The sequence below is a fragment of the Eulemur rufifrons genome, chromosome 10, assembly GCF_041146395.1.
Source record: "Eulemur rufifrons isolate Redbay chromosome 10, OSU_ERuf_1, whole genome shotgun sequence".
Taxonomy (NCBI): domain Eukaryota; kingdom Metazoa; phylum Chordata; class Mammalia; order Primates; family Lemuridae; genus Eulemur; species Eulemur rufifrons.
The window spans coordinates 7,424,122-8,573,174 of record NC_090992.1 but is presented as its reverse complement, the minus strand read 5'-3'; the positions used below and the strand labels follow the sequence as shown (position 1 = coordinate 8,573,174).

At 46.4% G+C, this 1,149,053-nt stretch overlaps 36 protein-coding genes, 1 non-coding gene and 1 pseudogene across 66 annotated transcripts; 12 read left to right on the top strand and 26 right to left on the bottom strand.

The window, feature by feature from the left end:
• Window positions 1-55,658: 55,658 nt before the first annotated feature.
• FGF1 (fibroblast growth factor 1) lies at window positions 55,659-72,608 on the top strand. Its single transcript, XM_069484151.1, has 3 exons — window positions 55,659-55,842; window positions 67,561-67,664; window positions 72,414-72,608. The coding sequence occupies exons 1-3, from the start codon at window positions 55,674-55,676 to the stop codon at window positions 72,606-72,608; spliced, it is 468 nt and encodes a 155-aa protein (XP_069340252.1). The 5' UTR covers window positions 55,659-55,673.
• A 208,505-nt stretch (window positions 72,609-281,113) lies between these two features.
• SPRY4 (sprouty RTK signaling antagonist 4) lies at window positions 281,114-295,017 on the top strand. Its single transcript, XM_069484150.1, has 2 exons — window positions 281,114-281,247; window positions 290,520-295,017. The coding sequence occupies exon 2, from the start codon at window positions 290,567-290,569 to the stop codon at window positions 291,464-291,466; it is 900 nt and encodes a 299-aa protein (XP_069340251.1). The 5' UTR covers window positions 281,114-281,247; window positions 290,520-290,566; the 3' UTR covers window positions 291,467-295,017.
• Window positions 295,018-382,398: 87,381 nt separating this feature from the next.
• Window positions 382,399-416,804, bottom strand: NDFIP1 (Nedd4 family interacting protein 1). Of its 2 annotated transcripts, none has more exons than XM_069483814.1 (8): window positions 416,552-416,804; window positions 398,882-398,969; window positions 398,437-398,567; window positions 395,255-395,342; window positions 394,239-394,363; window positions 392,413-392,479; window positions 388,025-388,130; window positions 382,399-383,452 (listed from the first exon to the last, which is right to left on the bottom strand). In XM_069483814.1, exons 1-7 carry the CDS (start codon window positions 416,612-416,614, stop codon window positions 388,027-388,029), a joined length of 666 nt encoding a protein of 221 aa, XP_069339915.1. In that variant the 5' UTR covers window positions 416,615-416,804; the 3' UTR covers window positions 382,399-383,452; window positions 388,025-388,026. The 2 variants fall into 2 exon arrangements, with proteins under 2 accessions (XP_069339915.1, XP_069339914.1); XM_069483813.1 differs by lacking the exon at window positions 382,399-383,452 and adding an exon at window positions 385,714-385,732 and having other exon boundaries at window positions 416,552-416,672.
• A 41,513-nt stretch (window positions 416,805-458,317) lies between these two features.
• Window positions 458,318-469,803, top strand: GNPDA1 (glucosamine-6-phosphate deaminase 1). 3 transcript variants are annotated; one of them, XR_011235096.1, is made up of 8 exons: window positions 458,580-458,644; window positions 459,572-459,701; window positions 462,911-463,012; window positions 464,643-464,825; window positions 466,195-466,379; window positions 467,509-467,683; window positions 468,344-468,701; window positions 469,122-469,803. XR_011235096.1 is itself a non-coding variant. In XM_069483810.1 (7 exons), the coding sequence occupies exons 2-7, from the start codon at window positions 459,578-459,580 to the stop codon at window positions 468,442-468,444; spliced, it is 870 nt and encodes a 289-aa protein (XP_069339911.1). In that variant the 5' UTR covers window positions 458,318-458,438; window positions 459,572-459,577; the 3' UTR covers window positions 468,445-469,803. The 3 variants fall into 3 exon arrangements, 2 of the variants coding, with proteins under 2 accessions (XP_069339911.1, XP_069339910.1); XM_069483810.1 differs by lacking the exon at window positions 458,580-458,644 and adding an exon at window positions 458,318-458,438 and having other exon boundaries at window positions 468,344-469,803; XM_069483809.1 differs by having other exon boundaries at window positions 468,344-469,803.
• Window positions 469,804-476,041: 6,238 nt separating this feature from the next.
• RNF14 (ring finger protein 14) lies at window positions 476,042-838,724 on the bottom strand. Of its 4 annotated transcripts, none has more exons than XM_069483807.1 (9): window positions 838,710-838,724; window positions 490,217-490,332; window positions 488,836-489,005; window positions 487,283-487,434; window positions 484,003-484,530; window positions 482,845-483,073; window positions 480,153-480,325; window positions 478,683-478,813; window positions 476,042-476,903 (listed from the first exon to the last, which is right to left on the bottom strand). In XM_069483807.1, the coding sequence occupies exons 3-9, from the start codon at window positions 488,987-488,989 to the stop codon at window positions 476,846-476,848; spliced, it is 1,425 nt and encodes a 474-aa protein (XP_069339908.1). In that variant the 5' UTR covers window positions 488,990-489,005; window positions 490,217-490,332; window positions 838,710-838,724; the 3' UTR covers window positions 476,042-476,845. The 4 variants fall into 4 exon arrangements, with proteins under 4 accessions (XP_069339908.1, XP_069339906.1, XP_069339907.1 ...); XM_069483805.1 differs by lacking the exon at window positions 838,710-838,724 and adding an exon at window positions 492,936-493,035 and having other exon boundaries at window positions 490,217-490,378; XM_069483806.1 differs by lacking the exon at window positions 838,710-838,724 and adding an exon at window positions 490,649-490,686 and having other exon boundaries at window positions 490,217-490,378.
• Window positions 503,767-516,871, top strand: PCDH12 (protocadherin 12). The gene is made up of 4 exons (XM_069484149.1): window positions 503,767-506,727; window positions 510,354-510,451; window positions 512,728-512,879; window positions 516,048-516,871. The coding sequence occupies exons 1-4, from the start codon at window positions 503,848-503,850 to the stop codon at window positions 516,467-516,469; spliced, it is 3,552 nt and encodes a 1,183-aa protein (XP_069340250.1). The 5' UTR covers window positions 503,767-503,847; the 3' UTR covers window positions 516,470-516,871.
• Window positions 521,588-536,109, bottom strand: DELE1 (DAP3 binding cell death enhancer 1). The gene is made up of 13 exons (XM_069483801.1): window positions 535,979-536,109; window positions 535,297-535,411; window positions 535,084-535,201; window positions 532,931-533,078; window positions 531,807-531,968; window positions 531,460-531,548; window positions 531,261-531,357; window positions 528,070-528,212; window positions 526,768-526,926; window positions 526,581-526,673; window positions 523,976-524,135; window positions 523,228-523,467; window positions 521,588-522,148 (listed from the first exon to the last, which is right to left on the bottom strand). The coding sequence occupies exons 1-12, from the start codon at window positions 536,007-536,009 to the stop codon at window positions 523,229-523,231; spliced, it is 1,554 nt and encodes a 517-aa protein (XP_069339902.1). The 5' UTR covers window positions 536,010-536,109; the 3' UTR covers window positions 521,588-522,148; window position 523,228.
• On the top strand, window positions 557,051-557,147 carry LOC138393292 (U6 spliceosomal RNA; annotated as a pseudogene).
• PCDH1 (protocadherin 1) lies at window positions 563,841-586,722 on the top strand. 4 transcript variants are annotated; one of them, XM_069483797.1, is made up of 6 exons: window positions 563,841-564,023; window positions 571,572-571,610; window positions 572,137-572,999; window positions 576,082-578,277; window positions 583,465-583,684; window positions 585,856-586,722. In XM_069483797.1, exons 1-6 carry the CDS (start codon window positions 563,984-563,986, stop codon window positions 586,248-586,250), a joined length of 3,753 nt encoding a protein of 1,250 aa, XP_069339898.1. In that variant the 5' UTR covers window positions 563,841-563,983; the 3' UTR covers window positions 586,251-586,722. The 4 variants fall into 4 exon arrangements, with proteins under 4 accessions (XP_069339898.1, XP_069339899.1, XP_069339900.1 ...); XM_069483798.1 differs by lacking the exon at window positions 571,572-571,610; XM_069483799.1 differs by lacking the exons at window positions 583,465-583,684; window positions 585,856-586,722 and having other exon boundaries at window positions 563,843-564,023; window positions 576,082-578,926.
• Window positions 736,990-760,818, top strand: ARAP3 (ArfGAP with RhoGAP domain, ankyrin repeat and PH domain 3). The gene is made up of 33 exons (XM_069483796.1): window positions 736,990-737,014; window positions 738,666-739,173; window positions 739,293-739,354; window positions 739,456-739,567; window positions 743,092-743,295; window positions 743,431-743,500; window positions 743,746-743,866; window positions 743,956-744,140; window positions 744,214-744,320; window positions 744,570-744,769; window positions 744,850-744,935; window positions 745,063-745,245; window positions 745,401-745,536; window positions 746,153-746,269; window positions 746,713-746,860; window positions 746,965-747,067; window positions 748,926-749,145; window positions 749,872-749,935; window positions 750,162-750,325; window positions 752,499-752,711; window positions 752,956-753,061; window positions 754,370-754,517; window positions 754,819-754,887; window positions 755,727-755,801; window positions 755,899-756,013; window positions 757,492-757,620; window positions 757,705-757,838; window positions 758,068-758,150; window positions 758,249-758,284; window positions 758,411-758,474; window positions 758,585-758,722; window positions 758,949-758,987; window positions 759,804-760,818. The coding sequence occupies exons 2-33, from the start codon at window positions 738,683-738,685 to the stop codon at window positions 760,272-760,274; spliced, it is 4,593 nt and encodes a 1,530-aa protein (XP_069339897.1). The 5' UTR covers window positions 736,990-737,014; window positions 738,666-738,682; the 3' UTR covers window positions 760,275-760,818.
• FCHSD1 (FCH and double SH3 domains 1) lies at window positions 761,934-773,313 on the top strand. Of its 2 annotated transcripts, none has more exons than XM_069483792.1 (20): window positions 761,934-762,005; window positions 762,223-762,320; window positions 762,910-762,955; window positions 763,357-763,424; window positions 763,754-763,895; window positions 763,984-764,120; window positions 764,233-764,296; window positions 765,186-765,314; window positions 765,769-765,891; window positions 766,075-766,170; window positions 766,540-766,659; window positions 767,074-767,178; window positions 767,344-767,505; window positions 768,113-768,241; window positions 768,320-768,403; window positions 768,571-768,688; window positions 768,821-769,041; window positions 769,849-769,936; window positions 770,828-770,883; window positions 771,022-773,313. In XM_069483792.1, the coding sequence occupies exons 1-20, from the start codon at window positions 761,985-761,987 to the stop codon at window positions 771,085-771,087; spliced, it is 2,073 nt and encodes a 690-aa protein (XP_069339893.1). In that variant the 5' UTR covers window positions 761,934-761,984; the 3' UTR covers window positions 771,088-773,313. The 2 variants fall into 2 exon arrangements, with proteins under 2 accessions (XP_069339893.1, XP_069339895.1); XM_069483794.1 differs by having other exon boundaries at window positions 761,964-762,005; window positions 763,760-763,895; window positions 771,022-771,099.
• RELL2 (RELT like 2) lies at window positions 771,519-775,678 on the bottom strand. The gene is made up of 8 exons (XM_069483795.1): window positions 774,883-775,678; window positions 774,213-774,452; window positions 773,755-773,820; window positions 773,593-773,659; window positions 772,966-773,151; window positions 772,318-772,693; window positions 772,165-772,198; window positions 771,519-771,918 (listed from the first exon to the last, which is right to left on the bottom strand). Exons 2-7 carry the CDS (start codon window positions 774,394-774,396, stop codon window positions 772,166-772,168), a joined length of 912 nt encoding a protein of 303 aa, XP_069339896.1. The 5' UTR covers window positions 774,397-774,452; window positions 774,883-775,678; the 3' UTR covers window positions 771,519-771,918; window position 772,165.
• Window positions 775,819-789,100, top strand: HDAC3 (histone deacetylase 3). 3 transcript variants are annotated; one of them, XM_069484148.1, is made up of 15 exons: window positions 775,819-775,932; window positions 776,039-776,121; window positions 777,408-777,550; window positions 781,562-781,643; window positions 781,772-781,828; window positions 781,949-782,004; window positions 782,391-782,524; window positions 783,033-783,113; window positions 783,490-783,563; window positions 783,727-783,791; window positions 784,285-784,374; window positions 784,499-784,557; window positions 784,814-784,893; window positions 785,189-785,346; window positions 788,447-789,100. In XM_069484148.1, the coding sequence occupies exons 1-15, from the start codon at window positions 775,878-775,880 to the stop codon at window positions 788,514-788,516; spliced, it is 1,287 nt and encodes a 428-aa protein (XP_069340249.1). In that variant the 5' UTR covers window positions 775,819-775,877; the 3' UTR covers window positions 788,517-789,100. The 3 variants fall into 3 exon arrangements, with proteins under 3 accessions (XP_069340249.1, XP_069340248.1, XP_069340246.1); XM_069484147.1 differs by lacking the exon at window positions 777,408-777,550; XM_069484145.1 differs by lacking the exons at window positions 777,408-777,550; window positions 781,949-782,004.
• Window positions 791,012-871,429, top strand: DIAPH1 (diaphanous related formin 1). Of its 2 annotated transcripts, XM_069483804.1 has the most exons (29): window positions 791,012-791,189; window positions 817,269-817,295; window positions 818,304-818,459; window positions 819,705-819,806; window positions 820,151-820,281; window positions 820,479-820,565; window positions 821,428-821,491; window positions 822,600-822,739; window positions 824,137-824,245; window positions 824,714-824,824; window positions 824,979-825,097; window positions 825,729-825,845; window positions 826,446-826,561; window positions 827,060-827,124; window positions 827,924-828,103; window positions 828,864-829,565; window positions 830,529-830,643; window positions 831,120-831,128; window positions 852,610-852,708; window positions 857,083-857,177; window positions 857,501-857,602; window positions 857,832-858,071; window positions 858,190-858,319; window positions 859,051-859,175; window positions 859,799-859,963; window positions 860,086-860,221; window positions 862,063-862,149; window positions 867,387-867,445; window positions 869,626-869,726. In XM_069483804.1, the coding sequence occupies exons 1-29, from the start codon at window positions 791,073-791,075 to the stop codon at window positions 869,662-869,664; spliced, it is 3,744 nt and encodes a 1,247-aa protein (XP_069339905.1). In that variant the 5' UTR covers window positions 791,012-791,072; the 3' UTR covers window positions 869,665-869,726. The 2 variants fall into 2 exon arrangements, with proteins under 2 accessions (XP_069339905.1, XP_069339904.1); XM_069483803.1 differs by lacking the exons at window positions 817,269-817,295; window positions 867,387-867,445 and having other exon boundaries at window positions 869,626-871,429.
• On the bottom strand, window positions 854,585-854,688 carry LOC138393351 (U6 spliceosomal RNA). Its single transcript, XR_011235170.1, has one exon. It is a non-coding gene; the product is annotated as a U6 spliceosomal RNA (small nuclear RNA).
• A 2,172-nt stretch (window positions 871,430-873,601) lies between the features above and the next one.
• On the bottom strand, window positions 873,602-1,014,958 carry LOC138392916 (protocadherin gamma-C4). Of its 16 annotated transcripts, none has more exons than XM_069483783.1 (4): window positions 1,012,381-1,014,958; window positions 891,220-891,278; window positions 881,014-881,102; window positions 873,602-875,632 (listed from the first exon to the last, which is right to left on the bottom strand). In XM_069483783.1, the coding sequence occupies exons 1-4, from the start codon at window positions 1,014,799-1,014,801 to the stop codon at window positions 875,406-875,408; spliced, it is 2,796 nt and encodes a 931-aa protein (XP_069339884.1). In that variant the 5' UTR covers window positions 1,014,802-1,014,958; the 3' UTR covers window positions 873,602-875,405. The 16 variants fall into 16 exon arrangements, with proteins under 16 accessions (XP_069339884.1, XP_069339887.1, XP_069339885.1 ...); XM_069483786.1 differs by lacking the exon at window positions 1,012,381-1,014,958 and adding an exon at window positions 1,002,320-1,004,906; XM_069483784.1 differs by lacking the exon at window positions 1,012,381-1,014,958 and adding an exon at window positions 993,017-995,588.
• LOC138393263 (protocadherin gamma-B1-like) lies at window positions 926,971-931,148 on the bottom strand. Its single transcript, XM_069484450.1, has 2 exons — window positions 928,734-931,148; window positions 926,971-926,985 (listed from the first exon to the last, which is right to left on the bottom strand). The coding sequence occupies exons 1-2, from the start codon at window positions 931,146-931,148 to the stop codon at window positions 926,971-926,973; spliced, it is 2,430 nt and encodes an 809-aa protein (XP_069340551.1).
• On the bottom strand, window positions 939,613-944,299 carry LOC138393262 (protocadherin gamma-A10). Its single transcript, XM_069484449.1, has 2 exons — window positions 941,876-944,299; window positions 939,613-939,690 (listed from the first exon to the last, which is right to left on the bottom strand). The coding sequence occupies exons 1-2, from the start codon at window positions 944,297-944,299 to the stop codon at window positions 939,613-939,615; spliced, it is 2,502 nt and encodes an 833-aa protein (XP_069340550.1).
• Window positions 975,057-980,847, bottom strand: LOC138393261 (protocadherin gamma-A6-like). Its single transcript, XM_069484447.1, has 2 exons — window positions 978,424-980,847; window positions 975,057-975,128 (listed from the first exon to the last, which is right to left on the bottom strand). The coding sequence occupies exons 1-2, from the start codon at window positions 980,845-980,847 to the stop codon at window positions 975,057-975,059; spliced, it is 2,496 nt and encodes an 831-aa protein (XP_069340548.1).
• Window positions 984,477-990,902, bottom strand: LOC138393260 (protocadherin gamma-A5-like). Its single transcript, XM_069484446.1, has 2 exons — window positions 988,479-990,902; window positions 984,477-984,656 (listed from the first exon to the last, which is right to left on the bottom strand). Exons 1-2 carry the CDS (start codon window positions 990,900-990,902, stop codon window positions 984,477-984,479), a joined length of 2,604 nt encoding a protein of 867 aa, XP_069340547.1.
• LOC138393259 (protocadherin gamma-A4-like) lies at window positions 997,526-1,000,069 on the bottom strand. Its single transcript, XM_069484445.1, has one exon. The coding sequence runs from the start codon at window positions 999,986-999,988 to the stop codon at window positions 997,526-997,528; it is 2,463 nt and encodes an 820-aa protein (XP_069340546.1). The 5' UTR covers window positions 999,989-1,000,069.
• On the bottom strand, window positions 1,006,905-1,010,044 carry LOC138393098 (protocadherin gamma-A3). The gene has a single exon (XM_069484144.1). It carries the CDS (start codon window positions 1,009,845-1,009,847, stop codon window positions 1,007,355-1,007,357), a length of 2,493 nt encoding a protein of 830 aa, XP_069340245.1. The 5' UTR covers window positions 1,009,848-1,010,044; the 3' UTR covers window positions 1,006,905-1,007,354.
• An 8,468-nt stretch (window positions 1,014,959-1,023,426) lies between the features above and the next one.
• Window positions 1,023,427-1,025,759, top strand: LOC138393097 (transcription initiation factor TFIID subunit 7). Its single transcript, XM_069484143.1, has one exon. The coding sequence runs from the start codon at window positions 1,024,195-1,024,197 to the stop codon at window positions 1,025,242-1,025,244; it is 1,050 nt and encodes a 349-aa protein (XP_069340244.1). The 5' UTR covers window positions 1,023,427-1,024,194; the 3' UTR covers window positions 1,025,245-1,025,759.
• Window positions 1,025,760-1,034,619: 8,860 nt separating this feature from the next.
• On the top strand, window positions 1,034,620-1,036,112 carry LOC138393095 (mitochondrial ornithine transporter 2). The gene has a single exon (XM_069484142.1). The coding sequence runs from the start codon at window positions 1,034,862-1,034,864 to the stop codon at window positions 1,035,765-1,035,767; it is 906 nt and encodes a 301-aa protein (XP_069340243.1). The 5' UTR covers window positions 1,034,620-1,034,861; the 3' UTR covers window positions 1,035,768-1,036,112.
• A 26,703-nt stretch (window positions 1,036,113-1,062,815) lies between these two features.
• On the bottom strand, window positions 1,062,816-1,065,179 carry LOC138393094 (protocadherin beta-15). The gene has a single exon (XM_069484141.1). It carries the CDS (start codon window positions 1,065,177-1,065,179, stop codon window positions 1,062,816-1,062,818), a length of 2,364 nt encoding a protein of 787 aa, XP_069340242.1.
• A 2,618-nt stretch (window positions 1,065,180-1,067,797) lies between these two features.
• Window positions 1,067,798-1,070,209, bottom strand: LOC138393283 (protocadherin beta-15-like). Its single transcript, XM_069484466.1, has one exon. The coding sequence runs from the start codon at window positions 1,070,207-1,070,209 to the stop codon at window positions 1,067,798-1,067,800; it is 2,412 nt and encodes an 803-aa protein (XP_069340567.1).
• A 3,182-nt stretch (window positions 1,070,210-1,073,391) lies between these two features.
• LOC138393093 (protocadherin beta-18) lies at window positions 1,073,392-1,076,597 on the bottom strand. Its single transcript, XM_069484140.1, has one exon. It carries the CDS (start codon window positions 1,076,376-1,076,378, stop codon window positions 1,074,012-1,074,014), a length of 2,367 nt encoding a protein of 788 aa, XP_069340241.1. The 5' UTR covers window positions 1,076,379-1,076,597; the 3' UTR covers window positions 1,073,392-1,074,011.
• A 2,164-nt stretch (window positions 1,076,598-1,078,761) lies between these two features.
• LOC138393092 (protocadherin beta-14) lies at window positions 1,078,762-1,081,158 on the bottom strand. The gene has a single exon (XM_069484139.1). The coding sequence runs from the start codon at window positions 1,081,156-1,081,158 to the stop codon at window positions 1,078,762-1,078,764; it is 2,397 nt and encodes a 798-aa protein (XP_069340240.1).
• Window positions 1,081,159-1,086,025: 4,867 nt separating this feature from the next.
• On the bottom strand, window positions 1,086,026-1,088,422 carry LOC138393091 (protocadherin beta-12). The gene has a single exon (XM_069484138.1). It carries the CDS (start codon window positions 1,088,420-1,088,422, stop codon window positions 1,086,026-1,086,028), a length of 2,397 nt encoding a protein of 798 aa, XP_069340239.1.
• Window positions 1,088,423-1,093,464: 5,042 nt separating this feature from the next.
• LOC138393090 (protocadherin beta-10) lies at window positions 1,093,465-1,095,834 on the bottom strand. Its single transcript, XM_069484137.1, has one exon. The coding sequence runs from the start codon at window positions 1,095,832-1,095,834 to the stop codon at window positions 1,093,465-1,093,467; it is 2,370 nt and encodes a 789-aa protein (XP_069340238.1).
• A 2,128-nt stretch (window positions 1,095,835-1,097,962) lies between these two features.
• LOC138393089 (protocadherin beta-16) lies at window positions 1,097,963-1,100,359 on the bottom strand. The gene has a single exon (XM_069484136.1). It carries the CDS (start codon window positions 1,100,357-1,100,359, stop codon window positions 1,097,963-1,097,965), a length of 2,397 nt encoding a protein of 798 aa, XP_069340237.1.
• Window positions 1,100,360-1,105,475: 5,116 nt separating this feature from the next.
• Window positions 1,105,476-1,107,884, bottom strand: LOC138393088 (protocadherin beta-13). Its single transcript, XM_069484134.1, has one exon. The coding sequence runs from the start codon at window positions 1,107,882-1,107,884 to the stop codon at window positions 1,105,476-1,105,478; it is 2,409 nt and encodes an 802-aa protein (XP_069340235.1).
• A 2,857-nt stretch (window positions 1,107,885-1,110,741) lies between these two features.
• On the bottom strand, window positions 1,110,742-1,113,132 carry LOC138393087 (protocadherin beta-17). Its single transcript, XM_069484133.1, has one exon. The coding sequence runs from the start codon at window positions 1,113,130-1,113,132 to the stop codon at window positions 1,110,742-1,110,744; it is 2,391 nt and encodes a 796-aa protein (XP_069340234.1).
• Window positions 1,113,133-1,115,266: 2,134 nt separating this feature from the next.
• On the bottom strand, window positions 1,115,267-1,118,522 carry LOC138393086 (protocadherin beta-6). 2 transcript variants are annotated; one of them, XM_069484132.1, is made up of 2 exons: window positions 1,118,287-1,118,522; window positions 1,115,267-1,118,081 (listed from the first exon to the last, which is right to left on the bottom strand). In XM_069484132.1, exon 2 carries the CDS (start codon window positions 1,117,908-1,117,910, stop codon window positions 1,115,934-1,115,936), a length of 1,977 nt encoding a protein of 658 aa, XP_069340233.1. In that variant the 5' UTR covers window positions 1,117,911-1,118,081; window positions 1,118,287-1,118,522; the 3' UTR covers window positions 1,115,267-1,115,933. The 2 variants fall into 2 exon arrangements, with proteins under 2 accessions (XP_069340233.1, XP_069340232.1); XM_069484131.1 differs by having other exon boundaries at window positions 1,115,267-1,118,522.
• Window positions 1,118,523-1,123,568: 5,046 nt separating this feature from the next.
• Window positions 1,123,569-1,126,700, bottom strand: LOC138393085 (protocadherin beta-5). Its single transcript, XM_069484130.1, has one exon. It carries the CDS (start codon window positions 1,126,470-1,126,472, stop codon window positions 1,124,085-1,124,087), a length of 2,388 nt encoding a protein of 795 aa, XP_069340231.1. The 5' UTR covers window positions 1,126,473-1,126,700; the 3' UTR covers window positions 1,123,569-1,124,084.
• Window positions 1,126,701-1,130,506: 3,806 nt separating this feature from the next.
• LOC138393084 (protocadherin beta-4) lies at window positions 1,130,507-1,134,285 on the bottom strand. The gene has a single exon (XM_069484129.1). The coding sequence runs from the start codon at window positions 1,134,105-1,134,107 to the stop codon at window positions 1,131,720-1,131,722; it is 2,388 nt and encodes a 795-aa protein (XP_069340230.1). The 5' UTR covers window positions 1,134,108-1,134,285; the 3' UTR covers window positions 1,130,507-1,131,719.
• A 5,261-nt stretch (window positions 1,134,286-1,139,546) lies between these two features.
• On the bottom strand, window positions 1,139,547-1,142,892 carry LOC138393083 (protocadherin beta-3). The gene has a single exon (XM_069484128.1). The coding sequence runs from the start codon at window positions 1,142,732-1,142,734 to the stop codon at window positions 1,140,344-1,140,346; it is 2,391 nt and encodes a 796-aa protein (XP_069340229.1). The 5' UTR covers window positions 1,142,735-1,142,892; the 3' UTR covers window positions 1,139,547-1,140,343.
• Window positions 1,142,893-1,145,916: 3,024 nt separating this feature from the next.
• LOC138393082 (protocadherin beta-2) lies at window positions 1,145,917-1,148,313 on the bottom strand. The gene has a single exon (XM_069484126.1). It carries the CDS (start codon window positions 1,148,311-1,148,313, stop codon window positions 1,145,917-1,145,919), a length of 2,397 nt encoding a protein of 798 aa, XP_069340227.1.
• Window positions 1,148,314-1,149,053: the final 740 nt, after the last annotated feature.

Genomic DNA, 1,149,053 nt, shown 5'->3' with positions numbered 1-1,149,053 from the left:
CAATTCATATGTCAAAAAAAGGCCTGATAAAAAAAGGAACACCATGCCTTACCCCATGCCCTGCTTGCCACTAAAAGAATCCCCTTCCTTTCGATTTGAGCAGAGGGACTGGGTTTGGCTAAGCAAGGATGAGTTCTTGGAGCACACTTTGGAGGAGAGAGGTGATTTTCAGGAAGGTGAGAAAGCGGACAGGAGCCCTGTTGGAGGGTAAGATCATCTCTGCACAGAACTCACTTTGGAAGCCTGGAAAAATCCACCCTCGTGGTACTCTTCATGCTTAGAGATGCATAACAAGTGATGTCAGGCACCCAGAAGGGAGACATTGATCCAGCATGTTCCAGCCCGTGTACCCAGGGAGGCAGACGGAGAAGCTCGTCTCTGCCTTCCCTGTCCTTCCGATGGGGATAGTCGAAGCAGTTTGCATTGATTAATCAATGTGCGCAAAGTGCTGCACCAATACTTTCGAGGACATAAAGAGCTTGTAGAAAATGAGACTCCCCTCATCCGTCCTCAGAATATCTATCTATCAGAATTCAGAATAGCATCTGGAGGAGAGCTGAGAATGCACACGACAGCGGAGCTCCCTGGCGTCTGCACAGAGCAAGTTCCGCAGCCCTGAGAAGAGCAGAGGCCCAGGCTGGGTGGGCCCAGGCTCTCTGGAGTTGGCCGTATCACCTTTAATGACAGGTGGTGATTAAGTTACAGGAGCGAAACATTCCCCCTTAGCCTGGATTGGGTGTTCGTGTTTGAAGTGATAATGGGGGTGTTTCTAAAAGGCAGAGATGTAGGTCGGCTTCACCATGGTTTCTTTCAATGGAGGGTTTCTTCATTTAATTGGCCACATAAAACTCATGGCCGTTCTCCCAGGCTGGTCCTGGGATGTCTTTGCTGAGGGCCTGGGAAGCAGAGCCCAAAGATTCTTGGAGAGGGAGCTGATGAAGGAGACCGAGAATCCTTCCAACATCTTCACTTCGGACCCACTCTTTGATCGGCCTCTCCCCATTTCAGTTCCGCGCACGGGCAGGGGAGCACGGTGGCCAACAGCATGAATGCTGGGGTTGGACTGTCTGGGTTGGAACTCTGGATCTGACATTCAATAGCTGCGTGACCCTGGCCACGTTACATAACCTCTCAGATTCTGTGACATAGAGATAACATATCTTCTCCTGGGGCTGTTGACAGGAATACGTGCGTTCATAGAGGTAAGATCTACAGTACATGTCAGTGCTGTAGCAGTGTGAGTTGTTCCTGTCTCATAGGTGTAAGAATTTAGTGAGATAACACATGGAAAGTGCCCAAAATGTTTTCACGCACAATGCATAGCACATAGCACTTGCTCCCTAGAACATGAATTATCTTTGCCGCTGACAAATTTGCAATCTGGCTAAGATTTTTGGGAAGTCTCCATAAGAACGTACTTGAACTCAAAACATGGTCCTGGGATATGAAAGCCACCCGCTACCCTGCTGTTCCCTGTCAGTCTTTTCTGTTCCAGGGGAGGATGATTATCCCGTGCTTTTTTAGCACTTAAAAATCCTCACGTCAAGAACTCCCTTAAAGAGTTTAAGCCCGGAGCAGACACGGGCTACCTGTTCAGCAGCTGTAAGCTGTAGGTGTTCCCAACAAACGACTACAGAAGAGTCGACTTCAGCAGACTTCTTTTGCTCAATGCACAAAGAAAGCTTTAGATTCCCACCAGGCCGGGGGCGTGTGTTCCTCAGTACTTGCACTTTTGAAAATTCTGCTCAGTGTCCGCTGGTGCTGGGCTTTGAGTTCAGATCATTTGGATGTTGACTGCAAGGAGTCAAAGGGACGGCCTGTTGTAGGTAGCAGGTAGGACATCGCACCGCCATTTTGCATCATGCTCCGCCCTCCCTCTCTGAGTCACCTGGGGTAAGGAACAGGGTCCCCTTTACACTGTAGTTTCCTTCTCTGTGACAGCTCCTCTCTCAGAGGATGGTTGTGGAGGTTAGACCAGCGGTGGCACGTAAAGGTCACAGCATAGCTGTCTCTCTGGATACTTGCCGATTCCCTTCCCCTTCCTTTGTGGCCTTCCCGACAGTCTCATGGCTGTGGAGACGGAAAAACCCAGTGGAGATCAATTGTTTCAGAGGTTTGAGAACATCGCCTTGCACCAGGTGACCATGAGCACATCACTTGGCTTGGGAAGCAGCATGGAGAGAGGGATTCCGGGACGGGGTCCAGGGCACGGTGTGGAGGAGGGGATGCTGGCAGCCCCCACCCTTCCGCCATGGGGGCCAGGCCCAGAATAGGGATGTTTAGCCTGCCGCGCTCCTGGGTCATCAGACCTCTCACTGCGGCCTGAAGATGGATGTCCTCCCAAGGACAAAGAAGGTGGACCGCTTCCTGCCCCACTCTGACCCTCCCTAAGGCATCTCCACCTCCCACTGAGGCCGGAGGTTTCACACACAGCTGGTTCAGGGTGGATCCGATGCGCGCAGCGCAAGGAGGGGCGCGTTTCCAAGGCGATGTCCGGGTTGTTTCTGAGGGCCCCCGGCCCAGCCCTCCCCGCCTCGCGCCCTGGCCTTGTGCTGGCCCAGAACCCGGCCGAGCCTTCGGAGGGCGGCTTCACCTTGGGATGTCTGGCTGCAGCCCTACTGTGGTGGGAGGCTCGATCCCACGCAGGATGGGCCCTGGGGGAGGTCAGGCGGAGGGTGAGCCAAGGAAGGCCGCTGGCCTCCTGCTCCCCCCAGGCCTCTCCCTCTCCTTCTGACCGCATGGCAGGCAGATGAGGGGCGTGGAGGCCTCTGTTCTAGGAACCGTAAAGAATATCTCTTTAAAAACCTCTAACCATGTCTTCCTCTGGGATGGAGGCATATCCTGAATTGGCCACTTTGGAGGCCTTGCATACCCTGCAGATCAAGAGAGGGACTTCTGGTGACTAATGAGGAGTCGCATGTCGGTCAGACTACTGCAGCCCCAGCGTCAGTATTTCCCCCGAGTCAAGATCCCTCTTTCTTCCTGGCCGGGCCCACATCCTGCCGGACCTGCGCTGGCTGGCGCATGCTTCTCATTATCTCTCCCCCATCGTCTTTAAAGGCTTCTCACTCCACCCAGGGGTTTATTTTTAACTTGCACAGTAATGCTAGGGCTAAGCAGGGCATTCTGCCTACGTCACAGGAAACGAGGCTGCCTTGGAAAGGTGTCCCCTTTCCGGGGACTTTCTCCCTCTCTTCCTGCCTCCTGTCCTTTCTTTATTTATCGAGCACCTACTCCCCCAGGGGCCCTGCCCAGAGGACGCAGCAACACAAGGGCAGACATGTCCCTGCTCTGGAGGAGTTTGCATTCCGATGGGCCAGAGGAGTGGGTGGTAGGCACAGCATCACACACAAAAAGGGACGCCAGCAACGAAACAAATGGAATCAATGGAGATTGTGGTATGATCTCTTCTAGGAAGACAACAAGGAAGGTACCAGAACAGGGGAGGCTGTTAGACATGGGGTGGATAGGGGAAGCCTCTCTGAGGAGGTGACACAGCCGCAGACACCAGCGGAATGAGGGGCACCAGGCATGCAAGAAGCAGGGTAAGGACTATTGCTCAGGGAGGGAGGAACGTGCGGTAAGGCCCGAGGTGGGCAAGAGCTTAGTGTGTGCTAGAAGGCAACAGAGGGCCAGGACCCCGAAAGCCTGAAGGGCGAGGGACAGTGGTGAGGGTGACTTGGTGAGGCATGCTAAGCCCAGGTCGTGCAGGGGCCTGGAGTCATGAACACAGGCTGGGGCTCTGCATGACTCTGGGGATGGTGGAAAGCTACTGGGTGGGCTGGAAGTAGGAGGGGACAGGCTATGATTGACATCTGAAGGTGCTCACTTGGCTCCTGGGTGGAGAACTGACTCTGAGAGGGGCAGGAGGGAAGGCAGGGGTGGGAGTTAGGAGGCAACAGAGTCACGGTGACAGGGGGTGATGGTGGCTGAGGCTGGAGCGGGGCAGGACCACAGTATACACAGGCTAGCTCTTTTAGAATTAGCTTGCTACTGACCAGTTCCCTCCACAGAGCTCATAGACCCACATCCCATAATCATAAGGCAGAACATGACACCATGGCCCAAAGTCATAGAGTGGGTCTGTGTACGCGATCGAGTTTAGATATCCTACTGCCTATAACTGGCCATGTTTATTAGGCTTCCAAACACAATTAAGTAAGATCTTTGTCCAACATTTTCCCCTTTGATATCCTGAACAGTGTGCAAACACTCCTCTCCTTTTATACCGTGATGGCTCTCTCGGTTCTTTATAGCTTTGGCTGGGATATGAGGCCAAATGAGCCAAATGCACTATTCTTGAGAAATTTTTGGATCAACCGGGAACAAAAGATGAGAAAAGGCCAAAATTCTCCACTTTGATAGAACTTGCTTTGACTGAGTGATCCCACTCACCTGCAAAACCCGAAGGTGACGTTATATGCCTGACTAGCCTGGGCAGAGCTCCCTGCTTTCCAAGAGAAACACTATCATGTTGTTGCTCCTCAGAGGAAAAGGCAGAAAAACGAAACTGCAGTGTAGAGATTCTGCATAGAATAATAATAATAGTAGTAGCTATTATTGATTTTGTACTTCAAGGCACGTTACATGTATTCACTCATTTAATCCCCACTCTTAGTCCTCTTTACCGATGATGGAGCTGAGTCTCAGCAAGAAGTGACATGACGTCATGTGGTAGAAGTGGAGAGTTGGGGTCTGGGGGCGGGTCCTACTCCTAACTACATGACAGGGCTTGGCTGTTGTCAGGTTTGGTCACTAATACTTTAAAAATTGCATAGAAAAAGACCTGAAGGAGATCATCCTAAATGTTAGCAGAGTAGGCATATGAGTACATTTGTTGTCTTTTTCTTTTTTTTTTTTTTTTTTTGAGACAAGGTCTCACTCTGTTGCCTGGCCAGGGTGCAGTGGCGTCATCATAGCTCACAGCAACCTCCAACTCCTGGGCCCAAGTGATTCTCCTGCCTCAGCCTCCTGAGTGGCTGGGACTACAGGTGTATATCACCATGCCTGACTAATTTTTTAATTTTTTATAGAGACAGGGTCTTGCTATTGCCCAGGTTGGAATTTTTTGGTTTTGATTTTTTTTTTTTTTTTTTTTTCTTTTTGGAGACGGAGTCTCACTCTGTTGCCCCCACTAGATCGCAGTGGCGTCATCATAGCTCACTGCAACCTCAAACTCCTGGGCTCAAGCAATCCTCCTGCCTTAGCCCCCCGAGTAGCTGGGACTACAGGCATGCACCACCACAACCAGCTAATGTTTTCTATTTTTAGTAGAGATGGGGTCTCGCTCTTGCTCGGGCTGGTCTCGAACTCCTGAGCTCAAGTGATCCTTCTGCCTCAGCCTCCCAGAGTGCTAGGATTACAAGCGTGAGCCACTGCGCCTGGTCAGTTTTTGATTGTCTTGAATACACAGTGCCTGATACATGATGGATACTCAAAATCTATTTGTTTAATGGAAATTGTTGAGTTAATGCATATGTGTTACTTAAAAATTACTTTGCAGTAATCAAAGTAATAGATTTCATTGTGAAAAATGTAACATAAAATATAAGAAAATAAAAATTTACCCATTCTACAGAGGTAATCATAGTTAAAATATTGGTAATATTGATTTATATATTTCCAGGGTTTTTCCTGTTTATGTCTGTCTCTCTTTATCTACCTATCTATGCATACATATGTGTGCGTATAGCAAAAATGGTATCATGCTATATTTACAAACTTTTAACATTTTTTTCACTAAACAATATACCATGAGCATTCCCCATTCCATTTAAAAGCCTTCTAAAATACAGTTTCTAATGATGACATTACTCCCCTCTCACATGTATTTCTCCTGCAATTCTGCCACAGTGAGGTAGATTAGGAAAAACCCCAGTTGTAGCTAAAATGTGGGTCCTAAAGTTAAACAACCAGGTTTCAATTCCAACTCTACCCCTTACAAGCTGTGTGACCACAGGCAAAGTCGTTTTTCTGAGCCTCAGTTTCCCCAGGTATAAATGGCACGCACCTGAGAGGAAGTAATGAGGTAAAACAGGTAACCTCTCCTGAGCACTCTGTCTAGCGTGGAACAAGTGCTCAGAAAATGTTCACTGCTGTTATTATGAAGCTGGTGGAAGCATTTCCTCACAAGTTTGGTGCTTTGAGAAACTCCCTCCCATCCTACTATGTAGGATCCAAGGAAAATGAATTTAAAAGTCACCCAGAATACCCTCTGACTGCATTATCCTTTTCCCCAGTTTTGGGGGAGGGAGATGTCAAAGTCTAAAGTGTTGAAGACAATTAGCTCTTTTTTTCTTCCTTACCAAGAACCAGGATTATTGGATCAGAGATATATTTAAATAATTCTGTTGCTCACAGCTTCATGAGGAATGCAGCCTTCCTTTCCATTTAGTAGCTGTGTTTTACAACAGTCTATCCTAAAAACAAAGCAGGGGGAAAGCAGGACTGTCCAGTTGAATACTATATTGCTTTCTATATTGTCTTATATAACAATACAGAAAATGTCTAAGCCCTAAAACACAGGCCACATAAAGAACTAACCTGACTCATATACCGTATGATGTCTGTTAGCACAGACACGCTGACACATAGTAGGTACTCACTGAACAGCGCTGAATACGTTTCTTGACTCTATGTTTTCCATACAAGCAGCAAGCTGTTGAGGAATGAAACAGTATATTCATTTCATCTAAATACTGTCAGAGCCTGTTCAGAGAGTCAGAAGATGATAGATGATGAAATGAACAGATGCTTTTTGAGTTCAGAAGTTGAATGTTGAGAAACTTCTTCCTCTTAATTCATGGCTCCTTAGATATGTTTATGACCTGGTGGAATTCTGTAGAGATTTCTCTAAACCATCGTCATAGGCAGCACATGTGATAAAGCACTTCTGGCAGTTAGGCCAAGGTTTTCCATTTTTGTCTATAGGAAATGTTCGGAAAAGTCTTAGTGTATGTGCAAAGCATAGTGTGTTCTCAATATCAAAATGGCGCTAGAGATCACAGATAACACATTTGACTGTGAGCAACCCAACCCTGGGCCAACACATTAATTTCAGGGCAAACCCCTTAAGTCAAATAACTGTGAACTAAATGGTTGGAAGTGGTAGGGCTGTCAGCATCTACTGCTCTTAGGTATTTTTTCTTAAATTCTTCATATACTCTGCTGGTATTGGTTGAGTGCCTTCTGTATGCAGGAAGCATACCATGGGAGGTTCGAAGATAAAACGTGTTCTCTGCTCTCCTCCTGTCATAAGCTAGTGGAGGGGACAGACAGGCCAACAACACAATCGTCGAAGGAATGAAATAACTGCTAGACAAAGCACCACCCTGTGGGTCCCTGAAGGGAGGACCCTTCTTACTGGAGAGACCAGGGAAGGCTTTGCGGTGGGGGTAGCATTTGATGTAGACCTTGAAGGATGGGAAGAGTTTTCATGAGCAGAAAATGGAGAAAAAGGCCTTTCCAGGATAGGGGAACAGCATGAACCAACATGCGAAGGCATGGAGGTTCTTGGTATGCAACAGGAACGAGGAAGCGGCTCAGACTGCTGGGATGTGGAAGGGTATATGGGAGGTGAGGTTTTTCAGACCAGATTTGCAGTCATTTCAATGCCTGGCCAAGGACTTTGGGCCTTAATATCTAGGAAGTGAGAAACAAAGGAAGGTTTCTGAGCCAAGGGTTGGCACGGGCAGAGCCTGCTTTAGGAGAGCAACCTCAGAGGCAGTGTGCAACAGTCATCACAACAGCAAAGCTGAGGCAGGAGACCAATTCTGAGGCTCTGCATCCATTTCCTTTCCGATTAACCTCTTCGTAGCTTTGGGCAGAGTGGCCGGCCCCACTGTCCCCTTGAATGCTGTGATCCAGAAACTTTCGGCTCTTCCCCCAATCCTGCCTCTTCCCTTCTGAGATAACAGCTGCATTGGGATCTCTGGGATTGTGGAGCATCCTCCAGGGTGGCTGCCTGCGTCGGCCTCTCTTCTGGCTCCAAGTTGTTCTTCCTTGAAGATCTCATCTTTCCCCTCCGCTTTGACTCTCCGGCACCAGCCTCACGGTTCGGATTCTCTCCGACGCCCCATTTCCACGGCTGCCAGACAAGCAGCAGAGGGGTGGCTCCTGTTGGCCTCTGATGCAGCGCGCCCCACCTGAGCTCAGCACTTGCCCTGCTCCTGGTCACATCCCTGATTCTCTCCGTAAATAGCCTCTACCCCCTCCATCCCCCTCTGCACTCTGAGTTTCCTCTGATCATTCCTCTGCCAGATGCTCTTCATTCTCCTCCTCAAGTGACCGTAGAGCCATTCTCTCCCTTCTATTCTCCTTGCTCAAGTTTTGGATCTTTCATCTATTTCAAGTCAGCAGGTGATTACTGAGCCCCAGGGCCTGCCCTGTGGATCTGACGGTGAGAAGGAAGCAAGGCCCTGTCCCAGACTAGCCTGCAGTCTAGCAAAGACGAAGAACTTTAAGCAAGGACATGGGGACTGATGAGCTTTTCAGAGATGGAAATAAAGGCCACTGTGCCCCACGGCCTCTGCTCTGCCTCTGCCCAGCCCCCTAACTGTAACCAACATTTTCCTAAAAAATGTTTACAGAAGGATTTTCTAGATTCTCTTCCCAAAAATGTCCACTGGGTCGGCTTTTATTTGCTTGCAGATAAAAGTCTAACCTTTTTGGAATGGCATCCTCTGAGGTCCTCCACAATCTGCCTCCAAACTAGCTTCGCTAACCCTGCACACCCCTGCGACCCCTCTCAGCACCGTCAGCCTCCCACTCTGGGAGAAGATGTCCTCTCCGTGCCCACCCCCGGGCCTTTGCTCAAGCCGTCCCTTGGTTCTGTGCCCACACGTGCAAGCCCGTGTGCGCTCTGGCTGACACGCCACATCTTCCACGAGACGAAGTCCTCCTGCCCCTGCTTCCTCCCTCACCGCACTCCTCACAGCCTGCCGTGGCAGACACGTAGACACGGCTCAGCTTCCCACCCTCTGCCAACGGGCGGCTTATCTTAGTCATCCTGAATAAGCACAGCGAAAACAATAGCCAAACTTCTGAGATGCTCCGGTGCACGTTTTATTTCTATGCCAGTGCTGAGTGCTTCACCTGCATTATCTTGTTGCCTCCTTATAACAAACACGCGGGGCAGGTGCTCTCGCTGGCCTCGCTTTACAGATGAAGCAAATGGAGACCAGAGAGGTGAGTTCACTTTCTGGATTTAAATCTAGGAAGCTTCCCTTCAAAGCCCATGCCCTTAACCACGACCCACCTTTATTCCTTGTACGTAAGGAGTGCTTACTGGGGGCGGCTCAGTTAAGAGAATGGGGTCACTGAGGCCAAGAGCAGCCTCCCCAAGGTCACGCTACAAGCCGTGGTCACCGAGTCATGACAAATGCAAGAGCCTTAGTGGCTGTGTCTTCTCCTACACTTACCTACTGGGAAATGGAGCCTACGGCTTTCAAAGGTAAACTAACATTTTTGACTGATTGGGTGGCACGGGATCAGATGGCAGTTTGTGGAATCCAAAGTGACTGAATCTGGTCCGGCTTTGGTGGTGACATGTCCCATCACACAGCCCTGCTGGACCAGGCACCCGAGGCAAAGAGCTTTCCTTTCGCACAGCTTCCCCCGCCTCTGCCTGAACCCGAGGGGAGACATTTAACAAGGGGACACCCTCTCCCTCCGTCCCCGGACTGGACCTGTCCGTTTCCTGAAGGAAGGGGTGTGTGGAGCCCGGGCCCTCCCCCGTGGGCCTGCTCAGCGCCAGACAGACCTGCCTTTGTGAGCACAGGCAGGCAGTGGCCTCTCGGTCTGCACAGGACCTCTGTGGCTTCCCAAGTCAGTGGGAGCATGGCCAGAGGGGACAGTTGGGTTGGGAAGGCTGGGAAAGGGAAGAGCTGCACACAGACAGCCACCAACAGGCCAGCCAGGGCGCTGCCTCCTTTCCTTTCTGGGGCACAGGAGCCTGGAGGGATGGAGCCCAGATTTCAACCTCCCAGAGCCCCCCAAAGCACGCACCATCTGTGGTCTGGGGACAGCCCACTCCTATCTTCCCTTTTCCTCTCCCCGTAGGCCTGGGAGGGACTAAGAGGTTGGCGGCCTTTCCTTGCTTTGTTTCTTGACTTGGCTTGTCTTGCTATAGTTTAGAGTAACATCTTTATACGCCCCTTTGTCTGCCCTATCCTGGCTGAAATGCCACGTTTTTTTGGGGGGGAGGGGGGACATGTGCAGACAGACCAATGCACAAGTAAATGTTGAGAACTGAGAATTCTGTCTCACACATTGTGCCTTCTCCACTCTGGGATTCAATGACGCCACGCTGCTCCTCGATTTCATGAATCTTTTTTTTTTTTTTTTTGAGACAGAGTCTCACTCTGTTGCCCAGGCTAGAGTGAGTGCCGTGGTGTCAGCCTAGCTCACAGCAACCTCAAACTCCTGAGCTCAAGCGATCCTCCTGTCTCAGCGTCCCGAGTAGCTGGGACTACAGGCATGCACCACCATGCCCGGCTAATTTTTTCTATATATATTTTTAGCTGTCCATATATAATTTCTTTCTATTTTTAGTAGAGATGGGGTCTCGCTCTTGCTCAGGCTGGTCTCGAACTCCCGAGCTCAAACGATCCGCCCACCTCGGCCTCCCAGAGTGCTAGGATTACAGGCGTGAGCCACCGCGCCCGGCCGATTTCATAAATCTTGTCCAAACCAGGACGTTAAAGACTATGTCTTTAAGATCTTTAAAGGAGCAGAAATGAGTTTTGAGAAACGGGGATTTTTTTATATATGTTCCTTAAATCGCCAGAGTCATTCTGTTGTGTTGCAAAACCAGCGATAAGTCCTATTTCACAGCTTCCCCCAGGGACCTCTGCCCAAGATCCCGCTACAGACCCAGCCCCAGGATAACAAGATCTTAGAGTTGAGCCTGTGTCTAAGTTTCATTCAACAAACTCTGAGACATTTATCAAACGCCATACTAGAGTGGCTCGTGCTATAATGGACTTTCACCAGCAGTCATAGTTGCAGACACGTCTGGGCCTCCCTGACCCTGGGTTCGCCGTAGTGAGGCAGGACAGTTGTCAAGGGCAGGTTGCAGGAGGGGGTCTCACCTCAAAAGGGAAGGGATGCCACAGAGCCAGCCTGGGGGCATGTCATCAGCTTCACCTTCAGTGCTCACGACATGATGAGGAAGGTGAGGGATCGAGAAAAGAGCGGGCCGTGCTTGCCCACCTGAGAGCCCCCGCGGCTTCCCCAAGGACATGCTTATTTGCTGTGCTTGGAGATGAAGGCTGCACCGCACCCTGGGGCCGCTGGCTGGCTCTGGCTGGGAAAGGCCCACGGAGATCCGAAGATGTCGGGAGGCTCTGAGCGTGTGAGTTTGGAATGTTGCAAACGTAAAGCTTCACTGGTACCAGTAAAATAGACACACTAAGTAGAGGTGAGAGATTTTGAGGAGAACGCACCATCTCTATTTAGGTCACCGAGTGTTTACAGAACTCTGGCCGGGACAGAGGCAGCTGGCTGGATGGAGACAGCAAGGACACAAGGGGAGACAGGAAGATGGGGAGACAGATGACCCTTGTTGGGGGGAGGTCTTGGGTCATTAATTGCTTGAGAAAACCCCAGCCAGGATCTGTGGTGGCCTTTTCCAAGGAGGAGGGAGCCGGCCTTCTTTCCAAGGTAAACAGTTCCTGAAGTAAAGTGTCTAGAAGGGGCCAAAGTCCTGGGCAGGGGAGCGTGGGGCAGATGGAAAGCCTGGCCCCGAAGGGAGGATGGCAGGGCAGGAGGGGGGCAGCGGGGAGGGGTGCGAGGTGAGACAGGGGTGCCTGCATTTTGAGGTGGGGCTCCCAAGGTATCTCGGGAATAATAACACTTTTTATAAAAGGTAATATTATTATATAAGGTAATATTACTATTTAATAATTTGTATCATCATCATCATTAACATCTATACGATGCAGCACTGTGCTAAGCACTTTACATAACTTTATCTCATTTTATCCTCGAAATAAGCCTGTGAGTTTAGGTAATGTGGTTATACCCATTGTAGAGAAGAGGAAACTGAGGCTCAGAGAGGCGACATTACCTAGCTCAGGTGTCACGGTGAGCGGTAGTGGAGTCAGGACTTACCCTCAGCTGGGCTGACTCCAGAGCTGGGCTTCCACCCACCAGGGAAAAGACTCAACCAGCCTAGAGAGAAGAAGGAAACCGCTGAGTCAAACCCAGGTAGGACAACCACAAAACACCCCATCTGCCACCGCCTGGATGTCTACTTCCATACTTTATCAAACCTAAGATATCATAAGTTGGAAGACACACCAGCATTTTGTGTACCACTAAGAAAAAAAAACTGCTACAGATTTTAGAGATGTTAAAATATTAAAAATATAAGCATCTGAGCCTTGATGAGATATTTTAAGTGCCAAACTGTGCTAGGAGCTTTCCTCTACAATCTCATTGCATCCCAGCAACAGCCTCTTCTTATCAACCCTGTCTTTTCAGAGAAGGACACAGGGCTTAGCGCAGTGGAGTCTGTGCCCAAGGTTGGTGACCCAGTGTGAGGGAGCCGCAGAGGCTGGATCTGTCCTCGGCAACTTCCTGTGCCAAAGTCCCTGCCCTTAGCGACACTGCGCCAGTGCCACAGGCCACATTGCCTCTGAAGGACATGGGCCGTCTCTGTCATCATTTCTCCTGGTGGGCAGCTGGCCTGGCGAACAGAAAACACGGTGGAGGCCCCTAACTTCAGGAAAGAAAACCTTGCCTCATTCCTTTCCACGGGCTCATCTGTGCCTGCCCACTTGAAGTCTCAAGCTCCCCCGGACTCGGAGCCTGCGTCTGCTGCTGGTGAGGTCAGGAGACCCCTTCAGGAGGACCCTACCAGCTCCTAGTGCAAAAGCCTCCTTGGTCCAGGGTCCTTCTCTGACTTATCTCTCCCTTTTCCCAAGCCTCACTTGTGATTTGCGCCAGATTTTGTAGCATCATCCTTGACCTTGAACTTTATTCTTCCCACATCTTCCTTGCCTCCTCCCACCTCTGCAAGTGTCTTAACTCTTGGATCTCACCCTGCTTTGTTCACAAGCCTTATTCATGTCTTAATCACTTCCTAGCCCTGTTCACACTGCCTCATCGTGAACGGTTTTCTAGAATCCCGGCACGTTAAGATGAAAATATGGGGCAAGAGAGAGGTGGAACAAAGAGGTTGTATGCGTGGAAAAAACTCAACTGGCCAAGTTTCCTTGCTTTAATTTCTGACCCCGAGACCTTCATGGTCCGCTGTGGGCTGTGCATCCTCACACCAGCCTCTTGGCTTCCCGGCTCGTGTCATCATCCTGTATCTTCTCGCCCTCTGTCTTGACCTCTTGGCTGTCTTTCCCACAACTTTCCACAGTGAAGAAGGCAGTTGTGCTTTAATTAGATCTTCCCCATCTCTGTAAAACACCCTCGTTCTCTCCCCTCCCAGCCACTGAGTCACTCCTTCCCATCACAGCTCTTCTCAAACACGTCCCTGTCACTGGAGATGAAGGATGGGTCTTGGCACTTTCCCCTTTTCTGATTTTACTCCCACTTCAGCAAGAAATTAATATCACAACTTGGACGAAATGCTTCCCGGTGGGTAAAATAATTCTACTGGAAATGCCCGTTTTTGTTTTTGTTTTTTCCTGATTGACCTTCTTCTCATTCATCCTCTGTCCTTCACTTCTTTTCCTTCGTATGACCCTTGACTCAGCTTAACTTCCCACAAAGCTCTGCTAAGAACTCTAAAATATCTTGCAATGTCAATATCTGCAAACCTTTCCCGCCTTTTTTTATTTTAATAGATTTAGGGAGTACAAGTTGAATTCTGTTACACATGTATATTGTACAGTTGGTAAAGTCTGGGCTAAACCTTTATGGAATGTTAGATTTTATTTGTTTTCAGGGTTTGATCAAAGTGTGACACCTGCTTGGGTAAAGGTTTCCTTTGTTCTCACTGCTCCCAAGGCAAAGAAATGTCGGCTTCATGCACACTCCATGCCTGGAGGAGGCCACAGAAAGTATGTGCCCAATAAACGAAAGACTAGTGGACATTGCTGGGCTTTTGGTCCATTTACAAGTAAGCTCTGTCCATTCACTCCACGAATATTTACTGAGACATCACTATGTGCCAAGCCCTGCGTTAAGCATAGTGGATATAATAGTGAACGAAATAAACGCAATCCCTGCCCTCTTGGAGCTTGCCTTCTATTGGAACATGACCATTCAAAAATCATTCCATTGGTGTCCACCTAATACTGAACTCTGATAAAGTGTGTTGGAGGAAAGTCTTGAAATTATAGAAATTTGAATACACATGTGTTCTGGGAGAGCTAAGAAGTTGGGAGGGAGAGAGACAAATAGAGAATGAGATGAGAACATTTTTAACAGATTTATTGAGCTATAAGTCACAAGCCACACAACTTACGCATTTAATGTAAACAATTTGATAGCTTTTATTAATAGTACATTCACGGTTGTGCAGCCGTGCTGCTGTCTGATTTCAGAACACACACACATCAGCCGGTGCTCCCCATCCCTCCTCCCCGGCCCCTGACACCACTGATCTACTTTCTGGCTCTACAGATTTGCCTGTTACGGACATTTCATATATATAGAATCATGCAATATGTGGTCTTGTGTGTCAGGCCTCTTTCACTCAGCATAATATCGTCACGGTTTAGCCACGCTGTAGCACACATCACATTTCGTTCTCTTTTATGGCTGAATAATTTTCCATTGTATGGATAGACCACATTTTGTTTATCCATTCATCATGTATTGCTTCCGCTTTGCGGCTTTATGAGCAATTCTGCTATGAACATTAATGTATTCATTTGTGTATGAACATATGTTCTCCTTTCTCTTAGTGAAGCACATAGGTGTGGGATTGTTGGGTCACATGGTAACCCCATGCTTAAGCGCTTGAGGAACTGCCAAATTGGTTTCCAAAGTGGCTGCACCATTTTACATTCCCACCGGCAGTGGATGAAGGTTCCAATTTCTCTTCATCCTCGCCAACACTCGTTGTTGTGTTCGTTTTTGATTAAAGCCACCTTGTGGGTGTGAAGTGACATTGCGTTTTGATTTGCATTTCCCGGATGGCTAATGTCTCCATTGTGCTGTGAGGCAGCGGTTGACTTGGTCCCCAGCAGAGTGCCTGTGTGTCGTGGGTGCGCGATGCATTTGTCGAAGGAACACGACTAAGAGGAGAGCAAAGGTAAATGCCTTGAAGGATACCGGTTCTGTTAGCTATGGCAGATCCACAGGAGGAGTGGCGTACGAGAGATAATATTTTGCAAAAATGAAGCAATGTGTTTTCACCCCTCCTCCCCCACTCCGTTTAAACCACGTTCCATTTGGAGCCTGCCTTCTCAGAGGCTGGGCCGGGAGGCCTGCTGGCCGGAGCCGGAGAAGGACGGAGGAACACAGGGTAGAGACAGTCAGCTCGATGCCAAGGTCTGTGGAGAGGGGGTTTGCGAAATGGCTTTGCCTCCCAGTTAAGACAGCAGGAGCGAGGCCTGGCAGGCACCGTGGCACTTCTGCCACTGTGGAGGGGGAAGCCCGTCTGCCACTGGGGTTTATTCCCGAAGATGGGGCTGGAAAGGAAGATAGAATGTATGTGGGGGGGGCGGGGCGGCTCTGGCTTTAGAAACACCCCGATGAGCCGAGGGGGACGCTGAAGGTGGGCAGCACCGCGACGTGGGAGGCCCGGAGAGCGCAGAGGCTTGGACGGATGCAATGAGGTGGCGGGTGGGTGTGCTCTGACTCCGGTTTCTGCTGTTACGGCATGATGCACACGCTGAGATGAGAGCCAGAGGCCATCACAGGGTGACCCTGCAGCGGGGCTGGGGCAGACCTCCTGGGCAGGGAGGCGGAAACCCGTGGCCAGCAAGAGCTGGTCGGCCAAGGAGCCGCCCTGGGCCCTGACCCAGCCAAGAGAAGCCAGCGGCCCCTACTTGAGTCATGAAAACCAGGCAGAGGGCTCCACACTGGGGATCGCGGGCCCCGGAGGACCCTGTGCAGGGGGCCAGCTCTTCCCTTCCCGTGAGAGGATGCGTGGCCCCCACTCCTCCCACAGCCAGGGACGGTGGCCACAGACGGAGGAACTGAGGGCAGAACATTCCCCGGCGGGACTGTTCAACTTCTCCCACGGGGAGAGAATTAAGATGTTTTCAGCTACCTAACAGGTGAGGTCTTGGGAGGAAGCCCACATTACAGACCGAGAGAAACTCAGTCGTGCTGTATGAGAAAACATGTGACATGGGCCTGTTTATGACTGGTCAGCTCAGCAGGAAACCCCCCTACACAGGGCTAACGAGACCAGGGACACGGTCCCATTAGTGTCGCTGTGTTTGTGGTTGCTTTCCGGGCGCCTGCTCTGGAGGCAAAGAGCGTCTGGGCAAGAGAATCTCTCCCTTTTGACCAGAAAAACAGTCCAAAGGGCATGTCCTCTGTCATCTTTGGCTGTGATTCTTTCAGAAGCATTTGGAGGCATTTGGATGGACCAGGCTAGAGAAATGTCACTCCTCTAACAATGGCACCTCCTGGACTTTGAGCCTTTACGTTCCAGGCGCTGTGCTAACTCTTTGTGGTGTCACTGAATCTTCCCAGCCAGCAACCCTTTGAAGGTAGGTATTGTCACTCATATTTTATAGACAAAGAAAATACTGTTACTCATATTTTATAGACAAAGAAACCGAGGGCTTGGTGAGGTTTCCCCAGGTCTGCCGTGGGCAAGCGGCTGGGCAGGGACCTGAGCACAGTGGTCTGACTGCAGGGCCGGGCGCGAAGCACCGTGTACGCTGCCTCCCGTGTTGTGCTTAAAAGATGCCCCTCGAAGTGAGGGAAGACAGGGAAGAGCAGTTTATTGAAGATAAATACAAAAGTGTTACTGGTTTTTATTTGTAAAAGCTGCATGCCCATTTCATGAATAATAAGGATGGTTAAATAGAAAACCGACATGTCACTAGAACGGTGGAGAACCTGAGTGAGAACTTAGCTCAGCCCATTCTTGCCCCAACGCCAGGGACCCTGAGGCTTCAGCGATGTTGGTTATGTAACTGTCCCCAAAAGACACGCCACCCAGCTCAGCTCAGAGCGTGCGCTTCCATCATCCATCCCCCTGCTCACCCATCCAGTTGTTCATCTCACAGTTATTGAGCCCACTATGTGCCAGGCACTGGGGACCCAGATGACCTGGCAGTTCCTCCCTGTGAGGAGCTCACAGCTGGGGCAGAAGCACCCAGAGCACAGGGACACAGGCGTAGGAGGGTGGCTCTCTGCATCCGGCACCTTCTCTTCCTTCATTTCTCAGCTTCAATGTCACCTCCTCAAGGAGTCTCTCCTGTCGGTCTTATTCTTTATCCTCTGTCTTTGGGAATAGCCTCCAAAGAACAACTTGCAATTTTTCTTTCTTTGTCCTTTAATTCACGCACATGTGTGTGTGAAGTCCCACTACTATACAGTCCCATAAAGGCAGGAACCACAACTATCTTATTCACAGGAGTATTCCTAAGGCCTGACACATCCTTTAGTTTGTTGCCTGAATGAACAAAGGTTGCAAGCAGATCACAAAGAGCCTCGAATGCCGAGCTAAGAAGTTTGGACTTAGGCCTGTAGGCAGTGAGAAATAACCGAGGAAATTTGATCAAGGGCAGGGCGCGATCAGGTTTGTGGTTTAGGAGACAGGGCTGAAGAGGTTGTGGATGAGGTAAGTGCAACAAGCTACAGAGAGAAAAATTAGAAGCAACTGCTACAGAAAAGGGTTCAGAGTTTGCTGGCCTAACTTAAGGCATTAATGCAAAGGAAGGAAAGGAAAGAAAATTTAAGAAAGATTTAGGTAGAATCATCAGGAGATGCCTGTGGGTAGGGAGGGAAAGGGAATATGACTTAAGGTCTATTAAGTGGCTTGGGTTACTTTGTAACCACAGTACTGTCCCTAATAAAGCAGAGGGACACCTTGGGATGTGTCTGCAGAATGTCTAGGAAGGTTTCTCGGAACTTTGAACCTGAAGAGCAGGGTAGAGGTACAGGACAGGATTTGGGAGACATGGGTAGACTCTGAGACAGACAAGGACTCCTGGAGAGCACATTTTTTTTATTAAGAGAGACCGACCTAGGGCAGCCCCCTGGGGGACCACACTTCAAAGGGTGGCTAAAGGCAGAGACCTGGGGTTTGAAGCTGAGCAAGAGCAGTTAAAGAGAAAGAAGGCTGAAGCCAGTGCTGCTACTGAAACCAGAGAGGGAAGAGGGCCAGAGACAGTGGTGGAGACCCAGCCTCGCAGGGCTCTCAGCTCCAGCCCGCAGGACGGCAAGCGCAGCGGGCCAGGTCTTCTGGTGGTTAAAGGAAAGCCAGACAGTGGGATTTTGAGGTGAAATCTCTGAACTGGTAAAAGTCAAGTCGATTAAGAACATCCACAACTACCCGTACAGCCTCGGTCCGTTATAGCCCAGGTGTGGGGGGAGACATGGGTGGGCCTGGGAGACTCAGGGCCCTGGGGTGCCTGAGAGGTGCCGGGGTGCTGACTGCCTTCGGGAAGCTCAGCCGTGCAGAGAAGCTGAGAGCGGGGCGGGAGGAAGAGGCCCCCAGGACCGCGCAGGTGGAGGTGGATTTAGCAAGTCTGGGGGCTGAAGGAGGAGTTGGTGGACAACATTCTTGCCCTCTTTTTAAAGGGTTTTAAAGGTGTTATCATTTTTTTCCTTTAAATTAGAAAAATACCTGCAATAACAAAATATAGTGTGAGTTCCTCCTCACCCACGCCATGCCACTCCCCAAAGGGAATCATTTTTTCAGGTTTCCATGTATTTATACATACATATATGATTTTTAAAATAAGTTATGGGATAATTCCATATAAATTGTTCTAGGGCTTCCTTTTTTACTGACTCGTACATATATGTCTAGCTCTCTTCTTCATAACGTATTTTATTCATAACCTATTTCATTTGCTTATTCGTAACTTATTTTATTCGCTTGGCCATATAGTTTATCATTCCGTTTTTGATACCACAGTTTCCAAGTTTTTGCTATTGCAAACAGCACTTCCGTGAATCTCATATGGTGATCTTTGGTCACTTGTGTGAGTCCTTCTGTAGGACAAATGCTCAATACTGGGCTTACAGGTCATGGGGTCCGCCCGTAAGTGTACTGTTTCCTTGAAGATCTTCTAGAATCTGCTCTTCCCTCAGGGACTGGGAATGAAAAAAGCAGGGGTGAAGATGTATTTCCAAGGAAGCTTGTCAATCGGAAGTAAGGCTTTAAGGTATCCCAACTTGATGAATACAGCCTTCTTTTTAATCAAGATGTCGTGGGTGACTGTATTTATACAAAAGTGACTCTTATTAACCGGATAGATATGCTCCCGAGATAAAGAATTCTCGAAGAGATGAAATAACAGTCTACCCTTCTGGTTTGACCAGCCATCTTCTGAGTTTAGAGTCACTATTTGAAGAAGATACTGATGCCTGAGGGCGCATTTGGACGTGTTCAAAGAGTCGTGATGGGACCAATTAGTTCACATATTTCAGGGAGCCCAAAGACTGAAGTCCATGAAACATTTTTTTAAAAACATGGTTATATAGTCCCAGAACTTGGTATTTAACCTGTGAAATCATCAGTTGAATTATATTTTTTGCTCATTCTTTGGCACGTAGTGGGGAAAACCCACTCTCATTCCTGCAGAGAAACACAAAAACATGCCGGAAAAACAAAGACGCCTCGTAAACAGCCTCTTTGCAGGGGCCGCTGGTCGCCCCGCGGCGGCCGCACGCTTAGCTCAGAGCGCCCTCTCCTGGCCACAGGCTCCACTGCGCCGGCCTGCGTCCGCCCACCCAAGGGCGGTCCCAGTCTGACCGTTGCTGTTTGCAAAGCTGCTCCGGCTCTCTAATTCCAACGTCAACAAATCTCTGAGCTGCTTCTGCTGTAGCCACTGAAACCCCAAGATGTTCTTTTTCAATATTTGTGCAATATTTTCGAGTTACACAGGGCTCTTCCTCCTCTGTAAGAATGATTCCTTGGTGACTAGTTTTTTAAAAAAAATACCCTTCTTAGATCCGAGTTAAGACATTGGGATTCCACTTATGTTTATAAGCTGTCAGGGATAAAATTCATAATTTTGGATAAGTGGGAATTAGATCTAGATGCCAAGGGAAAACAGCAAACAATTCTATGTGTCATTACTCAACACATTTGAGCAAAGTTGGGCTGAGATTGGGTTTCCTGTCCACTGTGGAAAATTGTCAGAACCTTAAGTTAGCCTCATACATCCTGTACTCAATTGCTGAGGACCTACTGTGTGCCAGGGAGTGTGCTCGCAGGTCTGAATGGTGGACGATCTGAGAAGAGTGCCCCTTTAATCATCACTTGTGCTAACTAGGCAGTGTTTATATTGCAAAATGCTTGGGAATCTAAAAGCGTCATAATTGGTTCCTGGAGCCTCAATAATGTTACTTCAAATTACCTGTTAATCTATCCTGTTCTGCTACTGCTAAATTTAACTAGCTTAATCCTCTCAGCTCAGAAATGGCTTCTTTCTAACTTCTTAAAAGGGGCTATTCAATCCTCCAAGGAACACGCTCATAATCTGTTATGATAGGAAGGAGGAGGCAGATGAAAGAAAACAATTTTTCCAAATAACTGCCTGTTTTCTTTGGAGCCGGGGTGGGCAGCGCTGAGGCCGGGCCCTGTTTGGATGTGGGCAGTGCCTGCGGTTGCCTGGCGCTATCTTCACAAACCCTGCGGGGTGAGCCTGTAACCCTCTCCTCGCCCCTCGCCCTGCTCCTCCTCCAGGTAGAAGAGAAGCCCCCTTCCCCTCTCTCTGCGTCCCGCTCTCATTCTGGAGTGGAAGCCCTGGGACCCGCTTGCCAGACAGAGGGAGATCGGTCCCTGGAAAGGGCCAGCCCCAGAGTGTTTTCTCCCAGCCAGGCCACGACATTCACGGAGTCAAAGACAGCAGACGGCAGCACAGGTAGATGCGCCAGGCAAAGTCGTCCAAGACAGATCAAGACAGGATGCAAGGCCGAGGGCTGGGCAGCATCCTTGTGTAAACCCCAGCACATCGTCCAGCGAGATTCCACTGTTATTTACGCCTCGACTTTCATTAAACTCTACATGAACATTGGGGGGGGGGGGAGGGCAAACATCCTTCTTCCTCACTTCTCTTGAATTCATACCTGCAGCATGAGGCTTCTTTGGGAAAGTCATGGATCCTTCTACCCTACTATGCAAAGTTCAGTGAACTAACTTAGCTTAAAAAAAAAGAAAGAAAGAAAGAAAGAAAGCTAACATTCTCTCTAAAATCATTTCTCATTTCCAAGAAGACGGTACCAAAGGGCTGTATTTTGTGAGCCGGCTCCATCAAAAGTTCCAAAATTTCAGGTGCCCTTTTCCCAAATTACACTGTTCAATTAAATCCAGTTCATTCAATTCAACTCACCAAATATTTACTGAGCGGAGCATTATGTTAGAAAGAGACCTGGACGGTGCCCTCAGGAAATTCACAGACCAAAAGATGAGACAGATGAGTAGACAAATCGTTTCAGTCTAGCACAGTGAGCATAACGGTAGAGTGACATACAGGTGGCCCTCGTGGGGTTATGGTCTGTCTGGAGGGAGAAGCAGACTTAATGGAAAATGGCACAAATAAAAGTAGAGTTTAGACTCTGGCCAGTGCTGTGGAGCAGAGGCAGGCAGCACCGTGAGAGCGTTAATGGGGCGTCTGGTTGGGGGGCCAGGAAGGCACCTTGAAGAAGTAAAAGTTGGGATCTGAATGATGGGTCAGGGCGAGTCAGCTGTAGAGTGGTGGGAACAGGGGTCCAGGCAGGGGCAGGAGAGTGTGCAAGGGCACTGTGGCAGGAGGGCATGTGGTGTGCCCCAGGGGCCACGCCAGGGCTGGCTGGCTAGAGCACAGGGCTGCAAGGGCAGAGCAGGTGGCCGGGGGAGAGAGGTCAGCAGGCCTGGGCTGACCTGGTCTTCACTTCTTTGTGCCCATTTCCATCTGTACAAAGATCAGAACAGCACCTGCCTCGCGGGAGGAAGCGAGTCCTTTTTCCCAGCACGCTGGGCGGAGAGTGCCGTAGGTGTCGGCTGCTATGATTGCTGTAATTACCGTCCTCCTCGTTCTCACAGGCTGAGCTTGTGGATGAGGACTCTGCCGGCCCAGAACGGATGTTTCTTTTTAACGATTCACACTGAGTATGTGGGCACAATTCCACAGAGCTGTCAGAGGCCCCAGAAACTAGCATAAACGCCCATCAAGGTAACCTCTGGCTTTCTGGAGACATCCTGAATGAATGACAGGCTGGGCTGCTGACCACAGGGCTCAAAAACAACCACCAAGAGTTTATCCCCAAATACCCAGAAAAAAAACGAGACAGAGGAAGGAGGCCGGAGCCTCCAGAGAGCAGGCTGTCTATAAATGGAAAATGACACCAAAAGAAAACAAATCTTATTTGACATGAACCCATTTTTGACTCTGTCTGGAAATCCAGGGCAGAAGGAAGTGGAGGGGACAGGGAGTGAGTGAGCAGGTGTGCCCGGGCCGAGCCTGCCTGCCCGGGCTGGCGTGGACACGGTGTGCTCCGTGACGAGGCGACGAGGGAGGGCTGCGGTGGCCGCTGCGGCTCCCACACCTCGGCCAGACCCAGCCGGGCTGGGCCCGACCGGGGCACTCCCAGGGCCGCCCCGGCTGTGCTGCGTGCTGGGCTGCACGTGCTCCCCGGGCTGAGACGGGGCAGGGGGCAGGTCCAGCCAGGGCCGGGAGGAGCTGGGGGGCGAGGCAGAGTACGCCCCAGGGCACTTCTGTTTTCTAAAACAGGGGCCTTAAGGGTCACTACCTGGAAGGGTCATTGTCGCCTTCAATGGGATAACCCGCCCAGTAAGTGCCTGATACATGGCAACTCGGTACTCTCTTCAGGGCAGCCCGGAGCCTCTGCTACCCAAGACCTCTAGTTCCAGTTCTGCAGCCCCTGCAGTGTAGCTCTGGGCAGTTTCTGAATCTCTCAGTGCCTGTATTTCTCCTTAGAGAAGCATCACGACCTTATGATTTAAATGACTCTACCTCAAAAACATTAACCGTAGGAAGAAGCAACATTTGGTGACATGTTTTTACTATGTGCAAACACTTTTAAGAACCTTCCTGGGAGGTTATAGTCCAGATATTAAGACCTGGAGTCAGAATGTCTGGGTTCAAATCCCACACTCATCCCTTCCTGGATATGTGGCCTTGGGCAATCCTGTCCCCTCCCTGGGCTTGTACTCCTGCCTCTGTAGAACGGGGTGTTCATGACACCTGCACCACTGGGTTCAGGAAGGGCTGCGTGAGGAGGTGCAGGGAGCCCCTTGATAGGGGGCCTGGTCCTGAGCGCCTAATAAACATCGTGCTCATCACTCATTCTCTCAGCTTGTGTTACTCCGTACCCCCGCAGTATAGCCTGGAAATTGGAGGCTGAAAAGAGGGTAAGTGTCCACATGATGGAATATTATTTAGCACTTAAAAAAAACCCAAAAACCAAACAATCAAGCCATGAAAAGTGATGGAGGAATTTTAAAGGCATGTCACTAAATGACAGAAGCCAATCTGGAAAGACTGCATGCTGTGTAGGCTGTAGGATTCCAATGATACGACACTGTGGGAAAGCCACAACTGCGGAGGCAGGAGAAAGACCAGTGGTTGCCAGGGGTGAGGAGGGACGGAGGGCGGAATCAGAGGAGCACGGAGGGTTTTAGGGCAGTGAAACTACCCTGTGGTACTATAGGCATGGATATATGTCATGCGTTTGTCAAACCCCGCAGAATGTACAACACCAAGAGTGAACCCTAATGAAACTATGGACTCTCAGTGACGATAACGTGTCATTGTAGGTTCACTGGTTATAACAAACATAACTGGGGCTGGGATGTTGATGGTGGGGGACGCTGTTTGGGGTGGAGTGAGGACAGGGGAATTCTCTCTCCTTTCTGCTCAACATTGCTGTGAACCTAAAACTGCTCTGAAAAAAAAAAAAAAAAGACTATCAATTTTTTTTTTTTTTTAAAAGAAAGGTTAAGTGACCCAGCTCTCATAGCGGGTAGAGCTAAGACTCAAATCTGAACTCAGAGCTGGGGTCCTCCCCACCTCTCGGCTGCATGGTGGACTCAGGCTCCCAGCGGCTGCTGGTGAAGGCTACAACAGACAAGACGGGTGAGATCCAGGGAGGAAAGACCCAGGTACCCCTGGACTGTCACTGCATGTCCCTTGGTCCTCAGGAAGGACGCCCCAGGGCTCGCAGTGGCTTTCCTTCTACCTGCAGCCTCTCCCTGAGCCGAAGGCTTGGTCGGGAGGAGGTGTCTAAGCCACCACCCTCCCGGTCACACACTCGGCTCCTCAGCAGGGATAGTCCGGGCTGTGCGCATGCCAGGAATGAGTACGCGTGTGTTAAACTATACATTTTTACTTATAGTTTACGATGTTGACCCTTCTGACTCGGCTCCTCACCCCTAAGTTCCACAGTAGTACATTCTAGAACCTGCTGATTACAAGTGTTGATCATGAGAATAGCAGGGAAACTGAGGACTGCACATTGGAGATTTTTATCACTAAAGCAATACTAGAGTAAGGTCCAGTTGCTTTCAATACCGTTATAGTTTCAGATAATGGACTGTGAGTCAAACTCTACAAAGTGCATATGTGTTGATCACAAGGGGGTCACATGTAATAGCCCTGGGCATCACGCTCACCACTGTCACCATCGTTTATCAGCCACTTCAGCAGTTTTAGGTTTGGGGGTAACCAGGTTACTTAAGCCTTAAGTTATTTGATCTTTACAGAATTCCTATGAGGTATGTACTGTTACTATCATCGTTTTGCAGATGAGGAAACCGAAGCTCAGAGAGGTTATGTGACCTCTCAGAGGCACACAGCCACTGAGTGAGTGGTGAGCCTAGTGTTCGAGGCCAGGGCTGTCGCGATCCACAGACCATGTTTTTACGCTACCATGTTCACCTTGACTGTCTTTTTGAAACTTCTGCAATGTCATCTTGATAAATCTCACAGACTCCCTCTCTCTCCTCCGGTAAATGATATAACACAAATGTCACATCCTAGCACGGAAGAGCTGTCAATCAACACTGCTCCCCATCCCTCCCCTTCACTCCCCTAACTCCATCCTTGCCCTTCTCAGAGAAACCGTCTGTCCTTCCAGTGCCTTCCAAACTCGAGATGTCTAAGATTCACCTGAGAAAGTTTGTTAGAATGTGGATTCCCTAGGCTGATTCAGTAGATCTGAGGGAGGACCCAGGAATCTGCACTTTTAAAACAAATGTCCCATATAATTCTGATTTTGGTGTTCTTTGGACATCTCCCATGTATAAGAATGTTTTCATAGCAGCAATTTTGGTAAAAGTGAAAAATTCAAAGTAACATAAATGTCTATCCCCAGAGATTACAGATAAATGCAATTGAGGCTATTTGTAAGACTGGAATTTACTTGTAGAAGTTACAACAAATAGGCCGGGCGCAGTGGCTCACGCCTGTAATCCTAGCACTCTGGGAGGCCGAGGCGGGTGGATCGCTCAAGGTCAGGAGTTCTAGACCAGCCTGAGCAAGAGCGAGACCCCGTCTTTACTAAAAATAGAAAGACATTATCTGGCCAACTAAAATATATATAGAAAAAATTAGCTGGGCATGGTGGCACATGCCTGTAGTCCCAGCTACTCGGGAGGCTGAGGCGGTAGGATCGCTTAAGCCGAGGAGTTTGAGGTTGCTGTGAGCTAGGCTGACGCCACGGCACTCACTCTAGCCCGGGCAACAAAGCAAGACTCTGTCTCAAAAAAAAAATAAATAAATAAATAAAAGAAGTTACAACAAATATTACAGATAAGGTATGCAAATGGATAGAGCTCAGAAATAACACTGAATGAATGAAAGCAAACTGCAGAACCGGCCACGCAGAGCACGCTGTTTTGGTGCATTACACACGCAGGTACACACAGTTCATAACCGCGGTTGCCTTAGAGCAAGAAATGTTAGGAAAAGGGGAACTCGGTGAGATTTCAACTTTCTCTCTAATATTTTATTTCTTTTATATAAATAAAGATCTGAAGTAAATTTGAGAAAATGTTAACATTTGTTAAATTGGAGTAAAGTGCACACAAGTGTTTCTTACTTTCTTTTTTCTTTTTCTTAAATTGAAAAACAAGTTGTCCCCTCGTCCCTGGTGACCCTGTTTCCTCCCTGCAGGGAGCCTGCTCTTGTCTCCTTGCGCCCACCGGGGGCTGCCTGAGCGTTAACAAGCAGGTAAACCTCATCTAGTTTGTCACCTGACTCCCCCCCTTCTCCTCCACGACCTGGACAATTTCATCTTATCGATTAAATTCTCTTCCCATCTTCAGCCTCTTCAGTCCCTTTCCCTGCAGGTTTCTTCTCTAGTGACAGACATTGTCAGGTCTCTCATTTGAGAACAGTTTCTCTCCGTTTCTACTCTGTCATGACACTTTTTCCTTTGGTGTGACCACAATACAGGTTGAGCATCCCTAATCTGAAAATGAGAAATCCAAAATCCGACATATTTGAGCACCAACATGATGCCACAAGTGGGAAAGTTCACACCTGACCTCATGTGATGGGTCGCAGTCGAAACAGTCAAAACTTTGTTTCATGTACAAAATTATTAAAAATATGGTATATAATTACCTTCAGGCTATATGCATAAGGTGTATATGAAACATAAGTGAATTCCATGTGTACACTGGGGTCCCAACCCCGAGGTATCTCATTATGTATATGCATGTAAGTGTACAAGCCAAAATCCAAAAAAAAAAAAAAAAAATCGGAAATCCAAATCACTTCTTGTCCCAAACATTCTGGGTAAGAGACAATCAACCTGCACTTCCTGGAGGGTGTGCAGGTTCTCCCTCTGTAGCAGGGGACAATATTTTCTTTTCCTCTATCACCTTAGGTTCATTGGTGGGGCCCTGTAAATTAGACCCACAAAAGACAAATTAACAAGAGAAAACAGAAGTTTATTAACACGTGCATTGTGCATATACACAGGAGTACTCAATGCTTAGTACCCCAAAGGGGTGGTGGGAATGTGGGCTTAAGTATGGAATCTTAACAAAAGAACGATGCATTGGAACATGGCGCTGGTGACGGAGAAGGCAGAGGAAGGTCGCAATGACGACATATTTTGGAGATAGAGCTAGTGGAACTTGCTGATGAATTGCAGCAAGGTGAAGGAGAGAGAGGGAGAGAAACTGATTTCATTTCTGGGCTGAGGCGCTGAGGACATTTACTAAGATGGAATATTTGAAAAAGAGAAGCTGGGGAGTCGAGCAGGGCCATCAACAGTTCTGTCTGGACCATGTTAAGTTTAAGGTGATTACTGGCCATGCCAGGGAAGACATTGAGTGGGCAGCAGGATACAGGGCAAGATCTGGCCATGAACAATCTCTCCTTCCCCTCCTCCCCCATGAACTCATTATGCGTGACCATCCTTAGTTCAACGTGGACTCTCTCTTCCTCTCACCTTATCTTTTCCCAACTCTGTCCCTGACCCATGCTCTGCCCAGTGTGCCTGCCAATCCTGGCTTTTTGAGACTCTAATCGTGTACACAAACTATCCCAAGCAACCCCTCCTCCCAAATCTCTGTCGTAAGTGATCTGTGCCTTGTGGGAGCTCCCATCAAAACTAGATGTCTTATTTGTGACAACTGTCACTTTTTTTTAAACAATAGATATTTATGCATATTTACCTCCTATGCTGGGCTGTAAGTTCCTGGAGGGCAGGGCTTACATCCTTTTTTTTTTTTTTTTTTTTTCTATTCTTTTCTTTTACGATATCTTCCATCATATCCAGAAGTGAGCTCAGCACACAGAAGGCTACTCATTAAATGTGCGAAATAAATGAATGATTAGAATAGTCCTAAGATGATTGTCTGAGATTAATTTAGTCATCACTGGTCAAAGTGGGGTGACTTTCTTAGCCCTAAAGGAACTGATGATGGCTGTGTCTCTGGTCCATTGGCACAGAACTACCTCTGCAACGCAGAGTCTCAGAAAATGTCCGATGTTGATTATCTCTATGCATGTAACCTGCTTTGGGCAAAGGGTATGTTCCTTTAAAAAAATCTTAATCTAATTTATGAACTCACTAAAGAAGCTTATTAGAAAAGTGGTATGTTGTTTCCCAGGAAGAAAGTTACGTTTGTAATTGTTCCGTTTTCACCACTGCCACCCCATGTACAACTTCTATAAAACAGGACTTTGGTCCACTTTGCGTTCAGGGGCTGCATGTGCAGTATGCTGGGGTGCTGGAAACTGGGGCTGAGCCCTGCTTATTTTGTGACCTTATGCCCACTCTGTCCATGAGGCTTCATTAAAATCAGATTGATTTATCTGAACACATTCGGCTTCACAGTGTGCCGGGTTGTGGATTTTCAAGTGGGGAAGAATTGATGACAGGGTCAGATATCGGGTTGTGGGGTCCTGGTCCACGAGCTGACAGACACCTGGAAAGTGAGAGGAAGACAAGAGAGGAATGGAGAGCAGTGACCGCGAGGGGGGCTGGGGCGTGGCCCGAGCTCAGGAGGGTGTTAAAGGTGAAGGGTGACGCCCTGAGGAAGGCGGGGCAGGAAGGCTGAGCGAGAGTAACAAAGAAACATCAAGGAGGCTGCTGGAGGAAGATGGTGAAAGCACAACATTGTCAATGACAGCAGCTATCATCACCTAGTGAGTGTCGATGACATGCCAGGCACGGTGATGAGGATTTCCTACAGACTGTCTCATTCACTTATCCCAGTGACACTGTAGTAGGTACTATTATTTTACTCATGTTACAGATGAGGAACTTGAGGATCGGAGAGGTTAAATAACTTGCTTGGGGTCAAAGAACTGGTAACTAGAAGAGCTGGTATTCAAACCCAGGTCAGTTGGCTGCCAAAGCCCATGTGCTTAACCACTGCTTCTAGCACCTTCTGTCATTGATTCAGGGGCACTTCCTCCCACCATGTCTGCTGTAGGCTGCGGATTGCGATGTCTCCTGCACAAATAGCGAGGTGCTGGGTGGGGAGCCAGCTCAGGGGTGCAGCTCGCAGCCCTGCTGTGACTGAGCTGTCTGCCGGGGCCGCGAGCGCTCGGTGCGGAGATGCTCATCGGCCATCAGGGAATGCTCACTGCACGGTGCCGGGCCCCACCCAAATGTTTTTTTATTGTCTGCCCTTCACCATGAGTAACGCCACTTTCCATTTTAAGCTGGGAGCTTCAGGAGATGGCCGCGTTACAAGCCAGGGTTTAAAGCTAAGAGCTGCCTGGGGATTACTCACCCGCTTCAGGCCGTGGCCAGCAGCGCACCCTCCCACTCAGGATGCTGCTGAAAGATCTTCTTCCTTGCCAAAGCCTAAAGGAAATCTGGTTTCCCCTGGAATCAGACTAGGAGTGGTGCCAGGATCTCAGAAGGCTGGCGAGTTAACTGGTTCTCCAAGTGAAACAACTGTGTTTGTTTCTGGTCCCCTGGCTGAAGTTTTTTGCTCGTTCATTCGTCATTTGCTGGGGGCCTACTGTGTGCCAGGCACTCTGCTCTGTGATGGAGAGGCTGTCATGAGCTGAACAGCTTCAGTCCTTGTCCTAAGGGAGTTAATTAACCATCTGGGGCAGGGGGTGACGAGCAGACAACAAACAGAGTGTGATAAGTGACATGGCACGGATGCGCAGGGACTTTGCGGAACTGAGAGCCAGAGGGTTTATGCCAAGGCGGTTAGGAAGGACCAGGAGGAGTTGGCTAGCTTGCTTCATTGTAAGCGACCAAAAGTGAGTCCAGAAAGAGAATTTAGAGCACAGGGGGCTGCTTACAGAGTTACCGAGAAGGTGTGGTGGCCCCAAACCACACTGCAGAAATGGTCCAGCCAGATGAAGACATACACACGTGTGTGTGTGTGTGTGTGTGTGTGTGTGTGTGTGTCTGGTGGGGAGAGAGGGGTGGGTGGTAACTCTCAAATATATGGGCTGGGGAGTCAGACGCCGAGCAATCAAAAAGGATGACAAATTTCCAGGACAGCAGGTAGAACTATGAAAGGTGGGGAGGAGAAGGCTGTCTCAGAATGACCTAAGATATTCTGAGTCAGAGACACCAAAAGGAACAGCTTAAAGAGAGCACCGGCTTACTGAGGCAAGCAGGCCCCGGGGCCAGGCAGGAGGCTCTTGGGGGTTCCTTAGTGAGCCGTCCACCGCTGACGGAAAGCTCTGCCAGCTCGCAGGGGAGCCAGCATGCGCCAGCAGGTAAGCAGGAACTGTGTTTAAGTCTTTCTTTTATTTTTTTTTTTAGTGCTCCAGGGGACATTCTGGAAAGGGACAGTTTTCACTGTAAGTCTTGAGATTACAGAGCCCAACTAAATCAGAAAAATGTTCTCCACGTGATAATCAGAAAAGGTGTTTAGGGCAAGTCAATAGGTTGATGCTAACAGCCACCGTTACTGCCTGTGCTGACATGAGCTTAGGCGCATTCTCGCACTTTCTCATTTCATCCTCATAAGGAGCCTATTAGTCTATAGATGAGCAGACTGAGGCACCAAGATTGCAAATGACTTGGCTAAGATCCCATGGTCAGCAAACTGTGGAGCTGGAATGCAAATGTTTTACTATAACTAAGATTCTGTTGACGGAATGAAAAAATGAGATTCAGATGAAGAAAACTGGCCATCTTAGAAGGAGAAAACATTTTTTCCTATGCTAATTGCATAAGGGATTGGAAGCCTAATCCCTTAGCTGTCGCCTCTTCATGGGTTCCATTTTGAAGCTTACGGTCCGCTCTTGCTCTCTACTGAGAAATTTTCAAATTTTATCCGAGGGGGAAAAAGCCCTGTTTTCCTAGAGGGAGTCTTGAGTGAGGAACTTTTAGTAGCAGGTCATGGTATTGACCCCTAGATTGTAGCAAAAGGTATACAGATCATATTTTAAATTGATTTTTAAAATAAAAATTTCTTTTAACTATACAAATAAGACATGCTACTTATAAAAAATCAGGACATAAGGGAAAATAAAGAAGAAGACAGAAATCACCTCTAATCTTACCACCCAATGATGGCTGTTGTCATATTTTAGGGTGTATGAGTTTGTATTTTGGAGTGTGTGTGCATGTGTGTACAATTTGTAGTCTCTTTTTCCAATGCATATACATTGATACTGTCTTTTAAAATCACAGTTCTTAATATTGTAAATAACTGTTATTGCCACGATTTAGCCCTTTTATTCCAGGGAGAATTGTATCACAATGTTCAGTTTTGCAAATCTGTTGATATGGAATACAAGCTGGTGTGTTCAAAGGAGTGGCCGGAAGTCCCCCTTCCTGGGGGACAGGCTACAGTGTATGTGAAAGTGCCTGGTCCTTTGAGAAAAACTTGGCTTTTCATTGTTTTAATATTTCTAGCTGGTAAGCATGGCCTAAAGAATGTTTAGCATAGTGATCAACCTAATCGGGTGACCATTTGTTTGTTAGGAGAGATGCATTCCACAATCTACCACATGCATGACATTCAATAACGTGTAGACAAACAGCAGAAGAGCAGTTGCTAGGACTCAGCTGCATGTGGAATCTTTGTTCTGATCCCACTTCCCTTCACTGGCCGCAGGGACCTCACCTCTTCCCACACCCCAGCCACAGGCAGTTCCAAATGCCATAGTCCAACACACACCGCGCTCCAGCTCTCAGGCCGGGGTGCAGGCCTCCCAGCACCTCCTCTCAGAGCCCGTGTGGCTCTAGCCAGCACAAAGCCGGGTCTGTTTGGTGGCTGCTGTCGTCAACTCTGGGCATACCGTGTGCCACCCATCTCCTGTCCTTTTCCCAAATCATTGAGACAAAGTCCTACCAGTTCAGGAGCCCTGTGTGTTCCCTCTCTGTAGTCCAGACATCTGTTTTGTGTTGGGAGTCGGTGGCCGCCAAGGGCTTACATGATGCAGCTGGATTTGCTGATGCAAACGCAGTTGCCTGCATGTGAGTTTTCTGACCCTGAAAAGGCCTCCGGAACTATCCCCTCAGGCCTTGGTCAGGACTTTACCTCCAGCTCAAGGGGATGAGGAAAATGGACTTGAGTTTAGTGAATAAGTTACAGCCAAGAAAGAACCGAAGCACCTGGTTCTTCTCTTTCTTTCCTGTCTCCATGTAACCCTTTTCTTCCTGGGCCATTCCTTGTCCTGAAGGGAGGGGATGTCACAGTCAAGAGCATCCATTTGGTGACCTGGGAAGCCAAGGACCAGCTGGCTCCTCCCACAATGACAACGGTGGATGCCCTAACTTGCTCCTCCTAGAAAAGGACTCTTTAACTCTTGCTTTTTTACTTTGTTTTCTCATGCTTCATTAGATTTTCTTTTCACTTACAAAAGTAAACAGTTAAACAATACATGCATCTACTGGAAAGGTTGATAATCTCCAACGCCACCTTCGGTTCTACTTTTTAGCTCCATGAAATTCATGGAGATTCTCTCTACATATTCTGTTTGCAAACAAAATTGAGTAGTAGTACAGATGTTTAAAATACCTCCTAACCCTAGGAGTTACTTAATTTCTCAACGTCTCAGTTTTCTCAGCTGTAAAAATGGGAATAACACTATTTAGGCTGTGATGCTGTGATGATAAATCAGGAGATAACATATATAAAGTACTTAATAATATGCTATGAATAAATTAGATTCAATTAGTCAGAATGTTTTATTTTTCTATCATATTTACCTTTACAACCACCATCTGTGGCAAGTGGTACTGGTTTTACCTTTTTAGTAGTGATACCAAAATGAATTTCAATTTAAACCCTGATTGAACTTCAAAAATACTAATTAAATAATATAAATAATATTCTAGCTATATATATATATCTAGATTATGCAGGACAGAACATTCTGAATATATAGAAAATAAACCCCCTCAAAAAAAAAAAAAAAAAGAAATGACAAAGAAAACACAAGAAGATAAGAAACTCCAACCAAACCCCGAATCAACCATAACCAACCAGACAGCAGAAATCTCAGCGCAAACTCGAACGTGTGTGGCACAGGGTTGGAGGGAGGATGCAAGACAATTTGCAATGGCTTTTTACCACCACCGAGTCCAAAACAGCAAGACAGGAAGTTAGTTAGTCCTCACTGCCCCTTCCCTTTTCTGTGCCCACCACAACTTCTTTTCTTATCCTGGCCAACCCCCACTGGAAAACCTTGAAATATGCAACATTCTCCATTGGAAGGACCACCCAATTGTGGGGTCTCTATGCTCCAAAATTATCTTTCCCTTCCCTCTTCTCTTGTTGTAATGGGTATGACTCCGAAGTGTTGTCCAGAAATCCTAGTTATTCGATTTAATCAACATCAAGAAATCTTCACCGAGCATCTATTAAGTATATGGCAAGAGTGCATGTCTGTGGGAGAAGGGAGTGCACAAGACCCCAATCCCTGCCCTTGAGGAGGTGAAGATTCAGGAGGGAGGTCAGAGGATGCAAATAACTCTAATTGCAGGGTAGGATACAGTAACTGCCACAAACAGCTGCAGCCAACATGCACAGGATGCCACAGGAGGAAACGGTGACTTTTGGCTTGGGAGGGATCAGGACAGGTTCAGGACAGAGGCCGCACCGGTCTCCTGAGAAGCATCTGTCCTTTAAAAAGATTATAGGAACTCTTGTGCGCCTTCCCCAGCTGGTGGGGTATTTTGAGTCCCTCGCCCATTCTTGGCTAACAACTGGGAGGTTTGGCATCCTGTTGTTTCTTCTCTGAACATGCCAGCTCCTTGCTCGTAAGACTCATGAAGTCTCCTCTAGTTGGTGAGACGGACTTGGATGCATGTGGCTCTGTACACATCCCTGACCCCGCCTGGCAAAGGCCTCAGCTCAAATGTCACTTGCTCGGAGAGACCTGCTGACTGCTCTCCCCCTCCAGCCCCCACTGTCTCGTTTCAGCTGGGGGACATGGGGATTAGCACATTTTGGATTATCTTATTCAGCTGTTCACTTTTTAAAATTTAAATACCCCTCCCCCCGCCACAAGAATCAAAACAGACAATGACAGCAGGGATTTTGTTTTTCTTGCTTACCCCTGTGTTCCCAGAGCCCGATAAGTCATAGTGTTTAATAAATATTTGTTGATTCAATTAATGGATGATAATAGTCTAATTCAATCTCATCTCTTCCCCAGTCTCTGCATCTCTCTGGTTGGTTGGTGGGTCTTTGTGGGAAGGGGCCAATGGTTTTAGAAAATCTATAGCATTAATTTCAGATTGATTTAATTAATCAATCAGACTGATTTTAGGGTTCAGTGTGACAATTGGCAAATTAGCACAGTTTCTCAGGCTTTGGTTCAGGAAGAGAACTGAGACGGCCGGGTCTTTTTAGCAAAACTGATAAGCGACGCAAGATGGGGACAGGGCAACATTTCTCCCTCCCATCCTCCTCTCTTTCAACAAACATGTTTTTTCCCAGTTTTATCAAGGTATAATTGACAGATAGAAATTGTATATATTTATGGTGTACAATGTGATGTTTTGACATATGTGTAATTGTGAAATGATTACTGCGATCAAGCTAATTAACATATCCATCACCCGCCTCACATAATTATCATTTCACATGTGTTTGTGGTTAGAACATTTAAGAACATCTACTCTCTGGGCAATCTTCAAGTATACAAGATGCTATTATTAACTATAGTCACTTGCTGCACAATAGATCTAAGAACTTATTCATCTTGTCTAACCGAAATTTTGGCCCCCTTAACTAACATCCCCTCATTTCCACTCCCCTATCCCCAGCCCCTGGCAGTCACCATTCTACTCTCTGCTTCTATAAGCTCAACTTTTTTAGATTCCACGTGTAAGTGAGATCATGCATTACTTGTCTGTCTGTGCCTAGCTCATTTCACTTAGCATAATGTCCTTTAGGCTCATCCGTGTTGGTGCAAATGGCAGGATTTCCTTATTTTTATGGCTAAATAGTATTCCACTATGCATAAATATGTTTTCTTTATTCATTAATCCATCGGTGGACACTTAGGTTGATTCCTTATCTTGGCTGTTGTGAATAGTGCTGCAATGAACATGGGAATATGGATAGCTATTTCAGATACTGATTTTGACTCCTTTGGATATATACCCCATAGTGGGATTACTGGATCACGGTAGTTCTATGTTTAATTTTTTGAGGAATCTCCATAGTGTTTTCCATAATGGCTGTACCTCTTTATATTTCTACCAGTAGTGTGCAGTATTCCTTTTTCTCCATATCCTCACCAACACTTGCTTTTGTCTTTTTGATAATAGCTATGCTAACTGGTGTGAGGTGGCATCTCATTGTGGTTTTAATTTGCATTTCCCCAAATGGTTAGTGATGTTGAGCATTCTTTCGTGTACCTGTTGACCATGGTACGCCTCCTTTTGAGAATTGTCTGCTCAGATGTTTTGCCCATTTTTACTCAGGCTATTTGTTTTCTTACTATTGAGTTGAGTTCCTTATATATTTTGCATACTAACCCCTTATCAGATACACAGTTTGCAAATGTTTTCTCCCATTTCATAGGTTTTCTCTTCATTCTGTTGGTTGTGTCCTTTGCTGTGCAGAAGCTTTTTATCTTATTGTAATCCCATCTGAGTATTTTTGCTTTTGTTGCCTGTGCTTTTTGGGATCATATCCAAAAAAATCATTGCCCAGACTGAGGTCAAGAAGCTTTTCTCCTTTGTTTTCTTCTAGCAGTTTTACAGATTTGGGTCTTACGTGTAAGACTTTAATGCATTTTGAGTTGGTCTTTGTATTTTGTGTGACTCAACACATATTTATTAAGCACATATTATGTGCCAGGCCCGTGCTAGACACTGAGGATAAAAGCTGAGCAGGACAGACAGGGGCTGTGGTCTAACGGGGCAAAGTCAGTGGAGAAGACAAGACAGTCAAGTAACTAGCATGAGGCCTGCTCTGGGGTGAAGCCCGAGGGAGAATATCCCGGGGGCTGAGGTGGGAGGGGGTGGGCAGTGGCAATGTTGCAAAGAGAGGTCCTGGCCAAGGGAAAACCAAGTTCCAGAGCCTGGGGTGAGCGTGCACTTGGCACACCAGAGAACTGGAAGGCGTTCACTCTTGTTTGAGACCATTGATGGATTCGAAGCCAGGACTCTTGGGCCTCCTGTCTTACTCAACACAAAGACCAGGAAAACTTGGAGGCAGAGTGAGTCACCAGCTACGCTCAGGAAATGACTAGAATGTGAGCTCTGTGGGCTTTGCTTTGCTCACCATCTGAGAATGGGGTCAGAACAGAGTGGATTCCCAATGACCATTTGCTGAGTGACTGCATGCGGCCCCCGCAGAGGGTCGCAGCCTTCTCCTCCGGCATCGCCAAGCCCCACAGAGTCATAGCACTGGGAGGCGTCTTGGGAGCCGGCTGGTCCACCCTCTCCCCTCCAGGCTGTCTGTCCTGCCCTTAAACCTCCCAGAAAGGACACCGTTTTGCAGATTTTATAAGTTATAGTATGACTTGGCAGCTCAGTTCCTGAGGTCACGCTCGTGCTGCCCAGGGAGAGACAATGTGTGCTGTCATCCGGCGAGTCCAGGGCAGGATGCAGAGGAGCAGGGACGACAGTCCTGGATGCCCAGGAAGTGTCGAGGGCACTCTGGTCTCCAGTGCTCCTCTGCCATCTCTTAAGACACCACGGTGCTTCGCTTCCAAATCTGCTGCTAAAGACCAGTGAGCCACACATACCCAAAGCAGCACCACCTCCTCTGGAAGTTATATTTCCTGCTATCTTTGATGGTGAGATGTTTAAATTTAAGTTCAGCTCATCCCCAGTACCGTGCACTGGCTAAATGCCACTGTCTCTCTCAGGAAAGGCTGCTGGGCCAACATATCCAAATGCCCCGCTGGGCAGCGGTGAAGAGTGGACAGCACGTTTGGCCTACAGCCCCCACGGCACACCGTCTGAGGCCCCCCACCTCTTGCAAAGGCTGTTGCATCGAGCTTCCCTGCTCCCTCGTTTCTTCCATGCGTCGCTCAGCAGCCAGGGTGACATTTCTAAAACACACATGCGATGATGGCATTTCCCAGCCTGCATTGCTCAGTGGCTTTGCACACAGTCCTGCAGACCGATGCCTACGGGCTTCAGTGCGACCTGGCCCTGCCAGCTTCTCCAGCCACGGCCCCCTCTCCTCATCCAGATTCAACTGCTTTTAGTTCCCCAACTGAAACATGCTCTTTCTGGACTCAGGACCTCTGCACAGGCTTTTACCGGCTACCTTCCTCTCCCTACTCATCCAGGAAGTTTTCCTTCCCTCCCCCCGGCTCTGCAGGTTGCCTATTATCTGCCCTGATGCTGCCCTGAGCTTTGCTGTTGGAACACTTGTTCATTCAAAATCCCGTGTGTAGGGGCGTCTTCCCCACTAGAATTTGAACTTCAAGAGGGCCTCCTTGCATCTGCCCTGTCCACGACATCCATCATGTCAGGCACATGATGGGCACTCAGTCAAGTATGAATGAGTACTCAGATTGTTGACAGGTTGGGAACAACTTTACCAAATACACTAAGAGGCAGAGAGAAACCGAAACATAGCAGGAGCTCATTGTAATCCTGAGCCACCGGATCTTCCTCGCCCTGAAGGCCTGATTTCGTCTTATGATGGGCTTATGTGTTGAGATTAGGCCCCGGTTCATTCTTCAGAAACAGTTTCTGGCTCAGTTCGGAACAATCTGGGCCTTTCCACCAGGCAGCACCAGGATCAGCAAAGCAGAGCCCTGGGACAAGCCACATACAGTCCAGCTGCGTGGGCGTTCCTGCTGGTGGCCTGTGTGTCCCCGCAGGGGCAGGAAGTCTCCCTGCCTCGGGCTCGTACGGCAAACCAGGCCAGAAGGACGGGGAGTCTTCACTCTGTCGCCTCACCCTTGTTTTATTTTCTCCCCAGCCCCAGCAGCAACAAACAATGATTCTGTAAAGGAAATATGAGTAATGGAAAGAGAAGAAAATAAACATATCAAAATGGGCAGTGTCCCCAGGGCTGCTGCTTTTAAAGAAAACAAAAGAGTAGATTTGGAGATATTTCAGTGGCTTTGCTAAAAGGAGAAAAGCAATCAAGCTCACCCTCCCTTCTAGGCTGAATTGCTTTCCTCTGATCCTGATGTATTAACAGGAAAAAAGTTGCTCCAGACCAGGGGTTCTCACACTCTGGGTGTGTCGGAATGCCCTGGGGAGCCCTGCTGAGCATGCAGGTGCCGGCCCCAACTCCTGCAGCCAATCAGAACCCCTGGGGAGGGACCTTCACATGGTTCCTGTGCAGGTGGGCCCCACTTTGGTAGGAAGCTTTACCCAGCTCAGGTAAGAAGCTCAGGTCTGCTCCTGGGAGCTCCAAAGTCAGGTGCTGAAAACTTTGTTCAAACTAAAATACCACAAATAGACGTAGGATTTGCAGAAAAATGAAGACTGTTGATTTCACCTTCTGGTGAAAGTGGTGGGGGGCTGGGTGGCACGGTCTATTCATTTTATTCACTTATGTTGACAATGACTGAGCTTCCCCCATGGGCAAGGATCCATCTAAGGTACAAAAGGAAAGTGATGAAGTCAATGGATTTGAGCAAGACGATGATGACAGTGACTCACATTTACTGAGACCTTAGAATGTGCTAGGTGTTTTACATGTGTTGTCTCATTTAATCATCCCAAACACCTTACAGGGTACTATGATCATCCCTATTTTATAGATGATAAAACTGAGGCACCGGGAAGTGGAGTGACCTGCCCAGAGTCACCCAGCAAGCTAGTGCAGAGCCACGTTGGAACTGAGGTCTCCTTGACGCTGAAGTCTGGTCTAAACCATTATAGCATAAGCCTCCCTTAAAGATACTCAGCTCCTGCCTTTCTGATGCTTACAATTAAATGGAAAAGGCATAGGAAAATCAGAAGAATAAATGCAAATGATCCAGCATTATACAACAACGCCCCATCAACCTGGGGACGCGCTGAGTCTCCTCGTGTTCTGGTTCATCACCCAGCGTACTCTTTGTTATAAAGAGTTGTGAAAAAGTTGGCTGTAACCAAAACAACTGTTTTCCTCCCTTTTCCATGGAAGGGTGGAGTCAGCACATTTTTAGAGAAAGCCAGGCAGTCCCGTTTCCCAGTCCACATGGAGGAGTACAAGAGCTGGAGGCTCCGCAGTCCAAACCCAGGAGAGAGGCTTAACTATTTTGTGAATTCCCAAAGTGTGAAAGACATTAATAATAGTATTTGTGGTGAGCTTAGCACAAGCTGGGTACTGCACGATTCCCTTTCCACGTTATTATTGAAGTTGATCTGTGCAACTCTATGCATAAGGGCTATTCGGGTGAGGAAACAGAGAGGCTAAGCAACTGGCTTGTGGCCACAGATCTATTCAGTGGGGAGTAACCTGAATTCAGCCAGAGATCTTTCCCAGTACGTAGGCTGTCTCTTACTTGCAGTACAAGGACAGACACCATTTGGAATGCTAAGTGAGCAAGAATTCTCAACTGTCTGCCATTTTTTACTAGGCTGTGCCAAGCCTCACTTCACAATCTGGGAGACTAGCTGGATCTTATTTCAGCAAGTATGTACCGACTGCCCTCCATACATCATGCCCCATGCCGGGCACAAGAGCCCCACATGTAATGAGTGGGAGAAGTGAGACCTTTCTCAAGAAGTTTACACATTTACAGTGGGCAAAAGGGATACACATAAAACACTCACAGGTGATTGTACCAGGGGTCGGGATTAAATAGGGTCATCACTGCCTGCAGAGGCACGGAGGAGGTAAGGTTTGAACAGGGGTCAGGAGAGGAGGAGAGGTCAGGAGTCAGGGATGAGCTTTGGACAGAGGTCAGAGCTGAGAGACGAGGGTGGTGCAAAGGAGTGAAGTGGCCCCAGAAGAGTCAGAGGATCAAGCCGCCTCCAAGGCGGCTCTCAGCCAGCGCTGCGACAGGCAGTCTGCTTCCCTTGGCCAGGGGCACACTGGACTTGGGCAAGGGTCACAGGCCCGCGCTGCTGGAATAGCATCCCTCAGGCTGGGCCACAGGCACAGAGATGGGTGCAGTGCAATTCCAGGAATGGTGGGTGCCACACATCCTCGGAGCAAGTTTAGGCAAAGCGATCAAGGCTCCTATTTTATGAGGGAATTTGGAAACCAAACTCAGCAAATCTGACACTTTCAAATTAATTTCTCCCCCACCTTGAAGAGCGGACATATAAATCAGAAAGAAAGTACAGATAAGTCAAGGAGGAAAAATGGAACTTCTGCCCATAACAGGTACTAACTTTCTGAAATATTTGAGTAGCAACCTTAACAAAATGCATGTGCTTCGCCCCAGTAATTCCATTGCATAAATTCTCCCTCAGGAAGTAACGGGATGGTGTGCAAAGAGGACTACAGTGGTTTTGTTACAATAGTGACAAACAATAAACAACCTGTCTAACAACAAAGGTTTAGTTAACACAGTTTTGCATGTTTATGTAATGAAATCCTACTCAGCTATTCCAAATGGAGATGTAGATTTATGTTTACTAATAACGAAAAAATGCCTAATGTATTGAGTAAAGTCAGATCATAAAAGAGCAGATTATAAGACAACTATGAATCTATCTGTATATATATGATTCCACTTTGTAATATGATTTGATCTCTATGGATAGAAAAGTTAACAGAAGCTATCTCAGTGGATATGATCATAGACAATCTTTTTAAATTTTTATCTCTGTTTATCTGCATATTCTTTCTATCACTCCATTATATTTAAGGGTTTCTAAGTGGACTGGCATCCCCTGCTTTTTTGTTGAATTGACACAGCAGTAAAGCCACAGGCCCTAAATATTAACCCTTTGCTTCCAAAAGTATGAGGCTGGTGTCCCTTTTGATACAAGAGAAGTTCTGAGTGGCACTAAGACACATCTTTCAGTAACACTGCAGAGGAAAAGGGAGCCCCCTTTTAAATCTCCTTAAATCGTTTTGCTTATTCAAGGAGAAAACTTTGTTTTGGGCCAATTATGTTTTCAACTCTTCTAGAAGAATTGCTCTTCTCTCTTTATAACCAAAAGAGCTCCGCAGGCAGGAAGTGGCGTGGGAGCAGAAGTCGATGGCATTGTTGTCTTTTCCTTGCATTTAACTTCCTGAAAGCCTTCTACTTATAGGAAATGTTTGCAAAATACTAGAGAGAGAAAGCTTCCTTTAATTAAGAAAATTAGATAAAACTGCTTGTCAGTAACTTTTTAAAAATTTTACAGTAAGGAATTTGGTCAGAGGGCAATGATCAAAATGATAAAGGCAGAACACCTGTACTGAAGTCTGAGGAAAGTGGTGTGAACCTCTAGTGAGGATAAAACTGGAATATCAGTGTGCACTAGAACACCCAGTAGCTCCTCCAGGCCTCGATTTCTGTCTAGCTTATCATTTTAATATAAAAACAATAGCATGGAAATAATAAATGAGCAACTTGCTCAAGTGATGACGCAGCTGGTGGGGGGGATAATTTCAGAACAACAGTCTGTCCAGATAAATCCTGCCGGGAGAATGATTGAAGAGAGAAGCTCCTAAGAGCAGATAAAATTTCTTTGCAATGTTTGCCTTGAGGAAAGAGGCCCTTCCACAGGAAGAAGGTCAAGTCCAGTCTATTTTTATAAGAGTATTTCAAGTGGTTAGTGGACTTATTTCCTGTGGTTCCCAGGAATTCTGCAGCAGGCTCTCAGGAGGATGTTGGTGATAGGAACAGGGACCTGATGAGTGAGAATCAATAATTATCTCTATATTTGCTTTCCTTTTTTCTATAAAAATAATCTAAGGGAAAAACACTTGCTTTAGAAGAGCAAAGTTCATTACAACACAGAGCAGAATGCGACATGAAAGTCTCTTAGTGTGTGGCAGAGTCCTTAGGACAAGATTTTGCAAGCTGAAAATTTATCTATTCATTCATTCCCTCCCTCCCTCTGTCACTCAACAAATATTTGAGCAATTCCTCTGTGCTGGCCATAGGCTGGGGAGAGGATGGTGAATAAACGTGGCTTCTGTCCTCCGGGAGCTTACAGTCTATTGGGGGAGAAAGACATCAAACTAGGAAATGCAGGGATGGGTGGATAATTAATTAACATGACAGTAAGCGTCAGGCAGGAAAAGAACAGGAGGCTGCAAATGGCGATCGTGAGGGAACAGAGGGACTGAACTTAGATGGGGGGCCAGGGAAGAGCTCTGAGGAGGTGGCACTTCAGCTGCCACCTGCAAGGTGAGAAGGAGCCACCCAGTGAACACTGTTGAGGAAGGGCATTGCTGCAAAGGGAACAATTTGTAGGAAGGCTGTCCCGAGGAGAAGACCATAGTGAGCGCAAGGATCCAGGGTAGATGGGGAGGCCAGAATGTGGGGGTGAGGGGAGGGAACAGCAAGACGCACGGCCAGACCATGCAGGGTCTCGCAGGCCATGGTAAGGGTCTGGATTTTACTTTATGGGAATGGAAAGCCATGGAGGGATTTAAGCCAATAGTGGCCAATCTGATGCAGGGCCTCGAAAATCTCTCTGGCTCCAAAAATGACAGCAGGGGGCCAGGAACAAAAGAGGGGGCTATTGCAGAAGGTGAGACAAGAGGTGATGGGGTGGGGGGTTGACCAGATGTTGACAGTGGGTAATAAGCATGTGAATTTGATAACTGTTCACTAAAGTTAAAGGGCTTGACCCAGAGACCTCAGAGAAGTCAACCAGCTAACAGGCCTAGGATTGGGGTGAGACGAGGAAGGCATTTTTTTTCAGGCAAAAATTGTACTCGGCACTCAAGGTAAATAGTATTTTATGCAATATTTTTCAAAGATCCAATTTAATACAGAAATACCCATGATGAACAACAACAACAAAACCAGCAGGATAGATAACGGTGATGACAATGTAATGTGAGGAAAACAAACCTGAATAGGCCCTAACAAGGCCTACATTTGGGAGTGTGTGTAGTTACACGGAATGAGACAATCACAGGCAAACAAGTAAATAAAATCATAAATTATGATGAATGCCATGAAAGAAACACATTTAGGTCCGAGGCAGTGGACAGAGAAGTGAGGAGGGCTTCCTTAGACTGGGGGGCCCAACATAATTAGACGCAGGGAGGAAGACGCCCTGCCTGAAAATGCCACGTGTGAGTAAGAATTCTTGCAAATCAAATCCATCGAACTCCCTACACAGCGGGAAATTTCACGGCCTAATGACTTACTCCCATGAAGAACAGTTTTGAAAAGCGACACCCATTTATTCATTTGTTTATTTCCTATGAGAACAGAGCTACCGAAGAGTTATTCTCACCACTGAGGGGTGAGGAGGACACGACCGTGAAAACATTGGGAAATGTTCTGCCTTCTGCCCGCCCCGCCCCCGGGGGCCTATCTAAATGTCTGGATTTAGCGGATTCCAGAAGAGCCCCTTGAACCTGACGATGCCAAGGAGGCGCTGAGGAATGTAGACTTTGAATGTCAAGGGGAATTAAAGGTGACAGCCCAGAGAAGTAAGGAGAAGTCACTGACGTTTCTCCTTTCTTCTTGTTGCCTAATCTGCTTTCAAAGGCTGAAGAATTCTCCATTTTTCAAACAACCCCGCCCAACATAGTGGTTCTGTGATCTCTGAAACATGAGAGGGGAGAAGTGGACACTGAAGGATATAAATGGCTTTGAAAGGTCAGTTAGGAAAAAGAAAAAACCAAGGAGGGAGCCCACGAGAGGGGAAGGGATGAAAGCAAACCCTGCTTTGAGCGACCTGCCAAGATTAAAGAAAACTCCCGAGAGAGGCCCCGTGTGACTGACGAGCGCACTGTCACGGTTATCGGCACCTACCTGGCCTCGTGATTCTTCTGATAAACGGCATCTTGACTGCAATGTGCACCTTCCTGGAGATGCGAGATACCGGGGCAGATTTATCTCTTAGCTTAGCTTTTTGGATACAAGATTTCAACTCACTTCCAAGCCCTTTCATCCTTTATCAGACCCCAGTCATTTCCCACGGCCTTTGGTGATGTTCTCTTGCTCCATCTCCTTCCCATAAAACCCACCTGGTTCCTGCCAACAGGGGTGTGTGTGTGTGGACCTATGTGTGCAATACCAGTGACGTGGTCACAGGACTACGAGGGCCATCAGAGGTGCTGAAACAGGGCGCACGGTGCCAATGGGAGAATGGTCCCTTTAGGACTATCTGTGTGGGACCAAAGAGAGTTGGCAACTGCAAAGAACCTCTAAAAATAGCCCAAGTCCTTAAAAAGAAAAAATGCAAAAGGAAGCAAGTGCTATGTTGTCCTAATGTAGGCTCTACAAACACTGGGCCATGGAAGGCTGGCGCTGGGGCAAATGATTATTTTCTTCCTGCCCTTGGCTGTGACACCCACCGGGTCCCTTTGCAAATCGTAGGCCCTGCTCCCTGCCCGCTTCCTGCCTGGTGCTGGATGCCTCTGCAGGAACGTAGCTCTCGGGGCACCACTGGGGCCTCCATGGCCCCCTTTCAAGATCTAGAATAGACTCTGATATACGAAGCGAGCTCCATGGGGTTTACATTCCTCTTTCGTATCCAAGTACCTTAATACACAAAACCGCACGCTGGGACTGCTAACCGTTCCTCCAGAAACGCCTGGATATCATCTGTCTGGCAGAAATGTGAGTTTTGTCCTTTTTACTTTTTAATGTTTTGAGGGAGCCTGGGCCCCTTGGAAATGAGGCCGCCCAACAGAGGGGCACATCATAAACTGATGTTGTCGGGACCGAGGGTTTTATTCTTGGCTAAGCCGCAGTTCTGCTTTGGTAAGCTGTTCCTCCGCTCTGCGTCACACTGCTCTTGGCTGGAGAAGAAGGGGAGGTGTCCGTCTAGCCCATTTGACAGAGGAGCAGCAAATACAAAGTGATTATAAAGTGCCTGACGTGGTGTCTACACAACAGCCACCCAGAGAAGCTTGTTTACATAAAAAGCTCTGTGAAAACCCAAGTGCTATAAAAATTCAAATAATCAACCCACTAAACACAGGCTCTTATTAACAATGACAGTAACAGCTGGCGTTTCCCAGCACTCACTGTCTGCAAGGTCCCCTTCCTCCTTAACAGCTTCATTTGACAGATGAGCCACAAGGGCAGGAAGGGTTAAGTTACTTGCTCGGTTTTCAAGTAGTGAATAACACAGCAGAAACCAGAGTCCAGGTGTACGACTCTCAGGTTTTGAGAACTTCCCTTTTTCATGCATTTCCAACCCAGCCTGAAGAGGTCTCGGGCCTCGCCCCAGCCCATATCAGCAAAGACACATGACTGCCCCGACAAGGGCCAAGATGCTTTCACCTGCCGCTGGGACACCTTGCGGAGGCACAGGGGTGACAATCAGGAAAGCGTGGATGGCACGCCACCAAATCACTGTCAGAGGGGACAGACTGTCGGGGGAGGAACTTGCTAAGACGCCATTCACTGCAAACAAGTATTTCCTGTAGAACATGGGGGATGGCCTACGCGTGTCATAGAGCCTGGGGGGTACAAAGAATAGAGCAGCTCCAGCCACCCAGTGCAAGGGGCATCGTATTCCCTTATCCACATGTCTTCAGCGTTTAAAATCGAGGACTCTGGGCCGGGCGCGGTGGCTCAAGCCTGTAATCCTAGCACTCTGGGAGGCCGAGGTGGGCGGATTGTTTGAGCTCAGGAGTTCGAGACCAGCCTGAGCAAGAGCGAGACCCCATCTCTACTAAAAAAATAGAAAGAAATTATATGGACAGCTAAATATATATATAGAAAAAATTAGCCGGGCATGGTGGTGTATGCCTGTAGTCCCAGCTACTTGGGAGGCTGAGACAGGAGGATCGCTTGAGCTCAGGAGTTTGAGGTTGCTGTGAGCTAGGCTGTCGCCACGGCACTCACTCTAGCCTGGGCAACAGAGTGAGACTCTGTCTCAAAAAAAATAAATAAATAAATAAAAATAAAATCGAGGACTCTGGAGTCAGAAAACCCTACCTTTGGATCTCAGCTCTAATATGTATTTAGTTAGCTACCTGATCTTAAGACAAATTATTGAAACTCTCTGAGCCTCAGTGCCCTTAGCTCCACAATGGAGGATAAAAAAGCAATGCCTTGAGTTCAGTGCAGGGCAATGTCCCTTTTCTGTTAATTAAACTTGGGAACTTCGGGACATCAACACAGGCTAGGGTAGGTGATCGCACAGAAAATGTTACTCTATTCATTTACCTCCCCCCAAAATGCCTTCCTAACAGAATTTCTCTGATGATTAATTAAAATAACGTATGCAATGTGCTTAGGACTGTAAGTACGTATCATTATTTATGGATATGTTTTATTATTTATGGGCATGTCAAGAGCAGGCTATTGGGTAACATATGGCAGGGCGAGCCCTCAGCGACTCCAAACAGATAACAGGCACATACTTCAAAAGGCTGAGTTTGGAGAAGCTCAATTTTCTAGGTCAGGAAGGAAAAAAAAAAAAAAAAAGGCGCAGCAAACAGACCACCTTCCTGTGAGTTGGAAGGCTGGCTGACTTCGAGAAAGGAATGTCCTTGCCGGGTCGGTTCTGGAAATTGTAACTTGCACAAGAGATTCAGAAGATTTTTGGAGACACATCAGTAAGAGGAGGTTAAGGAAGGGGCGGAGGGCCGCCAGAGCCCCTGCGGAATCACTTTGTGTTTGGCTGGAAGCCCTGGGGCTTTAATGCGTCAGTCTGCAGGAAGGATATTTCCGTTTAAGACGTGTGCAGGTCATCAGCATGGCCCAGAGCCTGCAGGACGCTCGGGACCGGGATGTGCCGGTTCAGACCGAAGTGGGGCCAGCGAGCACACTGATGCACCAGGGAGCACTCTGTTTTTCCTCTTGGAGTGGACGCTGTTTTCTCTAAGCACTTAAAAAAATTCCTAACCTCCAAGTGAATGATGCCCTATGGCAGGGAAGTGTTCTTTGGGTGGAGAAACCAGACTGCAGAGGAAAAAATGATCCAGAATCAAGGGAAGACATAAAGAAGACTGGAGGGGATCCTTGGGGGTGCATGTGTGTGTCTCTTACAGTTCCCGAGGCTTCGCTAAGGAGCGTGTGAGCTGAGGCCGGGCCTGAGCTGGAGCAGATTAAGGGGGCCTGCTTCCTGCCAGGCCGGGTCCAAGCACCTGCGCCCCCTCATCTGAAGCCTGGCTCCACGGGTCTGGCTAGATCGTAAACTCCTTAAAGGCAAAAACTGATTTCTACTACCAGTCCTTAATCCCTTATTTGAAAAGCCTTGGTCTAGATGTGTTTCCGAATCCAGAATTTGGGGGATTTTAGAAAGACAGTATGGCACACGTATCATACACTATGGAACAATTCCAGTGGGGTCTGGGACAATCCCCTAGAACCAAACACGATAGTAATTCTGTACCAGATTATATAAACATTAACACAAGGTGCGATAAATAAAGACTTTAAGTTTTAGGATAGTTGGGGCCAGGTTTTGCCACAATCCAAGTTATGAAGAAACTTCTGGTTTTCAGAGCTTTGTAGATTTCAGAACTGTGAATTAGGGATTTCAGGTTTTGCTTCTTGTTTCCTTTCTTTTCTCTTTTAAATATCTCAGGACATCTGCAGCGTTCTACCTGAGTAGAAGTTGCTGACATCTAGAATGAGACATTCTGATTCCCCTCCAATAATATTTGATTCTGGAAGCCAGGGAACAGTTTATTCTTCGTGACTTGGGGATTCTGTAGGATTAGAAGGATCCTAAACTAAAGAACAAGAGAGAAAGACTGTTAAACCCATGGGTTCTCTGTCATCGTGGACGGTAAGACATGCAAACCCATGAAATACACTGAGGACTCGTCACTAGCATATCATGTTCAGCATCTAAACAGATGACAGAACAGTGTCATTGCCCATAAGTGACAATGAAAAATTCTAACCTATCACTTAGAAAATGGTATTTTTCAAATATTGCTAACATATTACTAAATGGGAAAAATCAAGTTTGTTCAGTCCTATCTCCACAGCACAGATGGTTGGCAAAACTAACAGCAGGGTAAACAGATGGTGGCAATCAAGCTAACATCTATTGAAGGCTGGGCTTGGTATTCTCTAGGCATTATCATTTGATACTAATGGTGACTGTGCAGTGGCCACTGTCATGGAGTCCCACTTGCAGAGGGGAAACCGAGGCTCTGTGAGAAGGAGTCATTTGCTAGTGAGTGTCCAACCGCGATTCAACCCAAGCTAGTCAGATGCTGGTAAACCAGCTATCAGAGGGAGGAAAAAAGAGAGAGAGAATTATAAAGCCTTAATTTATAGCATTTGCCCATTTCTGTGGTATAAACATTCTCACCAGGGCTGATTTCAAACTGCCCATGGTTTAACAATCGACTAGCAAAATTCCTATATATTTAATAATTGGCTTTCACCAACTTGCAGGAGCTGCCTCCTACACACCATTGTCAAGTCCATCCCCTAGTCAAGTCCACGTTCACTGTCAACTTTGGAAGAGGAGTTCTCAGCTCAGGGAGCAGAACTGGCTGGGGGGCAGCATGCCCTGGCTGGCCCAGGCCCGTCAGCCCTGGCCACACTGTTCCTCAGACCCCGTACAGATCCTCGAAGGTGGGCCAGGGGTACAGACAGAGGAAAGCGCACGTTGCCCTCCTTTCTTCAGGCAAACTTTCCTTCGCCAGGGTGCGTGATATGGGTCCCTGCTAGCCTGACGTGCCCTGGCAGAAATAACAAAACCTGCAATTTTTTTTTCCAGGCCTTACAAATCATTTTTTTTGTTGTTGTTGTTGTCAGATAAGGAAGTCAGACTTGAGACCAAAGTACCTGACCCCTTCCCTTCTGAGATCCTTAATTTCCATCATATTAATATTTCCCCAGAAGAAGTAAAAAAGTTTGCTACAAGATGGGTACAGGGTTTGGGCCTGCTTTTAACCAAGGGTAGGGTATTCCAGTTTAATTTGAATCCAATTAAAACACACATAGGCTCTTGGCTTAGGAGACCACTTGCTAGTTAGGTCTCCCGGTAAGATGTTTCCACTAGAGGCTCCTGAGAAGGGACTGGCCCTTTGATCAACAAGAATACACAGGACACCAATTACGTGTAGGTCTTTGCTAAGTGCTCGATATAGAAAGAAGTGGTGGAGTGTCTGTCTCAGGGCCTCAGAGACTAATAATGAAGGAGTCAGTACGGTAAACATAGTTAAATTACATTCATTCGCTCATTCAACAGACGTCTATCAAGTGCCCATTAGGTGCCAGGCATCTTACCAGGCCATGGGATACCCCGGTGAGCAAGAGAGAGTCGTGACAAGAGACATCAATGAATATGTAATTAAAAACTGAAGTGAGAACACTGGAGAAATGTTAAATGGTCCTGTGAGAACTGGAGGAACCTGGCCCAGTTAAGGGAAGCCGGGAAAGGCTTTCTTTGGGAATTGACAATAGAATTAAGATTTAAAGAAAAATTAGGAGTTCACCAGGTGAGTGGGGCAGAGGGAAGAAGGAGAGGACGGTGCTCCAGACAGAGCCCACCTCGGCATGAGCAAAGGTCCTAGGGTGGGCGGGAGCGCAGTAGTTTCAAGGAAACGGAGGCCAGTTTGGAGAGAGCACGGTGGGGGAGGCAGCAGAGGAGGAAGCACGGGCTGGACCCCCCAGAGTCCTGCAGGCCATGCCAAGGCTGGGGTCTCTGTCCCAGAGGGGAAACCATGCAAGGGTATAAGCGGGGAATATAGGCGACAATCACACCCCGTGCTGTGATGCAGTAAAGGAAGAGCTGCTCTGGGGGCACAGGGGAATCCACTAATCCAAACCCGTGTGTGTGTGTGTGTGTGTATGTGGTGTGGAGGAAGAGTAGGGAGGCTGGGGTTGGGGGATGTGTCTAAGTAAGGCTTTCTGGAGGAGGAGATAGTTGAGCTAAATTTTTGAAGGGTGAGTCTGACTTAGCCAGGCCACGGTGGAAGATGGGTGGAGGAAAGGAGGGAGAGAGAGCTCTGTTGGCAACGGGAGGGTGTTTGGGTTAAGGCCTGGGTGAGTGTGAGGGTGTGGGGGACTCCAAGAAGAGGCCAATAAGAGAAAAGGTAATGGGGTTAGGCAGGGACCAAATGATGAAAGCCTCACAGGTCACGGCAGCAGTCTGGGCTTATCCTGAAGGCAGCAGGGGAACAGTGGCCCAGTCAAAGATCTTCAGCAGGGGGTCAGATTCATGAGTTAGCAAGATTGAAAGTGGATTGGCAGTGCTGGAGGAGAGAGACCAGCATTGCCTGCTGCAGCAGCCCAGGTGAGAGAAGGTGTTGGGTCTACACTAAGGCAGCAACAGTGAGGATGGAGAAGAGAGGATGGTTTTAGGAGACAGTAAAAAGGTAAAATTGAAAGGCATTGTCACCAACTGAATGGGTGGGAGTGATTTCTATTCTACCCAAAGAATAGTGTGAATGAAACGAATTCTGCCATTTGGGTTGAGTCCTGTCTTGTGACCTGGTACATGGTCACTTTTTGTAAATGTTCCATGTATCCTTGATAAGAATCAAAAATGGTGTTCACTTCATTGTTGGGTGTAGGGTTCTCTTACACATTCATTCAATAAAGCTTGGTAATTATGTATTTTAATTTTCTACATTCTTAATATTTTGTGTTTGCTCTATTATATATGACAGAAATGTGCCAAAATCTCCCACCATCATTGGGTATTTGTCAATTTCTCTTTATATATTTGTCTCCTTTAGTTTGTTTTTTATATTCTGAGGCTGTTTGAAATTTTTATATCTTTCTGTTGAATTATTCCATTGATTGTTATGCAGTGATTCCTTTTATCCTTAATCATTCTTTTTGCCTTCAACCTATTTTATCTGGTATTAATATAGCCACAGCAACTTTTAGTTTTTGTTAACATTTGTCTGGTACCTATTTTTTATCCTTTTACTTTTAACCTTTCTGTGTCCTTATGCTTTAAATGTGTCTCTTCTAATGAGTGTAGATGGATTTTTAAAGAAATCCAACAGCTAGTAAATTTAGTCCATTTACATTTATTGTGATGATAAAATATATTTAGATATATTTCTGCCATCTAATTTTGGATAATTTTTTTAATTTTCTATTCTTTTTTCTAGATTCTTTTGGATAAGTACAGTTTTATTTATTCCACCTCATCCCTCTAACCCCTACCAGTTGCTGGTTGGAGTTAATACTTCTTTTTTTTTAGTAGTTACCCTTAATATTTAAAATGCATATATGACTTAACAAAATCTAAACTTAATATCTCTAAGGAAGAGTTAAGGCTTTTGGATGATGCCATTCATAGAGACAGGGAGCAAGTACTTAGAGCCTATTTGGAACCAAGGCCGAATTCTATTTTGGAGATGCTGGGTTTGAGGATGCACCTAGTTACCATCTCAGCAGATGCCTATACATCTACTTCCAGTGGCTTTATACACTTTGCAGAATGTCTTCCTTCATGGGTATTCTGCATTGCTTAAACAGTGATGGGGTTAAAAACAAAACCAGAAAATAAATGTCAGTGTTTACCTTCCCTTGATTCTTAGAACCATAAGTCTTTCCTTCCAGCTTAGTCACCAGGGCCAAGCTGAGCACAAATGTCTTCTAGCAATAACAGGCTTCACAAATGTCCCTATAATACCCATTGATAAACTGAGTCTGAAATGCTCCATAACCATGACTTGCCTTTGTCTCCTTCATCTTCCCTGCTACGCTTGTGACTTAAATAATGGTGCGGGGCCCGGGGGGAAGCTTAGCTCATTTCTGTCAAATATGGGAGGGAATGAAAAACTCTATTTTTCAAGTCAATGAAACAATTATTTTAAATTAAGCATTTAATCACAGCTGACGTGGACCACACCAGGCTTCAACTAGTTCAATATAACCAGTTACTCATTATCTCCTACAGGTCAGGTCACATTTTAATACTTTTCAAGTGCTACTGTGAATATTGTGCCCATTTAATCTTTCAGACAACTCTTTGTGATAGGCAGGGTGGAGATTATTAGAGGAAACATTTCGGAAGGAGCAGATGACTCTGGGCAGTGGTCTCTCACTACCCCACAGTGAAAATTGACGGTTGTATTCCTGGGTAAGAGCCTGTGCTTCACACCCTGCTTGTGTGTCAGAGTTCAGGTTCCCTTCTAGAGGCCACAGCTGACAGAGTATGTCAGCCTTTACACGGATGTTCCAATAGGCTTGGTGTTCCTCTCACTCTGGTGTCACTGATAAATCAAGAAAGTCATCTGGCTTTCCTAAAATCTCACCAGTGCCTGAAATCTCAAAGGGCTGGGCTTAGTGTGCGATGATGACATGGAGCTCATTGGACTCGATCTTCTCCGTTTCCTAGCACAACACAGATAATCTCCTCCCCTGACAGCCAATAAAAAGAAAATAGTAACGAGAAGCAGAGCTTATAAATTTCCATTACACTTAATGCCTGAGTTCACTTAGTTAATGGATTCATTTATTAGAGCAATTTGTGTAAATGCCCAAGGGCCTGCTAAGGTTGCTGCCGTATGGTTTTATCACTCCATATACTTCCTGTATTCCTATCCTTTAACAAATAGTGGATTGGCAAGGAACTTTGGACCAACCACTGATCAAAATATAGGCAAATTGTAAGTAAAGTTAAAAATAAGGGTTTTCATGCCCCTGGGGTTTCCTCCAGAAACAAAAAGGGATTTCATTTTTGGTATGTTCAAGCTGATTCATAAACCCCGCTGCCACGGTCTATCAGCTTCATGTTGACTCCAGGCCTATTTTCAGGAGTCAGCATGTCTCCCTGGTGTTTCCAGGTACAGATCTGAACTGAAGGGTCCTGGGAGCCATCTGGTGTCGGTGCAGCCATCCCCACGACTGTCCCTCTCACTGCAGGGAGCAGGTAGACAGCAGAGCTGTGGCCTTGTATAACTGCAGGTTGCACCGTGGTCACAGGGAGGCGACCCCTGAGGATCTGCTGGGCTCTGGCTGAGGTCACTTAGCCAGTGAGAGCTCCACGGTGATGAAGTCCAGGCTGCACGGCTTATGCACACATGTGAACGTGAGCATTAGTACAGTCCTCAGCCAGAACTGGTGCCTCCAACCTCAACCAGCCTTTTGGAGCATCTGTCCCCCCTCATCCCAATGGGATGGAAGCGAGGATGCCAAAAGACAGAGCCAAATCCATGGCCCACACTTAGAAAACGACGTAAGACGCCTTGCTGGGGCTGGATCTGGAAGGAAGGCCACCCTTAACATGGAACTGTCACATAATGGGGGCAAACGGGGACTGCCATTGAAGGAAACCCAGAGTCACCGAAAAACAAAATTCTGCCCACCTAAGATTGACCATACCAAACGACTATTTGTACAGTTAAGTGGCAACCACTAGCCTGTAATTATTATCTCCTGTACCGAATTAAGTGCATAACTTAGGAAGTGCTTGGGAAAAAAAATTAATGAAAAAATTTATTATCTCTTAGTTGTATTTTAGGGAAGGGGAATCTGGTGATGGTTGTGTGCTAAAGGAGAGGTGATACCCACGTGGGAGAGCTCGATTGCTTTATGTGAGAAGGGGCCCAGAAGGGAGTGGAGTGAGGAATGGGAGCGAGAGGCTGGGTGGAGAGAGCAGGAGTGGAGAGACAGTGAGAGACAGTGACAGAGACAGCGGTGGGCACAGACACTCAGTGGCTTGTGGATGAAAGAGAGGGGTTTGGGAGAGACACTGAGGATTCGGGAGGGACATGCAATGTGGGGTGCAAGGCAAACGCTGCAGTTCTCCCTGTGAAACTGACGTAAATGAAATTCACTTTCTGTCTGTTATGGTATTATGTGAAATACAACTGCTCAGAGTGTCTCCATATGTGGAGCGGATGTTTGGGATGGTCTGACTTTAAGTACAGTTTATATGGTACATGCAAAATTCTCTTTGAGGGTCCTAGGAGGCACCTCCAACAGTAGCTGGAACTGGGGACGATGCGTGTGGCTGCAGGTTGGGACAAATGCACCAGAAACATTGAAATGCCAGGAGCAGAGAAAACAAATGGAGGCTTCCAACATGAACCCTAATTCCAAAGTCATGAGAACAAATTATTATAACTGGTGCCTCGATTTACCACGGAGCTGCTTTCCACGGGAGCAGCTGCCCGAGGCTGCTGCGGGAATGGCCGGCTGTGCCGGACGCGGTCTCGGGGCTGCTGGGGCAGGTTTCTCCCGGGGGACGAGGGCACACGTGGGCGCCCGCTTCAGGGCTGGCACGGGGGCAAAAGTGGAAGTGACCGGTGGAGATGGCCAACGTTTGGGTCACAAATGAATAACTGAAAGAACGACAAGGTTACGGGGGCAGATGTACAAGCCAGGCAATGAGTAGAAAACCCCACTTCTGATAAAAACCGCTGCAGGATGAGTGAGGTCACTTAGCCTTTCCATGGTGATTAGGGGCAAACGGGGGCTTTGCATTCAGAGTCCTTGTGAGGTTCAGCTCCACCCCCTGCCGGCTGTTGCCCTGGGACAGCCCATTTAACAGCTCTAAGCTTTACTTTTATTTGATTAAAAATGGAGATAATATCTGTGTCCACTTCCAAGGGTTGTGGTGAGGTTAACACGAGTTAACTTGTAGCCCAGAATATGTTATGCTGCTGCTGCTGATGATTGCTATTATTTATGTAAGACCTCTTGCGAATCAATGAGCATTAGTGATCGCACTTACTACTCGGCCTTACTGGGCGCAGTTCCCACGATAGTTTCCTGGTCTCTTTTTGGCCTTTTCCTTTTTATAGTTTTTGTAGTCACCAGCGCTTCCGTCTCTTAAACGGTGAGGCAAGCATGGGCTTTAAAATCCTAATGCTCATTGGTTTGGTTTTTAATCCTTAGGTGTGATTAAGGCATTTTTTTCACTAATAATATAAAGTTGTACATTGTGGCTATCTACAATGTTGGAGGATTATAATATATAATATGGTGGTTTCTGTGTTATAATTATGTGTCACGTTAGAAAATAATCAGGATGAAGATGGCCTGTGTGCAGGGGCAGACCCACCTTGTGGGTGCGACACGTGAATGTATGAAATCTGTGGGATGAGCAGGAACCAGGCAGGGCCTGCATGATGGGGTCGGTCTCCTAAAATTTCCTTTGCTACAGTGTTTGTGCTTTTAAAACCTCACCTAATCCCACTCTGTGCCTTATCGCCTGGTTCTAGTTCTGTTCCCCGCAGCAAACCCAGGCTGTTTCCTTTACCCTGTACTGTCTCTATTGTGTCCCTGAAAGGCCTCCGACGCCTTTGCTCACAGGTGTCCGGGCCATCTGTGCCGTGTGCTGCACTCGGGCCTTGCAGCAGCGAGTCAGGACAGTGTGAGGGTGGAGGACAGAACCTCAGTCCCGGCCTTCTCGGCTTTTGTGGGTTTCAGCCAGACCCAGGGTGTTATTTTAGTGCAACTTCAGTGTTTAATTTGAGGCTGTGTGTGGACCAGAAGGAGGGACCAAAACATGATTTTTTCCCCCTGGTCAAATGATTAAATTTGAAGTTCTATAAAATGCACAGCTGGGTTCAAAGCTCCGTCCAATTGGGAAGAGAGAAATGCCCTGAAAATCCCTCCCTTGCCGGGGACCATCCTTCCCCATCTGCGGCGGGCATCACCTCGTTACTGACCCAGCAGGAGCCCCGAGCCCTGGAGCTGACTTTCCCTTCTTCAAAGCGTACATCGTGCCTTTGCTGGAAGAACATTCTACAGGTTTGTTTAATTTCTTACAGTCTTGAAAGCGCCACGAGCAGCAGCTGCTGAGCCATGGCCGAAGGGGAGATCACAACCTTCACGGCCCTGACGGAGAAGTTTAATCTGCCTCCAGGAAACTACAAGAAGCCCAAGCTGCTCTACTGTAGCAACGGGGGCCACTTCCTGAGGATCCTTCCAGACGGCACAGTGGATGGGACAAGAGACAGGAGCGACCAGCACAGTAAGCAGCCCTCCCTCGGGTCCCCCCTCGCCTCCCCGGTGTCTCCCTTGGTCTGGGATGAGAGGAAGGAGGACACCTAAGAACTGGAACCCACTTCTCCAAGGCCCTACTCAGGCATGACTCATTCAGAGGTGGGGGTGACACTCGTGTATGTGCCAAGGTCTGGGTGTGTGAACTAGGGAGTCGTGGGGGCCACCACTTCCCTAAGGTGCCCCGTTTCAAGTTTTTCAAAGGACTCTCTGCTGACCGGCTACAACTGGCTGCCAGGGTTCCATCGCTGCCTGTGTTCCCATGTTCCCGCAGCGGTGGAAGATCTGGCCCCCACGGCGGGCAGGCGCCTGCCTGCCCCACGTTGGGAAGAGGCGGGTGGGCGTGACGGCGAGCCCGCCCAGAGACGTGGGCTCGATTTCAGGTTAACTAACTCTCCAGGTGATGTGTCCCCTGGGCTTGATTTGTGCAATCCTAGTTCATAATCGTGGTCTTGCACATCGTAAATCACGCCGCTCTCCCCGTGCGTATCGTGCAGATGTGGTTGTGCTAACCGGGAGGGGTAAAGTCATTCTCCAGACCTCGTAGAAACCGGAGAGCAGGAGCGACTCGAGACAAATGCTCAATGTCTCTCCCAGGCCTCCCTGGCAGCCCGGCTCTCGGGTGTTGGTGATAAATGAAGGGATGGCTTTGGAGGAAAGAACCTTCTTGACTATCTAAGTATAAACATCTCTTCCTTCTGCTTCAGGACTTCAGGTGTTGGTGTGTATGTTTGATATCAGATGTCTGGGTCCTACGGTGATGTTACTGGAGATTCCCTGAGTCCCACTGAGGCGCTAGATGTTATAGAGAAGCCAAAAGGCAGATCCGGTCCCTGCTTAGAGGGTCAGCAATCTCGAGAGCCAACTGTGCCGCAAATCAAGGGAAGGAAAGTGTAGGTGAGATCGGGAGACAAGGATAGGACAGGCAGGAAGTAAGGTTCCGCAGGACTGGCTTTAAGATGGAATGCAAAACATTGGCTTTGACGTTGTGGTTTATATATCAGGTGGCCTCAATTATTCATGGAATACGCACCGGAGGCTGCAGGCTCTAAGGCACAAATGACCACTTCAGTGGTGCTCACTCTCTACCCTCGGGTGCAAGGTCATGGGGGTGGATGCTGGCATTTCCAGACCAGGTGACATTGTCCCTTCCTTCCTACTCACCACCCAGACCCTTGAGGTGACGAGCAGGAAGACTGAGGCTGGGGCTTGCGGCTGCAGGATTACGGTGTGAGGTTTGTTTTGATGGCTTGTCTGCAAATGAGCCTGCTGAATGCCTTACACTCAGTAAAACACGAGTACTAGAATAAGGCAAAAAAGACTCTATTTGTTAGAAAAACATACATGAGCAATGTTTACTGTAAATAAATAGACTTAGATTGTAGCGCATGGTGTCAGGCATGATATACAATTTGTGTGATCTGCCCTACACAACACAAGAGAACAAGCTTTAAGTTCTCTGGGTTTTAAATGTTTCTAATACGTCTTAACCAATTTTGTGAATCAATGGGGAATGCTCTCTGGTACTCAGAACCCCAGAGGAAAGACAACCTTGTGATGTGTTCCTTGGGGTGAAGCTGGCTCTTCCAGGAAATCTTGAATTCTAGAGTATCAAGAGGCTGCAATACTAGCATTTCTGCACCAATGGCATATGACTTCATTACTGTCATTCCATCATTAACAATGTAGACTTCGCTCTTGGTATGTAACACTGGGACTGCCCTAAGATGTCACGAAACCTTGGAATGCAGCACAATGTGGCTGTAGGAGTGTATGTGAGGATGTCTGCACCCAGGTAATGCCAGGTTACTTGCCAAGTGAACTTGGGCAAGTTACTTAACCTTCCCACCCTCAGTTTTCTCACTTATAAAATAAGAAACCTCACAGTTTTCTTGGGAGGATTAAATGAGATAATATAGTGAGGGTTCTTGGCACAGTGCCTGGCCCAGAGCAACAGCACAGCACATTCTGGTTAATACTGCTACTGTCGCCAAGCTGTCCACATATTCAACCCAGCATAAGGAAGCACCTTCTAGTCTCTGCTCTACAATGTCACCTCCCAGCAGGACCAAGTGTCTAGATTCAGGCTTGGATTCAGCCGTCCTTGCCAGCACTGAGTTGTTGCGTTGGCCTATTATTTGCCTATTCTGGAACTAAGAACAAGAACCAAGGACAGAAATCAGAGTAACTGAGGTGGGCGGGCAGAGGGCCATCCCTGTACCTGCCAATGCCAGGGCCCCCGGATAACCCTCAGACCCTCCGCAGAGGCAGGGGCCTAGATTTAGAGTCAGAGGGTTTGAGTCCCCATCCCTGCCCTGCCACTTTCTAACTAGAGTAGCACTGGGCAACTAACATTCTCTCCATTGTGCATAACACACTCTGCAAAAGAAGCTTCCGGCCCCCTGGCCCTGTGACTCTTCCAATCATCCTCTCTTGTCTAGAAATGTAAATGTCTCCAGTGTTCTCAGCTGTCCAGTTTTGGGTAAAATCTTCTAACGCCACTGAGACTCAGTTTCCTCACCTGTGGACTGGGACTAGTAACACTGCACTGTGTGCTGCACAAGGCTGAACACTATTTACTAAGATCCTACAGCCGAGTGAGTTCAGGCAGTGGCTGCCCTCTCTGAATGCGGTTCTGTCGCCCTCTTCTGCTCAGTGGTGGTACTACCAGGGCCCTTCTGAATTTCCAGGGTTCTTCAGAAACAAACTCAGACTTGGCCAAGCATGGAGGAGGCTCCCCGGATAATGTGCTCAGCACAGCTGGGCAAGGGGATGGTTTTATTTCTTGATCATTCCTTTGAGCATGACTAGAGACTGTGGATACAGGTAGAGTCACACTTTAAGACCTCCTTTAGGAAGAGCATTTCTAAAAGCCAAATATTTAAATAAATCACACAAGCTAGAACTGTGTGATTGCCTTTGAGCTCTACAAGGCCAAATTAACTCCTTTTCACAGCTTTTCTTTTTCCCCAAATTTGCTGTGGGCAAATTTTCAAAATTTGTCTTCTTCCTTCCTCTGGGAGAATAAGTTTCCAAGTACCTAACCTTTCTTATAGTGATATAAACCTGCAATGAGTGCTGGCCTGCAGGCCATTCTAATACAAACCTGAGTAAAATGTCACCACTGGTAGGGATTTCTGGGATCCAGAGAAGATGGTTTTGGTTTGTGCCCTTCCCATGCCTCACATCAGAGCTCTGGGCAACCATCAGCACAGGCTGGGAACATTTGGAACACTGCCACACAATGCCAGGCAGAATCAGCCTGGGAAGGCTGCAGATTCTGGGGACAATGGGCACAGTTTGTGAGAAGGCTCATGTTGATTCCCGGAACTTCAGCTCTGGGAGATGGGTCAATGCTGTCACCACAGAGGGAGGGTCCTGGAGGGTTTTGGACACAGAGCATTTGTCTCACACGTCATGCAGCTCTCTTTGGCGTTACAATTCAACATTCATGTGTGTGATTATTCAATGGTTTTCTCTCCCAGTGGACTCCCTGAGGACAAGGACTTTTCCGCTTATTGCTCAATACTGCAACTTTTGTGTCTAACACATTGCCTGCCCCTTGGTATCATACCCAGTAAACATTAATTTGGTGGGTGACTGAACTGTATTGGTGGCAGATAAATTCAAATTCAACAATACATTCAGTAAATATATATGGAGCCCTGATATGTGCCAGGCACTGTGCTAGACTCTTTCATTCCCACCTAACTATAAACCTGTCGTTTACTAATTGTCATCACTCTGGGAACACAGGCACGGCCAGCTCCTCCCTGGGAACGCCTGGCGCCAACCACATCTTCCGCTTCCCAGACTAAGGTTCTGTCCACATCTCACCACTGCCCCCGACACCACACCGTGGCAGTGGTTTTGCCACAAATGGATTAAAGAAACATGGTGGATTCATCCAGTCTGTTGTGTAGGTCAGGTGGGGGTGAGGCTCAGGTCCCAACACTGCCGTTTACTAGTTCTCGGTCACCGTGGGATAGTTACTTCTCCCCTGTGTGCCTCAGTTTCCTCATTTTAAAAATAAGAATGACAATAGTACCTACCTCATAAGAAAGTAGGAATTTTCAAGGTGATGTTTATAAAAGTGTTTAGCACAAACCAGGCATACAGTAAGTGCTCAAAAAATGGCATTTGTCATCATCATCGTCCCTAGGCTTACTTAGCCTTCCTCATCTAACCAGCCGATATTCCAAGCCTGTTAAATGTAATGAACACTACAGTGGCTCACAGAGCTCTTCATCTCAGCTTCTCTGGGACTATCAGGGTTGGAGCCCCCGAGACCTGGCAGGAAGGCACCATGTGCCCAGGCCCTGGCCCAGCAAGCGCTGCCCTCACTTCTCTGGCAGAGCGAGTTGGCTGGGGCAAAGGCAAGAAGGAGCTCCAGGTCTGATTCTGCTCTTTCCGGGAGGTTTCCTCTCTGGAGAAGGGGGGTCATGACGTATTCCTCCATGGAATTAAGAACTGGCACAGAACTGGGGAATAATAATACGCGCGTGAGTACCCCAAACCTGCAGCCTCCTCCTGCAGCCCGCAGCCGCTCCCCTACTCAAGCACGCAAGAGGCTATGTGGGAGCAGGATTCCCGGCGCCGCTCGCCACGCAAATGGAAATGTTCTTGAGCAAAGTGTGTGCCAATCAAATATTTATAAATCAAGCCACATCCTAAAGGCACTCGCAGAGCTCACTAGTCAAGAGAATCCTACTTTGCAGTCCTTTATAAAGGGCAGACTGCTCTTCAGTGACATCCCTCTGGCCCTGCTGTTTTGGGGGAGTCCAGATTTCTGTTCTCTGGTTGATATGATCTGCACCAGCAGCTCGGACCCAAAGTCAAAACAGCGTTCCAGTGGTCACGACAGGCAGAGCCGGGCTTTGCCGCCAGAAGTCAGGGAGAGGGGAAGGTCTCCAGGCTGGGATGTGCTCCTGACAGGTGCCCCCACCTAGGTCATATGTGACGGAAGGGACTCCCTGCCCCTCCTCCCCACCACCCCTTATCTGATTATACAGAGGAATTTTTCTAGATAAACTGAAAATATATATATATTTATATAAAATACATATATATACACATACATATGTATCACTAACATATATATATCATTCAGTCTCTGTACTATACCAAAATTTTCTAGGCACCCTTTTCAGATCCTAAAGGAGCAGACACCTTCACAAGTTTTAAGAAAGGTCTTTCTGTGTGTGTGTGTGTGTGTGTGTGTGTGTACATATATATATTCCAAACCACTGGCATTTTTTTCCCAAAATTGATTTTTCCCCCTTCTCTTTCTCTAGTGTTTTACAGAGGCCAGCTTGTGGCTACGTTTTAATTATAAACACCACTGACATAAAACAACCTCACCAAGTTCTGAATGAGGCTGACCTCACTTTGAGTAAACACAGCAAAGGACGGGAAGTCTCCAACCCAGAATATACCAGGCACGTAATCTCTCCTGGCCTCTCTTTGGAGAGCAGAGGTGGAAAGCAGGCTGAGAGACCGTGGACAGACATGCTGGAGAAGCAGAACTGCCTTTCCAGGCATTTTCCTGCTGAACGCACCAGCTGCAATCTTATCTTGAGAAATTCCACTGGCAGGGCGAGACGGCTTGGTGCTCCAAAACGGGGTGCAGCAGCCCAAAGCTCACTGCACTGGCACTGGCAGCCCCGAAACCCGTTTCCCTCTAACTATGGCTAAGACCTAATGGGAGGCTCTGGGAGCCGACAAGAAAGCCAGGAATGCAGATTTGCAATTCCTCAGAAGGTGTGGATACCTCCTCCGGGGCTGGTGTATCTGCTCAAAAGCCCTGGCTTCCCGTTAGGTTCCCGGTTCCCTAAGTATGCAGACAGCCATGACAGAGTTTAAATAATAAGCATGAGACTAGGTAGGAGCACGCTCCACAAACGTGGCTTTTTTATATTAATATTTCAGGTTGACATTTATTTTTGATAAACAAGCCATTCCCAAACCAACATTTCCTAACGTATTCCTAATAAAGGAGCAGGACTCTAGATTCTATCAGGGATATTTATGGTCACAAATCCTCCAAGCAAATACTTCCAACCCTTTTCCAGTACATTCTTACAGTGCTTCACCAGTTTGAATTTCTCCAAGAAATTTGCGTCTATCACTAGAGTACCTTTTACAAAGCTGCTTTCCATTTCGCCAGCTAAATGAATTCCTGCTGTCCCCACTGCATGACTGGAGGAAAAGAAGGACCCTACAGACTATGGACTTATCTCACTTTTTCAGAAACGTACTTGCCCCTTCAGCCTTGGGATGCTTTAGAGCCACTGACCTTCCTGTTCCTCGACAGCAAGTCCTGAAGTCCCTGTATGAGATAAAGAGGAGGTGACCCTCCTTTGCCTGGGTGCTAACCTGGGGAAAGTGTTCAAAGTGGAATGAAAGCGGAAGTTGCAGCTCTAGCGGCCCCTCCCCCGTCCTGTCTGTCCAGTTCTCCTGGGTCCTCGTCTGCCCCCACGAAGACCCACCTTTTGTGGGTACCCATGCTCAGGTCTAGATGCAACGTGGGGTGAAGCCACATCTCAGGGGTCACCAGGAAAAAAAAGCAAGTCCTGGCCAGTTCTGAATGTTTGCCCGTTGACTAAGAATGGAGTTTTAAAATACCCACTACCGCCCCTGAAAGGTAGGAAGGAGAATTGGGGGAGAACATAGTAAATCTTTGATAAAAGTTTTGTAAAAAGCACAATGTGCATAGCTCATGAACATATACGTAGTAGAATATAAAACTGTGCGCTAGATACAGATGAAACACCAGCGGACAGCAGCAACTCCATCGCGGGTCGGCCAGGATTGCCAGCCGGCTGTTCTTGCCCCAGAATTGTTTTTAAAGAAATAAAGTGTTAGGATAAAGGAAACGTTTGCTCCATCCCTCTCCCCAGAGCACCTACTTGTGTGAATTTGGTCTGTATTTAGTGCACAGTTTTATATTTTTATATTACATATATATTCATGAGCTATGCACATGGTTGTGTGTGTTTTTTTTCCCCTAAAACTTCCATCAAGAATTTACTATATTCTCCCACAATTTGTATTTTCACATTTATATGGGGGAGGGAGGGTTTTTGTTGTAGTTTTTGTATTTTTGTTTGCTTTTAGCTCAAAATCAAGTGGAGCTTTTGTTATCATGTTTTCTCGTTCATGGGTTCATTTGTCCGTATCCCTAATCACAGGGAAGCCCCGAACGCAGGGACCAGGTGTGTCACTGAGCACAGGTCCCAGACCTGGCAGATGAATGTATGTCCACTGACCAGCTCCCTCCCCCGACCCCTCCCCGCTGCCACAAGAGGAAGGCTCTGCTGCTGTGTGGCCAGCCCCCTCTCTCTGAGCCCCCCTTTCCCACGCTCCCTCCTTCCTTGCCCGTCCGCAGCAGCAGCAGCTGCGAGTGGATGTAGGTCTGGAACACGGGGATGAAGTCACACTGGGGAGTCGGACACCTAGTCAGCTACGCCGGCAGCCCGGGCTGGGTGTTGCTCCTTCCTGCCAGCCCTGCTCGCAGAGGATATATGTTTAGGAAACTTCGCCAGAAAGAAATCCAGTGAAAATGAGCTATGAAACTTGGACATCCTGGAGCAATAATATTTACAGAGGAAACTCTTGAGACGAACTCTCACCAGCGAGGCAGCCCTGGTGCTGGGGCTCGTGTTTGAGGGCTGAAGTCAGCGCTAGGCAGGCCTCCGGCTCTCAGCTCCCTCGGCGGGGCCCACGCGTGGCCCTGCTGGGACTCTGCAGATGGCAAAATCCACTCTACCGACCCCCATGGCAAGACGAATGAGCACTAGCTAAGGCAGCAGAACAGAAACAATCAGGAAATGAAAGGCTTTTTTTAAAAAAAAGCTTTTGATTACCTAAAAGACCTGCCCTTTGGGATTTCTGTAGCACCTATGATGTATTTGACTAAATGCCTATCTATACGGGTGGTCGGTGGAGAAAGTCCCAGGCAACGAACCTCACCCCATTCCATGGCTCCACATGGGATCCTGGACGACCCCTGCCATATTGTATGTGTCTGATCCGAACACAAGGGGGTCCCAGCAGGGGAGGATGGCTGGACGGGGACCAATCCATCTCATAATTGGAGCCCAGAGGTTATGTGGAAAAGAGGAAAAAGCAGGATACTTGGAATACTCAAGCCTGGGTTCTGGCCATGGTTTGCCCCGTCTTACAGGTACAACCTTGCGTGAAACACACTCTCACTGAGCTTCAGCGCCACACCTATAGGACGGAGCAGGTGCCACCTGCCTCCAAGGAGCAGATAAGGTCAGCAAAGCAGAGGAAATGATCATAAGAGCACTGGCCACCTCCCATGCCTTAGACCTTACAACCACTATCGCTATAGACAAGGAAACAAGTAAACAATTTTCCCAGTGATCACACAGCTAATACATAGCCCAGCGGAGTTTGAATTCATGCCGCCTTACTCCGGAGCCCACACTGTTTCATTTCACACGACTTACACCAACATGGAAACTAGCATGACACCTAGCACATGGTAGGTGATCAGTAAAAGTGTATCCCCTTCCTTTAGTCTCTCTTAAACATACACGATCATGCGGAGACATTGATAGAAAAATGTATGTGAAAGTTGTGTGAAAACCAGAAAGCCCAATGAAAATACAGCACATTTTTTAAAAACGTTATTGGGATATAAGTAACATACCATACAATGCACCCATTTAAAGTGCTCAATTCAGTGGGTTTTCTGACAACTTTTCTTAACAATTGTGCACCACCTCCGCAGTCAACGTTAGAACATTTTCAAACAGAAATCCTATGCCTTTCAGCCATAATTTCCGCATCTCCACCCTGCCCAGGCCCTGGTGACCACTAACCTACTTGCTGTCTTTATGGAGTTGCCTATTCTAGACATTTCATTCAAATGGAACCACAAAATCAGTGGTCCTTTGTGCTGCTTTCTTTCCACTTAGCGCTATGTTTTCAGGATGGATCCGTGCTGTGGCACACATCAGAACTTTGCTCCTTTTTATTGCCAAATAATACTCTATTGTCTGTAGCCTTGTTATTAAAGGTGTCTACATGCTTCATGGACTGGTAGACCTGGAAAGAGCTTTATAGAGACTGAACGCAAACATCCCCCGTTGTATTGATAAGGAGACTGTGGCCCAGAGAGGCTCAGCAGCCCGGCCAGGGTCAGCCAGCTGCTTGTGGCAGAGCCCAGCCTTGAGCCCTACACCTCTCCACGCGGCCCTGTCTGGCGGCACTCGCAGAGCGGTATTGGAAACGCAATTCCGAGCGTGCAGCTTATTGATTACGGGCCAGCAGAATCACCTCTGCCAACATCACTCTAATATCATTTGTTCAGCAAACACATATCGACTGTCCCCGGTGTACAGGGCACTGTGTGAGGTGCTGGGACCCAAGGGGCACAGACAAGATCCCTGCCTTTCCGCTCAGAGTGCACATTCTCTTTGGGAGGCAGGAATAAATGAGTAAACCCCTAAATAATAACATAATTGTATGTTGGGTTAAGTGCCACGAAAGAAACAAATAAGGGTCAGAGGAAGAGAATGATGTGGGGACTGGGTGGCACTGGCAGGGGTAGTGGGGTGAGGGTGAAAGGACCCATGACAGCATGTCTCAGGGCTTTGGGGGGCACCTCTCTGAGGGGGGTCTTGAGGCTGAGGCCGGGGGAGGAGGAGAACCAACCTTGCGAATACCTGGGGGAAGAAGGTGCCAGACCGAGGGCACAGCACGTGCAAGGATCCTGGGGTGGACAGCGCACGGCACGCTGAGGGAGTTTAACAGGGAACAGAGCCACGAAGTGAGCAAGCCGTGCGACTGAAGGCTAGAAAGGGCAGGGCCCAGATCACCACGGAGGCCCATTAGCCGGCTCGCTCAAGACCGCACTCTCGGAGCTAACCAGAAACAGCAGGCCCTGTGGGAAAGCGGATCAGTGGCTTCCGGTTTCCTTCCTGGGAATGAAACTCCATTCACCACAGGAAGCTAGAGAAGCCCTGAGTCTAGCAAACCCTTCTGGGGACAAGAGAACCGCATCTTCAGTAAGGGTGATGTAACGATGTATCACCCCCAGGATGAATCAGGAGAGAAGGAAGGCAAGGAGAGATTAAGCAAATACAGGCCTATTAATAGGGAAGGTTAAATGATTGTGGTATAGCCACACAATGGAACACAACTCAACTGGCTAAAAGAACGAGGTTAACTCTTTCAGTACTAATGTAGAAAGATCTCCAATTAGTTGTTAAGCAAAAAAAAGCAAGGTGTAGAGCTGTGTGTATACTATGTTACCATGTATGCAAAACGTAGGAGAGATAATATGTATTTGGCACTATATGCATACAGTCTCTCCAGAAGGATACACGCACAGTATCCAGGAGGCCTTTCCTTGTTTGTTTCTGTATCCCGCCCCCCAGCGCCAGCACGTGTAGGTACACTCTGGCGCAAGGGCAAGGATCTTACCTGGCCTCTTCATGGCGGGGGACAGGAAAGGTGGGAAGGGAAGACTTTTCACTGTCTTCTCTGATACTGTTTCCAAGTTTCAAGCATGTAAATATATTTCCGATCTGAAGAAATTAAATGAAAAATGAAAACAAAGAAAAGGCAATGAGGGCTTTAGATCTGCCAACCAAAGCCCAGCGTTCCGGCCTCTCCTGCCCCTTGGCCTCTGACAAGGTGACCCTTAGCGACGTCCCCTCATCCTCTTGGAGAGCTATTGGGTTCTAGATTTCATTCCTAATCATAATGATGGTTGTAACAGCCTGGTGATCAAAGGAATTGTCCAGAAGAGTCCAGAATTAATTCCAATTGCCAAATGTAAACCATCAAAGCACCTTCCTCCAGAGGCACCCTGGGGTGGATGAACAAATTAATAACTATCAAATAGATACTGGACTCCGGTTATGTACCCAGCACTGGGCAAAGCATCGTGGGGGTGTCGATGAGTGTAAACGGGGAGCTGGTGACTCAGGGTGACTCACAGTGCCTGCCCTCCATCTCCAGGTTTCTCAGCCTGGGCACTAGGGACTCTTTGGGCTGAATAGTTCTTTGCTGTGGGAGCTGTTCTGTGCACTGTGAGACCTTTTGCTGTGTCCCTGGCCTCTACCATCTAGATGCCAGTAGCACACCACCCCCAGTTATGACAACGAAAACTGTCTCCAGGCATTGTCAAATGTCCCCTTTGGAACCAAACCACCTCCAACTGAGAACCACTGTTCTCTTCACGGCATTTCCAGGTAACTGCTTCATCCTCCCAGGCAGAAGCTGGGGACGTCCCCCCTGCCTGCACCCCAGTTGGGTTGCCACTGAGGTTGGCGGGTTGACTGAACCTTCATTACATGTTTTCCTCCAGGTGGCAGAGAGAGAGAGAGAGAGGGAGAGAGAGAGAGGGAGGGAGGCAGGGAAAGGTACAAGGCATCGTGACGGTGCCCACCGAGGCGTCGTGTCCAACAGGGTGGACAGGTCGGCCATCGTCTCTCCTCCCTCTTGCAAGAACATAATTCCCAACGGACAGCTTTCTTTGGAGGGCAAAGAAAAAGGAACTGTATTTCTATGTTTTGATTAATTTGAGGCTCATCGTTGAGGGCTGTGTGAAATGAATGAACAGAATTTTCCATGGCCAACTGTCCTGGCTGCCGGGCCCTATCGGCAGAAGCGTAGTGTTTATTTACTTTTGCTCGTGTTATTTTTATTCCAGTTCAGCTGCAGCTCAGTGCGGAAAGCGTGGGGGAGGTGTATATAAAGAGTACCCAGACTGGCCAGTACTTGGCCATGGACACCGACGGGCTTTTATACGGCTCAGTAAGTATGAGGCTGACATGCTTCCAGACGCGGCCAAGGTTTGAGGCTTCCAGAAATCTTGTTACATGGAGTGATGCACACTATAAAGCAACAATTAGTCTCTGTTTGTTATTTTTTCCAGGAGGATTCCTACCCTCACCCTGCCTTATTTTCAGCACAAACATAAAAGAGTTTCTTGTGGTATTCTCTCAAAATACTCACATGTATTATCTTATAAACACACAGGAAACATTGATTGATGTTTTCGTGACTCCTCAGTCACTCGTTTTAGAAGACCTAATCCCACTGCATTCATTCATTCATTTATTCCAAAAGTGTTTCTTGAGCGCCTACTATGTGCTATAGGTGTGTCTCTTAAGGCTTTTTACAGAAATTGCAGAGCCTGGACTGTAATAGTTTATATGTCATGCATAAAACTTTGAAAATAGCCCCTTTTATGCTGGAAGGATCACCTAAAAGGATGAAAAGTTTAATAACTTAATTCAACATTTATCAAATGCTTCCTGTGTCTAATTACCACGTTAGGGACTGAAAGGGATGTGAGGCTGAATGAGCCACGTTGAGAGATATAGTCAAATTATTTATTCAGCAGCTAAAATCCTCCACATGGCCTGCTCATAGTTAATGCCTTCTACAGGTTTGACCCAGTATATGTTGGTCTTTGTGAGACAAGAATACAAATAGAGGTGATCTGCTTTTGCTCCTATTGTACCTCTGCTAAAAGTTTTAACTGGAGAATGAAGAATTTAACTGAAACTAATAACTTCAGGTTTTGAAATTATTTCTAGATCTCAACGATCCCTTTTCTGTATCCTAACATCTGACAATTAAGGCGTGGCTGTAATTCATACCCAACCCAGACCGCTTTCTTCCCTTTTATGAAGTCGTCTACAGAAAGGCAGCCGATAGGAGGATTTTAGTCCAGGGCTTCCTTTTACTTATATCAAATTGCTAAGTGACGGTGGGCACGGGAATTCCTCCCTGGAAGTTGCCATCTCAGCCACGTTTCCAGATGTGAACACAGTTTGTTTTTCTGCCCCCGCCCGCTAGGGGTCAGAAGATGAACTCTTCAGAGTGATAGGTATTAATAGCATCTAAAATACGGATCAGCTGGGACAGTGTTAAGGGCTTTGGAGCACAAGCAGTGACTACTACATAGGAAATAGATTTTTTTTTTAAGGTAGTTTTTCCAGTTGGTACTAAAATCAACCAACCAACCAATCACTCAATCTCAGACTCCTAGTGGACGCTCCTGCCTCTACCACTTTGGCAAGTTACTTCCCCACTCTGAGCCTCGTCTAAAGCGGGGCTAGTGACAGAGTAATGACATCACACAGGGCTTAGGAGGGCTCAGTGAGACAGCGCCCAGGACACACCCACAGGGTAGCAGGCGCGTCAGAGGTGGCTTAGAGCCATCAGTGGTGGCTCTAAGACAAATGATCTGCTTATGAGTCCCTTACCCTGAGCCATCAATGGTGGCTCTAAGACAAATGATCTGCTTATGAGCCTTACCCTGACTGTGCCTTATGTTATATGTTACAGTTTTATGGCTTTTCCCCCTTTAAATCAATTTTGATGTTTATTATAACCTGCTTTTACTTCTACAAAAATATTGAGAGGGAACTCCCTGAATCTAATTTCCTCCAGGCTCCAGGCACTCCCTTCTCCTACCATAGCCCTGGCTGTCACTGTAGTTCACCTGTAATATGACCATAGTACATGAGCCCTAAGATTTTTTAAAGTTTCCCCCTTGAATAAAGAGAAGTTCTAAAATATCTCAAAGTTCTACTTCATGCTCCTAATAAAATTTAGGTACTAATCCATCCTGATTCAGATTTGTGTATGTGGGGAAAGAATATGTTTGTTTTAAAAAAAATAAGTTTGAAAGGCTATATAGCAAAATGTTAATATATTTATCTCTGGGGATAGTAAATGGGTGATTTCATAACATGTGAATGCCTTCCTGCGTTTTCCAGATTTTTTACAGTGAGTATATGTCACCTATGTCATTGGAAAAACACCACGCTAAATATAAAAAACGAAACAATTAAAATACTAGGCATGAATCAATAGTTAATCCGTATGCCCTCAGCATTGTACCAAGTGCATAACAAGGGCTGACAAATCCTAGCAGAGACGGAGCACCTCTGACTTGGCCTGCTGACTCAGCCTGTGACTCAGCTATTTTGTGTGTCAACGGCTCCAGGCTCCAGCGTAATAGAGAGACATCAGGTGGGGGACGTGGCCATCCTCATCTCCGTCACAGAGCACTGGCCTGACGCCCACTGAGGGGCGTCACGGAGTGAGTCCTCTCTACAGGAGAGCGGGCAACCCACACACAGGTCCAAAGCCACCTACTTCCTCCCACCCCTGACGATGGGCATCAAACACTCGCGTCTGCACTCAGTTCCTCTGGAGGCAGCAGAGTCATCCAATTAAATATTATATTTATATCTCATCTTGTTCCAAAATGATCTACAGTGTCTCACCCCGTTGTCATTTCACTAGACTACACACGAATAAGAACCAGGATACTTCCTGTTACATCGGTTCTTACTAACAAAAGCTTAACTTTTCTGACTGCTTTATATTATCTCAAGAATCAAGTTAAATTCATTAGCTACCTGGTGAGCACCTACTATTGCAAGGCTCTGTGTCTGGAGGACGGACACAAGGCCGACAAGATTCCATCTCTTTCCTCAGTAGGGCTTATAATCAGATGAGACTAACAAGCCCACAGGTAGAGACCAATGAACAATATGATTGGAAACCACCAGAAAGGAGATCACCGACTACTGTGGGCGAAGGGAGAGTGCACAGATCACATGACTTGGGAAAGGAGAAAAGTCAGATGTGTCAGTTCCCTGAACGTACAGCCCGAGCGTTCTAATAGACCTGTTTTAAATCCAAATAAAATAAATGTGTTCAAACATCTTGACAAATAGAAAGTTCAAAACCTGACTTCCTCCCTCTAACAGATGAATTACAAGTAAACAGAATAATGGTTGGTAGATATTTTTCAAGGAATTTCACTGTTTAATATGTTGTGGTACCTTTCAGCCTAATAAACTTACAGCTGTCCTAGATTCCACTATATAGAGGTACCTTTATCTACTTAGCCAATCACCATTGCATGGACATATAGTTTGCTTCCAATTTGTCGCCCTTATATGCAATGCTTCAAAGACTACCTTCAAAAGTATGGTTTTACACTTGCTCAACTATCTCCTAAGGGTAAATTCCCAGAAGTGAAATTGCTGAGTCAAAGGTAATGCATATTTAAAATTTTGATACATATTGCCAAACTGCCCTCAGAAAGTTTCCACCAATTTATCTCACCAACAGTACATAAAAGTGGCTATTTCCCATATTTGACCATGACGAAGACTTGTATATGTTTTTGATCTTTGTACATAGTATAGCTAACATACGACAAATATTTTCTTAATTTGCATTTTGCTTGCTAGAGATATTTAATATGTTTTCATAGGTTTATTGCCCATTTTTTAAAACAGCAGATACAACATGCCATTTTGGTAATATCATAAATCTATATCCATAGAGCCTTATCTATTATGTATGTACATAAAGAGATGTAGGAAAGGATGTTCATCAACTGTTAACAGTTGCCTATATTTGAGTGGTGGGATTTGGGGTAGTTTAACTTTTTTAAAGTGGCGATTTTTTTAAAGCACATTTTTATAAGTAGCCAAAAATAAGTTATTTCCATTTTTTTTAAACTTATTTAAATTCCAGGATATGTTTTATGCTTAGGGCAAATTTTGCGCAGGCATTTTGTTCATAACAATAGTAAGGTAAAATATTTTTTTTTTTTTTTAAATTTTATTTTATTTTATTTTATTTTATTTTTTGGGACAGAGTCTCACTCTGTTGCCCGGGCTAGAGTGAGTGCCGTGGCGTCAGCCTAGCTCACAGCAACCTCAAACTCCTGGGCTTAAGCGATCCTACTGCCTCAGCCTCCCGAGTAGCTGGGACTACAGGCATGTGCCACCATGCCCGGCTAATTTTTTTTTTTTGTATATATATATATTTTAGTTGTCCATATAATTTCTTTCTATTTTTTTTAGTAGAGACGGGGTCTCACTCTTGCTCAGGCTGGTCTTGAACTCCTGACCTCGAGCGATCCACCCACCTCGGCCTCCCAGAGTGCTAGGATTACAGGCGTGAGCCACCGCGCCTGGCCAGAATATTGATATTGTTAGTGAAAAATCACTAGCATGAAAAGGAATTTTAGTTAAGTTTTCACTTACTCTTCAGTCCAAACTTTAAAAAAAAACCCACTACATCATAGTCTGGTTTTACCTATTTTGCATATATTTACATGGTCACGTGTATGTACCAGATCACTATAGAGACAAAAGATCCAGCCCTGCCCTCAAAGTGCTCATGGTCTAGCAGGATCTCCCCAGTGGGAGATTCTAGAGTCCTGCGGACTGCAAAAGGAGGGGAATTTACCATAACAGCAAATGCAGACTAAAGGGTGCAACAGAGTGAGACTCTGTCTCAAAAATAAAATAAAATAAAATAAAGGGTCATTATGTGCTGGACACCGTTCCAAGTCCTCATGACCACTGTCTGAGATAGGTTCCATCATTGACCCAATTTTCCTTAAGAAGAGACTGAGACACAGACAACTTTAGTAATTTGCTCAAGGTCACAGAGCTAGTAAATAGGGAAACCCCATTTAAACTCATTCACTAATAGTTCTACTCCCTTTTATCTTTTTAGCAAACACCAAATGAGGAATGTTTGTTCCTGGAGAGGCTGGAGGAAAACCATTACAACACCTACATATCCAAGAAGCATGCAGAGAAGAATTGGTTTGTTGGCCTCAAGAAGAATGGAAGTTGCAAACGCGGCCCCCGGACTCACTATGGCCAGAAAGCAATCTTGTTTCTCCCCCTGCCAGTCTCCTCTGATTAAAAAAATCCCTTCTGGGTGCTGATTCCTCCAGAGGAGCCTCAAGGGGTCCTCACCTGGTGGACCCAAAAATGTTCCCTTGACCATTGGCTGCGCTAACCCCCAGCCCACAGAGCCTGAACTTGTAAACAACGCGCTTCTAAATGCCCAGTCCTCTTTTTTGCACAGCCCTTTACCCCAGCACAGTTTGGAACAGAGGGACCAAATTGCTTCTAGGGGCCAATTGTCTGGGCAGTCTGGGTCTGGGTTTGGATGTCCAATTGCCTCTGGGCACCTGGTACAGGCTGAGCCCTCAGTGCAAAGGTGGGGCCAAAGGAAGTGTGTTAAGGGGACTGCCCAGTGGGTCATTAGTAACTGCACACCATTTCCTTCTACTGAGTAAACCCTGTCTGCAATTCCCCCAAACATCTGGCATGACTCCCTTTTGTCCTTTCCGTACCCAACAAATATTAACAAAGCAGACTACAGCTAGGTTAAAGGAAGGCAGCATCCCACTAGCAGAAACCGGGACAAAAAATTCCTTCCTCAAGAACAGAGGGGATTTAAAACAGAAAGGGGAGATTAAATTCTGGTGGACAACTAAGGAGGATGGGATCCCAATGCAGAATAAATGAAGGAGGAGAGGCTCAGCCACAGAAAAGCAGGATAAATCCGTAGCCTTGAGGGGAGTCATTACCATGCCTTGACCTTCCCAAGGTTAGTCAGCAGCAGGAAGCCCCTGGGTGACGTCAGGTGGAGAGCATGAGAAGAGGTTTCTTGATAAAGGCAAGGACATCGGATGTTGGGAAATTCGTCTGGGTCTGGGGACTGGGTATGGGAGTGATGAGGAGGAAAGGGAGGCACTGACTGAGGGGATGTTATCCTCTAAAGAGGATGCTTTTAGAAGCGAGATGGAAAGAGAAAGTGACGCCATGAGTTGAGCTTGGCCACCAGTAAGCAGAGGCTTTGGGTTCCTAGCATGGTGCTTCTGCAACTCTGATGTGCTCACCGATCGCCCAGGCATCGGGTTTGCATGCAGATTCTGAGTCAGTGGGTCTGGGGTGGACTTTCTACGTTTCCAACAGGCTGCCAGGTGCGGAAGATGCTGCTGCCTTTCCCAATCATACTTTAAGGAGCACAGTCCTGGTCCTAAAGCATGTGACTCAAGTGAAGGTGGCTCAAATCCCTGGCCCTCAGCTCACTCAGCCTCACCCTTACAAACGCACAGCCGGTGGGTCTGAGCCTTCCCGCGGCATTGATCACAGTCACACCTGTGTTAAGAAGCAGGGTTTGAAGGCGCTTTGGCCCAACGCCTATAAAATGCCCACTTAGAAGATACAGAAACGCATACTTCAAAAATGGTAAACCCTTACAAACAGCTTTTCCCAAGAGACCATTTGTGTTACCATTACTTGTATAAATGCGCTTCCTGCTTAAAGTAAACTTGACCCAAGTGGCTAGCAAATTAGAAACACCATTCATCTCTGTCATGTGATACTGATGCCATCCATGTAAAGGCCTTTAATAAGCCATTTACAGTTACTGTGAGACTGTGTGTTTTAATCACATTTTAAAATATATAGCTCAAAAGCAGTTAAACTGATTAGCATCAGCCACTGAGAATGATGATAGGATACGATGTACAAGCTACTCAGTTATCTAATACGTATACTACATTTGCCTATAAAGTGAGATTTTTCTTTGTTTTCCGTGTGCTATTACAAATCTTCTTTTGAAAATGGGGACTCTTCAGCAATGATAATTGTAGATAAAAACTAATAAGAGTGTTAGCTCAAGTTTTATGAGGAGTTGAAGTAATTATTAATTCCTTAGTAATTGAACTGTCATATTTAGGATGAAAGAAAAATGACAATTTGTGAAAGTTCAAAGCAATAGTACAATTGTAGAACTGAACTAAGTAAGCTGACATTATGGTCAATGATAGTATTCTACATTTGTACAGCAAAATAATTTCATAACTCTTTGTTTTTGTAACTTGGATAAGATGAATCTATTTTATTTTAGTGAATCTTTGCAGGCAAATGGGGGATAATGCAGTGTGGCTTAATGTCTCTTTAGTATGAAGATTTGGCCAGAAAAAGGTACGCAGAGAGGAAATCTAAGGTATTTATTTGTGATGGTCCATTTGTATGAATCAAATTCCAACATAACAGTGGACAAGGAAAATCAAATACCATTGCTAACACATGAGGTGGAAGTGTGTGATTTCAGAGACCCAAAGCATTGTAGTGGAAACACTATTGTGACATCAACACTCTCAGCCCAGTCTCATTCATGTGCTCCTTCAATGAAAATTAACTGCCTACTGCCTGCCAGGCACTGTACTGGGCACTGGGACCCCTGGGGACCTTGTCTGTCTGGTTTGCTGCTGTACCTCTCCCAGGGCATTATATTTCTGATGAAAGATGCTGTGGATTCATTTCTTTCAGTCAAGTATAAACATAGACTTTGGAGGTTCCTGCTGAAAAAACAGTACATCCCAGAAATCCAGGTTTTGGAAGAATTAGCAACCCCTAGCCTAAGATAAACCCCTATCAAAGTATCAGAGGACATGGCAAGGTAAACGTGACATTGTCCACTTTAGAACCTGGTCAGCGTTAGGGGCACTGGTTTCAAAGAGGAAAAGAACCTGCCAGATCTTCTAAGAAGAGGGCAGTTGGTAGTTCCCTGCTTGGTTTTGAACATGCTCTAGTTCTTTAAACATGGGAACATTCCCATTGCTCTCCTCCGCCTTAAGTAAGTCTTGTAGCCATCTGCCCGTCATGTGCCTGTCATGTGGATTCATTTTCAGGCCAGCTCTGCACAAAGCCTCAGCAGCACCTGTGCTTTTGATTGTTTGCAATCCCGTGGTGGAGGAGGTGGTTATCTGTTTCCTTAGAAGGCATGATCATGAAAGCTATATGGCCAACGGTGTGTACATACAGAAAACTGCTTGGAGCATCAGCTAGTACTGAAGAACAAGGGTCCTGCATTGTGTCAGAGGCAATGGAGCCCAAGTCCCCAAGTCCTCTGCCAAATAGAGCGTGCTGCCTACAACCAAGCTCACAGGTTGCAAGCAGACTTCCAGTGAAGACGCCTGTCATTTTACACCACTGTCTTTTTTGTGTGTGTGCGTGTGGTATCACAATCTGCGCCTTACAAGTATTAATAAATGTTCCATTAATCAGTGATGGCGTCTCTGCGTTTCTGAGCATCATGGCGCCTCGTCTTTCTACCGAAGGACTCGCTCGGGGATCCCTGGAGGGCTGTCTGCTTAGCTTTCTACACTTAATCTCCTTACCAGAGAGGAGACTTGAAAGGCTGACAGGAAACACTAAGGTAGACACATTTTTCAGTTTGTTTGGGAACATAAGGCGATATGGGTGATTTTCTAGATTTCTGTGAAGGAAATATGTGTATTCAGGAAATCTGCCCCCTGAGGAGCCAGGGGCCATAAATATGTCAGTTGAAACCTTTTCTTCATAACCTAAACCATGTGAAATTAAACCAAAGATACTGTGACCTGAAAAAAAAAAAAATATATATATATATATATATATTTAAGAACTTATTATAATTTTAAGCTAATAGCAAGAGGGACGTCTCTTCATCTCAAGAGCCCTGATGTGAAGCTGCAGATTTGTACAGCAGATTTTCTGAGTTATCATACTGAGCAACGTTTCCTTAAATAAACCTCTGCCTCTGATGACTTCTAACTCTTAGGAGGAAGTACGCCCTGCCCGGCCCTCCAGGGCACGCATGCATCGTTCATTCTCACACCCCCACGCACCGCCTATAAAAGAAGTTGGGCAGCGTGTGCTCACTTTGCTAATTACATACCACAATCAATTCCTTCTTTTCCTGCTAAAGTTGCCCAAGGTAGTATTATTCTACTTTTTGGATCTTAATCCACAGTAAGAACTACATTTTTCATGACAACCAGGCACAGACACACCCTTATACACACACATGACTGAACCAAAACATCTCACAAAACTCTATGAGATGCACTTTGATTTTTCTATTATTAATACAGTCCACTAAGACATATTGGTCAAACGTCAGTTAAATTAAGTCACGACACTCATGGGTCACAACCACGGTTTGAAAAACACTGACTTAAAAGCAACCATTCTTCCCAAAGATGGGTGAGACCCAATTAGGATACTGTGTTATGACTTTAGTGTTTTCAAAGACATGGTTTGTTCTTGAATAAACAAGACAAGGGGACATCCTGTTACCCAGGAACCATCTGTTCTGAAGGTTCAGTTAAGTCTTTTAGCCTGGTTTTCTGCTCATCATGCAAAATGAATGCAACGATGCAGATTCCGCAGGCAGCCACCAGTGCTGGTCTTAGCAGATCTCTGCTCTCGGAAACCCTGGAGACTTTCACGCCCACCCCCTCCTTTGGAATTCCCGTCACTTCGGGTCTTGAGGTCATTCCCTCCCTAACGCCCACAGTCCTCATTCCTCCCTCTTGCCCCCCAAATTCCTATTTCTTAACCACTTCTAAGAATGACATAAAACGTAGACTGAACCAGGAAACGGCTATAAACCTAGGGCCTCTGAGCATTCTTCCCAACTCCCATCACCTTCTGGAAATTATCCTCTTTCACCTCTTATCTACCTTAAAAAAAAAAAAGTTTACAATTCATGACTCAGTCATAAGATAAGCACCCTTGCTACTGGAATGCAGCTTATACAGAGATCTAAAAATTCTCATCTTTGCTGAGCCAACTAAAAAAAAATGTAATTCTATGCCCTGAATATTTGAGAGGGTTTGGGTGGCTGAGAATGGGCTTCTTGTGGGTGAACTTGACTGCAAAGGGAAAAACAGAAATAAAGTCATCACTTTTCATATTTATCTGAGTGACGTTCTGTTTGTCGTGGAGTGGGAATAGAAGAGGAATCTTAAATCCTAAGCACTTTTGGGTTGCTGTCACGCTGGCTGGTATGGTAATAGTGGCATAGCAAACAAAAATGTGCCTTCAACTGCACTTTCACAAATTAACAAAAATTATTTTCAGGAGCAGTAGTGACAATGTAGGAATATTTAAGCCCAACTGAGCAGTGGGGCCTGTAGGTTCTCCATTTGAAAATGACTAGAGATGATTTGTTTGACAACTGTTAAAATTGAGACCGTGGCTATTAAAAAGTGGCACCCCTCCCCTTCCTACTCTACTCCCTAAACCTGTCCTCCACCCCAGGAAGAAACCCCCTTTGCCATTGTGCATACAATTTACTCTCAAATCCACTCGGAGAATTCAGGGCTTTAGGCTTGGGGACCTGACACCAGGCTCTCCACATCCCACTGATGCCACTGACATTCTGTCAGGTTACAAGGAAACGCACTAAATGACTATTGGAATCTTTCTGCAACATTGAACCCACTTTGTGGTTGATATATTGACCATGACATACTACACTGTTAGCTTTCCAACCTAGTTATAAAATTAAAAAAAGAATACAGGTCATACACAGCCTGAAGCCAAAGGGTGGGTTTGCTTTATAAAATGCACACACTGTGGGACAGAGCTTTGGGGTCTTCTGTTGGGTCTCCAAATGTTTGTGATGTGGGCAGGAGGTATTTCCCAAATTGGTTCCTTCCCTCTTAGCTCCCCACTGTCACAAAGGCTAAATTTACACATTCAGCAGTTAAACATTGGTGTCTGTTTTATGACATAAACAAGAAAAACCTCACCATGTCCTTGATGTGCTTTCCTATCAGCCTTAATGAAGGGTTGGGACTCCCTGTTTGGAACTGTGTTCAATTTAAGGATGTGGTTTGCTCAGCCAGAGTGTTTGAGGTGGATGTAAATAGGCAATTTGTACAAATTGTCACAGAAACACACTTCACTGTGATCTTCACATTTCATGTTTTCCTGTCTTAGGAGAAAAATTCTCTTAGTCTGACCCCGAGATACATAGGAACAAGATGTTGGATTATTTTACTGACATGATTTATTATCCAAAATAAATTATAGGAATGTATTATACACTAACTTGCATTTTGTGGATTGAAAAAACAGGACTGTTCAGAGCCTGGGAATATCAACTGTGTTAAGAGTTTAGTAATTTCCTGTGGAAATGAATAGTAAAATCTACGGCATTCTCAAAATAGAACACCTGCATTAGGAACAGTGCTGGTGACCTGGGAAATGGTGCAGGTTTTAGAACTGGCCAGATTATTTCTGATAATACAGGACAAATTGCAAATCCAGAGGCTGGGTGAGGTGGCTCATGCCTGTAATCCTAGCACCCTGGGAGGCCAAGGTGGGAGGATGGCTTGAGCTCAGGAGTTCAAGACCAGCCTGAGCAAGAGCGAGACTCTGTCTCTACTAAAAATAGAAAAATTAGTTGGGCCTTGTGGCACACACCTGTAGTCTCAGCTACTCAGCAGGCTGAGGCCAGGGGATCCCTTGAGCCCAGGAGTTTGAGGTTGCAGTGAGCTACGATGACATCACTGCACTCTACCCAGGGCAACCGAGCAAGACTCTGTCTCAAAAATAAAAGAGACAGAGCAAAAGAGAAGGAAACTGGCTTCTATATCCTTGGGGCGACTAGAATCTGTCATACATTTAACTGATGTGAAGAATAGAGATGGGTTTGATAGGTCACTTGCAAATGTGTAACTCCCAAGGAACTTGAGGGCTACACAGTCCAGTCCAGTCTTCAAGAATAAATTAGCAGCAGTAAGTTGAAAACAAAGCATCTTTCCTCAACTCCCTAACTCATCCATTCATGAATCATTTATTGTCTACCATCATGTTAATCAGGGTCCAGCCAGGAGACAGAAACCAACAATAATTTGAACAGGAAAATTTTAATGGAAAGGAATGTCAGCTGGCAAAAGAGATCAACTGCTAAGAGAGGCAAAGAGAGCTCCAAAGAATATTGAAATAATAGATACAGGGAGCAGCCACCATCTTTAAGGCTGAGGAGAGTACTCAAGGAAGGACCAAATTTGAAAGAGGATATCTTCTCAAGGATGAGATTCAGACCGCACCGGAGCAGATGTGCAGTGGCCCACCGGCTGGGGAAGAATTTCACCGAGGTGTTTCACTCCCGCCAGATTGCTGAGTCTCTGGAAGCAACTTGCCGGGGTGCTAGCAAAACTCACTGTGCACCACTGGGTCTCCCACAGGAAGCTGCCCAGTGGCTGCTGTGCCATAGGAGCAAGAAGGAAAAGGCACAAGAACTCAAAAGAAAAGCCCCTTCCTCCAGCACCCTCTACTGACAAACCTGACTTTAGAGAGAAGACATATTTTCAGGGTCCAGCTCCAGTATCACAAAACAAAGGAAAGAGCGGATTTGGAGCAGAAAGACAATAAATTGATAACTAGCATAAGCCCGACATAGATACCTTTCTAGATACAGAGTATTCAAAGATGAGAACGTTTGTCATCCTTTCTCTTAAAAAGCTTATTATAGTAGTGGAGAAAGTTCCTAGATGAAAGTGTTATATTTTTTTGGCTTTATTCCCTTTAAAAAACATGATACTATCTTTCCAAGCCCTCTGTGCATCTCAGAAGAGCATGTATGTGCCAGGCACTGTCTTCAGATATTGTTAAGTCATTCCTCAATTTAAATCAACGCACATCAAGGTAATATATTAAAATATACACAGAAGAAGATCGCTTTGAGGCCGGGCTGTCAGAGTTGGAATCCTGGCTCCTCCATATACTGACTTTTAACCTTGGGCAAATTACTTCATCTCTCTGTACCTCTATTTCCTTCTCTGCAAAATAAGGACACAAACAGTATTGGCCCCATGGAGTAGTTGGGAAGATTAAATGAGAGGGAGGCATGTGTTTTAAACATAATGTCTTGCATAGGATTAAATAAACATTTGCTATTATTTTTATAATAAATGTAACTATACATATTATATAATAAGATAGCACTAAAAATGATCTTTTAGATTCTCCATTTAGGTTCCCAGGGACCAATTTCATGAATCCGTATTTGGAGAGCTCTTGCTGCACAGCCGTCCCTATGGAAAAGATGAGAATTTTAGTTGACTCCAGACTTAATAAGGCCCCGATTATGGTCGTTTCCCTATTGTAGTTGCAGCTGGCCAATTCACACCTGGGCTATGGTATCTCATTCTAGATGCTGCCTATTAAATAAAGTTTTATAAATTAAAAAAAAAAAGTTATGTGGAAGATAACAGATGAATAGTGAAAGGCCAGGAAAACATACAAAAAAACAGCTGGAGAAACTAGATGTGTTTAGTTGAGAGAAGATTTAAAAGGAGATACCACAAAGGCTTACACAGAGAAATGTTGCCTTGCAACTGTAACAGCTGCTTACAAAGAAGTATCCAGTGTCCTCAGACCACAGAAGAAGGGGATTTAACTGAACCAAGAGCTTCCCTGAAGAAGTGAGCTGATAGCTAAAGGAGCAGTAAGTGCTGACTAGGTGAAGGGATGTGGCAAGGTTTGTGAAGAACATTCCAGATGGAGGCAGCAGCATGTGCCAAGGCCCTGTGGGTAGGAGGGAGCACAATGCCAGGGAGGCTCAAGTGTGGAAAGCAAGGGGTAGCAGGGCATGGTACGAGGGGAGGCCAGCCAGGGAGGCAGAGGCCAGTGGTAGAAATGGGAAGGTGGGTGGACTCCATTCCCCAACATCTGCAGATACCCACGTGGAAGCTGTATATACACAATCATTCTCTCTTCCCACACAGCTGAATTGTAACACTCCTCTAGACCCTCTGCCAAAGGACACAAATAATCAGTATCAGCATGCATGTTTCTGGCCTGCGTTCCAATCTGAGGCTCTGTGAAATGTATTCCAGACTGGAAACTTTGGAAGCCGAAGTTATATTTGCTAAATATTTAGATCTTTCACTGATGCTTTTATTCATTCCATCCAGCAGGTGGAGTACAGGAAAATGCTTTTTGTTCCCAACAAATTCCCTTATACCCAAAAGGAAAAGCAAGGCTTGCCAGCACAGTCAAGGGTTAGAACAGGGAGAGTTAGAACAGGGAAGTGTGATTATGTCCTGTATTTGAGTCGCATTCCTACTGAAAACACAAAGTAATTAGCTTCGGATTGCTATGCTCCCAGAGAGTCTGAAGTCGATGTTTCCTTCCAAGTTTGGGTAGCTATGCTATGAAGCGATCCAAAAACAAATGAAACAACTTAAAAAGAATCATACAACCCAAAACTACATTCTTCACGAGATCAAAAAACAGAAGACAACTTGGAAGCTCTTCAGAGATGGTGCCAATTTCAGGGTTTGGGGAGGAATCTGCTAGCTGGAGCAGATGTCTTAATTTGGGTATGGAAATAGATAACATAAACATGTTTCTATAGCTCTAAAGAGGAAAACTCAACAGCCCACATTACCCTTCAGAAACTGGCTCCTTAATGTCCTGAAGTCAAATAGTGATCTCATGGAGAGAACAAAGAAACCAAAGAGACAGAAATGAATAGAGATGGAATATTTCGGGTATTCCAGATACTGTAAGAAACATGACTGAGTCTTTGTAATAACCACTCTGAATTGATCTCATTCCTTTTTTTTAAAAGACACGGAGAGCTGCCTTCCTGACAACCAAAGAAAACAGTTCCTGAATCTCTGCTATGGAGGACAGACTATAATAAACCCAGAGAATCAAGAGAAAAAACAAAATAAAACAACAGGATGCTCTTGAGGGGTCCACAGTTTAGCTGGAGAATGTGATATATAAACAGAACATTAGAAAGCAACATAAGAGAATGCCAAAGGTGGACAGGATGCTACAGGAACACAGGTGGGAGGAAGAATTCTTCCCAGGAGAGTTAAGGAACGCTTCCCAGAAGAGCAACTTCTGTGTCAGAAGAGGCGAGCAGGTGCTATGATTTGAATGTCTGTGTGCCCTCCAAATTCATGTGTTAAAACTGAGTCACTAAATGTTACGGTGTCGTGAGGTGGGGCCTTTGGGATGTGTTGGGTTAGTGGGATTAGTGGCCTTGTAACAGAGGCCCCAGAGAGCTACCTTGCCTATTCTACTAAGTGAGGACACAGCTGGAAGGTGCCATCTATGTGCCAGAAAGTGGGCCCTCACCAGATATTGAATCTGCTAGTGCCTTGATCTTGGACTTCCTGGCCTCCAGAACTGTGAGCAATAAATAAATTTCTTGTGTTTAGTGGAGGAGACACCTCAAAATTGCCCAACAAGGGAAGCTGGGGTCCTCATCAACCCCAGTACTTCCGGGCTGGGATTCTTCTGCCTCTGGAATGAGCAAGCTCCTGTAGCACCCGAGGGAACTGTCCATCAGGCCTGCACGGGAGCTCAGAAGTGGCTGAAGGTATAAGGGCAGAGGATGACGATGATGATGAAAATGAGGATGATGATGATGACATAATTGCAGCAGGCAACCTTTATTGAGTGCTTACCATGGGCCAGGCCTGGTGCTAGGCACTTGGAGTAAATGCATGATCACAGGCCACCCTTACAACCCCTGGAAGGTGATTTTATAAATGGGGAAATTGAAGCACCAAGAGTTTGTGTGATATGCCAAAACAGCTAGTAAGTGAAGAAGCCCATCCTTGGGCTCATGCATTCTGACTCCAAAGGCCAGACCTTGCATCACTACTCTGCACTGCCTCAGAGAGACTGGCAGCAACCTTGGAGGAAGGGATGAATTGCGAATGATTTAGGACAGTGCTGTCCAAAAGAATTTTCTGCAATGATAGATATATCTGTGTTGTCGAGCATGGTAGCCATTAGCCACATGTGGCTAGTGAGCACTTAGGGATGTGACTGCTGTGACTGAAGAATTGAAGGTTGAGTTTTATTTAATTTTAATTTGAAAAGCAATGCATGGCTGGCATCTTGGACGGTACAAATTTAGGAGGTGGGATATCCTCCCCTGAAGAAGGGAAAGATGACTTGGAACTTCACCAACATGATGATGTTATAACTCACTGTGACATGTGCCACAGTTAACTAGTTACCAAGAGTATTGAAAAATCTGAAATTAATGAATTTTAATTTTTATATTTAATTTTACAAATTTATCAAACTAATGCAGATATATAGTTTTAAAAGGTCATGTAGTACTGCAAGGTTTATAACAAAACCCAGCAGTCCTTCTACCCACTGCAGCCCTAATTCCTGCTCTGCAGAGGCAAGCAATTTCATTTCCTGCAGACACTTCTGATAACTTTGTATTTCTAAACATCATGTTGATATTGCATTTCTTAACTTTTCTTCACTATTGAAAAGTGTCTATGGGTTTAATTCTACGGAAGATAAGAATTTAGCTTTTTACCCTCTCTACCAGCCAGGTATATACATAGACTCCACCCCATTCCAGTGCCATTTGCATCCTCCCTACGCAGTGACGTCACATCATTGGTTAGATCAACATTTAACATTTGCTGTAACTAACAGGTACATAAAAGACATGTGGATGATTGCATCTTTTTTCTTATGTAAATGTCTGGTTTTTGTATCCTCCTTGTTCAACTTACCACTAATTCAGCCCCAAACTTTCTGAAAAAAAATTCTAAAAAGCCTCTCAGTACAGTCAAGCACGTTGTTTATCAGTTCAACTTTGCATGGCAATAACCCTCCTGGAGCCGCCCAGTCTCTCTCTCAGTTCATGGGGCTGCTCTCCAGGCCTCCCGTGGAGCAGTCGCCCTGTGGCTTCTCTCCTCCTCTCTCCTGTTTTAGACCTACTGTTCTAGGACCCCATGGAATCCTCTTTCTTGATTTAGTCCCCACCTACCCACCTACCTTTTAAAATATCCTTCATTAGCTTTTTAGTAAATGGTACACGGAAAGTCCCTTTTTGAAAGGCCTTCATGCTTGAAAATGTCTTCATGCTAACTAACCTCCTACTTGCATGACAGTCTGGCTGGGTATGGAAATTTCAGCCGGATATTATTCTCCCTCAAAAACATGGCGGCATTGCTCTTTTGTCCCTTAAGATTACAATAATTGATGTGAAGAAGTGTGATGTCATTCTGATTCCTAATCAATGGCATAGTACCTCTTCTTTTCCTCTCTGGAAGTTTTCAGTATCTTCTTTGCCTCCAGTGTTTGAAATGTTTTAATAATGTGCCACAGTGTAGATCTTTTTAGTCATTGGGTTGGGTTTGTGGTGGATCCTTTCAATCTAGAAATATATGTCTTTTGGTTCTAGAGAATTTTCTGGTAAAATTGTTTGGATGATGTTTTCATTTTTTTCTCTCCTATTTTCCATCTTTTGGTCTTTTTGTTCTATTGTCTAGAAGATTTACTTCAATTTGTTCAAGATTAAGGAAGAATTAAAAGACATAGTAATTAAATGAAATGTTTAGTCTTTGGAACCTGGCTTGAAAAAAACAACCATTAAATAGTTTTGAAAAAACTGGAGAAATCTAAATATAAACTGGATATTAGATGATATTTGGGAATTATTAGGGATTTGTTAGGGATGATATTAGGGAATTATTGTTAATTTGTGTAATGGTTAATTTTATGTGGCAACTTGGCTAGTCCCCAGATATTTAGTAAAACATTATTCTAGATGTTTCTGTGCAGTTATTTTCTAGAGGAAATTAATGCTTAAATCATCAGGTTTTGAGTAAAGCAGATTATCCTCTATACTATGGGTGGGCCTCATCCAGTCAGTTGAAAGCCTTGATAGAAAAAAGACTGATCTCTCCTGAGTGATAGGGAATTACATCAGCAGACAGCCTTCAGACTCAAACTACACTATTCGCTCTTCCTTGAGTTTTCCGAGCCTGCCATTGTACCCTACACGTTTTGGACTTGCCAGCCTCCAAAATCATGTGAGTCAATTTCTTAAAATAAATATCCCTCTCTCTTTCTCTCTATTTATCTCTCTCTCTCACACACACACACACATACACACACAGACACACATACACACACATATTTGTTCTGGTTCTCTGGAGTCACTAATGCAATTTTTTTAGGCAGTGGGTATATGGGTATTTATTATACTACTCTTTTGGCTTTTCTGTTTAAAAATTCCCAAAGTAGAAAGTCAAATAAGAAAATGAAAAATCTGAGCAATAAGTAGGAACCAGCAGTGTTAGAGTTTCATTAATCAAGTAGACGAGGCTTTTAAACCCCCTGGGAAGTAAGGGAGGGAGGCAGGGAGGAGACCAGGTGTGGAGCAGGAAGTAGGTGGAGCTGCAGGTGAGACATCTGCTAAGCAGGTGTGTCAGAGAGCTATGCTGTAGTCAGTGAAGGGATGGACAAGAAAAATAGTCTGCTCAGGGACTAGGGATGTGGCTGTCCTCAGCCCTTTATCATGAGGAAAAAAGGTCTCTGGGCTACAAATCTATACTACCGGCGTGGTCTAGAAACCCCTAGCCTTAGAAATTAATATAAGAAAATGGCCCATGATATTCCTGGGACACACGGTAGAAGCAAACAAAATCTCTCTGTAGATTCAAACCCCCTAATCAGATGCATGATTTTTCCCTATTTTTACTGCCCCCCCATCACTAGCTTATGCTCCAAAAATTCCATACAAAACATTGAATGAGAGTCAGCAGATACAAAAAGCAGTACTTCTGAACACCCGAGAACTTTCAGATACTTAAATTATTGAATATTGGCTAGATATACACCATAAAATAAGTATCTTTAAAATGATCAAATACGTTTTTCAAAATGGACCTAAAATGTGAGAAATAAAAAGGCTATCACAAACACTAGGCAGATTTCATTGAGAAAGGAACCAAATAAAACTTCAAATAAAAAATAGAGATGTTGAAATTTAAAACCGAATGGATGGACTACTTCCAGAAAAGGCAGAAGATTGAAGTGGTTTTGAAATATTCCCACAGATAACAATGAAAAAAACAGGATTAAAAAAAATTATTTTTAAGAACAGCTATTTAAAGACCCTGGAGATTATCCAAGAGCAGACAGTAGCGGGAGGAGTGTTTCATCTCAAAAACTGCCACAGGAAGGGGTAAGAATTTTGAGTTTATGTCTTCCTGGCCTGAGGGTGATGCCCAACCCTCACAGCTATAGCTGTGAAAAATAGCCATGGAAAACCACAGCCTTACCAGCTAAAGGTGCCAGAGATCAGAGTTCAAGGCTGAAAAAGTAGCTAGAAATCTACAGGAAAAGTACTGGCAGCAGAAAAACCACAGAATGAGTATAAAACCCTGAGTATACACTCAGCCCAAATCTCTGGCCAAAAGCTAAACTATACATGTGTGGTAAAAACAAAACAAAAAAACCCTAAGGGACCTGGTGAAGAAGTGGACAGAAACCAGGAAGAAATCTACTCTTGAATAACAGCTATATGAATTTGCTACCCTTGTTTGTTTGTTTAACTGAATGAATTTCCCAAGCATGCACAGGTCAGCTGGCAGAAAATTGAATCTTGCAGGCTTGAAATGTCAGAGGCAGAGCCCCTATCAGCCAAATAGATGGAAATTATGGAGAGGGAGCCCCCACAAGCACGAAAATCACAAAGAGAGTGACCTCGATCTCTGTTGAAATCCTTGGCTAACCACCAAATTACACAGAAACGGGAAACTCCCAAAGGTCCAGGTGGAAAGAGCAGCAGGGGGAGGCCATCAGAACAGAGATAATGGCTGCCGTGTATCACAGAGTGACAAAGTTTACAGTTGGAGACCAGACAAGTTAATTGCCTGCTAGAACAAAAGCCCAATAGTCCTCAGAAGAATACAACAGAACCTAGAGTTGCCATAATGTATTGTCTGTAACGCTCAATTCTCAACCAGAAATTATTAGGCATGCAAAAAAACATTAAAATGTGTTTGATACTCATGGAAAAAGGCAGCCAATAGAAACTGATTCTGAGTGGCTCCAGATGTTGGATTTAGCAGACGAAATCTTTGAAGCAGTTATTATAAATATGTTCAAAGAACTAAAGGAAAATACAGTATCATTTTGAATGAACATCTAGGAACTCTCAGTGGAGAAATGGAAACTAAAAAACATACAAAACCAAAAAAAAAAAAAAAGGAAATTCTAGAGCTGAAAACTATAAAAACTGAAATTTAAAAAGTTCACTAGATGGGCTTAAGTAAATGTTGGGGATGGCAGAAGAAAGAATCAGGACACATGAAAGTAAAGCAATAGAGATGCCAAATCCAAACAACAGAAAGAATAAATATTGAAGAAAAATAAAGAGAACTTCAGAGACCTGGGGGAACAATATCCAAATGTTCAATATACATATAATGGGAATTCCAGAGGAAGAGGAGAGAGAGAGAAGGAGGTAGAAAAAATATTTGATGAAATAATTGCTGAAAACTTCCGAAAGAGGCACAAGGAAACTCTTAGAGGTGATGAAAATGTTCTGCATTTTGAATGTGGTGGTGATTTCATGGGTGTACACATTCATCAAAACTCATCTAATTATACAAGGTAAATGGGTGTGCTTTACTGAACATAAATCATATCTACAGAAAGTTGTTTTAAAAAGTAAATCATGAAATATACTTGTTCCCTCCATTAAAAAAAAATCCCTAATATATGGGTTAAATATTATATAGAACATATCTGAAAAGAATATGGGTAAATAGAAAAACAGAGCTGTAGAAATTCACCAGAATGTTACCTGGTGAGGAAAATGAGAGGTGCAGAGGCACACAGAATAGAATGAGAGGCCAAATGACAGTAGGGAGAGGAGTGGAAATGTGGAGAGATGGTATATGAAGAGATTATTCCTGATCATTTCCCAGCTTTGATGAAAGATAAGAATTCTAAGGTTCAGGAAGCCCATGGAGTCCTCTGCAGTGTAAATAAAACCACGTCCACATCTAGACACACAGTTGCGAGGATGCCGAATGCCATAGACCAGTGGTCCCCAACCTTTTTGGCACCAGGGACCAGTTTCACGGAAGATGATCTTTCCATGGAAGGGGGTGGGGAGAGGCGCAGCTCAGGCAGTGACACGAGTGCTGGGGAGCAGCTGTAAATACAGATGAAGCTCCGCTCACCGCCCCCCTCCCCACCACTCACCTCCTGCTGTGTGGCCCAGTTCCTAACACCGTGGACCAGTACCGGAGAGAGAGTGCTTACCTATAAAGTGGCATTTGTAGTGGCAGCAGACTTTTCAACACAACAATAGTGAACAGGAGAGAGCAGAATCTGGTCTTCAAAGAGCTGACAGAAAATAACCATCCACCGTCCCTGCTGGACCAACCAACTACAGAGCCTTTTCTGAACTTCTGTTTTGGACCTTCCCGTTACCTCTTCACTCCCAGTCCATCAAAATATGTTCAGTCTCTCAGGCTATTAAGGGCTTTTATTTAAAGTAAACAGTGTTAATGTGTTCAGGGTGTTAATGACATAATACTGTGGACTGCCAGCGTTGATGTAAGTCATTTTTATTATAATATTACTAAAATATGCACAAATATATAAAACCAGGTATAAACCTCTTATGCTTATAGTTCTTACACAACTATTAAACCCAAACAAATGTATAAATATAGATATGATTTATTATATACATTAAAAACAAAATTGTAGTGCCGATAAAATCCAAAATATTGACATAAATGTGACAGAATGCGCTATCCACTTATCTGTTGATGGACACTTGTGTTGTTTCCACAGACAAAACACCAGATTCTTAGAAACTGGAATCATACCATGTAGTTGTATGTTTCCTGATTTACTGGGGAGACTAGCACAGTGGCTCAGGAAACTAGGTCTGGAGTCAGACTGCCTGGGTTGAAATCCCACTGTGTGATTTGGGCGAGTGACTTAACCTCCTTAGTTTCTACCTGCTGTTCTGCAAAAAGGAGGGCACGAGGATACCTACTCACGGGGCTGCTGTGAGGATTAAACGCAACAACACAAGGAAAGCACTTAGCCCCATGCCTAGCACATGCCAGCGACTTTGTAAGTTATTATTATCATTGTTGTGATTTGTCCTTCTTGATGATGAACCTATTTTAGCCCCTGTTACATTATTTTGCAAGGCTAATCAATGTAATGAGATACCCCAAAATATAATACCCCAAAATTTCCATTCAAGAAAAAATCCTGATGAACTTAGAACCCACAAAACTGGCTCTGCTTTGCACCTTCACCTGCAGTGAAAAAGCTACAGCCGCCAGGCTTTGGGTTTGGAATGCCTCTGTTAGAGTGAGTCGGTGATGACTTAGTTCTCACAACACGTCTTCTCTTCAGTCTACCCTACGATAGGACATCATTGGCCTTCCCTCGGTCCCCATGTGAGCATAAATTTCCATGCAAACCTGGGAACCAAAAGTGCGTGGTCAGACTGACTCATCAGGTAATCTCCCACGTGCTTCAGAATAGATTTACAGTCTCTTTGAAAGATCCTCCCTGAAACAGAAATACACACACACACACGCACACACACACACACATACTTATAGAACTCTGTGTGTCTGCGGACTCTAGTTTGAGAAGTCCTGGTATCACACACACAAACACACACACATACACACCCCACTCTTAGATTTAACAGCTTCCTAGAAATGAAGGTTTTTAAGCCAAAGGAACCACTCAGGGTGAGACTCTCGGGCTTGGTGGAAGGCTATGGCAGGAGGTGGGTAAAAGGGATGGTTTGTTACACTTTGGGGGCAAAAGAATACTTACAAACATTTTTTAAAAACCCACTATATGTTCAGTCTACAAAGGGGGCAAGCCTAGCTGTGCAGAATAATAACCTTATAATTTTAGTCTTTATGGGATAGAAATTTATGATAAGAAAGGCTGGGCTGAACTCCTATCTTTACAACGCATGTCAAGGGAAATTTAATAGGCCAACTAGCAACACTGGAGGAGAAACTTTGCACTACTTAAAAATACAACTACTTTTTAATGACTTTAGCCCCTACTGTAGACAAGTGCAGCTATTTAAGAATAAATTCTAGCTATCACTTAATTAAAGAAAAATCTATTAAGTTCTTGGTCACAAAGGTACATCCTGAAGGTAATCATAATCTATTCTCCAAATGTTTTATAGTCAAACTGACCCTACTGCCAATTATTCTAAGTGGGCGAGGAATCAGCTGAGCTATCTGCATCTGGGTGGGTTCAGACATAGCCTACAAATAAAAGAAGGTCCCACAGAGTGTGAAAGTTACTTCCCATTTGGGACTTTTGCCCCCATCCTCAAGCCCTCTCCTAAGGGCCTGGCAAACTCTGCAGTGAAATAAAGCAAAGGCCAGTCAAAGAAGATCACGTGAGACACCCATCAAAGACCACTTCCAGACCCAGGCAAACCTTCACGCCACGACCTGAGCAAGTGCACCTGCCCCCTAACCAAACTGTGACCACCTTTCTCCTCCTCTCAGGATACTGAGGACACTAATGAAGAAAAAATTGGTTAAATTCCTCAAATCCCTTAAGAATACTAAGTGCAAAGTACAATGACTAGATTCAGACAAAATACCAGATTCTTAGAACTGGGAATCTCCCCTCTCCCACCAGTTTAAATTTAAAAGTAGGGGTGGCAAAAGAATTGAAAGTAGGGACTCACACAAATACTTACATGCCAATGGGCGTAGCACCATTCACAATAGTCAAAAGGTGAAAACAATCCAAGTGTCCACCAATAGATGAGTGGATAAAGAAATGTGCTATAGGCACATAACGGAATATTATGTAGCCATAAAAAGGAATGAAGCACAGATACATGCTACAACATGGATGAACCTTGAAAACATTATACTAAGAGAAATAAGCCAGGCACAAAGGGACAAATATTGTAGGATTCCATTTATATGAGATAGCTAGAATAGGCAAATTCACAGGGACAGAAAGTAGAGCAGAGGTTGCCAGGGGCCAAAGGGAATGGAGAGTTGTTGCTTAATGGTTGCACAGCTGCCGACTGGGGTGATGAAAAAGGTTTGGAAACAGATGGTGACGGTTGCACAACAGTGTGAATGTAATTAATACCGCTGAATTGTACACTTAAAAATAAAGCGGCAAACTTTACGTTATATGGTTTTTTACCACAATTTTTTTTAAATGAGAGACTCGGCCGGGCGTGGTGGCTCACGCCTGTAATCCTAGCACTCTGGGAGGCCGAGGTGGGCGGATCGTTTGAGCTCAGGAGTTCGAGACCAGCCTGAGCAAGAGCGAGACCCCACCTCTACTAAAAATAGAAAGAAATTATATGGACAGCTAAAAAATATATATAGAAAAAATTAGCCGGCCATAGTGGCGCATGCCTGTAGTCCCAGCTACTCGGGAGGCTGAGACAGGAGGATCGCTTGAGCTCAGGAGTTTGAGGTTGCTGTGAGCTAGGCAGACGCCACAGCACTCACTCTAGCCTGGGCAACAGAGTGAGACTCTGTCTCAAAAAAAAAAAAATAAAATAAAATAAATGAGAGACTCAAATCAATGGAATCAACCCAAATGTCCTTCAGTGGATAAATGTATAAACAAGCTGTGGTATGTCTGTATGTTGGAACAAAATGGAAGCAACTATTGGTACACACAACTTGGATTAAGTGTAAAGACATTATGGTGAGTGAAAGAAGCCGGTCTCAAAAAGGTGACCTACTATATGATTTCATTTATATGACATTCTCAAAAAGACAAAACCATAAGGATAGAAACAGATCAGCGGTTTCCAGGGGTTGGGGGTAGAGGGAAAATGTGCTTATAATGAGACAGTACAAGGGAGGTTTTCAGGGTGGGTGATGGGACATTCTAAACCCTGATCATGCAGTGGTTACATGAATCTATGCAAATATTAAAATTCATACAAATATTCACCAAAATTTTTTAAAGTCAATTTTTTTTGAAAGTTGGATAGAAGGAGAAATAGAACTAATTGCTATCACTGTTCTTGTAACCTCTGATAACTGTTTCCTCTCTCAAGCCCCCTGAGGTCCCACGAGTTTCTCTCTTAAAATTGTCCAAAGATCAGTCTGAAAGAATCGTAGAATTCTTGTAGAATTATAGTGAAGGTTCATATTTCTATTCCTAGAAGGGATTCTTTTCCCTGCTCCTCATCCATCCACATAGAGTGACACTATTTGTCTTTCTAGCCTTGATGTCTTTCTTTCCTGGACAAAACGGTTTTCACTTGGGAAAGAGAAACGTGACTGTCCCAATGATAAGTTCCACGGATTCCTAGGAAATATTCGAGCACACATCTACCACGACACAACAAGGGAGCACCCAGAGCCCTTCTTCTGAGGCACAACCTTGGCAAAATGTGTATTCTTGAAGTACACATTTTGATAGTCCCTGAAAACCTTGTGTTTTCACAACTACGAGCACCTGGAAGTAGCCAGTCCCGTGAGAGCCCAAATAGGATCCCTCTCACTAACACACACACACACACACACACACACGCACAGTGGAAGACTCTGGATCCAACCCAATGGTCTGCAGGAGAAAAATGGTTAAGAGAAAGCTCCCAGCTATCTCATGTTTCCGTGGTAATTCATGCTGCACTGGCAGCTCTGGCCTTTGGAAGCCTCTGGAAGCCCCTGGGACATTATTTATGGCAGCTCCAGGCAGCTCCAGGCCCTGGATGTGAGCTGGACAAACTTGGGAGAAAGCAGAGATTGACTGCCCTGTTTTATCTCACCATGTGCTTCCTCACCTCTCCGTGCTGGGCGGGGGTGTCACCCAGCCAGAGCGTATTTTACAAGCAAGCCATTCATCAGGACTCCTAATTAAAAAGCTGGAAAGCGTAACACTGGAGCTGGGTTTGCCATCTTCCGACACCTCATTAACCTCGTCACTGGTCCTCTGTTGAGGGCAGAAGGCTCAGGAATTACTATGTAGGATCTACCCTTAATGCTCAAGCAGAAAAAGAAACAGCAATACTCTGCCTAAAAAATAACCCCCTATATGACCACAAGAGTTATGCTAGATCACGAACAAAACAGGAAGGACATGACAAGGAGAGGAAGATCTACTTAGACTTTACCAAATTTAGGAATATTCAAGCCTTTCCCCAGAGGAAAATAGAGGAGGAATATTAAGTAACCCATTTTTCATAGGCCTTTCTAGTAAAGGGGAAGATGTTTCCTCAACGTCTCTCTGAAGAAGACAGAGAAGAATAAATAGCTAGGGATTTGAACCATACTGCGAACCAAAAGCTGCACCTTTTGTGAATTTTGAACGCAACCCAAGTATTCCTTTTTTTACTCAACTACAAAACTAAACTGATGTTTTAAATACATAAACAAACATTAGGGATACAGTTCAAACTGAAACCATGTCCACTTATTTTCTATGACTGCTGAACTGAAACATAAAAATATTCACCCAACCAAAGCAATATTTCTATTTTTTGACTCTGTCTCTGCTACCAGGAAAATGAGAAGAAGAAACTGGGCTGTATTAGACAAGAAGGAATCTAACTCCATCTCACTCCTGGTGAAAATGACTTGCAGGAGATGGTCTCAAGTGGTTTCACAGGGCAGAATCCATAACTCTAGGTTTTACATGAGTCTGTGACATTCTCACTTCCCCATGGAACCAGCATCCCTTCTTTTCTTGGTCTCCTATGAGAAGAAAGTTACACAGCCCATTTTTTTAATCACAATAAGAAATCAAGAAGGCAAAAGATGGATTCTAACTCTTACTTATTTTCTTTGGCCTAGAACAAGTTACCAAGGCTATGACATTTCTACGCAGCCACTTGGATCCCTTCCAAAGGGTCCTCACAGGTATTTCTGGACCAGAATGGAAGAGACGCTCAACATGGCAGACACAGCAAGGCCAGATATTTTATCTCTCCCGGTTAGGAATTAATGGTGCCTCTGGACAAATCACCAGATAAGCAGGAACTCTAATGTGTCCTGGAAATATTGACATCCTAGACAAAAAATGCTGACAGCCAGTGATTTGTGAAACTGAGAGCACGTGTATAAAGCAGGGACTGTTTTCTCAGAGAGTGGAGCAGTAACACAGGCCTGATCTGCAGTCCCCACCATCTTTTGCCATAGCGTTTGGTTGGCTTTTCCTCCTCTTCTTTCATGTAAGGGTATGTTTTTGGCCTCTCTGCTCTCCTTGGGTAGTGACAGCTGTTCTCATTTCTTCAAGGGGAGTCTGTTCCCTAGTTCCTCCCAACCTGTGCCTGCAGCTTCCTTTGGGAGCTGTGGGTCAGTGTGGTCAATGCAGGCTGGACATGGACACGTGCGTAATCTGCAGAAGGTCATCTGCTTTCCCTTGCTCACCCCCGAATCTGATCCTCTTCCTGCATCTACTCATGAAAATCCTGAGCTTTGTAGCAAAAATTATTCCCAAATGGTTCCTTTGATCCTTTCTCAGCCTCAGGATGAAGAGATTTCCAGAAAGGAGGCCGGAGGGTGACAATGTGTATAAATGTGCCCGCTCACCCCTGAGGCTAGGTAGACAGGTGTGGGGAGGTGAGGCTGGGGGTGGCGGGGAGCTGCTTCCAGAAGACAGGAAGTGTTTCTTTGAAAGTTGGGGGGCTGGTCAAACAATTCATCATGGACTCCAAGAGCATTCAATATGTATGCTCACTATAATTGTTTATAAGACCTATCATTGTTTACAAGATAAAGAAAGTTAGAAAACATGTGCAGAGTTTGCTTATGTCTTCAGGATATCGGGCTTCTATAGCTTCCTTTTGCAAAGTCTCTACGTAGTTAAATACAACTCAAAATCTGCTAAAGAATGAGAGAACACTCTTCTAGAAGAAATGAACGTTCAGCAGTCTTGGATTCTTCCCCCCTGAATTTCTGCTCCTTTCTTTGAGGCTTTCAGCCGAGTCTGACCACTGCCTCTAATTGAAGCACAGACAAAATTCCCTTTCTCTGTTTCTACTTACAATGTCTCAGACCAGCTGGCAGTTTTATAGAGAACGTTATAAAACATACAAGCAAACAGAAATAAAGAACAACCATTTCCTCAAATACAGTTTTAGGACTTGAAACCTAGACATAACTTAATCAACTTTTTTTCTCCCCTGCAAGCCAAACTTTTTATTTGTTCATTTATCACAATTAAAATAGTCTTCGATGACGTCCTTAGCCTGAGATTCTTTGCCATAGCCCTTAACTAATACACAACAGCAACCAACGGCTTTACCGGGTCTTCCCTCTGTCAGTTTTACAGAGGCTGCCTGATCCCCTAGTTTCTTGTTGTCATTGACCTTAGTAGGCTGACTTGGTGTTCAGCACAAAGGGTCTCCATCAAATGACACACACAGGCTGGCCGCAGTTGGATGCAAGCACACAAAGACGAACTTGGTGCTGGTCTAGGGCTTTGCTAGGCTGTCGTGGAGGAGGGCAGCCTTCAGCGCCTCTTGTAAAGCAGCATTAATGTCCATTACGCTTCCAGCAACAATGCCTTCCTAGGCCACAGCAGTGGGTTACGGGTGAAGCCAAGACTTGAATGTACCTGCGCCTGCGTCTCCACGTGACTCGGAGGCGGCAGGTAAGGAGCAGTCACCAACCTCTCTAACTTGCCTCTTATAAATGAACACGCTAGGGTCCAGAGAAAGTAAATAAATGGCCCAAGGCCACAAAACTATTTTGTGGCAGAGGCTGAACCCAAACTTGGTGACTTGACAACGCCTCTTACAGCCTTTTCAGTCTCCCAATCTACCACCCTTGAAAACAAGGCCTTGAGAGTTTCCCTGCATGTCAGGTTTTACTCCTCGGTGGCCGTCAACCGCACGGCCTGCCAGCACCATCTCGGGTCCTTTCCTCCAAATACTTTGCTGTGTTCAAGGTCTACCCCAACTCCTCCAACAAACCAAACACTTTTTTCTCACCAATGTTCCGCTCAGTTCTGATTCCCTATCTAAGCCACACGCCTGGTTTACAATGAAGTTATCTGGTACTGGGGATTGACGTCCTTGAGTGTCTGTGAGTGGCCACGGCTCAAGTTCCTTGTTCCGGCCCCTTCAGAAGCCCGTGGCGAGTCTCCCAAACAACACAGGGAAGCGGGCTGGCAAAGTGTCATATATCACACCCCCCATACACTAATGCCTAAATCATATAACTATAACTGATATGTGTGTGTATACACACATTCACACGGTAAGAATCAGAGCAGGTGTATTGATGATGGTTATTCTTGCTGTAATATTGAGCCAAAAACACCAATTAAAAAAAGGCACTTGAACATCATGGCAATTCCAGAGCATGATGCGGCAGACTCAGTCCTGGGCTTGGAGTCATTACCACGTGTTTCTTTGTCCTGACTTTTCCAGCCAGAACTCCGAGAGCCTGATCCGCATGCGACTCAGGGTAGCTGGGGAATCAGCCTAGATCGGCAGGAATTTTATTTGTCTGAGGCCCCCAAACCTCATAAAATAGTGGTTTTCCGACATCTCTGGCTATCTCTGAGGGGTGGAGATAAGGGACAGTCTCCACGTTTGTAAGAGATAAATGGTTGAGGGAGACATTATATGATGTGTAAGATCCCTTTTCTAGAAGTTTATGCATGGATCTAAAATTTCCTTGGCTTGCCTTACAGAATGTGTTTAAGGTAAAAACTAAGTTTTTTCTTGAATTTTTGCTTCCAGGTACTTACCAGGGAACATTAAAGTGTCTTCTTTTCCCAGTCCACTCTCACACAAGGCCTGAATTTGTTTTTTAAAGGTCTGAGCACCCTACCCCTCTCACCACCCGTTCTTCTTCCCCTCCCTCTCTCTCACCCCTACTCTCAGAAGTAACTGTGTTTTTGGTTTAGGGGGGTTATATTGGATCATCCCAGAGGGAAGGATGGAGGCCGCTGCTTTGTGCCAAAGAAGCGGAAGCAGCCAGACTCAAGAGAGTGGCTGGAATTCTCTGGAAGGGTCAGGGTTTTGGAGTTTCTGTGTACAGTGTTTGAACATCTGTGCCCTATTGGCACGCCACACACAGAACAGAATGGAGAATAGCTGTTAAGCCACAAAACCTTGAGAACAGTGCCAGGGCCTTCTGCACCCTCCCTGGACCTGTAAAAAAGCTCTTTGAAGGACACCTCTGGGCCTCTTGGGGCAGTAGTGCCCAACAGATAGCCAAGAAAAACCACCTGGAAATAGCAATAAATACCCAAAATACTTCCCAACTCAATTTGTGTGGCTAGTAATGCTCTGATAGTAAAACCAGACAAAGACCTTAAAACAAAACTACAAACCAATACTGTTCATGAATATCAATGCAAAAATCCTTAACCAAATACTAGCAAATTTATGCTAGCAATACAGAAAAAAAAAAATAATTGTGGCATATTCACATAATAGAAAACTACTCAGCCATAAAGAGGAACACACTTCTGATCCCCATAGCAACATGGATGAAATTCAAAAACATTACACTGAGTAAAAGAAACCAGTCAAAAAGTATGTGTGCATAGGTAGATAGGACTCCATTTATGTGAAACTCTAGACAAAACAAAGCAAATGTATAGTGACAGAAAGCAGATTAGTGGTCGCGGGGGGAGGTATAAGGACTGACTGGGATGGGAAACTTTCTGGGCTGATGGAAATGTATATCTTGATTGTGATGGTGGTCACACGGATAAATAACTTTTTCAAAACGCATCAAAATGGAACTTTAAATGGGTACATTTTCTTGCATTTAAACTACAGCTCAATAAAATTGATTTTTTAAAAAATCTGAAACCAAGCGTGTCTAATGGGGGCCCTAATCTTTAAAAGGCCACAGTAGTCAGTGGAGTTGGCCCAAAGAATTCTAATCACCCAGAAGAAACTTTGCTTCCAACACCAAGGATTCTCTGGAAGTGGTCACAGAGGAATCCTGGGAGGAAGGTGGAAACAGTAAGAACAGCATAAAATAGTTTAACCCAGACCATGAGAACCCTGAATACCCATAACTAACCAGAGGACACTGTATCAGAAATCCATGAGCTTGATGTCCCTTGATGGTCCCTGAGAACTCAGGCTTCAAGGCTTACAAGGGTTAAGGTCCCTTCTTCAAGTTCTAATGGCCTTTTTTTTTCCTTGGCAAGGCTTTCTCACAAGAAGCCATTAAGAGCTAAGCACGGCTCCCTGGTGACAGCCAGCAAGGAAATGGAGACCTCAGTCCTGCAACCACAAGGACCTGAATTCTGCCAACAACCTGAATGAACTTGGAAGTGGATTCTTCCCCTGAGCCTGCAGAAAGGAACTCAGCCTTGATTTCAGTCTGCAAGACTCAGGACAAAGGGGCCAGCTGTAGGTCGGATTTCTGTCCCGCTGAGCCCTGTTTCTCCCAAGAGAATACGACATTTACCTAAGTGGAGAAAAAGATTGACCTTGGTCATTGAATGTTGTTGGAGTTTTCTTCACTTCTCAAACTCACTTGACACGGACGTGTCACTTAAAGTGATATAAGAGCATTTATATGAGGTCGGCTCAATGGATTACATTTTAAAACAATAATATTGCTTTGTTGTAATGACATTCAGTGTTTAGATTGGCGAGCCAATGGCCCCAAAGCGTTCATGAACCTCCTTAAATGTTTACCTTCTTCCCAAGGAGTGTCTCGGGCACTGAGGAGAGAGGAGTGTCAAGTACTGTAAAATCTGAGCTGTGAATTGTCACTGCAGGAAAACATTTCCAGGCCTCTCAGTATAAGTTCGTTCTCATAAACTACAACCTGAGAAGGGACAGATCAGGCGCCATTACTTTAAAAAGAGGCTGCCCACCAAAACAGTGCAAAGCAGACAAGTTTTCATTTATTTTCTTTGGAACACTCCTCCTGGCGGCTGCACCCATTCGGTGAATGGAATATTCTTGACTCATTAAACAGGCTTATTTAGGGAAAGGAGCCACCAGGAGTGGGGTGGGAGGTGGGGCCACCCTCGCCCTCCCTTGGCACATTATCCAAAGGTGCTGCCTTTTCAACGACTCTTGGAGATACTATGTTGCCAGGCGGGGTGTTAGAATCACGATGAAAGACATGAGGAAGCCACAGGAAAGCAAGACTGTGAGGCACAGAGGGAAGGAAGCTAAAGGTGGGGCCTCTTTGACATGCTCGCCTGGCACCTCCTGGGGGGATGTGGGCGGTGAGGGGTCACGGCAACGTCTGGCCGCGCCTCCAGCTGCCCACTTTTACACAGGCCCAGCGTTACCTATGCACACAGCTCCTGCCCCGAGACTGTGTATTCCGAGAGCAATCGTGGCTCAGCCTCCAGACCCCTTGGCTACATGCCTTCACGGCAAGACTCTCAATCTGTGTCCTTCACCTCTGAAAGGAGAGCTAGACAATGTTTCATGCTGTTCCCAAGAATAACTTTAAGCGGGAGTTAAAATCTTCAATAGATGAATTTTTAACAAAGCTGTTGGTAGGAACTTCTGGTTCCAGACAGATCAAATTCCAATGCAGGGAATATAATTGCAACTACAACAACAAAAAATCCCAAACTCCTACCAGGGCCCACTTATTTCTAGCAATATTTAATACCATGTAACTCTAGCACAGCCCAAGAGTGATAATTCCTTAGAATTTTTTCACATTGAAGTTGAATTATTAACACATTGAGAAAAAAAAATCTTTAATCAAGCGTTGACTTTTTCTACAAATTATTCACATCAATGACTGACAGTTGTGCAGCATTTTGAGTTTAATACCAAGACCTGCTTCTCTTTTAAATACTATGATCATGATTTGTTATTTACAAGTTATGTCCCCGCTCCTCTGACTAATCTTCCCACCCCTGCCTGGCCCATGCCTTCTATCTTGACACCTACTCCCTGGCCCAAAGTGGCAAAGTGGCCAAGAACTTAAAAGCTCTGCTGGGACCAGTCACCCCTGCAGGTTATGAAGAAGCCCTAAGGAGGACAGTACAAGAACACACACTTGCACGAGGAATAGTTTTAGATTCTTCACTTCCACCAAATTCAAGATTCTTCCCAAGACTTCACATATATGGGCAATAAAATTAATTTCTCAACTTTTAAGTATAAAGAATAAAGTTAACTGACCAAGTGATAAGGAGGGAGTTAGATTTTCCAACACTAATCAGCTTCCAGAAATACGAACACAAAAAAACTCTGTTCAAGAGAAAACTTCTTTCTTTTTTGTCTTCCTACATAGCAGTTTCACCCAACAATATTATAAACAAAAAAGACTAGGCATCCATGGGAAGGGAGAGAAAACCCTATAGTCTTTGCCATTTCCCTGTTTTGTTTATTCTACCCCAGAAAGAGGGGCATGAAGTCACATAAACTCCTGTACTCTAGGGGCCAAAACTTTTTTAAAATTGCACACTATGTTAAATAAACAACCTTTCTGAAGTACTGCCATTTGTTGGAGAAGAATGTAAATCTGGACTTAATGGGCCTCAGATGTCCTTCAGGCTGTTTGAACTTGACCATGAATGGAAAAGTCCTAAGCCCCATAAGGTATTAGTGTGCAAGACTGTGCCTGTGCTTGACTGAAGCCTTTCTCCTTCATTTAGAGATGAATTCTCCCCTCCCTCCACCTCACACACCTGGAACTTGGAGGGGTAACTGCAGGGCTGTCCCACAGGAGCCAAGGGGGACTGTTCAGGACGAAGCCTGATGGGAGAGCTTCGGAGGTTCTCCAGAAATGAGACGCAAGACTCACCAGCCCCCAGGCTTACCACGAATATATCAAAGTTTCCCCCAAGACACTCCACTCTTCCACGTACTCCCATTCTACCCTCCATTGACAAATTTGCAAATGGAGCCATCTACAAGGGTCTCCTGGAAGGCAGATGTACAACACCCTCAGAGGGGAAGTCACCTAACCTCTCTAAGCTTCAGTTCTCTCACCTAAGACATCGGATGGAATTAGTATCCATGCCACGTAGTTGTTGAGAGGGTTAAATGCTTAGAGATTGCAGTTCACGTCCTTGGATCAATGCTCTCCGCTCTTGTCTGTGGGCTCAGAAGTCTAGAACAGAAAAGGTATGGGCTGTGGGCAGTGGTATGGACTTTCTACTTCCACTCGCTCCTTACAACTATTAAGGTCATGAAAAACAAGGAAAGACTGAGCAACTCTTGGACCAGAGGAGCCCGGGGAGGCACGCCAACTAAATGCAGTGTGGTGCCCTGGATTGGATTCCAGAGTTTAGTTAATAGTAACACACCAATGTCTCTTAGTTTCTTGGTTTTGACAAATGTACCATGGCAATGTAAAACAATGGGGGAAACTGAGTGAGAGGTATGTGAAATCTCTGTATGATCTTTGCAACTTTTCTTTAAAATTGTGCTAAAATAAAAAGCTAAAAAGGAAAATATGAAAATAAAGTCCATGATGACGGCACAGCATAAAAGCCTAATAGCAAGAACAGCAATAGACACTTGGCAAGTGTTTATGATACACTAGGCTCTGAGCCAAGTGCTGGACCACCGTCAGATAGTAAGACCTCTCAACAGCTCTATGACACGTACCAATTTCATCCCCACGTCTTAGATGAGAGCAGTGACGCTTAGAGAGGTTAGGTAACTGGCCCAAAGTCACAGAGCTTGGGAGGGACAGAGGTAGAATTCAGACCTAGAGAACATAACTCCAGAGACTGTTTCCTACTTGCTGTGCCATAGCACCTATCATTCTGCCATTTCTTCCCTTCACAAGATGCGGGAAACATTTTCTTGAAAGGCAACTCAAAGATATAAAACAGCACCTAACGTAGGAGTCAACTGTCAGGGCTCTTATTTAGACAGAGGAAGACTGAGAGATGGGCTCTCTTTCCCCCTTCCCCCTCTTACGTTTTTACAATTTGTATTCATGTTTTAAATGATAAAAGTAATTATTAAACACAGTAAAACTATGGACAAGGCTCTAAAATGAAAATCAAATCCCTCCTCGGGACACCCAGCCTCTAGTTCTCATGTTCAGAGTAAGGAGGGGTATGTTTAAGGTCCATAAAAATCAGAGTTCATGCATAGAGAGAATATAGATTTGTTCATCAAATCCTTGAATATGAAAACCCCGATAGCTCTTAGAACTTTATAGCAGTAATTTTAGAAAGAAACAAAAGCCGCAGCTAGCAGGAAGTGAACTCCTGAAACTCTCTACCTGGGGAGTTGGCAGGAACAGAAAAGGTTCAGGATGAATTCTCAGCTGAAGGGGCCTGAGCAGGCGGTCGAGGGAAGCTGGGGAGGTCTAAGCAGCTTCCCAACGTTTTAAAATTAACACGAGACAGATGAGCCCAGCGCTCCCAGGTAGGCGGTCCAGTCCAGTGAAGAAGAAATGAACTTCCACATTAGTTAGAAGTGTCAGCGTCCCAAGCTGGGAAGGCAGGCAGGGAGGCAAAAGCTTTTTCTTCACAAGGACCTATTGATCTGAGGAAAAAGTCCAGTCCACTGGCACCTAGTTGCTTTCTCCTCGGGTCTCAATGGCCAGACCAGGTTTGGTTCCTGTTAAGGGCTGAATGGTGTCCCCTACAAATCCCTATGTTGAAGCCCTAACCTCCAGGACCTCAGAATGAGACTGCATTTGGAGATAGGGCCTCGAGAGAGGTTCAAATGAGGCCATTTGGGTAGATGCGAATCCAATCTGGCTGGTGTCCTTATAAGAAGGGAAATTTGGATACACAGACACCAGGGACATGCACGCACGGAGGAGAGATTGCATGAGGACACGGTGAGAAGACAGCCGTCTGGATGCCTAGCAGAGAGACCTCATGAGAAACCAATCCTGCCAACACCTTGATCTTGGACTTCTAACCTCCAGAACTATGAGAAAATAAATTTCTGTCATATAAGCCACCCAATCTGGTATTTTGTTACGGCGGCCCTAGCGAACTAATACAGCCTGCTAGCTGCAAAAGAGTCTGTAAAATGAAGACTTTGGACAGGAAGTGCGGGGGCATGATTGTCCGAGGCGGGGCATTCTCACCCCATACAAAATCAGTGTTCCCAGCACTACTAAAAATAGAAAAATTAGCTGGGTGTGGTGGTGAGCGCCTGTAGTCCCAGCTACTCAGGAGGCTGAGGAAGGAGGATCACTGGAGCCCAGGAGTTTGAGGTTGCTGTGAGATGGGCTGATGCCACGGCACTCTGGCCAGGGTGACAGGGGGAGACTCTGTCTCAAAAAAACAAAAAAAGAGCTTCATGTATTGGGAAAGCTATCCTTATGAAATAAGTGTTTTCCTTATATTAAGACATTTTATTTTTAAAAGTGCCAAGAAAAGATGCATTAGTTAATGAATAGTATGAAAACAACTGATTAGGCAGGTGAAAATAAAATAAAATTTGACCTCTATTGTATGATTTATTCTTCCCTCAAAATTTTATTTAAAGATTTAAATGTAAAAAATATTAAAGTAAATCATAGGTTATTTTTTTTAAACTTAGTTTATGGAAGGGTTTCTAATCATATCCAGAAGTAAAAAAAGGAAAAAATTGATAAATTTCCTATTAAAATAATTTTTCAAATATTATATGGGAGTCAGGGACAGTGGCACATGCTTGCAGTCCCAGCTACTCAGGAGGCTAAGGCAGGAGGAATGCAAGGGTCCAGGAGTTCAAGTCCAGCCTGGGCAACATAGTGAGATCCTGTCTCTCAAAATCAAAAAAAATTACATGGAAAAAAGATATCATAAACAAAACCAAATGACAAGTGATAAAGTTGGGAACTACTGATAATACCTATGACAGAAAACAGTTATTTTCTCAAATATATGAAGAGAACTTCAAATCAATAAGATGTAGATAAATAATAATATAATAGGCTGGGTGCAGTGGCTCATACCTATAATCTCAGCACTTTGGAAAGCTGAGGCAAGAGGATTGCTTGAGCCCAGGAGTTCAAGACCAGCCTAAGCAACATAGTGAGATCCTGTCTCTACAAAAAAACAGAAAAATTAGCCCGGGGTCATGGCGGTACCCATAGTCCCAGCTACTGGGGAGGCTGAGGCATGAGGATCGCTTCAGCCCAGGAGTTGCAGGTTGCAGTGAGCTATGATGAGCCACTGCACTTGAGCTCTAGGACAATAAAGCAAGACCCTGTCAAAAACAAACAAACAAAAATATACATATACGATAGATAAAAAAATACAAAAATGGTCAAATTTACATAAGCAGGAAATTCACAAAAAATACAGTCATTATTTGGGAATAAGTTTGGAAGCCCACTCTTAAGGAAATATAAATAATAAAATTTATTTTAGGATTAGCAAAAGTTTAAAAGTTTGATTGTACTTGTATTAGTGATGGTATTTGAGACCAAGTATTACTATCCTACACTTACTACTAGAGCTTAAAATGGCATAATTCTTTTTTTTTTTTAAAAGATGGGTTTTCGCCAAGTAGCCCAGGCTGGTCTTGAACCTCTGGACTCAAGTGATCCTTCTGCCTCAGCCTCCAGAATAGCTCAGATTACCTGGGCGTGCCACGGCATAACCTTTTTGAGGAATAATCTGAATGGCTTTCAAAATTTTTAACTTCCCAGACTCTTTAATCCGAAAAACAAAAAATAACCATGCCCACCCCCCCGCAAAAAAAAAAAAAAACCTCCAAGTGGAAGTTATTCCAAAAATACAGGATATAGGTAGAGATTTAGGATGCTTATTGTAGCATTGTTTGTCATAAATCAAAAATAACCTAAATATTCATTAATAGGAAGCCGGCTAAATACATTAGTATATTCACACAATAGAATACTATGTAGCAATTTTTTAAGCGAGTAAATCTAGATTTACTGAAATGGGAAACATCCAAAATGTGCTAAATAAAAAATAGCAAGTTGTAGAACAAGACGTCCAATATGCTCCCGTTTGTGTAAAAAAAAAAAAAAAGACACATTCGTATGCTTGCATGTGCAAGGAATATTTCTGGAAGGATACACACAAAACACTGCTAACTGTGGTTCTGTCTGGAAACGATTCTGCTTGAAATTTTTACCATGATTGTGTATTTCTTTAGTAATAAAAATATATATACAGTTAAGATATAAAAAGCCCCATGCTGCTTCCTCAGAAATTCCTCAGATGGGGAAAATTAAGCTAAACGTTAGGACTTATCACTTCCTCCTAAGAATCTGCTTTCGGAGAGAGAGGGAAATGCCCACACGGAAGGGAATATTCTGAAACTGGCCCCCGTCTGGGTGTGGAAGGGGATAAAGGGTGGGGAAACTGAGGCAGGACCCAGGCCTGCACAGTGAGGGCGGCAGGACTCCGGGCCCTAACCTCTTCCTGCCTTTAGGAGCAAAATCAGCTCCGGAGGGAAGGGGAAGGGGGTGGGCGAGGGAAGGCCCCCTGGGCGAGACATCAAACGGGACGGAGGCATCGCTGACCTCGGGGTCACAAGTCCCCCCCGGAGCCCACCCGGGGCGCCAGCGCTGGAAGCCAATTCCCAGTGATTTAGGAAATCGCCCAGGCCTCGGGCCGGGCGGGCAGGAAAGCAGCGATTAAGGGCGAGGAGGAGGAGAGAGGCTTCCTCGGGAATGAGCACATTTGGAAGCCAGGCCGGAAGGGGGCAGGAAGCTGCTCTCATAAAGCAATCTGACAATTACGTGTCAGGGTAGCAGAAGGCTCTGGAAATTACGGGGCTGCCGCGCCGCACTCCCTGGCCCTCCCCCGGCGATTTCCTCGGGGCCGCAATGAGCTGCGAGAGGAAATTATATTTGGGGCCAGGTGTTTGTTCCTCCACGTTTGAGTGCAGCTTGGGACCGGGAGTTTTACGCTCACACGCTGGGGGAAACGGCTCCCCGGAGCCCTTGTAAACCGCGGTGGCTGCGCCGCCTGCAGCTGGCGGGTCACCGGAGCCGGGATCTGCCGCGCTCTGCAGCCAGGGTGCCTCCCCTGCCTCCTCTCGCGACAACCCTGCCACGACAGGAGGCCTGGACGAGTTCACTGACCGGCCACAAATAGCCAGGGGTGGCAGAAGCCAGCGTTTCAACCCCGGCACGGCCTCCAGAGCCCCACACTCCAAATCCACTTGAAAACGTATTTTGTAGAGATTTTGCATAAGCGCAACCAGAACCTTTCCTTTATACACGTTATCTGGAGGAAAGGGTTGCTAAGTAGACTGCGACCCGGACACCGGCTGCCTTCTCCTTGTCCACCATTCATTCGTGTGTTCCTTCATATCTAGTAAGTGCCCATAGCGTGGCCAGCAGTTACGGACTATAAAATTATAAGATCTACTCCTGCTCCTGACGATAATAACAGGACACATTTTACAGGCTTCAGATTCCAAGCGTGTTTGCAGACTTTTCCCGGGCCTTGACAGGATTCTTTTAAGCCCATGTGGATTTGCCTGGAGCAGACACCCTTCCTCAAAGCCCCCAGACCAAGAGCATTCCCAGCACACACCTTTGATTGAGTCTTGGCGCACCCTGGCCCTCCCCTCTCCCCCTTCCCATTCAGAAGGTGTCCTTTAGGACTGGGGGCCTATAGGACAATCTGAAGCTCCCTGGGGACACCTGAGAGGAGTCCGGGAGAGCAGTCAAGTCTCCCGACTCCACCCATCACTGGCTGTGTGACGTTGGGCAAATTGCTTTACCTTTCTGAGTCTCCTCTGTGAGGTAAGGCTGTCGTGAGGATTCAATGGAACCACGTGCCAGGCTTTGAAATGTCCCAATGCCTGGAACATAGTGAGCATTCAGCAGGCCTTGGCTGTGACCCTGGAGGTGGGTGCTCTGTGCTTTGTTAGAGTAAGCCAAGCCTGCTCTCAGAGCCTCGTCTGTTAGCAAAGCACTCCCAGGACGCTGGAAATGCTATACTTCCCTCCTAGCTCAATTCTGTGAGGCCCCAAGTCACATTAATTTTTATGCAATGAACTATCCCTGGTAACGTGATTTCCTTAGTCACTGAATTATTGCACATTTATTAATTACTCATGAATCCTAAGAGGGACAACATACACAGTGGACAAGAACAAGGTCTCTAGAGCTAGACTTCCAGGTTTAGATCCCATCTCTGTAACTTGGGCAAGTTATTAATAGCTTTGCATCTTAATTTCCTCATCTGTAAAAATTGGGATAATAAAGATAGTTCTCATGCCCTCAGTTAATTGTGAGCAATAGATGAAAGAATGTGAAATTATCATGTGCCTGGCTTCAGGTAAGGACTCCCCAAGTGACGGCTATTATCATTATTTCTTATTATTGTTACACTGAAAATCAGACAACCAAAACAGACACAGTCCTTGACATAAGATTAAATGAACAACGCCTATGGTCATTATCACGTAGATGGAGTTAAATAACATTAGAGTAAATGTTCAGATGAAATAGAAACTGGAGTGTTGACTAGAATTGAGAAGGTACCATTAAAATGCCTTTGTTTTCTGAAAATGTCATTGATACAAACAAATGACTCCTGAAGGAGAGAGAAGAATGTAGAAGGTGGTATAAGGGGTAGGGCAGTCCTAAAGGTACTTGTTCAATCAAAGAACTTTCCAATACATCCCTTTCCAGAGGCTTCTTCTCACCCTCACCCTTTGGGCCCCTCCTTTCCCAGTGTCTGCCATTTCATAAAGAGCCTGCCAGGTGACTGTCACCTCACTGCTCTAGGAGTTCTGCCATATGCAGCGTCTCTACAGCAGCTGTGCTGCTTGGTAGTCGTTTAAAGCAGTATTTCACATGCCTTTAGTCATTCATTCTCCATCTTCCCTGTCTGTGTTGACTACGAGCTTTTCTTATTTTTTTATATTTACACCTCTGCACTGCACATAGGAAGAGCTCAAATAAGTTCTTGCTCCCTAACCAATCTTATTATACTTAGAATCTCCGATGTAACTTACTCCTTTGGATTTGCAAACAGGCCAGTTACAAAAAAAAAAAAATAGAAGGGGCCAGGAGAGGGCAGTGATGGGGCAGAGCTTGCCAGAGAATGGGAGATGCTGGTTATTATCCTAGATGACTTCAGGACAAATAGAGAACGTTTGGATTTAGCCCAGGAGAGGGTGCTACGTACTTCTAAGACAGCCTCTCCAAGCCTGCCACCTGAAATGAGGCTGGGACTGGGGCACCCGGGCAGCCCTGTGGCCAGTGCAGAGGAAACTCTCCAACTCTCCTAACTCTCCTTTGATACAAAGAACTCTTCTAAAATAGACAGCAGGCAGGATTTGAGGGAGAATGAAAATATCAGCAGAGCAGATGTAAAGAGGGCACAAAGATGTACACATTCAAGACAAAGATTCTCATCCTGTTCTACGCATTTACCAAAGCAGCTCTCTAGGTATTGGGGATAATGAAAAAAAAAAAATCCCTCTATCACCACCACTACTACTCAGGCATATGCTGAGATTGTTTTATTTATATATGTATTTATGCATGTATGTATGATTTTAGTGATCCTGAAATTTTAGAAGGGTAAGATTGTTTTTAAAAGATTCTGAGAAGAGAAGGGAAGTGTTAAGTATAGGGATGGGTTAGAGATCACAGGATATTGAATGAGCCCGAAATTTGGACCTTCTCCCAGCCCTTACATAAGGTATCTTTCTATTTCCAAGGATATTCAAGGTCCCTTTTGTCTTTGTGGTGAAATAACCTCTCTGGAGTCTGGGATCTAGAAGACCGAGTTTTATATTCCTAGTGGCACTCCTGATCCTTCCTCCCCAAAGATCTTCAGCTAATTCCCTCATTTCTTAAGAGATTAACATGCCCATACTTTAAATAGGAATGATCACTAGCATCTTTTTAACATTAAAATGAACTTTTGCCCATAATGCACTTTAAGCAAAATAAAGTATAATATTGAAGCAGATCACTCACCTGCTTCTCATTTGCCTTTTAAAAAGTCAGACGTCATTCTCTCCTTGAACAGAAACCCAGATAACAAAAGTAATAAGTAAATAATAAAGCTAATGTCCAATTGTGGTTCCCATCTGAGTTTAAAAAGCAGCTTTGACCCTGTTGCTGCGAGTGTAAGTGCCAGCAACAGTACTTACATACCTAACAGACCATTTCGCCCAGCAACTCCAGTTCTGTGAGTTACTCCTACTGGTGTACGGCACACAGATATATGTGCAAGGGAATCTGTTGTAGCAATGCTCATGATAGCAAAATTCTGGAAACAAATGTCTTTTAACAGGAAACTGATTAAGTAAATTATGGTATTATACATCTACTGCACACAAAAAATTTAAATTTTTAAATTTAAAAAGCAAAGAATATTACAGAATGTGTAGGATAATCCCATTTATGTTTCCATATATATGTTTTGTTTTGTTTTGTTTTTTTAAAAAAGAAGGGTTCTCTACACACACGGAAACTTTCTAGAAGGATAACCTGAAAGCTTTTGACATAGTGACTTTTAGGCAGGGAGCCTGGGGTATGGGGTACGTTTTACTGTGCATAGTTTTGTACTGTTTTGAATATTTTGCATGTGTTAGTTCTGTAATAAAAACCAGCTTCAAGAAGTGGTAAGCACTTCTCTCATCTGCCTTTAGAAACTTTGTTGGCTTTATTCATCTACATCTCAAGGCCAAGTGACAGAAACACAGAAGCGGAGGACAATGAGATATGAAGAAAAATGTGTGCTGGGACAAGTCCCTGTGGCTGAGGGGACGTGTGAACTCATGTCACATTAGACATGAAACCATCATTTTCACTTTTTGATATTCAGGTATTGAGTGATGCTCTGATCTTAACAATGTTTTGCGATATCTTGGGGGTAAAGATTCCAGGACTTGCGAGCAGGAAATAAGCATACTATTTGCCGCCACCGAGAATGACACTGTGGAGCATATCACTAAGCCCTCTAACTGGAGGAATACTTAGCTAGTTGAATTAGCCGGGATTAGGTTCAGCTTAAAAGTTTACTACTCTGTCACATAAAAGGCTTTGAAGACAGGGCATGATGCACTGTTCCTTCTCTCTTGTTCCATCACGCATGGCCTCAACCAAGCTGATACCTACATTTCAGACAGGGGGCTGGAGGAAAGCATGAAGAAGAGGCAAAGAGCATATACACAGTGCCCCTTCAGTGGGGCTTCTGGGAGCTGCCCCTAGACATTTCTACCTACTTGCATTGGCCAGAACTCAGTCGTATGGCTGACCTAGCTGCAAGGGAAGCTGGGAAATGTAATCTTAATGCAAAGTGGCTATATGCCCACCTTAAAATTGGGGGTGTTATGTTATTACCACAGAAGAAGGAAAGGGCTGATACTGGGAGATGACTAGTGGTTTTCTCCAACACTGATCTAACCTACTTCTCTCCACCTAACCTACTTTCCAAAGATACATTTATTTAGTGTCTCGTCATCTCAGCATATGGCGCAGTTAAGGAAAAGTATCATGCGTTGCTGTATACCCACGCCTATGAAGTTAGGGACATATTTAGAGAAAAGTTTTGCTATGACGTCAACAGTGAAAGGATGGTGAGACATCCTGGAATGCCACTCACCTGTGTTCCTCCTATCTCTGTCCCCAGCTATAGAATCCTGAACATAATGGATGAGCTAGACCAGCTATTGGAGACAGGAACCATGTCATTCCCACAATGGTCCCGTAATAAACGTCAACAGAATACAGTAGAACTGGTCTGTGATGTCATTCAGAGACTATTTCCTGTGAATGAAACAATACGCGCAGGAATAGAATGCTATTTATGCTATGGGAAAGGCCCGTGGGGCTTCAAATTTAGGTTCAAGGAAAAAGGAATTGACCAGCTGATTATACGGGATCCCTGGGGACTAAGGATAGTAGAGTGAACAGTCATAAAGGGGTTGGGGCTTCAGAGATTCCCAAGGTTAGGAAGGACGAAATCCTGTTTTAGAGCAGACAGTGGCAGCCTCTCTGGGCATGCTGGTCTGCCACCAATCCTCAGAGCCACCAGACTGGTGTTCATTAAGCCTCTGCAAAGAAGGGACCTGAAACCTCCCTGCCCCGCCTGTACCTATCATTTACTGCCAGGTCCTCCCAGACACAGGATGGTTCTTCACTGGGAATACAAATGAGGGTTCTTTTATGTTTGCAAGCCTGCAGGCTCATTAGTTAGCAGTAAAAAGCCAAATGGTTAAACCTCCATGTTGTGGTTTTCTCTCTTGTTAAAAACAAGTAACTTTACGGTTCTTTGATCAATAAAAAGCATGAAGGTATAGAGATAAAGGAAAAGAACATTAGCATGAAGGCAACAGACTTCTCCAGGGGTGGAATCTCAAAGGCTCCTTGGTAGATTTCCCTGGTACCTATGTAGAATTGGTCCAGTGTGAGGACTTGGACCCTGTAGGTTCCACATCTGTGTAGCTTGACACTGATGCCCACGTTTGGCCCCATCCCTTGGGTCATCAGGGATCAGGGGTCATCATGCCAGTGAAGGTCTCAGGCTGGGACTTCACCTTCCCATATGCAACTGCCTACTTGGCCTCTCCCTGCAGGTTCAGTAAAGCTTCTCAAACTTATACCACCACCCAAATCCACTGGAGTTCTCGCCATGCCTGCTTCTCCCACAGTCTTCTCCATCTCACTAAATGGCCGGGGTACGACTGCAAGGTGCTCAGTCTGAAAGCCTCAGAGCTGTCCCTGGCTCCCGCTTTCACATCCCACTTCCACATGGTCCTCAAATCCTATTGGCCCTGCCTTCCAAATGTATCCGGAATCTGACCATTTCTCGTCACTTCCGCTAGTCTGGGTACCATCCCTCTCACCTGGATTACTGCAAAGCCTCCTACCTGGTCTCGCTACTTCCCTCTTGCCAACCTACCTGCCCCATTCCTTTTGCCACATAGCAGCCTTTTAACACCTAAGCCAAGTCACCATACCCCTTGGTTCTGGACCCTCAAGGGGCCTCCCCATTTCACATGGAGTAAAAGCCACAGCCTGCCACAGCCTCCAAGCCTTCAGTGACCCACCCCGCCTCTCCCGCTGTCCTTCCTGCACCCTTCTGTGACTCACTCTGCGCCAGCCTCCCTGCCGCTCCACAAAGCAGGCTGTGCACTAGTGCCACCAGACTGTTCCCCCTCCAGCTGTCTGCAAGCTGAGCTCCTCACCCATGGCTCCTTCCCAGAAACCATCCCTCACCCCACCTTTACTTTTCTTCATAATACTTATCCCCACTTGCCAGAAAATATATATTTTTTCCTGCCCATCTCTTCCCACTGGAATGTCAGTTCCATGGACACAGGATTTTTCCTCCCGAGAACAGTGCCTGGTGCAGAGCAAATATTTTAAAAATGAATAATGTTGTACACTGCTCAATTAACGTGCAGCATAGGGCAAAGCAAACAGGAACAACTACAACAAAAAATCCACCCACTTGTATGATTATGTGTAATGTCTTCTTTCATAACTAACCTTTTGAAAAAGAGAAAGAGACAGAAATTTTTATTTGTTGGATGAATACAGGGAGAAAACCATTTACTGAGCACCTACTACATCTCAGGCATGATTCTAGTTCTGGCAGCGTAGAATCAAGATATCAAGATAGGTAAGCTCCCTGGTTTTGTGCAGCTTATGTTACAGAGGGAATATAGGGTTGGAGGTAAAAGGTGAAACACAAGAATCATACCGTAAATAAGCAAACAAATAATTTCTAACAATTATTAAAAATATATATTTTCAAGAAAGCTTAGTAAAAATTACCAGTAAAAATACAACTGTTTTGTACATAGGGACTTATGAATCTCTTCCTACCCCACTGCCCAAATCCTGCACTTTAAATATATATTTCATATTTATTAAATTAACACAAGCTGCTCATCTTAGAGCATTTACTTCATAACTTCTATTAAATGAAGAGCTATACCTTGTCAAAGACAATATCTCTTGTACACGGATTTAGCAACCGATATCACCCTTCGCCATGTGCCCAGAAGGTACCCTGTTAATTTCTCACAGGTCTTCAAAAGTGAATGTCTGAGATTCTTTCCCATGTGCCCTTGGATCTCTGTGGATATTTCCGGGCACTGCTGAGAAGTTGCATGCTCTTATTTTAGAAGAGTTGGTGAAAACTCCATATGGATTCCTCCATTCACAAAATTGAATGAAAACACAGAACCCTTTAAAATAAAAATAGACGCATTTGGGAATCACAGGGGAAATGTTACTTATTTTCTGAGCATTCCGCTTCTGCTATTCCTAGTGGTGGGAACCCACACTGTCATTCCAATTTCCTATAAACTTGGCAGGGCTCTGTGTCCATTTGGAATTGTAATAGCCCGGATTTCAGTTTGAGGAGGAAGGAAAGAGTCATTGCATTCCACCGAAGAGTCCTCCAGCGAAATCTCAAGAAGCCAAAGCTTAAATGTCAGTGTTCTCCCTAAGGAAGGAGATGGCTCCGTCTAATGAGTTTACCTGGTTAACGCGCCATAACCAGTTCAGGCAGGCTCTCTTGGCTGGTTTTTCTTTGGTAATGTTGCTTGTTGCAGAAAATTCTGGTTCCTGCATTATTTTTTTTTTTTTCAATTACACATAGATTTTTTTTTTTAAGTCTTTTTTTTTTTACACACAGATTTTTCATACTAAATAGCCTAGGCATTTCAGACCAAAAGTTCCAGGATGTGTGTATTCTTGCTGTTCACTCCCCACTCCTGCATGCTTCTTGATTTAGAATATAGAACTGCACGGAAGGCCTCCCAGCTCTAATCTTCAGGCCTCCCAGCTCTAATCTTCTGTCGTCAAAGTCAGACAAAGGAGCTGAATCCTATGGCGGTGGGGGCAACCCTCAGACAGGGTGGGAGGCCCGGATGCCTCTAAGGGCCCAGGTGAGGGCTGTGTTGTGGGGAGAGAAAACTCCAAGTCTTGCTGAAGGCGGCTCAAGCCCTGAGTCTATGGCTCCTACTTCCCTCTCCCCAATTTTTGGTTCCAAATAAATGATCTGCGTGCAAACAGTTACATTCCACGAGCAAGTCATTTCCTCTTCCTCGGGGGAAGGCAACTGGGAGGAGGGGGAGGAGGAAACACACACCTCTTCAGAACACCAGAAGGGTGGTAAGGGCTTCAGGATCCCTCAGCCTCTTCGTTCCCAGCCCCCAGCATAATTCAGGAAGGATTTTTAAACTTTGCTTTTAAAATTATCCAGTTCCAAGGAACTGATGTCAAAATAATTCCTCAGAAAGGAGAAAACCTAATGTGCAGATTATTTTCAAATAAAAGAAAGCTTTTGATAAATATTAAACCTAAGAGCTGATTGAGTTGACATGATGTTAGCTATTATGGACATTTAACTGGACATTTACTAATTTAAATTTTGTGGGTCTTTCATATGTTGGGAAATATAATATTTTGCTGTGTAGATAGATACATATCACAAATAGGATTATACATATAGGATATATGTCACTGTTTTCAGGGTTAAATATTGCCATAGGCCCTCAGAACCTGTTGGCCCCAAGCCCTATGCCTGCAGAGCCTAACAGACATAGCAGATTGGGAAGCAAATAGTCCTCTCTGAAACAAGAAAAAGTCATATTAATGTAAAAAGTTATTGCAAAACCAGGCTAGTGCGTGGATTAACTTGAGCAGAAGGCCCGTTCTGTGGAGGCTCCCTCACCAACCCCAGGGCTCCAAGAGAGGCAAGGCCTGGGCTGTTCCCCCCAGTCCCCTCCAGGCTGGCTGCAGGAAGCAGGAATCCCACCACAGAGGTTTGTATTTCAGACCCACTCTCAGTCCCTTGGGACTCGCCTCCAGGCTGTCCTTCCTAAACCACTTGAATCTCATTGCTCCTGCAGCTGATTTTTTTTTTTTTTCAAGATGTTAGCAATTTCTGTGGAACCATCTGGATGTTATTAAGAAAGTGTCCCGGGTCCTCTGAGGCAGCTGGCTGCAGCCTCTTGCCTTGTTTCCTGTGTCCTGGATGTCTAAGTTGACTTTCATAAGAAATTTGGAATATTAGCTTAAAAAAAGAAACAGTCAATATTTTTCAGGCGATGAGCTCTTGCAGCTTCATGTCCCCGGCTGGGACTTTGCGTTTCAAGTTCCTCTCTTTGGCCCCTGAACTGGGAAGGGTGAAGCATGTCTGTTTTAAAAACAGAAGGCACCAGTGGTCAGGGGTGAACCAGAAATCCAGTCTTCCGCACGCTCCCCAGCTGGCCTCACAAAACCTTCCCTGTGTCGTTGCTGCTGCTACTCAGCCATGTCCACACCCCCAACCCCTGCTCCAAACTGAGAGCCTGAATCTCTGTCCAAAAGTAAACACTAGTTAGTTCAGCTTTCTAAGGTGCTCTCTCTCCTAGCATCCTTGAGGAGAAAAACAATGGAACAAAGACAAAAAAGAGGCTGGGCATATGACAATGTTTCCTGGGTTAAGAGGGGCAATGTGAGGAGGGGGACAGCAAAGCCATCACTTCCCCCCTTTTCTAACCACTAGCCAGGCACAGCTGGGGGCTGAGCAAGGACGTGCCCGTTGGCCAACTGTCCTATTCAGAGCCTGAGAATGGAACTGGGGCATTGGTTCCTCCCTTTCCCGTTTATTGCCCGAACTCAACGGCCAAGCTTTGAGTTTCCAGCTTGACCATTTGCCTTCCCCACCAAAGGCCCCGTTGCCCACCCCTTCTTCCTTGCTGTCCTTAGGCCTCCAGCCCCAACCAACTTGCATTTCATCCCCCTTTCGATTTTACTAATAAAGTTAACACTAGCTCTCTGGGAGACTTTAAGACCCCCCGCCAATGCTATTAAATCAGACAACATGGTTCCGGGCACCCACTATACTTATGAAATGTGAGAACAACTGGCTTTTCCGGAAGACAAATAGCCTTTCGGTCTCTGATGCTCGTAGGAACAAGAGACATTCTGAAGGGAAGCATACAGCTCACTCTCCACGGGGGACTCAGTCAGCAAGGAGGTAGGGCTGGGCCTTGATGGTCCTAATTTCCTTGTAACAATCCACAGGACTCTATCTATCTCCTCCTATCTGGTGCATAGCAGACACTCACTAAGTGGCCCCCCAACCCCCGTCTTTTTTTTTTTTTTTTTTTTTTTTTTTGAGACAGAGTCTCACTCTGTTGCCCAGGCTAGAGTGAGTGCCGTGGCGTTAGCCTAGCTCACAGCAACCTCAAACTCCTGAGCTCAAGCGATCCTCCTGTCTCAGCCTCCCGAGTAGCTGGGACTACAGGCATGCACCACCATGCCCGGCTAATTTTTTCTATATATATATTTTTAGCTGTCCATATAATTTCTTTCTATTTTTAGTAGAGATGGGGTCTCGCTCTTGCTCAGGCTGGTCTCGAACTCCTGAGCTCAAACGATCCACCCACCTCGGCCTCCCAGAGTGCTAGGATTACAGGCGTGAGCCACTGCGCCCGGCCCCAACCCCCGTCTTAATTACAGTTGACCCCTGAACAACACAGGAGTTCGGGGTGCCCACTCCCACGCAGTTGAAAATCCCCGTATAACTTTTGAATCCCCAAAGACTTAGCTACCGATAGCTTACTGTTGACTGGAAGCAACAGCCTCGTGGATGAGAAGGGCACGAGCACTTGAGTGAGGGGGCAAATCCCTTCATGTTTCCAGGCCTCAGTTATACCATTTGTAAAAGTAGAATAATGCTCTATTCCATACCTGTAGGCCATATGAGGTTGCTGTGGGGATCAAATGGCATCATAACAGCAGAAGCCGCTGCTGGAATTACAAAGCTCTAATCCAAGGGAGAGGCTCTCAAGTCAGTGTAAGAATCACATGAGGGGAGGGGCGGGTGCTGAATTTAAAGTGCACATTACTGGGCCCTACTCTGAGAGGTCCTGATTCAGTGGCCTGGAATGGGCCCCAGGGACCTGATTTTTTAACATACAGTGGTCCCTTGGTATCTATGGGGGACTGGTTCCAGGACCCCCATGGTCACCCAAATCTGCAGGTGCTCAAGGGCCTTATGTCAAATGGCCACATCCTCTCAGATTCTTTACATCATCTCTAGATCACTTACAATATCTAACATGATGTAAGTGCTATGTAAATTGTTGGTACGCTATATTGCTTTTTATTTGTATTTTTATTATTGTATTTTTTTTACTGTTTAGTTTTAGGTTTTGTTTGCTTGTTTATATTTTTGATCCTCAGCTGCTTCAATCTGTGGATTTGGAACCGGTGGGGACCAAGGGCCAACTGCACTTCCAAGAGATTCTGACGCAAGCAGCACACAGATCAGTCTTGGGAAACCTCTCATATGGCTGACGTAAGAATGATGAGAAACGAGAGAGAAACGCATACTTAGAAACCACTTCTGCATCCTGGTGCCCCCATTCCTGGCATCTCTTGCCTGTTCTTCCCTCTGCCTCTCTCCCTCGTCCTCTTACCTACTTTTCTCCTACTCATCCTTAGTTTCAGCTCAACTGTCACTTCCCCCGGGCTCCTTCCCTGGCCCTCTGGTCGCAGTAGCTCCTCGTCTCACCTGCTCCCATCCCATCCTTTGGCTCTTCCCAGCACACATCAACCTGGCGAGTCTGCGACTTCATTTGTAATGAGGATGCCTCATGCCCGCCTCCCTGACGGTGCAGAAGCACCAGAGGGCCGTCCCCAGGACATCTGCACCATGCCTGGGGCCCAGCAGTGTCTGGCACAGAGTCGATAACCGTCTCGAGCAAACACGCAAATCAAGGAATAAAAAGTTCTACTAACTTTACTACTAAACAAAGATGGCACAGAATGCAGAAGGCATAAATAACGAATTCAGAATAAAGTTCACCATCAACACGAATAATTGGATACCCCACTTCCTGTTCTCATAATCTTTCCTGAGGTCCGTGGGAAGACAGTTTTCATAGAGGAATCTGCACGTTCAATGACAAATTTGGAGACAATCTGCTCAGAATAGGCAGGAATTCATAATGAAATTACGGCCCTCTGCTCTGGCCTCTCCTCCCACTTCCTTCCCACCTGGCTTCCGTTGTCATCACGCACTGAAACGACAGCATCCCCTCCTTCCTGCCTCGTCCCAGTTTTATCTACCCGGTAAGTGGCAGGCAGGGGAGCCGCTGGCTGGAGAGGGAGGGTGTGCCCCTTGGGCTGTCATTCACTGAGTGTGTTCCCCAAGTTACGTGCATTTTCATTTGTACATTTATTGCAGTCCTAAACGGGGCTCTTAAAGCCCCTTTATGACTTAACGTCGGGCCAAATAAGCATTGAATTTCACCACCAGAGCTTATGCTCATGTATTTACGGCAAGGTGGGAGGTGGGGTTATTTCGTTTTAAATATTTGTTTCTCCAAATTGGCCGCCGACTCTGTCTGGAAAAACTGAAAGAATACATGTGAAAGAGAACAGGAACCATTTCTACAAAGGTTTCCAGAACTCTATAGCGACCCTGAAGTTGAGGCAGCAACATAGCGCTCAGTGTAAGGGTGGGCCCCTGGGAACGGAGTTCACGGGATGTTTCTCCATCAGGATCAGCTCCCAGGGGGTTAAGGTTCTGAAGAAGGTTTAGTGCTTTAATTTTAACCAGAAAAAAAAGCATCTTCGTATCTGAAACCTGCTCGTCTCAGAAAACATTAAGAGGAGTTTGCATAATGATTCTCAAAATTTGGTCAACTTTATTTTCTTGTGAAATTCTCTTTGGTTTCAGCATCGTCCTAGGTTCAGAACTGAGGACGGGCAGTGCTAGCAATGACCCAACAGTGGGGTTTGGTCTTCAACCCAGCAAACCCCCTTGCCAGAGGGAGGACAGCGCGGTGGCCTCCTGGGCTCAAGGCCACGTTCCATCATGTGCTCGCTGAGCAAGGTCAGGCATGAGGTACCCTCTCTGTGCCTCGGTTTCCTCACTGTGAGAAGGGGATAATATTACGTACCGGGGGCAGCAGCAGACACTTTTGCAGCAGCAGAATTGTCGTGAGGCCTAAATGGAAAATGCACGTATTAATAAGTAGGTTAGCACGAGGCCTGGCCCGCAGTGAATGTTAGTGACTGTTGTTTCGATGTCTGGATTCAAAGGGGATTCTCAGCTTGAAGACACACACCTATATGGCAAGGCCCAGCTGACGTCCTAGAGCCATTGTAACAAATCTTGTCTGGCGGGCAGCTGTCCTTATGTGTGGTCACTCAGTACTTTCCGGGTTTCCGATTCTGGGGAGTTGCTCACAACGTTGGTTTTGGGATTGCCCTAAACTCCTATTTCTCAGAAGTTCCTGGCCTCCCTTGAAGATGGAGTGAAGGTAAATGACCAGTCTCCCCCAATCAGAGGGACATATATTAACAAGAGTAAAATGCAGAATACATTTTCTGGTGAGGGTGGTGGCCCAAGCATCTGGTGCTCGGGGACAGCCTTGGGGGAGGTTCAGAAGTCCAGAACCCAGAACATGGTGCAAACTGCAGTCCGAATCTGCCTGTGACAACCCTGGAGCCTTTCCAGGACAATTGGTCGTGTGGCTTGGGCCTTGTCCCTGGCTGTGTGGCCTCCCAGTCTGATACTCTTTTAGCCTTCTGGGGAGCCTGTGAGATGCCTAATATTTTTAAAATAAATTTCCACTCCTGCTTCAGCTAGAGTAGGTCCTGGGCCTGGTAACTAAGACCCCGACTGATGTGCTCACTGTGGTCTGGATGTTTGTGTCCCCTCAAACTTCGTATGTTGAAACCTAATGTCCAGTGTAATAGTATTGGGAGATGGGGCCTTTGGGAGGCGACTAGGTCATGAGGGCACCACCCTCATGAATGGGATTAGTGCCCTTATAAAAGGGGCCTGAGGGAGTTTGTTCACCCCCTGTGCCATGTGAGGACGCCGCAACAAGGTGCCATCTATGAAGCAGAGAGTGAGCTCTCACCAGACACCAGATCGGCGGGTGACATGATCTTGGCCTTCCCAGCTTCCAAAATTGTCAGCTGTGAGTTTCTAAATTACGCAGGCTAAGGTAATTTTTATAGCAGCTCAAACAGACTAATACAAAACTCAAGATCCCTATCTACTGGGTTGGCCAAATAACAAGGCCATGTACTCCAAGAAACCATCAAAACTCTTTGATTCAATGTAATCAATTACTTCAATGTAATGATTAGTTTTTGGAGAGAAATGGAGCTCTGGGACTTGGAACTCTTTTGCTTAAGGAGATTTTCATCTTCATGGCATGTGTTACAACTTTGTCTTCTATTTCCAATGGAATCACAGAGTAGCAGAGCTGGAAGCGGCTTTGGGGATAGTCCAGTTCACCCCAATCAGTTTCAAATGAGGAAGATGAGTACCAGAGAGAAAAAATGACTCCTTGAAGGTCACATGGCACCCGCAGTGCAGTGTAAAGACCGCCAGCTAAACAGATCCTGGCTCTGCTATTTACCGGCTGTGCAATCTCAATCCAGTGCCGTGGCCTCTGAGATAGTTTTCTTGGTCTTCTCGTTTGCTAAATGAAGAGAATAACAGTTCACAGCCTACAGGATTGCTGGGAAGAGTAAATGAGATGATACATCTAACGTGTTTAGCACGTGCTTGAAAAATAGCAAATAGTCAATAAACGTTAGCAGATATTAACTAATCCTCAAACAAATATTTACTATGATCTACTATGAGCCAGGCACTGTCCTAGAGGTGGGGAATGTAGAGATGAATGAGACATTCTTGCTTCCAATAATAACATTAGTCACAGAGAACGACGACAATGGCAGTAGCAACCACTAACATTTATTGAGCATTTAACATGTGCCAGGAACTAGGCTAAGCACTTTACGTAGATTATTTCATCTCTCAAAATAACCTTTTAAGGTAGGTACTATTAATACCTCCATTTTATAAATAAGGAAACAGAGGCTCAAATAAATTAAGTAACTTGCCCAGTGTCACCAAGTGAGTAAGCAGTGAGACCAGGATCTGAACCCAGCCAAACCCTTGCACTGTCGGACTCCACAGTCCAAGCTCTTAACCTCTACTGCTCTTTTAAGGAGCTTCCCAGTCATCTGAGGATGAGGGTAGGGAATGGGGAGAGGCACTGCATGAGAAATAAACAATTGGACACACGTGACTACAGAGTTCCCTACAAGATTATGATATGGAGTACACCATGAAAAGAGACTCAAGAGGGCCAACCATCACTCAAGGGGTTAGGGAAGTGACACTGAGCTAGGCTTTGAGTAATCAGCAGATACTCACCAGGCATTCAGGGATGGGGGAAGGAAGAAAAAGGAGAGTCCCGAGTAGGCAAAAAGTCCAGCATGCAAGAAGGCAAGGAAAAAGAAGCAACATCGTGTCACGTTAGAGGGACAGCAAGCTCCATGCGTGGAGCTGGAGCATGCAGCACACAGGATGGGGTGGAGAGGAAGGTGGGAAAGTCAGCCAGGGCTGGGTGTCCATGAGGCCTGGAAGCAATGCTAAGAAAGACGTCTTTTATCTAATGAGGGGTTAGAGCCTTCAGGGTCAGGAGTGAGCCTGGATCGGGGGAAGAGGTGGGAAAAAAGGAGAGAGAACCAACCCTGGTGAGGTATATAGACTGGAAGAGGATGAGACCTGAGCAAGGGGGACAATAGGGGGGCTGTTGGAATAATCCAGACTGCAGGTGAGGGGCTAGAATGGAAAGCTCATCAGAGAGAGTGGAGAGGAAGAGTCTGATATGGACAACACTTAAAACACACTGGTTAGGGATGAAACTAGTCTTTGAGGAGGCCCAGTGTGAGTCAGGGCTGGGTCAGGCACACTTTATCTCATTTACCCTCCCAACAGCCTTCTAAGACAGGACCACCAACATCCCAACTTCACAGAGAGCTTAAGGAGCTCGCTCAAGGCACACGAGTGGGAAGCAGCACCAGGACTGGAATCCAAGCTTGTCTCACTCCAAAGCATGTTTCCTTCTGCTGTAGATGCGGGAGGAACAGGAAGAGGAGGAAGGAGCTGAGCATGAGGCTCCGGTTTCTTGCTCAGGAGACCAGATGAATAATCAGGCCATTAACTGAGATATATGTGAGCAGGCGTGTAGGGAAAAGAGACACTCTGAACCGGATGAACTTGATGGGACATTCTGCTGGTGCCATCCAGAAGATAACTGGAGATATGGAAGGAACTTGGCTGGGAATATATAATACATCTGCCAGTTGAAGACATTGGGAGAGATGAAATCATAGAGAGTGAGTGTGAAGAGGGCTGGGCCTGGAATTGCAGGGAACACTGACTTCTAAGAGGCTAAGAAAGGCACAGAAGCCAGATGAGGCTTCTGGGAGACCACAGGTAAAGCTGGTGCAGGAGACCAGGAAGGAGGGGGTTTCCAGAAGGACAAAGTGCTCAACAGACTCAAATTCAGCAAAGAAGTCAAGTAAGAAAAGGAATGATGCAATTAGGATGCTACAAGTGACCATGGTGAGAACTCAGTGAGCACTTCTCTTCTGCAGAGCTCACTATGGGAAGGACAGAGGCAGCATGGTAGCAGGAGGAACAGAGGACTCAAGGGACTGTGGCTGGTTTGCTTCAACATGTTTACAGGTTGGAGGGTGGTACAAGAAGTCAACAGAGAGGGAGGGGCTAAATCAACAAGAGAGACCAGAAATTCCTGGGAGGGTGGGAGGAAAAGAAATTGAGAGCATTAGGATCAGATACCAAAATGTATTAAAAAGCTGTAATTAATGAATATATTATGATGTTTTAATTAGCTGCCATATAGGAACTGCCATGCAGATGAAGAGAACAGAGGTGGAAGCCCAGAGGCAGACCCAAGTGTGTGTGCATGTGTGTGCGTGTGTGTGTGTGCGCGCGTGTGTGTATCTAAAAATTTAGTAAATGAAATAGGAATGAGATTTCACATCAGTAGGGGAAGGGCAGCTTATTCAACAAATAGCCTAATTATATCTGCCAAATCATTTAGAGGAAAACTGAGAGTGTTACTTATACCAAACAAGTGCATTAGGGTTGAAATATATGACATGAAACCATAGGCAAAGATGTCAGAAAAATATATATAGAAATAGTAATATAATCCTGGATGGAGGTAGTTTTCCTAAATATATTAGTATGTCCCAGTTGTGCCTGAACTGGGATTCAGAGTGTCCTAGTCCGTTTGCATTGCTACAGAGGAATACCTGGGGCTTGGTGTTGATAAAGCAAAGAGGCTTATTTGGCTCACAGTTCTGCAGGCTTGTACAAGAAACCTGGCACCTGCCCTTGCTTCTGGTGAGGGCTTCAGGCTGCTGCCACTGACGGTAGAAGGTGGAGGGGAGCCGCTGTGTGCAGAGATCACATGGTGAGAGAGGACGCAAGAGAGAGAAGGGGGAGGTGCCAGGCTCTTTTTAACAATCAGCTCGTGTGGGAACTAATAGAGCAAGGACAGCACAAAGCCATTCATGAGGGATCCACCCCCATGACCAAAATACCCCCCATTAGGCCCCACCTCCAACATTAGGGACCAAATGTCAACATGAGGTTTGGAGGGGACAAAGATGCAAATCGCAGCACAGAGTCTGTTCTGTCTGGTGAACGGCGGCCAGCACAGCTGGTGTGAGCTGGGGTAAGAGCAAACGTACACCTTGGGATTGGATTTGCTTGGATGCAAAAGGGGCTTCAGGGAGAGCTGCATACACATCGCTTGGGGTGGGGTGAGGTGGCAGGAAGGTATTAATAGCTGGTATCACCTGAAACAGACAGGTTGGTATGGGAAGGGGCTCCTGGCCTGGCCTCATGGACCAGATCTGAGCCCCATGAAAAAGCAGGGACAGTTCCGTTAGGAACATAGTGTGGCCCTAGCACAATGAGCCCTGAAGGGACAAACTGGGCACCCAAAAGGCCTTCTGGGCCTGAGAGCACAAGGACTCAACGCTTTTGTGGAGGCCTCCAAGGTAAAGGCCATAGTAAGGTGTGAAAGCCTGCTCCCCTGCAGGGGCAAGAGCAGAACACGAAGCAGCAGAAGTCGAGGCCGCCACACCTGCTAGATGCCTCCTTGTTTCTAGACGGCTGGTTCCACAAATAATAAGTTGATTAAGAAAGGATTCAGAGGGTAGCCTCTGGCAAGACAGTGGTAGTGGCATAGTCTTTGAATCTCTCTGAACCCCCAAACAAATAACAAAACCAAAAAAAGCATAGAAGATATTTACAGCAAAACTAGGTATCATAGATGTTCTATAGTTCATAGATTATTTTTAAAAGTTACCTTTCAATGATGACAGGGAATCAATCCATTATCTTAAAAACTTGATAAATAAAGGGAAAGAATTTATCCTTCCTATATGAACTGTGCCACTATGTAAGTGAAGAGTTGATGAGGTATAGCACTTCTTTATAATAAAAGTGTTCCAGTGGATCAACGGGGGAAAAAAGAAATTAGAATATCACCAGCATATAACCCCAATGAATTAACATAGATGCAACGTACATCAACAGCTACTAACATTGCAAAAAAAAAAAAAAAAAAAGAGACAACCAGACATTCTGTGCCTCCTGATGAAGGAATGCGGTACCACTTGTGGTCTGGCCAAAGGGATCCGTGGTAAGTCTGAATCAGGTGCCAACTTGCAGGAAACACAGAGGACAGGCAGACACACTGAGGTGCACCATGGGATTGCAATCGACCAAACCTGGACTGTGGGAAACTCCACAGGTGGGGTACCTCGAGTTTTTCAACAGATAAATTCTAAAGAAAAGAAAAGAATGGCGGGAAATTTGTAGATTAAGAAGTCTTAGAAAGATTTTTTTTTTTAAGTGAGAAAGACTATGCTAGAGCACACGTGGGTGATGAAACAATTTAAAAAATATGAGGCCGTGATTAAAGGCAGGACAGCAGGAACTTCTGGCAGGGAGGAGGGAGGTGGAATTGGACAGAGCCGGGGTAGGGGCTTCGGGAGCAGCAGCTCAGTTATATTTGTTGACCTGCACAGTGTTTGCCTTAGAATAATTCATTAAACTATATATTTGTTTTGTGCGATTTTCTGTTCCTGGCTTTCTGTTTGTTTACAATAAGAAGGGTTTTAAAAAGAAATAATTCAGAAAAGCAGGAGGTGAGAAAGTGACACAGTTACAGCCAGAGAGGTCTTCTCTTTTCCCATCTTTTATCGTAGCTGAGGAGGAGGAAGTAGTAAGCTGGACTTTGCTAGAGAGACAAACAATATGGGCGGTTTACCCAGAATGATTTTTTTATAATGGTAATAGTCTTTTTGGGTGTTTAGAAAACCAATTAGAAAGGCATTAAGCAGGTGTACAGATCTGCAGAGAAAAGGGCTTAAAAAGACGTTTGCTACGGCAAATTCTAAAAGAATTATGGGTATTATTTTTATTAATTAATTTTCCTTATCTTCCTAATTGTTCAACAATGAACATATATTGATTTTGTTAAAACAAGCAAACCCATTATTTTTCATTTTTAACAGGTCAGTAGCGTGCTTCTCTAGGTCTAGAATCTTCCGGGAAAGGGGGACTGGTGGACATACCCCTGTAGCAGCCCTGGATCATTAACTTATCACATTCTATGCCCTGGGCATTAGGAGCATCTGATTCACACCCGTACCTGGGCAGGTCCTGGCCGACAAGGGAACCTTCAGATTATCATTTAGCTTCCCGTGTTTCTGCCTTCCAGGGAGAGAATGCAGTGAGGAGCTAACATGAGCATGCCTACATGTTTGATAGTAATATTTCTCACTGTAAATTAATAAATTTTAAAGTACTTGCACAGGGATTGGCTTCAGTCAAGAAGATAGATTAACCACATAGAAGGCAAGAAAAGAGGAACAAAAACAGGGAGGATAAGCAGAAAACAAAATACTAAAATGTTAGACATAAATCTAACCACATAATCATGTTGAATGTAAATAGAATAAGCACTCCAATTAAAAGCAGAGATTGACAAAATTGATAAAAATGCAAGATCCAACTATATGTGAAATATAAGTAACACGTTTACTTTTTAAAGAGATAATTTTGGCTGCTGTGTGGGAGAATGAATTTTAGCAGGATCAACGGTAGAAGCAAAGAACATAGTGATGAAGCAAAGAACACAGTGATGAAGCCCCTGCAATGGTCCAAGAGAGAATTGGTGGTTGCTCATAGCAGGGTAGGGACAGAAGAAATGATTCCAGTGGGAAGGTAAAGTCAACAGGATTTGCTAAAGGATTAGATGTGGTGAGTAAAAGAAAGAGAACACTCTAGGATGGTGTCTAGGTTTGTAGCCTGAGCACTTGGACGGATAATGGGGCCTTTTAATGAGTTGGAGAAGATTCAGGAGGAAGAAACTGGGGGGAGGTGGTATATGAAGACATTAAGTTTGAGGTGCCAATTGGATATTAAAGAAGAAATGCCAAGTACACGGCCAGATGTTTGACTCTTGATTTCAAAGCAGAGGTTGGAGCTCTTTAATTTATATATGGTACGTGACAAAATAGGATTAGATAAACTTGCTTGAGGAAAGTGAAGATAAAGAAAGATGGTCTCGGGAACAAGCTCCTGGACTTACCAAAATTTAGAGGTTGAACAGGAGAGAAGGGTCCAGCAAAAGAAAAGGCCAAGAGGTATCGAGGAAGCTAGAAGAAAAATTCTAGAGGAAAAAAGTAACAGTGCTTTAGGAAGAAAGGATGAGTTCAGTGCTGCTGTGAGTTTGAGAAGATGAAGACAGAGAACACCCTTAGAGTTAGCAGTGTAGGACAGTAGCAGTGAATGAGGACCGGAAGCCCACGTGCAGTGGATTGAGGAGGAAATGAAAGGCAGGGAGGAGTCAAGATGGTGAGGATGGAGAACGTGTGTAGATGGTACCCTGTGAGTGGGGAAGGAAATGGGGGAGTGGCTGAAGGGGGACGTGGGTCAAGGGAAGCTTTCTTTGTTCAATACTCGAGTTATAAGAATATATTTATCTACTATTATAATAGGGAAAATCCACTATGTGGATTTGTTACTGTCTGAACATAGTAGATCCGTATGTAGCCTGCATATTCTTGGCTTTCGTTGTCTTATTTCACATGTCCCCAAAGAGGGAGAAGAATATATTTTGCTATTTTTAATACAAATGAAAAAAAACTGGTTAACTACATAATTACCAATAGGAACAAAATCCCACTGTCATCTGATCACCAACAGGCACTCTGTGGTCACTGATTTCAATGAACCTACATTTAGCACCCTGTGTAAAATTTTAACCTTTTATATATGTAGCAAAAGCCCTGTAAAATAAGGGTGTTTTCTCTGTGCTATACGGTCAGTCAGTCCTTTCAATGATGAATTATATGGGACTTTTCTATAATCCCACGGGGAGCAATATAGTTGAATGATAAGAACACAGACTTGGTATCACTCATACCTAGATTCGAGTCTTGGCTCTACCTCTTCCTAATGCTGTATCTACTTTAAAGATACTACAGATCACAGCTAAATATTGGCGTGTCTTCTAGACTTCGTTAATACCACTAATAGATTTGACTTTCCATTTTTGTACTCAATGACTGCTCTGTACATATAACTGTAGGTAATATGTACTTTAACCACTTTAAAATCTACCTCAACATTGGAAAACTGTGAGTACAGGTGACCCTAACCAAGCACTTAGTTTGCGCTGCAGAGGTGAAGACAGTCCACACCTCCAAGGGGTTCCGGCCGCCGGGGATGGTAAATTGTATAAGCAGGTGTCCGTGCAAAGTCCAAGAGGTTAATAATGAACAACGCTATTTTTTTTATCTGTGGCTCAGAAGGTGGACTTGGTGTTGTCAACACCAGGCAAACACACAGCACAGCGTTTCCCAAGAGAGACCAGAGAGATAAGTCGGAGAGAAATGCACCTGTTAGAAAGATTACCCTTTTCCTGGGATTTCCTCCTGGTTTCCCAACAACTGCTCATATCTGTCACATGAGTCACTCTTTGCCCTTCTGCTTTACTTATCTAAGCTAATAATGCTCCAAACGAAGACAAAAATTAGAAATTTAATTTTCCCCTGAAACCCATTAAAAGACAAGGCAATCTTCCTCATCGATGGAAAGGACCAGCTTCCCTGTCTAAAGTCAAAGGAAAACCTCTGAGAGTAATAATATTTGGTTTCTAGAAATTATATTGAGGGGCATTATTCAAAGACTAGATTTTCCATTGTTCTCATTTCAGGGTCTGGAATTTGCCTGAAAATAAAGCAACAGGGAGAATGGATGTTTTCTAATCATTTGCATATATTTGGCATGCTATCCTGACAGTTGGAACCGTCATAGTATCAAACTAATAGTACACTTCAAAGTGAAAAAGAGAAAATGGGGGCTCTTTTAACAAGCAAAAAAATAAATATTCTAGGTAAGGCTTTTGAGTTTTGATCTAGTTTTATACCCTGTCCCAGGAAATGGAGCCCACATGCTCTTGCATTAAGAAACATTCCTTCTATAGCCTCTTTTAACATTCGAAATGAGCAGACAAACCTTTGTTATCCCTAACAATTCAGCCACATTACGCCCTCCCCACACATACATGCAAACAGGAGAAACTCAATCTTCCTGCTTCTAAAGCATGAAAGGCTGCCTCGGTTCTATGGTGCCAAGGAGTCTAGGTGTCCCAAGGAAGGGCTCTGATCCTCTGATCAAGGGCCACCCAACCCCTCCCCTGGGAAGTACCTACTGACAGCAGCAATGGAAAACACCACCGAGGATGGGTGCTTATGGATGAATTATTATTTAAATTGCCTTCCAAATTGTAAAACTCCTTCCAGGTCTCCAACCACAGCGAACAGCATAGATGCTGCATGACACAGCAGTATTGCAGAGAGGAGTTAATTGCATGAAATACGCATGATGGTCAAATTGAACAGAAAACCAGCATGCACTATGGATCTCCAGGCTGTCTAGATTTCCTGTAGTTCATTTTTACCAACCTAACAAATATTATCTGACTCCCTCAGAAGAATTAAAGTGTCCACTACAATCAGAAAATTAAGGATTGGGATTCTTCCTATTTTCATTAAAGGAGTGGGATGAGGTCCTTTAACATATGAGCATAAGAATTTGTGTATGTAAGAGAGAGAGAAAGCATAATATTTTAAGCTGTGTCTGCTGGAAGATGGAAAGAATGAAGAAGGGAAAACTATACTTTCTGCTTATTAAGGGCAGGGCGTCTCAGTGTGGTCTATAGGTCACTTGCACCAAACTCACCGGTGATGTTTGTCAAAAATGCAGATTCCTGGACTCCCCCCTCACCGTGGATTCTGATTCAGTGATCTGAGGTGGATCCTCGGAATCTGCATTTTCAACACATTCCTCTAGTGATGCCCAGCTACCCTGGAGTTGGAGAATCACCAGCACAGACTATGAGAAGTACCACTATATTGTTGAGCCTCTTGGAATGCAACAAACCCATTTCCTTCATCCTTATTTTCAGACAGATCAAGGTTAGTGCACAGCACCTATAAAGGACATATAATAGCTGGGTGTGGTAGAACATGCCTGTAATCTCAGCTACTAGGGAGGCAGGGAGGGAGGATCTCCTCAGGCCAAGAGTTCGAAGCAAGCCTGGGCAACATAGTGAGGCCCCCATCACTACAAAAAGTTTTTAAAAATTAGCCATGCGTGGTGGCAAGCACCTGTAGTCCCAGCTACTCAGGAGGCTGAGGTGGGAGGATCACTTGTGCCCAGGAGTTCAAGGCTGCAGTGAGCTATGATCCTGCCACCGTACTCCAGCCTGGGCAATAGAGTAAGGCTCTATCTCTTTAAAAAGAAAAAAAAAAAAAAAAGATAAATAAAGGTGAAATTGTTCAAAACATGGGACCAGGACAACTGGCCATCCACAAAGTTAATTCTACATGAGTAAAAAAATCAAAATGTGAAAAATCTGCAATCCTTTATCTTCAGGACAAAAAAGGAGAATTTTTTTTATATTGTGATAGGGAATTTATGAACAATCTATAAAAAGTACAAAGAAATGATTTATTAACTTGGTGACATGAAAAATTTTAAACTCTTCATGATGAAAGACTCAAAATATAAAAGACACACAACTAACTGGGAGAAGATATTTGGAACGCACAGATCTGAGATGATTACTATCCATATTTACTAAGGAATTCCCACAAATCAGTAGGAAACAGATAACCTAATACTATAGAAATGAACAAAGGATATCAACTGACAATTCACAGAAAAGAAAACCGAAATGTCCACTAAATAAACGAAAAGATGCTAATCTCACTAACAATCTGGCAGACGCAAATTTTAAAAATTAGAAATTATTTTCACACATATCAGATTGGAAAAAATATTTAAAATCTGATACTATTAACTATTTGCAAGAATGTTAAGAAATGACAGTTCTTCTACATCACTAACGGTACTGTTAATTCATTTAGTCAGTTTAGAGAGTCATTTTATCATATCTATTTAATTTTAAAATACACATCCTTTATGACCCATCAACTTCTAGATACATAATGAAGAAAATTTCATATATGTGCACAAGGAAATGTGCATAAGGATGTTCATTTTGGCATTGTTTATAACTGTAAAATATTGGAGAAGGCCAAAGGATCCATCAGTAGGGTAGTGACTAATCAAACCGTGCTATATTCATATAGGGGGCTACTTGCAGCAGTTAAAATGAAATAGATCTATTGAATCAGCAAGGATAAATCTGCAACATAGTGTCAAAATAAAAGCATGTTTCAAAAGCATATATGCAGAATAACACCATTTAAGTAAACTGTTGAAATACAAATAGTATTATATAGTGTTATATGAACAACCAGATATAATAAATCCTACAAAGCATATACACAAATGATGCACATCAACTTTCAGTTAACGTTTCCTCTGAAGAGGGAGGCGAAGGACTTGAGCTATGTTTCACATCTTTTTTTTTTTTTTTTTTTTTTTTTGTTGTTGTTGTTGAGACAGAGTCTCACTTTGTTGCCCAGGCTAGAGTGAGTGCCGTGACGTCAGCTTAGCTCACAGCAACCTCAGACTCCTCGGCTTAAGCGATCCTACTGCCTCAGCCTCCCGAGTAGCTGGGACTACAGGCATGCGCCACTATGCCCGGCTAATTTTTTCTATATAGATTTTTAGTTGTCCATATAATGTCGTTCTATTTTTAGTAGAGACGGGGTCTCGCTCAGGCTGGTCTCGAACTCCTGACCTTGAGCAATCCACCCGCCTCGGCCTCCCAGAGTGCTAGGATTACAGGCGTGAGCCACCGCGCCCGGCCAGTTTCACATCTTAAAAAAAGAAAAATCTGAAGTGAATATGACAAAATGTTAACATGTTTGTTCATCTGAGTGGTGAGTAAATAGACATATTATTGTATAGACTGAAATATTTCATAACTAGAAGAAAAAAAATTAAAAAAACCAAAATCAACCACGAAGATGTTATCAGGTTAGGTAAGACTGACATAGTCCATTGTAGCCCCGTGTGCTGGACAGTTCTCTGGGTGGCCTTGAACTGACCCAGTTCTCCCCTCCTTCTCACTTGTAGTTCTCATGAATAACTGTAGAATATACTGGAAATGCAACATCCTGAGATAAGAGGGAGCTGGCTAGAACAGCGTGGGCTCTGTTCCAGTCCCCCCTTAGAAACAGGATGTCCTTTAATGCTTTAACCTAGTGAGTCACGCGACCCTGGTGGACAAAACCAGGGCAGGCTGCTTTCTGGGGTCCCTTCACTGCGCTGCAAGTGGGGAACATGCAGTTGAGACGCCATCTGTCCTGGGCAGCTTCCCTGAGCCTTGGGGGACCAGCTCGCCCTGAGTCCCAGGCTTTTGCTGTCCCTTGCTGCCCATCTGTAAGTAATAAATCTGCTGCATGTAACTTGTTGCGTGGATGGGTGCTCTGCCTCACCAGACTCAGACAGGTTGAAACCAGTGCATGGTGAACCTGTTTCACACCATGATGCATGGAAGAGGGGAGGAAGTCTAGGTCACCAGTCTTTTCAAAGAAAGCTGGTGGGAGGTAAAAAGATATTTGTAAGGGCTAACTACAATAGGATTTGGTTGGAGCAAAATATGAGAAGTAGTATTATTTTTTACTCATGGACAGAAGACTAGAGACGCTGATAACCGCACTGGTGGAATGTTACCTTGATACCAAATGTTTTCAGCAGCTAGGAGACAATGCGGCTATACTTTTTCTTACCAAATAAATTTGTCATGAAAATAGCACCAAAGAAACCAAAGAGACGAGGCTACCTAATTAGTGTAAAATACAGAAAACTAAGATATCCTGTGTGATATCCTGAAAAAAAATGCTTTTGGTCAGGCCTTAGACTGGCAAAAGATTGGTCTCCAAATAAATCATTTTCTGAGACCCAGAGAGCTCACTCTCTTTCTGGGTGTATCTTCAGCAAAAAGTTTCCCTTGAAGTCACGGACTAAGGGCTATGAGGTTAATGAGAACATCTCCTGTTCTGGAAATCTCTGAGAATGAACAATGGTCAGGATCCAGTGAAATATTGCTTGGGAAAAAGAAATTCTGGACCAGAATCTAGTACATAATAAATGAGTGAGCATTTGTTAAACTTAACAAAATGGCCTTGGTAAACAGAAGACAACTGAGGCAACCGGGCAAAGAAGCATGTGACACTGAATTGCTTTAGGTACAATTCTATCACCATGGACCATGCATACTTCATACTTCCGCTTTTCCCTTTGACTTCTATTTTTATCCTCCTTTTCTCCACTTTCCGGTTATCCTCTACTTATGCTTTTGTTAACGTGGCCCCAAAGGTTACTTAATCAGGTGTCTAAGGATGCCTCTAAGTCTGTCACCTACTGCCTGAGTGATTTCTGCTTTGCAAAGCACTGTGCACAGAAAGGCCTTTCATTTTGTCGTAGAGCTTGTAGATGTCAACCCAAAAGTCCCTATTTGACACAAGTATCTGGAGGCCAGGTGCATTGCGGAAGCTAGACCCCTCTCTCTCATCCCAGGGGAAGAATTTTTATTAGTCAAAGCCAAATACAGTAGGATTCCTCTTGACAGTGACAGTTTTAGGAATAAGCATATGTTACAATTCTGGCCAAAGAGATAGGAGGGAAAGTGTGACGAGAAACTCATTTTGCCCCTAAAAAGGAAAAGAAGCTCATTCCCTTTTCCAGTCTTTTCAATTTGACTGTGGAGATCATACCCATTGGCCACTGTAGTCATCCTGTGACATGAGAGGACAAACCCAAGGGGAAAAGCCACAGACAGAGAATGGCAGAATGAAAAGATTAAAAGTACCTGAGAACTTTTATCATCATTGATACTATCATTGAACCACTGAATTAACTAACCCTGGAGCAGCCCTACTGTAGGATTTCCTGTTAAGTGATCTATTAAAAGTCCTAAATATTTAAGCTATTTTTAATTGTGTTTTCTGTTTCTTTCAGCAGAAACTGCCCTAGCAGATACACTCCAACCCAAAATGATGATTAGCAGATTCCATTAGGTGAGCCCGTGGCCAAAAGCATCTCTGTGGATACAGTCCGCACCTTTTAAAATCAGGTTTGTTGGGCCAAGAGAAACTCGTTTCTTGAGGGTTTTTCTATCTCTCGTCTCCTGGGCAACATTTTAGAAAAGCCACTCTGTTGGTAAGCAGTCATTCACTTAAATAGTTACTGAGTAGCCCCTGGAGCCAGGCACTATTTCAGAAGTTGGGAGAATAGTGGTGAACAGGAATGGCAGACTCACTGTTTCCGGGGAGCTTACACTCTGGGAGTTAGGGGTGAAAATGATATAGGAGTAGACAAATAAGTGTGCAAGATGAAATCAGACAGCAGCAGGTGCCCTATGGGACAGGAAGAAGAGGGCTGTGATCAATAGTGACCAGTGGGCAGCAGGACCATTTTGGACAAGGTGGCAGCACAGGTCTGTGTAAGAAGGTGACAGCTGAGTACAGATCAGAGGAGTCAGCACATGGAGACCTGAGGACAGAGCTTCCCAAGCAGAGGCAAGGGCCACATGCAAAGACCCTGGGGAGGAAATGAACTTGGGGACCTGGAGGAACAGAAAGAGCGTGCATGTGGCTGGAAAGGCACGAGGGAGGCAGAGCGCTAGCGGGCCAGGGCGGGACGTCAGTATGAAGCGGGTCAGGCGGGGCCTTGCAGACCGTGCCCAAGAGTCTGCATGTCGTTTTAAGCGCAAAGGAAAGCCAGGGGCACGTTTGCAGCGAGGGCCTGATGACCCATGATCCAACGACCAGGAGGTTGCACTGCAGTCTGCCCTGTGCTTCAACCCCTCAAAAGGCCATTTTATCTCTTTCTCAGCAGGGCACAGCCCTCAGCACAGACTCCCGGTGCCCGGGGATGCCGCCGGAGCCGGGGCCGAGGGAGCCAAAGGAAGGAAGCCGACTTCACGCCGAGGCTCTTGCTTTGGTCCTTTCCCCACGCGGCCCCTTTGGAGGCTGGCTCGTCTCTGCGAGGGAGATCCGAGATCTGACATGTTAACCAGTAAGAAAAAGAATCCACTTCTCCGAGTTCACTGCCCTGTCAGAGGCCTCACAACAAGCAGCAAAACTTTCTTTTAAAAAAAAAGAAGAAGAAAAGTAGGTCAGGGCTCTTCTGCCTGGTGGCGCGCGGAGGGCTGGGCGCGCTCCAAGAGCAACTGCTCCACTTGGAGGTCTCCGTTGAGCCACTGCAGTGATGTCAGCACGCAGGGCCTCCGAAAGCAACGCGATGTCTGAACCTGACCTCACCCGTGGTTTTCCTGGTAACTTTTTAAAACCATCACTTCCTGCCCTGTGCTTTATTTATCCCACATGTTTATTTTCTATGCAGTCCATCCCGAAACAGAGCTCTGTGTGAGTTTCCAGGTCACCGTGTCCCATCAGGGCAAACTCAACAGACGTGGGACGAGCTGGAAGATCAAACCGGCCACCTCGGCCGCTGCTGAGCACGGGCTACTACCCGCCGCAGAGCGGGGTGGCGCGTTCCGGGGCCAGCAGGGAAAGTTAGCGTCTGCGATTTGCGCAATCAAGCCTCCTCCTCTGAAGGACATCCTGTGGGCAGGGCAGGTCCTCCCGGCCCCCGCACCCAAGAGTGCTCCTTGCTGACATGTTCACCATGAGAGTGGAGGTCACAGAGATGTCCACGGATTCCCGAGAAGCTTGCTTTAATTTCTTCAGAGGGTACCGGCAATTTCCTTCCATTTAATACGTTCTCTGGGTCTCCTGGCACGGTCTGCTGTTGCTGTGGCAACAGGGACCGGCACTGCTGCTCTCCGAGGTTAATGCACCCGTGGCCCTCTGCCCACGGGCCTCTCCCCCGGCAGCCCTGGCTCTGCGGGCCGGACGCTGCGCGTGCCCTTCCCCCACCGGGAGCCAGCCGGGCACCAGCTCCAGACCACGAGCTGACACACGTTTCAGACAAGACTGTTGCCCCTTGCTTCTCTACCAGATCCCGACAAATTAAAAAAAAAAAAAGAAAAAAAGCTCCCTAGAAAACTAAACCCCAAACCTTTGAACTCAGTTTAGCTAAAACGAAAATTGATCTTTCATGCTTCTGAAACCACAAGCAGAAATTTGGTTTCAACTGTGGGCTGTTTTCTTTGACCTCCTCCGCATAGGAAAACTCATTCCTCAGCATCTTGTTAGGGTGTCTCAGGCTGGCATGTGTGGTGGTGGTGGTGGAAGTGACGAAGACAGTATTGATAAAAACACTGGAATGTAGCACAACCCGGGGGAAAGCCTTTGCCATGTTCTTTACCCTTTATTATTATTTATTACCTATTATTTCCCCTGCATTCCCAGCACCTAGAACAGTGCCCCTGGCACATAGTAGGCCTTCGATACAAATTTGCTAAATTAATAACTATCATTCCCTGAGCTCTTCCTGTGTGCCAGACACGGTTGTAATTCACAGCATCTGTCTCGGCTTTTATGATGGGATTACTGTACAGCCTAAAAAGCTCTTAGCCGGGCGAGGTGGTAGTGCCTGTAATCCCCAACTCAGGAGGCTGAGGCGGGAAGATCGCTTGAGCTCAGGAGTTCGAGTCCAGCCTGGGTACTATTGCAAGACCCTCATCTCTAAAAAAAAATGTTTTAAAATAAGTAAATAAATTTAAAAAGTACTTAATTTGCTCTCACTGCATGCAAGGCACTATCCTAAGCATTTTATATATATTAACTCAACTGATCCTCATGACAGCCTATAGCAGGATGAATGGTAGACCCTAAAAGGGTATGTCCATGTCCTCACCCCTGGAACCTATAAATGGGAACTTATTTGGAAAAAACATCTTTGCAGATATAATTGAGTTAGAGATCTTAAGATGACATCATCTTGGATTACTCAGGCAAGTTCTAAATCCAATGACAAGTGTCTTTCGAGGAGACAGGAGGGGAGAAGACATAGAGAAGAGGAGACGACCTCCTCCTGAAGCCCAGGCAGAGACTAGAGTTACACTGTGAGAGCCAATAACCCCCTGGAGCCACCAGAAGCGACGAGGCAAGGGAGGGTTCTCCCCGAGAGCCTTCAGAGGAGGCACCGCTCTCCAACGCCTTGATTTTGAACTTCTGCCTGCCACTGCTGTGAGAGAATAGGTTTATGTTGTTTCAAGGTAGTGAATTTGCAGCAATTTGTTATGGCAGCCCTAGGAAACTAATACCAATCCTATGTGTTTTCCCAGATAAAGAAATTGAGCACAGAGAGAAAGTGACTTGTCCAAGTTCACATAGTAAGTGGCAGACTGGCACGAAGTCCTTGCTCTTAACCACTACAGTCATCCCTGGAATATATATATTAAACACCTACTCTGTGTCATGTATTTTAGATGCTGGGGATATGGCTATAAACAAAAGAGACAGAGTTCCTCGTGGAGCTTATGTGGGAACTGAGGTTCCGAAAGGGGGAGCAATTTGCCTAAGGTCACCACACAATTGGTAGAGCTGGGATTTTAACTGGAGCATCCTGATTCCAAAGCCGGTCCTCTATTCTCCAAAACAAAACGGTAGCCCCTGGCTCGGGTGGCCTCTGTAAACTACAACTGAAACAAAAATACGGGGAAGTATGGTGGACTTCAGCAGCTGTCCCCGTCTACCTCTGAGCAAGGTCCCTTGCCGACGGGGTTCGCTCGGGCTGCCTGTGATGGCAGAGGGAACACTACACGACTGGGAACCAACGGGTCCATCGTGAGGCAGAGGCAGAGACCCTCTTCTACCTCTGCTGTCAGGATGGCCCCACATCTGGGGACAGCACTGAGGAACCGGCAAACTTCAACATCGCCCCTCCAGACTGCAGGCAGGCTAAGACATTTGACCTGACTCTTCCAGCACCAGGGGCGGGTCTGCTCCTAAATTTGCCACGGAATAATCTGAATTCCACCTGTAGAGCAAAATGACTTATTAAGTGAAACCAGACGTCATTCCCCAGATCTGAGGGTAAAAGCTGTGCGTGATGCATCTGCACTTTCAATGAAGCAGAAATGCGTCCTGAGACTTCCGACAGCTAAAGACAAACACATTGGAGAGGATGAAGGTGCCAGAATGAGCCGGAAATGTGTTCTTAAATTTTTTTTCTTCCTTAGAAACAAAAATGAAAAAAGAAAAAGGTGGTTGAACCTGAATAAATGTGATGCAATTTCCTTTTTTGAATTGAATTTTAACTAGAACGATTGCACAAGCAAAGAAGGCAAAGGGATCAGAACGAGGGGAATAAAAGAAAGAAAAAGGGGAGGGTGAAAAAAGCAGAGAGAGAGAGAGACGAAATGGGGAAATCCATCCCTAAAAAGATTAAGGAAAATAGGGATGATGGGGCAGGGGACGGTGATAGAAGATAAGGGGTAATGAAAGGGAGAGACTGAGATCAAGATAGCTAACCAGAGGAAAAGCAGGGAAGAAAGATGGTTATTTTCCGTGTCAGTTTTCCAAATGACCCTCCACCTGGGGCTCCGGCCACCCCCTCCCTGAGCCGCTGCTCGGGGACTCTGTATCAGTCTGTTGAAGAGGCAGGAGGCTATCAGCTTACAGGAGGAGAGGAAGCAGAGGAAGAGGAAAGAAAGCAGACAAATTACTAAATGAGGAAGCCAATTATCCGGCACACCATACTTCAAGCTGTCAGTAGGCTGCTATTCCTCAGGCACCTTTGAGCAAAGCGGGCCTTGGAACTCCAGAGTTTGCTGCCATCTGGCCTTTCCAGTAAGATCCTCTCTGCGGACTTCCCCTGGCACGTTCACATCCCGTTGCCAACATCCGGAACCAAATCTTCCCAAATCAGAGCCCATATTACAGCACCACCGGCGGACAGGATCACGAAAGCAGAAGAGGCCTCCAAATAAAACTGCCCAGGAACCACTTCGGTTTCCTATTTGGACAACCATAGGGTTGATTTGGAGCCTGCTGCTGACTTCTCTAATAGCAACCAACATAAAAAGCCAAAAGCAATAGACGTTTGCTTCAGTCAAGAAGCCGCGGAGTGTGCGGGGTACAAGATCTGTTGCGACTGCCAAAGGCTTGGACGTGGAAGGCAGCTCGGGACACGGTATCTTAATTGATGGGGAATTCTTTATTTTCACATACAGGCCTCACAAACGCCGACACAGAACAAAGTAAATACCACCTCCTCTAGCCACGCCGGCTGCCATGGGCACAGCTGTACAACAGCAGCCCCATGTCCCCGGTGTGGGGCATGGAGGGCAGGGGAAGGTCAGACGGGAAGGAAATCAAGATGTCTGGAAACGAATCCCATCAGTCCGCGGCAGATTCTACTTTGCAAGAAATGCGAATTGCAGAACAGAGCTGTCTCGCCGGGCAGCCAGCAGCAGCTGGGTTATGTAACATCTGCTCCTCCGGTGAGCCGCCCAACACGCTCTGGCGGTGGGGACTTCACGGAAGTTTCAGTGTTTGATACACCATGTTTTCCTGTCCCCTGAATAAAGTTATGTGATGTGGTTGGCTGGAATCCCATGGAAAGCGAAGAACCTCAGGAAGAGGAAAATGTCAGGCCGGGAGTGACAAGGTTACCAGTGGACGAAGATGCTGACATCTCAGTCATGGCTACAAACCCTCCGTCCCTCGCCGCAGAAACAGTAGATCGGCTGGTCCCCTCACCCACAGTGGCCACCACTCTGTAAGCGACTCCCTTCTCCATAGAGTGATGACTGTGACTCTGGAAGACATTTACAGCGACTGATACACCCACCTTTATGCTCTACAAGGTAAACCGATGAGTCACAGTCACGGTTTCCATAACAACGCTTCTTGGCGTGAGGCCTGTGGGCTCCCTGCCTCAGAAAAACCAGGGGGAACTCGTGAAGGATATAGATTGCTGAGCTGAAATTTCTTGCAAGCCGGGCTCAGGAATCTACATTTTTTAAGCAGCTTTGCTGGGGATCGTTAGGCATTCCGAAGTCTGAAAACCACTCCTCTATCCCGTGCTGTCTGTAGCATCTTCCCCTCCTCCGTCCATCTGCTAACGATGTTCACGTGAAGCACCGTGTTGCGCGTTAAAGATGCATGAGCTACAGAGCTCACGCTGGAAACGGCTGCAGCACGGAACAGTCCCGGATGTAAAGCTGTGCCTACGGCTCTCCTCTGAAAGCTCCCATCGGGCCGTGGAAAGATGTGTTTGGCTTCCTTTTAGGAAAAGTAGAATTTCTAAAATATAAATATATTTGTGGAAATTAAAATATGTACTATCGCAAGCAAGACCTAGGCACTCTTACATCAGTTTATTTTGGCAAAAAGTGTCTAAATATCAATACATTTATTAAGTGTGCTGCTAATTCTTTGCTGCATCCATTGTCCCAATGGAGTTACTTGGCCATGAGATGCAGAGCAAAGCCATCCTCCCTCAACGTGAACAGGAAGTAAATCTGCTTGAGTCTGTGGCAAGGGCGGAACCAGCTGAACGATGAGTTAACTACTGGCAAGAGAGACCTACTGTGCAGGCCAGGGACTTCTCACACAAGACCAGGGGCTTCTCCTAAGCCGGCCACGATTCACTCAAAGGGGTCAACAGCAAGAGACAGGCAGAAATAGCTGCAGGGAACTGATGTGGGGAATGCTCATGAGATGGTTGTGTTCATCCTTTCTTCACGTTATACTAACGTGTTCCACGCGACCGTAAACACAGTGGCTCTGAATTCTGTTCAGGTCGTGCAGACTACAAATTCAGCTGCATTGTGAACAGACACTGATATACTTTCTCAGTGCCCCAGTGTGCTGAGAAGCAAGTCTCTTCTCTGATGGGAATGCCTTGTTGAGGTATCCCTGTTGATTTCCATCTTTCTGTGACATCCCAAGAGATCTCCGGTGACCCTTGCTCGTGCTCTCCCTCAGCTTTGTACAAGTTCAAGGTCCCTTCACTGTCCTTTGCCAGAGTCACAGTCTCTGTTCCTTTTTTCACAACAGCATCCTCAACCCTTCACCACCCTCTCTGCCTGCATCTTTTCAAGCACCTTTCAAACGAGAATGAAACACATTCCTTGTCCAAGTTTTGCATGTATTCTAGCTCTACAAAGAAACAAGGGAAAAGATCTCCAAAGAAAAGAAGAGGCAAGCACACAGTGCACACCAGGAAGGTTCAGGAGATGCTAACAATGTGGGTTTCAGCTCTGTTGACCCGACTTAATAAATGAGAGGGGCATGGACCAGAAGGAAACCCTGTCTGATAACTATTAACAAACTCCACTGTTTGGTAAGAAACAGCTTACTTCCTGCGAGGTGGAAAGCTGTGCATGCCGTCGGTCAAGCTGTGCAGCAAGTTCACCTTGGGAAAGAACCCACTGGTCCTACGATCAAACGTCACCACATTTCTGACCACTCGGATCGGGGGAAGAGCCACTGCCACACTGGTCTCCAGACTATTCCACAGTCGTGTTCAGTGTGTGCCTGTGCCACCACCTCCAGACCCTGCCTATGGATTGTGATGTTGGATCAAGAAAAATAACAAGCAAAAAACTCAAAAATGTTGAAAACCACTAGCATAGCATAATAGTTTCCATGGGTTTTCAGGTGCTTGAGCCAAGGCAGAAGATGGAAACGGAAAAAGAGGAAATCACTCAACCTAAATACTGCTCACCGTGGACCCTATCAGGTTGGCTCGAAATCTACCAACAGGTTGCGTTGGCTCTGGGAATCATCACATATTTTGGGTAGAATGGGGTGGGCTGGAGAAAAGCCTTTTTCAGGGAGATGTTTTCACCCTCTTTCTATTCTCTTGATTTATGTAAAAGGATTTCTCAGAATATTCTTGGCAACTGATACAAATAATAAGGAAACCCTCCAAAGACTGAGACTGCATTTTTAGCAACTCAGGCTAAACCAGAGACTTACAGGTCTTGAGTCTTGTAATCATTTTGAACTGCCTTAGCCGGTCAGCTCTGTGACCCGTCCTCAACCTTTCTGACTTCAGTGAATGACCAATGACTGGACTCTTGAATTCGTTCTATGGAAACAGACCCAGGAAGCTCCCATAAAACAAGGACATGCAGTTTTTCAGCAGGAACAAGGGATGGGGCAGAGGTTCAGTATACATTCCCCCTAATTTATAAAGGGAATTCTGAGTTTTTAGAAAATCAGCTATTGTAGGTCTTAGCATTGAAGCTTTTTATGAAACAGTCTAAAGGCATTAGAAGATGGACAAGGTAGGGGCTCTCCTTACTTGGAGGCATGTGATAAGAACACAGCTATGCAAAACTGGGCAGGGGGAAAAGTAACAATTGTTTCCATCCATGCTACTCCCACTTCCCAGCCTCTAACCTCCTCTTATAGTTTTCTGTCTGGTGATTTCTCCAAAATATTTGATGATGGAGTCTTCATTATCTTCTTCCTCATATCTGAGCTCTCACTATGTGTCTGGCATCAATGTTTTATATATATTGCCTCATTAATCCTCACAATACATTTACCATACAGATACTATCATAATTAGCAATTTACAGATGATAAACCTGTTGCTCAAAATTTTTAAATGACAGTGCCAGCTCACAGCTGGTATGTGATGGAGCCAGGCCTCAAACTGATGACTTTAACTCCAGAGCCTGCGCACTTGACTGGCACAGAGAGAAAGGAGGCCTTACTCGATTTACCAAGGATGCTTTGAGGTTCAACAGAGGAAAATGTATAGAAAGGTTTGAAAACTTGACCTTCACATAAAGCTAAGCCAAGCCAGATTCAATGGTGTAGAATATTATTTTTTTATCATTTGAAGAAATTTTAGTATGCAAGGTGAGAAATTTATAAGTACATAGATTATTCATTGAATCCCAATGGAAAAAACATTGATTTCTTTAGTGAAAAGGCAGGGAAGGCCTCTCTCTGAAGGCTCCGGGGCCTGGACAGGAATATGAAAGACAAATAAAAACATGGGAGGGGTATTAAAATGTTCCCTTGGCACTCAGAGTATTTTTGCAGTAAACTGAGTTATGTAAGAGAAGTCTGTCAAAGACGACTTAAGATGGGAAAACTGATAATAACATGTCCTCTGGTGTCATCTTTGAGGATGTGCAAATCGTATGCTTAGGGTGATCATAGAACGTTTTTCATTAATAGTAAAATGATCAAATATGCTTTAACCTAATCTTTTGAAAGACCCAGTGGAAGGAAAATATTGCCATTGCCAATAACCTCCGTACCCTCAGCACCAAGCCCCCCAGGTCAGGGGTATGCAGTCTAACACACACAGAAAGGACAAGAAATGGCAGCACGCCCGTTTGTCATCTGCAAGGATAATACAAGTCACAGAATGCTTTGAAGACTATGGGATTATTCACTTGGTCCACAGATGATCTGCCGACCCGATGTGCAGCACAGGACACCAGAGGTTAAGACGATTTGAGGGACTACATGGGACATCAGAATGCCTTAGGTTGACAAGACATCACCAAAGAGACCTGACTCCCTCTATACCTAAAATAGAACCAGCCTTTCTCATTCAAGAGAGGGAGTGGGTTAGATCTAATGGATGGAGGCTCCAACCTCAGCCCAGATGAAATGGGAAACCAATCCCATATCACAGGAAAGGAGCTGACCGCCATCAGGAACCCCCCCTGCTTATAGCCAGAGCATCCCCCGCAACACTGTAGTGACTACAAACAAGTAGATTTGGGTTTGCAGGGTGACACATTGTCTTATTCTATTAGTGCTGCTATGACAAAATACTACAGACTGGATGACATATAAATAATAGAAATTTATTTTGCACAGTTCTGGATCAAGGCACCAGCAGGTTCAGTGTCCGAGAAGGTTTGTTCCCTGTTCCCAAGATGGCACCTAGCTGCTGTATCCTCCAGAGGGGACTCTGTGTCCTCACATGGTAGAAGGGTTAGAAGGGATGAACTCACCCCCTCCAGCCCTTTTGTAAGGCATTAATGCATTCATGAGGGCAGTGCCCTCACACCCAAATCACCTCCTAAAGCCTCATCTCTTAATACTGGTGCGTTGGGGATTAAGTTTCAACACCTGAACTTTGGGGGACACATTCAGACCATAGCACACACACATACTCGCCCCCCCCCAATACAAATACAGATATACATAAACATATGCAAGTTGGCTGGGCGCAGTGGCTCAAGCCCATAACCCTAGCACTCTGGGAGGCAGAGGCAGGAGGATCGCTTGAGGTCAGGAGTCTGAGACCAGCCTGAGCAAGAGCGAGACCCCCGTGTCTACTAAAAATAGAAAGAAATTAGCTGGACAACTAAAAAATAGTTCTTCCTTGACAAATATTAACATAACCATTAGCCTCCGTGCCACTTAACTCCAGGTCATTTACTCCACCCCTGGTCTGATGGGAGCATTGTCAAGTCCACACAGCCTAGGAATGGGGAGGGGTCTTACGCACCAACACCACTCCCAAGTCTCACGGTAAACAATTACACAGTGAAATGCAAATCCCCATCTCAAAAATGCTTCCCGGCCCTTGCTAGACACAGAAACAGGATTATTTTTCCGAGGCTTGGATCCGCTGCCTCCCAACCGCATGTCCGGAGGTTCTGCTCTGGCTGCAGCTAGAGATAAGAGAGACATTTAACACTAATAGGGTTTGGTTCTTGTCTCAGCTCTATATCATGTCTGCCAAGGAATAGTCTCCCGGCCGAAGCTCTGCTTCACTCTTCCTTGATTTTTTAAAAAGACCTACGGACCTTGCACTTGAAGCCTAGTTTCTACTAACTTTCCTTTCTCCAGTTTGCCTCCGAAACCAAAAAATGTTAAAAAGCAAAAGCAAAATTCCAAATGGCCTGGTGGTGATTTGGCAAGCGGTAGGTTTCTCTGGGAGAGAGAGAGAGAGGATTTGTGGGTAAAGGGTTAAACATTAACACGCTTCCCTGCAAGGTCTCTTCTACCCTGTTAATGGAACCCAAGTGCAGACCTTGGCAGGAATCAAACATTAGCTCATGACAGGTGTAGGCTTCATGCTGGCTGCTGCTGCATTTCCAGCAAAAAAATCGGGGACATGGGGACTACTCCATGACACAGTAGGCTGGAACAGATTGCTTTGCAGAGATATCTTCTGGCTGGAATAATTCCCTATAACAACTTCCTTGACACGCTGTCAGGATGGCCTGTTTCCAAGGTAATAGCTGGTGCACGGGGATATAATAGACATCATCTGTGATCTTCCAGCGATTAAAGTCACCAGAACAACCCTGCCACAGTCTTCTAATAGAGTCATTCAGCCATTCAGCAACCTTAACTAAATGGGGTCCCCTATAACACACTCCCCAGCAGCCTCCAGTTATTCCCACATCGTAATATTGTTTTTTTACTATAAATCTGGGGTTACAAACTCCAATGGCTATGGGAGCCAGCAGATAATATAAATGATCGTGGCAGGCTAGATGACAGCCAGCGAGTCTTTGCCTGTCTAGGGAGAGGCCACTCCCAGCTCCAGTGGATGGTTTTAACTTCAGGGCGCTCTTCTGGCACAGAGCTCTTGGCAGCTCTCTTCTGGTTGAAATAAGTCCATAAACAGTGTCCGGACACACTGTCAGGATGCTCTGTGCACTGGGCTGAATCCTGGTCTCCCAAAATTTATGTCTACCAGAAACCTCCGAATAGGACCTTATGTGGAAATAGGGTCTCTGCAGATGTAATTAGTTAAATTAAGGATGAAGTCATACTGGATTGGGGTGGGCCTTAAATTCAATGACAGGTGTCATTTAAAAAAAGAGACAGAGAGACACAAACATACACACAAACGAGAACGGGATGTGAAGACAGAGGCAGAGAATGGAGTGATATTATCTACAAACCAAGGAATTCCAAGAAATGCCAAGGATTGTCGGTGACCGCCAGAAGCTAGGACAGAGGCATGGAACCACCTGGCTAAAGACAAGACTCTGTTGGAGTTTTCTTTCTTTTTCTTTTTTTTTTTTTTTTTTTTTTTTTTTTGCTTACAAAAACGCAAAATCTTTCAATGAAAGAAAACAAAAGCAAACATGCTCATGGGTCTCTGTGCTACATGGTCTCTCATCTGAACCACCACAAAAGCCCCAATCTACTCTGGTCCCTTTCAATCTACTCTGTACACTATACCCAGAGGGATCTTTTTGAAAACTCAAATCAGATGATGTTATTCATCTCCCTGAAATCCCCTAATGATGTCCCCACTGCCTTTTCAATAAAGACTGGAAATCATTACTGTGGCTTAGAAGGTCCTACAGGCTCTAGTCCCTGTTCCCCTGCCCTCTCTGCCTTACTCTCACTGGATTCCTCTATTGCCTCTGCTCTGCATGTTCCCGCAACCTCAGGACCTTTGCACGTGCCAGTCTCTCTACTTCAAAAATCCTCATTCCACCCCCACTCCCACTCCCATGATTGACACATAGGCATACAGTGCACACACACCTCGCCTGGCGAACACCTAGTCATTCTCCAACTCTCAGGTCGTCACCATTTCCTCAGGAAACTTTCCCTGACCCCTCACCCAAAGTCCAATCCCTTTCAGACACTCTCATTTACCCTGCCCCTTTCAAATTGAGCACATCCCACGGAAATGTGTATGATACTCTGATTCCTGTCACCTCGTTAGACTGAGAGCCATCCCTCCTGCCCAGCCGGTGCCCGCCATACAGCGTGGTCTCATGGGAGGCAGGGTCCTTCCAGGGAGTGTGCACGCCCGATTGTCTCTCCCCATCCCAAAAGTCCTTGGTTTGTACTTTTATTATGGCTGTATTTCACTGGTTGTATTATGGCTGTATTTCACTGGTTGTATTATGGCTGTATTTTACTGGTTGTATTATATGTGGACTGTTCTCTGATGTTGGCGTCTGTTTAAGTCTTCCGACTGTTGGCCACACTGGGCAGGGATCACACTGTGATCATCATTGCCCTCCACAATGTGCAGTATGGGGCCTTGTCATACCTAATAAATATTTGTTGGGTTATTAAAGTCATACCTTAAAACTTTTCCTTTTAATAATGGTAAGGAGGCGTTTATACAGTTGTATAGGCAAAGAGTGTGCCACAGAGGTTAAGAGGCTGGCTCTGGAGTCTGAAACCTGGGTTTGAATCCACTTTGTGCCAGGCACAAATCGGGGGAGGATAGCTTTGGACAGGAGGGCCACTTCTTTGCAATGCTGACTCTACTTTTTAAGAAGCCTTCATTAAAAATGCCAGGTCTTCCACTGCATGGGTTCCTTTCTCTTATAAAGCCTTGCTTAGATGGGTCTAAACTCTTAAGTTTTACTAGTTTTTCTCAGCTGGGGGCTAGCCGCACTCCCCACCCCCACCCAAAGACATTTGGCAATGTCTGGAGACATTTTTGAGTGTTACGACTCGCTGCGGCTGGGGGAGGAGGATTGCTATTGGCATCCAGTGGGTAGAGACCAAGGATGCTGCTGAACATCCTACAATGCACAAGACAGCAGCACCACCATCCCTGCCCTGCACAGAGAATTATCTGGCCCCAAATGTCACTAGTGCTGAGGTTGAGAAACCTTGCTCTGGACCATTACATTTCAACATCCCAGGGATCTTGGACTTACATTCACAGACATTATGTTACAGGCTTGGGTAACTTAGTCTCTGTGGCATTTCAATTAGCCCCTCTTTCAAAAGAAGAGCCTTCAACAATAATCAATGTTTTTTAAAACTTTGTAGACCATAGCTTGCCCTGATCCAAACTAAATCTTTCATCTCTTCCATCCACACCCCCAAACTCCCCATTTTGGCCATTGCTCTTCAGAAGGGACCACAGAGCCCCAAGGAACTCCAAGCCATTCAGTGCACGCAGGAAATTTGTGGTTAATCACTTCAACCTGCTTAATTTTAACAGAGATTTTTCTGAGACCTGTTTATTGTTCCACTGCTTGGCTGCGCTGAAGTTATCTATGACCGAAGTCTTACATTTATTTGTAGAGCAGAAGAAGGTATATTTTTACTCTCACATCCCTTCCAAGTCCCTGAATTAAATTAGTGTGAACTTTCCAAAATAAATTCACCTTTGCGCTGAAATGAAGCATGGAAAGTTTCAGCCCTAATGGACACCTTATTGGAAAGTTAGAAGCAAACGAAAATGGGGATTATAATGGATATATTTTACTGTAACTTCAGCACTCGTAGTTACAGAGTATTTGTTAATATAAAAGATTCTCTAACAGGGTTGATGTATGTAATCCAGGACTGACTTTCTTCAGACTCTAAGAAAAAACAACTGGAAATAAATAGAATGGAAAAATCAGCACATGTGGATCTAATTCTGAACCATGTCACTGGTTAAAACCCAAGGAAAGAATGTTTTATCAGAATGAGAAAAGGAGAACAATCAATGATAGAAAGGAAGACCTCTGATTCTTTCACTCCACAATGTAATTTGGTGGACCACGATTGTGGTGTAATAGCATTCGCCAGCAACTCAAAGTTAACATTTTATGTGGATGGCCACCAGGATTTTTCCTACAGAAAACTATTCTCATAGTTCTGGGCACTTTGTAATATAGGTACCTGTGGCGGCATTTGGAGCTTGGGATTTTTCTGTTAATACTCAACATGAAAAAATGTTTTCCAATCACGTTCCAATCACCCTGAAAAATTTAACATCTGCATGAATATGAAACATGTACCTTTTCAAAAATCCATTCATAACTGACTTTATCTACATAAGGCCTGAGATTAGTCAATGCAGCATTAAAACTAGGGCAGCATTTTAAAAACCTACAGAGAGATGAGTTGTCATCTAGATAAAACTGTTATTTTCAAATAGTTTTTAGTAGCAACAGAATGCTCCCCTTTCACTTCTCTGCCCCACCCAAACACACACAAAGTCATGGGCAGAGTATGAATATATAAAGCAGATAAAAGAAACCCTTGCTCCGTAACGCAAGGGTCTGGCATGCTCAGCCCTATCTCCCCCCATCCTCCCACTCCCTCCCAATACTGTTCTTTGTTCCCTATTGTCTGCATAAACACATGGGGGAAAAAATAGTTTCAGAATGAATTTTTTCATTTTTCAATGGACTGAACTGGCATCATTTAGAGCTAGTCCTCATTTCAGCCATGAGAGTATGTGTGTCCTTCTCCTAAATTAATTTTAAGAGCTCACACAAATAGTAGTTTACTGGGGAGTGTAATTTGGGGGGTCTGACTGTTGTTGTTACTTTCCTTGATTCAGTATTATTTACATTTTTATTATTTGCCAGAAAAGGCGGTTTTTACTTTTAAAAATATTTTGAAAAAAATTAGTATTTTATCAAGTTTCTTTTTTGTCCTTTTGGTTAATTTTTCTGTTAGATTGTATACTGGCACACCAAAAAGGGTAAAAAAAAAGGGACAAATTCCAACTTCCTTTTTCTTCATCTATCGTTTGATCAAATAGTAACCTATGTCTATGGAGTCAGTCAAATTGATACACACTCTGAAGTTACAGAAAGGCCCTATGCATTATCCCACCTGCATGTCACCGATGTCGTGTTTACGAATATAAGATGCTGGCACTGTGACGCTTGCCACACGTCACACAGGTTGATCGTTAAGGTTGACTCTGCTGTCTTGGATGGCTAGATGGAGATTCTCAACCTCCATCATGGCCCTTCACATGCCTCCCACTACCCTGCATCAAAGAAACCCCATTTCCAGTTGAAGAAAGACAGTTCTTCCGTTGGGGGCATGTCCTTGGCAGGGGCTAAGAAAATTATAACATTCATAACCTAAAGGCTATGTGTATATTGGGTAATTTTAGGTTCTATAATAAAAGCATTTAGTAAAATTCACAGAGCCTTTAATTTCTACTTGGAATGGAAAGGCGCTTTAAAAAGTTTTTTTCATCAGAAAGTGGTTCCCCCCCTCCAAAAAAAAAAATGCATGTTATCACCAAAACAATAATCACCACCTCAAATCTGTAATCCTGCCAGAGAAGCCTGTTAGACAGGAGCAGTTAGATGACAGACAGGGGCTTGCGGAAGCTCACACACTCTACAACATCCTTAGCATTCCTTTTCAAAAAGCATGGGGAGAATCAAAGCAGCTGAAATTGTGGCTTTTTCCTGGCCAGCTTTGAAAAACAATATTCCAGAGGCTACACATCTTATCTTATGGTCCACATTTCCAGGGGGGCCGAACACAGAAAGTGCATTTGGATTGGCACATGGCTTGAACTATTTTCCTTTAGCGAAAGAAAAATTGAGCAATTTTGGAAGAACTCCATATTCTTCTTGAAAAAAAATTTTTTTTTTTTTCAGTTCCTCTTGAAAACTAGTTACTACTTTGAGCAGGAAGGAAGGGTTTGGAACAGCTGTCCCTGAGTGAGTTGGGAGAATGTTAATCACTGTCCCTTCTCTCTTTTACTTAAAGATTAGCTCACATCTCATGCCCCTGCAAAAGGAAACCGCATAGACTTAACTTTTGAGACTACCGTGAGGGACATTTCTGTAACAGTAGTAACATGTCAGCCGGATCTGAAGGATACTCAAGTCCGGAAACTTACCCCAAGGCAACAGGAGCCCCAAGGGGCAGCAATGGTCTAACTGGACATTCGAGAAAGTCGTTTATATCTTGACTAAAGCTCCCCAGGAAAAAGTAAAACTTAACAAAAACAGAGCAAAAATGAAATTGCCATATACGTGGGCATCTGCAACTTTAGCCAAAGAGTATTCTTAGGCAAAATGAGCCTACATAGAACAGGAGAGGTTGAAACTATCATATTAAATGCAATTTTCTCTGTATATTAAGTGAGGAAAGATATAGGGAGGTAGATAATATATAATCCTATTTTAATAAAATAATGATTACTGTAATCTAAGATAAACATTTTTAATATGATTATTTGAGTACAGAGCTAGATACGAAAGGCTATACAACTTGTTGCTAACATTTATAACAAGGAGGAGGGTAAGAAAAGGGTGAAGAAGGAGTTTTTTTTAAAAAAAGAGAAAAATTATTCTTGGATAGAAAAATATGTATGGCATAAGATGAAAAATTAAGACTAAAATTCTATCTGTGGCTTGATTCTAAATATGCAAAAATTAAATATGTACATAGACAAAAACAAGAAGGTGATATAAATGGAAGGAAACTTATTTACTTTCAGGATGAAACCACTGATAATTTTCTTAAAGCAATTGCCATAAGGCATTTTAGAAATACGGACTAGGGTAGATTCTTTACCTGCAGTCAGTCCCCTTTATAACACACTTGTTAGATATGTAACATTAAGAAAAAAATGAGATGTATCTTAAAAGCAGGTCTGAGATACTGTGGACACAGGCGGTGGTCTACGGGATCTAAACGAATCAGATTCAGCCTAGAGAATTCCAACCATGCACACAAACGGGACAAGAAGTGAAACTGTTCCCCTCAACAATTGATTTCCTCAGGCACCTGGTAGTCTGGAGGTCTGTGGTCTCACAAAAAGCTGGAGACCATCACCCCAGAGCCGCAGAACCCCTCAATCTGACCTAAATTTGCTTAACAGGTACCCTCAGTCGGTCAATGTGGCAACAACATGCTTGCTTTATATGGTGGATAGGAAACTGGTCAGAAAAAAAAAAGGAATAAGGAAATAAAATATTAAAAAATGTAAATGTGACGGAAATTATAAACAGCCTAAAGCTCCTCTCCCTTCGGGAACAGCTGTGTCTGCTAATCCCTCGAGGAGTCCTCCCTGCGATCTCCCTTCCTTCCTTCCTCCCTCTCTAATAGCTCCCTTGTTCCTGCTGGACAAAACTAGCCCTTTGTGGCTGCTCTCAGAACAACATTAAAAACAGGAATAGGGAAATTGTAAACAGGAGGCTTCTGGCCTACAGGCGAAGACACACACAGGCCTCTGAGGCCTACTTCATGCTAAGCAAAGAAACAGATCTTTGTTGCTAAAGGGATTAGGACTGCAGGATTTCGGAGGCACTGCTGAGGCATTCAGCTGGCCTGAAGCAGGGGCTTTGTAAAGAGATACCTCCATTAGAGGTCTGTGAGCGGAAATCATTCATACTCTTTATACAATCTGGGTAATGTGATAGTGTTGGACTGTTAAACGCCTCTGGTGAGGCAGGGTCCTATCTCCTTGAATGGTAAATTCTTTAGCAGCTAAATAGATGGTGGTATAATTACCTTCGCTGACTTTTTTTTGACGGGGGTGGGGAGGGATGTCTTCTACCTTTAACCCTTAGTGGGAGTAACGTTAAAGGATCATCCAAAGCCAGGGAAGCAGAATCTTTCCAAGTCGGCTCGGAGATAGTCTTTGGCCTTCCTGTACTGGCAGGGTGACATCAAAAAATACAGCTCTCTGTGCCACCGCTGAAAATACAGCCAGTGCCCACTTTGTCCCCACATTCGCCAGGCTAATGAAGGTTTCCATAATTGCCTGCTTCCATGCCCTTGGTCTAGAAGGTCCCCCAACCTGCCCACCTAATTCCCATCCATCCTATGCCCACTTTTGCCAACCAGCCCTTCCTCGACTTGCCTTCCCCAAATCAGATTGGTACCCTACCTTGGAGGTCTGTAGTGCCCTGCACATGCCTCTCCCATTGCATCCTCCATGAATTTGGAGACTCTGTACGTGTCTGCCTACCCCAGTGGGAGGTGAGCTCCTCCACGGCAGTGGCGTATTTACGGTTAGATCCACATGCCTGGCCCTTAACAGGTACCTGAGCTGTGCAAGCAGGAGAGTAAGATGGTGGGTTATTCTGCCTTTAGATCAGTCCCCTATGGTAGCTGGAAGGATCATATACACCTGTGTGTTTTAATGGCTTATGAGGATTAAAAAAAACCATCAGTGAACCCAGAGACCAAGCAAAATACACTGTGGTCAGTTAGGAAAGAAAAAAATGAGTCCTCCAAGGAAGGTAGCAAGTGGTCACTTCCCCACAAGTGGCCAGCAGCTTTCTGAGTGACCTGGCTGGTCCTGATCCTGCCTCTGCCCTCTTCTTTGTCAGGGAATGGTCACCAGTAGAATGGAAATGTTCTTTAGATTCACGTGTGGAGTCCCTGGATCCAAATATTAATCATGGTAAGTGCTGTTGTATACTTTAAAAAACTCACAGAGCTAGCTCCAAAAATGCAGTTAGAACTGTAGAAGAAGGAAATGCTGCATGAGGGATAAAAGACACGTTCACCTGGTGTGACCGGCCCATCCCGGATGGCTGACAAATTCAATCTGGGAGAAAGTGGGAGTCCAGGTAGAGTGAGGTTTTTCAGTAATTTCACTGGGAAAGGGTCCTGGTTTCTGCTCATAAGATAGGCCTGCGAATACGATGGAGACTACACAGCAACGGTTAGAAGGTGGGTGCTTTTCTCCACTGATGTTCTCAGATGTCTGGGTTACGCGTCCATATAAGCCTGACCTTGGACATCATTCATCGTTAGCTCTTTCCGCTGTTTACACTTTTCTATCTGGATTACCTCACTCTTCTCACCATTTGGCAGATGGAACTTTCTGCTCTTACATTATTAACATCACCGTCGGCAAAAAGCAGTTAAGTGTGAAAGCAAGAAACAGCAGGGAGGCCATGGGCTTTTTCTCCAATTCTACGTCTTAATCATCCACTCAACCACGAGGTGCTGAGCACCTACTACTACACTGCACTAGGCACTGCGAACAGGAAGAGGAGCGTGGCGTGAGACTCAGTCTAAAGAGGGGTGAGCACACCACCAGAGCTGCTAACACCACGGCAGCGATCTGCACACGGCATTCCGGAAGCACCAGGAGGCTGAGTGACAGAGGGAGTTCAAGGCAGGCTCCCAGAAGGAGACGGGAACTTGGCCTAGAAGATCCTAGATGGGGGAAAAAAAAAAATCCATAAACCTATTTGGAGCAATGGAGATTTGAATAGGGACTACATATTAGATAATATTATATTGATATTAAATTTCTTGGGTCTGATAATGACATTGTACATGTGGTCATGTAGGAGAGCATTCTTATTCGTTTTCTTTTAAGAGATGGGGTTTTGATATGCTGTCCAGGCTGCAGTGCAGTGGCTACTCACAGGTGCGATCACAGCACACTATAGCCTCAAACTCCTGGACACAAGTGACCATCGTGGCTCGGCCTCCTGAAGAATGTTCTTATTCTTAGGAGACACAAGCTGAACTACCTATGGGTGAGAGTCATGGTATCTATAAGTTACTTTCAAAGGGTTCATAAAAAGGTGTGCCTCTGTGCTTGTGTGTACGTGTATACATACGTATATACGGGGGGTGGGGAATAAATATGGCAAAATGTTAATTACTGAATCTAGGTGAAGGCACATGAACATTCATTCTTCATTCTATTCTTTCTGTTTGAAATTTTTCAAAAAAAAAAGTTTGATAAACAATTTCAGATACATATACATGTTGAGCATCCCAAATCTGAAATGCTCCAAAATCCAAAGCTTGTTGAGTACCAACACGATGCTCAAAGGAAATGCTCATCAGAGCATTTCAGATTTTGGATTTTCATATTCGGGATGCTCAAGAGGTATAAGGCAAATATTCTGAAATCTGAACCACTTCTGCTCCCAAGCATTTCAGACAGGGGATAATCAACCTGTGTGTGAGGATATTTCAAGAGCTAAACACTGGACTGGAAAAAGAAAAGTAGGTGTTTGTCGGATAAAGACAGATGACAGGCACTCCAGGGAGAGGATGAGGCGAGCGCAGAGGCCAGGAGCTGGTCCAGGCAGGGAAGGCAGGACCCCATCTGTCTTGTTCCCTTCCATATCCCCACACATCGAACTGCTCCTGATACAGAGTCCACACTCGTACGTGTTTGCCAGATGAATGAAAGAGTTAAACAGCATCACTTACGCAGAGGACTGCAAGCAGAACAGACCACAGTGAGCATAAGGTTTGCGTTAAGGAGTGAGAACTGATTTGGCCATGCAGGCAGGGGCCCAGTCATGGGGACCTTTGAGTATCCTGCCAAGGTCCTGGGACTTTATCCTGTGGGCCATAGGAACCACGAGCAGGAGGTGATGCCATCAGATGAGCATCCAGAGGGACCACCTTGGTGGTCAGGCACCACATGGAGTGACAGGGCACAGGCCTGGTGGCAGGAGACCAGGGTACCGGCCAGGACACCTCTGGCTTCCTTAAACACAAAGCCCTGGCTCCAACTGGCTGAATTTATTAAGAAACTTATTATCTGATATAGCCGTAAGCTCTGGGATGACAGGCAGCAGAGAAGCCTGGTTCAGTGGCTCAACGAACCACAGACCCAGGTTCTGTCTCTTCCTCTCTCCACTTTACCTCTGTGTGTTTGGCTCTGCCTGCAGGCTACCTTTCCTCATTTTCTGAAGGTCCCAGAAGGACCTTCTGAAGCTCTCATTTGCAGTAGGTCCCAGGGCGACATCCAGACACAGCGATGACCACAGACAGAAGGGAGCTGTCTCTTCTATGTGTCTCCTTCTTAGCAGGGAAAACTCTCCTAGAAGCTGCCCCGCAAACTTTCCCTCCCATCCCACTGGCCCTGATGGGTCACAAGCCCATTTCAAAACCAATCACTGTCAAGGGAATAAGATTTAAGTTTGGCTTAGAATAGTTTATACGTGGGGGGAGTCAATGACTATGAATCATCACTTGAAACCCTTGAGCACCTACTGGTCCAGGCAAGAGATGCTGGCAGCCTGAACTAAGATGATGGTGGCAAGGGATGGAGAGATGGGGGTAGATTCAAAATGTATTTCAGAAGTTATGTGGGTAGAATGTAGTGGTGAATGTGGAGGTGGAGGGAGAGGAAGGAAGAAAGGACATCCTCCTCCGTATTTCTAGCTTGGGTGAGCAGGCAGAAGGAAATGTCGCTGATTGAGATAAGATACGCAGGAAGAGGAGAGGTGGGTCGGGGAAAAGAGGATCTGGAGCAGATTCCGACGGGGGTGCCCACAGGCATCTGAATAAAGGTGCTAAGCAGTCAGAGGAGCACACAAATCAGACCAGTGTCCCAGGCTGGTCGTCCCCAGGCAGGCACGGTTCTCAGATGGGCTTTGGTTCAGACAAGACACTTTTAAAAATTTGAACCAACATTTAATCTTTGAGAAATTCCAAACAGGATTATGTATTTCTGCTGTAATCCTAGCACTCTGGGAGGCCGAGGCAGGTGGATCACTCGAGGTCAGGAGTTCGAGACCAGCCTGAGCAAGAGTGAGACCCCGTCTCTACTAAAAAATAGAAAGAAATTATATGGACAACTAAAATATATATATACAAAAAATTAGCCGGGCATGGTGGCGCATGCCTGTAGTCCCAGCTACTCGGGAGGCTGAGGCAGGAGGATCGCTTGAGCCCAGGAGTTTGAGGTTGCTGTGAGCTAGGCTGAAGCCACGGCACTCACTCTAGCCCGGGCAACAGAGTGAGACTCTGTCTCAAAAAAAAAAAAATAATAATAATAATAGGATTATGTATTTCTGGCTTCTCAGGGAAAATCGGAAAATCTGGCAAGACTGGTCCTAAATTCCTATGCATCAAAATTGGCTGGAGCTCAGCAGCAGCCACACCCGTTAGATAAAGCCAGAAGTTCTCTGGCTTTCGATCAGCTCCATTCACTGACTTTACCTGCCTGGCTCCTGAAGGCACTTCCATCTGACACCCCTTCTCAGAACCTTGGTGGGGAGAGGTCTGAGCTGCAGATATACATCTGGGAGTCACAGGCATGTCGGTGGCTGCCAGAGCCCTGACTGTGGATGCCATGACCCAAGGCCAGGGAGAAAGTGGAATGAGAAGGGGTCAGGGAGGTATCTCGGGAGCATTTTTTTTTTTTTTTTTTTTGAGAGAGAGGGACAGCTTCCAGCTGTCACCCAGGCTGGAGTGTAGTGGCCTGATCATAGCTCGCTGCAGCCTCAAACTCCTAGCCTCAAGCGATCCTCCCACCTCAGCCTCCTGAGTAGCTAGGACTATAGGTAAATGCCACCAAAGCCAGCTAATTGTTTTATGTTTTGTAGAGACAGGTCCCACTATGTTGCCCAGCGGGTCTTGAACTCCTGGCTTCAAGCAATCCTCCCGCATTGGCCTCCCGAAATGTTGGGATTACAGGTGTGTGCCACCACCTCTGGCCCTCAATTTTCAGAATTGGAGGAAGAGAAATACATGCAAAAGAGAGAAAAAACAGTCAAAGAAATTGGGGCAGAACCTAAGAAAGCTTGAAGCCTCAAAAACTAAGAGCGGAGATATTGAAGTTAGAGGCAGTGCCCACCTGGGCCAGGTGCAGTCAGGAGGGCCAGGGAGGGAAGGACCTGAAGGAGACACGGCGCTGGGGAGATGAGTCCTGGGTGCCTGAGGGAGGTGGAGGAAGAAGCAGGGGCATAGGCTGGACAGAGGATGAGAGTTAAGGACACGGTGTGCGTAGCCTACTTTGGTGAGTAAGGGAGAAGACAGATTGGATGCAAGCTTGAGAAGACATGGGACCATGGGATGGTCCCTTATTAGGATCAGAAAGACTTAGACATTTTAATGGAAAAAAGAAGCCAGTGGTGAGAGAGAGGCTGTAGAAATACAACATAGAGGGATGAACGACAGAACCAAGTCCAAGAGGAGGTGGTTGGGGGAGGGCAAAAGAGTCAGGCACAGCTTTCTAACCTGAGGAGTCAGGCGGACTCCAAGGCAGTGGAGCCCCCAGGCAGCCCATGGTGGCAGGCCAGAGTTTCGATTACAGAGAGCCCTTCATGGTTTGGGGGTGCAGCGTTCCAGGGCTGCCGGAGGCCCCAGAGCTTGGGTGGGCCTCAGTGGTGCACATTTGGTGACCCAGGGTGAGGTGCAGGGAACGGCCCGACGACACACTCAAACCCCTTGATGTCCAGTTCCCAATGTGTCTTCACATTCACAGTGACTTTTTCTCCTAAACTGTGTGTTAGCAGAGGGCAGAGGTGAGAGGTGACACAGGGTCACACCTCCACCTGCCTCCACCCTCTCCACCAGCAATTGTGGGTGCTCCAGTAGGCAGTGGCCTCCCTGCTCCCTATTCCCACTCGTATCTTTTTTTTTTTTTTTTGAGACAGAGTCTCACTCTGTTGCTCAGGCTAGAGTGAGTGCCGTGGCGTCAGCCTAGCTCACAGCAACCTCAAACTCCTGAGCTCAAGCGATCCTCCCGTCTCAGCCTCCCGAGTAGCTGGGACTACAGGCATGCGCCACCATGCCCAGCTCATTTTTTCTATATTTTTAGCTGTCCATATCATTTCTTTCTATTTTTAGTAGAGATGGGGTCTCGCTCTTGTTCAGGCTGGTCTCGAACTCCTGAGCTCAAACGATCCGCCCACCTCGGCCTCCCAGAGTGCTAGGATTACAGGCGTGAGCCACCGCACCCGGCCCCCACCCGTATCTTAATAAAATTCCCTTCGCATAACTATCTGGATTGTGTCCCTTCTATGTCTTATTTTATGGTGCAGTTGCTATGAGGCAAAAAGAAAGAAACAAACAAACAAACAGAAAACTCTTTTTTAAAAAAAAAAAAGGCAGGAGGCAAAATATGCCTGGAAAGGCCACTATCTTGACATTAGGTCCCTAGGATAACCAGAATTTAGCTAAAATACAAATTTCCAGGTCCTAAAAACTATCTCCGATTTTAAAAATAATAAAAATCTGGTTACAGCCCTTGCACTGGAAAAATCAATATTCTTTCATTCCTTCTAAAAACTGGGGCATTAAAATAGAATCCAGGCTAGAAGAGGTAGGCATGCTGGCATCGTGTCACCTGTTCTGAATTATGTGGTTAAACCCAGCACGCATTTCCCCAGAGGGGGGCATGGAATCTTCTTCCCTCAAGAACATGCTAAACACCCATCTGTCAGAGCAATTTTTGGGTACTGAGGTGTAGAGATGGAGAATAGAACAGACCATCCCTTGAGGTTCCTGCCTGTGCAGAACAGCTCTGTCCCTGCGAGATGCAGGTACTCATTATCCTCCATCAACTGTCCCCTGCATGACAGGCACGGCCACCCACGCTGGGGACACGGCAGTCCGTGTCCTCAAGAAACTTGTCATCTCCTGACAGAGCCAGATGCCCAGGCAGCCCATTCCAAGACAACGCCACATGGCGAGTGGAATGTTGATGGGAACCAAACCACGCGCTACTGTTAACAATATGCATTAACGGGAAAGGAAGGGGCGCCATTGAGAGCCGACCTCCTGTGCCGCCATGGGCACTGGGGGCTTAACGTGTTCCCACCCAATGCAGCAGCCCTCGGAGGTTCTTACCCTGGTGTTCCTGAGTGACGCCTAACGTCACCAAGGTAGTGAGGAGCAGAGCTGGGATTTGAACTTGGGACACTCTGATTCCAAAGTCCATGCTCCTTTTATACCAAGCAACAGCTCAAGTGCCATCTTTCAAATAATGCCTTTCCCGATTCCCTTCACTGCATGTTACTTATCTGTACTTCTCATGAGGCAATTACCTTAATCTGGACGTAGACTCATTTGTGTGCTTACCAATTTTACCGGACAATAAACTTCAAAAGCAGGAATGGCATCCCTTTCTGCATTTTGAGTGTGTGCGTATAATTTTTCAGATAAGGTGTGCCTCTCTGACGAGGTGATGTGTAAGCAGACATTGGAAAGAAACGAGGGCCATCCTCGCACACGGGGGCGTGGGGACGGGGACATTCCAGGCAGAGGGCACAGTAAACGCAAAGGCCCTCGGCCAGGGGGCCAGTCTGAGGAACGAGACCTCCAACTCCACCTCACCACCGTCATTCTGTCCTCTTACTCTGCTTGCATTTGCTCCAAAGCTCTTCTCACTATTTGACATGATATTTTTGAGTCTATTTGCTTATTGTTTACACCCCCAACTAGACTGATCTGCACCTTCTAGAACAGGTCTGGCCCACAGAAGGAACTCCATACATGTTTGTTTAGGAATGTATAGAGCATTATATATAATTTTAAGTTTGGTGTATTCCTTAAGTGCTTTTCATGTATCACCACTGAGCTCGGCACTTTATAAATATTACTTCATTTAATCCTCACAAAAACTCTATTGAGGTGGGTACTATGATTAGCCCCATTTCACAGAGGGTGACACTGAAGTTAATAACTTGCTTAAGGTGACACAGCCAGTAAGGGATGGAGCTGGGATGTGAACCCAGGTTCGATCCCAAAGCCTACGCTCTTTCACCAAAGCATCACTCTAATCTTGCTAAGCTCACAGTGGCCACCACAGCGTCATGCACACGGGAGGCCCTCAACAGATATTCACTGGATCGAAATAAATATTAATCTATTCAGTGCAGAGGAGGGGGCGTGCCCCAAAAGGGTGCAGAATTTGAAGACCGGGTTAGAAGATGCCTCATTTTGGCATGGACTCTAAAAGGACAGGCATAAAAGAAATGTGGTTACCTGAGTAGGAACATTTTCCTCCAGAAACTTAGCCACATAAGCAATGATGTCTAAGCGTGTCGCTCATGTGACAAGGACACTTCCTAAAGGCTCCTAGGCTCAAAAGGACTCACAAAGAAGACACTAATTTCAAATCAGCTGAGGGCAGAGACGGTCTGACCTCAGACATCTTCGTACCAGTGTGACGAGGAAGAGCTGAGATGGCAGAAGGTTTTGGTGGCTCAAAGGGGACTTTGAAAAGGGAGAACTGGATAAGAAGACCCTGTCAGAAGTTCCCCGGGAGGCCCTGTATCTCGTGGGCTGGAGTATGAGTCTGTAGAAAGGTAAATGAGGAAGAGGAAGCTCACGCCCTCTTCATCCAGACACGTTCCATAAAATACCCCACAAAGGCTCGCCAAGCCCCTGCTTTGATTTCACGCTTGCTAAGAGCGATTCGGTCCCTTGATACTGAAATCGAGATTCCCAGAATCATCATCGTGGGTTTTCTCAGCGGTTTCTCCATCCCCCAGGCGGCATCGCTAACTCAGTGCTCGGGCGATGGCTCAGGCTCCGGCTGCGGGGTCAGGGAGCCGCCAAGCCCGGCCCGTCCCGGGTGAGACGGTGACACTGAGATGCCGCCACAGCACGCGCAGAGCCAGCCCTGCCTTGCCCTCGTCTATAAAATGGGGTGATGATGATTCCTATGTGTCCCAGGTTACGATGACAATTGGGAGCGATCACAGCTACATAGACAAATTCACTGATCCAAGAGTTTCGGTCATCACTAAATAACACATCGGTCTTTGCGGGGAAGTGAAGGCTTTTGCGCACTTCTCATCTTTGCACCTGTCTAAAGTTATTTTTTTCTTTCCTTTTATAATAAACACAACTTGGGTTTTCCAACATCCAGCCACCTTTCCCTACTCACAAAGAGCATCTGGGGCTTAAACCAAACGCACTGGGGCCCCCACGTCCACATTCTGGTCACTTCTCCGAGATCACAGGGAGGCCCCGTGTCATGCTGTGGTTTGCGAACGTCCAGGTGCCTTCACAGGTACCATCGTGGAATTCTCCCAACAACGCCAACGAAGGCAGGCAGGAAAACGGTCTCTCGCCATTTTAAGGAAGATGAAACAGACTCCAGGAGGCGACACAGTGACCAGAGGCTCAGGGTCCAGAGCTACAGAAGGCGGAGCTGAACTCAAAGCCAGGCCGTGGACCTCAGGGCTGGGGCTCTGTCCCTGACTGCACCGTGAGCCCCTTGGGCGCTGACCCTTAACACCCTGGGCACCATGGGAGCCAGGATGTGTGCCGCACACACAGCTCTCATGAGCAAGGGTTCTAACCCCGGCTCTCCTCACGTACTGTGGCACTTTGTACTAGTTACCCAACCTTAACTTTGTCAGCTGTAAAATAGAAAGGTTTTTTTAAAAAAAAAAAAATTACATGGCACAGTACTGAGTGATTTGGAAACTACTAATAAGCAGTGTTTTTAAAATAGCTACGTTTATAGAAACTGACAATGCTCCAGGCATGTTCTTACAGGTGACAGCACCTGCTGGGCTCGTCTCAGGCTGAGCATCTTGTTCCCAGACTCAAAGTGAGGTGTCTCTAACCCCTGAGCCTCGCCACGCACCCGTTACCCTTGCTGCCTCTCAACATGGCCATAGCAGGCCTCATAGCTGCCCAGCTGTGTGAGTTACTCATCCTTCCAGGCCCTCCTGACTGCTCTAATTGCAAACACACTTCCCTACAGTATGCTCCAACCCAGGCAAACAGGAGACAGAATCACATTTGAGAGCCCTCAAAGTCAAGGGGCATCAAGGTGCTGGGAACATGACCCTTTTGGCCCAGGTGCCCACATGCAGGTGCCTCTACCTAGCCCCTCCTGTCCCCCAAACAGAAACCAGCTCTCCAGACGTAACAGGGGCTTCAACCACATGCAGTGTGAGCTCCAAGTCTCCTGGCTTCTTTTAATCAACCTCCACCTTGCCTAGCATCTTGGCCTATGAATACACTAAGAATAGGCCACCCACTCTCTTCCTTTGAAGCATTATGAATGCATTTGCTCAGTGTGGCAGTTGGCCCCTCAGCCTCTCCCTCTGGGCCATTCCAACCTGCCATGGCTGCTTCTGTGATGACAAAAGATGGGCCCCACAGGAGAGTCATATGCTGGTCCACAGGTGGCTGCTTCAGAGGCAGGTACCGCCGATGACTGCTGCTTCATCTCAGGAAATGATACCACCCTGTCTCTCGAGCCAGAAATATCTGCTTTTTCCTCAGCCCCTATACCCACCCTGTTTTATGTTGCATCAGTCACACCTGCAAAATACATCTCAAATCTGTCCACCTCTCTCCGTGTCCCCTGCCTCTTCTCTAGGCCCAGCTATCATCAAGTCACCAAGGTTGCCGAGCAGCCTCCTAACTGGTCTACCTATTTCCCCTCTTGGACTCCGTGGCACACTGCTAGCTTCCCTGAAATCCATTCTCTTCTTCTTGGGGAGCTGAGAATATGGAGACTCGTCCATAGACTACATTTCCCAGACTCCCCTGCAGCTAGGTTGGCCACGTGACCATGTACTTGCCCGTAAAATGTGAGTGGAAAAGATAGGTGCAAATTTTGTATCACCTGCTTAAAAGGAAATTGCTTCCCAGGATTGCCTCTCTTGCTTCCTTTTATGGGTTAGAACACAGACATGGAGCTGTGCCCGCTCCGACAATGTAGATGAGCACAGAAACCTAAAGGCAGGTGGACAACAACATGGAAGGAACTCCGATCCCAGAATGATCTTGCGGAGTAGAGCTGCCAGCCAGTCCTGGATCACTCTGGCTGGCGTGATGAGAAGAGACTGCAGGACAGCAAGGCCAGAAGCAGAGAGATCAGTGTCAAGACTCTTCTAAAAACCCACACAAGAGATAGCAGCTTTGGCCAAAGTGGTAGCATTGGAAATGGTGAGATGTGGTCAAATTCTGGGTATATTTTGAAAATACAGTTAGTTGGACTTCCTGATAAATTCTACTTGGGATATGTGAGAGAGAGAGAGAGAGAGAGACCTCAAGGATGACTCTAAGGTTTTTGGACCGAGCAATTGGAAGGACAGAATGGCCATGAATGAGATGGAGGAAAACTGAGAGTGGAGGCTATATCTGGAGAAAAAGCAGGAGTTACATTTTGAGGTTACCAGAGCCAGGACTTTGGGTCAAGAATGCCTGATTTTGAACCCTGACTCTGATACTTAGCCATGCAACCTTGATCTAGTTACTTAAATCCTCTGGGCCTCAATGGATCTATAAAATGCGGACTAATAAACAGCCCCTATCTCGCAGGGTTGGTTGTAAGGAGGAAATACATGCATTCCAGACTTTCTTTTGTGCTGTTTGATTCTTCAGAAAGGCTCAGAACATTTGAGATCAGGAAGAAATCTTCCCTCATCTCTGTGTCTGCTTATCCCATCTCAAATAACACTAAGCCCCCAAGATTTTGAAAGTAGAGATGTGGCTGTCTGCTGTGGTTTGAGGACAGCTGTGAGGAAGCTTTCAAAGCAGCTGGTATAGGCGTATAACCAGAACATTTTCTCCACCTCAGAGTCCTGGCAAAACAAGGCCTGCAGTTAGAAGGGAAAGGTTTTAATTACCAAGCCACCTGTCCAGCCATCTGAAGCCAACACCAGCCCTTTGGCTGGTTCCCTGCGGGCCACAGGGCATTTAGGGGATTCATACTCAGAGTCACTAATGTCTTTCATATTTCATGGCACTGTATAATCAAGGAGGAAATGATAATAATAGCTCTCAAAACAGGCCTCCGTTATCGCTCCCCTTCCCCATTTGTTATTAAGAATGGAGGCAGACATTGAGGGTTTGGGTCACAAAAAGCTTGAGTCGCATTTTTTCATTTCATGTGTTCTGGATAAGGTGGCCCCGAAAACCAAATAATTTCATGCTCTCCAAAGCTAACTACATTCCCCTAACTCCCCCTCCAAATGGAGATGAGTGGTTTCTAAGTTATAAATTGTCCATTGACTTTTTTAGACTGACACATACATATGAAAGACAAGTTGGCTATATTCACACCTGTAAAATAAGAATCAAAATTAATAGAAATTCCTGACTCTCAACATTAAAAAAACAGAAAAAGAAAAAAAAATGAATGAATGAATAAAATGAACAAAAGAAAAGAAAGTAAAACTAATGAGCAATTTTTAGGGGTGCCATTTATTTGCACGATATATAAACATACTTTTCAACTGCAGTTTTGTTTTGTTTTGTTTTTTTAAGCAACAGGCATAGGCCACAGAAGAGCATGAACCCTACTATAAAAGATGTCAGGAGCAATTAAATTGCAGAGGGTGATAGAGACTGGTTCATTACTCATTTTTAAAAGTCTTTGCTTCTTCCTGGGCTAGATTACATTTCCCAATCTTCCTTGCAGAAAGCTGTGGCAATGTGACTGAGCTCTGGCCAGAGATACACGAACAGAAGTGATGAGTGTCACTTTCAGGCCTGGCCCCACCAAAAGCTCTTGTGCGTAACTCGCCATCCCTTTACCCTTCTGCATGGCCTTGAAAGCTACATGTGGAGGATGGTGGAGCCACAGGATGGAAGGGGCCTGGGAGCCTGAATCACTACTCAGAGGAGAACCACCTGCTGACTAGGTACATCCAGTGAGAAACAGCCATGTATGTATTAGGGCATTGAAATGTTGATGTTTACCTGTTAACAGCAGCTCGTGTTGCATTAACTAATACACGGCTCAAATCCCATTCCCTCCGCACAGCCTCACTTTGGCATTTGCAAATACTGAGTTTTCACAAGACCACGTCAAAGGTTATAAATCAATCAACAAACTAATCACAATCAACATGTTACACCTGTGTCGGCCCTTCCCCGCTCACCCCTCATGACTTAACTGAAAAGTGGTATTCTCACCAGAAGTACATTATTCCATAAAACAGCATGCAACTGCTGGGTGCGGTGGCTCACACCTGTAATCCTTGCTCTCTGAGAGGCCGAGGTGGGGGAATCACTTGAGGTCAGGAGTTTGAGACCAACCTCAGCAAGAGCTAGACCCCATCTCTACTAAAAATAGAAAGAAATGAGCCGGGGAACTAAAAATAGAAAAAATTAGCCAGGCATGGTGGCACATGCCTGTAGTCCCAGCTACTTGGGAAGCTGAGGCACGAGGATCACTTGAGCCCAGGAGTTTGAGGTTGCTGTGAGCTAGGCTGATGCCACGGCACTGTAGCCCAGGCAACAGAGTGAGACTCTGTCTCAATAAAACCCAAACAAAACAAAACAGCATGCACCAAGAACATGCTGTCATTTTTTGAAAGGAATAAATTACATTTACTAAGATGAGAGCTCCTAAACAAATAACAGGCAGGAATTAAATAACGCATTAGCTTGCCAAAGTAGCTGAAAGAGCATTCCGTCTACTAATTAGCTGTGAGCTCCATGAGGGCAGGGACATACTTCTTCCTGCCACAGGGCCATTGCACATGCTGTTCCCTCTACCTGAAACGCTCTGCCCTCGCCTTTGCTGTGTCCTGTGCCTGGTTATTCCTACTCCTCTTCCAGATCTCAGCATAAGCCCCTCTCCCAGGTCTCTGTTCTACTCTGTCAGAGCACGGTGTACCTTTCCTGCTGTGTGATTTTCTTCACAGCCCTTGTCTATATCTGAAGGTATCCGTGTGATCATCCGTCTCCCCACAACCCATCAGGGGCCTTGAATGTCTCACCCACAGCTATCTCCCCACGCCCTACAGCAGCACACGACCTACAGGAAGTCCTCAACAGACACACTGAACGGACAAATGAGTGTGTCAGATATCACCATTCTCATTAATTTGGTTGATTGTATCCAGTCAGCCCAACCATTAGGGTGACTTTTTCTATTCCTATTTTAATGTTGCATATAGGAAGATGGATATCTATTAATGTCGGTGAGATAACAAAAACCATGAATAAGACTAATAATAGAGAATCAAAAAAGCAATCCATCGTTTATTCTTTTGCCTGACAAATGCGTACTTAGCGCCTTCACTGTGCAAGGCACCATTTCCGTCCCCCGAGGGAGACGTTAGGACGAATGGAATCGGGTTCCCTGTGCTCGGGCAGTTTACAAAGCATGTGGCAGGAGAACCTTTGACAACTCTAGCAGCGATTTTTCCTCCAGGTTTGCTCATGTCCCTGGCCCTTGCCCATTCAGTCAGCAGGGCTGGTCTGTGCTCCTCGCCTCAGGGAAGGAAGGGATGACAAAGTGACAAGAAAACTTACATTTGAGCTTCAAAGTCTACACCCTGTTGGGAATGGAATGGACTCTAGTAACTAACACCTTGGGGGAAAATGCTTGATGATATAGGAGCAAGGCTTCTGATCCCACAGGAGATACAAGTCTCCCACACAACCTTCCAAACAGGATGAGCTCCAAGGGAGGGGCAGACAACAAAATTCCAGGCAGGTCTGAGAGCCGTGAGAGCCAGGGTGGCCCAGGCCCCGGGAAGCGGCAAGTGCTCGGATGGGCAGGGCTGCACTGCGGGTACCAGGCGCCGTGCAGAGGTCCCCCAGCCCCGCGTGGGGTGGGGCAGAAGAAAGGTCCTATGCGTTTGTGGGGGACAATGATGCAGTGAGGAGGGGAGAGCTGGAGGACAGGGAAACAGGGGACAAGGTAGCAGCCGTGACATCTAAGGACTAGACATACCATCCTGCCTTGGCCCCAAACCCCTAGGATTTAGATGCTGCCTGGGGAAGGGGGTGTGGTGAGGAAGGGAGGGTATATTTGCAAGCAGACGCAGAGCTCAGAATAGAAACTGAGTTTAAAAGAACAGTAATAAATCGACTTTGTGGCACTGAAGGGGGACCGGCTACACAGGTTTGAAGAGCGAAGGCCAGTACTAACGTAACTGTGTCGATGGCAGAGGCTGTCACAGTGCTACGACAAGGAAGGAGGACAGCTCTGTAGCTGGGGAGCCACGCAGGGCTCCAGGAAGCGGGTGAGACAGGAGCAGGGCTGTCAGGCTGGGTCGAGCTGGAGAGGTGGGGAGAGGAAACCGGGTAGAGAAAGTGCGTTGCAGAAACGGGACAGCAGAGGCAACGACGCAGGGGCAGGGAAGCTCCGAGTGGAGCAACGGGTAGGTGAGAGCTCGGAATCAGCCACGTCGTGGAGAGCCTTAAATGACAGACCGAGGGGTCTGGCTACCGCGTGCTGGGTAACAGGGAATCACTAGAGGCAAGAGAGCAGTGGAATGAGATGATCAAAACTGCACCTTAAGGACGCTGAGCCAACAAGAATGAGTTGGAGGAAAGAGAACAGGGGAGAGGGTGACGGCCCAGGCGCTGGGAGAAGAGGGACCAGAAGTACAGCCGGAGCTGTGGGATGGAGAGAGAGGCAGCTGGAGACAGAGGTGGGCATGCTTGGCAAGAACCGATGCCAGGGAACGGGGAAGCAGGAGTTACAGATGCTCCGATGTTACAAGGCTGAGGAGGAGAGGGGAGGGGAAAGGCAGGGTTTAGGTTGGGAGCAGAATATTCATTAGAAAAATGGCCTTGCTTGGATCTCAGAAGAAGAGAGAAATATTAATATTGGGCATTTGTTGTCAGAGCTGGAAGGAAATTTTATTTTTGAGAAACAGGGTCTTGCTATGCTGTCCAGGCTGGCCTCAAACTCCTGAGGTTGGCCAGGCATGGTGGCTCACACCTGTAATCCTAGCACTCTGGGAGGCAGAGGCGAGAGGATTGCTTGAGGTTAGGAGTTCGAGACCAGCCTGAGCAAGAGTGAGACCCTGTCTGTACTAAAAATAGAAAAAATTAGCCAGTCATCATGGTACACACCTGTAGTCCCAGCTACTCAGGAGGCTGAGGCAGGAGGATCACTGGAGCCCAGGAGTTTGAGGTTGCTATATGCTAGGTTGATGCCATGGCACTCTAGCCTGGGTGACAGAGCAAGACTGTGTCTCAAAAAAAAAAAAAAAAAAAAAAAAAATCCTGAGCTCAAGTGATCCTCTTGCCTCAGTCTCTTGAGTCACGGGGCCCACAGGTGTGCGCCACCAACCCCTCCAAGCAGGAAGGAATTTTAAATCTCCCTTCAGCCACTGCTTCTCAAACCTTAAAAGCATACATGTGATCACCTCAATAAAGAAAAGTAATAAATTCCCTCCCAAAGAGTCTATCAATCACTGGGCATCTTCTAAAAAAAAGCAGATTCTGATTCAGGAGGTCTGGGGTGGGGCTCGAGATTCTGTCTTTTCAACAAACTCTCAGGAGAAGCTGAGCCACCCTTTGAGGAGTGAAGGACTAGATTAGCATGTTCCCGAGTGTGATGTGCCTGTGTCTATAGTCCACAGGAGCAATTTAGATGCTTCATAAACAGCTTAAGATCTGTAGAGGTTTTTACTTATAATAGTGCTTTGAAGTTTTCTTTAAATGCATTTAAGTATTAAAAAGTTTATTTTCAGAAATAGTAAATAAATAATAACGGAGGAGGCAGGTACCAGTAGCAGAAATGGGGCGGGCGGCCTGCAGTTGGTGAAGTCCGGGGCCTGCCTGTAGGAAGCATCTGAGGGTACTTGTCAGAAGAGAAGAAAATTCCAGTCTGGAGTAAGCAGTGCTGCTGCAAGAGGAAAACATGTGGCTTGATGGAGCGAGGTGGCTACAGAGACGGTGACTGACTTTCAGAGCATTGCCTGAGCCTGTGGGCCCAGGACTGTGCCGTGGTGTCATTCACTCCTCACGATGCTACAGGCAGGTGTGAGCATCGTCCCCATGGTCCCAGCGAGCACACTGCGGCTGCTCAGAGGGGCTGCCCAAGGTCACAGAGCGTGTGTAAGCACCAGAGCCAGGACCTGAATCCAGAGCTGCGTGCTTGACCTCTCTCTCAGTCACCCTGTCCGGCAGGCTGGGTGCTCCCACAAAATTCTCCTTCCAGTGCTGCTGCCAATGCAGCTCAGTGTAACGTTTTTGCATTTGTGTCAGCAAGAATCAATTGTACACATTCAAATTCGCCAAATTCTGTTTTGTAAGTCAGGTATCATTGTCATTCCCATTTTCAAGACAACAAACGGAGGCTTACCAGGGCTTCAGAGTCAGGATTCAAAACTCAGGTCTCTCTGAACTCCAAATTCAAGGCTTTTCCAACAAGCCCATCCAGACCCCTTCTTTGTGTGAAACCATTAATAAGCACACTTTCCTCCCCAGGCTGGAGTGACTTCCTACCATTTGCCAAACACACGCCTGCCACCTCGCTCTCTGCCCTGGTGGACATGTGACATCGTTTAAACCAATTCAGAGTTTAACCTATAATCGTGGTGTCAGTTGGTGGCTAATAGCTGCCTTGTCACTTTCATAGGTGCACCAGATCTGCGGCAGGTGCAGACAAGCCACAAAGAGACCCACTTTTAATCTTTGCACGCTGGGACTGTCCCTGGATTATAAACCAACTGCATGCAGTGACCCCAGCAGGCAAGGCCCTTGGTTTTATCAGGGATGCTGCAAAGATTTTTTTTCTTTTTAAAACCAACCTTTGTTTCAGATGTTACAAAAAAGAAAGGTATTATCAATAACTCGCATATAGGGCCAATTAATTATTCTTGTAAACCAAGATCTATTCTGTGGCATTACAACCAAAACCTAAAATACTGTTATTCTGAGAGGAGACAGCAAGCTAACAGCAAGGATGTTAAGTGTCAGACAAGTAACATTTACTCCAGATTCTAGCTTAGATCCCCTTTAATTTATGTTAAACATGGTATTTTAAACCATCACTAATTTTCTCTTCCAATAGCACTTGCATCTAGAAGCCAGACTTTCTGACTTCCCTTTCTCGTGGGCTCCCACAGCTCTCTCCCTCCCTGCCCTGGCTTCCGGCTGCTTTACGCAGACACGGTCCTCTGCAGCACCCTTCCCCGTCCAGCGCCTCCTGACACCGCACGACTTCTCCCTGCTTTTTCCATCCAGACTCCGCGCACCTGACAAAGTCTGCCCGTCACCCACAGGCACGTCCTGGGAGTGAACGCAGAGTCTGTAGGAGTGAGAGTGACAGCGCGTCACGAAGGGATCGGGGATTGGCAGGACACGGAAAGCCCCAGTCCTGCCACAAGTCAGCCACCCCTCCCACAAGGCCCACGGGAGAGGAGGGGACGGGCAGAAAGCAAGGCAAAGCACCCTGTTATTGGCCGGGGCTGGCCTCAGCCTCCAAGCGGGACTCAGCAACGCTAGCTGGGCTTCGTTGGACGTCCACTCCCAGGCCCAGATCTGAGCCGCCACCAAGAGCCAACCACCACCTTGACACACCGGCGAGAAGAACAAGAAAAACGGAATGACGGACCCAATGCCACGATGGAGTCAACCTAGGCCTTCTCCCCAGACCCTCGGCAGCCGAGGGAGAGAAGGGGGTGCACTCAGGGGAATGAATGGAACGAAGGGACAGACAGACTAAATAACCAGAAGAAGGTGGCGAGGAAGGGACAGCCAGTGAGGCCTTGTCTCACGTGGGCAGGCCTCCGTCCAAATCACTTCTCAGCCTCCTGGGAGGGAGGGCGGACAGAGCAAGACCAGGCGCCATCTCTCACCTCGGGAGCAGAGAGTGAGGGACAGCAGGAGAGAGGAGGTCCCCGGAGGGAACAGTGCTGGGACGCTGAGGGCTCTGGCACAGAAAGGGAGAATGAGGAAGGCCCATGCAAGGCTGTGGAACTTTCTAGTGGCCTGAACCATCCTCACAGGCACACAATCCCACCCCCTACCCCTCGCTGTGGCCCTGGGGGGTAGCAACAGCTCCTCACTCCCACGCCCAGGACAGCCGCCTGGAAGGCACCCAGACCTCAGACTCCTTCTCCGAGAGATGTTGCACAGCCACCTGTGTTCCTAACCCTTGTTTTATTGTTTTTGTTTATTTTTGTGCTTTATCTTTTTCAGATAAGAGGTAAAATTGACACATAAAGTTGTATATATTTAAAGAGTACAACATGATGATTTGATGTATGTACACATTGTAAAATGATTACCATAATCAGGTTAATTAACACATCTGCTGCCTCATGTAGTTACTTTTTTTCTTTTTTTGGTGAGAAGGCACAGATCTACTCTCTCAGCAAATTTCCAGTATACGGTATTATTAACTATAGTCACACCATGGTGATTAGATGCTCAGAATTTACTCACCTTATAACCACAAGTTTGTATCCTTTGACCAACATCTCCCCATTTCCCCTATCCCCCAGCTCAAACGCAATGAGTTTGAATTTTTTTGTTCTAAACCTTAAGTTGTCACTACAGGTTTTCCCTAAAGGGCTAAATGAACAAAAAGAACCGAAGGGGCTCCACCCTGTGCCTTGTGTACCTTCCTTCTTCCATGGCGTGTGCACCAAGCAAAACCGAGGCGCCCCACAGTGCTGGGCAGGAGGGAGCAAGCATGGCAGGTGAGAGCCCAGGCTGAGGTCCGGGGGTTCAAACCCCGGCTCTGCCACTTACGAGCTGGTCACCTTGAGCAAGTTAGAAAACCCATTGGAGTCTGAGTCCTCATCTGTAAAAGAGCAGGAGCATAGTAGCAACCGCATAGTTTAGTGTGAAGACCAGATGAAGCGATTCCTGTAAAATGCTGAGCACGGTGCTCCAGGCGCACGGGGAGCACGCCGTAAATGCTGGCTGCCACGGTGACAATGCCATCACTGTTATTCGTACTACTGGTACAGTAACAATAACATCATCACTATTGGTCTTCGCTGTCAGAGCTGGACACAATTTTAGAGATCCGTAGACCACTGTTTCTCAGCCCTTGCTCTGCCATGGCTTCCGGAGGGCACGCGGTTTCCCCTGCTCCTCGTTCCCTTTGCCTCCCCAGGGCTGCTGACCCCTGTCTACCGAGGTGAATCTGAAATATTTCCTCACATCAGGAAATATTTCGCACACAGTGCATTGGGGGCCAGGCTGAAGGACGACAGGGAAGACCACAGATTGCTAACGGGCCGATTTCCCCGATGGTTGTTCCCATGAGAGGACGTGTCCCCAGAGCTCCTGCCTGACACTCAAACCAGATGCCCAACTCACCTCTCTCTCTCTCCACCCCCACCGCATCATATGAGTCTCTTTGAAGGGAAAACGTGGATTTGCTAAGCCTCCTTCTAGTTCATTTACTCACACTCCTGCCTCCAAGGAAGACTCTGGTAGTTGTTGCACTGTTTGAAGAAATGCTATAAGCAGAAGTGTTAAAAATAGTAACAGAACAGAAATATACTTTTCAACAAATCATTCCAACAGATGGGACTTAAAACATTTATTATCCCCCTCTGGTCTGGGACTTTTCAAACACTGCATTTCCAGCCGGCCAGACTGGGAGCTATTTGATAGTGCCTCTCTGACCAATTACATACTAATTAAAAGACCTCGGTGTGGGCTGGAGGTAGCAGCTTTGCATATGGACTTTAATTACCGGGCCCTCGTTTTGCCAAGAAAACACAAAGGGCTTTTCTGGCTGGATGCTGAGGCTTAGAATGAACATATGGCTCGCGTGGGAGGGGAGGGTTAAGAGTGTAATCCTAAACAGGAAGTGGAGTTATTTCCCCCCCTGTAATCTCCTGGAAGTAACTATGTACCAGGGTTATCCAAAATCCCTGATTCAGTGCCCGGAACAAAGGACATCCTGAGTGGGCAGCCAGCTGCCACCCTGGACACATCATTCAATTCTGGGCCATCTCTGGATCGAAATTCTTTCTTGCCCTTCTGGCCATTTGTTGTTTTTTTGAATCAGAATCTCATGTCTCCTTCTAGGTCTCACAGAGCCTGGGGTTGCCTAGCACTAATTTCTGGCTACGCAGAATCCATTCTCCTGCCTCTTGGTGACACCATCCCAGACTCCCCAGTGCAGGAGGCTCAGGCAGGACTCCACCTCAGGTTCCAGATGGGAAGCAGGTGGCCCAGTCCTAACCAGTCGGCACAATTTAATCCCTCTGGCCACAGCGTTTGGTTCAGGGATGGGCATTTGACCTGAACCAGTATGATCAGCATGAGTCCTAGGATGTGTACGGGAGCTCACACTTGGGTAGACATGATTTTTACCCAAGCTGGGGTTGACAGGTGATGTCTGGGGCTGTGGCAGTCATCCTGCTGCCACTGGGAAGAACATATGTGAAAATGGAGACAAATCAGAGAAAGCAGAACCGAGAGAGGAAAAGAGGGAAACCAGAGCACCGAAGAGCATTTGAGGTCCTAGATCAAGCCGTTCCTGAATAAAACCATTCACACCTTTTCAGTATCATAAGCCAATAAATTCCTTTTATGCTTAAGCTGGCTTCACTCCGGCTTTCTGTCCATTTGCAACTAGAACCATCCTCTCTGGTAGAAATAAGACTGGGAGGCAGGAAGTTGAAACAACTGTTCAACCCTACAGGGAGCCAGTCTGCAAAGAATACACTTCGTACAGCCTCTGTGGACTCATCGAGATCTTGGCTCAGAATCAAAGAATTCTGGAGGTGGAAGACACCTTGGGGACAAAACATCCTGTTCAACCATCCTTGCAACTTTCTTTTTCCAAACAGGTATGTACATGAAGGCCCAGGGAGGAAAGATGTCATGCGGTAAGCATGAAACCAGCTCTTCTTCCCATTGCCACCTCAAGTATAATATGTGGTTGTTGCTCAATAAAACCTTTTTTTCAAAAAAAAAAAAAAAAAAGTTCATTTGTTTTTTTTTTTTAAATGTGACTATTGGAAAATATGAAATCATATATGTAGTTTGCATATTTCTACTTGTCATCACTGTTATAGATTTGTTATTTGAAATACTTCAGAATTAAAACATTTAAAAGTTTTAAATAAAACCTTTTTGACCAGACATTACAGATTCAGTCACCAATAATTAACCTCTCTCTCAAACACGCAGCTAATGTACTAGTCGCCTTCTCTTATCTCTGCATGGCAAACACCTCTCCGGGAAAAATGCTGAATGCATTACCTTCATCTCCTACAACAATCTCTCTCTCCGTCCTTCTCTCTCTGCTTGACGCTAGCCTCTCATTTCTTTCTATTCCCCATTTTGCCTTTCACTCACTCAAAAGCTTTTCTTTACTTCTTAGTTTGATTCCACATTGCCTACAGGCACTTAAGAATCCACACCTTGTTCCTTTCTCCATCCTTTAACTTCCACCTCCAGCCATGAGCTAGTTCACCCATCCTTTACCTGTCCTTCCAAGTAGTTCGATTGCATTCAAGACAGCTACAGTTTTTCACACCCTGCCCCGAGCAAACACATACACGCGCAACTAAAAGCAATTTCTCACAACTGGGTTATCAACATCTTCGGGACAGTCGAGGGATATTTCTTCCCAGGATCTGATCTCACAGCCACCTGCAATATTTTTACATGGTGCAGGATGGCAGTGGAAAAATCAGTCTAACGGTCTATTCCTTGCCAATTCCTTATATGACATGATCAGTTATTGAAACTTCCTGTGACTAAATTCCCCCTATTTCTAGGACAGATTGATGCCATTTGCCAGTGTACGATGTTAGCCAAGTTCTTGTAACACACAGATGGAAAGCTTCATGTAAACGTTAAGCGAGGTTATTACTCTCTGGAACCCAGTATGTAGTTGGCAGCCCTTAAGAACTACAATTATTATTTTTATATTCCTTTTAGAGTTGTCTTAGGAACTTACAGGTCTTCAGAGAAAAAGCTGTGGGATTTTGGATGAGATTCGCAAACTCATTTGCTCTCTAGTCCAAGTGAGCCCTTTTATTAGAACTTTGGCTTGGGAAGGTGGAAAGTTAATTCAGGATGTAAAATAAACAAGTGATACCTTGAATTTATGCAGCCTCCTTCTTATAAAAATCTGCAACTGCTCACACGTATCGTTTGGTCATCGGTGCCTTCTTTTACTGGAAGTTGTTCTGGGGAAAGAAATACAAATAAAGAAAAATTCAAAGACATTTACTATGGATACAAATTCTAGACCTCCTTTGTTATGACCGTGGTTAACATAACTCAATTTAGATAACTTCCCTAGGAACCTTTCTTCTTAATCTCCAGCTTCAAAACTGTAACGAATGATGGAACTGAACAATCTCTCCCTCCCAGTCTGACCTCTTTACTCTGCTGGGGAACAAACCCGTGCACCTGCTCACATCCCTTCGACTGCTTCCTTCTTCCTTTCTCTCTAGGCAGCATCCCCTCTGCCCTAACAGCCCCTTGGCTTCCACAGGCCTGAGGTGTGGCTTCCTGAGAGGCCACCCAAGCACAGGTGGGCTGACCCTGAAAGGCCGGGGAGTTAGCTCCCAGTGGGACGAATGTACCAATGGGAAACAGGAGTCAGGGCAAGATGGGGAGGGCGCCAGAGCCCCCTATTTTCTCCCCCCTCCAACCGTGCAGAGGGAGGATTCCTGCTGTCAACCGCCTGCACTGGCCCCACATGCCGAGGGACCTGCTTGATCCGTTGGGGCTTGTTTTGAAAGGGTGGCCAACAGCAAGACCACGGTATCCTGCTGCGTCTTCCGGTGCCTCCCTCACCCTCACCCTGGGATCTCACCTCCCTGGTAAAGTACGAGCTCCTTAGCCCTCGCTAACTGCTTTCTGGAGGACCAAAGCCAAGATGTTTATTTTCGCTAGGCCAGCATTTCTCAAGGTGTGATTTGCAGACCACCTGCATCAGAATCCTCTGAGGTACCTGCTAGAAAGGTATTCCCAAGCCCAGCCCAGAGATTCAGGTTCCGTAGGTTGTGGGAGCATCCTAGGAATCTGCAGTATTAACAATCTCTACACTTGACTCCTATACACTCAAAAATGTGAGGACCGTGGTCCAAGTTCCTTCCGCGTCCCCCAGCTCTGCTAATAGGATTTTCTGGTCACCCAGGCTAGAACCAGCAGTTCTTCCCTTTACGCCTCATTCTTGCTGGGTTCTACTGACATTCACCGATGTGACACCTCTGGCTTCTGCATCTGCCTCTTGTTCCGTCCCACTGCCCCCTCATCTCCTTGTACCTGGAATATCACCAAAGCTTCCTAAATGTCTCCCCATTTACCTTCTTCCAAAATGGGACTAAAATCAGGGATCAGGTTGTATATCTCATAGAGCACCTAGAACAAGGCAGTACAAGAAGCGGGCACTCAAGTTGTCACAGATATATGTGAAGTCCCTGAGGTTGTCCCTGATAGAATCAGACCTGTGCTGGAACTGCAGTCCTGCCCATTTACTGTATTTAATTCTTATGTCATTGCTACACTCACTTTGCTGATTGTGCCGACGTGTATGGTGAACTCTACGTGAGCAGGTGCCAGCCCATCTAGTTCCATGCAATCCCATATCTAATGGGGGACACTGTACACAGTGGGTGCTCTACACAGGCTGACGACAGTCAAGATAACAGGGATATAAAGTTCACTCCTTTTTTCCTTCTCCCTTTCAAACTTCCCATTCCCATGTTACTCCATTCCCCTCCCTAACTCCATAAACACTTCGAACATAGCTTGAGAATTCTCCCTGCTCCGTGACTTTGTCCGAAATCCATTTGATTGCACCTGTACCCTATGTATTTCCTTCTCCGCCTGTCTATTCTTTCTGACTTGAGAAACTCAAGTAAAAATGCCCTTCCTTATCATAAGGACACAAACTGTATTGTATAACTATGATAATTATAGATAACATTTATTAAGCTTTTGCCATGAACCAAACCCTTTCCAGGCATTTCTTCAATTTAGTCCTTTAGACAGCCTTAATAGATAGGAACTATTTTTATCCACCTTTACAGATGAGGAAACTGAGGCTTGGAGAAATTATAATTTGCCTACAGAAAGTGCTGGAGGACGTCTGATCTCAAGGTCTAGGATTGTGACCATTCTGGTACCTTTTTTCCCCAATGCCTGATGATGCACAGCGATTTTCCACACCGTAGCCACCCACCTGATGTGAATATTTCAGCCTGAGCAATTGTCCCTAATCTACATTCATAGCGCATGTAAGTCGACCCATGACGGGAGCAGGTCACCAGCCTCACAGTGGTGGTCTTTTGCTCACTTCTGGGTTTTGCAGATCTCACTCAGCGGTCCCATTTGCTACAGGGCTCTGTCATATCATTTCTGGGTAATACACATAGTCTCCATGTCTGGCTTGCCTTACGAGCATTCTTGCCATGTCAAGCCAGGAACTCACTTCCCCCTCAATATTTCTTCCACAATCATCCTCCACTCCATCTACACCAAAGCCCTGCTTCATACTCTTTCATGCTGGCCTCTGAACCACTGCAGAAACCTGTCTCGGAGCACCCCCAGGGACTGGAAGTCCCCACAGCAGAATCTCTGGGCACTTGATTGTTTCTCCTTTGAAGTCGCCTTCTTAATTAGCCCTCAAATCTCCCAGCGAACAGTTCTCTCTTCTCAGGAACTCAGTGTGGACTCCATTTCCTTCTCTGTTTGCTTCTGTCTTTGTCCTTCTGAGCTGAGGGGCAAGGTTATTTAATAGGTTCTTCTCGTGCCACTCGTTTCATCAAGGCATGGGTCTAGGCCCCCATTTTTAACTGGCCCGAGGCATCCCAGGACAGCACTTCTCCCCCTTCTTAAATCCTTAGGGGATGGTAGCTGTCCCCCACCCCAAGCTTAATTTAACTTTTAATTTTAAGCTCCGCTTTCCAGCTATCTTGCTCTCCCCAAGCCTGCACATCTGGAACCATTCACAAAGTGGTGGTTGAAATTTCCACTAATTCAAATGGAATGCTAGGGATGGAGGCCATGGGGAGGCCCTCAGCTTCCCTTAAGTCGCAGAGCAAGTAGTTCTACTCTAAAAAATGCATGTGTCAACAAACCTCCGGGAGAGCACCCACTGGGGGCAGAGCCCAGAACCAGGGACACAGGAGCAACCCAGCTCTGTATGTGGTGGCCCTGAGGCACGTATAGACATCACGGACAATGCTATGGACTGGAACTGTGTCTCCCTTGCCCCTAAATTCACACGTTGAAGTCCTAACCTCCAATAGGACTATATCCGGTGATAGGGCCTTTCCAGAGGTAATTGAGGTATGAGACCATAAGGGTGAGGCCCTAATTCAATAGGACTGGTGTATCCTTAGAGGAAGACGAAGAGAGAGAGATTGGTCTGTCTCTTTCTCCACCATGTGAGGACACAGTGAGAAGGTGGCTGTCTGCAAACCAGGAAGAGAGCCCTCACCAGAAACTGACCATGCTGGCACCTTGATCTTAGACTTTCCAGACTTCAGAACTGTGAGACATGAAGTTCCACTGTTTAAACCACCCAGCCTATGGGATTTTGTTATAGAGCCTGAGCTGCTTTAGAGACAGCAAGCTCTTATGTCTACATCCCTCAATGTGGTTCACGGGAAAAAACAGGAATCCAAAGACATTATTACTCTCCATATCTGCCTGGCCACTCTGCCTGGGAAGGGTACAGAAATCAGGGAGGGCAGCAAGGAAACTGGGGAGAAACACATGTGAAAGCTAATCCATCCGCCCATTAGCATTTATGGAATAACTGTTGTGTACAATTATAAATCCTTTCAAACACCATATATTTGTATTTGTTTATAAATGCATGGGAGAAAGATCTGGAAACGTGCACACTAAATGGATGAGGGTCACCTTTGGAGAGTGGTAGGGGGCAGGGAAGAAAAAGGGCAAGGAGGTTGGTGAAGAGGGACTTTCACCGATATAAAATTGAACATGTTCACCTACGAGAGAAAAAACACACTCTTGCAACACACTCATCTGCTGAATGAGGAAGAAAGGCAGTATGCAAGGCATCACGGCCCACTCTCCTATGGGACAGGCAGTTCTACTCTCCAGGCTTTTTCTCCTAGACATGGGAATGTAATCACTTTGGAGGTGCCGAGAGCTTGTCTGTCCTATTAATGCCTATATCCCCAGTACCTAGCATGGTACCTTGCACATAGAAAATGCTCAAACACGGGGTTGCTTGGCTGCATGAATCCATGAGTGAATGCATGGGGGGAGGGGACAGAGTCCAACAGGAAAGTTCTGTGGGAAGGTCTAACCTGACCAGGAGATTTATTTGAAGCCTTGGGGCACAAATCTGGGTGACTTTGTGGAAGAGGCATGAGTGTGGGGCAAGTGGGGAATCTGCATGACTCCAAAGTTGAGATAGTTCAAGGGACTCTGGGTGGCACATGGCCCAAGACAAGAGCCAAAGGGATTGGAGCTCTGGAAGTAGAGTGTAAAGTTCCAGCACTTAAAGGGACACTAATGTCTCCAACAAGAATGTATGCCCTCCTCTGCTACCAGACAACCAAGAACCACAAGTTCTTATGTGGTCCTTGTACAGCCCCTGACCTCCTAAAACATGCAGGAGTCTTGAGTAGAAATGACTTGTTTCAAGGCCACGCTGAGACTTGGAATAGCATGAATGTGAAGAACATAGGCTTTGGCTCTAAACTACGTGAGTTCAAATCCTGGCTCCAACACTTCATGGAGTTAGTTAACTTTTCTGTGTTCCAGCATTTCCTCCTGTAAAATGGGACGGTCAAAGTATCTGGTCTATGGAAGGCACTCAGAATGGTGCCTGGTCCTAGGAAAGAAGGGAGGGTTTCGTGAAACTTGGGTGGATATGATGATAGCCAAGTGAAATCATGTGACTTCACTCACACAGAACTCATCAGTCCAACTTACAGAAACAAAACGACTTACATCAAAACCAACATTTGGGTGGGTGTGGTGGCTCACACCTGTAATCCCAGCACTTTGGGAGGCCAAGGCAGGAGGACTGCTTGAGGCCAGGAGTTTGAGACCATCCTGAGCAAGAGTGAGACTCTGTTTCTATAAAAAATAGAAAAATTAGCCAGGCCTGGTGGCACACGCCTGTTGTCCTAGCTCCTCAATAGGCTGCACCAGGAGGATCACTTGAGCCCAGGAGTTTGAGGCTGCAGTGAGCTATGATGACACCACTGCACTCTAGCCTGGGTGACAAAGCGAAACCCTGTGTCAAAAACAAAAAATCTAAGGTTGCCTTGTGCCACCTCAGCTGGGACCATGTGCATCAGGAGACACAAATTTTTCACCATTCCCAGTATGTCCATGAATGCCCACAAAACCACTGCAATTGTTGATTCGGGGGCTACAAATACATTTTAGCGTGCAAGTGAACGTGCAAATATGAAATCCATCGATGATGGATCAACTGTATGTAATACTCTTTCTCCTTTCAAACCCTTGGGAAAAGGTTTCTCCTCTCACATCCCAGGCATTAATTTCCCCAGTTTGAATCCGCCCTCATCCACCTCCTTTTCTCTTCTGTTTTGTCCTCATCTCAGCCCTCGCCAGCCATGCCGGACCTTCTGTCCCCTGCTCTGCGTCTCTGCAGGGGAACGGCAGAAACACGACCAGATCCAAGCCTCTGAGTGATCGAGGCGAGAGGTCACGGGGCCTGGGTGAAGGCAGCGGCAGAGAAGGCAGAGGAAAAACCAGAAGAGGCAGAAACCCTTTCTCCGTAGATGCCAAGAGGGCTGGGGGTTTAGGAAGGAGCCTAAGGTGACTCCATGGTTTCTAATTTCATAAATCCAATAAATACTGAGGAACTAACCATGCTTGAGATGAAGAGTGTAAGAGATGTAGGTCTCCGAGGGAAGGCAGTGAGTTCTGTCTGGGACCCAATGAGTTTAAAGTGCCCACGACATCCAGATGGTACAGGTATCAGTGCTTTCAGTTGTAGTGAAAAGAAAGCAACTCTGGCTAATTCGAGCACAAAAGGAAATTACAAAAGGATATCTGGCAATTCATAAAATTTCCAGAACATCCAGAGAACCAAGATTGGCCCCTTACCAGCTAGGAGCAAGCATCAGATTCATTCTGGACCCAGTCCAGTGAGGAAGCCCTTGTGGATAGCACTGGAAACAGACTCTACCTCACAGCCCTGACTTGGGGCTCTGCTTCCAGAACACTTCTGCCACCCAAGAGCCTGGATGTGGCCGCCACTGCTATCCTCACCAGGATGAACTCCGAGAGGCCCTGCTTCTGAGCCGCATCAGGGCAGGGGCTTCTGACAGGTGGGGGCTGTGCTCTGGCTGCAGGGTTGGGGTGGGGTAGGGGAGGCTCTGGAGTGGGAAATGGGTCAGGCCTCACAAGCAGGGAGATTCCCCACACAGGGGAATGATGTTCAGATGTTGGGTGGCTACAAAGAATAACAAATGTCTGCTGCAATATATTCAGAAGGGCTAGAAACCAGACCAGCAATAACAGCTCTGACTTTTAAGCGCTTACTATGTGTCGGGCACCACACAAAATGCTTAACCGGCATTTGCAGAGTTTAAATTACACAGAAAGTATGAAATGGATATAGAGAAGACATCCAGGGAGAACAAAGCCATTCACTAAGGTTGCCGACTGCCCCAGTTTGTCCAGGACTGAGGGATTTCCCAGTAAGCAGCACTTTCAGTGCTAAGATGGGGAAGATCTCAGAGAAACCAAGACAGCTGGTCAGCCTACTCTGGTAGACAAACCTGGGTCCAAATTCTAGCTTGTCCACCTGAGAAGAATAACTTAACTTCTTTGAACCTCAGTATTCCTGTATATAAAATAGGTATAACAAAAGCACCTTCCTCATAGGATTGCTGTGGAGGATTAAAGATATGTATAAAGAACTTAGCACATCACCAGGTATATATTAAGAGCTCAAAAAGTGTCAGAAATTATTCTTATTAACTCCCACATCATAACAAACAGTTCAACTGAGATTTCAATCTAGGACTGAAAGACTTCAAGCTATCCTTTCAATCCCTAGGCATTTATTGAATCCCTCTCCACATGGTGATTAAAGCTGCAGGAGAATGGAGTAAAGGGACAACCCAGAATTATTGCTACCAGATATCCTAATACTTAAGGCAGGCAGAAAAGATAGAGCCATCAAAGAACAAAAGAAACAGAGATCACAGATAGGAGAGATACTATCTGTCATAAAAATGGACTAATTGCAAAAAGTCAGGGTGACCAATCAGACCCGATGTTGCAGAGAAGCCAGCAGGTTAGAAACATATACTACTTTTGTAATCAGAAGGGGGAAGAAAGTTTTTTTTTTTAAAGTTGAAGAATGTCAGCTTTCAGCCATAATGGGATAACAGAGGCTGATGTATCCTCCCACCTGAAATAACTAGAAAAATACACAAGATTTATGAAACAACAGTTTTAGACAAGTTTTTAGACAAAGCACAAAACAGTGATCCCCTGAGACAAGGAAACAAACAGGGATGAGCCCTAAGAGCACCCAGCTCACTGCCTGGAGAGAGTCTCTGGGCCACAGCATAGGGAGAGATGAAGTAGGTGGAACAATTCTCAGAGCTCATACAGGGCCAAGAGAAGTTCAAGTTCCAATCAGCCAGAATGGAAAGACCTCCTAACACATGCAGCACTGGGTAGAGTCCTCAGGAGAATACTGCTTCAATACTGAGCCCAAATTAGCTTAGACCAGATACTAGCAAACGTTTTCTTAAAGGACCAGATACTAAATATTTTAGGCTTTTTGGTCATACAGACACTGCTGCAACTACTCAGTCCTGCTGCTGGCAAATAAAAGCAGCTGTAGACAGGATGTAAACAAATGGGCATGGCTGTGTTCCAATAAAACTTTATTTATTTATTTTCAGAGACAAGGTCTTGCTCTGTCACCCAAGCTCAAGTGCAGTGGTACAACCATAGCTCACTGCAGCCTCAAACTCCTGGCTGGGTTCAAGTGAAGTGATCCTCCTGCATCAGCCTCCTGAGTAGCTACAACTATAGGGGCAAGCCACCACATCTAGGTTTTGTTTTGGTTTTGGTTTTTGTTTTTTAGAGCTAGGGTCTTGCTATGTTGCCCAAGCCAGTCTCAAACTCCTGGTCTCAAGCCATCTTCCTGCCTTGGCCTCCCAAAGTGCTGTAATTACAGGTGTGGATCATCCACCTAGCCAACAAAACTTTGCCTGTGGGACACAATTTGTCAATCCCAAGCTTAGACTAAATGCTGTTCTAGACTCACCATAACAAAGCTGAAAAGCAAGGCTCAAAAGGATCCACTGAATTCCATGGAACATAACTGCATCACAGAACAACAAAGTCAAACAACACATATAGGAATACAAAAAAACTCCAGCAGTTAACAACATAGAATTCACAGTATTTGGCATCCAATCAAAAGCTACCAGGCAAACAAAAATGTAGGAAAATACACCCCCTAATGAGGAGAAAAAAAATCAAAAGGAACAGATCCAGAAATGTCACAGATGACAGAATTAGTATATAAAAACATTAAAACAGAATTATAACTATGTGTGTTCAAGAAAGTTAAAGGAAAGCAAGGATAGGTTAAAGAGAGACAGATGACAGAAAAAAGTTATAAATCAAACTTCTAGAGATGAAAGATATAATGCCAGAGATGTAAAATAAACTGGATAGGATTAAGAGCAGACTAGATCAGATGTTGCAGAAAAAAGGAGTAATGAATTTAAAGACATGGAAATAGAAACCCTCTAAATTAAAATATTGACAGGAAAAAAACTGAAAAAAAAAAGGATAGAGCATCTGTGAGCTGTGGGACATTAGTGGGTTAATATACTTGTAATTGGAGTCTGAAAAACAAAGGACAGGAGTAGGGGACAGAAAATACATCTGAAGAAGTAACAGCCAAAAATTCTCCAAATTTAAGGAAATCTACAAACCCACAGATGCAATAAGCTTAACAAATCTCAAATAGAAAAAACATAAAAAAGACTACAGCAAGGCATATGATAATTACATTGCTTACAACTAGGGATAAAGAGAAAAAAATTTAAGTAGCCAGAGACAAAACACAAAGAGAAACAAAGGTTGACAGCAGACTTCTTGTCAGAACCAATGCGTCTCAGAAGGCGGTGATGTCTTTAAAGTACTGAAACTAAAAACTGTCAATCTAGAATTCTAGACCTAGCAAACATACTTTTCAAGAACAGAGGTGAAATAAAGGCATTTCAAGCATAGAAAGAAAGAATTCATCAAAACCAGACTGCCACTATTAGAAACGTTAAAGGAAGTTAAGCAGAAGGCTTATGACACCAAATGGAAATGTGGATCTACATAAAGGAATGAAGAGCAGCAGAAATGAAAATCTGTGGGTAAATGTAAAACACTTTTTTTCTTACTTTTAAAAATCTTAAAAGAGAAGTGACTGTTTAAAGGAAAAATAGCAACACTGTTTTGAGGGGCTTCTAGCACATGTAGAAATAAAATGAATGACAAAAATAGCACAAAGGTCAGAAAGGGTTAATGGATGAAAATATACTGTTGGAAGGTTCCTATACTAAATGTTAAAGGGTGTGACATTACTTGAAGAAAGACTGCGATAACTTCGAGATTTATACTGTAAGCCATAAAGGAACCTCAATAAATAAATAAATAAATAAAAATAAGAGAGGTATAGCTAATTAAACCAATAAAGCAGATAAAGTAGAATCATATTGACTACAAATGGGCACAAGCAATCTTTCTGGTATCATGTAAATATTCTAAAACTGGATTGTTGTGAGGGTTGCACAACTCTGTAAATTTGCTAAAAATCATTGACTTGCATACATAAAACGAAAGACTTTTATGGTACATAAATTATAACTCAATAAAGTTGCTGAAATGTGAAATAATAAAAAATGCACTTGATCCAAAAGCATGCAGGAAGAAGAAAAAAGGAAGAACAAAACACAGAGAGGCAAATAGCAAGATGGTAGATTTAAATACTTATATTAAAAAGTAAAGAGGCAGCCTGAGCAAGAGTGAGATCCCGTCTCTACTAAAAATAGAAAGAAATTAAGCTGGACAACTAAAAACATATAGAAAAAATTAGCTGGGCATGGCGGCGCATGCCTGTAGTCCCAGCTACTCGGGAGGCTGAGGCAGTAGGATTGCTTGAGCCCAGGAGTTTGAGGTTGCTGTGAGCTAGGCTGATGCCACCACACTCTAGCCCGGGCAACAGAGTGAAACTCTGTCTCCAAAAACAAATAAAAAAGATGGGTCATTTTAGTATAGGTTTAAAGGAAGGAATCGGAAAAGACAAATTAATAACGCAATAGAGAAGGCTGCAGGAGGAGATGGTTCTAGGGTCTCCGTGAAGAACTGAGAGAAAGCTGTCAAGTTGCTGGTCTCATTTTTTTTTACTGACTTATTATGCAAGGTCATCAGTGTGTGGAAGAGGGTAAGACAGGGGAGGGTGGAAGTCGTCGTCTTTAGAATAACAAGCCTGGGAATAATATCCGGAATGACTAGACCCCATCCCCCAACACATAAATCAGTAGTTATGAAGCAGCTACTTATCAGCAACACCACGAAGTTATTTCTACCGTGCTAGTACCCACCACACACTCCCATTTCCAAACTAACCCTTACATGGTTGACAGGAGTTAGCTGTTTAAACAATAGATGGCCCAGTAAGTGGAAGGTGGTCAGGACTTAAGTGGATGTTGGTGAACTGATATCTCCAGCTCTGGGCTCCTCTGTAATTTATCCACCACCCACAGGATCTCAGACCAAGATTCCCACTTTGCCTCAGAAGCTAATTTTGGTCCCACTGGTTAGCGCTAATCTGGGTGTGGTGGGTGTGTGGGTGGGGACCACCAGGAAGTAAAGGAAGTGGGACTGGTGAATCAGGTGGGGGCCTGACTCACCCAGGACCATGGGAACGTGGACTCCGGGGCTGGTAGCGCCATCTCCGAGCAGCACCAGGGCCTTGAGGGGCATCATTAGTGGTTGCGGATGCTTGCCCAGCGCTTTGCATAGGATGGCCCTGGGCCCTGCCCACATGCCATGGGGGTAATTATGTCCCATCTACCCTCCTGCACAAAGAACTAGCAAGGACTTCCCGCCCTGCCCTCTCCAACTGCTGCCCCGACTGATACAGAGAGTTGAGCCCTAAGACGGCCCCTCTTCCCTCACCACTCCAGGCTGCAGGACTCAGTAGGACCCAGACGGAGGGCCTCTGCCACCTTCTCATTTGGTTCACCAGCTGCAACGCCTCTTCTCCCTAAGAAACCCAGACAGCTTAGATTGCCAGTGTGGACACTCGATGTAGGGACTTCTCTCATTTCTCCATCTGTAGGAACTCCGCCTTTTTCGCTCCAAAGAAACAACCTTTTTTCACGTTTTAGTCGATGTGGTTCAGGCGGTACCAACTCTACCCCCAGGCCCAGGGTGGGCATGTGAACCAGCCTGGCTCATCAGAACATGCGATCTCTTAGCCAGAATGACTGGTTCAACATGGGATAAGCGACCCAAAAAGAGGCAACAAGACCCAGTTCTAAGAGTTTTGTGAAATTCTTAGGAAAAATTGCTCTTCTCTGCTCATGTTACTGAGGGCCTAGAATACAGGCCAAAAGTTACCAGCAGATTTTTTTCTTTTAGATAAAATTAAATCAACCTTCTTGCCAAGAATGCCTCAGGTGTTTTTTATATATTATCTCATTTAATTCCCACATCAACTCCATGAGTTGCAAGTTCTATCATATGAGGCAGTATAGTTTAGAGGTCAATAGTACTGACTCGGGAACCAGACTGTCTGGGTTTGAATTGTGGCTCCATGTGTACTAGCTGTGTATAGGCAATATTTAAACTTTCTATGCCTCAGTTTCCTCTTCTATAAAATGGGGCTAATCATAGTACCTACCTCGTAGGTGGTTGTGAAGACTAGTGAGTGTATATATGTGAAGCACTTAGAAGAACCAGGCACTCAGCTAGTGCTCAATAAATTTTAGCTATGGCTATCATCATCATCATCATTTCTAATTTAAAGACAAGGACACGGAGGCACAGAAACGTGGAGGGATTTGTGTAAGTTTGTACAACTAGTAAGTGATGGACTGAGAATGTGAACCAAGGCTGTTTCTGGCTCCAGAGACTGTGTTCCTAACCACTGAACAATACTTCCTTTGCCTGGGCACCCCAGGAGGGTCTCTCCGAACACAGAGCGCCAAAACACAGCAAAGAAGAGCTGTGCGACCGAGAGGGTGAGACGGAGCCCTGAGGACTTGCGGGAGCCCTTTGAACCAGTCGAGGCAGAAGTCAAATCTACCCCTGGAGTTTTCAGTAATATTAATCCAACAAAACTCCCCTCGCTTCAATCCAGTTTGAGCTGGGGCGTCTGTCCCTTGCAGTTGCAATCCCGTGCAGACTTGACTAATACAGCAATTCAAATATCATCTCATGTCCTTGTATTCTGGGCCTGACCGGCCCAAGGAGAATCCCCATGAAACAGTCTACTCCAGGAGGACAAAAACATCGCTGTGCATTTGCCTGGTCATTCATTCATTTCATTCAGTCCCCCTCACGTGCCAGGCACTGAGTCGTCAGCTGCCACAGCATTCTGGGTAGACTGGAAATATCAACAGTGTTCCCACCGGCACATCCATCAGAGACAACTCCAGCCGCAAGCGGAATCTTGGTTCTCCCACCTGTCAGGAGAGAAGTCTCCGGGATCTTATGATCTGTACCACGTCTTTCCTAAGCCCTGCATATATCCATTGCTACAGCTGGACTCCAGTTTGTCTTTAAATGGAAGAGGTAATGGGGAATTTCTGCACAGACTAAATTATTCATCTCCATCAAACCACATAAGCAGCATTCAGTCTCCACCTCTGGACCGTCTTCCCAGATCAAAATATTCGATCGAGGTCCAAACAGGAAACGCAGCTACAAAGTGGGCGACTTAGAACGCCGGGGAAAAGCCTTCCACCAGCAAGGAGTGTCCTTCCCTCCCTGCGTCGGATCTACTCACGGAGAACCCTCCAGGGCTGGGAATACTTTTGATTTTTACATCACAAGCGTCATAGAAAATATACAATGAAAAACCCAATGATTCCTTGGAGAGTTCGTTGCTCTCCCCATCTTCTTTGATTCCCCTGCCTCCTCTCCACATCCTTTGAACTTTTAAAAAGGCACTTTGAAGGCCCGTCATAAAGCGGCGTTTCATTCATGCTCCTCTCTTTGATGCTCTTGCTGTTTGTCGGAACTGCGGCATCCACAGGACGCCGGGCTGGGAGCGGAAAGCCAGCACTGCCGAGGAAGGGCCAAGGGAGGAAGGGCCCGGGCTGCACTTGTGAATAAGAAGAAAGGGGAAGAGTAATGGGCGAGACCAGAGGGAGCCAAGCAGGATTTCTGGCCTCTCTTGCAAGTCTCGTCCTCCAGAGTGGCGACTCGTGAGAGAGGCCACAGGGACCCGAGCCCAGCAACAGTTCACAGCCTGAAAAAGGTTTCCCTCATACTGCTCTGACCTCCAGAGCTAGTGCTCTCCGCTCACCCCCAGACCTCTGCAATAACCCGGCTCCTACCTGATGAAAAGTATTGTTGGTTTTGATGTTTCCGACCTCCCCCATTTTCCCTGGTGAAAGATTCATTCATTTCAGCGCTAACAAGACACCGTGAGCAGGGGACAAGAAACAAAAGCCGGAGAGCGTGTGCTAAGGAGGCAGGCAGATTTGCGGACACACACCTCTTTTCACCTTGTCCACTGAATAAAGGGTCGAAAACTAAGGCTGTTTGTAGATGACTCTCGAGAACTCAAGTTACTCAAGGCGGCCGCCCTCTCCCCTGGCCAAGGGCTAGGCAGCCACAGTGAGGGCAGGTCACGGCCTCCCCTGAACCTCAACTGTCACAGATCCAAAGGGAAAATAAATCACTCTGGTCTCTGATGCAGTGAGTCTGATTAGTGCCAAGGACGCGGCTGTGAGGGTCGGGGCTGGGGAGAACGGCCTCCAGACAATTATAAACACTAAATACCTTAGAATCCATCACCCGGAGGTGTTGGTGGGGAGGGTGAAGAACTCATTTGCTCACAGATGTTTAGTGAGAGCTTACTAAGCCCTAGGAGGACAAGAGGGTCTCTGCCCTTGTGGAACTGAAAGATTAGGGAGAGGTCAGAAGTGAAACAGTTCCACTCATGTATGTATAATTATAAATTGAGACACATGCCTTAAAGGAAAAGTAAAGTGTGTTATGAGACCATTTAACACAGACACCCATTTGGACACAGGGGACAGGCTCCACGGAGATCTGAGGTGGCCTATTGAAAGGGTGACACTGAGGCTGAGACCTGACGGGGAGAGGAGATGATGCAGGCAAAGAGTAGGGAACAGCATGTTACTCCAAGGGAACAGCACTTGAGACGGTCCAGCTCAGGGGAAGGCAGACTGGAGGGGCCTGTCGTGGAAGCAGCAGACCCGTCAGGAGCGGGGATTCCACAGATGTGCAGCGAGCCCAGGACACGCCAGGGGCTTTGCTGAGCACTGGGAACACAGCAGTGACACAATATGCCAGGTCCCTGTCCTCCTGGGGGTTACATCCCAGAGATTAACCTAGTTGGAAACCAGACGCTGCCAGACATGCTGTTAATTCAAACTACACGGCCGAGAGAGGAAAAGGACAGCACTACCACGTACACTCTAGAGCTTTCTCGTCTGAAAGGCTCACAGCATGGGCCTCCAAACCTAAAGTGAGGAAAGCCTCTCCTTCCTTATCTGTTGGGATACAGGCCAGACTGAGCTCATCCATGGGAATGCGGCAGCCGGTGACAAGGGCAATTGAGTCCAACAAGGAGAGCCACCCTCCATGCCAGGAATTCTAGCTCACCACGGCAACGGGTCTGGAAGCTGCTCCACCAGCTGCTCCATCAGCCCGCTGAAGTTCCCAGCGTGGCCCTGCCACACTGGTCCAGGGCATGGGATTTTTGAGTCAAACCATCCTAGCTTCTTGTCCCAGCTCTTAAGTTCCTGCCAACTGTGCCCGGAATTTAACCTCTCTGATCCCCAGTTTCTTAGTCCATAAAATAGGATTAATGGAACCTTCACTACAAGGTAGTGGTTAGGATTAAAGGAGTCAGGGCATGGACAGTGCTCGGCGTCCTGTACGGCACGCAAATGCTCGCTCAGCACCGGCTGCTGTGACTAGCACGATTGTGACAGAGCCCATCCCTGACTGAAGGCGCCCGGTTTAATGTAATTTTCACAGATCACAGAATTACAACTCAGGCAATTAAGTGCAACTCGCAACCCTGTCCCCTTTATTCATACATTGCCAGGGAAACCAAGGCACAGTTCAGCATCTAGCCCGGCGTAACCCCGGGACTTCAAAGTCAGGAATGTTCATTTCTGAGAACAGTGAAGCAACCACAGGAAGCATGCTGCAGAAGGGAACAACTGCTGAATGCGTCCCACGGGAGGTACTCAGAAATATCTTCCATGCAAAGACTTCTTGCGAATTTTCCATTGCAAATATTTAATATCAAATTGGGTTCTCTCTTCCGCCTCTGTCAGCGGAGTGCTCAAAATAATTTTAATATTAGCCTAAGCCAAGTAAAATTAGGAAAATAAATCTGCAACATGTTCTTCCCCTGCTCCTTCTCTTCCTCCCTGCCCGCAATACGTCCCGGAGCCAAAATTCAATGATGTGACGTCTTCAGCAGCTCAGCAGAGGAGCAGTCACTTTTAAAACAGATGACAGGGTTCCAACACTGGCTCTGCTCTTCGTAAATTGTATGATTAAAGGCTAACAACTTATGCTCATTAAGCCTCAGTTTCCTCTTCCATACGATGGGTATAATAAGAGGACTTACTTCACTGAGTCACTATGAGAATTTAATGAAATAACATATGTAAAGCACCAAGCACACAGGAAAGGGTCTACAGGTGAGCGTTAGCTGCTGTTATTTCTACTACCTGCTGTATTCCCACCCTGTGATCTAGGTCATCCAGAGAGGATTTGGGTACAGCTAGGCCACCAGTAACCCAGTCAAAAGTGTACTGATACCAATAGAGCTCTGTTTCTTTTTTCTTTTCTTTTTTTTTTTGAGAGAGTCTCACTTTTTCACCCAGCTGGAGTGCAGTGGCATCATCATAGCTCACTGCAACCTCAAACTCCTGGGCTCAAGTGATCCTTCTGCCCCAGCATCCCAAGCAGCTGGGACTACAGGTACGCTCCACCATGCCTGACTAATGTTTCTATTTCTTTGTAGAGACGGGTCTCACTCTTGCTCAGGCTGGTCTCAAACTTCTGGCCTCAAGCGATCCTCCCGCCTTGGCCTCCCAAAGTGCTGGGATTACAGGCGTGAGCCACTACACCTGACTGAGCTCTTTCTCTTAATAGTTTCCAATTACCAAATCAGAGACAGCAGATTAAAAAATCCTAGACTTTTAAAGTATATTCAAAGCATCTCTACAAATTTTTCTTTTCTTCCTTCCCTCTCTCTTCCCAACAGTGAACAATGCAAAGTGTCTGACCTTACGGACTTACATTCTAGGAGGGAGGACAGACCATGTTATAAATTGGGGAAAATTCCAGTAAGGAAGTAAACCAGGAGATAAGGTGAGGGTGGGGGGTTACCCTTGGATGGAGTGCTCAGAGACAGCTGCCCTGGGGAAGCCACATATGACCCGAGGCAGAACCAGTCACACAACACAGCTTATCTTGCTAATTCTTTATTTCCAAGGCACAAAACAGACCCAATGATGAAGTACTTGAGCCAGACTAAAGAAGGAGAATTAGACAGGGGGTGTCTATTGAATAAGTCCCTTCTCTTCCCGTACTCCTAAGCCACGTAAAGGTTAGCACAGGATGGACTCCAGGAGGGTCTAATGCACCTCCCCACAGACGACCCTAACGCACAGCAGAAACAGAGGTCTAAGTTGTGCCAGAACAACCACTAGACTAACAGCAGCCACAGCAGCAATAAGCACTTGATGCGCCCACGCTCTGCGCCAGGCATCGGGCCGTGCACTTCCTGCACGTGCTCTCATTTCATCCCAACAATGGGGATGATATTATTATTATTATTATTATTATATTATTATCACTGTCCACATTTTACTGACAGGGAAACCCAGGTGCAGGGAGGTTAGGTGGCCCAGCCGATACGAGGTAGGTACTACCATCAGCCCCATTTCACAGCTGAAGGAATTAAGACACAGACAGGTAAAGTGACCTGTCCAAGGCAATGCAGCCAGGAATGGGCAAATCCTGCCTCAGATTTAAACCTAGACAGACAATGCCAGAGTTCATGCATTTAAGGACTCCGAGGGGTACAGGGAACAGCAATCTCGTTTCTCCGCAGCAGTAGGTAGGTGAGGAGATGTGGAAGGAGAGACTACATTCATTCAATAATGAGATGCACAGAACAGCCAGACATGGCACCGCCTCCCAGAGCTCAGCCTAATAGCACAGAGTTTATACACAGGCCACTCATGACCACTAGGGCAGGACCGGAGGGGGCTTGAGGGGTGCAACGAGCAGATAAGAGGGAGGTCACAGAGGCTTATCTGCACAGACCCCACGGATGAGTGAGGGTTGGCTGGGTGGAGAGAAGACATCAACGTGCCAAGTATCAGGAGCAACAGTTGCAAAGACCCTGGCAAGAAGCAGCAAATCAGAGGAGGGGAAAGAAAGCCTAAAGGACCAGAGTGCACAGGTGAGGTGAGTGAGGCAGGAGTGGCAGGAGGTGAGTCAGGAGCAGCTGGCGGGGGGAAAAGGGACAGTGATAGAGGTCAGTTGTGGGGAGCTCAAGAAGGCCAGGCTAGGGAAGCTGGACCAGCAGGCTGGAGGGGTCCGAACGCTGCCAAAGCAGAGCTGCACCTTAGGAAGGTGGGTCTGCAGACCAGCAAGCAGGCGATTTGGGAGGAAGCAGGGCGGGGGGTATGGAACGATGAACACAGTCCAGCTGAAAGGTAACCAGTGTCTTTGAGGGGGGAGGAATTCAAGAGAGACAGCACAGGGAGGTGGGACAGGACTCCACCAATGCCTAGGGCTCAAGGCATCGAGCCACAGCTGGGGACTGGGAGCACAGGGCTACTTACCAACCAGCAGGAAGGCCCAGGGCCATGACAAGTTCAGTCCAAGCTTGTCAAGGAGAGGTCTGCTGAGTGACAGCTACTGAGCCCTGTGCAGGGCACCCTGATGTGCTCTGTGGAACCAGCGCCATTCTTCCCACTTCACAGATTGGAAAGGCGGGTCTCAGTGAGGTGCAGTGACCAGGCCATTCACACGCCCGTGCAGGGAAGAGCTGGGGTCCAAATCTGGGCTGAAGCCCACCGCCCCCCGCCAGCCCATGCAGCTTCCCTGCAGCTCCTCCTCGGGCTTAAATCCTCTCACAGACACCCACTTGCTCAGGTTCTACCATCTAAAGAAATGGAAGCTTCCAGATGTCCCACCCAGCACTGGCCCAGGAACTGCTAACTGACAACACTTGAGCAAAGCAAAACCAAAACCCTCTAACCAGTCTTGTTTGATACACACACATTTTTTTTTTCAGCATAGATTTGTTATTGACATTTAAAAATTAGAAGAGTTTACAAACAGATCCAGATATCTGGCTTCTCTTTAAGAAACAGATTATCTGGTGACATTGGGCCCATATTTTCATATGGCAACAATCATCTTGAATTGAGAAGCAGCTGCCACGCTAGGTGGGCACAGGCATTCGAGTTTCCCATAGTCCCAACCCGTAAACATCTAACAACCAAAACAGAAACTAAGACATGTGACCACCCAGGAAGTCTGTTCTTTAAAACTGGTAGTCGTGTTTACCTTGGGGCCAATAGGGAGTGGTGGGGACTGAAGTTAACTAGATGGAGAGCAGTTTTCAACTGACGGGGCACTCCATCTTCTTCACCTTTGTGGGCATTTGAGTTTCTGGCCTCTGACTACAGCTGCAGAGATCCTTATCAGAAGGGGAGGGAGAAGGGTTAGTTGGATGCTCAAGCTTGGATCCCAGTTTGGGACCACCCAAGAATAGTCTCTTCCTGCACCTTGCAGCCGCTACATCCCCACTCAGCTCCTGTGTCATTTAGCCCCTGCTGCACAGATTCTCAGTTTTGATTCAAAAGGTTGCTCAGCAGGACATCGCAGGGAAGTGGGGACACAGAAGTGTATTTGCGGAGCACCACTTGGAAAGAAATACGGTCCAAGTGGAAGAGCGCTCACGCTGGGGCTGGCGCAGGTCTTCAATGAAACGGGACATTCTTTCAGAGCAACATCCTAACAAAGGAGCTGAGAAGGGGAAAATCTGATTACGGAACTTCCTCTCCCTAGCTGAGGTTTGGCATAGAACAGAAAAATCAAACACACCCCTTGCTTCTCTCCAGAAAAATCTCAAGATGGGGAATGGAAGCCAAAATTTAGAAGGGGAGAAGGGGAGACAGTAAGACAAACAGGAAGGTTCCTTGTGGCCTGCTCTGAAGGCAAATAGGTGGCTATCGTTTCAGGCATGCTGGGTCCTTGCTGTTTAGGACCACAGAAAAGGCCCAAGTGTCTCCAAACACTCTCTAATGCTCCTCAGTCCAGAGCGCTCTCATTTCATCTTCCCGGATTCTCTGAAATCTGCCAAGGGTGGGTAACAGACCAGCTCGTGCCTGCTGGAGAGCAAGCCTCGCCCTCCAGACTTTACAGAAGCCGCCTGCCACAGACATGCTCCCTCAGCTTCAAGCCGTAACTAGCTGTCCTCCAGGGAACCCTACCGCTGAGGGTTAAGTACGAGTACGCTGAGGTTATGGTGTGAGCAACCGCAGAGGTGTTCACACCCATGGCAGAGCTGACAGCCAAGTAGGGGAGACGAACAGCAATCAGATAATCACACACATTCATACACACGTCATTCAAAATGGAACTGTGGACTCCGAAGGAAAGAGACAGTCCCACTGCAGGCACGTACAAGTTTATCAGGCATAGTCGCAGTGGGCAGGGAAGGCTTCCGAGGGCAGCAGGTGGCCAGCTGAAGGAGGCGGGCAGGAAAAGCATTCTCGCAGAGGAAATAGCAGATGCCAAAACCCTAAAGAGCAGGGAGCCTGGCATGTTCCAGAACCCAAGAGAGGGCTCCCGCAGCTGAGGGTGGACGGCAGGGGCCAGCCGCCTGGGGAGGAGGCATCGGCTAAGCACCTCGGGGCCTGCAGCCCTGCATCACGGCTGTCCCCACCTCCCCAGACTCTGGGTCAGGCACATTCTTCAGTGACCTCCCTCCAGCTCCCGATGCAGGAAGCACTAAGGACCCACTGAATGTGAGTATGAGAAGAGCGGTGATGAGGACACACCTCGTGGAGGATGCACAGCAGAGGAATTAGTGCAGGCCTGCAAATTCAATACACAACAACCAGCATAAAGCGGGAGCAGGCAGGTAAAGCTAACTTGAACTTCAGTGCAGCTAAACCCTGGAGACGGCCTTCTGCAAACCAGGATTCTTTCTTCTCCAACTCTGACTCTGAAGCTTACCGCTGGTTGCTAATATGCTTGTGGCCCTTGGGCACCTGGAGGACACCCCACCCTTCCCACCCACTGGCCGGCTAAGCCCAGGCAGGAGGCCAGAGAGGAGCACAGGCACCGCTGACAGGCGCCTCCAGCCACAGGGGGCCTGCCCAGGAATGGGCCGGTGCCTCACTGTGCCTGCTGATGTGTTTCCTCTTAAGCTTTGGTTTAGTTCCAGTGGGATCGGCCTGAAGCCAAGGTGATGGGCTCTGCAGAAGGGGTGTACTGGGAGAGCAAGTGGGGGGCAGAGACACCAGCTCAAGTCCAAATTAGAAACTGCCCAGGAGGCACTGGGACCACGGTGTGGTTTCCAGGGTGTGATGATGTCACAGACAAAGGGGACAAACCAAACACAACATGAGAGAACAAGACACATCCCCACCAACCTCCCTGGAAGGCCAAGTCCATGCCTCAGAAATTACCCAGGTATAACTTCAAATACAAACAGAAATCGGGATTTTTAAACCATCTTTTGCGATACCTCTAAATTCTTGCAAACAAAACTTTGGATTTATAAATTCTCTTTAATTTGTGGAAGAAATTTCATTCTAACCTGGCAACTACCCTCAGGGGTGATCTTCAAACAGCAGTTGGTGACCTTTTAAAATTATGCCTCAGTTCATGGGGCTCTACTTTATCAACTCTGCAGGGGCTTCCCATTGCAGCTAGAATTAGATGGAGAAGCCACACCATGATCTGAGCCCTGCCCACGGCCTCAACCTTATCTCCCGTCGCCCGCACCCCTCCTCACCACCTGCAGTCAAACCTGCCGGCTCAGTTCCTCAACCAGGCTGAACACTTCTAGCCCCCGGGCCTTTGCACACACAGTTTCCTCTGCCTGGAATGCCACTGCCACCAGCATCGCCCCTGCCTCCTCCTTGCTACTTTCCCATCCTTTGGGTCTCAAGGTAAACATCACCTCCGAGAGAGACCTTCCTTCAAAAGTACCCCATCAAAAGTAACACTTTTCTCCACTCTGTCTTATCTTGCCCACCTCCCCCCTTTTCTCTCTCTCATTTTTTTTTTTTTTACAGCAGATGCATGTAAGGGTCTTCAGTCCCTCACAGCAGTTTTCATTTTTCTGTACTTTACTTAGTTGCCCTCTGGCTCTCCCACTAGACTGTGAGCACCACAAGGAAAATGACCCCACCTGCCTGGAGCCTGATGTTTCCCTGTCACCAGCACCTGCGTGCGGGAGGCATTCAGTGACTACTAACTGCCAAACAAACAAGCTGGGTAACCTGCAAGTTGACTGCCTTGACTCCTCAAAAGTGTCAACTCATGAGAGAAAAAAAGAAAACATAAAAGGCTGGGGAATCATTCTTCATTAAAGGACACCAAAGAGACATGACAACTTAATGCAGGATGTATCCTTGATTGGCCTGATCAGAAATGAAAATAATAAAGGATTTGATGAACACAATGAGGGAAATTTTAATATGGACTGTACATTAGAGTATTATATCTATGTTAAATTTTCCGAATTTGATCATTCCACCCTTGTTAGATAGGAGACTGCAAAGATGCCTGCTGAAATACTTTAGCAAGGCAATGTCATGGTGCCTGCAACTCACTTTCAAATGGCTCAGCAAAAGTAAGTTGTATGTCTACACACACTACACATAACCTTCTTCAACAATTTTTCTGTAGGTTTTTAATTTTTCAAAGTAAAAAGTTAGGGGAAAATAAAAATAACAGATGGATAAATTAATGTCAGAGCTCTCTCATTTTTGGTTGAAGTGATGTTATTTATTCAAGATCATAACAATAGTTTCTGGCAGAGTCGAGATTATGACCAAAATATCCAAACTCACAGATCTTTTGAATGCCCACTGCATAAAACAACTCACTTGTGAAAGTCTCATACAGGTAACTTTCAGGGTCCTGCAGCGAATTATTGGTTACATATGCATCAGCTTAAAACAATTGAAACGTGTTGGGTGATTTTAATTTGGGACTCTTGCTTCCAAACATTTTGCCTTATAAGATAAAAGCCTTCTCATCTGCGTACATCTACCCCTGAGACAATCAGATATCAGCCCTTTCCACATGCCTCATCCAATGTGAATGATCTCTCTAACAAGAGTGTGGAGCTAATTGGCCAGGGATTTGCAGGTGGGGGAGAGGGAAACAGGCTTAGCACTAAAGTTTTAATTTTTTATCTTTGTTAAAATTCTTAAGGCTAAGCTTTCCTTTTTCTTTTCAACCTAGGGCCTTTGGAGCCTGTGCAGCTGTGCATGGTCAAACTCCTATTCATCCTTCAAGACCCAGCTTAGATTTCTCTTCCTCCAGGAAATCTTCCCCGACTTCTCCAGGATAGTTCAGGATCCCTTCATCTGGGCTCCCACAACCCTCTGTACCTTCTCTATTAAAAAATTAAGCCTCAGGCCAGGTGCAGTGGCCCACGCTGGTAATCCTAGCACTTTGGAAGGCCAAGGCTGGAGGATCGCTTGAGCCCAGGAGTTCGAGGCTGCAGTGAGCTATGATCACACCACTACAACTCGAGCCTTGGCAACGGAGTGAGACTCTGTCTCTGAAAATTAAAAAATTTTCTAAATGAAGCCTCATTACACTAATTGTTATCCCCTGCTTGCTAGTCCATCTCCATCACGGGGTCACTCGCTCTAAATGTGACAGGAGCTGTAATGTCAGTGCCGAGCCCACGCCTAACCCGTGGAGGCTGCGTGCTAACCCACTGAGCTGAACTTCATGGAAGCAGCTGTCCCCACCCCGCTCCTTACCCGTCTTAGACGACTCGTGGAGGACAGGCTGAGGCCAGATCTCCCGAAGCAGCTCTAGGGAAGCTTTTCTTCTGCCTGTTGTTTCAGGTGTCCTGTATCACATCCCCTTTGGGACAGGAAGTGTCCTGTGTCACTGTTTTCTCCTCTTGTTCTGATATCAAAGGCTTGACCAGGGAGTTCCCGAGCGAAGATCGGGGGCTTGGGTCCAGTCACCCCCACCACCTGCTAGAACAGCGACTTGGTCCCACTGCCAAGTGGGGAACAACACACCCTTTATTAAATAATAACAACATCACACATACTCTCACTCCGTCTGGTCATATCAGCTCGGCATCAGCTTTAAAGTCTCACCAGGGTGGGACAAGCAGAATGGGCTTCATGGGAGGCGAGAGGGACAGGAGGTTTGCGGATGCAGATTCTTTGGATTCCAGAGGTTTTCAATTGTTCTCTCCCTTCCCAAGAAGACTCCAAACAGAAACTGGACCCTACTGGTATCCATGACAGTAACTGCAACTCACCGTGGCGAGAAAGTCACGGACAGTCAGGAAGTGTAGATTGGGTTCCCAGCTCCTCCTCTCCGCCAGGCTGCAAACTCTGGGGGCCTATTTAACCTCTCGGAGCCACAGTTCCATTCTGTGGGAACAGTGGTTGGTACCTTTAAATCTAGATAAGCAAGCACGTTGTAAGCAACATATACACCACGCAAATGTTTGCTATTTTAACGTCAGGTGCAAAGTGCTCTAAAGGGTGGTAGGATTTGGGAAAACTGCTCCCTCGAATGGATCTTCCGCAGGAACTGGAAGAGTCTGACGAAACAGGCCTGCCAGGGGCTTGCAGACTTGCCTGAAGAGACAGCCACGGACAGCTGTGGGGAGTTCATAGTGGATTCGATCAAGGATGGAAAACTCGGTGGGAGCCAGGTGGGTACACAGAATAGGGGCGGATGCTGCGTGTATCTTTCTTGTGCACCCCTCCCACCCGGGCCCTACGCTTTCAAAAGCCGAATGGTTGATATGGTGACATATTTCCCCCAAGGATCCAGTTGAGAAGTCCAGTGAATTTTTGTACATCACAGTTTTTTTAAAAAATACATACGCAGGCATACATCAGCAACGCAGAACTTAGCCCAAAATTCCATGTGTTTCTGCTTAAGGAAATGTTTGCCAAGCTCATTTCTGCCAAGGAGTCTCCACACCTGCTGACCCTCTGCGGGGAAGCTCCGACCTGCCCGCACCCCACCTGCCAGCTGCTTCTCATCCCCTGCATCTGAGCTCAAATGTTCCCCGCTCAGGTGGGCCTCGCCTGACGACCCTCTCCAGGCCTCCTCTCTTGCTTCCCTCAGGAGCAGGGTCCCCACTGGGCTGCCACACAGTCCTGTTTTACATCCCATCGGTCACTCCCCGTAGACCACAGACACCAGAAGGGCAGGGGCCTCATTTGCTGTGTTCACCCGGTGCCTGGCAAGGCCGTGCTCAACCAATGCTTATCGATTGCAGATAGGGGAATGAATGAATGAACTAATCAATCAAAAGAAGGAAGGCCTGAAGAGAGGGAAGAACTGCTTCTCAACTCTGGGAGACATACATTCAGTAAGAGCAGCAGTATTCTGGCAAAAAAAAAAAAAAAATTGAGACTAAATGTTAGGGTTGTGAATCCATATTTTTACCTGTTCAGAGAAAGTGATGGAGAGAACTCTTAACCAATTCATCTGTTCTGGTGGTTTGTGCAAACTTGAACTTTTTGCCTTCTAAAGAAGCAGTCCTTGGGAGGGACCACGGAACCCACCAGGCCTCCGAGGATGCCTAGTGTGGCCTCAGGCAAGGTCCCCATAGCTGCTTGAAACCTTTAACCCAACTCCACCGGGGCTAGAAGGGCCTAGAATCCCGAGAGCAACTCTCACGGAGCGAGCGCACAGAATTACTACTCCCCTCAAACATAGCAGCCAAACCTCGCAGCAATGCACTATCCAAACTCAAGGCTGCGGTTCACTGGGCAAAAGGGAGGTGCAGGAAGCTGGATGCCGGACCCCCAGGGGAGGGAGAAAACCAAGCCCCAAACACAGCCAACCTTGGAGAGAGATAATGGGCGCACCTGCAGCTCTTCCACCCAGACTTAAGGAAATGTGTATGAAGAGAAACAGAGGGGAAAGAGAGAGGGGGAGATTATTAAAAATACAACTAGAACCACAGGAGAGGAAATGCCTCTGCTATTACTCCCAGCAGGTCCCTATTGTGGACGAGAAGTAATACCACTTTAAAAGCGCCAAACAGGAAGGAGGGGCAGGGGGGAAATCAGGGAGATCAGAGCGAGCTGAGTATGTATATGTGTATATATTAAAAAAGCAAACAGGCTTCGGAGCAAAACTGTTCGGTGGGGAGACACCTCACCGCAAGTGTCTCTCCTTGTGTTTTAGACAATTTTTTTTCCTCGTGTACATTCCCTTTCTTTCTGCAGGGGAGGGGCTGGCTTTCTCTGTTTCTCTCGCCCTTTCTTCTTCCTGTTTTCTTCTCGGCTCCCGCTCAGGCCTCCTGCACCTCTGGATTCCAAGAGCATCCTGAGGATATTTACTAACAGGAAGCCAGGCAGGGAGGGAACTGACAGTCATTAGGTGACATAAGCCTGCTGACACGCTGCCAACTCGGCCTGGTGCAGCTATAATTGAAAAGCCAGCATTTCACCCAAACTAGGTCACCTCCAAGTGCTGGGGATGGCAGCTGGGAGCTCACCACAGACCCAGCACGGGGCAGCCAGGAGGTTGGTGGTTTCCCCTGGGGACAAGTGGGGATCACGCAAGAGGAAGATGAACGCTAAGAGGGGCATTTGTGAGAACGGGTGAGGACGAAGAATGCGGGGAGGACATCGCGGGCAAGTGGGTTCCCAAAGCAAGCCATCGCTGTCGAGGTCTGCGCAGGCCACAGAAGCACATCCCGGGCCACTTACATGGCATGTGGCATTCTATGTTCAGGCGTTCGCTTCTGTTTGCTTGGTAAGTATTCTCTTCATTGAACTACAGAAGTTCCCCAAATAAAGTGTCAATTCCTTAAGGGCAAGGACTGCGTCTATTTTGTTGGTGTCTTCAATTTCAGTAAATACAGTGCCAGACCCGAAGCTGACATTTAGTAAATGCCTGATGACTGCGTGGTTGTGCGAAAAAAAAAAAAAAAAAAAAAAAAACCAAGAGTGAATTCGATGAGCACATGGACCCTGGGGTCAGTCAAAGTTGGGTTTGACACTTGGCTTCATTTCTTAGCTGTGTCCCTCTGAGTAACTTTTATAAGCTCTGCACGCTTCAGGTTCCGTGTCTGTGAGATAAAGATAGTAGCATTGCCCACGCCACATGGTCCTTGTGAGGACTTGGTGAGGTGTTACATATGATGGGCCTGACACAACGTAGAAGTTCAATAACCGTGGGCTACGATTATATTTCGATTCCTATTACTACTGTGATTGATGATAGGCTACTACCTGGCTTTGGGTTTTCCTGAGAGCCTCCAAGTATGTCTGGGTTTTGCTGGGTTTGTTTTTTTTTTTTTTTGAGACAGAGTCTCACTTGGTTACAGCTCATTCTCACTCATCTCACTCATCATAGCTCACTGCAACCTCAAACTCCAGAGCTCAAGCGATCCTCCTGCCTCAGCCTCCCAAAGTGTTAGGATTACAGGCGTGAGCCACCGCGCCCGGCCTGGGTCTCGCTCTTAAGAGAACATCTGAAAAGTACCCACCCAGGGTGCCTAGGCTTCACCTGGCAGATTTGAGATGACAGCAGCCACAGGCAAATAGTGCTCGACTGAAGACAGTCTCCCTTCTGAATGGGGGACGCACTGGCAAGATAAAGTGGTTTTCAGCAAGGCATTTTATGTCGTCTGTCATTTCACCCTTAGGGTCAGTGATAGAGGAATTTGGCCCAGATGATAACACAACTAAATGGACTGACAGCCAGTTGAACATGAATCTACATGAGCATTTGCCAGATGACGCTCTATAGGATGTTTATTTACAGGTTATTAAGTGGTACCTGGCAGGGAGGAGGAGGAGAGAACTTAGTGGCTATGTTTGAAAAATTATGTCTAACAATTTATTTTCTCAGATTTTGTAATATAAGCATCATGAGTCTTTCAGGAGGGGTTACAGTATGTAGCACTACCTAAACATATTTTATTACAGGGCCCCGTTTTGGAGGACCATCCAGCAGGCTAGCATCCTTCAGAATATGCTCTGAGCTGGGCGTGGTGGCTACACACAGCTACTCACAGCTACTCAGGAGACTGAGGCTGGAGGATTGCTGGAGCCCAGGAGTTTGAGGCCAGCCTGGGAAACATAGCAAGACCCCATCTCTAAAAATAAAAATAAATAGGCTGCTGGAAGTGAGCTCAAAAGAGGAAATTGAAAAAAAAAAAAAAAGAATATGCTTTGAGAAATGCTCATCCATAATCAAAGAATATGTGACATCAAGCCTGGCAGGAGCGTCTGGGGGCATTGTCGTTGGCCCCATTCTTGACCCTGTCTAGTTCAACATCATTAATTTGCTGGCATGCTGATCAGATTTCAAGATGATCCCATGCTGGACAGGGAGGCTGAGAGGGACTAACAAGATACTTCATAGGAATAAATATCAGGTCCTGCATACGTGGTCCAGAAACCAACACAAAGCATTCAGGATGGTGGGAGATGGGGCCCAATGTAGAACAAAAAGCCTGGTCCCTGGTAAAGGTGTCTGAGCCCTTGGATTAAGCCTCACTTGAAGGCACTGCTACCCCACTGCCCCCAGCTCTGTAAATATACCAACAATTTCTCTTTAAATGTTGTTTGTTTTTTAAATTTGCCACATAAGCATTCCAAACTGTTAGTGCTGTCAAGTATACAATGTTTCCAAAGAAGATACTACACTTTTAAGAAGAACTGAAAGAAGCCTCAGATAAATGAAGGAGAGACGTCTCACCCTTCCTGCTGGCCAGATGGCTCCTAGAGCTCAGCTTGTACATGGCTCTGGGTGCCAAGCTTGGAGGCAGACAGACATACTAGGGAAAACTGTTAGGATGTCAAGGATGTCTGAAACCGTGTTCCGTGGAGAATTATATAAAAGAAATAAAAGAGATAACAGAAACGTGAGAGGGGCCAGCCTTCCAAACAGAAGATCAATGAGGGACATGGTATTCCGTGAAGAATCCAATGCTTCTTAATCTTCTAGAGGGAACACACTCCTTTGAAACCTGTTGAAAGATCTTGGAGCTCTCCCCAGGAAACGGTACATGCAAACTAAATGCTGCAACCATTTTCCGGGGATTCCACCACCGCTGCCGAAGCCCACCCATCAACATCCCCCGTGGAAGACCAAATCCAAGGTTAGGAGCCTCCAGAGTAGGCTTTACCTGCGTAATGCCCATCCCCTGCCCAGGTAACAAACTAGAATCAGGGGATGGATGTTACAGTAACGAGGCAAGAAGACATTCCCCTCATCCAGCCATCCGGAAACGGAAAAGGCCCCTTGGCCGGGTGTGGGGGCTCACGCTTGTAATCCTAGCACTCTGGTAGGCCAAGGCAGGAGGATCACTTGAGGTCAGGAGTTTGAGACCAGCCTGAGCAAGAGCAAGACCGCATCTCTACTAAAAATGGAAAAATTAACCAGGCAAGGTGGCGTGAGCCTGTAATCCCAGCTACTTGGGAGGCTGAGGCCAGAGAATTGCTTGAGCCCAGCAGTTAGAGGTTGCTGTGAGCTAGGCTGATGCCCCGGTGCTCTAGCCCACGTGACAGAGTGAGACTCTGTCTCAAAAAAAAAAAAAAAAAGAAAAGAAAAGAAACAGAAAAGGCTACCTGGCAAGTAGGGAGCTTTTCAGCAGTGGAGGCTTTCAAGCAAAACTGGATGAGCATTTTCAAGGAGGTCATAGAGAGGGTTCTAAATGACTCAAGGTCTGAGGGCCAGTAGCTCTGGCATCACCGGGAGCTTGTTAGAAATGCAGACTCTCAGGTGACTCCCATGCATGTCAGACCTTAGGGGCTAATCTATAGAAGATTCCCCAAGGACAGAGAAATAAAAGTATTCTGGCCCATCAGCAGCAGTCTCCCACCTACGCCTTCAGAGAGCTGCCCTTTCAGCTTTAGGTAAGTTTGGATTTCGAGGCTAGAGAAGTGAGGGCCCTGTTCTAAAACCTCAGCCCACCCTCTCCCCATTGCATGGAGAAATACTTACATCTTCTCAGAGGTTGCAGATGGAGAACTAAGGGGAGAGTGGGATCATTCCCACTCTGCCTCTAAGCCAGGGCCAGAACTTACAGAAGGAAAAAGTAATTTAAAAATATTTATCTTCATGATCACTTTCTTTAATACATATGATTTCCCGTGCACCCACATGTACCTTCCTTTTGTTAATCATTACAATAACCCTAACGGGTAGGTACTATGATTTTTTTATCCGATTTTACAGATGATGAGACTCAGGGTCAGTGACATACTCAAGGCCACACAGCGGGTAAATGGAGGCGCTAGGTCTTGACACCAAAGTTCAAGTTCTTAACCACCAAGCCCCATGCCTGTCTCCTTTAGAGGAAATCTCTTGCCTTCTGCTCTTTTCAGTGAGCAGTAGAGGTAGGCCGAGGGCCGTCAAGTTCCCACAGAGCTCATCCAAGTTATCCAGAGATGAGCCGGGCAGAGACACAGGTGCGCTAGGGTCTCAGGTCTCAGCCCTCCATTATACTCTGTTCATTACACAGGAAGACTTAGAGGTCAGGCTTTCAAACCCTGGCCCCTTCCTCGTTATCTGCTGCAGCATCAGAGTCCGCCCGGTCCTGTATTGACTTGCTTGATCTCCTGGCTGCTGTCCCATCTCCATTAGATCCCAGGCATTTGAGCAAAGCACACAGCTATCCAGTTCTGACTGAGGGGAATCGGCTCGCCATTCCTTCTCTATAATTTTGGGCATAGTCTGAGAGGATTTAGAAGGTGTCATTGACTTGGAATTACAGTTCTTTGTTACGGAATGAATTTCCGGACTATGCCGAAGAGAGACCAGCATCCCCCCCACACACACACCCCCCTTCCCTCGCACTTACACAAGCAGCTTTGTTCCCATCAAAGTGTCCCTCTAATTGCACTGTGCGCATTCATTCTGGACTTTGCTGCATCTCAAGGAGGAACTTTATCAAAGAGAACTCAGACTTCCTATGGCACTTAACATCTGCAGCCTGCATTTGGAAATTAATCAGGAGCGGCATATTCTCTCTCCTACTTATTGTCATTAACTTTTTTATTTCCGATCGCTATTCAACTCTTTGTAGGCTTTTGTCTAATGTGCCCCAGCTAGGTCCCTTAAGGCAAAAACCACATTTTCGTTATCTTTATTTCGTTCACAGCAGTCTAGCACACTGCCTCGCCTGTATTAGACATTCGACGACCACACGATTGATTGATAACTAACCGATTGCATTTCACATACTACCACGCACATCTGTTGCTAGGCCCAAAGTGAATTCACTCTTCCAGATCCTGAACTTATTTGGAGGGAGGGACAAACTCTTAAGCACGTTGAAATCCTGAAGCAGATGGTGCTGTGTAAAAAAAACATAACATTATGGTTTCAGCCTTATAAGAGGTAACAATGCAATTTGCTCCCATGAGGTAGGACTAAGCCACTAATCCCCCTGGTACAGCTGGAAACACAAAAGCTTCCTGAAGTTCAAGACCCCAACCCACCTGGGCAGACAATAACCAGGCCGAAGCCTCATTTCTCAGCCGCTCTCGTTACCCCTTGCTCCAACTCCCAAACCACTTAAAGAGAGTCCTGGGAATTTTAAAATCAACTTGTTTGAGAAATAGGCCAGCATTGTATCATTTTCTTACAAAACCAAAAATCCGTAATGACACCGGCTAGAAAAAGCAGGGCATTTCCTCAATTTATAAAGAAAAAAAGTTCAGCAAATAAGATATTTTTTTGATTTCTACTAGGCGCTGATTCACCTTTTGAAATTTCGTCAGATTTCTCTTTCTGCAAGACTCCCGATAGATAACTCTTCCTGATCTATTTTCCATCCAGCAAACAGTTGTAGAGATGCGGCCACGCTCTGCACGGCTAGCATCTATGCAGTGCAGAGACAAGAACAGACACGGGCTGTTGGTTTGGCTTCCTCGCACTTGGTTCCTTCAGCACCAAAGTTCCATCTGCTTGAACGATCAACTTTACCACTAGAATCTCTAACGAGGTGTGGGAACCCCCAGACCGTACGGGGAGGGGAAATAACGAAGTCCGCAAAGCACACTCCAAACCCTGTCTCTGCTATTCCACGTGAGTTCTGGCCCTCGCCACGTCTCAGTGACCTCACGGGTAAAATGGGGGTGAAAATACTCCCTGTGTCGGAGGAAAAGTGCTTGGCACTTCTATCAATATGCATATCTATAAATATCCTCATGTACTTTAGCCCAGGGGTTCAAGACTGAAATGTCAGTAGATACAAATGTTTATGGGAACTGGGTCCAGTGGGCAGGGACTCAGAGTCAGGAGTGAGTGGGACTGGAGGGGTCTGGGGGTAATTGGAGACCACCACCCCAGGATGGGGCTGGCCTGATGTGGCACCAGCCAATTGTCACCACAGGGGATGTGACCCACCCAGTGTCCTCCCTTCTGATTTTTCAAGAGAAGCCAACTCTTTATATTTTTCTGTAAAATCTCCCAATTTTTAAATGTTGACTCAAAAAATTTGAGAGGGGCCTGGCATGGTGGCTCACACCTGTAATCCTAGCACCCTGGGAGGCCGAGGCGGGAGGATTGCTTGAGGTCAGGAGTTTGAGACCAGCCTGAGCAAGAGCGAGACCCCATCTCTACTAAAAATAGAAAAAATTAGCTGGGCATGGTGGTGCGTGCCTGTAATCCCAGGTACTTGGGAGACTGAGGCAGGAGAATTGCTTGAGCCCAGGAGTTTGAGGTTGCTGTGAGCTAGGCTGACGCCACGGCACTCTAGACTGGGCAGCAGAGCGAGACTCTGTCTTAAAAAAAAAAAAAAAAAAAAAATTGAGCGGCAATATAGTGCAACAGTTAGGATCATGGACTCCAAACCCAGACCAGCTGGGTTTTTGAATCCCGGTTCTGCCATTTATCTACATGTGACCTTGAACAACCTACTTAACCTCTTCATGTCTCATCCTCCTCATCTGAAAGATGGAGACAATATTAGTGTCTATTTCATAGGGTTACTATGAGGAGTAAGAGAGAAAAATAAATTTCTATATAATAACCGTATACGTAAAAGAGATTAGAACAGTGGCTGGCACATACTAAACACCATGAGTTTTAGCTGTTACCGTCATTACTTTTGCAAACACCGTGTAGAACAAACAAAATACTTCTCTTGAGAGAGTCCCATATAAACCAGCACTTTGAGACCTTAGCTCTGTCCTCACTGGCCCCCAGTGCACTCCCAGGGCCACACACCTCAGTCTCTGCAGTTATGACAGTCGGGTGAGAATCCCTCTCTGCTTCCACATGACACAGAGCCAGGGACACTCTGCAGCTAGACCCAAGGAAGATTCTGGGTGTTGCCACAGGAAATGGCGCATCAGTCGCCCCTGCGTACTTCCCATCCTCTCTCCCCAGGGGTGCGAGTGGGCTAAGGATCACTCTGCCAAGCAGACAGAGCATCTGAGGACACCTCCTGTCAGCACTTCCAGTCATAGAGAAGTTCTGGGCATAAGGAGCCCACTGAAAAGGTGGACACTGTTAGGAAATTCATGGAACTTTCAGCCCCAGGGCTAATGCAATAGCCCTACCCACCAGGCTTCCTGGTTTCTTTGGCTCAACTGATCTCCAAGTATTTTCATGACCAATTGTCGGACTCGGGGCTACCAGGCACGTCTGAGAGGCTCTGGCCTCCCGGATTGCCACAGTCTTGCAACGATGTTTTCTAAGCCCCTTGGCCTGTAAATATTTTTGGCCAGTGCTTGCAATTCCCCCATTCTTCCTCACTTTGCAAAATGATTTCTCCAGTCCTTCCGACAGTTCCTACAGAGCTAGCCATAATACATCTGTTAGCACTTAGCAACAGAAGGCTTCATTTTAAATAAATAAACAAATAAATATGGAGGAGACGAGAGGGAGACAGTAACTGGGAAATGGAGTTGTATCTTCAACCCATGTTAAAAATTGTCCTTAAGCCAGGCATGGTGGCATGCACCTATAATCTCAGCTACTCTGGAGGCTGAGGCAGGAGGATTGAGTAAGGCCAGGAGCTCAAAGACAGCCTGAACAACATAGCAAGGCCCTGTCTCTTAAAAAAAAAAAAAAAGAAAGAAAAAATTGTCCTTTTCCTCAATTTCCTTTAATCTGGCCTAATTTCTTTCAGGTACAGAACTGTCTGTCAAGATGGTAGCAATAACAGCAAGAAAAGCTAACAGTGATTACATTTCCAGCCCTTCACATCCAAGCTTCCCAATGACCTTATGACACAGATACTACTAAGATGATGTTACAGATGAGGAAACATACACTCAGAGAGGTTAAGAATCTTGCCCAAGGTCACACAGCTAGTAGGTGGTAAGGCCAGAGGTCAGAAACAGATCTATGATTCCAAAGCCCACGTTCTTACCGAACTAAAGGAATTAGATCCTCTGTTTTAGGTCAGGTTGCAGTGGAGCTTTCCTGATGAGTACACCGGGCTAGAAATCAAGAGAAGGAAACCCCAGTCTAAACTCTGACTTTGGATACATCATCTACCTTCCTAGACTCGGTTTTCTCCCCACTTCACCTCCCTCAAAAAGATATATGTGCCGGGCACGGTGGCTCACGCCTGTAATCCTAGCACTCTGGGAGGCCAAGGCAGGAGAATCGTTTGAGCTCAGGAGTTCGAGACCAGCCTGAGCAAGAGTGAGACCCCATCTCTATTAAAAATAGAAAAAATTAGAAAAAAATCAGCTGGGTATGGTGGTGTGCACCTGCAGTCCCAGCTACTCAGGAAGCTGAGGCAAGAGGATCACTTGAGCCCAGGAGCTTGAGGTTGCTGTGAGTGAGGCTGACACCATGGCATTCTAGCGCAGACAACAAAGCAAGACTCTGATTTAAAAAAAAAAAAAAAAAAAATTTAAAAAAAAGAAGAGAGAAGAAAATATCGAGCATCTTTTCGTGTGCTTATTTGCTACTCATATATCTTCTTTGAGGAAGTGTCTTTTCAAATCATTTTCCCATTTTAAAAACTGGGTTTTTTGTTTTCTTATATTCAGTTTTAAGAGTTCTTTATATATTCTAGATACAAGTCCTTTATCAGAAATATGCTTTGCAAATTTCTTCTCCTAGTCTGTGGCTTGTCTCTTCGTTCTCTCCCTTTTTTTTTTTTTTAAGAGACAGCGTCTCTGTCACCCAGGCGGGAGTGCAATAGTGTGATCATAGCTCACTGTAACCTCCAGCTCCTGGGCTCAAGAGACCCTCCCATCTCAGCCTCCTGAGTAGCTAGAACTACAGTTGTGCACCACCAGGCCTGGATAATTTTTTAATTTTTGTAGAGATGGGGTCTTGCTATATTGCCTAGGCTGATCTCAAACTCCTAGCCTCAAATGATCCTCCCACCTTGGCCTCCCAAAGTGCTGGGATTACAGGCGTCAGCTACCAGTCCTGGACTTTATTCTCTTAAAAGTGTCTTTTGAAGAGAAAAAGTTTTTAATTTTGATGAAGCCCAATTTATCTATTTTTTGTTTTATGGATCATGCTTTGGTGTCATATCTAAGAAACTATTGCCTCTGCCAAGGGCACAAGATTTTCCTATGTTATACTTTTAGGTTTTACATTTGGGTCTATGATTCATCTCCAGGAAGCATTTTGAACACTTGTGGGGACATTTTTGTTTGTCACAATGATGGGGGAGGGGATCAACCAGCAATGGGTGGGCAGGGATGCCAGAGGTCTTCAATGCACAGGAAACACACACACCATGACAAAAGCCTCATGACCCATATGGCCATCAAATATTCAGATAGGTGAGAAAAAAAAGATGTTTATAATCATATAGCTATCTATTTTGCTTTCATTTCAAAATATCAAAAACTTTAAGAAAGGTTTAAACAATATTAATTGAACCTTTCCTTACTTCTCTTAAATCTAAAATTTTCCCTTAAAAGCTCCTATTTCATGTCTTCTAGTATATTTGTGTCTGTGCATTTACATATTGAATTAGATATTATAAACTCATTTCCTTTCACTTCTCCTTTATAATTATAATGGCATTAAATTAATTTTTTATCCGGTGTGTGTAGCTGGTTATATTATAATACATTAGCAACATGATGAGATTTAAAACATTAAGCTGAGTGAAAAAAAGAAAGGAATGACATCTATAACAATACCACTTATATATTAAAATATTACCATTATATAATTAAAAGTTTTAGAAACCTACACACACATTAAGTATCCACATTTTACAAGAATACATAGGAAAATACACATTACACACGCTAGAATAGCTGCCGAAGGGAAGGAGGAAATGGGAGCAAGGAATGAGGAGGATGGGAAATAATCCCATCACAGAAGAGGAGCCTTGTTTAGGCCCACAAGGATGACATGCCACATGCCAGGAGGATGTTTAACTCAGTCCCCTGCCCCTGGGGCCCAGTTAAAATACATTTTAAAAATTAAATTTTTATTTGTTAATTTTACCTTAATAAAGCTGTTAAAAAATCAAAACTTGCCAGGGGCCCCTGCCTACACAATGGCTCACTGAAAGTTGCATACCTAGGAAGGTGAAAGAAACAGACAGCTTCATAGTCAGGGCAGAAGAAGAACTTGGGCATTGCTCTTGCAATGGTCCCAGTATCACCAAAGGGCCGGGGTCCCGAAACACTAAAGTGAGACCTGATTCTGGAGTGAGGGTCCTCAAAGGCAGTGTATAGGTGACTATAAAACTGCTAAAGAGAAATGGATCAGTAGAGAGAGAAAGAGAGAGAAAGGAAGAAAGAACACTTTCCTATGTACAGGAATAAGGCAAAAATGTCCACTCTCACCATTTCTATTCAACATTGTACTAGAGTCCTGGCCAGGGAACTAAAACCAGAAAAAGAAATAAAAAGCATAAAAACTAGAAAAGAAATAAAACTGTCTTCATTTGAGGACAAAATGATTGTCTGTGTAGAAAAACCTAAGGAATCTACAAAAAAAGTGCTAGTACTAATAAGTAAATAGAGCAAGGTTGCAGAATACACAGTCAAAATAGTTAATATACAGTATAATCAGTTGCTTTTCTATGTATCAGCAACAAGCAATTGGAATATGAAATTTAAAATAATACCATTTACAACAGCATTTTTAAAAACTTAAAATACACATAAATTTAACAGAAAACATGCCTGGCTTGTACATCACACACTACAAACTACTGCTGAGAGAAATGAATGAAGACCTAACCAAATGGAGAGGTGTACCATGTTCATAGATTTAAAGATTCATTACTTTTAAGTTGAATGTGTAAGTGATCGATATGATTTATTCATCTGAAAATATGTCTCAAAAAATGTAAAAAAAAAAAGGGGGGGGGGAATGAAAAAATATAAAAATAAGAAAACATGTCTCAGCACCCCCTTTGTACAGGGCATTGCTCTAAATGCCAGGGACACAGCAGCGAACAAGATAAACAAGTATCTCTGCCCCCAGGCTGCTCACATTCTAATCAGGAAAGGCAAAACAATCAAAATACTTATATGTCAGTAGGTGATAAATGCTCCAGGGGAGAACAACACAGGGCGGAAACACTGGAACAAAAGACCTGATAAAGATGTAAAGGTGGAGAGAAAGTATTCCAGGCAAAGGGAACAAGAAGTAAGTTCTTTGAGGTTAACAAGCCTAGAATGTTCTAGGAACTACCAGGAGGGCAGTACAGCCGGGGCAAAATGAGCAAGAGGCAAGTAACAGAGAGAAGGCCAGAGGGGCAGCACCAGGCCAGTTCCAGGGGGGCTTCCCAGGCCCGACGGTACTTCAGAAGGAGCATTCTGGCTGCTGTGTTGAGAACAGCGGGTCAGTAGAAGCAGTTAGGAGTTGACTGCGATAAAATCGAGGCAAGAGATCGTGGTGGCTTGGAGCAAGGTGGTAGCAACGGAAGTGGTGAGAAATGAAAGAATTTCAGATCCACTGTGAAGGCAGACAGGACTTGCGGATGCATTCAGTGTGAGTGGATTGAGGGAGAGGGGTCAAGGTTGACTCCAAGGTTAGAAGCTTGAGTACCCTGTAATTACTTCTTGAGGTAGCGGAAGAACAAATTTGTTGAGGAGAGAGAGACAAACTTTATTTGGACCTTATTAACTGTGAGATGCACATGGAGATTCGAGAGGGAATGCTGAGTAGGCAGCTGGGTCTATGAGCCTGGCATTTCGGAGAGAAGGTCCAAGCTGGAGACGTGAAACTGGGAGGTGGTACTTAGAGCCATAAGTTGGAGGAGATCAGCAAGGGAGTGACGGTAGAGAGAAGAAATCCAAGGACAAAACTCCAGGACACTTCAACATGTAAGGCCAAAGGGAGGGAGAGGAGAAAGGAGACTGAGAAGGGGTTGCCGGGCCCGTGGGGGAGGCAGATTATAGTGTCCTGGGAGCCCAGGGAAGAAACCATATCAAAGAGGAAGGAATCATTCATTTCGAGAAGTGCTGCCGACAGGTCAAATAAGATAAGGCTTGAGGAGTGATGCTTGCATTTGGCAATAAGAGTCTGGAAGGGTGGGCAACAGCGGGGCTATTTAGGGAGGTGCGAGGCGGAGAAGGCATGCAGGGACCTCTCGCTGCTCCCAGGGCCCGGCCCCTTCCCTCACAGGCTTCTCCCCGACCTTGCCTCTTCCCTGAGAACCCTTCCCGCCTCTCTTTGCTGAGTCAATGTCTGCTCAGCATCTTGACCTCAGCTCCTCAGGAAAGTCTCCCAATCAGGCCACACCTTTGCCACAGCCTCTCCTATTACCAGGTACCTGTCTCCTTCCCAGCCTGGGTCCCATGGCATTTTCCTTTGGTGTGTGCTGCTGTGAAGAGCATCTTAGTTGTGTGCCCACACTCTCCAGGGGGGGAACCATGTCCTTTCAGTCACGGACTTACCCCTGCACCTAGCGCAGGTTCTGGCACAGGGCAGACATGAGGTCGGGAAGGAGGGAGGGAGACAGGTAGGCAGTGGCGGGATCGGCATAACTGTGAAGATGAGGTGAGAAGCGTGTCCAACCAGGAAGGGAGGACGGAGTCCGGGTTCCAAGAGAAGACAGGAGAAGGCGCTGTAAGAAGGAAAGAAGTCCTTCCTCCCAGGCACACAGCTAGGACCAGTGAGGCAAAGGGGCTCACTCTGACTGACAGCAAATTCCAGGGGTCAGAGGAGGAGGAGAGAGTAGAGGGCTCTGAAATCCAGTGTGCCCTGTGTAGACTCTGGTTTTTGGAAGAGCATAGATGGTCTTTACGATCAGAGGTTGGGAACCCATCTGACCACTCTGCAGTGAGGCAAAAGTTGAGCTGCCCCAAACATGCCCAGGAAAAGGGCGCTTTGTTTGGGGGGAGGGGGGATGTCCATTATCTACTCCTCCAAATTAAAAAATGGAAGAAAGTAAGTAGATAAAATGTTCATCCCTTGAAGGAAGAATAATAACCTTATCAGTAATAACCTACCCTGTATGGTCCTGAGCTATCTAATTTAATCCCCAACTTCCTGACTGCCCTACCTAAAATCATTCTCTCCTATCACTCTGTTTATTCCTTTCAAAGCACTGATTGCCATCAGTAGATAGCTTGTTTGGTTGTTTGATTCTTTCCTGCTTATCATCTGCCTTCCCCAAGGTAATCTAAGCTCCCTGAGGGCAGGAATCTTATCTGTCCTTATGCCACACTCTCTGCCAGCACACCACCGGGCACATGGTATGCACCAACTGTTTACCCACCCAGAGGATGTCCTAATACCTATCTATATTACAGATGAGGATCCTTGCTCATCTTTAATTTTTTCTACCTTAGTGTTTAAAAGGTTTGCATGTTTGCACTGAGGTAGTTCCATATAGTCTCGTTGTTTTGCTGCTGCTGTTCGAGTAACAGGCTGGTCATGGCCCCAAATCTCTCTCCAAACAATAGCATCTGCCCCAAGAACCCTCCGCATGACCATTTGAAAAGCCCCCACTCTCTCCTGCTCTCTGCCTGTGCACCTGCTCGTTTCCGTGGCGATGCCCCTCCTCTGACGAGTGCCAGGAAACACTGGTGCCGCTCCTTGTGACATCTTCCATGACCCTCCTGCTACTTTCCTAGGGCTGCCATAACAAAGCATCACAAACTGGGTGGCTCAGAAAAACAGAAATCTATTCTCTCACAGCTCTGGAAGCTGGAAATCCAAGGTGTCAGCAGGGCCACGCTCTCCCTGAAGGATCAAGGGAAACATCTGCCTTTTTCTCAGCGTCTGGTATCTGTCGGCAACCCTTGGCACTCCTTGGCTTGTAGCTACGTAACTCCAACCTCTGCCTCCACCTTCCCGTGGCATTCTTCCTTCTCTCTCCATTTCCTCTTCTTGTAGGGACACCAGTGATGTGGCATTAGGGGCCCACCCTACTCCAGTAAGACCCCGTCTTAACTAATTACATCAGCAATGATCCTATTTCCAAATAAGGTCACATTCTGCAGCATGAGTGTTAACACTTCATACCTTTTCGGGGGGACACGATTCAACGCATAACAACTCGCAACCAAAAGAACTGGTCCCTCCTCTAGCTGCCCACAGCCTGTGCCTTATTTAGCTCACTTATCACACTGCACTGTAATTACTTTTTATTTAATTATTTCCTGCTCCAACAGGGATGACAAAGAGATTTCATTACATGTACCAACTCAATTATACAGTTACAGAAAAAAATTCTTTGATGACGTGAGTCATGAGTGGAGGGCCAAGGCGGGCAGGGCATGTGGACCAGACCAGTGCTTCTCAAACTCACATGTGCACGTGAAGCTCTGGGAACAGCACGACAGTGGGGACCTGGGATTCTGCATTTCTGACAAGCTCCCAGGGGCTGCTGGGCCACGGACCACCCCTGAGGGCAGAGACCGAGTCAGTAAGACCTTTGCACTGTACATTCAGTGGCACAAGGTGAAGCAATGAATGAATGTTAGAATGCGATGAATGAATGTTAGAATGCAATGAATGAATGTTAGAATGCTGGGATCACTTGAAACATTAGGGCAACTGAACTGCTGATGTTTCCCTTGCTGAGCTGCCCTTTGGCAAGACCCTTCCTGGTAGGCACCTGTTGGCCTGGAATGTTCTCTCTCTAGCCCACCCATATGTTCAGGGAGGGTAGCTGCTCACCTCTGCATACCAGCGATGGCAACTGCAGGCTGAGCTTTGAGGAGCTAAGGAAATATAAGTCCAAGGGGGAAGCAAGTTAATCCTCTCTCCTTTCCCTCCTCTCAGGCCTGAGGGGCTTCCTGTGAGGAAACTCAGCCTCTCTGCAGACGGCAGGGGACAGGAGCCAGCATGTCATCGGGTTAGGGGTGGCGATGCCATTTAGCAACCCCTGCTTAACTCACAGACCAGCGTTCGCAGCTGTTGCAGACAGCACTCCTGCGAATTAATCATCTCCGACCCTGGTCTGTACCAGGTGCAACCCCTGGCCCCGGGGTCGCTGCTCCACCAAAAGCAGCCACACAGTTCAGCGAGCCAGTGCCTGGTGCTGTGTTCAGGAGGCCCACGCAGGCCACCAGGTGCACACACGCACTCACACGTGCTCTCCCTCCCCCCCATGCATGCCTCCATGCACGCGCACAACTGTCAGGTCAGCCTAGAATGGCAGGCACGTCTGGGCTTTCTGCAGTGGGTGGCAGGTGTCTGGAACAACACTGCTCTGTACTCTCACAGCCCTGAATACAAAACGCTGTAAAAGCCTGAACAGAGATACTTAAATCCCACACACCAGCTCTGCTTGAGCTGACAGGCCATGCGGCCGGTTTGAGGGTTACAAAAGTGAACTGCGGTGGCAGCTACAGTTGGGAACACAAGTGGAGGAAAGGGCAGCAAAAGAGAGGGACAGACTGGGGTAGAGGTAAAAATATCTTTTCTTCTGGAGGGGACTGGAGAGCATTTTTTTCTCCTACACTCATGACTTTTTCTCCTTTTCTCTTCATTCTGGCCACTGGCCACAAGGTACAGGGGCTGGCAGATGAGAGAAGCAACGTAGGAGTGAAGTCCAAGAGGCTCGAGCTCCCCAGGAGGGAACGAGCGAATGGAGAGCCAGGTGGCTGGAAGGAGGCAAAGCGGGAACAAGCAACTGGAGGAGAGTAGGGAAAAGGTAGGCAAGAAAGTGAGGCAGAGGACTAATGGGAGAACATGGAGCCCTGGGGGCCAGGCCAACACAGGACACAGCAGTGGCCCCTGAGCTGGCCTGACTCCCCCCTGTTAAATGAGGAGTCGGGCTAACTGCCCAATGCCTGAGGTCCTCTCCAGCTCCACGTTCTCCAGTCTTGGAGAAGGGACTCCAGAAAGCGGGGGAAACGTGTGCATATGTGAACAGGCATGCACAGGCACATGGAAACACACACCTACTTACATCCGGGGCCTCGGCCTGAACAGCAAAAAACCAGAAGGGATGCTGAGGAGTGTGGAGGTTCAGAGAGGGGATTTTAGAATCAGAGGGGCTAAGTCCCAGCTTGGAAGCTTACTATAGCTGCGTGACCTTGTGCAAATGACTTAACCTCTCTAGACCTCCACTCTCTCACCTGTTGAAGGGAGCCAATACAGTGTTTTCCCTCTCAAAGGCCAGGAGAGAGGCCTGAACCACCCCTACTCAGAGGCTCTTAGATACTTAACAAGGAAGAACGAACAAAAACTAGATTATCACGATGTGACATATTTTAAGTGTTTACTTAGAGAAAAATTTTTAAAACATTAATCACAAACATATAACCTGAGCTAATAGGAAATACTAACATCAATTTCCTGGTTCTGACAGTGTACTGTGGTTAGTTAAGATATCACCGGGGGAAGCTGCTGAAGGAACACAGGAATTCTCTACTATTTTTGCAACTTCCTGTGAGTCAAGCGATTCCAAAATAACAAGTTGTTTAAAAAAATTAACAAACACACAAAATATACTGCATGTGTAATTTTATTTGAAGGTAAGGTCAAAAATCTAAATTTGAAGTTTTATGTCAATTCGATATCCTAGTAGATTCCCCTTGCTCCATCCCAGCTTGTTCCCCTGGAAGAAGCCAGAGTTATTCTGAGGCTGAAATTAGGTAGGACACACATGGCTCCTAGCTCAGCACCAGGCACAGAGCCTCGATATTTGCTATTTTTAGATTTAATAATAATTATGATTACCCAGAATGGCCACAGAAGGAAATAGCATTGTAGCATTCCATTTTGGGGTGTGTGTATCACAACAGAGTCATTTTAAATGATGCTCTAAATGTTAGGTTATTGAGATGGAAAGGGGCTCTGATATGTTAAGTGGGGCAAAAAAACAGGTTACGAGTTGGTATGGATAGTTTTATCCTAATTCTTTTGCAAGTCATTGTGTTGAGTGCCTAAGAGAATAAGGTCTGGACCCAGATCACCTGGGTTCAAATCCACACTCGGCCACTCACCTATGTGAGTAATCAAGATACCTAATCATTCTGGGCCTCGGCTTTCTCATCTGTACGATGGGTTTAATAATAAAACCAATCATTGGATTGTTGAGGATCAAATGAGTCCATACATGTAAAGCACTAGCAAATAGTAATGCTCAAATGTTAGCTATCAATTATTATATTTTATTTTACATTAATATTAATATATGCTCACTAGGAAAGAGTGTGGAAGAGCACAGAACCACCAGAACATCAGCAGCAATGATCCTGGATGACAGGATTGCAGAGGACTTTTATCTTCTTGTTTTTGTTGATATTTATTTCCTAATTTTTCCACACTACACGTGGGTAAAAAACAAATCTGAAACTCTTAGGACTGAAAATTTTTTTTTAATTTTAAAACACATATAGTTTCCATAGAATATCTAGGAGAAAACAGGTAGAAAGAGTCTATAACAAAAATAACAAATGGTAGATCATGCTCTCATCTGATGAAGTTTTCCGAGCTTTGCTAGTGTCTCAAAGTAGCTAGTTGTGTGTTTCCCTCCAGCTCATGGCTCTCAAAATACATCGCTTAACGTGCCCACGCAGGTCACTAACGTACTGGATGTGTATTTTTAACCACACACATAATCCCAGGCCCAAAGATACCTCACACGCATAGGTACCTATTACCAAAGAGAAGAGAATATAAACGCAGGTTGAATCTAGTCATGGAAAGTGCCTTGGCAAAGGCAGCCGAGGGCACAAAGACCCTTCTGTGGGTCCCCCACGCTAAGGTCCCGATGCAGTTCACAACCAGCGGCATTTAGACGGCGAGGACGGGTTCCCAGGGTGGCTGCCTTCCCACGGCCGCCTGCCACCTCTCTCTTTGGCGCTGGCCGTAAAGGGGCCTTACGTTTAAGGACTGCCAAACAAGCATGCAGAGGAAGTCGGGATCCTGCTGCCCGCCTTGCCCGTGGTTTGCCCAGCAGGCGGGAGGGCTGTCCCCCTGCCCGGGGACCCAGGCAGCCCTGCCTCGTTCCGCGGGCAGCGCCCCAGGCCGGCGTTGCTGGAGAGCTGCTGCCGGTCCACTCGGCTTCGGCTTCGTTACATGGAAATCCAACACCGGCCTGTTCAGAGTCTGCCCAGCACATTACTGGGAGGAAGCTATAAAAGCTGCCAACATGGGTTACCTCAAGCATTTTCCTTCTCCCGCCTTCCACCCATTTGGAAAAGGCTCTCTGTACCCTGACTGTGTGTGCTGCCATCCCGGCCTCTTGGCCGCTGCAGCCTCACCGGCGCGACTCTCCCTCCCGGCCGTTCAGGGCGGCCGCTGTTCCGACCCGCTGCCCGGAACGCGCTTCCAGAACACGCTCCAGACCGCACGGCCCACTGGCTGCTCAGAGTCTGGCTCGGAAACCAAATAAAAAGCTTTTCATTTGCACTCAAGTTTATGTGGAACAGCTCAAAAGCCTTATTTTCATGTCTTGCACAGCTCCCACCTGAATAAATTCATTTTAAGTGCCACTTTTCCATTTGTGGATTATGGAGCCGTGAGGAGGTCTGAGGGACAGCCCCTCAGGCTCCGTGGGATGCTACAGGGCAGGCCGGGCTGCAGGGTGGCCCCCGAGGGACCAGACCCTGGGCAGTAAACACCACAGCCCCCGGAAGGGCAGGCCCGGCCACGCACCTCCCCCGGACAGCGGGATGCAGCTGACCTGCCAGCTCTGTCAGAGTTCAAAGCACGGTCCTCAAAGTCCTGCTCTCAGATCCCAGCTCAGCAAGCTCCTAGCGTGTATGTCCGGGACACGGAACGGCCGCCAGAGCTTATTTCTTCTTCAGTACAATGGGGACAGCACCTTGGGGAGGGGGCTATGGTGTTGATTAAAAAGGGTGATGACCTGTGAGCAGAGGACCACCAGGCTGCCTAAGGAGGGGTGAATCGGCCCAGATCGGATACGGAGCAGGTCAAATCTCCCGTGCTGGTCAGCAGTGGGATTGCGCCTGTGAATAGCCACTGCACTCCAGCCTGGGCAACATAGCGAGACCCCATCTCTTAAAAATAAATAAATAAATACAAAAGAAAAAAAGGTGATGAAATATAAAATGGTTAGCACAGCGGCTGGCACATAGAAACCCCCAACAGACAGCATCCATTGTCACCAAGATTCAGTTTTAAACCTGTGAAACACATGTTCCATGCTAGGTGCTGGGTATAAGCAAGACAGACATGGTCCCCGGCCTCCAGAGCTCCCAGTGTGGCAATGAAATAGACAGTCCTAACCTGGTGTGACCATTGCCACGACGGCTCAGCGTGCTTGTGATACAGAACAGCACAAGGGGAGGCGCCGCTGACCCTGCCGGGGGAAACCTGCAAGTGACGGTTGTTTAAAATGATGAAGAGGCCCTGTGGGTCCCGGCAGCCTCCACCCCCGCCTCAGTTCCCACCCACTCCTCCACCTCACTCATGGGGTCGTCTCCCTGCACCAGACTCAGTCCGACCCATGACTGGCACCTTCACATCACCAGGGTCCCTGCTCACAGGCCACTTCCCGAGAAGAGCCTTCCCGGCCACCGCCCAGGCCTTCTCCATTCCCTTCCACTGCTTTATCGCTCTTCACTCCAATATTACAATCAAATCTATTTGCTTACATACAGCATGTGACCTCCATGAGGGTGGGGACTTGGTGTTGTTTACCTCTGTGACCTCTGAACCTCAAACAGTACCGGAATCAACAAATGACTGAGCCGGGTTAGAATCTGGGCGCTCAATCCCTGTGAAGTATCCGGCTAAGAGCTGTATGTGTGTCGCCTCACCACGTCCTCACCACCTGCTGAGGTCATGGCAGCTGATGGCTCCCAGGGTGGGACACGACATCTCTGAAGGGCAGGGTCTGAGAGATCAAGCCCTACTCTAGGGCACCTGATGTGAAAGGATCAAATGGAGATTGGGGGAGACACCGAAAGCCCCAGCCCAGCCCCAGGAACCCTGGTGGGTGGGCTCCTGCAGGAGGCCCTGCCAGGCCTGTCCTCTCCCTCTGGACCATCACTAGGAAGAGGGAAGCTGGACCTCTCTAAGGATGTCATGTCCAGGCCTGGTCCTCCTCTTGTCCTTCCCGACTTCAGATGCTACAATTTGATAACCAGCTCCTGCAGGCGCATCCCTGGCTGGGTGAATAAATACGGGTCCCTCCTGTGTCTGCCACACGTGCCCTCCAGAGCCTGCCATCCCCAAGGACCACAAAGGAGAGCAAGCGGACGAGAAGGGCGCCGCCCCCCCCCGCCCCGCCCTCAGGTCACGGCAGCAGCCGACATACACCGGATGCCCGTCACACCCCGGGGCCCGTGCCAAGGCTTCACCTGTGTTCTCACGTCATCCTCACACGCCCCCTCTGAGTATGACTCCCCCATTTTAAAGACGAGGAACCAAGGGTCAGGGAGGTTGAGTCACTTCCACACTCACACAGCTAAGAAGCGGCAGAGGCAGGATTCGAACCCCAGTCTGTCTAACTTCCGAGGCCATGTGTGACCCACTCTGTCTCTGTGCCTCAGCCCTGCCCGATGAGTTCTCCCCTAGCTTGCCTCTGCCTCCTGGTCACCAAGGGTGCACAGCAGGGCAGAGAGCACGGGCCCAAATCCCTGCCTCGCCACCTCCCATGTGCGTGGGCAGCTGGTTACCCTGTTGGAGCTTCAATTCCATCTGCACAGTAGGGTCGAGGCCGCCCACCTCGGAGATGTGAGAGCAACAGAGAGACACGCCCAGCAGGCACACGGTGCACTGCACAGCCAGTGAGAAGCATCTCCGGACCAGCCTCTGCTGGCCACAGCCGGCCTGGTGCCTCCCTACGCCGGGTCCTGCCCGGTGCCACCAAGGGCTAGATCAAAGCCTCCCCCTCTCCAACTTACGGGACAGCAGCCCCGAGGACAGAGTGCAGGGGCTCTGCCAGCTCCCTGACCACAGGCAACCTCCCAGAATTTGCCCTCTTGGGGCAGAGCCCCCCTACTGAGTCTGGCTGGGCTCAGATGCACTTTACAGCTCTAGTTCTCCCCCACACACTTTGGGAAGAAAAAAATGTTTAAGTACATTTATTAAACACCTAGTGTACGCCAAATTCATTTTAAGCTTCAAAGGTTACTTACATGTTAGCATCATTTATGGACAAATGACATGATTGATTAAAGCCTCCACCTATTCTTCCATCAAACAGAGATGATAGTTTACCTGTTTCACTAGGTTGTGAGGATCAAATGAGGCAAAGCAGGTCAAATGCTTACAGCAGTGCCTGGCACATAAGACGTACTGGATAAATGTTAGCTGAACGACTCCACCCTGTCTCATTGCCAAGGAAACAGACACCAGGAGACAACCAATCTGCTCGACAGGATTTGAACCCAGGCCTGCCTGCCACCAGGCCACCTTCCCTGCTGACATTTCGGCACATTTCACCCAGGGACCAGCGCTTTTCTTTGGGTTTCAATAGAAAACTATAGCATGCCCTCGTGGGTTACCAAATTCTGGTGCTGTTCATTGTCTTGAAGCTATTTTCACCTATTGGTAAATTACATTTTACTCTTTACTTTGTGACCTACCTGTAAATTGGACCGGATCCTGCCATCTTGCATATTTTGTCAGTTCTTACCAAATTCTCAATTCCAGTTTCTAATTTTTCCTCCACCCTCCCGACATCACGGAGAACTAAAGCCTGAGGGCCGGATCCTTACTGGAAGTGTAGGTTGTCTGGTAGCTTCTCATTCTCTGCAAAACCTAAAGAAGCCCTGCAAGCTGGGGAGGAAAGGCTCCACAACCTGCAAGGACTCATCGCCATAGCAGCTCCCGAATCCCCGTCACTTAAACGCCTGAAGGTTTGTGCCATCCAGCAAGTGGCCTCTACTGCTCAGTCCCAGCAGACGGGGAACTTGAACAAAAGGCCACTGAACAAGAAAGGAACTTATGCAGAGGAAAGAACTTGTCGTCTTTCCTTGAACAAGGGACACTGACAAAAACCCTCTCCTTGACCACACTTCAGCTGGGCTCTTCTGAGCCTTCTTCTCCACCTCGGCTGTCCTTGTCCCACCTGTCCTTGCCGGGCCTACATAGCCCAGTCTTGGCAAGAATCCTGCTAAGTCAGTCTGCAGAGTCCCCCACCCTTGATATCTGATCAAGTTCCTCATCCCCTACCTCGGATGTGTAAGCCCTTGGCCTGCCCCGCAGCAAGAATCCCGTTAGGGCAGTTTAGTGAGAATCCCCCCACCCTCATCTTAGTAACTTTCCCTCCACTGACTCCTCACTCTGCCCCTGGCCTATAAACCCCCAGCTGCCTTTGCTGTATTCAGAGTTGAGCCCAATCTCTCTCCCTGTGGCAATAACCCTGTTGCAAGAGTCTTGAATAGAGTCTTCCTGACCATTTTAACAAGTGTCAGAATAATTTGTTCTTTGACAACACCAAGGCTTGCTTCCAGTAGGAGGGCCGCCGCTGCCTGAAAATTCTCCATTCGTGTCCTGGTCAAACACCATCCCCAGATTTCCTCTAATAGCCGCCTCCCTCTCCCCCTCACCGCAAGCAAACTCCTACGACAAGGGCCGCGTTGGCGCCCCCGCCACCACCCTGTGGGTCTTCACCTCTCTCTGGCTGCTTCCAGCCCCCCTACCTGCCCTGCCAGCCGTCAGCCCCCAGCTTCACGACACTCCATTCACGTAGGGAACAGCGTGGCTATGAAAATACAGAAACGCATTTCCCATCTGGAAGCGCCTGAGAGCTAAATATTATGTAGGATGTGACGGTGTGAGCCTACCGGCGAAACAGCGAGGCTGAGAGAGACACCGCCACACGAGGAGACTGCTAGCGAGCGGCCAGTGCGTCAGCAAGAGCTAAATTTAGCAGCCTAATCCTCTAACTTCATTCTTTCAGGAAAGAGAGCGGTAGCAGAAAAATGTATGAACATATTTAAATGAAAGAACCTTTGAGAGAGGGAGAGAATCCACATCCTAACTGCCCTGTTGCTATTTTGCAGAATGTGGGGAAGGAGCCCTCTTGGGGAGCTGGCCCTGAGGCCCAAGGAACCGAATCCCCCTGGCAGAAGGTCCCTTTGGACCCAGAGCCTGCAAGGTACAAAGGAAGCTGCAGATTGGGAAATTCAAATTGTAATTGCTGGGGACAAGGGGAGCAGGTAGACTCCAAAAAACTGGAAGTTCTAGAAAAACCTGTAACACGGCTTTCAAACAGATTTTGCTTTCTAGTAGAGCGGCTGGTATAAAAACACACATCTGCACTAAATGCCCTTGGGGAGGGTTTCAAAGACTGGGAGAAGAAACAGAGAAGTCCCAGGCAGTGACAAGTGGTGGCCCGAGCACAGGTGGGGAGCCCAAGCTCAAGCCACAGCTCGGTGGTGCTGGGGCAGTTGCCCCACACCAGGCCACAGCTACCTCGTCGGTGAAACAAAGTCAGCGGCCCCGCTATGCTTTACAACATGTTTAAATACTAAGGCACTACATACTGCTGGATCTACGTGTAGGGAAGGAGGCGGCAGCTTAAACATTTTCCCCACTGGAATCAAGCCTTCTGCCTTGATCTCAATAAAACATCCATTTTTAAAATGTTTCATCACACTATTAAAAATGTATTGGTACCCACACAGGGCTAACATTTTTTACTATAAACAGAGTCTGCATAAATCCATAAGAAAAATAGAAGCAGCCTAACAGGAAAATGAATAAAAGATATGAAAAGCAATTCACAAACACACATGAGTAACTATTAATTATATGGAAAAAAAAAAAAAGTTCAACCTTACTGGTAACCAGAAAAAGGGCATATAAAAATAAAAGTGAGCTAGTTTTTTCCACATAGCAATTGGCAAGGTCCTAACAATCCAAAAACACCCCGTAAGAACCAGGATTCAGAGAATTGTGATGTGCCCTCACGCACCGCTAGTAGGAAGGCAAATTAGCATTATTTCTCTAGGGCCAATTTGGCCAGGTGAGTACAAAAATTCTTACATGGACATCCCACTTGACCCCGTAATTCTGCTTCTAAAGCTCTGTCCTACAAGATTATTCAAGAATGTGCACAAAGACTTATCTGTAAGGATTTAACCACAATATTATTTTATAATCCTAAAAAATTGGAAACAGTCTTCTATCCACTAAAAAGGGCAAATGATATATGGTGGAACAGCTAAAACTGTTAGTTAAAAATCAGGCTGCAAAAAAAAATGTAAAGATGCAGGAAATTATTATGTATTAGTGAAAAACACAGATTATGAAGCTATACATATGAATCAAATTCTATTCATAAGCCATCCAGGCACAATATATATATAAAATACACCAAGGCACAATGAAGGAAATATGGGAAGGAAATACACAAAAATATCACCAGTGTTGTCTCTGGAGGTTGGATGATCACGGGTGGTTTTTATTTCCTTATATGTAGTAACAGTTTTGTGTATTGCCAAAATCCTTAAACAGATATGTGACCCCCTTTACATTCAGATACATTCAGATACATTCTATACCACTTTTTAAAAGAAACAAAGACATCGAGTATCTTTCTGTCTTTCCAATAAGTAAAAGGCACTGAACTAACAACTCTAATCAGAAACATTCCCCGGGCCAGAGACTGCCCTGCCGGGCCGGCCCTTCAGAAAGCTCCTCCTCATATCCTCGTGCACGACCCCTGCAGAACTTCCAGTCCACGGCTCATACGTGTTAGGCTTCCTCTTGGCTGCTCTTCACCTAAGATCTGTAGTCTGCAATTCGTGAGAAGACAGTCAGCTCACAGCCTGCGTCCCACGAGACTCCCGCAGGTCTGGTCCAGCCTTCAAGCAAACCCCCTCATAGCTGCAGGGTGCTGATGGTTCTCACAGCGTTCAGAGAGTCTTGTGCGCTCTTGTGAACCTCTCTGGCAAACCTCAGTTTTATGAACGGGAAAGTGAGGTCCAGGAAGTTGAGGAGGGACTCAAGTCACACACAGAATAGGGGCAGGAGCCCAGAGCTGGCTTAGAGTCAGAGCTCTCTCCAGTGTGGCTGCCTGCTGCCTCCAGGCCCTCCTCAGCCACTGCCAGGGACCCACAGCTGGGAGGGGACTGGGGCCCCGGCACCCCCAGCCCCATTTGGCCAGGGCCAGGCCTGCCAGCTCACCCTTCAATCTCCCTCATTCATCCCATCTCAACCCTCTGCCTCCACTCCTGCTCCTGCTCCCATAATAAAAAGGTTCAGGGAAATCAGAAGCTCCTCTCACAACTCATTCATTCAGTTAACTGTCTAATCTACTCTTCTATTATCTTACAAGTCAAGAAGTTCTCATTTTTTGGCTGGGCGTGGTGGCTCAAGCCTGTAATCCTAGCACTCTGGAAGGTCGAGGTGGGAGAATTGCTTGAGCTCAGGAGTTTGAGGCCAGCTTGAGCAAGAGCAAGACCCCATCTCTACTACAAATAGAAAAAATTAGCCGGGTGTGGCGGTTGGTGCCTGCAGTCCCAGCTACTCGGGAGGCTGAGGCAGGAGGATTGCCTACACCCAGGAGTTTGAGGTTGCTGTGAGCTAAGGTGATGCCACAGCACTCTAGCCCGGGCAACAGAGCAAGACTCTGCCTAAAAAAAAAAAAAAAAAAAAAAAAACTGTTCTCATTTTTCAATCAACACTGTACAGGGCAGGTGCAGTGGCATATGCGTGTAGACCCAGCTTCTAGAGAGGCTGAGGTGATAGGATCACTTGAGGCCAGGAGTTTGCCGTTGTGCCTGCACTCCAGCCACTGCACTCCAACATAACAAGATCTCATCTCTGGGAGAAAAAAAAGATTATATGGGTCAGAACCTGCCCTGCTCAGTTGTGAGTGACAGAAGCCAAAGTCCAAAGTCAAGACCCTGTCTCCAAAAACAAAATGAAAACCCAAAAACCGAAAAAACATGCTCCAGACTTCCTGCATTTTATTTTTGAACTGTGCCTGGATGCTCACATACCCCTGTGGCTAGCATTACCCTTCCCTTCATATTCAAATACCTTGAATGACTCAGCCACGTTTCCTCCCTCCTCCAGTTAGCTGTGATCTGCCAATGAACTTCTTGGTACTCACTTCTCAGGCCTTAAAGTTCCCTCCTTAAAACTCTCCTTGGCTTTAGTGACACCGCATTCCCCTGGCTTCTTCTATTCGAAGCGAAGCACTCCTTCGCAGTTCCCGCCGTGGGCCTCTTTCCTTATATACTGAGGCTCTGTCCTTATATGCTGAGGCTCTGTCCTAGACGCTCTTTTCCCATGTGACCTGCTGTCCCCCACAGTGGAACCCAGAGGCTCTGCATGTAGAAGAAGCCCACAGCTCCCTCTGGGCCAGACCTCCCTCCTGCTCTACAGGACAGCTCCAATATATGTCCTTGAACTCAGCAAGTCCAAAATCACACGGACTGACTAAATAAATAGATAAGTAAATAAAGTGGCTCGTTCTCTCCCACCCCCTCAGCTGGTACTACCGCCTCTATTTTCTGAATGGCAACAGGTTCCAAGCCACAAACTCAGCTGTCATCTTGATTCTTCCTTCCCTTTCTGCTTCACATCACCAAATCCTAATTCTGCTCTCTGAATAGCTCATGACTGCATACATTCCCTCTGCCTCCCCTATTGCAGGTCTCCACCACCTCTTCCCTTGCAGATGCTCAACTACCTCTTTAGCCCATGGCCACCCTAGTCTTGCCCCTTCTCTGTCCACCCAGCAGCCCCAGCCACATGCCCTCTCCAGTCTCATCCTCCGGGGCGTCCCTTCCCACAACAGACTCAAGATTCACTCAGAATCTTCCAATCCGCTGCCAGACCATGCCACCTCTCGCCTTCCTCCAGGCTTCTCCTCATACTGTTGCCTGTTGCCTCTGCCTGGAATGTTCTTTTCTCCCCTCTTCACTTTCTAGCTCCCGGGAAGCAGTGAGTAGAGGGGCTAAGACACAGATTCCACAGTTGAGCTTCCTGGGTTCAAACCACAGTTCCGCCACTTCCTAGATGTATCTGTCAGAAAAATGGGAATGACACTTGTGGAGACATCCCTGGTTGACTGCCCAGCCAATTCCCCTTTTTCCTCATGAACAGAACCCCAATTTTGTTCATCTCAGGGAGAGAGGCCCCTGCCCTGGGCCCTGGGCTTTAGAGGGTGCCACTATCTCAAACACACATATAAAAGTTAAAGAACACATGGGCACCCCTGTCACCGAGGGTCACACAGCACGATCCATGACCCCCAACATCTGCTTGCACAACTAACACCCAACACCATTCAGGTCCCAGAGAAACATTTTGCACCTCTTGTCCTCCTGTCCTCTGTCCTCAAAACAAAAGGTAAATGAGCGTCCAAATGAGAAGGTTTGTGGATTACACCACTGCCAATACCAGAGACCAACACTGCAGGGGAATGTGGGAAGGATATGAGTGGAAGAAGCACTTGGGGAAGAGAGAAAACAAATGAGCCTGTCAAATCCTTCCTCTCACACAAATGCAACACATGCTTGCAAAATGAAGTACAGAAACCCAAAAGCACCAAGTATGCATTTTCTTGCCTCTGTTCCTACTCATGGTTCCAGAGTACTCACATACCAGTGCTACTAAATTAGCACCAGTTGCACATGGGGCTGAGGAATATTTTATAAAATTGTATCATATTGCATATATAGAATTTATGCAGATATACCTCTCACATATACATGGGAAATATACATATGAATTATAACTTGTACAATGCATAATACCAATTCTTTATTTTGGAAATTAAATGGACATTGAGTACTAGAATTTCAGATATTAAATATATCATTAAAATAAAACCAAGATTTAATTTTCTTTCTTTTTTGTTTTTTTGAGACAGAGTCGCTCTCTGTTGCCTGGGCTAGAGTGCCATGGCGTCAGCCTAGCTCACAGCAACCTCAAACTCCTGGGCTCAAACGATTCTCCTGCCTCAGCCTCCCAGGTAGCTGGGACTATAGGCATGCACCATGATGCCTGGTTAATTTTTTCTATTTTTAGTTGTCTGGTTAATTTCTTTCTATTTTTAGCAGAGACAGGGTTCTCACTCTTACTGAGGCTGGTCTTGAACTCCTGACCTCAAGCAATCCTCCTGCCTTGGCCTCCCAGAGTGCTAGGATTACAGGTGTGAGCTACCACGTCCAGCCTCAAGATTTACTTTTCAAAATATTAAATGATTTTTTTCAACTTTTAACTAATTTTGATTAAGCTGTTATTATATATTGTATCTTGCCTTTTACTTTTAATAGATACATTTGACCATTTTATAACAGAAGAAAAAACTTGTTTTAAAATATCATTTGAGGCTGGGCGTGGTGGCTCACACCTGTAATCCTAGCACTCTGGGAGGCTGAGGCAGGAGGATTGTTTGAGCTCAGGAGTTCGAAACCAGCCTGAGCAAGAGTGAGACACCATCTCTACTAAAAAATAGAAAGAAATTAGCTGGACAACTAAAAATATATAGAAAAAATTAGCCGGGCATGGTGGTGCATGCCTGTAGTCCCAGCTACTCGGGAGGCTGAGGCAGAAGGATTGCTTGAGCCCAGGAGTTTGAGGTTACTGTGAGCTAGGCTGACACCATGGCACTCTCGCCAGGGTGACAGAGCAGGACTCTGCCTCAAAAAAATAAAAAATAATTAAAAAAAAATCATTTGAATATTATCTAGTTTGAATATAATTGTGTAATTTTCATATAAGTTAAATGCTCTTATATTTGCATTTAAAACCAGCTCTGCACAATACAAAGATAAATAGTAAAATTCATGCTAATAATTTAACAGTTTAATTTTTCTTTACCTAGAATAATATTGAATACAACCATAAAGAAAGTAAAAATTTCATGTTTTAGTATCTTCAATGGTACTTTTTTCCTGCTTTTTGATCAAGTGGCCCCACAGATTATGTAGCTGGCCCTGATGATGGAGCAGAAAAAGAGAGAGCCTCAATCCTTAATGTCACTGGTGAGCCACTGCCAAGCTAAGGACCAAGTTTCCTGTTCAGTCAATAATAAATACCTTTCTGATTAAAGCCACTGTTAAGTTTCCCTTATTTGCAGCCCAAAGCATTCCTCACTAATAAAATACTACCCAGCTCAGAACCGTCACGAGCAGTAGATGAAACAAATCACGCGGCTGGCAAACAGCTCAGTTCTGAATACTCATTATGAGCCAGCTCTGTTCTAGTGATGGGCTCTTGGAGCAATGCCTAGTTAGGATGCCACAGAATTCACCATCCAAACCGAGCACTTTTCAGAATAAAAGATGATACAGATAAAAAGGATGCCAGGACCAAGGCCTGTAGAAGGCCAGCTAAGAGTAAACACTCAGAGTTAGTTCTTCATATTGGTGGATTGGCTTCAACACCACTTCCTCTGGAAAGGTCTTCCCAATCTCTCAAGTCTCCATAGGAGCCCACAGCACCTCTTATGTCCTGTGTCTCGGCACTTCTCACAGTGTGTACGTCAGGAGCCTGTCTACAAATCTGCCTACCCAGCCGACTGCAGGTCCAGGAAGCCGGGGACTGTGTCTGTCCATCCTCCACTGTATCCACGGGGAATAGCAAATAGCAGGTGTTCAATTAATATCTGCTGAATAACTAATTGTGTTTATTGCTTATATCTTTGCCTGATGCTGGTGATGCCACCACGAGTGAAATGCTCTTACATTTGCACCTGGGCTCTATGGGAGCAGGACCTGTATTTTATTCCCTGGTGTGTCCCCTGACCTCTCACTGCAGGGTGAAGCACGTAACGGTACTCAGGCAAGGCTTGCTGTTTTCCATCATCCTTCCAGTGGCCGGACAACGTGCCCATGGGGATTTTAACAACAGAGAGGCAGGGAGGACCTGGTGCTCTCACTGAACTGTACTGAGTTACAGCGTCTAGTTGTAGGAGTAAGGAGTCAAGATGGGAGATCCCATCCTCGCTAGGCACATAGACCATATTACTCTCTTGTCAAGTGATTTTTAGACTACGTCTCTTTGCAGAAGTGCACATCCATGCTACGGAGGAGGGTCTGTTAGGTTCTGCTCTCCAGGCATAGCTCTCCATATCTCAACTGGGGGGTCTTCAGCACGCAGCCACCTAGAACTTTCTCTTCTCTTCCCCTAGCTAGCTTGCTGCTCTTGCCTCAGTAGGCCAGCTCTCCAGGACGTCCCTCGGGAACAGTGTGCCAGAGCCAGCAGCACGAACCAAAAGGCCGGAGATTCTGGTACCCGTCTCCACAGCCAGGCCCCAGGACTCAAAATCCCCTCCTCTGAAGGAAGAGAAAAATACCCACTTGGCTGCCACAAGCCAAAAAGGAAAGCTAGAAGCAAAGCACAGGAACTGTTCTCTTTTCCTCCTGCCCTTTCCTTTTCATGTTGCGTCGAGGCAAGCTCACTTTGGGGAACAGATAAAACAACAGCGGGCAGTTAGACTGGCCCCCTGGCTGATGACAGCCAGCCCGCTCCACTGGCAGAGCCCCCCTCGGGTTCAGGGCAAGGAGACTTGTACTGTGCACATTTGTCACCAGAAAGAACCGGGTGTGACCTAGGGGCTAACATCATACCAGCCATCCGGCTGGGACACAGCTTGACCAGGGACCCTGCTGTAGCCAGTCAAGTACATCACGGCCCACTTCACATCACCATGGTTTTGGTCTTCACTAATGTAACCAACCCGCCAGACAAAATAGGCATAAAACTCATGCTGAAGCTTGAGCTGGTTCCCTGCGACATTACGAATGTCATTGACCCCACATTGTGCACACAGGATTTGAGAAACATCCCTCACCTCTCCCTACTCAGAGAGCCTCCTCCCCACCTGTTAGGAGACCCCTTCTCTTCCCCTCATCAGTGCAGATGTCACTGGAGCAGCGATGACACCTAAGATGAAATTTTGAGTTACTCTATCTTTGGACCTAGAAGAAGCCTTTGCAATGAAAAGTGGATTTTTTCCAGAAACCTTATGGATTTTTTTCCCCTGACCCCTGATACCTGACTTTCCTACTCTACAAAACTTTTTTTTTTTTCCTTTCTTTATGTTAACTTCACTAAGAAAAAAAAAAAAAGGCATTTTGGGCTGTGGGATGGAGGGGGTGGTGGCGAAACAAATACAGCGAGGCTCCCCTGGCCCCCATCTGCTCCAAATCTTCCCCTCACAGGATGTCATGTCTAAAAAGCAAGAAAAATATTCCTTTCTCTTCCAACATTCAGCAGGATCTTGCATGCAGAGAGAGAAGAATGTCTGGTTACTCCGTGGGTTTTCATCTGCTTTTTAACTCACATGTTGCCGAGTCACACTGCCCCCTCAACCCCATTTTCCCCTCTCCCAGTAAACCCGGGCGGCAGCGAGGCTCACCACCGGGGGGGACCATCCGGCAGGGCGCTCACCTCCCCTCCACACCACCCAGCCGTGTGGCACAAAGACTCAGTTCTCCTAAGCCTGGCCGATGACTTTTGCAGATTTCTTAGCTGAAGACACGCCAGAGAGCTGCCTGGTCCCCCAGAGGAAGTGACCCCCCCCCCAGGGTAAAAGGAGTGGGCTCAGAATTCCCCACCCTGGCTCTGCGCTCTCCCCCTGCTTCTAGGCGCTGTGCACGGGCTGTGCCTGGCGCCCGCGCCTGAACCTCTGAACAGGAAGGATGTTCCCCAGTAGCTGACCACGGCCTGCCTGCTGCAGTCCCGGGACTGGGAGGGCGGTATTATAGGAAGCGCAGCCAGCCAAAGGAGACCAGCTCCAACTTTACTTCAACCAACCCTTCTGTAGTTCTTCTACAAGTTAAACAGACCGGCATTCCTCCCTTTATTGCTTGATTTTTACGCAAGGACTGAGGCTCTCATTAAAATGATTGAGAAACCCTGACTGAAAAGATGGAAAAAGATCTGTATGCCCTACCCCTCCCCGATTGGCTCTAAATCTTCTTCTCCTCTGCCCCCAGCCACCCCTCCCCACCACCCCATGGCCACATGCCCCTGGGGCACAGAATCCCTTGCCCTTCCACTCCTTCCCCCTGCCCCCCCAGACAGTCTTGCTCTGTTGCTCAGGCTAGGGTGCAGTGGTGGCATTATCGTAGCTCACTGCAGCCTCAAACTCCTGTGCTCAAGCGATCCTCCTGCCTCAGCCTCTCCAAGTAGCTGGGACAACAGGTGCACGCCACCATATCCAGCTAATTTTTCTAATTTTGTGTAGAGATGAGATCTCCCTCTTGCTCAGGCTGTTCTCAAACTCCTGGCCTCAAGCGATCCTTCTGCCTAGACCTCCCAGAGTTCTAGGATTACAGGCCTGAGCCACGCTGCCCGGCCTCCATTCCCTCTTATCATATCCTACAAGGCCCTGCAAGGTCTACCCTCACCCCACCCTCCTTCAACCTTATTTCCTACCACTCTTCCCCTGCAAACTCCCTCCTCCTTGCTGTTCTCAGACACACAAAACACTTCCCCCAGGGCCTTTGCACAGGCTGTTTCATCAACCCAGGACAGCCCCTGGGGGGATATTTGAAAGTCTAGCACTCATATTATACGTGACCCAGATTTTGACCAAAAATACTTTGCTAATGATATTAAAAAGCACCCTGTCACTCTGTAGCCTCACTATTGCATGGATGCATGATTTGTCTTCACAGCACCAACAAAGACTCTCTCCTTGACCCACTTTAATCAGGCTCCTCTTCTTCACCAGGCTTCGACCTTGGCCTGCCTTCAGCAAAGCATTCAGCTGCTGTGGTCCCCACCCTTGATATCTGATTAGGTTCCTTATCCCTCACCTTTGATGTGTAAGTCCTTGGGCTGCCTTCTGCAGAATCCTGTCGGGTTGGTTTAGCAAGAATACCCCTACCCTTGCTGTCTCCTCTTAGCAATTTTCCACCCACTGACCACCCCTCAACTCTGCTCATTGGTTATAAATCCCCAGCCAGGTTTTTGCTGTATTCAGAGACCAGCTCGCTCAATCTCTCTCCTCTACTGCAAAAGCTGACTGCCATTGCAGCAGTCTTGAATAAAGTCTTCCCTACCATTGTAACAAGTGTTAGAATAATTTTTCTTTAATACCTCAACATCATATGCTCTTTTTGTTCTTTTTTATTCCTGCACTGGACTGTAAGTTTCACAAGGGCAGGATCTTTATGCTTATTCTCTGCTAGATCCCTAGCTTCCAGAACAGTGTCTGACACCCAGCAGACACTCAACAAATATTCATAAATATTCATAAAAAGAGGCTACCTCCACTTGCCTCTTGATCTCAGTTTACCTGCCACCTCCTCTGGGAAGTCGTTCCTGAATCTTCCAAGGCTTCACCCTGCACGTTATTTAGCAGTGACCATACTGATTTCAGGGGATAATTATCTGGTTTAATATATACTTTATATTTGTTAAAGATGTGCTATACTAAAACACAGAATAAAGCACGGACGTCTACCTTGACCACCTGCCCTCCTTCCCTTCCACACCTCCACAGTGCCCTGCCCCCGCCCCAGTCTTTTTTCTATGCACATAGGTCCATGCACACATCTGTTTGCAAGACTACACACACACACACACACACACACACACACTGCCCAGCAATAATTAAAAAGGAGAAGGAAGAAGGGTCCTGGTGGGGCTGACAGCCAGCTCTCTGTTCTCCAAAATCAGCTCCAGCTTTGCCCCCATCTTCCTGGCTTTCTGCACCCACTGGAGGAAAGACGCCACCTCTGCTGGCTTCCCTGCAGGAGGCAGATGGAGCAGCCAGGGCTGGCCACTCTCGCTCACTTCTCCATTCCCGAGGTGGGCACAGGTGGAGACCCTGCCTGAGCCGTCCTGCTCACAGGCGGCTGAGCCAGAAAGCCAGAGAGGGCCAGGGCTCAGTGTGAACTCAGATCTGCCTGGAAGCATGCGGGAGGGGGATCCCCGGGGAGGGGACACCAAAGGAGAGAGGAAAACTGCTTGTAGGAACAGCCCAAGCAGGTTTCCACATAAAGGAAAAGTAAACAGATGAAGGCTGTTCCTCAGCCCTTTGAGTCTCTCTGAGGACAGCAAACCTTCAAGTGTTTGTTGAAACACTAATACAACATGAAAATGCTTTCTTTGAAAGAGACAGAAGAACAAGTTTCAGCTACTGACCAGCCCACCCAAGGCCCTGCAGTCTAAGTGTGGTCACTGTCCCCTCCCTCAGCCTCTGTCTCTGGGGATATCACATACACTGAGACCCAGAGGAACCCCTGGGGCAGATCGGGGAACCAACCCTGGTCCACGGAGGGCTACCCGATGCTTCTCCCTGCCCAGCCAGGAGAGAAGCCTTCTTAGCAGCAGAACACTGGCCAGGGTTGGAAAGAGCCGACTCCAGCAGCCTTTGCCCCAAGGCGAGCCCACGTCATTCACACTCTAGGAATCTGGAAGATACTAAAGTATCCTTGCCCGGCTTCCTGGGAGGCACTTAATTATCTCCCTGCCCCACCTCCAATAAGGTGGGTCTTATTTCTTGCCAATTCATTCCCAGAAGTTGCAGGCGAAATGAGCTTCTAAGGGGGGTTGCCAAACAATTAAAGGAAAAGCAAATCCATTTGGAACGTTCCAGGGTCTTGTGTTCCCTTCCTTGCACAGCTTTACCAGATCCCGTCACCCACTCTCACCCAGTTTCGGCACTGAGAGTACCATGCCCGGGATGGATGGTCACGCACGACTGTAACCTCCCAACCTCCTTCCCTGCATCCCCGTGGTTTCAAGATGGGCACATACTTTGGGAAGGTAGCCTAGCACCACAGAGATGGGCTTCCTGGTATTGTTTCCGTACACAGCTCCCTCTGTTGGGTTTTCAAGAGGAGGAAAGGGGTGAATCTAGAGGTTCAATTAGTTGCTTTCAACCAGAAGCTTTTATTTAAAAAGAAGGTGATAGATATTAATACCTAGGCCGGGTGCGGTGGCTCACGCCTGTAATCCTAGCACTCTGGGAGACCGAGGCGGGTGGATCGCTCGAGGTCAGGAGTTCGAGACCAGCCTGAGCAAGAGTGAGACCCCCGTCTCTACTAAAAATAGAAAGAAATTATATGGACAACTAAAATATATATATACAAAAAATTAGCCGGGCATGGTGGTGCATGCCTGTAGTCCCAGCTACTCGGGAGGCTGAGGCAGTAGGATCGCTTAAGCCCAGGAGTTTGAGGTTGCTGTGAGCTAGGCTGACGCCACGGCACTCACTCTAGCCCGGGCAACAGAGTGAGACTCTGTCTCAAAAAAAAATAAATAAATAAATAAAAATAAATAAATAAATAAATAAGATATTAATACCTAATACTCGGCCGGGCGCGGTGGCTCACGCCTGTAATCCTAGCACTCTGGGAGGCCGAGGTGGGCGGATCGTTTGAGCTCAGGAGTTCGAGACCAGCCTGAGCAAGAGCGAGACCCCATCTCTACTAAAAATAGAAAGAAATTATATGGACAGCTAAAAATATATATAGAAAAAATTAGCCGGGCATGGTGGTGCATGCCTGTAGTCCCAGCTACTCGGGAGGCTGAGACAGGAGGATCGCTTGAGCTCAGGAGTTTGAGGTTGCTGTGAGCTAGGCTGATGCCACGGCACTCACTCTAGCCTGGGCAACAGAGTGAGACTCTGTCTCAAAAAAAAAAAAAAAAAAAAAAATACCTAATACTCACTTGGCACTTACTATGCTATATATAAAATACTGTGTTTAATTTAATGTTATCTGGACGTAGGTACCATTTCCCAGATTGGGAAACTAAGGTCCTACTCCTACTGCAATAGTCTCAAATAAAGTCTTCCTTACCATTTTAACAAGTCTCAGGATAATTTCTAAGTAGTAGAATTGGGATCCCAATCTAGGCAGGGTGATACCAGGACTCCCAAACTTATTCACCATCTTATTCTGTGATCCCTAAAGATGAAAAATTCTTGTCATTTGACTCACAGAGGGACAGGAACAACATAAAGTTACTTACGTTACACTGAAAAGCAGTAAGTTTACGTTTGTGGAGCAACCCTGAAGAAAGTGGACTGTGACCCTGTGACCATAAGGCTTCCTTCTCCTATGGGTGGGACCCTCTGGCCCCCATGGGGATAGGACCGGGTTCATGGATAGTTAGGGCACCGCTGCCCTGGTGCAGAGCCTCCCAACACGGACCTTGCCCTGTCCACCCTCCCAGTGGCTGCTCGAAAGCCCAGATCTAACTATGATCCTCCAACCCTGTCTCCTGCCCCACCAGCTACACTGCAGAATAAAATCCACGTGTCTCGGCCCAAGTCTCACCTACTGCCTTGGAAATACAAGTGGAAATTGACTTTACCTGAATGAATGTGGCAGAATAGGTCACAAACCTTAGTAAATGTTCATATCATTTGACTTCATAAGCCCCTTCCCAAGAATTTTTCTAAAGGAAATGGTTCTAACAGGCAGCAATCAGGAGAAGGGGGTGGGTTTTGCTGGTGGTATTTTACATACAAAGGTGTTCATATCCAGAGTTATCTGAAACAACGAAAATCTGTAATAATTCCTATGGCCAACAATAAGGAAATGGTTAACTGAACAATGATATATCCATTCAATCAGATTATTATGCAGCTATTGAAATACATGTTTATGAGGAGTTGAAAACAACAGGGAAAATGCTTGGGCTACTATGTTAAGCCAAACAGGCAGGAAATAAAATTATATAGACGGTGTGATCACAACTATGTGAAAACAAACAAACAAAACACAAACTTCTTGTAGTAAAGGAAAGGACAGGAAGGAAGTGAACAAGATTAAAAAGAACTAACACCGAGCAGCCTGTTAATTGCCCTATATACTTATCTCATTTAATCTTCAAGGCAAGCCTACAAGATAGGATTTTTATCCTTACTCGCCAATGGGAAAACGAAGCTGCGCCCTGGTTGCCCATAGCTAATGAGGGAGAGAAAGCACTGGAACCCAGACTTGCCTGACTCAGGGCCTGGGGCCTGTTCCCCACACGTGCCCACACCCCAGCGCAGACAGAAGCCTGCCTTGGCTAGCAGACCTGCTGGCGACTTTCCCCCTCTACTTTCACCTTTTATATTTTCCAAATTGTCTATATTAGCCATGTTTTATACTTTTCAACTTTTTTTGTCATTTGAAAGGTAATGCCAGGTTATAACATGGGGTGTGTCCTATTGCCTTTTTAATGGAGAAAACAATAAACTTGGGACAAAATGACATTTAAAAAAAAAAACACCTGTCTTCCTCTTGAATTCAAAGCTCTCCACCATGTGGCCCTCTGTCGTCCTCCCCGCCACGTTCCCTACCCCTCCTTTTCCATGGTTCAGTGAAGTTATGAGAAGACATGGTCAGGTCTACATTTTGGCAAGAGCACCTCTAGGGGAGGAAAGGAAGGCCGACTGCGGAGGCCGCGGGTGGAGGAGGCAGGAGGGTGGCAGGTGAGGCCAGAACCCTGGTGGCTCCCACCGAGACGACCAACATTGCCTGGCAGACGGCCACAGCAAGGAAAGGCCACGCCCACCGTGTCCAAGGGAAACAAACTGTCCACAGAAACGCATCAGCATTAGACAAAAGAAACAGCAGGAGGCCCCAGAGCCATGGCTTCCTCCCCATCTCAGGGCCTTGAGGCTGTCCCCCCAAGGGTGCCAGGGGACAGAGAGGCCTCCCCTCCTCAGTTCCCAGTCCCTGGAACAGCCAGGACAGGGGAGTGAGGGTGAGCGGGACCCACACCATCTGCACTGTGGACCTGGCCTCCCCTGAGAGGTCTTTCCTAGTTGGAGGGAGAGCAGGCTCTGGAGAAGACAAATTCCACGCAGCATGGCTGCGGCAGAGCAGTGGCGGCACCGAGTGCAAAGAGCTGCAACAAAGATGCTCAGATCCCACTCGCTGTCCCCAGCCCTGGCACGCTGGACGGCTTTCAGAGTAAGGAAGCCACAGTGTTGCTGGAGAAAATAAAATAAAAGAGGAACCCATTTGACAGTGGTTCTCAGCCCTTGAGGGGCCTCAGAGTCCGGGGACGGGAGAGGGCTGTTTAAAATACGGAGTTTTCAGGCTCACCCCCAAACGTTCTGATTCAACATGTCTTGCTCAGGTCTAAGAGTCTATACTTTTATTTTATATTTTTATTTTTTTGAAACAGAGTCTTACTCTGTCACCCTGGGTAGAGTGCTGTGGCGTCACCATAGCTCACTGCAGCCTCAAACTCCTGGGCTTAAGTGATCCTCCTGCCTCAGCCTCCCGAGTAGCTGGGACTATGGGCACACGCCACTACACCCAGCTAATTTTTCTATTTTTTGTAGAGATGGGGTCTCGCTGTTGATCAGGCTGGTCCCAAACTCCTGATCTCAAGTGATCCTCCCACTTCGGCCTCCCAGAGTGCTGGGATTACAGGTGTGAGCCATCGTGTCCAGCCTGAGTCTATACTTTTAATAAGCATGTCCCCAACCTGCTATTGAGCCCTTGCCTACCTATTAAGAAACCCCAACTTACAGGCCTGTTGCTGATGTAAGAGTTGACATTTGGGGAGCATTTCTGTTAATTACTTCATCTTTTAAAAATATGTTACAAAGGGTATACAGAGAGTTTTGTAATACTTTTGCAACTTTTCTGTAAGACAAGTTTTTCAAAATAAAAAGTTTAAAATAGATATTACAAAAGTAATACATGCCTGTATTAAATATTTTTAATAGTACCAAGTTAGATAAAGTGGAAAATGGACACACACACTCCCCCAACCAGCACCATTCCACTCTCCAACCTACTGTGAACAATTTGGTATTTATTAGGACTTTTTGGATTTTTTTTCATTTTTTAACAATAACTAATGCCAGCAAGAATGTGATGAAAATAACACTCTCAAAATTGAAGTGCAAATTAATGAAGGTCTTTTGGAAAGCAATTTAGCAATGTATATCAAAAACCATAAAAATACTCATACTTTTGGACCTACCAATCCCACATCTCGGAATCTCTCCCCCAAGGACATCACTCTTCTGAAATAGGGGCCATCATTTAAATTGATGACATGAAGCAACAAGGAAGATGGTTATGATGATCATGTTAGTGGAGGAAAAAACACAAAATAGGATATAAACATTTTACATATCCTCTGGTTACCAAGTTGTTGTTTTTTTAATTTCACTTTGTTTAGATACATAAGGCAAAAGAAATAAACTTAAATTGGGTCGGGCACAGTGGCTCATGCCTGCAATCCTAGCACTCTGGGAGGCCGAGGCAAGTGAATCATTTGAGCTCAGGAGTTCGAGACCAGCCTGAGCAACAGCGAGACCCCGTCTCTACTAAAAATAGAAAGAAATTAGCTGGACAACTAAAAATATATAGAAAAAATTAGCCGGGCATGGTGGCACATGCCTGTAGTCTCAGCTACTCTGGAGGCTGAGGCAGGAGGATCACTTGAGCCCAGGGGTTTGAGGTTGCTGTGAGCTAGGCTGACGACACGGCACTCTAGCCCGGGCAACAGAGTGAGACCCTGTCTCAAGAAAAAAAAAAAAAAAAAAAATTTACCCCCTAAACTTACTGCAAGAATAACACTAAGAAAACCCTTAGAAACACTGGTTACTTTCTGACCTGACAAAATAAGTAGAAGCTGTTACTGTTATTTTTTTATATTCTCTGTGATGGGTCGCATTTCAAAAATCAATAAACACTGGAGTTTAAAGATGGGGATTAAAATTTTGAGAGCCCTCGTCCTCATCAGACCCTCTCCTAAGCCCCAGCTTGCTTCACTCTGAAAGAGACACAAACAGCATTAAAGCCACAAGGCTCCACCACAGTTAACTGAAATAACGGATGGGAATCAGATTTGCAAGCTGTAAGGTGCCTGCAAATGGTACAGGTTTCACTGGATTACCCTGAAGGGACAGTTTAAGCACCCAGAGTATTTACCTAACGCATTTAGTACATACATTAATGCAGGGGCAGGACAGTGAGGACGGCAATGGAGGGCTGTGTGTCAAGAGAGTCACCGTTACTCCCCCAACATCTGGGCCAAGGCTCCCAGGAGGAAGGAAAACTTCAGAGGGTATTGAGGACAAGAGTCCTTATCTCAGGCTGCCTTTCAGCCAATCGGAAGAAGAATTTCTCAGTCTACCTTCACTAACCTACTGCAGTCTCCCCAGTCGGGGTGGCTCCACAACTTTTACTTGGGAGTATTGATATTACATCAGTGTCACTCTGAGCCCCCGATTACGGGAAATCTCTTCTTTCTAAGGGAGTATTTAGAAATGAAAACTAAATTGTTATTTTATTGTTAGTATTACCTTCATAGCATGCTCAAGTTTACTTTTTCTAAAATTACTTGTTCAAGGAAATGTAAAACTATTTATTTAAGAGACAGGATCTTGCTCTGTCACCCAGGCTGGCGTGAACTGGTGTGATCACAGCTCACTGCAGCCTGGAACTCCTGGGCTCAAGCAATCCTCCTGCCTCAGCCTCCAGAGTAGCTGGGACTAGAGGCACATGCCACCATTCCCAGATAATTTTTCTTACTTTTTTGTAGAGACAGGGTCTCAAACTCCTGGCCTCAGCCTCCCAGAATGCTGAGATTACAGGCATGAGCCACCACACCCAGTCTATCTAGTTAAAAATTGTTAAAATCCTCTTTACAGGCACAGTGACTCATGCCTATAATCCTAGCACTTTGGGAGGCCAAGGTGGCAGGGTCACTTGAGGCCAGGAGTTTGAGACCAGCCTGAGCAAGAGTGAGACCCTCCCCATCTCTACAAAAATAGAAAAGTTAGCCAGGTATGATGGCACACACCTGTAGTCCCAGCTACTCGGGGGGCTGAGGCAGGAGGATCCCTTGAGCCCAGGAGTTTGAGGTTGCAGTGAGCTATCATGACCACTCCACTCTAGCCTGGGCAAGAGAGCAAGAGCCTATCTCAAAAAAAAAAAAAAAAAATTATCTTTACATAGCCTAAATTCTCTTACCTCCCTCCCCAGAGAGAACTGCTGATCTGACATGTATTCTTCCAGACCTTTACTTTTCCAAATACATGTGATATATTCACATGCACATGCACACATGCAATTTCTTTTTACATAAAGAAGATCACACACTATTTCTCTGCTACCTTAATTTTTCACTTAAGAGTAAGTCAGGCCGGGCGTGGTGGCTCACGCCTGTAATCCTAGCACTCTGGGAGGCCGAGGTGGGCGGATTGTTTGAGCTCAGGAGTTCGAGACCAGCCTGAGCAAGAGCGAGACCCCATCTCTACTAAGAATAGAAAGAAATTATATGGACAGCTAAAAATATATATAGAAAAAATTAGCCGGGCATGGTGGCGCATGCCTGTAGTCCCAGCTACTCGGGAGGCTGAGACAGGAGGATCGCTTAAGCTCAGGAGTTTGAGGTTGCTGTGAGCTAGGCTGATGCCACGGCACTCACTCTAGCCTGGGCAACAGAGTGAGACTCTGTCTCAAAAAAAAAAAAAAAAAAAAAAAGAGTAAGTCAAAGGCATCTCTCCATTCCTGTACATACAGACGTGCGTATAGTAGTGGTAGAGTGTATACGTGTGTATACTGACCCTGGGGCCAGAGGGCTTGACGCCCAGCTCCCTCACCCACTAGCTAATGTGCCCTTATGCAAGTCATTACTACCTCTTTCCTCAGCTAAAAAAAAAATATTCTAATAATAGTAACCAAAGGATTGTTGAGATTAAATGAGTTAATATTAAAATTGTGCAAATGTCCTAAAATACATGGAGCTCTTGGAATAGGGTGTACGTAGTAAGCACTGTGTGCGTGTTGGTCATTGTTATTAGCTACCTTGTTCTTTTCTGTAATGAATCATAAAGTAGCCTACTGTGTGGATGAACTATAATTTGCTGAGCCAGTCCCCAACTGATGGAAATGGGCGATTTCCTACTTTGCACTGCAGAGAGCATTTCTGAAGGTGGGTCTTTGTATACACATGCAACTCTTACTGTAGGATAGTTTCCAAGGCATGGAATTGTTGCATGAAAGGTCATACTTATTTTTTATGAAAGATGTTGCCGAATTTCCCTCCAAAATGCTGCACTAATTTACGTGCCTGCCAACAGTTTATGCGTGCCTGTCTCCAGGCGTCTTCACAACACTGACAGACTGGATCTTTGGCATCCTTGCTTCTGCACTTGCTTTCCCTAAATGAAACCTAAATCAAAACCACCAACAATGCATTTGTTAAAGTCCCAGGGACACCTAATCCCTTTGTTTTTTCTAAATGGTATTAGACATTCGGCTCTTTGACAAGCCTTCAGTTGCCTGGACACAGCCCTGGGATGACTTTGAAAAATATAAATAAAACACACTTGCTGTTCCCTAACACTCTCCAGAGAAGCTGGAGGGGGCCTGCATGAGGCCCAGCCGCTCTGCTTTCTATCACAGGCAAAAAGATTTTCAAAGCAGCTGGTGTTTTCCTGGGTGGAGATCAGAGCCAGCATTTGTATATAAATATTATCCCAGGGCTCAAGGGAGAATCAGGCTGGAAGCAGAGGCTCCAACATCCCAGTTGTGTTGCTGAACGACAGGGGGGAAGTGAGCACCCTCAGCCTTTCCTGGTGCTCTCTGGCATCTCTGGCCCAGACGTGCCCCATCAGGGCAGCTTCTAAGGAAAACAAACAGAGGTAGAAGACGGCTCCAGACAGACTGGGAACCCGCACCAGGGAGAGAAGCAGGGCACAGAGGTGTGCTCAGTCTAGGGAGCCAGCTGGGTTTTGGTCACCCGTTCTGCAAGCCTGCAGTCACCTGGTTCCCTGCACCATGGCACCCGCCACATAATGACAAGATGACCACTGACTGCGGTGGCCCTCTGGCCTCATCTCCATGGTTCTGGGCTACAGGGTGACATCTCGCTTCGCTCAGGGTCCCCTCAGAGTTGAGTGGAGCCGTGAAAGGTGGGGGGCCTTGGGGCGGGGGTCTGGCTCAGGAGCCGAGCAGCCTCCTGGCCTTCCCGGGCAGGAGTGTCAGTGATTCGGAGGGCTGCCCCGCTGAGCTCCAAGAGCCCCAGAGCCATTCATGATCCAAACTTGTTTTTCAGGCTCACTATTTTATGGCTCAAAACCATTCACCTTTGTTCTTCCAACTGTCTCCTACCTCACCCCATTCCCAGGGACCCAGGTTGGGGAGGGGGAGAAGGCAGGGAGCCTCTGGAACAGCGGATTCCATGGATCAGAGCGAATTCCAGGGTGGGACCCAGGCGCCCAGCCCACGTCCGCGAGGGAGGGAAAACTCGGGTGATTATCTCAGGAGCTCGGAAGCGAGTTAAGCTTCCCCTTGTCGTTCAGCTCACGAGGGAGAGTCAGCGGGAAGGAAAGGAGGCCCAGAGACCCAGGGTCTCCCTTGGAGCTGACTAGAGGCAGCACGTTGTATAGAAAAGGGAGTTTGGAGCCGGACACAGCTGGCTTCAAGTCAAGGCACTTAAGCTCACTGTGCCTCGGTTTCCTTTTCTCTGAGAGCGTCAGGCTAGCCACCCAACACCTCTCGAGCCATGTGATGAGTGTGGCCTATGTGAGCTAAACACCAAGGACGCAGGCGACAAGCAGTCAGCCCAGCGCCTGCCCTCGTGGAGTTTACGTTCCCGGGGAGGCAGACACCGTCAGCAGCGTCGTGCTTACCGCTGAAGAACCGAGGTTCACAGAGGGCGTTAACTCGCCCGCGCTCACGCGGCTCCCGGTGGGCCCCATGGCTGTCTTCCGGACGACACTGCCCTTCACCGCGAGCATTAACGGCAGCCAGCCAGGTTCGCTGTGAAGCTAGCAGAGCTGAGGCTTCAAGGTCCAGGGCTCTGAAACGAAACGGATGACACGGTCTTAGGTTTCTCCAACATGCGCCAAAGTCAAGTCTTGTAAGCACAACTGGAGAGACCACTGTCTCTCTCCAGTCCGGCTCCCCCATCCCCGGCCCTCCTCCCTTCCCGCGGTGGCTGTGGGCATTCAGGGAACGCACACACGCAAGAGTGAGTGAGTGGCAGGTACACTGAGTTTAGCTTAGCAGGTTCTATTTCTGTGGTTTGCGGCAACTCCATGGACAGCTGAGCTATCGCGAACCCTCCCAGTGTAGGCCAGCTCCCAGGAACCTGCCTGTGCCGAGTACCCGCCAGCCAGCTCCCGCATCATCACACGAGCAGATCCTGCAGCGCCCACACCTAAGCGTGTGGTGGGGAGGAAGGTGGGAATTTTAAAATATATAGAGTCAGGCGCTAGCCTGTGAGAAACACTTCCAGTTATTAGACCTGCAAAATCACGTGGTTTCGGTTCCTGCAGTCAAAATGGAAGTTCCCTTCTGTTAGAAACATACTCCATAACACACATGCCTACAGTTACAATGCACCACGGGTTCTATTATCACTTTTGGTGGGAATCACACAATATTGAACTTGCCAAAATTCCACCGTGAGACACCAACATGCAGGAATACTACAAGTGGGGCATGTGAATTTGTTCCTATTTTGCATCTAAACTATAATAAAAAACAAATTTTGATCATTCATGCTAGAGAAAAGGCTGAATTATCTTCCATTCTCTCTGAGGAAAGTCGTTTTACAAAATCATTGTCGTATGAAGAAGCGATCAAAGAGTATGAAGACAGAAAATATAGGAATAGAAAGTACTATAGGGGTGTGTCGGGAAGTTAATTAATAAAAATCTGCTATTATTCTTTTGGAGTTCGTAGCGTTTGTGTTGGCTTTTAAAATGTGTAAATTGTTGGGGCTCTTTTCTCACTCTAAGTAAATATTCACTCATATTTCTAATATTTGACTCATAATCTTGTATTACTTATCTTAAAGATGACGCCCACGGTGTGGAAGCTTCAGGGCCCCTTAAAACCTCGATCTTCCCCTGCAACCACCATCTACTGAGCAATTATGATATACCAGGATCTGGTAAGTCCCCCTGCATGGATTATCTCATTTTATCTTCAATCAAACCACTGAGGTAAACTAAGGCCTGGAGCATTTATTCTACACAATAAGCCTCATTCTGTAGGGTTGTATCAAGGATTCAAAATCACACAGTCCCGGTGCAGTGGCCCACACACAGAATAGGAACTATTAGTTCAATTCACCGTGTGGCCTGAGCCTGGCTTCCTCATACTTAAAGCTGAAGGGGTAGAAACATACTTACATACGTGTCTGCATGGAGGATATCTGGAAAGATGCACAGAGGACTGGTAACAGTGGCTGCTCCTGTGGAGAGAACTGGAGGTGTGTGATGGTTAATTTTATGTGTCAGCTTGACTGTGCTAAGGGATGCCCAGGTAGCTGGTAAAACACTGTGTCTGAGCGTGTCTGTGAGGATGCTCGTGGAAGAGATCAGCATCTGAATCGGTAGACTGGGTAGAGAAGTTCCACCCTCACCAGTGTGGGCAGGCATCATCCAATCCACTGAGGGCCCAAACAGGGCAGGCAGAAGAAGGGCAAATTCACACTCTCGTCCTGAGCTCAGACGTCTCTCTTCTCCTGTCTTGGGACATCTGCACTCCTGGTTTTTGGGCCTTTGGACTTGGACTGGGACTTACACCATCCACTCCCCTGGTTCTCAGGCCTTTGGGTTTGGAATTGAACCACACCGCAGGCTTTCCTGGTTCTCCTGCTTGCAGATGGCAGACTGTGGGACTTCTAAGCCTCCATTGTATCGTGAGCCAATGTCTCATAATAAACCTTTCCACATACATCATATATATCCTATCAGTTCTGTTTCTCTGGAGAGCCCTGACTAATACACGGTAGGAGGAAGACACATTCCTCTTGCACCTTCACATTTTGAAACAACTTAATAAACAAAAAGTACTTGGCACAGTGCCTGCACATGCTAGCTGTTGCTATTAGTGATTATTTATTGTCGTTTAATTAAATCAATTAATTATAAAAGTAAGGAGGTGGGACCTGATGTTTAAAGTCCACCCAGCTGGACTTTGTGGCTGTTTTAGGTAACAGTCCCTGGCACTGGTAAGGGCTGTCACACACTACTGTGTTTAATACTCCCTGCGTCTCTGTGAGCAAAGTACTAGTCTCATCTCCATTTTGCAAATATGAAATCAGAGGCACAGAAAGCTGAAATAACATACCCTAGGTCACATAGCCAATGTGGCAGAGGCCAGGACTAACACCCAGGCCAGGTGACCCTAAAGGCCAAATACAGAACAGCCCCACTCACCCACCTCTCTTGTAAGGACCCTTCCCCGTGGGGAGAGAGGGGGGGGCTGGGCTGGCCTGTGAGTTCTGCTGTCCACCTGCCATGGACCCAGCCCCTAGGGGCATGTTTCAGGCATAATCTATTTTAGAATCTCCATTCACTTCAAGGGCACTGAGCACTTGAAGCACAGGCCACCTTGGCCTCTGGGTGACCTTGAAGGGCGGCCTTGACCTTCACCCGCCTTGCATGTAGGCATGAGGTGGTCCACATAAACGTCTCGGACTGCTAAGAGCTTCCGGCAACAGCCACCTAATAAAAGCCTTGTCACATCATAGTGGTGACCTTGTGCACATCACTTGACCTCTTTGATTCAGGTTTCTTATCTATAAAATGAGGATTAAAAATTAATAAATGTTTCTGTACAATAAAGGGTGACTCTCCTCCCCCACCATGCCCTGCAAGTACCTTGAAGAGAAGGACCAGTTTGATCTTCACGGTGCCTTCCTAACAGGGTGCTTTACTCCAAAGAGGAGGCTAATTTAAGGCAGAATTGGATAGTACAAAACAATATGTGTTATGGTTCATTCAGACCTGAATTCAAATCCTGCCTCTGCCACTAACTTCCCATTAGGGACTCTTTCAGAGTTTGGTCATTACTGTTGGTATTAAAATAGCTCTACCTCCATGGAGGCCCCCAGGGTTGCAAACCTCCAGGGGCAGCTGTTCTCACACTGTATTTGTAGAATGAGGTACACAGGAACTCTGTGGATTTCAAGGGGGGTCGTAAGGCTTTGTGACCACAGTGAGTACAAAGTGGGCTAGTGCCTCAGAGTGAGCACAGACTAATATAGGCTAGAAAAGGCATAAATTAACAGATGATGCTAAATGAATGTAACAGCAGACTAGGTCCACAACAGACTATTCAAGAACTTAAAGAATTTTGCAAATATGCAAAGATAATACCACAAATTTGTATTTTCAAGGACTCACTCCTTTTCTGGTTATTCCTTTTTAATTTCATTGTGAATGTGGAAGTGGTTCCATTAGCAAAGATACATAAATTTTTAACAACTCCTCTCCCCCCAAAAAAGATCTATTCACATAAACAAATCCTAGTCTTCATTTTATATTGATAAGCTCACACAGTGTTTTTTTTTTTTTTTAAACTGTTTTGTCCTTCTGAGAATTCGATGCTTTTTGCAAACGCCCTTTTGAGGGACTCATGTCTTTCTACCGTGAAAGAAGAAATGAGCCATCATCAAAAATGTGTTTAGCAGCGTTGCACCGCGCTGGGCAAAGAGGCTGAGCAGTCTCTTTAAATCTTGAACATTTAAGGGAGAAACTTCAACCACCACCTCCATCCTGAGCCAACCCCACAAAAAATCCACCCTCTACCTGGGAAGCTTTCAGGAAACAAGTTCTGGTTTTCTCTGCAAACTACTCTGCCTTTCTTTAGAAGGAGTTCAGCTAAGGCTGTGTGGGGCTCACCCTGTCGTAACATCTGTATTTAATCTGCATTTGCACGGAAGGTTTACTTAGGGGGGAGCATCACCACGTACAGAGAGAAAAGTGGTCTGGATGTGAGAGACAAATGTTTTGTGGACGGCAGAGAAAGGCAGCAGGAGGCCGAATGCCAACATTCTCATCCTGTACCTTGCCACTTCGCAGCTGCACTTGCTCTTGACCTCTCAGAGACTCCGTTTCCTTCTCTGGAAAACGGAGATAGCACTGCCTCTCCTGTCTACCGCAAGAGGGTTGGTGCTTCCCTACCACACTCGTCCAAGCAGACAGCTGCCGTCACTCGGACCCAACTGTGATCTGATTTACACAGTGGAAATAATGACCAAGTAGTAGCACAGGGGTTGCAAACTCAAGGGCCTCATGGGAAACTGAGTGAAGGAGGTGCCTTACCCAGAACACTCTGCCAGGTTTGAGCTCCTTTGAACTTCAGGGTACTCTGCTTCCGCATGCCGAAACCTCCCACCCTCCTATGCTTCCTGCCACCACCAGCTCAGTAGACCTCAGCGACCTTGCCTCAGGCCAAGACAACGCCCGCCCGCAGTTCCCTGCAGGCTCAGCTTGAAGCTCCCCTCCAAGGGGCTTTGCATGAAATTGCACTCTTGCTTGGTTTCTTCCCCTTTCCCCGCCCTGATTCTCCCACTCCCTTAAGTTCTGCTTGTTTCCGTGTCTGCTCCTGGTAACCCAGCCTCGGACGGAAGACCTGGGCGTTCATGCCACATCTAAAAGGGGGCAGTTGCTACTCAGCTCCAAACTGTCCCACCACGTGTTGCCAGACATTCCGGTGTTTCTTCAAGAGAGTCCAGAGATGTGCATTTGAAAGTAAAACTGCTAATTTTTAAATGTTGACAATTTAATTTTTAAAAACTTAGCACTATGCAGGCCAAATTAAACACATCTGTGGATCAAGTCCGCAACCCCAGGGCTCCGCGTCTAAACATCTAGTGCCTGATACGTGCTCAGCACGCCTGGCCCAGGTCTTGGCGTGTATCATCTCACATAATCCTCACAACATACCCTGTGAGGTTGACATCATTATTCCCATTTTACAGAAAAGGAAACAGAGAAAGAGAGGTTAAGTAACTTGCTTACCGTCATGTTGCTGGGAGGTAGCAGAGCTGATTTTGAAGCCAATTTTGTTTGATTGTGGAGTCTGTGCTCTGAACCGCTGAGCTGCCCTGCCTCTACTTCTGTATTTAACGCATTAACTGCCACGTGAGTTGTATTTAACTTACGCTAGTCTTGAGCCCGGGGCCTCAGGAAGCAAAACCTGGGCAAAACCCTGCAGCTGAGTCATGAAAAGCTTACTTGATTTTCTTATTGTTGCAATTAATATTGAAAATTTAATTCCAAAAATGTGGATTAAATGTATAGAAGTCAATACATTTTGTTTTTCTACTTATGTTTACCTTTAAGTTACACTTAAGCCTGACAAGAAAAACCTTACCCTTACAAACTATTTTTCAAGTTTTCACATTATTTTTTACATTACTAATTTTCAAGTTTTTGTGTTACTTTTTTATTGAAAAAAACACAGAAAACAATCAAAAAATTTTTTTCATTAAATTAGAAAGGATCGTTTTGTTTTTGAAGTTTTTATTCTATTTTCATGATAAAACACTGTGGCCCCAACGAAGAAAGTTTTTTTTCTAGTGTGGCAGTCAATGTGTTCAGCATCTCCCTGGAGGGGAATCAAAAACTTGTCCGTGACAGTGAAAAACTGCGAACAGGCCGAGCATGGTGGCTCACACCTAAAACCCTAGCACTGTGGGAGGCTGAGACGGGAGGATCACTTGAGCCCAGGAGTCAGAGCCAGCCTGGCCAATAGCGATACACTGTCTCTACAAAAAATTAAAAAATTAGCCAGCTGTGGTGGCATATGCCTGGTAGTCCCAGCTACTGGTGAGGCTGAGGCAGGAGGATCGCTTGAGCCCAGGCGTTGGAAGTTGCAAAGAGCTTTGCTGATGCCACTGCACTCTAGCCCTGGCCACAGATCGAGACCAGGCCTCAAAAAAATAAAATAAAATAAAAAAATAAACGAAAAGAGTACAAATGCCCAAAAGGAGAAAAGGTTTGCACAAATGATGGTTCAGGGAATCCTATGTTCTCATTTTAGACAATAATTAGGAAGACTTCAGAGGAACATAGGAAAATATCTATAGGAGAATGTTGAGTGAAAAACAGACACACAATCATACCGACCACAAAGTTGGCAGACATGGGACGGAATCAGCTCTGCCAATCATGACCACATGACCTCTCAGAGCCTTGGTTTCTTCATCAGATTAATGAGGATAATAATTTCTTCCTTCTAGAGTGATTGCAAGGATTTGGTGAAAAATACGTACAAGGTTTCACATAATCCAGGCCCATGATGAGAGAGTCCACACCATGCGCATGTATGTGCGTATGTGCAGGGACACAGATGAGAATGGACCCCTGGCAAAAAAGCAGGGTCATTTAAGAGACAGAAGATTATGGGTGGTTTAAAATTTTCTTTTATTTAAGACCGTTACAATATCTTAACAAAATATACAAACACAAATGGGGGCTTTGGACTAGAATAATTAAATAAGTTTCCTCTAACTGACAACCCCGCCCTTCTTGCTCACGCTGGGAGGTGCCGTTCTTACAGGTACGAGGTCTGCTCTTTGGGCAGTTTGTACAGAAATCGGAAAAATACACAGCGCAGTAGCTTCCCTTCTCCAAGTACATGCAACTCTTAAGCCCTGACCGTTATCTGTTTTCGTAATGAAATCTTTCACGTGGAGCAGGGGCGGAGAGCATCGAGGAAGGCAGGCTGACAATGCAAGGCAGATTCAAGATTCAAAAACACAACCATTAACGTTTTGCTTGGAGGTGCTGTCACAGTTTCTGCACCTCGGTCCCAGAACCATTTGACACCCTTCAGCAAACCCCAAGGCTGTCCACTAGGGCAGCAGCCACCTGGATGGTTCATTTATTCACTGTGAAACGAGCATCTAGCCTGTGGGTTCTCGCTGCTCGGATCAGGAACCTGGCTCCACAGGCCGACTGCAGCAGGCCGGGTGTGTTCAGTCACAGGCAGATGACTGGGGCGGGGCCTGATTGTTTCTAGACAGTTATCGGTGGAGACAGGCGCAATTATTTTCATTATATGGAGTCAACAGAGACGGGAGGCATAATGGGTCTCAGCCAGAGAGGCAAAGGTTAAGGTGGGGGGAAGGGGGCCAAGGGGGCCCCTCCCAGGCCCACCGTGCCCACTGAACCATGATGCCAGGGAGGGTGAGCGAGGACGGAAGGACGTTGGATGCTTGTCTGGCCTGCTCTGCTGGACCCAGCATAAACTCCTAAAGGGCCAAGATCACATCTTCTGTGTGATGGACTCTAAAAGCCTCAGGTGGACGGAGCTTCATCAAGACCCCATCTGAATGGTGCAGCATCAGGGTCTGCAGAGCTCCCTGGGCCCTCAGCCCTTCCCACTCCTCTGCCCTTTTCCTCTCCACTGACAACAGCCAAGGGCATTAAGCACTGACTGCGTGCAAGCCACTGTGCTGAACACTTGGCACAAGCCTTTTATTTCACCCTCCCAACAGCCCTGTCAGGTGGGCACTGTTATGGGCCCATCTGACAGGTGAGGAAATTGAGGCTCAGAGAGGTTACATGACCTGAGCAAGCTGGTAAGTAGCAGAGCCACCAAGCCCAGGTCTACTGACCCTCTCAGCCACTACTCTCTTCCTCTTTTCTTCTCCCTGCTGTCTCCTTTGGTTACTGCTTCTCTGCACGTGCCAAAGCCTCTCCCTCATCTCAAATCAGGCACTGTACCTTTTAGGGGTTTGGGTGCTACGCAGTGAGGCCCCTCAGGTGGAGGAGTTTACCTTTTCTAAGATTTCTCAAGAACAGGAAACTTCCTGTGCTGCCTGCAATAAATCCAAGCCTTCCTTCCTTTGTGATTTCGCCTGGGAGCAACACGCCAGCATGACTCATCGCCAGGCCGGCAGGAGATCTCCTCTGGAGACTGGAGGTGACCTTGGCTGGGCACTCACATCCTGTGCCTGTTTTCCCGTTTGTCAAGTGGGCAGTCCCAGCCTCCCCGCCAGGCTTGCTGTGGACTATCTGGATGAACACAAAGCATGCTGAAAATAATGTTAAAAACAGAATGCAAAATACTGACAATTCTCTACCTCCAACCTATGTCCACAGACCAAATCAGTATCCAAGCCTTCCCTAGTCTTAGCTCAGCCTGCAGGAGATCACCTGCACTCCTGCCACCTTCTTGGTGCACAAACTAGAATTACTAGAAAAAAGAAAGGCAACAGGGACAATAACCTTTTCCCAACTGTAATCAGTCACTCCTCCTTCAGCTCGACCATCCGGTTACAGGCACTTAATACTCATAAGGGCTAACACTCATGAAACCCTGATTAGACATGTACGTTATATTGCCTTTTTCATTTTATCCCTGTTTGAGTGTTTATTACTAGCCCCACATTACAGATGAGAAAAGTAAGGTTCAGACCAGTTGATTACGGAAGCTCAGAGGTCACACAGCTCGTAGGTGTCAAAGCCCAGATTCCAGATGGGATCTGTCAGTCTCCACTTACTTCATTTTAAAACCACAAGCCCCAGCACTCTGAGCCACCTTCCCCACCTCATTTTCTGCCCAGCTTCTATGCTCTTTACTAAGGAATTCCCTGCCACTCCCCTCCCCTACAGGTAGAACGCAGATCCACGTGGGCAAGGACTTCTTGGTGTTTGGCCACTGCCTTATCCCCTCCCTGCCTAGAACGATGTTTGACACACAGCAGGTACTCAACAAATATTTTGGCCAAAACAAATAAATTTGGCCAAAAATTCTCACCAGCCATTTTTGACTGTCCCTTCTACTAGATTATGGATTTGACAGCATTTTCTTCATCTCAGGCCCCCCAACCCCTCACCTCCCAGAGCCTCTAGAATGATACTTTGAACATAGTAAAATATTTGGTTTTGGAATTTGCTTTGCGGGTGCTCTGCTGTTTGGGGCACTCACTCTCCTCTCCACTCCCCACAAAACACAGGCACTTAGTGGCAAACTGTCTCAGGAAGGCTCACAGCACACTTCCGCATCTTGCGCCTGGCTCCAGCTCCTCCTGTCCTACTCCATGACGCTGCGGATGGACGGGCCGGCTAGACGCCCGATGCAAAGGTCCCCTCCTTCCCTCCTGTTTGCTGTCGCCTTTCTGACTCACATCTATCTTCCCCGGCTGCTGCGGGAAGGCATTCGGTATGTGGCTTCACAAACTCTGCTGAGCAGCAGGCAGAGCTGGCGCTTGGGAATGATATGGAAAAGAAAGGATCTAATTAAACAGAGTAGGTGATAGTGTCGGGAAGAAAAAGCAAGCAAGTGGCAATTTGGATATCTGCCTGCAAATAAAAGAGATGACTGTCGTTTTTTTCCTCTGGCTCCTGTTTGCCCTGTAAATCTCAGTTCACTAATCCAAGTGTTTTAATTATCGCTGTATAATACAACATGCTGTGTTGGGCCTATCATGGGGAAATTAAAACGAAGGAGGAGGGCGGAGGGATTCAGGCTAAGTTCTCCCATTTCTCTTGTTTACAATAATCTGAAGGTGTTTTTTCCCCCTTCTGCCATAAACACAACATGGGGTTTTCTAGCATCAAACATATTACTTTCCTCCACTCACAAAAAGGAACTTCAGGCCCTGAGCTCTTGCCAACCATGCAACTCCAGGGCCAGGAGTCATCTTGGCCACTACTGATGTTTAATCCCCAAGAAATCAAAAGAACCAAGTCATGAATTAAACACTAGCTCCAACTCCAAAAGGAGAGTCCCCAGTGGGAAGCAGCATGATGATTAAAAGTTACATTTGAATATCACCTCCACCACCTACTAGCTGTGTGGCCTTGGGCAAATCACTTAACCTCTCTGAGTCTCCTATTTCCAAAAAAAATACAGTAACAGGATTAAATATATAAGAATATAAAGCTAACAATGCCTAAGACACAGTAAGTGCTACCCAACACACTTCCATCTCCAAGCCCTTATCTGTGCCATTGCAAATGCCTATAGCAAGCTTCTTCCAGGAAACTGTGGTCCACTCCTTCCCTTCTACTTTACCAGTGAGACTTTCTCACTACCCTAAATAAAATAGTAGCCCTTCCATCCACACACACACACTGTATTTTCCCTTACGCTCTTCATTTTTGTCCAGAACACAAAGTACTACCTGATACTTTACATATATACATATACAGTCATGTGTCACTTAATGACTGCGATATGTTCTGGGAAACCTGTCCCCATCCTTAGGTGGTTTCATCACTGTGGGAACATCAGAGTGTACTTACACAAGCCTAGATGGTATAGCCTATTGCTCCCAGGCTATGAAAACGTACAGCAGGTTACTGCACTGGCTGCTGTAGGCCAGTGGTCCCCGACATTTTGGCACCAGGGACCGGTTTCATAGAAGACAATTCTTCCATGAATCACGGATGCGGAGGGGAGGCGGGGGTGGCGGATGTGAGTGGGGGCGGGTGGGACGGAGCTCAGGTGGTGATGTGTGGCCCAGTTCCTAACAGGCCGCAGACTGGTACCGGGCCACGGACCGGGGCTTGGGGACTGCAGCTGCAGACAAGTGGAACACAAGTATTTGTGTACCTAAACATTTCTAAACATAGAAAAGTTAATACATTGCACTAACACATTGGGATGGCTACCATATCTCTAGGCCATAGAAATTTTTCAGCTCTATTATAATCGCATGGGACCACTGTCCCATATGTGGTCCATAGTTAACTACATATCATTACGATGCACACGACTGTACACACATATATACACACATATAAACATATATATACATATACATATATACATGTATTTACATATATATAAATATATATACATTTAATTCATTTAATTGTGAGCATCTTCATCTAAAAAGTCAACTCCAAGAAGGCAGAGCTTTTGTTTTGTCGACTGCTGTATCTCCACCACCTGTAACAGTGGTGCCTGGCAGGTGATGGATTTTAATAAAGATTAGCTGAATAAATAAATAGAAGCTATTTTTCCAATAATGCCTGCAAGGGCCATCAGAGACCACATAGGCCAAAGTTCTTCACAGGCCAGGAAATTGAGACCAGGAGACATCAGATGCCCTGACCTTTGGTTCCTGCTTCCCCAGAACTAAGTGGGCAGAGGCTGGGAACCCTGACTTCAGTGGTTTTGCTCTACTCTGAGCCAGCCCACTCAGTGCCCACAGACGAATGACCTGGCAGGTTGGTGCCCCGTGCTCCTCATCTGAAGAACAGAAACAAGCAAATGGCTCTCCCCGCCAAGTGCTGGGATGTGGGTGCCCCAGTGACTGGCATTGTATAAAAGCAAAAGGACAGGTGGAGATATGGAGGCCCACTCTGGAAATCCATCAACAAATGTGCTCAGAGTTGAGGAAATGCAGACAGCTGCAGCACAAAGCAGACAAAGGCCATTGCTTTTCTCTCTCAAAATCCACCGGCACCAAGGACCCTCTTGGCTCTTTGCACTGATTGAAGGCAAGCAACTGCAGTTTCATTTCTGGGGCTCCTGGATGACTTCCTCTTGCACTGACACAGGGGGCCCTGTGGGGAGAAACACCAACCCTGATTCCACGTTCCTAGGTACACAACCTCTTTGGGTACCAACTTTTCATCTCTTAGGATCCAGTGAGAAAATATGTATGTACAGAACCTGGCACAGCGCATCGTACACAGCAGACACATGATAACATTAACTGTTATAAATGACATTGCTAATATTCAAAATAGAGCCCCCATCCCCACACCCCTCCCCAGTTCTTACCACTGCCCCATAGAGCTGGGAATCTGAATACAGGGTCATGCAGACGATGGGGACTATTCAGCTTTAGGAATCCAGATACTTGTTTAAAGGACCCCGTTTTCCCATTTGAGTACAGTGAAAAGTACTCAGACTCCACAGCAGACCCCAAGCCACTCAGGATCTCATGTGGCCAGAAAAGAGAAGATTCCAGTCTGAGAGCATCAGCCACCCAAGTCTCTATTCCCAGAAATTGGGGTCTGGCCCAGAGCTCCCTGGAGGTTGAGGTGATAAAAAAAAAACCCACCAACAAAAATTCACGTGTTCTATTCATCACTTCCCAACCAAATAACCAGATTTAAAGTATTAGAGAGGGATTTGACCAGTAATCAGAATGGGGTAACTGAGTCCTATGTCTTCTACTTACACTGTGTGAGGTGGTCCAGTTTCTCAACCTCTCTGAACCTCAATTTCCTCATCTGTACAAAGAGAACGGCAACGTCTACCTCATGGAGCTACTGAAAGGATTAAATGAGAGAATTCGGCTCAGCACAGTGCCTGAGATATTAGCTGCTGCTTTTAATACAAAAGGCCCAGCCAATCCCGGAATAAGCATTAATTGCTCCAAAAGAACACTGCGTACAGCAAAGGCAGACCAGACCACTCCGCCATGGGCCACAGGTTGGGAGCAAACGTTTACTGCAACAGAAGCTTCCAGAAATCTTACAAAGCAAATGGGGGCGGGGGAAGGGCAGGCAGGAGGAGTTAGCATGCAGAAGAACAGGTGGAACTGAGACCCAAACAGCTCCTGAAAAAGAGGTGCCCGCTGGAAGCGGTGGGTGATGTTCCCCATGAAATAACCTGGACTGAGGCATTATCGCTTTGGACTTAGCAATGAATGGAAACTGCCACTCGTGACGCCTTGGGAATTCTAGAATGTTCCTGTGGCCGTACGGCTCAGTGATTACAAACATAAACTGTGGGGTGACCTAAACCTGGGTGGGGTATTCCCAGAGCCCCCAGGGGGTTCCAGGAGCTCGTGACTTTCGGCTCACGTAACTTACCCGGGCCTCAGTTTCCCCCGAAACCCAGGTGCTGATTGCTGCCTCTGCCGGAAGGTTGCGAGGCTAAAAGGGGATGGGACGCGAAGGCGGAGCACCCCGCGCGCGGATCCCATTCGTTCGGGGAGCGAAGGGCGGCGCGCGGGCCACAGCAGCCTGGGTTCTTCCTCCGCTGCAGCTGCTGAAAAAATAATCATACGCAAGCAACTGGAACGCGCGCGGGGCGCGGCGGGCGGGGGCCTCCTCCCGCGGGCGCCCGGGAGCCGCCCGGGCCGCGCCGGGCCGGGGAGGCCGGAGGAGCCGGGAGCGGGCGCCCCGCGGGAGCGCCGAGGCCCCGCTGCGCCCGGCCGGGCGGGGGCGGCGGAGGCGGAAGCGGGGGCGGCCGGAGCGCGGTGGGGATGTTTAAAGGAAATTTACAATCATTTCCTCTCTGTGGTTTGGTGACAAATCAACAACATCCTGTTCTTTTGTGAGGCTCCGGGCGCCTGCGAGGCGGGGGCAGCGCTCCGGCTCTTAAAGGGACACACACACAGGCCCCCTCCCCCACCCCTCCCCCGCGGCTCAAAAAAAAAAAAAAAAAAAGGCAGCCTCCCCACGGCGCCACCTCCGGGGGCGCGGGGCCGCAATGCGGGGGCTGCTGGCTGAGCTGCCCCCAGGCCACGACTCGGATCGCGTCCTCTCCCCCGCGGCCCCCCCTTAGCTCCAGACGGGAGGAGGAGGCGGTGGCAGCGGCGACGGCTGCGCGCCCCTCTGCTGGATGTCGCGGTCCGGGGCCATCTCCCACCGAGGGGGCGGGCAGGGGGCGGAGGGGCGTCCGCCCGACGGTTCCCCTCCCTCCCCCAAACCGCTAGGGCTGCTGCGCCCGGGCTTCGGACCTCCGGGTAGTTTTTATCCCCTTCCCCCAACCCACTTGCCTCGAATTTTCCAGCTCCAAAACTCTGTGGATTTATGGTTAAAATGTCGACGTACGCACATGAGGTTTATAAAACGCCAAAGCAGAGAGAGAGAGAGAGACTTCCCGAGCTGTAGGAGTAATGAGAATCAGATGGCTAGGACCAGAAAAATAAAAAATAAATACTCAACTGCCCTCGTGGGATTTCGTTCATTCAGTCATTTAATGAGTATTTTTTACTAAGTGCTGGTCACCTCTCTAGGCCTGGCACGGCAGGAACAAGACAGACACCGTCCCTGCCCCCAAGGAGTTTAGATTCTCAAAAATGAATGAAGGAGTTAACAGGATTATTGCACATCTATAGTGCTATGATTAAAAAAAAAAGCCATATTCTAGAACAGCGGCTTTCTGTAGAGAGATCTCTATCTGGAAAAGGCGAGCACTGAACTAGAGTCAGCTCTCAACCTGGATGCAAATGAGAATTCCCAGGGAGAGTTTCAAAACACTGACCCCTCCTGACTGCAGACCAAGGGAATCAGAATTTGGTAACGGGGCCTAAGCCCTGACACTGTTGTAAGGTTCCTGGGGTGAGTTTAGTGCACAGCCAGGATTAAGAGCCGCTGACCTAGATGATCTCTAAAGCTTGGGTCTAAAGTGCAGTAAGAGCTATTGGGATTCATGATGTACTCATTCCTTGAGTGCTTAGCATCTACCACGTAATACCCTAAGTATACCACATGTATATTTTTTCTAATTTAAGTTGCAAAGAAAACCTCCACCAAATAAATTAGGCACTATTATCATGCCCATTTTATAGATGAGGAAAGTGAGGTATAGAAAGGATGCAGAACTTGGTCACGGGCAGACAGCTAAATAAGTGGTCTAGCCTGCATCCTCTAAGCTGGAGTGCCTTTCCAGTGACAGAGCAAATTTCTACCTAATGGGGTTGTTAATCACACAGGGAAGCTACCAAGAGAAGAGCACGGGGTGCTCACACATCTTGGATGGAGGCAGGGGACTGGCCTAGAGGCCCAGAGTGGAGGTCTTGAAAGGTAAGAATATAACCGTAAGAAAACAGCCTTTTCCACTTCTCTGCGCTGATCCTCTTGGTCATTTTCAGAAATGATACCCATAAATCGTGAGGTTTCGCCTTAGAAAACACTGAGGAACCATCTGGCAAGGCGAGGAGAGGAAAGAACTTCCTGTGCACCCCAGTAATGGCCAGGATAGGATACACCCCCTGCCACTGCCTTCTACACTCTCCCATCTGGGGCCTGCCACTGCCCTTTCCACCTTTTGGCCACTGTGCCATTTGTGCAGTTCCCTGAGGAGGCCGTGGTAAAAGTGTAGGCTGGGACGGGTTCCCCAGGGAAGTAAAAGATCTACTAAAGCAAAGATTAGAAGAAAAGGAAGATGGTTTGTTGTTACAGTGGAATACGGTGCTGCTGTTAAAAAGAAGACAGCTGTATGGATAGACCAGAAAGATGCCCGTGATGTGCAAGGTACAGAGTGGGATCTTCTCACTCATATTTATGAACACACCACAGGCACACACACACACACACACACACACGTGTACTCCCCCCACCCCCGCCAAACCATCTGGAAGGACAGATTCCAAGCTGTTAATAGTGGTGACAGGGCAGATGCATGGGGGAGAGGGACCCAAAGCAGGGGTGTTGAGTTCAGGGCATACTTTCACTGTCTCTGCATTAATCTCCGTATTATTTAAATTGTTGATAACAATCATGTATTCGTTTTTTAACGATAAAGATACTTCTGTATACAAATAATAAAAATAAAAACCCACGCTGGGCCCTGGGAATCCTGTCCAAAGTAGACAGACACCTGGTAATGCCATCTTTCAACCCCCCCCCCCCCCCCCCGCTGCTGTCAACGGTTCCATCCTGCTCCACAGCTGTTTTCTCCTGAGCCTGCCATTCCAGTGACAGTCTCTTACCTCGTCAGTCAGCTCCCCTGCAGTCATCGAGTGTCCCACAAAATTTCTGGGTTACAGAAGATGGATTTGAGACCTGCTCCAATTGATGTAAGAGATGACAAAGCCCGTGTGAGATGGAAAAATTGTCATGGGTGCTGCGTGGTGGTGGTGTCGGTGGTGGAGGTGGGTGATGGGGTGGCATTGGCGTTCAGAGGCTCTGACTTCCCTTTGTGTCTGTGTGTTGTTCTTCTGGAAGCTGAGAAATGGAACCTGACAGTCCAAGCCCTGAAAAGAAACAATAGAGCTTTGTGGGCAGAACCTTACTCCAGAAATCCAAAAGCCTAGGGGTTGGGGGTCTGCTTATAACATTATTTGCATAACTGTTCCCTCCAATTAGGACCTGATAACTCAGCAAATACATGACCCCAGTGACCGGAGTGACCGGCAGAAGGTGAAATGTCATGTTCTAGGAAGTAATTGGCCACTCTGTGCTTCCTCTTATCTATGTTTTCTTAGATCTTTGTTGTTTATAAACAGCATAATGTCATGGTTAAGAGCATAAGCTAAGAAGACAGAGAACCCAGGTGGGATTCCCAGCTCCATCATCTGCTCTAAGCCTCAGTTTCCTCTTCTCTATAATGGGAATCAGAATAGAACTTACCTTATAGAGGTGTGGTGAGAATTAAATGAGCTAATACAGGAAGTCCTTACCCCTGTGCCTGGCACACACAATAAGTGGTAATTGTTAGTTTTATAATTAACAATAAAGATTGAAAGAAGTTGTTTACTATACCTTACAAATGAGAATAAGAGAGGTAGGCGTCTAAGTAGCCCATTGACAGACATTCATATACCTATGAGCTTGCACACCTTAAACATCAATATGAATCTTGGCCTCTGAAATTAGAGGTCTTCCAGAAGACCTGTGTCCACCAGAATCTTACGTGTTTGAGCTATTGCTTCATCTAAAATCATCCAATAAGTCCCTACTTACATATGTCCTTGTGCTAGCTGCTGTAACAGACAGATGTGATATGAAATTCCTTCCTTCCATTCATCTGGAGCCTAGCCACCTTTTTAAAACATTTTTTTTATCATCATTCAAATTATTGGGGCAATTTCATCATATACTACATCCTTTCCAATGTATACAACATGACCATAAAACAGAAAATTAATGCTTCAGTGACAATAATTTGTATAGAAACATTTTGTAGAAGTAAAATGTAGACTGTTTTCCTTGGATTTTGTCTTCAAGCAGAGATGAAAGAGAAGATAGAGCTGTTATTCTTTATCTATTATTGTTTCAGGTATTTTTTCTATGACAAAATAGAGTTGTATTATTGAGAGTGCAATTCAGTATTCTAAGTTCTAGTCTTATCAAAACTTAGCAAATGAAAGTTATTTTGTAATAACTTTGATTTGTAATCTATTTTGTTTAATATTTCTGCATTGGTATTTACAGAACCATTTCCTTCACTGAATTCTTTTTTAAAAATTTATTTTTAATTGACATAATTGTACGTACTTATGGTGCATAATATGATATTTTGATACATGTATACAATGTGTAATGATCAAATCAGGGTAATTAGCATGCCCATCACCTCCAACATTTATCATTTCTTTAAGAACAATCAAAATCTTCTCTTCTAACTATTGAAAAATATACAATATGTTATTGTTAACCGTAGAACACTAGAACTCATTTCTCCCATCTCACTGTAATTTTGTATCCATTAACTAACCTCTCCCTATCACCCCTCCTCCCTACTCTTCCCAGCCTCTAGTAACCACTATTCTGCTTTCTATTTCTATGAGCTCCTACATATGAGAGAGAATATGTGGTATTTATATTTCTGTGCCTGACTTATTTCACTTAACATAATATGCTCCAGGCTCATCCATGTTGCAAGGAATGATAGGATTTCATTCTTTTCTATGGCTGAAAATATTCCATTGTATGTGTATATATATATATATATATACACACACCACATTTTCTTTATCCATTCATCTGTTGATGGACACTTGAGTTGATTCGGTATCTTGGCTATCGTGAATAGTGCTGCAATAAACATGGGGGTGCAGGTATCTCTTCAAAGTACTGATTTCCTTTCCTTTGGATACATACCCAGTAGTGGGATTGCTGCATCGTATGGTAGTTCTATTTGTAGTTTTTTGAGGAACCTCCATACTGTTTTCCATAGTGGTTGTACTAATTTGCATTCTTACCAACTGTGTGTAAGAGTTCTCGCCACCTTCCATCCTAGCCAGCATTTGTGTATTATGGGGAGCAGTTTAGAGACAGGGTCTTGCTTGTGGTCACGCTGGCCTCCAACTCCTGGGCTCAAGTAACCCTCCTGCCTCAGCTTCTCACATAGCTAGAACTACAGGTACACACCACTGCACCCAGCTTTGTTAGTTTTTGTCTTTTTGATGATAGCCATTTGAACTGGGGTGAGATGCTATTTCATCGTGCTTTTGATTTGCATTTCCCTGATGATTAGTGATGTTCGGCATTTTTTCCTATACCTATTGGCCATCTGTATGTCTTCTTTTGAGAAATGTTTATTCAAATTATTTGCTCATTTTAATTGGATTATTTGTATTTTTGCTGTTGAGTTCCTTTTATATTCTAAATATTAACCCCTTGTCAGATGAATGCAAATATTTTCTCCCATTCTGTAGGTTGTCTGTTCACTTTGTTGATTGTCCTTTGCTGTGCAGAAGCTTTTTAGTTTGATATAATCCCATTTGTCTATTTTTGCTTTTGTTCCTTTCCTTTTGAGGTCTAATCCATAAAATCTTTGCCCAGACCAATGTCCAGAAGCGTTTTCTTCAGGTTGTCTTACATTTGTCTTTAATCCATTTTAGTTGATTTTTGTATATCATGAGAGACAGGGGTCTAGTTTCATTTTTCTGCCTAGGAATGCCTAGTTTTCCCAGCACCACCATTGACTCTTCCCCACACCCTTTGCCATAGCAATCCTTTCTTTCATAATTTGTTTCAGTTCTGCTTCCTCCTTCTCCAATCTAGTTAAGAGAAAGTTTCTGAGGATGGGAGGTTTAAACTGATGGGCCATTAACAGCATAACAAAGCAAAAGGAATTTTCCAGGTCACCAGCCAACAACTTTAGAGTAGTATTCAAAATTCACTTGTTTAGGGGGAGGGAAAGAGGTTGGTCAGGAGAGGGTGGGGAAGGATTTCTCCCAGCTGATGGGGAACTGGAGAACGCCCTTTTTTATGGCTAGCAAAATCAGTAAACATAGTAACATGGGGCTTGGTTTGTATGCAGATCTTTTAGCCTTGTACTTGAAATGCAGATTTTGGAAAGAAAATGTCTGTCTGCTAAAACCATAAATAAAAAGTTCACTTTGGCTTCAGATTTAGGGAACACCTGGATCCTTGCTCTGGATTCAATCATGATTTGCTAAAATATAATATACTCATAAATTTCTTCTGAGCTCACTGAAAACACACACACACACACACACACACACACACAGAGTCATACACATACTGCCTTATTCCAGCTGTGGCAAAATCTGGCAGGAGAGGAGCTTTGGCCATACTGTGTTTCCTCCACCCCATGTTGCATTTGTAAAATTTATTTGCTGGAAGTCTGGAAGTCCCTGGGAAAGGCAGCTTCAGTACTTAAGTGGTAAGTAGAGCTGTTCTAGTAGAAATAGTCTAGGGATCATCTTTGCTGCTGAAGGAAGAATGACCATTAAGAAGTCTTGCTGAAATTCAGTAGCTGGGCCATTTCACCTTCCTATACTCCCCTCCCCCTTGCCCCAGTGTATTTACTTCCAGGAACTTCCTTAACTCTATGGCCACCAACATAGGCCTTAAAATTCCTATAGCCTCTTGACCTCAGGATCTTCTGGGAATCCTGCAAATTGCACAAGTCTGCTTAAGTAGTAGATATACACATTTATAGATTTTTCTAGTATAGTGCCTTCCAGACTTTTTGAAAAGCAGTAGACCTGTACACACCTGTAGTCCCAGCTATTCAGAAGGCTGAGGCAGGAGGATTGCTTGAGCCCAGGAGTTTGAGGTTGCAGTGAGCTAGGCTGATGCCATGGCACTCTAGCCAGGGCGACAGAGTATGACTGTTTCAAAAAAAAAAAAAAAAAGCAGTAGAACCCTTTGCAAAGGAATGCAAACTATGAAAAACAGATCAAAACTACTGTTTCTAGTTGAAGCCAGTCACACAGTTGCTCAAAAGGGTCCCTAGCATTCAAATTTGGGGGGAGAAATCACTATTTTAGAATATCATTCTGTTATTACTTTAAGTAATTTTGGCATTATAATGAAGTCCAAACTCTTCACCATGACTGTACAACCCTTTTGATCTAGTCTCTGCCTACCTGAGCTCATGCAGTTATTCTCATGTTGTCTGCTCTCTTGGCTTACTCCTTGGTTTTGTTGGTACACGTCCACCACTAGCTTCCTAGGAAGAGGTACATAGGAGGTTAATTTTTTCAGACCTTGCATATCCAAAAATGTCTTTACTTTATTCTGTCTTCACATTTTGATTGATTGTTTTGCTAGGATTGTAAATCATTTCCCAACATCACTGCCTCTGCTCCCCAACAAGCTTAGGCCTCTCCACTGTCCAGATCTTTGAAGTTCTTTCTGCATGGAACACATACCCCCATCCTTACCTCTGCCCTGAGTAGCTAACACCTCATTATTCTCATCAGGGAAATTTCCCTGCCTGGCCACCTGCCCCTCCAAGGCTGGGAAGATAGGACTCCTAGGAGCTCCCGCAACACCTGGTGCCTACCCTCCTGATAGACTTGTTACCCCATATGATCACTACCTGCTTACTTGTCTGTGTCCTCTGTCCGAGTCATAGCCAGAGTGCCACTCATTTGTAGAATAGAGGAAGAGATGAATGATGATGGAATATTTTTATTAAAAGATACAATCTATGAGAAAATGTTTGACAAATACCCTTACCCTTTGGTGCATGCTCCAGATTTGGGGTGGACAATAGGATTGCTCTGGGAAAGGAAAATGCCACCTTGATACCAGGAGCACAGAAAGAACTCTTATAATTTCTTGCTTGATAGCTCTTTCCTGTGAGAACAGGGACCAGGTCTGCTCTGCTGACTGCTGTGTTCCCAATACCCAGACCACAATGACAGCTTAAGAAAGAGCTGTTGAATGAATAAACCGGTCCAGACAAAGTCCTATGCATTATGCTACTAAGAAAACTAACAGAGAAAAAGTCCCTAAGCTGTCTTTACCATCCTGGGAAGAAGGGAGGTTTGGAATGAAAACCCAATTCATTATCTCTTCCCACTCCACCCTCCTTCCAACAGCCAGCCAGAACCCTCTCCCAAGTCCCCATCACAGACATAAACATCCTCCTTTGGATACCTGGATCTGAAGCCCTGGAATTACCTGGCCTGGACCCTCTCTGGGATCGTCTGTCTCTTTCCAAAGCCCATGCCCCTCTCCCTCTAGAGCAGCTTTCACGCCGACCCTCCTGTGCGCGTCTCCTGCTGGCGCCCCCATCAAGGCCACCGTCACACGAGGATTTCATATCACTCCCTCCCTTCGTCCTGGTCACCTTGACCTCTCTGTCAGATTCATCTCTCCGAACTTACACTTTTCATATCATCTTGTCACTGCCCAAAACACCTTCCAAGGCTCCTAATTTCCTTTCATGTTGTCGCAACTCCTCCACCAGTTTTCAACGTTCAGAATTAACTTCTTCTTCTTCTTTTTTTTTTTTTTTGAGACAGAGTCTCACTCTGTTGCCTAGGCTAGAGTGAGTGCCGTGGCGTTAGCCTAGCTCACAGCAACCTCAAACTCCTGAGCTCAAGCGATCCTCCTGTCTCAGCCTCCCGAGTAGCTGGGACTACAGGCATGCACCACCATGCCCGGCTAATTTTTTTTTTCTATATATATTTTTAGCTGTCCATATAATTTCTTTCTATTTTTAGTAGAGATGGGGTCTCGCTCTTGCTCAGGCTGGTCTCGAACTTCTGAGCTCAAACAATCCGCCCACCTCGGCCTCCCAGAGTGCTAGGATTACAGGCGTGAGCCACCGCGTCCGGCCCAGAATTAACTTCTAATGCTCTCTGTTTTCCCTCCCTACACACACCAGCTCACTTCCTGCAACACCCAGCTCTCACTCTGATGAGGCAAGGAGCTTCACTGTCTCAGAAACAACAGAACACACTACGTACTCTTTGTGCATTCTCTTCTCTGGAATGTTCTCCCCACCCCTCTCTTAATCCAACCCCTCCTTCCAAACCTAGTCTCAATCTCTCCCCCTCCAGAAGACTTTCATCAACAGCTTCAGGATTTGATCTCCCCAACTTTAAAATCCAAATAGTACTTACCATCTTTGCAGCCCAATTAGATCCAGATGAGTGCTTTATCCAAAACACTATCCAGTCTACATAGGTTAGTGTGGTCTTCTCCCAACCAGCCTGGGTGCTTGTTGATGGCAAAGACATAAGGATGTCCGAGAGTTCAACACATACTAGCATTCAGCAGGTGATAAGGAAGCTGCCTCCAGAAACAGACGTATTTGGATTAAATCCCAACCCTACCAATTACTGTGTGTATTTGGGCAAGTAATTTAAACCTCCTGAGCCTCAGTGTCCTCATCTGTAAACTGGGATAATATAACTGTGCTGCCTGATAGGGTTGTGAAGATTAAATGAGATAATGCTAGGGAAAGCAATTTGCACATTGCTTTGATACACAGTTAAGTACTTGGTATCTCTTAGCTACTGTCATAATAGACATTCCAATCCCTGTTCTTGGAGTTGAACTTTGGCCTTGACTTTGTTTTATGCATTCTGTCACTAAGTCAACCTTGCAAATACTGATTTCCTGCCAGTCCCTGCCTCTGTGTCCACCCTTGGCTGGTCAAAGCATACCTCTGCAAGCAGTGGCTAGGGACAAATTCCACCATGCAAGGTCATTTCCAGCCACACCTCATCATTCCTCCTGCCCTCAGCACTCCTGGGTACAGTGCTGAATTGTTCTGGTACCTCTGGTTTGTGCACCTTCTTAAACCTTTCTTTCTTCTTATTACCATTGTATTATAAAAGCAATAGATGCTCATTATTAAGAAAAATTTTTTAAATACAGAAGAGTGTAAAGAGAAGAGCAAAAGTCTCACTCCCCATCCAAACCCCAATTCCTACTCTTTGGAAGTAACCAGTTAGCAATTTCTCCTGTGTATTTCAAATATCGTCCAGGGCCACAGGGGCTTATACCCACACATGTGCTGTCTTCTGTCTGGCTTTATTCACTTAACAATCGGTCTTGAACACCTTTATGTATCTACACCTAATAGGTCCACCACACACTTGTTTGTTTGAGACAGGGTCTCGCTCTGTTCCTGGGGCTAGAGTGCAGTGGTGTCATCATAGCTCACTGCAGCCTCAAACTCCTCAAGTGATTCCCTGCCTCAGCCTCCCAAGTAGCTGGGACTACAGGTGTGGACCACCATGCCCGGCTAATTTTTTTATTATTTTTTTTTTGTAGAGATGGGGTCTCGTTATGTTGCTGAGGCTGGTCTCCAACTCCTGGGCTCAAGAGACCCTGCCACCTCGGTCTCCCAATGTGCTGGGATTACAGGTGTGAGACACTGTTTAATAGCAACACAGATTTTCTTGGTAGAGATCAGCCATCTTGGACTTGATCCGTCCCCTCCAGGTGGATATTCAGGTTGCTACCACTAAACATTATGATGAATATCCTGGTAGAGAGATCTCTGTGGACTCCTTAAGCCTTTAAGGACTCTGAGCGCCAAATTAGAAAAGAATGGGAGCAATTTTTCAAATTCGGTTTCCCCTCCCAAGTTCTCCACCTCTACACAGTGTTTAGTCCGTGCATCTGACTCACGAGGGGTCAGTGGCATGGCCACCTTCCTCCTCACCTCACAACAGAAGGAAGAGGTCACTGGACCATTTCCTCACAGTCCCACCCAAAGGAGCTCACGAAAACCACACTTCCCCTTTCTCTGGAACCACACAGGAAATCCTGGGCATTTGGGAATTGAATTGCAGAAACCAGTTGTGCTCTCAGGTAGCCCTGAGGAAGCCTCAGAAAAGGAAGGAAACACGTTTTTGGTTCGTGAGACACAATCCCAGCTGTTTTCAGTGGGGCCGAGAGGGATGTAAGTGTGACGACAAGGACAGCAGCTGAGACTGGCTTCGGGCGGTGGCTGGGAGGAGGTGAACACAGGCCTCTCCTCAGCAATGACGTGGCACTATTGTCCCGGCCCACATCTGTCCCCTACGCCTGTCCTTTCTCAGGCCAAGGACAGGAAGGGATGGCAGGAACTGGGACTGCTTATCCAAGCTCGGCCTGACTCATCCACGACCCCAAGCCAGCCACTGGCTGGACCCTGGGAGAGGCCTCTGGGGCCAGGGAAGCTGGAGCTGGAGAGGTGGCCCTGGGCTGCGTCCACACTGCTTACCGGTCACTCTGGGACCTGCAGCGAGTTTCCAAACCATCCTAAGCTTCAGTGAGCCCTTCCCCTGTCGGCAGAAACACCACCCCAGCAGTCGGCGTCTTAGACTGTCCTTGAGAGCAGGATGTACACCGAGTGCTTAACACAGGACATGGTGTTACGTAAGCAGGCGGTAAATATTTGATATCTGCCTCCCTGATGTCTCCTTCTGGCCTAGCACAGTACCCGACTCAGAGTAGGTACTTAATTAGAATTTTTTTTTTTAAATAAATGAATGAACAGCCTCTTCCTTTCTGGAGGGCAGACAGGAAACTTGCAAAATGGCCCCCAAGGCCTCTCCAACGTCATATGTCACCCCATTCTTTTCTTTATGGTTGTGGCAGCTTAGTGACAATGTGGTTTGGTTTGCTTTTCACTCAGTCTTTCTTCTTCTCCTTCTCCCTCCTCTTCCTCCCCTTTCCTTTTCCTCCCTATCTGTCTTCTCTCTCTCCCCGCTCCCCTTGTCCAGCCTATTGTAGCAGAAAAGATGTCCTGTTCTCTCTGGCTTGTCCTCAAGGCCAAGTCACATAAGATGAGCAAGTTCAGGGTCAGGGTCCTAGAATGCATCCCTCACTCACCTCGGAGTTTCTAAAGAAAAACCAAGTTCTGGGACCTTGGGATATCAGAGGAGTGAGAAAAAGAAACTCGCTTATTCATTCAGGAAACCTGTACAGAGTACCCAGCGTCACGCCCTGCCCCTGCACGGCTCACCATGCTGCCATGTGCCTGAGCTCCCGGCAGCCTGGCCTCCGCCCTGCGGCTGAGATGGCTCCCGAGCAGGTAGTCCTCAGGCAGCACCCGCGCTAAGCCAGGTGCTCTTCCCGCCATTCTTGCCCCTCACCTCTCTACAACATGGGACTTTTTTTTTTTTTTTTTTTTTTTTTTTGAGACAGAGTCTCACTCTGTCTCCCTGGGTAGAGTGCAGTGGCATCAGCCTAGCTCACAGCAACCTCAAACTCCAGGGCTCAAGCGATCCTCCTGCCTCAGCCTCCTAAGTAGCTGGGACTACAGGCATGCGCCACCATGCCCGGCTAATTTTTTTATTTTTCAGTAGAGACGGGGTCTCATTCTCGCTCAGGCTGGTCTTGAATTCCTGAGCTCAAGCTATCCTCGCACCTCGGCCTCCCAGAGTGCTAGGATTACGGGTGTGAGCCACGACGCCCAGCCAACGCTGAACACTTGATCGCACTCTAGGGGCACCTTCAGCTTGTCTGGGTGACTGCACCATTCTGTCATCCTCCTGTCTCCGTCCCTGCTTCTTGTCTCCCGCTATGAGCTGAATTGTGTTCCCCGAAAATTCATGTTGAAGCCCTACCCTCCACCACACACACCCCTCAGAATATGACCATATTTGAAGACATGGTATTTAAAGAGGTAATTATGTTAAAACGAGGTCAGCAGGGTGGGCTCTAATCCAATATGACTAGTGTCCTTATAACAAGAAAAAATTAGCACACTGACTGAGGGAAGTACACGAGAAGACACAGGGAGAAGACAGTCATCTACAAGCCAAGGAGAGAAGTCTCAGAAGAAACCAACCCTGTCAACACCTTGATCTCAGACTTCTAGCCTCTGAAACTGTGAGAAAATGAATTTCTGTTGTATAAGCCACCCAGTCTGTTGTACTTTGTTATGGCAGCCCTAGCAAATAATACCTCCCCTGAATGGAGTCATTACTCCAAGGAGCTGCCATCTTCTATCCGTCTATCTCCATGGCTGCAACTATAGTCCTTACCCTCCCCCGTATCCCATTCAGGTCCACAAGTTCCCTGACTGAGGCCTGGATTCTGATCCAGACTCCAGCTCCGAATTCCAAATGCCTGCCAGACAATTCCCCCGGACTGTTTTGCCAATCCTTAAGCCTCGAGGTCTAGAACCATAGAATCACTGAAGGTCAGCCCAACCACCTTGCTTTAGAGATGAGGACACTGGAACAAAACAAACCAACACAGCTTTCTTCCTGACTTCCCTGTGCCTACAAGCACCATCTTTGTGGTCAGTACTCAAAAGTGTGGAGTCATCTTTAATTCTGCCCTCTCTTTCATCCCTCATAGCCAATCCAGAAACTTCTAGGGCTGAGGCCGGGCACGGTGGCTCACACCTGTAATCCTAGCACTCTGGGAGGCCGAGGCAGGAGGATTGCTTGAGCTCAGGAGTTCGAGACCAGCCTGAGCAAGAGCGAGACCCTGTCTCTACTAAAAATAGACAGAAATTAGCCAAACAACTAAAAATAGAAAAAATTAGCCGGGCATGGTGGCATGTGCCTATAGTCCCAGCTACCCGGGAGGCTGAGGCAGGAGGATCGCTTGAGTCCAGGAGTTTGAGGTTGCTGTGAGCTAGGCTGATGCCACGGCACTCTAGCCCAGGCAAGAGAGTGAGACTCTGTCTCAAAAAAAAAGAAAGAAAGAAACTTCTAGGGGATTCCAAAATCACTGTGTCTGTTGCCTTGTGTTTTAATTATATCTTGTTTTTCCCCACAGATTAAATATTTCAGTACATTTATATTTAGATAAGTATTGACTTTTTAGGCCTCACTAGCCTGTTCTGTTAGAAAGATAGAACAGTGCTGAGCTTAAGAGCACAGGTTCCAGTATCTCTCACTTGAGTTTGGTTCTTGGTTTCCTCCTGTGGCTTTACACAGCTTTCCTGACATATAAAATGGTGATAACAATGGTACCTACATTATAAAGTTCCTGCAAGAATTAAATGTGGATTTGAATCCAGTATAGTCTAGCCTCAAAACTCTTTATACTACATCATTCTACCTCTCTTCTTCTCTCTCTCTCTCTCTCTCTCTCTGAAAATGTAAAGCAATTTGTTCAGTTTCTAACACTATGGTGGTACCCTGGACAACTTTCCAATGAAACAAAACCCCAAACACTGTATAAAATATATCTTTTTTTTTTTCCCAAAAATGCATTGCTGAACTGGCAAAAAAAAAAGTAAGGAATATGCAGAGATTCTCGCTCCCCCAATAAAAGAAAAAGAAAAGGGGAGCTCTGAAACATAAGTGAATGTACAAGACAGCTTTAGACTGAGGGTATCTGCCAAAACTTGATGACTTGAAGCTTCCACTTTGATTAATACAAGAGGTAAGGAAGACAGAAGATAAAGTTCCCTATGTAGAGAAAGGAGTCTAATAGAAAACTTGCCAAAGGATCCGCAAAGTATGACATTCTCTGTGGGAGGATGAGTGAGAAATAAACCCATGGCACAGTTGGGGCATCAAAAAAATTCATTTGACCAATCTTGATACTAGATGAAGAAGAAAAAAATACCCCTGAAAATTCCTAACTAGAAACCAGCCTTTCCGTGAGTCTGCAGTCTGATTCATACTACCTCTATCCTATGTAGTTTGAAAAACCTCAAGCAGAAATTTTAACTTAAGGAGCTCCTGGTAGGAATAAACCCCAGGAACTGGTGAAAGCCAATGCAAACCCTCTCTGAAGAACTGCAATTTTAACCCATGCTTCAAGGACTGTCCACAAAGTTCCAAGAAACTTGAGCTTAAAGTTGAGAATCACAAAACAAACAAGGAAACAAGGCACCATGGGTGAGAGCCAGTAGAAACAACACCCAGCCATCATCAGACCCACAAAAATATGAGATACAGAAATTATTAAGTAAAGAACATAAATAAATATATTTAATATATTTCAAGAAATAAATGTGAGGCTTAAACATATGAGTCAAAGACTGTAAAAAATAACCAAGTCAATTTAGAAAAAAAAACAAAACAAAAATAACTAGGATGGATTACATAGCAGATTAGACACTGTTAAAAGCAGAACTCATCGACTGAAAGATGGATCTGCAGAAACCTAGAATGTGACCCAGAGACACAAAGAGATAAAAAAAATATGAAGCACAACCTATGTGACACCGAAAGATAGAATGAGAAAGTGTAATACGCATCTAATTGTATTTAATAAATAACAGAATAAGGAAGAAAAGGTATTATGTTTGTGGAGAATCAGGACAGAGAGAGTACAGTGAGTTAAGTTAGGTGCCCAGGGCATAAAATTTAATTTAGATTCTCACTCTCAGGGCCAAGCCTACATTTATTTGCACAACGTCAATAATGAACATCTTCTTAAATTCTGTGCCCCAGGTGCCTCAGTAATTTCATATTAGTGCTGGCCCTGCTGAGAATCTTTCCAAATTGCTGGAAGACACCAAATTCTGGGTTCAGAAATCCCCACAAAGAAAAAGAAATTCACAACTAGATATATTATAGCGAAACTGCACAGGGTCTGAGACAAATACAGATCAATTATGAAGAGGCTACAATTAGACTTACTGTAGACTTCTTAGTAGCCACAACGGAAGCCGGCATTCAGCAGAACGGTATTATTCTCTGTGGGCTGAGACAAAATAACTGGCAACCAAGAATTCTATTCAAGAATTCGAATATGAGGGTAAAATAAAGTCATTTTCAAACCACTAAAAACTGACAGAATTTACTATGAACAGACTCTTTTACTAAGGGAAATTCAAAGGATGAATTTCAAGGCGGAAGCAAGGCAATCTCAGATGGATGCTCTTATAAAAAGGAACAATGAACAAAGAGATCAGTAGTTCTGTGGGTAAATGTGAGCAACATTTGGCTGCATAAAGAAACAATAATCGTGTTTAATGTGCCGAGGGGAGAAAAAAGGATAGAATGAAACCATCAGATAACAACAGAATATAAATGTGTGTATGTGTGGAGGCCGGGAGAGAGGGCAGAGATTGAAATTAATGCAGTTTAAGGTGCTTATATTGTTTAGGAGGGTAGGAACTGGGATTAACTTTTAAATATCTTGAGGATCCACTAAAAGAATAGGCAGAGAGACTCCAACTTCCAAGGCAATCAATGGGAGAAAAAAATGGGGATGCTTAAAAAAAAAAAACCCTCAATCCATAAGGACAAGAAAGTAGAAGAAACACAAAAATAAAAACCAGGACAAATAGCAGGAAATAAGATAGAAAGAAATCTAACTAATTCAGTCATTTTTAGTACTTATATTAATACAAGCAAACTCAAACATACTGCTCTGCACTGAAAAGACAAAGCTTGTTAGACTCCATAGAGAACAAACTCCAGGAATGCATGGGTGTTACAAGTAAAACTAAAGAGTTACAGAACTGCTAAACTTTCCTCCTGCTTTATCCAGCCAGGGAGATTTCTCCATAAAGCCAAGCACAGCACATTTGATCATTTGAGGACAGTTTGATAAAGGAACTATTTGCAAACATAACTTACCTACCTTGCAGAGTGTGAAGAGACTACAAGGAGAGAGCAGCACCTTGCAACTAGGGAAAACAAAGTTCCATTATCACTGCTAGAACTGAAGGGGCAGCGTGGAGGTGGGCAGTTACCAGAATCCACTGTGGCCCCTCCAATCCATTCTTCACGCTGTGGCCGGACTGAGCTTTTAAAATTGAGAATTAGATCTTGCCACCCTCTAACACACACACACTCATACACACAGATCCACAGCTTCAAGCCCTTTCAGTAGCATCCCATAGTCCCTAAGAAGGATAAAACTGCAGATCCTGAACACAGCCTCCAAAGCCTTCTGTGATCTATCCTCGGCACTGTCTACCTCCCCCATATCTCCAGCTCTTTCTGGGACCAGGGTCCATGTCATTTTCAGCCCTTCGGTCACACTAGTCTTTCCTCATTTCTTTGGATTCACCATGCTCCCTCCAACCTCAGGACTTTTGCTTCTGCTGTTCTCTGCCTGGAATACTCACTTCACACTCCAAACCCGCTTAATACCACTCATCCTTTAGCTTTGAGCTGAAATGTCACTTATTAGAGAAACTTTCCCAAACTTCCTATCCTCATTATATACCTTTAGGGCATTACTTCCCTGCAGAGCACTTATCACTGTTGTCATGTTCTATTTATGTTTGTTCAGCTGTTTGATGAATCTATGTCCCACTAGACTGGAACGTCCAGTCTAGTGGGACATACAGTTGCTCACTGCTGTACAGTGGCTGGCACCGAGAAGCCCAATAAATACTGATGAATGAAGGAATGAGCCATCCTTACCAAGTGACGGGCACTTTGTCCAGAAACAATTGCTAAACACCCTAAGAAGCCTTGCCCAGTTTCATTACACAACTTGCATTTATTCATTTACAAATTATTCACTTACCATTTCTCTGTGTCAGAGAATTAAGGGCAACTTCTTTCAAAGGCCTCTCCTGGACATAAAAACAGCCCCTCGGCTTTTATATGCCAAGACTGTGGTGGGAAAGCCTCCAAGTCAGGGAGGGCAGATGGGCCAGGTAGCTCAGCAAACTTGGTGGGCGCTCAAGGTGAAGGACAGGGAGCCCTGGAGCCCCTCCCCACCCCTGGCCTATCAGAAACAGAGCAAGGGCAGATGGATCGAACAATCAATCATATGCCTTCCAAGGATCCCAAAGGGTGGCTGGGGCCACAGCCAATGGCACCCCAAGTGACTGAACTCCAGGCATTTTGGCAAAGTGGTGCTGAAGGAACTGAGTTTGGTTGGTTCCAAACAATTGCTAACCATAGAGAAAACTCTCTGCCTCAAAATTCTCCCTTGGGAAAAGGACCAAAAGCATTTCCTCTGATTAATAAAATCTACATCCTGCTCTCTGATTTGATTGACTTTACACGTGGATGGTAATGGCTCTATGCTTTGGCTTCCTCACCCTCAAAGAGGATGAAAATTTTTAGGTTCTTTAAGGGCATTGATGATAACAATAATAACAGTAGCAGCCACTAACACTGAACATCATTATATGCCAGACTCTGTGCTAAGTTCGTGACATATATCTCTTTTAAACCTTCATGTAAGGCCAGCGCGGTGGCTCAAGCCTATAATCCTAGCACTTCGGGAGGCTGAGGAGGGAGGATCGCTTGAGGCCAGGAGTTCAAGATCAGCCTGAGCAAGAGCGAGACCCTATCTCTACAAAAAATAGAAAACTTAGCCGGGTGTGGTGGTGCTTGTCTGTGGTCCCAGCTACTTGAGAGGCTGAGGCAGGAGGATCTCTTGAGCCTAGGAGTTTGAGGTTGCAGTGAGCTATGATGATGCCACTGCACTCTAGCCTGGGCAACAGAGTGAGACCCTACCTAAAAAACAAAACAAAAACAAAGTATTCCTATAAATTAGCTCATGTTGGTTCCCTGCCTAAAACCATCCAATGACTTTCCATTGATCTTAAAATCCCAACTATTTACTGTGGCCTTCAAGGCCCTACATGACCTGTCCTGCCTATTTCGGCTGCCTTATCTCAAACAGCCTTCCCCCTTGGTCGGTTAGCTCCACCTTCTTCCTGCTCCTCACACACTCCAAGCTGATTCCTACCTCATGGCCTTGGCACTAGCTAGCCCTCTGCCTGAAGTGCCCTTCCTTCAGATCCAAGCCAGGCTGCCTCCTTCTGGGCACGAGTCTCAGCTCACCTCCCTGACTCCCCTGCCACCGGTACCCCCTCGCTCCACCACAGCACTCTGCTTCATTGCCTCCATAGCAGGTATCACTACCTCAGATTATCTCAATTATTTGTTTGCTTGGTTATTGTCTGTCTCCCTAACTAAAATGTACATTCTGTGAGGGCAAAGCCCCATCTGTCTTGTTCACTCCTAAATTCTCAGTGGCCAAAACAGAGCCCAGTAGGCATTCCGTAAACATTTCTCAAATAAAGGGATGGGTGAAAAGGCCCAATGAGATAAGAGCAACTACACTTATACTATTTTATAGATAAAGGACCTGAGGCTAGGTGACGTTGGGTGACCTGCCCAAAGTCACAGAGGTAGTAGATAGGTAGAAAAGCCGAGTGAGAGTCAAACCCAGGCTCAGCTGACTGCAGGACTTGTGCTTCCCATCACTACACACGCTGAGATTCACGCCATGCGCTCACATCGTGAACCTTACCCGCCACTACTCCCAGATTCATTCCTCGCACAGGACCTAGCCTGAGAGTGGGACAGTAAGAAGGCACTGAATAAAACATTGCGGAGTGTGAATTGGTAAGACCACCTTGGATAACTACCTACTAACGCTGAATCAGTTTTCAACATATATCTGCAGATATACGAACAGGTTTCAACAAAAGCCGTATACAGAAATGTTCATAGAAATAGAAATAGTATTTTTTTTTTTTTTTTTTGAGACAGAGTCTCTCTCTGTCACCTGGGCTAGAGTGCCGTGGCATCAGCCTAGCTGACAACAACCTCAAACTCCTGTGCTCAAGTGATCCTCCTGCCTCAGCCTCCCCAGTAGCTGGGATTATGGGCACGAGCCACCACGCCTGGCTCATTTTTCTATTTTTAGTAGAGACGGGGTCTCACTCTTGCTCAGGCTGGTCTCAAACTCCTGACCTCAAGTGATTCTCCCACCTCAGCCTCCCAGAGTGCTAGGATTATAGGCGTGAGCCACCGTGCAGGTCCAGAAATAGTATTCTTAAAAAGCAAACACTGGAAACAATCTAAATGTCCACCACTAATAGAATGGATAAATATATTGTAGTACTGTATAGTTAGACAATGGAATATTATACAGCAGTGAAGGAGAAACTACAATACATGCAAAAATATGAATGAATCTCATACACACAAAGTATATACTGTATAATTCCATTTATAGAAAGATCAAAAATAGGCTGTACTTTGTATGCAGCACTGATGTTAACTGTAATTAAGTCCTTCTTTGATCAATTATTTGTTTAATATCTATCTCTCCTACTTGACTAGAAACAGCAGTTCCAGAATTTCTATATAGGTGGGGGCAGATCATATTTGGGTAGTGGGGCTTTGCTTCTACTGCTTAGTACTTGATATAAGGTTGAGAAGTGTCAATTAAATGTAGAAATGAATGAGGTTCTGGTCTAGATTACAGGGGGAAGCACATCCCACTCCCACCTTCTCCATTTCCTCCCCATGGCATCACCACTGACTGTAAGCTCCATGAAGGCAAAAATAAGGTCTGTCCCTTTCTTTTTCTTTTCTTTTCTTTTTTTTTTTGAGATAGAGGCTCGCTCTGCAGTGGCATCATCATAGCTCACAGCAACCTCAAACTCCTAGGCTCAAGTGATCCTCCTGCCTCAGCCTCCCGAGTAGCTGGGTCTGTCCCCTTCTTTTATCACTGTAACTCTAACACCTGGCACTATGCCTGACACACAGGAAGTACAGAGCAATTTTTTGTGTAATTAATAAATAAAATGGAGCCTTGGACTTCTTATCCGGAAAAGACGGGTGATAAGATCAGGACACAGCTTTTTAAAGCAACATCACATATAAAAACCATGCTGCTGCACACAGTAAACGCTCCATAAACGTCTGTAATTGAATTGGAATTCCTGCCTCTCCTCACTCCCACTAACTCATCCCAGCAAGGCCAGGAGCTTAATAAAAGAGCAAAGTCCAGAGCTGACCTCACTTGGCCTCGATCTGATGGGGTAAAGCCGTTTATATTGGGGTTGGGGTGAAAAGACTGTCATTAGCCTGGGTGGGAATGCAAGGCTGTTAGGATTTGCCTCTAGCAGAAAACTTATGCCCAGAGAAGACAGTGAGTAGCTTTGGAATGAACAGTCAGATGAGGTAGGAAAACAAATCCAACACAGGTCTACCAGCTGCCCAATCCGAAAGAATGAATGTGGTGTCTTCGACCTGCCAAGAAGCAAATGTTTGGCATTCCCCACCATCTTTCTTGTGTCCTCTCACCCCCCCAATCACTGACCCCAGGGCTGCTGGAGAGGTTTAAAATACAAATCAGAGTGTGTCACACCCTGCTTAAAACCCTTAGTGGGATGATATCTGAACTTCTCACCAGGCTCACTCCAACCTTGCTCATAAAGCTGTGGCCACAGAGGCCTTTCGCCAGTGCCTCCAACGTGCCAGGCTTTCCCAGCCAGGGCCTCCACCCATGCTCCCTCTGCCTGCGATGTCTCTTCCAGCCTCCCTTCAGTCTCCATGCAAGCTATTAATACAAGCCCCATCTCAGAAAGATACTCCCTGATGCCCAAATCAAAATCAGGTCCTTTTCCACATACACACCCTCAGAGCATGCTGACTTCCCTCTCCCAGCACGGATCGTAGCCTCACATTGCATAGTCTGTTTCCTCCAGAGACTGTGAGGTTCGTACGGGCAGGGAGGGCCCTGAGTCCTCAGAGTCAGGGCAGGCCCCAGCACAGAAATGATGAATGGATGAATGAGCCAATGAATTTCTCATAATTGCTGCCACAAACCACTCCTCAGGTCAGGTTCCAAGCAGAACGAGAAGATGGCCTCCAGAGCCCTCCCAGACACTCCCAACCACACGGTACTTAGGCTTCAGAAGCCCCTTCCCAGTTCACCATGGGCTGGGGTCTCCTCGCCTGCCTCCTTCCGGAAAGCTGAGGAAAAGACTATGAAGGAGATCAGGAAAATTTCACCCCAAACTATGGCTCCTTGGTAGAAATAATATTTTGAATTGAAGACCCTTAGAAATCAACAGGTATTGGAGGGAGCTTTCCCTCTTCCTTCATTTAAAAGAAAAAAAAAAAAAAAAAAACCAGACCCATCAAAAAGAACAATCGACTTCCCTTCCCCTCCCCATTATCTTAATGTATTGCAGGAAAGAAGATGAAGAATGCAACCAGATCTGGCCCAAATCATTGTAAATATACCTGTCTCAGGTTAATTTAATTTCCAAAGAGAATCATTTACAAGTCAATCTGTTTCCCCTCATCCATTCATTCTCTCAAGTATCTATTCATCCTCCCTAATAACCATTTATTGCCTCTAAACAGAATTACCTGTATTCCTCATCTCTCCCTCCCCTCTAAGATGAGGGTATATACATTTCTGGACCCCACTGGGATACTGGGTAATCACTCTGTGATTCTCTCCCTGCGAGAGGTAAGTAAATCTCTTTCTCTTATTAATCTGCCTTATTGTGAGTTGATCTTTCAGCAAACCTTCTGGGGCAAAAGGGAAGTTTTCCCTCACCCCCACAACCATGAAAAGCAACCCTATTTGTCCCTTGGCCAATTTTTCTAATAAAAGAAGCAGGACATCAATCCCCCCCTCCTCCTTTTCTGCCATAGATTAAAAAGGATTTATTTATTCCCATCCTTCTAATTGTTTGAGCAAGGACCATGGGTGAGCACTAGCTGGAAAATTACTGCTTCAACTTTTGTTGTTTAAAGTGCTTAAATGACATACAAGAAAATAGTTTTTAGGTCTGTGATGCTGAGCAGGCTTGGTAGCAAAGTAGTAAAAACCGGGTTGCAAAGACCTAGAAAATCGGCCCTACAGTTTACTAGCGCTTCCATTTACCAGGTGCAAGACCCTTGGCCTCAATTTCTACATCTGACAAATGGAGACAGTGATACTGAATTTCAATATCATTAGTGGGAAGTCCTGAGCAGCTCTAAAATCCTCCCACTGTCCCGGTGAAGAGTTTTTCTCTTGGCTTTAGGGGAAGTTCTTGGCCCTAAAAGGAAAGCTGAGGTCCCCTAGGGGAGGGTCTGCTCTGTTCCCAGGAGCTGGGTCAAGTAATCACAGAGAGGTGAGTCTGAATGGTGAGAAGGCATTTTAGACTAGGACTCCGTGACCTTGGGTTCTGGTCTGAGCTGCCTGTCTCAAGAACCCCAGCCCCAGCTCAAGGCGTCCTCCCTGGGCTGGAAGTCTTTCATTGGTTCCTCTGACAACAGCCAAGTGCAGTCCTATAGTGGGGTAGGAAGAAAAAGACTGCCTTACAATCTTCCTGTGAGGCCAGCACAGTGGAAAGACACACTTTACAGGCAATTCAGGCCCAGGCCGAGGCCCTGCTCTAATCCCCGCATCCAAGCTACCCCCTATCTCGGACTCCCCGGAGGCTATAGCCTCCTCTGTCCTAGGGCGGAGCAGGACCTGCGGCGGGGTCACCCCGCCTTCCCCGAGTCAGGCCTAATGGCACCGGCTTTTCTTTTCACAGGCTTGGGCTAATACTACCCGCCCCCCCCCCCTTCATTAACTGCAAAGAAAGGAACCCCAGCCATTTCCATTTCCTCTGCGGCTCAAGAGCCTGTTGTTATTTAATCCTGCGCCCACCCCGACAGCTTCCTCGGCGCGGCCGGCTCCACCCATCCACCTGGCCAGTTCTCGGCCGCTCCCGCTTCCCCAGAGGGGGGCTGGCGAGGGCTGGGGGGCTGCGGAAAGGCCCCTACAGCAGCAAAGGGCTGTGGGCCTTCGGTAGATCGGGGTTCCTCAGGCCTGCGTCCTGTGAGGGCTGGGATACGGATGGGGTAGCGTGGGGCACCTCGCCAGGCGGCAGAGGGCGGGCGGACCCAGGGCACTGCGGACATTACACTGGGGTGGGGGGAGGGGGAACGCTGGGAGGCGAGGGCCAGGCCTCCTCTGGCTGAGTTGCCAGAATCGCCCCGGGGAGTACTGGAGCCGGAAAAGGCCTCGGCCCTGTCACTACACCCAAGAAATGGGGGGAGGGGTGGTCTTGCACTGAGGAGAGACTCAGCCTCAGCAAAGGAACCAGACTCACTCAGCAACCCCCACTCAGCCCTTCTCTGATGGACGATGGACATTTTCTTGATTTTTGGTAAACGCAGCTTCAAGATCCCTCCCTCCGACGTCCCTAGGCATCACTGGTCTAGAGATTCAGAAAGCCCCCAGTAGGGGTCCTCCCGCCCCCCATCCCCCACTTTGCCTGCGGGGACTGCCCAGATCTAGGTACATCCTCCCCCATCCCGCTCTCAGGCCGGGATTTGGAGGCCGCAGCGCCCCCCACCCCCCAGCGACACTGACAGTTCCTGCCCAGGCCCGCAGTGGCATGAAGGTGGCCTTTACCTCCTCTTGCAGGCTGGGAGGGAGTACAGCCCGCGCAGCTGGGCCAGCTGCAGCAATCGCCACCGCCCTCCATTCATTAAAAAAAAAAAAAAAAAAAAGGCAACAACAACCTCCACTCGAACCTCCACCCCTCTTTGTAAAACAACGCCGGCCCCTAGAGGAACAAGAGCCAGCCCCAGCAATCACGGGTTAAGTTCTTTTCCGGCCCCCCATTCATAAAAAAAGGAGTGCAGCGCATGCGCACGCGGGGTCTCTTGTGCCCACCCATTCATAGAATCGCGGGCGGCGCGCATGCGCACTGGAGCGCCCTTCCCTCCCATTCATAAAAAAGCCATTTTCCCAGGCAGTGGTTGCAACATCGCCGCCGAGGCAGCGAGCGAAGCTGACAGCGCGGAGCTGGCGCTGTGGAGCGCAGGGAGCCTCGCCGGTTCCTCCGGCCGGCGTCTGCGAGTACAGCAGCAGCTGACTTGCTTGGGTTCCGGGATTTACACAGACGTGGAGCGATGCTTGTGACTCTGCAGCTCCTCAAAGTAAGTCCATGGCCGGTTTTGGGATCTGAAACTGCCCCTCTCTGAGCCGCGAGCTACTCCCCCTCGGGCTGGGGTAAATGGTACGCTATTTCTAGGCGCGCCTCAGTGTTCCTTCCCCTCTGCCTGCGCCTCCTTGAGTCGCTGCGGTGCGCCGCAGCTCCCTGCCGCCCTCGGCCCGGCCGGCACGGCGCCGGGGGTGTTCACAGCCTGGCACCGCTGTTTCCGACCCCTGGGCATTGCCAAGCCCGGCTTCCCCGCCCTCTGCGACTCGGGAAGCCCTGTGCGTGTCCCGGGAGTTTGCCTCTGGCCTGGCCTCTTTCCTCCTGCTGCCACCACCCGCCTCGAGCGCTGGAACGGGTGGCTCTGGGCTTGGTCAGGAGCCACCGCTTAGGTCGGGGGGCGCCCTCACCCTGGTCGGCTCGTCTACCCCCCGGCTCCGTGCCCACGGTGTCAGCTCTGCCATATACCTCCCTAGCCCGCCGCAGCGGCCTATGCTCGACGTAGATTTTTCTTTCTCCTTTGGAGCGGTGACGGTCTGCGTTTCCTCCCCATTTGCCTTTCTCCCTCGATGGTCAGCGCAGGGCCGGCCAAGGACTGGGCATTTCTGCCCCCTCTCCTTGGCAAGGCGGTTCCTAGCCGTCTGACCTTTGCTCCGCTGCTGCATTTTATGCTGTGCAACTGCCTTACAGTTGCCTTTTCCTTCCCCGGCTCTGCAGGGCCCGAGGATCCTCGGCCACCCCGTGCCTCCCTGTACCCCGGCACCTAGGTGTGCCAGGCCCCGGGGCCCCCGGGCCGCGCTAGGGCTGTGGTAGGGGCTGAAGGTGCGTTTACATAACGCCGGGCGTGTGGGAGCTGGAGGAAGAGGTTGCGAGCTTAGGAGAGATAAGGCTCCTACTTTCCCTCCTTCCTTCTTGGTGGTACCAGGCTTGACATCACCGGGAAGAGAGGACAGAGACGGTACGTTCTGAAATATTGTGAATCGCCAAAGCTTCGGGGGTAGTGAGCATGACGAGGGCGGGTTGGGCCAGCCAGGGCAGCTGGAGCTTGGCTCCATCACTGGGGCCAGGGCTATGCCCAATTCCCCCTCCATGCAGACGATCAAAAAGCATTCAGACAGTAGCTACTCTTGTACAAGAAGACGGTTTCTCAATTCTCTTTGATTGGGGCCTGGGGGGGGGGGTTGTGGGCAGAAGAGGCAAGACAGACGGAAAATGGTTGCATGGCTTGAAGGGCTGAGGGATGGACGAGAGAGGCGAAATGGGCCAGAGGCCCTGGATGGTAGGCAGAGGGGAACGCTGCTGGCTGCCTCTCCCCAGCTGCTGGGTGGGCATCCATATTGCCAGGCCTAGGTGCAGGCAGGAGGCCGTCTTCTGGCGCAGCAAGGCTCCTGGGAACCCCTCCTCCCATTCCCTGGGGTGATTAGTGCTGGAAATAAGGTGTATGTTCAGTAGGGCACCCAGACCTGGTGGCATTCCCCTTTCCTGCCTCCAAATCAGTGGCGTGATTCTCTCCAGTTTGGGGAGAGGCCAGACACCCTAGAGGCCAGAGAACCTGCGGAGGGGCGGCAGCCAGCGCATGTCTGTCTGGTTAGCTGACCAAGGCTCTCAGAGATTCAAAGCTGGAAGGTAAAAGGCCCAGAGCAGTTGGGAAATGTGAGTTTATCAATCTCTTAATAAGCTCGGTTTGGCCTAAGGCCCTATCCAGTATTGCACTGGTGGATTTCACAATGTTTAGAGTTCTCCGGATCTTCACACAAATGGAGCATAAACATCTGAAATTTTTAGCTTTTTTTTTTTTTTTCTTTAGTGCGGGTGTGGGACTAGGAAAGGGAGGGCTTCAGTTGGGGTCTCCCTCTTTCTTTTTTTCTCTCTCTCTGTGTCTCAAGAAGTTGTAGAGATGTCCAGTGAAATTGCATTTCCCTCTCTTCCCATCCCTTGGGAGGGTCCTCACGTGCCAGCAGGCTCTAGACTCATCCTAACTGAACAGTGCGTACACTGACCAACTGAGCTGTGTGGCTGGCACTGGTGGTGGTGGGGGTGGTGGACGGGAGGCATTTTGGTAGCAGATTTCTGAGATCTCAATGGATAGATATTGGTCAGCTACCGTGAGGGAGATTTTGAAGATATCTGTTGGTTATCTTCTGTTTTAGATTCTGAACTCGGGAGTCATTCCATTTTCGTGGGGCATAAATGCTTTCCTGCCCTTAGCCCTCGTACCTAGCCCCATGACCTTTTCCAGATTACCCTCTGAAATGGCAGCATCTCACTGAATAAAGCTTTGGTTGGAGCTGGTGGCAGAGACAGAACACAGAATAGAACGATTCCAGGCTAAAGCAGGGCAGAGGCTGGGGGCTAGGGGGCCTTTGGAACTCACAGATGTCATTTTTGTCTGCATCCTTCCAGAATCGGTGGAGAGATATGGCTCTTTGGAAATCCGCCCTCTGCCCAGTTCATACCCCTGACCCTCTACTTTGGTAATCCTGACATTGCATATGCCCAGAGGTTTTGCTCACTTTCTTGAATAACAAATGATGGTAGCCTTGTAGTGCAAAATTTTAAAGTAAGTAAAAATTAAGGGAGAAAAAACGCCATTAACACTTCCCAAAGTAGCCTTTGAGGTGTGTTGCTGTGGGGTTTCATGTTTTGGCATTTTCCAATGCTAACAGTCCCTTGGTATGATATCTTTAAGCCCACAGATTTGGGGCCCCACATCATTTTTCTCAACTCTGGCCATCCTGTTAGGTAGGGCCTAGGTGTTTGTACCAAGAAGGCCTAGGAAGCAGCATTCCTCTTTATTCAGAGAAGCTGAGTATTTCTTTGAGAATTATAGTGTTTAATTTGGTTTCAAATTCAGAGTGCCTGTCATCTGGCCCCTACTGAGGTGGAAGTTCCCTCATGACCACAATCTGGGTAAGGGTTCTTGCCCAAGCCTCTGGATTTGGGGATAATGTTGAAACTTTTGGGGTTCAGATGTAGACATGGCAGAGTTTTAAAGGAAGGGAATTGGCAAGAGTGGAGAAGGTTCCATGTCATGGCCAACCTGAATCTGCCTGCCAGAGGGGAAAGCAGTGACTCATTAGAATATGTTTGCTCTTTCAGAAGAGCCAGAGAAAGAAAGTGATGAAGAACAACATATGGAAGCTGTATTGCTCCTTCCAGACCAGCCAGGGGCCAGGGCAGAGCAGTTGAGTGGCTAAGCAAACCTGTAACGTGCGGCTTTAGTTTACCCATCTCCAGAATAGAGAGAACAAACTACTCCCAAGGGGCCAGGGGCCAGCAGAGCTGCTAGTGAGTGGCCAGGATGAGGGCCACAGTCATTGTTATTACTGAGTTTCTAGGAGGAGGGCCTGATTTCAAGGGCACCCCTTCCTACACAGGAGGTGTGGAGTGTTGGGTGATGTTAGGAAGTGGGGTATTCTTGGCTCGCAGGGGTCTGGGGCCACCCTGCAGATCCGGACATCTGACAAGCCTGGGGAATATATCCAGGCCATGTGGCTAGGCTTAAGAGGCTCCACAGTTCAGCTGTGATCGCGATTGTTCTTTCCAAGGACAGGCCCCAGTCAGTGAAGGAAGCAAGGGCACTGGGGACGGAGCACAGATGTGCTGGATCCAGCAGAGGGAAGGGGCCCTTCGGGCAGGTGGCCACTTGCAGAAGTGTGGTTTCCCTTGTGGGTAGTCTTTCTTTTTCTGGTGGGGGAGGGGGAAGTAATTTCCTGCCCCTGTCCCAGGAGTAAGCCAAAATCTATTACTGTAAGTTCATTTCTTGGTGGAAGGTAGGGAGACAAATAATATGATTTTGGTGTCTGTGGGAGAAAGCCCTCCCCAGGGGGTCTGGAGTTCTGGTCCCAGCCCAGACTTTGACTTGGGCCAGTAGTTCCCAAACTGTGCCAGTGGTTAGCAGGCTCCTTCTAGCTCCCATCTTGTCTGACTCTTGGCTTCTAATCCCTCTTTACGGGGATCTGAGCAGACAACAATTAAGGGGGTAATACAATGAAACAGAAACTTGAAGCTGATTAAAATAGGCCAAAGCCAAAGTGCAGCAAGACTCCCACCCATTCCTGTGCTGAGGCTTTGGAGCTCAGCTGGTTGGTTGTGGAAGAGGGAAGAGGGTTGCGAACTGATAACTGGTGATGGGACAAAGTGATGAAAAGCAACTGTTTTCTTTTGTGATCTCTGACAGATTTTGGCCAGAGGTGAGCTCCTTAGTGCTGGTGCTGGGGGCTGGGAGAGGAAGAAGGATTCCCAGACAAATCCAGTTGCCTAAATGCTTTATTCTCCCACTGGGGCCATTCTCAGCAGAGATTGTCTTCCTCTGTGGGGTGTAGGGAGGGGCAAGTCCCTGGCTTCCCTCACCACCACCCCACCTTTAAGAATTCCTTTTAAAGCAATAAGTCATCACTTGGTTGTAGCTTAATTATCTAAACTGGGATGTTGTCACAAAGAACCAAGCAATAGTGGTGGGCGGGCTCTCTGGCAGCTAAGGGACCTTTATTCTGAGATGTTAAAGGGTTAAACAACCTTCACTGAAAGATCCCGCTGAGACTGAATGGGGCAGTGCAGAAACTGCCCATTCATTCAGAGCCTCTGGCCAGTGTGTCATTAGCTGACCTGTAGTTTTCAAAGTACAACTGTCAGCTGTTCCAAGTATTTCCCAGCTCCCCTCCCTAGGGTAAGTCAAGGGGAGGGTGTGGGTAGGTGGGAACAGGTATCTCTCTCAATTGCACGGACATTTAACATGCCTCTTGATTCTTTTCAGCCTGTGCTGAGCGGTCTGCAGCCTGGTGCTCAGCCCCCTCCCCACAGGTGCCAATGCACTGAGTGTCAGACTGGCTGGCTCTGGGATCCCAGATCGGCTAAGCAGCAAATACAGGGTTGTGCACTCCTGGGTTTTTAACATCCCGCTGATGCGGTATTCTAGGATGCTATTCTTCTTACCCTAGTTCCTCCTTCCTTCCTGAGACCTGGACCAGGAAGCCCCATCAGTGAAGGTTCCCTAGGGACCCTTAAGTTCAACTTGACAGGTGGGGAAGAGAGGGCATTCCTTGGAGGGACTGCTTGGTAATGAACTACAAGTGAGACCCATTTAACTTTAAGAAAACTACAAATGAAAACCCTTAGTAAAGGGGAGTGAGGTGACCGAAGGGATGGCAAGGAGCACTGAATTGGGAGTGAAGGTGACTAGAGCTCTGAGCCTTCCCTGAGTGACAGAGATTGCAGCATCACTGAAAATTCCCCTAACTGGGGTCCTGTGTGCTGTAAGGCCCTGTCTGGCTTCACTTCCCTGCTGGGGGCTTACTGAGCCCCAGGGTGGCCAGAAGAGGTTCCCTGAGGGCTGGAGGAGTTGATGGTTGTAAAAGTGATTGGAGCTTTCGTGCCTCCACGAACAAGCTACGGAGGGCTTCCGCAAGTCACTGTAAATCACAGGTCATAGGTCTGCATGGTTGAGGTTCCAGCCTCTGGAGCTTCTGCTGTCTGGGTTCAGATCCTGCCCTGACATTTGCTAGCTCTATGACCCTTCGTGCTGCCATTTCTTCCTCTGCAAAATGGGCACTATCTCCAAGTGTAGTGAGGATTAAGTGAGAAAATAAATCAATGAGGGCTTAGTACAGAGCCTGGCACCAAGAAATGTTTCTTAAATATTAGCTGCTTCCATAATTATTATTTATTATTATTAGAAGGTTGAGTGGAAGTAAAAGTTCCCTTCCCTCATGCTAATCCATAAAAGGGTGCCACCTAAAATTTGACAGAGGTGCTTCTTTGGCTAAGTGCAATGCTGGCTTTGTTTCTCTGTCCAGAGTCTTCCAAATTGGCCATCAGTCTCTTCCAAACTGCTTAAATGAGGCAAAGCCTCCTCTCTCCTATTTATATTATAAATCTCTTCCTTCCTTGCAGGGGAAGCAGAGAGTACATATTAAACTGCACTTAAGATTGTCAGCGGTGCTCAGACTGGAAGGTGGGTGTGTCCCAGTGAGTAGAGATTGATCAGTCTAAAGCAACTGAGAGTTTTCTTTTTTTTTTTTTGAGACATCATTTAGCTGTGCTGAGGGGTTATCAAACAGGCAGCTCAGGAAGTTGTTTTCCTTTGTCAGCCAAATAAATTCATCAGAGGCTCTTAGAGGGCCCTCCTGTGGAGGGTTCTTGTTAATGGGGAGGTGGGGCTAGCGGTGGAACTCGGAGCCAGCCATTGGTTTCCATTGAGTCCTGCATCAGGGTTATGATCGGGAAGATGTATCTTAGATTGTGCCTGCTGGAGCCATCGGATGCTGCACATCCCAAGAGAGCCAAGTCATCGTGGGCCAAGCTCCCACCCCCACGTCTGGCCTCAACTGCAGGCTCAGATGTTGACAGCTGCCTCTGGGGGGTGATGGGAGCCTGCTAATGCCAACATCCCCATTGTCTGCAGCGGCTGCTCCCACCCTGGCTTCCTGGTGGGACTTTTCCATGGATTGAGGAATCTGCCTTCTGATTCCAGGGCCTATTAAAATCCCTGAGCCATCGCCCATTCCTTTTGCTTCAGCTGTGGGAAATGTGGCTGTTTTTAAAGAACCCCAGTCCCCAGGAAATGAACTGGAGAAAGGAGAGTGGATAATCTGCTTGAGGGAGAGGAGTGCTTTTACTCTTTCCAACAGCGTGGTCAGTCTAATCCTGGTCCTGGGAGACAGAACCCCAACTACATGGGGCAATGTGAGCCTCAAACTGCCACTGACGTTTTGTTGGCAGGACCTCGAGCATTCCTGACCTGGGTTTCTGGAATAAGGGAATCATGTTGTCTTTCTCCAGGGGTGAGAGTTCTGGATTTTCTGGAGAGTTTCTGCATTTTCTAGTCTTAGTCCAAGTCACTTTTCCTCCAGGCAAAATCCCCAGAGCTGGGAACTGGGGCTCCTAACCCTAGTCTGTTGATCCCAAACTCATTTATTCTAGAAGCAAGGCCTTGGGAGCCCTACGCAGAGTAAGTGGGCAGGCTGAGGCAGCATGCCCTGGATGGAGTTCCTGCCCTGTCACCTGCCTGGGCTTTAGAAAATCTCCTCTCCGTACAAGCTTGCCTACATTCCCTCTCTCCAGCTGAGACCACAGGGGCCCTGCTGAAGGCTGCCTTGGCAAACGACTACTCTTTGGTGGCAGACCTGCCAGACACTTAAAGCAAACTTTGCCGTGAGTAAGTCTCCCATTCCAAGGTGATGCTCTGGTTCTGTATGAAGAGAGCATGGGGGCAGGCATTGCTACTAGGTAGATTTTTTTCCAAGCCAGGAAAAATGTGCGTAAAGAAAATCCAGCATCTTTTAAGTGGGCAGGGCTGTGGGAGCAAAGCCAACAGTTGATGCTCTATGTGAATGCATGGGAAATACCAGTTCCCTGAACCGTGACCCTTGTAGGAAAGACTGGGTGCTTTTTGCATCTGGCAGTGGAGATGATACAGAGATGACAGCCCTGTGGATAAGCCCCTTTTTATCCCTTTCACGAGCTTTCATCTAGAGCTAGCTCTTTATTTTAGATGTGTTGGAAGCACCTACGGAAGTTCTTTTCCCAACAATTTTAACTATATCTGATCAAACTTGTCTCCACATGGGGAAGTACAATACTGAGTTGCTCCAGATGTTTTTTTTTTTTTTCCTCCAGGTCTTACAGACAGTTATAAGGACAGATGAGTCCCGGGGGCCAGGGTGTCATTCTCTGTGATGGGGAATATTGGGATGGGCTGAGTCCCGGGGGCTGGGGGGTTAACTGGAAGTGGAAACCTATCCGTGTCCCCTGCTCAGGCAGCACCTTGGAGGCCAGATGAACCTAACAGCAGAGGGGCAGGATCTGCACTCCTAATTAGCATCTTGAAAAGGCACTTATGGAAACCCCACCTCACAACACGGTAATCCAGTGGTCTTTTTTTGTTGTTGTTGTTTTAAAGACTGTCTTCCCCTTCTCCCCTCCCAACTCCATCCCCTGGGGTTCTTAAGACTGGGGTGGAATCTTCCCAGAGTTTAATCTTTCCCTTGGATTCCAAGCTGTGTCCCCTTGAGCAGAGGTCTTGGCCTTCTGCTGCTATTTCTTTAAATTGATCTCCAGCAGAATTCCAAATGTAAAGGTCAACAGGCAAGGAAATGGCACTTCTAATAGAAAACAATGTGCACTTTCTAAATTTGAACCAAGCCGTTTCCGCTCTTTGATTTAAGTGACTTCCTGGGGTTCCGTGTCAGGCACTGCAGTTGAATCTCTGGCCAGATTCCAACTTAAAATTGCACTCTCTCGGTGAAATTAGAAACTGATCCAGGGTTGGCTTAGCTATTCTAGTAAATAGCATTTAGGCTGAATGTTCGGCTCAGCACTTGGAAATGGGTGATGCGAGTGCCTCTCGAGAGGATTTCCCATCCGAGTTGTCAGAAGCTCCCATACCCAGGGGTTACTGGCCATTGGAGGTTGCTGCTCCTAGAAGTGGTAGTAATAAGTTAGTATCCTGGATGCGCAGGCATCAGATACAGCCCTTCCTTCGCTTGTGAATTGTGTGTCCAGCGGATAAACTCCGTGGGCGCACGCAGGGACTGTCTTGTTTTCTCCACACTGTCCTCAGCACCCAGCACAATGCTTGGCACAGAGTGCTTACAGCTGCTCAGGAAACCTAAACTGTTACTCTCTGGGGCAGCGATAAATTATTGAGCGCCTGTTGTATGTCAGGCAATATACTAGGCACCGGATATGCATTTTCTCATTTAATCCTCACAAGAACCCATTTTACACTGACAAAACTAAGGCCTAACGCTTAGAGAGATTAAAAAACTTATTCATGGCAATACTGTCAGGCTATGTTGAGAATTCAAACTTGGGTCTGATTCCAGATTCTGTTTGTAACCACTGAGCTAGGTATCTTAAATTAGGAGCACATTTCAGTGATTTACGAGAATGAACTGGGGCTGCTCAGGTTCGAGTCCCAGTCCTGCTACTGATCGTTTTGTGTGACTTTGGACAAGTGACGGTGAACATTAGTTTTCTATAAACTAGAGAAAGGGGATGACAGTAATTCCTTTTTAGGATCATTGTGAAGTCAATGGCTTCATGTCTGTGGTGCTTGGGAGAGTGTCTCCACATCTTACGGGCTCAGTAAGTGTTATTTCTACCACCGACTGCTATTACTGTTGTCATTACTAATCACTGAGCCTTGGGAATTGCTGGGAATTTAGTTCTCATTTTACTGGGCTCCCAAGGACCTGATGGGGGTGGTTGTTGACAGGCCACATACTGATACCTGGAATCCACTCTCTCTTCCTTTTCCCCACCCACCCCCAGGGCCCCTAGAAGCCTGTTTCTCCGTGCAGTCCAGGACCTCCAGCTCCATGGAGCCCCCGATCCCACAGAGCACCCCCTTGACTCCCAGCTCAGTCATGGTCCAGCCCATTCTTGACAGCCGGATGCCCCACAGCCGGCTCCAGCACCCGCTCACCATCCTGCCCATTGACCAGATGAAGACTAGCCACGTGGAGAATGACTACATAGACAACCCTGGCCTGGCCCCCACCGCGGGCCCGAAGCGGACCCGGGGTGGGGCCCCAGAGCTGGCCCCGACACCCGCCCGCTGTGACCAGGATGTCACCCACCACTGGATCTCCTTCAGTGGACGCCCCAGCTCCGTGAGCAGCAGCAGCAGCACATCGTCCGACCAGCGGCTGTTAGACCACATGGCACCACCGCCCGTGGCCGACCAGGCCTCGCCGAGGGCTGTGCGCATCCAGCCCAAGGTGGTCCACTGCAAGCCTCTGGACCTCAAGGGCCCGGCGGTCCCACCGGAGCTGGACAAGCACTTCTTGCTGTGCGAGGCCTGTGGGAAGTGTAAATGCAAGGAGTGTGCGTCCCCCCGGACGTTGCCCTCCTGCTGGGTCTGCAACCAGGAGTGCCTGTGCTCGGCCCAGACCCTGGTCAACTATGGCACGTGCATGTGCCTGGTGCAGGGCATCTTCTACCACTGCACCAACGAGGACGACGAGGGCTCCTGCGCTGACCACCCCTGCTCCTGCTCCCACTCAAACTGCTGCGCCCGCTGGTCCTTCATGGGCGCTCTCTCCCTGGTGCTGCCCTGCCTGCTCTGCTACCTGCCCGCCACTGGCTGCGTGAAGCTGGCCCAGCGTGGCTACGACCGCCTGCGCCGCCCTGGTTGTCGCTGCAAGCACACGAACAGCGTCATCTGCAAGGCCGCTGGCGGGGACGCCAAGGCCAGCAGACCCGACAAGCCTTTCTGACGCTTTGGGTCGAAGCCCCAGCGCTGCCCCTGGAAACGTGGTTCCCTTCTGACACCTGAGAAGACTGCAGCCGGCCCGAGGTTGTCTCCCCCTGCGGCTGCCTTGCCAGTCTGTCCACTCCCTGCCCCCGGCTTTGGAGGATACAGACCACCGCCACTTGCTCTACTCCCCAAGAGGATGAAGAAGCACTTTGGGGATTTTTTCAGGGTCTTGGAACTTTGTGTCAAACAGACAATGGCAGGGGCAGGGTGTGGTTTGCGGGGGGAGGATTTTTCTTTTTCAGAAGACGGAACACAGATGTGGACACATCTCCGGAAGTTGCAGCTGCTTGAATGCCTTCCCGGCCCCTCCTCCCCCTTCCTTTCTCTCTCCCTCTTTCCATTGTCTGTGGCTCTCAGAGGAGCCGGCTGCCTGGGAAGAATTGCTCACCGAGTGCCAGGGTACCTTTGAAGAAGACCCTTGGAGTCTTGACTTCTGTACCTTCTCCTTCCCCTCCTCGCTCCACCCCAGTTCGCCCCGACCTTTTGGGGAAGGCGTAGAGCACCCTAGCAGTCCCTGCTGTACATACTCGGGAGCCCGCTGAGAACAGAGGACAGCCTGTGAGTCCAAGCCTTGTTCCTCCTCTCCTGCCTCCCCGGAGCCACAGGACGGATTTAGGAGCCACCGCGCAGTGTGTCTCTCCCTTCCAGCTTCGTCACTAACTCTTGGGCTGTTCCGTTCATCACACCGTCCTTCGGTTCTTACCGAGCCACAGACTCGCCTGCCCACTACGTGTCCGAGTTCTCTCTACTCAGATCCTCTCCGGAAACTTTACGGGTAGAGAAGGCCAGGGCGACAAATGCGAGACCAAATATCATTTTGCCAATGAGTCTGAGGCTGTGGTCTCTGGATCCAGTCATTCTGTTTTTATAGAATAATTAAACCAGATGCTAACGGTGTTTTAAAAAAATAATAATAATAACAACAACTTGCTTCCTTTTGGGCCACCCCCAGGAAGGGCTGATTTCAAAATCTGGGGGCGAGCAACCTCAAGGAACATAATTCCCCTCCCCACCAAGAAGAGGATTTTAACAGCAAGGAAGAGAGGCAGCACCTCCCATTGGCAGAATGAATGGCAGTCGAGCCCAGCCGGGTTTGGGTTTCTTCTCTTCCGATTCTGCTGCTGCTGTTACAGCCTTTTGTGTATAGTGATGTGTCTGTATCTTTAATGTACATAGAGAGTCGATGAAAACAGAGTCTATTTTAGATTTAGGAAGCCCCGGTGTGGGGGAGCGTCAGAAGAGCTTGGAAGAGCTCGAGACAGGGTGGGGGAAAGATTCTCCAGGGGACACTGGGGACAGAGCCCTGCTTTAGTGCATAGCCACACCACCCTCTCCCGACAGCCCCCAAAGACGTAGCAACTCTTTCTCTCAAGGTGCTAAAGGACTCAGAAAGTGCAGCACGTCCAGTGGGTAGGTACTTGTTGCATGCAAAAGCTGTATTGTGTCTGGTCCTTCCTCCCCAGCTGTGGTGTGTGGGGTTTTTGCTCTGTGTGGTAATTTGTTTTCCCCTCTCTCGAGAGGACACGGCCGGGGTCGCAAAGAGCTTCCCCGGGCGAGATCGGAAGTGCATCAGGCAGAGCTGCCTCGCACTTCCAGTTTGTTCTGTAGGAACAGAACCGCCTCCAGGAAGGGGGCGATGAGCAGGTAGCTGTGACCGGCATGCACCCGATGCTTCTCCGGGACCTTTTTTTTCCTTCTTGAAGACTAGTAGTAACACCTTATGATTTAGAATAAGTTAATTGTAACCATAGGTATTTATTGACTGGAGGAAGGGAGGGTCATGTTATTTTCGGCTTTATTTATGTAACATTTGCTAGCTTGTAAAAGGCGAATGTGAAATATTGCCTCTGTATTTTCTAAGGCTGATTCACGTAGCTACCCTTGCCACATTTGTGATGGATGTATGGATGTTCTTGAATATTTCGGAAGGAATAGTAGAAAAAACATATTCAGCCAACCACTTATATTAATTGAATGTATCAGGAGTGTACTGAAGGGACTGGCGATGTTTCCTCAGACGAGGTGGCCCCAAGACGATCGCGCACACGTGCACTCTTCCCTCCAGGCCGCGGAACTTTCCCAGGCCCCTCCCTCAAATCGTCTCCGTGGGAAACGACCCAGTGGCAAGTTGCACTTTGGTGATCTTGGTGGTCTACACACTCATTCTGTGGAGAATTTATTTACATAAGCTGTGTATGTATACACACACACACACACACACACACACGCACCCCGACCCTCTACCGACAGAGACCCTGTTTCCCGGCAAGTGGCCTCCTGAACCCTGACATTTTGTGTACATAGTTGTAAACACGGATTTTTTCTGGGTTTTGGTTTGCTTTTTTCTTTCTTCCCCTCTGCCCTCTCCCTGTTTAGGCTTGTTCTCTTTGGTTTGCTTTCATGCTGCTGCAGAGATCTCTGCAGCTCTCCCTGACAGTCCACCTCGAGCCTCGTGTGTGCAGTGGCGAAGGGAAGGAGTGAGGGGACCCTCCCAGCTTCTCCCAGCTGTCCTGTGTAGCGGTCCCTCAGCTATTTGGCAAAAAAAAAAAAAAGAAAGAAAGGAAAAAACTGGCTTATCCATGGACCCTTTCCCTGCCCCTGGGGCCAGTCGAGGGCCACCGAGGGACCACGTACTCAGAGACATGGCCCATTTCTCTAGCTGCTTCTGGCTGTTTTCTGTACCAGCGGCTGGCTTGGCTGGATTATGCCTGGTCTTAACCTTCTGCGAAAAGCGCCAAGCTAGTCCCCACTCCTGTTGGCCCTGGGGTGGGTGGGGTTCTGCCTTCAATGGAAGTGGGGGACCAAGCCTGGATCCAGATCAGTCCTCCCAAGGGGCCCCGACTGCCCCCCGCACCCGAGGGCCAGCACTCCAGCAAGCACCCTGGCAACTGGGTCTAGGATAGAAAAGCCCTCCCAGGTAAATGGCAGGGCACGGCCAAGGCTTCTCCGAGTGCTGGGCAGGAAGCGAGTGAAGACCGGTCCTTTCTGTTGGCGTGGGCCCTTCACAGCCGATGGAGGCGGAAGACCTCATAGGGCATCACTAGTTCTTTCAGCCATATGAAGTCTGCATCCATGGCCATTGTACCTTGAGTACGGTGAGGCCCAGCTAGATAATGGCTTGTCCAAGATTGTACACGCGAAAAGTGTTGGTCTGGCCCTGGACCCAGATGACTGTCACCTTGAAGTATTCTCCTGTGCTGCCCCAGGAAGTGTGTGATGGGATGTGAGCAGCACAACTTCGCACCGTACAATTCACTAGGCATCCTGCAGCTCCACCAGCCTTCTGGCTCATGCCTTTGATAAGCATCTTCACGCCCTCTCTGCTAACTGTGACAGTCCATGACGAATCTTGAGTTGCCATTTTTTTGCTGTGGGTAACTGCGTTTGGTGTCTTCTCTCGCTTTCTCTTCTCACTGCCCCACGGTTTGGTTTCCTGTTACAAACAGAAAAGCTGTTCGAGGCTCCCACCCCTCCACGGTCCTACTTCATCTCCCCCCTTCACTGTAGCCCCCCCCCATCCCGCCACAAAAGTTACCACAGAAGGTTTTCTTTGTATAGAATATTTATTTTGAAGCTCTATTTTAATAGTATTTATTTTAGAAAGTCTACTATTGTAAGAGTTCTTCTGTTTGTGAAGAAAAAAACAAGTTAAAAACTGAATGTACTGATCTAGAAAATATATATAAATATATATTGTTAAATATACGCAGGACTGCTGTTTCTGTTGTGTCTGTGTGTATGTGTGTGTGTGTGTGTGTGTGTTCACTTCCCTGACGTCCTCACCCAGCAAGGCCCCAGATTTGTCAAAGAACAGCTGGCCACTGCGCGGAATGGAAATACATACCAAAGGCTTGTCTGCCCCTAGGTAACCTAGAACCATCAGAGGAAAGGCTCACTTCGTTTTGAAGCTGAATACTGCTAGATCTGCCAAATCCTCCTTCCCAGGCAAGCTGTCCCCCAAACTGGGGAGAGTTAGCGGTGGAAAAGGGTAATCCGACCTGTCCATTCTCCAAAAATTCTGCAGCCCCTCTGCCTTCATTCCCTTTATTTGGTGGCCCCCAGAGCAGGTTTTCACACACATATGCACATGCACACACGTGATTCAAGAAGCCAAACCAAAAAGCCCTTGGCGATTTCCTTATTTTCACTGGACTAGTGGACATTGCATAAAATCAGTTCCTTTGACCTCAAACCTTCCATCCATTTATCGACCTCCTAATGCACCTTCCCTCCAGTTCCCTGGTCACCAACAGCACTCAAGCTTAGAGACCCAACCGTTTCTCCTTTAGCGTAGCTGTGGGGACCTTTTCACTACCTTGATTCAAACACCAATTCCAATGAAAGCTACACATGTGAACACATGCCTCTTGTTTTTCTAGAAAATAAATTTATAATAGGTTTTTTCCCTATTGCCAATAAGTGATGGAGACACCCACAATGGCAAGGGGTGGGGGAAGAGAGGGCCTGGGTGGAGGGAGAGATCAGGAACCATGTGTCCAGTTCTTGGTTTTTCTAGGGGGTCACCAGTCACAGCCTTCAGGATCTTTTGTGAAATCCAAACCTCGAGTTCTTCTTGCAGACATCCAAACACATGCCGAGGATCCCTGGTTACTGCTCAAGAAGACCTAGGATGTTCTTCAATGTGTCCTTGTTTGCTCTAAAACTTTTAGCGTAAGATAGGCTCCCTCTCTGTCCTCTGTCGCCAGACCACGTGGCCTGTCCCTTTCCCGTAGGATGGACAAAGATTAACTAGTGCTCTAAGTCTTCCTTCACGGACAGGGTAAGTCAGACACCACGGTAAGTGACTGGAACTTACGGATAATTGTCTTTTTAATCAGCTCAGTCCCAATTACTGTGGACCACACTTTGACTCAGTCTTGGATTTCCTTATGGGTGGGAACATGGCAGGCCTGCCCCCTGGTTTTACTTTCATAGTTCCTAGTGTTTGCAGATGAATAACCACCACCACCACCTATACAAGGGTTCGAATGCTTAACATCTCACCCACCCAGATGCTCTTGGGGAAACTGGAGCTAACCAGTGTCTAGAGAAAAATTTCCACATGTGCCTCTTGTCTTATCCATCTGGCCCTCTTCCTTTGGTTCCCGGTTATAGAACATCTTAGGGTTAATGATCATGGTTATTAGCATTGTTGAACAGCTTCTCTTTGCCAGGTACTGAACATGCAAGGCAGATGCCATTGTCATTTCCCTCTTGGAGATGCAGAAACTAAGGTTCAGAGAAGTTCTCCCATACCCAATACATGACTGAAGGGTAGAAGGTAAAAACAGATAAACGGAATGCTTTAGCAACTCAATTTGGGGAAGAACAAAGCAGCCCAGGATGGAGTAGATAAAAGTCTCCCCAGGGATGGGATTGAAAATTAAGGGGGAAGAAGCAGAATCCGACCTTGTCCATACCCATAAACAAGCATCCCCTACGAAGGCACCACGCCTTGGTGCTCATTCCGGGAAGGGTCTGGGGAGGCCGAGCTGGTGACAGGAGAACCCCTCAGGCTGCCCTGTCATCTGGCCAGGAGGCCCCAACTCCCTCCTGCAGCTCTCCAGCCAGCCTCTCCTGCTTGCTGAACCTGCACCTTCAAGTGAGCTCAACTTTCCAAAGTCCGTTAGTGAACTAATCAAATGAACCCAGACAGTGGGCTCCATGCTAGAGGTGTGTGTCAGATGAAAGCCAAGAGAACATTTTTAAGAGCCTTAAGTTTATTCATCAGAACTTTAATAAAACAATATGTCCATGGCCTGGGGCAGGTATAATTTTCATAATTTATGGGTCTCTGAGACAGGAAGAGAGCTCGGGGTTTTATTGTGCTTTGCACGATAAATGGCATTCCAATTGTCTACATGATGTTCTTTACGGACTCTCGTCTGGCAGGAACACAGGCCTTCTGGAGCCCACCTGGGCCTCGAGGCCGGAGGCAAGGGATAATTATGAATACATCTGTATGTGTTAAGCAGGAGATGATTGAAAAACTCCCTCGGTTCCTTCTGTCATTAGAAGACACTTCCTATGCCAACACCTATATTAACATTTAACTGTTGCAAGGTTTGGAACCCTTCCTGTTCTCTTCCTCTCTCACCACCTCTTCCCCTGGACCTGGCCCCTTCCTCTCCTGTACCTGAAGAGACTCAAGTCAACTTCTGACTGACTGGCTTCCCTCCCACTGGGCGTGGTGGAGGGGGAAGTAGCTTAGGACTCTGAATAAAAAATCCACCATCCACAGGGCAAGATAATGGAGCTCTAGGTGATGTTCTAATTGGAATCAGTAGTTGGCATACTGCAGACTTGTTGCTTCTATTAAGCCCTCAGGGTAACAGAGGCCAAGTGGCCTTATGAAATAATATAATTACAATAATTATCACTTCTGAGCACAGATGCTGCATTATTTACAGTCTTGAAAACAGTCAAATTAGGTTGATATAATTGGCCTCATTTTACAGATGAGAAAACCAAGGCTCAGAGAGATAAAGTCACTTGCCCAAGGCCACACAGCTGATAAGTGGTAGACCTGGGATTTTAAGCCAGAGGATCTGCCTCCAAAGCCAGTGCACATACTAAGGCCCTATTCTAACTTTCAGACCCAATGCAGTTATCTTCCCTGGGATGCCTTCCAATGTCTCCAGAAAGAGGTTTCCTTCCCACTTGTGCTTCTGTAGAAGTTGGTAGAGCAGGTAGTTTGTTTTAACCAATATTATGTAGAGTGTAATCGAGATAGACCTTGAACCCAGGTCTAACCACTGAACTACAACACCCCATTCTCAGACTGATCTCAGGAAGGATCCTCTATTACCACACAACATTGCTACCAAGCCTCTTAACATTGCTCTTGGCCAGCCTTCCTGATTTCCTCTCCAATGGGAAGAAGGATTTGGGTTGTGATGGCCAGGGACGTTTGGGGAAGGGGCAAGAATCTTACAGGGGAGAGAGGGAGCTGTAAATTGCTTCAGATAATTCAAAAAGTCGGGGCCTGGTGGCTTTGTGGGTGGACAGGGAGAGATGTACTCACAGAGGGTGAAGGGTACAAGCCGCTCCTGCTCTTCCAGGGGCAAAGGCCAGCCTGGGAGTAGATGGATAGGGCAGGAACCAGGGAGTCCAAGCAGCCAGGGTGGAGTAAAGGTAGCAGGGGTAGGGATTGGGGACCCCTACGTTATAAGCAGTGCCCCACACAACACCCCCAAACCCCCAGGCTACTCCATGACCGTTTCCCAGACAATGCGCCAACCAGCCCCAGATTACTAAAGAACTCCGAGATGCGCATCTACCAGGATTAGAGAGCCACTGTCCATCCAGGCAGGCCCAGTTCCCAGAGCCCACATGGCCAGGGCCTTGGGGCTCTCTGAGAAGTGACTGCCACTTCCACAGGCTCCTCCTATTAGGACAATCAGGTGCAGAAGAGCACAGAGCCTGGTCTATTGCTCAAGTCCTGCTCTGCCACCTGCTCTAGCTGTGATCTTGAAAGAGAGATTGCCGTTTTAATTGTTGGAAGATTAAATCGTGACTACACAGCACTCAGCCCACCATTGAGAACTGTCGTTAATCTCTGAAAGATGGAAGAGCAAAGAATAGAAGAATTTGTCTTGCCTCTCCTCTTAGCCTCAGTTTCTCCATCGCCTGCCTGGCGGTCTGGACAACATAGGCAGAAGTCACAAACTGTCGGCCCACCGTGTTTTCAAAAGCTATTGGATGTCATCATTTGAAAATTAAGAGGTTTCCAAATCCAGATCTAAAACTTCTCTTGAAAAATAAAAGGAGCCATCCCCACTGGGCCCTCCATTCCCTGTGACAGCAGTTGGCTGGGGCTGAAAGGCAGCTGCCCTTTCCAAATCGGGTGTGGCCCCTCAATTTCCCTCAGTCCGCTCCCCATCCCCCGGGCTAAGTGCCAATTGTCATCAATCATTGTGTCTTGATGCTGGCTGGTGTTAAGTCTGATTGGCCGCTTTGGGCAGTTTAACTCAAAACATCATGATGTCCCAGCCTCCATCTTTGGGCTTCCTAAGGATGCCCACCCTACAGGCATGTCACTCAGGTGCAGGTACCACAGTCACAATCCCAGAAAGGACTTGATGTCATAGAGGCCGCCAGTGGTTCTTAGCATAGATGGGTGTGTGTGTGTGTGTGTGTGTGTGTGTGTGTCATGGGTTGGTTTAAAGAGGGAGGAGTGTTTGTGAACCCTTTGACATTGTAGATAAATTTCTGTGTATTTGTGGTTTTTTTCTAAGAGATGCCTTCCAGATTCTCAGAGGGGCACGTGACTTTCCCAGAATGTTAAGCATCACTGATCCAATCCTCCTACCTCCATTATATGGATGGGGACGTGAGACCCTAAGAGGAGACAGGTGGCTTGCCCAAGCTCACACACAGAGGTTTAGTTGCAAAGCCAGGAATACCAGCCAGGTTTTCTGTCTCTCTAGGAAATCGTGGTTTTCAAGCATTTTTGAACCAATCTACAGTGTCTCCTACAAAAGGTTCTCCAAAAGTGACGTCAGCATGAATGATGTGTCAGTAATCCTCCCCATTGGCCTTACCCCTCAAACTGTATGTATTAAATATGTTTAGCCTTTTATATATCAATCAGATCTCAATAAAGTTATTGGAAAAATAAGTCACCTTGACTGTAACCTCAGCTGTGTCAGTACAGTAAGTTACCTTTTAAACCCTTTCTGAGACGTTCCTTGGAATTAACGGTACAAAGTCATGTCTTTGATGGGTCAGTGACCGTTTTGCAGAGAGCCGTGTCCCGCACTGTACAGTCATCTGCAGCCTTCAGAGAGTTTGGCTACGAGACTGTCCACAGGCTGGAGATCCAACCCCAGGGAGAGAAAATGTAGGAAGAGTTCTAGGGTTTTCAAAGTATATCCTATTAGTTTATTTAACAACCCCATTTTTCTCAAGCAGAGAGGAGGGGCACAGAGCTACAACTTCTAAAATCTTCCAAAGTAGATCACGTGGAACGTTGTCTCTAAAATCAAAATCATGTTTTCCTTGTAATTCCAGGAAGGAGGGAGGAAGTCAGATCTTAAATGGGTCCCAGATTAGAAACAGTTCCTCCTCCCCTACCCCCCCCCCCCGCCCCCACCAAAGCTGCACAGCCCAAGTCTTTTCTCCTGTGGACTTTCAGCCTGGAGCCCTGCCAAAAATGTGAGCAAGAATTTGGCCCATTGTTACTTTAAATATCCTGTGTCGCAGGCCATCTAGGAATGTCTAAGTATGGGAATTTTCCTTTTGAGGTCTGGGATGTCGCTATAAATAACCCATTTGTTAGATTTTTGTCTCCATCCTGCCTCTCCTAGCTTCAGTGGCCACGAATAAGCCAGCCTTGTAAATAGCGGGTGGCAGCCCATTCAGCGGGCGAGGCCCAGTGGCGTGAGGCCTGGGGAGCACTTTCCCCCTTGCTCTGTCACCGTGACTCCTGCGTGCCCCTCGAGCTGGGGAGTACCTGTTTCCAAGGCCACCCCAGACGTCTCTTGACGACGCAGTTTGGGAGATCATGGTTTAGGTCTCCTCATCCCGGCCCTTTTACCCCCATGTTCAAGTCTGAAGAGCTCATATTTCTGGTAGGTTGAATTCTTGTTCTCCTCACCAGCTTTGCCCCAGAAAGGATCTGCTATCACAGATGACCTGGTGGAGGCAGTTTGTCCTGTCTGTCCCCTTCTAGCTCTGACTTCCCGAAGTTTCTCTGACCGTGGGATTAGAAACGGACCGAAGGGTCTGCAGGCGGCACCTGAACTGGGACCAAAGGAGCTCCGGGGCCACCAGGCAGAGTGTGCCCAGCAGGTGGCTGCATGTGGCGACCTCCCAAGCCCACCCATCCCGACACCCTCTCGGCCTGCCCAGGCCCGTCTCCACCTTAGTCCTCCTCTCTTGTGCTGCCAAGAAGCCCGTTGGCGCAGTGCACCTGAGATCGTCATGTCCTCACAAGGTCGCATTTGTTTCCATGAGAACCATGGCTCAGCACAGAGTTTAGGCCTCAGAGAACCTGGGTTCAAATTTCAGTGGGCTGCACGCCGGCTGTGTGAACAGACGTGTCACAAAGTCTCCCTGAGCCTCAGTTTACCCGTCTGGAAAATGGGAGTAATAATGCCCTATTTCGCATGGACTCTTGTCAAAAGGTCAGCGAGAGTCTGTGTCTACAGCATTTGCCATGAGGTAAGACAGAGAGAGAGAGAGAAGGAGATAGAAATAGAGACACAGGACAGGTGGGGGAGAGAGAATCACAGAGAGATGGGGGGTGGGGTGGGGACGGGGCAAATAGCACAGATGGAGAGAGGCATGGGGTGGGAGGCAGAGGCTGGGATGATTTAGGAAGCTTTTCAGGGCAAAAGAAGGGGCAAAGTGGCTTCCTTTTCTGATGCAGGGTTGATAATTCTCCACTGCCAGGTCTTGTACTAGGAACTGGGCTGAATGTTGAACCCAGAGCCCCCACGGCCTGCTGGTAGAAGATAACAAGTTCCGCAGTCCAAAAAGGAAAAATTATAACTTGGGGTCCCCTTATCGCAAGCAGAGGTCCAAACGAGCAGCGAGGGCAGCGTGTGCTGACGGGCCTTTCCCGAGCGCTGACTACCGCCCAGCACCCAGGGGCCTGGGCCCTGGGGCTCCGGAACCAGCGAGGGCGTCACGGGCGGCCCCTGCACTCTACAGCGAAGGAAGCCGATGAGAACTCTGTAAGAAATAGATGTTCACGACACGTTTCGAGAGTGAAAAGTGCTGCAGGGAAATTAACTCAGGTAACAAGGTAGAGAATGACCCAGGTAGTGGGCAGAGAAGGCCTTTCCGAGGAAGTGATGTTTGAGCTGAAACCTAGCAAGAAGTTTGAGGTCTGAGTCTCGTGATCAAGCAAAGGTCTTCCCTGGCCGGCCTCCTGGGACCTGGCGCTCACACGCACCCGCGCACACGCACACTCGCAGGCTATAAAAGGAGGTTCAAGAAAAATCTGCAGGAACTGCCCAAATGCAACAAGACTGAGCTGAACTGGCCCAGCAGGCCCAGCATTTTTCAGGACTAAAGACACCCTCACACCGCAGAGACCAGAGCCTCGTCCCCCTGAGCCGCCTTCCACGGGCTGGGAGCTGGGGACAAATGGCCCAGATAGAGATGTCCCCTCCCTGCTGCTGCTCTTTTTCTTCCTGACCCTCACACCCCAGCTCACTCAATCAACTTCACACTTCTCAGCCCTGCAGGCCCCCAGCCGGCCTCCGCCTCCCCCAGGGCCACCAGGGCCGTGATCTACATACAAAGAAAAGCCTGGGGTGGGGGTGCCCAGGGGAGCAGGGGGAAGAGTTCAAGGCAGGAAGCCTTGCCTTGACCCAGCAGCACAAGTTGAGCTGAAACGGCTCCCTTCAGGTCAAAGCTGCCAAAACAAAGTTAAAGGTGTAAAAACAAAGTGAGAAGGTCACACAGCCGTGAGCCTCTCTCTCTCTTTGGAACCTGGGGCGGGGGTCGCAGTGTGTGTGAAAAGGACTTGACCAAAAAGCACTTTTCAACCCTTCCAACCGCAGATGCCCTTCGACTGCCATAAACGCGTGGGCAGGGCGGGCGCCCGGCGGCAGCCAGCTCAGCGAACATGTGTTCTTACACGTTCTGAACAAGCCAGAGTCTCGGCTGCCTCTCCCAGCCTGCTCTTCCTACAGCTTTCCTCGTCTCCGTTAAGATTTCGCGTATCCAGCAGCTCAGGCCAAAGATTTTGGGCTCATTCTTGGCTTCTCTTTTTTATTTCCCACCTTTTGTCTGATCTAGCAGCAAAACCCTATAGAAAATTAAAGGTGAACATTCAAATATATCCAGAATCTGATCTAGTCTCACCACCTCTGCCGAAACAGATCCCAAATCTCATCAGTTCTCACCCCCTCCACCGCTGCCACCGTCCTCCAAGCCCCTCCGTCCCCTGTCATCTGGATACTCGTGACACGTCTCCCTGCCGCCTCCTGTGGCCCCTGCAGTCAGTTCCCGGCTCAGCAGTCACAGGGCACTCACTGAGAACATGTACGTGCTGGGTGGCCTTGGACAGGTTACTTCACCCCTCTGGTCCGCAGTCTCTGCGTCTGAGCAAGGGAGAAAGTACTGGTCCCTCCCTGATGAGACAGTTGAGAGGATGACAAGAAGAGTAATGGCCTTTGAAGCGTGCCTGGCACATAGGAGGTCTAGTATTAGGAGCCGTCTGCCGTTTCACTTACACACCGGTTCTTTCACACTTGTCGCCTCTCGTTAGACTGAGCGCTGCTGGAAGGCAAGAGTCATACCCAACACCCAGCACGAAATCAGAAGTTACCCTCTGCTCAAACTCCCCTCCCCCACCCCCGGGGCTTCTCTTTTCCTTTAAAACAGTATCTCCAGTCGTCACTGTGGCCCGTAGGATTCCACATGATCCGTCCCGGACTGTATCTCCTCCCACCACCCTTCCTCTCACTCACTTCCCCCGCCACGCCACGCGGCCTTCCCTCACTCCAGCGTGTGCTGTCTCAGGGCCTTTGCATTTGCCGCTCCTCGGTCTGCAAAGCTCTTTGGCCATGGCTCACTCCCTCACTACAGTGAGGTCTTTTTTAAAGCATCACCTGCTCAGGAAGGCTTTATCTGACCTCCCCGTTCAACACAGTCCACCCTTCCATCCACACCCTCCTCTTCACCTGTGTTTCATCGCTACCTGCTCTTATTTTACATATACATTTTTTGTTTTCTTATTATCTGTTTTGTCCACTAGAATGTAGGGTCTACGAGGGCGAGGACTTTGTCGCGTTCACCACTATATGCCCAGTGCCCAGGACAGTGCCTGGCTCACGGTAGGTGCTGAATAAGAATGCACTGGATGAACGAATGAATGAATGAATGATTTACCGAGTAACCATGGCACTGTGTAAGGCGCTTTACCTGCTATACCGACATTTGTTCAGTCCTCACAATCATTATCACTACTAAGTGTGAATCCCATTTTAAAGACAAAGGATGTCAAACTCTGAACCTTCCACAGCAGAAAGAACCTTCCACGTGTTCTTTCCTCGGCCTGGAATCCCCTACCTCCTCCGCACTCCTACTTAGCCTTCATGGCCTACTTGACCTTCAAGATCAACTCAGACATCTTTCCTTCCCTGCAGCCTCTCCTGCTCCAGGCGGGTCCATCGCCCCTCTGCCACCTAATATAGGCTGCCTGGCTTCTCATCCCACCTCCGACAGCTGGGTGGCCTTGGGGAGGTTACTTCACCCCTCTGTCCTTTAGTCTTTGCATCTAAAAGGAGGAAGAAAACAATAGTACCTGCTTCATGAGACTGTTTTGAAGATTAAATGAAATAAGGTAAGTAACGACCTTTGAAGAGTGCCTGGCATGTACGTCCTGGTATTACGGTTTGTCTGTCATTTCATTTGACCAGGCTGTGTCGTAACTGGTTGTTTAATGGTCCATCTCCTTGGCTATGGTTTGCATGTTTGTGTCCTCGCCAAAATTCATGTTAAAACTTAATCCCTGACTGGGCATGGTGGCCCATGCCTGTAATCCCAGCACTTTGGGGGGCTAAAGTGGGGGAGGATTGCTTGAGGCCAGGACTTCAAGACCAGGCTGGGCAACATAAGGAGACCCTGTATCTGCAAAAAATAGGAAAAATTAGCCAGGTGTGGTGGCACATGCCTGTAGTCCCAGCTACTCAGGAGGCTGAGGCAGGAGAATTGCTTGAGCCCAGAAGTTTGAGGCTGCAGTGAGCTATGATCACACCAATGCACTTCAACCTAGGTGACAGAGTGAGACCCTATGTCTAAAAAAAAAATAAAAATAAACTTAATCCCCAGTGCAACAGTATTAGAGGTGGGTCATTTAGGAGGTGATTAACAAATGAGGGTAGAGCCTTTCTGAATGGGATTCATGACCTTATCAGAGGGCTGGAGGGAACTAGCTAGGTCCCTTTTGCCCTTCTATTCCTTCCACCATGTGAGGACACAGTGTCCATCCCTTCCGGCGATGCAGTGTTCAAGGTACCATCTTGGAGGCAGAAACCAGGCCCTCACCGAACCTGCCAGCACATTGATCTTGGACTTCCCAGCCTCCAGAATTGTGAGAAATAAATCTCTGTTGTTCATAACAGATATTTTGTTATAGCAGACTTAAGACTAAATGGACTAAGACATTCTCCTACTAGTTGGGTGTTACTGGAAGGCAGGACCACACTAGCACCTAGTAGGCACTTAGTAGGTTAATGATCGCTGTTTGCTAAGTCAACAACAGTAATAGTAAACACTTAGATTTAGTGCGTTCTTTTTATTTGCCAGACAGGTTGCCAAACACTTGAAATGGATTAGCTCATCTAAGCTTCACTACAAACCCAGGAGGGGCTATTATTTTTGCCATTTTACAGATCAGGAAGCTGAGGCTTTCAATACTGAAGCAAATTGCCACCCAAATAGTAAACGCTGAAGCCAGCATTCAAATTAAAAGGAAGGAAGGAAGGAATGAAGCAAATCAACTTGACCTTACTACTGGCTTAGCCAACCCAGGGCTCAAGGGGATTAGTGTACACTTGTGTGTAAAAGGGCAGGAGAGAGCTAATAAACGTGCAGCTCTCCCACCCCAATCCCTGCCTCCCTCCGGCTCCAGCCTAATAATACAATGGCAGCTAATTGTTTCCTGCTGCCTGATGCTATCTCTGGCCATCAAGCACCCAGCTTGGGGTGAGGGCGCAGATCTCATTTTCCTCCAGAGAACTGCCGTTGTTCACCTCTGGGCGAGCGCTGGGGAGGGGGCCGAGCCCCCTGGGTTTCCCTGCCACTCCACTTCTCTCTGCAATAAGTTCCTACAGAGGAATGCGCTCCAAAGCCATCGAGCCCTGAGGAGCACAGGCAGACTGCAGCCTTGATCCTGACTGTTGCAAAATCCGGAGAGAGAGAAAAAAATTCCATCTCCGAACACCACGTTGGGGGAAGTTTCCACTTGCCCTGCGTTTCAACCCCCTTCAGGGACTGTCGGAAACACGCGGCCGCGCGCTGCCAGCACCCAGCGCACAGAGCGGTTTGGGCTTGTCCGGGGCTGGAAACAAACGGAGTTGGTCTGGTCTTTCCAAAACGGCCCTGCTGGCCTGGGAACCGGGTGCCGAGAGAAGAGTGACAGATGAACTGTCTGGAAGCCACGGTGGGCTCACCGGCGGATACAGGAGGTATGGGGAAGCGAAGAACATGTGCTTCGGGGATGGCCGCGGGTTCAAATCCCAGCTCCACACCACCGAGCGGGTAACCTTAGATCGGTTACTTGTCTTTTCTTTGCTTCAGTTTCCTCATCTGTAAAACAAGGATCGTAATTCTCACTTTACACGATTGTTGTTGGGATGAAATCCCAGCGGTAAAAACCAAGGCTGGAGGACCCTGCGGGCATGCCGACACAGGAACTAACTGCGGCAACAATCATAGAAATAATATCAACTACTGTTCTTGGGCCCTGTGCTCATCCCCATCCTACTGCTACAAAGCTCATTTCAGAGACGAGGAAAAGGAGGATCAGAGCAGTTAAGCCAACTGCCCAAAGTCACGTGGCTGGTAAAGACCTGAACTCGTAGCCTGTGCTCCTGCCTCGCATGTCTGGGTGGGAGATAGTGAACTAGAGAAAAGGCTGCAGGAAAGGGGGGAGGCTGGTGTGCAATGGAAGAGACCTGTGAGGACTGTCAGGAAGAGGCTTGCGTCTCCCCAAGCCCTGGACCAGGCCAGTGTCACCGTGGCCTTGTGACAGGCTTTGCCTCTTCTGATGCCATCTCGGGCCAGAATGCCCTTCCACTCCTTGCAGGCCACTGAAGCTGATGCACCCGTCTCAAAGGCCACTCTTTCCTGCTTCCTGATGCTCTTAGTGCCTCTCTCCCCGGCCCTGCATTTGCAGCGAGGCTCCGGGTCTGGATCTGCCACTTCTTGGCTGCACCGCAACCTGGGTCAGTCTCTGGGCCTCAGTTTCCTCATTTGTCATAGGATGTCATAAGACCTACTTCACTGGAGTTCTGTAAGAACTAAATTAAAGGCAACAAGGAATACGCACAGGCTCTCAAAACAAGAGTGCTGTTTATGTGCGATGAGTGACTTTTTACCAACTTTGCAGCATTGCCACAGGCTTATGAACGGAGTTTGTTGCCTCTTGTCTGCCCCTCTGTGGCAGACTCCACAGTGGACCTGTCACGCGAGGCCTCCACTCCGGGTGTCTTGCTGGGGACAGGCTCTGGAGAGCAGAACGGCCAGCCACGACCAAGGGGCCAGGCTGCCGGGCCTTCCCCCCGCCCGCCAGCCCCTCCCTGAGTCTGGTGTGGCCTCTGGTTTCCGAGGCAGCTGCAGTCCCGCACAATTGCACAATTCGCCTCCTTCTCGTGCAGCCCATTTCAGGATGAGCCAGCCGGGAGGTCGTAAAATGCAGAAAGGAAGTGGGAGCACCCCACAGTTGTAGGAACTGGGACTCCAGGGGCAGTAACCTGTCTGTAGGTCTGTCTGCCTCTGGGGAAGTGGGCCATAAATCGCCGCCTTAAGGGCTGGTGAAAGGATACGAGCTATTTATAAAAAGTCTTGGGCTTTTGAACTCTTTAAAGAGGCAATAGCCTTTTCTTGGGTAATTGGGGTTTGGTACCGAGGGCTCAAATGTTTCAGCAAACAAAGCCCCCAGCGCCCAGCTGGGGATGGGGAGAGAGAGGTGGACGTGTTTGCAGGGAGGGGCTGGGGCCACTGGGCGGAGAGTCCCACTGTGTTTTCCTGGGCTCCCCTGGGTGCCAGGTCTGGGCTGGCCACCGAGTACGCATGGGGTAACTCATGCCTAAGGATTGTACCTTTCCTTCAAAAACTAGGAGAAGGAGCCATGACAAGTGTTCCTTGAAGTTTACACAAAATGTTGTGACTTTGCGCTTGCTGTTTCTTCCACCTTGAATACTCTGCTCCCTGGTTGCTTCTTAAACGTCACCTCCACTGAGAGCCCTCGCTGAACATCCTGGCACGTTGAGTCACGTTGCTTAGTTTTATTTTCTTCAAGGAACTTTCTACCATCTGAGAGCTCGCTTCATGGCCCCATGTTCCCCACCAGACCCTTAGCACCAACACCCTGCTTGGCCTGTGGCAGGTGCTACCTAAATGTTTGTTGCATTAATGGGTAAACCAACACAGGAACAATGCAGGAGGGGCCCTCAACTCTGTTAGGGGACTGGGGGGAGGGGGTGGGGATAGTGAACAGCCCCAGAAAGAAGGTGACATTTGAGCTGGGCCTGAAGCCAGGAGTAAAACCCCACAGGAGGGCGGAGGGCCTGGCTGGGGCACAGCTGCCAAGGTGGGAAGTAACAGGGCAGGTTTCAAAGACCACGCACCAAGTGATGTGGCCAGAGTACAGGTGGCAGGGGATGAGCTATAAGTGAAGCTTGAAGTCAGGTTACGGAAGGCTCTGAAAACTGAACTACAAATAACTTGGATTTGAAAAAATGACATTTCATCAGGAGTTTTCATGGAGGGAGGGAGGGAGAGAGGGAGGGAGGCCAGAAGAGGTGGAGCTTGGGGGATTTTGAGGCAGTGAAAGTCTTCCTTACGATATTGTAATGGTGGATATGTGCCGCTATACCTTTGTCAAAACTCACAGTCTACACCACACAAAGAACCCTAATGTTAACTGTGGACTTCAGTTAATAATAGTGTATCAGCATCGGCTCATCAGCTGTAACAAATGCTCCACACTAGTGCAAGATGTTAATAAATACTAGGAGAAACTGGTGGGGGGAAGGGGTATGGGGCAAATCTCTACACTTTTTTGCTTATCTTCCTGTAAACCTGAAACTGCTCTAAAAAAAAATAAAGCCTATTACTTTAAAAAACAAACACTACATGTCCAACAATGGGATACTAATTAAACAAATTGTGATAGAATCAGACAGTGGAGTACTGTCCAATCATAGACATGATGTACCAACATGGAACGATCTCTAAGAACAAGCAGATGCTAACCGGTGAGGACGAGCACTTCGTCATGTCCTCATACGTGAGTCTGCCTGACCCTGGCCAGACCACGTCTGGAAAGATACACAAGGAAATGCGACATCACGGCCCCTGGAGAGGGGATGCCTGGAGGCTTTTTCCACTCTGTATCTTTGTGTGTTTTTTGATTTTGTGCCATGTGCAAGTAACATCTATTCAAAAGAGACATAAAGTTTAACATTTATTTGTAAGTTAAAAAAAACTTTTGTCCTTCAGATCTAGCTTATATAGCAGGAAGGAAAGAGAAACCTAGTGCTCTCGTCACCTGGAGCATCTAGTCCTCCGGCACCCTGTACCTCGTCACTTGTGGCACATGTGAAGATTAGTTATGCTGCAGTATTTGCTCCTATCTGTCTTCCCGTTAAAGTGTAAACTCCTTGAAGGCACGGGTGGGATCTGTCATGTATATTACCGTATCTCTGGTGCCTGTTGAAAAAAATGTCTAATAACTACGTTTCTATTCTGACAGCTTAAATTCAGCTTCTTCCATGGAGACTTGCCTGATTGCCTTACAGAAATATCTCCTAAATGTTAACATCCTCCTGTTTTCTTTCTTTCATTCAGCAAATACTTACTGAGTGCCTACTAAGTGTCAGACACTTCACAGTTCTATCTTGCCACACAGTCTTTCGCTCATGTTTCTTTCCCCCTCCATCTGATCACTGTTTAGGTGCAGGGATCATATAATACCTTATCCTGTGCCTTGTCGTGGAGCCTGCAACATTACCTTGCACACAACAATACATGCCCAGTAGGTTTCTGCTGCATGAGAGAATGAATGACTTCAATTCATGTTCTATCAGATGAGTTAATATAAATAACTAACATGGGTATGAACATTGACTTCTCATTTAATCCTTGCAGCAAGCAATTGAGATCAGCACATTTTCACAGATGGGGAAACTGAGGCTAGAGCATTCAGTCACTTGGTCAGGATTATATAACCAGTAAGAAGTGGAGCCCAGATTCTGGCCCGGGCTGGCCTACCTTTGGGAACCCGTAGAGTGTTGGAGAAGTATCATGTTACCTTCCTGGCCAGGCCCCAGGTCACATTTCTGAGAAGGCCTTGAGGATTACATGATGCAAAATGGCTCCACTGGTCCCACAGGTAATATTCTGGAACCTGCCCCTGACTGTAGTCAGGGTTAGATTTTTTCCCCCAATAGATTTAGTGTGTATAAGCAGAGTTTCGTTATATGGATATATTGTATAGTGGTGAAGCCTGGGCTTTTAGTGTACCCATCACCCAAATAGTGTGCATTGTAGCCCATAGGTAATTTTTCATCCCCCACCCCCTCCCAGTCTCCTGTTGAGTCTCCAATGTCCATTATAACACTCTGTGTGACCATGCATCATATGACCATAGCTTAGCTTCCATTTATATGAACATGTTAGTATTTGATTTTCAGTTCCTGAGTTACTTCACTTAGGATAATGGTTTCCGGTTCCATCCAAGTTGCTGCGAAAGACATTATTTCGTCCTTTTTTTTATGGTTGAGTAGTATTCCATGGTATATATACACCACATTTTCTTTACTCAACAGTTGATAGGTACTTAGGTTGATTCCATGTCTTTGAGATTGTAAATTGTGCTGCAATAAACATATGAATACAGGTATTATTTTGATATAATGATTTCTTTTCCTTTGAGTAGATACCTAGTAGTGGGATTGCAGGATCAGATGGTAGATCTATTTTTATTTCTTTGAGAAATTTCCAAACTGATCTCCATAGAGGTTATACTAATTTACATTCCCACCAACAGCATATAAGTGTTCCCTTTTCACTGCATCCGTGCCAACGTCTTTTGTTTTTTGACTTTTTAGTAATGGCCATTCTGACTGGAGTAAGATGATATCTCATTGTGGTTTTAATTCTAATTTCTCTGATGATTAGTGATGTTGAGCATCCCTTCATATGTTTTTTGGCCATTTATATATCTTCTTTTGAAAAATATCATTTGCCCATTTTTTAATGGGATTATTTGTTTTTTTTTCTTGCTGAGTTATTTGTCTTCCTTATAGATACTGGATATTAGTCCTTCATCAGATGTATAATTTGTGAATATTTTCTCCCATTCTCTAGGCTGTCTATTACTCTTTTGATTATTTCTTTTGCTGTGCAGAAGTGTCTTAGTTTAATTAAGTCCCATTTGTTTATTTTTGTTTTTGTTGTATTTGCTTTTATGGTCTTAGTCAAAACTTCTTTGCCTACACCAATGTCCAGAAGAGTTTTTGCTAGGTTTTCTTCTAGAATTTTTATGGTTTCTGGTTTTACATTTAAGTCTTTAATTCATCTGGACTTAATTTTTGTACATGGTGTGAGATAGGGATCCAGTTTCATTCTTTTGCATGTGGCTATCCAATTTTCCCAGTACCATTTATTGAATAGGGTGTCCTTTCCCCACTGTACGTTTTTGTCTGCTTTGTCAAAGGTAAGTTAGCTGTAGATATATGGTTTTATTTCTGAGTTCTTCATTCTGTCCCATTGATCTGTGCATCTACTTTTATGCCAGTGCCACGCTGCTTTTGCTAATACAGCCTTGCAGTATAATTTGAAGTTAGGTAATGTGATGCCTCCAGGTTTGTTCTTCTTGCTTGGATTGGTTTGGTTATTCAGGCACTTTCTTGGTTCCGCATGAATTTTAGGATAGTTTTTTTCTAATGTTGTGATACATGATGTTGGTATTTAGGCAGGGATAGGTTTTTAAAGGGATTACTTTAATGGCATTTCATGCCAATGGCTCAGTCTTACATACCAGCGAAGAGTACCTTCAACTGCACCACATAGGTAAGGTGTCACAGTATTCAAAGGTGAACTGCCAGCACAGAAGGGAAGGAGGCTGTGTTCCCACTAAAGGGGTGGAAGGGGTGAGAGGGGAGCAGGGAGGAAGTGATATCTGGGCCTTGTGAGGGCCAGGCAAAGGCCTCTGTCATTCAAGTGATAATGCCACCAAATAATCCATCCTAAAACTCAGTCCTGGCCTGGTCAGGGAAGGGGTATGGGTGGACAAAGCTGCTAGTCAGGGAAGCCAGGTTGCTGTGAGTATGGGGGCTTGGAATTCCTTGCACTCTGGTCAGGAACAGCACCAAAGACGGTCAGGGAGGTGAATGCCACAGAGGAATATAGTGAGACATGAGGGCTTGGCGGTTAGGACCAGGGAATAAAGCTAAATCTCTTACCACATGCATAATAATTCACCAGGAACAAGCAGAAAGCCTCCACGTGCAGGTAAAACATATGCTTGCTGGAGAACACAGACATAGGCAGCAAACATGATTCTTTGACTCTCTGTGCCAGGCACGACATGAGGCACTTTGCACATTTCATTCCATGCTACTCAACAGCCCCAGTGAGCCAGATGCTGTCACCACTTATAGATGAGGGAACAGGTGTTTGCCCATGCCTCATGGCTGCGAAGTTGTGGAGCAGGTGTTCAAACAGCTCCATCTCACCCCAAAATACAGGCCTTGGACCCCAAACTCTACAAGGAACTACCTGCCATATGCATGCTCAACATTCAACATGCATGATCTTGTCTAATCCTTACAGCCACCTGAGACCTCGTGTTCCTATCAGGGGCAGGCCCAGGGTGAGATGAGGTGCCTTTATCTTAACTAAAGACAAGATCAGTATTACTGATTTTTTCTCTTGCCTCAGGCTCCAATATGGCTTGGTATTGGCCTTCTTTATTTAAAGGTATGGCACTTTGTTCATCATGGATTATTTTGGCATTGATTTTGACTCTAAAATTATTGCATCTAAGTATTATCTTGATGACTGAGTTTTTCAGGGTGCCTCTTGTATTTTGTACTCACAGCAAGTGTCTTGCTCACCTCCCCTTAGTCCTAGCTCTGAATTATGCCCACTTTTCAGATGAGGAAACTGACACATGGGCGATGAGTTGTGTTATTTGTCTTAATTACAGAGCTGGTAAGTGCTAGAGCAGAAATGAGAACCCAGGCAGTCCAGAGCCCGTTGTCTTAAAATACCGTGTTCAATTCTCAGGGATCTGTGTCTTGTGGTCAAGGTATTTTTACCTTGGCTCTGATTCTCTTGCCCTTCATTCGGCATGAGGGTGGGCATCAGACCCACCCTCTTTGGTCCCATTCGGTCCTTCCTCAGGACCCTGAACCCACGTGTCCTTCCAAACTATCCGCCACCCAACTGCCTCCCTGGAACTCTTCCTGACTTTCTGCTTCTCTCGAACCGGATGTGGTTCTCCATCCCGTGTACGAAAGGCCGTGTGCATGTTCTCCATGGCACTTACTCTGCCCCTCCTGCAGTAGGCCATTTCTGGACGTGTCTTAGTCATCTTCCCAGACAACTCTTGCTATTGTCCACTCCCTGATGCCGGAATTGCAGGAGGGAGCAAATTTCATCTTGGTCATGTTTAAATGCTCTCAGTGCCTGGCCTAGGGCTTTTCTCATTATAAACACTTAGAAAAACTGTTTTTTAAATTCCGTGTTAAGGGTGGTTAGGCGTGCAGACTCCGCATCCAGGCTGAATCTGTTCAAATTCTGGCCTGCCACTTACTAGCTGTGAGACTTTGGGCAAATTAGTCAACCTGTCTGTTTCCTCAACTGCAAAATGGAGGTACTACTGGACAACTTAATCTAAGTTTCTAGTACACCGGACTTGCAAAGACACTCACTAAATGTTAGCTGTAATTGTTAAGTCCTCAATAAAGGTGGCAATTGTTACTAGGCAAATGAGTGTACTAGCCATTTATGGGATGGATTAGAGAGGCAGAGGACAGGTCAGAGATTAGCCAGAGTAGGCTCTGTGCTGGAGTGTGTGGAAGACGACAGAAACAGCTGGGAAGGACACGAGACAGCTTGACAGGGGGCGAGTGGACGCAGAGAGGTTGGGGTGGTGGGTGGGGTTAGGGTGAGCCGAAGGTGTTGTTTGGGGTTTGTGTGTGTGTACAGGGCCCAGTGTAGTGACTCCTGGAACCTGTTGACACCATTTCTGCTTCAGAGAAGCTGCAGGCCAACTTGTCCTGACCAAATGATGGTAGAGCCTAAAACATACATGGCGCTACCAAAGAAAGCCGTGAACTGACAGACAAACCATGCAGACAAAGGCCCAGGGAGCATGTCCTCCGAGCTGGTGAGTCAGGGAAGCTTCCCGGCCCTCAGACAGAGCTGCAGGTGGGAATGTGCTCTGCATCCTCCTCCTCCAGCCCTGGAGGTGCTAAGTTTCCTCCCAGGGTGGGGTGGGGTCCCTGGCAGCCCAGCTGGGGAGCTGCACCTCCCCAGGGGCATTTGGTCAAGTGGCCGGAAGGAAGGTCCATTAAAAGCCCATAAAGGGGGCAGCCTCCTGACCCAGGGGCCAGGATCAGGGCGAACAAAGGCCTTTCCCCGGCAGGAAGTGGGGTAAGGGGTGAGAGGGCTGCCTGTCTCATTTTCTTCCCGTCTCTCAGTCTACGGGCCCCTCTGCCTCAGTGAGCTTCAACTCTGTCCTCTCACAGACAGGGCTTTTAATGATGGATAGAAAGAAAGCTCCCTGCCACAGAAGGCTCTGGAAATAAAAGGAATCATCTCCTCCCAGTTCATAGAGTGCCTTGAGGGGGGCCAAAAGGCCACTTCCATTTGGCACCAGAAATTCCCACCCCTAAGGCAGCCTGGGAGGTGTCATTATCACCTATTAGCGTCTTAACTAAGTTTTATGTTCAGGGCTGGGATGGCTGAGGCCAGAGAGAGCCCCGAGGCAGGGGACCCTGACCCAATCTCCCTGGGGCACCGGGGAACACGGTGAGAAAGGACGGAGGTCTTAGGCTGAAGGGGACCGAGAGGAGTTTCCTGTCCTGTCTCTGGGTGAACCAGGATGTGGCGCTTCCGCAGGCCCCTTTGTGCCTTGGCCTCGCCGCCAAGACAGTTCCAGCTAAATCCTGAAAATCACACTGCTCACCCTAAACCACCCTCCTCCCTTTCCTAGTACTCTGGCCCCAGACTTCTGGAGCAAACAAAACCAAACCAAACGCAGGGAGTTTCACTTTAGCTCTGCGGCGCCTGGGAATGGACGCGACCGTGGGACCGCCGGCCCGGAGGCGCGGCAGAGCCAGGCTGCGTGAACACCCAGCCGTGACTTCCGAACCGCTGACATCTCTGCTCCCTCCAAACTGGTTTAGTGCTTCCGAGAGGGCCTCCGGCTGGCCCTCCCCGAAGAAAAGCCCCAATTAGAGGGTGCCTTCCAAACAGCCCGTGGGAAGGCCGGGGCTGGCCATTGCAGTGGCCAATGCTGCCATCAATCACTCAGCAGGTGGCCGTGCTGGGCAACACCCGCCTTTGCTCTGCCGTTGACTAGCTGTGTGACCCCAGGCAAGTGACTTAATAGCTCTGGGCTTTCATTTCCTCCTCTGTAAAGTAGCCGCTACCTCCTAAGATTTCTCAGAGAACTATTAATAAATGCTTCCCAGTGTTAGGATAGAGACCAAAATACCCAACCTACCTAGGAAGCCTAGCCGCCCGGCCCTACCGCCTGCCCGTTGCTGCAGGCTGTTCTCGCCCTCCTGCTTGGACCCCCTGCTGCTCAGTCTGACCTCAGTTCCCCCCCACACACACCCTGAGCCATACCACTCCGCACCCAGAGTAGCTCCTGCCAGGACCCCCACCCCCATCCAGATCAAGCCCCCGTTCTAATCTCCTGTCACACCCTCTTTCCCTCCACAGCACCTGGCACTGTCCATCTTTGGACACTGGTGTGGCCGATCCACAGGCCGGCTCCTCTTGCTACTCTGTGAGCTCCTGGAAGGCAGAGGCTCTTAGTCACTGTGCGGCCTCGGTGCCGGCACAGAGCTGCTGCTCAATAGATCTTGGCTGAATGGAAACCACAGCAGGAGGTGGTGCAGGTAAAACACCAGGCACGGCTCCGGCTCCGTGCAATTAGCAGCGTCAGCCACCTTGGCTGCTGGTCTGAGGCTGAGGATCCAAGATCCTTCAGGGGAGAAAATGAAGGAGACAGGCTGCTCCCTGCGAGCGGATAGACAAGCCAGGAGGACAAGGCTGACATCGACAGGGATCGCGGGGTGTAATTGCCTTAGAAGCTCAGAGCAGAAGGAACTGAGTGCAGAGAAAAAGTATATCGAAAGACACAGAGCTAAAGCTGAAGGGAAAGTGGCATTGGAATAGCAAAGAGGAGAATTCCAGGTGGGAAGGAGCTCACCCTCCCACTAGCTACGCTGGCCATTGGTGGTAGCAGTCATCGTCACCATCATCGAGCAGACACTCAATTCAGCGCTTACAGTGGAGCCAGTTAGTCCACCGAGCCTTTCATAGAATTATTTTGTTTAATCTTTGAAACAACCCTAAGAAAGTTCTATATCACCGTTTTGGAAGTCAGGGAGTTAACGCTCAGAAAGTGTTCTGTAATTTGCCCAAGAGCTCACGGCTAGTAAGTGGAAGATCTGAGATTCACACTCTACCTCTTCCAGACTGAGTGGGGCCAGGTGGAAGCTGGGACAGCTGCAGCAGTGTTTAAAATGAACGGGACAGTAAACCTGGAGCCCCGTGGCAGTGAAGCCGAGCGAGGATGATGCCGTGAAGGCTGGGTTAGGGGTGGCACGGCTGGTCCACTCTGCTACGGAACGGGTGGGAAGCGATACTTCAGAGTTGACAGTCTGAGCCCATGGGCCAGGGTGGCCATGATGAACAGGAAGAGAAAAGGATGGACAGATACAGGGGATATTTTAAGGAAGGAACAGACAGAGGCAGAGAGCTGACTGGCTGTATGTGGGGACAGGAGGGAGGGTTTAAATGGTATCATTTAAAGACAGTTCTAGAGCTTTAAGCCAAGCACAATGTGGTTTCACCCCCATCCTATCAACAGTATTCCAGGAGTTTCCTTTCACAAGCTGCTGCAGGGTTTAGGAACCACCTGTTTTTCCCCCCCACTCCCTAGCATTTTAAAGATAACCTCCCCCAGGGCCAGCAGTGTGCTGGCTCATAAGAGCTGACTGGACATATCTCTTCTCAACTCCATGTTCAGCAACATCATACTGGCTGTTTGAAATCAGCCATGGTGGGAGTATTTACACTGTGGAAATCAGCAGAAACGACAAATCAGTGCTTTTATTTTCCGGGAGAGCTGGTGGTTAAACATTTACCGGCACACAGCTACCCGGATCCAACTTAAATTTTTCCCACTGCACATCAGGACTATTTTCTTGCTTTGTGCCGTGAATAAAGAATGAAGAGGGACGATGAGCAGCAGACTCGAAAAAGGGTGCAACGGAGTCCCCTGTAAGGAAGCTCGCGCCTCCTGAGCTAAAGACAGTTACAACAGCCACCGTTCCCAGAGCTCTGCACTGAGAGCTCTACTTGCATCGTCTAATTTAATCATCCCAACAGTGCTAGGGATGTAGGGGGTAGGTCCTACTGTCATTCTTGCAGATGAGACTGAGGCTCAGAGAGGCTAAGTCACTTGCCCGAGGTCACACAGGCAGCAAATGACAGAGCTGGGATTCAAGTCAGGTGTGTCTGTCCCCAGACCCCTTGCACCTGACACGTAGGCCATTCCTCTCCAGGAGACCTTCACAGCTGTCTCTCCTGACCAGTCCTGACTAGTCCTTTTCTTTCTTTCTTTCTTTCTTTCTTTTTTTTTTTTTGAGACAGAGTCTCACTCTGTTACCCGGGCTAGAGTGCCATGGTGTCAGCCTAGCTCACAACAGCCTCAAACTCCTGGGCTCAAGCAATCCTCCTGCCTCAGCCTCCTGAGTAGCTGGGACTACAGGTATGCACCACCATGCTTGGCTAATTTTTTCTATATATATTTTTAGCTGTCCATATAATTTCTATTTTTAGTAGAGACGGGGGTCTTGCTCTTGCTCAAGTTGGTCTCGAACTCCTGAGCTCAAACAATCCACCCGCCTCGGCTTCCCAGAGTGCTAAGATTACAGGCGTGAGCCACCATGCCCAGCCTTACCTTTTGATTTTATTCCACGTGAAAGTACTGATTGCCTAGTCGGAGAATACATATAATTTGTATGGTCTGACTGCTCCACTGACCAGCCATTCTGTCTCTCTCCCTCTCCTTGGGCCTCCCTGTTCCCTGAGACACAGCAATATTGAAACGGAATGAGGCCAATTAATAACTCTACAATGTCCTCTAAGTGTTCAGGTAGGTGAAAGGAAGAGTCACATGTCTCTCACTTTAAATCAAAAGCTAGAAATGTTTACGCTTAGTGAGGAAGGCATGTTGAAAGCCAAGATGGGATGAAAGCTAGTCCTCTTGAACTAAACAGTTAGCCAGGTGTTGTGAATGCCAAAAAAAAAAAGTTCTTGAAGAAAATTAAAAGTGCTACTCCAATGAACACACAAATGATAAGAAAGCAAAACAGCTCAATTGCTAATATGGAGAAAATTTTAGTGGTCTGGATAGAAGATCAAACCAGCCACAACATTTCCTTAAGCCAAAGCCTAATTTACAGCAAGTCTCCAACTCTCTTTAATTCTGTGACAGCTGAGAGAGGTGAGGAAGCTGCAGAAGAAAAGTTGGAAGCTAGTGGAGGTTGGTTCGTGAGGTGTAAGGAAAGAAGCCGTCTCCGTAACACAGAAGCGCAAGGGGAAGCGGCAGGTGCTGATGGAGAAGCTGCCACAAGTTACCCGGAAGATCCAGCTAAGATCATTGATGAAGGCGACTACACTAAACAACAGATTTTCAATGTAGACAAAACAGCCTCCCGTTGAAAGAAGACGTCTAAGACTCAAACCTGGAGAGGAAAAGTCAATGCCTGGCTTCAGAGCTTCAAAGGACAGGCTGACTTTCTTGTTAGGGGCTAGCGCAGGTGGTGACTTGCAGCTGAAGCCCGTGCTCATTTACCATTCCTGAAATCCTAGCGCTGTTAAGAATTATGCTGAATCTGCTCTGCCTGTGCCCTATAAACGGAACAACAAAGCCTGGATGACAGCACATTTGTTTACAGCATGGTTTACTGAATATTTTTAAGCCCACTATTGAGACCTACTGCTCAAAAAAAAAAAAAATTCCTTTCAAAATATTACTGCTCATTGACAATGCACCTGGTCACCCAAGAGCTCCGATGGAGATATACAAGGAGATTAATGTTGTTCACACCTGCTAACACAACCTCCCTTCTGCAGCACATGAATTTCCACTTTCAAGTTTTATTATTTGAGAAATACATTTTGTAAGGCTATAACTGCCATAGGTAGTGATTCCTTTGATAGATCTGGGCAGTCAGTTGAAATCTTTCTGGTAAAGGATTCACTATTCTAGATGCCATTAAGAATATTTATGATTCATGAAAGGATGTGAAAATACAAATATAACAGGAGTTTGGAAGAAACTGATTCCAACCCTCATGGAGGACTTTGAGGGGTTCGAGACTCAGTGGAGGAAGTCACTGCAGATGTGGTGGAAATAGCAAGAGAACTAGAATTAGAAGTGGAGCCCAGAGATGTGATTGAGTTGCTGCAATCTCATGATAAAACTTGAACAGATGAGGAGTTGCTTCTTATGGATGAGCAAAGAAAGTGGTTTCTTGAGATAGAATCTACTCCTGGTGAAGATGCTATGAACATTGTTGAAATGACAAAGGATTTAGAATATTCCATAAACTTAGTTGATAAATCAGCAGTAGGATTTGAGAAGATTTCATAACTTAGAAATTATGAAAGAATTTCTATTATGGGTAAAATGCTATCATACAGCATCACATGCTACAGAGAAATCTTTCATGAAAGGAAGAGTCAATTAGTGTAGCAAACTTCACTGTTGTCTTATTTTAAGAAATTGCCACAGCCACCTCAGCCTTCGGTAACCATCACCCTGATGAGTCAGCGGCCAGCAAGATCGAGGAAAAACCCTCGAAAAGATTATGACTCTCTGGAGGCTCAGATGATTGTTAGCATTTTTAGCAATAAAGTATTTTTTAAATTAAGGTATGTATAGTATGTTTTTAGATGTAATGCTATTGCATGTTTAATAGACTACAGCATAGTGTAAACATAACTTTTATATGCCCTGGGAAAACAAAACATTTGTGTGGCTCACTTTATTGTGATTTTGCTTTATTGCCGTGGTCTGGAACAGAACCCACAACGTCCCTGAGGTGTGCCTGCATGTGGTCACCTTCCATGGTAGGAAACCAAAGTTAATGCTAAAAACTGAAAAATCGAGAAGTAGCAACCTAATCATGTTACTTAGATATACAGTGGTAATCACCAAAAGAAAGAACTAAAAGATTTCCAGGTAGTTGTCTCTGGGCAGGAGAAAAAAGAAGTTAAGGAAGCTGGCGTTTTAAAATTAGTTTTGTAGACGTATTTGACTTTAAACTATGTGCATGTGGTACTTTAATTAAAAACAAAACAAAAACTAAAACATAAAGATATAGCCACCAACTCTTAAGGAGAGAAAGAGAGGGGAAAGGATGAAGGAGAGGGGAGGAAAGGGAAGAAAAAGAGAAAGTTTTTTTTTTGTTTGTTTGTTTTTTTTTGAGACAGAGTCTCGCTTTGTTGCCCGGGCTAGAGTGAGTGCCGTGGCGTCAGCCTAGCTCACAGCAACCTCAAACTCCTGAGCTCAAGGGATCCTACTGCCTCAGCCTCCCGAGTAGCTGGGACTACAGGCATGCGCCACCATGCCCGGCTAATTTTTCTATATATATTTTTAGCTGTCCACATAATTTCTTTCTATTTTCAGTAGAGACGGGGGTCTCGCTCTTGCTCAGGCGGTCGCAAACTCCTGACCTCAAGGGATCCACCCGCCTCGGCCTCCCAGAGTGCTAGGATTACAGGCATGAGCCACCGCGCCGGCCCAACGTGTTTAAATAGTTAACTAGCCCGCCCCCAAGCTCACAGAGCTGGTAAATGACTGCTGAGTGCTGAGCCCAGGTTCATCTGATTCGATATTTACTCTAAACCTCTACACTGCACCACACCTGTCCCTGGGGGTCTTTATTGGCTCTGTAGAAGACCCTAATGTCTGGAAGGTGATACTGTGCCGTAAGCAGAAGTGGCCAAGGGCACAGTGAGAGAGGTTGTGAGACAGGACAGAGGTGGTCTGGTAACTGCTCAGATGAACATGAGGGTGTCCCCTGAACCAAGCTTCCTTGGGCACTAGGGAGTTGGCAGGGACAGCTTCAGTGCGTGAGAGTTTGGAGCACAGGAAAGGGGAGCCCACCAGCACAGAAGCCGGGGCTCCCAGTAAAGACGCTGGTGGGAGGAGAGGAAGGAAAGAAGGGCTACTGAGGGAAGAGGAGGCTCTGTGGGCAGGGACAGGAACAGACCAGGACAGAGCATATTCCACAGGACAGCCAGCAGGTTTTTCATTTTCGAATCAGTGCTTCCAGAGAGAAATGGCAGGAGCTCGGCTATTATCTGCGGGGTGTATGAATGCATGAGTGAGAGTCAGGGGGCTCTTCAAGGTGCAGAGTCACCTTCCTGAACCCTAAGCAATGTTAAGGTACGTACGTTTTGAGGCTCTCGTTAGCCAGAGTGCTCAAATCTCAGGTTTCTCACCGAGACCTACGTGTGATGTGTGCTGGAGCCGCTCGTACCAGCTCTCAAGAGCTCAATGTTAAATTTTCAGGAAATTTGCAAGCCAGTTGTCATCACGTTGGTAGCTTGAAATTGGCCATGGTGGGTGAATTAACACCACACAAATCAGTAAAAACTACAAATTAGGGCTTTCAGAAAAATTTCAGAAAGCAAGTTGTTAAACATTTGCCAGCACACCACTGCCTACATGTGTTAAAAGAGGGAAAAATAGACACAGACTGAGTGAATAGAGAAAGTACAGTGATAAAATTAATTCTAAAAGCTAACATTTATGGAGCAAGTACTATACGCCACACACTATAATAGTTGCTGTGATATCGTGTCTCATTTAATCTTGTAAAGTTCTATTAGGCAGATAATTATTTTTACCTATTTTTTACACATTGGGGCTGAGGTTACCCAAAGAGCTACAAATAAAACTACCATATGATCCAGCAATCTCACTAGTGGGTGTTTACCCAAAAGAAAATAAATCAATGTATTGAAAAGACATCTGCACTGCCTTGTTTATTGCAGCACTACTCATAACAGCCGAGATAGGGAATCAACCTAAGTGTCCATCAATGGACGGATGGATAAAGAAAATGTGGCACATATACACAATGGAATATTATTCAGCCTTAAAAAAGAATGGAATCTTGTCATTTGCAGCAACATGGATGGAACTGGAAGTCATTATGTTACATGAAATAACCCAAGCACAGAAGGACAAATATTGCATGCTCTCACTCACATGTGGGAGCTAAAAAAGCGGATCTCATGAAGATAGAGAGTAGATTGGTGGTTACCGGAGGCTGGGAATGGGAGGGGAAGAGGGATGAAGAGGGATGGATTAATGGGTATTTAATCAATGTGTATGTCAATGTACAATTTGATAGAAGAAATAAGACCTACATCAGCAGGGTGACTATAGTTTGCAGCAATCTGTTGTATATTTCAAAATAGCTAGAAAAGGATAATTTGGGTGTTTCTAACATAAAGAAAAAAATACTATTTAAGGTGCTGGATATCCCAATTATGCTGATTTGATATTTACAAATTATACGAATGTTTGAAATCATTGCATGTACCCCTAAAAATATGTACCTCTATCATGTATTAATAAAAAAATAAAAATTAAATTAAAAAAGGAGTGTAAGGTAGGGGCTGTATCAGTCTTCCAGGGCTGCGATAACAAATTACCACAAACCGGGGGGCCTAGAACAGCAGAAACTTCGTCTCACAGTCCCGGAGGGCAGAAGTCTGGAATCAAGGTGTCGGCAGGGCCACCCTCCCTGTGGGGGCCCTCGGGGAGAACCTGTCTCCTTCAGCTTCTGGTGGCCCCAGGTGTTCCTGTGGCAGCATCGCTCCAGTCCCTGCGTCTGCCATCATGTGGCCTTCCCTGTGTGTCTTGTCCCCTGGTGTCTGTGCTTTCCTTTCTGTAATGGCTCTTGTTTTCGGGTTTAGGGCCCATCCACTTAAGGCAGGATGATCTCAGCTAGAGAGACTTAACTTGATTACACCCGCAACGACACATTTACCTAATAAAGAGACATTCACAGGGACAGGGGATTAGGAGTTGGACCTATCTTTTTGAGACCAGTGAGGAGATTCATGCACATATGCCGGAGAGGGACTACGGTGGATTAGAGGAGGAAGTGACTGCAGAGATGGAGAAAAGTGGGTGCGTTGGGTAGATGGTATATTAATCAAGGTTCTCTTATACAGATACGTTATAAGCAATTGGATCCTGTGACTCCGGAGGCTGAGAAGTCCCAAGGTCTGCAGCTTGCAAGCTGGAGACCCAGGAGAGCCGATAGGTAGTTCCAGTCTGAGTCCCAAGGCCTGGGAACCAGGAGAGCTAATAGTGTCAGTTCCAGCCGGGAAGCTGGCAAGCTCCAAACCCAAGAAGAGCTGATGTTTCAGCCTGAGTCCAAAGGCTAGAAAAGACCAATGCCCCAGCTCTGCAGTCAGGCGCCAGGAGTTCCCTCTCACGCGGCCTTTTTTATTCTGTGCAGCTGTTCAGTCAACTGGACGGGGCCCGTCCACACTAGGGAGGACAGTGCTTTACTCAGTCTTCTGGTTCAAATGTCAGGCGCGCACAGAAGCACCCGCATATTACCCATAGTAATGTTTGGCCTAATATCTGGGGACCCTGAGGCCCAGTCAAATGGGCACATGAAATTAACCATCACAGATGGAGAGTAAGGGAGGAAAGGAGGAAGTGAAGAATCTCATGTTCCTGGAAGAGACACATACTGGAGAGTAACCCTATTCAGGGCAAATGGCAAAGCTGGACCCGGGCGGCCCCGGAGAAGCCAAGGCTGGCGAATACTGCCCGGCTGCGGAAGACGGCTGCGTCCCCTCTTCAGTCCCGATTGCCCTCTTCCAACTTCTTTCTTCCTCCTTCCCTGGAAAAGGATTTCCCTGCCAGCTACTGAGGCAAACTGCTCCCTTTAGGAAGGCAGTATAGGGCTGGGACGGCATTATCACCAAGCAAATGCATTAGTGCAAAGCTGAATTGCCCTGGGCATTCACATAATGTCTATGTTCTTCTGACATAGAAATGGAACCTCTGGAGACCTTTCCTCTACACGTCCAGCTCATGCAGGACTGCTCGGGAATATGCATCGGGATCGACCTGTTGTGCTGCACACGTAGCATTATGGGTTCAGTCCAAGCGGATGATTTCTACACTGGTGAAATTTTGAGACCTGTGGCTGCACTAACAGATCTTCCGGCTTCCCCAACCTTATTACTTTCTTCTTGGATTAAGATAGAATCCTTTGAAATTTTGCTACATAAAGATACGCTACAAAATTTCACCTCCATATTTCGAAAGGCACTTCCTCCAAGGTCTGTTCTAGGTAGAAGCATTGTATTAGTTCTCTGTTGCTGCATAAATTACCTCAACACTTAGTGACTTAAACAACAAACATTTACTCTCTCACAGTTTCTATGAGTCAGGAATCCAGAAGCAGCTTAAATTATGTGGTTCTGACTCAGGGTCTCTCATGAGGCTACAGCCAAGAGGCTGGCTGGGGCTACAGTCGTCTGGAAGTTTGGGTACACAGGCTGCTCTTCCAAGGTGGCTCACTTCCATAGTTGTTATCTCCTGACCTCAGTTCCTTGCTGGCTGTTGGAAGGCCTCAGTTCCTTGCCACGTGAGCCTCTCCACAAGGCTGCTTGAGTGTCCCCACAACATGGCAGCTGGCTCCCCCAGAGAGAGTGACCACAGAGAGAGGACCAGCTGCAAAGTCTGTTAGGATCTACCTTTGGATGTTACACACTTCATCATTTTGGCCACATTCTATGTGTTACAGTGAGTTACTAAGTCCAGCCCACACTCAAATGGAGAGAAATTAAGCTCTACTTTTTTTTTTTTTTTTAGACAGAGTCTCGCTCTGTTGCCTGGGCTAGAGTGCCATGGTGTTAGCCTAGCTCACAGCAACCTCAAACTCCTGGGTTTAAGCAATCCTCCTGCCTCAGCCTCCCAAGTACCTGGGACTACAGGCATGCGCCACCATGCCCAGCTAATTTTTTCTATATATATTTTTATTTGTCCAGCTAATTTCTTTCTATTTTTAGTAGAGACAGGGTCTCGCTCTTGCTCAGGCTGGTCTCAAACTCCTGACCTCGAGCAATCCTCCCGCGTTGGCCTCCCAGAGTGCTAGGATTACAGGCGTGAGCCACCGCACCCAGCCTTAAGCTCTACTTCTTGAGAAGAAGAACATCAAATAATTTCTGGACATATTTTCTATGTCGAGGTCCTCTGGGAGCTTGGCTCTGATACCAAGCAGGCTTTGAGAATGGTTATTATACAGTGAAGGATGCATCTGTCAGACCATGCTTATTCGGGAAAACAAAGGCACCACAGGTTAGGATCATCTCTCTCCCTCCCCATGAGTTGGTGGCAAGAACATCAATAGCAATGGCATCAACAAAACAACGATAATAATGGCACCTATTATTTGCTGAGCACAGTCGAGGACGTTAGCATCTCAGATCGGTACCTAGCATTACCTGTCTAGTTCTCTACTCTATTCCCAGCACCTAGAAGTGGGTTTTCAATAACTGTTAGGAATAAATAAATGCATTTCTCATTTTAATCTCACAAGAACCTTATGAGGTAGATACTATGATTGTTCCCAGTCTGCAAGTGGGAAAACTGAGACACATGGAGATTAAGTAATTTGCCAAATGACATGGCTAATGACGGTAGAGTTAGGATTAGAACCCAAACTGTCTGACTGCAAACACCACCATTACGCCCACTGGCCATAGAGAAACAGAATGACAACTCGTAATTACGGAACCGATGTTGGTAACGATGGGTTGGCTGGGACTAATGGGAGGAAGATGAGGCCCGAATTAAAACAAAACACTGGATAATCCAAAAGCCACTTTCCTTTGGCACAGGAATATAGCCAGAGATGTACTCTCAGAGGAGCAGCTACATTTAAACCATCTGGACTTGGCCCTGATCTTTACTCAAGGCTGACATTTTCTGGAAAGGATTCTCAAAGGGTCCAGCCCCTGCACAGCGAACTGCCCTGAGCTAGTGCATCTCTAAGGGTCTCTAGGTAAAGAACACCCAGCAACACTTCCAGAACCTGTGTCCCTGTTTTTTAGTCTCTTTTCTCCCTGAAGTCTCACGTAGAACTCTTGTTTTGCAAATAGCATATTTCTTCCCCTTGTGCCCTTAGGAGGAAAACATATTCCTTAATTTGAAAAAACAACCTGTGATTCACCCTAGGGCGACTCTGTGTGAGGACCAGGGAAAGGCCCATTCCCACCGCGTGCTGGAAGGGCCAGCTGAGAGCTGTGCATGTCGCAGGACACCATCCCAGCTCATATTCTGACTTGCTGAGCATACCCAGCTCTCCTGGTTTCTCAGAGCCCCTCCTGCCAACTGCAGCAACCGCAGGCGGATACCGCAGCGAGCACAGCCCAGATGTGGGCGCGTGAGTGAGTGCAGAGAAATGCCGGCAGGCGGCTTAAGCTTCAGACACAGGCCAGGCCTTGAGCGCAGACCTGGAGCCTGTGTGGTTGCAGCTCAGCTCTGGGCCTGACTCAGGGAGTAATAAGCAATCTACTGCCCCTTCTGGACTCACTTTCCCTCTCAAGAGTTCAGGGGGAAATGCAGGGTCTTTCGTCTCCAAGGAGTGGAGTAAATATGCCCAAGAGAGCTCAGTCCAATGTGCATACAGATGAAAAGCTGAATTGGCCCTGAGAGTCCCCTGGGATGGATGACTGGGGGACATTATTTAGAAAGAACAATGTTTTTTCCAAATTTAAATTAGCTGCTAACATTAAATAACCAGGAGGTTTTACATTTTAAAAAGTTCAGCTATCCAAGAATTGGAAAATCTGACATCACATGGGTTGCCTCCCCAAAGGGAACAATGAACCAGAGCTGAGTACTGGCTGGCACTGATTTTAGACAGGGCAGGATCTCACCAGTTTGCTACAGTCTCCACCACTCCCTATCATTAACCCTCTTTAATGTTCATCATTATCTAAATGTAACTTCAATATTTTACTTGATTTGTCAGAATATTACAACATTCTTACATAGGTTGAAATGATAAAATTTCCTTCTATATTCCTTTTTGCAAAATTCTGCATAGTTCATCAAAGCTGAGCTTAGAGGCTGTCCTTGCTTTGCAGATACCTTGTGGGTATATTAGTCTGCCGGTTGGCTAACCCTGGCTGCTCCCTAATCCTTTGGGTTTGGGGCTCCTACCATGACCCAGGGGGTAACTGGCAAGCCTGGGAAGTGGCAGAGCACTGTAAGAAAGGAGGGTACGGAGGGAATACGTGGCCCATATCCCACCCACACTTAAGATTAAGATCCACAGTCAAATGACCTGGACAGGACTCGAGGGGCTGGGGGAGAGAGGGAAGCAGTCTTCAGTCTCCCAAAAGAATTAGGATCTTCCATCTCAGGTCTGTGCAACACTAAAGTTTGAATCCAGCACAAGACTCAACAAACCTTGGCCAATGAGATGTTCACCTGTATTTGGAAAAAAAGTTTTATTGGAACACAGCCATACCCATTTATTTACATAGAATCTATGGTTGCTCTTGCCCTACGAAGACATCACTGAGCAGTTTCAACAGAGATCTTGCAGCTGGCAAGCCTAAAATACCTACTATCTGCCCTTTAGAGGAAAAGGCGTCAAGCTCTGATCTAGCACCTTGGGTTACAAGGAACAGAGGCCCACCCAGGTTCGCTCAAGCAAAGCATGCTTTTGGTCAGGACATAACAGGGAGTGTTCCAGACACCAAGGACATGAGCTACAGAGAAATCAGGCCTCAGGGGAACTCAAACCATAACAGCAGATCTTTCTTGTGGGGTTTCTGCTTCTCTCTGTTTCTGCTCTGCTCTTTTTCCACCGCCTGCCTTCCCCAGCTTACTTTGCCTCCCCTCAGCTTGCACCACGCTCCCCAGCACCGCCAGGCCCCTTCCGTGTCACGCAATCCCAGCCAGCCTTTCAGCTTTAGGTTCCATGCCAATGGCCCCAGCCTCTGAGTTTCCCCAATTCTAAACTCTTGGGGGAGGAATTTGAAGTTTGCAGATGAGTATGAGGTCAGCAGAGGGAGAGAAGACCCAGAGCAACTGCAGCCCTCGGTGAGATTTCAGAAATTAGAGCCTCTCCAAACTGGCAGGAAAAGAAGCGATGGAAAGATACCCAGCCTGGCAGAACTTGCCCTGGTTCTGCCACAAACCAACCAGTGATGAGCATGTTATTTTCCTTCCTCCCATCCCACCCCAGGCCTCAGTTTCCCCACTGAGTCAATGGTCAAGCTGAATTTGACCAGTGGTTCTCAAACTGTCCCCTGTAGCAAAATGCATGCTGCTGGGCCCCACGCCTGAGCTTCTGATTCAGCGGGTCCGGGTAAGGCCTGAGAATCTGCATGTCTAGCATGTTCCCGGGAGATGCTGATGCTGAGCATCCAGGACAGCTTGAGAAGCCCTGGTCTAGACCATCACTAAGACTCCCTCCAGTCGTCACACACTGAGTCTAGTCTGCTCCTGGGGTTAGGTTTGCTGAGATTCCTGGCGAGTGTGGAGAACTTGGATTGTGAGCCGGAGAAACCGCTTGTGTGGGTGAACAGGCCTTTCCTGAGCCTCACAGAGATCCGCCTGTGCCCCTGCCACTACCACCTTTCTTGCCTCTCGCCACCACAAGGACCATTTTACCGGAGAGTCCTGGACTCCAGAAATACCCAGCCGCCTGCCCAGCCTGCTGGAAAATGTTGACTTTCTATTTCTCTCCTCGGCCAAATTTTGTGGGCAGCGTGGCTCCCCGACACGTAGGCCACACAATTGGCTCTCACAACTCACTTCCTCAAAGGTGATCCCATGTCGTTCTGCTGTCCATGATAAACAACTCCAGGCCGGGCAGCCCAGACCCCGGGGAGAGAGCCAGCCGGCTGTGGATCTGGGAAGTCCCCCGCAGGCAGAGAGATGGCAGCTGCTTCTCTGGTCTAGGCTGAGGCCAAGCCACAAGCTGGGAGGACAACTCCAAGCTCAGGCCCCCGACCAGCGCTGCAAATTGCCCCTGCAGGGCCCGGCCAGGTCGGCAGGAGCCAGAAGAGCTGGAACTCCGAGTGACGGCTGAGTGGGGAGACACCCTTCATCATCTTGCTAAGTCACTAAGAGGTTTCTGAAACAGGTGGCTCAAATTTCCTTGAAAACCCAGAATAATCCCCCATTTGAAGTGTGCGCGAATCTTGTTGTCACCACCTAGTATTAATGGGCAGGCAGCACAGAAGGAAAAAGGGGTTTTCGGCTGCATTTTTGCACACTGACTTGCCTGACAAGCTCAATAAAAGCTTAAACAAATATTAAAAAACACACAGAGCGTCAGGCTGGTTTAAATTAACTTCCCAAGCACTTCACCTACTGTAGGAAGAAATTATAATAAAATGTCAGAGCAAAAATAAACCGCGCATGGAAATAAAAACAAAATATAAAATGCCCTCTTACGACTAACTGTTCAGTATGATTTAGTTCATAACAACATATCATTGTACATGAAGTTTTCATAGTCCTAAAGTGTATTTGGGCATTAGGAATGTTGACTTTGAAAAATTCATATTTTACACCTTGGGAATCTGTCCCTTTCCCAGAAGTCTTATAGATGTAAACCACTTGAACATAAAACCAAACCAAAAAAAAAAAAAAAACTTCTCTGGTAACTCTGAAATAATTCTTCCAAATAGAATACACTTCTTGACATAGGTCCCCAAATTTCACTTCTCTCAGCATTCACATCCCTTGCTTGCTGCCTGGGCTCCACAAATATCCTCCCCCTTACTCTTGGAGAAGAAGGAAAGAGTTTGGGGCTGAGATGTGACAGGTTCAATTCTGGCCTTGCTGAAGTCTCAGCCAGAGGGGGAGTTAGTGAAGGGGAGAGATGTTTTGTAATCCTTGAGCTGCGGCCTGTCCAATCCTCCAACCTCGGTGCTTACATGGAGCCGGATGTACAGATGCTCCTAGACTGATGATGGGGTTACCTCCCGACAGACCTGCTGTAACTTGAAAACATCGTAAGTCGAAAATGCACCCATTACCTAAGCTACTGAGCATCATAGCTTAGCCTGGCCTACCTTCAGCGTGCTCAGAGCACTTACGCTAGCCTACAATTGGGCAAAACCATCTAACACAAAGCCTATTTTATAATAAAGTGTTGAATATCTCATGTAATTTATTGACTACTGCAGTGAAAGTGAGAAACAGGATGGTTGCATGGGTACTTGAAGCACAGTTTCTACCTAACGAGGTTTTGCAGAGGTTTTGCATCATTGTAAACTCTGAACATCGAAGGTTGAACCATCATAAGTCAAGGAACCGGCTGTACTGAAAGAGTAAAGGGGAGTGGAGCTGGAGATTGCTTTCCAGGATGGAATTAAGAGATGGAAGGAAAGCAGGAGAAGAAGAGAGAAAGGAAAGAGGGAGGAAAGGAAGCGGGTGAGGGAGAAAGGGAGGGAGAGAAAGAGGGGAATGAGGGGAAGGGAAGAGAAAAGAAAGAAAAGATGAAGGAGAGAAGGAGCTGGGAAGGAAAGGCAGGCAAGCGAGCCCCTCCTGCCCAGCTAGTTCATCTTGTAAAAGTTCTTCCCCAGGCTGGTCACTCCCACTGGGCTGGTTCAGCCAAGCAGATACACCCTGGCTTTCTAACCAGAGAGAGAGCGTGGGGGCTGAGAAATACCTCGTGGGCCCATGTATCCCTCCTTCCCCTGCCAGATTTCCATCACACCTCAGAGGTGAATTTCTGGGAAATCTGGCAGGGTGTGGGTGGAGCGGCCTGGTAGGGCCCTCAGTGTCTGGCTCCCAGCAAGAGTTTCCAGGGGGACCCACACTGGCCCCAGAAAGGCCGCCCTGCCTCTGGGGTCCTGTGGAGGACTCGCACAGAGTGCTCCTGCGTCAGAGAGAGGTGCCAGAGGAGCCCCAGGACAGCAGCCGGGAGGAAGCCAGCTGCCATCTGACACGGGACTGTATGTACCCTGAGCGCTGTCTCCATACGTAGACACGTGTTTGGGTGCATGTATATCTTTCCTGGTGAGTTAATTCCAGCCTTCCCAAGAGACTGGGAAGTGACTCACCATCTGGCAGAGTTTGGACGGCCGTGCCAGGGACTCCAGGCCCAGGGATCCCTCCAGAACGGACTGGAGGCTGTGGAGAACCACGCACACTCCGCGTGTTGAGGTCCCATCCAAAGAGCAGACACAGACTAAAAAATGCAACTTATTTCTCTAATCTGCTTGTGCTGATTGTGCCAGAAACAAATACCAGCAGGCCTGGAAAAAATGTTTCTGTTCATTTGCCTCGGCTCCAAGCCACCCGCCCCAACGCCCCAACGTGGAAGGAAAAAGAACAGATTCCGGGGCTGTTTTGTCTGGCTTGTTGGACCCTTCTGTCCCCTCTGCCTCTGGGAAGGAGGGTTGGGGGTCATCTGGAGCCCCCCACTCTCAGGACCTGAAACAGCCCCTTCAGTTTCCCACAAACAAGTTTCAGAAGCGGAAACTGGCCGTGGCTCCCCAGGGCAGAAATTGAGAGCTCGACTCTAAACCGCTTCCTTTGCCTGGTAACAATGCACAGAGGAATTTCCACAAATCCCTGTCGCTGTCATGGCTTCCGCTCCTCAACTTGGGAAAAGACAGCCTGGGACATTCCAGCCCCCGGCCCCCCACCCCGTTTGATCTGTTTGGGCCCTGGACGGGGCTTGGAGAACGACAACATACATTTCCCTTCCCTGTTTTTCCTCCAGGAGATGAGAAACATCCCAGGCTGACCCAGAGTGGGAAGCCGCCCAGCCCAGCCCAGCGGCATCACCAGAGGCCAAAGAAAGGGGCCAAAGGGACAGGAGGACCCAGGCAGCCGGCTCGGGGCTAAGGGTGTGAACTCCAGAGTCAGATGGACCTGGGCCTGTGACTGGGCTCCACACTGCCTAGCTGTGTCACACTGCGAGGGGACCTGAGCTCTCTGATAACAGAAGCTCCTGTCTCACGAGGTAGTCGTAAGGGTCCAGCAACGGAGGTTTATAAAGCACTTGGCACGGTGCCCGCACACAGTGAGAACTTGACAGATGTGAGCTGCTGCAGCCAACCCAGAGTCCCACTGCCTTGAGACTCCCCAGCCTTTAGTAGCAGAACCTCAGTGGCCCTCACCTGCCATGAGTGCCACCAGTCGGGGGTGTACACAGACCACAGTCACCACGGGGTCTGCGCCAGCCCGTGAAGCCCTTTAGAAAGATGCCCCAGGTCCATGCTAACGTCCAGGCCAGTGGAGCTTCCCGTCCATTCTCGGGGTCCCGGTGGAGTCCTAGGTTCCCAGGAGAGGCCAGCAGAACAGTGCCCTGCCAAGCTCTGGACCCCACTCAGCTACCAGGTGACCAGGGCAGCCGGGCTTGTGCCAGAACTGGTCTAGCTTCAGCTGCTCATTTCCAAACCGTGCTGGCAAGAATCACCTACTTTGTTGGAGGCCCTGTTTCTCCATCTGGAGAATAGGAGGGTGTTACGAACTAAATTATGCTCCCCAAAATTCATATGCTGAAACCCTCCTAGTAGGAGATGAGAAAAGTTAAATGAGGTCATAGCATGGGGCTGTAATCAGATAGGACCTGTGTCTTTATAAGAAAAAGAAGAGAAACCAGAGAGCTCGCTCTCTCCACGTGCACACAGAGAAGAGGCCATGTGAGCACACAGCAAGGAGGTGGCCATCTACCAGCCAAGAAGAGAGACCTCACCAGAAACTAACCCTGCCAGCACCTTGATCTTGGAGTTCTAGCCTCCAGAAGTGTGAGAAAATAAATTTCTGTTGTTTAAACTATATAGTCCATGGTGTTTTGTTGTGGCAGCCCGAGCAGACTGAGACAGAGGGGGTGGGCTGAACTGGTGCTCTGTGAAGTAAAAGAGTACATTGGAGGCGCCTCCGAGACCGGCAGCCGTGGGAGGCAGGGCGTAGGGGGAACAAGGGGGCTGGGGGCGTGGGGCTCCCCATCCTTCATACCTGCCTCATTGGGACAAGCACTTCTTTTAGGTGGTCTTTTAAAGTATATGTACTGGTGTTTAATCACTTTTTTTAAAAAAAGAAAAGTTTCCTTGCTGAACAGTTTTTTTGAAATCACAGGACTGAAGGATTTCCGAAAGCCCATGCCTGCCACGCTGACAGTGTTCTCTTCCCTGTGCTGAAGGATTACGGAGTCACGGGACTCAGGGACCTGCCGGCTTTAAGGGTGTGTGGCTTGGGAGCAATTCTGGCTTCTAGTATGAATGCTGCTTTAGCAGATGCCAGCCTGGCTTACACACTTTATACATATTAACCCATTCGATCCTCCCCTAAAGCCTACCAGGCAGGTCCGCTTATCCTCACCATCCTACAGATGGGGAAACTGGAGCTCACATACCTTCAGCCATTTGCTCAGGACCAGGCAGAGTGATCTGTTTGGTTCCAAAGCCATGTCCATCCTCTACCATCCTAGAAGGAAGGAGAGGAAATCACTAGCTGGCCATTCGGTAAGCAAGTGTCACCTCAGCCTCACACAGCCAGAGACCTGCCACACACAGTGAGGAATCTGCCCTCACCATCTCGGGACCTAAGCCAGTGGGTTGGTTTCCTAATTCCAGGCATCTCCTAAACAGGGGTTCAGATCTGTTGCTCAGCATTCCAAAGCCCATGAAATAAGATGAAGGGATCTTTTAAAAAAGACATAAACCCAGAAGGACAAAGTGAACAGGAGATGAGACAGCAGCCAACAAAATAAAATAAGATAAACGAAACAGCACAAACCAACAAAACCCCAACAACAATAAGAAAAAGAAAGCGAGAAAGCAGATAGACAAGTGGTAGCCAACCTAGCAGATCCACCAAAGCTGACTCCAAGGCCAGCAGCGCGGTTGGCCCAGGGGACCCCCACAGAGGGCTCCGGGATCCACAGCACCAGTGATCTCCAGCAGTGGGTGACGGCAGAGCTTAAGAACTGGAGAACGGGCTGGAGAGCAGCCAGACCCCAGACCCTCCCACTCTGCACGCAGGCGGTTGCAGCTCCTTCCCGATGTTGGCAGAGACAGGAGGTCCGTCTTCTGAAGAAGGAACCGCAGAACACCCCTTCCCTGCGGCAGCAGCACAGCTGACAACCGTGCGCTTAGGCGGATGTTTACAGACTGCGCGCTGAGATACCCCCAAGCCCTCTGCCCCCATCGGTCCCCAGAAGGTGGGCAGCCAGGCATAGACCCTGTAGGAGGGAGATTGCAGGATCTTTATCTGAGGATCCAACCAGGCCAGGAGGAAAGACCTGAAGACGGGGGACACTGGGATTGCCACTAATCAACAGCCCATTCTTTCCCATCCACCCTGAGGGGAACGTTACTGTCTCAGGACATGGAGGGGACACTGTCCTGGCACCAGCCCCGCCCCGCTGTGTGAAAAGCGGTAACTTGCTTGACCTCTCTGTGCCTGGATTTGTGGAAGGTACTAAGGCTCTCGTGGACGCGCAAGGATTAAAACGGGCAGTACGTGGAATCCGCCAAGGATGCTGATTAGTTCCCTGAAGCGCGCTCGTTCCTGTGGCCACGAGCCCACAGCGGTCCCCTGGCTCCACAGCGGAGTGGCGGGATTGGAACCAGACGCCCACCGAGGCCTTCCAAACCCGCTTCCTTCGCATCTTCCCACTGGCTCCTTCAACTAAAGCAGTCGCTTCCCCCAGCCCCCACCTCACCCGGCTGTCCCCAATTCCAACAGGATACCGGTTGGAAGAATGAGCCCACACCCCCCAGACGTGCGGAGGGCCTGATCGTCCTTCCCCGCGCCTTCCCCAAGACGCCCAGCGCCACGCTGCTCCCGGGGCCACCGTGGCTGCCTCTCCACCTGGCTGTAGCTACTTAGAGGAAGCCGCGGGAAGGCTCTCTGAGACTGTGGGGGAGACCTTTCCAAAGGTCTTGGGCCCGGGACAGAGAGATGGCATCCGAGGACAGAGGCGGGTCCTCGCAGGCCATGCTCGAGAGCTTCCCGATCGCGCACAGGCTGTGGGAGCGCCTGCTGTCCCCCGAGCAAGGGGGGAATTGAACAACTGCTTTGAGACATGGGTGGGGAAAAAGCAGCAGCTTCTGTGTCTTCCAAACCGGAAATATTAATAGAAACCATGGTGCCCATGAGCTGCGGTTTCCACACAAAACTCAGCAGCTCCTAGGGGACTGGGAGGCCAGGAGTAAAGCGCTCAGGCGACCCGCAGCCCTGCCCAGGGCGGGCGGCACCGGGCTGCGGGCGCTGTCGCTCGGATCCGCGGATCCGCCTGAGTGGTCTGCTCCAGAAGTCGGAAAAGGCCCCAAGTGACTCAGTGACTCAGGGCCTCGCAACGGAGACCCCATAATGAGTCAGGAAAAAAAGAGCAGAAATACTCATTAGAAACCCAAGAGAAATTTTGAAAAGATCCAACACCCCCAAGCCCTCCCTGCTCCAACTCTATTGTCATCAGCTCCAGCCGCAAAGCCTTCGGTCCCTGGGGCGTCCCAGTGCCCTTTTTCCCTGCGGGTACCACACAGTTGGGACAAGAAAGCATTCCTTTCAGTGGGGCGCGAGGAAGTGGGCCCAGCCCTGCCAGGCAGGAGGGGAAGAAGGATTCCATTCCCATTGTTCTGGCTCAGCCTGCCCGACAATGGCGCAGGAGCGGAGGAAGGAGGGCCTGAGAGCCTGTCTGACCAGCTGGAGCAGTGACAAGGGGCCTTCCTACCTCCCCACTGGGTTCTTGTGTTTTCTACCTCTCTCCTCCCCTCCCCTGGCTTTCCCACACCCCTTCTTCTTCTCCCTCTCACCCCACCCCTCCGCAGTGTGTTCAGTGTGTGGGAAGCTCAGGGCAGAGGGGCCCGGCTCTGATGCCTGTCACCTGTTGCCAGCACCTGCTTGCCTGGGAAGCTCTCTGCGGCATTCCTTCTGGAAAATCTGTAGCCATGATCCACCCTCGAGTTAAAATCCAAATATATCCCCAGTCGTGCAGACCCTACACCACAAATCCCAGGGTGGCAGCCACACAGGGCAGAGCTTGCTGATCAAACCCAACTTCTTCCCTTACGGTTATCCCCCCCACACACTGGCAGGCTGGGAGCAGGAGGGCCGAGGTTAGGTGACAAATGACCGATGATAATTTGTTCTTTCACTGCATTTAACAGATATGTCCCAGGCACTGTTCTAGGTGCTGGGGACACAGCAGTGAGCTGAACACAGATTTCTGTCTTTACGGAGCTCACGTCCTAGCAGGCAGATCTTTCCTTGTTCCTCTGTTCTCACCAGTGTGCCAGGTCTATGTGGCAACAAAATACCTCCTTGGCTACACAACCAGGATTGTGCAGGAGTAAAGTTTTTGAAGCAAATTAGACCTGGGCTCAAGATCTGCTTCTACTCATCTGCAAACTGTATGACCTTAGGAGAATTTTTCTTTGCCTTCTAGGTCTCAGTTTCCTCATCTGTGAAGTGGGGTTTATTACTGAAATAAACATTGTCTTTAACGATAACAGTGGTTAATCACCACAGGGGTTGTTATAAGAGTCCAGTGAGAAGATGAATGTCAAGGGCATCTTGAGTCCAGGCACGTAATAAATAAATGCTCAGTAAACATTCAGTGTTACCATGGGATCATTCCCCCTGGGGGAAGCTATCTGCAGGAGGGATTTCTTTGCTCTGGTTTACTACGTACTTGCAAAAGTTCCACTTGTCCTGACCTCTTTCCTGCAACATCTTCTTGTGAGCCAGCTCCTAAGCCCGGAGTTCCTTGAGCTGTTTATTTTCCATCTGCCCATATGCTCACCACAAACGTGGAGAAGCTGCTGGATGAGGCTTATACTCAGGAACTGTAACCGCAACCTTGCAGCCAGGGGATGGGACGCAAGTGCAAACACACTCTCCCTATGGCTCAGATTTCTGGGGTCCCTGAGAAGGACAACCCAGGAAGGTTAACTATGTCATTGAGCTATTTAAGAGAAAACAGTGCCCTCCGAGAAGACCCTTTGTGAGCTACCAAACCAGAAGATGACTCAAGTCTCTTCAGTTGTTTCACTGGTGTTGGGACAAAAAGACAGGTCCCACTGTGGGTACCTTCCCAACGTGGGGACCCCAAGGATGTTTGAAATCACTCTCTACTCTCTACAAAGCATGGGCAGAACCAGGGCGGAGACTGTTCACCATTGTTGCAAATAAATTCTGCCCGACTCTATAAACTATGTCCGACTCTTCCTGTTCCCAGGGTAGACATAAAACAAGACCCTAAGTGTATGAACGCCAACTTCCCCACAGGTGTTATCTCCTCGTCTTATTTGGGCATCATTTATACAGATACTGAAAAACTCAAAGAAACATCTGCGGAGAATATGATCTAATTGGATTGTCTTAGACAAATGTGTTTTCTGAGTTCTTCTCACCATGAACTTGACTGAATGAAGCCTCATGCTGCACACAGCATCCTGCTAAGTGTTACCATATTTGTTTATCTGTTGTCAATGTGCCTCAGACATTTAGGGAGGTTCCATCAAGCTCTTCGGCTCCCAGACACAGAGTGAAGAGACTGGGTGCACAGCAAACGTTTCTCTCTGCTTGGATCTGAAGACCTGGGATGGGCCTGGCTATCCCAGATCCCAGCTTTCTCTGCGTGCGTGTGTGTGTGTGTGTGTGTGTGCGCGCGCGTGCGTGCGTGTTGAGAGGAGGAGGCAGGGTAGGCTTGCCCTTCTGTGTCTACTAGTCCATCGGAACAGGGAACTCAGTATCAGCTCAGAAATCCTCAGGTCTGCAGTGAATACACTCTAATCCCCAGAAAAGACTACATCTATTTTACTGGTCGAGATCTCTCTCAGGGCCTGGCAAAACAGCTGGCACACAGTAGACCCTGTGTCAGCCAGAGTTCTGGTAGGAAACTAAGTGCTTCACTCACACTGGATCAATAAATAGTTTAATAAGGGTTCTCTCTACAAGGTCAAAGGAAAGCAACCAGGGATGGCACAGTGTCCCAGGGTGAGCAACAGCGGGGGATCCTCTAAATCCCTAGGCCCAAAGGGGCAAGAAAAGAAGAGGGAATGGTTGCCCACCCCAGGCAACCCAGCGGGCAGGGAGCTACCTCTCCACCTGCTGCCAGGCTCCTGCTGGTGCCTCCCGTCTGCAGAACCTGGGCAGAAGCCAGAGGGAAGGGAGCCCAAGGATGCCGTCCATGCAGGCCAGCCCCTCAGGTCACAGAGCAGGGAGAGAAGGGGGAGACTGGATCTGGAAGGGCAAAACAGAAGCCCAGCCTCAATAGTGATTTGCTGGTTGACTGAGAAGCCACCTGTGACCAAGGATGAGGCCAATAGAGAAAGTAGCCACATGGTGTTTCTCTGTGTTAGTGTTGTTTGTGGGTAGAATGAACCTTCTGAGCACTTTTGTACTGAGCCCTATGTTAAGGGCATTACATAAATGATCTGACTTAATCTCCATAACGCCCCTATGAGGGGCAGCCCTGTTATTATCCCCATTTTACAGATGAGAAAACTGAGTCTCAAAGGTTTATGAAATTGGCTCAAGGCCAACGCTTATTAATGGAGGAATAGGGATTCAAATATAATCTTACCCTTTCATTTTGATTCCCTAAATCTTCATTATGAAACTTTTAAACATAGAGAAAAGTTGAAGGAATAAAACAATGAACATCCTTACACCAACTACTTAGATTCAATAATTTTGTCATATTTGCTTTTATCTATATATAAATAGGGAGATTTTTTGATTTATCCTTCCTGTATTTTTTTCAATTTTTGTATTGTGTTAAAATACACATCATAAAATGTATCATCTTAATCATTCTTAAGTGTATGATTCAGTGATATTAAATACATTCGTAGTGTCTTGCCACCATCGCTGCCATCCAGCTCCATAACTTTTCATCTTACAAAACTGAAACTCTGTCCCCATTAAACAATCACTCCCCGTTCTTCCCTCCCTTCAACCCCTGGCAACACCACTCTGCTTTCTGTCTCCACGACTTTGACTACTCTAGGGACCTTGCGTAAGTGGAATCATACAGTATTTATCTTTCTGTGATTGCCTTATTTCACTTAGCATGACACCCTCAAAGTTCATCTAGGCTGATGTGAGAGTTGCCTTCATTTTAAAGGTTAATAGTCCACTATCATGTTAAAGGTCAAATTTCTCTGTATTTGTCAATATATCTGTTATTTAATTTTTATCTGAACCAGGAGCCAATTAAAGTTTGAGCCCTGCATGTGATTGTGAATTTTAAGCCTCTTTTAATCTACAATGTCCCCCAAGTTTCTTATTAAATGATATTGTCTGTTTGAAAAGGCCTACTGTCCTCATTGAACACTCCACGTTCTCGATTTGTCGGATTCTGTCCTCATGGTGTCACTTAACTTGTGCCGCTATTTCTTGTCTCTGGAAGTAGAGGGTGAAGCAGATCCAGGTCGGGCACTTTGGCCAGATGCTCTGCAGGTGATGCGGGCCCCGCCCATTGCACCTTCTCCACAGGCCTTTGAAGCCAAGCAGTCCCCGAGCCTACCCTACGCTTGCACCCGCCAATCAGGAGCCGGTTCCCCAGCCTGGGGAAGAGGGCAGGGCAAGGTCCCGAGACAGGCTTGCCAGCCATTAGAAGATCTGTCTCAAGGCCATCCTGACTGGGGAGTCCCTTACGGAGAGCTGTCTAGATGGCAGAATGGGAAATCCATGAGAAAGAACAGGACAGGAGGAGAAAGAGACAGACACCGCTGCCTTCTGGGGAGGCTTCAGTCTCCACACAGTTGTACAATAACATATCTCAGTTTCCAAGCACGCCAAGGAAAAGGAAAACAGGAAAACACCCCCCTATGAAGCATAAGCGTAGACCTAGGCCTCATTCAGAGTGAACCCCACCCTGCCCCCTAACCACAAGCACACACCACCGGCGACGCTTGCCTTTCTTATGTGGTCATTTTTGCCATTCGACTTATGTTCCACTTTTTTGTTGTTCAAGGATTTTCCTGTTGTAGGAGATAAAAATCCACTCCAGCTAACTTAAGTGAAAAAGGATATATCAAAAGGAAACAAGTATATAAAGAAAGAGACAGATTCCCAAGGGTCCTGAGCAAAGAACTGTCCAGTCTCTCTCAAACTCCACCCAGATAAATGCAGACTTGTTTTGGGGTGTCTGACCAGCACACAACCCCCCAAGGGCCCTAAAAACCCTGGCGTCCGGGACACCCTCCTCTGGCTACTGCGTTAGGATTGGTCACCTGATCCACATTGGACCAACTAGATTCTGCCGCCCAGGAATTCGGAATCGGAACGAAGTGCTGCGGGTCAGTCTCTACCAGTTGCTTGAATTGAGAATGTGCTAACTTCAGTAAAGCTGAGAAAGCCATCGTGCGGGAACAATGAGGCTGACACCCAGAGAAGCCAGAGGTGCGTCACAGGGTCCTGGAGAAAAGAGAGAGGCACTACCCTAAGGCTTCTCCATGTTCCTTTTAACTCATTACCTTCTGGGCTTAAGCCTGTTTGTAATGAGTCTCTGTTACCCTGCCACGAAGTTGTCTTGGCCAAACAGCAGCACACCAGGGGCAGGGCGCAGGAGCGGTCTGCCCCAGTGGGGAGGAATATTTTATCGCTGACATTGTTTAGAATTGCTGGTGTATGGCAAGCAGTCCTCGACGTCGGTTTTATTCTTGACTTTCATTCTCCGTAGACAATGCGCCCCCTTATTGCCTGCACCAGGGGGGACCGCTCCCACCACCCTGCTCTTTGTACACCACTGTGACTAAGTCCCTGAGGCCCGAACCGGAAGGGTTTTGGAAAGTGCTTTTTAAAGCCTTTGTTTCCTTCTGCCTTCCTGACCCTAATTCAAATGTGCTTCTGGAAGAAGCCCCCAGCAAGCTAAGAATTCCCAAGGGGCCTGAGGAAGAACGTTCTCCCTCTTGCCGGCCTAGAGAGGTTCAAGGGACACCTCTGGCCAGGGGGATCAGCCCTGGACAGCAGCAGGGCCAGAGCCTGAGTGTAAGGCCTGCCCCAGCGCCAGCCAAGCACCTCTCCAGGGACCACATTGGTCACCAGATTATGGATTTTCATCACGGGGGGGGGGGGGGACGACGGCTGGCATCATCCCCTCTCTTCTGTTGACTCAACGAGTTCCAGCTCTTAGAAGGAAGTGAGGGTCAAAGATGGGATCCCAAAAGGCTTGCCGGGGGAAGAGAATGTGTGTAAAACTTCAAGACACAACTCAAGTGTTACCTTTTTCAAAAACATTCCAAGAAGCCCGGCCCCATCCCAGGCGTGTGCGAGCTTCCCGGTGCCGGGCTGAGATCAAAGCTATCTCAGGAAAGCGACGTTGCAAAATGGATAAGAATGTAGTCTCTGCACTCAGGCTGCCTGGGTCTGAATTCCAGCCTCACCATTCAACAGCCAATCGCTTCAGACAAATTAGGCAATCTTGTCTCAATTTTTTTTAAAAAGAAACTTTGTTAAGGTATAATTTATATATCATAAAATGTATCCATTTTAAGTGTATAATAATAATTTTTAGTACATTTACTGAGTTGTGCAGCCATCGCCATAATCCAGTTGAGAACACTGCCAGCACCCCGGCAAGACCCCTGGTGCCCATTTACAGTTAATCCTCATTCTCACTCCCGGCTCCTGGCAACCACTAATCTACTTTCTGTCCCTGCACACTTGCCCTTCCTGGGCATTCCACCTACATGGAATCACACAATATGTGGCCTTTGTGTCAGGTTTCTTTCACTCGGCATGTTTCTGAGGTTTCTCCACAATGTAGCATGTATCAGCACATCATTATCCCAGAGGCGCGCAGTGCCACGGGAACCGAGGGACAGAGGCCAGCTGAGTGCATCCGGTGGGACTTCCTGGAGGAGATGGCAATTGAGCTGGGCCTTCCTTCTGCAGGGGCACAGGATTAATCTCTCCATACCTCAAGGTAAAGCACCCAACATACCTCACCTGGGACTAAATCTTGAGGCTCTTCATTTTCTTTTCAGCACCAACGATGAATGATGGGGGACACTTTCTGCCTGTTTTCTCGGTCACCTGGCAAAAAGTGGAGAGAACTTTCTGAGGGCACCCAAGCTAACAGCTCTTCCAGCATCCTCTTTGCACCCCAAGGCTAGGAGAAGGTACTGGGGTACCCTTCCTGGGGCTAGACCACCGGCCTTAAACCTCACTGTTCCCCACTCGTTAGGATAAGACCTCACCCCTTCCCTCCACGTCCTCCAGGTCCCAGCCTCTGCTCCACTCATTGTCTTCCGGGGAACTGCCCCAACACCTCCCTGCCCAGCACCCCACTCTAGCCAGGCCTGTGCACGTGACAGGGCGGTATGTGGTGGTGGCAGCTGGACAGCCGGGAGGACCTGGGCTCTTGGGGTGCTTACTGGGCTGTTATATTGCTCTTTGCCCACCTGCCCCTACTTCGCCCTGTGCTGCTCACACAAGCGAAGGTGGAGCAGATGATTCACGCAAGGATGCTTGTGCCGTGGCCCAGGAATGCCTCTCGCCTGATTTGCAGGCCTTGGTTCCAATACACCGGAGTTTTCCACCGCCAGTGGGCACACCTGCTGCTCGCTTCCACCTCTGACATCGGCCCCCAGACCCACCCCCCACCAGCCCCTCCAGCCGGAAGGAAGTCTTCTCTGGCTGGGGGGAGGAAGGGGGAGAAATGGAACATTTCCCATCCCAGGGGGCAATTTCAAAATCAATGCCTCCATCGCTGACCCAACAGCAAACTAACTGCTCGTTTAAGGAAATCAGTGGAATGTATGCAATTAATTACAGGGCAAGTCTCAAGTCAGACTAAATACTGGAAATCAGGAACCGGAGTCCAAGTCCCTTCATGGTCGGAAGGGGAACTTCCCGATTTGATTGCAGAAAGCAATTTACTTCAATTAGCAGTGACATAAACAGAGTGATTGCTTAATAGGAGTACTGAATCTCTAAAAAATAAACAGCCTGAATTGCATCCCTTACCATTATATCAGCAGCATGAGATTGCTTTTCCTAAGACAGGTTTGATTAACCCTTCAGGAGCCACCCTCACTCCTGAGCAGACCTCTTCATATCTCCTGCAAGCTCTTCACACGGTGGCCCTGGCATTTTTTGTGCATACTGGGCACATATGTTAATCCATTTGCCTGTTGCTTTTGCTTGCAAACCTTTTAATCCTTTCAATAATCCATGAGATATATATCATTATGCCGATTTTAGCAGATGGGGAAAATGAGGCTCAGAAATTTTGAGGGGGTGATCTTTCCAAATACATATCCAATCATGTTATCCCCCTGCTTAACTTAAAACTCTCCAAAGCCTTCCGGGCTTGGCCTCAGAAGCCCCATAGGATCTGCCTCCTGCCTACTTCTCGCTGCGGCTCACACCACTTTCCCAGTTGTTTGCTACCTGCTATTATATTTGAGGCCCCTGCCCATCCGTTAAGCATGTCAAGCCCCTTCCCATCTCCAGGTTTTCCCACTGGCAGTTCCCTCCGCCTGGAGACTCTTCCTCGGTTTCTGTGCAGAGCTGACTTCTCAGCCTCCAGGTCCCAGTTCAGATGCCCCCTCCTCAGAGAGGCCTTCTCTGTCTGCCCCATCTTCCCCACTCCCTTTTGGCTTTGACCTAACGTTTAGCATTATCCAAAACCACCTTGTTTGTTTATTGTTGATGCATTTCTTGTTTGTCTCCCTCCTGGAATGGAAGCTCCATGAGAGCAGAGATCCCGTCTCCTGTCCGTCTTGTTCATGGCCCAGGGTCACGCATCTGGTAGGCAGACAGAAAATACTTGCTTAATAAAGGAAGAAATATACCTGCTTTTACACAGATGAGGAAGCTGAGGTTTAGACAAGTTAGGCCGCTTCACAAGGTCAAACCGCTGGGAAATGGCAGAGCTGGCATTCAGACCTAGCTTCCCCACCCCTTGTAGCTAGGCTACTTTTTTTGAGAGGCCTCCCTGCGTCCCTATCCCCCTCCCCCTCCTCCTTCCTACCCCTACCCTACCCACGGGCAGCCAGCCGGAAGAGTCAAAATCCCAAGCCCAGAGCAAAATCTCCTCTTCCTGCTTAAACTCCCTCCTTTGACATTGTTGCTTCTCAGTGGACAGGGTCCTCCTCATTGCGAGAATGCAAATTCTAGAAGTTAAAGACCTTAAGACCACTCTCCCTCTGGCTCCCCACCTGGGAGGATTTAGGTGCTGAACTGGGCTCCCCTTCGGAGACAAGACAGACGCACTCCCGGCCCAGGGCCGGGGAGGCCGAGGAAAAGCTGTTTGGAGGAGCTTACGCCGCCCCCCGTGACCACCCCTCCAACGGAGCCAAATCCCACCCTGGCCCGACCCCCACCCTGCTCAGTGGGTGGGGGCTGCCTGGGCCTGATCCCAGGCCGGCCTCTGAGCTGGAAAAAGAAGGCTGCGCGAGCCTGTGGCAGAAGCACCTGGGGGAGAAGACCAGGGAGAGGATGAAAGTAGTGAGAAAGGAGCAGGGAGAGGCCCCGCTTTGGGCTGCAGGGGCGTCGGGCTCCCTGAGCATGTCCCTGCAGCCAGGCAGGGGGCTGGGGACGCACCTGAAAGCCGAGGGCTGCCCCCAGTCACTGGGTGGCTTTGGGCCGCAGTGTCTTCATCTGGCCCCTCCACAGCGCCACCCTCAGGAGAAGTTCAAGTGTGGCTGTCATCGCAGTCCCAGCTGTGCTGTCCACTCCTGCTGTGACCTTGAGCAGGGCTTCCCCTCTCTGAGGCCACTTGCTGGTTGAGAAGGAGATCCCATTGGCCACCCTCCCTCATGTGCAGATTTCAACAGCTTTTAATAAGATCACGAATGGGAAAACGCCCTTGAAAGTGCAAAGCATAAAGGACACTCAGGATGTGTTCTTGTTTCAGCCCAGGCAGGACAGAGACTTGAACATTCATTGAACATACACTGCCAGAGGTGGGATCTCCTATGCCCATTGGACGGAAAAGGAAACTGAGGCTCACAGGGCAAACTGCCTCCAGCTATTGAGCACTGACGCCTGGATTCGAATCGTTGTCTATGCTGACTGTATCCAGCTGGGATGTGACGTTTCACTCGAGCTCAGGCTGGATCCAATCAGACAAAATCCCGGGGAAGCGAGAATGGGTGAGGGCCCCCACATACACGATGCAGATGGAGCAGGGCAGGGGCAGGGCCCGGGCCACCAAGGCCACCGAAAGGGGTTTTTATGGTCTGGTTCCAGGGTACAGTCAGGAGGCATCGAAAGGTCAACATCTTTAAATGCATGCCTGGTAGCGTGCGGCGGTGGCCGGGTGAGGACAGGAGGCGGTGGGCAGCGGGATAGGGGGATGCGGGAGGCACTCGGGAGGGAGAACGGGCAGGGCACGTTGGGTGGGGGCGGGGACGACAGAGAGAGGACTAGCGGTGGAAAATGATGTGCAAAGGGGTAAAGCGAAAGTCCAGAGCCTTCTTCTTGCTGGGGACGCTTACAAATTTTAAGATCCTGAACCAAGTGGATACACATGAAAAACTCTTGAGAACAAGACTCACCTGTGCCCTCGGGGAACAGGGATGCATAGCGCCTCTAACCTGATTGGAGCCACCGGCTTGTTTCTTGAATGAGGCTCCGGTGAAGCCACTGTTAATTGTTCCCAGCCTCCTGGGTGGGGCAGGACCTTTACTCTTGAGATACCAGCCCAGCGCTGTCTTCAGAAATGCCCTAACATGGCTTCACTTAGGTTTTTGCGCCAGCCTCAGGCCTAAGAACCTCAAATTCCCCTGTGACTACCTGGAGAGAAAACTAAGTCCCATTTGAGGTCATATAGTGTTTCCCAAGGAGCTTAAGTGTCACCTCCTCCAGGAAGCCTGCCCTGACTACTCTAAAATAGGAATTCCACTTCTGTATGATTCTCCATCTGGGTGGCCAGGACTTTTTTTCACTCACAGCAGTTATCACAATTTATCATCACCAACTACTCATTTGATTACTCATTGCTGGCCTTTCCCCACTAGGCTGGGCACTCCCCCAGGGCGGGGAACACGTGTCTCTTGTTCACTGCTGTGTCTGCCCCTAAGCACACTGCAGGGACCAAGTAGGTGCTTTATATTTGCCCACTAAATTCAAGGCCCTTGATCAGGGCTTTAGAAGTTCTAGCCTGTCCTTCCCCATCCCTTGTGTCTCTCCCAGGCCCCAGAGCTATGACTGCCACTGACCACCCCCGGCCCCAGCACCCACGACTCCTTTCCCCTCACCTGCCTCCAGTGCTTTGTTCCCAGGGGGACATCAGCCCCAGTGGCTGCCACCTGCACTGTGTCACTGAAGTCACAAAAGTTACTGACCAGCCTGAGCAAGAGCAAGACCCTATCTTTACTAAAAATAGAAAAAATTAGCCGGTTGTGGTGACACATGCCTGTAGTCCCAGGTACTCGGGAGGCTGAGGCAGGAGGATTGCTTGGGCCCAGTGAGTTTGAGGTTGCTGTAAGCTACGATGACATCACTGCACTCTAGCTGGGGCAATAGAGTGAGACTCTGTCTCCAAAGGAAAAAAAAGTTACTGATAACAAAAAGAAGCCAGGCTTTTGTTAAAATGATAATGCCCAAAGGATTGTTGCAAATATAACTTGTTCAATCAAGGACTGTGAACACCAGGCGTTGTGCTCAGAGCTGGGACGTGAGGGCAAGCAAAACCAGGTCCCTGATCCCTCCCAGAAGCTTTGGATCTAGTGGGCTCCTCAGAGTCTTTTCCAAGAGCCATTTGTCCTCCAGCATACACCTCCATGACCAGGGACTGCAGCTCTTTCCCCTCCCTCTCCTTGCACGTGGCAGCTTTCGCTCCCCAAGGAACGAATTGCTACAGCAAAGCTCACCTCCCCAAACTCCAGGCCACCGGGATACCAGGAATAAAGTTTTCCTACCCCAGGCCATGGCTTATGAACTACCTGACTACGATCACCTGACCACGATCACGTGATCTCTCCAAGCCTCATTTCCTCACCTGCCAATGGAGATCAAGAGCCCCTACCCCAGGCCAGGCATTGTGGCTCACGCCTGTAATCCTAGCACTCTGGGAAGCTGAGGTGGGAGGATCACTTGAGGTCAGAAGTTCAAGACCAGCCTGAGCAAGAGCGAGACCCCGTCTCTACTAAAAATAGAAAGAAATGATTTGGACAGCTAAAAAATATATATATAGAAAAAATTTGCCAGGCATGGTGGCACATGCCTGTAGTCCCAGCTACTAGGGAGGCTGCGGCAGTAGGATCACTTGAGCCCAGGAGTTTGAGGTTGCTGTGAGCTAGGCTGATGCCATAGCACTCACTCTAGCCCGAGCAACAGAGTAAGACTCTGTCTCAAAAAAAAAAAAAAACAACAGTCCCTACCCCAAAGGGTTGCTATGAGGCTCCAATTAGAGGGGGATAATGGTTGCTAATATTTTTTGAGCTCTTTATTGGTACCAGATACTATGCAGGAGCTTTGTCTGCGTTATCACATTTAATCTTCCTAACAGCCCCCTAAGGAGGGCTGTCATCACCCCTGTTTTTAGAGATGGGAATGGACAGGTTACATCATTGCCCAGTGTCACGTGGCCAGCAAGTGGTAGAACTAGAACACAGACCCAGCCGCTCTGTGCTATAGTCGACCCTCCGCCCCACTGCCTTGCGCAGCCTCCTCTGTGAATGCAGGCAAGGCGCTCGGTTTGGTTCCTGGTATGCAGTAAGTGCTCCCTAAATGGCACCTCCTACTCAGCAGCTGGAGGCTCCCGGGACAAGACTTCCCCAACTCTGACAGTCCCTCGGGATTGGCCTGTGACCGCTCAGCAGTCAGAACCTCCCCAACTCGTTCCTGTTCCAAGTCCCGAATCTGCATCCTTACAAAAGCTCAGATTGGAACAGACAGTGGCTGGAAGCCTGGCCTTAGCCTTTCCCCTAATCTCCCAGGCAGCCCAGTCACCGTGGCCACCCGGAGCTCAGCTGTAGCTGAAGACCCGGATCTGAGCCTCCTTGGAGAAGCTGAGTGGCCAAGCTGCCTCGAGACACTAGTTTTGTTCTTGTGCCCTTCCCCCTACCCTCCGTCCTGGCCTGAATCAAAACAGCAGGGGCCTGAGAGGTAGCTCCGGGTACCACTGGGACAAGAACAACTTGGTTCCAAAGAAAATGATAGTATGAGATCATTCATTATAATATTTAGCTCCCAGAAGAAACCGCTGCGAGCCCCATCCAAACCACAGACAGCTTTGGCAGCCCCGGTGTCCTCTTACGGTTACATAAGCTTTGCAGGGAAATAAATACCAGCTCATCTCGGAGGAATTTTAAGGGCTAATAAACCTCAACTAGTCTGTGTAGAGAGGACTCCCTTCTGAGGGAGGGACTGCGGTTTAGAGCGGAAGGGCTGAGAGGGCTCGGAGGCAGGGCTGGGAGGGAGGCCTCGTGGGCCTGGCTCCTGGATTTTCCTCAGAGAGGCTCCAGCCTGCAGCCTCACTCGGGGGCCAGACCTCGGTCCTCTGGCAGGCTCCGCCGATCCGGGCCGTGTGCGCCCCCTGGCCCCTGTGGGTACTGCCCAGCTTGGTCCTGCAGCCCCTGGGGATGGTCCCTTTCCTCCCATAGCAAACACATCCCCAGCTGAATTATGCTGTGACTTAACCTTAAGTTTAGGCCTAGTGGCCAGGAGGGAAGTGGGGACACTTCCCAAGAGGTACTTCAGGAGAGAGGGCTTCGCATTGTCCCCCAGCACAGGGGAGTGCCAGCTCTCACCAGGGAGGGTGGGTCACTTGTGCATGCCCAGAAGGCTCAGCTGCGCCTGGGAGTTCACAGTCCTATGGGGCATCCACACAGATGTCTCCATCCCCTATGTCAGGGGCCCAGGTTTTACCCAGCATGGTCTTGACCTTGACATAACAGAACTGCTTAGAGGGGCATTTCACTTGGGTCTCTGCCCTCTGCTGAAGGAGGTTAGAACTTATTTGCATGCAACAGAGAGGCTCTCTGGCTTCTGAGGGCCAGTTACGGGCTTCTGCCCGCCCTGCTCTCCCCCAGGTGTCCCAGGTGCCCACCGTGCTTTGTCCTAATGGTTTTAGGACCAATCTGTTCAAAAAGGGATGGGAAAACAAGCAAAGGAAGGGAAGGGAGAGAACCTCTGACGTCTGGCTGCTGGGTGAAGAACAGACCGCAGGGAGACAGAGTAGAAGGAAGACAGTTGAGAGGCCACTGCACCAAATGAGGAAGTCGGTGCAGACCTGGCAGCCGTGGGGGCAGTGAGAAGTGGCCTTATTCTAGATACGTTCTAAAGACCAAGTCAAGAAGATGTGCTGATGAAATACTTGGGAATTCAACCCAAGGATTATTTATTTTTCATCTTGCTTAGCCAAATAGAAACCTACCCTAATTTAAACAAAGAGGATGAATTTATAAGGATTCAGATGTATCTCTCAAAACCCAAAGCAGGAAGGGCAGCCAGGCCCCATGAGGGGCAAGAACCAGGTCCCCGAGAGCCACCAGGAGCCAGGGCAGGCCTCCTTCCTCCCTCTTTGACCCTTTGGCCACCTGGTCACTCATCAGTTCTGCTCCTGCGTGTCGGCTCCATTCGCCTCCCCCAGCAGAACTCCTTCCTCCGCTCCCTACACACCGGCAGACAGTGGCCACAGTGATCCCAGCCCCCGTTTTACATATCCCCATTCGAAAGACTAGTGGGAACCAGCCAGGGTCTGGTTCCCAGTTCCAGGTTCCCAGGAGAGAGAATCTGGGTGGCCCAGTGTGAGTCAGCGGTGCACTTCCTACAAGCCGGGAGGGCAGGGCCACATAGCACAAACCTGGCTCCTGGGCCCATTCTTTTTTTTAATTAATACATAATATTTTACATATTTATGGGTTATGTGTGACATTTTCTTACCTGCATAAAATGTGTAATGATCAAGTCAGGGTATTTGGGGTATATATCACTTTGAGTATTTATCATTTCTATGTGTTGGAAACATTTCAAGTTCTCTCTTCTAGCTACTTTGAAATACACAATACATTGTTATTAGCAATATGTAGATATATATTGCTATATTCCCCCTGCTTTGCTGTCGAACATTAGAACTTACACCTTCTATCTGACTGTACGTGTGTATCTGTGTATTCCTGTTGACCAATCTCCCTTTCCTAGGCCCATTCCTGATTGGAGGGGGACACTGCTTAGGGACAAGGGGTCATAGCTGGTCAGACACACCCACCCCAAAACGCATCACCTATTCACCCATTTCATGCAAATGATTCAGTAGCCACTGTGGAGTACACAGAAACAGACAAGACATCAAGCTGACAATGTCTGAAGGGAACTAAGCTATAAAACAGTAAGAAAAGGATTCAAGACAGCAAGGATTGTGTGGCAGGAGCTCTGAGCACTGGTGGGCTTCAGAAATGGAATGAGCCTCACCTACCACCGGGCTCTAATCAGCACATCCCAGTTTGCAGGACAGAGGTTGGGGTGGGGGAGAGGGGAGAATGCCAGTTATTTGGCAGGGGACAAGGCAGGCCCAGCACAGGCCCTCGAGCAACACTGTCCTCTTATTCTGCAGCCAGCCGGCCTCCGCAGGGCCTTGGGTCCTCTCACCACTGATTTATGGCTTGTGCAGTCAGCAAATTTATACCTTCTGTGGCTTTGTTTTTATAGTATTCCTTCTCCAAGAGCTGGCTTTATACCTCAGACATATAAATCTGTTAGAGGGTGGTATGTAGCCCGAGAAGTCTTTCCCAGGTAGGCAAGATTTTGTTCTCATCTATAGATTCTTTCAGGGTCCTCCCAACCTGACTCCCTCCTTAGGCATTCAGGCTGTCCTTATTCACTGGAAAAAACAGCCATATCTACAGCTCCAATGGAGTTGGGAGATGGGTCCTGTGTCCTTCTTGAAGCCCTTAAATATTCACCAAGCCACCCAATCCCCCAGAGGCTTGGAGAGTCACTATTGGCCATCTGCAAAGGAATTTTGCTAATACTCACCTGCTCTAGTTAATGCCACTATCCCTAAGACCTTGGCCAAAGGGACTACATAACAACAAAACAGATGTGGAATCCTGTTACAACTAATTCCAGTTGTCATTTATATCTTACATGGCTGCAATCATATTTGCGGTCAAAAGCAATATGGTGCTAGGACAAAGAAGGAAGTGTCATGCAAATTCTTGAAATTCCTGTTCATTTCCCCCTCTTCCTTCCTGAGTGTTGTTTTGGTTGAAGAAAAGCTGTGGTGTTTGATGTAGGGATGGTGGGGTGGGGGGCGTTGAAGGATATTTACTTCTTGTGGCTGAACAAGCAGAGCTTTGAACAGACCGTCTCCTGCTCCAAGCCTGATACCTTCCTCGAGGGTGGCCTGCTTCTGTCAGAGGCAGGAGAGGGCCTGTGCTGGGCTGGGTCGTTTGTGGAGAGGGTTTATTGGACAAGAGCAATGACGCACTGGTACCCTGGGCTCGCCATTGACCACGGAAACTGTTCTGTCTCCCAGGCTCCTTCTTTGATTCAGCAACCATGGATTTTGTTCACAAGGAAATTTACAGGTGAGTCAGCAGAGAGGCTCAGAATGGCAAGTGTGTGTACATAATACACATATACACACATGCTTACACTGTTAGTTCCCTGCAACACTCGCCAGATGCTAAAGATGACTCTTCATGTCTTGGTTTCTGCTGAGATTCCAACAGCCAAGAACAAAACTATTGATGACAAACATAATTACATGCCAAAGTAGGGCACTGACCACCAATGTGAGATTTGAAAGGGAAGTTGTCAAAAATGATCTCACAACCCCTTGCAAACATCTACCTTAAGGGCATGAAAGGCTAAGGTTGAAGAAGTTAGAAATGATCATTTCTCTGAAAGCAATTATTGGTATGTGTGACATCTCTCACTGCTATTGGTCCCTAAGACTTAGCTATGAGGTTGGAGCTGGGCACAAAAACAGGGTGTAGAGGGAGGAAAAGAGAAGCCCACCCTTCCTGCCCAGGGGACCGTGGGAGGAGGACAGCAAGCAGAAGAATCTAGAGGCAGACGTGTAGTTGTGTAAGGCACAAGCCTCCCTCAGAGAGGGATGGGGACAGATCAGGTGAGGAGAACTCAGTGAGCTCCTCTCCAGAGGGGATCCTTGCCCCACTCCTGGTGGCCTCTGGGGGTTACTGACACAGCACAAGGTCAAGTAGCACAGAGGGCCAAGCAGTATTGTCAGGAGGACAGGAGGCAGGCATGCTAAGGGCCAGAGGTCGAGGGGGAACCCTGCCCAGGTTCCACCTGTGACACCAGCCTGCTCACACCCAAGGACAGAGGGACCTTTCCCCCAGACCATGAGTTCTCACAAGTCCCTCCCAGATGCACCCACTAGGCTAGAGGGAAGAGACCGACCTCAAGGGACTGGATAAAAGGGCAGACTCTGTATTAAGTTGCACTGGCTGCGTTAGCTTTTCTTCCTGCGGCCCAGTAGAATGGAGTGGGGGCTTCTACCAGTTCCAGCTTTAAATAAAAGAGCTACACTTTCCATGCACATCCAAGAGCGGTGTGAACAAAATGTGTGGCTCTACTCCAAATGAAAGGAGGTGTTCCTTTTACACGACGTTACCTCCTGCTGGAACACAGTGAGCTAACCCAGGCAGGGCTCAGTCTGTCTACCTGTCTACTGGCAATGGAGGATTCGCCTCTGAATAGTTCATTGCTCACTTTAAAATTTTAAATTCTGAACAAATTACCGAAGGGTGGATTGGTGGCCTCACAGTGCCAGTGGCACTGCCTGGGTCTAAGGCGCGGGCGCTGGCATCAGAAGGCCCTGGGTGTGAATGCTGCTTCCGCCACGCCCACCTTGTGAGACCCTGCTGCCTTCCTCTCCCTGAGGCCGAGTGCTCACCTGTAAAATAGGACAACGCTCAGCCCAGCGCCTCCCGTCTGGGAACACTTAGGCAGTCCTCGGTCCAGAGCCTGGCACCTGTGCACGGCCATTTTCATTTTTGCTCGTCAACGAGTGAGGATCATTACTGTTACATTTCCACGTCTCTCTGTTTGCTGCCTTGTAAGACATGTGACCACAGTGATCTTTTCCTTTTAAACAAACAGAATTCTCACTTCTATCAAAGTGAATGTCATTCATTCACGGTCATCTCCATGGGATTGAGCCCCACGTAGGAGGCACTGAGTGATAATGTCACAGCAGCGCCCGCGCCCCGGGGCTGAACCCAGCTATGGTTTCCCAGTGGGGCCTTGCCCTTGTTCACGGTGTTTTTTGGCTTCTTCAGAAGGGCTTCGGACTCTGAGCCATCAGCTTGGGCACAACCCCAGTGGTGACAAGTCTTCGACTTTATTTTTGGCAACTGTTGGCCATTTGGAGCCCAGACGGCAAATGAGGCAAGGAGGACCTGGTCAAATAATGGCCGAGTGAAACCATTTTCAGTCACAAGTGTGAGGAGGTAATTCAACGTGCAGGCCCGGCGAACAGGGGAGCCCCTCGGGGACGAGAACACGCAAGTACCCGTGACTTCTGAAACCCGTGAGGGCCATCAGAGGTCAGCAGATTCGCTGACTGTGGGCGAGGCCACATTTGTTTCTTTAACTCTGCGGCTTTTAAGTCACTGCATGGAGAATTCTAATTGTTTCATTTTAAAGAACAAAAGAATAAGTTATTAAGTGATGTGTATGTGGTACAATTTTCTACTGAAAATAAAGAGTATACAAACTATCTCAGGAAAGGTACCTGGAAACCGGTAACCGGGACTGTCTCAGGGGCGGCAGTGGGGGCGGTGAGGGTTCCGGGGGTGACACACTTTCCCATCCCGCATTTTGCACCTTTCAGATTTTACACTATTTGCACACCAGCCCTACTAAATGATTCACGGCAACAAAGCGGGACAGCAGGAGGAGGCAGCAGCATTCCTTTCCTGTATCATAAATATTTAACCTGAGTTTTTTCTAAAAAAAAAGGTAAACTATAAAATGATTAACAGGAGGCTAGTGAGCCCACTGGGCCTGTTAGCACACCCCAGGGCTGTTGGCCTGGCCTGGCAGAGAAGTATGCTTCGCTCCCCAACTATACAGTCTGTGGCTGAAGAAAATACATACCCTTACCTGAACTCCCATGCGTAATTTGCAATAATCGACTTTATGAATAATAATCCTGTAAGTTAAATCTTGAAAGAAAGGGCTTGCTCTTCACTGCTCCTTCCCTTTCTCCCTCCCTCCCTGTTCCCCTGAAAGGCAAGAAAGAGGGACAAAGACGTTAGAATCTGGCCTTTCCTCATCCCCCAGGTGAAGGCTGATAACCAGACCCTCACCCCTGCCAACAGTGAGGCTTTTGGATCATTTGTAATTGTTCTGGGACGATCTGCAGTCTTTTGTTCGCCAGTGCTGGTCCTGGGACGAGATGAATTAGCTTTAACTGAGGATGGATGGATCCCCAAATTCCTCCCACTGTGGATTTCACGTTCTAAATGAACGACCGCGTGAGTGACTTTTGTCCACGACACTCCAGGGTCTTTTCTTCTGCCTTCAGGAAACTGCTCCCAGGGGTGGTTTGGGCTCCACCCTGCCTCCATTCTCAAGGTGAGGCTCCAAAACAGGCCGGGGAGGAACACACGTCCCAGCCTAAGCCAGTCACCCAGTCACCGCTTCAGATTCCCAGGGCTGCAGAGCTTCCATCAGGGAAAGAAAAAATGGCCCCAGGGAGTCAACAGCCACAAGGCCTTTGCTAGAAACAGAGGCAGACACAGGCACTGTCTCTAGCTGGACCCTCCCCGAGGAGGAAGGGCTGCAGGTGCCACCACTGTCTTGCCTTTCCAGGAAGCCCAGAGTCTGAGGGGAGAGGAAATTCAAGAGACAGAGGCCAGGGTTTTTGATTGTCCTCTTTGAGCCCTCAATCCATTCCAGTCCCATCTCCACCCCCAGGCATCCTAGGGTATGATCCAATAAACTCCTCCTTTTTTTTTCCTGCTTAAGCCAGAGTGTGTGTTGTCTTTTCTGTGTCTTATAACCAAAATGGTCCTGTCTAGGCGGGGCATGGTGACTCATGCCTATAATCCCAGCACTTTGGGAGGCCAAGGCAGGAGGATCGCTCGAGGCAAGGAGTCCGAGGCCAGGAGTCTGAGCCCAGCCTGGGAAACATAGCAAGACCTCATCTCTACCAAATTAAAAAATTAACTGGCAGTGGTGGTGTGCACCTACAGTCCCAGCTACTCCAAAGGCTGAGGCAGGTGGATCACTTGAGTCCAGGAGTTCAAGGCTACAATGAGTTATGATTGCACCACTGTACTCCAGCCTGGGCAACAGAGTGAGACCCTGTCTCTTAAAAAAGAAAAAAAAAAAAGGTCCTGTCTGGCATGCTAGTGTGCAAAACTCTAGGAGCCTGGAGCCTGGATCTAAAGCTGGAAAAGTGGGGCCGACCTTGACCAGTGAGTGTCTTTGAATTAAAGCCTAGACTGTTCCATCAAAGTCGTCATGGCCTATATTCTCTTACCTTTCTTCTCTTGGGAAAGTGGAGGAAAAAGCCTGACAAGCATGTTAATAGTAGGGTATTGAATGGAGATTTTACTATTTACCCCCCTGACCTTACTACAGTAGCCCACTCCCTCCCCTTAAATGGGCATTTTTAGCCCAGCCCTGGGGCTCTGAGTTCTGAGCTATCTCACAAGTCCACAGAAGGGAAGAATATTCTCTTACTGGAAATTACAGGGCCCTCTGAAAGCCAGGCCCTTAAAGGCAATAATGAGACTGAAGACAGCACAGGGTTAATAATTTGTTCAACAACACTTTGAAACCCTCTCTCTCAGAGGCAGGTCACAGGCAGCAGAGCTGTCTGAGGAGGCCCTGAATCAGAGCCCTCCTAGGGGGTATTTGCTCCCCTCCAACCCCAAGACCATCATCCTGTTTCTTTGATGGTGTAGGAAATTCATAGACTTATCCCCAAATTGAACTCTCAGCATAACAGATAATGAAACAGATAAAAACATATTCAACACCTCTAATAGTGAAAACAAGTTATAATTTTTCATCCATCAGATTGACAAAGATGAAAACAGTTGCTAATATCCAACTCTGGGGAAGGTATGGAGAAATGAGAAGTCTTGTATCTCATTGATGAGAGGATGCTTTGGTACAGCTTTGCAGAAGGCAATTTTGCAGTAAACTGTGCCCACGACTCCCTTCTAGGAGTTAACCTACAGAAACACTCCCACCTGTTCACAAAGATACGTGAAGAACGAGGACACACACACACACACACACACACACACGTATGGTAGCTAGTCTCAAAACGTTCCTCTTCCCTTCCTGCCAGCGCTGCTCCTCACGTCGAGAGGTGGAGCTTGTCTCCCACCGCCCTTGAATCTGGGCTTGATCAATAAAATACCGCAGAAGTGACATTCTGGAACCCAGCCCCATGCTGTGAGAAGCCCAAGCCACAGCGGAGAGACCAGTAAGAGGAGAGCCCAGGCACTCTCGGGGACAGCCGCAGCTCAGTGCCCAGTGCCAGCCAGCACCGACTGCCAGCCACGTGGGTTAGAACGTTTGGGACCCTCCGTCTTCGCCAGCACTACATGAGGCAGAAGAAACACTCAGCCAAGCCATAGAAACGTGAAGAGTAAGAGATTACTGCTTTAAGCCATTCAACTTTGAGGGATTTGTTACTCGGGCAGAGATAACAGAAACAATATTCATTGTCATCTTGTATGAAATAGAGAAAAAATTACAAACAACTTAAAAAAAACCACCAATAGGAGAATGGTTGCATAAATTACAGCCCAGCCACCGAGTAAGCGTCTGTCAAGTTCCTCCTCTGTGACAGCACATGGCACATAGTGCCCCCGCTGAAAAGCTGCAAGGAAATCTGAACGTGGGACAGGCCCCCAAGACGGGTTAATTGAGAAAAGCAAATTTCAGAACAATGTGACTAGTATGATTTCTTTTATGTAAAAATATATTCTTTGGGTAAATGCATTTAAAATCATCTAAAAGATATACCAAACCATTAATAGTATTTATTTCTGGGGAGAAAAATGAGATTGGGGAAAATGAAGAATATAAAAACTTTCAGTTTTTGATTTCTTTCTTTTCTCTTTTTTTTTCTTTGCAATGAGCACGAACTATGTCTTAGTTTTATAAGCTTATAAAAGAGAACCAATGGATTTCTAAGCCTGTTCATCCCAGTCCACTGACTTTCTGAGAATTTAGAACGAGCCCAGTTTCATGGTAGCCGCCCTATCCCTGAGTACCTCTGATAAAGCAGGCACTCTGTAATCCTAGCACCCTGGGAGACTGAGGCAGGAGGATTGCTTGTTCGAGATCAGCCTGAGCAAGAGTGAGACCCCATCTCTACAAAAAATAGAAAAATTAGCCAGGCGTGGTGGTACACACCTGTGGTCCCAGCTACTAGGGAGGCTGAGGCAGGAGGATGGCTTGAGCCCAGGAGTTTGAGGTTGCAGTGAGCTATGACGATGCCACAGCACTCTAGCCCAGGAGAGAGAGCAAGACACACACACACACACACACACACACACACACACACACACAAGAAAGCTGGACCATACTTTGCAGGGCAAGGTCTCCACCCTGCCCGGGAGGCTCTGGAGTGTCCAAACACAAGACAGAGGCAAGGCAAACCTGCCGAGCTCGGTGCTAATGTGGTTAGTTTGGGCCTTATCTCAGAAAGGAGCTGGGTCTCAGACGTCTTGTCGGGGCTGACTGCGGGGCCTGCTGAGAGACCAGACTCAGAACAGGCCTGTTGCTGCCACCCCCGGAGGGCGGAGGGCGGTGGGGGTGGGGGTGCAGGAAGGCCTGGGGGAGCAGCGGGTTATTTGTTATGGGGTGAAGAGGAAGCTGTAAGTGGTCCTCTGTCCTCCATTAACAGCAGGATGGAGTCAGGCTGGAGCCACTGGCTTCAGAGTCAGCCTTGTTTTTTAAACACACATGGCTGGCCCAGGCCTTTTAACCCCCCAACACCCCAGGGTTCCTGCAGGAAGAAAACAGTAGCCTTTGGTCTAGAAACTCTACAGCTGGGGTGTAGCTTAGGGCATTTCTTTTCAGCTCAGAAACAAACACAAGATAAGAATATTATGATAAAAGGAACTGTACTTTTATAATGGATTATTCAAAGTCGGGAGTCTGGACTGGTTATAATTCTTTATACTTGAGACTCCTTACCACGCATCCACAAAGCTAAGGGCAAATAATAAAGATGGATTACTCCTGGCTGCAAAGACATACAAACTATTTATTGCTACCCAATCCTCCCACACCTACTCTCATCACCAAAAGTTACCTAAAAGTATGAGATCTAGTGCTGTTTAGACAAGCCCACGCGTCCTCCGCCCCCTCTGAACGTCCCCACTGCGTTTCATCAGGACCTTTTCTATGGCACTAGTCGGTGCGGGAAGGGAGTGACTGCACCAGCGATTCCTAACTTCTCGGAAAACTCCCACAGCTGTGAGAGGCTCCCCGAGGCCCTGGGCCCTCTCCAAAGACGCCACACCGAGCTGTGCACTCTTTCTAGGACTTCAGGGGCTGTGCCTCCCAGATCAGAACAACCGGGAAGTTCCCTCCAGCTCTCGCTCTGCAATCGCCTTGATCCCATTCTCTGCACGAGATAATCCTTAGCAATCAGAGTCTGTTTACAAAAATATCGCAGTGGCTCAGAAACACCCAGGGAAGTGCTCAGCTCACCGGTTGTCGGGATGAGAACTGGGCGCTGGGGCAGGCACTCGGATAGCAGCTCTGAGTCCCCACTCTGCCCCGTGACGTGAGGAGGGAGTCCCTAGGACCCCTGAGGCCAACAGGATTCCATCTACCTTATCATACCCACGGACGGGCTGAGAAAGGGGAGCTTCCCCCAACCCCGGCGCCCCTATTCTCTCACTGGGCCTCAGAAGGCGGCTGCGCTCAGCTCAGCTCCTCAATGGGGGTCTGCGAGGCGGTGCTGCTGACAGTCCAGTCCCGATGGGTCTGGTCCCCAGACCGCAGAGAAAGGCATAAGTGTCCATCCCTGGACACCAGGCCAGGTGAACCCTCACAGCTCCAGGCTGGCACCTCGCTGTCAACGGCCCCACCGCGAGAGAAAGCTCATGGGGTTTTCTGAGCCTTGCTTGGTTAACTGAAGAATCATTAGGAAATGGGCGCGGGGGGAGGGCAGGAGGAGGAAAAGGAGAGAAGAGAAAAGGTCGGGGGAGGAGAGACTCAGGGCACAGTTGACCAGGACAGTATACATGGGGGCCACACCCTCTGAAGCCTGCGAGAGGTGGTTCCACTCCAGCCATGGGACCGTGGACTTACCCATTCTCTTGGCCTCAATTTTCCTTGTCTGTGAAATGGAGATGATAGTATGAACTTGACAATGTTGTCATTAGGATTAAATGAGATAATGTATGAAAAGCACCTGTTTGTTTATAACATTATAAATTCTCAAAAATGATGGCTACTAACTGCTACCATTAAATCAGTTTCATCATCATCATCATTATTATTATTTTGAGACAGGATCTTGCTCTGTCGCCCTGACTAGAGTGCAGTGGCGTCATCACAGCTCACTGCAACCTCCAACTCCTGGGCTTAAGCCATCCTCCTGCCTCAGGCTCCTGAGTAGCTGGGATGGATTACAAGTGTGCACCATCACACTCAGCTGAGTTCTTTAAAAAAAAAATTTCGTAGAGACAGGATCTTGCTATTGCCCAGGCTGGTCTTGAACTCCTGGGCTCAAGTAATCCTCCCGCCTCGGCCTCCCAGGGTGTTAGGATTACAGGCGTGAGCCACATTGTTCTCTACTCTGTTTCCTAGGGGTACACGTCTCTCCTCCCAAACTAGACAGTGAGCTGCTTAGGTTCACCTCCTCTGGAGCTCGCCTGAGATGAAGCCCACAGACAATGCGCCAGGGTATCAGGTGAGTGATAGACTGATACCCATTTGGCCCATTTTTAACCATATGAAGAAGGACAAAAAGAAATAAAGACTAGGAACATTCAGCCCTTCAGGAAGAGGCTGTGAAACCAAAGACACTCCCACAAGCTGAGTGCCAGGGTGAAGACCCCGGAGAGATAATGACTCTACTCTCCAGAGACCCTCCCAGCTCATGCCAAAACTGGAAAAAACATGGGACCTGGAGATGAAGCTGACTTTTCTCCCCCGTGCCCTCCCCAGGGCACAGCCTGGCATGGAAACACTCCCAGCAGAGGCCGCACTGCTGAGGGAGTGGGACTGGCCCCGCGCAAGGCCTTCTGGTCCATTAAAGAGATTAGGGATCACAGGTGAAAAAGTGGAGGGAACAAAAGCAGAGAAAACCTCAACCTTCCGATCACATTCACTTTTCAGCCTCCTAAAGACCAAACACATTCCCCCAACTCCTTACTCTGAAAGTTAGTAATTAAAAGAAACAAACTGAGCATTTTAGCCCATCTTTTCAGGAGGAACTGTATTTCAGGGTGACCAGATAGTCCTAGGCAAGGAGGGAGCGTTCTTCTTTACAGAGTAACTCTAGATATAAAAATTAGTAAAGCCACCTTTTACAACCCCAGGAAAATAACTGATTCAGGCAGGGATTGTGCATGGATGCTAAAGCCCCCTGGTACATGGGAGGGGTCTTTGGAGAACCAGATGTTCAAACAAGGCCAAAGCATCCTCCCCAAATTGCTTGCTAGTTGCAAAGTAGAAAATGGAAATGTAGCTTGCCTGGGGAGATCAGGTGGGACCTGCCCTATCCCAGACCAGCATCTGCTGGGGCCCAGTGGGACGGACAGTGGGACCCATGGTGGGACCACCAGCCATGTCCCTCCTGATGGAGGAAGTAGGAAGGGTGCACTGTGGCCACACCTGAATCTAATCAAGCCACTAGCTCTAACTTCCAGTCTCTAGGAAAGCAGGCCACTGGGAAGGAAGAGAGGAAGGAAGGGAAGAAAGACATTAAACGTTCCCACAAGGAAACAATCAGACCAATCAGAAGGGGAAGCATTCTACAGGCAACCTGCTTGGTTTCCTCTGGAGGTCCAGGAAAGGGGTTAGTCCTTGAGGTTTACTTTAAAAAATAAAAAAGAAATGCTTTGACCTCCTATTGGCAATGCCATGGGGGAAAGAGGGAGGGAAGTGGTGGGGAGAGATGTTCTATAAAAGTGTCTTAAAACCACATGTAGGCCAGGCACAGTGACTCACACCTGTAATCCTAGCACTCTGGGAGGCTGAGGCGGGAGGATTGCTTGAGCTCAGGAGTTCAAGACCAGCCAGAGCAACAGCGAGACCCCGTCTCTACTAAAAATGGAAAAAATTAGCTGGGTGTGGTGGTGCACACATGTAGTCCCACCTACTTGGGAGGCTGAGGCAGAAGGATTGCTTGAGTCCAGGAGTTTGAGGTTGCTGTGAGCTAGGCTGATGCCACAGCACTCTAGCCTGGGCAACAGAGTGAAACTCTGTCTCCAAAAAAAAAAAAAAGAAGAAAACAAACCACAAGTAATATATAGTCCTGGTTTGAGTAAACCAGCTGTAAGAGATATTTTTAGGACAACTGGGGAAATTTAAATATAGATTTGGTATTAGATGATATTAAGGCATTACTGTTAATTTTACAAGTTGTGACACACAGTATTGAGGTTATTTAGAAATATATCCTTACTTCTTAGGGGTGCATATGGAAAGATTTAGAGAAATGGCATAATGTTTGTAATATACTTTAAGATAGATCAGTGAGGCCGGGCGCGGTGGCTCACGCCTGTAATCCTAGCACTCTGGGAGGCCGAGGTGGGCGGATCGTTTGAGCTCAGGAGTTCGAGACCAGCCTGAGCAAGAGCGAGACCCCACCTCTACTAAAAATAGAAAGAAATTATATGGACAGCTAAAAATATATATAGAAAAAATTAGCCGGGCATGGTGGCGCATGCCTGTAGTCCCAGCTACTCGGGAGGCTGAGACAGGAGGATCGCTTGAGCTCAGGAGTTTGAGGTTGCTGTGAGCTAGGCTGACGCCACGGCACTCACTCTAGCCTGGGCAACAGAGTGAGACTCTGTCTCAAAAAAAAAAAAAAAAGATAGATCAGTGAAAAAGATATGGCAAATATGACCAAATATTTATATATTATATTTAGGCAATGAACTTCTATCAGGTACCTAGAATAGGCAAATTCCTAAAGAGACAGAAAGTGGAATAGAAATTGCCAGGGGTCCCAAGGGGAGAACGGGAGTTTCTGTTTAATGGATGCAGAGGTACAGTGTGGGCTCATTGAGTCCTGGAGACGGATGTGTGTCCCTTTATCTTATTTCATCAGGCTCTGGCTGTTTCTAGAACCAGCTTTCTCAATGGCTACTCAGACCACTGCGTGCTGCGTCACCACACCTTGTGCTGGGTGCCCACTACAGCCAGGCGCGGTCCCGAGGCAAGCTCCTGCAGCTGGGGAAACAGAACCCGAGACAGCTTGAGTGACTTGTCCTAAGTGGCCCAGCTGATGTGTGACAGATCTCAGACATGCCTCCGGGGAAGCAGAGCCAGAGTTAACCAGCTCTGAAGCTTTCCTGCTTTCTGCCTTAGAAAGACTCTGGAGCTGTGATCGCCAACCAAATGTACCGTCCCGCCGGCCACAGGGTTCAAGGCTGGTTGATCCATTTACAAGCACTGGCCACCACTTACCATAGACTCTGAACGGGGTGAGGCTTGTGCGGGAGTCAGGGGCAGAGCCGGGTCTCAGGCCTAAAAGTGCTCACCGTCCGTTGGTGAAGAGGACACTAAGAAACTCGAGCTTACTAGGAGGACTGACAGGCCAGATGCTGTGGCACCCCCGACGCTGGCTTTGCTCTTGCCTCCTCTTCTGGCCACTGTGCTCACCGCACGGCTGCAACCAGGTGTTTGTGTAGGATCCTACCTCGGCAGTGCAGTGACAATGGGCTCCCTAAGCTCCGGATCTTGTCTTATCTTTATCCCCGTAACACCTCCCGGGCTGCCAGGCACAGAGAGGGCGAGGGGGCGGGAAAGAGTGACTGGGTGTACAGAGGAGATCGCCTTATTCTGCACCTCACCTGCCTGGGCGTGGTCCTGGGAACCCATCATGTTTTGGCCCTGCTCCCTCTGTCCCCTCCCCATTCCCCAGTCATGCCTCCAGGTGGCCTGGGTTCCCCCGACTTCCTCCCCAGCTGCTACTTCTGGCGGAGCTACACACACAGATGCTAGCGGCTCTGCTCCAATCTGCCCCAGCCAAAGGCCATTTCCGGGTCGCTGGCCCTGCCTGGCTGGCCTGTCCTTAGGCAGGTACTTTGTCTGTGCTATGCCCTGCTTTCCCCCGCCCTTGGCTTGCAGACCGGCCAGTCTTCTCTGAGGGCCATGGGGAGTTCCAGGCAGGTGGGGTCCACTGCCCCGATCCAGCCCCAGGGCCCAGACAAGGGGGCAGAGATAGCAGCGGGAGGCCCGCGAATCAGTACACTGCCTTGTTTGTGTGCACGGCAGTGCTGCCAGGGCTAATTCCTGGGTCAGGCCTGCTCCCTCGGCAAATCCTCTGGGCTCTGGCAGGACAAAAGTGTGACACACAGCTGGGCCACAGTTTCTTGGCACACAGACCCCAAGGACATGGGTTTCCCGAGTGGCCCTAGCAGCCAAATAACCCCTTGTAGTCCTGGTGCAACTGTTAGTCTGACGGCAGGGGCAGATGGGCCAACTGAAATCTTAGCGGCAGCACCTGTTCCCAAGGACATATCTGTCCCCCACCGTGGGCGCTTCTGTGAGCCAGGGTTTCATTTTAGTCGTGGGCAGGCTGCTGGGTGCCACATTCCCTCCCTCCTTCCCAGGGATGGTGGTGAAAACACACGGTCTCCAGGCTCCCACGTGGCTGCCATGGTTCCATGTTTTTTTCACGGTATACTCTTCATTGACATAGCTTCAGTGTCTCACAACATGTACAGGTTGCCAAAATGCATTCTTGCCTTCCAAAGCCTTTTAAATGTTTCGTCAATTACGTCCAAATGATTGATATTACAGGCAAAACGTACCTAAAAATTTGAAGCTGAAAAATTTTTTTTTTTTTTTTTTTTGAGACAGAGTCTTGCTTTGTTGCCCGGGCTAGAGTCAGTGCTGTGGCGTCAGCCTAGCTCACAGCAACCTCAGACTCCTGGGCTTAAGCGATCCTACTGCCTCAGCCTCCCGAGTAGCTGGGACTACAGGCATGCGCCACCATGCCTGGCTAATTTTTTTTTTTTATATATATATATTTTAGTTGGCCAGATAATTTCTTTCCATTTTTAGTAGAGACGGGGTCTCGCTCTTACTCAGGCTGGTCTCGAACTCCTGACCTCGAGCGATCCACCCGCCTCAGCCTCCCAGAGTGCTAGGATTACAGGCGTGAGCCACCGCGCCCGGCCTGAAAAAATTTTTGAAAAGCACAATACTTGAATTCTATCCTTGTCTGTTTTTAAAGCTCTAACTTTCTGGGATGCATGCTTGGATCCTAGGGTGACTAATTCTGAGGTCACACATTTATATTGAGGGGGTGTAGGCAATGCTACCCCCAAATACGGCACTTTGGCATACTGAGTATTTTAAGCTGTAAGAAATTCAGAAAGTCTCAAAAGCAGAAAATTCCTTCTGACCTTCTTTCTTGAAGACCCTCGTGGGATAAATGTGTTGCTCTAGTCTGGAGGGAAGGAATATATTACACAAGGGGGCCACGAAGAATCCGAACAAGCAGGCCCTGCCAAGTCCCCCCAGTTTATCGCCGTTAGAGCACACCCTTTTGTCTTCTAATAACACTTCCGCACGACTGACCATAAGAATACAGTTTCCCTGGGCCGTTGGGTCTTCATGTCCGATGAAGGCCCTCGTGTCACATAAAACTTTGGTTAAATAAATTTGTTATGCTTTTCTCTTGTTAATCTGTCTTTTGTGATGGGGTGTCAGCCATGAACCTTGAGATGGCTGAGGAAAAGATATTCCCTTTTCTCCCCTACAATATGCATTCAAGATATTCAAACCGAGAAAGTTCAAAACAGTAAACATCTGAAGCTTTGTCTTGCCCCAAGATACAAACACGCAGTGTACCCCCATCAGTCCTACTTCCTGTTGCGACAGAGTCATACAAAACCATCTGCCAAGGATGCTTCCAGGACCTGCGCTACCCTGCCACCCCTCAGCTTTTTGCAAAGCTAGTTGTCTAAATACCACTAAACCATGGCATTTTGTTTTTACAATGACCTTAACTATAATTAAGTCTATATACAGACTTGCCTGACTAGAAAGCTTTTATTTATTTGTTTTAGAGACAGGGTCTCACTCTGTTGCCCAAACTGGAGTGCAATGGTGTGATCACAGCTCACTGCAGCCTCAAACTCCTGGGCTCAAGCGATCCTCCTGCCTCAGCCTCCCAAAATTCTGGGATTACAGGCGTGAGCCACCGCTCCCGGCCTAGGAAGCTTTTATAAATATTTCATAATGAGGCAGTTTTACACAATGATTTGGGGCAGATTCTGGAGTCAAACCCAGGATTCCCGGCTCTACTTTCTCAGTTATATGGTCTTGGGCAAGTGACTCAACATTTCTATGCATGGGGGACGTCCCCTGGAAAATGGAGATGGTGACATGCACCAGCCTGACACGCAGGAGGTCAGGCTCACTTCCTGCTCACTGCTAGGTTTGTTCTGCTTGTCCTGACTTTGCAGTTTTCCCTGACTGCAATTCCCTGCTACAAATATCACAGAGAACACATGGAGGGGACAAATGTGTAGGTGGCCTGCTTCACCTTGGGGCCCAAGTTCACCTGTCATCCAAGCATCATGACTCCCCGTGTGGCATGGCCCAGCACTAGGGCCAGGGGACCGCAGACACCAGGAAGCGAAGGCAGCCTTCTGTTCTTTAAAGCTCTTCCTCAGTTCTGCCTTTCACTGCCCTCGCAAACCGCCGCCCCGCAAGCCGTATCGTCCTGGCGTAACCTCCTCGGCCTCCACAGCCAGCACCTCCTCAGTGCCACAGAGGGGCCTCCCTTGCCCTCACTCCCAGGTTGTTCTCCATGTTGTCCTCAAGGCGCCTTGGGCTGGGCCACCCAGTGAGGATCCAACTGTCACCAACAAACTCAAAGTCTTCTCCCCCTCAAAAGAGGTTGTAGGTGCTGCTGAGCCCACCTGCGCAGGCTCAAACCAGCCGATACCCACCCTCTCAGCTAAATATCCATTTGCCCCAATAATCAGAATGTGTCCACAATACAGCTTAATTGGGGGGCTGGGAATTGGGGCACAGCCTAGAAATTCAATAGTAGATTATTAGAATAAATTATGGCACAGTCAGGTGATAGAATACCACTCAGCCACTTAAAATACGACACAAGACTATGAAAAAAGATGTTCAAGCCAGATTGAGTGAAACAAAAGGTGAGCTAAAAATAATTTGCTCAGTTGCTTGGGGCTGAACTGTGTCCCCCCCAAAATTCCTATGTTGAAGCCCAAACCCCCCAGTGTGACTGTAACTGGAACTAGGGCCTGAGGGGAAGTGATAAAGGTTAAATGAGGTCATGGGAGATCTTAATCCCATAGAGCTGCTGCCTTTATAAGAAGAGACACCAGGGCTCTCTCTTTGCCGAGTGAGGACACAGTGAGGTGGCCATCTGCAAGCCAGGGACAGAGTCCTCACCAGGAACCAAATCAGCCGGCACCTTGATCTTGGACTTCCCAGCCTCCAGAACTATGAGGAAAAAAAAAAAAAAAAACTTTCTGTTGTTTATGCCACACAGTCTATGGTATTGTGTAACGGTGGCCCAAACTGACTAAAAAACAGTGTAATGCAGTTTGAAAATTTAAAAAAAAGCTTTCCCTTGCATAGGCTAGAGTTTATATATTTTACACCTGTGCATGTGCCAAAAAAAGACTGGAAGTAGATACATCCAAATGTTTGCAGGGTAATCACTGCATGGTGGAATTCGGGGGTCATTATTTAATTCTTCATTTTGCTTATCAGTATTTTCAGTCATGGTGACGCATCACTTTTGGAAAGAGGGGTACTTAATGCTAAGACTGTTAAGCATGGCCTCACTGCTAGCGTCCTCTCCGGCCTGAGTCACGTGTCACAGAGAGAGAGACGGGGGCACACGGCACCAGCGAGCTCCCCAAGTCCTCCTTCCCCTCCCGTGCCTTCTTTCTGCATTCCCGCTCAGGGGCACAGAATGAGTTTCTCAACAGCAGAGCGGGCTTCTCCCCGGCGCTGGGAGGGTCCTGGCAGGAGTCACTTTCTAACACGTCCCAACATGTGTTTCCAGTAACGCTGTTTGTGGCCGCTTTCTTCTCTTATCGCGCCTCCCGTGACCTTTGCTAGTTACAGACTTACTGACTGGAGCCAGGTGGATTTGTTTGATTTTTGTTGATGGTTATTAGGAAGAGGAAGTGCCAGAAGGGATTACCTCAAGTTTAAACCTATTTCCAGCAGAGTCCCGGGGCCTTTAATTACACATCTTGGGTCTGTTTGGTAAAGAAGTGGTCAAAGATGTGCTTTTTATCTCCCTAGGAATCTCCTGCGACTGGCAGCATTCCATTTGTGCCTGGTGTTCCTGTGAATTCAAGCCACAAGCTCCTGGCGGGGAGGAGGGGCAGCTGTGCAGAATGGGATATGATGTTGAAAGCTGGTGAGAGACATTTTTTAAAGCACCAAATCTGGGAGTCCTTGGCCAGGCCATGTCATTTTCGGGTAGAGGCAATAGAGAAAGACTAGGAACTGCACCTACAGAGAGGTGGCATTTTGTTTTGGGGACCAGCACTGCTCAGTCTCCAGAAGAGTATCATGGGTCAGCTACTGCTGAACCACAAGGATGAGGACAGTCAGAATGCTAAATGACCAGCCCAGCAGCCCCGTCCAAAAGCAGACTTTTCTTTCTTTTTTTTGGCAATTCCCCCCCTGCTTTTCTTAGCAGGGAAAGAGTGAGCTGCCCAATCACCTCACTGTGGGCAGGTGGGCAGGGAATCTCTGTCTCGGGGATTATTGAGATACCAGCTCAAGCTGTGCAACACACGAATGTCCATTTCTGCTACAGGTGGGCCTGATCAGAGAGATCCAACTGCAGCTGGTCCTCATAGTGACCCTTCCCACTTTGGGATTTCAACAAGCAAGTGAAAGAAGACGCCAGGAATCCATTCCCTGGAGAATCAAATCACAAAGTTGCTTAAGGTCCAAGACTGGGACATTTAAAATGTAAATGCAACTTTATGGAAGGGGGCTGAGGGTGCTTGGTTACTGAGGGTCTTAGCACATTCTGGAATAACAGTGAAGTCAGGAACTATTCTGCAGCTGCTGTATTCAAGACACAGCAACGTAGGTCAAATGCACATACACTTTCAGACAATAGGACTCCAAATTTCCCTTGAAGTTATGCCCTAGATGGTATGGGATTTAGGGAGGAACCTTTGGTTGAAGTGGAAATGGGAACAAATAAACTTTAGTTAGAGGTCCTCTTTCATCCTAGGCTGGAGCCCTTTACTGCACAAATTCTGCCCCGGCAAGGCTATTCCTGCCATACTGCACCCCCCATCCCCCACCCCTCAGCTATAGCCCCTCAGCAAGAGCACACAGCCATTGAGCACAGATTCTCACCCCAGTCACTGGAATCCTTCCACCCCCTCAAGGCAAGCTAAGTAACATTCTTTTTCTTGGCACTGCTGCCTCATTAGAGCAATTAAAACAGGTCCTGAAAGATATAGGGCATGGTCCCCACCAGAAGAGCGCCTTCCCTGGAGTCAACCCAACCTCCTCGCCAAGGCTGTTAGCACCACCCTCCGTGACCCTGGCCTGTTCTTGTGCCAGAAAGGCTGCCTGGGGTGGGTGGTGCACGGGTTATTTTAGTTTACCCACAATTCTGCTGCAACATAAACACGCAGACTTTAAATCTCACATCAGGGTTTTTAAGAGTGTGGTGCCAATACACTGACGGCATGTTAAATGATGTTAGGTGGTACAAAACGTTTTTCATTTTAATGGTTATGTATTTCAGTGTGAACTTTAGAAAAATGAAATTAGCACACTTCAATGGTTGTTTCATGGATATTATTTAGAATGAGGCTAAGTAATAACATTTAATTAAAATTTTTAAATAGTAACAATAGTATAGGTGAGACATAAATTGGGCAAAATTCATGAAGCTGGTTTTTAGATGGCTAAAGTTCCGGAAAAAGAGCTATCCATCCTACTCTGTGCCAATTAGACAAATTAACCAATGTATATGAAAAGCTTGAACAAGTATATTAAAATACTAGAGGCAGCCTTCCACGGTGCTAAGAGCTATAGAATCAGAAAGCCCAAGTTCAGATTCTAGTTCTCTCATTTACTTAGCTCTGTGATCTTGGACAAATCTTCATCTGTGAAATAGGAATAAAAATTCCTATCTCTTAAGATTGTTCTGAGAATTAAATGTGATAATGCTTTTAAGTGTTTAGCATTGCCCCTGGCGTATAGCACGTGCTTAGAAAGTAGGCGTGATTATAAATGTAAAGGACTCATTTCCAGAGTAGGCACCCGTGTATCTGTCCTGAAGGTTACCGTCCACGAAGATGCAGCCCAGATAGTATGAGAACGTTTAGTCCCTTACGTTGTAGATCTGCTCCCAGAGAAATATGCACGTAGACACATATGCAAACACCAAAATTGCATATAATTTTAAGGTGTTCACAGGTCCCCCCAGGCGACACCTCCTTTAAACACATCCTGCACTGACTACAGATGTGGCAAACGAGAACGGAGAACCAGGGTATCAAAAGCTATCTCCATCTCCTTCCACCACAGGGAGGCCTGGAGTCACCCCGCCGTCTGGGTGCACTCCTGAACCACACTGGTCTTCTCCGGGTGCCTCTTAACACACAGGCCACGACAACTTTACTCTCTACATGGGCAGAAAGCAAATAAGGTCTGAAGGACCCCCACACACTCCTGTTCTGAGTAACTGGCTTGTTCTCCCTGCCCTAGCTCAGCGCCGTACAGCCTGGCCTTGCAGTTTTAACTCCGTGCGGACGGAGCTGGGTAAACTCGAGGGCCTAGCAAGTCTACATGGAAACCCGTGGGCGCTGATAAGCCGCTGATACGGTGTGCCTGGGCTTCCGCCAGTTCTATTTAAACACTGATAGACCCTCGGGCAAACAAGGAGCCCTTTGTGCGCTGAGCATCCACAGCTGCCATCTGCGGTCCACTCTGGACACGGCCGAGCCTCACGGAGGGTGCAAGGGGCGGGGGGGAGACAACTTTCCTGCACTTTATCAGATAAACACACACAGGCAGGATCAAGGCTGATCTTCAATCCTGGGGCTCTGAATCCTCCCCCACCGCCCACTTCACAGTGATCTCTTAACAATCAAGATTTAGAAAAAATTTTCTAGAAATTTCACTGCAGATTATTGAAGCAGGATATGTGGGCTCGCTGAAACCACGAGCCTCCCACATCACACTGGTAAGACACATGACACACAAAGGAGGGAAAGCTGGTGAGTTTACCTGCAGTGCACTCACGTAGCCAGAAAGGAAGTCAAGATCAAGTCCAAAGAAACTCCATGAAAATCAAATTGCTTTGGGGCCTGAGGACAGGGGTTGTCTTTTTCATAATCACTTGAGTTTTGGCATATTCATTAAATCGCTTTTGTAAAGTTATACTTTTGTGTTTTGTTTTTTTGAGACAGAGTCTCACTCTGTTGCCCTGGCTAGAGTGCAGTGGCGTCAGCCTAGCTCACAGCAACCTCAAACTCTTGGCTCAAGTGCACCTCCTGCCTCAGCTTCCTGAGTAGCTGGGACTACAGGCTTAAGCCACTACACCTGGCTAATTTTTTCTGTTTTTAGCAGAGATGGACTCTTACTCTTGCTCAGGCTAGTTGTGAACTCCTGACCTCAAGCAATCCTCCCGCCTTGGCCTCCCAGAGTGCTAGGATTACAGGCGTGAGCCACTGCGCCCAGGCCCAAAGTCACACTTTTGAATTTGAACTTTTTTCTTGAATATGTGGATTACAGCCTTGCTCATCAAAATTTGGGTCTCCTGGCTAGAGAGTATGGGCATCACCTGGGTGCTTGTCACACACCAAAGCCTAGACCTCCTAAACCAGAATATGCATCTTAATAGCCCCCAGGTAATTCCTATGCATGTTAAAGTTTGAGAAGCGCCAGATTGGAGCATTTATTTATAAAGCTACCGAAAAGGAATATTATAGTATAGTAAAAGATTACGAATGTTTTTCTTTCAGGTTTGCAAATATGTTAACCTAAATATTGAGTATTTAAAAGGTCAACTTAAAGGATGAGACTAATAGTAATAATCATAAATTCTCAAATCTAAATGAAGAAATATTTCCTACAAATAACTCAATATATGTGACATCAACTGGGCAACTTCCAACTCTCTTCTTTGACATAAAGACATGCTCTTCCCATGAAGTTTTCCATCCGTACATATTGGAATTGCTGGCACTTTAAGAGGTTAAAAAAGTACTCCATTTAGCACTATTGGCAGGAGGCAGATTTTTTAAAAATCAGAGTTAAAATGTTTCTTTCTATAATGAACATAGATTACCTTTGTAAAAAAATTAAAATTAAAAAAGCCAGGGACTGGGGAAGTATTGGTTTAGTGGTCAAGAGTGCCTGGGTTTGGATTAGTGCTCTTTTTGCTGTGTGACCTTACCTAAGTTGCTGCACCTCTCTGGGAGCCAGCTCCCTCAGTGTAAAATGGGGACAATTAGCACTGCTGCTGTTAGAATTTTAGAGGATTTAGAGATTCTGGGTGAAAAGGACTATAGCAGCATTTGAACACAATAAATGCTGAATAAATGTAAGCTATTAATATAAAGTTAGAGTTGAAAGCCTGTCTCAAAATGTCATTTTGCTTAACTGAGAAAGTAAAGACACCTGGACTCTATCCTGTCTCTGACCAGCACTGGCTCAAAGAGCCTGCAGAAGTCACTTCATCTGTGCCCTCCTGGGCCTTTGCTGGAAACCAGAGTCAGATTATCAGCTGTGCCTGCCTCATTGGCTTAGAGGGAGGATAAAAACCACCACCTGTGGTGGGAGCGTGGGGAGGGTGGAACCGCAGCCAAGCTCCAGGTGAGGCGGGGGAGGCGCACTGACGAGGGACAAGAGAACCTCGCAGGCCACCGTGGAAGGGGGATGTGCCGGAAGACCAGAATCCCCTCATGTCTACCTTCAGTAAAGGGGGAAGCAGCGAAAGGAGTAAGTGTTAAAGGTGGATCAAGAAGGCGCAGGAGAATAAAAGGAAGAAACAGGTGTGCTCACAGGAAAGAGGAGTGTTGAGAGTTCATAAACCACATTAGTCCCAGCCTCCCCACTTACGCAAGAGTGGCAAGGGGCAAGTCAGTAAACCCCTCTGAGCCTACATTTTTTAAACTATAAATTAAGCATAATAGTATTATCTACCTCAAAGGGTTGGGGAGATGATTAAATGAGGTAATGCCTGCAAAGAATGAAGCAGGAAGGCTGGGCACAGTGGTTCTCACCCGTAATCCCAGCACTTTGGGAGGCCATGGTGAGAGGATGGCTTTAGGCCAGGAGTTCGAGACCAGCCTGGGCAACATAGTGAGACCCATCTCTACTAAAAATAGAAAAATTAGCTGGGTGCATGGGCACTCGCCTATGGTCCCAGCTACTCAGGAGGCTGAGGTGGGAGGATCCCTTAAGCCCAGGAGTTTGAGGTTGCAGTGAGCTACGATGATGCCACGGCACTCTAGCCAGGGCAACAGAGTGAGACTCTATCTCAGAAAACAAAACAAAACCAAAACAAGAAAACAACAAAAACAGAAGGGGCAAGAAGGGGTGAGCCTATGAACACTGTGACAAAGGCCACATCTGTGAAAAGGTCCCCAGATCCCAAATAAAGGGGAAAACAGGCAGGGCCTCCCTGGGCCGGCTTGGATTGGCAGGTGTGGGGTGGGGCACAGACACACAGGCTGGGACCACCTACCTAGGGGGACTCGGGGAAGCTACAGGAAGGGCTTCAGGTAGAAAGAACAGCACGTGGTCTTCCTGTCGGGTGGCGTTAAGTGGGATGAGAAGGGAGATAGGCAGTAACTAGGGTTCGAACAGCCCAGGCAAGCCTCGGAGAAAGGAAAGAGAAAGTGGCCACTGCGAAAATGACCCTATCTAAAGCCGTGCGGGTCACCCAAGGGATGCGGTGCGCACTTTCTCAGGGATGGGCACGCTTGTAGCTCTGACTCGGATGGTACAAAGTCAATTTATGTGACCAAAGCTTTGTACCCCCGTAATGCTCTGAAATAAAAATAAATAAATAAATAAATAAATAAAGCTGTGTAGGAGTTTCAGGACACAGAAGGCAAAAGGAAGGAACGGTGGCCTAAGAAGCCCTGTGAATATCGTCGGGGGAGGTGTCCGAGGCGGGTGACGAAGACAACGTGGAGAGCAGGGGAGGCAGCAGAGACTGTCAGGCACGTGCAGGAGGAAACCGAGCAAAGGATAAGAAGTTCAAAGGATGCTTTGAAGACCTAAATCCATACAAAGATAGTATATGGCATATCTTGTAACATGATACAAGAAAAAAGGGGCCAGAGTGTCAGCCTATAGAACTCAGGGATGAAAATGAGAATCACAGTTTATTGGATTTTTAGAGTGTTTTGATGTGACTAAGTGTTGAAAAATTATTTGCCAGGGGGAGGGAGGCTTTGGTTGCCCTGGTGGTAAAGAATGTGAAATAATCCCTTTTATAGTAATCTGTGAGGATCAAATGAACATGTCTATAAGTTCCTACATAAACATGTGATGGTTATTAACAGAAAAGCAAGAGTAAGTCATATTTTCATCTGGGCTGCAGGAATTTGGCAGGAAACCAGTGGTCTGATTTATCTGAGGGATGGTCTAATGACACCCTTTAGGAAAGAAGGAGTGAAGAACGGCAGAGTTATGGAAGCTATGTGGTTCTGAGAAGGAAACGAATGCCCTTGGTTTGAACTTGTAATGTCCCACCCTTGGACCCAATGCTGTAGCTGGTCAGAGAGCTGCCACGAGCTGTCCTCTATGTGCCGGGCACTTTACCTACCTTAATCTATTTAGAACTAAAAATGGCCCTGTGAGAAAATATTCTGGCACACAGATTACAAAAGCAAAGCTTGGACAGGACAAGCGAATGACCAAGATTATGAAACTGCCCTTGATAAAGTTAATAAAGGGCCATAAGGTGGGAACTGTGGAAGGGGCCTGAATTCTGCACAGGTATAGGCATAGTTTAAATATATATATATAACCAACCATTGTCCCCTAGCTTGCTTTCCTGTAACTGCTTACTACTCAGGAGTCACATGGCTGATGGTCATGAACAGTCTTAGTTTTCCTCATTGCTCCCATAGGTAACATCACCCTTGTGAAACCTAAGGCTGGTCTTTGAGGTATCTTCCAGGCCCTGCATTCTGCTGGACCAACCAACCCAGCTAGACCATACCAAGGAACCAACTCAACCGGTCAACCTGGGAACTGACCCAGCACAAGGAGACAATTTCTGCTCCCTGGCCCTATGAGTTCATGCCCAGCCAATCAGCAGACCCAATTCCCTAGCCCTCTGCCCACCAAACCATCTTTAAAAACGCTTTCTTCCCAAATTCTCAGGGACACGGATTTGGGAAATTCTTCCCATCCCCTTGCATGGTGCCTGCGATATTAAACTCTTTCTCTGCTGTAACCCCTGCAGTCTCAGTGTATTGGCTTCCTCTTGAGCAGTGGGGAAATGAACCTGGTTGGGCTGCAACAATTCCACGGGTAGTAAGTGGGGCACCAGGGCTCAAGCCCCAGCCTAGCAGACTCATGCTTACATAACCCCTCGGCAGCTGGCTTCCCAGGTCCCGGCCTCACAACACCCTGAGATGTTCCCTCTGCATCCTTCTAGGCCCTTCTGGGGTTAGCCTCTCCAGGTGGCAGTAATCTCTCCGTTAAGGGTGTTTGGTTTTATGAAGATCTTTAAAAGTGCCCTTCTGGTGAAAATAAAACTAGCAGCAAGAATCATAGCTTGAAAAGTGTAAAAAGCTTCTTCCATCACTATGCAAACAAAACACAGAAACATTATTACATATTAAGATGTTCAAGAAAACAGGAAAGCACTTTGTCTTATGTCCTACTCAACCCTACCCCCAGACTAGAACCTCCTTGTGGTCAGGGGCTGTCCTGGATACTACCAACCTTTGTATACACTATATTTAGCATAAGGTCATATATATCATAATGGGCTAATAAAAATTAATATTTATCAAATGAAGGCCCCAAACCACTATATGCAAGAAGCCAGAATGCAATTTATAATATATGGAAACTGTATTTTTCAAAAGAACTTCATCACTTCTGACACAGGTGATTTTCCAATTTCATCTTTCTTAGGGGAATAAAATACCACGGATGGAGGCAAAGCCAAGGCCATGTGGAATTTGAAGATGCAGGGAATGTTTCTTGGCTTCCCTTCAGCTGTCTAGTGTCACAAAAGAAATACTCTAGAGGCCCGGCTTGGATAAACTTATGACCTCTGTTTAGCCCCGTGTTCCTAAAAATTTTATGGGAAGGTCACTAATAAACTAAGTGTGTAAATGCTCCACCATCTAGTTACAAAATAACTGCTACTGGAGCTGACTTATACTACATATTTTCTGCAAAACACATTTATTTACCTTTCCTTCTAATAAAATACACCCAGCAATAAATAAAAGGCAGTAAAAGTATCCATGGCTTGCTATTAAACTTGATATATTTTTAATGACAAGTTTTAGTATACTGTTTTTGGAAGGACCAGGTATTTGAAAATAAGCACCCAATAAGGACATGATTGAGATTGGCACCAAGGTACAAATATAATAATTTGTCCTAAGTACAGTGTCTGTACTCAGAGAATTTAAATGTCTCCCTCTGAAAGATCAGATTGCACTTTAAAATGGTCAATATACTTCTAGCAATGAGTCACTTGTATAAAAATGCCACCATAAAACACATTAGTCTTTTTGGGGGTTTTTTTTGTTTTTGTTTTTTTTAAGTTTAAACTACAGTCTAGTGAATTCAGTTCATCATACTCTTACATAAGTGCTACAGGGGCAGGGAAAGAGCCTTTGGAATTTCAGAGACTTTTTTCTTTCTTTCTTTTTTTGTAAAGTAAACCTCTCAAGAGGGTACCCAACCACTTCTTGGAGACATAAACATATGTAAAGCAAAGTGACCCAAATAAAGGAGGAATTTAAAAAAAATCCTTAGTCACTCTTAAATTTACTCTTCAATTTAGGCCAATCCTCTTTTATAGCTGCCTCCTAGCAATTAGCCGGCAACCTTATTCTGGGGGTCTCAAGGATTAAAGCAGGAGCACAGGACAAAAGGAACCGATTTGCTCCCTCCCCCATCAGCGCTTTCGGAGCAAATCAGACTTCATTTCCTCCCGTGTTCTCCTTATGCACCTCAGCTTTTTCCTCTTCCCAAAGCCCCCAGAGGAAGGATTGTTAAAGATAACATGAGGGAATAATGCCACCTAAACAAAATTCCTTTGGAATCAACACAGGTTTGAAAATAGCTTTAGAAACACAGAGGGTGGGTTTTTGTTTTCTCATTTTGGAATTCTGGGCTAAGTACAACTTTTTTGGATCACTGGATCTGCAAAAAAAAAAAAAAAGAAAAGAAAAGAAAAGTAGCAGTAGGTAATAAGCCCCTCAAATTAGGTTTACCAGAAGTTTAGATATACTCCTTTCCCTCTTGCAGACAAGTAGGACAGTGCTCTCAGAAGGTCACCACATTAAAGGAAGCATAGCCTGGGAACGGCAGACGTGACATCTGTTGAACTTACTATCCCATCTGTCACTGACATGGGCCATGTACAAACCTCTAGAGCTCTAGGGGTCTTTAGGAAGCCAGCTAATCCACTCCTTTTCCTTTACCCTTAAGCCATTCCAAACAGAGCAGGATCTACCCTGTGTTTAAAGACCTCCAAGGAAGAGTCCCCAGTCACTCTTAGCCAAATATTTAGGAATTAATTTCCCTGTAGCCCTTCCCCATTGCTCTGGATATACAATCCTTCCCACAGAGCTGCCACAGAGAGAGAAATATTGTAGCCACGAGCTCTGAGAAGACCTACATAAGACAAAATAATTCTTAATCTTACCCAACAATCAATGCCATGAAAATATTTTTAATGAAACACTAACTCATAAAGTATAGATATACATATTCTGCAAGTTTGTTCTATTTAACCTTCTTCTATGGAAAGTGAAGATCAAAGATGAGTACTTACCCATTGTCCTTATCCTTGCTTGGAAGCTTTGCAGAAATGCTGCAGGAACTAAGCCTGACCATGCATAGTTCAATGGGATGGACACTGGTAAAACAGTAAAAATTTAATTTCAATACCTAGAGAACTGCAAACCACAAAAGAGCTTAAGGCCAAAAATATGTTGTACAGATTAAACCCCATTTCATACCCATAGCTTTATGGATAAAATATATAATTAACCAAGAAGAGGAAAAAAGATGATTTTTGTTACACACATGACCCTAGGTACACAGATCTATGGCCAGACAGCCACTGAGTCAAACCCAGAAAAAAACGGACTGCTAATTTTGCTTCTTCAGGCCACCAGCACCCACTACTTTTAGCAGCCACATAGTACCAAACCATGCTAGAAATAAAAGGGTTGGTGAAAACGTTGATCCATCCAATGGTTCACTTACTAACTTACCGGCAATTTCAGTTAAAATATAAACTGGAAATAAATCATATATGTAAAAATCCTCAATGTTGATAATCAGAGAAAAAAGCCACATACTAAAATGACCACAATGACATTTCAACAGGGCAACTGCCTGGGAAATGTTCTGTCGAAATAAAGACGTCATCAGGAAGCAGATGGCAACATTCTAAAAGCTCACTTAAGGAACATTTTAGGCATTTCTGACAGTTCTGCAAATGAAAAGAGGGGCGTTTCATCAGGAGAAACTCTAGCCGGGTCATGATAATAGGTTGCCCGGATTCTCTCCACTCTGCTCAGGAAGTAACCAGCTTACATTGAGGTGCGGGTGGGGGAGGGGCAGCGCTCAGCCTCTCAGCGGGGGGACATGAATGCAAACTCTAATGATGCCAGGTAAAAATCATTGCAGCCCTGGCATCTTGGATGAATTTCAGAAAAGAGGCCGGCTTTCATAATCAGAAAGCAGCATCTCCATAGCTCCATACTTTTTCCAATAATGCTTTGTCAGGAAATCACCTTCTCCATTTGAGAGACGTCATTTAGGTTTTTGACCTATTTTCTTGTTTCCCAGGCTGCGTATACCACCTTCCAAACAACTGAAGAATAATAACAAATACTGCCTACTTTCCAGAGCTCCAGCACTAATCTTTGTAAGACTTAAAGGAAACCACTTTTCTCAGTTTTGGTGTCTACAAACCCACAATCACTAATGGATGAGGAAAAGTCTGAGAAATATTTCATTTCCCACATGATTAAAAACGAATCGTTTTTGAAGCAGGATGAACAACATACAAAGCAGGCTGGGCAGCTGCCTCTGTTTCTGACTTGGGTGAAATCCTGCATAAACGCATGAGAATCCTTTATGTTTCCTATATTCTGTATTCGGGTTTAAGAGATCTACATCTAAATTTACATTTTACTAATTTGTCAGCTGATAAACACAAGAATTAAAACTCTCAAAATCATTATTAGACAATGCTTTTGGTAAAGAAAAAAACAAGCTTTAAAGTAAAACATATCCAACTAAAACAAAACCTTTGAGTGATATGTTCTACAGGTGGCAAATTCGGAGCATCACCGGAGGGCTGGGGGGGTTAAAATACCATGGTAGATGGACTAGTTCAGGTTTCAGAGGCAAGAAACTGGCCTCAGGACAGCTCGCATTCATATATTCTGCATAACAGCAATTCTTTCTATAGGCCAGAAAGTTGGGGATACAATAAACTGGGTTACTAAATACCCTTTTTTTAGAATGAGGATGATACAGAACCAATTTCTGTAACCACCTTTCTCTCCTGAAAACCACTTTTACCCTCAACCTAAACTTACTCTCCCCTTCAGGAATTCCCAGTGTATTTCTTTGAGCTGTCTTCCACTTTGGTAGTGGACCCTACAGAGAACCAATATTCAGAGGCCACTTGTAGAAGAGCACTTTTTGTGGGTGGTCCAAATGAGGACCGCTATACACATATGTAAGTATACAGGTATGTGCAAAAGTGAAAGGGACATGCAAGAGTACTTTAAATGCTGGTTTAACAAATGCTCTCACTCAATCCACCTTATCTACCTTACAGACTATAAATACTATGTAGGCCTAAAAATATGCAAATGGACTAGGTGCAGTGGCTCACGCCTGTAATCCAAGCATTTTGGAATGATGAGGCAGGAGGAGTGCTTGAGGCCAGGAGTTTGAGACCAGCCTGGGCAATATAGTGAGACGCCACCTCCACACAAAAAAAAAAAAAGTTAGCTGAGTGTGGTGGCATGTGCCTACAGTCCCAGCTACTCAGGAGACTGAGGTAGAAAGATCCCATGAGCCCAAGAGTTTTAGGTTACAGTGAGCTATGATCAGGCCAGGCCACTGCACCTCATCCTGGGTGACAATGAGACCCTGTCTCAAAAAAAAAAAAAAAAAAAGAAAGAAAGACAATGAAAAAAAACCACAAAGCATCTACGGAAGCATATTTTGCATTTTGTTACGTCCACCATTCCTCAGATCATCTTCAAAAAGCCTGAAAGGTGAAAATCTTCTATAATAAATGGCTGAAACACCAGCAGAACCTAAAATTTATTAAACTACATTTTGTACATGATTTACCTAAATTCAGAGTTGATGTTTAACCAAGAACCAGATTCAGGTAGGTAACAGGGGCCATAATTACTCTTCCATAAAATACACCTTCCTGCTTTACATAAATGTACTGTTTTATGTCCATTCTTAGTATGTTTTAAGTTAAAATTCGATTACTGATGTTTACAAAAATCAGGGACAAGTGATTTTTTCTGTTATGTCAATATCTACTGTGACAGATATCTCATGGTGGGACAGTGGGAAGAGGGGCTGAGGTGGATTCACAGCAAGGCCAGGGCTCCATTCTTGGGGCCTATTTTTGCTGATTCTCACCACAAAATCGTGCCACCTCAGGTAACCACTCAAAATGAATTAGCACTTCTATTGGCCCTGATACACCATTACAGTAGTTATTCCTTAATTTATTTCTTCCTTTAAATATAAACAATTTATAGCTAAGTGGCGTATATTTTAGCATAAGAACATAGTGAATACCAAAAGAAATTTCATCTGTGCTACTAACGACGGTGGGCCACAGCTCAAGTCAGATACCTGAAAGAAAAACATTAGATTGTCATTTCCTTAAAACAAAATTGATCCTATTAGTAAATATATTCTTATTTTTTGCAAAAAAATTTTATTAATGTCATTTATTTCCACACAAAGCAATCTAACTTTCTGAAAAAAAGAAATGGCTACACAGAACCCTTTAAAGCTAAGAGTGCATAATTCCAAATGGCAACAAGAGACATAGGGGCCTCTGTCATCATGGGTGAGTCCTAGTTGTCCCTGTAGCTCAGGGTCTAAGCCAGTTTATTCCATAACCTTAGGCAAATAACTTAAGTGGTGCCTCTGTATCCCCTTTCAAAATAATTTATCATAAAGGCCCACCCTTTATCTGTTATTATTAACTTATAGGTTAGGTTAATAATGAACCTATGAAGAGAGAAAGAAAACTGAGAAGTGCAGCATAAACATTTTCACTCTATTGGTAAGACCTCTAGATGACATATGATACCAGCTTTCCGTACCTCCAAAGAATTTAATTTTCAGAACGTTTAAGAGATGAAAGAGAACTCATCCTCTTGACTAAGTGTTTTAAAGCACATCAAACAGTAACTTTATGTTTGACAAAGTCTTAAAGGCCACCAAATACATAGAAATAGGAATTCCAAATATTTCAGTTCTCTGAATATACAAAACCAAATAAGGCACAAGGACCTAAAGAATAAACACAAAGCTAGTCTACAATGTTTGAGTTAACGTGATTTAGGACCCTTCTGTTTTGTTCGGCAAGATAATTTACATAGTTCTCGCTTGCTGTGCATGTCCACGTTTATTCAGATTGTTAATCTTTTCATTCTGGAACTTAGAACATTACGGGTCATAAAAACTTCCAGACTCTGTTGGTATAATCTGATTCAAAATGAAAACAAAACAAAACCTTCAAAGAGACTTTCTCTTCCTTCTCTATTGCAAACTATAACTTTTGAACAAGAACATACTATACTATTATTCATAGTAATCAGTAAACTGGTTAGAATCATCATTGAAATGTCAATCCAGGAGGCTCTCAATTTTCGTTTGGTTTTCAAACAACCTACACTTCTCTGCATTATATATACTGACACCCCTAACCAGACATTCTATGCTGATTCCGGATGTTCACACACAGCAGATGAATGAACATTTGCAGCTAGTGCTGGTTAGTATAGTAATGTGACCATCTTGCTGCATTTTTTCTTTATATTTCTTAAGTAGAAAACGAAAAAAAAAAAAATCAAATGGCAGTTATTATAAGAAACCCTGGTCTCTAAATTTATGACCAAGACAAGAATAGAAATTGGGTGGAATGAGAATCTTTAGCTTTAACTGGGTGCACACAGAACTTAAACCAATGGGCTGTGTTCAACTGAGAAAAACAGTGAACGCAGAGAATATGCAGAAAACACTGGAAATAAATTGTCTAAAATTATGTCTAAAAATTGAAGCATAATTGGGAATTCCAAAATGACTTAAGATCTCTACAACTCCTCTCTATTTTTTTGGTCCATTATCTTTTGCAAAGCCAATGTTCACGTATATTTTTAGAAATGCATTGAGTAGAATACAAAAGAAGGGGATTTTCTGTGTAGAAAGTGAAGAAAAAAATTGACCCAAGACCAGTTTTTTTTTTTTATTTACTGAATGATTCTGTAATATTAGAAAACATTGCCTTAGCAATCAAATGCAAACCGAGAAATTAAACACTAATCTACAGTAAAAGGTGCTACACAAGAGACATTTATTAATGTTCTGTTGTATTTACAGTTTTAACATAGCAAACCAAGGTGAATTACCATTTGGGCAGAAAGCACATCATTCTACATTTATAACCCATTGGTATTCTGCTAACACATTGTAAAAGCAAGTAGTACAGTATGTTAGGGATCATCTCAAAAGTTCCAAGCTAATCCTCTCTTTGCTCCAAGTTATCTAATCCTCTGCCTACTCCCAGCCTTTGGCCTAATCATGAAGAGACAAAAGAAAAAGAAAAAAAGAGATAGGGATTCTAATCATACAGAGAGTGTCAAGAATTACATTTTAGTAATTAAGCTGCATTTGTCCTAGTCCTTTCTATTTTATATAGTGACAACACCTTTAGAATCCGCTGGGTACACACCACAGACCACAGAACAATAAGGTACTGCAGAATTTTGAATACAGACTATAAAAAGTTAATGCTTATTATTTACCAATTAAGGACATATTTTTGACCACACCTTAAATGTATTTTGCACTATGATTTTGCTTCCAGGTGTTCACACAGTACAACTGAATAAATTTCTAGATTAATTTTAACAGCAAATATGGAATATGTGCAGAAATGCAGTCATAAAAGTTTTAACTTTTGAGAAAACCCCTTTAAAATGGCCAGCATTATACATATCTTACAATAAAATATTTAATTCCAAATTCATTTTGAGATGGAGGATGAGTAAAGCAAGATTGCCCCCTACTGACTACAGGGACACGGCTCATGCTATTTAAAATGACTACAAACAATATATAAGGCATTATTAATACATCACAGACTTGATTGCAAGAGCTTTTTCAAACATTAACCACTAATGATTCAATGATTACAGAATTCTGCATTAACTATTAAAATTTTACACCTAGGAACAAATAGAGAGAAATGATCTTTTTCAACAGTACTTTTATTTTTTAAAGCAGGTGATTATTCCTCTGTGTTCTGCATCTTGATTCACTTCCTGCAGGTGTTCCCTTGCTTCTTGAGAGAGAATTCATAAATGCAGGAAGGCCTTTGCCAGAAAACATCTGCCAGAGAAGGATATTGAATATTAAAACTCTACTTAGCTTGTTATTTTGGCTAAGAGAAGGATGTAGTCACAAAAGAAGGCAGGATGTTTGGAGACACAAGAAGTACATTTTAACATAGTTTTAAGATTACTCTATACTGACATCATAGTATTCAATAAACATTAACATTTCAGTTTTTAAAGTTATCAAGGCCTCCAGAACTAGAAAGAAATGGAACGTTTTCTCTAAAAATCCATCAAGTCAGGAATCTCTCTCTCCTAACCTCCTAACGAACAGAACGGAAGCAACACTTCTTCATCCCACACTTACTCCTGTCAGTAAGGACTGAAACTTAGGACAGAGAAGGAGCAGAACTCAAGTGCACAGGTAATTTTCCTAATACACGTGAGGCCACTGTTTACCCTAAAAATTCTGCCAGATCTCACACAAGGAAGATTTCCAATAAGGATGCCAATGATGTCATGCTGTACTTAAACAGAGCATAGCAAAATTAAAAAACAAAACAAAAAACCCTGTAAACTCACAGGTATCACAAATACTCTTTTAAGATAAATTTTCTTAAAAAGTCAATGTATTCTGGGGGCGTGTTTCTCTGAAAATAGTAGGTGTCTGTAATAATAAGTAGCCTCAAAGAGGCTTTAAGAAAGGAATATATATGACACAACTAAATGCTCTCAAAATAATGTCTATACGTTTTATTAAATGCAGTTTTCATCTAATACTTTGAGGCATTTCTATACTGGCATAGTATACTGTTTGGGTTCTCATGGAAATAACGGGAAAAACTACAAGCAACTCCCTATATTAAAAAAAAAAAAAAAGAAATACTAAGGAGGTACATTAACAACCTAATGAAGATTTGCTGAGAAACTACTCTGTGGTTCCCAGCACCAAGTGAAGAGTTGGATGGGCTCATATACAGGCCCTTAGCTTACTTTTCCATCTCTCCAAATTACTGTAAAAGCCACAAGAAGCCCTTTTGTATCTTTTCTGATTAGACTACTGCACAAATCTTTAAAAGGCTGCCAAATTCAGAGAAGCTACAACACTGGAGGAAATTAACATTCTTTTAAAACTGTCAACATTTTTCCAAACTCCAAATTCAATTGTGTTTTGATTTCAAGTAAACCAATGAAATTAACACAAGGGCAATTTTTCTTTAGACTGAGAGACATATAAGAGACTGAGAGACTTCAGAAAGTGCATATATACAATATAAGGAACTCTTAAAAGCCAAGCAGAAACAAAAAGAAAATTAATAGACTGATGCTGGATGGAGGTTTTTGCCACGAGACCAGACTCATTAAAAAACTAAGTAATTTCTGTTTTATCTGTTTTTATTAAGAGATGAAAACTGATGAAACAAACACTATTAGGTCAACACACTAGAGTCTGCAACAACATACAACATGGGACAGACAATTACCTGGCCCCTTCTTTAGTTTACACTGCTTCAGCATAGGTAGACAGTTTTAATAGATCCCTCAAAGTCAAAGCCTGCCACCCAATACATATTAAAAATCCCTGAAGAGGACACAGATGAGTTGCCAGCGAGTAATCTCAATGACCACACAAACTCCAAATGAAGGAGACCGCTAGAGCGGCATTGCTGTCTGAGACCTGGAAGCCTGTTCAGACCAACTTGAAGTGTCACAGAAACTGGTGGTACACGAACCGTGGGCAGCATTACTAAACTGTAGACAGGATCACTCTGGAAACAAAAGGAATCCAATAGCCTACAGATCATGTAATCATAAGAGGAAGAAAATCAGTTCTTCTTGGAGACATTATGTGAATTTTTTTAGCAAAAATGCCACCGGAAACACCATTTCTACTGTCTTCCTACTATATACTACAGTCCAACAAATCAAACTTTACCTTGAAATGAATTTCCTTTAATAAAATAAGAAATGTATTAAGGAACAAGAAGTTATAGAAAGGGAGAAATTAAAGTGTTTGTCATCATATGGAAAAAAATTAAAATATTTGATGCCTAATAGGCATAGCTTCCTAGGTTAAAGAAACCACTTTTTGTTAATTATGAAGCGCCCCAGCTCATTAATGCCAGGGCTTAACATTTTTTCCTTCAATTTCAGATATGGTTAAAATAATAGATTTGAAAATATTTTATGCTTCATACACGTTTTTGGCACAACACAAACAGTGTTAGATATAACCAATTAACCGTGTTATCACCTTACAGTAACTGTAGCTAACTCCTCATTACCTGGCAGCTTCAGAGGACACAGTGTTCCATAAAAACGCATCTTCCAGTGACTGATAAGTAACAGAAAGCATAAACACTTTATACTTTTTACTATTTCAGGTAAAGATGTTTCTAAAAGATCTGTTTCTTTCTGTACAATACATTTTGTTTCTTCTGTTCCTCAGTCACGTGCTCGACACCACTGTGCCCACCTTCAGCATAGCTCCTTCCGGCGTTTGGTTATGAAGTGGGAAACTGGAAACTGAGCTTACTAATGCACTTTCCCTCTACGGATCCTGACAGGGAACCTCACAGCTGCCTCGACGACAGCAGCACACGAGCTTTAGCGTTCAGCTTTTGTTAACATCTACTTTGGCCAATCAGAAGGAGGTAGGTCTTTGGGGATCATTTCAAGATTTGGTTTATTTGTGCTATACTTTGAGTAGCTGGAACAGAAAATTCATTATTCTTATACTCTATTCTAGTAAAATGCACACTCTTAGTATAGCATAGAAAGTATGTTATTTTTCTATTATGGCAAAGTTATTTTAAAAATTCTCTACCCTGTGTATTTTTGGCAAAAAGTAAGCCTACAGCTAGCTTTTAACTAGTGACATCTCTATCAAAGAAAGCAGTCAATAAAAAATAATAATAATAAAGCCTCCATACTTCACATGATGGTTTTGAGTACATCCTCTAACTAAAGTTAAACTAAATGTGCTCTGAACTGAAAGAAAGCACTCTGCATCTGGATCTGGATGGGGAGGTCTCACCCCTTTCAGTGGACAAAGGGAACTCAGTCCCACAGGATGCTGTGGCTTCTCAGGTTCCCCCTGGGGTGGGGGGGGCCCCCTGACAATTGGTAAAGAAGTCATTAGAGCTCTAAATGCTGCTTTAAGTCCCCCAAACCCTTAATTTAGAACTCTTAATCCTGAGGGTATGTCAGAAATAATTTCAAATCAACAGGGGTATCAAATCTGGACAGAAAAGCAAATAAACTATTATACCCTCTCATGGAGTGCACTCATTTACCTTATGGTGGATACCTTATTTTCTTGACACATACATCCTGAAATGACTGTCTTCAAAATTGAGAACGCCACTCTTAGTGTATGATTACCTACATAACTACGATACTCAACAGCAAATACAGAACAAACTGATGTTTACATGGGCTTAGCCTTGCACTGAGCCAACATGTCACTGGGTTTAAAGGGCAGCTCTATGAATCTGATAGTTCCACTGCAAACAGGCTTGGCACGCCAGATATTTGAGAACACTGTTTCAACCTGACTTTCTAGCCGTGGCTCCCAATACTCCCTTACTCCCCAGTAGAGCTCCTGTCCCTTGAGCAAGCTGCATCATTCCCTGTCTCTATTTCTGCTCTTCATTCTGCCTCAGGTGATTCTGAAGTTTTCCCCCACACTATCCAATGTCCACTAGTTGAAATTCTATCCATCATTTAGGGTTTGTCTCAACTGGTACATACACCCTATACAAAGCCTTGCCTGAGGTCTTCAAGTGGAACAGCCTCTGGGTGGTCCTCAAGATTCCACTCCATGATCCACACAGTCCCCCAAAGCCCCAAGGAACAAAGAGTCAAGTCCAAGAAGGCCTATTAGAACTTGTTAACAGAAGCCTCTCTCTGTTGTACTCTTTCTCAAGATTTCCTCTCTCTTCCTTTAGGTAGTTACTAATGTAAGATGGAGTCAGCCTCTGGGGAAAACCCTGTGTGAATCAAAGAAGAGCCTTGGCAGGGCTTAGTCCTCCTGTTCTAGGCAAGGGAAAAGGTCCTCTTCTCTCTTCCTTTCCTGGGGTTTGACCCTCCTTTCCACAGAGTGATAACACCAAGGTGTGAGCATGAAGAAAGGTACCAGGAAAGCCTCAACGACTAATTTTATGAAATGGAAGCCATGGTGGGCTTGTTAGTAGCTCAGGCAAAAGGAGTTCCTGAAGTACCCTATAATCTCTCCTTACTCTGGGAATTGGGGGCAGAGAAGGGTAATTAGGCCGTGAAGGGTTCCTTCTGAAGGTCATCCTTTGGAACTGGTGCAATGGTAAGTGGGCTTCAGGATGCCAGATTCAACCAAGCAGCCAAACAGCCCAGTTCCCTGATGACTACTAGGATGCCTGCCTCCTGCGCATTGTCAAAACTCCGATGGCAGTTTTTTTTAACTTGCCTTATCAACAGCTTTTTATAGAACTCCCCTCTTACTACACTAAACTAGAAACTGCTAAAAGGCAGCGACTGTGCCTTCCTTACCTTGTCTATATCCCTTAACATAGATACTTTCTCTAAAAACTGAATGGAAATCTGTAATATCTCACACGATTACCCTGGGATTAGAGTAAATTTTTTATACCTTTAATAAATAAAGAGAACTCTGGTCCTGGGGAGATTTGAGAAAGTTTCTGGCATCTTCCGAACTTTTGCATAATTGATAAATCCTCTGAGAAACAGGAGAAAGCCTAATTTAAAAAAGAAAAGTCAAGAATAAATTTATAAGTTCCATGTTAAGTACCCCCCCACCTCCTGATAATAATACGTTTTTCTCCTAAAGGCTTTCAAAACATGAGCAATTTCTTCCAGAATCTCTCAAGGATTTTCATACCAAATTGTCCATCCTTCAATGAAAAGGTATAATCACAAGAGTTTCTTTAGCATATTCAGAATCTAATCGGTCTAAAAAAGGAAATAAAACCTAACATGGGCCAAACTTTTATATCTGAAAGCCTCATTGAGAGACATAGCAAAATCTACCTACTGAGTCTCAAAAAAGTATTCCAGGATAATCAACAACAAGAAAAAAACTTTATAACTGTGCTTTTCTCAAGTTAAAAAAAAAATATTTTTCACCTTTCTTGTCATGGGATATTTCTCTGTCGACAGTACATAATGTTGTCCACTAGATGTCAGGATCCCCTTACCTGTGACAGAAATTCTCATAGTCTCAACTCTAAACTATTGCTCTATTCTTAGTAAGACTGATCTTGTATGACTACACCAGAATCTACACACTCACAGAAGTTTGAACCTCTTGCAACAGTGGGGAGGTGATGTGCTCCTCCACTGGGAATTCAGACAGTCCTGGCCCTCCTTCTTCAGAGATGGTCCCTTAGTCTTTAGAACATTTTTAAAAACATTTCATTGAGACACAATTTATATACCACAAAGTTAACCAAGGATAATCCACTGGGTTTTAGTGTATTAATAGACTCATACAACCATGACCATAATCTAATTTTAGAACATTTCCATCACCTCCCAAAAAACCTGTACCCATTGTAATCACCTTGCATCCTCCCCTTTCCCCGGCCCCAGGCAACCACTAATCTTTCTGTTGGACACATTTTAAAATATACTCAGTGGAGGAAAACTCTTTGTACTCAGACAGTGGAACTGATTTTTGGCAGTAGCCAAGAGTTGTCAGTGCTGAGCTTGGTGAACACCATTATGTTTGACACTACAAGCAACAAGTAACTATAGAGGAGGGGCCACCCCTTCAAATGCTAGTTGTGTATGTATAGGGGGAGGGCTCCTAGGGAACCGAACAGCACATGATCTGCATGGAGGGGACAACTCAGCTCCAACCAAAGAGTGCCAAGTGGGAATGTAGGCCAGTTTTGCTAGATATTTCAACTTTTGGGAAAAGAAAAAAAAAAAAAAAAAAAAACAGCGGGGGACTGGGGCAAACAAAAAAAAGTAATTAAAAAAACCTTTTAAAATAACTGTGGAACAAGCAAACCACAACTCCAAGCTAGCCATGGCCCATAAGCAGCTGGCCTGAGAGCTCAGCATAGACTCCTGCAGGAGAAAACTCCAAAAAATTGGTTTCTCTTCAAAAGAGAAATTGCAAAAATGACCCGTGCATCAGGTCACAGAGATGTAGCCAAAGTCTTACCACTTTTTTGCTTATAAGCAAATGGTACCTCGCAAGAATGATCAATGATAAAGTATTATACATCCCTCTCCCATGAAACTTTAACATACAAAGGAAATCAATCCATTAAATTTCTTTAAATTATTTATGCTGTAAACAGTCAATCTGAAGATATGCTTAAGGGCTCTTCGTTGGTCCATTAGGATTAGATTTGACTTTAGGCATAGGGGAAGAGGGGTGGTCAGCATTTCTCTGAAAGGCACAGTTTAGAAAATAAGCAAGCCAAGGAACTATTCCTCCTAAGTTATTCCGTTGGTCATTTTTATTATTAAACTTCTTACTAATCAAGGGAGAGGGAAAAAATCAACTATTTCTTTTTTCTTAGAATTCCAGTGTCCAATCGTGGAGTAGATGATGCTATTTGGGGTAGCAGGAGAATGCTGTGATGTATGATTTTTTTTTTTTTAAGAAACAGGGTCCCGAATGCAGTGGCACAATCATAGCTCACTGCAGCCTTGAACTCCTGGGCTCAAGTGATCTTCCTGCCTCAGCCTCCCAAGTAGCTAGGACTACAGGCACACATCACCACATGTGGCTAATTTTCAATTTTTTTTTTTTTTTTTTGAGAGATGAGGTCTTACTATGTTGCCCAGACTGCTCTTGAAATCCTGGTCTCAAGCAATCCTCCCACTTCAGCCACCCAAAATGCTGGGATTACAGACATGGGCCACCATGTCTGGCCAGTATTTTCTAAGTAAAATTTAAGGTCAGAGGCCGGGCGTGGTGGCTCACGCCTGTAATCCTAGCACTCTGGGAGGCTAAGGCGGGTGGATCGCTCAAGGTCAGGAGTTCGAGACCAGCCTGAGCAAGAGCGAGACCCCGTCTCTACTAAAAAAAAAAAAAAAAATAGAAATTATCTGGCCAACTAAAATATATATAGAAAAAATTAGCCGGGCATGGTGGCACATGCCTGTAGTCCCAGCTACTTGGGAGGCTGAGGCAGTAGGATTGCTTAAGCCCAGGAGTTTGAGGTTGCTGTGAGCTAGGCTGACGCCACGGCACTCACTCTAGCCAGGGCAACAAAGCGACACTCTGTCTCAAAAAAAAAAAAAAAATTTAAGGTCAGCAATGCATGGCTCTGTCAGCCTTGGCAAGGCGGATCCTGAATCTATTAAGCACCTACTGGGCAGGGGTGCTAGGATGTGCGAGCCAGAGCCAGACCCATTAACAGTACCGCCACCAAGGGTCTGAACTAAGGAAGCAGCAAGAAGGCCCGAAACAGGAGACAGAAGAAAGGGATGTCACAGAAACACAGTGAGGCAACCACACCACCTTTAACAGCCACAAGATGGCCCTGCTGTTGTTTTGTGGAAATGACAGCAGTCACAGTGGGCTCTTACTCTATCATATACATTTTCTTTACAAATAATGAAGCAGCCAACATTAAAATAACTCACCCAATGTCCATTTCTTTGTTCTAATGTCTAGGACATTAGATTTTTAAAGGGCATTGCCTAAGACATTGAGAAGATTTTAAAATAAATATTTAGAGTAAAAAATACAATCTGAAGATCAACACCATGAAATATGTGGTACATATTTTTTTAAAAAGCCTCTTCCTCTCCACATCCACACCAGCATCTGTTGTTTTGGGATTTTTTGATAGAAACCATTCTCAGTGGTGTTAGGTGATTATCTCATTGTGGTTTTGATTTGCCTTTCCCTGATGATTAGAGAACTTCAGCATTTTTTTCATGTTTACTGGCCATTAGTCTATCTTCTTTTGAAAAGTTTCTGTTCATGTTTTTTGCCTACTTTTTAATGGGGTTATTTGATTTTTTTCTTGTTGATTTGCTTGTAAATTCTGGTTGTTAGCCCTTTATTGGATGTATAGCATGCAAATATTTTCTCCCATTCTGTAGGTTGTCTATTCACTCTATTGATTGTTTCCTTGGCTATGCAAAAGCTTTTTTATTTAATAAGGTCCCATTTATTTATTTTTGTTGTTGCTCTGATTTTCTTTTTAACAACCTGGATAGAACTGGAGACCATTCTTCTAAGTGAAGTATCGCAAGAATGGAAAATCAAACACCACATGTACTCACTATTAAATTGGAACTAATTGATCAACACTCATGTACACATATGGTAGTAAAACTCATGGAAATCAAGCAGATGGGAGGGGGGAGAAGGGGATGGGTAAATACACATCTAACGGGTACAATGCACACTATCTGGATGATGGGCACACTTATAACTTTGACTCAAACTGTACAAAAGCAATTCATGCAACCAAAATGTTTGTAATATTCTGAAAATAATAAATAAATAAAATTTTAAAACAAATAAAAAGCCTCTTCCCCATTGTAAAATAATTCTTATTCTCACCAATGGTGAACTAAAGAATTCTGGAAACCCAATAGTACTTTTAGAAGTTATGCCTAGCAAGGCTATACATTTTCTGTTTTCCTCTGATAGATTCAACCAAAGATGGGCCACATAAACTTATGAGTTAGTCCAGTTGGTTACAGTATGCCTATAATACGCAATTTGGAGTTAAGTTTATGAATGCTTTGTGGCAATAACTCGCAAGAAGAAAAAAATCCACAGACTATAGACTCTTCTCATCAGTGTACCCCATTGACCACATGGGGGAAAAGTATATATGTACAGGTTAGGGAAAACCTACTACCACAAAAAGATTTTTTTATTAATGTGTAAGTTTCTCTGATAGTAAGAACAGTCTAATCTTTAAGAAACATTAAAAAATTATACTTATTATTGAAGATTAATATATTACTATATAGTAACTGAAATGAGAGTTTACCGAAAGTAAATTTTTCTCCTTTTCTTATGTTAAAAGCACTTACCTAAAACCAGGAACACCCACCAGAGCCAGTACTGACCATCAAAGTATCCAGGGAAATAGGTAGAAAACTAGAAAATAAAGCAAAACGCTTTATAGCAGCCTAACAGATACAATTTCACATTTTAACTTAAAGAGTACACAAAACACAAGACATTTATTATTTGTTATACCAATGTCATTTAGCCCTTACGATAATTTAAAAAATACAAGTGAAAATATTTTATATATGACAGATTGGAAATGGTTAAGATAAACACAAATCTATTTCCTTTCATGGAAAAATAACTGTTAAATATCCTAGCTTTCAGCTTTATAAATTCCTTGTTTTCAAAATGTACAAAATTTGTTTTCTTAAAAAAACTTTTTTTCCCCCCCCATATATATTTGCCCTTCCAGAAATAGGTTTAAATGATAGTTTTACTTTGCTTATTCAGTGCCAAAATCAATTATTTGGCTGGTATCACTGCCTCCTTACTAATGAGGCCTGATTTTGTTCCTATTCCTCCAGCCTTGCCTTGATTTTGGAAGCTTTATCACTACATACGTTAGTGCCATTCCCTTGCCAGTAACTGGTTTACCAATGGGCATAGGATGTCATCCTGGACAATGGGAATTGAGGGTCTATGAGAGGCTTCCTTGCTCTTACAGGAAAAAAAAGAAGAAATTAACCTCCAGGACTTGTTTTTATGGGAAATAAACTTTCCCTATTGTTTTATTTTCTAAGCCATTTTGAACTAGGTTTTCTGTTACTCACAGTCAAAAGCATCTTAACTGACACAAGTTGATTCATTCAATCCAGCTAAAAAATTTAGTAAACTTAGTTTAAAAAAAAAAGACTGGTAACTAATTTTATTTTTGTTTTCTTTGGAGGCTTTGGTGTCTAGAGTTTACCATAGTTTGAGAATTAAAACATAGTATTTCATTTCATAATAAAGTAACAATAAGATTTAGAGAAGGAATGAAAACCTCCTTCAGTGTGGGTTCTTAACCTAAAATTTATGTTTTAGATGAGTACTTATTAGCTGCCTGGGAGAAGAGTTTATAACTTTCATCAGATTCTCAAAGGCTTCTGGAACCCAAAATGTGAACAACTGCTTTAGAATAAAAAAGGAGGAACTAAAACTACAGTGGTCAAATCAAAACCCACTAGTTAAGTAAGCCGATTTATGACGAATACAGTGGTTTTGTCTATACAGTTGACAACAGTAATAAATTTATCTGAAATCAGAGGATACTTTAAAAGCCTAGATCGTTTACAACTTCAAATGATTTCATTCATTTTTAACTAACAGGTAACCTCCAAATCACTAAATACATTTCACTAGTTTACCTCAGAGATAGGCCCCTAATGGCACTAATACTCGTTAAACATTTTGGCTCCCCAAACATTTTGGCATAACCAATTCTGGAAGGGAGGGAGAAAGAGAAGGAGAAAAGAAGGAAAAAGAAAGCTAGATTAAAAACATTTTCAGTAGAATTAATGAGAGGAATGCCTGTTTTTGATGAGATACCAAAGAGGTAATATCCTTCCTCTTATAAAAACAACTAATTTCAGAAAACACTCACATATATGTATTATAAACATTAGAAACAAAGAAAGCAGCTGGTGACAGACCAACATTCAATGATATGACTACAATACTCGTGTGCATGAGCCACTTGCAACAGATTTTAGTTCATCTTCATCATGAAACCAGAACAAAGACAAACCAAAAATCATTTAAAATGTTTAAATAACTCAAAAAATGCAAATGAAAACTCAAATATTCAAAATCATTCTAATTATTGTCTCTGTGCCGAGTCTATCTTTTCTGTTGTACAACTTACCCTGACAATCAGGATCCACTTAATTAGAGAGAGACCAAATCCTGAAATGGCTCCATACCTTCCCGCAGCTGAGGTGGTCAGGCAAAAAGACAGGAAAAACCCGATCCAGTTGAAGAGGAATGCCACTGTAACAGCAGAGGGAGGAAAAAGGACAAGAGTGTGTGCCCTTTACACCTGCATTTGCTTAAATGACTTCCCCCAGGATAAAAGACAGTCTGCCCTCTACAACCTTCACCTGGATTCCCCCAAAACACCCATCCTTCTGCCCTTCCCCTAAAAGCAAACAAGAAAACATCCTCTCTGAATATCAGGTTTAACACTATTGTGTCTACTGCTGTTCACTTTCAAAAATGCCTCAACACTTACCAAACTGTACACTTATGACCTGTGCTCTGTACTGTGTGTTATATACTTCGATAAATAGATGCCTTCAACATTAAATTAGTGCCCCCAAATAATCTAAGTTACTCATCCTCCTGTTCTATGAATTTTGACAGCTTACATAACATCATCTCTAAAAGCGCTGCATTTTCTTTATCAGTTTAATACAGTAAATGAAAGATGTGGTAAAAAAATAAATGCAAAAAAAAAATAAATGCAAAATAAATAACATCAAGGGGGGGGAAATCAGGCTGATTTTGATCTATCAGAAAATAGAAGCTTGCAGAACAAAATTCATCAGACAAAGGCACTTAATCAATATTCTATGGGTTAGGTATGAGGAGGAGGATTGCAAAGGGGCCCCACAGACCTGGAAGATAAGGCTTAGCTCATGTGAATATGCAGCATCCCCATAAAGGCTTTAATTATATTTTCCATAGCTATTCATGGAAATAGAAGAAGAGAAGGGATATTAAGGTAAAACTATACTAAGCTCAGAACATCCCAGTAAAAGCACCAAATAATGTATTAGTATATTAGCTCAACCAGTTATTTTAATTCACTCACATTCACCCATAATCCAAAGCGCTCTGGTTTGTGGGAAGAGGCTCTGCTATCTATGCGTTTATACTTACTGAAAAAAGTTAACATGAAAATCCCATCGTTTCCTATCCTCAGCTGGTCAGCATCATCAAAATCATCTCGACCCACAAAATCCTCATCCTAAATGAAAAGAAAAAGAATTATTTCTAGGCAAAGGGAAGACATAAGAAAAATAAGGAAAGGAGCAAACAAGTACCAAGAAGAAAATTTATTGCTTTGGCTCAATTCAAAACTGAGAATTAAAGGCTCAGTAAATGTTAAAAATTTCATTTTGCATTACAAGTAAAACATATAATCAGAGAAGAAACACATCTTCCTTCTATTGCCATAGTTTTCTTTTTCTTTTTTTTTTTTTTTTTGAGATGGAGTCTTGCTTTGTCACCTGGGCTAGAGTGCCATGGCATCAGCCTAGCTCACAGCAACCTCAAACTCCTGGGCTCAAGCGATTCTCCTGCCTCAGCCTCCCGAGTAACTGGGATTACAGGCACATGCCACCACAACCAGCTAATTTTTCTATTTTTAGTAGACATGGGGTCTCGCTCTTGTTCAGGCTGGTCTCGATCTCCTGACCTCAAGCAATCCTCCTGTCTCGGCCTCCCAGAGTGCTAGGATTACAGGCATTAGCCACCGTGCCGGCCTTATCGTAATAGTTTTCTAAATGAAATTTTCATTTTATAACCCAAATTCTTTAACAATACACTTCAGAAATTAAAAAAGTTCACAAAGAACTATTCACTATTCCTTTTTAAAATATGTATCAAGAAAAGGAAAAAGATAAAATTTACTTACACATTTGTCTTAAATTCTAGATTATCAGTAATCCAGGGCCTGTTTTAGGGTTTAGAATATTAGTAATCCAGGGCCTATTAAGGAGATAAAATCGACCAGCTAAAGTGTTTTATGAGACTGACATGGGGGAAAAAGGACAGTACGATCATACAGGAAGAGTCTACAGAGCTGCCCACCACGCGACTCCAGGCATTTCTTTGTATTGGTATATACAGGTCTGAAACTATCTCATGTCTAATCTTATCAGCAGGTGGGATCTCTTCCATCCTGACTCGAAAACATAAAACTGTAGGTCTAGCAGGAACATGATCTTGACCAACACTAACATATGTGGCCTTTCTTTTCAACTGATGTAGATTATATGTCGAGATATTAAAAAATAAAGGAATATACACTAAAAAATATAAAAGTGATAGACTTCAATGAAGGCTCCACAAATGAAAACATTTTAGGGACAATCAAAACTTGTCCTACACAGAAAGGGGCTGGAAGATCCATACCAAACTGTTAACAGTGGCTCCCCTAGGGAGTGAGAACTAGAGAAAGGGGCATTATGCAAAACTTTTTACCTATCCACCTTGCATTAAAAAACTGCTCTATACACATCTGCTGAATATTAGAGCCCTTTAAAAGGTTCCTAAATACATACACTTATCAAATAAAAGTATTCTGAAGAGTTCTGTGATTAATCAGAGCTAATTTCCATACTGGTCTACTTAATGTATATTCCAACAGGTCTGCAGAATACAGTGAAACCTAAAGGAATATTTGGGTTTGACCTTACTTCTGCTACTTATCAGCCATATGACTGGGCAAATTAAAATTACTTAAACTCTCAGGCCCTCAATTTTTGCATCTGTACAATGGACATAATACAATCTCTACCTTGTGAAGTTATTGTGAGGACTGGAAACAATATATAAAACATATAAAAGCATCGAACACAAGACCACGTATATCATTTGCTTCTAATATATGGCAGTTATATATATTACGACTGTTTTACCCTCAGAAGATAAGCTCATGAGGGTTCTTTAGTTTGTTCCTGGCACCTACAAGAACTGAATGCACATCACCATGTAGGATTAGCCTAGACTGAGTTCATAAACTATTTCTGTCAAGCAGTGGTTTTAGGAGCTTCACTCCTCATAGCAGGTGTGGTCTGTAAGCAGCCTACTGCCCTTAAGCCAAGCCAGGGGGAACCTCTGGGACCTATGCCATTGCACTGGCCAGATTGGGCTTCTTTTTTATTTTTTTGAGAGTCTTACTCTGACACCCTGGCTAGAGTGTAGTGGCATCACCCTAGTTCACTACAGCCTCAAATTCCTGGGCTCAAGCCATCCTCCTGCCTCAGTCTCCCAAGTAGCTGGTACTACAGGTACATGGCACCACTCCCAGCTAATTTTTTCTATTTAGTAGAGATGGGGTCTTCTTGCTCAGGTTGGTCTCAAACTCCTGAGTGCAAGCAATCCCCCCACCTCAGCCTCCCAGAGTGCTATTAATAGGATTACTGGCATAAGCCACCTCACCGGGACTAGGCTTCTCTTCTTATTCTTATCATTCACTCCAGTTTCTTGTAGGACTAGAGCCGAGAGCCCTGATGGTCCCCACATTCATGGGGTCTTATCCTGCTTCCATTCGCCCAATATCTGGCCCAAGGCCCTACCTGCATCAATGCAAACTTCGATGAATATTTACAAAACCACACTTAGCACTTATAGATCTGACATCAAGAACCAAGGATGCCCAATAATCTCCACTGGCTTTGGCAGATAACTACAGAAACTAGAAAAAAAAAAATTAATATCCACTGGCTTACATCACATCGCACTCCCAAGAATCAATATCAGGCTAGCTGGAATCTGAACTCACTATGCTCCTATAAAGGGCATGATCTAGACTGATGGAGGCACAGAGTTCAAATTCTATGAAGTTGCAGGTACTTATTCTCTCTATAGACCTCCCTACCAGCTATCCGTCTAACACCAAAATATTAAGTGTGCAGAATCAAGGCAACATCAGTGTACTTCCTAAATCAGCTCCTGTTTCAAAATGTTTTAGCCATTCCAGGAGACTTGAGAAAGTGGTGGTAGTAGGAGAGATACAGGAAAAATGAGCTGGCTTGACTAGCGATTCTCTGCTCATTTAGTCCACTTTACCTCATCATTTTCAGGAAGAGATGAGCTTATTATCCCAAAAGAAAATGTACTTTAAATAAAATTGTACTTTTACTAATCAATACAATCTTAAGTAATAAATCAAAATTAGATAATGAAGGTCGGTGAAGATCTTCAGAGTGGAAGTGGGGGCGGAGCCGGGGCCTTGTTGGCAAATAAAGTTTAAACGTGTAAAAAAAAAATTAGATAATGAAAATAACTTAAGTGCCATAAAGCAGCCATCAAGTAATACAGCAAATTGTACTTACTCTTCCAGGAACCAAAGGAATAGTAGCTTCAGCCTTGGTTCGCTCAGCTTCATCATAACTGGGCAGTGTTGTGGCCACATTGTAAGATGGGGGCTTTGGAAACCCAGACTCATCCTTGTAGTCAAAATATGCTGCAGAATAAAAAAGCCACAATTATCTGATTATTAGTTGAATTCAAAAAAAATAAAAGGATTTCCACTAACTCTGGCAAACAAAACACAGCCATTCCCAGGAGTACATACATAATAAGTGAACCAAAAGATATTTATAGGTGAATGTAAGAGACTGGGGATGATTTTTAAATTTATCCCCTTCTCAATTATATAAAATTCAGACTCACTTTGTACCCTCCCTTCCAACTGCTCCTGAACCACTTTTTTAACCATCATGTCAAAGCATAGAGTGTTTTTAAGGAGGTCAGTAATCACCCTGCCTTGTCACCTACCTGCACTCTCTGCAGAGATGCTGCTGTAAGGTGGAGGAGCATCACCTGCAGCCTGCTCAGGCTCTCCAGACTCTTCTTCATTCTGCAACTAAATAAAAATTTTGTATTTTAGGGCCAGGTGCAGTGGTTTATGCCTGTAATCCCAGCACTTTGGGAGGTCAAGGTGGGAAGATTACTTGAGGCCAGGAGTTCAAGACCAGCCTGAGCAAAATAGTGAGACCCTGTTTCTAAAAAAATAGAAAAAATAAGCCAGGTGTGGTGGCGTGCCTGTAGTCCCAGCTACTTGGGAGGCTGAGGCAAGAGGATTGCTTGAGTCCAGGAGTTTGAGGTTACAGTGAGCTATGAGGACACCACTGCACTCTAGCCCCCAAAACAGAGTGAGACCCTGTCTCAAAACAAAACAAGAAAATTCATATTTTAATGCAAGTATAAAGCCTTTTAGAAATATGAGAACCCAAAAGTTGGAATAGCCTTTCTTGAAAACTATTTGGCAATGTGTTCCAAAAGCCTTAAAATGTGAAAAAAGAAAAAAAGTATTCTATTCCTAGGAAGTTATTCTATGGAAATAATCAAAAGGCAAAAAAGATACATACAAGCACTACTGCAGCAAAAATTAGAAACAACCTAAATTACAATCATAGAAGACTTAATGAAGATAATTTGGTGACTTGGATAGATATTCATGGTATGCTGTTACATACAAAAAGCTAAATTTGCCAAATAGTATGCATCATATAATTTGGTTTTTAAAAAGACAGACATATAATGGAAAGAAGGTCTAGAATGATAGATATCTACAGTTCAACACTATTATCTCTAGGTAATGGGAGTAAAGGGGAATTCTTCCTTTCTGTTGTTGATATGTATGTTCTAATTTTTTGTAATGAACATTTATCACTTGCATACTTTTTTAAAGTTACAAAAATAGTTAAGACAAAGACAAATCATAGGCAAATCATGTTACCGTTACATTCAGTTTGTGTACACAAATTAAATCTTAAATAATTGAGATACTTATGAAAACAGAAAATTCTATTTAATTCTACGTGTATATATAACCGCTGTCAGCACATCTCCGTCTTTCCTACCTCAGCAACTTTCTCACTGGCCGAATCTTCAGTTGTTTTAAATAATTTACACTGAAAGTGTATCTGCCTGCTATTAATAGTTTGGATAGTCTATCCAAGTCATCTTTATAGAAAAAAGACATTTCAATTTATTTTTCCAGTGTGACAATAGACTACATTAACTTAAAAGATTAGCTGGCTGAGACTGGGAGTCAGTTTGGAAAGTAATAACAGAGTATTTATTTTTTGAAAGACAGAAGGAGAAACAACAAGAATATGTAGTGATATAACTGACTTGAGGGTCTGGTCCTGGCTTCAGTACTATCAGGATACACAGAACCAACTGAGGTACTGTATAATAGAACACACACAACTTCTAGATCATACTGCTACAAAGAAGTCTATCTTGAGTTGAGACAGAAAAACAGAAAGCCTGAGGTGTCCTAACATGAAGTAGGGCCCCTAATCCATTACATTTTAACTGACAATCTCAATCTCCACTCCCTATGCCGTTCAAAACCAGATGCCAACAAACTTTTCTGATTAATATTGCACAGCATTCAATTTCAAATGAATTCTTAAGTCAGATTCTCATCAGCATCTACCATCTGGGCACATTTTTGGGGGCCCTAGTAATTTAATGTTAAACTTAAGACACTCCCAAAATAACTGTATCATAACCTAAAATAATTTAGTCTTTAAACAAAGGTATATGGGGGCAAAATAGCTCTTTAGTAAAGTCAAATGTTCCTGGAACACCCAATCAATGAATTATTTAAACAGAGTTTCTAGGACAACGGTTCACCTGAAATACTAGTTTTAACATAATTTGAAGCTCTAGTCAGGGTATTCTCAGCCCCTTCACACTTAACCACTTCTGTGCCATGGGGCGAAAGTTGCAAAAAGAAGCAAAAGAGTCAGCAGTAAGAATAGAGGCAAATACAGACTTTTATTTATTTGTTTAATTTTTTTTCTTTAGAGACAGGGTCTCACTCTGCTGCTCAGGCTGGAGTGCAGTGGCGTGAGAACGTTGCCTTCATATGCCGTATAGCCAGTTATGTCCTTCACTTAGACCCAGCTCGGTACTTCTAACCCGTGTTATATTTCCTGAACTTGGTCAAAGTAATCATATTACCTCTGCATAATGTAGGTTTCAGAAAGGAAGCATGGCAATTCTAAGAAATACAGAAGTCCAAAGAATAAAGAGGTAGAAAGGTCTTATATGCCAGTATCTGTAAGACAGGATACCCGGTCTCCTGGTAACCTGGAAATGTTAAATTCAATCATTTAACATAACAGATATAGTAACAGATAACAGAGCAAAGAAATTCCAACCTCAGAAACCTCAATTTTCTCTTTGGTGAGGAAAAAAAGAAACATTTCCAGGTGAGGATTTTTGCTCCATCAAAATTCACTACTTTAGTGGTTCCCTCATTAATATCAGCACTTTGGGAGGCTGAGGTGGAAGGATGGTTGAGCCCAGGAGTTCACGACTAGCCTGGGCAACACAGCAAGACCTCATTTCATTCAGTCAGTCTTTCATTCATTAATAAATATTAACCAGGCATGGTGGCATGTGACTCTAGTCCCAGCTACTTGGGAGGCTGAAGTGGGAGGATGGCTTTAGCCCAGGAGTTTGAGGCTGCAGTGAGCTATGATTGAGCCACTGCATTCCAGCTTGGGTGACAGAGTGAAACTGTCTCTAAAAATAAACAAAATTCACTATTTTAGAATCATGTCAAAAACAATTAAAAACACTCATTATGACTATGGGATGATCCTAAAACGTCACTGTACAGCCCTCCCACTCTGGCTTGTTTCTATAATGCTGGTGGCTAAGATTAAGCTCCATCAACAAAGCTATTTAAAATAAAACACAACAATGTGGGGGGAAAGAGGCACTTACCCTCAAAAAGAGGTATTTAGTGACCACTGTCTGCGTGAATCACAACTTGCTAAACAACAGAATCCTTAAACATCCATCTTTTTACACTTTGGGGACAACAAGTCAGACATTCACTAGCAGGGGTGGAGGTGGGAGGGGTTGGGGGTGGAACATGTGCTCTAGAACTACACTGAACGATAAAATTGGTTGCTTGGTTCCAAAATGTATTTTTTTTGTTTGAAACAGTCTCAAAACCTCAAATCCCTGGGCTCAAGCAATCCTCCTGCCTCAGCCTCCAAGTAGCTGGGACTAAAGGCATGCACCATCATGTCCGGCTAATTTTTCTATTTTCAGTAGAGACAGGGTCTTGTTTGGCTCTTGCTCAGGATGGTATTGAAACTCCTGAGCTCAAGCAATCCTCCCACTTCAACCTCCCAGAGTGCTAGGATTACAGGTGTGAGCCACCGTGCCCAGCCCCAAAATGTATTTTTAAGATTCCCCTTTTCTGTCCCTGGGAACGTTCTTGTTGTAGCCTCTCTGCCATGTCCCTGGAGCTCAGCGATCTTTAGGTTCTTTCCTGACCCTCTCTCAGAGAATAGGTGTCATTGTCACTTTGGGGTTAGAGTTGGAAAGATGTCCAGTCTCTTCTATCGACCGGGTCAGTGGAGCCCAAGTCCAACCTAACTGTCACAGAATCTGGGTTGTAGGGGATACTCTGAGAGGCAGGTCTGAAAAGTGACAGGAACCTCTGCTCTCTCAGCGCACAGTGCTATTGGCTAGGGGCCCGACAAGAGCTATCCTTTGATTGTGTGACTGTGACAGACAATAAATAGCTATCAGGGACTGAATTCTGTCATATAATTTTTGTTAAAATTCTGATTAATTTTACTTACTTCCAAATATGATTTAAATGACATTTTTTCCAATTAGAACTATACAATTACCTACACGTGCCATATATTAATAAAATACTGAGTTTAATACAGAAGTAGCTATAACTACCTATATCTCCATCACTGAGATAGGAATAATCCAATCATCTGGAGATTCAGGTGGCCTTTTACTTTACCATACCCCACACTGTGCCCTTACTTTCCTTCTTGATTGCCCCTTTCCTTCCATGCTCCCCTCTGTACTCTGAGCAGACTGTAATTGCTCCCCAGAAGACCCCTAAAGCCCTCCCATGTTCCTACTTCAGATGTATCACAATCTGCCATGGCACCTCTTGGCCTCGATCATCCCCAATTTTTAAAAATATTTATCCTACAAATAGGTGCTTCTAAGGTTTTGTTCTCAAGCCTATACAATGCAGCACATTTAAAATAAAGGGTTTTCCCCTTCTAATTACCCTTCTCTGTATTTAAGTACTGTTGCTGTTAAGAAATAAATATACGACATTTTTTAACAATCTCCAATACAGAAATCACATGTAGTTCTAATATAGAACATTAGTTCACATAAAGTATATTAGTTCTAACAGAAGCAAACTTGAATTTAACAAGTTTAAAGACCTTATATCCTACAGGTTTAAATTCTTATTTGAGTTTCCACCCCAGCAAGAAATCTTCATCACTACCCTCCCCTAAGTAGTTCTAAAGATGATCTTCAATTTAGAAATAAGCTGTTTATAAGTAATAACAGAGCCAGGACTAGGATTAGGGCTAAGGGCCAACATTTATATTGTACCAAATGGCAGGATGTAAAGGAACTTAAAATTCATTCTTGGATTCTCTATATTTACTAAGAATAGGAAGACAACAAAAAACCCTACTAAACAAAACCCGTAAATCCTTATACATGAGAAGAGGTATCAACATATAGCTCATAATTCATATAAACAAAAACGTGAAAAATAATGAACTATCCAATAAATCTATAAAGTTGCAAGTATTTTATGACTCAATATTTTTGGTTGGGTCCCACTTAAACAGCAACAAAATTCTTGTAAGTTTTAAGTCCCTTCTTTAAGTTATTAACAATAAATCTCAGAAAATCCTGAGTTGGTGACTAATCTCTAGCTTTAAATGTTATTTACCACTTCTAATCTTAGAGTTAATTTCTAAAACGTTTACCCTAAAATGCAATTTTTTAAACCACTCATTACCAACCCGCTACTACTTCTACATACTCTTTAAATCCTACCAAACGAGACAGTATAATTACAGAAAGTAAACAAGCACATTTCTTTAGGTAAACAACTGAGTATGCTGTTTTACTCTGTTGTTCAGAAACAGCCAGAAAGTTTGATTAAAAAAATATTTTGGAATTAGACAGTGTAATGGTTGCAACAACCTTGTGAACATAATAAAAATCACTGAATCATATACTTTAAAAGGGCAAATTTTATGACATGTGAATTTTATCTCAAAAAAGGTACAAGAGTATTTTCTTTTCTTTTCATTTAACAGACTGGGTCTTGCTATGTTGCTCAGGCTAGCCTTGAACTCCTGGTCTCAAGCAATCCTCCTACCTCAGCCTCCCAAGTCGCTGGGACTACAGGCATGTGCCTAGCTATTTTCTAATTTTGTAAAAGCACATCTATATAAATTTCATTTAAAACAAAATCAAAAATTATTCCAAATCATTATTCTCTTGCTAAATCAATGTCTAAGCCCCTCAAGGAAAAGGAATGGGTCCCGATCCCATCAATATCCCCAGAGCTTAACACAGAACCTGTATTTGTGAATAGATGAAAATGACAAAAAGAATATACTAAATTACAAACTAATCACAGTTAAAAAAAAAAATACGTTAATATTCTCCTCTCCTGAAGAGAATAATTAGGGTCAAGAGACCAAAAGGTAGTAGAGATTAAAGGTAGTTAGAGATTAAAATTAGGCTAACCTAATTTTAAGAGCTGAGGAAGATCATTATTTTTTTTCTACTTCAAGAGTTTAAATATAACTTAAAAAACTAACCAACCACCAGATTTAGACTCTACCTAACAATATATCTCACGTCAAAAGGAAAAGATAAATGCAAATCCTCAATACCAAAATGAAAACACAATTAAAAATCAAAATTCACCAAAAGGAAAAGCAAAGTAATCAGAATGCTTTAAAAAGTGAATCCAGGCCGGGCGCGGTGGCTCACGCCTGTAATCCTAGCACTCTGGGAGGCCGAGGCGGGTGGATCGCTTGAGGTCAGGAGTTCGAGACCAGCCTGAGCAAGAGCGAGACCTCGTCTCTACTAAAAATAGAAAGAAATGATCTGGCCAACTAAACATATATATAGAAAAAATTAGCCGGGCATGGTGGTGCATGCCTGTAGTCCCAGCTACTCGGGAGGCTGAGGCAGTAGGATCACTTAACCCCAGGAGTTTGAGGTTGCTGTGAGCTAGGCTGACGCCACGGCACTCACTCTAGCCCGGGTAACAGAGTGAGACTCTGTCTCAACAAAAAAAAAAAAAGTGAATCCAATATCAGATGAAAGGAATACTTGAATACTGCAGTAAATCCCCTTAGAAAGGCCATCAGTTTGTAAAGCTTTCTATGTAAAGATTTTTGTGGTTACCACTGTTAACATATATAAATACAACTTGGTTCAGAAAGAGAGAAAATACTCTAGCTTATATTTACATTCGTCCTTAGAAATGAGACAGCAAATACTACAAACCACAATATAAACAGTTTTATGGGTCTCCTTCTTATCTTTCCATTCTTCACTTTGGGTCCATGTAACAAGTGAAGGCATCCAGAGAGAAAAGAGAAAGGCAATACTGTAGCCACTCATCTCCAGCTTCAACATTCCAGAGAAGGTGCCAGGAGAAATCACCAATCATCCAGGAAGGCACTAAATTAGCCAGCCATGGCTATGGTACTAGCATTGTGAGATTTTAGGTGACACCAGAAAATTGTCATCAACCTGTCAACCCCTAGGATCCATGTCTTACATCTGACATTCAAATATTTCTATCACTGATGGCTCCACCAAGACACCATCAAGTAAATGGTCCCCAGTGTATTCTGGCACCCAGCATCAGCAAAATCTACAGCCAAGAGCCTTCCCGGTAATGGTAAGTCCCATATGGGTCATGATTTTATGAAGATTGGGTTAGCTGAGGCAGGAGGATCGCCTGAGCCCAGGAGTTTGAAGTTGAAGTGAGCTATGATGACTCCACTGCACTGCAGCCTGGGCAACAGAGCAAGACCCTGTCTCCAGAAACAAAAACAAAACAACAACAAAAAAGGACATAAGGAGGGACAATCATCCAATGTTTTCAAATTATTAATAGCAAGTATCTCTTGCCCATGAACATAGCATCTGTTAAGAAGTAGCATCTTCCCTTCAGGTCAATGGTGTCAGGTCTAAGGAAAAAAAGAGAGAAGTATAAACAAAACAAAACAAAACAAGAAATAGTATCTAAACTATTTATAACCAGTCCATATCCTCAGTAATGTGACTCTTACTTCTTTGCCACTTCTTGGTTCCATAAGCAAATTCAGTCTTAGTTCAGAGCTTCAGAGCCTACTTTGAGGAGGAATTAAAAGTCCTAGGGAAACACAAGTTGAAATGGAAACTAAGCACCTGGCTTAGTCTCTTTGACCGTGACAGGATGGCAGAATAAACAATATTAAAAATGATAGCTAGATCAGACTCGTTTTAAAATAATTTATATAAAATCTAGTCCATAATTTAAATGTGAAGGTAGTATATACATTTTGTGTTTTTTTAAACCCCTATATATCTTTTCATCTAAGATATGCAAAGCTCTAAAGTAGAAACATGGAAGCAAAAACAAGCCCCTAATTATTCACCTTTAAAACTGAAATATTAAGCAACCCTTTTTGTTCAATTTTTTAATTTTATTATTTTTTTATAGAGACGGGGTCTCGCTCTTGCTCAGGCTGGTCTTGAACTCCTGAGCTCAAGTGATCCTAACCACCTCAGCAGCACTTTTTGAAAAAACAAAACAAAACTGTCACAACACAGCATGAACTACAACTGGCACCTATCAAGAATTCTTTTAGATTTCAAGAATAATTTAAAAAATCATTTGTTCCTATTTATAAACTCATAATCGAGCTGAAAGTTCTCTGGACTTAGTGTACAGAACATTCCTAGCCTCCATTAAGATTTTATACATACACACACATTAATACACACATATACATTAAGATCTACATATATTTAGGATACGTATAGCATATATACAATCCTAATTTGTGAAATAAATTACATAATGTAATTATTAAAATTACAAAAGTCAACCTTATAAAATCAGTCCAATATAAAAGTTGTTTTGTTAAACTACATGCCTATCTAGCAATATTTAAATTAGATTTGTACAACTTTTCTAAAAAGTAGCTGTACTGCACAGAGTACTAAAAATATAAATGCTGGCTGGGCGTGGTGGCTCATGCCTGTAATCCTAGCACTCTGGGAGGCCGAGGCGGGTGGATTGTTTGAGCTCAGGAGTTCAAGACCAGCTTGAGCAAGAGCGAGACCCCGTCTCTACTAAAAATAGAAAGAAATGATTTGGACAGCTAAACATATATATAGAAAAAAAAATTAGCCGGGCATGGTGGCACATGCCTGGAGTCCCAGCAACTCGGGAGGCTGAGGCAGGAGGATCGCTTAAGCCCAGGAGTTGGAGGTTGCTGTGAGCCAGGCTGAAGCCACGGCACTCTAGCCAGGGCAAAAGAGTGAGACTCTGTCTCAAACAAACAAAAAAAAATATATAAATGCTATTAATGTAGATATATAACCTATAGGTATAGAATCAAATGTGAATAAGTTCTTGTTCAAGCTTTCTAGTCTCTCCATTGCCCATTCTTCTGCACAGCCTGTAAGACCTTCTTCATTGATGATCAGAAATTTATGTCAGGATCATACCAATTTTTTACTATTTTGCCATTTTCCCCCCATAATGCTCCTGAAAGGATGCTTCCATTTTTTCAATAATTTACTAGACAGTCTGACTGCTAATTTAAGCTACTCGGGACTACAGTTCCAAAAGTTATGCTTGCTTATAAGCCCAATATAGAACACACTCAGGCAGAGATTATGGATGGGAAAAGGTATTCTATTCAAGAGACTCTACCTGGACTCAACTGCAGTGGCCCTCCTCCTGCAAAACAGTAGGAGCCAGGAATTGGATGGATCAAGCACTTAATACCTTTCCTGCTACCCTGTCAACACAAACTATTTCACTGGGCAAGTATTTAACTGTCGGATTAATTTAACACCACTCAATAAATGTGTCAGGCCACAACTGATGTGGTGTCTGAGGATACAACAGTGACTTGGCTGATGTTTCTGACCTCAGTAAGCTTGCAGTTTAGCAAATCAGAGATGTGACTATTACACAATTACTGTATAATGTTTCATTTAAGATTAACACACACATTTGCCTCTTATTTCTTCCAAAACCCTCTTAAATGTAAATGTTAGTAAAATTTGGTTTTTTTGAAGGCAAAAATCTATGAAGACCAGCAATAGGAAAGGAAGCAATAATAAAATCCTGAAAGCTAGAAGCAGGATCACAAGTGGTAACTGATTCAGCAGACCCAAGAAAAGTTGAATCCTAAACCAGAAAGCAGAAAAAGCAACCTCTTTTGTACCCCCATAAAGTGCAGGAATTGGTGGCATCAGATACTGGTAGAAGTAGGAGTGAAAATGAGATTAAAAACAGAAAGGCTGCAGAAGCAGCAAAACTGACCAGCCCATGAGGAAAGACCCAAAGACAATACTAACACTCAAAGCAACAGCCTAGTCAGGGCATGCTATATGGTACAGGGCAAAGGTCTATCAAACATACTGAGCTTCCAAACTGGTTTATTGATGGCACACTCTTTTTTTAAATTTTTGAGACAAGGTCTCACTCTGTCACCCATGCTGGAGTACCGCGGCATAGTCACAGATCACTGCAACCTCCAACTCCCAGGCCCAAGTGATCCTCCTGCCTCAGCCTCCCAAGCAGCTTGGACTACAGGCGTGCACCACCACACCTGGCTGATTTTTCTATTTTTTGTATGTTGCCCAGGCTGGTCCTGAACCCCTGGGATCAAATGACCCTCCCACCTCAGCCTTCCAAAGTGCTGGGATTACCAGCATGAGCCACCTCGCCCGGCCTGATGGTGCACTTTTTTTTTTTTTTTCCCCTTCGCTGGCATCGTGGGGATATGGTGCACTCTTAATGAGCAGGCAAGGATCACCACTGAAAGCTTCTAACATGAGAGGGCATAAAAGATCAATGCAAATGGAAAAAAAGCAACTTGTGTGGGAAAATAAAAAAGAAGGGGAAAAACCCTCAATTATGTTGGAAAATTAATAGGAAAAAACAACTATAAAACAAGGACAGTGTACTATTTAAAACAGGAGGGGGAAAAATTAGAGGAGTTTTTGAAAATTGAAAATTATAGTAAATTAAAAATTTATCAAAGAATTGGAAATTAAAATCGGAAAAAATTCATAGAAAGTAGAAAAAGAAAAAAATGAGATGAAGTAAAAAAAAAAAGTTGAAAGAATCAGTACAGAAGGTCTAAAATCCAAATAAATCCAAAGAGAGACCAAAAAAAAAAAGAAAATCAAGGCAGACAAAAATTAAATATTTTTAAATTTCCAGAACTGAAGGATCTGAGTTTCCAGACTGAAAGGATCCACCAAGTACCTTGCACAATGGATGAAAACAGATTCACACCTGGGTACAACCTAGTGAAATTTCAGAACACGGGGGACAAAGCGAAGCTCCTAAAAGCATGGAGGTGGGGGGAGGCCACATACCATTCATCACAGTGGCTTCAGGGTTCCTAACAGCAACACTGGAGCCTAGAAGGCAATGCAGCAAATTCCTTCAAAATTCTGAAGGAAAATGTTTATGATCCAGAAGTCTTGTGTGAAAAGTACAAAAGAAAAAGGTTTTTAGATGTGTAAAGTCTAAAAAAAAAAAAAAAAAAAGTTAGCCTCCTATGCATTCTGCCTCAGAAAAACTGCAGGAGGATACGCTTCAAGGAAATGAGGCAAGAAATATTAATGAAAGAAAGGAGTTTCAACTAAAAGGATCAGGAAACGAAATTCCTAGGATGACAATGAACAGTAGGCCCTGAGAGCAACCTCCCAGAACAGGTTCAAGAGGCCAGGAAAGATTCCCCCCCAAATGAACTGATAAAATACCTAATGTGTTTGAGCATATCAAAAACAATTAAGATTATTAGGTGAGAGTCTGAGAGTGAATTAGTGCTACTAGCAAATTTACGTATGATATGTACACAGAAAACTACGCAGAAAAAGCAATAAGAATTATCAATTGTAGCAAAAAGAAAGTATGTTCAGTCAAGGAAAAGTAACCATAGTGTACTACATGTCTCAGCTGCCAAGTGTTTATTATTGTCAATTATTGTAAGTGCTGAATATTGATCTAACCATATTATGGCTATAACCATATTAAAAAAAATAGAGGGGCAGGAAGTATGAGTACCAACTGAGGGTAGTACAAGAAAGCTAAAGCCTTATAGTCCATAGTGGCAAGTCAATTTTTATAATGCTGAAATCTAAAAAGTCAAGAAGTAGCACACTATAAATGTTACTTAGCTACAGGAATAATAGCAAAACAGCAAAAGAAACAGCTAAAAGAGATAAGAAGCAGGTAGGTGAGCAGGAGACTGCTGTTTTGGGCAATAAGGCTATAAAATCTATTTGACTCTAACTTACATGCATGTGTAACTTTGATATGAATAAAAACTAAATAAAAAGTAAAAATAAAGACAATAAAAATGTGATTACAAAATATGTTACTAAAGAAGACTTTCCCTCAAAGTATTTTCAATCTATAGTTGGTTGAATCTGTGGATGCACAACCTGCAGATACAGAGGGCCAACAGGTACTTCCACCTAGCCAGACACTACAAGCAATTATAACTGGAAAGCACGTAAAGCCCAACATATTTGATATTACTAGTTGCCTAGCTTATTGGCAACAATGACTGGAGGAAGAAAAGGTAAAACCATCAAGCCAATTTTCAGCATTAATCTCTTGTTAAAGTGTTAAAAGTTGCTTTATCTAAATGGGTATCATCCATTACTACCAAAATATGGTAGTTGTACTTATTTAAAGATAATGTAAGAATAAATTAAGAAACCAATGTATTTATTTTAAAGTCCTAAGAACAAATAAATCAGAGGATGTCACTTGAATTTCTTCAAGCCTTTCTTTTTTCTCTTAATAAAAAGTGATTCTCGGCCGGGCGCGGTGGCTCACGCCTATAATCCTAGCACTCTGGGAGGCCGAGGTGGGTGGATCGCTCAAGGTCAGGAGTTCGAGACCAGCCTGAGCAAGAGTGAGACCCCGTCTCTACTAAAAATAGAAAGAAATTATATGGACAACTAAAATATATATATACAAAAAAATTAGCCGGGCATGGTGGCGCATGCCTGTAGTCCCAGCTACTCGGGAGGCTGAGGCAGTAGGATAGCTTAAGCCCAGGAGTTTGAGGTTGCTGTGAGCTAGACTGACGCCATGGCACTCACTCTAGCCCGGGCAACAGAGTGAGACTCTGTCTCAAAAAGAAAAAAAAAAAAAAAGAAAAAAAAAAAGTGATTCTCGTGGTAGGATTTATTTTACAATATAATTTAACATAATTTAATATAATTGATGTCCAGGATAAAGTATTTAAAGTTATGTACAGGCAAGCCAGTAGATGGCATCTGCTTAGAGCAGGATTCCCTAGAGCAGCTCAACCGGGCCTTAGTCTCTGCCCAAGTTCTGCCCTGTTTCCAGGGTACAGATAAAATGATTAAGCCAAATGAACCTCCCTTAACAGGTGATCACCAGTGGGATCAGGCAAGAAAATAAGAAAATATCAACAGGAATCCATCACTGCTACAAAACAACACAAAGTGTGAGGCTGGCCAAGAGTGAGTCAAATCAAATACAAGGGACAGTTACAGATCTGCAGCCCCTAACACTGACAAATCCTGTTTCCATAGCCCTAACAGACTACAAAAGAGCTCCCTCATGATATATTCCTCATGTGATAATATCTGCTTAAAATATCATACCATATGTTATCTTTTAGAGTTACACACAGAAATATCTATAGATGAAATGATATGATAATTTCTAGGATTTACTTCAAAATAAAGGTGGGGAGTATAAATGAGATGAGATTGGCCATTCAGTGATAACTGCTGAAGCTGGGTGATGGGTGCATAAGGCTTATTATACTCTATTTTTGTTATGTGTTGCACATTTCCATAGTAAAATGTTGAAAATATAAATATTAAGAAATAACTCTACTCCTATAACTCGACCACAAAAGCCCAATTCAAAAATGGGCAAAGGACTTGAATAGACGTTTCTCCAAAAAAGATACATAAATAACCAAATAAGCATATGAAAAGATGCTCAACATTACTAATTATAGGGAAATGTTAATTAATACTGCAATGAGATACCATTTCATACCCATTAGACAGCTACTATAAAAAAAAAAAAAAAAACCAGAACAGAACAAGTGTTGTCGAAGATTCGGAGAAATCGGAACCCATCTGCACTGTTGGAAATGTAAAATGGTGCTATGGAAAACAGTATGGTGGTTCCTCAGAAACTTAAAAATAGAATTACCATATGACCAATCAATTCAACTTCCGGGTGTATCCAAAAGAAACAAAAGCAGGGACTCAAACAGATATTTGCACACCATGATCATGGCAGCATTATGCACAATGGCCAAAAGGTGAAAGCAAACCAAGTGTCTATCAACAGATGAATGTATAAACAAAATGTGGTATATACATACGATGGAATGTTATTCAGCCTTAAAGAGGAAGAAAATTTTGACACATGCTGTAACATGGATGAACCTTGAAGACATTATGCTAAGTGAAATAAGTCAGCTACAGAATGACAAATACTGTCTAATTCTACCTATAAGAGGTATCTAGAGCAGTCAAATTCACAGAGACAAAAAGTAGAATGGTGGTTGCCAGGAGCTGGAGGAGAGGGCAATGGAGAGTTGTTTAATGGGTACAGCATTTCAGTTCTTCAAGGTGAAAAAAGCTCCAGACGTACTAATAGACGGGTTGAACAAAAATGTGAATGTACTTAATGTCACTGAACTATACACTTAAAAATGGTTAACATGATAAATTTTATGTGTATTTTACCACAATTAAAAAGTTTCCAAAGGAGCAATTTATCCATCTTCTCAATATTTGTATAAGTTTTCCTTTAATCACTGACCACAAAGGCCATAAACAAAACAAATAACCTAAAAAATCTTGACGTGACATTCTAAGGGGCATTCTGTGATATAATTACAATTACTTTTGAAGCTAAAAAATTAAAATAAAACAAACCACATAGGCTCTATTCACCCTTTTCCTCCAGGATCATGAGTTCATCTAATACCTTAACATGAATACGTTTTGATCTATCAGAGATAATTTTTTCCCTGATCTATCAAAAAATGTTCCTCCACAATCCCGAGAGAACTTATCCCAAAACTTATCATCCCCAAAGCTGCTCCACAATGTCATAAGACTACAATATGAACTTATTGGTGATACTCACAAATGGGTAACTTCTTTAGCAGGCAACAAGTCCAGAACTAAACATTCTGCAGTCTGTTTTTAAATCAACATGGCAGTGTCATCATCACCCACCTATATCAAATTGAAAATCCAAATATCTCAAAATACTTGGTATGAACTGGCAAAATGTATGATATAGGCAAAGATCTGTTGCAGTGAGGCAAAGAGGGTTTGGGACCCACAAACAGGAATAAACATCCTCAGAAAGAGCAGCACGTAACAGGTTTCTCAGTAGTGGATATGGGCCTATCTAGACCTTTCTGAAACAGTGCTTCCGTGTGTTTGGATACACAGTCTGAGTTTCAAAATGCAAAAAAAGAAAACAATAAAATAATGCCACAGGGAACCTATTAGCCCAATCTTTCTGCCTAGTCTGTCACTGTGCTGAATTCCAATTGCACACATGTTGCACTACCAATAAGAAGACCATAAAGACAAAATTGTGTTTGCATTTATGAATGAATCATAGTTTTCCATTACATTTACTTGGCTAGAGGACTAGCTCAATTTGATTAACCAGGTCAAATAGAAGTCAGAACAGCCTTTTGTGGCAACCATAGTAACATGCACCTATCAAGTTGCCTGGACAATTCACCAACATTCTATAATTCAAAAGTCTTTTAAATATGTATATTCTCTGACCAAGCATTTCCACACCTAGAAACTTATATATGAAAATCGTTGAAGATGTATGTAAAAGAAATGAAAAAAATTATAAACATTCTTAGTGACCAGCAATAGGCAATTAATTAAGTTACGGTTTGGCCATACAATTACATGCCATGCAAACATTAAAAATATTTGATATGGGAAGATATTAATAACATATTATGTGATGGACATTACAAAACAGTATTCAAATATGAACTTATTTAATTACATATCTAGATTGTGTGCCTTTGTACATACATGTGCACAATACACATATATGCAAATTTGCAAATGCACATATGCCTGCGAATATGATACATTGGACGTATGTACAAAAGTGTGTGCAATCAGGGGCTCATAGAATTGCACAAGTATACAAAGATGTACCTATATACATATATACAGGTGCATAAAACAATACATATATATGTGTATATATCTGCTAATGCATATGCCTGTATTTGGACTGTGAGCCTGTGTTTTAAGTAGGTGAGTGTGAGTGGGTGTATATCCTTATAATCACTACTTAGCAGCTCTGTGACCTTGGGCAAGTTACTGAGCCTCTTTGAGTCTTGACTTTGTCATCTACACAATGATGAACAAATCCTGACTCCTAAGAGTTTTGTAAAAAGTAAATGAAAAAGATGAATGTAAACCACTTAGTACTGGGATTGGTGAATAGAAAATCAATATTAGCTTTCCTTATCTGTACAGATGTATACTGATCTACACCTGCATATATTTGCATAGCTATAAATCCACAATGCACATCAAGATTTTAACTTTGATTATCTATGAGTGACAGGTTTTTTTTGATAGGTTTTTGTTTGGAGAAGGTTTTTGTTTTTTTTTTTAATATTTTACAATTTTTCTAGGAAGACTTTTTTTCATTCTTTCTTGAAGATTATTTCTTCAAAATAATTATTTAAAAAAGAATGAAATAAAGATGGCCCATCCCTGACATACCTCAATTCTACATAACTAAAAGCTATTCAATACTACACCAAGGAATACACAATCTTCATACTCCAGCAAATTTTTTGTATTCTAGCAGTATTATCAGCATTACCTAAAAGCTCAAGAAGATGGCAGTACAAAGAAAAAAACCACAGCTCTTTTGCTTGTTTGCCTTATTCAAGTCAGGATGAAAAGAATGAATCAGATGACACTATACAGTACAAGTGATTTGCAAACACCGTGGTGACAGTTAAGTGACATCTGTCATTCAAATTTTATTAAAGCGGGGAAGAACCCCGAGTCTTGCCCAATGTCATACCAAAAAAAACCATGTGCTAGACCCCAGGCTGTGAAGAGATATAATGATTAACTGCATTGCCACAATTTTGGGCGTGTTTATGAAACCAAGAAGCTAAATTCTTAACTAGTCATTTCGGGAGTCCCAGCCGGAAGGGGTAGGATGGATTACAACACATGGCAGACAGCAAAACAAACCAGTAATTGGGTGCTCCAGGGTTAATGTACATGTTTTAATCGCATTGGTTTTCCTTACTTTAAAATATAAAATTGTACATCATCTAAGACAGGCCATTTGATTTCATAAACAGGACTGACATTTGTATGCAAATCATACCGTAAGAATCTGAAACACGACAGACCAGAAGCAGTTATTTGCGGTTCCAATTAACATCAGTTATATCTGGCTCAATTCCCACAATTACGATGTGTTCGATTAATACCTTTAAAAATCCTGCAGAAGGCCTCTAAATTTCCGGGGAAACTCAGCTACAGACGGGGAGTAAAACAAGTAGCTCTTTTCCCTGGGGCCTAAATTTATATATCATACCAGAGATAATAATCCAATCATCCTCTATGCATTTCCTTCCCAGCAATGCCATTAAATATCTTCAAACGTCACTTCTAAGCATTTAAAATACACGCAGGCACACGCCCTGCAGCCTTCGCTGTAGTCTACGTTTGGGGGCATCACCACAGCTAACCATCACCGCCTTTTCCAAATCTACTGCAAACTGCAGGCTCGTCTCTCGCTGCGTTTTTGATTGTTGTCTTAAAACAGAGGCGAGGGGGATGGGTTTCCACAGACTGGGCTCTGAAACCCTGAGTAATCGTATCTCGCTGCGGGGAGCTGTCGGCAGCAGTGGCAGCGATTTTAATCTCTTCTCTCCGCCCAGTTTTCCTTTCCATTTCATGCTTTCTTTTTGTCTTTCTTTCTTTCCAATGACATCACACCAAAAGGTGGAAAAAACAAAAATGAATGCCCTCAGAGGTTCGCGAGTTCTGACTCAGGGACGCGCCCGCCCTGCGAAATGCGAGAAACACCAGGCCGGGAGGAGGTTTTTCCACAGCCCGGGTCCCGCCCGGGGTCGCGAGGGGCGGGCCCGGCCCGCGGGGTCCTCGAATCCCAGCCCGGGGCCAGCCCGGCCCGCCCAGGCCCAGCGCGGCCTGCCAAGCCCCAGCGTCGAGTTGGCCGCGGGCCGGCGCGGAGAGGCCTGAAGCGGCCGGCGGGGAGGGCAGGGCCGGGGTCGGGGTCCAGGACGGGACTCGGGCGCTGCTTACCTGCTGGTACCGGCTGCCGCAGGCCGGCTCGACCGCCGCCAGCGCCGCCAACGCCAACGCCATGGCGCAGCCGGCCGCAGGGAGAGAGAGCGAGCGAGCGACGAGCTGAAGGGTGCGCGCTGCAACCTGGGAGCGCTGGGAGGCCGAGGGAGACGAGCCTCGGGCGGGTCTCGATGGCCGCCGCCGCTCCCGGGCCAAACGCACTCCTCCGGCTGTAACCGCCGCCGCCGCTGAGGCTCCGACGCGGGCCCTGGAGAGGAGGCGGGGACGACGACGACGACGACGACGACGCTGCGCCGCCGCCCCGCCCCCGACTCGCGCCGCCCTGCCCGGCCGGGCCTCGCCCTGCGCCGCCGCCGCCGCCGCCGTGCCCGGCCGGGTGCAGTCGGCCTTCGGCCCTGCGCCTCCGAGGCTAAAGTGTTGGGTTCGAATTACTAACAGGCCACCTCACAGACACGGAGACAATGGTGATGAAGACCTCGTGCCAAGCACTGAGCTTCACCTGCGTGTTAGCCAACCCTTATCACAGCCCTCTGACGCAGGGACCACAGCCCCATTCCAGAGGTTGGTGGCATCCTGGGAGGCTGAGGATCCCTGGTGTCTGGCGGCAGAATCGCTGTTCGTATCCACTCCCTTCTTATCAGCCATCCTCGTAGATCAGGGGTCAGCCAACCACAGCCAAATCCAGTCCGTCGTCGTGACCATGAAAAGCATAGGAAATTCAAATTTCAGCGTCCTTAAATAAAGTTTTATTGGAACACAGCCACTCCCATTTGTTTAGGATGGCCTGAAACCCCTAAAATACTTGCTGTCTGACGCTTTACAGAAAAAGCATGCTGACCCTGATAAATCCTTGAGAAATTCCTTAGATCTCAAATCCTACTTAGGGTGGATGATTAAACTAGCATCCTCGTGGTTATGCAGTCCTTTATTTTTTTTTCTTTATTAATTTTCTTCTTTTTTTTTTTTAGCTTCAAAATTATCCCTTAAGAACACGCAGTCCTTTAGAATTTTAACAGCCTCGTCTGTGGATACAGAAACCATATTTTCTAAAATAAAGCTCTCTGAGGAGGTTACATGAAAGTCCAAACTTAAAGGACTGAGCCATGCCAAGAGCTTTCCGGGCAGCAGGAACATGTGCAAAGGCGGTGACAAAGGACTTGAAGAACTGAAAGGAGGCTGGCATAGCTGCCACATAGGAGATGCGAGTATCCGTGTTTCAGAATGAGGGAAGTTATGCCTGAAGAGATTAAACATCTCACCCGGTGACACAGAGCTAGTCAGGGGTAAAGCTGGAATGCCAGCACATTAAGCCAGCTTTGTGAACCACTGTCACCCAACTAAATTATAAGCTTTGTGAAGACAAGAGTAATTGTCTTTTTAATCTTTTGATGATCACCCACAGCATCTAGCACAGTATAGCAGGCATGCAAGGTCTGTTTCTGTTACACCCAGCCATCTGCAATTGCTTCTACCCACATGTTCAACAGAAGGGGGGAAAAAACACAAAAAACCCTCCATCTTTGGAGCTTGTTGCAATTCCCATTTCTTCTCGATTGCCTTTCCAAGTTGGTAGTGATGATTATTGTCTTAGCTTCTAACTTTCTAATTAACTATATATTAAATATTTTTAAACATAGCTGTGTTTTGAACCCACCCCCCAAGGTTTCCGTATACAGGAGCGAATTGTAATCAATAAAACTTCTATTACTAGATATTAATCATTAATAAACTGACTTTTGGATATTGAGTTCTCTTTCAGTATCCAAACTCCTACATATCTGTCACTGTTTCCAAGTGTTGGCCTTAATATTTACATGCTGAGAAAGTGAACAAATCCAGCAACATGCCAAATTTGAAAGGTCTCCTTACTCTGAGAGGCTCTTTATTCTGTCCTTCAGTTGTTTTTAATCCAGAAAAACAACCTTTAAATGTAATAAGGTACGGTGAGTCAAACAAACATAATGTCCTGCCATGTGGTCTTATATAAGGGGGGGAGGCTAATTTGAAATTTTTAAAAAATCTCAGCAGTGGAAAGTAGAAATCCAGACTTCTTTGTCCAGATTGTCTAAACTTACATGTAAGAAAGAATAAAAAAGAATATGTCTTGCCACATATGGCTGTTGAAGCAGCAACTGCCATCTTCATGCATGTCTGCAGCACTGTGGCTTTTGTGGAAAAGCAGTTGCTACCCTTTCCGTCTACTTTCCTAGATTACTTTCTCCCTCGATATCGGTACGCTCCCTGCACGTGAGCACAAATATTTATCATAATATAAATGATGGGCTTGCTCACAGAAACATTTTCTATCAAAACAAAAAGAAAGTTGATCCACTTCCAGTTTCTGTTTCCTACTCCTTTTCTGATGTCTTCAACCAAAATGTTTTGTGATGACAATAAAGATTTTGGTCTTTGTTTTTTTCCTTGAGTTCTCCAAAGCCTGTAATAAGTAAATTGAGATTTGCCTTGATTCAAGGAGTGGATACATTGAAGAATTGAGAAATGGAGTCACCGCTATCTAAGGCCTCCAGTTGGCAAGCAAATTGTACAATAAACGGGAATACTGAATTTCTGGCTCACAGATCCATGCCTGGTACAAGCCAAGCAGACAGAGAAGATAATCCAAGGCCATAAACATTGTGCACTTTGGCTTCATCTTGAGATGTTGTCAAGAGAGTTTCCACAGAGAAAGTTATTAATTTCAGATTGCTGCACTTAGAAACTTATTTCCCCACAGAATAACAGTAATACTTTCCATGTGCAATACTTTTTATGTGAATTGCTGACTCTGAATCATCCATCCTGAGAGAGAAGAAAAACATTATGGACAAGTAAGAGCATAGCTCATGTCTCTATCCCACCCCACCCCCACCCCCAAATTTAGATAAAAATCTCCAGCTTAGATGTCGTTTTGTGTCCTTCACATCCACTTGAGGCTTGACCTAGGTAGTGCTGAGCTCGGTAAGTAACCAAGAAGTGTTTGTTAAATTTGCTTAAAGCCTCATTAGTCTAATATCTCATTTGAGGCCTTGAACTTCTCCAGCTAATCTTTTCAGGGCTCCAACTCAACCATGAAGTTTTATTTCTACTGATTTACTACTTCTTTTAATTCTCACTGCACTACCAGGAGTTTCATTAAGGGCAAAAAGTGATATCTTCATATGACAAAGAAATTATCCACTGGTGGCTGGGCATGGTGGTTCACGCTTGTAATCCTAGCCCTTTGGGAGGCCAAGGCAGGAGAATCACTTGAGGACACGAGTTTAAGACCAACCTGGACAACATAGTGAGGCCTGGTCTCTACAAAAAAAGAAAAAAAGAAAGAAATTATTCACTGATAATCACTACTGTTGTGGAGCGCTTCCTGGATCTTATACCTTATCATGCATCATCTGTCTGTTAATCCCCATAACAAACCCATGCTACAGATGAAGAGATGCAGGAAATTTATACCATTTGCTCAGCTGGTGAGCGGTGGCGCTGAAATACAAACTCATATTTCTGACTCCCAAATGTGAGCACTGCTCTGTGTGTGAAGGGAAATACAAGATATGGAAGGACCAGTTCTAACTTTTGGGGTATTCATGATGATATACAGAAGACAGTAAACACATATTCAAGATATTTTTAAAATATAAAAAAGGGCTGCTGTCGTGAGTGGCACACATAGGGCAACTCGGCTGCTCTTCGTGCAGAATCGACATCAAGATATCTTTAAAATATAAAAATTGCATGTTAATTACAACTATGTTGAGCTGTATTAACTAATGCTGAGAGATGGTGAAGAGAATTATGTGACCAGGTGGGATAATCAGGTAAGGATTGGGAAGAAAGGGTTTTGAACGAGAAAAGGGCTTTGTTGTGGGAAGAAGGAAAGGTGTCAACCTAAAATGACAATGGAGAGATTCCCCAAAGGTACTGAGTTTACTTGGGAGTAAGCAGAGGGCCTTTGATCTGGGAACATGAGTGCCTGGCACTGCATGGGGGCACAGGTTGGGGGTACCTAGGGAGGCAGAGGAAGGCAAGGGTTTTTAAAGGAAAAATGAAGAGGGTGACAGTGTTTTGAAACCGTCATCCTTGGCTACAAAGACCAGTAACAAGGGTGGCATGAGTCCAAGGTTGACTAGACAGTTGCTGGGCCGATGTCCTTTTAAAAGTATTCTTTGTGTAAGGTCGTGGCGGCTTTTGTGCAACATTGTGATTTTCAGAGAGTCCTTGTAGTAGTTTTGATTGTAGGCATGTGTGCATGAGAGCTCCTCCTTTATGGCGTCCTGACTCCACTTTGTCAGGGTACGGCATAAACGACTCCGTTTTGATTCTGACAACTTTCACAAGGGCATCCCAAGTCACAGTGATGCTTGTACAAAAGCTTAGAACAGGGCTTATCGAACTTTTATGTTAAAGGATAGATAGAAATATTTTGTGGAATTTGTGGACTGTAAGCTCTCTCTCACAACTACTGCCCTTTGCCAATGTATCACGAACACAGCCTTAGATGATAACGAACAAATTGGCATGCTATGTTCCAATGAAATTTCATTTATGGACATTGGAATGTGAATTTCACATGATTTTCATGTGTGATGAAATAGTTTTTCTTTTGTTTTTTTTCAACTATTTAAAAATGTAAAATCTCCTCTTAACTCTCAGGCCATACAAAAACAATCAGTGGGCTAGATTTGACTCCTGGGCAGTAATTTGCCAACCCCCAACTTAGTAGCAAGACAAAAGAAGTTATTTGCTAAGAGCTTGAGTGAGAAGTTTAAGCCAAAGACTACTTAAGAGACCTACTGAGAAGGGAAAGGAATGAGAGAGGAAGATAAGAATTTATAAAAGATCCTAAAACACAGGCAGGTAAGTGGGTTTTACAAAAAAGTGAGTCAGAAGAAAAGGGTTAGTCAAATAGGACTCCAACGTGGACTCCTGATTCCCTGGTTTACCTTTTTGCCAGTGGAATGCAACTGATCCATTCATTCGATGAATATTAATTTAGCACCACTATAGTTAATCTCTGTGGCTTTCTGCCTAGAACCTGAAACTATAAAAAAAAAAAGTCTGTCATTTATTCTATAAAATGAAATTAAGAAATTCCAAGGGTGGTTACTTACATATTTTAGCTGCATATACATAAGTTTTGGTATGGTGTGTCTTTATCTTAATTCATCTCAAAGTATTTTCTAATTTCTTTTGTGATTTCTTCTTTGACCCATTGATTATTTAGGAATCTGTGGTTTAGTTTCCATATATCTGCAAATTCACCAAATTTCTTCCTGTTATTGATTTCTAATTTTATTCCATTGTGTTTGGAGAACACGCTTGGTATTATTTGAATCTTTTTAAATTTATTGAGGTTCGCTTTGTGGCCTAGTGTATGGTTTTCCCTGAAGAATGTTCTGCTACAGAAAAAATATATATTCTGCTATTCTTGGGTAGAGTGTTATGTAGGGAAGTTTAAACTTCCCCTCTGAGGGTTTGATAATTGAGTCTGCTAAAATAAGCTGACAAAAGACAAATTAATAGGGGAAGAGGCATACAAATGTATTAACATGCAAGCACACGGGAGTCACACAAAGTATGAAACTCAAAGAAGGGCCGGATGGTTGAAACTTAAATACCCTCTTCAAAGGGAAGATGTAGGTAAGTTCAGAGGAAGACTAAGTATTTTTAGGGGAGATGGATGGGCCTAAAGAACAGACAAGAGCCTGGGACAAAGTTCCTCTGGGCTCTGGGGAAGGTGGTTACAAGTTCTAGGAAGATGAACGGTAGAACTGCACTACAAACAAAGGTCATTTTATTACGCAGGTAAAGTCTCTGGAAGAATAGAGGAAAAGTCTGTTGGGTGGCTATGGTGACAACCTTTAGCTTCCTTGTGCTTAATCTTCCCCAGGTAATGAGACAGTGAGGTAATTTAGACAGTGGATTGAAGGCAATAGTGTTTCTTTTGGAAGAACTTCCCTCAGTCAGATAAGGGAACTTCCCAGAGACCCCCTCCAAGCACCTGGGGAGAGAAACAAGGGAAGGTCAGAGAGACCTTGATTCTGAGGCAGCTTCTAAGGCCTCCCAGTTTCCTTTAATTCAAAGTGCTCAGCGTGAGGAAGCACCATACTTTGGGCTATTGTTTTCTGAGCCCCAACAGTTCTATGGGAGTCTATAAGGTCTAGTCGGTTTATAGTGTAGTTCAGTGCTTCTATTTCCTTCTTGGTCTTCTACCCAGTTGTCCTAGTCATTATTTAGAGTGAATTGTTGAAGTCTCTGACTATTACTGTAGAATTATCTGTGTGTCCCTTTAATTGTGGCAGTTTTGCTTCATGTATTTTGGTGCTCTATTGTCAGGTACATATATGTCTATAATATCTATGTATTTCATGCACTGTCTTGATCCAAAATGGATTTAAGTGGTTAGAGTATAGCAAGAAATCATAAACTGGAAGTAGATAAGAAAGAAAAAGCAAAACAGGAGGAGCAACATAAAATAGACTTTGTCGTCTTGTTCACTGTCATTGTCATGTGAACAGAAACCTGTCACATAGTAGGTCCTCGTGAAATTTAAATAACACCAGGAATAAGGTTAACACAAAAATGAAGTCATATACATTACAAGTGCACCATAAATTTGGCATCCAATTAAAGTGGAAACCTGATTGGTTATCCAATTGATAGTGCCCCTGAGCTAAATAAAACAAGAGATGATACCAAGAACAATAGAGAAATTTCTTCCTCCAAGGGTCGTCACTAAACTGATTCCTCCATCCTAAACAGAATATATGCTTTAAGTTTAGGATTCCCCTTCCCCCAGGAGTGATGCTACAGTTAGTCTATGTGGGCTGCCACATTAGAGTGTGCAACTTATGTAGTGCCCAACTCCAGCACAGCCATAACATTGTAGTTTATGCAAACAACACCTGCCCCCACTCTGCATTTGGGCAATAACTAACCTGTGCAGCCATAGGAAGGGACTCCATAAAACCCATGAGTGATCCCTCTTCTGACACTGTGCACTATATATTTAGGAATTGTAGGAGAACAGAATACGCCACCCCAAAATATGCCCCTTTTGCATAAGAATTATTTTAAGCTAATTATTTTGAGAAACAGCAGACACAGGAGAAGCTCTGAAAACAGAGTAGAAGTTATCCTTTTGTAAGTGAAATTCACATTTATAAAGGAAATCTCCATGTGTAGGGATGTCTCTCTTTCTGTACTAGGAAGAGGACATTCTAAATGACAAGAAATTCTTTATCAAGGGAGAAGGCACCAACTTAAATCTGCATTACAAACCTTACCCTTATTTACTTTACATTTTCTGCTCACCTCATAATTTACCTCCCTCATACCTTTCTTTCTTTGATTTAGCTGAAGGTGGTATTTAAGCCTGAATTCTAAGCCACTTCCTTGAGAGTTACTCATTCCCTGGGTATCTCCCATGTGTGTATGAGATATACATGTTAGTAAACTTCCATTTTTCTCTTGTTCATCTGTCCTTTGTTACAGGGGCCCCAGTAGAGAACTTAAAAGAGTGGAGGGAAAATTATTTTTTCTTCCCCTATAAAGTGTTGTGGGTGGCCAAGAATAGAACAGCAAAGAGTCTGTCCAAAAGGAAATCAAGCCTCTACACCTCATCTTTCGACACAATGTTCCCACCAGTTGGGTTAAGCGAGTACCTTGAAAAAAGAAGGTGAGTAGGGAAGGTGCTTCACTCCCTCCAAGCTCCCGGGCTGATTCAAAAAGTAAATCAAGGGTTTCTCGCATTTCCCAGGATGATAGTTTTCTCACTGTGTTTAGGGAGTATTGTAAGAAACACAATCACACGAGGGAAATGCTAAAGCTAGGAGCTCTGCGCTGCCTGTGGTGTGTCAGGGGAGAAGCAATATGTGTTAATTATGACACGTAAGAGAAGTGACCCTCAGAGGCCCTCCCTGGAGGAAGCTGGTGCGGCTCACGCTCCGCAGCAGCCTGTGGGCATGCACGCGGCTTCCTCCAGGTCTTCAGGGAACTCTGCCCAGGTGACTAGAGCAGGCCTCAGGCAAAGTAGGAGAGAGACTCTCCACTTTTAAATAAGATTACAGGAGGACTAGAAAATAATACCTTCATTTTTTAACTAGAATTGATAAGGAAAACCCCCATCTATTACTTAGCACAGCAGCCACCTGAGAAGCACCCCCCACGGAAGACCCACATTAGCATATTACTAACCTAACACCTGGCACATTAGCATATCACTAACCTAACATCTGGCACATCAGCATAACACTAAACCTATTAATTACCTGCCGGGCAGTAGTCACGTGAGACCCCTCCCCTTGGATCACCCCAACTTAATAAAAATGGGAAAAATTGGGTAGACGGGGCTCAGAATTTGGTGGCGAGACCCCTCTGATCCCGCTGGCGAATAAACCTCGATTCTCCGACTCTCCATGTGCCGCTCGGTGTGTCCTCGGGACCACCCGCTGTAACACTTGCTGTAACAGTATAGAAATCCTGGCCAAGTTATTCAGGAACGCCGCTTTAACCTTTTCCCTGAGTCAGGACTCTCCTTCTCCATAACATCTTCAGTAACTAAAGCCCATACATAGGTGCAAAAACAAGCTCCTTTCTATGTCAAATCTCTGCCCTGCAGTGAGCTGTGATAGAGCGGTGGGATAGCACCCTGGAAACAAGGCCTTTCCAGAGCTGATTATGACAAAGCAGGTCACAATAGCTCAGCTGTCAATTGTAAACGGTGTGCTAGACCACCTGCTTACTGGCTAAAGGGAGGCTGTGTTTTTGGCTCTTAAAACAGCAAACACCCTCTCGCCTTGTCTTCCCTTTACCAGTTAAGCCAGCATCACTCCATAAGCAAACATGGCCAATGTACTATTCGTAGTTTACAGCTCATCCAGAACACCAGCTTCCATTCTCACTGACGTCTTTCGCCACAAAAAGTTTTAGGGCACATTTTTTATTGGCTAGTGCCCTAACAAAGGGGCCTCTGCTGTCATTGACCCCGAGAACACTTCTTCGGTAATACAAGAGTTGAGTCCTTGCTTTATGCCAGGGACTGTGCCAAGCAACTTGCATTTATTGTCTTTTTCACCGTTCACAATAAATACACGATAGAGATATTTCTATCTCTCTTCTATGGATGAGGGAACAGGTCATATGGAGGTTAATTATCTTGTGTGTGTATGTTAGAAGATTCGGGCTAAAAGGACTTTAGAAATCATTTGGGGCCGGGCGCGGTGGCTCACGCCTGTAATCCTAGCACTCTGGGAGGCCAAGGTGGGCGGATCGTTTGAGCTCAGGAGTTCGAGACCAGCCTGAGCAAGAGCGAGACCCCATCTCTACTAAAAATAGAAAGAAATTATATAGACAGCTAAATATATATATAGAAAAAATTAGCCGGGCATGGTGGCGCATGCCTGTAGTCCCAGCTACTCAGGAGGCTGAGGCAGGAGGATTGCTTGAGCCCAGGAGTTTGAGGTTGCTGTGAGCTAGGCTGACGCCACGGCACTCACGCCAGCCTGGGCAACAGAGTGAGACTCTGTCTCGAAAAAAAAAAAAAAAAAAGAAATCATTTGGTTTGAGCCTTTGTCACGGTCCTGTCCATGGCTGGACTTTGAAATGTTTGCCCAGGTCTTGGGCTCCTGGCTTGAAGGAATCGCAAGCCTTGGCCCATGTGACGGAGAGAGGTGACAGACACTCAGCAAGTATGAGTGAAGAATGTATTGGAAAGAAAGTTTAAGGCTGCAAAGCAAAAGACGTTTCCTAAGGGGAAACGGGTCTGTCTCTGCGAGTGGAGAAGACACTGTCTTCTTCTCTGTTTCTCCTTTTATATGCTAGTAGCCTATGTTGATGTAAAGGTGTAATTACTTATGACTGTATGTCACAGGTTTTGGGGTCTGGAGTTTTCCAGGTATGGACATAACTTAAGGTTATGCTCCAGACATTCCTTTCTCCTATACGTGTGATGGGGAAAGTCACCGGTTATGGTGTTTTTCTATTTTCTGATTGGTGGTCCCTGTTCCATGGTCTAATTACCCCATTCTTTAAGACTGAAATAATTGTTTTCCCTGGTTATTTTTCTGTTAACTATTTCCTTCTTACTGTTTTTTCTTTAACTGTTTCCTCCCTCTTGTTTTTCTGTCCCTATCATTCCATTATCTCTTTTCTGTCCCTAACACCTTCACTTTACAGATAAGAAAACTGAGCTCAGAGGAGTTAAGTCACATGCCCATGATCACACAGCCAGGAAGTGGCTCTGGTTAACACATGTCACCCTGGCCTCCAGTTCTGTGGGAGCCTGTGGCCTAGCCTTTCATGATTTGAGGGTTTGTGCCGTCCCCAGGTATGCTGGCATCGTGCAACCAAACTAGAATTCAAAAAAAAAAAAAAAAAAGAAAAAACAAGGTCCAGCAGCATAGAGAAGCAGAAAAAAAAAAAAAAAGAAAAAGAAAACACAAGGGCACCATACTCCCTCCACATCAGATTAATAAAGTCAAACTTTGTGACTCAGAACAGGGAGAAACTGTCTGGCCCTAGCAACTTTCCCCTCAGAAAATCTGCCAAGTGCTCCCTTACCTTTTGAGTCCTTCGTAGGTGTCAGAAAACACATCTAAAAATAGATCTGTCCCCAGCTCTCCCAGAAGACGCTTGTAACCTAAAAGTGTCACTCCCTTCTCCTTTCCAAAACAGACTTCACTGCCCCTTCCTTCCCAACCCAGCCGCTACCTAAGAATGTGCCTCCCCCCCACCTGGAAGCTAGACTTCCTCCTTGAGGAAGAAACAAACGTGTCTCCTGCCAGGCAGGAAAGACCTTTTGTATTAACTCTGGCAAAAATTGCTTTCTCTAAAGCAGAATGACTTCAAGGAAAAGGGTGTGGGTCTTGGCCTAGTCTTTTACCTCCTAAAGATCAGCTACGTGGGACAACGTATGTAAAAATGCTTTGTAAACTGCAAATACCAGGAACTCTCCCAAGCCGCTGCATGTGTTCCTCCATCTTCAAAATGGCAGGGAGTGGAAGAAAGACTTCTCTAGTGATGCTTCCGGTGACACAGATTTTCCAGCCACAGAAACCCAGGGAGTTTTCCCGGCCTGGGCTTTCCGTGGGTAACTCCTGGTGTGCTGAGATGAGATTAGAACCCCCGCAGACAGCAGGCCCGAGACGGGGCTCACGCTAGCCAAAACGGATTTTCAAACAAGCCGACAGAATTGGGAGACAGGGAAAGAGCCTTGCTCAGCCATGAGAGGACTTCTCAGCTGATTCTGTAGCCTCGTTAACCTGGAGTTGGTCTCGATACCAAGCACGTTTGCCGGCTTCCTGCCAGGACCACGCGACGCTTGAGCTCTAGTGAACACTTTGTCCTGTTAGAGGTGTTGTCAGTTCTTCTATTTGACTCATGCATTCACACACTTATTACAATAGATATTTAATTCTTACCCCATAGGTAGCTTTCTATATTTAAAACAAAACAAACTACTTTCTGCCCACATACAGTGAATATAGTTTGAAAGCAGACGGGTTTTGTTTAAACAAAAGTAAAGATGTGCCTACTTCCATTACATCCACTCCCTGCCACCCTCCTTGCCCCCCACCATAAACTAGAGGTCCCTTTGGCATATTTTCCTGTGCCTGGGAACCACTGTGCTCCTGGAAAATACTATTTTCAAAAGGCCATAGTACTCTTTTTAGTAGTATTTTTTACAGTATCATTATAGTACTTATTGGGCGCTCTTGTGCGTAGCTCCCCGATAGATTCTGAGGGAATATAAAACAATAACAACAGAAACACGTGGCATGAGGAAGAACAAGAAGTGTAAGCTGTGCTACCTGTGCTTTGGGTGCTTATGACTACACTGACGAGTGAAGGGGATACAGGACACCTCCGCGTCCACACCAGGCAGGGAAAGTGCACGTGCCTCGTGTTCTTAGCCCACTTGCCATGCCCACGGCATATGTGAGTAATCAATCCGAACACTCCACCTGGACTCAGGTGCAGCTGGGACTCCTCCTCAAGGCAGTGCTCCGAGTAGTCACTGCCAGCTGTCCGGTGTTGGCAGGTAGAACACAACCAACCCAGCCTCCTCCTCTTTCCAGCTACGTATTGTAGACCAAGTTCAGTAGAGAGAGGCTTAAAAAAGGAAGAATGGCCCTATGTGCTGAAGTGCCTGGGAAAGATGCCCCCGGGGAGGGCAGTTTTAGCTGGATCCTGAAGGACTGATCACATCTGGAAAGAGCGGGTAAACAGAGAAGAGGAGGGAGATAGAGTGAGCTCAGCGCCTGCCATGGCCTGTCCGTGGTCGAGGAAGGAGAGTGGCCCGATCAGAGTAGTTGCTTTACAAGGCCATATTACTTTTGCTCTCTCATTTTCTTTCTTTCTTTTTTTCTTGGAGACAGAGTCTCGTTCTTTTGCCCAGGCTGGAGTGCCATGGCATCAGCCTAGCTCACAGCAACCTCAAACTCCTGGGCTTAAGCGATCCCACTGCCTCAGCCTCCCGAGTAGCTGGGATTATAGGCATGCACCACCATGCCCGGCTAATTTTTTTCTATATATATTTTTAGCTGTCCATATAATTTCTTTCTATTTTTAGTAGAGACGGGGTCTCGCTCTTGCTCAGGCTGGTCTCTAACTCCTGAGCTCAAGCGATCCTCCCACCCTGGCCTCCCAGAGTGCTAGGATAACAGGCGTGAGCCTCCGCGCCCAGCCCCAAGATTCAATTTTTAAACACTAACATCTAATAGGTTTTGCCTGTGAATCCTGACATTAGCGGGATTGCCACCAGACAAGGTTCAGTGAAATCAAAGAAACAAAACACTGGAAAGACACGGGTTTTAATGGACCCATCCCCCCATTAGACTCTAAGTTCTTGAAAACAAAGATTGTGTATTATTTGTGGTAGGGTGGGAGGCACACCGTGAATATTTGTTACATAAAAGAATGAGGCTGGGTATGGTGGCTCACACCTGTAACCCTAGCACTTTGGGAGTGCTAGGAGCATTGCTTGAGCTTGGGAGTTTGAGGCTGCAATGAGCTATGATTGAGTCACCGCACTCTAGCCTGGGTGACAGAGTGAGACCCCATCTCTAACAAAACAAAGCAAAACAAGAATGAAAAAAAAATGTGTCCAGAATCAGATTTTCTGGCTTTTGCCCTATCCACCCGCCCCACCCTATTATTTACTGTGTCCCTAGACCCAGCTTAACCCAATTCTGAGGGGCAAGATAAGCAGATTCTCCAGTTATTCTTCATTTAAGGCAGGTGTGGTTGGAGGGTTGCATTTAACCTTGAGGAGAAGGGGAAGTTAGCATCAATAATAGAAAACCAAATGATCATGTTCTGTCCTGTCCACCTCATCTGCCAATTTGGGAAGGAGAGTAATTTCTTTACACTTTGGAGTTCGTACTGAGAAAAAGAAGAAAAAAAAAAATGCATTTCAATAGTCAATCGAAATTCTTTTTCTAGGTCCCAAAGGCAGCTGTGGAGTTCTCTAACCCTCTTCCCAAGGCTCCTTGACCCCTGAGTATCATCTAATGATTGCAGCTCTGGAAGAAACAGTAAGCAGATGGCTCGATGCTGCTATTTCAGGCACACAGTCTGGTTGGTTGATGTGGGCGGCAGACCCTGGGCTTGGTGCAAGGAGCACCTTTACGGACCAGACACCACGTACTCTGTCAGGCCCAGGGCGGGCGAGCTGGAGGAAAGTCCAAAAGCCCCCCTTTGGCAAAAGGCCGCCTTGCCCCTCGTTAGTTAAGCCTTGGCAGACACGCTAGGCCAGGGATGACATATTCTGTCTGTAGGTGCCTGAAAAATCCCACGGAGCTCTCACACACTCACTCTGACTGGAAGCAGCATTTTTGGATCTGCCTGTGCTGTCTCCTTTGTGTCACTTCCTAATCAGTTCAGATGTTACCTCCTCAGCGGAGCCTTCCCCAGCACCTCAAAACCCATGAGAAAGAACGTGCAACCCTACCACCGAAACGCCCAAGCCAGGCTGACACAATGCCCCAGCTGTCTCCTCAGCCACAGAAGCACGCTACAGGTGACAGGTGGCAGTGAGTGGTAGGGCCGCCATCTGAAAGGGGGGTGGTGGTCCTTTTGCTTAGCTGGCACTCGGTTTTTCTGTTTTGAGCTACTATTGTGATAGAATGATTGCCATTTTCACCCTGTCCCAGAACAAACAGAACCATGGCTTATGTTTCCCAGTGTTCATCGCTAATTTCATGCACCATTAGGTTCCGTGTTCTCTCTGGCTTCCTCCTCTGGGATATTGGGACACTGTGGGGAGCTCATCGTGATGCCTTGGCATGCTGGGGTGGGGAGGCCACAGCTGATTTGGAGAGCTCCTCCTTTGGCGGCCCCGCCCACACTGAGCTTGCTCTCCAGATGGGGAAACAGAGTCTCACGACAGTCGCCAATCACAGCTGAGCCCAAAGTAGCCTCTTGGTTCTTCTCAACCCTACGCTCCAGGCAGCCGCCACCAATTGAACTGAATTGGCACTATTTGGCAGTCCTGCCTGACTTATTATAATAATTGAAAAAGAAAAGCTAGATCTGTCCTCCAAATTGGATTTGGTTACACTATTGCTGTGATCCATTGGATCACTTGGAGCCCTGCACGCAGAGTGCTGTTTTGGGAATTTCTCCTAACAGCAAAAGTCTAGAGGGTGAGAGGGCCGCTCGTTCTTTCAAGGAGAAAGAAAGTTTCTCTAAAAACATTTAAACATAAATTTTAGGCTGGGCATGGTGGCTCACGCCTGTAATCCCAACACTTTGGGAGGCCAACATGGGAGGATTGCTTGAGCCCCCAGGAGTTTGAGACCAGGCTGGGCAACATAGTGAGATCTCATCTCTACAAAAATTTAAAAATTAGCTGGGTATGGTGGTGCATACTTGTAGTCCTAGCTACTCGGGAGATTGAGGCAGGAAGATCGCTTGAGCCCAGGAGTTTGAGGTTAGAGTGAGCTATGATCTCAACACTACATTCTAGACTGGGTGACAAAGTGAGACTCTGTCTCTAAATAAATAAATAAATTTTAATGTTGTTTAAGCATGAAGAATTACAGAGGGCCAGGCGCGGTGGCTCATGCCTGTAATCGTAGCACTCTGGGAGGCTGAGGCCAGAGGATCGCTCAAGGTCAGGAATTCGAGACCAGCCTGAGCAAGAGCAAGACCCCGTCTGTACTAAAAATAGAAAGAAATTAGCTGGACAACTAAAAATATATGTAGAAAAAATTAGCTGGGCATGGTGGCGCCTGCTTGTAGTCCCAGCTACTCGGGAGGCGGAGGCAGGAGGATTGCTTGAGCCCAGGAGTTTGAGGTTGCTGTGAGCTAGGCTGACGGCACAACACTCTAGCCCAGGCAATAGAGTAGACTATGTCTCAAAAAAAAAAAAAGAAAAAGAAAAAAGAAATATCTTCTCAAGGACTTAGGAGTCATCTCTTTGAAATGCTAACATCCAGAGAAAGAGCTCTCCTATCTTTCAGTTCCTCCCTAACCCTGGTGGGTGCATGGCTCCAATCTGCAAAACTACTTTCTATCCTAAAGATAGAAGTTTGTTTCTCCTCCACATAACAATTAATCCTCCAATTAACAAACCCATACAGGCTGGGTACAGTGGCTCATGCCTGTAATCCTAGCTCTCTGGGAGGCTGAGGATAGCTTGAGCTCAGGGGTTGGACACTAGGCTGAGCAACAGTGAGACCCTGTCTCTACCAAAGAGAAAAAAGAAAAACAAAAAGACCAAAAAAAAGTACACAAAACCCAGCCGGATGTTGCGGTGCGTACATGTAGTCCCAGCTACCTGGGAGGCTGAGGCAAAAGGATAGCTGACATACAGCCCAGGAGTTGGAGCTTGCAGTGAGCTATAATGACATTACTACTCTATGCAGGGACACACAGTGAGACTCTGTCTCAACAACAACAACAACAAAGGCAACTCAGCACCCCCACCGCTTCATAATAAAAAACAAAAAGGAAAAAACCCCACAAACGCATATAGTCTAATAGTGTAAACCAAGCCCCTTAACATCCTCGGGTACCTTTCTGTTAGTGTACTCTAGCATTTGAAAGGCCTCTCGCCTTTTGTTTTGGTAGATTTGAGCTCAGTTTGCACTGAAGTCTCTCTCCCCTACTGCAGTAATAGTGAATAAGATCTATCTTACCACCTTTTTTTTTTTAATTCCCCCACCCCCTATCTTATCTTTAACTAGGGTCTGGCTGTGTTTCTTTTTGAGGCCTTGAAGACAGATTCATAAAGAAGGAGCCAACTCCATGCGATCTGGGAGAGGAGCACCACAAGCAAAGGGAGACTCATCAAAGCCCCTAATGAAGTTATGAGCTTGGTGTTTTGGAGGAATAGTCTTCCTGAAATTACCAAAGGTTTGCATTTGCAGCCACAGAGAGGACTGTGTGGGCAGGGAAAATCCACATTTGGCCTGAAACTTATACAATTTGGGTGATGCTCTTTAAGAAAAAGAATACAAAATTATAAATACAAAATGGGACTTTGGAAGGGATCTTTGTAAATGAATGGCCCTGAAGCTTAAGCTTATGCACTTCATGGAGAATCAATCTACTCCTGTTTAGACCTGAGCTGATAAAGAAAAGTAGATTTGAAGTATGAATTATTCAGAAACTCATTTGAGTTAGATTGAGTGAAAAAAGTTGACATTTGTAATAAGGATCCAAGGTAACTCACAGGACCCAAGGATGAGAATTTAGCTGGGCCAAATAAAGATTGCAACCAGAGACAAACACCAGCTGGACTCATCTTTCTTCTGTACCTCTCTAACCCTACACATGTGCCTTGTTCTTACTTTTTTTTTTTTTTTTTCCTTTGCAGATCAGCTCCACCTGCTTTTCTAACTATTGACCACCTAGAGCACTCCAGTTTACATGTTACAGCTGCAGCCACCAGTTCCTAGTCCAAATTTCCAGGGACACACTTGGATTGACAGGCTGGAGTCACATGTCTACCTCTGGGCCAAAAAACAGCACCATAGCAACTAGGAGGCCACTCAACCCTGGGATGAGGACAAAGGCAGTCAACTGAAAGAGAGGAGTCATTGTGCTCTAAAGAGCAAATCCAAGAGGTGTCTGCCTCGTCTGATAGCCTCTGACTGTGGATCAGCTCTGCCCAAAAGAAATGCAACACAAGCCACAAATGTGAGCCGCATATGTCATTTTAAATTTTCTAGCAGAGACATAAAAGAAGTACAAAGAAACAGGTGAGATTAATTTTAATAATATATTTTATTTTGGACAACATATCCAAAATATTAATACCTTAACATGTACTAAATACAAAAATGAGATATTTCACAGTCTTTTTTACATAACTGTCTTCAAAATCCAGAGTGTGTTTTATGCTTACAGCATATCTCAATTTGGACTGGCCACATTTCAAGTGCTCCATTGCCACACATGGCAGGTGGCTACCACAGTGGACGTGCAGGGCTGGGTTTCCCCGCTGAGATCTGGTTGATGCTGCTGCTCCTGTACCTCACAGCAGGCCTGAGTCTGTAGTGATCAAACACAGCAATTCTCTTGCCTGATGCAGTTGTCATTATTGTGCTTCTGCTCTCGGGTGCAGATAAATGTGCAGGATTAATCATCATTGGCTTTCAAAGTGCGTGTAGCAAAAGCACATTCGCTGCCAAATTGCAATTACAGAGCTCTTTCTCTGATGGACTCAGAGTGAATGTCTTTGTACTTCCTTTATTCCAGAAACGAAATTAAAGCCACACACACACACACACACACACACACCCAGCAGAAACCTGCAGCTCCATCAGCACATTGTTCAGGATTGGTGGGAAGGTCATTAGACTGGTTTTATATGGAGGCCGTAAAGCATCCGGAAAACAGATAAATGTCAAAACACTGGTTGCTCAGCTGTACTTCAGCTCAGCCTCCCGAAGGTAATAAATGCACTTCTCCAAAGTGTGTCTACTTTCTCTTCAATTTGCTGTATCCAGGTAAATAAATTCCATAAGGCATATGCCTTTCTCATTATATAATATTATACATATTTCTCATATATTTTATATGTATATATATTTCCACCCCCTGCCCCAAGCTTGACAACACAGATATACACAGGTCAGTCCTGCTCCATCTCACTCTGGGAGCCTTTTCTATTTATAGATTTCTGTCTTTAGATTTTCTTTTCTGTCTACAGATTTTTTCAGGTGAATTTTGTTGAAAAGATCAGATGTAGCTGGTTTAGAAGTCTCATTTTTCCTTCTGGAGGCAATTTGTAAAGGTTTCCTGTTAATTTGATAGTTACTATACATTGAGCACTTATGTGCCAGCATTGTGACAAGTGATTACAGACATTATCTCATTTAATTCTCGCGAACAATACCACAGGTAAGTATTATTAATACCCTCATATTACAGAGAAGGAAACGGAGGTTCAAGAGAGAGTGATTTGCCGAAGGTCACACAGCTACTAAGCAATAAAATCAAGATTTGAACCCAAGTTAGCTGACTGCAAAGCCTTAATTGCTGAGGTCTGCTTGCAAATTGGGATAATTTCTGAAATATAAGGCCTTCAAACCTTGATTCAAAGGGCCAGCACTTCGACCAGAGGACTTCTTGGGACAAGGTGTCTGAGAAGAGAGGTTAGTGGGAATGATGTCCCCAGTGGGCAGGGCTAAAAGGCAGCAAAATGGGTCTCCTCTTATGTTAGAAAAATCAAGACATGTGCAAATGCCTGGGGAGGGAGCCAGTTGACCAATCCTGGCAAAGAAGGGCTGGACTCCAGTTGGCAGCCATTGCAAACCAGCTCTGACCTCACTCAGCAGCCTTGAGCAAGCCACCTGGCCTTGAGTAATGTAAAGATAACAGCTCCCCCAGGCCTCCCTGAGGACCTATTTGGATTAACTAGTTAATCGTTATAGACTAGTTTGAACAGGCAAAGGGTCCAATAAAATCTCTATTCATCCCTTTTTAGCACAGAACTGAGCCTCTGTTGGTTATAAATGTTAAGGGAAGATTAAACCCTCTTGAGTTTTATTGCTTTAATTGAGCCATTTGGCAGTACTAGGCCAGACAAGAAAATAATAGCATGCCCACGTTAATTAGCCACTTGCCTCTGAGAGACAATGCCAGTCATGTTCTTAGAACTTGAATTTAGTCTTGGTAACCTCAGCTGGAGGGCAGCCATTAAATAAATATTTGTTGAATGACTAAATGCAAGAATTTGACGTTTGCTCAAGCACCTACTATGTGCCAGATAGTAGATTACAAACATCAGACTTTAAAAACCACCCCTCTGATGTGAATATTTTGCCTGGAGATTGGGAATGTTATCACACTCTCTGAATGTGGATTTCTCCAACAGCTGGTGCACAAGCAGCAGAATAGAAAACTGCCACATTATCAAACAACCCTGCTTGGTAGCAAACTGTCAAACAATTGCTCACCGAGAAACTGAAACTCTGACAATTGCTTTCTTAGCAGGATGCCCCCATTTTGCCTTCATTTGCCAAATACAGGGTAAATAGCAGAATTTCAGGAGTTATTTTGATAATAAATAGAAATAGAAAAGGTATGCAGAATAGAATATTTTCACCTTTAAAGGACCACATCTATTCATATTTCCATAAGGCAAGAGTAAGTAAATTCCCACTCAGAAGTGAAAGTCATATCTCAATCACGTACCATCCCCTCAACTGTTAACTATTAGAAAAATGTGGGCCGGGCGCGGTGGCTCACGCCTGTAATCCTAGCACTCTGAGAGGCTGAGGCGGGCGGATCGCTCAAGGTCAGGAGTTCGAGACCAGCCTGAGCAAGAGCGAGACCCCCGTCTCTACTAAAAATAGAAAGAAATTATCTGGCCAACTAAAGTATATATAGAAAAAAATTAGCCGGGCATGGTGGCACATGCCTGTAGTCCCAGCTACTCGGAAAGCAGAGGCGGTAGGATCGCTTAAGCCCAGGAGTTTGAGGTTGCTGTGAGCTAGGCTGACGCCACGGCACTCACTCTAGCCTGGGCAACAAAGCGAGACTCTGTCTCAAAAAAAAAAAAAAAAAGTGAAATGTGTAGGTTTCGATAGAAATAACCAGTCAATTGTTCAGCAAGTTTCAAAATTGGTTAGACCTTGTTAATTATTTAATGCCTTAACCTCATGTGAGGTAAACATAACGGAAGTCATTGCCAGGCTATAGTATAATATTTTCCCACACCATAATTTATGCATTCATTCTTTTTTTTTTTTTTTTTTTGAGACAGTCTCACTCCGTTGCCCTGTGTAGAGTGCCGTGGTATCAACCTAGCTCACAGCAACCTCCAACTCCTGGGCTCAAGCAATCCTCCTGCCTCAGCCTCCCGAGTAGCTGGGACTACAGGCACACAATACGACGCCCAGGTAATTTTTCTATTTTTAGTAGAGACGGGGGTCTTGCTCTTGCTCAGGTTGTTCTCGAACTCTTGAGCTCAAGCAATCCTCTACCTCGGCCTCCCGGAGTGCTAGGATTACAGGTGTGAGCCACCCAGCCCGGCCCTGTGCATTCATTCTTCTATTCATTCTACAAAAACAAACTGAAGGCCTACTAGATGCCAGACACTGTTCCAGGCATCAGTGAAGCATGAACAAAACAGATGACCTGTTCTCCTAGAATTTACATTTTAGCAACTACTTTCTATTTGCCAACAGAACCAATAAAACTGAATATACTTCAGTTGGTAGCTTAACATGAAATAGCTTTTGGGGCTAGTATTCAGATTTGCTTAGGTTTATTCATTCTTTCCACAAATATTTACTGAGTAACTACTGGGCTACTTTGCAGCAATTCAAATGTGTATGAAGATGGGTATCATGCTTTCCCAGAGCTCACCATCTCGAGGGAAATGGAGCCTTCTAGGTTCAATGGCTGGGACTCCCTAATTCAAATTGATAAAAGATTAACAAGAGAAAAATAAACAGAAGTTTATCAACATAGGCATCACACATACACATGTAAGAACTCAATGATGAGTAATTCAAAGGGGTAGTTAGAATTCTTGATAAAAGAACAATAAATTTAAAGAAGTGACAAGACAAAGGAAAAGGACTTAGCATTTCTAGGGCAGCAAATTGTGGCAAGGTGAATATTTGGGGGAACTAATGGCAAGTAAGGGCTAGTGAGTAAGGTCTGCTATATAGATTCCTCTGGTGCCTTCTCTGGGCTGATGAGGGTTTAGAGTTGTCTCTGGTGATTAACTTCTCTCCTTCCTTGTAGAGAAGGGAGGGGGGACACTTTTACAAATTTATGTCCTGCTTTTAGGCAAATAGGGTGTCTCAGTCCCCTTTGTGCTGCTATAATGGAATAGTTATTGTAGGGGAGCCAAAGGAGACTTCTCTCTTGGCCCTCTGAAGTTTGCTGAAAAATCAACCCACAAAAGGCTGATTAACTGGAGAAAAGGCATACAAATTTATTTAACGTGTTTACTGCGTGAGAGTTATAAAGAATGAGTGTCCATCATGTTGCAAATAATTTTGAGGCTTTATTAAAGTTCAGCAGAAAAGGGTCTGTGATTGATTAGTGATGTCTGAAACAGGCACTGGATGTGGTGGTTGATCTGTTTGCCATGCCTGAGTCTAGGTCATATATCTGAATTGCCCAGTTATAGAATGCTCTATAATAGTAGTTTTCAAACTTTTTGAGCAGCAGAATCCTTTGCTGAAATGAAATCTTACTCAGAATCGGAATCTATTAAAGAGTAGAGCTGTCCTCACTGAAGCAGGGAACTGAGGGGTCTACAATCTCACCCACTCACCCTCCTTTTCATCCACCGTAGGGCACCCAGGGCACTGCCTGAAAATCGCTGCTTTATAAGATCGTTGCTTTTCATGCGACAAGGAGAAAAGTATGTGATAATTGGTTCGTATTAAATTCTACAACAGGGATGATAATCACCATTTTACAGATGCAGAAACTGAGATCCAAAGAGGTTAAGTGATAAGCCCTAGGCTCCTGACAGATGGCGAGTGATGAAGGCGAGAGCTAGAAGCCAGGTCTCCTTCCTCCTGCTTGGGCTGGGGAGCCACTGCTCTCTAGCTCCGCAGCTCCACTGGAACTTGCCATGGGGCTGAACACCGGGGGCCTCCGCAGAAGAGAGCTGAGTTTGGGTTGAAATAAATGCAAAGAAAAGGGGAGAGTCCTACCCTGCTGTCTGAAATGCTGCTTCCCTCTGCCTTCAACCTCATATCATTTCCAAAAGCTCCTATGTCATTGACACTTCAGAGGTGTGCCATCCTGAGTGGCTCAGGGCACCAGCGCAGGCTCTCAAGTTCCCACCTCACTTTATGAGACTTGCAGGAGCTGTGGCCACCTGAGCACAAGCCTCCTCTGGTTTCCTCGGCTATTTCTAAGGACAGATTGTCTCTGCGGGGACTGGAGCAGAGAGTGGAGCTGCAAAGGGCCACCACAGGGGCAGAGGCTGGTCACAGTGAGTCCAAGGGAGGGCGTTACACAAATTACAAAGCACTTTCATTATCCCCCCACCCCCAAACCCACCCCGCGCATGCGCACCACCATCGCGTCCAGCCTGGACCACCGCGGCAGCCTCCTGTCTCCTCTCGTCATCCACTCTGGCCTCACTAAGATCCCTTCCATTTCCCACACCGCAGGCAAGGAGACCTTTTAATAATGCAAGTCTGATCAGGCCACTCCCTTGCTTAAAATCCTTCAAGAGCTTCCCATCGTCCTTGGGACCCGGTTGGAAGAGCTTTTGCATGTGAAAAATTGTGCGTGTGCGCACGTATACTCTCTCCGAGGAGGGCGGTTTATCTTATTTAAACTGGAACATGACTTTAGTATGGGCTCCATTTGATACAGAGCTGGGTATATTTATTTATTCATGTATATTTATTTAGGTTCTGGCTCATCTGCAGAGGAATCGGAGTGGCTGGGTATAGAATATCATGTTTCCTGGGCAGGCAACAACAGGAAGCTTTCTCAGCTACATTTTGGAAACTTCAATCCTGTGGTATGAAGCAACTACAGTGTAAAATAATAATAAATTAGCGTTCCATTATCTTGAAGTTTCTGAAAGGAAACTGAGGGATGAGATGCCCACAGAGGTGCCCTAGCACAGTGTAAAGATGATTTCTAGGTCACTGACAGGCATTCCAATGAGCATTAGGAAAAGCTGTGTCGTTACCTAAGACAGTAGCCTTGCATGTCAATGCCATCCTAGCGGTGGCCCCCGGGCCCCCGTCAAGGGGACCTTCCCCCAAACACGTCTCTCATAATTTAGAAAAGGGCCCTTTCTGATAGTACCTCCTTGGTGGACCAATTTTTAAAAAACTTTTTTTGAAGTTACTTCTTTTAAATCAGGTAACACAAAACATTTCAAAATCCCAAAGGTCCCAGAGTGCCTATAACAAAGGCTTCTTTCCACCTCTGTCTTTCAGCCACCCCGTGGCCCTCTCCAGAGCAGTCACTGTCACTAGTTTCTAGAGATAGTCTACGCATACACACGCCTGTACGTTTGTGGCTTTTGTTTTCATTCCAATAGAGAAATGCCGTTCCCAATGCCCTGCGCTTTTCTTTTCCCCGCTGTGCCATCTCACTCCACGGCTTCTCCTGAGCCCCAGCGTCACCACACGTGACGGTTCTGAGCTGTGGCGGCCTCTGTGCTCGAGCTCTTAAAGGACGTGAGGGATTTGGTTCCCACCAAGCTGGAACTGTCTGACTTGGGGCCGGGGGTTCAGCCCACGCCTCCAGGCTAACCTGAGCGTCTCATCTGCCAGAAGGGCAGGTCTAGGCTCATCAGCATCACTCAGGGACATGTGCTTATTTTCAGAGCTTTTTAATAATCTTTAATTACACAGGAAATACACCAATATGCTCCTGCTAGAAAAAAAGATCCAAATGACACAGTTGAAGTAAAAGCCCATTTGAGTCCCCAAACCCCAGTCCATTTTCTGCCCAGAAGCATTCACCATGGCCATTTGGAATTTGGTGTGTTTTCAGCCTTTTGTTCTGGGGGAGGTTGTTTTTGTTCTGTTTCCTACGTGGGACCATGTTCTACGTACTCTACAACTTGCTTTTTTTATTCAGCATTTTGTCTAGTCCTTATTTCCATTCAGTGTATGCAGATCAGCTTTATTCTTTACAGCTACATTATTATTAATATTTTGTTGTATGGTCATACTATAATTTATTTAAGGATTTTCCTCACGATGGACATTTAGGTTGTTTCTAATTTTTTATTACATACAATGTTGTCTTTGAAAACTAAGCATAGGTAAAATAATTCCTATAAAATAAAGAAGAGGAATTTCTCAAGAAAAAGGTATGCACATTTAAATTTTTAAGCGATGTGCCCAAAATGCCTTTCAAAAAACAAGTTCAGGGGGCACCCAGTAGGCAGAAGCATAGTAGGTTATATAGGACTGTGATTTTGCCCTTGGAGATTGTGATCTAAACTGATGTCAGTATTCACCAGCAAAAAAGAGGCATGCAAATCCATAGGGTAATGCAAACCCTAAAAAATCCATAAAGCACCATATGTACTGTCCACAGGGACGAGGGCAGAGAATGGAGAGTGCAGAGGACTTGTCAGGAGAGCAGGCCCCTCCTCGTTCTGGCAACCTCGGGCCCTGCTCCTCGTCCCTCTCAGTCCCCCTGTTAGTAAGACAATTTGGAAACATGGGGGCAGTTTGGGGTGCAGCGATGCCACGCAGATGTGGATGTTTGCTCTAACACTTCAGGGGGCTGCCATGACCAGACCCTTTGAGGCCAGTGGCCTCCCCAGGACTTCTGTGGATTCCCAGGTTGCTTGTGTGTCCCCGTCACCTCCTTCCCCTCCTTCCTGCTCTTGGAGCTGCTGTTGGCCTCTCTGTTCTCACCTCTCTCCCCAGGCTCACCAGCGCCACCATCCTTCTTTAGTCTCCCGAACACCATTTTACTGAGGTCTGTGGGTAAAGCAGAGGGGGTAAGACACAGTGCCAAACAAGAAACACTATCACGGTGAATGCCAGGCATCACTCTTCTGAAAGACTCCCCGGCCACTGCACCCTGGGGAAGAACCACTGGCTGAAACTCCTCAAGTCCTGGTCTCATGACAACTTGCTGGGTCACCTCCTCTCTCCTAAGAGCCCTCTGCCATCTCTCCAACGCTCTTCCCATTCAACTCTCCAGGACACAGTCTCTAAATTCCGATTGTTTTGTTTGGTCTAGCAATTTAACTCTCCTGGTATCACCGAGTAGTTCAAAGGCTCCATCTGTTTAAATCCAGGCTCTGTCACCTGCTGCCTATGTGACTTTCGGCAAGTTACTTCACCTATCTCATCTCTAGTTTCTTAATATATAACAGGGGTTAAATTAGAAAGTATTTTAAGCAGTTTGCACAGTGCCTGGCAGGTAATAAGTTAATTCATACCACGTCCAAAAAGACCTCACCTTTCACTCTGGAAAGTGACTCATCTAGGTGTTTACTTTGCAAAAAAAGAGTTATTGCCCTAAGTGAGTTGTGCCACTACCCTAGGACATCGAGCAGTTAGCTTTTAAAATAATTGCTTTTTTCGCCATTGGTGTGGTGTAAGCATGCTTCCTTTCAGCTTACCTCCTTAGAAATGTTGCTCATGAAATGCTCCAGTTCTCGGGTTTCGTGGAGAACATGAAAAAGAGGCTCTTGGACAACTTGAGTGTGTTTCATCCAGGCCCCATAGCTTAGATGCAGCGCAATTCCTCTCCTGCCCTCTGCTGTCCCCTCTCCCTTCACAGATGGCACTTCCACCTCCCAAAAGTTCGAATCAGACTTTTGGAAGTGAGTCACCCTTGAGTCCCCTTTCCCTCATCCTCTACCCTCGGCACCCCAGCGAGGCCTGCTGTGCGTACCTGCCAATCCTCCATCTCCACCTCTGTCACCCCAGGCTGGGCCTGCCAGCTCTCACCCGGGCCATGGCAGGGCTCCTTAGCGGTCCCCTGCTTCGATTCTCACCTTCCTGCGGGAAGTCCACTGCCTACCGGGCTAGCAGAGGGAGCGTTTAAAAGCAGCAGTCAGGTCACTTCTCTGTCCTGCCTTCAGAGAGCCCTTTCCTGACCACGCGTTCTAAATGGGCCCACCCCTTCCAGTCTCTCCAGATCGTACTGCCTATTTATTATCTTCATCGTCTCTCTTCCTACTTATGTATTTGTCTACTGTGTTTACCCCACTAAACCAGCAGCTCCATGAGGGCAGGAGCCTTGTCTGTCTTGTTCACTGCTCTGGCCCAGCACCTTGCACGGAATACACCTGTTGAATGAATGAACAAACATATGAATGAATGAATCAATGAGGAAAATAAAGAGCAAATCCCCAGGCGAACATGTGGTCCAAGGAGTTGCTCCAAGTCAGGGGACCCCAGGGAACTACTTCTCCATACAGGAGCCTGGTTCCTCACTCTGATCTGAGCCAGGAGTGACAGCCCTGAAGTCCCAGGGGCCTCCTGTGTGGCCTCCTGAGATGGCAAAGAAACGTCCCCTCAACCTCCATCAGAACTGCCTTGACTACTGCAGCAAAAGGGCAAAGCTGCTGCCTCCAATGCGGATTTCCACGCAGCTGCTGCCTTCTACCACCCACCGGAGAGCCCACCGCGTTGCCATAGCAACAAAGACTGTGCCAGAGTCCAAATAGGGATCACTGCATCTCCCCGTACTTCTGGCTGGGGAGGGAAGAGGTGGCCAGTCCACAACTGTGTCCTTGTCCTGTCTGCCTCTGGCCTGCCCTGGTCTCTAAGCAAAGCACCCTCCTTGGCTCCCCCCCCCACCCCACTTCCTCACTGGGAAATCTGGGGAGGTACTCACTTCACCTCTGCTTTCTCTCCCCACTGTGGGGGGAGACGGGAGGGACGGCCTCACCTGTGTGTCCCGTCCAGGCCCACAAATTGGTCAGAACAAAGGAGAGGGATTCTTGATCACTTACAGCTCTCAAGACTGCCTTAAGAATGTTTTCTTTTTAAATACCACTTTGTTGGTCTAACTGGCCACCTCCTGGAGTTGTTGGGTCTCATTGGCTGCCTCTTGGGTACCCCTAAAGAAGGGAAACCTGGCATTTACTGCCCCGAAGCTAAGAGCCTTTTGCAGAAGCTGCTGTCCTTTGCCAAAATGGTGACAACAGGATCTACCACTCACTAAGTGAATGTGTGATGTGTCACTTCTCTCAATCCCTATGACCACCCTGCAAAAAAGGTATCAGTGGTCTTTCTTTGCATGTCAGGAAACTGAGGCTTCATTGTCCCTCGGGTCACACAGCTGCCAAGAGGCCAATCTGTGATCAGAACCATGGACTCCCAGTCTCGGAAACCGGGCCATCAGTTACTGCTCTACATGGAGAAGCAGACAGCTACACTCAATGACATGTTTAGCAGCCCCAGCCCCCGCCAGCCCCCTGGGTCCTCACGTGGCCCCCTCCCGCCACGGTGGCCAGCAGTTGTTGGCTTTGTCCCTTAGCCGCATCACCCCCACAGGGACCCGATGGCAACTCGTTCCAAGTGGGAACAAAGGCAGCATTTTTAGTCCCTTCTTCAGAAACCTTGACTCCTCGCCACATAAGCGGCCCCTGGATTGGCTGTTACCATGGCAACTCTCTGTCCAATTACGTCAGCCCTGAACTGCAGGGCTTCCGTGCCCATTTCCTGCCCCATCTCCCCAGCCGCCAGCCCAGCCCCTGTGACCTCCAGGCAGCTTTGAATGCCTACGCTTTCTAATTACAGCGCCTTTCAATCTCCTGGTCCTTTCTGAAACCTTTGTAATCTGCACTGAACTTCTCCTAGCAGCCATTTGTCACACCCGGGCCCCTTTATCTGTGGTTTGTGAAGCACTGATTGTGTATCCAGCCTGCGCCAGCATATCCACACACCCCAGTGTGCACACAGCTCGGACTCACAAATTTCAAACATTCCGGACTCAGTATCTGGCACTGAGATGTTTCTTCTGCAATTGTGACCTTGTCGGGGGTCTACAGTGGCCTGATTTCAAGCCGGCTTCTTTGTGAATTCATTTATGCATTCGGTAACTTATCGGCACCCATTATGTTGCAGGCACGAGATGTACCGTGTTAAACGAGACAAAACGGAACGTGACATTTACTGGGAGTGAAGGGGCGATAAAAGTAAACAGGTAAGCAAACAAATACATAAACATACCCTTGGATCATGTTAAGTGTGGTTAAGAAGAAAAAAGCGGGGAGCCCCATTCCTAGGATGGACACTTCCAGCCAGCAGGGCACAACAGATGACAGGGCGAGGAGGAGGCACTTGGTGTATTGGGCACTTCGGATACAAATGGCAGAGACCAAACTTCAGCCCGCTTAGGGAAAAGGGGGCTCTAGGCAGGGCTGCAGCTGGGGCTCTGAGGCCCCAAAGTCGCCAGGGCTGGGTCACTGTCCCTTCTCTCTGCTTCCCTCTCTCTGGCCATCAGCTTCCTCCCCTCTCCTTGCAGTGGCTTTCCCCACAAGATGGAAGGCGTGGCTGCTGACAGACCCTGTGAATTTTACTTTCCCCAGCCTCAGTCTTGGGAGACAGCCCGGCCTCCAGCACTCTCCAAGTCTAAGATGGAACCCTCAGGGGAAGACACTCAGTGGCACAGGTCAGAGGTCTCCATCCCTGGACTAATCAACCAAGGCCGGGGCTGGGATCACAGAGTACAGGCAAGGAGGGTCCCTAGTTCCTGGTCAGCACCCTGTGGTTGGGGAACGCTGGTGATCCCAGCAGGCAGAACACCCCGATGAAGAGAAAGCCCGCTGGATGTGTGTCCTCCACACCCTCACCTCATCCCACCTGCCCCGCTCCTGCTTTCTCACTTTTATCATCGCACTTCTGCTCCTGAGAGGCAACCTTGTCCCAGCGCAGTCCCATAAGGTCATGCTCTGCTCTGGGGGCTTCTCTGCTCACCTCCCTTGTGTTGCCCTCATGTGGAGTCCCACCCACTCCATGCGTGACCCCAGGTCACCACCAACACGGGCCGTTGTGTACAGCAGGTCTTACTGAAGGTCCAGGGGTGACAGATGGGGAACACCCCATAGCTCACAAGACCAACTTCTGCTCCACCCACAGAACCATTTCTCACTGTCCCCTATTCAGTACTCAGACTAAGGCTGTTGCATTGGTTCCTCCTTGACCTCCCTCCAGAACTCCCAGCATGTCCCCCAAATTTCTTGGTACTTTCTAATGCAGCTTTCAGCCTCCACCAAACCAAGCTCCTGAGCCTACCTTGGCATATTCTAAAAATTCATTCAGGTGCTTTGCTAAACAAAAGAATCTTCGTTCTGAACCTGAAAAGGACAGGAGAAGGTTTGGAACTATAGTTATTTGTTTAACTACAAATTCTTAAGGGTCCCATTTCTAACAACCACAGGAAGGGAGGTGGGGGGCGGCGGGTGGAGGGGTTCACACATAAACTCTGCTTTGGCCCCAGGATAAAGTGCTGCTCCCCTCGGTGCTGAGCTCTTGTAAGGTTGATTGGGAACTTATCCGTGGTATAGCTCACTGTGTATCCTTTGGGGCTAGATGGAGGGTGCCTGCTCAGATCCCTTAGCCTTCCTTTGAGAGAGGGGTTCCAAAGTTATACAGTAGCCCAACCCCGGACGGTCACACAGAGGAAGAATGAACAGTTCCCAGACTGTAGAGGACAGGACACCTCAGCAAGAGACACAGATCCCGTTCCTAGACGAGAAAGAGTCATGGACTATGGGAAGAGTGACTCCCACTGTCGGCTGTATTTTCCAGCGGAACAAGTTCAAGTCCAAGCCTGCATTTCCACTGCTGGCCCTTTGTATTCAGTGCTGTGGGGATCAGCAAATGCTAAGATTCCAACAGAGTTGCCTCCTCTGAGTCTCCCTATTGGATCTGTAAAGATTTGGAGATGACAGTCATCTGAGAAGCTGTGCCCTCACACGTTTCCAGGCGCCTAAAGCAATTTCTGTGAACAATCCACCTGGGCCCTCCTTGAGGCCGGGGACAGCCTGGGCAGGGTAGACGGGGCCCACGGAGCCCAGCTGGAGTCTTCCCGAGGGACGAGAGGCGGGGTGGGGAAACCAGCTGCCCACTCTGCTCCCGTCCTCGTCTCTGCCGGAGATTTCATATGAAGAGAATTACCAAGATCTTAGAAATCTGCTTTCTCCTTATTAATTCAGGTTTCCTGGAGCCCAGACCTACTAATGGACTCCTTCTGACTCTGTGGTTTAGCCTGAGCGAACTGTGGCTGTTTCTGAAAACGCATTTAGGTTTGAATCTAGGTTAGGCTAGTGAGATCTCTTCCCCTTCTTACAAGAGGGAGGTAACAGGTACACTGGAGTAAGCACTGGGCCAGGAACCAGGTAACTCTGGGGATCTGGTCTTAACTCCGATGAGGTCTAACCTGGAGCGAGTCGCCTGCATCATAGGGCCTCAGATTCCTCATCTGTTAAATGCAAGGTTTGCCTGGGGCAGTTTTCTAAGCTCTCAGTCACTCATGTCCACCGTTATACCTTTTGTCACACCTGTGTGTCATCCGTACTATTATATACTTAATATTGTTGTGAGAATTGAATTAGCTTTTTTATTTTTATTTATCTTTTTTTGAGACAGGGTCTCACTCTGTTGCCCGGGCTAGAGTGCAGTGGGGTCATGAGAGCTCACAGCAGCCTCAAACTCCTAGCCTCAGCCTCCTGGGTAGCTGAACTACAGGCATGCATCACCACACCCAGCTAAGTTTTCTTTCTTTTCTTTTTTCTTTTTCTTTTCTTTTTTTTTTTTGTAGAGACAGAGTCTCATTATGTTGCTCAGGCTGGTCTCGAACTCCTGACCTCAAGAAATCCTCCTACCTCAGCCTCCCAAAGTGCTAGGATTATAGGCATGAGCCATCGCACAAGCTTTTTAACTTGGCTTCATGCTAAGCAATATATCCAAGAAATCACACATTTATTGTGCTAGTTGTATTTCTACTACTATGCACTAAGACAAAAACTTATTTTTCATCATATTCATCTGCATAACCCCTGAAACCATCCTGAGTAGCATATACACATATGCATCACCCTTTGGGAAACACTGGAGTAGAGGATCACTTTGGCTCCCAAATGTCTTTCCCTCTACTGCGAAATTGAAATAATCCCAAACAGGAAAAACAATTTCCAAAGAAAAAACATGTAAAATTCCTAAGCCAACAGCTAGCATGATGCGTGGAACAAAATGGTTGTGTTTTGACAGCTTTCTCTCTCTTAGAACGAAAGTTGCAGGACCCAGTTGTGACTTCCGTTTCCTGAGCCTGTAGAGTCTGCTGGGCCCTGCGCACTGCTGTTTCCTTGGAAGCACCACAGAGTTACACATGGCCTACGGCCAACCCAGGGCACAAGTCCCAGACCACCCCAGGCCTGCATGCTGCGGCCCAGTGGGAAAGGGTTGGCCCCCTGCCCCCACCCCAGTGGCCAAGGGTCGAGCCCTTGCATCCTGAGCTGGCAATGGCAATGGTGAGGTTAGAGCAAGCGTTTAGTGGGTGGTGGCCTCATCTGGTTCCCTTCACCCCCCACTGCTTCCTGGAACTATTTGGATGACACTATCCAAAAGACCCATGGGGATCCTTGGCCAAAAACACTCTTCCCTGGGAAGAAATTGGCAAGTGAGAGAGGAGAATTGGGCTCCTCAGCAGGGAGAGGGAGAACAGAAGGTATTTCCCTGGTGAAAGTTGTCTCTGATACCTGTGCAACAAAATAGAAACTGAACAAATCACCAGTCGAATCATTAAGATTGATCTTTTGCTGCCTCAGGGATTCCCAAATCTGGCTGGTCGTCAGGATCAAATGCATCATTTGAAGCATTTTTTAAAATAAAAGTAAATATACCCCTATGCTAGTGCTCAGCAATTACACTCCTGGGTATGTACTCATCAGAAATGAAAACATATTTACAGCAGCTTATTCGTAATCGCCAAAAACATCCCTCAAAGGCCCATATAGGGTAAGAGATAAACTGAGGCATAGCCACAGAGTGGAATGCTACTCAGCAGTGACAAGGAATGTGCTATTGACATGATGTATGCAACAACGTGGTGAGTCCCCAAAACATATGAGAGGCAGAAGAAACTAGACACACAAAAAATGCATATTGTTTGATTCCATTGATACCACACTTAAGAACAGGCCAAACTAATCTATGGTGACAGCAATCAGAATAGTGGTTGTCTATGCAGGATGGGGGTTGGCAGGAAGGGGAAATGTTCTGGAACCACGGAAGTGTTCTCTATCTTGACTGGGGTGTTGGATGTACAAGTGCATACATTTTTCACAACTTACCCAGTTAGATTCTGAAGATCTGTGTATTTCACTTTACATAATTTTATCTCACTTTAAAAAACAAACTAAAAAATACATTCTCTGCCCCCACCCACTGAATTCCTGCAGAATCAGAATCCCTAGAAGAAGAACCTGCAAAATTATATTTTAAAAACCTCCCCAGGTGATTCTGATACACAGGCAGGTTTGAGAAGCTTTGGCTCCTAGGAAAGCTTGGCTGACACACAGGTAACCAGACCTGGGGAAGGTATATGGCTGCTACTGGGAAGAAAGACCATAAAAACAGCTATTGCCTACTGAGCATTTATTATCCTCTCAAATTCTCCCAATGAGCCAGAAAGCACGTAGTATTGTCTTCATTTTATGGATGAAGAAGCTGAGGGCAAGACACTTGCCCATGTCACCCAGCTGATAAGCTGATAAATAGCAGAACTACTTAGCCCAGCTGTTCCTTACTACAAATCTCACTCTCTCCATCATTCATTCATTCATTTATTCATCCAACACTCAAAACCAAGTAAGCATCACGTGCCTTCCCAGTTGCCAGGCGTGATGCTGGGTGTTGCGCCACACTAGCCTCCCCGAGAAGACAGTGGTGAGGAGTGGCTGAGCTAGACGAAGTCCATAAAGCAGCCGGGTAGACTTGGAGAGAGAAAGGGATCCCAGACCTCTTTTGATTTTAGTTCTGTGGGTAGTTTGGGGGAAAGGTAGGAGGTTTATGGTTATATAAGCATGACTAAAGAAAACCTCCGTGTTGCTTACTTTGGGAAGTTTCCAGAAGCTAACACCAATAGCAGGTCATGTTAAAAATGGGTTAAAATCATTATCAGATTATGAATAATTCACCAGGCACCCCTGTTACCCATTATATTTTGTTCTACATAATTGCTTCCTGGAAGTCTGCTCCCAGTGCAGGGAATAGGGAGTACCCATGAAATTGAATATTTCTGCTTTTGACAAGTAAATTTAAACAAAATTGTGAATTTGTTTCAGTCCGCTGCTGCCAGTCCCCTTTGAGTTGATAAGCCTGGTTCTTTACCCCAGCAAAATAACCGAGCAAAAAAAAAAATAATAAAATAAAATAAAACTAAAATGGTCTAGCTTCTTTGAAAGGGAAATCAGCCCCAGATCCTATTCATACCAGGCAGTGTCCTAGGGACTCTTAAGTATTTTGGAAGACTCAGGGTGGGCTGGGGGCTGGAGGAGGGATGTCCTAGGGGGAATCAGAATCAAAACACAAAATGTACTCTGGATGATATGATATAAGAAAGGCAGGCTGGGCGCGGTGGCTCACGCCTGTAATCCTAGCACTCTGGGAGGCCGAAGAGGGAAGATTGCTTGAGGTCAGGAGTTCAAGACCAGCCTGAGCAAAAGCAAGACCCCATCTCTACTAAAAATAGAAAATTAGCCAGGCCTCATGGTGCATGCCTGTAGTCTCAGCTACTCGGGAGGCTGAGGCAGGAGGATCGCTTGAGCCCCCAGAGTTTGAGGTTGCTGTGAGCTAGGCTGATGCTGTGGCACTCTAGCTCGGGTGACAGAGTGAGACTCATCTCAAAAAAAAAAAAAAAAAAAAGAATTATTTCTGGCAGAAGCCTTACACTTAAACCCTCCCGGCTTAGCAACCCAGGGGCAGAGACTCTTTCTCTTCAGCATCGGCTATGTCATGCCCATCCTGAACCAATCATGTGCCCAGGAAATTGAAGTCTAACGTTCGGCCCACGAGTCCCACGCCCACATCTGTGGCCAGATCAGAAGAAGGGGGACAGATGTACAGGGGTGGGTGCTGGGAGGCACATGCTAGGCAACCAAAATCAATGGCTGCCAAAGACCTTAATTCAAAGGAGACTCTCCAGTGCTAGAAACGTCAGGCACCATGGCAGACAGGTAGGAGGATATTTTGGGACAGGAGGGACCTTCATCGACCCCACAGCTCACTCTGTCTGGGTCTGGAGCCAGCCCTGCTCTGGACAGTCTCCTGGGATAGCAGAGGATATCGAGCTCTGAAAACCCAGCAGGCACTTTCCAAACTGTAGGGCAACGCACACCACCACAGCGACCTGGACCAGGCCAGACCTGCCACTTAACCTCACCACCACCTTAGTCATTTCATTCTGCGTGCAATTTTACCTTTTCCAAGCGAGTGGAGCAGAGTCTTTTTTAGAAAATGAAGAAATAAGGCCGGGCGCGGTGGCTCACGCCTGTAATCCTAGCACTCTGGGAGGCCGAGGCGGGTGGATCGCTCGAGGTCAGGAGTTCGAGACCAGCCTGAGCAAGAGTGAGACCCCGTCTCTACTAAAAATAGAAAGAAATTATATGGACAACTAAAATATATATATATACAAAAACTTAGCCGGGCATGGTGGCGCATGCCTGTAGTCCCAGCTACTCGGGAGGCTGAGGCAGTAGGATCGCTTAAGTCCAGGAGTTTGAGGTTGCTGTGAGCTAGGCTGATGCCACGGCACTCACTCTAGCCCGGGCAACAAAGCGAAACTCTGTCTCAAAAAAAAAAAAAAAAAAAAAAAAAAAAAGAAAATGAAGAAATAACTTCAGTAATTGAAATAGTTTCTTTACTCTCAGTGGGTTCCACAGTTTCAGAAGGACTCTTAAGGGGCTTCAAAACACTTCTCAAATAAGGTTAAACCAGATATTAGAGCCAGCTTGCACGCTAAAAAGAGGAAATGAACTAACTGAATCCTCGGTTGTCAGAGCCGGAGGAGCGCATGGGGACCACCAGTTCCCGAACTTCTTTTACAGAACAAGAAACTGAGGACCTGCCTGGCCCTGCAGATCTAAACCCGGATCTTCCAGCCCAGCCCCCCTCCTCCCTGACCAGGCCTCTTCTTGTCTGCGCTCTTCCCCGGGAGCACAAACTCAGATTAAAAAATACAGCTCCAGATACATAGTAAGGGCACAAAAATGAGATGCTGAATGAATGCAAAGACTTACCCGTTTTAATTTTCTCTTTGGGCATTGCAGGGACGCAATCTATGCCTTGGGAGGGTTTCTTGCTGAAATCAGCACCGCCTGTGCCATAATCTAGCTGTGAGTCACAGACAGCACAGGAAGCATCTTAACGACATTGCTCTGAGAGGGAGAAGAGGAGAGTACTTGAGGGTAGGAACAGAAAGAGAAGCAGACATTTTTGGAAGTGGGATAAAGAACTGAAATCAATGGACTCATGAGTACTGACAATGTGTAATGTTCTGTGGGCAGCACAAAGACATTTCAGACACAATCCTCTCTTGCGCATTTATAATCTAGTTAGGAAAGGAGACATTCTGCTGGGACGTGTTTTGGAGTCCTTTTTTTAATTCTTTTGTGTGTGTGTGTGTGTGTGTGTGTGGTGATTTGTTTTTTGTTTTTTCTTTGCATAAAATGTAAGAGCTCTTTATGTAAGGGCTTAGTTCTTGTCTGTCTTATAGGTTGCAAATATTTCTCTTCAGCTTTCATTTGTCCTTTGACTTCTTTTTTGCTTCTGAAATATCTAATTTGCATATGTGACCGTATCTGTCAATCTTGTCTTTGGTGTTACCTAAGCTTTGGTGTCATGATTCAATATCCTTTTCTTTTTTTTTTCAATAGCTGTTCTTCTCAGAAAAGCGCAATATCCTTTTCTACTTCAACTTTCTTTATATGAATTTTCTTCCAGTACTTTTGAACACTTAAATGTTTAAACTAACTGAAATTTTTGGTGTAAAATGTGAAGTAGGAATCTAAGGGTTTTTTTTTTTTCTTTTTTGGTATCATTTTTGTCCCCCTAATGGCTAATCAGTTATCATAATAACATTTATTGATCAGTAATTCTTCTTACCCCTCAGTAATGTTTTATTGAGGTGCAGACTGTGAAAATACGTAATTAATTTTTGTTTTCTTAAAATGTATGCATAGGGCCAGGTGCAGTGGCTCACACTTGTAATCTCAGCACTTTGGGAGGCTGAAGCAGCAAGATCACTTGAGCCCAGGAGTTTGAGACCAGCCTGAACAACATAGTGAGACTCCATCTCCAGAAAAAATAAAAAAATTAGATGGGTGTGGTGGTACACACCTATTGTCACAACTACTTTGGAGTCTGAGGTTGGAGGACGGCTTGAGCCCAGGAGTTTGAGGTTGCAGTGAGCTATGATTGAGCCACTGCACTCCAGCCTGGGCAACAGAGTGAGACCCTGTCTCAAATAAATAAATTAATTAAAATGTGGTAGGAAAGGCATAACTATAGTGACAATAAAAAGTTCAGTGACTGTCAAAGAGTTCAGAGGGTCGAAAAGGGAAAGCACAGGGGATTTTTTTGGGCAGTGAAACTATTTTATATGATCCTGTAATTGTGGATACATAATGCTATGCTCTTGTTAAAACCCATAGAATTTTACAGCACAAGGAATGAATCTTGATGTAAATAAATTTTTAAAAAATCATTTAGTAGCTTGACGGAGCCCAAGATGAAATACATGCAGAACGTGACAAAACAATATAACTGTGTTAAAATCTATGAAACAACTTCACTGAAGGGGGGGGGGGAAGGCACTGACTTAAGTAATTTTGGAAATGAGTGGAGTCTGTAAGACTAAAGGCAAAAGAAATTGTACACAAGCACTGCACCCTACTTGATAAAGTTGTTTCACATGGGGGTGCGGGTTAACAATTCTGATACTGCTATACATGCGCACTGAAACTGAACAATGAGGTAAACAGATGGCAGATGGTGGGGGGAAATGTGGTATATCCATACAATGGAATATTATTTAGCCTTGAAAAGGAAGGAAATACTGTCACACTCTACAACATGGATGAACCTTGGGGGCATTATGTTAAGTAAAATAATCCAGTCACAAAAAGATAACCATTCTATGATTGCACTTATATGATGTACCTGGAGTAATCAAACTCGTGGAGAGAAGGAAAGTAGTATGGTGGTTTTCCAGAGGGTAGGGCAAGAGGGAAATGAGAAGTTGTTTAATGGATATAGAGTTGCAGTTTTGCAAGATGAAAGAGTTCTGGAGATTGGTCAAACAACAATGTGAATATACATAACACTACTGAACTACAGACTTATGGTTAAGATGGTAACTTTACATTATGTGTGTGTTTTTCTTTTAATATCTTTTTTTTTTTACCATAATTAAAAAGAAAAAGAAACAAGGAATAAGGAATTCTGTCTTTGCCTTCTCACCTCCCTTTTATAGCCCCTAAGAAGCCAATTTTTGGTAGTTTCAAATCTGGTTTTTGTTTTTGTTTTTGAGATGGAATCTCAATTTGTCACCCATGCTGGAGTGTAGTGGTGGGATCATAGCTCACTGCACCCTCAAACTCCTGGGCTCAAGTGATCCTCTCACCTCAGCCTCCTGAGTAGCTGGGACTACAGGCATGTACCACCACACTCAGCTAATTTCTTTTTATTTTTTATAGAGATGAGGGTCTCACTATGTTACCCAGGCTGGTCTTGAACTCATGGCTCAGGGGATCCTCCCACCTTCACCTCCCAAAGTGCTGGGATTACAGGCGTGTGCTGCCAAACTGGGCCAAATCTGGGGTTTTGATATGAAAGAGAGACAACTGAGAAATTGCATTATTTGCACCTGAGGTATTTGCATTAAAAAGGAGGCTGTGAATGGTCTCGGGCCACCCACCCCCTCACAGAATGGTTGTTGGTTAGTGTCTTCCATGCCTGCCCACCCTCAATCCAGCCATGGCCAGGGCCATGGAGTCTCAATTGGTTAGCTCCTAGGGCCAGCTCCAGGCAAACCTTATGGACTGAGGATTTTTTGGCATGGGGGCAGGGTGTTTGCCCAAAGCAAGGGCATATTACAGGGTATGAAAATATCCAACCAAACAAGAGTTGCAGAGTTGTGTGGATGAACTCACAATTCTTTTAACTCGCCAACTTTAATTCCAAGACAAGAGGATAGGAGGATTGGTGTGGGCAGTAGTTTAAACACAGGTGTGGAGCGGGAGATAACCAGGAGAGAGGAGGTTAGGGCTAGGGAGCATTTCAGTGTGGTTGGAGAATAGGCTGTGAGGAGGATAGGAGGAAATAATGGGTAATCGTGGCTGGCCATGGATGCCAAGCCATGCTAATATTTCCTTTAATACTCACAATAGCCACATGGGGTCAGTATTACGTAATTTCTCCTCAATTCCCATGTTCCAGATAAGAAAACTGAGACCTGGAGATGAGTCATTTGGTTTGAGTTACTCACTCAAGAACCAGAGAGGCCAGGTGCGGTGGCTCACGCCTGTAATCCTAGCACTCTGGGAGGCTGAGGTGGGAGGATTGCTCGAGGTCAGGGGTTTGAGACCAGCCTGAGCAAGAGCGAGACCCCGTCTCTACTAAAAATAGAAAGAAATTAGCTGAACTAAAAATATAAATAGAAAAAATTAGCCAGGCATGGTGGTGCATGCCTGTAATCCTGGCTACTCGGGAAGCTGAGGCAGGAGGATCGCTTGAGGCCAGGTGTTTGAGGTTGCTGTGAGCTAGGCTGATGCCACGGCACTCTAGCCCAGGTGACAGAGTAAGACTCTGTCTCAAAAAAGAAAAAAAAAAAGGACCAGAGATTAGCCAGACCAGAGTTCAAACCAGATCCTTCTGATTCGTTCCCAGGCTATCTGACTGCAGGGCCTCCAGGTTTTACAGAGCCCCTGCAATGGTTCCCTGCAGAAGGGGTTGTTCAAGGGAAACCGGCTCAATTAAAGTCACATGAAGTCATTCTCCTCCTGGAAAGATCTGGATGCAAATGCTGTGGACCCGGCCCAGTGTTATCTGATGAGTCTGAGATTAGGGTGGGAACTTCATTGTGAAACATGTAATCCTCGTGCTGAGATGAGATTTCTGACTGAATTTAAAAACAAACAAATACTATTACCAACACTGAGGCCAAAGAACAAGTCCCCCAAACTCTAAAGGTATCAGCTCTACCACTCTGATCTCATCAGAGTTTCCACAGCTGAAGCCCACCCCTATCAAGCGGGCCTGGAGCTGCTGCTGGGCCCAAGGGGCGGGGTGAGCCCCGGGGCTGTCCACTGTGAGCAGAGTCACGAGAACTGCAAAATGTGACCTCCCAGCTAACTGAGGAAGGCCCTGTCACCGTGGCATGAAGCCAGGGATCCTTTGGCCTTTTGCTGCTAGAGGAGACCTCAGCTGATTCGGGTCTCTGCCCTGCTCCCTAGAGCTGACCATTGTCCAGAATGTCCCAGACTGTGAAGTCATACACTACAAGTCTCTGTACTTTTTTTTTTTTTTAACAACTGCTAATCAATTTATTGAAACAGTTGACTTAAGTATTTGCAGTGGTGACTTCAACCTCAACTCCTGGCTCAGTACTGATGGAAGCAAATCTGCTTAACAATCTCAGAAGGACTGTGCAAGTCAATGAGTCGATTGAGGATTCTCATCTGGAAGCGGTCCCAAGTTTTAGAACCTTCAGTACAGGACTTTTTCTTGTAGTGATTCTCAAAGTCTTGACAGGCATCTGAATGGGTCCTTTCACTTTGAGGTTCTTTTCCTTTGGGCCTCTGATCAAGTCAGCACACACCTTCTGCAGGGACTTTACCTGGCAGCTGGTTAGGGTAATTCTAATTTGGTGGCTCCACGGGTGTTTTCCCCCCTGTATCTTTAAAAGCCACAGCTGTGGCCCAGCTTCCTGATCGACTTGTTCCTCTCCGAGAGCGAGCACTGGCGAGTCCGGGAGCAGAAGCGGGCAGAACAGGGCTCCGCTGTACCTGCAACCGTGTCTTTCTCGAAAAGAGGAGTCTCTGTACTTCTTTAAGCCTTCGTTTCTGTAAGGTTTTTGGATGGTCGGCACCAGAGAAAGAAAGACGAGCAGAGTTGAAAGGGGTAAGCAACAAGGCTTTATTTGAGCGCTCCCCAGCAAGGGTAACGAGTCCCAAGAGAGAGGCCTGAGAAGTCGCACCGCCCAGAAGTTTTGAATGGACTTATATATGTTTTTAGGGCTGGGGAATGGGGGTCTTAGGGTGGGTATTGAGAACTAGGAGGGGCTGGTGGTATGTATGGATTCCAGGAACTGAGACCCTTATCAGGGTAACCATCCAGGTGTGGCTATTCTTTAACTTAGCTGGGCCCTGCAGGCATTGTTTTCGGAAGGTCTCGTGGGCTTCTTTTTCTCATTAGGGAGGGGAGGGGTGCCCGCCACCAGCCTTACAGTTTCTACATCTTATAAAATGGAAATAATTATAGCTGCCTATTTAGAGAGATCCTATGAGACCAAGGGCATAGAGGCTCTTGGCAAAGCCCTGTGCAGTGGAAGGTGTTACTGATAACCAGTCAAGTCCTTCCTCCCAGCCTCAAAATGGAAAATTCCCAAATGTTCCTGGAAGTCTGGTATGCTTGAATGTTGACTCAAAAGAATAAGATGAATCTCTTTCCTTACATATAAGGAATCCAAAATCTGCAGTCATACTGTCAGGTTTTAGTCTGAAATGTAGGTTCTTGGCATGCTTATGGCCGAAGAATGACCAGACTCACGAAAGCTAGGCAAGCACAAAAATGAGGTTTATGGAGGAAAGGTGGGATTATGGGGCAGGAGCAAGGTATAGGTTCCAGAGCATGACACGGACACCACAGGTGATGACCAGGCCCGTTGTCGCTGCAAAGGGAGAGCCAAAGGAAGGGTTCAAAAAGGGTTATGGTCTGGGTCTTGTTTTATAGTGCCCAGATTGGGATCTCCCTAGTGGCTCAGACATGCCCATGGAACCACTCTGATTAGACAGTTTGGAGTTGCACTGCTATGCATATGGTTTGCTCTAGATCAATTTCGGGACTCTAGGGTGCTGCTTGTCCCGGAGGCTAGAGAGTCCTCTGCACTCTTTTGCAGCTAGAGTGCTAAGGTCTGACTGGCAGATTCGTAGGGTATTCCCTCCCCAGATATGGCAGGGACAGGACCAAGATGGGGGCCATAGCAGCCACCTTCATCCCTAGGAGACCTGGAATCCCTCAGTGTCTACCTAACAATACCAGTTGAGAGGAAACTAGGCTAGTGGTAAAAAGCGTGACTTTTGGACTTGGACAGATCCCCTGGAAGTGAAGCCTTAATGAAACCCACCTGTGCCTCTGGCTAAGTTAATTTCTCTCTCCAAGCCTCAGTTTTCCCGCCTGTAAGAAGTAATGGCAAACTTACCTCAGGGGGCTTCATAAGGATTACATGAAATAATACAGGTCAAATACCTGACTCTTGGTATAGATATATTGGATGTATAATGTGTTCCCATTTCTGTAAAATAATAGTATATGCATATTCATAGGGAACAATTTAGAATATTCCCTAAACTGTAAGCAATATCTTGGTGTAGGAGTTGGGGAAAACGGGGACCTGCCTTTTTCTCTAGCAAAGTTTCTGCTGTAAAGTTTGATCTAAAAAAAAAAAAAAAAAAAAAGACATTAAAAATTCAACTATATTTAAAACAAAAAGTTGTAATATGGAGGTAAATAAATAACATCTAAACAAATAAATGAAGAAAGCGAGGGCGGAGCCAAGTCCAACTCTAGGACACTCTGAGGAAGCATTTCTGCTCTCCGGCCCCCAGCCCATCCCTCGCCCTAAAATCCCGCCCCGCCCCGGGCCCGAGGGCGGCATTCCTGGGACCGAGCCGGCGGCCCCGGCCTCCCTCCGGCACCAGACCCACGCAGCCAGGCTCCCACCCCGCCGGCCACGGGTGAGTGTTTTCCGGGGTCTCTGGCAGGCCTGCACGCCCCCAGGCCGAGAGGAGCGGGGGGCGGCCCGAGAGCAGGTCCCGGGAACCGCGGCCCTGCTGAGTCAGCCCGGAGGGCGGCGCGCGCCACCGCGTGACCCGCGCCCACGTGACCCGCGCGGGGCCGGGCCGCCAGCGCCGTCGCTGCAGCAGCCGCGGGAGGCGTCCGCGTAAGTGGGGAGCGGGCTGGGGGGACCCTCCTCGCGGGCGGGGAGGCGCTGCCCCAGTCCTCCGGCACCCCGGGGCCGGGCCCTGGGCGAGCCGCTCTCGCCCCCCTCGGGGGCGGGCCGGGAGGGGCGAGGGACCGTAATCGGGGCGGGGGAAACACGGTACCCCACCGACGGCCGCGCGGGCCCCTCCGCCTGGGCCTTCCCGCTCCGGCTGACCGCAGTGCTGGGGGAGCAAACGGCCTCTTTCCGGAGCGGTTGCCTTTACCCCGTTGTGCTTTCAGGGAAACTGAGGACCCTAAGGCAAGGCAGGCCGGTGGGTGCACTCCTCCCCTAGAACTGACAGGGCACACACCTCCAAAGCCTGTATCGCCCCGCCTGTTCTAGTGGCCCAGGACGATCCCGCGACCCCTCTACTTGAGGAAGAGTCTCGGGGGTAGAGCGTCCGGCCTGGGGGGAGGAAGGGGTGTGGGAAATTGGGGCCGAGTGGAGCTGCAGGACAGCTGATAATGATATGATAATAGCCAACGTGTTGACTATTAACTATGTGGTTTACATGCATGCTCTCATTTAATATCCTCCATCGTGAAATCTGTGAGGTAGGTACTATTGACCCCATTTTTACATAGCTGGAAAGGGGTTCAGAGAACTTGGGTCCCCTGGCCGGATCCTGCAGTTGCTGATTAGAGGAGCTCGGATTAGCACCCAGGTCCGTCTCGCAGTGGCGCCTCCTGGTGGCCGGTGCGTGGTGGAGGCGGCCGGCCTGGCCTGTTGCTCTGTGCACTGAAAGGGCCTTTTCCTGGCTCCAACAGCTTGGGAAGGGGGTTGTTGCTGGGTGAGAAGGGCGTCCCCCACCTCCTCAGCCACCTCCATCCCCATCTCTGCCCCTTGCAATTGATTCCTTTTGTCATGCCCTCTCCCCCACTGCAGGACAAGATGAAGCTCATCATCCTGGACCACTATTCTCAGGCCAGCGAGTGGGCGGCCAAATACATCAGGAACCGCATCATCCAGTTTAACCCAGGGCCAGACAAGTACTTCACCCTGGGGCTCCCCACTGGTGCGTTGTTGGAGGGAGAGAATGGGCATCAGGGGTTGTTAAGGGGCCAGGTACCGGGACTCACTCAGCCAAGGGACGTCCTGGAGGGCTCTGAGGTCCTGTTGCTATGAGAGAACACCTCCACTGCCCCTTTCTCCCACAAAACAGAGGACTCGGCTTCCTCTGTGGGTTGGTTTAGTTGCTGCCTGCTCCTGCTGAATCCTGGAGCAGGAGGGATCTTGGTTAGGGAGGAAGAACTTGATTTTCAGACTACATGTAAGTCAGCCCTGCCAACCAGGGTTCCTTAACAGAATTAAGTCCTGATGCCTTAAGGCATCCCTTTTACATAATGAATTAATTCCCCTTCTGTGCATCTGTAAGGTGCTAGCTAAGTGCTATCCGTGGGAGAACTGAGAAGATAGTTGCTCAAATAATTTTCTGTAAGGCTTAATTAAATACCGGCCCGAAGTGAGAAAGTTCCAGTTTCTTTGGAAAAAGTCAAAATGTTGCCTTTTCAGGAAGATATTTTGACTCCAGTTCCTCAAGGCAAATGTCTTATTTCTTTCAGAAATGGGTGCATTTGCCCAAATGGCCATACCTGACCCATCCACTAAAGTGGGGGGGGGGTCATCAAATTTTTTCTTTAAATGACCAAATAGTAAATATTTTAGGCTTCACTGGCCATATGATCTTCATTGCAATGACTTAACTCTGCCATTGTAGTTTGAAAGCAGCTCAGACAATATATAAATGGATGAGTGTGGCCATATGCTAATGAAACTGTGTTTATAGACACTGAATTTGCGTTTATATAATTTTCACGTGTCGCAAAATATTCTTCTTTGACTTTTAAAAATGATTTAAAAACGTAAAAACTATTCTTAACTCATAAACTGTGCAAAAACAGGCAGCAGGTTAGATGTGGCCTGCGGGCTGAAGTTTGCACTGGAGGTTTGTAGCAGTGTCATCTACCTGTACCTGTGAAACCACAGCGTCAGGCCCTTGGGTGCTGTGCTCACATCCTAACTGTGGCACCACCCAACCTCTGCATGGGTCAGACTCTGGGCTTTGCCGAAACCCCTCCCTAGTTCCCATCATTGCAGAATCAGACCCAAGCTCTTCAGAGTAGCGTTCAAGGCTCTCCAAGACCTGGCCTCTCCCTGCCTGTCATGCTTGAACCAGCATAGCGTTTCCATATGGGTTCCTTGGAACATTCCTGCTTTTAGATGCAGCACCAGTCAGGCTTCTGGGTGGAAACCACAGAAACCAACTCCAGCTAAATTAAGCGGAAAAGGAGTTCATTGGCTAGATATTGGGGGAGCTCACAGAATGGATGGGAAGGCTAGGGGTGTCTGGAAAATGGCAGGAGTGGGGAAGCTGTGTGGCTCAGCCATGGCTAAGGCCTTGTCACAGGGACTGATTATTTTGGGTGGGGCGAGGGGAGCTGCCACTCTCGCTCATTCAGCAGATATTTATTGACTCTCCTCTGTATGCAAAGGTATTCTAGGCTCTGGGGATACAGTAATGAACAAAAAGGATAAACAAGTTAATTAGCAAAATATAGAGTATGTCAGATGGTGATAAGAGGGAAGGAGACTAGGGAATGTCTAGGTGCAGGGGTGGGGTTTGCAGTGTTGGATGTGGTGGCAGGGAAGGGCTCTCTGAAAAAGTAGAATTTGAGAGGAGGCCTGAAGGGGTGAGAGTTAGCCATGCAGATACTTGAAGAGCATCTGAGGGAAAAGCATGTGCAAAGGCCCTGAGTTAGAAGTGCCTGGAGCAGGGTGAGGATCGGGGAGAGGTAGCCAGGGGCCAGGTTATGTGGAGCCTTAGTAAGGACTGGTTATTACTGAAGGTGAAATGAGATGCCATTGGTGGGTTTTTTTAAAAAAGGAGTAACACAATCTGATTTGGATGGGAGTTTTCTCCTTCCATCTTTTTGTTTTGAAAAATTGCAAATATTCAGAAAAGTTGAAAAAACAGTGCAGTGTCAGTCACCTAAATTCCCCAACTGTTAACATTTTGCCACGTTTGCATTTATCTTTCTCTGGCTTGTGTTTCATGTTCTCCGTCAACACATGTCTTTTTCTGACCCACTTGAAATTAAGTTCTGTATATCCTGACACTTTACCTCTAAATCCTTCAGCATGTATCTCCTGAGATCAAGAATATTCTCTTACATAGGTATGATACCATCATCATGCCTAAGAAAATGAAAAATAATCCTATATCATCTAATATACAAATTATGTTCAAAATTTTTTCCTAATTGTCCACATTTATCTGTTCTTTTTTTCTTTTGAGTCTTGCTCTGTCACCCAGGCTAGAGTGCATGGCATCGTCATAGCTCACTGCAACCTCAGACTCCTGGGCTCAAGCAATTCTGCCTCAGCTTCCCTAGTAGCCGGGACTGCAAGTGCGCACCAGGATGCCTGGCTAATTTTTCTATTTTTAGTAGAGACAGGGTCTCGATCTTGCTCGGGCTGGTCTCTGAACTCCTGACCACAAGCAGTCTTCCCATCACCTCAGCCTTCCAGAATGTTAGGATTACAGGCGTGAGCCACTTCGCTTGGCTGCGTATTTATCTTTTATAGTTTTTTTTTTTTTTTTTAATTAATCAGTGTCCAGTCAGGGTTCATGCATCTTTACTCTTTTAATATACAGTGTCCTCCTGCCTTTTATTATGTGTGTGTTTTATGACATTGATTTTTTAATGAGACTCGGGTGTTCATTGCTCCTCAAGGAAGTCTTGCCTGTGCTTCCCCGTCACAGCTGACATTCCTGCTTTGTGTCCCCGCTCCTGGACAGTGAGCCCCTCTAGGGTAGCTGCCATGTGTTGCTCCTCTGCATCCTTATCTCATGGCCCTGTGCCTCGCACATAGTAGTTGTTCAGGGAGTGTCACGTCAGTAATGAAGTCTGATGTTCACCTGGGTGCTAATCGGAGTGATTTCAATCACCAGTGTGCTGGGCACTGGGGAGTCAGCAGTCAGCAAGACAGACACAGCCCTGCCCTCCTGCAGCTTGCAGTCTAGTGGGGAAGAAGCATTAAACAAGCAGCTAAGGGATGAATGGCAGTTAGGATTGGAGCGTCGGGTAGGACTTCAGATCTGCCTTGTTTCCCGCAGATCTGACAGGTCTTGCAGAGCAGCCAGAGCAGCCCTGATTCAGTCCTTTGTGCTGTCTGGGGAGCTAGGGGCTGACGCGGCGTTCATGGCTGTGGCCTCTCTTGCAGGGAGCACCCCGCTTGGCTGCTATAAGAAGCTGATTGAATACTATACGAATGGGGACCTGTCCTTCAAATATGTGAAGACCTTCAACATGGACGAGTACGTGGGTGAGTCTTACCTGACTGCAGGAGAGTCACGCTTCTCTCGCTGGCCCAGCCCTGGAGAGCAATGGCGATGTCCCAGGGAGCCAGTAACGCCTGGTGATGGGCTCAGTTATCGGTACCTGTCTCTCAGGCCTCGGTTCACTCAGCTGTAAAATGGGGCAAACAAAGCTGCCCTCATAGGTTGTAAGCATTAAATGATATCGTAATACGTATGGAAATTTCTTATACATAACACTTAATAAATATTAGAGTGTATTTTCCCCCTCTGCCAGCTCCCCAACTCCATGCCGTTTCTTCCTGGAACAAATGATTGCAGATGGGATCCTGGCTGGGGTGTGTCCCAGGGTCTGTGTCTGGACTTTCTCTCCAGGGTGCGTCCTCCAGCTCCCGTTTCTGCACTTGGAGAGGAGAGCTGAGACTGGTGTTCTTTCTGCTGCTGAAAAGCTATATACCTTTGTCACCTCCCCTCCCCTGCAGTCCTTTTGTAATGGCTTCACTTTAAGCATTTTTTTTTTTTTAAATTGTGGTAAAATACGCATAACATGAAATTTACCATCTTAACCACTTCTATATGTAGGGTTCAGTAGTGTTTAGTACCTTTACGTTGCTGCGTAACCAATTTCCAGAACACTTTGCATATTGTAACACTGAGACTCCATACCCATTAAACAACTTCCTGTTTCCCCCGTTCCCCAGCCCCGGAAACCACCACTGCGCTTTCTGTTTCTATGAGTTTGACGACTCATGTAAGTAGAATCATGAAGTCGTCGTCTTTTGTGACTGGCTTCTTTCACTTGGCAAAACATTCTCGAGGTTCACCCACGTTGTAGCATGTGTTGGAATCTCCCTCCTTTTTAAGGCTGACTTTAAATATTCTAATATATATATATATTTTTTAGCTATATCTCTTTTTAAAAATTTTTATTCACATAGGATTGGGGGTACGAGTTGAATTCTGTGACATGTATATATTGTGTAGTGGTGGCGTCTGGGCTTTTGGTGTAACCATCACTCGAGTAGTGTCCATTATACCCGTCAGTAATTTTTCATTCCTCAACTTTAAATATTCCTAACATTTAACATTAAGTATATATTTTCTTTAAACATTCTTTTCCTTCCTGGCTAAAAAAAAAAAAAAAAGAAAAAGAAAAAAGAAAACCATTTTGGGAAGCCTTGAGGCAATTCTCTCCGACCACCTGGTGCTAAAGTTGGGTTTCAGGCTGACCAGGGTATAACTGGGGGAGATGGTGGTGGGGGACCGGTGTGCTTGCTCTTTCCCAGGTGGGCCAGTCCTACCCCAGTGGCCCAGAGGCCCAGAGTATCCCCAGCCTCTGGCTTATGGTCATTCCCTTATGAAAAGGAGATCAGAATGAGAGAATTTCCCAGACCCCTGGTGTGTAACTACTCCAGCCCAGCCCTGTGGTCACAGATGGTGGCGGTGGGTGGGTAGACACTACGGACACCAGCTCAGCCTGTCCCAGTGGCTGGAGGTCAGAGGGCTGGTGTCCAAGGCTCCCTGGTGGGCTGTGCAGTCCCTGAAGTCTCTGCGGGTCAGGGTGGTGTCGCCACGTCCTCCTTTGGAGGAGGGCTCTGGCTCAGCCTGGGTGTGACCGAGTGTCCCATGTCCCCGCAGGCCTTCCTCGAGAACACCCAGAGAGTTACCACTCCTTCATGTGGAACAACTTCTTCAAGCACATTGACATCCACCCGGAAAACACCCACATTCTGGATGGGAACGCGGCTGACCTACAGGCTGAATGCGACGCCTTTGAAGAGAAGATCAAGGCTGCAGGCGGGATCGAGCTATTTGTTGGAGGTGAGTTTGGGAAGGAGGACAAGACACCATCCCTGTCTCCAAACAGCTTCCTCTGTCTGCTGGTGACAGTAGGGCCACTTACCGCTATGTGGAGGCAGGGAAGGCATGGAGAGAGTGGGAGCCCGAGGTCCCTGCCCTGGCTCTGCTACTCAGGAGCTGGGTTATCTTGGAGATCGCCTGTTCCTGCATTTGATGCTTTGTCTGTAAACTGAGAGGTTTGGTTTTGGACTCTGAGAATATCTGTACTCCCCAGTCTTAAGATTTTATGGGTCAGTCATGGAGCTTACCAAACACTTAAAGTCATGGATGCAGGTAGTTCCACAAGGTTCCACACAGCCTCTGCATGCTATATAGATAGCCAGTTAAATGCCAGAGAAGTTGTGTGATTGACTCAAAGTCAGCTGGCCGGGAGCAGTGGCGAGAAAGTGGGAACCTCAGGTGTCTGCCTCTCAGATCTGTGCTGCTTCCTACTCTGGGCTGCCCTTTTTTTTTTTTATTTTTTTTTTTTTGAGACAGAGTCTCACTCTGTTGCCCAGGCTAGAGTGAGTGCCGTGGCGTCAACCTAGCTCACAGCAACCTCAAACTCCTGAGCTCAAGCGATCCTCCTGTCTCAGCCTCCCGAGTAGCTGGGACTACAGGCATGCACCACCATGCCCGGCTAATTTTTTTTTTCTATATATATTTTTAGCTGTCCATATAATTTCTTTCTATTTTTAGTAGAGATGGGGTCTCGCTCTTGCTCAGGCTGGTCTCGAACTCCTGAGCTCAAACGATCCGCCCACCTCGGCCTCCCAGAGTGCTAGGATTACAGGCGTGAGCCACCGCGCCCGGCCTGGGCTGCCCTTTTATGTGTCCATCTGTGGCCACCTCTGGAGTCACGCACAGGGGTGTAAAGTTGGGCTGCCTTTTCCTGCTCTAGATTTAACTCTGTACCTCAAGGTGGGGAAGAGGAGAGCAGGAGCTCTCCTGTTCTGAGATTTTATAAACATGGCAGCCCCTGTCTGGGTCCTGTGTGTTTTATTTGCTGCAACTCTACCCAGCAGTAGGACCCCCAGACTACAGACAGGAGAGACTCAGCAGTTACACTTTCCTGACAATCTGGGGAGGCAGGAACTATTTGGAGTCCTCCTTACTTAGCTTTCTGAGGGTGATAGCAACGAAACAGTGTCTGTGTGTGCCTCAGAAGTGGCTGGGAGTGGGGCAGGTCACATGCTTCCTTAAGGCATACCTGCCCAGGGGTGCAATGGGAAAAGAGATACAGTTCTCAAGGATTCTTTTTTCAGACTCTAGTTAGGGAAGGAGAGATCGCACATCCTTGAAATCTTGGATCCCCAGCACTCACCGCACTGCCCCGGCTCTCCCCCCGTAGGAATCGGCCCCGATGGACACATAGCCTTCAATGAGCCGGGCTCCAGTCTGGTGTCCAGGACCCGTGTGAAGACGCTGGCCATGGACACCATCCTGGCCAACGCCAGGTTCTTTGATGGAAAGCTCGCCAATGTGCCCACCATGGCCCTGACAGTGGGTGTGGGCACCGTCATGGACGCTAGAGAGGTAAGGGCGCAAGAGGCCCACCAGCCTTGGCAGGGTAGGTGGACTTGTCTTTTTGTTGCTAATTTTAACTATAAAGTACCACCTGAGTACATTGTTATTAAGATGAAGACATTATAAATAAAGCTAAAATCCCAGCTGACCCTGTCACCATTCATCTTTCTTCTCTAGAGGTAACCATTGTTCCCAGTGTGAGGTGAGTCCTTTGAGCACTTTTCCAATGCCTTTGACCAGGGGCCTGGGGCTGCAGCTCTCTGCTCTCTGCTCACGTGCCCCTCTGTGCTGCTCCCGGGCAGAGAGCCGCCCAGTACCGCTAATGTCGCAGTGTGAGTTTGTGCCTGCCCGGGTACTGAGAGGGACTTTCTTGCTCCCTGTTGGTGGAGGTCATTGTTTGGAGGATGCCAAGGATGTTTGTGGTTACAACACTATGCTCAGAGATTAATAAATATGGTGAAGTGTGATTAAAACATAAAGTGTCTCAAACTGAATTTAGTGAGTTTTTCCCTTGAAAAATTTGGTATCATTTGAACCCAGCCTAGACCTGAGTTCTTCAGGATCCCTTATGTTGATATTTTTTAACTGTTAAGTGGAGTCTGTGCCTTTCTTCTCTATAAACAAAAAGCATCACCCCCCAAGTCACTTTGGTTAGTAGGTTTACTGCTCTGAACTGACCAGGTTAAGAGGCAGCCTTTCTGGGATTGAGCCTTAGGGGCCCCACAGATAATTCCCACCATTGCTTTCAAAGCCCCTCTGTGGGTGGTACAGATTGGGACCTCTCTTTCACAGACTGAGAAGTCACCCAGCGGTTGGGATAAGAAGTGTGGGCCTTTGCACGGCCCGTCTGATCACAGGGCACCTTCACAGTCATCATCAGAGATGCCAGGAAGCCCTGTCATGTGGTCAGGAGCATTGGACTGTGGGGTCACAAGTAACCCTGGGGAAGTTACTTAAGCCCCTGGAGCCCCATTTCCTTATGTGACCTGGGGATGACGACGCTGCCTTCCTCAGGTTATTTGGGTGGATGAAGCACATGCAGCACTGAGCGTGTGGAGTATGTTGCATAGCAACCACTTACAGCCGCTGGGGCGCTGGGCTTCTCCCCTCCATCACGGGCTTGTTTTCCCATCCCCAGGTGATGATCCTCATCACGGGTGCTCACAAGGCGTTTGCTCTGTACAAGGCTATCGAGGAGGGAGTGAACCACATGTGGACCGTGTCTGCCTTCCAGCAGCATCCCCGCACCGTGTTTGTGTGTGACGAGGATGCCACCTTGGAGCTCAAAGTGAAGACTGTCAAGTATTTCAAAGGTGAGGGAGGGGTAGCTCTGGGAGGAGGTGCTCAAGCTCAGGGTGTGCCAGGAGTGAGGAGAGGATCTAGCTTTCATCCTCTGGTCATTTTTATTGACAGTAAAAAATGGTCTTAATAAAAATCACAGTATACAGCCATTTCTCTTCCACCCATAACTGCAAGGGTCCATTTTTGGAGATCTGTTTGCTCTGAGGAGGAAAGAAAAATGCAAAGTTGTAGTCCAAGGGCTACGTGGTGGTGTCCTTGCAGTGATACTGAGCTTCAGGTTTTCTCTTTCCAGTCTCAATCGGGACTTTCCCCTCTAGGCGAAGCGCTGAACTAGTTATCATGAGGATCTTTTCTTTCACTTTAAAAGGATACGGACTGCTTTAAGCAGACTTAGGTGAAGATCCTCCTTTACTAAGCAGGTAAATTAGGAATTTGTTCTCTGCTGAAAAGATTAACCTTTAAATAGCCAACTCCCATCGTGATTGAATTTACAAAAGTTCCATGAACTCTAGCACTCAGAGTAACAAATTCTTTTCCTACCCTTAGGGTGTTTATCATTTGGGGATCACACAGGAAAGAGAGAAGTGTCGGTTCTAGGATAAAATGTGAGAGCTCCTGGATGTTGTTGTTGCCTCTACTTGCATTAACTTTTTGTTTTTAATTTTTTGTAGGTTTAATGCTTGTTCATAACAAGTTGGTGGACCCGTTGTACAGTATCAAAGAGAAAGAAATTGAGAAAAGCCAGTCTTCTAAGAAACCATACAGCGATTAGCCTGTGCTGGGACCTAGTATCAAGTACCTCATAAGGATAGGCAGGTCTTTCTGGAAATTGTCTTTAGGAGAACAGAATTGTATTTCTTTAATCCAGTGTGGTTACGTCAGATAAGTGGATGAACCTGTTGTTCTTGGCTTTCAGGCTAGGAGCCTAGTCATGAAGCTTAGCTACAGGAAGAATGATTATAACTTAATCAGAAGAAAAAAAAATCTCTGAAAAATGTATGGCATCATTTTGATGTGTGCCAAACCCAGGTTAGTTTTAACTTTTTCTTCTGCCTCAGTTACTGTCTGTTCACGTGTACAACACACTCCCGTCAGAACTTCCTATCCTTACCTGCATTGATTCTCAAGTGGGAGGGAATTAGGGGTTTGTGTGTATTGAACACAACCTCTTCGGAGAAAGTCTTGGCAGCCCCTCGTACCCAGGCCTGCCCCTATTTTGAGAATCGTTGTTCCAGATTAAGGCACAACCTTGGTATCTAAGCGCAAGGAAACAGTCTCTCTGGTCAGTGACAAGTGTCATGGAAGACGGCTGTCCTTGCAGCTGCCCTTCCATGAACTGGGAAGACTCCTTGGGGGGAAGGATTTGGGTGGGTAGGGCCAAAGAGGTGGCTTTTGCTGATCAACTCTGAGTCTCAAAGGGCCCAGCCACGTCAAACTTCTCTCCCTCAGGGACCCTCCAGCACCAAGAGGAGGAAGACGGAAGCCCTTTTCCCACCAGAGCCCTGTGTTTTTGTCAGATCTCGCTGTGGCTCCTCTCTGGCATACTCATTAGTAAGTAGGAGGCCCCCTGGGGCAGTAGACACTGCCACGACGTCAGTGTTGTGTTCAGCCAGAGTGATGTGAGTTTAGTTGCAACACATGAGTGTCATGTTCTCCTGCTTCCCTAAGAGTTAAGTGCCAGGACAAGATACCAAATGCTTCTACTACTGTTTCCCCACTTAAAACACCCTGCTCTTCTAGCCCTCTCGGGTTCCTGTGGTGTGGTTACCATTTCTCCTTTACCCCTGGTTACCAAGATGGTCTATTGCTTGGCTTTCCTTTTACTCTTAAGCCTTGGTGGAGTGGATGCTGCTGCCTCCTCTCTGTTTTGGTGCCTGTTTGAAGCTACCGTTGCCTCTGATTCTGGGAAAAGATCTTCTAGAGCCTGGCTTAGGCCTCTCTTTAAGTGTTGTGTTTGGTACCAGTGTTTCATCTTTTGCTTTTATATGTAATTGTGCTGGCAATCTGTTTTAAACTAATGGATCGGTGGACTTGTTTACAATGTGATATTTTCTATTAAATCCAATATTTTCAAATAAAATGGGTCATTTGTGGATTTCAACCCCTAAATTTCAGGTTTTCTGGGCTGATAATTCTATATTTTAGAACCAGTTGCTCAGCAAAGCCTCGGCATGAGTTGCAGGAAGGTCACAGGTACCGCAACTGCCTGTTGATCTCTTTTTACAATTGTCAAGGTGAAAGATAATCGAAAGATTTTTGTGGGCTGGTCCTATGGTAGTGGGTTTATCAGAACTTTACTAACATTAGTGTCACTGAAGTTGGTATTCAACCCCCCGCTGCTAAATTTGACTGGCTTAAAAAAATTAAAAAATAAAAGGTGCTTCATTTTCATAAAATCTATGTGAAAAAGGGCAGGAGTGAACAGATGAGCAATAAATTGTCACGTCTGGTTATACTTGAGATCCAAACAAGGATAGAGTTGTTAAATGAGATTTGTGATGAGGGACATAAAAACTGCAAGGTATGGAAAAATACATTTAGGTTTTGTTTTTGTTAAAGTCAGTGTAATGGACTATTCTTGGGTCACTGTAACCAATTAAGGAGGTACAAGCAGAGGTTGGAAGAAGGGTTTTATTTTTTAAATAATTTTGGGATATAATTTACCTGCTGATAAAATGTATTTTTATCAAGTTTATGGAGTTGTGCAATGCCTTACCACAATTCCTTGCCATTTCTATCATTCTCAAAAGCTCCCTACTTCAAACTCTAGCCCCAGGCGACCACTGATCTGCTTTGTGTCCATAGATTTACCTTTTTTGGACATTTCATATAAATGGAATCATAAGGCATGACTTGGTGAGCCTGGAACCTCGAAAAGATCTGATCTTTTCCAGGTCTGTGTTCGCCTGGGGGCCCAAGGGCAGTGTCCGGCTATAACCAGTGCCCATGCGGATCTAGTGGGATGTACACCCCTGGGCTAGCTCCGGCCTCTAATACTACTCAGGGCTCCTGGGAGAGATGCTCATTATGTTTAGGGCCAGGGATCACAGTGGATCTGGAATATCTTGTTAATGAAAATAAGGGTGCTTTCCAAAATGTCTGAGGCAGTGTTGAGAGGACAAAATAGTTAAATGGGGTTTCCACTGGCCCGGTTGTGACAATTTTAGCAAAAAGAAAGTATTACACACAGCTGATTGAGCTGGGCATGGTGGATCACACCTGCAAGCCCAGTAGGTTGGAAGGCTGAGGCAGGAGGATTGCTTGAGGCAGGAGTTTGAGGTTGCACTGAGCTATACTGACACCACTGCGCTTTAGCCTGGGCAACAAAGCAAGATCCTGTCTTAAAAAAAAAAAACAAACAGCTGATTGGAACAAGCTGAATTTGTAAAACAAGTTTGGTAATCAAAAAGGGAAAAGGTGATATTAAGTGTACACACAGTTGCATTTCAGGAAGAGTAGACAAAATGTGTTCAAAGTTTTATTACATTTAGTAAAAAGTGGCAAGAGTGTAGACACCAATTATCACCTTCCTTCTAAGAATGTCTGTTTATACTATAGGGATGGGTACAAGAGCCTGGTCCACTGTTCCCACCACGGCCTGCTCTCTCCCTTCCTTCAGGCCTCTACTCAAATGTCAGTTATCAGATCTTCCCTGACCCTCCAACATAAAGCAGCCTCCTTGCCCTGCTCTATTTTCTCAGACCCATTTATTTACCATGGGACATGTATTTTGTTTCCCACTAACTGTAAGCTCCATGAAGGCAGATGTTGTTAAGTCCTGCTCTATTCTGCCTATATAATAGTGCCTCGATATGTAGAAGGCACTGTTATTTGTTGAACTATAAGCCTGATAATTCTCCCCAAGAAGAGTGGTCATGCACAATAACCGGGGGAAATAACAGCACATCATATGATAATGGATTAGCCAATTAGCCCACTGAGGAGATCTAACTTTGCAAATTTGATGCTTCTTCCCTGGAACCAAAATCCTTACTGTGAAGCATGCACAAGTTTCCGGTAAGACAGACTGTGGCAGGACTGAGTTATAGCTTAATGGGCAAGTAAAACAACATGGTGATTTGGACCTCAAGGGAGCCCTTAAGACCAGCTGACAATCATGCTATGTTATTAAATAATCATACCTAGAGTCCACTTAGTCTCCACAAAGACTAATTCATAAGGTCTCAAAGCTCTAACCCCTCTACCCACCCCAGCTTTTCTCAGATGACCTCGAAAACAGAAGCAATCAGAAAAGAACATCCACAAGTCCCCGTCACACACACCCATGCGCCAGCCCCGCTCTCACCCTCCTGTTACCTGCTCCTGGGCAGAGCCCCTCGTGCACTAGATCCCATCCTCTCTCGCCTCCTTGAGGACGCTGCTCCCCTCTCACTTGCAGCATCCAGCTGTCCACTCCTATCAGCATGCAAAACAAGATGTAAAACAAAACTCTTCACCCCATTCGCCCCCTCCTTATAGCCTCATTTCTCTGCTCCGCTTCACAGCAAAATTTCTGGCGTTCCCTATACTCTGACTACCCTTCCACTCTCTTTCTTGTCCTGGGGCAGTAGCTCCCCCTTCTCCACAGGGGATATGTTCCAAGACCCTCAGTGGATGCTGAAACCGTGGATAGTCCCCAACCCTGTATATACGTATTATGTTTCTCCCTATACATGCAGACCCGATGATAAAGTTTAATTTATAAATTAGGCACAGGAAGAGATGAACAATAATCACACAGAATTATAATATACTGTAATAAACATTATGTGAATGTACTCTCAAAAGGTACTGCACTATTTTTGGACAGCAGTTGACTGCAGGTAACTGAAACCAAGGAAAGGGAAACGCAGATAAGGGGAGCTACTTTATTCCTGCTACGCATAGTTACACCTTTTGTCATCGTCCCACAGTCCCTGGATAGTCTGTTCAGCACATTTTTCTCATTCCTTTTTCAAGCTAGTCCACACTCAGTTCCCAGCAATTTGTTTAAATCCCAATTACTGGCTCCAGCAGCCTCTGCTTTAGGTGAGCTCATCTGTATTTTCTCGTCTCTAGTTTTCGTGGTGGAGGTTTACCCTATGACCTCGATTCTCGGGCGGGCCTAAGAAAAGTTGACATGGAGCTTGCTCAGCGTTTTTCTTGTTATGAGGGCACCTCATTCTTTCTCACACTCCAGATCTTCTACTCCCTCCACTGAAACACTTGCCAAAGCCCCCAGTGACCTCAGTATTGATTGCCTAAGTCAATTGTTAAAGCTCATATTGCTTGTTCTATTTGCAGCATCTGATACAGTTGCTTACTGCTTCCTTCAAACTTGGCTTCTAAGACATCTGCTGGTTTCCTTACCTTACTGGCCACTCTCTTGCCTCCTTTGTTGGTTCCTCTTCATCTCCTTGACCTCTTAGTGTACGGAGTGACCCAAACACTAAGTGACTCAGTCCCTGGACCTTTCTCTATATACAACTCACTCCCTTGGTAATCTCATCTAGTCTCATGGCTTTACATACCATCTATGTGTTGATTCCCATATTCCCATCTCTAGCCTGAGCGGCTTCCCCGAGCTCCAGATGGAATATCCAGCTGCCCCTCTAACATCTTCACTGGGGTAACTACCAGGTATCCCGGTTGTCCTTCCACAACGAAACTACGGCTCTTCATCACAAACCTGTGCTACTTACAAGTTTCTCCATCTCAACTGCTCAACAAAAATACCTAGAAATTAACCCTGATGCCTCACTTTCTCACACTATATAGCCAATCTATCAGCAAACCTTATTAGTTTTACCTTCAAGGTAAGCCAGTTCTCAAGATTTCAACTGCCGGCACACTGGTACAAGCCACCTGGACTTCTGACCTGAGCTACTGCAAATGGCCTCCTAACTGGTCTATTTCCACCCTTGCTCACCCCGTCCCCAGAACGTAAGTCAGATCCTATCACTCCTCTACTCAGAGCCCTCCAAAGGCTCCCCCATGTCAGGGTAGAAGGCCAAGTTCACACAAGGCTCTACACAGTCTGCAGCACCCCTCCCCCCCACTTCCTGTCTCACTCTCACCTCTTTCTCGGTCTGCTTCAGCCCTCACTGGCGGCCATGCTGTCCCTGGCGCCCTCTCGCATGCTACTATCCTCTTTGCCTGAACCCCTCTCCTCCCAGGGGTTCACGGGTTCACTCCCACACTGCCAAGCCTTTGTTCCAAGTGATATTTTGATGAAGTCTTCTCCACCCTTTAAAATCCCAACACTTCCCTGCCTCCCATATCTCCCTATTCCTTGCCCACAACTTCTCTCTGTAGCACTTATCTTTTGACAAACCAGATAATTTACTTAGTGTCTGTCTCCAGATTTTAAGTTCCATGGTGTTACAATTCCTTAGTTCTACTTAGGAGCTCCATATATAACTTAATTTCCTTTCTTCCGTGTCCAAAGGTTTAGTGAAGGAGCGACACTTTACTATGTAACAATTGCATAGGATGTCAACTGTGGTTCAAGTAGTTTAATAGTGCTATCAAGTACTATTAAAGTTTCTAGTAATACTGCTGTTCCTACCTTGCTGGTATCATTCTGTCTACCAAGGTATAAAACAAACTGTAAGGAAACACAATGAGGAAAATTTAAATCCCAGAAATTAAGTCTACTTCTGTAACAAAACAACATACCACGCCTAACAATTTACTGCATTTTTATAACATGGAACTGCTGCCACCTGCTGGTGATGCTTATGACAAAGTTACTACTTGGCAGGAGACCCAAATTCCAGTCAAAATTTTGAAATTCCCATTTCAAAGCAGGCAGCCCTATGAGTAGCTTTCTGATTCTCTTATCTGACTCTCATTACTCTTGACAGAAATATAAATGTTAAGTATATTAAGGAATTTCTGATGTAAATTAGAACTCTCTACTACTAAAGAAACTGACCTTGCTGGCAGTGCGACAGGTCTGGGAACGCAGCTTCTGAGCCTTTCCTGTGCTCAGTTCCTCCACGGAGGGGCGGCGTTTGGGAACCGACAGAGATGCGGCCTCCCCTTTCCACCAGCGCAGAGCCTCAGGGGGCAGCTGCCTCACAGAACAGTCTCATCAACTTGTCTAGTGATTAACGACTCTTTCATGAAGCTGAGCAGGAAAACATTTCCCACAATAGGCGAACAGCCTAAGATCGTACACACAGCCAGCGAAGCATCCTGAGAAACAACTGATTTAAAGCTACACAAAGCCCGCAATCAAAAGTTTTTCAGCTCCTGATCAATCCAGGTGCATCAAGATATAAAGGATGTTTATACAACACTAGAATGAAAACGGATGAGACGACGGTGATGGCCACGAGGAGTCTAAGGAGACATGACGACTACATGTAACAATGTGCTATTCTGGATGGGATCCTGGGACAGAAAAAGGACATTAGGTAAAAAAAAAAGGAGATATGAATAAAGTATGGATATGGACTCTACTTAATACTGACGTATCACTATTGGTTCATTAATATGACCAATGTACTATACTAACGTAAGATGTTAATAATGGGGGAAACTAGGTGTGGGGTATATGGGAATTCCGTAATCTGCTATTTTTCTGTAAATCAAAAACTCTAAAATGAAAATTTCGCAAAACAAACAAAAAAAAACCCAGAACAAGATGCACCTCAGTTGACAAGGGAAGGCCCATAAGTTAGTTCAATCACAAGCATAAAATGTCACAGACCTTCTACTTCAACTTCAAAGAAAAGGTATTTGGTAGTTTACATGTATCAGACTCTAGACATAAGTCTTTTACATAAAAATATGTGACCAGTTGCACTGGCGACAGAAGAAACAGCAGTAACTCTGTTCTAATTATAAGATGATTTTTAAAATTAATTTTATTTTTAAGATTAAACATCCTTATTGAAATTCCAGAATCATACTCCTTGCTGATTCTTTGGATACACACACCTAAAAGTTAAAAGTGATTCCTCAATTTTCAATGACAAAGTAGAAAAAAAGAACATGTTTATAAGCTACAGTTCAATTCTTCTGTCTTGTCCAAAAAAATCTTACTTTGCTACCAAGCTGCTCACCAAACCTTAAGGAAAGACAATTTTTCAAAAAGCCAACAAAACCTAGAAACAGGAATCTAGGTAGCTATCAATCCAAAATTATCACCCAAAACACTGCTGTTGCAAAAAAGGGTAGGAAGCCAAATTCCCATAGCTCATTAGAGAAGACCTTTAAAAAGAATTCACAAAGTTAGGACTGAACTACAGGGGTGTAGACAGATTCAAAATGCAGATAATTAAAGAACATTCAGCTTGAGAATATGTTAGGCTTTCTCCTATTCCAACAGGTGAAATAAAAACATGTGTTGCTGGGATATTAAAATTGTTCTTCCTAACAGAAGGTAGCAAAGAAAAGTCGTTTTGAATCTAGGCTCTACTGCCCAGGAGAGGCGAATAGAGCTGAAACTCTTCTGAGCCAGTATGACTAATTCTACATTTGGCCTAAAACCAGTGGACTATATACACCACTAATAAATATCAAGTGACCAATAGTGTTTGTGGTTTTAAAAAATACTTCTTAAATTATTATAAATTTCTATTCTGAAAAGCAGACTAAAATGACACTGTGCCATCCGGTCAGTTACAGAATAAAGGACTACCGCCAAAGAGAACTTAGCAGAAGTTTAGGCTGGAAGGAACGTGAGTAACATGGAGTAAATGAGATCAGCCTGTCAGTAACAAAGCTTCTCACCAACCCCAGTTGTAAGGAGTAGTACTGAGGGGGCACCAACAGAATGTCTTAGAGGGATCCTTCTTAGAGATAAAACCAGAGGGCTGATTCTCAGAGACAAAAAGGATCTGTCAGTTTAACTCTGGAGACCTTCTTCTCCTTAAAGCCTGGGGAAGAAAATAAATATTTAATTTTTAACTATTCAGAGCTTTGGGCACATTATATTTAATATTCTGTAGCTTTCATTTTCTGAACCTTTGGCTTATAATTTTTCTCAATTTATGTTACACTTAAATATGTACGAATGTGCCTTCATCAGTAGTACCACATGAAAATATAAACCTTGTTCTTCCATAGCGTCTACACAGGAAGAGTGAATGAATGGTACCCTAAATATTCTTCAGGGTTACTCTGTGTTCGTGACAAAAGATTAGGGCAAACCATTCTACTTCCATATCTTGAGCAGGAGTTAACTAGTCTTCAATCTCATCTTCCCAAATATCTCCATTAACATCCACAGCATGAAACAACCTAGAAACATAAAATAAGGTATGTTTTTATGTGTTTTGACCAAACTGAATATAATTTGCCTTTCCTTCTCTCAAATGTATTTTCTGCACTCTTCTGACAACATTTTTGTGTATCTTTTATTCTCCTTTAATCATTCCACTAAGGAGGGCTGAAATCTGAGTCCCTCTGAACAAGCTGCTTTACAGTTTAGAACCCAGACAAATCCTCTAAGGCCAAGAATAAACAATAATAGGGGATGGGTAAGACAAAATAGATACTCAGTACATACACTATGTGGAATAAACCAACATTGAGAAAGTGAAGCAATCTAGAAGCAGCTGAACTCTTTTAAGACACTAGATGTCCAATAGTTTATGGGCAGAGCTATTGCTTCAATTTCTCTTATAGTTTCATTAACACCAAACTAGGTATTCTACAGACATCTATTAACAAAGATCATCAACTGATGCTGAAAGCAGAGAGCTGTTGGACAACAGGATATTCACATTATGCCAAGGAATCTCCCAACAGATTACTAATAACAAGGAGAACTTTTTTTTTTTTTTTTTTTTTTTTTTGAGATGGAGTCTTCTCACCTGGGCTACAGTGCAGTGGCATCAGCCTAGCTCACAGCAACCTCAAACTCCTGGGCTCAAGCAATTCTCCTGCCTCAGCCTCCGGAATAGTTGGGATTACAGTCATGTGCCATCACACCCGGCCAATTTTTCTATTTTTAGTAGAGATGGGGTCTCGCTCTTGCTCAGGCTGGTCTCGAACTCCTGACCTCAAGCAATCCTCCCACCTCGGCCTCTCAGGGTGCTAGGATAACAGGTGTGAGCCAGCGCACCCAGCCATAACAAGGAAAACTTACCTTTACAATGAAGCAAATGATAGAACTGGACCTCACACTAACAGAGGGACAACCTGACATCATGGGCCTCCTGATGTGACACATCACTCCTCATGAAGTATTCTCCTCAAAAATGTTACTCTAAATCTTATCAAAATTCAGTCCAGACCTAACTTCCAGTTTATAGGATATAGAGAGGATAGAGGAACAAGCTAAAAGACACCACGGAGAAACAAAACTCTAGAAGGTAAGACATTATATAGGACAACTGGCCTGGACTCTTCAAAAAGTGAATGTTTCCCTCAACGCACGCACACAGAGAAAAGGAGGGCCAGAACTGTTCTGTATTAAGAGACTACAGAGGCAGAACCAAATACAATGAATGAACTTGATCAGACCCTGGTTCAGTAAAATGGCCTTAAAAGATATTTTTAGGGATAATTGGGAAATTAAACATGTTGCATTCACTAGATGATAATATGCCATTATCGTTAAATGTTTTAAAACGTTGTTTAGTATTATAGAAGCATTTTCTTATCTTAGGAGATACACGTTGAAGTATTTAGAGTTGAAGCATTATCATAACTCCAACTTAGCTTCACATAGTTTGGCAAAAAAGTTAAATCAAGAGAACAAAAGCATTATCAATTGTTAATTTAGGTGGAAGGTATCCTACTATTCATAATCCTATCCTTTCAAATTTTCTGTATGTTTGAAAATTTTCACTATAAAAAGTTAAAAGGATAAAAAAATAAAAATTTCTAAATAGTGTATATTTTCATTATACAACTCATTTTCAAGAAAATAATATAAAAATTCCTGTATGTGGGAAAACATGCAAGAGAATTCTCTAAATAAGTCCAAGTACTTAAGTAAAACATTGGGTTTGTGGTCGGCAATTCAAGTACTAAAAATTGCGGCTGAGCCTAAGGAATTCTGTGTATACATACCGGTTAAAACACGGGGAAGCAGGATCAGTGAAATGTTTGTAAGGGTTTGCTCTAGAGAGAGAACCCATGCAAATCCAGCAGAAATATTGCATACAGCCAGTACATGTCATCTTGTTACATCCGTCTAATTTCTGGTGGGAAGGATAGAAAGAGAAAAACATCAAGGCTGTAAAAGCAAAGGGGAAATGTACACGCCAAAAAGATTCAGTACAACATTCTCCTAGTCTCCTCCTTTTTCTCATGCAGGGTTGAGATATACATGTAACACATTGATAACTATTTAGTGCTTACTATTTTGTATTATAAGTAAAATACAGAAATTATCTGGCAGGTGTTCTTACAACTAGCTACTTGGCACAATCGCTTCTGATAAACACAACACATACAAATCAAACATCTAACTGGAACATGTAGTTAGATTAATATTTTAATGTTTTTGAGTTTTAAATTTTTACATAAATCTAAGTAAACATTTGGTATCAAGTCCTCCACTCTATCATAGGGCTAAGGCATGTCAAAAGTGGCTAAATATAATGCCAGTTTCCTTAATGGAGTAACTGGGGACTCAACATTAGGTTCAGTTCAGATATAATGGATTCGAACAGTTGAATCAAATGCAAAGATATATTTTGATTTTATTTTATTTTATTTTATTTTATTTTATTTTTATTTTTTTTTTTTTTTTGAGACAGAGTCTCACTTTGTTGCCCAGGCTAGAGTGAGTGCCATGGCGTCAGCCTAGCTCACAGCAACCTCAAACTCCTGAGCTCAAGGGATCCTCCTATCTCAGCCTCCCGAGTAGTTGGGACTACAGGCATGCACCACCATGCCCGGCTAATTTTTTCTATATATATTTTTAGCTGTCCATATAATTTCTTTCTATTTTTAGTAGAGATGGGGTCTCGCTCTTGCTCAGGCTGGTCTCGAACTCCTGAGCTCAAACGATCCGCCCACCTCGGCCTCCCAGAGAGCTAGGATTACAGGCGTGAGCCACCGCGCCCGGCCTATATTTTGATTTTAAAAGCTATTAAGATTTTGTCAAGAAGCAATAGATTTAATTATTTTAACTCAGATTAATAGAAAAATGTTTCCATTTCCTGAGTGTATGGTAGTTAAACAGGTGTGCTGCATTCCAGTATAAATAGTTCTGAGAGGCCAGATTTTTTCTTTAATCACATAGATAAGAGTTGACTGTAGCTTTAGTATGCCTTCCTCATAACCCATTCAATTTTGAGGTAGATACAATGTGAGAACAACTGTCATTGTAAGAAAGTACTTTGAAAGCCAAAGTCTACATACATTTAGGGTCAATGATATTTAGTAGTAAATTTGAATCTTCTAAGTAAGATGGCTTAATAAATACCAACACGTGTTTTCTTAATGAGTCATAAAATGGACTAACAGACTCCTTGAGGCAATAATAGCATGCTTGCAAGCCTTTTGCCTCCAAGTCTGTACCAGAACATTTACCTCTATGGGGGTCCCACAACACGGGCAGCTCTTTGAGTTCTTTTCTAGCCACTCTTTACTTTCCATCTCTTCCAGTGCCTTCTGAATTACCCTCTTACCATACCTCTGTTCCAAAAATCTTTTATTGGCTTCATCTGCTTGCAGGTACTCATTTCGTAAGTCTATTAATTTCTCTAGAAAGTGAAATGGAAAATCAACTTTTATACAACTTTGCAATACTGACTAAAAATCATTGAAAATGGCCGTAATCTTTGACTACTCAATAACGCTATTCCTGGGACTTTATCACAAGGAAATAATCCAAAGTCAAGTCATATGCATGGAGATACATTTAACAATGGCAAACAAATTACCTTTCAAAAAAAAATTATGTGTGGAAGAGCCAACTAATGACATAATATTCAGTTATTAAAGCCTATAATTAGGATGACTACAATCCAATTAAAACACTCATTACAGAATTCAGAAAAAAGCATACTTATAACTAGGTAAAAATTACACACGCACAAATGACAAAGAACGGAAAGGAATCCCTCAACTAGAAAAGTGGGACTTGCTAACAGTGGTAGAATAATGGGTTATTTTTCCCTTTGATTTTGATTTCTTAATGTTGATATGTTTGTGCAACTAATAGTATATGTTAAAGACTGACTTATCTAAAAGACACGAAGGTTGAAACAGACACTGATTTTCTACTAAGTCAGCATCATTCACCACTTGGATAATGAACAAGGCCTATAAAATTACACAAAGGCACCATTGGCTTAAGGGCAAAGACTAACTGTTCAATTCTACACATATATAAAAAAACAACCACCCTAGTCTCACCCTGTACTATGCTTTGTTACAAGTGCTGAAAAGTTTTCCCTTGATACTGCTCAACCTGGCTTCTGCTGCTCTCTCACCTAACTCAAATGCAACAGGCAACCATTCCCAAAGGCTTTACTTGTAGACAAAAGGCTTTTGTTCACAACTCTATCACCTTAATTTTTCAACACAATTAATTAAAGACTTCTCTCAACAATGTGCAGTTATTTTATTGGTTTACTTTCCTCGTATTTGGAGGTCTGTCTCCCTTTTAAAGCAATGGACATCTTCTGAGACAGTAATTCTACCTGCACTCTCGGCCTTCACCTGTGAACCCTTTCTCTGTGCCGTGCATTCCCAAGCCTCCATCACCTCTACTTCAATGTAGCCGGGATCTTTTTAATCCTGTCATTTCTATCCCTCTAATAATTCAAGCATTTTTGTCTTCCTAGACATATTAAGGACAAAGGTTATTGCTCCAATGTTCTCAAAATAATAAAATTGTTAGTTTTATATTTTATATGATTATATATATACATAAATAAATAGAGAGAGAGAGAGAGATTGATTCCTCATTTTGCTGAAGCCCCAAACCTATCTTCAATTTCTTCCCTGAATGCTGTGAATACCTGAAATGTACTGTAGCCTCCTAACAATAATGTCACAGAAGTCTAAAGTAAAGGCTTATATTACACTTTGGTAAGTTCTCCATCCCTTCTACAAGACTTTCTCCTAGGCAACTGGAATTGTCTACTTACTCCTTCCTCACAGGGTACTTTCTTGGAAATAATGACACTCTGCTGACATTAGCAATTAGTAACTACACTAATAATAGCATTAACAGTTACCATTCCGCATTTTACACGTATTATGTTTCTCAAACTATGGTGAAGGACAAGTTTTCTCTCCCCGATCTGTCAAGGATCAACACTTTCATAAAATACAATCAAATGAATTATTAGAAAAATGAAAGTAAAGACAAAAAGTGCAAGCCTAAATTTTTATTAGATTTGACTGACATAAAATTTTGTGAAATCGCTATAAAGTTTCTAACCCTATTTCTATATTTATCTCATCAGAGACCTGTGTAACAAATACAACAACTTGGAGTAACATTATATTAGCTCTCTCAATCCTTAGAATACCGAAGTAGCTATTATCATCCCTGCCAGTCTGAGAAAGACTAAGCCACCAAAGTCCAGTGAAATCGACACTCAGGGCCTGCTATCCCTATCTTTAACTAGATCAGAAATGGCAAACAGGTTTCACCTCCTGTGCCTACTTCAACAGAGGGTGGCTTTCTGGAGCGCCGTGTTGAGGAAGATTCTGAGCCCTCCCTGGGCTCAATGGGAAAGCACTTCATGACTGACCAGGCACATGAGTGGCAGCTTAGACCCCCTGCATTTGCCACCCAGGGTCGACATTTTTCCATGTTCATAGGTAGAATTTACCTTGCCATTCCTTTTCCTGGAATGTTCTCCCAATATATGTATGGTTTTCCTTACTTCTTTCAAGTCTTTACTTAAACCATTTTGCCAGCGAGCCCTCCCCCAGTTTCCCTAACTAAAATCTCAAGTCCCCTCCCCTTCAGAACATCTCATATCCTGTTCCCTGCTTTATTTCTTTTTCCTCCTCAGCACTTACTACCACCTAATATCCTTATATCCTTATTTATTTAGTTTGCCTGTCTCTGCCACTATAAGGTACATTCTATGAGAGCAGAGATTTTGTCTATTCTGGTCACTATGACATCCCCAGAGGCTAGGACAGTAACTGACATGGAACTATCTGCTGAGTGAATACTTCCAAATTGAAGGAATGAAATCATAAGGCTCTGGGGATGGGGTGGGCGGTGGGAGTTTGGGTTCACACAGTAACAACATACCTGCAGTCACCTTACACGGAGACACCCCGTGGTAGGTCAATCTGCACAGGGTGCAGAAGGCAAAGTTGCAGCTGGAGCAGATGCCCATGGTGCAGCCGGGCTCCTGCATCACGGGCAGCTGGCAGCACGGGCGGGGGCAGTACACTACGTCTGCCATCAGGTCCAAGGTGGACTGGAGGAGAAGGCGGTCGTAACGGGCAAATAACTCTGCTTCCACTAGCTCTTTGACCTGGAGGAAAATACAAAACACCGTAGGTTTGATGATTCCACAACCAGTTCTGATCCTGAGGAAATTCTTAGGATGTTGGTGTAAACCAGATGGACATACAGATTAAAACCTCTACCTCAGCCTGAGCAAGAGTGAGACCTCATCTCTACAAAAAATAGAAAAAGCAGCTGGGTGTGGTGGCACTCACCTGTAGTCCCAGCTACTCACGAGACTGAGGCGGGAGGATCACTTGAGCCCAGGAGTTCGAGGCTGCAGTGAGCTATGATGAAGCCACTGCACTCCCACCTGGGTAACAGAGGGAGACCCTATCTCAAAAAACAAAACAAAACAAACAAAAAAAAACCCCTCTATCTCACTTCAGCATCAAACCACGTATGGTACTTGTCCATATCTTGACTGAGATGGAGGTTACATGGGGCTATCCATTTGTCAAAACTAAGCAAACTGTACAATTTAAATGGGTACAGTTTATTGTAAGTAAAATTAAGCCTTAATAAAGTTGAGTAAAAAACCAAAACACCAAACACCAAGTAGGCTATGTTTATGCTAAAGTCTGTAAACAAGTGGGGTAATCATTCCAAGGGATGCCCCCTTCAGAGCCCAACCTCACACAAAGACAGGCCAGTGATTCCCCAAGGTTGATGGGATCCTAGCAGATATACAAAGTAAATCACCAGAATTACTTCATGATTACTTTTTAAACACTCATCCTTGCCTGGGACCGCCCATTCCAAGGCCAGCAAAGGAAACATTTACATTTGCTGAAATGGTAGAATAAGACCACAGCATTGTTACTGGACACAGTGAAACAACTTGTGAGTTGGCTTCAAGGTCTTCAACTGCTCCGTGAGCCCTGGGAAGTTCCTGAGAAGATACCTCCCTTTGTGAAAGATAACTAAGAGGCAACCGTCAGCGGAGTAAACATTTACCTGACCAGGAGTGGCCACCGAAGGGCACTTTGGTTCTGGGCAGTTGAGGCACTGAACCTGGCCATCTCTGATCTGGATTTCAAAGTAGTCCTTCAGACAGGCTTTGCAGTACACATGCCTGCACTCCAAGAAGTACATGCATTCACTACCCAGCTTCTCACAGAAACAGATATTGCACAGGAACAATTTACTATTAAAGCATTTTATCTGCTGAGCTTGATCAAAGTCCAAGATTTCCTGGATCAGACTTGACAATGATTCCACATCCTGCACAGCTCTCTCGTCCACAACTTCCTCTTGGTCTACATCAGATCCAGCAGCTCCTCCAAAATCTAGCTCTGTGTTGGGAGAGGCTTGAGCCATCCTTCTCTGCACTTTTTTCTGAGAACCCATCTTAAGCTCAAAAGGAGAGACAATATTCAGGTATGCTAGGGTCTCTTCCTTAAGAAACTGCATCCAGGCAAACAGGACCACGCTGCCACGGTGTTCTTCCCATAGGTTGTCTAAGTGCTTGCATAGGGCAGATAGCTAGGAGAAAACACACAAGGATTCTGGTGAATTTGGAATGATGATGCTCTTGCCAACTCCTGGTTTCCCTAGAAATCTTTTTAACTTGTACATTAGGCCCCTACACTTCGTAACACTATTTTTTACTGCTGTGATACACTGTGCTACAAAATAGTACCAACATTGTTACTGAAGCACTTTTTAAACTATTCAGCAACATGAGCCAGAGGAGAATATAAAGTCAGAAGCCAGAAGTGCCATGAAAACAAGAGAAACAGCAAGACTCCGTAAGATGGAAAACTAGATTTACATTTGAGCCACTAAAATGGAGGACTTTTTTCTATTCTTTTTCTGTTCTTTGTTTTAGTATTGTTATATTATCTCACGTAGAAGAAAGAGATCTAGTTCTAAAATGAAACATTTCTTTTCCTTTCGGAGTCCTAGCCCTTTAGATATCATGGAATAATGGTTAGAAAGAACAGTTTAAAAATTAAATTCTAACTTTCAGTCGTATCAAAAAGCCAACTCATCTGAAAAAATTACTAACAGAATTCAACCTTAGTCCTTGTTTTTCAAATTTACAAGCTGCTTTTAACTAAGCAATCTGGGCTTACATGAGATCCTGGCCAGTGGAGGGAAGGCAGACTGATATTGACTCTAGACATAATCACAAGCCCTCAGCATGGTTTGGCTGCCACAGAGAAAGCTCACACTTCCTAAGCTAAGCAACAGAAGTTAAATTATTTTGACTTTTCCTCTTTAAAAGTGGTCTGTTCAATTTGAAAGGCAAATATAAGAGGATTTTTCCATTAGAAATATAAAATATTTGTAAGTAGAGCTCAGGAATTATAAGCAGCTTTTCTTTTTTAGGTAAACATCCAAAAATAAGCCTTCCAGATGGCAAATAAATTTTGTAAATTTAAATAACAAGTGAAAGAGGACTACGTTTTCTGTTCCTTGCTCTGTACAGTGCTGTACAGGAACTACCTTAAAATACTTACAGATGAATTAAGACTGGACAACTAATGCTTTTTTCACATTTGCATGAATATGATTACAAGATCAACCATGCTTTTTAGGAATCTGCTAAAATCCGTAATGTGATAAATACTAAAAGGGAAGCTGTGAGTGCTGTGTGAGCCACCAAGTCCAATGAAGAAGCCATTCTCCTCCATCCTTTTTACTCCAGTCCCTTCTCAAAAGAGGCAGCTGGGATGCATGTAAATGTGAAGGGTGGGGGAGGACAGAGGAAAAGAGCAAGAGAGAAACTATGTGTATGTACACTAAGGGAGGAATGATGGAAAATACTAGAAAACTAAACCTACTTCCCTCTATCTACCCACCCCAATTCAGAGAATGACAAGTCCACATGTCAGTTTCACTATCGACAGGTCAGATTCGTAATGCCAAGGAATCAGGGTGCAGCAGTGAAGAAATAAACCAAGAAGGAACATAAGAGACCCATTAAAATGTCAATTATATGCATAAAAATTTATTTGACAAAGAATTCTACTATAATTTTAGCTGTAAAACAAAAATGAACAACCCTCCTCCCCAGCTTACCCATCCTCCCCCAAAGCCAACATTAGGTAGGTTGGCCGTAATCTGAAACTGCAACCATACATCCAGCTAATCTATCCCTGTTTTGTGCATGTGTGCGCGTGCACGTGCAGAGATGCAAAGTATCAAGAGTTCTCTGGAGAAATGGAACTATAAATATCTAAATAATTCAGTCAACTATCAGTGACTAAATGTCAAACGGTCTTGATATTCCTGGGCAAATAATCAACTGTCTTCCATCTATTGCTTCTGGTACAGATAACAGAATACAAAGTAGTATTCCTTTTTATTCTACATGTATTATCCTTTTTTAAAGTTTAATCTTGTTTTTAAACCACAAGCTAAATTTTGCAAACACACTTCATCTAAAAGGTTAGACTGGACTGGTGGGTGGGGGCATGAAAACTATATGATCAAAAGGGAAAAACTGATGAGCTATTCCTTGAGGTCAGCAACTCTTGACAGCTTTTGTCTTAATATACATCAGCCTATCAATCTTCATCAAAATTTCTAGAAGAGTAGTTGCTATTGATCTATTATCTATCCCAGAATGCTTTAGATTAGCTTCAAGTCATATTTATGTCTCAATCAAGAGTTGAGGTTGTTACTATACAAGGATAGATAACCCAGAGGAAATGAAAGTTCTTAATATAAGGTCTCAGGCCTTAGTGAGATCTCTATAGGAATTATACACATTTCTTTTTGTGTGCATTTATGTGTATGTGACACCAGTCAACATTTGTTATTAACATACAGATTTTTTTAAAGAAAAGCAATCATATTTACTCAGAAAATTTGATTATAACTACATGAACTCAACCTGTAGTCCTAATTACAATTAAATCTTTCATTTAAGGCATGGATAAGAAACTAAGAAAAAAAGTAAGGACAATGAGGAAGTCCTCATAGTCTCCATTACAATACAGTTTAAATTAAAAATACCAAGACAAGAAAGGAAACAATACACTCCATTAAAAATTATTCCTATTGCAATTCATAATGATTAATTGTTTTTATCACTGCCATTCCTTTTTAAAACACCAAACATTTTCAATTCATCAACATTAGGATTCATGAAGGGGAAAAAATTATAAAATCAAAGCCATTTGTTCTCTTCATGCACTGAATTTAAGATCATCAAGGTAGTCTTCAATTAAAGATGACTTTTTAAGTTTCTAAAAATGGATAGGAAAAATTAAGTTTCGGGTCTAACCTGAGTTGGTGACAGCCATTTGCCACTAAGTGTGAATGAAGGTGGGGAGGAGGATGGATAATCTGGTGGCAGTTCAAAGTTCAGCACAAGAGGAGGCAGAAAGCAAATGGTGTATTCAAAGCCACTATTCTGGAGACACTCATTTGAATTGCCTGAACCAAAAACAAAGATTAGAAAGGATCAGTTGGTCAACACTTGAGTGTCTATTACTGTTGAGCAGTGCTCAAGACTTAATGCTTTAGTTGAGGGGATAAAACCCCCTCCCATAAAGCACTGTTTCCTAATTTTAACTTCATAGCCACCACCTTAAAAAAAAAATCTTATAAACCCTTGAAAAATCTACCAAGCACCATGAAATGTATAATGGAGATACACAACTTATTTTTGTATACATTTCTGAGTACAATTCCTAACACTAATGACCAAGTAACAATACAATGTTGTGTTTTGTTGTTGGTTTGGTTTACAGTAGATGATTAAAGACACAATCTAGAGAAAAGGATGTTTATTTCTACCGTACAGCCATGACCTACTTAGACCAGTATGCACCAGCTATCCATGAATCATAGTTGGGAAAATCTGTACCAACACAGTGATCTCAGGCTTGAGGGCATGATATAACACACTACACTCTCACAATCAAAGCTTCATTTAAATTATCACACTTACTTTCTTTACTTAATCCATTTCTAGTAGAAACATTTTCAAAAGTATATACATCAAGGTCTTTCATGAATGTATCAAAAGCAGTTTTGTTTTTTCTGAAGCAAAAGGTCACAGAGTAACAGCATGTGTTATATGTTTATGGCAGTTGAAATGATTCTGGAAACCAAATAGTATTAACAACCACCACGGTACTTTAGAGTTTTCCCATACATTATTTCACTTTCTCTTTGATTATCTCTATTTAACAGCCAATCAGCTGGGCACAGTGCCTCACACCTGTAATCCTAGCACTCTGGGAGGCCAAGGGAGGAGGATCATTTGAGGTCAGGAGTTTGAGACCAGCCTATGCAAGAGGGAGACCCTGGCTCTACTAAAAAAAATTAGCTGGGCAACTAAAAATAGAAAAAATTAGCTGGGCATGGTGGCATGTGCCTGTAGTCCTGCTACTCGGGAGGCTGAGGCAGGAGGATCGCTTGAGCCCAGGAGTCTGAGGTTGCTGAGAACTAGGCTGACCCCACAACGCTCAAGCCTAGGCAACAGAGGGAGACTCTGTCTCAAAAAAGAAAAGAAAAAACAAACAAACAAACAAAAAAAAAACCCAGCCAATGACTCATGGCTGATAAACTGCTACTTAGAAGAAGACTAGGATGTATGAAATATGCAAGATAATGGTTCACGTCAGTGGTCAAAGAGGTGGAATCAAATTGAAAACTGTTTAGCCCTCATTCCAATTTTCATTTAAAACAGAAACAGTCATTAAATCTGCAATGCTATCATCTATCACTAATGCCTAAAAATGCAAAATGACAAATAGTTTAGGGTACACTAAGAAATCAGGAATCATCTTTATTAAGAAAAATCTGTTTAAGAGCATATTATTAACTAACCGCTCACAAATATCTTGAAATTTTGTGGCAAATCCAAATAGATCCTGGTTTCTCCACCTTGGACAGATTCTGCTTTTCTAAATTCATCTCCATCATAAATACTCGCCAGGGCCAGCAATTCATCGTCCTGAGCTTCTCGATCTTCTGACGACATTTAATTTTCTGAGGAACTGAAGATAATCATTCAAATTAGTAACGAATAGAAAATGCACAGAGTTGGGAACAGTTTAATGGCACTTAAAAAACAAGTTCTTCACAAACAACTACACAGAATTGATCAATATTCTCACTTTTCTGCTAAACCAAAAATGACAGACATATCTAAAATTCCATTAGCTCTGCAACAGTAATACTCTTTTTCAAAAGAGATGGTTGTGGTGCTTTTAATTGCTGACTTTATCAGTTAGGTTATTTTATGACTAATTTAGGGGAAAACATTCAACTTAAAAATTTTTTTGAAAAAGGACAAGTCACAAATGACTTTGACTTGTCCACTGAATCTAGCAAAGTAGAAGCAGTCAAAATATATTTGATATAGATCTTTAAAATAAGTGAATTTTAAAAAAAGAATTTCTAGGGCAGGTTATCTCAGCCTCAGCACTATTAACATCGGAGCAAATCATTTTCGGTTTTGGGGGAGCTGTGTTGTGCATTGTAGGATGTTTGACAGCATTTCTTGGCTTCTACCCACTATATGCCAATAGTGCCCCCCTCCGACCCTCAAGAGTTGTGACAGTTGAAAGTATCTCCAGATAGAGCCAGGTGTCCCGGGGCTGGGGGTGGGGGTGGGGGTGGAGGTAAAATTGCTCCCAGTTAAGAAAACCCTGTGCTAGAGGATGTTACAGGCATAGGCACTATCTGAGAAAGTTAGACAACTGAGCAAACAGCAAAACATTAAATTTTTGAAATAACAATTTTTGTCAACTCTAAAAAGTCATCAATTTTAAGATTTACCATTATGTGAGGTTATACTAAAAATGAAAATGGGTTACAATTAAAGAATGAATCAATGTTTTAATTGTAACAACTAAAAGATGCAGCACAATTTCAGAGAATTTAAATGTGGAAAAATATGTAATGAGAATTTGTGAAAATTACTTTAACAAAAATATTACCATTCTATTAATTATAATATTAGAATACAATTACAAATATGTTCCCTCTCAATTAAAATATTTTTAAAATTGAAATATACAAAATCGAAAAGTTAGGACATGGTTTTGCATATTGTAAAAGGTGACACTACAAAATAGAAACAAATTCATTTAAAATAATTCAATTTTCAAAAAATAATTTTTTTCCAACAGATGTTAATGGCTCTGCTTAAGCTGCATGCCTATCTAAGACACAGTAACACATTCTGTTTGACATCAGTTAGTACCTGTTAACAATCAGAAGAAAAGGATATTAACACTGCAGTCTGTATTTCAGTTCAGTGTGGAATTCATGCAAATCCCATTTACTTTCCAGCTGGTAGATCTGAAGCTGGGTAAGAGGCTGAGATGTGGAACTCATACTATATATATTATGGAAATCCTGCCATCTGCAGAAAAGAAATAGGAAAGACTGTGTCAGGATTCTCTCCAAATTAAAAATCTGAACTTCCACTCTCACTACTTAAGTCAAACACATCCTAACATATAACTAATCCTAATCTATAACTGCATATTACTCTCCTAGGACAGGCTGAGTCATGCGGTTAAAGAAACATTTGCATGTCCCCAGCAATGACAGAGGCCTTATCTGACTGCCCTCAGCCCTGGGAGGAGCTAAGGCAGAACACCAAGGTCACGTGAGAGGACAGGACACCCACCGTAACAAATACCCTCTTAAATTTTGTGTTTTTCTCCTTTTCTCTTCTGCTTCTTCTATTCCTTCATTTCCCATCTCCCTCCAGTTTTTCCTTTCTCCTGCTCATGAATTAACCCTGCCAGTGAAACTCAAGGTTAGGGTAACTTTGATAGAAGAATAATATTTAAAAACAAAACAAGAATACACACATAAACTTTTATTCTAAATGCATTAGAGTTAGGCTTAACTGGAATGAGGGGAAAAGGGAGTGTGGTTCAAATGGGTCATGGAGTCCTATGAACACCCTACAGTTATGTGCAAAATATTATACAAAGCCATAATTTTTAAACTAGATTTTCAAATGTGTGATTCCCAAATAAACTAAGAATGAGATTCAGAATCAATTTACATTTTTGATCACTTACTCTGTGCTGTCATAGGCCCTTTCACATTACCTTATTTAATATTAAACAGTTTTACCAGGTGGTAGTATATGGTGCTTAAGCTTTTGTTTCTTCCTGATAAAACATTCACAAATGGGATGAGAGAGGAATTTATACAGTTTATGGTTTTAGGTTAGTGTTCTCCATCTTGTCTGCACATTAGAATCTTCTGAGGGGCCGGGCGAGGTGGCTCACACCTGTAATCCTAGCACTCTGGGAGGCTGAGGCAGGTGGATCGCTCGAGGTCAGGAGTTCAAGACCAGCCTGAGCAAGAGCAAGACCCCGTCTCTACTGAAAATAGAAAGAAATTATCTGGCCAACTAAAAATATATATAGAAAAAGTTAGCTAGGCATGGTGGCACATGCCTGTTGTCCCAGGTACTCGGGAGGCTGAGGCAGGAGGATTGCTTGAGCCCAGGAGTTTGAGGTTGCTGTGAGCTAGGCTGATGCCACGGCACTCTAGCCCAGGCAACAGAGTGAGACTCCGTCTCCAAAAAAAAAAAAAAAAAAAAAAAAAAAGAATCTTCTGAGGAACTGTTTTTTTTTTAAATCCCAATACTGAGGTCACAACTAGAACAAGTAAATCAGGCCTCAATAGTTGTCCATGCTCTCCAGGTGATGCCAATATGCAGCTAGGGCTGAGACCCTCTACTCCAAGTACTGTTTCCCTTCAACAGTTCTTCATGACCTACCCCACCTGACCTCAGCTTGTGAAGCTGCCACCTGAACCCAGTTCCTCAATTCACGCCCATAACCTCCATTACCTTCTGATTCTATCCACTTAGACTTCAAGGGCCACTGCCAAAGCCCCAATTCCACCCAGCGTTTCCCAACTAGACAGCACGTCTTTCCTTAAAATCCAGGCAAACTGACTTTCCTATGACACTGTCTCATCTCATTTTGCATTACAGTAGTTTATGAACTTGCACTTCCTCTCCTATCAGACTGTATTGGTTCCTCAAGGGGGAGGAGATCAGGTCTTATCCATCTCAGCCTTGCGTTAGACACTGCAAAAAATTTATAACTGAATTGGGGTGAAATAAAGTGTGCTGGAATGGGGCACCAGGAGCATAGCGTTCAGTGACCACTACCCACATTCCACTAGAAGCAGGAGGCTAGGTGGGTGGTAACAGCAACATTAAGAACAGTAACAGTTACTGAGCTCTTCCCGTCGTTAGGCATTGTGCTTAAACCCTTTATGCATTAACTGATATTAGATTCCCATAACCACATGAAGGAAGTCTCATAACTATCTCTATTACACAAATGAGAAAATGACAGGTCAGGTCCCTTTCTGGCACAAGGTCACACAGCTTATAACTAAATCTGGTTTCAGAATCGCCCTGTTTCTTCATCTGTAACACGGGAACAAGAATAAACTCCAGCGCCACCAGACAGGACATAATTCAAGTTTAACACTAGTTTTGGCAAACCGGAAACCGCTACAACAGTGAGGAAAGCCCCTCCTCCGCCGTGTTTCCCTTCCGCCTGGGAAAATCCTACTCATTCTCCCGGCCACGCCGTGCGGACTCCTGCCTTGGGGTCAGGGTCTGGGATCACGCCGCGGTGTCTCCACCGCTACACCGGCTTGCGGAGCCGTCTGCGCGACTGACCAACCACCCGGGGCAAGCCGGAGCCCCGCTGTCTGCCCCAGCGCCGGGGACGCCGAGAGCGCTGTGCGGCCGTGTGAGCCGTGGGCCGGCCCGGGGCGTCCCCCTTCCTCCGGAGCGCCCTGAAGGGAGTCCTGGCTGGGCGGAGCTGGGGCGCCCCGTCCCGGGTTTGGGGGACTGAGGCCCACTGGGCACTCCTGGCCCGGCCGCCCTTCTCCGCCTCGCACGCGCGCCCAGAGCGCAGTCCCCGCAGTACCTTCCGGCCGCCCCGCCGTGCCGGGCCCGAAAGTTCCGCTCTCCGCCCTTGCCCTGGGTCCCCTCACCGCCACTCGTCCGCCAGGCCTAGAAACGCCTGGCTCAACCTGCACGCCGCCTCTTCCGTTCTCGGGAGCTGTCAGCTGAGTTGGGCGGAGCCGGCTGGGGCGGTCGCCTGCGTGGGGAGGGCTCTGCGCAGCCGCCGTGACCGCCCCGGGCTCTCGGGCGCCCTCGGCAGGCCAAAGGCAGCTCTGCGCCCTGTGCGCCGGGCGTCCTTTTCAGTGGTTCTGATGGGGCCGGGGAATTAGAATTCTTACCATCCCTACAGGTGATCACGAGGCAGTGGTCTACGGGGGGCAGAAACTCCCCTAGCAATTCCAGATCTGCTTCTCTAAGTGGACTAAGCAAGCTGTCTCCCCCCATTCCAACCACCTTCTCAGAAGTGCTGCCCATCTTTCTGGTACCTTCACTATGAAAGCATTCATTCATTGCTCATATTATGACAGTAATAACGACCCCATTTATTGAGCAGATAGGATGCTTCAAGTACTGTGCTAAGTGCTTTGTGTACATTTTATCTTCACTATAACCTTATGATTTAGGCACCATTTGTTATTCTCACTTTACAAGTGAGGAAATTGAGACTTAGGGGAGGTTCAAGAACTTACCAAAGGTCACATGATTAAAACTAGGCTGAGTGGGAATTAAAATTATATGCCCCCTACCTCACATCGTATATAAAAACTGATTAAAAATGGATCAAAGACCTAAATGTAAGAACTAAAATTACAAAACCCTTAGAAGAAAATGTAGGAGTAAATCTTTGTTAACTGGGATTGGGCAGTAGTTTCTTACATATGACACCAAAAGCACAAGCAACAAAAGCAAAAATAGATAAATTGGATTCATCACAATTAAAAACTTTTGTGCTTCAAAGGACACTATCAAGAAAGTGAAAAGACAACTCACAAAATAGAGGAAAATATTTGCAAATTGTATATATCTGATAAAGGTCTATTATCTAAAATATACAAAGAACTCCTGCAACTCAACAACAAAGAGACAAATAATTTCATTTAAAAATGGGCAAAGGACCTGAATGGGTAATTCTCTAAAGAAGATATGCAAATGGTCAGTAAGCACATGAAAATATGCTCAACATCATCAGTTATTAGGGAAATGCAAATCGAAATCATCGTGAGAAACCACTTTACACCCTCAGGATGGCTATAATAAATAAGACAGATAATAAGTGTTGGTAAGGATGTGGAGAAATTGGAACCTTCATACACTGCTGATGGGTGCAGCTGCTTTGGAAAACAATTTGGCAGGTCCTCAAAAAGTTAAACATGGTTACAACAAGACTCAGCAATTCTATACCTAGGTATATATACAAGAGAATTGAAATATATTTTCACACAAAAACTTGTACACAAATGTTTATAGTAGAGTATTCACATCAGCTCCCAAAATGGAAACAACCAAAATGCCAATCAATAAAATAGATAAACAAAATATGGTATATTTATACAATGGAATATTATTCAGCTATAAAAAGGAATGAAGTACTGATACATGCTACAACATGGACGAACCTTGAAAACATTATGCCAGTGAAAGAAGTCAGACACAAAAGGTCACACATAATATTTTTTCATTTATATGAAATGTCCAGAATAGGCAAATCCATAGAGAGAGAAAGTAGATTAGTGGTTGCCAGGAGCTGAGGCAGGAGGGAATAGGAAGTGACTACTCATGGGTATGGGGTTTCTTTGGGGGATGAAAATATTGTGGAATTAGGGTGGTGATAACTGCATAACTTTATGAATGCACTAGAAACCACTGGATTGTATACTTTTAAAGGGTTACTTTTATCATATGTGAATTATATCTCAATTAAAAAAATTTTTTAGGTATAAAGCACTGTTCTCAGCACTTAAGTGGACTATAGAAATGTTGGTTCCTGTTCCTGGGAACCATCAAACTAATGTGCCCCTAATGATCTAATAAGCTCCTGTGTCCTCCTCATCATATATTGCTTCCACCCTAAAAAGCAACTTGTAGAGCTGGGATTCTAACCCAAACCTACAGGATGCTAAAGCTTTACCCACCACTGCCTCCCAGGCAGGACTGGCTTCATGGTACAGCAACCTGTGCAGCGACACAGGGCCCTGCACTTAGAAGGGCCTCAGGCTTAGAAGGGCCCTGCTCTTCATTTGATGCTGTGCTGTCATCATCTTGAAATTCTTAATAATTTTTAAACAAGAGGCTGCATTTCTTTTTCTTTTCTTTGCTTTTTTTAGATAGTCTTGCTATGTTGCCTAGGCTGGCCCCAAACTCCTGGCCTCAAGCAATCCTTCTGCCTCAGCCTCCCGAGTGGCTGGGATTACAGATGTGAGCTGTGGTGCCCAGCCAAGAGGCTGCATTTTTATTTTGCCCTGGGCTCTGCAAATTATGTAGTTGGTCCTACACCTAGGAGAGAGGAAAAACCAAGTGAGTAAATCAGGGCACCCAAGGGCTTACCTGGCTGTCACAGAGAGAAAACTTGAAATACAAATAATCACTCCTAATTTTCTGTACTATAAATCTTGATTGTTGCAGAACAAAAACTTAACTACCCTTGTAATAGATACCAAAACATATCCTTTAAAAATGCAAAGGAGGGAAGAAGAATCTCCAAAGCCATTTACTAATATCATTATTCATGTTTAGCCAAAGGAATAAAAGACAAAGAGCAAGACGCATGGCAACCCTACCTCAGCGCTCAGAGAGGTGAGACCAGAGACCTTCCAGAGACCTCTGAGAGGCAAACAGTGAGGGAGCCCAAGAACCAGCTCGAGAAATTCTCAGAGTTGGAGCAGGAGGTGAATTGTGACATCATGTTGTGACCTCAAGTCAGAGGTCACAGGATAGAGAGAACAGAAGAGAGAATTTTAAAGCAGTGTTAATTTTGTGAATGTTTAAAGTAGACTGAAGATTTAGAGTCCAGTTTTGAGGATAGGATTGGATAAAGAGAGTCTTTTAATAAGCTTTGTTTTTAGACTGTATGAAAACAACAGACCTTTGTGTCATTGGTTTCATGTGCCTGGTTAGCCTCTTTTTGTTTTGTTTTGTTTTGTTTTTTTAGAGATGGTGTCTCACTCTGTCACCCAGGCTGGAGTGCAGTGGCATGATCATAGCTCACTGCAGCCTTGAACTGCTGGGCTCAGATGATCCTCCTGCCTCAGCCTCCTGAGTATGTGGGACTACAGGCACATGCCACAGCACCCAGCTAATTTTTTTTTTTTTTTTAATTTTTGTAGAGACAGGGTCTCACTATGTTGTCTATGTTGCCTGGGCTGGTCTCGAACTCCTGGCCTCAGCTGATCCTCTCCCCTTGGTGTCCCAAAGTGCTGGGATTATAGACATGAGCCACGGTACCCAAGGTGAAGCTTTTAAACTGAGCCTGCCTGTGTGCCCAGCCCTCCACCGTGCATGGCGCTTCACATGGGTTGTCTCACTGAAATGCCCAGGACTGCACGACTTAGATAATTTTGTCTCCCCACTTTACAGAGGAGGAACTTGAGGCACTAAGGGGTGAAGGGATTTGACCAGTGTCATACAGTGGTGGAGCTAGGGTTAGGACCAATTCCTCATCAGTCTGACTCTCTCGAGTAGCCTGTAAGAGAATGAGGGTTTGTTGTAACAAATATAGAGAGAGCAAAATAGTTACGGCTGTAAAAATTAAAAGGCAAGGCTCTAGGGAAATTAGGATGAGAGTTTATGAAATAATGATAGGTGAGAATGAGAACAAGGGAAAGAGAAAGAGGCCCAACTCCATCTCCTGTCCCCAAGGACACCACACTATGGAGCCTAGACCTAGGAAAGGCTGGAGCCTAAACCTAGACCAGAGGTCAGGACCCAGACCATTGAGTAGAGAGTAGGAGTTTGTCCCAAAATCTGGCTTGTCACTGCAGGGGTTAGCAGGCCTCCCATCAGCACCTGCACTTGGTCCCCTCCATCCCTGGCATCCAGTGGGGGCCGGAGACTTTGCTGAGCTCACTCTCCTTCCCAGAGGGGACAGCCTCCTTTTCAATGGCCACCACTCACAAGCACCCCTGAAACAAGCCCTTGACACAGAGAGAGGCAGTAGGGTGGAGAGGAAAACCCTTCCCAACTCTCGGACAAGCCTGGGTGGTGGTGAGCCCCACCCCTGTATGGAATTATCATTGAATTCTTGCTGGTCTCTTGTTGTTGTGTATTTGTTCATGTAGATCTGAAAAGTCTATTAACACGTGGGAATCTGAAAATTGTTTTTTTTTTTTTAAAGTGGGGGCTTCATCCTAAAAAAATTGGGAGCCACTGCACTAGAAGCAAATATAAATAACACTTATTTATAAGTGCCAGGCCCTGCTTTAACGGTTGTGGACTGACTAAGCTAAACCTGAGGACAGCCCTATAGTATAGTTACCATCATCATTCCTGTTTTAAAACCCAGGAAACTGATCTCAGAGAAGTTAACTGACTTGCCATTGTCACACATGGTAAACTAGAGTCAAGATTTGAACCTAGGCAGTTGGTGTCCTGGGCTCACATCATTAAACCCAATGCTATGCTTAGACCAAGATAGCCCTTTGCTTGAGGCAAGTGGCCAGTTGGGTCTAAAGAAGACATAGCCAGATCACCTGTGTGACCATCTTCCCTGGTCAGTGCAGCTCAAACACTACCTCAGGTCATCCCAGGCTTATATAAAGACAGAGTGCTACCAAGGCTTGAGGTGGCTGACAGTACAAACTGTTTTCTGTGCTTCTGATGCAAGGTAAGATTTGATTTACAATAATAGGCAGAGAATGATCATGTTTATACTTGCAACCTGGCATTTTATTATTATTCCCCTGAATAACAGTGAAAAGAGTTTTGTAACCCCAAGGTAACATGGCTCTGTAAGAAGGAAAGAGGGGTGAGATTTAGCAGCAGCTGCCATCATAAATCAGTGTGTGACTTTCTCTCCGAGCTCCGGGCTCAACTCCTGGCTGTCATAAACTTATAAAGGGAAGCCCCAGGAGAATTTATGTAACGATGGGAAGACTCATTTTCCTTCCTGCAAGAGCCTTCCTGAAGGAAGGAGAGAATTAGGCTCATTAGATTCTATATGAAGAAAAACAAAAACCCCAAACCAATGGTTTAGAGGAAGGGAAAACATGGGTCAACTTGAGCTACTTCCCTTGCCAAAATCCCTGACCTTGTAAATAGAGAAGAACATGCTGAATTCCACCAAATAATTGTGTGGCTGGATGACCGAGTGATTTGATGAATGATCTAGGCTTCCTCTAGGGCGGTTCTCTCAGTGTGAGAACAGTTCCATCTTGGAGTCACCCAGAAATGCTGAATACATAACAAGGCCAATCAACAGAGTCAGCTTCTGAATATTCATGCACAGATGATGCTCCCAGTCAATATGTTTGACTTTTCTGTTTACTGATAGATTTTCAAATTCACTGTGTAAACCAAAATTGCAAAAATAAAGAAAAGAAAGGGCACTCGTGTTGAGAGCATACATTATTTCTGGACAGGGTTGTCAGATAAAAGTATACTAAAAAAATTATTCTCTATTTATCTGAAATTCAAATGTAACTGGGCATTCTGTATTTTTATTTGCTAAATCTGGCAACCTATTTCTGAGCCAATAACGCTATGTAGAGGAGAGGGCTGGGGATAGTATCTGGGGGACGGGCCCACACCTGCGAGTCAGAAGGAAAGATACCAAAAGAGGAGTCAGAGAAGCAGACAGAAGGCTGCAGAAATAGGAAGAGAGAACCAGGTGAGCACAGAGCTTTGATGAGCAGTGACACAGGTGTGGGGGAAAGATGAGGACCTAGAGGAGGTGAGTAAGAAAGGCCTGATGGCTCTAGAGTTTGGCCTTTGCAGGGCTGCTAGTGCTTCTGAGAAGTCCTAATCAGCGGTTCTCAAGGAGGCTGGGGGAGAGATAAGGGTGCATGTCTGAATCCCCTGTAGCATATCAGAATTGAAATCCACATACCAGTAGTGCCCTTCCTCTCTGAGTGTTGCGGAGAGAGACGTGTGTGTGTGTGTGTGTGTGTAACCCTTATCAACCTAGAACTCATGTGATCCAGTTTGGGGTCCGTGTTATGGTTACTAACGCACAAAATAAATTTTGAAAAGAACATTACTCTTTTCTTGAATTTTTCTTTAAAATGATGGAGGCCATACTTTGCAACAACTCATTCAGAAGTCCTCCTTATCTTCAATCTACCTCCTTCCCGGCCTCTGCTGTTCTCTGGTGTGCTGCCCTCCATAATTTCAACCTTCAGCAGCCTCCCTCCCTCCTCCCACCTATTTTTTGTTTTATCATGTAGATCAGTTTGGCCTCTCTTTCCAGCAAAATGTTCCAACCAACTTCCCAACCTTGTCCCAAATGATCTGAAAGATGATGCCTTTTAGAAGGGGGAGAAATTGGGCTGGCAATTACAGAATATTCTTTGGCAGGCTGGGAAAAGGAAAACTATGAATTTTCTTGCCCTGACCCTGGTATTTTGCAAAGCTTTCCAAGTGATTCTGCTCTCTGGCCCCTTTTGAGAACTACTACTCTTAACCAAGACTCGAAGCCCTTTCATTTCTTGAAAAGTCCTATTTCTTGGCAAATTTCTTTCTGCAAAGTGCATTCTTCTTTCTGCACTGGCCCCAGAAAGCGATGCCATTGTGTGGGGGTAGACATCTGTCACCTGTCCCAGCAAAGTCCACAAAGTGCAGGAGCAGGTGACCCAGAACATCTACTTGAGTCTCTCAGTCAAAATTCCTGGCCAGACTGGCTCTAGCTTTCTTCCTGAAAAAAGAGGCGACCCTGGATGGTCCAGCCACCTTCCTGGCAGGAACAATCCTGAGGATGATGCTTCTCAGCCTCACCCAAGCCGCCTTGTGATGCGGTGGCAGCTGCTGGGCAGATGCACGAGGAACCAGCCTAGAAGACCTGGGTGTGGGCAGCCAGCCCAGCAGGACACTCGTAGTGGAGGACGTGACCTTAGCCTTCATTCAGCTGGCCAGGAGTCCCCCAAGGGTCAGAGTAGCACCATATCAGTCTGACCCCTCTAGGTTCCTCCAGACTCAAAGTGTTTTGAAAAGATCCTCTGACTCCCACCCTTCCCACTTCACCCCTCAGCCCTTCCCTGCGGCCAAGGGCCCAAGTACGAGCAACACCCAAGTGAGTGGTGAGGCCTTTAAGCACAAACCCCAGTCCTGCCCTCTTTTAAAAAAATAGTTTGGACTTAAGGGAGACTATCCTCAGCTGTTTCAAACCTATTTTGGAATGCCTCTGCTCCTTGAAACCTATTTTCAAAATTCAGGGAAATGTCACCTTTCCAGACAAACTCTAGTGACAGCTCCATTCACCCCTTGGCATGTGGCTGTTAAAGACCCACTGACCCCTACAGCCAGAAAGGAGGAGAGAAAATTCCTAAATGGGGACCTGAGACCCAGAGGTGATCACCTTCAAAAAATTGTGCCTTATTTGATGGCTTTAGAATTTTAAACGGTTGTCTTACCTTCGTGTCCCCAGTGTGAATAAAACAAACAAACAATAAAAACCACCTGCGAAATCTAAATTCAAACTTTCTTGTGACCCATGAGTCCATTTTTTTGCATTCATGGTCCCAGTCCAGACAACACAACACACACACACACACACACACACAAAGATGTATATATATACATATATATATATATATAAAACAATGTCCCTTAAAGAATATAAATGTCAGCTCAGGTAGAATCATGAATTCCATAATTCCTTCTGTGATTGGTTCACATTAGGTTTTCCATTAAGAGATACAGTCATCATCTGCGTGCTGGTTTTCCCGTTGTATTCTTCTGTGCAGCGGGTCTGGAGCTATGGCACCCACCTCCTGTCTCGGTGGCTGTTCCCTGTCCTGCCTGTGCCTTTCCCCGCTTTGGCCACCAGATGGCACTCTGGAAACACGCTCACCACTGGAGTTTTCCGCATCAACGCTCCCCTGCATTACCCCCAGCTGCCTCCCTCCCTCCTCTCTCTCTCCTTCCAATCCATTTTCCAGAGTGCAGCCGAAGGGCACTGGAGGGCACATCTGCGTGATCTTGGGCAAGTTACGCTAACGCTCTGCCCAGGGTCTTCAACATGATGGCACGGTGGTGAGGGCAGCAGGAGAGGACGTAGGGGAAGCCCTCAGGGCCAGGCCTGGTACGGAGCTGCTGCTCTCATCATCCTGCCTTGAGCGCTCCCCAAACTCCCCATGGCCTTCAGGACAAGGTCCAAGTCCTTAGCATGGGAACCTTGGCCCCCATCCTCGGGTGACCCCTGCTTACATGCCCGGCCCCCACTTGCTCCCCACTCTACCCTGAGGACTCCCTTATAACACAATGAGGAGCCAGCTCACCCTCCTGGGGGCTTTTGCCGCTCTGCCCCCTCCACCTGCTTTGCCTCTCCCCTGCCCACCCCTTCCTCTGCTCGCTCCTCTGTGTCCCAAAGGGTGCAGCAGGACCCTCCAGGAGGAGCCTCCCCCGACCCCTGCCCCCAGGCCGGAATCCAGAACAACTGCACTGGGCTCCCTTGTGTCATTTTCCCTGCCCCCACCTTAGACCGTAAGCCCCTTGTCTCGTTCACTGCCTGGCACACAGCAGGTGAATGAGGGCGGGACCGCGAGGCCCTCACGGGCTGACTGTCCGCAGAGGGCAAGGAGCACCCACTGTGTCTCTGAGCTCCAAGGGGCAGTGGGCTTCCCGTATAGCCCAGGCAGCACGGTGCCCACACTGAGCTCAGGGAGGCCTGGAAAACCAGATTCCTGGCCAAGGAGGCAAAGAAAAAAGTGAACGGACAAGTGCAAGGCCATTTTCACCATTTGCATATAAGACATAAAACTTGGAGATAATAAAAAATACAATCACAGTCCCCGCGTATTGAGTGCTTTCTCTGTGCTGAGCCCTTTCCATGTCATCTCATTGAATCCTTCCCATAAACTCACAAGATGGGTGACAGCCACACTCTCACAGAAGGAAACTGAGGCTCAGAGAGGTGAAGCCACTTGAGCCATGTTTCAGAGCTTGGGAGTGGCCTGTCTGTCCCCAGAGTCATGCCACTGGAACTGGCCCCATGAATTCGGCCCCCTGCTGTGGCTTAATGGGCTGCAGTGAGATAGTTGGGAAACCTCCAGGAGTAGAATACCAGCGAAAGGAAAGACTAGACAGAGGGAAAGGGAAGGAGCGCAGATGGCCGTCTGTCAGCCACGCCAGTCCTGATGGCCACAGGCCTCCATGCCAACAAGCCCTGATTGCTGTCACCTGGGTCCAAACGGGGCACCACTGGCCCCAAGGATTCAGTGGCCAGTGCCCACCTAGGGGAAGCTGGCCCTTAATTCCCATCACCTCAAATGCTTTACAAACCTCTGGCATCAACTTCAAGGTGGGGTGTGAGGCTGGGAGAGTGCTGGGGGCAGCACTCCTTGAGCAGGGAATGAGAAGCAGACCACCCACTCACCCGCTTCTTTCCAGGGCCCCACCTCTGTGAGGAGGTGAACAGGAAATGGGAGGGAGGACACCTCAAAAGGTCTAGAAGGAGCACTGGGGGGGCAAGGGAGTTGTGCATGGCACTGTCATAAACAGAGTGGGGAGAGAAGAATTGGAGGAAGAGAGAGAAAGACATGAAAGGGAGGGGAGGTGTGGGAGGGAAATGCATAAACATCTCCCAGAGCAGTGGGAGCCCGGAAACCTGGGGCTTCCCCATGCAGGGACTCTGGACCTCAAGGCTGGGGGCTGGAAAGGAAGGGGGAGGGAGCCACACAGTCGGTCAGACAGGTCCTTGCAGCTTCTGAAGCCAAGGCCACGGCACCCTCCTGGTCAGTGCGGGCAGGGGTACAGATTATCACACCTGCTGGTAACAGTAACATCACTGCCTGGGACTGGAGGCCAGGCCCGGGCCCTTTGTGCATCATTTCATTTAATCCTCATAATTTCCTGCTGAGAGGGCTACGATTCTTATTTCCATCCTCACTCCACCTCAAAGATGAGGTAATGGAGGCCCAGAGAGGCTAAGTGACTTGTCCCAGAAGACCCAGCTGGTAAGTTGCAAAGTCAGGATTTGAACCAGGCAGTTCAGCTCTCAGAACTGCTCTGTTAATCACAGCTGCTCTCTAGTAAGATGAAAGTGGGTAATCGGGGCAGAGTCAAGATCGAAAAATAAACAAGTGTGGGAGAGAGAAAAAAGTGGGAGAGGAGTAATGGAGAAAAGACAAGAACAAAGAGAGGTGAGGAAGGGAAGAGAGACAGGGAACGGGACTTGCCCAGGAAGGACATAATTCCACGCACGGCAGGCGGGGGCTCGAGTGCTCTGCTCGCTTGCCTACGAGGGGGTGGCCGCCTTGCTGCATGGACGGCACCTTCCCTTCCGGCCTGTCCCCGGAGTCCCGGCCTCATCCTCCTCAGCGGCAGGCCACTCAGCTTCACAGGAAATGCTCTTTCTCTAATTGGCATTGAAACTCACAGCCCTCCCTTTTCCTGTAGGTGGGGTTTCCATAGGAAAAAGCTGCTTCTCTGTTTCCCTGGCCTAGCAACTGTTTGGAAGTCAGAGTCCCATATCCTGCTCTACTGGGTCAAGTCCCTCCTGGACCAGCTCTTGTCCATCATTTACTGAAGTGGACCCACTGGTGCCCCTGTGGGCGGTCTCCCCTGACAGCTTTACTCCAGCAGTGCTTGGACCTCTCAGATCGCTCGTGATGAAGATGGCCTTGCCTGGGAATCCTGCTTGTTCTATCAGCCTCTAATTATGGGACGAGGTTGTGCAAGCAGGTCTGGGGGCAGGAGAACAAAGCCATTGAGGAAGCACTGGAGGACTTGTCCAGCCTTTAAAGAACTCTAGCGGTTTCTGCATCTAGCCCACTCTGGTGGTAAGCATGATGCAACTTCTGCGACTTCTTCTGGGGCTTTTGGGGCCAGGCAGCTACTTGTTCCTTTCAGGGGATTGTCAGGAGGTGGCCACGCTCACGGTGAAATACCAAGTGTCGGAGGAAGTGCCGTCTGGCACAGTGATAGGGAAGCTGTCCCGGGAACTGGGCCGGGAGGAGAGGCACGGGCAGGCGGGGGCTGCCTTCCAGGTCTTGCAGCTGCCTCAGGCACTCCCCATTCAGGTGGGCTCCGAGGACGGCTTGCTCAGCACGGGGAGGCGGCTGGATCGAGAGCAGCTATGCCGACAGTGGGATCCCTGCCTGGTTTCCTTTGACGTGCTTGCCACAGGGGATTTGGCTCTGATCCACGTGGAGATCCAAGTGCTGGACATCAATGACCACCAGCCACAGTTTCCCAAAGGCGAGCAGGAGCTGGAAATCTCTGAGAGTGCCTCTCTGCGCACCCGGATCCCCTTGGACAGAGCTCTTGACCCCGACACAGGCCCTAATACGCTGCACTCCTACATCCTGTCCCCCAGCGAGCACTTTGCCTTAGATGTCATTGTGGGGCCTGATGAGACCAAACATGCAGAACTCGTGGTGGTGAAGGAGCTGGACCGGGAAATCCACTCATCTTTTGACCTGGTGTTAACCGCTTATGACAATGGGAATCCCCCCAAGTCAGGCACCAGCTTGGTCAAGGTCAACGTCCTAGATTCCAATGACAACAGCCCTGTGTTTGCCGAGAGTTCGCTGGCACTAGAAATCCAAGAAGATGCCGCCCCTGGTACTCTCCTCATAAACCTGACCGCCACGGACCCTGACCAAGGCCCCAACGGGGAGGTGGAGTTCTTCCTCAGTAAGCACGTGCCTCCAGAGGTGCTAGACACCTTCAGTATTGACGCCAAGACAGGCCAGGTCATTCTGCGCCGATCCCTAGACTACGAGAAGAATCCTGCGTATGAGGTAGATGTCCAGGCAAGAGACCTGGGTCCCAACCCCATCCCAGCCCACTGCAAAGTTCTCATCAAGGTTCTGGATGTTAATGACAATGCCCCAAGCATCCACATCACATGGGCCTCCCAGCCATCCCTGGTGTCAGAAGCTCTTCCCAAGGACAGTTTTATTGCTCTAGTCATGGCAGACGACTTGGACTCAGGAAACAATGGTCTGGTCCACTGTTGGCTGAGCCAAGAGCTGGGCCACTTCAGGCTGAAAAGGACTAATGGCAACACATACATGTTGCTAACCAATGCCACACTGGACAGAGAGCAGTGGCCCAAATATACGCTCACTCTGTTAGCCCAAGACCAAGGACTCCAGCCTTTATCAGCCAAGAAACAGCTCAGCATTCAGATCAGTGATGCCAATGACAATGCACCCGTGTTTGAGAAAAGCAGGTACGAGGTCTCCACTCGGGAAAACAACCTCCCCTCTCTTCACCTCATTACCCTCAAGGCTCACGATGCAGACTTGGGTGTTAATAGGAAGATCTCATACCGCATCCAGCACTCCCCAGTTTCTCACTTAGTAGCTATTGACCCTGACACGGGAGAGGTCACTGCTCAGAGGTCACTGGACTATGAAGAGATGGCTGATTTCGAGTTCCGGGTGATTGCGGAGGACAGGGGACAACCCCAGCTTGCATCCAGCGTCTCCGTACGGGTCAGCCTCTTGGATGCCAACGATAATGCCCCAGAGGTGATCCAGCCTGTGCTCAGCGATGGAAAAGCCAGCCTCTCAGTGCTTGTGAACGCCTCCACGGGCCACCTTCTGGTGCCCATTGAGTCTCCCAGTGGCCTGGGTCCAGCAGGGGCTGACACACCTCCACTGGCCACTCCCAGCTCCCAGCTGTTCCTTTTGGCAACCATTGTGGCAAGAGACGCAGACTCGGGGGCAAATGGAGAGCTCCTCTACAGCATCCGGCGTGGGAATGAAGCCCACCTCTTCATCCTCAGCCCCCAGCTGGGGCAGCTATTTGTCAACACCACCAATGCCAGCAGCCTTACTGGGAGCGAGTGGGAGCTGGAGATCGTGGTAGAGGACAGGGGCAGCCCCCCCTTGCAGACCCGAGCCCTGCTGAAGGTCATGTTTGTCACCAGCGTGGACCACCTGAGGGATTCGGCCCGTGAGCCTGGGGTCCTGAGCACGTCGGTGCTGACAGTGACATGCCTGGCTGCACTGCTGGGCATCTTTGGGTTGATCTTGGCTCTGTTCATGTCCATCTGCCGGACAGAGAAGAAGGACAATAGGGCCTACAACTGCCGGGAGGCCGAGTCCACCTACCGCCACCAGCCCAAGAGGCCCCAGAAACACATTCAGAAGACTGACATCCACCTGGTGCCTGTCCTCAGGGGTCAGGCGGGTGAGCCTGGCGAAGTCGGGCAGTCCCACAAAGACTCGGGCAAGGAGGCAATGATGGAAGCAGGCTGGGACCCCTGCCTGCAGGCTCCCTTTCATCTCACACCGACCCTGTACAGGACCCTGCGTAACCAAGGCAACCAGGGATCCCTGGCGGAGAACCACGAGGTGCTGCAGGACACCGTCAACCTCCTTTTCAACCACCCCCGGCAGAGGAACGCCTCCCGGGAGAACCTGAACCTTCCTGAGCCCCAGCCCGCCACCGGGCAGCCACGCCCGAGGGCCCTGAAGGTTGCGGGCAGCCCCACAGGGAGGCCGGCTGGCGACCAGGGCAGTGAGGAGGCCCCACAGAGCCCACCGGCCTCCTCTGCAACCCTGAGGCGGCAGCGAAATCTCAATGGCAAGGTGTCCCCTGAGAAAGAATCCGGCCCCCGTCAGATCCTGCGGAGCCTGGTCCGGCTGTCTGTGGCTGCCTTTGCGGAGCGGAACCCCGTGGAGGAGCTCACTGTGGATTCTCCCCCTGTTCAGGTACCTGGGGCACGGGCAGTTCTCCCCCTGGTCACCCCTGGACCACCACCCGCAGCATCAGACACCCCCCTCACCCTCACATTCCTCACCCGGCACTTTACGGTGCTTTGGGTAGCAATGGTTCAGGGCACAGCTCGGGCTCAGCTGAACTGAGCTGTGTGATCCTGGGCAAATTACTTACTGTCTCTAAGCCTTAGTTTCCTTATCTGTAAAACAGGAACTGTAGTAAGAGTATCTGCCTCACAGAGCTGTCCTGACAATTTGGTCAGTTCATTCCTATACAGCACTTGCGGTGGCTGGCACAAGTAGAGACGCCGCAAAGATAGTGATTAAGAGCATAGTCTCTGGAGCAAGATTGTCTGGGCTCAAATCCTGATTCTACTTCTTCCTAGCTGTGAACCACAGAGAAGTTACTCAACTTCTCTGTGAAGATGTCCATGTGGACAGCACCCATCTTCTAAGTCTGCTTGAAGATAAAATGAGTTAATGCACTTAACGCCCGTAGAACACTGTTTGGTGTGTAGTCAGTGCTGAGCAAATGATTATTATTACTTCTGCAAAACATTTCTCCATCTCCACTCTCCACTCGCCCTCCTCTCATCCAGGCAACCTCCCCATGGAGCAAACCAGCAGGGGCATCACTGCCCCGGGCTCCTGGGCTGCATCTGACTAGCCTGAGACCCCACAGCTTACTGGCTGGGCCTGCAGGATGGGGTCGTGGAAACCAACTTAGGACTTGGGAGTTAGGCAGATTCAGTTCAAACTTCAACACAGCCCCTTAGGAGCTGGACAACATTGGGCAAGCTCTTCAACCCCTGAGCCTCATTTTCCTCATCTATAAAATGGGGATTATGGGGCCAAACCCTACCTTGTGTCTAGCTCCCTGGAGGTGTGAGGATTAAATGGGGTAATGAATGAAAAAGTGTCTGGAGACCCAGGATTTACTAGACACAAATGAGGACTCTTTTTCAGGGAAGGTAACTGATCTCACACTCATATTTGCTCCCCTGGACTCCAGATATTTTCACTGTGCCAGGCTGCCTGCCCAAGGCACACTTCTGCTCGGCCAGGCCATCAGCTCAGGTTTCCTGTGAAGCAAGGAAACAACTTCCTTCCCTCACCCCCTCCCCAGGAAGCCACCTGGAGATGGCCCAGCTGTTTTCTTAAGACGCTGACCCTGGGCTCCATGCAGACCCAGAGGTTGCCCAGAGCCATCATCCCTCCACTCACCCGTCCATCCACCTGTTCATCCATTCATTCATCAAGTGCTTTTTGGTTAAGTCTTTGTGCCAAACACTGTGCTGGTTGGTGGTGGACAGGACAGCAGAGAGCAGGCACTATGGGCAACCCCACTGGGTGATGGAAAGAAAGGTGCCCACTTGGGATCAACCCGAGGGTAGGAGGCAGCTCGCCCAATGCTCATGTCTTTCTGGCAGCACAGCACCACTGTGGATTCAGATCTGAGTTCAAATTCTAGCCTGGCCACTAACTGTTGTGTAGCACCTGTGAGCCTCAGGTTCCACCTCTGTAAAATGGGTCTAACGGTATCTTTTCCCTTGGGCTGTTCTAAGGATTAAACGAGATTTTATACCACAGGACAATTACTGAGTGTTTCTCATGGGACCTATTAACAAATGACTTATATCCTTTGGTTCATTTAACCTCATAACCACCACATGACCTGCGTCTCATTGTAACTCACTTTTTCACTGCTGAGGAAACTGAGGCTCAGAATACTTAAGTAATTCCTCAAGGCCACACAGATGGAAACTGGGGCAGAAGCAGACTCTGACTGACTCCAAAGTTTGGACTCTAACTGTGAAGTGACCCTGAATGACAGTACTCAGCACAGGGCTTGGCATATGGCGAGTGTCCCTGAAATGTCAGCTGTACTTGGGCAAGGGGGGCGGGTGGCTTAGGAGGGCTTCCGCATTTTGGCTGAGAGGTAGGATCTGCCCTGAGGCAGACAATGGGACCCTGACCCTCCCAAGTCACAGTGAAACCCTAGTCCTGGCCACCTCCTCTTCCAACTGTCCTCTGAGGTTGGCACTTCCTGCCTCGAGCTGCAGAGAGGACAGAGTGGGCTTCCCCAGGGAGGAGTGGGGGTGGGCCCCGGAGGCGGAAGCAGCATTTCTAGGGGTAACATTTTCAAACCATCTAATCCTGACACCTCTGTGAAGAAGGCCAGGTGGGTATTTCTAGCCCCACTTTAGAGACGAGAAAACTGAGGCCTGAGGAGGTCTAAAAATCTGCCTGATAGTATACAACAAGCTAGAAATAACTTTGAACTAGAACTCAGCCTCCCAAGACTTGGTCTGTTACCTCTCCCTCTTGAGGCTCTATAGGATCTGGCCCTGACACCTCGCCCACCCCCTACCCCATTTTCCTCTTTCTGAAACTCTACCATTTCTTCCAGCCGTTTGGCTTGCAGCGCTTGTGCCTGAAACCCCCTTTGCCTCTTGCCCAGACCCTCCCTCTCCTCCTACTTGCCAAACTCCTATAGAGCCTTTGTGCCTCCGCAGAGGAGCCTGGCGTATCATGTGAACTCAATAAACATTTGTGGAAATAAGGCCAGGCGCAGTGGCTCATGCCTATAATCCTAGGACTCTGGGAGGCCGAGGCAGGAGGATCACTTGAGGCCAGGAGTTCAAGACCAGCCTGAACAACAGCAAGATCCCGTCAATACAAAAAGTAGAAAAAATTAGCTGGGCGTAGTGGTGTGTGCCTGTAGTCCCAGCTACTCGGGAGGCTGAGGCAGAAGAATGGCTCGAGCCTATGAGTTTGAGGCTACAGTGAGCGATGATGACGCCCCTGCACTCTAGCCTGGGCAATAGAGTGAGATTCTGTTTCAAAACAAACAAACAAAAACACAAAAAACTTGTTGAAATAAATGAATAAACTTCCCCCAGGAACACCCCCCTACTTCCTCCCTGCTCTGAGTTGGGGTGGGGCCTCCTCTGCCCCCACAGTCCCCCACCCTTTCCCAACACCCCATGCAACCCCCTGTCCACTCTCCCCGGCCCTCCAGCCCTCCGGGCAGACTGCGAGCTCCCTGAGGGTGGCAGCTGGGTCTCCTCATTCTCACTCCGTTGCCAGCGCCCTGCTGGGCTCGGAACAAGCACTTAGTAAGCACTTGATGAGTGAACGAAGAATGAATAAATGAAACATTCAATGACACTATTTTGCCTTCTCTACAACATAATCTTCCATCTGGCCCACAAAAATTGTCTGAGTGTTTGAATACTGCTAAAAGGGGAAAATAACTCTTTAGGATAATCCTGATCAAAATAATAATAATTTTATGGTCAGGAAATGCCTCTTCACCCCCATCCCACAGAGTCCTCTCGGCACAGGGCACTTGGGAGACTGAGCATGAGGGGATGGGTCCAGAGGGTCCCCAGGCTCTCCCTCAGACACCTAGGTCCTGGGTGACATGGCAAAGCAGGGGACCTGCCCGCCCAGGTCCCTGTCTCCGTCACTGGCACCATCCCCCATCTGATCACACAAACATCTGAAGCCGGAGGAAAGACTATAAAAAGAAAGCACCGGCGTTGAGGGAAACATCCGGCAAGGAAGCGTGCTGGGTCGGAATTGTGTGGAGTCAACAGATTTTTCCTGTCTTGTAGCAAATCTCCCAGCTGCTGTCCTTGCTGCATCAGGGCCAATTCCAGCCCAAACCAAACCACCGGGGAAACAAGTATTTGGCCAAGCCAGGAGGCGGCAGGTAAGCAGCACGTACCCCTCAAGGTCCCCCGCCCACTGGCCTCTGGGAGGTGAGGGAGGGCGAGCTCATCCCAGACACTGGGCCCCTGGGAGACTGCAGCAGACAGCACCCACCCCCACCCTGGGAGGCTGGGTCCTGGGGCGACTGTATTTATGGGATTTACAGGACCCAGAGTCACTGAGGAAATGACTTCATCCCTGAGGCCCTATCTGTCCCCTGATTACAGAGGTGCTATAAATTGGCTTTAAATTTGTAACTTTCACCTTTCTTTCTCTTTATCCACAAACACGAGGGCATAATATGAAGTCTCCCACTAAGGATGGTGGAAGTGTGGGCGTGTCCCTTTGGGCAATCCTAGAATTGAAGAGACATCAAGAGGACATCTAGGCCGGGCGCGGTGGCTCATGCCTGTAATCCTAGCACTCTGGGAGGCCGAGGCGGGTGGATCGCTCGAGGTCAGGAGTTCGAGACCAGCCTGAGCAAGAGCGAGACCCCGTCTCTACTAAAAATAGAAAGAAATTATATGGACAGCTAAAAATATATATAGAAAAAATTAGCCGGGCATGGTGGTGCATGCCTGTAGTCCCAGCTACTCGGGAGGCTGAGGCAGGAGGATTGCTTGAGCCCAGGAGTTTGAGGTTGCTGTGAGCTAGGCTGACGCCACGGCACTCACTCTAGCCTGGGCAACAAAGTGAGACTCTGTCTCAAAAAAAAAAAAAAAAAAAGAGGACATCTAATCCAACTCCTTGTTACAGATGGAGAAACTGAGGCCCTAAGAATTTTGATCCAATCCAGCTGTGTAAACTTGAGCACATCAGATAATCTCTCAAGACCTTGGTTTCTCCATTTGTAAAATGCAGGTCATACACTTCTCTTGTAGCAATGGGGTGAGGATTTCATGGTCAGTTCCTTTCTAAGCCCACAGCCCAGTGCCTGGCACATAGTAGGTAGTTGCACCTGCAATGCTAAAGTCCTTTCCCCTTACAGCAACTTTGCTCAAGGTCACATAGCAAGTGAGTGGCAGGGACCAGCTCCCCGGGCTCCTGACTCTTGGATCAGTGCTCTTGCCCTGACAACTTGTAGCTCTTTTTTGCAAGGCTGATGAGAGGTAGTGTTGAACAGGGGTGAGTACACACACTCCAGAGTCATACTGGCCTGAATCTGAATTCTTGCTTCATCACTTAATCCATGGGGACCTTGGGTAAGCTGCAAAATCTTCACAAGTCTTGGTTTTCTCACACGCAAAAAATGGGGATGATAACAAAAGAACACATTAGAGTTATGAAAGGTTTGAATGAGATGGTGCCTGCACCTTGCACTAGCAAGAGGCCTGACTCAGACTCATGGCTCAATAAACATTAATTGTCATTGTTACCCACAAACTTGCCCCCTCCCCACTGATCTCTTCCTAGCAGCAGAAACGGCCACAGGAAAAAAAGCAAACAAACAAACCAACAGAAAGGACTCCTAGGCCTTAAGGCTACTCAGGAAGTCTTCTTACCTTTCCGGGAGGAGGGTCCAGGCCTGTCCCTGGACCCAGTGGCTGTGGGAGGGAGGATCTGAGCGATGGAGGAGCCAGGTGGAGACAGCAGGAGATGGAGGTGCAGGCAGTAGACTCCGAGCAGCTTTAGGACATGTCCCCTCAGCTATGTCCTCCATAGATCTGCTCTCTGGTCTGGGATTTGGCCTTAAATAAAGAGGAAGTAACAGTCAGTCACTCATCGCACAAAGTATTTACTAAGCACTCGCTGTGTGCCAGGCCCTGTTCTGAGCACTGATGAGAGAGTAGGGAATGAGACAGACAGAAACCTCTGCCTTGCTGGAGCACCTGCTCTGATGGAGGGTGGATGACTGCAGGGGAGGGGGGATGACTGCACTGGCTGGATTGAAGTTTATTAAACTCCTGCTCCGTGCCAGGCATGCAAAGCCATGGGAGGGACAGTGGTGAGTGACAGTATCAGTGAATTCATTTTCACTTCTATTCGCTGAGTGCTTACAATGCACCAGGAACCATGCTAAGCCCTTTACCTACAATGTCTCATTTTACCCTCACAGCACCCCATGAGGTGGGTGTTATTTATTACTCCCATTTTACACACGAGGAAACAGAGTAAGCAGAAGGGCTGGGATCACATAACCCAGGCTGGTCAGACTCTGAAGGCCAGGCAGTGTGTCCAGTTTCCTGTGTGGGTAAAGGCATGTGAGCATGAATGAGCATGAATGAATGAATCTATGCGGGAATTTCCTCCCCGTGGACTGGCTGGTTTCCTTTGTAGGAGTGCAATCTCAGACACAGATGGCCCAGGTGCTAGGGCTGGTGGCCAAGCAGAACCAGAACAGGAGGAAGGGCCCTTGGACCCTGAAGAGGACCTCTCTGTGAAGCGGCTGCTAGAAGAAGAGCTGTCAAGCCTGCTGGACCCCCACACAGGTAGGGACTCCCCAGGATCACCCCAACCCTGCTTCTGCCCCCATCGTCCCCTCATGTGCCCAGATTGCAGAGAAACAGTCCTTCTGTTTCCAGGGAGGAACCTCAGTGACATTTAATTTCCCTGGAGCCTCAGAAAGTATTCGTTTGTTTAAAGACCAGGATCTACTTTGATTACTAATTTTAAAAATCACCGTAACAATAGCGAACAATTACTGAGTCTTGGCATGTACCAGGCACTGGGAAAGCATCTGATACACATTATCTCACTTTGGCCTCCAAGCAGTCCTTTGAGGTAGATATTATTAGCTCCAATTTACAGATGAGCAAACAGGTTTAAAAAGGGGAAATGGTCTGCTCAAAGTCACCTAGCTCATCAGTGACAGAAGGGTGCCAACACCTGGGCCAGACTGTCCTCAGGAGACTTCCCCCTAACTCCTAAACCACTCAGTTGTATTTCTTTGGGGTATTTAAATCTCCCTTTCACCCTGGGAACTGAATCAACTCTTTAATGTACTAACACTTCTAATTGAAATAAAAAATTTTTTTTATAGAGAAACAATTAGTTTTGACAATACATACATAACGTGAACTTGAATTCACTAATCTGCTAGCTGCCCCGCCCCTGGATATTGGTCAGCCTCGTTTAGGTAACACACCACACGTCTGCCCATCCCTATGCTGTGGTTTGTCTGTTTCTGTAGTTAACAATCTATTTCTCATGTGCTCCATCTGGCTGCCAACATGCTGAAGTCATGGCAGAGACTTCCCTTTCCTTGCTTAAGAAAATACAGCTAACATTTATTGAGCGCTTTCTACGTGCTAGTCCTTGTTCCAAGTACTCATGGGAAAATCTTATGAGATAGGGGCTATTCGTTATCCCCGTTTCATAAAAGAAAAAGCTAAGGGCCAGGGGTGTCTAATAATTTACCCGAGGTTGTACAGCTAATGGTTATTAACACAGGCAGTATGGCTCTAAATGTTAGAGCTGTGTTGTCCATATGGTAGCCACTGCCCACATGTGGCTATTTAAATTTAAATGAATTAAAATTAAAGAAAATGAAATGTGCAGTTCCTCTGTCATACCCGCCACATGTCAAGTGCTCATTGGTCACCTGTGGTTAGGGGATGTAGATTTGGACTCCATCTCCGTCGGCCAGCTGTGGGCTGGAATCTGTGGGCTCAGTTCCCCCCTGGTCCTGCCTCCCCACGGCACAGAGGACACTGAGCACAGCGGGTGTGAGACGTGGGGGACAAGGAAGGAAGAGGGACAGAAGAGCCTTTGCTTTCTCAGGCTGGACCACTGCAAGGCTATTTATGAGCGTGCTTGAGCCTGGGGTCTTGCTGTTTCAGATAAAAGCCCCACCCGAGGATGCGATGATGACGATGTTTTACTGGTTGCATGAACTCATTAAATCTCACAATGACCTAATACGATAAGTACTACTGTCTCACCACTTTGTGAGAGGACAAGGAGGCTCAGAGAGGTTAAGCCCTTTCCCCAAGGTCACACACAACTGACTCTAAGTGGCAAAGCTGGGAAATGACACCCAGGTCTGCCCAGCACCCACCTGCAGCTAGAACTGGTGGATGATGCCGAGTGAATTCACCATCGCTTTTCAGCCATTCTCATCTGCCCCAGTGATTTTCTCATTCCAAGCTTCACTTCTTCTGAAGTTCTCTGACCCTTGTGCAAGGAAAGGCCCGATTCTGTAACACCAAGAGTTCCATTCAACCTTTATGGCCCCAGAGTCTCAGGGAACTAAGGTTTACATTTCCCAAATGTCGAGGGTTACTATTTATGTTCATTCAGTCATTCAACAAACATTCACTAAGTTCCAGGCATGGGGCTAGGCCCCAGGATCCAGCAGGGCAGGGGCCCACGCCTGTCTCACAGCCTGCACAGTCCAGAACCGAATGCAAGACAGAGTTTCATTTACTAATATAAAAAACAACTAGCTCTGCTCTGGAATAACTTTTTCAAATTACAAAAGTAGTATTCGGTTAATGTAGAAAAATATAGCTAAACAAAAAAAGAATAAATCACTTCTGCCCAGGGGTGATTTCAGTTAACACTTTGACATATCTCCTTCCAGTCTTCTATTCTGTGCACAGATTTTAAAGCAGCTCACCTTAGGCAAACATTAAATAAATGTTAAGGTAGATGTTGTTTCCCCTCTCTTTTTTAAAAAGACACTGTTTCTTAACCATGAGACTTATACCTTCCTTTCTTTCCTTTCCCTTGGTCTCTACCATCAGGTCTGGGACCAGTTTTTTGAGATAAGATTTTCTGTTGAAGGGTTGGTGGCATTGGGAATCTAGGGGCAATTTTTTTAATTCCCAGCCACCAAGCTGAGTTGCCCCTGCCACTGTCCCAGTCCCTTTCCTGGGACAGCCCCCAGGCAGACAGCCCCTTTCCAGCCTGACTCTAGGCTCCCTGCAGCTTGAGGGGTGAAGGTGTTGAGGACTCGGGGCCAGGTGTCAACAGTGCAGACCTCAGCAGGCCTGTGCCACAGGTGGGTACCTGGGGTGTCCTGCGGGAGGAAGAGCCACTCTTCAGAGAGTGGGCAGGGCGGTACAGTCACAGGGGTCTTCGAAGTCATCAGACCCAGGGTCAAATCAGGGTTTGGCTGCCTAGCAAACGTGTAGCTTAACTTCTTTGAGCTTTAGTTTCTTCATCCATGAAATAGGTACTCTTGACCTCCAAGATTTGTATGTAGGTTAAACGAAATAAATTGCTTGGCACAGCAGCCCTGTCTAAGAAAAGGGATTTTCCCTCTAACCTCAGCTAGTGGTACCTTACGAGGAGGAGTCACCCCACCCCACCCCACCCCAGGGGCCACAATCTTGGCTGGAATGCAGAAAACACTTAGACCTGAAACACACCGTGGGCCAGACCAGGAAATTCTTCAGAGACAGGCTAATTTCTACTTCTAGGCCTTCCTTCTCCTCCTGCGCCTTCTCCGCTGGCTCGCCGGGTGCTTTGGTGCTTCGTGGCTGCCTTCCTGCCCAGGAGCTTCCCCGCCTGGGCCTCTTCCTTTCCGCCCCACTCTGGCCACCACCCCCAGCCCGTGTGCCCTGCCCCCTCCCATTTCCCTTCCCTTCTTTGTCCACGGCCCTTGCCCTGCCCCCAGCCCCGCTTCGCCTCACCCTGTCCCCCTCCCCCCGCAGGCCTGGCCCTGGACCGGCTGAGCGCCCCCGACCCCGCCTGGATGGCGAGGCTGTCCTTGCCGCTCACCACCAACTACCGCGACAACGTGATCTCCCCGGATGCTGCAGCCTCGGAGGAGCCGCGGACCTTCCAGACGTTCGGCAAGGCGGCCGGGCCCGAGCTGAGCCCGACGGGCACGCGGCTGGCCAGCACCTTCCTGTCGGAGATGAGCTCGCTGTTGGAGATGCTGCTGGAGCAGCGCTCCGGCGTGCCCGTGGAGGCCGCCTCCGAGGCGCTGCGGCGCCTCTCCGTCTGCGGGAGGACCCTCAGTCTAGACCTGGCCACCAGCGGGGCCTCGGGCTCCGAAGCGCAGGGGGGCCCTGGCGGAAAGAGCGGAGCTGATGGCAGGAGCGGCAGCTGCAGCAGCAGCAGGTGCCTGTGAACGCACCTTGGACGCCTCTGGATCCAAGAACCAGCGGCCCTGGGAGATGTCAGGGGGCCCAGGCCCAGAGGATCCCGGGACATGCGCTGGTTCCTAAAATCTTGGAACTCACCAAGCAGAGATGGCCCCAGAACTTTAGGGTGACTGATGCTGCCCCCACAGTGGAGGCTGGGCCCCCAGGACTAACAGCCGACAGACCAAAGCAGCCCCTGTAATGGGCTCTGAATTTTTTGGAGGACAGGGACAGTTTGTGGCTGAGATAAGTGTTTGCTGGCAAAACACATGTAGAAGGCAAAGAGTCAGTCCTCCCGCAGAACAGATGCCACAGAGTGTGACAAGCAGGGAAGGATGGCCGTCTTGGATACTGGGGGTGGGGAGCTGGGTCCTGGGACACCAGGCGATGCTCTCCGACCTACTAATAAAGGAAAAGCAGTGGCTCGTTCTCCTGTTTGCACCTGCCAAGAGGAAGGAGGGAAGAGTAATAGAGTGAGGGTTCTTTGTCATCCAATCCCTGGCAAGAAAGTCATGCTGGGCCTGGACAAGAATGGGGCACCTTGGTGCACAGTGGCAGGTGCACAGATGACGGACACGTGTGCTCTTGACCTCATTCCTCTATCACTATGTTATCAAATAATCTGCTTCTTAGCTGGAAAATTAGGGCTAAGAAAAGCATGACTGTTTACAGAGCATTTACAGGAGCCAGGCACCAGGCTTTACAATAGGATTTAACTCAATTTTCTAACAATCCTGTGAGGGAGGCGTCATTATGCCCATTTCACAGATAAGGATACAAGGCTTGGAGAGGGTGAGTGTCTTTCCCAAGATCAAACAGGGAGTAGAAGCAGAGTCAGGATTTGGACCCAGGCTGGTCCAGCACTAAAACCTGTGCCCTCAACCTTGACACTAGACTGCCAGCCAAGGACAGGAAAAGGAAGAGCCCTGGAGGTGAGCGTTTGCCAGCAGTGGACTTGCCTGAGCTCCCCTTGGGAAACACTGCTGAAACGAACATTCCCAAAGTCATGCAGGCCCTGACACATCTCTGCACCTGCAAGCACAGGGCGAAAGGAACTTGGATCCGATGTGATGCAAGTCCCCTCCCCTGTCCTTTCCCAGCGAGTAGCCTTCGCGTGCAGAACGCATCTTTCCCGACCCCCATCTGTGGGTAAACTTTCCTCTGTCATTGCAGGTTTGGGCCTGTGAATTCAGGCCCCAGAGGACACTGTGTGAACTGGGGCTGTGAAATTGGCACTGACAGCAGCCAGTGTTTCAGGGGAGGGGAAAGTGAAGAAACAGCAGATATTTTCCCAAGGCTCAGCCTTATAATGTTCCCGGAAATTTTCAAGCACTCATTCAGCTAGCTTCTGAATAGCACAGGGCTGTCCTGGACACTGAAGGCAAAATGTCCTCTGTCTGCTCCTCCTTTTGTCCTCTCTTGGAGCTCAGTGCCCATGGTCACTGTCCACAGAAATGGGCCAAACATATTCCCAACTAGAGATAATGAACATCATACATACCTGGAATATAGTATAGCATCATTATTCCATTTTACAGATGAGAAAAATGAGGTTCCCAAAAGTTAAGTGCTTCAGGGGTGAGGTCTCTGGGTCTCTGATCACCTCACTCCAGGACAGAGTGATTTTCTTGTAACATCTATGATTTTCGAGCTGGTGCACAGAGCTGTTGGGTTCTGCAGGCCAATGACAGAGGCTGGGGGAAACCAAGCAGGCAGGGTCTCCAGGCTGCCCAGCCAGGTGCCTGGCACAAAGTGATACTTGATGAATACTTGCTGAATGGGAGAATGAATGAATAAATAGGTCAATAAATGCTCAGAGTCCCCTTTTATCCATATTGGAACTCCAGGTAGAACTTCATTAGAAAAAAATGGTTCCATTATGTAAAAGTCAAGTCTGAAAACCAAAGTACTCGAGTAGACCAAACTGGACCCCCCCCCCAATTACCAGTGCATTTTCAGTGCAGAGCTGATGTTGGGGGGTGGTAGAGAGAAGAGATGGGGAGGAGTAATCTAAGGAAGCTGGAACCACAGCTGGCACTGGATCATTGAATACCTGGGACCACTGCATCACTCTAATTAAAAAGTCCTAAATCTGTACCTTGGGCCCTCTGAACACTAGGCAAAACTTTGTATAGAGGCATTTTCTAGGCAGAAGATACAAAGTTCACATCAGATTCTCAAAGGAACATGTGACTTATAAAAGGTTATGCAGCACTGCTCTAAGATACTATCTAAACCTCCAGAGACATGGGCCATTAGTCATAAGGAGTCCAAACTTTATCTATTTCAACTCATTTTATAGCCAAGGATATAGAAGGAAATGGTGGACAACTTGCCCAAGGCCACCTGGCAGGTGCGTGGCAGAGCTAGCATTTGGATATGGGATTTAGTATGGCCGTCTACTATAATGTCAGGGGTTCTTAACCTGGGCTCCTTGGTTGGGCTTCAGGATCTATGAACCTACTGAATTGTGTGCAAAATTGGGAGGATTTGCATTTTTCTATGGGAAGGAGTAAGGTGCTTTCATCAGATTCTCAAAGGAGTCTAGGACCTAAATAAGATTAGGGACCACTGCAGTCCTCTAGGCGGGTCTGCAGCTCGGCCTCCCCTGCACCAGCCGGAGAACCCACGGGCAGAGCTGTTCCTGTTCTGAGGCAGCTGAATTCTGATCAGGGTTGGGGTATGTGTTTGTGAGTGTCGGTGTTCTTCCTGGTGCCATGTGTCCCCGCCCGGCATGCTGATGCCAGCATTTTTCCCAGTAACAGCCTGAGAGAGAGACAGTGTGTATGGTAACAGAACTGGGTGTGCTGAACAGGAAGGTTACAGAAACTTCTTGACATCAGCCAAGATGTCAAAGCTGAGACTTTGGACATGCTCAAAACAGTTTCCACCAAGATGAGCTCTGTCCCCTGGGAGACTAAGGGAGCAGGCAGGCGAGCCAGCAGGCACTCAGTTAAATGTCGTCTTAATTTGGAAAGCACAGAGGGACATTTTTTATCAATAGTCAGCTGTTCTCTAGCACCAGGAGTACAATGCAGTGCTCACCCAGAGCCTGCGGGCAGCTCGGAGATTGACAGGCAGCCTCCTTGTCTGTCACCCAGCTTCAGTTTGGCAGCTCACTGACCCTACCTCTCCTCTGGCTGAAACAAGAGTGAGGTGGCAACCACTACCCTTGGGACTCTGGAGTGAACCAAATCCCAAAAAGAGAAGACAGGAAGGGGAGGAGGGAGTCTTAGCACAGGTTCAACCTGGCACATAGTGTGTGCCTAGAAAATAGGTCAGCGTTCTCTAGCCCCCACTAAGTTTTGGGTACAATTGAGGAGTGGGACATGATCAGAAGTACCCATTCAACAAACATTTTGTATGCATTGAATAATTACTAAATGCCAGAAGTAGCACAAAAAATGACAGTGGGAGGAGGGAGTATACAGAATTCATTCATTCAAATTATTTAAAGCACTCACTATGTGCTTGCTGGGCATTGGGAAGAGAGGGGAGATGCATATCATCGCTCACTCATTTGCTAAATAAATATTTACTGAACATCTACTAAGTACCCTGCACTGCACCGGAGATACAGTGAACCAAATAGCCTTTCCCACAGTAGTGTCAGGGCTCCCTGAAAACAGCATCTCAGGATAGGGAAACTGAGGCAGCAGAGCTCCGCATGAAGGTCTCATTGCTGAGAGTATCAGGCCCCAAAACTTGGGCCATGCAGCATCCTGACCCAGGCTGGCCCTGCTGACAGGGCCACCTCCCTGTCCTCCTCGCACATGTCCTCTCAGGGCACTAATGATGAGTCATTAATAACGGAATTTTAATGGCAAAAGCACAGCAGTTCCTGGGCTGGTGAGGCCCATCCCCTGGGGCTGTCGCGGCAGTGACTGAACAGCCAAAGATTTCTGGTCCCTTGACAATACCTCTCTCACAACTCTTCCACCCTTCCCTCTCCGCAATGAGAGGCCCTTCCTTTTTAAATTGGACAGGTTAAAAATATTCCACCCCTACCCTTGGCACTCCAAATTGAACCAGTATTTAACTGCGTGGCAATTAAGAGGGCCGTCACCACAGGACACCCAGTGTCCACGACTGTCTGAACTGCCCCTTGGCCCCAGGCATGGCTAGGAGGAAGCCACAATCAGAGAACCTAAAAGGACAAGCAGGGGGCAGGGGCTGGGGAGCGGGGCTCCATGGGGAGGGCAGGTGGTGACATTTTGCACAGAGGGTGCCCCAGGAAGGCTCGAAAGCAATCTGCTGGGAGTTGGGCTCTGTGCACAGTTCAGCGAGGGAGACATCGGGTTAATCCAGTTCTTTACTGTAGGACTTCTTGGAACCTCCAATATGCTGACGCGTATCGTGAATCTATAAAAAGGGGACGTCTGGTGTAGCGTTTCCCAAACTTATTTGACCACAGAAACCTTTTTTTTTGGCGGAGATTAGTGCGCTCATGGCTGAAAACCCTGAGCTTTGGCCAACGTGCACCAAGTCCCTACCCTGCACGGGGCACTGCACTAAGTGTGGGGATGCTGGAAGACACAGATGAGGTCCCTGCTCCCAAGGAGCGCCACCTGTGGGAGGCAGCCATGTGCAGGACAGCCCTGGAAAGGGAGCAGGGGGCAGGGGAGGCACTGGAGCTAGAGGCAGCTCGGCCGGGCCCCAGCCCCCAGCGGTGAGGGAAAGTGAGGCAGGGGGCACTCGGAAGCTGGGAGAGGGGGGGTGGGCAGCAGAGGAGGAAAAATGGGCAATTCCTCCGGCCCTGCAAATCCACCCATCTTTGAACTGGCCAAGCCGGTTGGCCCTTCCCATTCAAACAGTCACCAGAGTGGGGGGGGGCCCTCAGTCACTGCCACCACCCCCACCCTAACCACATCTATGCTATTGAACTTGGGCTGACATCCAGGAGCCAGGGAACAGCTATTCACAAATTCAGTAATTGGACTCATTAGTGTTGACTCAGAAATCATTTTTTTCTAGGTCTCTCTCTTGGAGAAGCTTTTAAGACCCTTTAAATTAGTTAATGGAGAGTTTAGAGATGAGGACGGAGCCTTGGCTTTCAGCTCCCCCGACCATCTCCGGCTCCCCAGTACACTCAAGGGCGAGAGTGGAAGATAATCCAATATCTTTTATTAAACACACAGACATTTCTGGCATACCTTTCCCAAAAGAGGACCTCAAAATCTACACTCCCCTGCTCCAAGCCTCCCAGTGCTCAATCTCCACTTGCTCCCTCACATCAGTAGGATGATAATAAGGCTTTCACATACAATTACAGTGTGAACTGGTGGAAAAGAAACGTGGGCCAGGAGTCAGGAGGCGCGGCCCTCACCCAGCCCGGCGACTCTAAGCCATGCAGCCCCCGGCACCGATCACTCTGCCTCCCCGGGCCTAGTGAACACCAAGGTCCTTTCTGCAGCGAAAGCCCTGACATTCATGCTGCACGGGAGGAGGGCGACACCCCTGCCCCTGGTCTGCAACTGAGGAAACAATGTAACAAGTCAAGGTGACATGGCCAGGCAAGTTGCAGAGCCAGAACCTGGGTCTTCACACACTTTCCTCTTCTTTACTGTGCTGGGGCAGGTGCTTAAGGTTTTTGGGAAGGTGGCTGGATAACTGGCCTCTTCTTTGGGACTCAAGTTGTGGGTCCATCTTTAGGGCTCAAGTGAGTTCTGAAAAAGTCAAGCAGATACATCCAGGGGTTTAGGCAAGAAATTCCTTCCTTTCAAATCAAAGGCGCAATGAAAACGATCCTGAATCCATGGGGGACAAAGGCGAATGCTGGAGCTACTGCTGGGGACAACGCGTTCAGTGTTTCCCAAGTGTCAGCCACTCATGGAACCACGCCATGATTTTTGCCACCTCTCTCCTTTTTGCTATTTTTCTTTAAATTGATTCATTTTTTTTTTTTTTTTTTTTTTTTTGAGACAGGGTCTTGCTCTGTTGCCCGGGCTAGAGTACAGTGGCATCATTATAGCTCACAGCAACCTCAAACTCCTAGTCTTAAGCTGTCCTCCCACCGCTTAACCTTCTGAGTAGCTGAGACTACAGGCGAGTGCCACCATGTCTAGCATATTTTTTAAAATTTTTTGTAGACACAGGGTCTAACTATGTTGCTTGGGCTGGTCTCAAACTCCTGGCCTCAAGCGATCTTTCACTTCAGCCTCCTAAAGTACTAGGATTACAGGCATGAGCCACTGCGCCTGGCCCACTATTTTTTTGTTAAAGTTAACTTTATCCTAGGCATAACATCTGTAAAACTATAGGTCAATATGCTAGTCATATTTTCATATATTAAATATATAACTATTAAAATAAAAAATATTAATTTGAATACCATCTAAGATCATCTTGTAAACCATCAGACAGGTACACACATCAGACACTGGCAAACAATGGTATAGCTTAAGTGTGAGGAAACTGAGGCACAGGGAGGGCGAAGGTAAGTGATTTGCTCAAAGACAAAGGCCAAGGTGAGGACCAGGGTCTCTGGACTCTTCAGTAGAGTTTTTCTCAGGTCATCGGATGAATCCTTTTGGTGCACAGACCAGAAAGGACTGTGAAGGCATCCAAGGCTCATCTGTGAGGCTACCAAGTGGGGGGAAAGGTCAAAGTCATTTATTAGCTATGCACTTGAAATTGCTTAGGAACCTGTGCTCCCACTAGAAAGGGAAACTGACACACTTTTTGTCATCCAACCTCTTGGCTCTCCAGGTTCCTAAGAGGCACCACCAACTGTGTTTTATCTCACCTTAGCCGAAACCCAGTCTTACGAGACTCCTTTCCAAGGGGCTGGGGTGTGGGGGCATAGCGCTGCTGGGGACTCCAGGGTTGGCTCCGAGATGTCCACTTCTGAAGAGGAGGCCAAGGTTCCCTGTGCTTGAGGCGTGTGGGAGGCGGGAGGTTCCTGACAGCAGGGTATTCAGGCTGCAGAGGGAGGGGCTGGAGAACGACTTCAATCCTTTAACTGCCAGGACGCTGGACCCCAGGGCTACAAGAAGAGGTGAGAGCAACTCTTAACTCATGCTATATTCTTGAACTTCTACTTTGGAGTAACAACTCCTTCAAGGGCTTGGTTCCCTCTGGCCTTGTTAACTCAGCCCAACCCCAGTGGCTCTCAGAGCCCCAGCAGGGGAATTCAGACAGCCTCAGGACATTATCTCTCCTAAAAAAATCATCAGAGTTGCCACCATTTATTCAGTACCTACTGTGTGTCAGGCTGTGCTAAGCCCTTTACAGCATCTCATTTAACCCTCACAAGAACCTAATGAGTTAGGTTACTTTTACTTTTAGAGAAACTGAGGCTCAAAGCCATGGAGTCAATGTTCAGTTGACAGCTGAAGCTAAAACTCAGGTTTCTCTGACTCTAAAAGCTGTGCTCTTAACCACCACTGGGGTCAGAAATGACAAGGAGACCAGGGGCTACTGCCACCACCTTCTCTGTCACAGGGTACTGAGCTTAGGGGCAGGACCCTGTTGGCTCCGACTTGCATCTGTACCTGCTGCCTCCGTGGAAAAGAGAGTCCGAACCCTCTCCTGGGCGGGCTCGTTTCCCAGAGCCGCCGCCTGCCGGTAACACCGCAAGGCCTCTCTCAGATTCCTCTGCACGCCGAGGCCTTTCTCATAGCAAATTCCCAAGTGGTACCTGCTCTGTGAGTCCTAAGGGAGAAGAAAATGGACAGACAGACACATGCAGAAATGAGGACCTAGGACACTGACGCAGGAGCACGCTAGGGCTTATCCTTGCAGGGTCGAGGCCCAGCCCCGGCCCGCCCCCCACAGCGAGGGATCCCAGTGATGAACCCCTGGAGGCCCAGAGCTTGCCCAGCACAGACGAGACGGGAGCCCTCCACCAGGGGGATTCCAGCCACAGCAGTACGGAAAGTTCTCTCGCCGAGGCTGGCTGAAAGTATGCAGAAGTGAAGGCTACAGGAAACAGCCCCCAGGGGACTCCCTGAGGCAGGCTCCTACTGTCCTGACAGAGCAAGCAGGCAGGGTGGAGGGTCGGCTTCTCCAGGGCCCTGCACACCTTCCTGAAGCTCTGCCTGAGCGGCTGCAAAGCATAAATCACAGAGAACGTGTTTCTCGTCCTTCAAAAAGCTAAGCCCTTTGCCCACAGCTCTGGGTCCTCTCCTCTCACTGAGAACTGTGCTCTTCTGAGAGGCAGGATCCAGCAGGGGTTGGGCGCCCAGCTGTTCAGCCAGACTGCCTGGGTTCCAATCTCAGCTCCACCACTTACCAGCTGTGTGACCTCAGGCATGTTACTGGAAGGCTCAGTGCCTCAGTTTCCTCGCCCATAAACTGGGGACAATAATAGCACCTACTGTATTAGGTTGTTGTAAGGATTAAATGTGTTACTACGTAAAAAGTGCCTAGACTAGTGCTGTTATTATCGTCCCCTGCAGTCGCCCCCATCAGCAATCTCTCCCGCTCTACTAGAACACTGTCATCATAGTCACTCTCTCAACTTAAAAAAACAAAACACTGTTGACTCCCAACCATGGTCTCATTTCTTTCCTACCCTTCACAGTCAAATTTCTGGAGAGGCTGAGCCCTCACTTCTGGAACATGCAGGCCAAGGTCTTGCCAATATGATGGACTCATGGCTACAGGCTACAGGCTACAGGCCGGGTTACGACACACTCAGCCCTGCGACGCCGGTTGGTGCAAACCCAGGAAGACACAATTCCTTGTGGGGTAGGGAAGTGTGAGGTCTGTATCCCAGCACACTCACATAACAGGTGACAGACATCCTTTTGTGCATTCTCCTCTTAGCATGCCGGTCTGATTAAAGTGGCCAGGGTGCCCCTGGGCTTGCCCAGCAGAGAGACACGCAGGACCGCCCAGCCTGAGGAAGCTGTGTAGGGCTACTACAAGGAAAGGCGGGCACAGAGACCAGTACTGATTGGGGACTTCATTCCCCAGTTGACAGCTACTACAGATATTTTGGGCAACACAGAGTGGAGAAGGAAAAGTATTCTCACGTCTAAGTTCAATGAAGCTATACGTTTGGCCAAAAAAACAAAGGAAGCAGTAGCTACCTGTGTAGGGAAATTATACTATGTGCATATTGCTTGCTTTAATCCAGGACTCCGGGTCCTTTAAGATGCAACTCAAAAAATATGCTGGTCAAAAACACTTGAGGAATACAGCAAACCAGAGATTGCCTTCACAGTGATTCACAGTGACATAAAGCTTTGAGATTTCCTGCATTAAAGATAATGGTTTAACTCAGTATTTCCCAAATCCAGTCAACCATTTTTTCCCTTCATATTATTTGTTTTTTTTTTTATTTTATTTTTTTTTTATATATATATTTTAGCTGTCTATATAATTTCTTTCTATTTTTAGTAGAGATGGGGTCTCGCTCTTGCTCAGGCTGGTCTCGAACTCCTGAGCTCAAACGATCCGCCCACCTCGGCCTCCCAGAGTGCTAGGATTACAGGCGTGAGCCACCGTGCCCGGCCTCTTCATATTATTTGTAAATGTCCTGTGGAACAAATGCTCCACGGAACAAACTCTGGGTCGCACTGCCTGAATGCCAATGCCCCCAGTTCATGGAAGAGACAGGCCCCCCCCCCCCCCCCCCCGCCCAAACTGCTCAGTGTCTCCACCTCGTGTGTCTTCTGACGAGACACTGAGCTTCCGCCACTCATAATGATGCACTTCTCACGTGTACAGCTTACGGAGTGCTCTCACACCTGTTATCTACCTAGGTTTTGATCCTCACGACAGTGCTGTGAAGTAGTGGACAGGCAAGGAAGGCATTATTATGCCGACTTTAAAGGCAAGGAAACAGGTTTGAATCAAGAAATGCCAAGAGGACAACAGCCCTGCTTTGTAGCATTTAGCCATTCTGTGGTGCGAATACTCCCACCAGAGGATTCTAAGCTACCAAGAGCTCTCACAGCTGGTGCAAGGCAGCTCCAGCACACCACTGGGCCTGCCCAAGGACACACAGTAGGTCAGCAAGAGCTAAGGCTTGAAGCCAGCCTAACGCTCCTGTCAAATGATCTTCTAAGCACAGAACTCAGTACCAGTTCCAAAATCTCTTCTCTTATCAGACTCAGTCCCCAACATGCGTGGATACCAGGGATCTCATACCCCATTGCTGGCCGCAAGCCAAAGATACTTCACAGCTCTCTGCTCGTCCAGGTATGGCTCCTTGGTGAAAAGCACTCCGAGGAAAGCCTGGGCCTACGGTCAAGGAGGAAGGAAAAAAGGTACCTAGGTCACTTTCAGGCTCCACATGTCCCAGGGACTTCAGATGGACCCTGCCAATGGCACTCACCTCTCTCAAGCCCGAGTCTGCAGCCTGCCTCAGCATGGACACTGCCCTCTGCTGCTCAGGGCCCCATGAGGAGGCTGGGTCTCGCAGCAGGCACCTGGCACAGCGGTACTGAGCCAGGCTGTGGCCCTGGCTGGCAGCCAATTGGTAATAAAGGACCGCCTGGGGCAAAGGGAGAGACACCCTGTCAGCTGGCAACTCTGTAAGTACTTTCTTCTTTGCGTGAAATTTGAAAATATTATTTTAATTAAATAATACATAAGCATTATAGATTAGTCAGAAAATACAGACAAGCCAAAATTTAAAAATATAAAACAAAAATAGAAACATAAAATCCCAAGAAATCCTGCCTCCTAAGGATCATTCTGTTAAAATTTTAGTATACAGCTTTGCAAATTTCTTCCCACATATATATGTGTTATATACACACGCATATACATTATATATATATTCGCACACATATTTAAGTGTGTATATATATAGAGAGAGAACTGGATCGTACTATACTATTTTGCAACCTATTTTTTTACTTAGCAATACACTATGAATGTCTTTCCTTGCCAATATAGATCTAGCACATCATTTTTAAGGCCAAAATACAAATACAGATGTAATTAACCGGTTTTCCTTTTTTTAGAGAAAGGGTCTCACCTAGGCTGGTATGCAGTGGCCCAATCATAGCTCACTGTAACCTCAAACTCCTAGGCTCAGGCAATCCTCCTGTCTCAGCCTCCCGAGTAGCTGGGACCACAGGGGTGCATCACCATGCCCCGCTAACTTTTTTATTTTTTTGTAGAGATGGGTCTCACTATGTTGTCCAGGCTAGTCTTGAACTCCTGGCCTTAAGTGATCCTCCTACCTCAGCCTCCCAAAGTGCTGGGATTATAGGTGCGAACCATTGTGCCCAACCACAACCAGTTTTCTACTAAAAGAACTTTAAGTTGCTTTCCCTTTTTTTGCCTTCACATACAACTCTAAGAAATACATTATCATATATAATCTCTTTGTGTACTTATCCTACTTTTTAAAAATGAATTAATCCAATCACCATAGTGCTGTTCTAACCTCTGACGATATAATCGCAAAGAAGAAAGGCAAAATCCCTGCCCTTCTTGAGTTTTCAGTCTAAATTCCCAGAAGCTAGAGTTTCTTCCTTATTTGTCTCTCGAAGCTGGGCTGGAACCAAGTGGAGGAGAGAAGCTGAACTTTCCCCCATCCCTGCCCACTACTCATTTTTAGAGATCACTCTGGGCAGCCCGGTACAGGGTATAGGCCGGGGGGTGGGCAGGGGACGACGTGCAGTACCTTGCTAATGTCCCTGGGGGTGCCTCTGCCATGCTCATGACACAAACCCGCGTTGTACTGTGCTTTGCTGTAGCCACGGTCTGCAGCTTTCTTGAAGTAAGAAAAGCCTGCCATGTAGTCCCCATTCCTCATGTTCTCTGTCCCTGTAAGAAAGCACAGGGCACAAACACTCACAGCTTTCTCTGTGAACTTCCCCACTTCCTCAGCCAGACATCTATAGGTTCATCATCTGATCCCAGACTCCTTCCTTCCTTTTTTTTGAAACAGAGTCTTGCTAGAGTGCTGTGGCATCAGCCTAGCTCACGGCAACCTCAAACTCCTGGCCTCAAGCGATCCTCCTGCCTCAGCCTCCCGAGTAGCTGGAACTACAGGCACGTGCCACCGTGCCCAGCTAGTTTTTTCTATTTTTAGTAGAGATGGGGTCTTGCTCTTGCTCAAGCTGGTCTGGAACTCCTGACCTCAAGCAATCCTCCCAACTCGGCCTCCCAGAGTGCTAGGATTACAGGCGTGAGCCACCTAATCCGACCCTTCCTTCCTTTTTTGTGCTGGACACTTTGCATATATTCCTATCCTCTGCATATTTCACTGGTTTGCCATCTGCGTTAGTGGGTTCTGCCTTCCTATAAACATTCCTCCACCTCTTGGTAACAGCTTCCAGATTTGCCTTAGGGAACAACCCCTCCCCCAGTGCTGTCAATCAATGTGCCTGCACTCTTCCCAACCAAGGAGATTCTCAGGAATCTGAATCTTGATCTTGTTGGGACAAGAAGAGAAAACAGTCCTTGTGGGTTTATTCTGATAGTAACAGTCTGAAGATAACTGTCTATCAGATGCTGCCCACTGGGTCTCTGGAGCTTCCCTGATTCCTGTCCTTTCAGAGGCTTGGCAGGTCAATAAATCCCAATAGAGTCCTTCTGTGCTTAAGTTAGCCAGACTGCGTTTAGGTTGCTTGTAACCAGCAAACCCTAACTGATGCAAGTGATACTGCTAATTCTGTTTTGCGAGGAAACTGGGAGCGGTGATATAAGACAGCCGAGATCTGAATGCAGGTATGTCCAACTCCAAAGCCCAAGCTCTTTCCATTGTCCAAACAAAAATGAAACAGGAAAGGAGCAGGGCACAGCCAATTCTCAACTCTAAGCCTTTGCTCAAACTGCCTCTCCTGCCTGGGATCTCTCTTTCTGCCTCCTCCTCGGGCCTCCCACCCTTCTTCTGCTCTAGAAACTTCCGACCACACTCAGGCTTTACTTTTTTGGCACCTACTTAATATACCAAGCCTTTTTCTATGAACTAAATTGTTTCAAGAGTACAAGTCCTGTCTCCTCAATTAGACTGCAAAATCCTGGAGGCAGAAACAGAAAAAGAATGTAGAAGAAATAACTTTTTGCATGGGATGAAAGCTCTATACAAATGCAAAATATGATTATGGCTTATGCTCCCTTTGTGCTCTGCCACAGTGCTTAGCACTTGCTGAATAAATGAATATGTGAATGAAGGAATGGGTAAGAAAATTCTTAGAAGAGACTGTCGGCCCATCAAAATTACAAAAAGCTAATGAAGTAGAAGCCAGGTTCCATTCAGCCACCAGGGAATTACATAAAGCTGCCTCCCTGCTGCCTGAAAACTTACTGTCCAGGGTTGACAGAGCCCTATGTCCTTGAGGAGAAGAGTCAAGAGGGCAAAGGATCCCACCCTGTCCCCATTCCCCACCTGGCTCCATTGATATACCCTAATCCAGCTCTTCTTCTCAGTCTCCTCTTCCTCTAGCCTAGACCACACCTCCAACCTGTTTTGCTTAGCGCTCAGTAATATCTCCTACTACCTGGTCTCCTGTTTTCCCTCTGGCATCCCTACAATCCACGTGTGTCTATACAACAGCCAGACAGATCTTTGGAAAAGTAAATCAGACCATGTTACTGCCCATCTTCCTGCTCCTGCTTAAAACCCTCCAATGCCTTCCTGTCTCACCTAGAAAATCCACACCCTTTACCTTGGCTCAGAAGGCCTCATCTGAATTGGCCTGCTTCTCTGTCTTCATCTCCTTCCACTCTTCCTGAGATCTCTAAGCTCCAGCCACATTCACCTTTCTTTTTTTCCTTTCACAATCAAAATTCAATCCTGCCACAGGACCTTTACACTGCTGTTCCCTCCACTTAGAAAGCTCTTTCTCCAGATGGAAACAAGAGTGGCTTGTTTTGTCAGTCAAGTCTTAGCTCAAGGGTTTTCAGTGAAGACTTCCAAATCAAACGTTGCTCCTGGCCCAAATCACTAACACATCCCCTTGTTTCATTTTCTTCACAACATTTATCACCACCTGAAATTCTTTTTATTTGTTTGCCAATGTATTGTTTTTCTCTCCTTCAAGTCACGTGTCAGCTCCCTGAGAGTAAGAACTTTGTCTTGTGAATCACTGTATCTCTGGCACCTAAAACAGGGCCTAGCAAAAGGTAAATGCTCAATCAATGTGTTCTGAATGAATCCCAGCCTTTCACCCATCTGCCCACTAGGCTCCAAAAGATGCTTCCCGGAGTTTGAGTCTCCACATTAGAAGGCCTGAAACTTGAGCCAGGTCACTACGGAGACCAGAATAAATGATGGAGGGGTGTTTGGAGTCTCCAGATGTGGGCAAGAGGTTCCTATTCACCCACTCAAGGGCCTGCTCTAAACTGCAGGAGCCTGATCTTTCCTACCTGTGATAGCCAATGCCAGGTGTCCTCCAAGATTGATTTCCTCCTCCTTACATAGTAACAGAATTTTTAGGTAAGTACATGGTTATTCAGATAAAGATGACATTTCCAGCTTCCTCTATGACTGGGTGTGGCCACAAGCCTACATTCAGGACAAAGATCTGTGTAACTTCTAGGTCATGTCCTTAAAGTCCCTAAAGGAGAGGTCCTTTAGCCTCCCCACCTTCTTCCTTCCAGCTGGCTACAATACGGATATGAGGGCAGGAGCTGGAACAGCCAAACTGGAGCTCAAGGTGGGAGGCAGTTCCAAGAATGGCAGGACACACTTGAATAAGAATGGGTCCCTGACACCACTGAGCCACCATGCCAGATTTGGTCTACCTACCTGGGAGAAAATAAAATCTCTCTAGTTTAAACCACTCCCTACTCTGACTGTATTTGACCCACCCCATACCCTTTCCAATTTTTCATCCTCCTGCCTTGAGGCAGGATCCATTCAGTTACCCAGGAAGTTGAAAGCAATGGAAACACTGAGCTGGAAGAGCTGCTGAATGGAAGTCACGGCCTCCTCAAGGGAAAGAGTTTTTGATGTATCTTGTTCCTGGGGAAGGAATACAAAGACTCATCAAGTGATAGTTCCCTGGGATTGCCACCTGCCCAAGAGAATGTTACAGGGTTCCGGGTGACCAACTCTGGATAATACCTTCTTTTGACTAGTGGGCTGAGGCTGGACTGGTTTTGCCTTGGACTCGAAGCTACTACTGGCGTGCAAGAAGCCCAAATCACTGGGATCTGCAAAGAAAGGGCCAACACCCAGCCAGGACACAGCAGAAAGGTGTTACTTCTTTTCTCCTCCTCTCCCAGGCTACCCAGGCTCTCCATCCGGCACCCTTGCCAAGAACCACAATACTCTGAGCCATCCCAGAAGGCATGGGACCTCACAGGAACGACAATTCCCTTATCTGGGAATATGCAGCAGCCAACGTCCATCTGCCCAACTCCCCGCCAGGACCCCCTGCCTTGTGCCAATTCTCCAAGGTGGGGACATACCTTCCTTGGAGGGGTCCCGAGGACCAGCTGCTCTCAAGGAGCTATGTGAGGAGAAGCTCTTGGGCCGAGCTGAGGGTTCTTCCTGGCCCAGCCTGGGTTCCCTGTGGCCAGCGTGCCTGGGAGCTGGGCCGTCAGGGCCGGGGAGAACGTGCCGCCGCAGTGCTGTGAAGAGCCGGCAAGAGCAGTCAGGTCAGAAGGGGATCAGTGCAGCCTGCTCGGGCTTGACTGAGTCCTCCCTCCAGTTTGAGAGACCCTAGGAAGAAGTTTGAAACTCCTGTGACACTTCCTTCACGCTCCTCCTCGTCTATTTCCTTTGCTGGTTTCCCTCCACAGGGGTCTAGAGGGACCTGTATTTATTTATGCTAATCTCCTACCCTAAGCATCAATCACTCCTTCGCTTGAATTCTTCCAGTAGCAGGGAGGCATCTACCTTACTCACTGTTGTAGCCCAGTAACTAGCATTTTCTTTGATGGTGATATCAATAATGATTATCATCATCATAGTAAGGACAAGAACTAATACTTAAACTAGTAATTACTGAGCACTTACTACGTGCCAGGCACTGTTCTAAGTCCTTGACACATATGAACTTATTTAGTCCTTCCAAGAAACCTATGGAGTGGGTTTTATTACCCCACTTTATAGATGAAGACATTGAGGCACAGGGAAGTTAAAATTGACTTGTCCAGGGACACAAGACTAATATGCAGCAGTTCTGGGGCTTCAGCCCTCACCATCTGACTCCAGATCCTCAACTGCTAGGCTGTATTGCCTCTGGATCATGGCATATAATAGGTACTCAATAAAGATTCATTTATTGATGAATGACTGAATGACCTAACTGGCTGACAGCTGGACAGGAAGCCACACCCAGGATCTAAAGTGGTCTGGACTTGTGGGGCTCCCTCCATGGGCGGTGATGGGAGGACGTGGAAAGACACTGAGGAGCAGGTGTGGCTCCCACCCTGGGTGGACAGAACTTCCCCCCATCCCCTTCCTCTGACTTCAGATAGGAAAGGCAAGGAGCTGCTGATGCTTCTTTTCCTGAGGTGTGTCCAGAGATGCTTCCTGGCCCAGAGAAACGCCCAGCCCAGCCCTCCTGTCCCCAGGACTGAGAACTCACAGGAGCACGGTTGCCACAAGGGAAATGACAGGAAACGGTCCAGGGGACTGTGCCAAGAGCAGTGTTCCACTCGCCGAGGTCCTGCTGGCAGGGATGCCTGGAAGTGGATCTGCCTTGCCAGCTGCAGGGCCAGCACAGCCAGAGTGCCCTGGGAAAGACAGCGCATTAGGGACACAGTGCTCCACAAGTCAACTCCTTGAGACCTGGCCTTCAGCTCAACTGTCCTTGCGAAGCCGGGCTGGGGAAGCTCCCCCACTGTGTACTCTCGCAGCACCCAAACTTCTTTTCTGGAGCCCTGATGCCACTGGTACTTACATCATCATCTCTGTAACTATTCATCTAAGGTTTGTCTTTCCTGTTAGTCTCTACACATGATGAGGGCAGGAACCATGTATGTTTTGGTCACCAATGTATCCCTGGTTCCCAGTACAGTAAGATATAGTAGGGACCCAATAAACACATGCTGAATAAATGCATGAGTGACTGACTGAATAAACAAAGTCTAGGCAGGCAAAAAAGATAACATGGTAGGTTGGGACTTAGCAGCAAATGCAGCAACAAGTCAGAGCTCCCCATCAGGCCCACTCTCCAGCCTGGCACAGCCCTTCCCCTCCCCCTAACCAAGCCACCCACCACACACACATCTGCAGGTGTGAGCTTGGTGAGGGTGTTTCTGCTCTGTCAGGTCTGCAGACGACCTGGGCTAGCTCTTATCCCAGTGACTGCTTGGCTTTCCCTGTCTCCACCTGTGTTGTGCTCAGAAAGAGACACCCAGGTACTTATTTGTTGCAACAGGCACTGCATACAGTGGCAAATAGGAAGACACAGTCTCTGCCCTCAGGAAGTTCATATCTTGCCTTGAGAGAGAAAGTCAAAATCCAAGTACACAGAGAAATAAATATAATAACTATCAATTATGGTAACTGCCGAGAAGAGACAAATCAGGGGGTTACATAGAGCACGAGACAGAGGACTGACAGGACAAGAAGTCAGGGAAAGCCTGTCTGTGGGGGTGATGTGTGAGCTAAGGCCAGAAGAGAAGGTACCAGCACTGTAAAGAACAAAAAGTACCCATGGCATTGGGGACAGCTTGTGTGCAGATCGTTTCTTACAAGCAGCAGTGACAGAGCCCAGGGATAGCATCAGGACCTCTAGAATCCAGGTCCAGCTCCAAAAAGGACTCACTGTGGGACTGCCCTAGGGCACAGATCTTCTTTGGCAAAATGGGAAAACACATCCCTCGCCAGCATGCTATGCCCCTAGTGCACATCTCCCAGAGAGAAGTGTCCCCGTCATGGGGACGTACCAGGCTTAGCTCTGCTAATGAAACCAATTTACAGATGAGAAAACTGAGTCCCAGAGAGGTCAAGTCACTTGCCCAAAGTACACAGCATGAAAGCAGCAGGGATGAGATGTGACAGACATGAGAGTGATATGTGTGCCAACTTTTTCAGAATACCTTATAAGCGGAACTTTTACCAAGACCTTTGCCTGAAAGGCAAAGATTCTGCCCGATCAGATCTAGTGTTCACCACTAAGGATCTGACCTTATAGATCAGATTCAACAAATATTTATTGAGCAACTATTATGGGCTAGGCTCTGTACTAGGTGCTTTTACAGGCCATACTAGGTGCAGCAGTGAAGCATGACCTCTAGAGTTAAATCCAGCTCCCCCACTTAATAGCTGTGTGATCTTAAGCATGTAAACTAACATTTTAGAGCCTGAGTTTCCTCATCTATATAATGAAGATTATATTTCCCTAGCAAGATTTTTGTAAGGATCAAACAAGATAATGCATGTATAATACTTTATATTAATAAATAATGCTATTTATTATTTATTATAAGCTTCACGAAGGCAAGAATATATTTACTTTGTTCTCTGCTGTGTTCCTAAGGCCTAGCAAAAATGTGCGGCTCAGAGAAGGTGTTAAATAAATGTTTACCAAATGACATGAGGAAGAAATACATGGTTGGGGGAGGTGTGGGAGGGAGAGCAGCAATATCTCCCTGAATCTGCTCCAATGCTATGGGTTACTCATTGCGTGGACACAACGATGCCCTACCTCTTGTTTCTATATTAGACTATACTTCCATGCAGAATCATTCTCATCCACACTGAAGGTCAAGGAGAGGGCTGGGGAAGCCTTACCCATGATATGGCATCCCACAGGGTGTTTGGGGAGACATGGGCAGACTTCCATTGGAAGGCATCTTTCCATCCATGGGACCTTGGACCACTGCTTCTGCCTGGGCCCTGGGGGCCGGACCTAGATGATGCAATAAGAACTGTCAAGTTCTGTCCAAAATGAAGGCAGGAGGGAGGCCAAAGGAAGAGATGGATGACAGAATGGCAGTGTCTCACCTGTCAAGGTTGGGCACAGGGACCAGCAGGGTGGAGGAGGTAGCCTGCGGCCCATCTGGGCTGGTGGACTTGGCGGTCACCCCCCGGAGGCTGGGTCCCAGCAGACGGGGAAGAGCTGTGCGGAGTAACAAGGATCAGTTTCCTCACCAGGAACAGGATTGAGGCAAAGGCTGCCCCAACAATCTTCTCTCAGACCTGGGACAGAGCCCCATCAGAATTTCTCAGGGTAGAGTGTCTACATTTTGAAAAAGCTCCCATGTGATTCTGACGCCCTCCTACGGCTACCAACCATTGTTCTAAGATGACCAGACATTCATACACACACTCTCGCCCAATGTTTGGGGCTCTTTGTCTTTAAACTCCTCCTCTCTACACTGGCTCTGCCTACTCCATTCGCTTCTAGTCGTCTTTCATTCGCTCCGCCCACCATCTCCTGCTATTTGACTCCTCCCCTTCCAACAGCCCCACCCATATCCTTGAAGCTAAGCTCCACCCTCCACTCACCAGCCCCAACCACAGCTCAAATTCCGCCAGCCCATGACGTCTTGGCCCCGCCCCCTTAAGGCCCCGCCCCTCAGCGCTAACGCCGCTCACTATTGCTTGGGCTGTTTCCTCCCGCCTGCTCCCACCTCCACTTCCGTCTCAGCGGCCCCAGGACGATCTCCGCTCGGACGCCCCTTACCTCGGCCCAGCAGTCCCGGGAGGCGCCACATGTCGTTGCTGGCACCATGGAGAATTTGCAGCCGCAAAAGCGAGGCCAAGCCACGCGACAGCGGCTAGAGTGGCCGCTGCGGAGCCCCGAGTGGCCGAGTCCCCACGGAAGCCCTCAGCCAGCCAATTAGAAAGGAGCCTGACCGGAAAGACGGCGCTCAGCGAGAGGAAGTGGGCGGTGTGGGCGTGTTTTGGGCTGGTCGGGAGGTGAATTGCGACAAGGGCATGGGGATGTGGGCCCAGCTGTCCGTGGGAGAGACGTCCTTTGCCGCGCCCACGCAGAAGCTGGGGTGGCTGGTGGCGAAGCGGAACCGCTTAGAAGCAGGACCGCTGAGAAGCGGGGCCAGAGCTGCTTCGGTGGAGCAAGAGGACCTTGCAGACACCGTGGTGCCGAGAAGGAGGAAAAGGCTTCCCCAGGCCCCAAGGCTAGAGGAGGTGGGCGTATCCAGGCTCCGCGGGTGGAGGAGAGGACCCTTAGGGTCCAACTAAAGAAGCCAGTAGTCCGACCTTTCCGTCCAAGGCCATCTGCTTAGATGCCCTGGCAGGCCCGAAGGCATAGGCGATGAGAAGCTGCGCAGGGCAGGGTTTTCCTTCCGGGTTTTTAACTCTGGCCCGCCTTGGTCTTACTGTATAGGCTCACACAGACCCCCTTTCCCTTTTCTGGGCCACGATAGGGTCAAATGGAATGCCTGGTCCTACGTGGTCTGACAAGCTGAGCTCTTGAGTTGCTCCTTTCAAAATACCACAGAGGAGACAGCACCCACACCCATCAGCACGCACCCTGTTAATCAGAGTACTCATTTTCAGATCTAGCCAATGTGTTTGTGGTCTTTTGTGGAGAAGAATAGTTCCTCATTAACCACACTTGAATCCATGAAATAAAGGAGTTCAAATTGAAATGGAAGGTGTTTAGACTTTCTCCCTCTCCCTTTCCCCAGGTATGTGACTTTTAGGTGGTGGGTGGAAGTCTCTGCCTCGGGTTAAAGAGTACTGGGAGTAACTACTTTTAGACCGAGGCACGTGGTGTGAAAGTGGTATTAATTTGTTAAACAGTTTTTGAGATATATGTCAGCCACCATCCTAGGATCTGAGAAGACAGATGAATAAAGAGCATTAGTGGCATCCAGGAACACATGGTCCAGTGGATTACGAGTGGGTTTGGGGCAAGGCACTAGTGGCTCAAACCTATAATCCCAGCACTTTGGGAGGCCGAGTTGGGAGGATTGCTTGAGGCCAGGAATTGGAGACCAGCCTGGGCAACCTAATAAAACCCTATCTTTAAAAAAAAAAAAAAAAAAAAAGAATGGGCTTTGAGGTCCCACAAATCTGGGTTTGAATCCCAGCTTTCTTACTTCCTGGCTTTGTTATCTTGTGCAGATTCCTTAACCACACTGAGCCTGGGGTTCTTCGTCTATAAAATAGAATACCTCATGCAATTGTGAGGTTTAAATAAAATGATACGTTAAAAATGTTTAGCAGCCTGAGCAACATAGTGAGAGCCGGTCTCTACAAAAAATTTAAAAATTAGCTGGGTGCGATGGCATGTTCCTGTGGTCCCAGCTACTGGGGAGACTAAGCCAGGAGGATCACTTGAGCCCAGAAGTTTGAGGTTTCAGTGAGCTATGATGATGCCACTGTACTCTCGCCTGGGCAACAGAGCAAGACCCTGTCTTCAAACAAACAAACAAAAATGTTTAGCATAGTTGCTGTGACATAATGTAAATGTAAGTCGCTCCTAATTATAGTAGTAGAGGAGGTAAATAGGCAGTAAGTAGTGAAAGATAATACTCCAATAGAAGCATGAGCAGTGGGTTGTGGGATACCATGGAAGAACTCAGAAAAGTAGTTACATTTGAGCTGGGCCTTTAAATAATGAGTAAGAGTTTGCCAGGTGGAGAAGGGAGAATGGCATTGTAAGCAAAGGAAACAATAAATAAAGGCCCAGAAGTTTGAATATTGAGAAACTATTCAGAAATATCCTTGCTTTGGAACTTGGGACAGCCACCTTTCACATTCTTTGTGTGGCTGTCTCACAATAAAGTAAAAAACAAGTGTGCTGATTGGGCTCTGTTTTTCCTCCTGGGACTTCCTTTCAGACTGTAGTTTGTTTCATTCTCCTAGGCTCAGCCCAATCCCAACTCTTCAGTGAAGGCCTTTTAATTGTTTGAGCTCTCACTGCTCCCTACTTTTCCCAATTCCTGTAGCACTTAATTTCTTACTACACAGATTAGCAGTAATTATATGTTGTCCTGTTACTTAATTATCTCATCTGTGTAAGTCTAGTCTCCCCTGTTCTCTCCCTCAGGGCAGGCGAGGCATTTTCCCATTTTGTGTCCCACATAGGGCTTGGCATAAATTGTCAGCCCACAGAATATAATGCCTGTTGACTTGACTGAACACCGTGTGCTGCTGATGATTACAGCCAAGAGCACCAGAGCCCAATCATGGGATTTACTGGTTTGAGTGGAAATGTATTCATTCCACATACAAACATTCATTGAGAGGCCTCCCTGCTTGAAGCTAGTTGAAAAGCTTTGAAGGAGAGGATAAGGCATCTGTCCCCATGTATTTTAATATAAAATGGCATTATGGCATCTCTTGCCCCCAGCAACCTGAGAACATCAACAGACCACTTGTGTGAGGGTAGACGGCGAGGGCAGCAGGAGGCCACAGCGGATCACCTGTTCAGTGCTGCCACAAGAGCACTGTCAGGAATGGCAACTGCCTGAACTGCCAGGCCCCAAACCACCAGCCATTGTTTTCTGCTCCCAAACTCTGTGTTGTTGGATTGTGGCCCATTCCCTCTACAAAGCCCCTCAAGTTGACTCAATCCCTCTACAAAGGTAAGCTAGCTATCTTACATTGGAAACCTATTGCTCAGATGTCCAGTTAGTCAGCTCTTGTGATGTGTATACATGCTGTTGTGTACTCACCACAGTGAGTACATTTCTTGTTGCCTTTGTTTTTGTTGACATTTTTAATTTGCATTAATCAGATACCTGAGAGCTTATTCAGTGCTGGAGAATGTCCTGAATATATAACAAATAAAAAATGGATCCGGTCCCTGTCCTCATAGAGAAAATAGTCTAGTAGGGCAAACAAAGTCAGTAGACAACTAAAATACAGTGGTGCTTTAGTTATTTACTGTAGCAGAACAAACATTCCAAAATTTAGTAGCTTAAAACAATTTTATTGTCTCTCATAGTTCTGCAAATTGGGCTCAGCTGGGCAATTCTGCTGGTCTCACTTGGGGTCTTTCATGAGGTTGCAGTCAGATGGTGCCTGGTGTCATATGATGACTCAAGTAGGGCACTGGAAAGGCTTGGCCTCTTTCCTTCTCCATGTAGTCTCAGGGCCTCTTTGCTCCACATGGCCTCCCAGCTGGGTAGCTGGACTTCTTACACAGTGACTCAGAGCTTCCAAAAGTACAAAAGTGGAAGCCGCCAGGCTTCGTAAGTCTTAGACCTGGAACAAGCACAGCATCACTTCTGCACTCTCTTGGTTAGAGCAATTCACAGGGCCAGCCCAGAATCAGTGTGGGAGGGGAAGACTCAAGGTCATGGATACTGGGAAGTGTCATTTCGAGGACAGCAAGTGCTATGTGGAGAAAGTACAGGGTGCTGTGCGAACACCCAGGGGAGACCCATAACCTAGGCATGGAAGTCAGGAAGACTGCCTGGAAGCAGCAATATGTAAACTGACAAACCTGAATGGGAGGACTGGGAACTAGCCAGGTGAAGAAGAGGAAGGGAAAGCACAATTTGGGCGGAGGACACAGCTAGTGCAAAGTTCCAGGGAGGCAAAGAAAGCACAATCTAAGATCAGTGTGGCTGTAGCCTTGAGGGAGGCGACGAGGGAATGATGGGATAGTAACAGGCCTTTAGTCTGGCGGGGTAATTGGGGCCAGGTCATAAAGCCTTGTAAGGCCCCTGAGATGTTTGGACTATGTCCTGAAGGCATGGGACACCTAGGAAGGGTTTCAGCAGGGGAGTGACTTAGCCAGGGGCATCCAAGAAAGGTCACTAGCTGCTGTATGGGAGATGGATTGGAGTGGCTCAAGCCCTCATTTTCATTCTGTCCATTCTAAACCAGTGACCTCACTTTCAGCACTGAGAAGGCTGCTTCATCACCTCAGAACTGCTACCAGCTCTTTTTGCTTTTTATTAGTGGGAATTTTCATTCTAAAAGAATGCAGATGCCTTTATCCAAATGTTTTGTTTAATTTCTTTTTAAAATAACATGTCATAGAAAATCTGCTCCCTGGCAGGGATCTGAGCATAGGGTTGGTCAGGTGGTCAAACGATTTATACTTAAGTGTGAAGTGTGTTGAGACAGAGCCTGCTGGTGGGGAGCAGAGAGCGGGCCAAGCTCAGCGGATTTGACACCGCAGATAAATAACGGTTGCTGAAAGAGCGCCTGCTCTAGTAAAAAGTCAAACAGTACTAAAGGCTTGTATCAAAAACCAGCAGACCCCCGCCACATGCTCTCTCCCCTCTAGTCCTGCTCCCTAGGGGCAACTATTTTCAACTCTGTGAAGTTCTGGAAAGCAGCACAGAAGAGCAGAGGGTCTGGAATTGGATTATCTGGCATCCAACACCGCTCTCCCACTTACCAGCCGGTTACCCTGGTCAAGTTAATTATAATATCTTCTACCTTGGTTTCTTTATCCATAAGATGGGAATGATAATTGTAGCCTTCTTATGAGATAACACATTTAAATTGCTGGGCACATGGTCAATAAATGGTAGCTATAAATGAAGATGATGATGAAGAAGAATGTCACTTGAGAGCAGCTGTGAGTACACTTGGACATTAGCCGCACACTATACAAATAAACGTAAGGCATGCTTAGGATTTAGAGGAAATGACAAGAACAGAGGCTCAGTTGGAGAGGTCTGTCTCTTCCCTTTGTTCTGAGGCCAAACTCTGTGTTTGCTTTCAGTCCCATTCCCTTCCTGTCTCCTCTAGAACCTTGTCTCTATATTTACCCTGACCCTCATGCCAAAGCGTTCATCTCTCCGCTAACTTTTTTCTTTCTGCCTGTGAAATATACACAGGCCTTTCCTATCTTGGGGGGCAAATCCTTCACTTGATCCTCCTGCCCTTTTCAGCTACCATTCTGTTTCTTTCTCTCTACTGCCAGATTGCTTAATTAACTCACACGCTGCATTCCTACACGACTCCCTCGCTGTTCAGCCGTGTCTCCCAGCTTCCATCCTGTTCTTCTGACACAGGGGTCGCTAGGGTCATCAAAGACCACCTCATTACCCACCAGTGGGACTTTGCTCAATCCAGCTCCTTGACCCAGAACACTTGACTCGGTTGACCGTCCACTGCTTAAATCTTACACACACAACCTCATCACCCCGCTTCCTCATTTCTGTGGATCGTATCGTTTCCCTAGCCATCCAGGAAAGAAATCTTGAACTCACTGTTGCCTCAACTCTTCCTTCTGTGCCCTCCCCCACATTAGTTTTGACTTTTGTTGCAAATATTAGAAACTCACTGAAGCTAGATTTTGAAAAAGTTTTATTAGGATACAGAGGGGTGGGGGACATCTAATGGACCCCAAGGGCAGGATGCAGCTGGAACCCAGGAAAGACCAGAACTATAGACTCAGGGGCTGACAAAGTGAGCCCTTTCTCTCTAGCTTTCATTCTAGATTTCTCATGATCTGCACAGACACCCCAAAGGTGTCAGACACTCCCACACCCAGCCAGTCACCAGGTCCTGTAAAAATCTCCCTCTTTTGCACCAGGCCCTTGAGCCCATCTCCTCTCCAGCTTGCCCAGTATGGCATTTCCCGTGTTTGTTTACCTCCTGGTCATTCTTCTGTTTCTGTCATTGCTTCTTCCTCCTGACCCCTAGTGCAAGCATTGTCCACATTCCAGTTCTCTTTCTAGTGCTATTTTCTTGAACACCTTCTTGTTGTTGACTCCTGAATGAGAGTATAGTAGTTAAGAGCTTGGGTTCTGGAGTTTCAATGACCTGGGTTGGAATCGTCTGCTACTTTCTAGTTGTGTGAATGTTGGAAACTTACTTGAATTTTTGAGCTTAACTTCCTCATCTGGGAAATGGAGCACATGTAAAGTGCTTAGTTAGCACAGTGCCTGGCACACAGAAAGGACTCAATAAATGGTAACAATTATTAGCCTTGCCTTTGTCCTCTTCATTGAGTTCCAGTCCTGTGTAGACTGCTAGACTTTTCCATTAGATGTCCTGCTGGGACCTCAAATCCATCTGTCAAAATTCTCCAGATACTGGTGGAAGGTGCAACTTTCTGAGCACTGGAGGGTGGGGGAACCTGAAAAAGACAGATGGTCTCATCACATCCTTGAAGATGCTCCCCACCTGACCTCAGCCGGGCCTCAGTGGAGAAGACCCTGAAGACCAGTTCCCTGCAGGCCTCGAAACCCTGTGCTGCCAGACTCTTGGGATCCAGAGGGCAGGCAGGGCTGCCATTAAGAGAGCAAATGGAGGATGTGAATCCAGCCTTTAGAAAAAGCCCGGGGTGGTGAGAGGACGTGTAGCAGGACCAGTGGAGCTTGGAGGTGGGTGAAAAAGGTGAGAGCAACACCCTCAGAGCATCAAGCCGGCTTTAGGCTGGGGCCACCCTCAAGCGCTGGGGATTTGGCGGCGCAGAAGCCAGAACCTGTTTTTAGCTGAGCTGTCGCAGGTCCCCTTTGCCACCCTTGTGAATGTTCCTCATTAAGCTTTATGTGTGAAGCAGGGCTACAGCTTTCTCCTGCCTCTCAGCCCTGCTCTCCCCACTTCCTCTCTGCTCCTGGGTGGCAGCAGTCCTGGCAGGAACCTGGGAGGGGCAGCGCCGCACTCTCACCACGCACAGAACTGGAGTCCTGGGCGGTGGGGAGTGGGGTGGGGTAACCTCACAGCCGTTTGCTCAGAGGCAGCGTGGCCAAGTTGTTCAGAGCTCTGGCTCTGAATCAGAATGTGCCCCTGTTGAATCTTGTTTCTGCCATTACTATCTTTGTGACCCTAGGCAAACTGTTTAAATTCTTTATGCCCCATCTATACAATAGGGATGATAATAGGCCTATCTCATAGTAGCTAGTTTTAGTAAAATAATGCAGGTAAAGCAATTAGCTTACTCCATTTATACCACCTGGAGCCAAGGGCCCTGTCTTTGCAGAAACAGCCACCCCTCTTCCACTCCCCCCCCACCCCGACTGCTGTCTTTAGGCCATCTGTGTTGTTCTCCGTTTGCATGTCCACCTCTGCCTTTGGACTGTGAGCTCCATTGGGTCAGAGAGAGAATTGTATGGGTCTGTGTCCTTGGTGCCCAGCACAGGACCTGGCATACAGACGATCTTAACAAATGCATGTTTATTGTTGGAAGGAACTGGTGAAACACACAGAAGACCAAGGATAACCCAGAGGAGCATCTGAGTGGCCTCAGAGTTCCACTATCCACCCTGGGTCACTCACCACAAATGGAGAGCCTAGGCCAGTGACCGTCCTGGGGGCTGGGGATACTACAATGAATGCGATAGGCTGGGCTCCTGGCCTCCCTCATGGAGTGAACTGTCCAGGGGGTGATGGATGTTAAACATACAGCAAAACTGATGATACCTTTCAACTGGGAACGTTGCTAGTCGGGACAAGCCCAGGCTGCTGTGAGAGCACAGAGCAGAGGGACTGCATTTTGGGAAGGGAGGCATCAGGAAGAGCTTCCTGGATGATGTAACAATGAAACAGTCCAAAGGAAGAGCAGGCTGGGGTGAAGCTGAAGGTGGAAAAGAGTCTTCCACACAGAGGGGGCAGCAATGCAAAGGTCCTGAGGCAAGAGAAGGGAACTAGGCTGCTGGGTGGAAGACGAGATTAACGTAGCTGAAACGCAGTGATGGAGAGGGTCAGGGCCTGTCTAAGGCTGCAGAGCTGTGAGCACTGGTTATGCAGAGCCTTTTAGGCTATGATGAGAATTTGAGCCTTTATCCTAATGATAAAAGTTAACATTTATTCAATTTTATGTATACGACTGTGCTAAGTGCTTTGCATGTTTTCTCATTTACCTTTCACCACTACCCTAGGAACCTGGTGCTATTATTCCCATTTTACAGATGATGAAACCCTGGCTTAGGAAGGTAAACTTGCTCAAGGTCCCGCAGTTGGCCTTTGAGATTTGAACCCAGATATCAGGCTCCAACGCCTTCCCCCGTAAGGCCCCCCGCCCCTCCCCCTGCGTGGCCCGGCCTCAGAGCCAAGTGCAGACTTCTACCGGCACAGCACAGTGCTGCCTGGGTTCCTCTCTCCCCGCTGGTCGCCGCCTGCCTCCCCCAGGAATTGGGGGAACCCACGCACAGGTTCGCCCTGGCCCGATGAGCGCGGGGGCGCCGGGCTTGGCTGCCTGCGCTGGCGCCCACGGCGTCGCCCCGGGCCGGGCCCGCACCCACGTGCCGGCCCCCCGCACCGAGCCGCAGAGCCGCGGAGCGCGGCCGCAGTGCGGGGGGCGCCGGCGTGTGCGCGCTCGTGCGGCCGCCGCAGCTGTGAAGCCCGGAGGGAACCGACCCGGGGAGAGCGGCCCGGGCCGGGGAGGGAGGGCCCCATCCGCGCCCGGCAGGGGGCTCCCGCGCCCCGCGATCCCGGGGCCGAGCCCGCAGCCCCGCTGTTCCTCATCCTTCCTGCATCACGTTCGCTCCAGCCTTGAGGGGGAAAACAGCGTTCGGTTCTGATTAAAAAGGACTATTTTTTAATGGGCTTCATTCTTTATTTCTTTCTGTCCTCTCCCAGGGCTAGAAAGAGGCGGCAGGCGACACCGAGAATCCATTCCAAACGAGCAGCCAAGAGGAGACGCGGCAGCTCCCAGATGTTGATGTTTTGTTTTTTGACATAAATCTTTGCACTCATATGGGAGTTTTCATTGATTCATGTTCCCATCTGCTGAATTTCCTTTTATTTATTTAATATGGCTTTTGGGGGAAATCTTGCTCCGAAGCTCTGGAGGAACATAAACTGTGGCAACCGCTGCACCCCCTCCTCCCTCCTGCAAACCTTGGCTGCTGGGGGAAGGGAGATTCAGAAGCATCCCGCAGAGAGGGCTTGCTCCGCATCCCGTCCTCGTCTTGGGGGGCAGGCGCTCTAGGCCTGTGTTGATGTGGCTGTTCCCCTTCCTGGGGCCTGCCCAAGGCTGTAAACCCGAGAAAGAAGCATCGTGAGAGAATCGGGTCGCATTTAGTCTCTGTTTCTCATCCTTCCTGCCCACCCACAATACCGCCTGCCCTTCAGCTTGAAACACACTACTGTTTTAACAACTTGGAAATCAGGGAAACATCTAACAGTGGATGTCCGCATTACATGTGTTAGCAGCGGTCCCCAACCTTTTCGGCACCAGGGACCGGTTTCATGGAAGACAATTTTCCCACAAACGAGGGTGGGGTGGGGGCCAGGATGGTTTGGGGATGATCCAAGGCATTACATGTATTGTGCAGTCAAACCTCTCTGCTAATGATAATCTGTATTCGCAGCCACTCCCCAGCGGTAGCATCACGACCTCAGCTCCACCTCGGGTCATCAGGCATTAGATTCTCATAAGGTGTGCACAACCTAGAACCTAGATCCCTCCCTCACCCCCTGATGTGCTTGCCCGACTCCTAACAGGCCACGGACCTGGACTGCTCTGCAGCCTGGGAGTTGGGGACTGCAGTGTTAGAGTTTTCCCTCCCACCCCCATCTTGCACAACCCCACCCCAACAGTGATCCTTAGTGATTAAGAACTCTAACTCTGGAGTCAGACGGCATGGGTTGGAATCCTGACTGCTTTCTATGGTGAATTCTTGAGCAAACTAACTTCTCTGAGCCTGGAATTCCTCATCTATAAAATAGGGATAATTATTACTTTTTGCTCAGATACAGATACATTTTACAGATGAGGAAACTGAGGCTGAGAGTAGTTAAGAGAGTTGCCCAACTACAGCAGAGCCAGGAAATACCTCCTAGGTCTTTCTGATCCTCACCCTATCCCACCACCTCTCCTACGTCCTAGACCCCCGACGCTAGCTGCTTCTCCAGGTTTCCCAAGATAAGACTATCTGCCTGGCAGAAAGAGAGAGCCCTCTTTTCTGCTAGGCAGAAGAAGAGACTAGAAGTTAATGGTTTGGAATATCTAAGACTTTAGAACAATATTCATTTAACCTTGGAATATAGGCCCAGATTTGGAAGGGACCTACAGGTCATCTCATCTAGTCTCTTGCCTAGTCCAGGAAGGCCTCCCTGACAGACACAGAGAACTCACCCTCTTCCAGGGTAGCCCCTCCTATTTAAGGATGCCCTCTAGGTATCAGAGACTCATAGACCAATGAATAGGACCATTCTAATGTAAGCCACAGGCCAGGTGTAGGTCACTTTCTGCAGCACTTTGGGAGGCTGAGGCAGGAGGATCGCTTGAGGCCAGGAGTTTGAGAAAACCCTGGCCAATATAGTGAGACCCCATCTCTACAAAAGAGTTTTTTTTTTTTAAATTAGCTGGGCCTGGTGGTGCGTGCCTACAGTCCTAGCTACTCAGGAGGCTGAGGCAAGAAGATCACTTGAGCCCAGGAGTTAGAGGTTGCAGTGAGCTATGATCAGGCCACTGTACTCCACCCTGGGCAACAAGGTGAGACCCTGTCTCAAAAAAGAAAAAAAAAAGTAAGCCACAGACCAAGCCCTTTAAGACCTATTGTTGCTAAGACCCAGGGCTGTTATATTTAGTCCTCAGTAGAATGTAGTCTACAGAGATCACCCAAGGTGTGAAGTTATTCGGTCGCACAATTATATGTGAGGCATGCACTGAATACACATTTCTTCCCTATGTATACCCCATCCTTCTCTGCATGTGCCACGGGACTCTCCTTGCAGGGTGGACACGGCTGGATATCTCAGACTCTAAGAGTTGGTTCTAAGCTCACCCTGTCAGCGCACATGCTCTTAACCCTTCATTCATGCATGCTGTTTTCTGGAAATCCCATGCATGGTAAGCAGGCATGATGCCTTTGCATGTGCTTAGTACCTTATGAAAAGTAAGCCCTTAAAATATGTCTGTTGAAGAAAATTGGATGGTATAGGAGGATGCTTCTGTTCATTTTGCCAAAAAAACATATAGAATGAAACCATTGCCTTCTTCTTGAACTAAACCCTACTTATCAGTTCCATGATTTATCCTTGAGGTTGCCAAGGATAGAAAAGAAGGGGAAATTATTAGTCAAAGTAGCAGTCAATTAATAACTTCAGAAGTAATTGGGGAGTGGTGGTAATACATTGTAGCAAAATGGCTAATTGCCCACCAAAATCCATTCTCCCCTTCTTCCCTAGCAATGGAATTGAGCTGGGATGTGGCTGTCCAGTCAGGGTCTACATCTTCTAGCTTCTACTGCAGCAAGGTATGGCCATGATAACTTAGTAAAAAAGTGATATGGACAACATCCAAGCCAGCTCCCTAAAACTTTACAAATACATAAACCTTGCACATGCTCCCACTCTCTTACCAGCTGGATCTCAGACATGGCAGCAATGCAGCCTCAGACATGCATCCTACAAAGCCCTGAAGTAGCCTTGATTTCTAATGACTGTGGAACAGAACTGCCTGCTGATCTGAAACACTCTCCTCAGATCATTACATGAGAGAGAAATAACCATTTATATTTCTTAAGCCACTGAGCTATTACTGGCTTTCTAGTTATACCAGTTGAACATACCTTAGAGGGTAGACAGTGAGTTGGTTAAGAGAGAGCATAGGCTTCATAGTCAGATTGACCTGGTGTACATCTCAGCTCTACCCCCTTGGAACTGGTGACCCTGGACTAGTGATGAACATTTTTGAGCCTCAGTTTTCTTATCAGCAAATTAAGATATCAACCACAGGTGTCCTCACCAACAAAAACCTCAGCCTCACTAGTCCAACTTTCATACCCCATAGAAAGTGCCAGTGGTTTTGATTCCATGGAGAGACATACAGGAGAGACCTTGGTCTGTCTAGCATCTCTTTGACTGTCGAGAAGTTCAGATCTGGAGATGGGGGTGGGAAGTCTCTATTCCAGAATATCATCAAGAAGGAAATAGAATACCATGCTAACAACTTCAGAAAGTCAGCTGCCTGCAAGGAGGAAAGTGGGCAGGTGACCTCCCCAGCTCCTTTCCTATTCTGGGATTCTGCTTTGCAGCCCCACGCCAGAGAGCTAGCAGAGTGACCACGCTGCGGGTGAAGGCATAATTGCTCCTCACTTCCCCGGGCTCCCCCAGTGTTAAATTAGCTTTATGTCAATACCACATCAGCAGCTGGGATGAATTATTGAAGCTCATTCACTGCAATGGGCCCAGGTTCCACTTGCTTTGTGGAATGGAGGTGAATGTGAGCACATTATTTCTGTTTGTCTTGCGGCGGTCAGTACATTTTCAGCCTCTTGTTAATATGAAGGAACTCAGCCCTGATGGAAAGATAATCCCAGCCTCTGCTTCTCGTGAAAGCAGGGGAAATAGGCATAGTGGGAGGGGCTAAGCACATGAAGTGGGAGGGGATAAGAACAGGAACACATGAGCTGGCCCCAAATTTACAGGGACTCTTAGTTAACACAATTTGCGCTGTAGTCCCCAAGCATCTATGCATATACACATAAGTACATACAGTCAACATATACACACATATATGCAAACATACATTCAGAGTCTTAAGGTGCACTCACCAGGGGCCCAGGAACAAAAATATGGAGGGTGCCAACATTTTAAAGAATGACTTTCTAAAAGACTGTGAAAATTTTAAAGCTTTCTCCTCCCCCCACCTTTAACACCAATGCTTCTCTAGAAATGCTAGCTAGTTTGTCTCTGACACTTGGCAGAAGTGGATGATCTGAGATGCCTAAGGTCAAAGGCAGGAAACCCAAATGTGCATGTTGGGGAATAGTGTTCCTTCTCTGCTCTTCCCTACCTCCCCCATAAGGTGGCATATCCCTGAATTTCAAGATATATTTCTGTTGCTTGGCCCAGATGTGAAAATTATGAATTACAGCTCTGCCTTTATCCATATACACCTGCACTGACATTCACAGTCACAAACATGCATTGATACTCCTACACACACACATACTTGCTTATACACTGTGTACCCAGAGATAGGCCTCCTGGCCACGCAGTTTGGTTTGAGGGCTGATGAGAAGGCCTCCTGGCCCTACCAGCTGGTTACATGCCTCTCAAAGATCCTACCATTAAATATTTATCCCTTTGGGAGTCCTCAGTTAAGAATCAAATACCTCCAGTCAAGGCAACACACCGTAAAGTTCTCATCTAACATTTTGGCAGGAACTCACTTCTGCCCAGGGAACTTCTTTCTCCTTGGCTGGCTGACCCTTTCTCATTATTTAGGTCTGATCAGACCTTCCCTGCTCACCCCCTAGTCCCCACTAATGAGGGAGGGCAAGTTCCTCCATTATCCACTCTCATTATTCTTTGTCATTGTCCTTGGATACGCCTATTAAAATGGTAATTAAATGATTGTTTGTGTAATTATATTTACATAGTTTGTGGCTCCAGTTGATTGAGGGCTTTCTCTCTGCTCTGCACTATACCCCAGTGCCAGCACAGTGCCTGGCACAGAATAGACGTTCAATAAAACTTCAATGAAATTGGAGGGTTTGGGGAAAGGAGAGCAGAGGAGGAGGAAAAGGGACACAAAAGGTCAGAACAGATGGTTCCAAACCCTTCTGATCTTGGGCCTCTGAATATCACCAGTTTCTCCCTTTCTCATCTGTCAGGATGACACCACATCACTCTCCTTGGGGGCATGTTCAGATGTCCAGTGAACCACACAGGGACAGCACTAGGATTGAAAGAGGTGGAGATTTCTCAGCTGGAAACAGGCTTGAGGGACATCCTGGTCTGGCTCCCCCCTTTTCCAGAATGTAACTAAAAGTTCTAGAGCAACCTTTGTGTAAGGAACCCCCTCTTCGAGATGTTTCCTGGCAATTAAGGTGGAAGATGCTTGTTGCTCAGAACGTATGTTATTTATAATAATAACAAATATCAGCTACCAGTTATCGAAAGCTTTCTATATGCCAGGAAATGGGCTAAGCACTTGATACATATTTATATATAATTATCTCAATTAATCCTCACAACCATCTTGTGAGGTAAGTGTACTATTATTCCCATTTTACAGGTGGGAAACGAACTCAGAGAGAACAAGTAATTGACCCAAGCTCACACAAATAGGAAGCAACGGAGCCAGAACAAGGCTCTGAGGCCAAGCTTTTAACCAGCAGGATACATTACCTTCCATTTAAGCCCCAGAGGAGACACCCTTGAGGAGATGTCATACTCACTCAACGGATATAAACAGATGCTGGACCACTCACATACTCAAAAGGTATAAACTGGTACCATTTAATGGACTTGGGACTTATTTGGGATCTTGGAAGCTGCCACTGTTCCCTTGTCTTAGAACCACCAGGACCTGGCTCCTGATTCCTGGAGTCCGAGAAGAAGAGAGATGTCAAAACACCTGGAACGGCAGGGGAAGCAAATACAGACAGCTAGAAGGCACCAGTTCCTTGATGTTCCCCAGCAAAACACTCCTGGGTGCCCGGCTCTCCTGCTTGGCAGATGGGCCCACTTTGAGTCTTTCCCTCTATGCTTCTCTTCCAGTGGTGATCCCGGGGGCCCATTTCAGAATCATGGTCTAAAGGCAGGTGACAAGTGAGTCACAAAGGGCCACACAAACAAAAACCAGCCAGTGTGAGAGAGAAGCTGCCACTGTGGGTGGACCCTGTTTTCTTGGGGCTGTATTCAGGGCCCTGAATTATTGTGTACAGCCCCTTGCAGGAAGTGAGAACTTCAAGTCTTTGACATTGGGTCATGGTCTCTTCTGTTCCCCTCTCTTCCCCATGAGCTGACTTCACAATTCCATCCCCCTGGTGATTCTCAGAGCCTGACCTCCATCACTCCAAGTTAGGTCTGGAATCATTTTGAGATTACTACGGTTCCAGACTTATGCTGCTGAAACTTGGTCTGAAACAGACACGTTCTGGCTCATCCTTTGAACCTGCATCCATGGTGGCGTTAGCTCCTCTAGTCTCTGAACTCATAAAGGGCAGGGTCTAAGCTATTGTTGAATATGGTTAATCGGCATGCATCTTCTGTTCCTGCTTTCCTCTAGTGTATAGCAAAGACTGGAAAGCTAGAATACATTTCCTTGACTCACTTACAATTAGGTGCACTTGTGTGACTGGAAGGCATAAAAGAGGAAGAAGCCTCCTTTCTGCTGGCAAGTAGGATCCTGGATACATAAGGTTCTCCTGTAACAGCCATGCCAGCTTCCTTATCTTTGCTTCCTCATTCCTGGGTAGCAGTGGTGGCCCTTTGATTCCCCACCTTACTGATTGTGGCAAACATATTAGCTCTCTTGGTCAAGTTTTAGGAAGTCCATTCCATAAGTTCTTCCAATGATTTTGTAAGCACTAATTCCCTATACTAAATTCCCTTGGGTTTAATATACCTAGAGTAGTTTCTGTTTCCTGCACTGAACCAGGCCCTCAAATAGTTGTGAAATGACTTCTTGGAGAAACTAAAAAAACAAACAAACAAACAAACAAACAAAAGCCAGTGTTAGAGAGAAAAGATTCTTTTTTCACTCACTGCTAGGTTCATGGCCAAGATCCCTAGAACAAAAAACATATTAACAAGGGAAAAACATATAAATTTATTTAATAAAAGATTTACATGATACAGGAGACTCCATGAGGAAATGAAGACACAAAGAAAGAGAAAAACCTGTGTATTTTTTATGCTTAGGTTTGAGGAAGAGTGGACACTCATGCAGAAGTATGATTGGACAAAGGGGGTATGATCTAATGGTCATAAACTGGGGAGTGGGGGACGTCGGAAGTCCCGTTTGTTCAGATTCTTCTGTCTTCAAGGACAAGGAAGTTCCTTTCCTCCAGTACAGGAATAGTATCTCTGGAATGAGCATTTTATGACCTATTTTAGGAAAGGTGGGAGGGAAAAAATCAGAGAGTGACCTTCCCTGCTTCAGGGAGGAAGGGAGAGGGGCAGGTGAGAGTGGCCTTCCTGCCCCTGCTGTGTTTTCACATGGCAATATGCCACATTTTGTGGTAGTGCGTCCTGAACCCCATCATTCTCCCATCTGAAACTTTTCTAAGAAGTTTCACAGCTCAAAAACTGAGTTGGCAGGTTATCCCATAATCCACCGACTTAGTCTCTCAGTCCCGGGAATAGGTCATCCCAATTAAACAGTTAACAGCTGTGTCTCATTTCAGTTGTGAGGGTGGGTTGCAGGTGGGCTTCCACTAAAGTTAGGCCTCTATGTAGTATGATCAATCCGGCATTTAATAAGAGGTATTTCTATGAAAACAAAAGAAAAAGAAAGGTTAATGGTTAGAGCAAACTATAAACTCAGTTTCTGAGTCCAGATTGCAGCCGGTCAGGAAGATTTTTAAATTTGAGCTCAAAGCATCTTGAGATGGTGGAATGAGGACAGGCAGTGGTAATCTGATAGACTTTCCTGGTTTGCAATTTTCATGAGGTGTTCTGGTGAACTCTCTGAGTAGCCCATACAGCAACAGGAACAAAAATTGTTCATACATAAACTATTGTTTTTTTTTTTTCTTTTTTTTTGAGACAGAGACTCACTCTGTTGCCCAGGCTAAAGTGCCCGTGGCATCAGCCTAGCTCATAGCAACCTCAAACTCCTGGGCTCAAGCAATCCTCCTGTCTCAGCCTCTCAAGTATCTGGGACTGCAGGCATGCGCCACCATGCCCGGCTAATTTTTTCTATATATATTTTTAGTTGTCCAGATAATTTCTTTCTATTTTTTTTTTTTTTTTTTTTAGTAGAGATGGGGTCTTGCTCTTGCTCAGGCTGGTCTCGAACTCCTGAGCTCAAACGATCCACCCGCCTTAGCCTCCCAGAGTGCTAGGATCACAGGCATGAGCCACCGCGCCCGGCCCTAATAAACTATTGGGATTTCTCTGAAGCCTATATCAAGTTGTCCAGCTTCAGCTTGCAGAGCTTTGGGGAAAAGGCAGTTTTAATTTCCAGGGATTCCAAGTCATAAAGGTGAGAGAAAAACTGGAAATATTAGTTTGGAGAGCTGTAGCCAGATACTGGAAAAAAACTAGAAGAATTCAGGATCCAGTCCAGATTGTAGGTAGATAACAAAACCTCAAAAACAATGAACAGGGCTAGACTCTAGTACCGGGTGCACTATAGTTTCCTTCTGAAACATGACTTTTTTCTCTACAATCACCTCCATTTCTACAAAAGATGGTCAAAATAAGATTAATCTGTGTGCAAAATTGGCCTAGTCTCATTAAACCCAGTGTGATTATTTATATAAGTGCAGCAAAAATAGTGATTGACCATATAGGCTCTCTTTAAGTTTGCTTTGCTGGAACTTTTCATAAGGAATCTTAGATTGGATTTGTAAAAGCCTCTCAGGGTCTAGGAAGCCAAGCCAAGGGCTTGTCACCAGACTTTGCCTGAAATACCTATAGATTTGGGTGAGTTCCTCTCTTTTTTTTTTTTTTTTTTTATTTCAGCTTATTACAGGGGTACAAATGTTTAGGTTACATATATTGCCTTTGCCCTACCTGAGTCAGAGCTTCAAGTGTCTCCATCCCCCAGAAAAGTTCCTCTCTTTTTGAAATCCCCCAAATATCCTGAGGTTCCTGGGCCTGCCATAAAGTGACGTTACTTACTCATCTGTAAGGCAACTTTGTAAGGGAACCATGTATGCAGCATACCAAGCTAGTTTTCTTTCCAAGGCAGAGTCTCACTCTGTTGCCCAGGCTAGAGTGCTGTGGCATCAGCCCAGCTCACAGCAACCTCAAACTCCTAGGCTCAAGCGCTTCTCCTGACTCAGCCTCCCGAGCAGCTAGGACTACAGGCATGCACCACCACGCCCAGCTAATTTTTTCTATTTTTAGTAGAGACAGGATCTTGCTCTTGCTCAGGCTGGTCTCGAACTCCTGGCCTCCTTCCTTCCTTTTTTTTTTTTGGAGACAGAGTCTTGCTCTGTTGCCTGGGCTAGAGTGAATGTCAGTGGAGCTCACTGCAACCTCAAACTCCGGGGCTCAAGCGACCCTCTTGCCTCAGTCTTCCCTGTAGGTGGGACTACAGGCATGCATGACCACGCCCAGCTAATTTTTCTATTTTTAGTAGAGACGGGGTCTCACTCATGCTCAGGTTGGTCTCAAACTCTTGAGCTCAAGCAATCCTCCCGCCTGGGCCTCCCAGAGAGCTAGGATTACAGTCATGAGCCATTGTACCAGGCCAATTTGAACAGAATTTCTTCAAGAGACTTTATAAATGAATTTGGTAATACCATTCAGAGGCAAAAAAAAATACCACATACCACATATGTGTAACATACAAACTCACATACATACATAAATGACAGATGCAAAGATCTTATAGCTTTGATTTAAAAATTTCAGCCATGTGACAGGTACAATAATTAAAAACTCACTAGTTTATAAAAGAAATATCTCAATACAAATTTTGGTTTTGGCAGATTTAAGAAGTTATGATTACATGCTCAGATGTCTAAAAATTTTTTTTTCCCCAATAGTTGCGGAAAAAATTTTTAAGATTTTTCACTTGCCCAGTTTCCAAAAAGCTCCTTTTTTTTTCTGATGACAGTCCTCTCCCTGAAGTTTGTATTTCTAAAAGGTAACTAACTATCAGGTTCTAGAGGAGACAGGGTAGAAAATTTACATCTCAAAGGCACAGAGAAAGAATGCAAGTTTGGGGGACATATTTTGTCTATTCTCAGAGGTCAATCTTATGAAAGCTGTGGACTAAATATTAGGTGAGTGACTGAAGAGACACCTAGTGGCTGTCTGCTTCCAAAGCCCATATAGTAGACAAGATATCCATTTCTGTTTCCAAATAGTTTTTTTTTTTTCTCTTTCAGCCTCAAGTGGCTGCTTTCAGAGGTCTCAGAGTCCCTTGAGAGCAGGGGACCTAACGTTCAAGTAACTGAGGTGCTGGAGAGGGGAGGGAGAAGGGAGACATGTCAAGAATTCGAGGGACCTGAATGGAAGACCAAAGCTGGCAAAAGGGGGAAGGAGAAGCAGAACCAAATGGAAAGAAGAGGTCTTAGAGGAGTTAATCTGGGGAGATCTTAAGCTTCCCAAAGAGGCCAATGAAGTTCCAGTAAGAGGGAGGTGGACAGAGTTGGCAGAGAATATAGTTAGCGGGAGGGGCCATTTTAGTAAACCGAGAAGTTTCCATAGGAGAAGAAGGATTCAATAGAGAGAACAGAGATGCCTTAAATATATATATATACACACACACACACAAATAGTATTTATAATATAAATATATATAATATACATATTCTGAATATTGGCTTCCAATTAAGCCAACTTCTGACCTTTAGCCCTTTATTTTATTTATTTTTTATTATTATTATTATTTTGAGACAGAGTCCCACTCTGTCACCCCAACTAGAGTGTAATGGTGTCATCATAGCTCACTGCAACCTCAAACTCCAGGGCTCAAACGATCCTCCTGCCTCAGCCTCCCAAGTAGCTGGGACTATAGGCGTACATCAACACAGCCAGCTAATTTTTCTATTTTTTGTAGAGATGGGATCTGCTCTTGCTCAGGCTGGTCTCAAACTCCTGGTCTCAAGCAATCCTCCCACTTCGGTCTCCCAGAGTACTAGGATTACAGGCATCAGCCACTGCGCCCAGCCTGATCTTTAGCTCTTTAAAAAAAAAAACTTTCAAATATCTTTTTTCATCTTTTAAGCCAAAGGTGGTTATCAAGTGACTCAGAACCAAAACCAATAAGCCTTTTATGACTTAACCATGGATGAAAGAGACATCCTCAAAAGAGAGTGCAAAAAAGATTCAGTCCTCCCAAGATCCAGAAGAACTCCAAAAGATAGCCAAAAGCAAGCAAGACCTTCATTGCCACAGGTAGTTAAGGACGCTGTTTGTGAAAATGGTGTCTCTGGTTTCCCAGACACCTCCAGTCACATACCCACTAATCTTGGACACCAAGCTGGTGCTACTGTTCCAAGACTTTCCCAGCACTAACCGAGCAATGAAGGTTAAAATGAGAAAAGCCCCTTGTGTACTGGGGATATCTTATTAAGAGTGGACAGTCATGCAGAAGTATGATTGGACAAAGGGAGTATGATCTAATGGTAATAAATTGGGGAAAACTTAGCATACCTGTTTGTTCAGAGTCTACTTGGCGACTCTGTGTTGTCAAGAACAAGGATGTTCCTTTCCTCTGGGTACAGGGAGGATAACTCTTGAATGAGGAGTTTTTGACCTACTTCAGGGGAGGATGGAGAAAGGTCAGAGGTTTTCTGGCCTGCTTCAGGAAAGAAGGGAGAGGGGCAGGCGAGAGTGACCTTGCTTCTCTGCTGTTTTCTCAAATGCCAAGTTGCCATATTTTGGAGTAGTGTGTGAAAGGTGGGAGGCCAGTTAAGCAGACACAAAAATATACTGTCATAAATCAGCTCTCTTACACAACCAGTAAGCTTTCCCATTCAGAGTATAACAAAGATATCCAAATTCATCAAATCATGCATATTAAATACATGCAGTTCTTTGTATACCAGTGACATTAATATCTCAATAAAGCTGTTTAAGATGACAAAAACAGGCCGGGCGCGGTGGCTCACGCCTATAATCCTAGCACTCTGGGAGGCCGAGGCAGGTGGATCGCTCAAGATCAGGAGTTCAAGACCAGCCTGAGCAAGAGTGAGACCCCGTCTCTACTAAAAATAGAAAGAAATTATATGGACAGCTAAAAATATATATAGAAAAAATTAGCCGGGCATGGTGGCGCGTGCATGTAGTCCCAGCTACTCGGGAGGCTGAGGCAGTAGGATCGCTTAAGCCCAGGAGTTTGAAGTTGCTGTGAGCTAGGCTGACGCCACGGCACTCACTCTAGCCCGGGCAACAAAGCGAGACTCTGTCTCAAAAAAAAAAAAAAAAAAAAAAAGATGACAAAAACAAATCCCAAAAAAGATAGAGGCAGAGGCAGAACAGGTAGGTAAGTGGGCAAAGAAATAGACTTATAGTGCTTACTTCGGCAGCACATATACTAAAATTGGAACGATACAGAGAAGATTAGCATGGAAAATTAAAAAAAAAAGAAAGAAATAGACTTATATTTCAACTGTTGTATGGCTTAGATATAGGGACAGACAGGCAAACAAGCATACCGTTCAAATGTGGGAGTTCAGAAGTGTGCTATAGACTCACTGTTGAATGTGAATTAATATGCGTGCTCCTTAGGCACACACGTGCACACACTAATACACACAGCATTTTCTGGTTTAAAAGCTCAACCCCTTTTTTCACTATGATGGTCCCAAATGGGATGAAGAATGATGTAGAAGGTAAAAGATGCATGTGCATTAGGAGGATAAGAATCAAGATGAAGTGATAAGACGTCAGTGAAAGAAGGAAAAATGGAGTGGGAATAGTGCAGGAAGAACTGGAAGTAGGTGGGAAGGTAATAATGCGAGTGAACTTAAGTTGAAAGGAGGTGAATGAAGTGGTGTTTGAGGGACAGACAGGCAAGAAAACCAATTTCTTTACCCCTGGATAACTTAATCTGTATTGTACAGTACCTGGAAAAGTCAGCATTAGATAAACATTTACTGAACTGAAGAACAAAGGGAGTAGGGGGAGGCAGGATCACAGAGTGGGGTGCATGCGTAGTAACAACCACTAACATTTACTGAGTTTTCCATAAACCATACGCTCTGCTAAGCACTGTGCAGTATCCCTTTAAATCCTCACCAACACCCTATAAGGTAGTTATTTGTATGCCCACTAAATAGATGAAAAAACTGAGGCTTAGATAGTTTAAGTAACTTATCCAAGTTCACGCAGGTAGTAAGTGGCAGAGTCAGGATTTGAATTTTGACTTGTCTGACGTCAAAACCACTGTCTCTCACCACTACATTCAATGTATTCCCCATTGAGTCAGGGTAGGTCTATTCTCTCCAGCCCTCCCTAGCACCGCATACACATAGAAGTTTAGAGGGGACCCCAAGGACATAATCCCAAACCTGGCCTATCAGTGAGGAGAGCACCAAGAGAGGAGGGATGGGGGCAGGCTCCCAGGCTGAGGAGGGACCATATTAAAGCCTCATCTTCAACAACACAAAGAAAAACAATTTGAAACTTAATCATCTCCCAGAATTATGATCCCTCCCCGCAGCGGGGAGCACATTAGCAGAGCTGAGAAATGATAATTCAGCAGCCCCCAACCCAGCAGGGAGGGAAAGAGAGGAGGAGGGAGGAGAGAGAGAGGAAAATAGAAACAGAAGCAGAGAGAGATGAAGGAAGGGGGCGAGGGGGGCAAAGCAGGGCCTGACCTCTCATGGTTTTTTTTCCTGCCCAGGTCTGAGACAGGATTCCAGGGGAGTGGTCTGGTGGCATTTGACCCTTCAATTCTGCTCAGATACGACAGGGGTTAGGTTGCCCCCTAGGTCAGTTCTCAGCACCGATGGATCCCACATCCTGAGCTGCATCCAAGCCCCCCAGGCCAGGTGTGGTTCAGCGCTCTTAGCTTGCACAAGGGAGAGCTCCCGAGCCCCCAAGGCTGGCCCTGAGCGCCCCTAAGTCCGATGGCACCTAGGCGAATCAGCGGTCCGTCAGGAGCCGAGGTGCTGGACAGCTCCCGATCCCAGGCGCGGTTCTCTCGGAGGCCACCCGAGGCGTGCGGCGAGGCTTCCCCGGCGCCGCGGCAGTCCCCACCCTCAGCAGAAGCGCGAAGGCTGCTGGGAGCTCCTGGGGAAAGGGCTGGGGTCATGAAAGGGTCCCGATGGAGCTCTGGTGGGGACTTGAGACCAGAGCCCCCAGGGTAACTTCTCCAGACGCATTCCTTCCTTCTGAGTCGAGACCCCATCACGCCCCACACCACCCCCCGCCGGGGACAATGGCGCCTTCAGCCCCCAGAGATGAATGGGGCCTTTGAGAGCCGCACGCCACGGGGTCAGCGCCGGCCACCGAGTCCCCCGGGTTGCCCAGCGTCCCGATCAAGGAGCCACTGGGCTGGGGAGGGCAGGGAGCTCTTAGAGGAGGGAACGTATCCAGTGGTCCCCGTCTTAGAGACTGGTAGGTCCTGGGGAAGAGATTCATCCCCGATCAGGCAGTTTCTGGTAAAGAAGAATTTTAAGGAGGAGGGGAGGGAGGAAACCCCCTCCCTGTGCCAGGGGAGGGGACAGTTCTGTGCCCCTTCCTCAGGAGGCAGCAGAGCAAGTTGCATGGGGAGAAAACATACCAAGCTTTTGCTACCTCTTGCCTCTCCTCCCAAATCAGGGTCCCACCCTCTGTTTGGATGAGGCAGCTTCCCCCCTTCTCTCAGTGCCCATGTTCCTTCATCTGTGGCTGCCCCTGAGGCCTGGTCCCTCCTTTCCGCTCCTGTTTCCCCTCCCCTTCCCGCACTGCACAGCCTACCCGGTTTCTATGGAAACGGGCTGGGAAGGCTCTGCCAGGAGGCCAAGGCCACTACTGCTCTTGGGGGGAGGGGGATAGAAATTGAAAGTGAGGAGCAGGAGATGAGTTCTAGCCACGCCCACCAGGTGATGGAGAACTGCTTGGGAGTGAGATTTTTACTATTGGGGGGTGGGGCAGCAGGAAGAAGGGACAGAGATATAATTGAGTGATGTGACTGAGACAGAGTTGAGGGGCTCCTTCTCATTCCCCCAATTCCCAGTGCTGCAAGCCCTCAGAGGGGAAATCAGTGGCTGAAGAAGGGAGACAGATAATACCAAGAGCTCTGCCTCTTCTTACCTCACATAAGGCTCTATCTTTTTTCCCCTCCTGGGGACATGCCCACTTGAGAGGAGGCTTCCAGGGAACTACAAGGCTCCCAAGAAATAGAAGGGGAAATCAGAGTGGGGTGTGAGTGTTCAGGGATGCCTAGGAATCTCCCTTAGGAAGGTGAAGCTAAAGGTGACCAGAGGCTTAGGAGCATTAGGTAAGGTACTTTTATGGTCACCCTCTCTAGTACCTCCACTGAGAAGTTGGGGAGGGGGTTGTAGCTGGCAGCTTCCTTCCCTCTGTCCATCCCATCAGGATGTTGGGCTATGAGAAGAGGAAAACAGAGGTGGTCCAGTGGGGCTAGGGGCTAGAGAAGGAGTAACAAGCCTAAGGCCAGAAGAGGGGTGGGTGTGTGAGTGCAGATGTGTGTGGCTAGAGCAGGTAAGGAGCTTCTTAGAAGCTTCGTCTGTCAGCTCCTGGGAAGGGAGCCCCAGCCTTCACCCTCTCCCAGCGTTCCCACCTCAGGCAAAGCTGGAGACTGCTGGATATCTGAGTCCTGGTAGATTATGCTGGGGGGCTCCCTTGGGAAGGGGCCTGCCAGGTTATCAGAAGGTTCAGCAAAGCTTCCCTGGGGAAGACAGGGAAGGTCCCCTGGGAGCCTAGGGTTTCCTGGATCTGAGCCTTCGGCTCTCCCTTGGCCATAGCCCCCAGCACAGTCATCTTGGTGTTTGCTTATTTTGGTTATTTTTTGATCAGATATTTTGGCACTGTGCACACTGCCTACTGTTGCCATGGCAGCCGTGACAGGGGCTGAGGCACCGTGAGAAAAATACCAAAATTAATGAGTGAGCGAAAGTGCAGCCGAGAGAAAAACAAGGTTAAAAAAAGAGTTAAAACAGTAATGAAAACAGGCTTCCCAGCTCCACAGCAGAGCAGCTGCCGAAGCCTCTCCAGAGCAGCAGCCCCCGCCCAGCCTAGGGCTCCTGGCATCTCCCAGACCTCAGGGCAGGACTCACTCGCCTTCTCCCACCCAGCCAGTCACAGACCCAGCAACAACCACTCGGGGTCCATCCTAAGCACAACTGTAGATCATCTCCAACAGCAGATCAGCTTCCATCTCAGGTAGCATCCTGCCTCCCAGAACAGCATCCCAGGGAACAGCTTCTCATCTCCTAGACAAAGGGTTCTCAGCTACAGCCCTCACAAAACCGTGGTCCAGCTAAATTGCCAGGAAATGGCCTCCCAGCTACACCTGAGCTTCAGAGCTATAGCTGCAGACATCCCAGCATCCCAGCTAGAGTCGTGCACACAGTAACGGCCCAGCCACAATCCTGGGCAACAGCATCTTAGCTATAGCCAATCCCCAGTATTCTGTCATCACAGCCACAGCTTCAGGACCAATAGCATCACAGGCTACAGTCTTATACACAACAGTAGCTCTGCTCTTATCCCAGGTAACAGCCTGCCTCCCAGGTACAGGCTCCTAGCAACAGCCTCTCATCTCCAAGGACCGAGGTAATGGATCCAGCTACAGCCCCAACTACGTCATATTAATAGGAATCAGCTCAGCTATAGCAGTGTCAGGTATGCCAGCCTCACTCCTATAGCATCAGGCCCAACAGCATTTCAGTTACAGCCCTCCCTCAACATGCACACATGCCCACAGACACATACACATGTACACACTCAACTTGGCAATAGCCTCTTGGGTAATCTGATTGTCTCTAGCTATAGCCTTAGGCACACCAGCATCACAGCATGGCTGCAGTGTCCCAGCTGCATTCAGGGACAACAGCCTTTCACTACAGTTCCAGGCCTTACAGCATCCTAGTCCTGTTAGGCACAGTCCATCCCAGGTACACACATATCACAGCAAGCATCCCAACCACTCCCACACCTGGCATCACTCAGCTCCAATCCCTGGCCACAGCCTCAGCTGGAACTCAGGCACCATCAGCTTCAGGAGCCTCCCCCAGTGCTCCACTTGCCAAGCAGGTCCTCCTCCCAGTTTGGTACAGGGCCAACAGTGTGGCTTCTCTCCTCTTCAGATGCCACCTCCCTTGCTCTCCAACCATCCTCTTCCCAGTCCCTGCCCTCTTGCCTGCCCTCCCTTCTGCGGAGAACAGGTCGCAATTCCCATATCTACATTGCCCTGTCTCAGGTCCTCATGGAGACCAGCGCAGCGGCTGGGATAGGAGGGAATGGGAAGCAGGAGAAGGGTAGGCACATCCTGGTGTGGCTGCCCTGGCCCGGTTCTGCTCCTACCACTTGGTGCAGAATTTGGGTCTGATGGTGGTAGAAGCAGGGAGGATGGAGGAGAACATCTGGGAGATTAGCATTTCCTGCCCAGCTCTGTGGCTGCCGATCCTGCTCAGCCCTGAGCAAGGGAGGAGAACAGAGGAGCCTTTGAATGGCTCCCAGCAAGCAGATCGGGGAGGGTTTGCTGCATTGGGCAGCGGGCACATGCTGGGGGCAGGGAGACTGGGGCAGCTCCTCTGTGGAAGATTTCTTCTCTCTGGGCCACTGATTCCCTTCTCAGAGCTGTGCTCAATGATGGGGAGAGTATGAACTTTGCAGGGGACAGAGAGAAGCCACTTACAGGACAGACCCTCCTTTCACCAGTTTACCCCATCTCCCATCCAGAGCCCCCCACAAGGGCTCCTGGGGCTGAGGGCTGGGGCTGAGGGCTAGATCGGGGCCCAGGCCAGACAAGGAGTCCAGGTGGGGGATGCTGCCCTGGGAGAGTCCGTGGGCATTCCTTGCTTGCCCTCTTAGCTGGCCAGAGATCCCATCTTACTCTGGAGAGTATCCCACACAGAGAGGCCAAGGCTGGGAAGAGGAGGAAGCAGAAGAAAGAGATAAGGCATAGAAGACTGGTAGGTATTGGGAAATGGGGGAGGATGGGGATGAGGAGTCAGAGGCTATGAAAATGAAGGCCCAGCGACCAGTCATACCATAATCAGGGCCTTCCCACACCCAGCACCAGGCCTTGCTAGAGACAGCCTTCCTCGTTCTTCTGACCTAGAACACCCTGCCTTGGCCGATAAGCGGGTAAGGCAGGAGGAAGTCCTATTGAACTGGGGCACTTGGCAGTCGGGTACCAAACCCTGAACGCAGGGGAGGGAGTTCCCAAGCTGCTCAGAGACCTCAAGGTGGCGCCAGAGAGCCGGACCTGAATGGGAGAAACCGAGTATTGGAGTGCGTGAGACACTGCGTGTGACACCGTGTGTGATTCGGTGAGTGTGAGTGTGACAGGGAGCGTGTAGCGCTGAGAGGGCGTATGACACAGGCCGTGACACTGCGCGGCCCTGCGGGGCAGGGACCCGTGTGACTCTGTGTGAATGTGTATGTGTCACTGGTAAGGCGTGTGGCCACAGGGGACTATGTCGCCCTGAGGGCAGGTAATTGGGGGACCCTCGAATAACCTGAGCTCAGGCGCATCAGTTCATCCTCACACTTGTATATTTCCTCCATCCTCACTCTAGAGCTCCCAGGTCCCATTACCCTCCCCCTCCCACGGTCCCCTCCAGAGCCCCACCCCCACGGCTTGCTGCGGCCACCGAAGCTGACCGCTCTGCGGCTTCGGCCAGAGGGGGAGGGGTGGACTTCCCCGGAGCGCAGTGGGAAGGGAGGGCCACACGGGGTGATCTGGGGGTCTGGGCGAGACGAGGGTGAACGTGAAGGAGCAGGTGCCCAGGGAAGAAGGCAATGGAGGAGTCACTTCCCCTGCCTCGATTTCCCAGGGGGCAGAGTGGAGGACAGGTGTCTGAGTAGGGTAAGGAGGGGAATTCAGGAGGGGTCCTAGATAGAGGCTTGGGTGGGATAAGCGCAAGGTGAAGAGCAGAGGAGGGGTCGGCCTGTGTATCCAGGTCTCAGGTAGTGGGGAGATGGCAAAGGAGGGGGTCCCGGCTTTGGGTAGCGGTGCTCCGGGTCCCCTCCCAGCGGGACCAGAGCGGTCCGGAGCTCCACCTCCCGGCCGGAGGGGGGGCGGGGAGGCGGGCGGGCCAGGAGGGAGGGGGGAGGGAGGGGGCGGGCCGGGCTGTGCGCTCTGCTCGCTGCTGGCTCCGCCGCCGCTGCCGCCGCCGCCGCCTCACACACTCGGGGAGCGGGAGCGCGGCGCGGACGCAAAGCCGCTGGGCTGCTGCGCCCAGAGCCAGCCTGAGCCGGAGCCCGAACCGCAGCGCCAGCCCCAGCCGTGCCGAGCCGCAGCCCGGGCCGGGGCCGGCGGCGGCTCATGGACAACCGGGCGGGCGGCCGGCGCTGCCCCGAGGCGGGTAAGGATCCGGCGATGGTGGAGGTGGCAGCGGCTCGGGGCCCGAAGCGGCCATGGCCGGCGGGAGCTGAGGGAGGGGCGCTCAGCGGAGCGAGGCCGCGGGGGCCCAGCCTGTGCTCAGCGCGGGGGCTGAAGTGGGGGCGGCTGGGGGCACGGAGTGGGGGTTTCGATCGGGGCACCCTGGCCTCCAAGGTCCGCGGAGAGAAGCAGAAAAAGGGGAGGGGGTGCTGAGCAGGACCCCAGCCCCCGCGTCCCGCACCCGGGCGCGCCTGGAGCGACGGGGATAAGGAGACTCCAGGAGCGCGCGGCATGGAGGATGGTTTTGGGGAAGCGCGCAGCACCCAGTTTGGTGGGGGGCTCCCCGAGGATGAAGCAAGCAAGGACCCTTAGTCACAACACACACACACTTGTTGGACGACCAGCTCGGCTCACTCAGGCGCTTCCAGCTCCCCGCGGGAACCCGGAGGCCCGGACCAGGGACATATATATACACGTATACATACATCCGTACATATGTGCACACAGACATACCTCCGGCACACCAGCGCCCACTGGGGTACCGTCACCAGCTCAGAATCCGCTTCAGCGTCTGCACGATCAGCAGCACGGACACACAACCCGTGGCCATACAGAGCAACAACACAACCGGGTGTGATACTCGGCGACGTGGATACACAAACACAATCTCGTTCCCTCAGGTACGAGTGTCACGATCCAGTTCGCTAGACGAACACTCAAAACATGACACCCCCCCACACATACATATTTCTTTAAGGAACACACCCTAACATAAATTATGTTACCCATGCCTTGGCCGGCACACAGGTACACAGCACAGGTTTCCTTGCACCCCCCCCCCCCACTGCACCCACACAAACACACAACCTAGTGTCTCAGCACACGTCTTGACAGCACACACCCTAACACACTAAGTGGCACCTACAGCAGCGCCTCACGGTCACAAACACAGAATCCACTGCTTCACACATCTTAACACTGGGTGACACACACACCTTACACGAACAGTGTCACATTACACCCTGCAGCGCATACACACATTCTTTTCCTCTTACTCGAAGGCCAGATTCTGTCTGGAGACCCCTCTGGGGTCGCCCTGAGAGCCCCTTGAGCTCCTTCACCTAAATCGCGACATTGTTATTGTAAATTTCAGCACACCAGGAGCCCTGGGGCGGGCCAGCCGGCTTCCCTGCCAGCGCCTCCCCAACCCCCACTCACGGGCCGGACCGGCCGGTATTCCGGGAACTAGCTGGACCTGGCTGGCCCTGCCATCCCGCGTCCCCGGGGTTCCAGGGCCTTAGGTTCTTTTGCTGAGGTTGCAAGCCTGGGGCGGTGATCGCGACCCTCTTCGGGCCACTTGACTGAGTTCTGCGCGCCACCTGGGTCCCCAGCACACCTGGGTCCCGCACACCTGGGTCCGTCCCACACCTGGGCGCCCCTCCGTCGGGTTCCCGCTGCTGGCCAGTTGCGTTCTCGGGCTGGGCCCTGGGGCCAGAAGGGAGATCGCGGCACATGCTGGAGCAAAATTGCAGGCCAGATGGTCTCGGACCCCTTCCCCCCCAGCTCCCCTCCGTTGCACAGACTTCTGGCCTCAGTTTCCCCAGCAGTGGTCCGCGACCATTCCTTCTGACTGGAAAGATTGGGGGCGGCGCTGAGGCCTTAAAGGATTGAGCCTGGGGCAAAGACCCCTTTCGCCTGCCTGGAGAGGGTCGGTTTTAAGAGAATGTCCCCGCCTGGCCTGGCTCGCGGCTTTGTGATTCCGGCGCCGGCTTCCTCCCCGCCCCCTCCCGGCGCCCGCTGCGCGCCTCTGCGCGGCGCCGGCGTGCGGGGGACCCTAGGCTGTGGCCGGAGATGTAGAGGAGGAGGGATTCCCCGCGGCGGCCTGGGGGCGGGGGCCGCAAGTGGCCCGCTGGCCGAGGCGCGTTCTCACCGCGCCGCGCCCTCGCCTTGCCTGGGGCTCCTGGAGGCCAGGCGCCGCCGGGGTGGGGGTGGGGCTGCCCGAGCCCAAGGAGCTGCCGCCGTCTCCTCACCCCCCCCCCCCCACATACTCGGCGTCCTCTGGGAGGAGACGCTCCGCGCGCTGGGTGTGTGCTGATAGCGCCCGCTGACCAAGGCGGTGCCGACTGGGGGCTGCTCGGGCCCGCAGAGTCCAGGACTTCGTGTGGGAAGACGCAGGGAGCCTTCCAGCACCTGCTCTGGGTCAACCCTCGGGAGCAGCCCGAAGGGGACCACCCAGAAGGTATTTGTGACAACTCGGAGGCCTGGATGTGTGTGGCAGCGGGTGGGTGTTAGTTTCTTGACTTGGGGGTGGGGGTGGGTTGCAACTAGCCTAGGGCTCGGGTTGGAATTCTGGGGACAGGGATGACAAGGGGCCTCCAGAGGTGTGCTGAGGCGGTGTGGCACGTAGGGGAGCAGGTCTGGATTCAGTTCTGGCTGTGTTTAGTTTACCCCGGTTCCCCCCATTCCCAATTTCAGAAGGAACTTCAGCTGGAAGAGGGTGTCTTGCTGGTCTGGGGTCCCTCTAGCATCCGGGCTGCCACTGTGGCTAATCCTGCAGGGGAGTTGGCCGAGAGTGAGTGGTGAGCTAACTGTTGGGAAGAATTCGGTAGCAGGGCCAGGAGAGGGCCTCCAATGGTGGGGGACGGGTGGGAGAAAGGAGGAGACCTTCTAATACAGGGTGAGGGCCGCCCTTGCCATGAGCCAGGATAGTTGGTGAAGAGGGATGTCCTGTTCTACAATGCGCTGAGCACCTCCTGTCTGCCAGGGCCAGTGGTGGGTGGTGAGGATGCTGTAGTAAGATACGTACCATCTTTGTCATCACAGGACTTGCCAGCTGGCAAGGGATTAGCTCATTTATTCATTGAACCAAGGAGCACCTACTAAGTGCCTGATGCTGGAAATAAAATGTTCTATTCGGTGATTGGAAGACTTAAAAAAAAAAATCTGTCTTTTATGCTATAATAGACCTTCCATGCAGCAGATCTCATTTAATCCTCCCAAATCATTTCAAGAGGCAGGATTCATTATTTCCATTTCACAGTACGGAAACAGGTTCAGAAAAGTAAATTCACTTGGCTAAGGTCACACAGCTAGGAAATAGTGGATCGAGGTTTCGAACCCCAACAATCTGACTGAAGAACAGAGATGCCCAGAAACCCTGCAGAGGCCAATAGAGGGTTGTAGGAGAGGCAGGAAGAGCTGAGGTCTGTGCATTTGCTCACTGTGGGAGGCCTCTGTACAGCTCCACCCCACACAGCCCCACTTGCTTACCCTCCCCTCCCAGACAGTCCCTTTGTCCCTTGGTGTTTTGTGCCTGCCACAGTGGCTGTTGTGTAACAGTGCTGGGGAGAGGGTAGGGGGTCAGAACTGACCTGGTCACTGGGACAGTGATGGCTGCCTCTGTGTGTTTTTTCTCTGGCCACAGCTTTCAGCAAGAAGTGGACCTTGGTCCCTGAGGTGGGCTGTAAATGAAGGTTCCAGGCGAATCCTCACCTCTGTCCTTGTCTCTTCCCAAATGTTGACACAGATGGTGTTTCTCTTGGCTTTTCCTGGACTCTGTCCCCTCATCCCTCACTGCTATACCCCTCATGGCTCTTCTGCTCCTTAGGCCTAAGGGAGATGGGTCCCTGTGCCTGTCCCTTCTGAGGCTCTGGCTTCTCTGAGTGCCCATATCACTGGGTGGAGGTGGGGCACCTTTGCCTAGGATGGCAGCCAGTGCCTGGGGAAGGGCAGATAAGGCACTAAATGCTTCAAAGGCTGCCGTCTAGGACTAATGACTCCCCGTACCCAACTGCTGGGGACAAAGTTCAGAGATGGTGGAGGCCGGGGTGAGGAGCAGCAGTGTGAGGAGCAGCAGCCTCACTGCCGCTCCTGCTTCCAGGCTGCTCTAACTCTCCCTGCATCCCTGAGACCTCTGGGTAAGCAGTGACAGCCTGGGAAGCCTGGGCTTTCAGTCCTTGAACCCTAGGCCCCTTCTTTCCCTTTCCCTTCTTGCCACACAGGGTGGCAGTCCAGGAATGGGGAGTGTGTGTGTGTGTGTGTGTGTGTGTAGGGGTACATAACAAACAAGTTCCAGCCTCAGGGATTTCAGTTCCCTCCCCCCAACCAACCTTTCCCCCAGACTCTGGGATGCAAAGAGGCATTCTTATTTCACAAATCCTGGCTCTTCCTTGTACTACTTCTATGACCTAAGACAATTAATTTATTCTTGCTAAACCCCAGTTTGATCATCTGTAATATTGGGAGGGGTATAATAATAAATAATACCCATTTCAGAAGGTTAGGAAGATCAAATGAGATCATGTGTGTAAAACACTTAGCACTTAGTAAAATATTAGTGAGTCTTTGCTGAGATGATGATAGTGATGGGCGATGATGGTGAAGGTGATGATAATAGAGTTTACAGGACCTCGGGCTCTTTCTTAACTCTGTGGACCTAGAAATTGTTCTCAAAAGGTCTGGACCATTGCATCACAATTGCCTGGGGGTTTCTTTAGGTCCTACCTCTGGAATCAAAATTCCTAAGGGTAGGGCCTGATAATTTTCATTTTGAAGGAACTCGACAGATGCTTTGAGAGCCTTAACCCTGTTCAACGATTGCCCCCACTCTCGGTAACATTTCCGCCAGCCTCATTTTCCCCATGCTCTTCCTCCCCCCACCATCCCATACCTGGACGTTACTTCTTGGTTCTCTTCTTTCCAATTCAGAAGCTAGATACTACAGTCTTTTCCTGACTCTTATGCTGGCTGAAGGTAGGGGATCTTCTAAGGGTGAGAGAATGTGTGTGTGTGGAGCGCGTAGTCTCACAGGCAAGCTGTGCTTGTGCTGCCTGGGAGGTCCGAACGGTGAGAGCCTCAGGTTGTGACTCTGAGATGAGGAAGGAAGCCCTTTAGGTGGGAGCTTAATCTGTAGCTCTTGGAGCAGCCACAAATCAGTCACCCTGACTCTGCCAGACCACGGATCTCTGAATTTGCCACCAAAATTCGTGAACAATCATGTTTCTTGGAAAAATCTGTGTCTTGGTTTCATAAAATTCTTAAGGGGATATGACCCCAAAAGGTTACATATCCTTGGTGTGGACAGAATAAGAGGCCAGCAGTCACTGCCTCATTCCTCCTCTTGGTCAGGTTTAGGGTGACTCCAGTGGACTTCCTACATAACCCCTAACCTGCCAAGACTTACGCAGAGAATCCCATGGTATGTGTGCGGAGGAAAGTGGCAGCAGAATACAGTGCCCAGAAGGGGATGAAGTTCTTTGGTGACAGTCCTCTGGAGATGTGTTTGGGTTGAAATGGTAAGGTGAGCCCTGTGCCAGGTCTATGCAGGTAGAGGGCAGGCGGCTGGAAGGTGGATCCAGATGGAATATCAGATAAATTCCTACTTCCTTTAACATTAACATTGCAGCTGGGAACAAACATGCATACTAATCTGATAACGGCCTCACACACTTTAGTGCCTAGGAGTGACCAGGGAGGGGCCTGGGCTTAGGGAAGGCTACTCGAAGGAGGGGAAGTGTTTGACTTGTCCTGACTTGTGTAAGGAGTCTGTGCATTCAGTGAGCATTTGCTGAGCATCTACTATGTGCCCTAAAGAGAGAAGGCTTAAATTTTACCCCAGCAGGTTCTGAGTGGAGTAGGGAAATCAGGCAGTAAGCAAGTCAACAAGCAATGGCCACACAGCAAGTGCCAGGATGGGCTCCATCCAGGGTGCTAAAATAATAAGTCATTTAAGGCCTACTTTTTGAGTACCTACTGTGTGCCAGGTCCAGGTCCAGAGCTAGGCCCCGAGGATGGAGTAAACAAAGTAGAAGCTCTCCCACTCTCTGTTCAGAGTCTTTTAGGAAAGACAACAAATTTTCCAAACAGGTATATAGGTGCTTTGAGAGACCATTCATTTGTTAAATACATTGTCCTAGGCATTTAGCCCACATCATCTCAAACCTCCTAGGAAATAGGTAGTATTATTCCCATTTTACAGATGAAGAAACTGAGGCTCTAAATCATTTGCTCTAAGTCATGCAGCCAGGAGGTGGGCGGCTGGGGTTTGCCTCAAATTGTCTGATGCCACAGCCCTTACTCTTCTCCACCCTGCTGCCTTACATGTGCCAGATGGGTACAGAGAAGTAACCAAAAAATTGACAAATAATCACTGCAATAGTACCATTGTCATGGCAGACTGGGCCACTCTGTTTACTGCTGTGTCTCAGTGCCCAGGACATTTCCTGGTACTTTGTAAGTACCCAGGAAACATTTGTTGAATGCATGCGTGAGTACCTACAGTGCACCCAGCTTTGTGAAGGTGCATCAGTGGGACCAGGGGATGAGTGAGCGTACAGAGACCTGCCCCTTCCTCCAGGATGCTTGGCATCTGCCTGGAGAGATGAGGACACAGGAATAGGTGCACAGTACTGGAGTTGAACAATGCCAGTGGGCGGTGTCCCAGGCAGCCCAGTGATTCATTGCCTCGGGATTGGAGCAGACAATAAGTGGCTGTGAGTTGGAGGAAGGAGAGGTCACCGTGGGTTGAGGAGGCCTGGGAAGGCTTCCTGGGGGCCAGAGCCTGCTTCAGTGGGATGGATGTAGTTGGCGGCAGGGCCTGGGGTGGGTATTCCAGGTGTGTGTACTAAGTGGGGAAGTGGGGAAAGGAGACTGAACCAGAGCCCTCTGCGGAAAATGCTAGGCCAGAGACTTTGGGTGTGAACAGAGGAGGGGCTGGCCATGGTTTTGTTGAAGGAGGAGGACAGTCAAAACTGGTACAGAAGCAGGCAGGTATGGCTGGAATCTGCAAATGCACAGCCCCAAAGCCAGGGAGATGGGTGGAAGAAGTGGGTTATTGTGGTGATGGGGGTGCAGCTGTGGGTGGCTAGGGCGTGCAGAGCTCTAACCGGAAGGATCTGAGAGTGGGCAGGGAGAGGCAGGGGTGAGGTGGGACTGAACCAGTTAGGGAGGGGGAGGGGCCAGGTGTAAAGGGCTGGATAATATGTGGGGATAGAAACCAAATAAGAGCCAGATGTTCATCTAGAGACCAGAGGGTGTGTGAAGGGGTGGGGGTGGGGGCAGTGGGCAGGGAAAGGCTGGTGGTGTCATCGGCAGCTCTGTCCCAGTTAGACCTGCTGGGCTCCCAGTTGCTAAAGACAGGCCAGGGCAGCTCCCAGTGCCAATTCCAGGGCCAGTCAGCCCTGACCACAGTTCTGACCCCAATTTTGACCTCTACTGGCTCCTTCCACACACCTGCCCCTGGCAGCAGTGGGGAGCGGAGGGGAGCCCGGGGAACTAGGCATGTGTGTGCCCGTGTGCTCTGGGGCACGCGCACTGAGGGGAAGTCGGGAGGACTAAAACCTATTTCTCAACCCTAACCATTTTCACAGGCCTTGCCCAGCTCAAGCTGGCCTTTTATGGGGGTGGAGAACATTGGGCACTTGGGGTGATTATTGTCAGAAAAAGGGGATTTGAGATGTCATACCTTATATACGTGCACTGGCTTAGCATCTGAGAATGGAGAGAAATGAGACGTCTTCCCCTCTCCCTCCAGCCAACCTGAATGCAGTAATGGTCCCAGGGCGTGGGGCAGGTAAGGGGTACCTGTGTCTCTTTTCTACCATGTGTGTGGGGAGGGGTACTCCACTTGGGGGGGTGCTTGAGGCCTCACTCTTGCACTTGCTCTCTCTCCCTATCTCAGTATCAGGGTAATTACCATGGGTGACTAAGGCAGGATGCTGGTGAGAAGGAGGTATTGGGCAAAGCACAGAGCAGAGAGCAGGGAGGAAAAGAAGGAAGGAGGGCAGCGGGCGGGCCAGGCACGGCCGAGGAGCGTCAGGTAGGTAAGGGCGTTCCATGGGCGGGAGCTGCTCTAGACCTGCCGGGCCTCTTACCGGCTCCTCCAGCTGGGGCAGACACAGCTGCTGCACCCGCCGTGGGTGAGACTCAGAGTTCTGGGCTCTGGGCTCTGGAATCAGGGTTCTGTGCTGGGACTGACTCTCCTTGTGGAGAGTAGTGTATGAGGGTGGGAGGGAGGGTAGGGGCTGGCTCTCGGCAGCCCCCCGGGCCAGGTTCCTCTGCCCAGCTGACAGCCTCTGTTTTGCCTCTTCCCCTTGCAGCCCTCCTGATTCTGGGGCCTGCCAGGATGGGGCCCCTGAGGCCCAGCCCGGGCCCTGGGGGACAACGGTTGCTGCTGCCCCCCTTGCTGCTGGCACTGCTGCTCCTGCTGGCTCCATCCCCAGGCCACGCCACTCGGGTAGTGTACAAGGTGCCGGAGGAACAGCCACCCAACACCCTCATTGGGAGCCTCGCGGCTGACTATGGTTTTCCAGACGTGGGCCACCTGTACAAACTAGAGGTAGGTGCCCCGTACCTTCGAGTGGATGGCAAGACAGGTGACATTTTCACCACTGAGACTTCCATCGACCGCGAGGGGCTCCGTGAATGCCAGAACCAGCTCCCTGGTGAGCCCTGCATCCTGGAGTTTGAGGTGTCTATCACAGACCTCGTGCAGAATGGCAGCCCCCGGCTGCTAGAGGGCCAGATAGAAGTACAGGACATCAACGACAACACGCCCAACTTCGCCTCACCGGTCATCACTCTGGCCATCCCCGAGAACACCAACATCGGCTCACTCTTCCCCATCCCGCTGGCTTCAGACCGCGATGCCGGCCCCAACGGCGTGGCATCCTATGATCTGCAGGCCGGGCCTGAGGCCCAGGAGCTATTTGGGCTGCAGGTGGCAGAGGACCAGGAGGAAAAGCAGCCACAGCTCATTGTGATGGGCAACCTGGACCGTGAGCGCTGGGACTCCTATGATCTCACCATCAAGGTGCAGGATGGTGGCAGCCCCCCACGTGCCAGCAGTGCCCTGCTGCGTGTCACCGTGCTTGACACCAATGACAACGCCCCCAAGTTCGAGCAGCCCTCCTATGAGGCTGAACTCTCTGAAAATAGCCCTATAGGCCACTCGGTTATCCAGGTGAGACGCCCCCTCCGTCTAACTGTTAGACCAGCCTTTAGAAATGGGAGTCCACCCCAACTTGGTGAGCGTTTCCTTCACTTTAGGGGGAACACTACCAGAATACTTTGGGAGACCCCTTCTCCCCAGCCTCAGTCAGGAGAGACCTTCCCACAAAACCCCCCTTCCCTACCTCAACAGGTGATATTACTTTCCTTTATCAAGCTACTTAGGTGATAGTGATATAGCATAGGAACAGTCGTTCCCCCACCCCCAAGGCAGACTCAAATTGGGGAAACTCTGAGAAGTGAAACTTTCTCCCTAGTCGAATGAGATCCTTATTCCCCAGACAGATGAGCTGAGTTGGAACAAAGGAATCACCGTTTATCCGGGTAAAATCTCTCCTGAGATGAGAATGTCTTTCCAACCAGGCTCGGTTTCCCTATAGCCAGATGAGGTTTTCCTGAAGCTGGAGGACATAGCCTCACTTTGCCCCTCCCTGGCAAAGTCAAATGAGATCATTTTAACCAGATGGGTCCTCAGAGTTCTGAAAAACTGTGCTGTGCTGGGTGTCTGTATACCTGCCGCTACCCCTAGGTATGGAGCGCCCCTAGGTATGGAGCGCCCGTGGGCGTGGGGTGCTTGGCACAGTGGGGGGTCAGTTGCCTCTGTTGAAGTTCTCAGCACCCCTCTCCATGGGAACTGCCCCAGGGGCTGGACAGCTTGGTGGGGCTGGGGCCTGGGAGGGAGCAAAGAAAGCGTCCTTGCAGACAGGTGGGTGTATCTCCCGCTGTCATCTCACCCCTGGCCTCCTGCCAGCCCCAGCTCCTTTCTCCTTCCCCATGGGCTGAAGCTGCCTCTGTCTTTGATGTGAGGGAGCTAAGAAAGGCTCACCCTGCCTTGGACACCGTTACCCATCCTGGGAAACCCTTGGGGAGCCCTCCATCCTGGGTCCTCAAGCCAAAGTGGGGGATGGGTGGGAGTTTCGGCCTTTATTTTAGCCGGTATTTTCAGCTGGTGGACTGGAACCTGGAAAAGATAGAGTGGGAACCAAAAGGGAGACAGACAGTCAGGATGACAAGTAATAATAGCCTAGGTGCCAGGCACTGTTCTAAATGCACTGTGTGTATTGTGTCATTTAATCTCTACAGTACAAGGTAAGCATTATCCCCATTTTACAGATGGAAACTGAGCCCATAGAGATTAGGAAACGTGCCTGATGTCACACAGCTGATGGCTTCAGAGCCCACCTTTGCCGCATCCAATAGCCTGGCTTCAGGGCCAGCTTCACCACCCCCAGGGAGAAGCCGGAGATTGTGGCAGAGAGTAGGCTGAGAGGTCGACAAAGTTGAAAAGAGAGGATGGGAGAGAACAGGCCGTGGGAAAGAGGAAGAATCAGAACTAAGGGAGGACGGGGGACAGACAGAAGCCAAGAGTCATAGGGAGGTAGACAAGGAGATAAGATGGCAAGAGGCAGATAAGAAGCGGGGTGACCAATCTAGAGACAGGGAGGTAGGGGGATCCTCATCCCAAAGTTGTTGACAGCCAGGCTGGAGTGGGGAGAAGCTATGGGGTTTGGCACTCACAGATGCGAGCAGAGACCAGGGCGGCTAGGGAACCCCCCCACCCCCGCCCAGTAGTCTCCTCTGTAGAAGAAGCCCTGTCGAGTATAGTTGGGGTTCCCCTTCCCAAGGGGTAGGAGAAAGGACTCACAGTGGCTTGAGGCCCCACTAGGTGCAGTGCCCAGCACTGTGTTAGCACTGATTTTTCAGAGATGGGCAGATAGGACAGACAGGTAGATGGACAAAAAGAGAAATAAATGTTATTTAGGGAGCACTTTCCATGTGCCAGGAAGTGTTAGGCATTTTTTCATGTATTATCCCATTTATTCCTCACCTCAAACCTGTGAAATAGGTTCTCTTCTTATCCCCATTTTACACATTTGTAGACCGAGGCTTGGGGAGGTTAAATAATTGGCCTAAGGCCAGTCATACAGTTACTTTGGGAAGTGATAGAACTGGGATTTGAACCCAGAACTCTTCTGTATTTCTCCCCAGCGACTCTGCCAGGTTATGCCTATTCTCCTGTCTCCCCCCACAGCCATCACATTCTGCCTGGCTGGGACTCAGCTCTAGTCCTCATGTCTCTCTCTCCCTGGTGGGACCTCATGGCCATTTCCACCTGGTTCCTGTGGCCCCATTACCACCGTGTTTGTACAGAGTCGGGCGAGTGCGAGTTGGAGTTGGCGTGGGAGGGCGTGCCCACTGCAAAGGGACAGACAGTTCATTGTTTGGTGCTGGGAGCCCAGCCTGCTGCCAGCAGGCTCTGTGGCCTGCACCAACCCCTCCCTCCTGGCCGCAGGCTCAGGCCGGATTCCTCACATTGGTGCCTCGCCAGCACCAGCCAGGAGGAGAAGGAGCTGCGGAAACAGGTTTCCCCGGTTTGACAGAGCAGTGGCAGGGCCGGGCCTGGCAGACTCCCTCTGACCTACATCCCTACCTGGCTGCTTTCAAAAGAAATCCCCTCACCTGTGGCTCCCAGGTGGGCATGTGGGTCTTTCTTTACTCATGCATGCGCGCGCACACATGCGCAAACACATACACTTTCTCATGTAATCACACAGTCTCACACAATTATACACTTACACATGGGCATGGATGCATATTGTACACATACATAGGTGCATACACACCATCCCTGCGCCTCACACCTTTCCATCCTTCAGAAGGGTTAGAGGCAAGTTCAGCTGGATGGAAGGGCTTCCCTAGGTGCTAGCTGGATCCTCATCCTCTCACCATATTTGTGTGCACTTGTACAGGAATGACAGGTAGAATTTAATTCTGCCCAGTGCCGTCTCTAGTAGTTGCCTGTGGCACTGTTGAGGATTTGCAGGCTGCGTCTGGGCTGTTCAGGAAAATAGGTTATTGATGTCTGCCAGAGTGCTGGAATTGGGAAAGGGCGGTACTTGTGCGGCTTTTTGGAAGGGTTCCATGTTGGATTAGTTGTGTCTACCGTACTGGTTGGAAAAAACATTGGCAGTACAGGTGCCCCTTAATTTGCTAACCCATCCGTGTTCTTCTTATTGTTCTCTCTTGCCCTATAGGTGAAGGCCAATGACTCGGACCAAGGTGCCAATGCAGAAATCGACTACACGTTCCATCAAGCGCCTGAAGTTGTGAGGCGTCTTCTGCGACTGGACAGAAACACTGGACTTATCACTGTCCAGGGCCCTGTGGACCGTGAGGACCTAAGCACCCTGCGCTTCTCAGTGCTTGCCAAGGACCGAGGTGCCAACCCCAAGAGTGCTCGTGCCCAGGTGGTTGTGACTGTGAAGGACATGAATGACAATGCCCCCACCATTGAGATCCGGGGCATAGGGCTAGTGACTCATCAAGATGGGATGGCTAACATCTCAGAGGATGTAGCGGAGGAGACAGCTGTGGCCCTAGTGCAGGTATCTGATCGAGACGAGGGAGAGAATGCAGCAGTCACCTGTGTGGTGGCAGGTGACGTGCCCTTCCAGCTACGCCAGGCTAGTGAGACGGGCAGCGACAGCAAGAAGAAGTATTTCCTGCAGACCACCACCCCACTGGACTACGAGAAGGTCAAAGACTACACCATCGAGATTGTGGCTGTGGACTCCGGCAACCCCCCACTCTCCAGCACCAACTCCCTCAAGGTGCAGGTGGTGGATGTCAATGACAACGCACCTGTCTTCACTCAGAGCGTCACTGAGGTTGCCTTCTCAGAAAACAACAAGCCTGGAGAAGTGGTCGCTGAGGTCACTGCCAGCGATGCTGACTCCGGCTCCAATGCCGAGCTGGTTTACTCTCTGGAGCCTGAGCCAGCCGCCAAGGGCCTCTTTACCATCTCACCCGAGACTGGAGAGATTCGGGTGAAGACATCCCTGGATCGGGAACAGCGGGACAGCTACGAGTTGAAGGTGGTGGCAGCTGACCGGGGCAGCCCCAGCCTCCAGGGCACAGCCACTGTCCTCGTCAATGTGCTGGACTGCAATGACAATGACCCCAAATTTATGCTGAGTGGCTACAACTTCTCAGTGATGGAGAACATGCCAGCACTGAGTCCAGTGGGCATGGTGACTGTCATTGACGGAGACAAGGGGGAGAATGCCCGGGTACAGCTCTCTGTGGAGCAGGACAATGGTGACTTTGTTATCCAGAATGGCACAGGCACCATCCTCTCCAGCCTGAGCTTTGATCGAGAGCACCAAAGCACTTACACCTTCCAGCTGAAAGCAGTGGATGGTGGCGTCCCACCTCGCTCAGCTTACGTTGGCGTCACCATCAATGTGCTGGATGAGAATGACAATGCACCCTTTATCACTGCCCCCTCCAACACCTCCCACCGGCTGCTGACCCCCCAGACACGTCTTGGTGAGACGGTCAGCCAGGTGACAGCCGAGGACTTTGACTCTGGTGTCAACGCTGAGCTGACCTACAGCATCACTGGTGGCAACCCTTATGGACTCTTCCAGATTGGATCACATTCAGGTGCCATCACCCTGGAGAAGGAGATTGAGCGGCGCCACCACGGGCTACACCGCCTAGTGGTGAAGGTCAGTGACCGAGGGAAGCCCCCACGCTATGGCACAGCCTTGGTCCACCTTTATGTCAATGAGACCCTGGCCAACCGCACACTGCTGGAGACCCTACTGGGCCACAGCCTGGACACGCCGCTGGATATTGACATTGCTGGAGACCCGGAATACGAGCGCTCCAAGCAGCGTGGCAACATCCTCTTTGGTGTAGTGGCCGGTGTGGTGGCCGTGGCCTTGCTCATTGCCCTGGCGGTGCTGGTGCGCTACTGCCGGCAGCGGGAAGCCAAGAGTGGCTACCAGGCTGGTAAGAAGGAGACCAAGGACCTGTATGCCCCCAAGCCCAGCGGCAAAGCGTCCAAGGGAAACAAAAGCAAGGGCAAGAAGAGCAAATCCCCGAAGCCTGTGAAGCCGGTGGAGGATGAGGATGAGGCCGGGCTGCAGAAGTCCCTCAAGTTCAACTTGATGAGTGATGCCCCTGGGGACAGTCCCCGCATCCACCTGCCCCTCAACTACCCACCAGGCAGCCCTGACCTGGGCCGCCACTACCGCTCTAACTCCCCACTGCCTTCCATCCAGCTGCAGCCCCAGTCACCCTCGGCCTCCAAGAAGCACCAGGTGGTACAGGACCTGCCACCTGCAAACACATTTGTGGGCACCGGGGACACCACGTCCACGGGCTCTGAGCAGTACTCCGACTACAGCTACCGCACCAACCCCCCCAAATACCCCAGCAAGCAGGTAGGCCAGCCCTTTCGGCTCAGCACACCCCGGCCCCCACCCCATCCCTACCATGGGGCCATCTGGACCGAGGTGTGGGAGTGACGGAGCAGGTGTATTGGGCCTGCCACACTCACCAGCCCGTGTGGGGGCCAGCCCGAGCCAGCAGTGGGAGGCGGGGCCACGGATGCCGGGATGCTGGGGCCTTGGTAATGACCCTGCTGCCTCACCCAGGCATGGGGATTAGGCTGAGGGAAAATGAAGGGAGGGTGTGCTCTGTGGTCTCCTCCCTGCCTTGCCCCGCCCCACTGGGGAGAGGTCTGCGGCTTGTTAAATCCCTGGACACTGCACCAGCTGCTGGGTCTTGTGGGTGGGGGCTGATGGGCGGGTGAGCAGAAGTGGGGAGGGAGGCAGGGAAGGAGTCTGTCCCAAACGCAGGTCTCTATCTGAGACCAGCCATAGGTGCTTCTCTAGAAGGGAAACAGAAGGCCTGGGGTCCTGGTGGGTAACCAGGTGGGAATCTGCCAGGGCGGGGGGCCTCCCCATTTGTGCTTTCTATGTATGTGTGGATTAACCTCTTCCTCACCACCAGGCTCCTGGGGCTGGGCCCCACTTGCACTTTCCCAGCCCCAAACACTTGTCCCTGACAATAAAGTTCTCTATTTTTGGAGTTTTGGTTTCTTATTTTCCTGGAACTGAGAGAAGAAGCGAGAGAGACTGGAAGCAGCCCTTGGTCCTCAGGTCCTACCTCAATTTCCCCTTCCCTTCCCTTTGCCCCTTGCCACTTCCTAGACCTGCCCACTCTACCCCAACCCTGTCTTAGCTTGCCATCTCCCCATCCTCACGTCCCGTCCATGTCTGGGAAAGTGCCCTTCTGGCCAGCCTTCAAATGGAGGTGTCTGACAATGTGTCTCCTCACCACATGCTGTGAGGCCCCCCCTAGGAATGACACTCTTCACCGAGAAAGAGCAGGGGGAGCCGCACTGCTGTCTGAGACTTGGTTTTTCCAGTCTGCCCCAGTGGAGTCACATCCGACAGACCTCAGACAGAGCACCTGGTGGTGTTCACCCTGCCTACCTTGGTGAAGACAGAGAACCTCTTGATTATGCCCGCCACCTTCCCTCGGGGCAAGATCTTCCCCCAAGTCCCTTCCCCAGCCTCCTCATCCCAACACCACTCAACACCCAGCAATTAGCAAGCCCTGCCCTGTGTCTCCCCACTGCGATCACCAGCCTGGGCTGCGGGGAGCGGGGTCTGGGAAGGCAAGGGAATTCCCAAGTTACTGGCATTGACCTGTTCTGCACCCCAGTCTTAGGGCTCCCTGGGTTTAGGCAGAGGCTTCCTAGTTCTGCCTCCTGCCTGTGATGCCACCTCCCTCTGCTCCTTCAGCTCCTTGCTCTGGCCACCCTGGGCTGCTTCCTCTCACTCTCTCTCTCTTCGTCTCTCACTTCTTGCTCTCCTGGGTCTGCCCTGTCCCTGGATTGTGCCTGGCGGGGAGGAAGGCTAAAGTGTGGGTGAGGGGCCTCAGGTCCTGGGGGAGTCTCTGAGGCCAGAGGCAACCTATCTCCATGGTGACTAAAGAGGCTTGAGACACTCCAGGGAGGTCCAGGGCGTCAGCTCTCTCCTCTGATTCCATCCACAAACTCCCCTACGTCCTGGGGGTGCTCCCAGAGTAAGAACTCCTGGAGTCCTTAGAGGAGTGAGATCCAGTAACATCTCATGTCTCCTGGATAAATCCAGCATCGGTAGGGTGACCCCCAACAACTCCTGACTGCTCATTCTTTCTCTTCCATTTCAGTCCTTGATGCCCCTGCTTTCTTTCTCTCTCCTATTCCTCTAGTGCCTTCATCTCTTTTTCTTTCCCTAAGTCTGGGGATTGTTCCTTACTTGGCTTAATCCGTCCCAACCCATCCGTGGAGCCACATGGAATACTTTCTCCCAACACTCCGACACAACCAAACCACACCACCTGTTGTCATCAACACACATAGGCCAAGTTTCTATTGCATCCTAGACTCTGCTGAAAAACGTGGTCTTGCTTGTACGAGACACACAAAGGAAACAACGAGGCATTGAGAGTCTTGAGTGAGAAGTGTTATAGTGAAGCGTTTCCCAACTTGTTCCATGAAGCCACTTCTGCTACTACTCACTTCCGTTTTTTGAGTCCTTACTAGGTGCAGGGCACCATGCTGAGCTCTTATGTGAATTAGTTCATTCAGTGCTCATAACTCTTTGTGATAAAGGTCATTTTAATACTCATTTTACAGAAGTGAAAACTAGTGAGTGATGGAGCCAGGCTCAAACACAAAGCACAGGAAATCTGATTTCCAAAGTCAGCTATTATCCATTATGCTATTTAAAAAAGGAGTTCCTTGACTAAGTTAGTTTTGGTAGTAAGAGATTCACTATAAGACTCTGCAAAACCCTGCAAGAAAGAGGGAACCCGTTAAATTTTGTTTACCTCTTGGGGTTTCCGATTCTATTCGGGCACAGTGCTCCTCCCCTCCTTGAGGGGCACAGTATGGGGACTTGCATAGGACGTGGGAGTGGGCTTCTGGGAGGAGAATGTGAAACTTGAGCCAGCTTGTGGATGATGAGCTGGATTTAGGCAGGAGGTTCCCCCTACCAGGAGTCGCTGTGAACAAACTCCTAGGGCAGGCGTGACCATGACCAAGTTGGAGGCAGGCAGAAGGCAGAAAGGGGAATATTCTGGCTGGAGTGGAGGGTGTGAGAGAACGCCGAGAGATGACACTGGAAGAACTGTAGGTTGTAGAGAACGTGGATGCCTTGCCAAAAGTTCCTCAAGAGGAAATGGAAGTCTCTGAAAGCTCATGAATTTTTTAGATAAACTGAGTTTTAGAAAGTTTCCTGGAATGTATGGTGGATTTAAAAGGGGCTAGACTTGAAAGTACAGGATTGAACCTCTAAGGTTTGGACTAAGATGGTGACAATGGGGGTGATGATAGATGGATGGATTTGGCTAAGTTTAGGGAGAAAGGACCCCAGAATTCAAGGGAAAATTGGATCTGAGGTAGGATGGGGAATGAGGGGAGAGCTTCCAAGATTCCCAGATAGACATCTGCCTTCTGAGTCTGGATGATGGAATCGTGACGACATCATTGTCCATGCAGAAGCTAATTGAAGGAAAAGAATTTGGTTTCAGACGTGCTGAATCTGAAGGGCCAGTAGGGATAGCCAACTGGAAATTATCAGCAAGTGTCTAGAACTTCAGGACTAGAGTTTGGGAGAGATTTTGGATCTGGCCTTTAAGATTTGATAGTCTTAGAATTAGAGGGAACATTAAGTGTTGAATATAACCCAAGCCTCCATTTTACAGAAAAGAATCCTGGAAAAAGAGACCAAGTGACTTGCTCAGTAGGCAGGGCTGAAGCCCTCGATTACTGGGTGCGGGTTCTGCAGGGAGGGAGGGATGCTGGCCAATGTCTTGAAAGAACTGGAAAGAGAAACACCGACAGCCACACTGCCCTGTGCCTCCCAGAACCCCCCTGGAGCCTGTTCACCCAACACCTGGTGGAATGTGCTCCTTTATAGCCTCCCAGCCCCAAATGTCCAGGTCGATCTTGGGGACCCTGTCAGTCATCACCCAGACCCTTCAGTGTTTTGGATCACAACATGGATCCCAGGAAGGGTTGCCTATTCCTGAAGATGAGGTGGGAGCCAAAGTGGGGAAGCAGTTCTGGGCTGCCTTCCTGACAGCTCTGAAACTCCTTGTCCTGCCAGCCACCTCCATCCCAGCTGCCTTGAGTGGGACGGAGATTGTGCGGGGCTATCAGGAGGGTGAGTCTGCAGACCTGGGACCCCCTCCCCCCAGCCATCTTCATAACCTGCCCGGGGGGTTAGAGGGTAAAGACAAAGCACTGCCAACGTCGTGGAGACTTGGAAGGAGCCTGGAGACTCATCAGCAGGTTCCTGGGCTTTGGCTGCTTTCACCCTGGCCTCCAGGGGCCCTGGGGCTGCGCCCTCCACAACTCCTAATTTCTGGTTGGCAAGAAAACCAGTGGCAGTCCCAGGTGGGTGTTTGGGTGGCTGGCTGGTTGTGCCAAGTGCCAAGCTGAGCTTGCCAGGTTCCTGGGCCGATCGTTAACCTGTGGCAGGCAGACAGGGATGCTGGCTGGGAGTAGCCTGTCACCGTTCCACTCTCCCGACCCTCGTCCTCAGTCTAAGCCTCCAAGTCTGGCTCCACCAAGCCAGCAGCCCTCCCAGAAGCTCCTTCCTATTTCCTAGAAGGAGTCGCCATTGGAGGCTAGTTTTCCCAATCTCTATGGGTGCCGTGCCCTCCCCCCATGCCCAGGCTCCTCGCAGGGCCCTCACCTCTGCAGTTACTATTCTGTTTCCCCAGTCTGGAGGACAGGAGTGTCTATTGTTCTCTGCCCCCTCCCCCAGGCGCCCCGGTTTGTTATCTGGCTCTCTCTCCTCCCCCTCTCCCTCCTTTTTCCACTCTCCTGCCTCTCAGGAGGGGGATCAAGTCGGAGTGGGGGCTTCCAAGTGGGATGGGCCTCGGCAGGGAGTCCGGAAGCTGCCTACAGCGTTACAGACCAGGGATGGGGAGCAGAGGGCAAGGAAGAGGTTGGCTCCTCCGTTGGATGGAGGCAGTGGGAATCACAGAGCAGTGAGACAGGTGAGAAGCTAGAGTTTGGAGGGTGCTGCTTGGAATTGAGGGGACTGTTCTGGTACTGGCGAGCTGTTTGGGAGTTAGGAGTCTGTACTGCTTTTAGGAAGCTATGCTAGAAATTGGAGGCTGTGCTGGTGTAGAGGTTGTGCTGGAATTAGGAGAGTTGGCTGGTATTGTGCTACTCTGGTGCTGGGTGCTACACTGTATTAGGGGCTGTTCTAAAACTAAAGGGAGGCTGTGCCGATACTGGGAAGCTGGGCTAGAGCTAGAAGGGCTATGCTATAACAAGTGGTTGTACTGGATCCGGGTTACTGGGGTGGCCTGGGGGCTATAATAACACTGGGGCCTGCGCTGTGTTGGGACTTTCAGTGGGTGGGCTTGGCTGTACTGAGAGCTGTCCTAGAATTAAGGAGCAGTCCTGTGCTTTCTGGGGGACTATGCTGTGCTGGGGGCTGGGCCTCTTCTCGGTTGCTGTTGAGGCCTGGGGGAGGCTTGGCTGGGGCTGGGGCCTGATGTGGTGGTGGGCCTTATGGGGCAGGTTGGCTGGCCAGCAGTGACTCTCTCTCTCCCTGCAGTTACCTCACCGCCGTGTCACCTTCTCGGCCACCAGCCAGGCCCAGGAGCTGCAGGACCCATCCCAGCACAGTTACTATGATAGTGGCCTGGAGGAGTCTGAGACGCCATCCAGCAAGTCATCCTCGGGGCCTCGGCTGGGTCCCCTGGCCCTGCCTGAGGATCACTATGAGCGCACCACCCCCGACGGCAGCATAGGAGAGATGGAGCACCCCGAGAACGGTGAGGAGCCTCAGCACGATCAGGGCACCCCGGGAATGAGTAGAAGCCTGGGAACATCGACGAGACCTTAAAAAAAATCCTTCATTTATTGAGTTCTTGTTGTGTGTTCAGTAGCAGTCACCGTGCTCAGTGCTTTCAGGTGTATGTTTGATCCTCACAACCACTCTCTGATCTGAGGACTTTATTGTGCCCACTTTAGTGGAGGAAACTGAGGCTCAGAGAGGTTAAGTCACTAGCCCAAAGTCATACATCTAGGAAGTGACAGACCTGGGAGGGATTCAAACCCAGGTTTCTATGCGTTCAGCACTGTGTTTACACTGCCTCCCTGGGAACAGGGGACCCTGACAACGGTGGCCAGAAGGCTCAGCTAACAGCGAGGAAACCTCGAGAAGGCAGATGGTGGTCCTCTAACAGGGTGGGCGGGCCTTGAGAATTGACAGTGGGCCCTGGATGCTGTGGGCAGCTCAGAGCATGGTATGATGATCTCCTGGGGAGAGGAGTGGGAGGTCTGGCCGAGGAAGAGCAGCGGGAGGTCTGGCGAGGGGCAGGAAGAGGCCTGAGAGAGGTTTGGAGGGTGATGGCAGAGGGAGGTCTGGGAGCAGAGGTGGGCACGGGAACGGATGGGGAGGTGCGCGGTCGGAATGTGTGAGTGCAGTAGTGTGCTGTGCACGTGTGTGTGTGTGTGTGTGTGTGTGAAGGTGCCCGTGGCAGCCCGCGGGGCAGAGTGAATGAACGAGCCTTAGGGATGGAAAGACTCTAACTTGGAGCTGTCCTTGGGTCTCACGCCCTCCTCCATAGCCTGCTCTCCTCCCAGAAGATGGAAAGTTCCACTCCCCATCCCTCAGGCACAGGACCGTTGTCTAACTCCCCAGCCTAGGTCTCAGAGTGCCCTCTGTCCCCACCCCTGCCCCATCATGCGTGATCTCATGCCCGTCTCGTCCTTTTTGTGCCCGCGCAGAGCCAGCTGGCCGGAGCAGGCCCTGAGGCAGAGTGCCAGGTATGTGGGAGCTGCTGTGGGGTCTGGGGTCTGTGGGACTCGGCCCAGCACCCAGCCCCGCCCACCCAGTACCCATGCTCTGCTCCGTGCCATGTCGGGCCCCCCAACTCTGCCCTGAGCTGAAGAGCCTTGGCACTTTGAGGGTTAACAGCAGAGCTGTCCCCTCCTCACCTTGCACTGGCAGGAGGCCAAGCCAGGGTGGGTAGTGCCAGGGGAGCCCCTGTCCCAGGCTGTGCTGCTCAGTCATGTCCCTGAGGGGCGGGGGGGTCACTGCCTGGTGCTGTCCCTGAGTGAGGGCAAAACAGGGCAGCTGTGACAGGAAGTGCTCATGGTCTAGCCGTTCCCATGGAGACCCCCGCTGCCCAGCAACCACACCGGCTACTGCTGATGTCAGGCGGCCAACTCCTGTTCCCGTGGGTGCTCTGGGCAGGGAGCCGGGGCAAGGCCAAGGGTGGTGGCTGGTGTAGGGGGCCAGAGCCAGGCGGGGAGGGGCTGCATGAGCGTGCTTGTGGGTGTGAGTGTGTGCTTCTATGCGAACACCCCACACGGAAGCTATCCCTTCTCCACAGCTTTGAAGCAAAGCCTTGCTATGCTGGGGTGGGTTGGGGTGGGGGTTTAGGACAACCGGGAGCATGTGCAGCCCGATGGGGTTCAGAAGGAAAATAGGTGCCCATCTCTGTCTGAGAGCAGAGGTGCCCGGCGTAGTAGATTATGTGTCCGTGCCTATCTGTGTGTGAGAGAGAGAGAGATTCTGATTGTGTCCTCCAATGAGGGTGGGGGTTTCCTCAGCCCTCCCTGGGGGTAGATTTGCATGTTTCGGCCTGTCTGGAGGTAGATGATGGAGCGTGGAGATGAGTGCGCGTTTGTGCACTTGTCTGAGGGCAGATTTGGTGGGTGTGCGAGAAGAGCAGTGGAGGGTGGGTGAGGCTAGAAGGAATGTGTCTATTTAAGGATAGATTGTGTGTGTGTCAGAGGGAGAGAAAGAGGGCACTGGTGGGCTGGTGGATGGTGGAGGGCGTGTGTCTGTTTGAGGGTGTGTGTGCCTGTGAGTTCAGTGGGCAGGAAGGGGCGGGCACCCCTGTTCTGAGGCAGGGTGCAGATGCCAGCAGGAGGCCGTGGAGCGGAGCTTGCCGGGCTGCGTGCCTGACCCCAGCCCTCCTGCTCTGTCCTGCAGATCTCCGCCCTTTGCCTGATGTCGCCATGACGGGCACATGTACCCGGGAGTGCAGCGAGTTTGGCCACTCCGACACGTGCTGGATGCCTGGCCAGTCATCTCCCAGCCGCCGGACCAAGAACAGCGCCCTCAAACTCTCCACCTTCGTGCCTTACCAGGACCGAGGAGGGCAGGAGCCTGCGGGCGCCGGCAGCCCCAGCCCCCCGGAAGACCGGAACACCAAAACGGCCCCCGTGCGCCTCCTGCCCTCCTACAGTGCCTTCTCCCACAGTAGCCATGATTCCTGCAAGGACTCGGCCACCTTGGAGGAAATCCCCTTGACCCAGACCTCGGACTTCCCACCCGCAGCCACACCGGCATCTGCCCAGACGGCCAAGCGCGAGATCTACCTGTGAGCCCCCTCCTGGCCGGCGGCCACCCCTGTCCCCCCGCCGCCGGCCAGCTCCCACATGGGCCCATTCCAGGGCCCCCACTCTTGACCCCTCCAGTGTGGACTTCCTGGCCAGGGCCCCAAGTGTGGAGCAGTACTGGCCTCATGACCACGCTGACCCTTACCCCACGCAGGGTCCAGGTCCTCTCCCCTCATCTCCATCGCCTAGCCCTGGGAGCTCCTTCTTCCCCTCTGTGGGGCTCCCCCAGCTGATGCCCAGGAGGGCTCCTCCACAGTGACTGGGCTCCCTTCCCTCGACTTCCAGGGAGTGCCCCCTGGATTTGGGCAGACGGTGGAGTCAAGGGTGGGCAGCACACTTTTAACTCATTGTTTCCCGCATGGCCGACCAGGGCGGGGATAGCATGCCCAATTTTAGCCCTGAAGCAGGGCTGAACTGGGGAGCCCCTCTCCCTGGGAACTCCCAGAGGAAACTCTTGACCATCAGGGGCTTCCTGAAGGGCTTTTGTTACCAAAGGTAGGGTGGGGATGGGGGTGGGAGTGGAGTGGAGGCCTCCTCTTCCCGTAATGCTCCTGGGCTGGCCCACCTGCCTGCCACGTGCCCATGCCTGGTCCCATCTGGGCCCCCCTTCCCTGCTGGTCATGCAGTGTCTGTATATAAGGACCTTGGAATGATGTCCCCATTTCTGCCTGATTTGCAACTTTTCTCGTTGATGTTGTGTTGTCTTGGGGGACCCCTCTGGGGGGGACCTGCCCTGTGCCCCCTCCTCCCTGCCGCAGTGCCCCTACCCCAGGCCTCTATTGTTCCATGTTGTAAATACCCCTGGGGCCGTGGTGGGATGGGGGTGCAGGCCAGGGAAACAAAGGGTGGGTGGGGGTGGGGATGGGGGTAACAATCGCCTATCAGCAGAGCTGGGCTTTTATTTAATTTTTTTTAAAAATACAAATCTCTATTTTTTTGGAACTGTTGCGCTGTGCCCTGGGGGGTGTCCCCGCTCAGGCTGGCCTCCCACACCCAGATGAGCATCACAGAGGGGCCCTGAGGCTGTGGGGGGCAGCTGGACAGGGGTGGGATGACTGTGCCTCTGGCCTGGTTGGGTGAGTTGGGAGCAGGAAGGTTTGCTCAGGGGGTGGCTGGTTGCTGCCCCTAATATGAGGGGCCTGCACCCTGCCCCCGCCCTGCCCCCCAACCCCCAGCCCCTGCCATGACTGACCCGTCAGCCTGTAAAACCACCATTGCCTTGATCTCAGGGGGTGGGAAGGGCTGCCTCAGGGCACCCTGGGCTCCAGGCCCCCTTCTTCCAGTTGGGCTTCCCTTTGCCAGGGTCAGGGGTCCCATGAGGGAGGGGGTAGGGAGATTGGGGGGCAGAGAAGCCCAGTCAGCCATGATGAGGTGGGGTTCTTTTCTTCACCTCAGGGGGCCAGGGTGTGAGGGGCATCCTGCGGAGCCCCCATCTCCCACTGTGGCCATCTCAAAGCCTCAGCCCCTCTTCCTTCCAGAAACCCCCACTGCCTTGGCCCATACCTCTCCAGCTCCCCAGGGGCCCAGGCTGGGAGGCTGGAGACTCAGGGTATGGCCCTCGCTTGACTTAGTCCAAGCTTAGGGGGGTGGCCCAAGTGTGGGAGGGGTGGGTGCAGGCTGCTGGGTTGTCTGGTGCCTTTGGGAGCTGTGCTGCTGGGGTCTTGACTCCTATGACCCCAGAGACCCCACCCCCACCCCAGAAAAGCCAGGGGCTGAAGAATCACCCTATTCTCTGCCCCTTACCCCTAATGTGTCTTGGGGTAACAGTGCTGGGAAGGAGAGCATTGTTTGGCTGGTGGCCCCGGCATATACAGCCCTTCTCTGGAGGGCAGGGTGTGGAGTGGGCTGGGTGGCAGCAGCCAGGTCTAGGGTTTGGCCAAAGGCTCCTTTCCCTGGGGGAGGCCCGGAAGTGGGCTGGGGGCTTGTTAAAGAGACAGCCCCCTTCCCCTGCACAAACGGGGCAGGTGCAATAGTGGTGGAGTTGGTCGCATTGGGTGCTCAGCTGGTGGGGCAGTGCCCTCAGGGACTGTCCTGGGTCCTGGAGGTGAAGAGTCAGGCAAGAAGATTGTATGAGGCCCGTTTGCTTGGTGGAGAAGGTGGTCCAGTCAGGTGGTATTCCTGGGGTCAGTGGACTCCCGAGAGAAGCCCCTGGTGGCCTGGGTACCCTACCCTGGTCTTGGAGACCCCTGAGCACTGAGTGGAAGGGCAGAGGAGCATTTTGCACAATGGAGAAGCCAGAAGGAAGGGGGTGGCCCAGATGGCTGGGAGGGCTGAGAAGCACAGAGCAGCAGCCCTTCCCCCAGGCAAAGACAGACCCCCCAGCCCCCTGGTTGGGGTCGGGTTTCTGAGTCTGTCACCACCTGGGCACTGGAGAGGTGAAACCAAAGGTGGGCAGGGGATGGTGACAGCACTGGGGACTACCCCTGTTGGTCCTAGGTCTGTGAAGCCCCTCCCCAATGCCTTGTGTCGGGTACAGTTTTATGTACCAATAGGCGACATTTGGCCAGAGGAGACTCCACCTCAAACCCAGCCTGACCCAGTCAGTGTCTTCCTAGAAGGGACCTAGTCGGTCCCCATCCCCCTACTTCAGGGCATGTCTCTTGGTAGGGGGAGGATTTGTGGGGATATATTTCTCTCCTAGGGTCCCTGAAGCATGTCTCACATCCCCAGGGGAAGGTCTCTGGGCATTCCTCACCTCTGGGGGCTCTCTAGACCCTATCTCTCCCCTTGGGAGTCTCTGGGGGACATGTATTCCCGCTGGGGACCATGGGAGCATGTCTCCCCCCCTTCCCCAGGCTCTCTAGGGAGCCTGTTTTCCTCCCAGGGTTCCTGGGAGTATCTAAGGCAAGTCAGTCTCGGGCCATCTCTCTTCCCAGGGAAGGGGTCTATCTCCGAAGCATGTCTGGGAAGGGATGTTTCTGGCCCTCCCCCATCTCTCCTATGGGGGTGTCTCTGCCCTGCAGCACTTTAGGATGAGGCTGGGCATCTCTGAGTTGTCTTTTCTCCCAGGGGCTCTGGGATACCACTCTCTCCTGAGGGTGGGGCCCCCGGAGCCATTTCTTCCCTGAATAGGGGCTGTCTCCGGGTGTTGGGAGGGCTCGCGTTGGCCATGAGAAAGTCTCTTAAGGGGCGTCTCCACGCGGGACTTCTCTGGGAGGGGGGACTGTGTCCCGCCCATGGGGTTCCGGGGCGGGTGTGTCTGCCCGTGGGGAGGGGGAGACTGTGTCTCCTCGGGTTATCTGAGTGGGGAGGGGGGCCGTGTCTCTCTCGTGTGTAGGGGGGGTGGGGCTTGGGGTGGGGGGTTTCGGGCGCGTCGGGTGCCCATATTGGGGTCGTGTTTCTCTTGGTTCGTGCCGCTTCCCACCGCCTCGCTCCTCCCGGGAAGGGCCCCCGCCCCGCCCCTACGCCACCCCGTCCCCGGCGCTGCGAGCACAATCCCGTTGATTTGTAATGATTTCTGTCTCTTTCTGTCTTTCTCTTTCTCTGACCTCCCCCCCACGCCGCGAGCATGCGCAGGCACCACCCCTACCCCCCTCCGGTTCGGTTCGTTTCCGGTTTGTTTGCTGAGCTGTCAATGAAAGACCCGTGTAATTATTCCCGAGCTTTACAATAAAAGTGTGAAAACCGGACCCCACTCCGCTTCTTCCGGGCCCCCGGGCCTGCGTCCGGTGGAGAGTGGGAGCTAAGTCTGGGGTAAAGGCCTTGGAGAGGGCGGAGGGACGCGAGGGAGAAGAGGGGCCGAGACCCACACTGGGATTTGTTGGTACCTCGCGACGATGGGGGCCGAGAGGACGCAAATGAGGACAGACAGACACCTAGTCCGTACACCTCAAAGTGTCACCTACCCGGGCGGCTGGGCCCGACCCGCTCCGGGCCCCCATCTCCACCCAGAACTCAGGTGCAGGCCAGGAATGGGGGTGGGGGCCGAGGACTATGCTGTGCTGCCTTCTTCCAGGGGGCGCCCCCCCAGGACGTGCTGGTGCGGGCTGGGTCCTTCTGTCGTTCCCTGGCGTATCCATCCCCGCTCCCCGCTCCTTTGGCAACGAGTGTGAATTGCGGAACTAGATGGGATAAGAGGCGGAAGACATCTGTCTGTCTGTCGCGTCCTCCTACGCTCAGGAACGAGGGCTGGAAGTCGATTTAGGGGAAGGGAACCAAAAAGGTCTCAGCCCGGGTCTCCGACTGCGTCCCCTCCCCCTCTCCGGGCTCGAGCGGTCCCGGCCTCCTCCGTCCGGCTTCGGGGTAAACACTGGCTCCGAAGAGGTCGAAAAACAGAAACCGGATCGGCCGGTTCCCGGCCCCGCCTGCCGGGGCGCTCCTCCCAGCCCTTCGCGCGCTTCCGCCCGGCCGCGTCCTCCCTCCCCGGGCGCGCGCTGCGTGGGCCTCGCTCCGGACCTCGGGGTCTGTGCAGCCTCTGGGATTAGCCGAGCGCAGGGACTAATCCCGGATGAGCCTCCGTGTAAACCCGGATCGACTGCGGGGACGGCGGGGGTCACTGGCTCCCCTTCATCCATTCCCAGACGCGGAGCATTGTGGGGCCTAGAGCCCACCCCGGGTCCCCTCGCTACTTTTCGGAGAGACGTGTATTGGATCTGCGGGGGGTGGGGGGGAGCGGGGCGTGGCGAGGGGAGGAAGAAGGCACCGCCGAGATCGAGCGCACCGCGAGCCGGGCTTTGGGGGAGCGGTGGCAGGAGGGTTCGTGGAAGGGCAAAGGCCCCTCTGGCAGCCTCTGAATCCACAGTGTTAAGTTAGCTCCCCGGCTCAGTGGGAGCCCCGAGCCCCCCACCAATCCTCCAGTTACAGAATCACATATTCCCCTCACCTGTGGCCCTGATGACCTGCCCCTAACTTGAGGCCTCACCTCCTTATCTGGGGAGGCTCTCAATGGGCGGGGAGGGCCCCACATCAACCCCCACCCGTGACTTGACCGGACAGTGGGGAATAAGGAGCTCCTTCTGGTTAGTCCCAGCCCAGAAAAAGATGTCAGGAGTCAGGGAAGTTGGGGGAGATTCGGTGGCCGACAATCCTGCCCGTGGTTGATTTACTCATTTTACAAGCATTTCCTGAGCCCCTCCCTTGTGCCAGGCCAGCATAGAGTACTGGGACACCCCAAGAATGACAGTTTCTATGGGAAAGGCAGGCAGGTAAACAATGACCACATCATGTGTTCAGCCCTGTCTTGAGCCGGAAATTCTGGCAGGAGAACCAAAGGAGGTGTCTCCTCCAGGGTCCAGAGGCTTCCTGGAAGGGGTGGTGCCAGAGCTGAGTTTCAAAGGGCTGGTGGGGGACAGGCCACAGAGGAAGGGGCGGTGGTGCAGCCCGAGGAAGTAGTTGCAGGCAGGGGTCTGGAGGTGGAGGAGGAGAAGGTCAGGTGGCTGGGAGGGGCAAAAGAAGTTGGAGAGGAAGGCAGGGGCCAGAACTAGAAGGACCTGCTGGTCAACCTAAGGGGCTTTTGGATTAGAGGAAAGGAGAGAAACATTGGCGGATTCTCAACCCGGGAAGGAAAAGGTCAGATTTACATTCTTACAGATTCAAACTGTCTCCTTCTCTTCCCTGCACCAGGGTTCTCTGGGGAATCCTGGGTTGGGAGTGCAGACACAGGCCGACAGACAGGAAGAGGAACCAGATGCAATTCAGATTGGTTAAGAAGGTCCCCACCTTCTTCCATTACACCTGGAGTCGGAGAGACCTACATTAGAATTCTGGCTGTGCCACTTCCTAGTGAGTGCTATGACCTTGGGCAGACGACTGAACCTCAGTTTCTTCATCTGTAAAATGGGGATATTAATGCTTACCATCACCAAGGATTATTGTGGGATTTCAATGAAATCATTGGTCCACTCTTTATTTAGCACATATTTAGCACCTACCAAGTGTCAGGCTGTCCAGGTGCTGGCATTACAGCACTGAATAAGACAGGCATGGTCCCTACTCTCTCTTTCCTGGAACTTACATTCCAGTGGAGAAGACAGACAATAAACAAACAAATGAGATAATTATAGATTTTGTTAAAGTGCTGTGAAGGAAACAAACAATGGGACATGAAGGAGGATAACTGGAGGTGGGGTAGGGGAAGGGGCTGCTTTGCTCAGCGTGGCCAGGGAAGCTTCTCTGAGGAAACCTGAAGATTTAAAGCTCAGAAAAAGAACATTCCAGAGACAAGAAATTGCAGCTTCAAAGGCCCTGAGGTGGGAGACAAAGAATTTAGCCCAAGTACTAAAGGATGCTAAGCTTCCTGCGGGCAGTTACCTAGGTCTCTCACTTCTGTCCTAACCAGAAGGGTAAATACTGGGTGTAGGGAACGGAAATGGAAGGGAGTTTCCATCCTGCTGGGCCCACCCCCCATTCCCTGGAGTGGTATTGGGGAGGTGCTGGCCTCTTATCGGTCAGCCCATCTGCCCAGCTTAATCTTCCAGCTGTTCTACAGCCCCTCCCCCCAGTTTCAGGACAGGTCTCAGCCTGCTCCTGTTCCTTTCTGGGGTTCCCAGTCCCCTTCTTGGGCAGGAGGGGTAGGTTGGGGCCCCTCTAGAATCAGCCAATCCAGAGCCCGGACTGAACAGACTTTAGTATCTGACTTGCAGGGGCTGAGGGGAGGATGATGTTTCCTGGATGAAGATGGCCAAGGGGGTTAGGAGCTTAGGCCTTTTGGAGTCTCCGCCTTGGTCTGGGTCTCACTTCAGGGAGGCAGCCTAGATCCCTGTCTGATTCCCCCTCAAAGAATGCACACGGGTACATTTCTCACCCCGCCGCCCGCCCCTGCTGCAGCGCGCACACAGCTCCTCTCTCGCACACTCACCATCCAGCTGCACACTGTGTCTCCATGGCAACCAGTAGGCCTGGTCCATGGATGTTAGAAATAAGTGCCAGAGGAAGGGGTGGGGGAGAGAGAGGAAAGAAATAAAGAGACTTAGTAAGATAGCCTCCCAAGGAGGCCCCTGCCGCTTCCTTGTACCCCCTGCCCGGAAGCCCTGAATGGACTCAGGTCCTGAGGATGGAGGGGCTCACGGTGGGGATTAAGCAGTAGATCAGGGGCTGTCTGGGCACAGGTAATGGGGCGCAGTGGGCAGTGCGGAGGGAGCAGGATCAAGGGAACTTGCAGGACAGTCTGGAGTCTTGGGATAAGAATACCTGATCTGGGTAAAAGGCAGATGAGGGGTGGGAGACGTGGGGGAGCTACCTTCCCTTCTTCCTGGCCTAATTGGCTGTTCAGGCTGAAATCACCTCTTAGTCACTTAGTCTAATTAGAATTGTTCCGGAGAAAACAGTGGGGGAGGGGAAGGAGAAGCAGGGGTGTGAAGGCGGAGGGTGGGTGGAGACAGAGTGGGGTGGGAGTTCCTTCTGCCACCTGCCACCCATTCTGTCACCACCCAGTGGACGGTGTGGGCCTAAGTGGACAGGCTGGGGGTCACTCTGACACCACCACCCCCAGCTGCCACTGGTGCCATCTCACACTCACCTGCCTTCTCCTCTGCTCCCGCATGTCTCTGTGAGTCTCTCTCTACCTCTCTAGCTCCAGCTCTCACTCTTGCTGGCCCTCTCTATCTCCCTGCCTTCCCTTCTCCCCTTCCTAGGGTCCCTCTGGTCACCAGTGTTTGGCTAATGAACAGATAAGGGATTTAGGAGTGGCGACTGGGGCTATCCTCTGGGGAGTGGAGGAGGAGCAGGTAGGGGATCCTACCAAGAGTGAGGGTAGTAAGAGGGAAAAGGGCCAGCATTGGCCTGGCATGACTCCCGGCCTCCCCACTCCCCCACCCCCCACACACACAGAGGACAAGGCATGTGAGAATTTGACCTCTGGAGCTGGGTGGTCTGATTGCCTTGGACAAGTTACTTAACCTCTCTGAGCGTCACTTTCTCTAACCATGAAATGGGGTAATAAATCCTAAATGTGTCCTGTGGATTTAAGGTGATAATGCATGTAAACTTCTTAGCACAGAAGATTGTAAGGACTCAATAAATGGCAGCTTTCATTGTCACTCCAGACTCCTTTCCTTTCTCTGGGCCCTTCTGGAGCCAGGACATCTGCATCTTCCATCCCCCTCCTCCTCCTCCTGCTGCTTCCCCATTCTTGGGGGCCAATATTACATCTTGGTTCCTAGGCTCATGTCTCTTGCCTGGTTCCCAAGTCTACGCAGTGGGCATCCCCATGGGCTGGGGAGTAGCTGTGTTGGGGGTGAGGCTTCTATCCTGCCCCCTGCCCACAAGGTCTGGATGGACAGACTCCTCCTCCAGCTTAGGGTGTGTTTTTCTCTTCTCTGCAGGCCTCTGAGGGGAAGAAAGGGGACATGCATAAATGATGCAGGGGAAGTATACTTGCTGAGGGGGACAATAAGGGATGAGCAGCGTCCAGAAGCCTAAATATTTCATGGGGCTGCAGCACTGGGAAGGGCAAAGTCCCTGAGCTGTGCTTGTGAGTGTGCTCGTGACTCCACGTGACTCGGAGCTGTTCCACGTGCCCAATGCCCTGTGCCCTCCGTACCCTGCAACCCTCAAAACACTGCACCCACGGAAAGCTGCCCCCATGAACCCTTTCCTGCCCAGGATCCCTCCAAAACCCCTCAGCACATGCATCTTATTTCTCACTGCTGGAGTAGTTCGTACAGCTTTTAGGCTGTATTTTACGTGGTCACGTCTTTTCTTGCCGTGTATTCAGTTTCCCCCTTTAGATTCCCCAAGGCCTGGTGCCCTTACCCCTCATCCCATCAGCATTATCAGGAGATCCCAGGAGTTGGAAAAAGCTGGAAGCTGGTGGGTTGAAAGCACAGGTGGGGGCGGGGGAGGGGAAGAGGTCGAGGTCTCCCTGAGATCATGTCTTGGTTGTGGTTGACTAAGGAGGAAGGTGCTGGTCACAGCTGGTGGGCATGGCGGGATATTGGCAGAGTCTAGTGGCTTCCATGACCCCTACTTACCGAGGAGCTGGGGGACTGCCTCTGCCAACCCTCTGCCCCCAGGTGGCCCTGTAGGGCTGTTCTCTAAGACCCTTTTCCCACTCCACATCTTACTAGGGGAATAGAAGATGCCTCTTTTAATCTCCCTCACAGGCCCCCTTGTCCTTTTCCTTGGCCCTATCCCAATCTATCATTATTTTATCTATTTGTTTACTTGTTCTATTTCTATCTCTTCCCACTAGAATAAAAGCATTCAGGAGGCGAGGACTTTGTTTAACTTATTTACCATTACTAAAAATGCGGAATGAGTGAATGAATGAGTGAATGGGAGGAAATCTGCTTGGGGACTCTCCAGCCACAGCAAGAAAAGGGAGGCAGAGGGAGGGCAGGCCCCAGGTGAGTGGGGATATAGACTAGAACTGTGGTGGGTGGGAGAAGGAGGGCTGGAAGTAGGAGTGGGAGGGTTGGGGATGGGAGGGACACTAGGGAAGAGGCCGGGATGAGGAGAGGCCAGGATCCAGCACCAAAGTAGATGGAGTTAGAACCAGAAGGCATGGGCTTCAGGTCCCCAGAGGGACTAGAGGCAGGGCTCTGGGCAGGAGGAGGTCAGACTTGGAATAGGGAGCCAAGGACACGGTCTTCCTGAAATTGGGGTTTGCGGCCAGAGTGGGTAGAGTGCAGCAGCCCACTAGAAGGAACTGAGTCATCGGGTTTTCCCAGCGCCACATTCCCTGGTGCCATCAACGTCCCTCCAGCCCACGTGCACCCCAAAATTTGGGCTAGATGCTCAACCCCAGGTCCCCTCCCCTTGCCTTTCTAGGCCCCAAATAGGAAATGCCCCAGGTTGGGCTGGCCGGGACTGCCCTTAGAGAAAGAGCCAGGGATGCTCTTCTAGCTGGGAGAGGTGAGCAAAGCCAGCAAGGGTTCCTGACCCTTTGAATACCTATGCTACACCCCACCCCAGGAGGCCCCTTCAGAAGACTCCATCCTCCCAAATCAAAGGTGACAGCAATATTAACTCATTAGCACTAAGCCCCCAGACGAAACTGGGTTTGAGGGAGTAATCATTTCACAGGGCTCTGCCTTTTCCCTTGGCCCTTGCTCCAACCCAGGGGCTTCCTGAGAAGGCAGGCAGGGGACAGGGTAGGTAGCTTGGAGTGGAGGTGGGGACATTCCCATCAGAGTATCTCCCCTAGAATTGGCCAGAATGGCTGTGAGTGTGGGGTGGTGGTGAGGGAGCATAGGAGATTGGAGGTGCTCACCTGCCATGGTTGTCATGGCAACCCGACTTGGATCCCAAGGGGGTGGCCTCTCCCCCAAAGCCCTATGAAGCTTGGAACACAAGAGTGGAGACACACACACACACACACACACACACGCACGGCTTTGCAGAACTCTGCTCCTGGGACAGTGTTGTCAGCTTCCTCTCTCTTCTCTCTTCTCTGGGTGAGGCTGAGACCAGGGAGGGGGCCATGGGAAGAGGATGTGTCAGGGTGCCAGGGAGGGGGAAGCCGTCCACAGTGGGGTGGGAGCGTGTGTTTCCCAAGTGTGTGGGTTGGTGTGGGATTACGTGTGCAGTGTAGCTGGGTGGTGGTGTCCCAGCATGCGTTAGAGGACATGGAGATACTCGGTTGACCCACCCCCAATCCTGCAGCCAGACCACACAGCACAGGGATTTGGGAGGGAGATGATTATTAACAAAGACAACAATAATCACAGTTATCCTTAATTGAGAGCTTATTAAATTCCACCTATATGATTGTGGTGAGCATTTTACAGGCAGTGTCTCCTTTGATGCTCACAACAACAGTACAAGGTAGGAATTATTAGCCCCATTTATAGATGAGAAAACTGAGATTCTCAGAGGTTAAGTAACTTGCTGCAGGTCAAGGAGCTGGAAAGAGACAGGGCAAGACTCTGCAGGAGGGGAGGAGGAAGAGGATAGGGGTGCCAGTCCCTAAGGCCACTAGTCCTGTCCCCAGGCCTCAGGGGTCACTCATGCCCATGTGTCCCTGTGCTCGTTGGCATGGCCAGCCACATACCCTGCCAAGACGAGGGCCTGGGAACTTCAGATCTTGGTGCCTGCCTGGGCTGGGCCAGGCTGGGCTGGGGCAGCTGAGGGCACCTGAGAGGGTGTGGGGTACCCTGAGCAGCGGGCATCGTGATTGGCACGAGCCAGGGGAGCGGCTGGCAGCCTTGTTCCTGGTAAACACGAGGAGAGGTTACTTCACAAGGAAACAGTAATTAACTTTAATTAGCACCTTGCATCTCGGAATATTATTAACATCTCAATTTCTCTAATCAAGGCAGCAGGAGAGGGGCGGCATCTGCTTTGCCGACTCCTTCCTGGCCATGCTCCCTGGCTTGGCTTGGGTTCCTGCCCGGCCCCCACCCCCTGGAAGGCGCTGAGTGCCTCCTCAGGGGCCGGCTGCCAAGGGGAGTCTGGGCTGACAGGGCAGAGAGCAGGTACACGCCAGGGACACACATGCCAGCCCCAGCGGACATGGGGCAGCCGGACGGGTTGGGGGCAGGGCTGTTTATGTGGCCACATTATCTTTCCAGAAAAACAGGGCTAGGCTTATGTTTCCTGAGCCAGAGTACAGACATGGCTGCCTTGGTATTTTCCCTTCATCTCTTCTTCCCTCCCTTCCTTCCTTCTTTCCCTCTTCTCTCCCTACCTCCTCCCCTCCCCTCTCTCTCCCTTCTTAGAGCTAGCTTCCTCTTCTCTCTCTCTCTCTTCCCCCTTTCTCTCCCTTTCCTCTTCTCTTTCTTTTCCATTCCCTCTCTCACTCCCCCTCTCCTCCTCACTGGAGTTCTCCATTTTCGCATCCCTTATAGAACAGGGGCTCTGATTCCACCACAGGGGGTAGAGCGATGGGCACAGGCTAACTCCTGCCCTTGAGGAGTTTAGAATCCCAGAGGAGAGATAAGGCTTGGGTGTACTGAGCTCTAATTTGGGCTCCACACCGATAGCATCATAATGGAGGTGAAGATAAAGGGCTGTGGGGTTAGGAGGGGGTAGCTGTGGGGCAGGAAGGAAGAGGCCATTGGGGACATCACAAGGGCAGCAGGATCCCGAGGTCGTGAGGGCACTTGGGGCTGTTGGCCCTCTTTAGGAGGCCATCGTGGAGGGAAGTCCCTGAGGGTGCAGGAAGTGACTCTCTCTTCATTATAACCACCCTCAATGGCTGTTAAGCCTGCCTCGTGCCTGATATTAATAACTGACTGTCCTCCTTGGTCTAATTACAGCGGCCTGCCGCTTGCACAATTTGTTATTTATTTGGCAGTGTCCTCGGGGCTATCTCTCCAGTCCATCCAATTTGTGTTTATTGAGCACCTACTATGCCTCGAGGGCCAGGGCTGCTCTGGAGTAGCCTCCAAGTGCTGGAGCTCCTCTCTACAGGGGCTGGAGGGGACAGAGAGAGCCGCCTACAGGCCCGGGCATTTTAGAAACAAAAGTCTGGCAGTGTCAGCGCGGAGTTCCCCACAGGGAAGAGCCTGGTTCCACATTGGCCTCAACAGCGCTCCTCGCCTGCTGCTGTACTTGTGCCTGCGTGCTGTCTTTGTGCCCCCATCTCTATTTTTATACCTAGAGGATAGCATCAGACTAAGGTTCAACTGTAAATCTTGTCCAACATTAACCCAGAGGGCAGGTTAAATGTTCAGTGGAGACCCCGATCTCAAACCCACCTCGCTGGGAGTGCACACACCATTTGATTTGATTATTTACCTCGGTTCAGAAAACTGAGCACGCATCACGTTGCCAGGTGCAACCACCCTGCTAATGTGGGCACGGGACAGGGGTGGGGATTTGCTTGTCCTTTACTATCACACTAGTCAGCAATTATGATCAACTGTCAATGAGGCCCGAGGCCCGAGGCCCCTAGGATCTCACTTCTTCTCACAGTAACCTAGAGAGGTGGGAATTATTATGCCCATTTTACAGTTGAGGAAGCAAGACAAAGAGGTGAAGTCACACAACTGGTAGGAAAGTGAAAGCAGGGCGGGACAAGAACCGCTGTGATCACCTCCTTAATTTCTATCTCCCTACTTTATGGGGCACTGGAGGGCGGACCTGAATGTGACCCCTGCCCTCCAGAAGAACCAGAAGAACGGCCACTTGCCAGTTAGAAACCCTAGCTCTCCCTCTGACTCCTCCCCACGTCCCGCCCCAGCCCCAGCCCCGGCTCCAGCTCCCTGAGGGCCCGGGGTGGGGTGGGGGCTGGGCTCTGTAATTGCAGAGTAGCCCACAGAGGGTGGGGAAGGAATCTGACGTTTCCAAAGGCCTTTTTGATGTTGATGACTATGGGGATGATGAGGCTGTCCGTCTCCTACCAAGAGTGGGGCCTTTCTTTGTTTCTATCTTGATTGGAGTCTCTCTTTTCCTCTCTCTCTCTGTCTCTCTCTCTGCCTTGAGGACTGGTGTTGTCCGAGGATGAGCACTTGCTCCTCTTTGGGGGAGGAAGAGGACGGACTTAGCGGAAGGGAAAGCTGGGGAGTCAGCCCAGCCGTCACCTTCCGGGTGCTGGGCACAGGGGTGCGCTGACGTGTCATTAGCATAATATTTGCATAAGGAACAATTGAGGAGATTGGAGTTGAGCCTCAGAGGAAACACCTGCAAAGAACTGTGAATGAGAGCCTGGCCTGCCCCGCACCCTGAGATCTTTCCCGCCCCCCATCCCAGGATTCCAGGGAGCGGGGGGAGTGACAAGAGCCCAACTAAAGATGACAGCGAGCACAGAGTTTGCAAGAGCGCCTGCTAGCTGCCAGGCACCGCAGTGCAGGTTCTATTTCTCTTGATCTTCACAACCACTCCGGGTAGTACATTTTATAATTCCCATTTTATAGAAGAGGAAGCTGAGGCTCAACTCTCCCAACCCCCTCCCGCCCCAAGTCATCCAGACTACGTTAATCGCAGAGATGGACTTTGGAATAGGGTCATGTGACTCAAGTCACCTGTCCCAGTGGGGCGGGGTTGCTCTGGGCTCACCTCAGGCACAAAGATCCAGTCTCCACTGGGTTGTGGCAGGTCCTGGGAGGCTTGGAACCAGAGCTCAAAGACAGGCTTCTACACACAGACACACGTACCCACGCGTGCACACACACACACACACACACACACGCACAGCCTCTCTGCCCCTCCCCCACCCCTGCTTCTGGAGGCAGAGGAGCTGGCTGACTTGGGCCATAACCAGGTTAGCCAAGATCCAATTAACTAGTTAGCGCAGGCAGAGCTGGGGGCAGGCAGGGCGCGCAGGAGAGCAGGACGGATGGGTTGGGTAATGCGCAGAGACAGCCAGAGACAGTGGATCTGCTCTAACTTGATAAGCAGCTCCCAACGTCAATGCGCCAGACCTGGCAAGTGGCGCAGCCACGATCCTGGGAGGCTGCCGGGGGATGTCAGGCCAGCCTCTGACCCTGCCCCCCAACTCTGGCTGCCACACAGTTGACTCTCAGCCCCTCAGCAATCCTTGCTCCCCCCTGCTCTGTCTCCTTGCAGGGCTGTGAGGTAGGCAGCTTCTGGGAGATACATTTTCATCCAAATGAGGCCAAAGTAGAAAGCTGGGACCATCTGCCATCATGCAAGGAACGTATAGGTGCAACAACCACCTCGAGATAAGAGGGGCTGGGGGGCTGGCTGATGCTGCTGGAGGAGCTAATGGAGGAGACGGGAGTTCACCATGCACCAGTTCAAACGATTTACGTATACTGTCTCAAACTCGCAACCTCTTGATGTAGATACTATTAGAATCCCCATTTTGCAGAGAGAAAACTGAGACTTAGAGAGGCTAAGAAACTTGCCCAAGATCACACATCTATTGAGCCACCTCAGCCTCAAAACCACCGTACTTTATACTAATACTACCCCTGAACTAGGTGTAAGACTAACAATATCACCGATAGCAGTACCACTTGCTTTTATATATCACCTTAGAGTTTACAAAGGCTTTTTGGATTTATCCTGACAACGGGTTTATAAGGTGGATGTTTTATTTCTAACCTCTGGTTTATAGATAGATGAAATTGAGACTTGGAGGGTCAATGCGACTTGTCCAAATCCTCACAAGTGGTAAGTAACAGTCAGAACTTGAACCCAGGCCAGGTCTTTCTGACTTCTAGTCTAGTGCTCTTGAGGAGACAATGGACAAAGAAAAAAAAAATCCCATTCCAAAGTCCAGGTGGATTATTTATCTATTTATTTGTTTATCACAAGCTTATTGGGAGCCGAGTGTGTTCGAGTTACCATGCTGGGCATGCTTATTCAGGGGTAGAGAAAGCAAATGGCTTCTTGCCTTGTTGGAGCAGATGGAGAGGAAAGCCCTGAAGTTCTGGGGATTTGGGGCTGCCGTAGTCAGGGGATTCCAGGGAATGAAAGGCCGAAAGATCTCCTTTCTTTGCCCCTGAGGGCACCAGACCATCTCTAGCTTGATTTTAGAGGCTGCATCTAAAGTTGAGAGTGAAGTAACTCCCCATGGTCACAGACAGAGACAGAAATACAAACCAGGTCTCCCGACTGACTTTAGGCTTGTCTCCTCTCATCCTGGGGCCCCCCATTCATTGCAGGACGGGGACTTCCTAATCCTACAAGCTCTCCACTCTGTCTGATGTCCCCTCACCACCCACTAGCAAAGCTGCTGTGTGGCCCATGCCTAGGTGAAGCGGCCCCATATCTCTGGCCCTGGGCTCTGGGAGAAGAGGCTCAGCTGAATTCTTGTGGCTCAGGGCAATCTGGGGCTTTGGGGTCAGGAGCTGGGCTGAGCATATTTCACAGGGCAGAGCAAGAGAAAGGCCTGCACCTGCGGGAATGCGGCATTTGGGCCACCCCATAAGCATATCTGTGTTGCTCTCTGCTTTCTCCCATACCAGCACCAGAGGGGTTAAGACGTCCCCAGCCCAGGGGATGGAGAAGTTGTCTGCACAGGAAGCTACTCTCCCAGTCCCAAAGGCCTCTGGGGAGGGGGGAGGGGATAGATTTTCTCTGTCTCTTTCCCAGGCTCCTCAGCCTCCCTGGGGATCCTGCTACATGCCAGAGAGGTGGCCCTTGACCCCGGCCCCCTCCACACACCCTGCCCAGCTGGGTAAAGACTCTGATCCCTGCCCAGGGAGCTCCGGGCACTGGGCGAGTGGGACCCCCCCTCTACTTCCTCACCTCATTTTTTCCCACCAGCTCACTCATTGCCCTTAGTGCCTAAATCCACTCCCGTCCCACAGTCACCATATTCAGACCCCTGAACTTCTTCCCCTGCCCCCAGCTTTGGGTCCCCAGTCCTCGCCTCCCAGCCCCCGCATTTGTAATCTTCTAAAAATAAAAGCCTGTGATTCAAGTAGGCAACTCCGGAAATATACAATCCAGCCCAGGCATCCGCCCCCAGTGGTGGGGGACAAGAAAGGGCCCACATGTAGGAAAATACCCAGACCCAGCACCACCCCCCAGGTAAACACAGGAACTCAGTCTGTTCCTGGGGAGAAAGAAGGCAAGGGATGGAGGATGGGGGGAAGGAGGGGTGGAGACACGGCTGGGTGGGGCTCTTGAGCTAGGGTCCCTAACAAAGAGAGGCTGAGGTCTCCCCGTGGCCTCCCATCCTTTCTCAGCAATGCTTGGAGAAGTGGTGGCCGCCTTCCCCGACCACCGCCCGCCCTGACCATCCAGTCAGGACTAAAATCCCTGGAAATTCAGGCAGCTCTGGGCCCTATCAGGGCCTGCTGTTGCTGTTTCCCAGGACGTGGCCGAGGGCCACTTTGGACAAAGCCATTCAGAGACATATATTCCCCATCGCTCTTGCCTCCGGCTGAACCCTGCCCGGGACAGAGGCCAAAGAGAGTCCAGGAGCTGTATCCTCTGAGATCCCCCTTGCATTTCCAGGGGAGGGGGCTCCCCTGGACACTCCAACCCCTCTGTGGCTGGCCTGGGTCACATCCCAAGGGTGACAGGAGGGACCAGGACCAAATCACACTGGACTTTGGTGAGATTCACTCCCATACTGGGCCTTACGGACTTCCTGGCTGGAATTTGTGTAACTGCTCAATCGGTACAATTTGGGACCTCATGAACTGTAGTAATAATTAATTAGAAGAATAATGGCTGACATTTTTCAAGCACTTACTATGTGCCAGACCTATGCTAAATACTACACGTGCGCCATCCCCACTTAATCCTGTCAGGAACTCATTTTTATCATCCCTAACTTACAGGTGAGGAAACTGAGGCACAGATTGCTCACAGAGCTGGCCCTAGGTCACAGTGGTAAGTGGCAGAGCTGGGATTTAAACTCAGGTCCGTCTGACTCCACAGCCTTTTCCTCTTAACCTGTGTGCCTGTACCGTGGCCTGAGGCCGTGGCACCCTGCTGAGAGGGCATCTTGAGAGCAACTGTGGCCTCCAGCTCAGGTGGGCACCACTCATGTCCTGGGGGCAGGAGCTGGCTGGGAGGCTGAGGTTTCTTCCTCTGCTGGCCTGGGCTTCCTCTCTGCATGGCAGGCTCGGTGGGCCCAACACATGGCAGCAGAAGATCCCCAGCTCCTTCTAGGCCATCAGTTCAAACCTCGGGAAAGCAGCAAAGAGGCCTGGGAAGCTGTCCCACTGGCCGCATCCCCGGGTCCTTGTCCCCAGTTGACTGGCATCCTGCCTGCCAGCCTACAGGCCTGGCTGATGCTTGGCAACCCCAGCCAGGCAGCCTCCCAGGCAGCAGCAGAAGGCCCATACCCTTCCCATTTCCTTCATGGGGTTAGGGCCCCGCCCACAGCACAGTTGTGAAGGAGATAAAGACAGAACCTGCCCCTCTCTCATGTCGCATGCTTGGGGCCCTTCCCAGCCTTTGTCAGGCTGGCGCTGGGGCTGTTCCCCAACATCTGGCTTTTGCATCTATTCTAGGGAAGAATTAGACCCTCGTCTTAGGCCCAGGGGAGCTGTCCAGCTCTTCCTATACCATGAGCAATCCCCACGCAAAAGCAGGCATTTTGGATTGCAGCTCTTTTGGTTTAGACAAAATTCATCTAGGAGGATCCCACCTTTACATTTGATAACACAGGTAAATATGTACAGTGAGTGTATTAGGGGGTCACTGAAGAGACCCCTTAGACATGTTGCCTATGATAATAATACTGCCAATATTGTCAGCTTCTATTTATCAGTCACAAGACTGACACTGTGCTGAGCACTTTACATGCATTTTTATTTAATACTCACAACAACCCTGTGAACTAGGCGCTAGTCATCTTATTTTACAGATGAGAAAAGTGAGACCATACTCTCACAGTTAATAAGTGGATGAGCTGGGGTTTGAACTCAGGCCTGAAGCTTATGGGGCTTTCTCTTGGTCATTCTGCTCCTGGCAGTTGGCCGTTGCTCGTGCCCTGCAAGTGCAGTGCTGTTCAGATAAAGCTGGCAGCATTTCTGGAAATCGTAAAAGTGCTCTAGGCAGTTCTGATGGGATAAGACATGTCCTGCAACCTGGGTCAGGCTTTGCTTTAAGCCTCTAATTGGCTGCTGGCTAGCACCCACCTAACAGCACCAAACTCCTCTGATCAATAACTAGCAGATGCTTTGACACTCATGAAGCATGGTTAGGTCCATCTCATTATGGCAATTCTTGATAGTTCCCCCCACCAAAGAATCCCTTTGTCCCTTTCATGTTTGTCAGTTGAGCTACTAATTTATATGCTCCCTCTTTGTCCTTTGCTTTTAGGTCCTTAACTGATCCTCCCTCCCGCTGTGACCTTGGGGGTCTAGGATAAATTCCATTCAAACTCCCACTCCCTGTTCCTACCAGATGGCCTTGATACATAAATTTAACGCTAGCCCCTCTGTCTGCCCACCCTGTTATCTCTTTCTTAATATTTCTTTGGTCTCATCCCTCCTGCTCCTCCTCTGTCTGTCTCTGGTGTCTCTATCACTGCCTCCCTCCCCCGAGCCAATGCCATGGAGCAGCCCAACATGTGTAAGTGTGACTGCCTGGAAAATGTAACCTTCAAGGAACCTGAAGTTGAATGACAGTAAACAGAACCTTGGAGACCCAGACATCATCTGGGGTTTACATGGAGTCAGCAGCAAAGACTTGGAAACAAGGCAAGATGGGAGAGAGGGAGGGATGGGCATGATCAAAAGAATGAGCTGAAGGGAGAAGTGGGAACTGGGGGAAGTGATATTGATTAAACCAGGGCACAGAATCCTTGCTGTCCATGTGGGAAGCCCCTTCAGAGATCAGCCAGTCCAGGAACAGCAAAGAAGTTTCAAGTCACGAGCTAATGCTGAATCATGAGCCACAGCTGGCCGGAGTACATCCTGAGAAGAGTGCCGTTGTTGATTAGCAATGTCTGCCGTGGGCATGGCATTAGAAATGGTGCTTGGGTGAAAGGATTTACCTCCTTGATCTAGTTTTAACCACTTCATCGTCGTGCAACCAATGAGCCTGGAAGAAAGGAACTTGTCTACGGGTTATACAACGAGTTGCAGGTAGATCTCAAGCTCTTGCTGTCTCCTAAAACTCAGATGAAATTTGCAAAACTAGATGTTGATAAGGGACTCAGGGAGAGTGGTGAGTTTAAGAAGTTCTAAGTGTGAGATAACCAGTACAGGAGCAGCCAATGTGAAGCCGTGGAGAAGACTGTGGATGCATTGCAGACCACACACCACGTGATGCTCAGGGCTCATGAGTGATCAGTTGGCTGGATCCGCCCAGTGTCCTGGACACCTCTTCGCCTTTTCCTCTGACCTCTTCCACCTTTCCCCTCCCAGGAAGAAAAGGGAGTTACCTTGGAGCAGAGGCTTTGGCTCCCCCTAGACAAAGAGTGAGCCCAGTCAGAGGGAGGGAAGAGGAGGGGAAATGTGCCTGGGCCGGGATGGCACCCACAGGGGCAGAGGCTCTGTGTGGCAGTGGAAAGGGCCAGGAAGGAAGGTGGCAATTAAGAGGAACTGAAAGCCAGGCAGGAGGCGAGCACGGAGGCACCTGTGTGCAGGTTTGGTGTGTGGGCCAGAGGAGAAGAAAGAACCTCCAGGTGACGAGAGCTGCAGAATGGGAATAATGATACCCTGACAAAGCAGCAGGGGCTTGGAGCCCAGCCCAGCCAGGGTGCTGGCACAGCTCAGACGTGATGCATAAGACATGATGCACCACTCGCAGGCTGGAGGATGTGGGCAGAGAGGGGGAGGTGGGGCCGAGGTGGCCCAAGACCAACACAGCCTTGGCAGTTTGCTCAAGGGCTTCTGCCTCCCTCCTCTTCCCTGTCCCTGTTGTTCTTCCCTTCTCTTCCTTTCCTATCCCAGCACTTACTTTCTCTTTTCTCCCTCCTTGTCCCCCTCCACACCATAGAGTCTCCACTGGAAATAGAAGTAGAGAGGCGAGTAGTGAGAATGATGGTGATATAGAAAGATCTGGAAGCTGCTTTAATCTGGATCATCTGCCCAAGGCTCTGAAAAGAAATCAGGCTGCAAGAGTGTCCCAAGAACAGAGAATCAGATCAGGACACAACACTCAGTTTTTTACAAGCGAAAACTGAGACCTAGAGAGGTGAAGACCTCTCCAAAGTCAGTGTCATGGTCAGACAGTCATGTTGGTTTGCCGTCCCCCTCTCCCATCTTCCTTCTGCCAGCGACCACTCCTAGATGTTCCCTAGGGAACCACTCCTTCACTCTCCCTGTCCATGTGCTTTAGGAAAGGGTGACCTAGCCTGACCTTACCCCCAAGATCCCAGGGTCGGCACAAAACTGGATCTGGTCAATCTGTGCCTTCCATTTCCAAGCCAATAAAAGTTGATCCAATAATGTTAGCAGTGCATCTTTTGCTGAACTATTGGAAGAAGAATGCTTTCTTTCTCTTGGGTTTTCCACACTGGCAGGTTTAAGCTTGGAGCTGCTTAAACCACCTGGGGAGTGGCTGTCAGAGAGTAAAGCTAACACAAAGGAGAGCAGACCCAAGAGTTCAGTGAGACAGATGCCAGATGACATTGTCTGAGTGCCTGGATCCAGCTATGCCTGAAGCCTATGCCTGGGTTTTTCAGTTGTGTGAGCAAAAATTCCAGTTTGAGTTGAATTTCTTTCATTTGCATCCAAGAGACTGTAAGTCCACTTAGAAAAACAGACAGAGAGGAAGACAACCCCAAGAGGAGCATAACTGCAAGGATGAGGACTGATGGGAAAGCAGGGCTGTGTGCTGGGGGGGTGGCTCATCATGATCATTAAACTGAAATTCAACAGCGAAGCAGGAACACCAGAGTTTATTGGAAAGAACACACAGCCAAAGAGGATTTTCCAGATGGTCCAGTGAGAGGTGGGATGCAAGCTTGTTTGCTGCTACCTAGGCTGTCTGAGCCCCCAGTCTGTGCAGGGTGTGTGTCTACATGGGTGGAGAGGAAGACAGGGTCACTTGGAGTTTATCTGGACAGTCAACACCCAGTTGCAACGGATGTCCCTGCTAACAACACTTATGACCTAAGTCTCATTCCAAGACTGATCTTTAAAGATGAGCAAAAGCATTCAACCAATCCCTGCTTGTCACACAATTTAGTCATCCCTCCCCCACCCCCCTGACCCCGTCCTTATCAGATGTCCTCAGATTTTATCTGATTTACAGTATAGGAAACTTAGTGACAAACAAGAGACAGAAGCAAGAACTAAGCACATGCCTGCCTTGTACACGGCCCAGGTTGCACAGCGCTACCACATCGCCAGATGCAGCCCAGACCCCAGCTTTCCCTCCACCCTCTGGTGGCAAGAAGTGTTCAAACTCCATTGATTATAACCTAACGAGATGACCTCCTGGGGGCCATCAACCCTGGGCCGAGTCACAGCTGCTTACAAGAGGTGCCAAGTGAGGATGGGGCAGTGGGAGGAAGTCATGCCCAGCACCGATAAGAATCTCCTTTCCCTTGTTCCAGGCACTGCGATGTCTGCACTGGGTCTCCTCGGGGCTGAGAGGGAGGACAGGGCCCTGAGCAAAGACAGAGAGGGTGGAGGGTCTGGTTCCTGCTGCCTGGGAGTTGCTATTTCCCTCATCGCCCTTCCCCACCATTTCCCACTTCCCCGCACTGGGAAACAATCGATGCCTTAAAAAAGCCCAACTACATAACAAAACACATATATGTAATATATCTGCACATATAAAGTATATGTCAATATACACAATATTCAGGGTATTGCTGTCCTCCCCCCATCCCCCTCCATATAGAGAGCTTTCCGTGCTGTTGTAGTTAAGATCTGGCTCATCCTTTCTTACAATTGCATGGTAATCCAGTTTATCCAGTCCCTTAGTGATGGACATTTAGGTTGTTTCTGATATTTTGCTGTTGCAAACAAGAACATCTAATACACTTTGTGAACATATATGAGTGTTTCTTGAGGATTCATTCCTAGAAGAGAGATTCCTGGCTCAAAATGTATATGAATTTTTCATTTTGAAAGATACTGCCAAGTTGGAGTGGAGAACTTTTTGCTGTGAAGGAGCCCTTCCTTCCTGAGGCTGAAGCAGAGATGAAAGGCACCCAGGGTGGAAAGAGTATGGGCTTTCCATTCAGTCATATTCAAGTTCAAATCCTGGCTCTGCTACCCTTTTCCTGTGTGACCTCAGTTAAGTCACTTAACCTCTCTGAGCCTCCGTTTTCTTAATTGCAAAGTAAGACTCATAAGAGCTTCCTCACAAAAGCTGTTGCAGGGATCAAATGCCATCTTGTCAAACCTCTAGCGTGGGCCTGGCACGTCCATAGGAGGCTCTCGGCCAGTGTTAGCTCCCTTTCCCTGCCTGAGCCCCCTTCTGCATCCATCATGGAAGACAAGCTCAGGGGAGAGGCGGGGGAAAGTGATTTATTAGTGAATGTCACACAGAAATCGAGACTCCATGGTGGCTTCTTCTAAAGGTCACCCAGGCGATTCTTGGAGGTCGGGATCATTTCAAGTAAAATGTAAGGATCTGCTTTTGAAAACACAGCCTAGGGGACCACTGAAGGTCAGACCCCACTGGAGGACACTTCCCTTGATGGTCCCTTCACCTCAGACGCTGGCCTCCATGCTCCCAGTCTCTGCGTAGGAGGAGGAAGGGAATCTTCCTCCCGAAGAAGAGTAGGGTGGCTGGATTTTATTATGCGGAGTGGCCAGAGTGCATCCTTAGTCCCAGTTGGAGCCTCAGCAATGCCTAGAGCCCCTTAGCGGCAGGTCACCGTGCTCCGCTGTCTCTAGCCCTGCCACCTCCTCGACCTGCAGGGTATCCTTTCTTCCTTCTGGAGACTACACAGGGCATGAGACTCCCAGCCTGGGCCGCTCTTCCCGCAAGAGGATGCATGTGTGAGCCAGCGGGCACTGTGATGGGGCCTGGGGCGGCGACATTGGCGCAAGTGGTGGAGCTGAGCAGTGTGATAACAACAGTGGTGACGAGGCCTCCAGCAGATGCAATCGTGATGAGTGATGCTTGGTAGGGGAGGCTGCGGGCCTGGTGAGAACGAGCTCTGTGACCGGAGTCTGAGCTCTGGCTTTGAGTCCCAGCTCCATCTGCCACGCGCTGTGTGGTCTGCGGGAAGTGGCTTGCCCTTTCTGGCCTCGGTTTCTTCATCAGTAAAATGAAGCTGCCAATCCCACCAGTCCTATCTTTTTCAGTGTCTCCAACCAGCAGGTAAGTGTCTTTAACATGACAAAGGGAAAGAGTGAATTCAGGTTGAAGGTACTTCTGGCTAAAAGCAGCCCAGATGGGAGGAGATGACTGAGCAGAACGGGTCGCATTATCCTCGGAATGATTTCTTGCTTCCCCTGGAGACTCCTGTTACCATGACTATATTTCCTGGTCCCCAATTCCTGGACTCGGGGGTAGCTGAGATCTTCTGGCTCTCGCCTGACTTAGCATCTCACAGTGATGTCCTGGCTTCCTGCCCAGGCCTCACTCACTAGTTCTGATGCTGACCCTGCAGGTCCCGGCACCCTCCCGCCCAGCCTGGGGACAGGGCCCACACCAACAGGAGACTTCATGAAAGCCAAATGCTCTGCCCAACAGGGCCTCATTATGGTGGCGGAGCAGCTGGACCTGAGCAGTCTCAACTAAGGGATGGTTTTCAGGGGTCAGGAGAGTTTCAGCTGTGTCTAAGCATGATTGTAGGCTGAGTGGGGGCAGAAAAGGCAGGATAGGGGTGCGAGATTGGGCAGGGGAATGTGTCCCTTCGATGGTCCCTTAGCCCCTAATGGAAGTGCACCCTAGAGTGCCTTGCCCACACCCCCTTCCTGCCTCAAAGAGGAGGGCAAAGGACAAAGTAGGCGGCTACCCAGGAGAATCGACTTCCAGGTTGAGCGTGACGACGAAGGCCACTCAGTGTCCTCCACTGCAGAAAGAATAAAAGGCAGGGGTAGGATAGACCAGTGCTTGCAAATCAGTGGGAGGGGGCAGTGCTGGGGCAATGACCTCCAGGGGCGGAGGGCCAGGAAGGGAGCTCTCCTCTGTTGGGCACCTGGGAGATGTCACCTGCACAATTTCACTCATCCGCATGACTGCCTTATGAGGTGGGCACTATCTCCGCAGCTCCACTGGGCAGATGAGAAAGCTGAGGGTCTGAGAATTAAGTCTCGCTGCTAGGAAGAGGCTGACCTGGGATCGAAACCCAGGACTGCCTGTCTGACTGCGAAATTGGTGCTTTCTGTTCCTCGCCTCCCTTCTCAGGGCTCAAGACCATCCCGCCTTCGCATCCACCTCTCCCAGGCCTTGCCCTGCGCCCCCAGCCCCTTCCAAGGGCTCCATCTCCTGAGAGCTCCTCAAATCTCCTCCCTCACTCTTCACTCTGCTTCCTCTTTGGATACCAGCCACAGGCTTTTTTCTTTCATCTGAGGGAGAGAAAATGGTCCTGTTCCCCACCCCCAGGTCTTCCCATGTTCTCATCCGTCCAAACCTAAGCATCTCTCTCTCCTCCCCTCCCCCCCTTGTTTTTTTTCCTGTTTATCCATCACTAGAATCCACCCCCTTCCCTCTTGCCTGTAGGTTCTGTGGCTATAATCAAATCATAACTTTTATTAAATTTAAGATTACTTTTTAATGGAATCAATTTCTTGTGTGGTGCTTCTCTGCCTGCCCGCGGGCTCTGCCGGCTCTGCGCTCAGCATCCCCACCCGCACGATTGTCTCTGCCGCTGGCGTTTCTGGCTAAGCTGCCTCCAAAGGAGGGGCAGGTCTGCCATCCCTAAACACACACACAGAAACACACACACACACAGGCTCACGCACACACACCAAGATGCACCTTCCTGCAAAGTCCCAGACACACAACCACAGGGCCCAAGGCGCCCACACAGAATGGCAGGGGTGGTGGAGGTGGCAGGGGCAGGAGAGAGCTGCAGAGAGAAAGACTGAGGGCGCAAAACAAACACGGAGCCAAGCAGACATTTCTCAGCCTGTTAATTTCCTACAGTTCTGTTTTCCAGCCTCAGAAGCAAGCTGGTTTCTGGCAGTCCACCCCCTTCCTTCTGACTGCATTGTGCAGCTGGTGAGCAGAGAGCAGTTGGAGGGAGGAGGGGGTTCCAGAGGAGCAGCGAGGAGACTCGGGTCTTCATTTGATTTGTAAAAGTACAGGCAAGATGCAGAGATGCTTCTGAGGCTGTGACCCCCAAGAGAAGCCCAACTGGGAGATTCGCAGGCTGGACCAGTCTAACCCTACAGGTCTGGGCTTCGGGAGGAAGGGAACCCGGGGGAGCTGCAGGGAAAGCTTGGGAGGTAGGAGAGGAAACGGAGAAGAGAGGGGTTGGAGGGTAGAAGGGACACGGGCTGGGGAGAGGTACTGGGGGAGTTCTTGCAATAAACTCACGAGGGTGGGGAGGCCTATAGTTGGGGGTTTGCTGACTCAGCAAAGACTTGGCTGCCTCCTCAAGCTGTCTGGACAGCTCTGGGCACTGCTCCAGCTTTTCTGGGAGGCTCCCTGGACAGCCTTAGGTGGACAGGAGATCCATGGGTAGACAGGTGGATCTGAGGCCGAAGAACCCTTGGTTCTCCACACTGTCCTCAGCACACCTTGTTCACTGAGTGTCCGCAGGAGATCTCATGTTCATCCAGGTGGGTGGTACACAGCTTAGTGGGTACGAACACAGCCTTTGGAATCAGAGAGGTCTGTGCATCTAGACTCTATTGCTTTCTAGCTGTGTGACCTTGAACAAGTGACCTAACCTCTCTGAGCCTATTTCCGCCTCTGCAAATGAGGATTCAGTGAAATGATGCACGTGGAACATCTAGCATGAAGCCTGGCACATAGTAAGAGCTCAAGAAGTGGATTGCTAATATTTGTGCTATATCATCTAAGCACCACCCAAATGCACACGCATAGCCCAGCCCACCATCTACTGCACCTGGGTGGTTTGGGACCTGAGCCAAGTGTTAGGCTGGAGGGTGGACACCACCAGGCAGGCCTCCACTCCTGGATGAAATTCAGGCTGGGACCAGAGACCATGAAATGAGTGACAGTTCCCAGGATTGGAACTCAGGACATGGCAGGGCTCTTCTCCCTCCTTCAGTGAGGCTGAGGCTGGTCGGGAGGAGAGGTGAGGGACTGATGAAGGCTCCTAGGTACTGAAGGCCAAACCCACTCCCTCACCCCTGACTTTCAGAGACCACTGAGCCTGAAGTTGGGCTCTCTTGGAGGGCGGAATAAAGGGAGAACGTCCTGCGGTCAGTTCCTCCCCTGCAGCCTCGGATAGCCTCCCGCCGGTTAGAGAGGCAGTGGAGGGGTCTACGGCCACACCACCCCGAACGCGCCCGATCTCATCTGACCTCAGAAGCCAAGCAGAATCGGGCTTGGTTAGTACTTGGATGGAGACTAGAGGGCTCTGACATCTTTAGATAAAGCCTAAATGAGGGGAGTCTATGAAGATTTAATTAGGCAGCAAGCATGGGTGACCTTTGCCTCCCATTCCTGTCTTTCAACCCTAGGGAGAAGGAAGGGACCTGCAGAGAATGCAAACAAGGGAAAAGGCTGGCTCTGGCAGTGAAACCCCTCACGCACCCAGGCTAGGGAGCAGATGCCAACACGGCCACAGCAGCGTATAACCAGGATCGGCAGCTCAGCCCCATCAGAGCTGCACTTTGGGGCCTGGTAGCTGGCTTGGAGTGAGGGGAAGCTGGAGCCTCCTCTCCCAGGCAGGAACTCAATGCTCACCTTCCCATTACGCCTAAAAGGAGGCTGGTCCAACCAGCTCAGCATCCCCCTCCGTGTGACCCCTGATGCAGGCACGCCGGCTGAATCTACACCTGGAGCCACAGACTTGTATGGTCTTGTCTGGACCTGGAAGTTCCCACATGCAGGAACATCCAGGCCACATATCAGTCACACGCGTAGAGCTTTACTGCCCAGGGGGACTTTTGAAGTCTGGATATTATTCACTCCAACTGTTGCTTCACAAGGTACCTGGGGCCCAGACCAGGGGAGAGCCATGGACTAAGTGGTAGAGCCTGAACAAGGTCTCCCGAATTTTTCCAGTGCTTCTTGCTGTGCTTTGTGGCCCTGATTCCGGATGTAGCTGTGACCCCATCTACACCTTAGATCACACGCCCTCGCGCAGGGCCTACCAAGACCAGGCACTTGTGTTCCCAGCAACACTACGAGGCAAGGACTAGTATGATTCCCATTGAGACGGAGGATCAGAGAGGTTAACTAATTACTCAAGCTAAGCTAGAGGTGGTGGGGCTGGAATTTGAAACCATAAAGTCTGGCCCTAGAATCTAGGCTCTTAACTACTCTGCTCTGCTACCTTTTTTCTCCAGAAGCTTCTTCTGCACCTGCACACATTTACCTTCACTTTCCCCTTTTCCTGTCTTTTACTTTCACATTCATTGTTACCATCACCACCCCCTTAATAATTCATCATTTTCTCATTTCTTATTTCCGTCTAAGCCAGGTAATCGCCCCACCTTCCCCATCATCATCTTCAACATTGTCACACTCACTATCATCATCAATTTGCACCATTTATAAATCCCTAATTGCAAACGAATACATGGATCTACCTCTTGCCTTGGGATGGGAGGGAGTGACTTAGTCAAGCAGTTTAAGTTACCCAAATTCCCTCAAGTAAAGGTACAAAGCCAGAATGTAGAAGGCAGTTTCCCTCTTAGAGATTGTTCTGGAAATAAGATTGGGGGTGGGGAGTGAAAAGTTTCAAACAGCCAAAGAGTGTCTATTGAGGGAAATTAATCAATGGCCAAGGAGATTGCTTGTCATCTTTCAATATCTATAGAAATAACAAGCCTCCAGAGAGGGGATCGGAGCTCCAAGGGAACAGAAGACCAGAGGACGCTCTGCCCAACCTGTGCCTCTAATGAGCTGCAGGGGAAAGATGGAGCCATAGGCAGCTTCCGCCCACTTTGGGTGGTGGCCAATACCCCATCTTCCCCAGCCACAGTATCTCCTGCAGCCCCTGGAAGCCAGCAGCAAGCAACACTGCCCAGTAGTTTTTAAATTGATTATTCCTTTGAGTCCAAATCCCGCCCACCTCCCAATCCAATGAGCTTGCTGTCTGGCTGTCCGTGAGTGGTGGCTGCCAGAGGTGCCATCATCCTGCACAGGAACTAGGGAAGAGAGGGCAATGGCTTCCCGGACCAGAGCCTCCACCCAGGGTTCCAGCCAAGGCCCCAGAGCTCCCAGGACCTGGAGGATTTTTTCCCCCTGGTTGTATTTGGAATTGGCTGGTTTTCTGGGCACCAGGCCCAGCTCAGTTTAATTTTTGTTTATTTTTATGTACAGATTCTCTTCTGTTTGGGGAAGAGCTTTGTGTAAATTATTATTATTATTTATATGATAAAGAATAAATCACACCAAATAAAAAAACCCACAATCTCTTTTTCTCAATAGAATTACTAAATTAGGGGCTGAAAGGAACAGCCGATATGCTGGGGTTTGGTTTCAGGAAGACTTTGGACATGGATTCTCACAAAATGTCTTAGTAAACAGGCTCTGTTATCCTGGCTTTGATGCTACACTCAGAGCCAGCAGAGGCATATGGGGCCTCCCAGGAAGACCGCAGTGGTTCAGGCCTAAGGGTGGCTTCCTGGGCCTCCACACATCCCATCCCTGGAGAGATGACTCGGGTGTTTTGAAGTGATTCGCTAACTAAGAATGGGGGGAAAAGGAGAAATAGAGGAGTTGGGAATTCTTGCCAGAAACATGATCAAATGCCCTGAATTGCGTTGGGGGTGGGGTACATAGGAGTTACTTGAATAGTGGCATTATTACATCAGGGGAAAATGAGCCAATCATTTCTTTGCCTATTCATTAAATTTGCATGCTAAGAATCTACTGGTTGGAATGAAATGAGTCAGGAGGCAGGGATGCAGATGGGCAGAGGACCAGCTTGGCTCAGAGAGTGTCCCCAAGTGGCCCCCATCCCCAGCCAGGGTAGCGAGAAGACCAATTCACCAAAAGTACTGCACCCACCCCTGCTACCAACCACCCTTGCATAAAGTTCCATTTGGGGACTAGAGAAAGACACACCCAGGGCAGGGAATCTATCCAGGGCTAATATCCTAAAGGCCAGAAAGAGGAAAAAGTCAGCAATAGCTTCTTGGTGTTTTTTGTTGTTGTTTTTGATCTCCTAAGACCTCAGGCTACCAGAGATTTTAAAAAACAGGTCTGGCAACATTGCCTACCAGCTTTTGCTCAAACTGTGTCCTCTTCCTAGGATGGACTTCTCCCATCTGCCCATCCAAGTCCTACCTTTGCTTCAAGGTGCAGCTATAACCGCCATCATGGGGAAAAGCAGGGGCTCTGGAGCCTTCTCCTGGGCCTAAAAATCCACTCTGCCACTTACCAGCTGTGGAAAGTTTGGGCAGATTACTAAACCCTCCCTGAGCCTTAGTTTCCCCATCTGTACATGGGACACACACACACAGGGGCTTAGAGTGAGGATTAAGAAAGAAGGGCCTAACATGCAGTACTCTATTAATGTGGTCATTATTTTTAATAATACTCCAGTTAGCTATCCCAGAGCTCCCGGATTATGAGTTAACTCTGCCCCACCCCAGTGTGTACTCTGGGAACACAAAGATTCCACCTTTCAGGTTTCTATCTTAATCCTTTTTCACAATCTGCCCTGCATCGGCCATTATGTGGGAGTCTGGCAGTCCCTAGCTGTGCTCTGCACTTAGTAGGTATTCAGTAAGTCAATAAAGGCTCCTTAAAAAAGTTGTCCAACTGGTTAAATTCCCAAGCCCTGGAAGATCCCACTCAATTCTAATGTTTTTGTTCTAGCTCCTACACAATGCCTGGTTCAGCCACTCAGTGGATTAGGACATGGGAGACAATGGGTGATGGGCTGAGGCCCCAGGAGGAGGTAGGAGATGAGAGGCGGGAAATAGATGGAGGCTACAAGAGGTTTTACTGCTTCCAGGCCACAGAGATCAATCTCTTTCCACTGCCCCTCTGTAGGGCACTTTAAATTCCACCCTCATCTTTAATTAACCAATGGCTGACATGAGACATGTCTCCTTGTCCAGGTCCTCGTTCAGCCAGAGGAGGTGGCTATTGATTAGCTAGACGGGTGCAGTGAACTGTGCCGAATCTGGGTTGTCTACGAGGTCCCACGAGAGGTGGTCCATGTAGGCGAGGGAGGTCTCTGAGCGACAGTGGCACTAACGTACTTGCACATAAATGTCTACATATTTATACGTGAGTATTTGTGGTCCTTTTATCTCGGTGCACATTCAGTAATTCATTCATTTGTTCATTTATTATTTACTGAGGCCCTACTATGTGCCAGCACCATGCCAGATGCTATAATGTGATAGTCGCTGAGACAAAATTCCTGCCCATACAGAGCTTATTTTCTAGTAAGGGAAGAGAGTTAACAGTAAACAGGCAAAGAAATTAATAATTTAACTTTAGATTGTGCAAGTGCTATAAAAAAATATAAAACAAGCTAAAGGGATTGAGAGGGAGCTCCTTTAGCTTGGATGGTTTGGGCAAAGGCCTGAATAATGAGAACAAATCAGCCTCAGAAAAGTCTGGAAATAGTGCATCCCAGGCAGAGGGAACAGCAAGTACAAAAGCTCAGAAGAATTGCTTTGGGACCAGAGACTCCAGGGATCTGTGTCTTTTTGAGGCAAATGTCAATCAGCCTTTATTGCACATCCATATTTGAACCTTTCCATTGCTCTTAGAATCATGTCAAAGTCCTCACTGAGACCTAAAACCCCAACCCCCATTCCCCACCAGCTTCCAACCCCATTGACCTCTTCAGCTCCTTAAATAAAACAAGCTCTCTCCTGCCACAGGGCCTTTGCACAGTCTGACCTCACCACCTTGAGTACTGTTCCCTTCCTTCTTTCTCTAGTTAAATCCTATTCCTTTAGATCTCAGGAAGCCTAGGGTGGACCACCCCTCTCCCTTCCATGCTAAATCAATTTCCTTTGTCAGATGCTTTCATATTACCAAGTTCCTTTAGTCAGACCCTTATCTCATTTGGTAATTATGCATTATCTTATCTGATATTAATATCTGACTTCTCCACCAGAATTACAAGCCTCCGGAAAGCTGGGATCTTATCTGTTTCCCCAGCTCCAAGCACAGAGCCTGGTACCTGGAAGGCACTTAAAAAATACTTATTGAATAAATGCTTATGGACACTGGGGTCAGCTCTGGGCACTGCTGCTGAGTCCCCATCTGTCCCCACACTGGGCAACACAGAGGAGGGGAATAGTATGCAGAAGGTGCTCAAAACTGCTGATTAATGGGGTCTGGGGGAAGAGGTCAGGGTTGTTCAGCCCAGGAGAAAGAAGGCCTCAGGGGAATGTAATAGCAGCCTTCAAATTCCAGGACCCTGTTAACAGAGGAGTGGGAGGTGAAGGACTGGGCTGTCAGGGGAGGTGGGTGGGGCTCCTTTTAAGGAAGGTCCTGCAATAAGACTTTCAGGAGTAGAACAGGTGCCTTAGGGGGTAGTAAGTGTCCTTGGAGGTCTGCAGACAGACTAGAGGGAGGGGCCCTTGGGTGTCTTCATTTCAGAGCCAAGATACTGTGATTAGGAGTCCACAGCAGATCACTTCCCTCACCCCCACTGCTAGTCTTTGCAGCTGTAGTGAAACGGGGGCCGGGCGCTGAGGGGTACTGGGGGGCAGGATCCTTTCCAGCTTCCAACTCCAGCACCGACTCCTGCTGGCCGCTCCTCCCCTCCTCCCTGCCAAGCTCTGAAATGGCTGGGGGAGGAGAGGAAGGAGGGAGTGGGGGTGGGGGAGGCTTTTCCGTCATCTTAAGTGGCTCCCCAGCTGGAGCAACGGTGCATATTTTAAGTGGAGTTTACAGACAATGGATCTCTCTGGGGCTTGGAGGGGAGGGAAGCTGAAATTCAGGCCCATTCTGTGAATTCCCAAGTTCTTTGTGTCCATTGTGTGGGGAACAATGCTGTTTGTTTGGCACATTCACTCAAGATGGGGGTGGCGGGGGACGGTCAGGCCCCAGTTTTCTGAGGTTCTGGGAGGGGTGGGGCTGCTCAGGGGTGGGGAGCCTTTCTGGGGAGGAAGGAAGCTGGAGGAGCTGGGGTGGGCCATCAGGGAGGTGGGAAAGCTGCAAGTCTGGGTGGGTGGGTTTGCGTTCCAGGACAGCCCCCTTAGTAGAAATATCATTTCCCTTCCACTCCCCACTCTTCTCGGGGGATTCTAAGCCTGGGAGGCTTCTGACCTTGACAAGTTGTCCAAAGGCTGCATACTGGGGAGAGGGGAGGAGGGGCAGAGTGGAGCTGTCCATTTACCAAGTAACCTTGGACAAGTCACTTCCTCCTTGGGCCTCACCTCCTTGCTCTATTGCCATGGTCGAGGGGCTGGCTAGAGATGGTCTCTCAGTTCAGTTGTTCCCTGGACCAAAATTAGGTTCCCCTCCTGTACCACATCCTGTCTCACCCAGTCTGGGCACCCCCCGACTCTTGCTCAGTGGTCCACAATCTCTTTTGCTGGTGGAGGCCACAGAGTGGAGGGACGTGACAGATGAAGCCCCAACTTGGGTCACAGAACCTCACTAATAAGAAAATCCCCACTTGCTGGGGACTTAGCAGCTGCTGGACACCGTGCATGCATTATCTTATGCTGCCTGGCTTGAAAGCCTTGCTGTTAGCCCCGGGACAGTGGCAGTAGTCCCAACTACTCGGGAGGCTGAGGCAGGATCACTTGAGCCCAGGAGTTCGAGAACAGCCTGGGCAACATAATGTGACTCCCATCTCTAAAAAATAAAAAAAAAGTCCTGCTCTCCCACTAGCTGAACCACCTTGACATCTCTGAGCCTCAGTTTCCCCTCTGTAGAACAGAAAATATCTGCCTCCGTGGGCTGTTACAAGGATTAAATGAGATAGCACATCTCAAGCACTATGACTGGAAGGGATGTAGAGCTCATAAATTTAGTCATATACCCGTAGATAATCACTATGTCCATTTTTCAGATATGAAAATCAAGGCTCAGAGAAGGTAAGTGTCACTCAGTGAGTAAATTAGGGCATTCCAAGTCAAATCCAGGCTGGCTGGTTCTGAAGCTGAGTTCTGACCGCTGCTCAGGGCCTCCTGCAGAGATGAGACTGATGCCTGTTCTGAGCAGGCCTCTCTGACTTCCCAAACGCACCTGCCAATGCCCCAGAGCCAAGTTTCCTTCTCCCAGCAGGCTGAGCTGCACTGTTTAACCAGGGCTGGGGTCTGAGAATCCCCTCTAGCTCCTCCCATAACCCCACTGTAAACTGAAGTCCCCTCACTTCCCAAGGACCTCTGCAAGGTAGGGTCTTAAGCAGGAAGGGCACCAGGGTTAGGGGCAGGAGCAGCCTGGTACTCCCGGGCTGAGTTCCACGGCCCAGCTGTTGCATCCGGCCTGTGAGCTACAGTTTGGCTGGTGCCGGAGAGAAGACCTGAGCCTGGAAGCTGAGACCTTGGGGGTCCTTGGGGCCTTAGGCCCATCAGGAAGCCTGTCTGGGCCTTGGATCTCCCCAGAGATAGAGCTGGGAGAGGCGCAGATCCGTGAACCAACGGAGCCAGCTGGGAATGAGAGGAGCAGAGGCTTGATCACTGGGGGCTGTGGGGGGGAGCAGGGAGGGGGCAGGTTGGTGGAAGGCACTGAGCCATGGCTCCTTCCCACCCCTAGGCCACCCCTTCATCCGCCCTAGTCCAGCCCACTCCCACCTACCCTCTCCATTGCTCTCTCTGGTTCGAATTCTCTATGGAATGAGAGGAGGGAGAAGGAGAGGGAGAGAACTGGGAGAAGGGGTGTCCACTTTGCTGATGTGGAGCAGTTCTTGTTCTATGAATGAAGGTGATGTGGGTTCAGGGTGGAGGAAGGGGGGGGTGGAAGGAAGCTCTGGGTAGGGCAGCCTGGGATGGGGTTGCCATGGGAACAGCAGCCTGTCAGGAGCCCTGCCTTCAAAGCCGAGATGCTCAGATGCTCGTGTTGCAGATTCCTGGGGGAGGCGGGTGGTGGATGCGTGTCTAAGGTGGGGGAGCAGTTCTGATGTGAGCCCCCTGGGACTCCAGCTCCTGGATTCCAGATCAAAACCCTAACCTGAGAGGGAGGTGGCATCACATGATGCTTCCTGGCAGACACCCCTCAGCCTCCAGCCCTTTCTTGTTGAATGTGAGGCAGAGATGGGGGTGGAACATACACCGGGTGGGGCTAGCACGGAAGTCCTCTGCAACCCTAGCCCCTTCATTTCAAATGGGGTACGAGGGAAAGGGCTCTTACCGGGGGCTGCCAGGGGGTGGGGGGAGTAGGAAAACAGGGGGTTTGCTTTGTCCTCTAGGCCTAGGTTAGGGGCCAGGCTCCACAATGACAGTTGCCTGAGGCCTCTGGCTCCAATTCCCCAGGGTGCCTGGGAACATGGGAATAGGACTCAGAGAGAAGCCCACTGGGCTCTGTGAAATCTCTCCAACCGCCCTCACCCCCACCCACCACCACCGTGACCTTCTGGCCACTAGGGGGGGGCCATGGCCCAGCATCCATGGGGTTGAGGCTGAGGGGAGTCCCAAGACCCAGGGTGGCCAGTGAGGCACTGTGGCTGAGATGTAGCCTCGGTGGCACTTGCCTTTCATGGGACTGGCCCAGCTAATCCAGGCCCCAGCAAATCCTGAGAGCCTTTAAAGAGCACCCAACACCCTGGACCTGCCAGTTCGGTCCTCGCCTTCTCAGGCTTGATGCCCAGCTGCCCACTCAGACCTTTCCAGAGACCACCCACCCGCCCATGCAAGACAGCTCTCAAGCGCCTGCTACTCATGAACACTGTTGCAAGGGGCTCTGAATCTAATGGGGGAGATGGACACTTACACAGTGTATACCAGAAGTTAAAAACACACACACTGGAGCCGTGAAAACCCGGGTTGGAATCCTCACTTTGCTATTTCTAATTGGGTGAGTGATCTTGGGCAAGTGACCTAACTTGAGCCTCAGTTTTTTCATCTGTAAAACAGTGATGATAGTAGCTCATGGAATTGTGAGGAGGATTAAATGAGAACATAGGCTTAAAGCCTTCAGCACACCCAGCACACAGCAAACTCTGAATAAAGGAAACTGTTAGTAGTTGCACCAGTGTGCTGAGTGCTAGCACGGAGGTAGAAGCAAAGTGATGAGTCTTGGAGAAAAGAAAAATCAACGTGATGAGAGAATCAGGGCTTCTTGGATGTGGCGCCTAATTGGGCCCGAAGGAAGGACAGGACGTGTATGCAGGGGGAGGGGGTAAAGGTGGGGACAGGGAAGGGCTCACTAGGTAGAATGAACGGCAACTAGGAAAGGCGTTTAGAGACCTTACTTTATGAATCCTCGCAGCATACAGTGGCAGCCCCATGTCTCCCTGGGGGCATCTCTCCTGCATCCCTATTTCCAGAGGCTCCCCACCCCCACCTGGAACCCTGCCTTGGGCTCCCTCCTACTGGTCTTCCTCCTCTCTCTTTCTCTTTCACCCACTGTCCTATTCATCTTCTTCCTCCTCCTTCCTTCTTCCCCTCAGGGAGGCCAGCTTAGACGGCAAGCTTCACAAATAGTGCCCCCTGCCCTGTGAGAGCTTAGGCCAGTGCCTCTCAACTGGGGGGAGGTTCCCCCCCCATGGGACCTTTGGCAATGTCTGGAGACATTTTTGGTTGTCACAACCTGGGAGTCGATGGATGCTGCTTAGCTTGTAATGCATAGAGGCCAAGGATGCAGCTAAACATCCTACAATGCACAGGACAGTCTCCTACAAAAAAGAAATATCCTGTCCCCAAAGTCAACAGTGCTGAGGTGAGAAACCATGGCTGAGATGGAGAGCTGCAGCTGGGGAGAAATTTGGCCCCTGCCCCAGGCTCCTGATGTCCTCCCTCCAAATCCCCACCCCTCAGTCTCTCCCCAACCAGCCCTCAGAGTCGCCTGGCCTCACACTCCCCACCACTCCTTTGCCTCTGCCCCTTCCCCTAGGGTCTTGTCCCCTCTTTTATCCTCTCCCCCCCGGCAGGGGCTGTGGAGGGCCTGTCAGGAGGAGTCAGCCTGCGGGCTGCACGGGCTGCACGAAGCTTCGCTTTGGAGACCGAGCTGCCTGCTGCACTCGGTGCTGCCTGTCCACTGATTGGCCGAGGCTGCTGTTTCCATGGTGATCCCCGGCAAAGCCCAGGGTCCCCCCTCTCACCCCCCCCCATAGGCCTATTCAGTGGCGAGAGCAGCGACAGGCAGGTTAATAAAACAGGAGCCGCGTGAGGAGCTGAGCTGTGGGCTGAGGTCCCAGCGTGGTGGCCCGCCCAGAGGAGAGAGGGGTGGATGGAGGTGGGGAGTGAGGAGCCTGCCTGCTGCCCAGCCAGCGCCCTCCCCACTCCAGTCCTCCCTACTCTACCCACTGCAGGTTCTGGGGCTACACCAGCCCTGGGGGATTGGGGGTTCATCCCCTGGAAAGCACCTTTCTGCAGTGGCCCCTGGAGGCAGTGTCCCCTCCCCTGTGGGGACCACAGGACCCCTCTTGTCAGAATGGGAGGAATCCTGGCCTGGAGATGTGGAAGGAGAGAAATGGCAGGGACAGACAGGGTGGGAGTCAGGAAGGAGACTGGGGAGATGGGCATGAGGTGGGACGGAGAACAAGACGAAGAGGCCAAGGAGGGAAGAGATGGGCATGGGGCCCGGAGGAGGAAGGGAGGAGTTAGATGAAATAGCTGGTGGAGACCTGGGTGCAGAGAGGAGGCTGGGGTGGGGATAGAGCAGGAGCTGGTAGAGGGTGCAAGACAGATGGGGAAGGTTGCATGCAGGTAGAAGGTGGAGATGAGAATTGGGGTGGGAGCAGACTGAGGGAGATGAAAAAGGATGGGGTGGGAGAGAGATGGAGAGGGCGGTGAAGAGGGGTGGGTGCGGAGGGGAGCTGGGGGGGTAGGCATGGCCTCTGACTAGCTCACCACTTGTGCCCCCGCAGAGCCTGGCCAGTGTAGGTGCTCAGGAATGTGTGTTTGCCACAAAGTCGGTGCGCATTTGTGGAATGAATGAACGGGGTGGGAACTGCCGGGCTGTGGCTGCTGGGGGCATGCTCGTGCTGGAATCAATAACCACAGCAATACCAGTGTCACCCCTCTCTCCAGTATCAACACCGAGTGCTCACCATGGGGTCTGTGCCAAGCTCCTGCATGGATGACCTCATTCGGGACTTCCAACACTCCTTTGGGCAGGCACTATTACCATTTGACAGAGGCTCAGAGAGGTTGAGCAACTTGCTCAGAGTGACACAGCTCTTATTTCTTCCTAGGATATGGTTGACACATGGTAGGTCAGCTTCTGTGTCTGGAGCTGGGCATTTCTGGTGGGAGATCCCAACCAGGCTGATGGCTGGGGAGGACAGGGAGTTCCGTGTCACAGGGCTCAAGGATGAAGTTTGGCTGTGATGCTGAGCCGGGTGTCAGGCTCCTGGATTGCCCTCCCTAACTCAGTCACTCACGGGCTCCATGACTCAGTCTTCCCGGCTGGTGGAGATGCTAGGTTTCCTGTTTTCTGGTGCATCATTGCAGTAGCAACTCCATATGCCAGATGCAGAGAAGCCATAGCAGTTCTCAAACTTTGTCCCTGAAAGTCACCTATTTTGAGACAATGGGGGAGCTCCGAACTGGTGCCCCAAAGTCTCCAGTGGAAAGGGCTTTGGAACAAAATAGAATAGCCTGGCTCTGCCATTTATGGTGTGATCTTGGAGCAGATGACTTAACTTCCCCAAGCCTCGGTTTTCCCATCTATAAAATGGAGACAACACCTTGTAGGGTGATGATGCAGACTGCAAGGAGATGAAGTCTGTGGAATGACTGGCACAGAGAAAGTTCTTAGTAAATGTGTGTCTCTTCTTCTAGGACCAGGTTGCTTTGCAGGTGCCTGTTTCTCCTTCTGGGAAACATGTGACCCCTCACTCCAGGTCCCAGAGGGGAGAAGGGGAAAGAAGGGCCCTCCTGCCTCCCTATGTCTGTATTGTCACCACTTCCAGAGGACTCAGTGTAAGAGGTGGAAATTGAATTTTGTAAGTCCAGAAAAAGCGGCAGGACAGGTAAGTCCCATGTGGGAGGACACTGTTTTTTGCCTCCTCAGAAGGGGTGGATGGATCCAGGCTGAAGGAGGGAGGTGGCAGTCCACCCCATCACATGTCCCTCCACGCTGCAGCCCTCCCCACCCACAGCCCGAGCAGGGGAAGACCACCGAGCGAGACCAGGCCTCTGAAGGAGAGCCAGAGCCTCTCAGGCCCACGCGGACCAGCTGGCTGCTGCTCCTCCAGCCTGCCCGTGGCCACTTGGGCTCTGGGGGTATGGCCGGATGGCCGGGCCAGCGGCTACGAGCCCAGGCCTGGGAGGGCAGAGGCGGCTGCAGCAACCTGAGCACTCGATAAACCATTAATTCTTAATAAACGACAGGCTGTGCATTATTTAACAATAATGATACTTTCTGTTCCATTATAGATTAAAACACCGGCCTCTTCTTATTAATCCTGCGTTTCAAAAGCTTGTAAATCCTGCGCAGCCGGAAGAGATAAAAGCCGGCTCATCCCCATCCCGGGGCTAACACGCCTGCACCGACACGGCGCTCAGTGGCCCGGCCTGTGTGCACACGTGTGTGCCCTCGGCCCACCCACCACCCTGCCCGGCTCCACGCCCCACGGCTGCAGGTGCGGGACTGTCGCCACTCTCCGTCCTGCCTGCTCCTCTCTCTGAATCTCCGCTCCCTCCTTTTTGTTTTTCTTGCTCAGCATTTTTCTTTTTTTTCCTGTTTATCTGTTCTTTTCTATCTTGCTTCTCCCTCTCTTTGTATCTTTTACCTGTTTTCTCTGTCTCTTCTTCCTCCTCTCTTTCCCTATCGTGCACTCTCTCTCTCTCTCTCTCTCACACACACACACACACACACACACACACACACAAGTCACCTGCCTCTGCCTCTCCTCCATCTCCACACCGTTTAACCATGCACAGATTCTATCTCCATCTGGTCTTTGCTTTTTCAGGGGTCCTCAGAGGGATGGGGTGGGGAGAAGGAAAGATAATTCCGAGAAGGAAAAGAAGGAGGAGCATAGAAAAGAACAACGGGATGGGCAGAAAACCCGAGACCAAGCAGGCTGACTAGGTTGTGAGCCCTCTTGACATACTCCAAGAGCTGTACAGGGAGCATCTAGCGCAGTCCTCAGTACATGCTCAAAGCCCCTCTGTATTACCCCCAGGCTCTGTTTACACATCCCCCAGGGACAGGGAACTCACTACCTCTGGAAACAGCCCTTACATTACTGCAAAGCTCCTATTATTCAAGAGCTTCTGCAGTGGGAGCCCATATTCATTTTAGGACTCCCTCTGGTGAATGACAGGCCTTTGGGAATCTGAAGGGTGCTGTTCCAGCTCCCTGATGCCTCCAGTACCACCAGCTGAACATTCCCCTTCCTCCCTCCAGGCCTCACGTGTCAGTGGCTTTGAGTGCCAGCTTATCCTGGTTCCCCTGCTCTGTGCCAGCAGGGTGTGTCAGAGACAAAGGTGGCCCAGTGCTGACTATAGTCCTTGCTGTGGTACAACCAGAACAGAGGTCAGCTAGACCCTCCTCCCCTCTGGGCATCAGAAACCATAATAGAGTTTGAGAAGTAAATTCATGCTGACCTTGAATGTCTCTCCCAAGGTCATTGCAATAGATAATATCTGTTGTCATTTACTGAACTTTTACTACATGTTAGGCACTCCATTTACATCCCTTATTTTGTGCAGTCCTACAAGATTTGTCCCATTATTAATCCCCTTTTGCAGGTGAGGAGACACACACTTGGAGTTAAGTTAACTTGGCCGTGGTCACACAGCTAAGTAAGTGGTGAAGCCAGAATTTGCACCTGGTACTATCTGACTCTGAAGCCCTTACTTTTAATCTATGGATGCTCTCCCTAGCTGTTTGGAACTAAAATTGTGGAAAGTCAGAGGGATTGGTGTCCCTCAAGCTAAACTTTCTCTCCAGGATTGGACTAATGGGGTCCCGGCATGGGCCTTCCAGGTGAAGGTGTAGATGAGGTAAGGGATCTCTGCCATCTTGGTTTGTACTTGCTGGGAATTTCTGCAGGTCAGGGAGAAAGAGATGATCCCTAATACCTTATGAACATTCCACCTGCGGGCTCTATCATCTCCTTTTGATCCTTACTACAAACCTGCACCGTGGGTGTAGCCCCTTTAGGACTGGCTAACTGAGGCTGAGAGAGGTTAAGTCAATGATGTTTATGCTTACAACTTGTTTTGGTGTCTTGGAGCTTTTCTGAGATGTTTCTTAAGAGCAGGTGAAAGAGAGAGAAAGAGAGAGAGTGTGCGTGTAGAGCGTAAATGGGAGAGGAACAGTCTTCAAGAAACACAATTGGGGAGGGGAGCTCAGCAGCTTTCTTCTTTTCGCACGAATGGGAAATTTAACTTGATCCCTTGTGGGTTCTGGGCCAACCCCTGAGTAAAGTCAGATCATTTTTTGCAAAGGAAAATTTTATCCATTTTTTGGTTTTTATGGGGCTTCCTCAATGAGCAAAACCTCTCCTGTCGGTGCTTTAGAGAGGATTTCTCTGCTTGGCCTACAGTGACGCCATGTAATCTCCCAAAAAATATGGTGCTAATATTCGCTGGGTTAGGGTTAGTTATTTTTATGTCTTTGTCATTTTGTTTCTCCGCAGCTCTTTCTGCCGCCTAGAAAGGACGCGGCGGACACTTTATTTCCAGAGTCATATTTTTTAATTTGATCAAAGCAAATTTCACTCGTTCTCTGTATAAATTATTTAACTCATTTCTTTTAGGTTAAATGTCTCAGTAGGAAGAAAGAAAGTCTTTCCATCACATTTTCTTCCAGGATTTTAATCAGCTTCTTCAGAGAGTATGAACTTCTTTCCCAGTCCTCCATTCTTCTCTGTCTTTAAGCCTCCCTTTCTCCCTTCTTATCTGCTCTTCTCCGTCCACCACTCCCAGCTCCTCCTGGGTCCCCCATGTCTCTGGGGGGGAAGAATCGGGGGAGCCTGAACACGCGGGGCGCTGTCAGCACACCCTGAGCCCCTTCAGTTGGATGAGTTTCCAGAAGGTACCTTGCTCCGAGCCGCTGCGGCCCACAGCGCCGGCCAGCAATGCGACGGGGCGAATGTCAGCCCCTGCTGGCACCCTCAGCCTGATCTCTTTGCGCACAGCCAAGACGGCCTGTGCCCCCCACCCCCGCTCTCCCTCCGGGGCTGCAGTCTCCCGCTGAACTTAAATGTAGAAGCCTCTCCCCAAATGCCAGCTGTTTCCGAATAAAATTCCATGCTACTCAATCAGTTAGCCCCTTGTCCCAGACCAGGTTCCTCAGTGTCTCATTTCAACCTGGTCGGGTTCCCTCAGCCCCGGGGCTCCTCGGGCAGCCCCCTCCCCCGAGACCCGACGCCTCACTCGGGTACTAGCGCCGGGCCGCGGGCGGGGCGCGGGCGGGGCTCCGCGGCCGAGAGGCGGGGTGCTGCAGCGGGCCGCCCCGCACCTCGGAAGCCAGCTCTGGCCCCGGGCACTGTCAAGAAGAACAGAAACCTGCAGGGCAGGCTCATTACCCCACGAACACGCTCCCTTCCCTCGCATCACATTGTTTCAGCCAAGAACAAGTCTCCAGTGGGAATTCCCTTTCCTCTTACTTTTAAAATATACAGTAATTAACAAACTAATGCTATTAACCGCGACAATGAGGAAGTTACAATAAAATCACTGCAGAGTCCACGAGCAGTTGGTGTAGGGGTGGGTGGGTCTCGGCTCAGTGTGGAGGATAGGGACCCGGTCTGGGCCCGGGCGTCATCAGCCCAGCCACAGTGGACCCTGGGGCGGGGAGGGGACAGCTGCAGGGGCTGCTGAGTCCTCAGCAGGTCAAGCCAGGACTTGGGCAGAGCTGCTCTATTTCCTGTGCTTCCTGCAGGATCCCCGGCCATTCTTCCAGCCCCAGAGGTTTGCTCTTTTATGAAACCCATAAATAATGGAGTTTGGCCTGGAGCTGACCTGGGCATGTCTACGAGGACATGGCCCCTGCTCTGGAGCAGGCCCAGTGACTTCCCTTTAGGGTCACCGTAGCTTCCTTCTGACAAAGCCTCTAGAGGATGAGGCTCAAAGAAAGCCTAGGGGAGGCACTGCTGTACCACGGCAGCCTTCTTCTCTGGCCCTGCAGAAGCATGTTCAGGTCGCCCTGTCCATCCTTCTGTTTTCCTTCCAGCACAGTCAGGCCGAATCTTCTCTCTTGGGGGAGGTTTTGCTCAGGTACAGCCAAAGACCCCAGGAAAGAGTAGGCTTGTTGTTGCCGCAATTGCCTGGAAGTCTGTTTCCAGTCTGACTTCAGTCTTTCATGCCACAGCCCTCTGTAATTTCCTCTGATGAGTTCCCAGCAAGCCTAGTCGATAAATTCCAAGAGCCCTTTCCACTCCTGCCTCTTTACCCCAAGTTTTACAATCTCCTCTGTCAGATGAACCCTCTTCCCTCATCAGGCAGCCGTGGTCATCAGGAAGAGAAACCTGTTCTTGCTCTCCCTGCCTAGTCTTCCTCCCAGAGGCCACTCATCGCCTTGCATACTAACAAACGTCTACTCAGAACCTTTAGAAGTTCTGTTCAAACACCCACAGAGAAGTTGCATGCTTTCCCAAGGAAATCAAGGCTCAGAGAGGTTAAGTGACTTGTTTGAGATCACACAGCCAGGAAGAAGCATCGTCAAGACTTGAACTGTGACTATGTTTTTCCACAGGTCCCTACTTTCCTTGTCTCCTCTTGGCTCTTAGGGGAATGGGTACTCCAGGGCAGAGGACATAAACCTGACTTTCCTTTCTCTCCATGACTGTGCTGGCCTGGGGAGGTGAATAAAACATAAAAAGATAGCTCATCTCCTTTTCCCCCTTACAACAGACAGCATTATGAATTGTGCTATCATCACGCAGATGTTATACATGGGGAAACCGAGGCTTGGAGAAGCACAGTGCTTTGCCCAAGGTCACAGGGCTGGTGGTGACAGAGCCACAGCTTAAACCCAGTCCTGTGTGCCTACAGAGCCCACCCCTGCCCTTAACCACAGCCTGAAGAGAGAGACATGACTGGGAGTCGGCGACAGTGAGTCCAGCCAGGGTGAGTGCTGAGTCCGAGAACCTCATTAGCAGTGAAGCTGCCACACATGTCAAAACCCCCAGCCAGCGCCGTTCCGACTTCCAGCGCGCAGCGTAAACATCCTCACTAATTCACCAAACTCAATCACGTTACGGTGATGGATTTTCCCATCATTACTCCTGAGTGAGTGACAACCTGCTCAGACACTTGCCTTCCCTGCTGCCTTCGGAGGGTTTCAGAAATCAGAATGCTTCTCTCCCTAAGTTGATTTCAACTTGTCCTAAAGTCATTTTAATTGGTGAAGCGTCAGAGGCAATTTGGGTGACTTTCTGAGAGCCCCTTCCCACCAGCTCTGGGCTGGTGGGGGTGGTGGTGCTCGAATGCCACCCCGGCCCTTGGGTGGCACTTTCCCCTCCTCTGATTGGTCAGGAGACTGTGCTCCGAGCTTTATTTTCGTGTTTCTTGCTGAGGTTCCTAGGGCTGGTTCCTGAGGATAACAAGATTCATTTTCTCAATGGCCCTGACAGATAGGATTGTTATTGTTATTACACTCATATACCACCTTTCCTCTGAGGAGCTTAAGGCGCTTTACAAATTTGAAAATTATCTAATAATCTTCAAGCAACCCTGAGAGAGTGGGAGAAGCCGCAGCAGAGGCACTGCGGTACAGCCAGCCGACCCCCGCCCCTCGCGCTGACCGGGAGGGCGGGCGTGTGGCCGCGGGTGGGTCGGTGGCACCTGAGTTGGAAGCCTCCTGCTCCCCCACTGAATGAGGAAGAGGAAGATTTCTGGGTGGGAGGAGGGAGAGAGAGGAAGGAAAGAAGGAAGGAAGACAGGGAGGGAGAGAAGACAGACCCAGCTCCCAAGGACCAAATCCAGCGGGAGGGAGCTCAGGCGAGGAGAGTTTTCTTTAAAGACACAAGAAATGAGAGGAAGCAGGAGGCTCCCAGGGGCTTGCAGGTGAGAGAGCTGAAATTCAAAATGGAAATCTACCAAAGCAGCAACTAGGCCGCTTGCAGAGGGCTGGGCTCCGGCATGGGAACATGGGCAGAAATATCAAGAAAAGCCAAATCGCAAATTTAGATGGCTGCTCTTAGGTGGCTGAGGGAAGCCTCTGTGGATCTCTCCCCTCCCCCCCCACCTGCAAGCCGAGAGGTGTGGCGTTAGGTCTCTGCCAGCCTGACATCCTATGATTCTGTCTTCCTTGAAATTTCCTCTTGCCAGAGGTGGCCACAGTAATTGCAGCACCTTTACTAAGCGTGAAGGGAAAGCTACTATCAAAATGACGGAAGGGCTTGACTGCATTGCCATTATTTTCTTGAGAAAAAAGTGTGCAGACCCCACCTTATTTGAGGCTGTCCTTTCGGGTTTAGGGATTTTGATGGTTCTAGGCAGTACCCTTCTGGGGACTAAGTATAGCATTGTGGTTAAGAGCTAGGCTCTGAGATCAGACAAATGTGGTGACCTTGGGCAAAAGACATAAGCACTCTGACCCTCAGTTTCTTCATCTGTTCAAGGAACAATGATAGTGCTGACCCTCTGTGTAAGGGTGCTGTAAGGGTGAACTCACAGGTGATGTGCGTAAAGTGCTTGGCAGTCAGCTGTGAAGATGATGAAGACGAGAAGAAGAAATAGATGCTGGTGATATGGCTTCTTCTGAACACCTATCTTCCCTCAAGGGCTGGGACAGCCCAGGCAAGATTCAGGGGGAGTTAGCAGGCTGGGGGTTCAGGTGGGAAGGGGCTGGGGTCGCATCCCTCTCTGCTGCCCTAGCCGGCACCTCTCCCTGCGTCTTCACTAGCCTCTGACAAGGCTGCCCCACCCAGCCAGCTCCAGCTGCTTGGTGAACCCAGCCTCTAGAAAAGGCCCGTGGCCCCCTGTTTTGGCTAGTGTGGGGGCCCTGCTAAGGGGCCCGAGGGAGGACATTCGGAGGTGAAAGCTTTGCTGCAGACCGGGAGCTGCAGAAGGACAGTATGGCTCAGGACAGTGAGCTGCAGGGAGGGCAGAGAAGCTTTTGAGGGTGAGAATGCAAGAGAGGGAGGCCCTTGTAGTTCTGTCCATATTCCTACTGAAATGAGACACAGTAAATATCCACTAGATGGAAGCTATTATTAATATCTATATTTTTCAATAATTAAGAAATTCTAAAACATCCAACCCTCCAAGATGCCACGGAGCTGGTATCATTCATTGAACAAATGTGTGTTAAGCACTGGCTCTGTGCCAGACCCTACGCTAGCCACTAGGGTACAACGATGAGCAAAAACAGACACGGACCCTGCCTCGCGGAGCTTAGAGTCTAGAGAGGGAGAGAGACATTGACTAGGCACATGAGCAAATGAAGAAATAATCTTAAATGTGCTTTGTGCATTCCTTCATGCACCTAAAAATATCTGGGAGGGCAAAACTGAGGGGGCCAACTCTAGGTGGCTGGCCAGGGAAAATCTCCTTGTGGAATGAGGAAGAGGAAGGAAAGAAGGAAGGAAGAGAGGGAGGGAGGGACAGTGGTTAGGAGACCGACAGGCAGGGTCTGCAGGGCCTGGGCCTTGGAAGGAGGTGGGATTTTTTTTTTTTCCTCTTAAGTTCAATGGGGAGTTACTGAAGGGGGTGATTTAATTAAGTTTTTAAGGATCCCTCTGGCTGCTGAGTGAGGAATGGATTGGGGGGATGGGAGTAGATGAGCAAGAGCGGCGAGCAGGCCATTTCAGGGGCTCCCAGCATAGGAGCCTCCCATACTTTCCACCCTCCACTCACTCAGCGTCTAGAATACAGTCATTCTCAACACGGGTTGGTCATTAGAATCACTTGGGGAGTTTCAAGAGTCCCAATGGCCAGGCTGCACCCCGGAGCATTTAGGTCAGAGCGTCTTAGGCTAGGCCCCAGCGTCAGTCCTTTTTGTAAAGCTCCCCAGGTGATTCCAATGTACGGTCCTAACACGATCCCCATGGCCAAGAGGACAGGGAAGGGCATTCACCTGGGCCGAGCCCCTACCGTGCGTCTGTGGCTTTGCCCGTTTAGTTCCCTTGCATTAGTTCAGTCAATCCCCACCACAGCTGTGAGAGACGGGCATCGCTGTACGCACTTTATAGAAGAGGAAACTGAGAAAAACAAAATAGTTTGCTTTCCTAGTTCCTGGCCTTGAGGTAGTCACGTAAGCCTCTCTGAGACTCAGTTTCTTTGTGTAAATTGGGGATAATTTCTACATCACAGAATTGTCAGGAGAATGAAATGAGGCAGAGCTGCCTACATCTGGAACATATTAAGAGCACGACGTATTGTAACTATTAATAGCAGAGCCCCAGGCCCGGAGTTAGAGGGAGGCAGAAGCAGATATGAGCCACTAACCTGTACTATCCCGCACAGCATAGGCGCTGGCTCCGTGGAAAGAGGCTGGATTCTGAGTTATCCCTGTCGGTGCCCTGGGTGGGACCCAGCCCGGGCACGAGGATCAGAGCGCCTGACCGTGCCTCGGAGTCAGCGTCTGCTCCTGACCCTCCAGCCGGACTGCTGCAGGGTAGTGGGCCCGCCCGCTTCCCTCTGAAAGGTTGGGGGTGGGAATTATTATTCCCTTTCACAGATAGGGGCACATGCCTTGCCGAAGACATTAAGTTAAAGACAGAGTTAGGGATGGTCGCAGGTTCCCTGCCTCCCTGCTTAAGGCATTTTCCTCTTCCGCAGGGGCGTGGAGGGGAAAATGAGGCCTGACTCAGTGGGGCACGGGCTGTCTAGGGCCAGTGCTGGCGCACCAAGGAGGGGGGTGGTCTGACGGCAAAGGCTGGGGCCAAGGCCCAGCTCCCCAGACCCAAGTGACACTTGAACTGAGACCTGAAGGCTGAGTAGGAGTTAAAACTAAATAAACTCTTCCAGATGGAGGAATAGAATGTGCAAAGGCCCTGAGGCCGGAAGGGAGCTGACAGTGGCTGGATAAGAGGGACAAGAGTGAGATGAGGCGGTCAGGGGGAGATGGTGGGGGCTGCAGACCAGGCAAGGATTCTTTTTAAAGCAATGGGAAACTATGGAAGAGTTTGGGAAGAAAGTTTGGTGGAAGAGAGAGGAAGACATAATCCACTTTATTTTGGGAGAGGTCCTTTGGACTGAGGTTGTAAACATACTGGAAGTTATGTCAGTTGTAGTATTAGAACCAATGTTAAAATCAATTTCATACAATGTCTTCCAGAAAAATATTAATGTTACAACATTTGTGCCCAACAATGTGCCCATCTCTGTATCTCTGCCACATTTGTATCTATATCCACATCTGTGACCTTGCTTTTGGGTCTGGCCCCAGCGGTTCCAGGGTCCCCAGCACCTCCCCCAAGTTACTGGGGTCCTTGAAAACTTAGTTTTCTTCATCCACAACATGTGTTTCCAAAACTCTTGCCCATCTCCTGGGTGTCTTGGGGCTCTCCAGACTGGGCTGGTGGTGTTGGCCTCCAAACTGGTGGAGGCTGAAGGCTGCCCCAGGGCTCCGGAGTCTGAGGTGTGGCGATGGCTCGCCCCAGATAGGTGGGAGGGGCATGAGGCACCAAAGGCCCTGGCATCTGCAAACCTCACACCAGTGCAAATCAATGCAAGATTAAAATTCATGATGGTTCCAGGGCACAACTGCAAACAATTTGTTCAGTAAACTTTGCACTAATTGGCATTCGTAGAATTTCCTGTTAATCAGTCCCCTTGGGCTCTGTGGGGTGGGATGCTCTGTCTCCCCATGACAGGACAGGGAGCATGTGTGGGTAGGTGTGAGAGCAAGGGGGAGGGAGGATGTTCGAATGTGGGTATCTGTGATTATGTGCCTGGGTAGGGCTTGGTGTGTGCACTCAAGTGACAGAGTGGGGTGTTCATAGGCCACTTTGCCTAGGGGGTACCTCTGTGCCACGCTGTGGGTCTCTGTGATGGGGAGTGAGGGGGTAGAACTACCTGAGTTGGTCTGTGGGCCAGTGTGTTGGGGAGTGGTGTGTGCCTAAGCGTTGGGGTAACACGGATCAGCTGGGGAGTGTCCAGGTGGCGCGAGTGTGCATCAGTCAGTGTGCGTGCTGGTGCCTGCACGTAGCTGCCCAGGTGTGGGTCAGACTGTGTGAGTGAATCTGAGTCTCGGTGTGGGCGCTGCTGGGCCCACAGGCCTTCCTTAGTTTTATCTGTTTCGTTTTGTTGGAGATAGGATCTTGCTCTGTCCCCCAGGCTAAAGGGCAGTGGCCTCATCATAGCTCACTGCAATCACAAACTCCTGGGCTCAAGTGATCCTCCTGCCTCTGCCTCCTAGATGCTAGGATTACAGGCGTGAGCCACTTGTGCCCGGCCCTTCCTTTGTTTTCTCTCTGGCTCCAAAATATGGTCATTGGCCATGGTCGAGCTGGGTACTCAGAGGGTCCCCTGCCGTAGCCCTTGGTTTGTCTGTGCTTGCCATCATCAAGGCAGGGCTGGGCTAGGCTCCCCGTGGCAACATCCCCCCACCCCGTGCCCAGCACTAGGGCCCTGTTTTCCATCACCCACCAGAGACCCAAGACCCAGGGCCTAACGGCTTTTGAGGGTTCTGCTGAAAAATATCAATGATCTCAAATGCAAGGAGAACTCACATGGAGAAATCACAGGTAACGACTGCTTCACCAAATGCCTCCAAAACATGACATGTTGCCAGCTGCAAAGCTGCTCAACTCATATGGCTGCATACAAGTCCTATGTCACGCGGGATCTGGGTGTGTTTTGTTATGTTTGATGTTATGTCAGCGTAACTTCCAGGAGTAAGGAAACCCCAGCAGGTCTGAAGACAGCCCCCAGCTCTTTGCTCACTGTCACAGGGAAGAGTCCTCTGCCCTGGTGCAGAGGGTCACCTTGGCATGCTGAGTCAGACCCTGACCCAGAGACCGGACAGGCATAGCCGTGTGGGTGCGCACTTGGGCCTCTGAGTGCCCGGGCCACCTGCAGCTTGCACGTCCAAAGAGTTTTATACTCAGAGAGGGACTGCGGGCTTGTGTAATTGTGTGTGAGGGGGACTGTGTCTGACACCCAGATGATTATGAGGCTTCTTTCTTTGTGTGTGTGGATGGGGTGAGGGGTGGAGGTTGGGGGTGTGCACAGCCAAACCATAACTTGCCTGTGGGCGAGGGCGCTTGGGGGGTGTGCGGGTGGCCCCCAGCCCGGCATCCCTCTCTATCCTTATCTCAGCAGGAGCAGCTCTTGCCCCGCCCGCCCTCGCTGTTTCAAGCAGCTGCTGCTTTTCCCCAAATTAACCCCTCTGCTCCAGCTTCTCATTTTCCTGCTAGGGGGCCACGGGCTGGCTGGGGAGGGGTCTCCGGAGGCCAGTGCCCCCAGCAGACAAGCTGATCCTCCACAGCTCCCACCCCCGCCCCTTGTCCACAGGGGTTCCTCTTCTTTCTTGAGTCCTGTGGCTATGGACAACAGAGATGTGTGACCGAGTATCTGAGTGTTGGTTGTACGTGACTGTGCGCACGTGTGCACGTGCAGGAGGCTGGGTCTGGACTGTGAACCACAAGCACCGTGGCAGGGCCCTGGCTTCCTGGGAGTAGCAGGGCTGCTCTCCTGGTCCCAGCATGGGGGTCCTGGGCCCCCCTGGCAGTGGGTAAAGGCCAGAAAAGCCAGAATTGCAGGCAACAGCGACGTGGCTTTGCCAGCTAGGGAAGTTGTGCGCCCACCCTAGGCTCATCCAGGAGCATCCAGGGAGGCTCAGCCTCAGTGGAGGGCACGCAGCCCCCTCCACCTGCCCACAGGGGCAAATCCAGGTAAGGGAGACCAAAGATCGCAGCAGAGGTTGCCGAGGAGAGAGGGGAAGCAGGGAGACTGATGAGAAAAGGGAGGGGAGAGTTAATTCCGGAGGACCTTGATCCGAACTGCTGTGTGGTCCCTCTCTGAGGCCGGGGAGGAAAGAATGGGTTCCACACAGTCAAGATGAGACCCAGGGGTGGGGATGGGGGATGGACAGCCATTTCCGAGCTGGCCACTCTGGGCTCTTGTGGCTGCATGGAAAGCCCCTATGGCATGACACAAATCTACAGACAGTGCCAGGAGGGGACAGGATATTAGCCACCAGCACCTTGACTCTGACTCCACAACATTCAAGTTCTACCATGTGTTGCTGGGAAACAATCATAGGCAAGACCCAGGCCAGCCCCCATGGGAACAGGCAGGCTACTGGGAGAGGCAGCAAGTGACCAGCCTGGGGTGGGGCAAGCTGAGGACTGTGGTCACCCAGGGGTCATGGGGTTAGGGAAAGCTTCCTCCAACATCTCAGCCGAGGCCTGAATGATTATGATAAACAAATTATTTGCAGTGATCGTAACAAATGATAACAATACTGAACACCTGCCACATGCAAGCTCTACTATTTCATTTAACGTTTTTAACTGCCCTGTGAGTTAGGTGCTAGTGCTTCCATTTTACAGATAAGGAAACCGAGGCTCAGAAAGGTGAAGTACTTTATTCAAGAACATACAGCTAATAAGTGACAGAACCAAGATTTCAAGTCCACCACATTGGGATACAGCCACCTACAGTCCCGAGTCACCTTCCCTGATTTCGGCAGCAGCAGTAGCAGCACAGGCCTCTGAGCACCCTCTGGGCCTGGCAGCCTGGCCCTGTGGGCAAGATGCAGGAGAGATCGGGAGGGCCAGGTGAGTCCTCAGCCCCGTGTTTGCAGAGACTGACATCTACCTGGCCCTGTTTTCATTTGCTTTTTGGTTAAGAAGGGAAAAGGCCCACGTTTTTATGACACCAACTTGTGATTCTATTTTCTGTTTAAATTCTGGGTGAGGGAAAAATAAGAGACATCAGAGAAACCTTCAGAATCTCATTTTGAGAGTCTGAGCTGCAGATAAATGAGCCTCCTGCAGAAATGCTACATCAAAGCGAATTTTCTCGGCAGTATTTTCTTTCTTTTAATAGGGCCATTTACTACATTAATATTCCAGGAAGTCATTTTAATTTCGTGTTTATCATCCATTGGGAAAGTTAAACAGGATCAATATGTAACCAGTGGCGAATTGGGGGATCTTGGGGAGAAGGGGAGCATTTGGAGGCTTTGGTGATTCCACAACTGGGAGTCCTTAGGGGGGAGAGAGGGGTGGGGAGGAGGGACTGGAGGGGGCGGGAGAGGGGAGGGGACGCACAGGGGAGTTGTAAGGTGGTAATTGTCTGAACATGCATTGGAGGAACAATTATTGAGCATCTACTAGTGTGAGGCGTTGCTCAGGCCATATGTTTTTTAAACCTCACAATGACTCGAAGTAGATATTCTTATTTCCATTCTTACATATGGGGAAACTGAGGCTCAGAAAATTTGTCACATGCCCATGGTGTTATAGAACTCTGATTCATTCTTTTTTTTTTTGAGACAGAGTCTCACTCTGTTGCCCGGGCTAGAGTGAGTGCTGTGGCGTCAGCCTAGCTCACAGCAACCTCAAACTCTTGGGCTCAAGCAATCCTACTGCCTCAGCCTCCCAAGTAGCTGGGACTACAGGCATGCACCACCATGCCCAGCTAATTTTTTCTATATATATATTTTATTTGGCCAGATAATTTCTTTCTATTTTTAGTAGAGACGGGGGGTAGGGGTGGAAATCTCCCTCTTGCTCAGGCTGGTCTCGAACTCCTGACCTCAAGCGATCCATCCACCTCGGCCTCCCAGAGTGCTAGGATTACAGGCGTGAGCCACCACGCCTGGCCTGATTCATTCTTTCAATAAATATGTCAAGCACCTGTTATGTGCCAGGCATTTACCTAGCAGCGGGAGGCTTTAGGTCAATTGGAAGTTAATTTACCAAAAGCCTGAGGATCCATGTCAAATCCACTACGTGTCTCTTTTGGTGAATTGCCTGCTTCTGGCAACACAGGTGGGTCCCTACCCTGGTGGAGATTATAGTCAGGTGGGGAGACAGATTTCATCCAATAATCACACAAAAAGAAAAGCTTGTCCCTGTGGTAGAGGCTCAGGGCTTGGGATGTTGGAATCAGGGGCTTCCTCTAGAATAGCAGGTCAGGGAGGGCTTCCTGGCGGTGGTGAGGCTCCAGCTGAGATCACAGGGAAGCATGGGAGGCAGCTGGGTGAGAGGGAGCAGCAGAGCCAGTTCCAGGGAGCAAGAAAGGGGAGCACCACAGTCAGGAGGAGCGAGGGACCTTGAGGGGCTGCGGAGGTGGACAGCAGACTGTGATGGGACCTCCTAAGCCGGGGTAAGCACTGGGAGAGCCTCGGAAGGCCATGAGGCAGATTTGCACTCTGGGTCAGGTTGTTTGCATCAAGGTTTCTCAGCCCTGGGCTCTAAAAGGCAAAGGCCTGGACAGCGGAAGGAGAGAGGGCTGGAAGCAGTGGGTGTCCCATAGAACCCTGGGAGGCAGAGCTGGGTCTTAAAAGGCGGGGACGGGTCTTCAGGGAATTGGGAGATGGAGAAGGCAAAACCCCTGGAATCGTCCGTGATTCCTTTTTCTCTCACTCCCCACTTCTGATCCGTCAGCCCATCCTGTGGGCTTTACCTTCACAACACATCGAGAATCAGACCTCCTGGCGTCACCTCCTTCGCTGGCTCCCTGAGATAGGCCACCATCTACTCTCACCTGTTGCAATAGCCTCCTGACTCTCTTCTGCTTCTGCCCTTGGCCCCCTGCGGTCTGTTCTCAATACCACAGCCAGAGTGATGCCTTGAAAATAGAAAGCAGATCATGCCTAAAACCCTCTGGTGGAGTCTTGTCTTACTCAGATAAAAGCTAAAAGTCCTCACGAAGGCCAGCAAGGCCCTACACAATCTGCACACCCCCTGTTATTTTGTGACTCCAATTCCTACCACGCTACTTTGCTAACACAGCTACTCCGGCCTCCTTGCTCTTCCTGTGACATGGCGGGCCAGAGCCTTTGCACTTGCTGTTCCCGCTCCCTGGAATGGCCCTCCCCCGGACATCTGCTTGTTCGGGCCTTCACTTCCTCCACGTCACTGCTAATGACAACCTCCCCCTCAGCGCACCCTCCCCTCCTTTGCCACTTGGTTTCGTTCCATTGTGTCTGTCATCTCTAATACATGTTCCCATTTACATGTTTGTGGTCTGTCTCCTTCCACTAAAGGGAAGCTCCACGAGGGCAGGAATTTTTGTCCCTTTTGTTCACTGTTGTCTTGCCAGTGCTCAGTCCCCCGCATAAGAAGGGACACTTCCCCATTTGGGGAGGCAAGGAGTAAGTCTCCAAACGGAACACGATTTCTGTGCTCAGTTGTTTTTAATATAATTTTTTAATATCATTGACTGCTAACAACAGCTCTTCATGGTGACGACTATTATCAGCCCCATGTTGTAGGTGAGGCAGCTGAGGCCCGGGAAGGCAGGCAAGAACGTGGGGGAGCCGGGCGTCTTCCAGACCTCACAGGACAGGCACTGGCGCAGGCTGAGACTGGCACCTTCCCTTCCCACCTGCGGGAGCTTGGACAAGCTTCTATCCTTTCCGTGCCTCAGTGTTCTCACCTGTAAAATAAGAACGATCATAGAACCAACCCCCAAGCGTTGTTGGGAGGATTAAATGGGAAGATCCCAGCGTGTGCCTTTGCTTGCACCGCACCGAAGGTGCTTAGTAATGCCAGCGATTATTACCGGAGCTGCACTTGCCTCCTGAGTCAGGCCTCTGGGTCACTCCCCACCCAGGGGTCTCCATCCCATTTCCTCAGGGGCCTGCGGGTCAGCCCAGGGCTCTGCCCCCAAATGGCAGCGGCTGGGCTTGTCCAGTCCCATTTGTTTAGGCAGAATTTAATTTCTCCCTAAGCCAAGAGTCTTCTGCCCCCTCCTGCCCTTTCTCTTGCTCTCATCAGCGGGAAAATGAGCTCCGGGAGCTTTCCCCCGGTCCACAAATCCAAGGTGAAGAATTTCATTAACAATCAAGAGGACATAATCAACATTCTAATAATTCCAGATCCACACTCCCCCTTTTGCAGCCCCCTGGAAGTGTCCCCATCCCCCCCACCCCGTTCCTGGCTCTCCCAGACACACTCACCTTGACAAAGAAATCTCATTTCCTCTTCAGCCAAATTTGCTTTGCTATTAAATTCAGCACCTTACCTCCTGCCCTGGTGATGAGGGGACGGACTTGGGCTTCCCAGACTTCAGCTTCTGAAAGAGACACTCGTGTGGGAACAAGGACGTCACGAGGGACTTGCTTCTCTTATACCTCCTGGACGGTCCAGGATGGGGTGACACACTTTCCTTCCAGGGACACAGGAACCCCCTACCCCACGGCCAGAGAAGCAGAACTTCTCTTGCTGCGTGTGTGGGGGCTTCTCTGGTAATTTCTCCTCGGGGCCGCTGAGGATCTAGAGCTAATCAGTGGCTTGTCAAGTTCCAGCTGCATCTTAGCCAGCGCCAGGGCCCTACCCTTAGGAAGCCGGACCCCAGCCCTTAGGAAGATCTAGCCTGGACCACCTTCTGGCTGTATGACCTTGGATAACTTAATCTCTCTGAGCCTCGGTTTCCTTATCTATGAAATGGGGACGACAGCAGCAATGCCTGTCTCTCAGGGTCGCTGAGGGAATGAAATGCGATCCTGCTTAGCAGAGTGCCTGGCGTGGGGCGGGCACACGACCAAGAATAGCCGCCCCTGCTACTGTAAGTATAGTCGTGTCTCTGGCACTTGAGCCCTGCAGCCTGGCCCTGCCACCTCCTTCCTTCCCTGTGTCCACCTGGAATACGTGACTGAGTTCATACTGACGCGCGAGCTGCGGGGATGAACCTGTCAAACAGGCCCTACGGTGGCGGGCTGCGACAGGCCGAGTTCTGGGGGCTCTGAGGGCTTCCACCCCTAAAGGGGGTCCTCTCTGGTGGTCAGAGGCTTCCGGCAGGAGCTGGCTTCTGAGTTAAGACCCGAGGAATAAGGAGGGATTTGCCGGGAGGTGATGTGTGATGGGGACTCAGAGTCAGCGCTCAGGCCCGAGGAGAGAGCAGGCGGCAATGCAGGGGTGGCAATGCAGGGGCGAGGAGGAGCTCGGCTGTCGTCCTGAGGGCAGGGTGGGGCCACTGAAGGACACTGAGGAGAACAGTGACCTGCATGTTCTTACAAAAACATCTGTCTGGCTGCCGTGTGGGGACCGCCGAGAGGGGGGCGAGGGTGAACGTGGCAGCAGAGTGAGGAGGTCCGTGGACCTGGGCCGTGGAGGTGGAGAAAAGCGGATATTCGCATTCCAGAGGCGACTGTGGCCAGGGCTGGCCCTCTGCGGATGGCTGGCTGGAGTCCGGCTTAAGCACCCCACCCCTGGGGGGTTGCCTTGAAGAGCCTCAGGGGACAAAGAGAGAATGGCGCCCCGCATGTCTGGGCCCCAGGAGTGGGGGTGTCATGTGGCCCAGGTCCTTTTCTGGGAAGGTGCTAAAGGAACCTCAGGGAGCTGGAGGCAGGACGAGGAGCAGAGTCCCCTGCAGCTCGGCGGCCCAGCTGAGCCTCCGCTCCCTACAGCTGGGGCCACAGGGATTCCAGGCTTAAGGGAGCCGGTGGCAGGGAGTTCAATTCTCTAATCTCTGAATCCTCCTGAAATCCCTTTCCAGCTTTGAGCGGCCCTGTGGCTCACGCCCTGTGGCTCACGTCCTGACGGTGGCCGGCTGGCACCTCCCTGTGCTTCCTGCACACACCACACCCCCCAGCACATACACACTCCCGGGCATGCACACACAAAGACACACAGACTGTGTCAGGCTCCGCATAAGCCCTGGGAGAAGGGAGGCAGGGACTTTGGGAGCACCTAGGAGGAGGAGGAGGGAGAAGAGAGGGAGGAAGAAGAGGGAAGGGGCGGGAAGGAGGATCTTGAGGCTCTGGTGGTGATGAGGTGGGGCTCAGGCAAAGATTAACCCCTTAGCGGAGAGGGCAGGGGTATTGCTGTGCAGAGTGACAGGGAGTGGGCTCTCCCTAGGGAGCTTCAGTTGGGTATCAAACCTCCAGACCCCTTCCCTTCTAGCTCTCCTAGGGAAGATGGCTCCGTGTTTTGTGGGAGCTGCCTCCCCAAAGCCACCCCTGCCCTGCCACCCCCCCCAGGAGATCTGCACCAGGGGTGGCTGTGTGTGTGTGTCTGTGGGTGCGTGCGGGCATTCATGTTTTGGGAGAGGGGAGTCAGGGAATGTCAGGGGAAAAGAGAGGAAGAAGCAACATCTTCCCTCCCTCCTACCAGGGACAGAAGGGGGCTGTTCCCACACTTGGGGAGGTGAGACAGATGGTTGGGAGCCTCTTTGAAGGTCTCCTGCCCTCTCCCCTCTGCCCCCTAATCCTTCCTCCAAATGGCAGCCACAACACTCCCCTGCCCAAAATCTTTCTATAGTTCTTCAACGCCTTCAGCATAAAGTCCAAACTCTCAAAGCAGCCTCCTGTCCACCCTCCAGCCTCTATCCTTGACACCCTTTCCCAAAGCCTCCAGGCCTCCTCCCAGTGCTGCTCCCTCAGCTTGGACCATTCCCCTGGTCTAGCCCCACACCTTACCCTTGTTTACACAGCTGGTCCTTCCTCGCCCTTTAGGTCTCAAACTAGGAAGCCTTCTCAGACTACACCTCCAAGCTAGATAAAATTCCCCTGTTGGGGACTGCAGGGCCACTATTGGCCTCCCACACACCCCACTGCTGTGGCCTGTGCCTCCACCCTTGCCCTGATGGCCAAGTTGTGACTGTGAGGGCAGGAGCTTGTCTTGCTAGAATCCTCAGTGGTGCCAGCTAGAATCCTGGCACCATGCCTAACACTCAGTAGATATTGGTGGAACGAAACCCCAGGAATTATCAAAATAGTCATCTTTCCTGCTAGTAGCAGCTTAGAGAAAACTGGGGTGAATCCCAATCTCCTGCTTTTTTTTTTTTTAAAGAGATGGGGTCTCACCATGTTGCCCAGGCTGGCCTTGAACTCCTGGGCTCAGATGATCCTCCTGCCTCAGCCTCCCAAGTGGCTAGAACTATAAGTACATGCCACTGCACCTGGCTGAATCCTCTATTTCTGAGGCCCAGATAGTGGAAGGGACTTGCCCAAGGTCACACAGAGAGGGAGTGTCCGAGCCAGGAAAACAGCCCAGGACCCCTAACGCCCAGACTCGTGCCCTCCCACGGTGGAGGGAGGAAAGCAGGGGCTGCAGCGGGGAGAGGTCGGTGTGAGCATGCCACAGCAGCAGGCCGAGTCACAGGGAGTGGGCTCTCCCTAGGGAGCTTCAGTTGGGTATCAAACCTCCAGACCCCTTCCCTTCTAGCTCTCCTAGGGAAGATGGCTCCCTAGGAGTCTGTGGGGTGTGTGTGCAGACATGTATGTGTGTTGCATGTGACTGGCTGGGGACCCTCTCAGGCTGGTGCCCTTGGTTGTCCCACAGTGAGGGGACCCAGCTCCCTGGAGGAGCCCACCCAAGACTGGGTGGTGAGGGTGCTGGGGAGTCGAGCTGGCCAGGCCCTAGAATTGGGGACTGGCGTCATCTCAAACCCCTGTGGAAGCCAAGAGCGGGGACCCAGGGGGGAAGACGGGCACTGGGGATGCAATCACAGGCTAATGGCCTCCCAGCCCGAGATGCAATTAGGGGCAGATTCCCAGAGGGCCTGGAGGCAGTGGGAAGAGCAGGTCAGTTTTTGGAGTTGGGGATGGGGCCCCCCTGCAGTCCTGGCTGAGGGTCAGAGGGGCCAGGATGGGGGCACAGGTTGGATAAGGAGACCCCCAAATGGAAGGAACGCAGCACGTGGGTGGGGAGGCTTGGAGGTGGAGCACAATTATGGAAGATTGATGGTGGGGTTTCCCTTCCCCGGACCCCAGACAGGACAGTGGCAGAGCCGAGCGAAGTCACTGTAGGTCCTTAGCGATTCTGAGTGGCACCTTCCTTGCCTGTAAGTTGGGAATAGCAATAACGGTATCTGTCTCTGAGGGCTGTTGTGGAGGTTAAATGAGAAAAGCATACAGAGCACTTAGCTCAAACCTGGCCTTACCAAGTGCTCAGCAGATTGTCCTTATGACGGGGACGATTTAGGGAGGTGGTATCACATCCTGGGCACTAGCACGAACTTTGAAATCGTGCGGACTTGGGTTCAAATCCCAGCTTCTCCATGTACCAGCTCCACGACTTTAGGCAAAAGAGGGAGCCTGGGGTTTGTTGTTTGTCGTCTGTAAACAGACAGCAGCACTTACCTCAGCCAGGGCGGGCAGGAAGTGTGATGGGGGTGCACACCGCCATGGGCTCAGCTTCTCCCTAAATGGTGGCTTCCCGGGAGAGAGCGGTGCCACTTCCGGGGTCCCAGATCACAACCCAGGCCCACAACCCGCTCCTGAGACCACAAGGCAGCCTTCTCCGACCCCAGGGTCTGACTTCAGGGGGCCAGCAGGGGCCCTTCCCCGCCAGTCTGTCCAGCACAAAGGTCTGGAAGGCTGGCTTTCTGCTGGAGCCTTGAGAGGGACCAACAGATACACGTGACTGTGGCTTGGAGTTTTGTTTGGAGACTGTCACCAGATACACTGCCACTCTGAGAAGCTAAGAACCTGCCTGACAAGTTCAGTCCTCCCAGAACTGCAGCCCCAGGCCCAGGTCGTCAGCTCTGAATGGGGGGATGGGGAAGAGGGGCGGGGGAGGGGGAGGAGGGAGGAAGGTATCCCAGCTGGCCTGCAAGGAGCACCGTCTCTGCGTCATCTAGTGCTCCTCATGCGCCCCGCCCCGCAGGAGGGTGCAGGTAGCATGACTATTTTACAGATGAGGAAACTGAGGTTAGAGATGAAATGCCTGGTCCAAGGCTGCCTAACTAGTAAGCGGCAGCCCCTAGGATTGAAACTCAGGATTGTCCCAGGGCCTGGGCCCTGAAGGGTTAACCTAGCAGTTTGGGAGAAGCTCAGAAACAACCTATGTTCTGCACACCCCTGCGGGGGCCCCCCACCCCAGTCCTGGAGGTCTGGAGGAATATGCAAATTGGAACTGGCTATATTAACAGCCCCCCTCTCCTCATTCAGATGGCGGTGGTCCGAGGCTCACACTTTGGGACACTATGCCTTAGGGCCATCAGGGAAAAACATGGGCCTGAATCAGGCCGGGCTGAGGTGGAGACCAGTGTCCAGCCTGCGAAGCATTGACTGGGCCAGAGGTGTGGGTGCGGCAAGGGCAGGGGACGCCCTGCCCCAACCCTGCATTCCAGACTCCAAGGTCCCTCCCCACCTGCCTGCCCACCCAGGGAATGAGTCCAGGTGCTGGGAGATAAAGAGGAAGTACAGCCCCAAGCCTGCTGAGGTGGCTGCTTCGGGGTAAATATAAACCTGGACTTCCTGGCCCTAGGTGACTCAGCAAACTGGGCCCAAGGTGTCCCCTCCCTGGTTAATGGAGAAGGTAGAAATCAAATCAGTGGCACCCAAATCCCTAGAAGAGGTGCTGTCCTAGTCACCTCCCTCCAGCTCCAACACAGGCTGTGGAAGAGGAAGCCACACTCCATCCCCAGGGCCCAGCTGAGTCAGCCTGGTGTAGCAGCAAGAACACGGATTGTCATGGGCCTGGGTTCAAATCCCAGCCCTGCTACTTCCCAGCCCTGTGGCCCGAGTCCCAGTTTCCTTATCTGTAAAATGGGGTAGTGGGATCTACCTGTGCAAAGATTACGAAAGAACATTTCCGAGGAAAGCGCAGGCATTCTGCAAATGTTTATTTCCTTTCCTCTCTGGCAACTGAAATCCACCATTGGCAGCAGCAGCGCCGTCCCCAGACTCCTCTTTAAAATGCACGGAGCTGGGAAGAGGACAGTTATTAAGTCCACCTGAGCTGAAGCACGTGCAACGCTCTGACTTCCACAGCTGTAGGATGGAAATGATTATGTTGTTCCTGTTATTGAGTTACTGACACCTGAGAAAAGCAGGGCTGGCAGGGCTTAGAAAGTGGATTCCGGCCCTACTTCCTTCTTTTAAAAAGGGAGAAGGCAGAGAGGGGGAGCTGCTGGCTCAAGGTCACCCAGAGAGTCAGGGACTGGACCAGAAGAGTCAGGCTCAAATCCTGGTTGCTGTGATTTTGCTTCTGTATGTCAGGATAGACAGGTCTTGGGAGAGGGGCCACACGGGCAGAGGGAAGGCCCCGACAAGGAGGCCCTGCTGTTCTTGGCCACGTCCCTAGCCCCTGGATCGGTGCCTGGCACATAGTAGGCACCCAGTAAATATTTACTGAATGAATGAATGAATGAATGAAGGGGTGGCAGGAAGACAAAGGTGCCCTCCCAGGACAGGAAGGTGTCTCTGCGAGACTATGGTCAGCTTGCGAGTGGCCCTCAGGGTCTTCCCAGGGCTGAGTCCACATGTCCATCTCTGTCTCTCCAGATGGCAGCCATGGGGGGAGGGGAGGAGGACTGGGGGAGAGGCCTGAGCTGCAGGCAGAGAGACGGGAGTTGGACAGCAGGCAAGCGACAGGGAGCAGTGAGGAAGGGCGGCGGGGTGGCCTCTTTCAGAGCTCTGTGAGGGAGAAGTGGGGCTGCGTCTGTGTCTGGGGGGCAGGGGAGCTTTGTGAGGCTGTGGGGTGCCTGGGGGAGCCCTGAGTCACACTTGCTAAAAGCCTGGGGCACGTGGGGGGCTCTGCGGGCAAAGGCCACCTCCGCTCCTCAGAGGCAGACCAGGCTCAGCTCTGGCTGCTCGGGATCCTGTTGCCATGGAGATGCTGAGCGTCTCCCCTGAGAGCACTGGAGACACTGGGCGTGGCCTGCCCTCAGCATGGTTTGCAGCCCAGGGTGGGGGTGGGGGCACAGTTGGGGCAGCAAAGGGTTGGTAGGACCTTGCTGGGTACAACATCCACTGACACGTGCAATGTGCCTGCCACTGGCTTTGGAGTCCAAAGACCTGGGCCTGAATCCCAACTACTAACTGGTGGCCCTGAGCAAAGGCCATGACATCTCTGAGCCTCAGTTCTACCATCTGTAAAATGGGGCTGACAGTAGGGTTGGTGAGACATTCACTTGAGCCTGTCCATAGACAGCACAGTGCAGGGCACAGGGAAGACTCAGAACTCGGTAACGTTGTTTCTGTAATCGGTGCTACGATTGGGGCTCTGCAGGCCTCTGCCCCCACAGCAGCTCCCTGCCCTCAGCCTGCTGTTTGGGACGCCCGGGGGACGCCCGGGTGAGGCTGGAGAGAGGCCTGACTCTGCCACAGATAGAGGCGATCAGGAGTCAGGAGTTATGTCATCCTTTGAACATGGGCCTGGAGGCTCTGCCGCAGGCACATCTGAAAAATAAATAATAACAACGTGAATAATTCACAGAATCCGTGTGAATAATTCACCACGGCCTCCCAAGAACCAGCCGATTAGTCACCGCAGACCCAGGCTCCAGTACTGTCTGCCCTGGCTGCCCCGCTGGCCCTGGGGAGTGCGGCCTGGCCGCAGTGGCAGGAGGTGGAGGGCATGTGGGGACACTCGCAGGGCCCCACTAGAGGCTGGAGGGTCCTGGTGGGGCAGGCGGGGAGGTAGGGCAGATGATCTTTCTGCGTTCTACAGAGACCCACAGACTGGGAAGCAAAGAGCACTAGGTCCCCGGGAGAGTGGGACCCTGCAGCTGAGAACGGGCCTGGGGTCCCGAGTGAGTGGGACCCTACAGCTGGGAACGGGCCTGGGGTCCCGAGCGAGTGGGCCCCTGCAGCTGGGAACGGGCCTGGGGTCCCGAGCGAGTGGGCCCCTGCAGCTGGGAACGGGCCTGGGGTCCTGAGCGAGTGGGACCCTGCAGCTGTCCATCTCGAGTTGCTTCCCCCCCCACCCCCCCACCCCCGCCCGCTCTGGGCTGCACTTTGGACTTACTGTGTTTTAGGTTTTAGTAACCAGCTCCGGTGTAGCCCCACCTCACCGGGACCCCAGGCTAGTCTCTCTCAGCCCTGAAATAGATCCTGAGGAGCCCACACAGCCCTGTCATGTTTCTCCTGGGAGTTAGGACAAGGTGGGGCTTAAATGCCTCAGCTCGGGACTTAGACAGACCTCAGCTCATCCCCTAGTTGCTTACTATGTGACTTAGCCAAATGGCTCAAATGTTCTAGGTCTCCATTTCCTTGTCTGTAAAATGGGGATTAAAAAACACCTACCTCATAACGTTATTATTGTTCTGCAGATGAAATGATGTAATGAGCATAAATTGCTTAGTGCAATGCCTGGCACATAGTAAGTGCTAAAAAAAACCAGTAGCTGCTCTAGATGTTCATTATCTTTCCAAAGATAGCGTGTTGGGGACTCAGGGTAAGAAGAGGGCTGCTCAGACATTGCAGATGTTCATATCAAACATGACCTGCGGGCCCAAGAGATGAGCACAGACTGCCAGCTAACCCAAGCAAGGTTAGCCAACTTGTGGGGGAGCCTCCAAGACCCTTGAGTATATACTCCACTCAGAACACCCCGTCTCCTGTTTGTTTCTGCCTGAGCACTTGCCACATTTGTGTTTATTTTCTTAATTACTGACTTTTTGGTAATCTGCCTTCCCCACTAGACTGTGAGCTCCACGAGGACAGGTACCTTGTCTGTCTTGTTCACATTGTATCGCCGGTCCCTGGAATACTTCCTGGCACATAGGTGTTCAGTAAATATCTGTCAGTTGAATGAATGGGTTCAGGAGGCATGAGATCATGAAGGGCTGCAGAGCAGAGTCCCCATCCTGGGTGGGGCAGGAGGGGCTCTGGGGGTGTAGGATGTGCAGCTCAGAGAGGGGAAGGCGGTTCTGGGGCTGCCAGCGATGCTGCACAGCTGGGCAATGTCTCTCTCCCCCACTCTTCCCCACCTCCCAGGTGCGCCTCCCCGAGACCAGCAGTACACAGGAGGCTTAATGGTGGCACAGGCTCGCTGAGCCTTCGCTAGTAATGATTTAATCACTTGCTTAGAATTTCCCGTGGCATTAATGATTATCCCCCAGAACAGGGGGAATAATTGACTGTGTTCTCGTGGCGAGCAAGCTCCCTGTTGGCGGGGAGCTGAGCCTGTTCTCCTGTAATCTTCCTCTCTCACCTGCCTGCCACTCACGCGCAGGGTGATGGAGATGGATGAGCTCATGTGTGCAGAGGAGCTGGGAGGCCACCTGGAGGCTGCAGGGAGTGGGGGGAGACTGAGAAAGATACACAGAAACGCCAAGACTGATGGAGAAACAGCAAGACTCAGAGACAGTGAGGGAGAATGATACGGGAGTCTGTGTTCTTAGGTGAAGGAATCCCCAAACTGGGCTCTCAGCTTTCAATTCTCCCTGATTGCTTCACTCCTTTTGTTGTTTTGCCAGATCTTCTGTGTGCGGACGTGTGGGCATCTCTAGAGCAGTGGTTCTCAGAGTGCGGTACCCGGGCCGCAGCGCCAGCAGCACCTGGGCGTGTGCTGAAATGTACATCTTCGGGGCCCTCCATAGAACTACTGAACCAGAAACCCCAGAGGTGGAGCTTAGCGCTTGGATAAGCTTTCCAGGCTATTCTGGTGCACCCAAGTTTGAGAAGCCTGCTCTGATGTACACAGTGTGTAGAGATGTGTGAGGTGGAGGCATGTGCTGTGTGAACGTGGCCACATGTACACACATGGGGCGTGTCCGAGCATTCAGACCTCTGTCCCAGCCGGGCAGCTGCAGCAGCAAAGGACAGAAAAGGCCCAGGCAGAGGTCAGGCCCAGGCAGAAAGCCCAGGGCTGGCTGCTGCTTGTGGAGAAGGGGCTCAGGCCCAGCCATCAACTCCCCCATCATAGCCACCTGCCCCTTGGTGGCCAGAAGACCCCCTACCTGGGGAGTAAGACGGGCTCCTGTCCCTGCCAAGGCCTCTGTAAAGTAGGCCTGGGAGCAGGATCAGCTGAGAGTTGCTGGCCTCAGCCCTGACACCCAACAGCTGAAAAAGGGACCATTTCCTGGCCCCAGTAGGGGCCCTCCCCCTTCTCACTGTTCCTGAGTTTGAGGAAGAGAGTTTTCAGGGATTAAACAATTTAAGGAGGATTATGCAGGGCCAGGGGGAAATGGATTATCCACCAAGTGCACTGCAGCCCCTGCCTGCAGGGGCAGCCAGCGCAGCAGGCACCATTTGGGCCTGGGGATGATATCTGGGGGAGCAGGAGGAGGGATGGGGTGGGAGAGACCCTGGAGGCTCTGAAGGTGGCTCCAGGGTGTGAGGGTGCTTCATGGCGGGGGGAGGGGAGGGTAAAGGATGGGGGGAGGAAAGGAGACTCGAGGAGGAGAGGGGAGGAGTAGGAGGAGGAGGGGGGAGGAGGAGGAGGAGGAGGAGGAGGAGGAGGAGGAGGAGGAGGAGGAAGAAATTGGCTACATAGAGAGGGGGAAACTGTAGGAGGGTAGGAAGGAAGGAAGAGGGCAGAGGGCAGGGAGAGAGCAGATAAGGGAGCCACTCTGGGTGGAGAGGGGAGGAGAAGGAAGGGAGGCCAAGACAGCAGAATAATGCAAATGGTGGTCGCACAGGACCTGTGGGGCTGCTGCTGGAGGGAAGACACCAGGGAGCGGGGGCTCCATGCCCACGGAGGAGGGGTTTGGGGGACTCTCCCACTCTAGGCTAACCTGAGAGAAGAGGCGTGGGCCTGAATTTCACAATGAATCTGAAACAGATGAGAAAGTGAACTGCTTATTGAGTTTTGTATTTAACAAGACAAACAAATGGAAGGGGTATGAATAATTAGGAAGTAATGAAAACCTTACAAAAATAGCTTTTTCTTAAAAAAAAAAAAAAAGGTAGCAAAGAAAATACTCAGCAAACCAGCACATGTGCAGATTGCCCATCCTGGGCAGGTGAGTGAGTCAGCAAGCAGGACACTCAGCGACAGCCCAGCTGGCCGGGGCCTGGGGATGGGAGGGGGAGTTGGCCAGGCAGCCGGATCCTGCCAGAGAGTGGGCAGGGGAGCCGAGAGCATGTTCCTCCCCCATGCTCCCCAGCTGCAGCCTGCTGGGGGAACTGGGACCCATTTTGAGGGGACCGTGGCAGTCCTCAGCATGATGCTGACCTCACATGCCTAGACCCAAACCCCAGCATCTCTTGCTTCCTTTAATTACCACTGGGGACCTGTCATCCATTAATTTTGTGCAGCCCTTTCTGAACTCCTTTCTATTTTCAGCTTGCGAAAAACCCTGGGGGGTAACAAATTCCAGAAGTTGGACAGCAGCTGTGTAAAGCAGGACTTCCCTTTAGAAATCCTAAATTAAGTAACTCCAGCTTCAGAAGGAACCTCCTTGTTGTGGGCAGAGGCTTCCTTGTCAATTACTTGCGCGGTTTGGGTCAACGCTGCCGCCTCCCCCACTGCAAGGTTTCCAACAGCCTCTTTGCTCCCACTTTCCAAATCTTCTGAGCATTGGGGTCAGACAGACTTGGGCCCAAATAGGGCCTAGTTGTGTGACAGTTAGCAAGTCACTTATCTTTCTGTCTTCAGTGTTTCCATAGGAAAAATAATTATATTCCTTATATCCAAGCTTTTTGGGACATGAAATAATGTATGCAAATCATCTCAAATAGTTCCCAGCACATAGTAAGTGGTAGCTCTGTTGAGCACCCACTCTGCCAAGCGCTGTTCCAGGGGCAGGTGGTAGAGCCATGAGCCAGACAGGGAGACCCCTGCCCTCAGGGAGCTTCCAGCCCAGGGGGATGTGGGAGATGACCACAGCCTGGAAGCAAATTGAGACAGTGATTCTGAAGAGTGATCCGAGCTATGAGGACAATGGGAAGGTGACGGGAGGGTGGGAAATAGACGGCTCATCAGGAAAGGTCTTTCTGGAGAAGTGAATTTGGGCTGAGACATGTGAGCTGAGAAGAAGCCAGAGAAAGTGTGGATCTGGGGGAGGCATTTCTGTTATTAGTCTCAGGATTTGTAAGTAGTTCAGGGCCACGTTTTTTGTATCCTGCATGGTTTCCTAGAATTTGACCCCCGCCCCTCATCCTACTCTCCCTTCTCCGGTCTCCCCGCTGTCTGGGCTTGGAGTCCTCTGGTCTGTTAATGGGGCCCAGGCCTGGGGAAGCAGCCGAGGGATGGGGCTATGACCTGTGCCTCCTTCCCCACTGTCTCCCGCAGGCCCATGCTGTCCCTGCCCTTCCTCTCTCCCCTCCCTTGCTGGCCAGGGTGATGGATGCCTCCTTCCAGGGCTAAGTCATGTGCCTCTTACAAGCTCTGGGCAAAGTCCCTGCCACCTCCCCACCCCCTGCGCCACTCCTGGCCCCCATGGAGGGGGTTTCCGAGGGGACTTTGCACGCACTCACTTACTTCACTGGCTCAGGCTGCAGGAGAAGAGGCCGCTGCTCAGACCTTTTCTTCAATGTGCAGATGGGGAAACTGAGGCCCAGAAGAGAGAAGGGGCTCCTAAGGTTGTGCTGCCACCAGGCAGTGGCCCAGCTGGGACTTGAGGCCAGGTCTCTCCAGGCTCTGTCCAGAGCTCTTTGTCCTGGCACACTTGGCTGCTTGCCTGTATTTAGGGCTTTGTCAGGTAGGTCTGTGCGGCCCAGCACCCTGTGCAAGTCACCTGCAGTAGCAGCGACTGCTTAGGGCGCCATGGTGGGAAGGTTTCTGATGCTACACAGGGCTTCCTAAAAAATAGTGTTCTGTTCTACACTAGTTCAGTGGTTCTCAGATTTCAGTGTGTATCAGGATCATCTGGAGGGCTTGTGAAAACACTGATTGCCGGCTCCCACCCCCAGAATTTCCCATTCAGGGGGGCTGGTGTGAGATCTGATAATTTGCATTTCTAACAAATTTCCAGGTGATGTCCATGCTGCTGGTCTGAGGACCTCACTTTGAGAACCTCTGCTGCAGTTGATTAGTGCTGTCTGCTGTGGGCAAGGATAGGGAGTTGTGACGAGTGTGGCATGCATTTGCCGTCCCTCTTCTGGTAGGACTGCAGGATCTTTCCATTATAAACTGTAAATCCTTATTTTCTAGGCAACCCGAGTAATCTTTTCAAAATACAAACCTAATCGTGTGACTTAAAACCCTTTGAGGATCCCCCAAAGAGAAAATGCCATAATGTGGCCTACAAGGTCCTACACAGCGTGTTTAAGGTTTTGCTGGAAGAGGAAGGTGGGACGTGGCCCACTAGAAACCAAGAAATGTTTATGGACCACCCACAGTGTTTAGAGGCAGGTAGGCTGCAGCGCCTTCAGATTTCTGTCTTGGACAAGAGCAAGCTTTGAGACAGGCAGTGGGAAGGAGGAAAGAAACCTTGAGCGTACTGAACCTCATCTGCCGGTCGGTCTTTTGTTTTCGCACAGGCTACCTCGTTGCATTCTCGGGACAGGTCGGCATTCTCATTCCCATTTTCCAGGGGAAGAAACTGGGGCTCCGAGAAGCCACGTGGGTTGTGTGTGAGGCTTACGCATGAATCCCCTTCTTCCTGCAAACCTAGAAGAGTCCGAGGGGGCCCGATAAGGAAGAGCACGGATGTGGGGTGGCTGCGAGGAGGGACTCTGTGTTCTGGCAGTTCAGAACTGTCCTTCGCTCCTTTTACAGACCTTTTACAGTGCTGGAGGCACTGGTTGGTCACTCAGCAGTGGAAAGACAACATCTTTGCCCCCTTACATTCTAGTTATGGGACACACAGAGCAAGTAAACAAATAAGGTATTATCAGATAGTTCCACATTCGGTGAAGGAATAAATCGGGGTACTAGGCCACACACTTGTCAGCGTGTGGCCATGGGAGATATTTTAAATGCAGTGTTCGAGGAAGGCCTGTTGGAGCAGGTAGCATTTGAACTGGGGCCTAAATTATGAGAAAGTTTCAACCAGGGCCAACTTCTCTATTAGGGATGATAGAACAATGCCTGGGGACCACAATTCTTTTAGGTGCCCTGAAAATGTTTCTATTTCTTTGAAAATCAGAAGAAAATGACAAACTTTTGGGCTAAAGAAAATATTTTAATATGTAATGTTATAGTATATCCGTGCTTGCACCAACGCGGTTGTAAAATAGAATTTGTGTACCTTTTTATGGAAGAGGGGACCCACAAAGGCAAAGGTGCTCGGGGCCCACGGAAATCACGGGTGGCTCTGGCTCCCACCGCGGGGAAGGCCACAGAAGGGCATTGCAGGCTGAGGGAACAGCTCGTGCAAAGATCCTGAAGTGGGAATGAGCTGGGCACATTTGGGCAACGGAAAGAAGGACCTCAAGGGAGGTAAGTAGATCGGGGAGAGTGACGAGAAGTGAGGTGGCAGGGTCAGATCATCGAAGGTCTGTGCATGGAGAGATGTAGGCTGGGGTGAGGAGGCGCACAGACGACCAGCGGGCAGTGGGCTGCTTCTCAGTGTCGGAATGGCTGGGGCCGACCTGGGCTTGGGCCGGGGGGCCGGGGGGCAATGTATCTTCTTGGAGCGAAGGCTTGAAAACCTACCTGCTGCGTTTTCCCAGCCAAGATGCAGGCCCAGGCAGAGCCTGTCTCCTGACAACCCACAGTCCCTTAAGAGATTTCCTAGACTACTCCCTCGGCAGGAAAAAAGCAGGCTGTGCCTCCTAGGCATAGCAATGAGCAGGGGTTGCTTAGCAGGGGTTTCTGAGTTGGGGGACTGAGCCCCTCTGTCTTAGCCTCATTTCTGGGGCTCACTCAGCCCCTCCCTGGGGCGGCGAGACTTGGAGTGGGGGAATGGGGCTTTGGCAAGTGAGATTCAGTGAGGAGCTATTTAAAGCTGCCAGCAGCTCGCCCCTTCTGTTCGCGGCTCTGCCTGGTGGGAGCTGCCATCGTCACGCACCCATCGGCGCCTCAGGAACACAGCAGCCCAGCGCACCCACACAGAGGCACGTGGGGAGGGTCCCGCTGCACCTCCACAGGCCGGCGGGGTCCTGCAGCTTGGAGGGTACAGTTGATAATGCAGGAAGGACCCCGGGCAGCCCCTCCCCCACCCTATGTTTCCATCCACAGCCCAGAAAAGTGGCCTAAATTTAGGTCACCCCTCCCTCCATTGGCTACAAGTGTAACCAATTAACGGCTCTCTCAGGGTGTCATGGAGGCAGGGGAACCTTCAGGTCCATGTGGCACTGGAGGTGCTTCTTGTGCCCTGGAGGAGGTCCCAGGCTTCGGGGAGGAGCTAGAGCACTCGGCCCACCCAAAGCTGTAGCTGGAATGAGGCTCTGCCCTGGAATGTTCGCGCAGCATCCCTGCCTGGACGCCCACACCTCCCAGGGTCCCACAGCCGGGAGCTGTCTGGGCAGGGCAGGGTCCGCAGGGTTTAAAAGCACAAGCTGTGGAGGCGGATGACTTGAACCTCTCTGAGCCTCAGTTTCCTTCTCTGTGATGTGGAATAAAGATAATGTCTACCTCAGACAGTTGGGAAGATTTCATTTGAATGAAAAATGAGGCCGGGCGCGGTGGCTCACGCCTGTAATCCTAGCACTCTGGGAGGCCGAGTCGGGTGGATCGCTCGAGGTCAGGAGTTCGAGACCAGCCTGAGCAAGAGTGAGACCCCGTCTCTACTAAAAATAGAAAGAAATTATATGGACAACTAAAATATATATATACAAAAAATTAGCCGGGCATGGTGGCGCATGCCTGTAGTCCCAGCTACTCGGGAGGCTGAGGCAGTAGGATCGCTTAAGCCCAGGAGTTTGAGGTTGCTGTGAGCTAGACTGACGCCACGGCACTCACTCTAGCCCGGGCAACAGAGTGAGACTCTGTCTCAAATAAAAAAAAAAAAAAAGAAAAAAGAAAAATGTACAGAGCCTCCTCACAGCCTAGCACAGAGTAAGCTCTCAATAAATGATAGCTTTTGCCTATTTTATTATCATGATATATTTTGAGACTGATCTCCTCTCCCCAAAACTAAAGGGTCACAGTGGCCCCCTCCAGGCCCCTGTGGATACTGTCATAAGCTAAAGGACTCTCGGATGAGGAAGCAGCAGGTGCCTCTGGCCCCAGGTTGACTGTATGTGGCCTGGACACACGCTGGATCCGGGGCACATGTCGGGGCTCCCAGTCAAGTTGTCCAGCGGCCGCAGTGGTGATGCCGGAGATGCCCTCCCGCCCTGCCCCGAGGCCGGCAGACCCCAGCCCGCAGACCCCAGCCGGACCAGGGCATGTGGGAACTGGGACTCTTTGTGGACCAGGCAGACAGGCGGGCAGCTCTGTGCAGGGTCAACCCCAAAATACAGGGTTAGTTGTAGGGCCAAGCTACAGCGATAAGGGAAGGTACAAGGGGACGGTCCTAAATGGGGAGGGCCACTAGTGACTCAGCACTGCTCAGGGAGAGGACAGATGGGGAAGCCTGAGGACTGGGAGGTGCGGGCTGAAAGCAGCAAAGTAGCAGGAGTGGAGAGGCCTGGCATGAGGGACACGTAAGGGACAGGTGAGGGGCCAGTGGAGGGAGGTCCCAAGGAGGCCCCCAGCGGCCTTTCACCACATCCGTGTTTCTCCACTTCATTCAGTGCCACCTATGACCAATGCTTTATCCCAGTCACCATCCCTGGAGTTTTCACACGGCGTCCCTACACCACGCCCACTGCCCCGGCTCCCTCCCGTGCCCTCCTCATCAAACCCCGTTCGCTCCCCCCCCATCCAACCCACTCATTGCATCCAGTGGTACTGAGACCCCACCCAGCCCCTCCACTGGCCCACCCGGGCCCTCTCCAGGCAGCCCCAGGTCCTCTGCCAAGTCCCAGGACTCCATCTCCAGCCCAGCTAGCTCCCCTTTCCGGGTCCCCATCACCCCCTCCGTCAGCCGCCCAGGAGCTGAATCAGAGCCACAGAGCTAACATTTTGCACACACGTCTCTCCAGATGACAGGCAAGCTGGGCCTTCTGCCCTCGGCCCACACACACCCGTGCTCAGGAAGCGCAGAGAGCCAGGTCTGCACCCCACATGGGTGGGGAAGAGGGCTGGGGGGGAGGGGCCCTTCCTGGATAATTGGGCTGTGGCCCCTGGGGCTCCACTCCAGGCTTGGGGACTCACCTTTCAAGGAGCAGAGAAAGGACAGTGTGAGATGGACAGACACAGTCTGGCAGAGAGAGGCAGTGAGAGAGTTCCTATCAGACAGGGACAGGGACGGGACAGGGCAGGTGTGACAAGGGAACAGGGAAAGAGAGGCAGGGATGGAGACTGAATTAAGACAGAGACCAGAGACAGGGACAAGGAGAGACAGAAATAGCATGAGAGAGGGACTGAGGGAAAAGCAAACTCTGAAGGGGAAGGAACACAGAGGAAAGCCGGGGAGATGAGCAGAAGGAAGAGGAGGCGCCTATGGGAGTGGGGGAGGGGAAGAAAAGGGACCCGAGAGGGAGCCAGAGTTCAGGTGCAGAGAAGCTATCAGGAGGGGAGGCCTTGGAGAGGCTCAGGGAGGACAGGACAGGCCAGGCCTGCGTCCGGAGGGGGAGAGCAGAGGCAGTTCCGGGCCCCAGCACGCAGAGGGAAGCCGCCGGCAGGTGAGCCCAAAGACACGGTGGAGGACCACGTACCCCCCACCTGGCAGAGCCTGGGCCCAGGACTGCTGCTAGGACGGGTTGGGGCTGATCCACCCCCCCAGTGGAGGCCTCCCGATGCTGCTGGTGTTCTTTTGTGCACAGCATTGCTTCTGCCCAGTCACATTCTCAGTAGCTGCCATTTAGTTGAGAACCTACTACGTGCCAGGTACACATAGCCATTCTCCCTTCCAATCCTGTCACACAAAATGCTTGCAAAGCCAACACCATTGTTACCCCCATTTTACAGATGAGAAAACTGAGACTCAGAAACATGGAGAGCCTTATCGAGATCTGTCCAGCTCTACCATGGCATCCATGAGCCTCTGTTTTTCTACCGGTACCATGAAGTTCCCCCTCTGCTTTAGTATGTTGTGATTCTGCAGTTTTCCCACTCACCGACACATGCACGTGGGTGGACCTTAGGGCGTGCACGCACACACACACACACACACACACACACACATACAGGTGTCCCCAGAAGGGACTCAGTGTCTTGTCCTTCATCTGTCGCATGGCTTCCCCACCCCCAGCCCCAGCTCCTCTTGCTTCCCCTCCACAGTATCTCAGATCACCTCCCTCTAGCTCAGCAGCTCAGCACAGGGATGACATCATTCCTTTTATTTAAAGAAAAGAGCTGAGCTGGAGCTCAGGATGGTGGTCCGTGTGGGAGCAGGAGCCAAGTGACTGGCACCCCCGGCTCCTGGCCTCTTCTGTTCCCCCACCCGCGACCTGCTAAGCTGCGTCATGACCCCCAGCACATCCCCTGACAAGCACCCCTGAGAGGGCCCTGCTCAGCGTGGAGCAGTGTGGGGGAGACCAACGGGTTAACAAAGAAATGAGGTGCCGGGATCCGTGAGGGCGCCGCCAGCTAGTGCGTCTGTTACGCATCTCTGGAGTCAAGGGGCATGCTTTTGCTCAAGCCACACTGCAGGGGAAACTGAGGCTCCAGGACATTAAGTCAGCCATCCGGGGTGGTTGTCTACATACAGCATCCCAATAGGAGGGTGATGGGGAGGAGGATTGAATGGGGAACTTGATCCCAGAATCACTTGGTCTAAGTTCTTTCTCTTTCATGCGCTAATGGTCAGAGTCCAATCACCTGTTTGTCTCGGAACACCTGAGATGGGGCACCAACCAGGGGAGAGCCCCCCAGCCCAGAGGCAGGTCTGCTCTGCTTCCCCTGGGCTCCCAATTCCCTTCCCTGGCCCAGGACCTCTCAGCAACGTCTCTAACTCTTTTACGCCCCGGCCTCACTCCCTTCTGGGAGGTCCTCTTTTGAGGAGTGTGGAGCATTTACTGCCTCATTTAAATCTAACAACATTGCTAAGAGAGTAGTACAATGATGACCCCATTTTACAGACAAGGCAACTGAGGCTTGGAAAGGGTAAGCAACCTGCCCAAGTCACACAGCTGGTAAGTGGCAGAGCCAGGGTGCAAACCCATGTCTGCCATGTCCCCAAGCCACTGTCCTCTGCTTGTCACTACTCTGCAGTGCTCTCCCTCAGGACCCCACAGCTTCCCTGTGCTCCCCTGAAATAGGCTGAATGTTTTTGAGTCCCCCAAATCCTAACCCCCCTGGTGATAGTGTTCAGAGGTGGGGCCTTTGGGAGGTGATTAGGTCATGAAGGCAGAGGCCTCATGAGTGGCAGCAGCGTCCTTATAAAATAGGTCCCAGAGAGCTCCTTCACCCCTTCTGCCACGTGAGGACACAGCAAGCAGGTGCCGTCTGTGAGGAAGCAGGCCCCCACCAGACACTGAACCTGCCAGAGCCTTGACCTTGGACTTGCCAGCCTCCAGAACTGTGAGAAATAAACTTCTGTTGCTTATAAACTACCCAGTTTACGGTATTTTGTTATAGCAGCCCAAACAGACAAAGATACCCCCCCCAACTCTAATGAGAAGTTGACTAAGAGTCCACAACCCTTTCTACTCTGCATCCCTATCCCAGCAAAAGACTCCGGGCCAGGTGATTAGGACCACCCCCTTCTGCTGCCCCATCAGTTCCTGGGGACCCTCCCCCGCCCCCCGGCAGCCTTCAGCAAGTCCGTGCCAGCAATAGGCAGAGATGCTTGTTGTATATTTTATTTAGCCACTAATTGCCTACATTTAAAAGGCATCACAGTGCCACAGCCGTCCTCTGCTTCATGCCCTGATGCGTGTTTCTGCATGAAGGGACACCGGGGCGGGGCAGTGAGGCAGAAAGGGGCCACAGTCTCCCCAATGACAGCTTTAAAAGCCTGACCCCAGAGCTGAGTGCAGGAGGATGTCAGGTTGTCACCCTGAGAGGCGAGAGGAGGCACGCAGGGGCTGGGGCCTCTGCAGAAAGGAGGAGAGAGGTCAGGGCCCTGGCGAGGGCCAGGAAGAAGTGGGGGGGCACTCCATGTCCCCACTCACCCCGAGGATGAGGGCCCAGCTGATGGAGCCCTACCCAGAATGCCTTGTTTCAGCTCCACTTCCCCGTGGAGGACTCTGCAGAAAGCAGCTGCCTGGAGAGGATACAGGGCAGGCCTCAGACAGCCGTGTCTGCTGGGATCAGTAAGGACGCGACATTTGAGCCTTGGCTTTGCCTGAGAGCAAGAGATGGAAGTTGAGGGAGATGGGGGTAAGGGTGGGGAGGTGGGGGCCAACGGATGAGGCAGGTGGTAGACGGCAGCTAATTTTTGGGAAGGCCCCAGTATTCTTACTATGGGTTTTGCACCTGCTCAGAAAGTGCACACCCTGGTAGCTGCAGAGAAAACTTGTCTCCCACCATTTCCCAGTCACTTCCAGGTCTAATTCTGAGCCAAATATAACCTCGCTCTGACCCCAGCCCTCACACCAACAGCAAACCTGCAATTCAGCCACAACCCTCCTGTCTCTTCATCTCTATCCCTAAATCCAACCCTCATCCTAACTACAATTTCAACCCTAATCCCATCTCTAATACCAAAATCAAGCCAAAGTCCACCTGAATTCTAATCCTAACAGCAAAATAGCAAAAATAATCCTAATCCCATTTTCAACCCCAATTCATCTCTAATCATTTTTTTTTTTTTTTTTTGAGACAGAATCTCACTCTGTTGCCATGGGTGGAGTGCAGTGGCGTCATCATAGCTCACTGCAACCTCAAACTCCTAGGCTCAAGGGATCCTCCTGCCTCAGCCTCCCAAGTAGCTGGGACTACAGGCATGTGCCACCATGCACAGCTAATTTTTTCTATTTTTTTTCAGTTGCCCAGCTAACTTCTTTCTATTTTTAGTAGAGACAGGGTCTCACTCTTGCTGAGGCTGGTCTTGAACTCCTGACCTCAAGCGATCCTCCCACCTTGGCTTCCCAGAGTGCTAGGATTACAGGCGTGAGCCACCACGCTAAGCCATCTAACAAATATTTATAGATCAATTATTCTGATCAGGCCCTGTGCCATGGGCTGGGAGATAAGTAAGCAAGTTGAAGTCCCTATCCTCATGGAACTCATGGCCTAGAGGGGAGGGGGCTGGGTGCTTTGTTAGTGCTAGGGTGGGGGCACACAGGAGGACCCCCTGGTCTAAGGATGGCTCCTTGGAGGTGGGCTTGTCTAAGCAAACATCTGGAGGACAGGTAGGGGTTAGCTGGGCACAGGGGAGAAAGAAAGTTCCAGGCAGAGGAACCAGTCCCAGCAAAGCCCTGGGTAGGAGAAGACGTGCAGATTTTGAGCATTGAGTGTCTTGAGTGGAAATGGAGCCAGAGGCAGTGATGCTCCATGCAGGTGGCGTTTGGGACGGGACCTGCTGATACTTTTCCTCTCTCCACACACAGCCTCGACAAAGAGACCTGTCCTGAACCCCTTCTGGGTTCTTGTGGGAAGGAGGGAGAGAGCATGAGACCCAGGAGAGGAGTTTATAGCCTGGGAGGGCCTGGGATGGAAAGAAACCAGGAGGGGTGACTCCTCAGCTGGAGATAACACCTAGAATAGCCAGCGCTACCGAAGCATGAACTCCGTTTTCTTGCTCAATCTTCACAACAGCATTACAAGAAGATACTCTTATTAGTTCCATTTTGCAAATGAGGAAACTGAGGCCCTGAGATTTTCAGTAACATGCCTCAGGCTTTCCACATGCAGAATGTGGCCCTGGTGTCAGTCCCCACAGCCTGTGTGCTTAGTCACCAGGCCACTCTGGGTATGGGGCAGGACTGGGGAAGACCAGGGACAGGAAGGCAGCAGAGGGAGTGGTTCTTGGGGACACTCCCCTTGGCCTCTTGACCAGCCAGGCTCCCAGACACAGGCCGAGGGAACAAGTGCCTGCCAGACCTGAAGGGACAAAGCCCCCCATTCAGTGCTCAGACGATCTCCGCTCCCAGCTGCTCAGCTCCTTGCAAAGCATTTTCCCTTAATAGCCTCCCATTCAGGGGGACGGCTGCAGCCCGCATCTGCAGAAATCAGGCCACGGCAACTCCTCCTACCAGGCCAGCGAGGCTGCCATGGCCATGGTCACCACGTCCCAAGCTTCTCCTTCACCCTCCAAATCAGGGAGCTTCCAACCCCCTTCCACTCCACTTCTAGGACTTTGCCCATGGTGGAGGGACACAGCTGGGATGCCTTCCCTCAGGTCAGCCTGTCCTTAATTTTCTTTGCAAAACGTGTCCTAAGCGAAGGGGTGGAGAGCAGGAGGATGAGAAGCGCTTCTGGGTTCTAATCCCTTCTCTGCCTCTGACTTGTTTTGTGACCTTAGGAAAGTCATTTCACCCCCCGGGGTCTCCTGGTTCCCCGCCCAGCCCTGGATTCGGACTGCCCGCCCATAAGCTGTGCGACCTCTGACATAACCTCTCTGGTCCTTGATTTCCTCATCTATACAGATGAACCGAGCCACCCGACAGTTGCTGGGAGGATTAGAAGAGATAATCCCCGTGAAGAACTCAAAATAGTGCCTCACTCACAGCGAACAATCGATACAGGTTAGCGGGAATAAAAATAAAATAATAATTATTATCATTACTATAATAGATGTTTTTCACACTTTTTAGCTGTAGTTTTTTTTTTTTTTTTTTTTTTCCTTTCAAATACATTTTTAAGCAGAATGCTGATGGCCTGGGGGAAGCCTTGTCCACCCTTTTCTCCAGCCCCTCCCAGCTCCAACCCACAGTGGTCTCTGCTTCTGGCCCGACGTCCCAGACCCGGCTGACTAGCAAAACCTCCCAGAGTATTTTAAAACCAGCTTCCCAGCGCCCCCCGAGACACCCATTCTGGGTAAGCACAGAGCAGATCCCGTAGCATCAACCCAGCTAGTCCTACTGCTCTTGCAGGTTGGGCAGCAGGAAGCTCCTTTCTGGCCCTTACTCAGGTGACACCAGGACTTCGGGTACAAAGACCTCCTTCCCCACGGCCCCCTCCGAGGCTGAGATCAGCCTACACAGGCCACGTTCCAGTGGTCCCCACGTCCTCTCAGCTCCCAGCCCGGCCCCACCTCCATCAGGGTCCCCTTCTGCGAGTTCTTTCTCTTCGAGCCTTGACCAAAAGGGGACGTGAAGGAAATGCCCCTTCACCCCGTCCAGGCCCAGCCTTCAGTCACCACGTCCCTGTCCCCCCTTTCCACGCCTGCCTCTTTTGAGGGCTTCCCACGTGCCAGGCAGTGTGCTAAGCCCCTTCCTTTTATCTTCTTGCTAAAGCCTCACAGAGCTCTGTGAGGTAATGAACTATCGTCATTCCCACTTGACAGACGAGGAAACAGAAGCAGAGAGAGGTTAGGTGATGTCATCAAAGTCACAGCTGTGAACAGTCAAGATGAAACTCTACCTTAGGTCTGCCTGACCCCATAACTCATGCTCTTACCCACTCTGCTGATGTCCTGCCCTCAGTCACCCCCGCTCCCAGCTCGGCTCCACTGATCTCCACTCCCTGCCTTCCACATCCCCAGGGACCGGCCAAAGCTTCTCCCGAGGAGCGTGGTTTGCTCCGCGGCCCCGGTGGCCGGCAGCAGTACCACGGCAGGCGCTGACCTAACTGGCGCTGAGAACGCCCTGGGTCCCGAGTCGGGTAGACAGGCCAGGCGCTCCCTCAGGAGATCACAGATGAGCTGATGAAGCCAGCCACCCAGCCAGTCCCTCCCGAGCAGACCCCCACTGGACCTTCCATCTGCCATGTGGCAGGCAGCCAGCCGTCCCGATACCAGGTCAGCCCGCATTTACCAGCTCTGGTCATCTGTCGGTCTTCCTTCTGACATCAGAGGCCACCAGATGGCCCTTGCTTGCCTCTTGGTTCATCAATAGGTCAGTCCCTCTCTACAAACCAAGGTCCTTGATTTGTGAGTCTCCAGGCTGGAGATCCCTGACTCAGAGTCACTGAGAACAGACCCAGCCACTGTCCCCACAGACCTTATCATCGAACACTCACGGAACCAGCATTCACCCGGCAGTCTCCTAGGTCAGGATGCTGAACGGGGCCCCCTTCCTGCCCCTACCACCACCTCATCTCCTCTGGGCTCAACTGCCCCCACTGCTGGGGGACCTTTCCCTTTTGTGACCTGTCTTGGTAATTTGGGAGGTGATTAACAGCAATCACGCTTGAGTTTGACATCCAGGCACGGCCGCTAAATTGAGGCTCACAAAGCCTCCTTGACATCCAATATGTTATATGCTTTTCCCCTTAATTAGGAGCTAAAGTGGATAAATATGAAGTTGCCATGGCAACAGCCTCCCGGGTTGGTGGAGGGATGCAGCTCAGTTTCCGTCGGCTGGCTGGCTGACATCTTGGCTGATGGACCAAACTGGCTCCTGGGAAAGGGGGAGATGCGCCTGTTCCCGCTTTCCTGGAACCTGCCTTCCAGGCCCCAGCTCAGGTCGTTCTCCCCATCACTGCTCATCAGACATCACAGAGCTTCATAATGCCCCACTCGGACCACAGATCTCAGCTGCTGTGACTCCCTCATGAGCAGCTGGGGAAACTGAGGTTACCTGCTGCCCAGGGAGTGAGAGGCAGACAAGATCTGACACCCAGAGCCCCTGACTTCCAGACGAGAGTCAGCAGTGGCTCTTAACTGTTCAGAAGTCCTCGATCGCTTGGAGAATCTGCTGAAAGCTATGGATCCTGCAAAACAGGCCTGAGATCAGCCACACAGCGGGGTTCATGACCAGGATTGGGCTGAATCTGCTTTTTAAATTTCATTAACTTTTGACTTGAGGATTTTGTGGAAATAAAGAAAAGAAAAAAATTCATTAACAGTTGGGTACTTACTACGTACATTTTCTCACATTATCTAATTTAATCCTCAGCAATCTTATGAGGCAGGTACTGTGATCATCCCTATTTTACAGATGAATCACAGTGTTTCAGAGAGGTTAAGCCACTTCCTCAATGTCACACAGCCTGTAAGGTAGAAGAGTCAGGATTTAGACCCAGGTCTGTCTGCAGACTGCAGAGGCCAAGCTGTAACCACTGTACTCTACTGCCACCTGGTCTGCCTCTCCCTGACCCACAGGTAATGACTGTAGCAGCTGTGGGGTTTCAGCCAGGGAGCCCTCGGTGCGGACACTCTGAAAATCCCCCCCTCTGTCTCCAGCTCCGCAGAGGGGTGAGTGGAGGAGAGTCAGCTCATGTCTCCTACAAGCCTCCTTCCAATTGAGGCAGAGCCAGCCCCAGACACCTTCGCCTAGAGGTCAAGATGTTTAGACCCTGAAGGAAGAAGCGAGGGCTCCATTCAAAGAGCCCGAGAAAGAAAACACCTCAGAGCTACGAAAGTCCTATTTTCCGGAGACCAGACTGGGTTTGTCTCCCTTTCTGCCTTCTCCTTCCTTGCCAAAGGGACCTACCGTGAGCCCTGTGTTCAGGCAGGGAAAGGCGGTGGCGCTCTGTCCCCAGCCCCCAGCCGGCGCGGGGCCCCTTACGTTGCGGGCCATCAGGCGCAGGCCTGTGCTGGCAGGTGGGAGGGGAGCGGTGCCCGCCTCCCCGAGGAGCTGGGACTCAGGGCTCCTCCAGCGCCCCCGCACCACGTGGCGTGGGTGCTGGCAGCGGGAGCTGGGGCTGGTGGCTTGGCCCCCGAACTTCCTTTCCTTCCAGTTCCGACTAAAAATAGAGACGGCAAGGACGCAGCTCATTCTGTCAGACAGTGTGGGGGGACGCCTGTGCAGACACAGGCACCCCCCTTTCTGAGCACGTGAGACCCAGCCCCCAGTTTTCCCCACATATCCCCCCTGCCTCTCACAGCCTTCCTCCGTGGTGCAGCCATTGCCCGGGTCCTGGGGTCAGGATAGGGGGTCTGCGGCTTTCCCCAAAGTCTCAGTGAATATTCTCATTAGTCTTGACATTAGCGAGGGGTCCGGGTCGGGACTGCAGCCCAGAGGAGTGGAAGACCTGACTCCAGATGTTTCCTGTCCCTCTCCCCTCAAGCCATGTAGGGTGGGTGGGACAAGGCTGTCGGGACTGGGCCCCTTCATAGCTTTGTGTATTGGAATAAGGCCCAGCAGCCCAGGCAGCGGAGAGGAACCGCAGGGCGGTAGTGGTGGGGAGGGCAGCGTGTGCTCTAAGGATGTCTTGCACTTCTCAGGGAAGATGACTGTCAAGCCTCTGGGTGCCTCTGCCTCTTGGCCTTCCTGCAGGTCCTCTCCCCAGGTGATTGAGAGAAACCACTGCCAACCCGGCCTTCTGTTTGGGTGCTGGGTTCCTGTAGGCAGCCACACACATCAGAGAGGCTCAGGCAGGGTCTGTAATAGGTGCTGAGGGAGGAGTCTGGCATCCTCTGCTATTCCCCTCTGCCCTCCTCCCCCAGCCCAGACGCCCTGCTCAGGGAGAATGCAGTCTTTCTGCAAAGCCCCCTCGCTGAGATCCACACACATGCACAACTTCCTGGACATAGCATGAATTTATGAGAGCACACCAGGTCCTAAGGGCATGAAAAGCTGGGGAGATGGGTCTGGAAAAGGTGAGGGGCCAGGGACGCTAGTTTGTGGACAGGCATAAAAATGATACCTCTACTATGGCTCCTCGTCACCTAAGGGGATGGTTTCTTTCTGGGGCAGAAACCAAACTAGAGACCTCTTCTGATTTGTCTCCACCGCAATCCAATCTAGGCACACAAAAGACCCTCAGTATCGGCTGGTTTAACTGCACAGGGAGTGGTGAGACGTAGGAGAGAGGAAGCACTTTGCTATTGTACCCCCAGTACCTGGAACAGTGCCTGGCACGTAGTAGGTGCTTGGAAACATCTGTTAAATGAGTGAATGCAGCTGGTGGCGGTGGCATCCTAGCACTTTGGGAGGCTGAGGCAGGAGGATTGCTTGAGGTCGGGAGACCAGCCTGGCAAGAGCCCTCCCTACAAAACATAGAAGAAAGTAGCTGGGTGTGGTGGTGTGTGCCTGTCTGTAGTCCCAGCTACTCAGGAGGCTGAGGTGGGAGGATTCCTTGAACCCAGGAGTTTGAGGTTGTAGTGGGCTATGATGATGCCACTATACTCTAGCCCCAGCAACAGAGAGAGACCCTATCTAAAAAAAAAATAATAATGAATGAATGAATGAATGAAACTGAATAAATGAATGGGATGCAGTCATGACCCAAGACAGGAAGGGGATCATTAAAGCCATCATTATGGTACTTTTGCAACAGGGCTGGGCTGGGAAATTAGAGCCAAGGGCAGGCTAATAATTTGGTACCTCTTCAAACCAACACTCTTTCGATATTTGTTCAATATTTATTTGGAAGAGAGGCTGTGTGGGGCCTGGGCAGGAAGGGCCTGGCTGCAGCCCTTGCCCTCTCCTCCATCTGCCTGCACAATTCCACCCCGGCCCTGACCTCGCTGGCCCTGCTGAGCTTCACTGAAACCCTTTGGTTCTCCAGGACCCCCTCCTCGGAAGGGAGGGGAGTGTAATGAACAATCGCTGTAGCCTGAGCGCCCCATGGGGATCTCACCTCTGTACCCAGCAGCTTATAGACAGTGTTCCTGCCAACCCCCTGCAGCGGCTCCTGCCTGGTAAATACTCTTTTCTCCAACTCGTTAGGCGACCAGTGAAGCTTTAGCACCCCTCAGAGATGAGCGCCCCGGGCAGCTGCCTGGTGGGCACCCTCCACTGGGTCTCTTCCCCAGGTGACTGTGGAGGGGAGAGGCGTGGAGGGGTATCTGCTCAGTGCCCTCTCAGCCCCTTGCCCTCTCCCGCCCCCATCCCGCCCCCACACCTAGGAGGAAAGGTCAGGATGGGGCAGCAGAGCTTGCGCAGGGGCCAGACCCCATTGCTTCTAGCTCTGAGCGGGTGAGAGGAGAGTGACCAGCTGCCAGAAGGGACTCCCACTTCCTCCCAGCAGGCACAAGGCCCTGACCTGCAGCTCTTGGCCTCCAGTGTGCAGGGGGACGGCTCAAGCCCCACAAGCGAGGAGCGAGGAGGAGCGAGTGAGTACAAGCAAGCCGGAGGCGGATGGCGTTAGAGCCGCCGAAGTAATGCTGTCTGACTTCGGCTCCCCGGGGGTGCCCAGAAAATCCACATGTCTGGCCAATGAGGCGATCACCTCACCGGAGCAAAATCTTTGAGTAAATACACAGTCGCTCACTTCCGTTTCCTCTACTCTGCTTGCCTCACCCTCCCCTGCTTTCTGCACCCATCCCCCGCCCCCCACCTCAGCCCACCTGCCCCCGCACCCACAGCCTCCCTGCCGCTGCCTTCCCGTGCCCCACCACAACAGGCTTCTCCATCCCCTTCTCCGTCCCCTGCCACCTGAGCAGTCATAAAATGAAACCTCGGAGCACCTGAAGAGATAAATAACACCATTAACACTTACTATTTCTTGAGCACTCACTGTGTGCCAGGCACTAGGCTAAATACTTTTTTATGTGCATAATCTCCTTTACTCCTTACAGCCACCCTGAGATATGGGTACCATACGCTATTCAGGGCAAGGCGCAGAGGTCAGACCGAGCTCGGCCTTCTCGCTTACCAGCTGTGTGACCACAGGGAGATCATGTAACCTCTCTGAGCCCATTTCCTCATCTGCAAAATGGCGCCATTAGCAGCCCCTTATAGGGCTGTATGATATAAAGAGATAACGTGCTTAGCTCAGTGCCTGGCACAAAGGCTGGTTCATGCCGGCTGTCATCACTATTACCATCCTCCTTTTAGATGAGAAACCGAAGAAGTTAGGTCATGTGCCAATGTGTGGCTAGAAGGGGGCAGTATCAGGATTCTCACGGAGGCGTCCCCCTTCCTGTCTTAGGGGCTGCAGGCTGGGCCTGGCCAGATAGTCCTCCCTCCCCTGCTTCCCCCACGCCGCTCCCTCCCGGGGTCACAGGCGCCTCTCTTTTCTTGCCTGTGGAAAGGAAACTGGAACTGAACGGAACTCAGGCGTGCCTCGTAGCTCCCTAGCGACAGCCAACATCCCACAATGCTCTGGGGAATGTGTGCACACGCCCACCTGCCGGGCCTGGAGGAATCTAGGCTTTAGATTTGAAAGGTAATTCAATCCCCCGGTGCTTCCTCCCCTCCCCCGCAGTGCTGGGTGTTCAAGAGGCGACACAGACCCAGTTTCAGAGGAGCCAGCCGCAAGCGCAGAGCCATGCACACGCCCAGCCTCACCCACAGACAGCGCCTTGGTTGCAGTTACCTGGGTCCAACACTCACCCACTCTTACCCTGCCCACCCCTGGCCTCTCAAAGCCCCTGGCCTTGCCAGCTCTCCCCCTGTCCAGGCTCTCTGTCCCTCTCCCTTGCCCCTCCCTGGGGAAGCTCTCTCTCCCTGCCCTGTCCATTCTTCCCTCCCAGGCCTCAGACCCAGGGCTACTTCTCAGAGTGGACACTCAATGACTGCCACTGTGCCCCCTTCGCTCACAGCTACCACCCCACCCCACCCCCTGTTTCTTTCCTCCCATTGGCTCAGCTCAGTCCAGGCTCTGAGACTGGTGCCCAGCATTGGGGCTGGGGCAGGAGGAAGCCTGGAGCAGCTCAGAGCTCCTGTTTAATTAATAATGAATAATAAGTCAACATGTAATTAGAGGATGAGGGCATTGGCTTTGCTCCCTGTGTCCTGCCCTGGGGGAGCAGGCTAGAGTTCAGCCACACATGCCCCTGCACCCCCCAGCTCCCCACCAGATGCCCCCTCAATTCCCCACCCTCCCAGGTTCACGCTGGGTCCTGCGGCCAGCTCTCTGACCCGTAGTCCCCATTCTTTCAGCCCTTGGGACCTTCCCCACCTACTCCTGCCCTGGCTTCATCCCTAGCCTTCCCCACTGGGCAGAAGGTGTCCATTCCCTGCAGTCCTGGGCATCCCAAAGTGTTCTGGTATCACAACTTCCTGAGGAACCAGGCCAATTCCCCATCCCCACCCAGGCCTTGAGTACTTGGAACAAGAAATGCCCAAAGGAACACACTACAAGTCAAGCCCCACACCTCTCCTGCCTACCCCACTGGACTCTTTCACTCCTACCCCCTCCATTGACATCCTCCCTGTTGGCTCCCACTCAGCGGGGGCCTGTGACACCCCTCCAGGGTCCCTCCCCATCCCAGCTAGCCCCCTGTCCTCTTCCACCCTCCAACTCCTACAAGAGCCTTTTGGGCCACAGAAGGCAGCTTTCCCTCCCCTCCTGGCCCCCCACCCCACCCCCACCCCCGCTGTCCACGGGAGAGAGCATGTTGCCCTCCAGCGGCCCAGGAAGGAAAGGGTGTCCAGGCTCCTTGGAGTGTCTCAGGTCCGTCCATCTGGGGGCAGGAGCTGGAGAGGGAGAGTCCTGCCCCCGCTGCCACGCATTTGTAGACTCACCTCTTTAAGGCTGAGTTGCTGCCTGCATTTCCCAGCAGCCTAGTTAGCTCTTATCCTGTTACTCTGGCCTTCTGGGGCTGCGTGATCAGGTTCACCTCTGACCCCTTCCTCCAAAGTATCAGTGAATCACAAAATGACAGTAAACATGATCAACACTCCTGCGGGCCAGACAAGGGGTTTACAATCATTGGCCCACTCAGAAGCCGCAAGAGGCAGGGGCAGTTGTCAAGCGCATTTTACAGATGAGGAAACAGTCTCAGAGAAATTACATAATTTCCGGGTTCACCCAGCAGGAGGGGCTAAGCTAGGAATCTGAGTCTAGAGCCCAGCTCTTCCACAGGAGACGTTTGGCCCTAATGTTTACGGGTGGAGGACTATGAGCGGGGGAGGGAGGTGGTGTGTGCAGGAGCACAAGGAGAGAGGTGGGGGTGCGGGGAGGATTCCAGAAAGTGATGTGAGCAGGGTGTGTGCAGCATGGTGGGGCAGAGGTGAACAGGAGGGGGGGTGTCAGGCATGTGAGAGGGTGTGGAAGTTGGAGTGGATGGGGGAGGCGTAGGGGTGAGCAGGTGAGGGTGAGAGAGTAGGGTGAGGGCAAAGTGGGAGGTGGGGAAGTGTCAGGTGTGTGGTGTGTGAGTGCAGGTGGAGGGGGAGGCCTGAGGAGTATTGGGGTGAAAAGGCCGACTGAGGATGAGTAGGAGGTGGGGTGCTGGGTGTGGAGGGGGTGTAGGAGCACATGGAGAGTGGCTAGAGGGGAAAGTGAGAAGGGTATAAAAAGGTGTGAGGACTGTGTAGGTCCCGGAGGATCTGCAGGACCTGAGCAGGGGCAGAGAGTGAGGGAGGGGTGGCATGGGGAGGGGTGGAGAGGTCTGAGGAGCTTTGACAGTTTGGCTTTTGTCCCTGTCCATGTCCCTAGCTGCTGCAACCCCCACCAGACCTAGCCTTACTGCCAGTCTCATTTCAGGGATGGGTGGAAATTTCCATTTCAGCAAAATCCATTTGTAAAGCCCTGGAGCTTTGAGCCTCGTTCTGCTCTGCCTGCCTGGCTCTGCCCGCCTGCCTCTGGCCTGCCCAGCCAGCCCCACACTCTACCCCAGACCTCCCTCTGCTCCCCCTCCCCAGCGTGCAGAGCTTGGGCGCAGGGCCTGGCCATCCCCAGCCCCAACCCAACCCCACTACTACAACCTACAGAGGACCCCACCCCTGCCAAGCATCCTGCCATCCTGGGATGCCCCAAGGGTCTGCAGGTGTGGGAGATTGGTTAGTGCCTTGTCCTCAGTTAGGGCACCATCAGCACACCGTCTGTTCCCCCTGCCTCCTTTCCCGGCACACAGGGTGGCTGTGATATCACAGCATAGCAAAATGGGAAGAGCTCTTCAGGATAATCTTACTTAGGCCCTTTCACTTTATAGAAGGGGAACGGAGGCCCAGAGAGGAAAAGCGTACTTACTTGTCCAGGGCTACACAACTGGCTGGCGTGCAAAGTCAGAATGGCCGCATTGCCTAGAGGAGGAATTGTAGAAAAACCATCGTGCAAACTCGGTTCACATCCTGGCTCTATTGAAGTGCCTTCCATACGTGATTTTACTTCTTTGCAGCTCAGTTTGTTCATCTACCAAGTAAGGCTCACAATAACTCTCCCAGGTTGGTGTGTGGTGATGGTGATGTGACCATGGCCAGAGGCAGCAAAGCATCAGGGGGTGGGGATAAGGGCCTCTGGACCCCTGAGTTCATCGGGAGGCAGGAGCAGCGTCAGTTCTAGGTTCAGTCACTGGTGTCCAGGCCCTTTGCCTTGCTCCACAGCTCCCCAGGAGCCACGGAAACTGCAGGGAACAGCAGGGATGACATGGCCAGGGATTGGGGTACTGGGTGGGAAGATGAGCTGTGGTCTCCTGGGGTAGGAAATGAAGGGACAGCTTGGGCTGTCCCACTCAGGCCTCTGGGGAAGGCTTTCCTCCTCCAGACCACTCCAGAAGAAGTGGTCACTCTGGAGTGGAGGGTGGGTTCTCTGGGCCCAAGTTGAAGCCCTGCATTGGGGGTAAAGACTGAGCTCCCCTAGGGCGGGGCAGGGTCTGTCTGTGTCCTGGCACCACAGCACCTGATGTGGAGGGTCCACCCCTCTGCAACAGAGGCAGCTCAGGACAGGTCTTAGTAGCTGGCACAGGGAGAGCTCCTGGGCCACCTGACCTAGCTGCTCTCTGACTAAGGCCAGCACCCTAGATTCACACTGGCACATGCCCTGGCACATGCCAGAGCCAGCCTTAGCTCTAGCACATGCCCCAGCACATCTTCCAGCTGCTGCCCTCCTCCCCCTGGCCCCACAGGACTCCCAGGCCCCATCTGCTCCACTTCCCTGCATTTCCCCTGAACATCTGGACTGCTCCTGAAATCTGGCTTCTGGTTCCACCCAGTGGGAGCTGCTGGAGGGAAGAGGAGGCTCCAGGGTCCCATTAATTCTGAGCTGGGGCCTGGGAAGGTCCTATCTAACCCCCACTCCCAGGCCACATCTGCCAGAATGAACAGGCCTAACAGGACGCTGGTCCCTGTTTCCTACTCTCCCTAGCCTTGAGCACCCCCTGACCTGTAGGGTTGTAACTACCCCCTGCTCTCGCATACACAAGACACTCCCTACACAGCCTCCCCAACATCAGCCCGAGGGTCATGCTGTCCTCTGTGCCAGGATTCCCTCGTGTGTTTAGCTTTGCACTCTACACACAAAGGTTCCCAGACCGGCCTGGCAAGGGCTGTGCCGCAGAATCATCGCACACCTGGAGGACAGGCTGCTCCTCCCCTTCCCCACTCCTTGGTGGTGGGAGCGAGGGCTAGGGTAGACCAAGGCCTTTGGTCCAGAACCGCAAACATTCTGAGTCCCACTTCAGAGACACTCAGCCCAGGAGGGCCAGGCTGGGAATGACCTTTGCCCACAACCTTCCTTCCCTCCCTCCCCCGCCCCCCCATCCACCTCACCTGATCCCTTACCCTTTGCAGACAAGCAAAGGTTCTGGTTTGCATTTGGGAGAGGGCTTCTCCCTTACAGGATGCTCTCCATGGTCCTGAAACACAGGACAGGCAGAATTACTTTTTGTGTGTGCACGTTTTTTTTTTTTTTTTTTTTTTTTTGACACAAGGTCTTGGCTCAGTCTCTCCAGCTAGAGTGAAGTGGTGTCATCATAGCTCACCGCAACCTCAAACTCCTGGGCTTGAGTGATCCTCCTGCCTTAGCTTCCCAAATAGCTGGGACTACAAACAAGAGCCACAACACTGGCTAATTGTTCTATTTTTAGTAGAGACCTGGCATCTCTCTTGCTCAGGCAGGCCTGGAACTCCTGGCCTCAAGCGATCCTCCCACCTCAGCCTCCCAGAGTGCTAGGGTTACAGGCGTGAGCGGCCCAGAATTCCTTCTTAACTTTGAGGAATGGGTCGCTCCTGGCAAACATCTCCAGGACATTCCACCCAGGTAGAGATGACAACAGAGACAGAGACAGTGTGAGACATATGGAGACAGAGAGAAAGGGACCAAAGAGAGGCTGCCAAGAGGAAGAAAAAGTGATTTTTTGTTCCTTCTAAGAAAGATAATCTGCCTGTGGTAGTGGGTGGGGGCCCCTTACCTCACCCTACACAAACGCCAGCTCCTGTTTGCCCCTGTGTTGGGACCACTCAAAGCCCTGCCCCTAAAGACTAGCCTGTGGCTGCCCCTCCCTGAAGGCGGAGAGTGGGGACTCCTCTTCAGACTTTCCCCTCCAAGAGCAGGTCTGGGGCGCTGAGGGCCTGTACAGTTGCCGTAAGAGCGGCGCCCACCCCTGTCCCTGTCCCCTTCGGAGTCGAGGGACCCTGCAGCGGAGGGGAGGGCGCTTGCGGCTGGAAGGAAGGAGCCGGGGAAACAGAAAGGAGTGGAAAGCGGTTTCCCGCTCGGTTGTGGCTGTTATTATTTATTTTATTCATGTATTTTTTATTAAGGAGGAGATGTCGGCCTAACGAGCAATGAGCCCGGCCGGCTCTGAGGGGCCGAGCTGGGGGGAATGGGGCGCTGTCCCTGCAGGCAGGGCCCCTCTCCAGCCGCCAGGGACCCCTCGGAAGTCTTTCCTCGGCGCCGTTCCCTCTCCCTCCGCACTGCGCCTCTGCTGGTGCCCGAGGGCCGGGCACACACCCGCGTCCCTCCCCCAGGGCGGGACGCTCCTCTCTCACCCACACCCCTACCGCATGTTGACGCGGGAGCCGGAGCTGGAGCCAGCGAATGCTCCTCTTCTCCGCAGAGAGCCCCCGCGCCACGCCCCGCCATCCTCTGACCCTCCCCTCCCCTTCCAGGCCCCTCTGACTACAGAGCCGGCTCCCAGCCCTTGCCAGGTAGGGAAATAGCCCATTCCTTATCCCTTAGTCAAGGGCCACCTCGCCCTTAATAAAGGACCAGACTTAGCCTCGGTTTCAAACCAGCTCTCAGTAGGGGGCTAGCTTCAGACCCAGACTGAATCCTTGGGCCCTGGAAGTGCACACAGCTGCAGCCTGGTCCCAATTTTGTGGCTTTATCTGGGAAGCTAGCCTTAATCCCGGTATATATTTGTGTGGGATGGCCTCCGACCAAACTCCAGTCCCTAGAGTAGGCCTGAAGTTTAGGGTAGTCAAAGAGATGGAAACTTTTGGAGGTCAATGCCAAAAATAGTAATAATAATTGGGGGAGTATGGCCAGGGGAGGTGGGACAAGTGGTTGTTCCATCTGGCTCAAACCACTATTGCTTTGCTTTACGTCACTGGCAGAGGGTTCCTCCTACTTGTTATAAGGACCCAGCTGAGGGCACGCCCTGGGGGGTTCATGGAGGGGCAGCTCTGGGGACCTGTACCTATGTGAGCACAAGGTCACAATTTCCATCATGCTTCCCTCGATATCCATGAAAAGCTGGACCAAGGGGAATGATTTGTCCAGCAAACATCAGCAGAACCCTGCTGTGTGCCAGGACCTGGGGACAAGGAGAGCACCCCCAATAAGCCAGCTGCGTCTAATGGTGGCTGGGGGTGGAACAGCGTGAACGTCTCAGCAGTGCCTAACTATTGAGCGAGGTCCTGGCTCACAGCATTATCTCATTGCATCCTAACAGCCCTGCAAGGTACACAGTTATTGTTCTCATTTTATTTATTAAATGACATTTTATTACAGAAGTAATACATGTGCATTGTGCAAAATTTAAAAACACAGAAAGCAAAAATATAAAAACAAAAACATCATATTCCTACCACTATTGACACCTTAATGTATACCCTTCCAGACCTTTTTCTTACATACAAGTAGCTTTTTACCAAAATGCGATCACCTTATCCATACTGCTTCATGATCTCCTGTTTTTTAACCAACAAACTTCACCTTTTCCATTTCAGTAAATTTTCATCCCTTTTCCTATTAGAACATGTACAGATTTCCCCAGCTGACTCCCAAGAAGTCCCTTACAGTGGGTTTGTCAGAATCCAATACAGGGATGGCATCTGATCATTATGTGCATTAAATTATCTAATATAGTATATTCTCACATTTTTTTTGTCCCTTGACTCCCTGAAACATCCAGGTCAGTTTTTCTACAGAGTATCCTTCCTTCCAGCTGTGTGGTTACTTTGAGCAGTTTTTTAGCTTGAGACATTATCCTGGTGTTTCCTGTAAACAGGAAGTTAGCTCTAAAGGCTAGAACAATTCAACTTAAATGTTCTTGGCTAGAACACAAGTGAGGCGGTGTCTTATACTTCACTTTGCATCACATCAGAACACATATAATTTCTAGTTCATCCACCATTAGAAATGCTCGGATAGACACCAGCTGATGATAGTTTGATTTTTCTCTCCACCTTCCTTCTAGAAAATAATGTTTGTGGGTTACTCTGGCACCAAACAAAGGTTCCTTTCCCCGTCAACCATTCACCTAATGGTTATTAATACCAATTCATAATGCTTGCCTGGTTACTCTCATTTTTAAAGATGAAAAACTGAGACTCAGATTGGAGAACAGAGTCAGCCAAGCTCACACAATCAGCAAATTAGGTCTCCGGCTAGAAATCCCGTTTTCCACCTCTTTCACATGGTACTGAGTTGGGTGCATGTTTGGTGCCCGGCACACATTCAAATGCATGGAAACCTGCTGGGCAAGGGGATCCCCCTCTTTACGGATTAGGCTGACAGAGATGGAAAAGGTTCTTGGTGAGGCCCAACCTACCTCCTGGTTGAGCGCTGAAACCACTGATGATGGCTGCCAGTGAAGCAACTCAGCACCCCTTATACAGCGTGCCATACTCAGTGCTTTACAAACGTCCGCTTCTCTAATTCTCCCAACAAACCTGGAAGGCATGCCTTATTACTATGCACCTCTTTACAGATGATAAAAACAGGGCTCAGAGAGGTTAAGTACTCACCAAAGATCACACAGCTAGTGATCAACGGAGCCAGGACTCGTTTTTCTGACTCCAAAACCCAGGCACTTCACCACCACACTGACCTGGCCTCTCACGCTGGCCTCCCTCCCAGTCCTGAGACTGAAGAGTGAAACTGGCAAACAAAGCTTGGGGCCTCCTACTTGTGTGGGCTGGTTTTGACACTGCTCACAGCTCTGTGACCATCTGTCAGCATCAATGAGGGTATCAAGGGGTTCCCTGAATCCCCTCTGCTGGCCTCTACTCACCAAGTGGCTCTCTCCAATCTGTGCAATTGCCAGAACGTGATGTGGTTCCTCCAGCCTCTGCACCCCATTCACCCTGGCAAGCTGCATTCCCACCACCCAGCCCTGGGCCTCGTGCCTTGGTCAGAGCTCCTCACCCTCGGACAACAACCTACCATTTGTGAAACACTGTCCTTTTCTCACATTTATGTAGTTGGAGCCTCACAACTAGCCTTTGAAGGCGGCAGGGATTATGTTTCATAGATGTGGACACTGAGGTGTGGCGAGGAAAGCTCTGGCCCCAGACCTGCCTCCGTTTGCCCTAAGCAGTGTTTCCGAGGTAGGACCCAGGCCGCTGAGCGAGTTCAGGACTAACCCCAGAGTTGGTGTTTTGCTGCTATTTGGAATGTGAGTCTTGTCCCTGGAGCAGGGGCTTTGAGGTCAGCCTTGTATCCTCCAGCCCTGTCAGGGAGCAAGTCTCTGAAATGTCACCAGAACTGAGAGCATCCAGAGAAATGTCAACAAATGCTGATTTGGGTCCCTTGGCAGAGGGTGGAGCCAGCCCTTCTCTGAAGAGCCTTCCTCTAGCATCTCCCTGTTCCCAACGGCAGAAGGAAGAGAAGCCGAAGAGCCCTTAGCGTTTGGCTAATCCAACCCCACCACTTGACAGACGGGGGACCTGAGACCCAGAACTCACGGAACAAGCCAGCCATTTTTTCTGTGGCAGCATTTCCACCCATCCACCCCATTCCCCACTCCCTACCACCTGTCTTCCTCCAAGCCCTGGAGCCTGGACCCCCTTGAGTCAAGACCCCGATTCCCAGAAGCCAGGGGAGCGGAGGGAGGAGCCAGCTCAGGGCTGTGGGCCCAGCACTAAGGGCTGCAGTAGGGAGGGCAGCTTGAGCCAGCTGCCACGCCAGCCTCTGCCCTCCTCACCCCGTATTGGACTGACACCCAGACCAGGCTCTGCCTGTGCCTCCAGAATGGAGAAAATAAAGTCCTACCAAATGGTGGAGGCACTGACACAGGAGCCTCCATGTGCTCTGCGAACTGACCGCCTTCTCCAGGCCCCGTGTGGCTGGTGCTTCCTCCATCTCACGCCTCCTTCTGTGAGTGAGAGTCTCTGTCTCAAAAGAAAAAAAAAGAAAAAGAGTTGAATGAGGGGAGGGCCGGCGTTGGTTCCATTCTCGTCTTCCATGCCTGCCATGTCACAGGTGCACAGTAAATGTTCACTGAGTTATTAATAATAAATATGGGAGTCCCAGATCAGGCCAAGACTGCACTTCCTAGTCTGTACTTCTGTCTTGAAGCACTTTGAGGTTGATCTTCCCCACAGACTGTAAGCTCCTCGAGGACAGGGACCATGTCTTTCTGGTTCGCGTCTGCGTCCTTAGTGGTTAATCTAGCATCTGGACGATTTCCTAATAAATCTTCAGGAAAGGGAATATGTAAAGGAATGAATGAATGAATACATAAATGAATGAATGATCTAGGCAGGAAAGGATTTTACCCTCTTATCATGAGGAGGGAATGAGATTTAGGAGGGGATGGAAACCTGGAAAAGGTTTTCCAGATGTTGAGTGGTAGAGTCGGGATTCTAAGGCAGGGAAAGCTGGTGCAGGAGGCTTGGGGCTACTGACCAGGGAGAGGCCGGTGGGTGGGGTGGAGGGCTGGATGGAGAAGCCTCAGGGCTAAGGCCTAAGCAGATGGAGCCTCTGCCCAGGAGGAAGGACTTTCCTGGAATTATCCTGCCTCCAGGTGGAGAAGCAGGGAAGCCTAATTGGTTTTCTTAGCTCCTGGAGCTGGGTCCGTAAATCTCGGCTCCACTGAAAGCACAGGTGCCTCCTGTCTGGAGACTCGGGTGTGACTTGATGCGAACTCCCAGTGACATGAAGGGGCTTGCAGCCTCCACGTGCAGGTGCGTGTGCCACCCTGCCCAGAATAGAAGGTGTCGCTCGACAGGGTCTGCCAGTCAGCTGCGGTGCTCAAGGTATGCAGGGCCCCAAGGGAGGAGCAGGGGAGGGATGGGGTCCAGGAATGGCAGCCGAGACCAGGGAGGGAGAGTGGCGAAGGCCCAAATAGCCCTCCTTTGGTGAATTCAATCCCATTCACGATTTATCGAGTGCCTACCTTGTGCCAGATGCTGTGCTGGGCACTAGAGACCCTGGGATGGCTCAGAGGCAGGAGAGAGAGAGGGAGCGGCAGCTACAGAGACAATAATCACAACGTGGGTGCTAAGTGCTTGCGAGGGACGTACAAAGTGCTCAGGGAGCTCAGAGCACCAGCCCATTAATTCTCCCCCTGGTGGGGAAGGATTCTGGAAGGAGTTGTTTCAGCTGGGTTTGGCCAGCTCCAAGGTTGGAGGAGGGCGGGAAGGGCACTTCAGGCAGAGGTGAGCATGTGCGAATGCAGGGGATGAGAAAGAGGAACCAGAAACTTCTGTGTGGCTGGAGCAGAGGGGGAGGCAGGAGGGTGAACCAGACAGGGAGCCTCAGGCCAGAATTTGAAAGGCTGTGAATGGTCCTACTAGAGACTTTGGACTTGATCCAGTCGTGGGCAAAGGGGAGCCATTTAAGAATTTTAAGCAGGGGTGTGTTTAGAAAGCCTTCTCCGAACCAGGACTGTGGCCAAGGGGCAGAGAGAAAAGGGGAAGGATTCTAGGGACACGTTGGAGGGAAAAGGGACCGGACTTTTCCTTCTCAAGGAATTCTTTCGGGCTTTCTTGCCTTTCTAGGCAGGTTCTGCGTTCCCCTGGGGACGGAGCTGCTCCCTCTGTGTCTGGTGCAGGCTTCTGCATTCGTGAAGCTGAGCCTACTGGGTCTGCCTGACTGACGAGAACAGAGCGGCAGAACTGACTCCCAGCGGTCAGGGAGTCCTGCTCTGAGAATGGGCTGGTGACTCCGCTTCTACTCAGTCCACAAGCCTCAGAGCAGGGCAAGGCTGAGCCCAGGCCTCTGGGGAAGGCTCAGGAGGTCCTCCCCGCCCTCCCTCCTCTTTTCTCTCTCTCCTCCCTCCTCCTCCTCCCCAGAGCCCAAGCTTTCTTGCTGGGAGGCTCTCAGAGCCAGCAGAGCTGTGGATGAAATGGTTCGGTGGCTCCAGCCCAGCTGCTGCCATGGCAACCAGGCTGCCTGCCAGACCCACAGTCAGGAGCAGGCCCAGCCTTCCTGCTCTAGAACTACGACTCCCAGAATGCAAAGCACCTGGGGCCATGAGAGAAGCCCATCTCCTAGGTGAGTGTCCAGCCAAAGCCTTCCTAGGTGGGTGTCCTAGGTGGGTGTCCAGCCAAAGCCTTGCAGCTTGGAAGACACACAGGGGCACCCCCAGGAAAATAGTACCGAACATGGGCACTTTGTAGTCGGGGGGCGGGCAGAGAGCAGGGGATGCTTCTAGAGGAGGCCTGAGAACCTCTCCTTGTCGTGGCCCACTGGACATCCCGGAAGGAGGCTGATGGCTACGGGACGATGTGAAGGCTGGGGTGGGTACTGGTCCTGGTTTTCAGCAATCTGCAGTGTAGCTGGAAAACATTCTCTAACAGCTGTCCACTACTCTCTGTCTCCCACCACCGTCGTGGTCTGAGCCTGGAAGGCTGCGATGCACCACTAATTGGTCTCTGTCTCCACTTGAGCCCCTTCCTTCCTTCTTCACACCGAAGCCTGAGTGACCTTTTCAAAATGCAATTCTGATCATATCGCTACGGCCTATGCCCACCCCCTGCTGTTTAAACCTTTTGCTCTTAGGTGAAGAAACAAATTTCTTACCTCAGCTGACAAGGCCCTGCATGGTCTAGTCTCTGTCTACTTTCCAGCCTCCCCATTCACCCCACACACTCTCCAGCCCTCCTGGACTTTCATTCCCTTGTAGAATCCATGTTCCCTCCTGCCACAGGGCCTTTGCCCATGCTGCCCCCTCTCTCCAGAACACTTTTCCCTCCATTGTTGCTCTATGCAAAGTTCTCTATCTCAGAGAAATATTGTCTTCTAAGGAAGCCTCCCCCGACCTCCCTGACTTGACCAAACTCCCCTTTTGTGAAATCTTGTGGGCACCACAAGCCTCTCCTTTATATCTGTCCCAGTGCATTTTACATTGATTTGTATGATTATGTGACAACTATGTATCTCCCCACAGATTACAGCCTCTGTGAGAGGAGGGAGAGTGCCTTTTTGCCTCCCACTGCATCCTCAGGGTCCAGCACCATGTGTGACACATAGCAGACATTCAGACCCATTTGTTGAAACAAATCTATCTAAGCCTCAGTCTTTCCATCTGAATGCCATGTGCCATTCACTGTGGGTGGTGGTACCAGGCAGTGGACAAGACACACGTGTGGTCTCTCCTATCATGGAGCTCACAGTGCAGTGGGGAAGACAGACACTGAATATATAATGACCAGAGTGCCGAGTGGTGCAAACGGTAAAGCATGTAGAGCCATGGTGGCACAAAGCCGGGGGATCTGGAAAGGTCCACCAAGGAAGAGAGGCAGGAGTGACCAGATGAGAGGGGTGGAGGAATGCAGAAGAGCATTGTAGGAGAGGGAACGGCATGAGTGAGGATGCTACTGTGGCAGAGAGGGCATGGATCGTTTGAGGCATGAAGTAAGGACAGAGTTGCTGGAGCCTAGAGTGAATGGGAGGTGGCGGTGGTTCCATCTACATCCTTTGATTTTACTGGGCTCGAGTGGGGTTGAGCTATCTTTTAAAACTGGCTGGACATTGTCTTCCATACTCCGCCCCACCCTGTCCTCAGGCCCAGGCTGAGGCCCAGCATGGACATATCCAGGCTGTCCCACTGCTCAGGCACACTGTTCTTCACCCCTGAGCACCCGCTACTGTACTCAGGTGTCTTGTGGGGGTCCTGCCTATGTCTGGTATGGTGGGGCTGTGATACTCATGTGTGACTTGTTGGGGGATGCCATATCCTGCAGTAGCAGCCAGTCAATCCTGGAGCAGACACTGCTGACAAGTCTGGGGGAGATCCCTTGAAGAGGGAGGGAGCCTGGCCTGGGGCTTGGGGGTGGGTGCTCAGCTTGCCTGGGAAATGAGGCGTGACTTACCAGCTGCAGAGACTTCAACGGGTGGGGGGAGCAGAGGCCCCTGGGCACAGGGCAGGGAGGGCTCCTTCTCTTCCTCCCATCTGTTGCTGTCCTCTTCTTCCTCAAGGGTCCTGGGTAGGGTGAGGGAACTGTCCCCAGCAGGTTTAACTCTTCCTTGGAATTTGGTGGCTCCCCTGCAAGTAGCCTGAAGTATGTATAAAATGAGTGGCACCTGGCTGGAAATAATGGACTTTAGCTTCCTCATTCCACAGCAGATATTCCAGCCACTATCCCCAACACACACACACTGTGCAGCCTAGATCTCTAGTTCTGCCCGCAGCTCACCCATTTCCCAGAATAGCGTTTCTGAAAGTGTGAACTTCAGACTCACTGCATTGGAATCATTTGGAATGCTTGTGAAAATACAGGCTCCCAGGGACTCTAATGCAAATGGTTCACAGATTACATTTTGAGAAGCATTGTCCTAAAGGATGCCTAATTCTGCCCCAAGAACTGCTGAAGCATTCCTTTCCCCAGAAGTGTCTCTCCAAATCCAGCCAGTGATGTCATTGGAGATCCAGCCCTGGACCCTGCACTCCCCCATTCACCTCTAGACCTTCACCAGGAGGGCAAGCCAGCCCTACCCCTTCTGGCCCCCTCCAAATCCCTGCCTCATTGTGCACTGCATAAACATTTACCAAGAACTTAATATGTGCTGGGAGCAGGGGTTCTGGGAAGAGCATGGTAGCCGTGACCTGCGCTCTCATGGGTCTTATAATTTAGCAGTGGAGACAAATATTATAGAAGCAAATAAATAAATAAATGAGATAATACTGGTAAGTGCTTCAAAGAAGATAAAACAGTTATCTGATAGAAAATGCCTGGTCAGGGGCACTGCTTCATTCAGGAGGGTTCAGGAAAGGAGACTACCTTGGTGCCTGTGGTTCCAAGGAAGGTTCTGGAAATGAAAGAAAAAACCCTTCCTCTCCCTTTGCTACAGTTTGTGTCTCTTTTCTTTCTTTTCTTTAGCTCCGCTGGGCTCTCTGTTTCTGTTTCAGCTCCCTCTTTGTCTCATTTCTTCTCTTTTCTGCTGCTTCCCTCCCTCCCTTTCCCATCACCTCCCTCTTCTTCCCACCCTACCTCCCTCTCTTCTGCTCCCTCCAGAGGAACTGAAGAAACCAGATCCCTCTGCCTCACAGGCCAGACAGCAGTAATTGAGCTGTGGGCTCACTCAGCAGCTGGACCTGAGAGTAGGGCCAGAGGAGGGAGCGGGGAGGTCAGAGGGGAGCTGGAGGCATGAGAGCAGGGAGGGGCTGGGAGGACGAGGGCACTCAGAGGGGCTGGAGGTGGCTGCTCATCCAGGTAATCTAATCAGGGGGTGAGTCATAAAGATTGCTCACTCCTGTGCACAGGACCGGCCCAGGAAATCACATTAATTTAAAGAGGGTGTAAAATCCACGGAGAATTCCCCTCTCTCCACCACACACATGAAGATAAACTGTCTTCAGCTTCCAATATGATCTTACAACAGCTTGTCAGTGACAAAACAGCCTCAAATCCTCCCATTTATCAAACGGCCAATCCTGTTAGCAGCTTAAAAGAGACATAATTACCTGCGGCCTTTTGTGTGATTCTTTATACTAACGCCTCTTCCTTCTTCCTGGCAGCATTCCAGAACGTGAGCTCAGAATTCATTCCTGGTGGCTGAGATCTTCCGAGATGTTAAAGTTGAGGGGCAAGAGGGAGGGGTTGAGTGAAAAGTTCTGCACGATGGGCAAGTCTCGGCTGGGCTGGGGCTCAGCACCATGGACAGGGCCAAGGGCTGCGCCAGCCTAGGAGCGGCCCTGTGTACGGAGGGTGAGGAGCACAGGAGCCCAGGCCACACCGGCAGACACCCAAGGGCCAGCCAGGGGCGTGCAGGCTTCTGGAGAGCCAGGTTCCAGCTGCCCTTACAGAGAAGCCAGTGGCCTCTGCCAAGGGCGCAGAAACACTGACAGTGGGGACGAGGATAGACGTGGCTTGGCCTGCAGATCAGTAAATTTGGGTAGAGTTCCCCATCCTCAGGCAGAACCAGCAGTCCCTTCTCTTAACTCCAGAATAGCTGACGCATTTCACATGAGCTTTCGTGACTTCAGAATCTGCCATGCTGCCACGAGGGATAATGCGCCCAGCTAATATTTACTGAGTGCTTGTACGGGCCAGGCCCTGTGCTAAGCACTTCATGCACATGATCTTAGTTAATATAAACCTCCTGCAATCCTATTTTAATATCCCATTTTATAGATGAGGAACCAGATGTTTAGTGAGGCTAAATCACATATCCAAGGTCACCCAGAGCTGATTCAAACTTGTGGTCTATGAACTGGGCTGCCTCCAAGGCAGGCTCTGGTCATGATAAGAGATCGGTTCTGTGGTTCTGGGTTGGCCTTTCTCTTTCCTTCATACTTCTTGCTATTCCTCAGAGAGCCCAGTTGAGACAGGTCTCTGCTCTCACTACTTTGGGGAAGGAATGAGAAAATCACGTGGCACAACCTTTCCCTTCATGAAAAGTAAGACTCCCTGGAAACCAGCTTCTCTCTGACAAGAGCTGCTCTACAGACTCATGTCTGCATTCCCTCAGCCCCCTCCCTCTCCCTGCTGGTCCTAGGTCCTGCTGCACTGCACCCCCCAACCATTCCAGGAGGCCGCCTTGCCCCTCTCCCCCCACTTCTCACTGCCAAGCCCCTACTTGCTACCAGCCTTCCCCACACTTCTCTCCATTTTTCCAGGAAGCCCAAAGGAAGCCTCTCCTGGGAGGAAACCATCAGAGTCCATTTGGAGGCCTGATAAAGAGGGAGACAGTGAGACAGACAGCAAGGGACAGATGAGAGACAGACTGAAAATGAATTTTGAAGCACTGTTGAGTTAATGAATGTGGTCAAATCCTGTTGAGAGGCAAGCCCAGGGTGAGTTGTCCAGGGGTATCTCACACAATTTCTAGGACTCAGCTTGAACTCAGCTGTCTCCCTCTGCACCCAGCCCTCCAGCCTCACCCTTCTCCTTGCATGGGCTGCCTCCCAGACTAGCATCCTTGCCCCCACCCCACCCAGCCTCAGGCATTCATCACTTGGGTCAGTGATTTATCAAAGGCTCCGACACTCACTGTTTGGCAAAAATCGATCTGTGAAGAATGGGACTAACCCAAGGCCCCCTGTTCTCCTGAGCCCCCACCATCAATCTGCCCCAAAGGAACTCCATGGCTCCAACATCAGCACAGCCTCCACCCCCACTCCAGCCTTGGGTGGGTCTGTGGATCCCTTTCTCTTAGACAGAAGGGAAAGAAGAAAGGAAAAAGAGAGAAAGAGAAATTGAGAGAGAGAGTGAGTGTGTTAGTGCCTTCTATTAGATGTTTATTTTGTTGTTTTTAAGTGAGAAAGTCCCAGCTCTATTAAATGCAATCAATACTTGGCCCAAGAGAAGCTTCCCTTCTCTGAGACATTTGAAATCTGGTCAAATCATTTTGCCCCAATACAAAGTAATTTATCAATTTCAAAACCTTTCTAATCAGTGGAGGCTGTGGAGTCCCCGCTCCTGCCTGCCATTGTCTGCTGTAGGACACACACACACACACACACACACACACAGAGTTGTGCACAAACCCCTCTATTCTCCCTGCAAACCACCTTCCCTTCCTCCCACCTCCCAGGGACTGCGGAATGTCTTCTCCTCAGTTCAGCCTCCAGGCTGGGTGCCATCCTCAGCATCTTCAGCCCAGCCTGCGTGCTCCTAGCCCGAGAGGCGGCAGCCCCTGGAGGTCTGGGGAGATGGAGGTAGGCACGAGTCCAGCCACAGTGCACTACTGAGGACACTCCTCTTCACCTGGGGGGTAAACAGCTGAGTTAGGGGGTTTTCTGCTTATAGACAGAGCTTAGAACTGGGGCCAGGAGGCTGGAAGGGGCCCCAGGACCACCAAAGTTGTCCCTTAGGACCTTGGCACAAGTCTCCAAGGGGCAAGCAAGAGGTGCTGGCTGGAGTGAGGTTTGCTGGCTGAACCTGGGGATGATGTCACAATACTCTCCTGCCTCTGAAGCTGCTATTTTTGCCCTCGAGGACAGGCTGTGTCTAAAGGGAGATTGCGACAGCAGCAAAATCACCTTGCAACTCACCCTCCCGCTCCCGGGAGAGTGGCTTGAGCCTTTGCCTCTCCATTAGATTGGATTCTCGGCAGGTCTTTTGTGGCCGACAGCTGTGGTGGCCAGATAGGCCGTTGACCTTTGGGGAGGGGCCACCCACTGAATGGCTATTTTCAATGCTCTTCTTACAAGGGACTCTGCACGTTTGGCCCTCAGAGGATGACTGAGGGAAGTGACTCAGCGAGCCAGAGGCCTAGATCACGAGAGAACTCAGGAACATAGATGGCATATGAACTTTCTGAGACCTCTACCCACAGGACAGTCAATCCAGGGGCCTTACCTTGGCCTTCGAGGCCCCTCCATCAGGCCTAACCTAAAATCTCTACGCCTAGCATTTGGAAAGCGCTCTGTAAATATGTATGCAATCAAAGAGTGGGTGGAAACCTCTGTGTAGTTCTGCCCCCTATTTTGTGCTTTCCCTCTGTAAATCTATTAATATCATAGCTCCTCTAGGGCTAGGACCAAGAACTTTGCACATCTGTGGAGCCCTCATAGCTCCTTGCCCAGGGCTCTGCATAAAGTAATATTAAACTAGAGTGAACACAGTGCCCTACAGTTTACGAGGTATTTTAGTATTAACTGTTTAATTTAATTCTACAATAATGCCGGGGGATAGGTATTATCCTATTTTATACTGAGAGAACCCAAGGTCCAGAGAGGTGAAGTCACTTGTCCCAAGTTACACAGAAAGTAAACTATAAACCTGGGATGCCGATCTTAGTTCTCTGAATCCAGATCCTAAAATCTTCCCACATTTTTTCATTCATTCATTCATCATATAAATATTGAGCATTCTCTTCATGCCAAATGTTAAGCTTTCTTCCTGGCAATCTCAAACTAGGTGACATCATGCCTTTTTTGTAGATTGGGAAACAGAAGTGAAATGACTTGCCCAAGGTTGCACTGTAAATAGGAGACAGAAGTAGATTGAACCCAGTTCTTTTGATCTTAAAAGAGATCACCATTATGCCACACAAAAAGTTTTGCAGTAACATTCATAAAGAGCTTGCTATATACCAAGCACTATCCCATTTCATCTTCACATCTGATGTGGGTTCTCTTATCACTCCCTTCTCAGAAAGAAGAAAATAAATGAAAACTTTGAAAAGTCTAGTATCTAGTGGCCAAGCTAGGATTTGAACTCTGTTTCTCTGCCCCCAGAATCTTAGCTCTGGGCTATGCTGGCCTACTGAGGATAATAATAAACACTCATTATACATCCAAATAATCAATGTTTATTGATTGAATGACTAGTCACTGTACATATTAGGTTCAGGGCAAAACTGGGATGAGAAGTTTAAATTCTGGGCTTCCAAGCCAGTATCTGGCCCTTGGTCCACACTGTCCCTCATAAGCCCTCTGTACCTAATAATAACTACTCCCATTTCCTGAGCACTCACTTCATGTCACATTCTATGCTAGGCCCCTTACATACACTCACATAACCCTACATGATCTTCACACCTGGCATAGGTATTATTTTCCCCATTTTGAGAATGTGGAAACCAAAGCTCAGAGAGATTCAGTCACTCATCCCTGGACACACAGCCTATGGAAGAGATATCAGTGTAAATGTGCTGTCTCTTTCTTCAATCCTGCAAAGCACCCCAGGACAGCTGCTCCAGTCTCAGCACCCCACCATGATGGCAGATAAGAATTATGAACACCATTTCCCTGGGAGTTTGGGAAGAGATCAGAGTATGGCAGACACCAAGGGGCACTGCTGGAGGTGGTCCCCAGTGCTAAGTAGAAAGACACATAGATCCAGGGCTAAACTCTGCTGGGAGGCAAGTGGAAACCAGGAGCCAATGAGGAAGTGGCTGGGAGGGCAGATGACTTCTGGGAGCTACAGTGCCCATTACTAGCTTGGATCTGAGGACTGCCCAAGTATCCTCTGGGAGGTGACATCCCTTCCCCTAAGGAACGGCTGCAGCACCACTTGGCTCCAGATTCACCCAATTACTTCCCACATTGATGGATGAATTTGCTTCTGTGAATTGGAAAAATAACTAATGTGCTACTCCGGACCCTGCTGCCTACAGGTAGAGGGGAATCTTCTGGGTTAACCCAAGAACTGGGAGGAAACAGCCCCCTGAATAACAACCCACAGCAGCAGCAGGGAGGCTCCCAGCCTGGTGGGGGTGGATTTACATTTCCTACAGGGTATTCTCTGTGTCACCTCTCATCACCATAATATTTACATCAAATGCAAAAGGCCTCCTTGGAATAGAACCCTGAGGTTGTAAATGCCAGATCCAAGAATGTCAGCGAATGCAAAAGATCAGGTTCTTTGAGCAGCAGTTTCCCCCTCCGCCAGGCAATGCCTGCTGCAAGCCCCGGGGCAGGCAGGGTGGGCTCCAGAGCAGACCTGAACCTTACCAAAACCAGGAAAGGCTAGGAACATGCAGGGAGCCCAAGGGCACCCATCTCTGGTCTAGCAACACCAGGCAGCCTTGTCCCTTCCACTTGGCTTCACCTAAAGACAAGGAAATGTGTCCACATATACACCCTACGCAGGAAGGGAAGCCAGGCCACCTCATGGACAGACATAGAGACAGATGGACTTTCTCCTGTGAACTCCAGGACCCAGCTGCTGAGTGCTCTACCCAGTGTGCTCTTCCCACTGCACCCGTGGAAACTTTTCTGAGGTCATTCATTCATCAAACATTTGCTGAGCACTTATTAAGCCTGGGTAGTCAGGGAAGGCCTCCTAGAGGTGGCATTTGACCTGAAGAATGAGAATAAGCCATCCATAAAGATTTGGAGGAAATGTGTTCCAAGCAGGGAGAACAGTAAGTGCATTCTCTCCTCTTTGAGAAGAGAATAGGCAGGTGTGCTTAGAAGATCAGAAAGAAGGTTGGACAGCTGGGCAGAGGGAGAGATGGGAGGCAGGAAGAGATGAGGTTAGAGAGGAACATGGTCTTGCCAGCCATGGAAAGGAAGAAGATTTCTTGCTGAATGCACTGGGAGGCCACAGAAGTGATTTAGGCAGAGGATGACACTATCTGATTTACATTTTTAAATTTTGCTCAGATAATAAGTCTTGGGCAAGTTCTGGTTTTACTACTTACTCACCCTGTGATCTTGAGCCAGTTGCTGCATTTCATTAACCCTCAGTTTCCTTAAGAACTACTTGGGTGTCAGGAGGACATGAGTGAACATGTGCAGTGTGTCTAGCTCAGGGGCCAGCATCAGTAGGTGCACAATGTCCCACTCTGCCTTTTCTCTGAGCCCCAGCTCAGGGCCCAACTCTCTCCAGCTGCCATACACTAAGTATATCCCAGAGCTAGCTGGGGTCCTAGAGCAGATAGAGGGGCCTCATCCACTGGCATCAGGACCAGCTGAGGTGGGTCCAGTGTTCCCCTCACCCAGAACTCCAGCAATTGAGGGCACTACCCTTGGGTCACAGATCAGACTCTGCATGGGTACCCCTCAGGGGGTCTTGTGCTGCTAGTGAAGTGGCCAGGATGCCTGGGCCCATTTGCATGCAGACACACTGCATTTCCATGCCATTTGCTACACTAAAAAGGCAGGCCCAGCAGGCAGGGGAAAGGTTATCATCGCCACCTGAGGTTGTGCTCCTCTATACTCATCTGCATTCCTCTCCAAGTCCTTTGCGTGTGACCTTTGACCCCAGAAGTTGCCTGAGGGAGGATTTGGAGAAAAGGGTGACAGGAACTGGTGGGAGCAAACGGGGAAAGCAGTTGGAGACTAAGCCAGGCTGAGAGCAGACAGGGTAACCCTCACTTCTCCCTGGAGCTGGGATCACACTGCAGCCAGCTTTAAAGTGGGGAACTGGTGGCTACTTGGAGAGAGACCCCCCCCCTCCAGCAGTTGCCTGGGGAGCCACATATCCACTTGATTGGCCTCCGGGGACAAGGCACTTCTGCCTCACTCCCTGCATTGGGCTCCACAGAAAGGATGTGATGAGGTTAATTAATTGCTTGTAAAAAGTTCTTTGGAAGGAAGAGAGCCATCACGTCTGGGAGCCAGAGGATCCTGGACATGGTGGCAGCAGTAAAGCCCTGCTGGCTGCAACCGGTGTGCAAAGAGCAGAGTAGTGATGGCGGCAGGCAAGCAGGCACAGGAAGGGAAGGGCAGCAGAAGGAAGGGACGCGCGAGAGGCCTCAGAGGACAGCCTCAGGAAGCTTCCAATCCTGGAATGTTTGGGGAGCCCACAAGAAAAGAGAGTTTGGTTGGGCAGGGGTGATAATGCCCGCACTGGCTCAGCCCAGTGCCTGAGACAAGAGGGAGGAGAAGTACAACCCAAGCCATGGACACTCCCTCCTCCTCCCCGCAGGATGCTCTCCCTCTTCCTTCCCACTGGCTAAGTCTGAAGCCAAGAGCTCCCCAATCCTGCCTCCACCCCACCCCAGCCCTGAGCTCTGGAAGATCCTCCTCCCTTATTCTTTTGGGGCTCAGCATCCCTAGTTACCCACGAGAGACACTCCTCCACATCCAGCTGCTCAAAAACTCCGACAGCTCTGAAGCGGTCCCCAACTATACCCTGAACTTTATATGTAGGTTCACTGTACTCAGCATCTCCAACATACCCAGAGGCGTTAACGTAGACAAGGCAGGCTGGAAACAGGCAGAGAAAGCTGGTGCTACAGGAACCCAGTGGTACTGGCCAAGGTCCTGAACAGCCATTATTCTACAGAGGAATCCTCACAGTTCCCCTGCGCACACTCTCCTCCCATCCCTGCCCCACATAGCCACCCTAGCTCCACCTTCAAGGCTCCATCCTGAATGTGAAGCATCCAAGGGCTAACGGTCTGGCAGGGAGCTGATCTAGATGAGCTTCTCCAGGTTACGAGTCAGCCCTCCGTACGAAGCAGCATCCTCCAACCCTCCCTTCTTGTCCTTAACACTGGCTCTATCTGTTCCACCAGCCTTGTCAAGGACAGCCCCCTGCAATCTGACCACAGCAGCAGCTGGCAGGGCCCGGGGCTGCACTTGACATCCTGATCCAACCATATTCTCGGAGAGGAAGCAGGTTGAAGTTCCGCATGCTTGCACACACCTGCACGTACCATGCACATGCTCACATTCTCAATGTCAGCCTAGACTAGAGAAATGGTTCTGAGATTTCCTGGGTCACAGACTCTGTGGCTGTGATCTCCCCCGCTCCCAAAATGCACATACGCACAACTTTTTGCCTGTTCCATCAGGAGGGCCTGGGATAGGGGTGACCCTTCCCCTGATTCCTGCACTCTGGGGCCACACTTGCCCAGGGAGTAGGGCTCCCCTAAGAAGATATTCTCCAGGCAGGTGGGCTGAGTTTGGGGAACTCTCCAGAAGCAGTGCCAGTGGGGCTGAGCCGAGGTACAAGAGGAATTTGAACCACAACCAAGGCCACCTCCAGTCAAACTCGAGGACTCAGCAGTTCTGTACCACACATGCCTCTTGCTAACCAATGCAGTCCAGGCATGATCTGCCCTGCCTTGATCATCTTGAACCAGGACAAATGAGCTCTGAGCTCCTGGCATCTACCCGAGTCATTGCACAATCTGACCAGGTTTTTACCTTTCACAGTGAGCACCAACCATGTGGAGAAGGAAACAGGGCTCTGCCTGGCTTCAAATCTTCCTGTGACCAAGCACAGATCAACTTCTTAGAGTTCAATGGACACAACTATAGACCATGCACACACATGCACTGACATGCAAAGTGCACATACACAGGTCAGGACACAAGAGGATACAGAAACACAAGAATCATAAAAACAGGGTGAAACATGCAAATTACAAAAAGCACATTCATAAATATACTAACTATTCACATGCCTACAATCACAGTCATGCAAACCATATGTACACACACACATGTTCTAACATCTAATTCCTCATTTCCACCTCCTAGGGAACATGCCTGCCCTATCGAACTTTCCATTTTTCTCTGCCGTGCTCTTACCTCTTTATGCCTTTGTGTAGTCTGTTCCCTGTGACAGAATCATTCTTCCCTCCTTTTCCTCACCTGGCAGATTCCTAGCCAGCCTCTGTATTAGTTTCCTGGGGCTGCCATAACAAATTACCACAAACTGAGTGGCTTTAAAACAACAGAAATTTATTCTCTCACATTTCTGGAGGCCAGAAGTCTGAAATCAAGGTGTTAGCAAGGTTAGTTCCTTCCCAGGGCTCAGAGAGAAAAATCTGTTCCTTGCCTCTCTCTGAGTTCCAAAAAAGTTCCAACCCTTGTCTGAGTGCACTGGGAGAGACAAAAAGGGGTCAACTATGGTCTCCCAGCCTCAAGAGCTTCCAGGAGTTGCAGTCCCTGGCACTCCTTGGCCCGTAGCATATCACCCCAATCTCGCCTCTGCAGTCACATGGCTTTCTTCCCATTCTGTGTCTGTGTCCAAATTTCCCTCTTCTGAGAAGGACACCAGTCACTGGATTAGGGCCTGCACCAACCCAGTATGACCTCATCTTAACCTGACGTCATTTGCAAAGACCCTATTTCCAAATAAGGTCACATTTCACAGGTACTAGAGGTTAGGACTTGAACATGTCTTTGGAGGGGGACAAAATTCAACCCTCAAGAGACTCTAAATCTTAGCCAAATTTTTCCTTTCTCCACGAGTGCTTCCCTGACTTGTCTCCCTAGACTGGCTAAGTCAGTGCCCCTGCCACATGCTCCCCCACCACGGCACTGAGCTCACGTCATCGTTATTGCTTCTGTGATAGTCTCTCCTCCCGGCTCCCAGGGGCTAGGGCAGTCTACTTCTTACTCACCACTGCATCCTCAGCACCTGGCTCCATGCCCAGCGGTGACAGGATCTCAATAAATGCTTGTTGAATTAATCAAACCATTTATACACATGGTACAATACTTGAACCGTATTCACATGCATACCCTACATATATGTGTAAACATGTAAGTCAAGTAAACACACAGACACATGAAAACTATTAATATATAGTACATACAAACATGCCAGGTGCTGAACGCAGTCCAGCAGGTTCCAATTAGCCAATCAGTAATGGCTGAGTTCCAAGAAAGCCCAACCCTTTTCTAAATGCCTAGGAGAGGCAAAAAGGGGTCACCTATGGTCTCCCTCCCTCAAGGGATTGACAGGCTAATTGGAAAAACAAGACTAATAGGTGACGAGAGATACAATAGACTTTAGCCCTATTCTGTGAGCTGTGAAGCCTCAGAGGAAGGAGCTCTTGTTGTAGGCTGGAGTAGTCTAGGGAGGCTCCCTGGGGGAGGTGAGAGTTGAGCTCAGCCTTCTTGTGTGGAAGAGGAGAGATAGGGGAGGGGAGGAGAGGAAACGGCATGTGTAAAGGCCCAGGCTGAGGGAAGGAACCCACACTAGCAGTTGGGGTTGGGAGGGCAGGTGTACATGCCAGAGGCCCCCAGTGCCAGGTTTAGGATCTCCCGCTTCTTGTGGCCCCAGGTAGTCCAGTCTCTTCCTGCTAGCTGTGGGGTTATTAATATTTCTGCAGAGTCTTGTGACCCAGGCTTCCCGGGGCTGGGGGTAGCTGGGACACGCTGACTGTGTGCCTCGGGCTGTGGGAACATGGGCAGCCCCTGGCGGGACTCTTCTTTCTGGGAAGCCCTGGGAGGCAGCAGCACCTGGCAGAAGGGCAGAGGCAAGGCCAGTGACAGGTCCCTCCACCCACTCCTTCCCTGGGAGAGGTAGGTGACAAGCTGGCAGAAAGCTTCCGTGATACCTTTGTTGGCAAAGCAGTCCCTGTCAGTTACCAATGACAGGGTGGGCGTGGGTGGCCCATGGGTGGAGAGAAAGCCTCGCAAAGCTCCTTGTCAGCCCCAGAGCCCTGACATGAGCAGGTCCTTCAAGACAGGCCTGAGAGCTGCCTGGCCTCCCATGACTCTAGCTTTCTGATCTCAGAACCCCAGCAGTGGCTGTGCCCAGCTGAAGCACGGGGGACCGGCTGGGGAAGTGATAAGGGTCCCACCCATGAAATACTGCACAACCTTTAAGAGCTGGAGCTCGAGCCAGATTTGGATTCAAATCCCAGCTCTCCACCTTTCTTGCTGTGCCTTCTTGGGCAACTGCCCTGAGCCGCCACGTCCTCAGCTGTAAAATGGGGATAAGGTAGCTCTCTCCATCAAGGTTATGAGGCTTGAGTGACTCTCACTAACTATCCCAGAAATGGGAGCTGTGTGTGTTGGTCTAAAAGCTCTGGTTCCATCTGCATTAGTAGTTGTGGCTGAGGTACAGCCAGGGCCCAGGATACGCAATCCCAACCCAAGCGGAAGACAGAAAAACCTCCAGGCTGCCCAGGCTGTGGAAGAGTCCCTCATCGTACAGGCAGCCTAAGCCCCTTTCTCAGCTCCTGCCACAAAGCACAGCAATGTCCCCCCCGGCCCCCATGCCTCCCCACAGCCCAGGAGACCCCAGGCAGACCACACAGTGAAAGCTGGTGTAGTACCAGTTTCCTGGCTATGGCGCGCCCTGCCTGGCTGGGCAGAGCTTCTTCCTGACTGAGGGGCACCCTGGGGCTTTATAGCCTGAGCCCAGATAAGGCCAAGAAGCAGCGAGAAGAGGCCTAGCAAGGAAGAGGGCGCAGCAGTACCTGCCCCTCACGAGAGAGGGCAGGAGATGGTGAGCTGCTTTTTTTTCCGTACACAGAGAAATGGTCATTTGTCCTCTAGGTTGAGATGTCATCCTACAGTGACAGAGGTGAGTGGAGCTGGGCTGAGGGGTTCAAAAGACTTGAGGGGTTGAGTCTGGGGCTTGGGAAGCCAATATAAAGCCTCTATCACCCTCAGACCTCCACCCTGACCTTGGAATTGTCCATTTCTTAGGGATGTGGGGCTAGGAAGTAGTGGTTGCCATGGGAATTTGGAGAAACCCTTCAGAAGAGCGTGGAGACTGCAAAGATGAGAAGAGGGGCCCATGGTTGGAGAAGGGGAAGTTTGGCCTGAGCCTGGGGCCTTCCTGCTGTAGATACCACCTCCCCGTCCATTCACGCGCTGCTTAGAAAGGCCCTACCTGGGAGCAGAGGAGAGAGTCGGGGAGTGAGCTCTGTGTTTGGAAGGTGAAGTGATGTTCTTGAACCTACAGTGATGGGGTTCTAGAAAACCAGTCCCCAGGACACCTGGGTGAGTCACAGAAGAGTGGGAGGGCAACCAGGTGGAGCTGGAGCCAGAAGCCAGGGAAGGGACGACACTCACCAGCTGCTGGGCATCTGTGGCTGCTTGCTCTGCAGACGACCTTGGAAACCTTGAGACAGCCCTCCGGCAGGAAGCAGGCACACGGTGGGTGATCCAGCCCAAGTGAGGGCTGAAAGCATGAGAATGGGTGATCACCTGCTGGGGTGCTGGCCAGCCAAGCAGGCTCAGTCGAGAGAGAAGGACAAGGGGGAGCCCCCCATTGGACAAGAAGGACACATAGAGGGGGCAACACAAAGAGGCCAGAGGGCAAGGGAAGGGAGCTTGGGAGACAGGAAAGGGCTGGGGCAAGTGGCCTTGGGGCCACAGGGACTCTGGAGTCCCTCACCCATGCCCATCTGGGAGCCCAATGACAGCCTCATAAAGGGGTGACCAGGTTTTCTTGGCAGTCCCCTGCTCAGCTCTTCCTAAGGACTCAATATGCTAATCTGTGGCCATTTATTCAACTTTGTGGCCAGCCACAAAGCCTGATGACTAGGGAATCTGAGGCTGATTTTCTGGGCTGGCCTTAAGGTGGAGTAGGGCACTCACAACCCTAGATGGCCAAAGAGGGTCAGAACCCACTCTCGACCTTCTCCTCCTCCCTCAAAAACCAGTGCCCCAATTCCTGGCCAAGACACAGTGAGACATGCGGGGGAGGGGAGGCGGGGAGGCAGTCCTAGATGTCTTTCTCTCCTCTTCCTCTTTGTCTGGCCCCAGAGAGCCCTGCACTCAAGGCTGCTGGGCCCCATGGGGCCTCTGTGAAATCCCATTTCCTCTCCATTCAGTGACAAAGTCCTTCCTCTCGGACTCTCTGACTTCTGTCCCACATCCTGAGCATTTCTAGGCCAGAACCTCTAGTCACCAGGATCACAGAAGCCTGCTGGCCCCGCAGCTCCAAGCAGGCAGAAACGCTAATTGGCATTAACAGAGACCAGGCCAGCAGCTCACAAAAGATCCCCTCTTCCTGACCAGAGTCACGCCTGGGGCACAGCCAGGCTGCTGGCTTCTGGTGGCTGCTAGTGGGGGGAGGGGAGCCTGTGGTGGAAGGGGGGCAGAGTGGGTCGATCCCCCGGGGCTCCCCTCACTTGAGGCTCCTACACACTCAGAGAGAGGCTGGCTCTTCCTGCAGCCCCTTCCTCAAAGCCTGCCCTATGTGCCGATTTTAATATAATCTCACCTGGAACAGAAAGCTCTGAACCCAGACTGCCTGTGTTGATATCCCAGTACCACACCTTAATACGTGTGACCTTGGACACAAAAAGGTACCTCTATTTTCTTGTCTGCGAAAAGGGAATAATACTACCTACCTCACTGGGTTGTTGTGAAGATTAGCTGTTATCCACAAAAAGCTCCTAGCACAGTCCCCAGCATGTAGTAAGCACCCACTCAATGAATGGTAATTGCAGTTACACGATTATGATTATTATTTCCTGTGCTCAGTTCCCTTTGTTGTAGGAGGTTCCTGTTCCAAGACTTCAACACTGAGCATAAAGAATGCAATAGAGCAGGCACCCCAGAGAAGTTTGTTGAATAGATGCAAAGAAGGGAAGGAGAAAGGAAAGTGGGTGCATTTATCACAGGTAAAACAAGTCTTATGAGCAGACAAAAAAGACCTCCATTCAACACTCCATCTAATAAACTATCTGTCACTGCCTAGAATTTCACCAATGTCGATTCGTTCCTTTGAGCAAAGCACTGTCCTCTTCCCATTGGCTTCCTTTAAGGTGCAAACAATCACACTTTAGTTTGAATGAGATACAAGATTGACTGATGAGAAGAGGTGGTTCGAATGCACTAGAACCTACGTGGGGAAGAAAGGAATTTTGACATGGAAAGTGCCAAAGGAATGGTACAATTTTAGAGGACGCTGGCTGTAAGAAAATTGAGTGCAGGACACTGCAATTTCCCTTAGTAACAGTTCAGGTGTGACTGAACCTCACATTCAAAAATGTCTTTCCTTGTCTCTCTCCCAAATCCTTCATGCTGTGGCTTACAGGACAAAATGATCATCTATTTCTCCATGTTATGAGCCCAGCACAGAATGTGTGACTATATTTGTTCCTGAAGATTTTCTTTTTCTCATGGTAGGAAATATCCATATGCAATCTCAATCCGAAAATGATTTTCATTTGCTGGGGAAATTTGAAGACTATCTCTTGCCAGTCTGAGGTTAAACACAGAGGGAAATCTAAATGCAATTTTCCTGTTTGAGAAGCAGTTACAATATTTTTAAGCAATTGAAGCTTCAAAATTTCAAATGCAATGTGCAGTTAGGCCTCAACCACGGGAGCTACAGATTTTGCAAAGTTTACAAAACAGTGGAATCTCTCAGTGACTTTTCCTTGAGTGCTGAGTTTTTGACTGTTTCATAAATGAAGATGTTCTGGGAGACATGGTGCCGTTTTACTGGTGCTTGGCTCTGGGCTGGGGCCGTTTAAAGTAAATGTTACATGGGGAAAAAGTAAGAGGAAAGATGTTATAACAAAGTGTGAGAGTAATAATACATTTTTAATAGCATTATTTATCAACATTTATTGGTGTTTGGAGTTAACAAACACTCTGGTCCATCCCCAGTGAGCATTTGCAGTAAATTTAAAGGACTTGTCTTGCCTTTGGCACAATGAAGATGACCCAACTAGGATCCTTGCGTCATTTTGCAGAAATGATCATGGGCAGAGACAGGCTGTTGATGCCGAGGCAGAGAGCAGAGATACAGATACCCTTAGCCAGTTCCCATCTTTTCCCTAGTCCATAAGGGCTGCAGAACCCAGTTGCTATGGTCTAAATGTTTCCCTCCAAAACTTGTGTGTTGAAATCTAATCACCAACGTGATTGGGTATTAGGTATTAGGAGGTGGGGCCTTTGAGTGTGATTAGGTCATGAATGGGATTAGTGCTCTTATAAAAGAGCCCCCAGGGAGCTGCTTTGCCGTTTCCACCATGTGACGACACAGTGAGAAGGCACCGTTCCACGCATCACCAGTGGGCCCACACCAGTCACTCAATCTGCTGGTGCCTTCATCTTGGACCTTCCAGCCTCCAGGACTGTGAGGCATAAATTTCTGTTGTGTATAAGCCACCTGGTTTATGGCATTTTGTGATAGCAGCTGGAATGGACGAAAACTCTAGTCTGCGTCCCGAATTCCTCCCAGGCCTCCTCATGGACACCACCCACTGCAGCAAGCAGACGTAGGGCTCTGAAGTCACATGATCGCACTGCGCATTCTGTCTACCACGGCTATCAAAGGGGCAGCCGTAGGTGACACATCCCCATAGCGACAGCTGACTGGACCATTACCAGGCACCTGGTAGATGATCCACAGACCAGGAACCTCTATTGTGGCCTGGTGGGAGGAAAAGCTGGGTTGGGCCAATCAGACTTTCTCTTCAGGGAATCGAAATAGGCAAGAATGAGGAGAGTGAGCCGTGAACAGGGTAGCATGGACACATGCTGTTTCTGCCTGTGCGGCACGCCCTCCCCTTTTTCTGGTTATAGAACCCCGATATTCCTCAGGGAGCATCTCCACTGCTTGCAGTCCTAGAGCTTAGGTGAGCTAGTCCCACCTGAGAGTCTGGGATAGGGCCCCAGTCCTGGGCCCATCCTGTCAGCAGATTTTACCCCCTAAACACAATGATGGGTTCAGGAGGAGGAAATGAATTAATTTTTTAAACAAAGACGTCGGTATGGCTACTGCAACAAAGAGACGCAAATAGCAGTGGCTAAAACAAGACACAAGGTTCTTTCTTTCTCATATAAAAGCCCAAGTGGATATAGTAGTCCTGCTCCACAAAAGTCCTCAGAACCCCGGGCTCCTTCTATCTTGTTGCTCTGCCCCCCTGTAGGGGTGACACTTATCACCACCATGACCACATTTCAGCCAGCCAGAAGGCAGGAACAAGGAAGGAAAAGCACGATCTTTCCTCTTAGGGGAACGGCCCAAAAGTTGCACACATCACTTCTGCTCACACACCATAGACAGAGTTTAGTCCCAAAGCACAAGAAGGGCTTTGCAAGAGCCCTTATTGCCCATATTGCTAACTAAAATATTCTACCGCGTTGGAAGAAGAGGAGAACGGCTATTGTCAGACAACCAGGGACCTCTGCCACAGCGACTCAACTGTCTCACCGATGATGGGAGAGTCCGCCCAAAGATGGAGTTAACACAATGGAAAGAAAAGATGAGAGATGACAAGAATGTCATTGAGGCCCAGAGACCCAGCCATGCTGAGAGTGAGCTCTATCTTGGATTTTTCATATGTGAGCTAAAAACTTCCTTTTATTTTATTTTTGCTTAAACTACTTTGATTTGTGTTTCTGGCACCTGAACCTAAAGAGTTCTGGCTAATTAATGATCTGAAGGTAAAAGGTCAGAAGGAAGAAAGAGCAAAGGGACCGTGAAGGGGAAGCCAAAGTCATGCAGAAATGGGGACCTCAAGACAGAAAAGCAGAAGCCACAAGACAGAAAATGTACAGAGTCAGGGGTGGTGAGAGGGGAAGAGGCAGACACACACAGAGAAGCTAAGTTACCTGGTCCCTCCCCCAAGCCACTCTGAGCTTCAGATGACCTTCTAGTTCAAGTTACAATGCACTGTATATGGAAAGTCGTATTATTGTTCAAAATATTTGCTGTCCCACTCCCTTAGGTGCCCTTTCGTTTTTTCTTTTTCTTTTCTTTTTTTTCTTTTTTGAGACAGTCTTACTCTGTCACCCAGGCTAGAGTGAAGTGGCATCATCATAGCTCATTGCAGCCTCAAACTCCCAGGCTCAAGTGATTCTCCTGCCTCAACCTCCCGAGTAGCTGGGACTACCGGCACAAACACCACCACACCCAGTGAATTTTAGTGGAGACGGGGTCTTGCTCTTGCTCAGGCTTGTCTCAAATGCCTGACCTCAAGTGATCCTCTGGCTCAGCCTCCCAGTGTGGTAGGATTACAGGTGTGAGCCACCGCACCCGGCCACTGGGTGCCCTTTCTGACAGTGGAATATACTTCCCATTGATGTCAGGCTTGGCCATGTGATTTGCTTTGGCCAATAAAATGTGAGGGGGAGCATTAAGAATCAGTGTGTTCCTTTGTTGGCCTGGGCTCCAGAGTGAAGAAAGCAGGGAGCAGAGCTGCAGATGACCTATGACAGACATGTAGTGGGAGAAATAAACATTTGTCATAGGCCTCTGAGATTTGGGGGATTGTTTGTTACTGCAGCACAACATAACCCAAGCTGACTGATACACAGTGTCTGTAAGGCTTGTATTTACTGTAGTCCCCACTCATCTTATAGCCTGATCATCTTTTCCTGGGTTTTCAGGCACATATTTGCTTATAGTATTCCCTCATCTCTCCTTATAACCAACAGGGAATAAGCCTTGAATGATCACCCTGATATATAGTAACTTTGGAGCACACTATCCATTAAGCCAGGAATGGCAGGCCTCATGTTTAATGATCAAGTACCTACCTCTTTTTACCAAGTGCCTTTCCAAATCCTACTCCTTAATACTTTCTGTATCCCCAAGAGGACGTGCCATAGATACAATTGTTATAAAACTGAGTAATTGTATGATTTAAAGTAATTTCATTTTATTGAATTTTGTATTTGTAAATTTTACAGAATTTCTGTAAAACAAAATCAGAATGGTTCATTTTACAGATGTGACTTCTGAAACTTAAGGATATTTTAGGTTTGAGTACATGCTGCACTAGCGATGATGATGATGGGGACATAAATTTATGCAGCACTCTTGTATTTCCTAAGCATGTCATATATTCTCTTGCTTTCAATTCACAACAGCCTGAAAATATTATTCCCATTTTATATACAGGGAGACTGCGGATGAGAAAGTTGAAGGGACTTTACAAATTATAGAGCTGGTGCTGTATCTGCCAGCACCTTGTCCTCCTGTGCTTCCCCCCTGCCTGCTACATCAGTCATCACAGATATCCATGGAGAAGAGGGCACCTGCCTCCGTGACAGGAGCTGGGGAGGGACAGTCAGAGACACCCCTGAGTTGAATAAATAAGTGAATGCCTAAAGATATGACTAAATGAATGAATGCTTGAATGGATGGGTGGATGGTGGATAAATGGATGAGTGGCTTGATGAACAGATTAATGGGTAGATGGGTGGATGGGTGGCTGGATGATGAATGGATGGATCTCTTTTGTATGGATGGATAGGTAGATGGATGGATGGGATTCCCGTGGTCTGCAAGAAAAGGCAGTGGTGTTTTCTGAGAGTCTAGAAAATGTATACAAACACTCCTAGTACTCTTCCACCCAAGATGCCCTATACTTAGCCAGTATCTTAACTTTCCCTGCCCAGATACTTAAATACTCCCTCACCTCCAAAAAATAGAGTGCGTTTTACCCCCAAGGTTGTCTGTCTCTACACTACAACTTAGTAGCCACGGTCACTTCACCTCCACATCATGGTTTCTTCATCTATAAAATGGAGATGAAAATAGCACCTCCTTCATAGGGTTGTTGTGGGAATACACCACATATATAGATCATTTAGTAAAGTGCCTAACAGATCATAAATTCTCAATAAATAATAACTACTACTATTATTATTCCCTAAGGCTCAGGACGGTTGCCTGTGGAAATCAAAGTCAGTCCCCACACACTAAGCATGCCATATTGTGATTACGGTCTTTAGCCCTTTTTCATTAGTGGTAGAATCTGTAATAATACAATAACCTTTATTTTATTACACAGCCCTTGGAAATTGAGGGTTTCATCCATGTCAATTAATTCCTTCGCAGCCCACGTTGGCAGTGACGATCCGAATGTCAAAATGTCTCAGAGGATTCCTAGGAAATCTGAGGCACTTCACGAGGAGCCTGCCCTGGGTGGGAGACCAGCCGGAGTGAATCGTTAATACACTCCACAGGAAGGGGGACTCTTCTGCAGTGCTAACAAAATAACCTGAAAGGCAAACTTCAAGCTTCCTGTTCAGTGATCAGATTGGCACTCCTGGAGCTGGGCACGACCCCCTGTGGAGGCCAGAGGCCCTGCTTCCCCACCCAGCATGCCCCGGGGAGGAGCAGAGCATCCTCGGCACCTTGCAGCGGCCCAGTGCGCAACGCAGGTACCTCCTGTCCCAGCCAGCCAGGGCAGTGACTCTGGCCACCTAGACTGAGGTCTGCTCCAAGGAAACAGCACATTTCTAGAGGAGGCTTAAGCCAAGAAACCACTATCGAGTGAGAAAGTAGAAATCTGGATGAATGAAGGACTGCCTAACTAATGGAGTTTGTTTCTGGGACCCATCTTGGAGCCAGATTGCCTGAGTTCGAACCCTGGCTCCCCCACCTCCTAGCTGTGTAGCATTGTTTAGATTACTTAACCTTGCATGCCTTACTTTTCCCATTTGTAAAATGCATATAATAAAATCTACCTCCTAGGGTTGTGTGAGGATTTAATGATTTAATAAATATAAAGCACTTAGAACAATGCCTGGCACGTGGAAAGCACGGTGTGAAATGTCTGCTCTTATTACTCGTTCTTTCATATATTCCTTCACTCATGCGTGCATTAATCCTCCCACCCATCCGTTGATTCCTGCACTCGAGCACGCATCCGTCCAACATTCCTATCTGAGCCCTTATTAACAGACGAGGTCATGTGAACAATGAATAATAAATATCAAGGTTAGGTCTGAGAGACAAAGAGCTACCAAGGGTAGCCTGGGGAAGATATCCTAAACCTCCACTTTGTGCAAGCAACGCGCTATAACACCTTCAACCACGTGTCTGTGCCCATGTCGTTTTGTCTCCTTGGATGCTTCTTCCCCCAGAAAACTCTTTCTTGTCCTTCAAAGCCCAGTTCAAGGGTTATTCCCTGGATAAAATTGTTTCAACTCCCAGACACAACAATTCTCCATATCCTTAATGAGTAAATGATTGATGGAATGAATAAAGGCTCCCAAAGCTCTTTGTTCACATTATTATTATAGTCTGTAATACCTTGTATTGTAATAGTTGCTCTGGCTTTTCCTTCTGCCTAGAACACTCTTTCCACCTTAAGTAGGCCTTTTCTGTTTATTCTTTAGGCCTTGGGCTAGAAGTCACTTCGTCCAGGAAGCCTTCTTTGATTTACCAAAGGTAGTCTTGGGGTCTCTCCTGCAAACTCCCACAGCCCCTGCTCCTCCCCCAGCACCACACTGGCCACCCATTTCTGCCTCACTTGACTGCCTAAGGGACTGTATCTTCTGTGAGCCCAGGGGCCAGGCTGGTCCTGCTCACCACGACATTCCCAGCACCCAGCTGCGTCAGGTACACGTGTCTACAGTACGGATGGCACCTCCAGAGGGCTGTGCAGCACACAACTGCATATGGCAGCCCTGCCCAGGAATGGTGCCTGACACCGAATAAGCATACAGTAAACATTTGGTGAATTCATAGCTGGTGGCAAAGCTCAGAAACCCGCAGGTGCCTGTGCCTGGCATCCCCCGCCGTTGCTGCTCCAGGCCCCTAGGATGGGGCAGAGGAGTCACACGCTCTCTCCCTCCTCCTCCTTCAGGAGGCAGTCTGTTTGGGAAGCTCTCAGAGCACCCAGAGGTCAGTGGGGTGTCAATAATGGAAAGGGTGGAACGGAGTGGTGGATGGTGGAAAGGGAACCCGGTTCGCTGAGCCTGAACGTAAGGAAGCTGCTGCTCTCACCTAGATAACAGAAAACTCTGAGTGTGTCCCACACATCATGGAACCCCCACTCCCCACCTCCCTCCAGCTCTGACACAGAGCACCTGGAGCCCCTCCTTCTCAACACCTTTAGGCATCCCAGGACCGATCCCCCAGAAGGAAGAACAGGGAAATGGTTAAAAGAGAGCAGACCACATTTCAAATTCCAACCTCACCTTCTTATTAGCTGTGTGACTTTAGGCAGGTTGCTCAGCCTTTCTGAGCTTCATTCCCTCATCTGTTAAAGGGTAATACCTCACAGGGGAGGTATGAGGATTAAATAAAACAACACGTATAATATGCCTGGCACAGAGTGAATGTTCCAGGAATGTTTGCTATTATTATTATTCAACATCTTGTCAGAGTCAGATGGGAGCTCAGAACAGATGTGTAATGTGGCATTGATCCATCCCTGTCTCAATCTAGCCCCTCATTGAGGCCCAGAGGAAAACAGGAATTTGTCAGATCCACATCTGGCTCAGAGCCAGAACCTTCTGACACCTCGCAATGATGTTCTTCCCACGGCATCATCAGTAAAATGTCACTGCTGCGTGAGAACTTACCTCATTCCTCCGCTTGGCGTCTGGAGGCTGTACACATGGCACAGGGGAGGCTGGACTCGGGATTGAAATTCTGCGTCTGTTTGGCTGGTTGCAGTTTTGTGAACTTGGGCGAGTTGCTTCGGCTTCCTGAGCTTCACTTTCCTCCTCTATAAGATGAGAATAATCATAATAGTTCCTGCCTTAATGTGAAGAATCAGGAAGAAGATCAGGAAATGCAAGGAGAGCACTTAGTAGACTGTTGGGCTCAGAGTAAAAGTAATAACTATCCATTACTATTATCTTATTTTATTAGCAAGTCTTAGGGTATATGGCTGTCGAGGGTGGGAGAAATTGAAACTATGTCCTTGATGGAGGCTCTTGCTTTCCCTGGAAGTCAGGCTCTGCTGCTCCCAACACGGGCACGGCCCGATTCCCACCTCGGGCCTGGGGACCGCACCCTCCCCCCACCGTGGGATTCCTCCCCACACTCCTCCCCATCGCACCTCCTGCCACTCCCAGGCAAGCTGTGGCCTGCCTCTTCTTTGCTGGTGTCTCTCACCAGGGAGCACTAATCTCAGCGTTGGTGGGCTGTGAACATATCCTTGATCCAGCATTTCGGGTCTGTGACCCGCAGTGCTTACCCGCGGCTGGAGGAACCCAGGCTCCCCAAGCCCGGCAGGCTGCCTGGGCGTGCTCTGTCTCCCACAGACGCCTTCTCTGACCACGCTGGATGACAACACTCTGCCGAGTGTCTTCCGTGTGCTTTGCTCTACCTGTCTGCAGCCAGAGATCGTCACTGATTTTTAGGGATGTTCAACTGGCCTGGGTTTTGTTCCCAAATTGGCATCACCTGCCTTTATTCCAGTGTCATCTAAAGAGCTATTTGTCCTCGTGGGTCCCAGAGAAGCTGGAAAATGGTGGCTGGGGGCGGGGGGGTCCATTCTGTCATACCTGGGAGATGGTGTCCCGGAGGAATGGGACTAGGGGCTTAGAGGAGAGAGGAGGACCCCTGGGCCCACGCCTGGCCCTCACACCTCCCACCAGCTCCTCTTCCAGGAGAGATCTGGGGGCCCCCACCTCCCGGTGCCCAGAGGCCTGAGAAGTTGTCGAAACCACTGAACCTGACATGTATAACTGCAGGAGACGCCAGCCGTCTCCTCCAGATGCAGGCTAAAAATACAGAGAAGCGAGGGGCCTTGGTAATGGAGACTTTAAAAGCCTGTGACATGCAGCAACGGCTGCACGGCCGCTAATGAGCTCCAAGCCGATCGATGCCTGTGCCCCGAGTGAGTGTGTGGGCTGGGAGCAGGGACAGGGGTGTCACTCGGCATTTGTCCATCCTGGCTGAGAAATCTGGAATGTTGGTGTGGGCCAGGAGCTCAGGGACCAGCTTGAGCAGCCCCTTGATGTTCAGATGGGGAGACTGAGGCCAAGTGACAGGAAGTGAGAAGACATGTCGGGAAGAGGCAGAGGCCTCAAGGGACTCCAGCCAGACCTCTGCTACTCTGGCTCCCTGCCCTGCCCCCGGCTCTGTGCCCAGAGCCCACACAGAACCTGCATGGGGGGACCCTGGCAAATGGGAGATAACCGACCACTGGATGGACGAGTGACTGGCTGAGTAAACACCTTCCTCCCTGCAGGGTGGCCCCAGTGATGGGGACTGTGAGTCATCCTATTGTCTAGGAGTACCTGGCACAGGGCAGGCACTTAGAAACTGCTTGCCGCATGAAGGAGCACCCATCTGCCTCCTCATGCATCCCCTTCCTGAGTGTGCAGACAGGGAGGCCTGTGAAAATTGGCCTGAGGTCTCTGTTCATTGGTCCTTCCACTCAAAAATGGAGTAGTCCCCCCACCCGAGAGAATAGATAACAACACAGCAGGCATTTATTAAGCACTCAGTAGGCACAGTACTAAGGACCTGGCACGAATTATCTCAGTTAGCCCTCACACCTGAGTTAAGCTCAGTTTTTATACCCATTTTAAGGAGCGCAGAAAGGCTCTGCGACTTGCCCTGAGTCATGTCCCTAGGAAAAGGTGGAGCCAGGGTTCAAACCCCGGCCAGCCCACCCTCTCCCTCCTTGACCACTGCGCCACCCTGCCTCTCCTCAAGTTCAGCAGGAGAGGAGGGGAGAATCGCAGGCCAGAGAAAGCCACGCAGAATGGAGGCAAAAAATACCTCCAGGGCCCATAAAGTGTTTGATAAATTCCAGGAGAAGAATAGGAAGAAATAATGAGCATTTGTCAGAGCCTTTTATAGCATATAAGACGCTGTTCCCTGCATTCTCTCATTTGATCTTCACCACAGGCCTGGGAGGAAGGTATTATCATTATCTACATTTTATTGGTGAGGAAAGTAAGGCTCCCACACCTCCCAGCCCGGGCTGGGCAGGCGGCACACCTGCGGGGTCGCGGCGCGGTGGTCCGGACTCGCTTCTCCCCTCCTGGAGGTTGTCATAACCTCTCCCCAAATTACCACCCACTCAAAGGGTAAATCTAGGCTGAGGTTCGTGCGGCATTTCTGTGTTCTCTATAACCACGGGGGAAAGGCCAGCAGGGGCCAAAGGCCAGACCAAATGCCACCTTCTCCAAGGAGCCTGCCCAGACCTACCCGCTCTCAGGAATGTCACTCTCCCGTGAGCTGTCTCATCTCTTCCATTCCTTTGTCAGCCCCTCCCAAGGCAGAGCAGAGCTTGTTATCTCTGCATCATCCACAAAGGTATTAGCCAACGAGAGTCACCCTCCGTGGTGGGAAAGTAAACACTTAGTGCCAGAGTTTGCTCAAGCCCCGGTGTTAAGATGGCTTAAGAACAGAAACTATGTGTGGAATGGGACCAGAGCCCCTCATGCTCTCCAGGCCCCTCGGGCCCCCAGCTCCTCTGTCAGCCTCTTCTTGCCCTTCAGAGACTGCAGCCAAGGCTGGGCACAAAGTGGGTTTGATGACACCTGCCCTAATGCTCCCCATAAGAAACACAAAGTCAGACATACTATGACTGAGGGCTGGCAAGGGGCTCCTGTCCTACATTCAGTCCCAGTTTCAAAGGGGAATGGGAGTGTCAGGAAGTGGCTGTCCTGTGATTATTTAGAACTTCCTCAGTTCAGGACAGAGTCAGTGGTGTGCAGCATGAGTCTTACCGTCTTTACTGGTAAAGGAGCACTTTTTCAGATGGGTGAAAGAATACTCTTTCTCGCTAACCTTACAAAAATGAGGACCCAGATTTTATAAGATTGAATTCTTTTTGACCTAGTCAATGTATACGATGGGGTTTTACAGTCCTAGTGATTGCAAAGGGGGCCACAGCAGGAATGTGCCCTGGCAGGATTCAGGCTTTTAACTATTCAAGCCCCTGCTGTGTGCCAGGTACCGTGCTGGGCTTTGAGGATACACCTGCTGTCAGGAGTTTCATTTCAGGGGGACATTCAAGCAAACCTCACGGTGGCGGCTGGAAGCTCCTGACCCAACCAAGGAAAGCAGAAGGCCTCTCGGGGAAGAGACGGCCCCTGGACTGGATCCTAAAGGATGCAGAGGAGGCAGGTGGGGCAGCAGTTCTGAAGTCAGGCAGCCTGAGCTGGAACCTTGGCTCTGCTACTTCAAGCTGGTGACCTTGGACAAGTTACTGGATCTCTTTGTGCTTCAGTTTCCTCATGTGTAACATAGGGGTAAGAATGGTGACTTGGCCTAAATGAGTTAATAGATACAAAGCACCTGGAACAGTGCCTGCCAATGGTAGGCATCCACGACAGGTCAACCATCATTACTGTTACCTTGTATGTTGTTGTGACGATTAAATAAGAGAAAATGGGGGAAGCACTTAGCCCAGAGTAAGTGCTCAATAAATGTAAGTGGCTATCATTTTTGTTATTAAGTAGGCATTTGCCTACATTACTGGCCAGGTGGATGGGAGGGGTGGGGAGGAGAGGGATCCAAGGCGGAGAGAACAGCACGCACAGAGGCCTGGCGGCCGGGCGAGCCTGGTGCGTTGGCAGTGCAGAAGAGCAGTGAGACCGGCACACGGCCTGGGTTCCAGGAGCCGTGCAGAATGGGCTGGAGGGCGGAGGCACTGAGGTAACGAGCCTCCCGCACCCACAGGCAGGGCGCCAAGGCTGATGAACACTGGCCTGGGGCGACGGGGGACGTGGGCAGTGTCGAGGGGGTGAGGGGGGTCGCTCCCCCCTCAAGTGCCACTCTATGTGGAGCTGCCGGCTGTCAATTAGGCGGCCTCAGTGCAAGAGGCTCTCTTTCCTCGCGCGATACATGTCACATCCAGGAACGATCAAAACAGCTTTGCTTTAGCAAAACGTCTTGTGCTGTGTGTTTGTTCTTTGGAGTCTGAGTGTAACTCCTGTTGTTCCCGAGACACCTGTGATTTGCCGGTCTCTGACAGCCATTACCTGCTCAAAGTCTCTGCCTGCCATACAACCCACCTGGTGGCACCCCCATTCCCTCCTCTGCCATCCCCAGAGCAGTAAATGCCTCTCCAGGCCACAGGGGTTGGGGTTGGCGCTGAATCAGACACAGCTGGCAAGGATGGCCAATTTTAGTAATCACTTCTAGCGTTTGAGAGCAGCTACTGTATGCCAGGTGCCGTGAATGCCTTGTTTTTAATCTGCCCGACAACCCCACCGTTAGGCCTCATTATCTTTCCTTAACTGAGGCCCAGCAAGGTTAGGAGCCGGCCCAAGTCCACTAGGCTGATACGTATGAGAGGTGGGATTTTGAACCCAAGATCTCTGCTGCCACAGCCTGCACACGTGCCACCGTGCGGGGCTGCCTCTCTCAGTGCACTTGCTCCACCGCTGCAGACCCTGCAGGGAGCTTGGGCCAGCGGGAATTCAGCACAGGCAAGGGCTCAACACATGGGAGTCGGCTCATCTGACCGCAGGGCTCCCTGACCCCTGAAGATAGACCCCCTCCAGCGCTAGAACCCTAGTACTGGGCTCCAGAGCTTGGGCCCTGACCAGCCCCTCCCAAAGGCAGCCCCTCACCTGTCCCTTGCAAACTCAATCATCTTAAGCCCTGACACCTCCAAGCCCCTTTCTGGGGTGATCCTTTGGCCTCCACCACTTACCCACCAAATCTGCTCTTTGAGTTCACTATTGTTATCACTATAACGATGCAAGCACAGCCTCATGGAAAGAAACCCTGAGAGCCCTTCCCTGCTCCCTCTACTATCCCCTTTCTCCACTTTCTGGGACCTCTGAGGGGCAAGAGCCTAAAGAGACACAGGCCTCCACCCTGCGCTAAGTTCCTTGGGGGCAGACCCTGTCTTACCTTTGCTTCCCTCGTGCCTCGGACCACAGCAAGTGCTCAGAAAACGTGTGTTGAATGATAATATCCACAGGTGCCCTTGTGGATTGGGCTGCATTGAGCACTTCATTGACATGATCCCATTCAGCTGTGACAGTAACCACACAAAGCAGGTATTATTTCCCCCCCAGATGAGGAAACTGAGGCTCTGAAAGATGGAGTGCTGTGACGCAGACCACAGCTAGGAGGTAATGGGGCGGGGATTCCAAGCGCAGGGCTGCCTGCCTCCAGCCCCACCCTAGACAGCCCGGGCGTGCAATCCACGCATGAACGGAGGGAGGAGCCCCGCACGCCCTCCCCACAACCCCCAGGACTCCGGAGTCCCTGCCCCCGCCCCAGCCCACGGGCTCAGAGCGAAGCCTCTCCCAACAAGCCTCATTATTTCTAATCTTCAGAGAGAAAGCTCAGTTCAAAGGCATTTCCAATTCCATTCAAGTCAAGGAACAGTTCTCACTTTGCCTCTCTGACCCCCCTGCCACCCCCACCTCCTCCTCCAACTGGCGCCAATAATGCAAGATAAATCTTTCCTCAGAAATATAATAGTTGTTCTTCCTCTTCCCGTTGAAGCCTCTGCCAGGTAATTAGCATACGCTGACACCTTGATAGACGAAAAGAAAGGCGTGAGATAATTCCCTTTTTCTTTAACCATTATAGTATGAAGCAGCCTTTCAATTTGCCAGTTACCCAATCCCGCATTCCTGAACGCAGCCCACCGTGTGACATGTTATTCTAGCTGATCCGACCATCTCTGGTATTCATCACCAACACGGGTCACACTTGACAGAGCAAATTCTCCCTCTTCACACTGACACCTTTCTGGTAGGAGGGGCTGCCGGGGTTCAGATGGTCTGGAAATTGGGGGGATGATGTGGTCCCACTTGGTTGGGTGCCCCCAACTGGCAGCCTAAAGGCTTGCAAGGGCCTGCATGGCCCCAGGGGTCACTTTCAGAAGCCCTCTCTCCTTCCCCTCTTTCTTTCCTACTCCCTAAGAGAAGCTGGCCTTGGCCAGACTCCGGGAGTCCCTGTATTTGGTGCAGCAGGAAACTCAGCTTGCAACTGATGGTTTTATCTCTCCTCTCTCTCTCTCTCTCTCTCTCTGGGCTCATGGGCCTGAGATCTTGGGGCTATGCCCAACCTCTTTGGAGGGACTTTCCCTCCATGGCCACATATATACTCACAGGGTTGATTTTATCCTTGACCTTTGGGGGGTGAGTCATGAGGAAAGACAGTTCCTTCATTTTACAAACAATTTCTTAAGTGCCTACCAGGCACTGTTCTAGACATTGAGGATATAGAGATGAACAAGACAGACAAGCGGCCCAGCCTGGGGGAGTTTATAATCCAGTCCAAGGAAGCACACAAAGAATTATTAATGAACCAGTAAAAGATACAATTTCAGATGGTGATGTGTGCTTTTCAGAGAAACAAAACCAAACAAGTGAAGAGATAGAGAGGGAGTAGGAGGACTATCTTAGGGTGGCCAGAGAGGGCCTGAGACTTGAACTGATAGGCGGATGAAGGCGATTGAACCAGCCACAAAAGAAGTGGGGAAAGCATTCCTGGAAGTGGGAATAGCAGGTGCAAGAGCTCACAAATGCACCAGGTCCTGCAGCTGGGAACAGTTGCTTTGGAGGGGTCTGTTCCAGCCCAGTACTCGTGATCGTGGAGCAGGGTGGGACCAGCAGCTTGTTCATCCATTTGGTGAGAGTAGAAAGATGGCTGCCTGGCTCTACCCATCAGTAGGAACTTGCAGAGCTAGGGACCAGGCGTCATGCATCTGAGCAGAAACCGGAAACCAGATCAACTCTGTCATCCTCCTGATGGCTATCCCAGGAAACCTCCAGCCCCTCCATCCGTCACCCCTCCCTCTGAAGGACAGGTCTTCTCCAGACAGGATGCTCAGCTGCCTTAACGTCTCCCCCGCCTGGTTTGCCCATCTGCTGCTCCTCGTGGCTGGAACAGGTTCCCGACACCCTCACACCGGGCCCAGGGGCTGGCGCGGGGAGTCGGGGTGAGAGCCTGCCGGCCAGCCTTCACCGGCGCACACACAGCTCCTTTCCTCTCAGTTCAGCTGAGATAAGATAAGAATTTTTTTTAAAGGAAATGCATGAAATAAACAGAGGGAAGAATAAAAAGAGAAGAAAGGGGGGAAATGCAGAAGCTGGGAAACATGTGCCCACAGAGCTGAGGTTCCTGACGCTAAAGGAATTCAGGTCTGGCCACGGCTGACCTTACCTTCTGAGGACTTCACCCTCGACCACCACCACCTTTGTGGCTCAAGACGCAGGATGGCCTTGGGACGGCACCCGGGGGGAAGGAGGGACTAGTGGCCGTGGTAGCTACTCTGCTGGCCGAGATGGGCCACCGTGCACAGGCCCCAAGCCCAGCGGAGCATCACCGAGCCTGTCCCTGCCCTGCTTCCCAGTGGGTCCTGTGGGGGCTCCCCCACGCCTCAGCCTCCAAACTGGTCTCCCCACCTCTCCCCTTCCCCACCCCCTAGTCTATTTTCTACACATGGAAACCAGAGTGATTTTTAAAAAAATTATATATAAAAATCAGTTTATATCATTCATGGTTAAAAACGTCCACTGCATAAATACTATGATGGGCAAAAAATGAAAGGCCCGAATACATGGGGTGGGCAAGTGATCTGCTGCCCCGCCTCCCGCCTCAGCCCCTGCGGGATCGGGATCGCGTCAGCCCAGAGAACCGCCTCGGCCAAGGTCATGCCCCTTGCTGGGGTATCCACGTCTAAGAGCCGACTGACGTAGGCTACGAAGGACAAGCCATCGGCCCAAATCCGGCAACTCCGAAGGGCCGTTCTCACTCTAGAGCTCCCCATGGGGTCCTCCAAGGCTGGACCTATGCCCGTCCCCTCCCTCTGCCATTCCGCCTCCTGCTCCTCGGCCACCGGTTTAGGTCCCAAGGGAACTCCCAAATAAAATCCTGCACACAAAAGCAAAAACAAAAACAGGAACAATTCTACTGGCCTCCCATAGTGTTCTGAATTTTAAAAATATAAATATATGTATGTTTATGAGGGCCTTTTCTCACCTCGCATCACCAAGGCCTTCCCTGGCCGCCTTGTCTAAAATTTCAACTTCACGTCGTCTTTTTTTCCCTCCTTAGCATTTATCACTATCATACCACACGTGTGCACACACACACACACACACACATACACATTTAAACTTATTTACTTGTTTATTTTCTGTCTTCCTCTTCTCCAAGGGCAGGGATTTTTGTCCGCTTTGTTCTTATTGTTCCCCCATAGCTCAACACAGTGTCTGGCACATAGTAGGTGCTCAATAGTTGTTGAGTGAATAAATAAATGAATCTCCTTCCTACCACTCTCTCACCGAGTACCTGGAATACACAAGGCATGAAATAAATATTGTAAAATAAATGCATAATGCTGTGTCTACCAGTGGGCCTCCCCCTGAGACCCTTTGTTTTGTTCTAAGGGGCTCCTTCAGTTCCCTCCAGTTTCCCACGTTCTTTCTGTTGACCCGTCCAGGGGCCTGGTGACTGAATTGTACATGTCTGTCCCCTGCCACCTGTAAGCCCCGGGATCATACACTCTGACCATGGGCAGTGTGGTCATTGGTTACAAACCAGGGCTCTGGAGCCGAACTACCTGGGTTCAAGTCCTGGTTCTACCACTTACCAATAGGGTGACATCTGTGAAATGTTAATGTCATCTGCAAAATGAGGAGGTACTTACCTCAGGGGGTTCTGCAGTGTATCTATTGAGTGCTTGTCTCCCTACTAGACCCTGAACTCTCAGAGAGCAGGGACCAAGTCTACAAGTTCATAGTGACTTCTCAGCACTTAGTAGGTGCCCGATAAGCACCGGAGAGTGAATGTCTGTGTTTCCCACTGTACCTGGCAGCCGGTCTGGGCACGAGTGAACCTGGCTGGATGACAGCACAGACACCCACGGGCCGCGCTTGGGAGTTTCTGCCCATTCACCCGGGATCTGCCTTCTCCTCCCCCGACTGAGATTAATGACCACTATTGTGCCATTTGGTAAGTGGAGATGGGGAAAAAAATGTCCTTGGTGGCCATCATCCTTCATCCTGTGCCCAGGGTCCCCTGCCTATGCCCAGGCCCTCAAGCTACCCTACCCTGTGGCCTCTCTGCCTGTGAGCCTCCGGCCAAAGCCCAACCTCTGCTTCCCCTCTCCTCACTCCAGGACCCGGCTGAGTCCCCTCCTCCACACAGCTCCCGACAGCTCAGGTCACATTGTTCTCTCCCCTTCCTGACCACCCACTGCACATATCGACTCAGTTGTGCTTCCTGGCATTTGCCTCCACCCAGGCTGGCATTTGATTAGATTCTGCCGCAGGTTCTCATTTCACCTACCTGTCAGATCTCCCCACATCGACTCTAGTAATGATGACGCTCCCTCACATCCGGGAACCCACTGGGCACTCATACAAAGGGCTTCCATTTCTTTCATCCCTCTCTGTCTCCACAGCCACCCCAGAAAGTGGGCAGGACAAGAGCCGTCCTCCCGGTCCCACAGATAAGGCAGCCAGAGAGGCTCGCAGCAGTGGCTCCTCACCCCAACCCACTCCCCTCTCCCCGTCTCGCTAACCGGCAGCACTGCCCACCAAGATGCCAAAGCCAGAAACTTGCGCATCACCGTCACCCTTCACCTTGTCCTTTCTCTCACGGCCAGACAGTCCCCAACCCTGCAGATGAGACCTAAGTCCCTCTCCAGACCACTCCCTCCTCTCTGGCTCTACTGCCTTGGCTTGTGTGAGATGACCGTTGCCCCTCCCCTGGCAGTTGCGAGGGTCTTTCTTCCTCCTGCCTCTGCTGTTGCCCCGCCCCGCCCCATCCCTTCTGCACATTGCATCAGTGTCTTTCTCTGATACATATTCATTCATTCATTCATTCATTCAACAAATAGTTATCGAGAGCCTGCTCTGTGCCAGGCACTCGTCTAGATGCTGGGGCACAGCAATGAACAAAACAAAACTAGCTCCTCATGGAGCTTATATTACAATGGGGAGGTGAGGGACCAATGGTAAGTAATCAAGTAAATACACAGTATTAGATAGTGATAATTGCAATGGAAAGAAACAAAGCAGAGGAGGGAAACGGGAGTACTCAGGCAGGATATGGGCTTGTTATCACACAGGGTGGGGAGGAAGCCCTCACCAGCAGACATCTGAAAGAAGTGAGGGAGTGAGCCTCGCTGTTACCTGGAGCTATTCCAGACAGATGGAATAGCAAGTGCAAAATCCTAAGGTGGGATGGTGCTTGGCAGGCTCGTGTTTGAGGAAGTGCACAGAGACCAGCAAGGCTAGGGGAGTGAGAGAAGAGGAGGAGGTTTGGCAGAAGGCCACACCTTGCAGGGTCTGTAGGCCATTATAAAGACTCGACTTTCACCCTGAGTGAGATGCTGAGCCAGTGGAGGGTTTGAGCGGAGGTATGACACAATCTGGCTCACGTTTTAACAGGACCCCTCTACCTGCTGCATGAAGAATAGAAGGTAGGGGGGCAAGGGTAGAGGAAAGGAGACCAGCTAGGAAGCCATTGCAGCAACGCAGGGGAGAGATGACGACGGCTCAGACCAGGGTGGCGTCTGTGGAGGTGGTAAGAAGTGGTAGATGCTGGATGAGTTATGAAGGTAGAGCTGACAACATTTGCTGATGAACTGCATGTGGGGTATGAAAAAGAGGAGGTAGGAATGACGCCAAGGATGACTGCAGATTTCACCTTGTCACTCCACTAGTTCCCCATTGCTCTTAGGTTTGTACAAACTCTTACCACGGATTATAAAGTCCTTCATGATCTGAGCCTCCTACTCACCTCTCGCCCTCCCCATGCCGTGGTCTAATCTTCAGCAACAGGGAAGAATAACACTACTTAACAGTTATTGAATGCTAACCTCATGCCAGGCCTGGGCTAAGCACTTTACAGATGCTGTCTTGGTCATTCTCCACAGCAATCCAATGAAATAGGTACTACCATTAGCCCCTTATTATTAATATAACCATTTTACAGAAGAGGAAACTGAGGCACAGAGGCGTTAAGTGACTTGACCAAGGTCACACAGCTAGTAAATCACAGACCCAGAATTTGAATCCAGGCATCTGATTCCAAAGCTGTTTCTTTAACCACCATGGAAGATTGAAATTTCAGCTCCACAATCAGCCATGACTTCACTCTCTTAACCTCTGTGCCCTCCAGCAGGCAATTCTGAGGGCTTGGGACATTCTCCCTCCCATCCCTCACACATCTCACCCCTCACCCTCCACATCTTCGTCTGGCTAAATTGCCTTCCTCTGGGAAGCCAGGCTGGGTGAGCTGCCCCTCCTCTGTGCTCCCAGTTGCCTGTGCTTGCTCGCTTGCAACTGTGCCCACCCTGTGGGCAATACCTTCATAAACCTGGGTCTCTCCCACTAGACGTGAGCTCTGTGCACAGAGACCGGGTCTACCTGTCTCACAGCTGTATTCCCATTGTAATTATCTGTTGACTGGTGACTAGCACAGAGCCTCACCTCAGACATTCTGCCTCTAAGAGGGATGCACTTTTTCACCACCCTCTAATAATCTCCTAGGTCTGTGTTGCACCACTTCGCCTCCTTGCAGCCCGTACGCGACTCCCTCCACAGCAGACAATACTAGCTAGCATGCACTGAACGCCTACTCGGTGCTGGGCACAGTGCTAGGTAGGCACTTCACATGCACTCTCATTTAATCCTCCCAACACACCGCTGAGATAAATATAATTACTATCTCCATTGTACAGATGAGGAAACTGAGGCTGTCTGAGGCTGAGTAAATTCCTCAGGGTCAGAGTGTGGTACTGGGATGCTAAACATCTAGTTGATGAGCTGAACTCGTAACATTGGCGTTGACCTGTGCCAGCTTTCCCCGTGTCCGCAGCGCTCAGCACAAGCCTGGCACAGAGTGGGCGCTCCCTCAACAAGTGAGCACAACCCTGTCCAGCCTGCAGGCGAGAGGGGACAGCCTCTCCCCTCTCCCCCAGCTCCCTCTCCTCATTCATCTCCCCTTCCCACCCTTAATAAAAGCCCGAGATGGACCGACTGAAGGTGTGATTTCCCCGGGAGAGCAGCATCGTTTACTTCAGAACATTCGAACAGGAACAGAATTCTTCCGCGAGGGCATCGGCTTCAGAGACAGCTGGGGATGGAGAGTTGCTAGGGGAGAGGGGGAACCGCGGGATGGGGAGCGATCCTTTATTTATTTATTTCCCTCTCTGAGACTTCACCTTTCATTAAAACAGCCTCCGGATGTAGGTGCAATCAAACATTCATTAGACAAGCAAGGTACATTTTAAAAAAAAACTAACAACGCCCAAACACACACACACACACACACACACACACACACACGCAGCAATAATCAATCTGCGAAATGAAACCGGTCCTTCGGGCTAGAAAAGCAGCCTGGTTCCTCTGCACCGTGCTGCCCAGGCCCTGCGTCCCCGGAGGAGCGATGCCCGGCAGTCCGGTCCCCCTGCAGCTGGGCCTGACCCGAGGGGGTCCTCCCAGGCCCCCACGCCCCTCCTCGGCAGAGAGTCCCACGGGTCTGAGGCGCACAGAGAGTTCTCGCATCTGCTCGCAAACCCTGACGCGAGGCTCAGAGCTTGGCACGGGGGTCGTCTGCACGGGGCAGCGGGCATTGCCCCAAAGCCGGGTGGTCAGGGGAGCGCGGACAGGGGGCGTTTATCCTGCGATGTTGGCCTCCCCCGCCCCTCAATCAGGACGAGCTTCCTGGAGGAGGAGACCGCGACGGAGCCGGGAATGGGGGCAAGGAAGTGGCTTGACAGATGGGGAGTGGGAGGCTCTTCCCAGCATATGGGGCCGCGTGGGCGGAAGAAGTCTGGGCCGGGCGGGGGGTGGGGGTGGGCACGGGGCTGCGGAGACGGTCCCTGGAGCTGGGACGCGAGCGGAGTGAGAGTGGGCGTGCGAATGGGACGGCGAGGGGAGGGGGTAGAGCCCCCAAAGGTGGGGGCGGGGAGTGGGGGCAGCCTTGGATGCGCTCACCCCGGAGCCTGCGGAAGGCTCAGCACGCCGAGCGCCTTGCACAAGGGCGCCCCCTGATGGCGCCTCGCGTGTCAGACAGGGTTTCCATTTTCCTCTGCAATCAGTTTAAACGAAATCCTTTCTGGGGCGCTTCCTAGAAGCCAGGCGCTGGCTGAGATCTTTGGAAGACACTGCCGTACCCATTTTACAGCTAAGGGAAAGGAGGCCCAGCGAGGTCATACAGCTTGACGTAGCAAGAGCCAGGATTCCAATCGATGCATTCATTTATTCAACAATTATTAAGTCCCTCTTGTATGCTGGGGGCTGGAGATACTGCAGTGCACAGACGAACAGGTCCCTGGCCTCGTGGGGCTTATAGTCTAGGTGAGGAGACAGCACATAAGTAAACAAACAAATGAGCAAAATAATTTCAGTGCTGCGGAGGAAATAAACCAGGGTGTGGAGGAGCTAGGCAGCAACTGTGCTCTCGCCGCTTCCCTCAGCCTACCTCCCCCTCACTGCTCCCTGGGGGATCGGGATTTGTCAGCCTTGGCTTCAAGGCAGGCAACAAAGGAAGGTGGCTCTGGGGGTGGAACTCAGTGGGGGAGTGCAGATTCCCAAGGCCAGGAGCAGCTCCCATCCCTGACACCCCACGCCCCTCACAAGCACTACCACTAGCACCTGCAGCCCCAGGCTTTCCCACTGTGGCCAACCAGCTGAATTATTTCCTCATCTCAACCCGATGAGTTTTTAATCTGTCTTTATACAGCAGCCTGACTGCCTGCGCTGGGATTATTACCGAGTTCTCTGCACATCGATCCTGCCTCCCCTGGCCGCTCTGACCAAGTGAGGCTCTGAGATGGAGGCGGGAGGGGTCCTGGCTCTGGGAAGATTTAAGGGAGTGCCAGTGCTTTTGGTAGGCAGGAGCCTGCAGCATTCAGGCATCAGTCGCTCAGGATTTCAGGGGCACTGCCCTCAAGGCTAGGCTGCGGCCAGGGTCTGGGGGTATGGATATGCAGCGGCAAAGTTTACAGTTTGAGCTCAGCAGATGGGCTGTTCCAGCAGTTCTAATGGGAGCAATGAAAGGAGGAAGGAGAGGCTGAGATGGCCCAGGACAAGCAAGGGACAGGTGGTGAGGAGAAAAGGGTTCTGGTCCCAGCTTTGCTATTTATAAGCTGTGTGCCCTTGGGCAGTTACTTAGACTCATCTCATCTGTAAAACATTGGGTGGTTGCGAGTGTATTCAGTGAGGGAGTAGATGCGCAGAGCCTGCGTACAGTAAACACTCAGTAACGTCAGCTATTATTACTAATATCATTGTCTGTAAAATGGGAGTGGGAGTCCTGGCTCTGCTTTCTGGAGAGGTCTCTTGTGAAACTGAAATGGACAGAGGCGCCAGGCCCACGCGAGGGACTGTTGATCCACAGCCAGCTCGCCGACACTTAATAAAGGTGCGAAGAGGCGTGAGGCAGACGCACACATTCGGTTGCTCCTGCATTCGGTCAGTGACAGACACACTCAGTCTCAGGCAGCCATTCAGACATGCAGCCTAGATACACTCGCCCTGCCTTCGACCAGCCTCATAGTGGGGAATGTGGGACAGAGGCTGCCACATGCACCCTCTCATCTGCCACGGTGCCAATGGACACTTGAGAGTGGCCTTGCAAACATGCAAATCTGAGCACCCTGCAGTGCCCCAGACAGGCCCCAAAGACCCTAGCCTGGCCCAGGGCTCTCTCCACTCCTGCCTGTCTTTCATCTCCTGCCTCATCTGTGAGCTCTCTATGCTCCTATGTTAGACTTGGCCTCTCTTCCTCTGCCTTTGTATGTGCAATTCCTTTTTCCTGGGACTCCTCTTCCTTCTAAACTCTAACCCTTTGAGGACAGGACTTTGTCTATTGGTTCATCAATAGTAAATGATCAATAAATATTTGTTGAATTGAATTGACTCCACCCAGTTGTCTCCCTACAGCTCAGCCCAAACCTCACTTCTCATGAAAGGCTTTCCCTGCTGCAGGAGCTGGGTGGAGCCTCTTGTTTCCCCTTCTAAAGCCTCCTGTACTTTCCCTTTGAAATGTTCATGTTTGGGTCTGTTTCCTTTGCTAGACTCTAAACTCCACAAGGGCAGGGGCAGCTCCTTGTTTACTGCTCTATCTGCAGTAACAGCATGTAGTAGGTTCTCAAGAAATATCTTAAATGAGTGGATAAAAGGATGATGGCACTGGAATGCCATGCCTCCTTTTTTAGTCCCTTCCACTGACCCTCGGTCCCCATCTTCAGAGAAATGACTTCTGGTGTCTCATGGCCTGGTCTTTGCTCTGGTCCTCTAGCCCTCTTCTTTCCATCTCCTTCCTCCATAGACATCCACTTGCAGGCCATGCCCTAGGCCCTTTCAGCCTTGGTTGCTCCTCCCTGATGAAGAGTAGAGCCACCCAGGTCCCCGCTCTGAACTCCTGAGGGCGGGCCTGGCCCTGGGCACCCTGGGCCCACCGCCTTTCCACCCTCCAAAGAACACAGCTCTGGGTCTGCAAGCACAGTGAGGCTGGGCACCTCTCTCCCCCGCCAGCCAGCCAAGTCTAGCAAATGCCGAGTCATCACCGGCTGGTGTCTGTCTCCAGCTCCTCCAGCCTGAGGAGCTGCCAGGAGCAAACCCAGAAGAGCCACCCCTGGCATCATCCAAAGCGCTTCACACCTGAAGCCAAGGAGTTTCTGTCTCCTTTCCTGCAGACTCTCACCTCTGCAAGAGTGGCTGGAGGTCCTAAAATTGGGGATCAGGCTGGGGTGGAACCACCAACACTGCCCCATCTCAGCACCTCCTCCCCAACCCACCCTCTACTGCCAAAGGCCCCTGGTTACATCCTGGCAACCCAGCCTCAGTTACTCCATGGGGCCGGGCCCTTCCTGCTAAGGAGCCGCCAAGCAAATGCATGCAGGGCTGCTCCAAAGCTGCAGTGCCTGTGAATGCTGACTAATAATTAAGCCCCTACAAACTGCCTGTAGATAACCATAATCCCTTGTATTTATACAGCCCTGAGCACATTTCAAAGCATTTTCATATATATTATCTCATATGATCTCCCACAATAATCCTATTGGGTAGTTACTGGGAAGGGAATTAATGTCCTTATTTTGAAGGGGAGAAAACCAAGACTCAGAGAGGAAAAATCTTGTCTGAGGTCACACAGCCTGTGGGGGCCAGAGCTGGGCCCTACATGCAGGTTCCTGGTGGTTCAGTGCTCTTAATTGTCCCCTTGCCCTGGATCTTGAGGCTGAGGCCTGGAGGCCTACATAATGCAAACCCTTCTAGCTCTTCTGCCCACTCCAGTCTCTTAGCAACAACAGCAACAAATATTTGTTGAGTGTATATATATACACAACTTGAATTATCTCGTTTAACTCCCAATGCAACTTTATGATATTGGTGATTTTATTAGCCCCCATGTTATAGACAAGGTGGTGAAAGCTCAGAGAAGTGAAGTAACTTGCCTTGAATCACACAGGCTATTGAGACCCTGGATACGATCCTAGTCTGTTTGAACAATCTCAGACTTTAATTCCTACCCCTAGGTTCTCTGTGGTTTAACTGAGGGCCGTACCCAGACCTAACCTCCAGAACCTCTTCCGTGGTGTCTAGGGTCATTGAAGACCCAGGCCACTCATTCATTCACCTGTTCATTTGACAGACTGTCAAGAGGCCTTCCTCTGTGCTTGACATCAGGAATACCATAAGGAACAGTGCTTCAATCTCTCGCTCTAGGTGGCCAGCCCAGGCTGGGGAAATCTAGGAAGGCTTCCTGAATGGGCACCCAAGATGAAACTTGAAGCATGAGTAGGAAGCAGGCAGCAAGGAAGGAAAAGGAAAGAATGTTCCAAGCACAAGGAGCCAAAGGCTAGAGAGAACAGGGTTTGTTCAGGGATCCTTTAAGGGAGGCAGTTAGGCTGAGACAGCAATAGGGAGGAGAAAGGCGGGGTGAGGGTTGTGTACTATTGGGGCGGGGGTGGCACTGGGGATGCTGTCTAGTCTAGTGCAGGGTCTTTCCAGTCACCTCTGGTGCTAGAGCCTTCGAGCCAGCCCCACAGGCTGTGGGGATGTTGCGAGGGCAACCTTTTGGGCACCTTTGGCTGAGCTCAGGGAAGCCTCCGTAGGCCTGGGGGTTGGTGAGTCGGGTGAGGTGTGAGAGCCAAGGCTCCCCCTAGCAGTCCCCAGTGAGGTACCAGAAGGAAGGGCATTCCAGATAGCGGGAACAGCATCTTCAAAGGTCCAGAGGTGAAAGAGAGCAAGACCGGCTAGAGAGCTAGCATAGTTCCATGTGGCTGAGGCCAGGGCCTGGGCTGGGAGGAGCTATTCCTGTGCAATAGGATTGAACTAAGGCCCTAATGGGTAAGAGTTTAGGGTCTCTGCAGGGATTTGAACTCCTATGTTCAAATCCCAGCTCCTACTAGCTATGCATCCATGGGCAGATTATTTAATCCCTCTGGTTCTTAGTTTTCTCTGTAAAATGAGGTTGTTGTGAGGATTAAAAAAAAAGTACACAAAACTCTTAGCATGTAATAAACACTCAGTAAGTACAACCTCTGTGATTATCACTCTCACTAAAATTATCATTATTAACAGCCCCACAGTGGGAAATCTAAGGTGGAGTACAACCTGGTGTAAAGGAAGAATCTCATTTTGAAAAGGAAAAACAAGTTGCAACGTGTGCTTATCTGTAATCTCCACATTCACAGATATGTGTGAAATTTCATCTGCAACTGTTTTCTCGGAGTGTCATCCCATCCCAAATCAAATGACGGATGTTGGATGTCGCAGGAATGATGGGGTATTACAGCAACTGACAGCAGGCTGGAGGCTGGGATCGGGTGCAGGAGTGGGAGGGGCTTCTCTAAGTCTCTAGAGGGGTGACAACACCCAAGTTTCTAAACTGGGACGGTGGGGGATACTTTGGAGATTGGAAGTGGCTCTATCTGCCCCAGTTAAGACAAGAGATAGAATCAGCTCAGTTTTGCTGGAGCGAATGCTCTGAGCCGAGTCTGGGACACAGCCCATGTCTCCAGAAGTTTATAATCTTCTAGGTTATGAATTAATCTTTTAGTTTGTTTTTTATTTTAATTTTAATTAATTAATTTTTTATGTAGAGATAGGGTCTCACTATGTTGCCCAGGCTGGCCTCACACTCCTGACCTGAAGCAATCCTCCCTCCTCGGCCTCCCAAAGGTACTGGGATTACAGGCATGAGCCACCATTCCTGGCTGAATTAATCTTTTAGCATCTGAATTGTTTAAGCTTGGGAATTCAGATTTGCGGATGTTAACCATGAGACACATAGCTCCCACATAGTCAGACAGTGAACCAGGACCGGGAAGGCTGTGCTTCGAAGTCCTACCAACCTGGTTCAAACCCCACCTTTATCTATATAGCATAGGCCTTAGACAAGTTAGTTCTCTGGGTTTTGGTTTTCTCATTTTACAACTGGACTGATAATTAGACCCACCTCAAGGGTTATCTTAAGAGTCAAAGAAATAATGCATGTAAAGCACTTGACACAGTGCCTGGCACATGATCAGAGCTCAAAAACTGGGTGCAAAAAAAAAAAAAGCTCAAAAACTGGAAGTGGTCAGTGCTGATATGATGTTCTTCCTCTTCCGGAAAGTTTGGCCAATCATGCAGCCCCTGGTGGGCTGATCTGGAGAGGGGTGAGAGGCAGGGGTCTCCTGGCTGGGGATGACAGATGTCCCAACCAGATGACTAGTCCCTTCCTTTAGGCAATGGCAGGTGGGCATCCAGGCATGGAAGGATCACTGTGCCTGGCAGGGGGGTACAGGAACTGCTTCCTGTAAGTGGGGAACAATTTGGGCCTTGGCCTCAGCTGTGCGAACAGGGAGGGAGGTCAGATCAGCCACAGGGCTGGCTGGACAAAGACCCATGTGCCCTACATTGCCCCTGTGAAACACATAGCGGTGCAGAGCTTGGGCCAGGGCGAGGTCTGCCCGGGAAGCGCAGGCAACGTGGCCTTGGTACAGGCACAGAGCAAGGCCGATCATTTTCCTGGCCTTCTGAAATTCAGAAACGTGAAGTTTTAAAAAAACAGCACACATACGAAGAAATATTTTTTGCAGCTGTTTTGGCATTTGGGGAGTAATTTGCCAAATTCAAGTTCAACATAATGAAGTTGGGGGTAGCCAGCTTCCAAGGGAGTTCTGCTTCCCGGCAATCTTCAGTTGCCCAGCCGGCAAGGAGGGCCGAGCGGGCTGTTGGTGGGAGCATTAACAGTAACATGTTGTGTATTTGTCATCAGAATGGAGCCCCTGGGCACAGGGGTAGTGCCCGTGGCTGCTCAATGCTGTATTTGTCATGTGGCCACTGACACAATCAATTGACCCCCTTACACACCGGTGTTTATTAGCCATTGTATAAATATTTCACCCCTCCCCAGCTGACACATAATCTCTTCTTTGCTGCCTCTGACAAATGAACATTTCTCTGTAGACTCTTAAATGAGTATGTGTCACAGCTATGTCACTGATTAATTTTTTTTACCACCACGAACAACGATGCATAGAAATGTAACTTATATTCATTTCCCGGCTTGAGCCCAGCTGTCTAAAAAATTCCACCAGCAGCTACGACTGACAGACAGCTATCCCAGCGCTTGGGCGTGCTGACATGTGCTTGTGTGAGTGCCAGCTTGTTAATTACAGGCTTTCTCTTCCGGCCTGGCTGCCGAGTAACCAGCCACAAGGACCTTAATCACTGCTGGGGCCTGGAAGGACTTACTCCAGAAGGCTCCAGGGGCCAGCTGCCCAATCCAGCCTGACCACACAGTTTTGCCCTCCAAGCATTGGCCACCTTTTCCTGTGGACCTGGTTTGGGGACGTCCCTTGGTAACACCCATTGGCCCCTTAAACTCTTCACGCTCTGATCTGTGGGATCATGAGGACAGGGGCCAGTCTTGTTTGCTTAGCACAGGGTGGATGCTCGAGAAATAGTTGCTGGCATGAAATCAGCTAAGGTGCAATTATTGAACTATATATCAGCCACCTGACATGGATTATGCATTCCATCTTTTCCATGAATGTTCTTAGAGCACCTATTATGTGCTAGGTGCTCAGCCGATGAGCAAAACAGACAGACCTATAGACTTGGGCCCAGAGGAAAAGGTAACCATTGCTTGGAGAAAAAAAAAATGAGTGTGTGGTTAGACTGCGCAGGAGCCGCCCCTGGAGCCTTCTGAGGCAGGCCCTTCCTGGACCCGTCAGCAACTAAGATCCTGTGCCTGGTTACTCGGCAGGCAGGCTGAGATGAAGTTAGGTTCTGGTGGGGGGACTAGAGGTTCCAGGGACAGGTACTATTTGTACCCTGTTTGCAGCTGAAGAAACGAAAGGACAGTTCTTGCCTTTGGCCACATGGCACGTGAGTGGTGGAGTTGAAATAACAGCCTACGCCGTCCAACCTCAGAGCCTGCCACCTAGCCGTCCTCTGTCCATCGCCCTGACCCACTGCCCTTTCCCTGGGCTGCCTCGGTTTCTCCTCCACGCTAGCTCTTCTTCTCTTCTTCCCATTCTTCTGCACACTTTCCTCTTCCCGGCATGTTCTCGAGTCACCTTGGGCTGCGGAGCCGAGTCAGCATCCCTGCCCCTACCCCAACCCTGTCCATCTGCTGCTCTCCCCACCCCACCCATGGCACGGGACTGAGCCTTCGGCAGGTGTCTAGGTTGCCCCTACCTTGCCCCCAACCTCCATGCACCTGTGTCCCATGCACCTGTGCCCCTTCCCTAATGGCGTATAACCACTGGCTGGGAGCCAAATGCATGACACCTGGGCACACTTCCAGCAGATTAGCTCACACCAGCTCCACCGGTGCCCACAGGCTCTCAAGAGACTGGAGAAACAGAGACCCTCCCCCTCTAGGCCCCAAGCAGACTTGGCCAGCTCTGGGCGCAGGGGCCGTGCGTCCAAGGAACTGGGACTCCCTGATGCCACACCCACGGAGCCCGAGTGACTCAGTCACAGCAGCCGAGACGTATATGGCAAGGTAGAGAGTGTGGCACTGGAGTCGGTCTGAATCCCAGTTTCTCTATTTACCCACGGTGTGTCCTGGGGCAAGTCACTCTATTTCTTCTTGTTTCGTACCCTGGGGATGCTAGTGCCTTTCGCAGAGCTGTTGTGAGCTGAGGAAGAGCTCACGTGGGGCAGCACCCGCCATGGCACCTGGAGTATCATAGGCACACAGTGAAGAGCCGTGTCCTTCCTTCCGTTTTGGCAAGGCTGTGACTCTGCCTGTCTTGACCAATCATCTCCCAACCAGGGAAGAAAAGCTGGACAACCCCTGTGCCCGCTGCTGTCCCAGCCCACAGGGACCCAGGACACCCCACGTACCAGGTAGCACTGCCTCTTCTCCGCAGGCCTGACAGGAGTGGGAGGGGCAGCTCCAGGGAAGGAGGAGGAACTGCTGGGGGTGGGGCCGCCCAGAGAATCAGCTCTCACCTTCAATCGGCACCATCCAAAATGACGGCCACCTACAAACATTCGGTCCATGTGGCACCGAACCAAGTGCATGTTTATGTGCATTATCTCATTGAAAAGTCACATAAGCTATGACTAGCTTTGTTCTACTGCCAAAGAAATGGAGGCCCAAAGAGGTTAGGGAAACTGCAAAAGGTCACACAGAGGCAGAGCCAGGACTTGAACCTGGGTCTACCTCATTCCCAACACAGTGCTCTCAACTCCCACCGTGTGCCACCTCCCTCATCCCCTCTTCCTCACCAGTCCACCACGCTCCCTGGGCATTCTCCAGGGAGCAGCCACAGCAGCCACCACCTGCTCTGTGATGTCATCGAGAGCCTGCTCTAGGAGTCCTAGCCCCAGTGGGCCTGCCCTGTCCCACCTGCTGGGCCTCAGTGGAGCTGGAGTAGGGTCAGAGAAAGGTCAAGCCCAAACGACACAGAGCTGGGCTGGCACCAGGACAGTGGCAGTCTGGGGGAAGGGGCCAATACAAGAAAGAGGCCCACACAACTGGCCCTTCAGTTGGCTGGTTAGCTGTGCCATCCTCCATACAGTTCCCTGTTCGAAATGGAGCACTGAGCCCCGGAAACCAGGACAAAAGCACCACCCACAGCTCTGGTCTCGATGACTCAGATTCCACCTCCCACATTCTCCTCCTGTGTGTGTGTTTCTGAGTGTGTGTACCCGCGAGTGTGCCGTGCCCCGCCAGCGCGTGAGGCTGTCAGCTGTGTGTGTATGTTCACGTGTGTGTGCAGGGATGAGCCCACATGTGCACATGCCTGAGCTATGTCTGTCTGCATATCTGTCTCCCAGCTCGAGACCTCAGAATACGATGACCAGCGGGGTCAGTGACAATCATAGCATTAATAGCCACATGCTCCTATGTTCAAAGGCTACGTACGTACCAAGCACTTCACATGCAGAACAGCGTGGACTCTTTACAGCAGCCTTATTAGGTAAGTACTACCATTATTCCCATTCTGCTGCTGATGAAATTGAGACTCAGAGAAGTCAGACTGCTTTTCCAAGGTCACACAACCAGGAAACGGTGAAATTATCAGATGCCAAAGTCTGTGCCCAATAAGATGTGCTTCCCTCCTTGCCCCCTCTTGGGAGTTTGGAGAGAAGTCAGAAGAGTCCTTTGTAACCAGAAGCCAGCTAAGGTCCCTGAGGGAAAGGGGGCCAGAAGCCAGAGCCTTGGAGAAGGAGAAGGGGGGCAAATAGCAGATAGACGCTGAGCAGGAGGGGGCAGGGCAGCTGTCTCTCAGAACAGGTGTCAGAGAAGCTGTGACAGCCACTTAGAACCACAGTGGCAAGCCTCCTTTACATGGCGATTTGCATATATTTGCATGTATTTGCATCACCAAATCTGTGGAATCGGCCTTAATGGTCCTTGCCTCGGAAGGTTGGCAGAAGCTGAAAGAATGGGAGTGACAGGGAGGGCCTGGGGAATTCAGGACGGGAACGAGAGAAGAGGCAGTGCTGTGGAGGCTCTGGGAGGCGCTGGGCACCGCTAACAGACAATTTCTGGGGAAAGAAGGAAGAATCTCTCCCAGGTACCCTGGGGAGTCTTCTCGACCTGAGTCCATCTCCTGGGGGCAGCAGGGAAGGAGATCGCGCAGGCAGAAAGCCGGGAGAACACAGGAGGTTGGGGACCTGTGCCAGTGGGCAGCAGGGAGAGCCTCGCGCTCGCCTCCCCGCTAGGGGCCGCCCACTTGGCCGCCGGAGCTCGGTGGCCCGGTGTTGGGGCGCCATCTCGTGGCCATGCTCGGGAACGCGCCTCTTCCTGCCCGCTCTGGCCGCAGCCACTTCCCGTGGCGGCTGCGGGAGCCCACTTACCCCCGTCCGGCAGCTAGAGTGAGCCTGGGGTCTTGCCATTTTCTGGAGAATCGCGGGCAGGGTGCTTCCCACTCAGGCCAGGCTAGAGTGAGTGGTAATCCAAGTTAGTGGTGAAGCGCTCAGGCCTTGTAGTCAGAAAAACGTTACCAAGGTGTGACCTTGGCAAATTGACCTCTGAATCCGTTTTCCCATCTGTAAAATGGAAGTTATAAGATTTACTTGTGAGAATGAAAGCAGATAATATAGGTTAAGAGCTTATTAGCAGGCTGGGCGTGGTGGCTCACGGCTGTAATCCTAGCACTCCTGGAGGCTGAGGCGGGAGGATAGCTCGGGGTCAAGGGTTACAGACCAGCCTGAGCAAGAGCGAGACCCCCGTCTCTACTAAAAATAGAAAGATATTAGCTGGACAACTAAAAATATATATAGAAAAAATTAGCCGGGCATGGTGGCGCATGCCTGTAGTCCCAGCTACTTGGGAGGCTGAGGCAGAAGGATTGCTTAAGCCCAGGAGTTTGAGGTTGCTGTGAGCTAGGCTGAAAAAAAAAAAAAAAAAAAAGAGCTTATTTGCAGGGCCAGGACTCAGATGAATTAAGTGAGGTGCCCAAGGCACAAAATGTAAGGATTTAGCACTTGCACGACCTTGAGACCTTAAAAGGCTGCTTACTCCCTTCACCCTACTCCTAGGCCTGCTTATTGGCACTGCTTCTAGAAGACGTGACTCAGACAAGGGGTTTCCTGAGCGCTGTCTCCCCCTCTGCGTCCCACACTGTGGTCAGTGCTGGAGCCTGAGTCTGACCACTCCAGCATCTCTGCCGAAACCAAAGAAATTGAGACTCTGGGGGCAGAAACAAACCAGCCACTTTCCAGACAGGAGGGGAAGGGGGTGGACATCTGAGGGATGAAGGAGGAGGGGGCAGGCAGAGGCCGGAAAGCAGGCCTGGAGATCACAGGGTAGGAAGTTAAGTCCCAGTGAAAGTTGTCCCCTGTAAATGGGTCTGTGTGGGGAGTTTTCTGGGAGGGAATAATCGGATCCTGGGGGTGAGAAGGAAGAACAATATTCCCTTCCACCCGCTTTGAGTGGACACCCCCCTCCATGCAAGGCTGGAAGTGGGTTCCTCTGAGCACCCCCAGGCCTCCGTACTGGGGACTGTGCCTGACTCTCAGAGGCTCTGGACGGTGACGGCATCCTGAGTGAGTGCATGATGCTGGGGCAGGAGGAGACAGTACGAGGCAGAAGACCCAGAGCATCAAAGCAGTGACCTCCGCCTTTTCCAGGGCAGGGAGGCCAACAGGGGCTGAACTGAACCAAGGCCTGGGGAATGCCCCTTCTGGCCTAGGTCTCTGCTATGATTTGAATGTTTGTGTCCCTCCAAATGTCATAGGGAAACTTAATCCTCAATGCAACAGTATTAAGAGGTGAGGCCTTTGGGAGGTGGTTAAGCCATGAGGGCTCTGTCCTCATGAAAGGATTAGCCTTATAAAAGGGCTTGAGGGGGCGAGCCCCTTCCGTCCCTTCCACCATGTGAGGGTATGGCATTTGTCTCCTCCAGAGGATGCAGCATCAAGGTGCCATCTTGGAAGCAGAGAGCTGCACTTGCCAGACGCTGAACTTGCCAGCGCTTTGATCTTGGACTTTCCAGCCTCCAACCATGAGAAATAAATTTCTGTTGTTTTAAATGGCCCAGGCTGGGCGCGGTGGCTCACACCTGTAATCTTAGCTTTCTGGGAGGCCAAGGCGGGAGGATAGCTGCAGCTCAGGGGTTCGACACCAGCCTGAGCACAGTTAGACCCCGTCTCTTTTTAAAAAATAAATAAATAAATAAATAAATAAAATAAATGACGCAGTCTCAGTATTTTGTTATAGCAGTACAAATGGACTAGGACAGTCTCCCAGCCTCTGGCCACTCCCAGTGCCCCAGTTCACAAACACTGCAGGCGCAGGGCACAACCCCACCTCCAGAGCACAGCCTCACACTGCAGTGGAGTTCCTGTGCCCCAAGAGGAATTGGCCCAGTGGCAGTTTGGTGGTTTACAGGGAGGTAGGGCAGGAGGAAGTTCAGGCAGAGACTGAGCAAAGAGACCGAATGTCCTTAATATCACTTACCCCGGCTTTTACCCTCCCTGCCTTTCTTTGGATGTGTGGGAGGTGTACCAGGCTAGGGCAGAAGTCCTGGCTTAAAACTGTGGTCTCTTAGCTCCGGGGGTCATCCTTGACATTCTTCTGCCTCCAGGCAAAGCCCCACTTCTCCCGCATTTTCAAAGCAGAAAGAAGGTAAGTGATGAGGGACCCAGCCCCAGGGAGTCTGCCCTGCCTGCCTGGGGCGTCTAAATGGTATTGGAGGGGCTGTCTTTGGTAGAGTTTGGTGCAGGGAGGGGTTCATCACTGTAATCAGAGTCTCAAAAAAGTTTAAGATCTGCCTGCTCTGTCCAATATTGGTAACCACATGTGGCTATTTAAATTTAAATTAATTACAATTAAATATTAAGCTCTTCTGGCTCACCAGCCACATTTCAACCTCTCAATGGCCACATGTGGCCACTGGCTATCATACTGGACAGCACAGATATAGAACAGAAAATTCTCCTGGACAGCATTTATTGTCCATTAATTTTATTTATAGAGAAACTGAGTCCCAAAGAAGGGATGACTTAACCCAAGGCCCCAAGGGGAGTGAGCGGTAGCTATAGTTCCAGATGCCCTTCATAAAGTGTTTTACAGTAAAATTGCATAAAAATACCTTCTTATTCAAATGTCATTCTGTAAAATTAAAAAAAATATGTATCTTGTTATAAATATAGCTGATGTTAATAGCCTAGGGTGGAAGGAAACAGGGCCCCAGTTGTGGGGGTGGGGATGGGGGAGGGAGGTGTTCTGTGTTTGTTCCTCCCGCTCCCCTGGGCTGCGCCAGCCCTCCAGGATAAAGGAGGCTTGGAGGCTGGAACTTCCTCCCCTCCCCCCTGATGACTTCATCCTCACAAAAATGTGAGGAGGGCAGTGAGGAGGGGGTGAGTGGAGGGTAGTTCTGGAGTTTTGGGGAAATGACACAGTCCTCAGGCCAGAGGAATTGGGGGTGGGGAGAGCTTTGCTGATCCCAGCCAGTCCCCATGCAGCCATCTTCCTAAGATTCAAATCTGAATCTATCACCCCATGCTTAAACTCTTCCCTGGCTCCCCATGGCTCTTGGACTAGAGACCAAATCCCAATCAAGATTTACAATGGCCTGCATGGCCTGGCCCTTGAGGTTCCTTCAGTCTCTGCTGGACCGGAGTTCCCCCCTCTTTGCTCTGTCTCTCTTACTTGCTCCTACCTCAGGGCCTTTCCATTTGTGATTCTTCTGCCTAAAACACTCCCTCTCACCCCCACTTAACTGCTACCCATATTTCTGATCTCAGTTCACGCAGAGCTCCAGGGAGAAGCCTCCCAGACCCCCAGGCCAGGTCAGTGGCCTCTGCTAGATGTTCTTATAGTGCTTCCCCTCAGAAGACTCATCTTGGTTTGTAATTACACATTTATCTGGAGGTTCTTTGATAAATGCCTCACTTCCCTAGCAGACCATGCTCCCCCATAGTCTGTTGTACACTGTGTTGTGTCTCTAAACCCTTGAGAGGTGGTTGGTCCTGAAGAGATGCTCAATAAAAATATGAGAAATAACTGACATGATTGCATGGGAATGCTCCTTCCTGTAAGAAACATAATGCTGCAGCCACTCCCTGCCCCCCTCGTCCCATCTCATCATGACCAAATGTGGGCGATGGCTGTGTCCTCCCCCACCCAGAGGGTGAGGGCAGGGGAAGGGTGAGATCTGGAGGACACGGAGATAATGTAGGTGATCGGGACTTGCAGGGGTGACGGGAAGTTGAGTAAGAAAAGTAGTGGAACTGACAAGATGACAACCGAGGACAAGGGGTGCAATGTGGTCTAATTTGGCAGTACAATGCCACAGGCTAATTGATTAAAAAGAGTAATGGGATATGCCGGGGTGATGGGGAAGTAAGCAAGCCAGATGTATTCCAGAATTACCATGGAAGTAACTGGTAACAATAGTAGCAAGGAACGGGAGACACTTATTGAGCACTTACTGTGTGTCAGGCCCTTTCCACATATTGCCCATATATTTCCATGGATTAATCTTTACGACAACCCTGTAAGCTAGGCACTATTATAATCTCTATCTTGCAGAAAAGGAAACTGAGGCACGATCGGTAACCTGATCAGGTCACACAGCTGGTAGAGGTGTCAGGGTTTTACTTTGGAGACTTTGTTCTTAATTACTATATACCATCCCCTTTTGGTAAACAAAGTGGCTTCCAAGGTGATTATGGCTTAGTGGTGTGTTGTTGGGGCCAGGAGCAAAGAGAGACCTGGAAGGAGGCGTTGGAGAGTTCCCTTCCACATCTCCCCATTGCTTGGTTCTGCCCCCTCCTCTGCTCTCTAGTGTCCCTTTTGTTCCATGTGTTAGGGTTAAGATTTAAGATTTACCAATGTCATGTGTCTTCCTACTCCTCCATCCCTGCACAATGCCAGAGAGGCTAAATCGAACAGCACACTGATGAGCACGGGGAAGAGGAAAACTGGGCTGGCTACGGGAAGAACCTTGGGGAGATGAGGCATTGACCAGTGAAAAGTCCCAGACAACTGAGGTTTGTGGACAACATAGAAATGTTGCTACAGGTTATAAGGTCTTTTGAGAGATGAAGCACTGGAGAACCTGTTCATGCTTTTTGGTTTCTGGACTGTACCTTATTTTTAAACCGTGACTCCATGCACACACTGGGCCATGTGAGCCCTGCAGCTTATATTTGGGTTACCTCTCGGGGGAGATCAGATGCTGCTGGTCAGTAATGCAGTCTCCCTAGCCAGGGGGAGCTGCGTCTGTGGGGTTCCAGCATTGAGGTTTGGAAAGAGCCTCTTCCTAGTACCCTTTGTCCACTAGACCCTGAGGGAGCCACAGAAGGTACCCCCAAAAGAAAAGGCAGCTCAGCTTAAATTACCAGCTGTCTCTGGAGTAAAGTGTGTTCTCTCATCCAGCCTAGCATTGCTGATCTTGCTGTAAGCAAATTCTTTGGACAGTGGGAATGAGAGAGGTCTCACTAGGGAGCAGGGACCCAAGATAGCCTCGTAGGGAAGAAGTCCCTCCAAGGGACGCTAGCTACCACCCCAAAGTCTCACTCTTATTCCTGTGACTGGGTTCACCTCCCACACCACTGTTCCCCCCACCTCTCATCCGAGGGTGCCTCAGCTCTTTCAGGATACTCTGTGACCACTCTCTTTCTCCAGTTTCTCAGACCAACAGCCCTCTCCCACCCAAGTCATCTTGGAGGCATACACCCCTGCAAGGGAACAGTTGACCTGGCCCTCTACCCTGCTCTTGAGTATTCACAGATCAAGCCCCAGAAATCCAGGCTCCCCTTCCTTGAGCCCACGGACCTTCTTCTTGCCCACCTTCCAGGGGCCAGCGCTGACACCTGCTACAGACTTACTCTGTGCCGGGCACGTGCGTCCCTGTGCCCTCACAGGAGACCTGGTCAGTGCTCTCCCTGAGGCATGGAGGAGGGCAGAGGAAACCCCTGACACCTGGGCCCCTAGACTACAGCTCCACAGAGAGGATTTTGGGGAAAGATCGCACTGCACACACGTTAAGGATCACAAACTCTTTAGCCATTGTCTTCTGGAGCCTGGGATGCTCTATCCCCTGCTTTCCTTCTCACTCAGTTCTGTCTTGGCCCGTTTCTGCCCTTACGAAGCCTGAGAATGGGGAAGAAAAGACCTCTGCCTCCCAGGCCAGAGCCCGAGGCACAGGGACATCCCCTCTTGTATCTCCCAGTGACTAGACTCAAGGGTCCTCTTTGCCCCCCTGTGCCCAGACTACAGGGTCCCCTTGAGTCTGCCTTATCCCCTCAGTGACAGATTATGAAGATACAGACATAGACACGGAGGCAGAAAGAGAGACAGACACACAGAGGAAACCACAAAGAGAGTCAGAGTGAAGACAGACAGAAGAAATACACTCAGAAGAAGACAGAAAAAGAAAAAAAGAGACAGAGAAATAGAGCTAGAGATAGAAAAGAAACCGAGAAGGAGCGCCAGGGAGAAAGAGAGAACGAAGGCACAACCCAAGGGCCAGAAGCCTCCACCCAGAGAAAGGAGTGGGGTCGGGGGGAGGAAGCAGGGTCCTCCTCTCTCTGGTTCTGCCCTGATCCTCTAGCTCTGGTGCCCTTAACTTAGAGTCAATAAACCTGGTTGAGAAAAAATAGCATTTTCACTGAACTCTAGCTGAAATTTAACATTTCCTTCAGTTATGACAAGAGCAACAAACCAGTCAGATTGGCCATAAGTACGGCTTCGTCACCAATAGAGATCACATATATTTTCATATCCTATTAAAGTATTGTAGATCTTTTGAAATATCATTTATGCTCACCACTGCTTCAAAATTATGGGAGGTATCAACCCTACCACTAGATCTTATTTAAGGCATTAATAAAGAAGCACATATACTACTATATCACATTAAAAATAGCTTTATAACTGTATTGCAATATAATTGGTTTCCTTTGTAATCCTATATATTTTATTTTATGCATTGTAAAACATTATTCTGAGATAGGGCCATAATATTTTACCAGATTGTCAAAAGAGAACAAAAAAGTGTTCAGGACTCCCGCACTTAACCCCTGACCAGGACCCCCAGGACTCATTCCTGCAAGCTCCCTGCGCCCTGCACTATCTTTTCCTACCCTCTCTCTTGCTGGGTTAATCTGAGTCCTCCAAGAAGAAGCTGCCAAGGCAGGATGGAACGTGCAAGGATTTGATTAGGGGAAAGGCCTGTGTGAGAGGCAGGGAGCCTGGGGCTGGAAGAGCTGTGAAAGAGAGAGGAAGGAACAAAGGTTGGGAGGAAGCATCCTAGACTGCCAAGCAGGCAAAGGAAAGTGCAGCAAGGCCATCGGGAAATTCTTGAACCAAAGTCAGCTGTCAGAGGAGTCCCCTGTCTCCCAGGAATGGGTCTGCCTTAGAATCCCTGCTGAGCTCTGTGCTGGCTGGGAGCAGCCCAGTGGGAAGCTGGCCTTAGAGCTGGAGCTGACGGGTTTCAGACAGAAGCAGCCGGGGCCCTTGGTTAATTTCACTTCTTGTAGTTGAAGGTCTGTGGGGAGCTTTGTCTGGGCCATCACAGTTACCCATCCACAAAAAAGGACCCGGCTATAGGAGTCCGGTCCAGGGCTGTAGGTGAGCTCGGTAATTAAGATGTGGGCTTGGAGAGTTGGCTATTTCTAGCTGCAGTGCCTTGAGCAAGTTATTTAATGCTCCCTGTCTCCTTATCTGTAAAATAGAGGTGATAAAATCCCCTATTTATTAGGGGTATTTGTGAGGATTAATTGAAGCCTGCAAAGCAATGTTTGCATAGGGCCTAGGGCAGGTCAGCTCTCAATAATCGGTGGCCATTATTATGGCTATTTTAATTATTAGTTATTATTATTATCACTCTCTTTCTCAAAGGGAAGGCCCTGGGAAAGTGGGGCTCCAGGAGGCTGAAGATGACAGTTCCTCTCCTAGCTGGGGCATCTGGAAGAGGTGGGGACCACTTCCCCACACACCCCTCATCTTCCCCTGAGGCAGGGGTCTTCCCCTCGCTACTGACGGTTCCTGTGTCTGCTGACTCACAGCCAACTTCCTCTCACACAAACAGGAAAACACAGCTGGCCAGCGCCCCTCCACCCCCCACACCACACACAGCTAGCACTGGCCCTGCTCTGGGGGAAGTGCTCAGGCTCTGGGGGGACAGGCTCCAGGAACCGGGATCCAGCACCAAGCGTGGGGAGAGAGGAGCCATTTCTCCTTAGCCGCCCCCTACCCTGTAATTTTAGGGTGGGAGAGTGGGGAGAAGGGGCTTCTCCCAAGAATGAAAACGCTGCTTGCTTGGTCACTGTGCTTGCAGGGCGCCAGCCTTATCCCCCAAAAGGCGGCCCCAAACCTTAGTTTGAAATTAGGGTTCTTCATCCTTCTGAAGCAGCTTAGGCCGGGCCCTTGGGGGAGGGAGAAGCCGACGGGGACTCCTCTCCAGGCCAGATCGCTTGGCTCCAGAGAGGGGCTCCGCAGCTTGGAAGGCTGTGGCGATCCACGACTTCTGGATGTCCGGTTTCCTTCCCCATTAAAGTGAGTGCCAGGGTCCAGCCACCTGCTGAGCGTGGGAGAGGTGCCCTGGGGGCTTAGTCCTCCGCCTTCTCCTCCCCTATGGCAGGACTCGAGGGGATGCAAAGCCATCCTCCGCAGCCCTGTCGCACCTCTGTCCCAATCTGCGTCCTGTTCTCTGCCTCTCCGGCCCTCTCCCTAAGGCCGTCTCGGCCCCCAACTGTGTTCTGGTCCCTTTCTCGGCCTGCGAGAGGGCAGAGCGGGGCAGACTCCGAGATAAGCGTGGCGGTTGGGTAAGGAGGCCAAACCCTTTGAAGGCCAGCGCTTGCACAAGGAGTGGCCGGGGCCCCGCGGAGGGAACGGGCGCGCGGGGCGGGGCCGGCCCCGTCGTGGGAGGGCTGAGGGGAGGCGGGGCCGGCGCCTCCGGACCGGAGCTTCAGACAGCGCGGCGGGCACCGGGGAGCGGACGGCCACCGCGCCGTGAGGTGAGGACCCCCGCGCCCCCGGGCCCCTGCTTCCCAGACTCCTCCCCATCACCTCCTCGTGGGCCTTCGTGGGCTCCCAGGGCCCCCTCCACTGCGGCGCCCTCCTCCTCCCCCTCCCCGCCGCGACCTGCCCCTCCCTCCAGCTGCCCGGCCTCTGCCCCCTCCCTCCTCGCCCCTCCCTAGTCGCAGTCCGAGCTGCCCGCCACAGCCCGGCCCGCCCCCACCACTCCTGTCCGGTGGCGAGCACCTCCTGGCTCCCAGTCCCGTGCCCTCGAGCCGGGCCTGAGTCACCGGGAAACCGGCCCTGAGTCAGCCCCCGAGGCTCAGCACCCGGGTCCTGGCTTAGGGATGGGGCTCGGCCGGAGAGGGGTAGAGGGAGGCCAGAAACTGATGCTGGGACGAAGAGAGGGAGTCCTGGTCAGGGACCGAGGACAAGAGCAACGGGGAGAAAGCTGTGCAGGCAGATGCGGAGAGACAGAAACTCAGGGTCAGAGGCGACCAGAGACACACATACAACTTAAGACCCAGTTATAATAGAATTGGAGACTGAGGCAAGGACAGGCTAATGACAGAGCAAAACAGGGTGGGACAAGGAAAGGGACAAAGATGGATTTAGAGGTAGAGATGGAGTGGGGCAGGAATAGGGACAGGGCGGAGATAAAACTCAGGGGAGGCAGAATCAGAGGTAGGTCCAGGGAATAGACCAGGGTCAGGGTCAGGGTGGCCAAATGGGACAGAACACGGAGGCCTGAGCCCAAAGGAATGGGCAGGGGAAAGGCAGGCTCGGAAAAGGAAGGCTTGGAGAAAGCAGAGGTGGAGGGTGTCATTTCACACTGCTCAGTCCCTCCAGGGTGTGCGCACGCGCCGCGTGTGAATATGCTGCGGGTGAGTGGAGAGTCGAGAAGACCCTGGAGTAACCCTGGCCTGCGGCCCCTCATCTCTCTGGGCCCATCCTATTCCCAAGTGGCCTCTACCCAGGCCAGGATCCCACACGCTGGGGCTAGTAAGGGCTCTCTGGGCAGCCTGACCAAGGCAGGCAGGATGTGGGGGCGGCCAGGGCTGAAGGGACAGGAAGGAAGTCTGAGCAGAGACAATAGGTGGAAGGGGAGGAGGAACTGGGAGCAGGCAGGATTGGGATAGCAAGCCTGTACCTCAGCCCTGGAAACCAGTGGGAATGGGGTCTGCATCTCCCTCCCACCTAGCCTGCCCCTCTCCCCACCTCATGCCCAGGCTGGACCTGGCCAACCGTGGTTCTCTCCTCCCGCCCTCCTACCTCACCCACAGGGTTCCAGAATCTGGTCCTGTGCTTACTCAGCTGGGTGTGCACTAAGGCAGGGGCAGAGCTTTGACCCAAACCCAGGGTGGGCAGGATCTTGGAGGTCAACCCTAGCACAATTTGCTGTGAGCCTGGGGCAAGACCCTTCCCCTCTCTGGGCCTCATTTTCTCAACTGCAAATGAAGGGACTCTCCTGTGATGAGAGCCTTTTCTGATGTTCTGGGATGGTCCCCCCCAACCCCCCCATCACAGGCTTTTGGCCATTTTTCTTTGGAGGAAGACTGGAGGCTGGTCCCCCTTTCCAGGCCTCAGACTTTGGGGCAGGGAGGGGGAATCAAAGCCTGAGCCCTTCCTTCACCCTGCCCCTCCCCCCAGCAATGGCTTGAGCCCCCATGGCTGCCCCTCAGGACCTGGACATCGCTGTGTGGCTGGCTACGGTGCACCTGGAGCAGTATGCAGACACGTTCCGGCGGCACGGCCTGGCTACAGCGGGTGCAGCCCAGGGTCTGGGCCATGAGGAGCTGAGGCAGTTGGGCATCAGTGCCACAGGGCACCGGAAACGCATTCTGCGCCTGCTGCAGACAGGCACTGCAGAGGGCTCCCTGGATCCCAAATTGAACAGTGTCATGGAGCCATCCCCCAGCCTAGCGCCCCAAGCCCAGCCCACCAAGCCCGTGCCCAAGCCCAGGACGGTGTTTGGTGGGCTCAGCAGCCCTGCCACCACCCAGAGGGCTGGGCTGAGCTCAGAGTCCAGCCCACGGTCCCCTCCTGTCCCCACCTCCTCCTCGGAGCAGCCTTCAACCCCGAATACTGTGGAGATGATGCCCAATGCCATCTACTTCGGCCTGGACTTAAGAGGCGGTGCACCCACAGCTCAGGACACGTGAGTGGGGTTGGCTCTCCAGGGATCTGATACTGGGGGAGGGGGAGGGGGAACAGGGGACAGGGGAGCCGGCTTATCCTTCTTCTCTCTCTTAGTAACCAAGAGACCTTTCTTCTCAGGGCCCCAGACAACTCGCAGACAGCTGTCCCCACCCCTGCCCTCAGGCCTACAACTGGCACAGGTAGGTGGGCTCATGGGTTGGAGGGAGAGGTATAGTGCCCTCAGGACCTCAGACGCTCCTTCCTGATCTCCTCTTCCCTCTGCCTCTCCTCCTCCTGCCAGTGCACATCATGGATCCTGGTTGCCTGTACTATGGTGTCCAGCCTGTGGGGGGCCCAGGGGCCCCCGACAGAAAAGAGGGCAGAAGTGCCTGTCAGGACAGGGCTGAACACAGGTGCGTGAGTACTCAGTAGGGTGGTGATGGGAAGAAGAGGGAACTACAACAGCCCAGTGCCACCCTCAGGCAGCTGTGACTCAGTGGGACGGACAGGAAATAAAACAAGTAGACAAAATAATAGATATATAATGAAACATTGGAAGATGTGCTTTTCATTCTTACATTCAACAAATATTTATTGAGTAGCTACCACATGCCAGATGTAGATGCTTGGGATAGATCAGTGCACATAGACATCCCTGCCCTCCTGGGGCATAGTTAACAATAAACATAATAAGTTATACATTGTAGCACGTTAAAAGGTATTAAGTGCCATGAAAAAAACAGAGCAGGGTAAGAGGGCGGGGGGGCAATATGGGGTGACTGCAATTTTCATCAAGAGTCATTGGAACATTAAGAAGATGACATTTGATCAAAAACTTGAAGGAGGTAAGGGAGTTAGCCATGAAGATGTCTGGGGGAAGAGTGTCCCAGGCAGGGAGAGTGGCCAGAATAGAGGCCTTCAAGGAGGGCTTGTGCCCAGGGGGGATCCAGGAATAGTGAGGAGGCTGGGTGGCTTGGCTGGGGCAGATGGGCCAGGGTGGGAGGGTAGGAGGTGAGGTCAGAGAGGAGAAAGGGGCCAGGTCGGGTAGGACCTTGTAGGGACTTTCACTTTTACTCTAAGTGAAATGGGAAGCCATTGGAGAGGACTTGACTTATAGGAGGATTCTTCTGGTTGCTGTGTTAGAAACGGTCTGTAGGAACAAGAGCAGAAGCAGAGAGACCAATTGGGAGGTCACTGCTGCAATCGAGCTGAGCGATCTCAGAGTACAGTAATGGTGGTGGACATGAGAAGTGGCTATATTTTGAAGACAAACTGTCAAATTAACTTGGGGTGTGAGAGGAAAAGAGCAGTCAAGGAAGACTTTGAGGGCTTCGGTCTGAATCTGTGCTGTCCAGTATGGTAGTCATTGGCCACATGTAACTACTGAGCATATGCATGTGGTTAGTAGGTATAGATGTAAAACATCTAGTAGATTTCAAAGACGTAGCATGTAAAAAGCAATGCTGGATGAATGTCACAGATATAGATATAAATTATCTTAGTAATTTTTATATGGTTTACCTACCAAAATGTAAATGTTTTGGATATATTGAGTTAAATGAAATATATTATTAGAAAAATTAATTTTACTGGTTTCTTTTAATTTTTTTTAATGTGACTACTAGAAAATTTAAAATTACATATGTGTTCCGCATTGACTTCTGTTGGATAGCATTGTTCTGAGCAACCGAAAGCTCAAGGAGTTGCTGTGGTCTGAGATGGGGAAGACTGAGTTCAGCTCTGGACATGTTAAAATTTTTTTTGCTTTGAGAAGAGTCTCACTCTGTCACACTGGCTATAGTGCAGTGGTGTCATGATAGCTCTCTGCAACCTTAAACTCCTGGGCTCCAACGATCCTCCTGCCTCAGCCTTCTGAGTAGCTGGCACTACAGGCATGCACAACCACACCTGGCTAATTTTTCTATTTTTAGTGGAGACGGGGGGGGGGGGGGTCTCACTCTTGCTCAGGCTGGTCTTGAACCCCTGACCTCAAGCAAGCTTCCTGCCTCGGCCCCCGAGGGTGCTAGGATTACAGGTGTGAGCCATCGCACCCGGCCATGTTGAATTTCAGGCGTATGTTATGCATCCGGGAAGAGGTAATGAGCAGACTTATCTAGAGTTTGGATGAGAGGTCTGAGCTGGAGATCTGAATTTGGGAGTTGTCAGCATTTAGATGGGTGTATACAGCTGTGAGTGTAGATAAAGAGGACCGAGATCAGAGCCCTGGTGCACTTCCGTATCAAGAGATTTGGGAGAACAGGAAGAATCAGCATAAACAGATGGAAAAACATGGCCAATGAAGTAGAAAGAAGACCAGGAGAATGTGGTATCACAGGAGCCAAGTGAAGAAAGTGTGTGAGGAGGAGGGAGAGGCCAACTGTGTCACATGCTGCTGAGAGGTCTGCTGCTAAGATGGGACTGAGAATTGACCCCTGGATTGGCAACGTGGAGGTCACTGGGGACCTTGACAAGTGCAGCGTCAGAGGGTTGGGGGTGAAAGCCTGATCAGAGTGGGTTAAGAGAGAATGGAAGGAGAGGAGTTAGAAATGTATAGACAGTGTCTTGAGGAGTTTTTCTGCAAAGAGCAGAGTTGGAATGATTGTTGATAGTTGAAGTATTGTCAAGGAAATGGTTGTGTTTTCTTTTTTGATAAGATGGAACGTTACATAGGCTTGTAGGTGAACAGGAATAATCTAGTAGTGAGAGATAATTAGCTATATATAGGGGAGAGAAAGGGGAGAAATCTGGAGCAATGTCTTTGCGTAGGTGAGAGGAATAGGATTAAGTGCACAGAGGAGGGTCTGGCTTTAGACAGGGGTGTTTATTATAGTCACAGGAGGAAGGCAGAATATGTGTGTGAAATTGGGTAGATGTGGCGCTGGGAGTCTGTGGGGGTTCTTACCTGATTGCTTCAATTTCTCAGTGAAGTGGGAAGCAAATAGGGTAGAGTAGTGGTTCTCAACCTTAGCTGTACCATAGCCTGGGGAACTTTTAAAACTACAGGTGCCTGGGCTCCACTCCCGGAGATTCAAATTTAAGTGTCTGGTGTGGAGCCCAGGTACTGGTATTTTTTAAAGTTTCCCAAGTGCTTTTGTGTTGCTGAGGTGGAGAACCACTGGAAAGTGATAGGGAACAATAGAGGGATCTACTCAGGGTGGTTAAGGAAGGCCTTTGATGACACAAGCCAAGACCTGACAGCCCAGGGAAGTGTGGAAGGAAGCATGTTCTAGGCAGAAGGAGCAGCATGTGCTAAGGCTCTGAAAGAAGGAGGAGAATGTGGCTGGACTGTGGTGTAAGCAAGCGTGAGGGTGACACAAGAGCATCCAGGGGTGTAGCTCTGAGTCTCATTGTACAAGTCCTTGCAGCCCATGGTAAGGATTATGGGTTTAGCCTAAGTGCAAAAAATGGGACATTATTCAAGGGTTTCATGCGGGGGAGTGAAATGGTCTCGTTTGTAGTTTCAGAAGAGCACTCTGGCGGCTGTGGGAGAATGGATTGTGGGAGGGAGGGCAAGAGAGAAAGCAGGTGACCAGTTAGGCAATTCGCATCACCCTGCAGAGAGCTGATGGGAACTTGGCCCAGGGAAAGACAGTCAAGAACTTTTTAGAGGAAGATCCAATAAGATATATCAATTAGCTATGGGCAGCATTGCAGGGAGCCATGTACAAAGCCCTTCCCCAACTTTTCCACCCAAGTAATATTAATGGCAGAGGAGACAGACTGAAATTTTCCCTATAAACATTCCAAGTATGTTCAGGGAAGAAGCTCCATGCTAATCTTTTGGGTTCCCAACCTCTCTATTCCCCTGTTGGAAAAGCAGATCCCATACCTGCCAAGCATTCTGTGAGGTGCTGTGGGTGGGGATGGAGGAATTACAAAGAGGGGGTGCAGGGTACTGTGTCTAATGTGTGTCCCTCCCTGTCTTGGCCCCCACAAGGCTCAGCAGGCAGGATCCAGAGGCACGGGAGGACACTGGCTATGCCAGCCTTGAACTACCTGGGGACTCCACCCTCTCACTACCCACCCTGGACACAGAGGAGACCAGTGATGACCTCATTTCACCCTACGCCAGCTTCTCTTCCACGGCAGACCGCCCCATGCCCCTGCTCAGTGGCTGGCTAGACAAGCTCTCCCCTCAGGGGTGGGCTGCTGGGAAGGGAAGGGAGAGGAGGGAGGCAGGGAGGTGGGGGTGGGGCAGATCCCAAGTGCTCCCAGACCCTATGATCCCCCAACCCCATGCAAGCCCAACACTGACCTTGGCCGCTTCCTTCCTCAGAAACTATGTCTTCCAGAGACGCTTTGTGCAGTTCAACGGGAGGAGTCTGATGTACTTTGGCAGTGACAAGGTGGGGGACAATGAGATGCTCTGTGGAGACTAGGGAGAGGGAGAAGGTGGGCTGGGGGATGCTCAGTTTTGGAAGGAAAAAACCCCAGGTCAGGGAGTGGGCACCACATGACTAATGTCAACATTTAAAGTAGCTGGCTTAGCAGCTGTACCCACCGCTGGATTGAGTGCTGAGCTCATAAAAGCTGGTGCTCAGCACACATGACTCAGTTCCTGTCCCCAAGGGTCACTGAGCTTTCTCTCCAGGACCCCTTCCCCAAGGGTGTGATCCCTTTGACTGCCATTGAGATGACCCGTGGCAGCAAGGACAACAAGTTCCAGGTCATCACTGGCCAGAGGGTGTTCGTGTTCCGCACAGAGAGCGAGGGTGAGGGCCAGGGCCCCTGGGTCAGGGCAGGAGGGAGGCAGGCTGTGTGAGCACACAGCCCACTGACCTGCTTCCTTGTCCCCCACCAGCCCAGCGGGACACGTGGTGCTCCACTCTGCAATCCTGCCTGAAGGAGCAGCGCCTCCTGGGCCACCCGCGGCCCCCTCATCCGCCCCGACCCCTCCGCACGGGTATGCTGGAGCTGCGCGGACACAAGGCCAAGGTGTTTGCTGCCTTGAGCCCTGGAGAGCTGGCACTGTACAAGAGTGAGCAGGTGAGGTGGGCCCGGCTGGGGCTGAGGGGCCTGGTCTAGTCCATGCTGGTGCCTCATGGCCCCCTGCCCCCAGGCCTTCTCTCTGGGCATTGGCATCTGCTTCATCGAACTGCAAGGCTGTAGTGTCCGGGAGACCAAGAGTCGAAGCTTTGACCTGCTCACACCCCATCGCTGCTTCAGGTGGGGCCCGGGCTGGTGGGAGGCAAGCCTGTGGGACTTTTGAGGGAGGCCTAAGGGTGCGGAGGACTGGAAGCCTCCTCAGTAGGGTGTCAGTGATCTCGCACTAATGGGAGTCCGGCGAGCAGGATCAAGATGCTAGGAGGGTCTGAGCTGGCCCAGATGTGGCCTGTGATGGCTCCTGCAGGAATGGCTGGTGGGATGGGACACGGGGGGAGGTCCATGCCCACGGACTGGCTGTCCACCCCTCAGCTTCACAGCCGAGTCTGGGGGGGCTCGGCAGAGCTGGGCGGCCGCTCTGCAGGAAGCAGTAACCGAGACCCTGTCTGACTACGAGGTGGCTGAGAAGATCTGGTCCAATCGGGCGAACCGGCACTGTGCGGACTGTGGGGCCTCCCGCCCAGACTGGGCTGCTGTCAACCTGGGGGTGGTCATCTGCAAGCAGTGTGCAGGTGAGGGCTGGGGCCTCAAGCCCAGATGGGGAGCGGGATGGGGGCTGGGGCCATGCCACATGCCCCTTACACCTTAACAGGGCAGCACCGGGCCCTGGGTTCCGGGATCTCCAAGGTGCAGAGCCTGAAGCTGGACACCAGTGTCTGGAGTAATGAGATAGTACAGGTGAGGCTCTGAAGAGGGAGAGGGTGGGAAGGGAGGAGGAGAGCATCCAAGAGCAGGCCTTGGGCCCAGCTTGGGGACAGGGTCCTTGAGTTCCTGTCACTCGCCTTTGCCTCTTGTCATCCTACAGTTGTTCATTGTCCTGGGAAATGATCGAGCTAACCGCTTCTGGGCAGGGGCGCTGCCCCCAGGGGAGGGGCTGCATCCAGATTCCACCCCTGGCCCCCGGGGAGAGTTCATCTCCCGAAAGTACCGGTTGGGTCTCTTCCGGAAGCCCCACCCTCAGTATCCAGATCATAGCCAGCTTCTCCAGGTAGGAGGGACAGGTTGGGGCTGATTGGAGGCTGGGGCAATCTCTGACTTGGAATGTCTAGACTTGGGTGGTAGGGGCTGCTTTGGTGATCAGAGGATTGTCCCAGGGCTCTCAGTCTGGGCGTTGGGCTGACAGAGGCCCTTCCCTCCCTACAGGCACTGTGTGCAGCTGTGGCAGGACCCAACCTGTTGAAGAACATGGCCCAGCTCCTCTGTGTCGAGGCCTCCGAGGGCGAGGAGCCCTGGTCCCACTCAGCCCTCGACGGCAGCTTCCCTGGCCTCATACCCCCAGGTCATCCCCCCAAGTGCTCCCACTCTCTTCTCAGCCCCAACCTGTGATTTGGTTCTTCCAGGGGCCCCCGATTATCCTGTCATCTGGTCCATCACAACAGCCCAGCCTAGGCAGTTTCCCAGCCCCTCAGATCCAGGGCGTATTTCCTGATGTCATGAGATCACTGATGATGGTCATGGCCTGTGGTGGGTCTGGATGTTCCAGGGGCCAGTGCTGGTCCACCCCTGACAGGCCCAACCCATGGGTCAGGTCTCATCTCCCTGGGGACAGTCTGGTCTCTCAAAGAAGAGATCAGCTTAATGATGCTGCTGTCCACTGGTCAGGCCACAGGGGCTGAGATGCTCACAGGATGGCCCATGCTCTGGGGTGCCCACCCAAAGCTAACTGCCGGGTTGGCTGGCTAGTTGGGAGAGGCAGGGGGCAGGGGCTGGGCTAGAGGCCTCCCTGTCTCGTCACCCGCTGCCATTCTCTTTTCCAGTCTGAGCAGTGAGGGATCCAGTCCCACTGGGCTCTACCTGGCCATGCTGCCAGTGGAGGTGGGGCCTACTGTCTTCCATTCAGCCCCTTCCCCAGAGAGGGCCAGGCCTGATGTGATTACTTCTCCTTCCCCTTGCAGACCCCTGCCCGGGTGTGTACAATGAGGTGGTGGTGCCTGCCACTTACAGCGGCTTCCTGTACTGCGGTCCCGTCAGCAGCAAAGCTGGACCCCCACCCCCTCGCAGGGGCCGGGATGGTGAGGGGGCGTCGGGGAGGAGAGCACACAGGGGCAGAAAGTGGGGTGGGTGTGAGTGCACCACAGAGGGCCAGGGAGGAAAGGGCTGGAATGGGAAAGTGGGGCCATGCCCTAGAGCTGGGGTGCTGGGAGGAAGAGACACCTTGCCAGGTGACAACACTGGGTGATAGTTAACCTCTGCTCTGAAGTCACCCTGTCTGGATCAAACCCCAGCTCTGCTACTTCCTACCTATGTGACATGGGCAAGCTACTCAAACTCTGAGCCTCAGTTTCCCCATCTGCAAAACAAGACTGAATATAATATTCACCTCATAGGGTTATTGTGACAGTTCCGTATGATCATACACAGGCAAGGGCTTGGCATAGAATAGGTATCTGTCCACGGGAGCTATGACAGTAGGGCCAGAGGTCTGCTGTCCCCTGACCACCTCTCTCCGCCTTAGCTCCCCACCGCCTGTGGTGTGTGCTGGGAGCGGCTCTAGAAATGTTTGCATCGGAAAACAGCCCTGAACCCCTGAGCCTCATACAGCCCCAGGACGTTGTATGTCTGGGTGTGAGCCCCCCACCCACTGACCCAGGTGACCTCGACAGGTAACAGCATCCCGTTCTGAGTGTCGCCTTTGCTCTCCCCTGTTCCCAGCCCAGCTGCTCCTCAATGGCCCCCATTTTCCCTGCTGACCTCATCTTCTCTCCAGGTTCCCCTTTTCCTTCGAGCTCATCCTCACCGGGGGGAGGATCCAGCACTTTAGCACAGAGGGAGCTGACAGCCTGGAGGCCTGGACCAGTGCCATGGGCAAGGTGAGAGAGCCGAGACCCCTCCACAGCAGCGCGTGGCTTCCCGGGCCCCACCCGCCGCCGTCCTGTCCTCTCCTGTTCCTGCAGCCACTGCCAGCACTTGCACTAACAGCTAAGGGTGACTGACGCTTATTCTGTGCCAGGCCCTGTGTTAAGCACTGCCCACTCAATATCTCACTTAATTTTCACAGCACCCCTCAGGTGAGGATTATTACTATTTTACACATAAGGAAACTAAGGCTCAGAGGTTATGAAGTCACTTGGTCAGGGTCACAGCTAGGAGGCAGCAGAGCACAGGACTGAAAATCAGGCCTCTGTCTCCAAGGCCCATGCCCCAAACCCCACTGTGCCGAGGCCTCTTCCCCACAGAGAAGCTGCCTCGGACTCCTGCGACCCTCCCTCTGTCCCCCAGCTCTCCAGCAGGCCCCAAGGCACAGCTATCTTCCCATGTCCCAGCTTCTCCACTCCCAGACAAGCCAGTATCTCCTTCCTGTTTCCCATTCCTGCAATTAAAAGTTCACACCCTGGAGTCAAACCTCCTGGGATGTGAGTCCCAGAACTCTCAGCCTTGTGAGCTTTTCCACATCTGTACAGTGGGCGTAAAAGACTCGCCCCCCTAGGGCTGAGGACTCTGTGACATGTGAGGCCCACACACAGCAAGCCCTCAATACGTGGGTGTTGAACCGATAATGATGGTAGTGATGATGGTGGTGACGACAGTCTCTCCCAGCCTAAAACGGCGTTTCCCTCAGCTCTGCTCTACCTTCAACTTTTCACCCTTGCGCCCTCCTTTCCCTCCTGGTAGCTTCTCAGAAAGCTGTGTGCGGCCTGCGGTTCCTCCTCCACCCCTCGCAGCTGCCCTCGTCTGCCCCTTCTCTCCTTCAAACTGCCACCCTGCAGGTCACCAGTGGCTTCCCATTTCCAAAGTCTGAGGCTGCCTGCTGGCCCTCTGTGTGGCATCTGGCACTCCTCCGCCTCCTGACCCCACTCTCCCAGGCCTCCGACAACTCCTCGCACCGACAGATTCTCTCCATTTCCCTCCAGGGCTCTGTCGTGCCCTCCCAACCGGGTCTAAGTCTCCTCTTACTATGGTCTACACTTCCCAAAAGCCTGGTCTCTCCTTTAAGGCAGCGTTACCCAAAGTGTGGTGCGAAGACTGTCACACCATATCCCGGTCCGTGGACCATTTGTTACGGTCTGTGACAGGATAAGTGCAGAACTGGAGAGTAAGCATTTAGAATCTTTCATAGTCATTTGACAGTAATTTTATGCGTTGAATCTAATTATAAAAATTAAGGGCTTGCATGTCTTTGTTTTTTCATCTTAATTTTCTAGCAATTCATTTTTATTGTTTTTAACAAAAGTGCAGTAGTTGGTTAGTGACAGGTTGGAACTTTCTTTTTAAAAAAGAAAGGGAAAAACCCCCGGGCCTTTACCACAGGTAAAGGTAAAGGTAAAGCACTGCTCTAGGGCCCACCTCAAGCACCTCTTCCTCCATGACGCGCTCCCCTGCTGCTGGCGGGTGGACTCTCCCAGGGCATCCCCACTGTTTAGCGGTAGCATTTGGGCCATAAAGAATGGGGATTCTTACCCCCACTCCCCCGTGAAGGCACAAGGCTGCCACTCAGGGGTCTTCTCTGTGTTGGCTGGAGCAAACTGAATTGGATTTCTGTCCTGTCTTTCTCCATCCATCTCATGTCTCCTCCTTTGTTCTCTCCCCATCGCTTTTCATTGTTCTTTTCCTTCTGCTTTCTCTTCATGTCTTTCTCTGCTTTTCCCCATCCCTCTCACTCTCATTTCTCTCTTCCGACCCTTATCTCCTCCCCCCTCGTCCTCTCTCCCATCTTCCCTGCCTCTGCAGTGGTTCTCCCCGCTGAGCTGTCACCAGCTGCTGGGCTCTGGGCTGCTGCGGCTCGGTCGTCTGTGGCTGCGGTCCCCTTCCCATACAGCCCTGGCCCCCGGTCTCTGGCTGTCAGGGTTTGGCCTCCTTCGTGGTGACCACCTGTTCCTGTGTCCAGCGCCGGGCCCTGGCCCCCCCGCCCCCGAGGACATGGTGCATCTGCGGAGGCTGCAGGAGATCAGTAAGCAGGGGTGGGGACAGGGAAGAAGGCTGGCCATGGGGGCGAGTGAGAGTGGACCTTTTTTATTTGGGGGTCCCTATGGGAAACCACAGAATGTAGTGGCTTTAGGCACAATTTCTGAAGGGAAACTGCCCAGATTTAGATGCTACCTCCATCACTTCCTAGCTGTGTGTCCTTTGACAAGTTACTTAACCTTTCTGTCCCTTAGTTTCCCCATCTCTAAGATGGGCACAATAATAAGACCTTCCTCAGAGGGTTGTAGTGAGGTTCAAATAAGGTAATCATATTAAACACTTATCATAGAACCTGGCAGGAGGCATCTTATAAGTGCTCAATAAATGTTATATGTTATTGTTGTTGTTATTATTATTTGGAGTAACTTCCTGGTTGGGGACTGGGGGTGGGGACCGAGTACCCTCACTGCTCTCCCTTCTCCTAAAACAAGAACAATGTAGGATAATGTTTTAGGGCTTCAGAAACAAGAGACCTGGGTTTGAGCTCAGCTTCACCATTCTATAGCAAGTAATCTGAGGCAAGTTATTAATACATAACCTCTCTGAGTTTTAATGTGTCACCTGTGAAATGGGCATAGTAGTCCATAACTCACAGGAGTTAATGGAGCATTGTTTGTAAGGCTCCTAGCCTGGCACCTATGTACCTTAAACACTTAGTAGTCACTGTGATGAAGATGATGAGGATGATAATGTCTGATGATTCTCCTCCCAGGTGTGGTCCCTGCAGCTGACACCCCAGACAAGAAGGAACATTTGGTCCTGGTGGAGACAGGAAGGTAAATATTGTCCCTTCCCCCTTTCTGGAGTTCAGCCCACACTCTCCATCCTTGCCTGCTGGACCACTGCTCACTTCCTCCAAGTTGCTTCCCCGGTTCAGGCATGATCTGGGTTTGGTGTTGCTGACCCCTGCTGGTGGCTCTGGGAAGTCAGCTCCCTGTGCTCCTGGGCCTCTGTCAGAGGACCTTCAGGAGCTGACTCTGACTTGGGCCTCTCTGGTCTTAGGACCCTCTATCTGCAGGGGGAGGGCCGGCTGGACTTCTCAGCATGGAATGCAGCCATTGGAGGGGCGGCTGGTGGGGGCGGCACAGGGCTGCAGGAGCAGCAAATGAGCCGGGGTGACATCCCCATCATCGTGGATGCCTGCATCAGTTTTGTCACCCAGCATGGTGAGTGGGCACTGGCTAATACTGAGCCATTGTGGGGGTGGAGCATAGGCACAGCCAGGGTGGTGGATGAATCACCTGGAAGAGCATTGCCTCCAGAGACAGTTGCCTGACGACAACTGGCCGTGTGATTCTTGGCAAACTGCTTTGCTTTTCTGAACCTCAGTTCCTTCATCTGTAAAGTGCGGCTAAGAGTCTTCATTTTCCAGGATGGTCATGATAGTTAGATAATGTGTGTCAAGCATTGAGCGCAGGGCCTGGCAGGTAGTAAGTGTTCAGAAGTAGCTGTTACTGGGGTGTGGGCATGGAGGGTGAGACCAGCACTGGCAATGCAACCGAGGACACAGAGCCATGGTGACAAAGAGGAGGGCAGCTATGAGGCAAGAGCCAAGCTGTGCAGAAAAACCCCTGAAGGTGTGAGCAGAATTATTCTGTGTGGGAGGTATTCTAGGCACAAAGAGTCAGCTGTAAAGTGGTCCCCAGAATTCTTCATAGGTTTTTTCTCCAGCCCAAGTAAGGACCATCACCAGAATCCATCACCCCTGTGAGCCCTCTTTAGAAGGCTGGACTCTTGAGAAAGAAAATTCAAGAAAACTAAAGAGGTTTTCTGTCATCCCTCAGTATTCATGGGGAATTGGTTCTAGGACCCCTACGGATACCAAAATCTACAGATCCTCAAGGCCCTTATATAAAATGGTGTAGTATTTGCATATAACCTATACACATCCTCCTGTGTACTTGAAATCATCTCTAGTTTACTTATAATACTTAATACAATGTAAATGCTATATAAATACTTGTTATACTGTATTTTTTAGTTGTATTATTTTTATTGTTATATTGTTAGTTTATATTGGTTTGTTTTTCAAATATTTTTGACCCACAGTTTGGTTGAATTCATGGATACAGAGGGCTGACTATAAAGGGAAAAAAATGCACCTCCATGAACCTACAAATAGTTGTGCTTACTAGTTATGGACAATGGATAGTCAGTGGCTAATGACATTCTCCATGCTGTGCAATAGCCTCTTTCAGTAACTTCCCCACTCACTAGACCCCTGTCCTCTTCTCAGCCTACCTTGTGTTCAAAGGAGGAATTAAGTGAGCGGCCCAGTGAGAAAGCCCTGGAGAAGGTGTTCCCTCCCCTCAAAGTCCCTGCACCACCACCGTGCACTCAACATACTATCTGTTGAGCTGCTACCGTGTGCCAGACACTGGGGGATAAGGCAGTGAACAGGGAAGGTCCTGTGAAGCTCACAGACTAGTGGAAGAGATAGGTAATAAATAAGAAAACAGATATAGTTAGTTCTCATTATTTGCAATAGTTATGTTCCATAAAGTTACTGCAAACGATTAGTGAACAGTGAATCACTGCCCCAGGGGAAATACAGGGTTAGGTTCCTGCGAACCTCTGGTTACATTTTCATCAACTGATCTATACATAACCTTGTTTTATGTGTTTTTCTGCTTAAGGACACCTTGTTTAATATATATTGTTGATTCACTAACACTGAACTCAAGGCCAACAGCACTATAACTCATGCCTGAGTAAAACTTATATTTTCTCTGTAAGGCACATCACAGCTTTCTGATGCTTAGGAACACTAGACAGCATTTCAGCACTACACTTGGGGGCCATTTTAAACAGTGAGATCACCAACCAAAAGTACAAAAATATGAAAAATGTGGCTCTGAGTGTACTGTGAAAGTACATTTGTTTATAGTATGAGACCCGAGCCGAGAACATGCACAGTGGGGTAGGACTCAAATTTTTCTCCACTCTGTGCATGTTTGTAAATGACGGTGGAAATGCCAAAAGTATTGATTTTGGGTTACAAATAAATTTTAGCAAGTAGGCAAATGTGCAAACATGGAATCTGCGGATAATGAAGATTGACTGTAATGTGATTTCAGAGAGTGCTATTTAAAAATAAAAGTGGTGAGGAGATATAGCATGATGGGAGATGCTGTGTGACAGTAAGGTCAGGGAAGGACTCCCTGAGGATGGGGACTCTAGCAGGGTCCTGCGAATCAAGACCATGGAGGCACAGATCTCCTCCTCTCTGACCCCCTTCCCCCCAACAGCCACATTCCATATGGGGGGTCACAGTTGGGCTGTGGTGAGTGGTGGTAGGTCTTTGCACAGTGGTGACCAGGGACGGCTGGCTGTTCTCAGGGCTCCGGCTGGAGGGCGTATACCGGAAAGGGGGCGCTCGTGCCCGCAGCCTGAGACTCCTGGCTGAGTTTCGTCGGGATGCCCGGTCAGTGAAGCTCCGACCAGGGGAGCACTTTGTGGAGGATGTCACCGACACACTCAAACGCTTCTTTCGTGAGCTCGATGACCCTGTGACCTCTGCACGGTTGCTGCCTCGCTGGAGGGAGGCTGCTGGTACTCCCAAGATCCCTAAGAACCAAGGCCCAACCAGGATCTCAACCAGAATCCGTGATTGGGCAGCCCCTCTCCCCAACATTCTCACCCTGGGGGATCATCTGGGGACTTGGCTCAGGGGGACATGGGAAGGGGACAAAGATACATCCATCCTGGCTTTGTTTCTCTAAAAGTTTCTCCCTCCACTCCAGCCTCCACTGTCCCTTCCTGGATTCTCTCCAACCCTCCTCCATTCCATCCCCAGAGCTGCCCCAGAAGGATCAGCGCTTGGAGAAATACAAAGAAGTGATTGGCTGCCTGCCGAGAGTCAACCGCCGTACACTGGCCACCCTCATTGGGCATCTGTATCGGTCAGTATGGCCAGACCCCCTGCGAGCTCCCTTCCTGGCCCTTCCTCACCTCAGTTTGACCCTGTACTTTCTCATTCATTCATGCCACCAACAGTTGTTAAGTGAAGGTGTTGTAGAATAAAGGTTCAGAGAATGGATTTGGGGCTCAGGCAGACCTAAGCTTTAATCTGGCCCCATCATTCTACCTGTGACTTTGGGTAAGTTATCTGTTCTCTCTGAGCCTCAGTTTCTTTATTTCTAAAGGAAGATGATATAATAAGTAGTATCTGCATCATAGGTTATGAGAATTAAATGAGATAATCCTTATAATAGTCTTAGTACAGCACCTGGCATGTAGTAAGCCTTCAGAAATGGTTAGCAATCAATATTATTTTATTGTTCTATGTGAGATAAAGGGTTAGACCTAAGAAATATAAAGATGAATAAGATGCAGATCTACCCTTCCAGTCTGTTAGGGTGACAGGCCTTGAGCGACCCTGGGGTGAACCCCTGGCTGTGTTGCACTGATTATGCTGTATCGCAGGGATTGGTCAACTACAGGCCCATGGGCCAAATCCAGCCCATTGCCTGTTTTTGTAAATAAAGATTTGTACATAAAGTGTAAAGCCACGCTCATTCATTTATAAATTTTCTATGGCTCCTTTCATGCTTCAACAACAGAGTTGAGGAATTACGACAGAGACTGTATGGCCTGCAAGCCTAAAATATTTACTATGTATTCTTTTACATAAAAAGTTCACTGACCCCTGCTCTAGTTTTTTTTTTTTTTTTTTTGAGACAGAGTCTCACTCTGTTGCCCAGGCTAGAGTGAGTGCCGTGGCGTCAGCCTAGCTCACAGCAACCTCAAACTCCTGAGCTCAAGCGATCCTCCTGTCTCAGCCTCCCGAGTAGCTGGGACTACAGGCATGCGCCACCATGCCCGGCTAATTTTTTCTATATATATTTTTAGCTGTCCATATAATTTCTTTCTATTTTTAGTAGAGGTGGGGTCTCGCTCTTGCTCAGGCTGGTCTCGAACTCCTGAGCTCCAACGATCCGCCCACCTCGGCCTCCCAGAGTGCTAGGATTACAGGCGTGAGCCACCGCGCCCGGCCTGCCCCTGCTCTAGTTATAACGACGCATGCCTATCTGTCTCCCCTAGACTGGGAGCTCCTTGAGGCCAGTATTGTGTCGTACTCACTGCTGTATCCCAAGCACTTAGCTCAGGGCCTGGCATACCGTAGAGAGTCCATAAGTGTTTGCTGAATGAATGGATGCAACGGGGTGAGCACAAGCTGCATCCCTCACGCCTCCGGCACTCCTCTGCAGGGTGCAGAAGTGTGCGGCTCTAAACCAGATGTGCACGCGGAACCTGGCCCTGCTGTTTGCGCCCAGCGTGTTCCAGACAGATGGGCGGGGGGAGCACGAGGTGCGGGTGCTGCAGGAGCTCATCGATGGCTACGTCTCTGTCTTTGATGTAAGGCTTTCCCGACCCCTGACCTACAACCCTCTCCCCTACCCCTGCAGGACCCAGACACTCTGTATCCTGCCCACCCCAGCAAGCCCCTAGCCGAGGCCTCTGATGGCCCTCTGCATCAGGAACCACCTCCTAGGCACCAGGCCTCTTTCCCTCATAGGCTTACTCCCAACATCCTCGTCTCCTTGGTTCTTAGCTCCTTGGGCCTCCAGCCCTCTTAAGCAGATCCCCTTTTGCTTGAGCTCTGCCCTGCTTCCTTCTTCCCCAGCAACCCCCACACTCCCTTTTGGCTCTTTCACAGATCGATTCTGACCAGGTAGCTCAGATTGACTTGGAGGTCAGTCTTATCACCACCTGGAAGGATGTGCAGGTAATTTACCTAGACTCAGACTCCTGAGCAGGGCTGGAGGAGACATCAAGATAGGAAGCTGAACTTCTGCCCAGTTGAGGAAGCTCCCTTTTCAGCCTGTCCTTCTGGACACTGGGCCTTAGCTCCTGGGAGACAGGGGCAACCCCAGGAGAGCAGTGCTGGGAGAGTGGGGTTTGGTTAGGGTTTGCTGCATTTGTTCCACTATGAGGATTCTTCCTGGTGATAATCTTGGCACTGGATAGTTTTTGGTTTTCCGTGTGGGAGAATGAGGCCAGATTGCTCCTGCTCCACCACTTTAGTGATGTCACTCACCACTGTGAGGACTTTTCACTACAAAATGGTGGCAGCAGCACCTCATATTTAAGTGTAAGAGATCCAAGGAAGAGTTAGTAAAGTGAAAGCAGGGAGAATAATAATAATGACTATAATAGCAAACATTAGCTGAGTAATTATTATATTCTAAGCACTTGTAATCTCATTTGACAACTAATTCCATGAGGGAGGGTAGTCCCATTTTTTCAAACAAAGAAACTGAGGCTCAGAGGGTCACATATTCAAGGTCACACAGTAGTGAGTGGCAGAACTGGAATCCAGGCAGTCTGACTCCAAACCTGTCCTCCCAACCTATATGCACCACTGCCTCCGGAAGCACACATGCAGCCTAAAGATGCAGTCCCACCACTCCTGGAGTTCTCCCTTTTAAGGGCTTGAGAGACCTTAGGGGTGAGAGTTGGGAGACCTTTGTGGGGGGAAGTGCTTATCAAGCAACACGAGGAATCCTCTTTGATTTTTTTTCACATCCTCCTGTGTCCTCCTGACTTCTTTATCCCTCTCCTCAGCTGTCCCAGGCTGGAGACCTCATCATGGAAGTTTATATAGAGCAGCAGCTCCCAGACAACTGTGTCACCCTGAAGGTCAGTCCTGAGGGGACTCAAGGGGATATGAGAGGATGGTAGGGGCAAGGACAACAGCCTGACCAGCATGAGTTCTCTGCCGTTGCTCTGACCCCAGGTGTCCCCAACCCTGACTGCAGAGGAGCTGACTAACCAGGTACTGGAGATGCGGGGGACAGCAGCTGGGACAGATCTGTGGGTGACTTTTGAGATTCGAGAGCATGGGGAGCTTGGTGAGTATGACTATGCGTGTGTGCATGTGTGGGTATGGTTGTATGGTCAAGGTCATCAATGACTTCATGTTCCCAAATACAGTGGGCACTCTACTCATCCATGTGCGGGGATATCAACACAGCTGACCCACTCCCTCTTTAGCAACACTCTTATTTCTTGGCTTTAGGAAACCCCACAAGCTCTTGGTTTCCCTTCAACCTCAAAGGAAGCTTCTCTTCCTCTTCTGCCCACATTCCAAATGTTGGTGGGACCTAGGGCTCAGTCCTGGGCCTTTTTCTCTTCTCTATCTACATTTCTCCTTAGATGAACTTATCCATTCCTGTGGCTTTAAATGCCATTAACAAGGTGATACCCAGATTTTTATCTCTGGCCTAAACATCTCCTCTGAGCTCCAGACTCACATATCCAACTCCCTATGTGGCACCTCCACTTCTCACAGCAACCCAAACTTGAAACTTGTAAGACAAAACTCAATTCCTAGCCTTTTCCCTTAACACAAAGCCCAGGACATTTTCTAGTTTCTCCCAACTCAGTAAATGGCACCATAACTCACCCAGTTATTAAGGCCAGAAAGCTGGAAGTCTTCTGGGACTCCTTCTTTTCCTTCATCTTCATACCCAACCCATCAACTAGTCTTGTTGATTCTATTAGAATCTATCACTTCTCTCCACCTCCACTGTTACTATCACCCTAGCTGAAGTCACCATTATCTGTCTCCCAACATTAACTGTGAAAATGGCCCCAGAAAGCAAACAGTTAGATAGTGTTCCCATTCTTGCCTCCCTAGAATCTGTTTGCCACACAGCAGCCAAATGAACATTTCAAGCATAAATCATATCACGCCATTCCTGTGGTCAAAACCCTCCAGTGGTTCCCACTGAACTTAAAATAGAATTCAAATTCCTTGTCATAGCCCACAGACCCTGACTGTCTGGCTCCTGCTTATTCTTCAGACCTCAACTCGCATTGTTTATTCGCACATCTGTCCTCTTCACTGCAACCACACTGGCTATTTAGTTCCCCAAATACGTCTTTCCTGATTCAAGGCCTTGCTTTTACATTTTGTCATGCTTGAAATCTACTACCTCCTGATCTTAGCATGGCTTGCTCTTCCTAATCCTTCAGATCTCTGAGTCTCATCTTCAAATGCCACTTTTGAAAGGTCTTGCCTACCTTATCTTGGTTGCTGTCGTGTTCTCTCTCAGCTTCTTGTTTCTTTGAAAGCAGTTACTTTGTTTACCTTTGTTTATTGTCTGCTCCTGATGAGACCGTGCACTTTGTGAGGGCAGACCAAGCCTATCACACTCACCACTGTATCTCAGGGCCAGCACAGTGCCTGGCGTAGAGATGGTGCTAAAATAAATGTCTGTGGCTGGGTGGTTGAACGGATGAATGAATCAGTGATGTAGATAACTTGGGGGCTCCAAGCTTAGGATGGATATTCTGACTGATATCTACCCCCACCTTGCCCCTTAAGAGCGGCCACTGCACCCCAAGGAAAAGGTCCTAGAGCAGGCCCTACAATGGTGCCAGCTCCCAGAGCCCTGCTCAGCTTCCCTGCTCTTGAAAAAAGTCTCCCTGGCCCAGGCCAGCTGCCTCTTCACTGGTGAGCCTCCTCCCTTAGCCCAGCCCCCCCCCCCCAGGCATTTCCCCCAGGACCCTCCACCCAGCACTGACCATCTGTGCCCAGGTGTCCGGCGTGAGAGCCCTCGGGTGGGGCTGTTGCGGTGTCGTGAGGAGCCTCCCCGCTTGCTGGGAAGCCGCTTCCAGGAAAGGTTCTTTCTGCTGCGTGGCCGCTGCCTACTGCTGCTCAAGGAGAAGAAGGTGAGGCCCTAGGGTCAGAAACATGGGACACTGGGTGGGCATGGAGGAGGAGCCATGACTGTATTTACCCTCTGGTTCCACAGCCCACACTCATCAATCTCATTGCTTCCCTGACCCCTTGACCTCTCTGAGCATGACCACATACCCCAATGCTTCCGTGACTTCCTGATCTCATTAATCATGATTTTTTCTCATCTCTCAGCCTCACTGACTCTGTTCATGTTCTCAGAGCTCTAAACCAGAAAGGGAGTGGCCTCTAGAAGGTGCCAAGGTCTACCTGGGAATCCGCAAAAAGTTAAAGCCTCCAACACCGTGAGTTTCCTTCCCCAGCCCACACTTCTGGGGCTTTCCTGCCTTTACCCACCCTGGCCTTTCTGACCACCCCATCACTGGTCTTCTTTGCCTCCCAGGTGGGGCTTCACGTTGATACTGGAAAAGATGCACCTGTGAGTACCTCCTGGCCTGGCTTCTCCTCTGGCCCCCCCCCCGTCCTTTCTCCTCCTCCTCTCCCTCCTCCATTCCTATAGCTCTGACCCACTCTCTCCCCTTAATTCCACTCTGATTACACCCAGCTACTTGTCCTGCACTGATGAAGATGAGATGTGGGATTGGACCACCAGCATCCTTAAAGCCCAGGTGAGGGGAAGGAAAAGGCTGAGAGCTGGGTCTGTGGTCCCCCTGGGGCCTGGCTATAGCCCTCGGTACCTCCTATGCCCACCAGTGCCAACCCCTCACCCTCTTGCCAGCATGATGACCAGCAGCCAGTGGTCTTACGACGCCGTTCCTCCTCTGACCTCGCCCGTCAGAAGTTTGGCACTATGCCTTTGCTGCCCATCCGTGGGGATGACAGTGGAGCCACCCTCCTCTCTGCCAATCAGACCCTGGTGAGATACCCCAGCCTGCCCCAACTCCCACGTGATTCCTGCTTTTACCCTTGTCACATTGCAGAAGGGAGTGGTGTGCCTGCCAGCCTGGTGCCCCCCTCTGTTCACTGTCCCCCTCCCTTCTGCCTTCTCTGTGCCCCGACTCCCCACCTTGGCCTCCTGTTGCCAGACCTCACTGTGTCTTTGTGTCTCTCCCTCCCCTCATCCCCATCCCGTCTGTGCCCAGAGGCGACTACACAACCGGAGGACCCTGTCCATGTTCTTTGTGAGTACTGTGCCTGCTCCAGCTGTGTGCCTGTCAGCCTTGTGTTCTCTGTGCTGCCTGCATGGGTGTGCTCTTTGGGTTTTCCTGATCAGGGTGCGTGTGTGTGTGTGTGTGTGTGTGTGTGAGAGAGAGAGAGAGAGAGAGAGAGAGAAAGCTAGAAAGTGAGGCAAGTGAGGGATGGTAGGATGTGGTGAGGAAAGGAGAGAGGGATCCCATAATCTGTGAAATAAAAGGAAAATATTTAAATGAATGCATTTTGGAGTCAGACAGACCTGGGTTCAAGCCTCAGCTCTACCATTTACTCATTATGTGATGTTGGGCAAATTACTTAATCTCTTGGCACCTCAGTTCACTCTCTTGCAGTGTAATCCACTGCACGAGGTTGTTCCAATATCATATGTACTAGGTACTTTGGAGCATCTGGCCCAGAAGAAGAGGTCAATAAATGTTAGCAATTAGGCCAGGCACAGTGGCTCATGCCTGTAATCCCAGCACTGTGGCAGGCTGAAGTGGGAGGATCTCTTAAGGCCAAGAGTTCAAGACCAGCCTGGGCAACATAGCGAGACTCCATCTCTACAAAATATAAAATAAATTAGCCAGGCATGGTGTCATGTGCCTATAGTCCTAGCTAGTCAGGAGGCTGAGGCAGGAGGATCTCTTAAGCCCAGGAGTTAGAGGTTACATTGAGCTAGGATCTGTACTCCAACCTTGGTGACAGAATGACACCTTGTCTCTAAAGAAAAAACAAAATGCTGGTGATTAATAATCTGGTAACTTTAACTCTGTGCCCTCTCTTGCCACCCCATTCCCATCTAGCCGATGAAGTCATCCCAGGGGTCTGTGGAGGAGCAAGAGGAGCTGGAGGAGCCAGTGTACGAGGAAGTAGGGGACTTCCCTGAGTTGACCCAGGACACCTCCACTGTCTTCTCCACCACACAGGAGTGGACAGACAAGCCAGAGACCCCCCTCACCAGCCAGAAGTCTTTTGATCAACCCCTTTTCTCCAAGGCAAGCACCCTGGGCTGGGAGGAGAGCCCACCTGAGCCCCCTCCAGGCCCCCCTTCAAAGAGCAGTCCCCAGGCACGGGGGTCCCTGGAGGAACAGCTGCTCCAGGAGCTCAGTAGTCTCATCCTGAGGAAGGGAGAGACCATTGCAGGCCCAGGAAGTCCTTCCCAGCCATCCAGCCCCCAATCTCCCAGCCCTACTGGCCTTCCAACAAAGACACCTGGCTTCCCTACCCAACCCCCCTGCACTTCCAGTCCACCCTCCAGCCAGCCCTTCACATGACCCTAGGACCATCAATTGGAGAGGGTAGGTACCAGAAGACCCAGAAGCTCTTACCATGGCAGACACTGCTGGGAGCTGCTTCTTCCGTGGCTGGAAACATTCCACAATCCAATGTGGTGCTATGGAAGGAGCACTGGACTGATGGCTCCAAAGGCTGTGTGTCCCAGGGCAGGTCATGGCCCCTCTCTGGGCCTCAGCCCGTTCATCTGTACCATAAGGGAACTGAAATAAGGAGAGCAGCGAACATCAAACTGCGTTTCTCAGAGCTGTAAGCCTCACATATTTTCCCTCAACAAGGGCAGCTCCTGCTTTATATCAATATATTTGATATGTAGGGGTTCTATGAGAGATTTTGGATTCTAAAATAATGGTTTTACTGCTTAAAGAAAAAAAATGGTTTGGAAGCCAGAGGCCTGGATGATGTCCAAGTCTATCCTATCCCACTTCATACATTTTTGGACTACACCAAAGCCCTGGAGTGAGAAGATTGATTGGGGTTGGGGGCTGGGACAAGGGGGGAACCAAAATGGATGGGTCACTATTAATAAACCTTGGAACCAAAAGGCTACCGTTCATTCATTCATTCATTCAATGAATATGTATTAAGCATCTAATTGGTGCCAGGTCTGGGGATATAGTATGAACAAAACAAATGGGGTCCCTGCTCTTATGGATCCCCCAATGTAGAGGGGAAAGAGAAAACAGAAAATAAACACACAAACCAAGTGAGTCTGGTGCTGTGAAGAAACGAAGCCAAAGTGATGAGCTTGAGAATGATTGTGTGGCCTTTAGACAGAGCGGTTCGGGAGGGCCTCTGTGAAGAACTGAAAAGTCAGGGAAAGAAGCTGTGGGGAGACAAGTGGAGTGCTGGGAGAAGGAGCTTCTGGAGAGGAAAAGCACCACTAGTGGAGTTGTCAGTGGGTAGCTGAATATGTGAATGTGGAGTTTTGAGCCACGTCAGGGTTGTGGGGGCAGGGGCCTGGGCCAAGGGACCTTATGTGAGGAGGATGAGGAAACAGGGTGAGGATCCTCAGTTCTGAGGCTGGTAGATCTTGGGGTGCCTGAAGGGAAGACCCTAAAGATGACAGGGGCTTTCTGGGCAGTAAGGCCCCAGGCGCATGTCCTCCCAGCTCTACTTGCTGGTATCATTTAGTTTGCAGTGGGGCCCAGGATGTACCTTTCTTCCTCTGGGCGCTCCAGGCGTCTTTCTCACCCTGCTCACGCTGGCTTTTCCAGTTCAGCGGGAATTGGGAAAAGGTCTGGGACCAGCTCGGTCGCCCTCCGTCAGAAACATCTTCGTCCAGGTGTCCAGTGACTCAGTTTCCCTGGTCACACATTGACTTCCTCGCCATTCCTCATCCTTAGGTCAGGGACTGGGGATCCGCATATGTAAGTGAATAATCAGAAATAATTACAGGCTGAATCAGTGGCTACATCAGAAATAGAACCCAGGCGTCTTGACTCACAAGCTCTGGGTTCTCCAGACCGCCCAGGAGACGCTGCGTCCGCCCCGCCATCCGGACCCTTCCGGGGTACTCGCAGCAACCACAGAGGTTTAGTTCCTATGTGGCCCCCTCGCGTTTCCGCGCCCTGCGCGTTGCCGGACAAGGAGTGGGCGGGACCGGGCCAGGTTGGGGGCGGGGCTTCACCGTGGGCGGGGCTTCCCCGAGTTCCGGAGTCGAGTCGCTGGCTGCCTTGGCCAGAGCGGAGATGCAGCCGCCGCCCCGAAAAGTGAGCTTGGCCCTGGAATGGGGACTCCTGGCGGGCTGGGGGAGCCGGGGGAGCTAAGCGGGCACCAGACTTGGGGTGGGAGACGGCAAGTGGGATGGGGTCAGAGCCCAACTCTGAAGTCACCGAGGAAACAGCTCGGCCCCGCCCCCTCACCCCTGCGCGGAGTGTTTTTCAGGTCTCCGAGCCGAGGGCTTTCATTTTTCCCTTGTCCCCACAGGTGAAACCGGCCCAGGAGGTGAAGCTTCGCTTCCTAGAACAGCTGAGCATCCTTCAGACCCGGCAACAGAGGGAGGCGGATCTGCTGGAGGACATCAGGTAGCCCCGACCCCTTCACTTATACCCACCTTCACTGTGGCGCGCCACTCCCCCAGCATACATCTGCCGGGGTGGGGGGACAGGGGCAAAGAGCTCTCCGACCTGCCCTTTCACGACCCTCACCCTAGGCCTGTCTCTCCAGATACTGGACAGCAATGATCCCCACCCCACCCCTCACAGACGTAAACACACGGGGATCCTGCCTCAAACTCCTTGACTCCACACCACTCCTCCCACTCCCACAGTCAAGCTTAGGGCAGAATCCCCCTCCCTCTTCCAGACCTGTTGGAAGGCTGGCAAACCTCATACCCAGGCTCCCATCAGTACTCACCTCTAAGCCCACAGATGGACCCCCTGGGGTGGGGAGGATCCTGCCGGGGCTCTGAGGTGAGGCTGTCTTGTGTTCCGGCTGCCTGAGGTTACCTCAAGGACTCCCTCTGTTCATTCCCATTTCATCTGCGGGAGTCAAACTCTAGGAGCCTGACGATCCCCTTCCTCCTGTCCAGGCGAGTAGAGGACTAAGGGTGGGAGAATAGGACTAAACGGTAACCCTGCACCCTCACCCCAACCCCACCCTCAATCTCCACAGATCCTACAGCAAGCAGAGGGCAGCCATTGAACGGGAGTATGGGCAGGTATGGGACTTGTCTCTGGACCTTCCCTCTGGTTCTAGCCTCCTTTACACCACCAGCAATGTCTCTCCACGCATGTCTCTGTTGTGGTCAAGAGTGAATGCCTAGTGTTGACAGACTTGTGTCAAGTCTCTGCTGTGTACTTATTAGCTGTGTGACCTTGGACAAGTTATTTAACCTTTCTTGGCCTCAGTTTCTTTCTCTGTAAAATGGGAAGAATAATAATACCTTACCTTCAGGTAGGATTGTTGTAACGATTAAATAAATTAATGAATGTAAGGCATTTAGCAAAGCTAGTGTCCATAATATGCATCCAAAGAATGGTATTATAATCTCATCCCATATTCTCCCATTCAGGGTGGGTCTTTGAAAGGGAACTGGGTCTGTGATGCCTTTTTTACCAGGCACTCCAGAAACTGGCAGGGCCGTTCCTGAAGCGGGAAGGGCACCGGAGCGGGGAGATGGACAGCAGGTAGGTCCCATGGAGGGGGAAGGTCACAGGGGTCCAAAAGTGCTGGGGAGCTCAGCCCCAGGAACCTGTGGGGGTGAAGGCCTAGCGAGTGGGGAGGGAACGTGAGCTGCAGGTAGAGCTGACACAGCAGCGGGAGAGGAGCTGACCCAGCAAGGACACTGTGGGTGGGGGCGGGGGGCATGAGTGAGCCTTGTGGCTGAGCTAATGGGCTGATCGATTGATGGGCTCCCAGACAAGGGGGGATGGGAAAGCATTCTGTCTTTCATGGTGTTGGCGGGGTCATCTCATGAAGCTGTGGGGTCTCCTCAACATAGACCTTCTCTGGGGAGGGGCAGGACAGTGTTTGGTGCCTGGCGCTGCCTGCTGGATGCCACCGTGGCTGGGGGCCAAACCCGGCTCCAGGCGTCTGACCGATACCGTGACCTAGCAGGGGGCGCAGGGCGGAGTGCCAAGGAGCAGGTGCTTAGGAAGGTATGGCTCACTGGATGGGGTGAGGGACGAGCTGGCTTGGGACCAGGGGTGGTCTGGGTCAGGACTTTTGTGTGTCAAATGCTGCTAGGGAACCGAGAACCTCCAGAGGGCGCAGGCTGAGGTGCTGCAGTCTGTCCGGGAGCTGAGCCGAAGTCGGAAGCTGTATGGGCAGCGGGAACGTGTGTGGGCCTTGGCACAGGAGAAGGCAGCTGATGTCCAGGCCAGGTGGGGGTCACAGGAGTTAGGAAGCCCAAGGTGGAAGGATGGAGGGGTGTGGAGGTGGTGTCAAGGCACCAAAGCTGGGCCTGACTCTGACTCCTTTGTCTTGTCTGCATAGGCTGAACCGAAATGACCATGGGATCTTCCACTCTCGGACCAGTCTCCAGAAGCTGAACACCAAGGTTTGGGGGGTGAGGGCATGAATGTGGGGGCAGGGAGGAGGTAGGCAGAATAATCTAGTGGTTTGGAACCCAGGGGCATAAGTATGAGAGACTGGGTTGAATCCAGGCTCCCCTACTTCCTAGGTGGGTGACCTTGGTTGATTTACTTGATCTCTCTGAGCCTCATTTTCTTCATCTGTAAAATGGAAATAATACCTTTCTTTTTCATTCCTTTAATATGCATTTATTGAAGACCTCTATGTACTAGGCACTGTTCTAAACACTGGGTACCCAGTGGAGAACACTGCCAGTGGCATTCCTGCCCTCACAGCCTGGTTCAGGGAGACAGAGAGTAAATAAATAAACAATTAGGTTAAGATGAGAACAAAACAAGGTGCTATGATAAAGGGTAACGATTTAGAGGAGTGTAATTTAGAGGGAGGCCTCTCTAAACAGCTGGCCGGAGTGTCAAGAAGGAGCTAGCCATGCAAAGATCTAGGGGAAGAACATTCCAGGGAGAGGACATGGTGCGTGCAAAGGCTTTGAGGCGGGAATAACTTTGTAGGCTAAAGGAACTGAGAGGTGGCCAGTGTGGCTGGAGCACTGTGAGCAAGGGGACAAGCACTTGAAAAGAGGTCAGGGAGGTTGAAGGGACCAACTTATGTTGGACTTGGTGGACCATGGTAAGGAATAGTTGGGATTTTATTTTAAACGTGTGCAAAAGCCACTAGAGGATTTTGAGTAGGAGTTATGAGTATGTGATTTTTTTTAGTGTAGTGCCAGGCACAGAGTAAGAGTGCCAGCCAAGCACTCAACAATGTGAGAATCCATTCTGGATCTGGGTTCTCAGTTGGTCTTGGAAAGACCCTAGGGGTCCAGAGCTCCCTGCAACATCTGTTTCCCCTCCTAGCTATCTGCCCAGTCGGTCCAGTACTCCCAGCAGCTGAAAGCAGCCCGCAACGAGTACCTGCTCAACTTGGTGGCCACCAATGCCCACCTTGACCATTACTACCAGGAGGAACTGCCAGCCGTGCTCAAGGCCAGTCTTAACCCAGACACCCTTGCCCCTCAGCAGGGTGAGAGGGGAGGACCTCCCCATTTCCCACTTCCCATGAGGCTGGATGGTACTAGGGACCCAGCCTCCTTAGAGTGGGTAGAAAATACATACTTGGGTTCTGGTTCTGCTTCTAATTGGCTGCATGACATTGTACAGGACACTTAACCCTTCTGAAGCCCAGATTCCTCATCAGGGACTACCCCTGCTCTGCCTACTGTATAACACTAGTGGGACTTAAAAGAGGGAACAGATGTGAAAGTGTTTTTTAAACTACTAAGTGCTCTGCACATATAAGGGTCTTCTTCATGAAGAATGTTGTGCTTCTTCCTCCTTCCCATACCTCATGCCTATCACCCATCCAAATCTGGGTAGAAAGCCTGCTTTGCAGTAGAGGCCTGGAGGAAGGGTGGTGTCAGTATCTCGGGGTTCTCTCCAGGCCCTGGTTAATGAGCTGTCAGAACACTTGCGGGACCCCCTGACCTCACTGAGCCGCACAGAGCTGGAAGCCGCAGAGATGGTCCTGGAGCATGCCCGCCGTGGGGGACAGGCAAGCTCCCAGGTGAGGGCTGTGGCCTGTGGTCTGTAAGAGCTTCCCCAGAGATCCTTCTTACCTTCCTCTGCCAATATAGACCTCCCCACCGCATATCTTTCCTTCTCACCTTGTCCTCTTCTAAGAGGTGGCTGGGGACAGGGTTGGAGAAGGAACCAGGGAGTGAGTGACTTTGACTTTTCCCAACCCTAGGTAAGCTGGGAGCAGGATCTGAAGTTGTTTCTTCAGGACCCTGGAGTATTTTCCCCCACCCCACCTCAGCAGTTTCAGCCAGCAGGGACTGATCAGGTGAGACCTCCCTGCTTATTGGATCCAGGCCACCTGGGAACAGGACTGTGGTTTAGGCCTCCTTCATTATCTTTGTCTTGGTATTAACTTAGTGAGTATTAAGCCCTGGAGAGGGGTTTGAGAACTCCAGTTCACTTCCCTTGCACCAGGACACAAAAAACACACCCCAGTCCACCTTTCAGTCACTTCACCATGCTGTCCCCTTCATTCCACGTCTGTCCCTCAACCTGGATCCCATTTCTGGAACTCTTTGTCTCTATCCTTGAAGGTCTCTATCCTTGGAGGTCAAGACAAAGAGAGGAAAAAGGAGGGAACTGCAGAGAAGCAGCATCCTCAGGTCTTTCTCACAGGACCCCCTGTCCTTTTCAGGTGTGTTCCCTGGAGCGGGGAGCAGAAGGCATGGCTGGGGACACTGGCCTGGAGAAAGAGGTTCAGCGCTGGACGAGCCGAGCTGCCCGAGACTACAAGATCCAGAACCATGGGCATCGGGTGAGGTGGGGGTGCAAGTATCATGTGCACCTTCTTGTGTTAGCAAGAAGAGCTGAGACAGGGGGATCCTGGAGCCATTGGGGGTGTCCTGGAGATACAGACTGGAGGGAAGGGAAGGGTATTTTAAGGCAACAGTATGGCACAGTAGTTAAGAGCACAGCTTTTGGAGCTAGACCTACCTGGGTTCAAATTCTCTTCTATTGCTCACTAGTTTTGTAATCTTGAGTAAGGGAGTGACTTAACCTCTCTGGACTTCAGTTTCCTCATCATTAAAGTGGGGCTTACAATAGCACCCACCTCATAGGGAAGATTACGTGATATAATACATGTGATGCAACTAGCGGAGTACTAGGCCCATGGTAAGTTATGCCCCACAGTATTTCCACCCACCCTGTTCTCCGCCTTCCCAACCAGGTGCTACAGCGACTGGAGCAGAGGCGACAACAAGCCTCTGAGCGGGAGGCTCCAGGCATAGAACAGCGGCTACAGGAAGTGAGGGAGAGCATCCGACGGGCACAAGTACGGCACAGCCCTAGGGGTTAGAGCCACTGAGATCCCACTGTCTCAGGCAACCCCCCCCCCCCACTCCTCTTTCTGCTGATGGGGCGGGGGGAGGAGGGAGGTGGGAGGTAGAGAGTAGACACAGTTGGCCAGGTTCCACTAACTTCCCTTCTCCCCATGCAGGTGAGCCAGGTGAAGGGGGCTGCCCGGCTGGCCCTGCTGCAGGGGGCTGGCCTGGATGTGCAGCGCTGGCTGAAGCCAGCTATGACCCAGGCCCAGGATGAGGTGGAGCAGGAGCGACGGCTCAGCGAGGCTCGGCTGTCCCAGAGGGACCTCTCTCCCACTGTGAGTTCTTCCCCTGACCCTACCCATACACCACCCAGGCGGGTGAAACTCCCCGACTTCCCTTATAGGGAAAGAAGACCCTATAAAATTGGAGTCACAATAGTACCTAACTCAAAGGGTGCTGTAAGGGTTTAGTGAAATCATGCATGTATAATTCTTTGCATAGTTTCTGGCATCGAGAGTCCTCAACAAACTTTTATTATGAGAATAATGTGGTGGTTAAGAAGTAAGATTTTGGGGGCAGTCTGCAAGTGGTTTGAGTACCAACCACTCCACTTACTAGGTGTGCAATCTTGGAAAGTGACTTACCTTTCTGAGCCTCAGTATCCTCATCTGTAAAATGAGGTTTATAGTTGTACAAAATAACACTGGGTCATTATGAAGATTAAATGAGACAATACACATAACATACTTAGCATTGTGCCTGGCACACAGTAAGCACTCAAATACTGTAACTCCGCTATTGCTGTTAGTATTATCCTGCTCTATGGTGATTTTGGTTGTGATCCACGGTGTCCTTTAGGGGTAGGATGGAGGAGTGGGAGATGAGATACAACCAGTACTGGAGAGTGGGCCCCATAATCATGTCTGTTCTCTTCCTCTCCAGGCTGAGGATGCTGAACTTTCTGACTTTGAGGAATGTGAGGAGACAGGGGAGCTCTTTGAGGAGCCCGCCCCCCAAGCTTTGGCCACCAGGCCCCTCCCCTGCCCTGCACATGTAGTGTTTGGCTATCAGGTGTGAATGGGGCTGGGGACCTCAGACGGGCAAGGGTGGGGGACAACCAAGTCCTGAATCCTTCCTTGTGGGGCCCAGGCAGGGCGTGAGGATGAGCTGACCATCACGGAGGGTGAGTGGCTGGAGGTCATAGAGGAGGGAGATGCTGACGAATGGGTCAAGGTGGGTATGAGACCCTGGGTTCTGACCTGGGGTTGGGGCAGTGGGAGGGACTTCTCTGTGGCCCCCAAGGACCCATCCAGGTGAAGCTAGAAGCATGAGTGGAGGAGAGCCAGGGTTGTGGACTGCTTAGGTAAGTCTGACATCTGTTCACATTGCTGGGGGAGCAGGCTCGGAACCAGCACGGTGAGGTAGGCTTTGTCCCTGAGCGGTATCTCAACTTTCCGGACCTCTTCCTCCCTGAGAGCGGCCATGACAGCGACAATCCCTCAGGGGCAGAACCCACAGGTAAGAAAAGGAAATTCTGGGTAAGGACGGCCTGGTATGGAGAAGAGTTATTAGGTGGTGTGGCCCTGGGGTGTCATGGTCCTGGGGCACCACCACCTGCTCTCTCTCTCCATCTCTCCTGGGCCTCTGTAGCATTCCTGGCTCGTGCCCTGTATAGCTACATGGGACAGAGTGCAGAGGAGCTGAGCTTCCCTGAAGGGGCACTCATCCGTCTGCTGCCCCGGGCCCAAGATGGAGTGGATGACGGCTTCTGGAGGGGAGAATTTGGGGGCCATGTTGGGGTCTTCCCCTCCCTGCTGGTGGAGGAGCTGCTTGGCCCCCCAGGGCCACCTGAACTGTCTGACTCTGAACAGGTTAGGCTTCATTTTCCCTGAATCCTCAGGCACTTTTGGGTCGACCCTCCCTCCCCAGTAAGGCCCCATATTTATCTTAATGGCCCCTCTCCTCCAAGGTTCACTTCCTACAGTGTTCTGGTCCTCCCCGTCTCCTTTGGCTGGGCAGAGAAAAAGGAAACCAAGGCAGCCCTCATAGGGTTTGGAGGTCCTACTTTAGTACTGGATAGATCTGAGTGCAAATTCCTATTGCATGACTTGGGCAGTGATTTTAACCTCTTTGAGTAGAGGGAATTGGGGGTTCTTATTTTTTCACATGTAAAATGGGGATAATACCTACTACAGCAGGCTCACTATCATGATTAGAGATAATAGAGGTAAAGCCCTTAGCACAATGGCACACAGGAGGTGTGTTAATATATGATACCTATTGTTACGGATATACAGCAGGAAGAGCATAGGAGTGGGAGTCGGGAGATCTGGGTTCTAGCCAGCACTCTGCCACTAACTGGCTCTATGATCTTGGACAGATGGCTTAACCTGAGTCTCACCTCTAACACAGGAGTCATAAAAATGATGAGGTAATGGTGAGGATTGAATGAATTAGTTCATGTGAAATGCTGGCAGAACACTTGAGATATAGTAAGTGTTCAAAACATACTGGCTGTTGAACTATATATATCAACTACAACCCTCACCTGAATACAAGTGGTTGGCTACTTCCTGTATCAGGGAGTGGTGAGGCAGGAATTAAGGGTGGAATGAGAGGAAAAGCTGGCGAAACCTTCCCACATGCCAGTAATAACTCTGTGCCCACCCTACCCCCAGACATTGCCGTCCCCTTCTCCTCCCAGCTTCTCCCCACCTGCACCCACTTCTGCGCTGGATGGGCCCCCTGCACCTGTCCTGCCTGGGGGTGAGTAGAGGGAATTGGGGGCTCTGGGAGGATAACAGATAGGAAGGAGGAGGAAGCTTGGACTCCTCCTCTAGCTCACACGCCATTCCTCTTTGTGCTCTCAGGAACCTTGCAATAAGGTCCACTACAGCTTGATGATGAGAAGAGCTTGCCTGGGCTTTAGAACCAGGCTGACTGTTCAAATCCTGCTCTTTCACTTTTGAGTGTGTGACTTGTGGTGGGCTGTTTACCCTGTCTGGGCCTCAGTTTGTGTTCTTAACAAAGTGAGGTGAAAGGTGCTGCCTCATTGAATTGTTGTGAGAGTTAAAAAAAAAGATGTCTGTAGAGTACACAAATAGTCATTGTTTTATCATTACTATTTCAAAAATTAGCCAACTTTTTTCACTGTGTTCTCCCAATATGTACTTTTTGCTCTTAGTGTCTTTGAATCCTACAAATACTTAGCTTTGTGTCATCATTTTTTTCTCTTGGAATGCCCACCTTTTCTAAAACCTGGTACTTCCACCTTCTCCACAGGGAGTTTCCCTCCCTGACCCCTCCCCACCCCCACTGGGGTCACCACCATCTCCAACACACCTAGTTCATTTGGAATGAATTAGCACTCAGTGGTTTCTTGTGTTGGTTGATGTTTCATCACTGGGTTCCTGACAGCCATTGGAGGTGGGAGTAGTGTGTATTCTACCTCCCTTTCTTTGGTACCTTGAGCAGAGCTGATTATATAGCTGTTGCCCAATAAGTGTTCGTTGAGGATGGATGGATTGATGGATTTTGTGACCTAGGATGGTGTCTATTCATTAATTTAACAAGTATTCATAGAATGCCACTGTCTTAAGTGCTGGAGATACAGCATTGAACAAAACAAAATCTGAAGACTTGTGATCTTGTTTCCAGACAAAGTCCTGGACTTCCCTGGACTCCTGGACACGATGGCACCTCGACTCAGGCCGGTAAGGGTCTTTGCCTTGGAGGAGACTGTATGCAGAGGGGTCATTCCAATTGGTCCTGCTTTGTCTGCAGGGCTGAGGAAATGGACAGGAATACCCGCAAGGGAGGACTGTGGAGCACTAACTATGTGTTTCCTACAGATGCGTCCACCACCTCCCCCACCAGCTAAAGCCCCGGATCCTGGCCACCCAGATCCCCTCACCTGAAGGCCAGGGGGATCACTGTCCCCAGTGATGCTGCTGCCCTTATCTCCATGCTGTCAGAGACCATACCCTCAATGATCCGGAGCAACACAGCCAAAAGCTGCAATCTCCCTTATTTCTAGGGGTAGAAACTTCCCCTTTCCCCATTTCTGGGGCTGGCACCCATTCCTTTTTCCCCAGTGTCCTCCTGCCATCTCTAGGGCTATAACTACCCTTTCTCTTCTGCCACCATCGTATCTCCAGGGCAGTGGCACACCCTGATGTCTCTGGGGCTGGAACCTATCCCCCAAAGTCTTGAGTGGCTCCAGCCCATCTATGTCTCCACCTGGGCTCTGTGACCCACCCACCTCTGGATGCCAGGGTCACTGGGGTTGGGGGTAGAAGAGCAGGCCTTGGGAGTCAGAAGGAGCTGGAGCCAGTATGCAAAGCAGCTGTAATGGTCTGAGCGGATTTATTGACAGTGAATAAAGGGCATGAAGGCCAAGCAAGAGCTTGGGCCTCTTGTGCCAAGAGGGCAGGGGGCCTAAGGTGCTATTGCTTTAGGGGCCCACCAAGGGCAGGGGCCTGCTCCCAGCTGCCACGCTCTAGCATGTGGAGCAAGGTGTGGGGAAGGCAGGCCTGTTGGCAGGCAGGGGAAAGGGAAAAAGAGTGAGGGGCTAGGGATGGGGGGAACCTCTCCTGAGGTCCCCCAGCCTGAGACCGTGCAACTCCAGGTGGAAATAGAGCTGGTCCCTCAGCTGGGGAGCAGTGCTGTCCAGTGGAGGGGAGGGCCTTCATGCCCACCCACCCCTGGCCCTGCCAGCTGGTGGTCCATCAGCGCAATGAAGAATGAGGCTTGGAGGAGAGGAAGAGTAACAGTGTTGCTTCCTGTTCAAGCTCTGTCCCAGCTTTACCCCAGTGGCTGCAGGACCTTCCCTATCCCTGGAGCACATATCCATTCCCGACCACCAAACCAAGGACTTTATAACAAAGACTACACCTGCAGTTCACCCTGGGCGTTCAGGGAGCTGATAGGCTTAAGTAGTTTAAGTAGGTGATGGGAGGAAGAGATTACCTGACTTAGGGCTCAGGCAGACTCACCTCACATACCTCCTGCTCCCCGTGGTGGAGACACCTGAAAGGGGGAAGGTCAATGGGAGAACAGGAGGTGGGTCATATCAGTGCCCCCAGAGTAGGGAGCAATAATTGCTGAGCCCACCATAGCCCACTGCAGCCCTGGCCATGTCTTCATACCTGCTGATCTGAAGTGTCAGGTTTGCTTGGCTGTCCATTTGCCTCTTGAGTGGGCAGCCCTGGGCTTGGGCCCCTCCTTCCAGTCCTCGGTGTTGGCTCTGCAGAGGCTCCAGGCTTCCCCTCAAGTGCACAAGGAACTAGGCTGCTGTCCCTGAGTCCTCCATTCTGCACTGGGGGGCTGGCTAGGGCTTGGGGCTGTGGCCTCTCAGGGGGCAGCCTCTCCATGGCAGGTATCCCTGCCCTTGGCTGTCCTCCCCCAGGCCCCTGGCCACCCCCTGGGTCTGGCCCCCCACCAGAGCCCCAGCTCCTGTCCGTGGGGGAGCCATCACGACGTTCATGCAGCCCATAGCGCTTCTCAATATGTGTCACCCGGAACCTGGGAGAGGAGGTAACATGAGGACTTAAGATCTTAGTTCAGAAGCTGCTTGGCCCTCCCTTCAGACCAGGGACATCCTGGGTTTGATGGCCACCTCCCTCTGGCCTAAGGCAAGGGAGGCCTTCTCAGATAGGGGGGCACATTGTGCAGCCTGCCTCCTGCTGCAGCTCCCAGTCCAGGAAGAAAGAGCCGGGGCCTACCTCTGGGGTCAGGTGCTGGATCATTGGGGGCCCCACCTCAACCTCCCTTTCCCTGGAGCACTCTATCCCCACCTGCCCACAGAGAACACGGTGGTCTCCCCAGTCCGGGGGCGGCTTTTTCCTTCCTTGGAGCGGCCCTGACGGACAAGCGGGGGCCTCTTGCTGCGGCTGCAATGGATGCAAGGGGCTGCAGAGCCCAGGTGCACTGTGTGATGATGCGAGGGGGTTCCATCCTGCAGGCTGGAGGTGGCATCCATGCTGGACAGTAGGGAGTAGGGGAGCAGGGGTAACATTTCCATTTCCTGTCTGGGATGTTTCTTCCTGTTCTTTCAGCATGCTCCTTAAAGCCCCCAGCAGCCCCACTTTCCCCAGGCCCCAGCACTCTTCTCTTTATCTAATAAACTCAATATTAGGATGTTATTGACCATGTGTTCTTCCTTCCAGGGCTGTTTGCTAAAAGGAGGGCAATGCTTAACCCAAAGCAGTGGCATTAGAGGTGAATGTTAGGCTTGATGACATCTAGATGGGAGATAGGGTTTGAAGGAATCAGGATTTCTATAAAATTTTCTTTCTATAGGTTAGCCAGCCCTGTCCAACCCGCAACCCCAAACATGCAAGGGGACTGGGAGAGGATTGTGCTGGAGGAGAGGGTACTCTCCAAGGCAAGCAAAGTCATGCTGACCCTTGTTTCCAGCTCACCTGGACAACTGCACTGTCCCTTCTCCTTCACTGTCCCCCAGCATCTCCTTCAAGGCCTCAGCATTAGCTGAGGGGAGAAGGGAAGGAGGGAGTCAGTGGAGGTGGAGGTCAGGGCAAGAGAAAGTTGGGGCAGAGGGAAGCAAGAGGCCAGCCTAGACTCACCTTCATTTTGGATGATGCAGCGAACGATCCTTTCTACTGTGTCTTCATTCATGTCATCGTCCTCAGCTGAAGGATGAAAGATGTTGGCGAGGAAGCAGGAATGAGTCAGCTTTGGGGGAACATTACCCAGTGGCCCCCATGGCTTATTGCTCAAGACACACCCCTTTACCTTTTTGCCATCATGCTGGCCTTTAGCATTTCAGGGGCCAGAAAAGATGGGGATGTCAATGGGAGCCCATGACTACCATCAGTGGACCCTTCCTGCCCATGCTGCCTTCCCTAGATTTGCTTTCAGGGTAGAGTTACCCCACTTGCTGACTCAAGAATGCATCCCTAGGCTTCCTGTAGGCTTAACTGGGATTTGGCCTGGGTCTGTTGGCCAGGGAGGCAGCAAGAGGTGTGGGGAAAGGTGTAAGAGAGAAAGGTGACTGAGCCAGAGTTCCAGGCTCCTCACTCACGGGCCTGAAGCTGGGCGTCGTCAGGCTCTGAGCCCCTCGACGTACGGCAGCGGTAGCCCTTCTTCTTGAGCACGTGGCAGATCATGAAGCCTACGAGGCCCATGAGGAAGAAGACCAGCACAAGCAGGAAGAGCATGTACAGCCCATGCTGGGGCGGCTCCAGGTCAGGCTGTGGTTCCGACATGAGGCCCTGGGGGGCGAGCGCGGGCCAGGGCGCCTCCTGGGTTTAGGGGGCTGCAGCTGGGGATGGGGGAGGGGTAGGAATGCCATCCTCAAGATCCGAAACAAGCGCATCTCAAGAGGTCCGGCCCCACCCCCTACCCAACTAGGGAGCTGTCCGGGCCAGGGCTGCTGCTTCGCCAATACCGCCTGGGGCAGGAGGTCAGACGGAGACTGCTCAAGCCCTCTTCCACGACCCTGGTCCTGCTTCCCCGACGCCCAGAGCGTTCCCCTTTCCAGCTCGTCCGCGCTTCCGTCCCTCCCAAGGACACTGCAGCGCGAGATGGGACGGAATTCTTAGGCGGCGGGAGCAGAAATCGCGCCTGAGTCAGCGTCTGCACCTCCTCTGCGCTGGCCTGAGTCAGGCCTCTGCAGCCCCCTCCCCTCCCCGTACTCCCGCACCTCTCCCCTTTCGGTTCCCCCCACCCTGACCACCTGGCCCACCCGGTACCGGTGATTTGGTTCTGGCTCCGACTTCTCCTCGGGTTCCGGCTCCAGGGGTGTCCTAGTCCGGCTCAGGGCCCCCGACGCCCTCCCGGAGCTCATCCCTTGATTCCTCCCCCTCCCCCCTTCGCCGCCTCACCGGCTACGGGCTGTGGCTGCGGATACCGGTGCCGCAGCCGGCGGGGGGGGCGGGGGAGGGAAAGATGGAGAGGGAAGGATGGAGAGGGATGCGGGTTGGTTGGGAGCGGCGGCAGGCTTCGGACAACTCCGGGCCTGGGTTGGAGGAGATGGGCACCTCCGCAACCGCCCGGGCTTCCCAAATGCTTTTGCCGGTCGCCGGCTCAGGACCAAGGGGCGGAGCGCAGGTGTGCGGGGCGGAGAGCGTGAGCCTTGCGCGCGTGTGAGCGCAAATGGGGTGTGCGCGTGACGGCGCCGGGCCCCCCCGGGGGGACTGTGCGGCGCTGAGTCTGGGTCCGGGCGGGGGACAGGAGGTCCGGCGAGGGTGTTCTCCGCTGTCTATCGCGCACGCCTGGCGCAGCTCCTGCCCTCAGATGCCGGGACCGAGAGGATAGTCAAGAATCTTCCCAGCGGGCTTGGGGAAGCTGGCTTTCTGCACCTGAGAGGGGCGGCGTGGCTGGATCTTCGGCGCTTCCTTGAGAGGTGACCACGGCCTGCGCCCCGTTTGGGGCGAGCGGCTGGAAGGGATGGCTCGGCTTCCCGAGGATATGACCCCCGCCGGGAAAGAAATGGACCTCGCATCCTAGGACCAACGCTACGGCTTCCCCGCCCAAGTCCGGACGCTCGAACTCAAACTGCCGGGAGAGCAGAGACCGGCGCGGGGCGGGGCTCCCTAGGGGGCGTGGCTCGGGCGTGGTCTCGGGGAGGCGGAGCCTGGGCCTCCCGGTTCCGCAAGAGCAGGCTGCGTGCTTGCGCAGCACGCACGGCTGGGGGTGGGGCTGGCGGGCAGGAGGCTGAGGCGCGGGGCCTGGTCCCGCCGGCACCATGGCCAAGACCGTGGCCTATTTCTACGACCCCGACGTGGGCAACTTTCACTACGGTGAGGAAATAGGGTTGTGCACGAGGGGTTGGGACGCAGAGGTTTTCAGGCAGGGGTTGCAACTCCAGGAGTGGAAACTGACGAACTCCCTTCTCCCCACCCCCAGGGGCTGGGCACCCTATGAAGCCCCATCGGCTGGCATTGACCCATAGCCTGGTCCTGCATTATGGTCTCTATAAGAAGATGATCGTGAGTCCCGCTGCCTCTGCCGGGGATTGGGGTGGGGCGAGCTATGGCTTTAGGAATAGTGTGCTGGACTGAATGCATCAAGTGCGACCTGCCCCTAGAGTAGGGGGGAGCTGCATAGAAGACACAGGAGCAATGTGCGCAGTGTAGGGGGCGGCGTCCTCTGGCTTAACGGAAGTTATTTTTTCACCACAGGCCGGCCACCCTTTGACCTCAAGCAGACTAGTCCTTGGCCTAGGGTTAGGGTGGTGTGGGACTGGTTTGAAGTGCATTTTAGGGTGTGGCCTCAGGCATGAGGGGCTGGATCACTGTATTGGGATGTGATGTTTACCCTCAGTTCCCACCCATTCTCCACTGCCACCTTTCTCTACCTCCAAGGAGCTAGAGCTCCAGGGACGACTCTGCAGCCCTGTGTGTAAATGTGCGTGTGCGTGTGTGTGTGTGTGTGTGTGTGTGTGCCCGCGCAAGAGAGTGGATGTCCTGAGTATTCCCTTTTCAACCTAGAATACCTCTACATGTTTCTGCTCAATTGCTATTCCATCCTCCATCTCCCAGACATACACATGCTGTCTGTTCCCAGTTTGGAATTTATAGCCGTGTCATGGGATAGTAACAGTTAAGCCAGGCATTATGGGAATTAGTCAACAATATGAATGAGTGTTTATTGCTTGTGCTGAGGCACAGACAAGTGGATTGGTCATAGAAAAGACTGAGGTAATGTTAGTGCAGGAGTCTGAGTCCCTTTGCCAGTGTGTACCTGTGTGCATTTTCTGGGAGAAGAAAAGCTCTTTCTTCTTGTCCAATTTTCAAAGAGGTTTGTGATGCTGCCCACCCCCCAAAGATAATAAGATAATATTTGGTTTAGCACCTTAGATTTTAATTAGAAGGTTGTCATATATCCTATATATTTGACTCCAGAATACAGAACCTAGAGGAAAGAGGGCAGAATCAGAGCCCAGGGGAAGAGATGAGTTTGGAGAGAACTGGGAATAGGAGATCCAAGGAACAGGGCGGGTGTACCAGGGCTTAAGGTTGAGAAAGTAGGAGAGATTGGGCTGGCGGTGGGAAGAAGAAGTGGGCTTCGGGGGCTTGATCATAATAACCCACCTGGCTAATCAGAGTCTGTCTTCTTCATTGACCTTTGTCTCATGGTGTAACAAGGATTTGGGGGTGGGGGGATTGCCGGATATGGTTTTGGACAATCTCCAGGACTGGGTTAAGTGTGGGTGGTCTCAGCCCTATGAGTAGGGCTGACCCTACCTGGGTTCATCTTGTGTCTCCATCCCGAGGTCTTCAAGCCATACCAGGCCTCCCAGCATGACATGTGCCGCTTCCACTCGGAGGACTACATTGACTTCCTGCAGAGAGTCAGCCCCACCAATATGCAAGGCTTCACCAAGAGCCTTAATACCTTCAACGTGGGCGACGACTGGTGAGGGAGGACTGGGACTTTTGATGTCTAGCAGTTTGATGCCAGGGCCTTCGGTGACGTCTTGTGGCCACAGTGGAAAGAAATGAAGGGGGGGTCTACTTGTCATTGAATCATCATTCACTCATTTGTTTATTCAGTAAATATTTCTTGGTCATTTGCTCTAGGCCAGGCCCTGTGTTAAGTGCTAGGGATGCAATGATAACAGCAACAAAATTTTAATATTGTAGTTGTGCAAAGTTTTAGGAAGGAGAGGTGTATGACAGACTATGAGAGTATATACTTGGGAGAATTATCTAGCTTGGGGGGTGGCTGGTCAGTGGGGGCTTCCTAGAGGAAGTAGTGAAGATTGAGCTGCAATCTGAAAAAAGAGTAGGAGAGGATTAGGTGAAAGGTGGTTGGGAGGTGAGGGGAGGAATGTACTGGGCAGTAGGGACAACGTGCTAAGGGTCTGTATGACTCATTTGAGGAACAGAAAAAAGGCTGAGTACAGAATATGAAGAGAAGTGTATCTGAATGGATGCTAAAGAGATAGGTGGGGCCTTTTAAAAGTAAACAGCCCTGTTATGAATTGGGGTTTTTACCTCTAGAGTAGAGGAAAGTCTTCAAAGTGTTTTAAAAAGCAAGGGAATGATCTGACCTGATCAGGTAGGTTTACATTGAGCTTATATCATCCATAGAAGACTCAGGGTTAGACCCTGTGGGGAAGCCATGATCCTTGCTCACACTCTAGTGTACATCCATGAGAAAATAATAACCATAACAGCTACTATTTACTCAATTCCATTTATTTTTATTTTTAAACTTTTTATTAGGGAAAATTTCAAACATTTCTGAAAGTAAAGTGGTACAGTGAACCCCCATATAGCCATCACCTAGCTTCAACATATTCAAGCAAATGGCCAATCCTACTTCATCTGTTAGATTGTTTTAAAGCAAATTTTAGATGTCACATCATTTTATCCATAAATATTTTATTATGTATCTCTAAATGATACTCTTTTAAAAAACGCAATGTCATTACACCTAAAAAATTAATAGTAATTCCTTAATATCAAATTGCAATCACTATTCAAATTTCTCCAGTTGTCTCACTTTTTTTTTGCAGTTTATTTAAATCAAGATCTAAACAAGGTCTACATATTATATTTGGTCGATATGTCTCTTAAGAATTTTAATCCGTAGTTTTTGTCTCTCCCCCTTGAATTTATTTCTTGAAGAAACCAGGTGGTTGATCCTGTAGCGTTTCCTATGATAGCCACCGTTTATTGAGTGCCTACTCTGCTAGGTATTAAGCCAAAGGTTGCTGGTACATCCACTTAATTCCCATACCAACCCTGAGATGTAATAGTCCTTTTCCTGATGTTATACATAAATTAACTTCATTTTGGGGAGATTTAGGTAACTTAGCCTGAGTCACGTAACTGGTCAGTGGAGGTGGCAGGATTCAGATCCAGAGCCCAGGTTTTTAAACCACTTCACTAGTCTGTGTCCCTGAAAGATCCTAATGACAACCTAATGGAAAATAGAGGCCAACTCCTTAGGCTGGCATCGAGCATCTTCCCAACCTTATCCCACACCTCAGCTGCATGGGATGCCTTCCTGGAATGCCCTTGGTTCTCCCTTCAACCTCGTCAAGGCCTTCTCACCGCCTCCATGACGCCTTTCTTGACCACATCACTCCACAGAGCTCTGTCCTGAACACCCTGCACTGCTCATTTGGTGTTCAGTCCCAAGCTGTCTTGGGAGGTTTCTTGTTTTTATGTTACTGTTTCTGCTGCTGCTTCTGAGTTCACTTTCTAGGTCTGGGAATGCAGAGTCAGCTCTTAGGCCACGCTGGGTCCTTGTAGATGCTCTCTGTGCATTAGGGAATACTGCCTCTGGGCCATTTGTGCTGCATCAGTCTTCCTGCCAAACTTAAGCTACAGTTACGCTTATCTGTATTTCAGATGAGAGTCATGAATTTTCCTTCCATTTAATTAATTTCTGATTGTTTTCAAAGCAATCTAATATAAATAACTAAATTGTACTACAAGGCTTTTAATGAGGGAAAAAAGCATTGCCAGACTTATCTCTTTCTCCCATGAATTCCTCTTCCCAGTGGCAGCCACTTTAAGCTCCTTTACATATTTCTTCTGGTATTTATTTTTGGGTTTCTACATAATAATGTTAATCTACAGCTACTACTAATCTATAATACTTAGGTAATATCTACTATGTGCTAGGTATTATTCTAAATGCTTTACAGCTGTCACCTCATTTAATCTCAATCCCTATGAAGCAGGGTCTATTATTGTGTTCTTTTACAGATGAGGACGCTTAGGCACAGAAAAGTGAAACAGCTTGCCCAACTTCAGGATAATCAGTAGTTGTTAAAGGGCTAGGATTTGAAGCTAGGTAGTGTAGCTCTAGAATTGGGCTTGTAATAATACTACCCTACTATATTGCCTCTTATTGCTGTTTCTTCATTTATCAATTTTAGGCATTGTCTATTAAGTGCTTAGTATGGAATATGAGCATTTAGTCTTCTCATATCATCACCTTGGCTTCCCTTCTGCTCCCAGCTTCATAATATAGTTATATCATGTTTTTTAATAAATCAGTATTATATGTTTACATTATTATAACTCCTTTGTTTGTGGGTTTTTTTTTTTTTTTTTTAGAAATGGTCTTCATTCTGTTGCCCAGGCTGGAGTGCAGTGGCACAATCATAGCTCACTGTAACCTAAAACTCCTGGGCTCAAGCAATCCTCCTGCCTCAGCCTCCCAAGTAGCTAGGAGTACAGACATGGCCAATTTTTGAAACATTTCTTATGGAGATGGGTCTCGTTATGTTGCCCAGGCTAGTCTCCAACTCCTGGCCTCAAGCATTCCTTCTGCCTTGGCCTCCTAAAGTGCTAGTGTTACAGGTGTGAGCTACTGGCCCAGCCTTTTAACTCTTAAATATTTACTGTGGAGCCAAATAGTATGCTATGATTTAATCTGTTTTCTTGTATAGCTTTTTTTCCCCCTAGAGCTGATAATTGCATTATTATTTTCATTTGCTTAGGTTTCTAGGTATCGAGCACTAATTCTTTCCAAACCCCTTGAGAAACTAAAAAACTCTCTACAATTCTATTTTCTACATGGTCAAATATGTCAGCCACACTATTTTCTTGGAGGTCTAAAACTAGAGATTTTTTAAGCCTTTCATTTTTTTAAAGTCAGGTCTATGTAGACATAACTTTTATATGGTAAAATTCACCTTTTTTAGGTGTAACAGTTCTGAGAATTTTGATAGAATGTATCAAGGTGTAGAATATTTACATTGCCCCACAAAGGTTCCTCACACCTTCTTGTAGTCAATCCTTTCTCTCCACTTTAGTTCCAAGCAACTACATCTAATGTCTGTCCTTATATTTTGCCTTTTCTAGAATAGCATATAAATGGAGTCATACAGTACATAGTCTTTTGTGTTTGGCTTCAAGCCTCTCCCTTTTATAAAAAAATGAAGGTAGTAATAATTATAGCTGACATTTATTAAAGGCTTACCAGGTGCCACACACTGTGCTATGGCTTTCTGTGGGTTATCTCATTGTTAATGTTTCACATATATAGGTATGAGGTTCTTTAAAATGTGTGACTCTAAAGAATGTTATTGAACATTATGTTAAAATGTGATGTACATAGAAGCCTTTTAGGAAAAACAGAGCTCATGTTTTCTTTCACCTTACTTACTTTTTTTGTATGTACTTGAGTACCTGGAAGCTGCTTGCTTCTCTCCCCAGCTAGGGTTGCAAACTCCCTGACAGTGTTAAATTCTTCTTTCCTTCCCATCCAGTGCCTTGCACAGGGCTTGGTACGTGGTTTGGTCCAAAATATTTGTTGAATAAATTTTCAGATAGCTCAGATGTGTAGGAGGAGAGGACAGGGTTATTGAAAAATGGAGATTGAAGGAGTTTGGGGTGGGGAGGGGGGTATAGGAAGCGGCCAGACAGAGGCAAGAGAGTTCCAACTTGCTCCTTTTCTCTGCAGCCCAGTGTTTCCCGGGCTCTTTGAGTTCTGCTCCCGTTACACAGGCGCATCTCTGCAAGGAGCAACCCAGCTGAATAACAAGGTGACATAGTCTGAGTCTTGTTCCCCCTTTCCTGTGGGTTCCTGCACCTGGGGCCTTGGCCTGACACTGGGCTTCCAGCTTTGGGGATGGGCAGCAGGAGAACTGTGAGTTGGGTGTTTGTTTTTCAGATCTGTGATATTGCCATTAACTGGGCTGGTGGTCTGCACCATGCCAAGAAGTTTGAGGTGAGTGAGGAGGTGATGGGGGAGACAGTGACCACTCCAGGGTAGGTGGTCAGGATAATGGTGGGGGAAGCTGGGCAGTGGAATGGTTCCTCTCTTTGTAAGACCACTGTCTCGCCATAGGCCTCTGGCTTCTGCTATGTCAACGACATTGTGATCGGCATCCTGGAGCTGCTCAAGTAAGTAGCCTGGGAGGAGATGGGGGCATGTGTGAGACTGTCAGCCGAGGAGGTCCCTTAGACTCGGCCCTGGCACTGACCCTGATCTCTCGTCTCCCCCACTAGCTTCTCCTGAGTTCTTGATGCTTTACTCAGGCTGCCTCTTTCTCTGCTCTGCTGCAGATTCCCTGCTGCCTGCTCACATTTCAGCCTTCTCTGCACATCCCTTTCTGTCCCTGCCTCCAGCCTCTGGGCTGGAGCCCCCGGTTGCTCTTAGGGAACTGGTGGTATTGGGTTTCAGGTGACTTGGGCAAAACCAGACTTTTCGTAATTCTAGACCTGATGTTTGGGAGGAGTGGGTTGGGGGGTTCACCTCTACCTGAGACCCTGGCTCACCTTCACCCCAGGTACCACCCTCGGGTGCTCTACATTGATATTGACATCCACCATGGTGACGGGGTGCAGGAAGCCTTCTACCTCACTGACCGGGTCATGACAGTGTCCTTCCACAAATATGGAAATTACTTCTTCCCTGGCACAGGTATGGGAATAGGGATTACCGTCCCCTTCGTACCCCTCAGCTCCTTACCCTGACTGCCTCCTTCTCAGCCTTCCGCTTTCAGCTCAAGTGTCCCCTCCTCAAAGAAGCCTTTCCCGACCACCCCAGTTACTATAATTGCCTCTGTCCCCATCACTCTATGCCCTTACCCTGTTTGTTTCTCTCAGAGCACTCACTGCTGTTTGTATTTATTGTGGGGTTTTGTTTTGTTTACTGTTGAACTTATCATACCCACCCCAAGAATATAAGATTGGTGGGATTTCATTAATTTCATTAGTTATGTTCACTGCTGTATCCCCAGTGCCTGGTACACAGCTTGGCTCAGAGTAGTCCTCAAAAACTGTTTGTTGATTGAATGCAAGCTGTAAGAGACTTAGTGGCTCTGCAGAGTCTGTGGTAGAGGTTTGTTGATGGGGTAAGGGGCCCTCAGAGCATGGGTTGAGGTTGAAGGTGCTTCCCATGCATGGCCACCACCCCCACTTTCCTACAGGTGACATGTATGAAGTTGGAGCAGAGAGCGGCCGCTACTACTGTCTCAATGTGCCCCTGCGGGACGGCATTGATGACCAGAGTAAGTACTGAAGTCTTCTCCCTGCCCGGCTTACTCTGCCCCTTTTTTCTCTTATTGAATTAACCTCTTCTGCCTGGTATTGTCTACTGTTGGGCCAGGTGTCCTTAAGGATGAATGGCCTTCAGAAGGACCATGAACCCCTGGGAATTGTATGCAACATATCGTGTGTATGTGCATTTTTCTGGGAAAAGGGTCATTGACCTTCATCAGTTACTCATAGCAGTCTGCGACCCCTCCAGGAGTTTAGAACCAATGGTTTGGTTCTTTGGGTTGCCCCTTTCCTGGGCTACATGCTCTCTCAACCCCGTTTTTCTTTTTGTTCCCTGTCTCCCCATCCCCTTGGGGTGCCAGGTGCCCATCTTTGGCCCTCTCCCAGGTTACAAGCACCTTTTCCAGCCGGTTATCAATCAGGTGGTGGACTTCTACCAGCCCACGTGCATTGTGCTCCAGGTAATACTGTCAGTGCCGCCTCAGGAGTGCTCTGCCTGGGCTTGGGGGAAGAGAGCAGGGAAGAGGAGCTTCCCTAGGTTGGTGGGGGAAGGGAAGTGAAGGACGTCTGTGATGTTCTGATCAGTTATCTCACTGCAGCTGCCTGGGGTTTTGCTTTTTGCAGTGTGGAGCTGACTCTCTGGGCTGCGATCGATTGGGCTGCTTCAACCTTAGCATCCGAGGACATGGGTGAGACTTGCTCTCCTTCCTTTCTCCCAGGTTTTCAGGTGGCCTTGGACCTTAGTACATGAAGGGGGGCGGTAGTTGGGGAATGGGCCTCACCTCTTCTTGGGAATCAAAAACAGCTACAAATGGTACTTGAACTAGAAATGTCACCTGGAACAGGGTTCCCTAGATGGTTTGAGTTATATTTTGAAGGCTAGAACTGACAGAACTTGCTGGTGCATTGATGAGAGTAGTTGATTAATAGGCAGGATGCCAGGGAGGAGGTTGAGGAGGACAGAGGTGGGAGTGTGCCTTATTTTAAAATTTTTATTGAGACACAGCATATGTATAATAAAATATACACACGTCTTAAGGGTATAACTTAATGAATTTCACCACCCAAGTCAAGATATAGAACATTGTACTTCCTTTGTGCCCCTTTCCAGGCAATTCCAAAAGATGTATACTTTGGCTTTTGATAACTTCCTGCACCCATTTCTCTGGTTCCTTGTAACAGGGAATGTGTTGAATACGTCAAGAGCTTCAATATCCCTCTACTGGTGCTGGGTGGTGGAGGCTATACTGTCCGAAATGTTGCCCGCTGCTGGTGAGGACACTCCTGTTTCCTCCTTCCTTGTTGTCCAGTGTGACATAGGGACTCCCTGAAATATGGCGAGGTGGGCCCTGTAGCCCACTTGGTCAGCCTGCCCCCTTCTGCTGGTTGGTTTCAGGACGTATGAGACGTCGCTGCTGGTAGAAGAGGCAATTAGTGAGGAGCTTCCCTATAGCGGTAAGGACCACTCCACAGCACTCTCCCAACAGGAAGGCCATTCTCACCAGGCTCCAGAACCTGGTTTGAAGGCAGGTGGGAAATTTTACACTCTCAGAGCTCTGCAGACTAAACTCCTGGGCTCAGAGCAGGGAAAAGTTGGGGCAGCTATTATGTAGGGGGTCTGGATGGGAAGGAAAGAGATTGGGGAGTCTTGGGACTTACCTGTCTTGGTCTGAGCCATGCTTTCTCCTCCTTATCTCCTCTCTTTCCCAAGAATACTTCGAGTACTTTGCCCCAGACTTCACACTTCATCCAGATGTCAGCACCCGCATCGAGAATCAGAACTCACGCCAGGTCAGCAGTTCAGAGAAGCTGAGTACAAGGGTGGGGGAGCCCAGGAGATGTCCAGGATGTGAGAAGTATGAGAAACCAAAGAGAAGGAAGTTCTAGGCCATCACTATCACTGTTATCAGCTAGGAGACAGCCCAGGTTAGGGTAGAGGCAGGTGGGTTTGGGAGGAGGGACAGTATTCCACTGGGGGACCTGAGCTAGAAATATCACTGAGATTAAAACCTGGACAGTAGGGGTGGAAGGCAGCTGGAATGGGTATCCCTGGGAGCTGCTCACTCTATTCCTTATCTCCAACTAGTATCTGGACCAGATCCGTCAGACAATCTTTGAAAACCTGAAGATGCTGAACCACGCACCTAGTGTCCAGATTCATGATGTGCCTGCAGACCTCCTGACCTATGACAGGACTGATGAGGCTGATGCAGAGGAGAGGGGTCCTGAGGAGAACTATAGCAGGTCTGGGGGCAGGGACTTGAGAGCAGGGGGTTCAATAGGCTAGTTGGAGAGGCTCTAAAGGGAAAAAGTGGGTGGGACTCTGTGGCTTGCACCTATAATCCGAGCGCTTTGGGAGGCCAAGGTGGGAGGATTGCTTGAAGCCATGAGTTCAAGACCAGCCTGGGTAATATAGGGAGACCATGTCTCTACAAAAAATTAATAAAAAAATTAGCCAGGCATGGTTATGCACACTTGTAGTCCTAGCTATTTGGGAGGCTGAGGTGGGAGGATCACTTGAGTCCAGGAGTTTGAGGTTACAGTGAGCTAATCATGCTATTGCACTCCAGCCTGGGCGACAGAGCAAGACCCTGTCTCTCTCAATCAGTCGATCATTATTCATTCATTCATTCATTTATTTTAAAAAAGGGAAGAGTTAAATTGGAAGGCTTTAGCTTAATTGTCCCTGGCTTACCCCCTTTAGTCTGCTACAATTCCCTCACTTTTTTTTTTCTGTTTTTAATGAAAAAAGTAATGCATATTTATTGTAAAGATTTTAAATAGTGCCAAAATATGTTAAGTTTGTATCACACAATCCCAGACCCATTCCACAGAGGTAACCACAGTTAATAGTTTGATTTTTATCGTTTCGGATAAACCTTTTTCTATAGATTACAAATATACTGTTCTATGTGCACATATAAACACATACACACTCTTTGCAGAGTTTGTTGTTGGTGTGGTTTTTTTTTTAATACAAGTAGGATCATTCTATACATGTTGCTTTATAATTTACAGCTGGTTCCATGTCAGTTACTATAGATCTGCTTCAGTATTCTGTCAACTATATAATATTCCGTTGTGTCGATGTAGCATAATTTAACCAATTACCAATGATAGACATTTATGTTTTTTCCCATTTTTTTGCTATTACAATAAGGAATGTGGCAGCGAACCCCCTTACATATACGTCATTTGCATGCTTGTTTAAATAGGTTAGATTCCTAGAATTGCTGCTGCCAAATTGCCTTCCAGAATGCCTGTAGTAGTTTACATTCTAGCCAGCATTTTACTCAGGCCTTCTAGGTCTTGATCTGGACAGGTCACTGCCTGCATACCACTCTCAAAGGCCTTTTGATTTCTTTGTTAATTTTTTCAGGTGGGATAATTGTGTTGTGGTTATGTCTTTTCAAAAAAAGTCTTTATCTTTTGGAGATACATATTAAAATATTTATAGATTAATGAATTGAGAGGGGAAAAAGGCCAGGATAGAATTTTTTTTTATCCCAAAACTTTTCCAAAAAATGAAAAGACAGTGGCACCCAGAAGTGCAGAAAAACAGATGCACTTAATGGAGAACAGATTTCCCTGTGTTACTGAGGGATAACCACAGCTAGACACTTGCGGGACACACAGTCCTGCTCCCGTGCGGGGATAGAGCTTTGAGCTAGGTCTCCTGTAGAGTCTGATGGCCTTCTCAGTCCCTTCCAGAATCTGCTTCTCTGTCTTAGAGTTCAGGCCTCCCTATCTCTCCTCTGGGTTGGGGCTTTACTGCTCTGACCCTTGAGACCTCTCCAACTCCCGTTCTCCATGGATACCCCCTTTTTTCCTCTCCTGGGTGAGGAAGTATCTGAATGTCTGGCCTCAGTGCTTCTTTTTTGATCCATTATTCTCAACTTCTCCAGGTCTCTGAGGCTTCACTTCTAGAAATTGATTTTCATTGTCTGGCATAAAACGTGTTTTTAAGTTCATCCTTTTGTTGAAGTTTGGCTTTTTCACCTATGGTTCCAGGCATCAGGGCCTAGTCTCTGCATTTACCCACTTTCAACAGCAAGCAGAAGCCTCAGGCCTCTTCCTGTTCTTAAGCCGTACCTCACTGTCACACCACCCACTGAGTTCCTGTTCTTTGATGCCTATAGCTCTAACTTGCATATGCCTTGCAGAGTAGTAGTAATAAAGAGTTGCCACTTTTTGTGGGTTTGCTAAGCACTGGACTCATTACTAAGTGCTTTATATTATAACATATATATCATCATTCTGTTGCCGTCAGACAACCCTGATGGTTCTTATCCTCAAATTACCAGGGGAGGAATCTGAGGTTCAGAGATGCTAAGTAACTTACCTAAGGTCACACAGCTAGTTAAATATCAGAGCTGAGATTCAAACATGAGTCTCTGACTCCACACCTTTAACCCTTGTGGTAGTTTAGAGGTAACTGAGACATTACTCACCAAGCAGATAGGGCCTTTCCTGGCTTAGTTCTTCAGCTTAGATAACTTTCTCAATTCTCTCTGACCCAGAGAATACTTTTTCAAAAAGAAAGAAACCAGTACTGAGTACATATTGGGCTCTGTATTGATTTCACATCCCTTCTCTCACTATAGGTTTATAACATCATGTCACTCCTCTGCTTAAAACTGTCCTTTACCTTATACTTAGAAGAAAGTCTAAATTTCTGACTGTGGCTTAAAAAGGCCCTGCGTACTCACCCTTTCCTTTGTCCCTGGTCTTATCTCTAACTACTCTCCTCCGTGCACGCTACTCCCAGCCACCCTGGCCTCCTTGTTCTTACTGGAATACATCAGTCTCTTTCCACCTCATGACCTCTGTACTTGGCTTTCTTGCAGCTTGGAATGGTCTTCCTGGAACCTTTGCCTGGCCAGCTCTTTCTCAGACTTCAGGTCTTCGGTTCTTAGGACAACCTTCCCTAATAATCCTGTCTGAAATTTCACCCTTTTCCTCCCATCACCCCTAGTCATGTCACTTTGTTTTATTTTATTCATAGCACTCTCTGCCATCTGAAATTATCTTATTTATTTATTTATTTATTTACTTTGTTAGTTATTGTCAGTCGCATTTATTAGGTAAGCTTTTTGAGGACAGGCAGAAACCTTGTCTGGCTTATTCTCTGCTGTATTGCTAAGGCCTGTGACAGTGCCTAGCGAAGAGTAGCTCCTCAGTAGATATTGAATACATGAATGGATGAATGAATAGCAGTCAGTCTCTGCCAACAATAGGAGGGGTGGCTCCCTGAAAGACCTGAGAAATGGCTCCAGAGAGGGTTAGAGGGAGAAGATTAAAACATGAAGAGTGGAACCCTGACCTCTCTGCCCTTGCTTTGCAGGCCAGAGGCACCCAATGAGTTCTATGACGGAGACCACGACAACGACAAGGAAAGCGATGTGGAGATTTAAGAGTGTTTCGGGATGCTATGTCCCAAGGAATTCCTTTTCACGTCTTGGTTGGGCTGGAGGGAAAAGGTGTGGCTCCCCCAGTCGTGGACTGGTCACCCTAGGACTTTTACTGACTCTGGGGAAGGGTCTGGAGATCACATCTGGTTGTAGAACCATCTGCCCCCTTTTCCTCACCCACCCAAGGCCTGACAGTGGTACCTATTAAGGATGAGATGTGCACAGGGATGGCTGTCTCTGGGACGTTACGGCAGTAGGCCCTGGAGGTCAGTCCTCAGCTCCTATTGCCCCTTACTCCTTCCCTTCTTCCCTCCACCTCAGAGACTTTTAGGGATGAAGGGGTAGACAGGACTGAGGTTGCCTCTGACATCCTCCCCTCTTGGGTTCTCCTACTGAAGGCCTTGCTTCCAGGGCAAGTGAAGAGAGTGAGAGATTTGGGGGGCTCTGGCTCCCTAACACCTTAACCCCACATATTAGGAAGTATGTTTTCAAGTGGGAGGAGGGTGTGAAAATGTCCTATTCTAACTTTTGGCTTTATGTCCATTTTACCACTGTTTTTATCCAATAAACCAAGTTGGTATTTTTTGTACTTTTTGCCTTTCTAGGAATATTAATTCTTGCTAGCTCCCTATGTATGAGGAGGGAAGGAAATGGGGGTCATGATACATATAATACCATAGTTAACATTCATTCAGCACTTATCCTGTGTTAGGCCCTGTGTATGTACATGGATTCTTTTGTATATGAGGAGTCAATAGAGCATTCTAGTTAAGAGTTAGACAAACTTGTGCAGATTACTAGCTTAAGAGAGGGAGCAGAAGATGACTTCAGTTTTTGAACCTTGGTGTTTGGAATGTTGATGCTGGAATGGTTGATACAGATACACTGAGATACAATATGTCAATTGCTTAGCATAGTGCCTGACATAAGAACTTGCTCACTGACTTTATGTGAAGAATAATGCTCAATACTGAAGTAGCCACAAACATGCACCCTTCAACGGAAGAGTTTATAATCCAGTAAGGAATATGATAAATGCTGTAGCAGATACAGGTAGTGATACAAGAAAGAAGTGATAGATGGGTCACCTCAATCCTTTGATCCTGTTTGTCTCTCAACATTCTAGCTTAGAAAGTAAGAATCTTTTGAACTTTTTGGACAAAAAGTCCAGAAAGCTTGGCACTAAAATGAGTTTGAACTGTGGACTGGACAGCTCTGTGTAACTTTCCATGTAACAGGCCACTGTTAGAAAGTTTGGAGTACAAGAAAGATGAAGGACAGATTTAGAAGCCAGCCAGCGTGGTAGAGTCCCTGGTATATATCAGGCGCTAGACTAAACACTGGGGCTCCAGAGTGCGTAAGTTACTGACTCTGACCCCTAGGAACCTACACTTGAAATCTTGTCCTAGCAGTGGTCAAGATGATGCAGTCTGTACAGTGAAGGCCTACCGGTTGCCATGTAATTTTCACACAAGGCACAGGTGTGGATGGAAGAATGGATGACATTGCTGTGGGAGAAAGTCATGCTAGAAGAGCAAGGAACATACTCTTCTCACTCATGTTTGGTTTATGTCAGTGGGGAATGCTGGTTAAACATAGGACTTGGCAGCAATCAGACTAATTTGGGTTTAAATTTTGTTATCAATTATGTGTTCTTGGGCAAGTCACTTCAACTCTCAAAGTCCAAATTTCCTATTTTTAAAATGGAGAGACCAGCAGAATCTATCACATGGGATTGTGAGCATTCAGGGAGAAAATACATGGTGTTTTGCATAGTGCTTGGCAGGGAGCAAGGGCATGGTAAATGGTAACTATTATTACTGTTTAGGTTCATGTTGGCAATAACTACTTTGCCCAGATTAGAAACATAACTAGATAGTAGCCAACCTGGGATTCAAAACTAGGCGATTTAACTCCAGAGCTAGTCTGGTTCATCGTCTAGGGCTTGCCCTGGATAAGCTCTGTTCTTGTATTGCTTTCAAAACATGGTAGCTGTCACTTTTAAATTTTTTTTCATGTGTTCCATGGATATTGCACACATAAGAACTGCATTATCCCAGAAAGCCTGGCACTAAAATTTTCTGCCAGGCTAATGGTCACTTATGCGATTTTTGGTTCAGATAATAATATCCTGGTCTGGGGTGTGAGAGGGTCCAGGCTTTACAGCCACGTGGGCGCTGCCTGGAAGCCCAGAGGCCTGCGCCGCTCCAACCGCCAGGAGGCGGTGCTCCCAGCTGCGGCCGCGATCGACACCGCCCACTCGCCACCCCCCAACGTGGGTCTGAATGGTTAGGCCCGCCGGGCAGGTAGCGCGCTTCCGCGGCTTCCCTCCACCCCCGTCCCTTCCCCCATTGGTAGGGGCTGCAGGTCCGGGCGGAAGTGGGGCAGGCGGGCGGGAGCGAGGCGTCATCATTGTATATTCATGAGGCGCGCGCAGCCCGGCATGCTAATGAGGCGGGGCGCGGCGGCTGGCTAAAAGAGCTGCTGGGCGGCGGCGGGCTCGGAGCTGCCCGGCGGGAGCGGCGTAGGCGCGGGTCACTGGCCAGCGCGAACCGGGACATGGAGCCGCCCGGCGGGGCCCTGGGGCCCGGCCGCGGGAGCCGGGATAAGAAGAAGGGCCGGAGCCCAGATGAGCTGCCTGCGGCAGGCAGCGACGGCGGCAAATCCAAGAAATTTGTGAGTGTCCCTCCCACCCTGCTCCTGCCTGGCCCTGTAACCGCCCTCTGGACCCCAGCAGCCGGCCCCAGGGGCACCCGCCCGTCTCCAGGGAGCCGCCCCCGCGACTCCCTTCTCCGTTTCGCTCGGTCCTCGGCTCCGCAGCCCGAAATCCTCCCCCTCCGGGACCTCGGGAAGCCCCGGAGTCCCACCCGGCTCTTGCCCCGGCAACGTCGGGGCTTCTCTCTCTCCCCAGCCCGCACGTTCTGCCCTCCCGCCCCCGTACCCCCGGCCGGCTCTCAGCCCCACTTCCTTTCTTCTTCCTCTGGTACCCGAACACGCCTTCTCTTTCTTGGTCTCCTGTGCTCTTCTGGGTCCATTTTCTCTTCTTACCCTTACCCCCTTTTTGGTATTTCCTTATTTCCTTCTCCGAAAGGTCACTTCCTTCCCCATGATTGATCGCTTTCACCTGCTAACTTTCCTCCCGCCCAGTCCCCCTCCGGGCCCTCAGCCCGGTGTCACCTGATAATCCTTCCCCTCAGGAATGTTACCTGACTTGGGCCCAACTCCTCTCCTCCCTTGGACTTTTGTCCTTGCGATTGTGGGAATGGATTTCTGCCCGGGTCCTATGGTCATTGGGGCATGACGCTAATTTGCTTACCAGTATTTCTCTATCCAAAGCACCTCTTTGCCCTGTTGCTTGTCACTTTTTAGGGCGTTAGAACTTCTCATATGATCATGCCCCTCCTGACGTAGGACCGTGATGAATCTCTCCTGTGGGGAGGAAGTTAGCCTGCAAGTCCAAGAAGTTTGTAGTTGAATCGCTTTTTATACATTTCCTATGATAACCATCTCCTCAATTCCTGCCACACCTGTGCCTCAGAGCTACTGCTGACATCCCTTTTCCTGCCTGTAGAAGAACAAATTTTCCTCAGGTGCCAGTTACTTCCAATCTGAGTCTGAAGGAATATTGATGCTCGTGTAACCCTATCGTATTTCATTACCTTTTGCTCTCACTAACTCCTGTCTCCAAGAAGCCGTTTGTTTGCTTTTACTATAAAAAGCTTTGGAAGATATCGGGCACTGTCCAAGAGGGAAAGACTCTTGGATCTTAAAAATCGTTTGCTAGTTGTAACTGTAGGTTTTTGTCTTACCTTCCAGGTGTTTACGCCCCCACCCTAGTATTTCCTTCTAACCAAATGGCTTGTAACTCTACCTCTTTCTTTCTCTTAGCCCAACCCCCCAACATTCTGACCCAGCTCCATAAGTAAACTGATGAAATGATGGAAACAGGAAGAAAATGTTGTTTTATGACCTAGAGGATTGAGATGTGGAGCATAATAAACAGAATTATTAATAAAATAGTGACTCATCTCTTCCCACCTATTTCTAGCAAGACCAGGTGGCTCTTGGACTGTCCTTTCCAGTGACATGTAGGGTGTCAGTAACTGCCTGTTTTTATCTTTTGTACACCTTTTTTTTCCTCCGCAGAAATACGGGGTTATTACTAGTGACACTATTAACCAAAGGGGGAGTAAAGCAACATTCCCCTATGTTTCTTTAGGGTAAGAATTGACCCTCTAATTAGAGAGCTGTCTTTCCAAAACTTAAGTTTTAGGGCTCATATTCCTTCTGTTTTTGTATTGTTTTGTTTTGATTTTGTTTCCATAGATACTGTTTGACCTTCCTCATCCGAATTCTAGCTATTGTTGCTGATTTATAGTGACCTTTGTGACTTGTTAATATTTCAAGTCTTTAGTAAAATTTTTTACGTGCTTTTATTTTATCTAACACTTGTGTTTCACAATTTGTGAAGTCTGCTAAGTATGTGGTGCTGTAAGGTGAGAAACCTGAGGAAACTCAACTTCTTTTCACCTGTTTTTTGGAATGTCCATGGAGTCTTGTATATGCTTAGTGGATTTGGCTCAGAGTTGTTGGTATTTGCTTTAGAGAGGGTGGAGTGAACCAGTTCTCTTTTTCTTCCTGAGATATTGATCTTAACCCCTAACCTGCTGAATTTTTAAAACTAGGCAGTACAGGTAGTGAAGAGAATTTGCGTTTAGTAGATAGGGAATTGGAATGTTTCCAGGAAAGTAGTGCTGCTTAACCCCTTTATTGCCAGGAATAACCTGTCTAAGGGCATCAAAATGTTCTGTCTTCCTCTTTGCTCTTTTTATGAGAACTCTGTGGAAATGAGAGATGAGGAGGAGCATTGCAATCCACTTCTGTTTTTGTCTGTGTATGTATATGCGGGTGGTGGGTGGAGTGGGTGAGATTGCTGGTGTGCTTTTGTTTCCCATGGCTTAATTTTCTTGAACTATATAGCTAAAATTGAACTCAAAGCTCTTTCGCCTACTCCATCTTTTCTAAAGTGTGTGTCCTTTGGAACCCAGCATTAAGAGTGTACTTTATAAAATGGTACTGGTTTGGACTAAGTGTGCCTGAAGGTTGTTTGCATTTGAGGGGTTATAATCCCTTTAGCTGCTACATACTTTCCCTGGCTTATGCAAGTTCTAAGTACAGATCAACTGATGAGAGCACAGAGCTCACAAATTGCGTAAGATCTGCTCTTACCCTATGAGGAATCTTGTGTGGAAAGGAGATGGAGTCTAAGTTTAAAAAGTGGTTGGGCATTACCTTTTAAAAACACGATTGTTAGAGATGCTGCTGTGGGTGGCTGAAGCCAGGCTGCCTGGTACTCCCTCTGGGTTCCTCCTGAGTCTGTCTTCTCCCGGGCCATGAACAGATCCTTTCTCCAGCATTATTCCAGTTCCTTTCAGAAGTCCTTAAGATGAAGGAAAACAAAAATTCTAAGTGAATAGAGTGTTTTCTGACTTTGCAGCAATGATGAATGTGGGTGTAAAATAGACTGATTTTCTGAAATATATGTAAGGGGAATAAGTACAACCAGGATGTTAGGAGGCTGTATGGTAATCCTGTATTTGATAGATTCCATGTCTTCTCATACAGTGCAGAAACTGATACATTCTAAGAGAGAATATTGCTTCCTGATTCTGCTAGGAGCGTAACTTCGTAAAACATGAATGTTAATGTGGGATTAGGGAGAATAATTTTTTTTTTTTTTTGAGACAGAGTCTCACTCTGTTGCCCGGGCTAGAGTGAGTGCCGTGGCGTCAGTCTAGCTCACAGCAACCTCAAACTCCTGGGCTTAAGCGATCCTACTGCCTCAGCCTCCCGAGTAGCTGGGACTACAGGCATGCACCACCATGCCCGGCTAATTTTTTTTGTATATATATATTTTAGTTGTCCATATAATTTCTTTCTATTTTTTAGTAGAGACGGGGTCTCACTCTTGCTCAGGCTGGTCTCGAACTCCTGACCTCGAGCGATCCACCCGCCTCGGCCTCCCAGAGTGCTAGGATTACAAGCGTGAGCCACCGCGCCCGGCCGAGAATAATTTTTTAAATCTTTAATTTTGGATGCCTGTGTTGAAGTATTTTCATGATTCAGTTACTCTTCTAAAAGCAAAGTGATAGAGTATAAATGTTTAGTTGTAGACCCCTGTCCAAAACAAGACAGGTAAAGGATGCTAGGTGGAATTTTAAGCAGGTATTAGGAAACAGAGAATATGAAAGAAGTAGAATTGTCAGTGCAGATTTCTGCTTATCTCCTCTTAAAGAAGTAAACTTTGATCCAAAAGTTCACAGAAAACCAAGAAGTATACAGAGAACTTTGTACAAGTCGTGTTTTTTTAAAAGATGATAAACACAGGGATTATTTAGTTTGGAAAGAGGGAGAGGAGGCTACAGGAATGTTAGTGAGATGTTTCAGATGACAAAATGATAGCTTAAAAATCTCTGCCCTCCTTCCTGCCTTGTCTGAAAGACAGTCCATGGATCTGCTTGATATTGTTACCTGTCCTTGTCTCAAAGAAAATTCTCTGTCACAAGAGGAGAAACTGAGGGAATGACTTAGAATTAAAATCTCTGCTTTGGGAGAGTTGATAAATGTTGGGATACTTTTTTAAAAGAGCTTAAAATTTTATGAAATGTAAATTACATTTTTTATAAAAGCCAAGAAAAGAGTAATAAGTGAGAAATGGTTTAACTTTGTAGATGGGCATATGGGTCACAATAAATTAATTTTATTTCCTGTATGATAGAGTAACCTTTTGTTATCCTCAAAGATCCTCAGTATTTTATGAATGGATTGCCAAATTATTCTTGGGGAGTGTTATATCTTCAGTGAAATGTAATAGAGGTTTAAAAGATAAGTTATATGTCACATGATTTAGGAGAATAGGTTAAAATCATGTTTATTAACAAGAAATACTAGGTGTTAAAGACAAAAGGGTTTGTGTATGCAGGTGATGTTTTCTCCCATTTTATGTCTCAGTGGCTGAAATTATTGATGGCTACAAAACCCATCCCATTTTGAAACAAACTTTGTGTCACTTTAAGTGTCTTTCTTTTTTATATTGAGCCTCCTATTTTCAATCACTTTTGTTTGAAAGCAGTAGGAAAAAATTCACCTTTTGCTACTAGCAAAGAAGCTTGGACATTTGCCCCTAATTAGGTTTAGGTGAGACACAGCCACACCCTCCCTTGGCCCTCCTCCCTGTCATCTCTTCCCTGTTTGTTTTTATTTCTTGCCTGCTTCTGTAGGGGTTGATTTGAACCCTATGAACAGCTAGGCCTTTGGGGAATCAGGGTATTGAGAAGCTTTTGATACTAAAATTTCTTAAAATGCCTGAAGGTAAAATTGAAAAGCAAAGAATACTTAAATCACTATGAACATATTTTAATGTATTGTCTCCTTGCCTTTTTTTTAAAACATAGTTTTTAGAATTGAACCCATTTTAAGGAAGTAAAAGAATTATTGAAGGAAAAAAGAAATATTGAGACTAATATTTTAATGAATTTTACCACTGATTACAGGACAACTCTGAGCGAATCATTGTTGTTTCAAAGTTGAAATTCTTACTTCCATTCATTATTAAAGCTTGTTAACTGTTAGCCTTAAAACTTTAGAGTTAGAAGGAACTTTAAATATCATCAAGTCCAAATACCCAGTCAGTGCAACAGTCACTTCTTGCAGTTGTAGGTTGGAAAAATCAAGGGGCTAAGAAGTGGAAATTGGATGAACAAACGGAGGAGGAAAAGCAGAAATGTTGGATTCTGCATTTCCTTTAGTAAATTTCAGGATCTTGGAATAGCTGGAATAGTAGAAAGGGATTATATAAGAGGAACAGATATACTAGAAGCCGTGAGATTGAGAGGAAGAAGATGGAAGAAACTTGGCTCTGTGACAATTCCCTAACTGTTAATTTACCCTGTAAATATTTGTTTAAATTTCTTTCCTTCAAGAAGGGGGAATGGAACAGATATGGGGATACAGAGAATAAGCATAATGGAATCAAATTAAAAGAAACACATGGAATTCTTTTATGGAAGATGGGAAAATTCCATCCTTGGTGGTGGTTATGACTGGTCCTTAGTAGCTACTTGGGCATTTTGTTAGGGTAACAAATACAGGTAGAGTTTATAGTGTCTGGTACTATTTTTCTGGATTTCTGATTCTGTCACTTATTTCTTGTCTTATAAATAGTATTGTGTGAAGGCATAGATTTGTAATTTCTTTTAAGATTTAACCTACTGTAAGAACCCAAGACAGGATGATTTATAAACTGTCTTTGATCCTGAAGGTCACAGTAAACCAAGGAATGTACCTTGGTAGTTGGCTTTACATCTCAGATATATCTGCCTTTTTTTAATGTCAGAACTTTAAGCTCAAGTAAAAAATGTACCCCTCATCTTTTATATTTGACAGCTTTATTGATGTATAATTAACATACAATAAACTGCATATTTTTAACGTATACAATTTGTGAAATCATTACCACAGTCAAGATAATGAATAGATTCATAACCCTCAAAAGTCTCCTTGCCCCTTGGCAATCCCTCTTTCCCTCGTACCCCTCCCTCCCTGTCTCCCCATTCCCAGGTAGCTACTTGTTTGTTTTCTGTAATTATCGATTAATTTGTATTTTCTAGAATTTAATATAAACGGAATCATACAGTATGAGCCCTTTTGGGTTATGCTTCTTTCAGCATAATATATATTCTTATATATATTAATAGCCTATTCATTTATATTGCTGAATAGTATTACATTGTATGGATTTACCACAATTAATTTATTCATTTACCTTATTGATGGACATTCAAATTGTTTCCAGTTTTTTTGGGTCTTTTTTTTTGGCTGTGAATATTCATGTACAAGATTTTGTCAGGACATATGCCTTCATTTCTCTTGAGTAAATAACCAGGGGTAGAATGACTGGATCATGTGGTATATCTATGTTTAATTGTTTGAGAAATTGTCAAACTGTTTTCCAGAGTGGTTCTACCATCTTACATTTCCACCAGCAATGTAGAGTTCCAGTTCCTTGTCAACTCTTAGTAAGATCAGTGTTAAATTTTAACCATTCTAATGAGTATGTGGTGATAGCTCAGGGTGCTTTAATTTGAAATTCCCTAGTGATGTTGAGCATCTTTTCTTGTCTTTACTTACTATTTGTATAATATATCTTCCCTGAAGGGTTTGTTCAAGATTTTGACTTTTTTTCCTTATTATAGCCTGAATACATGTCTGTTATTGGATATATGTTTTGGAAATATTTTCTTCTTCCTGTGGCTTACCTTGTTACTTTCTTAACAGTGTATTTTGAAGAACCAAAATGTTTAATTTTGATGCAGTTCAATTTATTTTATTTTTGTGTTTCGTGTCATATTTCAAAAATTTTTGCTAAAATTACAGTCATTAAGATTTTCTCGTTTTCTTCTATATGTTTCATGGAGTTCGCTGTTCAGTCTGTCTCTTTTTTACCATGGATATATCAGTTCTATATGTTCATTTTGGGGTATAAATTTTCACCTGTAGGCAAGACAGAACATTTCTGATACTCTTAGGATCAAGGACCTTTGAGATTCCATTCATCCTGGAAGCATTTTTTCTTTGTTAGGTGCTGTTAGCAATCTTTTGTCTTCCTGTATTCAGTGTGCTACAGGTTGTGTAATTCAGTTTTCCTATCTATAAATACTAATGAATGTTCAGCATCTTTATACATAATGAAGATTAATTCCTTCCAGACTGGGAGGAGAGGGAGTAATAATAACAGTAGTAATAGCAATAGTATGTTGTATACTTATTATATCCCTAGCACTGTGCTAAAGAGCTTTAGATTCATTATCTCATTAATCTCTACATTGACCTTATAAAACAGGTACTATTATTATAATACTCATTTCATAGGTAATTAAACTGCAATTCAGTGAACTCAAGCAGCCTACTTGAGGACATAGAACTAGTTAGTGGCAGAGCTAGGATTTAAAGCTAAGTCTAGCTGAATCAAAACCCATGTATTTATTCAACACATTGTACTGACAATTTACATGTGTCCAGTTTTTGTGCCTGCAGTGTAAAAGAGTATTCACTGCTAGGAATTTCTGAGAAAATTTTGAGTCCTTCAGACCTCTTTGGAGTCCTTTGGTCATCTGCAGTCTATTAAAATTGGATTCTCCTAAAGTTCAGTTGGCAGGAAAGAAGGTACTGGGCTTAGATATACAAAGTGCAGTGGCTAAATGCCTAACTGCTTTTTGCATTTCGTAATTTAAACTTTGAACCATTGGAATAATCTTAGTTAAAACTTTCTTAGGCATTCAAAAGTAGCTATTACAGTGCATGCAAAACCTATCTTTCCCTTGGCTCTTGAGTTATTAGGAAGTTGTCTAAATTATTTTTTTAATGTAACCTTATCCCCTTTGTAAGTAGAATAGCTCTAACAGCATCACCAATCAGGAGATTTAGTTGTTTAAATTGCTGAAAGCAGCAAGTAGAGGTAACAAACAGGAAGGAGGAAGCTATTGCTAGACCATCTCTATAGTTATCCTTTTTACATTTTATTTAATTTTTTTAGAGACAGCATCTCACTCTGTCACCTAGGCTAGAGTGCAGTGGCATGGTCATAGCTCATTGAAGCCTCGAACTTCTGGGCTCAAGCAATCCTCCCACCTCAGCCTCTGGAGTAGTTAGGACTACAGGTACACACCACCATGCCTGGCTCATTTAAAAAAAAAATTTTTTTTTTTTTATAATAGAAACAAGATTTGCTGTGTTGCCCAGGCTGGCCTCAAACTCCTGGCTCAAGTGCTCCTCCTGCCCTGGCCTCTGAAAGTGCTGGGATTACAGGGGTGAACCACGATACCTGGCCAACCTTTTTACATTTTACATTTGGCATTTGGTATTCTTAAAGATCTCTCTTTGTGGCCCTGAAAACTTGCCTGTAAGGATTTCAAATGGCTAATAACTCCAGGGTCTCTTCTGAGTCTGGGGACTGCTGAAGTTTGTTCGTTAGAACTGGCAGTTATTTGCCTGGTTAATAATTAAGGCATTGCCACAAAGATCCAACTACCCAGAACTAGGATATTCTGGTGACTGGTGGTGAAAAGTAGAGAACATAGTTTCTTTTGTTTACCTGAATCTCCATGGATCTACCTTACATCCAGAGACCGATCAAGAAGTCATGAGATCTGCCTGCCTCCTGTGTTTTAGGAAAAAAAAAAAAAGTTAGGAGACTGTCCTATGAGGTTCAGTTCTTTTGGGTGGGTTGTTTGTTTGAGACAGGGTCTTGCTTTGTAACACTGGCTAGAGTACAGTGGTGTCATCATAGCTCACTGCAAACCTCACAGTCCTGGGCTCAAGGGCTCAAGCGATCCTCCTGCCTCAGCCTCCTGAGTAGCTGAGGCTATAGGTGCAGGCAAACACACCTGGCTAATATTTCTATTTTTTGTAGAGAAGGGATCTCACCCTTGTTTAGGCAGGTCTCAAACTCCTGGCCTCAAGCAATCCTCTTCTTGCCTTGGCCTCCCAGAGTGCTAGAATTACAGGCGTGAACCACTGTGCCCAGCCTCAGTTCTTGCTTTTTAAGCGATTGTAATCTCAACCATGTTTATACAAGAATGGGTAGAAAAAGCTCTAAGGCTGTGAATGTTGTCTTTAAATGCTGTAGAAATTCAGAGAAGTGAGGGAATTAAGAGAAAAGATTATTGGACTGAGGGTCAGAAGACCTAAGTTTCAGAATTTTTTCTTTTTTTCTTGAAATAGAGTCTCGCTCTGTTGCCTGGGGTAGAGTGCTGTGGCGTCAGCCTAGCTCACAGCAACCTCAGACTCCTAGGCTCAAGCAATCCTCCTGCCTCAGCCTCCCTCCTGCCTCAGACTCCTGAGTAGCTGGGACTATAGGCACGCACCACCACACCCAGCTAATTTTTTCTGTTTTTAGTAGACACGGGGTCTCTCTCTTGCTCAGGCTGGTCTCGAACTCCTGCCTCAACCTCTCAGAGTGCTAGGATTAGAGGCGTGAGCCCCTGTGCCCAGCTTAGTTTCAGAATCTTAGAATACTGGAGGTGAAAAGTATGCTAAAAATTATCTTATTCAATTCCTTTATTTTATAGATTAAGAAATGTTGGCCTAGACAAGTGATCTGACCAAATTTACAGCTAGACCTAGAACCCCTATCTCCCACTCTCTCTGCAGTATTCCCTCCATATATTGCTGCTTAGTTGTCACTTTACTGGTAATTAGCCATGTGAACTATGGGCAACTCATTTCACTTTTCTTGGTCTTTTCCTTTCTTGTAAAATTAGGAGGTTATTGTGAATCATTTCCAAGGTCTGTGCTAATACCTCAGATTCTGTAAATGTTCCAGAGTATAATTGTGGGCAGTGTTTGTTAGCCTCATAGAAAGTGGGGGATATTACTGGCCCTGGAAGGAAATCCAAAAATTGGCAGAGTAGAGAGGGAAGGGATTTCATGGGGTGGGGAACAGTGTGCGCGGAGGCTCAAGTATGAATGTGTGTCTGTAGTAAAGAGACTGATTACAGCAGTCACGAGGATTAGTGGGAGATAAACCGTTTAAAGAAGGTGAAGCTACTTTATATAGATTATTTTATCCCTGGCAAGGGCTTTTAGGTTCCCTTTCTGTAAAAACCTGCAGAAAGCAGCACTGTTTTTGTAACTTGTTGTAATGTATGTTGATGTCAACTTTTGGCTGTGTGATGTGTGGTGGTGACAGTAAGAAAATTAGGATATCTGGCTGGGCATGGTGGCTCATACCTGTAATTCTAGCACTTTGGGAGGCCAAGGCAGGAGGATCGCTTGAGGCCAGGAGTTCAAGACCCGCCTGAGCAAGAGCGAGACCCCATCTCTACAAAAAATAGAAACATTAGGTGGTTGTGGTGGTGTGCGCCTGTAGTCCCCAGCTACTCAAGAGGCTGAGGCAGGAGGATCGCTTGAGCCCAGGACTGTGAGATTGCAGTGAGCTCTGATGACACCGCTGCACTCTAGCCAGTGCGACAGAGTTTTTTTCTGTCTCAGGAAAAAAAAAAAAGAAAGAAAATTAGGATATCCAAGACCATGAATAATTAGTGTTAAGGTCAGTGTTCTAGCAAATCATTTCTGCTACCTAGATGTACTTTAGGTAGTTTAAGCTTATTTGATTTCCAATCCTTATCAATTTTAATGCATCCATCTTTTCAGACTTTGAGAAATTAATCTAGATTTTAAAAGAGGTGACTCTTCAGCTCAATCTCAAGCATGTATAACAAAATTGTGGGCTCAGGTGGGTAATATCATTGTGGGAACAATCTGAGCCTATCTTTGGGCCCTGTGGTTTCTTCTAAATGTTCTCTAGTATAGTGCAGTCTAGCTTTTGATTGCATGCTTATTTGAAGTGTTCTTTAGTCTTTAGTGAATGCAAAAATATATATTTCTATGTTGTTTTGGGGTCTTATCTACCATGTAGATTGTATGGATCCTAAGAGTAGTGGTAGTGTTAAGCTCATGTTAGCAATATCCTTTTATGTATTTTAATCTTAATATTAGCCTTAGGAATCTTGAGATTATTTTTAAGGTGCTCCATTTTCATGATCTAATGTAGGAGATTGACAGTTTTGAAAACATTAGTCCTCTCTCACCGAGGTAAGTGTGGGGCATAGAGAACCACTAATGTAACTACATCTGGACTAGAAGAACTATGTTGGGAAGAGAGTATCTCTGGAGATAGTTATCTTATAGTTTGACTTGTGTTTAATGAAAGAATGTGTCTGTAGGATTAAAAATCTGTATATTATTTTACATAGTGTAAGACTGCCAACTTTTATTATTGTAAATGAGAGCAATAGTTGACCCAGTGCTCTAGGGATTGTTAACATGCATTTAAAGTGAATAATTGGTAGGTTCTCGTATTATTTGAATCTATTAATATCATAGTCTTTCATGGCTACAGGACAGTTTACACACACTATTAAATAAAGAGGACAAGGATGAGTCAGTCTTCAAGTCTTCAGGGTATGTCTAGATCCCCACAAAAAATGCTAGTGGCAGTAGGAGTGCATCATTTTTTTCTGAAACACACATACTCCCACCCATAGCTGTATAGTTCCTTCAGTTCCTTCATTTGGCCATAGCAAAATAGTTTTGTATTATTCTAAAATTATTTCATCTTGCATGGGGCCTACAGAGATATTTTTAGCTTTGTTAGTTTTTGCGAAAGATGTGTCTCAGCCTTCGAGGTCTCTAGTGATTTCTTGATTCTTGAAACATTTTAAAAAGATGGGAGTTGGTCTTAGTTGGCAGCTCTTTGCATCCGCCAGGGTTTGTTCGTTACTTACTTCTAGGCCCGTGGGTGATGTCTGTTTCCTGTGATTGAAACCACAAGAAGAAGTGGTGAGAAGCCACTGAAGGATAGTATTATCATGCAAGCAGCAGGCTCTGGGCTGCCCTCAAAAAGAGCAGTAGTAACTAAGTACAGTCTTTAAGGGGCCTGAAGAGACCCTAGAAATGATCTGATCCAGCCTCCTCTTAAAATGAGAACACCAAGGCCTAACAGTATTAAGTTGCTCAAACTTATGTGATTAGGTGAACTAGATTTTACACTCCCCTAACTATTCAGTATTCTTTCTCACATTGCATTGTCACCCCTAAATTTTGTAACTGTGCCTTGTCAAGAGTGTTTCCCTAAGCAAAATACTACTAGAGAAGAGTAAATACTAGTGGGCATTTTGAATGTGGGAATTGGATGATATTGTTTTGCTTTTAGATGGTATGCTAATGATTTTTTGTGTTCTTTTTTTGAAAAAACATATATATACATTTTCAAAATAACAGTATCTAAGAACTGGCCAGGCGTGGTGGCTCAGGCCTGTAATCCTAGCACTTTGGGAGGACGAGGTAGGGGGATTGCTTGAGGTCAGGAGTTTGAGACCAGCCTGAGCAAGAGTAAGACCCTGTTGCTATGGGAAAAAAAAAAAAAAAAGAAAAATTAGCTGGACGTGGTGGCACATGCCTATAGTCCCAGCTACTTGGGAGGTTGAGGTAGGAGGATCACTTGAGCCCAGGAGTTTGAGATTGTAGTGAGTTACAATTATATCACTGCACTCTAGCCCAGGCAACAGAGCAAGACTCTGTCTCAAAAAAAAAAAAAAAAACAGGCCGGGCACAGTGGCTCATGCCTGTAATCCTAGCACTCTGGGAGGCTGAGGCGGGTGGATCATTTGAGCTCAGGAGTTCGAGCCCAGCCTGAGCAAGAGTGAGACCTCATTTCTATTAAAAAAAAAAACAACAAAAACCAGTATCTAAGAATCCCAAATTTCTATTTATCATTATTTCACATAGTATTTGAATATTTTAGTTTTATCTCTATGCATAAATATTTGTATAAGAGTGCAGTTATAGTTTACAGATTTTCTTTGCTTTTAAAATAGTTTGTCATAAACTTTCTAGCTTTTTTTTTTTAAGAGATGGGATCTTTGTCACTCAGGCTGGAGTGCAATGACGTGATGATAGCTCATTACAGCCTCAAACTCCTGGGCTCAGGAGATCCTCCTACCTCAGCCTCCTGAGTAGCTGGAACTACAGGTGTGTGGCACCACGCCCGGCTAATTATTTTTAAATTTTTTTGTAGAGACAGGTCTAGCTATGTTGCCCAGGCTTCTAGCTTTCTAATCTTTGAAAATTGCCGCTTTTATTTGGAATGGAAAAATACTTTTATTGTAAAAGTGATATGGTTTTTTTCTCAGCAAATATAGATGTATGTAAAAATACAGTAAAACAATCCCCTACCTTGTTTTTCCGAAATTAAAATTTTAAAAATAGAACCAAAGAAAACAATACATGATACATGGAAGTTTCTTTGGAGCATAAGTACTTTGGCATGAAATTCTATATGTGTTTATGTTAGAACATAGTTTGTTATAATTGCTAGAAGTATCAAAAGAACCTTATTTTAACTCTAGCTTATATTTCTAGTGATAGAGAAGTAATAAGATTTTATCCTCATGCTTTTCTTCCCCCTTCCTCCATAAGATTTTTTCAAAATCTTATTCTGGATTTGTACAAGGCCAGAAAATATTTACTGTGGCTTCATAAGATCAAGCCTGGCTTTTTGAGTGGTAGTATAATTTTTGGATTAGTTAAGCTGTTATCAGTAGGCTATGATTATTTTTGGGTATTCAGGATGGCGTAAAGATAGAAAAAAGCAGTGTAACCATCATTTAGAAATGAAAGGACTTTGGGAATAAGATTTAAAACAAGATGTCGTTATACATGGTGCGTATATGTAGAAGCAATAGCAGCTATAGAAACTTCCTGTCTGTTAGGCCTTGGGTGTGTCACACATGTGTCCACCCTTAAGGAAGAGTAGATGTCCTGCTACTCACATCATAACATGGGAGGAGAAGACAGTTACCACGGTGATTGGGAAACAGCATTCCTGAGTCACAAACTGTTTCTAAATGAATAGACAACACTCCTTTTTTAAAGGCATAATCACAGTCTTCTCTAAGCTCAGGCAGTAAAGAGAGAAGCCTAGTAAGAAAATGAGGAGGAACCTGTATCAGTATTTGGAGCTTGAGAAATATGTTGAAACTTCGGAAAAAAGGTTAACATTATGTATTATTTTCTATATATGTATTCAAAAGTTTTATCAGAACCTTAGGATGTTGGAACAGTAGTTCCTGTTCTCTCACTGAATGACGGAGTATGCGTGCAGGCTTTCACCTGCTTCCAGACAGCAGAGGAGATGGGCATGTCTGCTGCACCTTGTAATACTTGATAGGAAGCTGGGACTTCAGACTCTAAGCACTTTCTGTATTGACAGCTTGTTTTCCCAACCCACGGGTGCTTTTATAGTGCAAGGGGCTGGCAGTTTGTGTGGATGGACTTGGAGGAACCTAGTGTCCCCAACCTGGTTTCCGCCTGTTCTGCTGTGCTGGAGTAGTGAAACCGGAGCGGCCTTTCCTTCTTCCCTCTAGGCTGTCAACTATCTAGGATGCAGGCTATGCCAGTCCTAGGGCTTAAGATGAGCTGAGCTGTAGGCAAAAAGCTACTTTCTCCTTTTCCCCAAGATACTTGCCTTCTTGGATTATTAGAGAAGTAACCTATTTTGGACCTGTTAGAGGATCGAATCCTAATATTAAGATACTTTTATCCTCATTTTAATTACAGTGGGGAAATGAAGGTTATTGGAAAGCAGACTCAACAACGGATTTAGACAGTTGTTAGAGTCACTAAGTTTGTTGCTTTGAATTTATAGGTAAATTATTTCACATTTATAAGTAAATTATTGAAACAGAGACTGGACTACAGTTACCCAGTCCTCTTTATATGGCATATCTAACTTGTGCTTGACATGGGCTATGGCCTGGAATCTTTCAGTGCTCCCTGGGTAGAATTAGGAAAATGATAACTGATTCTGGAAGATAGATAGCTAGAATTCTTTTAATTAAGAATAAAAGATCTAGGACTATCTTCAACTATAATACATTCCCTTTGTTGGCTCTTATATGAATTCTAATGAGTTTACTATAATTTATTTTTTCCCCATCTTCATTGAGGTATAATTGACCTAAAAGCTGTATATATTATGTATATGGTATACAACACGATGTTTTGATACATTGAAACTGATGAGTATAGCGCTCCAGTGCTTATCTTAGCTGTCGTGCTGCTGAGGCAGTATGGAACCCAGTGGATGAGCTGCTAGAGTCTTACGTACTCTTTTAGCACTTTTTTCTCAGTGGTCATGGAGAACGTAAGTCTATCATCTCCATTTCTGAGGACTGCTAGGTGATCTTCAGTCTTCTTTCCCTTAAACATATTTAGCTTTTCTAGTTTATAGTTAATATTTTTAAATTCCTGATCATTTGGTGCCTCTCTTTTGGAATTCCTTTCCTCTGAGGTACCCTTTTTCTTTCATTTTCTTTTTTGGAGTGGGCACTCCAACTCCACACAAATCCTGTTTAGGCTGTGGGCACCAGTAAGTAGTCATGTCAGAATCTAGTTTGTTTCTCTGTAAATGCTAGATGAGATGTTGACTCGTTTGCCATCATCCTTTGGCCATTCCTTGAAAATGGAAGGGAAAGTTCTTCTCTGCATTTAAAGTTATCCATTATTTCCTTTTCTCTAGTTCTAACTGATTTCTGTGTAAGGAGCAGGAATTGAAAAGGAGACCAGCCAGTTTCAGTGATTCCACGTCATATATTATTTAACTTTTACAAAACACTTTGCCAGAAAAAGTGCTTTATATCCATTTTATTATTTATTCTTTACACTAGCTCTATGAGACAATGTAGTCCTAAGATACGAAGACTGAAACTATAGTAGAATAAAAAAAAAGCTTACTCTGCCTTTATTGCTTATTAGTGGAAATGTGGTGAATTCTGTGGCAAAGCTAGATTAGGACTCAGTGATAATTGGATTCAAGTCCATTTTATAACCCCCTGTTGCCTAATTAGCCTAAGGAAATAAATGTCAGTCCTGTGATAGAATAAAGAAATGAATCAGAGTTGGGCCCTGATTTCTGTTCTACATCATTCTAAATGACAGCTACTTTACCTGTCCTTCCTGGGTAGGTAGATTAGGTTTGAAAGGAAATTATTGTTGGCTTCAGTGACACTCCCCATTTTACCCATAGGTACCTTCATTGTTATTGAGGCACATTGCTTTTCAAAGGAGGTGGAAGACCCTCTCCTAGGTGACATACTGTCCCATAATTGAATATTTTCCACAAGAACAACTCCCAGATATATCCTTTGGGCTCCAGTCAGGTCCTCTGTTCTCATTCATACATTACTCTTAAAGGTTTCATCTGATGGTTTACTGAGCTGTCCATAATAACCATATTGTACTGTCGTAGACCTTGACTTGAAACTTTTCCTCACTTTGCTCAATTTGAATAAAGTAATGAATGAGTATACTGTGTTTTGGATGATGCTCCTAAACATATATATATATATATATATATAGATGCTAATTTTAAAATTATTTATTAAAGTGTGGGGCATATCAAATGAACAAGATAGAGTTTTTGCCCTTGTGCAATTTACAATCTGGTTGATGGAAGCAAATGTTTACATTTGTTGCAACCAGTATTAAGTTAAATATTCTAAAATATTTAGACTATTTTGGGTGAGTCCTTTAGTTCTTTTTGTGTAATGAGTGTGGCTAAGTGTATAATTTATGGACAAAGAATAGGATTTTCTTTATGCAATGCTGTGGGAGTACAGTGTCAACTAATCTAGTCTTCAGGTATGTATTTTAGAAGAAGGCTTTCTGTAGTAACAACAGCACAATTGCCTTTAGAGAATGATTTGTCATCACTCCGTTTTATTTATGATCTCAGTGGTCCTAAAAGGGGTGTGTATGTGTGCGGTGAGGGGGTTTGTTTTTAATAAATGGGGGAACTGAAGCATGAAGAAATAAAGTGTTTACTCAAAATAATACTTTTAGTTTTTTAGGATGCCAGAAATAAAAATCAGAACTCATGGCCTTTTTGCTTTAGCTAAAGTTCTAGATAAATTCTAGATTTCTGCAATTTGCTTGATGTATTAGTTTCCTTTTGTTCATAACAAATTACCACAAATCTAAAACAGTTTAAAACAAAACACACTTATTAGCTCACAGTTCTGTTGGTCAGAAGTCCAGCCTGAAAGAGTGCGGTTGGCTTCTCCGAATACTACAGGGCCGGAGTCAAGATGTCAGCTGGTCTGAGCTCTCACCTGAAGGCTCTGGGGAAAAATCTGCTTCCAAGCTGAGTCAGGTTGCTGGCGGAGTTCAGTTCCTTTCAGTGGTAGCACTGAAGCCCTGTTTCTTTGCTACCTGTCAGTCAGGAGCTGCTCTCCGCACCCAGAGGCTGCCTGCTTGCCTTTTGGCCCCCTGCACCTTCAAGCCAGAAATGGTACCCTGAATCCTTGTGTCTCTGACCTCTCCATTTAAAGGGCTCATGTGATTGGGTCTGGCGCACTAGGATAGTCTCCCTTTGTTCTAAGTCAGTTGCACCTAAGAACATAACCTAATCACAGAAGTGGTATCGTATCTATTCACAGTCCCGGTGATTAGATGTGTGCCTCAGCCTAGGAATCTTGGGGGACATCTTAGAATTCTTCCTACCACACTAAACATGTCCCTCAGGCTGAATTAGACAGCCCATGAGCAAGCGTGGATGCCAGAAAAGAGAGGTAGGAGTTGAGTGTACTGAGGCAATTAGTGAAGTGAATTGTGATTATAGGTATTATAAGAAAACTGTAGTCCCAGGGATCCTGGGCCTCCCAGAAGCACCAAGTGTAGGGGCCAAGTGGCATTCAGCTGTGCTGTTCTGGTGGTAGTCCACTTAGCCAAGCGCTCAGATGTAATTGTAGTATCTGGTATAAGTTAGCCTGAACAAAATCTTTAGAAAGTAATGAGATATAGGCTTCCAGTTGTGGGTTTATATTTCCTGTGTGCTATCCACATGGTTCATACAATTACTGTCCATGATTAACTGTACTTATGAAGCACAGTGGGAGGAATTGGAAACACGTTTTGCTATGTAATGTGCTGTGTTCAAAGTAACGTTTAGTCATATTCTCTTATTAGATCCCTGCTAACCTCTCTGCTGCTAAGAACACTACCTAATTACCTTTTGCTTGGCTAAATGAGCGACTTGTGCCAAGAGGCCATCCTTAATTGTTCGAATATTCTGTGTCCTTTTTCTGATTAGAGTGAAAAGTTAGAGATTCAGGGAATCAAGTAGAGGTGAATCAGTCCGTTGGATGAATTTTCTTATATCCTGTTGTAAAAATAGGTTTGATTCTGTTACTAGACAAACAGGGAACCTCTGTTCAGAAGACTGCCAAGTTTAGTCTCATTGGCCCACTTTTCAAAGCTGAAGTATAAATACATATGACAACCACCACAACCAATCCAGTTATGCAAAAGAAGCTTTAAAGGTCATTTATATTTATTATGATAACAATTAATCAGGGTATGTTTCAAACTCATTAAGTCATTTAATTTAATTAGTTTGTCCTCACAGGGCATACCTTGGGGTCCTTTGACTTTTTTTTTGTCTGTTTGTTTGTTTCTTACAAACTATAAAGTGTCTAGGAAGTTTCTTATTTCCTGTAGATGATAACCAAAAGATTTATCTTACCACATATTACATTAGGATGTGGTAACTGAATCAGAACTTGAATTACTCTCTGGAAAGGGAGTGATGGGACAGCTTTTCATTTTTATGTTGATAGATGGTCTTAGTGCAGAGCAGCCAAATGTATATTCCATTTGATGTTTGGTGCTGTAACTTTCGTGTAACTTTCGATGCAGTGCACCTTCGAGCAATTTGTGTTGATTTAAGTGTGATTTGATAAAACTGAGACTCTTTTGGAGAAGATGAAGGTCATTTTAATAAGTGCAATTCTACTAAACGCTTCTCCTATACCAGCTAATGACTTTCAGACATTTATTTACTCGTCTAATTCTATTGAATAAAAATTCCTGTAGAATAAATGGTTTTTTACTTTTAAATATTTTATGCTTTTATTAATAATTATTTGCATATAAGTGAAAGATTATTATGAAATTGAGTAACAAGTAAAAATTTAGACTGTGCCTAAAAGGCAGTATTGCCACTGTCAGATGAAGGTTTCCATGAAGAGAAAAACTGAATACTATCTCAGAGTCATAGCCCAAACTCACATTCTGAGTGTTTATAAGGTCCCCTAGGTTCTAAGGACATCACTGGGCCAGGCCATGAGTGAGGCCTGGGAAACATTGAGCTCACTACAGTTGAGCATCTGGCAAGGCTGCAGTGAGGGCCAGATACTAGACATCCAACAGGAAAACGGTTGGGGAAGTATACTGCTCTGTATTTTCTGCTTCTAAGCTCGCATGTCCAACCTCCAGGTCTCTTAAATAAGTCAAAACAGTAAAATCTGTGGGGTGGAATGAGTGTCCTTGATGGTCCTGGTAGTAGCAAAAAGAAGGAAAGAAAGAAGCTATTAACATATGGTCCAGACAAGCCAAGAATCTGGGTCAGGCTCACCCCATTATTGTCAGTTTAAAAAGCCAGAACAAAAGCAGATGATGGTGATGTCAGTCTTCAAGGGTCTGGCTCAAGTCTCGTTGCTCCCTTTCAGTTGGTGGTTCTTTGTGCCTGGCACGTGCAGTCACCCTGGAATCTTGATCCTGGGGATTTCCTTCCCCCTCTCATGTGTTAGATTTCCTGTGTTTCAAGTCTTCTACTTTCTTGGTTTGCTCCCTCATTTTGGTGGAATATCTTATAATAGCTTCCTGGGGTACATGGGGATCAGTTTTTTTAAAGCTCAGATGTCTCAAAATGTCTACTCTGAACTCACATTTGGTTGATAGTTTAGGTTGGGTATAGAACTGTAGATTGGAAATGATTTTTCTTCAGATTTTTAAAGGCCTTATTCCATTGTCAGTCACCCAGCTATTGGTATGATTGTTAAATCCAGAGGTGCTCTGATTTCCTTTGTATATGACCTGTTTTCATCCCTTCTGTGGAATTTTGTAGGATTTTCTTTGTATTCCCAGTGTTTTGAAATTTAATCATGATAGGCCTTTGTGTAATTTGTTTCTGTCCTTTGTGCTAGAGATTTGTTTTTCAGTAATGGGAATTTTTCTTTATTTCCTTAATAACGTGTTCTTCTGTTTTATGTTTTCTTCTATTATTTGGATGTTGGACCTCCCAAACTGGTCTGCTAATTTTCTTATCTTTTCTCTTATTTTTCCATCTCTGTCTTTTTGCTGTGCTTTTGGGGGGATTTCCTCAATGCTTATCTTCCAGTACTTTTATTGAATTTTAATTTCTATTGTCGTATCTTTAACTTCTGATGGTTCTTTTTCCTTTGAATGTTTCTTTCCTGTGAACAGTAATGACTTTTTAAGAATCTTTCTTCTTCTAGCATAGTCTTTACATGGCAAGTTTTCCACCCCCCGTCTCATGTTAGGAACTTTCCTCAGATGTCTGATAATCCTGGGTTGTCTGCTCATGTTTAAGACTGAGGGACTAAAAAGCGGATTGGAAACTCTGGATGCACAGGTAGTATGTGTTCGCTGTGAACTTTACTGTAGGACAGCACCATCGAATAGAAATATGATGGGAATCTCATATATAATTTTAGATTTTCTAGTAAAAAACGTGAAGTTAATTTTAATATAATTTATTTAATGCAAAATATCTAAATATTTCAATATGAAGTAAACATAAAAATTAATGAAATATTTTACATTTTAAAAATATTAAGTTATTGAATACCAGTGTTTATTTTACATTTACAGTGCATCTCAAATGAGATGCTAAGTTTTTTATTTTTGAAGACTTTTTTTTTTTCCGAGACATGGTCGCATTCTGTCACCAGGGCTAGAGTACAGTGGCATCATCGTAGCTCACTGCAACCTCAAACTCCTGGGCTCAAGTGATTCTCCTGCCTCAGCCTCCTGAGTAGTTGGTTCTACAGGCACATGCTACCATACCAGGCTAATTTTTCTATTTTCTTGTGGAGATGGGGTCTCGCTATTGCTCAGGCTAGTCTTGAATTCCTGGCCTCAAGCAGTCCTCCCTCCTTGGCCTCCCAAAGTGCTAGGATTATAGGTGTAAGCCACCACACCCAGCCAAGACTTTTTCTTTTTTAGAGGAGTTTTAGGTTCAGAGCAAAATTGAAAGGAAGGTATAGAGATTCCACATAACCCCTCACCCCCACATATGCACAGCTTCCCCCATTATCAACATTCCCCACGAGAGTGGTATAGTTGTTACCAATTGATGAGCCTGCATTGACACATCATTATCACCCAAAGTCCATAGCTTACATTAGGGTTCACTTTTAGTGTTGTACTTTCTATGGGTTTGGACAAATGTATAATGACATGTATCCATCATTATAGTACCATACAGAGTAATTTTGCTGCCCTGAAAATCCTCTGTGCTCCATTTATGCATTCCCTGCCTATCCTCCCACCAACCCTTGTCAACCACTGATCTTTTTACTGTTTCCATAGTTTTGCCTTTTCTAGAATGTCATATAGTTGGAATCAGTTAGTATGTAGCCTTTTCAGATTGGCTTCTTTCGCTTAGTAATATGTATTTAAAGTTCCTCCATGTGTTTTTATGGCTTGATAGCTCATTTCTTTTTAGCGCTGAGTAGTATTCTGTTGCCTGGATGTACCGCAGTTTATCCATTCACCTACTGAGGGACATCTTGGTTGTTTCCAAGTTTTGGCAATTATGAATAAAGCTGCTATAAACATACCTGTGCAGGTTTTTGTGTGGATATAAGTTTTCAATTCCTTTGGACAAATAAATATCAAGGAGTATGTTTGCTGGATCTTATGGTAGGATATGTTTAGTTTTATAAGAAACTGCCAAGCTGTCTTACAAAGTGGCTGTACCATTTTACTTTCCCACCAGCAATGAAAGAAAGTTCTTGCTCCACATCTCCACTGGCATTTGGTGTTGTCAGTGTTCTGGATTTTGGGCATTCTAATAGGTATGTAGTGGTATCTCATTGCAGTTTTAATTTGTATTTGATGATATATGATGTGGAGCGTCTTTTCGTAGGTTTACTTGCCATTTAAATTTTGTTGGAATTAAATAAAAATATAAAAATTCCTTCCTCATTTGCACTAGCCACTAGCCACGTTAGTAATGCTGAATAGTCACCTGTGCCTAGTGGCTACCATATTGGACAGTGAAGCGCTGGGTTGATCTATTTGGACTATATTGTTAGCTTTGGATTGCTTTTCGATTCCCCAGGGAAGATTCTTCCAACCTCTGTCTCCAGGGTAAAGGCCAGGCCGCTGGAGTTCTTTGAGCCTAGAGGGGGAAAAGCACTAGGTGTCTCAGTATATACTGTGCATAGGTTTACTTTTCTTTTTGGTATAGAATATCCCTGCCCACAACTGTTCCTGGCATCCCCCAGTCCAAAGACCCTCTGTTTTACCCTCTTCTGAGAATAAACTTCCAGGCCTCTGCTGGAAGAAAGGAGGGCATAGGGAGAGGGGTGGGGTGGAGTCTAGAGATCTGCTTCTTAAACAGCTTTCAACCAATTCTATTTTTAGCCTCTTCCACCCTCTAAACCCGTTTCTATAGGTATCTGGTGCCACTAATTCCTGAGCCTTTTTGAGGATCCTTAGGTGTAATTAGAGTTGGTTATTGCCCTTTCCAACTTTTGGTGTAGGACTCCTCTTTCTTAACTCTGTTGGGTTAAATATCTCTAGTCCTTGTATTCCCCAGCTTCAAAATTTTGGCTGTAGTGGCTTTTTTCTTGTTCTTCCAAATCTCATAGGCTCTTCCCTTCCCATCATTCCTTTCTTTCTAAAAATCTGTTTTCTGTAGATTTAGTGGGATTTCAAGAAGGGGAGAAATGAGATGCTTTGGTTTGTTATGCCACCTTTTACCTGAAAGCTCCTATTAATCTGTATTCATAAGCCAGATTTTGATATTGTAAAATATTTCATTGCATATTCTTGCTTCCATGAGTATCTATATTTGTAGTTAAAGGTTTTAATGGAAGTGTTTAGTGGAGGACTCAGTAGGAGGGACAGGGAGTGAGGTGTTTAGCACAGCCAGGCTAGGACAGTAAAGGTTTGGTTTAAGGGCGTAAGACAGCAAACAAGGAAATGGTAAGAGTGGAAGCATTTAGAGGTTGGTAGAATAATTAGAGAATTTATAAAAAAGCTTGGACGTTTGAGCCATAAGGCGTAAATACAGCTTCAGTAGCATTTATCTTCCTGGACTCCATTATTTTTAGTTCTTTTTTCTTCTCATGATCTAGTTCTTCATTTCAGAGAATCCACAAAACTACTAATGATACAATTAAAAAATGACAACTGAAGAAAACTGTTTACAAACAGTATATATAGAATCTGTAAGAAAAACACACATAGTATTAAATAAACAATGCACCCTGAATATACTGCAGCGGCAGGTGTGCTGCTGGGTTCTCAAACACAAGTTTGCCTGTACCGTGCTGGGATTTATTGGTTGTTGCTGCCCTCTGTTGGACTGGTTGAGGAAATGCAGCTTTTATTCTGCATGGATCACTTTTGCTATCCTTACCCCAAATTGAGCACTAAAACATGAATAATTTGTTTTAAAGGATCAAATCCATTTCTAACAATGCCTTAGGAAAGCAAAGGAAACTGGTATCTTCTTTCTTATAAGGTATGTGTTTGCTTTCCTATCTAAAGGCAAGAGTTAGTGGGCAATTAAATAGGAGAAAAGCAGAAGAATGTGGGGAATGCAAAGATTTTGGGACTTTGGAATCTGGAGACTCGAGTTCCTTACTCAACTCAGCCCCTAATCATTGATTTACTCCACCTGTCTGGGCTTCAGTTTCTTCATTGATATAATGAAGAGATGCAATAGACTTTGAGGGCTTCTCCAGGGATTGGTGTTTTAGGGAAGTAGCCTCAGATTATAGTAATTGTTCATAGGAGACATAATGACGAAATCTCAGACCTACCCATGAGTAACTTAGTCTGGAAAGGGATAGAGGAGGCAGACAGTGAAAAGACGGTTGTAATCCACTATTAGTGTTGTGAAACAGGCAAGTACCTATTACTGTGGAAACATTAGGAAAGGTGCCTCTCCAGTGAGAGGAGGTATCCTGCGGGGCCTGTTGGAGTTAGCCTTGAAAGCACAATCTAGGCTGAGGAGGGAGCAGCCTATGGAAAGTGCGTGTCGAGCCAGCATCGTCTGTTTGTAGACCTGCAATTCGTTCGGTATGGCCAGAAAATGGAATTTGAGGTGAAGAGTTTGTTGAGAGATGAGACTAGGGGAAAAAGCCAAGGAGAATCATATGCCAGGCTAAGAAATTTAGATTTTAACATAAGGGTAGTGGGGAGTTATTGAAGGGTTTTAAATGGGGAAAATAACATGGACAGACAGGACTGAAAGCAAAGAGATCAGTTAAGAGGCTGCTGCAGCAAATCAAGCAGGAGACAACTGTGGCAGGAACTTAGGTAATGGTAGTAGAGACGGACAGAAGAGAGATGACTGGAGAATCTGTAGGCAGAACAGTTTGCTGGTTTTCCTTGCTTTAACTTAAGCTGCAGCTATGAACAAGTCAGCTGCCCCTAGTCCTTTAGACCCAGGTTCTGGTACCTGCATTACACCCATGCCAGAGTTGTTTCGTTGTTACTTGGTTCTGAGGGAACATTTTGAGTTTGGGGGATAAGGTTTTGGAAGCAATTGCTCTAGGAGCAAATAAGTTTAATCTTGGCTGTGGCAACCCAAACTATATACACTCATCCCTTTTGTGCTTGTTTCACCTCTGTATGCCAAGTGACTTAGGGTGGCGACAGAAGGAACTGTGGTGTTGGTCTCATTGGGTGGTGCTGTCTGTGCCTCATCATCCTTGTGCCTTTGCTTCCAGTAAGTAGCAATACAAAGAAACTGGAAATTCCATGGACACTGAGCAGGGTTCTTAAGGTTTTGGCTGAGAGATTAGCACTCAGCCTGTAGAACCTTGACCTCCTCTGGACCATGGAGGGCAAAGTTTAGATTTAGTGTATACTGGATTTAACTGAATTGCTTGATATAGGGAACATAACACAATGATATAGATTTTTCTTATCCATAAAAAGGTGAAGACAAATAGCTTTGTGGCAGGAACAAAACTAGTTTTTCATTGGTTGAGGAAGGTTAGTCAAGAGGCATTTACTGTATTCTTCCAAGGACATTAACAAAAAAGAAAGATGGTTTAAAATTAAGTAGGCTAAAGAAAAATTCCTGCTTTCCCAGACCTGCTCGTTCATGCTTTCTTTGTATGTGTGAAGTACAGCATGTACACAGAACGATAATGAACTGAGCACCCATGCAGTCGCCGTCCATGCGAAGATGCAGAGCACCGTAAGCACCCTGGAAGCTGCTCCATCCCTTTCCCAGTCACAGCTCTCCCACCCGCCCCAAGTAACCACTGTTTTGACATTTGTGGTAATCATTCCCTGTATAATTTTACATCCCAAATAATATAATTCAGTTTTACGTGTTGTTTTAACTCAATGTAAATGAAATAGTAATTCAGTATTATGAGCAGCTTAAGTGCCTTTGCTTTCTTTGTATAATTGTTTTCCATCGTACCAATATACCAGTTTATTTGTCCATTCTATTCTTGATGGCCATTTGGGTTATTCTCTCTTTTAGATGTTATAGTGTTACTATGAACACTGTTGTTCCACATATTCTGCTATATACTTGCATGTTTCAGCAGGGTGGATACATAGAAATTGATGTGTTGAGTTGTAGCGCATGTGCGCATTTAACTTTATCCGATGGTGCTATACTGTTTTCTTAAGTGGCCATAGCAGTTTAACACGACCACCAAAAGTACGTGAGAGCTCCAGTTGCTCTACAACTAGACAGACATGAAAGTTTTTGCCAGTCTTAAGAGTACAAAAGGATACCTCACTGTGGTTTTAATGTGCATTTCCTTGTTTCTTAATGAAGTCGAGCGCATTTTGTAAGTTTATTGGTCATCAGATTTAGAATCTGTTCAGTTCTTTATCTTTTTTTTTTTTTTTTTTTTAAGACTCATGTGTTGGTGACCTTAAAACTCTTCTTCTCCCTTACTAAGGCAGTGTACTAAGGAATACTTCGGCAGAAATCATTCACTTGTGGAAAGTAGCTTAGGTCCTTCCAACTTATTTTTTCTTCCTTTTTACCTCCAACTCATCTGGTGTTTGGGAGGTGTCCTGGCATTTCACTGATCTTTCTTCTCCCTCCTTTTTCCTGTTTCTTAGACTCTGAAGCGGCTCATGGCAGATGAGGTAAGGAAATTTTGTTTGGCATGTGCATGTTCTAGCTTGTTTCCTATACTATGATATTTACCGGTGCCCATAACTTTGACTTTCTGCAACTTGTAATGGTGATATGGGTTATATTCTCAGCATCTCAAGGCCTTTTCCTAACTCTTTTATGTTTGGCCCATTGCATGCATCTCCCTGGCACATTCATTAGCTTCCAAGGTTGGGCATGCTCTTTAAACTCCAAGCTAACTTGCAGTCTGGATGCCACTCATCACTTGACGCCCCACAATGCTTGCAGGTAGTTACTGTTATTTTCAAAGATAAGCTGCAGCTTATTAGTGGCTCTTTTTGAGCATCTGTACTTGAGGTTTGAGGAATGGTTCATTAGCATTTGTTTGGCAGAGAGATGGCATATAAACCCCTGAAGAACTTTGTATTCTTTGAACTAGCTGTCATGCAAAGGGGACTTTAAAGACTATGTATTGAACCTTTGCTTTCTATATAACACAAGTGCTATGGAGAGTACAAAATAAAGGAATAGTTTCTGATTTTAAGGCATTCACTTGTTTACCTTATGTGACTTATATCTATTAAAATCTGTGGTCATACTCACCTCTCGAAGGGAGGGATCCTCTGGGGGCCTGGCCACATTTATTATTGGGTAGCCAGAGGGAAGCAAAGGGCATTTTATTGCTCTGTCTCTGCACATGCGATACTTTCAGTTCTGTGCTGCCACAGGGCTTAGAAATGGCAAGGGAGATCAAGAACAAAGTTTCCTCTTTTTAGGAAGGTTTGAAATCTTAATACTTCAGTCCCCTTATCTTTGGATATAGATGAGAGTACAGAGTCAGTGTGTTAAGTTAGGTATGAGGAAGACTGATTTATTCTTGTCATGTCAGAAGAGTCTTCAACTGCTCGTGAGCCAGAGGAAACATGCATGTGTAAGAGGGCAAAGGGTTGGCTATTTGACGTGTGATTTCTTGTGTAAATGAAAATGCAGCACTGCTAATACTTTTTTCTCTTACTCAGCTGGAGAGATTCACCAGCATGAGAATTAAGAAGGAGAAGGAAAAGCCCAATTCTGCTCATAGAAATTCTTCTGCATCATATGGGGATGATCCCACAGCACAGTCATTGCAAGATGTTTCAGATGAGCAAGTTCTAGTTCTCTTTGAACAGATGCTGGTGAGTTTTCCACCTCAAAAATGTTCCTTCTTCCTGAAAATGCATTTATGGGTATGGTAGGCTCTTTTTTTGTGCCCAGTCCCCATTAACTAGCCCTTTATTACAAGGAATTCCAGGCTTAATGTGGAACTTTTTAAATATCAATCCCATAATCCCATAATTAGGGACTAAATATACAAATACCAGTCAATAAGATTATAATCTATGTGTTGGGCATGGAAACATCTGATCACTGACCATCTTGTTAATGTCCTTCTGCCCAGCAATACTTCAGCCACAAAGACATTGGGTGAGTGGACCAACTCATGGGGTAGTGTGATGACCACCTTTGGGTTAAGCCAGAGTAGATAAAATATTGAAACATTCACAAGAAACTCTATTCAAACAAGAAACTGAGGAATGGAACATCATTTGCCCAAGGTCGTCTATTTAGTGGCAAATCTGTAAAGAGAATGCATAGAATTGCCAGAAGACCTTTGAAAATTGTGTCTGAGCTCAGTTAAGTAATGAAGTATATGTGGATGTGATTTACTTTACTGTCCTCAGTGAGGAACACTGAGTGAGGAGGACACTTAGTGGGTGTCCACTAGTGATAAGTCTTGGAAAGTTTTGAGTACATGCTTGTAAGTTTTTGGAAGACCTGTATATTACATGTATATATGATCTCAGACTCAAATAGAGACTCGTGGAGGCCTAACTTAGGCCTAACATAGGCTTAAAATCCTTAGCACAGGACGTAGTACATGATAAACACTCAACTGGTACTACCACTATTATTTTTCCCTGAATCTTTCAGTTTGTTTCTTAATATTCCACGTATATTAAGAGTCTTAAGAGTATGGTCCATCGCCAGGCACTGTGGCTCATGAGTGTAATCCTAGCACTCTGGGAGGATCACTTGAGGCCAGGAGTTCGAGACCAGCCTGGGCAATAGTGAGAGAGACCCCATCTCTACAAAAAATAGAAAAATTAGCTGGGCATGGTGATGCACCCCTGTAGTCCCAGCTACTGGGGAGGCTGAGGCAGGAGGATCGCTTGAGCCCAGGAATTCGAGGCTGCAATGAGCTGTGACCCTGCCACTGCACTCCAGCCTGCAGGACAGAGCAAGACCCTGTCTTTAAAAATTAAAAAAAATAAGCATTTTATGTGCTCAACTGTTCACTAAGTGTACTAAATATCAAACACTAAAAACTTATAAGGAATTTGAGTTAATTTTGGTTGTTTTCTCTTTTCTCCATCTACTAGCTGGATATGAACCTGAATGAGGAAAAACAGCAACCTTTGAGGGAAAAGGACATCATCATCAAGAGGGAGATGGTGTCCCAGTACTTGCACACCTCCAAGGCTGTGAGTCCTGGGACGGGTACCCATGACCTGGGAGACTGTGCCCTCATCTTTGACCTGTTTTGCCCATTTTTATATAACATTTTTTGTCTGCATCAATTCTATTCATTCCGTTATATAAGCCTACTCGTTTGCTCTCTTATTTGAGTTACCATTCTTATCTACTTTGTTGCCTGATTAAATCTTCATGAAGTATGTATGGGGAGGATAGGCAATTCTGAGTCTTATGTAGTTTGGTGCTATGTATGATGGGTGTCTGCCCTGATGTTATTTAAACTGAATTAACTAATATTAGTTCCCAATTTACAACTGAGTCCAGTGTTTACTAATCTCTTTATCCTGTCAAGGGCATGAGCCAAAAGGAGAGCTCCAAGTCTGCCATGGTGTATATTCAGGAGCTGAGGTCAGGCTTGCGGGATATGCATCTGCTCAGCTGCCTGGAGTCCCTTCGTGTGTCTCTCAATAACAACCCTGTCAGGTGAGAATTTGGGGGAGGTAATAAGAGTAGAAGCCCAACAATGGAGTTCACCAGTGGTGACTGAAGATCAAAGGAGTCGGGAAAGTATGAGAATGGTCTGGATTGGGAGTAAAGAGTTACCAGGATAAACTTTGTTTGGAAAAGTAGTGTTTATTGATTTGATTTGATATTGCATTGTTTCTGTCTGTTCCTTACAGTTGGGTGCAAACATTTGGTGCTGAAGGCCTGGCCTCCTTATTGGACATCCTTAAACGACTTCATGATGAGAAAGAGGAGATTGCTGGGTGAGGACTTCCAAATCTTTGTAACATCTAGGTGTAGGGTTGTAGGGGACTTGGCTATTTGCTATAAAGGAGAAAATAGTTAAATGTAAAGGTACGAACTAGGGGAATGTGCCGTTAGCTGAGAATGGGGTTTATCATAGGGGTGACTAGAGGATGAATGATGATTGTAGATAGAGGAAAGGGAGAAGGAACTTAAATTTCATGGTGAATAACATGGGGTCTATACCGCATAAGATTATTAGTCTTCTGGCACTGATTCTTTTTTAGTCTGGAAATAGGATCTGATTTAGTCCAGAGCTGCCCTGTGATCTCGTCTGGGTCATATCCCGTTTGGGAGTCTTATAATACACTTGATCATTTTGGGCCTAGCATTATGGCAGTCTTCAAGGTTGGAATAATTCTAGGGATACCTTGGACTGTCTTAGTCTACCCTGAAGCCAGCCTGAAGCAAAGTACTCCTGGAATCTTTCTAAAATAAAACAATATAGGGCCTAGAGCTCCTGTGTATACCTTCTTAGACCTGAAACCTTTGAAGTAGCAAGGCAAGCAGTAATAGATGGGATGTATCCTGATGGAATTTAGCACTTAGGAGCCTACAGGGAGTTAAAGGGAAGGTTTTAACATAATACTAAATTCTTGGATTACAAGAGGATTAGCCAAAGTTCTTTGATGATAGGGATCGCTCTTCAGCTACCTATTTTGTCAGTGTTCTGAGCCAAGTACCGTATGCTAGAATTTACTCAGCAACTAGTTGGGGATATTCCTGAGAACTTTATTTGCAAGATTAAAAAGTCAAATGGGAAAGGGGTATAGAATCCCCGTAATACCAATAATATTGACATATTATGTCTTCTACACATAGAAGCTATGATAGCCGGAACAAGCATGAGATCATTCGCTGCTTGAAAGCTTTTATGAACAACAAGGTGAGATTTTTTTCCATTCTCACTCCAACCCCTATCTGGACCCCCATTCTTTCTTTTCCATTGACAAACCCAAAAAAGGAACTAGGAATATGAGGTGCAAGACATCTAGCTTTCCCTTTTAATATAATAACTGTATGTGTACATGCTTCTATGTACATTTTTTCCTAGTTCTAACTTTTGTTTCAGGAGTAGGCTCCATTGTCTTCCTCTTTCTTTGCTATCTTTTGTTAATTCTTGAATTTCCTGACCTGTAGTTACCGTTTTTGTAAGGTTTGCTTTATTCCCTGGTTATTTGTTTTTTTCCTTCCAGACTATTTCGACTTTAGAATCTTTTTGTCTTCTTTTTTGTTTGTTTAGTAGTTAAACCCAGAGAGCCTACAATTATTTGCACCTGAGCACAAACATATCTTTCTCACTGTTTAATTTTGTTATAATTAACTTATTCCATTGGATTGGAAGGGAGAATATTAAAAAGAAACACAGAAATCAAAGGTTTTTATTCTTAGAAGACATGGAATTCTGTTGTCTCCTGGAAAATTATTTTGCTATGCTCATCTCTGTTTAGCTACATTGGGAACAATATTCTGCCCCTGTATTATTAATAGTTTACTAGAGTACCACAAACTGGGTGTCTTAAACAACAGAAATTGTCTCATAGTTCTGGATGCTGGAAGTTCAAAATCAAGGTGTCAGCAGGCTTGATTCCTTTTGAAGGCTGTATGGGAGACTATATCGCATGCCCTTCTCTTAGTGTCTGGTAGATTGCTGGCAATCTTTGTCATTTCTTGGCTTATAGATGTATCATCCTGATCTCTGCCTGTGGTGTTTTCCTTGTATGTGTGTCTGTATCCAAATTTCCTCTTTTTGTAAGGACACTAGTCCTATTGGATTAGGGGCCTACTCTACTCCAGTGTGACTTCATTGTAGTTTAATTACATCTGCAAAAACTATATATATCCAAATAGGATTACATTCTAAGGGACTAGGGGTTAGGACTTCAACATATGAATTTGGTGAGGACACCATTCAACCCATAACAGCTCCTAAACTTGTCCCCAGTTAGATGCTGTCATCTTTAAGCCTCCTTTCTCTGTTCTTGTCCTACCAGTTTGGAATCAAGACCATGTTGGAGACAGAAGAAGGAATCCTACTGCTGGTCAGAGCCATGGATCCTGCTGTTCCCAGCATGATGATTGATGCAGCAAAGCTGCTGTCTGCTCTTTGTATCCTACCACAGCCAGAGGACATGTATGTGACTGGGATTATTTTTCTTCTACATTCTCATTTTTACCATCTTCTCTTAGTCTAGAGGAAAATTGAGTTGCTTGTGTGTCCTCTTGGTCTGAAATACTAGGTGAGATCATACTACTTCCCAGAAGTGAACACTGAAAATCTTAATATTTAAGAACAATTTCTACGTGATGGGGGCTATCCTGAGTGTACCACTGGTTATCAGAGGTGTAGCAGGATGTCACCTACATCTCCATTAATATCTGTATTGTAGGCTGGACGTGGTTGGTGCCCGCCTGTAGGCCTAGCTACTTGGGAGGCTGAGGCAGGAGGATCTCTTGAGCCTAGGAGTTTGAGGTTGCAGTGAGCTGTGATGATGCCACTGCACTCTAGCCTGGGTGACAGAGTGAAACTGTCTCAAATAAAAAAAAGTCTGTATTATCTAGAACAGGGGTTTCTTTTTACTTTTTTTTTTTTAAATACAGAAGTGACACAATGTTTTTTTTTGAAATTCAAGCAATATAGAATTATATAATGTAGAATTTAACAGCTTCATCCCTTGCCGGATCCTATTTAACAGAGATAACCACTGTTAATGGCTTGGTATAGTCACATAAATCTTTTTCTAAGCACAGGCAAACATATTGCATTTCCTTGATTCTAAGACATTTTCTGCTATCCCAAAAGATGGTATCTTAGAGCTGAGGAATGGTGCCTTATGCCTGTAAAGCCAACTGCACATATAGGATAAATGTTTATTTTTGCATAGGTATTTTGTTTAACAAAAGCTAAATCATATCATTCATTATTTTCAGCTAGTTTCTTTTTATAGTATTTAACAGTAAATCTTGGATGTCCTTCTATATCAGTACTTAGAGATCTACCTTATTATCTTTAGTGGCTATTTAGTGTTCCATATGTACGTATGTACCATAATTTAATAATTCCCCCATTTTTTTTTTTTAGCAGATTCCTTCCCCTGTTCTAGGTGATAAGAAGAATTTTTATTATTGCAAATTATACTATAATGAACATATTCTTTCACATTTATACATATTTTGGATAGATTTCTAGAAGTAGGCCACATGTTACATGCGTTAGAAATTGATTAGTACTAACTATTAAATGCCCCTCCAAAAGTTGTACCAATTTATACTTCATGGAACAGGCATCTTAATTTGGAAAGGAGTCTTTAGATGAGCTTTAGGGAGTGCATTTCTCTGACGATATGGTTCTTAGCTTTTGGCAGATTCTGGCACCTGTTCTAGGGTTGGTAAGAAGAATAATGTGAGAAATCTGGAGAATGAATCATGTCCTATTTCCTAACTGGTCTGTGCCCCTGCGTGATCTACCCTTTATGCATGTCTGTGTCAGAGCACCTAGGCAGTTCTCTCCTTTTCCTTTCTCTTGGGCAGGAATGAAAGGGTTTTGGAGGCGATGACAGAAAGAGCTGAGATGGATGAGGTGGAACGTTTCCAGCCACTGCTGGATGGATTAAAAAGTGGGACTTCCATTGCACTCAAGGCATGTATATCCCCTGAAATTGAGCCGAAGCATAGAATTCAAGAAGGAAAGTCTTTAGTCAAACTTCTTTGACCTTTTAATAGAACACATGGAGTGGCTCCCAACCATGTGTTTTATATTTCAGAATTTGTTCTGAAGGGGAAATGATTAACTTTCTCTCCAAGAAGACAAAGAACAGTTTTCCTCATTATGAGACGGAAAAAAGACATGATATCTGTTACAAGCTAGGAAAACCAAGAGTTACAATAACAAAGCTTACTGTCAAATCCTTGGAATCATTTAGAGTTCTGAGTTCTCTGAACCTATGCTCCAGCTAGATCTCATTGCTCTGGTAGAAAAGTCATTTTTAGAGTTTCTGTACAGTATCTTCCAGGTTATATTTGGGGGCCTCAGAATGCATGTTAATAAAATGGAATCTTGAGCTCTGGGAGTTGGCATTGACGTAGCTGCTGAATTTTCTTATTTTAGGTGGGATGCCTACAGCTGATCAATGCGCTCATCACTCCAGCTGAAGAACTTGACTTCCGTGTTCATATCCGAAGTGAACTGATGCGCTTGGGGCTACATCAGGTGTTGCAGGTAAAATATTACACTTTGTCAGAAAGGCAGGGTTGATTCTGCTCTTACAGCCCTTCTTATACCTGGGATAACTCTGATTTTCAACTTAAAAGCCAGGTTTGAAAGGCCATAAAATACTTTTGCGTTCCCTAACTTCTGCTTTTGTCATTGACAGGACCTTCGAGAGATTGAAAATGAAGATATGAGAGTGCAACTAGCTGTATTTGATGAACAAGGGGAAGAAGATTCCTATGACCTGAAGGGAAGGCTGGATGACATTCGCATGGAAATGGAATATCCTTTTACTGACTGGGTTTAAGACAGATAAGACATTCAGTTGCAGATCCCTGTATGGAATGGTTTGGGGGGTGATGACTTCGAACAGGGCAGCAGGCTTATGTATCTTCTCAGTAAATAAGGCAGGCGTCCTTTTATTGCTGGTGGCTTTGTTTACTTCAGCATGGGAAGTCAGTAAAGGTGACCTGATGGTTATTCAGCATGGAAGCAGCCATCAAAATCAGAGTAAATTCCTATAACATGATAGCCTAGTTTACTGAAATGCAGAGCTGGTTTTTAGAGATATTTGCACTGACAGAGGGAGTAATTTGATTACCTCTTAATATTTGCCATCATCGACTTTGAGGCAGTTGTCTTTTAGGTTCTGTCCACTGCCTGATCTTTAAGCCAAGTACTAGGAATCCTCTGTCTCTGCGTAGCGTATGGTACTACCCAATTCACTGGTCTCTCAGCAAAAGGAAGTTTTATAGAGCTTAAAGTTTCTGGTGATATATATGTAGGAGAAACAGCCGTTAGAGTGGAAGTGGTGTCTTGCTGCTTTTCCCTAGCTTCTCCGAGAGTTGAGTGAGGCACCTGTCAAACATAACTTCTAAATTTTTGCTTTCCTTAGCCTGTTCCCCTTTTCCACTGACTTTAGTGAAGTCTTCCAGATTCTCTTAAACACAGTGAAAGATTCAAAGGCAGAGCCACACTTCCTATCTATCCTGCAGCACTTACTGTTGGTACGAAATGACTATGAGGCCAGGTAAGATGGTATCTTGTACGATGTTTCGAATTTGAGCTTAACTGGAGAAAGCAAAATCCTTAAGTTCAAAGATTGCTCTGGAAAGGGGAAAAAGAAAAGGCAAAGAGTTGGTCATTAGTCACAGATACAAGGGAAGTTGTCAGTTGTTTCTTTAATTCACCTGAAAGGCATCCCTATGTAAGAGATGTATTAGGTGAAATGCCCTTCCATTTTTGGAGGGAAGTGGGTAGGTGGGGTGAAGATGATAGCAAAGGGAGGTGGCAACTTAAAATTCTTTCCGGTTGCCTGGAAGTAGAGATTTAGCAACAGTGGTGTCCATCACACTTGATCAAGCTCCAGTTTTTAGATGGAAAAATATTGGCACTAGGAGGCAGATGGCAAGAAGTTTTGATTATCTGAAGTAGTAGGATAGCTGGTGTGGAAGAAGGAGATTTCTTAGCATGGCAGTGATACTTCTGTTAACTTTACAAAAAGTTTTTTCCCAGAACGCTTATTCTCAAGTTTTTTAATTGTCAAAGCAGTTAACTTTTTTTAGTCTTGAATACTTTTGAAAATTACATTTTTATTTTCCTTTGATAACTCCATTTTGTTCTCTCGTAGACCACAATACTATAAGTTGATTGAAGAATGTATTTCCCAGATAGTTTTGCACAAGAATGGGGCTGACCCTGACTTCAAGTGCCGGCACCTTCAGATTGATATTGAGGGATTGATTGGTAAGCATACTCTTCTATCGGGTTCCTTTGCTTCTGTCTTTTCGGTGAAAATTTCAGAGAAGATACCTTTCCAGTCCCCAGATTTTTCCATTTGTGTCCTTTCTTAGGTCATAACTAATATCTTTGCTGGGAATATATAGGCCTTTAGTTTATTTTTACATAAGTCAAAACTTGCCCCTCCTCACATACCACCACCTTTTGCAGGAATGGACTTCATCTATTATCTGTAACTCCTCCTGGTCCCAGAGTCAAAGGTGTCACGCATAGGCATTCCTTATGCCACCCAGCATGGTAGCCTTACCATCTACATACTCAGAAACTATGTGTTGAACTTAACTGAAGGTTTGATTCCTATGTCTAGTGCAGAACATTAAGAAGGATAATAAAAATAGGCAAAAGGACCAAAGACTACTTTTTGATTATATTGAAGGGCTTAGGTATGAAAGGCATAGATCAGTAGAATTGGGAGTTTTACTTACTGACTCTTCGTCTTTTCAGATCAAATGATTGATAAAACAAAGGTGGAGAAATCTGAAGCCAAAGCTACAGAGCTGGAAAAAAAGGTGTGTGTGAGGGCTCTAAAAAAAAAGTGTTTAGGTATATGTTTCTTTGAGGATTATTATTTTCCTGACCTGTGAGACCATTTTTGTGTGATATTTTGAAGGCATTTAGCACCCAGTAGTGTAATTCCCAGAAGAAAACTTTCCTCTAGTCATTGGAGAAGGTGGTGTGGGTGTGACCATGAGGAGCTAGTGGTGGGCTTGCACAATTCTTGGGTCTCTGGGCAGGACAAGAAAGACAGATGATACTCTTATATGATAGTGATGGCACCCTCAGGTTTGCTTGGCATTTTAGCCTCTTATTCCGAGAACAATAGACACTGGAGTATATCTGAGTCTTCTTTTTCTCTTCAGTTGTTAAGGACTCCTATTGGTTATTTATTAAAAAAAATTTTTTTTTTCTCTAAATTCACTTTCAGTTTCCTAGGCATGGATTTCCAAGTCAAAGATTCCTATTGTTGTTAATAGGTTTTTAATCTTAAAGACTACTGGCATTATACTACCATGGCTGTCCTGGTTAAATATCTTTAAAATCTTAGGTTTTTTTCTTTTCTTACTTTCTTTTTTTTTAAACTATAAAAGTAGGAAGACTATTAAAATAATAACCCCAATCCCCTTTCCTTCAACCTTGACTTTAAAGTGAAAATCATGGTGCTTTTTTCCCCCTGGCATTGCTTGAGATGTGAGTCAGTGAGCTCTATAGATCAAGTATTGACACAAAATAATAAATTATGGGGAATAAAATTTGTGCTTCTTACTGAGATGGAGAGCTTGCTGGGAGCATGATTCCTTTCTTCTTTAGCTGGACTCAGAGTTAACAGCCCGACATGAGCTACAGGTGGAAATGAAAAAGATGGAAAATGACTTTGAGCAGAAGCTTCAGGATATTCAGGGAGAAAAAGATGCATTGGATTCTGAAAAGCAACAAATTGCCACAGAGAAACAGAACCTGGAAGCAGAGGTGTCCCAGCTCACAGGAGAGGTAATGTCTGGACCGGGAAGGCAGGTTGACCTATAACCTGGGGAGGTACATAGCTGGGAACAGGAGTCAGTCATCTTGCTCCTAGGTAGGGTCAGCTACTACTAGGTAATCTAATTAGATGGTGCATATTTTTAAAATCATATACTGGTTTTGTTTTGGGTCTGATACATAAAACAGAAAATTTGGAAAATATAGAAAAACATTAAGAATAAAATGAGTTGCTCATAGTACCACCCAGAAATAAAGGTAATAAGTCTTCTAATAAATGTAGGTGTGAAAACTAAGCTGTTTACATATTGGATAATTTTCTGTTATCTTAGTCACATTGCACAGATTTATCCTTACTCTCTCTGTAGTGATAAATATTTAAATGGTCTGTGTTATCTGATAACTTGGCCACTTACGTAGTTATATAATTACCTGTATGCTTCCTGTGTTATTTATATAACTAGAACATTTGCTTTACTTGACCTTTACATCTTTTAATCAAAGGGAGAGCTTAAGGTAAAGGTTGAAGTTGTCTTTTTAATACAAAGCATGCTTCATGTTCTTAAACATGAAGACCTGAATTCCAGTTTTGGCTCTGCCACTAAATAGCAGTGTGACTTTAGGTAAATCATGCTATCTGTCTTTCTCCTCTCAGTCCCTCCATGTGTAAAATGAGAAGTTTGGATCAAGTGAGTTTCTTAGGTTTCTTCCAGCCCTCCTCATAGTCCCTACAGTGGGATGAGAAGTACTCATATTGGTATTGTTTCTGTAGGTTGCCAAGCTGTCAAAGGAACTGGAAGATGCCAAGAAAGAAGTGGCTTCTCTCTCTGCTGCAGTTGTTGCTGTAGCTCCTTCTGTTTCCAATAGTGCTACTGTTCCCCCTGCCCCTCCTTTACCTGGTGACTCCAGCACTGTTATTCCACCACCACCACCCCCTCCATTACCAGGAGGGGTTAGCATACCATCCCAATCTCCTCCTCCTGAGGGTAGTTCCATTCCTTCTCCACCACCTCCCCCTCCTTTGCCTGGGGGTGTTGCCATCCCTCCAGCCCCTCCTTTGCCTGGAGGTGCTCCCATCCCTCCACCCCCTCCTTTGCCTGGAGGTGCTCCCATCCCTCCACCCCCTCCTTTGCCTGGAGGTGCTCCCATCCCTCCACCCCCTCCTTTGCCTGGAGGTGCTTCCATCCCTCCACCCCCTCCTTTGCCTGGAGGTGCTTCCATCCCTCCACCCCCTCCTTTGCCTGGAGGTGTTCCCATCCCCCCACCCCCTCCTTTGCCTGGAAGTACTGGAATCCCTCCACCTCCTCCATTTCCTGGAGGTCCTGGCATTCCTCCACCTCCACCTGGAATGGGTATACCTCCGCCTCCCCCCTTTGGATTTGGAGTTCCCGCAGCCCCAGTTCTGCCATTTGGATTAACCCCCAAAAAGCTTTATAAGCCAGAGGTGCAGCTCCGGAGGCCAAACTGGTCCAAGGTAAGACTTTCTGTCCGTTTCTTCATCTGTACATCTTAAGAAACCACTTCAGTTTCCTACTTTGTATTGTGTGCATGGGTGGGCCTCCATTCCTTGCATCTTTCTATCTTCAAGTTCCACTCATGCTTATATTTATTCAGCAGATATTAGACATCTCTTATATGCCAGACATCACTGTGGAGAGTTCTGTAAACCCTATACTCTGAACTTATCATAATTAAACTTATCGTTAAGTTAATATTTTTTGCCTTTTCTCTGAGAATATGAGTACCATGGTAACACAGAGTTTGATAATAGTCAACTACTGATAATTGTGCTGATCCAAAAGTCATAGATTTATGAACACACTCTCAGACTCCCATTCCTCAGGAGGTGAGTTACACAGGCCGTGTTTGCATGGCACAGTATTGTTGCTGTGATGTGTTTGAAACACCTATGATTCTGAGTCAGCCTTTGGCTTCCAGAAACCAAGTCAAAATAAAAAGCTTAGTGGTTTGTTTGTAGCGCTGAAGGTGACAGTTCTGTTAGAGGAAAAGGCCATTTTGCCCTGAATGCAAACAACTGTCCTTAGCATTACGGTCTTACAGTCCTAGATACACACACATGTATTTGTTCATAAAATGAACAAATTGGCACAGCTGCCCAAACTGTTGGTGAAAATGTTATGTAGAGCAAGAGAAGATGTGAAATAAAGCCTTAATGCTTCTGAAGCTAAAGGATTTGGAGTTAGAAGGAGAAGGAGTAGTGTAACTGAATCTAGTTGTTGAATAAGCAACAGTAAACAAACCAGAAGCCTCATATCTTAATTCCACTGCAGCTGTTACCCGTGTCTCAGGTTAGTTTTATTCTAGTAAGATATTGTTGATAACCAGCCAGCCACCCCTTTTGCATCTTCAGCAGTTTTCTAGGATGCAAAGTATAGGGCTCAGCTTAGCAATTCTTAACACCTGCCTCTATTCACAGTTTGTGGCTGAGGACCTCTCCCAGGACTGCTTTTGGACGAAGGTGAAGGAGGAACGCTTTGAGAACAATGAACTTTTCGCCAAACTTACCCATACCTTCTCTGCCCAGACCAAGAGTGAGTACCTTCCTCTTTAATGCAGAGGTCCAGTGTAGGGCGTAGAATATCCTTTCAGTAGGTTTCTCATTCCCTTTTCTTCCCTGGGTGAGGGTACAAAGGGAATGTTGGGTGGAGGAGAGATGGACTTCCCCATTCAGAAAAGACGCTTTTTGTATTATGGAGTTACTGGGTTTGGGAAAGAAAACTGTTGTATGTCAGTATTTTTGTCAGTGTAGCTTGTTGGGGATATGAGAAAGATGACACAAGCTCACCTTATTGTCATTTTGATGATCCTCTTGCACAGATTCTGGCACTGCCTTAAGGTGCCATCTCCAGGCCTGAGTACTTAATTAATAAGGGTTGGGTGGAGTCTTTAATAGGTTGGGTGGCTGAGCGATTGTCAACAATAACAAAGAAACATATGTGATTCCTTTTTTCTTCCATTTCTTCCCAATATCTGATGTTTTCTCCCTCCTGGCCCTCTGCTCCTGCAGCTTCCAAAGGTAAGAATACAAGAGAGCCTTTTAGTTTGATCTCTTGAATATTAGAGAAAAAGATGAAACAGATGTAAAGGGATTTCTCTTTAGAAAACTGAGACCAAACAGAGAGGGTTGATTTCTCTTTTCTAGTTTTTTTTCTGGAGTTCAAAAGGACCAGTAGCTGTGGAGTTAACTAATGGGGAAGAAAGTTATTTTAAGTTGAAGTTCTCATATATTTGTTCTTTCTTTGGAAAGTGAGGGATAACTTAAGTACCATTTCCATTACCTTACATTTCTGTTGTGTTTTATAGTTTCCAAAGTACTTTAACATATGTTACCCTATTTGACCTGCAGAGAAGCCTTATGAGACAGGTAGGGTGAGTATTATCTCCATGGTAGCATATATAGACTCTGAACAGTTAGCTAGCTTTCCCAAGATTATATGATCAGATCCAGGTATCTCGACTTCTGGTCTGTGTTTTCTATGTAAATTCTTGCTTTTCTTTTTTACTTTCATATATTTTCTTTTATTTTAGAAGAGCTGATCTCCTTTGCCCTCTTTTCTTCACTTCCTAATTCTTGTAGTTTTATGCTGCCTTGTGATAGGGCACTTGTAGCTATTTCCCCTGAAAGAGATAGTATTTAAAAGATCTTGTGTACAATGACAATCGTAGCCTAATAATTTTGTATGAACGCTTTCTTCTAGCACTTTTGTTTATTTAGAAGTTTGTTATTTCCCTAGTGGTGAAAATTAAGTGCAACTTTGGAGCATTTCCTCACCACATCTACATGCAAAGACAATTATTATTTTTTTCCTTAAGTGATCTGGTAAAAGCAGGGTGCACTTTGTTCTAAGAAAGCACCTAATAGATTGCTAGGTGCCTTTGGTGGCCCCTCGTTATATGTGTGTATCTGGGAGTGTCAGGACTGTCTTACTGCCCTATCATTCGGGGTAGAATGGCCTTTTCCTCTAAGAGAACTGTCACCTTCCATGCTAAAGTCCAGCCTAGGGAATTACTTCCACTCTCTTAGTTAAAAATACTATGATGGTGACCACTTACACTACTCTAGTATATTAGTAAAGACTAGTTGACAATGAAAGTTAAAATCAAATGATTTTCTAATCACAGACTCTGTCCCTGTGTTGGCTTCTGGCATAAGTTTCTTTCTTGGGTCTGGGCTCTGTGCTCTGAGTGCCATTGCAAATGTATAGTGACTGGGTCCTTCTTCACCGTCACTCCCTTCCTGTCCCCATCCTTTTATCCCCTACATTTGTATTATGTCAGGTTTTCAGCAGTTTAGTGGTCTTCCTTGATATTATAGGCCCGTTATGAATTGATATATGGTAGCATTTCAAAAATACAATTGGTAGTCCCCTTTCTTATAACATACCAAAACACTTTAGTGAAAAGGCTTTTGGCTTTTTAGTTAGAGTTTAGTTTTTTGTCAGGTAAGGAATTTCAAGCTCTCAAAACTTCAGAAGTAAGCACTCAGAGGACCCAGATCTCCTCAGTATGACAGCAAGGTTTACTTTGCTTCTGGTGCTTTAAACATATCTAGTATAGTATTTCAGAAAAAGAAATCCTTACTTCTTTTTAAAAATAGTTCTTCAATACTGAATTGAACATTGAACCAGCTCAATGTGAATACTGAAATCAGTGTCAGTTACCAAGTCTCTCATTCATAGTCTTAATATTGATAATATAATTAAATGATAAATAACTACTTATTAGCACTATAAAGATACCATCTTCCAGGTGAAGTTGAAACACGGGTTATATAACTTTTTCAAGGCTATGTAGTAAGTGCCAGAGCTAGGGTTCAGTCTCTAGACTATGACTTCAAAGTTCTTACTCTAGCCCTCTGCTTCCCAGAAGTGAATATCTTAATATATATTTCCTCTAGAGCCTCTGAAAGCTTAGATCCAGACAAAAATTATAAGAAGGGGATATAATGGCTTCAGGGATCACTTCATTCAGGCACAAATGTCCTTGAATAGGCCATGACTCTGAGTACAAAAAAGGAAACAACATTAAATTAGGGAAAGTAAGTGAGATACTAGGTATTTAGGATTATAAAAGAGAAGGCATGTTCTGATTATAGCATGTTCAACTGTAGCAAAACTGATCCAGCTGGAGAAATAAGACACGCTTATCTAGTACAGAAGAGGTGCTGCTTAGATGATTTCAGCCCAGTGCTTGCCAGTGTTGAGGAGGAAGTTATTTGGACACTAGGTTTTCATCACGTTGCATTATTTCCTATCTTGCTTGCTAAACACACTCTCTGCTATTTGTCAAACATGCCTATATCCCCCTTATGTTTTATTGGTACCTAAAACCTCCCGTATATCTACTGGCTCCTCCAAGAACAGTCATTGAAGAAAACACCTGCCCTGTCTGTGCATCCACCTCCTGTAGTTGAGATCTCCAGCCACTGCTTCATTAAGGTTCAGGAATATGTGTGTCTTTTTACTAGGAGAAGAGCTAAGAGACAGGAACTGGTCCTAAAATTTATACTATAGGTTCTTCTATACATTATTTCTCTCTTAAGGATTAATCTCTTGTTTTTTTCTGAACTCTTTATTTCCCATAAATCAGGGATTTACTTATTCAGTTTATTCCCTGCCAGGGACTAGTTTGAATTTAGATTTGGTAGGCAGTGCCGTAAAACTTCTAGTCCTTTTTCACATTCTCGTTTTCTTCACAGTGATCAGTAAGGAGTCTTTTATCATGGCCTCTTTGTTGACACTGCTTTTGAATTCCTTGGAAACATGTCTAATAATTAAATTTCTTTTGTTAATCTTCTCCAGTGTAGCATTTTCATTACTGTATTAACCTTAGGCATACATTATTTATATGTATAGGATAACTAGTTGTTCATTCTGCGTTCCTTCTCTTACTCTTTTGTAGATTACATGATTGCATTAAAAATATCACCTCTTGAACCATAGCATGGTCAGTGATAACTGATGTCCTAAATTCAGTGACTTTTCTTCTTAGATTTATTTCTTCCTTCCAGAAATCTTCTGGACCCATAAGATCCAAAAGGTAATCATCCTTGGTAGGTGTACAGTGGACAGTACGGAGCGTCAGCCTGTTAAAAGTATGAGGTACTTTATGGGAACATCAGAACAGTGCTCCGGGTATTTCATGGTGGTAATTTAGGAAGAACTCTGGCTGAAAAGTAAGATCTTAACCAAGAGTTGACAATTTCATAAAAAACAAAAACAGAAACACCAAACAGTATTGTAGTTACGATTTAACTTGTGTGGGTCCAGTCCTGTTGTCCCAGAAGTCATACCTGTCTATGTACTGCTCTGACATAACTTTTTGGTTCAGACTTTAGACTTTAGACTTTAGCAGGAGCTTGTGGCGGGGAGCAATTCCCTCTTTGCCAAAAAGGATCTAAGGGTCTTTTTCCATTTCCCAGTGATCCTCTTCTGTCTACTGGGTGGCACTCACCCAGTTGGATCTTTATTAATGAACCTTTATAGGTCATGCAGCTTTAGCCTTTGAAAGCAAGATTTTGTAAGAGCTCAACCATGCACCGCCTTGTTCATCTTTCTCTCTTGGCCGAAAGATTTCTGTTCCATCAGTTCTTTACTCCTCTCAACATAGGATTAGGACCAGAGGTACTATTCAAGTGAACATTTTGTTGGGATTGTTGTCTTTTAAGTACTATATTAATAGTTTTTCTTGGGTTTTGAATAGGGTTAGACCGTTAGCACAAAGCAGTTGGGAAGCTCTGTAATATCAGAGCTTTGTGATTTAAAAACATAATCTACCCCTATCATCTGGGGTTATGAGGGGTCCTAAACATGAAAATAATACCACATCTTTTCCAGGTTGTCATCTCCCTGTCACCAGTGGTATAAAAAACCTAAACTAAACCCTCATATACCCCTCTGCACTCAAACCTTGCCATCACTGTTTGCTTTGAATCCACTGGATCTAATATTATGCCATTGACCTTGGTTTATGTCACTCACCACAAGTCTCCCTTAATCTCCCATACTTTAATCGCCATAAGATTCTGTGTAGTTCCTATTCTGTCTCCTCCCATCCCACGTGAACTCCTGAAACTGGTCCACTGTGCCCTCTGGCATTCCTAGTTCATTACTAGCAAAATCTCCTTCACTTACATCAGCTTCACCTTGCTCTAATGGAAACCTGGTTTTCCCTCAACACTGCTTTCCCTTTTGCTCTCTCACATGGTTGTTTTTCTTTACTCTCATAAACCTAATCCCAGTGGGCCTGGAAATGGGGTAGATGTCCTCTTTGTTCTTCATTGCCACTTTCAGATCATTCTACCTTTCTCTTTCCTAAAAACCATCAATTCCAAATCTCATGACTTCAAGTTATATTATCCTGTTTCTCTCTTTGTGTTGTCATCTGCTAACACCCCAAGTTACTTCTCTTTTCTCAGCCAGTTTAGCTCCCGGCTCATGGCCACTGCCTGCAATACTCTAATACTACCTCTGACTTAATTCTTAGGAATTTCTGTACAAAGAGGTCATGGTCCTACCAATATTCTGGCTTCTCAATTCCTTGAATTTTTCTCTTGATCTTGTCCTCTGTCCTATGTCACCTGTTCCCCTCTATGGTCATTACCAGTAACTGCAGCCCTTTCCATCTCAGTTTCGTACCACTCGTATCCTATCTTTTTACCTCACTCTCAGTAGTGTTCTGACCCCAGCAGTCCTCCAGCCCCGCTGGGACCTCCAATCCATTTATCCTATCACCTTTTCACTGTTCTTCACTCCCTTGATGACTTCACTCTTTCCTCAGCTAAAATTCCACGGTTAATCATTACAATCATTTCTTTTTTTTTTCTTCCATTACCTCTCTCTCATTTAATCATACTTGATTGGTAAAACCACAATCCTGGTTAATTCCATCTCTTTTCACCCTTCACCTCTAACTGTGCAACTGAACATCGCTAGAGAAAACCACACAACTGGCCCTCCACAAAACACTTTTATTTCTCCTCCCACCTTACTGGCTGCTCTTTCTCCTGGCTCTCCTTTGCTCAATTTGTGAAGTTGCTTGGCCCTTGGCAATCATATTTTAATTTCCTACTCTCCTAAGTAATTATTTCAGAACTTTTCTCTCCTGAAAGCCCCAAAACTTCCCTCATCCTCATTTTCGCTTGAGGATGTTTTCTATTTCACTGAGAAAATCGAAGCAATCAGAAAGAGGACCTTCCAAAGACTTCAGCATTACTTTTACCCACTTTGTCTGTCTTCCTCTGTTACCATGGTCCTGCCTAAGCTAGTTTCTGGACCAGCGTGATATCTTCATTTCAACAAATGTATAAAATACAGTGGGAATATAAAGTAAAAAAAAAAAAAAAATCTCTTCTCCCCCTCTCCTCCTTCCTTTATTTATCATAATAAAGGAATGGGCAAATCTTTTTCTTCTTTAGTGCAGTGAGAGAATGTAGCAAATTTTCAAATAAAATCTTACTGGAAAATTAAGGGGCAAGAAAGTTAAAGATAAAATTACAGAATTGTGAGAGTATACACACTTCTTTTTTGATGCAATTGCTGTTCTATATTTTGCTGAACATCTTTCAGCATCTCTTGATGTTATTACATATAGATCTGCCTCATGTCTAGTGGGTAGTTGTATTCTGTCATATGAATAATAAAAATTTATACAATTAATCCTCCTTGAGAATTTAAGTTTTCAATTTTTTATATAATAAGCAATGCTGCAGGAAACATCCTTTTCTGTTTATCTTTGCATAATTGTAAATCTGCACAGTAATTTCTTTAACATTTCTGGGCCCAAGTTGCTAGTTGCAGGTGTAGGATTGTAGCAATCCACACTTTCACCAAAAATAAGAAGTTATTTATCATAATGTCTGGTAGAAAAGTGATGTCTTGTTTTAATCTGACCACTAATAAGATTGTACCAAAAGTTTTCCATCACACTTTGACCCTTTCTTTATCTGTAAAATGAAATAGATAAACCTAAAGATACCTTTCAGTTTTAAATTTCTGGCTCTGTTACTTTATTTTTTTCCTTCCAGTAGCTGTGTTTGGTGTTATCTGTCACCATCTCAAACTCTTCTTTTGTTTTGACAGATTTCAAAGTTATTTTATTTTTAAATCTTTTGCGTGAAGGCTTCTGATGTAGTTTCCACAGAAGACTTACTGGTGGAGATTTAAGGGAGAGTGTCATCAGATAAAGATAATTAAACTTTAATTCCTTCTAAACTGGAGGAATTTGATATATTTTATGTGCAGCAGCATGCTCTTCTCCTTTTTGCCACCAGATGGCACATGGAACTCTTTTATTTTAGATGTGTCATTGTTACGTTTGGTAGTGATGCAATCACGTTAGAGAGAGGCGACCTCTGTATTTCCAAATGCAAACTGCTTAGTATACTGCCCTCTACCTGTCAGGAAAGTCATTGGAGGACCGATCAGCACTTAAATTATGCAAAAAGCTACAGCTTGCCGTTTTACAAAACGATCTTGTCCTGTTGCAGCTACTGTATTTTTTAGGAGCAATGTTAGTGTTCTTTTGTGGGACCAGAGGCTGGAGAATGTTTTTGTTTTTGCTTTTTAGTCTGATATCTTCATGAAAGCATAGCCTTCCTTTCTCAAAGAGTTTAAAGACAGGATTGTATTTTTGCCAGGTTGTATTTTTGTTCATTACATACATATTTATAACCTCATTATATACATATTCATTATCCCATCTCTGTCTCAGGTTCTGCTGAGCTACTTCAAGCACATAATAGAACCTACCAGCTGATTTCATGGTGATAACTATTCAGAGATACTATACTGTATCCATCTCCTTCAGGGAATGCCCCTGGCCTAACATGGCTAGAATGTGCTGGTGCAAAAAAGGTTTTTACAGTCATTGCTTCTATGCCATTTGTTAACTCCTATTTATCCCAAGATAATTACATTTTTAGATCCACTTTCTAGCCATCCAAACTTATGTGTGTGCCTGCATTACACTTTTCTAGACATACATAGACTGAAACTGCATTTTGTAAACCCAGGGTACCATCTACCATTATCTGTGGATTCCAGATTTGATTTCTGACAAAATGTCCTTTTAGATGTCATTGTCTACGACTTAGACCATCTAGTAGGGGGTTCAGTATTGCCTAAACTTCTGTCAGCTTGATGCAGTCAATCCCTATACTTAAAATTGGTACTGTAATTCTCAAACTTTAGTATAAGGATTACATGAGGAGCATGTTAAAGGTGTGAATTAAGCTGTTCTCTACTTTTTCTGTTAATAATATTTTGATGTCTCTATCAGAGTAGGTATTATACAAGTATTATCCCTGTTCTTATTAAGGTCATACAAGATTGATTAGGAAATAGTTCAACATTTTCTATTGACTGCTAATATTTTGAAGCCACTATTTCAGAAGCACTTGAAAAAATTCTTTTCTTGCCATCTTCCCAGTCAGGTCTGAGTAGCCATCTTAGAAGGACATTTTGAAGAAGTTCTCTGTGGTCAGTGAAGTAGCTGGGGACCACTTAGCGATTGGCTAGGCTAGAGAGGATGGATGCAGGGCAGAGTGTTTAGGGCAGAGTGTTGTGCTAGGCTTATACAAGATGGAATTGTGAGAAACTGGAAGAGGTTGAGATCTGGGTGAAGAATGCCGGAACTGCACAGAGGAAACTCTTATTCAAACTTGGTTATTCTCTTGCCGTGGAGACCTGGAGTTGGTAGGGGTCACAGATGTGTTTAGGAGGAGGAATGGAATATCCAAGTGTCAGAGCACAGCTAGGGTTTGGAATGAGCAGAAGATACTCCAGTTGCTCTGTTGCTACATACTGGAGCCCAAAGCTATTGCCTCAAGGAAAAGGCACTGTTCTGAGGATCACCTGACCTTTAACTCCTTTGGAATTGTTGGATCTGAGATGACTTTTCTGCAGGTGCTAGACAAGTCTCCCTCCAAACATAAGGTTGTCGACAGGCTAGTTTACAAGGAATACTAAGGGTGTCTCCACCACAGGATGTTTCCTCTTGTCGTTTTCTTTCAGCTTCTCTATTATCTGTGTTTCTGCCTAGGCAACATAGGTAGTTCAGAAAGTCAAGACAGTATAAAAAGCCTTATTTCCATCTTAGTATTCATCCATGCCATTCTTCTCCCTCCCCCACCCTCTAGAGGTAACCATTTTTATTAGTTTCTTGATTATCCTTTTTAAAAAATGCAGTTATAAGCAAATACCAATATAGATTCTTATCTTCCCTCCTTTTACCAAAAGATAACATACTATCTCTACTGTTCTATACTTTGCTTCTGTATCCTGCAGATTCTTCATGTTAGTATGTAGAGATCTTCCTCGCTTTGAAAAATACTAATTTTTTAATAAGCATGCATTACTTTTATAGTGGACACAAGGATAAGACAAAATATAGTAATAAAATAATCTGTCCTGTTTTTGAAACAGTAGTTACAATAACCCATTTGATCTGACTGCATCTTAGCATGGGTACATGTCCTTTGTTCTCCCTCCAGACTTTATATAGCTATGGACTGAAGAGCTGGTAACCCACACCAACTCTATGTATACAGAAACTCCTACTTGAGCTTGCAGCCATTATGGTATGAGGAAGAGAGATCTGCAAAGTTCTGCTAAGGGACCTTCCAGACCTAGGTACTTCACATGATACTTAAAGAGGAGCAGATCTTTGTATTATTAGTATAGGGACACTACTCCATAAAGGGCTTTCAAAGGAGAGGAGTGGCCTACCTCATTTTTCCCTTGCTTATATCTCAGTTTTTGTTCTGAAGATTAATTGCTCTGAAACTTAGTGTCCTGTAACTGTCCCATCTTTCAGAACTCTGGCTCATCACCTTTAGGGCAACATGGAGAATGTTTATGATACGATGTTTGGTAAGAAAAGCAGGAAAAAATTATGTATACCCTTATTACAATTGCATTTTACATAAGAAATGTGGAAGCAAAGGAAGGGAATATATTAGACTTCTATAACAGATTTTGTTAGGGTATTAGATGTTTTTTCTTTCAATTTTTTAGTAATGTCATTATTTTTATAATGAGAAAGACAAAAGCGTTAACATTCCAGTGTCCAGGATGCTTGGAGAAGGGATTTCTACAAGTACTTGGACCTAATGTATTATTGTCTTAAAGCAGAGTACTAGCATCCAGTTCTGCAGAGCAGGTAGCGGCATCCCTTGCTTCACTCTGAGTGGTCCTAGCCTGCTTTAACAGTTTCTCTGAAAAACCAGACCCCAGTATAAAAAGGTTTATTCATCTCTAAGCTCCCTTGGGCAAAGGAACCGCAGTTATGTAACAGAAGGGCACTGGTAACCCCATTTCTGCAAGATGGGTTGGAATGATTTTTCCCTTCTGATCCTACAGTAATCCCAACTCTGTTCTAAGAGTCAGTGATTTCTTTTGGATCTGTTAAATTAGAAGATAGAATAATCTTCTCTGTGTATATTTGTGTACGTGTGTTTACATTCCTGTTGGCAAGAAAAACTGCAAAAATCTTTTTAAGGAGAATGTCCCCCTTTTCCTATTCTGCTTGCATTTTTCTTTTCAGCCACGGAGTGAGCGCAGTTGAGCTATTTTGGCTCAGGTTCCAGATTGTGAGGTCAGAGACTAGGGATTGGAGGAGAAGATCAGGTGACTTTCCGTAACAGTGATGGCGGTCCTGCCCTCATCCCCGCCCCTTCTCCCCCCTCCTTCCCCACCCTTTCCTGGCTTCCACCTCAGGAACAAAGAAGGGAAAAAAACAGCAGTATGACGAAAACCAGCAGCTGCCTCTGCAGACTTAGGCTGGGGGCTGGGTGTTTATCCCATCTGTTCTCTTTGTTTTGCTTTTACCCTGTTACTTCCCCTCTCAACCCTAAATAAAACGGAGGGTATTTCTAGAATCCTTTGTTACAGAGAATGGATTAGAAATCTGCAGTTACTCAGTATTTAGGTGGGCGTGGGTGAGACAGAGCAGAGATTAAAATTGATGTGGAGCATCTAAAAGAGATGAAGATACTTTGCCTTCCTCATTCAGCCTTAATTATGAATGCCTGTTTAATGTCAGATTTGTGATAGGGACTTATAACCCATTTTTTTTCTAATTATTAAGACATTATTTCTATAATGCCTAATTGGTATTCTCTTTGTTTTATAACTGAGAAATATAAAGTAGTGAATTAACATGTCCTTTGCTTATTAAAATTTCATAACAAATAAATACTAAGCCAGAATTTGAGCCCAAATCTGTTGGGCTCAGAATCCAGCATTTGGTGAAAGGGAGTGGCAAGAGGGCAGGCCCGCTGAGAAACCTGAGCTGCTTCCAGGGTCTGTGGCAGGGCACCCTGCTAGTGCCCCTTGCTTTTCGCCAGTGATCAGTGTCCTGATTTCTTCAATAAAGTAAATTTCAAGGGAAAAAATGAGATGAAGGGGAACATATAGATTAAAAGAGAATTTAAAATGTCAGCTAGTGCAGTATATGGAACTTATTCAGATCCTGATCCAAACAAACCATATAAAACACTTGACATTTGAGACAGCTGGAAATCTGTGTGATCATGGTATTATGTTTTGTTTGGTTTTATTTTAAATCATTATCTTTTAGAAGTGCATACTGAAATAATTGCAGATGACATTATTTGGGATTTAGAAGTGTGGGTAGGGGTATAGGTGAAACAAAATTGGCCATCAGTTGATAATTGTTGAAATTGAGTGGTGGATACATAGGGATTTATTATCTTATTCTGTTTTTTGTATGTTTAATCTTTCCCATAATGAAGCATTTATTAATAAAGGAAAAGGGTTTTATTCCTATAGTTGCTGCCTTTTCTCTTGCCCTCTAGCCTGCTGTTCCCTTGCATAAACTTGTCCTATTCCTTTGCTGACACACCTGAGTCTTCGCTTGGGGCACTGCCTATCTTTCAGTCCCTACCCACTCACCCACCCACATCTCAGAAGTAGGTTTCTTTTTAGCACTCCCTAACTGAGTCACCATCCTGGGTGTGCTGGGAAAGCATCTGTGAGAAACTCAATGACTGTATTCTCTGAATAACCAAATGCTTTGTGAAGTGCCCAAATTTTTAATACTGCTTTTCTGATACCCTTTCAGACTTCTATCTGCCCCCTTCTTCCTAACTCTCAGCACCTGGTTTTTGTAGCTTCGGGATTCTGTCTGACTTTGTCCGTTAGGTGTTCCCCTTTCTGCCAGTTTGCCCCACCCTTCCTTATAGCTTGCATCCCCATCATGGCCTAGTTTTGGGAGATTTAGCAGATGGATGTATGTTTTAGCCAAGATGTCAGTGATCTGGTTACCTTTGGGCTGGAATAACTGCTGTTTAGTTAGCAGTTTTCGCTCCTGTGATGTACACCTACTAATTGCTTTAAAGTGCTGAATTTTTCCTTCATGAAGAATATAAACTAGAAATTCTCCACGTGGGCAGCTTCTTATATTAGTACATGGTAGAACTCTCTTGCTCTCTCCTCTTCCCAGAATTAGAGAGTTCATGCAGCACTTAACAGACACAGCTTATTGTATGCTGGGTGGGCTCGGCAATTCCATAGTTATGTTATCCTTACAGAAAATTTGTTGTTATTTCTTAGGCATATTATTAAGTGTTCTAATCTTTCAAATATGCCTGGGAGATCTAGGATTCTTCCACAAAGACACTATTTCTTCAGAGAGAACTATAGTGGTACCAGAGTCCACCTTACTTTTTTTTTAACTTCCTGTTGTGATTCTGTGCTCATGTGTTATATATGCTGTTGTTTACCTCACTTTTAAGGATGTTGGATAAACTAGCATATTTGTGCTGTTTCATTTAAGTAGTGGAAATCATTAGTGACTTGGACCCACAGATTTTTCAAGATGTTTCTGATTTTTCCACCTTTCTGTATGTTCTCTTTTTGTCTTAAGTACTTGGATTACTCTAGGGATGTGTAGCATAAGATAGTGGAGGGTGTTCCCTGTAGAATAGGTACAAATGCCACGGGCTTTGTCTTGGGTAGGGCAAGTAGTGTTTCGGTCCTGAGTAAGTGAATGAGAAATAAGGTTAGGTGGAGTTACTTTATAGCTCAGCCTGAGTCTTCCAGCCTCGGGGATGTAACTGGCTTTAGAGCCAGTCTGTGTTCTCAGCAGTGTTTTCTCAAAGTCCTTTTCCCTGTCCCACTTACTCATTCCCACCTGCAATGCTTAAGAACTTAGTTTCCAGGATGTCAGGCAACTCCCACTCCTCTATTTCCTGTTTGTGGTCTTCACTGAGAGAAGCCTGCAACAGGAATTCCTGGGGAAGTGATGGCCATGGCTGGGAGATTCCGGGGGCCATTAGCTCATTATAGAAGTCGGGGAATGGCGTGCTATAGAAGGACCTCCCTTCCGTTCTGTGGGCTCTCAGCAACTGTGTTACTAATCATAACCAAGCAAGAACTGACACTCAGGGCTACTAACCTTGTGCCCTGACTCTGTTTTTAGAGATTAAAATTTATTTTCCCTTTTTGTGTCTCAACTTCTATTCTTTGAATTTTAGAGTGCAGCTTAGGTATCAAGAATCTTGACGAAATTGATCTGGACTCTATAGAATTGATTATTTTGACATGCAAAAATAATGAAGAATGAAAAATAGGGTCCCTGTGTTGGACAGCAGGGGGTGCCCTTTCCCTTCGCTTTAGTGTCTGGCACTCCCTGCTGCATTCAGCCATTTTAGACAGATTGTTTTTGCTCCCAGCTAACTCCATTTTGTGTTTGTGACGCAGGAAAAAAAAAGACTTGGGCAAAGGAGGAGTCTGATTGGGGGAGGGAGTGAGACAGGCTGAGGCAGCCACAGACTCCTTTACTCAGCAGTTGCTCACCAGGGACATCCCTTGCTGCAGGCTGCCTGCATCCTGAGCAATCGATGCTGCAAGTCCCTGCCAGCTGAGCAAAGAGCAAAATGGTGTTTGGCTGCAGGATGCCTACCAACAGTGACAGGGTCCTGGTTTTTGAGACAGCAGGCAGGGCATCACCTCTGTCTCATCTAGACTCTAAGCCTGAGTTTAGGTGTGTTTGCTACAGAGATGGTTAGGGTGGTATTCTTAATTATAGGATCAGCTAAGAAAAGATACCCCAAAAAAGAAGAAAAGGTACCCTTTTCACTCAGTTGTCTGGGAAGGATCAAATGCCCTAGTGACTCCAAGGAAACAGGCCTGACTTTTTAAAAATACTTTTATTTTTGAAAATGTAAAAAAAAGGCACATACACATATGTAATGTGTAAAAAGAGAATACTATGAATACCCATGTGTCCATCATCCAGTTTAAGAACTTACCAACTAATAGCCAGTCTTGTTTCATGTACCTGCATCAACCTCTTCCTTGCTACCAATTTTAAATAGATCCTTGTTCATATTATTTCATCCTTAAGTAGTTTAGAATGTATGTCAAAAAATTAGAACTTTTTTAAATTAAAAAAGATAATTATACTACCATTACCATATCTAAAAAAACACAGATATATGAAGCAAAACTGACAAAAATGAAGACAGATATAGACAGTGATGTTTGGAGGTCTCAGTACCCCTGTATTATTTACTTTTCCAGGGCTGCCATAACAGAGGACCACAGTCTAGGTGGCTTAACAATAGAAATTTATTTTCTCACAATTCTGGAGGCTAGAAGCATGAGATAAGGTATCAGCAGGGTTGGTTTCTTCTGAGGACTCTTTCTGGCTTGTAGATGGCTTTCTTTTCCTCCCTGTGTCTTCACAGGAGCTTCCCTGTGTGTCCTAATTTCCTCTTTTTATAAGGTCACTGGTCACCTCATTTTAATTTAATTACCCCCTTAAAGACCCTGTATCTAAATACAATAACATTCTATGATACTGGGGGTTAGGACTTCAATGTATGAATTTGGAGGGGACACAATTCAGGCCGTAACAACCCCACTTTGAATATTGGAAAGAACAACTAGGCAGAAGATCGACAAGGAAATTGAAGACTTGAAGAACATTATAACCTACTAGACCTAACAGGCATCTACAGAACACTGCATCCAACAACAGCATAATAGCACAATATACTTTACTGTAAACCGTACGTGGAATATTCTCTAGGTTAGACAATAAAACAAACCTCAATAAATTTAAAAGGATACAACTAATATAAAATATGGTCTCTCACCATATGGAGAGAAATTATAAAAATCAATAACAAAGAAAAAATGGGAAACTCATAGATGTGTGGAATTAAACAATGCACTTCTGGTTATTTAACTAGTGGGTGAAGAAGAAATCAAAAAGAAAATCAGAAAATACTTTCAAATTCGTGAAAACGAAAACACAATAAAAAAACCTTATGAGATAGGGATAAAGCAGTACTTAGATGGTATTACAATTTATAGCTGCAAATGCCTATATTAAGAAGAATGGTCTCAAATCAATAACCTAACCTTCAACTTTAAGGCACTGAAAAGAGAAGAGCAAACTAAATCTAAAGCAAGCAGAAGGAAGGAAATAAAGATTAGGGTGGAAATTAATGAAATAGAGAATAGGAAAAAAATAGAGAAAATCAATGACACCAAAAGCTCGTTCTTTCACAGATAAATAAAATTCACAAAACCTTAGCTAGACTGACCACGAAAAGAAAGGGAAAAAAAGACTTAAATTATTAGAATCAGAAATGAAAGAGTAGACACTATCAACCTTCCAGAAATAAAAAGGGTTACAAAGGAATACTATGAACAATTATATGCCAACAAATTAGATAACTTAGGTGAAATGGCAAATTCTCAGAAACATACAAACTACCAAGACTGACTCAAGAAGAAATAGACAATCTGAATAAACATAGCATGTAAGGAGATTGAATCATTAATCAACAACTACCCCAAAAGAAAAGCCCAGGCCCAGATATCTTCACTGCTGAATTCTATCTAACATTTAATGAAGAATTAATACTAATTCTTTGGAGACTCTTCCAAGAAATAGAAAAGGAGAGAACATTTCCCATCTCATTTTATGAGGCCAGTATTACCCTGATACCAAAATCAGACAATGACATCATAAGCGAAAAAACAATAGAGCAATATCTTTTATGAGTATGGATGCAAAAATCTTTAATGCAAAGCTATCAAACCAAATTCAGCAACATATAAAAAAGAATTATTCACAACCACGTGGGATTTATCTCAGGGATGCAAAGAAAGTTTAACATCTGACAATCTATTAATGCAATTCATCATTATCAATATAATAAACAAATTGTGATCATCTCAATAGATGCATGAGAAGTATTAGACAAAATTCAACTACCCTTTCATGATAAAACAGTCAACACACTAGGAATAGTAGAAAATTTCTTCAGCCTTATAAAGGGCATCTAAGAAAAACCCACAGTTTACATCATACTTAATGGTGAGAGACAGTGTTCTCTGTAAGGTCAGGAACAGGACACGGATGTCTGTTCTTGTCACTTCTGTTCAACATTGTACCAGAGGTTTTAGCTAGTACAATTAGTCAAGAAAAAGAATTAAAAGGCATCAAAATTGTTAATGAAGAAGTAGAACTATCTCTATTCACAGATGATATGATCTTATAAATAGAAAATCCTGAAGAATCCGGTAAAAAACTATTAAAGATAGTTAAGTTCAGCAAGGTTGCAAGATACAAGATCAATATAAAAAGATCAATTATGTTCCTATACATTTGCAATAAATGATCCAAAATGAAATTAAGAAAATTCCATTCACAAAAACATTAAATGAATAAACTACTTAGGAATAAATTTAATAAAAGAAGTACAAATACAACTTATACTCTGGAAACTACAAAGCACTTTTGAAAAAAATTAATGATCTAAATAAATGGGAAAAGCATCCTATGTTCATGGATCAGAAAATTTAATATTATTAAGATGGAGCACTCCCCAAACTAGTCCCCAGATTCAGTATGATCCCTATCAGAATCTTAGCTGACTTCTTTGTAGAAATTGGCATGCTGATTCTAAAATACATATGAAATTACAAGGAATCTGGAATAGCCAAAAGAATCTTAAAACAAAGTAGTGAGACTCATATTCCCCATGTCAAAAGTTATTACTAAGCAATTGTAATCAAGACAATGTGGTACTGGCATAGTATAGACACATAGGTCAATGGAATAGAACTGAGAGTCCAGAAATAAACTGCCTATGGTTAACTGATTTTCAACAAGGATGCCAAGAACATTCTATGGAGAAAGAATAGTCCTCTCAACAGACGTGTTCCACAGTGATGGACAACTGGATAACCACATGTAGGAGAATGAAGTTGGACCTACACCTCACACCATATACAAAAATTAAATTTAAGATAGATCAGAGACTTAAATGTAAGAGCTAAAACTATAAGACTCCAAGAAGAAAACATAGGGTTAAATTTTCATGACCTTGGATTTGGCAAAAAAAATTTTAGATATACCATGAAAAGCACAAAGCAACAAAAGAAATTGTGAAAATTAAAAACTTTTGTTCTGCAAAGGACACCATCAAGAAAGTGAAAAAACAATCCACAGAATTGGAGAAAATGTTTGCAAATCATGTATCTGTGTTTAAATTTGTGAGGGATGTTGGTCTTGAGCTCGCTTTTATCTTTCTTTTTTTTCCCCTTTTCCTTTTTTTCCTTCCATGCTCCCTTCCTTCCTTCTGTATTTGGTTTGGTATCAGGGTAATACTAGCTCATAAGATGAAGTGGGAAGTATTCCCTCCTCTTTTTAGTGGAAGACATTGTGTGAAATTGGTGTTAATCCTTCTGGGCCAGGAGATTTTCTTTTCAGGAGCTTTTAAACTATAAATTCAGTTTTAAAAATAGTTTTGAGGGTATTCAAGTTGTCTATTTCATACTGGATGAGTTTTGGTAGTTTGTGGTATTTGAGGAATTGGTCCATTTTTCGTTAATTGTTTGATTTATGAGTGCGAAATTGTTTGTAATATTCCCTTAGTCTTTTAATGGCTGCACGACCTGAAGTGATATTCCCTGTTTCATTCCTGTTATAGGTATGTATGTCTTCTCTCTTTTTATCTTTCTTTGCCAGTCTTTCTAGAGATTTATCTATTTTACTTACGTTGTTAGAAAAACCAACTTTGTGTCATTGATTTTTCTCTGTTGTTTTCCTGTTTTCATTTTTACTGATTTGTGCTCTTATCTTTATTTCTTCTGCTCGTTTTGGGTGTATTTGCTCTTTGTTTTGAGACAGTTTCTCTCTGTTGCCCAGGCTGTAGTGTATGGCATCATTACAGCTCACTAAAACCTCAAACTCCTGGGCTCAAGTGATCCTCCCACCTCAGCCTCTCAAAGTGCTAGGATTATAGGCATGAGCTACCTAGCGCCTGGCCTTTTTCTAGTTTCTTGAGATAGGAAATTAGATTACTGATTTGAGCACACCTGTAATCCCACCACTTTGGGAGGCCGAGGCAGGATGATCACTTGAGGCCAGGAGTTCCAGACCAGCCTAAGACCCGGTTTTTACAAAAAAAATTTAGCCAGGCAGCCAGGTGTGGTGGTACAGGCCTGGCCTGACTACTGTGGGGGTGGGAGGGAGGGGGCTGAGGCAGGAGGATCTCTTGAGCCCAGGAGTTCCAGGTTGCAGTGAGCTATGAATCCCATGTATCTATCTTTAGTGTCTCATATATTTTGATATGTTGTACTTTCATCATCATTCAGGTTTTAAATTTCTCACGAGATTTTCTCTTTGACCCACAAATTATTCAGAAGTGGTTCTTCAGTTTCTAAGTGGACATTTTCCTGTTACCTTTCTGTTGTTGATTTATAGTTTGACTTAATTATGATTAGAGAACATGCTCTATTATTTCAGTCTTGTAAATTTGTTGAGATTTATATTATGGCTTAGGATATGATCTTTCTTCATGAGTATTCAACGGACACTTGAAAAAAATGTTTATTCTGCAGTTGTCGGATAAAGTGTTCTATTAATACATACATCAATTAGACTGTATAGATTGAATGTTTATGAACTTCTGTATCCTTGCTGATTTTCTGTTCTACTCATTGCTGAGAGTAGTGGAGTACTAATGTCTCTGAGTATAATTGTGATTTGGCTGTGTCTCTTTCTTATTTCATCTCTCACTTTGTTTTTTATATTTTGAGGCTCAAGTATTGATTCATAAACATTTAGAATTGTCATGTCTTCCTGGTGGATTGATCCTTTAATTATTATGTAATGTCCCTTTTTGTCTCTAGTTACTTTCTTTGCTCTGAAATCTACTCATCTGATGTTGATAATTAGCCATTTTACTTTTTAAAAAAATTAATGTTTGCACGGTATATCTTTTTTCAGCCTTTTATTTTCAGCCTACCTCTGTCTTTGAAGTAAATTTCTTATAGACAGCATATTGTTGGATCTTTTATTCTTTTTTGTTAATCAACTCTGCCAGTCTCTGTTAATTGGTATATTTAGTCGATTGTTATTAAAGGTAATTATTGATATGTTAGGGCTTAAGTCTGCCACGTTACTATTTATTTGGTGTTTGTTTCCATTTTGATTTACAGTGTTTGAGTATATTACTTTGTATGGTTTTCTTAGATGTTGCTGTTGGTATTATTTAATACAATATACGTATATAACTTCAGTCTGATGGTATCAGATATTTACCAATTTGCATGAAATGTAGAAATTTTATTTCCATTTAGATCCCTTTGCCGTCTTCACTTTTTAAATATAATTGTCTTATGTATTTCATCCACATACAGCTTTTGGTGGAACTGAAGGTCCATATGTTTGTCTTTTATCTGTCAACCTTACTGAATTATTAGTTTTAATAGTTCTTCCTTAGATTGTCTAGAATTGCTACATATATCTGTCTTCCACAAAAGTGACATTTTCATCTCTCCTTTTTTACATCTGGACCTTTATTTATTTATGTACATATTTATGAATGAGACAGGATCTCACTCTGTTGCCTGGGCTAGAGTGCAGTGGCATATCGTCACAGCTCACTGCAACCTCAAACTCTTAGGCTCAAGTGATCCTCCTGCCTCAGGCTCCCAAGTCACTGGGAGCCTGTAGGTGCACGCCACCAATGCCTGGCTAATTTTTCTATTTTTTGTAGAGATGGGGTCTCGTTTTGTTGCCCAGGCTGGTCTTGAACTCTGGGCTCAAGCAATACTCTGGCCTCAGCCTCCCAAAGTGCTACGATTATAGGCATGAGCCACCATACCCGGCCCATAACTTTTATTTTTATCTCATTGCAAGCAAAAAAAAAATTGAATCTAGTTTTCTGTTTTTCAATGTCAGTAATAAATATATATCTTTTCACTTTGTGTAAAATGAGATATTTACTTTTACTTTTCTCCTTCTCTGTTTCTAGTTTTTGTGATATAATCTGGATGTTTTAAGTGTCCATTTTTATCTGACCATCATGTTCATTTTTTACATGATGTATCTTTACCTACTTCTCTGATTTCATCTCTTGCTCTCCCCCTCACTCGATCGACTCTAGCTTTAGTGACCTTTTTGCTTTTCCTTCAATACACCAGGCGTGCTCTCTCAGGCCTTTGCATTTGTTATTCCCTCTGCCTGAAATGCTTTTGCCTCCTCCCCCCAGATATTCATGTGGTTTGCTCTGTCATTTTCTAAAAGGTCTTCATTCAAATGACACCTTCCAAATAAGACCTTCCCCGAGCAACCCCCTAAAGTTATAATCCATCATCCCCATCAAATCCCCTGTTCTCTTCCCTATTTGATTTTCTTTTCATAGCTCTTACAATTATGTAACATACTATTTTATCTGTCAACTGGTTTAGTCTATTTTTCTTTATTAGAATATAAGTTCCATGGAGGCAGGACTCTTTCTCTATTTTGCTCACTTGTTTTATTTCCATTGCCCAGAACAGAGCCTGGCACATATCTCAATAAGTATTCATTTAAATAATTAATTATTATGTATTTAGCATTTTCCTTCCCCAAGTTGGGACTGTTGGACCAAAGTGATTGAATGTTTTTATGGTTTATAATGTTTTATATGGTTTATAGTTCTTTTTATCTTTTGTCATATAACTTTTTTGTTTTATTTATTTCTTATTTATATGTACCTGTTAATACTTTTCATATGGTATAAAACTCAAATGGTATAAAAGGGTTTGTGATCAAAAGTATTCCTCCCACTCCCATGCTCAAGCACCCCATTCCTCTGCTCAGAAACTGGGTCTGTCAGTTTCTTGACTCTTCTTTCAGACGTGCCCATATGGCTTTCTGAGAAGTTGATACCAAGTTATGAGACAGGGCAAATTGTTTTACAATTATATCTTCCAGAACAGTTCCTATTCCCTTTTCTATGTACTGCTCAACCCTCCTCAATAGCTGGCACCAACCATTTTTACTGAATGTGACTATCATGCTAGCTGCCCAGCGAGTGATATAATGAAATACTATTTGTCCATGCCCTTGAAGTTCAAAATCTAGGTGGGATGAGAAAATACTCACACTTATACAGTAAGAGAGGCTTTAAAAATATCAACATGAGGCTTGGCATGGTGGCACATGCCCACAATCCCAGCACTTTGGGAGGCTGAGGCAGGAGGATTGCTTGAGCCCAGGAGTTCGAGACCAGCCTGAGCAAGAACAAGACCCCATCTCTACTAAAAAATAGCAAAATTAGCTGGGCATCATGGCGTGCGCCTATAGTCCCAGCTACTTGGGAGGCTGAGGCAAGAGGATCGTTTGAGCCCAGGAGTTTGAGGTTGCAGTGAACTACGAGGACTCCACTCTACTCTATCCAGGGTGACAGAATGAGACTGTGTCTCAAAAAAAAAAAAAATGTGTGTGTGTATATATATATATATATATATATATAAATATAAATATGCCATGGGATTTGCAAAGATGAATAACAAAGCCCTTGTCTTACAGAGGAAAGACTTTACGTATTTATAACAAACTCAGTGAGAGGAAGTACTATAAAGAGATCATTTTCATTGGAAGTTCAGAGAGAGATCATAGGCCGTTGGAGAAACAAAACTTTTATAGGGAAAGTCATGTTCAAGATGGAGCTTGAAGGATAAGTAGAATTTTTAACAGGCATAAAAGAATAACATGGTGGAAGACTCTGGTACAGGGGTTGACAAACTACTGTTTGCAAGCTGGTCACTTATTTTTGTGAATAAGGTTTTGCTGGGATACAGTCAGGCCCATTCATTTATTGTCTGTGGCTGCTTTCATGCTACATGACAGAATTGAGAAACTGAGACAGACCATATGGCCTGCAAAGCCTAAATATTTGCTATCTGGTTTTTTACAGAAAGTTTCCTGATCTATGCAAGTAGATAGGAAAGCATTATTGATAACTATCAAAGAAATGAAAATGAGATATTTATTATAGTTGGATGGGGTTGGTAATAGAAAGGTGGATGATTAAAAAGCAGGTTATCCTTGAAGGAATGCTATAGGGAGACCATTGTAATAGAGAGGAGGTGAGGGGACATTCCAGGCTGGACAGTAATAGTTCAATAAGGCACAGAGGTGGCTTACTCTTAATCATGCTTTTCTAATCTTTCCCTTTCTAGCCAAGAAAGATCAGGAAGGTGGAGAAGAAAAGAAATCTGTGCAAAAGAAGAAAGTAAAAGAGTTAAAAGTGTTGGATTCAAAGACAGCTCAGAATCTCTGTAAGTAACTATGATCCCAGCTATTTGAAATGTGAAGGGGTTCTTTTAAGAACTTAATTCTTTTGAATCTAGGGTCTGTTAATATGAAACTTCCATTTGTTGAATTGCTGCTATATGCCAGGCTTTGCATAGTCTATTTCCAGTATCTCATTTAATCCCTTCAATAGCCCTACAAGATTGTTAAGTATCCAGTTTTATGTCAAGGAAACAGGCTAAGACTTTTAGGAATTTGCCTAGTCATATAGCTAGTAAGAGACAGGTCTGAGATTTGGGCCTCAGACTTTCTTATTTCAAAGTCCTTACTATTTCTATTGCATCCATAGAAAATCTACCGCAGGCTGGGTGCAGTGGCTCACGCCTGTAATCCTAGCACTCTGGATTACCAAAAAGAAAAAGAAAAAAACCCAGCCGGGCATTGTGGCATGTGCCTGTCGTCGCAGCTACCCAGGAGGCTGAGGCAGAAGGATCACTTAGAGCCCAGGAATTGGAGGTTGTAGTGAGCTACGATGATGCCACTGCACTCTACCCAGGGCACCAGAGTGAGACTCTCTATCAGTGAAAACAAACAAGGAAACTGAGCATCCCTTCTCACAACCCCTACCCCTTCATATTAAAAAATAAAAATTAAAAAAAAAAAAAAAAGGATAAAATCTACCACAAATGTTCTTTTTTGTTTTTGAGACAGAGTCTCACTCTGTTGTCCCAGGCTAGAGTGCCGTGTAACCTCAAACTCCTGGGCTGAAGCAATCCTCTTGCCTCAGCCTCCCAAATAGCTGGGACTACATTCATGCAACACCACACCCAGCTAATTTTTACTATTTTTTAGTAGAGACAGGGTTTCACTCTTGCTCAGGCTGGTCTCAAACTCCTGAGCTCAAGTGATCCTCCTCCCTTGGCCTCCAAGAATGCTAGGATTATAGGCATAAGCCACTGCGCCCAGCCTCTACCACAGATGTTTTAGCCACTGTCCATTTTCTTCTTTCTCACTTTCTGATAAGTAATGCAGGCACTGGCTTGGCTTTAGTTAAATCTAAAATTACTTTCTGATTTAAGTAAATTAGGTAAATCTTGTACTTCTCAGAGTAGGATCAGTAACTCCAGAGAGTTCTGTTCTGAACTTACTACCTATACTCATAATTCTGATTGATGGCAAAATTTCAAATCAGAAATTCCTCTGCAAAGTTGATGCAGGTAGTACTTATTTGATGATCAGGATGAATGTTAATTTTTTTTGTTTGTTTATTTCAACTGTTGACTTACCTACTTTATGCTGAGTAATACAGATTTAAATATTTCTTCAACAAATATTGGAGGGTCTGCTATGTGATGGGCTCTATTAGGCACATACTAGGCATGTATTCCAGAGATGAAAGGGTATATAATCCATAAAACCTACTCACAATCTTTTCTTTTTCCTATTTTATTTATATATTTTTTTAGAGACAAGGTCTCGCTCTGTTGCCTAGGCTGGAGTGCAGTGGCGCAAGTCATAGCTCACTGCAACCTCGAACTCCTGGGCTCAAATGATCATCCTGCCTCTGCCTCCCAGGTAGCTAGGACTGCAGGCACACAGTACCACACCCAGCTAATTTTTCTTATTTTTTGTAGATATAGATCTCACCAGGCTGATCTTGAACTCCTGGCCTCAAGCTATCCCCCCAAAGTGCTGGGACTGCAGGCATGAGCCACCACGCCCAGCCACACAACCTTGTGATGCAGTTATTGTCCCCATTGTCCAAATGACAAAACTAAAGTTCAAATGTTGTGACTTGCCCAGGGTAACACAACTAATAAGTACACATACCTATAAGTAAAGTCAGAGAGATACAACAAGAGCAGTAAGCCTTTACATTTACATTAGTCTTTTTTTCTTTTTGTTAATATGGAATACTTCACAAATTTGCACGTCATCCTTGTGCAGGGGCTATACTAATCTCTGTATTGGTCTAATTTCAGTATATGCGCTGCCGAAGGAAGCACATTGTTATTCTTGACTAGAAAATCTTAAATTATTTTCAACAAATAGTACTAAATAGTATCTGCGGTGAAATCCTTTTATGAGACTAAGTAGTGTGAGTCAGTTCCTCTTTCCAAGAGTTATCTCTAGGAACATAAAACATGAGTAATTGCTGTTTTAGAAAATGATATAAGAAAGAGCATGGTGCAGTACATTATTTCTAGTGGAGTGATATTGATATGGAAAACAGAATTCAAGAACAGAATTGAGAATAGTTTGGGGTAGGATGGTCTCGGTCTGGGAGATGGAATTTGGTGATTAAACAGTGATGAAATACTTCTTATGTGCTAAGGATACAAAGCTGCATGAGACATAGTCCCTGTCCTTATGAGCCATGTGTCTGGTAGAGACAGAAAGGCAAGTAATAATATAGCACAGATCAATAAGTGCTGTGATAGAGTATGCTGGAATGGGGCATCTAAATCGAGTGGGAGAAGTACTGGAGGGGGCAAATCCCAAAGGGCATTCTACAGGAGGGACTGCTGAAACTCAGTTGGAGGAACTATAAGGAGGAATTAAGTGATGGTCAAGGACCGGCTTGTTCCAGGAGAGGGATCAGCACATGTGAAGGTACAGAGGCATGAGATAACATCGTGCAGTGCCAGAACAATGAACTGAGTACAGCTGAGTGAAGCTGTGGAAGTTACTGTGAAGAGATTTTAATCAGGAAAGTGAGTGAAATGACCCTAGGTAATTTTTAAGAAGGCTGCTTTGGCAGTGATTTTGAAGCTGGATCGCCAAGGTTGGGGAGACTGTAGGCAGAGAGATGTGAGTTACTTTATTGCTTTAAACTAGGTGGGAAGTGGTCAGGGCCTGCAACTAAGGTAATGAGAATGAAAAGGAAGGCAGAAGATATTAAGAAGGTAGAATTAATGGAATGGAATGATTGACTGAGGGGATGATAAAGGAGATGTTTCTTGGGTTTATGTTACTCCACGGAAAGCGGTACCATTTACTGAAATAGGAAAATTCAGCAAGAACAGGTTCTCTCTCTTTTCGGGGAGGTAGATGTCTCTGTTTTAGTGGATGTGAGTGAGAGGTGGCAGTGGTATCTTATCTAGAGTATATATACTCTGAATGGTTGCCATCTTTTCATTGGCTTTGTGGGGACAGAATAAATGAGAGTTGTGGAAGTGAGAGAGAATAGAAGACAATTATGTTTTTAGAATGCTGTAAAGTGAAGGAAAGAGAAACAGTAATTGGAACATTGGGTCAGGAGGGTTTTTTTAAAGATAGGAAAAACTTGATTACTATGCTGAAGGAAAAGGTCCTTCAGCCGCCTCTTCTGTTGAAACATGAGGAAAGGATGAGTACATGGGGATATATACATGTACATGAGTATGTATATGAGTACTTGCTGATAAGCTTACAAAAGTGTTGGGCACGGGTTTCTTCTAGGTGCTTCCAAAATCTTTATCCAAGCCTTTTCTTATCTGACTCTAGCTGAGAGCCTCCAGTGCTCGATTTTTAAGTAGCATAAAAGAAAGCTGAGCAAGTGATTTGACCACTGGCTTCAATTTTCCTCAGTGAAGGGGGGAGCAAAGTCTTCTTAGAACAGAATGGGGATATTTTGGAGGAGCTGTGAAGAGGGGTGGGAGAGAGCAGAATGAGGACACACAAAAGGGGATTGCTAAGCAATGCTGAGGCCCCAGCTATTGCTGGTGCTCTACAAATTCACAGACACAGATCTGCATGAGCCCAGGTATACGAGTAGAGAAATGAGATGGCTGGATTAGCCAGGGACTGGAAGGAGCAGGAAGCAAGAGAGTAGCTAGCTAGCTGTAGCAGTAGCAGTAGGAGTAATAGTAGAGAGCAAATGATAGGGTCAAGGTGAAAAAGAGAAGGCAGAGTGGAACTGACACATTCAGAGAAAACAGAATGGTCAGGAGACTGGAGAGAGGTCGTGATAAGGTCGAAGAGTCAAGTTGAAGGTTGGAAAGTGAGAGAGCTGAAAGGATAGGATGTGTGTTTGTTAGGGAGCAGGATATGGCAGTTTAAAGTCAAAGCAGCTTTGAGGATCGAGTCCTAGGAGTGGAGAACTAAAATAGAGTGGGGTAAAAGTCTATGATGTATATAGACAGAGGACATCAAAGACTTCCTGTGTGAGCAAAGGCAAAGAATCCCAGTGTTTGTGGAATGTGGTACATGGAACAGTGTGACTGGTGTGTGATATAGGGATTAATGAAAGAGAAAGCTGGGAGGTGGGAACCTCAGGAACTTGGATTTTAACCATATAGGCAGAGAAGTTTCTAAGAGTGATTTAACCGTCTTAGGAAGATTGTCCAGCATTCGTTTTTAGGGTGGGTTGGAAGCGGGAAGAGACTGGGAACATGTCTCTATGTCTCATTTTCTGGCAGCAATCTTTTTGGGTTCCTTCCGCATGCCCTATCAAGAGATTAAGAATGTCATCCTGGAGGTGAATGAGGCTGTCCTGACCGAGTCTATGATACAGGTAAGGAGTAAGGTCATTCATTCTGCTGGAGCTGGCTGGAGCCTCATCTCCTCTCTGCCTAGATGAAGAGGATCCTCCTCTAGCATTATTGACTTATGAATGCTAGCTTGGCAGAAGCTGCCATTTCTCTGGTGGTCAGGTTATTTCTGGTATAATTTTCAAAACTCCTGCCATCTCACTAGCTGCCTCTCCTCCCCCCGACACACCCTGTTTCCTTCTTAGTGGTCCTTGGGCAGAGGGTGGGACTGACGAGAGAGTAAAAGTTGTTTAGGCTCGAGCTGTCAGCTCATCCCACTCAAACTGAGACATCTCTTCTCTTTCAGAACCTCATTAAGCAGATGCCTGAGCCAGAGCAGTTAAAAATGCTTTCTGAACTGAAGGACGAGTATGATGATCTGGCTGAGTCAGAGCAGTTTGGCGTGGTGGTGAGTGAGGCCTGTGCCCATAGGCTCTTCTCTGCCTTCTTTGTGCCTCTTCCCTCTAGAGAGCAGCCTGGGCACTTGCTCCTCGCCTCTTACCTATTTTGAACCTATCTTTCTCTCTCTCCTCCCTACTCAGAAGCTCTGATGCTCCCATAGGAGGTTCAAGCCCGTATCTTTTTCTTTCTTCTCTCTCTCTGTTGGCTCTAATGGAATTGCTTGTGTTCTCCACTAGATGGGAACTGTGCCCCGTCTGCGGCCCCGCCTCAATGCCATCCTCTTCAAGCTACAATTCAGTGAGCAAGTGGAGAATATCAAGCCAGAGATTGTGTCTGTCACTGCCGCATGTGAGGAGCTGCACAAGAGTGAGAGCTTTGCCAGCCTCCTAGAGATTACCTTGCTTGTAGGAAACTACATGAACGCTGGCTCCAGGAATGCGGGTGCTTTTGGCTTCAATATCAGCTTCCTCTGCAAGGTGAGCCAAGGGGTTAGAGCAGGACAACACAGGCAAGGCAGTGGCCTCTCTGAGCCCAGCGTTGGCCTGAGGCCATCTTGGGCATGTCAGGACTAATAATTTCTCCTCTTACCCTAAGCTTCGAGACACTAAGTCCACAGATCAGAAGATGACCTTGTTGCACTTCTTGGCTGAGTTGTGTGAGAACAACTATCCTGATGTCCTCAAGTTTCCAGATGAGCTTTCCCATGTGGAGAAAGCCAGCCGAGGTGGGCCAGGTTGGGGTGAAGCTAGAAGTGGTTCTGAGCCCCAAAAGTCTCTGCATGGGGAGGGAAATAAGTAAGACAGTCTAGATTTTAGGTCATTTTCTGTTCAGACTAGGTGGGAATGGGGGAGGGCTTAGGCATGGTGTCTAAGCCACAAGGGAGGAGTATACAGCTGAAGAGAGGTCTTCATGTTTAGGAAGGGGAAGCATTTTTTCCCTTCTTAGGGAAACACCAAACACCAAAAAATAATGGGAAGAAAGGCAGGTGTTTTTAGTCTAGGTCAACAGTTTTTCTCATTCAGAAGGCATAGATTGGATTAACAAAAATGAGGCTTCACTGTCATGGAACTAGACAAAGAAAAAGCATTCAGTAGAAATAGGAACAGACTTCTGCCCTGCCTCTGTCTTTCTTCTCCCAGACCCTGTTCTCTAAAATAAATGAGACTGAGATCTCAGGGGATTTCATAGATTCATGTTCAATTAAATGAAGCCTCTCTTCTGTACTGTACACCTTATGGAGACTGGAGGTGCAGTTATCAAATGATTAATATTCTCACTGGAAAGATGAAAACTTAAATGTGTGAAATGACTAAAGTTATTACATAAAAGAACTAAAATAATGAAGTACCAGAATGTGTGTGTGGACTGGAGCTGTGCTTTGAAGAGTGAAGCTGATGGATCTTGAGGCTGGAATTATTAGTAAGCTCTTACCGTCTATTTTTGTGTTTCCTTTAGTTTCTGCTGAAAACTTGCAAAAGAATCTAGATCAGATGAAGAAACAAATTTCTGATGTGGAACGTGATGTTCAGAATTTCCCAGCTGCCACAGATGAAAAAGACAAATTTGTTGAAAAAATGACTATATCCTCTCTTGAAAGGAGGGAGTTTCTCCCTAGGAAGGGAAAGAAAACTGGTGGAGAGGTAGACGACAGGATAGATACGGCAGTATACACTTTTTCCCTCTTAAAAAGAATTTTTTTCATTAGATACATACTCCTTGAAAACACTCTAGTTGTGGCAGTGGAAACAAACCACGCACATAAACTAAAAGTCCCCTATTCCCCTACCCTGTGCCCCATCTGTACCACACACGCCCACACTCACGCACTTGACATGCTCCTCTCTCTCCCTTTCCCAAAGGTACCCACTGCCGCTGGGCTGCTTTCTGATTTGCACCTCTTGAACCTATTTTAAACAAAAACTGCATTGTATTGCTGTTTGCACATAGTATGTCTTAGCCATGTTTGCATATTAATGTATGCAGAACAGCCTCTTTAAATTGCCACCTTCTATTTTATAGGTGTACCAGAGCGTTTGGTTTACTGTTCCCCTATTTAGGATATTTAGATTGCTTTTGGTTTTTGCAGTTATAAGCAGTACTGTGTGGAACATCCCTGTGCATGCCAGTACGCATCTCTGAGTAATTTTCTGGGCTAGAGAAGTGAGTCTGCTTCTTGTCTTGGTCCTTTACTCCTTGGCTGCACAGCTTTGTGAAGGACGCACAGGAGCAGTATAACAAGCTGCGCATGATGCATTCTAACATGGAGACCCTTTATAAGAACCTGGGTGATTACTTCCTCTTTGACCCCAAGAAGTTGTCTGTTGAAGAATTCTTCATGGATCTGCACAACTTTAGGAATATGTTTTTGGTGAGTAAGGGATACCTGCTGACTGAACCCTGTGGACACTTGTCACTTTCCACAGGCTCCGTGTTGGCTGGTGGTCAGTGTACACATGTCCACCTGTTCTTCTCTCCCTCCCCAACCCATAGCAAGCAGTCAAGGAGAACCAGAAGCGGCGGGAGACAGAAGAAAAGATGCGTCGAGCAAAACTAGCCAAGGAGAAGGCCGAGAAGGAACGGCTAGAGAAACAGCAGAAGAGAGAGCAACTCATAGACATGAATGCAGGTAAGGAGCGAAGAGGCCTGAGGAACTGAGACCGGAGCTTTTGGAAGGCTTCTTTGTCTAGATTGTAGAGGCCAGAGAGAATAGCTCATGTCTGAGCTCAGCTTCTGGCACATGATTTTGGCAGCTCTCTACCTCCAAGGTCCTGATGCTGGACTTTAACCCCAATTCAGTTCCATGCACATTCTAATTTTCCACGCTAAAATCTTTATTCGCTCGCTTTTGCTGGTTCTTGCATTATCTCCATCCACAGTGATTTTAGTATCGCTGTAACACATACTCTTTCCTTCTGCCCATCCAGAAGTTCCTCTGGCCTGTTCTCATTCCCTCCACCAAATCTTTTGCGTTTTTCCCCCAAAATGTTTTCCTGGCCCTCCTCCCATCTTTTGATGGTGGCTTGTCTTCTCTTTCTGCTTATTTCACTAAGTACTGTGTCCCTAGTACCTTAGCACAGTTGTGTGTACTATCAGATTGCAAATGGATTGAACTTCTGGAACGGGGTGGAGAGCTGGCCACCCTCTTCTTTTTTCTACCAGAAGCCTGTCTTTGTTGAAACATATGGTCTCAATTACTGGCCCTCTGTTTCCTGTCTCTGCTTCTTTCCTGCTGCTGAATCCCTGCCCTTCCACCCCCACTGCTCTCTCTGCGGGCAGCGGAAATACAGCATACATGGCTTCCACGGCACCCAGCTGATGCCACCCTTCTCTGAACCTGAGGGGCCACAAGCCTTCTTCAAGCAAAGGGGTTTTTAAGGCTGCTGGATCTGTTAAGAATCAGCATTTTGCAGAGCACAAGCAGCAAGGGCTGCTGAAACACCAACACATCTTGTTCCCAGGGACTTTTCTTTATTCTTGTCTGGCAAACAGATCCGTTGCCTTTACCTCGGTTGTAAGCCACAACTCTGTTCCAGTCATGCTATTAAAGCCCACACCTAGTGTCCATCACCTTCCCCTGGGCCTCAGTGTTTGTCTTCAGGTACTGGCTAGGATGCAGTGGGGGAAGGTGGAGTCCTGCCGCATTGCGGGATGAGGACTGCACCCCGTCGACAGGTGGCGTAGTGGACCTTGCCCTGTCCCCAGTACCCTGGTCAAGGAAATGAGGTGGGAATGTAGGTCAGATGCACTGGTAATGTTCAACCAGTAGGTGGCGCTGGGAGCAGTGAGCCCCTACCTTGGCTCTGGCAGCCAACCCGCTCCGTGGGATTTCACAGTTTCGGATTTCACTACCCTGAGCTGTTGCCATGGAAACTGAGCCAGGCTGGAACTAGGATTCTACATTAACTCTTTGTATTCCAGCCAGGCTGCTTCTCTTAGATGCAGATCCGGCTTCAGGGAGACAGCCACTAGACGCAGTACCTAAGGGATGAAATGCACTCTTGATCAGTGGTCTCTTTCCTCAGCCCTGGCCTGAAACCTGAACCAGGGTATCCATGAGAGGTGTATGTAAATCAGCGTGAAACACTTTGGGATAAAGAGGGAGTGATATAGTTGCTTATTAATTTCACAATTGCAGTCTCTCCTTGTCCTGATCTTGGGGTTGGGCAATTCTGCAATTCCATGTGCTAGTCCTCCTGACTGGGGCACAGAGGATGGCACTGTGGGAAAATATCCCAAGGTTTGCTCTTGATAGTGGAAGTGAAATCTTTTATTTTGACCATTTCTAAACAGATACAAGTAAACATGAACCTGTGAGATTTAAGATTGAGCATCCTTTGTCTGTTCTTAGCTGCCAGCCACTGTGGGAGGGGTAGCCAAGCAATAGCCATGCACTTTGTGTGGAGCCTGACACTTGCCACGCTGCTCTGGCTGAAGAGTTTACGTCTCCATCTTTGTTCTTCATGACAGAGGGCGATGAGACAGGTGTGATGGACAGTCTCCTGGAAGCCCTGCAGTCGGGGGCGGCATTCCGGCGGAAGAGAGGGCCCCGGCAGGGTAAGTAAGCGAATGGAGCTCAGCCTGGTGTCGAAGGGCGCGGGGCCTCTCAGCTCCTGGTCCTGCTGGTCTTGGGCTGGAGAGCAGATAAGGATGCTCTAAAGGTTTAGAAACTTCTCCACAATAGGCCCTACATCTAGAGTGGATTATCTGGTCCTCTTCCTCTCATGTTAGAAAGTACTAACTTGGAAAGCTGGGGTTTGAGGGACTGACAACAAATCAGTTATATTTGATTATTCTTGCATTTCTTTCCTCTCTTGAAGGAGAAATTTGGACAAAGGGGCCACAGAGATTTGACTGGGCGTGTTTGTGAACAAAATTAATCTAAACACAAAACTATACATTAGGTATAGATTGAAATACAAAGAAAAAGTAAGAGTCCTTACTTTCAGTTTCACAAGCAGAAGACATATATAGATCAAACTAATAAGAGAAAGTATAAAATTCTATAGAGAGAGGGTCAGGCATCTGGTCCCCCAGATGTAAGGATGGAGGAGCGTCTCAACTGAAAGATTGTGCCATGTCTGAAACTACCTTTTCCTTAGGGGCACTGAGCCGCCACTGCCCCTTGCCTTTTCCCATTCGCTCCCCTTGCAGCCTCCTTTCCCAACCTTCAGAAGATTTAAGAGGATTACATTGAGCCAGAGCCTCTAAAAAGAATTATGGAGATAGGAGGACAGATGATCCAGGCATTAGTATAGAGAAGGATTAATGGTTAAGTTTCCCTTGAGGGCAGCACGCAGTGGCCAAGAGACTAGTCCAAAAGAGGGTAGTAGCTGAGGCTACCTCTCCTGTGGAGTTGACCCACACCGTTGTGTTTAGTGAAGAAGGCCCTATGTAGCTAGGAGTGATGGTTTCCTTCCTAGGTTGAAGGGTGAGAATTACAGAAAAGGCCTCATTAAAGGTTTCTGCATCAGAGGGATTAAAGCTATATTCTCTATTTCCTGGCTGCCACACTCTGTAGGCCCATTTGGTATCAGCTTTACTTTTTTTTTTTTTTTTTTTTGGGACAGAGTCTTGGTCTGTCGCCCAGGCTAGAATGCAGTGGCATCATGATAGCTCACTGCAACCTCAAACTCCTGGACTCAAGCGATCCTTCTGCCACAGCCTCCCCAGTAGCTGGTACTATAGGCACACACCACTGTGCCTGGCTAATTTTTCTATTTTTAGTAGAGATGGGGTCTTGCTCTTGCTCAGGCTGGTCTCAAATTCTTGGCCTCAAGAGATCCTCCCACTTCAGCCTCCCAGAGTGCTAGGATTACAGGTGCAAGCCACTTACGCCCGGCCTGAGCTTTTGAGGTTATTGTAATGCGAAGGAATTGTATGGCTTCTTTTGGCCAGTGCTTAGTTATTAATACAGTAGTATCTGTAGAGCCTGTAGTACCTGTCGCAGCCTCAAAAGGGGACCTTAGGAGCCAAGGGTATAGAGCATGCTAGCCCTCAGAAACTCAGTGTCCTGACCCAAATGTTGTAGATCACTACAAGTTTTACCTGTCAGGCTGGCTGCCTAGTTTTACCCATACTCTGAATAGTCAGAGGGATATTCTCTTCTGAAGGCTCTTCTGTATGACTTTAGAACCTTCTCTAAACCATCAAATCCCTAGTCACAACTCTAATCCGTTCTCTGGCATCCCCTGAGTATAGGCTCTCTAAAGGGGAGGAGAAGTAGGCATGAAGGGTATGGAACTCTCTGGGATAGAGCATTTAGTATTAATATTATAGGTAGGTGTTTGGGTACAGAGTACAGCTAGTATTGCTGTATTACTATTGTATTTAGTCATTAGGTTTTTGTGACATTGTTTCCTACCCACCATATAAGCTGACGTGGCCTCACATGAAGTATTTCTAGCCTAAGGAAAGTACATTGCATCTCTGTTTTCCTTGACCTCTTCAGCTAAGTGTGAACCTACATCAGACTTGGTGGGGAATTCCCTATTAAGCCTCTTCCTGTGGAACTATACTAGAATTCCAGATGCTTCCTATACATAGGCAGCCAGACATCAATGGCTTCCCTGCGCTGGGGAGACCCCATTCTTCACTTCTTTCCAAGTAGGAAACCAGGACTCATAGGCAGAAGAAACAGGGATTTTGTTGGAAACTAACTGTTCAGCAGAGGACCTGACGTAGGCAAAATCCTGTCTCCCAGTGCAAGAGGGAATAGGAGGAGACTTACTCTAGGAAATGATGAAGTGAAAAGTAGGTGAAATGAAAATACGTATTTTTAAAGTGGCTCCAGTCTATAACCTTACAGACTGAGTTTACTAAACACACCTGAATATATCTGGGAGACTCAGAGAAGCCATTTCCGGTTATTCTGGTAAGTTCTTTAGACCTGGGTGCATTCACAGCATGGAAAGTGATGTGATGTGGCCTCACATGAAACGTAAGCAGAGGATAGGCATCGGAGTGAAGTGCAAAGAGCGTAGGACTAGGTAGGATCGAAAGACCCAGAGTCAAATCTAGCTCTGATGTCATCTGTGCTACCTTAGGCAAGTCACTTAATGTTTTTAGGACTCAGTTTCCTCATGTATAAAATGAGAGTTGGACTAGAATGATCTCCAGGGTCCCATCCAAGTCTAATATTTTTTTGGACAGTGACAATAGGATTAAGAAGAGAAGAGAAGAGAGAGGCTAGGCCTAGATAGCCCCATTCTCAAAATACAAAGGCTCCAGCAGCTATAGATTTCCCTCTCTGGCTACTAGACTTAGCTGTTCCACCCCTTACTAAGCTGTCTCTGACTATTCCTCCTGGCCAATTGCTTTGAGCCAAAAAAATAGAAGCATTATCAAGCATATCTGCCTCACAGCCCTCCTTCTTCCCAGAGAGAGGCAGCTGTCCCTATTCAAAGACACTAGCCTTTTCCCTAGAATTTAAAGGAATGTTAAAATCTTCCGGTCTCTGGGGACCTGAGGGAGTGACCCAGTATACAAAGACTCATTGAGGAGTTGGAAGAGGAGAGTTACTATCAGTGTTGGTTCATTGGAAGCAACATGTAAACTGCTGCGATCTGCAGGGTGTGGGAGAACAATGGTTTGAGTGTCAAGGGGAAGAATCCATGTGATTGTATTACAGCTGCTATTTCAGGCCCATAATTGAGTCAGCTTGTGGTTTTAATGACTCAACTTTATCTCCATGTCTGAATTGTGGCCTCTTATATACAGGCCGTTTGCTCACTGGGATAAAAGTCAAGAAAAGAAAGAAATTCACCTCTCTTCCTTTCCTTCCCTCTACCACTTCCCAGCTTCCCTATTAGTTCCACCTACACTAATAGAACCTTAAAGTTGGAAAGACTCTAAAGACCTCTAGTGATTAGTATCTAACCTGCTCATAGGTAAAAGGATTTAAGACCAGATAAGGTCTTGCCCAAGTCTGCATAGGTGGTTAATGATAGAGCCAGAACCGTAGCCCACTTTTGTGAATCCAAGTCCAGGGCTGTTTCTACTAAGCCTAAATGACTGAACAGGAGACGACAGTGACCTCTCAGTATGGGCCAGAATTTTTATTTTTATTCCCCCCCCCCCCCCCCCCCCCAGACTGGGCGTTGCTCTGTTGCCCAGGCTAGAATGCAGTAGCAACCTTTGTAGTTCACTACAACCTCAGATTCCTGGCCTCAAGCGATCCTCCTGAGTAGCTAGGACTACAGTGGCTAGAACAACACCCAGCTGCTCTTCTGTTTTTATTTTTTGTAGAGACAGGGTCTCACTGTGTGACCCAGGCTTGTCTCAACTCCTGGCTTCAAGCAGTCCTCCCATCTTGCCTCCCAAAGTGCTAGTATTACAGGTGTGAGCCACCGTGCCCAGCCTAGAAATATTCATTCATACCTTCTAGCAATGAGAGTCTTAGACATGTGAAATCTCTTCAGAGAGTTTTTCTGATGACTGCCTATCTGGAGAAGGTTGATAAGAATGTTTCCTATACCACTACTTATCCTCCCCCTACTTTTGTGAAAATAGGACAGGAAGTATAATTAGATGAGTTTTAGACAATAATTTATTTAGGATGGTAATGATCGCCCCATCCGTCCTAGTTTCCTCTTCCCTAAGGAAGCTTATTAACAGGAGCGCTACCTCTTTGGTAATAATTCCTAGCCTGTGTTTTAATAAAGGTAATTTTCCAAATCATTAACCTTTTTAAAATCCAGCTATACTAGTGTTATATGGTTGATTTTGCTGGGTTTTTTATCCTAGCCCACCCCTAACTTCTAGGAATCTGGCCTCAGAAAACTTTGACTAGTGTCTCAAGACAGTTTCCTTTTCCCCCATACCCTGTGGGACTGTTCTCTTAGAGTTAAGGATCCCCCCCTCCCCCCGCCCCGATCCCATCTATTCAAAGTATTTATCTGGTTCTGTGACTACTCTTCAATAGTCTTAAGCACTCAAGTTGGAGAAAGAAGGGAAGAGGTTAGTTTTTCTTGATTGTTCATACTGGTGGCACAGGAGACACAGTGACAGCCAGGATGCCTGGATTCCGTTGATTCTCTTGCCAGTTCCAACAAGAGCTTTCACATCCCTGACCTTAGGCTACATTATGTCCATTCCCTAGTATACATACTTTCAAGGCTTAAAAGGGAAATTTTGGTTTTCTCTCTACCTACCATCTGCTCCTGCTTCTTATGAAGTTTATAATGCATCAGAAGCTCCTTTTATTCTAGAAAAATCTACAAACACTGCTTGATTATGTACAACTGGTAGCTTCTTAGTTTAGAGAAAGAAACTAAAGAAAGAAGCAGCTTAAGACTTGCCACACTTGAATGCTGATTTCTCCTGTGTTGCCCAGACAAGTGTCCCTGAAGGCCCAGAGTTCTTTCTCCCAGGGTCTGGAATCAGAAGTAATTTCAGTGTATTATACACCACTAGGGTCACACACACAAGTAGTTGCAGAATGTTCTTAACTGCTGAAGATTGAATTCAAAGGAGCAACAAAGTGCTATCAAACCACTACCTTTCTGGATACGAGAAGTGGAGTCTAGAGAAGGGAGTACTTCAGAAAAGAGGACACTCGGCAGGTCTGAGGAAGATGGTGGTGGTAAGAGACTAAGAGGGAAGGTAGGAGAAGCATATAATGTAGACTGTTACAGTCTACTCAGGTGGGTTCCTGTCCTCGCCTGTCAGTCACTGCCATGTTAATATGATGAGTGGTTTGGTGAAACCCCCACAGGTTAGGGAGCACACCTCTGATCGCTAACTAGATAAGCCCTTGTGGCTGTCGGGATCTTCACTGTTCTTTCTCTTGGTAGATAATCCCATGTGCCCCTGGGAGGAGGAGGTGGAGGAGGAGGAAGAGACTTATAAATTGGTAACCTGTGGGCATGCTGTGTGTCCCCTGCCTGACCTGTGGGCAGCCTCTGCTGGGGTGAAAACAGTGGCTCTGGGTCATGGCTCTGCAGCAACACTGACAGCCTCAGTGAAGACTTGGGCTTTCTGATCTCATTTGGCTTCTGCCTACCTAAAGCTTTTGCTGCTCCAAAGGAAGCCCTGGCCCCTCTGGGCTCTTCTTCCTTCCTACTCATATCCCGCAGCTGCTCAATCCTGTAGTCTTCATTTAGGAGTGCTAGGCTCTTTCATCTGGTCCTGCTTCTTTAAGGCTGGAGTGCAATGGCACGACCATACTCACTGTAACCTCGATCATACTCGCTGTAACCTCGAACTCCTGGGCTGAAGTGATCCTCCCACCTGAGACTGTAAGCACACACCATAGCACCACTGGGCTCAGCTACTTTTTTTATACTTTTTTTTTTTTTTTTTTTTTCCCCAAGACAAAGTCTCATTCTGTTTCTCCGGGCTAGAGTGCAGTGCCGTCATCATAGCTCACTGCAACCTCCAACTCCTGGGCTCAAGTGATCCTCCTGCCTCAGCCTCCCCAGTAGGTGGGACTACAGGCATGCACCACTATGCAGGGTTAATTTTTCTATTTTTTTATAGAGATGGGTCTCACTCTTGCTCAGGCTGGTCTCGAACTCCTGACCTCAAGCTATCCTCCCACCTTGGCCTCCCAGAATGCTAGGATTACGGGCATGAGCCACCACACCCAGCCACTTAGCTAATTTTTAAAAATTTTTTGTAGAGATGGAGTTTCATTGTGTTGCCAGGCTGGTTTTGAAATTCTGGCCTCAAGTGATCCTTCTCCTGCCTCGGCCTCCCAAAGTGCTGGGATTACAGGCGTGAGCCACCACACTTGACCTTTTTTAAAAAATTGAGATATAATTCACATACCTAAAATTCACCACTTTATTGTACAATTCAAAGGTTTTTAATATATTCAAAACATTGTACAACCATCACCACTGTCTAATTCCAGAACATTTTCATCATCCCGAAAAGAAAAATCCCATACCCATTAGCAATTATTTCTGCTTCTCCCGTCTCCCAGCTCCTGGCGATCACTAATTTACTTTCTATCTCTATGGATTTGCCTGCGCTGGTCATTTCATAGATATGGAATCATAACGTATATGCCCTTTTGCATCTGGTTTCTTTCATGCCAGGCAGCTCTTTGTGTACATGCAGTTGCTCTGTGCTGCTTCCTGGGGCATAGGAAGAGGCAGACATCCTGAGATGGGCCTGGTCCCAAGCAGCCACCATCCAGTTGAGGATACTGGGGCCATAAGTCTGGATTCCATAAATGAATATGAGAGCCTTGGGGAGAATCCCAGCAGTTACAACAGAAGCTCATGCAGATTGGTTCATCTCTTCCTATGTGGGCTGATAACTGGATCTTCACAATCCGTTAGGCAACTGGGCTGAGATTTCTTTGTAGGGGTCCACTCTCAGCCATCCTTGGTCCCAGTTCCACCTTCCCTGACATGCCTTTTGTTACCCCCTCCTCCCATACACACATGCACTCTATACACTGGTATTGCCTTGGCATTTGTATCACAGCTGCTACCCTTGAAGAGGTGGGGAAGAGCTTAGGCATGTGGGCATCTGTTGTGGTAACACGTGGGAGCGTGATGTGCATGTGATGCCAGTAAGTAAAATCCTCTTTGCGAAAGTCCCCCCAGCAGCCTGCCTAAGGGACAACCCTCCCAGGGCTGACCGAAAAGTGTGTTGGCCTGGGAGCTTCCTGGGAACTATCAAGAAATCAAAAATAATACTATATACTGAGCTTTAGCCTATTTAATTCCAACAACCCTATTATGAGAAATAGACTTTGAGTACTTCATCTCTCTTTAAGTCACATAACTAACACTTAAGCCCAATTCTGTTTAGCTGTATTCAAACTGTTGTACTGTTTTCGCACAGGGAAGCACAGGTAAGTCTTGCTCTCCTGTTGCACCACACACTCTTAAATTCTTTGCTACACCAAGGTATATCCCACATGTTGGATCTCTGCCCCTTCTTCAAAGTAAGGGCCTCAGTGAACTGGACACGGCAGCCACATCTGCATGGCTTATGGCTGAATGTCTGCTACCAAGTTTGAAAGAGATTAGAAACTAGGCCTTCCGTGGATGAGATCTCTCATGTCTTCTCTTGCAGCCAACAGGAAGGCCGGGTGTGCAGTCACACAACTGCTAGCTTCGGAGCTGACCATGGCCGATGCCATGACTGCTGTTCCTGCCAAGGTGGCCAGGAGCAGTGAGGAAACCCGCACAATCCTTGAAGAAGCCAAGGAGTTAGTTGGCTGTGCAAGCTAAGCTGGGTCCTGTGGCCGTGGCGGCTCCTGAATGGAGCCCCAGACTGTCCTGCCCTACAGCATGTGCCTAAAGGCTTGAGGGGATATTCCTCTGGGGTGGCCACTCCCACCACCCTGACCCTGTCTCTCTCTCTGGCCTGCTGCTCTCCGAACATCACATACAGCTTCAGCTGCCTGGAGGCCAGAAGGAAAGGGCAGTGTGGGGGAGGCCTGAGCCCAACCCAGCCAGCCCTGGCTGTTGTATTACCAAAGCAGGGTCCGTGTTGCTGCCTTAACCCTGTCTCCTGTTACTTAGAGGGCCTAATCTCAGATAAGGCCCAGCCTGCTTCCTCAGCCCCTGACTTTCTAGTGGGCCGTGGGCTTTCCCTTAGGTCAATCTTGCTGGATTTGTGCTTTTCTTTTGTGGTTTCTCTGGCCCTGAGAACAGCATGGGGCTTATGAACCTTTGGGCTAGATTCCTCCTTTCATTGCTATCACCTCTGCTCTTCCCTTCCCTCTCCTGGCTATTGTTATTTATTACTAGTGGTGTGGCATTGGGAGCTGCTCCTAGGGACGTGGGGAGCAAATCCCACCCTTACTCCACCTTCCTGGGAAAGGCCTTCCAATACAACAAGGATCTGGACCACTTACCTGTTCTGCCATGGCCCAGGCCAGAGCCTGTGGCAGGCAGCCGGGGGCATAGTGACAGTGTGGGACCTGCCCCTAGCCTGCGGTATACCACGCTTTGTGCCCTCTGGACCCTCTGTCCCAGCCCCCAGGCTACCAATCCAAGGTCCCTCATGCCTTCCCCAGAGCTTTGGTGCCTCTCACCTGGACTATGGGCTGTATTGTGACCATCTCAACACCTCACCCTCTGTCTCCAAGGAAATGGGAGGTGGAGCCTCCTGGCTGAGAAATTGTTTTGCAAATGGATCTATTTTTGTATGAAAAAAATCTTTTTTAAAGAAAACTTTTCCTTCCCCTTTTCCCTTCCATAACGTAAGAGGTTCCAGAGTTCCTGGGGTTTCAATCCCAATGCCCCTGGACCTTCACGTCGGCCCTCGAGAATGCTGGACCCTTGAGGCCAGGGCGCAGATTCTCTCTCCCAGCATCGTTTCTGGGGCAGGAGGAACCTCTTCTCTGGTTGAGCTGGGCCAGGCCTAAGAGTAGCGGGAGGTCTAAGACCACAGAGTTTTTATAAAATCACTAAATGTATCAAGCCAAATGTGCAAATGCTAACTGGCCACTCTGGGGAAGTGGGCGCAGGAAGTGCCCCTGCACACTGTACCCCCGCTCTATTCTGAACAGCGGGCAAACTGAACTGTTCGGTGGTCCTAGCCAGAGGAAGCTCAGATTCTCGGGCTTAGGGTGGTATTTTTGCCCTCCCTGTGGCCCTTTCTGCTTTCCATGCCCAGCCAGAGAGAAAGAATGGCACTGTTAGGGTTGGGCCCAGAATTATAGTAGTTAAAGCAAGGGGAGCTTAGGAGACTTGAGGGCAACTACAAGGAGGCCGTGCGGCCAGGAAGGAGCGTTGGCTGCTGAGCCTGTGTATGAAGGGGCAAGGGCAGCTCCTCTGAGCTGTTCCTGGGAAGACTGGTGCAGGGGGTCTGTTGCTCCCCTGGGTCACCTCCTTCTCCCTGCTGGTGGACATCTGGGACTTTGACCCTTTCTTTTTTAATCTACTTTTGCTAAGATACATTTAATAAAAAGGAGGGATACAAAATGCAAATCTCTCCCTCACCTCTTGGACTTCTGGGATGTCATCACCCCCAGTTGTTGGGTTTGTTTCCAACTGTTAATAAAGCATTGAAACAGTACTGCCTCACAGCCTCCTTTGTGAATTTCAGAGCTGTTTTCTTTTCACTCCAGTCCAGGCTCCTCTACTCTTTTTCCTGCCTCAAACCCCTGGTTGACCTGACAGACCATTGCGAAAAAGCTAAAAGTGCCAGACACTATGCTTGGGCCCAGGGTTAGAGATGATTGATACATGGTGGCTTCTGCCACGACAGAGCTCACCTCGGGGCTGTTTGCCCTCAGTAAAGGTACAGGCGCCCAGTTCAGCTCCGGGCTCTCTCACCTTGCTGCCCCTTGGCTTGGAGACTTTTCTGGAACTCAGTCCTAACTCCCCACCACCCCATGCTCCCAGATGTCTGTTACTACATAGTTTAATCTTTGTCTTGCTGAGGGAGACATCTGACTCCCATTTTCCAGCTCCCACTGCTCTTTTGGTGGCCATAGACCACATTCCAGACTAGAGGGGCTTACACTGGGTTGGGAACCTGAGCCTGCCTGGCAGAGGTCAGAAGCCCAAGGTCATGGTCCAGATGACTTGTCACTTAGAGCCCTAGTTCTCTGAGTGCGTCATGACCATGGACAAAGAAACCTTGCAAGCTACGAGCACACTCAAGATAGACAGGGAGGGGCCTGGAAAGGACCACAAACTCATTTGGGCAGGCCCTGGAACCAGCAATAAAAGCCTTCTAAATAGCCCTGGAGCCTGGGCAGCTGCCTCCCCAGTATGGCCGGAGGTGTGGGGGTGGGCTGCCTGCCGCCTTCTTCCCTCTCCCCCAGAGGCCACGCGTTTCTGGCTCAGGGCTTTATAGACACACATGCCAATTAGAGGACCAACCACAGCTGCTCACGTGCTCTGCCAGTCTGCCGTCGTGCCTGGAATAGAACCCAGGCGCCCGGCACCCCGCCCCTCCGCAGCCTGGCTCTGAGAAACAAAACCTTACTTCCAGCTCAGCAACCGCGCACACCACCCCTCCTCCCACGCAAGAAAGTCGCCCCCAGATGCTTAGTTGGAAGGTTTGGTTTCCATGACAACAGACTAAAGGAGCTGGCAGAACCGGTGACCCTGCCCTGAGAGACTCCGCCGCGCAGGAAGCCCAGAGGCAGCCCCCGCGTAGCCGCGCTGACCCGCCCGATAACGCCAGTGCCTCGGTGTTTCTGTCCCTCCGCCCCTCCCGCCGCCCCCTCTCCCGGCCAGGCCGGTGTTTCCCGCGGCTTCTCTGGCGGCAGCAACCTCGGGATCCCTCCGTGCTTCGCGCGCGGAGGCGGCAGGCGGAGGGGTCGGGGGGATGGGAGAGCCGCGAGAGCATGGAAAAGCACCGAGAGGGAGGGAGCAGAGCTGGGGCTGCGGGCGATCTCATTTCCTGCATGTCCTTTCAGTCCCCTTGACCCCCGCAAGAAAGCGATGAGTCCGCCCATTTCTTTAGCTTCGCTGCGGAGAGGTAAGCGGGAAGGCGAATTCCAGATGGGGAAACTGAGGCCCAACCTACAGTCTCTCCGCCTCGGAGAATCGCCTCCCGCACTCCGTCCCGTTCCGCTACGTTCCCCAAACCCCTAGACAGTGGGGGTGGAGGGGGCGGGCAAAGGAGAGTCCATCCTCCTCCCGCGAAGCCTTTCTGGGCGCTCCCGGGAGGTAATCTTAGCGGGGAAGGGGCGGGCACTAAGGAAACGTCTCTGCCCCTCCCCAGCGCTCTTTGCCGGGCTTCTCCCCGCCCGCGCGGGGGTCTCCTCTTCTGCCCGGAGACAGCCGCTCACTGGCACGCCGGCCGCCGCGCCCGCAAGCCCCCACCCCACAGCGGCCGGCAAGCCGATTACACAGCGCTGTGCAGATCCGCAAGCAGCATCACAGTCCCTCGCACAGTGACATTGCACGACGGGACTGCAGGGGTACGCAGCCATATTGGACAGTCACACACCCTCCATTCGGAAACATCTAGACGCACACAATCATCGCCTCCCGATTCCTCTCTTCTTCCAGCACCCACCTCTCGGCTTCACTTCATCCATACATGCCGGGAGCCTCCATCTCTTACACAGAAACGTGCAACCTTTCAGAAGAAACCTTTTTATTATTTGTCGAAGAAAAAAAGCCATATAAATATTAGAGTATAAAACTTGCGTGAGACACAGGAAGAGGGTGGAGTGGGAGCTACGTGACTATGCGAAGAGAAGCGCTTATAGAAGGGGTCAGTACGGGGGAGGGGGTCGCCGCAGCGCGTGGACACAGCACGAAACACAGCACGGGCCGCCGCAGGCAGGTTCAAGGACAGACGGCTGCGCGGAGCCCGCCGCCCGCTGCCCACTCGCCATCACGTAAAAGCACACCGCACTACACTACTGGCTATTCTACACCAGCCGAAGGGGGGAGAGGGCTCTACACTACTGTACGGGCTGGGGTGGGGTTCTCTGGCAGCCCCGCTGGATGAACGGGACCCCGGGAGCAGAAGGGCGTGGGGAGAGGAAGTTCTATGCACAAGGAGGCACTGGGGGACTTTAACCAGGCTCTGGCCACTAGGGGGCGGACTGGGGGCCTGGGCTGTGGCCTTCACGGAGAAGAAATGGCACCTGGCAAGAAGGACCGAGACTTGAGAAGTGCAGGGCCCCTGTGGAGAAGCTCCATCCTGGGCTGAGACTGTCTGTCCACTTGGTCCCTGCTCTAGTTTCTTGCCTTCTCAACCCAGGGACTAAGAAAGGCCCAGCTGGCTCTTCCTTCCTGCTGGGGCTCTGCTGGCTTCCACCAGAGGCACCTCTGGAGTGAGTACCCAGCACCTACAGAAGCCCCTCTGACCCCTCCAGGGGACCTGATCCTAAACCTTCTCAGAGATTCCTTGGTCTGAAATGCCAGTTTAAATCCATTGGTCCTGGTAGCTCGGCCCAAAGCTGGCTGCCTGGGCTGAGCCCTATTTGTGGGGGGTGACGGTCCAGCCTGGTGATTGGTTTATGGCTGGAATTTGAGGATCTGGTCAGTACCCTGGGGACATACAGAGCCTCCTGAAAGACCCTGATAACTGATGGGTCAAGCGTTGTCCATCCCCCCCATCTACACACACACATTTCCCTTCTTTATCTTACCACCCCATACTGTCTTGGAACATGCAATGGAGTCTCTTGTTTGAGGAGGGAGTAAGGTAGTCACAGCATGCAGTGGGAACATCAAACAATAAAAAACAAAACAAAACAAAAGACTGGTCCCCAGGGCATAGGGAAGAGGCTTGGTAGCAAAATGCTCTCCCTAAATCCAGCAAGCATAAGTACCATGGGGATGGTGACCACGTCCTCCAAAACTTGAGCATTGGTCTCAGGTCTGGAAGGAGATGAAGGGACTGGACCAAACCTTGCTTTGGGGGAAGATTGAGAATCGAAGGAGAAGCCAAGAGGTCATGATGTCCTTCCAACTCTTCAGAACTATGAGCCTTTTTAGGTCACCTGGTACCTCAACACCCCAACCACCTCACTCAAGAGAGAGGAACTGTTGAAGGAGTGGGGTGGGGCGGGCAGGGAGGCAGGGGATGGATGGGCCTGATTGATTTGGAAGATGGAGGAGTTCAGCTGTAAATAAAGGGGGTGTGACAATGGTTTGTGGTGTCCACACTAACCCCACTACCCCCATGGGTACAGCAATTGATTGGATGGGGGTTCCCAGCAGAACTCCCTTTGCATATTCAACCCCCTGGGGGCAGAGAGAGGGGGTGTTGACTGGGCACTTGTTTCTGTTTCCCAAGGGGAGCATGGCCTTGGCCCCTACCAGTATCCTGGGGGTGAGCCCTGAATTCTGAGGCCTGGGTACAGGTAAGGAGAAGCTGGGCTGGTTGGGGAGGGAGGCTGCCCTGTGGCTCTAGGCCTGGCCTCCACATTACTTCTTCTCCTTCTTGCCCGACTTCTTCTTGTTGCCATTGCCACCTGCTGGGGCCTTGCCATCCCGCTTGCCAGCTGCGTTGGTCAGTGTGGCATTGCTGCCAGGGATGTAGACGTTCTGGCGGTAGTCGGGCACATGCTGCAGGGTGAACTGGGGGCCGTAGCGGGCACTCAAGCCCATGGTGCCGGCGCCCCCTCCCAGGGTGGAGCTTCCATCAGCAGCTTCTGTGGAGACACAGGAAGATCAGAGGGGGGTTAAACTTAGGGTCCTTAACTGTCATTCTCTTATACCATAAGCAGTTAATGAATGTCTACAAAGCACCCTGAGCCCTGACCATGCTGAGCACTGCGAATACAGTGGTCACCTAGGTCTTCTCTATCCACAAGGAGTTGAAGGTATAGGTTAAGAGGCTCCGGAGTAAGAAAGCCTAGGTTTGATTCCTAGCCCTTTCTCTTACTGTGATCCTGGGCAAGTCTACCTAACCTCCCTATGCCACCTCAGTTTTCTGATCTGCAAAATGGGGATAATAGTAACCATCTCTTCTGGTTTTGGTGAAGGCTAAATAAGAAAATGTATGTAAGGTACCTAGAATAGTGCCTGGTACGTGGTAAGTGCTCAAAACATGCTAGCTAGTATTTCCCTCAGGGCTAAGACACTGGCTCTCAAATCCTTCCCCTAACCAAGGGAGCCTTTGGCTTCCATACTGGACCATGGGCTCCTGGAGGGCAGTGACCATGGTTTGTACACGCTCCAAGCCTTCTCCAACCAGTGCCTGGCACAGAGTAGGTATGCAGTAGTTCTGTTATTGGTTGTCTGTGGGCGGAGGTGGGGAGTGCTCTTCCAAGCATTCATTTCATAACTGCATTTGACCGCCTACTCTGTGCCAAGCACTTTGCTAGATGTTTCATGATCACTTTTTTTTTTTGAGACAGGATTTTGCTCTGTCACCAGGCTGGAGTGCAGTGGTGTGATCACAGCTGACTGCAGTCCTGAACTCCTGGGCTCAAGTGAACCTCCCACCTCAGCCTCCCAAGTAGCTGGGACTACAGGCTCAAATCAGCACACCTGGCTAATTAAAAAAAAAATTTTTATTTTAGAGATGGGGTCTTGGTATGTTGCTCAGGCTGGTCTCAAACTCCTTGTCTTGAGTGATCTTCTCACCTTGGCCTTCCAAATTTCTGGGAGTACAGGCATGACCCACCTAGCCTGGCTTGCACGATCAGTTTTAACCTCAACACAACAACCCAGTAAGGTATGTGGTATTATCCCCATTTTATGCATGAGGGAACCAAGGTTTAGAGAAGGTAAAAGACTAGCCCAAGGCCAAGCCAGACAGTATATGTTAGAGCAGGACTCGGGCTCAGGTGTATCTAATGTAAGCATGGGCTCAGGTGTATCCAATGTAAGCATGGGCTCAGGTGTATCTAATGTAAGCATATGCTGGGGATATAGTTAGCCACCACCGCCGCCACCACAGTTGGACCTTATCCCTACTGGGAGGGTAAAGGAGGTGGGGAGAAGATGGGGGGAGCCATGTTCTATGAGGCGGAGGAGATGATGATTCAGGGAACCAGACATCCGGGTGCAGTGTAGGCATAGGCTCAGAGTGTCAGAGCTGGGTGACATCAAAGAGCACCTCCCCCAACTTCCCACTGTACAGAAGAAACAGGGCCAGAAGGACACACTCTAGCCCTAGCTCAGCATCACCTGGGAACTTGTTCAAAATGCAGACTCTCAAAATCTGCATTTGAACAAGATCTCCAGGTGATGTGTATGCACGTTAAAGGCTGAGAAGCACAGCAGTACCTACTTCATAGGATTTTTGTGAGGATTAAATGTGACAGTGCTTCATTCAGTGCCCAGGCACTTGGTACGTGTTCAATAGATGTTTGCTGCTGCCTTCGTCATCACTGTCATCACCATCCAGTGTGTCTGTCATCCAATGTGTCATCACCTCTACCATATGCTCGCCCTGACTGGGTGGGGGCGGGGCCGGAGGAAGCGGGAGTCTGACTCCTTAGGGCTCCCTGCTGGCGGCCCTGAAAGCCTCCGTGGCAGGGAGAGCGTTAAAGCCCCAGGAATGCCCGGGCCGGGCCGGGCCAGGCGGGCAGAAGAGCTTCCCTCCCCGTCTCCCTTTGCCCCCACCCTAGACCCTGGGAGCGGGTAGGGAGGGTGACTAAAGCCGGAGAGGCTGAGTAATCCTGGGACACCAACCAGGGATTGAGAAATAGACAGGAAATATTTTCAAAGCCGGCATAAGAGGGGGAAAGGCAGAGATGCGCGATGGTCTTTCAGTCTCCACACTCTGGCGCTCAGGTTTCTACAGCCTCCATTTCAAGTCCCAAATCCCCGGAGCTGGGGACCTTCTGCGGGTGGGGAAGAGGGCTTGGGTGGGAGGGAGCAGCTGCCCGCTTCCTCCTCTCCTTCCCCAGGCGGCCCCGCCCTCAGCCTTTCCATTCTGCTGACGTTTCTCTGTTTTCCCTATTTAACTCCAAAAGCGAGCTGGGTCCCTGACCGCCCCGCCCCCTCCCCTCCAGCCTCAGCTTCTTCCAGCCTCAGCTGCCTGGGAATGGAAGGGGCGAGGGGAGGGGGCCCGGATCTGGCTTCAAAGAGCCCGGATTCCGGAGTGATTTAGGGGCTGGAGGGGAGTCTGCAGAGACGCCAGAGACGGGGCGGGGTGCGGGGGGGTGGTCTCGTGTTCATACTCGTGCACGCAGAAGAGAATGTGGAGAGATGTGGGAGAAACGGGGAGAAGGGAGGCAGAAACTGAAATATATAGGAAGGGCTTGACGGAGTAACTAGAAGCCGGGGCCACCCACATCCTACATGCACCCGAAATCTCCGAGAAGCACCTGAATATGTGAAAATGACAAAGCCAGCCCCTGCCCGCCTTGTGGGCTGCCACCAAGCTGGGCTGGACCGGGAGGGAGAGAAGGCGTGGAAATCCGGCGTGTAATAGAAAGAGACTGTCTGGCCAGCCATGCAATTAAGGAGCTATATGACCTAGGCCAAGGCCCTGCCTCACTCAGGCCTCAGTTTCCCTTCAAGTGTGTAAATCTGAGGGGAAGAAGTTGGATTGCCAGCCTTGACCTTCTGTAGAATCAGTTCTTCAGTGGCCCCTCCCTCTACACCCGCCTTCCTGCAAGGCCCACATTGGGCAATGACCCGGATTTTCTCTTGGTCCAAGGAGAAACAGATTTAGAAGAGCGGCAAGAACGTGGGCCTCTTCTGGTCTGGAGGAGGTGGGGATGATCCTCGCCTCCTCCCCGCTGCCAGCCTCTACTCAGGGAAACTCAGCTCTCAGCTCCTTTACCTCTCCCACCCCTGTCCTCCCAGCCCACCCCAGCCCAGGGCCCAGGCAGCATCTCCAGAGCAGCCCAGGGAGGCCCTGTTAAGCTAGACCAGAGCTGGGTGAGCTGCAAACCGCAGCCTCCTTGAGAGCAAACCTCCCCACAAATGTTTATTTAAAAATCCTCCCATGTGTGACTGGCTCTTACTCTCCCTCCTACCCCCCCTCGGCAGCCCCACAGGCCTGGCTGGGCTGGACTCCAGGAAGCTCTCTGGTTCCAGGGCTAGGAACCAGGCGTGCAGTGAAAGTGAGCAGGACCTGACCGCCACCTCCACCCCCAGGGCCCCTCCCCAGGGCCCAGGCTTAGACCTCGGTCAGGCCCTGTGTGGCCAGAGGGGTGGAGCCCTGACAAGGGAGGGGAGCCAACCTCATGACCCCTGTTCCAGGGGGACCTGCTGAGAAGGTTTTTGGCCATAAATACTGATTTCATTTGTTTTTAACATCTGGATTTAGGCTAAAAAGCCTGCTTCCTGGCCTTAGGGCGCAAGACCACAACAGCTAAATATACCTGTTTACTTCCCTCAAGAGCCCCACTTGGCATCTCCCCAGACCCGGCCACCTGCCGCATTCAAATTCAGTATCTGGCCTCTCTAGACCCATGGCCTTACCAGACCTGGAACAGCTGTGCCCCAGGAGGCTGGCAGCCCCTGCCACTTGCCCTTCCTCTGGCCTTGCGTCAGCCACAGGCCGGCCCCACTTAACCTCACAGACGTCCGGTTAGGGCTGCCAGAGTTAGCAAATAAAAATACAGGGTGCCCAGTTAAATTTCAATTTCAGGTAAATAATAGGTAATTTTTTTATTACAGTATGGCTCATGCAACATTTGAAACCAACTTATGCTACAAGGGGACTTGCTGTTTATCTGAAATTAAAATTTAACTGAGAATCTTGCATTTTATCTGGTAACCCTGATCTGGGAGAATAATGCAGGGCATTAGGGGGAGTTTAGCCTCTAGACCTAGGAAGCTAAAAGGGAAACTGAGGCTAGATCTAAAGGCAGCCATGGTCACTGTCATAGAAAGGGCATGAAATTGGGAGTGGAGCTGGGTTAGAATCCTACTCCTACTGCTAAAACCTGGGGGCCCGGGGGCAAGTGACTTCTCAGTTCTCTCATCTGTCAAATGTAAGTAATCAGACTTGCCTTGTAGAGCTGTTAAGAGGATTAACTGACTCTAGGCCCACAAAGTTTGCTTAGCATGTGCCCAGGCGTGATTATGGTGATTACTGTGATTTCACCTGGAGAGCAGGGCTCTCCGTTCACTCTATAAAGCCAATGCCTTAATCCTCTGCCAGCCTCCCTATAAACCCAGGATTTGCTGCTCCAGAAACCAGTCCTTATTAATAGGCATTATTGTAACTCTGCCTTCCACCCTTATAGGTCAATAAAGATAATAACTAATTATAACCACTATGTATTGTCCCCTTACTCTCTGCCAATCCTGCGCTGAGGACCTTACATTTGGCCCTCACAGCACCACCATGAGATCTGTTAATATTGTGCCCATTTCATAGTAAGTGAAACTGAGGCTTATTAACTTACCTAAGGACTCATAGCTAACTGGTGGCACCAGGATTTGAATCCAGATTGGCCTGCCTCCAAAGCCTGTGCTTGTCAGTACTAATGATAATATTCTGTTTCCCCTCAGGACCCTTGTGACTCTTTAGGGACAGCAACCACTGGCTGACTTTCCATTACATGGGGGCTCTTTGTTAACCTTGTGGGAAAACCAAAATCCTGCTCTGGAGTTCGGGGCAGCAAAAAGAGAAGGAGTCTCCAATAACCAGAGTGTGTTCTCTCTGCTGGAAATATCCACGCCCGCTTTCATTGCACGAGGGCCTACACATGCCAGGCCTGGTACTCTCGGCTCTATGGTATCATCTCTTTAATCCTCACAACAGCCCTTGGGGTCACTGTCCCCATTTTCTGGGCTGAGGAGACTGAGGTCTAGAGAGATTGAGCAAATTGATCAACGTCACAAGGATAGTAAGTGGCAGAGCCAGGACCTGACTTATGCTGTCTCCTTCCAGAGCTAGACTTGTAACCATTACTCCTTCCATCTCCTCGTGGATCTTTCCCTGTTCACTCCCCTCTGCTGTTCCTTAACCCGGATTTACGTCCTGGAATCATAGGTCCTCTCAGAACAGCTGAAAGATCTGGAGAAACTTTGCAGGTTGATATCCAGTCTCCCAGCATGGTGGCTCTGGGATGCACTCCAGAGCCCCAGGTCTCCCATCCCACACATTGGCACCACTTACCACTGGCAGAGGCCAAGATCATGGCTTGCAGCATCTCTGTGTCAAACTGGTTGTTGGGCCAGGTGCCGGTGTCATCGCCATTTTGGGAGCTGGGGAGAGAGTGGGATGGTAAGCACAGTCCCCAGGCCAGCACAGCTCATGCCCCTCCTGTCCCCTCTCAGGGCTCCCAAATCTAGTACCCTATCCCTACCCCGTGCCCAAGACCTGCTCCTTTCAGCAAGGTAGGAGGTGCTCATAGCATCCTTCAGAAGCCAGATCCCCACTGGTCAGTCCCCAAACCCAGCAATCTACTGTCTCAGATGCATTTAATACACTGCACAGCCCCATCCCCCACGAAAGAGCGTGGCTTTCTGTCACGGTGAGGGAGATCAGAACCTCTCCTGAGGACTGTGAAGGTAGGAAGTGGGGGAGAATGTTCCAGAGCTAGAGAAAAAGGTGGGAACCTAGAGGAAGATGTAGGAGGCCCCAAGACACCCGGGAGCAGGAAGAAAGAAATTTCTAAAACCCGAACCTGATCACTTCAATGGCAACCTAAGCCCTCAGAATAAAATCCATGGACATATAAGAACCTGCCCATCATATTTTACAAGAACACGCCAGACCCACTTCAAACATTCTATCATCAAACCTTTTCTGAGGCACTTCCCTATTCCTCTTGCTCCCTCTTGCTGTGCCTCCTGGGCAGCTGGTGTCCCCTGGAATGCCAGCCCCTCCACCTGTGCCTTGTCCTATGAATAAAATTCATCAGAGTGGAGCCCTAAACCCACCCAGGCTGGGCCAGGTGCCTCCACTGGGCTCCCACCCCAGTGGCTGCCCTATGGTGGCACTAGTCACATTGTGCCTGCTGTTGTATCTGTCTGCCCCTCCACCACACTGACCTCTGTGAGGCGGGGACTGTGTCTGCCCGCTTCCTGCTGAAGCACCTAGCACGAAGCCTGGCACCGGGACCTAACTGAGACTTTTAGAAGCTCTGAGCACTAAAAACAAAAACATGAAATGATTCACAAGTTTAAAAAATACTAAACTATAAAAGAACCCTAAGGGGAATTTCAACTCAACTCTTTTCTTTTTTCTTTCTTTTTTTTCTTTTCTTTTCCTTTTTTTTTTTTTTTTTTTTTTGGAGACAGGGTCTCGCTCCGTCACCCAGGCTGGACTGCAGTGGTGCCATTATAGCTCATGGCAGCCTTGAACTCCTGGGCTCAGCCTCCCCACTAGCTGGGATTATAGGCGTGCACCACCATGCCTGGCCCGTAGTGACAATTACCATAATTTGTTTTTTTAATTTTCAAGAAGTAAATTACTTCAGTTGGCAGGGGGAGGGGGAAATAGCCCTGGCACACACACAGTCTGCCCATTAGAGAATTGTGGGCACCATCTGGCACAGAGAAGTTCCTCAATAAATATTTGTTGCCTGAATGAGCAGGAAGAGGTCAGTGGAGAGAGTTAAGTCACTATGAGATAAGAAGGATTTGGCACCATGGGAACGGCTGTAGGGCAGGCCTTGAAGGCATGAAAGTGTGTGTGTGTGTGTGTGTGTGTGTGTGTGTGGCGTGCGTGTGGGAGGGGCACGGTAAAAACGCACAACTAAGAACTTCTTCACAATTTTTCTAAGGTCTGTCCGTGCCTAAGATTTCTCCTAATCTGTGGTCTCTTGATCTCCAGATCTCCAAGTAGCTGGACTAAGTCTAAGACTCAGAACAGAGCACACAGCCGCTGTGTGTGATCTCTACACCGTCACAGCAAACATAAAGTTAGGTTTGGAAGGGAAAGCAGGAATCTCATTCCTCCTTCCCAAAAGTGGGAAGAGTTTGAATTCTGTGTCCATTTATTAACAAATATTTGTTGAGCAATTACTGTGTACCACACACTGGGCTAGGTGCTCGGGCTATAGCTGCGAACATGACACAAATGTCTTTATGGTGCTCATGGTGTGCACTGAGAGGCTGATATTAAATAATTACACAGTAAATTAATAGCAATTGTGTCAAGTGCTATGGAGCCCAAGAGCAGGGGCTAAAAGAGGGTATGAGGAGAGTCCTAGTCGGGGTTAGGGAGCTCAATCCGTCTAGGCTTCCTGAGGACAAGACAGTGAATTTAAATCTGAAGAAATCATCCAGGTGATCTGTAGGAGAATGCCAGCAAATAAATGTGGGAGGAATGACAGAAAATCACCACTTCGTAACTACCGATGTAAGAACAGATCCAGGCAAGGATCATCAGTAAATACTAAAATTGCATGTCTGAAAGTATTATCCACAGATTACTTATCAATCACAAATATTTAAAAATATCTTTATGATGGAGAGATCTGGGGACACCACTTTCACCATATGAACAAATTTAGCATCACTGACAATGGGACAAACCGACATTAAATGATTCCCGATGTGAGCAGTGAGAAGTACGCCCAGGGAGTACTCTTACCAAGGCTGTTGCACATGACTCTAACCATGAGAAAATAATCAGCAAATCCAGATTGTGGGGCAGTTTAAAAGACAATTGGCCTGGACTCTTTAGAAAATATCTATGTCACAAAAAAAAAAAAAAAGGTAGGGAATCTGTTGTAGATTAAAGGAGAGGAAAGAGACATGGCAATCAAATGCAATTGGTGTGTTTCTCTGATTGAATTCTGGATTAAAACAACAACAACAAAACAAAACAGGTTAAAATGACATATTATATGTTTCTTATTTATTTTTTTTTTTTTTTGAGACAGAGTCTCACCCTATCACCCTGGGTAGAGTGCCGTGTCGTCAGCCTAGCTCACAGCAACCTCAAACTCCTGGGCTTCAACGATCCTCCTTCCTCAGCCTCCTGAGTAGCTGGGTCTACAGGTGTGCAACACCACACCCGGCTAATTTTTACTATTTTTAGTAGAGATGGGGTCTCGCTCTTGCACAGGCTGGTCTCGAACTCCTGAGCTCAAACGATCCACCCCTATCGGCCTCCCAGAGTGCTAGGATTACAAGCATGAGCCACCGCACCCAGCCAAAACGAGACATTGAGAATATTTATGAAAATCTGCTAGTATATTATTGTATTAATGTTAAATTCCTCAAATGTGATAATTTCTTTATGGTTATATAGGAGAATGTTATTGTTCTTAGGAGACATATACTGAAATATTTCAAATGCTATGATGTACACAACTCACTTTCAAATGGTTCAAAAAATATGTGTGCATGTGTATGTGTAGAGAGAGAGAGAGCAAAGATAAAACATGCAAAATATTAACAATTGGTGAATCCATGTAGAAACAGTAAAGAGTATGTATTCCAATGTTTATCATACTATTCTTTCAACTTTTCCATAGGTTTGAAACATTTCAAAATAAAAAGTTGAGGTGTGAAATTAAGTTCCCTAGTGTTGCGGGGGAGAGCTTTCCAAGCAGAGGGAGTAGCCCAAGCTCTGAGGCTGGAGGGAACTTTGTGAATTCAAAGACTGAGAGAAAGTCAGTATGGCTGCCGCAAGGGAGGTGGTGATTTTGATCTCATCCTAAGAGCTCTGGGAAGCTTCTGAAGTGTTTAAAAAGGGGGTTGTCATGATTGGATTTAAGTATTTGAAGATTGCTCTTGCCTCTGGGAAGGGGCTGAGTGTGGGGTTCCTCTGGGAGAACAGGAGCCCAGGGATGGGGCCTCAGTCGTCTCTGTCTCCATGGAAACCCAGGAGTCCTGACCTCCAGCCTCACTGAGCTTTCTGCTGGGCCCAGGCAGGTGGTCTCAGGCCCAGGTGAAGGGATGAAGTGGCGAGAGCAGGCGAGTGGGGGTGGGGCAGCAGGGAAGAGAGCTGTAGGGTTTTGGGGGAGACCACAGGGTCAGATGCCACAGGTCAGGAGGGTGCCCTGTGAAGGGGGGCAGTGGTGTTGAGGGAATGATGGTGAGTTGGAAGGGCAGGCCTGAAACTATGATGGGCTGGACATTAAGCAGGAGTCCTGGCTGGGCGAGGTGGCTCATGCCTGTATTGTTAGCACTGTGGGAAGCTAAGGTGGGAGGATTGCTTGAGGGCACGAGTTCAAGACCAGCCGGAGCAAGAGCAAGACCCTGTCTCTACTAAAAATAGAAAAATTAGCCAGGCATCATGGTGCACACCTGTAGTCCCAGCTACTCAGGAGGCCGAGGCAGGAGGATCACTTGAGCCCAGGAGTTTGACGTTGCAGTGAGCTATGATGACGCCACTGCACTCTAGCCAGGGTGACAGAGCAAGACTCTGCCTCAAAAAAAAAAAAAAAGAAAGAAAGAAAGAAAAGAAAACAAGAAAAGGAAAAAACGAGGAGTCCTCGGAAATCTGGGAAATGGCTGAAGACGGGGTGGGGGGGGGCGCGGCAAACAGGTGGGCAGGCTACCAGCTCTTTGAAGCTGGGTAAGAGATAAGTGAAGGAGGAAAGACTTCCTTCTTTCTTAACCGTTTACTGAGAGTTCCCTGTTCTCTGGGTACTGGGCTGTCTGGGTAATATATTTATTGTCTATTTCCTTGTCAGAACCACCCTGCAACTAAGTGTTATGATTATCTCTATTTTCCAGCAGATGAAATCAGCGCTCAGAGAGGTCAAGAGACTTTCCCAAAGTCACACAGCTGGTAACCAACAGAGCTGCAACCTGAAAGTAGGGCCAATATGACTGCAGAGCCTATGATCTTATATATAACAACATACTGGGCTTCAGCAAGGAGGCCCTGGAGCCCCAGTGCACCTCTATAAGGGACTCTTCCAGGATTTGGGGAATAGTGCAAAGTTAAAAATGGAGGAGACAGACTACATTTAGTTGAGCATTTTCCGAGCACCCACTATGTGCCAGTGCCTGTGACTGGCCCCGGGATTTAAGAGAGGATAGATGCAGTTCTTGCCCCACGGAGCTGGTAACCTAGAGCATTGGTGTGTGTGTGTATGAAGGAGCATCCTGTGGGCTGGGCTATAATAAAGTATTCCCTGCATCGTGTTTAAAAAAAAGTAAGAAATCTGGGAAAGTCACACTGACAACAGCCTGGATTTAATTATGTTAAAATGTAAATGCATGTGCATTTTTTTTAATGTAGTAAAAGCCTTTCAGCATTTGAAAAAACATATATATATATATATATATATATATGTTCATGTGAGGGACTATAATGCACCAATTAAAAGATTTCTGAAGAATTTTTAACAACATGGGGAAATTCTTTTTTTTTTTTTTTTTTTGAGACAGAGTCTCGCTCTGTTACCGGGGCTAGAGTGCTGTGGCGTCAAGCTCACAGCAACCTCAAACTCCTGGGCTTAAGCAATCCTTCTGCCTCAGCCACCCGAGTAGCTGGGACTACAGGCATGTGCCACCACGCCCGGCTAATTTTTTTCTATATATATTTTTAGCTGTCCAGATCATTTCTTTCTATTTTTTAGTAGAGACGGGGTCTTGCTCTTGCTCAGGCTGGTCTCGAACTCCTGACCTCGAGCCATCCTCCCACTTCGGCCTCCCAGAGTGCTAGGATTACAGGCATGAGCCACTGCGCCCAGCCAACATGGGGAAATTCTTGTGATACATTGCAAGGAGGGAAATAACAGGCCACAATACTGATGGGCAGTGTGACCTCAATTACTATTAAAAAAACTGGTAAGAAATATACCAGTTGACTGGGAATAAAAATTCTTGATGTGCTTATAAAGTGTCACACAAAAGTGTGAAGAAGTTTGTGAATAATTGACTTAGGTAAATCAGATTTTTAAAAAGGAAGCCTGTGCATGTTGCTTGACCACATAAAGAAAAAGTTTAGAAAGATACACATGAAAATGTTAGTGACTGAATGAATAAATTGTGAATATGAAAGATGGAGGGGAAACTTTGACATCAAAAGAGCTTAAGAGACATAAGAGACATTCAACCAAATACAAAATGTGGACCTTATAAAAGACTCCTCTGCTAAAGATAGTGAAGACCCAGATGAAATTATATGATGTCTGAGATTTGCTTAAAAATAATCCAAGGGGGAGCTGAGGCTGGGGATATAAGCGAAGCAAGCTAGGGTGTTAGGTGAAGGTGAATAGCAGGATCATTCAGGTTCATTGTATCCTTCCCTCTACTCTTGTATGTATTTGAAATTTTTCATATTAAATAACAAGTTGGTGGTAGTCCCTAGGTTATAGGTGGTTTTTCTTAAAAAATTGTTTTCTATTTCTTTCTTTTTTTTTTTTTTTACAGGGTCTTATTCTGTTGCTTGGGCCAGAGTGAAGTGGTGTCATCATAGCTCATTGCAACCTCAAACTCCTGGGCTCGAGAGATTCTCCCACATCAGCCTCGTGAATAGCTAGGACTACAGACTTGTGTCACCCACCTGGCTAATTTTTAAAAAGTTTTTGTAGAGTGGGGGTCCTGCTATGTTGCTTAGGCTGGTCTCTAACTCCTGGCCTCAAGTGATCCTCCCACCTCTGCCTCCCAGAGTGCTGGGATTACAGGCGTGAGCCACCGCACCTGGCTTATTTCTCATGTTTCTATAATGAGCATGTATTATTTTATAAGCAGAAAAAAAGTTAAGTGGCTATTTGTTTGTTGAATGTCTGCCCAAACTGAGAGAGAGCAGGGATAGTGTCTCTCAGAGGAGGAGGATTGGAAAGGGATCCAGAGTTGGGGAATGGTAGTGTGGAGCCATCAAAGGAGAACAGGCTGGGGACCAGGGGAAGCCAAAGGAGACTCTCTCCTCCATGCAGAGGCTGAGAACAGCTGCAGGGTGGGGCCCGGGTTACAGAAGGGAGAAATGGGTTGTTGGGCTCAGAGCTTAGGACAACAGCTACTGGAATCAGAAGCCAAAAGGATGGCCTGAGAAGGGATAGTGGTGGGGAGGAGGAGCACGTGGCAGGCAGGGACTTCAGAAAGTGAATCTTTTCCCCTTTTGTCCAGTCAGTGTGACCCAGCACTGACTTGAACTTGAACCAGGTTTACTGAAGAACTCAACCCCATCCCTGCTGTGAATCTGGTGTGCCTGCCCAGACTAGGCTGGAGGGCAGGGACAAGATGTGGAGACGAGGTGGGGCAGAGAAGCAGTGGAGGGCTGGAAGTAGGGTTAGACTGAATAGAGAAATCTCCCCTCTTCATCTCCTCTCTCCAATTTACTCATCAAGTGGCAGCAAAGCGAAAACTCCATCATTCTGTTGATCCTGGGAAGCCTCACCACGGGGCTTTTGCATATGCTCTTCCCTCCGTCTGGAATATTCTTCCTTCTCTTCAGCTAGTAAATTAGTATTCCTCCTTCAGATCTCAGCACAACCTCGTTTCCTCCTGGATGTCCCCCTGTTCCCTGATTAGATCAAATCCCTCTTATATGCTCTTACCAGCAGGTACTGCTGCTCTTTGTAGCACTTATGATAGCTGCAATCTTACATTTATTTTTGTGATTATTTGGTTAATATTGGTGTCCCTCAGTGCACTGTAAACTCCTTGAGGGCAGGGACTGTATCTGTTTATATCTCCCATCCCTAGAACATTGCCTGGCCTATAGAAGGTGCTTACTAACTATTTGTTGAATGAATGAAGAAGGGAAGTTGAAGTTGCTGGACTGTTCCCCAATGCCTATTTCATCTTGGCCACTTTAAAGCTGCTGAATCAGAAATATTGGTCTCATCTCTCACAAGTTAACTAAGGAAGGAGAGAGTCAGAGAGAGAGAAATACTGAGACTTCTCCCCTATCTCTCCAAGAGCTCCCACGTATATTGCAGGCCACTAAGCCTCTCAGTTGATGAGAAAGGACTTGAGGCAGGGGCAAGGTGCTCACTTCAGAGAGCATGAGAGGCAATTGGTAGGGCTTCCAGGTTCAACAGTGAATTCTGCAGTGAATTTTGCTTCAGGGCCAGCATATGGCTGGGGTGGGGATGGGTAGAGGGAACCTAAATTGTCCAGTACTTCTCATAGCCTCAGCTTAAATGTCACCTCCTTTTAGAAGCCACCCCGATTTCCCTCCCTATTACACTCACATTGCTCTCTTCTTCTCAGAGCTTACTATGATTTGTAACAAGATTTTTTTTTAAGTGTGATTTATGTGTGTAAGTGTGAAGCCTATGAGTTCAGGGATCATGTCTGCTTATTCACACTTCTGGCCCAGTGTTTAGCACAGACCCTGGCTCATAGTAGATGCTCAATAAAGATTTTTCAAATGAGTGAGTACATGAATGATTTAATGAATAACCTATGGGAGGGCTGGCAAGGCCAGCAGAGAGAAGGGAGATAGCTGGGGTCAAAGGAGGGGCAAGGCCAGCCAGGTGGCTCACATCTGTAATTCCAGCACTTTGGAAGGCCAAGGCAGGTGGATCACTTGGGCCCAGACTGCATCTCTATAAAAAATTAAAAAATTAGCTGGACGTGGTGGCCCACACCTGTAGTCCTAGCTACTCAGGAAGCTGAGGCCAGAGGATCACTTGAGTCCAGGTGTTTGAGGCTGCAGTGAGCTGTGATTAAGCCACTTCACCCCAGAATGAGACCCTGTCCCTGTCTCTTTAACAAAAAAAAAAAAAGAAAGAAAGAAAGAAAAAGAAAAAGAAAGAAAGAAGAAAAAAAAAGAGGAGCAGAAAGGGCAAGGCTTCTGGTTTGCTGCTTTTTTAGGGGCCTTCTAGGAAGTGCTTAGAGTTCCTAAAGCCAGTGACAGGACTATGCATGCCCAGGAGCTGGAATCTCTGCCACACACATCAAGATCTCCTAGGCAGCAGGGTTTGGTTGTTGGGGGAAGGAGGAGAGAGCAAGGCCAGAAGCTCAGCATCTATAGCATCTTGGGAAATGTGGGCCGCGAGTGGCTGACCATCGAGGAGGCAGGGGAAGGTGGCCCAACCTCCTGCATCTCTCCGTGGGCTCCTGGACTCCTCCAGGCTCCTGATTTCTAGCAGGGAGGCCTGGCCCAGAGCCCAGCCCACTCCCCTCAGACCAACAGAAGGTCTTTCCGCTGCAAGTCCCCCCTCCTCCACCCGCAGGGGGTTCCTGTCTCAGCAGGAATTCATACCAGATTGAAATGAGCAGCTGGGGTTGTCTGGATGGGAGGGTGTGTGGTGGAGGGCAGCGATCAAAGGCTCTGTGTGTGCGGGGGCGGGGGAGGAAGAGAGTGTGCCCCCCTTCCGCCCCCCCTCCCGCCCCCCTCCCGCCTGTGTGTGCTGGCTTGCCCACAAGCACAAAGAATGAAAGACAGAGACAGAGGCTCAGAGAAAAAGACAGAATAAATGAAACGCAGAGAGATAAAGAAAGAATAATGGAGAAAGAGACTGAGCGAGGCAGAAAAAGACAGACAACAGACATAGATACACAGAGACTGGAGACAGAAGGACGGAAGGACACTAGGAAATGGTGAAAGAAGGAGAAACAGAAAAGAAGTCCAGGACAAGGACAGGGAGGCAGAGACAGAAAAGGAGAAAGAGACTGAGTCTAAGGAAGAGTCACATTTATTCATTCATTCCACATTTATTGAGTGCCTACACCCTGGCAGGCGCAGACCAAGTGGACACAACGGTAGGGACTGAGATGCAGCAATAAAGACAGAAACTGAGACAGAGACGGACAGGGAGAGGCAGAGACTGCAAACTGAGATAGAGACTGAGGGAAGGGTGCAGAGATGAGAGAGTGGCAGAGATACAGGCTCGAGAAAGGGCCGGACAAGTGGGGGACAGAGGGCGGAGGACTGGGAAGACCTGTCCCTCACCATCCCCGGGGCAGGTTTCCCTCCTCAGTCCCATCTCCAGCTGTGCTGCCTCCACTTTCCCCACAGCTGCAGGAGCTCCCTTCCCCCACCCCTTGGCTCTTCCTGGCAAGCTCTGGCGAGGCTCTGACTGCTGCCAGCCTCCTCCTGTTCCTCCTCCTGTCCCACGTTTCTCTGCCTGAACCCCAGGTTAGGATGGAGCCCCGCTCAACTTGGAGGAGGGGAACTAGGAAGTAGATGGGTATAAAAAGCCTCCCCTCCACCCAGAGACCAACTTAAGACCATCCTTTGGTCCCAGAGATCCCTCAGGAGATAGCAAAAGGTGCAGGTGGTGGGGAGGAGGGAGGAGGTATGAACATGTGAATAGAGCTTTCAGAATAGTCAAGGTACACACCTCTTCCTGCTGGGGTCTGTGTGCCAGCCCCCAATACACCCAAGACCTCCCTGAAATCTCGAACTGAGGGAAGAAGCCATTTGTAGCAAATGCTGAGCCCTCCCCCCATCTCCTCCCACGTCATCACTGAGAAAATGCCGCAGAGAAGAGGGTGGGCTGGAGAATCAGTCACCTACCCGCTGGTGCCGGGTCTCTGGGCCTGAGAGAAACGCCAGTCCGTGTTGGGCGGGGCTTGCTGTGGAGAAAACAGAGGGAGAGGGGCTGAGTTCCCATGAGAAGTCAGAATGGCACCTGGACCCCTGGAGATGGGCTGGGGGAGGAGGAGGGGAGTGGGCACAGAGAAGAAAATGGGACAAGTGGGGGAGGGGTAGACTCATCTCCAGAGACAAAATATACCTCAGGTCTGAGGTACCACAAAGAGATCAATGTCATTTGACCACAGTGAGCAAGCCCAGATTCCTTTGCTAAAGAAACGACCCCTTCCCCCCTGCCTCTAGAGACAGAACTTCTGAGCCAAAATTCAAGGGCTGAAGATGTCTTCCGTGGAACCAGGAAAAGAGGTGCAGAGAAGGCCCCCAAAAGTGGCAGAGGAGGCTTTTAAATGAGAATTCCATCAGCCCTAGAATGGATTTATTCAACTCCTCAGCTGGGAACAAAGCATCCTCTGCAGCAAGATGGCTGCTGCTCCCGGTAACCCTTTCCATGCCAGGTTGTGCAGTGATACATTCAGAGGGACACCTCCCTCAGGCCCTTGGCTCTCAAGGATCTCTTCCCACAGCTAAATACATTATTAATTTAGGAGTCACGCCAGGCTGGCCCTTTGCAGGGCATCCAAGTCCCAGGACACTTCTCGCCCCCAGAACTCCATGCCAGACAATGGTCTGTAACTAAGGAGGAGAGAACAAGGCAGCTCTGTCTGAGACAGAAAATGGCTGGGATGGAGGCGGGAGGGATCAAGCTCCCACAGCCTCTAGGCAGAGCCAGCTAAGTCTCCAGGGCTCCCATGGGGCTGATCTGTAGCCATCTCCCACCTGGCTGAAGGTGCGAGGCTCTGGCTGGCCACTTTACTCTCTAGTCCCTCGTGGGGGTTTGGCATCACATCACACACACTGCTCACGGAGCACTCCTGCGGCCATCTCCTCACTGGTTCTGGGGTGTGCTGGCAGTTAATACTCACACTTGCTCCTGGGAGCAAATAGTGTGAGCATGTCAGATGACACTGGGGAGAAGGAAGACCCAGGACTGCCAGTGACTCACCCCAAGGCTCACAGAGGGCAGTGATGTGAGCAGAACCCAGAAATCTGGCATTCCAGGTGCCTCAGGGCACTAGCACCATTCTGGGGGCTGCCATGGAGAAGGGCTGCAGGATGTGCAGCCCTCAGCCCCTTTATTCTTAGACACAGGAAAATCTACGTGGAGGTGCAGGTAGCATGATTGGAGGAAAGGGACAAAACTCAACCCACATAAGGACAACAGGTCCAAGTTTGTTCAGTGAGAGCTGCTCAGGGAAGAGGAGCCCCAGAAGACTTTTCTCGTGTCAGGTCCCAAAAGGGAAAGACCCCACTCCTGTCCCATGCCAGCAGAGGCAAACCCTCTCTTCTGTCCTCAAGCTTTGCAAGTTCCCAGTGCTAAGTGATTAAAAGCACAAATTCTAGAGTTACACAGACCAGGGTCAGACTGACTATCACTTGCTGTATGGACTCCAGCAAGCCACTTGACCTCTGTAAAATGGTTGTAAGATGGAGATGTTAGTACCTATCCAACAACAGTGATGGGAAGAGCAGATGAGACGATGTGGCTCTCCAAGGTGTACAGTAAGGCTCTCTCAATCAGCTACCAAATCACCTGGGAGTGTTTCAAATATTAACTCCGATTCAGTAGGGGTAGAGCTAGGCATAGATATATTTTGAATAAAAGCACCTGGGGTTGTTGAAACTTGTGTTTTTTACTATCATAGTTTCCTCACATATGAGGACACCCTGGCATCTGGCAGGGACTGTGGCTTTCCAGCTGCCATGGGAGAAAGGACTTGCCAGAGTCTCAAATATTTGGTAACCTCCAAAGCCCTGACCCTAGATCACTGGGCACATTGCGGTCACGACGGAGCCAAAAGCCTGTCTCTGAGCGCCCAGAGCCCAGGCGCTCCAGGCTCCCACTTCCCCAGGAGGAAGGGGCCGCTGGTGCCACTGGCGTCCCAGGCCTGCTGTCCCATAGAGGCCCGCTCACGCGCTCAAGGCCGAGTTCCGCCACACCTGGGGCCATAGGGCCGCTCAGCCTGCCGAGGCTTTTGGACTGAGGGGCCTCTGCCCTCTGCACAGAGCTCCGGGGCCGGGCGGGACAGCCGGCCCATGGCTCATAGAGTCCCACCCGTCCCTAGAGCGCCAAGAGTCACTCCAGCGCTCCAGGCGCCGCCTGGGGAGTGCCAGGACGCGGATGGGGAGGAGGCTTCGGGGTCCTAACCTGGTCCTGGGCGGCCGCGACCTGGGACCCTTACCAGGGCGCGCACAGTCAGCCGTGAGTACCTCTGAGGCCGGCGGAGGAGGGTTGTGACAGTCCGTGTGAACCTGGCAGCGAGCGAGTGGCAGTGCAAGCTGGTGTACGTGTAAGCCCAAGTGCATGGGGTGTGTGCATGTGCGCGCACCTGTGTTGGTGAGGCATGGCACGCCCGTGAACCAGGTGTAGCCCATGGGTGTGGCCTGCAGGGAGGACACGCGTGAGCCCTGAGCGCGCACCTAAGTCCTGCCAACTTGCGGTTGGGCAGTGCGGGGGCAGGGAGGTTTGAGGATAACAGCGACGTTACAGATTGAGGAGTGGGGAGAAACCAAAGAGGAAACCTAAAGACTGGCGGCACGTGCAGGAGCCAGCGCCGAAGAGGCTGGCTGCAGGGGTGGATCTGTGACTGTCCCCACCCGGGACCCGCAACACCCGCGAAAATTGCCAGATATTCACTGGAAGCTCAATGGGACACCATCCTTTTCTGAGTGTGGAGGCGGGGGTCGGTCCCACCTCCTCTCGCCCACAATCGCTACCACCTCCCAGCGTTACCACCTCCCAGAGCTCGCAGTCCCATCCCGCCTCGGCCACTCCTCTGGTTCCGCGCAATCAGTCCAGTGGTCCCGAGCGAGCGCAGCCAGCGACTGAGCCACCCTAGAAGAGTGTATGCAAGTTCAGAGTCCCTTAGGAGGACCGGTGGCTTCTCCAATGACGCCCCCAGGGGTCGCCCGGGGCGGCACTGAGCCCCTCACCTGGCTCGGCTCCCGCAGCGTATTAGAGCGGGACCTGAAGGCGTCAGGCTCCAGCGCCAGAGCTGAGGGCTGCTGAACGCTAAGGGGCCTTAGAAAAGTGAAGTCACTGCCGTCCGAGGCCGGTGAAAAGCACGTCCTGTAGCAATGGCTGTGGGAGTCTGTGGGCCGCAGCGTCACCTCCATATACTTGAGCGTGCCGTCTGAGCTCACTTGCAGGTTGGGGCTGGACTGCTTATAGAAGTCCGGGGAGGGAGAGTCCTGGCGTCTGCAGCACTGGCCCCCACCCCCGTCCCCATCTGCGTGCCCCTGAAGGCACTTAGCTGACATAAAGGTGAAGGTGACTAAAGATAAGAGACTGACGGTTGCTAGAGCCACAATAAGATAAAGGGTAAGGTCTGAACTCTCAGGAGGGTGTGTGAGGAAGTCACTGGATTTGGGCATTTCCTCAGGGTTCTCATCCTCCAGAACCAGCAGTACTGTGGCTGTAGAGGAGAGAGAAGGGTCACCGTTGTCTCTCACCAGGACCACCACCTGCTGGGTGTCAGAGTCATCTTCCAGTAAAGCCCGGGCTGTGCGCACCTCACCAGTATGGGTAGACACGAGGAACAGTCCAGGGGCTGTGGACTGTGGCAACAGTGAATAGGAGAGCCATGCATTGTGGCCTGCATCAGCATCCACGGCTGTCACCTTGGTGACCAAGGAGCCAGGAGGAGCAGAGCGAGGGAGACGCTGGGGGGCTGAGTGTTCCCGGCCTGGCCGTGGGTGCAACACAGCTGGGGCATTATCATTCTGGTCTAGGACAAACACATGCAGAGATGTGTTGGCATGCAATGGGGGCGAGCCGGAGTCTCGAACTCCCACCACAATCTGCAGCATCTGCAGCAATTCAAAGTCAAAGGTACGCTGGGCGAAGACCCTTCCATCCTCAGGGTTGACATAGACAAAGGAGGAGGCTGGGGCTCCCTGAACCTGACTTCCTACAATAGAGTAGGTGAGCCGGGCATTATCCCCAGTGTCTGCATCTGAGGCAGCCACGGTACAGAGAAGGGAGCCTGGAGGCCGGTTTTCTGGGATGTAAGCAGTGTAGAGTTGCTGGATGAATTGGGGTGCATTGTCATTAATGTCTGAAATGTTGAGCCTGATAGTGAGATGTTTGTGCAGGGGAGGTGAGCCAGCATCACTGGCCAGCAGCTCGATGATATAGTGGGATGTGACTTCCCGGTCCAAGGGCTGGCTGGTTAGCAGTGAGTAGTGGTTCTCAGAAGGCTTAATCTGAAACGGCAGGTCTGGAGAGATATCAAGGCTCACTTCACCATTTCTACCCGAGTCTCGGTCCCGCACATTAAACAACCCCACCACTGTGCCTACTGGCGTGCTCTCCAGCACAGGGTTGACCAAAGAGGCCAGTAGCACCTCTGGGGCATTGTCATTTGCATCCCCCACATCCACCTGAATCACACAGTGGCCCTCCATGGCTGGCTGTCCCTGGTCACGGGCTCTTGCATGAATTTCATAGAAACTTGACTCCTCAAAGTCTATGGGACCCAACACATGGATTGCTCCACTGCTAGGGTCTAGGCCAAAGAGATTCCGCACTGCCTCAGATGTATGGTCTCCAAAAGAATAGTCTACTTGGCCATTTGTGCCCTCATCCGGGTCAGTGGCATTGAGGCGAAGCAGCAGCGTACCCATAGGCGTATTCTCTGGGAGTCCCACACGTAGAACCGAGGACTGGAAGGTTGGAGCATTATCATTGACATCCAGCACGATGACAGAGATTAGGGTGGTCCCTGAGCGGGCTGGGGTACCCCCATCCACAGCAGTGAGCACCAACTGATGTCTTGCCTGGGCTTCACGATCCAACTGCTGCTCTAGCACCAGCTCTGGGAACAGCTTCCCATCTTTTAGGGTCTTCACATTCAGAGAGAAGTGGCTGTTGGGGCTTAGAGTGTAAAAGCTCACGGCATTGGTGCCCACATCAGGGTCCTGGGCACTGTCCAGTGGAAATCGTGCCCCAGCTGCCGCTGATTCTGAGATGCGCATCTCTCGCTCAGGGGTGGCAAAGCTAGGAGAGTTGTCATTGAGATCCAAGATCTCTACCTCTACACGGATTAACTCCAACGGGTGTTCAGTCACCACCTGAACTGGCAGCAGGCAGCTGGTGCTGGCTCCACACAGGCTCTCTCGGTCAATCTTTTGATTCACTGCCAGAGCACCACTCATCAAGCTTAGGGAAAAATAGTGCCCATTCTCCTCAGAGCCCAGCCTCAGTCGGCGGCTCAACAGATCTGTCACTTTTAAGCCCAGATCCTGAGCAACATTCCCCACCAGCGTTCCCGGCTCAGACTCCTCCACCACTGAGTAACGAAGCTGCCCAGACACCCAGCCCCAGCAGCACAAGGACAACATGCACAGCACTTGCCATTTCCCAGCGAGCTGTGGGGGTGTCTTGGGCCCCATGACCCAGAAGTCCCTTCCTGGAGAATAACTCTGTGCTGTCCTGTCTCCAAGGTAGACCCAGGGCTTGCAATGCAGCAGCTGAAAAGTCTTATGTCTCCTTCTAGCCTCTTAAAAACTGCTCCGAGGTTTGCCTGCCTACAGCAGTTCTTCTTAGTCACCAATAGCGGGGGTGGGCAGAGGGGGAGGGAACTGAATTTGAGTGGAGCTGGGGAGCTGGAGGAGGAGAGGCGGGCAGGAAGAGCAGATCTCCCACCTCAGCTCTGAGTCTGATTGGCCAAAAAGTCTGTCTGCTCTCAACCAATTATGAAGTCTCCTCAGTCCTGGAAACCTTGGGAACATGCACAGCAAATCTGTGTCACAGAAGCCTCCTACCTCCCCACTTATTCCATGCTGCAGGTTGATTCACCCCCCTTGGCAGCAAAGTTTGACAGCTCAGATGGTGCTCAACAGGGAAGACAAAGTGGTACAAAACTCCTCAGTGTTCTGTCCCAGCAACTTCCTGCATGACTTCAGAAGGCTTCCACCACTTTGCTTGAAGCAACAAAATTTTGTCCTTCTAGGTGAGGAAAAGCCCATGAGTTTCCCCTCCCTCCCCCATCCTGCTGAATGTTGCTAAAGTGAGAGAAAAGATTAGTTAAGACCCTGTGAAGTCTTGCTCTGACTCTTCAGCAACACTTTGAGGAAAATCACAATGTCAGCTGATGGCTACAGGACTTAGCTTTTCTAAGATAACGGACTCACAATGTGGAAGGAGTGTCACAGCTTGTGGATAGGGGAATATTTGAGGGGCTAAACTAGGTCACCTAGGAGGGTGGCCAGAGGTCAGGCATGGATGGCCTCTAGGTTTTATGGTTTCACCAAATTCAGGAGAACTCAAAGACTCCTAGAGTGGCTATCTCTATGAATTCCTCAACTATAAACCAGTTTTCTGATGTTAAGTGATTTTACTTACTACTTTTTTCCCAAGAGGCAATTCCCCCTGCTTCCAATTTACCGCATCCAGTTCAAATTCCAGTAAAGACTTGATTGGAGTCCTAAAGACATGGACCAAAAGCTCTCTGCTACTACCTTGATTTGTGCCTCTCTGCTCCCTTGGGTATCTCCTCTCTTTGCTCTCTGCTATGTTTCAAATAGAGACTTCCCTTCACAGTGGTTTAGTGAGTACTAGACACCGTGAGACAAAGATTTTAGTCCCCCTTAACCCATTGGGAAATAGTAACTTAGAGTTAAGGTGCTCTAGAACCTCAGCCCCAGAGACCCTCTCATTCAGGAAGAGCAGAGAAAGCAGCCTCCTGGATTCAGGTGATGGATTGCCTGGCATACTCTACCCTTGTGCACTGTAGCCTTCTATGCTCCCACATTCCATCAGCACACTGCCACAATAGCCTGGCTCTCCGTCACCAATTACTTCCATTTCTCATGCTCAGATATGGGCACAACCCACCCCCAAGTGCTAATCTGTTACAACTCCCTGGTTAATTCACAAAACACTTTTAAAGCACAGCATCTACTATATAGTTACCACTCACAAAAATGGTGACATCACTATGGGCTCCTACAGAGAGGCCAGTACTCTCTGTGATGTGGCCCAGCCTTATGCCTGGATCAGAACAACCCTCAAGCATTGGCTGAGCCTGCAAAGGTCTCACCTCTAGCCCATAGAGAAGATCAGAGGGTGGGCAGCTTGGGCGAACAGGCTCCCCTGCCATAGGTGCACTGGGTGACTTCACCATCATGAAGCTATCACTCCGAGTGGGTGCAGAAGCCAAGGGTGTACAGCCATGTGAGTGACCTCCCACATCAACAAACTTGATAGGATCATCTGACCCTAGCTGGATTCGGAGGATCCCATTGGAAGGAGGAAGCCCCTCCCTCCTTCGAGATCTGGTGAGACAGGCACAGGTGCCAGCAGGAAAGCAGGTCACTCCACAGGCAGCCCCACGCAGACACTTAGAGAGTAGTGCCACGAATGAGCCAAAAGAGACAAAGCAAATTGCCACTAGGGACACAGCCAAGTAGAGAGTTAGACGGGATTCTCCTTCCCTTGGAGCTGAAGATTCTCGAAGATCTGGGACAATTGGATGAGTGTCTTCCTCTAAGGACACTAAGAGAGTAACAGAGGTAGAGAGTGGTGGGGTACCACTATCCTTTACCACAATGACCAGCTTCTGTGGCGGGAGATCAGCGGGGATGGGAACAGCTGTCCGAACCTCCCCAGCATATCGAGAGACTGCAAAAAGGCTGGGATCTGGGGCCTCCAGGAGCTGGTAGGAAACCCAAGCATTGTAACCTGAATCCAAGTCCACAGCGGTCACTTTTGTGACTAGGTGACCGGCACCAACTGATGGGGGCAGTGCTTGGGGACATAAGGAACCAGGCCGGGCCCGAGGGCGGAGCACAGCTGGGGCATTGTCATTGAGGTCCAGCACGAATAGACGAACTGTCACAGTGCTGCTAAGGGGTGGGTTGCCCCGGTCCCGGGCCTGCACCTCAAACTGCAATGTCTGTGTTTGCTCATAGTCAAAGGATCGAGTAGCATGAACAGCTCCTGTCTGGGGGTTCAGAGAGATGAAGGAGGAAGCGGACACATCTCGATTTCTGGGCTCTAGGAGAGAGTAGGAGATAAGTGCATTCAAGCCAGAGTCTGGGTCAGAGGCTGCAAGGGAGCAGAGCAGGTCCCCTGGACGATTGTTTTCAGGAACAAACACCTCATGTGACCTCTGAAAGAAAGAGGGTGGGTTATCATTCACATCTGAAATATTGAGGAAAATAGTTCTGTGGGTGTTCAGAGGAGGGTTCCCAGCATCAGAAGCAGTGACCATGATGTCATAGCTAGATTTAGCCTCTCGATCCAAGGGTCCAGCAGTTACCAGGGAGAACTGGTTCCTGAAGGCGGACTTGAGGGCAAAGGGCAAGTGGTCAGGAATACGGAGGCTCACATCTCCATTTGACCCCGAGTCCGGGTCCTGCACACTGATGAGTGCCACCACGGTGCCAGGTTCTGCACTCTCAGGGAGGGTTCCAAGCTCTGAGGTCACAGTGATGTAGGGGGCGTTGTCATTTACATCCAGGAGATCCACTCGAAGGCTGCAATGTTGCTCCATAGCTGGAGAACCCCCATCACGAGCCCGCACATCAAATTCATAGTAATTCTCGCTCTCAAAGTCTAGGGGCCCCAGAAGGGTAAGCTTTCCAGTAGTGGGATGCAGGCTAAAGAGGTTTCTTACACGATCAGGGGTGTGACCACTGAAAGAAAAGGTGACGTTACCACTGGGACCCAGGTCTGGGTCAGAGGCATTGAGCTGGATGAGCACCATTCCGGCTGGAGCGTTCTCCAAGACGCTAATCCTATAGCTGGATTGCTGGAAGGCTGGGGCGTTGTCGTTTACGTCCAGCACCGATACCCGGAGCTCTGCGGTGCCAGATCTCGGGGGGTTCCCTCCATCCACAGCAGTCAGCACCAGGCGGTAGTCCGATTGCTTCTCCCGATCCAAAGGCTTCTCCAGGAGCAGCTCTGGGACTAGGCTGCCGTCGCTGCGCTTCTTCACATCCAGTGCAAAGTGTTCGTTGGAGCTCAGTCTATAGCTGCTAATGGAATTGCTCCCCACATCTGCATCCTGAGCCTTTTCCAAAGGGAAACGCTGTCCTGGAGGAGCTGCCTCCCCAATTTCCAAGTCCAGCTGCTGCCGCGGAAATCGGGGGGCGTGATCGTTCACATCTACAATCTCTACCTCTGCTCGGTACATTTCCAAGGGCCCTTCGGTTACAAACTCCAGGGGCACGATGCAGCTGGCACTGAGCCCACACAGTGCCTCTCGATCGATTGGATTCTTGATGAGCAGGGCTCCGCTGTCCAAATCCACACGGAAGTGTCTTTGGTTCACCTCTCCAGCGACCTGCAGTCTGCGAGCTGACAGACTGTCTGTATCCAGCAGGAAATCTTGGGCGACATTCCCTACAAAAGTCCCTTCCTGTGACTCCTCTGGGACCGGGTAGCGGATCTGCCCACAAACGTAATCCAGGTGGCAAAAGATGAACAAAAGGGTAGCCCCCCACCAGATTTCTACCCAGCTTCTCACCTTGCAGAGCATTGCTGCCGCCCGCTAATTCTCTACGTGGTCCGGAGAAGCGGAAGAAGCCGACCCGCCCCAAACGGCCACAGCAGCTGGAGACACCTATCTCCCTTTCCCGGCGCCAGCTCTGGCGCGGTTCGGCCGGCGCCGCAAGGGTTACGCGCCGTTTTTGCTGGTGGCGGGGTAGATTTGTCTGCCTTTTACCACCCGATTGGCAGACAGCGGCTCCTGGGCTCAGCCAATAGGCTGAGTGAGCAGAGAACGTCCCAATAGCAGCAGGGTTAATGCGTCGCAACATTGGGGGGAAAAAACCCACCTTCTCCCCCCCCCCCCCCAAACCCCAACCTATCTTTTCGCCTTTCTCCTGCTCAACAGCATTTCTTTCCGCGGGTTATTACGTCTGTGGCGAGGCAGGCAACATGTATGTATTTTTTTCCCCAACACACCAACTGACCCCGCCCCTTTTCGGCAGGGAAAACAGCGACAGCCTGAGCCCTAGCAACCTGCGGCCCACAGAGAGCGAGTAGCCATTTGATAGTGGTCACTTTGTTCAAGCCAATGTTGTCATCAACCAGTATTCTAAATGAGTAGCTTCCGTCTCAGTCTGATTGTATTAGAGCAACAGCTAATTAGAAGCATTGCCATATACTCAAAACTCTCCCTCTCTGCAGATTGTTCAGAAACGGATCCATCTCTTTGCAGAAAAACCTCTCATATTAATGTAACCAATTAAATTTATGCAGTACACGTTTTTCTTGTAACAGAAGGCACAGCGGAAACTAAGCCTCTCTTATTCAGACATTTGCTAGTGATACACTAGATACACTAAATTACCATTCATTGATTTCAAGGACACTATGGAAGCAGGGAGGAGGAAGCCAGGAGAGGAAAATGTTCCAAAACAGTAAAGAATCAGCGTGTCTGGGTGGTGCTAAGTACCAGATCTTGTTACCAGGCAGAATGCTAATGCTCACAGATTTAACAGCTTCCTTGAATAATTGGGATCAGCTACCAACGGCATTGTGCCTACAAATCCCCTTTATTTGACACCAAGGTATTCTTGATACGTTGTTAATTACCAACCCAGACCATTTCAAAAGAGCAAGCTTTTCAATTAGCCCCAGGGGGCCTCTTAAAGCCTGAGACTTGATCTCACCCCAACCCCACCCTGACCCAGACCTCCCTAGCCTACTACCTTGCACAAGTGCAGAAACACAACACATTTCACCTTGCAAGTACCTGTAAGTTGCAATCTGAGTGGCAAACACACCAGAGCACAGAGAAAGAGAAAAACCCAGCCTGATCTGGACCTGAGATTTCTTAATTCATCCACAGCTAAAATCAGTAGCAAAAACTGGGGTTCTTATCCTCCCCCATTTTTTTGCTAAGCACTTGATCCTCAGAAATGAAATATCCTTTGACTGTGGTGTAGCCAGGAACCAACATTCTGGTCTCAAAGAGAGGGACCTGGCTTTCTGTGTTCTTTTACCAAAAACCATCTAAATCTTCTCCCAAGGGAAAGGTGCAGGTGTAAATCAGCCTGACCTATTAGGTGTTTGTGCCAGAATTCACTATCTCAGTGAATGGCACTATCATCCACAATGCTGCCTTAGTCAGAATCCAGGGGGTCAACCTGGACTTACTCATGTCCCTTACTTCCTATTATATCCTGTCAACCAACAAGTCCTGATGATTTTATTGTAGTCATTTCCCTCCATCTGCATTGCCACTGTGCATTTTCAAGTATTTATCAATCTTCTCAAATATTCCAGTGGTCTTCCAACTGGTCTCTTTGCCTCTAGTCCCAATGTCCCTAATCTATTTCACTTATGGCTCCCAGAATAATCTCTCTAAAACAAACAAAAAACCCTGATAATATCATATGCATGCCAGTTGAAAATTCTGCAATGACTATTATCTACATGGAATAAAATAAAAACTAGTTAGCTTGACCTAAATGTGGTTCAGGATCTAACTTCTGCCTACTTGCTTCACCTCATCTCCTGCAAAGACTGTCTGTTTTATACACACACTTTAAGATTCAGTAATAATGAAATACCATTATCCTTCTGCATGAAATTTCTTGCAGTGGCCCCTCCCTTGTTTCCCTTTCTTCTTTACTATTTGACATACTACTAATCAACCTTTAATTCAAAGCTGAAGCATCACCATCTCTATGAAGTCTTCCTGACTTCCCTTGACTGACTTAGGTGTTTTTTTCCTTTTGCTTCTACTGTTGCTTGTATTATAAATAGCTCTATCATCTTTGTTTTTTCTTTTCTTTTCTTTTTTTTTTTTTTTGCTTGTCTGTCTCCTATGGTACTCTGTGTACCATAATAGCAGGACAGTGTCTTTTGATCTTTTACAGTGCCTGACACATAGGGATGCTAATAAATGATAAACACTGATATTATCATTTATTAGTTCAACAGATATTTATTGAACACTTGCTATGCACGAGTACTTTGCATGCATCACTTTTCACTCTCACAATATTTTTGCAAAGTAGGTATCATCATCATTTTATAGATGAGGAAACATGTTCAGACAGGTTAAGAGACTTGTCTAAAGCCAAATAACTAGTATCTGCAGTACTAACATTTGCAAATTCACACCAAAACAAGTACACAGTCTATTTTTCTAGAATTGGAGCATCATAAAACCTTAATCTTACATGTCCTTGACTTGACCTTTTTATGCCAGGTAAGTGATTTTCCCTTCTCTAGATTTTTAACCACTTTATTGAGATATAACTCATATGCCATACAATTTATGTATTTAAATTGTACAATTCAATTTTTTTAGTATATTTACATATACTAAACTGATGCAATTATCACCATAATCTACTTATACGAAAATTTTGTCACACCCCCAAAAAACCATTGTGTAGCTCTAGATTGTTAAAGAATAGTTATCCAGGTGCTAGTGATTTAGGAAGATTTTCTCTTTAGTTGACTAAAATACCATCTTGTGTCTTCCCTGTAATAATCTTTGGCATCTCTGAATGCTGAATATAGAGCTATTCTATATAATACTTTAGGGTTGGAAAATGACCCTACAGTATTTTTTTTAATTGGGCCTGGCCCAATAAAACTGGATCCTGGTTCTGTGAATACCAGAATAACACTTTGCTTCAAAAATATGCTAAATGATGGATTGGCAAGTTCTAGGGCAGTGGTTTTCAAACTTGCCTACACATTAGGATCACATGGGGACCTTTGAAAAATAGTGATGCCTGTGTCCCACCCCCAGAGATTGTGCTTTAATTGTCCTGGGGTGTGGCCTAGGTTTCAGAATTTTTAAAAAGCCCCCAAGTGATTCTAATATGCAATCAAGTTTGAGAACATTGTTCTAGGGAAAATGCCAGTTGTTTTCCAGGCTGACCAGAAAAGCAGCAGCTGCTTCTCTTTGGCTTTCATCTTTCCTTAGGCTTTTCATACGTGTTTCCACTTTGTCATCTTTGGCTGTCCTCATGTTTGCTCATTTCCAAAGTGTGTTTAAGATTTTGGGTGAGTAAAGAACTAATAAAAATTATGATAGTAATAGTTAATAATTTTTTAACAGTTATGATATGCCAGGCACTGTGCTAAGCACTTCACATACATTATATCATGCATTAATCTTATAAAACCCTTATTATTGCCTTCTTGCATATGAAAAAGAGGTTTCAAAAGGAGGTTGAGTAATTTGGCCAAGGACTCATAACTGCCAAATCCAAGAGCTGATAGCAATAAAGCACATAGTAACAAAATAACAGCGGTTCTCCTGCACCTGAGAGTATGTGTAGGTTTCTCTCCAAGGCAAAGGCCTTGCAGTCACCTGCATACCATCCTAAATGAATGAATGCTTTACCTTTCTAAGGGTATGATTTTATCTACTTTCCCCATTATATGTACTTAAGAAACATAATGCCAGAAGGATAGGGAATAACACTAGAGGCACAAAAAGAACTTTCATTTTGTACTTTATGGTTTTTGTTGTTGTTAAACAGATGGGGTCTTGCTGTTGCCCAGGCTGGAATGCCGTAACTATACACAGGGCAATCCCACTACTGATCAGCACATAAGTTTTGACCTGCTTCCTTTCTGACCTGGGCTATTTCACCCCTCTGTAGGCAACCTGGTGGTATTCCACTCCTAGGAGGTTACTATATTGATGCTCAACTTAGTGCATTCTTTTGTGTTGTCCGGATTTATTTTCAAAATAGCCAGATGAGGTGGCATCTGCCGGTAGTCCTAAAATATTCCAGTGGCTGAGATGGGAGTCGCTTGAGCCCAGGAGTTCTGAGCTGTAGTACTATGCCAATTGATCAAACAGGTGTCTGCATTAAGTTTGACATCAGTATGGTGACCTCTCAGGAGCAGGGGGCCCAGGTCGGAAACAGAGCGGGTCAAACTCCCATGCTGATCAGTAGTGGGATAACCTTGTGAACAGCCACTGCTGCACTGCAGCATGGACAACACAAGGAGATCCTGTCTTTAAAAAATACATACATAAATATAAATAAACAAATAATTACTTTTATAATTAACAGTGGTTATCTTGGGGTTTGGAGAGTATAGTTAGTTTTTTTTTTTAATTTATAATTCTCTGTATTTTCCAAATTTTCCACAAGGCACATGCATTACTATTACAACATAAGGTATTTTTGTTTTGTTTTGTTTTGTTTTTTGAGGCAGGGTCTGACTCTGTTGCCTGGGTTACAGTGCAGTGGCATCATTACAGCTCACTGCAAACTCAAATTCCTGGGCCCAAGCAATCCTCCCACCCTGGCCTTCCAAAGTGCTAGGATTACAGGTGTGAACCACTGTGCATGGCCCATAAAAATATTTTTGTAAGTAATATGCACATCATTTCCAGTGGTGTGCTTGAAATAAAATTTAAAGGATGCCTAGAATTTTATTTCATTCATAGAAAATTGTCTGAGAATGAGATACAGGATCTGTGTAGGCAAAGGGAAATAATAAAAACAACCACATCAGTTTTAATGCAGATGTAGCAATCATTTGAAAGGTGGACGAATGAGCTAGTTTTTATATTGCTAGCAGCTGCCACTGGTTAAAGGTTTCCAGCAGCTTATTCCCAATGCAAATGATACCAAACTAAGCTCTGAGTGCTGAGATCTTAGGTTATGACTTAACCGCCCCTTAGCAAGATTGGTTAGTTGTGATAGCAAGTGAGTGCTGAGGGTGTGAAAGGTGTCCACAGATGAGTCAAGTAACTCCACCCTGAAATGGGACCACAAACTACACTCTAGCCGGCTACCCTCCTCACAAAGGCTAAGTCTGATCTAGGAAAGGCCAGGTGAAAGTGTGAATGCATCATCAGGAAAACTTCTTTATCATTAAAAAACATATCCATATCATCCTGAACTGGGCGCAGGAATCCGAAAGCATTATACAGTTCAGGGATGGCTTGCTAAGCCTTACCTGTCCGGGAGGGGCGCTCTCTGCACCCAACACCTGCCTATAGAACACCGGATCGCAGCTCCGCAGCGTGTTCTGGCGGCTGGCTAGTGGGCTGGCGGCACCAGGTTTCTTCAGCAGCGGGTCGCTGCGGCGCGAGTCCGTGGTGAGGTACACTTGATGGTAAAGGTGCGGCGGTATCAGGCCTCCCCGCACAGCGTCCGCGTGCAAGGAGGGCCCTGGTGTTCGGTACAAGGAGCTCACCGGGGCTCGGTATAGGTCCCTAGCCTGCTTCCATTTATAAACTTTGAATATGATCACTCCCAACACAGTGACTGCGAACCCCACAGAGACCAGGATTAGAGCAAGAAGTAGATAAAATGTGAGATTTTTATTCTGCTCCCCGGGGGCAGAGCCGGAAGGAAACTCGGCCCGGGCTTCAGGAGAGTCCTCGGTTACTGACACTGTTAGGGTAGCAGTGGTGGACAGCGAAGGCTCCCCATTGTCTTTGATCAAGATTGCGAGAGTCTGCCTGGGTGAATCTGTGTCCTGGACTGGGCGGGCAGTGCTGACTTGACCCGTGTGAAGCCCTACGGCGAAAAGGCTCTGGTTGGGGGCTCCCAAGAGGCTGTAGGAGAGCCAGGCATTGTGCCCTGCGTCAGCGTCCCAGCCTACCACCCGCGAGACCACGTGGCCTGCAGCTGTACCTCGAGGCAGCATCTCCACCGAGCTCCCGCCAGGCCGGGGGTATAGCACCTGGGGGGCATTGTCATTGCGGTCAGTGACAAATATGTTCACGCTGATGTTGGTGGCCAGGACTGGTGTGCCCCCATCGCTGATATGAGCTGTTAATTCGAACTCCCGCCGATCCTCGTAGTCCAGGGGCACTAAGGATGACACGACGCCACTGTCACGATTTATTGTGAAATAGCGACCCACTAACCCGGTGTCAGCTCCTTGCTCCAAGAGAAAGAAGGAAAGGCGAGCATTCTGCGGGGCGTCGGGGTCCCAGACACTTAGGTTTAGTATTGGAACCCCAGGGAGATTATTTTCCTCAACGTAAATGTCGTAGGAAGATTGGGAAGATTGTGGAGGGTTGTCATTGATGTCAGACACTTGGATCCGCACTGTTGTAAGAGCTGAGAGGGAAGGGGCTCCCGCATCTCGGGCTGTAACGCTGAGGTTGTATTCTGGCACAGTCTCCCGATCCAGGACTGCACTGGTTTTCAAAGTGAAGTAATTCTTGAGGGAAGAAGTAAGGCTGAACGGGAGACCTGGTGGAACCTCGCAAGTCACCAGCCCGTTCTCGCCAGCGTCCAGATCTGTCACACTGAGCAAAGCAATGACAGTCCCCAGAGGGGCATCCTCGGGGACCGGGCTGTACACAGAGGTAACTGTGATCTCCGGGGCATTGTCATTCACGTCCACAACCTCTACTAACACTTTGCAATGTGCTCCTTCGGGATTGGCGCCCTTGTCTTTGGCCTGGATGTAAATCTCATGGAGTTTCGTGTCTTCAAAGTCCAGTCGCCCCTTGATTGTCAGCACCCCAGTTACAAGATCTAAGGCGAATAGTTCCCGCACGCCGGCGCGGTTGTGGCTGCCGAAGGAGTAAATTATTTCACCGTTGGGGCCGTCATCCAGATCCGTTGCACGGACCTGCACCACGCGAGTGCCAGGGGGTGCATCCTCCGGCACACGCGCACGGTACAAGGACTGGTTGAAGGCAGGGGCATTGTCATTCGCATCCAGCACTGTGATGCGAATAGGAAGGCTGGCGGAGCGAGCCGGGGTTCCTCCGTCCAAAGCCGTCAGCGTTAACTGGAGACTGGCTTCTCGCTCCCGGTCCAGGGCGCGCTCCAGCACCAGCTCCGCGTACTTGGTGCTGTCCTCTCGCGTCTGCACCCGAAGCGCAAAGTGTTCGTTTCGGCTCAGCTCATAGGTTTGTAAAGAGTTGCTTCCCACATCGGGATCGTGCGCGCTCTCGAGCGGAAAGCGCGTCCCTGGCGCCACGGCCTCGCTAATCTCCAATTTCATTTCCCGGGTAGGGAAAGCAGGATTGTTGTCGTTGATGTCCTGGATCACCACTTCCACACTGAACAGCTCCAGCGGGTTCTCCACTACCAACTCCAGAGTTACAGTACAGGAGGGCAGGGTCCCACACAGCTCCTCTCTATCCAGACGGTCGTTCACGAACATCTCTCCGGTCTCCCTGTTCACCTCAAAGAATCTTCGGCTACCTCCAGACACCACCTGGAGCCTGCGGGCCGACAGGCTGCCGAGATCCAACCCGAGGTTCGCAACCACGTTGCCCACAGGGAAACCCTTCTCTCTTTCCTCCAGGATCTCATAGTGAATGACCGTGGAAGCCTTGTTCAAGGCACCAAGCAGAAGCAAAACTCCCACCACTCTCCCGGTGCTTACCAGTCCGCTCCTCCAGGCCTCTGGGACCATCTCACTCAAAAGCAGTTCCTCTCTGCGGGGTCCAGATTGTCCTGGCGATTTCGCTGAGAAACTTTCAGCGGGTTAGCGCTTGGGCGCTGGGCGCCGAGTCCGACATGGCTTTCTGGATGCCGCTGATTTGCTCGCCGGCTGTTCAGCCTCTGCCTCATCCCGGGGCGCCGAAAGGGGACGGGCCGGGGCCAGATCTCCAGCGTCTTCATTGGCCGACAGCGGCACACAGAGTCCCAGCCAATAACTGCACGAAGAATGCGCTAGCGCCGGGCCCTCTGAGCAGGACACGCGCTAGCGCCAGGAACTTCACTTTCCTTTGGCTTCCTTCCAGAGTTCCCAGCCAAAGCGCTTTGCTAGTATCTGTACCTACGAAACCTACCTCAGCCTGGAAAGCCGACCGCGGGGCGATGAAGCTGGCAGTTCTGCAAGTCTCCAAGCCAAATCAAGGCTATTAAACACTTAATCGCTTTCTTTGATCACAAGAAAGGGGACCAAACAAAACCGAAAACGACACAACCTTGTCTGGAAAAACGCCAACAAATCTGGTTTGTTGGAAGACACACAATTAGCTGGACCCTACTTGTAAGGAGGCCTTTAGCCTTTCTGTAGAGATGTTAATAATCTCAGTTTTCTCTCTTACCAAATGAAACTGTAGAATTTCCTGTCACTTCCTTAGTAGAACAAATCAGCAGGAGCTGTGTGTTTGGTTTAACTCTGCCTAATAAAATTTAAAAATACAATTCAGATTTTATTTCTTTTGAAACTGGATGTCATTACTTAGCGCTTTTTTTTTTTTTTTTTTTTTTTTTTTGAGACAGGGTGGGAGGGGGTGAGTCTCTGTCACCCAGGCTGGAGTGCAGTGGTAAGTTTAGCTCACTGCAACCTCCAATTCCTGCACTCAAGCACCCTCCCACCTTAGCCTCCAATAGCTGGGATTATAGGCGCAGGCCATCAGCTGGCTAGTTCTCATTTCTTAAGAACCAGGGAGCAACGTGAAACTTCCTACCCTGTCTTTCACGAGAAGCATAATCTCAATTATGGAGCATAATCTCTCAAACATTTCCCTTTACTTGATCAATCCTTTTCCCAAGATCTTGGGTTCATATACCCCAAGTAGAAATTGCTTTGCTAATAAAGAATAATGGACGAGGAGGAGGAGGAGGAGGAAGAGGAGGAGGAGGAGAAAATTTTAAAAAGAAAAAGAAAAAACCAGGCCTATTTACCACCTAGGACCTTTATAAAAAGATTGAGATAATGGCAGCAAAGCTCCGTAAATCCTCAGAGAAGTACAAAGTCTTTACAGAATGAAGAGCTTTGAGATTTCTGCATTTAGAATTGTGTTCACCAAACAAAATAGCAACGATTAGGACAATGAGTAAGGATTAGCAAGTATTAGGATAATATATCATGTCATGATATAGGCCAAAGTTGAGTTGTGTGTCCTTGAGCAAGAAACTAACCTCTAGGGTTCCTGGAATCCTATCCTATTAAATGAATAAGGCAGGTAAAGTGCTATTAATGATGCTAACCATCCCATTAGATACTGAAGTTTTACAGCCTCATACTATTTCTGTATACTTGTCTTGGATATCACTTTGACTGCACATAGTTCTTTCTGAAGTGTAACAGAACCTCGAGCATAGGCAGGGAGGTGGGCAGATACATTAGCTAAGTAGATAGGAAATAAGTATACATAGGATATGTCCTAAAGAGATAGATGAAATGCCATATATGACCTGTCCATGTCTTCAACACTTTAATCTCTTAAACCCCCAGTTTTAAATACTTAAGTTTGACAATTGGCCAGACCACCAAGAAGGCTGATAGGCATTAGAGGACAGAATGTATTTAGAATTTGGAATATAGAATATAGCACAGCCACTTGCTACTCAGAGTGTGAGGACCAGTGGCCTAGGCATCACCTGTGCTTACTGGAAATGCAGAAATGCCCTACCTGAGACCTGCTGAACCAGAATTTGCATTTTAACAAAAGACCAGGGTGAAAACACACTAAAGTTTGACAAGCACTGACCTAGACGGTTAGAAATATAATGACTTATCAATCTTTTCCCCATTCAGCATCACTTAATTCACAATCTGTTTTTTGAAAACCAACTTTAAAAAATTTAAGTAGTTTTCTCATTAACAATAAAGCCCATAGTTTTCATAAAACTTCTTCATAAACCAGTAGCACTCTTGTGGATCCATTCTCCACAGTAGCTAGAGCGATCTTCCTAAAGTTTTAATTAGATCACACAATTCTCCAGCTACTCCTCTGCAGCATCGCATTGCACCGCTCTCGAAATAAAACACCAAATCCTCTGCATAGTACCCAATTTCTAGGGCCTTCTCCCTCTCAGTATACTCCATTGCTCTGCTTGGAGTGTGTCGTCAGCCAAGCCCTTTTGTGCCTCAGGGCCTCCATGCAGGCAAGTCGTCTCCCAGGAACGCTTTTTTCTCCTCCCTCCCCTCACTTTACTAATTTCTACAAAAATTTTAGGTCTCAGTTCAAATGTTATTTCCTACCAGAAGTTTTCCATTAGGCCCCAGTTAAAACCAAGATCCTTTGTTATGCTCTCTCAGAGTAACTTATATTTTTTTCCATTGAACACAGGACAGTTTGAAGTTTTATAATTATTTTTTATTTAAGCATAATGTCTGCCTCTCCTACTTAAAAAAAAAGACACTCCAGGAGGGCAGAGGCCATGTCATTTTGATGATCACTTGTATCCCTGGTGTCTAGCACAGCAGTCACTTAATGCTTATTAATATAGCAATCTTTATACTAATAGCATAGTAATCATAACATATTCTAAAGACTACATATTAATATATTCATTTGTGTGGATCCATTCTCCCTAGGAGTAAGGCTTTTTGGAAGATACATTTACTCTTTCAAGCTAACACTGGGATTAATGAAACTGTTTTTTAACCCTAATGATCTGAAGAGATAATATAGTTTGCCAAAGAGCTAAGGTGTGGTAATAAAACTCACAGTGGACAATAAAGAAAGATGCCATAACTTGCTGTTTCACCTATATCTGGGAGAAATGGAAGCACCAGCATACAGAATCAACACATTTTTCCAGTCTCTATCTTCTTTCTTCTCTGTTTTATAATTTCAAGAGAGCCTCTGACCAATGAGACAGCAAATATGATATAAATTTAAAATAGAAAGTAAATATATCATATGGTCAAGAGTGAGGCTGTAGTGTCAAAAAAGACTCAAGTTCCGCACTGGATATTACTTAGTAGCTATGTAACCACAAAACTTTTACTTTTAAGTCCTCTTATATTTTCTTTATTTGTAAAATAGGAATAAAAATAGTACTCATTGATATGACCAGAAGCATGTTGATCATTTTTTAAATCTTTTAACAGCTTTATATATACAATATAGTTATACTTACACAATTCAAGGATTTTCACTAGATTTATACAGCCATGCAACCAACCCTGCAATCCAGTTTTAGAATACTTCCATCACCTCCTAAGTTTCCTGCATGCCTGTCTGCAGTCACCCCTTGCTCCTATCCTCAGCCTCAGGTAACTACTCATCTACTTTCTGTCTATGCAGATTTGCCTTTTCTAGAAATTTTATTTTTTTATATTATGTAGATTCTGCCTCTGGCCTATTTATTCTATTCAATTGGAATTTCTAGAAATTTTATAAAAAAGGAATTCTAAAATATGTAGTCTTTCATATCTGGCTTCTTTCACTTAGCATAATGTCAAACCCAGCTCATGACTGACTATACCCTCAAATCTGCTCTTTCTCCAACCTTTTTCATCTAGTATGTGGCATTTCTATTCCAGTCAGAAATTCAGAAGTCATTTTTAACATCTTCTTCTGCATCCCCGTATCCAATTAATTGCCAATCCATACCAATGCTTACTACCTCCAAACTACATTTTGAAACTATCAGTTATTTACCCTGTCTACTGCCACCACCTGAGTCAAAACTCCCACCTTAAAAACTGCCATAGCTTCCTCCCTGGTATTCTTTCTTCCTCTTTTGCTTTCCCTAAAATCTGTTTCAAATGCAGCAACCTGAGGGATCTTCCAAAAATGTACATTAGATTATGTACCTTACTTGCTAAAAATAGTGTTTGGCACTAGGACTGCCTACATAATTTGTGGGGTCAGTGAAAAATAAAAATAGGCGGATTATTAAAAATTTTTAAGAATTTCAAGATGGTAATAGCAAGGCATTAACCTAAGGGTAATGCCCTTCTAAGCACGGGGGCCCATTTAAGCATGGAGCCCGTGTGACCGCACAGGTCACATGCCCATTAAGCTGACCCTGCCTGGCACAAAGGAAACTCTCAATAAGTAATACTTATATATTTTAACATTAGGTAATTGTCTAATTACTCAATATTATTTTTGCCTAATTACCTCATACTATTCTCAGAGGGTCAGTAATATCAGAAAATCCTATCCAAGATGCTATTAAATTACTGTATATGAGAAAAAAATATTTAAAATCCTAGTAATCTTTCAATTCAATCTAATTTGTCTATTTGAACAGCATTTCAAGGTTAAATTAAGGGATCATTTGAGGAGCAATGGAATAAGAGCAGATAAGCAATCAATCAAACAAACATGTATCCCAATTTAGACAGGTGGGAGATTCAAGGATTTGGTGAAGAAGCCAGATGATTTAGCCTTAATATTTATCGGAAGTTTATCTGAATATTTTGCATAATTTGGTTTGAAAAGATGATCTGTGAATATTAAGAATAAGTTTGATAAGGCCTCCATTCTATCTACCCTTAGAACACAAAGAAATTAACTCATCAAAATATTTTGGAATTACAAACAGTGATTTCAGTGGTCAAAAGCTTAAGAAAAGATAGCATGTAAATGGGGTAAATAAAGTAAATGGGGGTAAAAAAAGATGTTTACCCCTTCTCTCATTTCAGTGCAACACTCTTCTAGTCTTGATCACATCAGTACCCAATTATTATTGATTACATCATAAAGCTTAACTACGTCAGGAAGCCACCTGCAAAAAAATTACTAAATTTGTCCACATGAAAATCTTCCAGGATACCTAAATTCTACACAGAGAGATATAATTTGTTTCAATTTTGCATGTAATAGCAACATGCTATTGAATAGCAATTACATTGAATAGCATGTGGCTATTACATTGTTATGTAACTTATTATAAGTTCTCACCAAATGAGTAAGCTTGTCTGGCTAAGTTGTTTATTGTTTCTAAATGAAGTAATTCACTTTAGTTTATACTGACAACTTTGAGGAAGAAAGAAGTGTGGCTTTCTGATCATCAAAACCTTCTGACACTATAGAAGTTTAGTACATGATAAAGATGCTAACTCAAATCATTGCAACAAAGATGAAATTCTTAATAAATGATATTTGAACAACTGGATAGCCATTTGGGAAAAATAGATAAAATTAGATCCATACCTCAGCACACACAAGATCTAAGGGATCTTGCTTCAATTATAGCAGGGATCTAAATGTAGAAACCACAAACCATATAAGTACTAGAAGAAAGCAGTAATAAATGTTGCTATAACCTAGGTGTGGGGAAAACCTTTCTAACTATAACTCAAAACCTAATGCAATACAAGAAAAGATTGACTCATTTGATTACATAAAAATAAAGGGAAAATGGTTGCATTCCAAAAAAAGTCATTAGCATAGTCAAAAAGCAAATGAAATGCTGACAGAAAATATTTGCAACCTATATCTTGGACAAAAGGCTAATATTCCTAATATGAGGAGACTTCAGAAAGTTCATGGAAATGCATATTAGGAAAAACTGTACATGGATTTCAAAGTTTTTTGCAGCAAAATAAACTTGCACTAACTTGTTACAACATGTCTGAACAGAGGGGTCTAGTTTGAGGCACTAAGAAGGATAACACATCGGTTTGAAAGGAGTCCCTACCAGAGCAACATGAATTCTGCTATAATTGAAGCAAGAATAAATATCAAAATTATAGTGAAGCATGGGTAGAAGAATGATGAAGTCATTGATGCTTTATGAGAAGTTTATGGTAACAATGCCCCAAGAAATCAGCAGTTTTACAAATTGATAACTTGTTTTAAGAAAGGACAGGACAGGCCAGGTGCGGTGGCTCATGCCTGTAATCCTAGCACTCTGGGAGGCTGAGGCAGGAGGATCGTTTGAGCTTAGGAGCTCGAGACCAGCCTGAGCAAGAGCGAGACTCCATCTCTACTAAAACTAGAAAGAAATTAACCAAACAACTAAAATGTATACAAAAAATTAGCTAGGCATGGTGGTGCATGCCTATAGTCCCAGCTAGTCAGAAGGCTGAGGCAGTAGGATTGTTTGAGCCTAGGAATTTGAGGTTGCTGTGAGCTAGGCTGATGCCATGGCGCTCTAGCCCAGGCAACAGAGTGAGACTCTGTCTCAAAAAAAAATAAAAATAAAAATAGAAAGACCTTTACACATGATATTCCCTCTGACAATTTCTTTTTTACTCTCCTTGTTACCTAGCTAACTTCTATTCATCCTTCAGATCTCACTTTAAGTATCATTTCCTGAAAGAAGCCTTCTCTAACCTTCAGAGTAGGCCAGGCCTCCCCACTATAAACTTTCTCTTAGTGCTTTTGTGTTTCTTCTTTGTAGCATTTATCAAACCTGTAAAAGACCATGTATTAGGATGGAGCCAATTAAGGCAGAAATCATATCTCGCTTGTTCATTGCAGCAATCTTGGAACCCAGGACTCTGTCTTGCGTATAGTAGGCAGTTAATAAACACTTGTTATATAAAACGAATGAATGAACCACCCACTACTAGACTTGGGAAGACAGCAATGTTCACTGTCTCTGGGTGGGCTCTTCCAACCTATGTACTGCAGAGATTGGAAGTATGAACTTATTGGAGGTGGTTTAGACTTAGATTATGTTATTAATATTTCACATTATATTCTCACACAATATAGTCTGACAAGATTACTGCCTCACAATATGGTGTGAGAATAGAGTATCTGCACTTCTTATTTTTCAAAAGCATATGGACATACAAAAAAACAATAGTTTTTTGGTAAACTGAAATGAATAATCAGAAAATAAAATTAAAAGCAATATTATTTATAACTTTCCAAAACATCAAATATATAGGGATGATTTAATGAACGACATAGAAGACCTCTGAACTGAAAACTATAAAGCATAGCTGAGAGAAATTAAAGAAGAACTAATTAAAATGAGTATATACCATGTTCATGGATTGGAAATCTCAATATTGTTAAGATTATCCCCTCCCTGGCCTTCCTGATAGAGCTGTAGATTCAATGCAATCCCATTCAGAACCCCTCCAGGCTTCGTCCCTTTGGAAATTCACAAGACGATTTTCATTTATTTGGAAAGATAAAGGACCAAGAATAGTCAAAACAATATAGAAAAAGTGGAAAAAAGTTGGAAGATTTACCTAAGTTCAAGACATACTATACAGCTACAATAATGAAAACAATGTGCTATTAGCAAAAGAATAGACAAACAGATAAATGGAACATGATAGAGAATACAGAAATTGAACTACATATACATATATTTTTAGCAAAAGCTCCAAAATAATTAAATAGAAGAAGACAATCTTTTCAATAAATGGTTCTGGAAAACATGGGAAAAAAACCTTGACCTTCCCCACCCCCACTGAATTGCTACCTCATACCACATGCAAAAATCAATTTGAAATACGGTAAGTAGAAAGGAAGATTCAACAAATGTCAAATAAATGCCCTTTGCTCACCAGAAATATTCAGCTTCCCCCAATATACTGCCATAGTAAAGTATTACACAAAATAAATCCAGTACATGCAAGTGACATGTATCTATTGAGATGCTTGACTTATCTTGGTTTCCAACCTTTAGCAGACTCTTCAGGTGAGCATCAGAATCCAGATTGAAGATGCCAAATTATCTGATTTGCTGAATTCCTTTTAAAGACCCAAACCCAGGTAGCATTTACAATAAAATTAACATAGCTTAGATGGACCACAGAATCCATGTCAATAAGGAAACCTACTGTGAATAACCAAACACATTTTTTATGCATCATTCTACTAATATTCTTTTTCTCTTGACTTACAAGTAATTCTTCAACTCTCTTCAGTTTCCACATTACCCATTTTACCTAGTTTTGCTTTCCCAAGGTAACTGTTTCCTTTTCCCTTTTTTTGTTATATTTTAGATTGCAAGCTTCCAATTCACTGACTGTGAAATACATAATGAGGAATTTTATATGCAAATGTCATTCTATAAGTTTAGAAGTGTTTGTAAACTGCTAGTTCAGTGAAATGCTATGCTAATATTATCTGGTTTCCATTTGTACAATCACCTAATTACAAGGAACAGTCCATATCCAAGCATTTTTTGTTAGCTCAAATTCACTTAAAGCATTTGAATTGGCCTAATTTCCAAGCCTTCATTAAGTCATAGGGAGAGAAGCTCTTTGTACTATAGAGAATAATGGAATGGACATGAGTGGGGGAACAAAATGCAGTGTAACTTCTGGTGGTGCTCATAATCTAGTTTGAAGAACAAGGTTCAGTGCCAGAAGGAGACTGGAACACTCAGTCATAAAAAGCTCTGCGGTGAAACAATAGTTTTCAAGATTTTAGTCTAGCAATTTCCATTAGTCTTATTCTTAGATTTATTGAAATGACAGGCTAAATTTATCCTCCAGGATGTCTTTTTGCAGTGAGAGAAAGTTTCTCAAATAGAGAGAAAGTGAAATAGTCATGTGTTTAGTGGGAAGTGATAAACAGTGATTCTGAGTTGTCAATTTGTATCTTTTAACATACGGTGACCAAGATTTGTCACTCCATTTTTTTGTGGATCAACACAATTTGAATATCAAAGTAAAATTATAAAATATAATCCAATAAATATAAATATAAAATGCATATAATCAAAACATGTTACCGACCCACAAGGCCCTAAATGCTCTGACCAGTCTGATACTCTTACCATGCCCAACCACTGTCCTTCAAGCTCATCATGCCAAATATTTCTCATTTTAGGGCTTCTGGTCTTGCTGCCAGAAAGCTCTTCCCTGAGATCTTTGAAAATATTTCATGCTAGGAGAAAAGCTGCTTGTGATTGAACTTAGTTTCATCAAGAATTTCTTACCTTGGAGGGTGGATTCTGGCCCAAGCAATTAGAATCATCAGAATCATTCCCTTCTCCAGAGGGCATTTGGAAAAAGGGAATTCATTCATTTCTGGATTAGTAGGAGCAGCACACATCTGGTAAGAATATGGCATCTTAGAGCTACAATAACCGTGAAACTTGGGGCCTACTATGGGGTAGAGATCTGTGGGGAATGAATCCAAGACAGGACCATTTGTGGATCTTCAGCCCTTCAAAACCAGCACAAGTAATGCAATCAGGAAGAATTAAAAAAGAAACTAAAGCTAAGGCAAGCACCAGATAGAAATTAATTTTGGATTCAGAGTTTAACTTTGCAGTGGTCGCTGAGATCCAGCAGAACCTCCTGCAGACTGTCGATGAAGACCAAGTGCAGCGTGGCAGTGACTGAGGGGGGAGACTGTCCACGGTCATGCACGACAACCCACAGGCGCTGTCTGGCAGCGTCACGGTTGCCCAAGGCAGACGGGAGCCATGCGCAGCTCCAGGCTGAAGAGCCTGGGCTCGCTGGCCTGTAGCACATGATAGGAAAGCGAGGCGAGGCATTGTGCCCCGAGTTGTTGGCCTCCACCGCCACCACTTTGGTGACCAGGTAGCCAGGATCCGCAGCGTGGCAGCATATAGAAGAGCATCGAGCCGTTGGGCCCCAGTGCTTGGGTACAGGACCCCGGCAGTGCCTTATTGTTGCAGTCGCCCACCAACATGCACAGGCTCACCCTGGTGCAGAGCATGGGATAGCCCTGGTCACGGGCCTGCAGCTTCAGCTCTAAAGCGTGCAGTTGCTAGCAGTCCAAGGCAGGCTGTGTGACCACCACTCTGTTCTGTGTGCTCAGTGACACGTACGACGTTAGCGTCTGTGACTCCAGGTCATGTTAGTGCCCATGACTCCAGGTCATTGGCCACGATCGAGTAGGAGATGTGGCCATTGTGCCCCAAGTCCGGGTGGGAGGTGCTCATTTGCTCTATGGAGGCTCTGGGAGGGCTGTTTTCAACCTCATGAACCATGTAGGACTCCTGGTGGAAAACAGGAACGTTGTCATTGACGTCTCCAGTGTGTAGGGTGACCCTAAGGCTGGAGGAGAGGGACGACTTGTCCCTGTTGGTGGCAGTGATGGTGACATTGTAAACCAGGATCTGCTCCCGGTCCAGGGCTCCATCTGTTAGAAGTTTTGTAATTAACTGGAGGAAGATTTGATTCTGAAAGGTGCATTTGCTTGTATTAGACAGGTGACTTCCCCATTTTCTCCTGAATCTGGCTCTTGTGATTTAAATAGAGTGATTACTGTCCGAGGTGCAGAATCCTAAGAATCATTGTAGAAGTAGAAGTAAAAATTGCCTCTGGGACATGGTCATTATAATCTAGAATTTCTAACTAACCTGTACACTGGGCAACCAGTCCCCCTCTGTCTCTTGGCTCCAGAACCATGGAATATTTTTAAATCTCTTCAAAGTTCATTCTACCTAAAGTTTGCGTTTCTCCACTATTGTGATCAAGGCCAAACTGGATATGGGTACTCTGGGCTGTGAAGGCATACACCATCTCTGTGTGGATGCCCTGGTCAGTGAGGTCTCCCCAACGGCTGATCCTATACACATCCTGGTTGAACATTGGGGCAGGGGCCAGGAGCGGCGGTGGTTGGCGTTGTCTTAGACCAACAGGATCAAGTGGGGGCTGTCTAAGGCTGTTAGCGTGAAGCCATGAGAGTTCTGCTTTTCTGGATCTAGTGGCTACTCTATCCCAAGTTCAACGTATTTCTTTCCACTGTTCACCTCCTACATTTCGAAGACAAATACAGGCTTGCTGCTAAGGTGATAGTTTTGTAAGGAATTGCTTACAACATCTGAATCTTTTGCAGATTCTATTGCAGATCTTGCTCCAAGCTGAGTCAACTAAGAGATGTTTAACTTAATAACATTCCTGTGGTACAATGGGACATTACTATTCACATCTTGAATCTCTATATTAATGTGAAAAACATTTAAAGGATTTTCAACTAAGGTTCCTAAGCATATGGTACAAACTATATTTTGGGGGTATATCTGCTCCTTATCCATCCGGTCACTCACAAGTCAGTCTCTGCTTTCTTCACTCAGGGTAAGTATTCTTTTTCAGCATTAACCTGCGGCTTCTGAGCAGAGCAGGTAAGTTCTGGACACCGAGCCCCAGATCCTTGGCAAGGTTTCCCACCACCAAACCCTTGGCCAGCTCCTCAGGGATTGAATAATGGATCCGCTCAGAGAACGCCCAGCAGGACAAAAACAGCAGGAAGGGAAGCAGTACTTGCCTTGGCCCAGACCATCAGTCCAGCGCTATTCCCCATCTCTTTCACAGTTTGTGTTGCTGCTGCTCCAGCCCAGAGAATGCCCTTTTCATACTATGTTTGGATTATGGAGTCTCCAGCCAAGAAGGAGCAGAGCTCATTGCTGGTGAACCTGTATGATCCTGGTTGAGGATTCACACTAGGAATGTTGTGGGTCTGCTCTTGGATTTGCAGGCCATCGGATTAGAAAAGCCACCAAGCAGGAACATTAAGGGACTCGCTGGTTTATCTCTGTTTCGGCATTGGCCAACAGCGGCGCTCTGAGTCCCTACTCTAGAACTGCAGCCTGAAGAAATCAGAGTGTGACTGCTGGGAAGTAGAGAGCAAAGAGAAAGATGTTTCTCCCTGGAATTTGCAAGCTGAAAGGTGGTAGTCAGTCTTGCTCACGCAATTAAATATTCCTGGGAATTTATAACCTCAGTGACTTCAGCACACGAAATCAAAGTGATGACTTCTTTTTATTTCGTCTTGATGTTTGAGTAGTTTTAGGCTAAGAATCTCTATCTACTTCCACCGAACCCACCCTCCATGCTTTACTTTTTCCATGTAACACAGTTTCAAGATGAACTGTTGGCTTAATCTTCAGCTGAAAATATGTAGGAAGTTTCTAATGTGGAAATTAGAAATTAGTTTCTAATGTGGAAGTTTCCACAATGTGGAAATCTTATGGATTGAAGGATCTATTTTCAAAATTTGACAAATGTTCAGGTCCTTAGCTTTGTAAGATAGGTCAGACAGTTGGCCTAAATTAGGGGTTTGATACAGAGGGAAAGCACATATAAAATAATTGATTTTTGACTATGATTCTTTTTTTTCCCCAGGAGACCACTTTCTAATCATTAAACTCAAGCATTTTATTGAATACTTAGAAGGTGTGCAAACCACTGTGAGAAATGCTTCAGAAAGTTAACTATGAACTAAGAAATTATGCCTATCCTTAATGATATTACACATAGTGGATCTTTGTATGACTTGTCTAAGAGAAATTCTGGCAGTACCAACCTCTTTTGCACACAAATAAATTATTTTGTCTGACTCTATATCTGTCCAATGACAATTTTTTTCCATATTCCTGGACCAGAGTTCTTCCCATGTGGTATCCAGAAGCTTCATCCTCTATAAAACCATTTTTCCCAGTTAACTTTGCCATAGGCTGCCTTTTACCATCAGTATTTTAAGAATGAATCTTAAACAGTATGCTCTGTTATTGGTAGCTTTCCATTAAGCATGGTTTCCTAAAAGTGAACCCAAAGTATAACATTAGATTTCCTTTCCTGAAATTTAGTCTCATCAGTTTAATCAACACCCCTTCACAACTGTTTGCTTTTTTGAAACTGATGTCATATATGAGAAAAAACTAGATTTCCTCCAGAACTGTTAATTCATGATCACAGCTATACTCTGTTACATGTCACTGAGAAAATTGTGATACAATCCACTCATTTATTGTTAACCTTCTAATTCACTGAAAAAATGATCTGTGAGTTGTATAGTCTCAGCAAGGTTCCTAGGCTATTGATACTCTAAAAAGCATCATACCTCTTCTGGAATGAAAGTGGTAGAAGAATGTCTGCTGACAGCTTGCTTTACAATTTTAGGTGCTATAAAGCATTTAAGTTATAACTGAACACTTTAACTTATTAAATTAAATGAATGCATGCTCACCTGACATAACACATAAAGAAAACAAGCAAATACCCTGACATAATTTTACTACCAGAACTAGAAGAAATGTAAACATTCCCAAACGCATTGGCCAGCTACTATCAGGAAATGATCAACAAATATCTTAATTAACAATCCTAAATTATCAATAAATATCCTAAATATTCTCAAGCTAAGCCATTAGCTTCAATTCTCATATGGACAAAACCTAATAACTCCAACCTTCAGGTTTTCATAATCCCAGTTAAATAGCCCAAGATCCCATTGGAGTAAAGTGCTCCTTTAAAACAAGGTTCATAGGACCCTTTTTTAGACAACACAATGGTTCAAACAGAGAAAACTAACATTCACAAAATTTTCTCATATAAAACAATCTTACCCCCATCTTTATGGCCTAAAATTTTGACTTTTCAATCAAGAATGTGCCTAGGCACTTAAAATTTTTGAATTAGCTTTCACCAAAATTTTAGAATAGTTTTGTTTCCACCCACAGGTCATCCTATTGTATCACCAGGAGAAGCACACAAATCATTATTACTTTTCCCAACAAAATGCCAAGTATGATGGCATTGAAAATATGAATCCTTTTTTTGTCAACCATAAAAATGGCTACTGTTGATTAATTACATGTTATGAACCAGATGATTTATATGTTATCCTTAAGTCCTCACCACAATCTTTCAAATTAGATATGATTAGTCCTATTTTGCTGAAGCTCAAAGAGATTATATACACAGATTATATGACAGTTACCTAATTACAAAGCTACTATCCTTCTATGATATATCTGAAAACTCAGAATATTGGTGTCAGTAATCCCCAGAGCACATTTATTTGTTTATTCATTCATTCAACAACAATTTAATGAAGACTATTCAGCTTAAACTGGAAGTACCATTGAGATCACTGATATTTTAAATACAGTCTGAGGGTTATGACTATTCATGTCCTAGCTCTCAATGACTTGTCCCCAAATCAAGTTAGGTGAACAGAGATCAGCGTAATAAGACCATATGAGCTTAGCCTCCCAAATAATTTCTGTTTTCCTATGATGTCTTTCATTTTGAATTGGCCACCATACCATGAGAGAACTGGTCATGTGACAAACATATTGTGATAGTTTCTATAAGACAATGGGGAAGGGTATGCATTGTCCTCTATTTCTCTCAATATTACTTACAGAACACTCTACTTATTAGATTCTATTTAAAATTTAATGTAAACACAAAGTTTTTATTTTTTTTAAGAGACGAGGTCTCACTATGTTGCTCAGGTGACCTTCCTGCCTCAGCCTCCCTAAATAGTGGGACGACAAGCACACTATGCCTGGCTCCAAATTTTGTATTTTGAGATAAACTCAAATACGTCCTTTTAAAAATAGCACACAAGTAGAACCACACAAGCTACTTTTCCTTTTTTTTTTTTTTTTGTTTTGTTTTGGTTGTTGAGCAGCATAAAGTGACAACCGATCTCAGAAGCAGTAACTGCCTCATTTTAGAGCAATGGATTATCTATCATTCTCTTTTATTAGCTTGGGTTTTAAATACTGTATTTTTGAAAGTAGATAGGCAACAAATAAAGAAGAAAGAAAAACTAATTTGGACGTTATGGTCCCTACATCTTTAAAGAATTCACCAAAAGCAATTAGGCAATGCTTTTCCAAGAGTAAACTCTTTAGCAGTCAGTTTCTGTTAAACACTCTACAGTATGCATAAGGTTCTCAGGAAACACTTAGAATCTGTGCACTTTCTAGAAATTTTCTCATATTTGTAAAAGTTATGGAGAATTCCATATAGAAAGCAGAGGGAATTACTACAAATTTGCCACAGTACCGAAAAAGCACTGAAAACACATTTTGTTAATTCTGAGTATTCCACAAAGTCATTAATATCATCAGTACAGGTAAAGTGAGCAAAAGAAATGTCTAACTTGGAAACATATATAGATATTGTATTCCTGAAATGCACAATAGAAGTGAAAATAAAAAATCTTTATAATTTTTCCTCATGATAAAACATACAGTATATTGTATATTTCAGTGAGAAAGTTTTAAATGTGTAAGAAATAAACTCACCATATTTGGAAGTTCATGGATGATTTAAAACTATGAAATGACTTAGGACACTGAGAAAATATAAACAGATATATCCCCAATGGCTCAAAAGAATTACTGCACTTTAAAAGAGACTAAATGAAGGTACCTTATGAATTTGCTAGCAATCTCAAGTAGTTAAAAGCCACATTATTTATAAAGGCTTACTAAAATTTTCACTTGTATGTACGATTTAATTAGATTTCTCCCCTCTAGATAAACAGATAAATTGGCATCAGATGCTCTACACAAAACTGCTGCATGGTCAATGAGACAAAAAATTAAAAGCAGGAAACAGTATTATAGCTGATAAATTAAACTAGAAAATGATGTACAATATTAACAAAGTACTTTATAAATTGTTTATGAATATATACCTATTTTATAGAAATATACATAATAATAAATAAATTGTTATAAATAAGACATGAGGGAAGGTGACTGGGCTGTTGGTGTCTGCCACATATATGTAAATTTATTGATGTCTGCTTTATAAATTCTAGATATACACAAATTATCTATACTAAGGGATCTTTTCCTCCAAGCTCAGAGAAGACTATTCGATAAGGACTCACCTGAATAAATGCATGATTGTCTTTAGAAAATACTGAATCACCTGACAGCAAAAGAGGCTCGCTTTTCTCACAGCTCTCCTGGCTGATGAGCGTGTCCGCGTAGTTGGGCTGGGGGAAGATCAGCTGACTTTTCCGCGAATCCGCGGTGAGGGAGACCTCATGGGAATAGGTCTGCAGAAAAGCCCGCACCCCGTCCACGCCCACAAAGTGTGACGTGGGCACGCCCGCCAATCCGTCCCCTGAAGCCTGGAGTAGGCGCGACGAGTGCCAGCGCCGCAGCCTGAACGCCAGCAGCAGGATCACAAAGGCCAGAAAAACGCAAGAGACTGCAGCCACCGCCACCACGAGATAGAGCGTGAGGCCTGAGGTTTCGGAGTCGGCGGGAGACTCCAGGCTGCCGAGATCCGCCAGGACATCGGGTATACTGTCTGCCACAGCCACGGTGAGAGTGACAGTGGCCGAGAGAGGAGGCTGGCCATGGTCTTGGACGGCCACCACGAGGCTCTGCTTGAGCGCATCTCTGTCCAGCAGGGCCCGCGCCGTGCGCACCTCGCCTGTGTGCAGCCCCACTGCGAAGAGCCCAGGCTCGCTGGCCTTGAACAGGCGGTAGGACAGCCAGGCGTTCTGGCCTGAGTCTCTGTCCACAGCGACCACCTTGGTTACCAGGTAGCCGGGCTCTGCGGAGCGGGGTGCCAGCTCCACACCAGTGGAGCCGTCGGTGGGGAGGGCAGGGTACAGGATCTCGGGCGCATTGTCGTTCTGGTCCAGCACGAACAGGCTCAATGACACGTTACTGCTGAGGGGCGGGTCTCCGCTGTCACGCGCAATTACTTGCAACTGCAGGTCTCGGAAATGCTCATAGTCGAAGGAGTGCAACGCGTACAGGACGCCGGTGTCCGAGTTGATGGAGACATAGGAGGACACAGGCGCCCCCTGGAGGGTGTTCTCGGCCAGGGAATAAGTAACTTGGGCGTTCTCCTCACAGTCGGGGTCGTGGGCGGTCACGGAGACAAGAGAGGCTCCCCTGGGGTTGTTCTCTGGGATATAAACGGAATAGGAAGCCTGAGGGAAGACGGGAGGGTTGTCGTTGGTGTCTGCTACATTCAGTGTGATGTGAGCTTCCGTGGACAGGGGCGGGGTTCCCTGGTCAGTGGCAGTCACCGTGATGTTGTAGCTAGGAACCTGTTCCCGGTCTAAGATTCTGTCTGTTACCAAACTGTAGTAATTTCCGTAAGATTTTTCCAATTTAAAGGGAAGATTTCCTTGAATGGAACAGATCACCTTTCCATTTTCCCCAGAATCTTGATCATTTACATTTAAAAGGGCAATTAATGTCCCTCTGGGAGAGTTTTCGAGAACAGAGCTAGTGAGGGAGGTGACAACTACCTCAGGGGCGTTGTCATTCACGTCCAGAACAGTGATGAGGACTTTGGCTCGTGCAGAATATCCTGCGTTATCCATTGCTTGCACTTCCATCTCGTAGAATCCTGACTCCTCATGGTTCAACTCCCCTATTGTTGAGATTGTCCCTAAATTACTATCTAGCTTGAAAACTTGGGCCGCCTTGTCGTCCACATACCGGAAGGAATACATCACTTCCGCATTGGCTCCTTCGTCAGGGTCCGTGGCGTTTACCAGAAGCAGCTGAGTGCCCACAGCTACATTCTCCGGAACGCTCACGCGGTACTCGGACTGAGCAAACGCTGGTGCGTTGTCGTTCGCATCGAGGACGGTCACGCGGATGCGCGAGGTGCCTGTGCGAACAGGGTCGCCGCCGTCGGAGGCCGTGACGACCAGGTGGTGAGCGGCCTTCTCTTCGCGGTCCAGGGCGCGCTCCAGCACCAATTCTGGATACTTAATGCCATCCGCTCCATTTTGCACGTCCAGGGAGAAGTGAGTATTCGGGCTGAGTTCGTAGCTCTGGAGAGCGTTCTTCCCGATATCCGGATCCCAAGCATGGGGAAGGGGGAACCGCATCCCAGTGGCTGCGTTTTCATTTATTTTGATTTCTAATTCACTTTCACGGAAGTAGGGCGCGTTATCGTTAATGTCCCTTACTTCCACTTCCACCCCGTATATTTTCACTTTATCTTCCATCAGAATCTCTAGATTTAATTGACACTTGATGGCCCCCATACAGAGCTCCTCCCGGTCTATCCTGCCCGCTGTAACCAAGCTGCCGCTTCGCGGGTTCAGAGCGAAGAGTTGAGTCCTACCTCTGGAGACGATGCGGACTCCACGTTCCGCCAGCTCCCGGGGCTCCAGCCCCAGGTCCTTGGAGATGTTGCCCACCTTAGAGCCTTTCTCCAGCTCCTCAGGAACTGAATAGTGTAACTGGGTGCATCCGGTTTCCCACAGGATCCCCAAGACGACTCCCAGCAGGACCAGCCCTTTGCAATCTTGATGCAGTCGCGGAGGAATCATTGTCACTTTTCTTCAAGATTATTTCCAATTCTGCCCTTGACCACTGAGGTCAGAATCAGCTCTTCAGCCCCTAGAATCGAACAGTGGCGGGGCCAGAGCTCCTCTGTTCAGTTTCCTCACGGCCCCAGAGATGGTTCATTTCTATCTGCTTTGTGCTTCAGGCGCGTGAAAGGCGAGCAGGAGCCCTGCTTTTCTCTCCGATTGGTGAACAGCGGCGCTCAGAGTCCTAACCAATTACTGCACAATCTTGAACTCCGGGAAGGGATATTTGGTTTTTATACCTTAAATAGCTCCACCTACTGTCCTTCAAAAAAGGATGGAAATCCACAGTATTTGTTTTAGTACAAACTTCAGTAAGCTTCTTTTTATTTTCCTAAAATTTTTCATACAGAGCTACTTTCTTGATATTATTTTCTGGAGCTGTCAGTGTATTCCGATTTTTCTAATGAGCTTTAAAACAAATTTGAAGTTTCTATTAGGGGTAATTTTAACCTTATAATTTTACTGCATCTGCTTTGAGATCACTCTCCCCCCATGCATACCTATTGTGGGGGGCTTCTCCCTAGGAGTTTCCTTTTTTGAGAAATCATAGAATAGAATAAACTTTCTGAAAGCTATAATTTAGGATAAACAGTTTTCAATAGATTTCTTGAATTTGCCTGGTTGAATTTACCAGATTGTTGACACTTAACACTTAAAAATCAAATTTTCATGATAATATGGAAAACTGAAAATGGGAAATGTGATTATACACATTATCAGAATCAAAATTCAAGTGAAGAAGAAACATTAAAATTTTAGGACTATAATGGAAGCATTCCAACTTGCATTGACTGGAAATAATGGTAGTACCCCACAATTCTATTACTACATTATATTTCAAAAACTGTTTAGTGTTGAGGAAAACTTAGTAAAATAAAATTAGGTAATCCAAAGAATATTTTAAACTTATCTTTTCCCAGGTAACTGACCTAATTCCAATTACTGAGAATTACTGGCAATACCTTTGACAATACCTGGCAAGCCCATCAAAACATAGGAAAAAATTCTCCCTAAGAAATAGCTGGCTACTGCACTTTCATGAGTATAAATATTTATATTCTGAGGGTAAACACATTTGATAGGCATAAATAATATATTTAAAATTGGGAGGAAATCTACATGTAGCTATGAGAAAAGATTAGACATAAAATTGAGCTTGCTCAAAGAGATTGGAATCAAAGGGATTCCAAGAATCACTAGTGAATGTACCAGAACATTATCATCAACTCATTACCATGTTCTTTCTTTCTTTTTTTTTCTTTAAGCCTTCCCCAGGTGAGCATTTTGGCAGGCTCCTGTACTCTCAGCTACTCCTGAGGCTGAGGCAGGAGGATCGCTTGAGCCAGGGAGTTCAAGTCCAGCCTGGGCAACATATGGAAACCCTATCCCTTTCTCTTTCTTCACAAATTTCCTCTCAATTTATAGTTAATACAGTAAAAAAAAAACACCTTTATATACTTAAGATATTAACGTCCCAAGAAACACTCACAGAAAGGAAAAAATATATATGCCAATTAAAAATGTTTGAATGACAGCAGTATTGTAATACCCACTTCTTACAGTAGTTGTGTGTGTGTGTATAAAAAGTATCTCAAAATACTCAAACCCTAATAATGAAGTTACTAGTCCACACAGATAGGAACAGAAAATATTGAGTGGGCAAACGCAAACAAACCTGAAGCAATAGTAGATATGTTTAAAATTTTCTTGCCAAAATATTGGTTTGAAAATTAAACCAAACCTATTTGCAAATGAAACACATTCATTGAAACTCACGTGAGTAGAAGCAACAGAGTCAGAGCTTATCTTGTTATTCTCTTCAGTGAAACTCACTACCAAAGAAGCTTCATTAGAAAAGTCTTGTGGAGGAACCATTTCTGGCGTCATGGTGAGAAAATTAAACTTTGTATTTTGAGAATCAGAAGCAACGTACAGATTGTAGGAATAAGGCAAAGTTCCTTCATTGTAGTTGGGAGAAACCCCTGGTCTAGTCTTAGAACAGAGACCAAGCTGAAAGCAATCCCAGGAGGCGGGGCTGGAGGAACGACGCAGGCGCAGGGCGATTGCCAGAATCACTGCGAGGAGAAAGAGCACAGAGATCAAGGCCAAAGCCACCACCAAGTAAAACTGCAGCTCAGACTGGGGATCAGAGGGCACAGGATCATCACTGAGGTCTGGCAGCACTTCCTGCAGGCTGTCCGCGAAGACCAGGTGCAGCGTGGCAGTGGCAGACAGGGGCGGCTGTCCACCATCACGCACAGCTACCAGCAGGCGCTGTCGGGCCGAGTCCCTGTCTCCCAGGGCACGCGCCGTGCGCACCTCACCCGTGCGTAGCCCCAGGTTGAAGAGCCCGGGCTCGCTGGCCTGCAGCACGTGGTAGGACAGCCAGGCGTTGTGTCCTGAGTCGGCGTCCACCGCCACCACCTTGGTGACCAGATAGCCGGGCTCCGCTGCGCGCGGCACCATATCAAAGAGCGCTGAGCCATCTGGCCCCAGAGCCGGGTACAGCACCCGCGGTGCGTTGTCGTTGCGGTCGCCCACCAACACGCGCAGGCTCACGTTGGCGCTGAGCGCGGGCGAGCCCTGGTCACGGGCCTGCAGCGTCAGCTCAAAGGCGCGCAACTCCTCGTGGTCGAAGGCGCGCTGCGCGAACACCACTCCGCTCTGCCCGTTCACGGACACGTAAGACGTTAGCTCCCGCGTCTCCAGGTCACTGGCCACAATCGAGTAGAAGACGCAGCCATTGGACCCCAAGTCAGGGTCATAGGCACTAACTTGAGCGATGGAGACTCCAGGAAGATTGTTCTCGGCCAGATGCACCACGTAGGACTCCTGGTGGAAAACCGGAGCGTTGTCATTAACATCTCCAATGAGTAGGGTGACGCTAGTACTGGAAGAAAGAGGCGGTTTGCCCCTATCTGTGGCAGTGATGGTGACATTGTACTCTGCAGTCTGCTCCCGGTCCAGGGCCCCATCTGTTACAAGCTTGTAGTAATTATTGGAGGAAGACTCAATTCTAAACGGAACTTTTTCTTTTATGACGCATGTGACCTCCCCATTTTCTCCCGAATCTTTATCATGTGTTTTGAACAGAGCGATCACAGTTCCAGGTTCTGCGTCCTCGGTTATGGAACTGGTCACGGAAGTAAAAACCACATCTGGGGTGTTGTCATTCTCGTCTAGAATTTCTAGTATAATTTTACATTCGCTGGTCATGCCTCCACCATCCTTGGCTTCTATGTTTATGGTATAACTTTTACTGGTTTCGAAATCTATAGAGTCTTTGGATTTAATTTCCCCGTTTTGATGGTCTAGCATAAAAATATTTCCAATATCATCTCCTAGCGATTTGAATGAGTAGGTTATTTCTGCATTGACACCTTCGTCCTGGTCGGTGGCTGTCACCTTTAGCAAAGAGGTGCCTGGGGGCAAGTTCTCTCTAAGGCTGACTTTGTACATATCCTGGCTGAACACCGGGGCATTATCGTTGGCGTCAGTGACCTTTATTTGAATTGAAGCAGTGCCAGTTAGGACCGGGTCGCCCCCGTCCACCGCTGTCAGGACAAGGAGATGGGAGCTCTGTTGTTCCCGGTCCAGGGGCTTCCTCAACACTAATTCTGGGGCATTCTTGCCTTCAGTCTTGCCCTTCATCATCAGAGAGAAATGCTCATTAGAGCTGAGTTGGTAACTCTGGACAGAGTGAGGCCCTACATCTGCATCTATAGCAGATTCCAGGCCAAACCGAGTGCCTGGAAGTGCAAATTCATTGATTTGTAAAACAATGCTATTTTGGGGGAAATGAGGTGGATTATCATTTATATCTTCTATCATCACGTTTATGTGAAAAACATTTAGAGGATTCTCTGCTACAATCTCTAACGGTACGATGCACAGAGGATTTTGTAGACAAAGCGACTCCCGATCAATTCTGTCACTCACAAGTATGTTCCCATTCTCCATGTTCACGGTAAAGTATTGTTTATCTGCACTAACTCTGAGGTTGCGGGTCAATAAATCGCGAACATGCAGCCCCAGGTCCTCAGCGAGATTCCCCACCACTGAGCCCCTGGCCATTTCTTCGGGAATAGAGTACCGGATCTGCTCCGAGAGAGCCCCGCAGAACAAAGGCAGCAGGAAGGGAAAGAGTACTTGCCGCCGGGTCCTGCTCCTCTGCTTCGCTCTGTTTCCCATCCTTCACTTGCGTTGCTGCAGCCTCCGGCGTTAAAAGAAAAAGGCTTCACAAATTACTTTAAAAATATTTACTTTCACGCGCAGAAGACTCAATGCTCCCGGTTTGAGGGCGTCCCCATCCGTACAGAATCAGATTTGCCGAGCAGAAAGCCTGGGTCCCAGCCACTCTTCTTTCTGACTTGCTTCTGTGACTGCGCAGAATATCACCGGGAGTAGATCGCGGGCTCCAGCTCTTGCAGCTCATTGGCCAACAGCGGCGCTCTGAGTCGATTTAGAAAACTGCAGTCAGAAGCCTTTGCAAATTCAACAGGATTCAGTATTCCCACAGATATGTTGGACTAGTGTACAGGGAATTGGCCACTTCATGAGTTTTGGATGTGTTTATTTTCTAGTGTTTACTACCTAAGAAGATTCCTTAGGGATGGGATCCTATAGAAGAGCCATCAACCCACTAAGAAATTTAAAAATTTGTCCTTTTAAAATCAGAGGCAATGTAAATATTGAAGAACCAGGCGAAGTCTTCTCTCCAGATGTAGAACAAAGACCACGTGGGAAAATAGCCCCACCAAGAAAAATTTTGACAGCCACGAAATTATGCCCAGTATTATCTTCAACCTGATGTGCGGATAATTTTCCCCCTCCTTTCATCAGAGGAAACTGAAGGAACACTCAAAGCTATATAGGGCATGCTCAGAATAAAGGTAGCCAATACTATAAAAATCTTCCTCGTTACTTATAATAGAGATTCATGAAAAGGATTATTAAATGTTTTACATTGTCATCGTAAAGAGAATATAAAGGTACAGCCTAGTAGGTTGCCACAGGAATTTAATGACATGAAATGTTGAGAGTATTTTATTTTTATCCTCTATTTAACTGGACTATAGATTGCAACTTAACAGAACTTTATCACTACCTCTGAATCAAAATAACCTTCTTAATATCAAGTTTCAAAGCCAACCCTTTCTTTTTGTTCTCCAAGATCCTGGTTGAGAGCTCCTAATAAGTTTAGACTGTTTAAAAATATAGAACTATCTCCCTCCCCCAGCCAAATACCTCGTATCCTTTTTATTCACCTAATTCCAGTTCAAGTATAATGCCTTAAATCTTTTTTCTCAGTCTGGAATTCCATAAGCACAAATCCTATCCTTAGGTGCTCAAAACACTTAACATTTTTCTCGACTTCAAGAAAAATTTAGGCATCTGTTGGAAGACTCCCCTTTACTGCAAATGAAATTCTTTTTGCCCAAGTACTATTATAGATATTCAGTTTACAGTTAATTACATTACAGTCAATCCCTAAATGAGAAACAAACTTGAAAAGGAGCATAAATATGCAAGTAATTTGGGTTAAATATCTAGAAGTGATGTGAGAGTGTTGAGTTAAACTGATTATGAAAATGATTCCTATGACCAAAAACCCCAGATAAGTCTCCTTTCCTCACTTGGCTTTCCTAGACATCGCTTCAGATAACATCTTTGTCCTTGGGTAACTGTCATGGCTTCAATAACACGTTGGTTCTGAATACAAGAATTGAGTATACTTTTTGTAAAACAAAATCAGCTTATAAAAGAAAAAAGGGAGGAATCAATGACTCTTAGGTATGTTGAAAATGAACAAAATACTCAGAGGAATACCTGCTAAATCAGTCTAAATATTCACCCTCATCTTTTATATTCTCAAACTATGATATATAAATAAATCTGAAAAATATAAGTATCTTCAGGAGATTTGAAAATAACTTTTAAGAAGCATTGAGTCAAAATTATTTCTATATGTGAATTCACTACATTTAAAAACCTTCCACAAATACACACACAGACATTAAAGTAAAAGATAAAAGGAAATAATACCAGTTCAATAATTCAATTATTTCTTCAGAAAAATCTATTGACCTCATTGTAGTAATGGGAAAGATATATAGAACGTAAGAAAAAAATGTGATCTACATTTCCTCACTCAAGAAATTCCAGTAATCAAAAGCCAGTCAATATGTCTGTTTTGATAAGATGAACAAACAAGGCAAAATTGAAATAGTCAACAAGATATTAGCATATTACCAGCCATCTGGAACAAAAATAGTATTGTTTCATGTTCAGAGAAATTTGAATGTGTGTGCGCATGTATATAGATAAGGGGAGCCAAAGGGAGCATGATTTAATAGCATTTAAATCAACAGGGCCAAGTTTGAACATTAGAAGTAATAGAAATAATGGCGAAATATAACTACAAATCAGTGGTGGCACTGCAAAATTGAAATAGGGAAATAAAAAGTGTGAATTATTCATTTGTATCACAATACATAACATAAATTGAGAGCCTCAGACACTGACAATAGAAAAATAATACTAAAATTCAACTTACTACAAAGCAAGCCAAGATAGTTGAACTTGTCCTTTAAAATCAAAAGAAAACATGCCAGCCCTAAAAAAGAACTTTCACAAAAAGTCTTCTTTTGCTTTGAAAAATAATGGTAATCTGATGAAAGGTAAAGAACACCAACTCATGTACGTAAAGAACACCAACTCATGTATTAATATTTCTCTAAATATGTATGAACTAAATATACCTCCTCAAACAGGCTAAAAAAAAAAAAGCCCCTGACAAGACTTGTGCCAAGACGCCAACAACTGGGGAGACAGAGAAATAAATCTCACCTGATTACTTGTCGGGTCACATTTGCCTAAAACGGTAGCTGAGTCTTCAGCTATCAAGAGTGGCTCCCTTTTCTCATAGCTTTCCTGGCTGATGAGCGTGTCCGCATAGTTGGGCTGAGGGAAGATGAGATGACTTTTCCGCGAGTCCGTGGTGAGGGAGACCTCCTGAGTATAGGTCTGCAGGAAAGCCCGCACCCCATCCACGCCCACAAGCTGTGAGGCGGGCACACCTGCTAGCACGCCTTCGGAAGCCTGGAGGAGGCGTGATTTGTGCCAACGATGCAGCCTGAAAGCCAGCAGCACGATGACAAAGGCCAGAAAGATACAAGAGACCGCTGCGACAGCCACAACCAGGTATAGCGTGAGAGCTGAGTCGTCTGGATTGACGGGAGACTCCAGGGTGTCCAGATCAGCCAGGACATCTGGGATACGGTCGGCCACAGCCACGGTGAGCGTGACAGTGGCCGAGAGAGGAGGCTGGCCGTGGTCTTGGACAATCACCACGAGACTCTGTTTGAGCGCATCTCTGTCCAGCAGGGCCCGCGCTGTGCGCACCTCGCCTGTGTGCAGCCCCACAGAGAAGAGCCCAGGCTCACTGGCCTTGAGCAGGCGGTAGGACAGCCAGGCATTCTGGCCCGAGTCTCTGTCCACAGCCACCACCTTGGTTACCAGGTAGCCGGGCTCTGCAGAGCGGGGTGCCAGCTCCACACCAGTGGAGCCGTCAGTGGGGAGAACAGGGTATAGAATCTCGGGCGCATTGTCATTCTGGTCCAGCACGAACAGGCTCAGTGACACGTTACTGCTGAGGGGTGGATCTCCACTGTCACTTGCTGTCACTGTCAGTTGTAGGTTGTGAAACTGCTCATAATCGAAGGATCCCAGCGCATACAGGACGCCAGTGTTAGAGTTAATAGAGACATAGGAGGAGAGAGGCGCCCCTTGGAGGGTGTCTTGGGTCAGAGAGTATGTGACCTGGGCATTCTCTTTGCTGTCTGGATCCAAGGCAGTCACGGAGAAGATGGAGGCACCTCTGGGGTTGTTTTCAGGAATGTAGGCGGAGTAAGAGGAGTGAGTGAAGACTGGAGGGTTATCATTGTCATCTGCCACATTCAAAGAGATGTGAATTTCTGTAGACAAGGGTGGACTTCCCTGGTCTGTGGCTGTCAACGTTATGTTGTAGCTCTGGACCAGCTCCCTGTCCAGCATTCTGTTTGTTATCAACTTGTAATAATTTCCATAAGTCTTTTCTAATTTAAAAGGTAAGTGGTTAGGAATAAAACAGGAGACCTGACCATTTTCTCTGGAATCTTGATCTTGCACATTTAGTAGAGCAATTACTGTACCTGGAGGAGAGTTTTCTGGAATTGAATCAATAGAAGAGGTGATAGTGATTTCTGGAGCATTATCATTCACATCCACAACTGTGACCAAAATTTTAGCGGTATTCAAGAGACCTCCGCCATCTCGGCCTTGAATTTCCATCTCATAGAATTTGTATTTTTCAAAATCCAGAGACCCCTGTACCAGAACTTCTCCAGTTTGGGAATCCAACTGGAATATTTCAGAAGCTTTGCTTTCCATATTCCGAAATGAATACATCACTTCCCCGTTAATTCCCTCATCTGGGTCCGTTGCATTTACCACCAGCACCCGAGTTCCAGAGCTGAGGTTTTCTGGAACACTCACGCGATATACAGACTGTGTGAACTTTGGGACGTGGTCATTTACATCGAGGACCACCACACGAATGGGAACGGAGCCCTTGCGGATGGGTTCTCCTCCATCTACAGCTGTGAGGAGGAGGAGGTGAGTAGCCTCTTTCTCTCGGTCCAGGCTTCCCTCCAGCACTAGCTCGGGATTCTGGGCCCCATCAGTTCCGCCTCGCACTTGCAAGGAAAAGTAGCTATTAGGGCCGAGCTGGTAGCTCTGGAGGGAGTTCACTCCCACATCTGGATCCCTAGCGTTAGGAAGGGGAAATCGCGACCCAGGAGTTGCCTGTTCACTAACTGTTACCTCTACTTCCTTTTCCTGGAAGCTGGGAGCATTATCGTTAATATCCATTATTTCCACCTCCACTCCGTAAATCTTCAAGGTGTCTTCCACAAGAATGTCCATATTTAAAACACAGGAGGACTCCGTCTCACAGAGCTCCTCCCGGTCTATCCTACCCGAAGTGACCAAGCTGCCGCCTCGCGGATTCAGAGCGAAAAGCTGTGTCTTCCCTCCAGAGACGATGCGGACTCCGCGCTCCGTTAGCTCCCGGGGCTCCAACCCCAGGTCTTTGGCTACATTACCCACGAAGGAGCCTTTGTCGGTCTCTTCTGGCACCAAGTATCGGATCTGCCCTGCCCCGAACTCCCGCAGCGTCCCCAGGAAAATCCACAGCACGACCAGCCTGCTTCGGTCCAGGCGCTGCAGCCGATTCGCCATGGCAGGGTCTGAGCCAATATTCCGCGGTTTCTTGAGCCGGTTCTGAATCGGCTTCGGTAGCTATAAAGTCCCAGGCCGTCCGCATCCAAAATATATCAGAAAGCGAAGGAAGTACTTTTTAGGTTTCCAGCATCAGGATCTGTGAGTATCCATCTCTTTCTGCTTTGTGTGGGAGGGCTGGGGGAGGGAGGAACTCGATAGCTCGCAGCAACCCATTCCCTGATTAGTGAACAGCGGCGCCTAGAGCCCAATCTTATTATTGCAACGACTAAGAAAAACACTACAGTGCGGATTCAGAGGAAATTTTTACACTCGCTTCTTCGTGAATTACACGTATTTGTAAAGCTTAAATAGTTATATACAATAGTTATATAATGTGATGTTAAAAGTTTACCAAGAGCACTTTTGAAAAGAGCAATTATTAAAAGGCCTTGCTTAATTTTTAAAAAGCTTTCAAAATACTATTGGAACTGAAAACTTTTAGGTTACAGTTGGTTCCAATTGATTTTTACTGACTGAAACGAACGGCATTTTCTGTACGTGAAAATAGCACGGTCCCGACAAAATCATCAGGTAGGATGCATGGCTGTAATTCCCACCAGTGTTTCTTTATTGAGTAAAATAAAGATGAAACGTTTGAGAAAATTTGAATAGCATTAGGGTTGTCATTTTAAAATACCACAAAATATAAAAACATATCTGTATTCCATATTTTTAACCAAAATGCATTTAAGTTTACGAAAACTTCACCTGAGATTTCCCATATATTTTACCTTAAAATGTCATTGAAAAGCAGGAGGATTGAAGCATTTTAAACTTTTGTCTTAACAGTGATAACCATAACTTTGACCTATATATATTTTAGGAACTCTATGAAAAGATTATCTAGAATCCGGAAATAACATCACTATATTGGAATATATTGGCACATAATAGGCATTATTTTAAATACATACCTGTTTAAAAGTCATCTTATCTGCTTCAACACTAGGAGTTAAAATGCTAGCCAACAGCACTGAAGAGTTATCTTTGTTGAGATTATCTTGTGTGGCTGAACAATGTTCAACAGATGTGAGAAAGTTAAATTCTGGGTTAGTTTGATCCCCAGGCACACACAAATTATAGGCAAAGGGCAAAGTTCCCTCACTATAGTTGGGGGGAACCACAGGTTCAGACTTGGAGCAGAAAACTGACCCAAAGCAGCCCCCAGCAGTAGGGCTGAAAGACTGTCGTAGCCGCAGAGCTATGGCCAGAATCACGGCGAGGAGGAAGAGCACAGAAATTAAGGCCAAAGCCACCACCAGGTAAAATTGCAGCTCCGCCTGGGGGTCAGAGGGTGCCAGACTGTCACTGAGGTCCGGCAGTACCTCTTGCAAGCTATCAGCGAAGACCAGATACAGCGTGGCAGTGGCCGAAAGGGGTGGTTGTCCTCCGTCTCGCACCGCGACCAGCAGGCGATGGCGGGCCAAGTCCCTGTCACCCAAAGCACGAACCATGCGCACCTCCCCCGTGCGCAGACCCAGGCTGAAGAGCCCGGGCTCACTGGCCTGCAGTACGTGGTAGGACAGCCAGGCATTATGTCCTGAGTCGGCGTCCACCGCCACCACCTTGGTGACCAGGTAGCCGGGCTCCACGGCACGCGGCACCATATCGAAGAGCGCTGAGCCATCGGGCCCCAGCGTGGGGTACAGCACCCGCGGCGCGTTGTCGTTGCGGTCGTCGACCAACACGCGCAGGCTCACGTTGGCGCTGAGCGCTGGCGAGCCCTGGTCACGAGCCTGCAGCGTCAGCTCAAAGGCGCGCAGCTGCTCGTGGTCAAAGGCGCGCTGCGCGAACACCACCCCGCTCTGCGCGCTAACCGACACATAGGACGACAGCTCCAGGCCGCTGGCAAGGATAGAATAGGAGACGCGACCGTTGGGCCCAAAGTCAGGGTCAGAGGCACTGACCTGAGCTATAGAGGCACCGGGCTGATTGTTTTCTGGCACGTGGACCAGGTAGGAGGACTGCTGGAAAACTGGCGCGTTGTCATTGACGTCCGTGATGTGCAGGGTGATGGTTTTGCTGGAGGAGAGGGGTGGCTTGCCCCTGTCGGTGGCGGTAATGGTGATGTTGTACTCCACGGTCTGCTCCCGGTCAAGGGCCCCATCTGTTACTAGCTTGTAGTAATAATTAGAAGAAGAATGAATCTTAAATGGAACGTCTCTACTTAAACTACACCTGACTTCTCCATTTTCCCCAGAATCTCGGTCCCGGGTTTTGAAGAGAGCCACGACAATTCCCGGAGGGGAATCCTCTGAAATCTGATCAGAGAGAGAAGTGATGATTATTTCTGGGCTGTTGTCGTTTGCGTCTAGAATGTCTATAATTACTTTACACTGTGTTGAGAGAGATCCTCGGTCCTTTGCTTCTACATTCATTGTATATCTTTCTACGTCTTCAAAATCCAGGGGCTGACGAGTTATGATGTTTCCTGTAGTAGAATCCAGAGAGAACACGTGCTGAGTTTTGTCAGCCACACCCAGGAAGGAGTAAGTGATCTCCGAGTTGAGCCCCTCATCCTGGTCAGTGGCCTTCACCGTTAGGACAGAGGTACCTGGAGGCACTTCTTCCCCAAGGCTGACCCTGTACACGTCCTGGCTGAACACTGGGGGATTGTCATTGGCATCGACCACCAGGATTCTGATCTGAGCAGTACCGCTCTGGGGCGGGTCCCCACCGTCTAAGGCTGTCAGTACTAAGTGGTGAGTGCTCTGTGTTTCTCTGTCCAGAGTCTTCTGCAATACTAATTCTGGATATTTGCCGCCATCAGGATTGTCTTTCACCACCAATGAGAAATACTCATTAGGACTTAGTTGGTATTTGCTCAGTGAATTCATACTAATATCAGGATCTTCTGCAGACTCAAGAATTGTTCCCATCCCTGGGTTGATGGATTCACTAATTTCTAAGTTTATTTCATCTTTACGGAATCGAGGGGCATGGTCATTAACATCCTGAATAACTACAACGATATGAAAAATGTTTAAAGGATTTTCCACCACAGCTTCCAGTTGCAGCTCACATCTTCTTCTCTCTTTGCATATCTGCTCACGATCTATTCGGTCCTTCACAAGTAAGTCCCCGCTCTCCGAGTCTACAAGGAAGTGCGGCTTCTCCGCGCTAACTCGCAGCTTCCGAGCCAACACATCCCGGACACTGAGCCCCAGATCCTTGGCGAGGTTCCCCACCACCGAGCCCTTGGCCAGCTCCTCGGGAATCGAGTAGCGGATGGGCTCACAGAGCGCGGGGTAGAACAAAGGCAGCAGCAAGGGAAATAGTACCTGCCGCTGGCCGGCCCGGCGCCTCTGTGCGCAGCTCCCTCCCATCGTTCGCTCTAGTTCTCGCTGGGTCCCTGTCTTTCTGGAAAGCCTAAGGAACCGCGATCCACGGCGTCACTGGAAGAGCATTCGGCCTAGGACAGGCGGAGCCTCCAGTGTCGGGGCTGGGAATCCGTGTGTGCCGGGCAGGGTCTGCGCTGCCGGGAGCCCCCGTGTGAGCTTGTTTCCTTCTCTCTGCTGTGGGCTGCGCGGGCAATCCCAGGCTGGGGACTGAAGGACCCTGGGCGTCAGCGCTTGCTCTGCACTGGCCGACAGCGGCGCCCAGAGGCTGCATGCGGAACCGCAGTTTGCCTTTTCTCTTACTTCTTTCAAGGAATCTTTTTTCCTTAATAAATACCAATTGATACCTAAAATATTTGAATCTTATTCCTGAGTGATTACGTTTTCATAACAAAATATATTTTTCACGTGGTCATAACGGTCCTATCTTTTTATATACTAAGAAGTTACATATATTTTGAATAGGTAAAATTATTTTTTCTCAAAATTTAAAAAGACACAGAAGAATATAGAGTGAAGGTCTATAGGTCTCCTCTCCCATGGCCCACTACTATTCAATTCTTTCATCTAGAGGCAGTCACTGTTGTTCCTTTTTTAAAAGTAATCCATGAAGCTGGAAGTACTGAAGATAAACAAAAAACTTGTTTGTCTTCGATTCTACCCTATATTCAGAATATAGGAAGGAAGTATAATTCTTCTATATTTACGTACTGGAATGAACCCATTGCCATATTCATTACAATCATCCACAGTGTTCTGTATTGCTTTCAAATAATTGTACTTAAAAACATTTGCTTACAATGGCTACAATGTCAAAAGGATAGTGTTTTAAAAACCAGTATTTTTCAAAATAATAGAATATTTGAAATGGAGGTATAATAATTTTCAATCTCACGGGCAGAAATTTAAAATAATAGTTTCAATGATTTTTAGTTAACAAGTGTTACCCTGAAGAGTGTGCTCTCCTTCCACATACCTATCATCGAACAAATGTTGATTGGTATAAAAAAGTCATGGTCTTATAAGTATTTGAGAAACTTTACAATGCTCTTTGACTTTATGCTACCAAGCTTAGTACAATATTAGTAATACCTTCAAATTAAGAGATCAACCAAATACAACACACTATCTTCACTGAACTATGGGCTTATCAGCATCTCCACTGATCATTTGTTTAGAATAATTTTGCATATTTCTCTACTTATATTCTAATCTCCAGAAGAAATGGCATTTATTTCTTGATTCTAAGTTCATTTTGATTCCCAGTTTCAGAGTTTTCAGAGATTTCAGTGTATCCTTTCCTCTTCACTAAGGAGCCACTGAAATACCTTTGCCACACATCTCTTGCTCCTGTTCTTGGGAACATGCACAACTTTATCTGTCTCTCCACTTCATATTCATTTTCCTCCTCAGCAATTGGAGAATTTAACAAAAAAGACAATAGTAGAACTCAAAATGTCATTCATTTAACCCTCTATAGCCTCTTTAGAATCCCTGTTGAGTAAAGAAAGTTAAATTAAAATTCTATGTCTTCCACATAGCAGCATGAAAATAGAGAGTCATATGCAAAAAGGATGCTGTGGTGTTACCAGGTATGATTACAGTTAGAAACATTTAAGCATATGTAGTTATGAATTGTTAATTGAATATTAATTATTAACAAAAATGTTAAATCTCTCTAGGAAGTATATTCTATGCAACTGTCACTACAAAGTATAGTTTGAACAATATATACAAAGACCTATTGCTGTTCTCCTTGGGAAGAACACCCTTGAGTAATCTTGGATTTGTGTTGTGTTTCCAGAGAGGCTAATACATTTGTTCCTGACATTTACCTATTCTTACCAAACCTGCCTTCAAAACAAGAGCTAGAGTTGTTTAAGGGACGAGAATTTCAGCATGTGGCCTCCCAGAAGCACATTGACAGACACTTCTATATGGAAGTCTCTCTTAGGAATTGCCAGGTTGGACTCAACAACACTATAAACTATAAGGTTCTGCAAAGCTAATCATAACATCCTTATGACAACAGGCCTTCATTGGGATTAGGTGAATGTTACCAGAAACTAAAAAAAGAAAAAAATGCCAGCCTCAATAACCATCAAATTCTACTCTTGAATATTTTAGCAAGAAGCAAGTATCATTGAAACTGAGAAAAGTGATGCAAAAATAAATATTTAAATTTTCTATCACCATGCTGCAAACTTAAAAGCAATCATAATTTTTTAAACTAGAGAAAAGAGTAAAAATACAACTCACTGGAACCAAAGGGGTATCTTCTATAGGAAACTTCGAATCATCTAACAAAGACAAAGGATCCCTTTTCTCGCAGCTTTCCTGGCTGATGAGCGTGTCCGCATAGTTGGGCTGGGGGAAGATCAGGTGACTTTTCTGAGAGTCCGCGGTGAGGGAGACCTCGTGGGAATAGGTCTGCAGGAAAGCCCGCACCCCGTCCACGCCCACAAAGTGCGAGGCGGGCACTCCAGCCAATCCATCTGCGGGAGCTTTGAGCAGGCGCGACGAGTGCCAGCGCCACAGCCTGAGCGCTAGCAGCACAATGATAAAGGCGAGAAAGACACAGGAAACCACTGCGACAGCCACAACCAGGTACAGCGTGAGGCTTGAGTCATCTGGATTGGCAGGAGACTCCAGAGTGCCCAGGTCGGCTAGGACATCTGGGATGCTGTCGGCCACAGCTACGGTGAGAGTGACGGTGGCTGAGAGAGGAGGCTGGCCATGGTCTTGGACGGCCACCACCAGACTCTGCTTGAGCGCATCTCTGTCCAGCAGGGCCCGCGCTGTGCGCACCTCGCCTGTGTGCAGCCCCACTGCGAAGAGCCCAGGCTCACTGGCCTTGAGCAGGCGGTAGGACAGCCAGGCATTCTGGCCTGAGTCTCTGTCCACAGCGACCACCTTGGTCACCAAGTAGCCAGGCTCTGCAGAGCGGGGTGCCAGCTCCACGCCGGTGGAGCCATCGGTGGGGAGAGCAGGATACAGGATTTCCGGTGCATTGTCATTCTGGTCCAGCACAAACAGGCTCAGTGACACGTTACTACTGAGCGGTGGGTTTCCACTGTCACTGGCAGTCACTAGCATCTGTATATCACGAAACTGCTCATAGTCAAAAGATCTGAGTGCATACAAGACACCAGTGTCTGAATTGATTGATATGTATGAGGATAGAGGTGTCCCCTGGATGGTGTCTTCAGCCAGAGAGTAAATAACCTGGGCATTCTCTTTGCTGTCTGGGTCGAGGGCTGTCACTGAGAAGATGGAGGCGCCCCTGGGGTTGTTCTCAGGGATATAGGTAACGTAGGAGATTCGAGAGAAGGTGGGTGCGTTGTCATTGATATCTGCCACTTGCAGGGTAAAGTGAGTTTCTGTTGACCGAGGTGGACTTCCCCCATCTTTAGCTGTCACTGTGATATTATAAGAGGATACCTGTTCCCTGTCAAGGGCTCTGTGTGTCACCAATCTATAATAATTATCGATGGACTTTTCTAACTTAAATGGTAGATTTCCTGAGATGGAACAGGTTACCTGTCCGTTCTGCTCAGAATCTAAATCGTGCACATTTAAAAGGGCGATGACAGTTCCCAGAGGTGAATCTTCAGTCACTGGACTAAACAGAGACGTGATGGTCACCTCTGGGCTGTTGTCGTTTACATCTTCTACTGTAATCAATACTTTTGCAGTTGCAAGATATGCTCCTCCATCTTCAGCTTGTATTTCTATTTCATAGAAACCTGTCTCTTCATAATCTAGATTTTCTGATATTTTTATTTCCCCAGTATATTTGTTTAGTTGGAATTTCACCAGTTGTGTGTCAGGCAATTTTCGGAATGCATATGTCACTTCTCCATTGGCTCCTTCATCCTTGTCAGTGGCGGTGACAGTCAGTAGCCGAGTGCCCACAGGCGCGTTCTCCGGAACACTCACTCGGTATTCTGGCAAGGTGAAGACCGGCGCATTGTCATTTGCGTCGAAGACAGTCACACTGACGAGGACAGTGCCGGATCGGAGAGGGTTACCGCCATCAAAAGCGGTGAGGACCAGGTGGTGAAGCGCCTCTTCCTCGCGATCTAGGGCGCGCTCCAGCACCAGCTCCGGGTACTTGACGCCACTGGCACGGCTCTGAACTCCTAGGGAGAAGTGCTTATTGGGGCTGAGCTGGTAGTTCTGTAGAGAGTTCACGCCCACATCCGGATCAATAGCTTCCGGGAGAGGGAAACGCATCCCTGGAGCGACGTTTTCGTTAATTTTTATGTCTAGATTTTCTGCTTGGAATTTTGGGGCATTATCATTGATATCAGTTACTTCTATTTCTATCCCGAAAAGTTTTACCCTATCTTCCACCAGGATGTTAAAACTCACCAGACACCTCGCGCTCTGAGCACAGAGCTCCTCCCGGTCTATCCTGCCCGCGGTGACCAAGCTGCCGCTTCGCGGATTCAGAGCAAAGAGCTGCGTCCTACCTCTGGAGACGATGCGGACTCCGCGCTCCGCCAGCTCCTGGGGCTCCAGGCCCAAGTCCTTGGAGATGTTGCCCACGAAAGAGCCTTTCTCTATTTCCTCAGGAACGGAGTAGCTGATCTGCCGGGCTCTGGCCTCCCAGGGCATCCCGAAGAAAAGGCAGAGCAGGACCAGCTCGCTGCGGGCGGGGCGATTCCTTTGAGCGGCCATTGTTGTCTTGTCACGGAATTCTCGCAAAGTCCTCACTGGACACGGTGCCTGTTTCGATCCTGTTCCTTTTTCTTTCTGTGGCTGCAGGGTGTCTCTGTAGCCTGCGCACCTTAAACTCTGGAGTGAGTTTCGCTGCAGTCCGGCAGCCGGTTTGTAGGAACTGTGAGGCTTTGTGTAATTGGAGCCCTGAGAATCCGGATTGAGCTCCTAGTAGGTGAACAGCGGCGCTCAGAGTCCTACGAAGTTACTGCACCCACCATATATGCAATAGAAAGCAAACGCTACTCTATCTCTGTGGGATTATTTTATTTTACACTAATTATTTGGTTTCTCCACTCATATCTTTAAATCAATTACTATTTGGAGGTTTCTTTTGGAGGTGAGATAAAATGGAATTAAAGGGCTATAAAATATTACATGATAATTTTTGGTTAAATCTATATTTGCAACGCATTTTACCAACGGAAATGTACCCACGTTAAAAGGTAAACAATGCTTATTTTAGGTCCTAGGAGTGTCTAGCAACATTCAGAAAAGTCTTACAATTTTATTTTAAGTTGTGATTTAAGTAGTTCAATTTTATTTATTCATATAGACCATATTATTAAGAGATATATTCCTTATGAGATAATTCACTTTGAAGCTTTTAAATTTTATTTAATTAATTAAATGTGTTTAGCTTAAGATTGTGTAAGAGTTTTCAAAATATTCTTTTCTAAAATAGTTTTATTGAGCCTTAATGAATATTTTTATGAAAATGTACTTTATCTTATAGACATATAAGTTGACCTATTTAAATTAATTGAGCATATGATCATAAACTAAAAGGAACATATATTACAGTTGCAAATTAAATGTTTGCATTGTAATGGGAGGAGAAATATGTAGAAGAATTTCAAGTGCTAAAATTTTTAAAAAGTTAGATATAGTAATGTAGGTTTTAAACAAATAATTGCTTATGTCAGAAGACCTGTTTCCATCAGAACTTTGATGCAAATATGAATAATCTCTTCTCTTAGGCAGTTTGTATGGAAACCCAAAGTAAAGTGGTTCACACATTTTCAATTTTGTGTGCTCATCAACCCAGCAGCAGTTCTTCTCTCAAATGTGAGGGATATAGAGGTTTACTTTTTTCATACACAGAAAAAGTTGTTCAGAAGTGTTTATGTCACTATGCTTTGAAGGTATGGAACTCTTCAAAGATTTTTATCCTTTTTCTTCAAAGATCTTATATCACAGAATCAGAGACACAGATTGAGAGCAAAGACAGTAACATTTCATTTGATTTCTTGAAAACGTCACTATCTTGAAATGTAGAGAAAAAGAGATGGGGAAAGAGCACAATTTGAACCACTCCAAGAAGAGATAAGGACCATAAATAAAGAGGAAGCCAGAAGGACCAAAACTAGAGGGAAAAATTCTTTAAGGGAATTAGTTTTAAGTTTTGGGGACCATAGAAACATTGAAAATATGTATGAGTTTTGAATCCTCTCCCAAGAAATATTCATACATCTATAACTTTGCATATAATTTCAGAAAATTCATGGTTCTGTCAATCAGACTCCCCTCAAATGCTTACAGTTTGAAAAAAAACTATTAAAATAAATGAAGAAAGATACCTAAAGGCACCTAATAGATTATTTGCAATAAATGTTTCTTTGAAATGAGCACCTGCTATGATATTTATTGCATGCCTGAGTGTGTGTGTTTGTAGATTTTTTAGAGTCAGGATCTTGCTCTGTTTTCCAGGCTGTAATGCAGTGGCATGATGATAGCATCATAGCTTACTGCAGCCATGAACTCCTGGGCTCAAGCCACCTTTCTGCCTCAGCCTCCAGAGCAGCTATGACTACAGGTGTGCACCACCACACCTGGCTAATTTATTTTTTCATTTTTTATAGAGACAGGGTCTCACTATGTGGCCCAGCCTGGAATGCCTGAATATTTTAAGCTTTAAAAAACATATAAATAGCATAGGAAAATTCACTTTAAGTCTTAGCAAATTTGACTAGATAGGCTGTTTATTAATTCATCTTATTAGAAGACAAGACCACTACTTCTGTTCTGTAATCAGAACTTGACAAGATATCTCCAATCTGATGACATTCTTTTACCAAATGATAGAGCAATTTATGAGCTAAGTAAGTCTTGAAAAATATAATTGACAAAAAGTAAACATTGAGAAGACAAGATGGAAATTAGTTATGGGTCTTAAAAATATGACTCCAGATACAAAAATGAGGTAGTATGCTTGAAATACGAGAAACCAGTAGAAAATTAGAGAAATCACAAAGAAACTTACCGATGTTAGAGTCTCAGGATGTGAGGTCAAATTATCCCCATCGTGAAGTGGAATAAAGGCCCCAGGAGAATCGCTGCAAACTATGTCTTGAGTGGAATGTAATGGCGCACTACACTTTAGGATATTAAACTCTGTTGTATCCCTATGCGCAATACACAGATTGTAGGAATAAGGCAAAGTCCCCTGGCTGTAGTCGGGAGGAACAACGGGTCCAGATTTGACACAGAGACCAGGCTGAAAGCAGTCCCATGTGGTGGGACTGAAGGAGTGTCGCAGGCGCAAGGCAATGGCCAGAATCACCGCGAGCAGGAAAAGCACTGAAATCAAGGCCAAGGCCACCACCAGGTAAAATTGCAGCTCAGCTTGGGGGTCAGAGGATACAGGGCGGTCGCCGACGTCGGGCAGCACCTCTTGCAGGTTGTCTGCGAAGACCAGATGCAGCGTGACCGTGGCCGAACGGGGAGGCTGTCCACCATCACGAACAGCGACCAGCAGGCGCTGTCGGGGAGCGTCCCTGTCGCCCAAGGCACGCGCTGTGCGCACCTCGCCCGTGCGCAGCCCCAGGCTGAACAGCCCGGGCTCACTGGCCTGCAGCACGTGGTAGGACAGCCAGGCATTGTGTCCTGAGTCGGCGTCCACCGCCACCACCTTGGTGACCAGGTAGCCGGGCTCCGCGGCACGAGGCACCATATCGAAGAGCGCTGAGCCATCGGGCCCCAGCGCTGGGTACAGCACCCGCGGCGCGTTGTCGTTGCGGTCGTCGACCAACACGCGCAGGCTCACGTTGGCGCTGAGCGCGGGCGAGCCCTGGTCTCGGGCCTGCAGCGTCAGCTCGAAGGCGCGCAGCTGCTCGTGGTCGAAGGCGCGCTGCGCGAACACCACCCCGCTCTGCGCGCTAACCGACACATAGGACGACAGCATCCTGGGCTCCAGGTCACTGGCCACTATGGAATAAGAGATATGGCCATTGGGTCCCAGGTCCGGGTCTGAGGCGCTGACTTGAGCGATGGAGACTCCGGGAGGGTTGTTCTCGGCCACATGTACCACATAGGAGGCCTCGTTGAAAACTGGAGCGTTGTCGTTGACATCCGTGATGTGCAAGATGATGCTTATACTGGAAGAAAGGGGTGGCTTGCCCCTGTCAGTGGCGGTGATGGTGACGTTATACTCTGGGTTCTGCTCTCTATCCAGGGCTCCATCTGTCACTAGCTTGTAGTAATTATTAGAAGAAGAATAAACCTTGAATGGAACATCTCTTTCTATATTACACGTGACTTCTCCATTTCCTCCGAAATCCCGGTCCCGTGTTTTGAAGAGGGCAATAACCGTTCCTGGAGGGGAATTCTCCAAAATCTGATCAGAGAGAGAAGTGATGATTATTTCTGGGCTGTTGTCGTTCTCATCGAGGATTTCTATGATTACTTTACATTGGGTAGAGAGGCCACCTCCATCCTTTGCTTCTACTTCCATAGTGTATCTTTCCACATCTTCAAAATCCAATGACTGGTTATTCCGAATCATACCTGTTTTCTCATCCAATAAGAACATGTGCCTTGTGCTCTGGGCAGTGCTCCGGAAGTAATAGTTTATCTCTGCATTGACCCCCTCATCCTGGTCAGTGGCTGTCACCTGCAACACAGAGGACCCAGGGGGCAGATTTTCACTAAGACTAATTCTATATTCATCTTTGCTGAACACCGGGGGATTATCATTGGTGTCCCTGACAAAAATTTCTATGTGAGCGGTGGCACTTCGTGGCGGGTCCCCTCCATCCAAGGCAGTCAATATCAAACGATGAAATCTCTGTTCTTCCCGGTCTAGGAGTTTCTCCAGAGATAATTCTGGGTATTTTCCACCATCGGAATTTACTCTAACCATTAATGAAAAATAAGGGTTTGGGTTTATCTGATAATCTTTAATTGAATTTGTGTTTATATCGGGATCCGTGGCAGGGTCAAGGGATATTCGTGCACCCGTAGATACAGATTCAAAAATTTCTAAATGTATTTCCTCTTTATCGAATCGAGGGGCATGGTCATTAACATCCTCAATAACTACAACGATATGAAAAATGTTTAAAGGATTTTCCACCACAGCTTCCAGTTGCAGCTCACATCTTCTTCTCTCTTTGCATATCTGCTCACGATCTATTCGGTCCTTCACAAGTAAGTCCCCGCTCTCCGAGTCTACAAGGAAGTGCGGCTTCTCCGCGCTAACTCGCAGCTTCCGAGCCAACACATCCCGGACACTGAGCCCCAGATCCTTGGCGAGATTCCCCACCACCGAGCCCTTGGCCAGCTCCTCGGGAATCGAGTAGCGGATGGGCTCACAGAGCGCGGGGTAGAACAAAGGCAGCAGCAAGGGAAATAGTACCTGCCGCTGGCCGGCCCGGCGCCTCTGTGCGCAGCTCCCTCCCATCGTTCGCTCTAGTTCTCGCTGGGTCCCTGTCTTTCTGGAAAGCCTAAGGAACCGCGATCCACGGCGTCACTGGAAGAGCATTCGGCCTAGGACAGGCGGAGCCTCCAGTGTCGGGGCTGGGAATCCGTGTGTGCCGGGCAGGGTCTGCGCTGCCGGGAGCCCCCGTGTGAGCTTGTTTCCTTCTCTCTGCTGTGGGCTGCGCGGGCAATCCCAGGCTGGGGACTGAAGGACCCTGGGCGTCAGCGCTTGCTCTGCACTGGCCGACAGCGGCGCCCAGAGGCTCCGTGTGGGATCGCAGACTGGTTTTTCGTTTTGAATTCTTTATTTCCAAAATGTATATACTGCTCTTCGAAAATGCAGCTATATATTAGCTCCAAATTTTCATCTCATCATAGCGTTACAGTATATACTTCTATGTTTAGTGTTATAATGGAATTTATTATGGAAAATTTCAAACCTATACACCAGTAAGTAGTATTATAGAGTGAACCTTCACATACCCATCACCCAGCTTCAACAATAATCAACATAAGGCCAATCTTGTTTAATAAATACCTACACTCCTCCGTTATTTTGAAGCAAATTCAAGCTATATGATTTCAAGTAACGCTTCTTAAGACGAGACATTAAGTTCAAGAATTTATCTTTCAGCCTATTATGCTATATAATCTGTTGCCAATGCATAATGAGTTCTACCTAGTTTAAGAAAACTAAGATTCAGCATTTTCTATACTCTTCCCAGTCATCCATCCAGGTAACCTTGTGTTCTGGTTTTAAAGGCAAGTAACATTTTTGTGGTATAGAATAGTAGTTACCTACCAGGACATACAAAACTTCATTAATATCTGTGATGCTTTTCCCAGGTTAACACACATTTACGTACTTACAAATACTAAGTGTAAAGGTTAATCTTTAAAATAGCATCGTTAAAAAATGATTGCATGGTTAAAAATATGACCCTGAAGGATGCTTCATTTTTTTCTACTAGCTTAAGAAAAGAAAGAGTGTTTGAAATAATTAAAATGTCTGTATTTTGTAATAAATTTCTGGACATGTTAGCTCTTATTTTCTTATTAGTCACACAATAGAGGTTCAAGAAAGTAATTACAAAGACAAAAATAAAATAATTCTAAATTTCCACAGAAATGCCAGTAGTCATCAATATATCTATGGATCACCTGTTTAGAAAGAATTTTGAGTCAAATTCAAAGCTTATTTTCAAATAGTCTCCTGGAATGTCATTTATTACTTGAAACTTGACACTGTTTAAAATAACATTCAATAATATAGAACTATTTTCCTTATAGCTAAAAGCCAGTAAAATAGTCATATATTTATTCTCAGAATATCCCTAGCAGTTCCTGAGAAAATTTTCTTAAATTATATCCCACATCCAAGTTCATTTCAATTCTCAAAAGTTGGGGAATGGGGCCCACAAATAACATGTGGGTGAAAGAATAATTTTTAGTTCCTTGATTTTTCTTGTTTGTTTGTTTGGTTTTTGAGACAGGGTCTCATGCTGTTACTCTGGCTAGAGTAACGTGGCATCATCATAGCTCACTGCAACCTCAAACACCTGGACTGAAGCAACCCTTCTGCCTCAGCCTCCCTAGGAGCTGGGACTACAGGCACACACCAACGCACTTGACTAATTTTTTAAAAATTATTTTTAGTAGAGATGGGGTCTCACTATTGCCCATGCTGGTCTTGAACCCCTGGTCTCAAGTGATCTTCTGGCTTCAGCCTCCAAAAATGCTAGGATTATAGGCATGAGCCGCTGTGCCTGGCCTAGTTCCCTGTTTTGTCCTTTTACAGTGTCCAGTCTTAGAAACTTCTCTCGAGCAAGCATATACTACAGGAAAGAAGAATGTCAAACTATTTGTAATGTTTGGCATTACAGCATTAGGAAATTAAAAACTTTGAAGATATGAGAATAAAGGATGTCACCATTTTTACCATTAAAGGAATAAAAAATGCTTTACTAGGATTTGGAAATGGATAACTGAAGCTTGAATCTTCCTAGAAAAGATCTTTAAATACAAACAGACTCTACAAACATCTGAAAAACATCACCTCAAAGGAGTGTTCTCCTGTCATAGAAACAGAAGAGTAGTAGCAGTGAATCTAGGCTTTCAGATGTTTCTCTAAGAAGAATCCATTTACTTCCTTACCGATTTACCCTTATAAAAATAGTATCAGGTATAGAAATGGTTTTAGGTGTAAGAATTTTACAACATGGGCACTAGAGATAAATAGACAATAAACTTCAGGAATGGAAATCCCACCAGAAGAATTAGTAGTGAACCACTGCAACCAATCGAGCAACCCCACCCAAAGAGCTCGCATCAATGCAGGTTGAGAGCTGCCCCATGAAGAATGGTTTAATTTGACGCTGGCTTAATTATTAGAAGAAAGCAAAAACGTTATCAGCGATGTAACCAATAAATGCCTCCTTTAGATGTTGGAACAAAAATTAGGTGCAGTGAAAACTTATAAGGTGAGAAATATATTGATGTCGACTTATGCTACTTTAAGTACAAACACTCAAAGGGAAAACCAACTGCAATAAACTAAAGAAAAAAATAGAACTCACGGGAACCAAAGGAGTGTCTTCGACAGGAAACTTGGAATCAACTGAAACGCACGAAGGTTCATTTTTCTCACAGCTCTGCTGGCTGATGAGCGTGTCTGCGTAGTTTGGCTGGGGGAAGATCACGTGACTCTTCCGAGAGTCGGAGGTGAGAGCGACCTCTTGGGAATAGGTCTGTAGGAAAGCCTGCACCCCGTTCACACCCACAAAGTTCGTGGTGGGCACACCAGCCAACCCACCACTTGTAGCCTGCAGCAGACGAGAGGAGTGCCAGCGCTGCAGCCTGAGTGCCAGTAGCATGATGACGAAGGCCAGGAAGATGCAGGAGACCACGGCAACAGCCACAACAAGGTACAATGTGAGGTCTGAGGCCTCTGGATCCTCGGCGATCTCAAGACTGCCCAGGCCGGCCAGGATGTCTGGGATGCTGTCGGCCACAGCCACGGTGAGCGTGACGGTGGCTGAGAGAGGAGGCTGGCCATGGTCCTGGACAGCCACCACGAGACTCTGCTTGAGCGCATCTCTGTCCAGCAGGGCCCGCGCTGTGCGCACCTCCCCTGTGTGCAGCCCCACGGAGAAGAGCCCAGGCTCGCTGGCCTTGAGCAGGCGGTAGGACAGCCAGGCATTCTGGCCTGAGTCTCTGTCCACTGCCACCACCTTGGTCACTAAGTAGCCAGGTTCTGCAGAGCGGGGCGCCAGCTCCATGCCAGTGGAGCTGTCAGTGGGGAAAGCAGGGTACAGGATCTCCGGGATGTTGTCATTCTGGTCCAACACAAACAGTCTCAATGACACATTGCTGCTAAGTGGTGGGTTCCCACTATCACTTGCTCTCACCTGCATTTGCAGATCATGAAATTGCTCATAGTCGAAGGAGCGTAGTGAGTACAGCACGCCAGTGTCTGAGTTAATAGAGACGTAGGAGGAGAGAGGAGACCCTTGGATGGTGTCCTCTGCCAAGGTGTAAATAATCCTAGAGTTCTCATTGCTATCAGGGTCATGAGCAGTCACTGAGAAGATGGAGGTACCTTTGGGGTTGTTTTCAGGGAGGTAGACTGAGTAGGAGGCTTGAGAGAAGGCAGGTGGATTATCGTTTATGTCGGTCACCTGCAGGGTGATGTGAATTTCCGTGGACAGGGGTGGGGTTCCTCTGTCTGTTGCAGTCACTGTGATGTTATACTCGGAGGCTTTTTCTCGGTCAAGAACTCGAGCTGTTGACAATCTATAATAATCTTCTTCTAAATTTTCTAATTTAAAAGATAGATTCTCCTGGATAGAACAGACAACTTGACCATTCTTCCCAGAGTCTCGGTCATGAGCATTGAAAAGAACAATTACTGTGCCCTGAGGAGCATCTTCCCTCACTGGGCTAAAAAGAGAAGTAATGGTCACTTCTGGTCTATTGTCATTTACATCTTCCACCCTAATTAGTACTTTTGTCCGTCCTTTTAAGCCCCCACCATCTTCAGCTTGTATTTCCATTTCATAAAATGAACATTCTTCATAATCTAGACTTTTTGATGTTGATATTTCCCCAGTTTTCTCATTAAGCTGGAATAACAGAGATTGTTTTTCATTAACTTTCCGGAATTTATATGCCACTTTCCCATTGGCTCCCTCATCCGGGTCACTAGCTGTTACAGTGAGCAGCTGGGTGCCCGGGGGCACGTTCTCAAGGACTTCCACTCGGTAAATTGGTTGAACAAAAACCGGGGCATTATCATTTGTATCCAACACTGTGACATGGATGCGGACCGTGCTAGAGCGACGCGGGTCGCCACCATCAGAGGCGGTGAGGACCAGGTGGTGAGCAGCCTGTTCCTCTCGGTCCAGGGCGTGCTCCAGCACCAGCTCTGGGCTTATAGTTCCATCGTCTCCAGTTTGCACGTCCAGGGAGAAGTGGTGACTGGGGCTGAGCTGGTAGCTCTGTAGGGAATTCACTCCCACATCTGGGTCAACAGCTTCTGGGAGTGGATAACGTGCTCCAGGAACAGCGATTTCGTTAATTTTTACTTCCAGATCTTCGGCCTCAAATTTTGGGGTATTGTCATTGATATCAGTTACTTCTATTTCTATTCCATAAAATTTCACTCTGACTTCAATGAGGACTTTAAAGTTCACCAGACAACGCGGGCTCTGAGCACAGAGCTCCTCCCGATCTATCCTGTCCGCGGTGACCAAGCTGCCGCTTCGCGGGTTCAGAGAAAAAAACTGTGTCCTACCTCTGGAGACGATGCGGACTCCGCGTTCTGCCAGCTCCCAGGGTTCCAGCCCCAGATCCTTGGATATGTTGCCCACAGTATAGCCCTTTTCTGTCTCTTCAGGCACTGAGTAGCGGATCTGACTGGCCCCGGCCTCCCACATCGTCCCCAGGAGGGCGCAAAGCAGGACCAATCTTCTGAGGTGCTGGCATTTGGTTGGAGCTGCCATTGTTTCTTCGCTAAGGAATTTTCTCAGAATGCTGTCGATGCACGCTGCCTCATTATGTTCTTTTTTACCTTCTGCAAAGAATGGTGATCTTTTTCCTTAGGAGAAAGCTTGAATGCCCCAAGTTAAGAGGCTGAATTTTGCTGCAGCCTGGGAGTCGGCTTTGTGAATCTGCTGGGTTTTGCGTACTGCAGAACTGAAAATCCGGATGGAGCACTGTTTTTTTTTTTCTTAGAGCTAGTCAACAGCGGCGCTCAGAGTCCTAAGCCATTACTACATCCACTGAGATATGCAACATTTAATTATAGACGTTTGCTAAAGAAAACTATACTCTTCTAACTGTTATTCTAGATTTCTCTAATTGTTTCTTGAATCTACATTTCAAAAGCAATGACTATTTGTAGATATCTGTATTGTAAATAAAGTGGAATAATATTTTTATAAGTATATTAATAAATCACCAGACATTTTTGCTTAATATTAACTTAATTTGCTCTTACTCTTGGTAGAATTTTGCACTCTTTCTAGATATGTAAATTACTATGATTTCTTTTTTATGGTGCTTCAATTTTTTAATATGTCTTAACTAATATTTTCTGGAGTAATTTTGATGTGAAATCCTCTTTGGAAATATATTCTTTAAAAATTTTTTTATACCTATATTATATATCTATAAATGTACAATACACAATTGTATTGAAAGAATATATAAATAGATTATTCACTTTGAAAATATTTCATAGGGTTAATTTATTTTGGTGGTAAAATTCCTGGAGAAAGATTTAAGATTTTGTGTTATAAAAATATTTTTAATTAGGCAGTAGTTACGGATTTTTCCCACCTAATATTGATAAATTTTAACAGGTTTTAAGAATTCACATTTTTATAATTGCTTAAAGTTTTCTGCTATTTCAAAAAATGTTTAGTTTTCTATGTGAATACATAATCAATGCACATGCTATGTATTTGAAATATTCAAATGAAAATATAGTGAAAAGCAAGTTTCTATTTCAGTCTTCCATCAAGAAAGTATGCAATTTTAAAGTGGCCTTAGACCTCTTATTCTAAGGGTCATTTAAACTTATATAATAATTTGGGGGAAAGAACACTAAATATACAAGACATAATTACTACTACAAAGTTAAAAGTAAGTGGTATTGTAAGAAATCTCTCTCAGAAGTTTGTAAAGAAGCCATTTACTGAATCACTTGTTAAGAGAAACCAAGCAAAAGACTTATACTATATAATGACAACTTTTTATGTACACCAGACTAATAGTTTTTGCCTTAGAAATGGAAAAATTCAGGATTCTCCTTCTTTCCTATAAGGATGATGAGAAAACATCTACTCACTTGGGCTCCAAGTGATAAGACCAAACTAGTGTCTAATCCCCCCTTTTTTTCTTTAAAGACTACATGTCAGAATTCACAGCAAGAGAAATAGAGACAATAGCATTACCTTTTATTTTATTAAGATTTTCCTTCTGATAACTCTATAGAGGAAGAGGAGAATTTTGCATCCAAGAAAACCTGAAGGAACTTAGATAATGATTTGGACCTTCTGATGAGTTCAGTGAGCTTGCTCTGCTCTCTCTCTCTCTCTCTCTTATACACACAGCACAACTTTTTTTTTCCATATAATTTTGGGAGATTCAAAGAATTATAAATCTATTAGGTAGGAATAAAGAACTAGATATGAAGAATAAACACAAGAAAGGGATTGGAAACTACCAGCAAAATCAGTGAAGAAAGATACCTATTAGCAGGGGTTTTTTTTGCTTTAAAAGATTAATTAAATGATCACCTACTTTAAATTTAGTGTTTATTTACATATAATAAAATTTAAATATATGTTAGAGACATATATGTAAAGATGAGACAGGCAATGGGTAAATTTCATTAGCTTTGAAAAAGAGACAAAGAATTTGTCAAATCCTTTTGCTATACTATGAAGCTTAAAAGCAAATTCTCACTACTTTGTAAATCCATAAAGCGACCTCTATTTTATGTCACATAACCACTCACAATTCACTGCTGCCCTTAATGGGAGTACAGCCTTCTGGCCTCCCTAACTTCCCTAAGACAACTCACTAGACCTGGAGATGTACTTTACTTTCATGAAAATATGAAAAATTGGTTAGATAATGAAGGAGTAGACACTTAAATGGAACTCACCAACTCAGGATGGGAAGTCGGCTCACTGGAATTACAAAGTGGAAACAAGGCCCCGGATGGATCACCACAAAGTACGTCTTGTCCTGAACTCAGTTGCTCGCTACATTTTAGGAAATTAAACTCCGTGGTTCCCGTGTGTGCCACGCATAGATTGTAGGAATAAGGCAAAGTCCCCTCGCTGTAGTTGGGGGGAAGCATGGGTCCAGACTTGACACAATGACCAGGCTGAAAGCAGCTCCAGACGGCTGTGCTGGAGGAGCGTCGTCGCAGGCGCAGGGCGATGGCCAGAATCACCGCGAGGAGGAAAAGCACTGAGATCAAGGCCAAGGCCACCACCAGGTAAAACTGCAGCTCAGCCTGGGGATCAGAGGTCGCTGGGCGGTCGGTGAGATCTGGCAGCGCCTCCTGTAAGCTGTCGGCGAAGACCAGATGCAGCGTGGCAGTGGCAGACAGAGGCGGCTTTCCACCGTCACGCACAGCGACCAGCAGGCGCTGTCGGGCAGCGTCCCTGTCGCCTAAGGCACGCGCTGTGCGCACCTCGCCCGTGCGCAGCCCCAGGCTGAACAGCCCGGGCTCACTGGCCTGCAGCACGTGGTAGGACAGCCAGGCATTGTGTCCTGAGTCGGCGTCCACCGCCACCACCTTGGTAACCAGGTAGCCGGGCTCTGCGGCACGAGGCACCATATCGAAGAGCGCCGAGCCGTCGGGCTCCAGCGCGGGGTACAGCACCCGCGGTGCGTTGTCGTTGCGGTCGCCCACCAGCACGCGCAGGCTCACGTTGGCGCTGAGCGCGGGCGAGCCCTGGTCTCGGGCCTGCAGCGTCAGCTCGAAGGCGCGCAGCTGCTCGTGGTCGAAGGCGCGCTGCGCGAACACCACCCCGCTCTGCGCGCTAACCGACACATAGGACGACAGCATCCTGGGCTCCAGGTCACTGGCCACGATGGAATAAGAGATATGGCCATTGGGTCCTAGGTCCGGGTCTGAGGCGCTGACTTGAGCGATGGAGACTCCAGGAGGGTTGTTTTCGGCCACTTCGACCAAGTAAGAATCCTGGTAGAAAATTGGAGCGTTGTCGTTGACGTCGCCAATATGTAGGATGACGCTTGAGCTGGAGGAGAGGGGCGGCTTGCCCTTGTCGGTGGCTATAATGGTGACATTGTACTCCGGGTTCTGCTCCCGGTCCAGGGTCCCGTCTGTTAGCAACTTATATGAATTTTTGGACGAAGAGATGATCTTAAAAGGGACTTCACCTTCTAATCGACAATTAACCTCCCCGTTTTCCCCGGAATCTTGGTCATGTATTTTGATCAAAGCAATTAGCGTTCCAGGCACTGCGTTTTCCAGAATCATTTCAAGTAGAGAATGAAAAGTAACTTTGGGGCTATTGTCATTTTCATCTTGAATATTAATTTCAACTGTACATTGTGCAACCAGTCCTCCACCATCCCTCCCTTCCACCACTATAGAATACTCCTTGATTTCTTCAAAATCCAGTGACCTCTGAGTTCTAATTTCCCCACTCTTTGAATTCAGACTGAAGAGTTGCCCGTTTCTGAAGAAAGAATAAGTAATTTCCGAGTTGACGCCCTCGTCCTGGTCGGTGGCTGACACCTGCAGCACAGAGGTGCCTGGGGGCACGTTTTCCGGAAGGCTGACTCTGTACACGTCCTGGCTGAACACAGGGGGATTATCATTGGCATCAGTGACCTGGATTCGGAGCTCAGTGGTGCCGCTTAGGGGTGGATCTCCGCCGTCCAAAGCAGTCAGGATTAAACGATGGTAACTCTGTTGTTCCCGGTCTAAGGTTTTCTCCAATGCCAGCTCCGGGTATTTACTGCCATCTTGTTTCTCTTTATTTATCAGTGAGAAAATAGGGTTAAAAGAGAGTTCATACTTCTGTAGAGAGTTTAAGCCAATATCTCCATCTTCCGCTACTTCTAATATAAATCGCGTGCCTGGCTGTGCAGACTCAATGATTTGCAGCTCAAAGGAATTTTGCGTGAATTTTGGCGTGTGGTCATTAATGTCCTCGATCTCCACATTCACGTGATAAAAGTTCAATGGGTTGTCAGCAACAACCTCAAATTCCAGAGCACACGCTGGATTCTTCCCGCACATCTGCTCCCTGTCTAGCCGGCTGCTCACAAGCAACTCCCCGCTGTCTGCGCTCACGGTGAAGTAAGGCTTCTCCGAACTGACGCGCAGTTTTCGAGTCGGGAACTCCAGCACACTGAACCCCAGGTCCTTGGCGAGGTTCCCCACTACCGAGCCCTTGGGCATTTCCTCGGGAATCCTGTAGCGGATCTGCTCAGACAGCGCCGGGCAGAACAAGGGCAGCAGGAAGGGAAAGAGCACTGGCCGCCTGTCGGCGCGGCCCCGCTCCGCAGCGCCGCTCCCCATCCCGCTTGCTCACCAGCCTGCAGACGCCGGGGTGTAGATAACCTCTGTACTGCAGATGTCCAGAGCTCCGAGCGGACTTTAGTTCCAGTTCCAGTTCCGGAAAAGTGTCTTCTATTCCCCAGCAGGAAGCGGTGTAAAAGCTACCGCTGGAGAGTCAGATGGGGCAGCCCTGGAAAGCGCTGCGGCTGCGCGAGGAGATGGCGAACGCCAAGTTCTCCACTTTGGCCAACAGCGGCGCCCAGAGTCCGAGCTGGGAAACTGCAGCCTCTGCTGCTGCAGTTTTTTGTTTTGTTTTAGTTTTGTATTTATTTGTTGCCATTTTTTAAATTTCAGAATATTATAGGGGTACAAACGTTTTGTTACATAAATTGCTTTTGTACTGTTTGAGTCAAAATTATAAATGTGCCCATCATCCAGATAGTGTGCATTGTACCGGTTAGGTATGAATTTACCCATCTCCTCCTCCTCCTCCTCCTCCCACCTGCTTGATTTCTGATGAATGTCATTTCCATATGTGCACGTGAGTGTTGATCGATTAGCTCCAATTTAATGGTGAGTACATGTGGTGTTTATTTTTCCGTTCTTGTGATACTTCACTTAGAAGAATGGTCTCCAGTTCCATCCAGGTTAATACAAGAGTTATTAGTTCACCATTTTTTATTGCTGAGTAGTACTCCATGGTATACATATACCACATTTTATTAATCCACTCATGTACTGATGGGCACTTGGGTTGCTTCCACATCTTTGCAATTGTGAATTGTGCTGCTATAAACATTCTAGTGCAAGTGTCTTTTTTTTTTTTCCAGTTTAAGCAGTACAGTAATTATAATTGTGAGCCTGAGCAGGCCATGTTTTTACATGTTCATATATTTAATAACAAAGTATAAAGCCCACTTTAAGGTACCTTTCTCTTGTTTCCAAATTGTTAGAAATTATCACATTGAGTTTTTATACAAAGCTATTTATATTGTCTCATTCTTTTCACCATTCTGCAAACATACCTTGAACTCTTAGGTAGAGCTAAGTATTGCACTTGTCAGTGGCATTATAATGATGAATAAGACACACATCTTGCCCTCAGAGATTTCATAGTCTACTATTTCACAAATTCATCTCTCTTTATCAGCTATATGTTGAAACAATTTTTATCCTTCTTTCATTGATTCCTATGATTCCCCTCAATTTTTATACATAACTAAAGCTGTTTCATATTACATATATTAGGGAATATTAATACTGTGAAAACTATTTTATAAATTTGTGCAATTTGGTGCCAATCTCCAAACATCTCTTCCTGATAATATCAGCACTCTTTATAAAAATAATTTGTCTTTACTCTTATCACTACTTTAAGAAGTATTCCTTGACGTATACTGCCTATATGATGTAGCCAAAAGATGATATGCCCTACTAAGTTCCTCTTCTTCATATCTTTAAATTACTCAGCTTATGTCATACATTTTAAAGTGCATAAATTCATTCTTAAAAGTCACTGAGGAAATTTTTATGCATTCTGCAGTATAAGGTCACATAGGGATATTCTAGTAGATTGCAATACTTCCTTATGTTCCTACATTATAATAAAGTGATGAATTTGGAATTAGAGGCATTAAGCTCACAGTAAGTTTATTTACATAAATTTACTGAATATAGTGACACTGGTCTAACCCTTTTTACTCCATTTGTTAAATTAAGAAAAAAACTAATTAGCCAACATTTTTAGGAAGAGTTTGGATTTTCTTTCCTACCAGGGCAAGGTTCCTCATAGTTTTTAAAATTGCAAAGTGTCAATAATATAGTTGTCCCCTCAAATGACTGTGCAACCAAATGCTATAAAAAGTATGAAGTTAACTCCCACTGAACTGTATAGGCAACATACAATGAATGGAACACTACACGATCCTTAGCAAATATTGTTTTCACTAATAACAAAAGTTTTATTGTGTCTCCCACTTTCAACCTTATCAGAATCAAATCAGGGATTAGCTTTTTACAAATGCTACCAGAAGGAATACACAAAATGTGTAGTCTACACTGAATGCTTTTTTTTTTTTTTTAAGAGATGGGGTCTCATTCTGTCACCCAGGTTGGAGTGTAATGGTATGATCATAGCTCACTGCAGCCTGGAATTCCTGGGCTCAAGCAATCCTCTCACTTCAGTCTCCCAAGTAGCTGGGACTACAGACATGCACCACCTCACCTGGATAATTCTTTTTTATTTTTTAAAGGCTATGTTGCCAAAGCTCATCTTGAACTCCTGGCCTCAAGCAATCCTCCTGCCTCAGCCTCGCTAGTAGCTGAGACTACACCTGGGTGGCACTGTGCTCAGTCCTAGACTGAATCATTTTTAATTGAATAGATCAGCTTGTTTAGAATTAGTGTACTTGAAATTTTTGTTCTTAAAATCAACATACTCAAGTTCACTCACCATTTCACATGGATGCACAACTGAAACAGCTCATTCAAACTCTCTTAAAAATATGTTCTTTTGTACTCTACCAAATCACTTTCAACAGTTTGAAATGACATTTTATTTCATATCTGATTTTGTTGCTTTTGTTTCTTGTTTGGGTGGGGCGCAAATGGCTATTCTAGCCTTTAGATTTCATGTCTCCATTGGTATTGGGCCCAGGTGACCATTGACATATACATTTAACATTTAGGAACCAGTCTCACCTCCCACCAAGATCCACCCTTTAAAATTTGATTATATTTTGAAAGATGGTAAGAAGCAGTAAAGCTGTAAAGGATACTGATACAGAAGGGCTCAGAAAAGAAGTTTAAATTCAAGAAATCTTCAAGAGCCTAGTTATAGGATCAAACCCTAAACATAATCCCAAATTCTGAGTTGTATTTTACTTCTACTAAGCTGGTATAAGCATTTAGAAGTCTCAATGATTTTTCTGCAGTTCTAATTTAGGATATATATACACATATACAATAGCAAAATTACCATGATGGGTGAGTAGGTACTTCTTAAGTGAATGAATGATAACAGAAATACAATAGTGGGAGGCTTAAAAATCTTGTTCAAGCCTTTCAAAAGCAAATGAACAACCTATGACTATTATACTTCAGTTTTATAGTAACACCACTAAAATAAACCCAAACATCTTAAAAATTATTTTTAACTACCTTCACAATAAGTTTTCAAAACATATAAGTCAAATTTATATCAAATAAAATTCCTCTGCAAAATAAAAGTAAACAAAGAACTGAACTCACCTGAGCATGAGCACCTTCATCAATACATTCATGAAAATCTATGGATGTTAACAAAGAATCATTTTTCTCACAGCTTTCCTGGCTGATGAGTGTGTCGGCATAGTTGGGCTGAGGAAAGATTAGGTGGCTCTTTCTCGAGCCTGCAGTAAGGGAGACCTCATGGGAATAGGTCTGCAGGAAAGCCTGTACCTCATCAACACCCACAAAGTGTGAGGCTGGCATGCCCACCAACCTACTATCTCCAGAAGCCTGGAGCAAGTGTGACTTGTGCCAGCGTGCCAGCCTGAGCCCCAGGAGCACAAGAACAAAGGCAAGGAAGACACAGGAGACTGCTGCCACTGCCACCACCAGGTACAGTGTGAGGTCTGAGTCCTCTGGGTTGGCTGAAGGCTTGAGACTGCCCAGATCCGCCAGGACTTCAGGAATACTGTCAGCCACAGCGACGGTGAGAGTGACGGTGGCTGAGAGAGGGGGCTGGCCGTGGTCCTGGACTGCCACCAAGAGGCTGTGCTTGAGCATGTCTCTGTCCAGCAGGGCCCGCGCTGTGCGCACCTCACCCGTGTGCAGCCCCACTGCGAAGAGCCCAGGCTCGCTGGCCTTAAGCAGGCGGTAGGACAGCCAGGCATTCTGGCCTGAGTCTCTGTCCACAGCCACCACCTTGGTCACCAGGTAGCCGGGCTCTGCAGAGCGGGGTGCCAGCTCCATGCCAGTGGAACCATCTGTGGGTAGGGCAGGATACAGGATCTCTGGAGTGTTATCGTTCTGGTCCAGCACGAACAGGCTCAGTGACACATTGCTGCTGAGTGGAGGGTTTCCGCTGTCGCTGGCGATCACCAGTAACTGCAAGTCTCGCATCTGTTCATAGTCGAAAGATTGCAGTGCATACAACACACCGGTGTCAGAGTTGATGGAGACATACAAGGATAGGGACGCCCCCTGGCGGGTGTCCTCAATTACAGAGTAAGTGACCTGTGCGTTGTCCTGGCTGTCTGGGTCGTGTGCAGTCAATGAGAAGATGGAGGCGCCTCTCAGGTTGTTCTCTGGGATATAGGCTGAGTAGGAGGCCCGAGGGAAAGTAGGCGGGTTGTCGTTAATGTCTGCCACATGCAGGGCAATATGAGTTTCAGTGGACAGAGGCGGGGTTCCTAGATCTGATGCCATCACTGTGATATTGTATGTAGAGACTTTCTCTCGGTCCAAATATTTCCAAGTCACTAACCTATAATAATTATCTATTGACTTTTCTAGTTTAAAAGGTAAATTATCACGTGTGTAACAGACAACTTGACCATTCTTCCCAGAGTCTCGGTCATGCACACTCAAGAAGGCAATTACTGTTCCAGGAAGAGAATTTTCCAACACTGGGCTAAACAAAGATGTAATGATCACTTCTGGTCTATTGTCATTTACATCTTCCACTAAAATGAGCACTTTGGTCCTCCCCAGAAGTGCCCCCACATCTTCAGCTTGTATTTCCATTTCATAAAATGAACATTCTTCATAATCTAGACTTTTTGATGTTGATATTTCCCCAGTTTTTTCATTAAGCTGGAATAATAGAGTTTGTTTTTCATTAATTTTCCGGAATTTATATGCCACTTTCCCATTGGCTCCCTCATCCGGGTCACTAGCTGTTACAGTGAGCAGCTGGGTGCCCGGGGGCACATTCTCAAGGACTTCCACTCGGTAAATTGGTTGAGCAAAAACCGGGGCATTATCATTTGTATCCAACACTGTGACATGGATGCGCACCGTGCTAGAGCGACGCGGGTCGCCACCATCGGAGGCGGTGAGGACCAGGTGGTGAGCAGCCTGTTCCTCTCGGTCCAGGGCGTGCTCCAGCACCAGCTCTGGGCTTATAGTTCCATCGTCTCCAGTTTGCACGTCCAGGGAGAAGTGGTGACTGGGGCTGAGCTGGTAGCTCTGTAGGGAATTCACTCCCACATCTGGGTCAACAGCTTCTGGGAGTGGATAACGTGCTCCAGGAACAGCGATTTCGTTAATTTTTACTTCCAGATCTTCGACCTGGAATTTCGGGTTATTATCATTAATATCAGTGATTTCTATTTCTATCCCAAAGAGTTTTCCTCTATCCTCAACTAGGATGTTAATATTTATCAGACACGGGACGCTCCGAGCGCAAAGCTCCTCCCGATCTATCCTGTCTGCGGTGATCAAGCTGCCACTTCTCGGATTTAGAACAAAGAGCTGTGTCCTACCTCTGGAGACGATGCGGACTCCATGCTTCGCCAGCTCCCCGGGTTCCAGTCCCAGGTCCTTGGAGATATTACCCACGAAGAAGCCTTTGTCTGTCTCTTCAGACACAGAGTAGCGAATCTGTCCTGTCCCGATATCCCACAGCGTCCCCAGCACCGCGCACAGCAGGATCAGCTCTCTGCGTCCTCGGTGATTCTTTGGAGCGGCCATTATTTCACTACAGAATTCTTTCAGAATCTTCACTGTGCGTACGTGTCCTGTTTAGTTTTTTGCCGCAGCTATGGAGATCATAATCTTACGGAAAGCTGGTGTGGGCCAAAACAGGGACGGAATTTCGCTGCAGCCCAGCAGTTGGTTTGTGGGATCTGCTGGTCTTTGCGAGGTGTAAGCCCAGAGTATTGGATGGCATTGCGACTGCATTTCTCTCCCAGTAGGTAAACAGCGGCGCTTAGAGTCCGAAGCAGTTATTGCACTTAGATATAGATCACTTCATATGTAATACTGTTAGATCACCGAAAAAAAAAAAATACTGCTTGCTTTCTATTACTTTGTTTTGAATTTATTTAATTTTTCTCTAAATACACACTTTTAAAAGAAGTTACCACGGAGTGTGGGATGAAATAGGGTGGTGTTATCAAGTATTAAATATTATTAAATGATCAGATTGTTGGGTTAGCATCATATTAAATTAGATTTCTGGAATATATTTGCTCTTTAAAAAATATGATAATTTTATTTCCCATTGTGCTTTAAGCTTTCTTGTAAATGTCTTCAATGTATATTAACAAATAAGAACTTCAGTTGTCACTAGAAATGAATTTTAAGAGTATAAAATAGGCCTATTGGAGATGATTTATTCAGAAGTTGTGTCATTTGTTTTAAAGTAATTAATCACTATAGAAGCTTTCTATAGAGTTGTTGCTTTTTAATCTTCTTTCTAAATGCCTTTTATCACACATTGATATTTTCAAGTATAATGAAATTTTAATAGGATATATGTTTTACAATTGCAGTTTTATGAGAAATTATATTGTTTTGCTATTTATTCAAATTATTTATATTTTTCTATTTGAATAGTAAGTACTTGAAAGGTACGAATGAATATACCACAGAAAGTATCTCTATCCCAACCCCTTCCACCAGAGATTACATTTTAAAGCAGACTTAACTTTTTAAGGTAGATATATATTCTAAAATTAATTTTTACCGACATTAATACTTTGATCTAAAGAAGCACAAAATATAAGGAACACATAATGATCACAAGAAGTCAAACAAGTGCTACTGCAAAAAAATGTCTCTTTCCTTCAGCAGTTTGTAAAATGGCCATTAACTGAAGCAGTTGCTTAGGAATACCTAGCAAAAGGCTCATACAATGTAGTATGGTCATTTGTATATACTGTGTATGCACATCAGATTGTTGGTTTTGTCTAAAAATTTGAAAAATTCAAGACTATATCTCTCTCCTAGACACAGAATGATTAGAAGACTACTAGTTATATTAGCTTAGGGTTGCAAAGAAGACAGTTAAAAATTATATATTTGCAGTACGGGTGAGAGAAGCAACAGAGCCAAAGAAGTTTATCCTTTCTTTGTTGGAGGGGCCTATTGAATGAGCTTCAGTACACATTAACTCTGAAAAACCTATGCTGCAAGTAAAGAGAACCTGCTTCTGATCTGATGAACACAATGGACCTTTTGCTAAGCAAAATGATCACACATACATCCCAATACATTGCATAAAATTACAAGGGGTCCATGGATATAAAAATCTAGTTGAAGAGACCTTATTCTAGGAGATTTTGAAACAAAAGAGAAGTAAATACCAGAAACAAAATAGATTAGTATGGAAACCATGCCAATTAAATTAGCAAAGGAGGCTAGGCATGATGGCTCACACCTGTAATCCTAGCATTTTGGGAGGGCAAGGTCGGAGGATCCTTTGAGGCCAGGAGTTTGAGACCAGCCTGAGCAACATAGCAAGACCCCATCTCTACAAAAAACTAAAAAATTTAGCTGGGCACGGTGGCATGAGCCTATAGTCCGAGCTGCTCAGGAGGCTGAGGCAGGAGGATCACTTGAGCACAAGAGTTTGAGGTTGCAGTGAGCTGTGATAGCACCACTTCACTCCAACCTGGGTGACACAGCAAGAACCTCTCTCAAAAAAACAAAAAAAATAGTGAAGAAAAATATCTAACTTTATCTTAAATTCCTTTGCCTTAAAGGTTTATTTAAATGATTATTTTTATATTTATAGCATGTCCAAACTGAAACAAATATGTATTATATATTAGGCAACAGAAAGAAAAATATATGGAAAAATCTCATTACCTTTTTAGGAGACAGCCAATAACATTGTCTAAGGTTTTCATTTTGTAGGTAAAACCATCATTGCTCTGTAAATCTGAGCTTGGTAGAAAACCCCTATAAGCTACATGATTGCTCCACTTTAGTCCTCTTTTGAAGAATGGTATGACAGGTTTTTTAACTGACTATAACTTTCTTTAAGCAACTCATGAAATCTGAAAATTGTACATTTTCCTGTGAAACAGAGAATTGGGCACACAAAGAGAAGTAGGAAACTCACCTGAGGGGAAGTCGAGTCACTGGAATTACAAAGTGGAAACAAGGCCCCGGATGGATCACCGCAAAGTACGTCTTGTCCTGAACTCAATTGCTTGCTACATTTTAGGAAATTAAACTCCGTGGTTCCCGTGTGTGCCACGCAAAGATTGTAGGAATAAGGCAAAGTCCCTTCGCTGTAGTTGGGGGGAAGCACGGGTCCAGACTTGACACAATGACCAGGCTGAAAGCAGCTCCAGACGGCTGTGCTGGAGGAGCGTCGTCGCAGGCGCAGGGCGATGGCCAGAATCACCGCGAGGAGGAAAAGCACTGAGATCAAGGCCAAGGCCACCACCAGGTAAAACTGCAGCTCAGCCTGGGGATCAGAGGTCGCTGGGCGGTCGGTGAGATCTGGCAGCACCTCCTGTAAGCTGTCGGCGAAGACCAGGTGCAGCGTGGCAGTGGCAGACAGAGGCGGCTTTCCACCGTCACGCACAGCGACCAGCAGGCGCTGTCGGGCAGCGTCCCTGTCGCCTAAGGCACGCGCTGTGCGCACCTCGCCCGTGCGCAGCCCCAGGCTGAACAGCCCGGGCTCACTGGCCTGCAGCACGTGGTAGGACAGCCAGGCATTGTGTCCTGAGTCGGCGTCCACCGCCACCACCTTGGTAACCAGGTAGCCGGGCTCTGCGGCACGAGGCACCATATCGAAGAGCGCCGAGCCGTCGGGCTCCAGCGCGGGGTACAGCACCCGCGGTGCGTTGTCGTTGCGGTCGCCCACCAGCACGCGCAGGCTCACGTTGGCGCTGAGCGCGGGCGAGCCCTGGTCTCGGGCCTGCAGCGTCAGCTCGAAGGCGCGCAGCTGCTCGTGGTCGAAGGCGCGCTGCGCGAACACCACCCCGCTCTGCGCGCTAACCGACACATAGGACGACAGCATCCTGGGCTCCAGGTCACTGGCCACGATGGAATAAGAGATATGGCTGTTGGGTCCCAGGTCCGGGTCTGAGGCGCTGACTTGAGCGATGGAGACTCCGGGAGGGTTGTTCTCCGCCACTTGTACCATATAGGAAGCCTGTTTGAAAACCGGAGCGTTGTCATTTACATCACCAATGTTCAGGGTAACGCTTGAGCTGGAGGAGAGTGGAGGCTTGCCTCGGTCTGTGACTGTGATAGTGATGTTGTACTCTGGGTTCTGCTCCCGGTCTAGAACCCCATCTGTCACTAATTTATATGTGTTTCTTGACGAAGTGAGTATTTTAAACGGAACAGCACCTTCCAATTTACAAGTAACTTCTCCGTTGTGTCCTGAATCCTTGTCACGGATTTTGAGCAAAGCGATGTGTGTTCCCAGCTCTGTGTCCTCCATAATCAGGTCAGGAAGAGATTGGAATATTACTTCTGGGACGTTGTCATTCTCATCTATGACTTCTATCTCCACTGTACATTGTGCAATCATTCCTCCACCATCCCTTGCTTTCAAAATTATGGAATATTCTTTGACTTCTTCGAAATCTAATGTATTCAGAATAGTAATTTCCCCCGTATTAGAATTCAGGTTAAACGGGGTGATCTGGCTAGCTTCGCTGAAAGTGAAGGTGATCTCGGCATTGGTACCCTCATCCTGGTCAGTGGCAGTCACCCGAAGCACGGTGGTGCCCGGGGACACATTTTCTGGAATGCTCACCCTGTATATGTCTTGGCTGAACACTGGAGGGTTGTCATTGGCATCAGTCACTAGGACCTCTATCTGTGCAGTGCTGCTTAGGGCTGGATCTCCAAAGTCCAAGGCAGTCAAGGTCAAGTGGTAGGATTTCTGCTTTTCCCGGTCTAAAGGCATCTTCAATACCAACTCAGGGTATTTATTGCCATCGGATTTCTCTTTATTCACGAGTGAGAAATGATCATTGGGACTGAGCTGGTAATTTTGCAGTGAGTTGGTACCAATATCCGAATCATGGGCAGATCCCAAGATAAATCGCGTGCCTGGCTGTGCAGACTCAATGATTTGCAGCTCAAAGGAATTTTGCGTGAATTTTGGCGTGTGGTCATTAATGTCCTCGATCTCCACATTCACGTGATAAAAGTTCAATGGGTTGTCAGCAACAACCTCAAATTCCAGAGCACACGCTGGATTCTTCCCGCACATCTGCTCCCTGTCTAGCCGGCTGCTCACAAGCAACTCCCCGCTGTCTGCGCTCACGGTGAAGTAAGGCTTCTCCGAACTGACGCGCAGTTTTCGAGTCGGGAACTCCAGCACACTGAACCCCAGGTCCTTGGCGAGGTTCCCCACTACCGAGCCCTTGGGCATTTCCTCGGGAATCCTGTAGCGGATCTGCTCAGACAGCGCCGGGCAGAACAAGGGCAGCAGGAAGGGAAAGAGCACTGGCCGCCTGTCGGCGCGGCCCCGCTCCGCAGCGCCGCTCCCCATCCCTCTTGCTCCCCTCAGCTTGCTCACCAGCCTGCAGACGCCGGGGTGTAGGTAACCTCTGTACTGCAGATGTCCAGAGCTCCGAGCGGACTTTAGTTCCAGTTCCAGTTCCGGAAAAGTGTCTTCTATTCCCCAGCAGGAAGCGGTGTAAAGGCTACCGCTGGAGAGTCAGATGGGGCCGCCCTGGAAAGCGCTGCGGCTGCGCGAGGAGATGGCGAACGCCAAGTTCTCCACTTTGGCCAACAGCGGCGCCCAGAGTCCGCGCTGGGAAACTGCAGCCTCTGCTGCTTCAGTTTAACCAGTATGATAATTATATTATTATAATAACAGTTGTGTGCCCTACTGAACAAACTACGTTGTTACGTCCATATATTTAATAACGTTTAAAGTTGTACCCTTAGAAATGCCTTTATTGCTACTTTCCAGGTTTTCCAGGAAATCACATAGGTTTAATACCTAAACATCTATCTGTTGACATAATTATTCCCTAATCTTCAAATACACACTACTTACACAAAGCTAGACATAACATAGACTTGGCCTAAACCATCTGAGTATAGGAATTTTGCATACTTATTCATTAGTAATATAATAAAGAAACTTTATCTTTCTTTTCTAGTTCGTATCATTTCCCCCACTTTTCTAGGTACCTGCAAGTTTATTTATTTAAACTTTTTCCAGACAGCATCAGTAATGCTAAAATTGTTCTTAAGAAGGCGCAATTTATACTTATCTTCCTTATAGTAATATTATATGATTGTCATTTCCACTATCATAGGCATATTCAGTTAAGCAAATGAGGTAGCCTGAGAAGAGCCTATCTCTCTCCTTCCCATTACACAATTATTTTCCTTGTTACAAAATACAACATTAATCTTCAGAGTTATTGGGGGCATAATATTTTGCCTCTGCACAAAGTCACTGACATCTGTTGCACTACAGCACTGGTTCCAAACTCTGCACTTATTTTACATCCCATGATGACCTCAGAATGGAAGGAAATAATCCCTGGAAAGTTTGCTTGCATTAGCTCACTGAGTTTAGTGATGATTTTCTCCTTTGTTTAAAATATTTATAAGCATCTAATACATTTCAGTTTAGGAATTTTCTTTTTTAAAATACCTTGTAACTATATTTCTGCCAGAGGACCTTTCCTCACAAAGTGTCATAACATTACCTTCTCCTGCAAGTGATTGTATATCTGAACACTATAGAATGTGTGAAGTTTATTCCCACACTATTGTGTAGTTTATTACATGCAAAATGCCATCACATACAACACTACTCTAGAGAAAAAGGTCTTTAAAAAAACCTGAAACAGAGAGGGGTCTCACTGTGTTGTGCAGGCTGGCCTCAAACTCCTGGAACCAAGGGCTCTTTCCCACCTCAGCCTCCTGAGTAGCTGGGACTACAGGCTCATGACACCATACTCTGCTAAAAATGTCTTTTTAATTAAAACTCAAAGGTCCCTGAAATCAAGATTACCTTGTCATCTACCCCTTCCAGATGATAATCATCTGATATACAAAAGAATATGGAAGTAGTTAATCTCAGATAGGGTTATTTTTAATTAAATTTTTCAGCAGATCCAATAAATAAAATCAACCACTGGTCTAGGATTTGAGTAGATGAGAGAGTTGTTTCATAAAGCCAGCATGCCCAATATACCCAATATCCCACTGGGAAAGCACAAAAACACACTTCACACAGCTGTACCACTACAACTGCACATTATATTCTGTGTTGAAACATATAACTGCCTGTTTCATAAATGCACTTGAAATAAAATTTTTTGACATATTTTATTGGTTTTGGTCAATGACCTTTAGTTTGGCATTAGACTCCATGTCTGTCTTAGTGAAAGTTGGCACACACATTTAATTCTTTAGGCATCAATTTAACTTTCCACTAGTACCCTAACATTAATAGAAGATTATACTTTAAATAGGTCAAGAAGCAACCAAGATTTTCAGGGATGTCAAGGTGAGGGATATGGAGGCAAGATCAGAAAACAGAAAAAAAGCTTCAGACTGAAAAAAATCTTCAAGAACATCTTATAAATCAGAATGATAAGGAGAAGACTGAGAAGAAGGTTGAGGTGTGTTTTACTCTTGCTTCCCTAGTGCAATAAGAAAGACTCAACAATTCGTTTTCATTTATAAAACACACAAGAAAATCAAGTGGAAAGTAGGTGGAAGTTACAAAAAGGTGATAGTCTACTTATTAACCATCTTGTCCATAAGCTTTCACTAAAGAAATGATATCATAACCTATGTGTTCCATGTTAAAATATCACCACTGAAGTAGACGGCTAAACCAGGTTTGTCTCTTTAAAGTTTTTTTAATCCCTAACTTCAAAACACGTGTTTTGCAAAATAATAGAGAAATATCACACAAAATATAATTCCTCATGGAAATAAATGAAGGCCTGAGCTCACCTGAATACTTGGGGCTTCATCCTTACATTCATGAAAATCTGTGGATGTTAACAAAGAATCATTTTTTTCACAGCTCTGCTGGCTGATGAGCGTGTCCGCATAGTTGGGCTGGGGAAATATCAGGTGACTCTTCCGTGAGTCTGCGGTGAGGGAGACCTCATGGGAATAGGTTTGCAGGAAAGCCTGTACCCCGTCTATGCCCAGGAAGTTTGAGGCGGGCACGCCCGCCAACACACCTCCGGAAGCCTGCAGCAGGCGTGACTTGTGCCAACGCCCCAGCCTGAGCGCCAGCAGCACCATGACGAAGGCAAGGAAGATGCAGGAGACCACTGCCACTGCCACCACCAGGTACAGAGTGAGGCTGGAGTCGTAAGGACCAGCAGAAGGTTCAAGGCTGTCCAGGTCGGCTAGGACTTCCGGGATGCTGTCGGCCACAGCCACGGTGAGAGTGACGGTGGCTGAGAGAGGGGGCTGACCGTGGTCCTGGACCGCCACCACGAGACTCTGCTTGAGTGAATCTCTGTCCAGCAGGGCCCTCGCTGTGCGCACCTCGCCTGTGTGCAGCCCCACCGAGAAGAGCCCTGGTTCGCTGGCCTTGAGCAGGCGGTAGGACAGCCAGGCATTCTGGCCTGAGTCTCTATCCACAGCCACCACTTTGGTCACCAGGTAGCCAGGTTCTGCAGAGCGGGATGCCAGCTCTACACCAGTGGAACCATCAGTGGGAAGGGCAGGGTACAGGATCTCGGGTGCATTGTCATTCTGGTCCAGCACAAACAGGCTCAGTGACACATTGCTACTAAGGGGTGGGTCTCCGCTGTCACTTGCTGTCACTATCAGTTGTAGGCTTCTAAACTGCTCGTAGTCAAAGGATCGCAGTGCATATAGGACTCCAGTATCAGAGTTGATAGAGACATAGGAGGACACTGGTGCTCCCTGGATGGTGTCTTCTGCCAAGGAATAAGTGACCTGGGCATTCTCATCACTGTCAGGGTCCTGTGCAGTCACCAAGAAGATAGAGGCACCTCTGGGGTTGTTCTCAGGGAGGTAGACTGAGTAGGAGGAGTGGGGGAAGGTGGGTGGATTGTCGTTGGTGTCTGCCACCTGAATGGAGATGTGAGTTTCAGTGGATAGGGAAGGAGTTCCACCATCTGTGGCTTTCAGTGTGATGTTATACACAGAGAGTTTTTCCCGGTCCAGGTTTTTGGCTGTGATCAATCTATAGTAATTATCTATTGATCTTTCTAATTTAAAAGGCAGATTTTCTGGAATAGTGCAGGTCACTTCACCATTCTTTCCAGAATCTCTGTCTTGGAGGTAGAAAAGAGCAATTACTGTCCCAGGAGGTTTGTCTTCAGGGACTGTGCTGCTTAAAGACGTTATGGTCACTTCTGGAGCATTGTCATTCACATCTAAAATTGTGACCAGTACTTTCGCCTTTGTCAGACTACCAGGACCATCCTGAGCCTGAACTTCCATTTCGTAGAAGCCAGATTCTTCATAGTCTAGTCCTTCTAAAGTCGATAATTCTCCTGTAAGGGAATTCAGATGGAATATTTGTAGAAGTTTTGGAGTTATTTTCCGAAAAGAATATGTCACTTCCCCATTGACTCCCTCATCCAGGTCGATAGCATTTACCGTGAGCAGCTTTGTGCCCACAGACACATTCTCCGGGACAGTTACTTGGTACTGGGGCAGAGAGAAGACAGGCGCATGATCATTCACATCCACCACTGTTACCTGGATGCGGGCAGTGCCAGATCGGGGTGGGTCACCACCGTCAGAGGCAGTGAGAACCAAGTGGTGAACCCTCTCTTCCTCCCGGTCCAGCACTTGCTCCAGCACCAGTTCCGGGTATTTTGTTCCATCGTCCCCACTTTGCACAACCAGGGAGAAGTGGCGATTGGGGCTGAGCTGGTATCTTTGGAGGGAGTTGGTGCCCACATCTGGATCCCCAGCCTCGTTTAAAGGAAACCGCAGCCCAGGAGCTGTGGTCTCCATTATTTTTACGTGTATTTCTTCCACCAAGAATTTAGGTGCGTTGTCATTAATATCCATTATTTCCACTTCTATAGGATAAAGATTCATTTTATCTTCCACCAGGATGTTAAAATTCACAAGACACCGTGGGCTCTGAGCACAGAGCTCCTCTCGGTCTATCCTGCCCGCGGTGACCAAGCTGCCGCTTCGCGGATTCAGAGCAAAGAGCTGTGTCCTACCTCTGGAGACGATGCGGACTCCGCGCTCCGCCAGCTCCCGGGGCTCCAGCCCCAGGTCCTTGGCGACATCACCCACAAAAGACCCTTTGTCTGTCTCCTCCGTCACGGAGTACAGAATATGTCCTGCCCAGGCTTCCCACAGGGTCCCCAGGAAGACGGAAAGCAAGAGGAATCCTCTGTAGTTCCCGCCCCTCCGCGGAGTCGCCATTGTTGTCCTCCTCTTGTTTAGACGCTGAGCCTTCTCGGGATGTGCTTCTGAATGCAGGTGTATTGGCGTAGACCCCTCTGTATCCCGAAGGAGGGCCCAGAATCCAGCAAGATAGAGGCTTGAGTTTGGTGCAGCTCGGAAGACGGCTTGTCTCAATTTGTCGTTTCTCCGTGTTGTAAAACTCGGTGTTTCTGTCGGATCTCGCGTACCATTTTCCCCTGGTTGGTGAACAGCGGCGCTCAGAGTCCTTACTAAGTTACTGCACCATATAGAAACAAAATAAACTGATTGTACGGAAAATTATTTCATCCTTCAAAATTTCCCTGTTTAGTTAATTTCTTCACTCCAGATATCTCTGATATACTTTAAAAATCCATTTTAAGGCACTGAATTAATGCAACAGTGTTCATGGATGGGTGTTTGATAATCCTAGATAATTTTAAAGATGTTTTGTATTCAACTTTGAAGTTACTCTGTTGGGCACTGACTCACACTTTATGGTATATAGAAAAAAATCAATCATTGAAGGTAGAAAGGTAAACTTTATTAAATGTATATGAAAGAATTTACATATACAACATTTACATTAGTGTATATAAGTTTTAATTAATTCAATATTATCGAACACTACTATGTTCTAGACGCCACCATACAAGACTCAAAAAGCCAAAATTGTCTTAAAAATAGAGAGAAGTATTTTAACAAATTTTTGATTGTGTAGAACCTTAGAGATGGTTTAATCTAACACCTTCACTTTAACAATTTTTAAAAAATGAGACGGAATGCCTTGTTCCTGATTATAAAGTAGTAGGACAACATAGGAATCCAAATATCCTCACTCTCATTCTTGTAAGAAAAAAGAAGTAATCATTGGTCTTGGATGATGCTTTGTGCTCAAAAAGTGTCATTAGAGATGAAGTGAAAAGCCAAGCAGCAACAATCAGCTATTAGAGCAACCAACCCATTTTCTACAGAAGGCAGAAATTTGCAGAGATCCTACTGGGTTGGGAATTCATAAGAAAGTGGATGTTGGCTTGATTGTTTCTTTCCATTATGCAATTCAAATCTTCATCCTACCCTATTCTAGAATAGTTGAGGAGAAAGGGGTCTCTAGACAGCATTTGAGCAATACGCAAGACTATACAGAGAGGATCCTTAGAGGTACTCATTTTTGCACTTCATGTTGATGGAGTAAAACTCTATTGATGGATCCAAGGCTACTCTCAGCTAGCAGAAATAAAAGAAAGTCCCATTCACATGTTTGCAGAAGAAAAGACAATGATGTGCTCTGGAATAAAGATATAACAAGAAATAAAGACCTAGTCTTGCTTTGTAAATTATTTTAAGTCCTAGAGAAGTAGCTAGCAGAACCAGGAGGAGAATCCAGAAGTAACACTAAATCTCATCTAGTCTCTAGAAAAAAAGGTCTCAATAACTCCTTACTTCTAGGTAATGTCTTTGGAGCTAAATAAATAAGGTCTGGTTAAATGAAATTATAGACTACTGTGAATAGAAAGTATATGTAAATGGCTTCATTATCTCTGATATTCAAGTTTTCTAGGTTATCCCATGACATGAAATTAAATATTAAAGATATTTACTAGACCACCAAGATATGTTTAATAAAATAAAACATAAGCTCACCACATCAAATTGAAATAATTTTATATTTTAAGGAGAGTATGTTATTATTGATTGAGTTATTAGGGGAATCCTGTGTTCATTTGTTTACTTTCATTAAAAAAATTCTATGGAAAGTCCATTTGACTCCCCATGCATTGGCATTGTGTTAATTATCTTCTCTCTTTTCTTTTTCTTTCTTTTTTTTTTTTTTTTGAGAAGGGGTCTTACTCTGTTTCCCAGGCTAGAGTGCAGTGGAGTCAGCATAGCTCACTGCAACCTCTAATTCCTGGGCTCAAGCCATCTGCCTGCCTCAGCCTGCAGGGTAGATGGGATTACAGGTGCACACCACCATGCCCAGCTATTTTTTCTATTTTTTTTCGTGGTAGAGGCGGGGTGTGTGTGTGGGGGGATCTCACTGTTGCTCAGGCTGGTCTCAAGCAATCATCCCGCCTTGGCCTCCCAAAGTGTTGGGATTTTCTTTTTAGAATTTTTTCTATTGAAAATCTTCTGTTTGAAGTTCTTGTTTAGATTTTCATTATCAAACCAAGATATAGGTATTTTCCAATGTTTCTCTCTGAGATTTTAATCCCCTTTGATAGTGGCCACCTCAACAGAAGTTTGATCAGAAAAGGATGTTGTTTACAGATGATAAAATAGTCCAATAATTTCATAGATTTTTTTTTCCTGATGCTTCCTAACTTACTATTAATTATCTGTATGGTGGATGAATTAGAGAGTTTCATTTAGTTAGAACTTAGCAAATTCCATGATTGCCAGGATGTTTAATGGTTGGTCAGTCCATATGAATGAATGACTATTGTGAGAGTAAAATCTGACAGTTTTTCTGTCAGTGACCTGACTTATTTGTTTAAATGTCACAAGTAACTCAGATAAGAGAGGAAAATACACCAGCCTACTATCTATGAAAGTTAGTGAGCTTTGCCTATAACACTGAATATTCAAGATGTAGTTTAAATCACCCAAAATTGGTGATGTAGTAAAATAACATTCACATTGTCAGTGTATGAAACAAATCATCACATTTGTATAAGAGACCACCTGATTCATATGACTAACATCCAAGATTTAAGTTGTTTAAAATTGTCATTTACTATTGAATTCTTATTAAAACCCTCAAATTATATCCCAAATGTCCAAACAGATTGGATTTGAAAATGTTTATGGTTACAAAATTTCTTGGTTAGGCATATAACACATTTGAAAACTTGAAATAAATAATTCTATAATAATTGCTTAAATGTAAATATCATAATATTGGTTTAGAAAAATCTGTATTACTCCTAGCAGCTAATTTAAATAACATCAACTCAATGTTATCCTTATAAAAATTGACAAAGGTCACAAAGGAAGTTCTCATTCATTTTCAAGATATCTTTTCAATTATTCTTTCTTACACGTGCATACCAAATTTAGATGTACAAGTGTCCCATCCATGCTATTATCAGATCTTTGAATCCTCCAACTCAAGATTGGAAAAAACTTTGGCTATAATGTGGTTCAACAGCTCATCAAGAATCCCCTGTATTGCATTAATCCTGGAGCCATAAGTTATTTTTTTTTTTGAGATGGGGGTCTCCATATGTTGCCCAGACTGGCTTGTGCTCCTGGGCTCAAGTAATCCTCTAGTATCAGCCTCCCCAGCAGCTGGAATTACTGACAAAAGCCACCCCAACCCCAACCCCATCAACTTACTTTTGAAGAGTGCCAAAAAAAGAATCTCTTACCTACTTAGCAATCCATTTCCTGCTAGAACCGTTCTGACAATTAAAATCTTTGCTGTTTTCTGCTCACCAAGCCATGATTTTGTTTGCACATTTTGGTCATAGTAGATAAGACTAATCATTCTTCTAAACAATAAACCCTTCCTTCGAATATTTGAATACACAGTTCCTATATGACAGAAGCCTTATTTTATCTGGGTTAAAATGATAAATTATTTCAATTTTATTTCAATGCCATTGATCCTTCACTCTCCCATTTACCAGACAGTCCTCTATTTTTAGAGATATTTCCTGTGAGTGGACACTACTGAGCATGATTTAAAATTCATCTTTATTTTTAAGTACTATCAAGCACACAGTATGCAAAAGACATTGTAGCAGGCACAAACCATCAGTTGCTTACATTTATTTGTTGACAATCCAATGATTATAATGGTGATCTCAACAAATAAACTTGTTCACTATACTTCTTTATAGTTTGAAGAAAAATAAAAAAATTATTTCATTTTAGTTTCCCAGAATTTATGTCAGGTCAGTAAGGGAAGTCTTTTTAATTTTAATTTTATTTGCAAGATTATAGAGGTTTTGACTGGCCCAAATAAATGACAGATAGTTCCAGGAATATGTTCAGGTCTTTTTACACCAAAGATCAGGTGTTCCCGGCTGCAGGCATCAACAACTCTTACCTTTTTTTGAAATAATTTTTGATCCCCAAATAGTAAAGGTGGAAGATATCCCTCATGAATCTCCATCATTTTAGAAAATATTTACGACTATTAAGTAACCTCGAGAAGAACCAAGATCTTGATTTTCTTTAACAGGGGCTGCAGTTAATTTTTTTTTCTCACATTAGAAAAAGGAAGAATCTTACAAATGTCACATAATAGGAAAAAAGCCTAAGAAGGGAGATGTACTCAATTTAAGGGACAAATAATTTTTCAACAAAAGCAAGATAAAGAAAACGTAGGGCATGCCTTAAGATTTTTACCCACAAACTTTGAGAAAATTAAGATTTAAAAGAGAACTATTGATGTAAAAGAAAAACATCAGAATTATATGATTCAATGCAAAAACTAAGAAAACTAACTACTAATCAAAGAGAATTTTTAAATTTCCTGATATAATTCTTAAATAATCAATAAAAGCAATAACCTCACCTGAACGAAGGAGACTTCATCTTTGCAAAACCCTGAATCTTCCTGTATCAAAAGAGGCTCACTTTTCTCACAGCTCTCCTGGCTGATGAGCGTGTCCGCATAGTTCGGTTGAGGGAAGATGATGTGGCTCTTCCCTGAGTCCGCGGTGAGGGAGACCTCGTGGGAATAGGTCTGCAGGAAAGCCCGCACCCCATCCACACCCACAAAGTGTGAGGCGGGCATGCTCGCCAGTTCGTCTCCCGCAACCTGCAGCAGGCGTGACTTGTGCCAGCGCCGCAGCCTGAGCGCCAGCAGCACGATGATGAAGGCGAGAAAGACACAGGAGACCGAGGTCACTGCCACCACCAGGTACAGGGTGAGGTCGGAGTTGTAAGGGCCGGCAGAGGGCTCAAGGCTGCCCAGGTCGGCCAGGACTTCAGGGATGCTGTCGGCCACAGCCACGGTGAGCGTGACGGTGGCTGAGAGAGGGGGCTGGCCGTGGTCCTGGACAGCCACCACGAGGCTCTGCTTGAGCGCATCTCTGTCCAGCAGGGCCCGCGCCGTGCGCACCTCGCCTGTGTGCAGCCCCACTGCGAAGAGCCCAGGCTCGCTGGCCTTGAGCAGGCGGTAGGACAGCCAGGCGTTCTGGCCCGAGTCTCTGTCCACAGCGACCACCTTGGTCACCAGGTAGCCAGGCTCTGCGGAGCGGGGTGCCAGCTCCACACCTGTGGAGCCGTCGGTGGGAAGGGCAGGGTACAGGATTTCCGGTGCATTGTCGTTCTGATCCAGCACGAACAGGCTCAGCGACACGTTGCTGCTGAGTGGAGGGTTTCCGCTGTCGCTGGCTGTCACCAGTAGTTGCAGGTCTCTAAACTGCTCGTAGTCGAAGGAATGCAGCGCATACAGAACTCCGGTGTTGGAATTGATAGAGACAAAGGAGGATAGAGGCGCCCCCTGGAGGGTATCTTCAGCCAGGGAGTAGGAGACTCGGGCGTTCTCGTCGCTGTCTGGGTCAAGAGCCTTCACAGAAAAGATAGAGGCGCCCCTGGGGTTGTTCTCAGGGACATAGATTGAGTAGAACGAATGGGGGAAGGTGGGCGGGTTGTCGTTGGTGTCTGCCACGTTTAGGGAGATGAGCGTTTCTGTAGACAGAGGCGGCATTCCTTTGTCTGTGGCAGTGACAGTGATGTTGTACAATGACACCTCCTCCCGGTCTAGAAATGAATTTGTCACTAATCGATAATAATTGTCTACTGATTTTTCCAATTCAAAAGGAAGACTTCTCGGGATGGAACACGTTACCAAGCCATTCAGTCCAGAGTCTCGATCATACACTTGGAAAAGAGCGATGACTGTTCCTGGAGGCGCACTTTCCGCAATTGTTCTGCTTCCAGATGTCACAACCACTTCTGGAACATTATCATTGACATCCAAGACAGTTATTAAGACTTTTGCTCTGTCTCGAAGACCTGGCCTATCCCGGGCTTCAACATCCAGCTCATAAAAGCTAGAGTCCTCATAATCTAGATTCGCAGAAGTTGAAATTTCTCCAGTCAAAACATTCAAGCGGAAAATTTGTGAGATCTTTTCTGGAATCTTCACAAAGGAATAAGTTACTTCCGCGTGGGACCCTTCATCCTGGTCGGTGGCATTTACTGACAACACTGGTGTACCTACTGACAGATTTTCAGGAACACTCACACGGTAGACAGGCTGAGTAAACACTGGAGCATTGTCATTCGCATCTAGGACAGTTACCAGAATTCGCGCCACACCTGAGCGGACAGGGTCACCACCATCCATGGCAGTAAGGACCAGGTGGTAAGCGGCTTCTCCCTCCCGGTCCAGGGCGCGCTCCAGCACCAGCTCCGGGTACTTGAGTCCATTGGCTTCGCTTTGCACGTCCACTGAGAAGTGACTATTGGCGCTGAGCTTAAAGCCCTGAAGAGAGTTCATTCCCACATCAGGGTCATAGACCTCCATTAGTAGAAAACGAGAGGATGGAGCTGCATTTTCGAGAATTTTCACTTCCAACTCTTCTCTTAAGAATCGGGGTGAATTATCATTAATGTCCACTATTTCGACTTCCACGGGATAAAGATTCAGTTTATCCTCTACAAGGATGTTAAAGCTCACCAGACACCGCGGGTTCTCAGCGCAGAGCTCCTCCCTGTCTATCCTGCCAGCCGTGATCAAGCTGCCGCTCCGCGGGTTCAAAGAGAAAAGCTGTGTCCTACCTCTGGAGACGATGCGGACTCCGCGCTCTGTCAGCTCTTGGGGTGCCAGCCCCAGGTCCTTGGAGATGTTGCCCACGAAAGAGCCTTTCTCCAGCTCCTCGAGAATAGAGTAGCGGATCTGCCGGGTCGCAGCCCCCCACAGCGTCCCCAGGAGCGTGAAGAGCAGGAGCAGCTCACTCCGCGGCCGGCGTCCCTGCGGAGCCGCCATTACTGGCTTATGATAGACTTCCCCGGGATCAGGAGTAGGAAGAACAGGTCCACATCACTTCTGCGCTTCTCAGAATTAGAGGTGAAGGTTTTTAAACAAGCAGTCACCAGATGTGAAGCGTTCCAGGTCAGAATTTCTGCGCTGCTTTCCTGTCTGACCTGCTTTGTGGTTGGTGGGTATAACTCGAATTCTCATTGATTTTCCTGCCCGGGTTAGTGAACAGCGACGCTTAGAGTCCTAAATTAATACTGCACCGTTTTGTGAAATTGCCATACAGAGGATTTTATTTCTGCTAAATCTAAAGAGATGACACTCACAATAATTCTCTACCCAAGACAGTAAAGCATTTGGAAGAATAAAAGACATTATTTAAAGTAATTTTAATTTTTCCCTGAAATTTATCACTCATTTTTGTGAAAATATCTGTTAGGATCTTGAAGAGCAGAAATAATCACAATTTTCTGTAAATCTTGAATTATCACACCCACCATCATTTACATTTGTCCCATTTTTAATAAGGGCACAAACAACCACAAACACGTTTTGAACCAATCCATTACAGTGCCAGTTACAAGAGCTGCCGATTTTAGGTGCCATTATTTGTTTTTATTAGCCTAGAGATTAAGAACTACCTTGATGTAGGCAACATCTATGCATAATTTTTAAAACATGCAAAGGAAGCAAAAATATATAGGCTACATTAAAAATATATTAAGATATATATTGTTATATATATTTTAGGATCGACAGCATTGAAACTAAGTAAACCACTTAATTGTGTAGATTTGTCTTTAATCATGGATAGATAATATGTTTTACAATGATAGTGTGAGACAATAATGTATTAAAAGTGTTTCTTGCACTCATATGCTTATTGGAGCACAATTCACAGTTGCAAAGATATGGAATCAACCTAAGTGTCCATCAACTGATGAGTGATAAGGAAAATGTGATTTGTGTGTATCATGGAGTACTACTCAGCAATAAGAAAGAGTGAAATAATGTCTTTTGCAGCAACTTTGATGGAACTGGAGGCCATTACCCTAAGAGAAATAACTCAGGAACAGAAAAATAAATGCCATATGTTCTCACTTACAAGTAAGAGTTAAACTGTGACTACACAAGAGTACACAGAGTGGTATAACGGACATTGTGGACTCAAAAGTGGGGAAGTTGGAAGGGGATGAGAGATAAAAATTACCTATGGGATACAATATACACTATTTGGGTGATGGGTACACCCAAAGCCCAGACTTCACCTCTACACAATATATTCATATAACAGAATTCAAGTTGTATCCCCTAAATCTATTAAAATGAGCTTATTTTATGTTAAAAGAGGAACAAAAATGTTTCTGATTATATTGTTTTAGGACTAACAAAAATTTCAAGACCATCACAACAAGACATTCTATGAAAGAACAATTGCAACATAGCTAAGCTTATAAAGAATTTTCTACCCCCCACGGTATGCCCAGAAAATCAATAAAATACAATGAAATCAGAACGTATTTAATCTGTACACTTTTAATCTCTAAATCAATGAATTGAAGCCTAATTATGTTTATGGGAGGAAAGGTTTGAAGAAACTCACTTGTTGCAAATTGCCTGAATTAGAAACCATTTTGGGATTGTCATTACCAGTACTTTCAAATCAAGAGCCTTCATCACATAAAAGATCTTGTGGTGTAGCATTTTCCAACATGTATTGAGAAATTTAAACTTTGAGGAATGTGAGGCAGCACACAGATTGTAGGAATAAGACAAAGTCCTTGCACTGCAGTTGGGGAGAACCACAGGTACAGTCGTGAAGCAGAGACCAGGTTGAAAGCAGCCCTCAGCGGTGACGGGGTTGGAGGAGCCATGCAAGCGCAGGGCAATCGCCTAATCACCGTGAAGAATAAGAGGACAGAGGTCAAGGCCAAGGTCACTACTAGGTGAAATTGCAGCTCTGCCTTGGGTTCAGAAGGCGCGTGGGATGGTCGTTCAAGTCAGGCTGTATCTCTTGCAAGCTACCCGCAAAGATTAGGTTCAGAGTGGTGGCGGCTGAAAGAGGCTGCTGTCCTTTGTCTCCCACCGTGACCAGCAAAAGTTGTCCAGCTGAATCCCCGTCGCTCAAGGCACACGTTGTGCACACCGTTGTCCGTGTGCAGCCCCAGGCTGAAAAACCCAGGCTTGCTGGCCCACAGCACATAGTAGGACAGCCAGGCATCATATCCCTGGTCCAGGGACACCGCCAGCACCTTGGTTACCAAGTAGCCCAGCTCTGTGGCATTTGGCACCATATCAAAGAGCGCCAAGCTGTTGGCCACCAGCGGAAGGTATACATCCATTGGCGCTGAACGCACGGAACCCAGATGGTGGGTCTGGAGTGTCAGCTTGAAGGTGAAGGCACACTGTGCAAACACCACCCTGCTCTGTGTGCTCACCAACACCTAGGAAGATTGAGCCCGCAGCTAGAGGTCCTTGGCCACGATGGTGTAGGAGATAAGGCCACTAGGCCCCAAGTTGGGATCCGAGGTGCTGACTTGCACAATGCAGGCGCCGGGTGGGTTTCTCTCAGCTACATGGGCCGTAGGAGACCTGGTGGAAAACTAGAACATTGTACTTGACATCAGTGATGTACAGGGTGATGCACATGCTGGAGGAGGGGACAGTTTGCCTTTGTCCATGACCATGATAGTGACATTGTACTCTGGGATCACCAACCCATGTGTTTTGTATCTTGAACTATTTCCTTTTAGTTGACAAAGGATTTCCTCATTAAATCCACAATCTGGGTCATGTGTTTTGATCAGGGCAACAGGAGTCCTCATCTCAGCATCTTGTATATGTTGAGATTCAGAAGCCAGAGTTATCTAGAGAGCATTGTCATTTTCATCCAGAATCTCTGTATTTTACAATATGTAGTGTGACGTCTGCCATCCATTGCTTCCACCCCAATTGTGTAGCTCTCTCTCTCTTCAAAGTCCAGTCCTCCACTAGTGGTGAGTTCCCCTGTTTAACTGTCCAGCTTGAATAGTTGTCTTACTGCCTTACCAATAATGACAAAGACTTAGATGATCTTGGCATTCACGTGCCCTCATGCAGGTCAGTAGCCATTACTCTTAATACCCAGAAGCTGGTGGGCAGGTTCTCTGGAACACTGACCCTGTACATGTTCTGGGTGAATAATGGGGGGGGGGTTATCATTTGTGTCTGCCACAATTATCCTTATCTGGGTGGTACAGCTACTGGAGGGCTAGCCCCCACCCATAGCCTTGAGGACCAGGTGGTGGCAAAGCTGCTCTTTCCTGTCCAGGGGGGCTTTCAGTACCAGCTCTGGGTACCTACTGCCATCTGGGTTCTCCCTCTGAATCAAAGAGAAGAGCAGTTCAGGGCTGAGGTAGTACTGCTGCAGCGAATTGACACCTGCATCAGGATCTTGGGCAGATTCCAGGGCAAAGGTGGCTCCAGTTGGCTGATATTCAGCTCACTGATATTTTGTCTAAAAGTCGGTGGGTTATCATTGACATCCTGGATCAGCACAGTTATATGAAAAACGTTTAAAGGCTTTTCAGCAACCATTTCGAATTCCAGAGCACACGTCAACTTCTTGCCACAAATCTGCTTTCAGTCTATACGATTGTTCACAAGTAAGTCCCCATTTTCGGGGGCTCATGGTAAAGAAATTCTTCTCTGCACTTAACCCGAAGATTCCGAGTAGGCAAATCCCATAGGCCAAGCCCCAGATCCTTGGCGAGATTCCCCACCAGCGGGCCCCTGGCCAGCTGCTCGAGAATAGCATAGTGGATCTGTTCTGAGAGGGCCTGCCAGAACAAAGACAGCAGGAAGAGAAAAGGCATTCGCCTCCACCCTGCTGCGCCCCTAGGTCCTAAAATGTTTCCCATCTCGCTCTCTGCACCTATGCCTTTCTAATTCGCAGGAGACGAGATCTCTAAACGATCCCAAGAGTTCTCTGAGCAGGAAAGGCTACTTTCTTGGTCTTGGAGTGTGAGTTCTCTGATGGGTATCGCCTCTGTAGGAAGCCAGAGAGAGAGTGCACTTTTCTCCCCAAGTTCCCAGTCTGCGGGCAATTTCGCTGCCGGGGGAGGAGCCAATACTTCGCTCGGAACTAGCCAACAGCGGCACCCCGCGCCTCTGCTGCGGAACTGCAGTAGTGGTGACTAAATCAGCGCCAAGTAAGTTGGTTAGGAGGAAATTCTACCGTATACTGATACTCATTCTTCCCATTTTACAAGGATTTCAAGACATTTTAAATATTTGCTATATCTTTAGGCCAGCTGTCATTTCTTTTAACTTGAACTTTATTCGTCCAAATCAAGTGCTTTTTACTTGTCAAAGGGCAGAGATAAACTCGCTCAAAATGTTTATGGCATCACATGCTTTGAGTTTCCGTTTTCATACAATGGTCATAACATTTTCCCCGTTTACCTTACTAGAATTGAGAACCAAATAAAATAATATACAGAGAAACATACAAATGAAAGATAGTGTTGGTGATGACAAAAGATGTGTAAAAATTTTTGATATATCAGCTTCATGTGTATTGTTATTCTACTCTATTTCCTTTTCTTCTAACTTATGAAAGTTATAAATCTCATAGCTTTTAGTTTCATTTTGTGTTTCACTTTCTTCTCTTATCTTTATCGTCTTCCCCCAAAAGGTTTGATAGGTAAGCAAGGAAATTGATTGTCCTTATAAAGCAGAAGTATAGTAAGAAACAAAATACTCTTTCTTTAGTTTCCAAGTGTCTAACTTTAATTGAATGAGTATGACTGAAAAACTATTCCATCAATGATATTTTCCCACACTACATTACAATTGTTCTCAATTGTACTGTTTCTTCCCAAGTAGCTTAACAATAGTGTTATTTGGATTTGGACAGTGAAGTGTGAGTTCTTAGAATTATATACCCCAAGGAAAGTAATCTATGTTGTTCTCTTTCTTTGGTCCCCAGATTACCGTCTGACCATCTCAACCTTTTGTTATTTACACTCTTCCCTTTCCAATAACATGCCAATTTCCATGCTTCTGACAGATGCCTTACTATTTTTTTTATTATTTAAGAATATTGTGGGAGTACAAACATTTTGGTTACAAGTAATGATTGCCTTGCCACAAATTAAAAAGCTTCTGCAGAGCCAAGGAAACTATCATTAGAGTGAATGGACAACCTACAGAATGGGAGAAAATATTTGCTTTCTCCCTATCCAATAAAGAGCTGATAACAAGAATCTATATAGAATTTAAGAAAATCAACAAGAAAAAAAATCAAACAACCCATCAATAAATGGGCAAAGGACATGAACAGAAACTTTTCAAAAGAAGACAGAATAATGGCCAGCAAACATAAAAAATGCCTTAGTATTTTAATTACATTTCCAAACTAGAAAATCTTCATAAAGAAATTATCTTTAACCTCCATAATATATTGCCAGGTGTGTAGCAAATCAAACTCACCCTGTAGTAGAAAAGCATTAGAGCATCTTAAACTGTTCATTGTATCCAGAATTCTAGAGAGCCACTCATTGGCGTCTTTACTTTATGCAAACATAAAAAGCATTACTGACTCAAGACTTTGCTCCCAAAGATGCCCAAGCAAGTGCCTTTCCACAACTGTATAAACACTTCGATTAGTATAGGAAAATTATCTTTCAGAGAACATATAAAACTAAAGATTCAAATATTTAAAAGAGTATATAGTATATGGTGTGGATCAAGCATTTTATAATGTAAAGTCTATTGGTAGTTTATAGAGGGATAAAAGATATGTCTCCATTGCATAAAAAGTTAACTCAGAGGATACTTAACTAAATCTCTAACGTTTTCTTTAAAGAAATGGAAATGTAAGTTTTCACATAAGAGTGAATAATGTCAGCACCTATCATACAGATTCTCTTGTTACTCTTTGGATGCATTCACGCACTATTTAGTGAATCTGCACATTTTACGTGGAGGCCAGAATTGTGAATATATACATTTAATTGGATGCCCTTTAAATAATTGTTTAAAAAATAAAAATCAAGTTGTCTTAAGTTCCTTAATGTGTCAATAAACCTTTCATGTGGTTCAGTAATGTAGCTTACTATCCCATAAATAATATTCTATCATCATTTCCAGCATATATCCATTATTTGCAGCTGACATTAAAGGCGTTAAAAGTACAACATTTGGGAGATTAAAAATATTTTAAGAAGAAAATCATCTGGCCAGGCGCGGTGGCTCACGCCTGTAATCCTAGCACTCTGGGAGGCCGAGGTGGGCGGATCGTTTGAGCTCAGGAGTTCGAGACCAGCCTGAGCAAGAGCGAGACCCCATCTCTACTAAAAATAGAAAGAAATTATATGGACAGCTAAAAATATATATAGAAAAAATTAGCTGGGCATGGTGGTGCATGCCTGTAGTCCCAGCTACTCGGGAGGCTGAGACAGGAGGATTGCTTGAGCTCAGGAGTTTGAGGTTGCTGTGAGCTAGGCTGACGCCACGGCACTCACTCTAGCCTGGGCAACAGAGTGAGACTCTGTCTCAAAAAAAAAAAAAAAAAAAAAAAAAAAGAAGAAAATCATCTTCAGCAAATCACATGCAGAAAATAAAGTAGTTCTTTCATTACCCAACACATGCTACTGGAATTTGAGACTCATAGAATGGCATTTCATTAGGAAAAATCTATTAATTTAAGGTGAGCACATCCATCAGAAATGAATTTTAAAATTTCAAACAGTTCCTAAGTTGAATTCATTTTGAAAATACAAACCTTAGACTCTAGTAATAAAGCAGAATTGTACTTACACTTGAATAAATGCAAACATTTCAGTAGGTATTGATTCTAATAAGTGAAGGGACTACTTGTAACCAGAAGATGCTAGGTGAATGGCATATTGATGTTTATTGAATGCAGAAGTATCTAACTCTTTGGAGACTTTAAACTCCAAAGAGTTTAAACTTTATATCACAGAATAAAGCTGAATTCTAAGGTTCCTTCCCACTGATTTCTTCTCTCAATAAGTCCACATATCCAATAATTACATGGTTAAGTTCAAACTTTCCAGATTTCAGAATGCTGCACACATCATATTCATCACTATAAAATTAACCTTTTTTTCTGATATTGATCTAGCAAAAATTTTCTGTACTCTTCTACTGGCTTAAATTATTTCCTTATGCAAACGTCAGTTTTACTAAAATATCAATCCTATACAATATCCTTTCCAAAACACATTCACTAATGGTGTCTAAGTAAATATTCAAAAGAGAACAATATATCTAATAATTTGAAGTAATAAACCGAATCTTCTATTAATAGACTAGCAGTTCCAATATAACAAAATCTTGAGTAAAAGGATTATGTTTAACCACTTTCTTTTAAAATATTTAATATTCACTTAAGTCTACAGATATCACTAGATTTTCTAAAATATCCCCATATTCACAAAAGAAGACATTAAACCCAAAATATAATTTGAAAACAAATGGAGAAAGCATCAATTATCAAATAAAATTAAACTAATCTCCAATAGAGCAAATACTGATTATTTATAAAATTAGCTGATTTGAATATGTCAGAAAAATAAATAAGAAAACAAATGAAGAAAATGCTCTAGTCATCCTTATTGAAAAAGAAAACTAACCTGAACAACTCCCGGTTCTTTTTTGCTTGCATTTACCTTATCAGATATCAGAAGAGGGTCACTTTTTTCACAATTTTCTTCACTAATGAGCGTGTCCGCATAGTTGGGCTGGGGGAAGATCAAGTGACTCTTCCTAGAGTCAGCGGTGAGGGAGACCTCATGGGAATAGGTCTGCAGGAAAGCCCGCACCCCGTCCACACCCACAACGTGCGAGACAGGTAGGCCTGCCAATCCATCTCCTGAAGCCTGAAGCAGGCGTGATTTGTGCCAGCGCCACAGCCTGAGTGCCAGCAACACAATGACAAAGGCAAGAAAGATGCAGGATACCGAAGCCACTGCCACCACCAGGTACAGTGTGAGGCCTGAATCATAGGGATCAGCAGCAGTCTTGATGCTGCCCAGGTCGGCCAGGACTTCAGGGATACTGTCAGCCACGGCCACAGTGAGTGTGACAGTGGCTGAAAGAGGGGGCTGGCCATGGTCCTGGACCGCCACCACAAGGCTCTGTTTGAGCGCATCTCTGTCCAGTAGGGCCCTCGCTGTGCGCACCTCACCTGTGTGCAGCCCCACTGAGAAGAGCCCTGGCTCACTGGCCTTGAGAAGGCGGTAGGACAGCCAGGCATTCTGGCCTGAGTCTCTGTCCACTGCCACCACCTTGGTCACCAAGTAGCCAGGTTCTGCAGAGCGTGGTGCCAGCTCCACACCCATAGAACCATCGGTAGGAAGGGCAGGGTACAAGATCTCAGGTACATTGTCATTCTGGTCCAGCACAAACAGACTCAGTGACACGTTGCTGCTTAGCGGCGGGTTCCCGCTGTCGCTGGCTGTCACCCACATCTGCAGGTCTCTCAACTGCTCATAGTCAAAGGATTGGAGAGCATATAAGACGCCGGTGTCAGAGTTAATGGACACATAGGAGGATAGAGGAACTCCCTGAAATGTGTCTCTGACCAGGGAGTAAGTAACCCGAGCATTGTCACCACTATCAGGGTCGAGGGCAGTCATGGAGAAGATAGAGACGCCTCTGGGGTTGTTTTCTGGGAGGGAGGTGGAGTAGGAGGCATGAAAGAAGGCAGGTGGATTGTCATTGACATCTGCTACTTTCAGGAAGATGTGGTTTTCTGTAGATAGGGGTGGGGTTCCATGGTCAATGACGGTTATGGTGATATTATATTCTGAAATCTCTTCTCTGTCCAGGGCTTTTGTTGTTAATAGGTGATAGTAATTATCAACTGACTTTTCTAATTTAAAAGGCAGGTTCCTGGGAATAGAACATGCAATCTCACCATTTTCTCCAGAATCACCATCGTGTACACTAAACAGTGCAATTACAGTTCCGGGAAGACAGTCTTCAGAGAGAGAACTGGTGAGAGAGGTGAGGATCACTTTGGGGGCATTGTCATTCACATCCTGTACTGAGACCAACACCTTAGCACTGGCAAGAAGAGCGCCTCCATCCTGAGCTACCACTTCCATGAGGTAGAATCTGGACTCTTCATAGTCCAGTGATTGCATAGTTGAGATTTCCCCCAGGTTGGAATCGAGTTGAAAAGTCTCTGAAATTTTGTCGTCTTCATTGCGAAAAGAGTAGGTCACTTTCCCGTTTATTCCCTCGTCTGGATCCGTGGCGGTTAGCGTGAGCAGCTGAGTGCCTACAGGTATGTTCTCTGGGACGCTCACTCTGTATTCGGATTGAGTGAACAGGGGCGCGTTATCGTTTGCGTCGAGAACCATCACACGGATGTGCGTGGTGCCAGAGAGTACCGGGTCTCCGCCATCTAAAGCTGTGAGGAGGAGGTCGTGAACAGCCTCTTTCTCTCGGTCCAGGGGCTGATCCAACACCAGCTCCGGGTACTTTTGTCCATCAGTTCCGCTTATCACATCCAGAGAGAAGTGTAGATTGGAGCTGAGCTGGTAACTCTGGAGGGAGTTCACACCCACATCCGCGTCCCGCGCGAAGGGAAGCACTAGCCGCGTCCCCACAGCCGCATTTTCATTAACTTTAACTTTTAATTCTTCATCCCGGAATCGCGGGAAGTTATCATTAATGTCGATTATTTCTACTTCTACTCCATAAATTTTCATTTTATTCTCAACCAAGACGTTAAAACTCACAAGACACCGCGCGCTCTGAGCGCAGAGCTCCTCCCGGTCTATCCTGTCCGCGGTAACCAAGCTGCCGCTTTGGGGTTTCAGAGAGAAAAGCTGTGTCCTACCTTTGGTGACAACCCGAACTCCCCGCTCCACCAGCTCCTCGGGCTCCAGCCCCAAGTCCTTGGCGATGTTGCCCACGAAGGAGCCTTTCTCCAGCTCCTCGGGCACCGAGTAGCGGATCTGCCCGGTTCCTGTCTCACACAGCGTCCCCAGGAGCGTGAAGAGCAGCAGCAGCTCTCCGCAGCGCCAGCGCCTCGGCGGATCCGTCATGCCTTCTCTCTGCCCGGTTGTCTCCTAGTCCTGGTTCAGCCTGGCTGTTTCCTTATTTTTCTAAAGCCGCTGGGTATATATTCCCTGACGAAAATGAGAGCGGGACGCGGATGGTTGGTTTTTCCCGAGAGCCTGTCTGATCTGTAAGGTAGGAGCAGAGAGTCGGCTCGCCTCTGCGACAGCTTCTTTCCCACTTGGGTGAACAGCGACGCTCAGAGTCCTAACCAGTTACTACACCAATTCTATTTTGATTTCTTGTAAGTTCAATTATATGTTTGTTTCTAATAATTTTGCCATATCCTTATTGTATTGCCGCGTGACATTGTTTATAATAAATAGTTAATTAAGCTTTAATTCTGAATAGCAAAGGCTTCCACAAACCCCTGAAATCAATATAATTATTAGATTCATTTTACTTCCTTAGAAAAGTTTTATTTAATGTGCCATTGAGCCTGTGTCCTTTATTTATCTCTTATCTATATTTTGTCCATTAAATTAGGACATTCAGGCCGGACGTAGTGGCTCACGCCTGTAATCCTAGCACTCTGGGAGGCCGAGGTGGGCGGATCGTTTGAGCTCAGGAGTTCGAGACCAGCCTGAGCAAGAGCGAGACCCCATCTCTACTAAAAATAGAAAGAAATTATATGGACAGCTAAAAATATATATAGAAAAAATTAGCCGGGCATGGTGGTGCATGCCTGTAGTCCCAGCTACTCGGGAGGCTGAGACAGGAGGATTGCTTGAGCTCAGGAGTTTGAGGTTGCTGTGAGCTAGGCTGACGCCACGGCACTCACTCTAGCCTGGGCAACAGAGTGAGACTCTGTCTCAAAAAAAAAAAAAATAAATAAAAAATAAATTAGGACATTCAAATTCTTAACTTTGTAGGATTCAGGATTTCATCTTTTTATTAGGATACATTTTTGAAACCATGCTTATTTGTACATAAGAATGCCAAGGAAACAAATTCAGCTCTCAATGCACCTTTCCAAAAAGGCCTATTGATTGACGCAAGTTACGTTAGCTGTCATAAGCAGAAAGAACAAAGGTCTTAGTTGCTTGTGAGGTCTCTGAGAAAGTATTTGCACTGTTTCATACTAAGAGTTTGAGTTGGGTTAACCATGCATTATTTATGTTTTCCTAAATATTCAAATAATTGCAGTCAGATATTTTACAGTGATGGGCTCCTGGTGATAGTCAGTATAGGGACTGTGGAGGACAGGGCTTTAGATCATCATCCATGCAGGAAAGCATGCCCAGCAAGCAGCAGTGAGTGCCCTTTCTATGTTGAGACAGATATTTAACGTTATTACTTTTATGTGGTAACAGAAAACAAAAAACCTCATGACTGAAAAAAATGGACATTTGAGTGAGTACAAGAGAAGCAACTTTACTTAGAAACCTTCATAGAAAACTAAGAAAATGAATATATTCTATAATTAGGCAATTCAAAACCATAAAGTTTTAAGCAATATTTGGTAGAAAATGATGTGACTATGTTGCAAAGTTTTTCTCAATGTGCAAATTTTCTCAAGAGCAATTTGTTAATATGTATGTTAGAACTCAGACTGCAAACATTGCCCAACTTTTAAAATAGTTCTGGGATCCCAAGGTGTTTAGCTTGTAAAAATACTGAAAGTGTTGGTCTTGAAGTTGGAACAATGTCCTATCCAAGCACTGTGGTTAAACAAACATGACATTGGTTAAAACTCTTCCTTTCTTTGGTTCCCAATTTCTACAAACTAGTAAGATGAAGACACTCTTTACTCTCCAGTACTGTGATTCTAAGAGGAAGTAAAATTTGAGTAATAAAGATCCTGAAGGTGAAAGAAATTCCTTAAAGTCCCAATAGTAACAAACCTCCAGAGGGAAGGAATGTAAAGATAAGAAAAAAGAAGTACAGTATGGTATTTCATGTGGTAAAGGCCTGTAATTATGAACAAATCACTCTCACACTTCAGATAGAAAACTCATATTTAAGATTTGGTTAGATGAGATTAAGGTAATTAAAGCAGAACACTGCCCAAACCTGACTCACGAGACAACACATTATGCAACGGAGCCTCCTACCCAAGTTAGGTGATTGGTGAAAATAAATGAATTGAATTAAAACTCACCTTTAAAATAGTATTGGAGGCAAATGGAACCCCAGTGTCTTCATGATTTGTACTTGGTCCCCAAGAGGCATGGTCACAGAGGAGATCCTGAGGGGGAGCCATTTCCGGAGTCACGTTGAGAAAATTGAACTCTGTCTTAGCTGATTGTGAGGCAACGCACAGATTGTAGGCATAGGGCAATGTTCCCTCACTGTAATTGGGGAGAACCCCAGGTCCAGACTTGGAGCTGAGACCAGGCTGAAAGCAGCCCCAGGTGGCTGAACTGGAAGAGCGTCGCAGGCGCAGAGCAATGGCAAGAATCACCGCCAGGAGGAAGAGAACCGAGATCAAGGCCAAGGCCACTACCAGGTAAAACTGCAGCTCAGCTTGGGGATCAGAGGGTGCAGGGTGGTCGCTGAGATTGGGCAGTACCTCTTGCAGACTATCTGCGAAGACCAGGTGCAGCGTGGCGGTGGCGGAGAGGGGCGGCTGTCCACTGTCACGCACAGCAACCAGCAGGCGATGTCGGACAGCGTCCCTGTCGCCCAAGGCACGTGCCGTGCGCACTTCGCCAGTGCGCAGCCCCAGGCTGAAGAGCCCGGGCTCACTGGCCTGCAGCACGTGGTAGGACAGCCAGGCATTGTGTCCTGAGTCGGCGTCCACCGCCACCACCTTGGTGACCAAGTAGCCAGGCTCCGCAGCACGCGGCACCATATCGAAGAGTGCCGAGCCATCTGGCTCCAGGGCCGGGTACAGCACCCGCGGTGCATTGTCGTTGCGGTCACCCACCAACACACGCAGACTCACGTTGGCGCTGAGCGCGGGCGAGCCCTGGTCACGGGCCTGCAGCGTCAGCTCGAAGGCGCGACGCTGCTCGTGGTCGAAAGCACGCTGTGCAAACACCACCCCGCTCTGCGCGCTCACTGACACATAGGACAATAGCTCCTGTGGCCCCAAGTCGCTAGCCACGATGGAGTAGGAGACGCTGCCATTGGGTCCTAAATCTGGGTCGGAGGCGCTGACTTGAGCAATCGAAGCTCCTGGAGGGTTGTTCTCTGCCACGTGGACCAAGTACGAACTCTGGTGGAAAACTGGGGCATTATCATTGATGTCAGAGATGAACAGAGTGATGCTTATGCTGGAGGAGAGAGGTGGCTTGCCCCTGTCAGTGGCTGTGATGGTGACATTGTATTCTGGGATCTCCTCCCGATCCAGAGCCCTGTCTGTCACTAGCTTGTAATAGTTCTTTGAGGAAGACTTCAATACAAACTTGGTGTTTCCCAAGATGCGGCAGTAAACTTCTCCATTTTCTCCAGAGTCTCTGTCTCTTGTTTTTATCAAAGCTATCACTGTTCCTGGAGGTGAATCCTCTGGTAGGGGAGTAAATACTGAAGTCACAGTCACTTCTGGTGCACAATCATTCTCATCAAGAATCTCGATTTGAATACTGCAATGGGCCGCTAGATCTCCAGGATCTTTTGCTTCTACACTCAGAATGTAACTATTAGCAACTTCAAAATCCAAAGCATTTTTTGTTGTGATTTCTCCTGTTATTTTATCTAAATTGAAAAGGTGTCCCACTTGTTCGTCCACATTATGAAAGGAGTAGGTGATCTCCGCGTTGGATCCCTCGTCCAGGTCGGTGGCCGTCACTCGAAGCACAGAGAAACCTGGGGGCACGTCCTCCCGCAGGGTGACCCTGTACACATCATGGCTGAACACTGGAGGGTTATCATTGGCATCGGTGACTTGGATTCGTATTTGCGTGGTTCCACTTTGAGGTGGGTCCCCACCGTCCACAGCTGTGAGGACTAATTGATGGAAATCATGTTCTTCTCTGTCCAGAGAATGTTTCAGAATCAACTCAGGGTATTTACGTCCATCTGGAGTCTGTTTCTCGGCGAGATCAAAGTACTCATTGTCATTAAGGTGGTATCTTTGCAGTGAATTAGGACCAACATCTGAATCCAGGGCTGGATCTAGTGGAAATGTTGTACCTGCCTTAGTGGATTCCCCAATTTTTAAATCAATTTTATTCTGTTTGAATAGCGGAGTGTTGTCATTTATATCCTGCACAGTTACTGCTACATGGAAAATATTTAGTGGGTTTTCAGCGACAGTATCGAAATCCAGAATACACAGAGGCTGCTTCCCGCAAATCTGCTCTCTGTCTATTCTGTCACCCACAAGTAAGTCCCCGCTCTTTGGGTTTACAGTGAAGTATTCTTTCTCCGCGCTAACCCGCAGCTTCCGGACCGGCAAGTCCGGGACAGCGAGCCCCAGATCCTTAGCGAGGTTTCCCACCACCGAGTTCTTGGCCAGCTCCTCGGGAATTGCATAGCGGATCTGGTCTGGGAGGGCCCCGCGGAACAAAGACAGCGCGAAGGGCAACAGTACCTGCAGCCAGGGCGCCGCCCAGCACCTCCGCGCGCGCCGCCTCATCCTCTATCTCCCTCCGCTCTGCCCCGCTCCTTTGCCAGTAGGAAAAATAAACCCTCCGTGGGTGGCAGAATCCCGGCTAGGGTCGCTTTCCCTGCTTTTCTTTTCTGATCCGAATCTGTACTGGTCTCCTCTGTGTGGTTAGTTTGAGCAGGAAGTTACCTTCTAAGAGCCTCCCAAATGCGTCTCTGATATTTTCTCTCAGTTCTTTTGACCTACAGCGACGCCCAGAGGTTTTCTTAGGCAACTGCACCAATGGCTTGTAAATGTTTGCAAAGAACTGTTTTTTCTTTCTTTTTTTTTTTGATTTATAAAGAATGTTTGTTTGTTTTAAAGTAATTAACATATTAAAATTATCCCAGATTCACAGGTTCGCCCTCTCATCCCTGCTTTCGATAACATTTCTCCCATTAGAAGTAAGTTTTGCTTCTGGTGTATCCTCCCAGACATATGTTTTGTAGAGTGTAGCAGATTTTTACAAATGTTCTTCCCCGCTTTTCTACCCAAATATAAGCATACAATATACCATGTTCTGCACCTTGATTTTTTTCATTCATTATGTCTTGAAGATAGTTTCATATCAGCAGTTGGGACTACCGGTGCTTGCCACTGCCCTGGCCAAGTTTTCCATTTATTACTTATAGCTACATAGTAGTCCATCATAGGGATATAGTATAATAATTTGTTTAATCAGAAATATTATTTTCTAAGAGAAACCTAGTTACTATTCAAACAAAAACATATTTCCCATGTGATATTAGGTAAATTATTGCTTTCCTAGGCATTAAAACATGTACCACTCTGATTCTGGAATGTATTCCTAACACCATCTGAATATATTTGACCCAGGGTCAGGCCAACTGAACATTTCCAAATTATACTTTAGGGCTTCAGTATTTTAAATAATCTCTCCTCAGATATGAGTTATCTCTCAATGTTCACTTGTTATTTCCTCTTTCCTCCCCACAAGCTGGCTAATTGTATCATGTCATAGTCCAGTTTACTATGTATTACACCACAACTTCCTATGAATACAAAACAATGTAGAAACTAAAACTCTCCTTCTTAAGTTGAATGAAGGCATAGCCCACAATCTATTGCTACAACTTCCAGTTATCAAAATACACTAATTTGTGTAGCCATTGGCATTCATGAATTCTGAATTAATTCACAGAACTGAATGAAGGCCAACAAACAATAGTGCTGCATAGTCCTTACAAATAAAATATTTTCTCCCATGTCACATCATCCCAGAGTCACACAATAACAGCTATATGAATGCAATTTGCAGGGACAGGGATGAAGCCAGTTTACTAAGTAGCATGAATCATATCAGTACAGAATCCAAGTTATCCAATCTTTGTAAGAGGCTAACATGATAAAAAATGGAAAGACTTCAAAAGGTTTTTTTAGAAATCAAGAAGGGTCTTAAAAGTGATGACAAACCAGGCAATTTAGAAATTATTAAAATTACTCATATGATTTACTTAAATATAAGTGAAATAAAATGGGCAATATTTTGATAATCATAGAAGTGCACTGAAGGAATCACATATAGTCATTGTTGGTGCATCTCAGAACAGCAACAAAATATTTGAGATATACTGGTCAATTGAGACAATATCCCTGTTAAAGTTATATCAAAAGTTAAACATGTTCCCCACAATCCATAAATCACTATTGTCTAATTATAATGGAAACATCATTTCAAGGAAAGAAAATTAAACTTCAAGCAAAACATGATAGAGTGGGAAAAAAGGGAATTTAAAAATACTGAGTCCAGATTCAACAACAGTTTCATGAGAAAATGCTATAAATATAAATTTACACAATTGCCTTCTATTTCACAGTTCTAATCCATTCTTTCAGTAATGCCTAAAGGAAAATGACATTGCAAAAAGTGAGGTAGTCGAGGGATAAAACTAAGAAATTTCTGCTGAAACTACAACTGAATAAAGACTAAAATTATAAGTAATAAACAAATAACTTTTTGCATAGGAGTTAGTTATTGATCATTATTGACCCTAGAAGTATTTTTATTTGATATATTACATCTCTTATATAATTGGAAACATTTACAAGGCTCTTTGCCTATGTTTCAGTGTAGCAAGAATGATTATATGATTGGCTCACCTGAAGAAAATTAGCGTCTCCTTTTGTTTCAAGTAAATCCTGAGTTATCAGAAGAGGCTCACTTTTTTCACAGCTCTCTTGGCTGATCAGCGTGTCTGCATAGTTGGGCTGGGGGAAGATCAGTTGACTATTCCTGGAGTCAGCAGTGAGGCAGACCTCATGGGAATAGGTCTGCAGGAAAGCCCGCACCCCATCCACACCCACAACGTGCGAGACAGGTAGGCCTGCCAATCCATCTCCTGAAGCCTGAAGCAGGCGTGACTTCTGCCAGCGCCGCAGCCTGAGCGCCAGCAACACAATGACGAAGGCGAGGAAGATGCAGGATACTGAAGCCACTGCCACCACCAGGTACAGCGTGAGGCCTGAATCATAGCGATCAGCAGCGGTCTTGATGCTGCCCAGGTCGGCCAGGACTTCAGGGATACTGTCAGCCACCACCACAGTGAGTGTGACAGTGGCTGAGAGAAGGGGCTGGCCATGATCCTGGACACCCACCACGAGGCTCTGTTTGAGTGCATCTCTGTCCAGCAGGGCCCTTGCTGTGCGCACCTCACCTGTGTGCAGACCCACGGAGAAGAGCCCTGGCTCGCTGGCTTTGAGCAGGCGATAGGACAGCCAGGCATTCTGGCCTGAGTCTCTGTCCACCGCCACTACCTTGGTCACTAGGTAGCCAGGCTCTGCAGAGCGGGGCGCCAGCTCCACACCAGTGGAACCATCAGTGGGGAGGGCAGGGTACAGGATCTCAGGGGAGTTGTCATTTTGGTCAAGTATGAACAGGCTCAGTGACACATTGCTGCTGAGCGGAGGGTTCCCGCTGTCACTGGCTGTCACTTGTAGCTGCAGGTCTCTAAACTGCTCATAGTCAAAGGAGTGCAGTGCATACAAGACACCAGTGTTGGAGTTGATGGAGATGTAGGAGGACAGCGGCACACCCTGGAAAGTATCTTCAGCCAGGGAGTAGGAGATTCGGGCGTTCTCACCACTGTCGGGATCCTGGGCTGTAATGGATAAAATGGAGGTTCCTCTGGCATTGTTTTCTGGAATGTAGGCAGAGTAGGAGGCTTGAGGGAAAATGGGTGGGTTGTCATTGATGTCTCCCACCTGTAACGAGATGTGAGTCTCTGTAGACAGTGGTGGAGTTCCCTGGTCAGTGGCAGTTATCGTGATGTTATATTCTGAGACTTCTTCTCTGTCCAGAGTTCTGCGTGTCAACAACCGATGATAATTTCCATAGGTCTTTTCAAGTGTGAATGGCAGATTATCTGGAATAGAACATGTGATGAGACCATTCTCTCCTGAGTCACTATCTTGCACATTGAAAAGTGCAATTACTGTCCCTGGGGGAGAAGTTTCTTGGATTGAGCTGGTGAGAGATGTAACTGTGATTTCTGGAGTGTTGTCATTTACATCCAGAACTGTCACCAGTACTTTACTTCTGGCTCGGAGACCAGGTCCATCATGGGCTTCTACATCTATGTCATAGAATCCAGAGTCCTCATAATCTAGATCCTCCAATATTGTTATGTCCCCACTCAGAGAATTCAACTGGAATAGCTGGGATATTTTGTCTCCTACTTTCCGGAAAGAATATGTCACTTCTCCATTGGCTCCTTCATCTGGATCGGTGGCTTTTACAGTGAGTAGCCGGCTGCCCACGGGCACGTTCTCACGAACACTTATGTGATACTCGGGCTGAGTGAATACCGGAGCATTATCATTGATGTCCATAAGCGTTATGTGAATTCTGGCAGTGCCAGAGCGAACTGGGTCGCCACTGTCGAAGGCGGTGAGAACCAGGTGGTGAACTGCCTCTTCCTCGCGATCTAGGGTGCGCTCCAGCACCAGCTCCGGGTACTTAATCCCATCGGTTCCGATTTGCACGTCCAGGGAGAAGTGACCATTTGGGCTGAGCTTATAACCCTGCAGGGAATTTACACCTATATCCAGATCAAAAGCTTCAGGAAGAGGAAATCTTGTCCCAGGATTTTCATTTTCAGCCACTTTTATTTCTCTCTGCTCTGTTCCAAAGGTGGGCGCGTTATCATTAACATCGATTATTTCCACTTCTACTGCAAAAATCTTTACTTTATCCTCTAGGAGAATCTCCAGGTTTGCCATACACTTTGGAGATCTGTCACAGAGCTCCTCCCGGTCTATCCTGCCCGCGGTGACCAAGCTGCCGCTTCGTGGGTTCAGAGCAAAGAGCTGGGTCCTACCTCTGGAGACGATGCGGACGCCGCGCTCCGCCAGCTCTCGGGGCTCCAGCCCCAGGTCCTTGGCGATGTTGCCCACCGCAGAGCCTTTCTCCAGCTCCTCGGGCACCGAGTAGCGGATCTGTTCAGCCTGGATTTCCCAAAAGGCCCCCAGGAGAAGGCAGATCTTGACCAGCCGGCTGCAGTCTGGGCGATAAGGAGCCGCCATCACAGCCCCGCCACGAAAGAGCGTGCGCTTCGGTTTTCCTTCTGTGATGCCCTGAGGAGCCCTAGGATCTTCGTAGTCCAAAATAAACTGCTTTTAAACTGCTTTCATCGCTGGGTGTTGGAGCTCTTGGGGTCCAGGTAGAAGCTTTCGTAAAGCCCCGGAACAAGTGCTTTGTGCTGCAGAAATCTTGTGGTTCGGATTACATTTCTGCTTGTCTTTTTTTCGCCCTATTGGTGAACAGCGACACCCAGAGTCCAAACCTGCTACTGCAATTTATTCTCACTATATAAAGTATCACTTTTATACACCTGCTACTGCAATTTATTCTCAATATATAAAGTATCACTTTTATACATCCTTTCAATTTTTAATCCTATTTCTCCCAAGAGAATAAAAGTCAAATTCCTATTGTTTGATTTGCAATGAAAATCCCAGAATGACCCAAAGCTTCCTGTACAATAAATTATATAAAGTTATTTATTTTCTCAGAGAAAATAACATGATTTTTAATTTTTTTTTGCTAAGAGTGTTTCTACCTCTTTTCAGTTTTTGGACTATTCGTCCACATATCCTATTCTCAGTACAGTGTATTGTGTGAGGGACATATTTATCCTTCTTAAAAACAAGGGCATACTTGAAGAATGGAGGAAAGATATAGTTGAAAAGACAGTGAACTGGAAGCTTGGAGGTCTGGCTTTAGTCCCAACTTATGCATAAACAAGTTTACTCACATGTGTTGACCCTTTAGAACCCAGAGTAGCTTTTCATTCCCTTGCAAGAAAGTACCTACGCTTAAGAGATAGTCTTACCGTGGTGCAAATGGGATTGACAAATATAATAGGTTTGGGAACAGAATTTGCTCATTAATTTTTATACAGTAGATTCTAGGCCACAAGTTATGCCTGTGACTATCTTGCTCACAGTGAGTACTCAATCTTTAGAATGGTACCTTTCATAGAGTAGGCACTCAACAAATATTTTTTCAATGTTTCATAAATGAGTTATCAATGCAAATGAAAAGCTGAATACTATAGGTAAATAACTCTTATCTTAAAAATAAATAATAGAGATAAAAAGACAGAAAAATAAGACCATAAACAGTAGGTAATATTTCAGTGATTTTTTTTCACATACGACATGCCTGCTATTATTTTACCTGTATTTCTAAGTTTATTTTAGCTTTGATTTTAGAAATAGCCAGTAAAAGGAAATATTTAGTAATTATAGTTGCATTATCATTGCCTGTTCCATAGCTTTCTTATTCTATACTTAAAATAATTTACTAACCTGAGAAAATTTTAGATAAAGCAGTTAAGTCACCAGTTCTTTAGATTATTCCTAAGTAATAGGAATTATTATTTAGGAATAATAATTCCTAGTTATTAATTAGCATTTGCTAATTAATTAGCACTTAATAATTAGCATTTAGAAATGACTCATACAAAATTCCCTTAACTATACACAATTTAAAAATCTTTCGACTTTGAGAGAGTAGATAAAAGGTGTTTCTCCCAATCCTAAAAGACTCACCAGTTGCTGGGGATTGGAAAATAAAATGATATGTTTTAGAAATGAACTTGACAATGTGCATTAAAGAAATCTTAAAATGTTTATAGATTTAACTCACTTCTTAGAAAACTATTTTAAAGAAACATTAAGAAATATGGAAAATGTTTTATAAACAAAATGTTCATTACATTTCTTATTATAATAGTGTCAACGTAGAAAGAACACAAAAATGAATGATTAAGAAATGGCTAAGAAAATTATGAGACATCCTTGAAAAAATTATAAAGTGAGAATAATATTGACCCAAAGTCAGTGACGCAAATATAAAATTTGACAATATTTGCTACTTGTGATAAGACGAAGAAGTGTTAAGAGTCTTAATTATTGGAAAGCTGTGTTAAATATACACATTACTGTAAAAAGGTAAACAACTAGAATATAATTGGTGCAGATGCACATAAACTTTAACTTAGGCAGAAAGAATTGTCAATACATTTATAAAGAGCTAAGCATAACATAACTTAAGAAATACTATCACACATCAACTAAAACGGGGCATTGCTATTAACAAAGTTGGTGACATCCGGGAAACAGGTCCCTTTAGCAAGATTTGGCAACCATACAGAAATGCCAACCTGAAAATCAATAGTCTGGTAATTACCAAGACTGTTGAGCAACCAAGAAACCAATCTCCACTCATCCAATACACCCCTCCCCTACTAGATACCATCGCTAGAACAATGAAAGATGGCCAAAATTAATAATGCACGACTGAGAAGCAAATGCAATATATAAAATTTAAATAGATTTGCAGAGACTCACGTGAGAGGAAAAGGAAGAGTCATAAGCTATTTTGGAGTCTTCATTACTAGCACATATAACCATAGAAGGATCGTCACTCAGGAGATCCTGAGGGGGAGCCATTTCCGGAGTCACGTTGAGAAAATTGAACTCTGTCTTAGCTGATTGCGAGGCAACGCACAGATTGTAGGCATAGGGCAATGTTCCCTCACTGTAATTGGGGAGAACCCCAGGTCCAGACTTGGAGCTGAGACCAGGCTGAAAGCAGCCCCAGGTGGCTGAACTGGAAGAGCGTCGCAGGCGCAGAGCAATGGCCAGAATCACCGCCAGGAAGAAAAGCACAGAGATCAAGGCCAAGGCCACCACCAGGTAAAACTGCAGCTCAGCTTGGGGGTCAGAGGGCGCTGGGCGGTCGCTGAGGTCCGGCAGTACCTCTTGCAGACTATCTGCAAAGATCAGGTGTAGCGTGGCGGTGGCAGAGAGGGGCGGCTGTCCACCGTCACGCACAGCGACCAGCAGGCGCTGTCGGGCAGCGTCCCTGTCGCCCAAGGCACGCGCTGTGCGCACCTCGCCCGTGCGCAGCCCCAGGCTGAACAGCCCGGGCTCGCTGGCCTGCAGCACATGGTAGGACAGCCAGGCGTTGTGTCCTGAGTCGGCGTCCACCGCCACCACCTTGGTGACCAGGTAGCCGGGCTCCGCTGTGCGCGGCACCATATCGAAGAGAGCCGAGCCGTCTGGCTCCAGCGCGGGATACAGCACCCGTGGCGCGTTGTCATTGCGGTCGCCCACCAGCACGCGCAGACTCACGTTGGCGCTGAGCGAGGGAGAGCCCTGGTCACGAGCCTGCAGCGTCAGCTCGAAGGCGCGACGCTGCTCGTGGTCGAAAGCGCGCTGTGCGAACACCACCCCGCTCTGCGCACTCACTGACACGTACGACAATAGCTCCTGTGGCCCCAAGTCGCTAGCCACGATGGAGTAGGAGACGCTGCCATTGGGTCCCAAATCTGGGTCGGAGGCGCTGACTTGAACAATTGAGGCTCCTGGCGGGTTGTTCTCTGCCACGTGGACAACGTAGGAGGCCTGGAGGAAAACAGGTGCGTTGTCATTGACGTCAGAGATGTATAGCGTGACGCTGGTTCTGGAGGAAAGGGATGGCTTGCCCCTGTCGGTGGCTATGATGGTGATGTTGTAGTATTCGGTCTGCTCCCGGTTTAGGACCCTGTCAATTACCAGCTTGTAATAATTCTTGGAGGTGGATTCCAATTTGAAGGGGACTTCTTCCTGTATATAGCACGTCACCAGACCATTTTGCCCAGAATCCTTGTCTCGCACTTTTATGAGAGCTATTACAGTTCCCAGGTCTGAGTCCTCTGGAATCTGGTTAGAGAAGGACATGAATGTCACCTCTGGGGCATTGTCATTCTCATCAACAATTTCAATCTGAACATTACAATGAGCCGTGTGCACTCCTCCGTCCTTAGCTTCTACACCCAACACATAGTTACTTGTCTCTTCAAAGTCCAATGTGCCATTGGTTGTGATGTCCCCCGTGTTGGGATTGAGATTGAAGAAGAGGCTGGTACTTGTCGGGGAATTGAGGAAGGCATAGGTGATCTCTGCATTAATGCCCTCGTCCTGGTCTGTTGCCAACACCCGCAGCACAAAGGTTCCCCAGGGCACGTTTTCTTGGAGGCTGACTCTGTATACATCCTGGCTGAACAGGGGAGCATTATCGTTGGCGTCAGTGACTTGGATTCTGATCTGGGTGGTGCCGCTCAGAGGAGGGTCCCCGCCATCTGTGGCAGTCAGGATTAAGCGATGGTGGCTCTGATATTCCCTGTCTAGAGGATTTTCCAACAGTAATTCTGGGTATTTATTTCCATCAGGACTTTCCTTTGTTGACAGAGAGAAGTATTGATTGGGGTTGATGGTGTATGTCTTTACTGAATTACTTTCTACATCTGCATCTTCTGCAGAATCCAGAGGGAATTTTACTCCCGGTAAGGCTGATTCACAAATTTCTAAATCAATGCCTTTTGCCATGAAACGTGGTGCATTGTCGTTAATATCTTGGATTGCAACAATCACGTGGAAAACATTCATTGGGTTTTCAGCGACTGTTTCGAAGTCTAGTGCACACTCAGATTTCCTTCCACAAATTTTCTCCCGATCTATCCTACCGCTCACTAACAAATCTCCACTCTCTGCACTAACGTTGAAATAATCCTCTGCACTAACCCGCAATTTTCGAGCTGGCAACTCCTGGACGCTGAGCCCCAGATCCTTGGCGAGGTTCCCCACCCGAGAGCCCTTGGCCAGCTCCTCCGGAATCATATAGCGGATCTGCTGGGAGATGGCTCCGCAGAACAAAGACACCAGGAAGGGAAACAGTACCTGACTTTTCATCGTTTTAGCTTCTCTGGCGCTCCTCTGCATTTCATGAACTCTCCGGGAATCTTCTTTTCAAGGTTCCTCTGAGGTGTTTTTAAAAAATCAATGACAGCACCCTGGACTTCCGCGATGTGAGGGTAGGACTTATTTCTTAAGCGCTGAGGGTGCACAGGAGCAGCGTCTGCTCTCGGGTGTGAGCCGGGCAAAGCAGGAACGCACCCTGCCTGCAGCTCCTGCAGAATTAAGAGCCCCTCTCTTCCCTTTGGTCAACAGCGGCGCCCAGAGGTTGTCTTGGTGTACTGCACATTGCCCAGCTATTTATCCTCAAAGTGTACCTTGTCTTTTCCTTTGCTAGAAAGAACCAAATATTCACACTTTCCCTTTAAATTTGATATTTTCTACTCTGTCATCATCTTATAAGTATATTTATCATTTATATTCTTATGTTCTTCTTTTTTCATTTTAAAAAAATTCACAAGGCATACGGCCTTTTTTTTTTTTTTTTTTAGGTTTGGGGGCAAAAATATCTTCAGTGATTTCACCATATTTATAAACTCTGGCATGACTAGTGTATCCCTATAAGTGAATGGATTTTACCCACAATTTTAGCGGACTATGATTCTTACCTTTCTTTTCAAATTCATTGGAATAACTTCCCTTATTTAGTATTTTAAATGTCTCCCTATATAGTTTATCAATTCAGTGACAATACTTTTCAAAGATATAGTCTTTGCAAAAGAGAGTGAGTTGAGGCCTTAAAATTATTTTAATACATTGCTCTTCTTTATAAAGCATAGATAATATTCCCAGTTAAGTACAGAAGAGCCTGATATTTTGTTAAAGTGACTAATTCAGTATTTTGGCATACATACATGGTTTTATAAAGCTGACTCTGTATAAGACATTTTTTTTTTGGTGCAACTAGTGCTTCATTTTTGTATGAACATATATACAATACACTATAACCTCAATTCTCAGCTCCAGCCAATTTATACCATTAATGAATAAAATGAATTTGACTTGATCACTGGTAAATCTTGGAGAGAGGCATTAAGTGTCCTTAGACACACCATTGTGGAATTTATCCTGTACTGCTTGAACTGATCTTGGGTTCAGACAAGAAAAAAACTCATTCAAAAAAATCCCTTTATTTCAAATGCACTACCAAATTAGATGCCAACTCAACAATTCTATTATTTTGCAGTGCTCACCCATATTCATACTGCAGTCAAAATACACCATTATCCATTTTCCTGAGACACCCTTTCCTTTGTCTTCCCTGCTTAATATCTTTATACTTTCCACTTTTAAAATTGTAAACTTCCCCTCCATTTCTCTTGTAATGAATTCTTGCCCATCATTCGGGGGGAGAAAACACTTTTAATGAAAATGGGATGTCTGAGACCTTTCATTATCTTCACTAGTGGTTGGAAATTGTACTACCTTTGTTCTCTCAGTGTATTTTCATGACACATATGCAGGCTATGTTTCCTATGGAAGTCTATAAAAATTCTCTTTAAGCACCTAACTTTCCCCTGACACTAGCCATTTAATATTTTTTTCTCTTACAAGGAAAGTGATACTAATGTTATATAGATTTTTTTCTAAAAAAGGTCTGTCAAAGGTTATGTGCCTTTTTAAATTCTGTGATGTATTTGCATGTTTGAGTGAGAATACAGGGAGTGAGAATTCCCTGCTTACAGTTATTGCACTTTGGCCCAGTTGTCTCACACATTTGAACATGCCTCTTCCTAATATATTAAAGGAGAGATCTGTGCCTAATGAAATATATTTTAATCTAATGTTAGATGACATTCTTATGTTACTTCACAAGTGAAAATAATTTCATAAATTTCAGAATAAGCCAAGACTTTCTGGCCCAAGAAAGTTGTAGAACATGATCAAGACTTCTATTCCATTGTTGGAGTGGATGGTCTGGAAATCTCCCATAGAGGCTGAGACATATCCCCCTATATTTTTTTATAACCTTCTCAAAGGGCAAGAAATACCACTCCCAGGTGCATGACAGTTTAGATAAGTGAACTTTCCACCTTCAGGCAAAAGGCTGAAATCAATATGAATACACACACACATGCACATACAATTTAGGCATACATAGTAGGCACTACTGGTAAAACTATTTGATCAATCTCTACATTTTTTATCCTACCATTTTATGTCATTGATTTGAAAAGAGTGTAGGAGTCAAACATAATTTTATGGGAGCATAAAACATCACATGTATATCTTGTATGTATCAGTCAGAATAACCTAGGTAGGCTAGAGTGACAAACTTCAAAACACAGGGATTTAAAATGAAAAAGGCCTATTTATTACAAGTATAAAGACCATGTCTGGTCAACAACATGGCTCTTCTCTTATCATAGTTACTCAAGGACCCAGGTAGAAGGAGCAGTCACAATTTCAAATAGTTACTTAGAAATCTGGAAATTCTCCCAATGGCAATTAGAGTTTCCTCCAGGAATTGAAAGACCTTACTTCCACTTGCAAGGTACTATTGGCCACAACTAGTTGCCTGGGCTCACTCAGCCATAAGGAGGCCAGGAAGTGTAGTCCTATCATAGGCCCAGGGGAAAGAGGGATAAATATTTAGACAACAGGGCTCATGACTACCTTATTGCTTTATTTCTCAAGTACATGTATGTTAAAGCTGTATAATAATCACATTGGCATAATTGTTCTTTATAATATTCAAAGAAAGACATAAACTCACCTGAAGTAGCTTGGGGTCTCCTTTTGTTTCAGGTAAATCTTGAGGTACCAGCAGAGGCTCACTTTTCTCACAGCTCTCCTGGCTGATGAGCGTGTCCGCATAGTTGGGCTGGGGGAAGATCAGGTGGCTCTTCCGTGAGTCCGAGGTGAGGGAGACCTCGTGGGAATAGGTCTGCAGGAAAGCCCGCACCCCATCCATGCCCACAAAATGTGAGGCGGGTACGCCCGCCAGCACATCTCCGGAACCCTGGAGCAGGCGTGATTTGTGCCAGCGCCGCAGCCTGAGCCCCAGGAGCACGATGACAAATGCAAGGAAGATGCAGGAGATGGCGGCCACCGCCACCACCAAGTATAGCGTGAGGCCCGAATCGTTGGGGTCTACAGGGATCTTGATGCTGCCCAGGTCGGCCAGGACTTCAGGGATACTGTCAGCCACAGCCACGGTGAGTGTCACAGTGGCTGAGAGAGGGGGCTGACCGTGGTCCTGGACCGCCACCACGAGGCTCTGCTTGAGCGCATCTCTGTCCAGCAGGGCCCGCGCTGTGCGCACCTCACCTGTGTGCAGCCCCACAGAGAAGAGCCCTGGCTCACTGGCTTTGAGCAGGCGATAGGACAGCCAGGCATTCTGGCCTGAGTCTCTGTCCACCGCCACTACCTTGGTCACCAGATAGCCTGGCTCCGCAGAGCGGGGAGCTAGCTCCACGCCGGTGGAACCGTCTGTGGGGAGGGCGGGGTACAATATCTCGGGTGTGTTGTCATTCTGATCCAGCACGAAGAGACCCAGCGACACGTTGCTGCTTAGCGGCGGGTTCCCGCCGTCGCTGGCTGTCACCAGTAGCTGCAGGTCTCTAAACTGCTCGTAGTCGAAGGAGCGCAGCGCATACAAGACTCCAGTGTTGGAGTTGATGGAGACATAGGAGGAGAGAGGTGCCCCCTCGAGGGTGTCCTCGGTCAATGCATAAGTGATGCGGGCATTGTTGTCACTGTCTGGGTCCTGGGCGGTCACGGAGAAGATGGAGGCTCCTCTGGGGTTGTTTTCTGGAATGTAGGCGGAGTAAAAGGACTGAGGGAAGGTAGGTGGATTGTCATTGATGTCTGTCACGTGCAGGCGGATGTGAGTTTCTGTGGATAGAGGCGGACTTCCACCGTCTGTGGCTCTGAGACTGATGTTATATTCTGAAACCTGTTCACGGTCCAGGGATCTGGCTGTCACTAGGCGGTAATATTGGTCTATTGATCTTTCTAAATTAAATGGCAGATTTCCTAGGACAAAAACTGTAACCTGCCCATTCTGCCCAGAATCGCGGTCATGAACGTTGATAAGAGCAATTTCTCTTCCAGCAGTAGCCTCTTCTGGGACTGAGCCTGTGACAGAAGTGATTGTAACTTCTGGGGCATTGTCATTCACATCCAGAACTGTGACTAGAATCTTGGCTCTTGAAAAAAGACCTGGTCCATCATGTGCTTCAATTTTAATTTCATAGAACATAGCATCCTCATAATCTAGACTTTTTACTATTGATATGTCTCCAGTCACTGAGTTGAGATCAAAAATCTGAGTGATTTTCCCAGGCATTTTATCAAGCATATAGGACACTTGAGCGTTGAATCCCTCATCAGGGTCAGTGGCATTCACAGTAAGCAGCCGGGTGCCCACCTGTGCATTTTCCCAAACACTTACACTGTACTCAGGCTGAGTAAACACTGGGGGGTTGTCATTTGCATCCAGAACTATCACTTGGATGCATAAGTTGCCAGAGTGGACGGGGTCACCACCATCAGAGGCAGTGAGGACAAGCTGGTGAACTTCCTTTTTCTCACGGTCCAGGGCCCGCTCCAGCACCAGCTCTGGGTAACTGCCCCCATCAGAGACGCTGTTCACAGCCAGGGAGAAGTAGTCATTGGGGCTAAGCTTGTAGTTCTGCAGAGAGTTTGTGCCCACATCTGGGTCAAATGCAGTTTTGAGTGGAAATCGTGTTCCAGGAACTGTTAGTTCACTAATTTTTACTTCCAATTCCTCTGTTAGAAAATTAGGAGCATTATCATTAATATCTTTAATTTCTATTTCTACTTCAAAAATTTTCAATTTATCCTCAACCAGGATGTTAAATTTTACCAGACACCGCGCGCTCTGAGCACAGAGCTCCTCCCGGTCTATCCTGTCCGCAGTGACTAAGCTGCCGCTTCGCGGGTTCAGAGAGAAAAGCTGCGTCCTACCTCTGGAGACGATGCGGACACCGCGTTCTGCCAGGTCACGGGGCTCCAATCCCAGGTCCTTGGCGATGTTGCCCACGAAGGAGCCTTTCTCCAGCTCCTCCTGCACGGAGTAGCGGATCTGCCCAGTTCCTGTTTTGCACAGCGTCCCCAGGAACGCGCACAGCAGGGCCAGTCCTCTGAGGTTTAGGAATCTCAGGCAATTGGTCATTTCCTTTTTGGTGAATTATCTTCTATTCCAATTTCCCACGACGGACTCCAATCTTGTTTTCTCAAGAAGCTTAGTCTTTCATGGGCCTAATTCATAGGTCACAGAGCTGGTCGACTTATGAGGTGAGCTTAGTAGCCGCTCCGGATCTTCTGAGTCTGATTTGCTGGATCTTTGCGTTTTAGGAGCAAGGAAATGGTGGACTAGCTCTCCAGTTGCGTTTTCCTTCTTGAGTGGTCAACAGCGACGCTCAGAGGCCTAACCGTTTACTGCACCCTCTAAGTTTCCCAACACCTGAAATCCTTTTTGACAGGGGTAATGGTGGAACTGGTGTTGACTCCACATAATTGAATTAATATAAACATATTAATATTAACAGTGTGACTTCAAGTTATCTTCCTTGGGAATCCATGCACTAACCTGAATGCTTAAAGATAACCAATATTGCTTCAAACATGGTGGAGTTACTCGTTAAGTTACATTTTGATGTTCAGTTAAGAATCACACAGTTACAAAGGACTGACCCTGAGGACCCAGACAGAACTGTTAAAAGCCACAATTACCACTTGCTCGTTCACCACCAAACCTTGAACATGTGTTTGTCATTGTACTTTCTACCTATATCAGTTATCTGTTAATGCATACACCTTCACTTCCACCTTTCCCTCTCTATACTCTCAGCTCTTTGAGAGCTGAAATCAGAAAAAGGAAAAAAGAGAAACACACAGAAGCATCAGCCATATTTATATGGTTACAATTTTGAAATTTGTTCTTGATGGCCTGACATCTTAGTTTCAATATCTGTTATTTGTTATTTAATATTCATTAAACAAACACATAATTGGGTTCAGACAATATGTTCTTTGGGGATTTAAGGTGAACAATAGAGACACAGCCAGTTCCTTTGCAGAGTTAATAAGGGTATAAAAGCAAACAGGGAATTACAGTACATTGAAATAACTATAACTACCATAATGAGAGAAGCCGAGGGGGATGAGAGGGACTTCAGTTTGGCTTTGGAAGCTAGAAAAGGCTTTCCAGGAAACACAAGAGGAGTGGATAAGGGAAAAGGCTTGGATATGAGAGAGAACAGCATGGCAATGCCTAAATGTGAAAGGGAAATCACAGACCTTCAGGATACTGAAAGAAGCTCACTTTGTCTAAATCTAGAGTGTGAGGACACTTTTTTAAAACCACAACTGAAACTAGTAGAGACAAACATTTGCTTTATGTTCCAGAATCCTTTTCCTGGATGTTTCCAAGCACAGAAATAAAAATAAAATATATGTGTCATTTCAATCATGATGCATTACATATCTATGTAAAAGGCATTTATTCTTGTGGAGTTACTCCATACACTAAAAGGAAATCTGTCTTTAATTTTCCTCTGTTTATACTTTATTACTTACTTAAAAGTAAAGATACTATGACATGTTATTCCCACATTGAGTTCCAATTTTACCCCATAGAGAATTATGTAATAGTAATAAACACAATGAAATACCTTGTCTCTGAAAAATTTTCCCTTATCAAATGCCTTTATATATAATAAAGAATTACAGTACCTGAGAGATGAAATACCATTAAATATAAGGCTCAATTAGTACACAATCACTTCCACGTCAAAACAAAAATGATCCCAGTTACACTCAATATTAGTGAGTTTATTGTTCTCTGCTATTTTTTATTATTTATTTATTTATTTATTTTGAGACAGAGTCTCGCTCTGTTGCCAGGGCTAGAGTGCCATGGTGCCAGCCTAGCTCACAGCAACCTCAAACTCCTGGGCTCAAGCAATCCTCCTGCCTCAGCCTCCCGAGTAGCTGGGACTACAGGCATGCACCACCATGTCTGGCTAATTTTTTCTATATATTTTAGTTGTATAGCTAATTTCTTTCTATTTTTTAGTAGAGATGGGGTTTCACTCTTGCTCAGGCTGGTCTCGAACTCCTGAGCTCAAATGATCCACCCACCTCGGCCTCCCAGAGTGCTAGGATTACAGGCATGAGCCACCACGCCCGGCCCTCTGTTATTAAATATATAACCAACATACTAAAAGCCACATGGGAAGAGGAATGAGAAAAGAAAACTGTGGTTATGAGAGGAGCTGGAGTTTGGTGAGGGATTGGTAACATTTTTAACAGCTGCTGGGAATAGAAAACTTCCTTTCAGATAAGATTATGGTAAACTCAGAACAGGTCAGAAGCAAGCAAGAAAACGTTAGAAGTTAGATTGTCTTGTTTCTAATGCAGTGCCCTTGCCCTTTCCAAAAAAGAGAGATAGCACCTCATACATACTCCTCAACCCGACCACTTACATTATGATCACAGTCTCCTTTTCAGTGTAAGAACAATTATAAATGTACCTGGATACAAACATGTAGACCCACTTAATCTTGATTTTCCAGGACGTGTAACAGAAATCTACAAGGATATATGGGTAAGAAGAACTGTTTGTAGTAAAGAATGAAAGCACATAAGTAAAAGCATAAATTATTTTTATCTAGATAGCTTATAAATTTTCTACAAAAGTTTACCTGAGAAAATGTTTCCTGTTTGTCTTCAAGTAAAGACTGGGGTGCTGATAGAAAATCCTTTTTCTCACAGCTCTCCTGGCTGATGAGCGTGTCCGCATAGTTGGGCTGGGGGAAGATCAGGTGGCTCTTCCGCGAGTCCGCGGTGAGGGAGACCTCGTGGGAATAGGTCTGCAGGAAAGCCCGCACCCCGTCCATGCCCACAAAATGTGAGGCAGGCATACCCGCCAATCCACTTCCCTCAGCCTGCAGCAGGCGTGACTTGTGCCAGCATCGCAGCCTAAGCGCCAGCAGCACGATAATGAAAGTGAGGAAGACACAGGAGACCGCGGCCACTGCCACCACCAGGTACAGCGTGAGGCCTGAACTGTAGGGATCGGCAGCGGTCTTGATGCTGCCCAGGTCGGCCAGGACTTCAGGGATACTGTCAGCGACGGCCACGGTGAGTGTGACGGTGGCTGAAAGAGGGGGCTGGCCATGGTCCTGGACGGCCACAACAAGGCTCTGTTTGAGCGCATCTCTGTCCAGCAGGGCCCGCGCTGTGCGCACCTCACCTGTGTGCAGCCCCACAGAGAAGAGCCCTGGCTCACTGGCTTTGAGCAGGCGATAGGACAGCCAGGCATTCTGGCCTGAGTCTCTGTCCACCGCCACTACCTTGGTCACCAGGTAGCCGGGTTCTGCGGAGCGGGGTGCCAGCTCCACACCAGTGGAACCATCGGTGGGGAGGGCAGGATACAGGATCTCCGGAGTGTTGTCGTTCTGGTCCAGTATGAATAGGCTTAGCGAAACGTTGCTGCTGAGTGGAGGATTCCCATTGTCACGTGCTGTGACTCTGAATTGCAAGTCCCGGAACTGCTCATAGTCGAAGGATCGTAGTGCGTACAGAACCCCAGTGTCAGAGTTGATAGAGAGGTAGGAGGACAGGGGCGCCCCCTGAATGGTGTCCTCTGCCAGGGAGTAAGTGACTTGTGCATTCTCATTGCTGTCCTGGTCGTGGGCCCTTACAGAGAAGATGGAGGCGCCTCTGGGGTTATTTTCAGGAATATAGGCAGAATAGGAGTCCTGATGGAAGGTCGGGGGGTTGTCATTTATATCTGTTACTAGCAGGGAAATGTGAGTTTTGGTAGACAGGGTTGGAGTTCCCCGATCTGTTGCTGTTACAGTGATGTTGTATGCAGAGGTGAGTTCTCTGTCCAATGTTCTTTCAGTCACTAAACGGTAATAATTATCAACTAACTTTTCCAATTTAAAGGGTAGATTTCTGGGAATGAAACATGTGGTATGGCCATTGTCCCCAGAGTCTTCATCCTGCACGCTGATAACAGCAATTATGGACCCAGGAGGAAAGTTTTCTGGAATTGCAGTTGTGACAGAGGTGATGGTCACTTCGGGGGCATTATCATTTATGTCCAAAACTTTGACAAGTACCTTAGCTCTGGCCATGAGCCCAGCACCATCCTGAGCTTGAACTTCCATTGAATAAAATTTGTATTCTTCAAAATCCAGTGGTGCTTTATTTGCTATTTCTCCTGTATAAGAATCTAAATGAAATATTTGGGCCACTCTGTGGTCTATATTGTGAAAGGAGTATGTTACTTCCCCGTTGGCTCCCTCATCTGGGTCGGTGGCGTTTACCATGAGCAGCCGAGTGCCTAGTGGTACATTTTCTGGGACATTAATGTGGTATTGTGCCTGAGTAAATGCTGGAGGGTTGTCATTCACATCCACCACCTGAACACAAATTCGGAGGGTCCCTGAACGGACTGGGTCACCTCCATCAGAGGCTGTAAGGAGGAGGTGGTGGACAGCCTCTTCTTCTCTGTCTAGGGGACTCTGCAGCACCATCTCTGGGTGTTGGGGCCCATCAACTCCCTGTTGCACATCCAGGGAGAAATGGGGGTTGGAGCTGAGTTGGTAGCTCTGGAGTGAGTTCATACCCACATCCAGGTCTTGCCCAAAAGGCAGAGGGATCCTGGTGCCTGGAGTGGTTATTTCATTCATTTTAAATTCCAGTTCCTCTAACTGAAATTGGGGAGTGTTGTCATTAATATCAATTATTTCCACTTCGACAGGAAATAGCTTCATTTCATCCTCAACAAGGATGTTAAAACTCACAAGACATGGCGTGCTCTGAGCACAGAGCTCCTCCCGGTCTATCCTGCCTGCGGTGACCAAGCTACCACTTCTCGGGTTCAGAGCGAAAAGCTGCATCTTACCTCTAGAGACAATGCGGACTCCGCGATCTGCCAGCTCCTGGGGTTGTAGCCCTAGGTCCTTGGCGATGTTGCCCACGAAAGAACCTTTGTCCGTCTCTTCTGGCACTGTGTAGCGGACATTCTCGGCCTCGGCTTCCAATAGCAAATCCAGAAAAAGGCACAGTAGCATCAGCCTGCTGCAGCAGGTCAACTTCGCCTGAATCTTCATTGCTCCCTCGCTTCGTAGTTTTCTCCTAGTCCAGTACCAAGGGTATGGTTTCTCTGCTTTTCTGAGCCTAAATTTTCAGAAGAATTTTGAGAGAAGAGTAGTCCAGAAGTAGGGTTTTGGGCAAACTCAGTTTTCAGTCTGGCGGCGATCGAGGTTCTAAGAGACACAAGTGTTTCCCCCGCCCCACCCCGCTCCGTGCGCGTCTTGCTTGTATCGTCCAGATTGGTGAACAGCGGCGCCCAGAGTCCTAACCAGTTACTGCAGTCCTAGAATATATTGATACTGAAATTTTCTCTTCTCTTAACCTGATACATTTTTTTCTTAAGTCTTGGTTTATTGTCAAGGAAATAGACAGTCTATAGTATATGTATTAAAAGGGAAATTACTCTTTTCATTTACTTAAATTTGTCTAAATGTTGCTAAATTGCAATATATGGGAGAATACCAATAATCCCAAACTATCTGCTTTCCCTGTTTGCTATTCAGGGAATAATAGTAAAAGACTCTGTAACATCACAAAGAGGACAAAAATCATCCCTCTACTTTTTTTGTAGTATATCTTGGCCACTTGATAATTTCCCAAGCACACAGACAGAGCAGCTGCCCTTTGACTGGAGAATGAAAAAAAAAAAATTGGAGAAAAAAAATAAACTTTTAGAACATAAGCTAGACTTTTAAAAATTGGACCATCCCATTTTTTCCCACTATTCTTTGAATATTTATCAGAAATCTTGGGGTTCTGAAGGACATGGTTTAACTTTGTCTTTATTTTTCCTCTTTTTCTAAAGTATCTATGTATTATGTGAGTTTTTTAAAGTATTAAAATTTATCCAAAGGTAATAAATATATTTTGAATAAAATAACATTGGGCTCTTAGAGTTCCATTAGAAAAAGTCACATGATTATATAATTTAGACTTCAAATTTAAGAAAGAGAAAGGCTGTGATATTATTCTTCATAAGTGAAAAGAAAAACTTCTGCATCCTTATTTTTAGACAGGCTATTATATTAGAATAATATATGTGTGTTCTTCTATAATCACACTGAATATTTCCCCAAGAGAAGTTGGTTTGCTTAAATAGTAGTATTTTTCAACTGGAAAGATGAGGATGTTGCCTTTCTTCTTTTACTCATTACAGTATGAGTAAAAGGTTACTAACTAAAATGTCTCAGGCTTAGAGGAATTTATCTTTACCACAAAGTTAGAGAAATATTATATGTTACCTGCGTTCCAGAGTTTGACATTTTCAGGAATAAACTAAGCCAGATACTGGCAGATGACCCATGGACACTGTGATTGAGAAAACTTCAGAAAATGAAGAAAGGAAGGAAATAATCAAAGGTCACAAGAAGAGTTCTTGAGGCCATGTGTGGTGGTTCATGCCTGTAATCCTAGCACTTTGGGAGGCCAAGGTGTGGAGGATCACTTGAGCACAGGAATTTGAGGTTGCAATGAGCTTATGGTGATGCTACTGTACTCGAGTACCAGCAACAGAAGGAAATCCTGTCTAAAAAAATTTTTTTAAATGAAGAAAAAGAATAGTTCTTGGAAATGGAATTTCTGTTTTTATATAACTAAATCTATGGTTTCTCAGTTTCTCAAAGACAAGCATACGGAGCCCATCGGTAGAAATTTAAAGATAAATAAATCTCCTTCAATATTGCAAGGAAGGGACTCCTTAAAGGAAACACAACTTTTTAGAATATACATTTATAGGCACAAACTTTTCCCCAAAGGAATTGTGACCTAATGAGGCAAATTAATATATACATAAAACTATTATAGCATAAAACTATATACATAAAACTATTATAACAACAAACAAGCAGGGGTGATTTATAAAAGGATAATATGTATGAAATAAAAATGTTAAAACTCACATGAATACATTTGAATCCAGTATAACATTTAAGGCTTCATTGCTGGCACTACAGAGACTATCCAGTTGGAAGCTGTTTCTTGAGTTAATTTGAAGAAACTAAGATTTTGTAATATCTGAAGCCACACATAGATTTGTAGAAACAAGGCAAATCTCCTTCAAGTCAAGGGAAACTCCCAATCCAGGCTTGGGCCAGAGACCAGGCTGAAAGCATCCCCAAGTGATGGGGCTAGAGGAGGGTTGCAGGCTCAGGGCAATGACCATAGTCACTTGGAGGAGAAATAGCATGGAGAAAAGGGCCAAGGCCACCACCAGGTCAAACTGCAGCTCGGCTTGCCCGGCAGGTGATTGCCGAGGTCCAGTAGCAATGCCTGCAAACTGTGGGCAGACACTAAGGGCAGCATGACAACTTGCCATTGCCCATGGCAGCCAGCAAACCATGGAAGGCTGCATCTCTGTCCTCTGCAGTGGCGGTGCAATCACCTAGCTTGTGAGTATCCCTGGGTTGAGGAGCCGGGTTAGCTGGCCTGAAACACCATAGGACAGTCAGGCTTTGTGCCCCAGTTGACATCTGCTTTGGTAACCAGGTAGCTGGGTTGCATTGTGTGTGATTCAAGATCAAAGTGGGCTGTGCCTGGCTGAAGCTTCCAGCATATTGTTCTCTTTGTGTTTTCTTAGTGGTTGTCCACTATCTCAGGCAGGCTCAGGATGACACTGAGCCAGTTGAATCCTGGTCACCAGCCTGCAGAATCAGCTCAAAGGCAGTTTGCATGAACACCACTGCACTCTGTGCTCGCTAACACGTAAGATGATGGTACCATGGTGCCAGGTTGCTGGTCAGGAAGAAATAGGAGGCATGTGGGACTCTAAGTCCAGGTGGGAAGTGCTAAAATATGCATTGGAAATACTGGGTGGGCGTTCCCTTTGCCTGGAACAAATAGGATGCTTGTTGCAGAATGGGAGCATTTTTGTTGATGCAGATGATATGTAGGGTGATGCTTGTACTGGAGGAGAGGGACAGCTCATCTTTGTTGGTGGCTCTGACGGTGACATTGTACTTGAGGGTCTGCTCCCAGTTTAAGATTCCATGTGTCAGTAGCTGACAAAAATTACATAGTAATTCTTGGAGGTGAACTGTTTTCCAGTGTGACCACTCCTCTCTGTTTTTGCCTCTCCATTTAAGCAGGTCTCTCAGTCTTGTTGTTTTGATTATTGCAACCACACTTCATACCTAGAATAGGATTGGATACTCAGCCGAAAGAAACTTCCATTTCAACCAGGATTCTGAAAAGGGCCCTCAAACTGCTTTCACTCTTTTCTTCTAGTCCATGCTGTAAGTGTTACTCTTCAAAATCAAGTATTTCTGTCACCAGACAGGAGATATATTCTATATGCCCTGTGGGATTGTGTGGAAAGTGTAGAACTCTGCCTTAAAGATATTATCTAAGCAACCTGAAGAATACAGAGAAGGAGGTGGAGAGCAGGTGCTCTGCAAGCTAACTCTGCTGTACACATTATGACTCAATATCCGAAGACTGGCATTGGCACCCAAGGCCTATATTTTGCCCTGAGCTGTTCTGCCCACTTTCCACCACTCAGTAGTGGCAGCTCTGCTCCTTGTTGAGGGTATTCTTTCTTCCTTTTTTACAAGAGACTGAGTCTCACTCTGTCCCCCACTGCAAGAGTGCAGTGGCATGATTATAGTTCACTGCAGCCTCCGACTCCTGGTCTTAAGCGATCCTCCTGCCTCAGCCTCCCTCAGCCTCCAAAGTAACTGGGACTACAGGTGTGCACCACAGTGCTGGGTGTAGAGTTTCTTCAACAGAAATTGAGAGTATTTACTCCTCTAGTGCTCTCCTTTTCTTCTGGGGGAAGGGAAGATGATTATTGAAACTAATCTGATAAACTTGTAGAGAGTTACTGTCAGTGTCCAAATCTGCAGATATAAAAGTAAACATTCCTCCTGTTAAGATGTTTTCCAGAATTTCCAAAACAAAATATATACTAAAAGCCATTATGTTATTTTATATCCAGGATGAATATGTTTATATGAAAAACATTTATAATTTTCAGTGGTTTCAAATTCAAGAAGCCTAGAGTATTCCTTTGGCACATTTGGTATATCTATCCTGTCATTCTCAAGTTCATCTCTGCTTTCTGGTGGTAAAGAATGGCTTCTCAGCACTGGTCACTGAGAAGCAGTTCTTAGGCAAGACACCCCACCTTTAAACTTTTAGCTTTCTCTTCCAGAATCTCATAGCACATCTGCTATGTTGTTCTCTAGGCAGAACAAAGACATTAGGAAGGGAAATAATGTTTCCTGCACCTTCACTGTGTGGGCATTCTTCCTTTATGTCTTCTTCCTGCTGCTGCTCATCCGAACACCCCTTACTATGGTTGCTCCCTGCTTCCAGCTTACAAAGGTATGCTGGAAAGAAAAAAGGCAGCACTTCACTCAGGGTCATTAAACATCCTGACTTTCTGATCAAGATATCTGCAACAGACTGTGGAAGACAGGGCGTACAGAGTCCTCTTGATGTGCTTCTCAAAAGCCTTCAGGGATCACTGCATCAGAATCACCAGTAGATTGCTTTGCTTTACTCCAGCCATGGACTGGCTGACAGTGGTATCCTGAGGGCCAGTATATCTATCCCATGTTATTTTTCAATGTCCTCACAAGACACTGTATTTGCTTTATTTATGATACTTATTTTAGAATACCAGCTGCTTTAGTATGAAAGGTGAAAATCATTATTTCTTTTTGACAAAATATTAATAAAATGGTCTTTCCACATAATTTAAATCAAACGTTTTAATTTATTAAAATTTGACTTAAAATAAAATACAGAATTGTCCCTCTTGACATTTTCTTTTCAAGATGATACACTATTGAAACGAATTTTACTTAAAAAATGGCTACTCAAGAAATTATCCATTGTAAAAAGAATTTTACATCATAAAAAAACTCACTGTAAATTTAAGAAATTTTCACTATAAAAAGGTAGAAAATACTGATAAAAATATAAAATCACCAGTAATTGCATTATATAATTACTGATAAAAAGAATTTATATTTGATGCCTATCCATACTATTTCAAGACATATATACTTTTATAATTCCAAAAATAATCAGCCCTTTCATGGATACTATCAGTTGTCCATACCCTTTCCTCTCCTCTAACACTTCTTTTTACTTAAAGTGTCCACCCTCCATGTACCTATAGAGAAGCAGAACCTACCTATTCATAACTGCAGTAGGATCTGATAAATCTAAATTTTACTTTTAAAATGGCTACTCAAGAAAGTATCCATTATAAAAAAAATTTTACATTATAAAAAAATTTTCACTGTAAATTTGGTAATGCAATACTGGCAATCTCATCCTCTTGAGAATGCTTAGTTAGGAATATAGGCTTAAAATAATAAGCTTAGGGCAGGGTTTTTCAATCTTGATACTATTTTGAATCAGGTAATTCTCTGTTGTGGGGAGTTGTTCTGCGCCTTGTAGGATGTTTAGCAGTATCCCTGGCCTCTATGCACTAGATAGATACCAGTAGACCCCACCATCACAGTTGTGACAACCAAAATGTCTCCAGACATTACCAAATGACACCTCTTCCCAACTGTTTTGAGAAATACAGGCTTAGAATATTTCCCTGGTGAGTATTACTGAGCCAAATAGGTACATGGCCCAGTTGGTCCAGTTGGATTGAAAGACAGACTGCTTGAGGGGAAAGCCACTCTCTTAACTTGTCATGGACAAGAAAGGAAGTTCTCCAGTTACTACTGGCTGGTGTCCTGTGACCACAGCCTTTGGAAGTATACAAGGAGGAGAGAGCAGAGCTGAAAGAATAATAGAAAAAGTATAAAAAAGTGTTCCTTCTTCAAAATTAGGAATATAAAAACAATTTGTGCTAGGCCATGACTGCATCATGCCTAGAGGCAGTTATACTTCTAGATCTACACTGTTCAGTATAGTATGTGGCCACTGAGCACTTGAAATGTGGCTAGTCCAAATTGACACATGCTGTTAAATGTAAAACACACACTAGATTTTGAAGATTTAATACAAAATAAGAATGTATTATTAATATTTTTACATTGATTATATATTGCAATTATATTTTAGGTATATTGGACTAAATAAAGTTATTGAAATTAATTTCACTTGTTTCTTTTTACCATTTTAATGTGGCCACTAGGTAATTTAAAATCACATCTGTGGCTTGAGTCTGTGGTCCACATGATATTACTAGCGAACAAAGCTGCTCTAGATGACCTAGTTTTTGAAATAATAGATTTTCTTATTGTTTAAACCAGTATAAGTTAGGTTTTGATTCTTTTCCTACAGAAAGCACCCCACTTGATACAGGATACTATATATTTTTAGTTAACTTGTTTTTACCTTTAAAATATATGTTGATACACTAGTATATAAGCTTGCTTTTTTGGATGTTTGCCACTTCCTCACCCCTATAGTTTTCTACCTCCAAAATATAAGCACGATTTCTCCCATCACCCATAATTTCTTTTAACCTCCAAAGTATAAGCAGCCCTTTAAGGAACCTGAAAGTGTGTTAAAGGGAATTTTCAAACACACAGGGTTAGTAGTAGACTGATTGCCATACTGCTTAAACATAGGTAGGAAGTCTTTGGAGGACTTGTTACCACACTGGGAAATTTATTGCTCTGCCCAAATCTTTGGTTCACTGGTGCCACAGATATTCCATGGAACAACCACAGGAGTGTAATTCTTTCACCAGTTTAGTGTTTTTCTGTATGTTTTATGGATTTAAAAAAAACAACTGGATTTATCACCAGACATTAAGATGATGCAGTGTGGCACAGCCTTTAGTTTTAGGGTCAATATAATCTTCTCCCCCCAAAATAGCATTTAGAAAAATGTGTTAAACTCAAAAGCAGATAACATGTTTCAAACCTGAAGGAGGCAGATATTTTAGGAAAACTTTAGTCAATCCTTTTAATTATGTCTGACAACTTTCCATTTAAAGGTTTACTAACTAAAATATGTCATAATGTTGGCAAATCAGAATTTATCTCAAGTTACCTTCTGTGACAAGGATATCTGAGCATCATAAAACTCACAGGGAATTAAAATGGCAAGTAACATTTGGATTATTTTCATGTATAAGCATGATCTCACATTTTATATGGTTAAATTAAGCACTATGCAGAGGTTAGTATGTTAAACTCTTCTATCTAAAAAATAAGTAAAAATAGGTATAAAGGACAAATGAAAAATTTTATCTTTGAAAAAGGAAATAGATCATCCTGGAAATTACAGATAAACCAGTTAACATTCTTCAACATATTATAAACAAAGATAAATAATGTGCAGTTATCTGGAAGGGCATAAATTCTCTTTTAAAATTAACATAAAAAAACCAAACTGGTGTCAGGCCATTTAATTTCCTCCCATGATACAGTATCACAGTATACCTAAACCACACTCACACACACTATTAGTAAACTTCCCCACTTCATTACTACTGGCATTGTCCTTGACTAGAGAGGAAATGTATTTAAAGCGGCTCTCTCTCACTTTAAGGTGACAAAGAATGTATTTTTTTTCTCACGGATTATAGGGTTTGGACTATATGTCTTTTCCAGATAGATCAATTGTTTCATTCAACTAGCAAATATTTTTTTGTGTATCTCCCATGTTCTGGTACTAGGCACTGACTGGGACATGATGAACAAGATAGAAAAGATCACTATCATGGAGCTTTCGATCATAAAGAAATAAAGCAAATTTTGGAAATGTTAATTACATTTTAAGAGTGTTCTATTAGATTTAAGAGCAATTGTTAATATTTTAGAAGATAGAATTTAAATTTTAAATGACCTTGGTGCTCTACCAAACAGACCCACTAAAAAATAAATGGAAATAAATAGAAATGAGTAGAAAATGTTAGTTATCTCAAAATACTAAAAAATATGTGTTGATGAATACCTATCCATAGAAGACACAAGCAGAAAACAGGAAGATAGTAGAGGTGGAGTGAAAAATAATTTCAAAGTAATTTAAAAATTATTGGCACGTGAGAGGCAGGAAATACTCCACTTATATTCTACTTTAATCAGACCATCAGTCTATCGGACAATTCTGTCAAAAATGAACCTGTGCTTCCAGAAGAACATTTACTTCTTCGTTTACATTTACATCTAAATTAAGCACATTAAAAAGAGAAATCCCCCCCCCCCGTTCCCTAGAGGTCCTCCAAAATAGAAATAAACTTAGAAGCACCATTCCCCTACCACTTTCATAATTAACAAAATATAGACCTAGAATTATATAGTGGGCGGCATGTCCTCCTCAATTGATTTGGGTACTGTAAAATCCATTATATGGTTAGTTATAAATTCTTGTATTGGCACCAGATTGGATATACCCTGGGGAGCATCCGAGATGTTTCCAGAAGCAAAGCCGCTTACTGCAAGACTCCCTTATCTCCGGTAATCATACGGAAGCCCAGAAGCTATCCGACCCCACGGTGATCCGGTAAAAGTGCTGGCATATGGGGAACAGATAATCTATGCCTTTCTCGGAACCATCACCTCTAAATATTTTCAAATCAATAGTTCCCCAGGAAACACCCCGGAAAAGTAAGTTCTCGCGACAAGACGAGTCTCGCGACGGGTAGCGTAATAGCGCGATTGCGCCTGCGCGCGCTGCGACAGCCCGCGCTTCCGCCCGGGCCGTGCTGTCACTCACAGCCGCCTTCCGCCCCGTGCGGTGACTCAGCGTTTCTTTCTCCGCCGCGTCTGCAGCTCCGGACGGAGGCTTCCGGAGCTGCCGCGTCTGGCGCTCAGAGCTGCGGGTCTCGGCAAGGTTTCGTGGTGTGCATCCTGAGTCCTTTCGTTGGTAATCAGGAGTGGATCACTTTGCTGAGCGGCGGGAAGAACAAAGGAATCGAGAAGGAGACGTTTGGCTCCTTGTCGCTTTGCTCCAAGCGGTTGCCTCTTCCGTCCTCTCCGGCCCGGGCAAGCTGCATTCGTAATCGTCACTGGATTGTAAGTACCCGAGGCGAAGAGAGCCTACTGCGCCCCGCTTTTTGAATAACTTTGTACCGGGAAGTTTGTGGATTGGGAGTGCCTGCTGGACCTTAACTTTCTGTGCCGAAAATCATTCCGCAGGAGCCGCCATTTGCTTTCCTGCTCGCTAGCTAGCTCTCTCGGCGTTGTCCGGCAGCGGCACCTAGAGGTTGGAACTTGGCATTGAATCTACTGTATTTAATGAACTTGACTCTGAATAAGCCATTGTGTCAGTAACGACTGGTACTTAAGTCACAGCACATTTAGAGAAAAGACTTGGGGCTTAATGCAAAATTAAGACAAAAATAGACGCTTAACTGCTGTTCTACGTAGAACGCCTTGTAATTAGAGATTTCTATTCATAACAAACTGGTCTTTATAAAGTGTTGCAATAGCTGGAACTTTCTAGTGCAACAAGTGTTTATTAGAGGAGAAGTGAGTCACAAAGAAATCAAGATGAGTAAGAGCAAGGATGATGCTCCTCATGAGCTAGAAAGCCAATTTATCTTACGCCTACCTCCAGAATATGCTTCTACTGTGAGGAGGGCAGTACAGTCTGGCCATGTCAACCTGAAGGACAGACTGACAATTGAGTTACACCCTGATGGACGTCATGGAATTGTCAGAGTGGACCGGGTCCCATTGGCCTCCAAATTGGTAGATCTGCCCTGTGTTATGGAAAGCTTGAAAACCATTGATAAAAAAACCTTTTACAAGACAGCTGATATCAGTCAGATGCTTGTAGCTACAGTTGATGGTGATCTCTATCCTCCTGTGGAAGAGCCAGTTGCTAGTGCCGATCCCAAAGCAAGCAAGAAAAAGGATAAGGACAAAGAGAAAAAGTTTGTCTGGAACCACGGAATTACTCTGCCTCTAAAAAATGTCAGAAAAAGAAGGTTCCGGAAGACAGCAAAGAAGAAATATATTGAATCTCCAGATGTGGAAAAAGAAGTGAAACGGTTGCTGAGTACAGATGCTGAAGCTGTCAGTACTCGCTGGGAAATAATTGCTGAAGATGAAACAAAAGAAACAGAAAATCAAGGCCTTGATATCTCTTCTCCAGGAATGTCTGGTCACAGGCAGGGCCATGACTCATTAGAACATGATGAGCTTCGGGAGATATTCAATGACCTCAGCAGCAGCAGTGAAGATGAAGATGAGACACAACATCAAGATGAAGAAGATATAAACATCATTGACACTGAGGAAGATCTGGAGAGACAGCTACAAGACAAGCTAAATACATCAGATGAACAGCACCAAGAAAATGAAGGAACCAATCAGCTGGTTATGGGAATTCAGAAACAAATTGATAACATGAAAGGCAAGCTCCAAGAGACCCAGGACAGGGCAAAACGACAGGAGGATCTCATCATGAAAGTGGAAAATCTGGCTCTCAAGAACAGATTTCAGGCTGTGTTGGATGAACTCAAACAAAAGGAAGACCGAGAAAAGGAGCAGCTTAGCTCTTTGCAAGAAGAGCTAGAATCACTCCTAGAGAAGTGAGAAGAATTTTTATACTTAATTTCAATCCTTAGGCTAGTCACCATTAGAAAAACCTTGCTTCATCATTTGGCCTGGATATTAAGGCCTTGCAGTAGTTCCCATTCCCTCTACTGCTGGATTTTCTGTTGAATTATCTCCTTTGTTTTTAATTTTGTTTTCAGCAAAATCTCATTTGTTAGTTCATCCTACAAGAAGTAGGATTGTATTTGCAGAAAAATGATTGTAGGAAAGTTAGAGGATTAGTGGAATGAATAGTTCAACCTTAATAATCAGAGCTTCACTGCAGGACTTTGTACCGTTTCTCCATGTGTTAGAAGCTGCTATTAGTGCAGTGATGCCATCTAAGATCAATACGAAGAACCTAGTCTGGAGGCAGTGAAGCTAGTTTGCATATGTTTTTCCATGCAATAGCTATTTTTCTAGCTATTCAAAGCAATTTTCCAAACGTAGAGATGCAAATCATTTCATAAAGTTGTTTCTAACACAGTAAATAAAAGCAGCTAATTTTCACCTTAATAATGTGTTGTGTCCTTTCATGGTTAATGGAAGTCAGATCCTCCTGTAAGGTGTTTTTTTGGTGGAGTTGGGTCCTGTTTTGTGGGTTGAGTTTTATGAAAAAGAGGAACACAGCAGGGGCAAAGGAATTGGGAAGTGTCATCTTTACATTATATTAAGGTTCCAATCCACTTGTTCCATTTGGAGGTTGGGAAACATTAGGTACAGAGCCTTCTTAAACTACTCCAATTTTGGTATGAAGATCTATTTGTACCTTTAAAAAAAAAAAACACTAAACTTACCTGCATGAAATATTGGAAACAAAGCAATGGGCATCAAGTACACTCCAATGAACCATTCCATTGGTTTAGATTGAGGTATTTCTAATTATCTTCAGGTTATTTCCTGCAGTTATTTAATAGGTGATTTATCCATATTTCATCAAAATTGCTCATAAAGTAAGTCAGTACCATAGTATGATATTTTAAAATTCCTTAAACAAATGTCATATTTTAAACGTTTTATGCTCTAAAGGTAATCTAATGCCTCACACTTAAGCTATTTTGGAAAAATTAGTGATCAATTTATAAATGCAGAGTTGTGTACAATTCATTTCTGACTGGTTTATGTAAAAAAAGTTTGGAAATACTAGCCTCATGTAATAAATGTTTAAAAGCCATTTAAATTTTGTTTGACAGGAAACTGTTGAAATGTTAAAAAAAAATCAGTTTTTTAAAATTGTTAAAAATCAAATTTCCAGACCTTAGGTCTACAATCATACATGTTGATATTTGGGGACTTCCCAAGGCTAATTTTTTTCCACGTTATCTGATCTTTTGTTTTTACCAACATACTTAACCATCAGGTTGCAAACTAAGTCTCACTCCAGCAAGGCTTGCTTGACCTCCTCCATCTAGGTTAAGCAACCCTATTAATGGCCTTGCCTGTACTCTGCATTTCCCTCTGTCATTCACTCAACATTTATTGTCCCAAATGGTTCTAGATACTGGATGTAAAGTACTGAACTCTAAGCATTTAGTGTCTATAATCTCATGCACTTTGTGGTCTACTGGGATAAATAATCTGTTATGACTAAAGTTTAAATTACCTGTTGTTCATATCCCCCAGTAGGCTGTAAATTCACTGAGAGACTTTGGTTTGTTAATCACTGTAAACTTACTAAAGAATACTAAAGGGGTTAAAGTTTTAAGGTCTAGACATGTAGTGCCCAGATTGTATCCTCGTTGAGTGACTGATTAGTTGTGCAATCCTGGGCAGGTAACGTACTCTGTTCACCTCAATTTCCTTGTCTCTATAAAGTGGAGGTGATAATATTACCTGCCTTATAGAGCTGTTGGGTTGTTGGCTGCTGAGTCATATAAAAGACTTATTTAGAACAATGCCTGGAATATAGTGAGTGAATAATAAAAGCAAACTTTATTGCCTATTCACTAGGGTATAGACTCTAACAGGGATTAAATAATTATTTGAATTAAAGAGTGATTGAAATGGTAGAAAAGTCTTTAAAAGGAAACAGCGGTTTTAAATGTGATGAATTGATTTCAAATTCAAGAAATTTTCTAAATCAAAGCTTATAAATTAGGTTACAGCAGAAACAGTTTGCCTCAAATATATGTGTAGCATAAGCATATTAACAGCTCACTACTATAGCTTTATTGTTTATTTATTTTATTTATTTATGGCTAGCTTTGCATTACTGTTAAAAAGACTCCTTAATGGAGAGTAATTATCTATTACACAAACTTTGAGAACAAAAGACTTAAGATGGATCCATTCCCTTCAAATAAATCTTAGGTTACCATAAAAGACTCATTTTTCTCACAGCTCCCTTGGGTTATGAGTGCAGTATTTCTGGGTTCGTGAACAGAAGCTTTTAAGAACTTTTTCAAATTAGTGTTTTAAAATATTACAGAAATAAGACTCCTTGAAAAAAATGCAGAAATTTTACAAAAAAAAAAAAAAAAAAGTCATCCATCTCACATCAATTGTCTAGTAAACTTTTCTTCACATTTTGATATGTTATTATTCCAGGGCTTTATTTGGTACACAATCAGGTAAATACATAAATGTATAGTTTTGTAAAGCAAAACAATATGATTTTGCTATAAAAAGTATTTTGTAACTTCACTCATATATGTTATGAGTATCCTTAACATATAATCTGCTTTTTTTCATGATACAGATTTTTTTCTTAATTTTAAACCATGCCCCTATTGATGGTTACTTAGGTGGTTCCATTTTTAATTTGCTATTACCCAGAATGCTGCAATAAACATTCATGTACATATGGCCTCCAGTAAAAATTCTAAGTGAAAGCATAGACTAGGAAGGAAGTTTAATACATAACAACCACACTGACATTCTTTATATACTTCAAATGCTAAGCTCTTTCCTGCTACAGAGCTTTAACACTTACCAGCTCCCTTTTCCTGAAGTTTACAGATATTCTCATGGCCAGCTTTTTGTCATTGAGGCTTGACTCAAACCTTACTTTCTCCGGTAATCCTGTCTGGCCACTCAGTCTCATCGCTAAGGAGCATGTGATTTAGATGCTTCATCTTGTCAAGGGTGGTGGTCTTCACTAAAATGTTGGAAGGTCCTTTGCCATTATTTTCTGGTATGTATGCTCTGGAGGACATGTGCTTAAAAACAGAAGCATCATCATTTTAGTTAGAATCAGGGAAAAAATTATTTCAATTGCTTAAGATTGCCTATTGTCTTAGTATATGCCAGGCTCTGTTCTAAGTCCAGCTGTTTAATCAAATACGTTTCAGGAACTTGGCCTTTGCCTCTGTTATTTGTATAACTGTGTCTGAAAATTCAATGAAGGTATAGACTATTTCCGTATTAATGCCTTCCCTGGCCTTGGTTTCCAATGTAAAATATTGTCCTTCAAATATCTTTCTTTAGTGGAACTGGGACATGCTGAGACACTGCCATTTACATTTATCTTTAGTTATGGGTATCTGGGCTCCCAGATGTGAAAGTTTCAGTTTCAACTCTGGTGGTCACAATGAGATGATGGAAGAATTGCTCTTCTTTTTCTAAATTGCTTTTATAAAATCAGCTATGCAGTGGTCTCTCTTTTTCTAATTTTCGTATCTAGGGAGAAATAAGTATTGCTTTTCAGATTATAGTTTGCAGAAACTCCATATTGGAGTTTCCAGTATCCCTGAATTGGAAACTCATGTCCGGCAATAGTCTTATACTGATTTTAAGTACTAATTTTAAGGGATGTTTGTCTACTTCTATAAGAATTCTCACAATTGTTACTGATAACTAGAATTTCAATCTGTTTGGTTTTTCAATATCTGCTTGGGTTTTGAATAGTTTTTCAAAAGGTATAAGGCCTTGGCTTTTCTTTTTTTTCCAAGGCCTTGGGTTTTCTCATATGTCTCTTCATAATTAGTGATACCATTGAAACATGTGATTCTATTCTCTAAGCTTCACATGAAATGCATTTTACCTTAAGAGACAATGTCCTAAGACAGCTCTATTCTGAAGTCCTTGGTGGTTATTCACAAGAAAGACTTGTGTCATTTCGAGCATACAAGGTCCCAGGAAGAATACTTAGCAGAACAAGCCCACTGCAGGGGCAGGGACAGTGTAACAACTCAGCCATTTTCCAGTCTTTTTTATTCCTCAAATTTCTCTAACATCTGTGCTTCAATTTCTTTTTCCTATAGTAGCTGATACCTTATCTCCCATTACTAGTAGGTGTATGGTTAATGTGGTATATTTATTTTAAAAGTCCTGTTCTTTCCCTTGCTATGTGCATAGGCAGTATCTATACAATATCTCCATGTGGAAGAGCCAAAGAGGAAGGTTAGATGTCTCTCTTTTCTCTCCTAGATGATTGAGCAGCTAAATTCAGAGTACAAAACAAATTACTACACTAATTTGAGAGAAAATTGAAAACAACAGTTATAGTCCAGTATTGACTTTGAATGTGTGCACTTCTACAATATATTGTTTTATTGGGTAAGTGCTCCTTCTTGCATGCTCTGTTTTCTTTGAACATTTATTTACTTGGCCCCATCTTTTCTCATCCACTGCCATAAAAAGTCTAAAGTGTGAGAGCAGCTTTGAAATCAGGTCTTCAGATCAAGAGAAACTGCTCTGGAATTCTGGACTCACAGAAATAATGTGATATTGATGAGGTTTAGAAACTGCCCCAAAATGAAGGCCTCAGAAGCAAAAGTTCTTCTCTGACCTCCTATCCCCCTGTCTCTCAATCCCATTCTTCCCCAAGGCTAGCCACAGAAACTACACTTCCTCTTCCTCAAGGTGAGTCATAAAGCCAGAACCCCCTTTGCCAAAAGCTGGCAATAAAACCTAAAATTATTCTATGTAAAAACTGTCCATAAAGTAATTCTCTGACCTACCTTGATTCACTATAGGCCATAAGACGCCCATTCCAGGGAGGGCTCTGTACAACATCTAGAAGGAAGGATTGCATGCTCAGAGTGGCCAAGAAGAAGCTAGATAGGCCTTGCTGGGTTTCCCTACTCAGTCTATTAGCATTAGATCATACCCTTTTTGTCCAATCATATTTCTATATAGCTATCTATACTTTGTTGAACCTAAGCATAAAAATGGACAATTTCCCCTGTATCTGAAGGCTCCCATTTATACACATTAAATAATTTATATGTCTTTTCTCCTATTAATTAATCTGCCTCATATCAGTGATTTTTCACTGAACCTTTAGGGGGCCAGTGGCCTTTGATGCCTATAATATAATAAGTGTTTATTGTTTTTTAATGCCACTAAGTTTTGGGGTGATTTGTTATGCATAAATATATAAGTAATACATGTACATAAAATGTCATTTAAAAAAAATAGAGTTTATTAGAAGACTACCTGGGGCCAGATACAGTGGCTAACACCTATAATCTCAGCACTTTGGGAGGCCAAGGCAGGAGGATTACTTGAAGCCAGGAGTTCAAGACCAGCCTGGGCAATATAGCAAGACCCTTTCTCCACAAAAAAAATAAAAATTAGCCAGCGCAGTGGCAAATGCCTGTAGTCACAGCTACTCAAGAGGCTGAGGCAGGAGGATCACTTGGGCCCAGGAGTTCAAGGCTGTAGTAAGATATGATTGTGCCACGGCACTCCAGCCTGAGTGACAGAACGAGACCCTGTCTCTAAAACAAAAAAAGAAGAGTAGGTGGAGTGGATAGATGGAGAGCCTTCACTCTTAAATTCAAAGTCTAATATTGGGTGTTCGTATCAATTGGGAGCATCTATGTGTTCTTGATCAGAGAGATAAAGTGAAGAAAACTGTAATAGTATGTAATAGTATGACCCTTTTCCTGGCATATAGCTATTAAAATCCTTAGGAACTCCAAAGCAATGTCTTTTTGGATGCTAACGAGTTGACTGATGGCTGGTAGTCCCTAGGTAGTTTCAGGATGGGGACTTGTCACCAAAAAGACCAAGGCAAGATTAGAAAGTTAGGAATTTCAGTCCTACCCTTACCCCCTGTCCTCTGGGGAGGGGAGAGAGAGTGAAGGTTAAGTTGATCACCAATAACCAAAGATATAATCAATCATGGCTGTGTAATGAAGCCTCCACAAAAACCCAAAAGGACTGGGTTCAGATAGCTTCTGGACAGCTGAACATGTGGAGGTTCCTGGAGGGTAACACCCTGTGGAGGACATGGAAGCTCGGTCCCCTGTCCCCCATACCTTGCCCTATGCATCTCTTCATCTGCTTCATCTGTATCGCTTGTAATATCTTTTATACCAAACTGGTAAACATGTTTCCCTGAGTTCTGTGAGCCAATCTCATAAATTAATCCAACCCAAAGAGGGGGTCATGTGAACCCCAACTTGAAGCCAGTCAGTCAGACAGTCCAGAGGCCTGGAACTGTGACTGGTGTCTGGGGGGGGTGCAGTCTTGGGGACTGAGCCCCCAGCCTGTGGGATTTGATGCTTTCTCCATGTAGATAGTTTTGGAATTGAATTGGAGGACACCCAGCTGGTGTCCACTGCAAATTGAGAACCCTCCACCACATACTTGGTCACAGAAGTCTTCTGTGTTGATTGTTGTGATTTGAGAACAGAGGAAAAACACACAGTGCATTTTTTCGCTCTCAAAAGCAGTGTTTTCACTCACAAAAGCAGTGCTTAAAGACTGGAGGCATGTATGCATCATGACCTGCAGCCCAAAGGGATCCAATGCAGGGATTGCCTGGCATAGCTGCTCATACAGCCAAAGTAGATAAAATAGCAATGTAGAACTTACCCCATTTATTTGCATGGAAGATAAAAGATGTAAAACATTTAAAAAATGTCACTGAAGTAACTAACACCTTTACAGTAACTGACCTTAATTATGTTTTAGGCTCTCTCCATAATGAGATGGTAATGCAGAGTATGTGCCATGTCACTGGACTCATAATGCCTTGGACTTGCTATATTTATTGCAAGTATATGATGATGGGCTCCCTTTGTCTTAAGGATTATACCTAATGGCCCAAACCATTTCTAAATAACTGGATAAATGTATAGTTGTCCATTTCATTTGGCATTCAATGTTTATTTGTAGACTTAATCTTCAGGAGGCTTTAAAGGGAGCTTTTTAATTTATAGTTAGGTGACTATAGCAAAGTCTCCTTAATATATTATCATTTAAATAGTTTCTCTTACTGTTTAGTACTTAGTGCAGTAATATTGTAATACCCAACATAATGCCTTTAATATAGTCAGCACTCGATAGCTATTTAAATTTTATGCATTATTTTCATAATTAAATGCATGTTTGATCAAAAATGAGTCAATCTTTAAAATGGCTGATATAAGTGTTACTATAACACAGTACAAATTTTTGCATTCTTCAAATAGGAAAACTTGAAGTATAATTCCCAAGATGATCAGTAATTAGGCTTCTCAAAAATACGTGAATGAACATAATTCAAAGGCAGTTGATTACCTATCTTGCACCTCTTGAAAAATTCAGTGTGTGTGTTTAAATAATAATGAACCAGATGTAACTAATGAACATTTAATCAGTGGTCATTAAAATATTAAGTATACATCTAGATAACTTCTAGATCACATTTAATACATCTAGAAGTTAGATTTGTTCATCTAGATAGTGCTTCTACAGTAAGTATTAAAAATACTTTCCCCCTTCTCTTTCCTGAGGATGAAAACAAAACATCCCTCAAATATGACATGAAGGATTTAAAAATCTTAAGATTCTACTTTGAAATGGCAGACTGTTCTCACATTATCTATTTTCTCTATCAAAAAGCCTGCTAAAATAACAGAAAGTAATTTTAAACCCCCAAGGACAAAGAGAATAGGAGATGAGACAACAGTGAATAAGAGATGTCAACTCATTTTCAGAAGGCCAAAATAGAGAAATGATAAATGAATTCATAGATCAGAGACAATTACATGCTAAATGTCTGCAAGGAGTTATACCAAAGGGAGACAAACCCACTTGATATAGAACCTGTGAGAGGCAAATTTTTTTGCAAGCAGATTTCAGAGAAGGTGGCAAGGTGTAGGGCCAGAGACATGACATTTAAGTCTGTCTTCAGAGTTGTTGTGGATGTCCAGGATCCCTGTCCTACTCTAGGAAGCCAGATAACTCTTTCCCCATCCCACAGAAGATGGAAAATTTATTTTCTAGGTAAATTGAACCAAAGAATGCCCAAACTCAGAGAAAGTAGGCACAGATGAAGGCTGGGGTGTACAGCATCAAACAAGGAAATCATGGGAGAGTGTATATATTTACTGCAGGAATGTCACCCCTTTCCCCCATCTTGTTCTGATTAAATCAGTATCTAGGTATATAGCCTACCCCCTGCCCCCCAAGTCAAGATTGGAAGATTATTCTCTGAAGAAACCTTATGGTCGCAGAGAAAAGATCAGCAAATACTGACAGTTGGGCATTCTCTAAATAAAAGGACAGGTCACTACTTACTACAATGAAGACTACTTGACAAACTATCCATGCACACTCTGCTTTTCAGTGCCTCACTTTTAAATATTAATTGACAGCCAAAGATAATTAGACAAGGAAAGTTTTCTAAATGAAAGAGAGAATGCTTTCAGCATACTTTCCCCCAGATTTTGTTTCTACTACCTGTGATTGACTAGGGCTTAGAATGTACGCCTGGAAAGAATTTGTCCCAATGTTGGGATTATGAACATCTGGGAGGAAAAAGTGTCTCCTGACACTGGTACCCTCACTAATATCCAAAACAGCACGTTGCCCTGGAAGCTAGACATGTTGTTATTTATATGCTGAACTTCTGCATAAAGTTATGTGGGTCCTCAATAAGAACCTTGAAGCTTAGCAAGATTGAGTGCTGGAGCCACACAGCTCTTTTCCAGCACATGTCTTCGCAAAACGGTATATAAATACGATCTCCAGAAATGACCAGGACTCCGTGTTACACCAGCTCCCAGGGCTGCAACCCCAGATCCTTGGCGATGTTGCCGCACGGCAGCATTACTCCACAGACACGGAGTAGTGCATCTGCCGGGTTTGGGCCCCCCTATGGCGCTCCTAGGAGAGTGAGGAGCAGGAGCAGCTCGCTGAGGGTTTTCTGATCAAAAGCAGCCACCTCTAATGTAGCAAACCTCAAATTGTCTTTGAAGCTCTTTCGGCAGATTGACCTTTGAATCTAGTCTCAACTGAGAGCATCTCCTATTTTGTTTTGCGTGGTAAGAAACGGGAGGCTCTGGCCGAATAGGAAAGCTTTTCTTTCCTCGCCAGGTGTATATCGGTGCCTAGAGCCTCTCACCATAATTGCAAGAATTTATCGAAAAGCTTTCAATAGCTGTATTACAATTCACTGAAAGTATTTATTCAGTCTGGGCCGCAAGGGGGCGCGGTCGTGAGCCTCGTGCCGGGCCACCCGCTGGGGGTTATTTCCGTGTGGGGGCAGGGCAGTGGGGGCGGGGTGCCCGCAGCCAATCTGGGGTTAAGCAGCCTCCCCAACCCCGGAGTGAAAGCCCAGACCTGGCGGCGGAGTCACCCCCCTCCTCCCCCGGCACTCTCCGCGGCAGGACGTTAGAGCCGGCCCTGCGCTCCAAAGAGTTAGGTGCCTTCCCCTGAGTCTAGCAGACGAGTGGGTGAACATGAAGTCCAGTCCTGGCATCCAAGCCGCCATCGACCTCACGGCGGGGGCCGCAGGGGGCACTGTGTGTGTACTGACCGGGCAGCCCTTCGACACAATGAAAGTGAAGATGCAGACGTTTCCCGGCCTGTACAAGGGCCTCACCGACTGTTTCCTGAAAACGTATACCCAGGTGGGTTTCCGCGGCTTCTACAAGGGGACCGGCCCAGCGCTGATGGCCTACGTCGCTGAGAACTCTGTCCTCTTTATGTGCTACGGCTTCTGCCAACAGTTTGTTCGGAAAGTGGTTGGACTGGACCAGGGGGCAAAGCTGAGTGATCTGCAGACTGCAGTCTCTGGGTCCTTGGCCTCTGCGTTTGCTGCGCTGGCCCTCTGCCCCACTGAGCTTGTGAAGTGCCGCCTACAGACCATGTACGAAATGGAGACGTCAGGGAAGATAGCAAAAAGCCACAATACAATTTGGTCTGTCGTGAAGAGTATCCTTAGAAAAGATGGCCCCTTAGGCTTCTATAACGGACTCTCGAGTACTCTACTTCAAGAAGTACCGGGCTATTTCTTCTTCTTTGGTGGCTATGAACTGAGCCGATCATTTTTTGCATCAGGGAGATCAAAAGATGAACTAGGTCCTGTTCATTTGATGTTAAGTGGTGGAGTCGCTGGAATTTGCCTCTGGCTTGTCGTGTTCCCAGTGGATTGTATTAAATCCAGAATTCAGGTTCTTTCCATGCATGGAAAACAGGCAGGATTTACAGGAACCCTTTTAAGTGTTGTGAGAAATGAAGGAATAGCAGCCTTATATTCTGGACTGAAAGCTACTATGATTAGAGCAATCCCTGCCAATGGGTCACTATTTTTGGTCTATGAGTACAGCAGGAAGATGATGATGAGCCAGCTGGAAGCATATTGAAGTGTTTTGGTGAACCTGGATCCAAGGACGAGTTTGAGGACTACAGTTCATCTTGGGGTTCACAGAACATACCACCAACGTGGAATTATTTGACTTCATGAGAATTTTGGTTTTGTCTTCCCTTCTTCTACCCTAAATCTTAAACTTTATGGAAGGACCTCTATTTTATATCATATAATTTCGGCCCATAGTTGTATTGAAATGGAAAAGTTGCTGTTCTTGCTGTTGGTAGGACATACAGGGTGAGCTGGTTAGCCCTATGTACATAAGCTGAAAGGCTCAATATAGTTCTATCTGGGCCTTTGCATAAACCTGTATGTGTACATGCTGTTTGGATGGTTATGTGTTGTGAGTGAAACACAATTTGGTTCCATCTATAATCTCATGTATCTCTTGAAAAACCCAGAATTGGCCATGTTTCATGAAGATAGGCATACATATTGCTTAACCCATTCAAGATATATAGTCTCTTTTAAAGTCTGTTTTTTTTTAACTCTCTCTTTAAACACTTTATTTACCATTCTGAATTTTTTAAAAAATTTAAACAGGTTTATTCTGATTTAACATGTGCACTATACTAGGTGGTTGAAGTTTTGAAAAGTCTTTATGTGGTGCTTGAAAACCAAAATGCCTATCTAGATTTTTAGGAGGAGAATGTACATGTGTACTGGTGCAGCTTACACATTCTTGAGTTAAAGTTTCAGAGTAGGCATCCTGGATTTTCCCAAGATACTTTACTCTTAAAGTAGTGTTATTCATTTTCTAAGTAGGATTATATTCTGCATTGTTTGTTGTGGTGTAGACTATCAAGCTGTGCTACTATGCTTTGATGAAGACCCATGTGGCCAATAATAGTTCTTAGCTTCTGGCTGCTGGGTTCTAGCCTGGGTAAGATTCCGGGGTGTTCTATTGGCCCATTTAGGGGTTGTTGATTTACTTTGGGTCACTCACTATCCTCTGTGCCTCCACCAGTCAGAAACCCTTGCAGAGAACAGAAAGTGCCAAAGCTAAGAGAAAGTTTTATTCCCTGGTTGGTGATACAGTGACAGTACTCCTGAGTCAAGTCATCTCCTCTCAGGCAGTGCTAGACGGAACGTAGTGCTTTCAGTCCACAGTGAGTAATGTCAGGGCCAACCGATTCTTGAGGTTTACCTTGGGATCCATAACTCCTTGCCATGATTTTACATTATTAGAGCCTTCTAAACTTGGTACTGGCCATCAGTAAATTTTAATGATGACTATATACAGGGTATAACTAAGTAATGAAACATGAGAAAAAGAAACTTCATTGATCTATATCATCTGTATGTATTATGCACTGATTAGAAAACCCCAAAACAAAAACCAACCCCCCTCACACACACACTAAAGCAAAACCAAACCAAAGCCTGAAAAAATATCTGATCCTCACAGACTTGGAGATAAGCAGCTGTTCTTTGGCCATATGGTATAAGAGGGTCATTTTTGTCAACATTAAAGTAAGCCTCATCATTCCATGCTGCTACAAGACAAGCAGGGTCTCTCTCTATAGCAAGTGTTCATAAGCAGCCTCTAAAGTTGAAAAGAAGTGAGCTACCCATCTTAATAAGTCATACCATGTGTGTTTATCACTGTTGGCAAAATGTAAATCCTGTGTGAAACCTCCAGTTTCCGTAAGCTTGTTGCTCTCCATGAAGCCTCTGTGGTAACTCTACCCTCAGTGCCAGAAGCAAGAGAGTCAGGGAAATGAGATGCTGACAAATAAGGCTGCTGTGGAAATTCGGGGGAGGGGATGCTCAGTGTTGGGCCTGGTGGGCCCAGAGCTATGGCTGGTCTTTCATTTCTTTGCTTTTACTTGAAAAGAAAATCATTTTTATACTTTACTTTTAAGCTATTTATATATTTAAGTTATATATTCCATACTTCAATGGTCAGTAGCTACTGAGTGGTGCTTCATTGGAGCAGGCCTACATTAAAGCAGAATGGAAAATGGGACTGGCTTTTAGCAGGAAGTAGACTGTTTCCGAGTCCACAGTCCCCTGCTTGGCACCTGGGAGCTAGTCTTAGCTCTGTCATCAGCAGACCTTCTTCTCACATGTCATCTATTAAAGGGTTAACTAAATACCTTCAATAGAAACAGTATGAGGCAAGTAAGAGTGAGTGGGAATGAGGAATGGACATCTAAGTCAGGAGAACTTTTTTCCTATTCTATTTGCTTTAATTCATGAAACAATATTGGGGTAAAATGTGATGATTTCAGATCTCCAAACAAAATCAGGAACCTGAAATATTGTGTTTAAAGAACTTTGAGTATTCTATCATTAGATTATTTATCTACATAGAAATATTTAACTCATACCACTTATAATGTACTGTATTGAGCTCTGCATATTCAGACACTAATGATACCTAGCTTCTGTCCTCAAGGAGCTGATGGTCTAGATGTTTGTTCTACAGTTAGAAGAATGATATTCTAGAATAAAATTTAGAAGAAAAAAAGTACAATCCAAATTTTCTATTTGTGTGTGTGTGATCAATGATGGAATCTCTGAATTTAAGGAACTGTCCCCTTCCCTTAATAGTGTTTGTTTTTGTATTGTGTTTTTTTGTATTATTTAAATTAGTGCCATGGTGTTTGTTTCTAAGATTTAAATTGGTCAAATCAATTTTTCTGATGCCTATCTTTATCCTTAAAATTTTAAATTTTACTTCACTTCCACATAGCATAATCTACCCTTCAACTTTGAAAAATCTTTTCTGTTATTTATTATATATCCTTTGGTCTACTGTCAGGGACAGATGGTCTTCATTTTGCATTGCTATAGTGATATTGTAGTTAGAAATTCATTCTCTGACTTAGCTTTCACTGAATACTAAGCTGTAGTAGTTAAGTATATGTGATATCTCGGAAGTACCATATCTGGCAATGGAATATCAAACCTGCTCATTTTCTTCATGATTTTGTTGCTGAACTCAGAGGAAACATAAGTTCTCTTTCTTCTGGCCGAGCACTCTAAGGAGGGGTAATAATTGTAATATTTCTGGGAAGCTGTTGTGTACATAAAATAGTCACTGGAGATTTTTGCTCAAGGCCAGAAAGTACCCCTCTGTCCAGGGCGTGCCTTTCCAACTTAAGCAACTCTTGAGCTTTAAATTCCCTGTTTTCAAAGTGTGTAATTCTCTGGTCTCTCTGATCTCTCCAGATTCATGAGAAATGGGCCAGAAGTCTTCTCTGAGAGCCTTTTTAGAAAGCAAATTATTTCAGTGTTGGAACTATCATCCAGGTCTGTGGCCTGCTTTATGAGCTCTACTGTCTAGAGTGTTCTCAGCTTCCTCCTAATGCCAAAATGTACATACAGGCTCCTTGTCAATGACATTTAAAAGGTGGACTATGATCTTCCTGTTTCCATACCTCTTCAGGGTTGGTGGTGGTCACCAGTACTGTTGCTCTGTTCACTGCCTCAGGCTTAATGGCTTTTTCAAAACCACTTCAGACAGGACTTAGTCTGCAGTTGAAAAGAAAAATTTCACAGGTGAGTAAGTAGTTTTGTAGAAAATTGATGTCTCTTAACAATCCTGCACATTCTGTGTGTGAAAATAGTGTCCCCAAAAAGAACATTATTATTTCCTCCACAGGGAAGCCAGATAACTGTGTATATAATGAGTATTTCTACTCCAGCCTGAAGAAATTTAAATTTCACCAGGTCATTCTCAACAATCTGGACTCTGGCGAGGTGGGGTGGCTCACGCCTATAATCCTAGCACTCTGGGAGGCTGAGGCAGTAGGATTGCTCGAGGTCAGGAGTTCGAAACCAGCCTGAGGAAGACCAGCCTGTCTCTACTAAACAGAGAGAAAATTAGCCAGGCATGGTGGCACGGGCTTATAGCCCCAGCTACTCGGAAGGCTGAGGTAGGAGGATGCCTTGAGCCCAGGAGTTTGAGATTGCGGTGAGCTATGCTGACTCCAGGGTACTGCAGCGTGGGCATCAGAGCGAGACTCTGTTACAAACAAATAAAACAAACTGGGACTCTTAGCAGACATTAACTAGGACATCTCTACACATATTTTCTTTAATCATTGATTTACAAATGGCTCTTTTGTGCATTTGAAGGAAATGTGCTTTTCTGCTTTTGGAGAAATGGCGGACTCTTCTCTAGAGGGTTCCTGATCTAGGTTCTTGGTGGTGTTGCCCACAAAAAAGCCTTCCCCGTCTCCTCAGTATCAGGCTTAGGTGCCCCGTTAGTCACAAAGAGGCAGGTGGGCAGGGGTAGTCTTTTGTTCTGAACCTGGAGCCCACTGCAGTGTCATTATTGTCTCCTGGTCAGCTCATTATGGGATTTTAGCACACAGTCATCTTTTACTTTTATACTGTCTGCTTCTGTTTTTATGTTTGCCTCCCCTCTTTGCTTTGCTGTCTGCAGCCAAAGCTGATCCGCATTGATAAGACCCTTGTTTTATGTGCAAGTGTTGACGATTCTCCAGACTGATTTTGTTCTGTTCCTGCAGCAGAACTAGGCAGGAAGCCTCCTGGGTTCTGTGCTTTCAGTCCTTGAGCAAAGGTCTAAAGTCTTGGTTGAGGTTAAGCATTTTGGCAAGAATACTGCATTGGTGATTCTGTGTGCTTTATATTCTATCACATACCCTTTTTTAGATGAAAATTCTGTTGGATCTCAGGTTCACAGAATTGGATTGTGATAGACTCTCATCATTAGTGCATACATGGCCTGCTTTATTTATTTACTTACCTATCCAATGCCATCTATAATATCTATGTATCTATCTAATTATCTATCTAAATAGTAATAAGAATGGTGAACACAGCACCTCCCCCAATTGCCAGGGCCTTAGTAATAATCTACATCTAATCATATGGTCCCTCATACCTCTCCCCCGCCCCCGACCAAATAAATGAAAACAATCATCATCCTGAAATTCAATGTCCATCATTCTTTGCCCTTTCAAATATGGTTTTATTGTATTGATACTATATATATTTCTCTCCTATGTGTTTATACACACACACACAGAGCATCATGTGCTACGTAATAACATTATGGTCAATGATGGACCAAATATTTAGTGATGGTCTCATAAGATTATAATGGAGCTGAAAAATTCCTATGGCCTAGTGACATCATAGCTGTCTTAATGTTATATTGCGATGCATTATTAACGTGTTTGTGGTGATGCTGGGGTAAACAAACCTATTGTGCTGCCAGTTGTATAAAAGTATAGTACATGCAATTATGTGCAATACATAATACTTGATAATGATAATAAATGACTGTTAACTGGTTTATGTATTTACTATACTTTTTATCATTATTTTAGAGTATACTTCTTTTACTTATATATAAAAAAAAGTTAACTGTTAAACATCCTCAGTCTGTCCTTCAAGAGGTATTCCAGGAGAAGACGTTATTATCATAGGAAAGAACAGCTCCCTGAAGACCCAGCGGGACAAGAATGTGGAGGTAGAAGAGAGTGACATTGATGATCCTGATCCTTCAAAGGCTAATGTGTGTGTTTCTGTCTTAGTTGTTGACAAATGTTTCAAAAATTAAAAAAAATTTAAAAATAGAAAAAAGCTTAAAGAATAAGGATATAAAGAAAGAAAAAATATTTTTGAATAGCTGTACAATGTGTGTCTTAAGCTAAGTATTATTACAAGAGTCAAAAAGTTTTAAAAAATTGAAAAGTTTGTAAAGTAAAAAAGTTACAGGAAGCTGAGGCTAACTTATTATTGGAGAAAGAAATTTTAAAAAATAAATTTAGTGTAGCCTAAGTGTACAGTGTTTATAAAGTCTACAGTAGTGTACAGTAATGTTCTAGGCCATCACATTCAGTCACCACTCACTCACTGACTCAACAGAGCAACTTCCAGTCCTGCAAGCTCCGTTCATGGTAAGTGTCCTATACAGGTGTACCATTTTTTATCCTTTATACTGTATTTTTTAGTTTACAATTTCTATGTTTAGATTCACAAATACTTACCATTGTGTTATAATTACCTACAGTATTTAGTAGGCTATACCCTCTAGGTTTGTGTAAGTATATTCTATGATGTTCACACAACAACAAAATGACCTAATGGAAATTTCTCAGAACATATCCCCATCATTAAGTGATGTGTAATTTTATTTTCATCTAGTTGATTTTAATTTCATAGTAAGGGTAAAACATAGTATATAATACTTTGGAACCCATTTTCCCACTTCATATGTAGTCATCTTGTGGCGTCACTGTAGTTCATTTATTTCAACTCCTGTATAATTTTGGGGGGTGAATAGATTACCACAGTTTATTTATTCAGTTGATGGGCATTTGGAGTTTTTCCTGATTTTTGCTTTTATGTGCACTGTCAATATAAATATTCTCATATATATATCACCTAATATAAATGCAAACATTTCTCTTAGATGTGTAACTAAGAATTGAAATTCTAGAACTTTCAAGTATTTATCTAGGAGTAAAATTAAAATCTAAAAGTAAAATCTAAGTAAAATCTAGATTGAAAAGATAATGCCCAACTATTTGCCAGTCTTTGCACTGATTTTCACTCTCACTTGCAATATATAAGCATTGAAGCTTTTGGATCCACATCCTTCCCAACATTTGGTATTGTCAGGTTTTTAATTTTTGCCAAACAAGTGTATACCTTATCTTGGTTTTGATCTGTATGTCTCTGATTACAGCAAAACATGTTGAACACCTTTTCTTGTATCCATTGGTTATACGCATTTCTTCTGTGAAATGTCTCTTCTTGTCTTTTACCATTTTTCTGTTGTTATTTTTGTCTACATTGGTTTGTAGTTCTTTATATATTCCTGGTACTAATTCTTGTCAGTATGTGTGTTGTGAATATCTTCTGATTTGTACCTTATCTTTTTCACATCTTTAAGATGCCTATTGATGAATCAGAGTTCTTGATTTTTTGGGGGGAGACAGAGTCTCTGTTACCCTGGCTAGAGTGCAGTGACATCATCATAGCTCACTGCAACCTCAAATTCCTGGGCTCAAGTGATCCTTCTGCCTCAGCCTCCCAAGTAACTGGGACTACAGGTGTGTGCTACTACCTCTGGCTAATTTTTTCTATTTTTACTGGAGATGGAGTCTCACTCTTGCTCAGGCTGGTTTTGAACTCCTGACCTCAAGTGATCCTCCTGTCTTGGCCTCCCAGAGTGCTAGGATTACAGGTGTGAGCCACTGCACCCAGACTAAAGTGCTTGATTTTAATACCGTCAAATTTATCAATCCTTTATTCTACAGTCAGTGTCTTTGAAAAGAAATCTTTTTTTTACCTTAAGGTCTAAAATATATTCACCTTTATTTTCCATTAAGAGCTTTAAAGTTTGTTTGTTTTGGGACATTTAATTCTTAGATTCATTAAGAATTGATTTTTAAATTGTGATGGAAAGTGGTGATCCATTTAATCCTTTTGTGTATGAATAGTCATTTTTAATTGAACATTTTATCTTTTCTCTATAATCTGTTATGCACTGAATGTGTTTTCCCCCAAACATATGTTGAAACCCTAAACTCCAATGTGATGGCATTAAGAGGTTGAGCCTTTGGGAGGTAATTAGGCTTCTATGAGTCATAAGGGTGGAGCCCCCATGATGGGATTACTATCCTTACAAAAAGAGGAAGAGACACCAGAGCTTCCTGTCTCTCTACCATGTGAGGATACAGTAAGAAGGCAGTCCTCTACAAGCCAGGAACAGGGCTTCACTAAGAACTGAATCTACCAGCACCTTGATCTTGGACTTCCCAGCCTCCAGAACTGTGAGAAATAAATGTCTGTTGTTCAGGCTACCCAGTCTATGGTATTTTGTTACAGCAGTCTGAGCAGAATAAGACAATTTGACTTGGCATTCTGTAATAATCAAATGTTTCATATATATGTAAGTCTATTTTTTAGCTTGCTAATCTATTTCATTGGTCAAATTTTCTGTCTGTGCACCAATACTAGACTGTCTTGAATAATGCAGCTTTATCAAAAGTCAGTCTGTCTGTCCGTCCTTCCTTCCTTCCTTCCTTCCTTCCTTCCCTCCCAGTGTATAAGTTATCTCCCCTAAAACATAGAGTGTTCCTTTCCACTAGTAATCAACTGGAGGAATGAGGATTAGAGGGGCAGATGTTGGGAAACAGAGTGTTATTTTGTGAGTCACTTTCCTCATGAGGTTGTTGTGTGATTTCCAGGAAAGGGGATACTGATTTCCTTTGTCAAGTAATTAAAGTTGCTTACCTTGGCCTGGAAGATTTAGGAGGATCTGGAGATTTAAGATTCTCACATTCATTCACCTAGGTACACTTGACCTTTGAACAATACAGGTGGGAACTGATTGGGTCCACTTATATGCAGATTTTCTTCCACCTCTGCCACCCTTAAGGCAGCAAGACCAACCCTGCCTCTTCATCTTCCTCCTCAGCCTACTCAACCTGAAGATGAGGATGAAGATTTTTATGATAATCCACTTCCACTTAATGAATTAGAAATGTCTTTTCTCCTCCTTATGATTTTCTTAATAACATTTTCTTTTGTCTGGCTTACTTTATTGTAAGAATACAGTATACAATACACAGAACATACAAAATATGTGTTCATTGACTGTATGTTATCAGTAAGGCTTCCAGTCAACAGTAGGCTATTATTAATAGTAGTTAAGCTTGGGGAGAGTCAAAAGTCATGCAGAGGCCGGGCGCGGTGGCTCACGCCTGTAATCCTAGCACTCTGGGAGGCCGAGGTGGGCAGATCGTTTGAGCTCAGGAGTTCGAGACCAGCCTGAGCAAGACGAGACCCCATCTCTACTAAAAATAGAAAGAAATTATATAGACAGCTAAAAATATATATAGAAAAGATTAGCCAGGCATGGTGGCGCATGCCTGTAGTCCCAGCTACTCAGGAGGCTGAGGCAGGAGGATTGCCTGAGCCCAGCAGTCTGAGGTTGCTGTGAGCTAGGCTGATGCCACGGCACTCACTCTAGCCTGGGCAACAGAGTGAGACTCTGTCTCAAAAAAAAAAAAAAAAAAAAAGTCATGCAGAGATTTTTGACTGCATGGGCAGTTGGCACTCCTACCCCTTGCATTGTTCAGGGGTCAACTGTCTTCCAAATTGCACCTTGACTTTTACATAGGACACCTTACAATACTTTGTATTTATTCTTTTTTGCTGTTATGCCACATTTTCTGTTAGACTCTGGGCCTTATTTTCAAGTCTGTCTTGCATCTTCAACCAAATCTTAGAAATGTGTAGAAAGATTAATATATGATGACCAATATGGGTCTATTCCAGAATTTTGAAATTGGTTTATTATTTAAAAACTCAATTAGTATAATTTACAACATTATCAGAATAAAGGAGAAAAATCATTCAGTAATCTTAATAGATGCAGAAAAAGCATTTGATGAAATTCAACATCCATTTGTGATAAAAACTAGCATTAGAAAGAAACTTCTTTAGTCTTCTAAAAGGCAACTACAAATAATTAGAGTAAATATCATACTAATGGTAAAATGTTGAGAGCTTACTCTATGATATCAAGAACTTGGCAAGGATATTCACCATCAACACTTCTATTCAACTTCATACTGGAGGTCCTAACTAGTGCAGTATGGCAGAAAACTATAAAAGATTTTGAGAAAAATTAAGGACTTAAATAAATGGAGGTATATACCATATTTCCGAATTGGAAGACTCAATATTATAAGACTGTAATGTCTCTCAGGACTTTGAATGGGGTTACATTTATGTATCAATTCGCTCCAAACTGATCTATTTAAACATATATAAAAAATCATTTTGGAGAGAATTGATATATATATTTAATCCCATTCAAAGTCCTGATTTCATTTTTAGAGCTTGACAAGATGATTCTAAAATTAATATGGAAATGTAGAAATGCTGGAATAGCAAAGACACTCATGGCAGCATTATTCATAATAGCTAAAAACTGGCAACAATCCTCATGTACTTTAATTTTAGAATGGAAATGTAAATATAAACTTCAACTCAAAATAATTTATGTTCTTTTTATACAGCAGTGAAAGGGAACAAAGTTCAGCTACACTGAAGAACTGTGAGCCAAATAAACCTCTTTTCTTTATAAATTATCCAGCCGCAGGTATTCCTTCATGGATGAATCTCACACATACAGTGTTTTATGAAAGGAGCCAGGCACAAAAAAATGCATAATTACTATTCCATTTACATAAAGTTTAAAATATAGCCCAAATTAACATTTACTTGGTAAAACTGAATAAAACCAATGAAGTGATTAACATAAAAGGTGTTTATCTGAGCAAGAGAGAGGAAGTAGTGGTTCAGAAGAGCCATGAGAGTGACTTGTGGTTCACTGACAATGTTTTATTTTTTGATGTAGTGGTAGTTACATTACTGCCCATTTACAATAAATTGTTGAGCTGAACATTTCTGTTTATATACTTTTCTATATGTCTGTCATATTTCATGATACAAAAATATAAGGAAAACAGTATTGTTGTTTTATAGTCTGTGTTTAATAATCCCAATTCTTATTGGTCTGTTTCTTTTGTCTCTTATTTTAGCTGCTTCTCACTAATGTTTCTCTAATTCTTTGTGTGCTTGTATTTGTATTTGAGAAATAATTTTCAGAAATAATTTGAGACCTATGATGAAGGCATCTTCCCTGAAGAGGATCTATATTTGCATCTTCCAATTATATGGGTGCACTACAATTCTGGTGGGTCTCTCTTCCTGGAGGAAACTTAGAAGAGAAAGTTAAACAGGATGAAATATACTTCCCACCACTGAAGCTGGTCTCAGGGTTACAACTGATAATCATCCTCTCCCTTCTCCACTATCCATTCTAGGTTTCCATTCATGTTCCATTAGCAGATCTGCCAGTCACAGTGGTTTGTCTGGTGTGTAATCCAGACCTTCATCCCTGAGAGATCTCAGCCCTGGTCAACATGCCCTTCTCAATCTGGGATTGTTGCAATTATCCAGTTTCTAAGCAATTGGGCAGGGGTGTACCAGGAGGCACCCAAGTGGGTCAGCTGGGTGCCAACCATATTTTCCCTTACCCTTGTTGTGTAACAGCAGCCCTACTTCCTTCTGATGATCAGAGTCTGTTACCCCTGCCAAGATGGTGACTCCTCTTCTTGTCTGGTGGACCTTGGTCACATGGAACCCAAAGACTAGAGGCCCCTGATTTAGCTTATAGTATATTGTAAATCTTGTGTCCCTTGGTGGAGATGTTTCCCTTTAGGGACCATGACTTCTAACCCTGCAGAGCACAGAGTTGCAGAAATGGGAATCACAAATTCCCCAAGTAGGTCACTGGGAGCAATGGTCACTGGGGCCACTTTTGCCATACAGACGGTTTAGTGCTGATCTTTATTGTTAGCAAGTTAGACATTTGGCTGAGGAAGTTTATTGTAAATTTTTAAGACTTTATATTTTCCTAATGCCTCAACATACCTGTAAGCAGGCTGTGAGCACCCTGCCCAGGCAATTAGGAGCAACAGTGTGATAAGGTTTGTCCCTGCCACAAACTTCCCTTCTTGCCCTCCCCTGACTACTGTAAAACACACCAATGAAATCCCCTCACACCTTCTGCTTGAGTACTTAACTCTGACTACCAATAAAGGCACTTGCCCACCGATACCCACTCTCTTGGCTCCTCACCTGCTTGTTGAGCATGTCCCCTTGGTAATCCTTGCATGGGCCACCTGTACTTCAGAATTATCTCCTGGAAAGGATGCTTGGGATAAGAACTATATACTGATATACTGCTGGGTTGGCCCCTTGAAGCTTGAGCATGATGATGGCCTACAAAAGTTGGAGATGCCAGAACTGCCTTGGAGAGTATTCAAAACAGGGTCAGAAGAAACAAACATATTAAAGTGGATTTATTACATGACATCAGAAAACTCATCCACAGAATCTTTTTTTGGGGGGGATGCCAGGGTATACTTACTTCACTAAAGCCATTAGGGATACACTAACGAAGGGACATTAGTATTGTTGAAATGCTCAGTAGTGGCTGATCTCTGTAGGCCAGAGTCTTGATCTGAGCTTGATGGCAATGTGGATGAGACATTTATGAAATAACAGAAGCCAGGAGGCAGCACATAACTATCAGAAGCAAAGCACAAGTAATTATTGGAATGAGAAGCAAGGTTGGAGTTGCAACCAGGGGCCTGAACACACAGAGATCTGTCACAATGCCTAATAAGCTATATTATTCCCAAGGATTAATTTTGAGCAACAAATGAGGTTGACATATATAACCAAAAAATTTCAAGAGCTGGTAAGCAGAAGGCCGATGATGTTGATCATGATGGAAGACCATGATAAAATTTCCACATTTGAACCAATTATCAGTCTCATCAGTCCATCAGTTGAAAGGGATGCTTGGTCCTCTTGAGGAAGGACCCTGAATAATCAACATAAGCACATATATGATATACATTTCACACACTTTGGGGTTACTCCTCAAAGAGACCTATGACCATTTACCAGATTAACGATACTGAGGAATGGGGATGATCCAGCTCTTTTGAAGGCTGGTGGATACAGAGTCTTGAGCTGACACTCTTACTAGGAGTCTAGAATGTCATCATAGACTCCTTGCTAAAGTCAGAGCATATGTTGGTCCACTGATAAACGGAGTCCTGGTCCAAATGTTCATCATAGTGGGTCCAATATATCTGCAGGCCTATTTTAAGGTAATTTCCCCAATCCCTGAGTGCATAATGAGGAGGTATATATATAGTAGCTGCCAGAACTTGTGTATTAGTTGCCTCTGGAGTAAAAACAGAAAGGAATCCCCTGAAACTGTTCTCTCCTGGAGCCATGAGAATAAAATTATAAGTAATATCATACCTCTTACATATTGGAATTACAGAGATTAGTGGCACTCTCAGAGACTTAAAGGATGCAAAGCAGTGGTTCCCACCATATCCTTATTCAATTCACCTGTATGACCTTTACAGAAACAAAATGGATTATTACAGATGACAGTAGACTATTGTCTAATATCAATTGGACACAAGGAAGTGCAGGAGTATAAGTAAATTCCATGGACAGGCCACACTCCTGTTTGACCTCTCTCATCCAGATGGATAGTTTGAATCACCTCTTGGAATTTAGGAAACCTTTGTCCTCAATCATCCCAGGCTTGCAATGGACCCTGGGGTAGGAATGGAAGCTATGCATGTCTAGAAGCAAGGGCTCACTCTCACCAAAGCTTATCTAGCTATATCCACTACTGAATATCTGAATCCAAGAGATCAATGCTGAGTCCTTGATGTGATATCATTGTCTGAGGAGACTAACAGACACTCAATGGTAAGTTAATTATATCAGACCCCCTTTATCTTAGACAGAGAAGTAATTTGTTCATACTTAGACTGATGTTTATTATGGATATGAATTTTGCCTTCTCTACTCTCAATGCCTCTGTCAGCACCACAGTCTGAGGATTTTTAAAATTACTGTATTTATCGTATAGGTTTCAATATAGCATTACCTTTGGACCAACGGATCCATATTGTGGTACAATGGGCACGTGACTATGAGGTTCACCAGTCTTACCTCATAGTCCCTCATACTTTCTGCCCTGATAGAGCATTATAATGTCCCTAAAAGGTTCAGCTAAGGCATTAAACCCTAAATTTAGGGTTTTTCTTGGAGACTAAACCCTCCATGATCAGGTCACTGTGCTCCTTAATTCTATGTGTACATTGAACCAATCGCCATTGTACTGTGTTCCCAATAGCACAATAATATATGTGTAAGATATACTCTATATTACCATATCATATAGAATATATGGGAATCAAAGAGTGGAAGTAGGATTGGCCCCTCTCATCAAGGATCCTAGTGACCTACTTGAGAAATATGTGTTTCAAATCATCAAAACTCTAGGCTATATGATTAAAGATCCTAACCCTCAAAGGATGATGCTTCCATCAAGGTACATAGTAAGGATTTCACTAAACCTAAAATTATGACTTTTTCGTGATAGTTGGGGTGTCTCATGCCAGTATACAAGCAGGCAAAAAAAATTAATTACTAGACCAGTAAGATAATTGGATCTTTATTATCTTGAGGATTTAGGGTTGTTGCTTTGTAATGATGGATTGGAGGAGCATATCTGGAACTCAGGAGACTTACTGGGTGACTCTCAGTGCTTCTATGCCTATTGATAACAGTCAGTGGGCAATTACAGCAATGACAGCCTGATAAGAGCGAGGTCCCAGAAGCTCATATCTTTCAGGGATGAAGATCTGGGTCATACCACCAGGCAAGCCACCTAGACCAATAGAAGCACTTGTCATGAATGAGGGGAAGCTAGACTGCATGGTGGAGGAGGGAGACAAGAGTCTTTGGACTAGCCATAGCATTGGAGTCTGGAAAATCTTTTGATTTTAACATTTAAAAAATATTTTGTAGCCAGTTGCTACCTTGAAGCATCAGTAATAGAGTGGACTTAATGTATGGCAAAAGTGATTGACTGGTAGAAGATATGGACTGTAGCAGATGCTGTTGATAGAACTGCTGAATACTTCTGGATCTGTTTGTCAATCTGCTACTGCCACATCCTTTTGAGATCTATGTCCTCTTCATTTCTCCATTCCAAATCTTATTCAGTTTCCTCTTTTGTACAACTTTAACCTGTATACCGTAAAGAGGATTCTAGAAAATCTATTTCTAAGCCTTATATAACACAATCTAGCACAACCTTCATTATCTCTAGCTTTCATCCTCATGATGACAAAGTCTCTCTTTTCAACTTGAAGTGTTGTGTCCAACTTGAAGTTCTGTATCCAACTTGAAGTAGTAGCAAAACACAAAATGCTAAATTACCAATCAGATGAACCTGTCCTTTTCCAATAATTATGTATTGACCAAGACAATTACTTCTAAAATACAATAGCTACAAAACATGTTGAAGATACATCTTTCTACAGTACAGATCAATAACCTGAAAAATTCTAAGTTTTCTTAGTAAGGAACAAAGAAAGACTAGATATCAGGTAGGCAAATACCAGGATCTGCTACAGTAAACTAGAAAGAAAACCCCTACAAGTAGGAAAGTCAATATCACAATGATCACATTCATTGACTATAATTGAAATTAGTTAGAAACAAGAACAACACTAATTATAAAAATGCTTACTTGAATATTAAAAATACACTTTACTTCAGCCACAGGTCTAAGGAGACTTCACAATGGAAATGAGACATTTTTATAAATGAAACATAAGGAAAACATATATTTCAAAAGATGTGTGATATATCTGAAAGGATATTGGAAATAACTGTTACCATTATAGAGGTTTTTATTAAAAAATAAAAACTATAAATTGTGAGCTGAGAGTCCACTTCCAGGATAAGACTCTGATAAAGCACTTCCATATATACAACATTTTAAAGATTTCTCTTCTGGTATCAATTTTTTATGCATAATGAGAGAAGTATATGAAAGTTTTCCCACATTAATTACATTTATTGGGTTTCTTTCCTGTGTAAGTTTGATTATGTCTTTGAAAGTATTTGGACAAACTAAAGGATTTTTCACATTCTTTACAGTCATATCTCCCAGTATGAGTTCTCACTTTAAGGTTTTCCCACATTCTTTGCATTTATACTATTTTTCTTCAGTATGTGTTCTCACATGTGCTGTAAAGTGTGAGAGATTATATTTTTCACATTTCTTGCATTTACATGGTTTCTCTGTAATGTGAATTTTACATTGATTTGAAAGAATTAAGAGTTTCCTACAATCCTTATATTAATAAAATTTCTCTCCAGTGTGAGTTCTCATCTGTTTTGTGGGATGAGGAATAACTGAAGGCATTTCTGCATTTCATACATTCATTGAGTGCATTAGTAAGGGTTCTCCAGAGAAACAGAATGGATAGGAGACAGACAGGCAGACAGACAGATAGATAATAGATGAGAGGGGATATATAACAGGAATCAACTCACATCATTATGAAGGCTGGGAAGTCCCACAATATGCTATCTTCAAGCTGGAGAACCAGGGAAGCCAGTGGTATAGCTCAGTCCAAGTCTGACAGCCTGAGAACAAAGAGGGCCACTAGTGCAAGTCCCAGAGTACAAAGGTCAGAGAAACTGGACTTCTTATGTTCAAGGGCAGGAGAAGATGGATGTCTCAGCTTCAGAAAAGAGAGAAAATTTGTCTTTCATCTGCTTTTCTGAACTCTCAACTGATTGGAGAGTACCCAACCACACTGAATGAGGGTAGATCTTCCATACTCAATCTACTTATTCAAATGCCAATCTTTTCTGGAAACACCCTCACAGACATATCCAGAAATAATGCTTTACCAGCTCTCTCAAATTTGCCTTAACCCAGTTGACATCTAAAATTAACCATCGCACAGTGTTTCTCTCCAATGTGCATTATCACATGTATAATAAAATGTGAAGAATAAATGAAGGATTTCTCATATTGTTTACAATTACAGGGCTTCTCTTCAGAGTTTTTATTCACATGATAATTAAAGGAGGAGGGTAAACTAGAATTTCCTATATTCCTTACCATGTAATAGGGCCCCTTTCTGTTTTTTCTCACTTGTAGAGTAAGTTGTGAGGAATAAGTGAAGGCTTTTCCACATTCCCTATATTCATAAGTCTTCTCTCCAATGTTAATTCTTACATGTATAGTAAGAGATGTGGAAGAAATAAAGAATTTCTCACAATTTTATATTCATAAAGTAACTTTCAATATGAGTTCTCACATGTGGTCTTAAGGATGAAGGGCAATTGAAGATTTTTCCACATTTTTTACACTCATAGGATTTCTCTCCAGTGAGAATTTTCATGTTTCCTAAGAGATCAAAGAGAATGAAAAGCTTTTTCACATTCCTTATTTTCATGAGGCTATCTCCACTGTGAGTTCTTCCATGTACAGCAATATATGAAGAATGAACAAAGGCTTTCTTACATTTTGTATATTCATATATTCTTCTCCAATGTGCATTTTGCATAATTCCTAAGATACAAAGAACATATGAAGGGTTCCCTATTTTCCTTACATTGATAGAGTATGTGTCCAGTGTGTGATTCCATGTGTGCCTTATCAAGTGAATGATCAATGAAGGATTTCTCACACTCCCTAAATTTATGTAATTTCTCTTGAGCATGACTTCTCTGTTGCACATTTAGATTTGGAATCTAGTTGAAGGCTTTTTCACATTGATTATCCTCATTATAGCTCTCTCAAGTTTGGAAAAGTTTCTACACAGTAGATATTAAGGTCTTTTTGAGAAGTTTTCAAATTTGATTATATAGATTCTTCACCATATGAATTCTCAAATATAAGTCCAGTGTCTTGTGCTGATCCATTTGTGCCATGGCAAAAAGGATGCAGATTATGTAATTGGAAGGTTTTTACATTGTAGGTGAAGTAGCATAATATTAATTTAAGGTAAACTGTGACAAGAAAAGGCTGTGTATTGTTATTCTTAGAAGAAATAGTCCTGAAAATGTTATAGCTAAAAAGTCAATTGAGGATATAAAATGGAATATCAAAAAATACACAATTAAGTCAAAAGAAAACAGAAAATGAGAAACAAAGGAATGAAAACGGAGTGTACAAATAAAAAATGCAATAGATACACCATATAAATAATAATATTATATATAAATGGAACAAACTCTCCAATTAAAAGGCAAAAATATTAACACTGGATTAAAAAGTAAGATCTAACTCTATGTGGTTTATAAAAGATGTATATAAAGACAGGCTGAAAATAAAAGGGTCAAAAAAGATATATTGTGAAAACCTTAAGCATAAGAAATATGGCATGACTATATTAATATCAGACAGGCTAACTGGAGACTTAAAGGGACATTCATAATTATGAATATCAATTTATCAAGAAGATAAAATAATTCTACCAATCTACACATTAATAATAGAGCATCAAAATGCATGAGGTTAAAACAATGCTAGAACTGAAAGGAGAAATAGACAAATTTACAATTATAGTTGAAGATTTAATAGTTTTCTCATAGTAATTGATAGAACATGTAGAAAAATGTTAATAATAAAGATTTAAGCAACATTATCTAGCCACTTAGTTTAATTCATATTTATAGAACACTATACCCAACAACTGTAGATTACATATTTCATTCAAGTGCACATAAGAAACTCACCATGATAACTTATATGTTGGATAATTTTTTTAATGACTCAATAAGTTTCAGAGAATTGAAATTATACAGAATATGTTCTCAGACCAAAACAGAATTATTTTGGATATGAAAAATTATATCTTCAGGTATTTAAAAATTAAGTAACACACTTCTAGTTAAGCCACAGGTCAAAGAAGACTACCATAGGACAATTATAGATAAATTCAAACTGAATGGTAACAAAAACAAAATACATCAAAATGCATGAAATGCAGGTTAAGTAATTATATAGAGGAATTTATATCTTTAAATTATATTTTTATATATCTTAGTTTAATTAGAAACAAAAGTTTTCAAGTCAATGATCTAAGCTTTCAGAGAAGCAAGAAGAAGAGAAAACTAAATCCAGAGTAGGTAGAGGACATAAAAACATAAGAGTGGAACTCAATAGATAGAAAACAGAAAGTAATCAGAAAAGTAGCAAAGCCAAGAGTTGGTTTATTTTAAAAGATTAATAAAATTTATACACTCACAGCAATGCCAATAAAGACAAAGGGAAGGAAGACTTAAATTACTAATATCCAGACTGAAAAGGAGGCATCTCTCTAAATATATTGAAAGGATGACAAAGGAATATCAACAATAGCTTCATGCCAATAAATTCAGCATCTTAGATAAAATAGGAAAATTTGTTTTCAAAACAAGTTACCAGCTAATGCAAGAGGAAACAGAAAATCAGAATTGCAATATATCAGTTTAAGAAATTGAGTTTGCAACTCAAAATTTTCTCACAAAGAAACTGTCACTCATGGATGGCTTCTGCAGTAATTTCTATCAAAACCATAAGTAGATAAATAAATATCTAAGACAAACTCTTTCATAAAATAGAGGAGGAGGAAGAAACAATTACCAACTCATTTTATGAGACCAGGAGAATCCTGAAACTAAAACTCTAAAAGAGTATTATAAGGAAAAAATTGTAGACCAATATCTCTCATGAACATAGATATGAAAATTCTCAACAAAATATACACATTGAATCTATGTAATAGCTAATATTTTTCACACTTCTGTATGTTAGCTGGAAGGAAAACATGTAAAAAATTTGCCTGGTCAATGACAGTCATACAGGTGCTGTTCTATTCCCAGTCTTCAGGACTCTACCTCACCAGATCTGCTTGGGTATCTATGTAGTCTTCCACTGTTGCTCCTGCTATCCCATATTTGGAATGGTGAAGGACTTGTTTCAGACTTTACTGCTCAAATTCCAGCTGTGACCACTATTGATACTATAGTGATGGCCATTTGAACATGTAAGTTGGAAACAACAAACAACTGGGACAAGGGTGAGGCAAGTGTCTCAGATACAAATTTTAAGAGATTACCCAAAAACTTAGTATTAAAGATGAATACTATTTGATGCAATATTCTAAAAATTGAAATGTAATGCAAAAATCCACGAGGAACAAAATATAAAAATTTTGAATAAAGACAGGAGCCACCCTGCACTTGCACACATTGGCTTCACTGATCTCACCCTAATCCTGATCCTGTTAGATCTTACTGTCAACTTTATTGTTTCCTGATCTCACTGGGCAGAAAATTACCATGTCTACTTTACAGTTCCTTTTCCCTGAGCTGCTTTTTAAAGGCCAAAGGGCCACCAAAATTCTAGATCCAATAGGATTGGGATTGTTGAATTTACAAAGAGTAAATCTCCTTTAGTTTGGAAATACAACCTCTGCTATAATATGCTGTTAATGCTAACATTATTATACACATTCATGTATTAAAAAAATTATCTTAATGTGGAAAAGTTTTGTAAAACCAATATTACTCTGGTATATATCTCTGAATGCAGTGCATCTCCACCAACTGCTAAAGCCAACCCCAAACACACACACAGACACACCCATGCACAAATGCACACACATGCAAACACACAAAACTACACAAATATTCTGGGTGCATCTATGGGATTCTAAAATTTCTTGGAGTATCATTATTCATGTATCATGATAGATTTTCTTGATTTTTTGTGACTACACTGATAACCTGGGAGTAATGCTCTTTTTGAGGTATTCCAGACTAATCTAAGACAGACAAAAGTATTAATCCTTTGTTTGTAAAGTAGGATAAAAAAGGAGTAGTACTGACACATTGAGATTTCTGGGCCTGTTTCAAAACATGTATGTGAGAAGGTTGTTAGGAATTAATCCAAATATTTTATTTGGAAAAGTTAAGAGAAAGACCAAATCTAAAATATAGTAAGGAACTTCCTTCTCTCATTTGGCATTGAAATTAATATTATCTTGAAAATGGCTATAATTGCCACCACATGACAGGACTACTCTGAGGATTGGCTGCTAGCAATCATAGCTTGCAGAAAATGTTATTTGCTGTTCTCCAGCCCATTAACAGACATAATGGGGAATATTGGTATGGGAGCAACTTTTGAAAATGCTAGAATTCACTACACCTTTTTTTAAAAAGCCCTAGTCAGTCAGATCATGATTGCTGCAGTCAGAAACATAGAAAGAACAACAACAAATTCATGTATTTAGATCACTTTGCCATTGCACCTCTTCCTCCGATATATCACTAAGGGGGCATCCAGGTGTGTGAGAAAAAAGTCCACTTAAAAAACATGCTACTTGGATGGAATTGGAAAACATTATCCTGAGAAGTATCTCAGGAATGAAAAAACAAACACCACATGTTCTCACTAATAAGTGGGAGCTAAATGATGGGTACACAGGTCACAAAGTAGTGTAAAGGACATTGGAAACTAAGAAGAGGGGAGAGTGGGAGGGGTGAAGGATAAAAACTTATCTATCGGGTATAATGTACACTATTCTGGTGAAAGGCACGGTAAAAGCCCTGACTTCAGCATTCAGCATTATACAATTCATCCATGTAATAAAAACATTTCTATCCTCTTAATACTTTGAAATAAAATTTTTTAAAAACATGCTAATAGCTATTGTGTTGGATAAAATGAATGTTCTAAGGAAGATTTTGAAGAAGAAATAGATGTTACAGTCCTCACTGATATTACTTCCCATGTTATTGAGCTACCTTGATTATGAAGGAAAAGTTCTTTAGTTTTTGTGGACACATAAAATGCAACAATTATGAAAAAATGTTACCTGTGATTCCCTTAACTTCAAATCACTGGTGTTGGTGAATACTGACAGATGCAGACATTTATTTACTTCTCTTTTTCTAGGGTGGGCATAGATTTCCTACCCCCATTGCTTTCATGTAAAACAAATGGGAGCAGTCATATTATTAAACAAACTAATGAAAACCTCCTGCTTCCTGGCCCCAACTTACAGCCGATATAGGCCCACTAGGATTTCTAAACTTGGGAATAGAAAAGGCATGAGTCAATTTATAATAATAATTTTAGAAGAATTGTTAGACTCTTGAAATGTGAGGGCATTTTTCTCCATGTGGAGGAAGCTGATCAGCAGTAAAATAATAAAGCCAGCAGGTAGAAGAAAGCAAAGAACAGATAGGATAGAGAAAATGGTTTTTCAAGTACTTGTTTCTAATTGGTTTTAAGGCTTTACCCTTCATTGAGTTTTGATTTTCAAATGTATCTTAAATTATATTATATACCCCAATATCCTCTCAATAAATTCTGGGGTTTTCCCCTTGAGCTAGTTTTAATTGGGTTTCTGTTGATTAAAACCAAAAAAACTTAGATTAACACGGCAGTATTAAATTTGCAAGAGAGCTTTCTGATAAGTATATTTTCTGTTATCATGCAGTATGAATTTCTAAAAGTCATATTCAATGCAGAATATAAGAGATATGCAGAAGAACATATGGTTCTCAAATATGATTCTGAATGTTGACAGGCTAGTTGAATGACACAATGTTCCTTGAAATAAAAAATAATTATTAAAAAAAGCATGCCCAGGGACTTCTTTGACATTCATTCTAGGTCTGCCAAAACTAGGAATGTCTGATTTCCCTGGGATAGAGCAGACATTTAACAATTGTCAAATAAAAATTTCCCATCAGAAAGAGAAAGAACTTGATTTCATATGTTTTTTTATTTTATGTCAAATGTTATATGAAACAATATGGAAGCATTTCCAGGACTGCCTACTTGGGCATTTTCAATCATTTTAATATCTTTGTTTCTTGACTTGCTCCTTCACATTTGAGAGCATATGATACAAGGCGGTTCCCATAGCCAATAGTAAAATTTCTGCAGTAATTTCCAGGCTACTGATACAGTAATGAAGACGATATCCTGATTATTTTTTGTTACAATTCCCAGCATAAAGGCTGTAGGGTTTTGCCAAGATTTAATTTATGTACAAGTATTGCAATGAGGCCTCTCTCTAAGTTAAATTCCCATTAAGTATCACCAAAGTAAACTCTCATGGAATATTATATTTATTTGTTTGGGAAAAAAGACACAAACATCTCCCCAAATAGAATGGAAATACATACATATGAAAAGAGTTCTCTACATTCTTTTTCCTATATTGGTGCCTAGATTCTGTTGGTTTTACGAGAAAGTGATCCTTTTTTTTAGGAATAGGCACTGAGTTAACAAAAGTATACATTATCTTTATGTCTCTTTTGTTCTTTTCTGAAGAAAATACATCATTACAGAGTGCTCATCCAGGATTGTAAAACAAATTAGGGGGATTATTCCAAGGATAACTCATAACACTCCACCATGACTTCATAATATCCAGTTGGTCCCCTGCTAACATGACCAAACTTTTAACTTTTAAGAAAATATTTTCTCAAAATTTAGTCATCAGTCAAAGTAGGATCATCTTTTATATATTTAAATAGTAGCATTAGTTAAATTTTCCAGAATAATTTCCATGTTTATAGTAATAGAAATAGAAATACCATGATGATATTTTCAACAGTGGTTTGAAGGATAGTGAAGAAATACTGCAGCTTATTTTCATTATGTAAAAAATATAGTTAATGGTATTCTCAGGAAACTATTTCCTCCATTTAAATGCATTTTTGGAAGAAATTCAAATTCTCCACTTTACAGTTATTGGAATAAAGTATCTCTCACTTTATGAATGCTGTCATGTGATCACAAATACCTATGTACTCTGTTTAGGAAGAAAATAAAAGCAACGAGGGGAAATAAGGAAAAAAGGTCAATGGTCTTGGATTAATACTATAAAAGGCAAGTTGGAACTTATAGAAATCTTAAAGAGAGTCTATAATATCTGGAAGAGAAAGTAGGAGGAAAAATGAATGGCTATGTTTATGTTGATGAAAGAGTCTCTATCCTGGTAGTTTCCAAAAATCTGCATTCACTATTCTTAACTTGCATTCACTAAAAACAATGACTTGTCACTTACGTTCAAAACTGTTCTATGTGTGACATAGAGGAGCATTGGTTTGTTATACTTTCATCAGCCATAATCCACCAAAACACATAGATTGCTGATCTACTTAAGAAGATCAGGATCCATATTTAGACAAATTTAGTAAGTAAAATTTTTAGCCCTGCTATTTTCCTGCCTGTGAGAAAGACTTATTCTGGATTGCTGCATAAACATCGTATTTCATCTTTCTCAGGGCACCATTAATGCAGATTTAAAAGTATGTTTGGCATTTATCATTTCACCTTCTCGTTCTATTCTCCCAAACTCAACTTTTGGAGATGCTACTAGCCATGGATATTTCTTTGAAAATTCAATCATTTGTGTGTGTTTGCCAAATTGGGAGATAATTGAAAGAAGATATAAATTCAACTGCAGTACTTCAGAGTACTCTCCCTTGATAACACCTAAGGGAAAGCAAAACTACTTTCCTGAAAAGCATCTCACACATCTTAAATAGATAGGTTGGGACCTAGTCAGACAACTATGTAAAAAAATCAAAGTGAAAAAGCAATTACCTGTATCTAGAAATGTAGCAATCCACCCAGGGAGACTTCTGCTTTCAAGACTAATCCTCCATGGCTTACAGCTCTACACTTTGGGCTCCTGGCTCCATCCTCTAAACCATCCTTCCTTTTTCCTTAGTGGTAGTACATGTTTTCAGCTAAGTAGTTTCAATAGTATGTTTCTTGCTTATAGAATTTGGGTGTACAACAGCTTTATTTAATTTGTTCTCATTATCCCTTTCAGTTCAGGCTGGTTTCTGCTGATATAACATTCTCAACAATCTTGTGGGTATCTTGTGTATGTCACAAAGTTTACTTCATTAGATAAAAGACTCCTTGACAGTTCTTTCCGGAATAATTCACTCTATATTTCTGACTTCTGCTGATGTGACTGAAGATACCTATGTCACATGGCTAGTCTCTTCAAAGAGTCTTCCATGTAATTGACTACTCTGATCCTTTCAAGGCACTGAAAAAATGTTATCCTGCTATATCCTTGGCTTTCTCTCTAGAACATGCATTCCTGGAAGTCAATCTCCTAATTTTTAACATCTTTTGCAATCTGAATAGGCTGAGAATTTCCCCAGTCATCAGGTCCTGATTCCTTTTTGCTTTACAGTTCTTCCCACAATCTAATTCCTCTCATAATTTTTCCTTTCACATTTTACTACCAGCAGCAAGAATAAAACAGGCTGTCCCTTCAACCCTTTGTCAGGAAATCTCCTTAGCTAAATCTCCAAGTTCATTGTTTACAAATTCTTCTTTCCACATAATGGCAGGACTCAAACTTAGCTAAGTTTTCTGCCACTATATAGAAGGATTCCCTTTCCTCCACCTTCCAATAACATTTTCCCTGTGTCTGCACCCTCACCAGCAGGGACTTTAATAAACATATTTCTACACACAGTCTGTTTAAAATGATTTAGGTACTCCCTAAGGCAATATGTGTTTCTCCACCATGCTTCTCTTCTCCTTGTGAGTCCTCACTAGCAGAGTTGTTAACATCATATTTCTAATAATAGTCTGTGCAAAGCAATCCAGGCTTTTTCTATCATGCTTCTCAAAATTCTTCCAGCCTTTCTCCTTTGCCAAATTGAAAAGCTACTTCCACATTTTTAGGTATTTGTTATAGCAGCATCCCAATTCCAGCTACCAAAATGAGTATCACTCAGGGTTCAACCAGAGAAACAGAGCCAGCAGATGTAAATTAAGAGATTTCTTGCAAGGAAGTGATTTATTTGATTGTGAAAGCTGGCTAGGCAGGTCCAAAACCTGTATGGCAGGTGGTTAGCAAGGGCAGGCTGGAACATGGGGGCACAAGCTGGAGCTGCTGACCTCAGGCAGAATTTCTTCTCTATCTCAGGGAAGACTCAACTCTGCTTTTATGGTCTTTTAACTGATTGAATAAGGCCCACCTGGACTATCTAGGATATTTTCCCTATTTTAATTTTAGCTGATTGGCAACCTTAATTCCATTTGAAATTTATTTCCTCTTTGCAATATAATATGACATACTCATAGGTGCCAGGGATTGGGATTTGGACATCTCTGGAGGCCATTATTTTGCATACTACATCATTCTATAGTATCTGCAAAGTTGAGAAGCTCCTGGAGATAGAGGAGTCCTGAAAAGAGTGCAGATTTTTTCTCTAAATCATTCAACTCCTTCACCAACATATACTTTAATAAATTTCACTTGGTTAACTAATATTCATTCTACAATGTATTTTCTTTCAAATTCCTTTTCAACTAGAACAATATAATCATCCCAAGGCAAGTAGATGTTGGCATGCTATGTCATCAGAAGCTCCTCTAAGCTCAGAATTTAAAGTTCACTTGGGAATTTCTCTGCTGTAGAAAAGGACAATTGCAGGAAATGCATTAGTTGGCCCTAGAGTCTATTGGCCTTATAGAAACTCCTTAAACATAGTTAACCTGGGTTCAGTAAATCTGTCTAACACTCTTAACAGGATCTTAACTTTAGTTAGACATAAGAAAGAACCCACAAGTCTTTTCTACATTAATTTAGATATGGAAGAACAGATGATGCAGGTAAGATTTTAAGAGACGTCAAATGTATTTTAGAGTGAAAGTTAATGATTACAAATGTGATCTTGAAATGAACAGCTTGAAATTATCTATGTTGAAAATGAAAATCCCAATAGAGAACTTGGAAGAAACTGTGCATGGGTAAATATGAAATGATTTCACCCCAAACAGAAATAGGGTTATCTAAAATTCAGAGTTGTGCAAATAATAAAAACCAAAAGACTTCCAATATTTTAAAAATAAAGTATGATTTGAAAAGCATACAATATTGGCCGGGCACGGTGGCTCACGCCTGTAATCCTAGCACTCTGGGAGGCCGAGGCGGGTGGATCGCTCAAGGTCAGGAGTTTGAGACCAGCCTGAGCAAGAGTGAGACCCCATCTCTACTAAAAATAGAAAGAAATTATCTGGCCAACTAAAATATATATAGAAAAAATTAGCCGGGCATGGTGGCGCATGCCTGTAGTCCCAGCTACCTGGGAGGCTGAGGCAGGAGGATCGCTTAAGCCCAGGAGTTTGAGGTTGCTGTGAGCTAGGCTGATGCCACAGCACTCACTCTAGCCTGGGCAACAAAGGGAGACTCTGTCTCAAAAAATAAATAAAAAAAAAGTAAATAAATAAAATAAAAAGCATACAATATTATGTAGTGTCATATAGTATGAAGTATACTTTTAAAATTAGAGTTACTTTTATCAGGTGGGATAACCTTTCATATCATCCTTCAGGAATGAGTACTAAAAGTTTAATCAGAAATATGAAATATCCTGATATAAAATATTTACTAATAATACAATAATTGGAAAGCTAATTCTGTAACAACCAGGCCAACAACAAAAAAAGAGTAACAGTACTAAAGACAACAATAGAGAAAAAAAAAACATGTAGAATTAAACACCACTATAGAGTTAAAGAAAGAAAGTGAAAAGTAAGGAAGACAAAACTACTACAGCCAGTATGGAAGTTTCAGATACCTAATTATTCTGGAAATTCTGGTTTCCTCCTAGAATCCTGGTCCAGAATATTGTGGAAGATAGGCTTCAAAAACTTGAATTCATTACTCTCGGTGTCTCCCGTCAGACACACCTCATACTGGTAGCTCTGGGACAGAGTCCCTGTGCCGCTGACATCCACCAGGTGGCCAGGAAAGTGGCCCTCAGGCACTGAGCAAGGACCCCCCAAGGCTGCCCTCTTTCTCCTGCACAGCCGCACCGCCACGAACAGCAGCACCGAGAAGAGGAAGAGCGAGGACACAGAGGCCAAGGCGATGACCAAGTAGACGGTGAGCGAGTCAGCCTGCGCCTGGTCCGGGGCCGCTTCCGGGAGCGGCAGGTAGGGCTGGGAGAAGCCATCCACCAGGAGCACGTGCAGCGTGACGGTGGCAGACAGGGGAGGCTCGCCATTGTCCTTCACCAGCACCACCAGCCTGTGCTTGGCCGCGTCGCGCTCGCTCAGCGGCCTGGCGGTGCGCACCTCGCCATTGTGCGCCCACAAGCTGAACAGCCCGGGCTCCGTGGCCTTGAGCAGCTGGAACGACAGCCAGGCATTCTGGCCCGAGTCTCCGTCCACCGCCACCACCTTGGTCACCAGGTAGCCGGCCTCTGCCGCCCTGGGCACCAGCTCGGTGCAGGGCGCAGAGCTGTTCTGCAGCGGGTACAGCACGAAGGGCGAGTTGTCATTGTCGTCCACCACCACGACGCGCACCAGCGCCTCGCTGCTCAGCGCAGGGGAGCCTCGGTCTGTGGCGCCCACGCGGAACTCGAACGCCTGCAGGGCCTCGTAGTCCAGCGACCTGAGGGCGAACAGGTGCCCGTTGTCCGTGTTGATGGAAACCAGGGAGTTGAGGGGCAGGTGCGGGTCCTGGGGCGGCAGGAGCGAGTAGGTGATCTGGGCGTTGGTGCCTGAGTCTCTGTCTGTGGCGCTGACGCTGCCTATGTGCAGGGCAGGGCTGTTGTTCTCTTGGACGAACAGGGTGTAGGAGGTTTGGGTGAAGGCGGGGGCATTGTCATTGACGTCGGAGATCAGCACGGTTATGTTTTGCTCCGTTTTCATCCTTGGAGTCCCCAGATCAGTGACTGTGATGATGATGTTATACTCGGCTCTGTTCTCTCTGTCCAGCGCTTCTTCTGTTATCAGCCAGTAGAAATTCTCAACTGAAGGTTTCAGCGTAAATGGAACGTTGTCCTGAATTGAGCAAACCATTTTTCCGTTTTCCCCGGAGTCTCGGTCTCGAATCCTAAACAGAGCCACTTCTGTCTTGGGGGAATTTTCTGGAATAGGGCTGGTAAGTGATGAAATGGTTAATTCTGGGGCGTTATCATTAACATCCAGCACCTTAATAATGACGGAGCATTTTCCAGAAAGTCCCCCACCATCAGATGCCTCTATATCTAGCTCATATGTGGATATTGTCTCAAAATCTAGTTTTTTAATTAGTCGAATTTCCCCTGAAAGGCTGCTTAGTTCAAAAGTTTTGCTTATCTCCTGAGAACTATAAAAAAGAGAGTATGAAATCTCTCCATTTGTCCCGGTGTCTAAATCCCTAGCAGAGACCTTGACAACTAGGGAGCCCACCGGGCTGTTCTCTGGGACCTGCACCTCGTAGAGCGTCTGCGCAAACTCCGGGGCATTGTCATTGACGTCCAAGATCAAGATGCGAATCTGGGAGGTGCCAGAGCGCGGTGGATAGCCACCATCCAGCGCTGTCAGGGTTAATCTGAGCTCCGCCTGCTCCTCACGATCCAGTTCTTTGTCTAGCACCAGCTCTGGGTATTTGGAGCCATCCCCCCGGGTGCGAGTGGAAACATGGAAATAAGAGTTGAGACCAATATTGTAGTTTTGAATGTTGTTGTTGCCCACGTCCAAGTCCTGAGCTTTTTTCAGAGGAAACACAGTTCCAGGAGGGTTAGTCTCTAGGATTTTCAGAATCATTTCTCTTTCAGAAAACTCAGGAGAGTGATCGTTTATGTCTCTCACCAGTAGCTCAGCTCGAAATACTTCCATAGGTTTTTTCAGTAACACTTGGAAATGCATTACACAGAGCTCAGTGGGGCCGCACAGCTCCTCCCGGTCCAGTTTCTCACTTAATATCAACTCCCCGGTCTGCAGATCAAGCTGCAAGCGTGGTCCGTTATCCTCAGAGACCACCCGGGCTCCCCGCGCAGATAGCTCCCCCACTCCCAACCCTAGGTCCTTGGCCAGGTTGGCCACAAAAGAGCCGCTCTCAGTTTCCTCGACCACAGAATAGCGACGGGGTTCCCAGCCTGCCATAGCCACTCCCAGTAAAAGAAGGAGAATCAGGACTTGCCTTTGTTTAGGAAAGCACTCCCCTCTGGCCTCCATCTTTCCTTCTGCACACGCCTTTCCAGGAACCTGGTCGAGAACTACCTCAGGGAGTGATGGGACTGAGACAGTGCTCGATCTCTCAGTCGACAAACTGTCCGGAAAGGTAGGTGAATAACACTCTCTAGAGGCTGACGGGTCCGAGCTCTGCTTACAGGCTTTTCTCTTCAGCTGAAAGAGGTCTGAAGTAAGTAGTTCCGAGCAGTTAAGGGGTTCTTTTTTGAAGCCTTAGCCTGCAGCGCCACCATGCGTTGTCTTTACTTCAAAACGAATTGCTACAATTGTTCTATTCTCTCCCATCTATTCTAGAGTTTGGAAATTGAGGGTGATAATGTAATCACAAAGTCATGCAATTCTAATTTTCATTCCTTTATTCAAAGAAGTGTTATTGATCTCTATGTGACAAGCTCTGAAATACATCAGTAAACAATCTAGACATGGTCTCCACCGTCGATTGCCTGTAGTCTGGGTGGGGTGCTCAGAGGGAAACTGAGAAGTGGAAGAAGACATAAAAGTGATCAGTCATCTTGCAAAAACTAATAACATATAGCCATGTGATTTCTTAAAATTTTCTCTGCAAAAAAGAATTAATTCCTCCATATTTCTTTCAAATTCTAGGCTGCCTATGTACTAGAACTGTGGCCCCTATTGGTTGAATTACATCAAGGAAAAAGCAACAAGTTCATTCCAATATGATATTCTCTCTACATAAGATCAGAGAATTACTATTTTATGAAACTTTTAAACTGTGGGAAAATGCAGGAGGGCACTTCCTGTATGTCTTACCCTGTTTTTTCTCCCTAGCATTTATTAGCATCTGACGTAGTATAGATGTACATACTTGTTTCTCTTCTGTGTCACACCTGAGTGTTTGTTTTGTTCACTGCTGCATATCCGACATCTAAAATAATCCCTGGCACAGAGTAGATAGTCAACAACTATTTCTTGAATAGATCCATTAATAAATCCAAATTAATTTAAAAACTTCTGACACATAGGTTCTCCTACTACACAGAAGTCCCCTCTTTTGCTGGAATTCCAGCTTTTTATATAACCTGGATAAACAAGACAGCATATTCTCAAGTAGTTATTTTCTATGCTCTTTTGAATTTGAAATAACTCAGAATGATCTAAAATGTCCTTTAATTAATGGCAAAATACCCTGGCTCCCCCTAAGCAAAAGGATATATTATAAAAAGAAAGACCAAAGCAACAAGATTATAGTGATCCTAAAAATAAGGAATACATCTCTTGTAGACACACAGTTTACATTGTCAATGTTATTTTATACTAATGCTATTATGATGCTAATGATATTCAAACTATTTCTTATATAGTAAAATTTTCTTAGAATTTATACTAAACACTACAAAGACTGTACCATTGGAAAGACCCTTTAATTCTTCTCAGAACTGTATATTCTAACAAAATCTTGTGCATGTCCCTTAGAAACTATTAATATTTTACAACCTTTTTTATTCCTGATTATATTAATATGAAAATCCATAATAAAAACTAAAATTAATAGTAAGGAAGGTCTAACTTACCAACCATGCAAGAATATCTAACTTGCTTTTGACAACAACAACAAAAAACCTCACTTAGCTATCTTAATTAGAGGGAAATTTATTAACAGAGCACATAGTTTTCTCTAAAAACCCAAGGAGAAAGCAGACTTGGGAGGGACTGGAAAATAAACAGCAGGAAAATTTACAGTAAGGTCACTCTTTTTGGCATCTCCTTTTTTCTTGTCTCTCTGGGTAGATAGACTTTCTGTACTTCTTTCCATGTATTTAGCCAAACATGACATCACTTTCTTGTTAAGTTCCTAACAAAGAGACTATATCTGGTTTCTAAAGCCATTTTGTTAAACAGAGAGAATCAGATTGGACCAACTTGGATGAGCCATATCTACCATCCTGTCTAACTGTCTAATACCAGAGAGACAGAGACAGAGAGAGATGGGTCATATAAAATGAATCTGGCCACAACAGTACACCCCTGCTAAAGACAGGAGAAGTTTCCAGAAAAAGATGAGGTGGGCTAGATAGACACTAGAAAAGGGATCTATTGTTTAAAAATCTTAAAATAATCTAATAATCATTCAATGATACTCATATATATTTTATACTGAAGGTTGTTATAAAGAGCAGAAAAATCTTTAAGTCTGGGAGAAACTGCAGGCTTTCCCATTTAATATTATTGTGAAACAAAAGCATGCAATTTTTGTAGACATTTCTCCATTTAAAATTCAAGACAGGTAAGCATAATATCAAATTAAACAGAAGGCATACTAATAACTCATTGTATATATTATCATCCTTGTCTTCTAAGCATCAAAAATATAGAAAAAATTTCTGGACAATCGAACAGAGAATAGTGCTGTGGTGATCTTCAAATCAAGAGCCTGTGATGTTGAATAGTTGATAATTTGAACAACTATTCATGACTTTTCAGTAATGAGAAAGAATAAAAGGAGACTAAATATGAAGATATACTCAAAGAAAGTTTCTAATCTCCTAACCAGTAAAATGAAATCAGCAAAAAACAAAGATATTCTATATGGACCAACAAACGAAACGTAAGGGAGATCTAGTATATTGAGAAATAACTAACCTTTATCCTGAATGCTCTGAAAACTCGACAGATTTCAGATTAAATCCAAAACCCTTTACAAAGTTGGACTTTTCCTCCACGTCATTCACAGCAGCGTGATGGTTGGGCATAACAGACTTCAGGAACTTGAACTCACTGGTCCCTGAACCTTCCCTTAGGCAAACCTCATACTGGTAACTCTGGGACAAGGTCCTGGTGCCACTGATGTCCCCCAAGTGGCCCGGAAAGCGGTCCTCAGGCACCGAGAAGCGACCCCCCGAGGCCGCCCTGTTCCTCCTGCACAGCCGCACAGCCACGAACAGCAGCACCGAGAAGAGGAAGAGCGAGGACACAGAGGCCAAGGCGATGACCAAGTAGACGGTGAGCGAGTCGGCCTGCGCCTGGTCCGGGGCCGCTTCCGGGAGCGGCAGGTAGGGCTGGGAGAAGCCATCCACCAGGAGCACGTGCAGCGTGACGGTGGCAGACAGCGGAGGCTCGCCATTGTCCTTCACCAGCACCACCAGCCTGTGCTTGGCCGCGTCGCGCTCGCTCAGCGGCCTGGCGGTGCGCACCTCGCCATTGTGCGCCCACACGCTGAACAGCCCGGGCTCCGTGGCCTTGAGCAGCTGGAACGACAGCCAGGCATTCTGGCCCGAGTCTCCGTCCACCGCCACCACCTTGGTCACCAGGTAGCCGGCCTCTGCCGCCCTGGGCACCAGCTCGGTGCAGGGCGCAGAGCTGTTCTGCAGCGGGTACAGCACGAAGGGCGAGTTGTCGTTGTCGTCCACCACCACCACGCGCACCAGCGCCTTGCTGCTCAGTGCAGGGGAGCCTCGGTCTGTGGCGCCCACTCGGAACTCGAACGCCTGCAGGGCCTCGTAGTCCAGCGATCTGAGGGCGAACAGGTGCCCGTTGTCCGCGTTGATGGAGACCAGGGAGTTGAGGGGCAGGTGTGGGTCCTGGGGCGGCAGCAGTGAGTAGGTGACCTGGGCACTGGTGCCTGAGTCTCTGTCTGTGGCGCTGACGCTGCCTATGTGCAGGGCGGGGCTGTTGTTCTCTTGGACGAACAGGGTGTAGGAGGTTTGGGTGAAGGCAGGGGCGTTGTCATTGACGTCAGAGACCAGCACTGTTATGTTTTGCTCAGTTTTCAGCCTGGGTGTCCCCAAGTCAGTGACCGTGATCGTGATGTTATACTCAGCTCTAATCTCTCTGTCCAGCGCTCCCTCTGTTACCAGCCTGTAGAAATTCTCAACGGAAGGTTTCAGCATGAAGGGAACATCGTCCTGAATTGAGGAAACCATCCTTCCGTTTTCCCCGGAATCTCGATCTTGAATACTGAAAAGAGCTACCGTGATCTCAGGAGAATTTTCGGGGATGTGGTTTAGGACTGAAACCACGGTCAGTTCTGGGACATTATCATTGACATCTAGCACCTTTATTATGACAGTGCATTTTCCAGAAAGACCTATTCCATCAGAGGCTTTAATATCCATCTCATATGACTCAATTTTTTCAAAATCTAATTTTCTAATTATTTTAATTTCTCCCGTTAGTTCATTAAGTGCAAATGTTCTGGCGATCTCTTCATCACTATAAAAAAATGAATAAAATATATCGCCATTTATTCCCATGTCTAAATCTGTAGCGGAAACAGTGGCAACAAGGGATTCAAGGGGACTATTTTCCGAGATCTGCACTTGATAGAGTGGCTGTGCAAACTCAGGGGCATTGTCATTGATGTCCAAGATATCAATGAGGACCAGGGCGGTCCCACTGTTGGGAGGAGCTCCGCCATCTACTGCCGTGAGAGTTAACCTGAGCTCAGTCTGCTCCTCTCGGTCCAGGGATTTGTCCAGAACCAGCTCCGGGTATTTTCTGCCCTCATTACCATTGTGGGTGAGAACATGGAAATGGGAGTTGGGGTAGATGGTATAGTTTTGAATGTTATTAACGCCTACATCCAAGTCTTGTGCATTTTTTAGGGGAAACACAGTTCCTGGAGGAGTATTTTCCATAATTTTCAAAATCATTTCTGCTTCTGGGAACACAGGGGAATTGTCATTTATGTCACTGACCAAAAGTTTAAACTTATATACCTCCAAAGGTTCTTCCAGTAACACCTGGAAATGCAGCACACAAGGCTCAGCGGGGCCACATAGTTCTTCCCGATCCAGTTTTTCATTTACTTGCAGATCGCCGGTATGAAGGTTCAGCTGCAAATGGTTTTCATTATTGTTAAAAATTACCCGAGCCCTCCGCCAGGACAGCTCTCTTACCCTTAGCCCTAGGTCCTTTGCTAGATTGGTCACAAAAGAACCGCTCTCTGTTTCTTCTGCTATAGTATAACCTTTCCGCTCCGCCCAAGCCTGAGACAGCATAACAAAAAGAAGCAGAACTTGCCTTGGTCTAGGAAAGCGCTGCTTTTCAGCCTCCATTTCTCCAACACCAAAAGCCATTAAGATCCGGATGCCTGTGCTGGGTCTGTAGACAATCTTTGGAAATCAGTCCTTGCCGCAACGCAATTTTCAGTTAAGAAAGCTTCTTCTCTTTGGTGGATTTGATTATGGCTGCCAGAATAGTAACCGCAACAGTAGTAACCATCCGCAAGTCTGTTTTTCAGCAGCCTTAGCTTACAGCGCCACCACGCGTTGTACTTAAACCTAGTTTGCTAAATAGTCTACAAAACAGGTATTCTTACTTAGATTTATGGAAACAAAACAAAACACAACACCACGGATTACATATATGGGGCAGTTTATAAATTAAAATGGTAACTTCTATTTTTCTGTGAGATTATGAATGTGGAAATGATGCTAGACACTTTGGGAAATTATGCGAATGCAAATTAAACTGTATTTATTCATTTATTCAACAAATACTTACTGATTTCATGTTATACATCAGGCACTGCACTAAGTGCTGGGAACAAAAATACCTTCTCTGACCTCATGGAACTTACAATATGATGTCTACTATATTGTATAGTAAGTGCTCCAAGAAAATTGAGCAGAAAAAGATATGTAGTTATCAGTCTATTAAAGAAAGAATATACACCATGAAACTCTTAACTCACTGCTAGCACAGTAGATAAACAGATTCATTCACATGTTTCAGGAGTACAAACTTAAGTGATAGACCAGCTACAACTAGTTTATTATGCAAACTCATAAGTTTAAGGAGTTGTGGATAACTTATTTGTAAATATTATCTAAGAACTTTTCCAAGTTTGTTATATTAATTTGTTACATTATCTAAGACAATTTGTAAAGAGCATCTGCATCTATTACTAAAACTAAGATACACACATGTAGAAGCTAAGATTTACTGAGATCTTGAAGAGGAAATAGTCAAAGATAAAGGCCGAAGTCAAAGTGAAGAATAAAGTGCAGGCGAAAATAAGTTAGATCCATCTGAAACATCAGATTAATTTACAACTAGGAAAGATCTCAGCTCAGTTTTAGTGAGCAACTCATATAGCTCTTATGGATATCTTGAGATCCTGGTATCCTAGTATGGAACTGAAATTCTCTTACTTTTAAAGAGGAGGAATACATCTTGGAGGAAGAGACCTGGGGTCTTCCCAACTGCACCAATTTTAGCCAATGTTCTTAAAACAATGTTTAAATGATATATACTATCATATATTCTGGCATCCTAATTACCTGGCTAACGGGGAAAACAGCTTGGGCCAAGTGTAAGAATCATATTTCATATTGGTTTAATTCTATTAAGGTACCAATTACTCAAATCAACATTCTATTTTTGAATATTTTCTTCCCCACAGTGAAATAAATTTGATTAAATTAACTTTCAATATATGATAACATAGGCCGGGCGCGGTGGCTCACGCCTGTAATCCTAGCACTCTGGGAGGCCGAGGCGGGTGGATTGCTCAAGGTCAAGAGTTCGAGACCAGCCTGAGCGAGACCCCGTCTCTACTAAAAATAGAAAGACATTATATGGACACCTAAAAATCTATATAGAAAAAAAAAATTAGCCGGGCATAGTGGCGCATGCCTGTAGTCCCAGCTACTCGGGAGGCTGAGGCAGTAGGATCGCTTAAGCCCAGGAGTTTGAGGTTGCTGTGAGCTAAGCTGACGCCACGGCACTCACTCTAGCCTGGGCAACAAAGTGAGACTCTGTCTCAACAAAAAAAAAAAAAAAAAAAAAAAAAAAATATATATATATATGATAACATGATTCTCACATTTAAAAATCTGATGAACAATTTTCTTGTAGAAAAGATATTGGTCATGGATCCAAATTCTTTATCATGGAATTAATTGTCTAAGAAACTGTACCTTGAATGTCCATGCATTTTAAAATATTAAAGGGAGAGAAGCTGGTATCTATGTTAGCAATCTAATGGATCTAAGTTAGTTTTTCATTCTCATCTTTTATCTCTCATATAAATTTTATTCTTTTTAAGATTTAAGTTGCTAGGCTTGGCAGAATTTTCTTATGAGGCTGACTAGTAATAGAGTATGTGTCAATCAAATAATATTTATTACTAAAACCAAAATCACAAGTCAGTCCATATGATCTATAAATTAGGATTATTTATAGAACCAGATGATTTTACATTAAATGATAGATTAATTCTGTTCCCACTGAAATCAGCAAATAATTTTTAAAAGAAAGACTCTGCTGAGGAGGGTACGATGATCCTGCGAAAAGGTACAGACACCCCAAAACATAATGATTTCAGTGTTACTTTAAAAAAATAATCCTGGGATACTTAACATAATGGAGAGAAACTCATGTTAACAAGACATTTCATAAAACCCTTTGTAGCATTTGTTGAATGAATGCATAAATTATTTACAAATTTAAATTTTGTTACATAGGCCCCTAATATAGATTAATTATTTCTAAGCTTATACGTCTTGTATTTTATTCACTGAGTTAATATTGGAAACATGCAATATACTACCCGGGTTTGAAGGTATAGAGGGTAATTGAGTACTCAGGGTTGCACATATCTTTCCACTCTCTTTTGGTTACAAGAAATTCCCCTTCAAGACAGGTTAAACAAAGAAATTTTACTTTTCAACACATGAACTTTGGGAGAAAAAAAAAGAAAGTTTACTATTAGGAAACTGTAGTCTTACTGTAGAACCCAAGGGCAATTAGACATTGAGTATTCAGGAAGAACTGGAATCAGGAACTGACAGGTCTAGAACCAAGTAGCTATCTTAGTCTCTACTGTTTTCTAGGCTTCTGCCTCCTCCACTCTCTATTCCTTCTCATGTTTACTCTTTCCTTCTGGTCCTCTCTCCCTCCTTTTCTCTCTATCTAGAATCCATTCACTGCTTCCGGCCTATACAGATATAAACATGGCTACCTCAGCTCATGCTTGTCATTTATTCAAGAGGAAAAAATAGATGAACTACAGTATTTTCATCACAAACTTAGGTGGTTGGAGAACATGGCTATTATAGCTTAAATCAGGAGTCTAACACTGGACCAATAAAAATGGCTAAGAAAGGCAAAAAAAAAAAGTGGAGTAAGTATCTCACTAATGATCAACTCTCTTGGGTAGTACAGAGAAGTTCTCAGACAAGAAAAGAACATGGTTGGACGTGTGTGTGTGTGCGTGTGTGTGTGCATACATGTGCATCTTAAATCAAAAGATGATTTGAATTTATTTTAATAAAACAATATCTACCAGCAATATATACAATTCACAAATATTTATGAAGAAAAATACTTAAGTGCAGAAAAAATTCTCTGCCATATTTGGCAGGAAGGAGACTGGAAAGATTGATTATACTTTTCTTTAGAAAAACCTAAATTAGATCAGATTTAAAAACCAACCTAACCAGATAACGAGTAATTATGTTTTTATTCATATCATGCATTTTCCTCTATAATAATACTGTCAACCACATAAAATGTTTTGGTGAGAGGATCCACATCAGAACAGCAAGAAAATATGGATGAGCCCAGTGTGCAATTAAATTTGAAGGGAAAATGACATATAAGCGAATACATGATTTGATGTTGCATTTTGGAACAAAGACTAAGCAAATCCCTGCTCCTTTAATTTTTTCACAGTTAACATAAAGAATAGGAGAATATAGATTTTAATTTTTGAACTTTCTGAAAACTCTTAAGTTAATTGAAGTTACCCTAAATAAAGAACTATACACGACAATGAGTACAATTTCAAAGAAATTTAGACTCATTCTAAAAGTCCTCCATCATAATCAGATCCTTAATTGAACTCAAGCCCATTCAGAAAGGTGGGGCTTTCTCCACTTCATTGCTCTGGGGTGGGAGGTTGAGGATAACCGGCTTCAGGAACTGGAACTCGCTGGCCTCCGAGCCTCCAGTCAAACAAACCTCATACTGGTAACTCTGGGACAGGGTCCCCGTGCCACTGATGTCCACCAGATGGCCCGGAAAGTGGCCCTCAGGCACCGAGAAGCGACACTCCGAGGCCGCCCTGTTCCTCCTGCACAGCCGCACCGCCACGAACAGCAGCACCGAGAAGAGGAAGAGCGAGGACACAGAGGCCAAGGCGATGACCAAGTAGACGGTGAGAGAGTCGGCCTGGGCCTGGTCCGGGGCCGCTTCCGGGAGCGGCAGGTAGGGCTGGGAGAAGCCATCCACCAGGAGCACGTGCAGCGTGACGGTGGCAGACAGGGGAGGCTCGCCATTGTCCTTCACCAGCACCACCAGCCTGTGCTTGGCCGCGTCGCGCTCACTCAGCGGCCTGGCGGTGCGCACCTCGCCATTGTGCGCCCACACGCTGAACAGCCCGGGCTCCGTGGCCTTGAGCAGCTGGAACGACAGCCAGGAGTTCTGGCCCGAGTCTCCGTCCACCGCCACCACCTTGGTCACCAGGTAGCCGGCCTCTGCCGCCCTGGGCACCAGCTCGGTGCAGGGCGCAGAGCTGTTCTGCAGCGGGTACAGCACGAAGGGCGAGTTGTCGTTGTCGTCCACCACCACGACGCGCACCAGCGCCTCGCTGCTCAGCGCAGGGGAGCCTCGGTCTGTGGCGCCCACGCGGAACTCGAACGCCTGCAGGGCCTCGTAGTCCAGCGATCTGAGGGCGAACAGGTGCCCGTTGTCCACGTTGATGGAGACCAGGGAGTTGAGGGGCAGGTGCGGGTCCTGGGGCGGCAGCAGTGAGTAGGTGACCTGGGCATTGGTGCCTGAGTCTCTGTCTGTGGCGCTGACGCTGCCTATGTGCAGGGCGGGGCTGTTGTTCTCTTGGACGAACAGGGTGTAGGAGGTTTGGGTGAAAGTGGGTGTGTTATCATTGACATCAGAGACCAGCACGGTTATGTTTAGCTCCGTTTTCAGCCTAGGCGTCCCCAAATCGGTGACAGTGATGGTGATGTGATATTCGGTTCTCATCTCTCTGTCTAATGGGCGCTCTGTTACCAGGGTGTAGAAATTCTTGAAAGTAGGCTTTAAGAGAAAGGGGAGGTTGTCCTGAATTGAACAAACCATTCTCCCGTTGTCTCCAGCGTCTTGATCTCTTACGCTGAAAACAGCGACCACCACCTCAGGTGGGGAGTTTTCCAGTATGGGGCTGGTAAGAGATGTCATGGCTATTTCTGGTGGGTTGTCATTCACATCTATAACACGAACTAAAATGCTTGATTTTCCAGAAAGGCCCCCACCATCAATGGCCTGAATATTTATGATATAATATGGAATTATCTCAAAATCTAGAAGTGCTTTTAAATGGACTTCGCCAGAAATTGGATGGATTTCAAATGTTTTCCGCACGTCTCTGGAGACGTGGGAAAATGAATAAGATATTTCTCCATATGTTCCTGCATCTAAATCTGTAGCAGACACTTGGATGACCAAAGAGTCCACAGGGCTGTTCTCTGGTACCTGAACCTCATAGACCGGCTTCTCGAATTTGGGTGAGTTGTCATTGATATCCAGGACCACAACTCGAATCACTGTAGTCCCGGACCTGGGCGGAGATCCACCATCCAAGGCTGTTAGCGTTAAACTAAGGTCAGGCTCCTTTTCTCGATCCAGAGATTGGTCCAGTACTAGCTCTGGGTATTTTCTGCCCTCATCGCTGTCTTGTAATTTAAGGTGGAAATGGGGATTGGGGCTTATTGTATAGTTTTGGACACCATTCTTTCCTACATCCAAGTCCTGAGCACTATCCATTTGGAATGAAGTTCCTGGAGTAGCACCTTCTGAGATTTTTAGAAGTATATGTTTGTCTAGGAAAGTGGGAGTGTGATCATTTATGTCTTTGACCGAAAGCTCAGCCCGAAAAAATTGCAAAGGATTTTCAAATAACACCTGGAAATGCAATATACATGGCTCGGTGAGATCGCAAAGTGCCTCCCGGTCCAGTTGCTCATTTAAGAGCAAGTTGCCAGTCTGCTGATCCAACCGCAAATATGGTTTATAGTCGTCAAAGATAACTCTGGCCCCCCGTGCAGCCAGGTCTTCTATATCCGAACCCATGTCTTTCACCACGTTGGCAATAAAGGTGCCAATCTCTGTTTCCTCTGCCACAGAATATCTCCAAGACTCAGAACACACCAAAGACCCACTCAGGAAAACAAAGAAAAGCAGCACTTGCCTTATCTGCTGAGCTCTTCCCTCTCCCGGCTCCATGACTCCTTAGCCAAATGTCTTTCTGCGGAAACGTTTCCACTCAATCTCTAGCAGCTCTGGGAGTTGCACCTCTCATCTATCAGCTTGGACCTCTGGGAGTCTATAAACTTGTAATCCTGTTGCAAGTGTGTTCTTGGTGCCCTACTTTTCTGTCGAAAGCCTCTTTTCTCCTGCTTTTCCAGCGCTCTCAGTTCCACCGGTGAAGGGAAACCAGAGCATACACTGTTATAAAAATTTCCCCATCTTATCCTGCAGCGCCACCATGTGACTCTGAAGATTTTCAGGATTGAGACAAAATATTAATCTATCTTGTGTGTTTGGTGGTAAACGCAAATTGTATTTTCTCCTCCTATGCCTATTTTGTTTTCTGAGTTGCATTTTGAGACAGAATATCAACTTATCTTGTATGTTTGTTGATAAATTTAAATTATATTTTCTCCTCACATATGCCTGTTTTCTCTTTTTTAATTTATTTCAGCATAATACAGGGATACAAATGTTTAATTGCATTTTTGTGTGTGTGTGATATGTGATGCTATTACCACCCAGTCATTAACCACAATCTGCTAGAGCCGTAGTGGATATAAAAAGCATATTTAACATATAGTCCCTGTTTCAAATAAATTGTGAACTCTCTTTGAAGGCAATATATAAACCAACTAAAGATAGTTAAGAGTACTCTTGCATGTAAACAATAGATTTTTAGGAAAATTGGAGATGGGAAGAATAGATCTTTATTGTGTTAAGTTGTTCTATCAAGAAAATAGTATCTTTCTCAATTTCTTCAGACATTTAATTATTTTATTTGTTGTTTTATTTATATCATTTTTTAAATAAAGGTTTTATGCCTTCTTCTTTAGGCTAATTCCTAGAAACATTATATTTTCATTACTATTTTAAAATTGCATCTATGATTGGATAATGGTGGGAATAAAGATACATTACTCTTATTCCTCTTTCCATTTCACTTTTTTTCCTACCTTCTTATTCTATTCTTCTTTCTTTTTGTCTTCAGTTTCCACTTGTTCGACCTACCTGTGGCTTTCTTGGATATAGTTTTGTTTTTTATGACTCTGAGGGATAATGAGGGCCCAACCATTCTTTTCAGGGTTTTATTGTCTAAATGTGAATTTAAATGAAGTCTACACAACTAATAAATACCTGTTGCAATACAAAATAAAGCCAGTTAAAATTGCATGAAGTAAAGGGAAAAAAGATTCCTAAGGAAGTTGGAATTTTTTGTACCTATTTTGCAATGGCAAGTGAAATTTCGTTTTATGAAATCATCTAGTCTATAATGGTATTTAATTTTTATGAGAGCAATTATGAATATATATTTACACTAGCACTATATCCATGCTATATTCTAGTTATCAAAATCTCTACCTATAATCCTCCATTTGACTGTCCACTTATAGATTTGAGATATTATAATTTGTAACATGATGGGGCATCTATAAACCATAAATGAAGACCCATTCCTTCTTTGAAGGCATTTGAGAGAGGGCACAAATTATTAATGATGTTTTATATTTACTCAATGATGAAAAGAGAAGTGAACCTAAATCAATTTCTTTAACAGTTTCAGTCTTCATTTCCATTTTTAAAGAAGTTTTTGTCTTGTATTCTTCTGATGGAAGGTTATTTTACTCGGAATAAGACTCTAAACTATTTTCTATATTAGTAATGAACAATACAAAATATGAACTCATAAGAATGGTGTATTTAAAGAAAACTAAATAGCAACATCAAGGCCCAGAACATTATAAGACTCCTCCTCTACAACAGCATCATCAACAACAAAAAAATGGTTGGAGGAAAAATTGCTTTAGAAATCAGTAATTTCCAATGTGGTCACTTTAATTTTACCAGAAAGTAAATCCTTGAAAAACAAACAAGTTTCTCCAGTAATGAAAATGGAGGGGTAGCAACTTTTTGAGCCTTTATGATGAAAATTTTCAGAGGCTATAGTGTGATAAATCCAACATACAGTCTACCCATATTCAACATTTTTATTTTTAGTTTTTGTCTTAATGGTGTGTAAAAGCAAATTACACAAGCTTTGATATTTCCTCTTAGTACTTTAGTCTGCATATATAAATAATTGAGAATAATACCTTGCAAAACAATACCATTATAGCAAAATAGCAGTAACTTCATTGATATAACATTTTGACCAAATAAATGAAAAAGCAGAAAACACAGATTATATTTCAATATAATTATAGCCACTAATAAGGATTTTTAAAGCAACTGTGAGGAGAGTATGAGCAATGATCATGCACACGACTACTGTACAACCTAGAGTCTAAAATAGATTAGGCAAAAAGTACCCCTAGTTTGCCAAGATTAGTAAAAACTTAGAAGTTTAAAATAAATTGTTTTATTGAATGTTGAATTCAAAGCTATTCCGAAAGTTCTCCTTTTCCCCCATATTTCTACCCGTGTCATGGACTTGAAAATTGGGGATAACCGGCTTCAGGAACTTGAACTCGCTGGTCTCCGAGCCTCCAGTCAAACAAACCTCATACTGGTAACTCTGGGACAGGGTCCCCGTGCCACTGATGTCCACCAGATGGCCCGGAAAGTGGCCCTCAGGCACTGAGCAGCGACCCCCCGAGGCCGCCCTGTTCCTCCTGCACAGCCGCACAGCCACGAACAGCAGCACCGAGAAGAGGAAGAGTGAGGACACAGAGGCCAAGGCGATGACCAAGTAGACGGTGAGCGAGTCGGCCTGCGCCTGGTCCGGGGCCGCTTCCGGGAGCGGCAGGTAGGGCTGGGAGAAGCCATCCACCAGGAGCACGTGCAGCGTGACGGTGGCAGACAGCGGAGGCTCGCCATTGTCCTTCACCAGCACCACCAGCCTGTGCTTGGCCGCGTCGCGCTCGCTCAGCGGCCTGGCGGTGCGCACCTCGCCATTGTGCGCCCACACGCTGAACAGCCCGGGCTCCGTGGCCTTGAGCAGCTGGAACGACAGCCAGGCATTCTGGCCCGAGTCTCCGTCCACCGCCACCACCTTGGTCACCAGGTAGCCGGCCTCTGCCGCCCTGGGCACCAGCTCGGTGCAGGGCGCAGAGCTGTTCTGCAGCGGGTACAGCACGAAGGGCGAGTTGTCGTTGTCGTCCACCACCACGACGCGCACCAGCGCCTCACTGCTCAGCGCAGGGGAGCCTCGGTCTGTGGCGCCTACTCGGAACTCGAATGCCTGCAGGGCCTCATAGTCCAGCGACCTGAGGGCGAACAGGTGCCCGTTGTCTGTGTTGATGGAGACCAGGGAGTTGAGGGGCAGGTGTGGGTCCTGGGGCGGCAGCAGTGAGTAGGTGACCTGGGCGTTGGTGCCTGAGTCTCTGTCTGTGGCACTGACGCTGCCGATGTGCAGGGCGGGGCTGTTGTTCTCGCGGACTAAGAGGATGTAGGAGGTTTGAGTGAACGAAGGGACGTTGTCATTGACATCGGAGATCAGCACAGTTATGTTGTACTGGGTTTGCAGCCTGGGTGTCCCCAAGTCAGTGACTGTGATGGTGATGTTGTACTCGTCTCTGCTCTCTCTGTCCAGTGCTTTTTCAGAAACTAGAGTGAAAAAGTTCTTGAACATTGGCTTCAGAAAAAAAGGGAGGTCATCTTGAATAGAGCAAACCATCCTCCCATTGTCCCCAGCATCTTGGTCTCGGACACTGAAAAGAGCCACTAAGGTCTCTGAGGCATTCTCTGGAATTGTCTTTGTAATTGACGACATGGTCACTTCTGGTGGGTTGTCATTTATATCTATTACTTTAACTAGAAGGGTGCATTTTTCTGAAAGACCTCCACCATCTGTTGCCTGAATATTTATAGTGTAGGACTGTATTACTTCAAAATCCAGGCTTGATCTCAAATTAATTTCCCCAGATATTGTATTGATTTCAAATGTTTTACGAATATCTTCTGATGCATGGAAAAATGTGTAAGATATTTTTCCATAATTTCCTGCATCCAAGTCTTTAGCAGAGATGGTGATAATCCGGGAGCCAAGGGGTGTGTCCTCTAGGACCTGCACCTCATAGAGACTGTGAGGAAACTCAGGGGCATTATCATTGATGTCCAAGACCTCAATGAGAACCAAAGTTGTCCCAGACTTGGGTGGGGATCCACCATCCAGTGCTGTGAGTGTTAATCTGAGTTCAGGCTCCTCTTCATGATCTAACGCTCTGTCTAGGACCAGTTCTGGGTATATCTTTCTGTCACCACTGTCTCGAATTTTAATGTAGAAATGAGAATTGGGGCTAATTGTGTAGTTTTGGAGACTGTTGCTTCCAACATCCAAATCTTGAGCACTCTCCATTAAGAATGTGGTTCCAATAGTGGTACTTTCTGATATCTTAATAAGTATTTCCTTGTCCAGGAATGCAGGAGAATGATCATTTATATCTTTGACATGCAGCTCAGCCCGAAAAAATTGTAAAGGATTTTCCAATACCACCTGAAAATGCAGCACACAGGGCTCAGAGGAGCCACACAGCTCTTCTCGGTCCAGTTTTTCATTTAGGAGCAAATCTCCAGTTAGCAAATCTAGGTGCAAATGCTTTTCATTATCATCAGACATAACCCGGGCCCCTCGTGAGGACAGCTCCTCCACCCCCAGCCCCAGGTCCCTTGCTAGGTTAGCCACAAAAGAGCCGATTTCTGTTTCCTCTGCTACAGAATAGCGTACTGATTCAGTATGTGCCTCAGACAATCCCAGCAAAACAAAGAAAATCAGGACTTGCCTTTTCCGCAGAGTGAGTACCCCTCTGATCTCCATGGTTCCTTCAGGCAACCTCTTTCCTGAAAAAATTTAAGCTCAGCCTTGTATTTGGAAGCCAAAGCTCTGATTTTTCAATAGGAAACCCCTTGGAGAGTAGATAGCCCTCCAGCAGCTCTGTACGTGTAGCTCCTTCAATACTTCTCTTTTCAGTGAGTTAGATCTCTGTTCTGAATAATGGAGCCCACAGTGTCAGCCCCTGTACTGTTTTCATCTTATCCTGTAGCGCCACCATGCGTCCCTATGAATTTTTTAAAATTAAAACATTTTCCTCTTTGAAGAAGTAATTCATGAATACATCTGGAATATTCAAAAGCAAACCCCAGACATCATATATTTTTACTTCTAAACACCTCACTAAGCATCTCTAATAGATAAGATCTTTTAAAACATAACTGCAATATAACTGTCACACAAATTTACCAATATTCCTTGATATAATTTATACTTTGTGTTTGATTTTCCCCAATACTCTCCAAAATGTCTCTTACTGCTGATTTGTTTGAATCGGAATCCAGAAAAGGTTCAGGGACTGCATTTAATAATCACTGTTTTGAACAATGGACACAAAAGGAATGTTGGAGCAATTACTTGAAAGAAAATTTGGTTCCAGAAGGACTGTGATGAGCACAGCTGCCCTATCTACCTAATCATTTACATTGGAACTGTAACATGAAAATGACAGACACATTTACAAGCCACTGTGTAGTTGCATCATATTGTTCCCACAGTGTAGTCTTGCTTAATTTATATAGAAATCCTCAATGACTGTTACAATAGTAATTTGAATAGAATGGTTGTGATGATAATTAGATTGCATTTGATTGAAAAATGAGAGGGATTAGGAAGCAAAAACGAGGGGAGACAACACTTTCAGGAAATTTGTAAAGGAAGAAAAGGCTGGAAAAGGAACAAATAGATTGATATCTGGAGAAGAATTTTGACTCAGATGGTATTTTTTAAGACTAGAGAAATTTGAACATATTTAAAATGCCAATGTATGATATTCAATAGAGACGGAGAAAATTAAGATACAGAAGAAATAATGTTAGGCCCTAGGAGGTAGTTAAAGATGGGATGCAGACAATATATGAAGGGATTGGAGTTAGGTGGTAGGGACCTCAGCAGGAGGAAAGTATAGGTACGACGCTGTCAATGGTATAGGTTAGGGAGCAGGAAATTGAGATAATTTCCAGCTGATGGATTCTATTTTCTTTCTAAGCTATTAGGCAAGTTATCTGCTAAAAGGGGTTATATACATGGTAGGGTAAGAGGTTTAAAGTGAGTTTAAAATAGTTGTGGAGAATAGAAGAAAAAGCTGGTTAAGAAAATTATAAAAGGAGTTCTTGGTCTCAGAAGCCCAATGGATATGATAACTTTACAGTGACAATGGTATTGATAATTTTGTAATTTTTGTCTTATAGAGTGCAGCAGCCCAGGTATAAGAGAGGAGGAAGAAGACTATATTCAGCTGTAGTGGAGTTTTATCAGGTGTTTTTAGTGAAGGCAAATTGAACAAGGGAATTGAGAATATGGGCATGAGAGAATTGTAAGTAGTAAACAAGGAAATCAGCTGCATAGGAAGGAAATTAAAATAGGAGGATTTGATAGGTAGAAGCAGGATCATGGAATAGAGGTCCAGATAAGGCCAAAGACAGATGTAATAGATGTAGCAAAATGAGAAGGTTAAAGATTGTGTTCACAGAGGAATAGATCTGAAATTATTATATCATAGAGCAGTTTCTGGGTAGTGAAATAATTCAACATGTAGTCAGGGCATTAAGATAGCTCTTTCCATAAACAAAAGAGACCTGCTCCTCATATATCTAGAAAAACTTGAAGCGACAAGTACTTGGTCCTTGTCTCCATTGTTGCACCTGTTAGATTTTCTCCCTGAGATGTTTGAACTACTTTTTCCCCCTCTACCATTAGAAATGAGAGAAGACCACAGGCAGGCTGCTAGAACCACTCCCACCTTTATTTTTTAACAGCTTTACTGAGGTATCACGTACATAGCAAAAAGTTCTCCCATTTAAAGTGTTGCTATGGTCTGGATGTTTGTGTCCCCTCAAAATTTATATGTTGAAACCTAATCCCCAATATGATAGTACTGAGGTAGTGCCTGTATGAGGTGCTTAGATCATGAGGATGGAGACCTCAAGAATGAGATTAGTGCCTTTGTAAAAGAGGCCCAAGAGAGATCATTGGCCCCTTCCACTGTGTGAGGACACAGCTAGAAGGCACCATCTGTGCAGAAGCAGGCCCTCACCAGACATGGCTATAATATTTACAGAATTGTGGAACTGTCACCATATTCTAATTTTAGAACACTTTCATCACCCCAAAAAGAAAACTTGTACCCAGTAGTAGTCACTGCCCATCAGTCACCCTTCCTTTAGTCCTAGACAAACAGTAGTCTGCTTTCTGTTTCTATTGACTTACCTATTCAGAACATTTCATATAAGTGGGATCATACAGTGTGCACTCTTTTGTGACTGGCTTCTTTCACTTAGCATAGTATTTTTGAGGTTCATCCATGTTGTAGCATGTGCCAGCGGTATTTCAATCCATTTTATTGCTGAGTAATCACAATTCCATTATATGGCAATATCACATTTTGTTTATTCATTTGTCAGTTGATGGATACTTGGGTTGTCTCCACTTTTGGTTATTATTGATAATGTTACCATGAACATTCATGTATAAGTTTTTGTAGACATCTTTTTATTTCTTTTAATAGGTACATAGTGAAATTGCTGGTCATCTGGTAAGTATATATTTAACATTTTGATGAACTGCCAAATTGCTTTCAAAGAGGCTGTGTCATTTTATAGTCCCACAAGCAATACATGATGGCTCCAATTTCCACACATCCTTGCCAACACTTGTTATTGTCTTATCTGTCTTTTTGATCATAGCCATCTAATGTGTGTGAAGTGGCCATCTTGTCACATTCAGCATTTGATGCATCTTGTCTGGTGTACTAAGAAGCTATAACACTTCATATTTCTTTAAGCCAGAAGTCCTCCAGTTTTCTCCCACTAAGTGCAGTAAAGACAGAAAGTAATCTTAATAGTTGACTTTAATAACGTCTTGTGAGTTTCATTCTCTGGGTAAAGAAGCTTTCATTTAGGGGGAAAAGAACTTGCTCCTAGTTCCATTTTCAATAACAGAAAATTAGAATTCAATTAGCTTGCATGCAAACACAGTTGACTTCTGTTCTCTCCATTTATCTTGAATGAAAAGAATGATTACTTCATTCATACAGTTCAGCAGAACTGGTTGTCAAATCTTAGCTTTCAAGAAGGGTAAATATTCGGTTATTTCATATGTACTAGAAAAATAGATTGTACTTCTTGGCATTATTAACTGACTAATACTCAGTCCCTCTACAATGTTAATAAAAAGTTTTAAAACATCTTCAAGAAGCAATTGAGTCTAGTTTATGCCACTAGAAGCATTCATTTTACTCATCCCCACTAATTTCTTCTTTCCCATGCCTGCTCTCTCTCAAACACACATATACATTTCCTTTTCCTCTATACTTTTACTAATTTTATTCATCTACATTTTTCTTTCAAAACATATGGACTTTAGATTTTTTGATAAAATTCATGGAAAATCTCCTCTCCCAAATACGAAGGCTTTTTCTTCTATAGTGTAGTCAGATCCTTAAAAGTAAAAGTGGTTAGTTGGAGCCTGTGCAACAGGAGACAAAGCTGTCCCTCCTACGGTGGTCTGAAAACTTTTTAAAAAAAATTAGGACTCTAAAGGATTATCTTTTTATACTCTCAATGTTCAACATCTATTAAATATCAAAAAAGTGGTTTTCAAACTTTGGGTTACTACCCATTAGTGTATCATGAAATCAAGTTAGTGAATCATGACCACATTTGAAAATTATTAATAAGTAGAATGAAATAATATAGGCAATTTCAGATTGCATCACAAAAAGGCTAAGCAGTGTTCACAAAAATTTCTTTCTTTTACGTTTATGTGTTGCAAAATATGAAAAACATAATGTTACTATTGGTTGTGGTATATTACAAAAGCTTGAAAAAGAGTTTCCAATGTATATACATTAAATTCTGGTATAACAGGTAGAAATTCATACATAGCACACAAGTCCACTTTATGCTATACGAATTATTATTCAGGTGCCTGCATTCCACCACATTGCATTATAGCTTTGCAACACTAATGAAACATGGAAAATTACAGCTTCATATTCCAAGATTCCTTGAGTAGCCATCATATAAAATGTGGCTTCACAATCACTTTCCAGGATGAATGAGAAAAGAATACTAAGAAACTTGCCGTCTAGCTCTTTCTAATCAAGTGATTACACTTGTCTTTGTATCATAGGATATGCCTTTCTGGTTTATATTAAAAATTAATAAACATATTCAAAAGTTAACATAAAAATGCACTGTGTTTAAAGAAAGAGAAATGACATTTCTGAATAGCAACCATTTAAAACCAACTGCAAAAAAAAGAGAGAGAGAGAGAGAATCAAATGCTGGATAACGTGAATTGCCTCCAATTTGGTATGTTTTATTTTACCATCAGCATAATTGTGGGTAAAAATTTACATGAAGGTAGGAACAGGGAAAAATGCAATTAGGTATTGTTCTTAAGAAACAAATTAATTACAAATTAAGACCACCTAGGTTAAAGAATAAATTACCATCTTGTGAGAACCAAAAATAAAGGTAAACAAGCATTCACTAAAAAGTAAAGCAGGAAAGAATATGAGAAAATATGAAAGTAAATCACTACAATTTTAAATACACACAAATTGGAAATAAACATTGGTTTGGAAGTGCCACAAAATTATATACATACGTAATATAAAGGTCAATTACGGTCACTGAATATTGAACTCAAAGCTACTGGGAAAAGTAGGATTTTCCTCTATTTCTTTCCCAGGGCACTGGGGAGGGAGGTTGGGGATAATTGGTTTCAGAAACTTGAACTCATTTGTCCTGGAGCCCCCAGTCAGACATATCTCATACTGGTAGCTCTGGGACAGGGTCCCTGTGCCACTGACATCCACGAGATGACCAGGAAAGTGGCCCTCAGGCACCGAGCAACGACCCCCCAAGGTCACCCTGTTCCTCCTGCACAGCCGCACCGCCACGAACAGCAGCACCGAGAAGAGGAAGAGAGAGGACACTGAGGCCAAGGCGATGATCAAGTAGACGGTGAGAGAGTCGGCCTGCGCCTGGTCCGGGGCCGCTTCCGGGAGCGGCAGGTAGGGCTGGGAGAAGCCATCCACCAGGAGCACGTGCAGCGTGACGGTGGCAGACAGCGGAGGCTCGCCATTGTCCTTCACCAGCACCACCAGCCTGTGCTTGGCCGCGTCGCGCTCACTCAGCGGCCTGGCGGTGCACACCTCGCCATTGTGCGCCCACACGCTGAACAGCCCGGGCTCCGTGGCCTTGAGCAGCTGGAACGACAGCCAGGCGTTCTGGCCCGAGTCTCCGTCCACCGCCACCACCTTGGTCACCAGGTAGCCGGCCTCTGCCGCCCTGGGCACCAGCTCGGTGCAGGGCGCAGAGCTGTTCTGCAGCGGGTACAGCACGAAGGGCGAGTTGTCGTTGTCGTCCACCACCACCACGCGCACCAGCGCCTCGCTGCTCAGCGCAGGGGAGCCTCGGTCTGTGGCGCCCACGCGGAACTCGAACGCCTGCAGGGCCTCATAGTCCAGCGACCTGAGGGCGAACAGGTGCCCGTTGTCCGCGTTGATGGAGACCAGGGAGTTGAGGGGCAGGTGTGGGTCTTGGGGCGGCAGGAGCGAGTAGGTGACCTGGGCGTTGGTGCCTGAGTCTCTGTCTGTGGCACTGACGCTGCCGATGTGCAGGGCGGGGCTGTTGTTCTCTTGGACCAACAGGGCGTAGGAGGTTTGGGTGAAAGCAGGGGCATTGTCATTGACGTCTGCTACTAGCAAAGTTATTCTGTGCTCCGTTTTCAGCCTGGGTGTCCCCAAGTCAGTGACGGTGATGGTGAGGTTGTACTCAGCTTGGCTCTCTCTGTCTAGTGGGCTCTCTGTTTCCAACGTGTAGTAATTCTCTACTGAAGATTTTAGCAGGAATGGGAGGCCTTCCGGGATAAAACAAACCATCTTTCCATTTTCCCCAGAGTCTTTATCTCGGATACTAAAAACCATAACTACAGTTTCGGGCCAATTTTCTGGAATTGGACTGGTAATTGATGACACGGCTATTTCAGGAGCATTGTCATTCACATCCATCACCTGAATTCTGACTGTTGATTTTCCAAAAAGTCCTCCCCCATCCGTGGCTTGAATGATTACTGAGTATGAATCAATTGCTTCAAAATCCAAGGACGCTTTTAAACTAACTTCTCCTGACTTTTGATTAATTTCAAATGTCTTGCGAATATCTTCTGAGGCATGAGAAAAGGTATATGATATTTCCCCGTTTATTCCGGAGTCTAAATCCCAAGCGGAGACGGTGACAACTAGTGAGCCAAGGACACTGTTTTCTGGAATATTCACCTCATAAAATGTCTGCTCAAACTCGGGGGTGTTGTCATTAGTGTCCATGACCACCACCCGAACCAAGGCAGTCCCAGACCTGGGAGGGGACCCACCGTCCACAGCAGTGAGGATGAAACTGAGCTCGGGCTGCTCTTCATAATCCAGAGCCTTGTCCAGAATTAACTCTGGGTATTTCCTATTGTCTGGATTGACTCTCATTTTAATGTGGAAATGAGAATTGGGGCTTATTGTGTAGCTTTTTACAGCATTGACTCCTACATCTAAATCCTTTGCACTTTCTAGCAAGAAGACAGCACCAGCAGGACTATTCTCTGGGATTTCTAAGAGCATTTCTTTTTCCAAGAATACAGGAGAGTGGTCATTTATATCACTGACCTCAAGTTCAATCTGTAAAAACTGCATGGGATTTTTCATTAACACCTGGAAATACAGCACACAAGGCTCAGCGGAGCCGCAGAGCTCCTCCCTGTCTAGCATTTCGCTTAACAGCAAATCCCCGGTGTTTGTGTCCAGCTGCAAACACTGTTTGTTATCATTAGAGACCACCCGAGCTCCCCGCGCAGACAGCTCACCCACCTCCAGTCCCAGGTCCTTTGCCAAATTGCCTACAAAGCTTCCGCTGTGCATTTCCTCAGCCACCAAAAAGCGCCCAGGCTCGGAGCCCACCTGAGACATTCCCGGCAAAACAAAGAGAAGCACGACTTGCCTTATCCACAGAGTGCCTGTCTTTCCGTTCTCCATAGCTCCTTCCCCGAATGCTTCTTGCAGAATCACTTCAGCTCCACTTCCCAGTTCTGGGAAATGTGCCTCTCTGATCTGTCCACCAGATCAGAAAGAAGGTAAGTCTAAGGATATTAACCCTGTTGAATGGCTACTAGGTTATCCCTTGAAGGCGTGTTCTTTCTGTCTTCCCAATTCTCTGTGCGCAGTAGGTAACAGGGTCCGCAACACCAGCCAGTGTTTTTTCGCGATATTATCCTGCAGCGCCACCATGCGTCTCCACAGATTTTCACAGTTTGATGAAAGCTACCTACATTTAATTGACATAAATGTTCCCCAGAAACAAATACTGTATTTAAGTAATGCATTGTGTTTAAGTAATTACAGAAATAACCTATATTCCATAACATTTTTTTATATTTTTTATAGTTTGTGATGATGTTTGTATTTGTTTTAAATCATTTATTCAGTATCTTTCCCCACTCTCCACATGAACAAATGTACTTGGTTGTGGTGAATAGACATACTGAGATGTGATTCCTGGTCCCCAGGAGTTTGTAAACTTTCTGAGAAAATTGTTAACCTGAAACCAGGAGGATATAACTGATTGTTAAGCTGAATAAAGTTCTGTCACTACTTGGCCTTCCTTAGGTGGTAAGAGAAAGGGAAAATGTACATGTGTCATTTCAGAAGTTATGAAAGTGGATTAACCATGAGATGAGACATTTAGATAGTTGCTACAGCACAAGAAGGCATTTTTGAATAACAATGATTTCCTTAATAGCAATGAATTGTGAAGTGAGAGAAAATGAAGGAAGATACTGGGTGAAACACATTATGTAAGTCTGTAATTTAGTTCCAGTTTTTCATAATTTACAGAAAATTTCCTAAGTACACAAGCATGAACATGTTAGTTTCAGTTAAAGCAGACTCTTACTCTTAAAGCTGGCTTTCCCCAGGTTCCCAGGATTAATTCCAGCAACAATTATGGCAATCTGCTTTCTCTTTCAGCCCAGGAAGTGAAAGTGAGAGAAATTCTCTTCCCAAGTGTAGGAAAAAACTTAATTTTCACTCTGATTAGACCAACTAAGAACATGTGCCTGCCACCAAAGTAATCATTGATTCAAGATGTGTAGAATTATAGGTAGAGATTTTAGTCCCAGAATCTAAAGACCTATCTTTGGCCCTTCCTTTGGTTTAATACTGTCTCAGACCACCTTTTAAGCTTGGGGTGGTTTCAGTCCTAGCAAAAGTACATTGTTGCTGCATAATGAGGGAAATTGTTTGGAATAGATGCTAGGATCTCATCAACGATGTCCACTATAGAAGATCTTAAAGTTCACTAAGAATAGGTGGAGGAGGGATCTAACAAGTTTGCATTTTTAAAATGTTAAGTTCAAATATCATTCTTAAAAAATGCAAGCTAGATATATGGTTGAAAAATTGGTACAGAAAGGTAGAAATTGAAAATTAGTTGGATTGACTACATACATTTATCCTCCCTCCTTTTAAAATACCCACTAAAATGACAGAGAAGTAATAAAAATGATATGATCTAACAAAGACTAAGAATGCACAAATATTTTTTGATAACAGGAAGCAGATGGAAGAGCAATTGATTTAGTTCCAAGAAATGTCTAAAGTTCCTGCATTGAAGACACTCACAACAAACTAGTGGGTTTTGTCCACATAATCTCATTTAGGTAAAAGATTTGTAGGAACCAGGTGTGAAATAAGACTAAAGTCAGTTAAGGACTGAAAAAAAGTTATTAGCTGGAAGTATCTATATGGGAGAGTTGAATTCTCTGTTCCTTTCACCATCCTACATAGACAGAAAAGTAACTCAGGGCCAGAGAATGAAAAGTTTATTCTCTGGAGAAATTAAATGGGACTTTCTCCACTCTTGGAGACCCAGGCAGAGTTGAGTACAATGTAAAGTGTGAAACTAAAAGTAAGGAGAGTAGCAAAATTTTGCATTCTGAATGGTGAGACTTCTAGCCCCTTCCCATGCACTATTCTCAGATTGTAGGATACAAGGTATATGCCTGACTCCCACCCCACCTCCACACAGTGGATGTTATAAAATTCCAACTCAGAGAATATTAAAGTCCCAAATAAAGACTTACACATACTGATATTTGGGGGTTTTCCCAGGTAATAGCCTTATCCTAGCATGATTGCCTTAGAATAAAGCCCTGCCATCAGCAGGCCCTGTTCACTCACAAAAAGTCACTTGTCAGCATTTTGATAAGTCATCTTTCTTAAATATGAGAAGATACTCAAGGACCACAAGGCATTTAAGGAAAATGTCTATAACATAAAATAGAAAGGCCAAAACTACCACTACGACCACTACCAAAAAAAAAAGAGGAACAATAATATACAAATATAGAAAACAGAAGAAAGCCTTTGAAAATACGTGAATAATATCCTCAGAGAAAATCTAATGAGAGCTAATATTTATTGAGTATTTATTCCATGCCACCCATTTTTCTAAGTGCTTCACATGTATTTGCCCATTTAATCTTAATAGTAACTGTATGAAATATGTATTCTTATTATAAGATAAACAGTAAGCTAGGCCTTCAGTGTCCTTTACTAGCTATAAAACCTTGCACAAGTTCTTAACTTCCCTGTGACTCACTTTTATTTTAAAAATGAATATATAGTACATAATGTATTTTTACATAATACATTTTAAGGAATAAATAAATTAATTATAGATGAGAGAAGATATTATATTTATAAGTCTATAACAGGATATCATGAAAAACACTCAGAGAACCAAAAAAGCTCTTAGAAATAAATATTTGTGAGCCTTAAAGAAAAACTTAAATAAAAAACATTGAATGATTAAATAAATTGTCCAAAAAATGGAAAAAGTGTTAAAGAGATAGAAAATAAGAAAGGAAAAAAAGCTTAGAGTCTTATAGAAGCAGTCTAGGAAATTTAATATTTAACTGAGATTTTGGTTAAACTCAGAATATAGAAAACTCAAGGAAGAAATTATGAGTAGAACATACCAAGAAAATTTCTCAGAACTGAAAATGATAGTCTAAACAGTCAGGTGTGGTGACACATGCTTGTAGTCTCAGCTACTCAGAAGGTTGAGGTAGGAGTCCTTCTTGAGGCCAGGAGTTAGGGGCTGCGGTGCAATATGATTGCACCTGTCAATAGTCATGGCACTCCAGACTGGGCAATCAGAGTGAGACCTCATCTCAAAACAAACAAACAAACAAACAAAAGAAAAAGATAAACATTAATAGGGCACACTCATGTGACCATATTAATTTAATAAATATATAAATAACCAGTACTAAGTTATTTTCAGAATATCAGGGAAAGTTTACCAATGCTTCCAGAAAGAAAGAAAGAAAAAAAAGGGATCACACAAAAAGACATAGGAATCAGAATGGAATCAGCCTTCTGAACAACTCTATATGTGGTCAATAAAAGTAACAGTGCTTTTTAAATCTGAGGGAAAATTATTTTCAACCTATAATTTTATACCCAGTCAAACTATCAGTCAAGTGAAATGAAAAGAAGATAATTTTCTAATGCAAGCTTTCAAAAAGTTTTACTTCCTCTGCATCCATTTTTATGAAGGCATTGAGAGATATGTATCAGCTAAATAAGAGACTAAACTAAGAAGAACATGCTAGACCTTGTACAATGGGACAAATACAGAAATATATTAAAAGAAAAAAAGTCATAGAGTGACAGCCTTTAGAACAACCAGTGTAAATGAAGCAGAGATCTAGGTGAAAGATCTCTAAGAAATAAACATAATTGATATGTATCCGATATATTTGAATATTTTAAGGAGAAAGATTGAAATTCAAATGAGAGATAATGTAAAACATCAATAGAAGTACATAGAAAATTATGCAAGTACAAAACAATTTTCAGTTCTAGGAAAAATGTTTTCAAGAAAAGAAATGTAATCATTCTACACTAATGCATATATTAAAGAAATCTTAGTTTTATGGATACTAACAGAACTAGTCTAACTTTTAAAAAACTAATAAATCTATTAGAAGAATAGAAGAAAGAGAATATGCAGTGTTTGCACATATGTTGTTAGTTACAGAGAAAGTTAAATCTTTTTTTCCTCACAGCAAGAAGTGATTAAAGTATAAAACTGAATGTCAAGATATAATAGTAGAAATATATTTAGAAATATTGAGATAATTCTAGAAGTCACTCCAATGAAATACGCTAGAGATTGAAGAAACTATTGTTTTTCTTTGTAACATTTAGTTCATCTTAATTTTAAATTTGACAATAATTAAATACATTTATAAAAGAAAATGAAAAGTGAATATCTTTCCATCAGTCCACCAATATTTTCACACACAAATTTTCAAAATGTTTCAAATTTCCATTTATTTTCATGCAGTATATTACATTTTGTTTGGATTATGAGATACAATCTGTTTATGTATATATATATATAAAATCAACAAAAGAGAACGAAAAAATATTAGCCAAATAATAACAGTGTATTTAAAGAAAATAATATAATACAAACACAAAGATATTATTGGAGTCCAATAATAATCATAAAATAATATTTCATCTACTGTGAACTTATTAATAAAGAAATATTTCTTTTTAATGTTGTGATTTAAAATTAGATGGCATTGCTTTTTAAATGAATAAATAGAATATTAGAATAAGCTTCCAAGGGCAGATATGACTTCTCATAAGAAGGAAGTACAATAGACAGGTGGTTAGGACCATGAGATTCAGTCTCTGAAAAATGCTAGGAGAAAAATCAAGACTTCAGTTTTCCAGAATGAGAAATGATAATAAATAAATTCTTGTACACTTGGAGAGGATTGAAATTATTCTTTAGAAATGGGTACTAATTGAATTAAAACTCACTGTTAAGGCAAAAGAGATAAAATAACATTTAAAATGTAGATATGTAATAACTGAAAATTGAAAACTACTTGAACTGCATAACTAGTTTAAAATTAATATTGATATGGTTCTATAACATTACAAAAGTACATGAAAATATAACATAATTTTTACTGAAAATTAAACCCAAAGGTATTTCAAAAGATGGGATTTTCTTCACTATTCCTTCCAGGGCCCTGTGCCTGGATATTAGGGATAACTGGCTTTAAGAATTTGAACTCATTTGTCTCAGAGCCACCCATGAGACACACCTCATACTGGTAGCTCTGGGACAGGGTCCCTGTACCACTGACATCTACCAGATGGCCAGGAAAGTGGCCCTGAGGCACTGAGCAGCGACGCCCCAAGGTCGCCTTGTCCCTCCTGCACAGCCGCACGGCCACGAACAGCAGCACCGAGAAGAGGAAGAGGGAGGACACAGAGGCCAAGGCGATGACCAAGTAGACGGTGAGCGAGTCGGCCTGAGCCTGGTCCGGGGCCGCTTCCGGGAGCGGCAGGTAGGGCTGGGAGAAGCCATCCACCAGGAGCACGTGCAGCGTGACGGTGGCAGACAGCGGAGGCTCGCCATTGTCCTTCACCAGCACCACCAGCCTGTGCTTGGCCGCGTCGCGCTCGCTCAGCGGCCTGGCGGTGCGCACCTCGCCATTGTGTGCCCACACGCTGAACAGCCCGGGCTCCGTGGCCTTGAGCAGCTGGAACGACAGCCAGGCATTCTGGCCCGAGTCTCCGTCCACCGCCACCACCTTGGTCACCAGGTAGCCGGCCTCTGCCGCCCTGGGCACCAGCTCAGTGCAGGGCGCAGAGCTGTTCTTCAGCGGGTACAGCACGAAGGGCGAGTTGTCGTTGTCGTCCACCACCACGACGCGCACCAGCGCCTCGCTGCTCAGCGCAGGAGAGCCTCGGTCTGTGGCGCCCACGCGGAACTCGAAGGCCTGCAGGGCCTCGTAGTCGAGTGATCTGAGGGCGAACAGGTGCCCATTGTCCGCGTTGATGGAGACCAGGGAGTTGAGGGGCAGGTGTGGGTCCTGGGGCGGCAGCAGTGAGTAGGTGACCTGGGCGTTGGTGCCTGAGTCTCTGTCTGTGGCGCTGACGCTGCCTATGTGCAGGGCGGGGCTGTTGTTCTCTTGGACGAACAGGGTGTAGGAGGTTTGGGTGAAGGCAGGGGCGTTGTCATTGATGTCAGAGACCAGTACTGTTATGTTTTGCTGGGTTTTCAGCCTGGGTGTCCCCAAGTCAGTGACGGTGATGATGATATTGTACTCAGCTTGACTCTCTCTGTCCAACGCTCCTTCTGTCATTAGGATGTAAAAATTGTCCACAGAGGGTTTCAGAAGGAAAGGCAGATAATGTTGAATGGAGCAAACCGTCTTTCCATTTTCTCCAGAATCTCTGTCTTTAATCCTAAATATGGCCAGTACGGCGTCAGGAGAGTTCTCAGCAATGTAGTTGGAAAGTGATGATATGATCACTTCAGGAGGATTGTCATTGGTGTCTAATACCTGAACTAAAACCATACACCTTGCAGAAAGACCCCCACCATCTATTGCCTGTATATTTATTTTGTAAGACTGTACTAATTCATAATCAAGCATCTCTCTGAGAATGATTTCCCCAGAAAAAGGATTAATTTGAAAAGTTGTTGGAATATCTTCAGAAGCATCAAAAAATGAATAGATTACTTCAGCATTGACTCCTGTGTCTACATCTCCTGCGGAGACTTTAACAATAAGGGACCCTACGGGGCTGTTTTCTGGAGCCTGGGCCTCATAGAGTGCCTGAGCAAACTGTGGGGCATTGTCATTGATGTCCATGACCACTATGCGTATAGTGGAAGTCCCAGATCTTGGTGGAGACCCGCCATCCAGAGCCGTGAGGGTTAAACTGAGCTCTTGCTGTTCCTCCCGATCCAGCACTTTGTCCAACACCAGCTCTGGATATATCATACCTTCATCACTGTCACTAATTTTAATATGGAAAAAAGAGTTGGGATTGATGGTGTAGTTTTGGATTCCATTAAGTCCTCCATCTGAATCCTGTCCTCTTTCTAGTCGAAATGCTGTCCCTTCTGCTGTATTTTCTAGTATTTTTAATACCATCTCTTTGTTCCGAAACATTGGTGAGTGATCATTTATATCCCTGACTCTCAGCTCAGCCCGGTAAATCTGAAAGGGGTTATCCATTACAATTTGGAAATACAGCAGACAGGGTTCTGTGGGGCCGCATAGCTTCTCTCGGTCCAGTTTCTCATTTGTAAGCAAATTCCCAGTATGAAAATCCAGGAGCAAATGTTGTTTGCTATCATCAGAAACCACCCTGGTTCCCCTTGCAGCCAGCTCTCCCTCTGCTAGTCCCAGATCCTTTGCCAGATTGACCACAAATGATCCTCTTTCTGTTTCCTCTGTTACCCAATAACGTCTAAACCCAGAATCTGCCAAGGACACGCCCCAAAATAGAAAGAGAAATAGAACTTGCCTTTGTCTTGGGAAGCAGAACCCTCTAGCCGCCATGGCTTGCTGTTTCCTCATTTATCAGTCACAATCTCAGCGCCGGATGTAAACAGCAGGTGCAAATCCCAGACTTATGTTATGTATTAATAGCAGCGGAGAACTAGGGTTTATTTCCTTTTCGTTTTTCAATCTTGGGCGGCTACAGCTTTTTCCCCCAGCTCGTCTGTCGGGATCTTCCTTCTTTGTTAGTGACTTGCATAGTGTTCTCAGTTCAAGTCCCTACCCCTCATCTTTTTAGCCTGCAGCGCCACCGTGTGGCTTCCAACACACTGAAATGGCTTTACCCAATTTTTGTGTGTTTCATACACCTACAAAAATTTTCCTTTAGTGGCTTGTTTAAATTTTTTATTTTTATTTTCTTTTGTTTGTTTTGTAAAAAATAATGCTAAGATAGAGAACTGTTCATGTTCTTGGGATTCTTTGTGGCTTCATAGGTAAAGTTAAATATTCAACAGTGAAAAATGTTTGTAACAGTAACTCTGTTCACTTCACTGTGCCAGATTTAGCTCTGTACTAGACCTTTCATCTCTGACACAACTCTTACACGACCAAAGGAAAAACTGTGGGTACCTTCTGGGACCACCAAAACAATATATTTTACTTTTCCAGAAACACTGGGCATAGGACAGCAAAAACTGACAAAGAAACTCATTTGCAACCTTCTTCAACAAACTTCTTCAAAATATTATTATATTGCCTAAACAGAATAATCACTCTATAATCCAGAACCAAGCATTTAGGTTGCCACTCCTCCGTGCTTCTCTGAAAACTTATGCATACAACTATGATTAATTACCCTGTATGTATTATTGCTTCCTGTTTCATGCCATTCTGTCTGTTGGTTAATATGTGAGCCACTTGAGGACAACTATGTTATCAGTCATCTTTGGTAGACAAATTAGTCACTTACTAAATTCTTGCTGTATTAAGCCATGTATAAATAAACTCTAATGAGTCAGACATGAAACAATATTTAGTGTGTTTCAATCCCTAACATTAGAAAATTGTGTTCTTTCATTTATTCATACTTTGCAATTTCTGTTTTCTTTCTTTCTTTTTTCTATATTAGATTTAAAATAACTTGCAGAATTAAAGAAGGGACTGAACTTTATTTTAAGGTCCTTCTTAATTGAAATCTAGTAGGATCCAATTTCTCCACACCAAATAAAAGGAGGTAAAGAACAGATCAAACTAACATCTCTCCTAACACTATTGAAGGTAATAACTACATTATAACATCTGACTTACATAGAATTTTATTCAAAGGCCTAATATCTACAAAGAAGCTCTATTTTTTCATAATAAGCAAAGGATACAGATTAAATCTAGGGATATTGTACAGAGAAAGGGCTACACACAACATTCTACCTGATGACTTCTATTTTTTTTAACTTCATGGGACTGATTGTTAGTAATCAAAAAATTAACAGGGACCTCTGATTTGTTCCTCAGAATTAAAAGCAACAGATTTTTAAATATTTCTACATAATCTTATAGAAGGCCGAATCTTTGCCTTTTTATCTTCAAACTTAAACACATTTACATGAACTCAACATCCTACAATGGCTTTTCTTATTTTTAGATAAAGCTGATCAGAGATTTATTTCTCTGATCAGAGAAGGTAGAACTCTTGAAAAAAGTAACACAGTTTACAAAAAGTGTTATAATGAAAATTGATTATGATAAACCAACAAAAACACCAATTTTGAAAACAAAATAGACAACAGAAATATGACATAGAAAATACACATATTACATGCAGCAGATTATTTTAATACTTGAATTTTAATAATTGAAGAAGTTCTAGAAAAGTGAGAACTAACATAAATAATATAGCAATAATTAATACAAAGTGAATAAAGACATTTATAGGGTAGAAGAAATTTTTAAAAGATGATATTAACTTTGAATATAAAGCCTACTTCATTTATGGGACGTGATGAGAAACACTTCATTGGAGTAAGTATGTGGAAAAGGAAAATGGTGAAGTTAAGCATAAAATTGGAAACTAATGACCAATCAAACAGAGAAAATGAAACAACCTTATTGGTGGTAGTGAGCATGGACAATTTAGTTTAACAAAGTAGACAATATTAAGAAGTTAATGGCTTTATTCAATGAGTTTTTATCAATAATTAAATCCAAAGCTATTGTGGAAGTTAGAATTTTCCTCTATTTCTTTCCCAGCGCATTGGGGCGGGAGGTTGGGGATAATTGGTTTCAGAAACTTGAACTCATTTGTTCCGGAGCCATCCATCAGACACACCTCATACTGGTAGCTCTGGGACAGGGTCCCTGTGCCGCTGACTTCCACCAGATGGCCAGGAAAATGGCCCTCAGGCACCGAGCAGCGACCCCCCAAGGCCGCCCTGTTCCTCCTGCACAGCCGCACCGCCGAGAACAGCAGCACCGAGAAGAGGAAGAGCGAGGACACAGAGGCCAAGGCGATGACCAAGTAGACGGTGAGCGAGTCGGCCTGAGCCCGGTCTGGGGCCGCTTCGGGGAGCGGCAGGTAGGGCTGGGAGAAGCCATCCACCAGGAGCACGTGCAGCGTGACGGTGGCAGACAGGGGAGGCTCGCCATTGTCCTTCACCAGCACCACCAGCCTGTGCTTGGCCGCGTCGCGCTCGCTCAGCGGCCTGGCGGTGCGCACCTCGCCATTGTGCGCCCACACGCTGAACAGCCCGGGCTCCGTGGCCTTGAGCAGCTGAAACGACAGCCAGGCATTCTGGCCCGAGTCTCCGTCCACCGCCACCACCTTGGTCACCAGGTAGCCGGCCTCTGCCGCCCTGGGCACCAGCTCAGTGCAGGGTGCAGAGCCGTTCTGCAGCGGGTACAGCACGAAGGGCGAGTTGTCGTTGTCGTCCACCACTACGACGCGCACCAGCGCCTCGCTGCTCAGCGCAGGGGAGCCTCGGTCTGTGGCGGCCACGCGGAACTCGAACGCCTGCAGGGCCTCGTAGTCCAGCGACCTTAGGGCGAACAGGTGCCCGTTGTCCGCATTGATGGAGACCAGGGAGGCGAGAGGCAGGTGTGGGTCCTGGGGCGGCAGGAGCGAGTAGGTGACCTGGGCGTTGGTGCCTGAGTCTCTGTCTGTGGCACTGACGCTGCCTATGTGCAGGGCAGGGCTGTTGTTCTCGTGAACAAGTAGTGTGTAAGAGGTTTGGGAGAAGACAGGGGCATTGTCATTGACGTCAGAGACCAGCACGGTTATGTTGAGCTGTGTTTTAAGCCTGGGTGTCCCCAAGTCAGTGACTGTGATGGTGATGTTATATTGGGCTCTTGCTTCTCGGTCGAGTGCTCTCTTCGTTATCAAAGTGTAAAAGTTCTTGACTGAAGGTTTTAGAAGAAAGGGAAGGTCTTCCTGGATGGAGGAAATTGTCTTGCCATTGTTCCCGGAGTCAGGATCCAAAACACTGAAAACAGCAACTACTGTCTCGGGTGAGTTCTCTGGGATGGGGCTCGTGAGTGCAGACATGGTCACTTCTGGGGGATTATCATTCACATCCACGACTTGCAGGAGAAGAGTGCATTTTCCTGAAAGACCTCCCCCATCCGTGGCCTTGATGTCTACTTCATAAGACAGTACTGTTTCATAATCTACTTGTTTTCTCAGTCGAATTTCTCCTGTCGTAGGATTTACCTCCAAAGTTTTGCTCATATCATCTGAAGGCTGAAAGAGTGTGTAGGATATTTTTCCATTGACTCCGCTGTCTAAATCCCTGGCGACGACAGTGACAACCAGAGAGCCAACAGGTCTGTCCTCCGGAATCTGCACCTTGTAGATCGGCTGTTCAAACTCAGGAGCGTTATCATTGGTGTCCACTATTTCAATACGAACCTTGGCTGTCCCAGACCCGGGCGGTGAGCCGCCATCCAGCGCAGTCAGGATTAATCTTAATTCAGGCTCCTCTTCCCGATCCAGCTCCTTATCCAACACCAGCTCTGGGTATTTCCTGCCATCTCTGCGTTCTTGGGTTAGAATTCGGAAATGGGAATTGGAGCTGATTTTGTAGTTTTGAACATTATTGCTTCCCACATCCAAGTCTACAGCATTATTCAGAGGAAATGCATTTCCTAGAGGACAGTTTTCCGGAATTTTAAGAAGCATTTCTTTTTCAGTAAACACAGGAGAATGGTCATTTATATCTCTCACTCTCAGCTCAGCCTGAAATATTTCTAATGGTTTTTCCATTAACACTTGGAAATGTAGTACACATGGCTCAGTGGGACCACATAGTTCCTCTCGATCTAGTTTCTCATTTATAAGCAAATCCCCAGTTTGAACCGCGAGCTGCAAATGCTCCTTGTTCCCCTGGGAAATGATCCGGACCCCCCGGGTGGACATCTCTGTCAACTCCAACCCTAGGTCTTTCCCTAGATTTGCCACAAAAGAGCCTCTCTCCGTTTCTTCCGCTATGGAATAGGGCCCCAATTCGGCGCCCGCCCCAGCAGGCATGCTCAGCAAAACAAAGAAAACTAGGACTTGCCTTTGTTTCTGATTGCGCATCCATCCAATCTCCATTGCTCTTTCCTGAAAATTTCGTTCACAGGAGCTTTATGTATGTCCAGGATCCTGGTATCGCGATCCTGCAGTCCAGAACGTCAGAACTAAGCCGTTGAATCGTGTTTTAAAGAAGCTTCACTCTCTCTTTTGCTCTGGCTGAGAAAGCTCTTCTTTTGCTTCCAGGCAGTGCGAAACGGTTTGGCTGGATACTGGAGCTGCGTAGGCAATTCTGTTTTCCATTATCTTAGCCTGCAGCGCCACCACGTGTTTCACTATTTTCTGGTTTAATATTGGAGGCAAAATTCTGGATGTACCGAATAGGCTATGTAATATGAAACACTGGGTTCTATTTTCATGTGGCTTTTGTGTGTATAGACAGAGGTCTGTGGTATAGCACAGAGAGGATAAAGAGCAAACTTTCACTTATGTTACTGTCTAATGCTGTTGAGGTGTTATTGATTACATAAAATAATTTAACATTTAAGCCAAGAGGAGTATGCATTTGGGAGCAAAATGTTTTCTGAAGCAACATGGGGACAGTTTCACAAGTACATCTTTTCCATGGTACATATTATAGATGCTATGAGTAGACACTTAAAAATTGCAATCAGTGATAGTTCTAAAGAGGGTATTTAACCAATGCTTTATTAAAGAATAGATTACTTCCTCTTCTTTCCAACACCTAAGCCTGGGAACTATTTCACAGAAAGAGTTTTCTCAACTTTCAAATTATTGGAATATTATTTTCTAAATAGGCAGATCTCAAAGTTGGGCCTGTCACACTTTTGGTTTCCTTTTTTTTGTCATGACAAGAATAATTTTTGTTTTACCCTTTTTAAAAAACAGCTTTAAGGGGATATAATTCACAAACCATACAATTCACCCATTTAACATATAAAATTCAATGGCTTTTAATATATTCAAAGAGTTGTGCATCCATCATCATGATTTTAGAACATTTTTATCACCTCAGAAGAAATTCTGTGTATTTTAACTATCATTCTTCCTCCCTCTTCCTAAATTTTCCCATCCCTCTTGCCCTCAGCCCTAAGCAATCACTAATCTACTTTCTGTCTCTATAGAGTGTCCTATGCTGGACTTTCATATGAATGGAATAATATAATATGTGGACTTTTGTGACTGACTTTTTCACTTAGCATAATGCTTTCAAGGTTCATTCAAGTTGTAGCATGTACCAATACTTCATTTCTATTTATGGCGAAATAATATTCCATTGTATAGGTATATCACATTTTGATTATTCATTCATCCTTTTTTGGACATTGGGGTAGTTTCCACATTTTGGCTATTATGAATAATGCTACTATGAACATTCATGTACAAATACTCATCCATTTATTTTCATTTCCCTAAGGGGAATTTCCGGGTCAGATGGCATTTCTATGTTTAATTGTTTAAGGAACTGCCAGACTGTTTTACAAAGTGACCACATCACTTTATGTTCCCACTTAGCAGTGTATCAGGGTTACAATTTCTCCATATCTTCGAAACAATTTTTGTAATCTTACTTTTTTATTATAGCCATCCTTGTGGTATCTTCTGATTTTGATTTGTATTTCCCAAATAAGTAATGTGTTGAAAATCTTTTCATGTGGTTGGACATTTGTATATCTTCCTTGAAATGTATCTATTTAGATTTTTACCCATTTTTAATTGTGTTATATGTCATTTTACAATTGAGTTGTAAGAGTTCTTTATATATTCTAGGTACAAGTCCCTTATCAGATTTGAATTCTTTTGTTTGGGTTTATTTCCATAATATAAATTACAGTAAATATTAAGGATATAATTATTAATTCAGTGTTTTTGTTAGTGTTTTTAGAATTTTGTTAATCATCTTGCCTTGGATTAAATCATCTTATCAATGAAGCCTAAACTCCTGGTATAAAGACCTTTATGTGCCCTCTTTGGCCACAGGTGGTACTGCTAGACTACATAATTTTCTCCAAGCAGCCAACCTGTGGTAGAAAGAATAATGGCCAATTAAAGATACCTATTCCCTAATTCCCAATATCTGCAAATATGTTACCTGACATGGCAAAAGATACTTTGTAGATGTGATTAAGCTAGGGTACTTGTGAAGGGGATATTATCTTGCATTATCTGGATGGAACAGAACTTTTCCTGGCTATGGTCAGACGGAGCTGTGACCACTGAAGAATGGTTAGAGATTTATTGTTACTGGATTTGAAGATGGACAAAGAGGGCCATGATCCACTTAATGTGGGCAGTGTCTAGAACCTGCCAACGACAAGAAATGGATTCTCCTCTAGCACCACAAGAACGGAATGCATCCCTGCTGACACTTTGATTTTAGCTCGATAAATCCCATATTGGACTTCTGATCTACAGAACTGTAAGATAATACATTTTATTGTTTTAAGCAATAAAGTTTGTGGTAATTTTGTACAGCAGCAATAGAAACTAATACATAACACTCATATGGATGCCTCATGCACCCAGCAACTGAGTGAAAAATTATTATTTCTACAAGAACAGTATCATCACAGCGAATGCTGAAGAATGCCTGATTCAGCTATGGTAAGTCATTCTTTCACAATAAAGTCATTTAAGTCAACAAAGCAAACACATTTTTTCAGCATTTTTTGGGGGGACAGGGTCTCACTCTGTTACCTGCGCTAGAGAGCAGTGGCATCATCACAGGTCATTGCAACCTCAAACTCCTGGGCTTAAGCAATGCCTCAGCCTCTTGAGTAGCTGGGATCACAGGTGCACACCATCATGCCCAGCTATTTTTGTTTTGTAGAGATGAGGGTCTTGCTATGTTGCTCAGACTGATCTTGAAAACCTGCCCTCAAGCAATCCTCCCACCTTGGCTTCCCAAGGTGCTAGGATTACAGGTGTGAGCCACTGCACCCGGCTTTCAGCATAATTTTTAAGAGGAGTTGCCAATGACATATGGGTAATTTTAACAGAAAATAACTGGAGCCCATCAGGTTTTTTCCTATTAAATTTCCGGAATCTCTAAGTTATTACGTGATAAAAATTCCTCCACAACATTGCCACCTGTATTTTTCTGAAATCAGTTATTCCATTGAGAATTAATACTAGGATAGCAACTGCTTTCAAACAAATAGTAGGCTAAAATGAACATAGTGTATTTAATTTCAATAAAGGACTTATGAAACTGTATGTAATAAAGCAAGTTTCAACTTCTTGAAGAAAACACATGTTTTATATATGTTTATATAATTATCTGTGTGTGTAAATCAGAAAAAGACTGAAAAAAGAGCATAAAAAATTCAAGAAAGGCAACCATAGGATAACTCTACTCCCTTCTCAAACTCATTTCTGCAATAATGAATGTGACATATTGAGAAGGTACAGGAATATAATCAGGCTGATGCACTCATTAAAAAGGTCGTTTGTGGTGTCTGACCCAGCTGACTTAAGTCAGTGTTTCTATAATAATTCTAAGTTTCTTGGTGTAGAGTAGTATGGCCATTGATGTAGAAACAGATATAAACTATAGATTAAAAGTCACATTTCTACATGAGAGTTTAGTTCATGAAATAGGAGTAGGAATAATAGGTAAATTTCACTTGCTTACTTACAAAACAATATTACCAATTCATGCCTGACAATATGGCATATTGGTTAAGAACAGGAGAATTAGATTCAGATAGACTCGGATTACAATTCAAATTTTTCCTTTTATTACTTCAGAATTATGAGCAAGTTGCTTAAGTTTATAAGCTTCAGTTTTCTCATATGTAAAAAAGGGGGTAATATGCCAAGCCCCTTAGGGTTTAGTAAAAGATTTAAGAGATAATAAATGTAAAACACTCTGTATACCACTTTTAACTAAATTTTAACTAAATTTTAAATCAAGAAATAAAGTCTTAAAGAAGAACAGTTAGATTAAATAGTACATTTAAGATCTGTGCATTTTAGTGTATATATAATATTTTAATTAAAAATTATATTGTTAAAGAATTATGACTAGATTCCACTGGATGAAGCATAAAAACTAAAATAATTGGTGGCTTAAATGAGATAAAATTTCCTTTATTTTTTAAGTTGAAAATGTTCAAAAGTAGGCAATGCAAAGATAGCAAGACTTGATGGTCATCAGGGACTCTTGTCTCTTTCAAGTTTGTTCTATACTAACTGTCTTAGTTCATTGTTTCCATCATTTGGGTCCAATATGGCTGCTTTTTTGTACTAACCATAACATATGTATGCCAGGCAGCAAGGAGCAGTTAGAGAAGGGAAAAAGGGGACTCATTCCTAGATGAGTCATGTCTCTTTAAATAGTCTTCTTGGAAGTCTCCTACAACATTTATACATATGTCTTATGAACTATAACCCAGTAATATGTCCAGTTCTAAATGCCAAGGAGGCTGGGAAAATGTATTCTGTTGACTAAGCACACTAATACCATAAATGAAATTTGGGATCTGTTACTAAAGAAGGAAAGATAAATGGATATGAGTGGCCACTATAGTTTCTGTCCCAAATGATCAGTGTTTCTCAAAGGGAAAAGCTGATTTCACTACCAGGCTAATTCATCTCACTAGATAATTATGGTGCCATTTTCTTCCTCTTTTAACATCAATGAAATTAAGTGGAAACAACTTAAAATAATTATATTAAAACTAATACTAATATATTAATGAAAGGAAACACAATTATATAACATTTTAAAAGAAAACATTATCAAAGAAGTTTAGTGCTATTAGAGCCAGACATTCTCATTGTACCAGTTCTCTTAACCCTGATTACACTTCACTATGTTAGTGCATTACTGCTTTGTATATATCTAACTGTTTAAGAATAAGAAAATCTACAATGAAATACAATTGATTATGTGGAATTAATTTTCCACTGTTTCACATCTTACATATTTCTAAGCTATTCCAGAATAAGGATTTGTACAACTATTGACCTCATCAGTGTTTTGATTAGAGAGTTTAAGACCATTCATGTTGGTATAGGAATGAAGAAAAAGATGAGATCCCATTTTTTAAAACATAGTGACAACATGAGAAATCCTACAGGCACATTTAATGTAATTTAAATTTCATAATAGATTGCCAGAAAAACCATTACTTGAATTTATCATAAAAATTAAAATGTGGATTATGAACGATTATTTTAACTGAATGTTGAAACCAAAGTCATTTGTAAAGTTGGAGCTTTCTTGCATTTCTGACCCAGGGGAATGGCCCTGGAAATTGGGTAAAATTGGCTTCAGAAATTTGAACTCGTTGGTCCCTGAACCTCCTGTCAGACACACCTCATACTGGTAGCTCTGGGACAGGGTCCCTGTGCCGCTGACATCCACCAGATGGCCAGGAAAGTGGCCCTCAGGCACCGAGCAGCGACCCCCCGAGGCCGCCCTGTTCCTCCTGCACAGCCGCACCGCCACGAACAGCAGCACCGAAAAGAGGAAGAGGGAGGACACAGAGGCCAAGGCGATGACCAAGTAGACGGTGAGCGAGTCGGCCTGCGCCTGGTCCGGGGCTGCTTCCGGGAGCAGCAGGTAGGGCTGGGAGAAGCCATCCACCAGGAGCACGTGCAGCGTGACGGTGGCAGACAGTGGCGGCTCGCCATTGTCCTTCACCAGCACCACCAGCCTGTGCTTGGCCGCGTCGCGCTCGCTCAGCGGCCTGGCGGTGCGCACCTCGCCATTGTGCGCCCACACGCTGAACAGCCCGGGCTCCGTGGCCTTGAGCAGCTGGAACGACAGCCAGGCGTTCTGGCCCGAGTCTCCGTCCACCGCCACCACCTTGGTCACCAGGTAGCCGGCCTCTGCCGCCCTGGGCACCAGCTCGGTGCAGGGCGCAGAGCCGTTCTGCAGCGGGTACAGCACGAAGGGCGAGTTGTCGTTGTCGTCCACCACCACCACGCGCACCAGCGCCTCGCTGCTCAGCGCAGGGGAGCCTCGGTCTGTGGCGCCCACGCGGAACTCGAACGCCTGCAGGGCCTCGTAGTCCAGCGACCTGAGAGCGAACAGGTGCCCGTTGTCCGCGTTGATGGAGACCAGGGAGGGGAGGGGCAGGTGTGGGTCCTGGGGCGGCAGCAGTGAGTAGGTGACCTGGGCGTTGGTGCCTGAGTCTCTGTCTGTGGCGCTGACGCTGCCTATGTGCAGGGCGGGGCTGTTGTTCTCTTGGACGAACAGGGTGTAGGAGGTTTGGGTGAAGACAGGGGCATTGTCATTGACGTCGGAGACCAGCACGGTTATGTTGAGCTGTGTTTTCAGCCTGGGTGTTCCCAAGTCAGTGACTGTGATGGTGATGTTGTATTCGGCTCTGCTCTCTCTGTCCAGAGGTCTCTCTGTTAGTAGGGTGTAAAAGTTTTCCAGAGAAGATTTCAGGAAGAAGGGTAGATCGTCCTGAATAGAGCAGCTTATTTTGCCATTTTCTTCCGAATCAAGATCTGAAACACTGAAAACTGCAACCACAGTCTCAGGCAAGTTCTCAGGTATCAGACTGGTAAATGCAGACATGGTAACCTCTGGGGCATGGTCGTTCACGTCCATAACTTGAATCAAAACAGTGCATTTTCCAGAAAAGCTTCCACCATCTCTCGCCTCGATATTGACTTCGTAGGACTGAATTGTTTCAAAATCAACTTGTTTTTTTAGCCGAATTTCTCCTGTCAAGGGATTGATCCTAAAGGTGTTGCTAATCTCCTCTGAAGCTTGGAAAAGTGAGTAGGAAAATTCTCCATTGATTCCTATGTCTACATCCGTAGCAGAGACGGTGACAACCAGGAATCCTATCGGACTGTCTTCAGGGATCTGCACCCTATAGAAAGGCTGCTCAAATTCAGGAGCATTGTCATTGAAATCTACAACTTCGATGTAGACCTGAGCGGTACCAGACCGTGGCGGAGAGCCACCATCCAGTGCTGTGAGGGTTAACCTGAGCTCAGGTTCCTCCTCGCGATCCAAAGCTTTGTCCAGCACCAGTTCTGGATATTTCCTGCCATCGCTGCGTTTCAGGGTAAGGACCCGAAAATAGGAGTTGGGACTGATTATATAGTTCTCAATATTATTTCGGCCTACATCCACATCTTGAGCGTTCTTCAGGGGAAATGTAGTCCCAGGAGGACTGTTCTCTGATATTTGTAGCAACATTTCTTTGTCCAAGAATACCGGAGAGTGGTCATTTATGTCTATCACTTGTAGCTCAGCTTGAAAAAATTCTAAGGGACTCTCTAGCAACACCTGGAAACGTAGCACGCAGGGCTCTGTGTGACGGCACAGTTCCTCGCGGTCCAGTTTCTCATTTAGCAACAAATCTCCTGTCTCCTGATCAAGCTGCAAATGTAGTTTGTTGCCTTTGGAAACGACCCTAACCCCCCTCTTAGAGAGTTCCCTCTGCCCCAGACCCAAGTCCTTTGCTAAATTGGTTACAAAGGAACTGCCTTCAGTTTCCTCCAACACAGAATAGCGCCTAAGCTCCGCCGCGCCTGCCACGGATAAGACCAACAGGAGAAGAAAGGAAAACAGGACTTGCCTTTGTCTGCAAATGAGCTTCCCGCTGGGCTCCATTGTTCCGTACAGCCTCCTGTGAGGGTGGTTCTGCAGAACTGTAAAGTCCTAGTGTCTGAGACCGCGGTTATTCCACCAGATATTATACCTCAGAAATATTCCAGCAAGTAGTCCTTTTCAGAGGACTCACTCTGCCTTTCTTTGGCATCCACGCTTCCGGTGGGCTTCCAGGCTCTGATGGTAAATTTTGCAAGTTAATGGAGCTGCAGCTGCTGTTCGTTTTGTACCTTCTTATCCTGCAGCGCCACCACGCGTCCTCAAACAATCTCACATTTCGTAGGATGAAAATGGATGCAGTATTCCCAACTCTGCCTACATGTACCACGCAGCTATGGAAATTTACAACACTACCTCTACTATCGCCAGACCTTATTGGACAGACAACTGGCTGAAGGCCAAACGAGACAAATGACACTAGTGGGAACTCTTTCAATAATGCTATTTGAGTTTGGGGCAAAAAGAAATATTTAGGTAACAACCTGGCTGGGAAGACAGAATATATGCAGTAAATTAGAAAATGTGTATACTTGGAGTAACAGAAAACTTTAAGAATGATATACATTTATTGCCATGACCCATGGAAATAATAGAGGCTGTGAACCTTGGACAGATTATTTAACCTCTCTCTGCCTTAGTTTTCTTATCTGTAGGGTGAGGATCATAATAGTACCTACCATGTAGGGCTGTTGTGAATTCTTCACCTTACAGATGAAGAAACTGATGCAAAGAGAGATTAACCTTATAAATAAACTATATATATACAGCATATGGCAATTTGATGCCACCAGGTAGCTGAATATACATGAACTCATTTCTATCACTAGAAAAATACCTCAAAATTCACATGGTGGGAGAATGCATGAGCAGGACTGTCTCAGATAGAAGTTATCATGTCAAATAATGAAGGTGACTGAACAAGGAAAGGCTGGAGAGTTTGTCTAAATAGAGGTAGGATCCATGACAACAGTGGTGATTCTGTATCTTGGAAGGATGTCTTTTTTTTATTTTTCTTTTTGGTACCTCCACTCTCATCTTACAACATCATTTAAAAACCTTTTATTGTGAAAAAATTCAATCCCCCTAAAAGGAGAAGAATATGATGAACCTTCATGTACTCATCACTAGCATCAATAATCATCAATATTTTGCCATAATTCTTTATCCTTCTAACATTTTCATACCCTAGGCAAACTGAATTTTTACCCACAAATATTTCATTGTGCATTTCTAACTGTTTATGACTTTAAAAATCCTTAAGTAAAATCCCATTATCATACCTAAGAAATTAAGTTAATATTATTTAGTATCCATCTATATTCAAATTCCTCCAGGTCTTTCAAAGTCATTGTTGTTTGAATCAAAATCCGAACAAGATCCACCATACATTGCATTTGGTTGGTAGGTCTCTTAAGATCTTTCATTGTGTGAACTTCCCTCCTCCCATTTTCCATACCATTTATTGGTTGGAAAAACTGGATAATTTTATCCTGAGACTACGAAAACTATTTAATATTTTACTGCTGTGAGTTTTTGTCCATAGACTATATCCCACTAGTGATGTACAGTAATACAACTATTTTTAGAGTCACCAGCCCCAGTTTATAATATTTCAGAACACAACCATGCAAAAATTATCTAGGCAATTTTTTAAAGAAAAAGGGATTATAGATTATAATAACAAAGAAAACTTCTCCTTAGCTTCCCAGAATTTCTAAAAATTAATGATCTTTTATATTTCTCTTTGAAATTACACATTTAAAACTATTTTTTCTTAAATTTTCCAGATTCAGCATTGTAGTATAATAAGTATGAAACTTTTAAAAACAAACATTCAAATTAAATCAGGAAAATGCATTACCAATGTAGGTATGGATGGTGGTAGAAAAATTACTGCAAGGTGAGGAAAATAATAAACCAATGAAGCAATCAAAATTATGTAATATTTCTATGCAGGATCATTAATCTTTTCTATGAAATGAAAGTCATGTGTTCAGATGACAAGGAGAAGGCACATGTTGATCTTTCAATTTTTTTTACTTGAGATTTGGTTAGATCAGAGCATTAATAACAATAGTTGAAAAATTGACCAAGAAAAGCTGGGTTATTGGTTTATGAGAAAATGAAACCATAGACCAATATGTACATTATTATTTCTAAATACAGAAAAGATTGAAAAAGAGTATGAATATGAGAAAAAGACTTCTTGTTAATTAGGCAGAAACTTGCCAGGTGATAGCTAATGACAGAAAACAGTATACCATCAGAGCAAGGTCACTGACGCAGAATCAGACAGACAGATCTAGGAGAGATGCTTAGCTCTGCTACTTATTAGTTGGTGACCTTAATAAATATACTGAATCTATATGAACATCCATTTGCTCATTTCCAAAATACTTCACCTGAAAGGTTTCTTCTGAGATTAAAAGTGTTAAAATAGTCCATGATGCATAAAAAGTGCTCTTTTTTAAAAAAAGCATGAAAACGTACAATCTATGCTTCTCAAACTTAGGGTATGTATACTTGTACAGCATTCCAATTAACTCTAATCAACAAAATGAAAGAAGCAGTAAAGATTGAAGACAATGGAAAGCAATTTAAAACGCTGGAAACAAGACCACTTGATAGACTGCACAATAAGCATATAAGTGTTTGATATAAAACATGATACATACACATTTCATGCTTTGTGGAGGGTTCCTGTAGCTAAATCTGGGTCCTTTCCTATGTAAAGGAATTTATTCTTTGACTTTAAGAGTACATACTTGAAATAATGTGAAAACACTTTTGTATAGGTATCTCTGGATAAGTTTCTAATTAGAAATATACCCACAGTCCCAGGATCTATTTTCATTATTTTTCAGAAGCCCACATTATTCCCAAATGAGGGATTTTCTTCCACTTCCTTCCTTGTGCTCTGGGGTAAGAGGTTGGGAATCATTGGTTTCAGGAACTTGAACTCACTGGTGGTTCCCGAGCCTCCTGTCAGACATATCTCATACTGGTAACTCTGAGATAGGGTCCCAGTGCCGCTGACGTCCACCAGATGGCCCGGAAAGTGGCCCCCAGGAACTGAGCAACGACCTCCTGAGGCCGCCCTGTTCCTCCTGCACAATCTCACCGCCACGAACAGCAGTACCGAGAAGAGAAAGAGCGAGGACACAGAGGCCAAGGCGATGACCAAGTAGACGGTGAGCGAGTCGGCCTGAGCCTGGTCCGGGGCCGCTTCCGGGAGCGGCAGGTAGGGCTGGGAGAAGCCATCCACCAGGAGCACGTGCAGCGTGACGGTGGCAGACAGTGGCGGCTCGCCATTGTCCTTCACCAGCACCACCAGCCTGTGCTTGGCCACGTCGCGCTCGCTCAGCGGCCTGGCGGTGCGCACCTCGCCATTGTGCGCCCACACGCTGAACAGCCCGGGCTCCGTGGCCTTGAGCAGCTGGAACGACAGCCAGGCGTTCTGGCCCGAGTCTCCGTCCACCGCCACCACCTTGGTCACCAGGTAGCCGGCCTCTGCCGCCCTGGGCACCAGCTCGGTGCAGGGCGCAGAGCTGTTCTGCAGCGGGTACAGCACGAAGGGCGAGTTGTCGTTGTCGTCCACCACCACGACGCGCACCAGCGCCTCGCTGCTCAGCGCAGGGGAGCCTCGGTCTGTGGCGCCCACGCGGAACTCGAATGCCTGCAGGGCCTCGTAGTCCAGCGACCTGAGGGCGAACAGGTGCCCGTTGTCCGCGTTGATGGAGACCAAGGAGTTGAGGGGCAGGTGTGGGTCCTGGGGCGGCAGCAGTGAGTAGGTGACCTGGGCGTTGGTGCCTGAGTCTCTGTCTGTGGCGCTGACGCTGCCTATGTGCAGGGCGGGGCTGTTGTTCTCTTGGACGAACAGAGTGTAGGAGGTGTGGGTGAAGGCCGGGGCGTTGTCATTGACGTCGGAGATCAGCAGCGTTAGGCTGTGCTCAGTTTTTAGCCTGGGTGTCCCCAAGTCGGTGACGGTGATGGTAATGTTGTACTGGGCTCTCATTTCTCTGTTCAGGGACCCTTCGGTTACCAAGGTATAGAAATTTTCTATGGTAGGTTTTAGAAGGAAAGGGAGATGGTCTTGGATGGAACATATCATTTTTCCATTGTCCCCAGAGTCTGGATCAGAAATTCTGAAAATAGCAACCACAGTTTCTGGGGAGTTTTCTGGGATATCACTGATGAATAAAGACATGGTCAGTTCGGGGGCATTGTCGTTCACATCCGTCACTTCTATGGCTACGGTGCATTTTCCTGAAAGACCCCCACCGTCTTCGGCCTCAATTTCCATACGGTAAGATTGAATTTCCTCAAAATCCAACACTTTTTTTAATCTAATTTCTCCTGTGATTGTGTTTATTTCAAAGGCCTGAATGACTTGATTTGAGGATTGGAAAAATGAGTAGGAGAGCTCCCCATGGGTCCCAGCATCTAAATCTCTAGCAGAGACAGTGATGACAAGGGAACCTATAGGGCTGTTCTCTGGAACCTGCACCTCATAGAGCCTCTGAGCAAATTCAGGGACGTTGTCATTGATGTCCAGGATCATGATGAGAACCTGGGAAGTCCCAGTCCTGGGCGGTGACCCACCATCCATGGCAGTGAGGGTTAACCTGATCTCAGACTGCTCCTCTCGGTCTAGGGCTTTGTCCAGCACCAGCTCTGGGTATTTCCTGCCATCACTGTGATTGCGAGTGAAAAGGTGGAAATGGGAGTCGGTGCTAATTATATAGTTCTGAACTGTGTTGCTACCGACATCCAAATCTTGAGCTATATTCAAAGGATATGGAGTCCCTGGATGGCTGCTTTCAGGGATTTTTAGGAGTATTTCATTTTCCAAGAATTCTGGGGCATGGTCGTTTACATCTTGGACCTGTAGTTCACCTTGAATAAGCTGCACTGGATTTTTTAGTAATACCTGGAAATGCAATATACATGGATCCATGTCACCGCACAACTCCTCCCGGTCCAATCTTTCTTTTAGGAGCAAATCCCCACTCTTCTGTTCGAGTTGCAAATGCTGTCTGTTCCCTTTGGAAAGAATCCGGGCTCCTCGCGCAGCCAGCTCCTCTACACTCAGCCCCAGATCTTTTGCTAGGTTAGCCACAAAAAAGCCGCTGTCTCTCTCTTCTAGAAGGGAATACTTAATGATAGAACTGCCCGCCTCCCACAATAGTAATAGGAAAATAATGGCGGTCACTTGCCTTTTCGCCGGCGCTTTGGGAAGCGGCGACTCCATCGTTCCTCCGGGTCCAAAAAGATGCAGTATTTAATCACAAAATAATTGCGTAACAGCCAACTGAGCTATCTTGGTTTAAATATTTTGAATTACTTCTTTTTAACATTGACTGACATGGGTGTTCTGCCTCTCTCAAACCTTCTTTCCCTAGCGGTGAAAAATATTTCCTTTTCGAGCTGCCAGAAACTGCAAGGCTTTTAAGAGTCACTGAGTCTGCAGTTTTTCACTCTTTTAGCCTGCAGCGCCACCAAGCGTTCTACTTTACAACTTCAGATAATTTTCATTTCAAAGCACATTGTAATAGCTAAAACATAAGCCATGCTTTTTAGGTCCTAGCTTGTTATATACTCCCTCTTCCCCCACGTATTACGCAGTCTTGTTTGGACAGCTAACAACAGTGTGACAACAAAATTAATGTCTCTGTCTATATTCATCTTCCTTATAAAGGTACAAGTTCAATGTACAAAACTGCTCTGCTCAAGGCAAATTCATGTATTCATTTAACAAGTATTTATCTGTGTGGGCATTCATTTAATTTCTTGAGATAATACAGTAAATAAAACACAATATATGCTTGCTCTTGGGTTTATGTTCTATTTGAAAAGTACTAATTTGTTCTATTGTTTTAAAAGAAATTATCAGCGGTGGCTCATACCTGTAATCCTAGCACTCTTGGGGGCCGAGGTGGGTGGATTGTTTGAGCTCAGGAGTTCGAGACCAGCCTGAGCAAGAGCAAGACCCCGTCTCTACTAAAAATAGAAGGACATTATATGGACAACTAAAAATATATACAGAAAAAATTAGCCAGGCATGGTGGTGCATGCCTGTAGTCCCAGCTACTCGGGAGGCTGAGGCAGGAGGATTGCTTGAGCCCAGGAGTTTGAGGTTGCTGTGAGCTAAGCTGATGCCATGGCACTCTAGCCCAGGTGACAGAGTGAGACTCTGTCAAAAAAAAAAAATTAAAGAAATTATGAATTTTTAACACCCAGTTTCTTTTCCCAAATTGCAATGTGCCTGTAACTCCTGAGAGAAAAACAAAAATCTTATTTCTTGTCAGTCTCTGGTCTACATAGCCTTTAGAAATTAGTTTCCTTCATAAATTAAGTTCGTGCAATGTCCAGTGAAGTTAAGAGGAAATGGCCATTTGTTTTATTAAAAATCAGTATACGCTCAGAATTTAGGCAATGTCTTTTCTATAAACATGAAAAAGACGATAAATTCAATGAAGTAAAACAAAAATACTTTGTGGGGAAGGGGTTTGACCTGTCTGCTTCAGAGAGGAACCCATCCCAATGTACATCCTCTGGGACTGCGGAGATGGGGATATTGAAAAACACCACTCCTCCAACTAAAGTCATGTGACTGGAGTGAAAATAGTGAAAAAAGCAAATCCCTCCAAAGAAGAAGAATACCATTCCAAGGAGGGGAGGGTAAATATCTGAGAATACAAAACAGTAAATATTCCCTACACTCATTGAACCAGTTGGTAATCACACATGACAGTTCATTTATCTAGACACAAAACCCGCTTGAATATGATTTAGTTAAGCCCAATTCCACTTTAATTAAGAATAAAAATAAAATATTCAGTTAATTGTTACTTTAATATAAATTCCCTGTCTTTGATGGGAAGTTAAAAAGAGGGATTTTTGATAAAATATCACAAATATAACTGACACAAATAAGACCAAATATGGGCTAAACTGTGAAAGTAAATAGTTTTATGGTTAATAAAGCAAATGATGCTTACACAGCACTAGAAGAGAAAATCTGACATTACCAGATAACCTGCCACAAATACCTTATGTACGTCTTGGCAGATATCACATAGACAAACTGGGAAGAGTGAAAGGAGGAATTTGAAAAACGTAAGTTGGATTTTACAAAACAATACGTTTCAGCTTTCAAATTGTTAGAAAAAGATGAGATAAATTGTGCTCTCAAGGATTTTATATTCTGTAATAGAGCACAGGGCCAGCAAAAGAGTGTTTTCTGTTTTGAAGGAAAGAAAAAGAGTGATTTAACTAAACAGTGATATTTAGTAATTTCACCAAAGGGTATATTATTGTAGAAAGGAATTAATATTTCTTTATTCATAGAAAATATATTTTTAAAAAAATTGACTACTGGAATGTTGGTAACATTCAGCAAATATTTATTAAGCATTTATATTATAATTGGCTCGATGTTTTTAAAAACAGACCATCATGGACTTACATGAGGTTCACAAACTGTAATGTGTGGACACTTCACTAAAGTCTATATTCATAGAAAATATATGTTGACTATTATGGTATATTTGAAATACACATAAGTATGAATGGATATCTTAGCATTTAGCCATCCTTAGTGTTTATCGTAAGTATTACACTCTTAGGAGTTAGCCCAAAATGAGACTTACATTGGAAGATGAAATAAAAACAAATACTCACATTTTTATATAGTCCTACATAGCAATAGTGAAAAACAGTCACCAATATTTGGAAATACAATTTTACTTAAAGGCTTTGAAATATGCTTTTGTAATAAGGATAGGTGATTTAATTAAAAGTATTTTAATTATGCAAATAAAATTTTACTTTTTACTCGGATTGTCAAATACAGTCCAGCAAAGTAACAAAAAACTACTAAGCATGAATAGAGAAAATACTGTGCATTGCTAGTATCTTTTTAAAAAGATTCAACCTAAAGAACAGAGGCAAATTAAGCAAGAAATAGACCATCAATAACATGTAACTTTAAGTTAAAAGAGATTTCCAAACTTAATAAGTAGAGTTTAGAATTATAGAGTAATCCAGTACTTAACTGAATGGGAAGCTATTCCGAAACGTGGAGTTTTCCTCCATTTCCCTTCCAGTTCCCTGAGGAGCGAAGTTGGGGATAATCGGTTTCAGAAACTTGAACTCGCTGGTCCCTGAGCCTCCAGTCAGACACACCTCATACTGGTAGCTCTGGGACAGGGTCCCCGTGCCGCTGACATCCACCAGATGGCCAGGAAAGTGGCCCTCAGGCACCGAGCAGCGACCCCCCGAGGCCGCCCTGTTCCTCCTGCACAGCCGCACCGCCAAGAACAGCAGCACCGAGAAGAGGAAGAGCGAGGACACAGAGGCCAAGGCGATGACCAAGTAGACGGTGAGCGAGTCGGCCTGCGCCTGGTCCGGGGCCGCTTCCGGGAGCGGCAGGTAGGGCTGGGAGAAGCCATCCACCAGGAGCACGTGCAGCGCGACGGTGGCAGACAGGGGAGGCTCGCCATTGTCCTTCACCAGCACCACCAGCCTGTGCTTGGCCGCGTCGCGCTCGCTCAGGGGCCTGGCGGTGCGCACCTCGCCATTGTGCGCCCACACGCTGAACAGCCCGGGCTCCGTGGCCTTGAGCAGCTGGAACGACAGCCAGGCGTTCTGGCCCGAGTCTCCGTCCACCGCCACCACCTTGGTCACCAGGTAGCCGGCCTCTGCCGCCCTGGGCACCAGCTCGGTGCAGGGCGCAGAGCCGTTCTGCAGCGGGTAAAGCACGAAGGGTGAGTTGTCATTGTCGTCCACCACCACGACGCGTACCAGCGCCTCGCTGCTCAGCGCAGGGAAGCCTCGGTCTGTGGCCCCCACGCGGAACTCGAACGCCTGCAGGGCCTCGTAGTCCAGCGACCTGAGAGCGAACAGGTGCCCGTTGTCCGCGTTGATGGAGACCAGGGAGGCGAGGGGCAGGTGGGGGTCTTGGGGCGGCAGCAGTGAGTAGGCGACCTGGGCATTGGTGCCTGAGTCTCTGTCTGTGGCGCTGACGCTGCCTATGTGCAGGGCGGGGCTGTTGTTCTCTTGGACGAACAGAGTGTAGGAGGTTTGGGTGAAGGCCGGGGTGTTGTCATTGACGTCGGAGACCAGCACTGTTATGCTGTGTTGGGTTTTCAGTCTAGGTGTCCCCAGATCAGTGACAGTGATGGTAATATTGTACTCAGCTTTGCTTTCTCTGTCTAGGGCGCCTTCTGTTTCCAGAGTGTAAAAATTCTCCACCGAAGGTCTTAGAATAAAGGGAAGATTGTTATCTATAGAACAAATAACCTGTTCGTTATGTCCAGAATCTGCATCTGAAACACTGAAAACTGCCACTATGATCTCTGGCAAGTTTTCAGGGATGGGGCTGATGAGTGATGACATGGTCAGTTCAGGGGCGTTGTCATTCACGTCCAGGACCTTGAGGACTAAAGAGCATTTTCCTGTTAGGCCCCCACCATCTGTGGCCTCAATATCCACGTGATAAGACTGAAATTCCTCATAATCCAAAGCCTTTCTCAGTCGAATTTCTCCTGTGATTGTGTTTATTTCGAAGGGTTGGTTAACGTCATCGACTTGAAACAGGGCATAGGATACCTCCCCAAACGATCCTGCATCTAAATCTCTGGCTGAGACGGTAATAACCAGAGAGTCAAGGGGACTGTTTTCAGGGACTTGAGCCTCATAGAGCTCCTGAACAAACTCAGGGGCGTTGTCATTGATGTCCAAAACCTGGATCTGAATCTCTGAGGTTCCTGACCTGGGCGGAGACCCGCCATCCAGCGCGGTGAGCGTTAGCCTGAGTTGAGGCTGCTCCTCGCGGTCCAAAGCCTTGTCCAGCACCAGCTCCGGGAACTTCCTGCCGTCGCTGCGATTGCGGGTGAGAACGTGGAAGTGAGGATTGGAGCTGATTGTGTAGCTCTGAAGGCTGTTGCTGCCAACGTCTAAATCGTTTGCCATTTTTAAAGGAAATATCTTTCCTGGCGTAGTAACTTCTGATATTTTCAGGATCATTTCTCTAGAAGGGAACTCTGGGGCGTGGTCATTTATATCTCTGACTCGCAAGGCAGCCTGAAAAAACTGCAAAGGATTTTCCAGTAACACTTGGAAAGGAAGCACACACGGCTCAGTGGAGCCGCACAGCTCCTCCCGGTCCAGTTTTTCATTTAGCAGCAAATCATGGGTCTGTGGGTCAAGCTGCAAATGCTGTCTGTTCCCCCTGAAAACAACCCTGGCGCCCCGTGCGGCCAACTCTCCCACCGCAAGTCCCAGGTCCTTTGTCAAGTTGGCTACAAACGTGCCACTTTCTGTCTCCTCCAGTACTGAATACTGAATCGATTCTGAACCCACCTCCCACAAAAGCATCAATAAAATGAAGATCGCCACTTGCCTTTTCTTGTGCTGTGCTTTTGTATGCACCATCTCTATTGTTCTGTCTGATTCCATAGTAAAAATCCTCTTCAGCTCCCAATCACCACATCGGGCGACGACCCTCCGAAATGCTTTTGCCATAGATTTTTAAATTTGTTCTTATAACTTGCCTGGCGACGACTGCCTTCCTGAACACGTCTATCTTAGCTTTAGCTCTAACTATGTTCTGTATTTTTACCTGGCTTCTGGGTAAAATGGAGTCCACTGAATCTGCAGAGCTTTTATTCACTCTCTTAGCCTGCACCGCCACCACGCGTTCAAATTAATAACTTCATGAGGGGTTTTCACATCAATACCATTTCTGAAATCTGAGCATTATAAAGACTTTTGGGTCGAGTCAGTGTTTCTCAAACTCAGTTTGTGAACCACATACATAAAGAATTGCTTGAGAATATTGGGGTTTTGTACGTTGTTTTTTTAAAAAGCCAATTCCAGGCTCCCCTCCAGATCTTGAATCAAATTCTCTGGTGGTGCTAAATATGGAGAAAGATTGAAGAATACTTCAATCTTTTTCCTTAAGTGATTCTCATGCATAGCAGCATTTAAGAATCACTACTTCAGGTAATGTAGAAAACTTCCTACAATTGACTTTGATTTGGCAGTGCAATTGTCTCTGATGACCAGTGTAATTTGTAAGTCCAAGAGGTACATTATTTAATTGTCCCAACAAACATATCAACACACTATACAAAATTTAGGAGTTTGTTAGCAACACTAATAGTAAAATAAAAAAAAATTCTCTATAAGTGGCATGAGCAACAAAATTACTTTGTTAAGTGGCTATGCCAAGATAGTAAAAAAGATCCATTAGGCTATTAGAAGGAAAATTGAGACCAAGAAGTACTTATGATAGAAATATCTAAGCAAATGAAATTATTTAAAAGAGGAACCAGGAACAATCAAATAATTGCCTTAAGCATTTTAGGACTCTACTTCATTTTTGTATGGATAGAGTTGGATGTGGTTTTAAGTGACTTTTCCATTTTTGTCAAATTCATTTCTTACATTAATTAATTAATTAATCAACGTCCAAGTATATTACCCTGTTGTAAGAACATGATGCAATGCAGAAAATAAACATTCAAGAATTACCTCCACCATCCTCTCACAGCAAGGAGGACACTAAGTCCTAAAAATACAGGCCAAATAAAGTGCTGTAAAAAGGTGAACTACATTTCAGTGAATATCATGGAAGTCAATGATGGGATATCATGACCATATTTATTCCTTTCTCACCATTTTCTGCTCAGATAAATTGGAAAATGTGGCTCTAAAGATCCTGAAAATGTAGGAAATAGGTCAGGACATCTATAAGAATACAAAATATGCCAAACACAATTCATTGCAGATTGATTTCTTATTTATTGAGAGGTAATTAGGTCATGAGGGAGCGGCCCTCCTGAATAGGATTAGTGCCTTTATAAAAAGGGACTGCAGAGAGCTTTTTTTGCCCTCTTTCCACCATGTGAGTATACAATAAGTCATCAGTCTGCACCATAGAAAAGGGCCTTCACCAGGACCTAATCATGCTGGCACCCTGATTTCAGACTTCCAGGCCCCAGCACTGTAAGAAATAAATTTCTGTTTTTTATAAGCCACCTGGTCTATGGCATTTTGTTATAGCAGCCTAAGCTGATTAGGACAGTAGCCTTGTGCAAGTTGCTGTACTTCTGCGTGTTCCAGTTTGTTCTTCTTGAAAATTAGGAATCAATGGTACCATTATTTTGAAGATTAAATGAGATATATGTATAAAATATTTAGAAAACATCCAAGTACACAGAAAGAACATAGTAATAATAAGAGTATAAAATATATAATACATAATAATGTTTAATAACAAGAAAGTTCTTAAGGACTTAAATATGCCATAAAATCAAAAATTTATTAGAAATACTCAAAAATAAAGCAAGAGACTTAAGAATGTATAGGAAAAGCTAAAGATATAAAATAAAAGTGAAATATAAACAGAGAAATAATTGAGAGTAGTCAATATCTGATAAGCACAAGTCCCAGAAAGAAATAACAAGATAAAATTAGGGATACAATTATTAAGAAAATAATAATAGAGATGAAGTAATCACATAGATGAAAAGGTATGAATTGTTAGAATACATAAGTACATTGAATGTCCAGCAAAATGAATGAAAAAGATTATGACACTATTACAAAATTCAAGTCACCTAAAAGGAAGAAAAAATCCTAAAACTGAGAGGAAAAGAGGGAGGCATATATGCACACACACACATATATGTAGAGGTATATATATAGAGAGAGAGAGAGAGAGAGAGAGAACAGAAAAGATCAAGAAGAAAACTTGCATAAGATTTCTTATTAAAAATTGTGAATCAATAATCAGTGCATTAATGATTTTAAATTTCCAAGCAAGAATTTTATATCTGGCCAAATCATCAATCAACTATAAAGGAAAATTAAATGCATTTTCAGACTTGTAGAGATATGGAAAGTTTCTTTTTCCTGAACTCTCTTTTAGGAAGCCACTTCAGGATATACTGTGGCAAAGGGAAGGAATAAAAAAGAAAGAAGGTGATAAGGGATCTATTAAACAATGGACTCAACCAGGAGAGATAGAAAGACAAGATGACAGTTTTGTACAGACTTACAGATCATTGAATCCAGATAGAAGCAGAAAGATCAAGGGCTTCAGGTAGGAAATATGAGAAGCTGAATTATTGATTGAGATTTTGAAAATATGGTAAAGCCAACTGAAGGAGTTTAAGATGATGAATCTTCTTTCTCTCTGGTTATCAGTTTTAAAAAAAGAAAATATATATATTAAATGATGAATCTATCTTGATCTTGATCTTAGGAACATTTCTGTTTTCAATGTCACAGGAAGCACAACGTCAGATCCAAAGAACAGACAGATAGTCCTTTTCACTAAGTAATATGACTCTGCAATAAGCTATATTTTGAGAAAGAGGGAATCAGTCCTTGAAAACTAGAAACTCTCCTGTCACTCACATGTAGGCCACGATCTTCTCCTGTTGAGCAAAACCAATACATAGAATACTAACATCAGAAAAGACCACTGTGACCTTGATGGAGCAAGACCAAAATAAAATTACTTCATGCTTGAACAGAGAGAAAAGCAAGAACATTGTCCAAAGAAACATCAAAAAAGACAAAAAAAAAACCCAAAAAAACCCCAAATCCTTCCTTTGTTAATATGAGTGAATGTTGCTTCTTTACCAATTACAGCTTTAATTTCACTTTATTCTTCCCACCTTCTAAATAAAATTCATTAAGATACCCAATCATGGACCTACCCCCATTTTCTGAAAGCATCCAGTCCAGAGCTAGCCTATACTTCCTTGAACCCTCCCCAAAATCACTTAATACAAGCCCAAATCCTATAACACCTTTGAAAGGTAAACACAATTTTGTTCTGACACAGTGTATTCTTGGTTCTTTTGGCTACAGGGCATTCATAATTTATATAGTCATCAAAAGAAAAATTTTAATATTTATTTTCAGGTTCTAAAACATCTATAGACAAGACAAGGAATTCTTAGCTATTCTTATAAAGAAGATGTAAAGCTATGGCTGTAAAAATATAAAATGTAAAAGTAGATATTCAATTAAGAGAGGTTGGAAAGTGTAAGAGAAAAACAGATATAAAAGGAAGAATAAGAATGTTATTCCTTTTTTCATACAAAAAATCAAATGAAACTGTTATTAATGGAAAATAAATGAAGGTTTCAGTTTTACCAGAGAAGTACCTGAAAGTAGTGATATAGCTATATGTGAAATATGGATGATTGAAGTTGTTTTAAATGTGCTGGATACTCAGCAATTATAACAGGAAATTAATTGTCTAAAGTTTATGAAAAAGTTACTGTATTAGTTTTCTAGGGCTGCCATAACAAATACCATAGACTGGGTATTAGAACTTAAACAACAGAAATTTGTTTCCTCACAGTTCTGGAGGCTAGAACTTCAAGATCAAGGTGTTGGCAGGATTAGTTTTATTTGGAGACTTCTTTCCTTGGTTTGTAGATGGCCATCTTCTTCCAGTGTGTTCACATGATCCCCTGTCTGTGGGTGCACATGTCTGGTGTCTCTCTACATTCTAACCTCCTCATCTCATAAGGACACCAGTCATACTGAATTAAGACCTGTCCTAATAACCCATTTTCATGTGATCACCCCTTTAAAGGGCCTATCTGTAAATACAGTCACATTCTGAGGTAGTAGGGGTTAGGGCTTCAACATATGAATTTGAGGGGTGGGGGAGTGAGACACAGTTCAGCCCCTAACAGTTACAAACATATTCCTTGATGATAAGAAAGTAAATATACATCCAGGTGTGGTGGCTCATGCCTGTAATCCTAGCACTCTGGGAGGCCAAAGAAGGAGGATCACTTGAGGTCAGGAATTCAAGAACAGCCTGAGCAAGAACGAGACCAACCCTGTCTCTACTAAAAATAGAAAAAAATTAGCCAGGTGTGGTGGTGTGTGCCCGTGTTCCCAGCTACTGGGGAGGCTGAGGCAGGAGTTCGAGGTTCCTGTGAACTAGACCAACACCACAGCACTCTAGCCTAGGCAACAGAGTGAGACTCTGTCTCAAAAAGAAAAAAAAAGACAGTAAATATAAGAAGAGCTAAACAAAACAAAACAAAAAAGGTTTAAAATTGCTTGCCAATGGACAAAATTAAAAAACAGACAATACCATGTGTTGGCAAAAATGTGGGGAAACTTGTACATCCAAACACTGGCGATAGCAGTTTAAAGTAGTACAACCACTTTGAAAGACAATTGAGAAATGTCTACTAAAAGTGAACATGTACTTAGTCAGTAAGGAGTGATTACACTCCAAGGTATATACCCAACAAAACTGCATATACAGATTTGCCAAAGGACGCATACAATATCACACCACAGCAAATCATGAAAAAAAGCTACATACAATAATGTTCATAGCAGTATTATTCATAACAACCAAACTTTGCCGCAACCCAAATATTCATCTAAAGATGGATAATAAATTGTGGCATATTTATACGTTGAATATACTATACAGCAATGAGAATGAAAGGATTAAACTTAAAAGGAGCATTATGTTTTGAGAAAATTAGCCAGATGTGGTGCTTTCCTGTAGTTCTAGCTACTTGGGAGGCTGAGGCTGGAGGATTGCTTGAGCCTAGGAGTTAGAGGTTACAGTGAATTATGATCACACCACTTCACTCCAGCCTGAACAACAGAGAGACACCCTCTCAAAAAAAAAAGTGTATAATAAAAATCAGGGCTGGGAAAAAAGAGTAGATAGAAGATTGTTGCATTTTTACATGTTTTCTCACATATTTGATGGTATTATAGGTACATATTCCTTCAGAAACAATTAAAATAAAGAAAGTGATGTAAAACACTTTTATTTTCATAATTTAGCATCAAATACAGTGAGAGGGTGATGAAACAGAATGGGTAGAATACATAGAAAATAAAATGATTTTGATTTTATTAAGACAGTTCATCATAACAAACACCAACAAAAAGAGTTTAAAATCTCAGGAAAATCAACAGCATGCACGGATTCAGAAGGGCTCTATGGAAATGAATACAATGAAGTAAAACTGAAATTTGCAAAATTGGACAACATAAAGTTCAATAGACAAATCCATTAAAAAGAGAAATCAAAGCTAAACCTGAAGGTGGACTTTGTCTCCATGACACTCTCAACTTCTATATCTGGATAAGTTAGGGATAAATGGCAGAAAACATCGCATCCTAATCAGATCTCTAATTGAATCCAAAGCTATTCTGGAAGGTAGCAGCTTTCCCCATTTCTTCACCAGAGCCCTGGGGCCAGAGGTTGGGGATTATCGGCTTCAGGAATTTAAATTCACGAGTCCCAGAGTCTCCCGTCAGACACACCTCATACTGGTAGCTCTGGGACAGAGTCCCTGTGCCGCTGACATCCACCAGATGGCCAGGAAAGTGGCCCTCGGGAACTGAGCAGCGACCCCCCAAGGCCGCCCTGTTCCTCCTGCACAGCCGCACAGCCACGAACAGCAGCACCGAGAAGAGGAAGAGCGAGGACACAGAGGCCAAGGCGATGACCAAGTAGACGGTGAGCGAGTCGGCCTGAGCCTGGTCCGGGGCCGCTTCCGGGAGCGGCAGGTAGGGCTGGGAGAAGCCATCCACCAGGAGCACGTGCAGAGCGACGGTGGCAGACAGGGGAGGCTCGCCATTGTCCTTCACCAGCACGACCAGCCTGTGCTTGACCGCGTCGCGCTCGCTCAGGGGCCTGGCGGTGCGCACCTCGCCATTGTGTGCCCACACGCTGAACAGCCCAGGCTCCGTGGCCTTGAGCAGCTGGAACGACAGCCAGGCGTTCTGGCCCGAGTCTCCGTCCACCGCCACCACCTTGGTCACCAGGTAGCCGGCCTCTGCCGCCCTGGGCACCAGCTCGGTGCAGGGCGCAGAGCTGTTCTGCAGCGGGTACAGCACGAAAGGCGAGTTGTCATTGTCGTCCACCACCACGACGCGCACCAGCGCCTCGCTGCTCAGCGCAGGGGAGCCTCGGTCTGTGGCGCCCACGCGGAACTCGAACGCCTGCAGGGCCTCGTAGTCCAGCGACCTGAGGGCGAACAGGTGCCCGTTGTCCATGTTGATGGAGATCAGGGAGGCGAGGGGCAGGTGTGGGTCCTGGGGCGGCAGCAGTGAGTAGGCGACCTGGGCGTTGGTGCCTGAGTCTCTGTCTGTGGCGCTGATGCTGCCTATGTGCAGGGCGGGGCTGTTGTTCTCTTGGACAAACAGGGTGTAGGAGGTTTGGGTGAAGGCAGGGGCGTTGTCATTGACGTCGGAGACCAGCACGATTATGCTGTGCTCTGTTTTCAACCTGGGAGTCCCCAGATCAGTGACCGTGATGGTGATGTTGTACTCAGCTCGGGTCTCTCTGTCCAGTGGCCTCTGTGTCACTAGGGTATAAAAGTTCTTGAATGTGGGTTTCAAGAGGAAAGGGAGATCATCGTGGATGGAGCAAACCATTTTTCCATTGTCCCCAGAATCTGGATCCGAAACACTGAAAACCGCAACTACAGTTTCCGGGGAGTTTTCTGGAGTGGAGCTGGTGAGCGTCGACATGGTTAGTTCCGGGGCGTTGTCATTCACATCCACCACCTCTATAGCTACAGTGCATTTTCCTGAAAGTCCTCCGCCATCTGTGGCTACAATTTCCACATTATAATATCGAGTTGTCTCGAAATCCAATGCCTTTTTCAGACGAATTTCTCCTGTTATTTCGTCTATTACGAATGATTGAGTAACTTCATTGCCTTGGACTAGAGCATAGGCTACATTCCCATAGGCTCCTGCATCTAGATCTCGGGCAGAGACAGCAAGAACTGAAGAGTTAAGGGGACTGTTCTCAGGGACCTGTACCTCATAGAGCGACTGCGAAAACTCAGGGGCATTGTCATTATTGTCCAAGACGACAATGAGTATTGTGATCGTCCCGGACCTGGGCGGAGCCCCACCATCCAGCGCCACGAGGGTTAAACTGAACTCAGGCTGCTCCTCTCGGTCCAGCGCTTTCTCCAACACCAGCTCTGGGTATTTGCTGCCATCTCCACGATTATGAGTAACAACATGAAAGTGGAAGTTGGGGCTAATTGTGTAGTTCTGAACAGTGTTGCTACCTATGTCGAAGTCGTGAGCTATTTTCAAAGGAAACACAGTCCCTGGCTGGACATTCTCTGGGATTTTTAGGAGCATTTCCCTCTCTAGGAACTCTGGGGAATGGTCATTTATATCTCTGAGCTGCAAATCAACTTGAAAAAACTGCACGGGGTTTTCCAGTAATAGTTGGAAATGCAATATACAGGGTTCTGTCGCCCCGCACAGCACCTCCCGGTCTAGTTTTTCATATAGAAGCAAATTGCCGGTCTTTATATCGAGATGCAAGAGCTGTTTGTTTCCTTTGTAATGGATTTGCGCGCCCCGGGTCGCCAATTCCCCCACCCCAAGCCCCAGGTCTTTTGCCAGATTGGCCACAAAGTAGCCCCTTTCTGTTTCTTCTGGTATGGAATACCTAATTGCCTCAGAGCCAGCCTCCCACAAAAGCAACAATATAGCAAGAAAGATAACTTGCCTTTTCTGTGGCGTTTTGGCTAGCGCAGTCTCCATTGTTCAGACCTGGTCCAGAAGGTGCAGTTTCTTCAACTCGGTATAAAATCCACTCAGACGATTTAAATAACCTCAAATTCGATCTTTCTCACTGATTTGCATTAGAACGATGCCTTCTCTGAAGATCTCTCCCCTTAGATCTTACTTAAAATGCTTCCTTCTTTTAAGGGAGCATTCAGAGTTCGGATTCCCAGCTTAATGGCGTCTGGGTAATAGGCAGAGCCCACTCTTAGCCTGCAGCACCACCAGGCGTCCTTATTTACTATTGCATATAGTATTTGACATTTCATTCCAACCCTGATGTGTGCCCATATCCTTTCAAGTCATAGAAGCGCTCCCAACTGTATCTCCAGCTCTTAGCTTCTGGAAGTTCTAAATAAACGTTTACTAAGTTAATTTTCAGTGTAAGAAGAATACTTTTGAGAACAAACTAAAGTGATATCTTGGTCTTCTCCTTAAAAGTACTTTTTGAGTACACGAAGAAACTTTCTTTAGTGGCTTTCTTATTTGATTTCATTCAAGAAATAAATAATAATGGATATCTACAAAATCTAAAATTTCACTGTGGTTAAAGAGCATACTCTGAGTAATTACAATTCTTTTTAAAAATTTGAGGCTTGTATTATGACCCAAAATATGAACATTTTTAATATATTCCATATGCATGTAAAAAGAAAGTATATGCTCCAGTGTGGTATGTATGTCAATTTATTTAATATTCAAATATAATGTTCATGTTGTTCAGATCATCAATATTCTGTGAGTGTGTGTGTGTGTGTGTGTGTATTTTGTCTTCTTATTCTATCAGGAATTGAGAGAGTTGTATTAAGTCTTCTAGTATGATTGTGGTTTGTCTATTTCCTATTTGTGTCCTATAGTTATCTTGTGAGGATATATTTAGTCTTAAAACTAACATGTTTCTGGTATATTTACCTCCCTATTATTAAGAAATATCTCTATCTCTCATAATGTATCTTTCCTTAAGTCTCTTTTGTCTTAATGTGAGTATAGCCACATTAGGTTTATTTTGGCTAGTGTTTGTATTACTATCTACCTTATTCCATTTTTTAAACTTTCAAAAGTCTTTCTGTGCTATCTCACACACACACATGCACACACACATTTATTTGATAGCACAGAGTTGAGTTTTTCTTAAATATAGCCTGACAATTTTGGTCGTTTAATTTGATTATTTAATACAATTATAACTAATGTAATATCTGATGCCTTTCCATTTTACTTACCAACTAATTATTTTTCTATTTGTCCCTAAAGTTTCTTCTTTTGGATTATTCACATATTTGTTTTTTATTTTTCAATTAGGTTTTTAGTTATTATGGTGTTTATCCAAGAAATTATAGCATACATCTTTGATCTACAAGAATCTAATACAAATTATTAATTTTACTACTTCCATGATAATGCTTAGAACCTTAGAACTCTTTAACTCTATTTATACCTCTGTCTCTTACACTATTGTTGTTATAAACTTAAATTTTGCATCTAATTTAAATCCTTTAAGAAACTATGATTGTTGCTTTGTATAATCAATATTCAATCGACATTCATGTATATTTACCCTTCTTGTTGCTGTTCTTTTCTTTCTGCAATTCTGTGATTTCTTTTGGACTATTTTCCTTTTGCCAAATGAATTTCACTAAAAGAATTTCTTTTAGTGCACGGGTAACTGTGGTTAATTCTCTCAGCTTCTGTCTGAAAACCTCATTCATTATTAGAGTATATATTTGCTGGTAATAGAATTGTAGTGTAGTAATAATTTTCTTTCAGGACTTTAAAGACATATTCCTTTGCCTTTTGGTTTCATGACTTCTGGTGAAAAGTCAACTCTTCATTTTACTGATGCTCCTTTAAAAGTAATGTGTCATTTTTTAATGTGGTTGCTTTTAAGGTTTTCTCTTTGACTTTGGTCTTCAGCAACTTTCCTAAGATATGCCTAGGTGTGCTTTGTTTTTTATTTATCCAGATTGGGTTTCACTGAGTATCTTGAAAGGTTAAGCATTTTCACCAATTTTGGGATATTTGTGGTCATTATCTCTTCAACTATTGTTTATTCCTCATTCTTATTCTCTCTTTTCCTTCTAGGATTACAATAATATGTATGTTAGAGGGATTGTTTAATGTCCCACATGTCACTAATGTTATTTTCTGTATTTTCCATTATTTTTTACTCTGTGCTTCTATTTGGATATTTATATTGCCCTGTCTTGCATCCACTAATCTTGTGTTCCTTTATATCTATGGCATTAAACCATTTAAATGGTTTTAATTTTAGATATTATACCTTTTTAGTTCCAGAATTAATTTCCACTTTTAAATTTCAATTCTCCAGTGAAATGATCTTTTTCTATTTTCTCCATTGTTCTTTATTTTTACATATTAGTCATACTTATTTTAACATCATTGTCAGTTAATTCTAATATCTGGATCATCTGTGGGTCATCTATGTTGTCTGTTTTTTCTCTTCGTTTTCTTCATGTCATCCAGTTTTTGGTGTGTGTATGTGGCTACTGATTTTGGTTTTTTTACTGATTTTTATTGAATGCTGAATATGCAAAAAGCTGTCCAGCATCAAGATGTTATCTTCCTCCTGACAGTGTTCACCTTTCCCTCTGTTAACTTGATAGAGTCCTGCCTAATCAAATCACCTTAATCCAAACAGGCACTGTGCTTAGTCAAGGCTCTTTGCTGTCCTGATAAGCACCTGGCCCTCCAGAACTTCAGTTGAGAACTTTGATATATTCTCCACAGCCCCTTGTTTGTTCTCAGACTTAGCAAATTTTCTTTGGGTAAAACTGACTGTAGGAGTCAGTTCTCATCCTCCTCAGAATTTTCCTCTCAGGAATATGCCTTCTCAGGAATCTTAACCTATTCAGTTATTATCATATCATCTGCTTTTCATTACTTCAAGCAGATAGTTTTTAAATTTTAATACATTTTTATGGTTGTTTTCAGCTACTAGGTAATCTATCTAACCTGGGAGCATAATTTCCCCAAATATAAACATAACTTTTAACCTAACACTATTGAAAATATATTTTGTAGCTTTTGATAGTAAAGGAAGAGGAGTTTTAAAATAATATGGGCTACATTGCCTTCAGTAGAATTTCTTCACCCAAAACAGCATGTATTAAAATTCACTATATGCTGTGCCTAAAAACAATAGCAAAGGAATTGTAAAAGATGCACATACAATAGATGAATTTGAGAAAATATCTGTTGAAATGGGTGTTATTACCAAGATATTTGGCCTCTATTTTTGTTCTGTAACAACAGAACTGGCCTATTTTCATAACGTATGGATGCTGTGAAAGTTATTTAGATCATGTTTACTACTAAATTCCAATAATTGAATTTTAAAATGTTGATCTATTCTACATGAGTCTGATGGTAGCCCTTAAGCTGGTAAGGAATGACCCGTGCTTTATGAATACATACAAGGATGATGTGGATTCTGGGTATTTATTTGGCCAGTCTCATTTGGGTAATTATACAAATTAGACTTTCCTTGCATAAACAATAAAAGAAAATTTGGATTTTTATGATATTGAAATATATAGCCAAAAACTTTAATAAGATTTTTTTACTTGTCATCATACATAAAAGCTATTTCATTTAAATAGCTAACAATACATGGAGAAATCATGAAAGTTGACTACCATATTTACGTCTTATATATTTGTTTGTGTTTGATTCTGTTCTCACTTTTATCTCTTCCTCACTTCAATTTTTGTATTGAATGAAGGCTAAAAACTATGTGTCAAGAGTAATTTAAACAGTCAGTAATTTTCCTTTTTTATTTCATTATAGCCTTAGAAAAAAAGAGTAATTCAGGGAAAAGTGAAAGTACTTAAACTCCAGTAGAATGAAAGTTGAAATTTAAAAGTTAATATTAGATTATAAAGCAAGCTCTTCAATTGCTCAAATTCTGCTAAAAGGTAAATTGAATTGTCTTATAGTTACATCCATATAACTTTGTCTACCTTACTTGGCTTATTGAACACATCATAAAACAATTATAATTGAGATAAATTCATTACTGTTCCAGTCTATTCAGGGATAAAATAATACTCATTTTATACAAATCCAAATTTGGCATAATTTAAACATTAAATTAATTTAAAATAACTGAAGGTTACATTAAAGAACAAAACAGAAGACAATTAAACATCAAAAAGAAATCATTATTTCTTTTTGTATAGACTGTCCACATTTGCAAAGTAACGTAAGGTAAAAAAAATTTGAGATCAACTGATAATCAGACTTAAACAGAATAGCCAAGATTCAGAAGAAATTTCCTGACTCTTTGGAAAGATGGGGAGAAGCTGCAAGAAAAACAAAGGAAATACACATATTAAACTACACTTGGATTTCTACTCATAAAGCAAAAGGAAGGACAAGGAGACTTATGATGCTCTTGAGACTCCTGAATTTTTCAGAGGCTTATTTCAGTTCTAAGTTTTTTAACTTAGATCAAGCAGTGATCTAACAGTGTAGCAAAAGGTTTGGCAAGTTATATGAGATTTAACTCTTTAATTATTATTTATAAATGAGAATGTTTAAAAATTTTTAAATATCAGTATTTATGAAACACGATGTGCTAGGTAAATAGCAAGCAAATAAAATAATCTCTAGCATATATGGTTCTCACAACAGGAAAAGGGTTGGAATTTTAGTGTATTAGTATTTTAATGAAGTGTATGTTTATATATAATTTGGGAAAAACAAGCATGCTAAGTTTTATGCTCATGGCTATTAAAGGAGCTTAACCTGGTAATAGTCAACCAGAAAGGCCAAGGTAACTATAAGGAATTTCAAACAGTTTGGCCTTGCAAAGATTAAATTATGTGATAAAGACAGGCACCACAAATACATAGGGATTCAAGCTTTCATAAATGCTTTAAAGCATTTCATTAAGAAGACATAACTTAAGAAATTCATTAAAATAAAATTTCTTCTTTATACTAATTGAGTAATTTATAGTTATGGAAACATTAATCACCAAGAGAAGATCAAATAGAAAAATAGTATTCAACATCTAATATGATTTAAAATGCCAAGTGCAATTAATACCAATAAAAGAGAACAAATTCAGTGCTATTGGGGATATGACTAAGCTTGGAATAGTTGTATGAATATTTAGATAACAATACAAATTCTTAAAAGAAAGGCATTGCAATGGGAAGTTTCACAAAATTAATGAGAGGTTCGCTGAACTACATACAACACTTAACTGAATACAAAACTATTCCTGCACTTGGGGTTTTCCTTAACATCTCCCCCAGTGTCCTGAACCAAGAGGTTAGGGAATATTGGCTTCAGGAATTTAAACTCACCAGTCCCAGAGTCTCCCGTCAGACACACCTCATACTGGTAGCTCTGGGACAGAGTCCCTGTGTCGCTGAAGTCCACCAGATGGCCAGGAAAGTGGCCCTCGGGAACTGAGCAACGACCCCCCGAGGCCGCCCTGTTCCTCCTGCACAGCCGCACCGCCACGAACAGCAACACCAAGAAGAGGAAGAGCGAGGACACAGAGGCCAAGGCGATGACCAAGTAGACGGTGAGCGAGTCGGCCTGCGCCTGGTCCGGGGCCGCTTCCGGGAGCGGCAGGTAGGGCTGGGAGAAGCCATCCACCAGGAGCACGTGCAGCGTGACGGTGGCAGACAGGGGAGGCTCGCCGTTGTCCTTCACCAGCACCACCAGCCTGTGCTTGGCCGCGTCGCGCTCGCTCAGCGGCCTGGCGGTGCGCACCTCGCCATTGTGCGCCCACACGCTGAACAGCCCGGGCTCCGTGGCCTTGAGCAGCTGGAACGACAGCCAGGCGTTCTGGCCCGAGTCTCCGTCCACTGCCACCACCTTGGTCACCAGGTAGCCGGCCTCTGCCGCCCTGGGCACCAGCTCGGTGCAGGGCGCAGAGCCGTTCTGCAGCGGGTACAGCACGAAAGGCGAGTTGTCGTTTTCGTCCACCACCACGACGCGCACCAGCGCTTCGCTGCTCAGCGCAGGAGAGCCTCGGTCTGTGGCGCCCACGCGGAACTCGAACGCCTGCAGGGCCTCGTAGTCGAGCGATCTGAGGGCGAACAGGTGCCCGTTGTCCGCGTTGATGGAGACCAGGGAGGTGAGAGGCAGGTGTGGGTCCCCTGGAGGCAGCAATGAGTAGGTGACCTGGGCGTTGGTGCCTGAGTCTCTGTCTGTGGCGCTGACGTTGCCGATGTGCAGGGCGGGGCTGTTGTTCTCACGGACAAGTAGTGTGTAAGAGGTTTGGGAGAAGGCAGGGGCGTTGTCATTGACGTCAGAGACCAGCACGGTTATGCTGTGCTCTGTTTTCAGCCTGGGTGACCCCAAGTCAGTGATGGTGATGGTGATGTTGTACTCAGCTCTGCTCTCTCTATCCAATGGTCTCTCTGTTACCAGGGTATAAAAATTCTTGAAAATTGGCTTTAGAATGAATGGCAAATTATCTGGAATAGAGCAAATCATCTTTCCATTGTCTCCGGAATCTTTATCTCGAATTCGGAAGATAGAGACTACAGTCTCAGGAGCATTTTCTGGGATGGAGCTGGTGAGGGAAGATATGCTAAGTTCAGGGGCGTTATCATTCACATCCACCACCTCTATGACTACTGTGCCTTTCCCAGAAAGGCCTCCTCCATCTGTGGCCTCAATTTCCACATGGTAAGATTTAATTTTTTCGAAATCCAATTTCTTTTTTAGTCGGATTTCTCCTGTGACTTCATTTATTGAGAAAGTTTGTTTAATTTCATCTGATGCTTGGAACAAGCCATAGGAAACACTCCCGAAGTTTCCAGCATCCACATCCCTAGCTGTGACACTAAGAACTGGGGAATCTAGGGGGCTGTTTTCCAGGATCTGCACCTCATATGGGGTGTGCACAAACTCAGGAGCATTGTCATTGACATCCATGATCAAGATTCGAACCATGACCGTCCCAGACCTAGGTGGTGACCCGCCATCCAGCGCCATGAGGGTTAAGCTGAACTCGGGCTGCTCCTCTCGGTCCAGTGCCTTGTCCTGCACCAAATCTGGGTATTTCTTGCCCTCACTATGATTTCGAGTGAGAATGTGAAAATGAGAATTGGGGCTGATTGTGTATTTTTGAAGACCATTGCTACCCACATCCAAATCCTGAGCTAATACCAACGGAAACAGAGTCCCTGGCTGGCTGTTTTCTGGTATTTTCAAGAGCACTTCCTTATCAGGGAATTCTGGAGAGTGGTCATTTATGTCCTGGATTGATAATTCTCCTTGAAAAAACTGCACTGGCATTTCCAGAAGCACTTGGAAATGCAGTACACACGGCTCTGTAGGGCCACATAGCTCCTCCCGGTCTAGCTTCTCCTTCAGAAGCAAATCCCCTGTCTGACGATCCAGCTGCAAAGGCTGCTTGTCATCGTCAGACACCACCCGGGCCGACCGGGCAGCCAGTTCCCCGGTTTGCAGGCCCAGATCCTTGGTCAGGTGGGCTACAAAGGAGCCACTCTCTGTTTCCTCAGGCACAGAATAACAAATAGGCTCGGAGCGAACTTGAGAAAAGAACACTATCAAAATAAAGGCCAACACTTGCCTGTTTGGATGAATTCTCTCTAGCTTCTCCATGTTGGAGTCTGGGTCTTTACATCCAATCCCTTCAGCGATCACAAAAAGACTTGAGACATTCAATTCCAATTTCTTGCTTGAAAGAATCGGCACAAAGTTGCTTTTAACCTTAAATTCGGTTGGTACATCGCTGCCCAAACCCGTTGGTAATCCTGTACTGCTTGCAAATCTTGCGTGTGTTTTTGATTGTGTCTCGCAACACAAAAGAATACGCGAGCTTTATAGGGTTCTTTATTCACAATCTTAGCTTGCAGCGCCACCCTGTGTCTAGAGTGACAAATTAATGTTTTCGAGTCAAAGTGCATTTTGTAAATTTCCAAATGAAAGCCATTTTTAGGTGTATAGAATTTTTACAAATTGTGTTGTTATATTAAATTGTATAATTTAAAAGGTTATTCCACTACAGTGCATAAACCAGAATAATCCTGAGCACAAAGCAAGAAGGTATCTCCGTCTCCCCACATTCTCATCCGTAGGGAGAACTCCTTTTCCCCTTTTCATAATCTAACCAGGGCAGATAAGTTCTTATAAAATTTCAATTCAATTCGTAGTAGTTATATCTGTTTATTTCCTAGAATGTGAGAACTTTATGATGATGCAAAAGTTTAAGTCGTTCTGTACCACATGGTTTAAAGGGGGACTATTTTTCAAATGATAAGTTGGTTCTATTTTCCTATGCTGGTGTGCAAATAGTAAAATAGTTTAATAAAAAGGTGCCTTGTTTTGTACTAAGTCATTTGCAGTGTAAACTCACACTAAATCTAGAAATAAGGCAAATAGTATGAGAATCAGAGATTTGCAAAACTGAAAATCAAGTGAAACGGGGTTTTACAGATAAGGAAACTGAAGCTCAGAGGATGATAGGACTTGATTATTCTACTTGGCTATTATCAGGATAATGTTAAGACAAAATCAAGTGAGTAAAAATCTTAGAATTTTGTTAAGATAAAGGCTTTAAACTGTATTTATTTAATATAGAGATGTAATACATATTTTATAATGAGTTTGCCTGTTACCACACTCACCCTTTGTATCCCAGGTATCATATTATTTGACCAGCTGATTTTGGGGAACACAAGAATCACTGATTTAAAACATTTTAATCTATCAGCAAAGGGCCCCTTAGGCCGTGTCTGCTCGTATATAGTGAAAGGGAGAGACGTGTATAAAATGGTTTCCAGCACAGTGTGTAGCTGTGTAGCACAGTGTGTAGTGTGCTGTATCAGGATGATACAGTAAGAAAGGACTGGCATCACTGGGACACAGTTAACCAGTTTACTGGTTACAATTAATATATTGAATGAAGTGCCACTTAGCTTGCCACACATAAGAATTCCTTCCCTTAAATATCTTGTTATTTCACTTAATTATCTAATTCATTTAATTATTTATAATTTATAATTCATGTTTAATGAATTATTTTTGAAGGATGACAATAAGATTCTGATAGTGATAGAAAATATTAATAAAAATTATTTTTGAAAGAAGCATGGATTATAGCAGTCATTCCATATATACCAGTTGAATCAATAAATTAATTCACTCAAATGATGTTTTTATCTATGTAGGCAGATTATTGTCAGATCACACATTCAGTCATGAACATGTCTGAAACTGAATTCAGAATTCTGAGAAATGAGAATATAATATATGGTAAACACTATTTAATTAAATTTACTTTGATTCTATTTCCATTAATTCCTGTAAGAGCTATATCAATGGCAGTAACAATAATATTAATATCTTAGAATTTTCTTTCACATTTAAAGTAAATCAGAGGAGGTACAATATGCATCAACATTGAACAAAATGGAAAAGTAATAAAAAATGTATACTGAAAGGAATAAAAAGAATGAATATTATTTTAGACAAAAATGGAAAACAAATCTGGGCAAAACAAAGAGAAAATTGTTTGTAATATAGTAACCATGTTCTAGTTAGATTCAAGTTAAAGAGTTCAGGAAAAAATTCAAACTATACTTTTTAACTTATTCTTACATGTTGAAATAGAAAAAGTATTGAGAATCAGCTCTTTTGAGTTCCTTTTGCAGTCCAAAAGCAAATGCAATCTAAATAATATTAACATATATATGACAATATATGCCAGATATTATTCTAAAGCATTTTACATATATTAACTCATTTCATCCCCCAAAAAACTCTGTGCAGTGGACACTCTTATTAGCCACATTTTATGGATGAAGAAATTGAGACATCGAGAGTTTAAATCATCTGTCCAAAGTCCCACACCATGTGAAAGGCAGAGCCAGAATTTGAATTATTACAGTGTGACCCCAGAAGCCATTCTCTTATATACCTGAGTAGAATTGAAGAGCTGAACAATTATTTACATAATTTGGAGCCAAGCTTTAGCCTTGCCTTGGGTACATCGATATAATAGATTAAATATATTTGTATTCAAGTTTTTGTTCATTCGTTTGCTCATTTATTTATTTGTTTGTTTGAGGCAGGGTCTCACTCTTTTTCCCAGGCCAGGGTACAATGAGCTATGATGACACCTCTGCAACCTCATACTCCTCAAGCAATCTTCCTGCCTCTACCTGCCAAGTAACTGAGACTACAGGCAAGCGCCACCACACCCAGCCCAAGTTTTTAGTTTTTGTTAGAACCTTTAAAATGCTCTCCCTTTACAGATGGTTACTAGCAAAGAGAGATACTTATACAACTGAGAAACTGGAAAGAAAACTAATACTCAATGTCTGATCATTAATCAGGTGAAAAAAAATAAGAGATTGGAAAATGAAGAAATAAACTATATTTGCAGGTGACATGATTTTGCATATAGAAAATACTGAGGAATCCACAAAAAAACTACTAAAATTACTAGATGAGTTCTCCTGCTACTGCTTTCTAATTTTTCTAATATAATTTTTATATTAGAAATTAATAAAATTTCTAAAGTAATTTTTCTAATATACTTTGCATGATTTTAACCCTTTTAAATTTATTGAGACTTGCTTTATGGCCAAACATATAGTCTTGCCTGGAGAATGATCCATATGGACTTGAGAAGAATGTGTATCCTGCTGTTGTTGAGTGAAATGCTCTCTCTTAGGTACAGTTAGTTTATGATGTTATTCAAGTTTTCCTTTTTCTTGTTTATATTCTATTTTGTTGTTCTATTATTGAAAGTACTGACATTAAAATCTTCAGTTATTGTTGAATTCATTTTTTCATTTTTGTAAGTTTTTATTTCATTTATTTAGGGGCTGTATTGTTAGGTGCATTGTATGTTTAAAATTGTTCTATCTTCCCAATGGATTGGCCCTTTTATCATTGTAAAATTCCTCTCCTTCACATTTATTTTTAGTAAATTTTTGTTTGTTTTATTGTGTATTTTGCCTGATATTAATGTAGTCATTTCAGCTCTCTTTTGGTTACTGTCTACATGGTATACCTTTTTCCTTCCTTTTAGTTTCAACTTCTTTGCGTCTTTGAATCTAAAAGGTGTCTCTTGTAGTTGGATCATTTGTAAAAATCCATTCTGTCAATTTCTGTTTTTTAACTGGAGTGGTATTCACATCTAATATAATTACTGATAAGGTAGATTTATATCTGCCATTTTGCTTTGTTTTCCACATGTTTTATGTCTTTTTATTTTATTCCTCCACTATTGTCTTCTTTCATGTTAAAGAAATATTTTCTTGGGTACCATTTTAATTGCCTTACTATTTCTTTTAATTTTTTTAGTTCATTCTTTCTTTCTGTCTTTTTGGTTTTTTGACATGGTCTTGCTGTGTTGCCCAGGCTGGATTGCAATGGCACAATCATAGCTCACTGCAACCTCAAACTCCTGGGCTCAAGCAATCCTCCCACTTCAGCTTCCTGAGTAGCTGGGACTACAGGCATGCACCGCTATGCCTGACTAATTTTTAAAATTTTTTTGTAGAGACAGGGTCTCACTATGTTGCTCAGGCTGGTCTTGAACCCCTAGGCTCAAGCAATACTCCCATCGTGGCCTCCCCAAATGCTGGGATTATGAGCATGAGCCACTATGCCCAACTTAGTTATTTTCTTGATGGTTTCCCTGGTTATTAAAATTAATATCTTAAATTTAACAATCTAGTTAAGATTAATATCAACTTAATTTCAAAGTATATAGCTTTGTTCCTTCCTCCCTCCTTTGAGCTGTATTGTCATACAAATTACATACCTATGTACATATATTTATAATTATTGTTTTATGCAGTCATCTTTTAAATCAAAAAGTTATAAACAAAAATACATTTATACTGTCTTTTGGTATATCTGTCTATGTAGTTACCTTTATGATGCTTTTATTTTTTCATGTAGATTAACTCTCTGGTGTCTTTTTTATTCAGCCCAAATGACTATGTTAGTATTTTTTGGTAAGACAAGTTTGAATGTCCTCCTAGGCCTGAAAACTGCTCTCTATAGATTCCACAATTGAATACTTCCCTAGCTCTGACACTACCTGGGACTAAGGCAGCCAAATAAAGACAGGTCTTCATCAGAATTCTTTGCCTTTTGCCTGATCTTCATGGAAACTCAGCTAAGTATGAAAAGAAGAAAAAAATATGACTAAAAGAGCCAGATTCAAACAGCTCTAGAAGGTACTTAAAGTGAAAGATAATAATATTTTCCTCTGATTATTAATGATCCATGCATTTGATGCTTGGTTACATAAAATGATGCCATTTTAATGTGGTTATATAATAATTATACTTTAAGATATGATTAAAGGCATGTAGATCTTAAATTCACTTTCTCTTTTGGGAATTTTCAAAATCTTTGAGAACTTCCATTCTCTTTTTTCCTAGTTATGAATATGCAATTCCTGGAAAGTTCTATCTCTCTGGATGAGAAAATGCCTGTGAGAAGAAAATTAATTTTTTTCTAATAAATTTCTCTAATTAGGAACTAAATATTTTGTTACTTAAAATAAGTTTTTCTATTTCACTCAAAATAGTCATAAAATTTGATGTTTTTGTTGCTTTCAGATTTTGTTCTTAGTTGTAGTTAATTTAGATTTTCACAATGATATTGCTCTTTCCTTTTTAGACCTTTTTATTCTTGTGCATTTTTTTAAATTACATTGTAGGAGGTGGAATGCTGATATGGATGGACAATTTTTATCCCAGTAAGACGATATATAATCCTAAATCATGTCTGGTTGAAATCTGAAGGAGTGAACAGGAAAAAAATATATACCCCTCCTGTATCACCATACAAATGGCAAGTAGGCATTAATAATAAAGTAGGACTGGGTGGGACACTACTTTTATCTACAGCATTTAGAGAACATATATCCATGTGCTTTCTTGAAATTAAAAAGAAATGGTCCTCCAGTTTACAACATTTAAATCTCAAAATGTACAAAACAAATTTTCATCCCATCAGATGCCTTACTAAACAATGTTTTTGTGTCAAGCTGAAATGAACAATCAGTTGTTTAAGATGGTGTAGGTTAAATTTTTTTCCCTCAGTCATCAAGAAATCACTTTAGGCAAACCTAAGAGTAGTTTGCAGTATTACTCTATATTTTTTTGTCTATTTTTGGCCAATACAAGCATATACAATATTGAAACATTAATTGCAAATGTCAACATAGAAACCGAACTAAATGTATTACTTTCATTTGAGTACTATACCCCTAAAAAGATGGTACATTACTATATCTTAAAGAAAATACATTCTCATCTATCCTCAAACTCCATTAGTCATAGAAAAAACTGCTTTAGGAATATTGTAAAGCACATTATATGAATATATTCAACAAGGTAGATTATAAAATTGGTGGTTTGGAACTCTACATTGCTGCAAAATATAGAATTTGAAATGAGTTACTTAAAATAAAAACTATTTGAAATCACCAAAGATAATGAATTTATTTTTGCTCCCCTATTAGAAAAAGAAAATGAGCCATTAAGACTGTGTTGGTAAACCAGAAAGCAGAAGAAAAAAGAAAAATATGCATGAATTAGCAAAGTAACTACATAGAAAGGAGAATCAATATATAAACAAAATGTTCTATCAATTAAAGTTTCTTGGTTAAAGAAGAAAACATTCATGGCCAAAAAACTACTTTTTGATTCTTCTGTTAATGAAACCTAAGCTAATCCGGGAATTGGAATTTAGCTCCAGTACTGCCATATGCCTTGAACCAGACCAAAAGAGACACCTCCAGACAAAGCAGTAAAAAAAGGACTTTCCACAAATTAACTGAGCTACACTCAGTAGGCCCTTATTAACACTTAACTGAATTCAAAGCTATTCCTGACACTAGGCTTGGCATCATTAACCCTCTCTGCACCCTGAGCAAGGAAATTGGGGATAACGGGCTTCAGGAACTTGAACTGGCTGGTCCCTGAGTCTCCAGTTAGACACACCTCATACTGGTAGCTCTGGGACAGGGTCCCTGTGCCGCTGATGTCCACCAGATGGCCAGGAAAGTGGCCCTCAGGCACTGAGCAGCGACCCCCCAAGGCCGCCCTGTTCCTCCTGCACAGCCGCACAGCCACGAACAGCAGCACCGAGAAGAGGAAGAGAGAGGACACAGAGGCCAAGGCGATGACCAAGTAGACGGTGAGCGAGTCGGCCTGCGCCTGGTCCGGGGCCGCTTCCGGGAGCGGCAGGTAGGGCTGGGAGAAGCCATCCACCAGGAGTACGTGCAGCGTGACGGTGGCAGACAGCGGAGGCTCGCCATTGTCCTTCACCAGCACCACCAGCCTGTGCTTGGCCGCGTCGCGCTCGCTCAGCGGCCTGGCGGTGCGCACCTCGCCATTGTGCGCCCACACGCTGAACAGCCCGGGCTCCGTGGCCTTGAGCAGCTGGAACGACAGCCAGGCGTTCTGGCCCGAGTCTCCGTCCACTGCCACCACCTTGGTCACCAGGTAGCCGGCCTCTGCCGCCCTGGGCACCAGCTCGGTGCAGGGCGCAGAGCTGTTCTGCAGCGGGTACAGCACGAAGGGCGAGTTGTCGTTGTCGTCCACCACCACCATGCGCACCAGCGCCTCGCTACTCAACGCAGGGGAACCTCGGTCTGTGGCGCCCACGCGGAACTCGAACGCCTGCAGGGCCTCGTAGTCCAGAGACCTGAGAGCGAACAGGTGCCCGTTGTCCGCGTTGATAGAGACCAGGGAGGGGAGGGGCAGGTGTGGGTCTTGGGGCTGCAGGAGCGAGTAGGTGACCTGGGCGTTGGTGCCTGAGTCTCTGTCCGTGGCGCTGACGCTGCCTATGTGCAGGGCGGGGCTGTTGTTCTCTTGGACGAACAGGGTGTAGGAGGTTTGGGTGAAGGTGGGGGCGTTGTCATTGACATCGGAGACCAGCACGGTTATGCTGTGCTCTGTCTTCAGTCTGGGTGTCCCCAAGTCTGTGACGGTGATGGTGATGTTATATTCGGCTTGACTTTCTCTGTCCAGCGCTCCTTCTGACACCAGGGTGTAAAAATTCTCTACAGGTGGTTTCAGGACGAAAGGAAGATTGTTCTCGATGGAACACATCACTCTTCCATTGTCTCCAGAGTCTAGATCAGAAACACTGAAAACAGCCACTACAGTCTCTTCTGAGTTCTCGGGGATAGGGCTGTTAACTGATGACAAACTCAGTTCTGGTGGGTTGTCGTTTACATCAACCACCTGAACTAGGACTGTAGATTTTCCCGAAAGGCCTCCGCCATCCTTGGCCTCGATGTCGACTTCGTAGGTACTAATCGCTTCAAAATTCAAATATTCGACTAGTTGCATATCTCCAGTAATTGGATTTAGTTGAAAAGTTTTGCGAATTTCTTCAGAAGCATGAAAAAATGCATATGATATTGTCCCAAAATTTCCTGTATCTAAATCAGAAGCTGAGACAGTGACAATGACAGAGTTAAGTGGGCTGTTCTCTAGAACTTGAACCTCGTAGAGTGACTGTGCAAATTCTGGGGCGTTGTCGTTTATATCTAAGACCAGGATGTGGATCTGGGCTGTCGCGGACCGTGGTGGAGAGCCACCATCCAGCGCCACGAGTGTTAAGCTGAGCTCCGGCTGGTCCTCTCGATCCAGCGCTTTGTCCAGCACTAGTTCTGGGTACTTCTTTCCGTCCCTACGACTGCGTGTGAGTACGTGGAAATGGGAATTAGGAGCAATAGTGTAGTTCTGGAGACCGTTTCTTCCCACATCCAAGTCCTCAGCATTTCCCAAAGGAATTACTGTTCCTGGAGGAGTGTTTTCTAGGATTTTCAGCTGCATTTCATTTTCAAAGAATACCGGAGAATGGTCATTTACATCTATGATCTGCAGCTCATTTGTAACAAACTGCAAAGGATTTTGCAGTAATATCTGAAAATGCAGTATACATGGTTCTGTGGGGCCGCATAGCTCCTCGCGGTCCAATTTCTCATTCAGGAGCAAATCACCTGTCTGATGATTGAGCTGAAAATGCTGTTTGTTTCCTTTGGACACAACTTGGGTCCCCCTCGCGGCCAGTTCCTCTACCCTCAGCCCCAGATCCTTTGCCAGGTTGGCAATTAAAAAGCCCCTCTCTTTTTCCTCAGCCACAGAATAGCGTCTCGATTCGGACACAGCCAGAGACCCACCCAGAAAAATAAAGAGAAGCAGGACTTGCCTTTGTCTGAGAAAGCGGTCTCCTCTGGCCTCCATTGCACTTTGTGTCGTGTTCTTCCAGGGAATGTCGCCCAGCCGAACCTCAGACAGTGCTGGGAAACACAACCTTTGTAGAAGGCCTAGCGAATAATCCTTTCCAGAGGCTCAGATTTGCTTGCTTAAAAAGCTGCCGGGGCTCCCAATCCTTGATTTACTGCAATGGATCCGTGCGCCACGGAGTACGCAAAACGCCTGTGGTTTAATTCGCCTTCTTAGTCAATAGCGCCACCATGCGTTCATTCACAGTTTCAAAATCTTGGAGAAGGTGTGTTTTTGTTTTTGTTTTTTGTTTTATTGCTTATTCCCCTTATTAAACCCAGTTGATGCTACTGGAGGAGTTTCTCCTGTCATATGAGTTAAATAAATGCATCCCAGGGAAATGAAACGCGCTTTTATCTAAAAGAGGTGATTGTTCCTGGTAGAGTCCTCATTTACATGATTTTGGGGAAATGTACACATTCCCTTCTATAATTATTACACACAAATTTTAAAGGATTTTGCTCTAGATGATAACATGCTTTACTGCCATATTTGTGGGTTTTTTTTAGTTTCTAAATTTTGTAAAATGTACATGAGTTGCATTTATAGCCAGAAAAATACAATGAAAAGACAACCTCGTGCAAGGTGATAAAAAATATAATGGCTCATATCACAGAGTAGATCCAGAGAGCTACAAACGCCTAATTCCTTCCATATTTTCATACTCAAGGAACACTTTAGAGTACTTTTTCCTCTTATTATTTCACAGTAATTTTACAATTATTTGTTTCATCTGTATTAACTTATTTCCACAATCATTGAGTTTGTAGAAGTCAGGCATATGGTGGTAACAAGACAATGTCTATATATCTTATACAGTTTTCCACCTAAGGAGGTGAACAGTCTTTAAACAGATGTTCAAACAGTGTGAAAAGGCTCTATAGGAAACATACTGAGTGCCCTGAAAGTATGCAATAGGGGACCTAACTTAATGGGGAGGGGCTAAGAAAGTTTCCCCAAAGATTCACCATTTAATCCAGAACATGAAATGTGAGAAGTGTGCCAGGCTAACACTGTAGAATTTGTGAAGGCCCTGGCACAGTAAAGCATCTATTCAAGATAATGGAGAAGGACAGTGTACCGAAAAACTTAGTATCTCAAATATAAGTGGAAAGGGAAGGCTAGAAAGATAAACCCAGGTCAAATAATGGGTGCCTGGATTTTATTCCAAGAACAAAAGGAAGCCATTGCAAGCTTGTAGGCAGAGAAAAGAAACGAAAATATCAAGTGCTCAATCTAGCTTCTTTTGTACTTCTACACAGTTATCAGGAATGTTACATGCTGGCTCATCTATTTACTTTTAATATTGGTGATACTAAAAATAACAGCATTCTATTCCTACATCTTTACATAATCTTATTTGATTATAACTGCAAGCTAGTGAAATAGCTATCATTTAGGGTGGAGGGACAGAAATTATGTGATAAATTCTACAGGTAATAAGTTGGTTACCAGAGACTTTTGATGCCAAGATAGTGCTCTACACCACTGCTAATCTCAAAATGAGGCCTTTAAAATTCATATTATAATTTTAATAGTATAGCTTATTCAAATATACATAAAATGATATAAAAATAAAGATAGGCTGAATAACATTAAGAATTAAAATTTGTTTTAATGTGTGGATCAGAACATAAACTTGAAGCAATGAAGAAAGTTGGATGAGTCATTTAGGAAACTATAGAAGAAAATTTAAATTATAAAACTGAAACCCACAATTTTCCTATCTGTATTCCTTAAACCAGTAGACAGGAGTGGAGACTGAAATTTAGCAGTAAGAGAAAAAGGAAAAGTATGGTGAAAGAAACACCAAAGACTGTTTGAATAATGGTGACAAATTCAATTAATAACAAAATTATAATTCATTGTACACTAGAGTATCTAATTGCATCAAAATTTTGTCCTTTAAATATTTTAGTGTATTCAAATGTCAATATATCATAGGTGAAATAAAGACTCTTCTTTCTTTCAATCAGTCATTCAAAAATTTTATTAAGAGCCTACAATGTTTCAGTGACAATGCAAATCATGCAATAAATGAGGGAACTATTGAGAAACATAGTTCAAACACCTTTACAAAAAGCATTGAAAAGTCTAGAGAACTGAAAAGGGAAAAATAGAAGTAGTCAGTGCAAAACGATAGAGTGAGTAGAGGTAGATACTTTCCTCCCACCCCCAACTTGTTTCTAATTGAATTCTAAATGCTGCAGAAAAAATTTAAAAACTGCAATACCAAGCTACAAGCTATGTTTGAAATTTCTAAAAGTTGGTCGAGGACAAAGACATATATTCCCTCATATTTTTGGATTTTAATACAGTTCTCAGAATTAGTAGAAGGTTATTCATAATTAAAACATATTTTTAAAAGGACTGGAATAAGCAGAGGGCTTCTAAAAACTATTGAAATAGAAGGCATGATGAATCAACATGCTTTTGAAAATCACTAGACATTACTATTTATTTAACTACATTTTAGAACACTAGTGAGTGATTTTTGGCAAAAATTTATTGAGTACTTATAATGTGAATATCTTGTAGAATCCAACAGTACAAGTTCTCACAATCTCTATAGAGCCACAATTTTCATATGTTGACACTTTAAAGAAGTATATATTTAGAAAAATATAAGGACAGTGCTTGCTATGTTATTCATAAATATACTTATGTTAAAGATTTAGCCAATGTGAGTTCACAGGCTAGAAGTTACACTAGCCTAAGAGGTGATAACAAACACAAATATTCTGGGATGGAAAAATTTAACCCATGTAATAATAACAAATATTTTTAAATGCAGGACTTCAAAATTGCCTAGAAACTGTGAACCATGAGACTGGAAAAAGATGCTCTAACATAAAAATAAAGATTTCTGAAAATACGAAATTTACTTTCAAACTTTAAATAAAGTAAATTACAATGAGACTTATCAATAATTAGAATACAAAGAAAATTTACATTCATTATACCACAAAAAAAAAACCCCATATATTTAGAAATACCAGTAACATGCATAGAATTGGAATAGGATAGTTGCTTTGGAATAAAAAAAAAACAAACCCCTCCAAGGGGCAAAGCGGGGGGGAAAAAATCTTTCCACAAGTTAACTGAGCTAGACTCAGTAGGCCCTTATTAACACTTAATACTTAACTGAATTCAAAGCTATTTCTGACACTAGGATTTGCCTCATTAACCCTCTCTGCACCCTGAGCAAGGAAATTGGGGATAATCGGCCTCAGGAACTTGAACTCGCTGGTCCCTGAGCCTCCAGTTAGACACACCTCATACTGGTAGCTCTGGGACAGGGTCCCCGTGCCGCTGATGTCCACCAGATGGCCAGGAAAGTGGCCCTCAGGCACTGAGCAGCGACCCCCCGAGGCCGCCCTGTTCCTCCTGCACAGCCGCACCACCAGGAACAGCAGCACCGAGAAGAGGAAGAGTGAGGACACAGAGGCCAAGGCGATGACCAAGTAGACGGTGAGCGAGTCGGCCTGCGCCTGGTCCGGGGCCGCTTCCGGGAGCGGCAGGTAGGGCTGGGAGAAGCCATCCACCAGGAGCACGTGCAGCGTGACGGTGGCAGACAGCGGAGGCTCGCCATTGTCCTTCACCAGCACCACCAGCCTGTGCTTGGCCGCGTCGCGCTCGCTCAGCGGCCTGGCGGTGCGCACCTCGCCATTGTGCGCCCACACGCTGAACAGCCCGGGCTCCGTGGCCTTGAGCAGCTGGAACGACAGCCAGGCGTTCTGGCCCGAGTCTCCGTCCACCGCCACCACCTTGGTCACCAGGTAGCCGGCCTCTGCCGCCCTGGGCACCAGCTCGGTGCAGGGCGCAGAGCTGTTCTGCAGCGGGTACAACACGAAAGGCGAGTTGTCGTTGTCGTCCACCACCACGACGCGCACCAGCGCCTCGCTGCTCAGCGCAGGGGAGCCTCTGTCTGTGGCGCCCACGCGGAACTCGAACGCCTGCAGGGCCTCGTAGTCCAGCGACCTGAGGGAGAACAGGTGCCCGTTGTCCGCGTTGATGGAGACCAGGGAGGGGAGGGGCACATGTGGGTCCTGGGGCGGCAGCAGTGAGTAGGTGACCTGGGCGTTGGTGCCTGAGTCTCTGTCCGTGGCGCTGACGCTGCCTATGTGCAGGGCGGGGCTGTTGTTCTCTTGGACGAACAGGGTGTAGGAGGTTTGGGTGAAGGTGGGGGCGTTGTCATTGACGTCGGAGACCAGCACGGTTATGCTGTGCTCTGTCTTCAGCCTGGGTGTCCCCAAGTCTGTGACGGTGATGGTGACATTATACTCAGATACAGTCTCCCTGTCCAGGGCTGTGTTTGTCACAAGAGTGTAAAAATTCTCAAGGGAGGGCTTCAGGAAAAAAGGAAGATCATCTTGGATGGAGCAAACCATCCTTCCACTGTCCCCCGAGTCAGGATCTGACACACTGAACACAGCAATTATGGTCTCCTGCAAGTTTTCTGGAATCTGATTGTTAAGTGTAGATATGGTCAGTTCTGGAGGGTTGTCATTCAAATCCATCACCTGGATAAAAACCACACAACTTCCAGAAAGGCCCCCACCATCTGTCGCCTGAATATTTACTGTATAATTCTGAACGGATTCGAAATCCAGTTTCTGTGTTAAGACAAGTTCTCCCGATTTTGCATTTATTCCAAACGTTTTGCGAATGTCTTCAGAAGCTTGGGAAAATACATAAGATATTTGTCCATAGGCTCCAATATCTAAATCCCTAGCAGAGACGGTAACAACCTGGGATCCAACAGGGCTGTTCTCGGGGATCTGCACCTCATAGAGCAGCTTTGCAAACTCGGGGGCGTTGTCATTGATGTCCAAGACTTCAATGTGGATCACAGCAGTGCCAGACCTCGGTGGAGTTCCGCCATCCAGCGCTGTGAGAGTTAACCTGATCTCAGACTGTTCCTCTCGATCCAATGTTTTGTCCAGCACCAGCTGTGGTAATATTATGCCATCGGAACTATCTTGTAATTTAAGATGAAAGTAGAAATTGGGGCTGATTGTGTAACTTTGAAGACTGTTGCTTCCTACATCTAAGTCCTGAGCACGTTCTATTAGGAAAGTAGTTCCAGGAGTGATACTTTCTGAAATTTTCAAAATTATTTCTTTGTCTAGGAAAACTGGGGAATGATCATTTATGTCCCTAATTCGTAGCTGGGCCTGAAAAAACTGCAAGGGATTTTCCAGTAACACCTGGAAAGGTAGTACACAGGGCTCGGTCGTGCCACACAGCTCCTCCCGGTCCAGTTTCTCATTTAACAACAAATCCCCAGTCTGCCTATCGAACTGCAAATGCAATTTTTTCCCCTTGGAAACGACCCGGGGGGCCCGCGCAGACAGCTCGTCTACCTCCAGCCCCAAATCTTTTAACAAATTGGCCACAAAGGAGCCACTCTCCATTTCCTCAGCCACTGAATAGTGCTTAGGCTCGGAACCAGCCTGAGCTATGCCCAGCAAGACAAAGAATATCAGGACTTGCCTTTGTTTGTGAACGTGTTCCTTTCTCTCTCCGGCCTCCATCGCCTCTGGTCTCTCAGCGAACTTGCTCCAGCTCAGGCTCACGTTGTCGCTGACTCAACCTCCCAATATCTGGCAGATACTGGGCTTAGTGGGCAATCCAAGGGCCTCGATTTCCCGGAGCAACCGCCTTAGACACCCTCCTCTTCCTGCTTGCTTCTTTAGCTCAGTCTCTGAGTAAAGGAGAGTCGGCTTGGTGGCTTTGTTCCTTCTAACTTCTAAGGCTGCAGCGCCACCCCGCGTCCTTTTCGAGCGTTTTTTTCTCCATAACAATAAGAAAATCCCAATATTTTCTTTCAGATTGATGGCAATCTAAATTACATATTTTCAAGTAGTGTCTCCCAATGTACATAAGTCTTATCTACATTTTGAAAGGCTTTTCATTGCATCTAACACGACACGGCAGGCATGGAAAAATCACCCCAGCTTCCACACAGATCCGAGCTCCTCTTTTTAAACTGGAAAAAATCAACTTCAGAAACTAAAAAGGAATGACCTCAATTCTAAAATGCAGTAGAAAGAAAGTTTTGACTAGAAAGTTCCCAGTGTTTATTCAGAGTTTGGGCACGTGCACATCTCTGTGGCGGTTACGTTACCATCCTCACACTCAAGTCCGACTGAAAAATACAGTGACCCAGGGAAAGCATGGAATTCAAAAGAAACGTCCTCATAGACACTGAAATATTATTTTTACTCATACTTCTTTCTTATACTTTTCCCACGTCACATTTTTCTGAAGTTTG

What these genes read in the sequence shown, in the direction of transcription:
- FGF1 (XM_069484151.1), top strand. Translation starts at nt 55,674, where the DNA reads ATGGCCGAAGGGGAGATCACAACCTTCACGGCCCTGACGGAGAAGTTT. An exon ending in AGACAGGAGCGACCAGCACA is followed by an intron (nt 55,843 to 67,560) that starts GTAAGCAGCCCT and finishes TTTTTATTCCAG; the next exon opens with TTCAGCTGCAGCTCAGTGCG. An exon ending in ACGGGCTTTTATACGGCTCA is followed by an intron (nt 67,665 to 72,413) that starts GTAAGTATGAGG and finishes TTATCTTTTTAG; the next exon opens with CAAACACCAAATGAGGAATG.
- SPRY4 (XM_069484150.1), top strand. Translation starts at nt 290,567, where the DNA reads ATGGAGCCCCCGATCCCACAGAGCACCCCCTTGACTCCCAGCTCAGTC.
- NDFIP1 (XM_069483814.1), bottom strand. Translation starts at nt 416,614, where the DNA reads ATGGCGTTGGCGTTGGCGGCGCTGGCGGCGGTCGAGCCGGCCTGCGGC. An exon ending in GCGGCAGCCGGTACCAGCAG is followed by an intron (nt 398,970 to 416,551) that starts GTAAGCAGCGCC and finishes ATTTTTATTTAG; the next exon opens with TTGCAGAATGAAGAAGAGTC. An exon ending in CATCTCTGCAGAGAGTGCAG is followed by an intron (nt 398,568 to 398,881) that starts GTAGGTGACAAG and finishes TTTATTCTGCAG; the next exon opens with CATATTTTGACTACAAGGAT.
- GNPDA1 (XM_069483810.1), top strand. Translation starts at nt 459,578, where the DNA reads ATGAAGCTCATCATCCTGGACCACTATTCTCAGGCCAGCGAGTGGGCG. An exon ending in CACCCTGGGGCTCCCCACTG is followed by an intron (nt 459,702 to 462,910) that starts GTGCGTTGTTGG and finishes CCTCTCTTGCAG; the next exon opens with GGAGCACCCCGCTTGGCTGC. An exon ending in CCGTCATGGACGCTAGAGAG is followed by an intron (nt 466,380 to 467,508) that starts GTAAGGGCGCAA and finishes TCCCATCCCCAG; the next exon opens with GTGATGATCCTCATCACGGG.
- RNF14 (XM_069483807.1), bottom strand. Translation starts at nt 488,989, where the DNA reads ATGTCGTCAGAAGATCGAGAAGCTCAGGACGATGAATTGCTGGCCCTG. An exon ending in TTTCAAGATATTTGTGAGCG is followed by an intron (nt 487,435 to 488,835) that starts GTTAGTTAATAA and finishes TTTTTGGTTCAG; the next exon opens with GCAATTCAAATGAGTGTCTC. An exon ending in CGGTGGCCACTCCTGGTCAG is followed by an intron (nt 483,074 to 484,002) that starts GTAAATGTTTAC and finishes ATTTTCCTCCAG; the next exon opens with GTCAAAGAGCTAGTGGAAGC.
- PCDH12 (XM_069484149.1), top strand. Translation starts at nt 503,848, where the DNA reads ATGATGCAACTTCTGCGACTTCTTCTGGGGCTTTTGGGGCCAGGCAGC. An exon ending in GCCAAGCCAGGAGGCGGCAG is followed by an intron (nt 510,452 to 512,727) that starts GTAAGCAGCACG and finishes TTTCCTTTGTAG; the next exon opens with GAGTGCAATCTCAGACACAG. An exon ending in CCTGCTGGACCCCCACACAG is followed by an intron (nt 512,880 to 516,047) that starts GTAGGGACTCCC and finishes CTCCCCCCGCAG; the next exon opens with GCCTGGCCCTGGACCGGCTG.
- DELE1 (XM_069483801.1), bottom strand. Translation starts at nt 536,009, where the DNA reads ATGTGGCGCCTCCCGGGACTGCTGGGCCGAG. An exon ending in AGCCCACTAGTCAAAAGAAG is followed by an intron (nt 531,358 to 531,459) that starts GTATTATCCAGA and finishes TTCCTTCCCCAG; the next exon opens with GAACAAGATACATCAAAAAC. An exon ending in GGCTTGCGGCCAGCAATGGG is followed by an intron (nt 524,136 to 526,580) that starts GTATGAGATCCC and finishes CTTCTCCCTTAG; the next exon opens with GACTCACAGAGCAGGTACCA.
- PCDH1 (XM_069483797.1), top strand. Translation starts at nt 563,984, where the DNA reads ATGGACAACCGGGCGGGCGGCCGGCGCTGCCCCGAGGCGG. An exon ending in CCAAATACCCCAGCAAGCAG is followed by an intron (nt 578,278 to 583,464) that starts GTAGGCCAGCCC and finishes CTCTCCCTGCAG; the next exon opens with TTACCTCACCGCCGTGTCAC. An exon ending in GATGGAGCACCCCGAGAACG is followed by an intron (nt 583,685 to 585,855) that starts GTGAGGAGCCTC and finishes TCTGTCCTGCAG; the next exon opens with ATCTCCGCCCTTTGCCTGAT.
- ARAP3 (XM_069483796.1), top strand. Translation starts at nt 738,683, where the DNA reads ATGGCTGCCCCTCAGGACCTGGACATCGCTGTGTGGCTGGCTACGGTG. An exon ending in CAGGACAGGGCTGAACACAG is followed by an intron (nt 739,568 to 743,091) that starts GTGCGTGAGTAC and finishes GGCCCCCACAAG; the next exon opens with GCTCAGCAGGCAGGATCCAG. An exon ending in GACAAGCTCTCCCCTCAGGG is followed by an intron (nt 743,296 to 743,430) that starts GTGGGCTGCTGG and finishes TTCCTTCCTCAG; the next exon opens with AAACTATGTCTTCCAGAGAC.
- FCHSD1 (XM_069483792.1), top strand. Translation starts at nt 761,985, where the DNA reads ATGCAGCCGCCGCCCCGAAAA. An exon ending in GATCTGCTGGAGGACATCAG is followed by an intron (nt 762,321 to 762,909) that starts GTAGCCCCGACC and finishes CAATCTCCACAG; the next exon opens with ATCCTACAGCAAGCAGAGGG. An exon ending in AGAGGGACCTCTCTCCCACT is followed by an intron (nt 767,506 to 768,112) that starts GTGAGTTCTTCC and finishes CTTCCTCTCCAG; the next exon opens with GCTGAGGATGCTGAACTTTC.
- RELL2 (XM_069483795.1), bottom strand. Translation starts at nt 774,396, where the DNA reads ATGTCGGAACCACAGCCTGACCTGGAGCCGCCCCAGCATGGGCTGTAC. An exon ending in CGACGCCCAGCTTCAGGCCC is followed by an intron (nt 773,821 to 774,212) that starts GTGAGTGAGGAG and finishes TTCATCCTTCAG; the next exon opens with CTGAGGACGATGACATGAAT. An exon ending in CTGCATCATCCAAAATGAAG is followed by an intron (nt 773,660 to 773,754) that starts GTGAGTCTAGGC and finishes TTCTCCCCTCAG; the next exon opens with CTAATGCTGAGGCCTTGAAG.
- HDAC3 (XM_069484148.1), top strand. Translation starts at nt 775,878, where the DNA reads ATGGCCAAGACCGTGGCCTATTTCTACGACCCCGACGTGGGCAACTTT. An exon ending in CGTGGGCAACTTTCACTACG is followed by an intron (nt 775,933 to 776,038) that starts GTGAGGAAATAG and finishes CCCCACCCCCAG; the next exon opens with GGGCTGGGCACCCTATGAAG. An exon ending in CGAAATGTTGCCCGCTGCTG is followed by an intron (nt 784,375 to 784,498) that starts GTGAGGACACTC and finishes GGTTGGTTTCAG; the next exon opens with GACGTATGAGACGTCGCTGC.
- DIAPH1 (XM_069483803.1), top strand. Translation starts at nt 791,073, where the DNA reads ATGGAGCCGCCCGGCGGGGCCCTGGGGCCCGGCCGCGGGAGCCGGGAT. An exon ending in ACTTGCACACCTCCAAGGCT is followed by an intron (nt 819,807 to 820,150) that starts GTGAGTCCTGGG and finishes TATCCTGTCAAG; the next exon opens with GGCATGAGCCAAAAGGAGAG. An exon ending in TGATATTGAGGGATTGATTG is followed by an intron (nt 826,562 to 827,059) that starts GTAAGCATACTC and finishes TCGTCTTTTCAG; the next exon opens with ATCAAATGATTGATAAAACA.
- LOC138392916 (XM_069483775.1), bottom strand. Translation starts at nt 896,748, where the DNA reads ATGGGGCCCAAGACACCCCCACAGCTCGCTGGGAAATGGCAAGTGCTG. An exon ending in CGCTGCGGGAGCCGAGCCAG is followed by an intron (nt 891,279 to 894,288) that starts GTGAGGGGCTCA and finishes TTTTCTCCACAG; the next exon opens with CAAGCCCCGCCCAACACGGA. An exon ending in GATCTTGGCCTCTGCCAGTG is followed by an intron (nt 875,633 to 881,013) that starts GTAAGTGGTGCC and finishes GTGTCTCCACAG; the next exon opens with AAGCTGCTGATGGAAGCTCC.
- LOC138393263 (XM_069484450.1), bottom strand. Translation starts at nt 931,148, where the DNA reads ATGGGAAACAGAGCGAAGCAGAGGAGCAGGACCCGGCGGCAAGTACTC.
- LOC138393262 (XM_069484449.1), bottom strand. Translation starts at nt 944,299, where the DNA reads ATGGCCGCTCAAAGGAATCGCCCCGCCCGCAGCGAGCTGGTCCTGCTC. An exon ending in AAGATACCCCTTTGGTTCCA is followed by an intron (nt 939,691 to 941,875) that starts GTGAGTTGTATT and finishes CGCCTGTCCTAG; the next exon opens with GCCGAATGCTCTTCCAGTGA.
- LOC138393261 (XM_069484447.1), bottom strand. Translation starts at nt 980,847, where the DNA reads ATGGCGGCTCCGCAGGGACGCCGGCCGCGGAGTGAGCTGCTCCTGCTC. An exon ending in ATGAAGTCTCCTTCGTTCAG is followed by an intron (nt 975,129 to 978,423) that starts GTGAGGTTATTG and finishes TATTTCTGCTAG; the next exon opens with CTGAGAGTAGCCTTGGATCC.
- LOC138393260 (XM_069484446.1), bottom strand. Translation starts at nt 990,902, where the DNA reads ATGACGGATCCGCCGAGGCGCTGGCGCTGCGGAGAGCTGCTGCTGCTC. An exon ending in AAGAACCGGGAGTTGTTCAG is followed by an intron (nt 984,657 to 988,478) that starts GTTAGTTTTCTT and finishes TTGTTCTGGCAG; the next exon opens with GCCCTCTCAGAACAGATCCA.
- LOC138393259 (XM_069484445.1), bottom strand. Translation starts at nt 999,988, where the DNA reads ATGGCGGCTCCTTATCGCCCAGACTGCAGCCGGCTGGTCAAGATCTGC.
- LOC138393098 (XM_069484144.1), bottom strand. Translation starts at nt 1,009,847, where the DNA reads ATGACCAATTGCCTGAGATTCCTAAACCTCAGAGGACTGGCCCTGCTG.
- LOC138393097 (XM_069484143.1), top strand. Translation starts at nt 1,024,195, where the DNA reads ATGAGTAAGAGCAAGGATGATGCTCCTCATGAGCTAGAAAGCCAATTT.
- LOC138393095 (XM_069484142.1), top strand. Translation starts at nt 1,034,862, where the DNA reads ATGAAGTCCAGTCCTGGCATCCAAGCCGCCATCGACCTCACGGCGGGG.
- LOC138393094 (XM_069484141.1), bottom strand. Translation starts at nt 1,065,179, where the DNA reads ATGGAGGCCAGAGGGGAGTGCTTTCCTAAACAAAGGCAAGTCCTGATT.
- LOC138393283 (XM_069484466.1), bottom strand. Translation starts at nt 1,070,209, where the DNA reads ATGGAGGCTGAAAAGCAGCGCTTTCCTAGACCAAGGCAAGTTCTGCTT.
- LOC138393093 (XM_069484140.1), bottom strand. Translation starts at nt 1,076,378, where the DNA reads ATGGAGCCGGGAGAGGGAAGAGCTCAGCAGATAAGGCAAGTGCTGCTT.
- LOC138393092 (XM_069484139.1), bottom strand. Translation starts at nt 1,081,158, where the DNA reads ATGGAGATCAGAGGGGTACTCACTCTGCGGAAAAGGCAAGTCCTGATT.
- LOC138393091 (XM_069484138.1), bottom strand. Translation starts at nt 1,088,422, where the DNA reads ATGGAGAACGGAAAGACAGGCACTCTGTGGATAAGGCAAGTCGTGCTT.
- LOC138393090 (XM_069484137.1), bottom strand. Translation starts at nt 1,095,834, where the DNA reads ATGGCGGCTAGAGGGTTCTGCTTCCCAAGACAAAGGCAAGTTCTATTT.
- LOC138393089 (XM_069484136.1), bottom strand. Translation starts at nt 1,100,359, where the DNA reads ATGGAGATTGGATGGATGCGCAATCAGAAACAAAGGCAAGTCCTAGTT.
- LOC138393088 (XM_069484134.1), bottom strand. Translation starts at nt 1,107,884, where the DNA reads ATGGAGCCCAGCGGGAAGCTCATTTGCAGACAAAGGCAAGTCCTGTTT.
- LOC138393087 (XM_069484133.1), bottom strand. Translation starts at nt 1,113,132, where the DNA reads ATGGAGTCGCCGCTTCCCAAAGCGCCGGCGAAAAGGCAAGTGACCGCC.
- LOC138393086 (XM_069484131.1), bottom strand. Translation starts at nt 1,118,408, where the DNA reads ATGGCAAAAGCATTTCGGAGGGTCGTCGCCCGATGTGGTGATTGGGAG.
- LOC138393085 (XM_069484130.1), bottom strand. Translation starts at nt 1,126,472, where the DNA reads ATGGAGACTGCGCTAGCCAAAACGCCACAGAAAAGGCAAGTTATCTTT.
- LOC138393084 (XM_069484129.1), bottom strand. Translation starts at nt 1,134,107, where the DNA reads ATGGAGAAGCTAGAGAGAATTCATCCAAACAGGCAAGTGTTGGCCTTT.
- LOC138393083 (XM_069484128.1), bottom strand. Translation starts at nt 1,142,734, where the DNA reads ATGGAGGCCAGAGGAGACCGCTTTCTCAGACAAAGGCAAGTCCTGCTT.
- LOC138393082 (XM_069484126.1), bottom strand. Translation starts at nt 1,148,313, where the DNA reads ATGGAGGCCGGAGAGAGAAAGGAACACGTTCACAAACAAAGGCAAGTC.